General features: G+C 38.6%; 3 protein-coding genes, 1 long non-coding RNA gene, 2 other non-coding genes and 12 pseudogenes across 12 annotated transcripts; 10 read left to right on the top strand and 8 right to left on the bottom strand.

Annotated features, from left to right (window-relative positions):
• Nucleotides 1-138,954: 138,954 nt before the first annotated feature.
• Nucleotides 138,955-139,832, bottom strand: LOC149996123 (axin interactor, dorsalization-associated protein pseudogene; annotated as a pseudogene).
• A 41,206-nt stretch (nt 139,833-181,038) lies between these two features.
• On the bottom strand, nt 181,039-182,865 carry LOC149996122 (heterogeneous nuclear ribonucleoprotein K pseudogene; annotated as a pseudogene).
• Nucleotides 182,866-192,258: 9,393 nt separating this feature from the next.
• On the top strand, nt 192,259-193,560 carry LOC149996121 (microfibrillar-associated protein 1 pseudogene; annotated as a pseudogene).
• Nucleotides 193,561-203,746: 10,186 nt separating this feature from the next.
• On the bottom strand, nt 203,747-214,167 carry LACC1 (laccase domain multifunctional purine nucleosidase 1). 3 transcript variants are annotated; one of them, XM_090258326.1, is made up of 7 exons: nt 213,920-214,167; nt 212,250-212,868; nt 211,451-211,629; nt 210,520-210,685; nt 206,331-206,556; nt 205,062-205,222; nt 203,747-203,811 (listed from the first exon to the last, which is right to left on the bottom strand). In XM_090258326.1, exons 2-6 carry the CDS (start codon nt 212,809-212,811, stop codon nt 205,063-205,065), a joined length of 1,293 nt encoding a protein of 430 aa, XP_090114452.1. In that variant the 5' UTR covers nt 212,812-212,868; nt 213,920-214,167; the 3' UTR covers nt 203,747-203,811; nt 205,062. The 3 variants fall into 3 exon arrangements, with proteins under 3 accessions (XP_090114452.1, XP_090114453.1, XP_090114454.1); XM_090258327.1 differs by lacking the exon at nt 213,920-214,167 and adding an exon at nt 213,598-213,731; XM_090258328.1 differs by lacking the exon at nt 213,920-214,167 and adding an exon at nt 213,473-213,569.
• Nucleotides 213,756-264,544, top strand: CCDC122 (coiled-coil domain containing 122). Of its 3 annotated transcripts, none has more exons than XM_090258329.1 (8): nt 213,756-214,521; nt 217,088-217,172; nt 221,871-221,918; nt 239,974-240,118; nt 240,620-240,735; nt 249,865-250,263; nt 251,030-251,146; nt 263,563-264,544. In XM_090258329.1, exons 4-8 carry the CDS (start codon nt 240,073-240,075, stop codon nt 263,710-263,712), a joined length of 828 nt encoding a protein of 275 aa, XP_090114455.1. In that variant the 5' UTR covers nt 213,756-214,521; nt 217,088-217,172; nt 221,871-221,918; nt 239,974-240,072; the 3' UTR covers nt 263,713-264,544. The 3 variants fall into 3 exon arrangements, with proteins under 3 accessions (XP_090114455.1, XP_090114456.1, XP_090114457.1); XM_090258331.1 differs by lacking the exon at nt 213,756-214,521 and adding an exon at nt 215,095-215,582; XM_090258330.1 differs by lacking the exon at nt 221,871-221,918.
• Nucleotides 230,744-231,660, top strand: LOC149996119 (kynurenine formamidase pseudogene; annotated as a pseudogene).
• A 19,963-nt stretch (nt 264,545-284,507) lies between the features above and the next one.
• Nucleotides 284,508-284,851, top strand: LOC149996117 (small nuclear ribonucleoprotein E pseudogene; annotated as a pseudogene).
• A 67,452-nt stretch (nt 284,852-352,303) lies between these two features.
• On the top strand, nt 352,304-713,602 carry LOC149996114 (uncharacterized). Its single transcript, XR_016507421.1, has 5 exons — nt 352,304-352,611; nt 543,196-543,320; nt 559,744-559,826; nt 696,503-696,647; nt 713,297-713,602. It is a non-coding gene; the product is annotated as an uncharacterized LOC149996114 (long non-coding RNA).
• Nucleotides 536,834-536,969, bottom strand: LOC149996116 (small nucleolar RNA SNORA29). The gene has a single exon (XR_016507539.1). It is a non-coding gene; the product is annotated as a small nucleolar RNA SNORA29 (small nucleolar RNA).
• LOC149996115 (acidic leucine-rich nuclear phosphoprotein 32 family member E pseudogene) lies at nt 703,365-704,162 on the top strand (annotated as a pseudogene).
• An 11,785-nt stretch (nt 713,603-725,387) lies between the features above and the next one.
• On the top strand, nt 725,388-1,028,566 carry ENOX1 (ecto-NOX disulfide-thiol exchanger 1). Of its 3 annotated transcripts, XM_090258343.1 has the most exons (16): nt 725,388-725,455; nt 774,784-774,927; nt 775,763-775,900; nt 834,133-834,306; nt 835,493-835,699; nt 839,227-839,460; nt 848,767-848,979; nt 865,263-865,369; nt 869,865-869,982; nt 893,384-893,568; nt 936,580-936,687; nt 940,820-940,876; nt 945,805-945,861; nt 967,195-967,297; nt 1,017,129-1,017,214; nt 1,027,643-1,028,566. In XM_090258343.1, exons 2-16 carry the CDS (start codon nt 774,915-774,917, stop codon nt 1,027,772-1,027,774), a joined length of 1,932 nt encoding a protein of 643 aa, XP_090114469.1. In that variant the 5' UTR covers nt 725,388-725,455; nt 774,784-774,914; the 3' UTR covers nt 1,027,775-1,028,566. The 3 variants fall into 3 exon arrangements, with proteins under 3 accessions (XP_090114469.1, XP_090114471.1, XP_090114468.1); XM_090258345.1 differs by lacking the exon at nt 945,805-945,861; XM_090258342.1 differs by lacking the exons at nt 725,388-725,455; nt 940,820-940,876; nt 945,805-945,861 and having other exon boundaries at nt 774,853-774,927.
• LOC149996113 (U6 spliceosomal RNA) lies at nt 928,729-928,832 on the bottom strand. The gene has a single exon (XR_016507582.1). It is a non-coding gene; the product is annotated as a U6 spliceosomal RNA (small nuclear RNA).
• A 19,494-nt stretch (nt 1,028,567-1,048,060) lies between the features above and the next one.
• Nucleotides 1,048,061-1,051,126, bottom strand: LOC149996111 (small ribosomal subunit protein uS2 pseudogene; annotated as a pseudogene).
• Nucleotides 1,051,127-1,078,860: 27,734 nt separating this feature from the next.
• LOC149996110 (protein SDA1 homolog) lies at nt 1,078,861-1,081,287 on the top strand (annotated as a pseudogene).
• Nucleotides 1,081,288-1,095,616: 14,329 nt separating this feature from the next.
• On the top strand, nt 1,095,617-1,099,814 carry LOC149996109 (adhesion G protein-coupled receptor G1 pseudogene; annotated as a pseudogene).
• A 17,263-nt stretch (nt 1,099,815-1,117,077) lies between these two features.
• Nucleotides 1,117,078-1,117,800, bottom strand: LOC149996108 (synaptophysin-like protein 1; annotated as a pseudogene).
• Nucleotides 1,117,801-1,123,639: 5,839 nt separating this feature from the next.
• On the top strand, nt 1,123,640-1,129,411 carry LOC149996107 (small ribosomal subunit protein uS2 pseudogene; annotated as a pseudogene).
• A 7,590-nt stretch (nt 1,129,412-1,137,001) lies between these two features.
• On the bottom strand, nt 1,137,002-1,140,399 carry LOC149996106 (Y-box-binding protein 1 pseudogene; annotated as a pseudogene).
• Between the last annotated feature and the right edge of the window lie 13,034 nt (nt 1,140,400-1,153,433).

Here is a 1,153,433-nt window from a genome sequence, read left to right as displayed (position 1 = left end):
TTCTTTACATCAGAAAGGAAGATGTGAGAAGGCAAGATGGAACATCTAGAGAGGAGGGGAATCGGACAATATTTTCCTTTGGTTCATTTATGAGCTTTTATTTCCCTAGCCATACACCCTAATTTCATTTTATGACTCATTCAGACAACTGACTATGTTTAAAATGACATTAAATTCTTTTCATGGTGCTTAGGTCATATATACATATTATGTGTATAGTGGAAAATTTTCCTTACAGATCAAGCTCATGGTATGTGTATTGTATTTGTGTCCTTGTTACCATGGTGACTTGAAAAGGTTAAAGCAAAAGCCTTAGAAAACAAAGTGGCTGAGCAATAAAATATCATAAATATATATGTGCTTCCTAAAATATTATTCTCAAATATGGAGTAAAAATTCTTAGACTCACTCTCTTAAAATTAATTTCCATTATGAGCATGTAGGTTATTAACTAAAAAGAATATTTCCAAACAATCTTTGTCAATGAATTCCTTTTCTCTCTGAACTGTTAATCTAATGATCATTTATCTCAAAAGACAGACTATATAAATCATGAGAAATGCTTTGTTTTTTTGGTATGGATGAGACATGCCAGTGAGAATAAAGTTTAATGAAGTTTTTTTCCTACTGAAATACATTGTTTGTTTGTTTATTTTTCCAGATCTCCCTTTAAATTCATTTATACAGGAATAATAAAATTTTTTTCTCAATTCATTTAAGAACTGGGTAAATAAATGTGGGAAACACTGGACAGTGCCAAACTATTAAACATTTACTGGCTGTAAGAATTCAAACTTTTCTTTTTGTTGGCTGATGGCTCTTGGGTCCCTGACTCACCTTTTTTATTTCCTCATATATACTTTTTCCTGTAGATGAATTATAAGGGTTTATCCTCTAAAGTAATATTAAATAGCAATAGAAAATGTAATTCCTATAAGTCCTAGAACCACCTTAGCATTGGATTTAAAAAAAAAAGATCACATCCACACGTCTTTCTACTTACATTCCCAAGTGAGAAGGGAGGATGGATAAAAAACCTTCAAATTTTCCTGTCCTTGTTGCTCATTTCATAAGGATACCAGAAAGAGGATTAACACATCCCTTAATCTGTGATCCCTGGCTTAATTCTTAACCTTTAACCTAGGACTTAAATTCTCCACAACCTTTTATTTATTTCAAGATATTTTTATGTAGGAAGTATAATAAAAATAAAACTACAGACTCCTGGCCAAGATGGAGGCCTAGACAGACACGCTGGTTCTCCACCATTAAGAAGGAATACAACTACCTAAAAACTAGAAACAACCAGAAGTTCCAGAAAATCAAGCTGCATGGAAGTCCAACAAACAAAGATATAAAGAAGAAATACTCATCCAGACAGGTAGGAGGGGTGGAGCCAGGACAGAAAGGACACGGTATGGTAGCAGCGGCAGAGGTGGCAGCAGCAGGCTGGCAGAAAGTGCAGTCACATGTTTTAAGGAGTCAGGAAGGACACCTGGGGAGTGCTCCCAATACCAGACCAGACCACGCAGCTCACATTTCTAGTACCAGGGAAAATAAAGCTTCATTGCTTCTGACACTGCAAACCAGTGGGGGTTGGGGTAGAGGAAGAAACTGTCAGTCTCTCAGTAAAGTCCGCTTGTTTAAAGAGCCCCCACAGATCTAGAACATCCAAAGACCCACCCACTCCAGGAATGACAGGCAGGGCAATAGCTAGAGAGGTGCCAGTTCCATACAAAAGTGGGAGATGTGCCTGGAAAAGGGACAAGTGCTGAGCAGGCAGCATTGTTCCCTCCCAGGCCACTCCCCTACAAACAGCAGCACAATGTGGTGAAACAGGTCACCCTCTGCTGACAAATACCTAAGGCTCTGCCCCTTACAACTTAACAGGAGCAACAGCTCTACCTAAGACACAGAGGCAAACAGACACAGGAGCCTCTGAAGATGAGGAGACAAAGAAGTATGGCTCAAAAGAGGGAACAGATCAAGGTTCCAGTGGGAGTGTTACAGAAATAGGGGAGTCCAAAAATCCCTGGAGTTTGTGGCTGGGGGATGGGGAGAAGGAAGCAGCTTTCAAGAATGCCTCCACACGCCTGAGGCTGGTGGCTGGTGTCTTTCATTATGCAAAATTGCTTGGATCTTCCAAGCCCTCAGGTGGACGGGAGGAGTCTTGAACCAGGGGACGGTATGGAAAACACACAGAGCCTACGTGGAGTTCTGTGAATGGTCAGAACTGTATGCAACACCCACTGTGTCGGAGGATGCAGTCAGGGATATATAGGCAGCTGCAAACACTTTAGGGGGGCGGCGCGCTCTGGGGCTGTCTCCCTCACTGGCGGGTGTTTGCAGGGGTGCTCTGGAGAAGGAGAGGAGATCCACGCGGTTTACAGAAAGAAGACAGTTTGCAAGGAGGCTGAGAATCCCGGCGGTTTTGTATTGAGAGCTGAAGGGCACCATAGCACAGAAAGGACCTCCCCAATCAGATTGAATGATTGGCAGCCACTGGTAAAGCTGAACTGTGTTTGGGAGGTAGGGAAACGGTGTTTCTGACCTTTCTAAAACTGGCTAGGTTTGGTAGGGAGGAGGCAAGGATATGTGTAACTATTAAGTAAACAATTTTCTTTTCACTCAACTAAAATATTAAGAGTTGTAATTCTGGCGGCGGGCAGTCGGACCCCTAACTAAAGAGCCCGTGGGTTTGTTTTCAATTGGAGCAGCCCAGGGGTTCTGTAACAGGAGAACTAAGCAACGAGGAGATAGCCAACCTAACAGATGCAGAGTTCAAAACACTGGTGATGAAGATGCTCACAGCCTTGAGAGGTATGCTTGAGTATGGCAGACACATAAGGGAGGAAGTGAAGGCGATGCTAAATGAAGAGAAGGAAAATTCACACAAAACCAATGGTGAAGGGAAGGAAACCGGGGTTCAAATCAATGATTTGGAACATAAGGAAGAAAAAAACAGTCAACCAGTGCAGAATGAGGAAGCGAGAATTGAAAAAATGAAGAAAAGTTCCCAAATTTTGTGAAGGAGATGGACATACAGGTCCAGGAAGCACAGAGGGTCCTGGGCGATCTGGGTCCAGAGGAGACCACACCAGAATGAATCATGACTGAGATGTCAAAGGTGAAAGATAAAGACAGAGTTCTTAGGGCAGCAAGAGAGAGGCAGAGAGTTGTCTACAGACTACCAGCTGATTTCTCAGAGGACACTTTGCAGACAGGAAGGGACTGGCAAGCAGTATTCAATGTGATGAAAGGTAACCTGCAACCAGGATTACTCTATCCAGCAAAGTTATCATTTGGAATGGAAGGGCAGATAAACTGCTTCCCAGACAAGGTAAAGCTAAAGGAGCTCATCATTAGCAACCCATTATTATATGAAATGTCAAAGGGACTTAAGAAAAAAAAGATCAAAACTATGAACACTAAAATGACAACAAACTCACAACTATCAACAACTGAAACTAAAAAATAAAAACAAAATCCAACTAAGCAAACCAGAATAGGAACAGAATCATAGGTATGGCGATCATTTGGAGTGTTATCAGCTGGGAGTGGGGAGTGGGATAATTGGGAAAATGGTGCAGGAATTAAGTAGCATAATTGGTTGGTACAAATAGACTGGGGGATGTTAAGAATAATATAGGAAAGAGTTAAGCCAAAGATCTTATATACACAATCCATGGACATGAACTAAGGGGTGTGGGATTGCTGGAGGGAAGGGGGGTACTGGGCAGCGGAGAGCAAAGGGGAAAAAATTGGAAGTACTAAAACAACATAATCAGTATACTATATATATATATGTATATATATGTATATATATATATATATTTTTTTTTTTTTTTAAAGCAGCAAGAGAAAAGCAGAGAGTTATCTACAAAGGGGTGCCTATAAGACTTTCAGCTGCTTTCTCAAAAGAAACTTTGCAGGCAAGAAGGGACTGGCAAGAAGTATTCAATGTGATGAAAATCAAAGACCTTCAACCAAGATTACTATATCCAGCAAAGCTACCATTTAGAATGGAAAGGCAGATGAAGTGCTTCCCAGACAAGGTAAAGCTAAAAGAGTTTGTTATCACCAAGCCATTATTGTATGAAATGTTAAAAGGACTTATTTAAGAAAAAGATTAAAACTATAAACACTAAAATGACAACTCAGAACTATCAGCAACTGAATCTAAAAAGTAAAAACAAAATCCAACTAAGCAAACCAGAATAGGAACAGCATCATAGGTATAGCGATCATTTGAAGGACTATCAGCTGGGATGCAGAAAGGGGAAAATGGGGAAATGGTGCAGGAATTAAGAAGCATAATTGGTTGGTACAAAATAGACAGGGGGAAGTTAAGAATAATATAGTAAAGGGTGAAGCGAAAGAACTTATATGCATGACCCATGGACATGAACTAAAGAAGGTGGGATTGCGGGGGTAGGGGGTGTACTGAGGAGAGGGGAGCAAAGAGGATAAAATTGGGACTACCGTAACAACATTATAGAATATAATTAAAAATAAAATAAATTACACAATATATTTATGCATTTATTTCCTACCTTGATACCATCTCATATTTAATACCTAAAAATAAAAAAAATCTCTAACTTAATAATGTGGCCCTTCTTCTGCCATCTGGTGGAGAAACTAAGTAATAAGCCAAGGATTTCTTTACTGAATCCATACATGCATCAGCAGCAGATGGTTATGGAGCTATTATTTGTCTTCATTATTTTATTCAAATAGTAATTATCTAGACCTTTGGTACCATTAAACACCATACTCTTTGAATTAACCAAAGTCAGTCCCTCTCCCTGGAAGGGGTGTGAAAATATTACATAATTAAAAGCTCTCTTACAGCTTAGTTATTTTTCCAAGATTAAATTCAATGCACATCTAGAGAGACTCTAAGACTATGGTGTTACCACTTAGGTCATCAGTAGTAATTTGCTTTAGAATCATTCTGGTCCTAAGATGCTCATGAGAAAGAGGAGAAAGAGAAAGGATGGGGAGAGGAAAAAGTATGGCTTAGAATAAAATAAAATTTTGGAAACATTTTTCAATAAGATCTCTATATGAGAAAAAATAACATTCATGTGAAATGTCTCCATTTTTATCCATTCCTAATTTACAGGCAATGGAGAATAGGAATGTGATAATAGGGATGTGATAGTAATTATACTAACTACCACAGATTTGAGGAAAGTGACAGCATTCTCAAAATAACTTGAACAAAATGACACTACAGCTTTATAGGAGTTGGCTCATGTATAATCAAATCTGAGTTTCCTTCTTCTTGCCAAAATCCACAGAGAAGAAGCAGCCATAAATCTTGGAGGAAATGTGGCTCTTTATGCCAATGGATTCTGGACAGAGGCACCTAAGATGGAAAGACCATACTGTTTTTTTGTTCAAAGGAGCTGTTGGCTTGGTCTACTGCCATATGCTCTTTGTTGTTAAGGACACTGAAACCTTAGGAAGGCCATTCATCATTACCATGGCATAGAGAAAAAGTAGTGCTGATGGAACCAATGTGCTCAAGTCAAATGGGGCCCTAGAAGGGGATATGGAGCCCCATATACCCCAACTCTACTTCCTGCCTCTTCCCCAAACCTGGGTTAAGCAGCCTGCCAGAAACTATCCTTAAGCTAAAAGAGGCAACAGATGGTCCATCTTGAACATCTCTGATTATAATCATCCATGGGTATATTTTGAATAGACATGGGATATGTGATGCTTTCCTAAACTAAATAAAAATTTATGTCATCCAAAAATAGGCTTTAAAAATATACCCTCTGGGATCTTTGTAGCTGTTTCTCCAACATCCCCCCACATATCTTGATCTGTTGTGGCACCTGAAAGATCAGTGGAGTTTCACAATTGACTCCTGTGAATTCTTTCCCCCACTGGAGTATCCAAAGGATTTGGAACCTACAGAATAGGAACAGGAACTGGCAATCACCAGGACCCAGTGTAGGTTTCTTAAGATCAAGCTATCCCAGTCTAAGCTCATGTTTTATTGAAATGGTTTCTACATTGCAAGTGCAGTGTATCTAGATGACAACAAAGCCTTCTGAAACCTTCCTTATGACAAAAATAAAGGAGAAAAATCAGCAGAATCCAAATCGTATCGGCAGCCGTCCGTCTTGAGAGACGATGGTGTAGCTTCTTAAGAGTCTATCTGCACCGCCGAGAATGGCTGTGCAGTCCGACTTGGGAGTGACACGGTATCTGTCTCCTCCCGTGTTGAATCGACATCTTACGATGACGCTGGAGTGTCCTCTCCAGTGAAGCTGAAGCTACAGAGCCTGGGCAGGGTGATATGGAGGGTCTGCTGTTGCCCATGCAGCAGACGCCCCCTCTCTTCACAGCTGAAGGGTCCAAGGGAAAGACGGAGTCAATACAGCTTGGCTTCAGGTGCGCCGCAGGAGTTGCCGGTGTTGACTACAACGTCAAACCGCCTTAGGGACTCCGGCTCCGGATTTTCTGTCGGGGTTTACTCCCTTAGCCTTTCCCCTGAAGAGGTATGCCGCAAGGCAGCGGAGGTTTTTTTGGAGTCAGAGTTTTCCTTCTCTGATGTGCCCTGACTGGAAGATCGAACCAGCGACACTTAGCTCGCAGGCCGACGCTCAATCCACTGAACCAAACCAGCCAGGGCAGAATCCAAATACTACATTGAAATTAATACACACAGAGAGATATGTGTCAAAAGAAGGGTTTTATGGAAGAAAGCTAAATTATTCTGTATTTTTAATATTTTAAATGAAAGTTTAAAAATATATAAAAGCTATGTCTTTTGAGGTTTGCCCAATAAACATTTAACAGAGTATGCTCTAGATGCCAGGATCTAGGGATTGCAACATGGAAGACGTGGAAAGCCTGACATCTGGGAACCTAGAGTCGGGCTCATTAATTATACTGATGCTAGAAAGCTGGGAGAACTAGAGATGGGACAAAACAAGCAGGAGCAAAAACCATGCAGACATTCATTGGGCTAAATTTATATTCTAAACTGAATTAAGGATAAAAAAAATAATAATATAGCAATGTCATTACAGAATAGGAAAGTATGGCTTAGCAACTTTCATTCAAAAACAATGGTTTGAGATGACTGACATAGGGTGGCAATGTAATGTAGCTCCCCTGAAAGCCATGCAGTGTTGGGGTGCATAGTATAAATATACTGGTGTAGAACAAATTAGCATCCACCTTCTTCTGTGGTAGTTATACTGATAGGAGAGCATTATAATCTGTACATTGCATATTAGTCGGGCTATAGACAAACTACTGCATTTGTAAAAGATCCATTGAAATGATGATGGGCTAAAAACTAGAAACTATTCACCAGCAGGTGTTTATTGAGTGCCTACTATCTTTCAGTCACTGAAAGGTGCTGGGGTAAATGATGAACAAATCACACAATGTTCCTATTCACATGCATATGACTGTTTAATGAAAACAGAAGATAAACAAATGGTTGATAACATAATCTTTACATAGTGTTAAGTGTTACCTTAAATACCATACAAACCTGTCCCGGGAAGCACATGGGAAAGGAATTGGCGACAAGATGCTTAACCTGGAAAAGGGAAGATGAAATGGACACACAAATATCTTATTAAAACATGACAAAGGGTTTTATGTAGGAGAGTGACTAAATATATTTCCTAAAGCCCTGATGATTGAGATCAAGGCCACTAAGGCAAAATTGACTCAACATAAGATTAAACTTCCTATAAATATGGTCACTTCAAAAGAGATAGAGGCCAGATCACTTTCCAAGTCAGAAATTTCACAACCCCTGGCTGAATAGCAGTTGGAGGACCATGCTGATGGGTTCTTCCTGTGTGCTTCCCTAGTATTTTGTAGGTGCCTCTGTTAACACTTCTTACTTAGCCCACTTCTCCAATCCTTGAGTAGCTTTATTAACTTCTCTGAAACCACACTCTGTGGGGAACCACTCCTTGTGGTTTAGGGAATTGTAACCCCAGCTATGAGCCTGACTTGCCCCTCCAGCTTGTCTTTAAGTCTCAACAGAAGGCTATGTGGGAGACATAACTGAAAGCCACTCAGAGAGTTTCCATGGGAATTGGATTTAAAGAATGCTTATTATGCTTTAGAACTTGGTCTGCTTTTCTTATCTCTTAGTTAACTATAAACAATCTCTAGCAAGGAATGTACAAAACCTTGCACCTAATGCCAGTGTGGCATCAAGATGTTTAATAGCCCCTGACACAGGCTGGTCACTTTGCCCTCTGTACTGGTACTTGTAATCTGTCAGAGTCAACTGTAATCCAGGCGTCTAAAAGCTATTGATGATTTATGAATTTTGACCTTCTATCTCCCATGTGTACCCTTCTCAGTAAAAAGCATGAGGGACAGAAGTCTTGCGCTTTCTCCACTAGAGGGAACAGCCACCTCCCGTACCCCTGAGACAAAATACAGTGTCCTGGATAGATTTGTCCTGCCGTGGATGTGAAACCTCTGCTGGACAGAGTAGTTTCCAATCAAGCCTAGGGCATTGGAGACAGATCAGCCTCAACCCTCTCCAGCCTCTCCAGCCTCAACTCAGGTTCTCATCATTTTTATCTGGGTTCCTCGTTAGGAAACATCCCATTGCAAGTGACAAACAAACAAACAGAAAACAAAACTAACTCAAGCTTGCTCAGTCAAAAAAGAAATGCATTGGTGTGTGTAACTGGCAAACCCATTGGTATACCAGTTTCAGACACAGCTAGATCCAGGTCCTAGATTGTAGAGAATCAAACAATAACAATAAAGCTCTGTTTCCCCATATTTCAGTGCATTTTCCTCCAAGTATAAACTTAATGATCAGAAGGCCTTCTCCTTGTAGCAGGAAGCTAAAGGTACATTCATTTGCCTTGGAGGGAAAAAAAGAGTCCTATGCCTAGGACCATGTGTGAAATTTCAGGGGATAAGTCTGATTGGTACTGCTTGGATTATGTGCCCACCTGGACCGATCTCAGTCAACAAGGGATAGGGTACTATAATGGGCTGGGTTTGGGTCGTATGTCCACTCCTGTGTGGGTGAGCCAGGGGCTGAGAGAAGGGCAATTCTCTTCTAAAATGCAGATACTAGGCAGACCAAAATATAAAAACAAAAACAAAGAAAGAAAGAAAGGGAAAAAGAAAGTAAGAAAAAAAGAAAGATTAGATGTCTTCCATAGTCACACTATTTCAGTAACTTTCTATTGCCCCATGACTTCCCCAATTCATGCTTTTCTTTCCTGGAAGAATAATCTTCCAAAAGGGCAATTATAATTCTTTACTTTCCCTCCTTAAAGCCTTAATTAGCTCCTATTTGCCCGAAAAATGGTCAAAGCTCATTAGAATCTGGCCCTGTACCTACCGCTCAGTGTTATTTCTTCCTAGACTGCTCTCAGGGCCAAAGCTCCAACCAGTAAAAATTGCTTGAAGTTCCCCAAACATTCAAAATTATATCAAGCCTCAGTCTTTATTCCGTGTCTCTACTACCTACCTTCTCCAATCACACTAATTTCCTTTCAGGAATTCATCCAAGCATCACCTCCTTTCCAAGCCTCTCTGCTTCCTCAGGCAGTATTTATCCACTTGTGCTCTGTGTACACCTGTGTCTGGCTTACACATTTGCTTACATGCCAGTTCCCCATCTAATGACATGTGGGCTCCTAGAGGACAAAGATTGAGTCTTCTTCATTTTTATGTTTCTGGTAGTTGCCTGGCAGATAACACGTACCTAGTAAACACTTTTAAGAGAGGCAGAAACAAAAAACAAAAAAACAAAAAACAAAAAAAAAGGAAGGAAAAGGACAAATTCCCCGGGGCCTATCTTTTCCTCCCAGATAATAGACAAAATTTGAAAATTATGTCCTGGGTAAAAGTTTCAACTTTGTTGTCTAAATCAAAGTAATGAGTAATAGAATGTAGGACTCTGTCACATTGGAAGGTAGATAGATGCAGGAAACATGAGAAGAGGGGACAAAAAGGTCTTCATGGTATCCTTTTTTTGGTGTGGACCGGCATAGACCAGCCACTTGTCCCACTCATGCAAAAGGTGAGCCCAGTCACAGATACAAGAAACACCATCCTCAGTAAAACACTGGGGCTGCCCCATTTTTGGCTCACTTCTGCTTGGGCAGCCATACGGAGAAATGAAAGTGAATGGAGGATCATAAATGTGACCTAATTCTCTGCTGAAAGTCTTTCCAATCATAGGTCTGAGTGTATTTTAATTATAACTGGACACAGAAGCCCTCACCAAGACATAACTGAAGTTCCAAGTGGACTGTCACTGTGGCTGTAAAAATTTGTCTAAGCTTGTGGTTATCTCAAGAGCCTGACATCACACTAGTCATTAAACTACAGCATTGAGGTGCAGCTGGACGTTACCATGGCAACCTGCACTGGATTTGCCTGCAGAGCTTGGTAACAAGAGCATTTTATTATGGGTTATTAAGGGCAAAAGGCTTGATTTACATTATTTCCTGTGAAATCCTATTATTTCAGGGGTTATACCTCACCTTCATCTACATAGTTCTTCTGAAAGAAATCATAAATGTAGGTTATTAAGTAGAGTAGCAATAACAAGCTTCAGGTAAACTGTAAACCAGTTTTCTATAGATGAGAAAAGCATTTTGCCATAAGGATGTGGGGTAAAGAGGCATCCAGTGTTCACTGAAGGTAGAGAATTCTTATTCTGAAAAATGAAAGGCTTTTCTTTTTATTGTCTGTTTCCACTGGCCTGAGTCATGCTTTAGACACCATTTATAAGGATAGTTGGGTCCTGTATCAACAAATCTGGCCCTGCTGGTTTTTTTTCTCTTCAATTTTTACTTTATTATGGTAGAAACACTTAACATAAGATCCACCTTCTTAATAAATGGTTGAGTGTACAATGCATTATTGTTGACTCTAAGCACAAAGATGTATAGCAGATCTCTAGAGCTTATTCCTCTTACTTCACCAAAACTTGATGACCCCAGATTAGTAACTCCCCATTTCCTCCTCCCCCACCCTGGGAACCACCATTCCACTCTGATTCTATGAATCTGACAATTTTAGATACACCTTATAAGCGGAATACATGGTATTTGTCTTTCTGTGATTTAGCCTGTTTCTTATCCTCATTAGCTGCTGAGGTTAGGATGTTTTATATTCCACTGTAACCTTTCTTTCTAAGTGTACTAAATCTAGGAAATGATAGATTCAAACAGCATGTAACCACTTAAAGCTTTAGAAGGCAAAGAGCCTGTCTCTTATTTAACTGTACCTGGAAGTAGGGAAATTATGTGTTCAGCCAGTGCCTTTCTGAAGCACAGGCCCCTGGCAAGCATTGCACACTGACTTGGAGCTGATGGACAGTGAATGCCTCTGGACTGTGATCATACTGAATCTACTTGAGGATGGGACCTGAGAAGGTCATTCATTCACTTATAGCTCCATCTGCTGCCTATAATTAAGGATATCAATTCCACTGAGCCAATGCCACCAATGCCACAGAATATGCTCTAGTTTCCGAATCCCTGTGGCCTAATGATAATTCATTTAGGCTTTTCTGAATGCTCACAAGTCCTCTCTTGACCAAGAAGACTCTGGGGTTTTTGCACCCCAAGGTCACAATTGAGAACTAGAGACAAATGGCAAAGTAATCCTCAAAATTTTCTAAATTAATTTAGTATAGTCAGGAATACATGAAATGCTTCCTGTTCAAAAACCACTTGCCTAAATGAATGGAACAATGTGCATGTCATTAAATTAGTTCATGATTTCACTGACATTTTATACCATCCTCCAAGGATGGTGGTAATCAACTTCAGATAACTCAAAGTGGAGCAGTAAATAGATAGTTGGCAATGATGTTACAAAATTTCCAGAGCAAATTTTAAGATATATATTTACTTACATATATTTAAAATATTTAACATATATATATCCCTTTATTTACTAGACCCGTTAGAGACAGAAAAAGTAGATTTTTGTATCAAATTCCAGTATTTTAACTGTAGAATTAAGGTACCTCTGCTATGAACAGTTCAATCTCTTCCATTATGGTTGAGGGACACAGGGCAGGAGATAGGTAAATTAAGACAATGTGGTGAATGTCCAGCATACCTTTAAGCCCAGAAGGTACCACAAGTTGCTTTGCTTGCCTCATAAAAGGGGTGAAGTTTAGATTAGATTTGGAAAATGAGGTTATGCCTAGATATACAATAAAGGATATGGAAGCACATACTATATGTAGTACAGAGCTGAATATGTTTTAAGTGGTGTTTTTATACCAGCAGTTAGTTACCTCCTGCTAAAAGGGTTGTATCTATATAATATGTCAAACATCCCTTTAAAAAAATTCCAATTCAGAAAGTGCCTTATTTTAGGAGATAAATCTTCTAACTCTGTAAAACAATGAGTATACAAGAAATTAGAATTAAATGAAGCCAAGCTCCGAGGACTGGGGTTTCATAGTCAACTCCCAACCACTAGATTAAAACATTGGGTTTAGCCCTGGCTGGTGTGGCTCAGTGGATTGAATGCCAGCCTCAATCCACTGAGCCAGGGCACATTCCTGGGTTGTGGCCAGGTCCCCAGTTGGCGGCGTGTGAGAGGCAACCACACATTGATATTTCTTTTCCTCCCTTTCTCCCTTCCTTCCCCTCTCTCTAAAAACAAATAAATAAAATCTAAAAATAAAATAAAATACGTTACACACAAAATTTTTTTTAATTTGATTTAACCACAAATTATTGTCCCATATCCCCAGCTTCATCTCTGATGTATTTTTAGTTATTTCTCATAAAGGTTTTACAAAGGGAAACTGTTTTTCTTGCATAAAGATAACTACATAAGAATGTTATTTATATGACATATACAATTAATCCTTTGTAAACTACATTTTAAATTTTCTCTATCTAGAATACATATTGTTTTCCTTGCCATAGGAAATACATTGACAAAAATGTTATCTGAGATAGCTGAAAATTTACTGCCTATGTTTTCCTCTAGAATTTTTATGGTATCGTGATTTATATTTAAGTCTTTTATCCACTTTGAGTTTATTCTGGTATATAGTGTAAGTCGGTGGCCTAGTTTCATTTTTATAGAAATAATAGTCCAGTTCTCCCAAAACCATGTATTGAAGAGACTATCTTTACTCCATTGTATGCTCTGCCTCTTTTTTCAAATATTAATTGACCATAAAGATGTTTGTTTATTTCTGGGCTCTATTCTATTCCATTGATTGATATGTCTGTTTTTATGCTAGTACCAGACTGTTTTGATTACACTGGCTTTATAATGTAGTTTGATATCAGGTATTGTGATCCCTCCAGTGCACTATTGGTAGGAATGCAGACTGGTGCAACCACTCTGGAAAGTAGTATGGAGTTTCCTCAAAAAAATAAAAAATGGAACTGCTTTTTGACCCAGTAATTCCACTTCTGGTAATATATCAAAGAATCCCAAAACACCAATTCAAAAGGATATATGCACCCCTATGTTCATAGCAGTGCTATTTACAATAGCCAAGATTTGGAAACAGCCTAAGTGTTCATCTGTAAATGAGTGAATAAAAAAGTTGTGGTAGATTTACACAGTGGAATACTGTACAGCAGTAAAAAAGAAGGAAATCTTCCTTTTTGCGACAGCACGGATAGAATTGGAGACTATTATGCTAAGCCAGTCAATGAAAAGATAAATGCCATATGATCTCACTTATAACTGGAATCTAATGAACAAAATAAACTAACAAGCAAAATAGAATCAGAGGCACAGAAACACGAAACAAAGTGACAGCTGTAGGAGGGGAGGAAGGATGGGGGATTGGTAGAAAGAAGGTGAAGGGATTAGAGAAAGAACATATATACATGACCCATGGATATTAACAAGAGTGTAGGGATTGACTGTGAAAATGGGGGGCAGGCTAGGGGGAGGTGAGTAAAGTGGAGAAAATGGAGACAACTATATAGCATAAACAATAAAAAATGATTAACTTTCAAAATAAATAAATTTGTGTGTTTAATATTATAAGCAGAACATACATAGATCATATTTGAGCAATGAAAATAACTTAGACTGGAGGCCTAGACTGACACACTCCATCTCCCTCCACAACTAAGAAGGAATACAACTACTGCAAAAACAGAAATAACCAGAAGTTCCAGAAAATAAGTGGAAGTCCAACGTATGAAGCTATAAAGAAGTGGTGCTTGTCCAGATGGGTAGGAGAGGTGAAGCTGGGGCAGAAAAGTGAAGCTGTGCTGGTGGTGGCAGCAGCATCAATGGCGGCAGGACAGCGGTAAGAACAGACACCCGTATTTAAGGGGAGGCGAGAAGCATCTGGGGAGCATCCCCAGCTGCAGACCAGACCCTTCAGCTTGTGATTCCAAAGCCGGGGAAAGCAGACCTCCATTGCCTTGGACTGTGAGGCCCAAAGGGGGTGGGGACAAAGGAGGAGGCTTCCTGTCTCTCAGAGGAAAGTGAATGGCAGGAATCCATCTTGGACCCCCATTCTGCAGAAAACACCACAGCATGGTGAGAAGGGTTGCCCGGTTGTGACAAGTGCATGGGGCTCTGCCACCTATAGTGTAGGAGGTGTGACAGCCCTGCCCAGGAAGCAAGGTAAACACAAACCTGTCAGGATGGCACAGGTCATGATAGAAATTCTGGTGACACAGCTGACCAGACAGCAAATATCAAATCTAATGGACCAGCAGATAGATAATCTTTCTGAGGCACAGTTCAGAGCTTTGGTTATAAAAATGCTTACAGACATAACAGCAGATCTTAAACAAGACAGGGAAGGAATGAAGGCTAGTCCTGCTGAAATGAACAAAAACACATATAAAACTATTGGAGAGGGAAAGAAAACCAGGAATAAAATCAACAAATCAGAACATAGGGAAGGAACAAACAGTCAACCAGTGCAGAAAGAGGAAATGAAAAGTGAAAAAAATGAGGAGAAGCTCAGAAACTTATCAGACAGCCATAAGCAAGCCAACATCCAAATCATAGGGTTGTCAGAAGCTGAAGAAGAACTAGAAATTGAAAAATTATGTGAAAAGATAATGAAGCAGAATTTCTCTAACTTGGGGAAGGAAACAGACTTACAGTCCAGGAAGCACAGAGAGTTCCAAAAAAACTGGACCCAGGGACAACCACACCAAGACACAACAGAAACAGAATGTCAAAAATTAAGGATAAAGGGAGAATCTTAAAAGCAGCAAGAGAGAAGAGAATTACATACAAAGGGGTCCCAATAAGAATATCAGCTGATTTCTCAAAAGAAACTCTGCAGGCAGGAAGGGACTGGCAAGAAATATTCAAAGGAATGAAAAGCAAAAACCTACAACCACAATTACGCTATCCAGCGAAGCTGTCATTCAGAATAGAAGGGCAGAGAAAGTGCTTCCAGGACAAAGTAAATCTGAAGGAGTTCATCAGATCCAAACCACTGTTATGTGAAATGTTAAAGGGACTTGTGTAGGAGAAGGAGGATCAAAACTATGAACATTAAAATGAAAACTGTATCACAACAACCAACAACAAAAGCCAGGGAACTGAAACAAAGGTAAACTAAGTAGGCAACAAGAGTGGGAAAAGCATTATAGGTATGCGGAACATTATGGGGGGGAGTCAACAGGGAGAGGGGAAAGAGAGGGAGATAGTACAGGAATTAAGAAGCATAGTAAGAGGGATTGGAGTATACAGGAAAATGTTGAGAGGAACTATATGCACAACCAATGGGCATGAACTAAGGGAAGGGAGACCACTGGAGGGGAGGGGTGTCACTGGGTGGAGGGGAACAAAGGGAAAAGAAATTGGGACAACTGTAACAGCATAATCAATAAAGCATATTTTAAAAAAAGAAAATATCTTAGACACAATAATGACAAAAATAAAGAAGAAAAACATTTTTAACTAAAACCTAATTCAATAAAATGCAAATATCTTTAAAAATTAGTGGTGTTTACTTTTAACATGTTCTCTAATAACTTATTTATGGCTTCTAAATAATAAAGGAATTATAATGATATACATCACCAAAAATAACAATGGATTATTTTATGATGATTTGAGCAAAATGAACTAATTTAACTTACTTATCTATTATACTCATATACTAAACTATTACAAATTAATCCTGTTCTGAATTACAGGAGATGCCTGTGGACATATCTCAAAGAAGATTCTTCTCTTTCACATTATTTCCTTGATTATTAGTTCTAAAGAAAATCATTACAATCACTTTCCAAGGTCTGGCTCTCTTCAAGGTCTGCTCTGAAAAGCTGTCATAGTTGTCATTTAGCATTGGGGCTGTGAAAAACCAAAAACTGGTATTGAAACTAAAAAAGTTTAATTATTTTAACCTTTTATATAGGTAAAACTTGAATAATCTTTCTTTTTAAAGTCCTATCCATTTATGTGTGTAAATTTAAACTAACACTTGAACCCTGGTTTCACATTTCTTTTTCCAGTGCTTACTTCAAACCACCAGATTCTATACCTCTAGCTAATATATGTGACTAAATAATATGTGGCCTGAGTGTGACACCCTCCATTCTTTGATTGGAAGAAATGGTCAAGTGTCTAAACAGTCTTCTTATAAGAAATTTTTATAGGCACATTGGGAATCAACAATAATCACGCTTGAAATGACCATTTAAGTCTCAGCCATCTCCAGGGTTGATTAACAAAGAAATCTATAAATAAAATTTTAAGAGCTATCTGTGCAAAGTAACATTTGCATTGTTCATATAGAGCCTAAGTCTCAAGAGTTTTAAAAGCCTCACAGACATCATCTCATGATTTTTACAACATCTTTATAGAGTCATAGGCAACTGACATCCTGGCCCTGGAACACAAATGGGGATGCTAAGAATTGTAGTAGTTATTATATTTATTTTGATAATGTATAAAGCCATATCCATACTTTTTTATTTCATTTTCAAGGACTTCAGGTACAAAGAACTCATCAGTCCAAGTTAACATACATTTGATGAAGTTTCTTAATTTGTTTTATTACTTTTCCCTTCATCTCTCATCTCAATCCTATTCTCTGCCTTCCTCTACTGGAAAAGTATTTAAAAGTATGTGATGTCCTTGCAGATCCACCACATGTATGCATATGCATTTATGACATAGAAATTTTGTCCCTGGAGATACACCCCAGAGGAAAGCTTGTATACATTCACAAGCAACCATGATTGTTTATCACAGAGATGTTTGGGAGTGGCAAAGAGATGACAGTCACATATACCCATTACTTAGTGACTAAATAAATAAAATATAGCTTATATACATGACAGAATACTATATAAGAGTCAGAGGCAATAAATTAAATTACCATATAGTAAAATAAAAAAATGTATTAAACAGCATGAGACCTAGAGCACAATGTCATTTATGTAAACTTCAAACCAGACACAAAAACAATGCTAAGTATTTCTCACAGTTATGTTTATCTCTCACTTTAAAAAATGGATGTCATTTATTAAGAATGAATGGAAGAAAAAAAAGAAAAAAACATAAGAATAAAAGAAATAAATTAAATAGAGAGGTCTATGGATATAAATTATTAACTATGTACCAACCCAGTGCTAAGTTCTTTACATTCATTATATTTTTTCAAACTTACAATATCCTTATGAGGTACTATCATTTCTTCTAGTAAAAGTTGAGGCAAATGAGGCTCAGATGTTAAAATCTCACCCAAGGATTCATTGCAAGGAAGTGGCAGACTCAGTTTACAAATGCAAGACACCTGGCCCAAGAGTCACCAGGCAGTTATAAAATGACTTGGAGATTTGTGCTTTTGGTGGAGTAAAGATCATTTATTAGAAATTTAAACATAGCTGGTTTTCTATGTTAGAATCTATACTCAGTTCTCAGCTGTTAATTATTTTTGCTTCCTGATTCTAGGAAGTGGGTATTAAAAGTAGAAGACACAAGTATAAGAGACATTGGGAGATATATTAATTACATATCTGACAAATACACGCATCTGATTCATACTTTGTGTTTCATTAATTTGGTTACCATCAGTTGATATCTAAGAAACTGATAAGCCTTGCTTAAAGGTTAGTTTCTAGACATGGAAAAGTAACAAAGTAATTCCGCAACATGGTGACTCATCTGCTGTTTTCACTCACTGTACCTAAAAACCCAGCTTGACCTTGCCATTGTCTCTCTTTAAACTCATAGATTCTTCTCACGAGATTATTAAGATTCTGAGATTATGTTTTCTGTTTCTTAGTAATATAAACTATTCTATAGTTGATCTTTAAAATATTTTTAAGAGGGGAAGATGGCCGTGGAGTAGGGACAGTGTTCTCAGCTCGCTCCTGTTAGGGAGAGACTCCAGGAACAAATGCGGAGAGGAGTGACTGAGTGAGTGTGGATCTCCGATAGCGTGAACAGGGAGGAGAGCGTGGGAGCAGCGTGGAGAGGTGTGGAGGGGTTTGCCACACACTGCAGGCTGAGTCATTCCAGGATTCGGTGCGTCTACAGTACTGAACCGGAGAATTCACTAACCGAGAGCTGCTTGGAGACTCCCCCTGCTAGGGGCACGCCGATAGGTGAATTATTGTAGGGAGTTGGGGAGAGGATTTGGCCGAAAAAGCCAGAGGAGGGAGAAAACAGTGAACGACCAGGACTGGGAAAAACTGTGTGATCTGAGTCTAGAGGGAAACCTCCTCAGCTGCAGCCTCCGACCAAAAGCTCGGCACTCCGGGTGCGCACAGCACTCGTGCTAGGGCCCTACAGAACAAAGGGACAGATTTGGGGCAAGGAGACAGGCCGCACAGAAAGGCTGCTGCAGAGCTCCAGACTGGGGGAGAACTCCTGGGTAGGAGAGCGCTGCGCTGACCAACCACACTGGAATCCTACAGAACAAAGGAACGGTGCTGGGGCGGGAAGAAAGACAGAGTGCTCAGGCCTATAGACAGGGAAGCCAGCTGAAGCTGTAGCTCAGAACAGAGACAGTTTTGGGGCAAGGAGAAAAGCACACACGGGAAAGACTCTGCGGAGCTCCAGACTAGGGGAGAGGCCCTGGGCAGGAAAGTGCCACTGGGCCCAGCACTTTGACCGACTGTGCCAGAGTCCTGCAAAACGGGGGGACAATCTTGAGACAGGGAGAGAGGTGGGGTGCGCAAGCATATAGACAGGGAAGAGAACAGAAGCTGTGGCCTGGGAATAGAGTCATGACTAGAGGCAGGGCGAGGATTGCTGGCGGGCACAGGCTGGACCAATGGGAGGAGGGAGTGGCTGGACAAGCCTGAGGAGGGCTGAGGGCGCCTTAGGAGGGGACAAATGAAAGCAGCTCACAGCAGAGCGGCGGTAGGCCCACGAATAAAGGACTAGCAATCCCAGAATCAAACAGAACCCTCCCACAGCCAGCCAACCAACCAAAAAGATTTGAAACTCATGGAATTTTGAATAGGAGCGGACTCAGGGAGGAAGCAAGGAAAAACAAAAAACAAACAAACCAAAATACCCAGAGACTGTGCCTAAAAGTTGAATTGAGTTAAAATCCTCTCATTCTTTTATTTCTCACTCTCTCTCTAACTGCCCCCATCCTTTCTTATTCTCTCTCCCTTTCTCCCCTCCTCTTCCCTCCCTTCTCTCCCCTTAGCATGTCTCCCCTGCATCCTATTCTCAGTTAATTTTTTAATTTTAAGTTATCTCCCTTTCTCTCTCTCCTTTCTCTGCACTAAGCATCTTCAATTTTATTAAATCTCTTTCTTTATTTTGTCCCCCTTCAATCTACATTCATTTTTCTTTCATCCCTTGCCTTTATTTTCCTTCTCTCCCTATAAATATTCTCTCTCTCTTTCTATCTCTCTCCCTATTCCACTTTATATTCTAATCTTTTAATATTCAAATTATAATTCTAATCTATCCCCTTCTCCCTTCACCCTCCCATTCTTACCCCTTCTCTATTTCCACCCCATCCCCTCACTTCTTTCTCTCCCTCTTGTATTTCTCTCCTTCATCCTATCTTTTGTCAACTCTTCAATTTCAATCTTTCCCTCTCTAATATCTCCTCTTCCTCCTGATATCCTTCCATCCTCTGTGTTCTTTCCCTCCCCCATCCTCTAGCTTTCCCATCTCTTATTCCTCTCTCTATATATTCTCTCTTTCTCTCTATCTTGCAATTTTATATCACGTTTTAATCTTCTAATCTTTTTTATAATATATAATTAAAAAAATAATAAATCAGTCCCCCCTCTTCTTCTTCCCCTTCTTCTTGCGTTCTTTCTCCTACCCTTCTCTATTTTCTTTTTCTCTTTCCTCTCTCCCTTCCTGTCTTGCTATTTTATACTCTGTATTTTTATTCTTGAAAAATTCTTTCTCAATCTGTTCCCTACCTTCTAACCTCCTCAGCCCTCTCTTTCAATTTCTGGCTGTCTGTCTGCCTAGATGTCTGTTGTGTCTATCCTCCCTCCCACGCTAATCATATAGCATATACCGATTATATAATCCTAATACTATACACTTCCACTTTCTCACTCCACACTGTAACCCTCTCCTCCTTTTCAAACATACAGTGTAAATGTTAATTGCTGTCTTACATAACCTTGATCCCAATTGTTAATATTATTACTCTATCAACTTCCAGCTCAAAATTACTCTTCTTTCATTTAAAACAACTCTTACTTGTTTCTCCTATGAAATAAGAGTCCCAATATCTCCACAAGTATATTAATACGGGCTCATTTGCAGCCTATAGCGAGATTGTAGTTGGGGGAGATATTGGAGGGTGTGGGTTTCTTGCCTAGGTTGTGTGATTAGGTTTTAGCAGCACCTCCACAAAAGATCTCAAGACAAGGTGGACAGAGTGACCCTCAATCAACTAACCAGAGGAAAAGATCCACCAAAGAGTAGCTGAAATACAACCAGACAGATTAAAGAAATAACATCAAGGACAACACAGATGGAGATCCAAGAGGGCGGAGGAGTAAGTGGAAGCTACACTAACCTCCTCCCAGGAACAGCCAGTGTTGACTCAGCCCCAGTACAGCAGACAGACGATTCCCCTCCAAGTGGCATCAGCCTGAGAGGAAATAAAAGCCCTGTCTACAGAAATTAAGCTGCCACATCAACGGTCCTTAAGCCCGACAGCTAATCACAGATTGAGTAGATTAACAACGAAAGAAGACAGACAAAGGCAGTAGATCACTGGAAGTCTCCAATAGGCTGCCTAGGGCCAGTCTGGTACATGAACTGACACTACCAGAGGCAGATCCAGGAAGAGCAGATCATTCTAAGAAAGCACCAACAAACAATAGGAATCACAAAAATGGGGAGACAGAGAAACAACCCCCCATCAAAAGGAAAGGTAGAATCCGCAGATAGAGTGCTATATGAAATAGAGGGGAGCCAACTATCAGATATGGAATTCAAAACATGGATTATGGAGGAGATGAATGAGCTCAGTGGAAACTACAAAGAACTCCAGGGAAACTACAAGGAACTCCAGAAAAACTACAAGGAACTCACAGAGAATTACAGGAGCATGAAAAAGGACATAGAAGCTATCAATAAGAGCCAGGAGGAAATGAAGAATACAATCTCTGAATTGAAGAACACAGCAGAAGGAATTAAAAGTAGGCTAGAGGAAGCAGAAGATCGGATCAGCGAGCTGGAGGACAACATACACAAAAACACCCAGACAATGTAACAAAATGAAAAAAAACTGAACAAGACTGAAGAGGTTCTAAGACAGCTGCAGGACAACATGAAAAGTAATAATATCCGTATTATAGGAATTCCAGAAGAAGAAGAAGAAGAGCAAGGGATAGAAAACCTCTTTGAAAAACTAATGACAGAAAACTTCCCTCACATGAGGAGAGAAAGAGTCATGCAAATCCAGGAAGCACAGAGGGTCACAATGAAGATGAACCCCAAGAGGCCCACCTAAAGACACATCATAATTAAAATGGCAACATTGAAAGACAAAGAGAGAATCCTAAAAGCAGCAAGAGAGAAACAACTAATAACATACAAGGGAGCTCCAATAAGGCTATCCTCAGATTTCTCAGCAGAAACACTACAAGCCAGAAGGGAATGGCAAAAAATATTCCAAGCAATGAAAAACAAAGGCCTGCAACCAAGAATACTCTACCCAGCAAAGCTCTCATTCAAAATGGAGGGTGAAATAAGGAGCTTCCAAGACAAAAGAAGGCTAAAAGAATACATCTTCACCAAACCAGCAATGCAAGAAATGCTAAAGGGTCTGCTTTAAGAAGATAAAGAAACAGAGAGAGACAGAGAAGAACACGAGTACAAATGGGAAAAATGACAATGAATAAGTACTTATCAGTAATAACCTTAAATGTAAATGGATTAAATGCTCCAATTAAAAGACATAGGGTAGCTGAATGGATTAGAAAGAATGACCCACATATATGCTGTCTACAAGAGACCCACCTTAGAACAAAAGATCTACACAGACTGAAAGTAAAGGGATAAAAAAAAGTATTTCAAGCAAATGGACATGAAAAAAAAGCCGGGGTAGCAATACTTATATCAGACAAAACAGATTTCACAGCAAAGTCCATAAAAAGAGACAAAAAAGGGCATTTCATAATACTTAAGGGAAAAATCTATCAAGAAGATATAACCCTTATAAATATATATGCACCCAACTTAAGAGCACCCAAATATATAAGGAAAATTTTGAAAGACTCCAAGAAATATATAGACAGCAACACACTCATATTAGGGGATTTTAACACCCCATTGTCAACACTGGACAGATCTTCGAAGCAAAGAAACACCAAAGATATTGAGGCACTGAACAACACTCTAGATCAAATGGACTTAGTCGATATATATAGAAGTTTTCACCCCAAAGAAGCAAAATATACATACTTCTCAAGTGAACATGGAACATTTTCAAAGATAGACCACATGGTAGGACACAAAACAAGCCTTAACAAATTCAAGAAAATTGAAATTATATAAAGCATCTTCTCAGATCACAATGGCTTAAAATTGGAAATCAACCTCAAGGAAAAAAACTCAAAAACATTCAAACTGATGGAGAATGAATAACATGCTATTAAATAATGAATGAGTTAACAATGATATCAAGGAAGAAATCAAAAAATTTCTGGAAACTAATGATAATGAACACACAACAACCCAAAACCTATGGGATACAGCGAAAGCCGTCCTAAGAGGAAATTTCATAGCAATACAGGCCTACCTAAAAAAGCTAGAAGAATCTCTAATAAAAAATTTAACCCTACAGCTACAAGAACTAGAGGAAGAACAACAAGCAAAGCCCAGATCAAGTAGAAGGAAGGAAATGATCAAGATCAGAGCAGAATTAAATGACATAGAGTCTAAATTAACAATTCAAAAGATCAACAAAAGTAGGAGCTGGTTCTTTGAAAAAATAAACAAAATTGACAAGCCTTTAGCCAGGCTCATCAAGAAAAAAAGAGAGAGAACCCAAATAAATAAAATCAGAAACAAAAGAGGAGAAATCACAACTGATACCACAGAAATACAAAGCATTATAAGAAATTATTACGAACACCTGTATGGCAAGAAATTTGAGCATCTTGAGGAAATGGACAGATTCCTGGAAACCTATAGTCTTCCCAAACTGAATCAAGAAGAAGCAGAAAGTCTGAATAGACCAATAACAGCTAGTGAAATTGAAGCAGTAATCAAAAAACTCCCAGCACACAAAAGCCCTGGACCGGATGGCTTCACAAGTGAATTCTACAAAACATTTAGGAAAGAACTAACTCCTATCTTTCTCAGACTATTCCAAAAGATACAAGAAGAGGGTAGACTGCCAAACTCATTCTATGAAGCCACTATAACCCTAATTCCAAAACCAGGTCAAGACAGAACAAAGAAAGAAAACTACAGGCCAATATCGCTGATGAACATAGATGCTAAAATCCTCAACAAAATATTGGCAAACCGGATCCAGCAACACTTTAGAAAGATCATACACCACGATCAAGTAGGATTCATCCCAGGGATGCAAGGATGGTTTAATATTCGCAAATCAATAAACGTAATCAGAGAAGGAAACTCTGACTCCAAAAATCCTCCGCTGCCTTGCGGCATACCTCTTCAGGGGAAAGGCTAAGGGAGTAAACCCCGACAGAAAATCCAGAGCCGGAGTCCCTAAGGCGGTTTGACGTTGTAGTCAACACCGGCAACTCCTGCGGCGCACCTGAAGCCAAGCTGTATTGACTCCGTCTTTCCCTTGGACCCTTCAGCTGCGAAGAGAGGGGGGGTCTGCTGCATGGGCAACAGCAGACCCTCCATATTACCCTGCCCAGGCTCTGTAGCTTCAGCGTCATCGCATGATGTCGATTCAACACGGGAGGAGACAGATACCATGTCACTCCCGAGTCGGACTGCACAGCCATTTTCGGCGGTGCAGATAGACTCTTAAGAAGCTACACCATCGTCTCTCAAGACGGACGGCTGCCAACGACAACGAATAAACGTAATACAACACATAAACAAAATGAAAGACAAAAATCACATGATCATATCAGTAGATACAGAAAAAGCATTTGATAAAGTACAACACTCATTTATGATAAAAACTCTCAGCAAAATGGGAATAGAGGGAGCATACCTCAACATAATAAAGGCCATATATGTAAAACCTGAAGCCAACATCATACTCAATGGGCAACAACTGAGAGCATTTCCCCTGAGATCAGGAACAAGACAAGGATGTCCGCTCTCTCCACTCCTATTCAACATAGTCTTGGAAGTGCTAGCCACCGCAATCAGACAAGAAAGAAAAATAAAAGGCATCCAAATTGGAAAAGAGGAAGTAAAACTGTCATTATTTGCAGATGACATGATAGTGTACATAGAAAACCCTATAGACTCCACAAAAAAAACTACTCAACCTAATAAGTGAATTTGGCAAAATAGCAGGATACAAAGTCAATATTAAGAAATCAAAGGCATTTTTATACACCAACAATAAAAACTCAGAGATAGAAACTGAAAGAAAAATCCCATTTACCATAGCAACAAGAAAAATAAAATACCAAGGAATAAACTTAACCAAGGAGGTAAAACACCTGTACTCAGAAAACTACATAACACTGAAGAAAGAAATTAAAGAAGATACAAATAAATGGAAGCATATACCATGCTCATGGATGGGAAGAATCAACATCATTAAAATGTCCATACTACCCAAAGCAATTTATAGATTCAATGCAATCCCTATTAAAATACCAGCAACATATTTCACAGACCTAGAACAAATACTTCAAAAATTTATATGGAACCAAAAAAGAGCTCGAATAGCCACAGAAATCTTGAGACAGAAGAACACAGTAGGAAGAATCACAATACCTGATATCAAACTATACTACAAGGCCACGGTAATCAAAACAGTCTGGTACTGGCATAAAAACAGACATATAGATCAATGGAACAGAATAGAGAGCCCAGAAATAAACCCAGGTTCATATGGTCAACTAATATTTGACAAATGGCGAAAGAACATCAAATGGAGTGAAAAGAGCCTCTTCAACAAATGGTGTTGGGAGAACTGGACAGGGACATGCAAAAAAATGAAACTAGACTACCAATTTACACCATACACCAGAATAAACTCAAAATGGATCAAAGACTTAAATGTAAGCCGTGATGCCATAAAAGTCCTAGAGGAAAAAATAGGCAGGAAAATTTCAGATATCCCACGTAGCAACGTTTTCACTGATATATCTCCTAAGGCAAGGGAAATAAAGGAAAGAATAAACAAATGGGACTACATCAAACTAAAAAGTTTCTGCTCAGCTAAAGAAAACATCAGCAAGATGAAAAGGAAACCAACCATACGGGAAAATATATTCGCCAATGACATCTCAGACAAAGGATTGATCTCCAAAATATATAAAGAACTCATATGTCTCAACACTAAGAAGACAGACAACCCAATTAAAAAATGGGCAAAGGACCTGAACAAACACTTCTCCAAAGAGGACATACAGAGGGCCCATAGACATATGAAAGTATGCTCAACATCACTAGCCATCAGAGAGATGCAAATAAAAACAACAATGAGATACCACCTCACACCAGTCAGAATGGGCATCATCAACAAATAAACAAACAACTTGTGCTGGCAAGGATGTGGAGAAACAGGAACCCTGGTGCATTGCTGGTGTGAATGCAGACTGGTGCAACCACTGTGGAAAAGAGTTTGGAATTTCCTCAAAAAACTAAAAATGGAACTGCCTTTTGAACCAGCAATTCCATTGCTTGGATTATATCCGAAAAATCCTGAAACACCAATTCAAAAGAACCTATGCACTCCAATGTTCATAGCAGCACTATTCACAATAGCCAAGTGCTGGAAACAACCTAAGTGCCCATCTGTAGAGGAATGGATCACAAAACTGTGGTACATTTACACAATGGAGTACTATGTAGCAGAAAGAAAGAAGGAACTCCTGCCATTTGCAACAACATGGATGGAACTAGAGAAAATTATGCTTAGTGAAATAAGCCAGGCAACGAAAGAAAAATACCTTATGCTGTCACCTGTTACAGGAAACTAATGAACAACACAAACAAATGAGCAAAATTGAACCAGAGCTATGTAAACAAAAAGTAGACTAACAGTAACAAGGGGGGAGGTGGGAGGGAGGGAAGTGGGTAAGAAAGGGAAGGGTCAAGTCAAAAAACATGTATAAATGACCCATGGACATGGGCAACTGAGTGGGGACTAAATGTGGGGAAAGGGAGGGGCAGGGTGCAGGGAAGCAAGAGGGGGAAAAAAGTGAGAGAACTGTAATGGAAAAACAAACAAATTTTTTTTTTTTTTTTTTAGTGGGGGAAAAATCAAAATATGAAGAATCAAAATGCCAGTTCAGTGAATATTAGGACAAAGATTTTCCTTCACGCTGTATATTTTTCTCCCTATTTGATCCCTCCAGAGTTTGGCATTCTAAACAATTAAGTAATGACAGAAGTTTCTTTGCATAGAAGTAATAAGACCAGTTGTTAATAGAGGTCTTGTTGACCAAGTCTTTGACTGGAATGTCAAGCGTAAAGGCGATATATTTGGGCTCAGGTTGTTACCAAAAAGCCCTGAGGAACAGGGAATGACTTTCAAAGGTAATAAAAGCCCGCGAGATAAAAGGCCTGCTGCCATGGTTGGTTGTGCGGTCCACAGCAATCTTTCCAGGGAAGGAACGAAGGTTGTTTTCCTGAAAGATGGCTAGATGGGACCATAAGGCACAATGAAAAACCAGAAAGACTTGGAAAGGACAGGTGTGTACAGGCAAGGATGAATGCCAGGTATGTGGCTCAACTTCTGTGCCCTGAAGAGCAGACTGAGGGTCATCCTAAACGTTCCTTGGGTAAGTTCCAGCAAAGCAGAACTAAAGATCATAAGTGATCGTTTGCTGCTCTTGTTGTGTTTATGCAAATGAACAGGATAAATTAAAAATGGACTTAATGTAGTCCCTTTAAAGACAGGGAGGGTAATCTTAGGGAGAAAAATCATTATGCAAGGAAAATCACAATGATCAGTAGTAGACTAAAAAGTAGGGCAACTAACAGTCTTAAAAGTTTCTTCTCATTTAAAAAATGGTTTCACTTGAAAATTAAACCATGTCTGTGATATCATGAAAGATATTCAAGTTGCAGGCAAGTAGAATGTCAAGTGCTTTGCAAGTGGATGTCTTCCCAATAAGACAGTTTTACAGATTTAGAGACTTGTTTGTGGGTTATGTTACATAAATTAACATGTGTTTTCTGTTTTCAAAGGGCATAAGCCTACGACCGCATTACTTGAGTGATTGTACGCATAAGCCTCACTTAATCCTCTCTGCAGCGCTGGCTCCTGAAACTCAACGGTTTGGCTGAACTAAATGGCTGGGTTGGTGAAGAATGGGGTGGTCTGTGGGCTTCACTTTACAAAACTGGTTTCTCTCTTCTATCCTAATTGCTTGGACAGAAAGGGCCCATGGGTCTGAGAGGGGGGAATCCTAAACTATTTCCCTCAGCCCAAACTAAGTATAATGGGCAAAAGGGTTTTGGACAGGTGAGATATGCCTAGCACACCTTCCTCAAAAGAAGCCCTTCTCTTTCCTAATATGGGACATTGAAAAATTAATCCCTGCCTTTTGTTATCTAGTGGTTATGGACTGAATGATATCTTTTAACCCTTTTCGCCAAATCTGTTGCCCCCAGAACACAACAAGGATGCCAGCCTGTTAAACCAAGCACGCCATTGTCCGGGGACAGCCAACTGACCTGGAGTCTGCACAATCCTTCCCCATGTTGGAAGGCCACCCTCCCCTCCACACCCCCACTATTATTAGGGTTTTCTGGACCCAAGGGTAGGTAGGACGACGACCGTGTCCAGCTTGAAGCAGCTAGAGGAACTTGAGACCTTTGCCCTTTGTCCTTTACAAGATCACAAAGGGTCTTAATATCTGAGAGGGAGGGATAGTTATTTTTCACGAACCATGGGTCTGGACTTGTGGGTGGGGATTGCTGGTGGAGGGAGATGCTGAGGGGAGGGGAGTAAAGGGGAGAAAATTGGAACTATTGTAACAATATAATCAATAAAATACAAAAAAAAGCTTAAAAAATCAAAAAATATATTTTTAAATGTTTATTAACGAGTAATATATTGTTTCCAGGTTCCTATAGATCAAATTTAATAATAATAAAAATTTCTTGGCAATATATATGTATTTCTGATACATATATCTCATAAAACTAGGCCACATAACTATTACTTATTTATTTTCTTAATTGCTTAATGAAAAATGTATGTTTCTAAATTTAATTTTATAGTTTTTCTACTACAGTTGTCCAATTTTTTTCATCCATTTCCCCACCCACCCAACCCACATCTTCTCCCACAGTCATTCCCTACACCGTTGTCCATGTCCATGGGTTATTTATACTAGTTGCTTTACTAGACCCTTTCTCTATTTACCCCTTCTTCCCTCCATCCCCCCCAACCGTTTTTTTGTTCCTTGTTCAATTGTGTCCATTTGTTTGTGTTGTTCATTAGTCTCTCATATTAGGTGATATCATATGGTATTTTTCTTTCATTGCCTAACTTATTTCACTAAGCATATTCTTCTCTAGTTCCATCCATGTTGTCGCAAATGGTAGGAGTTCCTTCTTTCTTTCTGCTGCATAGTATTCCATTGTGTAAATGTACCACCGTTTTTTAATCCACTCATCTACAGATGGGCATTTAGGCTGTTTCCAGCACTTGGATATTGTAAACAGTGCTGTTATGAACATAGGGGTGCATAGGATCTTTTGAATTGAGTTTCAGAATTCTTCGAGCATAATCCTAGCAGTGGAATCGCTGGTTCAAAAGGCAGATTGATTTTTAGTTTTCTGAAGTAATTCAATACTGTTTTCCATAGTGGACGCACCAGTCTGCATTCCCACCAACAGTGCACTAGGGTTCCCATTGCTCCACATCCTCGCCAGCACTCATTGTTTGTTGATTTGTTGATAGGCCATTCTGACTGGTGTAAAGTGATATCTCATTGTGGTTTTTATTTGCATTACTCTGATGGCTAGTGATTTTGAGCATTCTTTCATATGACTATGGACCCTCTGTGCATCCTCATTGGAGAAGTGTTTGTTCAGGTTTTTGCTCATTTTTTAATTGGGTTGTCTGTCTTCTTGGTGTTGAGATGTGTAAGTTCTTTATGTATTCTAGAGATCAATTCTTGTCAGAGGTATCATCAGCAAATATGTTTTCCCATATGGTTGGTTCCTTTTTCATTTTACTAATTTTTTTTTTTTTTGCTGAGCAGAAACTCTTTAGTTTGATGTAGTTCCATTTGTTTATTCTTTCCTTTATTTCCCTTGCCTTTGGAGATGTATCAAGGAAAATATTGCTATGTGGGATATCTGAAAATTTTCTGCCTATGTTTTCCTCTAGGACTTTCATGGTGTCATATCTTACATTTAAGTCTTTGATCCATCTTGAGTTTATTCTGGTGTATGGTGTAAGTTGGTGGCCTAGTTTCATTTTTTTGAATGTCCCTGTCCAGTTCTCCCAGCACCATTTGTTGAATAGGCTCTTTTTACTCCATTTTATGTTCCCACTCCCTTCATCAAATATTAATTGACCATATAGATGTGGGTTTATTTCTGGGCTCTCTATTCTGTCTCATTGATCTATATGTCTATTCTTATGCCAGTACCAGGCTGTCTTGATCATAGTGGCTTTGTAGTATAGTTTGATGTCAGGTACTCTGATTCCTCCTACTGTGTTCTTCTGTCTCAAGATTTCTGTGGCTATTAGGGGTCATTTTTGGTTCCATATAAATTTTTTTTTTTTTGGTTCCATATAAATTTTTGAAGTATTTGTTCTAGGTCTGTGAAATAAGTCGCTTGTATTTTAATAGGGATTGCGTTGAATCTATAAATTGCTTTGGTTAGTATGGACATTTTAATGATGTTGATTCTTCCCATCCATGAACATGGAACTTGCTCCTATTTATTTGTATCTTCATTAATTTCTGTCTTCAGTGTTATGTAGTTTTCCAAGCACAGGTCTTTTATCTCTTTGGTTGAGTTTATTCCTAAGTACTTCATTTTTCTTTTTGCTATAGTAAATGGAACATTTTTAGTTTCTATCTCTGATATTTTATTCTTGGTTTAGAGAAATGCCTTCAATTTCTGATAATTGACCTTGTACCCTACTATTTTGTCAAATTCACTTATTATGTCGGGTAGTTTATTAGTGGAGTCTATAGGGTTTTCTATATATGCTATCATGTCATCTGCAAATAATGACAGTTTTATTTACTCTTTTCCAATTTGGATGCCTTGTATTTTTTGTTTTTTCTTGTGTGATTGCTGTGGCTAGACCTCCAACACTATGTTGAATAAGTGTGGAGAGAGTGGACATCCTTGTCTTGTTCCTGATCTCAGAGGGAATGCTTTCAGTTTTTGTCCATTGAGTATGATGTTGGCTTCAGGTTTCTCATATATGGCCTTTATTATGTTGAGGTATGCTCCCTCTATTCCCATTTTGCTGAGAGCTTTAATCATAAATGGATGTTGTACTTTACCAAACGCTTTTTCAGCATCTATGGATATGATCATGTGATTTTTGTCTTTCATTTTATTTATGTGGTGTATCACATTTATTGATTTGCAAATATTAAACCATCCTTTCATCCCTAAGATGAATCCCACTTTATCGTGGTGTATAATGTTTCTAATGTGTTGTGGATCCTGTTTGCTAATATTTTATTGAGGATTTTAGCATCTATGATCATCAGTGATATTGACCTGTAGTTTTCTTTCTCTGTTGTATCTTGATGTGGTTTTGGAATTAGGATAATACTGGCTTCATAGAAAGAGTTTGGGAGTTTCCCTCTTCTTGGGTTTTTTAGAATAGTTTGAGAAGGGTAGGCATTAGTTCTTCCCTAAGTGTTTTTGTAAATTCACCTGTGAAGCCATCCAGTCCAGGACATTTATGTGGTGAGAGTTTTTTTTATTACTGTTTTAATTTCACTCTTTTTATTGGTCTATTCAGGCTTTTTACTTCTTCTTGATTTAGTTTTGGAAGATTATGTTTCTAGAAATTTATCCATTTCATTTAGGTTGCCATGTTTCTTACCATACAGTTGTTCATAGTAATTTCTTATAATCCTTTGTATTTCTGTGGTATTGGTCGTGATTTCTCTTCTTTCATTTCTGATTTTGTTTATTTGGGTCTCCTCTCTCTCTCTCTCTCTTTTTTTTTTTTTTTTTTTTTTTTTTGATGAACCTGGCTAAAGACTTGTCGATTTTGTTTATCTTTTTAAAGAACCAGCTCCTACACTTTTTGATCTTTTGAATTGTTTGTTTAGTCTCTATGTCATTTAATTCTGCTCTGATCTTAATGATTTCCTACCTTCTACTCACCCTGGGCTTTGTTTGTTGTTGTTCTAGTTCTTGTATCTGTAGGGTTAGATTTTTTATTTGAGATTCTTCTATACTTTTCAGATATGCCTGTATTGCTATATACCTTCTTCTCATGACTGCTTTTGCTGTGTCCCATATGTTTTGGGTTGTTGTATGTTCATTATCATTAGTTTCCAGAAACTTCTTGATTTCTTCCTTGATGTCGTTTTTAACACGTTCATCATTTAATATCATTTTATTTATTCTCCATGAATTTGAATGTCTTTGAGTTTTTTCCTTGAAGTTGGTTTCTAGTTTCAAAGCATTGTAATCTGAGAAGATGCTTGATATAATTTCAATTTCTTGATTTTGTTGAGGCTTGTTTTGTGTCCTACCATGTGGTTTCTCTTAAAAATGTCTGATGTGAATTTGAAACTAATGTATATATTGCTTATTTAGGGTGAAAAGTTCCATATATATCAATTAAGTTCATTGATCTAGTGTGTTGTTCAATACGTCAATATCCTTGGTGTTTCTTTGCTTTGATTATCTGTCTGTTGTTGGTAATAGGGTGTTAAAAACCTCTACTATGAATGTGTTGTTGTTGATATCCTTCATGTAGTCTTCCAATATTTTCCTTATATATTTGGGTGCTCCTATGTTGGGTGCATATATGTTTACCAGGGTTATATATTCTTGATGGATTGTTCCTTTAAGTATTATGAAATGCCCTTCGTTGTCTCTTTTTATAGACGTTGCTATGAAATCTGTTTTGTCTGATATAAGTATTGCTATCCTAGCCTTTTTTTTCATGTTTACTTGCCTGGAATATTTTTTCCATCCCTTCACTTTCAGTCTGTTTAATTCATTTGTTTGGAAGAGGGTCTCTTGTAGACAGCATATATGTGGGTCAAGTTTTTGTATCCATTCTGCTGCCCTATGTTTTTTGATTGGGGCATTTAATCCATTTACATTTAAGGTTATCATTGACAGGTATTTATTCATTTCCTTTTGTACCTGTGTTCCCCTCCCTCTCTTTTTCTTCTTTTTCTTAAAGCATTTCCTTTAGCATTTCTTGCAATGCTGGTTTGGTGGAGTTGTATTCTTTCAGTCTTCTTTTGTCTAGAAAACTTCTTATTTCACCTTCATTTTGAAGGAAAACCTTGCTGGGTAGAGCAGTCTTGATTGCAGGTCTTTGTTTTTCATTGCTTGAAATATTTTTTTGCCATTTCCTTCTGGCTTGTAGTGTTTCTGTTGAGAAATCAGTTGATAGCGTAATCAAATCTTCCTTGTGTGTTATTTGCTGTTTTTCTCTTGCTGCTTTTAGGATTCTCTCTTTGTCTTTGAATGTTTCCATTTTAATTATGATGTGCCTTGGAGTGGACCTTTTTGGGTTCATCTTCATTGGGACCCTCTGTGCTTCCTGGACTTGCATGACTTTTTCTCTCATCAAGTTAGGAAAATTTTCTGTTATTACTTTTTCAATCAGGTTTTCTATCCCATGCTCCTCTTCTTCTCCTTCTTGTATCTTTATGATTCTAATGTTTTTTCATCTCATGTTGTCCTGCAGTTCTTTTAAACCCTCTTCATTCTTTTTCAGTATTTTTTCATTTTGTTGTTATGTCTGGGAATTTTTTTCTACATTGTCCTCTAACTCATTGATCTGATCTTCTGCTTCGTTTAGGCTGCTTTTGATTGATTCTACTCTATTCTTCAGTTCAAAAATTGTATTCTTCATTTCTTCCTGGTTCTTATTGATAGTTTTTATGTCCTTTTTATGCTGGTGTAGTTCTCCATAAGTTTCTTGTAGGTCCCCTGGAGTTATTTGTAGTTTTCCTGGAGTTTGTTGTAGTTTTTTCTGAGTTTGTCAAGTTCATTGAGTTTCCTTATAAGCATTCTTTTGAATTCTACGTCTGAATGTTGGGTTACATCCGTTTCATCTAACTCTCTTTATGGGGATTCCTCTTTTCCTTTCTTTGGGAAATTGTTTCTGTGTCTCCCAATGGTGGATGCTTCTTGTTTGTTTTTGTTTCTTGGGTTTGTCTGCTTCGATTTCCCGCTTTCGTGGTATGAAATTCTGTATAGGAGAATTCAGGGATTCAGTGGTGCAATCTCTTTGATCTCCTGAGCTTGATGCTCTTGGGATGCCCTTTATGCCATTTGTTTAAGCTGTTTGGTTGTATTTCAGTTACTCTTTGGTGGATCCTTCCCTCTGTCTAGTTGATTGAGAATCATTCTGTCCACCTTGTCTTGAGTTCTTTTGTGGAGATGCTGTTAAAACATAAGCACACAACCCAAGAAAGAAATCCACACTCTTAAAAATATCCTCCACCCACAATCACACTATCATTAGCAAATGAGCAAGTATTAATATAGATGTAAAGAGGTTAAGACTATTACACTATATGAAAAAGTGATTAGTTGTTTTTACTGATAGATGATTTTTGAGAGGAAAGATGGTAGAATAATAGTAGTAGCAAGTAAGGTCAAGGCTATATGAGACAGTAAGTAGTATCTGCATTGTATGTTGAAAAATGGAGGAAAGAATGAAGAATGAAGTGAGAAAGTGGAAGTGTATAGTATTAGTTTTATATAAGTTATATGCTATATATTTAATGTGAGATGGAGGATAAACAAAACAGGAAAAAGAACAAAAAAATTAAAGAAGAATAGGAGAGAGAGAGGGTAGGAAACAGATTAATAAAAGATTTTTTTTCCATTACAACCTTTGGTCGCTGCCCTTCTTTTTCTGGGTCCACCCTGGTCAAAATTCCATGGGTTTCGAATCTTCTTTTCTGGCTGGCTGGCTGTGAGGGGATCTAGCTGGATTCTGGGACTGCTATATTCTTACCCATGGGCCTGCTGCCGCTCCCTGCTATGAGCCACACTGAGTTGGGCCTCTCTCCACTTGTCTTGTGGCCCTCTCCAGCACTCCTCAGGCTTGTTAGCAATGCTGTTCTGCTCTGCAAGCCCTGAGTCCTGCCCAGCCTTGGGTCCTGTCTCTGCTCCTTCTCAAAAAAGTCTCTATGTTGCCTCCAAGCTGCAGTACTGGCCTCCATCCCTGGTTGGCAGAGCCTTATTGTGCTCCTGTGCATACCGTTTGCCTATCTGGGGTCCCTACCAAGTCTGCATTTCTGCTGCAGCTTTCCTGTGTGGGTCCCTGTCCCCAGCTCAGTTCTGCTTTTTTGTTTGGTGGAGCCTTGATACGAGCGCCTGGTGCGCAGAGTTGTCAGCCCAGGGTTGCCAGCTCAGTGAGTCCCCACCTAGACTCAGTTCATACAGTTTCTCACCATCTGGTCTGTTCACTGTCTTCCAATGCCTCCAGCTGTTTCAAGAAAACCTTCTTGATGACTTCCTCTGGTACTTTGCTGGTCCTAGTGCCTATGGCAGGAGGAAGTTTCTAAGCAAATCCAGGCTAATGAGCCAGTCTGCAGCTGCCCCTTTTGGGTGCAGTGTGGCAGAGGCGCCGGCCTGAGAGGCCCAGCAACTCTGCTTCAAGAGTGTGGGCCGAGCTTTCTGCCCTCTTTCATACTGCTCCCACGCTCCTGTCCTTGTTCGCACTATCTGAAATCTGCACTCACTCCTATCCGTGTTTGTACTCCAAGTTCTCCTGCGATGGGAGCAAGCAGACAACACTGCTACCTACTCCGCCGCTGTCTTCCACAACCTGGAAAATGTCTTTTAAGGGATTTAGCAGAGATGGTACAAAACGTTTCTGATCAATAAAAGAACAAAGAGAAAGATGAACAGGGCAATGCTATTGACATCACTAAATAATATGATGCTTGAGATTTTCACTTTTCTGTTAAATATGTTCAGTATGCAGAGAATTAAGTAGCAAATTTAATATGATGCCACAATAGAAAACACGTTTTGTCGATAATTTTATAAGAATTCTCAAAAGCTAGGGTATGGTAGAAGGGGCGATCAAAGTTGTCTTGGTGAACTTTGAGATTCATAGTTCCAGAAATAGAAAAATAACTGACTAGTAATGATAGAAGGCATGTTTAATGCTTTTTATCTCTTGGAAATTTACTAATACCTATTATAAAAACATTTATAATTCACTAAGAATAATCTAATTAAATAATTCCACTGGACTTTATTTTTTATATAAAGTAATGACTCTTTATGTTTTAATGGTTACTAACCTCTTTAAAAATTTGATGAGTTAGGAACCATCCTTTTTTTCAAAATGCATATACATGCATACTTACATAGAATTAAAATGATTCATAAATCTGAAACCCAAGAACTTAGATTAGAAAGATCAAATTGATAGAATATGTACCAATTCAATCTAAATTTTCTCTATCACTTAAATGTTTTCTCAGAAACGTCTTGACATTTGCCATTGTTGCACATGCTCACATTTATATAAAATGAAAACCAATCATCCTACCTCAGACAAAGTCCTATTTTGACATAATTAGATTGTTTTTATTTTACTGGAGCTGCCATTGAATTCTACAAATTGCAGACACAATAACCACACTTCCAGGAACTAGTGCCAAAGGATAAAAAAAAAAGATTACCAAAGAGAAGGCTAGCTTATGAAAGTAAGGTAATATTAATCAATGGGTATATCAAACTAATAGAAGAGAACTGAGAGTTCATCAAAGCTTATAGCTTTTTGAAAAAGTAACTCCAGAAGAGTGCTCCAATGGTATATGTAGTTGACACTCAATTAAAATACAGTAGTCTCTCTTTATATCGAGGTTCAGTTATCGTGGCCTCACTGTATGTATCGCAGGATTTTAAAAAATATATTTAATTATTTATGGCGGATTTTTTGCTATATCGCGGGATTTTGTGGTACTGTATACATATGTTGTTAAAATTACATCGGTTTAATAGTGTAGAGTGTGTTTAAGAACATAAGTAGTGTTTATAAAAGCGTGGGAAAGGTTGATAAGGGACTAGAAATGGTTTATAAGTGTGTGGGAAGGGTTTATAAAGCCTTAAAAATATATAAATATATAAAATAATACATAATTTATATAAAATATATAAATACTAAAATAAATGTAAGGTTCCTACTTCGCGAATTTTCACCTATCACACAGAGGGATCTAGAACATAATACCTGCGATAAGTGAGGGAATATTGTATTGTTGTCTAATTTCCCATGTCAGGGACATCATTAAGGTTTAATGCAATCATGTCCTGACAGCAAATAGAAACATTATTTCCCAGGTGCACTGTATCAAATTGAGGACATTAAGCAATGATATCAGTTCCTTGTGTCTTGGGATTATCTAATGAGAAGCATGTATCTATTAGGAAAAGCTTTAGGTCCCAAAACTGTAGCTACTACTCACCTGAATGTTCATCTCTATTCCTTAGGATGTCACCAAACCAAGGGTTCAACTGAGACCTAAGATTACATTAGTTGTTAAGTTAGCTCAGACATAACTCATGAAGAATGTTATTTTGTATACTTGGGTTTTTTTTAGTTGCTATCATGTGGGAGATTCTATTTGAAGTAACATGACAAAGTTAAGGTAAAAGATAATGAGAAGCAGGAAGGTATTTTGACAAAGCCTGAAATATGTAATCAGAAATACTGGGAGTGATCCCAGGCTGTCACTTAGTAATTATGTCAGCTTGCAAAATGTCTCTGAGCCTCAATTTCTTCACAAGTGAAGATGTAATGATCATGTGTTAAGAATTTTCTGAGTTTTTATATCAACCCTTAATGTTCTTCTCTACATTCTAAATACACTTTCAATTTAAATTTTATATTCATTATAGTAATCAACATATACACTTTAAAACTGAAATATTACTATAAGGCTTAAAACAACAACAATTAAAAAGCAGCAGTTTCTTTCTAGATTCCTGCTCCTCATGGGCTGCCACTATCAACTCCTTAATTGTTTGTTTGCTCTTTCATGTCCATTTTTATAATACACTTGTATCTATTTCTAGATGCTTTCCCACATTTATATACTGTATATTGAATTTCTAAATTAGAAAATGAAAGCTTACTTCTCATACCACCCTTACCACATATACTTTTCCTTTATTCAATCTCTCAAAATATTTTTATCACAATTTGTGATAAAAGAAATGTTTAGTGCTTATATTATTAGGACAATAAAATGTTCAAAGCTGAACCATGTAATCTATGATTGTATTCAATTCTTAGGCAACTTTCCTCCCTCTCATGTTATTTTTATGTTTTGGATTTATTTTTTCCGTTTACTTTTTACTAATCCCTTTTCCAAATCTCCACCTGACCTACAAATAACCTCTCAACATGATCAAGTACACCAGGTGGTATCAGTTTCAATTTATTCTTTGGGCAACATTCCTGCAGTTATTTGTCTGCTTGTTCCAATCTTCACTGTTTGTAGGACTTTTAAGGATCAAACCTCATCAACAGGCTGTTAATTCCCTTCACTTCTGTCCTGTGATAGAGCCCTTTTTTTTTTCTTTCTTGTCTTAATCAGGTAGAACACATTAACTGCTTTCTAAGAAATTGAGTATAAGAAGTAAGTGTTTGAGACTGACTACCTCTGAAAATTGCTTAAGAAAGCATTTGGCTGGGTACAGAAATCTAGGTCAAAAGTTAGATTCATGTAGGAAAGAAGGCATTGTTCTTTTTGTCTTCTAGTTTTCAGTGTTATCCTTGAGAAAACTGTTGCCATTCTCATTTCTAGCTTATATTATGTGGCCTGTTTTCCCTTTTAGAAACTTAAAATGTGTTTTTTGTTCAAGAATCATGAAATTCCAAGGCATTGTAAGTTTTCTTGCTTTTTTATTTTGTGCTACTGTGCACTTGAAAGCCTCTTTTGTCTGAATTCTTACGTTCTTCACTTCAGGGAGGTTATCTTGCATATTTCTGTGGTAATTTCCTGCCCTCTGTTTTCCATTCCCTTTTCTAAAAATTTTTTCAAACAGTCCTCCTGTTTTTCAGTCCAGTCTCACACTCACCCCATTAGAGAAACCTGGTTATCTCCAAATGCTAATTCTTGGAAAGGAAGGGAACAGCCACACTGACTTCACAAGATTTCCTCACACTGACCAATCAGCCACTGTTATCCACAGCCATGAGCTGCAACCAGCCAGGTTACAGGATGTAGCTACTGCTAATCATTTACATAATCAAGGAGAGCAGGGATTCCCTCTACCCTCTGTTTCCTTCTTTCTTTCCACTCTCCAGCTATGATCACTTTATTCTCCTCTTCTTTCTCTTCTGTCCCTTCTCTCCTTAAACTTTACCTCTGCCTGTATACTCACCCTACTGACCATCTGTCCCCATTTCAGTTCTATGACCCGTCACTTATCCTCTCTATAGGTTCATGTGCCATTGGTGATAATCACAGACATTGTATTCTGGAGATGGAAGGGTTCCATTCACTGCTACAGAATCCACCCCAGACAGGTCGGGTTGATTTGTTAGTGGCAGCATCAGGACTCCAATCCAGATCTGCTAACTCTGGATTCATTTTACTTCTCATTACACAACAGTTGAGGGGACTGCAACATCAGGAACACAAACTCCTTCCTGTGCAGCATGCTTATGCATTTTGCAGTGCAAATCCCACCAAAACATAGATTTTTTCATGGAGTTTGAGTTAACTAAGTAATTAGGGAGTAGTCTCTGCGTATTCTTAAAGCAAAATTAAAAAAATGAGAAAGGGATATTTAGTCATGACTAAAATTCAGTGAACACTTATTAGATGCCATTTGTTTTGCATGTGTTACCTTATTTAAGCCATGTACTAACTTTATGTGACAACTTTATGTAATAGATATTCTCACAAGCTCTAATTTTGATATGATGAAATGTAGGGAGATTAATTTCTTTACTAATAAAGACATAGGAGGCACTAATTCACAATCTGTCTGTTCCCAAGTCCATGCTGTAAATTAATCTCCTGTTGGCACTTCCTGACAAACATTGTTTAAGACATTAAAGAAGCTTTCTAGACAAGCTCAGTAGTCCAAGATCCTGCCTGATTTCAAGATATTCATGCCCTCTGACTGTTTAACAATATCTGCTCCTCCCATCTCTTTGCAAATTTCTAGATTTAGAAAGGGGTGGGGGGTCTCTCCAGTCCCCTGTCCTTCCTCATCCTGAACCTTCCCATCCTCATGAGAAAAGAACAGTATAGAAAAAGGAGAGTTTTCAGACTGTTTCCAGTCTGGCTTTTTTTTTTTCAGATTAAAAAAAAACATTTGGTAATAATTTTTTAAGGAAATTATATCCAGCAATCCTCTTAACATTTATTTAAATTGAGGTAATTTTCATTCTTCCAAGTTCCTGGTCGGCTCTCCAGGTTTTCGAGACTGCTTTTTTGAACTGTAAATCTAGTTTGGCTAATGGAGGATAATAAAGTGGCCTTGCTTTCTCTCCAATGTAACTCAATTATTGATCATACTACAAAATCTTGATTTTGCCTTTAGACATATGTTGACCAGCTCATCAGAATTTTGGTTGGCATTATACATCAATGTGGTGGAACTACTACAATTTATGCATAATTAAAAAATTTTAAACCTTTCTTTCAAGCGACTTCAATCTCCTGATTCATTTTTAATTTGGAAGAAGTATCAAGTACACAGTGGTCTCTGAGCGCTGTGTACTTTGGCAAGTACAATTAATAATTCATTATCTTCTTTGTCAGGGCAGTTTTTAAAAAGCTATTTCTATCATCTGTTAAACTGTTGTATTTCTTCTTTGACTACCATACAAGGTTTATGCCTTACTTTCAAAATTTTCAGGGTGTTTTTTTCTATTGTTTTAAAGTATAGCAAACTATATATCAGATTGTAAAGTATATTCTAGGCTTCAAAGCTAGTTAAGTCAATTACCTGTTTCATAACAAACAGAGAGCCCAGCAAATGTTCTGCTATAGTCTCCACAGTAAGGAATAGAACTTCATATTCATATGACTTTCCAGGGTCTTCTAAGTCAGTTTTGAATCCAGCTCAAACAATATATTTTGTTGCTCTCAAACTGTCACTACTAGGTCATCCTGTCTAGTAGATTTGGGCAGGGAATGAGGGCCAATAAGGTCCCTGGGTATACTGATTGAATAATGCTCCCTCCTCCAAATTCATGTGACTTTATTTGGAAAGAGGGATTTGCAGATGTAATTATTTGAGACCAGTCCATACTGAATTCAAGTGAGCACTAAATCCAATGACTCTTGGCCTTATAAGAAGAAAGAGACACAAGGAAGAGACAGGACTTGGAGTATTGTAACTACAGGCCATAGAGTACCGGAAACTAGAAAGAGGCAAGAAAGGCTCTTCTCTAGAGCTTTCAGAGGAAGAAGAACCCTGGCAGTACCCTGGTTTTGGTCTTCTTGCCTATAGAACTTTGAGAGAGTAAACCTATTGTTTTGAGCTACCCAGTTGGGGTAGTTTGTACATTGAGGAACTTATGAATGATGTCATTCAAGGGAGGTGATCACAGTTAAGACTGCCCAAACACTCAGGACTCCTGGGTGTAGAACTTTAAACAACTAAACTGTAGTCAAGTGTAAGAAGACTGGCTAACGAACTACACATACTGATCAGAGATGGGACAACCTCATTTCAAGCAAAAGAGCAACTGCTAAGGCAGTGAAGAAAAATCCAGACTTGATGTGGGCCTTGGAATGTTGGATTAGAGCTGCAAATGAAACAGTAGACTTCAGGAACATATTAGGGGGAAGAACCTCAGCAATCTGTTAATCTTCCCAGTTACATCAGCATACACAAACATAGGACCACTGAGCTCAGCCTGATAATTTTGAAATAGTTTAACAACAGTAAGTGCAAAGATTTTTACTGTGGATTATGGCAAGGTGTTAATCACTTTGGGAAATCCAAGCTCATCAGAACCAAAGCCCAGATGCTTTTCTGCTTTTGGGAGCAGCTTTGTACACTAGGAAGCACATGGGCTATTACAGAGCAGGGCCCCAAAGTTCCCCAGAGCCTGCAGTTTGGGGATGGGGGAAGAGAACAGGTTTTAAGATGCCTTTGCGTATCTATGGCTGGTAGCTAGTGTCTTAGTTATGCAAATGATTTTGGTTCTTTAAAGGCCCCAAGGAGATGGGAGAGGTTTTGACCATAGAATGGTGAAGAAAAAGCATACAGGGCCTGTGCAAGGTTCTGTGAACTGTCAGAACTGGTTACCACATGCACTGCATCACAAGCTGAAGTCAGGGATTTAAAAATAAGACAGCAGTCATTTGCAGAGGGAGAACCATATGATTTTGAAAGGGTGCAGGGCCATGCAGTCTGAAAGAAGAAAACAGAGGCCATGTAGCCTAGGCTAGTAAAGAAAGCTGGACTGCTGCTGCTGCTTTAATTGTGCCAACTTCAGCAAACTCCAAACCGTGGAACTTGGGACAGGCAGAAAGGACTCTGTTAAAACTGGGGACTGCACCATGATCCAGTGCAACATGGCACATGTTTTCCTGGACTATTAGATGGAGGCTGATAACATCATACCCCAGATCCTGAAGGAGAAAGCTAACACATATGAAATGGGGAGCTTCTAGGCATGGTTTTGGCTTATAGCCTCTAGGGGATCAAGGGACATGCTGAGTTTCATGGGAGAACAGAGCTCTGAAGCAGGAATGCTCACAGCCCTCCCCAAGTTGGAGTATTGTAAATAAAGACCTGTTGTCCTCAACACCAATTTTTGGGTTTTATGCCAAGGCACCATTTGAAAGAATTCCCTTTCACTCTGTAACACTATGATATTGATGACACATATGTTCACATCTTGGTCCCAACACTTTTCAGTTGCTTGGTTATAGTACTGTAACAAAGTGCTGTGAGCCATGGTGTCCTCATTTAAAATGGGAATCAGAAACACTCACTTCATAAAGTATTTGTAGGGTTCAAGTGAACCAACCCATGCAAAGCTGTTAGTATAACAGAAGGTGATCATTAAATGTCTGTTACAGAAACAGGGGAGTCCAAAAACAAACCCCAGAGTTTGCGGCTGGGAGATAGGGAAAAGGAAGCAGCTTTCAGGATGCCCTTGCATGCCTGGAGCTAGTGGCTGAAAACATTGTTGCACAAAGATCCGTGTTACTTCCAAGGCTCAGGAAGATGGGAGGGGTCTTGGACTGTGGGATGGTATGGAAGAAGCAGACAGAGCCTATGTAAGGTTCTGTGAATGGTCAGAACTGCTTGGAACACCCACTGTGTGAGAGGACGCAGTCAGGGAGAGATTAGCAGCTGCGGACATTTTAGCTGGGGCTCTGGGGCTAGCTCTCTGGCTCTCTCTGGGGGTCACTCTCTGGCCCTGGCTATCGTGGGCTCCCTGCAGGTGGCTTGGAGGATCAGGGGTCTCCAGGCTGCTTTAAGAGGCTGGCTCTGGCTCTCGTGGGCTCCCTTCATGTGGCTTGGAGCAGAAGGGGTCTCCAGGCTGCTTAAAGAAGCTCTTGCCATGCGGTTTTGAGAAGGAGTGGAGATCCATGTGGTTTACAGGAAGAAGGCAGTTTACAAGGAGGCTGAGAATCAAGGAGGTTCTGCATTGAGAGCTGGAGAGCACCACAGCACAGAAAGGACCTCCCCAATCAGATCTGAGTGATTGGCAGCTATTGGTAAAGCTGAACTCTGCCTAGGAAGTAGGGAAATGGTGTTTCTGACTTTCCTAAGACTGGCCCAGTCTGGGAGGGGGAGGCAGGACTATGTGTAAATAAACAATTCTTTTTCTTTTCACCAAACTCTGGTATTGAGAGTTATAATTCTGGCGGTGGGCAATCGGGTCCCTAACTAAACAGCCCGTGGGTTCTGTTTCAATCGGAGCAGCCCAGGGGTTCTGTTACATGTTCATTTGCTTTCTTCCATCCTTGACATCCAGGGAATTAAATAGCAATTATTTTCTCTCTCTTCTTCTCTTTTATACTTGTATCTTTGAGAAACCAGGCAGAGGCAGAGTCTGCTTTCCAAGAAAACAAGGAGGCTTTCATTTTATCATTTAGGCTTATGATAATGAAATAACATATCTATCACCTCACATTTGGGAGGGTGAGAACATTTAAATTCTACTCTCTCAGCAAATTTCAATGATATAATAGTGTTAGCAAATATACTCACCAAGTTTTGCATTAGATACATTATTAAAGGATACTTTCTTTTCTAATTTTTAATTGTTTTTCTATTACAGTTGTTCCATTTCTCCTCTCCTACCCAAACCACCCTTCTCAAACAGTCACCCCTCATTGCCCATGTCCGTGGGTTATTTATACTAGTTCCTTTACTAGACCCTTCCCCTATTTAACCTCTTTCTCTTCCCCCTCAATAACTGTTTTTCTGTTCATTGTTCAATTTTGTTCATTTGTTTGTGTTGTTCATTAGTTTCCTGTATTTTATATCATACGGTATTCTTCTTTCATTGCCTGGCTTATTTACTAAGCATAATTCTATCTAGTGCAATTCATGTTGTCGCAAATGGCAGGAGTTCCTTCTTACTTTCTGTCGCATACTATTCCATTGTGTAAATGTACCACCGTTTTTTAATCCACTCATCTACAGATGGGCACTTATGCTGTTTCCAGCACTTGGCTATTGTAAACAGTGGTGCTATGAATATAGGGGTACATAGGATCTTTTGAATTGGGGTTTCAGGATTATTTGGGTATGATCCTAGCAGTGGAATTGCTGGTTCAAAAGGCAGTTTCATTTTTAGTTTTTTGAGGTAATTCCATACTGTTTTCCATAGTGGCTGCACCAGTCTGCATTCCCACCAACAGTGCAGTAGGGTTCCCATTTCTCCACATCCTCGCCAGCACTTGCTGTTTGTTGATTTGTTGATAATGGCCATTCTGACTGGTGTAAAGTGGTATCTCATTAATTTTTATTTTCATCTCTCTCATGGCTAGTGCTGTTGAGCTTCTCTCATATGCCCATGGGCCCTCTCTATGTCTTCTTTGGAGAAGTGTTTGTTCAGGTCCTTTGCTCATTTTTTAATTGTGTTGTCTGTCTTCATGGTGTTGAGTCATAGAAGTTCTTTATATATTTTGGAGATCAATCCCTTGTCTGAGGTATCATTGACAAATGTGTTTTTCCATTATGGTTGGTTCCCTTTTCATCATGCTAATGTTTTCTTTTGCTGAGCAGAAACTTTTTAACTTGATGTAGTCCCATTTGTTTATTCTTTCCTTTATTTCCCTTGCCTTTGGAGCTGTATCAAGGAAAATATTGCTATGTGGGATATCTGAAATTTTCCTGTCTATGTTTTCCTCTAGGACTTTTATAGTGTCATATCTTACACTTAAGTCTTTGATCCATCTTGAGTTTATTCTGGTGTGTGGTGTAAGTTGGTGGTCTCGTTTCATTTTTTTGCACGTCCCTGTCCAGTTCTCCCAGCACCATTTGTTGAATAGGCTCTTTTTACTCCATTTTGTGTTCCCTCCCCCTTCATCAAATATTAATTGACCATACAGATTTGGGTTTATTTCTGGGCTCCCTATTCTCTTCCATTGATCTATATGTCTGTTCTAATGCCAGTACCAGGCTGTCTTGATTATAGTGGCTTTGTAGTATAGTTTGATGTCAGGTACCCTGATTTCTTCTACTGTGTTCTTCTGTCTCAAGATTTCTGTGGCTATTAGGGGTCATTTTTGGTTCCATATAAATTTTTGAAGTATTTGTTCTAGGTCTGTAAAATAAGTCACTTGTATTTTAATAGAGATTGCATCGAATCTATAATTGCTTTGGTTAGTATGGACATTTTAATGATGTTGATTCTTCCCATCCATGAACATGGAATTTGTTTCTATTTATTTGTATCTTCCTTAATTTCTGTCTTCAGTGTTATATAGTTTTCCAAGCACAGGTCTTTATCTCTTTGGTTGAGTTTATTCCTAAGTACTTCATTTTTCTTTTTGCTATAGTAAATGGGACTGTTTTTCTAGTTCTATCTCTGATATTTTATTGTTTGTGTTTACAGAATGCCTTCAATTTCTGATAATTGACCTTGTACCCTACTATTTTGCCAAATTCACTTATTATGTCGAGTAGTTTATTAGTGGAGTCCATAGGGTTTTCTATGTATGCTATCATGTCATCTGCAGATAATGATAGTTTTATTTCCTCTTCTCCATTTTGGATGTCTTGTATTTTATTTCTTGTGTGATTGCTGTGGCTAGACCTCCAATACTATGTTGAATAGGAGTGGAGAAAGTGGACATCCTTGTCTTTTTCCTGATCTCAGGGGGAATGCTTTCAGTTTTGTCCATTGAATATGATGTTGGCTTCAGGTTTCCATATATAGCCTTTATTATTTGAGGTATGCTTCCTCTATTCCCATTTTACTGGGTGTTGTACTTTATCAAATGCTTTTTCAGCATCTATGGATATGATCATGTGATTTTTGCCTTTCATTTTGTTTATGTGCTATATTATATTTATTGATTTGTGAATATTAAACCATCCTTGCATCTCTAGGATGAATTCCACTTTATCATGGTGTATGATCTTTTTAATGTGTTGCTGGATCCTGTTTGCCAATATTTTGTTGAAGAACCTAGAATCTATGTTCTTCAGCGATAATGGCCTGTAGTTTTCTTTGTTGTGTCTTGACCTGGTTTAGGAATTAGAGTAATACTGGCTTCATAGAAAGAGTTTGGGAGTTTTCCCTCTTCTTGGTTTTTTTGGAATAGTTTGAGAAGGGTCGGCATTAATTCTTCCCTAAATGTTTTTTAAAATTGTGTGTGAAACCATCCAGTCCAGGGCTTCATGTGCTGGGAGTTTTTTGCTTACTGTGTCAATTTCACTCTGTTATCAGTCTGTTCAGGCTTTCTACTTTTTTTTAAATTCAATTTTGGAAGATTATATGTTTCTAAAAATTTGTTCATTTCATCTAGGTTGTCAGGTTTCATGCCATACAGTTATTTGAAGTAATTTTTTACAATCCTTTGTATTTCTGTGGTATTGGTTTTTATTTCTCCTCTTTCATTTCTGATTTTGTTTATTTGGGTCCTCTCTCTTTTTTTTCTCGATGAACCTGGCTAAAGGCTTGTTTATTTTGTTTATTTTTTCAGAGAACCAGCTCCTACTCTTTTTGATCTTTTGAATTGTTTGTGTAGTCTCTATGTCATTTAATTCTGCTCTGATCTTGATGATTTCCTTCATTCTCCTCACCATAGGCTTTGTTTGTTGTTGTTATTCTAGTTCTTTTAGCTGTAGGGTTAGATTTTTTATTTGAGATTCTTCTATACTTTTCAGGTATGCCTGTATTGCTATGAACTTTCTGATCAGGATGGCTTTCACTGTGTCCCATATGTTTTGGGCTGTTGTATGTTTATTAACATTAGTTTCTAGAAACTTCTTGATTTCTTCCTTGATATCAGTGTTAACCCATTCATTATTTAATAGCATGCTATTCATTCTCCATGAGTTTAAATATCTTTGAGTTTTCTTCCTTAATGTTGATTTTTAGTTTCAAGGCATTGTGGTCTGAGAAGATGCTTGTTATAATTTCAACTTCTTGAATTTGTTGAGGCTTATTTTGTGTCCTACCATGTGGTATGTCCTTGAAAATGTCCCATGGGCATTTGAAAAGAATGTATATTTTGCTTTTTGGGGGTGAAAATTTCTATATTATCAATTAAGTCCATTGAGCTAGTGTGTTGTTCAATGCCTCAATATCCTTGGTGTTTCTTTGCTTCAAAGATCTGTCTATTGTTGATGATGCAGTATTAAAGTCCCCTACTATGATTGTTGTTGCTGTTGATATCCTTCTTTTAGTCTTCCAATATTTTCCTTCTATATTTAGATGCTCCTATATTGGGTGCATATATGTTTACCAGGGTTATATATTCTTGATGGATTGCTCCCTTAAGTATTATGGAATGCCCTTCTTTGTCTCTCTTTATGGCCTTTGCTGTGAAATCTATTTTGTCTGGTATAAGTATTGTTACCCTAGCTTTTTTTCATGTCTATTTGTTTGGAATAGTTTTTTCTATCCCTTCACTCTCAGTCTGTGTAAATCTTTTGTTTGGAGGTGCATCACTTGTAGACAGCATATATGTGGGTCATGTTTTTGCATCCATTCTGCTACCATATGTGTTTTGATCGGAGCATTTAATCCATTATCATTTAAGGTTATTATTGACGTGTATTTATTCATTTCCCTTTGTACCTGTGTTCCTCTCCCTCTCTCTTTTTCTTTTTTTTCTTAAAGCATTCTCTTTAGTATCTCTTGCAATGCTTATTTGGTGGGATTGTATTCTTTTAGTCTTCCTTTGTCTGTGAAATTCATTATTTCACTTTCCATTTTGAAAGACAGTCATCCTGCATAGAGCAGTCTTGGTTATAGGTCTTTGTTTTTCATTGCTTAAATATTTTTAGCCATTTCCTTCTGGCTTGTAGTGTTTCTGTTGAGAAATCAGTTGATAGTTTTATCGAATCTCCCCTGTATGTTATTTGCTGTTTTTCTCTTGCTGCTTTTAGGATTCTCTCTTTGTCTTTGAATGTTTCCATTTTAATTATAATGTGCCTTGGAGTGGACCTTTTTGGGTTCATCTTCATTGGGACCCTCTGTGCTTCCTGGACTTGCATGACTTTTTCTCTCATCAAGTTAGGAAATTTTTCTGTTATTACTTTTTCAATCAGGTTTTCTATCCTATGCTCCTCTTCTTCTCCTTCTTGTATCTTTATGATTCTAATGTTGTTTCATCTCATGTTGTTCTGTAGTTCTCTTAAACCCTCTTCATTCTTTTTCAGTATTTTTTCATTTTCTTGTTATGTCTGGGAATTTTTTTCTACATTGTCCTCTAACTCACTGATCTGATCCTCTGCTTCATTTAGGCTGCTTTTGATTGATTCTACTGTGCTCTTCAGTTCAAAAATTGTATTCTTCATTTCTTCTGGTTCCTATTGATAGCTTCTATGTCTTTTTTATGCTGGTGTAGGTTTCTGTAAGTTCCTTATAGTTCCCTGGAGTTTTTTGTAGTTTCCCTGGAGTTTGTTGTAGTTTTCTCTGAGTTTGTCAAGTTTATTGAGCTTCCTTATAACCATTCTTTTGAAATCCATTTCTGTTAGTTTGCTTACCTCTGTTTCATCTAACTCTCTTTCAGGGGATTCCTCTTCTCCTTTCTGTGGGAGGTTGTTTCTGTGTCTCCCAATGGTGGATCTTCTTGTTCATTTTTGTTTCTTGGGGTTGTCTGCTTCTATTTCCCAGCTGCGTGGTATGAGATTCTAGGACACCTGGGAGGCTCAGTGGTGCAGTCTCTTTGATCTCCTAAGCTTGATGCTCTTGGGATGTCCTTTATGGCATTTGTTTAAGCTGTCTGATTGTCTTTCAGTTACTTTTGTTGGAACATTCCCTCTGGCTAGTTGATTGAGGGTCACTCTGCCCACCTTGTCTTGAGTTCTTTTGTGGAGATGCTGTTAAAACATAAACACATAACCCAGGCAAGAAACCCACACCCACACCCTCTAAAATATCCCCCACCCACAATCACACTATTAGCATCAAATGAGATGTAAAGAGATTAATACTATTATACTATGTGAAAAACAGATAAGAGTTGTTTAACTAAAAGAAAGATGATTCTTGAGAGGGAAGATGGTAGAATAATAGTAGTAGCAAGGAAGGTCAAAGCTCTTTGAGACGGTAAGTAATATTTACATTGTATGTTGAAAAAGGGAGGGAAGAATGCAGAATGAAGTGGGAAAGTGGAAGTGTATAGTATTAGGTTTATATAGCAGTTATATTCTATATATTTAGAGTGAGAGGGAGGATACACAAAACAGACAAACAAAGAAAATATTAAAGAAGAATAGGAAGGAGAGGAGGTAGCAGACAGATTAAAGAAAGAGCTTTTCCCCAGTACAACATTTTGGTGCTGTCTTCTGATTCTGGATTTGCTCCTGGTCAAAATTCCATGGGTTTAAAATCTTCCTTTCTGGCTGTTTGTCTGTGAGGAAATCTAGCTGGATACTGAGGTTGCTATTCTCTCACTCATGGGCCTGCCACAGCTCTCTGCTGTGATCTGTACTTAGTCGCCCCGGCCCCAAGTCCTGTGGCAACCTCCAGCCCTCCTCGGGCTTGTCTAGCAATGCTATTCTTCTGGCGAGTCAGTGTGCATGCCCCTAGTCCCTGCCCAGCCTCAGGTCCTGTCTGTGCTCCTCCAAAAAGTCTCTGTGTTGCCTCCAAGTTGCAGCACTGGCCTACATCCCTGGATGACAGAGTCCTGTTGTGCGCCTGCATGTACCGCTTGCCTGCCTGGGGTCCCTACTGAGTTTTGGGTTCTGCTGCAGCTTTCCTGTATGGGTCCCTCTCCACAGCTGAGTTCTATTTTTTGTTTGATTATGCCTTGATGTGAGCACGCAGGGCACAGGGTTGCCAGCCTAGGGAGTCCCCACCTAGACTCAGTTCATACAATTTTTCACAGTCCAGGCTCTTCACTGTCTTTCCATGCCGCCAGCTGTTTCAACCAAACCTTCTCGCTGACTCCCTCCAGGACTTTGCTGGCCAGGGCACCTATGGCAGGAGGACATTTCCAAGCAGATCCCAGATAATGAGCCGGTCAGCAGCTGCCCCTTTTGGGTGTGGTGTGGCAGAGGCGCCAGGCTGGGAAACCCAGCGACTCCACTTGGAGAGCACAGGCCGAGCTTTGTGCCCTCTTTCTTGCTGCTCCCACACTCTTGTCTCTGTTCACGCTATCTGAAATCCATACTCACTCACTCCACTTCATGTTTGTACTCCAAGTCCTTCCAGGATGGGAGCAAGCAGACAACATTGCTACCTACACCACTGCCATCTTCTTCTCTAGTCTATTAAAGGATAATTATTTTTTAATGGTCATACTTAATACCTATTTATAAGAAGTATTTCAGAAGGCACAAATTTAACTCAGAATCATACCTCAAAGTCTGCTATGGTTAGCAGTTAAATTCTTTGGGCTGCTCTGAGCTCTTTTTCTAGAGTTTATGTGCTATAGTCAAGCAAGGACTTATAACTGGCTCTTCTTGGATTGGTCCAAGACAGCAATGTAATGAAGATGTTCTACAGTAGGACAGAAAAGATAGCAGTAGAAACTTTTCTCTAGTTCCACAAAATTATAAAGTCTTTCCAAACTAATAGCTCTTCACAAGACTTTTCTCAGCCAAAACTCTCACAGCCTTTAAAAACTAATAATTTTCTAGTCTGGATTCAGACTGAAACCTAAAGCTTTGGGTGTCTGCCAGGCCTAATCACACAGTGACTCCCAGCATCTTCTCTGCACAAATCTCCTTTCCTCTCTTAAAAAGGATGAAACTTTGTTTTTTTGTTTTGATGCAGTGTTTTGTTTTTCCCAAAGACAGAAATTATATTTTGACCCTACAATAGTTAAATCATGAAGAAACAATCAAGAACATTTGCTTTGCTAAGCTGGATAAAAGAAATGGTTATCAAGTTTGAAATTTTTTTTCTGGAAAGGAAAAGAAGGCAAAAATAAATGGAAGGCAGGACGAGAGAAGAGGGGATTAGAGGGGAGGGGAAGGAGAAAAGGAAAAGCTGTAATTTGGGAGAGACTGTGGAAGCAGCATTTCTTTTGGGTCATTTGGCAAACACAGCACATCTTTCTTTCTTTCTTTTAAGTACATTTTATTATGTTGTTACAGTAGTCCCAATTATTTTCCTCTTTGCTCTCCTCTGCCCAGTACTCCCCTTCCCTCAGCAATCTTACCCCCTCTTAGTTCATATCCATGGGTCGTGCATATAATTTCTTTGGCTTCACCCTTTCCTATATTATTCTTAATTTTCCCCTGTCTATTTTGTACCAACTAGTTATGCTTCTTAATTTCTACACAATTTCCCCATTTCTCCCCCTCCCCCATCCCAGCTGATAACCCTCCAAATGATCCTCATACCTATAATTCTGTTCCTATTCTGGTTTGCTTAGATTGATTTTGTTTTTATTTTTTAGATCCAGTTGTTGATAGTTGTGTGTTTGTTGTCATTTCAATGTTCATAGTTTTGATCTTTTTTTTAAATAAGTCCCTTTAATATTTCATACAATAATGGCTTGTTGATAATTAACTCTTTTAGCATTATCTTGTCTGGGAAGCACTTTATCTGCCCTTTCATTCTAAATGATAGCTTTGCTGGATAGAGTAATACTGGTTGTAGGTCCTTACTTTTTATCGTCTTGAATACTGTTTGCCAGTCCCTTCTTTCCTGCAGTTTCTTTTGAGAAATCAGCTGCTAGTCTTACAGGCACCCCTTTGTAGGTAACTTTCTGCTTTTCTCTTGCTGCTTTTAAGATTTTCTCTTTATCTTTCACTTTTGGCATTTTAATTATGGTGTGTCTTGGTGTGGTCCTCCTTGAGTCTAGCTTATTTGGGACTCTCTGGGCTTCCTAGACTTGTATGTTTACTTTCTTCATCAAATTTAGGAAGTTTTTCTTTATTATTTTATCACATAAGCTTTCAATTTCTTGCTCTTCCTCTTCTTCCGGCACCCCTATAATTCAGATGTTGACATGTTTTAAGTTGTCCCAGAGGTTCCTAAGCCTCTCCTCATTTTTTTCAATTTTTATTTTCTATTTTGTACTGGTTGACTGTTTTTTTCTTCCTTATGTTCCAAATCGTTGATTTGAACCCTGGTTTCCTTCCCTTCACCATTTGTTTTTTGTGGATTTCCCTTTGTTTCACTTAGCATAGCCTCCACTTCTTCCCTTATGCATCTGCCATATGTAAGCATATCTGTCAAGTCTGTGAGCATCTTTATCACTAGTGTTTTGAATTCTTCATATGTTAGGTTGGCTATCTCAACATTGTTTAGTTCTCCCACTGGAACTTGATCCATTCTCCCTTTCGGGCCATACTTCTCTGTCTCCTCATCTTGACAGGCTTCTGTGTTTGTTGGCCTCTGTGTCTTAGGTAGAGCTCCTGTTACGCTGTAAGGGGCAGAGCCTTGGTTATTCGTCAGTACAGGGGGACCCGTTTCACCACGTGTGGCACTCTATGTGGGGGAGGGATCAGAGAGGGAACAATGCCGCTTGCTTAGCACTTACCCCTTTTCCAGGCACTTCTCCCACTTTTGTATGGAACCTGTACCTCTCTAGCTGTTGCCCTGTCACTTCCAGAGTGGGTAGGTTTGTTAATGTTCTAGGACCATGGGGGGCCTTTAAGGAAGTGGACTCTGCTGAGAGACTAGCAGTTTCTTCCTCCACCCCAACTCCCACTGGTGCGCACAGTCAGAAGCAATGATTGATTTTCCCTGGCACTAGGACCATGAGCTGCACAGTCTGATCAGGAGCTGGGAATTCTTACCAGGTGTCCCATCCCACTTTTTAAAACATGTGACTATGCTTTCTGCCAGCCTGTGGCTGCCGCTGCCACTGTCACCACCATCACCGCCTCACCAAATCTTCTGTGCCCCTCCTACCAATCTGGATGAGTATTTCTTCTTCATATCTTTGTTTGTTGGACTTTCATGCAGCTTGATTTTCTGGAACTTCTGGTTGTCTCTAGTTTTGAGGTAGTTGTATTCCTTCTTAGTTGTGGAGGGAAACCCAGTGTATCTGTCTAGGCCTCCATCTTGGCCAGAAGTTAAGCTCCTCTTTCTTATGTTTTTTTCTGGTATAAAACTCTTCACCTCACCTCTACCAAAAAGAGAAGTACTATAACTGATGATGCCTCAGAACTTAAACTAGGTCCTACAATTAGTTTATCCCATTTTTACTAGAGAGTTTTTGAAGAAATTATGTCCAGGATAATAGCTGATAACAAATAAAATATGTAGTGTTAGTCACTAACCTCACAGCAACCCCTGAGAAGATGCCATTTATCTTTGACTGAGAAAGATGAGGTTTAGAGTGATTAAGAAACTTACTTAAGGCCGTGTAGTTACTAGAACTAGCATTCAGTGCCAGGTCAATGATTCAATACTCCAAGCCTTTAACCACCCAGCCATACTGTCATCCCTAGAATGGAGAAAAGAGACCAGGATATTCTCTACTGGCACAGTTCAGCAACAGCATGTGGGCCTCAACCCTTGGAGACAGCTAGGCTTTGAAAGAAACCACAAAATGGATATTTTGACATGTAAAATAAATTAAACCTTTTATAATTCAAAGTTATAATTTTGGCTTTAATTCAGTGTAACATATTTCAAGAAGGTGAGAAAGGAATAAAATAATTTTAGGTCTGAAGCAATTCACTGTCTTCAAATTTCATAATTCTATTCTTCCACATTTTTTTTTCTGATGAGGCAGCTAAAATCTCAGCCTGTGGAAGCCAGACAATGCTGATCTAGTGGGTCCATCATTAAATGTCTTCTTGTGTAGAAAGAGCAAAAGCAATCAACAGACAGATGAGAGCTGAACATTTCTCACTAATGTGCAATATGATTCTCTTTCCCTTTGGAAGCCAAAATGACAAATTGATTATCCGACATTGGGATCAACAGTCAGCTCAGGGAGCAGATCCCAGCAGCTTTGCCTTTAGGTTCTGTGTTTAAAGGATTATAACCTAGAAGAGACTCCTGACAGGACCCCTTGAACACAGAGTTTGCAAGGCTGTACTTCAGGATGTGTTAGGGTGTTGAGTAGAGATTCTTGTAGGCAAAACTCAGTAGGACAGACCCAGGGAGAGTTCTGCTTGGTTCCAGCTCCAGGCTGGAGCTTGATGATGCCAGCCATGATGGGAAATGACTAGGGTCCCACCTGAGCATCACTCAGGGCATTTTGGTTCCTTTTCCAGAATATAGACTATGGTGATGCTCACTCTCCAGTATGAACTTCCTTAGATTTGAGTTTTCTGCCTTTCTTTTATTTTTAGATTTCTTTCCACATTGGCCCCAGAGCTAGGAAAAGAGAAGTTAAAAATAAAAAATGTTAAGTGTTTTTATTGAATTCCAGGATTATTGTGCACACTGAGCCAATGATGGAGAAGAACCTGTTAGGAAAGGGATACACCAGCTTGTTTCTTCTATACTCTCAGTTCATCCTTAAATTCTCAGAAGTCATCTTGGTTTCACAAACTCAACCCTACTCTTTAAGAAGAGACACCAAAGTGTTGCCATTTCCTCTCTTCCCATTGGTTTAGAAATCAGAAAAAGTAGAATCAAAGAGAAACAGAGTGGTCATAAAATTCCAAATTCTATCCCTCTGTAGTTGTAGTCCTAATTTTAAAGGTTGCTAACTCAGTGTTCACCCACTCTTCCTATAATGGTCTAAGCAGTTATGCCTGCCACAACTTTTGAATGTCACCTGGGTTAGAGATGTGAAACAAAATAAAAATGCTACTTCCATTTTTTTAAAGTAATATGCTATGGGTATCTTTAATATGTAGTGTTTGAAGTGTGATTTAGCTTATTCTATGGTGAAGAAACTTCAACATCTAATTTTGTTTGTTAATTAATAGAAAATAATGTGAGATTGCATAAAGGTTACCTGCCATATATTTAAATGACTGCCTTCAAGATTGCTAATTGAACCAATTTTCTAGAGCAATAATGCCATTCCATGTGCCCTGCCTGGACCATGGCTTAGCTCACCAGGATCAGAGAGAAAGACCTACAAGTAGGTATAAAGCTAGTGACATAACATTACTTTTTGAGTTAAATTTATTCAACATTTCAATAGCCTATCAGAAAGGTAACATTTCAACTCAGCCAAAAGTGAGTACACTCTAGCAGAAACGTTGGCATTTGTGATCTCTATGCTTAGCAAGACAGACACTTGATCTTTAAAGCCTTTGCAGTGGGATGAAGAGGAGGAAGTGTAAATGGAGGAAGACATGACTAATTTTATCATTTTATCCATGCTTAAAGAGAGAGAGAGTTCTTCTTAGGAAAAAAAAAAAAAGATGGTTAGGACTTATATTGGAGGAAAAGTTAGGCTCTGTGGTAAATCTAATATTGATATGTACTTATAGCATAGTTTTATGAAAAAATCAAAGCAATCAATGAAAAACAGTCAAGTTGTACCACTTTGGTCATTTGCTAACATTCCCAAACTCCCCAAGGAACAGTGGTAATCATTAGAATTTAATGGCTTTCCACTTGTTTCACCAATTATTCACAATCATTGTTACGATATTGTTTGGATGTTTCTTTCACTCCTCTCCACCCCCAACAAAAAAAGATAACCCTTCACTGAGAAACCTGTTAGGTGCTGAGGGGTTTGTTGTGAAGATTTAAATATTATGGGATAAAATGAATTGTTGAACACCCTGTGTCTTAGACATTCAAATATTTGAAGTCACACAAAGTGACCAGGTATTATGAAAATTACCCTGGTTTGCTTTGCAAAAGTAATCTGAGCCGTCCTGAGGAACTGACTTGTGAGGTTGTTGGAGGGACTAAAATGACATTTGTTTGGGAAGTTTCAGGCTATTTCCTTTTAGAGGTATTATGTGACCCTACCCATACACTTCCTGTCCTTATCCTAGTTTTGAATATTGAATATATGACAATTTGCAAATGTAGAGAGGAGCTATTAGACTATAACCTGCATTGTAGTTTGCATAACTCCATTTCCCTTACTAATCTTCCCTCAAAACTTGAACAGGATGCAACTTCCTTCCACAACAGAATGGACTGCAGTATCTAGTATTCTCTTTCCTTCCTCTTTCTTCATTATCAGAGCTCAGTCGTGAAATGATAGAGAACTTAAGGAATTATAAGAATGGGGACTACTAACTATGAAAATATTGACTCAAGTCTTTAAAAAGTTGAAAAAGGCTTAATACATTGCTTCTTTCTGTTCTTCTTTGTAAAATGTCTTGACATAAGTTAAATATTAATGACCAATGTTTCTCAATTTTTAGCATGCTGCATATTATTAAAATCCAGACTGCGGCCCCATCCCCAGAGTTTCTGATTCAGTTGGTCAGAGTTGGGACCCCAGGATTTGCATTTCTAACAGGTTTCCAGGTAGAGCTTGCTGGTGCTAGAACCCAACTTTGAGATTACCAGTTGTAGTGAAAGGGCCAGATACCTATGAGGTGGAACTAGGGTGACTAACTCATTCTGGTTTGTCTGGGACTTCCCAAGTGTTTATGCTAAAAGTCCCACATCCCAGGGACTCATTTATTTCTGGTTAAACCAGGACAGTTGATTACCCTAGGCAAGGCCAAAATATATGTAGTTTGAATAGAAATTTTGCAGTTCTTAATATTTCAAAAAAACATTTTCAGGTTTGCTATATCAAAGAGATTTTTAAATCACCAGTTTAAGATACTCCATCTATATAGTATCCATATTTCTGGAAATATAAATGGTCAACAGTATCCTGTAATAACAGTAATGATCTCTTACCAAGGTCCTAAAGCTCTGTGTGGCACTTTGTTAGCATTTTACATATACATATTATATCTAATTCCTACAATGGTAAAGCTTATTAGATATTATAGCTAATTCAGATGGAAAATTAAGCTTGTAGAAGTTACAGATGACCCAGCTAGTTACTCTGCAGCTGGGCTTTGAGCACAGATCTCTCTGGTTCCAAAGTTTGTGTTTTGTTTATTTTTCTTCCTTACAATGATCTGAGTGGGTATGGTTTCTAGGTTTTAGCATTTGCAATCATTTACTAGGTGTAGGTGTCCAAGGCCAGTCTCATTATTTGAATACTAAAACTAAAAATATAGTGTATTCTACCATGTGAACACTAATGTCTCCTCGTATGGGGACAGAGGGTCTGCAGATAGGCTTTTCTTAATTGGCAAAAACTGGCAGACACAAGAAAATATCTAATTGTGTTATTCTTTAAATATTTTATTTATTTATTTTTACAAAGAGGGGAAGGAAGGGAGAAAGAGGGAGGAAAACATCAATGTACAAGTGATAAAAATTGTCAAAAACAATTTCATTTTCATATTAAATTATTTCACATATATAAGGCAGAATATAATAGAGGATAAAATTTGAAGGACTATACTTAAATATTATGTGATCTCTTTATCAGTCTCATCTCTTTATCACATTTCAACAATATCAGTCATTACTTATTGTAAGAAGACCAGTCTTCCTTTTCTCCTCCTGATGTACCTTTGTTTCATCACCTATACCTCCTCATCACAGTCAAGTGCCACATCCTTATCCTGAATCTATGAGACCTCCAATAGCTGGGGATGAAATTCTCTCCACTGTTTCCTCTCCCATCCTTTCTACTAGAAGGTTATTGAGATTTCATTTTTTACTAAGTTTCAGGAATAGCTCCTCCTTTTCTGAAGGAGAGCTATTTACCTGTCTTTTGGGAAGCTTCAACGTATTTTTTCTTAGGAGGCAAAAAAAAAGACAACCTGATTAAAGTGTTCTATTTTTTTTTTTCTGGTATTTTCACCCTTGATAATTCAGTTGAATCAGGATAATTATCTTGTTAACTCACTAAAGTCATTTGGTGAAGTCTGTCTCCACTCCCCTCACTTAACAATGCCTCATAGTAAGTATAGAATCAGTTCTTTGCTTCATTTGTCAATTTTGTGATTCAAAAGGGCACTCTTTGTATTTTTGTTACTTTAAGTATAAGTCCATCAGAATGTTTGGAGGACTTGCTTTTATTATTGCCTTGCACAGGATATTCTTGGTTCTTAGCATCCTTCCATGTCTATGTGAATATTATGGTCCATGCAGAGGATGAAACACTACATAGTCACATTTTTTCTTTCTTGATTTTTACTTAACAAAATTACTTAATTTTTTTTTAACCATGAAAATAAAGGTTATGAAGGCAAAAACTCTCCAAGGGTCCTATCACCTGAGCTCCTACTCCAATCAGTGGCAGAGAACACCTTTGTCCTCCCATTCCCAGAAGGACTGTTCCCCTGAAGTGGACACAAGGACACCTGCTCATAGTAGAAAATCTAGGCCTAAAATTCTTCTAGACCTACATTTTTGTAAAATATGGCCTTTATAGAATTACTTCTGGGAACTGATTATTATGTAAAATAATATAGCATTAATCCTCATTATTCACTGTACGTAGTTTTTTTCTATCAGTCACCACAAACACTGAATTAGCAAATACTGAACATCACTCCTAGGGAAAATTTGGAGTTAGGTACCTGAGAGCCTTGGTCACATTTTTGCCAGCTGATTACTATATAACCTTGTTTTATATGTGTTTCTGTTTAAAGACACGTTATTTAATATACAGCATTCATTAATGTTAAACTCATGGCCGACAGCACTGTAACTCATGCCAGAAAAAAGCTTATCTAACATTATGTTTTTTTCCATAAGGTAAATCAGTCTTGTGCTTAGGAACATTAGACAGTACTTCAGCATTACACTTGAAGGCCATTTCAAAAACTGAGATCACCAAGAAAAAGCACAAAAAGGCAAAGAATATGGCACTACATAGACCACAAGAAGGATACTTGTTTATACTATGAGAGCCAAAACAGGAAGACAGTGTTACCCTGTTCCACCTCAGCTGGGAACACATATGTATGTCAGGGGACTCAAATTTTTCTCTGCTGTGTACTTGTCCATGAAGATCACAAAAGCTCTGTGAATACTGATTTTAGAGTCACAAATAAATCTTAGCAAGTAGGTGAATATGGAATCCACAAATAATGAAGATTGTGCATATTAAAGAGCTTAGCACAGTACTGACATGGAACCCCACCAAATACTATTATTGTCCTTACATGACTGTTGTTAAGAAAAGCCCCCTGACAAAGCTTATGACACAGGGAGGTCACTCCTCACAATTGCTGGAGACCCCAGTGCTACCGAATGTTGATGTCAACCGAAGGAGTTATTTTCTTCTCCAGGACAAAGAGTAGACAGGCCTAGCACACTTGTTCAAGGCTTATATACCCTATAGGACAAGTGCTGAGAATTTTTCCCAAGTGGCATCCATCAGGTAACAGATTCCTGGTTAGCCAACTTTCCAGATTCTCAAGAGTCATACACTACTGAATCCTTAAGTGAATATCATGTGCCTCTAACTCAGACTCCCTTTCCCCGTCCTGGGCCTCACTTCTCTGAATTTGACCCTCACAAGGTGTTCATAAGTTACATATGCAAACGCATGGATCACCAGAATGAATTAATGACCCATTATCAAACAAATTCCGCACACACTTGATTGCTTCCCAGTTTCTTATGCTAAAGGTGCACTCAGATTTTTCATTCCCTTTCTTGGTTCTTCATTTTGTTTTGCTTTGTTTCTCATGTTTCACCTTTAGCTCTTTCTGTGGCCTTGCATATTCTCCTATTCTTAGAGCATGTTCTTGAAATGGATTTAATTCCTCCTCTGGCTGCCCTCAGGGTTTTCTCTTTTCCTATCCTCTTTGACTCCTACATTTCTGGCTTATTCATTGTCTCAAATTCCAAACACTCCCTCCTCCAGCAGATGCACTTCCTGCAGATTTTTCTATAATTGAGCTTGTTGTTATCCTCTGGCTGTCTTAACTTCTGAGAACAGCCTCCTCCCTGTGCCCTTTCCTCCCCTATGGCCCTTGGACAGGGTTGTTTTCTCTGGGGCAGGCCCAAGCTGTCGCCTTTCCTTAGCAGGAAAGGGTGTCTTCTCCCTGCTGTTTTCTTCCTGTGTTTTTTGTTGAGCTCCAGTTGCATTCTCTGTTTCCCACTTCCCCAACATCCTCTCTTATCTCTATCTAAAATTCACCACCCTTAACTTATGAGATTTGTAGGTTTGAATTTTGCAAAAAATTGGATTATCTTAAAATAGATGGTACTCTGTGTACCTCCCTTATATGACACCTCCCTTATATAGGTTTAGATACATTGAAGGTCACATCCCACCCTCTGAACTACAGCTCCACGGGGGCCAGCTCATGACATTGCCAACCAAGTGTATACCTTTGGTTTGTTTTTCTACATCAGCATCATAAAGAGTTGATACAGTTACTTATAGTTCCAGAGTTATAAATATTATGCCCCAACATTATTTTACAAGTTAATATTATGACCCTTGCTGCTTCACCTTCCTCCACTCCACCTGACTTAGCTTCCAAATACCCTCCTGCAACTGCTCAACGAGGGTTCCCAAGAGCTGAAAGAGACATCAGTCCAAAGACCTTGCATGTTCTCCTTGTCCCATTCTCTTCACCTTCTCAGCACTGTCCAACATTGCTTACTCATCCCTTCAACAAAGCCATTAAGTATTTCTCTATACCAAGTACTATGTTATATTTTATTAGACTGTGGGGCAAACATCAAACAACATAAATAACAAATGATTGTTATGTAGGCAAATTAGTAAGTAAATTATCTTGCACAGTATATGGTCCCAGAGAAAAAAAGAAAGGTGGTGTTCAAAGGGTGGTCAGGTAGACATCACTGAGAAGGCGACAATGAAGCAGAGACTTGAAGGAGATGAGAGAGAAAGCCAAGTGGACATCTGAGGAGATGGGATGTTTTAAGAAGAGAGTCACCAGTACCAGTGCCGCAGAGTGGGGCATATCTGCATGTTCAAGGAACTGCAAGGAGGCCAGCATGCTGGAGAGGGAAGAGTGGAAGAAAGGATCATAGGCAATGAAGTCAGAGAGGTAATGGACCTCAGGCCATCTCAAGCCAGTGAGCCCTGTTGATCACAGTCTCCTGTAGCCTCCACAAATGCGTTGTGCTACTTCTCTTTCAGTTTCCTCCTTTTCTCCTCCTTCAGGGGCCTTGTGCTCAACTGACCCCTCAGAGCTGGGTTCTCCAGATGTTCTTTTCTAATTCTCCTCTGTTCCCTGGCCGGCTCTCCCTTTTCAACTGTACCTACATCCTTGGCTACTACTATATGATTGATTTCCAAAACTTTCTCCAGATTACACCTACTGCCAAGGTACTGTCTCTAAATTGGTGTCTCATCAACATCTCCTACTTAATATGTAGTAAATAGACTTTTTCTCAAGCCAGTATTTCTTGTTTATATTAATAAAAATTTAATTTCCTTGACTATGATATTTAAAAATCTTGGTTACCATCATCTTCCTTACTTAATCAGTATCTTAGCACTCTTAAATCTATCTCCAAAATATAAGATCTCATGTGGGATCATGTGTTCAAAAGAACCATAATTTTGAATAGAGTTTGTCAAGTCACTTTTATTTTTTTTAAGTATATTTTATTGATTATGTTGTTACAGTTGTCCAAATTTCTTTTCCCTTTGCTCCCTTCCACCTAGTATTCCCCTTCCTTCCAGCAATCCCACTCCCACTTAGTTCATGTTCATGGGTCATGCATATAAGGTCTTTGGCTTCACCCTTTCCTATATTATTCTTAACTTTTCGTCTATTTTGTACCAACCAATTATGCTTCTTTTTTTAAAAATAATTTATTTATTTGTTTGTTTATTTATTTACTTTTAGAGAGAGGGGACAGGAGAAAGAGAGGGAGAGAAACATCACTGTGTGGTTGCCTCTCATTCGCACCCCCAACTGGGGACCTGGCGTGAAACCTAGTCATGTGCCCTGACTGGGAATAGAACCAGTGGCACTTGGATCACAGGCCGACGCTCAATCCACTGAGCCACAGTAGCCAGGGCTTCAATTATGCTTCTTAATCCCTACACCATTGCCCCATTTATCCCCCTTCCCACTCCCATCTGATAACCCTTCAAATGATCCACATACCTATGATTCTGTTCCTATTCTGGTTTGCTTAGTTGGATTTTGTTTTTATTTTTTAGATTCAGTTGTTGATAGTTGTGAATTTGTTGTCATTTTGATGTTCATAATTTTGATCTTGTTATTCTTAAATAAGTTCCTTTAATGTTTCATATAATAATGGCTTGGTGATGATGAACTCCTTTAGCTTTACCTTGTCTGGAAAGTACTTTATCTGCCCTTCCATTCTAATTGATAGCTTTGCTGGATAGAGTAATCTTAGTTGTAGGTCCTTGCTTTTCATCACATCGAATACTTTTTGCCAGTCCCTTCTTGCCTGCAAAGTTTCTTTTGACAAATCAGCTGGCAATCTTATAGGCACCCCTTTGTAGGTAACTCTGTTTTTCTCTTGCTGCTCTTAAGATTCTCTCTTTATCTTTCACCTTTGGCATTTTAATTATGGTGTGGTCCTCCTTGGGTCACTTCTCCCTCTTATGGCACCACCCTTCTTGGAGTATATAATACATTCTCCATTCCTGTTTGCATAACTGTCCGCTTTTCTTCCTTTGGGGAGGAGATGGCACTCTCTAGAAAGGGAGTGTGCTCCCTGCATGTAGCACAAATTCTGACTCTGTTGGCAAAGATTCAAAACCAGCATTGTAACAGGACAGTGTCACCAGCAGGGTCTTCATGGGGGCGCTGGTGAGGGCTGACAAGGTGAAAGTGGCCCTGAGTCCTGTCAGACAAGTGACGGGCTGACTTGCATAGTCTGGTCACTCAGCAGACACATGTGAGGCATTCCTTCAGGTCATAACGTTGGGATTTAGGAGGTGGAGGAGTCTGATAATAGTTCTGAAACCTAATGGAGAAAGGAAAGGAGTGAAAGTGAGAAAAGAACTGAGTTTTGACAGAAATAAGGAACTCCCAGTCACCACGCAAAGGGTCTCTGGACCTCACAAAGGTTTTCACAGCTCCCTGGCCACATAGCTAACCTCAGTCTAACAGGAACCAATGTTGGTATTGATGTTACTAACATATTTTTCAAGTATACTTAGACCCTCTGCTCTCTTCATACATCCATGTAAAGAGTCAAGTTTATTGGACTGGGATCTGTAGGTTGGAAACTCTTTGGAAGATTGGGTTAGAGGCTCTAATTCTGAATTCTGCTGCCTCCAACCAGCCATGTCTGCTTTGTGTCCACTGTTTATGTGCTCTTCCAACACCAGTAGCTAAGGCCTAGGAAGCTACCATAAAGCTGTTGTGAGTTCCTGGCTCAGAGAAGTCCCTTGAAGCCTCAAGGGACTTGATGTGTGGGGCCTCATCACACATCAGTTCCACTCAGTCTCTTTACCTTAATAGTTTTCACAGTCACTATCCTTTTCCTATCCCACTTGGAATTGGTAATAGGGTTCTGAACAAGTATTATTTGTCCAATACCCATAGACAACTGACTCACAAATTTTCTCCAGACTCCATTCACTGTTCTCATGAAAAGGAGATGCTCATGACACCAACAGCCAGGCAAGGAGTGTGGACAGACAGTATGTTCTCTCAGAATAATGGGATCTGGCTGTTTGCTGTAGGGAAGAAAAAGGCCTGACAGGAGGACATAAAACAGAAACTTATCTAGATTAGAAGGGTATATATTTCATGGTGGCAAAAACCTTGAAAATGCAAAGCTTAAACATCCTTCATAGGCCTGATCTACAGATGTACTGACTGAAATCAGAAAAAACATGTTGACCAATCTGATTAGCCTATACATAATTAATAAATTAAATTAAAAAAATTGAATGAAAAAATTCAACTCCAAAGAAAAATAAACATATGTTTTATTATAGATTTTATTAAAAATTATCAGGTCAATTTGGACAACATATTAAATTTATAATGCATATGGACACATTCTGGAGAGATACATTTTGTTCTTTAATTCACCATCTCTGCCAAGGGGTATCCTGGGTTGTTTAGCTTGTGTTATTCATCATTGACTAGTTAGCTTTTTATTTTTTATTTTTTATTTTTTTTTTATTTTTTTAAAGTACATTTTATTATGTTGTTACAGTAGTTCCAATTTTTTCCCCTTTACTCCCCTCCACCCAGTATCTCCCTCCCCCAGCATCCCCCCCCAAGTCCATACCCATGGTTCGTAAAAAATAACTATCCCTCCCTCTCAGATATCAAGACCCTTTGTAATCTTGTAAAGGACAATGGGCGAAGGTCTCAAGCTCCTCTAGCTGCTTCAAGCTGGACATGGTCGTCGTCCTACCTACCCTTGGGTCCAGAAATCCCTAATAATAGTGGGGGTGTGGAGGGGAGGGTGGCCTTCCCACATGGGGAAGGATTGTGCAGACTCCAGGTCAGTTGGCTGTCTCTGGACAACGGCGTGCTTGGTTTAGCAGGCTGGCATCCTTGTTGTGTTCTGGGGGCAACAGATTTGGCAAAAAGGGTTAAAAAGCATCATTCAATCCATAACTACTAGGTGACAAAAGGCAGGGATTAATTTTTCAATGTTCCACATTAGGAGAAAAAAAAAAAAAAAAAGGGCTTCTTTGGAGGAAGGTGTGCTAGGCACATCTCGCCTGTCCAAAACCCTTATGCCCATTATATTTAGTTTGGGCTGAGGGAAATAGTTTATGTTTCCCCCCTCTCAGACCTCTGGGCCCTTTCTATCCAAGCCATTAGGATAGAAAAGAGAATTCAGTTTTAAAGTGAAGCCCACAGACCACCCCATTCTTCACCAACCCAGCCATTTAGTTCAGCCAAACCGTTGAGTCTCAGGAGGCAGCGCTGCAGAGAGGATTAAGTGAGGCTTATGCTTACAGACAATCACTCAGGTAATGCAGTCATAGGCTTATGCCCTCTGGTTCAATTTTGCTCATTTGTTTGTGTTGTTCATTAGTTTCCTGTAATAGGTGACAGCATAACGTATTTTTCTTTCGTTGCCTGGCTTATTTCGCTAAGCATAATTCTCTCTAGTTCCATCCATGTTGTTGCAAATGGTAGAAGTTCCTTCTTTCTTTCTGCTACATAGAACTCCATTGTGTAAATGTACCACAGTTTTTTGATCCACTCATCTACAGATGGGCATTTAGGTTGTTTCCAGCACTTGGCTATTGTAAATAGTGCTGCTATGAACATTGGAGTGCATAGGTTCTTTTGAATTGGTGTTTCAGGATTTTTCGGATATAATCCTAGCAATGGAATTGCTGGTTCAAAAGGCAGTTCCATTTTTAGTTTTTTGAGGAAATTCCAAACTGTTTTCCATAGTGGCTGCACCAGTCTGCATTCCCACCAGCAATGCACCAGGGTTCCCGTTTCTCCGCATCCTCTCCAGCACAAGTTGTTTGTTGATTTGTTGATGATGGCCATTCTGACTGGTGTGAGGTGGTATCTCATTGTGGTTTTTATTTGCATCTCTCTGATGGCTAGTGATGTTGAGCATATTTTCATATGTCTATGGGCCCTCTGTATGTCCTCTTTGGAGAAGTGTTTGTTCAGGTCCTTTGCCCATTTTTTAATTGGGTTGTCTGTCTTCTTGGTGTTGAGTCGTATGAGTTCTTTATATATTTTGGAGATCAATCCCTTGTCAGAGATGTCATTGGCGAATATATTTTCCCATATGGTTGGTTTCCTTTTAATCTTGCTGGTGTTTTCTTTAGCTGAGCAGAAACTTTTTAGTTTGATGTAGTCCCATTTGTTTATTCTTTCCTTTATTTCCCTTGCCTTAGGAGATATATCAGTGAAAATGTTGCTATGTGGGATATCTGAAATTTTCCTGCCTATTTTTTCCTCTAGGACTTTTATGGTATCACGGCTTACATTTAAGTCTTTGATCCATTTTGAGTTTATTCTGGTGTATGGTGTAAGTTGGTGGTCTAGTTTCATTTTTTTGCATGTCCCTGTCCAGTTCTCCCAACACCATTTGTTGAAGAGGCTCTTTTCACTCCATTTGATGTTCTTTCCCCCTTTGTCAAATATTAGTTGACCATATGAACCTGGGTTTATTTCTGGGCTCTCTATTCTGTTCCATTGATCTATATGTCTGTTTTTATGCCAGTACCAGACTGTTTTGATTACCGTGGCCTTGTAGTATAGTTTGATATCGGGTATTGTGATTCCTCCTACTGTGTTCTGCCTCAAAATTGCTGTGGCTATTCGAGCTCTTTTTTGGTTCCATATAAATTTTTGAAGTATTTGTTCTAGGTCTGTGAAATATGTTGCTGGTATTTTAATAGGGATTGCATTGAATCTATAAATTGCTTTGGGTAGTATGGACATTTTAATGATGTTGATTCTTCCCATCCATGAGCATGGTATATGCTTCCATTTATTTGTATCTTCTTTAATTTCTTTCTTCAGTGTTATGTAGTTTTCTGAGTACAGGTCTTTTACCTCCTTGGTTAAGTTTATTCCTAGGTATTTTATTTTTCTTGTTGCTATGGTAAATTGAATTTTTCTTTCAGTTTCTATCTCTGAGTTTTTATTGTTGGTGTATAAAAATGCCTTTGATTTCTTAATATTGACTTTGTATCCTGCTATTTTGCCGAATTCACTTATTAGGTCGAGTATTTTTTTTGTGGAGTCTATAGGATTTTCTATGTACACTATCATGTCGTCTGCAAATAATGACAGTTTTACTTCCTCTTTTCCAATTTGGATGCCTTTTATTTCTCTTTCTTGTCTGATTGCGGTGGCTAAAACTTCCAAGACTATGTTGAATAGGAGTGGGGAGAGCGGACATCCTTGTCTTGTTCCTGATCTCAGGGGGAATGCTCTCAGTTTTTGCCCATTGAGTATGATGTTGGCTTCAGGTTTCTCATATATGGCCTTTATTATGTTGAGGTATGCTCCCTCTATTCCCATTTTATTGAGAGTTTTTATCATAAATGGGTGTTGTACTTTATCAAATGCTTTTTCTGCATCTATTGATATTATCATGTGGTTTTTGTCTTTCATTTTGTTTATGTGGTATATTACGTTTATTGATTTGCGAATGTTAAACCATCCTTGCATCCCTGGGATGAATCCTACTTGATCGTGGTTTATGATCTTTCTAATGTGTTGCTGGATCCGGTTTGCCAATATTTTGTTGAGGATTTTAGCATCTATGTTCATCAGCGATATTGGCCTGTAGTTTTCTTTCTTTGTTGTGTCTTGACCTGGTTTTGGAATTAGGGTTATACAGGCTTCATAGAATGAGTTTGGCAGTCTTCCCTCTTCTTGTATCTTTTGGAAAAGTCTGAGAAGGATAGGAGTTAGTTCTTTCTTAAATGTTTTGTAGAATTCACTTGTGAAGCCATCCGGTCCAGGGCTTTTGTGTGCTGGGAGTTTTTTGATTACTGCTTCAATTTCACTAGCTGTTATTGGTCTATTCAGACTTTCTGCTTCTTCTTGATTCAGTTTGGGAAGACTATAGGTTTCCAGGAATTTGTCCATTTCCTCTAGGTTGTCAAATTTCTTGCCATACAGTTGTTCATAATAATTTCTTATAATCCTTTGTATTTCTGTGGTATCAGTTGTGATTTCTCCTCTTTTGTTTCTGATTTTATTTATTTGGGTCCTCTCGTTTTTTTTCTTGATGAGCCTGGTTAAAGGCTTGTCAATTTTGTTTATTTTTTCAAAGAACCAGCTCCTACTCTTGTTGATCTTTTGAATTGTTAGTTTAGACTCTATGTCATTTAATTCTGCTCTGATCTTGATGATTTCCTTCCTTCTACTTGATCTGGGCTTTGCTTGTTGTTTTTCCTCTAGATCTTGTAGCTGTAGGGTTAAATTTTTTATTAGATATTCCTCTAGCTTTTTTAGGTAGGCCTGTATTGCTATGAACTTTCCTCTTAGGACTGCTTTCGCTGTATCCCATAGGTTTTGGGTTGTTGTGTGTTCACTATCATTAGTTTCCAGAAACTTTTTGATTTCTTCCTTGATGTCATTGTTAACCCATTCATTATTTAATAGCATGTTATTCATTCTCCATGAGTTTGAATATTTTTGAGTTTTTTCCTTGAGGTTGATTTCCAATTTTAAGCCATTGTGATCTGAGAAGATGCTTGATATAATTTCAATTTTCTTGAATTTGTTAAGGCTTGTTTTGTGTCCTACCATGTGGTCTATCTTTGAAAATGTTCCATGTGCACTTGAGAAGTATGTATATTTTGCTTCTTTGGGGTGAAAACTTCTATATATATCGACTAAGTCCATTTGATCTAGAGTGTTGTTCAGTGCCTCCATATCTTTGGTGTTTCTTTGCTTCGAAGATCTGTCCATTGTTGACAATGGGGTGTTAAAGTCCCCTACTATGAGTGTGTTGTTGTCTATATCTTTCTTGGAGTCTTTCAAAAGTTTCCTTATATATTTGGGTGCTCCTAAGTTGGGTGCATATATATTTATAAGGGTTATATCTTCTTGATGGATTTTTCCCTTAAGTATTATGAAATGCCCTTCTTTGTCTCTTTTTATGGACTTTGCTGTGAAATCTGTTTTGTCTGATATAAGTATTGCTACCCCGGCTTTTTTTTCATGCCCATTTGCTTGAAATACTTTTTTCCATCCCTTTACTTTCAGTCTGTGTAGATCTTTTGTTCTAAGGTGGGTCTCTTGCAGACAGCATATATGTGGGTCATTCTTTCTAATCCATTCAGCTACCCTATCCTATGTCTTTTAATTGGAGCGTTTAATCCATTTACATTTAAGGTTATTACTGATAAGTACTTATTCATTGTCATTTTCCCCCTTTGTACTCGTGTTCTTCTCTGTCTCTCTTTGTTTCTTTATCTTCTTAGAGCAGACCCTTTAGCATCTCTTGCATTGCTGGTTTGGTGGAGATGAATTCTTTTAGCCTTCTTTTGTCTTGGAAGCTCCTTATTTCACCCTCCATTTTGAATGAGAGCTTTGCTGGGTATAGTATTCTAGGTTGTAGGCCTTTGTTTTTCATTGCTTGGAATATTTTTTGCCATTCCCTTCTGGCTTGTAGTGTTTCTGCTGAGAAATCTGATGATAGCCTTATTGGAGTACCCTTGTATGTTATTAGTTGTTTTTCTCTTGCTGCTTTTAGGATCCTCTCTTTGTCTTTGAATGTTGCCATTTTAATTATGATGTGTCTTGAGGTGGGCCTGTTGGGGTTCATCTTCATTGGGACCCTCTGCGCTTCCTGGACTTGCGTGACTCTTTCTCTCGTCATGTTAGGGAAGTTTTCTGTCATTAGTTTTTCAAAGAGGTTTTCTATCCCTTGCTCTTCTTCTTCTCCTTCTGGAATTCCTATGATACGGATATTATTACGTTTCATGTTGTCCTGCAGCTGTCTTAGAGCCTCTTCAGTCTTGTTCAGTCTTTTTTCATTTTGTTGCATTGTCTGGGAGTTTTTGTGTAGGTTGTCCTCCAGCTCGCTGATCCGATCTTCTGCTTCCTCTAGCCTGCTTTTAATTCCTTCTACTGTGTTCTTCAATTCAGAGATCGTATTCTTCATTTCCTCCTGGCTCTTATTGATAGCTTCTATGTCCTTTTTCATGCTCACGTAAATTTCTGTGAGTTCCTTGTAGTTTTTCTGGAGTTCTTTGTAGTTTCCGCTGAGCTCATTCAGCTTCTCCACAATCCATGTTTTGAATTCCATATCTGATAGTTGGCTCCCCTCTATTTCATTTAGCACTCTTTCTGGGGATTCTACCTTTCCTTTTGATGGGAGGTTGTTTCTCTGTCTCCCCATTTTTTTGACTCCTATTGTTTGTTGGTGCTTCTTAGAATGATCTGCACTTCCTGGATCTGCCTCTGGTGGCGTCAGATCATGTACCAGTCTGGCCCTAGGCAGCCTGTTGGAGACTTCCAGGGATCTACTGCTGTTGTCTGTCTTCTTTGATTGTTAATCTACTCAATCTGTGATTAGCTGTCAGGCTTAAGGACTGTGGGTGTGGCAGCTTAATTCCTGTAGGCAGGGCTTTTGCTTCCCCTCAGGCTGACGCCACTTGGAGGGGAATGGTCTACCCGCAGTACTGGGGATGAGTCAGCACTGGGACCCCGTCGGCTGCTCCTCCAGTTCTCCCCTCAAAGCCACCGTGCCAAACTCTCCCCAAGTGTCTCCAGTCCTCTCTGCCTTCCCTCTGCTTGAGCCCAGGGTAAGTGGTGGCCAAAATATTTTCGTATGTGATCCACTTAAGAGCTCTTTTTCTCCTGCTGTTTCTCTCTGGCTAGCAAGAAACCCTGTGGCTTTTCGCTTTTCACAGCTGATACTGTTTTATTTTCCACTTTGTTGCTGTAGGCTGGGAAGCCCAGCTGGGGGTTTAGACCCTGCCCTTCTCAGGGGGAATCCCCGGCTGCTGAGCTGTTTCTCAGTCCCTTCAGCTGCCACCCATGTGAGCCCAGCCAGCCCTTCCGCGTCTCCGCACTCCCTACCAGTCACGTTGTGATGTAGCGGCCTTTTCTGTCTCTCCGTGGTTATAAGTCTTCTTTCCAGCTAGTGTTCGGTTGGTTATTCCAGATGATTTCTCCAAAATTAAGTTGTAAATCCAGACTGGTCCTGGGAGGAGGTTAGTGTAGCTTCCATTTACTCCTCCGCCATCTTGGATCTCCTAGTTAGCTTTTTAATTGCTTCTACCTTATCAATAAGGAGAGTGATGAGAAAAGTACACAGGGAGAAGTTTCTGGAAATTGTTTAAAACTTTATATAATTTCCTGAGCCATTCACTTGTTTTCAGTGATCTGGACTGGAGAGTCAAGTGCACAGATGTACGTAAGAAATTAATGGTGCCAAGTACCTCTAGGGCCTTAAAGTTAGATGTGTGGGTGCACCCAACTCCCGCAGAGCTGAATCTGAGCTCACTGCCCAGATGGTTACAATAAAATCCTCCATTCACAGAAAAGAAAAATATTTTAAAACAGATCTTCTATGTATAGAATTATCACAGGCAAACATAGAAAATCCAAAGTACCATTCAGATTCATTTTAAAAATTTATCTATATTATATTTTTTCCATTACAATTTATCCCCTTTATATCCTCCTCCCCCACTCTCCTCCCCCCAACAATTACCACACTGTTGTCCATGTCCATGAATATATTTTTGTTTTTGCTAGATCCCTAACTTCCCCCTCCCACACAGAGCTGCCATCCTGCTCTCTATGAGCCTGTCTATTTTGCTTTTTAATTCATTTTTTTATTAGATTCCACAAATGAGTGCAATCATATGACTTTTTTTCCCTCTCACTGGCTTATTTCACTTAACATAATGGTCTCCAGGTCCATCCATGTTGTCGCAAAGGTTAAAATGTTCTTTTTTCCTTATAGCTGAGTAGTGTTCCATTGTGTAAATGTATCAGTGTTTTATCCACACATCTGATGGACACTTGGGCTGCTTTCAAATCTTGGTGATTGTAAATAATGCTGCAAAGTACTATTTTTAGATGACAATCTCATCTGTTATTTGGCACTGTGCTGATGTCTGGGCCTTTTGGCCAGAGTTTCAGTCATTTACTGATCATTAATAGAGTGAGTGACTCCATTAATGACTTATTAGCAAGTTTAAATTTGAGGCTGTGAAGTGGTGGCATAATGGTCTTGTCCCCTCTCTGCTAAATGATCAAAGTTCAGTAGCAAAGAAGCTGTGACCAAACATGGCTCCCACCCACATCTTCTCATCTCTGCTCGTTCAGAAATAGGCAGGGTTTTATCAAAGAGCTTTCTTATTTGATGTCACTATATAAAGGTAACTTGGAAAAAGTAGCATGTTTAAACCAAGACATTTTAAAAAGGGGCTTTTGTTAACAATATATAAAGCTGGACTTCCCCTAGTGATGTGTTTATAATCATGGATCACCCAGGCTTTTAAGGCCTGAGTTTCTTGCACATTCCCAGAAATTGGGCAAAATCTTCTGAGAGGAAGCCTCTGAAAAGGTCTGCTTCTGTGATTAGCATCTCATTTGTCCTCAGTTTATTCAGCAAGATCCTAGAACCTGGGGCCCAGGGAATAACCAGGAAGAGATCAAGATTCATGACTCTCTTTTGGTGGTCAGGAGGTGGATCTTTCAATCTTTTCCCTTGAGATTAGGTTTATTGTCCTGGGCTGGCTGCCCCCTATGTATCCACCATGTTTTGTTTGTTTATTTGGTGGATAAAGCCTTTGCTGTATTGGTTTTCATGTTTCTAGATTCTAGCATAATGTGTATGATGACTGCCAGGAAATGTTTTTCACCCCAGGCTTACCAGTTAGGGTGGTAACCACAGTCTGGGAGCCAAGTTAAAGCAATTTAACTTATATTAATAAATTTTCACAATAAGTGAAAAATGTGGAGACTAGTATTCTATTACTTAGTAAATTCAAAATTTATAGATAAAAGCAATCAAAACCAGTTTTGACCCAAATGTATCAGATGATTACTTCAGATTTTCCATTTTATTATATTATTCAAATGTGTTCCACCAAATGCAAAAGTTTATGATCTCACAGTGCTTTATTATCACCCAATATTTGAACTACCAGGAAATCAACTTGGCAATGTGTGTCAAAGGCAAAAAAAGAAGCATATAATTTATGTGATTCCAGTTCTTAAAATGTTTTGAAATTTATCCCTGGGAAATAAGTAACTGCTATATATAAAAGTTTAGATATATAAACAACCTTCTTGAAGCAGTCTACATGCCCAAAAAGAAATTTAGAATAGATAATGATTTATCCATGTTACATAATACTATGCAGCCATTAAAGGCTGTACCTTTGAAGAACACTAATGGTAAATATTTGACATCATGGAAAGAAAAGAAATGGTGTGAGAAAAGAGACAGAGACAGAGGATTCAGGAAAGGGGTGAGACTGGAAGATGGGAGAGCTGAGTAAAACAGAATGTGAACAGTGGTACCTTTTATATGTAGGATCAGAGCAGGGCTGAAGTGTGGGCTGGTGCCTGGAATGTTGAGATGAGCACATACAAACTCTTCTGAGGACTGGCTCACTTGCCCATTTGCTCCATTTATTGGTGTTGGTAAGCCATTCCAGAGAATTTTAGAACTATGAGAAACAGGAGTATGAAGTTATGAGCAGATATGTTATGCTCAGTGGCGAGAAATCTCTTTCTACTTAGCAACTGCCTTACAGGGCATTCTTAACATGCTTGATCACACTCTTCTTGAATTAAAAAATAATACTAATTAAGATTCCCTTATCTCAAAGCTTTCTTATAAGTACAATATTCTGCTCTTCCTCCCTTCTCAGGCACATTTCTTGAAGGAATAGGATCAAAATGTCAACTTTCTTAAATCTATTCACAGTCCTCAGCCCATTGAAATCAGGCTTTGGCTTCCATTCACAACATTGAAACTGCAAAGGTCAACACAGGGTTTCCCAGTTGCCAAATCCAATAGAGTTCTTTACATTCTCTTCTGCTTGAACCCAATACAGATCTTAACCATTCTTTGTTAAATTTTCTCTTAAATTCTTCAAAAGGATCTTTGTCACCTGCTTCCCCTTTCTTTCTTGCCTTCTTTCATTCCTTCTTTGTCCCTTTCTTTGGCACCCCCTACTAGGTCTGGCCGTTCCCACTAACTTTGTAAAAAATATCTCATCTTTCAAGACTTGGCTCCAAGTTCAATATCACTATGGAGTCTTTGTTCACCCATTCAGGTTACCTATCTGCCTCTTCAGAGGTATATTTACATGAAGGTTAATAAAACAAGCATCAGGACACTTCATCTGCTAAGGCCTCTTTAAGGCCCCTGAGTGTTATGTGTTTATAAGGTCATAGATCTTTGTAGAATATGAAGATGTTATCTATTTTAATTGTAATAAGTGTTCTGTCTCTTTCCACTTGGCCTCCACCCCACTTGGCACATGTCTCCTCACATTGGGTAGCGTGGAGTGGCCGAGGGTATTTGGGGTATCCATTTCAGGAAGGATTGAATTAGACATTAATTTGAATTTTAGTGGATGCATTTATGTATTTCATAAACATTTCCATGTACTGTAAAGTGACAGTAGCCATCCCAGTGTAGCAATGGTTTCCAGGAGTACTCTGGCTGCCCTCAAAGATGACTCACCCTGCACTGTGACACTCACCAGCAGGGAGGTCAGAAGCTGCATCATAATGAAAACAGCCTGTCATCTGGGCACTGGGATTATAAGGGCAGTTAAGTGAAATAAATGCTGAGATGTTACAAGTTTTATAATCTTTAAAAGTGAATAATTCAACCTTTAACAACACTTATTCAAAATAATAAAAACAAAATTTAATAAACTATACTTATGGAAAGACTGAATTACATTTATGCTTATGAACAATGATCATAAAGAATTATTGTCATTTGAAGAGGTGATTGAAGAGTAACAGTCAAAATATATAGGGAAAATGTTACAGAAATTTGTTATGCATGTAGGTAATAAAAATATTATGTTGGGTATTTTTCTTCTGGCTTTTGTGATACTTGTAGTCATCAGAATTTTAAAATTTAGAATTTTTAAAATTTCTTTTCTCACTGTAAATAAAGCTTCTCTTTTATATTTAAATTTATATTTGTAATTTAGTATTTTTTTCCCCTTCAAGAGAGCCCTGCAAATCACATAAACTTCAGGCTCAACAAGCCTGAACCTTCCCAGCCTCCCCTACAGACCTGGGTAGCAACCTCAGGTCTTCATCTTATAGCTCCATTGCTTAGTCCAGGTCCAAATGCCTACTTTAGGCTCAATAAATGATTGTTGAGAAATATTTCATTTGCAAATCTTATGTTACACTTGGGGTTTATTTTATCTTAATACAATCAGAGTGTATGAACTAAGGGCATCCTAAGGAACCAATCCCAATTCAGATGGAGTACATTCAGCTGTTGTACTTTTCTGCTCATATACTGTTTCTTAATATTGTGTCTTATTGAATCTTTACCATGGCCCCACTCCTAATAAACAGGAGATGGAATAAAGGAAAGAAATGTAGGAATCCCTCTAATTATTATAGATGACTCAGAGTATGGAGTGCACAAACTGAAGAAGAAATTAAAGAAAAATGATGACAAATATCTGCCTAGGACTCATTGAAACACTGAATTCACATATTCCCCTTTTTGCAAAAACGATCCAGCTGCTAGGAGCAAAGTCAGGGCCTAAAACTCATCTTCAAACACCAACTCCTTTACTTTGTTACTTTTTTTTTGTCTTGGAGGCCTTGCTATTTCAGGTACCAATTCTACCTAGAGGCCTAAATTACAGGTCTTCAGGCAGTTGCTGAGTCTGCAGAGCATACACTCAAGTCTGGCTTTTTCTGCTTTCAATCTCTCTCTTTCCTCTGTCCTCAAAGTGTTATTTTATATGAGAATCCAACATACTCTCTGTGAGTTTAATCTCTTTTCATCTCATTGGTACTTAATTTGCTCCTTTTCTGGATTTCATGATCAGAAAGAACCCTGTGGCTTCACCTCACCCTTGGCTTCAACCCTAGCTCAAGGTTATTCTTACTTTGATAACTAGTCTTTTTTCTTACAAGTTTTTATAACCATGGAGATGAAGTCATTTTCTTTTATCTTTTGTAGGTGTACAGCTGTCATCTTCATCACCAGACCCTTTACTTCAGCATCCTCTCTTTCTATAACATTACAAGCAAATATCCTGAAAATAATTCATATTTCTCTGACATATAGCTCTTGTGGTTTAATCCAATTTATCCCCATCCTCTAATCCTGTCAATAACTTATAAATAAATATAAAACTGGCATCCCCAATCCCATGTCTACAGACCACTCATGAATTCGACACTGAGAGAGAGAGAGAGAGAGAATGAGCTTAGGAAGTCAATAAAAGTAAATGTAAAATAATCAAGATAAACAAAAAAGAGAAAGACATGGAAAAACTATGTATGAAGAAGACAAAACTCTCATATTCATTGTTCTAAATAAAAAAGATTTGGAAAACAAAATTGAGAGTGATCTATCTTTTAGAGGAAATTGAAAAATAAGTCTAAAGCCTTGAATTATAGGATAAATACTGGAAATGAAGCAAAATTTCAAAAAACAATGTAGAATTTTATGTTGCAGTGGCAAAAGAAATACCTCCCTCAGTTTGAGAAGAATGACTAACTAAACTGAAGATGAAACTTCTGGGCCTTAAGGGTCCATATTGAACACAGAGAAGAAAAACCAATCACCAAGAGAACCGGTGTTAAAGGCAGTTGGATTTCAAGCTTGTGAAAAAATAAAGAACTGCATAGTTCTTCTTTATGTTCTGCATTTTGAAATATGACATTTAAACGAATATTAGAAATAAAACAGAAGTGCACTGGCACAAGAAATGTATAAAGTTAAGACGGCACACAATAAATCCATTTACATGAGAATTCTTTGGAGGTAAATTCAAAGTGTATTCAACTTTGAAGATACAGGGACAATGTTTCAAAGTTAACACCAATATTTGTTTCTTGTTTTTGAACAAATTTGGTTTTTCAGAATTATTAATTGAAAACTAACAATAGTCTCAACTTGGGTTTCTTTTTTGTTTCCCTGACAAATTGGCTGTGTTTCTTGAAAAGGAGATATAACAAAGTTGTGTTTCACCTTTTTAGAGGGCCTGACATTCTTTCACCATCACAAAGGAGGCAAACAAATTTTTTTCCTACTAATGATGGCATAAATTTGTGCTCAAAGAATAGGACATCCCAAGAGAGTGTCAAATCATGAGGAAAGGATAGGCAGGAAATTAAAATCTGCATTATCTGATCTTGGCCAAATTTGAGGGATGGCATTTTACACATATTGAGAATGTTTCTCTGTATTTACATTAGAAAACTTTTCCACTTGATGTCCAAAACAACATATAAACATTTGACAAATGAAAGCTTTCATTTGGGATAATGAGTCTAGGATTTTACTCCTCCTAGATCATGTAAATCTTGGAGTAAACAAAAACCACTAACAATACCCACATTGTTCTTTTTCTACATTCCAGTCCCCCAGCAGGACCACAGTACTCCCAGGGACAGGATGTCACATACTAACTAAACAGAGTGACCAGAACTGCTTTCTGCTAATTTGTCAGGAAGTCCCAGAAGTGATCTGAGCAGTAGAGAAACAGCAAGAAGAGTACAACAGAAAGTACATTCCTTTCTGTTATATACTAGATCATGTTGGGTCCCCAGATTCCACTTTTCTGATTGTTACAAAGAAATTTGCCCTAATTCTCTTGCACCCCCATGTCGCATTCTGATGAATGTGAGGTATTGCCAACTTTGGCATAATTCTCTGGCAGGAGAAATATGGACTGTATGATCTCTGAAGTCTTTTCCCAAAGAAGATCCAGTCTTACAAAAAGAGTTTCCTTCTTAGGGACACACAGAGTAGCTCCACTGCCTTCTCAGGAAGCTGTTTATGTGTTCCCTTTGTATTTAACCAGTAGCATCTCGGAATAACTCAAGCAAAGACGTATCATGAAGAGTTCATATATGAATTGTTTTGGACAATTTTCTGGCAAGAAGTGAAATGTCCCAAGTTTGGGGTTGTTTCTCACATAAGAAGAGTAAGCACCACTTTACTGACCAGTCTTTCAGTAAATTAGCTCCCACATTTTTAGCTGCAGTGAAGGGTATTACAGCCATGAACCAAATTCCACCTGAATGTTGTGATCAGGACACCTTGACCTATGGGGTTAGTCAACATAGGTCTCAAGGGGAATTTATGCATCTTGGGAATCATTTTGTTACAGAATCGGAGCCAGATTTCTTGAATCAAGGGGGATGCCTCATTCTAAGAAATTGAACTAGTTTTGATAGTCTTAAAAAATTGAGAGTCCTACAATTCAGTGTATCAGTGAAACTTCATTTATATGTGCAAGAGTCAAGGTTGAGGTCACTGTGACATTTGTAAAGATGGCCATAAAATTAGTTCATACTTCTCCTGTGAAAAGATAGGTATATGTCTCCTCTCCATAAATTTGGGCTCAATGACTGTCTGATTAGTAGAATTCAGAGGAAGAGCTACTGTGCTTGTTCTCATACTCAGGCCTTAAAAGTATTGGGCTTTCACTTCCTCTCTCTTAGGATGCTCACACTTGAGATCCAACCACCATGATTAAGGAGGCCCAAGCAGCCCATGAAGGGACTCACATGAGAGGAACCGAAGAACCTGGTGCTTGATCTGGGCTACCCTCCCAGATAATAAATAGCACCAATTTGCCAGCCATGTGAACGAGCTATCATAGAAGTGGATCCACCAACTCTCAGTCATGCTCTCCCAGCTCACCCCCATTTTAGCAGATGAGTTGTCCCTGTTGAGCCTTGACAAAATTTTAGATTTAGAATCAAAATAAATTATTGTTGTTTTAAATGACTACAATTTAGAAAAAGTTATTATATAGTAACATACAACTAATAAAATCAACTTGCCACAGGATATATTTAGGCAATTTACTCTGAGGATTAAAAGTGATTTTTCCTGAATCTGCTTTTGACTTTGAAATCTAAGAAAGAAAATTCAGTTTAAGAAAGAGTGTACTTTGTAGCAAATGTAAATTTGATTTAGTGTTTTGCAGTAAGCTCTATTAAATGAATATCCTGCATGTTTAAAATGAAAAAAAAAATAATGTTGATAACAAAAACATAACACTATTGGCAAATTTATTTTTTTATTTTTATTTTTTCATTATGTAAAATATTTTCTGAATATTACAGAAAACGTTTTATTTGTATTTCTTCAATTACAGTTTTTTTTTTTTTTTTGGTTTTTCAATTACAGTTGTCCCCTTTTCTCCCCATTTCTCTCCCCCACCCAACCCACCCCCTCTCCCGCAATCATATCCCTCCCCGTTGTCCATGTCCATGAGTCTTTTATATATGTTCTTTGACTAAACCCTTCCCTTACTTATCCCCCTGCTCTCCCTCCCCCCTCCCCCCTATTGACTGCTATTCTGCTCTTTGTTCTATTTAGTTCTTTTGTTTGTGTTGTTCTTTAGTTTCCTGTATTAGGTGATATCATATGGTATTTTTCTTTCTTTGCCTGGCTTATTTCACTAAGCAAAATTCTTTCTAGTTCCATCCATGTTGTTGCAAATGGCAGGAGTTCCTTCGTTCTTTCTGCTACATAGTATTCCATTGCGTAAAGGTACCACTGTTTTTTGATCCACTCATCTACAGATGGGCTCTTAGGTTGTTTCCAGCACTTAGCTATTGTAAACAGTGCTGTAATGAACATAGGGGGGGCATAAGTTCTTCTGAATTGGTGTTTCAAGATTCCTTGGGTATAATCCTAGTAGTGGAGTCGCTGGTTCAAAAGGCAGTTCCATTTTTAATCTTTTGAGGTAATTCCATACTGTTTTCCATAGTGGCTGTACCAGTCTGCATTCCCACCAACAGTGCACTAGGGTTCCCGTTTCTCCACATCCTCGCCAGCACTTGTTTGTTGATTTGTTGATGATGGCCATTCTGACTGGTGTAAAATGGTATCTCATTGTAGTTTTTATTTGCATCTCCCTGATGGCTAATGATGTTGAGCATTTTTTCATGTGTCTATGGACCTTCTGTATGTCCTCTTCAGAGAAGTGTTTGTTCAGGTCCTTTGCCCATTTTTTAATTGGGTTGTTTGTTTTCTTGATGTTGAGTCGTATCAGCTCTTTATATATTTTGGAAATCAGTCCCCTGTCTGTGATGTCATTGGCAAATATGTTTTCCCATATGGTTGGTTTCCTTTTCATCTTGCTGATGTTTTCTTTTGCTGAGCAGAAACTCTTTAGTTTGATGTAATCCCATTTATTTATTTTTTCCTTTATTTCTCTTGCTTTAGGAGATGTATCCGTGAAGAAATTGTTACGTGAGATATCTGATATTTTCTTGCCTATGTTTTCCTCTAGGACTTTTATGCTGTCATGGCTTACATTTAAGTCTTTGATCCATCTTGAGTTTATTCTCGTATGTGGTGTAAGTTGGTGGTCTAGTTTCATTTTTTTGCAGGTCCCTATCCAGTTCTCCCAGCACCATTTGTTAAAGAGGCTCTTCTCACTCCATTTTATATTCCTATCTCCTTTATCAAATATTAGTTGACCACAGAGGCCTGGGTTTCTTTCTGGACTATCTGTTCTGTTCCACTGATCTATATGTCTGTTCTTATGCCAGTACCAGACTGTTTTGATCACAGTGGCTTTGTAGTATTGTTTGATATCTGGTGTTGTGATTCCTCCTGCTGTGTTCTTCCGTCTCAAGATTGCTTTTGCTATTCGAGGTCTTTTTTTGGTTCCTTATGAATTTATGGAGTATTTGTTCCAGGTCTGTGAAATATGTCATTGGTATTTTAATAGGGATTGCATTGAATCTGTAAATTGCTTTGGGTAGTATGGCCATTTTGATGACGTTGATTCTTCTCATCCAAGAACATGGTACTTGCTTCAATTTATTTGTATCTTCCTTAATTTCTTTCTTCAATGTTATGTAATTTTCAGAGTCCAGGTCTTTTATCTCTTTGGTTAAGTTTATTCCTAGGTACTTTATTTTTATTGTTGCTATAGTAAATGGTATTTTCTTTTTTGTCTCTGTCTCTGATATTTTATTGTTGGTGTACAGAAATGTCTTAGATTTCTGTATATTTATTTTGTACCCTGCTATTTTACCAAATTCATTTATTATATCGACTAGTCTTTCAGTGGAGTTTATAGGATTTTCTAGGTATACTATCATGTCATCTGCATATAATGAAAGTTTTACTTCCTCTTTCCTAATTTGGATGCCTTTTATTTGTTTTTCTTGTCTGATTGCTGTGGCTAGAACTTCCAACACTATGTTGAATAGGAGTGGAGAGAGTGGATAACCTTGTCTAGTTCCTTAATTCAGGGGGAATGCTTTTAGTTTTTATCCATTGATTATGATGTTGGCCTCAGGCTTCTCATATATAGCCTTAATTATGTTAAGGTATGCTCCCTCTATTTCCATTTTGCTGAGTGTTTTCATCATAAATGGGTGTTGTACTTTATCAAATGCTTTCTCTGCATCTATTGGTATGATCATGTGATTTTTGTCTTTCATTTTGTTTAGGTGATGTATCATATTTATTGATTTGCGAATATTAAACCATCCTTGCATCCCTGGAATGAAGCCCACTTGATCATGGTGTATGATCTTTTTGATGTATTGCTGGATCCTGTTTGCCAATATTTTATTGAGGATTTTAGCATCTATGTTCATCAGTGATATTGGCCTGTAGTTTTCTTTCTTTGTTGTGTCTTGACCTGGTTTTGGGATTAGGATAATACTGGCTTCATAGAAAGAGTTTGGGATTTCCCCTCTTCTTGGATTTTTCGGAACAGTTTAAGGAGGATAGGAGTTAGTTCTTCCCTGAATGTTTTGTAGAATTCGCTTGTGAAGCCATCCGGTCCAAGGCTTTTGTGTGCAGGGAGATTTTGGATTACTGTTTCAATTTCCTTCTTTGTTATTGGTCTGTTGAGACTTTCTACTTCTTCTTGATTCAGTTTTGGAAGGTTGTATGTTTCTAGAAATTTGTCCATTTGTTCTAGATTGTCAAATTTCTTGCCATACAGTTGTCCGTAGTAATTTCTCACTATCATTTGTATTTCTGTGGTATCAGTCGTGATTTCTCCTCTTTCATTTCTGATTTTGTTTATTTGGGTCTTCTCTCTTTTTTTCTTGATTAGACTGGCTAGAGGCTTGTCAATTTTGTTTATTTTTTTGAAGAACCAGCTCCTAGTTTTGTTGATCTTTTGGATTGTTTGTTTAGTCTCTATGTCATTTAGTTCTACCCTGATCTTGATGATTTCATTCCTTCTTCTTGCCCTAGGCTTTGTTTGTTGTTGTTGTTCTAGTTCTTGTAGCTTTAGGGTTAGGTTTTTTATTTGAGATTCTTCTATCCTTTTCAGATATGCCTGTATTGCTATGAACTTACCTCTCAGGACTGCTTTTGCTGTGTCCCACAGGTTTTGGGCTGTTGTGTGCTCATTATCATTAGTTTCTAGAAATTTCTTGATTTCTTTTTTGATGTCGTTGTTAATCCATTCATTATTTAATAGCATGTTATTCAATCTCCATGAGTTTGGGTGTCTGATTTTTTTCTCTGAGGTTGATTTCTAGTTTCAAGGCATTGTCATCTGAAAAGATGCTTGATATGATTTCAATTTTCTTGAATTTGTTGAGGCTTGTTTTGTGTCCTATCATGTGGTCTATCTTTGAAAATGTCCCATGTGCATTTGAAAAGAATGTATATTTTGCTTCTTTGGGATGGAAAGTTCTATATATATCAGTTAGGTCCATGTGGTTTAGTGTGTTGTTCAATCCCTGTATATCCTTGGTGTTTCTTTGCTTGGGTGATCTGTCTATTGTTGATAATGGAGTGTTGAAGTCCCCTACTATGAGTGTGTTGTTGTTGATATCCTTTTTGTGGTCTTCTAGTATTTGCTTTATGTATTTGGGTGCTCCTATGTTGGGTGCATATATGTTTATGAATGTCATATCTTCTTGATGGATTGTTCCTTTAAGTATTATGAAATGTCCTTCTTTGTCTCTTTTTATTGCCCTTGCTTTGAAATCCGTTTTGTCTGATATGAGGAGTGCTACCCGGCTTTTTTTCCCCGTCCGTTTGCTTGGAATATTTTTTTATATCCCTTTACTTTCAGTCTATGTAAATCTTTTGTTTTGAGGTGTGTTTCTTGTAGACAGCAAATATGTGGGTCCTGTTTTCTTATCCATTCTGTTACCCTATGTCTTTTAATTGGAGCATTTAATCAATTTACATTTAAGGTTATTATTGACGTGTATTTATTCATTGCCCTTTGTACCTCTGTTCCTTTCCTCTCTTGTTCTTTTCTGCTTTTTTCTTAGAACACACCCTTTAGCATCTCTTGAAATGCTGGTTTGGTGGAGATATATTCTTTCAGTCTTCCTTTGTCTGAGAAACTCCTTATTTCACCTTCCATTTTGAACGAGAGCCTTGCTGGGTAGAGTATTCTTGGTTGTAGGCCTTTGTTTTTCATTGCTTGAAATAATTTTGACCATTCCCTTCTGGCTTGTAATGTTTCTGTTGAGAAATCAGTTGATAGCCTTATTGGAGCTCCCTTGTATGTTATTTGCTGGTTTTCTCTTACTGCTTTTAGCATTCTCTCTTTGTCTTGAAATGTTGCCATTTTAATTATGCTATGCCTTGGAGTGGGTTTTGGGGGGTTCCTCGTCATTGGAACTCTCTGTGCTTCCTGAACTTGTATCACTTTTCTCTTGTCAGGTTCGGAAAATTTTCTGTCACTATTTCTCCTATCAGTTTTTCAATTCCATGCTCCTTTTCTTCTCCCTCTCTAATTCCTATGATCCTGATATTATTTCTTATCATGCTATCCTGTAATTCACTTACATCTTGTTCATATTTTTTTAATCTTTTTTCATTTTGCTGTATTGTCTAGGAGTTTTTCTCTACATTATCTTCTAATTCACTAATCTGATCCTCTGCTTCGTTTAGTCTGCTTTTGACTGATTCTACTGTGTTTTTCAGTTCAGAGATTGAATTCTTCAATTCTTCCTGGTTCTTGTTAACAGTTTCTATGTCTTTTTTTATGCTGGTGTAGTTCTCTGCAAGTTCCCTGTAATTTTCTTGGAGCTGCTGGTAACTTCCTTGGAGGTTGTCATAGTTGATTTTAAGGATGTCGAGTATATTGAGCTTCTTTACCACCATTGTTTTGAATTCCATGTCTGACATTTGAGCTATGTCTATTTCATCTACCTCTCTTTCTGAGGATTCCTCTTTTCTTTTCATTGAGGTGTTATTTTTGCATCTAACCATGTTGGATTCTTTTTGTTTGTTTTTACTTATTTATTTGTTTTTTTTTGGGGGGGGTGGTCTGCTTTGACTTCCCTCCTTTGTGGTGTGAGATTCTTTATGGGAGATCTGAGGGTTTCAGTGGTGCAGTCTCTTTGATATCCTGAGCCTGATGTTCTTGAGTTACCCTTTATGTCGTTTGTTTATGCTGTCTGGTTATATTTCAGATGTTCTTTGGTAGGATCTTCCTTCTGGCTAGTTGGTTGGGAGTCACTCTATCCACTTTGTCTTGAGTTCTTTTGTGGAGATGCTGTTAAAAACATAAACACACAGCCCAGGCAGGAGACCCACACCCTCAAAAATTATCCCCCACCCTCTATCCCGCTGTCGTCTGTCAACGAGCCCGTATTAATATAAATGTAAAGAGATTAGAGCTTTTATAGTATAAGAAAAATAGATAAGAGTTGTTTTTAGGGAGGAAAAATATAATTTTTGATAGAGGGGGTGATAGATTAATAATAGTTGAGACTGTGCAAGCCAGTAGGTAATATTTACATTGTATGTTAATAAAAATAGGAGAAAAGGAAGGAAAAATGCATAATATAGTAAGAAAGTGGGATTGTATTGTATTGGGTTTATATAGTAATTATATTCTATTATTTAGAGTGATGGGGGGCTAAACTAGACACAAACAAATAAACAACTATTGAAGAGAAAGGATGAGAAGGAGAGGTTATATGCAACACGTTAGAGATAAAGTTTGTTTTTCTTTTGGAAGGAGAAAAGCAACAAAAAAAAGAAAGAAAGAGAGAAAAGAAGTAAGAAAGAAAGAAAGAAAAAAGAATTTAAAACATTGAAAAAAATTAAAAACAAATCCCAAGAAAAAAGAAGAAAGAAAGAAAGAAAAGAAAGAAGAAAGAAGAAAGGAAGGAAGAAGAAAGAGAGAAAAAAAGTGAAAAAAAAAGAAAAAAGGGATGTTTTTACTCTGTTTTAGCCTTGGTGTGTGGCCTTCTTTTTCTGCGTCTGCAGCTGGTCTAGTGTGTCGGTTCAGAGGTTCTTGTTTCTTGCAGCAACAGTGTGCACCCGCGGTTGCCGGCATGGCGCGTTCCCTTGCTGCCCGCTGGAGCCAGCAGAGGTGTTCCCGCGCGTGAGTCCCTGCACATGCGGGCGGTCGAGAACTTGCCCTGCGATTGGAGCCTATTGTTGCTGGGCTGAGGCATTTTCGCACTGGCGTGCCAGTGCCCTTAGTCCCGCTGAGCCAAGCTCCGGGAGTTGGTCTCTCGCCTCTTAGGGCAGGGCCGTGGACACTTGTACTCAGTGGAAGTGAGCGTCTGTGAGTCGCTGCCGCCTGCTGTTCCGGCGCCGCAGCCACCGGCCTTCCCTCACCCATCTGGGTGGGCATGAACAGAGCCTGCGCTAGTGGTCTGCTTTCTGGCCTGGGGCCCAGCGCCCACTGGAGCTGTCTAGAGGTATCCGCACACGGTCCTCTGCGTGTTCAGTGGGCCCTCCCTGTGCCCGTTGGGGCACTGATCTTATGTCCGTTGGGGAGTGTCCGAGGGACACCTGGACTCACGGCCCCGCGCACCTGGGCCAGTGAGTGAGAGCACTTCCCTATGCGCGCCCTGCGACCCAAGGGTAGGGTTGGGGAGTGGATGAGTGCACCTCTGCGCCTGCTCTCCTCAAGAATGGCCTACCACCCCCAAACTTTCCTCCCCTCTCCACCGTCCACTATAGAAAAATATAAAGGAGAGTTATGTTCTCAGTTGCCCAGGAGCACGCTGTCTCCTGTCCTTCAACGCCAATGCTACTTGGTTGAGTCCCGTCTCTGCCAGCGGGCAGAGATCCGCTCTCTTCCCGACTCCTCTCCAGGTTAGCCTGTGGTCACCCTATTGGCAAATTTAAATGATAATATTATTCCTAATATGCAGGTCTTATTGTTGTTACCTTTGACATTTTTTGTCTTCAGTTGCACATCTGTCAGTGATGGACTATTTTAATGCTTTATTTTTTCTGGAACATTAGATTATATTGAAAGAACTGTGATTACATCACCATTAAGATGTTTAGTCAGCATGGGACAGAATACATCAACACAAAACCTTATGAAATGTAAAGTAAATGAAATACAGTCTCCTGTGTTACAACACATTTCAGGTACTTATAATAAAGATATATTCACTTATTTATCCTTTCACTCGACAAACATGTTATGAGCTCCAGTCATTTACCAAGCATCTACTTGTGGCTAAACATAAAGATGAATAAGAAGGTATAATGAATAACAATTATCTTCTGAAAAGGAAACCTTTTATTCTTTTTCATCTCAGTTGGCTTCAAATACCTTCTATTCTCATCTGCAAAGTCTTTCTACCTGTACACCTGAAGAACCTGGGGCTTATGGACCTAAAACGATTTTCCCACCTGTCTCCAATGGGAAAGAATTGCCTGTGGAGACCCACACACTTCCACAGGAATCAGGACCTGAATATTCCGGAAAAGGCAATACATTGGCCTAGATTTCTTTATATTTTAGCCAGTGTGATGGTATCTGTAACTTTTGCTTGCATGAGGACCCACTGGCAGTGTCCACATTTGCCACTGCTCTGGGTTAACTAAGGTGTTGCATTCCATTCTGTTCTTCCTGGATACAATAATTGGTTAAATGTGGGTAGAAAACACAAGTCAGGAAAATTTGGACCTTATTTGTAGCTACTGGTAATGGGGTTGCAAGCATAGGGATGTAGGTCTGGAGTTCATGGGGCAGCCATGAGGGGAGTATCTGACTTGGAGCAAATCTGATAGAGGGAAGCAGAGCAGAGATGTGGAGAGAGTCATTAGACATTGGAGGTGGGAGCAGGCTACATGGGCCAGTAACTTCCATCCTTTGGCTGAAGCTCATTTGAATAAGGTTTCTGCCATCTGTAATCAAAAGATTCCTAAAATAGCTGATCTATCAGATGAACCTATTTTCAGCCAAGAAGTGGTATACAGAGGTAAGTATGATTTGAAAGAGGTTAAGAAGAGCCCAGAGTCTAGGTTCTCCCCAGTGAGGGTGTTCCAGGCAGCTAAAGACAAATAGGAGGGTCCTAAGGATGCCTGTGGTTTAGGAGCTGATAAAAAGCAGTTGATAAATAGTTAGGGTGACCCTCAGAAACTGCCTTTACTTGTACCCATGGACTCCATACTTTATAACCTTGCATACACTAGAACCTAATTTATTATAAGATTAAAAAAATTATCTACAACATGATTTAATTTTTCAAATAACATCCACACTAGCATTTTAATTAATCACAACTGCCCAATAAGTTTCATTGTTACCCCATATTAGACAGAACATAAAATCCCAGGCATAGAAGGATGCAGATTTGGATCTAAGTTATCAGATTTAATGTTCTTTCACTATTCCACCTCTGTTGAAGAAAACTTAGATCAACTTTATTGTAATCTCACATCTGAAGCATTTTTGTTGGAGGGAAAAAAGAAATATCAAAATGTTTCACAAACTTGTAGTAAAGGAAGATTGTCAGAACTAAAGGTGGCATATTTGAGATGGCAAATTGAAAAGAGAAACCTCTTTTTTTTTACTATTTCAGGATAATCAGATAATATTTTAAAACTGTTACTAGATTCTTCTGACTCTATGACCTTCTCCCCTTTTCAGGCCAGACTAGATTGGCAGGGGCACAGGCAGGACTGGTGAGAAGGGGCAGGTGGGTAAAGGGGAGCCAAAGACTGTTAGGGAAGTTACAGGAAAGTTGAGAGCAGCTTCTAGATAAGATTTTGCTGCAAGATAATCAGCTGGAGAAGTTGGCATTGTCAAAGAGAAAGGATTTCCTAAATTAATTTTTCCCCATTTAATTAAGAAGCTGAACAGGAGGAGAAATATCATAGTTTTGTATAAGGAAAGGCCTGGGAAGACAAGAGGAGGAAGTCACAGAAAATCCAGCCCCTTGCTTCCCTGAGAGATGGTGGGGCTAGAAAAGGTGTAGGAAAGCATATGAAGAGGAGAAGGTGGGAAGTCATAAGCTGATGTTCCCACTCTGAGTTTGGTGCAGAGCCAGAAGGCACCCTGGATAGCTGAAAAGGAACACCAGGAGCAGTGGAGCTCCTGCTCACCGCTTGTGCCCTCCAGTCTGAGGCCCAGCGTGGTGAGGAGGATGGAGAGCATGATCAAGCAGAAAAAGTGTTTTGATGCAGTCCCTAAACCCCATCCAACTTCTGTGTCGCACTGATAGTAGTTTGAGAACTTTGGGGCTTGACATGATAGGGCAGGTAGGGGACAAAATAGATGACCCTGGAGAAGCTATAGGGTTATGCAGCCTAGGCCAGGTACCACATCGCAGATGTGAAGAGATTCAGCATGATTTACATGTCAGAGAAAGCCAAGAGAAGTAGGGTGGCCAGGGACAAAGTAGGGTGGCCAGGGACAGGCCCTGGCCCAGAATAAGCCAAGAAAGAAAAATCACAATGTCATCAGCCACAGATCTCAACAATGAAGCAGGCCCACACCAGGCCAGGGGCCCCTCTACCATGCCCTGAGGTAATGTGAGCCTCTCCCTCACTTCCTTGAGTGAGTGCCAAGAAAAGGGAAAGAATTGCAAAGCCTGAGCAATTATCCCAAAGCATTGATTTAAACCTAAGGAGACTATTAAAATTATTAGACCAAACTGGACTAAAATTAGTGAGTGGAGGAGGGGCCATACCCAATAGTTGGAGCCTCCTGAGTATTCTGGACCCCATTAATCAATATCTGTGCTGAATTCCTATCAGGATCTTGGTGTGTTCTTATTCTTTCTACCACACAGAGATTTTATTTCTTCCTTCAGAACACTGTTCCCTTGGCTTGCTTAATAAAAAGAATCACCTGGAGAATTTATTAAAAACACAGATTTCTATATTACTGAATTAGAATTTCTAAGGGAGGATCCAAGAACCCATACTTTTTGCGAACATCTCTGGATCTCTGGTAACACTTGTGATCACTTTGAAAAATGCTCCTGTAGATTACAGAGTAGCTCCAATGTGCCAAATATAATGTCATAAGGCCTCTAAATTTTGTGGCCTGGCAGGTGGATTCTGGCTATGTTTTCAACTACCATAGAAAAGTATTGTAACTCTTCTTGAACCATGATTCTTCTTGATTGTATTTCTTTCTTGGATAATGTTTAGGGGCCCAAGTGTTATAACTTCATCATCAAGCTTACACAAAGCCAGACTTAATTCTGTCAGTTTGGTTAAAGATATTAAACCTTTTGTTTTGAGTCATACAGACAAATCCAAAGCTTGGATGGCTGTTTCCTACAATTTACTCTGGCCACCAGGATTAGTTTGGAGTGAACAGTGCCAATCAGAGCAAAGTTAATGATGTAGGTTCTCTGGCAAAGTGAAGGATGCTCTTTCTCTTCCTCAGATGTGAGTGGGATAGAGATATCAACTAATTTTAATTAATTTCAGTTTTCCATGGTATTGATCACAATATTTGGGGGAAAGACATAAAAATCTTCATTTTTTACATGGTCTCCCAGAAAGTTTGCAGATTACATCACCAGATAGAGAGTAAGAACCTATGCTCATATCAGACACAGCTCAGATTCTGGAGAAAAGAAAGGTATTTTAGTCAGGAAATTTGGTAATTTCCAGAAAAAGAAGATGGCAACAAAAAGTGCATGGCTTGAAGCCCATGAGGAAGACACTGTGGCTTACCTGGGAAAATGCTTCTCTCTCCCAAGCACTGAATGATCAGGCTGAGTCTCTGAAGACCAGAGCAGAGGCTGCTAGTCAAATGGAAACCATTCTGAACCCAGCAGGACCTTCCTGGCATGAACTTGTTAAACATCAATTGGAAAAGAAGGACAGAAGGATGGCTAAGACCTGAAATCTGTTCTCCCAAAGTCAACAGACTTCCAATCCTGTGAGAGAAGCATAGTGTGCCTGACGGTCCTGTGGGGGCACCAGAAAGAAATCATGGGCGCTCTCACCAGGAACAGGAAGAGCTCTGAGAAGGCCAAGTTGGAGCCCAATACTGAACACTGAATAGACTTTTGTTCATGGTTTTATGTTATTTTCATATTCAACCATGTTCCAAAAAGGATTTGAAGTAATTTTGAGTTGGGTTTCTTCCAGCTGAGAAGGAGGTTTCAGGCAGAGAAAATAGCAGGAAGTAAGGCACAAAATAATGAGACATGAACACAACAGAGGCAGGGAGGAAAAAGAGGGGCATTGGGATTGTGGAGTGTGGGGAGTCTGGTGGGAATGGTGCCATCAGGAGGTGCTCCACCCATCCAGGTGAGAGCCCAAATCGAGGCATGGTCAGTGTACTTGGAAAAGAAGGAAAAACATGGAGACAATTTAAAAAGTAAAATCTGCAGGACTGGCCACAAATGGATTGTGGTGGTTAAAAAATAAAAAGTAACTGTTGAGAAAAGTGCTGAAATTTTTAGTTTTGGTGCAGACCAAATGAAAACATTATTAGCCAAGTTGTAAAATACAGGATTAAGTATCAGGCAGAGAAACACACAACATAGATGAAGCAGTCAGTTGAGAACCAGTCAGTTTGGAATTATAAAAATAATGATTATAGATGAAATGGGTAAAGGGGGGTCAGAAGGGGCAAACTTCTAGCACTAAAAAAAGTAAGTCCTGAGGATGTACTGTACAGCATGGTGACTATAGTCAATGATACTGTATTGTGTGTATGAAAGTTCAAAGAGAGTAGATCTTAAGAGTTCCTATAACAAGAAAAAACTTGGTAACCACATAAGGTGATAGATGTTAACTAGACTTATGTGGTGATCATTTTGCAATGTAAACAAACACCAAATCATTTCATTGTACACCTGAAATGAATACAAAGTTATATGTCAATTATAGTTCAATAAAAATTAATTTAGGGGGACTTCTGGCCAAGATGGAGGTGTAGACAGACACGCTGGTTCTCCCTCCACAACAAAGAAGGAATACAACTACCTCAACACTAGAAACAACCAGAAGTTCCAGAAAAATCAAACTGCATGGAAGTCCAGCAAACAAAGACATAAAGAAGAAAAACTCATCCAGACAGGGAGTAGGGCAGAGCCAGGGTGGAGAGGAAGCAGTGTGGCAGTGGCAGCAGAAGCGATGGCATCAGCAGGCTGGCAGAAAGGGAACTCACACATTTTAAAGTCAGGAGGGACACCTGGGGAGTTTTCCCAGCTCCTCACCCGACCTAGCAGCTCACGGTCCCAGCACCAGGGAAAATCAAGCTTCATTGCTTCTGACTGTGCAGACCAGTGGGGTTGGGGTGGAGACAGAAACTGCCAGTCCCTCAGCAGAGTCCACTTATTTAAAGGGCCCCCATGGTCCTAGAATGTCCCCAGACCCACCCACTCTGGGAACAATGGCCAAGGCAACAGCTAGAGGGGCGCCAGTCCACTGCAGAAGTAGGAAGGGTCCCTGGAAAAGGGGTGAATGCTGGGAAGACAGCATTTTTTCCTCTCAGACCCCTCCCCCACATACAGCACCACAAGGTGGTGAAACAAGTCACCCTGTACTGACAAATCCCTGAGGCTCCGCTCCTTACAACATAACAAGAGCGACAGCTCTACCTGGGATGTGGAGGCAAACAAACAGAGGAGCCTGTCAGAATGAGGAGACAGAGAAGTATGTCCCAAAAGGGGGAACAGATCAAGGTTCCATTGGGAGAACTAAGCGGCAAGGAGATGGTCACCTAACAGATGAGAAGATAGACAACTTAACAAATTCAGAATTCAAAACCCTGGTGATAAAGAAGCTCACAGGTTTGACAGATATTCTTGAGTATGGCAAACGCATAAGAGAAGAAGTGAAATGAAGGAAAATCCACCAAAACCAATGGTGAAGGGAAGAAAACTGGTGTTCAAATCAATGATTTGGAACATAAGGAAGAAAAAAAGAAAAAAACAGTCAACCAGTGCAGAATGAGGAAGCAAGAATTGAAAAAATGAGGAAAACTTCCCAAATTTTGCGAAGGAGATGGACATACAGGCCTGGAAAGCACAGAGGGTCCCAGGTGAGCTGGACCCAGAGGGGACCACACCAGGATGCATCATGATTGAGATGCCAAAGGCGAAAGATAAAGACAGAGTCCTAGGGGCAGCAAGAGAGAGGCAGAGAGTTGCCTACGGGGGGGGGGGGGGCTGCCTATAGGACTATCAGCTGATTTCTCAGAGGAGACTTTACAGGCAGGAAGGGACTGGCAAGCAGTATTCAATGTGAAGGCAACCTGCAACCAGGACTACTATATCCAGCAAGGCTATCATTTGGAATGAAAAGGCAGATGAAGTGCTTTCCAAGCAAGAGAAAGCTGAAGGAGTTCATCATGACCAAGCCATTATTATAGGTAATGTCAAAGGGACTCGCTTAAGAAAAAGAAGATCGAAACTATGAACACTAAAATGACAACAAACTCACAACTATCAACAACTGAATCTAAAAAATAAAAACAAAATTCAACTAAGCAAACCAGAATAGGAACAAAATTGTACATATAGGGAACATTTGGAGAGTTATCAGCTGGGAGGGGGGAGGGGGAGAAATGAGGAAATGGTGCAGGGATTAAGAAGCATAATCAATTGGTACAAAATAAACATGGGGAAGTTAAGAATAATATAGGAAAGGGTGAACTTCTGGCCAAGATGAAGGCCTAGACAGACATGCTGCATCTCCCTCCACAACTAAGAAGAAATAAAAATACCTAAAAACTAGAAACAACCAGAAATTCCAGAAAATCAAGCTGCATGGAAGTCCAACAAACAAAAATATAAAGAAGAAATACCCATCCAGACAGGTAGGAGGGATGGAGCCCAGACAGAGTGGATGCAGTGTGGTGATGGTGGTGAAGGCGGCAGCTGCAGGCCAGTGGAAAGCGCAGTCAAAAATTTAAAAAAGTGGGGAGGGACACCTGAGAAGCATTCCCAGCTCCTGACCAGACCACAGAGCTCACGGTCCCAGTGCCAGGAAATATCAAGCCTCATTGATTCTTACTGTGTAAACCAGTGGGGATTGGGGCCGAGGAAGAAACTGCTGATCTCTCAGCAGAGTCGGATTGTTTAAAGGGCCCCCACAGTCCTAGAATGTCCACAGTCTATCCACTCTGGGAATGACAGCCAGGGCAACAGCTAGAGAGGTGCCAGTCCCATATGAAAGTGGGAGAAGTGCCTGGAAAAAGGGAGAGTGCTGAGTAAACAACATTGTTCCCTCTCAGACCCCTCCCCCCTACAGTGCCACAATGTGGTGAAACGGGTCACCCTGTACTGACGAATACCTAAGGCTCTGCCCCTTACAACTTAACAGGTGCGAAAGCTCTACCTGAGACACAGAGACAAACACACGCAGGAGCCTGTCAAGATGAGGAGACAGAGAACTATGGCCCAAAAGAGGGAACGGATCAGGCTCTAGTGGGAGAACTAAGCAATGAGAAGATAGCCGACCTAAGAGACCAGGAGATAGCCAACCTAACAGACACAGAGTTCAAAACCCTAGTGATAAAGATGCTTACAGTCTTGACAGATATGCTTAAGTACAGCAAAAACATAAGGGAAGAAGTGAAGGCTATGCTAAATGAAATGAAGGAAAATCCACAGAAAACCAATAGTGAAGGGAAAGAAACCTGGGTTCAAATCAATAATTTGGAACATAAGGAAGAAAAACAGTCAATCAGTAGAGAATGAGGAAACAAGAATTGAAAAAAATGAGGAGAGGCTTAGGAACCTCTGGGACAACTTTAAACGTGCCAACATCCGAATCATAGGGGTGCCAAAAAGAGAAGAGAAAGAGTAAGAAATTGAAAGCTTATGTTAAAAAATAATGAAGGAAAACTCCCCAAATTTGGTGAAGGAAATAGGACTACAAGTCCAGGAAGCACAGAGAGTCCCAAACAAGCTAGACCCAAAGAGGACCACACCAAGACACATCATAATTAAAATGCCAAAGGTGAAAGATAAAGAGAGAATCTTAAAAGCAGCAAGAGAAAAGCAGAGAGTTACCTACAAAGGGGTGCCTAAGACTATCAGCTGATTTCTCAGAGGAGACTTTGCAGGCAAGAAGGGACTGGCAAGCAGTATTCAATGTGATGAAAAGCAAGGACCTACAACCAAGATCACTCTATTCAGCAAAGTTATCAATTAGAATGGAAGGGCAGATATTGTGCTTCCTAGAGAAGGTAAAGCAAAAAGAGTTCATCATCACCAAGCCCTTATTATATGAAATGTTAAAGGGACTTATTTAAGAAAAAGAAGATCAAAACTATGAACACTAAAATGACAACAAACTCACAACTATCAACAACTGAAACTAAAAAATAAAAACAAAATCCAACTAAGCAAACCAGAATAGGAACAGAATCATAGATATGAGGATCATTCGAAGGGTTATCAGCTGGGAGGGGAAGGGGGGGAAATGAGAAAATGGTGCAGGAATTAAGAAACATAATTGGTTGGTACAAAATAGACAGTGGGAAGTTAAGAATAATATAGGAAAGGGTAAAGCCAAAGAAGTTATATGCATGACCCATGGACATGAACTAATGGGGGTGGGATTGCTGGAGGTAACGAGGGTACTGGGCAGAGGGGGGTAAAGGGGGAAAAAATTGGAACTACTGTAACAACATAATCAATTAAATGTTTTTTAAAAAATTATTTTAGGGAAAAATCCCAGAATAAAAGGTGTTTTAAATACTTTGGAAGAGCTCAAATTATTAAATAGTGTTTTTTATATTAATGTGTCTTTCTTTTTATTTTTTTTAATTAAATTTTATTGATTATGTTATTATAGTTGTCCCAGTCTCTCTCCCTTTACTCTCCTCCACCCAGAACCCCCATTCCCTCAGGTAATCCCCCCACCATTATTCCTGTCCATGGGTCATGAATGCAAGTTCTTCACCTATTCCATTTCCTATACTGTACTCTACATCCCCATGGCTGTTTTATAACTACCAATTTGTATTTCTAAATCCCCTCACCTCTTCACCCATTCCCGCACACCCCCTTTTCATCTGGCATCCATCAAAGTGTTCTCTGTATCCATGATTTTATCTCTGTTCTCCTTGTTTGTTTAGTTTGTTTTTTAGATTCAATTGTTGATAGATATGTATTTTTTGCAATTTTATTGATCATAGTTTTGATCTTCTTTTTCTTAAATAAGTCCCTTTAATATTTCATGTAATAGTGGTTTGGTGATGATGAACTCCTTTAGTTTTTTTCTTATCTGTCCTTTGATTCTAAGTGATAGCTTTGCTGGATAGAACAATCTTGGTTATAGGTCCCTGCTTTCATGACTGAATATTTTTGCCAATCCCTTCTACCCTACAAAGTTTCTTTTGAGAAATCAGCTGACAGTTTTATGGGAACTCCCCTGTAGATAACTAAGTTTTTTTTCTTGCTGCTTTTAAGGTTTTCTCTTTATCTTTAACCTTTGGCATTTTAATTATGGTGTGTCTTGGAATGGGTCTCTTTGCATCCATCTTCCTTGGGACTCTGTGTTTTCTGGATTTGCATGTCTATTTCCTTCACAAAATTAAGGAACTTTTCTTTCATTAGTTTTTCAAATAGAGTTCCAATTTCTTGCTTTTCCTCTTCTCTGTATGGCACCCCTATGATGTGAATATTGGGCCTCTTGAAATTGTCCCTAAGGCCGCTTACACTAACCTTGTTTTGGATTTTTTTTTCTTTCTGTTGTTCTTATTCATTGTTTTTTGCTTCCTTATGTTCAAAATCATTGACTTGGTTCTCTGCTTCATCCACTCTACTCTTGTTTCCCTGTAAATTATTGTTTATTTTAATTAGTGTATCCTTCGTTTCTGACTGGATCTTTTTTATGCTGTTGATGTCCTCACTAAGTTCCTTGAACATCCTTATAACAAGTGTTCTGAACTCTGCATCTGACAGATTGCTTATCTCCATTTTATTCAGCTCTTTTTCTGGAGTTATGACCCATTCTTTCATTTGGGCCATGTTTCTTTGTCTCCTCATTTTGGCAGCCTCCCTGTGTTTGTTTCTATGTATTAGGTAGAGGTGCTTTGACTCCATGTCTTGGTAGTGTGGCCTAATGTAGTAGGTGTGTCTGTAGGTGTCTGTAGTGTGGCACAGCCTCCCTTATCATCAAGATGGGTACTCGAGGTGTGCACTTCATGTGAATAAGTACATCCTTCTCTTTTAGTTGAACCTTGGTTGCTTTTGGCAGATAAAAGAGAGGGTTTTACCCAGGCCAGTTAGCTGTAAGGATTGGCTGTGACCATTTACTACCCACCTATGCCCTCTGTGGAAGATCAGCTATGCAGGGACAGGGTGGTGGTGCTCCAATGTAGTCTGTTGCTGTTCACTGAGTACACAGGCCCTGGAGTTTTCTGAGTGGTGCCAGCCAAGATTAGCTCCCACCTGTGTTTTTCCCAGAGCCACCTTGCCTGAGTTATAAAGCAATTTGAGATGGCTGCTATCTGTGCTGGGCTTGGAGATTCCCAGGTGAAGCCAGGCTATGACTCTAGGCTGGCTGCTGCTAGTCCCAAGTCTTGAGTGACTTAGCAAGATGTACAGGGTGAAGGGCTGGGGGTTCACTGAGGCCAGATGTTTCTTATTTGAAAAGTTTTAGGAAGTTGTGAAGCTTGAGCTAAGACCAACCATTCATATGGATAAGCTAGTGTTAACAGCTATAAGTTGGGTGGGATGGAGGCTCAGGGGATCTCCAGGGCAGGCAAACAGTGTTAACCAGGTTGATGGAGTCTCAGATATGGCAGCTGCCTTCCAGCTCTGTGGCTTTGCCTGCCTTTCTGTCTGGGAGAAAACTGCTCCCTAGCACTTGCCTTAATGCCAACTGCTTCAGTTTCTTCCTGCATGCTACTGGTGCCTTTCAAGCTGCTACCCTGGTGCTGGAGCTCAGAGGGAGTGAGTCTGATTAAGTCAGTGTGTGGGTTCTTTAAGAGAAACTGCCTGGAACTTTTGCATTTTCTTCCACCAACTCGATCCCTGCTGGTTTTTGCAGTCAGAAGTTATGGGGACTTACCTTCCTGGCACCAATACCTTGGGCTGGGGGGCCTGGTGTGGAGCAGGGGCTCCTCGCTCTTGAGATAGCCCTCCTGAGTTTTTATCCATCACACGTGGAGGGACCAGCCTATTCCACATCTGCACCCCTCCTACCAGTCTGGATGGATGTGGTTTCTTTAATTCTGTAGTTGTCAGACTTCCATTCAACTTGATTTCTGACAGTTCTGGTGATGATTGTTCTATATTTTAGTTATTATTTTGATGTGGTTGTGTGAAGAAGCAAGCAATGTTTACCTCTGCTGCCATCTTAAATAAAGTGTTCTAATATCTAAGCACCAAGAAAAAAGATGCTTCAAAGAAACAGCGACAACAAATAGATGGTCTATAAAAACCTACCTTAACTACCTCAATCAAGGAGAGCAATTTTGACAAAATAATGTCAAAGCAGGCTATTCTGCTATAAATATTTAATATATTAGGTGCTACTTATAACTGAAATTGCAAATAAAGGGGAACATATGATCCTACTGTCATAAAAAGTATTGATTATAAAGTTATTTATTTGTAGTAAGCACCAGGTACAACACAAATAGAATAAGGCATAGTGCTGAGTAAGAGAACTATGAGACACTTCTGAAGCCAGACAAACAAATATATTATTTTTTCATCTGCTTCCTTGAGTTTTTGTGTTGCAATCGTTTTATTTTGTTGTGTTGTTTTTGCTTAGCTGAAAATACTCTGAGAAATGATAGGGTGCCAACAGGCAAAAGGGTTGCAGTACCGGGCCTGCATTGTTGCTCCAGAAGGGGACAGGGACAAGGGACAAGCCACTGGGAAATAATGAACAGCACAGCTAATTACTAGAGCCTAAGGGTCAGCTGAGGGGCCATGGGAACTGGTCCAACCTACAAGACAACTAAAGCTTTAACCAGTGAATATTGTGCTCAACCAGTCTAGGTATCTGGGGATTGCAAAGGTCAAGCCACTGTCTCTAAATAAGGCACAAAAACAAACTGTGAGTGAGCATGCCCTGCCTTTACCTGCATTTTCTGCTAGCACAAACAAATACTACAAAACAATTGCAACATCACAAAAAATGTACCTGAGTAATCAGTACCTAGGTCTCAAGGATATTGCAAATTGAGCTCCTATCATATTTTCATCTTATTTTTGAAATTTTCATACTGTAATCTGTATTCTTCTTGTTCCTTTTCCCTCCACTGAGCATATAAACTGCTTTGAGAAAAACAGCAGCATTTTGTGCAGGAAACTTGGCAATCCCACAGTATTGACAATGTGCTGAGACTCAGCTGATGCTTGACTTCACCAAGACTCAACCTATTTGAGTTTCCAGCCCCTCTGAACCTTAATAATGAGCACGTATCACTGAGGCCTCTGATAATGGAAAACTTTTCTCTGCTATGTTCTCCAGTTGTCACTTGAACTTACTGGTTAAATTTTAGCAGACAATAGTGAGACTGTCAAGTCAAATAGTAACTCTTTTAATCATTCCAGCAAGGTCTCTGGATTTAGTTGGATGTCAAGAGTCCAGGCTTGGCAGAGAAGACAGAGCAGGAATGGCAATTAGGGGTATAAGACATGTCATCAGAAAAAAAATTTCCTTTTTGGAAGACAAGGGGTATCTGTAGGCAAGTGCCTTCCTGCTAAATACATAATAAAGTCATGAGTTAAACCTGTAAGCCTCAATTACTTCACTACGGTAGTCCTCCTTTAACTGAGTGGGATACATTCCAAGACTTCCAGTGGGTGCCTGAAACTGCAGATAATTACCCAACCCTACATACATATACTATGTGTTTTCCTCTGCATATATGCCTATGATAGAGTTTAATTTTCAGATTAGGCACACTAAAATAGTAACAACAACAATCAATAATAAAATAGGGCAATTATAATAATATACTCTAATAAAAATTATGTGAATGGCTTTGGGCCATTATTATGTAAAATAAGCGTTACTTGAACATGAGCACTGTGGTACTGAGACAGTTGTTCTGATAACCTAGTCAGCTACGTGACTTGTTGTTGAGGACCTTACACAGCATGGGTGAGCTGGACAAGGTGATGAGTCATGTCCCTGGTAAAACAGAGTGGGAAGGTGCCAGATTTCATCATGGAACTTAGAACAGCATACAATTTGAAATGTATGAATTGTTTATTTCTGGAATTATCTATTTAATATTTCCAGACTGAGGTTGACTGTAACTAACTGAAACTATAGAAAGTGAAACCACAGTAAGTGTACCTTTGTTGAGTATATATCCAAGAATTTGAAGCCTGGAGCAGAGTATTGAATGCGCAAGAAAGGAGAAACATGAAGACACTGAAAATAGAAGAATAATGGGAAATTATGAGAATGAGAAACACTTTAAGGAAAAATACACAACATGGATTTGCTGTGATCACAGAGTATGAATGCCATAGTAACCAAGCTGGGAAGAGTTGGGTGAAGCTCTGGTCAAAGAGGGTTCTATTCCCTCACCATCGCTGTCAATCCCAAGCTTTTACCTGTTGTTACAGAAACAGGCAGGGGAGATATCTGAGGTATTTAATAAAGAAAATGGTGAGGTCTGACCAGTTAGAATGGATGTGGGCCAGCATGCTGGGACAGGAGCTAGAGAGCTCCTGCCAGGCCAGATCCTGGGCAGAACCCAGAATGGGGCCCGGGCAGCTGGGGCAACAGAGCAGCCATCAGAACAGAACCATTTCAGTAGTTTACAGATTGGTACACTTGCACTGTATGAGCTAGCTGAATATCTGTCTTGTTTATAGGCTCTGTTTTTGTTTTATTTGTTTTCTCTCCTCCAAACCCATATGAGAAGCTCTTTATGCAGCAGCCTAAGCATTTGATTCCATATCACCCCAGAGTGGTTGTCTGTTCCTTAACGATCTCCCTCACTATTGTGAAAACCTTGGAAAAAATGTCTTTTTCTCTGTTTCTGGCATCTAACACTTCACCTTTAATGAAGGTAAGAGTGCTGGAATCCTGGAAGAGGTGACATAGGAGAGATGTTTGTGTGAGATAAAATTCAGACATGCAGAGAAGAGAACTGCCTTTGCGAGCTGCAGCAACGGAATGAAAGAAGGCAGGAAAGTGAGCAGTAAAGAGCTGTGGTGGAAAGAAGCAAAACTGAAGTCTGGTTGCACAAAGGAAGGAAGAAGGGCAGTAGCAAGGACAAAGTCTGAAACAGTATTCTGACACTAAACTGTAAAGTGACATCAGTGACCAGCTGAGGAGATCAAAGTGCACGACGTAGACATGTAGTGAGGTGAAAAATCAGAGCATGGGCAAGTCCTCTGTAGGTGTGTGCTGCATATGTATTGTGTGTGCAGGAGTCTAAGATCCGGGGCCAGGAAAAGGCTGTTTTAATTGTCTAGACAGGAGGCAATGTCATAACTCGACCTTAGCAGGTAATGACAGTGGGAATGGAGAGGACGGTTTGGATGTGAAAGACATTGTGGAGTATAGTTCATAGCCCTCAGTAATGGGTCGGAAGCACCAGTCATGAAAGGTGAGAATCAAAGATGATGGCAAAGCTGTGAGCCTTGATTCCATGGAGAATGCTGCTCCTTTAACAGCATGAGTTATTCAGAGAAGGCCCAGCTGGAGATCTGATTGGGAAGGGCAAAAAAGGGTTATACAAAACCATTTGAATCCTACAGACTAGGTAGAATAGCAAAGGGCGGGCTGCAACAAACAGTCACAAATGTGGGATCAAAGCTTAGGAGAGACATCAGAGATGGAGATTCAGAATAAACTCAATCAAACTTCAATTTTACTGAACACAAAAAGATAAAGCTTCTGTAGGTGGAATGGGTTCCTGGCTGTGGCACCTGCTTCCTTATTTCTTGAGTCTCTTTGCTCCTCCGTGTTTCTTGGAGAAAGGTCAGCAGCACATTGTGTCTCCTGAGCTGCCAAACTGGGCTGCCATTGTGCCAAGCTGATGTCCTAGAGGCTAGGCAAGAGAAGAGGCAGCTTTTATCCAGAGCTTTCTCAACCTCTGGAGAATAATACTTTTAAAATATTTTTAACAGTGTTATTTATAAATCAGTAAACACAGAGATTATATTTTATAGAATAAAAATCTATACACGAGTAAAAAACATTAACCATGGCTAGGAAATGCTGGATTGTTCATAGAAGTTGTAGTGTAACCAAAGAAACCCATTATCTCTAAGAAACAAATTGCCTTTTTTCTCTAGGTATTGTTTCTCTAAAACAATATTGATCTAAAACTGACATTGTCATTGTTATTAATAATAATAAGACAAATCTCAACTCATCACATATTATAGAATGTTCTTGTATTCTGCTATCATTGAGTTTACTTGTTAGTAACTTTATCTTTGCTGTGTATCAACTAGTTCCTCTTTCAGAAAGGGATTTTTAAATTTTTAGTTTAAAAAAAATTTATTCCAAGCTACTTCTAGATTGGACACTTTGAAAAACTAAGAGTTTCAACAGCCACATGCCCACATAACAATAATTTTAACATTTTATGTTATACTTCCACAATTAACCATTTCATTTCACCAAAACAATTATACCAGATTCACTTTGATAACTTCCTTCTCTCCTGAATTTACTTGTTTTTCAATTAAAAAAGTAAAGTTAAGCAAAATGATCAAGTGTTTATTTTCTGGAGTCAGACTCCTTCTGTGTGGATCCCAGGGCTCTGTAAGCACTTCCTGCCACTGCTGTAATCAGTGATCATAAACTGGGTGGCTTCAAACGACAGAGATGAACTTGGGTGTCAGCAGGGCCATGCTCCTTCTGAAAGCTCTAGGGAAGAATCCTTTCTTTCCACTTTTATCCTTGGTGCCCAGACATTTCTGAGTTTGTGGCAGCAGCACAGCAATCTCTACCTCTGTCTTCACATGGTCACCTTCCATCTGTCTGTGTGTCCATCCTGTCTCTCATTAAGACACTTACATATTACATCTAGGGCCCACTAAGGTCCTCAACTTAAGTACATCTGTAAAGGCCCTTTTCCAAATAAGGTTACTTATAGAAGTACCAAGAATTAGCACCTGAACATATAGTTTTGGGGGCAAAATTCAGCCCCATTACCAGCTATGTGGCCTTAGGCAACCTACTTTATATCTCTGTGCTTTTATTTTCTCACATGTAAAATGGAGATGGTAGTAGTACTCAATAATTATATAATAAATAATATATGCAAACTACTTATCACAATTTTTGAAACATAAAAATTGACTATTATTATTGAAACAAACAAAACAAGCTCAAGTTATGATACTGCTCTTTACCATGAACTATACATTTCTGTAGTATATGTTTTCCATTTTAAGTTCTATATATTTTTTTTATTTCAGCTTCACTAAATCTTTGTGAAGCAAAAAGAGATTTTAAGTATCATATTATACCTGTTTTGCAACTGAATTAACTGAGGCATGTTGGGGTTAAGTCATCTTCATTAGTTAATAGAAAAGCTGGAACTTGAACACTGGTGGTCTGACTATAAATGCAGCACTCTTTCTATTCTACCAATATATCCAGACAAGTTATTTTATATTTTTATGATAAACCATATCCAACATTTTATCAAGCTATAGGGAAGGATTGTGATAGAGATCTTGATTTGAAATATACCTATAGCAACCAACATAGGAGGGAGATTAAAAAGCAATATGAATTCAAAAAAATATATCAATATTTATGAAGTGATTAAAGATAGGCTTTATTTGAAATGTCCTTTTCTCCAAATTTCATATTTAATACTGCAGAATGTTTGGTACAAAATAGGTTACTAGGCTATTTCTTCAGGCAAATTATTTCGAATTTGTTACTCCATCCCCCTGGAATTGTGGTGGGTTAGAACCCCAATCAGATGTCCACAGGGAGCTGTTATTCACTTTGTCCCCTTTCTAATCTTGTTCAGTGGCAGTTAACAGAGGTTCCAGCCCAACTTCTAAAACTTCAGGGAACATGAGGCAAAGCCAGGTAAGAAACAGACAATAAAAGAGCAGTAGGAAGAAACCTGAAATTTAATCATTTGCCAACTGTGGTGAGGACAAACACACTCTATTTTGTTCAAAAGGTTTTCCTTGACGGGGAAAAATTATATCTATTGAAAGGAAAGCACATGAAGGAAGGATTCTGGTGTTTTCATCTAGATCCCTCAGCCTTTAATTCTAAAATTCCCCTGTGAGCTCTTGCTAGAAGACAGTGTTGCTTCACAGAAAAGAAAGAACAGAAGAAAAACGGTAAGGAGGGAGAGAGATGATTAGGTAGGGAGACAGTCTTATAAATTTTATCCTCAAAATATGGAGTGTGAATAATTACATAATGGAATGAAATATAAATTAATGTGGGTACTTCCACCTCCTTCAGAAATTGGACTCATACGGTTTAATGTGATTTTAGTAATCCTGTACTTTATTCTATAATGTATTTTCCAACTTGCTCGAGAAAGCCTCAAGGCACATGTACAATGAAATAATTCAGAAAAGTTCTTGAAACAATTGATAATAGTAAAATGGAAACAGTCTGTATCTATTTCTAAACTACATTAAAATAATTATTTGCACTTCTATGGCATTTACCTTGAAGTAACTAACTTCTGAGTAAGAATTAATTAAATCCCGCACTGGAATGAGGGGCAAAATTCCAGACAAGTGAAATTAAATCCTGTTATGAAGCACTGTTTTTTATTCATAGATTGGGTTACACCTGGGTCAGATTATGCCCAGGTGTCCATGAGAATGTAGAATTCATCTTTGACTCTATAACCCTGAACACAGAGCACAAGGTTATCCTTTGTCCAGAAGACCTGATTAAATGACTAAGGAACATTTTGCTCTTGTTTTCCTGATCCCATGCTGCCTCTCAGCTCCTAGTCCCAGATAAAATGCATCTAATCCTACATTTAAAGCATTTATTACATCTTTTGACATAATGATACCATAATTAATTTCCAAAATTCAACTGCTTCTCATTTCTCCAATCTGTCTTCATGAACCAACTGAACAAAATGTGTCCAGTGTGCCGTTAGGAGCTATTTCAACTAAGCATTGAGAGACTGGTCTTTTTTCCTGCCTTCAGTACTGGGTTTTATTTAGTTATGTTTCTGGAAACTGTATTTTTTTTAAAAGATGTAATTCCACTCTAATTGGAATGTGAAGTCTACAGGCCATATGTCTTCTAGGAGCTGGACTGGGTGCCCAAAGCAGGAGATAGCCAAGTATCCATCAAATGGTAATGCTGGTACACTGAGTTACCCCTGTTCTCTATTACATTTGAAAAGGAAACTAAGTGGCATATAGTCCATTTGGGTAACTCTGTGCCCTTTTTTTAGCCACATTTGAGGCCTTCATGTCTCATTTCCTCTCTGCCAAGTTAAATCTGACCCCCAATCTCGTGGGTTAGTTCAACTTTTCTAATGTCATCTGCCATGTGCAGAACATGCTTCTCAGGATCATGGCCAAATCAAAGATTTCTTTATGAAAAAGCTTCAATGAGGCTGGAAGATTTAGGACATGTTTTAAAATTTAGATGAATGAAGAGGCAGATTTAGTGATAAAAGAGTATACTGGGAGCAGAAAAGAATCTCAGAATGACACAAGCACAATGAGATGAGATGCTGTGAGCATAAGACAATTTGGAAATGATTGGAGTCCAAGACAGGTTTTTCCCATAGTCTCTCAAGAGATTAAAAAGCAAACATATCCTTTAAAGACTAATTACTTTGCTGTTACATTACTGTCAGGCTGCCTTTGCTCTGAGAAATCACCCACAGAACAGTCTAGGTTTGCACGCCTAGGCTTATTGAGAGAAGGGAGGGAAAGGAGTCAGAGGTAAGAGGGAAACTCCCAATCCACTTCAATGATCCATAGGAGCAAGGGAAGAGGGAGAGAAAAAGAAAGAAGGGGAAAAGAAGAGGGCAGAGAGAAGGAGTGAAGAGATAAGAGAAGAGGAGAAAGGAAAAGTGGAATTAGGGATTTCAGGTAGCCCAGAATGCTCCATAAGAATTGCTTCTTAGCTATGTGCTTGCTAGGCCCCAACTCCACACTTTTCCAGACATATATTACAGTTAGGGTGAGTTTACACATCAACACATTCAACAGGTTATTTATGTTTCCCTGCTTTTCCCCCAGTCTATATGTTATGCTAGGTCCATCAATATTTCTTCTGGGGACAAGCAAAGCCCATTTTCATTTTTTATGGGGGAAGCTGGGACTGGGTTAATTTGCATACATCTAATTTGCATATGTCAAAAGTCCAGCGGGTAGTCCAGCCACCACCATATTTTGACAATGAACAAATGGGAAGTGTAGGCCTCAAATGCCCCAAGGGAACTGGGCTGGAGGGAGGAGACTTTGTGCATGGAGCTTACACAGCCACAGTAGAAGCTGAGGTAGAAGCCTCACTTCCTCCCGCCAGTCACGCCAACTGGACTGCCATGTTCTGACAGTTACATTTAATGAAGCATATTATACATGCCCCTTCTGAATTAAATAATAAAAGCAATAGATAATATGTCCTCATTGCTAACCTCTAAAGATCAACGAATTGTTAATTGTAATATCACTCATCTGTTTCTTACAGGAACCACAGTAGTGACTTTGTGTCCATGGAAGTTTGTAAGTAAGAAAGGAAATACTACAGAGATCATTCCTGAAGGCTTTATTGCTAGGGGAGGGGAATGAAGGAGACTAAGTGGTAATGTAAAAAAATAAATAAATAAAGATTAAATTGAACAAAAATCATAGCGGATCAGAAAAGAACCACACTACAGCTTCCAAAGGTGAGATATCAGAGGGACACTGCATGCTGTTACAAAGCTTGGATTCACCGTTTCTGGGAATGAAACCTCCATTCCACCCCGGCATTGCTAATGCTACAGCCAGAGCACATATTCACTTCTCAGGGTGAGCCCACAGAATTCTCCAAACACACAGTGTCAAACCTTTTTTATCATTCGCTATATGAAGAAGTTTCTTCCATAAACCATATCACTAGGTCCTGAGTGGAACTGAGAACTTTTTCTCTTTTGATCCCTGTCTACTTCCCCGCTAGTCCTGCTATTAAGGATTTCTGAGCTAGTGAAATACAGAGCCCCAGGATCAAAAGGGTTCTGGGTATCTCAGTGTTCTGGTCCATGGACTGTACCTCTACGCCTCATCATTATCAGTGGCCCAGGGAGCTCAGGGGCTTCATGTGAGGGTTTTACCTCAAGTCCCCTTGTTAGTGCTCTAGGATGTAAAAAAAAAGAAAAAAAAGAGCCTGCTGGTTTTCACCTACCATCAAACCGTGTACTCCTGGCTCATCTTTACCAGTCTAAAAGCAGTAGAGCAGAGGAACAAAAAACAGGTTAATTCACCTTTTTACCCACTGCCTCATTTACTCAATAAACACTATTTAGTCCTTACTATGCACAGGATAGCATGCTAGGTTTTATTGCTTGTTGGGAGTGGAGGCAGGGGTCTCTGGGAGTGTGGGCTGGGAGAGCACTCTAAGACTTGCCCGGTGGATGGATACCACCCAACTCCTTGGCTGTCAGCCTGGTTTCAGAGTTCAGTGGTTTGGCATGTATAGAATATGGGAAGGCCCACTGTCCTTGGGGCCAAAACTAAAGGAGGAAGGGACACACACAGAGAGAGAGGACTTTAGAGAAGTCATTTATAGGCCACTTATTATATCATTTCCCATGCAAGCACCTTTTTCCCCTAACTTCAGACACAACTTACTCTGAAGATGGACTTCAAGCAAACCCCTGTAAGCCAAGTCCTCACTGGGAATGCACACAGCCCCCAACTGTACCTCTGCAGACACTTTGTCTATTCAGACATTAGCTGAAACTATTGAATAAATGGATGAATGAGGTAAGAATACTCGTCCTTTAGTACAGAGTGAGAAATAAGCAAAACAGAGAAATTGAGAAGTAGAAAAGCAAAAAAGGATTATGTTCATTTGTTCTTGGTTTTTTTAAAAGAGAGATTTTTCTAAGAAAGAAAATCAAAGTGAGTGGATAAGTAATGTGCTTTTTAAGGATGGTGCTAGATAAGTAGAGAACTCAGATCTCCTTTGAGGTTTTATTTTATGTGAATTCCTTATTATCACCTTGAGAAAGAATTTCTTTCCTTTCTAAGCCCCTAAGTAAGATACATTTCAGCTCTGATTTCTGCATAGCATCTGGTCCTAAGTGAGAATGGCCACTGGAGTTTGGAGACCAAAAAGCAAAAAGAAAAACTCCAAGCATTTCCTTAAGAGAAGAGACACACATTTACTTGTGTGAAAAAGAAAAAAACACCAAATATCTGCCCCTCTCTCTCCAATCTCCCTCACACACAGCTGCCCAATACAGACAATGTTAGTACATCTTTTGAGGAGACGGAAATGAGTAAATCTAACATAATTTCTTAGGGGAAAACAGATTGTTATATATGTTTTGCGAGTCAGAAAAATTCCTAGAAAGAAAAAACAAGAAGAATTGATTGGCAATGTAAGTAAATGTTGCCACTTTCTGCCTTTCTTTTTTCTTTGCACAGAAAGTAATTAAGATGACACCAAGAATGACTGCCTTGACTGTTCACAAAAATCAGCTCTAACAAAACAAACAGGTAAAACCAGCACTGCTTTCCTCCTCTATCTTCCTTAATTTCCTCCAGCAGCCATTCCTCCTGGGAGATGCCCAGCTTTTTGTTGAGTCAGCCTGGCTTGTCTTCCATGTGAATGAAGGCAGGCTTCTGACAGACAGGGTTGACAGACTTCTGAGATGCATTCCCATCTATCAGCCTGACAGGCTTCACAGGGCGAAACTTCAGTACCTGTAACAGCACTTCCCCAGGGCCTCAGCACACCAGCCAGGCTCGTATCAGAGAAGAGCACATACGGCAATTTGCCAGCAATTGCCTGCATCCTTATACACTGACTTACAGGAGTAAAATAGGGAACGCTCCAGGCCTCCTGTTGTAATCTGGAGGATGCTAACCTCAGCTCAGTGCACGTCGGCTTAGAAAAACGCATTTTACATTTTTTTTTCTTCTTATTTCCTTAGCTGGAAAAAATAATGTGATCAATCTATCTGAAGTATCTATGGCACTTGGCACACTTTTCCTTTCAATCAATAGCACACAAATAAAGTCTATTCTTTGGGTTCAAATTTTCAGCACAAGATTAATAAATGACAAACACATAAAAGTAGTCAGGAGAAATGTTTAGGGTAATAATACTTTTCTCTAGTTTGACCTCAGTGAATTGGAAGAAATCCTGCAAATGTGGGTTAGCATGCCAATTTCTATCTACTAGACCCTGTGAAATTGAGACCTCCCCCCATCTTCTACCCCCAGATTTCAGATTTTCATTCCCACAAAAATCTTCAACCACACTCTTTGGAAGAAGTAAGAATTATATTAAGATAGAATTTAAATCTCAATGTTTTCCTGAAAGAACTGACATATGGTAAACCTGTTTCCGTGGAGGGAGACTTCAAACTTATCTTTACTCCAGATCCATGCAATTAAATTAAAAAAAAAAAAAATCCCCAGTGTTAATGGCCAGAAGAAAACATTTGCCATTTATTAAAGAGACTGTCACAAGAAAATGCCATTTGACCTACTTTGTTGTTAACCAGTAGAAGCAAAGTCCACCACTTGATCCCTGGATGCCCTATTATTTTACGTTAAAAGGTTCCTTGTGCTTTTCTTTTAGGAAGGTGAACACTTCCACTATCACATCTTTGATAAAAATTGATGTTGAGCATGCCTCAGCCTTCTTTGTCACTGCCTTTTTTATTATGTCCCTATTTGAAATAAGAGAAAGTTTAGCTGCAATTGTAGGTATTTTTGGTTCACCTTCAGATTCAATTCAGCCAGGGCTCTGGAATCCAATTACCGCAAGAACATTGGGTTTTATGTTATTTTTTTCTCTGCTTACCACCCTCTTCTTTGGGTTTGGAGGGAGATTTATTGAGTCAATTCTGTTCACCAAGGTTTCCTTGTGTCTTCTGCTGTTTTCTAGCCCCATAGAAAACTATGATTTGAATTTTGTATCAGTTTTTCTTTTTGTTCCCATGAGGAGCAGAGGGTTTTCATATTCTTTCAAATACTAGCTGGAAACACAGCCTTTTTGGTATGTATATATTTTGTTTCTGAATTGACAATTAAAAATTATGAAAACCCAAGGAAACATACATATTTCTAGCTTCTCTTGAAAGTAGGTTCTTCTGAATGCACTAGACCTGTATTCCTATATATAGCGATTAGCCATAGTGAAGCAGAGGCTGCCCCTTTACTAAAGGTGGGCACCCTTCACCCCAGTTCCTTCCACTCCCATCATCCAGTTGAAGTTGTATTACCTATGATTTCTAGTCTTTTGGATATTCATTATCAGATCTCTTCATCAGGGCAGAAGGAGATTCCTGTAGCAGGGTTTTAAACCAATTTCTGATTCACTTAAATCTACAGGTGATAAAAATTAGGTCAAAAGTATCTTGTGTAACTGATAATCTTTTCTGGTTCAACTCTTTGATCACATTTGGTAGCTAATTTTTCTCCCTGACGACAAATCAGAAATAACTACAAGTGGGTATCTCTTGATCTGCAATAGAATTTTCCTGCCCTGAGAAGATATAGTAACTCAGGATCTAGGGAAGTTACTGGTAAGCTTCCATGCTCTGAGCTGTTATCCCTGAAGTACTGTCTGATAATGAACAGGTTACAATTAAATCTACTTGACATTATCTTTGACCTCTCTTTTAAGAAGGCATCAGTATTTCTCTTAGAACCTTTTCAAACTTACTTTGAAAATCACCATTCTAGGAGCTTCTTGCCATACAATTCCTTATTCTTAGGACCTCTAATCACTATTAATTTCAAGCGCAAAGTCTCAGGCTATTTTTCCTTATGTGTATATTCTTCTCATCATCTGAATTTGGGATGCTCCAAACCTATGCCCAAGTTTAGTAAGTTTAAATGAATTCTCAAAATAGCAGTGACTCTCACATTGGGAGGTCACCTGCAAAGACTGATCAAGAAAATAGAATTTAAAACTCATAATTAGGACTTAAATGATATGCTTTAATCAGCACCAAAATTTATTCCTGTAGCCAAATTATTATTTTGAATGACTATTATGTAACCAGTCATAAGCTTTTTGGAGACAGAGACTTCATCTTATTCATCATGTGACCTCATCACCTCACCCACTGCCAGGCATGTAGTGGAAGTTCAGTAAATACATGTTGAATGAATAGATTGTGAGAAGCAGTCTTTTCTGAATTATGCTGGATGCAAGATCAGGAAAGTCAAGGAACTCAGAAGCACACACTGTTGCTGATTTCTGAAAGTAATGCACTGAAATATTTCAAAACTATGTGTGTTGTAACAGACCCAGAATGTCCTAGAATGTATTAAGATTTAGGCCCTAGTGCATGTAGGGGCTAGGGGATAGGGAAACTGCAGAAAGAACCTTCTCACTCTCTATTAACTATAAAATCTATAGCTGTCCTGGAAGTTCCCCTACTTTAGTGAAACTTGCTGCAGTATAACATTTACTTGGTGAGTATTCACAGGTCAGCCCATATTATCAGGGCAAGAATAGCAGGGAGAGTAATGCTGAGCCAATGGGCCCATTAGGCTTTAGGAATTACAAACCCTAAGAGATGAAAAGCCAGGTGGCTCAAGTAGTAGAAGCTGTGGGAAATGAACAAATGGATAAGATTAGTGTGAGGTTTTTTTAGGACTATGCATTTTATCTTTCTGCTTTTTATGGTTTTGTTTTCCATTAATTTTTGTACTGTAGTATAATTGACATATATTAATTTGTGGTGTATAAGATAGTGACTACCTTTTTTGTCCATTACCAAATGATAACCACAGTAAGTTTAGTTACCCCATTTTACCTTTCTTGGTGATATTTTACAATGCGTATTTTTTGTTTGGTTTAGAGTCACATTTAATCACACTGGCACATTGTTGAAGTGGCTTCTTTCCTTCCTACTCATAAATTCTAAATACCTTGGCAAAGTTGCCACCTTCTTTACTGATGTTACCCACAGACCATTTCACTAGTGTCTAATATTTTTAAAAGAATGCCCGAGATGACAAATTAGCTTGGAATAATTCCTCTTATCTATTTTCATATAAAGTTGATCTTATTTAAATATAAATTGGAAAAAATGGGGGAAAAGATATCTAGGAAAAACATATTTTTAAAATTCTCACACTAAATCAGATTATAAATGGATAGAAAACTGAGCTTGCAAAACAATTTGAACAAGTTACTGGAATCTTACTACCTCAGTTGTATCATCTGTCAAAAAGTAAGATGGGACTCAATGATCAATTTGTCATTTTAGGATTAACACTAAAAAATAAATTTTTCTACCAGTCTTAAATACTTTTAATAAACCTTTGATTAAAGTTTAACACTTGTAAAGAAAAGTGCATAACATAATTATCTTGCTTAAAGAATTATCACAAAAAACTCAACCATCTAAGTACCACCTTAATGTTATCAAACTTTACCAGCACCCTAAGTCACATCCAATCATTACCATCCTCCCCAAACACAGATACTATCCTTACTTCTAAGATAACAAATAAGTTTGCATTTGAACATTACAAAAATGAAACTATACCATATGTATTTTTATGTTTGTAAGTCATCTATTGATCTATAATTTGGTGAAATGGAGAATTCAGATTAATTAACAAAGATTTAATGCCTGTACCTCTGTGTCATTCAGGATTATTACAGGAGGAAAAAGGTGACTGTTTTGAGTGGAGAGGTATTTAATACAGAAAATTAGAGAGAATGCAAGGAGCTGAGGGAACAAAAACCCATTATAGGAGACCTGGAGATACAGTGATTACAGGAAAGCCACTGCAGTGGCCTCAGCTGCCATCTAAAGGACCCCAATAGCCAAGGGAAGCCATCAGTGATGATCTCAGCTTCCTACTCGGGGCTGTCACTAGAGAAAAATACCTTCTCTTCTTCCACCTTCCAAATCTCACCTAAATTTCTTTCATTGGCAGATTCAACCTAGAATGCTACTGGAAAGAGATTCAGGAAAATGTCATTTTGGATTTCTCTTCTGTGACATAGGAAAGAATACAGAAAGGCACAAGTATAATGCTAGCTAAAAACAGATCATTTGGCAGAAGCTTAGACACTTTTAAATTAGCTGATAAGGGAGAATCAACCTGTCTACATTTCTGATCTGCTAGTCTCTTCTAAGTCTTCATATCCATTTCCAACAAAAATCCTATAGTGCCCTCCTTAGGGATACTGGAAAGTCTGCTTCTATTTTATTTTTTTAATGACAAGAGAATTAGAAGGCCATCTTCTCTTATTTTGCAGACCACACAAGGCAGCCTTTGAAGGAAAGCAGGCCTATGTATAATCACTGATGGGTGCCCCAAATTAGATCTATATAAAATGCATCATATTGAATATTGTCACTTCTCACTGACCATATCTTTCTGATGGTGAGACCATCTCACAGGGAAGACATAGTTGAAAATAATTACTATTCATCATGCTTTGCTAACAGAAACTATTTCCTGCTCTCACCCAGGTTCCAATCTTAGAGGCTGCCTTGTCCTCACAGAGGAATTACCAGAGAGAAATGAATTTTGTTTGTTTGTTTTTCTATGCATCTAAATATCCTGACAATCTAATCTCCAGAGGGTCCCAATCACTATTTTGAACTATTCTAGTTCAAAATAAGAACACTAAAGGAAGAACTGAAAAAATTACATTTGAATCCCTATTACTACAAGCAGATAACTGAACCCACCCTCTTCTTATTGTTGATCAGAAATTCTGGGACAGAACAGAGTCAAGGCTTCCAGCCAAGATGGAGGCATAGGTAGATATGCTATGACTTCCACCAACTAAGAAAGGATACAACTACTTCAAAACCAGAAGATCCAGGAAACTGAGCTCCATGGAATTCCAACAAACAAAGATATAAAGAAGAAATACTCATCCAGATGGATAGGAGGGGCAGATCAGGAGCAGAGAGGATACATTGTGGCAGTGGTTGCTGTGACAGCAGGTGTGGCCAGCTGGTAGAAAGCACAGTCACACATTTTAAAGTGTGGGGAGGGACACCCGAGGAGCACTCCCAGCATGAGACCAGACCGTGCAGCTCATGGTTCCAGCACCAGGGGAAAAAAAAGAAGCCTCATTGCTTCTGACTGTGAAAAACAGTGGGGGTTGGGGCAGAAGAAGAAACTGCCAGTGTCTCAGCAGAGTCTGTCTTTTTAGAGGCCCCCCATGGTCCTAGAATGTCTGCAGACCAACCCCTCTGGGAACCATGGCCAGGGCAACAGCTAGAGACGTGCCAATCCCATACGGGAAGTGGGAGAAGTGCCTGGAAAAGGGACAAATGCTGAGCAAGTGGCACTGTTCATTCTCAGACCCCCTCATCCACAGACAGCACCAGAATGTGGTGAAACAAGTCACCCATACTGACAAATATCTAAGGCTCTGCCCCTTACAACATAACAGGTGAAACAGCTCTACCTAAGACACAGAGGCAAACACAGGAGCCTGTCAAGATGAGGAGACAGAGAAGTATGCCCCCAAAGAGGGAATGGATCAAGGTTCCAGTGGGAGAACGAAGTGACAAGGAGATACCCAACCTAACAGATGAAGAGTTCAAAACACTGGTGATAAAGATGCTTACAGACTTGACAGATATGCTTAAGTACAGCAAACACATAGGAGAAGAAGTGAAAGCTATGCTAAATGAAATGAAGAAAAATCCAGACCAAATCAATGGTGAAGGGAAGGAAAACAGGATTTAAATGGATGATTTGGAATATAAGGAAGAAAAAAACAGACAACTAGTACAGAATGAAGAAACAAGAATTGAAAAAAATGAAGAGAGGCTTAGGAACCTCTGGGACAACTTTAAACATACTAACATCCAAATCATAGGGGTGCTAGAAGGAGAAGAGGAAGGGCAAGAAATTGAAAGCTTATGTGAAAAAGTAATGAAGAAAAACTTTCCACATTTGGCAAAGGAAATAGACATACACATCCAGGAAGCACACAGAGTTCCAAACAAGCTACACCCAAAGAGGAACACACCAAAATACATCATAATTAAAATGTCAAAGGTTAAAGAGAAAGGGAGAATCTTAAAAACAACAAGAGACAAGAAGAGTTACCTACAGAGAGGTTCCCATAAGACTATCAGCTGATTTCTTAAAATAAAATTTGCAGGCAAGAAGGGACCGGCAAGCAGTATTCAATGTGATGAAAAGCAAGGACCTATAACCAAGATTACTCTATCCAGCAAAACTATCATTTAGAATGGAAAGTCAGACAGGTAAAACTAAAGGAGTTCATCATCACCAAGCCCTTATTATATGAAATGTTAAAGGGATTTATTTAAGGCAAAATAATTCAAAACTATAAACATTAAAATGACAACAAACTCATAACTGTAAAAAAAAAACAGAAACAAAAACAAACTAAGCAAACAACCAGAACAGGAAGACAATCATAGGTATGGGGATCGTTTGGAGGGGTAACAGCTGAGAGGAGGAAGGGGAAGTAATGGGGAAATGGTGCAGGGATTAAGAAGCATAATTGGTAGGTACAAAATAGACAGGGGGCAGTTAAGAATAATATAGGAAAGGGTGAAGCCAAAGAACTTATATGCAAGGCCCATAGACATGAACTAAGGGGCGTGGGGTTGCTGGAGGAAAGTAGGGTACTGGGCAGAAGGAGCAAAGAGAAAAGCAATTGAGACAACAGTAATAGCATAATCAATAAAATATACTTAAAAAAAAGAAATTCTGGGATAAATGCTTCTAAAAGGATTAGAACAACAAATCTCACCTAAGGATAAGATCAATGTCAGCTTCCTGTTTTTCTTAAAAAAAGAAAAAGAAAATGAAAGGAGATTGTTTTTTTCTCGTGACAGTTTATTTTAACCCAGACACTTTCTCCATTTGTAATTTAGTCTCACTTGCGTATTCAGAAGCAGTGCCAATTTGGATAAATTTCTTGGGCAGGGACTAACAAAGTTAAACACAGATGTTCTGGTGCCTTAAGCCCTTAAGAGTCCAGCAGGACCTGAGATGGTAAAATAAACTCAGGGAAGGCTGTCTGGATCCACTTTTTGGGAGTCAAAGTGAGTATAAATAAGCATAGTATTAACAGGCCTCCTGGGCCAAAGTCAAAGGCAACCTGGGGACATGAATTTACAGAGGAAAATACTGTCTATAGTACATTTGCTATGAGAAAGTACAGCATCAGATATTCTGACTTTTAATATCAGGGTATCACAAGGAAAAGTAGTCCAGATCAGCAAGGACTCTGGCAGTATTTTTTATAATAAATACTTCATTTACTGGAAATTTGGCTATCAGGTTGCAAAAGATAAAAATGACAGTCAATTCCAAGGTCAAACCACAGGGTATATAATTTGCTTTTATTAGCTAAACAATTCAGTCTTAATTATTCAGATGAAGGGGGTAATTGTTTTCCCAGATGGTTCCTCAATCTCCGGTGATTTACAAAGTCTTTTACACATGCTATCTCACCACCATGGTATGTGTGCACCATTACACAGACAAATTGAACTGGAAATAGTTTTATTGGCCAGTTTTAAGTATCACCCTCTCCCCCCAGGACAGCATTAGTTTTTGTGTGGCCTAACAGGTATTATTGTCATTTGTCCCTTCCAGCGATAGGACACCTCCAGAGAGGCCAACAGACTAGAACTATGTCACTAACACATTCTCTTCGAGTTTTAGCTCTTTCATATGTATGCTCTAGATATGTTGTCAAAGTTGTAGTAATCCTCACCAACTAATAAGAAATGATAAGAATGAGATTGTGTGGCTGTGGGACTGTTATATTCCATGGTAGGAATATAAATTAGCATGATGTTTTGTTGGTGTTATGTAATAAAATCTAAAATGTATGTACCATTTTATACACAAAATTTTATATCTAAAAAATAATCTATTTCAATGAGATAGTCACATAAATATGTATAGATACACAAAGATGTTCATCACAATGAGGAACAACCTAAATCCACCAACATGAACGAGTTAAAAAATATGTGGTATACTCATGCAAGACACTCTATGCATCTACTATAAAGAATCCTGGAGATTTATATTTGTTGACTTCAGTAGAAGCTCCATGGTATATTTTTTAAAGAAAAGAAATTACAAAGCAGCATAGTTGATATTGTATAATCTCATTTATGTGTAAATCCAATAAATCCCAGATCTACTATGACCTGGTCTCAGCAATCACAGAAACAGTCCAGCTACCAAAAGACATTACAAAGCAATTTCAGCCTTTGCTCTCAACTTTTAGGAAACATTGAGGAACATATAATTCCTTAACCCACAGCACCACATCTTAAAATAGCCTCTGTACCCTACCTTCATCTTGTTTTCTAATTTTCATGCTGGAATAGCTCGAAGGCTTTCTTTCCCCACAGTCTTTTTCAGTCTCAGTCACGAACTTAACCTCAAAATTGACCAACCAGTTCTCTTGTCATCTTTTTCCTCTTCTTTTTGTTCTCTCTTCAGTGATTTCCATAATCTGGAAAATAAGGTAAGGACAGAAGAAACTTCTAAGTGCACAAAATTTTCTTTCTAGGGCATGGGAGGAAGTGTGACTCTGCTCTCTCAACCTTGTAGCAAATACAAAATTATAGTACTAATATATACATAGAAATGTCTTCAAGGACATTGATAAAGTTCTTACCAATAATATTGTCATTTAGGAATTCCTGTGAATTTTGTTTTTAACTCTATATCTCTCTACCTCTTTGAATTATTCATGATAAACATGTTTTGTTTATAGTCAGAATGAGAAATTTATATCAAACGTAAAAACAGGATTGTCATGATGCTCACAAAGAATTATGGATGTGAAAAAATAAATGCACAATTCAAGTATAAATATATGTATTTTAAATATATACAGGTAGATTATCTCTTCCTGTTTTCAACACTAATAGGCTCCATTATTTTGGAATTGTTTTAATTACTTCTACATGTTAGAGTTAGTCAGTTTCTCAATGGCAGTGGAACACTCCCTTCTATTAGTAAATTTGTTATTTTACTATCAATCCACCCTGCTTAATTTGTGAGGCCAATTCACTGTGCCTTATATGGGATCTAGTATCTTACAAAATATATTCAGCAGTTCAAACTAATTTTAATTCTTTTGATCCATTTGCCCTGGAAGCCATCATTTTTATGGGCCTCTTTTGTAAACAGGGAGTTACCTTGTACATATTTGTATCCATTTTAATCTCTCCACACCTATACATTCTGTACCTCTTTTAAAATAGATAGTATGTACTGTATTTACTTTTATGATTTGTGCGCCAGACACACTTCCCTGAAAAGCAAGGTGCCTGCCTGTGAAGTTCCCAACATTCTGACTCACAAGCCCTCTCTTAGCTGGGGGAATTCCAAAGAGAAGTTTGCAACACATGGGTCAGTCTCACAACTGCTACTGCAAGCGACAGACAACAGGAGCTCCTGATTCCTGAGAAGGGAGATTGTTAGTCAGACTCTCCACCCAGAAAGGTCAAATAGCACCCTTGCTTATGACTGGAAATCCTAACCTGGGAATTCCAGAAAGCTGAATTTATGTTATATTTACCTCTCAAAGTTCCTTCAGCATCATAATTAAATAACTGAATCAGTCCTAGTCATAAACAACTTAAAGCAGTTTCCTTGTGAGGAGAAAAGAAATAACTGCTGATCAAAATCCTGAAGGGCCCTGAAAAACTGGAAAAGTGATTGGAAACAAGCTTTAATAGGCTGCCTACAAAAGAGAACATTCAGGGGGAGAAAGGCACCCAAAGTAAGTGGGACATGTCTGACTTTTTGGCCCCACAGATTCAGGAAGAGACTATACCTTTCAGTGATATTATATAAATATTGAGCAACATTTTAATAAATATAGAGGCAAACATTTGTTTGCTTCCTTTTTATTCCTTCTGTCCTTGAGAGTCACTTGAGTAGCCCTCAGTTAAGTGGATATGGCTGAGTAAGCCATTTGGTACTGCAACTATTGAATAACAGGTGTCTCTCTCCCTCTCCCTCTCAAATGATAACTTCTAAACTGTATCACGATACCCTACATTTCCTCTGTATTTCCAGCAAGGCCAACCTCTACTAGGAACTTTCTGTCCTTCACCACTGTTTGTCCATCCATATGACTCAGAAGGAGACTGAATTTTCCCCTTCCCAAGACACCTGTAAACACTTAATGGATGCCAGGATACAGGATGAGGATGACATAAGAGATGAAAGAAGGAGGGACTAAAAGTCTGTACCGTTTGTCTGATTTTATAATCATTGAAGAACCTGAGTATCACACTGTAGGAATTTCCAGTACAAGCTATGTCCACCTAAAACTAGATAGGAGAACATTTTGTTTTATAAATAAAGACCAAAAGAAAATAAATCCATTAAACTCAGCCTACCTCTTGCCAGTGCTATCTCTAGTTCTCAGTCTTATATGTTATCTTCCCAAAAATATTGATTGAGTCACTTCACCCTTCAGAAATCTCCATGCACTTCTCATTATCTCCAGGATCAAATCTAAGCTCTCTTCACATCCTTGTCTCATGCCTCTCCACACATCCTTGAATTTGTGTTAGTCATATCAATTCTTAAAATTTATTTTTAGATAAAGTGTAAAATAATACATATTCAAAAATCAAACAATTTAAATGGCACCAAGTAAAAATATTATGTTCTTCTTTTTTTTTAATGTCCATTTCTTTCCCTTCAGAAATAAACTGTTAAAGCTTTGGTGGGTAGCCCTTCAGATTTTTTTCTATATATAAACTTGTATGTATTGGAGTTGCATTATAACTTTACCAAAACAGCGAATTCTCACATAAAAAAAAAAATACGTAGAAACATACAAAGAGAAAGCAATCTCAATAGAGAAGTTCAGGCCATTACTCTTAATGAGCATATAGCCCTGAGACATCCTGGGATGCAAGCCACAACTCTGCTGTCCCTTAGGAGATCCAAGTTTCCAGGCCTGCGCCGGACAAACATCACTCAGAGCTCAGTGCACAGGTGCAGGTTGAACTGCAGTTGATTTTCACCTTGTAAATTTGCTTCAAGACCAAATCCCTTCATTGGATGTGGCTCCATTGTATATATAAATATATCTTAGTTATTATAGTGCTTTTGAACCATGAACATATTTTTAATCTTTTTTATCTCATTATATTTAACCACTGTTCTATATCCCATTGTGTCCCTGGCTGGTTTGGCTCAGTGGATTGAGCGTCGGCCTGCGAGCTAAGTGTCGCTGGTTCGATCTTCCAGTCAGGGCACATCAGAGAAGGAAAACTCTGACTCCAAAAAACCTCCGCTGCCTTGCAACATACCTCTTCAGGGGAAAGGCTAAGGGAGTAAACCCCGACAGAAAATCCGGAGCCGGAGTCCCTAAGGCGGTTTGACGTTGTAGTCAGCACCGGCAACTCCTGCGGTGCACCTGAAGCCAAGCTGTATTGACTCCGTCTTTCCCTTGGACCCTTCAGCTGCGAAGAGAGTGGGGGTCTGCTGCATGGGCAACAGCAGACCCTCCATATCACCCTGCCCAGGCTCTGTAGCTTCAGCTTCACTGGAGAAGACACTCCAGCGTCATCGCAAGATGTCGATTCAACACGGGAGGAGACAGATACCGTGTCACTCCCGAGTTGGACTGCACAGCCATTCTCGGCGGTGCAGATAGACTCTTAAGAAGCTACACCATCGTCTCTCGAGACGGACGGCTGCCGACGATATCCCATTGTGTAGATATACTGTGAGTCACTTAACCTCTCTCCTGTTGTCAGGTATTTTGCCCCAAGTTCTTTATAGATGATGTACCAAACATTCTCAAAAACCTTTGTGCTCTTGTTTGGGAATATTGGTGGGATAAATTCCTGGTAGTTAAAATACAGGAACAAAAGGTGGGTATTTTTGAAGTTTGATGAATATTACAAAATGGTTATATAAATTTAAGCACTTATAAAGAGTAACCTTACTTATTTTTAAAAGTTTTGGAGTTATTATAGAGAAGTATGAAAAAAAGCAAAAATGTCTCATAGTCTCTACTAGAATTTACAATATAGAATTGAACTATATAAACGTAAAAACTAAAAAGTAAAACATCTACCTCTCCACAATTTCTTCCAAAAGTAACCACCCTGTATTTTTTTTAATTTTGCATGCATGTAATAACATTCTTATATACATAAAAAAATATATATATAATATGTATAATTATATATATTATAAAAGGATTATTATACACATGCAACTTTTCTGGTGCTTTTATTTCCCTTGGAAAATATATCTTTGTGACTTTTCGTATCAGCATATATAACGCTGCCTAATTCTCATGGTTGAATACTATTCCATTTTATTGGTATTTTATAATTTATTTAAGTAGTCCTTTGCTGATTGATATCTAAAAATTGAATGTCAATTTTTATGTTATTACAAATGATTATGAACACACTCATTGTAAAAACACTCATACTCTAACACACTAATTCTTAAAATTGAATATTGTTCTTTATTTATATTTTATTATCAATATATAATGTAAGTAGTATGATTATTTATATATCTTCACCAGAAAACTGTGAGCTTCTTGAAGAAAATGAGAATTTCTTACTAGTTGGTAAATCCCTAGGGCCTAGTATATTATTACATAACAATTGTTCACCAAACATTATATGAATAAAGAAATGAAAAATGCTTCTAGAAAAGTTTTTTTTTTTTAGTTTTAATATGAGCCTGAAATTATGCATATTACGGGTCCATTGCTACAAGGACTATTTGTTAAGCATCTACTAAAGGCTAGATGTTATGGCCCATGTGGCCAGGAATTGAGGCAGGTATGTACATAATGACAATAAATGGAGATAAGGGCCAAAGGAAGTGCCACAGACAATCAGGGAGCCAGAGAACATTTCTAAAATTACTGTAAGCTTAAAATCAGACAGTTTAGTGCTAGTAAACCAACTTTGTGGGGGGGTGGGCAGAGGCTTGATTTGTAGCACATACAATTTATATGGCCATTTTCAAGCTACCAACATATTTAAGAGTAGTCTCTTTCAAGTCAGTGCAAATTTTCTCCAGCAACACACTGAATCAGGGCATACCAGCCAAACTTTTAGAAACCTCCTTTCTACCCCATCACCATGACCTCTCAATATCACATCATTCAGCTATTGCTACCCATCCCATGCACTCTATAGGTGAAACTGTTTTTTTTTTTAGACTTTTTTAGCAAGCAAAAATTGGGAGCACTAGATAATAATTTCTAGACCTCACTAAGCATGCAGAAAACTTCTCTGTCCAGCTATACATGCACAAAAGGATTCCAGTCCCTCCTTGAAAGCTTCTTTTCCCCATTATCTTGCCTATGCTGGTGAGTTCTTCCCTAATACTTCCAACCGAATTTTGTTGAATGTGCCAGAAATGTCTCATAAACAGAAGGAAAACAAATGGAGAGTGCATATTACAAGTAGGACTCATCTCTAACCAAGCTTGCATTCCCTGAGGCTTTGACATGTATTTAGATATCAAATTTACATTCAGAATATGGTACCTGAAGTTTGGAAGATGAATCAGAGTATTTAAAGAGGTATTGGAGACATGTTAAGATTATACTTTTTTTTGAGTTCAGGAACAAAGTGTGTCAGCTGTGCCATGAGAAGGTATAATTTCAAGATCCTGTTTTGGTTGCCCAAGTAAGAATATCATACAAGTTTCTGTTTAGAAGAAGGGCTTTACACAAATTAGTCCATTTTAGCTCAAAGTGTTTCTCGTAGGATCATTTGGCTTTGGGCTCCATTGTTTATTGGAAATCTTGAAGAAAAAAAAAACCAACCAAAAAATAATATTCATCTCTCTGTGAGTTTAAAATGTATTTTTCTTAGTAGATCTACAATATTCTCATTCATCATTTCCAGACTTGTAAACCAGAATGAGATTCTATTTTTCCACTCAAAATAAACCATGAAAATGAGTATATCTGAAGAGGTCCTTTGGAGAATTAAATAGTGCCTTTGATGATCAAAATAAAGAAAGGACAGGAAATCACAGAGACAAAATTTAACCCAACCCAGTGAAAATCAATGAAAATGGGTTTTTGTTTGTTTGTCGAAATTAAGAATATTGATGCACTCTCCCTAAAAATTAGCAGTACATTCATTCCACTTTTTCTTTGGAGATTTCAGATATGAGAAATTGTTAAAGCCAATTCTAGCAAGAAAAAAAAAATGCTGTGTTTAAGATGAAGCATAATACATCAAAAACCAGTTTGAAGCAGGAAGGTCTTGGCACAGTAACCTTTGACATGTTCCCAACCATATCCAGCTTCATGAGCACACCGTTAGTGAAGTCTCACAGAGCCCCATGCCACCACGGCCCTGTGCCTGTGGTTGTTTTACAAGATTCTTAATTTTATCTTTGAACTTGTGTTTTTCAAATGAAGTTTAATGAAACAATAAAATGTGTGCTGGTGACTTGGAGCCCCCAGCCCAGAAGAGGGCCCATCTCAACCCACTTCCCTGGGATGGGCTCTTAGCCACCCATTATGTCACTTTCTGGCACCTCAGGCCATGCTCAGCCTCCCCTTTCTGCCTCTATACAGGGGACTGCTGCTGCCCTTTGGCCCCTGTTGAGCTTAGGCACCAGAAAGGTTGAATTAGAGCTAATGTTCCTTACACTGTCTTGGGGCAGGGCATGCACTCCAGGGTGGCTTCCCCCAACCCTGAGTTGACTTGGCCTTTTACTCAGCCTTGATTCTGATACTGAGTGCTTCCTGGTGCAGAAGTTGCAATTTGGGGGGCAAGGAATCAGTCATCAGCAGTGGGTTGGTACACATGTCAGTCCAGCAGCTCAACATTGACGATATAAGCAGTGACTTTTATAATGTATGCCTCTGTTTCACTTTTTTTCACTTAATTATCTCTCTACATTTATATTGCCCCCAAAAGCTCATATTTTTATTATTTAAACATCTGCCTCTTAGCTGCAGCTCTCTGCCCAAATCCTTATCTCTTGCTTTGGACAAGAATTAGCAAATGCCCAAGAGGAAAAGCAGACACAGAAGCCAGCTCTGCTCTCTGCTTTTGCTTTTCTCTGGGATCTTACCCTCTTATGTCCTGGTTGCTTTGGCAGCACTTCAAAAAGTGTTTTTTAATCGGCTTTTATTTTCCAATGAAAGTGTAGGCAGGCCACAAGTTATTCCACCATAGCTGGAAATTGATGACATTGTTTGGTGTAATAATCAAGACAACTGTTTCTACAAACAACAAATGAGCATCAACCATTTCAAATCCTGACTATTATTCTGAATTCAGAGACTTGAAATTTTAATTAGTTTATATTAAATAGTATTTTACATTAGTTCTTTAAATTAAACTATCTTTGAGGGTTATTTTTAATAGATATTTTAAGTGCTTAACATCACATAATTGTAACATTTTTTCAGGTTAAAAATTTTGTGGGTCTGGATTTTTTATCTGTCTGGTCAAATTAAACATTTAATTACTTTCTGGGGAAATCTTGGCCCTACTCAACCCCTGTGTGAAGGTGGGACTGCCAGATGCCACCTGGGCAGCCACATGCCCTGGTTAGACCCCTTATTATTTATAAAATTTCAGAGGGAGATGTCAAACCTGTCCTCCTCTCAGTTTATTTTCAAAAGATATATAGGGAACTTTTCTTTATTGGTAACCTGGAGACTGTGTTCTAAATAGACAATATACTGTGAAGTTCTTTGTGAAGCATTTTAAAAAAATAAAAACCTTAGTTTTAAGAAATATTATTGAGGAAAAGTATCATAAAACTATAGAGTCCACTCCTTCTTCTTCAATTTGAGTTAGAGAAAAAAATTGCTTTAGATTTAATTTCTTTAGTCTCGTATTTAAACTATGCTTTGGCATTATGCCTTTGACTTGCCTACAGGGAGGTAACAAGAGGAAAGTATTCTAAACTTGCCATTTTACTTATTGTAGAAATATTGTTGAGGATGTCAGTCTCCATGGGAAATCACAGGAGATGGATCCCTCAGCTTTCACTATCAGGAAGTTATGCATCTTTGAAAAAAATTTCTTTTCCACTTTAAACACTCTGTAAACATTGTAATCCATTATGTTTCCTTTGGCTTGGCAGCTGAAAAGCTGAGAGCCAATCTGGAACACACTTCAGGCAATTTATTTTAAATATTTTGAGTATTCATTTTAATTCTGGTTTTATTTTCCCTATTTTTACTACACTGATTTCTTTGATTATCCTGTGAGATTGGATACATATTTTCAGATACAACCTCAAGTAATTTTTGGAATGTAACAAAGGATAAGTAACGTGAATAAATGACCTTAGGAATAGGGATAGGCTGTCTTTACTCCTTCCTTGTTTTTATCTTTTGGATCTACCCTCCTGCCACAGGCAGAGCAGAGTGTTGCATCACTCTAGGGCTCCAGCCTCTAAAGCAGGGATTCACTGGAAGCTCCTGTGCTGGGAGTTCCAGGAAAGTGAGGTGAGAGGAACATGGTAACCCATCATCAATGTCAATCAACAGTTGATTCACAGTTGATAGGTTAGTGATCTCTTTTAAAGTTTGTGACAATCCCTTCTAGCTCTAAAATTTTATTTTATTCTATAATTCTATAAGCAGTCCTTAAACCTCAGGTTAATTCTAGTTTTGTAAATTACTGACACTTTTGTAATCACTCTTTCTTTTGTGTTTCTTGAAGCCCTTATCTATAAAATTCATGCTGCTCAGATTCTTCCAGAAGGTTCTGTCCGACATTTTAAGTGCTTAACATCACATAATTGTAACACTCTTTCCAGGTTAAAAATTTTGTGGGCCTGGGTTGTCTCTCTGTCTGGTCAAATTGAACATATGAATGAGGACTTATTGTCCCTATTCCCATGCCTTCACTGCACAACAAAAATGAAGTTAGCAGCACACTTGCATCAGCCATCCTGGTCTTTATAGAAGTGATTTTTGAAATGGGTGGGAGGAGAAGAGAAAATTAAATGTATTTTTCCTTTTAAAAATTGTATAAAATTGGGATTACACTGAAAAAATGTAATCAACTTCAGAATCACTTGCCTCCCTTCCACCACTTTAAGTTTTCTCTGAATTTTTGGTTAGACCTGTTGTTTAGGGCTGAGCATACATAAATGAAATGTTTTTCTCTTTTGTAAAACATATCTTACAATTTATATGATGAACCATATGTGGAGTTTGGTATGAGGCCATACCAAGCTCATAAGATTTCAGAAAGGGTTCTTGGAATTCTCTTTCATTCACTCAATATCATGGGTCAGGCATAATGCTAAGCCACTGAAGATAACTTCTGAAAAGGAACTCAGGGTTTGAAAGAAGAAAAAGGAGAGGAAGAAAGAGAAATAATGTCAACATGGTGTTATAGTTGATGAATAGGGGGATATAGTAGTGCCACAAAGAAGAAAGTGATCCATGCAGGGAGACTTAGAGAAGAGTTGGAGAATTAACTTAGTGGTAAAAAAATAAGTGGTGGTTTGCCACTGTAGATGGGGTGAGGATAACTCACAGTGAGTGCGAAGATATGGCAGGAAAATCAGCTTGGGGAACTTCTCAAGATTGTGCATTGTTTTTAACAAAGACAGGAAACAAAGAAAAAGAAGGGGAAAAAAAGGAAAGAAGGAAGGAAGGACGGATGGAAGGAAGGAAGGAAGGAAGGAAGGAAGGAAGAAAGAAAAAAAGAAAGAAAGAAAGAAAGAAAGAAAGAAAGAAAGAAAGAAAGAAAGAAAGAAAGAAAGAAAGAAAGAAAGAAAGAAAGAAAAAGAAAGAAAGAAAGAGAGAGAGAGAGAGAGAGAGAGAGAGAGAGAGAGAGAGAGAGAGAGAGAGAGAGAGAGAGAGAGAGAACAACAGAAAGGAAAGGAAAAAGGAAGAAAGGAAGGAAGAAAGAGAGAAAGAACACGAGAGAGAGAGAGAGAGAGAGAGAGACAGCAAGGGAGGGAGGAAGGAACATAATAAAATCTGCTGTATAATATTTCATGGAAAGTCCGTTTCTCCCCACACCAACAATAATAATGAAATGTGTTGGCGAATATTTCTGTTCAAATGTTAGTTTGGAATAGTACTGAATTACTGGCCTCCCTGTATGTGCCAACCTGGCCCTGGGAGTGGAATATTCCTTGGTTGCCTTTATATTTTTCATGTTTTTACATGGCTTCTGAGAATCATTGCCAAGATTCTCCAAGCACACTGAACAGCCTAGAAAGGCCACCATCTGTCTGCATGCCCCAATTCCACACAGACACAGAACAGGCCACAGGACAAATGTAAGAGGTTAGTAGCACTGTACTGCAGGCAGGACACCACTGTCACTCCTGCCTCTCAGGCTTTTGTTGTTTTTCCACATAATCCCATGTGGTCACTCTGCTCCACAACCACTGTGAGAACCCTCTGCCACATTGGGAAATGTCCCTTCTGCTGTCATTAGGGGTTTTTTCTTTTCTCATCTATCACCCTCCTACAGTGTTTTTCTTCTTCCAGCTTAACTATAATAAATATTTCTAGACACCAGAAATTTGAACTCACACTCCTTCTTCTCAGGCTGAGATGAGTCTGTTTTGCTCATGAATTTGCACTTTTTGGTTCCATTTATGCCTTACCTGGTAGTCTGCTATATCTCCTTTGTGATGGTTAATTGTGTGAACATTGCTTGGCCATGATGTTCATATATTTGGGCAAACATTATTCTTCATGTTTCTATGAAGGTGGTTTTTGGATGAGATTAATATTTAAGTGGACTTTAAACTAAAGCAGACTGCCTTCCATTATGTGGGTGGGCCTCATCTAATCAGTTGAAGGCTTTAATGGAAAAAAGATGAACTTTTCCTTAGCAGACAGTCTTTGGACTTGAACTGCAACTGCTCCCTGGATCTCCAGCCTGCTGGCCTACCCTGAATATTTTGTCTTATGAAGCATCCGTGATCATGCAAACTAGTTTCTAAAATCTCTCCATATATTTATCTGTCTCTCTCTCTCTGCCTCTCTCTTTATATACACATGTAAACACACACACACATACACACACACACACACATCCTGTTGGTTACATTTCTCTGGAAACCCTTTACTAATGCACCATTTCCCCAGGGTAAACCAGGAGTGTCCTTATTACCACATGACATTATGGACTTTCATTGCCCCTAACACCCTCCACTGAGCTTACCTCCAAGTTCACGCACAGCATATTGGGAATTGGGCAAATTGGGGGCAGGGGCAGTCATTAAGAGGGCCTGTGTTACAGAAATGTAAACAATTATTTTTTCTCAGGGTAGGAAAATTGTGGAGATTACCATACCATTTAATTAGAGAAGGCAAAGAAGCCAGTCTTTCCCTACAACGGTGTATGCCAATAACATTTAACAGAAAAACACAATGCCTATATTTGTTTATTTGCTATTCATTAAATTTTCTTGATTTTCAAATATCACTTTAGGTTGTTTTCTTACTTTTTTTTTGATAGATTAGGCCTGTCACTAATTTGATTAGATGACCTAATATTTCAGTATTCACATACACAAAATCTCTTATGGACACCTATGGGGCTTTTTACCTAGTAGCCTTCTGTCAGTGGAGACTCCTGAAGAAAACAGTGTTTCTTCAGCTCTACCAGGAAAGCTGCCATCTCCATGGATGCTGTAGTGTTCACTCGGTTAGCCTAGTGCTACCCTCCTCTAACACAAGTGACTCCCCTAGGTAAGACCCTAACTCAAATAAAGCCAACATGGACCTTCTCTAGGAGTTCTGGCCTTGGGACTGAGAGAATCAATCTCTCTCTCTCTCTCTCTCTCTCTCTCTCTCTCTCTCTCTCTCTCTCTCTCTCCCTCTCTCTCTCTCTGTTTCTCTAGCCAAAGCTCAGAGACCTTTCAGCAGCTATATTTCCTGTCATAAAAATAAAGCTGTTTAAAAATGAATGTGGGGAGTTAGGGTTTTCAAGAACATAATTCCAGGTCCCAAAGGCCCAGCTGTTTTTCTGAACTTGGTTTCAATAGACATGCTTCTATCCTTACAAATAAATATTATTTTCCATTGGTAATCCAGGTTGGTTTCTGCTACTTGCAATGCAAGGAATTCTATGTAGTATGTGTGGAAAAGCATGGTATCTATGAACCCAACACTCTGTGCTGGTCTCAGGGCAGCCTGAACCATGTTACCTTAGACAGATAGAAACGCAGGGTTCTGAAACATGTCATGCCACCTTCAAGCTACCCCACAGGTACTTTATGTGATGACGTTTGGCTCTAGAGCCGGGTTCTTATCCACCCTCAAAAAATTTTCTCTTCAACTCTACTGGAAAGATACATCTACATACGTAATTTCCTTCAGAAATTATCACCTTCTTAGATACCTGCCTGACATGTAGGTTTCCAGAATCAACACTGCTAAGACTGAGGGGGAAGATACTTGGGGTAATTTTAGAACAATAAAAAAGAACAAAAAATGAAATCTAAAAGTGCTCAAGTTCTAATTTAATTTCCCCTCCATGTCTTACCTTCTCTGCAAAATTACTTTGGGGAGAAGATAAAGGAACCTCTAGAATTGTTTCTGAGTTTCACTTTACTCTTGCTCATTAATCTTAAAATATCACTTTTTCCCTTTGTTGGCTTTTCTTTTTTTTTTATTTTTTACTTTTTTTTTTATTTTTATTTTTTCCCCCAGCTTTTCTTTATTGATTATATTGTTACAATAGTTCCAATTTTCTCCCCTTTACTCCCCTCCACCCAGTATCTCCCTCCCCCAGCAATCCCCCCCCCAAGTCCATACCCATGGTTCATAAAAAATAACTATCCCTCCCTCTCAGATATTAAGACCCTTTGTAATCTTGTAAAGGACAATGGGCGAAGGTCTCAAGCTCCTCTAGCTGCTTCAAGCTGGACATGGTCGTCGTCCTACCTACCCTTGGGTCCAGAAATCCCTAATAGTGGGGGTGTGGAGGGGAGGGTGGCCTTCCCACATGGGGAAGGATCGTGCAGACTCCAGGTCAGTTGGCTGTCTCTGGACAACGGCGTGCTTGGTTTAGTAGGCTGGTGTCCTTGTTGTGTTCTGGGGGCAACAGATTTGGCAAAAAGGGTTAAAAGACATCATTCAATCCATAACTACTAGGTGACAAAAGGCAGGGATTAATTTTTCAATGTTCCACATTAGGAGAAAAAAAAAGGGGGGGGGGGCTTCTTTGGAGGAAGGTGTGCTAGGCACATCTCGCCTGTCCAAAACCCTTTTGCCCATTATATTTAGTTTGGGCTGAGGGAAATAGTTTATGCTTCCCCCCTCTCAGACCTCTGGGCCCTTTCTGTCCAAGCCATTAGGATAGAAAAGAGAAATCAGTTTTAAAGTGAAGCCCACAGACCACCCCATTCTTCACCAACCCAGCCATTTAGTTCAGCCAAACTGTTGAGTCTCAGGAGGCAGCGCTGCAGAGAGGATTAAGTGAGGCTTATGCGTACAGACAATCACTCAGGTAATGCGGTCATAGGCTTATGCCCTTTGAAAACAGAAAACACATGTTAATTTATGTAACATGACCAACAAACAAGTCTCTAAATCTGTAAGACTGTCTTATTGGGAAGACATCCAGTTGCAAGGCACTTGACATTCTACTTGCCTGCAACCTGAGTCTCTTTGATGATATCACAGATATGGTTTAATTTTCAAGTGAAACCATTTTTTAAATGAGAAGAAACTTTTAAGATGGTTAGCTGCCCTACTTTACAGTCTGCCACTGATCATTGTGATTTTCCTTGAATAATGATTTTTCTCCCTAAGATTACTCTCCTTGTCTTTAAAGGGACTACATTAAGTCCATTTTTAATTTATCCTGTTCATTTGCATAAACATAACAAGAGCAGCAAATGATCACTTATGATCTTTAGTTCTGTTTTGCTGGAACTTACCCAAGGAACATTTAGGATGACCCTCAGTCTGCTCTTCAGGGCACAGAAGCTGGGCCACATACCTGGCATTCATCCTTGCCTGTACACACCTGTCCTTTCCAAGTCTTTCTGGTTTTCCATTGTGCCTTAAGGTCCCTTCTAGCCATCTTTCAGGAAAACAACCTTTGTTCCTTCCCTGGAGAGATTGCTGTGGACCGCACAACCAACCATGGCAGCAGGCCTTTTATTTCACAAGCTTTTATTACCTTTGAAAGTCATTCCCAGTTCCTCAGGGCTTTTTGGTAACAACCTGAGCCCAAACATGTCTCCTTTAGGCTTGACATTCCAGTCAAAGGCTTGGTCAAAAAAAGGAACCTCTATTAACAACTGGTCTTATTAGTTCTATGCAAAGAAACTTAAGTCATTACTTACTTGTTTAGAATGCCAAACTCTGGAGAGATCAAATAGGGAGAAAAATATACAACGTGAAGGAAAATCTTTGTCCTAATATTCACTGAACTGGCATTTCCATTCTTCATATTTTCATTTTCCCCCACTAAAAAAAATTTTTTGTTTGTTTTTCCATTACAGTTGTCTCACTTTTTTTTCCCCCTCTTGCTTCCCTGTACCCTGCCCCTCCCTTCCCCCACATTCAGTCCCCACTCAGTTGCCCATGTCTGTGGGTCATTTATACATGTTCTTTGATTTGACACTTCCCCTTCTTACCCCCTTTTCTCCCTCCCACCCCACCCCTTGTTACTGTTAGTCTACTCCTTGTTTACATACCTCTGGTTCAATTTTGCTCATTTGTTTGTGTTGTTCATTAGTTTCCTGTAATAGGTGACAGCATAACGTATTTTTCTTTCGTTGCCTGGATTGTTTCGCTAAGCATAATTCTCTCTAGTTCCATCCATGTTGTTGCAAATGGTAGAAGTTCCTTCTTTCTTTCTGCTACATAGAACTCCATTGTGTAAATGTACCACAGTTTTTTGATCCACTCATCTACAGATGGGCATTTAGGTTGTTTCCAGCACTTGGCTATTGTAAATAGTGCTGCTATGAACATTGGAGTGCATAGGTTCTTTTGAATTGGTGTTTCAGGATTTTTCGGATATAATCCTAGCAATGGAATTGCTGGTTCAAAAGGCAGTTCCATTTTTAGTTTTTTGAGGAAATTCCAAACTGTTTTCCATAGTGGCTGCACCAGTCTGCATTCCCACCAGCAATGCACCAGGGTTCCCGTTTCTCCGCATCCTCTCCAGCACAAGTTGTTTGTTGATTTGTTGATGATGGCCATTCTGACTGGTGTGAGGTGGTATCTCATTGTGGTTTTTATTTGCATCTCTCTGATGGCTAGTGATGTTGAGCATACTTTCATATGTCTATGGGCCCTCTGTATGTCCTCTTTGGAGAAGTGTTTGTTCAGGTCCTTTGCCCATTTTTTAATTGGGTTGTCTGTCTTCTTGGTGTTGAGTCGTATGAGTTCTTTATATATTTTGGAGATCAATCCCTTGTCTGAGATGTCATTGGCGAATATATTTTCCCATATGGTTGGTTTCCTTTTAATCTTGCTGATGTTTTCTTTAGCTGAGCAGAAACTTTTTAGTTTGATGTAATCGCATTTGTTTATTCTTTCCTTTATTTCCCTTGCCTTAGGAGATATATCAGTGAAAATGTTGCTATGTGGGATATCTGAAATTTTCCTGCCTATTTTTTCCTCTAGGACTTTTATGGTATCACGGCTTACATTTAAGTCTTTGATCCATTTTGAGTTTATTCTGGTGTATGGTGTGAGCTGGTGGTCTAGTTTCATTTTTTTGCATGTCCCTGTCCAGTTCTCCCAACACCATTTGTTGAAGAGGCTCTTTTCAATCCATTTGATGTTCTTTCCCCCTTTGTCAAATATTAGTTGACCATATGAACCTGGGTTTATTTCTGGGCTCTCTATTCTGTTCCATTGATCTATATGTCTGTTTTTATGCCAGTACCAGACTGTTTTGATTACCGTGGCCTTGTAGTATAGTTTGATATCAGGTATTGTGATTCCTCCTACTGTGTTCTTCTGTCTCAAGATTTCTGTGGCTATTCGAGCTCTTTTTTGGTTCCATATAAATTTTTGAAGTATTTGTTCTAGGTCTGTGAATTATGTTGCTGGTATTTTAATAGGGATTGCATTGAATCTATAAATTGCTTTGGGTAGTATGGACATTTTAATGATGTTGATTCTTCCCATCCATGAGCATGGTATATGCTTCCATTTATTTGTATCTTCTTTAATTTCTTTCTTCAGTGTTATGTAGTTTTCTGAGTACAGGTCTTTTACCTCCTTGGTTAAGTTTATTCCTTGGTATTTTATTTTTCTTGTTGCTATGGTAAATGGGATTTTTCTTTCAGTTTCTATCTCTGAGTTTTTATTGTTGGTGTATAAAAATGCCTTTGATTTCTTAATATTGACTTTGTATCCTGCTATTTTGCCAAATTCACTTATTAGGTCGAGTAGTTTTTTTGTGGAGTCTATAGGGTTTTCTATGTACACTATCATGTCATCTGCAAATAATGACAGTTTTACTTCCTCTTTTCCAATTTGGATGCCTTTTATTTCTCTTTCTTGTCTGATTGCTGTGGCTAGAACTTCCAAGACTATGTTGAATAGGAGTGGAGAGAGCGGACATCCTTGTCTTGTTCCTGATCTCAGGAGGAATGCTCTCAGTTTTTGCCCATTGAGTATGATGTTGGCTTCAGGTTTCACATATATGGCCTTTATTATGTTGAGGTATGCTCCCTCTATTCCCATTTTGCTGAGAGTTTTTATCATAAATGGGTGTCGTCCTTTATCAAATGCTTTTTCTGCATCTATTGATATGATCATGTGCTTTTTGTTTTTCATTTTGTTTATGTGGTGTATTACGTTTATTGATTTGTGAATATTAAACCATCCTTGCATCCCTGGGATGAATCCTACTTGATCGTGGTTTATGATCTTTCTAATGTGTTGCTGGATCCGGTTTGCCAATATTTTGTTGAGGATTTTAGCATCTATGTTCATCAGCGATATTGGCCTGTAGTTTTCTTTCTTTGTTGTGTCTTGACCTGGTTTTGGAATTAGGGTTATACAGGCTTCATAGAATGAGTTTGGCAGTCTTCCCTCTTCTTGTATCTTTTGGAATAGTCTGAGAAGGATAGGAGTTAGTTCTTTCCTAAATGTTTTGTAGAATTCACTTGTGAAGCCATCCGGTCCAGGGCTTTTGTGTGCTGGGAGTTTTTTGATTACTGCTTCAATTTCACTAGCTGTTATTGGTCTATTCAGACTTTCTGCTTCTTCTTGATTCAGTTTGGGAAGACTATAGGTTTCCAGGAATTTGTCCATTTCCTCTAGGTTGTCAAATTTCTTGCCATACTGTTGTTCGTAATAATTTCTTATAATGCTTTGTATTTCTGTGGTATCAGTTGTGATTTCTCCTCTTTTGTTTCTGATTTTATTTATTTGGGTCCTCTCTCTTTTTTTCTTGATGAGCCTGGTTAAAGGCTTGTCAATTTTGTTTATTTTTTCAAAGAACCAGCTCCTACTTTTGTTGATCTTTTGAATTGTTAGTTTAGACTCTATGTCATTTAATTCTGCTCTGATCTTGATGATTTCCTTCCTTCTACTTGATCTGGGCTTTGCTTGTTGTTCTTCCTCTAGTTCTTGTAGCTGTAGCGTTAAATTTTTTATTAGATATTCTTCTAGCTTTTTTAGGTAGGCCTGTATTGGTATGAACTTTCCTCTTAGGACTGCTTTCGCTGTATCCCATAGGTTTTGGGTTGTTGTGTGTTCATTATCATTAGATTCCAGAAACTTTTTGATTTCTTCCTTGATGTCATTGTTAACCCATTCATTATTTAATAGCATGTTATTCATTCTCCATGAGTTTGAATATTTTTGAGTTTTTTCCTTGAGGTTGATTTCCAATTTTAAGCCATTGTGATCTGAGAAGATGCTTGATATAATTTCAATTTTCTTGAATTTGTTAAGGCTTGTTTTGTGTCCTACCATGTGGTCTATCTTTGAAAATGTTCCATGTGCACTTGAGAAGTATGTATATTTTGCTACTTTGGGGTGAAAACTTCTATATATATCGACTAAGTTCATTTGATCTAGAGTGTTATTCAGTGCCTCAATATCTTTGGTGTTTCTTTGCTTCGAAGATCTGTCCATTGTTGACAATGGGGTGTTAAAGTCCCCTACTATGAGTGTGTTGTTGTCTATATCTTTCTTGGAGTCTTTCAAAAGTTTCCTTATATATTTGGGTGCTCCTAAGTTGGGTGCATATATATTTATAAGGGTTATATCTTCTTGATGGATTTTTCCCTTAAGTATTATGAAATGCCCTTCTTTGTCTCTTTTTATGGACTTTGCTGTGAAATCTGTTTTGTCTGATATAAGTATTGCTACCCCGGCTTTTTTTTCATGCCCATTTGCTTGAAATACTTTTTTCCATCCCTTTACTTTCAGTCTGTGTAGATCTTTTGTTTTAAGGTGGTTCTCTTGTAGACAGCATATGTGTGGGTCATTCTTTCTAATCCATTCAGCTACCCTATGTCTTTTAATTGGAGCATTTAATCCATTTACATTTAAGGTTATTACCGATAAGTACTTACTCATTGTCACTTTTCCCCTTTGTACTCGTGTTCTTCTCTGTCTCTCTCTGTTTCTTTATCTTCTTAGAGCAGACCCTTTAGCATCTCTTGCATTGCTGATTTGGTGGAGATGTATTCTTTTAGCCTTCTTTTGTCTTGGAAGCTCCTTATTTCACCCTCCATTTTGAATGAGAGCTTTGCTGGGTAGAGTATTCTAGGTTGTAGGCCTTTGTTTTTCATTGCTTGGAATATTTTTTGCCATTCCCTTCTGGCTTGTAGTGTTTCTGCTGAGAAATCTGATGATAGCCTTATTGGAGTACCCTTGTATGTTATTAGTTGTTTTTCTCTTGCTGCTTTTAGGATCCTCTCTTTGTCATTGAATGTTGCCATTTTAATTATGATGTGTCTTGAGGTGGGCCTGTTGGGGTTCATCTTCATTGGGACCCTCTGTGCTTCCTGGACTTGCGTGACTCTTTGTCTCGTCATGTTAGGGAAGTTTTCTGTCATTAGTTTTTCAAAGAGGTTTTCTATCCCTTGCTCTTCTTCTTCTCCTTCTGGAATTCCTATGATATGGATATTATTATGTTTCATGTTGTCCTGCAGCTGTCTTAGAACCTCTTCAGTCTTTTTCAGTCTTTTTTCATTTTGTTGCATTGTCTGGGAGTTTTTGTGTAGGTTGTCCTCCAGCTCGCTGATCCGATCTTCTGCTTCCTCTAGCCTGCTTTTAATTCCTTCTACTGTGTTCTTCAATTCAGAGATCGTATTCTTCATTTCCTCCTGACTCTTATTGATAGCTTCTATGTCCTTTTTCATGCTCACGTAATTTTCTGTGAGTTCCTTATAGTTTTTCTGGAGTTCTTTGTAGTTTCCGCTGAGCTCATTCAGCTTCTCCACAATCCATGTTTTGAATTCCATATCTGATAGTTCGCTTCCCTCTATTTCATTTAGCACTCTTTCTGGGGATTCTACCTTTCCTTTTGATGGGAGGTTGTTTCTCTGTCTCCCCATTTTTTTGACTCCTATTGTTTGTTGGTGCTTCTTAGAATGATCTGCACTTCCTGGATCTGCCTCTGGTGGCGTCAGATCATGTACCAGTCTGGCCCTAGGCAGCCTGCTGGAGACTTCCAGGGATCTACTGCTGTTGTCTGTCTTCTTTGATTGTTAATCTATTCAATCTGTGATTAGCTGTCAGGCTTAAGGACTGTGGGTGTGGCAGCTTAATTCCTGTAGGCAGGGCTTTTGCTTCCCCTCAGGCTGACGCCACTTGGAGGGGAATGGTCTACCCACAGTACTGGGGATGAGTCAGCACTGGGACCCCGTCAGCTGCTCCTCCAGTTCTCCCCTCAAAGCCACCGTGCCAAACTCTCCCCAAGTGTCTCCAGTCCTCTCTGCCTTCCCTCTGCTTGAGCCCAGGGTAAGTGGTGGCCAAAATATTTTCGTATGTGATCCACTTAAGAGCTCTTTTTCTCCTGCTGTTTCTCTCCGGCTAGCAAGAAACCCTGTGGCTTTTTGCTTTTCACAGCTGATACTATTTTACTTTCCACTATGTTGCTGTAGGCTGGGAAGCTCAGCTGGGGGTTTAGACCCTGCCCTTCTCAGGGGGAATCCCCGGCTGCTGAGCTGTTTCTCAGTCCCTTCAGCTGCCACCCATGTGAGCCCAGCCAGCCCTTCCGCGTCTCCGCACTCCCTACCGGTCAAGTTGTGATGTAACGGCCTTTTCTGTCTCTCCGTGGTTATAAGACTTCTTTCCAGCTAGTGTTCGGTTGGTTATTCCAGATGATTTCTCCAAAATTAAGTTGTAAATCCCGACTGGTCCTGGGTGGAGGTTAGTGTAGCTTCCACTTACTCCTCCGCCATCTTGGATCTCTGTTGGCTTTTCTTCATGAGGAACTTTTATACACTTGAGTAAAGTGTAATTAAAAAAAAATTTAAGTCAAAAACATCAGTCATGAGGCACATTCCTGAGAGCCACCCAAGACATCTCATATTCTGACCTGGGGCCAAAACCGAAACCTAAGTATGTTCCTGACCAGGGATCAAACCAATGACCTTTTGGTGTACAGGACAAGATGCTCTAACCAAGTGAGACACACTGGCCAGGGTCCAAAGGAATTTTAATGCCTGACTTGTATTCATAATTGATCTTGTATTAATTTTCTATTATTGTCTTAAAGTATTGCTTGTATCTTATGATGTTTTTTAAACTTTCAGTTCTTAAAAAATTTCCTCTATTATATTTAGAAGACCTCCTTTGTTCCTCCTATAGGATTTAAGGCAAAGCCTAGTACATCATATGTGCTTCATAAACATTTAGTCTTCTGATTTGATTTTATAGAGTCCTAAATCTACTCCAGAATTTCTCAAGGATGAAAAATTAAAATGAAAGATAAATTTTGCTGTGAACTTTTCAGCCAAATTTTATGTGTTAATCATGTATGACTTTATGGAATTAGATTAGAAAAAACATTTTTTAATATAAAAATGAAATAGATCTGTCCTTGAGTCAGTTGTGATAAACAAACTTGAACTTTTCTCACAATTGTAACTTACCAAGGATAAACTATGCTTTTGTTGAATCATTAAATCAGTTGGTTTGTTTCTAATGTACTAATTTTTACAGGAATTTTTTCAATCATATTCTTTATTTTTTTTTAGTTTTGTTACATTTTAATAGCAGGTTTTTTTGAGGGATAAGATTTGTTAGATCTTGTCAGCAACAACAGATGAAAGGTACTGAGTACTCCACAGGGTACAGAGCACTGCCAACCGCCTTAGAGAATTTACATGACATGCAGAATATGTGGTTCTTGCCCCTTGAGGAGCTTACAGTCTGGGAGGCTGACAAATCACAGTCTAAGAGTTGAGTAGCAACAAAGTTATTTAAGGCAATTCCTCACCCCCTCCAGCTATTGCAGACTGAATCACTTTGGAATTAATTTAATCAAGATAGGAGATGATACTAAATATGGTTGAGAATTCTTTCATCTTCATAAACAGAATTGACCTGACAGACAACTGGAAGGAAAGACTAGATTCTTGAAGTGCAAGGGCTAGAACAACTTAATTGTGGCTACTTCGTTTACAAGGCGATCATACCCAACAGTATGATGGACTGTTACACTGGTTTAAAGCCAGGCCAGGACTGGCACAGCAGTCCCCTCATGCTAGCATTAGTCATTGAAAGCAGTGACTATTCAATAGGCAGGCTCCACATCTAAGCCGCAGAAAGCCTGTTCCAGGTCTTACCATTCTGTGCACCAAAGAGCCACCTGCTGTGTGCTGCGCAAGTTTTCCTTTTGCCCCATTAAGTCCAAAGTAATGTGAATAATCCAATTATAAGAAACTAATGACCTGCAAATTTCCATATGGATGAATGCTGATATATCTAAATAGGAAATACATGGCAGCCCTATCTACCTATGTAAAAAAAAAATAGAGTATCTACCAATTTTGCATGCTCATCGCTCTCAGAAGAGGATTACAGGTTTTCAGGTTTCATAATCAGTTGTCAGAAAAACAGCAGTTATTTCTGCAGTATCTCTTTAGCATATGACTCAAATTAGTTTTAGAGTACATGATTTAAAAGACATTAACCCATCTAAAAAATGTGTAATTATTCTGAGGTGGTTCCACATTAATCCTAGAATCACTATTGGAAAGAATAACAATGTGATTTAGAAGAACAGTGAATAAACATGATTAAAAATAAGCTCATTTTCAGAAACACAATTTGGTCATTTAGAAAAATCACAGCTACAACCTGGGAACACTCCCATGTGGAGACTGACCTGGCCAAGGCACACTCTAAGCAGGAAAAGGATGAGATCGGGGTGACTTCAGGCCAACTCTGAGGGGCAGCCTAGAAATTCCTTCTTGGACAGCATCATTGGCCCAATACTCTCAGAGAAGTTTTTACTACCCTACCCATATCAGTCCAAAGTTCAACCTTAACTCAGAAAACCAAGGAGCATAGTGGAGAGAGGTGATCCAATATGTAAATTCTAGTACATTATTATTGCTGTAAGAAGTTTGAAGATGAGTACATCCCACTCACAACAGTGCTGTTCCAGAAAGCAGGGCAGAGCAGTGGTCAATTAGAAAAGAGACTATTGATTGCATGCTCAATGGAAAGGTAAAAACATGTTCCCAAACCTATAGTAAGTCTATATCCAAAGGAGTCTGCCATGTCAGTGACGTGCAGGATGTGGAATTCTGTGCCACGGCTTTGCAGTGGGTGCTCTCTGGCCTACTGCTGTAGGCATGGCTTGCTTCCTGTCTGCTGAAGGGAGAATATGCTACACAGAGCTATGACAGTTTCTAGTGAGTGGGAAAATTCACAGAAGTTCCAGGTTACTCATGTCAGGGACATTCCTTGTGCAAAGTTTGATGTAGATGAAGATAAAGTGGTTTTTGTCAATAATTGCAATTTCTTTCTTTTGACATCAGTGGGTTTCTTGTATACTTCTATTATAATGGCCTGGGTTTAATTTCATCCATCTCCATGAAATTGAAACACTTTGTACTAGTAAATCTCTTTTTAGGCTTGTCGTGTTTGAATTCAAAGAAGATAGCTGCACCTTTAGTTAACTTTTCAACATGTTTCTGTAGCTCAATGTCCACATTAAAATGAACATACATATCTTCTTTCCTCGAAGCCACAGGAATATCTTGCATAGGAGTTAAATCTATGCTGTTAGGGTCCTTTACACCAACTGTGATATAGAGATCAATGCACTGCCTGGCATCTTTCAGACCAATTTTCTCAATTCTGATAGTGACTAACATCATTCCTGGTTCTGATGGCAACCTTGGTAATAAAGTACCAGGAACTCTTTATCTTCTTCAAATTCCAAATTCTCTTCTTTACCAAGTACTAAAATTCTTCTTAAGGGGACAGGCTGTACGTCAAATGGGAATTCTTTATTATATGTAAGAATACTCTTTAGGATTGGCTCTAGCTTCTTCAGGTCCTCCAGTTTAAATTCTTCTTGAGACTCTGTGAACTGTAAAGCTGCACTTCGTAATTCCAAGGATATGGCAATTTTACCTATGGTTTTCTTTTGTTCTTCTGTGAATTCAGAATTATCGTGTTGAGCTTGGGTCTCTTTTTATAGATGTCTTGCTAATATCTGATACTCGTCTATAGCTTTCACCAGCTGGCCCCAAGAGTCGAAGTTGGCGCCTCTCCTAAAACTGGTGTACCATTGCTGCAGCAGACTCCAGGTCTACTCTGACATGGTGAGTCCCCGCCCTGTCCCCTCCCACCCCTACCCCAGTGAGGCTGGACTCTAGGGCACCATCCTCCCTGAGCCTGACCCCGATATTAACAGGACGTGGAGAAACCACTTTGGCCACCACCGCCACCCGCTGAGGAGCCGCCCAAGCCCATTTGCTGCCACAGCCCCAATCATATTCTTTTAGTATAGATTTGAATCATTCAATTAGCACTACTAGGCACCTTGTTGCTAAAAAAAATACAACATGGTGATTTTTCTGATGCTTTGGTATTCATATGGGCATATACAAGAGGAACTTGTGACTCCTTCAGAAAAGCATTTCTCTCCTGTATGCCCTGTATGTACTCTCCTCCTGAGAAGGTAATAACTCAAGGAGAAGAAATTGAGGCATCACAGCTATCTCAGTAACAACTGCAGTCATGTCAGTAAAGCATCTAGCACAGACACGGCATGATTACCATTGGAATTCTACATTATTTGCTTGAAAGCCAAAAAAGGTACATGGCTCTCCTTTCCCTTTAAGTTGGTTAGATGCAAAGAAAATATTCCTACAGAAAGCCTCCTTTAATCTAGAAGCTACTTGAGCAGTATTCATAACAATGCTCTTCTCTAGAATCTTACTAATAATATCCAAAAACAGGTTCTAGTCCCATTTATGAGATAACATCCTCAGTAAAGACAGATGAGTCTGTAGATCTGTACACATAACCACCCGGGAGGTGGGTGCTGCAGATTAGAAAATGCGGGGACTTTAGTAAGAAATGCCAAGGCTCACATACTTGGACTTATTTGAATATCTTTGAGAACCATATTAAAGCTTGAGTTGCCTGTTCCTACCATCCTTTTGTTAACGTGACACTGCATATGGACTGAACTATGTGGGTCATAGATTTTTATGTATTACATTAATTTCAGACTCTAAATTCTATAGCACTTGATCAATTTCTCTGCTGCAACTTCATCTGCCATTCATTAGAAAGTAATGCATACACAACACTTAACATATTCTTGGGTGTCAAAGCTCTTCCCCATCTCACTCAAACCTTTTCACATGTCTCCCTCCCTTTAACTAAGTACCATTTCTCACTGATAACTCCTGAAAATAGCCTCTAAATAATTTTGACTCAGCTACCCTCCACATTTCTCAGTTTTAAATACTCCATGTGCTTAGACAGTCTGAAGAAATCTTAAAATTTCCAAAGTCTCCGTAGAGGAGTTTTATATCTGCCCCTATTAGTTTGCTACTCTCAAATTTACTTTCCCACATTTTGTTCCTGTCTTGTCCTTTTCTGGCTATGTAATATGATCATAGCAGCATCTAAAACTGGCAATGACAGACCATCCACTATTGATGAAAAATAAAAATCCATTCATAATGACGGAGGCCAATGAAGCATTCATCTAAAATAAGGTTGTACATGATGGTGCCATGTGAGGAACACACCACTGAAATCCTTTAAATGCTAAGATTTATTTCATTCGTTAAAAAAAATGCAGCCTTATTTTCCAACTGCACAAAGTAAAATGCAAAAACAAATCATTATCAAAAATTAGCACCAGGTTGCTTAACAAATAAACATTTTTTAGTATCCAGAATCACCGCCTATGACTTGTTGTAACATGTGACATTTATCTGTAAAATATGGAATTAATTCCATGAAAGCTCAAAGCCTAACTAGAGAATATTTAAAATATGCTTACACAAGATCAGAGCAGAACTAAATGACATAGAGACTAAACAAACAATCCAAAAGATCAACAAAACTAGAAGCTGGTTCTTCAAAAAAATAAACAAAATCGACAAGCCTCTAGCCAGTCTAATCAAGAAAAAAAGAGAGAAGACCCAAATAAACAAAATCAGAAATGAAAGAGGAGAAATCACGACTGATACCACAGAAATACAAATGATAGTTAGAAATTACTACAGACAACTGTATGGCAAGAAATTTGACAATCTAGAACAAATGGACAAATTTCTAGAAACATACAACCTTCCAAAACTGAATCAAGAAGAAGTGAAAAGTCTCAACAGACCAATAACAAAGAAGGAAATTGAAACAGTAATCCAAAATCTCCCTGCACACAAAAGCCCTGGACCGGATGGCTTCACAGGCGAATTCTACAAAACATTCAGGGAAGAACTAACTCCTATCCTCCTTAAACTGTTCCGAAAAATCCAAGAAGAGGGGAAATCCCAAACTCTTTCTATGAAGCCAGTATTATCCTAATCCCCAAACCAGATCAAGACACAACAAAGAAAGAAAACTACAGGCCAATATCACTGATGAACATAGATGCTAAAATCCTCAATAAAATTTTGGCAAACAGGATCCAGCAATACATCAAAAAGATCATACATCATGATCAAGTGGGCTTCATTCCAGGGATGCAAGGATGGTTTAATATTCGCAAATCAATAAATATGATACATCACCTAAACAAAATGAAAGACAAAAATCACATGATCATATCAATAGATGCCGAAAAAGCATTTGATAAAGTACAACACCCATTTATGATGAAAACACTCAGCAAAATGGGAATAGAGGGAGCATACCTTAACATAATTAAGGCTATATATGAGAAGCCTGAGGCCAACATCATACTCAATGGATAAAAACTAAAAGCATTCCCCCTGAATTAAGGAACTAGACAAGGTTGTCCACTCTCTCCACTCCTATTCAACATAGTGTTGGAAGTCCTAGCCACAGCAATCAGACAAGAAAAACAAATAAAAGGCATCCAAATTGGGAAAGAGGAAGTAAAACTATCATTATATGCAGATGACATGATAGTATACCTAGAAAATCCTATAAACTCCACTAAAAGACTACTCGATATAATAAGTGAATTTGGTAAAATAGCAGGGTACAAAATAAATATACAGAAATCTAAGGCATTTCTGTACACCAACAATAAAATATCAGAGACAGAGACAAAAAAGAAAATACCATTTACTATAGCAACAAGAAAAATAAAGTACCTAGGAATAAACTTAACCAAAGAGATAAAAGACCTGGACTCTGAAAATTACATAGCATTGAAGAAAGAAATTAAGGAAGATACAAATAAATGGAAGCAAATATCATGTTCTTGGATGGGAAGAATCAACATCATCAAAATGGCCATACTACCCAAAGCAATTTACAGATTCAATGCAATCCCTATTAAAATACCAATGACATATTTCACAGACCTAGAACAAATACTCCATAAATTCATATGGAACCAAAAAAGACCCCGAATAGCAAAAGCAATCTTGAGATGGAAGAACACAGCAGGAGGAATCACAACACCAGATATCAAACAATACTACAAAGCCACTGTGATCAAAACAGTCTGGTACTGGCATAAGAACAGACATATAGATCAGTGGAACAGAATAGAGAGTCCAGAAATAAACCCAGGCCTCTGTGGTCAACTAATATTTGATAAAGGAGGTAGGAACATAAAATGGAGTGAGAAGAGCCTCTTTAACAAATGGTGCTGGGAGAACTGGATAGGGACATGCAAAAAAATGAAACTAGACCACCAACTTACACCACATACGAGAATAAACTCAAGATGGATCAAAGACTTAAATGTAAGCCGTGACACCATAAAAGTCCTAGAGGAAAACATAGGCAAGAAAATATCAGATATCTCACATAACAATTTCTTCACGGATACATTTCCTAAAGCAAGAGAAATAAAGGAAAAAATAAATAAATGGGATTACATCAAACTAAAGAGTTTCTGCTCAGCAAAAGAAAATATCAGCAAGATGAAAAGGAAACCAACCATATGGGAAAACATATTTGCCAATGACATCACAGACAGGGGACTGATTTCCAAACTCTATAAAGAGCTGATACGACTCAACGTCAAGAAAACAAACAACCCAATTAAAAAAATGGGCAAAGGACCTGAACAAACACTTCTTCAAAGAGGACATTCAGAAGGTCCATAGACGCATGAAAAAATGCTCAACATCATTAGCCATCAGGGAGATGCAAATAAAAACTACAATGAGATACCATTTTACTCCAGTCAGAATGGCCATCATCAGCAAATCAACAAACAACAAGTGCTGGCGAGGATGTGGAGAAACTGGAACCCTAGTGCACTGTTGGTGGGAATGCAGACTGGTGCAGTCACTATGGAAAACAGTATGGAATTACCTCAAAAGATTAAAAATGGAACTGCCTTTTGAACCAGTGACTCCACTACTAGGATTATACCTGAAGAATCTTGAAACATCAATTCAGAAGAACTTATGCACCCCTATGTTCATTGCAGCACTGTTTACAATAGCTAAGTGCTGGAAACAACCTAAGTGCCCATCTGTAGATGAGTGGATCAAAAACCTGTGGTACATTTACACAATGGAATACTATGTAGCAGAAAGAAAGAAGGAACTCCTGCCATTTGCAACAACATGGATGGAACTAGAGAGAATTATGCTTAGTGAAATAAGCCAGGCAAAGAAAGAAAAATACCATATGATATCACCTAATACAGGAAACTAAAGAACAACACAAACAAAGGAACTAAATAGAACAAAGAGCAGAATAGCAGTCAATAGAGGGGAGGGGAGAGGAAGAGCAGGGAGATAAGTAAGGGAAGGGTTTAGTCAAAGAACCTGTATAAATGACTCATGGACATGGACAACGGGGAGGGATACGATGGCGGGAGAGGGGGTGGGTTGGGTGGGGGAGAGAAATGGGGAGAAAAGGGGACAACTGTAATTGAAAAACCAAAAATAAATAAATAAATAAATAAATAAATAAATAAAATAAAATATGCTTACATACTTGAAGTATTTCTGATAAATACAATCTGAGGGTTCCATAAATATCCTAAATGAGGCTTCCAGTCTTTGTACCAAATGAGTAAAATAATCATTCCAAAATAAGTACCACATGTTTAAAGTGATTGAATTCTGTTATTTCTTTTGTATTTTTGCTTAATAATCAAGCCAACAAATCCAGAACATCAGTTTATATTATAATGTGGCCACCTTTTTGTGGAGATTTGATCCTAAGTATAACAACAACAACAAAAAAAAGTCCCAAAATACCTCCTTGGCAATAATCTATTTCTTGATTTTCATTCCATTCTATCATATTTCCCAAAGGAACAGGCTAGCTAGGAGTACTTTTCTATATTAATAAGCTAGTAGAACAACAGAGGGAAAAGTAGCAATTCTTACTTATGTCAAGAAATAGTCACTCTATTTTCAGGCAAAAGTTGACTTTAAATCCTAAAGTATTGATCAACTAGTTTCCAGGTAGAATGTAGATTGAGTACTGTTTACTATTTTTCCTCCATAAACTTCACTAAGAAGGCAGTAAAGGCATTAAAATATATGAACTCACAAGTATAAAGAGAAGATGAAGAGAAATGACAACAAAATATTGATAGTTTGAAATCAGATGAGTGGGTATAGGAAACTAGAAAGAGTTTAGAAGTGGATTCATGTGGGGAAGTCCCAATGTTACTCCAGAAATAAGCAAATGCATGATACAGCCACAGAAAGCCTCTGTAATCTGTAACTGGGCATCGATTACCTCTGAAAGTGAGGGGTTCAAGTGATACTGAAAGCCAGAAGCTTAGTTGAAAATCTATGTAAGTAACATGAGTTCCTCCCCAGGCTGCTCAGCCAAATGACTATCTCTGCTGTGCCATGAAAGAAAACAAAAAATTTGTACACTGGAGAGATTGAACCAGAGACTCTAGCCTCGTCTTGCAACACATATTTATACTACAGGAGAACTGTATGAAAAACATGGAGAACAGACCAAATGTGAAACTTCTGAAAGGTGAAACCTCCCCACCTTTGCTCCAGCCCCTTCTTCCACTCAGTCCCAGAATGCAGGTAGGAAATCCTAACTCTAAAGCATGAAACTGGAAGATTCATCTCCAGGGAAACTAACCCAGCAAAAATAAATAAATAAATAAAAATCCTAAAAATACTGAAAACACTCAGCCAGATTTTTTAGAGGTAAACCCACTACTCCACAAGGCCTGTCCACTCATCAGAATGCCAGAATGTATAAGCAACCTTTTCTGGTACCTTGAATCTGAGCACACATCCAACAATAACACTGAAGATAAGAAAGATCTCTGATATGAAGTTCACAGACCGAAACTAAACAAACAGACAGAAGAAGAGTCAGAGAAAAAACTTCAAGCAAACAAACAAAAAAACATAACTAATCTTCATAATCCTCAGAAAAATAGAAATAAAATCAACAAAATAAGAAAAGGAGGCTATAAAAAAAAGCAATGTTTATTGAATAAAAACAACCCATGGGAATTAGAAAAAAACAGAAGTGTTCATAAACATTATAATAGAAGGGATAGAAGGTAAAGTTTAGTAAGTGAAGTAGAAATTATAACTTATCTGTTCAAAAAGTAACAAAATAGAAAAAAAAAGATAGTATTAGAGAATCAATCTAGAGGTCAAACATCATTTTAATGGAATATGTAGGAAGAGAGAAATAAAACAGAGGAGTAAAAATTATTAAAGAAATAATTTGAAAATGTGTCAGAACTATTAAAAGAAAGAGAGAGAGAGAAAAAAAACACTTCCAAATGGAAGGATCAACAAAATGCCCAGCACAGAGCCACACCAAATCCCATAGTCAGGAAACTATAGCAGCTGAAGGAAATCTAAAACCTTCAAGAGAATGAAACATCTGAAGATCAGGAATCAAACTAAGATCTGTTACATCACATTATTACAAAAACTGCAAAATAACATAAAGTGCAATATCAGAATCTAGAAAGGAATGGAGCAAGACCTTCAAAATCTTAAGAAAGATAAATTTTATTTTAACAGCCTAGTCAAATGATCCATTAAGATTAGAATAAAGACAGCAAGTTGTAAAAAAAAAAAAAAAAAAATTTCCATGAACTCTTTCCTAGGAAGTTATCACAACATATGTTCCATCAAAACAATGGAGGAACCAAGAAATAGGAAGACAGAGGATTTAGGAAACAGTAGGTCCAACATAGGAAAGAGAAAAGGGGAATCCCATATATGGTGATGAAGGAAGATTTCTTGACATTTGTGTGGCAGGCAGAGAGAAAAATAAATGTGATAAGTTACCTGATATAATTAAACATAATCAGAGGAGATTTGTATTTTGGGTAGAGTTGAAGAATGAATTAACAGTATTAAACAGCATATAAAACTAAACAAATGAAGAAGAAAAGGTTATTAACTCTAGGGAAAACAAAAGGGTATAAAAGAATACTGTCAATAATATTTATAAGGCACTAAGAATGTATCTAATGAACACTGATCTAACAAAAACTGTGTTGAGAAAATGTGAGAGTTAAATGATCTTTCATATTAGGAAGTTAGTAGATAATCTCTAAAGCTGAAAATTAAGAAATAAAACTTGAAGCATATTATTGAGAAATAGAAAATTAAATGCCAGAAGAAAGATAAAGGACTTGAAATAGATTTTTTTAAACAAAATGCTTATAGTAGTATTGTACAAAGAGTTCCCAGTCAGAAAATGTGTATTACAAAGAATAGGAGAAAATTTTTAAAAACACACATTTGGCATGTACCTTAAAAACCACCAACACATGCCTGGACTAGCCTGCATTTCTGGAAGTCTTCTGCGCATACACGCTGTGCTGAAGTGCTGGAGGCACAGACTAAGACCTTTTAGTGCCTTGAGGAATGTCAGTCTTGCTTGGATAAGCTAATGGCAACAGAACTGCTGGGTCTACGTGTGTCAGAGCCCCACTGTTAGGAACCTAGGTGAGGGACCAGGTCCTTAGGTGGCTGCTGGGAGCTCAGGCTCTAGGCTCAGACTTGGTGTACCTGCACTGTCACCTCCCTATTGGCCAGAGGACAGGCCAGCCAGCCCCGCACCATGTCTGGGGACCTGAGTCCGGTGTTTTTCTAGTAGGAGTACTGGGCTCAACCACATGACAGGTGCTCAGAGGAATCACTGCAGCGTCATTCATAGTGGCTTAGAGCTAAATTTCTGTAAGGACACGTACACTGTTTCCCAGGCCCTAGCCAGCAACTTCATATTGGATTCTGCTCCATGTTTCCAAATACTTGATTACCAATGAGTGTCACCAGCCTCCAGTCACCTCCAGCTTACCCTCTTCCCTTCTGCCACCGACACCCCAGTAGCTGCCTGGGCTCCTTCCTAGCTCCACCCAAAGCCTCTGCCAGGCACTGGTTGATGGGGGAGGTGCTGGGCCTGTGAGAGGGTTGGCCCTCCTCCTTTCTCCCTGTCCAGAGCCCAGCAGAGCAAGACTCTTTCAGTAAATCACATACCCAAATTCCAGAACAGTTTTGATTCCCCAGAAATTCCCAAAATATGTCTCAAGATATCTGTGCCCCAAGAACCATCCTGAAAGTACTCCTGGGAAAGTTTGCATGTGGGGTACATAGTGCTGCATCCCCAGGGCAGGCAAGTTCTCCTGGGCCTACCAGAACCCTCTGTGAGTTGAAGGGATTGCTTCTTGAAATAAGATTTGGGGATAGAGAGAGGCAGAGTAAAAAGCCACTGTTTTGGCCCTATCCAGGTAGCTCAGTTGGTTAAGCATTGTCCCCATATACCAAGGTTGCAGTTCCATTTCCCATCAGAGCACATACAAAAAGCAACCAATGAATGCATAAATAAGTGGAATAACAAATCAATGTATATTTCTCTCTCTTTCAAATCAATAAATTTAAAAAAATAGAAATCACTTTTTCATCTATAGCCTTATAAAACAATTTGACTACTTAAACTGTGTACATATGTAACTTTAATTAAAAGTAAAATTAAATATAAAAATTTTAAAAATATGCTAACTACAACTTACCGGTACAGAATTGTAAAGAACGAAGAGTTTAATTACAACTGACTTTAAAATGTATATGAAAATGCAAATTATCTAGACTAGTCAAGGCAGGTAAATACTTTTTGTAAAGCTTCATTAGTGAAATATTGTAGTACTGGCTGAGAACTAGACAAATAAAGCAATGAAACAAAGTAGAATGAAAAAATATCCATACATATACAATCAACTGATTTGCAAACAACAACATCAATATACTTCAGGAATAAAAGTTTGAAATTTTCAGTAAGTGTTGCTGAATTAATTGGATATTGATGGGATAGGGGATTGAACCTTGACTATTTCCTCACACCACATACAAAAGCAATGGATTATACATCTAAAATTAAAATAAGTAAAGTTTTTAGAAGAGGACAGCATAATACATTCATGAACTTGGGATAAAATTTAAGTAGTACAAGAAAAGTCTTAATTATAAACAAAAGACCGATATATTAAATTTAATGAAAACTAAGAATACCTATTAATCAAAAAATATCATTAAGAGAGATAAAAGGCAAGTCCCAGTCTGGGAGAAGATGCTTGCAATACATACATCTGACAAAAGGCTTGTATTTAGAATATATAAAGAACTACAAATCAGTTGTAAAAAGGGGCTCTTTAAATAATTATTTGAAAAAATGCTCAATTTTATTACTCATTAGGCAAATACAAATTAAAATTAAAATCCGAATGGATACCACGCTGCAGTCACAAGAATGGCTAAAATTTAAAACATAGGTGATAGCAAAAATTTGTGAAAATGTTTGGCAGCTGGAATCTTCATATGTTGCTAGTAGAAATTTAAACTGTATAACCACTTGTGAAAATTGTTTGACAATATCCATGTGCCCATGCTATGAGCCAGCAATTCCACACAGGAGGAGTGAATACGTACATCCACCAAAATATGTACACAAAAATGTTTGTAGAAAACTTATTCATTAAAGTGAAAACTCTAGAAACAACACAAATCCTCATCAGCAATAAAATGATAAATAAACTGCAGTATTTTCATACAATGAGATATTGAGTAGCAATTAAAAAAATAGCCACTATTACATGTAACATATGGATAAATCTCACAAACATCATGTTGGGAGAAAGGAGCTAGAAACAAATGAGTATATACAGTATGATTTCGTTTATCTGAGGTTCGCAGGCAAAACTAATATTTTGTGATAGGCATCAGAGCAATTACCTCTGAGGACAGAGGTGTTGACTAGAAAGGAATGCAAAGGAGCTTTTTGAGATACTGGAAATATTCTGTATTTGATATAACTAGTGGATCCATGGATATATTCATAAATAAAAATTCAACAAAACATACACCTAAGATTCAAGCACTTTACTGTATATGCTATACAATAGCATATACATCCTTTTTAAGCTCCTTTACCTCTCTCAGGGTCTCCATTTCAACACTACCTCTGGTTTCCAGTAATCCTGGGGTGTCCTGTTTACTCTTGGAGCCACACTTACAGCAGGATCCCAACTGTTCAGCCCCATGATTCTTCCAGTGTCACATTAAACTCCCTCTTTCCTAACCACTCAGAGTTAGAGTTCAACCCTCTGAAGCTTCACCATCTCGTAAATACATACTGCTCCACACATCCTAGTCTTCTATCAGCTCTAAGTATTAAAATACTTGCTCCCAGAGAAACTACATAGATTGTTTTTAGGATTCCATGCTCAAGTCCTGCTCTTTTCACATACCCCCAGAAAGAAAAAAGGCAGGAAAAAAAAAAAGGATAAGGAAAAAATGGCTCTATAAATTTCTAAACTTTTTACTCCTTGTGGAAATTTTACTTTATCATTTTATAATTCTCATATTATTTCTGTCTCTCCCTTTCTTTTACACTATTCTTATTCCTTCTCTCTAGCAATATCTGATATACTTTAATGTGATATATGAAGAAAGAGATATATCTAGAATAATTTTTTAAATTATTATACCTTTTAGAGCAGTCTTAAGTTTACAGAAAAATTAAGTGGGAAGTACAGAGAGTTCCTATGTAACCCTTTTCCAAGATATCCACCTTCCACACACATTTTCCCTATTATTAAAATCTGGTATTGATGTGGTACCATTTTACATTGATGAAGCAATATTGATACATTATTATTAACTAAAGTTCATAGTTTAAATTAAGATTCACTATGCCCTAAAAATGCCCCGTATGCCAACTATCTTCCCTACACCCATCCCTGCCACCCCTACTGAACCCTTGGCAAGCTCTGTTATTTTACTCTCTCTATAGTTTTGCCTTTTCCTGAATGTCCTATAGATGGCTTCTTTCACTTGCAATATGCACTGTTTCTTCCGTGTCTTTTCATGTCTTGGTAGCTCATTTATTTGTATTGCGGAATAATATTCTTTTGGCTGGATATACCACAATTTGTTTATCCATTCATCTATTGAAAGAGATCTTGGTTGCTTCCAACATTAGCAATTCTGAATAAAGCTGCTATAAATATTTGTGTGCAGGTTTTTACATGGATATAAGTTTTCAACTCACTTGGGTAAATATCTGGTAGTGTGGATCATATGATATAATTATGTTTAGCTTTGTCAGAAAATAATATTTTTAACATTCTAAAAAAAAGAGACACTTCTTCAGAATAGAACATTAAAAATAGCCTTTCTTCCATTGCTACTCCAGTCTTGCTCAATAGTAGACCTCATAGTAGTTGATGTTTTAACATTTTATTTGCTACCTTTCTTCTCTTGAAGGAGCCTCTGAACTCCTCTTTGCAATAAATCAGAATCAAGTAAACTGAGTGGAAAGGAATAAAACCAAAATACCTTGAACAAAATTTCACTGATAAGATTCTTATCCTTTTCTTGGGTTAATGAGCTTTGAAATGAGTTAGGTCAAGTTTGACTCCAATATCCAAGTTTGACTCATTAACTCTTCATGGCAGTTACTTAACTTCCCATAGCCTCAGGTTTCCATTCATAAAACAGTCATAATAGTAAGAGCATGATGGCATTGCAGAATGAAACTTAATGAGATGGTATATACAAACACATGGAGACACTCAACAAAAGTTTATTTCTCCCCTTTGATCAAGACTAACTGAATATCACACTGTATTTCTTCCCATCCCTTTCCACTTCCCTGGGCCCTCATTCTAGTGGATAGCCTAGGTCTTCTCAGGAGAACAGGAAATCTATAAGACTTTCAAGTGAATTTTTAAAAAGTCTTAAAGTCACTTCTAAGAATAAATGACATTCTGTAGAAATTATTAGGAGTAAGATGAAAATAGACATTGGCATCTCCCTTGATAACTTTACTCCTTAATGCTCTACACTGGATTGCCCTCCCTGGAGCATTCATTTTAAATGAGGATTCCAGAAGAAAATATAAAAATGTTAGAGCCCAGTTGAATTTTAATCTATCTGTTGTTTACTCCCCTTATCCTGCCCCAGGAAATACCAGTTTTTCTGCAACATAGTCCAATTTGCCCACAGTATTCAACTCAGAGTTTTCTAACAATAATGTAAAATGGGATCATTATTCTACAATGATTATGAACATTGTTCTACAATGTTCTACAATGTCAAGACTGCTTGGAGCTTTGTAAAAGTGAGACTGTTATTTTTGTGGATGCATGTGTAAGAATCATTTTTTGTGGAAATATATCTATTTTTAGATGTTGGAGTTACCTACCACAGGGAGTATCGAGTCAAAATTAAGTGACTTAACAGAATGGAAAGTGCTGAGATTTACTAATCACATCTAGGATATGTCATATTTTCAGAGCTAGTTCAGTACTTTTAGTAAAATAATAAATAATACTAAACATCTGTTTAAATGCACAATATTAAGACCTTCTGCCAATCATAGATCCCAATAATCTTTCCCCAAGATAATTTATCTTCCCAATTCTCAGAGTTATATTTGTATCATGGAACCAGTATTTTGTTCTTCCTCAAAAGAGGTCACAACCCATGCTTTATTTGGCTGTGTATTTTGTAGCATGGAGCTGTGTTTACATGGTGTTGAATGTCTATTGACAAATACCATATTCTTATTGTAAAACTGGCAATTAAAAATGGAAATTCTCTCTTTACAATGTGATTACCAACTCAATGGTTAATATTTTACATTTTACAATTTGTTATACAACAGAAACTATGTGATAGTATTAAAAATAATTACAGAGCTCTTGAAATTCTTAAGAGATATGTGCTGAGACATTTACAAATTCCCAAAATCACAGATACCCATTATAACATAGAATTTTTCTCATAAAGTTCAGTCAAGTATCACTAAAAACTTTTAATTGACCCCTTAAGACCTTTATAATTCTATAAATAGAGGGCCAGACTCATTTATAAAGCTAATAATAAGAATTCTGTCTGGAAAACTTATTATAGTCTGTGAGTTGCCTTTCCTCATTTACTTATGGAGTACAAGGTAAAAGCAGTCATATATAGAGTCCAAGACACTGCCAATGTGGCATTACTACCCTATAATTTATTCCAAAATTCAATTTTACTGTATAAAAATAATCTATTTCTTATATTTCTTAAAATATTTTTCTGCTTCTATGCCAACACTGTTATTGGTTGGTTTTAGTTGTTTTTTTTTGGGGGGGGGGTATGTTTGTTCTTTTGTTTAACAGAGGCATTTCCCATAAAATAGACCGTGTTGCTTCACAGAAGGTACTAGATGGGAAGATGAGCAAAGACGCAAGACATCAGGCTGAGATGAAGATCCTTGGCATCGGATAGGTTCAACCCCAAGAAAGTGACTCACTCCTGCCAGCCAGCCTCTTCTAGTGTATAGGATTCAAATGTGCATCTCTAAAAAATTCAGATGATTACATTATGTGGACCACTAGAGTTATTTAGCAACAGTCAAAACTGCATGTTAGCCCTGGCTAACCTGGCTCACTAGGTTAGAGCATTGTCTTGATACTCCAAGGTTGTCAGTTTGATCCCCAGTTAGGGCATATATAAGAATCAACCAATGAATGCATAAATAAGTGGAACAACAAATTGATGTTTCTGTCTCTTCCTTCCCCTCTCTCTAAAATCAATAAAAATAAATAAATAAACGGCACATGTTAATTCTCTAAATGCCAAAGGTCTTATAATGCTTTTTTGAGATGCAAATACAGTCTGTGACTATAGTTTTAGAGAGAGATTGAGAGAGACTACATTAGTGAGCTTTGCTGTGAGTAAAGAACTGGGTAACTTGCTTTATGCTCTAAAGACATGACATCATTTAATTTTCCCAGTAACTTTATTAGGTAGGTATATTATTCTTATTTTCTACAAGAAACTAAAACTCTGAGAAGGTATCAATGGTTCAATATTACACAACTAATGATTGGCTGGATAATAATTCAAGGCTGTGTCTTTCTGTTATTTTCACTGAAACATTACTGTTCAAAATGGCCTCAGCCAAAACTACAGTTAAATTCTACAGCTTCAATACCAAGTTTCGGCAAGATATGACAGGTTTTTACATCCCCACATCAACCAGTACCTTTATACCAGCTGCCTCAGGGAAGCACAGCAGCTCCTTTCAAGTGAGACAATGCCTAAAGGAAGCTGATAGCTAACGCTCTCTGTTTGCAGCACTCCCAGCAGCTTGGGGAACATGTTTCTGTACTGAATGAGGATATGGGTAGCACCTCACAGAGTCCACTAGGGTCTACCCTTTGAATCCACTGTTATGTATACATCCTGGAAGCAGATTTGTTAGGATGTCGATGAATCTTTTTCTCAGGTACAACTTATTGAGGGTTAGTGGTATGAAATATGGCCCTAATAACTGCAGCCAGTCTTGGGATCACAAGTAAAACATGTTGTCTCCCTCCTCTACTATCTATTCTATTCTCTCCCCAACCTTATCTAGTACTTTCACAGATCTAAGTGTCATATCTGGTGGCATGGACCAGACTCTCATCCCTAAGGGGTCTGAGGTCCTAGTCACTATGTCCTTCTCCAATTATGGCTTCTGAACTTATCTATTACTGTCAAAATTTGGCAAAAGAGTACCAACAGGCACCTAAATACATCACTTAAGTACCAAATATATTTTCCTGCCTCCATTTAACAGTTGCACAATCACCTCCGGCTGTCATGAACTTCCCTTCTTGAATGCTGGTACTGTGGCACAGTACTAAGAACCCAAAGTGCCCAAGAGCCAGCTGTAGTTTACAATTAATAAAGCTCTTGCTGTGTCCTTGGGTGGAAGCACTCCCCACTTGGGAATCAGGACCACTAAATCCACAGGATTCAGACATGCAAAGAGAGGAAGACAAATTCCCCCAAACAGGTAACTGGGAGTGATGGTAAGCAGAACCATTCCTACCTCAACCCTGTATTTCTGCCTCATGTACTGTATTCTACCTACTGGAGATACAGCACCATATAACATTCATTGTCATCAGGTACACACTGCACACCAGACGATGATGGCCCTCCTCCTCACAGGGTATAATCTCAAAGCTACTGCCTCAGCTGTGCCTTGAATGTGCCACTTCATCAGTGTGTCATGGCAGCAGCCTTTGATGGTGCAATATGTCATAGGACCAGTGGATCTCATAGTCATGTGCTACTCTTGCATTCCCTTTCCTTGAAAGTGGATCACTAACTCTGATACAGTGTACAAGGTATCCACATCCATGGATCACATATTCTGTAGACCCACAAATAGTGGTGCTCACTGAAGCCTCGTGGTAAGGAAAGGCAAACCCAAACACAGTATTTATATTTCTGTCAAAATGAGCCACTTTCTCCTCTTGAGTAGAAGAGGTCTGTTGTGGTTAATTTGCCACCAAGTGACTGGTTGGTATCTTCAAGGGTGGGTACTATATTGGGGACTCAGCATTGGTCTCTGCTTCTAGTCAAATGGACTTCTGTTAGGATTATGCCTAGCATTCATCTCTCCCTCCAGTAATGGAGTCTTTATACGTAGGCATGTTGCAGGTAATCCAGACCCCAAATTCTAATTTAACGTCTGTTTCCTTGGTGCCCTGGTGACCTGTTGCAGTTGCAGGTCAGGGCTCCCAAGGGGTAGACTGAAGCAGTGATAAGTAAGCAGGAAGTTTATTAGGAAGTACCCATGGAAGGGAAGGAAACAGGATTGAGCAGAGGAAGAAGTTGGGTTATTATATAGTTTCAACAAAGGCCTTGGTACCCCTAAAGAAAGCTGGTATAGACCTTCAGAGTTGTCCTAAGCTTGGGTGACATATTTTATACCTTTATGTTGACCAGTTATTGGATATGGAACTACCCCAGAAAGGGCAAGGTGACTCTCTTTAAAATAATTCCCAAAGGAGGTTGACAAGTAAGGGCCATCTGTTGACAGCATTCCCAGTGACTGGAGAAATGAGAACAGTAAACCTGAAGGGGTATGTGAAAGAGTCATCATGGAGTTTGTTACAAGCATGTGTCATTATCTGAAATATTGTGCTTTAAAATAATCTCTCATTTATTAAATATCTTATTTAATTAAAAATAAACATCATGATGAGAGATACTTGACCTATCTGGCATGTAATATGTAGGTTTTCACTAAATAGTTGTTGAATTTTGAATGATTGAACTTTAAGCTGATTATAACCCCTATCAAAATAATCAAAGATAATCTATAGAGTTTCATATGAGGAAGCAATATCTCTCTCTCTCTCTCTCTCTCTCTCAATTCAAAGCCAGAATGTAAAGGTCTGGAGGTAATACAAACAGATACCTCAAGATCATTATTTTTTTGAATGCCATGTAGAGAACAGTACATATTTGGGTGGGAGAGAGAATGAAAGAAAAGAAAAGAACCTTAGGAATAGGTTTGCCCATCACTAGAGGAATTACTAGTCAGTAGTAATAGTATGAGAAAAAACAAATTGGAGTATTTGGGCTGTAACTATATGGCATACACCAGAGGGAGCTAGTTACTCCCAGCAGCCACAGCAGTGACAGTTTGACACTAAGAGGACTCCCCTTCCTAAAACCAATGGTGTTGTCAGAGAGAGCACAGTTTGGAGTAAGTGTTTTTCTTCTTAATTTTGACTGGGGCAAAGTTGTAAGAGTGAACTGGAAACCCTTTTAGGACCACTCTAAGCTTCAGAATATGAAGGAGGAGTAAAAAAAAAATCAGAGTAAATGACTAGAATTTATGGAGCAATATAGATCTCAAGGCTATGGTTCCAGGCACCAAAGTTTTATCTTATTAAAATTTAAGACATGTTTTGGGCCTCCATTGATATTTACTCTGTTATACTCCAATCTCAAATTACATTTTAAAGGGGGGAAAAAGGAAAAATTATATTATTTAAACTCATTTATTAACTATGTGCATTCGTCAGGTAGATATAAGACCAGATACCAACTTATTGCCAAAAGCCAAGTGGAAATGAGGTTAAACTGTGTATATACTTACTTAAAGAAAACCATGCAAAAATATAGTTAATATTTTATACCTAGAACTATCTATATATTAATACACATTTACATAACTAGATATATAAGGATATGTCATATGTCAGATTGTTTCCAGATAGTGAAACTTGTAATATTCAATTGAAAATAATACTCTAATAAAACTGTCATTATTTAAAGATGACACAATAGTGTACATAGAAAACCTTATAGGCTCCAACAAAATACTATTTGACCTAATAAGTGAATTTGGCAAAATAGTGGGATCCAAAGTTAATTTTCAGCAACCAAAGGCATTTCTTTTTATTATTATTATTGTTTTTCAATTACAGTTGTCCCATTTTTTCCCACATTGCTGCCCTGCATCCAGCCCACCACTTCTCCCACAGTCATATCTCACCCCCTTGCCATGTCCATGAGTCATTTATACACGGTCTTTGACTAAACCCTTCCCTTACTTATCCCCTTTCTTTCCCTTGCCCCTCCCCCATGATAACTGTTATTCTGTTCCTTGTTCAATTTAGTTTATTTGTTTGTGTTGTTCCTTAGTCTCCTGTATTAGGTAATATCATATGGTATTTTTCTTTCATTTTCTGGTTTATTTCACTAAGCATAATTCTCTCTAGTTCCATCCAAGTTGTTGCAAATGGCAGAAGTTCCTTTTTTCTTTCTGCTGTATAGTACTCCACTGCATAAGTGTGTAACAGTTTGTTAATCCATTCATCTACAGATGGGCACTTAGGCTGTTTCCAGCACTTAGTTATTGTAAACAGCGCTGCTATGAATGAACATAAGTGTGCATAAATTCTTTTGAATTGGGGTTTCAGAATTTTTCTGGTATAATCCTAGCAGTGGATTCGCTGGTTCAAACGGCACTTCCATTTTTAGTTTTTTGAAGTAATTCCATACTGTTTTCCATAGTGGCTGCACCAGTCTGCATTCCCACCAGCAGTGCAGTAGAGTTCCTGTTTCTCTACATCCTTGCCAGCACTTGTTGTTTGTTGATTTGCTGATGATGGTCATTCTGACAGGTGTAAAGTGGTATCTCATTGTGGTTTTTATTTGCATCTCTCTCATGGCTAGTGATGTTGAGCATTCTCTCATATGTCTATGGAACCTCTGTATATCCTCCCTGGAGAAGTATTTGTTCAGGTCTTTTGCCCATTTTTTTAATTGGGTTTTCTGTCTTCTTGGTGTTGAGATGTGTAAGTTTTTTATATATTTTGGAGATCAATCCCTTGTCTGATATCATTAGCAATTATGTTTCCCTGTGTGGTTGGTTTCCTCTTCATCTTGCTGATGTTTTCTTTTGCTAAGCAGAAACTCTTTTTAGTTTGATGTAGTTCCATTTGTTTATTTTTTCCTTTGTTTCCCTTGCCTTAGGAGATGTATCGGTGAAAATATTGCTACATGGGATATCTGAAAATTTCCTGTCTATGTTTTCCTCTAGGATTTTTATGCTGTCATGGCTTACATAGAAGTCTTTGGTCCATCTTGAGTTTATTCTGGTGAGTGGTGTAAGTTGGTGATCTAGTTTCATTTTTTTGCACTTCCCTGTCCAGTTCTCCCGGCATCATTTGTTGAAGAGGCTCTTTTCACACATTTTATGCTCTTTCCCCCTTTGTCAAATATTAGTTGACCATATAGTCTTGGTTTATTTCTGGGCTCTTTATTCTGTTCCATGATCTATATGTCTGTTCTTATGCCAGTACCAGACTGTTTTGATCACAGTGGCTTTGTAGTATAGTTTGATGTCTGGTATTTTGATTCTTCCTGCCGTGTTCTTCTGTCTCAAGATTGCTGTGGCTATTCGGGGTCTTTTTTGGTTCTATATAAAGTTTTGGAGTATTTGTTCTAGGTCTGTGAAATATGTCATTGGTATTTTAATAGGGACTGCATTGAATCTGTAAATTGTTTTGGGTAGTATGGACATTTTAATAAGGTTAATTCTTCCCATCCATGAACATGATATATGCTTCTATTTATTTATATCTTCCTTAATTTCTTTCTTCAGTGTTATGTAGTTTTCTGAATACAGGTCTTTTACTTTCTTGGTTAAGTTTATCCCTAGGCACTTATTTTTCTTGTGGCTATAGTAAATGGGACTTTTTTTCTAGTTTCTATCTCTGATATTTTATTGTTGGTGTACAGAAATGCCTTTGATTTCTGAATATTTTCTTTGTACCCTGCTATTTTGCCAAATTTACTTATTAGATTGAGTAGTTTTTTTTCGTGGAGTCTCTAGGGTTTTCTATGTACACTATCATGTTGTCTGCAAATAATGACAGTTTTACTTCCTCTTTTCCAATGTGGATGCCTTTTTTTTCTCTTTCTTGTCTTATTGCTGTGGCTAGAACTTCCAAGGCTATGTTGAATAGGAGTGGAGAGAGTGGACATCCTAGTCTTGTTCCTGACTTCAGGGGGAATGTTTTCAGTTTTTATCCATTGAGTATGATGTTGGCTTCAGGTTTCTCATATATAGCCTTTGTTATGTTGAGGTATGCTCCCTCTATTCCCATTTTCCTAAGTGTTTTCATCATAAATGAATGTTGTACTTTATCAAATGCTTTATCTGCATCTATTAATATGATCATGTGGTTTTTGTCTTTCATTTTGTTTATGTGGTGTATTACATTTATTTATTTGAAAATATCAAACCATCCTTGCATCCCCAGGATGAATCCCACTTGATCATGGTGTGTGATCTTTCTAATGTGTTGCTGGGTCCAGTTTGCCAATATTTTGTTGAGGATTTTAGCATCTATGTTCATCAGCGATATTGGCCTGTAGTTTTCTTTTTTTGTTGTTTCTTGATCTGGTTTTGGAATTAGGGTAATACTGGCTTCATAGAACAAGTTAGGGAGTCTTTCCTCTTCTTGGATTTCTTGGAAAAGTCTGAGAAGGATAGGAGTTAATTCTTCCCTAAATGTTTTGTAAAATTCACCTGTGAAGCCATCCGGTCCATGGCTTTTTTGTGCTGGGAGTTTTTTTTATTACTGCTTCTATTTCACTCTTTATATCAGTCTTTTCAGGCTTTCTGCTTCTTCTTGATTCAGTTTTGGAAGAGTATATGTTTCCAGAAATTTGTCCATTTCATCTAGGTTATCAAATATTTTGTGATACAGTTGTTCGTAATAATTTCTTACAATCTTTTGTATTTCTGTGGTATCAGCTGTGATTTCTGCTCTTTCATTTCTGATTTTATTTATTTGGGTCCTCTCTCTTTTTTCTTCATGAGCCTGGCCAAAGGCTTGTCGATTTTGTTTATCTTTTCAAAGAACCAACTCCTACTCTTGTTGATCTTTTGAATTGTTTACTTAGTCTCTATGTCATTTAATTGTGCTCTGATCTTGATGATTTTCTTCCTTCTACTCAACTCTGGGCTTTGTTTGTTGTTGTTCTAGTTCTTTTAGCTGTAGGGTTAGATTTTTTATTAGAGATTCTTCCATCCTTTTTAGATAGGCCTGTTTTGCTATTAACTTTCTTCTCAGGACTGCTTTCACTGTATCCCGTAGGCTTTGGGTTGTTGTGTTCATTATCATTTGTTTTTAGAAACTTTTTGATTTCTTTCTTGATGTCAGTGTTAACCCATTCATTATTTAATAATGTGTTATTTATTTTCTATGAGTTTGAATGTTTTTGAGTTTTTTCTTTGAGGTTGATTTCCAGTTTTAAGCTATTGTGATCTGAGAAGATGCTTGATATAATTTCAATTTTCTTGAATTTGTTGAAGCTTATTTTGTGTTCTACCATGTGATCTATCTTGAAAATGTCCATGTGCACTTGAAAAGAATGTATATTTTGCTTCTTTGGGGTGAAAAATTCTAAACAAATCAACTAAGTCCATTTGATCTAGAGTGTTGTTCAATGCCTCAATATCTGGTATTCCTTTGTTTTGAAGATCTGTCCATTGTTGACAATGGGGTGTTAAAGTCCCCTACTATGAGTGTGTTGCTGTCTATATCCTTCCTGAAGTCTTTCAAAATTTTCCTTACTTATTTGAGTGCTCCTATGTTTGGTGCATATATGTTTACCAGGGTTATATCTTCTTGATGGATTTTTCCCTTAAGTATTATGAAATGTTCTTCTTTGTCTCTTTTTATGACCTTTGCTGTGAAATATGTTCTGTCTGATATAAGTATTGCTACCCCAGCTTTTTTTTCATGTCCATTTTCTTGGAATACTTTTTTTCATTCCTTCAGTGTCAGTCTGCATAGATCTTTTTTTCTAAGGTGGGTCTCTTGTAGACAGCATATATGTGGATCATGCTTTCTAATCCATTCAGGTACCTTATGTCTTTTGATTAGTGCATTTAATCCATTTACATTTAAGGTTATTACCAATAGGTACTTATTTATTGTCATTTTCCCCCTTTGTACTTGTGTTCCTCTCTGTCTCTCTGTGTTTCTTCATCTTCTTAAAGCAGACCCTTTAGCATCTCTTGCAATGCTCATTTGGTGGAGGTTTATTTTTTTAGCCTTCTTTTGTCTTGGAAACTCCTTATTTCACTTTCCATTTTGAATGAGAGTCTTGTTGGGTAGAGTATTCTTGGTTGTAGGCCTTTGTTTTTCATTGCCTGTAATATTTTTTGTCATTCCCTTCTGGCTTGTAGTGTTTCTGCTGAGAAATCTGATGATAGCCTTATTGGAACTCCCTTGTATATTATTAGCTGTTTCTCTCTTGCTGCTTTTAGGATTCTCTCTTTGTCTTTGAATGTTGCCATTTTAATTATGATGTGTCTTGAAGTGAGCCTGTTGGGGTTCATCTTCATTGGGACCATCTGTGCTTCCTGGACTTGCATGACTTTGCTTCTCATCAAGTTAGGGAAGTTTTCTGTCATTAGTTTTTCAAAGAGATTTTTTATCCCTTGCTCTTCTTCTCCTTCATTTTTTCCTATGATACGGATGTTATTACATTTCATTTTGTCCTGCAGCTGTCTTAGAACCTCTTCATTCTTGTTCAGCCTTTTTTTATTTTGTTGCAGTGTCTGGTATTTTTTTTTTTCTACATTGTACTCTAGTTTGCTGATCTGATCTTCTGCTTCCTCTAGCCTGCTTTTAATTCCTTCTACTATGTTTTTCAATTCAGAAATTGTATTCTTCATTTCCTCCTGGTTCTTATCGATAGCTTCTATGTCCTTTTTCATGCTGTTTTAATTCTCAGTAAGTTCCTTATAGTTTCCCTGGTGTTCTTTGTAGTTTTCTTTGAGCTCGTTGATTTTATTGAGCTTCCCTATAATCCATCTTTTGAATTCCATGTCTGATAGTTTGCTTCCCTCTATTTCATTTAGCTCTGTTTCTGGGAATTCTTCCTTTCCTTTAAATGGGGGGTTGTTTCTCTGTCTCCCCATTTTTGTGACTCTTATTGTTTGTTGTTGATTCTTAAATTGGTCTCCACTTCCTGGATCTGCTCCTGATGGCATCAGATCGTGTACCAGTCTGAGACTATGCAGCCTGTTGGATACTACCAGAGATCTACTTCCTTTGTTTGTCTCCTTTAGTTGTTAATCTATTCAATCTGTGATCAGCTTTCAGGCTTAACAACTGAGGGTGGGGCCAATTAATTCCTGTTGGCAGGGCTTTTGCTTCCCCTAAGGCTCATGCCACTTGGAGGGGAATGGTCTGCCTGCAGTATGGGGAATGAGTTAGCACCGGGACCTGTTCAGCTGCTCCTTAGTTCTCCCCTCAAAGCCACAGCCCCAAATTCTCCCCAAGCATCTCCAGTCCTCTCTGCCCTCCCTCTTCTTGAGTCCAGAGTAAGTGGGTGCCAAAATATTTTCATACGTCATCTGCTTAAGAGCTCTTTTTCTCCAGCTGTTTCTCTCAGGCCAGCAAGAAACCCTGTGGCTTTTCATTTTTCACAGCTGAATACTATTTTACTTTCTGCTCTGATGCTGTAGGCTGGGAAGCCCAAATGGGGGTTTAGACCCTGCCCTTCTCAGCGGGGATGCCCCGCTGCTAAGCTGTTTCTCAGTCCCTTCAGCTGCCATCCGTGGGAGTCCAGCCACTCCTTTTGCATCTCCACACTTCTACTAGTCATGTTGTGATGAAGCAGCCTTTTCTGTCTCTCCGTGATTATAAGACTTCTCTCCAGCTAGTGTTAAGTTGGTTTTCCAGATGATTCCTCCACAATTAAGTTGTAAGTCCAAACTGGTCCAGAGAGGAGGTTAGTGTAGCTTCTACTTACTCCTCCATCATCTTGGATCTCCCAAAATCACACTTTTAATAAGATATGTGGAAAATATAAGGAAGAAAATTTTATGAAAATAGCTAAGGCCAAAATCAAACAGAAAATTCAAGGCATCCAAACTCCAAAGGGCATTATGTGCACATGAGCAGGCCAGAGCCAGCCAGGCTGAGGTGTAAACAGCTCTCTGCTCAGTGGCCAGAGCCAGACAGGATTTTTCTATCTACCCTGTCTCTTTTTCTTTGGTTCTTTCATGAACCTAAATAAATACATTCTTTATCTAGAGGAGTGTGTCCACCTTCTGGTGTGCCTAGTGACCTGCTTCAGAGAGGAAGCAAGTATTGAAGTGGGCTGTGGAAATTGTGTTTTCATTGCCTTGCAGCTGCAATCTTATTTTCTCTGGGAGAGGAGCTGGCTTCAGGGAGGAGACATTTTCTTTATTCATTTTTTTTCAAAGACCTTTTTTATTGTATTTTTTTCCATTGCCATTTAGTCCCCTTACATCCCTTTCCCCTCAGCAATCATCAAACTGTCGTCCTTGTCCATGAGTTATTTACTTCCTCTGCCACTGAGTTTCAATGAGCAGAATCCATTAACAAAGTCAGGACACTAAGGAGTGGAAGTCATGGCTGCACAACCTTCTTCTTCCTGCCCTGATGTCAGAGGCCACTCTTAAATAAAAGTTACCTTCTTTTGAAGAGTTATTGAAACAATGCATAATAGTTGCTACTTATACACTTTACTAATGTAATTAGCAAACAAATACCACAGGTTATAAATTGAAAGTGCTTGAATTAAAATTTCATTTTGTCCTTAAATTTCCCTTTCTTATATCTTGAAAGCCAGTACATTCAGTATAAATCAGTGCACATTTTGGAGGATAGGCCAGAGAGCAGGCTTAAGTACAGTCACCAGGAGAGCAAAATTCAAGGGCTCACAACAGATTCTGTAGATTTGTTTTTATCCAGTCATGTATTGGTGGGGAAACATTTAGTACCTCCTTCAGTATGTATTACTCCTCTTAGGGTGTCTCTGATTCCTCTCAATTTATTTCACTGACAAAAAACATGTTTTTAATCTTCCTGAATCACTGAGCCAGCTGAGAAAAGGGGGAACACAAAAAGAAATTCATTCCTTATAAATTATTAAAGCACATTGTCAACAACAATAAATCCTGATGGCAGATGACAGCCGCAGAGCAGAAAGGATACTGCCCAATCTGTGGAGCCTGGTGGGAGGAAAAGGAAAGGAAAAGCAACTCTTGAATGGAAAATTGAGAAAACCCCTATTTAGATTTGGAATATGGGTTTGGAGAATCACTTCACAGTCAACCAATCAAAATTAACCAATAAGTAATTTTTTAGATGGATGGATAAAGTTTTATACTGTTTCCATTTTTAAGTATATTTTATTGATTATGCTATTACAGTTGTCCAAATTTTTTCCTTTTGCCCCCTTCACTAGGTACCTTACTTCCCTCCAGCAAATCCCCCCCCCCTTAGTTCATGTCCATGTGTCATACATACAAGTTCTTTTGCTTCTCCATTTCCTTTACTATTCTTAACATCCCTCTGTCTATTTGGTCTTACCAAATATGTTTCTTAATCCATGTACCTTTCCCCCCATTCTACCCCTTCCCCCTCCCCACTGACAACCTCCATATGATCTCCATATCTATGATTTTGTTCTTATTCTAGTTGTTTGCTTAGTGCGTCTTTGTTTTTTAGATACAGTTGTTGATAGTTGAGTTTTTTGTCATTTTACTGTTCATAGTTTTCATCTTCTTCTTTTTGTTAAATAAGTCCATTTAACATTTCATATAATAAGGGCTTGGTGAACTCTTTTAACTTTGCCTTGTCTGGGAAGCACTTTATCTGGTCTTCCATTCTAAATGATAGCTTTGCTGGATAGAGTAATCTTGGTTGTAGGTCCTTGCTTTTCTTCACTTTGAATACTTCTTGTCAGTCCCTTCTTGCCTGCAAAGTTATTTTTGAGAAATAAGCTGACAGCCTTATGAGAACTCCTTTGTAGGTAACTCTTTTATTTTTCTCTTGTTGCTTTTAAGATTCTCTCTTTATCTTTAACATCTGACATTTTAATTATGATGTGTCTTTTTGTGGTCTTCTTTAGGTCCAACTTGTTTGGGATTCTGTGCTTCCTGGACTTCTCTGTCTATTTACTTTGCAAACTTAGGGAAGTTTTCTTTCATTATTTTTTCCAAAAAAAGTTTTCAATTTCTTGCTCTTCCTCTTTTCCTCCTAGTGTCCCTATGAGTCAGATGTTGACCCTTTTGGAGATGTCCCAGAGTCTTCTCATTTTTTTTTTTTTGAATTCTTGTTTTTCATTTAGTTCTGGTTGAATGTTTATTTCTTACTTATGTTCCAAATGATTGATCTGAACCCCAGCTTGCTTCCCTTCACTATTGGTTCCTTGTGGATTTTTCTTTATTTCACTTGGTGTGGCCTTCACTTCTTCCCTTATGCATTTCCTGTACTCAGTGAGTATCTGATAGGCTCCGTTTCTCTTCGTTCTTTTTCTGAAGTTTTCATCTGTTCTTTTATTTGGGCCATATTTCTTTGTCTCCTCAATTTGGCAGCCTTCCTGTGTTTGTTTTTGTGTATTAGGTAAAGCCGCTTTAGGATGTAAGGGGAAGAGCTTTAGGTGTTTGTCAGTACAGGGCAATCTGTTTCATGTCTTTGTGGCTCTGTATGTGGGGTCAGAGAGGAACAATGTTGCTTGCTCAGTACTTGCCCCTTTTCCAGTCACTTCATCCACTTCCCATATGCAACTACCACTCTTCTAGCTGTTGTCCTTGTGGTGGTTCTCAGAGTGGGTGGGTTTGCATACATTTAAGGACCATAGGGGCCCTCTAAACAGACTCTCCTGAGAGATAAACAGTTTCTTATACTGCCCCAACCCCCATTGGTTTCTTTAAATCCTTGGTTAATGAACTTCCATACAGTTTCATTTTCTGGCAGTTCTGGTTGTTTTCTGCTTTGAGATTAGCTGTGATCCTTCTTATGGCTGTGCAAGGAGGCAAAGTGTGTCTACCTGCACCTCAATCTTGGCCAGAAGTTTGTTTCTGTTTTTGTTCTTTCTTTAACATCTTACCTGGTTGGGATCAGAGCCAACTGAAGTAATTTAAATAACTTTCAGTGGAAAAGTTTGTAGGCCTTTAATACAAATACCTCTTACACCTTACCTCTTATGCCTTCTGTAAAAGCATGTTTAAATGGGTATATAAAATAAAACAAGCTTGTTACTTTAACCACCTGATGAAACCAAAATAAAGGACACTGAATACTTTCATTGAATTCATGTGAGTCTCAATCTCCCTGTTCCCAGTTATAATTAATTTTCTATTCATTCAGCAAGAATTTTATGGGATCCCTCAGTAACTTCCTCTCTCCTCTTTTTGAAACAAATATGTTCTTGGAAGGTATTTAGAACTTCTTGACTAGCAAAAGGATAAGAAAAAATATCATGATTATGATATAAATCAAAATTTTTCTGTTGTATTAATTTAGGAGTTTATTTTCATTTATCCTACATTATTAAGTGTCCAGGAGTAGCAAGTATTAATCATGAATTTTGTTACAAGAAACACCATGAGCTCCAAAGACTGATTCAGAATTAACTCGTGGCCTAATGTCAAAGGGAAACAGAGACCATTGGATGTCAGTTAGTTCCAATGCAGCCCAGCTTCTCAGGGCCTCAGCAACCTGCATCTGTATGACCCTACTCTAGGCCCTGCCTCAATGATACTACCTTGGTGAGCTTTATGACTCCAGAGATACCTTGGGTATGAAGTGCTTATCTCTCTCTTGTCTCCTCACAGTGTAAGACTTGTGTCTCCAAGACTCCAAGATTAATTGTACCCCCAAAGCCCAGATGTGGTGGATGCTTTCCAAAAAAGCTGCCCCCATGCAGGGTTAGGAAACACTGTTGCACCAAGTACGGCCATGAGAGCAGATTCTGAATGCTGACTGTGGACGTTATTTTTAATTGCTCCTCTGATTCCTGTCTTATGCTTTGGTCCTGAGCTTTGCTGTAACTTTTGCTGTATCTGGTTCCTTTTCAGTTTCTGTCTCCTTGCTTCCACCTTGTCTTAGTAGCAGAATTTCCAGTTCTGACCATCATCTGTATTCTTGATCTGGTTTGTTGCATATATTCCCTTTAGATCTTCTGCTTTCTTTTCTTCACAGTCTTGGGCTGAGGTGAGAAGTCCACTTCAAAATCCATGGTCTGGTCACTGACAGTGTATCATGGAAAAGAGAAAGGAGACCACAAAAGCTTGTTCTCTAATGTTCTTTCCCTACTATGAAAAACAGACTAAAAATGTATTTTTCCCTTTGGACTACATAGGTGTGTTATAAAGATTAATATCCGTGAAGCCGGTGTGGATTAATGTGAAAAGCAGCCATGTAGAAGATTGCCACTCAATTGCCTTGGCAATATCTCCACCTCTGGAAGAAACCTCTAACACAAGCTATAATTGTAAGGTAAGGAGGCTGGCTTGTTTTTATCAAACACCCCAAATCTAGGTGCTCCTTGTCTCCTTGAAATTAGCCATGGTGGGAAACCATCATTTATTTCACTATTTCAGAAATTAATCCCTGTTAAAAAAAAAAAAAACATGTTTGGAATGAACTTTTGGTATTTCTTTTAGAACTGGTGGTACTTTTTAATTTTTTCAAATTTACTTAATGGTAAAAAACAATCTTTGTCTTATTAGGGTGGCCCTTAATTTATAACCACAAAATTCTGGGGGGGAAATTGATCATTTATTTAGGAAACACTGGAGAAAGGGATATGGAGAGATGAAAAGAGAGGAGGAAGGGAGAGAGAGAGAGGGAGAGAGAGAGAGAAAGATAGATTCTGCCTATAACTATAAAAAATAGACCTGATTCTAAAGTAGTAAGGGGATGTGTGTGTGTATGCATGCATGTAGATGCAGGCACGTAAATGCAGGCACATAAGTATGTATGAAAGACTGAGAAAGAAAACATATCCCAGGTATTTCAATTTGCTGATAAAGTAGTGACCTTATGTCTCACTGAACAAAGAATGCAAATCTAACAGGCCATGCATGCTACAACTTTCATCTCTGTCAGGAAAATTTCTCAGCTTCATTTTTTAAAAAATATGCTTTATTGATTATGCTGTTACAGTTATCCCAATTTCTCTTCCCTCTGCTCCCCTCCACCCAGTGACCCCCTTCCCTCCAGTTGTCCCCCCATTTTGGTCCATGTCCACTAGTCGTGCATATAGTTCTTTTCAACCTCTTCCTGTCTACTCCATTCCCTCCTACTATGCTTCTTAATTCCTGCATCATCTCCCTCCTTTTTCACCCTTCCCCCTCTCCACTTACCTCCCCCCAATATGTTCCCCATACCTATAATTCTTTTTCCGCTCTCGTTGCCTACTTAGTTTGCTTTTGATTCAATTCTCTAGCTTCTGTTGTTGGTTGTTGTGATCCAGTTTTCATTTTAATGATCATAATTTTGATCCTCTTTCTCCTAAACAAGTCCCTTTAACATCTCATATAACAGTGGTTTGGATCTAATGAACTCCTTCAGTTTTACTTTGTTCTGGAAGCACTTTCTCTGCCCTTCTATTCTGAATGACAGCTTCACTGGATAGAGTAATCGTGGTTGTAGGTTTTTGCTTTTCATTACTTTGAATATTTCTTACCAGTCCCTTCTTGCCTGCAGAGTCTCCTTTGAGAAATCAGCTGATAGTCTAATTGGAACCCCTTTGTACATGATTCTTTTCTACTCTGTTGCTGCTTTTAAGATTCTCTCTTTACCTTTAATTTTTGACATTTTGATTATAATGTGTCTTGGTGTGGTTCTCACTGGGTCCAGTTTTTTTGGAACTCTCTGTGCTTCCTGGACTTGTAAGTCCATTTCCTTCCTCAAGTTAGGGAAGTGCTGCTTCATTATTTTTTCACATAATTTTTCAATTTCTAGTTCTTCTTCTTCACCTTCTGGCAACCTATAATTTGAATGTTCATTTGCTTATAGCTGTCCCAGAGGTTCCTGAGCCTCTCCTTATATTCCTCACTTTTTGTTTCCTCTTTCTGCACTGGTTGACTATTTGTTCCTTCCCTTTGTTCTGATTTGTTGATTTGATCTCTGGTTTTCCTTTCTTCAACACTTGTCTCATATGTGTTTTCGTTCATTTCAGTATGACTAGCCTTCATTCCTTCCCTATATTGTTCAATATCTTTTGTTAATTCTGTAAGCTGCCTTATGACTATAGCTCTGAACTAAGCCTCAGAAAGATTTTGTTTGTTCATCAGTTAATTCCCATATTTGCTTTTTGGCTAGCTGTGTGATTGGCATTTCAATCATTATTCCTGCCATTCTGACCGTTTTTATTTATCTTTCCTTCTTGGGCAGGGCTGTCACACCTCCTACACTATATTGGGCGGAGCCCCACGCACTCATTACAACCAGGCGACCATTCTCACCACACTGTTGTGATTTGTGTGGGGGCGGGGGTTCAAGATGGATTCCTGCCCTTACTGTCTGCTAAGAGACCGGGGGCCTACTTCTCCATCCCCATGCCCTCTGGGTCTCATAGTCTGAGGCAATAGGGGTCTGCCTTCCCCAGCGTTGGAATCACGAGCTGACGGGCCTCAACTGCAGCCAGGAATTTGCCCCAGGTAGGCTCGCCGCCTGTCACTGCAGCTGCTGTTGGCAGTACAGCTTGATCTCTTCGCTCCTGTTTCACCCCTCCTACCTGTCCGGCCGAGCACCACTTGGTTATAACTTCATATGTTGGACTTCCCTGTAGTTTTATTTTCTGGGACCTCTGGTTAGTTCCAGTTTTGTGATAGTTGTAGTCCTTCTTAGTTGTGGAAGGAGACAGAGCATGTCAGTCTAAGCCTCCACCTTGGCCAGAAGTTCTCAGCTTCATTCTTGATTGAAAGCATGAGGATTTTTTTGTTTGTTTGTGCTCTGTTTTTTGAAACAGATGATGCTATCAGCTAGAAGGCAGAAAGTCCCATGGGACACACCAATGAATGAACATCTTTCTTCTACCTGGAATTCAGTCTTGTCATCTCTGATTTATGGTGCTGCAGAAGACCAGGCAACAAGGGTCCAACGTACAAATGCATGAATGCTTTCAACTGAAAATTTGAGGAAAAGGTTACATTGCAAACTGGTCAGTTTGCCCCCAAGTTGCAAACTCTTCCCCATCCCTACCCCAATCACTCTCCCCTTTCCCCACAGCCATTAGTCTCCATTTCCTTTATTTGCTCCCTCAGGCCTCTCTCTGCATCTATAAAGATAAGCAACCATTTTCATCTTCAAGCAGGATGCTGCCCCTTATAGGACCTCCAAATGCCATAAGTCTGGGAGAAGGTGGATGATTTACAGACCCACAAAATATGGAAGATATCGTGGGATACCAAAGGACTGATGAGCATAATTTTGCTAGCCATAGAAAAATCTGTTTAAAAAAAAAAAGGAAATCAAGCTTGTACCCTCCCTCTGGTGGAATATGGTTTCTTCTTTTTTCCCCCCATTGGCAGATAATTCCACTTTTAGATGCCTACAAAAAAGAAAAACATCTTTGTTTTGTGAGTTCTGGTATATTCTAACTTATACTGTATGTGATTACCTGGCTGGTTTGGCTCAGTGGATTGAGCGTCGGCCTGCGAGCTAAGTGTCGCTGGTTCGATCTTCCAGTCAGGGCACATCAGAGAAGGAAAACTCTGGTTCCAAAAAACCTCCGCTGCCTTGCGGCATACCTCTTCAGGGGAAAGGCTAAGGGAGTAAACCCCGACAGAAAATCCGGAGCCGGAGTCCCTAAGGCGGTTTGACGTTGTAGTCAACACCGGCAACTCCTGCGGCGCACCTGAAGCCAAGCTGTATTGACTCCGTCTTTCCCTTGGACCCTTCAGCTGCGAAGAGAGGGGGGGTCTGCTGCATGGGCAACAGCAGACCCTCCATATCACCCTGCCCAGGCTCTGTAGCTTCAGCTTCACTGGAGAGGACACTCCAGCGTCATCGCAAGATGTCGATTCAACACGGGAGGAGACAGATACCGTGTCACTCCCGAGTTGGACTGCACAGCCATTCTCGGCGGTGCAGATAGACTCTTAAGAAGCTACACCATTGTCTCTTGAGACGGACGGCTGCCGACGAATCATATATGATATACAATTTCATTTCTTGGAATTTTTTCCGTCTCTTAATTGAAGATAAATCTTACATAGAGCTAGTTAATTGGTTTCATTCTGCATTTTGAACAAATTAATTTAAGTGAAAAGGAAATATATGACTTCCTAAGATTATATGAATATCCTAAATCCACTCTATTTCTCTAGGGTATAATACAAAACCAGAGGGATGGATATGGTATTACACTAGAGCTTAATGGTATGTTTTTTTATTTCAATGTGAAGGAGGTATGATATTTAAGAAACAAAATTTTAAAAGGAGCAAGAACTACTGAAATAAGAGGAAGGGTATTGGAGTTGGAAAATAGTGTAGTGGAATTTAAAAAGGGTCTGTGTTTAAGGAGTGAGGTATGAAAAACTCTAAAATGGTAAGGAATGAGAAGACCAAGAGGGATCATCTATTTTGCAGATGTGTGAACATGTTGGGAGAAAGTGTGATTGAGTAAGTGGTAGGAAGTATTAACATTATTAAAAGCTCCTTAGTCACTTCTAGGTAGCAACTTGAATTCAGACAATACTGTTTCTTAAGATTTGATACAATGGCTATTTTCTAGATTAAAAGCAAATTTTTACATTTTGGATTCAACTAGATTGAGGAAACTAGGCACAGTAAATATTCTTGAGTACATATTGCCACCCCGTGGACAAATGTGTATGATGCACAAAGCATTTGCAAAAGAAAAGACAAAGGCAGGCAGGAAAATGGTAGTGTTAAAGCTTTATGTTCAGTGAAAGCCAGTTATCATGTAATCCAAACCTGAATCACAACACTTATTTAAAATACCAGAGTATATTTTAATACACATTTTCAAAATATTCTGATAAATATTATCAGAGGCTTTCAGCAATCAGAGAAAAATGTTATGAGTGTACCTACAACATGTTAAAAACTAAAGGCTCATTAATGCTAATGAATTTCCAATAAGACAGGTCAGAGATAGAGCGGAAAGAGGGTCAAGGCAGAGTTTAAATTCAAATCTTGACTCCCTAAGTGCCATAAGAATCTTCCAGTATTTTGTAGCTAAGTCTATTTACTGTGTTCCCTAAAAAGAATAATAGAATTCATGCAATTTGAATGACATTTAAAATCTGAGGAAAACTAGTCTGGGGCTTTATTTTTTGCTCTGTTTATGCAGTATCCTCATGAAGAGGTTTATTCCATCTCCCTTTAAATACCTCCAGAGAAGGAACCCACTAACTATTGTGATTCTCCTTTGTTGGGTCTGGGATTTATTGATCTAACCCTGCTCATAAGTCAACCTATCGATCTAACCCTATTCATAAGTCAGCCTATCACTGTTTCATGGATATTGGCAGAAGACATGAGATGCCTGAGTCAGAGACAAAAGATTTCACTATTCACAGTTAACAAGTAGGATGAACATCATATTTGAGTTAGTTATCTTATACCCCTGGTTTCATGGAGGCACCAAAGAGGGGCACGGGTGTATCTTGTGCACACAGTAGGTTTGTGTCCTAGATTAAGAGTACTGAGCTTGGGGAATCCCTGCTTTTATGGTAAGTGGTAAGAAAGTCCACGTTTTTTCCAAAGTGGAATTTTAACATATCCCTTGTTGATTGCTGCAAACACAACACTGATAAATGGCCTGGACAAAGAAAAGCCAGGGCCTTGCTGGGCCACTTAAGGTCCATGGTGGATTGCCTTTCCCAGCATTCATGCTAATCCAAAATCAGCCTTCCTCTAATTTCAACTAATTAGTTCTGTTTTTTTCCTATCCCTTCAGCATTTTGTACTTCAAGCATCTGCAGTGTCCTATCCTGTTGCTACTGAATGATCTTTTATCCAAGCTAATAATTTCTAACCCCTTTGATCATTCCTCCTATGATTTTATTGCTTTTTCTCTGAACTTGTTTAAGGGTTACTTCCCCAAATAAACTAAATACTCCAATATGGTCTAATCACTTCAGAACAGAATAGAAACATTATTTTGTTTATTCTAGAAGTATATCTATATATGGCTACCTAAGATCCCACGAGGATTTTTGGCAATCTCATTAATTTCTATTAAAACACCCTGAATTTACCATAAATTGCTATTAAGTCATATACTTAAATTCTATTCTATTGTTATTCCAGAGGATGGAAGCTCCGTGTACTTTTATATTAAAGGAGTCACCAACCAGAGTTTATTTAATATAATAGAAAAAATGTAGAGTATGCTCCTTCTTTTAAAATAGTTGTTACTTAGCAGTTCTGGCAGAAAAGTGTAACTTCTTATTGTCTCTTTGTGAATTATGAACCTCTTCTATATAAACTGTTCTCTGTTAAAATAAATGGAATAGACTCTTGTGCTCTCTGTTTAAATAAGAATCCAACAGTCAGAGATTTTTGCTTTCTTCCCTTCTCTCCCCAAACTATACATGTACAAGAACAGGGAATTGACAATGTTTATCTTCTGCTTTAACAAAGAAAACAGAGGACTTTTGGTCAAGATGGAGGAATAAGTAGACATGCTGCATCACCCTCCATAACTAAGAAGGAATACAACTACCTGAAAACTGGACACAACCAGAAGTTCCAGGACATCAAGTTGCATGGAAGTCCAACAAACAAAGATATAAAGAAGAAATACTCATCCAGGCAGAAGGAGGGGCCGAGCTGGGGTGGAGAGGACGTGGTGTGGAGGCAGAGATGGCAGTGGCAGCAACAGCGACAGCAGCTGTGGCTGGCTGATGGAAAGCAGAGTCACACATTAAAAAAAAGTAGGGAGAGACACCAGGAGAGCACTTCCAGAGCCAGACAGACCACATAGCTCGCAATTCCAGCATTGCTTCTGACTGTGAAAACCAGTGGGGGGTGGGATGGAGGAAGAAACTGCCTGTCTCTCATCAGAGTCCATTTGTTTAGAGGGCCCCCACAGTCCTTGAACATCTCCAGACCCACCCATTTTGGGCACCACAACCAGGGCAACAGCTACAGAGGTGCCAGTCGCATATGGGAAGTGAGAGAAGTGCCTGGAAAGGTGGAAAGTGCTGAGTAAGCAGCATTGTTCTCTCTCAGATCCCTCCACCATGTACAGCAACACAACATGGTGAAACTGGTCACCCTGTACTGATGAATATCTAAGGCTCTGCCCCCTTCAATGTAACAGGTACGACAGTTCTATCTAAGGCACAGAGTCAAATACAGGAGCCTCTCAAGTTGAGGAGGCCAAGAAGTATGGCCCAAAAGAGGGGACAGATCAAGGTTCCAGTGGAAAAACTAAGTAAAGAGGAGACAGTCAACCTAACAGATGAAGAGTTTAAAACACGGGTGATAAAGGTGCTCACAGGATTGACAGATATGCTTGAGTAAAGCAAATGCAGAAGGGAATAAGTGAAGGCTATGCTAAGTAAAGTGAAGGAAAATTCACACAAAACCAATGGTGAAAGGAAGAAAACCGGGATTCAAATCAATGATGTGGAACATAAGGAAGAAATAAATAGTCAAACACTACAGAATGAAGAAACAAGAATTGAAAAAAATGAGTAGAGACTTAGCAATCTTTGGGACAACATTAAATGTGCCAACATCGAAATCATAGGAACACCAGAAGGAGAAGAGGAAGAGCAAGAAATTGAAAACTTACTTGAAAAAATAATGAAGGAAAATTTCCCAAATTTTGTGGAGAAAGTAGACATACAAGTCCAGAAAACACAGAACATCTCAAACAAGCTAGTCCCAAAGAGGACCACACCAATACACATCATAATTAAAATGCCAAAGGTTAAATATAAATAGAGAATTTTAATCAGCAAGAGATTACCTATAAAGGGGTGCCTATAAGACTCAGCTGATTTCTCAAAAGAAACGTTGCAGGCAAGAAGGGACTGGCAAGAAATATTCAAAGTGATAAAAAGCAAGGACCTACAGCCAAAATTACTCTTTCCAGCAAAGCTATTATTTAGAATGGAAGGGCAGATAAAGTGCTTTCCAGACAAGGTAAAGCTAAAGCAGTTCATCATCATCAAGCCCTTATTATAAGAAATGTTAAAGGGAGTTATTGAAGAAAAAGAGGATCAAAACTATGAACATTAAAATAACAATAAACTCACAACTATAAACAACAGAACTTAAAAAAATAAAAACAAAAATAAACTGAGAAAACAACTGGAATAGGAACAAAATTATAAGTATGGAAATCATTTGGAGGGTTATCAACTGGGAGAAGAAAGGGGGAGAAATGGGGAAATAGTGCAGGGATTAGGAAGCATAATTGGTAGATACAAAATAGACAGGGGGCAGTTAAGAATAATATAGGAAAGGGTGAAGCAAAAAAACCTGTACACATGACCCATGCACATTAACTAAGGGAGGTGGGATTACTGGAGACAAGGGGGTTACTGGGTGGAGGGCAGCAAAGGGAAAAAATATCAGGGGAGCGGTAACAGCATAATCAACAAAATATACTTAAAAGAAAAAGAAAAAAAAAACAGACATGTATATACACTTTTCAAAAACAGAAATCCTTAAGTATTACTACCAGGGCTATAAGTTTAAAATTATCTGAATTTTGACTAAATTTCAAACACAGAAAAAATAGAGAAAATAGTACAATGAACTTTTCAGATTACCATCACTCAGATTTAACAATTATCAAGATTTTACCATATTAGCATCATCTGTCCCTTTTATTATTATTGAAGCATTCAGTAGCAATTCACAGATAACACATTACTTTAGCCCTATGTAGTTCAGTATAGATCTACAGGGATATTTTTTCCAGAACTTCATTGTCATTAACATCTAAAAAATTAACAATAATTTCTTGATATTAATATCTAGTTCATATTCATATTTCCCCAATTGTCTCAAAATCATGTTTTATCGTTCGTTTCTTTTCATTGTAATCCAAGCTAGGTCCACTTATTGCATGGAATTGTAATGTCTTCTAAGTCTCATTTAATCAGAATAGTCCCCTTCCCAACCTTTTAAAAATGCTTACCCAGTTGCGAAAAGTGAATCACTTTTTTTTACCACTCTGAATTTGTGGTATCTAAAACTTAATCCACCCTCTCCCATATTTCTTATAAGTTGCTAGTTAGATCAGACTGAATATTTGTGAGAAGGATATTTCAGTGTGGTCCTCTGTACTTCCTATTGCATCATATTGAAAAGCAACAATGGCTGGTTGCCTTGCTATAACTAAACCATGTTAAGGAAATATCTGTTGATTCTAATTGAGGTTTTCTCTCTCTCTTTTTTTTCTTTCTTACTTTCCCACTCCTTCTCCCTTTATACTCCCCACCTTTATTTTTGGTCAGGAGTATGTGTTGAATTTTGTCAAGCCTTTTAGATATCTATGGAGATAGTCACATGATTTTTATTATAATTATTGGGATAATGAATTTATAAATTATATAAATAAGTTTTCTAATACTTAACTAACTCTTCTGGCATTCACAAATTAATCCCATTACCAAATATTGTATTTCTTAAATGTTTTTGATTCAACTTAATATTTATTTTATTTTTATTGACTTCATGAGTGGTGACATTGGTTAATAAAATTACATAGGTTTCAGGTGTACGATTCTGTAATACATCCACTTTATATCGTACTGTGTGTTCACCACTCCAAGTCAAGTACCCTTCCATCACAATTTATTTCCCCTTTACCCTCTTCTACCTCCCCCATTCCACTTTTCTCTGTTAATCACCATACTCTTGTCTCTGACTATAAGCTTGTTTTGTTTTGTTTTCTTTTGTTTACACAATCCCTTCACCTTTTTCACCCAGCCCTCCAACCCCCTCCCTTCTGACAGTTGTCAATCTGTTCTCTGTATCTATGAGTCTGTTCCTGTTTTGTTTGTTAATTGTTTTAATGAGATTCCACACAGAAGTGAAATCACATGTTTTTTGCATTGATATTCATAGTGAGATTGACCTGTAATTTTCTTTCTTAAATAATCTTTATTAGGTATATACGGTTATTTTATTAAAAGAATTGGGAAGTTCTTTCCTTTTCTATACTCTGGAACAATTTAAGTAGCATAGGATTTATCAGATCTTCAAAAGTTTGGTAGAATTCCTTGGAGAAATCAATCAGGCCTAAAGGAATTATTGAGGGAAAGAAGTAGCCAAGAGGAGATTTGACAATTTTCAGGGTTTTTAAGTGTATTTGCGTAGACTTATACAAAGTAGTCTCTCTTGTTCTTATTTTCTTTTTATTTGTTTCAAATTATTTCCCCTGTGTCATTTTATATTTTGTAACTTGTACTTTCTCCAATTCTGTCAATTACTAGTTTGTTTATTTTTGTTGATCTCTTTAATCAACTCTTTTTAAATTAGCTTTTTGTTTCTTTCTTTTCTAGCTCATAAATATCTCTCTTAATTTTTATCAATTTCTTCTGCTTACATTATTATTATTTTTAATTAACCATACAGAAAATGCTAATATATACTAGATTTTTCCTTAAGGTCTCATTTTGCTCCTCTACTCAGAGGCAACCACTATCGTGAATTTGGTGTGAATTGAAGTTATGCTTTTATATTTTCTATTTTTTAATTTTATTTTTATTGATTTTATATTACAATTGTCCCACTTCTTCCCTCAATGCTACCCCCCGCCCATCCCACCCCTTCTCCCACAGTCAATCCCCACCCCATTGTCTGTGTCTATGGGTTATTTATACTAGTTCCTTTACTAAACACTTCTCCTACTTACCCCCTTCCCTCTCCCCACTCCCTCCGATAACTGTTACTCTGTGCAATGTTCAATCTTGTTCATTTGTTTGTGCTCTTCATTAGTCTCCTGTATCAGGTGATATCATATGGTATTTTTCTTTCATTGCCTGGCTTATTTCGCTAAGCATAATTCTCTCTAGCTCCATCCATGTTGTCACAAATGGCAGGAGTTCCTTTTTCTTTCTACTGCATAGTATTCCATTGTGTAAACGTACCACAGGTTTTTGAACCACTCATCTACAGATGGGGACTTAGGTTGTTTCCAGCACTTAGCTATTGTAAACAGTGCTGCTATGAACATAGGGCTGCATAGGTTCTTTTGAATTGGTGTTTCAGGTTTCTTCAGGTATAATCCTAAAAGTGGAATCACTGGTTCAAAAGGCAATTCCATATTTAGTTTTTTTGAGGAAATTCCATTGTGTTTTCCACAGTGGCTACACCAGTCTTCATTCCCACCAACAGTGGACTAGGGTTCCCATTTCTCCGCATCCATGCCAGCACTTGTTGTTTGTTGATTTGTTGATGATGGCCATTCTGACTGGTGTAAAGTGGTATCCCATTGACATTTTTATTTGCATCTCTCTGATAGCTAGTGATGTTGAGCATTCTTTCATATATCTATGGACCCTCTCTATATCCTCCTTGGAGAAGTGTTTGTTCAGGTCCTTTGCCCATTTTTTAATTGGGCTGTTTGTCTTCTTTGTGTTGAGATATGTAAGTTTTTTATATATTTTGGAGATCAATCCCTTGTCTGAGGTATCATTGGCAAATACGTTTTCCCATATGGTTCGTTTCCTTTTCATCTTGCTGATGTTTTCTTTTGCTGAACAGAAACTCTTTAGTTTGATGTAGACTCAGTTGTTTATTTTTTCCTTTATTTCCCTTGCCTTAGGAAATGTATCAGTAAAAATATCGTTACATGGGATATCTGAAAATTTCCTGTCTATGTTTTCCTCTAGGACTTTTATGGTGTCACGGTTTACATAGAAGTCTTTGATCCATCTTGAGTTTATTCTGGTGTGTGGTGTAAGTAGGTGGTCTAGTTTCATTTTTTGTATTTCCCTCTCCAGTTCTCCCAGCACTATTTGTTTAAAAGACTCTTCTCATTCCATTTTATGTTCTTTCACCTTTTGTCGAATATTAGTTGACCACAGAGGCCTGGGTTTATTTCTGGATTCTCTATTCTGTTCGATTGATCTATATCTGTTCTTATGCCAGTATCAGGCTGTTTTGATTACAGTGGCCTTGTAATATAGTTTGATGTCAGGTACTGTGTTTCCTCCTATTGCATTCTTCTGTCTCAAGATTGCTGTGGCTATTCGGGGTCTTTTTTGGTTCCATGTAAATTTTTGAAGTATTTGTTCTAGGTCTGTAAAATACATCACTGGTATTTAATAGGGATTGCATTGAATCTATAAATTGCTTTGGGTAGTATGGACATTTTAATGATGTTGATTCTTCCCATCCATGAACATGGTATATGCTTCCATTTGTTTTTTATCTTCCTTAATTTCTTTCTTCAGTGTTATGTAGTTTTCTGAGTACAGGTCTTTACCTCTTTGGTTAAATTTATTCCTAAGTACTTTATTTTTCTTGTTGCTATAGTAAATGGGATTTTTTCTAGTTTCTATCTCTGATACTTTATTTTTGGTATACAGAAATGCCTTTGATATCTGAATATTGACTTTGTACCCTCATATTTTTCTAAATTTACTTATTAGGTTGAATAGTTTTTTTGTGGAGTCCTTAGGGTTTTCTATGTATACTGTCATGTCATCTGCAAATAATGACAGTTTTAATTCTTCTTTACTTTTCCTTTTATTTATTTTTTCTTGTCGGATTGCTGTGGCTAGAACTCCCAGTACTATGTTGAATAGGAGTAGAGAGAGTGGACATCCTTGTCTTGTACGTGATCTCAGGGGGAATACTTTTAGTTTTTTTCCATTGAGTATGATGTTGGCTTCTGGTTTTTCGTATATGGCCTTCATCATGTTGATGTATGCTCCCTCTATTCCCAGTTTGTTGAGTGTATTCATCATACATAAATGGGCGTTGTACTTTATCAAATGTGTTTTCTGCATCTATTGATATGATCATGTGGTTTTTGTCTTTCATTTTGTTTATGTGATGTATTACATTTATTGATTTGCGAATATTAAATCATCGTTGCATCCCTGGCATGAATCCCACTTGATTGTGGTGTGTGATCTTTCTAACGTGTGCAGTTTGCCAATATTATGTTGAGGATTTTAGCATCTATGTTCATCAGTGATATTGGCCTGTAGTTTTCTTTCTTTGTTGTGTCTTGACCTGGTTTTGGAACTAGGGTAATAGTGGCTTCATAGAAAGGGTTTGGAAGTCTTCCCTCTTCTTGGATTTTTTGGAATAGTTTGAGAAAGGTAGGTGTTAGTTCTTTCCTAAAGGTTTTGTAAAATCTGCCTGTGAAGCTATCCAGTCCAGGGCTTTTGTGTGCCAGAAGTTTTTTTATTACTCTTTCAATTTCATTCTTTGTTATAGGTCTGTTCAGGCTTTCTGCTTCTTCTTGATTCAGTTTTGGAAGATTATATGTTTCTACAAATTTGTCCATTTCATTTAGGTTTTCAAGTTTTTTGCCATACAGTTGTTTGTAGTAATTTCTTACAATCCTTTATATTTCTGTCATATCGGTTGTGATTTCTCCTTTTTCATTTCTGATTTTGTTTATTTGGGTCCTCTCTCTTTCTTTCTTTTTTTTTTAGGTTCACTAAATTTATTTTAAAAATCATAAAACGTTTCTTACAAAAGAGCATTACATTCTGCATACTGCTCTGAATAGATGCCAGGGACATATGAACTATTGTTACTTTTCTTCCCTGTCCCACCCCCCTCAAATGTTACAGTGACTACAAAGCAACGTGTTCACATTAATTACATAGGGGGAATTTTCCTTTTTAACCACCAACAATGAACAAAAATTAAAATTCACTCACTCTGCTGCTGTTTCAAAATTTCAATGTTAGTTTTTGCACACCCTCCCCCCCACCCTGTTTGTAAGGAACTAAAACATTACATCTGGTGAACAGCAAAGATTTCACTACACCTCAAGTGCAGAACACCTATGAAGCAGAGGAATGTTGGCTTTTTAAACAGAAGCAGATTTAAAAAAAAAAGATGCAGGACTCCTTCAGTTCTTCACTAGTCTTAGAAAAACTTTCCAGAATACTGCTTCACACTATAAAAAAGAAAAAATATCTTGCATTAGAATCCTTCAACATCTGCATACTGCTTCACACTGTTCTGCAGCAAATACTGTGCATTCTGTATCTGGTCCTGTGTTCCTGTAATGGTAATGATCCGATCTTCAGACCCTTCTAAAGGCTCATCAATTTTGATCGAAGCTCCTGATTCATGACGAATTTGTTTAATTCTCTGACCACCTTTGCCAATAATAGATCCAGCCAAATCTTTGGGAATAGATACTTGTGTAGTAATAATAGGTCCACCAAGATCACCATATGAGCCACGACCCCCTGCATAGGAATAATCATATCCAGAACCACTCTGTGGCTCATAAGCTATCTGCCATTCTGAAGGGCTCCACGTATCTATAGCAGAGTCCCAAGTTTCATCAGCACTGAAACCAACCATGCCATCGTAATGATCTCCAGGTCTTCCTCTTCTGTCATAGGCCATTAGATCTCCTCCTCTAGGTGGTGGTGGTGGAGGAAGAGGAAGATTCCGTGCTCTGCTACCACCCCGGCCACCTCGTCCAGGAGGTGGTGGAGGAGGTCCTCGCCGAGGGCTCATGTCATCATAATCTCTTCTGGATGGAGGCATTGGACGCCCACCCCAACCAGGAGACATTCTGTCAAAGCCACCTCTTCCCCTCATGGGAAATCCCACGGGACGTCCACGGCGGTCATCAAACATCATTGTAAAGCCACCATAATTGTAGGTTTCATCGTAAAAATTGGGATCATAAGGCTGTGCACGTCCTTTGATGGGAGACTCTGATATGAGATCAAGAATGATCTTTATGCACTCTACAACTCTATCAGGTTTTCCTCCAATTAGAATGACTCTGTCAGTGGAATGAGGACAGCATTCCTGGAAAAGCTTGATTGTTGTCTGAGTGTTCTCTAGAAGTTCTTTGATTTTAGCACCTTTGACCCCAATAATTCCTCCTGCCAGACTCTGATGAATCAACAGCCTCAATTCGCAGTCAAAGTCGCTTTCTTTATAGTGTTGGTAATTTAAGCATTCCACAGCATCAGATTCGAGCGGGAGCTGACTGGTTGCAGTGGGTGATGGCAACTGCAGGCCCTCTTCCAAGGTAGGGATGATTTTCTTCAGAATTTCTCCAATTGTTTCAATATCAGCACTGATACTCAATATGCGCTCGGGGCCACTGCTGTCTGGGACTGAAACACTGGCATTGTAGTCTGTACGCAGAGCCTTAATATTCTTGCCTCCTTTTCCAATCACTGCCCCAGCATTCTTTCTCTGAAGCAGAATGCGTAATTCAACCATCTCATCCGTGTTTCTAGATCTTTTAAAAGCTTGTTCCTCTTCCATGTCTTCTGCAGGGCGTTTACCAAATTCACCATTGGTTTCGGTGTTGGGGAAGGTTTCCTCTGGCTGTTTAGTTTCCATTTTCTTGAATTATATGGAACACCAATCTATAGGCCGTAAACAAGTGGAACTTAAGCAAGACGTCGAGGTTGGTGCAGCCGAGAAACAGAGGATAATGGCGTCCACCTCTCTTTTTTTCTTGATGAGCCTGGCTAAAGGCTTGTCGATTTTGTTTATCTTTTCGAAGAACCAGCTCCTAATTTTGTTGATTTTTTGAATTGTTTGTTTAGTCTCTATGTCATTTAATTCTTCTCTGATCTTGATGATTTCCTTCCTTCTACTCACTCTGGGCTTTGTTTGTTGTTGTTGTTCTAGTTCTTTTAGCTGTAGGGTTAGATTTTTTATTTGAGATTCTTCCATCCTTTTTAGGTAGGCCTGTATTGCTGTGAACTTTCCTATCAGGACGGCTTTTGTTTTGTCCCATAGGTTTTGGGCTATTGTGTGCTCATTATCATTTGTTTCCAGAAACTTTTCAATGTCTTCCTTAATGTCATTGTTAATCCAGTTATTATTTAATAGCATGTTTTTCATTCTTCATGAGTTTGGATGTCTTTGAGTATTTTCCTTGAGATTGATTTCTAGTTTCAAGGCATTGTGATCTGAGAAGATGCTTCATATAATTTCAATTTTCTTGAATTTTGGGAGGCTTTATTTGTGTCCTACCATGTGGTCTATCTTTGAGAATGTTCTATGTGCACTTGAAAAGAATGTATATTTTGCTTCTTTAGGGTGAAAACTTCTATATATATCAACTGAGTCCATTTGATCTAGAGTGTTGTTCAATGCCTCAATATTCTTGGTGTTTCTTTGCTTCAAATATCTGTCCATTGTTGACAATGTGGTATTAAAGTCCCCTACTATGAGTGTGTTGCTGTAGTTATCCTTTCGTAGTCTTCCAATATTTTCCTTATATATTTGGGTGCACCTATGTTTGGTGCATATATGTTTATCAGGGTTATATCTTCTTGATGCTTCCCTTAAGTATTATAAAATGTCCTTCTTTGTCTCTTTTTATGGCCGTTGCTGTGAAATCTGTTTTGTCTGTTATAAGTATTGCTACCCCAGCTTTTTTTTTCATGACCATTTGCTTGGAATACTTTTTTCCAGCCCTTCACTTTCAGTCTATGCAAATCTTTTGTTTTGAGCTGTGTCTCTTGTAGACAGCATATATATTGGTCATCTTTTCATATGCATTCCACTACCCTATGTCTTTTGATTGGAGAATTTAATCCATTATCATTTAAGGTTATTATTGACAGGTAATTATTCATTTCCCTTTGTACCTGTGTTCCTCTCCCTCTCTCTTTTTCTTCTTTTTCTTAAAGCATTCCCTTTAACACCTCTTGCAATGCTGGTTTGGTGGAGACGTATTCTTTTAGTCTTCGTTTGTCTGGGAAACTCCTTATTTCATCTTCCATTTTGAAAGAGAGCCTTGTCGGGCAGAGCAGCCTTGGTTTTTCATTGTTTGAAATACATTTTTGCCATTTCCTTCTGGCTTGTAGTGTTTCTGTTGAGAAATCAGTTGATGGCCTTATCAGAGCTCTTTTTTATATTTTTTGCTGTTTTTCTCTTACTGCCTTTAGGATTCTCCCTCTGTCTTTGAATGTTGCCATTTTAATTATGATGTGCCTTAGAGTAGGCCTTTTTGGGTTCATCTTCACTGGGACCCTCTGTGCTTCCTGGACTTGCATGACTTTTTCTCTCATCAAGTTAGGAAAATTTTCTGTCATTGATTTTTCAATCAGGTTTTCTATCCCTTGCTCTTCTTTTTCTCCTTTTGTTTCTATGATATGGATATTGTTTAGTTTCATGTTGTCCTGCAGTTCTCTTAAACCCTCTTCACTCTTTTTCAGTCTTTTTTCATTTTGTTGTATTGTTTGGAATTTTTTTCTACATTGTCGTCTAACTCACTGATCCGATCCTCTTCTTCATTTAGCCTGCTTTTGATTGATTCTACTTTGTTCTTCAGTTCATAAATTGTATTCTTCATTTCTTCCTGGTTCTTATTAATAGTTTCTATGTCCTTTTTTATGCTGGTGTAGTTCTCCGTAAGTTCCTTGTAGCTTCCCTGGAGTTCTTTGTAGTTTCCTTGGAGTTCTTTGTAGTTCCCCTGGAGTTGTTGTAGTTTTCTTTGAGTTTGTTGAGTTATTTGAGCTTTCTCATTACTATTGTTTAAAATTCCATGTCTGATACTTTGCTTGCTTCTACTTCATTTATCCCTCCTTCTGGGTATTCCTCCTGTCCTTTTCGTGGGGTGTTGTTTCTGTTTGGTGGGATGTTTTCCGCGTCCCCATTTTGGGCACTGGTTTTGTTTCTGCTTCTTAGATTGATCTGCTTTTATTTTCTGCCTTTATGGTATGACATTCTTATATACAGTTGTTGAGCTGCTGCCTCCTGCTGATGCCACTTGGAGAGAAGCAGTCTGCTAAGTGATTTCTTTCATAGCTCTTGGGGTGATTCTGAACTGGGACTTAGTCCACTGCTCTCCCAGCTCTTTCTCAAGAGCCAGCACCCAAAACTTATTACAAAATTCCTCTAGTTCACTTCATCGTCGTTTGGCCTCAGCCACAGGAGAGTGCACTCCCTTGCGCAGGTCAGAAGCGGGTTGACCCATTGCACACTGAGGAGGGTGGGTCCAATGCGGACTGGTTGCTTGCCTGTTCTGGCGGTGGGGGAGCCTCTGTGCGCCGGCAGGTGGGTTTGTTGTGCACCTATTGGGGCAGCATTGGGTGGTGCCAAGGCACGGCGGCTGGCGTGTTGGTTTCATGCCCATTGGGGTGAGACTGTGGGTGCCTGTCTGCAGTGGGCAGCACTTTGGTTTCGCGCTTCTCTTCTGCTTACTTTTAGTTAACATTCTTATTTTTTTGTATTTCATTGAGTTGAAAATTTCATCATTTGTTTTTTATTTTTACTGATAAAGGTATTTCATATCCTTAATAGAAAATGTATGGGGTTGGCCAAAACATACATATGTACTTTTTCCATAAAATAAAAAACACATTTTTCATTTTACTAATAACTTTATCGATTTGGATATTTTGAGTATGTTGGCTATCTCCTTTGTGGTATAGCGCTGATTGTTCTCAATAATGTCTCGGTTTGACCACTATCAACTTCAACTGGTCGACCTGATCATGAAACATTGTCCAGTGAGAAATCTCTAGCATTAAACTTCACAAATCACTTTTGAGAGATTTGATCAGTCACAGCACATACTCCATACAGAGCACAAATCTTTTTCTTGTGGGGGCAGGTTTCAGTTGCACTTTTACCTTTCTTGAAATAACAAAGATAGTATGCTGAAAATGTTGCATATTTTCTTCTATTTTCAATATTAAAATGGCTATACAAAACTTCATCAATTTTGATTTTTTTAAAATGCATGTTGATACGACAGCTGTCACAATACAATATAGCAAAATTGTGTCAAATGAAGTTAAAGACAACTAAGCACTACTAGAGCTATCTTAATGGAAAAAAAACAAATAAACTTTTTGGCCAACCCCCATAAATAACAGTAAAGGTCATGTAATGTAAGTAAGCAGTAAATGTTCCTTGTAACATGTCTTCAGCCGTATCTCATAGATTTTATTTTATTTTTTAAAATGCCTTATTGTTTATGCTATTGCAGTTGTCCCAATTTCTTTTCCCTTTGTTCCCCTTCACCCAGTGACCCCCCTCCCTCAATTTGTCCCCCCCTTAGTCCATGTCCATTGGTTGTGCAAAATGTTTCTCTCAACATATTCCTATATACTCCACTCCTTCCTATTATGCTTCTTAATTCCTGTACCATCTCCCTCCTTTTCACCCCTTCCCCCTCCCTGCTAACCTCCCGCCATAATGTTCCCTATACCTATAATTCTTTCACACTCTCGTTGCCTACTCAGTCTGCCTTTGTTTCAGTTCCCTAGCTTCTGTTGTTGGTTATTGTGATACAGTTTTCATTTTAATGTTTATAGTTTTGATCCTCCTACTCCTAAACAAGTCCCTTTAACATTTCATATAACAGTGGTTTGGATCTGATGAACTCCTTCAGTTTTACTTTGTCCTGGAATCACTTTCTCTGCCCTTCTATTCTGAATGACAGCTTTGCTGGATAGAGTAATCATGGTTGTATGTTTTTGTTTTTCATTACTTTGAATATTTCTTACCAGTCTCTTCTTGCCTGCAGAGTTTCTTTTGATAAATCAGCTGATAGTCTTATTGGGACCCCTTTGTACATAATTCTCTTCTTCTCTCTTGCTGCTTTTAAGATTCTCTCTTTACCTTTAATTTTTGACATTTAGATTATAATGTGTCTTGGTGTGGTTGTTCCTGGGTCCAGTTTGTTGAAACTCTCTATGCTTCCTGGACCTGTAAGTTTATTTCCTCCCCCAAGTTAGGGAAGTTCTGTTTCATTATTTTTTCACATAATCTTTCAATTTCCAGTTCTTCTTCTTCACCTTCTGGCAGCCCTATGATTCGGATGTTGGCCTGCTTATAGCTGTCCAATAAGTTTCTGAGCCTCTTCTCATTTTCCTCACTTTTTGTTTCCTCTTTCTGCAGTGGTTAACTATTTGTTCCTTCCCTATGTTTTGATTTGTTGATTTAATCGCTGGTTTTCTTGCCCTCACCAGTAGTTTCATATGTGTTTTTGTTCATTTCAGCAGGACTAGCCTTCATTCCTTCCCTGTCTTGTTTAAGATCTGCTGCTATGTCTGTAAGCATTTTTATAACCAAAACTCTGAACTGAGTCTCAGAAAGATTATCTATCTGCTGCTTCGTTGGATTAGATATTTGCTGTCTGGTCAGCTGCGTCACTGGGATCTCTATCATGATCTGTGCCATCCTGACCATTTTGCGTTTACCTTTCCTTTCTGGGCAGGGCTGTCACACCTCCTATGCTATAGGGGGCAGTGCCCCATGTACTTGTCACAGCCAGGTGACCCGACTCACCACGCTGTGGCATTTTCTGTGGGTGTTTGGGTCCAAGATGTTTTTTTGCCATTCCCTCTCCACTGAGAGACCGTGATCCTCCTCCTCCATTCCCATCCCTTCTGGGCCTCACCGGCCAAGGCAATGGAGGTCTGCCTTCCCTGGCTTTGGAATCACAAGCTGATGGGTCTGGTCTGCAGCCAGGGGTGCTCCCCAGGCACTTCTCACCTCCCCATAAATATGGGTGTATATGCTTACCTCTGTCCTGCCTCTGTAGCTGCTGCTGTCATGAACAACACAGCTTGAACTCTTCTTCTCAGTTTCACCCCTCCTACCTGTCCAGATGAGAAGCACTTCTTTATAACTTCATACATTGGACTTCCATTTACTTTCTGGAACTTCTGGTTATTTCTGGTTTTGTGGTAATTGTATTCCCTCTTAGTTGTGGAGGGAAATGAAGCATGTCAGTCTAGGCCTCCATCTTGGCTGGAAGTCTCCTGTGTTTGTTTGCTTCCATGTCCCAGGGAGAGCTGCCGCTCCTACTACATTGTAAGGGGCGGAGCCTTAGGGATTCATCAGTAACGGGTGACCTATTTGACCACGTTGTGGCGCTGTATGCGGGGGAGGGGTCTGAGAAGGAACAATGTCACTTACCCAGCACTCATCCCTTTTCCAGGCACTTCTCCCACTTCCGCACTGAACTGGAGCCCCTCTAGCTGCTGCCCTGGCCATCGTTCCCAGAGTGGGTGGGTCTGCGGAAGTTCTAGGACCATGGGGGCCCTTTAAACAAGTGGACTCTGCTGAGAGACCAGCAGTTTCTGCCTCCGTCCCAACCTCCACTAGTTTGCACAGTGAAAAGCAATGAGGCTTGATTTTCTCTGGTGCTGGTGTTACAGAAACAGGGGCGTCGAAAAACAAACCCCAGAGTTTGCGGCTCAGAGATAGGAAAAAGGAAGCAGCTTTCAGGATGCCTTTGCATGCCTGGGGCTAGTGGCTGGAAACTTTGTTGCACAAAGATCCGCTTTACTTCCAAGGCTCAGGAAGATGGGAGGGGTCTTGGACTGTGGGATGGTACGGAAGAAGCAGACAGAGCCTACGTAAGGTTCTGTGAATGGTCAGAACTGTTTGCAACGCCCACTGCGTCAGGGGACGCAGTCAGGGATATATAAGCAACTGCGGACATTTCTAGCTCTCTGGCTCTTGTGGGCTCCCTCCATGTGGCTTGGAGGAGCAGGTCTCTCCAGGCTGCTTTAAGAAGAGGCTATCACTATGCGATTTTGAGAAGGAGAGAAGATTCACGCGGTTTGCAGGAAGAAGGCAGTTTACAAGGAGGCTGAGAATCCAGGCGGTTCTGCATTGAGAGCTAGAGATCACCACAGCACAGAAAGGACCTCCCCAATCAGAATTGAGTGACTGGCAGCTACTGGTAAAGCTGAACTGTGCCTAGGAAGTACGGAAACGGTGTTTCTGACTTTCCTAAGACTGGCCAGGTCTGGGAGGGGGAGGCAGAACTATGTGCAAATAAATAATTCTTGTTCTTTTCACCAAACTGTGGTATTGAGAGTTATATTTCTGGCGGCGGGCAATCGGGCCCCTAACTAAATAGCCCGTGGGTTCTGTTTCAATCAGAGCAGCCCAGGGGTTCTGTTATACTGGGACAGTGAGCTGAGCGGTCTGGCGAGGGGCTGGGAACGCTCCCCAGGTGTCCCTCCTGACTTTTTTAAATGTGTAACTGCACTTTCTGCTGGCCTGCTGCTGTTGCCACTGCTGCCATCACCACTCCAAGTCCTCTTCGCCCTGGCTCTGTCCCTCCTACAGGTCTGGATGTGTATTTCTTCTTCATATCTTTGTTTGCTGGACTTCCATGTAGTTTGATTTTCTGGAACTCCTAGTTGTTTCTAGTTTTGAGGTAGTTGTATTCCTTCTTAATTGTGGAGGGAGACACGGCATGTCTGTCTATGCCTCCATCTTGGCCAGAAGTCCTCTTTTGGGTTTTAATTTTTGTTGTCATTATTTTCTAGACATTTTGGTTTTATTTTGTAACCTCTTTTACTTTTAGTAACTCTTAAAGCACAGCTTCTCACCTTGCTTAAGTCATGCTCCTGTTGGTGATGTGGTCACATTCACCTTTATTCTTGGATTTTGAGGGATTTCATGTCGCCAACTTTTGTTAAAGAGCAATGCATGGGTTTTTTGTTTGTTTTGTTTTTGTTTTGCTATCTTAGTCTGTTTGATTTTAAGTAAGAGTTTTAAAGTGATGATTCAAAACTACTACTATGATCATAAATCTAGGGTATATCCCAAGAAATTATTCAGTAAGATAAACAGTTAGAATTGCAGGTATTTTAAAAAGAGATAAAGGTTATTGTCACAGAACATACTAACAATTCCTGAAGTCTGGGTACCTTTATAAGGGTTCTTTGTTAGGAATAAACTTTATGGAGGATAGTTTTGTTTTGTTCTGTTTTGAAATTAGAGAAGAAGCTTTCCCATGATCATGTGATTTTTTTTCTATTTTCTTCATCAGCAGTTTGAACAACTTGGAGTTTCAAGGCCAAACACAGGAATCCCATTTGCACTGAGAAAAGCAGGCATGAGAAGCTCAAAACTTAAAATATAAAAAGTAAAGGCTAGAATAATAATTTTAGCAAATAAAATCTGCGACATATACTACTCCAACTATATCTTCAACTAAACCCACAGCTTTGGAAGAGAAATGTAGAGTAACAGTGAAGACTCTTAAATGACTAAGATCTGCAATAAATCTTTAAGTTTTCTAAGGCCAGATTTTTTTTATGTACTTTAAACAGATGTGATCTTCAGAGGTTTATAAATTAAAACCCACATAAGTAATGCTATATGAATAAAAAAACAAGGTGAAGAAAAATAAAGCAGATAAAGTTTCTCTGTATATATGTCTCTTTTATTTATTCTAGAGTAGGTTGGAAAATTAAAGATGTGACTTCCCATAAAGTTATAACAGAAGAGAATATTAGATTATTTTTCCCATTGTGGAGTCTTTGATGAACGGCTAAAAGTGAAAACAGTGGCCCCATATTCTAGAGAGGAACCAGGCACAAAAACAGAATTTGCTAAGAGATAGACCCCAAACAACTCCTGGTAGCCCAAAGCTATCATCTACCTGCAGAGAGTAGGGCTTCAAGCGGTGGGGGGAGTTAGTGAGAATTATTTAAGGAGCATTGTCAGAGTCTTGTGCATTTCACTTCCCTCCTCAAAAGAACCCTTACCTCCCCCAGCACAGACAGGTGCTGCAGAGAGCTGCTGAAACAAGTTTGTAGGCCCCAGATGGAGCCCCTCCTCCCCAGGATGTCATAGCAAACTAGACTTTCTTGTTCGTTTAAATGCTCCCACCTGACCAGAAAAGCAGCCAGCTAATCCCCAACACTAATCCAATTCTGGCCTCTATATTTTAAAAGTCCTTGTTCCTTCTCACCCCAAACAAGATTGACTGTGTGACCTAGCCAATCAAATATCTTTTCTCTTCCTGTCCTTTATTCTTTATCCTATAAAAACTTCCTGCCTTTTGCCCAGTTTTGTTTTCTCTGAATAGACTTTCTGTTTCATGAAATATTAACGTTTATGTCACCTAAATTGTCTTCTTCAATCATTTTTCAACTGATCTAAAGCAGACTATTTAAGAAGTCTTACTAAACTTATATGTGGTTCCTAAGTTTGGGGATTTCATGCACTGGGATCTGTGCCTAACTCTCCTGTCTAAAGAAAAGAGGCCAACTAGTGATTGGAGCTGCCTGGAATAACAGAGAAAAAAGAGAGGGGGCTCTGTTGAGAGTAGACTGCATATCCAGAATTTGAAGGGGCAAAACTGCTGAGTTTCCAGTAGGCTAAAGCACCATATAGACTAGCACTGTTTTTAAAAAACTTTACCCCAGGAGACTAGTGAACAGCTGTGTAGAGTGTACCATCAAAGCAGAAGCTAAAAGGTCAGTTGGACAGTGACAGCCTTGATTCCCATGCCACTGCCCCCGGCCCCCCGCCTGCTTGCAGCTGCCTGGGAGTTTCCCATGATAGTGGGGTGCATCAACCCAAGCTCCGTTTGGCCTTGATTAGCCCTCAGACTCACAGCTGTGAGATAACAACTGAATTCAATAGTTTCTTTTTTCTTCCCCCTATAAAATAGCCCCCTCCTTCCCTAGGAACCCAGACTCGGGCCATTCACGGCACAGCTTCCTTCTTGCTCACTAATTTCCCTCAGTAAACTTTTCTTCTGCTTGCTGCATCCTCATAGTTCTCTGAGCAACACCGTTCTTACAGACAGCACTTTGTTTTCAATTGTATAAGTGGAAGTGGTAAGTTGAAGAAGTCTCCCATTAACCCAATCTATCTCTCACCCTCCTTTTCTATCAAAACTCTGGCAACAGCATGTGGAAAAGTTGAGGAAGATAGGAAAAAAATAGAGAACAAAACAAGTCGTTTTTCTAGCTTGGTCGTAAGTGGTGTTTCCATCAGTCACGCATCAGCTCTGGTGCCTGTAGGTGGAGAGGATTTTTTCTGTTCTTTGACGTTGTAGCTATTTACTGTTTGGAATCAGTGAAGTTTTTGGAGTATTGCCACAGCCATGAATATGTCGATCCCAAGCACACTCATGAAACAGCCGTCCATTCAATCCATGGCTGGAGATGTCCCAGGTCGCAATGAGAAAGGTGAGATTTCGATGGAAAAAGTGAAAGTAAAACATTATGTGTTGGGAAAGAGGCCAGACTATGCCCCTATGGAGTCCTCAGATTAGGACTTTGAGGAATTTTAGTTCATTAAGAAAGCCAAAGAACAAGAAGCAGACTCTATGGAACAGGAGAAGGATTCGTGTAGTGACCCTCAGCTACGACATTTGCAGAACCCTATTAGTGAAGATGTACAAAAGAGACTGGCTCGACATTGGAAAATCGTGGAATTTGAAGTGGTAGGATAAAGTGACTCAGAAGTAGAAGGAGATGCTTGGCGCCTGGAACGGGAAGATAGCAGTGAAGAAGAAGAGGAAGAAATTAATGATGAAGAAATAGAATGGTGTCGTGGCATGATGCGTCAACGAGCACAGGAGAGAAAAAATGAAGATGAGGGACATTCTGGGGAGGAGTCGGAATCAGAGTCTGAGTATGAAGAGTACACACACAGTGAAGATGAGATGGAGCCTTGCCTGAAGCCAGTCTTCATGCAAAAGAAGGACCAAGTAACTGTTCAAGAGCATGAGGCTGAAGCATTGAAACAGAAGGAGCTGGAGCCAGAGGCAAAACACATAGCTGAGGAGAGGCGGAAGTACACACTCAAGATTGTAGAAGAGGAGGCCAAGAAAGAACTGGAGGACAACAAGCAATCCCTCGCTGTACTGGATGCACTGAATACTGATGATGAAAACGATGAAGAGGAATATAAAGCATGGAAAGTTCAGGAGCTAAAGAGAATCAAGAGGGACAGAGAAGATCGAGAAGTGCTTGAGAAGGAGAAAGCAGAAGTTGAACGGATGTGAAATCTGACTGAAGAAGAGAGGTGAGCTGAGCTTCTGGCAAATGGCAAAGTTATTACCAACAAAGCTGTTAAGGGCAAATACAAGTTCTTACAGAAGTATTATCACCGGGGTACCTTCTTCATGGATGAGGATGAAGAAGTATACAAGAGAGATTTCAGTGCACCTACCCTGGAGGATCATTTCAACAAAACTATTCTTCCCAAAGTCATGCAAGTCAAGAACTTTGGGCGTTCTGGCTATACCAAATACACCCACCTTGTGGATCAGGACACTATCTCCTTTGACTCAGCATGGGGCCAAGAGAGTGCCCAGAACACAAAGTTCTTTAGATAGAAGGCAGCTGGGGTACGGGATGTGTTTTAATGGCCACCTGCCAAGAAGCGGAAAACTACTTAAACGTCAAAACTACTTAAAAGTCCTTGATTCACTTTTACCATTATTTACATGGCCCATGTATCCAGCCTATTGGAACTACTGCCATACTTGTGACACTGGGCAACCCAGTCTTTGAAGGTGCTTTTGTGAGGTTTGGATTCATGCTGATAAACCCATAGAAAAACACTATACAGGTAGGGATATCCCCACTTGAAACTATTTCTGAGAAATCTTAGGTTTGATCACTGCTCTGGCTTCTAAAATTCACTTGGGTCTGTTTCAAGTTTCTTTTTCCAGCCCGTTAGCTTGGGTCAGAAACATGGGTATAGAACTGGACAGTGTATTACGTCTACCTTACAGGAAATCTAAGCTCATTGAAACCTGTTCTGCATTTTTGACTGGAGTCAGTTTTTCTATGTGAAATACTTTTTAATCCATTTATGTATATGTCGAGAAATAAAGGAATCGCACACCAAAAAAACAAACAAAGGAAGTCTTATCCCTCAATGTCCATCTGGTCCAAGCTGGGGAGAGAAGCTTTAAATTTAGATCAGATTGAACTTGTTAATATTCTAAAATCTGTCACAAGTTGGAAATTGGGAAGTCTAATAATGGGTAAAGTAATATGGCTGACCTCCTTAAAACAAATCTCCATTACAAAGGTTCTTACCTTAAAATTAATGTATTGTTATTTACATAAATTCAACCAAATATTAAAACTATAAAAGTACCTGGTAAAAACTTACAACACACACACCCAGGAGTGGTTTATTATCTTTATCCTTCCAGACTTTGTATTAGATCATTTCTTTCCCTCCTGCCTTTTTTTCTCCTATAGATGTTAGATGATTACATTGTATTATTATATCCTTGCTATAAACTAAAAACATGAAGATGAGGAAGCTCATATTTAGTAGCAGACAGTAAACTGACCATTTTAAAAATCAGTACACTAAGGACTATGAAAAGTAATGCACAGAATGCTAGTGAGACAAACCAAGGAAATGTTCTGAAGAGGTGACCTCTGATCCAAGTCTTAAAAGGTTATGAGTTATTCAAGAGAAGTAGGGTTGAGAATTGCTGTGCATACAGAACCAGCATTAGGTACAAAACCAGGAGGCAAGAGTAAATATGACTGTGGAAGATCATAGCAAGACCTGCCATGGAGCCAAGGACACAGGAAAAAAAAAATTGTTTTTAGATATAGCAAAACTTATCTTATGTGGTAGAACATAGACCTCTCATCATTAACATGGCTCCTTGCCCTCCCTAATGAAACAAAAACTACTTAGCTTCATATATGGTATGACATACTAATAACTCTGTATATACCACCTTGGCAATGGAACTTTAGTTGTATCTCCATGAGGAACTAAGAGGATACTACAGTGTGGTATCCATTCACTTAGATGTATATATTATATATATCCTTGGTACTGCTTGATAATATAGTACAAAGCCTAAGTGAAAGTAGTCTTGAACTCAATCTGAGTTCTAGTCAGTCTTGAATGCAAACATGCAAACCAAACTCTCTGGTTTGACCTAGCTTAATGGCATATCCTAGGAAAAAATTTTTTTTAAGTACAGAATGGCTGGAATATATGGTGTAGAGTGAGGAGTGGTAGAAATTGAAGAGGTAAAGGGGGGTGGTGAAATCATGAGAGCAGTTACGCACTTTAGTGAGTAGATCTTTATTTTGGAGACAGTGAAAAAGCTGTAAAATAATTTTGAGGTATATAATATGACCAGATTTGTATTTTGGAGCAATCACTAATGTCAGTAGAAGAAGGGATTCAATGAAGAACTACTTAGAACACTGCTCTAATGAGGTAGGTGAGAGATGATGATCTGAATGTCTGTGGAAATCGAGACATACACAGGAACCAATTGTAGATTTATAGTCAGTACAGTGTGGAAAGGGAAGGGGTGAAGGAAAAGGAGGCGTTCCGAAATACTCTATAGAGTTTCTGGAGGGGAAACTGCATGAGTAATTTCATTCTCTTGAGATAGCATACAAGAGGGAAACAGGTTTTGGAGAAAAAAAATGATGAGTTGAGTTTGGAGGATGTTGTATTTGAGAGGCCCATAGGCCATGTCTAACAAGCAATTCTCTAGCCAAGTCTGAATATGTATTTAAAAGTAGAAAACTCAAAAGAGTTTAAGTTACCTTGTGAATATAAAATATCAATTATAAAAACAAAGATGATGGGAAGCAGGTAAGAAAATACAACTCTAAAACGTGATTAAGGACATTAAAAGAATAGGGAAGTGCTGGCAAGATGTAAACTAAAGCAATGTGTGATGCAAAACTAAGAATCAAGAAAAACAAGGATATTAAAAACTCACAACTTAATTGTTACCATGAACAAACTTATTTTCCATAAACACTTCTCATGATATGAGTACTCTTCTTTTGTTGTTGTTAGAAAGGAATGTGGTATTTTAATCTATAGAGTCTGCTGAAAATTTTAATTATTTAATAGAAAACAGTAACTGGACACCCCAGTCTTCTGAGAATTAAACAAAACAAAAGAGCCTGCTCCAGATACAGAGAGGACATAGTTTACCTCAGGCACTTGGCACAAAGACATAGGGAATGTGATGTAAGCATTTCTTTCTCTACAAAGAAAATACATCTAAGAGGAGTGTCAAGAGTTTGTCTCTACACAATTGAGATGTGATCATTGTTGAGTCCAAACTAAATGTGTTGGCAAAAAAAAAGTACTGGCAGATTTCCTTTTCCTTAATTAAGCAATAACCTAGCACAGAACAACGCCACTACTTACAGCAGCCACATCATCTTTGAAATCACAAGTTTAGAAACACTGCCTATAGTGGAAATATACATGCTCTAGGCCAGAGTTTCCATGAACACATATAGTAAGCATATGGACCACACTTCCCATTCTTTAGTGTACAGTTTACAAAAATTTCATAGAGAAATCTATAATTCTCCTGCATCTGATGTGTTTGTGTGAATTTACATTAGCTAAAGGGAGTATATATATTACATAGAAGATATATATTTCTTGTTTTGGCCGGGAATGGTCTGCCTGCAGTGTGGGGATGAGTCAGCACTGGGACCCAGCCATCCGCTTCCCCAGCTCTCCCCTGAAAGCCACCACACCAAACTCTCCCCAAGCATCTCTAGTCCTCTCTGCCTTTCCTCCGCTTGAGCCCAGGGAGATGTATCCGTGAAGATATTGTTACGTGGATATCTGAAAGTTTCCTGCCACTTTTTCCTCTAGGACTTTTATGGTGTCATGGTTTACATTCAAGTCTTTGTTCCATATTGAATTTATTCTGGTGTATGGTGTAAGTTGGTGGTCTAGTTTCATGTTTTTGCATGTCCCTGTCCGGTTTTCCCAGCACCAATTGTTAAAGAGGCTCCTCTCACTCCATTTTATGTTCCTTCCTCCTTTATCAAATATTAGTTGACCATATAGTCCTGGATTTATTTCTGGGCTCTCTATTCTGTTCCACTGATCTGTGTGTCTGTTCTTATGCCAGTACCATGCTGTTTTGTCAGCACAGGGCTGACGTATTCTGACAGCTGCAGGGGAGTGGGGAGTGGGGTTGCTAACGAAGCAGAAGGATCAGCCAGAAGGTTCTATACTAACTCAGAGGAGAGATGAGGAGGGCCTGCAGCAGGGTGGTGGCTGTGGAGGTGAAGCAACCCTATGTGGTCAGTACTGTTATTACCAACCAGATTTGCCAAATGAGGAAACTGAGGCACAGCTGAGGAGTGGCAGAGCAAAGATTCCACCCAGTGCTTCACCACTATGCCACACCATCTCCTGGATCAATGTACGCTTCTCTTCGAAAGAATATAAATCGAGTGACTTGGGATTTCTTAGGTACAACATGAACGTATCCTACTTGGAAGGACAGGATCTGGACAGAATGGGATCAGACTTGGGCTCTGGAAGTAGACAACCTGGGTTCAACCTTGGCCCTGACAATGTTCCTTGTGTCATCGCAAATGAGAGTATTTTATTGTTGTTTTTATTATTATTATTATTATTAAGATATTCACACACCATAATATTTACCATCTTAAAGTGCACAGTTCAGTGATTTTTAATATATTCACAAAGTTATACAATAACTCCTGACTTTTTAAAAGTTGTAATTTCCTTTCCGCTCGCCTGCCATTGCCACCACTTCACCGCATTCTCTCTGTCCTGGCTCTGCCCCTCCTACCTGTCTGGTTCAGAGAAGGAAAACTCTGACTCCAAAAAACCTCCGCTGCCTTGCGGCATACCTCTTCAGGGGAAAGGCTAAGGGAGTAAACCCCGACAGAAAATCCGGAGCCGGAGTCCCTAAGGCGGTTTGACATTGTAGTCAACACCGGCAACTCCTGCGGCGCACCTGAAGCCAAGCTGTATTGACTTTGTCTTTCCCTTGGACCCTTCAGCTGCGAAGAGAGGGGGGGTCTGCTGCATGGGCAACAGCAGACCCTCCATATCACCCTGCCCAGGCTCTGTAGCTTCAGTTTCACTTGAGAGGACACTCCAGCGTCATCGCAAGATGTCGACTCAACACGGGAGGAGACAGATACCGGTTATAAGCTCATCCGATTGGCGAAGGAAACGAGCGCCAGGGGTCTCCTCTGACGGTGGGAGAGGTCATCGCACCTCACTGGACAGCTACCGTCTCGCCATGGCTCGCCTGCCCCACTGGGTGCGTGGGGATCAGAGAGGCGCCTCTCGAAAAGTGGGCCACAAAACACCCGCACCAGTTAATTCCAAGCAAACAAGAAAGAAGCCTCCGGCTCTTCGCCTCGCTAGCTGGAACATCAGGACCATGTGCCCCGGACTTACTGCAGACCTTCCGTGGATCAAGGGTGCCAGGAAAACCGCTGTCATCGATAGGGAACTGGCACGACTAAACATCGACATTGCGGCTCTACAGGAGACCCGGTTGGCCGACAACGGAACTATCAGAGAAACCAACTACACCTTCTACTGGCAAGGGAAGTCTCCGGACCAACCAAGACAGCACGGTGTTGGTTTCGCTGTGAAGAACACGCTTGTTAACTCCATAGAGCCACCCACAGGAGGCACAGAGAGATTACTTACCCTCCAATTGTCAACAACTTTCGGCCCAGTCAGCATTCTTAGCGCGTATGCCCCAACCCTCTGCGCCACCACCGAAGAGAAAGAACAGTTCTACCATGCACTGGATGAAGCGTTATTCAAGATTCCCAGAAGTAACGCTCTCTATCTCCTTGGAGACTTCAACGCAAGAGTAGGAGCCGACCACATGGCCTGGCCCACCTGCCTTGGAAACTTTGGGAGAGGAAAGATCAATGAGAATGGTCAGCGACTGCTTGAGCTCTTGTGTCACCACGGCCTGTGCGTGACAAACACATTCTTCAAGTGCAAAGAGATCCACCAGGTGTCATGGAGGCACCCCCGCTCCCGCCATTGGCACCAGCTTGACCTCGTCATCACCAGAAGAACGGATATTGGCAGCACCCTCCTCACCCGCAGCTACCACAGTGCAGACTGCGACACGGACCATGCCCTCGTGGTAAGCAAGGTGCGCATAATGCCGAAGAGGTTGCACCACTCCAAGATGAAGGGTCGCCCACGCATCAACACCAGTTGTACCAGCAACCCAGTTAAGACCCAGCAATTCATCAACAAGATGGAAGATGCACTCGGCGAGGGAGTGGCGGCAGATGACATTATCGAATCCAATTGGCCACGTCTCCGCGACGCCATATACAACTCCGCCATTATTGCTTACGGGAAGAAAGAGCGGAAGAACGCTGACTGGTACAAGGCTCACTGGGAAGAAATGGAACCCGTGATCGAGGCTAAGAGGAAGGCCCTACTGGCTTACAAGGTCACACCCACTCCCAGTACACTTCAAGCTCTACGGGCTGCCAGGAACAAAGTCCAGAAGACCGCCCGCCACTGTGCCAACACCTATTGGCTAAACCTGTGCAGAAGCATTCAGGAAGCCGCCGATATAGGCAACGCACGAGGAATGTATGAGGGTATCAAGAAGGCAACAGGCCCAATCCCCTCCAAGATCGCCCCCCTTAAGTCCAAGACAGGTGAAGTCATCACTGACCAGGAACAGCAAATGCGGCGGTGGACCGAGCACTACCTCGAGCTGTACGCAACGAAGAACACCGTAACAGACACTGCTCTTAACGCCATCCCAGACCTACCAGTCATGGAGGAGCTAGACACCCCACCTACTGCGGCAGAGCTCGGCAAAGCCATCGACCGCCTTGCTTGCGGGAAAGCACCAGGAAGCGACGGAATCCCTCCAGAAATCCTAAAGAGCGGGAAACCAGTCCTGCTACAGCCGCTCCACCATCTACTCTGTCGCTGCTGGAAGGAGGGTTACATCCCCCAGGATATGAGAGACGCCAACATTATCACCATGTACAAGAACAAAGGAGACCGCAGTGACTGCAACAACTACCGGGGCATCTCTCTCCTCAGCGTCGTCGGCAAAGTATTCGCCCAGGTCGCTCTTGCCCGCCTGCAGACCCTTGCTTCCCGCGTCTACCCAGAGTCCCAGTGTGGCTTCAGAGCTGGCCGATCAACAGTGGACATGATCTTCTCCCTACGCCAGCTGCAGGAGAAGTGTCACGAGCAGCATAAACCACTCTACCTCGCCTTTATTGACCTCACGAAGGCGTTTGATCTGGTCAGTCGAAGCGGACTCTTCAGCTTGCTACGGAAGATTGGCTGTCCACCACATCTGCTTGCTGTGGTCATGTCCTTTCACGACAACATGCACAGCACGGTGTCCTACAACGGCGCAACCTCTGAGGCCTTCCCAGTCAGCAGCGGAGTAAAGCAGGGCTGCGTCCTCGCGCCTACGCTGTTCGGAATCTTCTTCTCCATGCTCCTCCAATACGCCTTTAAGGACTGCAGCGAGGGTGTCTTCATTCACACCAGATCCGATGGCAAGCTCTACCACCTGGCCCGTCTACGAGCCAAGACCAAAGTCAAAGAGGTGCTCATCCGTGAGATGCTCTTCGCCGACGACGCAGCTTTGACATCACACTCCGAAGAGGGACTCCAGCAGCTAGTCACTTGCCTTTCCCACGCATGCAAGGAGTTCGGACTAGCCATCAGCCTGACAAAGACGAATGTTATGGCTCAAGGCACGGGGACTCCCCCATGCATCACCATCGACGGATACACCCTGGAGGTTGTCAACGACTTCACTTACCTCGGGTCCACCATCTCGAGCTCTCTGTCAGTCGACTTGGAGGTCAACCGGAGAATCGCCAGGGCAGCCACAGTTATGGCCAGACTGAACCGGCGAGCGTGGAACAATTCCAGCCTCACTGAGAAAACCAGACTGCGCATCTACCAAGCCTGCGTACTCAGCACTCTCCTCTATGGCAGCGAGACGTGGACCACCTACGCAAGGCACGAAAGGAAACTCAACAGCTTCCACATGAGGTGCCTGCGACGCATCCTGCATGTCGCCTGGCAGGATGAGGTCCCCAACACCGAGGTGCTGAAGCGAGCCAATATGAGCAGTTTGCATGCAGTTCTTAGCGAGAGACGCCTCAGGTGGCTCGGCCATGTCAAAAGAATGGATGCAGGCCATATCCCCAAAGACCTCCTCTACGGCGAGCTAGCAGAAGGCAAGAGGATGACAGGGCGCCCAAAACTGCGGTTCAAAGACATCTGCAAAAAGGACATGACACAATGCTCCATCAATCTCAACACATGGGAAGTTCAAGCAGACGACCGCCTAGCCTGGAGGCTCGCGGTCAGGCAAGGTACGTCACGGGCAGAGGCTGCGCGCAACGAGGAGGCGGTCCAGAAAAGATCGAGGCGGAAGCAGCGTCAACAGCAGCAACAACGGCCATCTGCCTTCACCTGTACCAAGTGCGGCAGGGATTGTCACTCCCGAATCGGACTGCACAGCCATTCTCGGCGGTGCAGATAGACTCTCAGGAAGCTACGCCATCGTCTCTCGAGACGGACAGCTGCCGGCGATATATTTCTTGTGTACCACTTAGCACACACACAAAGATCGATATACACATACACACACAAACACAGATAACTGAGAAGTGCTTTCTTTAAAGTGTTGCATGTGACTCATGGACACGGATAGCAGTGTGGTGATTGCAGGGGAGTGGAGTATAAGGGGATTAAATGGTAATGGAAAAAATACAATAAAAAAAATAAATTTTATAAAGTGCTGGACTTCCATAGATTCGTGGCATTGTTAGAATTCACATAAAAAGTAAAATGGATACATTGTAAATTTAACTTTAGGACAACCTAGTGAAAACAAATACTAAATCCCCCTTTGAGATATAAAATAACATAATTCATATGGCACTGTCATCTTATCTTCCAGCTTCTGAAAATCCATGGGTTATTATTTATGTTTTTGTTATATAACACAGAGTAAGTTTCTCTAAATCCCTCGCCCCCCCAAAAAACAAACACAAAACTGGCTTACAGAAAAGCAGTTACTGGAGATGCTGAACAAGAGAGATTCAGGTGGGTAAGGGCTCCTAAATGCTTTTATCTAAACTACAATGTTACATCTAAAGTAAGAGCAACACACTCATTAACATTAAGTACTCTCCTTTTTTCCTGTACAAGTAAATAAAGAAAACAAATACTACCTCCTAGTGGAAATATCTTTCTTTTCCAAGTGTTTTATAAAGCAATGGAGTATAGCATATTTAGTCACTATGCTATTCTTCACAATTTAAAATTACAATTAAGTAAATTTTAGTTTGATAATTAATACCTCCAAAAAAATCATGTCATGAACTGTTTGATTTCCAAACTTAATTTCTCTTCTTAATAAAACTACAACTGATATTTATTTACTATGTGCAGTTAAATAACAGTGCTTTGAAAATAAAACTTATTAAAAATTATCATTGTGGTTGCAGCCTGAAAGTCCCAAGAACCTATCCACAAATACTTAAGAGTGACAGAGATCCTGTAGAGGCAATCCCATATGATTGCTTAACAACCTCGTCAATTTGTTTCTGAGTTACTGAATCACTACTTTTCACTCAGTAAAACAGAAGAAGACAACTTTTCACTATAGATAATCACACAATTTTTATTTGGGTTTTGAAGATTTTCATACATAAAGTGAAATGTCTGTTTAATGCTCAGTAAATCTGTAAACTACAAACAAAATAATGCACAGTAAAAAATTGGAAAGTTGCCAACCTTTATTAATGTGAGGACATAAAAACATTCCCCTACATTTTAAGCCTATTCTTTACCTGGAAAATAAACTCCAAACTCTTTGATATGACATTTGAGACCCTAAATAATCTGTTTCCAATAGTAACTCCTATCCACACCCTCCTCTCTCTAGAACAGCAGTTCTCAACCTGTGGGTCGCCACCCCTTTGGGGGTCGAATGACCCTTTCACAGGGGTTGCCTAAGACCATGGGAAAACACATATATAATTACATATTGTTTTTGTGATTAATCACTATGCTTTAATTATGTTCAATTTGTAACAATGAAAATACATCCTGCATATCAGATATTTACATTACGATTCATAACAGTAGCAAAATTACAGTTATGAAGTAGCAACGAAAATAATTTTATGGTTGGGTGTAACCACAACACGAGGAACTGTATTAAAGGGTCGCGGCATTAGGGGGGTTGAGAACCACTGCCCTAGAAGATGGTATAAATGTTAAGTTGCATGCTCTAGTTCATAGTGTTCCCTCAATTTGCTATGGTTGTTTTTCATTTGTAAAAAATGTGTACATCTTTCAGGCCCATGTGATCTGTCATTTTCTCTGTAATATCTTTTCTATATACCCTGCCATCTAGATAGTATTAATCCTTCTTTCTTCTGTACTCTTCCACTGGTAAAGTTCAATTTATGTGTTAGAAGTATTTCTCTCCTCCCCTGTATTAAACTCAAAGGGGAAAAGTCTTACTCATTTTGATTTCACCCAAGCTTCACAAAACGACCTATAAATAGAGGGTTCCCAATAAATACTGAGCTGAACAAACAGAGGTCCTGATTCATGTAACAAATAGAACATAGTTTAAAAATAATCCTCATCTATATAAAATGTATAAACCAGTTATTTTTTTTGTCAGTTATTGTAAGAATAAAATGAAGATCACTTAGCTTTGGATAATAATGAAAGTTTACTCTAAACATGAATTATCTATTGTAATCCTTTCAGTATTAAGTAAATCAAACAAGTTAATTTGTCTCTCGTAGTCAGTTTGGAAGGAGGCAGGAAATAGTTATGCAAAAATCCAGTCAAGTATCTGTAAAAATAAATAAAAATCAAATATGAGACCCTTTCTACTAGAATATCAAGGTAAGAATCATTTAGTCTGTTAGTCTTTTGTATGTTAAAAGGTTAAAGGCATATTGAAAACTAAAGAGAATATTAATTCAGTTAAAAGTAACCTTAAGGAAAATTAGATATATACTAAAAGGTCAGTGTTAAATCACTGTCATAAAATATTTTTACGTAACTCTAAAAAATCTCTAATAAATGATAATTTAATAAAATTGCACTTAATATTGCTTTATAGACTATAGATCAGGTGTCAGCAAACTATAGTCTGTAGGCCAAATTTGGCCCCTCACTTGTTTTTTGAAAAAGTTTTATCAAAACCTAGCCATACTCATTTGTTTCTGTTTTGTTCCTGTGTGCTTTTTGTTCTGCAAAGTTGAATAGTTGAGACAGAGATTGTATGCCTCACAAAGCCTAAAATATTTACTACCTGTCCCTTTAAAGAAAATTGGCCAACTCCTGCTATAAATAATCAGTTGGAAATCTAGTTGAAAACTAAGCCAGTCTGTGTATGTGAAGATTTCCTATTATTCTAGAATTTAGAATATTTATTCAAAGATTTCTTCTCAAAAACAAAAACAAAAGTTAAGAAAGGTATAAGAATGTATGACCCTGCAAGCTCTCTTCTGGGCACATACAACAGTATGTTCGTTACCAAAGGGGAAGGGGGTTAAGGGGAGAATGAAGTAAGGTAAAGAGTGTCAAATGCATGGTGACAGAAGGAGACCAGACTTTGGGTGATAAACATACAATGGAATATACATTCCATATATTATAATGTGAAAAACCTGAAACTTATATAATGTATTAACCATACTGCTCCAAGAAATTAATTTTTTTAAATGGATATTATGATAGGAAATGTAGAGATGTCAACTACATAAAAGATATAAAGGACATACATACAGAATATTTTTTAAAGAATAAATTATTTTATTTTAATACCTTTAACATATGCCTCCTGCCTAATTACTCTTCTTTAACTAGGAAAAGCAGTAGCTGGTCTTTATATTACAGTATGTCACTGAAAATTAACTTTTCTACCACTGTTGCTTCACTAAAAAGTAGAAATTTAATTCTTCCTATAGGAATAAAGGAGTAAAGTTAAATATAATTATTTTTTTAAATAAGGGGAAGGCATGATGGAAAGAGAAAGAAGGAGAGAGGGGAGAGGGAGAGGGACATTGGGGAGAGGGGAGAGAGAACCTACTGTACCTCATTCTCTAATTGATATGAAGCCAATCTGTGTACCAAAATTAAGGCCATCTCGGACATGGGAGAAGTACTTGTCAGGATGGCAGGATGTACAGAGGTTGAGATCTTGCCTCTGGTCCTGAATATTCTGTGGTAGAATTCCTCCCTGTTCTAGAAGAATCCTTAGGATAAAGATTTTTCAAAAGATAGCAAGTTTATTTTACCATCAGCCAAAGCAATATGAAATAAGTATGGATACTGGTGTGAAAGAATTTGTGGAAAGATATGCTTAGAACAATGCAAATTGTTATTCAGTTACAGAACACAGACTAGTTGGGAAATGGTAGATTTTATCACCATTTATCACCTATATGAACTATACAACCTTTCATATTATCCTGAAAACATGATCTGGATACAGAATTTTATAATCAAAATCAAGTACTTAGTTTAGAAGAAACTTTAAAGTTACCAGGGTATTTGTAGACAAGATTCATTTGATTAAGACAGAACATGCTTTTTAGTCATTTGATCCTCCATCTCCGTTCTCCAAATTTTCCCAGAAAATTTGCTTTTCCATAAAGACTTTATGATATACAATATGACTATAAATTAGTAACACTTATTCCACAAGTAACATTTAAGAATAAGTTTCAATCCTTTCTGCTAATGTGCTAAATGAGGCAGAATCTAAGCAAGGTTTTATGAGTGGAACAGATACATGATTCAAATCAGACATCAATTTTCCTTTGTTGAAAGGACAAATAATTTTTAACAGCTATTAAGAGCAAAACTTTTTAACTTCAAAACTGCAAGAGACCATAAAAACTTGAAAGTGACTATGTTTATATTATCTAAGATTTTTACTAAGAAATATATTCCTCTAGTTAAAGAATACCAGTAATTTTAAAATATCAGCTTCCTATTTTCTTATATTTAGGAGAATTTAGCTGAGGAATAGCTATGAAGTAAAGTACATGCCAACTTTTCTTTTTTTTTTTTTTTTTTCTGCCTCCACCCCAACCCACACTCCAACTTTTCTATATGAGGTTTAACCTTCACTTTTAAATCAATTAAAAATACCAGCTAGGAAAATGTCTATTATTAAAACTTAGATAAGAATGTATTTCATATTTAAAATGAGTTTTTGTGTACACATATATGTGTGTTATTTAAATATTTGCCACCTGAATTTTTCCTGGAGTTACTAGTTGTTCTCTAAATTAATTTTAATTTTAGAAGCAATAAGCAATAACCAAACTTGCAGTGCTGGAATGAAGTCACACATACCTGGTGGCTTTACGAATGTCAACATAGGGATCTGATGAGTCAAACAGCCGCACGCATTCAGGATCAATATTACGAAATGCCCTTGCTGATTCCCTTGGAAGAGTAAAACAGCAAGGTCCTACTGAAGGTCCCAGTACGACAATAATATCTTCCAAATTACAGCCATATTCTGTTATCATAGCATTCACAGTAGCCATAGCAATACCTAACAAAGTACCTTTCCAACCTGATAAACAGGGAGAAAGAGATATAAGGACAGTCAAAACACAAGAAAATTTCACTTAATTTTTATCTAAGTAATAAGTACAGTCAGTTTATATATTTTTCAAGTCCAGAAATAGTAAATGAACTATAAAATTAATTAAGCTAAATAATCAATTAATTAAAATACTAGTTTTTAAATGAGGTATACTATATATAGTACCTAATATAGAAGAGACATTTAATGCGGGAGGGGTGTCCCTTCGACTTCCTTTTAAGAATGTCCAGCCACTATGGAGAACAGTATGGAATTACCTCAAAAGATTAAAGATGGAACTGCCTTTTGAACCAGCGACTCCACTACTAGGATTATACCCGAAGAATCTTGAAACACCAATTCAAAAGAACTTATGCACTCCTATGTTCATTGCAGCACTGTTTACAATAGCTAAGTGCTGGAAACAACCTAAGTGCCCATCTGTAGATGAGTGGATCAAAAAACTGTGGTACATTTACACAATGGAATACTATGCAGCAGAAAGAAAGAAGGAACTCCTGCCATTTGCAACAACATGGATGGAACTAGAGAGAATTATGCTTAGTGAAATAAGCCAGGCAAAGAAAGAAAAATACCATATGATATCACCTAATACAGGAAACTAAAGAACAACACAAACAAAGGAACTAAATAGAACAAAGAACAGAATAGCAGTCAATAGGGGGGAGGGGAGAGGGAGAGAAGGGGGATAAGTAAGGGAAGGGATTAGTCCAAGAACCCATATAAAAGACTCATGGACATGGACAACGGGGAGGGATATGATGGCGGGAGAGGGGGTGGGTTGGGTGGGGGAGAGAAGTTACGGGAAAAGGGGACAACTGTAATTGAAAAACCAAAATAAAAAAAAAAAAAAAAAAAAAAGAATGTCCTATACTTTTAGTTTCCACTGGGATTATGCCTTCTTAGTCTTCTCTTTCTCTCTCTCCCCCTCACTTTTGCCCCAAATCTTCAAAAATTGTGGAAAAAACCATAAAATTTACCATTTAAAATTGTACACTTAGTAGTGTTAAGTATATTTTCATTGTTGTGCCACAAATCTCTACGACTTTTTCACCTTGCAAAATTGAAACTCTATGGGAGAAGGGGTGGGCGTGGTGAGGAAAAGTAATGGGGGAAAAAGTGGGACAGCTCTAATAAAAAAAAACAATAAAAAATATTGAAACTCTATCCAAAGTTTTCTTTTTATTTTTTTTCTATACAAGTTTTAAACAATAAATCTCCCTTTCCACCTTCCCCTTGTCCCTGGTAACCACCATTCTACTTTCTGCTTCTATGAATTTGACTACTCCAGTTACCTTATGTAAGTGGAATCATACAGTATTTTTCTTTTTGTGACTGACTTATTTCACTCAGCATAATGTCCTTAAGCTTCATTCATGTTGTAGCATGTGTCAGGATTTCCTTCTTTTTAAAAGTTGAATAATATTCCGTATTATGCATATACAGTAGTAGTCCCTCTCTGTATTGCGGTTCACTTATCGCAGACTCACTGTATCGCGGGATTTTTAAAAATATTATATTTAATTATTTATCGTGGATTTTTCGTTATATCGTGGGACTATGCGGTACTATATACATATGTTGTTAAAGTTACGTAGGTTTAAGAGTGTAGAATATGTTTAAGAACATAAGTCGTGTTTATAAAAATGTGGAAAAGGTTAATAAGGGACTGGGAATGGTTTATAAGTGTGTGGGAAGGGTTTATAAAGCCTTAAAATATATATAAATACTAAAATAAATGTAAGGTTCCTACTTCGTGGATTTTCACCTCTCGCAGGGGGAGTCTAGAACGTAATACCTGCAATAAGTGAGGAAATACTGTACCACACATTGCTTATCTTTTAATCCATCAATGGACACTTGACTTGCTTCAACATCTTGGCTACTGTGAATAATGCTACTATTAGCATGTGTGCAAGTATTTTATTGAGATCCTGTTTTCAATTACTTTGGATACATACTCAGAAGTGGAATTGCTGGATGATATGGTAATTCTACAGTATTTTAAAATTTCTGAAGGAACACCATACCATTTTCCATAGTAGCTGCACCATTTTACATTCCCACCAAAATGCATCAGGGTTCCATTTCCTCCACATCCTTACCAAAACTTCTCTTTTCTAAAAAATTGTATTTTATTGTTTATGTTATTACAGTTGTCCCAATGTTTCTCCCTTTGCCCCCCTCCATCCAGCCCCACCTCCACTCTTTCAAGCAATCCCCACACTGTTTTCCATGTCCATGGGTCATGCATATATGTTCTTTGGCTAATTCCTTCCTTAATAGGTGTGTGATGATAACTCATGTGGTTCTGATTTGTACTTTCCTAATTATTAGTGATGCTGAGCATCTTTGCACATGCTTGCTGGTCATTTGCATATTGTCTTTGGATAAATGTCTATTCAAGCACTTTACTTATTTTTAAACAGGTTATTTGGTTTTTGTTGTTGAGTTGTAGTTCTTTGTGTATTCTGTATATTAATCCCTTGTCAGAAATATGCATTGCAAATATTTTCTCCCATTCTGTGAGCTTTGATGAAGTTTTTAATTTTGATAAAATCGTTTAATTTTGCTGCATGTGCTTTTATTGCTATATCTAAAAAACCATTGCCTAATCCAAGATCACAAGAAGTTACACTTGTTTTCTTCTATGAGTTTATAGCTTTAGCTCTTACATTTACTTCTTTGATCCTTTTTAAAGTTAATTTTTATGTGATATAAGATAATGGTCCTCCATTCATTTTTTGCATGGAAATATCCTCTTTTCCCAGCATCATTTGTTAAAGAGATTGTCCATTCCTCATAGGTACCTGGTCAAAGATCATTTGACCATATATGCAAGGGCTTATTTCTGGGCTCTCTATTCTATGCTATTGGTCTATATATAACTGTTTTTATGCCACTTTCATAATGCTTTGGTTACTGTAGCTTTATAATAAGCTTTGAAATCAGAAAGTATGAGATGTCTAATTTTGGTTTTATTTTTTCAATAGTTTCATTTTGACTGCTTTATCTTTGATGATTTAAAACTTAATATTTCAAAACCTAAGAAGAAATAAATAACATTCCCTTTTTATATCTAGGAACTAAGATTCAACTTTTAAATAACTTTTGGCAATGTCAAATAGAAATCCTACCTGCTAGTTGTCTAATTCCATTACTTTAGCCTCTTTCTTATTTATCTATGGCCTAAAAAGCAAAGTTGTAATAGATTTACAAGTAGTAGGAAATCCAAAAGGTCATCCTTCATAGACACATAACACTGGATAAGCTAAAATAGTATTTTAAAATACCTCCAGAAAAACAAAAGTCCATAACCTTAATACATAATCTAAAAACCCTTCTTTGTTCTTAGCATATTAAACTAAATGCAATTTTCCAAACATTTCTCCCTTTTTCTTACCTCCATACCTTTACACATGCTGCTACACCTTAATAAACACCTTTCTGCGACATGCCTAACCTTTCTATTCCTCATTGCCTAGACTTCAAAGCTTCTCTGTATCAGTGCCACAACCTGGGGAGTCTTTGAAAAGCATGAAGGCTTTTTAAAGTTTTTAAAATCACAACAAATGTGAATTTCAAAAGCCAAGCAAACTGTCTGCAATGTAAGATGATCTTGCTCAAAATGTAACTACTAAGAAAGAGCCCTACTGAGAAACACTGGCACCTAGCCAACCCCTATAAATTCCTCAGGAATCAGCCTAGGGACCACTTTTTCTGGGGGGAATTCTACTCTGATTTGTATCATTTGACTTAGATACTCCTTTTACCTGCTTCTATAAAAACAGTATGCTGAACCTACCCCTACCTTTACATTTATCACCATGTAAAGTAATTAACTGTTTGTCATGCCTACCAGAAAGGAATCGTAATTTTTATTGTGCTACAAAATGGTAAAATCCTAAATGCTTAATTAAGTTTACTTACCAGAGTGAGCAACCCCACATGCTTTTTTGACAGGATCTGCAAAAACTATTGGTATACAGTCAGCACCAAGAGCTGCTATTGTGACTCCTCTCTGATCTGTGGTGATTCCATCATAAGAGTCAGGCTCCTTCCTTCCCATAATCCAGACGTCATTGGCATGATCAGTCTAATACCAAAAATGTGTAATAAAAATGTTTTGAAAGTAGGATTTCTCATAAGCTTTTCTCAGAGTAGTCATTTTGTATAAAATTATATAACCAGTTTAAGATTACTAGCATTCATTAAATATATCACTTCTATAGAAGATAAAATATTAGATTTACTTATTTAATTTTTGGTATTATAATCTATGCATATTTTATTCAAGAAAACAGAATTTAACATTTAAAAATTCAATACTGACAATCACAAACACCTCCTACTAGAAATGGGTAAGTCTCTATGTGAAGTACTTTCCACAATGAACTAATTCACTTAAAGAAAGTAATACTAAGTCAATGATATTTTTACTTTTACTGGACTTGAAAGTAAAGTTAGAATTCTGTAATAAACAAAGCACTATCTCATCATTGTACCCTAAGCTCCTCCTGGTGTTAACTTATAAAATAATGGCCTTTCTTTTCCACAATTCAGGAATGTTCCTTCTAAGTCAAAAAGGGCAGTGGCACTATACTCTCTCGAGAGTTAACTGTACTTTTAGATGTGAGGAGCTTCAGGTGAACATATATATATATATATATATATATATATATATATATAGTATTTTTAAGCTATGGTATTATACAGGTCAGAGAAAAACAACTATAAGCATTACCCTAAAATTTTAGGTAAAACATCAGATGAAAAGTTAAATAGCTTGATTAAGGTCTATTACTTATTAACAGAGTCAAGAATATACTTCAGAGCTTCCAAAATATGAAACATATTTTACCTTTATTCGGTAAAATTTCTTCACATTAAATCCTGCAGCACACCCCAACCTCTGCAGATTTTCTTGAACAACTACCTTAGGATCTCTCCGTTTGGAACTACTGAAGAGATTTAATGAGCTGAGAGTTGGTATGTAAGATATCCCACCTGTTCTTGTAGTAAATCCATGTATGAAAATATCTGTTGAAGGTAAGTAGTGAAGATTTAAAATATGCTATACAAAACAATATGAAAAGCATTATAAACCCTATCTCTTGGTAAGACTTTACTTGATTACTTCAACCTGTATTTATCTGGCAGCTAACTTCTATAGCACTTTGCACACATTGCTTTGTTTTACCTTCCCCATGGAGTTCTGCTTTTCAAAGAGTATCTTCTGTTCCATTCCTCTTTGTTATTCCCAATAGCATATAGCTCACAGTAAATATCATTTATCAAGAAGATTGTTTTATATTTCACTCTTCTGTAATGATGCCAATGAGTTAAGGCTTCAGAATTGCTAAACAGGAAATGTTTAGGGTTATAAATCTCATTTTAAAGGAAGTCTGGGGATTTGTCTTAAAGCTAAATTTGCATAAACAAATTTATTTATGTAGGGGGATTTGAGGGACTATCCCTTGATATCCCTTGACATCCCCAACATGACAAGACAGCCCATGACATTCCCATGTTGTAACTGATGCTAATGAGCACATAAGCCCACACAGTCGACAAAAGAAGGAAATAAAAAGTGAACAACTTCTAAAGAATGACTGTTTTTTCACAGGAATGATGAAAACAACAGATAGTGTGTGATATACCTGAAATCAAAGGAGAAGTGATAATGGTTAATTCTCCTTTCAGTGCTGGCAGACTTCTCAAATATGTTTCTATTTCATTCTGTATTGCTTCTAGTTCTTGAGCTGTGATGATGTTTACCTCAGTGGCCTGTTTCAAGAGCCCTCCCTTCAAAGGTACCTCTAAATCTTCAAACTCAAAATTGTAAACATCAGTGAAGAGTTGATCAATGAAAGCCTTCATTAATGTCTTCCTGTGCATGGGTACAATTACCTTAATGCTGCTCAGATTTTTTTCATCAAATTTTTGTTTAATGGTATACAAAGAGGCAGCCATACTGGGATCGCTAACAATCTCAAATTCCCTCAGGAGAGTTGATAATCCATTGCTTGTTTCTAATTCATAATTATCACAGTCACTGTTCCTTTCACAGTTGATGTTACTGCAACACATTATGCAAAGGAACTTGGCCTTGGCAGCATGGTGGTATCGAACAACATTCAATGTCTTCAGTAACGTCTGATGATCGTTTTTCTGAGAGTTCAATTTCAGACCAAAGAGATCAATCAACACTGCTTCTGCCATCCTTCAGTAACTCTACAAAGCGCTTCAAAGAAGGCTTTTGTGCCCCCTCCAAATCACCTGTAAAAATATTAGCATAAATAAGAATGCAAAATTATACTGATCTTCTTATAGAAATTTGTGGCTGGGGTAAAAAAAAGTTGCATTGATCTAAATATGTAAGCAAAATTGTAACTCCAGACCCCTCTCAGAAAAGCTAGTTCACTCATAGGAGAATCATGACAATTGAAGCAAAGCCTTCTGCTAATTTATTTTCTGAAAATATATGTACATCTTTCCAGCAAAACAACAGTTCATCTGTTTTCATTTTGTTTTCTGTTTTCATATGGGGAATTTTCAATAGGGAATTACATGTAGATTAGACAAAGTCCTCTTTTTCAATTACATGGTATCAATTTAGGTGATATGCCATTAATCCTGACATGACTGGCATGTTAGGTCACATTCCGTCATAAGAAATTCAGAGCCTTAAATTCAATACGTGAAACAGAGCTGCACTTCAAAATAGTGTTTTTAAGAGACAGAAGCTGAGATGACCTATACATTTGTCTCCAGGCTTGACACAATACTCCGGGTCTGGCAATTACCCCAAAGAGATCGCGATTTGCACGAGACGTGCCTCCTGCCCGCTTTCCTACTCCTTCCCTTCTCGAGAATTTCTCACCTCCTGCCGTCTCCCACCAGGCAGTCCCTCTGCCTTCGGTGACTCGCTTCCGGGACCCGAGGCTTTCCCAGGTCACCACCCCCAACCTCCACTTCCTACCGTACAGGACTCCCGCTCGAGTTCACCTCGCCAGTTTTGAGAATCATTAGGAGAGGTGAGGGGGTGGTGGTGGCCGTGAAGCTCCACAAAGCGCGTCTGTCACGCCTCGTCCCCCGTGCTGGGCTCAGTTAGGAGCCATCTCCACTTGCCCCGGCACATCCCGGACTCCGCCCCGCCCCTTAGGGACTTTCCGATGGTCCCACGCACAGCTCCGGGAGCACCCGTGTCCTCGCCTTCCAGCGCCCCGCATTCGCCTGCGGACTCAATCCGAGGCCAACTGTTAGGGTTCGCCCCAGCCCCACCCCATCCGTGAGCCCCGGCAAAACCGAGAAGCTGCGAGTCTGTCACCTGGAGTTCGTAGCCCGGCCCCTGCACCTCTGTGGGCCGCAGAGACGCCCGCCCATCTCGCCCACCTCAGCGCCGAGACGGGTCCCCGCCTGCCTGGCTAGGGCCCCCCAGTCTGCAGACGGCCTTGCAAGGGGTTAGGGCAGCAGGGCCTCGGGGCCTCGGGTGCACACCGGACGGGCGCGGCGGCCCAACCCCAGCGCGCGGGGCAATCCTAGGAGGAGCCGAGCGGCGCCCCCGCGGCTGCTTCTGCACTTCCGGGTCAGGCCGGCCCTTCAAGCCCGTTCCTTGTGGCCCAGGGGAGGGAAGAGGAACAGGAACCAGAGCCCAGAAGGGCGCTGTGCCGGAGCCAGACAGTCGGGGGGCACAGGTCTGGGCCGCCCGGGCGGCAGGCAGGGCCGGGAGGGGCACGAGCGGCGGAGCGACCCCCGGCACCCGGCGCGGGCTCCCCTCTGCGCCGGGAAGCCGTCCCCCCACATCTGCTCTTCCCTCCAGTGGAGAAGGTTCGCTGTCTCAGCAGTGCGGTCGGAACCCTTGGTGAGGTCACCAGAGGCCACGCCTGAAAACCGCATTGCTTTAGCGCCTGGCAGTTTGTTACGTCCAAGGTTCATTATTTTTCTCTTTGTTTTTATTTCCAGAAACGAGTTGGTCGAACCTTTCTTTGCTTTTTTCCTGATTCTGCCTGTCTTGCTGACTGTACCAACACCGCACAGCTCCCTCATTGTTTTGACAGACGTCCTGTACGCCCCTTCAAAAATATATGCCACTAGTAGAAAATTAAAAGTCGCAGTAAAATTGTGATAAAGGTGCAAATTACAGTCCTTTGTCAGCTCTCAAAGAGTATAACTCATTTATTTAAAAAAATTAAACATGTGAAAGACTGATGCTATGGTAAAGGGAGAATATATTCCACCTTCAGCGGGTAGAAGAAAGGATATTTTCAGTGAAACTGGTCATGATAGCAGGAAGAGGTCCCTTTTATTTTATAGTTGCACAGATGGTAAGGGCTGAAGAACCTTTAACTTAAAGAGAAAGAATCTTGGCTACCTGGGAATTTAGAACAGCCCTTGGAGTGGGTGAGAGCTTCTGTTCTATTTGATTAGAGAATGGGATCACCAGCTCAGAATAGGAACCTACTGTTCAGTGTTCCTGGAAGATAGTTTTTGGGTTTTTTTTTTTTTTTTTTTTGGTCAAAATTTGCCTTTTTATTATTTATCTGGACATTTGTTAAGATCCCTGAGTGGTAGATGGTATACCTGAACTAAAGGTGTACTCTTTGCCCTCAGCTTGTGTTAAGTATCACCTTAAGGAAAATACAGATCTTTTAGTTAGAGGAGCCAGTTTAACACATTTTAATAGACAATGGTGGGAATTCATTTTCTTTCCTGTTATAGTAGTGGCAGTAAAAATTTAAAAAGAAATATTTCAGTGTAGGGAAGCTGTCAGGAAAGAGAGAGTTTGTCATTTATATTATTTACATACAATTTTCTTTCACACTCTGGTCCTAACACTCACCTCCTAACACATTCTTACCTCATCTCCATACACACAATTACAGTGGTTCTCTGCACTTCAGAATGACAAATAGAACTTTTGAAAAAAAATAGATCCAGAGACTCCACCCCAGACAGACATTTGGAACAGAATCTCTGGGAGTCAAGTCTAGGTATGTTTTACTTTATTTTGTTTTCATCTCTACAGACAAGTCAAATACACATTTAGGTTTGGAAAATCAAGTTCCCTATTCTCAAGCCACACAAACTCAAAGCTGTTCCTTGGGAGGGCCACATGATTTCATTCTTTACATATGCTATTTCTTCCATTTAGACCAACCTTATCTTTATATACTTATTTAACTGTTTCTTGTTCAAGGCTCTTCAAGCTCAAACATAACCTTCCTTGAATTCCCATCTCCTCACCAAGTACAATTAATTGCTTCATTTTTAGCATTTGTTCATGGAAGAAGCCCTTTCATAGATGCTACCTGAACCCATAACCAAGCAATAAATTTTTGAAAAATTGATTAACCATTGAAATGTTATAAGGCTAAACTTGCTGGTATATAAATTATATCTAAATACATCTGTTAAAAAGAAAAGTCACTTAAACCAGAGAGTCATGAAAAAGTATAACTTAAATACCTTGAGTATCTTGTTTTTACTTAAATGTTTTTTTCATTTGCCACTAGATGAATAAGTCCAAGGCCTTTTCTTTGCACATGGCCTGCTATTAAGAGTTCTATATTGTATCTCTTACATAAACTGTGTCTAAACCATCAGTTAAGCTATCGAAGATTTTGTTCCTTTAAGAGGTACTAGAAGCAGGATGACATGTGACGGGTTAAGGATGCATATTTGTTTTTCTCTGGTTGGTCTCAAGGTGGAAGTGGGGACAAAACTTAGGGCAGTTGTTAGTTATTAATCAAGCACTGGCCACTTTGGGCCAATTGTTACAGGGTTTATTGTTTGGTCTCCTCAATTGTTATTAGAGATAGTGGTCTAATGTCCTAAAAGTCTGACAGATTAACAGAATGGCTTCCTGATTTGGTTACTGTAGATAATATGTGGGTGGGTGGTGGTTTCTTGGGTTGTTTCAGGTTGTGGGTCAGAGTTCTATTTTTAGACATGGTCTGATCTCCGCTTATTTAGTCTCTCACTTGTCATTGAAAATAGAGCCCATTCTAAATCCAGAATAATCTCATTTTGAGATTCTTACCTTAATCTGCAAAGACCCTTTCCAAATAAGGTCACATTCACAAGTTTTGGGGATTAGGACATGGACATATTTTGGGGGGTGGGTCACCCATAACCCCATTACAAGATCCTCTTATTTTAGAGTCATGCTCACTTATTTATAGAGTTAAAAAAAAAGACCTTTTCCCTTACTGTCCTGAATGAGAAAAGGAGATAGGTTATGATTACATTTCACCAAAGTCCTATATTTTTTCAGACAGTTGCCTGAATGTCTCTTAAAACTTGGATTCAAATACATACCAATCCTTCTATATATACATCCCCAAATGAGATGGTTTGGTAATCTAGTATTATGTGTACATTTAGAGAAATCTTACCTTTAGTAGAAAGCTATAGGCAACATGGGTAATGTATAAATATTGTATATGATAAGAAGTTAAGGAATATTACAAATTCTCTGGTTTCTTTCTGTCTTTAGCATTCTGACACTTGAGTCTCATTTATAAGCCAAAGAAGAGAATAATCTGTAGTTTCAGCAGATTTAAGACATTGATATATAACAGGTATGCAATTTTTAAATTAATTACTTAACTCCTTTTGGGTGACTTTGATGGTGCTATAACTTAATGAAAACATTAGTTGAAAAGACTTAATTTTTTTTTTTACCTGATGTATTATTATTAATCATTTGTGCCTTATGTCACATTTTCCCCATTATGCTTCTTGAATTTATTTGTTGAAATTGAACCACCCACATCAGATTTTATCATGCTTATTATAAATATAGACCGTAATAATAAATTCCCTTGATACCAGAAAAAGTTATTTTTAAAAAATATATTTTAAGCCCTGGTTGCTACGGCTCAGTGGATTGAGCGTCGGCCTGTGAGCCAAGTGTTGCTGGTCGATTCCCAGTCAGCGCACACGACTAGGTTGCACATCAGGTCCCAGTTGGGAGTGCGAGTGAGAGGCAACCACACAGTGATGTTTCTCTCCCTCTCTTTCTCCTTTCCTTTCTCTCTAAAAATAAATAAATAAATAAACAAAATAAATAAATAAATAAATAATTTAAAAATATATATATACATTTAATTGATTATGCTGTTACAATAGTTCCATTTTTTTTCCCCTTTGCTCCCCTCTGCCCAGTAACCCGCTTCCCTCCAGCAATCCCACCCCCCTTAGTTCATGTCCATGGGTCGTGCATATAAGTTCTTTGGCTTCACCCTTTCCTATATTATTCTTAACTCCCCCCTGTCTATTTTGTACCAACCGATTATGCTTCTTAGTCCCTGCACCATTTCCCCATTTCTCCCCCTTCCCCCTCCCAGCTGATAACCCTCCAAATGACCCCCATACCTATGATTCTGTTCCTATTCTGGTTTGTTTAGTTGGATTTTGTTTTTATTTTTTACATTCAGTTGTTGATAGTTGTGAGTTTGTTGTCATTTTAGTGTTCACAGTTTTGATCTTTTTCTTAAGTAAGTCCCTTTGACATTTCATATAATAATGGCTTGGTGGTGATGAAATTCTTTAGCTTCACCTTGTCTGCCCTTCCATTCCAAGTGATAGCTTTGCTGGAAAGAGTAATCTTGGTTGTAGGTTGCTTTTCATCACATTGAATACTGCTTGCCAGGCCCTTCCGGACTGCAAAGTGTCCTCTGAGAAATCAGCTGATAGTCCTTTAGGCACCCCCCTGTAGACAACTCTCCACCTCTCTTTTGTTGCCCCCAGGACTCTGTCTTTATCTTTCACCTTTGGCATCTCAGTCATGATGCATCCTGGTGTGATCCCCTCTGGGTCCAGCTCACCTGGCACCCTCCGTGCTTTCTGGACCTGTATGTCCATCTCCTTCACAAAATTTGGGAAGTTTCCCTCATTTTTAAAATTCTTGCTTCCTCATTCTGCACTGGTTGACTGTTTCTTTCTTCCTTATGTTCCAAATCATTGATTTGAACCCCAGTTTCCTTCCCGTCACCATTGGTTTTGTGTGAATTTTCCTTCATTTCACTTAGCATAGCCTTCACTTTTTCTCTTATGCATTTGCCATACTCAAGCATATCTGTCAAGCCCTGTGAGCATCTTTATCACCAGTGTTTTAAATTCTGTGTCTGTTAGGTTGTCTATCTCCTCATCTGTTAGGTTGGCTATCTCCTCATTGCTTAGTTCTCCCACTGGAACCTTGATCCGTTTCCCCTTTTGGGCCGTACTTCTCTGTCTCGTCATTCTGACAGGCTCCTGTGTTTGTTAGCCTCCACATCCCAGGTAAAGCTGTCATTCCTGTTAACATTGTAAGGGGCGGAACCTTAGGGATTCATCAGTACAGGGTGACCTGTTTCACCATGTTGTGGCACTGTATGTGGGGGAGGGGTCTGAAAGGGAACAATGCTGCCTGCCCAGCACTTGTCCCTTTTTTTCAGGCACCTCTTCCACTTCTGCACCGGACTGGTGCCCCTCTAGCTGCTGCCCTGACCATCGTTCCCAGAGTGGGTGGGTCTGCTGATGTTCTAGGACCATGGGGGCCCTTTAAACAAGTGGACTCTGCTGAGAGACCAGCAGTTTCTGCCTCCACTCCAACCCCTCACTGGTCTGCACAGTCAGAATCAATGAGGCTTGATTTTCCCCAGTGCTGGGACCATGAGCTGCATGGTCTGGTCAGGATCTGGGAATGTTCCACAGGTGTTCCTCCTGACTTTTTAAAATATGTGACTGCGACCTCCGCCAGCCTGCTGCTGCTGCTGTTGATGCCGTCACCACACCACATCCTATCTACCCCAGCTCCGCCCCTCCTACCTGTCTGGATGAGTATTTCTTCTTTATATCTTTGTTTGCTGGACTTCCATGCAGTTTGATTTTCTGGAACTTCTGGTTGTTTCTAGTTTCGAGTAGTTGTATTCCTTCTTAGTTATGGAGGGAGATGTAGCATGTCTGTCTACACCTGCATCTTGACCAGAAGTCCCATCAGAAAAAGTTTTTATCTCATCTTTCCCCAGGTTAATTTTTTAGCTTACCCAATCGAATGTCAGCTTTAATATTAAACTTCCCTTTCCACTTAGAAAACAGAACAAAAACAATTTTATACTTATGTGAAAATTGTCTACATGAGTTTCCTGACCTTGTTTTTAAATGAAATATCTGCTCCAAAGAGGGTAGGATGAAATTATGAACTTAACTACTTAAACTACCTGGTAGGTTCACACACCAGCTTTTTCCATTCAAAATGGAAAATGGTGCTTATGTGACATGGTGCACACATACAGTTGCCCCCTCTTAATTTTTCTAAGCCAAAAGCTCTAAAAAGCATCAGTGGAGTTTGACAGACTTGCTTTATTTTGCTCATTAACTTGGAGATAGGTACCAGATAATGAATTCCCAAAAGCTAGATTCATGGCATTTTAGAAATCTCCCAAGGGCCAAGTACAGGGCTTGTCTCTGGGATTTAAATGAGATCATGCACAAATCATGTTTATCATAGTGCTTTATTACACATTACCTAGGAAATAGTAATTTGGATCCTAATTGCTTCAAATGCCATTCTTCCAACTTGTTTGATATGTGACCTTTGGCATATTTCCTACTTTCTCCAAGTCATAGTTTTCTCATCTACAAAATATAGGTAAAAATAAAATCTAGCTTATAGAATTGCTGTGAAGGGATAAAAAGATAATCCACATAAACACACTTAAAAAAGTGCTGGTTACTTAGTACCCAATAAATGTTACTATAGTTAATATAGAAGAATGGTGGTTTATTATAGTATTTCCATTGCATTGTTTTCTGTAAAGTTTTTTTAGTTGAAAGTGTTTTTTTAAAGATTTTATTTATATATTTTTAGAATGAGGGGAAGGGAGGGAGAAAGGGAGGGAAAGAAAAATCAATGTGTAGTTGCCTCTTGCACACCCCCAAATGGGGACCTGGCCTGCAACCCAGGCATGTGGTCTAACTGGGAATCAAAGCAGCGACTCTTTAGTTCGCAGGCCAGTGCTCAATCCACTGAGCTACACCAGCCAGGGCGAAAAGTGTTTGTTTGTTTTTTAACAATCTTGTTTTATATTTAATATTTGGATATTTACTGTCAAATACTTTAGGTATTGTAGGTTTGCCTGTTTGTTTTAGAATCAGTCATTTACCATATTTTTTGCACAATAAGACACACCTGACCATAAGACACATCTAGGTTTAGAGGAGGAAAACAAGAAAAAAAATCTAAACCAAATAGTGTACTAAAATATTTAATAAAATATAACAATAATATTTCAACCATGTAAAGTGAACAGCAGTCAACAGTAGTATTAAGGACCATCATCACTGTCATTAACAAATGAGGAGAGACTTTAAGGTTCAAGTACTCTTCTAGTTTTCTGGGAACCCCAAGAACTCATCGTTAGTGTCAGAATTTATGAAGCTTAGTTGCTCATAATCACTGATATCACTTTCTTTGCTATCTTCATACTGATCAAATGCCCTGAGATTCAGCAGTAAAGTGGGACATTTAAGCATCCCCAGGGGTTTTGTGTGGGCCCACCGCTTCACCTTCTAACAGCTGTAACCACCACTGACAGGTCAGGTAATACACACAACGGTCTGTGACGCAATATTTGCTCCATAGGATGCACAGACGTTTTATCCCCACTTTTGGGGGCAGGGGGGAAGGTGCTTCTTATGGAGCGAAAAATACAGTAATTCATTGTTATGTTCCCCATTATGCCTTGCATATAATATGTATCCACATATGTGGTTTGAATGAAAGAGTAATTGATAACATCTAGTTAGTCTCTAAACTCTTGTTTTAATTGTTTTATACAATTTTAATGAATTATCAGATGGCAGTAGTTTGTTTTCGTTTTCATGTTTTGTCTATAATAGAAATACAGGAAAAAAAACAAACCTAAAACTTTCCCAATTTTAAAGTAGATATTTTTTCATGAATAGTTGTTTTAAATAAATATCATCCAGGAGTTCTTCAATTTATGTTGTTTTAGAAATATAGTCCAAGAAGGACCAGCTACTATTTTTATTGTACAAATCTAAATTTCTTCCTTAAGTTTACTTATCAAATACTTTAGAGAACACAACAATAAGTAAGACTTTGTATTTGCCTTTCTGGAACTTACAGTCTAATAGAGAAATATAGTATAAAATAATGAAGAATAAAAATGTGTTGAGTGGCAGGACTTTTCTAAATGCTTTACATGTATTATTTCATTTAGTACTCACAATAATACTAAAAAGGCAAGTACCCCTGTTGTTCCCATTTACAGATAAGGAACCTGAGGTCTGGGCTGTAAAGAATTTAACCTAATAAACTGGTAAGTGGCACAACCTAGATTCAAGACTAAGCTCTATCTTATTCTGGGAACTCTCCTGTTATAAACCACAATATAATAAAGACATAGAAACAATTATATGAGAGAGAAAGAGAGAGAGAGAGAGAGGACGAGAGCGAAAGGAAGAAATAGCACATCTACCCAGCAAAATCAAGAAAGACATCTTAAAGAAAATGCCATCTAAGAGAGTTATAAGACTGGTTGTAGTGTTGACATGATCATAACAGGCTTTTAGGAGCATTATCAGTAGAACTGAATTGGAGCAGAGCTGGAGTACAATTAGATACCTGTTATGTGCCAGGCACTGTTCTAGGTCTCTGCCCTCCTGGAGCATATATTTGTAAAAGAAGGTAGAAAAGACATAAATGTATAAGGACATCCGGCCAAGATGGAGGTGTAGACAGACATGCTGCGTCTCCCTCCACAACTAAGAAGGATTACAACTACCTCAAAACTAGAAACAACCATAAGTTCCAGAAAAATCAAAGTACATGGAAGTCTAGCAAACAAGGATATAAAGAAGAAATACTCATCCAGACAGGTAGGAGGGACGGATCCTGGCTGGAGAGGATACAGTGTGGTGGTGGCAGCAGTGGCAACAGTAGCAGGCTGGCAGAAAATGCCATTACACATTTTAAAAAGTCAGTAGGGACACCTGGGGAGCATTCCCAGCTCCTTAACAGAGCAGCTCACTGTCCCAGCTCCGGGGAAAATCAAGCCTCATTGCTTTTGACTATGCAAACCAGTGAGGGTTGAGACAGAGGCAGAAACTGCCGGTCTCTCAGCAGAGTCGGTTTGTTTAAAGGGTCCTAGAACATCCACAGACACACCACTCTGGGAAAAACATCCAGGACAAAAGCTAGAGGGGCACCAGTCTGCTGTGGAAGTGGGAGAAGTTCTTGGAAAAGGGGCAAGTGCTGGACAAGTGGCATTGTTCCCTCTCAGACCCCTCCCCCGCATACAGCGCCACAACGTGGTCAAACAGGTCACCCATTACTGACGAATCCTAAGGCTCTGCCCCTTACAATGTAGTAGGAGTGACAGCTCTCCCTGGAACATGGAAGCAAACAAACACAGGAGACTTCTGGCCAAGATGGGGGCCTAGACTGACACGCTTTGTTTCCCTCCACAACTAAGAAGGAATACAACTACTGCAAAACCAGCAATAATGAGAAGTTCCAGAAAATAAATGGAAGTTCAGCATATGAACTAATAAAGAAGTGCTGCTCATCAGGACAGGTAGGAGGGGTAAAGCCAGGGAAGAGAGGTCAAGCTGTGCTGTCCGCGGCAGCAGCAGTGATGGCAGCAGGACAGCGGTAAGCACAGACATCCATATTTAGGGGGAGGCAAGAAGCACCTGGGGAGCACCCCCGGCTGCAGATCAGACCCGTCAGCTTGTAATTCCAAAGCTGGAGAAGGCTGACCCCCATTGCCTTGGACTGTGAGGTCCAGTGAGGGTGGGGACAGAGGAGGAGGCTCCCAGTCTCTCAGCGGAGATTGAACAGCAGTAATCCATCTTGGACCCCCAACCTCACAGAAAATGCCACAGCATAGTGAGAAGGGTCATCCGGTTGTGACGAGTGCTCCACCCCCTATAGCATAGAAGGTGTGGCAGCCCCACCCAGGAACAAAGGTAAACACAAAACTGTCAGGATGGCACAGATCATGCTAGAGATCCTGGTGACGCAGCTGACCAGACAGCAAATATCTAATGGTTCAGCAGATAGAAAATCTTTCTGAGGCACAGTTCAGAGCTTTGCTTATAGAAGTGCTTACAGACCTAACAGCAGATCTTAAAGACAGGGAAGGAATGAAGGCTAGTCCTGCTGAAATGAACAAAAACACATACAAAACTAGTGGCAAGAGCAAGAAAACCAGGGATCAAATCAACAAATCGGAACATAGGGAAGGAACAAACAGTCAACCAGTGCAGAAAGAGGAAACAAAAAGTGAGGAAAATGAGGAGAGGCTCAGAAACTTATCAGACAGTTATAATCAGGCCAACATCTGAATCATAGGGTTGCCCGAAGATAAAGAAGAAGAACTAGAAATCAAAAAATTAAGTGAAAAAAGAATGAAGCGGAACTTCCCTAACTTGGGGAAGGAAATAGGTTTACAGGTCTAGGAAGCACAGACAGTTCCAAAACAACTGAAGTCAGGGAGAACTACACCAAGACAAATTATAATCAAAATGTCAAAAATTAAAGATAAAGAGAGAATCTTAAAAGCAGCAAGAAAGAAGAAGAGAATTACATACAAAGGGGTTCCAATAAGACTGTCAGCTGATTTCTCAAAAGAAACTCTGCAGGCAAGAAGGGACTGGTAAGAAATATTCAAAGTAATGAAAAGCAAAAACCTACAACCGCAATTACTCTATCCAGTGAAGTTGTCATTCAGAATTGAAGGGCAGAGAAAATGCTTTCAGGACAAAGTAAAACTGAAGGAGTTCATCAGATCCAAACCACTGTTATATGAAATGTTAAAGGGACTTGTTTAAGGGAAAGAGGATCAAAACTATGAACATTAAAATGAAAACTGTATTGCAACAACCAACAATAGAAGCTAGGGAACTGAAACAAAGGCAAACTAAGTAGGCAATGAGAGTGTGAAAAGAATTATAGATATGGGGAACATTATGGGGGAAGGTCAGCAGGGAGGAGGAAGTGGTGAAATGGAGGGAGATGGTACAGGAATTAAGAAGCATAGTAGGAGGGAGTGGAGTATATAGGAAGATGTTGAGGAGAACTATATGCACAAGCAATGGGCATGGACTGGGGCGGGGGGAACAACTGGAGGGAGGGGGTCACTGGGTGGAGGGGAACATAGGGAAAAGAAATTGAGACAACTGTAACAGCATAATCAAAGCATATAAAAAAAATAAATGTATAAGATGTCAGTGGTAATAAATGCTATTGATAAAAAAAATGAGGCAGGTTAAGGAAATGGAGAATAAAGGAGGTAAGGTCATGTTTTAGGCTTATCAAGGAAGGTTTCTCTATTAAGCTAGTATTTGGAAGTGGTAAGGAGTGATTGGATTCCAATGTAATTTAAAGGTGGAATCAATGAATTTTTTTCAAAAGAACTGCATGTACTTTGTAAGAGAAAGAAGAATCAAGATTCTCGTCATCCTTTGGGTAAAACAATTGAGACAGCCATGGTGGTCCACATACTTGGGGAGGATTTCCCAGAGGACCTGTGAACCACCAACCAAGAGCTCTCATTTAAGATGATCTTAAACATGTCTGGTTCAGTTGTCCCGGCTCTACATCCTTCTAGAGAACTCCCTATTAGTGTCTCCAGGGTTTTGGGCCTGAATAAGAAAAACGAACTTACAATTTACTGAGATAGAGAAGACTACGAAGAAGCAGGTTTTGTGGACATGGTGGATACCAGTGGACAGAGAAATCAGGAGTTCAATTTGGAACATATTAAGTTAAATGCCTATAAGAAATCCAAGTGAAGATATCAGATAGGCAATATGGTATCAATTTAGAGCACAAGAGGGATGTTCAGGGTAGACATATAAATTTAGGAAGTGTCAGCCTATAAATGGATTTTAAAACCATGGAACTGGATGGTATCCCCTGCAGACCAAGTATATGGAAAACAGGAGGCCTGAGGATGAGCATGAGAGCATACTTAGCTTAGCTTAGTCAACTGTTGTTTTCCTGCAAACAAGGGTTATTTTGGATCTGTGTTCTACTCCAGAAGAACTACTCCAAAGGATACTATGAAGGCCCTGTTGATAACAGGACACATAAAATAAGGAAGTTCTCTCATATCTATCTGTAATCTCTTCCAAGTGAACTTGCTTTAGGCTATAATGCCTCAAATATGAACATGCTGGCATCTTGAATCTGGCTGGCAAAGATAGGCACATGGCTTTCTATAGAAAAAGAGCACTCAATAGGGTTATGGTTGTTATTAGGGATACTCACTGGTATTTTGATTCTACTCCTCTTTGGGTATATATTGGAAATCACTTCCTTGTTGTCTAAACTTGGGTGTGACCAAAAACTGGCTTTGGCCAATGGAATGTAAGTTGGAATTATATGTGTCTTTACTTAACAGAAAACTTTAAGAGCATAATTTGCCATGTTTCATTTCCTCTACCATGTTGATTGTGGAAGCTCATATCAAGATGGAGCCTCCATCAGCCTGAGTTCCCTTAGTTGGGAAGAACTTCCCTGCCAATCTAGTATTGACATATAGCATCATAAGAAATAAACCTTCATTATATTAAGCTAGTAAGGTTTTGAGATTATTGAAGCATAACTTTGCTATCTTTTTTACATTTATTTTTAATTATAGTTGACATGCAATATTACATTAGTTTCAGGTATACAACATAGAACTTTAAAGGTAGAGTGGTGAGTGATTAATTATAGTGGATTCAATAAAAATAATAGGAAAGGAAGTAGACAACAAACATCTTGGCTATAAAGACCAAAAAATAACTGAAGGAGGTTATAGGGTAAAGCAAGAGTTATTATTATTAATGATTTTATGGTGAACTGTTGAGGACAATATCTGTGACTAAGTTAAGAAGGAAAATATGTTGCCAGAATATTTGAAGTAATAATGTCCTTGAGAAAAGGGAAAAGAGTACAAAAGTGGAGGATTGACCTTCGATAGGAACAAGGACACTATTCATTGCAAGAAAAATATATAGGTACAGGTGCAGGAACACTGGTAGATGGGGTGGTTTACCATCCTCTGATTTTTCCAGGGAAGTAGGACAATAAGAGTACTATACTAGCAGTAAGGATGAATGCAAAGGGATCTAAGCCAGGTAAGGAATGAACTGAATATATGATGGGCCAAGGGAGTGTGAAAACATGGAGGAGTCAATGTGGTTGAACAGCTCTTATAGTCAAAGTACTAGGAGGAATGAGCTGAAAATGAAAAGAGTTTGAACCTGAGATTATGAATGAGGTAGTTATAATCTGTAGGTGGTTGGGAAGATGGATGAGAGAAGACATCAAAGAACTAAGAGATCAAGATATTAGAAGTACCATTGTATGGATGTTGAAATCCCAAAGAAATAGAAGAGGAATAGCAATAGACACAATGAATTAGCTGCTATAATATAGGAGTGAGAAGTAGAGATCTGAAGCCAACTGATAACAGCAAGAAAGGGTCGTCGTCGGCAGCCGTCCGTCTCGAGAGACGATGGTGTAGCTTCTTAAGAGTCTATCTGCACCGCCGAGAATGGTTGTGCAGTCCGACTCGGGAGTGACACGGTATCTGTCTCCTCCCGTGTTGAATCGACATCTTGTGATGACGCTGGAGTGTCCTCTCCAGTGAAGCTGAAGCTACAGAGCCTGGGCAGGGTGATATGGAGGGTCTGCTGTTGCCCATGCAGCAGACCCCCCCTCTCTTCGCAGCTGAAGGGTCCAAGGGAAAGACGGAGTCAATACAGCTTGGCTTCAGGTGCGCCGCAGGAGTTGCTGGTGTTGACTACAACGTCAAACCGCCTTAGGGACTCCGGCTCCGGATTTTCTGTCGGGGTTTACTCCCTTAGCCTTTCCCCTGAAGAGGTATGCCGCAAGGCAGCGGAGGTTTTTTGGAGTCAGAGTTTTCCTTCTCTGATGTGCCCTGACTGGAAGATCGAACCAGCGACACTTAGCTCGCAGGCCGACGCTCAATCCACTGAGCCAAACCAGCCAGGGGTAACAAGAAAGGGTATAGCTTGTATAATAGCCTGATGGCATGAACTTCAAAGAAACTTAGGTAGTTTAGGGAAAGTAGAGGACAGTAGTTTGGCAATAATAATGGAGAACAGGAAAAATCACCTCCAGACTTAGTGGCTTGAGGATGAGAAAGTATCTTTGAGGATTTCAGTTATAACTGAAAAAAATAAAAAGGTGAAGGAAGAGTTCACTGAAGAGCTTGAAGATGGAGCAGATTTTGCTGAAAATAGACTGAGAATTCTAGGGATCACAATAGAAGGATATAAAAGAATTGAGAAGTGGGTAACATATTCAAGTTAGGGGACTTACTGAGCCTAATTAGGGTGGGTCTTCATGATTAGGAATGACTTGGAGGCCTTAGGCTTCTAGCAAGTGAGGTTAACAGGAAGGTGGGGTATAATGGGAATAATGCCACAGTATCTTAGGCAGATTATGGAGATGACACTATGATTTGGGAGAGAGAGAAACAGGGAACCCACCAGAAAGGTAACTTACCTAGAAGAAACTTAACAGGAACATGAACAATTCACTGAGTCTCCTATTCAGTCACACAAATTGTGGTGTTGAGGCCACTGGAGAGCTGTACGAATTGAAGCAGTTTCATTCATGCACTTTACTGAAATAGTTCCCCTAAAAAGTAATGTGGAAATGGAAAGGAGAGGGTTAATTAAAATGATATTATAGCAATATAAGAATACAAAATTAATTGGATTCTGGAGTGATATATAAAGACATGACTCATACCCTATAAAAATTATAATCTTGAGGATTTCCAGCCAAGATGGAGATGTAGACAGACATGCTACGTCTCCCTCCATAACTAAGAAGGAATACAGCTACTCAAAACTAGAAACAACCAGAAGTTCCAGAAAATCAAACTGCATGGAAGTCCAGCAAACAAAGATACAAAGAATAAATACTCATCCAGACAGGTAGGAGAGACGGAACCGGGGTGTAGAGGACATGGTGTGGTGGCGACAGCAGCAGCCGTGGCAGCAGCTGGCAGAAAGTGCAGTCACATGTTTTAAAAAGTCAGGAAGGACACCTGGGGAGTGTTCTTAGATCCTCACTGGACATCACAACTCACAGTCCCAGCACCAGGGAATATCAAGCCTCATTGCTTCTGACTGTGCAGAATAGTGGCGGTTGGGGTGGAGACACAAACTGCCAGTCTCTTAGCAGAGTCCACTTATTTAAAGTGCCCCCACGATCCTAGAATGTCCACAGACCCACCCACTCTGGGAACAACAGCCACGGCAGTAACTAGAGGGGCACCAGTCTGGTGCAGAAGTGGGAGAGGTGCCTGGAAAAGGGGAGAGTGCTGAGCAGGTGGCATTGTTCCCTCTCAGACCCCTCCCCCACATACAATGCCACAATGTAGTGAAACAGGTCGCCTAGTACTGATGAATCCCTAAGGCTCTGTCCCTTACAATGTAACAGGAGCGACAGCTCTACCTGGGATGCAGAGGCAAACACAGGAGCCTGTTAGAATGAGGAGACAGGGAAGTATGGCCCAAAAGGGGAAATGGAACAAGATTCCAGTCAGAGAACTAAGCAACAAGGAGATAGCCAACCTAACATGCAGAATTCAAAACACTGGTGATAAAGATGCTTACAGGGCTTGACAAATATGCTTGAATATGGCAAACGCATAAGAGAAGAAGTAAAGGCTATGCTAAGTGAAACGAAGGAAAAACCACACAAAACCAATGGTGAAAGGAAGGAAACTGGGATTCAAATCAATGATTTGGAACGTAAGGAATAAAAAAACAGTCAATTAGTGCAGAATGAGGAAGCAAGAATTGAAAGAAATGAGGAAAATTTCCCAAATTTTGCAAAGGAGATGGACATTCAGGTCCAGGAAGCATGGAGGGTCCCAGGCGAGCTGGGCCCAGCGGGGAACACACCAGGATGCATCATGACTGAGATGAAAAAGTGAAGATAAAGAGAGAGTCCTGGGGAGAGCAAAAGAGAGGCAGAGAGTTGCCTACAGGGGAGTTCCTATAGACTACCAGCTGATTTCTCAGAGGACACTTTGCAGGCAGGAAGGGACTGACAGACAATATTCAATGTGATGAAAGGCAACCTGCAACCAGGATTACTCTATCCAGCAAAGGTATCATTTAGAATGGAAGAACAGATGAAGTGCTTCCCAGACAGGGTTAAGCTAAAAGAATTTATCATCAGCAAGCCATTATTATATGAAATGTCAAGGGGATTTACTTAAGAAAAAGAAGATCAATACTATGAACACTAAAATGACAACAAACACAATTATCAACAACTGAATCTAAAAAATAAAAACAAAATCCAACTAAGCAAACCAGAATAGGAACAGAATAATAAGTATGGGGATCATTGGGAGGGTTATCAGCTGGGAGGGGGGAGGGGGATAAATGGGGAAATTGTGCAGGGTTTAATAAGCATAATCTGTTGGTACAAAATAGACAGGGGGAAGTTAAGAATAATATGGGAAAGGATGAAGCCAAAGAACTTATATGCATGACCCATAGACATGAACTAAGGGGGTGGGATTGCTGAAGGGAAGAGGGGTACTGGGCAGAGGGGAGCAAAGGGGAAAAAAATAGGAACTACTGTAACAGCATAATAAAATATACTTAAAAAAAGAAGTAAAAAAGAAAAAAACATTATAATCTTGGTAGTCTATCACAGTGGTCAAGAACATGAAACTTGGAGACAAATTACCTGAATTCAAATAAATCTCTAGTATCTGTATGACTTTGGGTAAATTTATTGATCTCTTTGTGCTATGGTATTTCTCTGTAAAATAAAACATAATAGTATCTAACTCACATAATTAAATTACTTAATATTTGAAAATTAATATTTGTAAAGTTCTTACACATGCACAAAATAACCACTATTTAAGATTTTCTTTTGTTATTTTTATCTAAAACATTTAGAACAGTCTTTGACACAAAATAAGAGCTATATAATTGTTTACCTTTTTAAATATTTCAGTCATTTTTTATTTTTCAGTTATAGTTGACATAGATTATTATATTAGTTTCAGGTATACAGTGATGCAACATTATATAACTAAGTAATCATCCCAATAATCTTGTACTTATCTGACACAATGGAGACGCCGGGATGAATGTGTCGGGCAAGGCTTGCAAGGACGAGGCTCCCTGGAAGAAGATGTCCAAAGAGGAGCTGGAGATCCAGTACTCCCCCAGCAGGTGGGTCGTCCAGCGGGGACCAGAGGAAGCCCTGAAGACCTACTCGGAGATAGGAAACGAGGCCACCAAGAGGGCCCGGGACACCAGGAGCAGCCTTCTGAATGTCCCCTATGGAGACGGCGAAGGTGAGAAACTGGACGTCTACTTTCCGGAGGCAGCGGGTGAAGACACTGTGCCAAGGAGGCTGGAAAGCCTCGTTCGAGGAACTCCAAGATGTGGATCACTTTGAGATCGTCTGGAAACTAACCCAGAAGGACTACGTGCTCAACCAGGTGGGTGCATCCATTCACTGTGGACGGAACACGTCCCGCCGTGGCCCCTACACGTAAGGAGAGGTAGGGAGGTAGGAAGCCCGGAAGAGCCACTTGGCCTGTTTTTTTGGTGTTCAGGAAGTTGGGGTACCTGACAAAAGGACCTGAGTGCCATACCTGCTTCTTGTACCTCACCTCCCTCCAAAACTGCCCTAGGTGATGTGCAGAGCCTGGTGCTGGGCACCCAAGTGGGATCTGCACGGGGTTGTGGTTGGGGACAGACAGGTACAAGACGGTATTAGCCTGTCTGTGTCTCAGCATAAGAGCAAAGCCAACGCCATATGGGGAAGGACGAGTGTGAATTTGGCATTTAAATGTTTATTACAATTTCAATATGGGAAGTCCTTTTTAAAGTTAAAGGATAAATTGGGAAAAACATGTGCTCCAGAAAGGGCAGAAAAAGTTACTCCTTTTTTTATTTTCCAGGCAAGTGGGCACTTGATTAGCTTCACTTTTTAATTGGCTGCCACCCCCATCAGGCTTTTAATTCACGTAGTTAGCATCCTTCCTACATCAAGAGCCCTTTCAAATCGAGAAGTAAAAAGATCTTATTTCTCTTTAAGAACTAAAGTCTTTGGAAAATGGACAAAGACTAAGAGACCATTTTAGAAGAAATATAAATAAGCAGTAACCCTGGCTGGTTTGGCTCAGTGGATTGAGCGTCGGCCTGCGAGCTAAGTGTCGCTGGTTCGATCTTCCAGTCAGGGCACATCAGAGAAGGAAAACTCTGACTCCAAAAAACCTCCGCTGCCTTGCGGCATACCTCTTCAGGGGAAAGGCTAAGGGAGTAAACCCCAACAGAAAATCCGGAGCCGGAGTCCCTAAGGCGGTTTGACGTTGTAGTCAACACCGGCAACTCCTGCGGCGCACCTGAAGCCAAGCTGTATTGACTCCGTCTTTCCCTTGGATCCTTCAGCTGCGAAGAGAGGGGGGGTCTGCTGCATGGGCAACAGCACATCCTCCATATCACCCTGCCCAGACTCTGTAGCTTCAGCTTCACTGGAGAGGACACTCCAGCGTCATCGCAAGATGTCGATTCAACACGGGAGGAGACATATACCGTGTCACTCCCGAGTTGGACTGCACAGCCATTCTCGGCGGTGCAGATAGACTCTTAAGAAGCTACACCATCGTCTCTCGAGACGGACGGCTGCCGACGATCTGACACAATATATAGTTATTAGAATATTATTGACTGTATTCCCTAGGCCGTGCTTTATAACCCCATGACTATTCTGTAACAGCCATTTTGTACTTTTTAATCCCTTCACATTTTTCAAACCCCCTTCAAACTCTGTTCCATCTGGCAACCGTCAAAATGTTCCTTGTATCTATGAGACTGTTTCCGTTCTGCTTGTTTGCCAAGTTTGTTTTTCAGATTCAGTTGTTGATTGATATGTATTTATTGCTATCTTATTGTTCATATTTTAAAAACTTTTTTCCTTTTTCTTAAAGAAGATTATTTAACATTTCTTGTAATACTTGTTTGGTGGTAATGAACTCCTTTAGCTTTTTCTTGTCTGGGAAGCTCTTTACATGTTCTTCAATTCTAAATGGTAGCTTTGCTAGGCTACCATTGGTTGTAGATCCTTGCTTTTCATCACCTTGAAAATTTCACCACCAGCCCTGGGTGGTGTCGCTCAGTGGACTGAGTGCCATCCTGTGAGCCAAAGGGTTGCCAGTTCAATTCCCAATAAGGGCACATTCCTGGGTTGCGAGCCAGGTCCCCAGTTGGGGGCATGCAAGAGGCAACCAAACATTGGTGTTTCTCTCTCTCTTTCTTCCTCCCTTCCTCTCTCTCTAAATATAAATAAATAAAATCTTTTGAAAAAAGAAAAGAAAAAGAAAATTTTATGCCCATCCATTCTGGCCTGCAAAGTTCTGTTGATAGTCAGCTGACAGTCTTATGAGAGCTTCCTTGTAGATAACTGCTTTTCTCTTGCTGCTTTTAAGATTCTCTCTTTGTCTTTAAACTTCTGTATTTTAATTATGATGTGTCTTAGTATGGACCTCTTTGGGTTTATCTTGCTTGGGACTCTGTGCTTCCTGGACTTACATGACTATTTTCTTTACCAGGTTAGGGAAGTTTTATGTCATTATTTATTGAAATAGGTTTTCAGTTTCTTTTTTTCTTCTTATTTTAGATTTTATTTATTTATTTTTAGAGAGAAGGAAAGGGAGGGTAAAAGAGATGGAGAGAAACTCAGTTGGTTGCTTCTCATATGCCCCAAGTGGGAACCAAACCTGCAACCCAGGCACGTGCCCTGATTGGGAATGAAGCTGGTGCCCTTTCACTTTGTGGCATGATGCACAACCAACTGAGCCACACCAGTCAAGGCAGGTTTTCAATTTCCTGCTCTCTCTCTTCTCACTATGACACTTCCACGATGCAAATGTTGGTATCCTTGAAGTTGTGCTAGAGGCTGCTTACACTATCCTCATTTAAAAAAATTTTTTTTTTTTTTTTTTTTTGCTGTTCTGATTAAGTGTTTTTTGCTTCCTTATATTCCAAATCACTGATTTGATTCTTGGCTTCATCTACTGTACTGTTAATTTTCTGTAAATTATTCTTCATTTCAGTAGTGTAGTCTACATTTCTGGCTGGTTCTTTTTTATGGTTTCCATGCCCTTTTTTATGTTGTTGAAGTTCTCACTAAGTTCAATGAGCATCCTTATAACCAGTATTTTGAACTTTGCATCTAGTAGATTGCTTATCTCCATGTTGTTTAGTTCTTTTCCTGGAGTTTTGTTCTGTTATTTTATTTGGGACATGTTTCTTTGTCTCCTTATTTTGGCAACCTCCCTTTGTTTATTTGGTAGAGCTGCTACATCTCCTGGACTTGGGAGAGTGGCCTAATATTGTAGGTGTTCTGTAGGGCCAATGGCTCAGCTTCCCCAATCACCCAAGCTGGGCACTTCAGGTGCATTCTTGCCTCCCTCACTGTGTAGGCTGTGTGCACCTTCCGGTTATAGCTGAGACTTGATTGCTGCTGGCACAAAAATGGGAGGAATTTACCCCCAGGTTGATTGACTGAAAGGACTGGCTGTGATCACTGGCTACTGACCTCTGACCACTGTTGAGGATCAGCTGTGCAGGGGCCCAGGCCACAGAGCAGGATTTAACTTCAGTAGGGCTCTAGTGCTTTCTGAGTAAACTCGTTGAGTGTTGCTTGCGGAGGTGGTTGAGTGGAGCTTCGATGTGATCTGAAGCTTTCCACTGGGTGTACTGGCTCTGCAGCCTCCAGGTTTTTCAGGCCAAGGTCAGCTGCCACCTATGTTCTCCTGTGGGACCACTTGGCATGAGCTACAAAGCAATCTGCATATAGAAGCTTGCAGGTGCCCAGGTGAGGCCACATTGTAAATTAAGGTTTGCTGCTGTTATTGTGAGGCCTGGGGCCATTTATTGTGAGGTATGCTGAGGCCAGATGTTGCTTGTTTGAAAGATTTTAGGGAATTTTGAAGCATGAACCAAGACAGGCCATTTATATGAAAAAGCTGATGGAAACAGTTTAGGTGAGCCTTTAGGTTGGGTGAAATGGGGTTTCAGAAAATCACCACGATGAGGAGAGCAGTATGAGCTTGGTTGATGGCAACTCAGATATGGTGCCCACCTACCTGGCTCTGTGGGGGGGCAGAAGATCTTAGAAAAGGAACAATGGTTTCTGAAAGTACTGCTGCCTGGCAGAAAGCTGCCCCCAGCTCTCACTGTGATGCCAGACAATTCAATTTCTTCCCATATGTTCCTTGCCTTTCAAGTTGCTGCTTCAGCACTGGAGCTCAGAAGGAGTAAGTCCAAGTAAGTCCATGCATGGGCCCTTTTAAGGCAGTGCTGCCCTGGCTGGTGTGGCTCAGTCGATTAAGTGTCAGCCTGAGAACCAAAGTGTCATGGGTTCGATTCCCAGTCAGGGCACATGCCTGAGTTGTGGGCCAGGTCCTCAGTTGGGAGCACATGAGAGGCAACCACACATTGATGTTTAAAAAAAAAAAGGCAGTGCCTGGGACTCTAGAAGCCCTCTGTCTGCATCACCCTCAATCCCCACTGGTTTTTACAACCAGACATTATTTTTTTTTAATTTAAAAAGTTTTTAAAGAAAAAATATCTAATTTACAACAAAATTATATATAGCATAATGCATTGAGTTCTAGAGCAAGTATTTTTAATCCCTGAGTTAAAGATTTATCACAGAAAATTTTACCACAATTTTAGGAATTGATTTTGAGAAACTATGAACTTATGACTTAGAATGAGAAAAAGTATTAAAAAATATATACCATGTTGCTCTGAATAATATCAAGCTAGATGACCAAAATAAATATTAATTAATACTGGGAGCAGCATTATTTAGAATATACTTATAAAATCATATTAACCAGGTATTATTTGTGCAAGTTACCTGAGTAAATATGAACTTCTGATTTTAAAAGCATAGTCTTGATAAACAGTAAATCAAGGTAATTTTGGAATTGCTCATTAAAACCCAAAGCTAATTAATATTGAAGCTTACCACAGTTGGTATTTTACTTATAACATATTTTTAAATATGTATACATTCTGAAGCTATGCTTTTAGGGAAAAAATACTAGAAAGTCATCCAACTATAAGTAAAATCTGACTTCTTATTTTCAGATTCAGACATGCTCTAGACCAGCGATTCTCAACCTGTGGGTTGCGACCCTTTTGGGGGTCGAACAACCCTTTCACAGATGTTGCCTAAGACCATGGGAAAACACATATATAATTACATATTGTTTTTGTGATTAATCACCATGCTTTAATTATGTTCAATTTGTAACAATGAAAATATATCCTGCATATCAGATATTTACATTATGATTCATAACAGTAGCAAAATTACAATTATGAAGTACCAACGAAAATAATTTTATGGTTGGGTGTCACCACAACATGAGGAACTGTATTAAAGGGTCGCAGCATTAGGAAGATTGAGAACCACTGCTCTAGACCATGGGCCAGGTCTCTGTGTTTTGTCATTCATCCGTTGATGCAGATAGGGTCATGTTTTTTGTTTTTTGATTTTTAATTTTTGATTTATTTATTGTTTTTTCTATTACAGTTGTCCCACATTTTCCCCCATTTCTGCCCTCCCAGCCCACCCCTTCTCTCACAGTCAATCCTTACCTCATTCTACATGTTCATGGGTTATTTATACTACTTCCTTTACTAAGCCGTTCCCCTACTTAACCCCCTTATCTTGCTTCCCCCGCCCCTAGTAATTATTAGTCTGTTCCTTGTTTACATGCCTCTGGTTCAATTTTGCTTATTTGTTTGTGGTGTTCATTAGTTTTTTGTATTAGGTGATATCATATGGTATTTGACTTTTGTTGCCTGGCTCATTTTGCTAAGCATAATTCTCTCTAGTCCCATCCATGTTATTGCAAATGGTAGGAGTTCCTTTTTTCTTTCTGCTGCATGGTATTCCGTCGTGTAAATGTACCACAGGTTTTTGATCCACTCATCTACAGATGGGCACTTAGGCTGTTTCCAGCACTTGGCTATTGTAAATAGTGCTGCTATGAACGTAGGGGTGCATAAGTTCTTTTAAATTGGGGTTTCAGGGTTCTTCGGGTATAATCCTAGCAATGGAATCGCTGGTTCAAAAGGCAGTTCCATTTTTAGTGTTTTGAGGTAATTCCATACTGCCTTTCATAGTGGCTGCGCCAGTCTGCATTCCCACCAACAGTGCACTAGGGTTCCCATTTCTCCACATCCTCATCAGCACTTGTTGTTTGTTGATTGTTGATGATGGCCATTCTGACTGGTGTGAGGTGGTATCTCATTGTGGTTTTTAATTGCATCTCTCTGATGGCTAGTGATGTTGAGCATTCTTTCATATGCCTTTTGGCCCTCTGTATGTCCTCTTTGGAGAATTGTTTGTTCAGGTCCTTTGCCCATTTTTAAATTAGGCTGTCTGTCTTCATGGTGTTGAGATGTGTAAGTTCCTTATGTATTTTGGAGATCAATCCCTGGTCTGAGGTATCATTGGCAAATATGTTTTCCCATATGGTTGGAACCCTTTTCATTTTGCTGATGTTTTCTTTTGCTGAGCAGAAACTCTTTAGTTTGATATAGTCCCATTTGTTTATTCTTTCCTTTATTTCCCTTGCCTTAGGAGATATATCAGTGAAAATATGGCTACGTGGGATATCTGAAATTTTCCTGCCTATGTTTTCCTCTAGGACTTTTATGGTGTCATGGGTTACATTGAAGTCTTTGATCCATCTTGAGTTTATTCTGGTGTGTGGTGTAAGTTGGTGGTCTAGTTTCATTTTTTTGCATGTCCCTATCCAGTTCTCCCAGCACCATTTGTTGAAGAGGCTCTTCTCACTTCATTTTATGTTCCTTCTGCCTTTGTCGATTAGTTGACCATATAGATCAGGGTTTATTTCTGGGCTCTCTGTTCTGTTCCATTGATCTATATGTCTGTTCTTATGCCAGTACCAGACTGTTTTGGTTACAGTGGCTTTGTAGTATAGTTTGATGTCAGTTATTGTGTTTTCTCCTGTTGCATTCTTCTGTCTCAAGGTTTCTGTGACTATGTGGGGTTTTTTTTGTTGTTGTTGTTGTTTTTTTTGGTTCCATATAAATTTTCGAAGTATTTGTTCTAAGTCTGTGAAATATGTCACTGATATTTTAATAGGGACTGTGTTGAGTCTGTAAATTGCTTTGGGTAGTATGGACATTTTAATGATGTTGATTCTTCCCATTCATGAACATTTTATATGCTTCCATTTATTTGTGTCTTCCTTAATTTCTCTCTTCATTGTTATGTAGTTTTTTGAGTACAGGTCTTTTATCTCTTTGGTTAAATTTATTCCTAGGTACTTTATTTTTCTTGTTGCTATTGTAAATGGGTTTTTTTTTTTTTAGTTTCTATCTCTGATGTTTTATTGTTGGTGTACCAAAATGCCTTCCATTTCTGAATATTGACTTTGTACCCTGCTATTTTGTCAACAGTCAAATATTATAGAGACTTATCTTCCTGGCTCTGGAACCTTGGGCAGGGGAGTGCCTGGTGTGGGGCTGGGACTTCCTCTCTCCTTTGGGGGATCTCCACAGCCAAAATATCCCTCCCAGTTTTTACCCACCACATGTGTGTGTGGGACCAACTCATTCTGCATCTCTACCCCTCTACCTAGTCCCACTGTGCTCCTTCTTTAAATCCCTAATTCTAGGACTTCCATTCGTCTAGGTTTCAGGTGGTTTTGAATGATGGTTGTACTATAGATTAATTGTAAATTTAATGTGGTTGTTGTAGGATGCAAGTACTGCATTTACCTACACTGCCATCTTGACTGGAAGTCTAATTCTTTACCCTTGTAATCAACTGAGAGAACTAACTGAAAGTGTAAATATACATTTTCAAGATAGAAAGGTTGAATTAGGAATAAAGTCTATGATTATGAAACCCATACAAAAGAACTAATGAGAAAATCATATTTGGATTTATTAGCATTAATCTGAAATAGTTTGTATGTTAAACTAGTTTCTATGTTAAACAGAAAGGTCATAGATTAATGGCATGAACAGAATGAATGGGCTTAGTATCAGGGAAGACATCATAAAGAAGGCAAATTTGAAGTGAGATTTGGAGGAGGGAAGAGATATGAAGAAAAGAGAAAGAATAATAAATTATCAGGGGTGGTTATGACCCCCTGCTGAGTAAAGTTCTCAAGATTTCTTTAGTTTGGTAATATATTTCCAAATAGAGTTGAGTCTCCTCACTTAGAAAGCAATTTAACTTTGTTGTTCTTTTCTTTTTGCTTATATATCAGGTTTTAACCCTTTATATTTTTATTTTTGGGAAAACATATGTAACTAGTATATAAGTACTTTGCATTTAACAAATCTTTAGGAAAGATATTGAGTGATTTTGCAGATATCCTTGTAGGAGCTTTCTTACACATTTCTTAATGTTATGGTAATATTTCACTTGTTTTTGCTTAGAAAGTTTATCATGACTTTTATAGTTGGAAAGATTCACAGGTTTTATAAAAATTAACTAAGCTTTTTTTAAAGAATGTCATTTAAATAGAAAAAAATCCATATGTTCAAATATTAAACAGGAGATGACAATTTGAGGAGTATTTAACAATGTTAAATTTCTTTTAATGATCATGCAAACTTGTATGGTCTCCTTTGCATAGGAATGGACAAGCAGATTCAGGTACTCTTTTCTATAGGCTGCTAATATCTTTAACTATGCCCATTCAGCTTTCACTTGCTATATTGGTAGAGGAGGGAACTCTTTCTCTCCATCTTTCAAAGGACAAAAATATCTACCCTTCATCTGATCAGTTACTCCTAGATAAAGAAGAGGTTAAAATATGATTTTAAAGTTGCATAAGGCTTTCTCAGGCCAGAGTAACACTGACAGGAGGGCTCTATTTTCCACAACCTATACTCATGGCAGAAATTGCTAATCCAACATGGCACTATTTCTGCCTGATTGTGGCTATAGTTTTAGAATCCATTTTATTACAGTACTGGAAGTACCAGCTACTAATCCATAGTAATTAATTACTCACTGAATGTGTCAGTTACTGTGCTAACCATGTTATATATATTACTTTAATTATTACAACAGTCCTTTGAGGTTTTACAGATGAGTATAACGATGATCAAATTTAAGAAACTTGCTCAAGATTATAACAGCTGCTGAAAAGCAGGAGAACCAAGATTCAAATACAGTTCTACCTTCCTCCAAAACTCTTACTTAACTATTGTAATTTAATTTTTGAAACTAATGATGAAATATCATTGCCATTCCAATGAGGTATTTGGCAGTTAATTTTCTTTTGGGGTCACCAGGATATATGAAGAGAAAAAAGAAAACTGAAATATTATCAACATTGATTATTTTGTAAGAGTAAAGAAGGTGAATTAAGAAGGGGAAAGAGGCACAGAAGAATGTCAGGCAACAAAGAAAGGAAGAGTCAAGAAGATCCTGAAGAAGGTAACAGAGCAATATTTAGAAATAAACAATTAATAGATAAGCAGTAAAAAAAAGTATTTGATAGTATAATTGTGTTAAAATTTATGGAAAGTTAGAATATTGGGAATCTGTTAAATTTATCCAGGAAGAAACTTATTCGGTGTTTAGAAAAGGCATAAAAACCTGAAAATGCAGGGAGGCCTATAATCATCTATAATTACTATATTGGTGTTATGGTGAAAGTATAATTATAGTATATGTGCTGGTGGCCTGGATAAAAACAATTGGGACAGTCAAAATATTTGTACTGTTCCATTAAGAAACAGGTATAGCATTGCAGTAGGCTATTTTGAATTGTCTATTACTGTGGTTCTTTATTTTGATTGTATTTATAGTTAGAAAGGGGAAATTACCAACCCTAAATTTGTTTTGAAAAAAAAAATCACGTTTTTTATGACTAAGTAAAGAAAATTGACTTGTTTGCATTTAAATTTTTATTATGTGTGTTATTTCTTTTTCTAGCTTTGGCTAAACAGGACACATCTTCATTAACCGATGCTGTAGAGCAAGTTGCAAAGCAACAACAATCACAAACATCAGAAATAGAAAAAAACAAAAAAGTCTTGTATCATTTACAGGTAATCTGTTTCATATTGTCTTCTAAATGAGTCTTATTTTCTTTAAAACTAGGTTAAATGATAACAGAAGTTTTTGAGGGTTTTTAATTTAGGAAGTCAATTATAAACTCATATTTTTATATTTACTTCTTTCTTAATTATTCTGCTGTCCCTAAGCGAAATCCATAGGAGTATTTCCATTTTGTGGAACATTCTATACACCCAATATAGAAATAATTAACAATGTCATTACAACTGTGGTATGAGCATATAGAACCCAATGTGTCACATGGAATTAATTAAATTCACTTCTGTTTGCTAGGTTTTCCTAAAATGCTGAAATTTAAGAAGGTTAAGTTTTTAAGCCAGTATTTTGAAAGCTATAGCTTGTGAATTGTTAATTGTTAATGCACATTTTAAGTAGATAAGGAACATTTCTGTGCTTTCTATATTTCATAATATATTTATAATTCCACTACAGGGGATCTGGAAGCCTTATTTGGTTTTTGCATGCAGCATAATTAGAATAACTATTTTCTGTTAATACAGCTTTAAAAAGGCAAAATAGAAACAGTTTTTTATTAAATATATCATAGATATGAAAAGGAGTTTTAGAGCTGACCTGCCTAGTTTGGAAGACAAGATTTACTAATTTCAGCTTTGTGGTTTAATTTCTCTGTGCTTCTGTTTTCTCATTTTTTAAATGGAGATAATAATAGGAACTGTTTATAAGGTTTTCATGATAATTAATGAATTAATACTTATAAATATTATGTAATATATTCTTGCTGGAGCCCTGGTGGACAGTATAAGACTGGATTTTGATATTGGCTTTAAGTATATATTAACATATCAGCATAGAGCTGATGACAATTATACTATCATGGTAATATGTATTTCTTATACATATTTGCATTGCAATAGTCATGTTAGGAAAGAATTCATGTTTACAATAGGATATAATACAAAAATAATAATGTCTTCAAGTTCTATAAAGAAATTTCCTGCAACACTTCTCTGTCTTCAAAGAGTTTCACACAATATTTCACTTATATTGAGAGCCTACTTTCTGGTAAACATTTTGCTGAGCATGGTCCACTTTTAAGTTGCTCATTATTGTTTGAAGAGGGAAATACAGAAGTAAACAAATAATTACATGCAGGGTGGCAGTGTCAATAATAGAGGCATGAATACAGATTAAACACTGAAGGTGTGATCACAGAGAAAGTTACCTTCAGTTGAGTTTTAAGGACAGAGTTCACTTGAATGATTGGGTATGTGAGACAGGTTTAAAGCTTAGGGGGTGACGAGGACAATGTTCCAGACAAAAATAGCCTGATGAAATTCACAGAGACCTAAAATAGCACTGGTACATTCACAAAACTGTAAGTAGTTCAGTGGTGATATAGCATTGAGTGCGTTTTGAGAATTAGAGATGGATGCCATGGTATGAAACTTGGGCTTTACTTTAAGGTGATGGGACATTGATGACAGTCTTTAAGCAAGGGAGCAAGGGATTAAATTTATGTTTTTGAAGGAAAATTATAATACAACAGCCATTTATGATAAAAATTCTCAGCAAATTAGAAATGGAAGAGAAATTCCTCAGTCTAAAAAAGTCCATCTATATAAATCCTACAGCCAACTTTATATATAATGGTGAAACATAATTTTTTCTCACAAGATCGGGAAAAAACAAGGATGTGTGCTCTTACTAGTTCTAGTCATGCTTTGGTACTGGTGGTTCAAGCCACTGCCATCATGCAAGAAAAGGGAATAAAAGGCATCCAGATTGGAAAGGAGGAAGCAAAACTGTTTTTATTCACAAGCATGATATTTTTTTAATCCCAACGAATCTATTTTTAATATGTTTTATTGATAATACTTTTACAATTGTCCCAATTTCCCTTTCCTCTGCTCCCCTCCACCCGGTGGCCCCGCTTCCTCCAGTTGTCCCCCCCTTTTAGTCTATGTCCATTGGTTGTGCATATAGTTCTTTTCAACCTCTTCCTGTCTACTCCATTCCCTCCTACTATGCTTAATTCCTGTACCATCAGTCTCCCTTTCTCCCTTCCCCCTCCCTGCTGACCTCCCCCCAATATGTTCCCCACACCTATAGTTCTTTTTCTACTCTCGTTGCCTATTTAGTTTGCCTTTGTTTCAATTCCCTAGCTTCTGTTGTTGGTTCTTGTGATGCAGTTTTCATTTTAATGTTCATAGTTTTGATCCTCCTTTTTCTAAACCAGTCCCTTTAACATCTCATATAATAGTGGTTTGGATCTAGTGAACTCTTTCAGTTTTATTTTGTCCTGGAAGCACTTTCTCTGCCCTTCTATTCTGAATGACAATTTTTCTGGATAGAGTATTCGTGGGTATAGGTTTTTGATTTTCATTACTTTGAATATTTCTTGCCAGTCCCTTCTTGCCTACAGGGTCTCCCTTGAGAAGTCAGCTGATAGTCTAATTGGGCCCTCTTTGTACATGATTCTTTTTTTCTCTCTTGCTGCTTTTAAGATTCTCTCTTTACCTTTAATTTTTGACAATTTGATTATAATGTGTCTTGGAGTGGTTCTCCCTGAGTCCAGTTTTTCTGGAACTCTCTGTGCTTCCTGGACCTGTAAGTCTATTTTCTTCCCCAAGTTTGGGAAGTTCTGCTTCATTACTTTTTCACATAATTTTTCAATTTCTAGTTCTTCTTCACTCTCTGGCAATCCTATAATTCGTATGTTTGATCTCTTATATCTGTCCCAGAGATTTCTGATCCTCTTCTCACTTTCCTTGCTTTCTGTTTCCTCTTTCCGCACTGGTTGACTGTTTGTTCCATCCCTATGTACCGGTTTGTTGATTTGAACTCTGGATTTTATTTCCTCACCACTTGCCTCGTATGTGTTTTCATTCTTTTCAGTATTCTTATCTTGTTCCAAATCTTTTGTTGATTCCGTAAGTCACCTAATGACTACAGCTCTGAACTGAGCCTCTGAAAGGTTTCTTATTTGTTTATCTGTCAGATTCTTCATCTGCTGCCTGGTGAGCTGTGTCACTGGGATTTCTTTAGTTATCTGCCGCATTTTGACAGCTTTGCCTCTTGGGCAGGCTATAGGGGGTGGAGCCCTGTGTACTTGTCACAACCCTAGGACCAGTGGCGATCCTGACCTTTCTTGCAGCGCTGTGGCGCTTTGAGTGGAGGCAGGGGTCCAAGATGGATTCCTGCCGTTATTCTCTGCTGGGAAACCACGATCTATCCTCCTGCACTCTGGGTCTCATGGTATGAGGTAATGCGGGGGCTGTCTTTCCCAGCGTTGGGGTTGCGAGCTGCTAGGGCTGAACTGCAGCCGGGATTGCTCTCCCTGCTGCTGTCCCTGCTGCTACCTCAAACAGCACTGCCCAATTTTGCCCCTCCCACCTGTCCGACAAGCACTGCTGGTTTATAACTTTGTATGTTGGGCTTCCATGTAGTTTTATTTTCTGGAATCTCTAGTTATCTTTTGTCTTGAGGTAGTTGTATTCCTTTCTAGTTGTAGAGGGAGACCGAGCATGTCAGTCTAAGCCTCCATCTGGGCTGAAAGTCCCTAATGAATCTATTTTTTAAAAAGCTGTTAAGAATAATAAATTAGTTTAGAAAATTTATGAGATATAAGATTAATTATAAAAATCAATTGTATTTCTATATACAACAAAGGAAACCATCAACAAAATGAAAAGAAAATCCACTGAATGGGAAAACATATTTTCCTATACAGTACATATGTTAAGGTATTAATATCCAAAATTTATAAAGAACTTATAAAACTGAAACCAATAAAACAAACAATCCAATTAAAAAACGGGCAAAGGACCTGAATAGACACTTCTTCAAAGAAGACATACAGATGGCCAATAGACATGAAAAGATGCTCAATGTCACTAATCATCAGAAAAATGCATACTGACACCATAATAAGATATCACCTCACAGCTGTCAGAATGGGTATCATCAATAAATCAACAAACAACAGGTACTGGCAAGGATGTGGAGAAAGGGGAACCTTCATGCACTGTTAGCAGCAATGAAGATTGGTGCACCCATTGTGGAAAATAGTACAGTTTTCCCTCACTTAACGCGGGTATTACGTTTTGCCCCCCCGCCCCCCTGCGATAGGTGAACATCTGCGAAGTAGGAACCTTACATTTATTTTAGTATTTATATACATTTTAAGGCTTTATAAACCCTTCCCACACACTTATAAACCATTCCCAGTCCCTTATTAACCTTTCCTACTTCCTTATTAACCTTTTCCACACTTTTATAAACACTACTTATGTTCTTAAACATATTCCACACTTTTAAATCTATGTAACTTTAACAACATATGTATACAGTACTGCAAAATCCTGCGATATAGCAAAAAATCCATGATGAACAATTAAATATAATATTTTTAAAAATCCCATGATACAGTGAGGCCATGATAAGTGAACCGCGATATAGAGAGGGACTACTGTATAGAGTTACCTCAAAAAATGAAAGATGGCACTGCATTATGACCCAGTGATTCCACTCATGGGAGTATATTTGAAGAAACCCAAAACACTAATTCAAAAGAATATATGTACCCCTATGTTTATTGCAGCATTATTTATAATTGCCAAGATTTAGAAGCAGCCCTAGTGTCCATCAGTAGATAAGTGGATAAAACAACTATGGTACATTAGCACAATGGAATACTACTCTTCCATAAAGAAGAAGAAAGTTTTACCCTTTGTGACAGCATAGATGGACCGGGAGAACATTATGATAAGTGAAATAAGCCAGAGAAAGACATATACCATGTAATTTCACTTATATGTGGGACCTAATTAACACACTGAACTAACAAGCAAAAGAGAGACAGACTCATAGATAGAGATCAGGCTGACAGGTCTGTGGGGCAGGAGCAACTGGGGTTGGAGGTAATAAGCAAAAAAGAAAAAAAAGTGAGAAAGAACTCATGAACATGGACAACAGTGTGGTGATTGCCGGGGGGCACGGGTGGGTGGAGGTGGAAAGAGGGTATAGGGAGGATATATAGTGATGGAAAATAAAATAAAAACATAAATTATAAAAAAATAAAAAGGCTGACCATACCAAGTGTTGGTGCAGATAAGAAAGAACAGAACTCTCAGACCTTGTTATTTGGAATGTAAAATGGTATAACCACCTGGGATAACAGTTTATAGGTTTTTAAGAGGTTAAAATATATCTTCCATATAGCTCAGCTATTCAATTTCTAGACATTTATTTACACACACATGCAAAATATAAAAGTATATGCCCATTGGAAATCTGGAAACAATCCAAATGCTCATCAGATGAATGAGACAAAATGTGATATATTTATGTAAAGAATACTACTTAGCAATAAGAAGAAAGAGCTACTGATATATCCAGTGATATAGATGAGTGAAAGGAGTGAGATTTTAAGAAGTATAGTATGTATAATTCTATTTATATAAAATTCTCAAAGATGTAAACTAATCTTTAGTGACAGAAAGTAGGTTAATTATAACTGCAAACAGAGATGAGGAGGGAAGAGTGGATTATAAAGCAGCAAAAGAAAATTTTGTGGGTAATAGATATGTTTATTATGTTCATTGTGATGGTTTCATGAGCATAACAAATTCACCAGACTGCAAAGTTCAAATATCTGCAATTTATTTACATCAAGTATACTTTAATAAATCTGTAAACAAACAAAAAAAGAGAAGAAGAAGGAGAGGGAAAGGAGAAAGAGGAGGAAGAAGGAAGGGAGGGAGAGAAAGAAAGGAAAGAGGGAGAGGAAGAAAGAAATGTGAAGGAGAAGAACAGTAACAACAAGAAATATAATTCTAGTAAAAGTGATTGAAGAAGGAATGGGTTGTAGGATGAACTGACTAAACCTGGGGAGAAAAGTAAACAGTTACATTAATCCAGGAAAGAGAAGAGATGATAACCAAATCAGTGGAAATGCTATAGTTTCACATATTAATAAATAGGGTGAATGGCTTGATCTGCTTGACATGGCTTGTGCCCTTTTCCTGATCATTCCATATGCATCACTAATCACTCATGTAATATTTATTGAGCACCACTTTGTGCCAGGTACCATTTTAAGCACTGGGATGATGGTGGTAAAGAAGATATAGACAAGGTTACTGCACCCACAGAGCTTACTTTCTAGTAAGGGGAGGCAAGCAATAAAGAAATAAACAAAAGTTAACTCCATTGATTGATGTGTTAAAAAAGAAATACAATAGCATAGTGTGTAGAGAGTAACTGGGGGAAGAGGATGGGTGGTTAATTTATATTTTTATTTAGGGAAGACTATTCTGATGATTAATAATAAAGCTGAATTGTGAAAGACAAAAACACTAATAGGTAATAGCTAGGGGTAGAGCATTATAAAGTAGAGAGAACAATTACAAATGCCCTTAGGTGGGAGGGAGCTAGGTATATTTAATAAACAGACAGGGGGCTGGAAGGTGGGGAGAAAACTACAAGAAAGGTGGAACTGGAGATAGAAGCTAGAACATACAGGAACTTGTAAGCCACATTAACAATCTAAATTTTATTATTAATGCAATGGAGGATCATTAGAAGATCTTAAGCAGGGAAGTAATATGATGTGATTCATTATTTTTAATGGAGCTCAGTTGAGGTACAGAGGAAAGACTGGAAACAGGAAGATCAGTTAGAAGCTAGGGTCTGCTTAAAAAAATTGGGTAGCAGTGAATTCGGGATTTTACTTTGGAGGCCAAACTATCAAGATTTGCCGGTACATAGATGTTGATGGTAAGGTAAAGGGGAGAATCAAGAATGATTTCTAGATTTTTGAGTTTTCAGGTGGGAAGTGGTACAGTTTATTGAAATCAAGAAGACTGGGGAAAGAACATGTTGAGTGTGTAAATTAAATGTTCTTTTCTGAACATGTATAGTTGATAAGCTTATTAGTTATAGAAATAGAAATGTCAGTGGGCATTTGAAATATCTGAACTGGAGATAAATATTGAGATTCATCAGCATGTTGTATTTTTCAGTGTACTTCTCTCTCTTGTCTCTGCCAGGAAAAGGTTAGATTGTATCTGTATTTTTAATGCAGTAACTCCCTCCCAAAATCATAAATGTGTTCAAAGTAAAACCCTACTAGATAGAAAAAAAAAAAAAAATAGATGGCCTGCAGAATTGTTTTGATGGCAGATATAGATAATAAAAAGAAGTGGGGATGTAAGGATTGCCCCCAAAGTAGTACCATTAGTTAATTTGTGAAAATAGGGGTATAGTAATTTGCATTTTGCTCCCATTCTTCATTTTTGTATATATTCAGACCCTTTGCCATGTATTGTTATAATGCTCTCCCATAGTGGGTGAACATACACCTACATTTTGACTATGAGTTTCATCATGTGACCAGCTGGGATGTTAGCAGATGTTATTCAAACAGAAGCTTGAAAAAGCTCTTCCATAATTGAGCTTCAGTTTTTCTGCATCTGATAGCATCATGAGAAGAAGATGTCTGGCCTGGCCCACTAGAGGATAAGATACATGTGATGCAAAGGCAAGACACCCCAGCTGGCCCAGTCAGCCAAACTAAATTATCTAAAAGCCAGCCAACCCCCAGACATTTGAGCAAATCCAGCCAAGGTCAATGTCTCTCCAACTTCAGCTGCTTCCTGTCATATGAGAAATAAACACTTATTTTTTTAAGTCACTGGGGTTTTATCATTATGACAATACATAATAGATACAAGGAATTACAGGATGAGAATGGGGGAGGATTAGTCTGATTTTTGGATATGATGAATTTGAGATGGCTAGTAGCAGCTCAGTGTAGGACTCAAGAGCCACTCAAGTTCTGTGAATCATCAGCATATAGGTAGCTCAAGATACATGTATGAATAAGATTACCCAAGGAATGTATATAGAATTAAAGGAGGAAATTATTGTATGATGACTGCACTCCAAGGAAGACCTGCACTTGAAGGAACCATTATGACTGAAAAGGAATGCTCAGAGATATCTGGGGAGAATCAGAGAAGAGTGGTAGTGTGAAAACAGGAAACAGACACATACACACAGTCATGGGATGTAACATACAACATAGGAAATATAGTCAATAATATTGTAATAACTATTTATGGCACCAGATGGGTACTGGAAATATCGAGGAAACACTTTGTAAAGTATACGATTATCGAACCTGAAACTAATACAAAATAATATTGAATGTAAACTGTAACTGAAAAAAAATTTTTTAGAAGATTTTAAAAAGGAAATGTTTGTTAGAATTGCCAAATGCCCAGAGAGGTAAGGTAAGTATTTTTATACTCATTTTACAAATGAAGAAAAATTAGGTTTGGATAGGTTAATTAAGTTTGTTATGTGTGATCATAACAACTGGTGAATATACTACAGTAAGGGCTCTAGAACATAGGCCTTTTGGTTTTTTAACCCAGGGCGCTATCATTTTATTATGTTGTCTTCCTTCAGTATGTATTTTTTAAATGTAAATATATTATTTAAATAGTAGCAAAATATCTTTTACATATAAATTGTTAAGACTAATGATAAAATTTTAATATTTAGAATTATATGAACATTAAAAAATAAGAAATATCATAAAAACAAAAAAATTTTACCCTTTGCGACAGCATGGATGGACCTGGAGAATGTTATGCTAGGTGAAATAAGCCAGTCAGAGAAAGACAAATGCCATATGATTTTGCTCATATGTTAAATCTAATGAAAAAACTGAATTAACAAGCAAAATAGAGACAGACTTATAGATAGAGGCTAACAGTTCTTGAGGGGGTAGGGCTGTTGGTGAGGGGAGGGATCTGGCAAAAAAGAAAAAGGACTTACAAAAGACACAGACAACTGTGTGGTGATTGCCAGGGTGTGGGGGTGGGTGGGGTGGAAGAGGGTATAATGCAAATAAATGGTAATAAAAGAATTACAATAAAAATAAGCTATTAAAAAATTAAAAATATATAACTCTGGGCTCCCACTGATATTATAACATAATTTTGTTATGTTATTGAATATTTCCTTCCATTATACATACATTTTTCTATTATCTGATAAATATTTTCTCATATTGTGATTTCCTACATGCACAATGACTTGAAAAATGACAAAAATGTTGAAATATTTTACAGAATGAACTTCATGAGCTGGAAAAACAAATAGTATCTGTTTCTGCAGAAGCTAAAGAAACAGAAAGGCTAATTTATCAGCAAGATGCTGCCATAGAGAATAGCAAACTTCAGTGTGAAAACCTGGAACTGCAAATCAAATCCTTACATACAGAAAATGTAAAACTTAAATTTGACATAGAAGCAGCCCAAGAAAATTTTGAGGAACACCTGATAAAATATAATGAGTACTATGCAAAAATAAAATTGCATAAAGATAGTTTAAGGGAAGAAGAAAGCAAATGGTTATTTATGACTGAACTCCACAAAAAACAAGATCTTGTTAAAAAACTAAAGACAATGAAAGAGGAACTTAGGCAAGATCTCCAGAATCCAGAAGGAAACCGGATGAAACAAGTACAGGTTTGAAATATCACTTGTTAAACATTTTTCTATTCCTTTCTTTTCATCTACATTTATTGTGATAAATTCATCATTAACTTAATAAAATACCATGGCTGCTCTAACTAGATTCAGAAACTAATATTTCACAACTTTAAAAAACTTGGATAAGTACATGCATTATGTAACAACTATGCCAAATGTGCAAGTGAATAAAGAAAACATCCCCAGATCCCTTGTGGATTAATTAAAATGCCTACTCAAACAAAATCATGGTGAACAATTATCCTTTTGTTGCAGGAAGTGTGACTCATAAAAATGTTGAAATCCTAGCTTCTAAGCCTTTGGATTCAGACTAACCCTAGTCAATTTAGAATTCTTAATCATGTAACTCAAACAATATGAATTAATGGTTGAAGCTTACACATCTGTTTCTCTTACTATTCTTTGAAGGGAGTGGGAGAGACAAAATATCTATTATGTCTTGCTAGAGTCTTACAAGTATCCTTTACATTGTTGCTGGACAATTGCTAAATGCCCTATCCTTTATGTTTTATTTTCATTTGGATTTTAGTTATAAATTTTTAAATCTATGCTTTGTTTATTTGGATAAGAGATAATAGTTTTTTTTTTAATTATTTGTACCTGTAGAACTAATATTCTAATTCTGTTTATCAAAATTAAATATTATGACTGGTGTTCTTAAATTATAAAAACACTGAAAATCTTGGATTTATATTGATTGTTCATTGTTTGACTTTTTATTTTGAATTTTATATATATACAGGAAGACATTATAAAGCTAAAGGATAAAATTACAACTATACAAGCATATATCCTTGAAAAAACTAGTTTTCTTCAAGAAGAAAATAAGATACATGAAAAATTAAGAAAAGAAATAGAGGTAAGTCTTATTTACCTGGATTTCAATGTTTGATGGATTCATTTCTTAAACTTATACTTGTCAGGGCAGCTCTGCTCTTGAGAAATTACCCAGAGACTGCTGTGGAAACAAGTAACTAGTTTATTGAGGGAACAAAAGGGGGAAGAAGGTTGAGGGGAGAAGCAACTCCTGGACCAACTTGAGGGCCTGTAGGAGCAAGGGAAATGGAGGAATAGAAACTCCCAGTCCTCCTCATGGACCCATAAGAATCTCCTGCCTGGACTTTGCAGGTGCCTTTTTCATACTTGTCAACCACATATTTCGGTGAGGATGAGTTTGCTTATTAACATACTCAGAAAGTCATTTGCATCTCATTGCTTTTTACCCCTACCAGGTTAGTTAACATATCCTGCTGGTCTGGGCTAAATCATTAATATATCCTGTGGGAATGGGCTAGGTCCATTAACATATCCTGTTGCAATTCTGACCAAAGTCCAGGTTTGCATTTTAACTGCCTCCATGTTCTGACAATACTATATTTAGACTTTCCACAGTTAACTCCCAACCAGCTAGAGAACAATAAAGAACTGTATAAAACACTGGATAAGTCCAAATCATTAATAGATAGAGATAACAACCTCATTCGAAGATATTCAAATATGAATGTATTCTGACAAAGCAAGCACTCATCCATAAAAATTCTGGCCAAAAATTTTGCCAGTTCTCATCCCACCAACAACCTTGTGCCCAATTAATGTCTTTATAGAAGAGGCTATTGAATCAAAAATGATAACCATTCCAAGACAGACATCGGAGGCTCTCAAAATAGAATAAAAGAAATGAAAGTCATTAATATTATAAACCCGTTCACATTTGCAATTATTGAGTCCAATTAAAAATTTGATATAAAAAATTAAAATGAGAATAAATTTGGTTACCATTAGTAGATTTCTTAGTCATTGTTGTTTAGATGAATGGAAATGAAAATAGAAAAGAATAATTTTAATGCTTAAGACATTAATTTGGAAGTTAAAAAGTTATATGTCTTCAACTTGCTTGTGACGAATTTGATACAATTAAAATATATCTGAAAATTTTGAAGATAAAAATCCTTATGTTTATAAAATAATCTCTTTAAGGAATACCATGATTTATATTACATTTTACTAGTCATCTAAATAAATGGGTTTCTTTTTGCCCTTTTAGACATCAAAATGTGTCACAGTTATTTCTTTTAAAAGACACACACACAAACTCTATAAATATCACTTTCACTGTATCATAAATGCTCAATTATTGAAATGCACCATAACAATAAAAAACACAAGACTCATTTTAAGAGAAGGTTTTGGGTAACATTTATGTGTATTATTTAGAGATAATAAAATGCCAAACCAGCCAGCATAACATTGAATAAATGGTATCAAAAGTTTTTAAAATATGGATATCCAAAAAACATTGGAACACATGACTAATCTCATCCTTAATAAGGGATTGGTCATTTAAACCACAATGCAATCCCCATATTTATCCTGTCAGATTACCAATATTACAACTGGTAATATGTGGAACACCTGAATTCTAATATATTATGGTTATGAGTGTAAATTGGTAAAAGCATTTTGGAAATAAATTTGAGATTACCTAATAATTTTTATGCTAATATACTTTATTGAGGTCTAATTGCCAAAAGACTAAGGGCACAAATTCTAAGGGTTTGGCTTGATTAATTCTAACTAATGTTTATGTATACCCATGTTACCATAACCTAGACTAAAATATAAAACTTCCCATCATGATCAGAAAGTTCTCTTGTGACCTTTTCCTCAAGCTACCACTATTCTAATTTTTAGAAACAGCTTTATTGAGATATAATTCACTTACAATACATGTCACCCCTTTAAAGTGCATAATTTAATGATTTCTAGTATATTTGTCTTCTGACAAATTTGGGAAACTTTCGGCTCTAATATTTATCTCAATTTTATTTTTTAGCTCTGCCCTCTTTCTTTGCTCCTTCCAGGACTCGTGATACAAACAATAGATCTTTTTTGCGTTAATATCACAGAAAAATATTCGAAGGAATATTGGACAAACTTTTTCCAAACATGACAAAAAAACTAATAGACACAATTTTGCAAACTTGAATGCTTAGCAAACCCTAAGCAGGATAAATACAGGGGAAAAAGTACATATAAGGAAATTGTCAAACTACTGAAAACCAAATATAAAGAAAAATATCTTAAAAGCAGCCAGGAAACAAAAGTCAAGAACAATGATTAGAATAATAAATTGACTATTATTTAGGTTCACAGCAAAATTAAATGGAAAGTACAGAGAGTTCTATATGCCTTCTACTCCCCAACAGCTTTCCCCAAGCCGCCTCCACTGTCAGCATTTCCCACCAGTGTAGTACATTGCTTTCAACCGATGAACCTACATTAACACATCTATCTCCCAGAGGCCATAATTTGAATTAGTGTTCACTCTGAAACTAATACAGTATATGTCAAGTGTAACCGAGAATTAATTTTAAAAAGAAATAAATATAAGATAGCTAGACAATACATAAACATTTCAATTTTGGGCATTACAATTCTAAATAACCCAGAGTCAAAGGAGAAATCACAAGAACAATTAGAAAATATCTGAAAATGAATGATAATAAAAGCACGACATATAAAAAATTGTGGGCTATAGCAAAAGCAGTATTTAAAGGAAAATTTACACATTTAAGTGCCGGTATTAGAAAATAAAATAGGTTTAAAGCAATTATCTAAGCTCCCACCATAAGAGACTAGAAAAAAAGAAAAAATTCAGCCAAAAGCAAATGGAAGAAATGAAATAATAACTAGCAGAAATTAATGAAATAGAAAACAAAAACAGGAGAGAAAAACAACAAAGAAAAAGTTGAAAAGGCTAGTAAAATCCATAGCAACACTGATCAAGAAAAAGGATAGGCTGTTAAAGGCCAATTATGAATAACTTTATGTCAAGAAATTTAATGACTTAGATGAAATGGACCTATGCCTTGAAAAACACACATATAATTAACATAAGAAGAAATTACTTCTACATTTAGGCCTATAGTCCATTTCAAATTAAGCTTTATAAATGGTGTGGGGTAAGAATCAATGAAATTGAATTTATAATTAAAACCCTCTTCATAAGGAAAGCTTCAGACTGACATGGCTTCTCTGGTGAATTCTATCACACATTTAAGGAAGAAATAATACACAGCCTATACAAACTCTTTCAGAAAATGGAAGATTCAACTCCTTCCAACTCATTTTATAAGGCCATTATAACCCTCATACAAAAAAAATGATAAAAACATTAGCATAAATTACAGTTTCATGTGCCTCATGAACGTAGGTGCAAAATTGTCTAACAAAATATTTTCAAATTGAATTCAGCTATATATAAAAAGGCTAGTCCTTTATGACCAAGAAGAGTTTATGCCAGTAACGTCAGGTTGGTTCAACTTTGAAAGAGCAAACAATGTCATTTGTCACATTAGCAAAATGAAGGACATAAAAAATTTAATTAACTCAGTAGTTGCAGTAACAGCATTAGAAAAATTCAACACCAATTCATAATAACAGCTGTGAGCAAATTAAAGACTAGAAGGGAACTTTCTCAACCTGATAAAGGCATCTATAAAAAACTCACAGCTAACAACATTATATTTATTGGTGAAATGTTGAATGCTGTTTCCCTAAGATTGGGAACAAAGCAAAGATGTCTTACCCCATCTCCTCTCTAAAGCATTTCATATATATATATATATATATATATATATATATATATATATATATATAAATATGTTTTATTGATTATACTGTTATAGTTGTCCCAATTTCCCTTCCTTCTGCTCCCTTCCACCCGGTGGCCCCCCTCCCTCCAGTTGTCCCCCCCCTTTAGTCCATGTCCATTGGTCGTGCATATAGTTCTTCTCAACCTCTTCCTGTCTACTCCATTCTCTCCTACTATGCTTCTTAATTTCTGTACCATATCCCTCCCTTCCCCCCTTCCCGCTCCCTGCTGACCTCCCCCCAATATGTTCCCCACACCTATAGTTCTTTTTCCACTCTCGTTGCCTATTTAGTTTGCCTTTGTTTCAATTCCCTAGCTTCTGTTGTTGGTTCTTGTGATGCAGTTTTCATTTTAATGTTCATAGTTTTGATCCTCCTTTTTCTAAACCAGTCCCTTTAACATCTCATATAATAGTGGTTTGGATCTAATGAACTCTTTCAGTTTTATTTTGTCCTGGAAGCACTTTCTCTGCCCTTCTATTCTGAATGACAATTTTTCTGGATAGAGTATTCGTGGGTATAGGTTTTTGATTTTCATTACTTTGAATATTTCTTGCCAGTCCCTTCTTGCCTACAGGGTCTCCCTTGAGAAGTCCGCTGATAGTCTAATTGGGCCCTCTTTGTACATGATTCTTTTCTTCTCTCTTGCTGCTTTTAAGATTCTCTCCTTATCTTTAATTTTTGACAATTTGATTATACTGTGTCTTGGAGTGGTTCTCCCTGAGTCCAGTTTTTCTGGAACTCTCTGTGCTTCCTGGACTTGTAGGTCTATTTCCTTCCCCAAGTTTGGGACGTTCTGCTTTATTATATTTTCACTTAATTTTTCAATTTCTAGTTCTTCTTTGCCCTTTGGCAATCCTATAATTCTATGTTTGATCTCTTATAGCTGTCCCAGAGGTTTCTGATCCTCTTCTCACTTTCCTTGCTTTCTGTTTCCTCTTTCCGCACTGGTTGACTATTTCTTCCTTCTCTATGTTTTGGTTTGTTGATTTGAACTCTGGATTTTATTTCCTCACCACTTGTCTTGTATGTGATTTTGTTTTTTTCAGTATGAGTGGTTTTCAATCCTTTTTCAGCTTTTTCCAAATCTTTTGTTATTTCTGTAAGCCACCTTATAACAATAGCTCTGAACTGAGCCTCTGACAGGTTTCTTATTTGTTCATCTGTCAGATTCTTCATCTGTTGCCTGGTGAGCTGTGCCACCGGGATTTCTATAGGTGTCTGCCTCATTTTGACAGATTTGCGTTTTGCTTTGCTTCTTGGGCCGGCTATAGGGGGCGGAGCCTGTGTACTCCTCACAAGCCAGCGACCGGTGGCAATTCAGCAACCTTTTTCCCTTGCACTGTGGCGCTTTGTCATCACTACCCAGAGACCGGTGGTGATCCGCAACCTATTTCGTGGTGCTGTGGCACTTTGTGTGGGGCAGGGGTCCAAGATGGATTCCTGTCATTATTCTCCACTGGGAGACCAGGATCCATCCTCCTGCCCTCTGAGCCTCACCATCTGAGGCAATGCGGTGGCTGCTTTGCCCAGTGTTGGGGTTGCGAGCTGCTGCGGCTGGACTGCAGCCAGAATTGCTCTCTCTGCCACTGTCCCTGGTGCTACCGCAAACAGCACCACCCAGTTTCTTGCCCCTCCTACCTGCCTGGCGAGCGCCGCTGGTTTATAACTTTGTATGTTGGGCTTCCATGTAGTTTTATTTTCTGGAATTTCTAGTTATCTTTTGTTCTGAGGTAGTTGTATTCCTTTCTAGTTGTAGAGGGAGACCGAGTGTGTCAGTCTAAGCCTCCATCTGGGCCGGAAGTCCCTTAAAGCATTATATTGAAGTTTGTACTCAGTGCTGTAAGACAAGAAGAAAATATTTTTCTATATTTTTAAGGAATATTTTTAAAAACCCTAATAAACCAGTAAGCAAATTTAGTGAGAAAGGTCCAATGGTAAAAAGTCAAAATGCAAAAAATCAATTATATTTCTATATAGTTTCTATGTAGTAGCAATAAACAACTGAAAAATGAAATAAAGCAAAATGCTCTTTATTAAACTTAAAAGACATAGAATTCTTGCCAATAAATTTTATGAAAAAAATACGTTTTCTATAATAAAAATATTACTGAAAAATTAAAAATAAATGGAGTGATATGCTATACTCATGTTCTACAAAACTCAATATTTTTAAAATGCTAATTTTCCCAAATAATCATCTATAGTTTCAACACCATTCCATAAAAATCCCAGTAGGAACGCTTTTTGTAGAAATTGACAAACATTTATAATTTATATGCAAATGCAAGGGGTCTAGTTAGCCAAAACAATCTTGAAAAAGTAGAATAGGTTTGTAATACTTACCTTGTCTGATAGATTTATTATGAAGCTACTATTATCAAGGAAGTGTGTATTTGTGAAAGAATAAATGGACCAATGCAACAGAATAGTTTAAAAATTAATCACACTTTGTCAATTTTACAAAGGTTTCAAGATAATTCAATGAAGAAAGAAAGTCTTATCACAAGTGGTGTTAGAACAATTGAATATCTGTATGGAAACAATGAACCACTGTGCCTACTTCACAACATACACAAAACTATTTGAAATGGATCAGAGATCTAAACATAAAAGCTAAAACTGTTAAGCTTTTAGAAGAAACCATAACAGAATATCTTCACTATGTTTGGTTTAGCAAAGATTTCTTAGGACACAAAATGTACTAACCATAAAGGGCAAAAATTGACATATTTGATTTCAAACTTTGAAACTTCTTCAAAAGACATATCAAGGAAATGAAAGGACAATCGAGTGCCCATCAATAGTTGAATGGATAAAGAAGAGGGGCACATACTGTATATACAATAGAATAGTACTCCACCATAAAAAGAATGAAATTTTACCATTTTCTATAACATGGGTGAACCTAGAGGATATTATGCTAAGTGAAATAAATCAGAGAAAGAAAAATACCATGTGGTTTCACTTATTTGTGAATCCTAAAAACAAAATAAGCAAGTAAAACAGAAATAGACTCATAGATACAGAGAACAAACTCAGGGTTCTGGATGGGAGGACAATGGGACAGCTGAGTGAAAAAGGTGAAGCAATTAAGAAATATAAATTGATAGTTCTTTAAAATAGTCACAGTGATGTAAAATACAGGATAGGGAATATGGTCAGTAATACTATAATAACTAGGTATGGTGGCAGGTGGGTAGTAGACTTATCAGGAGGATCACTTCATAAATTTTATAATCTAACCACTACACTATACTGAAGTTAATATAAATAATATTCAATGTAAATTGCAATTGAAAAATAAAAAAATTTAAACATGAAATGATAAAATTATAGAAAGAGTAAAAGTATTTGCAACAAGTATATCTTAGAAAGGACTTATGTCCAGGACTTACATATAATGAACTCTTACAATCATTTCTAAAAATGGATAAAATATGTAAACAGAAATTTCACAAAAGAAGACAGAAGATAGCCAAAATGCATGACAAGATGCTTGGCATCTTTAACAATCAAAGGAATGGGGGGAAAAAGCCATAATAAGATAACATTTCACACCCAATAAAATTGTTAAAATTACAACAAAAAAATATTACCAAATGTTGCCAAGGGTGTGGAGCAACTGAAATTTTTTGCATTTTTTTGATATCATAAGATAGTGTCACTGTTTTGGAAAATGGTTCGGTAATTTTTTTTAATGTTAGCACATACCTAACTTATGTCTCAGCAATTCCCTTACTGGGTTTTTACTAAAAAAAAATGAAAACATATGTCTTTGAAAAAACTTGCATATGAATGCTCATTTAATAGTAACCCCAAGATAGAAACATCACAAATATCCTTCAAAAGCAGCATGAATAAGCAAATTGTGGTGTGCTCATGTATGGAATAATAGTCAGCAATAAAAAGAATGAACTATTAACACACACAACATGGAGTGTAAATTTGTCAAAAGTCATTGACCTGCACTTAAAAAATCTGCATATTTATACTTTCATTAAAATACTTAACCATACTCTAAACAGCTGAAGCAAAAGAAGTTGCGTGACATATTCAAATGGCAGCAAATGAGCACTAAGTCTTTTAAGTGCAGTATATTCTACATTTGTAAAACAATGACATTGTGTATTTGTTACATATATGGAGAAATGAATAATACAGAATTTAGCAATATATTTTACATAATGTTCTTCTCAGAACAGGGTTGCAGCCCTTTGATTTACAAAAATTGTTTCATTAATTCATTCAACACATTTATTGAGTGTGGGTGCACACCCCAGCTCGGTGGAAACTCTGTCTGGCAGAGGTTTTGGGATTGTGGATGAGGAGAAATGGGTTAGCCATGGCACTAATTTCTCTCTGGGAGGAGAGAGGTGGCAGTTCTCTCTAGTGGAGAAAAAGCCCCAAAATCTCTTTTTCTGAGCCTTTTATTGACAAAGGTATGTATGGGAGCATACATTCAGGACACATAAATCACCAATCAGCTTCAAACGTTTGGATTACTATCAACATCTGGGAATTACAGATAACAATGAAAGGAGCACAGTGGTCACTTTAGGTCAAGGTCTGCTGGATTCTCTGGTGCCAGAGGATCACCAGGTGAGAGCAGACCAAGCTTCAAAGCATGATATACATTCTTTAAGCCCGATCTCCCACAGGGAACCCCAGTGCAATTATCAGGTCATTCCTGCCTCCAGCTTTCCCGGTTTTCCAGTTGAGACTTACAGACCTTTTGTAATGCCTAGCTCACAGCGAGGCTACAGTTCCCAATACCACACAAAGCAGTTCCCTACAATTGATGTCATAATATGTGTCAATTATCTTCTTTAGTTCTAACTATAGAGTGGTGACCAAAATAAATTGATAAAAATCCCTCTCCTTATGGAACTTGCATTCTAGTGGGAGAGACAGACATAAACAAGATATATAAGTAAGATATTTAGCACTAGCTCTGTGTGGTGATCTAGAGTTACAGTAAGGATAACTCTCACATCTCCATTCTGATCTGTTCTGTATTCATTTCATATATTAACTACTGAAGAATAATTTCAAAAGCAAGTTAATAACATACAACCAACAAATTTATTGATTAAACAAAATTTTGTTCCAATTGTTATATATATGCTATACATATCGTCGTCGGCAGCCGTCCGTCTCGAGAGACGATGGTGTAGCTTCTCAAGAGTCTATCTGCACCGCCGAGAATGGCTGTGCAGTCCGACTCGGGAGTGACACGGTATCTGTCTCCTCCCGTGTTGAATCGACATCTTGTGATGACGCTGGAGTGTCCTCTCCAGTGAAGCTGAAGCTACAGAGCCTGGGCAGGGTGATATGGAGGGTCTGCTGTTGCCCATGCAGCAGACCCCCCCTCTCTTCGCAGCTGAAGGGTCCAAGGGAAAGACGGAGTCGATACAGCTTGGCCTCAGGTGCGCCGCAGGAGTTGCCGGTGTTGACTACAACGTCAAACCGCCTTAGGGACTCCGGCTCCGGATTTTCTGTCGGGGTTTACTCCCTTAGCCTTTCCCCTGAAGAGGTATGCCGCAAGGCAGCGGAGGTTTTTTGGAGTCAGAGTTTTCCTTCTCTGATGTGCCCTGACTGGAAGATCGAACCAGCGACACTTAGCTCGCAGGCCGACGCTCAATCCACTGAGCCAAACCAGCCAGGGCCAAGCTATACATATGCTATACATATGCATATGTAATATATACATATATAAATGGATATATATCCTCTTGAGTATATTCAATTTATAAAACATCTTGAATATAGCTTTATCATTTAATATATTTCAGTTTATTCCTTATTTATTTCTAATCTTTTAAAAGTCATTTTCTATTTTGCCAACATATCAGCAAACTAAGTTCACTAATTTTAATAAATTATCAGAATTTCCAGAATTACCCAAAATTAAAAACTTATAAAGGTGTATAAAGTTTATAGCAATTTATGTGAATTGTTAATTGACAAGTTTTTACTTTGTTTTTATAGTTTATTTTGGAATGATTAGAATATTTTTGTCCCAGTTCTCTGCTCTGCTGCATAACTATGCTTCAATATAATTGGTTTTCTTTGTAATCTTCTAAGTTTATTTCATGCATTAAAAAAAAAAGTTTATTGTATTTTTTCTATTACAATTTAGTTCCCTAACACCCTCTCCCCCCTACAATCTTTGCATTTAAAAACATTATTCTAAGGAGTCCATAGTCCTCACCATACTGCCAGAATGATCCATACCATAATAAAGGTAAAGAAGCCCTGAACTAAAGGAGGAGCTGAGAAAGAAAAAGGGGGAAGTTTTGGGGGAGAAACAGATGACATTCAATGTGTGGTATAATCTGGGTCCCAATGACAGCTGAGGTGTGGAGAGAAGGGGAGACAAGTTGGGGACAGAGTCTTAAGGCCCCCCCAAAACCCAAAGTCTTGTCTCCCTATATCCCTCTTAGGCTATAAACTTACTTTTGACGTGCTGTTTTGATAAATTTGGTGGCTTGTTGTTTTCACAAATTAATCCCTATTTAAATTGACTTATAACTGTTCTCCTGACTTGCTAGATCACTCTCTTAAATAGATATAAGAATGAAGAGATAATTTCTCAGCACTATTATTCTATTAGTTCATTTAAAAGTGAGTGTTTTACTACAATGAAATACTACTTCACACCCACTAGGATGGCTATGATAAGAAAGACAGAAACTAATTATTTTCAAGGATGTGAAGAAATTCAAACCCTCACACATTGATCATGGGGAGGTAGAAGTAGAAAACAGTCTGTCAGTTCCTCAAATGGTTGAATATAGCATTACCATATGAGCCAGTAATTTCACTCCTTGGTAAACAAGGTCTGTCAGGAAAAAAAGTTCAGCCATGATTAATGTAAGGAGAATGGTTTGTATGACATTGCTATAACCTGGCAGCCAAGGAGAGTGGATTGGAATGTACATGCATGAACTATGATGGCTTCACTGTACTAGTCAGTGGGGGCAGTAGACTCTGTTGAGTGAGCATGTGTACTGTGTGGCCATCACATTTAAAATGACTGAGTGAGTAGAGCAACAAATCTGCTCTACTCAAATTTTGCATTAAGCTAGAACATTCCTCTGGAGAAACTATTGGGATAATTCAGAAGGCTGCCACTATGGGCAGCTGGTGATTGGCAGTTTCATCATGACAATGTGCCTGCTCATGCATCATGTCTCATGCAGTTTTTGGTGAAACATCAAATTACCCAGGTGACTCAGACCCCTTACAGCCCAGATTTGGCACCCTGCAACTTCTGGCTTTTCCCAAAATTAAAATCACCTTCAAAAGGGAAGAGATTTCAGACCATCAATAAGATTCAGGAAAATACAATGGGACAGCTAATGGTGATGGGAGAACTGTGTGAGGTTCCAAGGTGCCTACTTTGAAGGGGACTGAGGTGTCATTGTCTTATGTACAGTGTACAATGTTTATTGTATTTTGTATCTTCTTCCACAAATGTCTCCCTTTTTCGTAGTACATGGCTGGATACTTTCTGGACATACCACATACCTCAGAGGAGTGAAAACATGTCCACACAAAAACTTGTACATGAATGTTCATAGCAGCATTTTTCATAATAACCAAAAAGTGGAAACAACTCAAAAATAGTCATCAAATGATAAAATAGATAAATGTATATCATACAATGAAATATTCCTTGGCAATAAAAGGGAATAGAATACTGAAACAAGCTAAAACATGGATGGCCATTAAAAACATTATGCTAAGTGAAAGAAGCCAGTCACAAAAAACCATATATTGTATGATACATTTTATAAAATGCCCAGAATAGGCAAATCTAAATACATAAAAAGAAAGATTAGTAGTTGCCTAGTGCTAAGGCTGGGACTGGGGAAACGGAGAGTCACTATTAATGGGCACTAGGTTTTATTTTAGGCTAATGAAAATGTTCTAAAATTGATTGTGGTGATGGCTGCACAGTCCTGTAACTATACTAAAAACCATTAAATGATACACTTTAAAAGATGGGTTGTATGGTATGTGAATTATACCTCTATAAATCTGTTTTAAAAGTTCTTTGTATTGCCAACACTAATCTCAGGAATTTTGACTTTTACTTTCACTGTGCTTCAGTGTCTGGCTCAAACACTGATCTACTTAGTGACAGGGAAGTGGACGTGCTCTACACCTTTTAGGTCAATGGGTCCGTGTTTCAATGAACCACTCGATACAGAAGTAAAATCATTGCTGTTAGCTGGTAACTGCTTGGTAAGTAGAAGGCAGTCTGTCACAGATGCTTCACTTAGGTTCAAATCCCAAACAGCACTTGCTAGCTGTGAAACTTTGGTCAAATTACTAAATTCCTTTGGTCTTTTCTTTCCTTATACAAAAATGGGTGTCATAATATCCACATTATAAGGTGTTAAGAGAATTTAATTATATGTAAAAAGCTCTCAGCATAACAACTAACATGTAAGGTGTCGAATATGTAGTTATAATTAGTTTATTATTATTATTATTTACAGTGAATAATTCCTAATCAAGTGCTTATCTCTTTCGAGTAGTCAAAACATTCTTTCTGGCTATTTACTATTTATCCTTCTCAAGCCCTGTTTACATATATTCTTCTTTTCTTAGGTACAACATAAGAGATATGGTGCAATTCTTAAGCGTTTGCATTGTCAGGTGAACAAGCTTCAGTCAAATAGAAGGCAGTGGCAATGGGACATTCAACAACTAGAAAAAACTGCAGCTGAACTAAGAAAATGCATTGCAATGAAAGATTAACGTGGCTGTAGGACAATGTAGAGCACAGAGTATTCCCACAAAAATTACGGGACAGAATGTTGAGAAATCGACTGGATTTTTGTTTTGGAATTTTATTTTTATTAATGTATAGTTGACATACAATATTATATTTATTTCAGGTATACAACACAGTGATCTTACATTTATATACATTACCAATAAGCTTCTATCATAGGTCTGTCTTAATGATCGATATATTTTCTTTTTTTTCAAATCAGTCATTGTTGATTAAAGTGCCTTCCAACCTTACAATTGATAGCAGTAGTTAGTCTATAGGAATGCTTACAGAATAGTGGATGACTCTATGAATATTGTTCATGTATATAATTACTCATGAATGCCTATTTATAAACTGTTGCCTTCACTATTATATGAAGAAACCCTTGACTTTACAATGATTTAAACTGTAAAGATATTTAAATGGTTGTCTGTTTCAAACTTTATTAGAACTTGTTCCTTTACTGCTGCTTTTACAGGAGCCCATAAATATTGACGTTTACAATAATGTGGTTATGTTTTCAATGCCTCAGATGTATTGCTTAGTTTTGTCTTTCTTCCAGAAGGTAGCAATCATTTTTCTGTTACTAGATAACATGTTTTTAGAGTGTTGCAAAACATAAATTTTTTGTTCATGTTTCTGTCTTTAAATTATTTATTATTCCTATGACTAAAATAATATTGTGTAAGGCAAACTTGTCAGCTCTTAAAAGAAAAATGTTAACCAGTATAGAAAAACATGTATTTTTTTTTTCATTGAAAGGAAAATTCTATGTCCATGAAAACAAATAAAAATTTGTCTCTTTTAAGATAAAAGGGCTCAACTGAGTCAGAATTTTAGGAGCAAAAATAAAATGTTAATTATTAAATACATGGTTTTTATTTTTTTAATTAAATTTTTAAAATTACAGTTTACAGTCAGTATTATTTTGTATTAGTTTTAGGTGTACAGCATAGTGGTTAGATAATCATATACTTTATGTAGTTATCTCAGTATTATTGACCATATTCCTTATGCTGTACTTTACTAAAAACATAGTTTTTAAATATATGCTTTAAGATTTAATGATTGCAAATCAACATCAAAATGATATCACAAGTTTATTTTCTCCTCATCTTTCTATGTGCTTGAGATTCAATAAGATTATAGATTATATAAAACCCAATATTAATAATTTTACGATGTCTAACATTAATAGTCTTATTATGCATTTACATGGCTTATTATAGCTAACACTTTAAATGGCTTATGCTGTAACACAATCAGCTTTAGTCCATGACTCAGAAACACAGCTATGAATAAAAACCACGAAAAATAAATTGTGGAATGGTCCCACTATGCTCAGCTGAATACAAGGTCAGACCAAATACATATTATATAAAAATATTTCAATGTAATTTTTCATTTAAAACGCTTTCCATAGTTATACTTTGTAATTTTAATTACAGCTCATAAAAGAAAAAAACTCCAGTTTTTAAAACTTTATAATAGGTTTTAAAACACTTTTACATAATAGTTAACACCTTGAATTATACTTTTGAAAGTTTATTTTTAAAGTAAGATATAGGAATCCAAGATGGTAGTGGTGTAGGTGGAAGTTTATATCACCTCCTGGGACCAAATTAGAATAACAACTAAAATATAGAACAATCAGGGACCTTTTTTTTTTCTTGCATGCCTGACCAGTGCAGAGCCCTCCCTTCTTCACACACCTAAATATTGGTGTTTTGAGGCCTGATAAACTCAGCTGGCCTTACTCTGATGATTTCCTGAGATCCTGCCACACCTCAAAGATCTTTGAGCACCTAGCAGGTGGCAGCTAGCTTTGGTATACACTGGGACTTTTTTTTTTTAATTATTTATTTATTTTTTAAAAGAGGGGAAGAGAGGGATATAGGGAGAGAAACATCAGTGTGCAAGAGACATTGATTGGTTGCCTTTCACACATCCCAACCACAGACTTGGCTCACAACCCAGGCATGTGCTCTGAGTGGAGATTGGGGCAGTGACCTTTCACTTTGCAGGATGATACTCAACCCACTTAGCCACACCAGTCAGAGAATACTGGGGCTTTCACTGAGTGGCCTCAGACCTATCTCCGGCACTAAGTTTGAACCTGTATCACCCTGGCAAACACCACTCACCTCTACCTGGTAACTCACTAAGAACCTACTTCATGCAACTCCAGTACTGTCAGAGGCTCTCTCAGTGACTGAGACTAACATAACAGGCAGTCAGCAGGTAGAGGAAGGCAGGGGCAGAGCTCAGGGTGCCTTGAGCCTTTTGCCGACCTGCCACTAGGGTTGGACCTGGTGGAAGGCAGCCTTAGTGAGCAACTTTGTCCTTCCCATATACACTCAGGTCCAGAAGAAGCAGCCACAAACTGTGGATAGCTTTGTAGTTCCAAACAAGTTGGTCAGGGCCAGCCACGGCATTTGACATTGACCTTCACCATATTCCCTCCTATGACACCCCAAAACAAACATACCAGGAAGCAAGTTTCAGACACAATCAGTGAAGGTTCCAATTAGCTCCACAAGTAACATATCAAAAAGGAGATTTCAGCAGGCACTAAACACTGCTGAGGCAAATTCTGTTTTCTGTGGTCAATTCCTGCATAGCAATTCATAAATTGTGGTCAGGGTTGATCCTCACAGTCAGCTGGCCTGAGCATTGACCACACTCATGAACAGGCCAATAGCAATTGAGACTTAATTACAACAGAAATGCTCACGTAACCTACACAAGTGACATTCCTGGAACTCAGAGATTAGATAGCCAAAGATACTGTGCCACTGGTTCCCAAAGGACACCTACTACATAAGGCCACCCTAACAAGATTGGGAGACATAGTAGATCTATCTAATACACAGAAACAAACACACATAGGCAGCCAAAATAGGAAAAAAAGGAAACACAAGAAAGAACAGGAGAACTCACTAGGAAAAGAGCTATATGAAATGGAGGCAACCAATCTACCAGATACAGAGTTCAAAATAATGGTTAATAGGATGCACAAGGAATTTAGTAAAAACTTCAACAGCATGAAAAAGGACATATAAACCATAGAAAAATAACCAGTCAGAAAGAACACAATTTCTGAAATGAAGAACACACTAGAGGGAATAAATAGGTCGGATAAAGCAAAGGAGTGAATCAGTGATTTTGAAGACAAAATAGCAGAACAGACCCTATCAAAGCAGAAAAAAAAGGAATTTTAAAAATGAGGATAGCTTAAGGGTCCTTTGGGACAACATGAAGCATAACAACATTTGTGTATATGGCTACCAAAAGGAGAAGAGAACGAGTAAGGGATTAAGAACATATTTGAAGAAATCATGACTGAATACTTCCCTAACCTGGTGAAGAAGAAAAACATACTGGACCAGGAAGTGCAGACAGTTCCAATGAGATGAACCAAAAGAGTCCCACACCAAGGCACATCATAGTTAACAGGGCAAAGATTAAAGACAAATAATCTTAAAAGCAGCAAGAGAAAGACTTTTAGTTGCCTACAGGGAGCTCCCATAAGACTGTCAGCTGATTTTTCAACAGAAACATTACAGGCCAGAAGGGATTGGCACAATATATTCAAAGTGATAAAAAAAAAAAAAGAAAAAGAAAAAGAAAAAAGGACCTACAACCATGACAACTTTACCCGGCGAAGCTATCATTTAAAATGAAAGGAGAAATAAATAGCTTCCCAGACAAGTAATGGCTAAAGGAATTTATTATCACCAAACCAATATTAAAAGAAAGGTTAAAGGGTCTTCTTTAAGATAAAGATAGAAAATAGAGAAACAGCATTTTAGAAAATAAAATAGAAATAAATACATACCTATAAACAATTTAAATTTAAATGGCTTAAATGCTCCAGTCAAGATATAAAATAGCTTAATGAATAAGAAAATATGATCTACATATATGATATCTACAAGACACCCAAATCAGAACAAAAGACATACACAGACTAAATACAGAGGGCTGGAAAAAGATATTTTATGAAAATGGAAATTTAAAAAAGCTGACATATAATACTTACATTAGACAAAATAAACTTTTAAAGAGAGGAGATGATAAGAGACAAAGAAGGATACTACTAATGATAAATAGGTCAATCCAACAAGAGACTATAACCCTTATAAACATTTATGCACACAATATAGGAGCACCTAAATATATAAAGCAATTCTTGGTGGACATAAAGGAAGAGATCAACAGAAAAAGATCAGGGTCGGGGATTTTAACACTCCATTGACATCAATGGATATATAATACAAACAGAAAATCAACAAGGAAATAGTGGCCTTAACTGACACACTAGTTTAGATGGATTTAACTGATATCTTCAGAGCATTTCCCAAGGCAACAGAACTTACTTTGTTTCCAAGTGCACTTGGAACATTTTCTATGATAGACCACATATTAGAACACAAAATGGGTCTAAATAAATTTAAGAAGATGCAAATCATATCAAGTATTTTCTCTGACCATAATGGTATTAAACTAAGAATTAATCACAAGGAGATAACTAAAAAACACACAAAGACATGAAGGCTAACTAATATGTTACTAAACAATGAATGGGTTAACAATGAGATCATGGAAGAAATCAAAAGATACTTTGAAACAAATGAAAATGAGATAAAACAACCCAAAATCTATGAGGCATAGCAAAAGCAGTTCTAAGATTGAAACTCATACCGTTAAAAGCCTACTTCAAAAAACAAAAAATTTCAAGTAAACAATCCAATCTTATAGTTAAAGGAACTAGAAAAATAACAACTAACAAGCCGAAAGTGGGTAGAAGCAAGGAAATAATAAAAATCAGAGCAGAAAGAAATGTAATAGAGTCTAAAAAATAAAAAATCAATGAAATTAAGAGCTGGTTCTTTGAAAAGATAAATAAAATTGACAAACGTTTAACTGGACTCATCAGGAAAAAAAAAAGAGAGCAGATCCAAATAAATAAAATCAGAAATGAAAAAGAAAAATAGCAACTGACATCACAGAAGTACAAACAATTATAAGAAAATATTATACACAACTATGTGCCAACAAACTGGAAAATCTGAAAGAAAAAAAAAAGTTCCTAGAATCATTCAGTCTTACAAAACAAAATCAAGAAAAAACAAACCAGAAAATCTGAACACGTTAAATACAACTAATGATATGAAACAGTAATCAAAAAACTTCCAACAAACAAAAATCCTGGAGTGGATGACTTCACAGGTAAACTTTATCAAACATTCAAAGAAGAACTGACACCTATTCTCAAACTATTCTATAAAATTCAAGAGGAGGAAAGAGTCCCAGGCTCATTTTATGAGGCCAGCATTATCCTAATTCCTAAACCAGATAAAGACACTGCAAAGAAATAAAATTACAGGCCAATATCCCTGATGAACATAGATGCTAAAACTATCAACAAAATATCAGTAAATGAAATCCAGCAATACAGTAAAAAGATCATACACCATGATCAAGTGGGATTTATTCCTAGGATGCAAGAATGGTATAATATCTGCAAGTCAAATAACATGAAACATCATATCAACAAAGTGAAGGGTAAAAATCATAGAATCATATCAGTAGATGCAGAAAAAGCTTTTGAAAAAATCTAGCACACATTTTTAAAAAGATTTTAATTATTTATTTTTAGAGAGAAAGGAAGGAAGAAAGAGAAGGAGAGAAACATCAATCTGTGGTTGCCTCTCATGCACCCCCAACTGGAGGACCTGGCCCACGACTCAGGCATGTGCCCTGACTGGGAATTGAACTGATGACCCTTTGGTTCACAGGCCAATACTCAATCCACTGAGCCACACCAGCCAAGGCTAGCACACATTTTTGATAAAAACTCTCAACAAAGTGGGGATAGAAGGAATATACTCAACGTAACAGCCATATATGACAAACTCCCAGCTAACATCATACTCAGTGAGAGAAAACTAAAAGCATTTTCCTTAAGATCAGTAAGAAGAAAGGGATGTGTCCACTTTCACCACTTCTATTCAACACAGTATTGGAAATCCTAACCAAAGAAATAAGACAAGAAGAAAAAATAAAAGGCATTCAAATTAATGAAGAAGTAAAACTGTCATCATTTACAGATGACATGATACTTTTTATAGAGAACCCCAAAGATTCCACAAGAAAAAATTACTAGAACTGATAAATGAATTCAGTAAAGTAACAAGATACAAAATAAATATCCAGAATTTGGTTGCATTTTTATACACCAATGATGAACTATCAGAAAGGGAAACTGAGAAAACAATCTCATTTACAATTACATAAAAAAATAAAATACCAAATACCTAGGAATAAATTTATTCAAAGAGGTAAAAAACCTGTATTCAAAAAATTATAAGACACTAAAGAAAAATATTAAAGGAAATACAAACAGGTGGAAGCATATACCATCCTCATAGATGAGAAGAATTAAGTGTTAAAATGTCCATACCACCTGAGGAAATCTATGGGTTCAACACAATTTCTATCAAAATACTAATGGCATATTTCACAGATCTAGACAAATAATCCTGAAATATATAGAGAGCCAAAAAAGGACCATGAATAGCCACAGCAATCTTAAGAAAGAAGAACAAAGTGGGAGAAATTATACTACCTGATATCAAACTATACTACAAGACCATAGTAATTAAAACAGCATAGTACTGGCATAAGACATACAGATCAATGGAAAAGAATAGAAAGCACTGAAATAAACCCATGCCTATCTGGTCAATTAATATTTGACAAAGGAGGCAAGAACATACAATGGGGTAGTTTATTTAATAAATGGTGTAGGGAAGATTTGACAGACTCATGCAAAAATATAAAATTAGACTACCTTCTTACACCATAAATGAGTATAAACTCAAAATGGATTGAAGACTTAAATGTAAGACTCAGTTCCATAAACATTCTAGAAGAAAATATAGGCAGTAAAACCTCAGGCATTTCTATTAGCAATTTTTTTTTTCTGATGTATCTCCTCTGGCAAGAAAAACAAAAGAAAAAATAAACAACTGGAATTACATCAAACTAAAAAGTTTTTGCACAGCAAATGAAACCATCAACATAATGAAAAGACAACCCACTGAATGGGTGAATATGGTTGCCAAGGATACATCTTATAAGGTGTTAATGTCCCACATTTATAAAGAACTAAGACAACTCAACACCAAAAATAAACAATTCAATTTAAAAATGTCTAAAAGACCTGAAGAGACACTTCTCCAAGGAGGACACACAGAGGGCCAATAGACATATGTAAAGATGCTCAACATCACTAATCATCAGAGAAATGCAAATTAAAATTGCAACAAGATATAATTTCACACCTGTCAGAATGGCTATCATCAATAAATCAACAAACTACAGGTGCTGGTGAGGCTGTGAAGGAAAGGGAACCCTAGTGCACTGCTGGTAGGAATGCAGACTGGTGCAGCCACTGTGAAAAACAGTATGAAAGAGCCTCAAAAGATTAAAAATGAAAATTTCTTATGACCCAGCAATTCCACTTCTAAATATATATCAGCAGAAGCCCAAAGTACTAATACAAAAAGAATATATGCACTCACTATGTTCACTGCAATGTTATTTACAGTGGCCAAGCTATGAAAGCAACCCAAGTATCTATCAATAGATGACTGGATTAAAAAAGCTGTGTGTGTGTGTGTGTGTGTGTGTGTGTAATGGAATTTTACTCATCCATAAAAAGAGAACAAAATATTACCATTTTGCAACAGTGCAGTTGGACCTAGAGGGTATTATGCTAAGAGAAATGTCAGTCAGAGAAAGAAAAATACTGTACCATATGATTTCATGTATATGGAATCTTAAGAAAAATAAAAACAATCAAACAAAGCAAAAACACAAACATAGATAAAGAGAACAGAATGATGGATGGCCAGAGAGGGGACTGGGTAAAAAATCTAAAGGAATTGAGAAGTACAGATTGGTAGTTACAAAACATTAATGAGATGTAAAATACAACATGGGAAATATAGTCAATAATATTTTAGTAACTACAGTGGTGGGCAAAAGTAGGTTTATAGTTGTGAGTACACAAAACAGAGTTTATTCTTGTATTATTATTTATTAATAATTGTATTATTTTTTTATACAAGCACCTATAGATCTACTTTTTGCCTACCCCTGTGTAAGGACCATGGGTAGGATCTTAATATGTAACAAGAAGAAGAAAATAGAGGTAGAAGGAACTACCTACATGTGACAGCAATCCTCCAGTTTTATAGGTATTATTTCACATATGATTGTGGACATCCCTAAAAAGTACATGCTAGTTCTATTTTTCTCATTAGTTTATTTTTTTTCATTAGATTACAGTTGTAAGTGCGGTCATATGGTACTTGTCTTTTGCTGACTTATTGCAGTTAGCATAATCGTTTCTGGTTCCATCCATGCTGTTGCAAAAGGTAGGACTTCTTTCCTTCTACTGGGTAGTATCCATTGTGTAAATGGAAACAAAACAAACTGATAGCTGTAGGAGGTGAAAAGGGAGGGGGAATGGTGGAAGGAAGGGGAAGGGATTAATCAAAGAACATGTATGAATCACTCATGAACATGGACAATGGAGAGGGGATTGACTATGAGAGAGAGGGGTGGGCTGTGTGGTGGGGGGCAAACAATAAAAAAAAGTAAAGTAGGAAATAAAAGTACATGCAACAATAATCTTCATTGGGAAGTCAGGAGACTGTCAAGCCATGAGAGAGGTACAACGGCTTAAATAAAAAGTTAAGCATGTAGGGTTGAGTCTGAACACAAGCCTGCTTTAAAGCTGGAATCCTGGCTGCCCCAAACCTTTCCAAGTAGCTGTGGGAAAAAAAAGTGTTGAAGACACTAGGCAAAGACATGATTTTCCATAGATGAGAGTGGATAGCAGTAAAAAACCCAGAAAATTATTTGGATCACTGTGATTCAAGAAGGGGAATCAGAAAAGTAACTTCAGAGTGTGAAATTACTTCCTTGATAACTGACCACAACAGAACGTGGAACCCCTGTTACCGATCTAGCACCCACAATCTAGTAACAGCCTCATAACCAATTCATTTGTCAAGAGGCACTAGATAGTGAAAGATGCTGTCTTGCTCTTTCCTGTATTTCTTGAGCTCAGGGATCGGGAAACCTTGCCATGAGAGGTTTCTTAGATGCTGCAGAAGTTGGCTGCACATCCTTGAAGTCTGTGACCATTTATTAGAAGGTCTCATAAGGTAACACTAGATGACATATATCAGGTCAATTTAGACTGCTTTACCTCTGTAAGCCCTTCCTGGGCAGCTCCTATACCCTCCTTTTTAAATCCAAAAAAAATGAACATACAGAGGGAGCTGACCCTGAGCAAGAACAGATTGTTGTGCAGTATATATCTTGGTGGTCCTCTTCAAATCACATTTAAGGACAAGCCTTGTAGGAAAAAGAAGAGATTGCTTAGAGACTTTTTTCTGTGCCAATGTGCCTTAAAGGTTTTTTTGTTTTGTTTTATTTTCCTTTGTTTTACCTTCACCTGTACAAGGACTTGCATATAAATTTTGAGAGAGGAAGGGAGGTGAGAGAAAAAGGAAGAGAAGCATCGATGTGAAGGAGAGAAACATCAATTGGTTGCCTTTTGGATGTACCCCTACTGGGGGACCAAACATGGAACCTAGGCATGTGCCCTGACCAGGAGTCAAATTCATGACCTTTCAGTTTACAGGACAACACTCCAATCAACTGAGCCATACTGGCTAGGGTAACCTCCAAGGTTTTTAGAATGTCATATTTGTTTTCTCTCCATTGGATATCTGAGCAAACTGGGTGTGTGTGTGTGTGTGTGTGTGTGTGTGTGTGTGTGTGTGTGTGTTAAAATCTTCACCTTGAGAAAGCATGGCCTGTGTATTACCTGGAGCTGTAGGTGACTCAGTAATCACAAGAGTTCCTTAATTAAGAGCAGAGTGACAGCAGGCTAACCAGAGGTTGTGGGTCCAAGTGGGCTCTTTAAGAGTATTTGACCAGCATTGCAAGAGATGCCAAAGACAATGCTGTAAGAAAAAGAAGAAAAAGAGAGAGGGAGAGGAATACAGGTACAAAAGGAAATGGATAAATACCTGTCAATAATAACTTTAAATGTAAATGGATTAAACGTTCCAATCAAAAGACATAGGGTAGCAGAATGGATATGAAACATGACCCACATATATGCTGTCTACAAGAGACACAGCTCAAAACAAAAGATTTACACAGGCTGAAAGTGAAAGAATGGAAAAAAGTATTCCAAGCAAATGGACATGAAAAAAAAGCTGGGGTAAACACACACAGGAGACTTTCAGCCAAGATGGAGGCCTAGACTGACACGCTCTGTATTCCTCCACAACTAAGAAGTAATAAATTACTGCAAAACCCGAAATAACCAGAAGTTCCAGAAAATAAATAGAAGTCCAACATACGAAGTTATAAAGAAGTGGTAGGAGGGCTGAATCCAGGGCAGAGAGGTCGAGCTGTGCTGGCAGCAGCAGCAGCAGTGATGGCAGCGGGATGGTGGTAAACACAGACATCTGTATTTAAGGGTAGGCAAGAGGCACCTGGGGAGCACCCTCAGCTGCAGACCCGATGCGTCAGCTTATGATTCCAATGCAGGGGAAGGCAGACCCCTATTGCCTTAGACTGTGAGACCTGGAGGGGGTTGGGATGGAGTAGGAGGCTCCAGTCTCTCAGTGGAGAGTGAATGGCAGGAATCCATCTTGGACCCTCATCCCCACAGAAAATGCCACAGCGTGGTGAGAAGTTTCACCCGGTTGTGATAAGTGCACAAGGCTCTGCCTCCTATAACATAGGAGTTGTGACAGCTCTGCCTACGAAGCAAAGTTAAACACAAAACAGTCAGGATGACACAGATCATTATAGAGATCCCAGTGGTGCAGTTGGACAGACAGTAAATATCTAATCTAAGGAAGCAGCAGATAGGAAATCTTTCTGAGGCACAGTTCAGAGATTTGGTTATAAGAATGCTTACAGACCTAACAGCAGATCTTAAATAAGGAAAGACAAGGAAGGAGTAAAAGCTAGTCCTGCTGAAATGAATAAAAACACATACAAAACTAGTGGAGAGGGAAAGAAAACCAGGGATCAAATCAACAGATTGGAACACAGGGAAGGAACAAACAGTCAACCACAGCAGAAAGAGGAAAAAAAAAAGTGAGGAAAATGAGGATAGGCTCAGAAACCTATGGGACAGCTATAAGTGGGCCAACATAGAGTTACCAGAGGTGAAGAAGAACTACAAGTTGAAAAATTATATGAAAAAATAATGGAGCAGAACTTCCCTAACTTGGGGAAGGAAATAGACTTATAGGTCCAAGAAGCACAGAGAGTTAAAAAAGACTTGGACCCAGAGAGAACCACACCAAGACACATTATAATCAAAATGTTAAGAATTAAGGATAAAGAGAGAATCTTAAAAGCAGCAAGAGAGAAAAATTACATACAAAGGGGTCCCAATAAGACTATCAGCTGATTTCTCAAAAGAAACTCTGCAGGCAAGAAGGGACTGGCAAGAAATATTCAAAGTAATGAAAAACAAAAACCTACAACCACGATTACTCTATCCAGCGAAGCTGTCATTCAGAATTGAAGGGCAGAGAAAGTGCTTCCAGGACAAAATAAAACTGAAAGAGTTCACTAGATCCAAACCACTATTATATGAGATGTTAAAAGGACTGTTTTAGAAAAAGGAGGATCAAAACTATGAACATTAAAATGAAAACTGCATCACAAGAAACAACAACAGAAGCTAGGGAACCAAAACAAAGGCAAACTAAGTAGGCAGCGAGAGTGGGAAAAGAATTATAGGTATGGGGAACGTTATGGGGAGAGGTCAGCAGGGAGGAAGAAGGGGGGAAAGGGAGGGAGTTGGTACAGGAATTAAGAAGCATAGTAGGATGGAGTGGAGAAGACGGGAAGATGTTGAGAAAACTATATGCACAAACAATGGGCATGGACTAAGGGGGGGGCAACTGGAGGGAGGAGGATCACTGAATGGGGGGAAACAAAGGGAAAAGAAAATGGGACACTGTAACAGCATAATCAATAAAGCATATGTTTTTAAAAAGCTGGGGTAGCAATACTTATATCAAACATAGCAGATTTCACAGCAAAGGCCATAAAAAGAGTCAAAGAAGGACATTTTATAATACTTAAGGGAACAATCCATCAAGAAGATATAACCCTGATAAACATATATGTACCCAACATATGTGCACCCAAATATATAAGGAAAATATTGGAAGTCTACAAAAAGGATATCTTCAGCAACACACTTATAGTAGGGGACTTTAATACCACATTGTCAACAATGGACAGTTATTTGAAGCAAAGAAACACCAAGGATATTGAGGCATTGAACAACACTCTAGATCAAATGGACTTAGTTGATATATATAAAACTTTTCACCCTAAAGAAGCAAAATATACATTCTTTTCAAGTGCACATAGAACATTCTCAAAGATAGACCACATGGTAGGACACAAATAAAGCCCCCCAAAATTCAAGAAAATTGAAATTATATCAAGCATCTTCTCAGATCACAATGGCTTAAAACTGGAAATCAACCTCAAGGAAAATAACTCAAAAACATTCGAACTCATGGAGAATGTATAACATGCCATTAAATAATGAATGGGTTAACAATGATATAAAGGAATAAATCAAGAAATTTCTGGAAAGAAACGATATGAGCACACGACAATCTAAAACCTATGGGACACAGCAAAAGCAGTCCTGAAAGGAAAGTTCATAGCAATACAGGCCTACCTAAAAAAGGTAGAAGAATCTCAAATTAAAAATCTAACCCTACATCTAAAAGAACTAGAACAACAACAACAACAAAGCCCAGAGCGAGTAGAGGAAGGAAATCATCAAGATCAGAGAAAAATTAAATGACATAGAGACTAAACAAACAATTCAAAAGATCAACAAAAGTAGGAGCTGGATCTTTGAAAAAATAAACAAAATCAACAAGCCTTTAGCCAGGCTCATCAAGATAAAAAGAGAGAGGACCCAAATAAACAAAATCAGAAATGAAAGAGGAGGAATCACAACCAATATCACAGAAATACAAAGAACTGTAAGAAATTACTACAAACAATTATATGGCAAGAAACATGACAACCTAGATGAAATGGACAAATTTCTGGAAACATATAACCTTCCAAAACTGAATCAAGAAGAAGCAGAAAGCCAGAACAGACTTATAACAGAGTGAAATTGAAACACTAATAAAAAAAATATCTTGGTCCACAAAAGCCCTGGACCAGATGTCTTCACAGGTAAATTTTGCAAAAAAATTCAGGGAAGAACTAATGCTTACCTGTCTCAAACTATTCCAAAAATCCAAGAAGAGGGAAGATTTCCAAACTCTTTCTATGAAGCCAGTATTACCCTAATTAAAAAACCAGGTCAAGACACAACAAAGAAAACTATAGGTCAATATTACTGATGAACATAGATGCTAAAATCCTCAACAAAATATTGGCAGACCAAATCCAGCAACACATTAGAAAGATCATACATCATTATCAAGTGGAATTCAACCCAGGGATGCAAGAAAGTTTTAATATTTGCAAATCAATAAATGTAATACACCACATATACAAAATGAAAGATAAAATCTACATGATCATATCAATAGATGTTGTAAAGGCATTTGATAAAGTACAACAGCTATTTATGATGAAAACACTCAGCAAACTGGGAATAGTGGGAACGTACCTCAACACTGCTCTTAACGCCATCCCAGACCTACCAGTCATGGAGGAGCTAAACACCCCACCTACTGCGGCAGAGCTCAGCAAAGCCATCGACCGCCTCGCTTGCGGGAAAGCACCAGGAAGCGACGGAATCCCTCCAGAAATCCTAAGGAGCAGGAAACCAGTCCTGCTACAGCCGCTCCACCATCTACTCTGTCTCTGCTGGAAGGAGGGTTACATCCCCCAGGATATGAGAGACGCCAACATTATCACCATGTACAAGAACAAAGGAGACCGCAGCGACTGCAACAACTACCGGGGCATCTCTCTCCTCAGCGTCGTCGGCAAAGTATTCGCCCAGGTCGCTCTTGCCCGCCTGCAGACCCTTGCTTCCCACGTCTACCCAGAGTCCCAGTGTGGCTTCAGAGCTGGCCGATCAACAGTGGACATGATCTTCTCCCTACGCCAGCTGCAGGAGAAGTGTCACGAGCAGCATAAACCACTCTACCTCGCCTTTATCGACCTCACGAAGGCGTTTGATCTGGTCAGTCGAAGCAGACTCTTCAGCTTGCTACGGAAGATTGGCTGTCCACCACATCTGCTTGCTGTGGTCATGTCCTTTCACGACAACATGCACAGCACGGTGTCCTACAACGGCGCAACCTCTGAGGCCTTCCCAGTCAGCAGCGGAGTAAAGCAGGGCTGCGTCCTCGCGCCTACGCTGTTCGGAATCTTCTTCTCCATGCTCCTCCAATACGCCTTTAAGGACTGCAGCGAGGGTGTCTTCATTCACACCAGATCCGATGGCAAGCTCTACAACCTGGCCCGTCTACGAGCCAAGACCAAAGTCAAAGAGGTGCTCATCCGTGAGATGCTCTTCGCCGACGACGCAGCCTTGACATCACACTCCGAAGAGGGACTCCAGCAGCTAGTCACTTGCCTTTCCCACGCATGCAAGGAGTTCGGACTAGCCATCAGCCTGACGAAGACGAACGTTATGGCTCAAGGCACGGGGACTCCCCCATGCATCACCATCGACGGATACACCCTGGAGGTTGTCAACGACTTCACTTACCTCGGGTCCACCATCTCGAGCTCTCTGTCAGTCGACTTGGAGGTCAACCGGAGAATCACCAGGGCAGCCACAGTTATGGCCAAACTGAACCGGCGAGTGTGGAACAATTCCAGCCTCACTGAGAAAACCAGACTGTGCATCTACCAAGCCTGCGTACTCAGCACTCTCCTCTATGGCAGCGAGACGTGGACCACCTACGCAAGGCACGAAAGGAAACTCAACAGCTTCCACATGAGGTGCCTGCGATGCGTCCTGCATGTCGCCTGGCAGGATAAGGTCCCCAACACCGAGGTGCTGAAGCGAGCCAACATGAGCAGTTTGCATGCAGTTCTTAGTGAGAGACGCCTCAGGTGGCTCGGCCATGTCAAAAGAATGGATGCAGGCCATATTCCCAAAGACCTCCTCTACGGCGAGCTAGCAGAAGGCCAGAGGATGACAGGGCGCCCAAAACTGCGGTTCAAAGACATCTGCAAAAAGGACATGACACAATGCTCCATCAATCTCAACACATGGGAAGTTCAAGCAGATGACCGCCTAGCCTGGAGGCTCGCGGTCAGGCAAGGTACGTCACGCGCAGAGGCTGTGCGCAACGAGGAGGTGGTCCAGAAAAGATCGAGGTGGAAGCAGCATCAACAGCAGCAACAACAGCCATCTGCCTTCACCTGTAACAAGTGCGGCAGGGATTGTCACTCCCGAGTCGGACTGCACAGCCATTCTCGGCGGTGCAGATAGACTCTCAAGAAGCTACGCCATCGTCTCTCGAGACGGACGGCTGCCGATGACGATGGCCGATGACCTCAACATAATAAAGGCCATATACGAGAAACCCAAAGCCAACACCATACTCAATGGACAAAAACTGAAAACATTCCCTCTGAGATCAGGAAAAAGACAAGGATGTCCACTCTCTCCACTCCTATTCAACATAGTATTGGAAGTTCTAGCCACAGTAATCAGACAAGAAAAGGAAATAAAAGGCATCCAAATTGGAAAAGAAGAAGTAAATCTTTCATTATTTTCAGATGACATGATAGTATACATAGAAAACCCTACAGACTCCACAAAAAAACTACTCAACCTAATAAGTGAATTTGGCAATATAGCAGAGTACAGTGTCAATATTCAGATCTCAAAGGCATTTCTGTACACCAACAATAAAATATCAGAGAGAGAAACTAAAAAAAAAATCCCATTTACTATAGCAACAAGAAAAATAAAGTACCTAGGAATAAATTTAACCAAAGAGGTAAAGATCTGTACTTGGAAAACTACATAACCCTGATGAAAGAAATTAAGTATGATACAAATAAATGGAAACATATACCATGTTCGTGGATAGGAAGAACCAACATCATTAAAATGTCCATAGTACTGAAAGCAATTTACCGATTCAATGCAATTCCTATTAAAATACCAATGACGTATTTCACAGACCTAGAACAAATACTTCAAAAATTTACATGGAACTAAAAAAGGCCCCGAATAGCCACAGCAATCTTGAGGGAAAAGAACACAATAGGAAGAATCACAATGCCTGACATCAAACTATACTACAAGGCCACTGTAATCAAAACAGTCTGGTACTGGCATAAGAACAGACATATAGATTAATGGAACAGAATAGAGAACCCAGAAATCAACCCAGGCCTCTATGGTCAACTAATATTCAACAAAGGGGGAAGGAACATAAAATGGAATGAGAAGAGCCTCTTCAACAAATGGTGCTGGGAGAAATGGACATAGACATGCAAAAAAATGAAACTAGATTTCCAACTTCTATCACACACCAGAATAAACTCAAGATGGATCAAAGACTTAAATGTAAGCCATGACACCATAAAAGTCCTAGAGGAAAACATAGGCAGGAAAATTTCAGATATCCCATGTAACAATATTTTCACTGATACATCTCCTAAGGCAAGGGAAATAAAGGAAAAAATAAACAATGGGACTACATCAAACTAAAGAGTTTCAGCTCAACAAAGAAAACATCAGCAAGATGAAAAGGGAACCAACCATATGGGGAAACATATTTGCCAATGATACCTCAGAAAAGGGATTGATTGCCAAAATATATAAAGAACTTACATGTCTCAACACAAAGAAGACAGACAGCCCAATTAAAAAAAGGGCAAAGTACCTGAACAAACACTTCTCTAAGGAGGATGTACAGAAGGTCCATAGACATATAGAAGAATGCTCAACATCACTAGGCATCAGAGAGATGCAAATAAAAATCACAATGAGATACCACTTTACACCAATCAGAATGGCCATCATCAACAAACAAGAAGTTCTGGCAAGGATGTGGAGAAACGGAAACCCTAGTGCTCTGTTGGTGGGAATGCAGACTGGTGCAGCCACTGTGGAAAACACTATGGAATTTCTTCAAAAAACTGAAAATGGAACTGCCTTTTGAATCAGCAAATCCACTGCTAGGATTGTACCCAAAGGATCCTGAAACCCCAATTCAAAAGTACGTATGCACCCCTATGTTCATAGCAGTGGTGTTTACAATAGCTAAGTGCTGGAAAAGCCTAAGTGCTTATCTGTAGGTGAGTCGATTAAAAAACTGTTGTACATTTACACAATGGAGTACTATGCAGTAGAAAGACAGAATGAAGTCCTGCCATTTGCAACAGGGATGGAACTAGAAAGAATTATGCTTAGTGAAATAAGCCATGCAATGAAAGAAAAATACCATATGATATTACCTGATACAGGAGACTAATGAACAACACAAACAAGTGAACAAAACTGAAGGAATAGAATAACAGTTATCAGGGTTGGGTGTGTGTGTGAGGGGGGGGAAGGGGGTAATTAGAGGAAGGGTTTAGTAAAGGAACTAATATAAATAACCCATGGACACTGACAATGGGGTGGGTATTGACTGTGGGAGAAGGCGTGGGCTGGATGAAGTGGAGCAATGAGGGAAAAGTGGGACAATTGTAATAGAAAAACAATAAAAATAAAATAAAAAAAGACTATTTGAGGTATAGCCTTGTACCTAAAGAGGATAACCACATATCAGGGCAATTTGAGAGGCCCAAGTAAACAAGAGAAGGCAAAGACGAATGATGATTTTTGGAAGTTTATAGGACCAGGTCTTTCCAGGCTTAGGAATGTATTGGAAAAGACAATCATTGTAAAGAATCTGGCAAAGAAAAAAGCAGTCCAGTTTTTGTGACCTCACATGTGAAATTCTCCAGAGGGTATCAGTTTCAAATATATTCTCATAACTGTAATTTTCCATTCCTAATTTACTCATTGTGCAGTATATGACACATCATTGCTTGGCGGGTAGTAGATAGTATGGACACAACCATTGCTTCTACTTGGACAGACTTCTGCTGAGATCTGTCCAACAAATTTGGCCTTATTAGTGGACCACTGCTACTAAAAATTTCAGGAACGTTACTGTGGGTTTTCTGTCCATGACTTCCTAATATCCCCCAAACTGGACACTAGAGATTCTTCTGAGCATAGAAAGGTTTGTCACCTTGGGATCAAAGTCTGTGTGTATAGTAGTCAATAACTGAGCAGTGGTCCATTTCTACTCATCCTTGGATTCAGACCAAAATAACCTGGTCTCAGTATCTGTACTTCTTTTAGAAAAAGGCCATGAATCACCACTGCCTTGGTGCTAATGAAAAGGCTTCATGAGTGAACTAGACCTCCTAGAGCAAAGCAAACATGAAAAAAAAAAAGAAGGAGGTTCTGAGATACCTCTTAAAGACCCCCTGGATTCTGCAGGTCCTAATCCTTTGTCCCTCTTGGCCCAGGAGAGTCCACGCCTTGGAAACTCTCAAGAAAAGGTATGTTGGTATCCTGGGTGCAGTCATTGGGTTCAGCTGCAGCAACTGAACCTGGAGTGTCACCTTGCCTCTGGTTGCCCTTTCACTATTCTGGCAAGATGTGCACCACTTATTATTAGCATCCCTCCCTAATATCTAACCTGGCTAGTGGTTGGATGGCTCATCATAACTCTTGCTTCAGTAAATGTGAATTTTTCATCCAGGGATGAAAAAACAACAACGTCCTTGCTCTGTAGCCACACACATTCAGGAAAGCAAGATGGACAATTCCATTTAACAAAAGCAAAACAAAGAACAGTTGCCACTTAAAACCACAACTGGGCACCACCAGGAGTGTTGGACCCAACAATGTGAAAAGGCTGTAATGCTTAGATCTGTATTTTCATTAGCATGGCAGAAAAAAAATCCAGCCTTGCATATATCTGAGGATATTTAGACTTACAAAAAACACAACTGAGCAGAGACTGGAAAAAAGAATATGTTTGGACAAAGTAGAGATCATACAGTAGGCTACTGTATATGGAAAAAGCTTAGGAGAAGAATGTGGGTAGGTGAAGGTAGGCAGTTTTGGGGCCTGGTGCGGTTATGACCGAACACATGTCTTGCTATGTGACAACATTACCCCACACTTAGTGTCAATCTATAGTCACATCTTTTCTCACCATTCCTTTGGATGAGAAATCCATCACAACTCAGTGGATGCTTCTGCCCATGTCTCTCAGCTTCCTGGAGCTGCAGTCACAATTGAGGAAGATTGCGCTTCACTCAGAATGTGAGCTCACTCAGTGGGTACTAGCAGGATTCAGTGTGGATTGACGAACTGATCTTGTCTCTGTTTCTTGGTCTGCCTCAGACTGAGGCCAAGCAGTTCTCACCAGATAGCAGCATATCTAATAGAAGCTTATTCCCCATTCATGTGGACAGGTCAGAGAAAGAGTTCTAGAAAGAACACAGGTCTGAGTAACAACCAGTTTGGCATTGACTTTTTTAAAGATTAAGAAAATGACATTGGATCATTTTGCCATGTTCTCTACAGTCATTTTAATCCTGTCAGCACCTAAGAGAAGATCATTATAAGTGGATATACCAGCCAGTACATGGAGATTATGGGGAGCCAATGAGAAGACAAGAAAAGGCCCTAAAAACTTCATGACTTGCACAGAATCACAGAATGGTCCCAATGCAGTTGCATTGCTGCATCTTCAATGTGGAGTACTGGCAGCACTCAGGTCTTCAAAGGGGCTCTGGAAAAGTGTCTAATGCTCTAACCATGTACAGATATGGAGCTGGCTTGCATCCCTGCCAACAGTTGATCCAGTATGGATGCAGTTGGAGTACCTTTAGACTGAGCTCACATTTACAGTTCAGAATATTATTCCTTATATGATCCTTGAAAATATGACGCTGACATTGAGGCTGGAACTTGACAGGGTATATGATAAGCAGATTCCAGAAGTAATAGTGTGATCCAAAGTACCAGATAAAGGTTCTATTCTCTACCATAAGTTTGGTGTTATGGTAAACATTAGAAATCCAAATGTTTAGGGAAGCTCTTGCCTGTCCCTCCTTGGGTGGGCCATTTTTCCTGGGCATCCAGATCATTGGCTTCCAAACACACACACGTCTGCACACACGAAAGCACACATTAGATACAGAGGCAGGAAAAAGTAGGTTTACAGTTAGTTGTGAGTACACAAAAGTTTACTCTTGTATTATCTATTAATTATTGTATTATTTTCCATACAGAAAACTGTAAACCTACGTTTGTTCACCCCTTTATCTATGGTACTGGTTGAGTACTGGAAATATCACAGAGGACACTTGGTAGTGTATATAATTATCTAACCACTATTCTGTACACCTGAAACAAATACAAAATAATATTGAATATAAAACATAATTTTTAAAAATTAATTTAATTTAAAAATAAGACATTAAAGATAGGTATAAATGCTTAAGATAATGTTCCCTGTTTGCGAAAATAATTTTAGTGTAGTTTTCAAAAACATCCATGATAAAAAATAACACATGTACTAATTTTAAATTTTGTGATGATTGAAACAGAAAACTGATTCCAGAAGTAGTTTTTTTGAGGTAACATGGGGTGTAGTGAGGTCTTTTGTCAGCTTCAAGCATGGCGCACCGCAGCCAGGACCAAAAAGTGCAGAAGATGATGGTGCAGCCCATCGACCTCATCTTTAGATACTTGCAAAATAGATCTCGGATTCAGGTGTGGCTTTATGAGCAAGTGAATATGCGAATAGAGGGCTGTATCATTGGTTTTGATGAATATATGAACCTGGTATTAGATGATGCAGAAGAAATTTATTCTAAAACAAAGTCAAGAAAACAACTAGATCGGATCATGCTAAAAGGAGATAATATTACTCTCCTCCAAAGTGTCTCCAACTAGAAGTGACTAATGAAGCAAGAAATTGTTGAGAAGCAATACAGTTTGTGTTTTTTAGGTGTTCTTTGTTGTGGGTGTAGTCCTTGAACATTCGTTCATATCACTTTGATTAACTTTTTGTTATTACCAAATGACAATAAATGCTGTGTGATTGTTTAAAAAAAAGAAAAACTTTTTCCTCCTTGCTCTTGTATACCATTTCAGATGATAGAGACTTTCAGATTAACCAAGGAGTTATCTGTAAGCCTAATCATGTATACATTTAGTGGATATGCTTTTTAAACATGGTCACAAACTCTAAAGTTAGAAAATTAATTTTTAAAATTCCTCTATTACTGAAATTAGCTTAGAATATGAATTCTACTCCTTAATCGCCTTTCTCACATATGCTTTTGATGTAAAATTCAGTCCTTTTGAGTAGCACTCAGTTCAAAATTCCCTCCTTTTTCCTCATGTATTTCTTGGAAGAGGTCTAAGTTCCTGGGGGACTTATATTGCTTTGTCATAAGCAAAAGGGTCCTGGTCTAAGTGTAATTTTCTGACCTCACTGGCCTCAGCAGAGGTGTAATCCATCCTTCTTCATCTTAAATATCATTTTTTGTCCACACTGTATCAGCCATGGTTTTCTCCAGTCAATCCAGCCAACCTCCTTGTCCAATCACAAGGCCTCTTGGGGTTCTATTTAAATCTCTCTTTCTGTATGTTGGCCAAATTTTCCCTCTTGAGAGCTTGTTATTCTATTTATATCCTTTTCCCTACTCTGATTTTTGGCTCTCAGTGCTTTGGAACTCAGCAAAATTTTTCTTCTCTCAAAATGCCCAATCTTCTACAAAGAAAGGCTATGATTTCAAGAATATTGTTTCTACTGTGGAGTTTTTTAAAAGCCTAATATAAAGCTGAAAGCTGGTGATGACTTCTTGCATCTCAGCAGTATATGTCACGACTCCAGCCTGCTAGGTTCTATTACTCAAGTGATTAGGAAGACACAAACTAGTGCCAGGAAGCAGAGGGAAGAAGACATTCCACAATTACTATACTAAAATATTATTTACTGTAAGTGCAATCTATAGGAAAATGATAGCTTATCAATGTAAAAAAAATTGATTATCTCCTCAGAAGTCATAACTTAACCTTGGAAAACACAAGATAGTACATATTAAAGCCAGTCAACTCAACCATTATGGACATGGTCATGGTCAATATAAATGATCTATATGTTATCTGTTAGGCCATGTTTCCCCAATCAGTTGATTAATCATGCTATTTTTCAAAATGTTACAGATATGAAATAACCCTAATAACATGCTCAGCAATGAAGCTCTGAAATTTGTATATATTGCACTATTGGGCAATTGTATATATTATTCATTTAATTGTTAAAATAATGTTTTGGTCTTTTTTAAGTATGTTTTGTTGATTATGTTGTTACAGTAGTTCCATTTTTTCCCCCTTTGCTCCCCTCCACCCAGTATCCCCATTCCCTCTAGCAATCCCACCCCCCTTAGTTTATGTCCATGGGTTGTGCATATAAGTTCTTTGGCTTCACCCTTTCCTATATTATTGTTAACTCCCCCTGCCTATTTTGTAGACAGTTATGCTTCTTAATCCCTGCACCATATCCCCATTTCTCCCCCTCCCTGCTCCCAGCTGATAACCCTCCAAATGATGCCCATACCTCTGATTCTGTTTCTATTTTGGTTTGCTTAGTTGGATTTTGTTTTTCCTTTTTAGATTCAGTTGTTGATAGTTGTGAGTTTGTAGTCATTTTAGTGTTCATAGTTTTGATCTTCTTTTTCTTAAGTAAGTCCCTTTGACATTTCATATAATGGGTTGCTGATGATGAGCTCCTTTAGCTTTACCTTGTCTGGGAAGCACTTCATCTGTCCTTCCATTCCAACTGATACCTTTGCTGGATAGAGTAATCCTGTTTGCAGGTTGCCTTTCATCACATTGAATACTGCTTGCCAATTCCTTCCTGCCTGCAAAGTGTCCTCTGAGAAATCAGCTGATAGTCCTATAGGCACCCCCCCTGTAGGCAACTCTCCACCTCTCTCTTGCTGCCCCCAGGACTTTCTCTTTATCTTCCACCTTTGGCTCTCAATCATGATGCGTCCTGGTGTGGTCCCCTCCGGATCCAGCTCACCCAGGACACTCCATGCTTCCCAGACCCGCATGTCCATTTCTTTTGCAAAACTTGGAAGGTTTCTCTCATTATTTTCAATTCTTGCTTTCTCATTCTGCACTGGTTGACTTTTTTCTTCCTTATTTTCCAACTCATTGATTTGAACCCCGGTTTCCTTCTCTTCACCATTGGTTTTGTGTGGATTTTCCTTCATTTCACTTAGCATAGCCTTCACTTCTTCTCTCATGCGTCTGCCATACTCAAACATATCTGTCAAGCCTGTGAGCATATTTATCAACAGTGTTTTGAATTCTGCATCTGTTAGGTTGTATATCTCCTTGTCGCTTAGTTCTCCCACTGGAACCTTGATGCGTTCCCCCTTTGGGGCCATACTTCTGTCTTATCATTCTGACAGGCTCCTGTGTTTGTTTCCCTCCACATCCCAGGTAGATCTGTCTCTCTTGTTATGTTGTAAGGGGCAGAGCCTTAGAATTTTGTCAGTACAAGGTGACCTGTTTCACCATGTTATGACGCTGTATGGGGGGAAGTGATCTGAGAGGGAACAATGCCACCTGCCCAGCACTCACCCCTTTTCCAGGCACCTCTCCCACTTCCCTATGGGACTGATGTCTCTCTAGCTGCTGCCTTGGCCGTCATTCCCAGAGTGGTTGGGTCTGCTGATGTTCTAGGACCATGGGGGCCCTTTAAACAAGTGGACTCTGCTGAGAGACCAGCAGTTTCTGCCTCCACTCCAACCCCTCACTGGTCTGCACAGTCAGAATCAATGACGCTTGATTTCCCCCAGTGCTGGGACCATGAGCTGCACGGTCTGGTCAGGAGCTGGGAATGCTCCAGAGGTGTTCCTCCTGACTTTCTAAAATGTGTGACTGCACCCTCCGCCAGCCTGCTGCTGCTGCTGCTGCTGCTGCTGTTGCTGCTGCTGTTGATGCCATCACCACACCGCATGCTATCTACCCCAGCTCCGCCCCTCCTACCTGTCTTGATGAGTATTTCTCCTTTATATCTTTGTTTGCTGGACTTCCATGCAGTTTGCTTTTCTGGAACTTCTGGTTGTTTCTAGTTTTGAGGTAGTTGTATTCCTTTTTAGTTGTGGATGGTGATGCAGCATGTCTGTCTACACCTCCATCTTGGCCAGAAGTCTTTATCAAGACCAGAATAATGTTTTAAGATATGTATTATTATTTCTTAATTACAGATATGAAAAGTAAGGCTTTGATAGGTTAAATAACTTGCCTAAGATCTTATCACAAAGCTCATTAGGAGTAGAATAAAAACCCAAAGCTTTATTTCTTCACTTACACAGTACTGCAAGAAATGGTTCCAAGGGTAGACCTCCATTTTACTATAAATAATAATTTATTTCTATGATCAATTAATTATTTTAATAGATTGCAAAACATAAAATAAATTTATCCAAAAAGAAAAAAAATTATGATGAAAAGAAACAAAAAGAGACATTCCTCATGTAAGAATCTTGGAAGTCATAACAAATACAAAGATGAACAGGCTGAAAATCAACAACTTTTTTTAGATTCCTAAGAGAGGTGAGGACACATGGCAAACTGCTGCCCCCAAGATTAGAAAGACAGACAGGTAAAAATAGGGGGTCACTGATTACCATAGCAGAGACTCAAAGATGGAAATCACTTTGGGAACCAGTTCCAGGATAGGAAAACATGAACTATAGTTGATGAATTTCTGGAGGTGCAGTGTAGATAACTCTGAAAGTTAAAACATTATTGTAAGATTTACACCAAGTAGAAATTGCATAGACTTCTTCTCAGAAACATGCAAGCAAGAATAATGAATTTTTAAAGAAAAAGCCCGCCAACCTAAAATTCTGTACCCTATGAAATTATCTTTCAAAAAGGAAGGGGGAATAAATATTTTTCTACACAAACTGAGAAAAGTTATTGCCCGTAGATCTGCCTTGTAAAAATTGTTTAAAGAAGTTCTTTAAAGAGAAGGAAATAATGTAGATCAGAAACTTGAGTCCAAGAACCACAGAGAGTTCCAAACAAGTTGGACCCAAAGAAGAGCACACCAAGACACATCATAATTAAATTGCCAAAGGTTAAAAATAAAGAGAGAATCTTAAAAGCAGCAAGAGGAATGAAGAGAGTTACCTGCAATGGGGTTTCTATAAGACTATCAGCAGATTTCTCAAAAGAAACTCAAAAGAAGGGACTGGCAAGAAGTATTCAAAGTGAAGAAAAGCAAGGACCTGCAACCAAGACTACTCTATCCAGCAAGGCTATCATTTAGAATGGAAGACCAGGTAAAGTGCTTCCCAGACAAGGCAAAACAAAAGGAGTTCATCATCACCAAGCCCTTATTAAATGAAGTGTTAAAGGGACTTAAGAAAAAGAAGAAGATCAAAATTATGAACATTAAAATGACAATATACTCACAACTATCAACAACAGAATCTAAAAAATAAAAACAAAAACAAACTAAGCAGACAACCAGAGTGAGAACAGAATCATAGGTATTGGGAGCATGTGGAGGGGTATCAGCTGGAAGGAGAAGGAGGGAAATGGTGCAGTAATTATGAAGCATAGTAGGAGATAGCAGAATAGACAGGCAATGTTAAGAATAGTAAAGGAAAGTGTAAATTCAAAAAACTTATGTGCATGATCCATGGACATGAACTAAGAGGGGTACTGCTGGAGGGCGGAGTAGTGCTGGGTAGAGAAGAGTAAAGGGAAAAGAAATTGGGACAACTGTAAAAGCATTATCAATAAAATATTTAAAAGAAATAAAATAAATAAATGGAGATATATTTTATGTTCATACATAGGAAAACTCAATATTGTAAAAATGTTAGTTCTTCCCAACTTGAACTATAGACTCAATGTAATTCCAATCAAAACCCTAGCAAGTTATTTTCTGGATATTGACAAACTTATTCTAAAATTCATGTGAAGAGGCAAAGTACTCTAAATAGCCAGCACAAAATTGAAGAACTAAGTTGGAGAACTGAAGCTACTTGACATTAAGACTTACTATAACTTGCAGTAACCAAGACAGTATGGTATTGGTGAAATAACAGAAAGATCAACAGGACAAAACAGAGAGTCCAGAAGTAATGCCATATGAATATAGTAAACTGATCTTTGACAAAGGAGCAAAGGCAATACAATGTAGCAAAGATAGCTCTTTAAAAAAAAAAAAGGTGCTGGAACAACTAGACATCCATATGCAAATAAGTGACCTAGATACAGACATTACACCCTTCACAAAAACTTACTCAAAGTGTATAACAGGCTTAAATGTAAAATACAAACCTATAAAACTCCTATAACATAGAAGAAAGCCTAAATGACCTTGGATATGGTGATGTTTTTTTAAATACAACACTGAAAATACAATTCATGAAAGAAAGAATAAAATTAAAAACTTCTGCTATGTAAAAGACATTGTCAAGAGAATAAAAAAAGCCCAAAACTGCAAGACAATATTTGTAAACCACACATCTGATACAGGACTATTATTCAAAATAGACAAAGAACTCTTAAAACTCAACAATTATAAAAAAACAACAGATTAAAAAATGGGCCAAAGGCTTTGACAGACATCTCACCAAAGAAGATATACAGGTAGCAAATATGAAGGGGTGCTTCACATCACATGCCATCAAGGAAATGATTATAACAACAACAATGAGATAACTACCATATGCCTATTTGAATTGCCAAAATCTGGAACACCGATATCACCAAATGCTGGTGAGGATGTGGAGCAACAGGAATTCTCTCATCCATTGCAGGTGGGACTGCAAAATGATATAGCCACTTTGGAAGACAGTTTGGCAGTTTTACAAAACTGAACAAACTCTTACCACATGATCCAGAAATCACATTCTTTAGTATTTATCCAAAGGGATTGAAAACTGATGTCCATAAAAAAAATAAAAATGCTTCTAGCAGCTTTATTCATAATTGCCAAAACTTGGAAGCAACCAACATAGGCTTTAGTAGGTGAATGGATAAATAAGCTGTGGTACATCCAGACAATAGAATATTATTTAGTGCTAAAAAGAAATGACCTATCAAGCCATGAAAAGACATGAGAAATCTTAAATGTTTATTTATATTTGTCTTACCTATGTGAAAGAAGCCTATCTGAAAAGTTTATGTATTGAGTAATTGTAACTGTCTGACATTTTGTAAAAGGCAAAACTGTGGAGATAGTAAAAAGATCAGTGGTTGCCAGAATTGAGGGAAGTAGAGTTGTAGAGGAGATGAATAGGTGGAGAACAGAAAATTTTTAGGGCAATGAAAATGCTCTGTATGATATTACAATGATGGGATACATGCCATTATACATTTGTCCAAACCCATAGAGTGCACAACACCAAGAGTTAATCCTAAGGTAAACCATGGAGTTTGATTGATTATGATGTGTCAATGTAGGTTCATCCTTGGTAAAAAGATATGTATCACTTTGGTGAATGAGTTAATAATGGAGGATACTATACATGTGTGGAAAAAAGGTATATAGGAGAATTTTCTGTACCTTCTACTTAATTTCATTGTAAAACTAAAACTTTTCTAAAAATTAGGTGTTTTTTTAAAATTAAAAGCACCAAAATTCATAGATAATACTCTGAATGTATAGTAAAACAGTTTGGCTAATGCAAGTAAAATCCTACTATAAAAACTACTTTAGAATTTTTTAAAGTTCACATAGATGATTGCAATTAAAACTCTAAATTTTGTATCATCTTGCATTGAACATGGAATTTATTGTTCATCCATAAAAGTCATTAAGGCTTATATACACTATGAAGATTTGGAATGATTTTTTGGTGGGTGGATTCAGCAGTTTCAGAAGAATTGTGATTTTGTAACTGAAAATGATTTGCTTTGCTAGTTGCTCATATTTTCAATATTATAAATATTTTATTTTTTTCATTAACTAAGCTAATGATTACTAATGCTAATGATCGGAAGCTAAAAGTTATGTGAAAGTCAAAAATAGCTTATGCTATATTTTCTTATTTGAATTTATAATGTCTTTCTGAGGGGAGAGTTTTCTGTTTATTTCAATTTTTCTGATAAATTCAGCGGTGTAAGGAGTAGGTTTTCTATATCACATTAGCTACCATGTAACACTTTCTCCTAAATGTTACTGAACTATGACCAAAACCAGGAAAAATAAATTGAAACAGAAACTAGTTGCACAGTAGATTTATTCAATACATATCTAAGAATGAGATGCTCCAAATTACTTTTTTTTTCTTCTGTAATGTTTTATTTAAGTGATGGTTGTGAAATATAGATCTTGAAAAATAAAAATAGCATATGATTTGGTAATGGCAGAGTTCTATTTATACAATCCAGTGAAGACAAACATGAAGTATTGAAACTTCAGTCTCTTAATGAGATGGTGTATTCCAAAAGCAAAACTAGTCTTCCTGTGGTAAATAGTTCGAAAAGTTTTCTTATCCAAAAGCTGTCTTGCAGAACAATCATGCCAAACTGGAATAAAGCACTTCAATTAAAGATATCTGCCAGTATCACTCAGTCACAGAGCACAAGGTAATTTAGAGGCAAAGATAATACATTGCTAGTCTAAAATACATTTTCAAACATTTCTTGTCCAAAATGTTGTCAAGACATATAACCCACCTCATCTACTATTACTTATTACTCCTCATGACATTACTTTACATAGACTAGACATATGTAATCCCTATGCTTGCCCTGGAGAAGCTTCCACAAGGTGTTTTGAAGACTATTTCTCATTGAACCTAGAGTGCTTCTTTGTGTATATGACATGAAAATAAATAGCAAGTCTTCAATTTGCATGAGTTGTTTTGTCTTCAGTGACTAGTAGTAACTAAGTCATGCACAGTGATCTAGCCAGATCTCAACACATCTACTGGCTAAAAATATCACACAACTCTCTTTATCAACCTTTTCCACAGAGACCCTGTACAGTCATTCTCAATGTCTGTCATTTCTCAGAGTGAGACCTCTTTGAGGACACTCTAAGAGTAATATTGACTTTCCTGGGTACTTAGATAGTGTTAATACTATTTTAATTTGTGGCTCATACAGGGTTGTATAAAACACTCAGTTCTCAGAAAGGTCCATTCTTTTCTGATCTTTCACTAATTTGGATTGTTAATCTTCTAAATCTTTCATTCTCAATCTGTCTATAATTTACCCATGCACAGTTTACTAACAGTTAGTGTAATTTTCTCATTTTTCTTTTATTTATTTCCACCAAAAATGATATTTCCTCATTCAGAGCATACCATTTTATAGTCCCTGAACAGCTACAGTTTTATCATCTTTAGGCTCCAAACCTCATTTTTTGTTGTAACTCAAAAATTTAATTTACTGACCTAAAGTTAGATTATGAAAACCAAAAATTTCTTTATTTATAACTGGCTTAGGCAATATATTTAATATTTTCTTTAAAATGCTTCACAGAGATAAACTTTCTCAGAAACATTACGTAGTGGACATTGTCAGTACTCTGCCCAGATAGTCTCACATCTTTTTAAGTATTTTTTGAGCACCATTCTCCCAACTGACACATACTTTTACATCTAATAGCTGCCATCTAAGACTGTCTATCAGAAATTTGCCTTGTTTTGGCTTCTTTCTCCTTACCAGTCTTGCTTTGCTTAACACTTTCTCCTGAGAAGACTCAATAACAAATCACTTATTCCGAGTCTGCTTCTGGGAATCCTGAACTAAGTTTTCCTGTTAAAAAAAAGATTTACATTGAAATCTTTATTTTCAAGGATGTAAAAGACCTGTACTAGGAAAATTATAAGACACTGAAGAATGAACTTGAAGAAGACACAAAGAAGTGGACACAAATACTGTGTTCATGGATAGGAAGAATTAACATTATTAAAATCTCCATACCACCCAAAGCAATCTATATATACAACATAATTCCTATCAAGATCTGAATGATGTGTTTCACAGAACTACAACAAATATTTCAAAAATTTATATGGAACAACAAAAGCCCCTGTATAGCAACAGCAATCCTGAGAAAGAACAATATCAAACTATGCTGTAAGGCCACAGTAATCAAAGCAATATGGTACTGGCATTAAAAACAGACACATAGATCAATGGAATACAATAGAGAGTCCAGAAATAAACCCACATTTTTATAGTCAATTAATATTTGCCAGAGGAAGCAATACAACAGGCTAAAGATAGTTTACTCAATAAATGGTGTTGGGAAAATTGGACAGATACATACATACAGGAAAATAATACTAGACCACCTTTTTACACAACACACAAAAATAAATTCAAAATGGACTAGAGATTTAAATGTTAGACCTGAAACCATAAAAATCCTGGAGAAGACATAGGCAGCAAAATTTTGGACATTGCTCATAGCAATATTTTATCAGATATATCTCGCCAGGCAAAGGAAACAAAAGAAAACAATAAACAAATGGGACTACATCAAACTGAAAAGTTTTTGCACAGCAAAAGAAACTGAACAAAATGAAAAGACAAGCCACTGAATGGGAGAACATATTCACTGATACATCTGATAATATGGGTTTAATATCTCATATTTGGGTTTAATATCCAAAATTTATAAAAGCTTAGAAAACTCAACACCAAAATACAAACAACCCAATTAAAAAATAAGCAAAGGACCTAAACAGACACTTCTCAAAGAAGACATACAGTTTGTCAATAGATATATGAAAAGATGCTCCAAGTCACTAATCATCAGAGGAATGCAAATTAAAACCACAATGACATACTATCTCACATCTGTCAGAATGGCTATTATCAATAAATCAACAAACAACATGTGCTGGTGAGGATGTGGAAAAAGGGGAACACTCTTGCACTGTTGGTGAAAATGCAGATTGGTGCAACCACTGTGGAAAGCAGTATGGAGATAACTCAAAGAATTAAAAGTGGATGTGCTTTTTGACCCAGTGATCCCACTTCTGGGGATATATCTGAAGGATCCCAAAACACTAATTCAAAATAACATAACATAAGCACCCCTATGTTCACTGCAGCATTATTTACAATCACCAAGATATGGAAGCAGCCCAAATGTCCATCAATAGATGAACGAATAAAACAACTATGGGGCATTTACACAATGGAATATTACTTCCTCATAAAAAAGAAGAAATTTTTACCCTTTGCAACAGCATGGATGGACCAGGAGAACATTATGCTAACTAAAATAAGCCAACCAGACTTCCAGCCAAGATGGATGCTAAGACTGACACCTTCCGTCTCCCTCCACAACTAAGAAGGAATACATCTACTGCAAAACCAGAAATAACCAAAAATTTCAGAAAATAAAACTACATGGAAGTACAATGTATAAGGTTATAAACAAGTGGTGCTCATCTGGATGGGTAGGAGGAGCAAAACCAGGGCAGAGAGGTCAAGCTGTGCTGGTGGCAGCAGCTGCGGTGGGAAGCACAGACACCTGTATTTAAAAAGAGGTAAAAAACACCTGGAGAGCACCCCTGGCTGCAGACCAGACCCATCAGCTCGCGATTCCAATTCCAGGGAAAGCAACCCTCATTGCCGCGGACTGTGAAGGCCAGAGGGGTGGGGATGGAGGAAGAAGCTCCCAGTCTTTCAGCGGAGAGTAAATGGCAAGAATCCACCTTGGAACCCCACCCCCACACACAAAATGCTACAGCGTGGTGAGAAGGGTCACCAGGTAGTGATGAGTGAATGGGGCTCTACCCCCTATAGCATAGAAGGTGTGACCGCCCCACCCAGGAAGCAAAAGTAAACACAAAACTGTCAGGATGGCACAGATCATGAGAGATCCCAGTCATGCAGCTGACAAGACAGCAAATATCTAATCTAATGGATCAGCAGATAGGAAAACTTTCTGAGGCACAGTTCAGAGCTTTAGTTATAAGAATGCTTACAGATCTAACAGCAGATCTTAAGACAAGGAAGGAGTGAAAGCAAGTCCTGCTGAAATTAGTGAAAACACAGACAAAACAAGTGGTGAGGGAAGGAAAACCAGGGATCAAATAAGCAAATAGGAACATAGGGAAGGAACAGTCAACCAGTGCAGAAAGAGGACATGAGAAATGAGGAAAATGAGAAAAATGAGGAGAGGCTCAGAAACCTATGGAAAACCTATAAGTGGGCCAACATCCGAATCATAGGGTTGCCAGAAGGTAAAGAAGAAGAACTAGAATTTAAAAAATTATGTGAAAAAATAATGAAACAGAACCTCCCTAACTTGGGGAAGAAAATAGACTTACAGATCCAGGGAAGCACAGAGAGTTACAAAAAAAAACTGAACCCTGGGAGAACCACACCAAGACACATTATAATCAAAATGTCAAAAATTAAGGATAAAGAGAGAATCTTAAAAGCAACAAGAGAGAAAAATTATGTACAAAGGGGTCCCAATAAGACTATTAGCTGATTTCTCAAAAGAAACTCTGTAGGCAAGAAGGAACTGGTAAGAAATATTCAAAGGAATGGAAAGCAAAAACCTACAACCACAATTACTCTATCCAGCGAAGCTGTCATTCAGAATTGAAGGGCAGAGAAAGTGCTTCCAGGACAAAGTAAAACTGAAGGAGTTCATCAGATCCAAACCACTGTTATGTGAAATGTTAAAGGGACTTGTGTAGGAGAAGGAGGATCAAAACTATAAACATCAAAATGAAAACTGTATCACAACAACCAACAACAGAAGTTAGGGAACTGAAACAAAGGCAAACTAAGTAGGCAACAAGAGTGGGAAAAGGATTATAGATATGGGGAACATTATCAGGGGAGGTCAGCAGGGAGAGGGAAGGGTGGAAAGGGAGGAAGGTGGTACAGGAATTAAGAAGCATAGTAGGAGGAAGTGGAGTAGATAAGAAGATGTTGAGAACTATATGCACAACCAATGGGCATGGACTAAGTAAGGCAGGGGACAACTGGAGGGAGGGGGTTCACTGGGTGGAGGGGAACAAAGGGAAAAAATGGAACAACTGTAACAGCATAATCAATAAAGCATATTTTTAAAAATAAATAAATAAATAATAAAATAAGACAACCAGAGAAAGATAAATACCATATAATTTCACTCATATGTGGAATCAAATGAATAAAGTGAACTAACAAGCAAAATAAAGACAGACTTATAGATAGAAAGAGGGATGACAACTAAGATGTGAGTGAGGATAAGGGGTGAGGGATTGAGCAAAAAGGAAAATTGATTCACGGACATGGACAACAGTGTGGTGATGCTGAGGGGAGGGAGGTATAAGGGAACTAAATGGTAATGGTAATGGAAAAAATAGAATAAAAAAGGAAATCTTTTTTATCAAGAGATGACTATTACTCTACTTCTGTTCTTCATTCCAGTCAATTCCACTCCCAGCAGCAGCAGGAAAAGAAAAAAGTAAATAAAAGGAAAGAAAGAAATTTAGCATCTGGAAATCTAATCACTGTCCCATTTACTATAATATTGACATTATTTGGTTTAAATTAGAAAAGCAAGCCAAAGGCACAAACTTTATGCCATGTTTTAGTACAACAGTACAGGCATAAGTAGACTTGCTTTGCCTCCCTCCACATCCATAAGAAAGGAATATAACTACCTCAAAACTAAAAATAACCAGAACTACCAGAAAATCAAACTTCATAGAAGTTCAACAAATATATAAAGAAATAATACTCATCCAGACAAATAGGAGGAGCAGAGTCAGGGCAGAGAGGACTCGGTGTGGTGGAAGTGGTGGTGGCAGGTGGCCAGCCAGCAGAAAGCACAGTCACACACTATAAAAATTGCAAGGGACACCTGGGGAGGGATCCCAGTCACAGACCAGACCATGCAGCTCACAATTCCAGTGCTGAAGAAAATAAAGCATCATTGCTTCTGACTGTGAAAAACAGTGGGCTTTGTGGAAGTGGAAGAAACTGCTGGTCTCTCATCAGAGTCTGTTTGTTTAGAGGGCCCCCATGGTCCTAGAACATCTTTAAACCTACCCACCCTGGGAACTACAACAAGGGCAATAGCTAGAGGGTGTCAGTCCCATTCAGGAAGTGGGAGAAGTGCCTGGAAAGGGGGCAATTGCTGAGCAAGTGGCATTGTTCCCTCTCAGACCCCTCCCCCAAATACAGTGCCACACATGGTGAAATGGGATATCCCACACTGATGAATACCTAAGGCTCTGCCCCTTACAATGTAACAGGTGTGACGACTCTATCAAAGACACAGAGGCAAACACAGGAAGCTGTCAAGTTGAGGAGAAGTATGGCCCAACAGAGGGAGCAGATCAAGGTTCCAGTGGGAGAATTGAGTGACGAGGAGATAGCCAACCTAACAGATGCAGAGTTCAAAGCACTGGTGATAACAATGCTCACAGAATTGAGAGACATGCTTGAGTATGGCAAATGCATAAGGAAAGAAGTGAAGGCTATCCTAAGTGAAATGAAGGAAAATCCACACAAAACCAGTGGTGAAGGGAAGGAAGCCAGGGTTCAAATCAACGATTTGGAATATGAGGAAGAAATAAACAGTCAACCAGTCCAGAATGAAGAAACAAAAATTGAAAAAAAAAATTCAAATCATAGGGGTGCCAGAAGGAGAAGAGGAAAAGCAAAAAAATAAAAACTTATTTGAAAAAATAATGAAAGAAAACTTCCCAAATTTGGTGAAGGAAATAGACATACCACTCCAGAAAACACAGAGTCCCAAACAAGCTAGACCCAAAGAGACCACACAAAGACACATCATAATTTAAATGCCAAAGGTTCAAGATAAAGAAATAATCTTAAAAGCAGCAAGAGAAAAGAAGAGAGTTACCTACAAAGGGGTTTCTATAAAGCTATCAGCAGATTTCTCAAAAGAAACTCAAAAGAAGGGACTGGAAAGAAGTATTCAAAGTGAAAAAAAGCAAGGACCTGCAACCAAGATTGCTCCAGCAAGGCTATCACTTAGAATGGAAGGGCAGATAAAGCACTTCCCAGACAAGGTAAAGTGAAAGGAGTTCATCATCACCAAACACTTATTATATAAAATGTTAAAGGGACTTATTGAAGAAAAAGAAGAACATCTAAAGTAGGAACATTAAAATGACAATAAACTCACAACTATCAACAACAGAATCTAAAAAATAAACTGAGCAAACAACCAGAATGGGAATAGAATCATAGTATGGGGATTATCTGGAGGGTTATCAGTTGGGAGGAGGAAGGGAGAGAAATGGGAAAATCATGCAGGGATTAAGGAGCATAATTGGTAGGTACAAAATAGACACGGGGATGTTAAGAATAGTATAGGAAAGAGTGAATCCAAAGAACTTACATGCAGAACTCATGAACATGATCTAAGGAAGGTGAGATTGCTGGAAGGAAGTGGGATACTGGGCAGAGGGGAGCAAAGGGGAAAAAAATTGTGACAACTGTAACAGTCTAATCAATAAAATATACTTAAAAAATACACTATTTGTCTTCAAATAAAATAAATCAATCACTATTTTGCATTAATTTTTTTGATTTTTAGTATTCTTAGGAACTACCATGTTGCTACATATAATAAATTTATTAAATAAATCTTCATTCTGAATCCCCAATTTCAATTTAGGATATTTTTTCAACTGAGGACATGTGATTTTAGACAGGTTTAACAAAAGACTCATGAAACCAGACAACATAGGTGTTATTTGGAGAAAACATTTTGGTTGCTCGTACTCCAACTAGATGACAAAGACAGGAATAGGACTAAATCATGGTGCGCATGCTCAGAGCTTATAACCTCACAAAATATTCCTGGTTCTCTAAAACCATTTTCCCCAGCTTTTCATTTTTTTAAATTTGCAATTCTTGACTATCCTACCTACAGCTCAAGAACTCTAGAATGACAATATGTTGCAGATCAAGAGTAATTAAGAAAACGACAAAGAAATGCAGATCTATAAGACAGAACAGTGTGAAGTATCAAAGTTGTAGCATCTATCTTCATGGTATCAGAAGACTTACAGTAACTTTAAGTGTGTTTATTGCTAGATATATTTTATAATGTCTTTGTGATGACCTTAGTACAGTAACATTTAACTATAAAATGAGTAACAATTACCAAAAATAATTATTGGTGACGTGAAAATTATTATATGGTAGGCAAAAGTAAATATAACTTTTTTGCTCTTTAACTCAAAACACTTGTAAACATTAAAGTTCCTAAACATTTATAAACATTAAACTTGTAACCATTCAAGTTCAAAATTTGAAGCTGATACACAAAAGTAGGTTTACAGTTGTTTGTATGGAAAATAATACAATAATTAATATATAATGACACAAGAATAAACTCTATGTTTCATGTACTCACTACTATAAACCAACTTTTGCCCCACCCTGTATAAATAATTTAAACTTTTGCAAAATGTCACACACTTATGAAAGTGGAGCCCAGCAATGGAAGGATAACTTGAATATTGACTTTCATTTTGTGAGATAGTCTAAAACCTGACTAGTATGAGTTAGAGCCAAAAACTGTGAGCTGATAGCAAAGAAACAATTTTCATATTCTGCCTTCTCTGTGTTAGGTAGCTGCAAAAATAAATATGGCATAATTCTTTCCATCCAGGGACTCGATTTCATTGGCAGTAGCATTGACTACCACTACAACTGCAATGGGAGCATAAACTAAGTCCTGTGGAAGCACAAAATAAAGGGAAATTAATTCCAAACAGGGGCAGGAACTTCAAAGAAGGGGTGAGATTTAAGCTGGGCTGAGAAACAACTAGGTTCTTGTGATAGTTTGCACTCATCAGACCCTGATGTTTTCTATTTTATTCCCCTTTGAATCTCCACCAGCTAGTAGATACGTGGCATGTCTAAGAGGTGCCCTGATGTATGTTGAATGAATTAGTGACTAAGATAATGAACCATTATTTTTATCAGTATCCCCCAGTATTCCCATCTCTAGTCTCTCCTAGCTCTAATCTTACTGTTAGTACTATTGCTTGAGTTATCTTCTTTGAGTAAAAACTCAGCATGGAAAATCTTACTAAAAAGATAAAAGAAAAACTTTCCATGCTTGTTCACTCCCATTTTTTCCCTGTTCTGTTTAAAAATAAATGTTGTACTCCAGCCAAAACAAAGTTCTGACTCTTCTCTAAGCATCTATTTTCACATATTATTTTCTCCGTTGAAAGTTCTCTCTCCTAAATACAAGCCAACTTCAACTCAGCCTTCAGAACCAAGTCCAATGGTTATAGCTATTGTAAAACTAAACATTTAAAATGCCTCAATTTCTTTGCAATGCGACAGTTTAGAAGTATTAAAAAATCTATATCGTGACTTCCAAATTAAAATAAATGTTTGTTTACAATGTAGAGAACTTAGAGATTCTTGTTTAAAAGAAGTTAAAAAGACCTTAAGCTTTTAAAATTGTGCTTTATAATGGACAGTTTGGCATGGGATTATTTGATTGGCATAGGAGCATATCAAATAACTGACAATTCATTTATAACATATAAAAGAAGATGAAAATTAGTTGTTCCATGACTACTTCCAAAATCTACATTTATGATTTTAAACCAAAATGTATGAATATTTATAAAAACCAAAACTTAAAAAAAAAAAGTTCTAGAAAATAAAATTATACTTTCAGGTAGCTCTAATGAAAGTAGGCATACTTTAAAAGCCCAAGAAATATTCTTCTGTGTTCTTCAATTATAAATACTTTGAATCATGCTTTTAAAGTTTTATATATTGAAAAATTATGTAAAATATTTTATCCTTTAAAAAAGAAAACTGTAATAAATTGCATGAAAATACAACTAAACAAAGTGGGACTATATAAAAATAGAAAAGAAAATTCTTATTAAAAATTGAAATCCTAACTTTTTTGAATAAAATATCATACACTAATCATAAGTTTACTGCATATTAGGATAATTTTAAGCAACTTCACTTTGTTTTTATCATTTCTATATGGGTTATGCATACTTATGGAGTTTAACTATGATTCTAACATAGCTTTTCCCACTGACACACTTTATATCTTCCCTAATTACATCTGTAACAAAATTATTTTCAGAAAACCTATGTCTATTTGTTATTCTTTACACCACTGAAAATAGCCTCTATTTTAACGACTAAATATTCCTTACTTTTTCTCTTAGAATTATAATATTCGATTACTTAATGGCACAGGGGTTTTGAGTACTTTTCAGAGTTTGGCATCAGACGTATTGTTAACCATGCTTATTAGGCCTTAGAGAGTGCTAATTTTCTTGTACAAAGGGAGTTTTGACTTTCATTAGTATGTTTCCCAGATGCTTTAATTTCAGATATGGTTTAGTACAATTAGGGCTGCTTTAACCAGGAATACCTTAGAAATAAACTACATGGAAAAATGAAAAAGCACTGAGTTGCCAGTAAATAAATAATCATAGTAACATAGTTTAATATCCCACTTACCAAAGGGTCAATATGTATTCTATGATATTCACTATTGTAATTGCTAATACGTTACCATTTAGGCAAATAAATTCAGAGTACCAGAGTCCTTGAAATTGTAATTATCCTCTGAACCTGAATTTAAAATGAAGCAGTATTTAATATGGTGGACCCCAGAGTGGAATGAATAAAAAAATGAAAGGCCAAATATACCTATTAAATAATAGGGGGAAGAGCTTATTAGTATGCATGTTATCAACAGTATGAATTCATTAAATGAGTTTAGGAGAGTAGATTATACAACACTGTGGACAATATATTCTAATTATGCTTTTTATTTATTGATTGATTGTATATTTTATTATGTTGTTACAATAGTTCCGATATTTCCCCCTTTGCTCCCCTCCGCCCAGTACCCCCTTTCCTACAGCAATCCCACCCCACTTAGTTCATGTCCATGGGTCATGCATAAAAGTTCTTTGGCTTCACCCTTTCCTATATTCTTCTTTTTTAAAATTAATTAAAATTTTATAACAATAAAAAATAACAATTCCCCTCTCTCAGACTTAAGACCCTTTATAATCTTATAAAGGACAATGGGCAAAGGTCTCGTGCCCTCTAGCTGCTTCAAGCTGGGCATGGTCATCGCCCTGCCTACCTTTGGGTCCAGAAATCCCTAATAAGAGTGGGGCTATGGAGAGGAGGGTGTCCTTCCCACATGGGGAAGGATCTTGCATATGCCAGGTCAGTTGGCTGTCCCTGGACAATGGCGTGCTTGGTTTAACAAGCTGGCATACTTGTGTATTCTGGAGGCAACAGATTTGGCAACAGGGTTAAAATGCATCATTCAATCCATAATTACTAGATGAAAAAATGCAGGAATTAATTTTCCAATGTCCCACATTAGGGAAAAAGGGGCTTCTTTTGAGGAAGGTGTGCAAGGCACATCACAGTTGTCCAAACCCTTTTGCCCACTATACTTAGTTTGGACTGAGGGGAATATTTTAGGTTTCCCCCCCTCTCAGACCTCTGGGCCCTTTCTGTCCAAGCCATTAGGATAGAAAAGATAAACCAGTTTTAAAGTGAAGGCCACAGACCACCCCATTCTTCACCAACTCAGCCACTTAGTTCAGCCAAACCGTTGAGTCTCAGAAGGCAGCGATGCAGACAGAATTGTGAGGCTGATATGTACAAACAATCACTCAGGTAATGAGATCATAGCCTTATGCCCTTTGAAAACAGAAAACACATGTTAATTTATGCAACATAACCCACAAAGAAGTCTCTAAATTTGTAAGACTGTCTTAGTAGAAAGACATCCAGTTGCAAGGCATTTGACATTCTTCTTACTTGTAAATTAAGCACCTTTGATGATACCACAGATCTAGTTTAACTTCCAAATGAAAACAAACTTTAAATGAAAAGAAACTTTAAAGACTGTTAGCTACACTACTTTATAGTCTACCACTGAGCATTGTGATTTTCCTTGAATCACGGTGTTTCTCCTTAAGATTACCCTCCATGTCATTAAAGGGACTGCATTAAGTCCACTTTAAATTTATACTGTTCATTTGCAAAAACACAACAAGAGCGGCAAGTGATCATTTCTGATCTTTAAGTCTGCTTTGCTGGAACTGACACAAGGAACATTTAGGGTGACCTTCTGTTCTGCCCTTCAGAGCACAGAAGCTGAGCCACATACCTGCCATTCAGCGTTGCCTGTAAACACTTGTCTTTTCCAGGTCCTTCGGGTTTTCCATTGTGCCTTAAGGTCCCTTCTAGCCATCTTTCAGGAAATCAACATTTGTTCCTTCCCTAGAGAGATTGCCATGGACTGATAACCAACCGACATACCGAGCCTTTTTTCTCGTGAGCTTTTACTACCATTGAAAGTCAATCCTATTTCCTCAGGGCTTGTTGATAACAGCCAGAGCCCAAGCATGTCTCCTTTAGGCATGACATTCCAGTCATTCTTGGTCAACAAAACCTCTCTTGACAACTGGTCTTATTAGTTTTATGCAAAGAACCTTATGTCATTACTTACTTATTTGGAATGACAAATTCTGGAGGGATCAGGTAGGGAGAAAAATATACAGTGTGAAGAAAAATCTTTGTCCTTCTTTATTCACTAAAATTGCATTTCAATTGTTTATATTTTCTTTTTTCTCCCCCATTTAAAATTTTGTTTGTTTTTCTATTACAGTTGTCCCACTTTTTTCTCTATTGTTTCCCCACACCCTGCCCCCTCTCCTCACACAGTCAGTCCCCACCCAGTTGTCCATGTCCATGGGTCATTTATACATGTTCTTTGACTAGATCCTTCCCCTTCTTAACCCCTTCTCTCCCTTGCCCCTCCCTCCTTGTCACTGTTAGTCTACTCCTTGTTTACATACCTCTGGTTCAATTTTGCCTGTTTGTGTTTTTTAATTAGTCTCCTGTAATAGGTGATAACATAATGTATTTTTCTTTCATTGCCTGGCTTACTTCGCAAAGCATAATTCTCTATATTTCCATCCATGTTGTTGCAAATGGTAGAAGTTCCTTCTTTCCTTCTGCCACATAGTACTCCATTGTGTAAATATACCATAGTTTTTTGATCCACACATCTACAGATGGGCACTTAGGTTGTTTCCAGCACTTGGCTATTACAAATAGTGTTGCTATAAACATAGGGGTGTATAGGTTCTTTTGAATTGGTATTTCAGGATTCTTCAGATATGATCCTAGCAATGGAATTACTGAATCAAAAGTCAGTTTCATTTTTACTTTTGGGGGAAATTCCATACTGTTTTCCACAGTGGCTGCACCAGTCTGCATTCCCACCAGCAGTACACCTGGGTTCCCTTTCCTCTGCATCCTTGCCAGCAGATGTTGTTTATTGATTTGTTGATGATGGCCGGTCTGAGTGGTGTGAGGTGGTATCTCATTGTGGTTTTTAATTGCATCTCTCTGATGGCTAATGATGTTGAGCACTCTTTCATATGCCTATGGATCATCTGATATCCTTTTTGGAGAAGTGTTTGTTCACGTCCTTTGACCATTTTTTAACTGGGTTGTCTGTCTTCTTGGTGTTGAGTCATATAAGTTCTTTATATATTTTCAAGATCAACCCCTTGTCTGAGGTATCATTGACAAATATATTTTTCCATATGGTTGGTTCCCTTTTCATCTTGCTGATGTTTTCTTTTGTTGAGCAGAAACTCTTTAGCTTGATGTAGTCCCATTTGTTTATTCCTTCCTTTATTTTCCTTGCCTTAGGAGCTATATCAGTGAAAATGTTGTTACACAGGATATCTGAAATTTTCCTGCCTATGTTTTCCTCTAGAACTTTTATGGTGCTATGGTTTACCTTTAAGTCTCTGATCCATCTTGAGTTTATTCTGGTGTATGGTGTAGGTTGGTGGTCTAGTTTCATTTTTTTGCATGTCCCTGTCCAGTTCTTCCAACACCATTTGTTGAAGAGGCTCTTTTCACTCCATTTTATGTTCCTTCCCCCTTTGTTGAATATTAGTTGACCATAGAGGCCTGAGTTTATTTCTGGGCTCTCTATTCTGTTCCATTAATCTATATGTCTGTTCTTATGCCAGTACCAGACTGCTCTGATTACTGTGGCCTTGTAAAATAGTTTGATATCAGGTATTGTGATTCCTCCTACTGTGTTCTTCTTCCTTAAGATTGCTGTGGCTACTCAGGGTCTTTTTTAGTTTCATATAAATTTTTGAAATATTTGTTCTAGGTCTGTGAAATATGTCTTTGGTATTTTAATAGGGATTGCATTGAATCTATAAATTCCTTTGGGTAGTATAGACATTTTAATTATGTTGATTATTCCCATACACGAACATGGTTTTCATTTATTTGTATCTTACCTAATTTCTTTCTTCAGTGTTATGTAGTTTTCTGAGTACATGTCTTTTACCTCCTTGTTTAAATTTATTTCTAGGTACTTTATTTTCTTTTATTTTTATATTTTAAATTATTATTTATTTGTTTGTTTATTTATTTTATTTTTAGAGAGAGGGAAAAGGAGAAAGAGAGGGAGAGAAACATCACTTTGTGGTTGCCTCTCACTCGTGCCCCCAATTGGGGATCTGACGTGCAACCTAGTCATGTGCCCTGACTGGGAATCGAACCAGCGACACTTCGCTCGCAGGCCGACGCTCAATCCACTGAGCCACAGTAGCCAGGGCTTCCTAGGTACTTTATTTTTCTTGTTGCTATTGTAAATGGGATTTTTCTTCCAGTTTCTCTCTCTGATATTTTGTTGGTGGTGTACAGAAAAGCCTTTGATTTCTGAATATTAACATTGTACCCTGCTTTTTGCCAAATTCACTTATTAGGTCGAGTAGTTTTTTCATGGAGTCTACAGGGTTTTCAATGTACACTATCATGTCATCTGCAAATAATGACAGTTTTACTTCATCTTTTCCAATTTGGATGCCTTTTTAAATTTCTTTTTCTTGTCTGATTGCTGTTTCTAAAACTTCCAAGACTATTTTGAATAGGAATGGAGAGAGTTGGCATCCTTGTCTTGTTTCTGACCTCAGGGGGAATGCTCTCAGTTTTTGCCCATTGAATATGATGTTGGCTTCAGGTTTCTCATATATGGCCTTTATTATGTTGAGGTATGTTCCTTCTATTCCCATTTTTCTGAGAGTTTTCATCAGAAATGGGTGTCGTACTTTACCAAATGCTTTTTCTGCATCTATTGATATCATCATGTGGTTTTTGTCCTTCATTTTGTTTATGTGGTGTATTACGTTTATTGATTTGCAGAAATTAAACCATCCTTGCATCCCTGGGATGAATCCCACTTGATCGTGATGTGTGATCTTTCTAATGTGTTGCTGGATTTGGTTTGCCAATATTTTGTTGAGGATTTTAGCATCTATGTTCATCCATGTCTTGGCCTGGTATTGGAATTAGGGTAATACTGGCTTCATAGAACAAGTTTGGGAGTCTTCCCTCTTCTGGGATTTTTTGGATTACTTTGAGAATGATAAGAGTTAGCTCTTTCCTAAATGTTTTGTAAAATTCATCTGTAAAGCCATCTGGTCCAGGGCTTTTGTGTGCCGGGAGATTTTTGATTAATGCTTCAATTTCACTAGTTTTTATTGTCTGTTCAGGCTTTCTGCTTCTTGATTCAGTTTTGAAAGAGTATGTCTCCAGAAATTTTTCCATTTCATCTAGATTGTCAAATTTCTTGTGATACCGTTGTTCATAATAATTTCTTACAATTCTTTGTATTTCTGTGGTACCGGTTATGATTTCTCCTCTTTCATTTCTGATTTTGTTTATTTGGGTCTCCTCTCTTTTTTTCTTGATGAGCTTGGCTAAAGGCTTGTCGATTTTGTTTATCTTTTCAGAAAACCAGCTCCTACTTTTGTTGATTTTTTGAATTGTTTGTTTGGTCTCTATGTCATTTAATTCTGCTCTGATCTTGATGATTTCCTTCTACTCCCTCTGGATTTGTTTGTTATTCTTCCTCTAGTTCTTGAACTGCAGGGTTAAATTTTTTTTTTTTTATTAGACATTCTTCTATCCTTTTTAGGTAGGTCTGTATTGCTATGAACTTTCCTCTCAGGACCGCTTTCGCTGTAATCCATAGGTTTTGGGTTGTTGTGTGTTCATTATCATTCATTTCCAGAAACTTCTTGATTTCTTCCTTGATGTCACTGTTAACCCATTTATTATTTAATGACATGTTATTCATTATCCATGAGTTTGAATGTTTTTGAGTTTTTTTCCTTGAAATTGTTTTCCAGTTTTAAGCTATTGTGATCTGAGAAGATGCTTGATATAATTTCAATTTTCTCGAATTTGTTCAGGCTTGTTTTGTGTCCTACCATGTGGTCTATCTTTGAAAATATTCCATATGCACTTGAAAAGAATGTATATTTTGCTTCTTTGGGGTGAAAAGTACTATATATATATATATATATATATATATATATATATATATATATATATATATATAATCAAGTAAGTCCATTTGATCTAGAGTGTTGTTCAATGCCTCAGTATCTTTGGTGTTTCTTTGCTTTGAAGATCTGTCCATTGTTGAAAATGGGGTGTTAGATTCCACTACTATGAGTGTGTTGCTGCCTATATCCTTCCTGAAGTCTTTCAAAAATTTCCTTACATGTTTGGGTGCTTTTATGTTGGGTACATATATGTTTACAAGGGTAATATCTTCTTGATTAATTTTTCCCTTAAGTATTATGAAATGTCCTTCTTTGTCTCTCTTTATGGTCTTTGCTGTGAAATCTCTTTTGTCTGATATAAGTATTGCTACCCCAGCTTTTTTTTTCATGTCCATTTGCCTGAAACACTTTTTTCCATTCCTTCACTTTCAGTTTATGTAGATTGTTTGTTCTAAAGTGGGTCTCTTGTAAACAGCATATATGTGGGTCATGCTTTCTAATGTACTCAGCTACCCTATGTATTTTGATTGGAGCATTTAATCCATTTACATTTAAGGTTATTATCGATAGGTACTTGTTCATTGTCATTTCCCCCCTTTGTACCTGTGTTCCTCCCTCTTTCTGTTTCTTCATGTTCTTAAAGCAGGCCCTTTTACATCTCTTGTATTGCTGGTTTGGTGGAGATGTATTCTTTTAGCCTTCTTTTGTCTTGGAGACTCCTTATTTCACCTTCCAGTTTGAATGAGAGCCTTGCTAGGTAGAGTATTCTTGGTTGTAGGCCTTGGAATATATTCCTTGCTTGGAATATTTTTGCCATTCCCTTCTGGCTTGTAGTGTTTCTGCTGAGAAATCTGATGAGAGCCTTATTGGAACTCCCTTGTATGTTATTAGCTGTTTCTCTCTTGCTGCTTTTAGGATTCTCTCTTTGTCTTTCGATATTGGCATTTTAATTATGATGTGTCTTGAAGTGGGCCTGTTGGGGTTCATCTTCATTGGGACCCTCTGTGCTTCCTGGACTTATGTGACTCTCTCTCATCAAGTTAGGGAAGTTTTCTGTCATTATTTTTTCAAAGAGGTTTTCTATCCCTTGCTCTTCTTCTTCTCCTTCTGGAATTTCTATGATATGGATATTATTACATTTCATGTTGTCCTGTAGCTCTCTTAAAACCTCTTCATTCTTTTTCTTTTTTCAGTTTGTTGCACTGTCTGGAAATTTTTTTCTATGTGGTCCTCCAGCTCTCTGATCTGATCTTCTGCTTCTTCTAGCCCGCTCTTAATTCCTTCTACTGTGTTCTTCAATTCAGAGATCGTATTCTTCATTTCCTCCTGGCTCTTATTGATAGCTTCTATGTCCTTTTACATGTTGGTGTAATTCTCGATAAGTTCCTTGTAGCTTCCCTTGAGTTCTTTGTAGTTTTCTTTGAGCTTGCTGATCTCCTTGAGCTTCCCTATAATCTATCGTTTGAATTCCATGTCTGGTAATTTGCTTTCTTTTATTTCATTTAGCCCTCTGTCTGGGGATTCTTTCTTTACTTTTGATGGTTTGCTTTTTTTTCTCTGTCTCCCCATATTTGTGACTCTTTTTTTTTTTGTTGTTGTTGCTGCTTCTTAGATTGATCTGCACTTCCTGGATCTGCTCCTGGTGACATCAGATCATGTACCAGCCTGGGCCTAAGCAGCCTGTTGGAGACTACCAGAGATCTACTGCCTTTTCTGTCTCCTTTAGTTGTTAATCTATTAAATCTTTGATCAGCCGTCAGACTTAAGAAACGAGGGTGGGGCAGCGTAATTCCTTTAGGCGGGGCTTTTGATTTTCCTCAGGCTGATGCCACTTGGAGTGGAATGGTCTGCCTGCTGTATGGGGAATGAGTCAGCACCAGACCCATTCAGCTGCTCCCTCATTTCTAACCTCTAAGCCACTGCCCCAAATTCTCCCCAAGCGTCTCTAGTCCTCTCTGCCCTCCTGCTGCTCAAGCCTAGGGTAAGTGTGTGCCAAAATATTTTCATATGTGATCCACTTAAGAGTTCTTTTTCTCCAGCTGTTTCTCTCAAGCCAGCAAGAAACCCTGTGGCTTTTCGCTTTTCACAGCTAGATACTATTTTACTTTCTCCTCTGATGCTATAGGCTGGGAAGCCCAGCTGGGGGTTTAGACCCTACCCTTCTCATGGGGTACTCCCAGCTGCTGAGCTGTTTCTCAGTCCCTGCAGCTGCCACCCATGGGAGCCCAGCCAGTCCTTTTGCATCTCCACACTTCCTACCAGTCACGTTGTGATGAAGCAGCTTTTTATATCTCTCCGTGGTTATAATACTTCTCTTCAGCTAGTGTTCAGTTGGTTATTCCAGATGATTTCTCCACAATTAAGTTGTAAGTCCATACTGGTCCTGGGAGGTGGTTAGTGTACCTTCCACTTACTCCTCTGCCATCTTGGATCTCCCTAATTATGTTTTTAAAAATTGGCTGTGAGCTGTATCTCAAAGAGCTGCGAACATATAATTATATTCACCCCAAGTACAGTTTTCTCTGGGCTACAAATCCCCAGTTCTCCTATGACAACTCCTGTCACATAAGTTTGAGTCTTTTCACCATCCTAGTCATGACTCTAGGAAAGACATAGTGTGGGAATCCAAGAATTCAGCCTGTCATTCTTCCTAGTATAGAGTACATTAAAGACTATGTCAGCAAATGACTGGTAGGCTCTAATTTTGCATTTAGGCTCAATTAATTGTAGGGAGTCTGAGTCCATCTTAGTAGATAAATTCCTTGTCAGGGTTCACATTTTCTTTTCTAAGTCTACATCTAACAACCTCTAAAAGTTATAATTACAATTCAAGTTATCTTTTAAAAAAAAATATCACCCAAGGATATGTTTATTGATTTGAGAGCGAAGGACAGGAGAGAGAGAGAGAGAGAAAGAAACATCAATGTGAGAGAGAAGCATCAATCGGTTGCCTCGACAAGGGATAGAACCCACAACCTCGTTATGTGCCATCACCGGGGATTGAACCTGCAATCCTCTGGTGTACAGGACAATGCTCCAACCAACTGAGCCACCCAGCCAGGTTTCCAAGTTATGCTTTTAAAGCAGTATAATAAACTCATACATTTTTATATATTTAATGTTATAATCAATCACAGTATTATTAATATTCAAATAGCCCATCTTTGACCAGTAGGAGCTTCTGCAGCTTAGCTTTTATATCCCTTGGCACAACCTCAAGTTTTTCATAGTTTATTTGCTTTCAAGAGTGACAAGTTGTCTCAGACTCATCTTCTACATTTCCTGTCTCAGCTCTGAAACCTGCTACTTTACTATGGAGCTCTTATTACTTTATTAGAAGATGGTATTTAGGGAAAGTAAGCTGAGCATGAAGGATATTTATTGATACTGTAGTCATCTTGTTCCTAGGGCTATTCAGTGGATGGAAGTAAGAGATATCAATATTTTTTGGATGAAAAATAAATAAATCATGAATTAATACTGTATTTTTCAACTCAAAGATTACATCGGCTTTTACTTAACATCTTAAATTTTATAGTTGCATTTTTCTTTTGTGCTGAAAACCTTAGTTTCTAAGTCACATTAATATAATATTTATTTTTAAGAATAACAATAACAATGAGACAATTTTAGTACATCAAACACATTTTAACTATTCTTTCTTAATAATTATGGATTTTTCCTTCATAAGTTTGAATAGCTATTCTTTCATTATGGTACTGTAGTGGTAAATACAGAAGTTGTAAAAGATAAGGCCCAACTCAAAACATACCTGCGAAGTCATTTATTTGGGTTGTTGGCTTATTTTAAAACTAAACTCAGCATCTCAGATTGCAAGTGGAGTGCTAGTATTTATTGAACACCTGAGAAATGCTAGACATTTGCTAGGGCACCATGCAAATATTTGTCTTAATATAATTAGTATTCCAAGGTTCTGAATCATTTATTCAACAATTGTACATCTGCTAACTGCATCTCTCTGCAACATAATATAATGTGTGATATACTAATATGTTCTTTTCTCTCCTTTGTCTTATACCCTGCTGTGCCAGTAAGACATGAAAAAGATGCATTAGTTCAACAATATTTAAAGGGTAAGTATAAAGAAATCCCATTACATTTCACACGTTTGAAAAGGAATAAAAAACACGAGCTATCTTTGGAATGATGGATAGGACTTGGATGGAAATAAAAGGAAAAAACTGGATATTTCAAACTAGTGCTGTTTTGTGCTGGAACAGCCACAGTACTCAGGTCTAACTAGGGAATGAGTAAAGGAGAAAGTTTGAATCAGATACACTAAGATTCAGAGGCTGGGCAGGGTTGGGCAGGCTGCTTGGTGGAGGGACAGAAGAGAAACATCTTTGAGAACCTCCATCATTGGTTCCTCCACTGGTTTTGGCTCCTCTACAGTCATTTGGACATGAAATTAGAACTATGCTATGCTTTTTTATATAGTGTCAGATAAGTATTATTGTGTATGATAATTCCATCGAAATGATTTCAAAACACAAAGCTCACAAAAATAGTGTTCTCTGTAATCATTAAAGTAACTCCCTCTCCTGCAAGCAACCCTCAGCCAACCAACCCATTCATTCAAGTTAAACTGGAAACTATTAACTTGGGAACAAGTCACAAGGCCTTTAAAGCAACCTACGCCTTTTCTTTTTAAAGTCTTAAGCTATATTAAATAAATATGAAATAGTAGTAATTTAATTTTTAATTTCTCTTACAGACAAAAACTAAGCGCAGATGTTTTTGTTGTTTATATCTCTAAAGGCAGCTAATGGGCTCATGCCATTTTATCATGCCTCTTGAAAGTAAGAAGAAATGGCCTGGTAAGTTTTAATTTGACAAGTACTTGAACAAAATCTGCCAGAATATACCCTACAACTACAAACTGACAGCAGGTCAGACACAACTCTAGACTGACTCTGAATCAGAAAACCCTGGATAGTTACATGGGTTGTAAGGGACAGTTTAGGTCTTCTCACCCCTCCAAAATTCTCGGCTCTTCATGCAGGGGCAACTAGATGGGGAGTCTTGCCTGTGCTGCCACATCTCCTGGCCCAAACCTCCCACCATGTCTAACATTTGCACAGATTACACTGGGGAACATAATTTTTGTTGAGTTAGATCTGACACTTGTTTTTGACTAAATTTTGGCATCTGAATCCAAAAATTACCACAGTTTTTCCTCTATCACATCAACTTTTTAAGGTAAAGGATACCCTCCCTTTGTCCCAAAAATCATACAAAATGTACATACAAAGGAAAATAAAGAAAAAATTACTTGAATATATGGTTTATTTAGAGTTATTTTATTCATATGAAGGCTATATATTATTACTGTAAGTCAAATTGTGTATAAGTACTAAAGTTCTGCTACAAAACATACATATTAAGGTAGTTTATCTTTTCAAATAACAGGCTAGGAAATGGCAAAATGAGATACTTGGAGCAGTCTCCTTCAGTTGGCAAAGCTTTCACAAATTGCTTCATGAGATCCAGTTTTATGTTCAGAGGTGGGAATATAATGTTCTTTCTGTCAACAAGTGGTTCATGTAGAATGTTTGGATCACCCTGTTTGAGGTCAGATCTTGGAGGCTAATTCAACTCCACCTAATGTTTCTCACAAGCTCTGCTCTCCCAAATACACACACAAAAAGGGATAGTTGGTGTCTCCACATTGCTGACCAAGAAGGAAGCAGACCGACCATTTGAAGGTCAACACAGGTGACCCAGTTGTGCTCGTGATATTGCAACAGATCAATGATTCTCTCTATGTCTTCAAATTCTTCATTAATACAAACTGAATGGCCAATTGGGACTGCACCAAACAAATTGCCATTGTGGAGGAGGATACATTTAAAACTCTGCTTTGAGCTATTGATGAACAGTTGCCATTCAGTTGCATTCTAGATTGGAATTCCCAATTCTTCCATTAAACCATGTATGTTATGACAATACACAAAACCACTGTCACTTTGAAAGTATTGCAGAAATGCACTTTCTCTTGATCAAAAGTAGGATGCCTTCACTCCTTTTTCAAGCAAGTTTTTCTCATGTAGTCTTGATGCTAGGAGTTCTGAAGCCTTTTTGGATAGTCCCAAATCTCATGCCAAATCATTCAAGTCACGCTGATCAAATCCCTGATGAACTGAGTCATCTTCAGTTTCAAAGTCCACATTATTGCTTTCACTTAGCTCTTCACCATACTCCTGTTTCTCGAAAGAGGGTAGTTCAATGAAAACTGGTACTGGGATTTCAGCTGAATGAGGCACTGGGCATATAGCTGATGGTAGACTAGGATACTCTAGTTTACATTTATTTTTCTTGTTATATCCTGATATTTTTACTATACAAAAATAACAGTCAATTGAATGATCTCTGGGTTCTTGCCAAACCATAGGTATACCAAATGGTTATTTATCAAGTGTTCCCTTCATCCACATCCATAAACTCTTGACACACTGCTTGCACACCTTGTGAGGGGCCCAAGACTTAATGTGATCACCAAGTTTTACTTTAAAATATGCAAAATAGGCTTGCCTGACAAATGTGCTGATATTTGTCCTTTTACTGGGAATGGTGAAACTACCAGATATAACAAAACAAATCAGGGTTGTTTAGGCACTTATGATGAGAAATAGCAGAAGCAGACATGATCTGAAGGAAAGAAGTATGTATGTAAGTAAAAAATAAGTTTTGCTAACTCCTTGTATACAGACAAGAACTCGGACTACACTTCGGAATACGATTCACTATATAGAGTGGCACACAAACTCTCACTATACTGTCTCATGTGTAACTGAATAGTCTAGAGAAGTATGAACCTGTCGCTGGTCTCCAAGGTCATCCTCCACTTCACCCCACTCCAGGGAGGTTTGCTCTCAGTCAATAGAAGAACACTAGTGCTTCCCTTGATCCAGGCTCGATCCAGCCTAGAGTGGTTGCATTAAGATAAGATGTACAGAAAAAAACGACATGATAGAAGAAAATTAACTGCAGTTTTGAAATCAGCATGCCTATTTAAGTCTAAAACAGCTGAAAAATTGAACTCAACAGGAATTATGTTAAAAATATTTCCCCTGTGTTATTTAATTAAAATACCCATGGAGCAGCCACTCTGTGCATGCTACTGGGACCCATTGCAGATAGATGTAGTTCCTGAAGTAATAGAGCTTATAATTGAGCAGGGAAGGTGGATGTTAAATAACTATGAGATTAATATTAAATTGTAAAATATGCTAAGTTCTCCAAAGAAACAGGGGAATCCTGAGAGGATGACTTAAGCTGGGGAGCTCAAGTAAGATTTTGTCTAGCTAAGAAATGCTACACATGTTGCAAATTATTTATTGCCATGGAGGTTATAGAATCTCCATGAATCTAGAATCATAAGGAGAACAAATTATGATCAGCAAGCACTCTTTTTGTACTTGCTATGTCTCATACACTGTCATAAGCATTTAATAGGTGTTAACTCTATCTTCATTACTAACTTATGAGGTAGGTGCTATTATTATCATCATTGCCATTTTACATATGGGGAAATGTGTGTATGGTCACATAGTGATGTAATGGCCAGGACTTGGACCCAGGTTCTCTCAACCTCCATGCTCTGCAGCTTATCCTACAGGACCCCTATAAAGCACAGGGGGAAGATGCAAGCACATCAAGGTGTAAAATATGCTGGGATTAGCTTAAGTACATTTGTTTTCTGCATCTAGTGGCAGAATTCAATCAGACCAAGGATTACTAAATTCTACCATAAATCAAAGTAGACCTGAATAATATTTGATGTATAAAACATATTTTTCTCATCTACTTTTTCTCCTCACTTTTTTTCCATATTGAAGTCAATAGCTAGCTCTGTGCTCCACTACCTCAGACATAGAAAGTAAAGTAGCCTCTATCTTTTCTAGCTTTATAAAAATAAAACTAAGCTCATAGAAGAACTCAGCAGTGTCTATAGAGAATGCATAAGGGAGAAAATGTTTGCAGGAGTAATCAGAATATGAAAAAAGTGGGAGGAAGAGAAGGGTTTTCTCATGAAGTCCTGCAGCAGGTGTCAGGCACAGCCTTCAGGAACTGTCCAGGGAAGAGATTAGTGCAGAAAGGTTTCAAGAGTTGGCTATAACTGCCCAGGAAAAATATGAAAGCATTAGAGAGCCACCAGAGTAGAAGAGACAACACATGTGGAAAGAGACAATAGGTGTGAATTCAGTAGGACACGATGAGGAAACCACTGTTTTCATGTGTTTTGGTGGACATATACTTTCTATCACTCACCAACAGAGAGATTCATACAGTATTTCTGATAATTTTCAAGCATAGCTACAGTTTCATTTTTAGGGAAGCAGATATCTGACTTTAATTTCTTATTTCAATTAAAGTTTCTTCTCTCAACTGAGGTCTGACTTCTGGCTTTGTTGGGGATCAAGAATAGGAAGTGCAGGCTATTTCTACTGATGTCTTCTTCTAAACTACAGCTCCCAACACTACCACAATGTGGAGGAGAAAGGCTGAGAGGAAAGGTAACAGGCCTATTTACTTAGCTTTTGCTGTTTGTAGTTCTGTCAAATATGACTCTCTGTCTTATAGGTTGTATTTGTAGATTATTTAAACACTTTCCAGTCGGGGACCTCTAGTCTGCACTACTCTCTAATGAGATACCTTCCAGATGACCTCTTACCATCCCCTGCATCTCCAGTGCTCTAAGGACACAGTCTCTTTCTGCTGGGGTCCTTTCACTTGGACAGGCAGTCTCCAGAGCAGGTTCAAACTCAGCAATCCTCTGGTTCACTTAGTGATGTGTAAAATCCCATAGCAAAAATGCATTTGGGGTGGGAGGTATTTCCAACAAAAGCAGACGTTAAATTTTTGTCCAAGTTGGAATGATGAGAAGTCCAAAGTCAGAAACTGAGTTATAGAAAATAAATGAATATTTCTTACATGACTATATCTGTAGCTTGGAGTCATACCTGCTAAAACAGGAAGCCAACTATATAAATGCTGCCCCTTGAAATTGTGTGCACATGGCCTTAATCATCTATTAAATGTAGCCAAGAACTATTTTCCCCATTATAATAAATTTATTTGGACTTCCTTAAGATAATTGTAGAGGAGAAGTCAATTGTCATTATTATATAAGAGGATGAAGAAACAATTTACTTTCTAACCAAATTGTAACCGTGGAAAGTATGATAGCCAATGAGGAGTGCCTTCTTGTTTATCACTCAAGGGTTTTAAAAACAGTTCTCTATAGTAAAGCAATGTGAAGAAAGAGATTTATTCCCCTCTTTTCCTCTCCCCATCCTCTCTCTTCTTTTGTCAATTGATCAACAGTAGTTCAAAATTCTGAAGTTACTGCTATCACTAATTGTCATGAAATTGGCTTTTGTTCACCCTCTACTCCCTAGATTTTATCTTGTCCTGTGGCAGCATGGTACAATGATGTTTTGACAATTTTCTATTCCATTGATCTCCTCTGTTCATTTTTAAGATAGTAAGAAAGTCCTTTACTTTTTGTTGGAGGGGGGTATGTTATCTGGCATTTACCCAATATTAATAGCAGTTCTAAAAGAACAAGATTTCATACTTAAAAGTATGAATTTAAATTCCTGGAAACAGTGCATGAGTGAGCAGTAACCTGGGTTAGATATGATAGCTGGCAGCATCATTTACTAAGCAGCTCATTTGAGTGGGAGTCTTGTTTCTAAATTCTATTCAAGGCAATCCTATCCTCAAAGCAAATTGCATTTCCTGTCTCCTTAATTTCTCCAACCTTAAAGGTTGGGAGAAATGCTTGAGAAGAGAGAACATTGGTGAAGAGTCCCAAGGTATTGTTTTATCAGAGCTTTCAAGTCATACCAGTTCATAATTCATATATTAACTAGGTAGTTCTTAAATACATTTGGCGAATCCCTAGATTTGAAACCTTTAAAATATCTGAGGATTTTAGTTACCCCTGTATGGTGATAGAAGTAGGGTAGAGCATAACACTCTCCTACATAATCATACAGTTATATTCAGGTTTCAGTAGTCTATATCACTGTCTTCTTCCTTTTTTATCAATGTCTATATTTTCATATATTAATTTTAATAGTTAAATCTCAGGTAAAGAATTGTGATTTGAGGAGAAAGGCAAAATACGAACTCAGCTGAGCACAAGAAAAGTGGAGTGTTCTCAATTTTGTCTGCATATTATAATTACTGGAGCTTTTTAAAAAACACTAAATCCTTGGCACCACTCCACACCAATTAAATAATACTCGCTTAAAAGGCTGGGGTACCAGCATTTTGCAGTTATCCAGATGTTTCCAATGTGTAGCTAGAGTTGAGACCTACTGATAAAGGTAAACCAACAAGGAATAAAAGGGGATGTGTCTTATGGCTCTGGAAGACTCTTGGGAACAGGACAGAAAATGTGTTTAGAGAGAAATGGAATTGCCTCAGAATTAGTTCTGTACAAAGGGGAAAGTATGAGGAACCAATGAAAACTTGATAGAATCAAGCAGGTAGGCTTCTAAAATCACCAAGTCAGGCTTCATCACAATGCAACTGGTACAGAGTGCAGAGGAGATATGAGAGGGCTGGCGTGGCTCCCAAAGATGGCAGCTGAAAGTACAGAGAAATTTTTCAGTAGCTGGAGGGTTCTCCCGGAGAAGTGTGGGATCTAAACCCCAACCTGGGTTTCCCAGCCTACAGTAGCAGAGCCAGAGAGGAACCCAGATAGCATACAGCTGTGAAAAGTGGTGGGGTTTCTATCTGCCAGGGAGAGACAGCTGGAGTCACAGAGAGCTTTTAAAAGGGCCAACACAAAAAATTTCATTTGCACCCACTTACCCTGATCTTCAGCAAAGATGGGGAGAGTGGACTAGAGATGCTTGAGGAGAGTTTGGGGATGGTGGCTTTGGGGAGAGAACTGAGGGAGCAGCCAATGGATCCCCATGCTGGCTCATCCCCCATACTGCAGGAACCATTTTGCTAAGACAGAGAAGTACCCTCCATGTGGCGTCAGCCTAAGGGGAAACAAGAGCCCTGCCCATAGGAATTACTCTGCCCCATTCTGTGGTGCTAAAGCCTGACTGCTAATTACAGGTTGACTAATTTAACAACTGAAGGAGACAGCCACAGACTGTGGATTGCTGGTAGTTTTGAACAGGCTTCTTAGGCCAAGAGTGTGACACAATATGAAGTCACCAGGAGTAGATCCAGAAAGGGAAGTGGTAAAAACTAGATACTACTGAGATGAATTCCACCACAGACACTTCATGATTTTCATTATTTTCTCTCCTGCATAGCTTTTTAACCTTCATTTCTTGTCCTTCAACTTTGTGCACAATAAATCACTAGTTTTCATATTAGTTTATTTTGAATCTCATATTTTGATCCTCCCTTCTCTTATTCCATTTTACCATCTTATTTCCTCTTCTCATTTTTCTTTTAAATTTTGTTTTCTCTCTTGCTATAACTGGTTTCATTCTACACTCTTACTATTTCTCCCTTCTCCAGCCTCTCAGACCATTTTTCTTATCATTAGTCATCTCACATTCTTTTTCCTGTTCTTAAAATACCATTATTCTCTCTTCACTTTGGTCAATCTTAGTTCATTGGTTGTGAATACGGCAGTTGTTGTTGCATTTCTTCAATTTGATTCCTAAATATTCATTATTTTGGTATTTCATATCTCAAATTTTATCATTTCCCTCTCCTACTACGTTTTACCTTCTTCCAGCCATTTTTTTCATTTTAAATTTAAATTTTTCTCTGTCTTATCTTGCTTTTCATTTCTCATTCTTAGTATTTCTTCTCCCTCTATCATCTCAAAATCATTTCACTTTCCTCTAGATATCTCTTAAGCTTTTACTTTTCCTCTCTTATTCCCATTCTTTCTATATTCATCATCGCTTATTGATTGTTGATAGTACTGTGGTGAAAATTTTCCTCCAATTTGTTCCTGTTTTTCTTTCTTTCTTTTTTTACTCTCTTAATAATAGTCTTAATCTCTTTACATCTTTCTTAGTACTGGCTCATTTGCTGTTGATAGTGTGATTGTGTGTGGGGTTTATTTTTGTGGGTGTGGGTTTCTTTAACAGGATATTTGGTTTTATTCTGGCAGCATCTGTACAACAGCATACAAGACAGGGTGGGTGGAGTGACTCTTAGTCAGCTCGCTGGAGGGAAGGACCAACCAAAGAACAACGCAGCAACAACCAAAACCCAATTACAACCAGAGAGCCCACATAAATGGTATAAAGGGCATCCCAAGAGCATCAAGTTAAGGAGATCGAGGTGACTACACCACTGAATCCCACAGGTCTTCTACCACAGAAAGTCATACCATGAAGACAGGGAGTCAAAGCAGATCAATTTAATAAGCAGAAACCAGAAGAGTTACCTAAAGGGAAGAGACAAAGAAACAACCCCAAAACAAGATGAAAAGATGAATGTCCATAAAGAAATAGAGGCAAGCAAACTATCAGACACATTGCTCAAAATAATGGTTATAAAGAAGCTAAATGAGCTCAGAGAGAACTACAAGGAATTCTAGGGAAGTTACGAGGAACTTACTGTGAGCTACACCAACATAAAAAAGGATATACAGTATTCCTTCACTTATTGCGGGTGTTATGTTCTAGACCCCGCTGCGAATTAGGAGCCTTACTTTTATTCTACACTCCTTAAACCTACGTAACTTTAACAACATATGTATACAGTACTGCAAAATCCTGTGATATAGCAAACAATCTGTGATAAATAATTAAATATAATATTTAAAAAAGTCCTGCGATACAGTGAGGCCACAATAAGTGAACCGCGATATAGAGAAGGACTACTGTAGAAACTATGTATAAAAGCCAGGAGGAAATGAAGAATACAATTTCTGAATTAAAGAACACAGTAGAAGGAATCAAAAGGAGGCTAGATGAAGCAGAGAATCAGATAAGTGAGTTGGAAGACAAGGTAGAAAAAAATTCCCAGATAGAACAACAAAACTAAAAAAGACTGAATAAGAATGAAAAGGGTTTAAGGGAGCTTCAGGACAACATGAAATGAATAATATCCATATCATAGGGATACTAGAATGAGAAGAAGAGGGACAAGAATTAGAAAACCTTTTTGGAGACTTCTGGCCAAGTGGAGACATAGGCAGACATGCTGTATCTCCCTCCATAACTAAGAAGGAATACAACTATCTCAAAACTGGAGACAACCAGAAGTTCCAGAAAGTTGTGCTGCATGGAAGTCCAACAAACAAATATATAAAGAAGAAATATTCATCCAGAAAGGAAGTAGGGGCAGAGTCAGGTTGGAGAAGAAGCTGTGTGGTGATAGTGGCAATGGCAGGCTGGTGGAAAGTGTAGTCACACATTTAAAAAGTCAGGAGGGGTGTGTGGGGAGTGCTCCCAGCACCAGACCAGACTGAGAAGCTCACAGTTCCAGTGTCAGGAAAAGAGAGTCTCATTGTTTCTGACTGTGAAAACCAGTGGGGGTTGGGACAGAGGAAGAAACTGACAGTATCTTAGCAGATTCCATTTCTTTAGAAGGCACCCATGGTCCTAGAATGTCTGGACACCCACCCACTCAGGAACCAAGGCCAGGACAACAGCTAGAGAGGCTCCAGTTCCATATGGGAAGTGGGAGAAGTGCCTGTAAAAGGGGCAACTGCTGAGCAAGTGGCATTGTCCCCTCTCGAACCCCTCCCACAAATACAGTGCCACACTGTGGTGAAATGGGTCATTCTGTACTGACAAATATATAAAGCTTCACCCCTTACAATGTGACAGGTGAGACAGCTCTACCTAAGACACAGTGGCAAACCAGGAGCCTGTCAAGTTGAGGAGACAGAGAAGTATGGCGCAAAAGAGAGAACAGGTCAAGGTTCCAGTGGAAGAACTAAGCAATGAGGAGATAGCCAACCTAACAGACTAGCAGATAGCAAACCTAATGAACGCAGAAATCAAAACAATGGTGACAAAGATGTTCACAGACTTGACAGATATGCTTGAGTATGGCAAACGCAGAAGGGAAGAAGGGAAAGCTAAGCTAAGGGAAACAAAGGAAAATCCACACAAAACCAATGGTGAAGGGAAGAAACTATAATTCACATCCATGATTTGAAACAAGAGGAAGAAATAAACAGTCAACCAGTACAGAATGAGGAAACAAGGATTGAAATAAATGAAGAGAAAAACAACTTTAAATGTGCCAACATCTGAATCACAGGGATGCCAGAAGGAGAAGAGGAAGAGCGAGAAATTGAAAACTTATGTGAAAAAATAATGAAGAAAAACTTCCCAAATTTGGAGAAGAAAGTAGACATACAACTCCAGGAAGCACAGAGAGTCCCAAACAAGCTAGACCCAAAAAGGAACACACCAAGACACATCATAATTAAAATGCCAAAGATGAAAGGTAAAGAGAGAATCTTAAAAGCAGCAAGAGAAAAGAAGAGTTACCCACAAAGGGGTTCCTATAAGACTATCAGCTGATTTCTTAAAAGAAACTTTGCAGGCAAGAAAGGGCTGGCAAGAAGTATTCAATGTGATGAAAAGCAAGGACTTACAACCAAGATTACTCTATCCAGCAAAACTATCATTTAGAATGGAAGAGCAGATAAAGCGCTTTCCAGACAAGGTAAAGCTAAAGGAGTTCATCATTACCATGTCATTGTTATATGAAATGTTAAAGGGACTTATTTAATGAAAAGAGGATAAAAACTATGAACATTAATATGACAACTCACAACTATCAACAACAGAACTTAAAAAAATAAAAACAAAAATAAACTAGGCAAACAACCAGAATAGGAACAGAATAATAAATATGGGGATGATTTTAAGGGTTATCAGCTGGGAGAGGGAAAAGGAAGAAATGGCACAGGAATTAAGAAGCCTAATTGGTAGATACAAAATAGACAGGGGGAGTTAAGAATAATACAGGAAAGAGTGAAGCCAAAGAACTTATATGCCTGGCCCATGGACATGAACTAAGAGGGGTGTGATTGCTGAAGGGAAGGGGGTTACTGGGCAGAGGGGAGAAAAGGGAAAAGAAATTGGGACAACTGTAACAGCAAAATCAATAAAATATACTTAAAAAAAACACACCTGTTTTAAAAAGTATGGCGGATATGCCACACACACCCTAGGCTCGGCTGAAAGTTGCTCTGTCCAGCAGAGGCTTTGTGACCACAGCAGAACAAACTTTTACCCAGGACACTTTATGTCTGGGGGAAGGAAGGTGACTGCCTCTCTAGTGGAGACCAGCAGCTAAACCTTCATCCCTCAAGTCTTTTATTGAGGAGGATACATATGAGAGATACAAGGCTAAAATTCATAAATTGTCTACTGTAGTCAGGCATTTGACAGTAACAGATAACATACACTAATCCAGGAGTCACACTGACTGATTAGAGTCAAGGTCTATAAAACATTCAGACCAGATGCAGAGTTCTATATACTCCCCGCTAAAGATAGCTTACACTACACTGCTGATAAGGAAAGCAGAGCAAGTTTTAAAGCACAATGAGCTTAATAAGCACTCTTTGATCTAATTTCCATGGCATCCCTCTGAGTGGTTGACACTTATGTTCTGCACACAGCCTTATGCTGAGACTTAGAGACAAGTGTGGCCAGGACACTGGTGGCTCGTCATGCTCAGGCCGGATTTACAATTCCTTAAACCATGAGGAGCGATTGCCCACAAGAAAGTTATGACATAAAACTTCCTTACCTTGATGAGAGATAAAGTCATGCAAGTTCAGGAAGCATAGAGAGTCCCAATGAAGATGAATCCAAAGAGGCCCACTCCAAGACACATCATAAGTAAAGTGGCAAAATTCAAAAACAGAGACAATCTTAAAGGAAGCCAAGGAGAAGCAGCTAGTAACATAGAAGGGAGCTCTGATAAGGCTATCAGCTGGTTACTCAAAGAAACACTACAAGCCAGAAGGGAATGGCAAGAAATATTCCAAGTAAGGAAAAGCAAAGGCATGCAACCAAGACTACTCTACCCAGCAAGGCTCTCATTTAAAATAGAAGGCAAAATAAGGAGTTTTTCAGAAAAAAAAAAAAAAGGCTAATAGAATATATCTCCACCAAACCAACATTGCAAGAGATGCTACAGGGATTGCTTTCAGAAGATGAAGAAAAAGAGTGAGAGAGAGAAGAACATAGGTACAGAGGGGGGGAAATGGCAATGAATAAGTACTTATCAATAATAACTTTAAAAGTAAATGGATTGAATGCTCCAATTAAAATACATAGGGTAACTGAATGGATATGGAAACATGACTTGCACATATGCTGTCTACAATAGACCCACCTCAGAACAAAAGATCTACACAGAGTGAATGTGAAGACTGGAAAAAATATTTCAAGCAAAGGACATTAAAAAAGCCTGGGTAGCAATATTTGTATCAGACAAAATAGATTTCAAAACAGAGGCCATAAAAAGAAAAAGAAGGACATTTCATAATACTTACGAGAACCATCCATCAAGAAGATATAACCTTTGTAAACATATATGCCCCCAAGACTTCCAGCGAAGATGGAGGTGTAGACAGACATGCAGCGTTCCCTCCACAGCTAAGAAGGAATACAACAACCTCAAAACTAGAAACACCCAGAAGTTCCAGAAAATCAAACTGCATGGAAATCGAGCATACAAAGTTATGAAGAAGAAATACTCATCGAGACAGGTAGGAGGGGCAAAGCTGGGCGGAGTGGACATGGTGTGGTGGCGGCAGTAGAAGCGGCAGTGGTAGGTTGGCAGAAAATACAGTCACACATTTTAAAGTCAGGAGGGACACCTGGGGAGCATTCCCAGCTCCTCACCAGACCTCGCAGCTCATGGTTCCAGCACCGGGGAAAGTCAAGCCTCATTGTTTCTGACTGTGCAGACCAGTGGGGGTTTGGGTGGAGGCAGAAACTGCCAGTCTCAGCAGAGTCCGCTTGTTTAAAGGGCCCTCATGGTCCTGGAACATCCACAAACCCCCCACTCTGGGAACGATGGCCAGGGAGCAGCTAGAGAGGCACCAGTTTGGTGCAGAAATGGGAGAGGTGCCTGGAAAAGGGGCGAATGCTGGGCAGGCGGCATTGTTCCTTCTCAGACCCCTCCCCCACATACAACACCACAACGTGGTGAAACAGGTCGCTCTGTACTGACAAATCCTTAAGGCTCTGCCCCGTACAAAGTAATAGGAGCGACAGCTCTAACTGGGATGCAGAGGCAAACAAACACAGAAGTCTGTCAGGATGGAGAGACAGAGAAGTATGGCCCAAAAGGGGGAACAGATCAAGGTTTCAGTGGGAGAACTAAGCAATGAGGAGATAACCAACCTAACGGAGAAGGAGATAGCCAACCTAACAGATGCAGAATTCGAAACACTGGTGATAAAGATGCTCACAGGCTTGAGTATGGCAAACGCATGAGAGAAGAAGTGAAGGCTATGCTGAGTGAAACAAAAGAAAATCCACACAAAACCAATGGTGAAGGGAAGAAAACCGGGGTTCAAATCAATCATTTGGAACACAAGGAAGAAAAATAACAGTCAACCAGTGCAGAATGAGGAAGCAAGAATTAAAAAAACTGATGAAAATTTCCTAAATTTTGCAAAGGAGATGGACATACAGGTCCGGGAAGCACGGAGGGTCCCGGCCAAGCTAGACACAGAAGGGACCACACCAGGACGCATCATGATTGAGATGCCAAAGGCGAAAGGTAAAGACAGAGTCCTGGGGGCAGCAAGAGAGAGGCAGAGAGTTGCCTACAGGAGGGTGCCTATAGGATTATCAGCTGATTTCTCAGAGGACACTTTGCAGGCAGGAAGGGACTGGCAAGCAGTATTCAATGTGATGAAAAGCAACCTACAACCAGGATTGCTCTATGCAGCAAAGGTATCATTTGGAATGGAAGGGCAGATGAAGTGCTTCCCAGAGAAGGTGAAGCTAAAGGGGTTCATCATCACCAAGCCATTATTATATGAAATGTCAAAGGGACTTACTTAAGGAAAAGATCAAAACTATAAACACTAAAATGGCAACAAACAACTATCGACAACTGAATCTAAAAAATAAAAGCAAAATCCAACTAAGCAAACCAGAATAGGAACAGAATCATAGGTATGGGGGTCATTTGAAGGTTTATCAGCTGGGAGGGGGGTGGGGGAAAAATGGGGAAATGGTGCAGGGACTAAGAAGCATAATTGGTTGGTACAAAATAGACAGGGGGATTTTTAGAATAATACAGGAAAGGGTGAAGCCAAAAAACTTATATACATGACCCATGGACATGAACTAAGGGGGGGTGGGATTGCTGGAGGGAAGGGGGCTACTGGGCAGAGGGGAGCAAAGGGGAAAAAATTGGAACTACTGTAACAGCATAATCAATAAAATATACTTAACACACACACACACACACAAACACAAACAAACATATATGCATCCAATATAAGAGCACCCAAATATACGAGGAAAATCTTGGATCACTTCAAGAAAGATATTGACAGCAACACACTCAAAGTAGAGGATTTTAACACCCCATTGCCAACACTGAATAGTACTTTCAAGCAAGAAACAACAAGGATATTGTGGCATTGAACAACACTTTAGATCAAATGGCCTTAATTTATATATACAGATCTTTTAATCCAAAGAAGCAAAATATATTTTTTTCAAATGCATATGGAATTTTTTCAAAATTAGACCACATAGTAGGACACAAAAAAATCAACAAATTCAAGAAAATTGAAATCATATCAAGCATTTTATCAGATTACAACAGCTTGAAACTAGAAACAAACCTCAAGGAAAAAAACTCAAAACATTCAAATTTATGGAGACAAAAGAATATGCTATTAAATAACGAATGGGTTAACAATAACAGCAAGAAGAAATAAAAAAAATTCCAGAAACAAATGAAAATAAACATACAATAGCTCAAATCCTATGGGACACAGTGAATACAGTCCTGAGAGGGCATTCATAGCAATACAAGTCTACGTAAGAGAGAGTAAAATCTCAAATAAACAACCCAACCCTACACCTACAAGACCTAGAGAAACAACAACAAACAAAACCCAGAGTGAGTAGAGGGAAGGAAATAATCAAGTTCAGAGCAGAATTAAATGTTATAGAGACTAAAAGAAGAATTCAGAGGATCAATAAATCCAGGAGCTTGTTCTTTGAAAAGATAAACAATATCAACAAGCCTTTAACCAGACTCACCAAGAAAAAAGGAGCGAGGACCCAAATAAATAAAAGCGGAAACAAAGGAGGAGAAATCATAACCAATAGCACAGAAATACAAAGGATTGTTATAAATTATTATGAGTAATTATATGTCGAGAAATTTGACAACCTGGGTAAAATGGACAAATATCTGGAAACACATAATCTTTCAAAACTGAATCGAGAAGAAGCAGAAAGCCTGAATAGACTAATAACAACTACTGAAATTGAAGTAGTAATCAAAAAACTTCCGGCATACAAAACCCCCAGACCAGAAAGCTTCATAGGTGAATTTTACCAAACATTTAGGGAAGAACTAATTCCTATCCTTCTCAAACTATTCCAAAAAATTCAAGAAGAGGGAAGACTCACACATTTTTTTTATGAGGCTGGTATCATCCTAATTCCAAAACCAGGTAAAGACACAACAAAGAAGACTTTCGGCCAAGACAAACACGGTGTGTCTCCCTCCACAACTAAGAAGGAATACAACTAATTCAAAACTAGAAACAGCCAGAAGTTCCAGGAAATCAAACTACATTGAAGTCCCACAAAAAAAGATATAAAGAAGAAATACTCATCCAGACAGGTAGAAGGGGTGGAGCCGGGGCGGAGAGGACGTGGTGTTGTGGTGGCCGCAGCGGCAGCGGCAGTGACAGGTCGGCAGAAAGCACAGTCACACATTTTAAAAAGTCAGGAGGGACACCTGGGGAGCAGTCCCAGCTCCTCACCAGACCTTGCAGCCCACAGCCCCAGCACCAGGGAAAACCAAGCCTCATTGCCTCTGACTGTGCAGACCAGTGGTGTTGTGGTGGAGGCAGAAACTGCCAGTCTCAGCAGAGTCCGCTTGTTTAAAGGGTCCCCACAGTCCTAGAGGTCCACAGACCCACCCACTTTGGGAACAACAACCAGGGCAGCAGCTGAAGGGGCGTCAGTCCAGTGTTGAGGTGGGAGAGATGCCTGGAAGTGGGCTGAGTGCTGGCCAGGCAGCATTGTTCCTTCTTGGACCCCTCCCCCACATACAGCACCACAACATGGTAAAACAGGTCGCCCTGTACTGATGAATCCCTAAGGCTCCACCCCTTACAACATAACAGGAGCAACAGCTCTACCTGGGATGTGGAGTTAAACTAACACAGGAGCCTGTCAAAATGAGGAGACAGAGAAGTATTACCCCAAAGGGGGAACGCATCAAGGTTTCAGTGGGAGAACTAAGTGACAAGGAGATAGCCAACCTAACAGATGCAGAATTCAAAACCCTGGTGATAAAGATGCTCACAGGCTTGACAGATATGCTTGAGTATGGCAAATGCATAAGAGACGTGAAGGCTATGCTAAGTGAAATGAAGGAAAAGCCACACAAAAACCAATGGTGAAGGGAAGGAAACTGGGGTTCAAATAAATCGTTTGGAATGTAAGGAAAAAAAAAACAGTCAACCAGTGCAGGATGAGGAAGCAAGAATTGAAAAAAATGAGGGAAACTTTCCAAATTTTGTGAAGATGGGCATACAGGTCTGGAAAGCACGGAGGGTCTTGGGAGAGCTGGACCAAGAGGAACCCCATCAGGATGCATCATGATTGAGATACCAAAGATGAAAGATAAAGATAGAGTCCTGGGGGCAGCAAGAGAGAGGCGGAGAGTTGCCTACAGGGCGGTGCCTATAAGACTATTAGCTGACTTCTCAGAGGACACTTTGCAGGCAGGAAGGGACTGGCAAGCAGTATTCAATGTGATGAAAATCAACCTACAACCAAGATTACTCTATGCAGCAAAGGTATCATTTGGAATGGAAGGGCAGATAAAGTGCTTCCCAGACAAGGTGAAGCTAAAGAAGTTCATCATCAGCAAGCCATTATTATATGAAATGTCAAAGGGACTTAAGAAAAAGAAGATCAAAATTATGAACACTAAAGTGACAACACACTCACAACTATCAACAACTTAATCTAAAAAATAGAAAAAAATCCAACTAACCAAACCAGAATAGGAACAGAATCATAGGTATGGAAATTATTTGGAGGGTTGTCAGCTGGGAGCAAGGAGGAGGAGAAATGGGGAAATGGTGCAGAGACTAAGAAGCATTATCTATTGGTACAAAATAGACAGGGGAATGTTAAGAATAATATAGAAAAGGGTGAAGTGAAAGAACTTATATGCATGACCCATGGACATGAACTAAGGGGGTTACTGGGCACAGGGGATCAAAGAGGAAAAATTGAAACTACTGTAACAACATAATCAATAAAATATACTTAAAAAAAAGACGCAAAGAAAGAAAACTATAGGTCAATATGGCTGATGACCATAGATGCTAAAATCCTAAACAAAATATTGGCAACATCGATTCAGCAATACATTAAAAACATCATACACCATGCTGATTAAGTGTGGTTCATCAAAGGGATGCAAGGATGGTATAATAGTCACAAATCAAGAAATATAATCCACAACATAAACAAAAAAAGACAAAACTCACATGATCACAATAATAGATTCTATAAAGGCATTTGATAAAGTACAGCACCCATTTATAATAAAAACACTCAGGAAATTGGGAATAGAGGGAACATACCTCAACATAATAAAGGCCATATATGAGAAACCTACAGACAACATAATACTCAATGAGCAAAAACTAAAGGCTTTCTCTTTAAGATCAGGAACAGGACAAGGGTTTTCACTTCCTACATTTCTATTCAACAGTTTTTGAAGTTCTAGCCATAGTGATCAGACAAGAAAAAAAAAAAGACATCCAGATTGAGAAGGAAGAAGTAAAACTGTCATTATTTGCAGATAACATGATAGTGTACATAGAAAATCCTATAGCTTCACTAAAAATCTCGACCTAATAAGTGAATTTGGAAAAATAGTGAGATTCAAAGTCAATATTCAGAAATTGGAGGCATTTTTGTACACCAACAATAAAATATCAGAGATAGAAACTAGAAAAAAATCCCATTTACTATAGCAACAAAAAAAATAAAGTACCTTGGACTAAATTTAACCAAAGCGATAAAAGTCCTGTACTCAGAAGACTATGGAACTCTGAAGAAAAAAATTAAGAAAGATACAAATGAATAGAAGCATATACCATGTTCATGGATTGAAAAAATTAACATCATTAAAATGTCCATACTGCCCAAAGCAATCTATATATTCAAAGCTAACTCTATTAAAACATCAATGACATATTTCACAGCTCTAGAACAAATATTTCAAAAATATATATGGAACAACAACAAAAAACCCCAAATATCCTCAGCAATATTAAGAAAGAAGAACAAAGTAGGAAGAATCACAATACCTGATATCAAACAAAGCCAGTATAATCAAAACAATCTGTTACTGGGATAAGAACAGAAACATAGATTGATGGAACAGAATAAAGAACACAGAAATAAACCCAGGTCTCTATGAGTAATTAATATTTGACAGGAGGAAGGACCATAAAACGAAGTGAAAATAGCCTCTTCAATGAATAGTGCTGGGAGACCTGGACAGGTATATGCAAAAAAATGAAACTAGACCACCAAATTACCCCATACACCAGAATAAACTCCAGATGGATAAAAGACTTAAATGTAAGACATGAAACCATAGAAGTTCTAGAGGAAAACATAGGCAGTAAAATTTCAAATATCCCACCTGTCAGGGCAGCCCTGCTCTGAGAAATCGCCCAGAGACTGCTGTGGGAACAGATAACTGGTTTATTGAGGGACTAAAGGAAGGGGGAAAGGGGTTAAGGGGAGAGGCATTTCCCGGACTGACTCAACAGCCTGTAGGTAAGGGAAACAGCAGTGGGGTGGGGGGGCTCGCTCCCGGTCCTTCTCGTGGGCCTGTAGGAATCACCACTGGCACTTCTGCAGGCATCTTTTTTTATACACCTTTCGGTAAGGGGGAGTTTGCTTATTAACATATTCAGTAGATCATTTACATCTCATTGCTTTCCTCCTCCCACACTGGCTTAGTTAACATATCTGGCTAAGTCCATTAGTATTTCCTCTGGGAACGTTTCAGTCCATCAACATATCTTTTGGGAACTGCTAAGTCCAGGGCCAGGTTGATTAGCATATACCAAAGTCCAGGTGTACATGATCTGACACCACCCAGCAATATTTTCACCAATATATGTCCTAGGGCAAGGGAAATAAAGGAAAGAATAAAGAAATGTGAGACTACATGAAGCTAAAAAGCTTCTGCTCAGTAAAAGAAAACATCAGCAAAATGAAAAGGATTCTACCCATATGGAAAAACATATTTGCAAAAGATACCTCAGATAAAAGTTTGATCTCCAAAATATATAAAGAGCTTATACAATTCAACACCAGGAAGACAAAAAATCCAATTAAAAAATGGACAAAGTATCTGAACAGACACTTCTCCAAGGAGGACATACAGATGGTCCATATCATATGAAAAGATGCTTAACCCACTAGCCATCAAAGAGATGCAAATTAAAACCAGAAAGAGATCCCACCTCACACCAGTCTCAATGGCCATCATTAACATATCAACAAATAACAAGTGCTGGCAAGGATGTGGAGAAACGGGAATCCAGGTGCACTGTTGGTGGGACTGCAGACTGGTGCAGCCACTGTGGAAAACACTACAGAATTTCCTCAAAAAAACTAACGATGGAACTATCTTTTGGTCCAGTGATTTCACTGCTGGGATTATACCCTAAGAATCCTGAAACACCAATTCAAAAGAACTTATGCACTGAGAGAGACTCTGGGTCCCTTGGAGTGGATGAAGAAACTACTCAAACACTCACCTTCTGAAGAAGGAAGGGAAGGGGTTTTATCTTTGGAAAATTGCCCTCATTTCTTTATTAGCCAGGGTTTTTATCTACTTTCTACATGGGAAATGCATAAGGAAAAACATGCAGCGCTTCACCAAATGGTTGGGAATAATAACAAAGGGAAATGCACATCAATACAGGGTTGAGGCACCCAGGTATTTTACACAAGTTCAAAACATTTACTTTTGGTTAGTTGTTCTGCTTTTTCACATCCTACTGACAAGAATTTGGGGCTGTTTAAAGAAAAACAGAACAGGTTCCCTTTTCCTTAAAAGCCTTTGTATTTCTATCTTTAAAATCTCTCAGAGGGTGGAATTCAGAGCAAGCCAGGAAGACAACCTGCCGGCTAAGGACCCAGTGGAAGGTGACTCCCTCCGCACAGCGGTCAGAGTCTTTTAAACCAAGCCTGTTTGTTTCCCACATCTCCCCATGCCTGTCTGTTCCCCACAATGCACCCCTGTGTTCATAGCATCTTTATTTACAATAGCCAAGTCCTGGAAATAGCCTAAGTGTCCCTCAGTAGATGAGTAGATCAACAATCTGTGGTATATTTACACAATGGAATACTATACAGCAGAAAGAAAGAAGGAACTCCTATCATTTGCAACAGCATGGATAGAACTGGAGAGTATTATACTTAGTGAAATAAGCCAGGCGGCAAAAAACAAGTACCATATGATCTCACCTATAACAGGAAACTAATGAACAAAACAAACAAACAAGCAAAATAGAATTAGAAGCGTGGAAATAAAGAATAGGCTGACAGTGACCAGAGGGGAGGGGAGAGGGGAAGAATTGAGGAAAGAAGGGGAAGGGTCTAGTCAAGGAGCTAGTATAAATGACCCATGGCAATAAGCAAGAGGGTGGGCATTGACTGTGGGAGCAGATGGGGGAGTCAGGGCAGTGGTGAGCAAGGGGGGAAAAATTGGAACAACTGTAATAGAACAACAATAAAAAGAAATTAAATAAATAAATAAATAATAAAATAAAATAAAATCACCAAGTCAGAAAAACTTGGGATTAGAAGGGTCTGAGTATGAATAACAAGACAATGATGTTCAGAGGGTCTCTTAATCTAAAACATATCGTACTCTGTGACCTTGTAATTGTCAATCCACAGAATAAACAACAAATTCATCATTAAAAGATTTTTTTGAGCAGTTTGAAAAATTCATGACTTATTCTTGGGGAGGGGTATGAGAGACAAAGTTGCATCAAATAAATCACTAATTATTAAACACTTGCTTTGTAAGAGATAATATGAAAGATAAATAAATGCAAGTCATGGTCCCTTGCCTCTAATGAGCATATTTCCAATGAGTTATAATAATTTTAATAACAATGCTCATATTACATATCATGGCATATTTTCACTTTAATGTCATCCTAATTTATACCTTTCTTCTTCAACACAACGTAAGAACAATTTAAATTCTGTAACTAAATGTCATGTAGTGGGTAGAGTGTAGGTGCTGCGGTTTTAGAACACGATGAGATCAGTATGGACAAGGCTGACCTGGGAGAAGGCTTTATAGAGGGCTTAGGCTGAACTAGGCTTGATGGCTAAATTGGCTGTAGGTAAGAGAAATGAGGGTGTTCTTAGCCTGGGGATGTCTTTCCCAGGTCCGCTGTTGTTTACTGGGGAAGTCAGAAACAGGTATGATTTGCTGACACTCAGGAGACTGACACTGTCTTCATAGTGTGCACCAGCATCGCCAGGGAGGGTGCAACTCACATGAGCCAACTTCTGCAAGTGGCTGGATAACCATACCTTTCACAGTGCACTCTGTGAACCACAACACGTTCATCACCATAACAACCTGAAAGCCTTTACCAGGCCAAAGTGATTGTCATTTTATCTAAAGGAGGACCACCCTGTCTGAAAACATAGTTGGATATAGAATAGTTTACTAATATTATATTATAAGGCATGATAAAGTAATATTTTATGTTTCTCAACTATAAGTCACACTTTGGGCACCAATATGCCACTGATGATGCTGCTGTACAAGCACACATGGCTCAAAACAGTCCTTCCAGGAAGGCCTGGAATGGCTCATTGGAGGCCTCCTCATCTGAAATTTGCTCTTAGACACCACAGAAGCTACAGAGTAAAGAATCCCAAGGATCTAGACAGTGATTATCAAACTCCAATGTGCATAAGAATAGCCTGTTAAATGAAGATGTCTGAGCCCTAGAGCAGAGGTTTATGGTTCAGCATGTCTTAGGATCAGGTCAGGGATCTCAGGGATCTGTGTCTTTCACAGGTTCCTAGATGATCCTGATGAAGGAGGTTGCAGGACAACAATTTGAGACCCTGTGTTGGGATGTTGCCAGGACACAGATCATAAACCATTGAATGTACACCTACTGGTAGGAAGTCCAGTCCTTCTTTTCCACTATGTGGAAAGCACAAAATAAGCATTTATATACATATATAGGTCATGGCCTACTCAATAATAAAAGTGTTTCTCTTTTTTTCCTCCTCTTTGTAAAAAGGGAAAGACATTAGTTAGCCTCTGAGGTGGATCAGATTGAGGCTGGAAAGGAGAGTTGTCAGCTGAGCAGAGGAGATGAATTATTTCACAAACCTGTTGGGGTTTCTTCAATTTTTACTTGGTGATGCTTACATGTAATTTAACTTTCTTTCTAGAAAGATTTTTTTTTAAGTTTCAAGAAGGTGATTATTGTTTTTATTAAATATTTCTTTTAATAGAAATAGTAAAGTGACTTAGTATGTGTTCATAAAAAATAAACACAGCCATTAAAAAATGCCTTGAAGTCTTCATGACAGGTAACAGAAAGGTCTTTTTTTTTCCTATTGTGTACAGGTATTGAATATGCACAACAGTTATGATCTTCTGCAAAACATGTAACAAAGAGAAAACTAATGCCCAGTAGATGGCACTGTTTGCTTTTTACAAGTGAATTCGGTGAAAAACATTCTGCTATCCCCAAACACATTTGTTTTGACAATAATATAAATCCAACCTCCATTTTTAAAAAGCATTACTTACAAGAAGCCCAATCATTATGTCCTTTTCTGAACCTACATTGAGTAGCTCTGTCACAATTTATTAAATAGAAAAGTACTTAAAGATTTTTAATCTTGTCTGAGAGCAGAAAGCATTTAACTTGCTCCTTTTTTTTCTTATCAGGGCTGCTAGGCGGCTATAATTCTCTGCCCAACACCCCCATCAGCCCTCATACAACTACAGATGCTCTCTATTCAAAAAAGATGTAGGTTAAAAATCAACTTCAGACCAGAATGCACTTGTGTTTAAATGAAATTGTGTTTGTGCTGCGATTATATCTTGCTCTTATATAGCATCCTCCCCCCCAACATTATAAAACATTTATGAACAAATATTTTATTGTCTTTTGACATGAGAAAGAACAACTGTGTAACTGAGTAGGTAAGACACTGAAATCAGAAGGGCACTGGTATGAGCTTTGGGGTTCCAGTCCCAGCAATAATCATAAGACCCTGGCTACATAGTAATTAACTTTTCTGAATATAATTTTTATTGTATATGATGGTGATAACAATACCTACTCCACAAGGATATTATGAAAATAAAACTAGACAATGTAAGCATCCAGTACAATGCATGATCCATAGTAGGTACTTCTGTAGTGGTATCTTATTTATGTCTATATCAAATTTCCTGGAGTCAGGCATGACTTACACAAAACTTTCTTCAAGGATTTCAGAAAAATAAACTCTGTAATTTACATTAGCAATATATTTAATTCTCACTCTTCTTCAACCTAAGTGGTGCTGCATTACTATGTTTTCTCATCATTAGTATCAAACTTATATTTTAAGCTTTTTGGACTTTAGAGGCACATGGAGGCAATTCAGCAAGCACCCTTTCCTGTTGAAGGTTAAAGTAGCCATAGCCAGTAATCTCCTATGCAGCTGCCGATGCTAATTTAATACAGAGAGGTGAACACATGGCTGAAACGTTTGACACAGTATCTATTTTTCCTATCTTGGTTTAAGATTATGAAAGTTACATATTGTCTACAAAAGTTAGTATTTCTAGTTAGTGATAGTTTCCCAACATCAGAACACTAAATACATCAGAGTGCCAAGATATTCTACTATGAATTAAAATTGGATATCTGTTGACATTCAATTTGATTAAAATTCGGAAACCAAGCAGAAAAATAAACTGGAATATTCGGAAGGAAAAAAAAAAGCTTGCAAAGAGAAAAGGAGGGGAAATCACTGTAACAAGCAGTTGAATTTTCTATATTTATCCATGTGTATTTGCTTCACTTGGTTGTCAATTTTAATTGGTCTGAAATATGCTATGGTTCCAATGTATTCAGTATTCCTATTGTTATTTCTGCCATCTATTATAGTATCCCCAAATGCAGTCTATTCCTAGTGAATAATTAGGGTTTCTCTCATTATAGAAATAAATAGCTTATGCAATTTGCTCTTAGTTTTTATATCTATGACACAACTATTTAGAAGTGCAGAAAATGGGAAACTGTCTCCTTCACAAATCATATTTACTTTACTAAGAGCAGGGATGATTCATCACAGTTGGCCCAAAGGTTAAGGCCAAAACAGCTATACATATACTAAAATGTCAGGAGCTCACTACTGATATTCATGTCTTTCCAATGCAATTGTTTCCTGGATGCCATGACTATTTCTGAAAAGGCAAGAACCCTACTCTGAGCCCTAGCCCAGTAGCTCATCTGGTTAGAGCATTGTCCTGATACACCAAGGTTGCAGGTTTGATCCCCAGTCACGGCACATATAAGAATCAGCCAATGGATACATAAACAAGTGGAATAACAAATCAATGTTTCTCTCCTCTCAAATTCGTAAATAAAAAAATTTAATAAAATAAAAAAGAATCCCCTCTGCTTGTGTCCATGTATGTCTGCAAGTACATATATCTATATAAAACTTGATGGTTTTAGAATTTGAGAGGCCAGATGATATACTGAAAAACACATAGGCCTTGGAGAAAGATGGATCTGGATTCCTAGATAGATATTAGCACTTATTAGTTTTCTTACCTTGGGAACTTATTTAACCTTTCTGAAGCAGACTTTGTCATCTATAAAAAATGAGACTAATAATGCATGCCCCACAGGAAGTCCTTGGTATATTCCATCACAATATGCGAAATGTAGAAGTTGCTCAATATCTGATTAAAAATTAACTCAGAGCATAGGTGAACCCTTAAACAACTTTACACAAAAATCTGGGTTTGTAACAACAAAAAATTAGTTGTTGATAATTACTTTTAAACATAATTATAAGAGAAATAACAATAGAATCTCTTTTTAAACAATTTATTAGTACATTTAAAATTTAACAAAAATAACATTGTAGAAAACATTATTAAGTAGGTGAAATATACTGTAGAACACTAAAGGGCAAGGCATTATGTTGTGTCTAGGCCATTCATTTGTTCACACCTATTAATAAAAACAAACTCCACTACTTGAGTAACAAGCATTTTTCTATGCTCTATTATAAACAGGACTGGTTGATATTTGGATATTGGGTTTTGTTCATTTACCTGGTGTCAATTTGTCTGTGTGTGTATATTCTTTTGCCCTGTTCAGACATATTAGTTAGTATGTGCCTAATTAGTATATGGAGATTAAGGGTTAAGTAAAATAAACATAAAGATTTAAGGGTAATGGGGTAGGGAGTTGGGATTCACTTTCTTTTGTCATTTTTTCTGCATATCTCTGAGACCTCTCACCTGTACCTAAAATCTCAAGACAGTTTTATTGAAGGGATAATAACACTGAACTACAATTGGATGTATTAATGAATCCAGTGTTGGATACTCAAAATGTTATTAGACTATATTATCATGAGGTCTTCCTTTTAAAAAAGATTTTCTTTCAAGAAAAATAGCTTTACTGATGTTCTGTTTTTTGCTTTTTTTCTGGAAAATAAAAAACTGAACTAAGGACATGATGTTAGCTATAATTCAGCAATATGTGTGTTTGACAGAGGTTGTATGGGTGAGAAAGGGTTGATGGTAGTCTCTCGAATTATGATTCTAAGGGAGAAGGCTTACTTAATTTTAACCACTGACTTCCTTGATGAACAATTTTGAAAAGATATTTAGCCAAAATGCTACTAAAAATATAAAATACATCTGCAAAATGATAGCATACCTAGAAAGGATGTTGAGGATATTGATTTGGTCCCTAAACTAGTGCACATTTCAAGCATATGCACTGTTATTTGATTCTGGCAACATCAAGGGTTGTAGGACACTCCTAGCAACTAATATGTGAGCAACTCCTTCGCTCAAATCTTGTGCAGTTAGTAATGTTATTGCCTGTTTCCTGCCACATCTAAGGGAAGTAGCCACTGAAAAATACATAGCCATTCTCACACCCTTCCCTTAATTACCCTGCGCTATTCCCCAACTCTCTTATTGCACAACCCAGCTTGTGTGCCCAATACTTTTTGAAAGCTCAATATAGCACACAAATATCTCCGAACTCTCATGCATTAGCACGAACAGAGGACATTAATAGCAGGTTTTCAGTTGCAAGTCATGTGTGTCCTGATATTAGTATCTGACTCTGGACAACCCAGTAGATTTTAGCAGTAAACACATTATACATTTTCTTAATAAAATGAAAAGTTAAACTTAAGTTTTTAAGGCTCTTCCATTTACTATGTTTTGCAGGTTATGGTTGAGTTTAATAGAGAAGTGGAAATGTGTCTGAGCTACTGAACAGAGGTAGCAACTACTTGGAAGAATTATATGACTAGAAAGTTATATTGAAGATTGGCACCACAAGTTTTACTAAATGAAATAGAAAATTAGCATATACAATGGTTTTCATGGGTCGAGTAGCAGACTAGATGGGAAGAATATCAGGCCTTGCCACGGATTCAACAATTAGTTCTTGAGTCCTGATAGTATATCCATACTATTAATTAAATAATTAATTAAAGAACCATTTATTAAGCACTTACTGTGAGCCAGGGTCAGAGTTAAGTGCTGAGATACAAAGGAAAGAAAACTGATTTGCTTCCTGGCATGTTCACAGAGCCATCACGGTTACTGCTATGATGGTCCTGTGGCATCAGTTGAGAAGATCATGGGGCAGAGATTATGCAGGTGTGGATTCCTCTCTAGCTGTGCTGCTGGTTTGCAGAGGGGCCTTGGACAGGCATTTAACCTGCTAGTCTCACTATCTGCTTTTATACAAGAAGGTTAACAGTAAAACTGCCTTATGTAGCTTCCCAACAATGTCACTGTGATAGACAGATGAGGTAATTGATATGAGAATGCTTTGAAAATTGTAAAGTACCTATTTTATTTTCACCTTGCAATAGACAGAAATAATAATTTATACCTATTCACTTCACATGGATGCTGTTTTTTCTTGGCACTTGTTGTACAACAATGACTTCTTAATTTACAAATAGAATTAGATAGAGTTCCTGCCCTGTGATTTTTATACTAGGGAGATATGCATGATAAAAAGATAAGAAAACGTTCAAGATAGACAATATTGTGTAATGATCATTAATATCTTTATAAAAGGCCTATGTATTATCCTAGCCCTTAGGATATTTGTTTATGGAGCAAAAATAACCTATATAATGTAAAACAAGAAGCAAGCTACAGGAGGATTGAAAAGAACTGAAGTTACACAAAATAAAGGGAATAAATAACATACAGGGCAGTTGAGTCCAACAAGATGTACTGAACACCTTACTATATGCTTTACACTTTGTTGATTCCTAGATAGGGAAACATTGCTGGTGTCATGAGATAATCAACAACTCAGTTTGCAAGTGGATTCTTTATTTTACTCTAATAACTATGTCAAGTAGTTCAATTCATGGGTCACTGTGATACTATATTTAGTTTTAAAAATATTAATATTTTAAGTACTAACAACTGTAGTAAAACCCCCAAATATTTTAGCGTTTGTATAATGTTTTAGATTTTACAAAATGTTCATGTGAGCCATTTAATTTAATCTTTTTAATAACTTTGTGAAGTGGGAATCATCATTATCTCTAATTTAGAGATAAGAAAGCTGGACCGGAGCTGGTAAAGTAATTTACTTAAAGTAAGGCATTAAGTGGGATACCCATGATTTGAACCCAGTTTTTCTGACTCTAAGATGTGTTTTCCATGTTCACTTCACATGAATAAATGAACAGTCTAAAACAAAGCACCATTGTATGGGCTAAAAAAGGAAAGGAGCCTGTACAATAAATTAAAAAGTAAATTTAAAGCATGAATTTAATTTGGAACCATTGTCCCTGATACTCTTCCTCTTATTCCAGTTGTAGATTTTAGAAGTCAATTCCATTGGTGTCCAGAATGATGCAGTCATTAAAAGGATTTTGTCAAAAATCAGTCTGAGCAAATAGTGTCTCCTTAGAAATGTCACTGTGAAAGTTTAATTGTGGATTGTACCTCTGCATATGTGTAGCATACATTTCATTTATAGTATCATTGGTATGCTAAAAAAAAAAGATTGATGTGAGATTCACAGAAAAGTTTAAGGCACTTATTTTGTGTCATGTATAATATGAAATCTGAAAAGAGAGTGAAAATGGCTTTAGAGAAATATAAGCCAAACCCAAAGTCATAATTGACATTTCCATTTTAAGAATTAAACAAGATTCTAGTTGACCATATTAATGACAAGGGTATACATGTAAAACTCATATACATTCACATAATTATGCATTGTTGTTAACAAAACTGAATGATTTTCTAAAAATCTGAATAGTCTCTTAGTCCAAGAAGAGATTACTACATGGCCCTTTTGCCAAAGTTAGGGTAAAAGAACAAGAACTACAATAACTCTTTAGGTAGTATCTTAGTTCAGGCTATTATAACAGAGTGTAATAGACTTGGTAGCTTAAGCAACAAACATTTATTTTTCATAGTTCTGAAGGCTGGGAAATCCAAGATTAAGGTGCTGGCAGATCCAGGGTCTGATAAAAGGCTGTCTTCCTGGCTTATAGATGGCTATCTTCTTGTACAACGGAAACTCTCTCTCCTCTTGTAAGGGCTCTAATCCTATTCACGAAGGCTCCACTTTTATGACCTAATCACTTCCCAAAGGCTCCATCTCCTAATACCAATACCATCACATTGGGAGTTAGAATTTCAAGATATGAATTCAGGGGGCTGGGGGAACACAAACATTCAATCCATAGCAGATAGCCTAGAATATTTAGCTTGTTCTCCCTCCCCCACTAACCCCATCACAGTAAGACTAACATCTTTAAAACAAGATCTTTTACCACAGTCAGAACAAAATCTTGTTTCTCCTCTCCTACTGTAACAGAACCCCTGGGCTGCTCCGATTGAAACAGAACCCATGGGCTGTTTAGTTAGGGGCCTGATTGCCCGCCGCCAGAATCATAACTCTGAATACCAGAGTTTGGTGAAAAGGAAAAGAATTGTTTATTTACACAAAGTCCTGCCTCCCCCTCCCAGACCTGTCCAGTCTTAGGAAAGTCAGAAACACCGTTTCCCTACTTCCTAGGCACAGTTCAGCTTTACCAGTAGCTGCCAATCACTCAGTTCTGATGGAGGAGGTCCTTTCTGTGCTGTGGTGCCCTCCAGCTCTCAATGCAGGACCGCCTGAATTCTCAGCCTCCTTGTAAACTGCCGTCTTCCTGCAAACTGCATGGATCTCCTCTCCTCCAAGCAGCCTGGCAAGAGCCTCTTCTTAAAGCAGCCTGGAGACCCCTTCTCCTCCAAACCACAGGGAGGGAGCCCACAAGAGCCAGAGAGTGAAGGGGTGAGGGCCAGAGAGAGCCTGAGAGCGAGAGCCTCCTAGAGCCAGAGCCAGCCCAAAATGTCGGCAGCTGCTTCTCTCTTCCTCCCTGCCTCCTCCCTCCCCCTGCATCCTCTCACGCAGTGGGTGTTGCAAACAGTTTTGACCATTCACAGAACCCCACTTAGGCTCTGTCTGCTTCTTCCGTACCAGCCCACAGTCCAAGATCCCTCCCAATCTTCCTGAGTCTTGGAAGTAAAGCTGATCTTTGTGCAACAATGTTTCCAGCCACTAGCTCCAGGCATACAAGGGCATCCTGAAAGCTGCTTCCTGCTGCCTATCTCCCAGCCGCAAACTCTGGGGTTTGTTTTTGGATTCCCCTGTTTCTGTAACACTACTGTCTCCATTCTAGAAATATAAAAGGAAGATGTCTCACTAAAACAACTTCTAAAGGCCAATTTCTTTTCTTTTCATTTTTTGTCTATAATTGCCATGGAATAAAACTACTAAATGCATGAAAATAACACCCTAGTCTAGTTTTTCTATTATAGTATGAGAGAATCACCTGACTAGAAGAGTATTTTATTGATCATCCATGTCTGGCTTTAAAAAGTACTGTGTATAAATACTTTTAATTAGACCTATTTATAAAGACCTTCAGAGAGGACAATTCCACCGTCTTTCTTAGGAACTCAACTTGGACATAATCACTTTCTTTGTCAGAAAAGTCTTTATACTTTGATTAAATCCTTTGTATGTGACAGATTAAGAAATACAAATATATAGATGGAACCTTTGCATGTGAAAACTTGACTCTTAGAATATCTTCAATGTAAAAATAACGAGTTCATTTATTCCCAAAAATTTGTGTTGTGATTTTTATAATATGAAACTCACTGAATGTTTCAGGCTGGGTCATACCAGATGCATACCTTTAAATGAAATCTTCATGGTTTGGGGCTTGGTTTCCAGTATTTCAGTTTCCAAAATTTAGGAGTGGTCGAACCCTGAGGAATTGATTCATGTTAGCTGAGATCACAGGGAACTAATTTAGAAGGGTACATGGTGTGATATGAGGGGTGGGAAGTTGAGCAGGAAGGAGGAAAGACAGATACGTGGCTTTTCTGTTGGAGTGTTGTTCTTTAGATATGAATATATTTAGTATCTGAAGTCCAATAATACTTTATTTATTCAGAATACAGCTTTGAGTGGAAAGTAAGTAAAAAGAGCTATTTGTAGTGAAAAATAGATATTCCCAACTCTATCTAATGGAGTTCTTTTGATCAAAGAAGACTCTACAGTCAGTCACACTGGTAGAAACAAGAGATAACTGACATCATAAAGAAATATACAGAAGGCCAATGTGTGAATTCAAAAGTTCATGTGGTGGAGGAAGAGGGTGTATTAGGGTTCTTCTGAGAAAAGAACCAATATCCATATAGTTGACCCTTAAACAACACAAGTTTGAACTGCATGAGTCCACTTATACATGGGTTTTTTTCAATAAATATACAGTTGACCCTCCATATCTCTGGATTTTTCATGCACATATTCAACCAACTGCACATCAAAGACAATATTTTCAATCCAAGTTTGGAAATCTGCATATGCAGAGGGCCAACTTAAGTTATACACAGATATTTGACTGTACCTCTAATCCCTGTGTTGTTCAAGGGTTTTTGCATATAAAATAAGGAATTGGCTCACCATGATTATGGAGGCTGCAAAGTCCTATGATCTGCTGCTATCTGTGAGCTGCAGGCCCAGGAAAGCCAGTGGTGCAGTTCTAGTTGTAGTCCAAAGGCCTGAGAACCAGGAAAGGAGATGACATCAAGCAGGGAGTAAATTATCTTTCTTTGCTTTTTTGTTCTATTCAAGTCCTCAAAAGATTGGATCATGCCATATCACATTGGGGAGGGAGAACAGCTTTACTCAGTCTACAGATTCAAGTACTAATCTCTCCAGAAACACTCTCCCAGACACACCCAGAAACAATGGTTAGCCAAATATCTGGGTACCTAATAGTCTAGTCAAGTTGATACATAAAATTAACCATCCCAGAGGATAAACTCTATATACCTCCAGTATGCACTAGGGACATGTCAACATTAGGGAATGAAAAGATGCTTAGTATTGCTTCATTTAATCTTCACAAGTTGTCCTAAGAGGTAAGTATTAAATTATTTCTATTTTCAGGCAAGGTAACTGAGATCTCTAAGCCTAAATGTTAAAAAAACTTATTCCAGTTCATGCCCTGGCTGGTGCAGCTCAGTTGTTTGGAGTGTAATCCCGTAGACTGAAATGTTGTGGGTTTGATTCCTGGTCAGGGCACATGCCTAGGTTGTTAAACCCCAGTCGGGCTTCATTTGAGAAGCAACCAATGAATGTTTCTTTCTTACATTTGTGTTTCTCTCCCTCTCTCTCTTCTTTCCTCCCTCTCTCTCTAAAATCAATAAGCATGTTCTCAAGTGAGAATTTTAAGAAAGTTAAGAAAAACCTTATCCAAGTTCACACAGAGAGCAATAGACTCATGATTCAAATCCAGCTCAGTCTTATCTTAAATCTCACCATATTTTTGCTTTTCTATGCTCCACATTTTATTACTAAATATTTGTACTTATTCTAGTGATTCTGATTTATGAAGATTAGGTAAAAAGATATACAACATACTATATTTCAGCAGAATTGCCATTAAGTCATTAAATTAATCATTTTTCTTCATTATTCTGGTAAAATACAGTTTTATCATATTAATTTAAAGGCTGACTTTTGAGAATGAAATAAAAAGAAAGGGAGGTGGAGAGCACCCATTTCTTTGAGCTTCAACCAAATCAGGTATTGCATGTTAGGTATTCCATGGCTACTCAACACTCATGAACTTGGTCTGGACCACTGGCTTCATCCTATCTCCCAGTTTCAAATTTTCTGTTTCTGCTCTCACCTCACCTTTCAAATCCAATGCTATAAATTTGGTATCTCTCAATAAAGACTTTGGTGCCCTGGCTGATGTGGCTCAGTGGATTGAGCACCGGCCTGCAAACTAAAAGGTCGCCGGACTGATTTCCAGTCAGGGCACATGCCTAGGTTGACTCCAGTCCCCAGTTGGGGGCGCGCGAGGGGCAACCACACATTGATTTTTCTCTCCCTCTCTTTCCCTTCCCCTCTCTCTAAAAATAAATAAGTAAATAAATAAAATCTTTAAATAAATAAATAAATAAAGACTTTGTTAATCTTTCACTCCAACGCTACTTCTCAGCTGAACGTGGACTTACACAGAGAAACTTGTATGATCTAGCACAGGAAAGAATCAAGGTGAGTGATCCTGGACAAGAAAAGGACACCTTTCTAGTTGCTGAAATTCTCTGATTTGCTAAATAGAATTGCTGTCTTTGATTAATGCTGGAGATGTGCCATCAAGTCTCCAAGGCTTTCCAATACATATTGCTATGCCAAGTCCTGTAAACGATTTCTAAGATTATAGCTTCTTGCATATGTTGTATTTTATTACCTCATTATTTTCTTAGATAAGTTGTACATACAGGATGGTAACTTATTTACTTAAAACTTTCATAATCCACAACGTAGGGTATATATTCTTCAGAGAACTACTGTTGATAATTAATCTCACCTTATTTTATTTTTTCCTTACTTCCTACTGTCAATTTTCTAGCTTTTGTTTTAAAAATATTATCAGAGGTGCAAATCTCTTAGATTTGCAAAGTGAGATAAGCTGGTTTGGGGTTTACTCTGAGAACCAACAGCTCTCTGTACAACTAGCAAATTGGCAAAATTATAAACATTGTTATACATTTCATTAATAATAATAGCTTCCTGGGTAAATAGTGTACATGCTCAACTGCAAAAGTAGGAAAATCTATTGGAATTATAGGCAGCATTTGCATTGTGAAAGACTGTTCATGGACCCTTAAAAACAAAATAAAACAAAATTTCCTGATCTTGCCTGCAGCAATTGACATACAACATGTACTCAAATAATTTACCTCCAGGCTAACCTTCTGCAGAAACAGGAGATGGTTACTCCAGTAAACACTCTGGTTACTTATTGAAAATCAAGAATCTTTTCTGCTCCATCAGGGAATGTAGTGCCAGATCCAAGGTCAGAGTCGGACCTCATCTTGGCGGTGGAGGTTAAGTAATGCAAAGCATCCACAGAATGGCCAGAGGCCAAGGAGCAGGGCTTGTGACTCCAGAACACATCAGCTGAAGGTGAGATTAAGTTTAAAAGGGTCATTAAAATGTACTCACTGTAAGAAGTGGGGAAAGTGGGGAAATAAAAAGGACAGGTTTCAAGGATGACTAGCTAAAATCCTGTTTAAAGGACTTGCTGAGCAAAGAACTCATCTTGGAAAGAAAGAGTATGAAAGGGAAAAAAATCAAACGCTTTTGGAAGTTTTTGTGGAAGTGTTTTAACTCTTTTTTTTACTAAAATGCTAGCATTAAAGTGGCTCAACTTTGACTTGAATGACATTTAAAAAATAAATCTAAGCATAAAAAAAAGTTTTGAAAGGCATATAACAAAATAGTAATGGTGGTTGGTCCCTGAGAGTTGATGTTACAGAAAGTTTTCTTTTTTTATACATTTCTGTATTGCCTATTCCCCACCTCCACTCCCACCTCCAGTTACCACACACACTGCTTTTACAGTTAAGGGAAAGAAAACAGTGAACTATTTTAGGTTTTTTTTTTTTTTTGGTTTTTTTTTTAAGGCTGGTATTAATCTGTAAAATAAATGTTTGCATAGCTAAATTAGCAGGGCAAAGCACCACTGGGGAGTCAGAATCTGTATGATTAAAAAAAAAGGACTAATCAAAAAGAAATGAACACAAAATCTTGGGTTTTGCAACAGCAGCAGAATTTACAGAATTATAGCACCTCTACAATTATGGAACCCACAGTTTCCTGCATGTGTTGGTTTCTGCCAGCTTTTGGTTGTTTGTGGTTTTCTTAAAATATCCTTGGAAGGGACTCCCAGGAGTCACTCAATCACTTTAATGTTCTTTCAGTTATAATCTAACAAAGTCTTCCAGAATTTCTACAGAAGCTTCCAATCCATGTATGTCTTTCGATTATCTGTCACATACTTTTGATTTAGACACAAGAACACATGAAGAGTTAGTGACCTTCTACAACATAAGGAACCCCTTTTCACCATTTTCTTAATGTTACTATCTACATTACATAGGAGGGCCAACCTGAAGCTCAGAAAGTAAGTTATCTAAGGTCTCATAGCAAATTGTTGGCCAGGCTGGGACTTGAACTCAGATCTTATGACTTGGTGCCTAGTGATTTTTTACATGACTCTAAGACTGCCTATGGAAAAGTAGAAACATGGGACTGACAGTCCTGGTTGTCCTGGGGCCCTTGAGGAGGCAAGCTGTGTGAAGTGGACGTTAGGGCTTTCAACAGCTCTAATTAAGTGACCGACTTTATGGCTGTTCCACCCTATGAGTGAGAGGGAAGTTGATGGTAACACTACCTTTAACACTGAAAACTTCTTGCTTCCTTTGATTATTGTTTGTTTACTTTTATAATCTGGCTGGTTTGGCTCAGTGGATTGAGCGTCGGCCTGCGAGCTAAGTGTCGGTGGTTCGATCTTCCAGTCAGGGCACATCAGAGAAGGAAAACTCTGATTCCAAAAAACCTCCGCTGCCTTGCGGCATACCTCTTCAGGGGAAAGGCTAAGGGAGTAAACCCCGACAGAAAATCCGGAGCCGGAGTCCCTAAGGCGGTTTGACGTTGTAGTCAACACCAGCAACTCCTGCGGCGCACCTGAAGCCAAGCTGTATTGACTCCGTCTTTCCCTTGGATCCTTCAGCTGCGAAGAGAGGGGGGGTCTGCTGCATGGGCAACAGCAGACCCTCCATATCACCCTGCCCAGGCTCTGTAGCTTCAGCTCCACTGGAGAGGACACTCCAGCGTCATCGCAAGATGTCGATTCAACACGGGAGGAGACAGATACCGTGTCACTCACGAGTCGGACTGCACAACCATTCTCGGCGGTGCAGATAGACTCTTAAGAAGCTACACCATCGTCTCTCGAGACGGATGGCTGCCGACGACTCTTTATAATTTTCTTATGAATTGAGTGAAGGACCTGTATTATTTAAAAGTTACAGTAACCAAAATAATTCTGTGTTAAGAAGTGAAAAAAATCTGAGAGGGTAATAATGAAAAATTTTTAAAGAGAGTAATAATAAAATATTATGTTAAAATTACCCAAGAATAGACTGCTGGTTTATTTATTTTTTTAATCTGTTGCATATAAGCTCTAGTATATTCTAATCAATTCCACTCTGCTCAGGGATCCTCAGTGATAACCCATAGCTGCCATTGACAGCATGGCCCATTTTTTCTTATAAGTAATTTTCTTTCTATCCCCAAGCTAAAATTCAGAATATAGTAACAGAATAGCTTTCTACTTTATACAGCATGTGATAATATAAGTGATTATTACTAGGGAATATGAAAATATGCATATATATTAGCCACTAATAATCAGTTTTCAACTGAATGGTTTATTTCTTTAACAAATGGCTTCATTAAGGTGTATTGGTAATTCAAATAGAAGTTTGTTGTACTTGGTCAAGTGATAAATTATGCTTATGTTCACTGTTTTGTTTCCAAGAACAATGATAGCTAGATTTTAGCCTCCTTCAAGGCTGAGATAGTTTGTGTTTTGTACTTTATTGGTAATAACCACAGCATGAGGAACAGAACTGATTATGAAGCAGATACTTAATAACTTGTTCAGCTTACTGATTTGCTTATGCATCTTCTTTAGATTAAAAATAGAAGTGAGGACATTGGTAAATTACCAATTAATTTCCCTTTAGTCATAATGTCAATGTGCAAAGGATCTATGTTAAACGGGTTCTTTACCTGAGCTTCAAATCATAGTTAAATGTTTTTGTATATTCATATGTTCACTTTCCTGAAGAAATGATCCATAGCTTTCCTCAGCTTTTAGAAAACCCATAAGTCCATAAACTATGAAGAACCATTGGTATCTTATATCCACCTGCACTTCAACCGTTAGCACTGATAGCTAAGAAAACCTGTCTACTTTTGCTTGGAATAAACTATAACATTTTTTCTTTTCTTTTTGAGTTCCTGAAAGATGCTTGACCTCCAGTCAGAATTATTTCCCTAAGAAATATCTGGAATAAAGCTATGTATCAAAGCATGACTACAAACAGAATAACTTGAGACTTCTTCTTGATCCTGTGCTATGCTCTGTACTGTTGCATTTTGTTTCCACATGCAACTTGAGACATTTTTTATCATTTAAAGCTCTAATGGACTAAGTTATCTGGGACCTAATTATTGCGGAAATTACCTGTATCCTTATGCATGCTTACAACCACTAAAATCTACAATAGCACTTCAGCTAACGGTCCGTACCTTGTCATTTCAAAGAATTTGGGGCAATCTGCTCCCAGCATGAAGAGTTGACTTTGGAATTCATGGTATACTTCACAGCCTACATTTACTAGTCTTCAGAAGCAGAGAACTTGAGATTTATATATATATATAAAAGATTAGTTAGTTGTGATTAAATCAGTTTAAAGTGTTTCTCTACACACCTCACTCCTTCCCAATACTGTTTTTTTAAGGAAGTTAATATTTGACTAGTTTATAGCACTACTGCAAATTGAAAAGAGCAGTTATAATAAAGGAATAGTCTCTTTTTAGGAAGAAAAATAGGACCTTTATAACTATGCTACTGATTCTCAAACCAATTGATAATAACACATAAAAACAAATCTTTCAGTAGTGTGTTTTATTATATTTAGTGTTTAAGTAACACGAACAGCTATGGCTTATATGGTTTATAGCATTTTAATCTTAGCTGTTCCTTCAAACTTTTACCTTTAAGTGGGTCAGAAGTACTATATATCTTATATTGCTATTCTTTCTGTTATTTATCTTTTAAATTAACATAAATTAAGATGGCTATAACCATATATTCTTATTTTCAAATGTTGGCTTCTTATAAATAAATGTATTTATTTTTACAAAGACAAGACTGCTCCCTTTGGTGGTTGTCAGAGAAGATATGGCTCTGTTACATTCTTCAACTCACAAATAAGAGAAGCACATGGAATGCTGTTGAAATCCTAAAGGTAACCTCCTATGGAAAACAATGCCTTAAAATTATTTTGGAAGATTGTGATACATACCCATTTTAAAGGTTGGCTGTTGAGTCTGTTTTTGTTATTAGAGCTCATTCAGAGCTTCTTTCTAAGTTAAAAAAAAATTAAATATCTAAGATTTCAACATAAAAAAGAACATGAATTCCATATCACAGCAAATTGCTTCTAAGAAGATTGTAAATTGAGTGACAGAAGAGCAGTCATTTAAAGGCACCCCCACTAGAGATCACATGCAGCACCCAAATAAATCCATTTTAATTTTCACTTTATTTCAGATATATTTCAAAGCTGTGATATCATGAGTGGAGAGAGAAGCTGCTCATAGAAGAGCCTAAGTTCAAAGGAATTGAAATGTAGCATGAGATGTAAAATTGAGGACTTTAGCGTCTATGAGTATGATGGCAGAAACACCAAGGCTGAAGGATGTGGGCTTTGTGCTACAGCAGAATTAGTAGCCTAGGGCGACCCGGTATGTTTTGGCCAATGGCCATTAAGTGACACTTTTTACAGGAGAAAAGCTTGTACCCATTAAGCTTTTAGAGAGGTGCATTTCTTTTAAAAGTCTCCCTGTCCTTCTAATTTAGAAGGGATAAACTGCTAATGAATGGTGACATTCATATTTTGAGATATTAGATTCCCCCAGGACTGAAATAAAGCACATTTTAGCCTCTCACACCCAGAGTATCCCATTGGCTTCCCTGCAGAACGCTCTCTGCTTGCACGCTCTGGAGAGGTTGCATAATGTATCAGTATTCTCTGTTGTCTTGCTTTGCACGGGGGCACAGGGGCTCTGGCCTTCAGATGGGAAAATAGCCACACACAAAGGGAAAGGGCGTAAGTTAAAATCATGCAAGCCTGGTGGAGTAGTAATGACTTTCCCAGGATCCAAGTTTTGGCCTCTGGGATATGTGCAGCTAGAAAACAATGTCATTCATTCAACGTTTATAAAAACACACAAAGGAGGTGGTACTGTGCTAATTACTGGAGGGCATGCAAGAGTATGCAAAACATAATCCCCGACCAGAGGATTCCAGACGGATATCACCCAGACCTTAAGACCGACCCTTCAAGAAATTCTTGGGTGAATAAAATTGCACTCAGTATTTAAAATAAACACCGAAAAAGATATTGTTAGGGCAGTAAGGAGAGAGGGCATGTAAATGTGCTTCAAATTTTTATTTTTAAGGTATACATTGTGGCTTGGATGAATGATGGAGTAGGACGTTTATGGGGCTAAAGTCGTCAGGTTGGCCGCACTAACCCCCTTCTTGAAGGAGCCTGACTTCAGAGAGGCACTACTCAGATGCCTGCACAGTTAGTCGAATCCGAACAAAGGAGGCCGGTACTTCTTCCTGGGATGTGGATAACTTGGAGGAAAAGTGGCCTCCAAGAAGGAAAAAAAGGCAAATTCCACCTGGAGTGAGAAGCGCCCTCAACTCCCTGACCGCGCCGGCCGACCGCAATCGACCTACTCCTGCTAGTTCCACTGCCCTGCATGCTCTACCTAGGCCAGGCGGTGGGCCGCGCTCGGCCGGATTCCACCGCCCACTCCACGCCCGCAGCCCTTGCACACGCCGATTCCAGCCAGATGATCGGCCACGTGCGTCCGGGTCCTCCTCTCGGCCCCACACGGGTCCGGGCGCCTCCCAGGTTGCTGTGGTAACCCTGGGGTCTCTGTTTCCGTTGCCCCGCACCCAGCTTAAGAGTCGGGACAGCGGGGTAGGGAGTGAGTGTCTCAGCTCCTCCCTAGAGGGGGCAGCGCGACAGTGGGCTGCGGGCGCCGCCTCTGCTGCATCCGTGGCTGCGCGCTCCGCTCCGCTCAGCTCGGCTAGGATCCGGAGTCCGCGCCTGCCGCGGTGCCTTCCCCGCCTTCTCCGCCGCCTCCCAGCGGGCAGCTCCCCCAGGCTAGAAGCGCGTTCGATTCTTCGTCTCCGGATTGACGGATTTCCGGATGTGAAGAATTTCGCCTCGGTCCCTACGAGCATCTCGGCCTCTCTTCCCCTCCCCTCGCGACTCCACCACGCCGTGGGCGCGCGCGCGCGTACACACATACACACACACACATACACACTCACACACACACTTCCACTTGCAAGAGCGCGTGCGCACGCCCGCGCGCTCCGAGCTGGGGAGTCTCCAGCGCCCCTCAGCAGATCCTACTCTCTCGGGCGCCGCTACTCACACAGGCTTCCAGCCGCCACGGGGCGTCCTCTGTCTGCGGCGGGGGCGGCGGAGAGAACCGCAGCTGCAGCCTGGCCCGGTCTCTCAGCTCCGTGCTCGGGACGGAGTCGGGAGAAGCGGACAAGGAGGACGCCGAGACAAGGAAGAGCCGCGCCCGGCGCCCAGCTCCGCGCCGCGGGCTGTCTCAGCTCCCGGTATCGCGGCCCCAGGTAAGCAGCTTTGGGGCCCGCGGCATCACTGGGGCGCCCGGGCTTGGAGCCGGGGTTCCCAGCCCCGCCCCCTCCACGGCACCGGGGCAGAGGTTCGGAGGGGAGAAGGCTGGGGCGGAATGTGGATAGGGATGGGGAGAGGTAGATGGAGCCATAGGTAAGGCTGGTAGGATGGTTGCTTGGAAGCATGGGGGCTTCGGCGCAGCCCCCCGAATACCTTACTTCGCCCCACCCGTGTTCCACCCCTGTCACTTTTACGAGCCCGGGGGTGTCAGGCGCCCCAGACAGCTGTTCGCTGCTCTCCCGGCGGCCGGCAGCCAGTGTTGGCTCCGAGCTCCGCACCCGCCGCATGGCTCCTACCTCCCCTGCACCTTGGACAGCGCACCCCGCCTCTGCTAGTCCCCTGAACCGTAGGCGGGACCGCGTCCTGCTCCCTCAACCCTCTCGCTGCCTTCGTCTTCCAGGTTGTCACCCGTCCGCCCTGTATCCCTTGTCCTCCCAGCCTTGGCGGACTCTACTCTGGTGCGGGATGGAAACTTTTCTCCCTGCCTAGTCTGCGCTAGGTACTATAGTTGTTATTTGTGACTGTACCCTTAACGCGGGGGAACTCAAAGACTCCTTGGACTTGTCTTCCTGGTGAGAGCACGTCCTGCCCCGCCAGCCCGAAGCAGAGGAGGCACTGGATAGCTGGTTTCGGGAACTGCCAGCGTGCAGCAGGCTCTTGCACCTCTCGGACTCTCCACCTCTGAGAACTCCGCACGTGCGCGCCTCCCACGGCCTCGCCCCTCCCTGACCACCCCGGTTGTCTCCCGGCACGCCACGGCCACCCCATAGGTTGGATACCCAGGCTCGCGGGCCTTGATTGGCTGAAGGCGTAGCCCCGCCTCCTTTTCGTAGGATGGTGCTGGTTCTAGAGTGTTGTGGTTGTCATCCAGCGGCGGGCACTTTGGGGAAGTAGGGTCTACAGGTATAGAATACTTGCAGGATAGGATCCCCGTGTCCCATTGTGTATAGCTACTTACCCCACCCTCTTTCCTCCAAATACTCTACTGTTTTCTCATTTTCTATCTCTCAGTATTTTACTGCTACCACGGTAAAAAAAAATAGTCTTGTAACCCTACTTTTATTAATAGCATATTTGCTCGGTGGTACCGATTTTAAAAAGAGGTTTGGAAGAATGAAGGAAACGTGCGTATGGGGGGATCCTGGCAAACTGGGCTACAGATTTGAGCCCTGTAGTTTGGAGAAAGTAATTGGTGCCTAAGGGATCTGAAGAGGGTTGAAAAAGTAAGAAAGACATTGTTTTTTGGAGGAGAAACGGAGGTGAGTGAGCATGGGAAGCTGAGGGAGAAGGAAGTGGGTTATTTATGATATGAGAGTGAAAGAGAAATCCAGACGGGCGCTCCTGAGAGGTGGGTGCATCTTGAAGAGGGCTCTGTCTGGGAAAGAGGTAATTATGAGCTAGTATTGTATTTAGTTCATTACTAACACACTATGTTTCTGTTTTGCCCTTTTGACAGGACCCTTTATAGTAACAATCCATTTAGTTAATTTTGTTTATTCCAGTTTCTTATAATATATAGATTTTCAACTGGTAATGAATTTCAAAATGTGAATTTCAAAGACTCCTCTAGGGGGATGCACTAAAATAGTTAAGTTAGAGTGCTTTTGAAATATTGTGAAGAAAGATGGAGAGCATTGCATAAAATCCAAAGATTGTTCTGGCATTATTTAGGGCCCTTGCAGAAGTAATATGTATGCATAAGTGATACTAATTTCTCTTCATTTCAAAGCATGATTGCCTCTAGCATTTTGAAGCTTTAATTCCTTCAGGCTGTTTTGATGTTGTGTCTGTACATCTAAGAATATTGTAATTCCTATCTTTTGAAGCCTTGTCGCAAAACAAATAGCAACTGATGCAAGTTAATGTTGACAACTTTATATTGAGTACACTGTGTTATTTTATTTGTAAGCTAGTGAAATATGCAAGAGTAACATAGCATGAGTGTTATTCCCCTGGGACCCATATCAAAACAAAATGGGAATCACATGAAGCTATTCCAGGGAGAATAATTCAATTATTTAAAAAATGAATATATTTTAAGATTCTTGTCTGTAAACAACACCAAATTTTCCCATTTGAATTATTATCTTTGTACGCAGTGGTACACATGATATTAAGCCAAGTAGTATATTAAATATATTATATTTAAATATAATATATTCAGATGATTCTGAAGTAGATACTAAAGGCTTTCCATTTATTATTTTTATATAAGTAGACAGAATTGCTTTGTATTCAAAAAACAGAATTTGACACATCTTGCCAACTGGAAATTATTGTTATTGTTGAGAATATAATTCTTACTGTGTTTTCGTATCTCTAAGTCATGCCTTCATTTTCCCTCAGGGATTTAGATTCTAGTTTTTGGCTTACCAAGTTTGATGGATTTGGAGATAGGAGAAGAATGTATATATTCACGTATACAATATACATATATACAAAATGTATGTATATGTATCAGCACACAGATATATATTTATATACATAGTTTGTGGGCACATTCAATCTATTTGTTCATATATATGTTGTCATCCTTAGAAAATTTTCTTGTATCTTCTTGTTCAAAAGGTGGCCTCATTTTAAAATATAGAAAACATTATCAACAGTAAAATTGGCCAATAGATCATGGAAACAGACAATAGTATTTTGTTGCTTGGCAACCATGTACTGTGAATGAAAAACAAAGCAGTGACAGCTTCTTCCACATCCTGATACTCATGTTGTAGCTCAAGCATTGCAACCTTCAAATGAGGCAAATCTACTAAGTTTCATCTGAGTAAGGTGAAACTGTTTCTTTTGGGGGATGTTTTAAAAAATAATATTTAAACATTTTATTATTAAAATTATATTGTTGTTGTGGAAGGAAATGAAGCATCTAATTTCAGTTGCCATCTTGAACCTAGTGTAAACTGAAAAATACAAGATTGGGAGGAGTATTTAGTCCCTACTTATTCTTCCCTTTATGGTCAGTACTTCTATTTTCTGCTGCCATAGATGCTCTTAGGATTTTACAAAAACCTGTGAATTCTCCATTATACCTAAATAGATGGCTGGATTTTTAACTGCTAGGAGGGAATTAGAGAATGATGCTCTGGCCTGACCCTTTAATTTTAAGGGACACTGAGGCACAGTGAGGTGATGTGAGTTGATTCTGGTGACAAAGCCATCTCTAGGATGTCTACCTTTAGGTCACACTTGAAAAATTTTCCCTCATTTCCTCCTCTGACTTACTTTTATTGTTGTTGTTATTCTTCATTTACATAAAATTTGTAACTTGGATATTTATCCTAATAAAGATACTTAGAAAATGCAGCAATATTTTGGGGGAAAAATTTAGTTTTGACACTAGACTAGATTATAGTTTTAGATGCATTGTATACTATGTGTTCTGCCTTTAATCTCTGAAAGTTCTGATTCCCACTTATTTCCCCAAACTGGACAGTTTTTAATGATCTATTATTCTCTATGTAGATTTTAAACATGGATAAGATTGAAGATTATATTGGTCTGCTTGTATACCTGCAGGGGCTTAAACATTACAGCTAATTAATCACTCATTCCAGTTTTCTTTCTGCAACATCATAGACATACTGTTGGTGTAGTGATCTGGGCTTTATAATATATGTGAGACAGATTGTGCCATTGCATAATACTCATTTCAGTCTTGCCAAAGCTGTCTTGCCAAAAGTGTTACCTGAAGGCTGTTTGTGGAGGGTAAGTCATTTATCTGTGAGAGATGGTAATAATGCAGATTGTTTCTTAACTCTAAAATGTTAATGAATAGTTTATTGGGTAGGAGGCAAATTTGGATCACATATGCATTTTTGAGCATTTCTTCTAAACTTAAAAAGTGTATTGCATAGGTGATGTGTTTTGAAGTTCCTTATGCTATTTTAAAGAATCTGTATTCCTTTGTTTATTACTTATGATAAAGGTAGGCGTTTAACTTTAATATGGTAAGTAGAAAATTTCAACTGGACTGGTTGGAGAAACAATGGAGTGACTATTAAGTACCATTGAAGAGCCATTTTCACCAGAAAAGCATGCACTTTAGCATATTTGTAGGGGGAAATAAGTTGATTTACAGCATGTTTAACCTAGTTTTAGAAGCCTGCTATTAACTTGTTCTAGCTAGAAGGATTTTCACGCAGAATTATAATTTGGCAGATTTCAAGTGAACTTCACTAATTTTTTTTAGAACCATTTCCCACAATCTGGTTATAGTTTGTCCAGCACAAGTACTTCTTTTGGGTTACTCTGAATTTTAAGGTTATTATTATTATTATCTAAAATTCCTGAACCACTTATCTTTGTATTGTGTGTTACTTACTAAACATCTGTAGTTCACACATTTAGCTTAATCCACTGGAATCTTGAAACTTAATTAACTTCCCTCTGCTATTTTCATGTACAAGATAATGTGTGTGTTTGTGTATATGTAAATACGTTCACAGTACTTACAGTTTTTCCTTTTTGTTTTCATCCTTATGATAGAACACTAAAGTACTTGATTTGTGTTCTTTTCAAAATAGCAAAGAGAAGCTATAAACAAGAGATATTTCCATTTTCCATTTTCTTATGTCAGTTTCTGCTATTGCAGCCTGTAAACTCTCACCCACACAAATAGGATGATTACTAAAAACAGGGAAACAAATAAATATACATCTAAGCATGATCCCATTTGCTACCCTCCAGCCTAGTCAAGAAAGGATATTTTCTCATTCCTCAACACATATTTTCATGCAAATTCACATACACATTGAGTTTAAGGTCCTATAGACTCTTTTTTATTTTAAGAGTGGACAGAAAAAGTATTTGATTGGGAGACCTGTGGATGGAAGTTTTTAAAAGTAAATACTACATATTCATATTTTCAGAAATGCAGTAGCATTTGGAAGAATTAAATTGAATTATTTCCTTTGGAGATTTTTCAAATTTATGCTGATAATATAACCCATGGGCCCTCATAACAGTGCCCAGTACCTACAACAGTAGAGCCTGCCACATGGTAGAAGTAACCCAGTATGTATTTTGTGGAGTGTGCACTTGTCTTCCTTCTTTTTGTAATGTTGCAAATATTTCCATTTGTATCTATATGAATGGTAAAAGTTGAGAAAATGGAGAAATTACTTTAGTTTTTTAATTGTTTCTGACACTGTATTAAAAAGTAGAAATAATTAACTTAGCCAGTGATATTTGTGAATATATTTATTGTTAGTATGGAAAGTTATACTGGGGGTATTGATTTTTCACAAATACAGCCATCCTGAGTCCTGACTAGGTTTTTAATAGCCCACAGCAGCATAACAAAGGTTATGGCAGCTAGTCAGAAGGAATACTTGATTTATAAATAGTTGGAGCTGGAAGGTGAAGCTTGCTAGACCCAATGTAATTATCCAGACTAGAATGTAGCCAAGGTGCTGTGCTTAACATCCCAAAGAGTGGGAGAAAAGCCACAATGAGGTCTTTGATCACTTACAGGTGACTGGACATCTGCTTTGGTCTCCTGTGTAAGAGAGCACCTTGAGTAGCTTGAAAACTGTAGAAGCTGTAGTGCACATAAGAGACAGGACCCAGGGTGACCATCTAGCTCCCACATATCACATTTCTGGTCATTGGAAGAAGTCACAATCCCAAGAGCTAACTGCCATTGAGATAAGACTTTCTTCTTCATACTGCTCCCTCTTTGTGAAGTAGGGAGAAAGTACAATGTCTCTGGGAAAAACCTTGGCAGAATCACAAGGTATTATAGAAAAAATCTTGACAAGCTTCCGATTCCTCTTGAAGAACCCTTTACCTTTCTACCACTTTATAGGTGTTTCTTTCCTTTGTAGAATTTAACTCACAGTTTCATATCAGCAAGTCTTTGTTAAGGTCATGCTGAAGAAGGTTACAGTATATTTCTGGAGAAATTCTTGAGTGTCTGGTATATAATAGGTGTTCAATATATATTTGTTTAGTTTTACTAATGAAATTGTATATACTATTTTGGTAGATATGGAAGATAATACCATATCATTATCTTTTAGGATTACTTCTTCAACAAACATCTTTTGAGCATTTACTATATGAATGCTACAGTATTTGGCTGTAGGGATTATAAGATTCTTAAGGCTCAGTTTGTGCTCATGGAAGAGAATATATGCTACTTGCATGGAAGTGCATACATTCAGTGTGCACTTCCATGCAAAAAGTAACTATGCAGAAGGGTCATAGGTCTGGGGCCAGACCATGGAGGACCTAGTAAGGCCCACTAAAGGTTTTGTACTTGTTATTGGTCTGTGTTTTACAACCTACCTTTCAAAGGAATCCCATGAAATGTTTGCTATAGTGTTGATTCCTGGGTCCTACCCTAGACCCACTGAATCAAAATCTTCAGGGACGTATCCTGGTGAAGCCGACATGGTAAGTTTCATGCTCATAAGCCAAGATGCTCACTGCTCTAGTATATGTCTACTGTTTTCCACCTGAGGGCTTTCTCTCTCATGTGGAACAGCTTGGTAGGGCGGCGAAATTAATTGCCTTAAGAATGGACCCCAGCCAGTGATGAGAGAGAGCTGAGTTAGTAATATGCTAGCATTCCGGACCCTCAGGTGCAATAAATGACACATATTGTACAGTGTGTCCTAGAGTTCCCCAGTGAGACCGAGCCTCAGTTGTCCATGCTGGCAGTCTGCTAGGTGACCTGGGCTTTATTGGCTGTTGCCATTTCTCCACCAGTACTTCCTGAGATTCCTTCCCCCAAAATAACTTGCATTTAATTTCTGTCTCAAGGTCTGTTTTTGGAGGAACCCAACACATGATACTGAAGAATCTGCTTTATTTTATTTTTGTTAATGCCCCCCACTAATTTTTGCTGTGTAATGAGGCATTTGGGAGACCCAGCCTTAGGTGATAGAGAACTACTGAAGGATTAAGATGAGGGCCTTACCACTTTTTGATTTGCAGCTGATGGAGGGAGAGTTGGGGGCAAGGAGCTGAGCTAGAGGTGCCCAGGAAAGCAATGATGAGCATATAAGCCAAAGTAGTGACTGTGGGGATGGAGATGGGGAAAGACTGCAACATGGGTTTTGATGGAAAGCTGTCTGGAAAAGTCAGCATGGCATAGAGGCCTGCATTGTGTAGTCACTTAGCTCACTGCCATTCCAAAAACAAGATTTCAGTACTCTGTCCTTCACCATTGCCCTGTTCATTAGGCTTGGTACCCTCTGAAGGGCCGAGAGTTCTCTCTTGCCTATAATTGTGATCACACTTTCTAGATTTAAGTAGTATAATTCTGGACATAAGTAAAGGAATATAGATAAGTTAAAGAATATAAATAATTCTCTACCAGAGCATTAAAAGAAGAAAGATATATTTTATGGGAAGGATTTGTGGAGCTGTAGAAAAGGAGAGTTGGAGAGATGCTTGTGATGTATGTTCATTTTGTGATGAAGAGTGATTATTCCCTCATACTTTTGGTTAAGAGGTGATTTTCATCCACCATCAGTTTCTAGAAGACCTAGGCTGCACATACATCTATTGTTTTCCCTACTTCCCTGACATCCTGTATTTTAGCTAAGTGAATGAGTGGTAGCTGGGGATAGGGCTGGTTCTTTGCTCTTGTTCTGTCAGAATGCCAGGCTTTTGACTCCAGTTTTTCCTGCCCTGTCTTAGGCCACTAGTTCCCAAAGGAGTTCAAAGGATACCGGGAGTAGGAGGAGAAAAGCATAAATTCATAAAGAGAACCATTTTGAATTAAATGTTTAATTATGAAATAAGTAGGTTTAAGCTTGTTAGATGATAGGAAATAAGATTAGGCAGCCTTCTAATTGTCTCATGTATGAATACTAATATTCTGACTATGTTCGTAGTTAGAAAGGCAAGGACTGAATAATGAAACCACAGCACCCTAACACTGTCATATTTCTGCAAAAGTAGGGTAGAGGGTAGGACTGGATGAAAGAAGGTGAAGGGATTAGCCAAAGGAGGTATATGCATAACCCATAGACACAGACAACAGTGTGGTGATGACCAGAGGGGAGAGAGAGAGCAAGGGCTGTGGGAGGAAGACAGGCAAAGATGGAGGGAAATGGGAACATCTGCAACAATGTCAACAATAAAAATAAAGTAGAAAGAAAGAATTGAGCCAATGACAAAGACAAGACCAAATTATGAGAAATTGTTGAATGGGTCAGCAAAGAGCTTTCTGGCCTGCTTAACAGATAGAACAGAGTCATGACAGAAATACTGAACCTATGAGTGTAAAGAGGTTGGAGACACTATGGGTGTAACACAGTAGAAAGGAAGAGGCCTTATTAATTTAGCATATTATGCACATTTATGATTTTTTAATTAAACGATTTGCAGATAATTTTAGGTTCATGTGCAGTTATAAGAAATAATACATAGGTCCTATGTGCCCTTTACCCATTTCCCCCCAATGGTAACATCTTGCAAACCTTTCTAGTACAGTATCACAACTAGGATATTGATTGATAGAATCCACCGATCTTGTTCAGATTTCCCTAGTTTTACTTTTACTCACTTAGGTGTGTTGTGCTTGCACATGCACATGTGTGTATTTTTTCTATTTAATACTTACAATACTTTTATTTTTAAAAGAGCCTTTTTCATTCTAGAAATTTGAAAATAAAATTCACTTTAGACTAGTCGTGGCTTAATTGTAACTGAAGAAAGGTGCTATAGATAAATTCCTCAACCCCTTTGAAGCCTGTGATTTTGCAGAACAGCATCAAGGTGCCACCTGAAGGTGACAGGAAGGTCAATGGGTCATTTAGTTAGGTACAACTTTTACTTTATTTATCCCTTGGTTACCATTATATGGCAATAAGAAAATCATTTAAAAGCATGACTGTTGAGAAAGAAACTTGCTTATTAAAGCTCATAATTACTACTATTCCTTGTACCAGCATTCCTATCCTTCCCTCTAAGCATTTCTTGCCCTTGCCTTTCCTCTGCGGTGCTTTCCCAGATTTCTGAGTCAGCTGGCAGATAGCAGGGAGAAGGGCAAAGACATGATGTGGTTTTCTTCTAGCTTTATGCCGCATCTCTGACAGTGGGGATGACTATACTTGACACACCTCTGGTTCTAGCTGCTTACAAGTGACCTTGGCCCATGAACTCCAGCAACACCACCTGCTATAGTTGTCTGTTTAGCCTAGGGGAGGTAGCAGCTTCCTGCTCTCGATAATCTCTGTATTACTCAATATCATATATTAGGCTCTGTGCTCCTCTGTCACCCGAGTAACCAATTTTCTATATTCAATTTCCTCTGTGAAAAAATACTTGAAGAGATTTCTGTTTTCCTTGCTACACATTTCCCAGTTCCTCCAAGCATGGCAGTGGTATAAATCTGATGAGGTTTTCTTCCTTTTATATTTTGGCTTCTTCCAAGGCAAAAATCTTGCTAGCTACAGTCAGAGTAGAAAGTACCTGCATTTATAACGTTTGCTCTTCTACCAGGAACCTCCGTCCTTTACTGACTATTCATCCTTTCCTAGTCTCTGGTCTTCCAAACACCAATTTCTCTTTGTCAAGATATTTGGCATTTTGGCAGTCTCCCCTAGTGTCTTTGTTATTCTGTTCTTGAGCTTCTCTTTTATGAACCTTCTCTATCTTATTTTCTGCCAGTGGTTCTTCCTGACCTCTTTGCCTGTCTAATAGCCTTATGCCAACCTGACTCTCTCCTGACTGTACTTTGGTTCACAGGTCAGACTTCTGCTACTTAAGATTTGGTTTTGCTGGCACTTCACTTTTCTGCACAAAGATGCTTTTCAAATATGTATTATTAGATTCTTTTACCTCATCTCCTATAGAAGTACATGTGATTCTGTAACAAAAATAATATAAAAATGTTAGTAAGAATGCTTTTGAAAGAAGGAAACAGGACTCAAGTAGCATCTTCAAGTACAAAGCAAATTTAGAAGCCATGTCAGTGGAAGCAAAGCTGGGGCCAACATGGTGGCCATACATGATGCCTTGAGGAAAGGGACACAAAAGATAAAGTTAGTATCTTAGAGGAGGTGTTAGGGTAATGTAGTGATTGCTCTGGTTCCTCCCCTAATGGAGAGCAGTCTTGTTGGTTGCTGCCATATTGGTTCTGTAGTTGGCCACATTGGGCAGCATTGTCCCCTCTCTGGGCATTCCCTAGCTGAGCACAGAGAGCTGGGAGTTGGAGCAGGGAGAAAGATTTAGAGATGTCTTAGACTAAGATGTTCAAAAGGTCACACAAACAACATAATTGTAGGTGCCCCATACTCAGATGCCAGGAGTAGTACCACTGCAGTACACATGAATATGTTCTTAAAATCACCACCAGGTCTATGGAACTGGGCCTGGGAAAATTCAGAGCTTTGGCTAAAGAAGGATATAAATGTTGAAAAATAGCCCATGGCATGCACTTTAAGGGTATTCAGGTCTTCATGATCTGCTCTTGTAGTGAGAGCAGAGCTAGGGGGTGTTCGTGGGCTAGTGCACACCATTCTGAACAGACAGGTCTATTTGGAACCTGCCCATAAGACCACTCTTTTGCCTCTGCTCTCCATAATGAACAGAAGTGGCAGGAGAATTGTGGATTTGGTGGCTCCGAGTAAAAGCTAACAATGGAAAAGAAGATGAATGTATTTTAAATGGGTATAAACTATGAAGGTAAGTAATAAAGATACACTTCAGCTTCATGGACAAATTAGGGTTATACAAGTGAAAGACTGGAAAAAATAATCACACACTTACAATCACTAAAGAACAGTTTGTTTAGTAATAAGACACCAATTATTCCTGCTCTTCTGCGAGTTTTTCCTCAACTTACCTTTTTCCTTTATCTCTCAGAATGGACTGCATTCAAGGCTCTTTTTCCCTGTAGTACTCTGTGCCCTTCCCTTCGGGGAGGTGGTGCTTACATGAGAGCGCTCAACAGTTTACATGACATCTTGCTAAAGCCTGGTCTTTTACCTCAGTTGCGTCTTTCTGCAAAGATAAAATCTCTGTTCCTTTTCTTATTACTCAGTAATGTACAGTGGCACAAGGAGAAAGTTTTTAAGTGGAATTTTTAAAAACTATATAGGGACTGATTTTGTCAAGAAACAGAGCAGGTGCTGCAGAAGTTAAAGTTGTTTTCTGTGCATTGTTTGGTGCACTCTATATTGTGTTGAATTGTTCCTAAGCAGCTTCTGATTTTTCTCATCTAGTTGTTAAAAGAATAATGATAGCATGTATTTTAAATCTGACATAATATTGTGACCTAGCTTGATACTCCATTTGTAATAAAGATTTAATGTTCTCTTAGGAAGGCATGCTATACGTTCATCGCGCCAAAAGGATGGGTGTTTATTGTGCCATGTTCTTACTAGGGAGTGCAGTAGTTAACAAAAATGATCACTGTTCCTGTCCTCCTGAGAGTCCACAGTTTACTGGAAAGGATATTAAGCAAAAAAAAAAAATTTATAAAATTAGAACTCATGATAAGTAGTTGGAAAAGACTAGGTTTCTCTGAAAGGGTATGATGAGGGTGAAGTGGTAAAGGAAGGCCTACATAGGAAAATAATTTAGAAATTAAGACTGAATAGGAATTGAGTCCAGTTGGGAGTCCAATGTGGGAAGCCCAGGTGTGAGAAAGAGTTTGGCCTTTGAAGTCACTGAGAGATAGTGTGGCTGGAGTCCAGAGAATGAGGCTGTCGAGATGTAAGTTAGGACCTGACTATGCCAGACCTTCTAGGCCATGCTGAAGATTTTGGATTTTATTCTAAGTGCAATGGACAGCAATGGAAGGTTTTTTGTTTGTTTTTTTCTTTTTTTTCCAAACTGAGGTGAAATTCATGTAACATAAGTGAACAAATCAGAGGCATTCACAATGTTGTGCAACCACCATCTTGAATCTATTCTAAAATATTTTTATCACCCCCAAAGGAAAATCAATATCCATTAAGCAGTCTTTGAAGAGTTTCAAAGGAGTGTTGTGGTTGACTTGTAGTATGTTAAGATCTTTCTGCAAGTTTCTGAGCATAGATTGGAGAGGACAAGACTGGAAGCAAGACAGCCCACCTGGAAATTATGCTCAAGTCCAGAGAGTAATAGTCTTGGTGGCTTTCTGGACAAGAGACAAATATAGTGACCACAGATAGGGAGAACAGTGCAATTATCCAAGACAGAGTTATATAGCCAGGTTTGATTATCTATAAATGAATTAGTCACCTTGTAATTATTTATATCACTGTTTGCCAAAGGTTGTTCCCTGCCCTATTCAGATCTATCTAGCATGCTTGTTAAAAGTAAACCTCAAGATACTGATGCAGAAGGACTGATGAGGGACCTAATGGATTCTTGCTGCAAATGAGGTTTGAGATCAACTCATTGTTATCCTTTTTGTTATTCTTATGTCCTTTAAGATTGAAGGCTACCAACAGTCCGTCAAAGTGAGATGAAGGTAGAATGAGACACCGAATAGACAAAGGATAACCTAGTACCTGCATATAATTTTGAATGGGAGGGACGCTTTTGGGGGGATGCATCTTTAATTTGATTCCAAAGGCAGGCAATGTCATATGGACAGTTTTATGGGTGGTGGTTATTTTTGAATCTTTTCTTTCTTGGAGCATTTTGACTCTCCCAGAATTAAATGGTGACTGACTGAGAACAATGGCGTTTTCATGAAATACAATGTAGATATTGTAAAAGAAACTAATAACTGCTGGAAATTAACTTGTAAAACAAATTATCCTAGTTTTATTTGCAGTTACCTTGTATCAACAAGATTCCAGTTACTTTAAAGATATGTTAACTTCAATTAACTGATTTTAGAAGGCAGACTTTTTGAGACTTTATAGTCAGAAAATCCTACAAGCTGTAGTAAAATTTACCAATTAACAAATCAAGATTTTTTTACTTCTTTTTATAATTGCATAATTACATTTTTAATTTAAAAAAGTTTATTATTTATGCTGTTACAGTTGTCCTGTAATGCATATATGTTCTTTGACTGATACCCTCACCCTGTTTCAAAAAGTCCCCATCTCCCTCCTCCCCTCTTACAGTTGTCAGTCCATTCCATGATTCTGTGTCTCTGGTTCTATTTTGCTCATTAGTTTATCTTGTTCATTAGATTCCTCTTATAAGTTAGATTATATAGTATTTGTCTTTCACCGACTGTATAATTACATTTTTAAATATCCAGTTTTAAGTACAGTCATCACTTGATAAATTTTGGTGATTTTGAAGCGTGTTATTTTCATTTTATTTCATTATTTTTTAAATGTTGTATTTATGCTATTACAGTTGTCCCAATTTTCCCCCTTTCCCCCTCCCGCGACATACATAGTTGATCCCCAAACTGTTCTCCATGTCCATGTGTCTTTCTTATATATTCTTTTACTAATTCTTTCACCTTCTTTCACTCAATCCCTGCCTCCTGCCTGCCCCTCCCCTCTTACAGCTGTCAGTCTGTTCCATGATTCTGTGCCTCTGGTTCTATTTTGTTTCTGTTTTCCATTTGCCTTTGGTAGTTTTTTCAAACCCAGTGCTACATTTTACAGCTGTTTACAGCTGTCACTTTCAGCAGGAGTCTGTAACACTCAGATGTTTCTATCCCAGTGGTGTACAGATATTTTAAACAATCAATCCCTGCACCCCTGTGTATTTATGAAATATATTTGCTTAAGTTATAATTTTGTAATTGAAAGGGATCACAGAGAATATCTAGTTTTCTAGTTTGCTTGTAACTTTATTACCTTTGGGAAGCTTAAAGTGACTAGAATAAGGCTCTGCCACTGAATAGCAGGGTTTGGTCCTCAGGGATTTATCCCCATGAGAAAGTGAGTTTGATATCCAGTGGCAGCCGAGGTACTCTACCCGACAACAGCACCCCAAATTAGCCACTCCTCTGCAGCTTTTGAGTGGCCTCAATGGCACCTGCCTTTTCTGGAAGCAGCTGTATGTATTGCTCTCCCTGCACCTTTGTTTGGCCTTTACTCACTTTTTCTCTCCCTTTTTGGAATAGGAATTGCTTAGGTTTTGTAAGAAGATGTTTACTTTTGAGTGATATTATTTCCACACTTCCAGGAAGGCACTTAGGCACTTCTGGCTGTATTTCTTTTTCAGCATGTACAAATTCAGATCTTAAAGTGGTTTTATTGCTTCATCATGGAATTTTATAATGAAACAATATTTTGAGTGCCTGGCTAGCTTCTTTGATTTTTTTTTTCCTGGAATGGATATGAAGCAAAGTTCTTTGTTTATTTTACACTATAAAGATAAACAGAATCAGTAAATAGCCAGGTTTTTAAAAGATTAATTTTTCTGTCCCACAAAAATTTATGCCATCATATAAGAGTAATGCCATAGAAGAATACAAAAAAGAAAGTAATATCACTAGAAATGATCATTGTTGACATTTGAGTAAAATTCTTCCAGGCATATTTTTGTCTCTGTCTCTTTTTGTCTCTATCTTACATGTACACATCATGTAGAAATAAAACTCTGAATAAATGAGATTTTATGTTCTATTCTACAGTCTACTCTTTTTCTAACAGTATATAGTGGTCATCTTTCCATGTCAATAAATGTATATTATCTTTTAATGTTGAATACTTTTATTTGATGCTTTTTGTTGTAAGTAACACAAATCCTAGGGCAAACTAGCTTAAATAATAAGAACATATTGAAAATTCCAGTGGATAGTGATGTCTGGCACAATTTAGTTCACATTTAGGATTATTTTATTTATAATTTTTTTCCTACTCTTTTCCGTGTTTCTTATGGCAGCAAAATAGCTACAGCTCTAGGGGCCCATTCACTATTCAGAGGAGAGCTTCTCACAATCATCAGACTAAAATCCTGGGCTGCCTTATACTTGGACCACCTTAGGTAATGTGACCAGGGGAATGCCATTTTCATTGCTTCAGATCTGGGTAGAAGTTCATGCTAATCCCATCCAAACTTCATGAATAGGAAACTCAGAGTTCTGCTAGAAAAGAAGGGGAAACAGCTTGCCAGGGAGGCGGCTAATGGTGTCAGTTTTACAAGGCTTACTGAGAGAGATTTACATTGTTTCCAGTTTTTCAATATAAAAATTGCTGCTGTAAGCATGCTTATATGTATGCCATTTTATACTTGTGCAATGATCTCATTTGGTAAATTCTCATTAGAGGAATTGTTGGATCAAAAGGTTTGCCAATTTTACATTTTAATAGCCATAAGCCATTAAAGCTGTAAAACCTATAAAACTACACTTGTGTCAGTTATACATCGTACGTTGAAATTCCTCGACTGTCTGTTGTCAGTTGTGTGTCCGAATCTTTACATGGAGACTTCAGAATTAAAGCAGCATTTCAAATGTCACAATTTCTCTGAGCAAGACAAATTTGAAGTGACATAATTTGAAGTTAATCAAAGCTTCTGTGGTATGAAATGTTTTGTTAGGAAGGTGAAAAGGATGAGGAGGAAAGTTCTTAGGCAGCTGCAAGTCTGGTGCTTGGTGGGTGATGCTTAGTTAGGGTAGACTCTTCGCCTGTCCCTGAGTGCCCACCTGAGTCTCTCCATTGTCCCATGCTCTGCAGTCACTCTATTACTATTCACCTTCCCATTCCAATGTGCAATATAGAGATCAGTCAGACATAATTTGAAGTGCTAGAAGCTGACGGCCATTCATGTGCATATGCTGCACTTTTACCTGTAACACTTGTGAAATTCTTACAGTTGAATTTACTAGAAAAAGTTAACTTAGGAATCAGTGATCTCTGGGATGGCAAGACCTTGTATGCATTGGTCATCGTTTTAAGGAAGTGAGTGGAGAAGCTCATTGGGATGATGCACTTTTAGGGACCCAATAGCAGACAGGTCGTACTTGCTAGGATAGCCTTTATTAATGTGAACAAAGAGTATTTGAATGGGAACCTAGCAGAAGATCTCAGAATAATAGTCATGCCTTAAGTATTTTCAGACATAGCTGCTTATGTCATTCCATGCAATCCTCATGGCAACATTTTTTTATGTCAGTAATAAGAAGAAAAGCTCAGAAAGATTAAGTAACTTGTCTGCTGTCATAGCTAGTAAGTGGAAGAAGCAAGAACTTTGAACTCTTCCAACACATTGATGCTCTTTCTCTCCTAAGATAGAAAGTATTGATAGAAACTAGCTTTATTTCAACTGATGGTACAAAAGGAGTGCAGTGTTTAGTATTGAAATTGAGATATGGCAGTGAAGATTCACCTGAGAATTGTAAATTATAAAAATGATTGAAAGTCAAATGGCCCAAATGAGGTATGTGATCAAGAATATAGAGGACCTGGGTCAACAATGACAAAGGGAACAGGCCTACCTGTGGAAAATGCCTGCAGGATGAGAGTTCCATGAGCATGAGCCATGTGAAAAGGGGCCAAATAGGAAAAAAGGATAAGATAAAGTGATATGGTATATGTGAGCACATTCTAAAGCTATGACTATGATAAAAGATATAAATTATTATTGTTAAATTAGAAATGTTTATCGTGGAAGCATATTTCCATGACAGAATTTAATGTAATAGAGAAGTGGTAGGGTTTTGGAGATGTGTGAACTTGGCTGCTGTTTGTTTAGGTTCAGGATGCTAGAAGAATATGGCTCATTAAGCCAAACAATACACTTATCAAGAAGGAAAAGGGCAATTTATAATAAAAGCACAAGTTCATCAGATACATTTATACTGATAAAGAGAAGTTAAGGTATAGAGTACTTAGTGGAGAAAAGTATGGCTTAAGCTCACAGGAATAGGATTAAATTATGTAACACAGGGCCAGTTCTGCTAATATTTAGAATAAGAGTTCTTTGTGAGCATGGGCCAAAGGAGGGCTCCAGCTCTCTCAGCTCTCTTTTTTTTCCCCTTGCTAATTGCCAAATGCTAGGTAGAGTTGGAGGACACTGATAGACTGAGTGGTCCTAGCTTGTCTCTATTGCATCTGGCAATACTTGTATTGCTGTGCCTGAGCTCCTGCTGGCTGTTAGGCACTGCCTATGTTTGTGGTGGCTACCAGTGGACAGCTGATTAAGAGCCAAGGGAGAGTACAGTGCTTTGGCAAGTGTGCAGCTGCACATGGCAGACCTTGCTCACTCAAAGTGCTTTGGTGGGAACTGAATGCATTCTCTCCCACTGCTACTCTAATGAACCCATTACAGAATACCTGCTACCATATCTCCTTAGTCACCTTTATTGGAATTGACTCCATTGTCCAATTGCATTGATCATTAAAAACTTTTAATGTGCAGTCTAAACATTTTTCTCCTTGGCTTGAGGCAATTGCTGCCTGCCTTATTTGGCAGTCGCGTGAGTAGCTGTGAGCACTAGTGGTGTTACTGGCTGAGGAGTAAAACAGAAGCTGAATAAAGTTTGGCTCCCAGCATACTGCAGGGCAGAGTTTTTGGTCCCAGGGTTAAAACAACACAGAAACAGCAACTGAAAATATCATTGAACAGTGCATCCATGAATGGCCTTGGATGCCCAGTGGGGGCATCCGCAGCTCAGTGTTGGAGATGCTGCTACCGACTCCAGCGCTCCAAATTTGTGCTCATATCTCTTTAGTCTCAAAACCTTAGCATGAAATATTTAGTGCCCCAGGAAAGCCAAATTAATGGTGAGTCAAAGTAATTAAGGCAAAGTAAATAATCTCCAAGGTTCTCATTCCCCGTGAAACTAATTTCATATCTTATCCTTCATGTGTTAAAAATAGTTCTCTGCTAATTCAAGATGCCCGTGCTCTGTATTGGTGAAGTGCACTTCAATTCTGTTGAAAGATGCAGAGCAGAGTTATTTTAATTTGGGCTTTTTTTTTTTTTTTTTTTTAGAGAGACATTTTGGCACCAAGAGAGCCTGAATCTCTTTGGTTGAACTGAGAGTTGGATACAGCTGTAGCTGGGCAGATGATGGGCCAACAAGCTTATGATAACTTGCAGCTGGGATAGCCTTTTCATTCTTTTAGGGAGTATTCTCAGTTACTGTCCTTTTAGCCAATGAGGAAATCAGTTTAACCCCTTTGCAGGATTTTCATTGACCATAGCTTCACCCTGTCTGTGTCTACAAGTTTAGAAACTAGATCTGTTCAGCTCTTCTGAGCAATGGGAACATTGGTACTTGAACATAGTTTTAGTTATTTTTCACCTTAAAGTAATCATGACATATAAGTAGGGGAACAGTTGTGAGCTTATGGGATTTTAGACCTCAGTGTACCAAAGCCAGTCTTTCCACATTTGAGCTATTGCAGTGACAATACCCCATTGTCCCAGGGCCTGAGAGGACATGGTGCTTTGGCTGGAGAGCATGGATATGATACTATGCCTCCCCAAGCTAATGAAGCTGTTTTAGGATTTATTATTGTTACAGCAGTGGTCTTGATTAAGTGAGAGAATTCTTTTTCTTTGTGATAAAAGAATATTTAGTTAGAAAGTACAAGAGTGTTTGAAGATAAATGGTTAACATAAAATCCTCAGTTACCTACAGCTGAGATATGAGATCATTATCTTGCTGTTGCTCACTTTGAAAATCCCTTAGTTATCTTTTTCTCTTCAAATAGCTTCAATCCTTTAGTGCATCATGAACCTGTTCTCTTGGAGAAATGCTGTTTTGTTTTTAAAAAGTTTTAATGTGGCAACATGGGAGTGGAATAGGCAGTACAGGCCCACCTTGGAGATATTGCAGGTTTGGTTCTAGACTGCCGCAAAAAAAGCAAGTTTTTTTTGGCTGGTGAAGGGTCTTGCCTTCAATTTGTGAAAACACAAATCTGTCAAGTGCAATAAAGCAAAGTTCAGTAAAATGAGGTATGCCTGAGAGACTTCTACCGTAGGGCTGGGGTCATGCAGTAAATGTATACCTGTTTGTGGTTGATAAAATGACATTTGCTTCACCTGTCAGGGCACTTAACTGAGACCGTTTGGGCCTCAGCCTGCAGTCAACTTGGAAATCTAAAAGTTTTAGTAATTATTCTGAAGGGGATGGTGTTTTTTAAAGTTGTTTCTCTGGTTGAAAATGACTTTTGTTCACAGCAATGAGTAAGTGCTAGAAATAATTGAAAATGACTTGAAGAAGGAGAGTAGAGTGGAGGTAAGGCATTTTAGCTGCTGGCTGATACTATTGCTTAAAAGCAGGCAGTTTTGTTAGATTTTATACACTGTATGTGATGTAAAGAACAAACCTTTCCATTTTTTCCCCCAAGAGCCATGATGTTATCTTAGTAATTGAAAATAATCTTCTAAAGTTGCTCTTTAACTAGATTTACACAATCCCCTTTCAAATCAGCTGTTATCTGCCATTGCACTTCACAGTAAATGTCGCTGTCTGCTCAGCCCCTGCTAACAAGAAGATCAAGTGTAACTCTTTTCATGATTTGAAATAAAGTGTTTCCATTGTAATTGTCCTGGCTCCTGGTTGTGCTGTTACAAGTGGGCTCATTTCTCAGCTGTGTTTATGGGGATGCTTCATTGTGGAATATGACGCCTCTGTTCCTGCAGGGTTTTCTCTCACAGACATTAAAAAAATTTCTCTCAATCATTTACATTTTTTATGTTTAAAATAATTTTTAAAAAAGTTATTTATTTATTTATTTATTTTTAGAAAGAGGGGAAAAGAGAAAGAGAGGGAGAGAAACATCACTGTGTGGTTGCCTCTCACTCACGCCCCTAACTGGGGACCTGACATGCAACCTAGTCATGTGCCCTGACTGGGAATCGAACCAGCGACACTTGGCTCGCGAGCCGACGCTCAGTCCACTGAGCCACAACAGCCAGGGCTTTAAAATAATTTTTTTAACCAATGTCACCCCAATACATTTAAAACAAATAAATAAAAAGCTGCTTGCAACAACAACAACAACAACAACAACAACAACAACAACAAAACATGTTTTTATAAATCTTTCAGGGTATGATTTGGGATTAGGGAAATGTTGGGGAATTTTTTTTTTTCCTGCTATACTTGGGTGACACTTAAGAGGCACTATATACCCTGTTTATATCTTCACTGACCTCATTTTGGCAGAATTAGAATCAATGCTATGACTATTAAACTGCAGGAGGCAGGTTTTAAGTAGGTGTTTTATGATGGTGGTGAGAGAGGTAAACATTAAAAGGTGCTGCTAGAAAATGTTGTGAGAAGCTATGGAATCTCTTTTGGAACTCTTCAGGAACATTATAAATTCTCATGTTTAGGATACAAATTCTGTATGAGTCTTATAGATTTGTGAAAGCACATTTAACTATTTCTAGATTGTGTTTATGTTTTATTTTTAAGCTATGTTATTCTCTTGCATAATTGGTCTACAAAATCCTTTTGCTTATTCTAAGCTAGTAAGATTTTCATTAAGATTTTATTTAAATCAAAATTGCTAATTATTTCCTCAAGGAAGATATTGATCAAGCCACAGAAAGATAAAAGGGCATTAAATTCTATTTAAGTTGGAGTATATTATCAATCTTAGACTATACACAGGAGGTACTCAGTAGGTATTTGTTACTGGTATTGGAGAAGTTAATAAGGCCTGGGGGTTGAACTAAGGATGGGGTTGGGGAGGGAAGATTCTAACTGAGGCAACTAGTTGGTTTTCAGACATTTTTTGAATACAGTCCACATGGCTCCACCTCATGATATCAGTTGGAATAGTTAGATTAAGGCCCAACTCTTCCATTTAACAACTGTGGAAATCCCTTAAACATTTTAAGCCAAAATTCTATTTGGTACAAAATAAGAGAATTGGACAAAATGACCAAATTCTGAAATGACAAATTCTATTAAATCTGAAGAATATTAATGCACTCATTTGCCCATAATAAAGAGAGTGGATTTTTGAGCTATAGTTAAACTATACAGTCTGTCTTTTGAGGCTATCCATTGTATCACTCAATTCTATTAGTAAGGATTATTGAGAATTGATTGGATTATTTAAACACTTTTAAAATTACATTAACAGAAATGTAAATTTTCCATAAATATGCGTATTCACAGGCTTCATATAATGTGACACTTTTTCCCCCTTAAACTAACTACTGACTTTAGGTAGAATGAGTATTGTTTTATATCATAAATAGTAAGAAAATAAATATCATGCCTAATTCCTACAGTTGGCTACCAACAGTGCCTTTAAAAACAATTATTTGTTTTTAGAGAGAGGGGAAAGGACAAAGAGAGGGAGAGAAACATCACTCTGTGGTTGCCTCTCACTTGCACCCCCAGCTAGGGACCTGATGTGGAACCTAGTCATATGCCCTGACTGGGAATCGAACCAGCGGCACTTGGCTCAGAGGCTGACGCTCAATGCGCTGAGCCACAGCAGCCAGTACTTCTAACAGTGCCTTTTAAAGACTGTAGGATTCCAAGTGAGTGCTTGTCCCAGATTATTAACTTCCATCTGGTGAAAATAGATACCACTGGCTTACTCTTGTTGGAAGCAAGATACCCAGGTTTTGCTTCTACTTTTCTTTCTATATTGTGTTTTCTCTTGCTTAATAATTACCACTTATACCACTTAGAACAGATATAGGAACAGTCATAGGGCGTTCAAATCAGATTTATCCCATGGTTAACTAAACAGATGTGGAAGATGATAAAAAACTCAAATCTGATAGTTAAAAGGAAGCTCATTTTTACCCAACCTCAATTATCTCACAAAACTGAGACTTGGCTGTCCTGTAGAATAAATAACAACTCACAACATGCATACTCTTTACTCCTTGCAACATTAGGCTGCTGACAGGCCAGGGAGTAAAGGAAAGACAGAGGGGAGGTATGGGTGGAAGAAATGGAAATGGCTGCATTTATCCTGGAGCTCCAAACAGAGAGCATACTGGAGAAGAGATCAAATCGGTAACGAAGTTTAAATTGCTTCTGAGCTACTTTCATATATGAGTTTCTCATATAACTGGAGATGTTGCCAGATGAATTCTTCAGACTTTTGCCAACACTGAGCAATCTCTCAAGACATATCTCAGCAGTCATATTCATCTCAAATACACCTAGGCACATTAAACATGATTCTTGTACTTGTACCAGTACATTCAGCTTTATTTGACATTTAGTGCAGAAGAAGTAAAGGAGGAGGATATGCATTAATTACAGTAGATTTGCAGGAAGAGGTAGCATGACCAGAGAAAGACAGAGACATGCTTTTATTGTTTTTATTTCTCTTCCTCTTATGTTGCTGACTACTTGGGACACTGTTTCCAATTCCTCTCCTATAAAAGTTCCTAATATTGCACTATTTGAGTCTGGAAATTGACACAGATGGACTTAAAGCAGTGAGAACACTGTGAACATCTGTTATATAGCAAGAATCCTGGGTGATTCATCTGACACAAATGGGGAGAAAGAAAATGAACCACAGTCCCTCTTGTAGAATAGGGAGTAGAGGTGGGCCCTAACAGTGAAATTCATCCGAAAGCAATCCAGTCTAATGCATTCAAGTGAGATGACATCTAAGATAGTAAGTGGAGTTATTGGTAGCATGCTAATGGAAAGTCATTTCTGTGAAAATGTATAGATAGTGTTATATACTGTCATAGGATGCTGTGGTTTTTTTCGCTGTATGAAAAGTGAGTTACTACATTTATCTGAAGTAATTGCAAGGTATTTGGAAAGGTGATGTGTCCACCTCATGGTGTAAAAAGTTGAGGGTGTTTTCCTATGAGTTTTAGTTTTTCATGAAATAAAGGTGGTTTCCTTCAGACTGAAAGCACTTATTAAATTTTTTTACTGATTGTACTTTTGAGGCGCTTGCTTTATCTTACTTCAATTTCTCTGTATATGAGAGGAAAATTAGGTATCTTGTGGGCATTTCTATGGAAGTGCTGTTTCCTGGAAATAAAATGAGGCCAGGGTGGCAGGAAGACCCTCAAGCCTCTTTCTGTGACTTTATGAAATTCCCTTAGAATTTTGGTAGTCACAGTTTTGCTTTCAAACTATTAATATTGATACTTGCCTTTATTCTGTATCTCAGAAATTTGGGGAAAATAAATGAGATAATGGTACAAATGTTTCAGCTCTTTGTAGGGAAAAATACTATATAATCATAATCAAAATAATGCTCACTGCCAGGCAGGTAGTGCTTGTTTCTTTGTTTTTCCTACTTTAAATACTCTGGAATATTTGTGATCTGGAAGTAAAGTCAGGAAAGCACAGTGCCTCTTAGCTCCCTGAAAAGATTTCCTACAAATCCTGTGCATTTGAACTTTGTTTTAGGCCAAGGGTATTTTTACTTTTTATATAGTACTTGTTGTTCGGGTTCCCATGGAAATTTTTATTTTTGTTCTAGCTTATAAAATATAAGGAGAACAGTGCGACTGGAGAGAGCAGGTTAGGGCGGTATTCTCAAAGCCCTTTAGTAATTCGCATTACTGCACATTTTATGATAATCAAGCAATTATATTATCCTGACAGAATATAAGTTTTATGAAGGCAGAGATCATGTCATTCTTGTTCATTGTTGTTGCTGTAGCATCGAATACACTACCTAATACATAGAAATGCTCAATAATTATCTGTTGAATGGATGGATGTACCTACATATAGTGCAGCTTGATTATCCTGTACCTTGGTTGGATTCAGACATCAACCAAGAAGTAAATATCTTAAGTGTTGTCTATAGCTACATAATGAAGAGACATCACTCTTCATCATTTCAAGGTAATATAAAATGCCACACCCATAGAAACTGTTAATCTTTATTTTTAAAATGCTTATCAAATGATTGTGATGTGCAGCTTAGAAGGTCAACCTCTGATGTAGAGTTTTACATTTTACTTTGAAAGATGGGCTTCTCCATCACTGGAAGTTAAAAAAAAAAGTTGAGACATTTCCTTATTAGGCATTGTAGAGACTATTTCAGCATAGTATGATGGGTGGAAAAAGTTACATATGGTAAGTTCAACACCTTGACAACAGGAATTGCTATTGTCTGCCTTACTGTCATGCTCAAAAAATCTGTCTGGACTTTAAAAAAAAAAAACCAAAAATAAATACTGTAATACAGGAGCTCCAAGCTGGGGAGCTGCACTTGTGTTTGTGATATTTTGAAAAACCGACCTGGAGGACCAGCAGCTGTGGACGTGCTGCTCATTACTTTACAGGGGAGTGCACCAATGGCGGCTGTGGACAGGCAAGAGACTGTGCCAGCAGCCTCAGGTATTGGTTCTACTTTCTGGGTTAGGGAGGGAGCAGCAGCAGGGAGGGAGCCACAGTAGTTTGTGAAAATGCTATAGGATTGTGATAAACACAGAGGCCTTGAAACAGCTGGGACTCCAGATACATGCTGTTTTCCTCGCTCCTTATGGCTGCTGACCAGGAGGCCACCTTGTTCTCTGAGGTGGAGGGGCCATTTCTTGAGCTACCCTACAGATATTTACTTATGTGACTGTTTATTATTTGTTATTATTTCTACTAATATTACCAATAACAACATTTATTGAATACCAATTATCTTCTAAGAACATTATAAATATCATTTCCTTTAATCATCTCATTTAAGCCCTGTTAGGAACTGTTTTATCCCCATTTTATAGCTAAGGAATTCAGGGCTTATAAATAAGTTCAATCATTTGCCCAAAACCATTCAGGTAGTTAGTTTTAAATTAAACCTTTTATTTTGAGATAATTGTACATCTACATGAAGTTTTAAGGCATAAGATAGAGAGATCCTTTGTATCTTCTACTTAGTTTCTTCAAATGGTAATATCTTCCAAAAACTACAGTACAGTATCACAGCGAGAATACTGACATTGATACCATCAAAATACAGGGCATTTCCATCACCATAAGGATTCTCCTCATTGTCCTTTTCAACGGCCCACACCCATCTCCTCTCTTCTCAGCCCTCCCCGCAGCTGTGACCCCAGGAATCACCAGTCTGTTTTCTAGATTCTATAAATTTGTCATTTCACGAGAGCTATATAAATACAATATATGGCCTTTGGGGGTTGGCTTTTTTCACCAACATAATTCCCTACAGATTCATGTAAGTCGTTAGTTCTACCAATAGTTTGTTCCATTTTATTGCTGAGGAGTAGTTCAACTTTTTAATCATTTTTCTGTCACAGGACTTCTGGGTTGTTTCCAAGTTTTGATTACTATGAATAAAGTTGCTATGTACATTTATTTTAGTATTGGTTTTCTGTTTGAACACATCCCAGGTTTTTGTTTCTCTGGGATAAATGCCCGAGAGTGCAATTGGTTTATAGTTTCATGTTTCCTTTTATAAGAAACTGCCAAACTGTTTTCCGTAGTGGCTGTACCACTTTATATTCCCACCAGCAATGGACCAGTGATCTGGTTTCTCCACATCCTCATTAGCACTTGGTGTTGTCATTTTTTTTAGCCACCCTGATAGGTACACAGAGGTATCTCATTGTGGTTTCAATTTGCATTTCCCTAATTCTTTGGTGAAATGTCATGCATCTGTGTTCACATGCAGCATGGCTCAGGGTGTCTGGTCACAAGGCTGGTGGCTGCCTGACGTTCAGCTGGAGCAGTGAGGGTGGCAGAGCTGCAGGGCCTCTTGTTTCCCATCACATGGCAGGCAGCTTGATGACTAGGCATAGTTCTGAGAGAGTAGATGCTCATGAGGCCTTTTTGAGACCTCATCTTGGAGCTGGCACACCTTCAATTTCCCTGTATTCTGCTATTCAAAGCAAGTTACAAGGCCAACCCAGATTCAAGGAGTGGGAAACAGACTCTATCTACCTATCAATGGGAGAAGTTGCCAGGTCAGGCATCAAATAGCATGGGTACAGACAGGAACAGAGAACCGGAGGCCATTTTGCACTTAATATACCACATTGGGTATCTTGTATCATTATATTCTACCCATTTTTTAAAATTGGAAACCTTGTGATTTAGTGAAAATATGTTTGATGAGGCGTTGGAAAGTCAATCATATGTATGTTAAGAAATTGGATTAAGGATGTCTAGAGCCCTAATATTACCCAGCTTATTCATGAACATTTACCTTTAACATATGCAGGAATGGCTTCTGCCTAAAACACAATGGGGCAGTTATAATTAGAGAAGTATAATCATATTTTTATCTTTTTTATAGTGTGTTGTTACATAGGCTAATTTCTGCCTACCCATTTTCAACTCAGCTGTTTCTGGGGCAGGCCTTACTAAGCACCAGCCACTGGGGTTAAAAAAAGAGGAATAAGATGCTTGCTGAGGACTTCTAGTCCAATGAGAGACAAGGCTGTACATAAAATGGACAGTGGTGTGCTGTGTCTCTCACCTCATTCACATCTTTTTTTCTTTGGACCTCCAGCACTTATTATGTTTTTTCTTCTTCTCACCAGGAATGACATGACCTCAATCCTTTTCCACTTTCCCACACCCAGGTGTGTGATCACATGTGCCTACAGAGGTTTGTCTGTGAATGGGGTGTCTGTCTCATGCAACCTGGCTGAGTGACAGTGTTCTGGGTATGGTTTTCTAATTAGTAAGAGATTTCTCCATTTTCTTGTTAATTCTGTTCATTTTAGTAATTAACAGTAAGCTGGCTGGAGATAGTGCAGATCTCCCAACATAATTATTTTGTGACTTTGGTTGAAGCTGTAAAGCTCTCTGTAACATTTTACTTCTTTTGCTAATATCACACCAAAAACTAATCAACATGCCTTCCTGCCATTTTACCTACCTGACAACTTAGAAGATAATCGTAATTTTATTTTTGTTAAAAATGTTGTAACACGACTTCCGGCCAAGATGGAGGCTTAGACGGACACGCTAGGTCTCCCTCTACAACTATAGTGGAATACAACTACTTCAAAACAAAGGATAACTAGAAATTCCAGAAAATAAAGCTACACGGAAGCCCAACATATGAAGTTATAAACCAGCGGTGCCATTTGGGCAGGTAAGAGTTAAAGAAGGCAAAGCTGCTTGCGGAGCGGCGGGGCGGGGCGGCGAAAAATCCTGGAGGCATTCAAGCCCCTGGCGTGCGCGACTCCAATCAAGCCCCTGGCCTGCGCGACTCCTGCGCGACTCCTGCGCGACCCCGGCGCTGGGGAGCAGCCGCAGCATCGCCTTGAACAGTGAGGCCCAGGGGGGCGGGAGGACGGATCCCGGTCTCCTAGCTGAATAACTGTGTGAATCCATCTTGGACCCCTGCCCCCACAGAAAGCACCACAGGGCTGCGAAATAGGTCGCGCGCCTGCCGGTCGCTGATTTGTGACGCGTACGCAGGCACTGCCCCCTGCTCCCGACAGCCAGCCCAGGAAAACAAAACGCATCTGTCAAAATGTGGCAGACAAATATAGAGATCCCGGTGGTGCAGCTCACCAGACAGCAGATAGAGAACCTGACAGATGAACAGATAAGAAACCTGTCAGAGGCTCAGTTCTGGGCCATTGTTATCAGGTGGCTTACAGAATTCACAAAAGAGCAGGAAAAAGATATGAAAGAAGCGAAAAACTTTCATAACGAAAGGAACAAAACCACATATGAGACAGATGGTGAGGAATCCAGAGTCCATTTCAACAAACTGGAATATGGAGAAGGAACAAGCAGTCAACCAATGCAGCGAGAGGAAATGGCAAGCAACAATGAGAGGATCAGAAACCTCTGGGACAGCTATAAAAGGCCCAACATAAGAATCATTGGTTTGCCAGAGAATGAGGAAGATGAACTAGAACTTGAAAAATTGAGTGAAAATATAATAAAGGAGAACTTCCCAGACTTGGGGAAGGGAATAGACTTGCAGGTCCAAGAAGCAAGGAGAGTTCCCAAGAGACTGGACCCAGGGAGAACCACTCCAAGACACATTATAATCAAAATGTCAAAAATTAAAGATAAAGAGAGAATCTTAAAAGCAGCAAGAGAGAAGAAAAGAATTATGTACAAAGGGGTCCCAATTAGACTATCAGCTGACTTCTCAAGGGAAACCCTACAGACAAGAAGGAACTGGCAAGAAATATTCAAAGTAATGAAAATCCAAAACCTACAACCACGAATACTCTATCCAGCGAAATTGTCATTCAGAATAGAAGGACAGAGAAAGTGTTTCCAGGACAAAATAAAACTGAAAGAGTTCATTAGATCCAAACCACTGTTATATGAGAAGTTAAAGGGACTGGTTTAAAAAACAGAAGCTAGGGAGATGAAACAAAGGCAAACGAAACAGGCAACGAGAGTGGAAAAGGAACTGTGGGTAAGGGAAATATAGTGGGGGGAGGTCAACAGGGAGGGGGAGTGGGGAGAGGGAGGGAGATGATATAGAAATTGGAGATCATGGTAGGAGGGAATGGAATAGACGGAGAGAGGTTGGGAGGAACTGTAAGCACAACTAATGGACATAATCTAAAAGGGGGGGACAACTGGAGGGAGGGGGCCACCGGGTGGAGGGGAGCAGAGGGAAGGGAAAGTGGCACAAATGTAATATTTTAATCAATAAAACACATTAAATCATAAAAAAAAAAAAAAAATGTTGTAACAGAGGAGAAAAGTGGCAGAACATATACCAAATGGTTAGGAGTGGTAATCTCTGCCTGGTAATTTAAATGATAATCTGTTTTCTATTTAGGCTTAATTGTGTTTTCTAATTTTATACAGTAAAAATGTATTATGGTTGCAAAACAGAAAGTTTGTATGAAATAAATTTAGGGCCCATAGGTAATGATTTATAATGAGAGAAAATATGAGAATTTTAGACATTCACAAGTATATGAGGCCCTGATTAAAGTAGTGACAGAGGCCTCCTGAATGACTGTTTTATTAAGGTAGAGGAAGATAAGAAGCAGGTTAGGGAATTCTGACCAGATTTTATTCTTTGATGTTAATTCTGTATGTTTTCCCTTGGTGTCATTGTTTCTCTCTGCCCTTCATAGAGCTTGTAGTTCATACTCAAAGATGATGATGATTCTGACAGTGATGGTCATCTGCAGACATGCATATAGCTGAAAATGCTCATATTCAACTCCAAATCCTTTCAGTTTGGAGCCTGCTTTGAAGTTTTCTGTGGGTGGAATAGTGAAGTGGTTTGTGTTTGGGGTTTGTAACAATGGTGTCCTTCCTTTTATGTCCCAAGCAGATAGAGTTCTGGTGCAGTGGAGGGTGGAGAACCATGTGACCTCTGAGTTTTCTATTGTGGAGAACCAAGGCAGCCCACAGGATGTGCTGCATTGTGAAGCAAGCATCCTATTTACTGATGTCGGGTCAACAAGAACATAAGCTGACTTGGTTATACAGGCAGTCAACATGGAGTCACATGTAGAATTTAGAGTCAGCAACCCAAGACTAATCCTTCAAAATATAAGAAGATACATAGATAGAGGAAATACTTCAGTTTATGGCCCAGTTTTGAATGGGAAGGCCTAGATTCCTATTAATAAAACCTGGTCATAGAGGGATGAGGAAGAGAAGCAGAAACCAGCCTAAAGGAATAAAGACCAAAAGAAAGGTGAAGCATGACTATTACTGATCCCCTGGAGGTCTTTTTCTCTGGTTAGGGATTATAGTGTTTCACATTTCAGAAATTGTTTTAGGAAGGATCATTTGTGTTAAATCTTAGAATTTTTCCCAAACAACTTGTCTGATGTCTTTTTCTTTTTCTTAAATCTTCCTCCTCTGATTTTTATTAGGTGTACCAAAATAAAAATACAATAAAATAAAATAAAATAATTTTAAAAATTCTTCCCAAAGATACCACAAGGTATGTGGAAAGGAGAAAAGACAAGGGGTAGAGATGAGGAAAACTCTTATCTTGACAGAAAAATATTAAAAAGTCACCCTGACCAATGTGGCTGGACTGGTTGGGCATAGTCCCGCAAAGTGAAAGATCACAGATTTGATTCCCAGTCAGGACACATGCCTGGATTGCAAGTTTGGTCCACAGTCAGGACCCTTATGAGAGGCAACTGATCAATGTTTCTTTCTCACATCGATGTTTCTCTCCCTCTCTTTCTCCCTCCCTTCCCAAGATGGAAGGGAGAAAAGGGTTGATGTCTTATAGAGTCACCATCTTAGGCCAAAGACATAGAAACAGAAATGCTGAGGATATATCTTTACTTCTCCTCTCTCCTCTAACATACCTATCTCCATAGCATACCTTTGCCCATAGGTAACTATAATTAACTTCCTTTCTCCCCCTAGGCATTGAGATGTTAATTATTAAGCCAGTGTCCTCTCTCAGGATTCCAGGACACAATTTATACACACACACACACACACACATATATAAAAATTGTATTATATAATAACAATGAGCAATCAGAGATTGAAATAAAAATGTCATTTATACTAGACCAAAATATGAAATACTTAGGGATGAATCCAACAAAAGACATGCAAAATCTGTACACTGAAAAACCATAATATATTGCTCAGAAAAATAAAAGAAAACCTAAGTAAATGGCAAGCTATAACTCATACGTGGTCAAGAGTCTCACTATTGTTATAATGTCAACTTTCCCCAAATTGATATATAGATTCAATGCAACCCCAATCAAAATGCCGGCACTCTTTGAAATTTAAAAGATGAATCTAAAAAGTCACACAGATACTCAATGAACCTAGAATAGTCAAAACAACTTAGCAAAAGAAGGACAAAGTTGTAGGACTAAAACCACCTGATTTTAAGACCTGCAAAGTTCAGTAATCAAGAATGTGATAATGGTGTTACAATATTCAAATAGATTACTGGGATAATGAGAAAGAGTTGTTCATGTAGACAACTGATTTGAGACAAAGGAACAAAGGCAAATCAATTGAGAAAGGATTATTCTTCTACAAATGACTCTGGAACAACCAGGTATCCATAAGCACAAAAATGAACATTGTACCATTTCTTAGAGTATCACTGACATATATGTAAATATATCACAGAAATATCAATATATGTAAAACTTATAACTATAAATCCTGTGGAAGAAAACAGGAAAAATCTGTGATATTGGGTTGGGCGAAGATTTCTTAGATATGAGATTAAAAGCACAATTCATAAAAGAACAAATTGATAAACTGGACTTCATCAAAATTAAAAATTTTTGTTCTTCAAAAAAGATACTGTTGAGAAAATGCAGAGATCAGTCACAGTTTGGGAGAAAATATTTGCAAATATATCTGATAATGGACTTGCATTCAGAATATATAATTTACTCTCAAAAACCAATAATAAAAAGGCAAGCAAGCAATTTGAACAGATATTTTACCAAAAGGAATATAGGTGGCAAGTAAAAACATGGAAAGATTCTCAAAATCATTACTCATTAGGGAATTGCAAATTAATACCCCAATGAGATTATGCAACAAATGTTAGATTGGCTGTAATTAAAACACCTAACCATGTCAAATGTTGATGAGGATATGGAGGAAATGGAACTTTCATTCACTGTTAGTGGGACTGTAAAATGACACAGGTACTTCAGAAAATAGTTTGGCAGTTTCTTAAAAAATTTAAACATACACCTATCACATGGTTCATCCATTCTTACTTCTAGATATTTACCCAAGAGGAAAGATAACATGTATCTATACAAAGATTTGTATATGACTGTTCATAGCAGTATGCTTTGTGATAGCAAAAAACTCAAATGTTTTTTAACAGGTGAAAGGATACTCATTGTAGCATAACTATGTGCTGAAACTAACACAGGGGTAAAATGTAATGAACTATTGATTCATAAAACTACATGGATGAATTTCAATGTAACTATGCTGAGTGAAAGAAGCAAGGTGAAAAGTAAAAGTACATACTATATGATTCCATATATTTAAAACTGGAAAATGCTAACATATCTGTTATGTCAGAAAACAAATCAGTGGTTGTCTGGAGATTAGAAAGTGTGAGAGGGACAGATTAACAAAAGGGCATGACAGACATTTGAAGGAGGTAGATATGTTCATTATTTCTGCTGTCATGATGGTTTCACAGGTAAGGCCATATATTAAAAATTATGAAATTGTATACTTTATAATGTACAGTGTAGTTAATTTGAATTATTTTTCTGTAAAGCTACCAAAAACTACAGTAAAGTTCTGTGGCAGTCAGGAGAGCAGGAGTGGTACGGGGATTTTGTGGCACAAAGAAAAGAGCGGACCAGTCTTTCTGGGGAAACAAGAGTTGGTAGAGGCAGAGAAGGTGACCTTTGCTGAGCTAGGAAAGATGAAGGAAATTTGTTGGAACTGCCAGGAAGACAAAACATTCCAGGTAAGGAGGCAGTGTCGGTGAGGGATGATAGGTATGAAGCAGGAGGGCAAAAATTTTGAGGACTCATCGAGAGATTTAGCATGCTGGCAGCCATGGAGGTAAATGAAGCTAGAGAAGTAGGTAGAGGCAGTGCCAGCAAAGTCTTATTTTTCTTCTGAAGTATTAGGATTTTAACTTATAGGGACTGGGGAGCCACTGAAGGTGTTTAATCTAAGCAGTAACAGACCATATTCACTTTAAGGAAGATTATTCTCCTATTAGAAGAAATGCTTAACTATGAAAATTAAGGCCATGTAAGATTTTAATTAAGAAGAGATTTTTCCATTGGTGTTTCATGTGATTACTTCCTTTGAAAATATTTTATTTTAAAGTGTGTGAAAGAAATTTGATTGCATGTAAAATATGATACCAAATGCCAACTGTCAAGACACATGTGTGTTTCTTTCCTGTCTTCCACTTACCCACCTGTTGACCTAGAGGGCACATTCCTCAATCTTGTTCGAAGGCCCTTTTGACAAAAAGTTCCAGATCAGAGATCTTGTCTTGATCTAAATTGTAAAAGTGCTTCCTGCAGAATCTCATCAAAGTGGAGTTGATAACCAAGCTCAGCAGCCTGTAGATTTGGAAGGCCCCTCTGTGTAGTTGAGCTCCAGTGGCCAAGCACAAAGGACTAGGCCTACTTCTTCTCTTTGGAGTGCTTTGAAAAGCCCCTTGTATGTTTGAAAGCCAGCATTCCAAGGGCAGCTCATAATTTCTGAGCTGGAATGTTACATTTTGAGAAGCATTAAGTGGTGCTGGAAATAATAATACTGCCATGAATGGAGCATTGAGGTCCAGAGCTATCTAATAACCAAAACTGCTTTGATTCCACTACAGATATTTTCACTTCCTGATAATCTTTGGTCACTAGGAAAACCTTGTTTTCTTACTGGAAATGGACCTTTAGCCATATGTTTTGGGAAACTAAATCTTCAGGAAATACCTCTGTGTGCATCTGGGGAAAACCTAAATATTTTTGATTCTGACACATAATACTAGTGGTTTAGTAATCTTTTAATTGTAATTTTGAAAATCATATCCAGCATTTATATATGTGTTGAATACTGGGGATGGTAATGCAAACCAGAATAGGAACAGAATCATAGGTATGGGGATTATTTGGAGGGTTATCAGCTGGGAGGGGGAAGGGGGGTAAATGGGGAAATGGTGCAGGGATTAAGAAGCATAATCGGTTGGTACAAAACAGACAGGGGAAAGTTAAGAATAATATAAGAAAAGGTGAAGCCAAAGAACTTATATGCATGACCCATGGACATGAACTAAGGGAGGTGGGATTGCTGGAGGGAAGGGGGATACTGGGCAGAGGGGAGCAAAGGGGAAAAATATTGGAACTACTGTAACAACATAATCAATAAAATATACTTAAAGAATTCAGGGTTCTTCAAATGAGCAAAATAGAACCAAAGGTATGGAAATAAGAGACAGACTTACAATGACAAGAGGGGAGGGGAAAGTGGGAGAAGCAGGGAAATAAGGGGCTAGTCAAGGAACTAGTATAAATGACCCATGGACATGAACAACAGGGTGGAGATTAACTGTGGGGGAAGCGGGTGGGGACGGAACAGGGGAGTGCAATGGAGGAAAAAATGGGACAACTGTAATAGAACAATAAAAGAATTCAGGGTTCTTTAGCCCTCCCAGCATATAAGATATTATTAATGGGGAGAAGTAAATGTGTTTGTTATGATCATTATTACTGTTTTTACTGTTACTCTTAGTTCAGAAGATAACATCAGACATATCTTAGAGATAGGTGGTTTGCGTAGGTTTCAAATGAAGTCAAACCCTACTAATTGCCAGGTTAGGAGCAAGGCCAGTCCTCTGCTGGGAAATAGGTGCTTTTCTCTGTGCCCATGATGCTGACATGGCCTTTGCTGTTGTCACTGAACCCAGCATTTCCACAGCTCTTTTCTCCAAGGTGTGCTCCAGCCTGGACCTCAGGGCCCCTCTCTGCACCTGTTTAAAGATAAAAAAGCAAAGCTATGTTTATCTCTATATGGCACAAATCTGTTGTGAAAGAAGCCGGAGTCCCTAAGGCGGTTTGATGTTGTAGTCAACACCGGCAACTCCTGCGGCGCACCTGAAGCCAAGCTGTATTGACTCCGTCTTTCCCTTGGACCCTTCAGCTGCGAAGAGAGGGGGGGTCTGCTGCATGGGCAACAGCAGACCCTCCATATCACCCTGCCCAGGCTCTGTAGCTTCAGCTTCACTGGAGAGGACACTCCAGCGTCATCGCAAGATGTCGATTCAACACGGGAGGAGACAGATACCGTGTCACTCCCGAGTCAGACTGCACAACCATTCTCGGCGGTGCAGATAGACTCTTAAGAAGCTACACCATCGTCTCTCGAGACGGACGGCTGCCGCCGCCGACGAATAAACTGGTGATGATAGTGATAATAGCTGAAAATTACAAAGTATTTACTGTATGCTGGCACTTTTTTTTTTTATGTGCTTCACCTATGGTTACTAATTTGACCCTTATAACAATCCTATGAAGTAGATACTATTATTTTCCATATTTTATATACAGCAGCTGGAAATTGAATCTCAGTGAAATTAAGTAATTTAGCTCGGTGTTACATGGCTTGTAGTGGTGGAGGAAAATTCAAACCCAGGCAGTCTGATGTTATAGTCTATGTTCTGAAGCAATGTATGATATTGCCTCTTAATTATATAATCTGTTGAACAAATCATTTAAAGACTCAATGTAACATGATTTAAATGGCATTAATAACTAAAATAAGGCAGTAATATGGCTGCAATTTATTGAGTACTTACTATGCCAGCTACTGTGCTTAGTACTTTGCATGTATTATTTAGTGTTTTACATGTATTATTTAATTTTCTTTTCTTTTTTTTTTTAGGTTTTTATTTTTTTACTTTTGGTTTTTCAATTACAGTTGTCCCCTTTTTTCCCAATTTCTCTCCCCCACCCAACCCACCCCCTCTCCCGCAATCATATCCCTCCCCGTTGTCCATGTCCATGAGTCATTTATATATGTTCTTTGACTAAACCCTTCCCTTACGTATCCCCCTTCTCTCCCTCCCCCCTCCCCCCTATTGACTGCTATTCTGCTCTTTGTTCTATTTAGTTCTTTGGTTTGTGTTGTTCTTTAGTTTCCTGTATTAGGTGATATCATATGGTATTTTTCTTTCTTTGCCTGGCTTATTTCACTAAGCAAAATTCTTTCTAGTTCTATCCATGTTGTTGCAAATGGCAGGAGTTCCTTCTTTCTTTCTGCTACATAGTATTCCATTGTGTAAATGTACCACAGTTTTTTGATCCACTCATCTACAGATGGGCACTTAGGTTGTTTTCAGCACTTAGCTATTGTAAACAGTGCTGCAATGAACATAGGGGTGCATAAGTTCTTTTGAATTGGTGTTTCAAGATTCTTCGGGTATAATCCTAGTAGTGGAGTCACTGGTTCAAAAGGCAGTTTCATTTTTAATTTTGTTGAGGTAATTCCATACTGTTTTCCATAGTGGCTGCACCAGTCTGCGTTCCCACCAACAGTGCACTAGGGTTCCCGTTTCTCCACATCCTCGCCAGCACTTGTTGTTTGTTGATTTGTTGCTGATGGCCATTCTGACTGGTGTGAAATGGTATCTCATTGTGGTTTTTATTTGCATCTCCCTGATGGCTAATGATGTTGAGCATTTTTTCATGTGTCTATGGACCTTCTGTATGTCCTCTTTGGAGAAGTGTTTGTTCAGGTCCTTTGCCCATTTTTTAATTGGGTTGTTTGTTTTCTTGATGTTGAGTCGTATCAGCTCTTTATATATTTTGGAAATCAGTCCCCTGTCTGTGATGTCATTGGCAAATATGTTTTCCCATATGGTTGGTTTCCTTTTCATCTTGCTGATGTTTTCTTTTGCTGAGCAGAAACTCTTTAGTTTGATGTAATCCCATTTATTTATTTTTTCCTTTATTTCTCTTGCTTTAGGAGATGTATCCGTGAAGAAATTGTTACATGAGATATCTGATATTTTCTTGCCTATGTTTTCCTCTAGGACTTTTATGGTGTCACGGCTTACATTTAAGTCTTTGATCCATCTTGAGTTTATTCTCGTGTGTGGTGTAAGTTGGTGGTCTAGTTTCATTTTTTTGCAGGTCCCTATCCAGTTCTCCCAGCACCATTTGTTAAAGAGGCTCTTCTCACTCCATTTTATGTTCCTACCTCCTTTATCAAATATTAGTTGACCATAGAGGCCTGGGTTTATTTCTGGACTCTCTATTCTGTTCCACTGATCTATATGTCTGTTCTTATGCCAGTACCAGACTGTTTTGATTACAGTGGCTTTGTAGTATTGTTTGATATCTGGTGTTGTGATTCCTCCTGCTGTGTTCTTCTGTCTCAAGATTGCTTTTGCTATTCGGGGTCTTTTTTGGTTCCATATGAATTTATGGAGTATTTGTTCTAGGTCTGTGAAATATGTCATTGGTATTTTTATAGGGATTGCATTGAATCTGTAAATTGCTTTGGGTAGTATGGCCATTTTGATGATGTTGATTCTTCCCATCCAAGAACATGGTATTTGCATCCATTTATTTGTATCTTCCTTAATTTCTTTCTTCAGTGTTATGTAATTTTCAGAGTACAGGTCTTTTATCTCTTTGGTTAAGTTTACATCTAGGTACTTTATTTTTCTTGTTGCTATAGTAAATGGTATTTTCTTTTTTGCTTCTGTCTCTGCTATTTTATTGTTGGTGTACAGAAATGCCTTAGATTTCTGTATATTTATTTTGTACCCTGCTATTTTGCCAAATTCACTTATTATATTGAGTAGTCTTTTAGTGGAGTTTAAAGGATTTTCTAGGTGTACTATCATGTCATCTGCATATAATGGAAGTTTTACTTCCTCTTTCCCAATTTGGATGCCTTTTATTTCTTTTTCTTGTCTGATTGCTGTGGCTAGGACTTCCAACACTATGTTGAATAGGAGTGGAGAGAGTGGACAACCTTGTCTAGTTTCTGAATTCAGGGGGAATGCTTTTAGTTTTTGTCCATTGAGTATGATGTTGGCCTCAGGCTTCTCATATATAACCTTAATTATGTTAAGGTATGCTTCCTCTATTCCCATTTTGCTGAGTGTTTTCATCATAAATGGGTGTTGTACTTTATCAAGTGCTTTTTCTGCATCTATTGATATGATCATGTGACTTTTGTCTTTCATTTTGTTTAGGTGATGTATTATATTTATTGATTTGCGAATATTAAACCATCCTTGCATCCCTGGAATGAAGCCCACTTGATCGTGATGTATGATCTTTTTGATGTATTGCTGGATCCTGTTTGCCAATATTTTATTGAGGATTTTAGCATCTATGTTCATCAGTGATATTGGCCTGTAGTTTTCTTTCTTTGTTGTGTCTTGACCTGGTTTTGGGATTAGAATAATATTGGCTTCATAGAAAGAGTTTGGGATTTTCCCCTCTTCTTGGATTTTTCATAACAGTTTGAGGAGGATAGGAGTTAGTTCTTCCCTGAATGTTTTGTAGAATTCACCTGTGAAGCCATCCGGTCCAGGGCTTTTGTGTGCAGGGAGATTTCTGATTACTGTTTCAATTTCCTTCTTTGTTATTGGTCTGTTGAGACTTTCCACTTCTTGATTCAGTTTTGGAAGGTTGTATGTTTCTAGAAATTTGTCCATTTCTTCTAGATTGTCAAATTTCTTGCCATACAGTTGTCTGTGGTAATTTCTAACTATCATTTGTATTTCTGTGGTATCAGTCGTGATTTCTCCTCTTTCACTTCTGATTTTGTTTATTTGGGTCTTCTCTCTTTTTTTCTTTTTTCTTTTTTTTTTTTAATGTGTTTTATTGATTACAGTGTTACATTTGTTCCCATTTCCCTTCCCTCTGCTCCCCTCCACCCAGTGGCCCCCCTCCCTCCCCTTGTCCCACCCCTTTTAGTCCATGTCCATTGGTTGTACATATAGTTCTTTTCAACCTCTCTGTCTATTCCATTCCCTCCTACGATGTTTCTTAATTCCTATACCATCTCCCTCCCTCTCCCCCTTCCCTGCTGACCTCCCCCCTCAATATGTTCCCCATATCTATAGTTCTTTTTCCACTCTCATTGCCTATTTAGTTTGCCTTTGCTTCAATTCCCTAGCTTCTGTTGTTGTTTCTTGTGATGCAGTTTTCATTTTAGTGTTCATAGTTTTGATCCTCCTTTTTCTAAAACAGTCCTTTTAACATCTCATATAACAGTGGTTTGGATCTAATGAACTGTTTCAGTTTTATTTTGTCCTGGAAACACTTTCTCTGCCCTTCTATTCTGAATGACAGCTTTGCTGGATAAAGTATTCGTGGTTGTAGATTTTGAATTTTCATTGCTTTGAATATTTCTTGCCAGTCCCTTCTTGCCTGCAGGGTCTCCCTTGAGAAGTCAGCTGATAGTCTAATTGGGACCCCTTTGTACATGATTCTTTTCTTCTCTCTTGCTGCTTTTAAGATTCTCTCTTTATCTTTAATTTTTGACATTTTGATTATAATGTGTCGTGGAGTGGTTCTCCCTGGGTCCAGTTGTTTTGGAACTCTCTCTGCTTCCTGGACCTGTAAGTCTATTTCCTTCCCCAAGTTTGGGAAGTTCTGCTTTATTATATTTTCACTTAATTTTTCAATTTCTAGTTCTTCTTCTTCACCCTCTGGCAATCCTATGATCCATATATTCGATCTCTTATAGCTGTCCCAGAGGTTTCTGATCCTCTCATCCTTGCTTCCCGTTTCCTCTCTTTGCACTGGTTGACTGTTTGTTCCTTCTCTATGTTCTGGTTTGTTGATTTGAACTCTGGATTTTATTTCCTCACCATCTGTCTTGTATCAGGTTTTGTTCCTTTCAGTATGAGTGTTTTTCAATTCTTTCTCATCTTTTCCCAGATCTTTTGTTAATTCTGTAAGACACCTGATAACAATGGTCCTGAACTGAGCCTCTGACAGGTTTCTTATTTGTTCATCTGTCAGGTTTTTCATCTGTTGCCTGGTGAGCTGCGCCACCGGGATTTCTATAGTTGTCTGTCTCATTTTGACAGATGTGTTTTGCTTTCTTGGGCCGGCTATAGGGGGCAGTGCCTGTGTACTCGTCACAACCCAGCGACCGGCGGCGATCCGCAACCTCTTTTGCCGCTCTGTGGCCCTTTGTCGTCACAATCCAGCGACCGGCGGTGGTCCAGCAACCTTTCTCGCCATGCTGTGGCACTTTGTCGTCACTGCCCAGCAACCAGTGGCTACCCGCAACCTATTTCGCAGCGCTGTGGCGCTTTGTGTGGCGGCGGGGGTCCAAGATGGATTCCCGAAGTTCTTCTGCTAGGAGACTGGGATCCGTCCTCCCGCCCTCTGAGCCTCACTGTTCGGGATGATGTGGTGGTTGCTTTTCCGAGTGTTGGGGTCACAAGCTGCCGGGGTTAGACTGCAGCTGAGACTGCTCTCCCTGCTGCTGTCCCTGGTTCTACCGCAAACAGCTCCGTCCCCTTTCGCTCTTCTTACCTGCCCAAAGGGCGCCGCTGGTTTATAACTTTGTACGTTGGGCTTCCGTGTAGTTTTATTTTCTGGAATTTCTAGTTATCTTTTGTTTTGAAGTAGTTGTATTCCTCTCTAGTTGTAGAGGGAGACCGAGCGTGTCCGTCTAAGCCTCCATCTTGGCCGGAAGTCCTCTCTTTTTTTCTTGATTAGACTGGCTAGAGGCTTGTCGATTTTGTTTATTTTTTTGAAGAACCAGCTACTAGTTTTGTTGATCTTTTGGATTGTTTGTTTAGTCTCTATGTCATTTAGTTCTGCCCTGATCTTGATGATTTCGTTCCTTCTTCTTGCCCTAGGCTTTGTTTGTTGTTGTTGTTCTGGGGCTTGTAGCTTTATGGTTAGGTTTTTTATTTGAGATTCTTCTATCCTTTTCAGATATGCCTGTATTGCTATGAACTTCCCTCTCAGGACTGCTTTTGCTGTGTCCCACAGGTTTTGGGCTGTTGTGTGCTCATTATAATTAGTTTCTAGAAATTTCTTGATTTCTTTTTTGATGTCATTGTTAACCCATTCATTATTTAATAGCATGTTATTCAATCTCCATGAGTTTGGGTGTCTTTGATTTTTTTTCTCTGAGGTTGATTTCTAGTTTCAAGGCATTGTGATCTGAAAAGATGCTTGATATGATTTCAATTTTCTTGAATTTGTTGAGGCTTGTTTTGTGTCCTATCATGTGGTCTATCTTTGAAAATGTCCCATGTGCATTTGAAAAGAATGTATACTTTGCTTCTTTGGGGTGGAAAGTTCTATATATATCAGTTAGGTCCATGTGGTTTAGTGTGTTGTTCAATGCCTGTATATCCTTGGTGTTTCTTTGCTTTGATGATCTGTCTATTGTTGATAATGGAGTGTTGAAGTCCCCTACTATGAGTGTGTTGTTGTTGATATCCTTTTTGTGGTCTTCTAGTATTTGTTTTATGTATTTGGGTTCTCCTATGTTGGGTGCATATATGTTTATCAATGTCATATCTTCTTGATGGATTGTTCCTTTAAGTATTATGAAATGTCCTTCTTTGTCTCTTTTTATTGCCCTTGCTTTGAAATGCGTTTTGTCTGATATGAGGACTGCTACTCCGGCTTTTTTTTCCGATCTGTTTGCTTGGAAGATTTTTTTATATCCCTTTACTTTCAGTCTATGTAAATCTTTTGTTTTGAGGTGTGTTTCTTGTAGACAGCAAATATGTGGGTCCTGTTTTCTTATCCATTCCGTTACCCTATGTCTTTTAATTGGAGCATTTAATCCATTTACATTTAAGGTTATTATTGACATGTATTTATTCATTGCCCTTTGTACCTCTGTTCCTCTCCTCTCTTGTTCTTTTCTTCTTTTTTCTTAGAACACACCCTTTAGCATCTCTTGAAATGCTGGTTTGGTGGAGATGTATTCTTTCACTCTTCCTTTGTCTGAGAAACTCCTTATTTCACCTTCTATTTTGAATGAGAGCCTTGCTGGGTAGAGTATTCTTGGTTGGAGGCCTTTGTTTTTCATTCCTTGAATTATTTTTGACCATTCCCTTCTGTCTTGTAATGTTTCTGTTGAGAAATCAATTGATAGACTTATCGGAGCTCCCTTGTATGTTATTTGCTGTTTTTCTCTTGCTGCTTTTAGGATTCTCTCTTTGTCTTGAAATGTTGCCATTTTAATTATGCTATGCCTTGGAGTGGGTTTTTGGGGGTTCCTCTTCATTGGAACTCTCTGTGCTTCCGGAACTTGTATCACTTTTTCTCTCATCAGGTTCAGAAAATTATCTGTCACTATTTCTCCTATCAGTTTTTCAATTCCATGCTCCTTTTCTTCTCCCTCTCTAATTTCTATGCTCCTGATATTATTTCTTCTCATGCTATCCTGTAATTCCCTTACATCTTGTTCATATTTTTTTAATCTTTTTTCATTTTGCTATATTGTCAGGGAGTTTTTCTCTACACTATCTTCTAACTCACTAATCCGATCCTCTGCTTCGTTTAGTCTGCTTTTGACTGATTCTACTGTGTTTTTCAGTTCAGAGATTGAATTCTTCATTTCTTCCTGGTTCTTGTTAACAGTTTCTATGTCTTTTTTTATGCTGGTGTAGTTCTCTGCAAGTTCCCTGTAATTTTCTTGGAGCTGCTGGTAACTTCCTTGGAGGTTGTCATAGTTGTTTTTAAGGATGTCGAGTATATTGAGCTTCTTTACCACCATTGTTTTGAATTCCATGTCTGACATTTGGGCTATGTCTATTTCATCTCTCTCTCCTTCTGAGGATTCCTCTTTTCTTTTCATTGAGGGGTTATTTGTGTGTCTTACCATGTTGGATTCTTTTTGTTTGTTTTTATTTATTTATTTATTTGGTTTTTTTGGGGGGGGGGTTAGTCTGCTTTGACTTCCCTCCTTTGTGGTGTAATATTTTTTATCGAAGGTCTGGGAGTTTCAGTGGTGCAGTCTCTTTGATATCCTGAGCCTGATGTTCTTGAGTTACCCTTTATGTCGTTTGTTTATGCTGTCTGGTTATATTTCAGATGTTCTTTGGTAGGATCTTCCTTCTGGCTAGTTGGTTGAGAGTCACTCTATCCGCTTTGTCTTGAGTTCTTTTGTGGATATGCTGTTAAAAACATAAACACACAGCCCAGGCAGGAGACCCACACCCTCAAAAAGTATCCCCCACTCTATCCTGCTATCGTCAGCCAACGAGCCCATATTAATATAAATGTAAAGAAATTAGAGCTTTTATACTATAAGAAGAATAGATAAGAGTTGTTTTTGGGGAGGAAAAATATAATTTTTGATAGAGGGTGTGATAGATTAATAATAGTTGAGACTGTGCAAGCCAGTAGGTAATATTTACATTGTATGTTAATAAAAATAGAAGAAAAGGATGGAAAAATGCGTAATATAGTAAGAAAGTGGGATTGTATTGTATTGGGTTTATATAGTAATTATATTCTATTATTTAGAGTGATAGGGGGGCTAAACTAGACACACAAACAAATAAACAACGATTGAAGGGAAAGGATGAGAAGGAGAGGTTATATGCAACACATTTGAGATAAGGTTTGTTTTTCTTTTGGAAGAGGAAAAAAAACCAACAAAAAAAGAAGAAAGAAAAGAAGAAAGAAAGAAAGAGAGAAAAGAAAGAAGAAAGAAAGAAAAAAGAATAAAAAAATCCCAAGAAAAAAGAAGAAAGAAAAGAAGAAAGAAAAGAAAGAATAAAGAAGAAAGAAAGAAGAAAGAGAGAAAAAAAAAGTGAAAAAAAAAAAAAAAGGGATGTTTTTACTTCGTTTTAGCCTTGGTGTGTCACCTTCTTTTTCTGTGTCCGCAGCTGGTCTAGTGTGGCGGTTCAGAGGTTCTTGTTTCTTTTAGCATTTGTGTGCTCCCGCGGTTGCAGCAATGGTGCACGCCCGTGGTTGCCGGCACGGCATGCTCCCTTGCTGCCCGCTGGATCCAGCTGAGGTGTCCTTGTGCGCTGGTCCTGGCACGGGCGGGGCGGCCGAGGGCTTGCCCCTCGGTTGGCGCCTATTATCCCTGGGCTGAGGTGTTTTTGCGCTTGTGCGCCCGTGCCCTTAGTCTCGCTGAGCCGAGCTCCCGGAGTTGGTCTCTAGCATCTTAGGGCGGGGCTCCAGACACTTGTGCTCAATGGAAGTGAGCATTTGTGAGTCGCAGCCACCCGCTGTTCCCCTGCTGCAGCCGCCTGCCTTCCCTCTCCCGTCTGGGCGGCACGAACAGAGCCTGAGCTAGTGGTCTGCTTTCCGGCCTGGGGCCCGGTGCCCACTGGAGCTGGCTAGGGGTGTCTTCACGGTCCTCTGCATGTTCAGTGGGCCCTCCCTATGCCCATTGGGGCACTGATCTTATGTCCGTTGGGGAGTGTCTGAGGGGCACCTGGACTCACGGCCCCACGCACCTGGGCCAGTGAGTGAGAGCACTTCCCTATGCGCGCCCCTGCGACCCAAGAGTAGGGTTGGGGAGTGGGCGAGCGCGCCTCTGCGCCTGCGCTCCTCAAGAACGGCCTACCACCCCCAAACTTTTCTCCCCTCTCCACCGTCCACTAGAGAAAAATATAAAGGAGAGTTATGTTCTCACTTGCCCTTTAGCACGCTGTCTCCTGTCCTTCGGCGCCAATGCCACTTGGTCGAGTCCTGTCTCTGCCAGTGGGCAGAGATCCGCTCTCCTCCCAGCTCCTCTCCGGGGCAGCCTGTGGTGGCCAAAAAGCGTTTGTGTACTTCCAGCTGCAGCTCGGGCAGCCACCCCAGTCAGGAATCCCGTTTCGTCCCCTTTTCCTCCGCTATCCTCACTGAACAGGTTGTTCCCAGATGGTTTTTCTCTAATCCAGCAGTGCCTTGGCTTGACTCCTGCCAGTGTCCAGCTGCTCACTGAGATGTTCTGTCTGCAATTAGTCCAAACTACAGACGCATCTCGGGAGCCTGAAACTGCAGCCTCTCCTCACTCCTCCGCCATCTTCTCTATTTAATTTTCTTAATGATGATTTGAGGCAGGTATTATTATTTACATTTTATCTCTGAGAAAAAGGAGGCTTAAAGAAGTTTACTGGCTTTCTCAAGGTCAGTAAATTTGAGATAGGATTCAAAGCCAAGTCCTTGATTCAAATGCTTGTATTTTTAATCCTAAACTATAAGGTAATAAAAAGAACCCATATTGGACTCTTTCATGTATAAGCAGCTCTATTATGTAAGTCATACAATTAATTTTGAACTTTTCAGTTTATGTAAATAACTCATACATATCAGAATGGTTGCAGATTCTTAAATGGTTTTATCTTCACATTTAAAAATGTTTCAAGCAAGAGGACTGGTGCCTGAATAATTCTTTGAATTATTGGCAGTATAGTCTAGAGCAGGGGTTCTTAACCTTTTTAGTGTCATGGATATCTCTGATTATCTGGTAGATTCTATGTCCTTCAGTGAAGTTTGTGAATGCATAAAAATAAAATATATAGAATGAAAAGCGACCAATTATATTGAAAGAGTCAACAAATTATTAAAACAAATTTGTTCTGTGGTAATACATGTGGTTCTTTATTAACACATTACATTAGATCTTACATTGGGTATAATGGCCACTGTAATTTCCTTTTTTTTTACTTTTATTAAATTTTTATCCTCATCTGAGGACATGCTTATTGATTTTAGAGAGAGAGGAAGGGAGGAAAAGAGAGAGGGAGAGAAAAAGTCATGTGAGAGGAAACATTGATCGGTTGTGTCTTGTATGTGTTCCAATGGGTACTGAATCCGAAACCTAGGTATGTGCCCTGACCAGGAACCAAATCTGAGATCTTTTAGTTTACAGGATGATGCTTCAACCAACTTGGCCACTGGCCAAGGCTGACCACTGTAATTTCAAACTGGTTATGAATCTAGATGATACTTTGAAATATCAACAATTATAATCAGAGAAGGAAAACTCTGACTCCAAAAAACCTCCGCTGCCTTGCGGCATACCTCTTCAGGGGAAAGGCTAAGGGAGTAAACCCCGACAGAAAACCCGGAGCCGGAGTCCCTAAGGCGGTTTGACGTTGTAGTCAACACCGGCAACTCCTGCGGCGCACCTGAAGCCAAGCTGTATTGACTCCGTCTTTCCCTTGGACCCTTCAGCTGCGAAGAGAGGGGGGGTCTGCTGCATGGGCAACAGCAGACCCTCCATATCACCCTGCCCAGGCTCTGTAGCTTCAGCTTCACTGGAGAGGACACTCCAGCGGCATCGCAAGATGTCGATTCAACACGGGAGGAGACAGATACCGTGTCACTCCCGAGTTGGACTGCACAGCCATTCTCGGCGGTGCAGATAGACTCTCAAGAAGCTACACCATCGTCTCTCGAGACGGACGGCTGTCGACGACGGATAATGAGATATGAAAATAATTATGATTTCTGTTGGTGATAGTTGTAAAGTACTGCTAATGCTACCATGATTTGTTGTCTAAATTCATAATTGAAGCAAATGCTAAATTTCAGTTAGCTATTGGTGAAAACGTAGATCTAATTTTTACCAATCTGAGTTTAAGTACCCCCATGAATTCTATTCATGGACCCCTTTGGAATCCATGAACCCAGATTTACAAACTCTAGACTAAGGGATATTGATTAATCTTATGCTCTTCAAGTAAACGTATCCAAGTTGACATGCTGTTTACATCTGAGCCCTCACAACTTTGTGACTCAACATTGCCAAATGATCTGGGATCCCTTTTACTGCTACCACACACAGAGGTTCTCCCTGAGCCTGAGGAAGGCTTAGAAATTATTTTCTTCATTACTTTATAGTGTTCATTGGTTATTTGCCTGCTCATGAAATATGAGAACTTAGTCCACACTATCTTAGATTTTACAGTTTTAAAGAAAGATGGCAATAGCAGAAATACACTTTCAAGTTTGAGAACGGGATGACACTGTCTAGGCAGCTTGCTCATGATGGACAGTAACAGTGATAGAAACAGTAAATGGGAGACTTTGATGTTAAGAGCAAGATATGTGGCTTTACTACCATGGTAGAATCTACTAGACTACTACCCTTTTCCATACCTTCTTTTCATACCGAATGATAGTACCACATGGTATCATACCACATTGGTTCATTTGTTCATTGAGAAATATTTATTGTCTACTATGCCCCAGACACTGAGTTATCAATTTGTCTATCAATTTGAATCCCATAGTACTTTGAAATTATATCATTCTTTTTTCAGTCTAGTAATCTGAAGTATGCAGTGGTTTTGATGTGCTTGTAAGTGGTAGAGCTGATCATTTTACTTTTTATACTGAATGCTACCATTTACTCTTACAGCTCTCCCAGCCTGCTCAATTGGACAGGAGGATTCAGTAACTGAACAATTTAGCTGTTTGATTCCCAGAAACATCAAAGACATGGTGACACAGATTAACATGATATATATAGGAACACTGATTTTCAAGTGAAATTTGCTGAACTTGTTAAGGGCAGATAAACTGCATTTGAAGTTCAGATTGCTATTTGGAAGCAAGAAAGCAGATTTTAGGTTAATGGATTTGGAGCTGGATTACTTTGTGCTTGACTGGCTTTTCGTAAATCAACCATATATTCTGAGTCTGCTCACAAATTTTGTTTACTCTTCTGTTTTTATTTTTTATGTGCTATTTTATTTACCATTGCCCACTTATTCTAAACCTCACTTTTCCATGTTTTTGCCACCTCCTCTCTTTTACCTTTCAGAAATTCACCATTGCTTTTTGTGAGAACTGTGCAGATGAACAAAGATCCTTCGGACCCTGTGAAATACCTTTTCCTGCCTTTATGTTCACGTGATTTTCACACTCCTGCTGCCCCTCGACTTAGGGTGATGGTTAACATCTATCTGTTCAGGTTCAACATCAGCATGACCAATTATTTTTGTTTCTTAGGTACACTGCCTGTCTATATCCTTTGCTGCCCTATCCCTAACCACTCTCTACCCTTCAAAGCTCCTTTTAGAATTTATCCCTCATTATGCTAACATAAACTTCTAAAAAGTTTGTTCCCATATGATAGTTGTTTCAAAATTCTTTAAAATTTATTTTTATTGTATTTTTCCATTACCATTTATCCCCTTTATACCCTCTTCTACCTCCCCTTGCCCTCCCCCAATGATCACCACACTGTTTTTAATGTCCATGAGTCCTTTTTCTTTTTTATCTTATTCTTCACCCTCTAATCATGCTCCCCACAGAGCTGTCAGCCTGTTCTCTATGAGTCTGTCTCTATTTTGCTTTTTAGTTCAGTTTGTTCATTAGAGTTCACATAAGAGTGAAATCATATGGTATTTGTCTTTCTCCAACTGGCTTCTTTCACTTAGAGTAATGTTCTCCAGGTCCATTCATGCTGTCACAAAGGGTAAATTTTTCTGCTTTTTATGGTCAAGTAATATTCCATTATGCAAATGTCCCATAGTTGTTTTATCCATCCATCTACTGATGGACACTTGGGCTGCTTCCAAATCTTGGCTATCATAAATAACACTGCAATGAACACTGGGGTGCTTATATTCTTTTGAATTAGTGTTTTGGGTTCCTTCAGATAAATTCAACTTTAACTCTTTAAAGACGTTTTCTAACAACATATATAATACAAGGTTATACAAAATTCAGATGTTACAGAAATGCAATAAGGTAGCAAATGAATGTATGAAATCCCATAATTTCACCTTCATTTAGTGTCTGTTACTCCAAATGCTTTCTTGTATATAGACCAATATACAGTAATATAGCCATTGCATATAAATGATTATATGATGCATATATATCTGCAACTTGCTTTCAAGAATTTTACTTGTTATATCTCATAGGCATATCTTCATGTCAATACAAATATATATACCTCAACTTTAAAGTGGTAAAGGAGGTTATTTTATGTATATATAACTATTTAATCTGTCCCTTGTAGATGGATCTTGGAGTTTCCCACTTTTTAATCATCACAGAACTGCAACAAATATGTAATTGCCCATAAAAATATAGTATGTGTGTACATATGTCTATCTACAATAAGAATAAAGGAAATTTTCAAAGAAAACTATGTAATTCTACTACTTACATCTAATGGTTTAGGGTTTTCTATATTCCCTTCTACATTTCAGCTTTTTATATACATGGTTTTAGTCATGGTGTATTAATCATTTTATATTTTGCTTTTATCATTTACCATTCTTTTATAAGCACTTCTCCATGTTGATAAATTTTTTGGTGTTTCTAATGGAAATATCAGTTTCCATTATATTGATTTTTTGTTTGATGTTCTTGTCTTCTACTGTTCTGCTTTCCGTTACCTGTCTCATGATACTTCAAGGATTCAACTTTTACTATTATGGTTACCTCTCTTCTTACATACCCTTGGCTAAGCAGCTTCTTTTTCCTGGGCTCTTGTGAAACCTTCTGACTAGAAGCTGCAGTATTCTTTCTACCTCTGTGGGGCTCAAGGCCCAGTATGCTCTTAGTGCTGAATAAATACGTGATCATAGTTTGTGACTGAGTGCCTTCCCAGTTATCTTCCTAAGAATTTTCTCCACAATGCAGTGTTTATGCAAACGTTGCCTTCTGAAAAAAGAAGAATACCCCGTTGGTAACCCATAAATGCTAAGATGCATTGTAGATGTAATTTATATTCACAACCATTTATGCAGTGCATTGTTTAGGAGTTCAGCACCAAGGAGAGTGACTATTTGCTTTAGCTTGGGTTCAAGGTCAGTGGAGGATTTACTGTGTTTAGGTCTCTGTAGTGCTGTTGGCAAGATCTAATTTTTCCATAATAGATGAAAATCCAAATATTGTATAAACACATTTTCATAATGGTGAAAGCATGGACAAACTGTACACTGAGGAAATATTAAAGTTCACACACCTGTAACTTAGACTTAATTGAAGCAAATAGTCTTCATATTTACATTTGGGTTGTTTGTTTTAATATCAGTTCCTGGAGTGATTCATCACAAATCTCTCATTCCTCTACACATAAGTGCTTAACAGCCTATTCCAGGATTCTGCTTGGTCTTTGTCTTGTCTCCAGGCCTGGGGACAGATTTAAATTTCCAGTCAGGTGCCATAGAAATACTTGACATGGTATTCTGGGCTCCTTTGCTCTGAATATCTCTAGTGCTGGGGGGTGGGGGGTGGGGGCATTGCTTTCTCATTAGCTAGTTGGTTCACTGGGAAAAAAAAAGACTCAAGGGGCTTATTTGGGTCTTGAATGGAGCTTCTGTTGTCTGTCTTTGTAATGGGTTCTCTGAACTAGTTCAGGGGTTGCTCAGAACCTGTTTCAGAGAAGCCTTGAAGCCTCATGTGTTCACTGGAAAGGAATCCTGGCCATTCTTTGTGCCCTGTGAACTCAGTAGATTTTCACTGAAATGAAAATCTTGCCTAAAATAGAAGGGAGTGGAAAGCTGCTAAATCCAGAAGAAGATCAACCTTTTTATGCAGAAAAAGAAATCCTTAAGGTTACGTTCCCTCCCTGTGTTGTATAGCACTTACCCTGCTACACCTGCCTCCCTGAGGTCAGAGGAGGAAGGTTAAGTTTCTTCAAGGGATACTAGAGATGTAGTGCTTTTCTCCAGTGCACTGGTATGATATATTTGAGTTGTGCCTTGACAGTCTTCTCAAGGGGCTTTAATAGAACTTGAGAATTTATGCCTGAGAACCCCCTGGGCTAGACTTGTTAGGAAGTCTACTTCAAAAGCTGCTGAAAACAGTTTCTGAGCTAATAGGAAAGAGGCTGTCTTGTCTTCCAGTAAAAATGTTTTGGAGGAGTGTGTTTTGAGGGGTGCCTAAAATCCCATCTAGCCTATAATATCTTTTCTGTTGACCAGTGGTGAGATCTGTAGTTCTCACAGTTAATTATTCGGGGTTAGCATAAAGCCTCTAAGAAGTACTAATGACAATCCAAATAAGTGTTTATTGAAGGATTATCTCAGCAGCTTTCTGACTGGTCCTTCTGCTTCTCTTTTCAGCCCCTTTCTGTGTGTTTTTAACGCAGTAGCCGGGGTGATCATATCACTTTCCTCTAAGCCAAAATTGCGGTCTATCTGATTTCAAAACGAAAAATATTGGAATCAACTTCAAGTTCTCTCTCTCACACTCACATCCAATCTCTAAGCAGATCCTATCAGCTCCAGAATTCGAAACATATCTGAAATTTGACCACTCCTCACCACTTCTACTATCATGCTCTTGGTTGAGCCATCTGGTTTATGACAGTAATCTCTTAGCTGTTCTCTTTCCTTCCACCCTTGCCCATTTAGCCTATTCTCAATATAGCAGCTAGAGAAATTTTGTTAAAACATAATTTAGTTCAACAAGGGTGCCAAGATAATTCAATGGAGAAAAAATAGTCTTTTTAAAAAATGGTGCTAGGACAACTCTATTTCTACATACAAAAGAATAAAGTTAAAGCCCTGGCCAGGTGGCTCAGTTGGTTAGAGGGTTGTGGGTTTGATCCTTGGTTTGGGTGTGCATGGAAGGCAATTAATTGATCTCTCTCTCTCTCTCTCTCTTTCTCTCTATCCCTGTCTCTATCTCTAAAATCAATAAAACATATCCTCAGGTGGGGATTTAAAAAAGAATAAATTTGGATAGACCCAATTCTCTCATACCATATACAAAATAAAATTCAAAAAGTGGATTAAAGATCTAAATGTAAGAGCTACAACTGTAAACTCTTAGAAAATGATATACATTTAAATCTTCATGATCTTGGATTAGGCAACAGTTTCTAAAATATGACACTAGAAGCACAAGCACCAAAAGAAAAATACAGATATGCAATTAAAGGATTATTATTTGGAAGACACTTATCTTTGAAAAGTGGTGAATGAAAACATTTTCTATTTAAGTGTGTGTGGATGAGAGATGATTTAATATTATCTTTACCAATTAATCTTTTGATAATTTAAAAACTAGTGCCATTGTAATTTGATATATGGTACTATATAGAAAGGCATTTAATTATAAAATAGGTGTTTTCTGTGTGAGATATATATTTTTTTCACTTAACGTCATAGAGCTTTTCCTCAAATTACTAGATTGTTTGACTATATATTTGACTGTATACTGTTACGTTAAAAACTGATTAAAGACTCTTACACTTAAAGTACTCTTGCCTAATTTATAATATTTTTTCCTCTTGGTGATATCATATACTGTGTGTTTTTTGAGCTTGGGTAAAAGTGTTTTGAAAGTATTCTCACTATAAAATTATAAATACAGCATTCCTAATGATTTATACTTATTAGTAGCACTTTTCTACACACTTTCATTTAAAACACACAAGATTTTCAAGGAAATTGATTATGTTGATAAATTTAGGTCTAAATTAAAGAGTTATATAGTAGAGAAAAATGGTTTAAGATCATAGCCCCAGTTCTGTCGAATTGCTTCAAATGAGGCTGGTCTCCAGCATGGATGTTGAGCAGAATAAGAATTAGACCCTACATTATCAGATATGTTTGCTGTGTAAGAGCCCATTGTGTATTCAGTGCGATTGCAAATTCTCTATACATGGATTTTAAATAATGAAAGTGAAGGTACAACATTCATGATACTCACAAATTATAACTTGGTTGATAACATTTATACTTGTGGATACCAGACTTTTAAACAGGTGTTTTTTTCTAGAAGGTCAAACCTGGACTTCTTTCTAGTTGAATGCATTATTTTGCTTTTTATTTATGGTATGTAAATATGTTAAGTATGCTTTCTGGGTAATGAATATAACTTGTACAAATGGGTGGTGTCCATGGCCAGTAAATTACTTCTGAGGGAGGGCTCCCATTTATCTGGAGTAGTTTAGTGAAGATCTGAACATCCAATTCTTAGGAACAGTGAAGCTGGGAAGAAAGTTGAACCTGTCAGACTATTCAAACATTCATTGCCACTGCTGAGCAATGTAGAGATTTCCAAGAGATCCAGAATAACACTTGACTGATGAAATCTGTGTTCAGTCACTAGCCCAATGCCCAGGCTGTCTGTTATTTATTATAAATACTCCAAGATATGTAGCTACTCTTAATATTTGTGACTATTCAGGCCAAAAGTAGCAGTTCTTCCCACTATTATCTGTGATTGGAAACACAGGGCAATGGTATGTAGCAGTGCAAATTTAAGTTATTTTCCCAATTAGATCCATCATTCTGGAGTTGTCTTTTTGACGCTATTCTTGATTTTATTACATACATCATTGCCTTTATATTGAAAAGTACTAGAATCAATGAGAAATGTATTTGCTGGTAAATATTTTTAAAAAATCTAAGTCTAAAGCTGCCTTCCAGTAGAAATGTTCTGTGGCAGAGTGAGATTAGACCTGACCTGCATTAGGACTCTATCTTCTGGTTCACTTGATTCATCCAAGTTTAAGTTGACTCTTTTTAAGGCTCTTTAAAATGGGATTTGAAGGGAGAGATGTAGGATTACCAGCCAATGTTTCACCTACTTTTCACCTTGAATCTAGTGTCTTTGCTACCTCCTATGTCTTCAATTTGGGCTCAATACCACCCCTTCACTTCTACTAAAGGTCCCAAAACTCACCTTTCATCATAGACTTATAGCTTGTTTTACAGAATTTTCCACCCAGATAATCTTCTTAGCTTCTATTGTTAATCCATTACAGAGTATCTGGGTGAGAATGAGTCTTTCCCTAGATCTAGATGGCCATGCTGGAAATTGGAGATAAAATATTCAACAGTGTGGTGATTGCTGGGGAGAAGTCAGTATAAGGGGACTAAATGGTGATGGGAAAAAAATTACAATATAGATTAATTTTTTAAACATAACTTAAATATGATAAAGTAATTCACCAGATATGTATCTACCACTTCACAGTTTGTCCATAACTGTTATCACAGACATGAATTTTGTGCCATTATTTTTTCCAGAAAGCTTCCTTATCTGATGAGCTCTATGTAATCTGAATATGGTCACATGGAAATAGAATACTTGCTTGCCATTTCCAGGGCCAGATTAAGCAAATATCAGTAGTATTCACAGAAATTTAAAACAAAAACAAAAACAAAAACAACTTTTATCCAATGAATTGTTCAGTGTTGTATAATTCTGTCTTTAGAAAAAAATTCTTATTGACAGCATCTCTGAAACATAATCTGTTGACTAGCTTTTTTTTAGAGGGATAAGCAAACTACCAGGCTTTGTTTGCTGGAAATTTTTGATAATTTTCTTGCCATAATTTAATGTTTTCTGATCTACATTAATAATTAAAAGATGAATGAAGGCACTGGAGCAAAATTTATACAAAGTATAAATGTGTACAATTGAATCAATAAGGTACATTAAATGATGTTCTCTGCAACCAAGCTGACTGAGGGAATGCAAAGTGGGTTTTAAAAATCAATAAAAGGAGGGAAATGGAAGGAGATATTCCTGAAAATGGGTTTTGATCATCATTCTCTATTGCTCACTTTACCTTCTCTAATGTTGCACTTTTATGGGAAGCAGGGATTCTTCACATCATTGTCTGTGATGTGGTCAGTTCTAAACAGAGGGCCTATGTTGTTTTAAGTCATAACCTTGAATGACCTAGTGGTGAGTCATCCAACTTGGATGCTTTGAATTATTTTTCCCTATTGTCTTTCATCTTTTACATTTCAGATTTTTTCCAAATTCGCCTTTTTCCTTTCATACTTTACAATTCCAGAAGTACTTGTATTATTTAAAATGATTGTTAGTAAATTTTATTGTTTGTGTCAGTTTCGTAAAAACTGTAATGTATTTTATTGATTAAATATTGTTTTGTTATATATGTCAGAGAGAAATCTTTGATATTTATTCAGAATAGCCACTTGTAATTGTGGTTTTTAAATGCCCAGTTACTAGATTGTTCCCTTAAATGTCATGCTTTCTGATATTTAAACATGGAATATTTTGTTTAATATTTTATAGTATAGGAATACATTCTCTTTTTTTCTCAACTCATTTTCCAGTTTAAAATAGTAGGCCTTTCTTTTCTTTTTCATTCTGACACAAAATTGGCTTTAGCTGAGATATCTAAAAGCATATTACAAACTGCGTCACCCCCCAACCCCCACTCTTCTTTGGAGGTGGAGAAGTAGACAGACAGCAGCAGTCTGATAGAAAGCCGGCCTAAGTCAGGGCTGGCAATGGCATTTTAAAAATGGCTCTCGAGCATGATTTTTCTTACCTATAAAATTATAGTATGAAATTTCTAAAAATAAATTAGCCCCTTACAACAAGTTCCCTGATTCCCTGTCTTCCACAGTTGTCCTCTGTCTTTGTGAATATATCCCATATATCTTTGTTCCAAAGAGAGCAAACTGGAATCTTCTTTACATCACATGTTATTATAGTCTCTTCAACGGGAATGCTCAATTTTCCCAATTGCTAGTGGTGCATGCTGTGATTTCATTAAATGAGATATAGTTGTCATTATCTATGTGCTTATACCTACAGATGTTAAAACATTAAGTTACTAAAGGGTCTTTAGATCTGGGTGTTTTAAAAGGCAAATGACAAGGGTCAGAAGTTGATTGCAGCACTTCTGGATTTGCTTCATTGCCTTCCCCAGGAAAAGGAAGGCATGATGACCCAGCAGTGTCCCAAGGTACTTCCTTTCAGATTTGAAAGTGGTGAATTGCAATAACAATTTTCCATTTCTCTTTTGGTTACAGAAAAGAGTTTCTAATTTGAGGGGATCCTATCCATTGGGATAGATTACAGAGGAGTTCAGTGGCCTCAATTTAGTCTACCCATCAGGCTTAATTTTCATCAAGTCCTGCTGGAAGGAAGAATGGAAGAAACCACCCTTGTATTAATTCCCTAGGGTTTTGTAACAAAGTACCCATGATCAGGGTAGCTTAAAACAACAATATTTACTGTATCATAGTCCTGGAGACCAGGAGCTGGCCTTGCTCCCTCTGACACCTATTGGGGGAAAATCCTTCCTCTCCTCTTTTTTGCTTCTGGTGGTTATCTGGCAATCCTTGGCCTTCCTTGGCTTGGGCTCTATGGCACTCAACTCTGCCTTAGCTGGCACATGACACTCTGCCCTTATGTATATGTGTCTATTCTCCTCTTCTTATTAAGTCATATTGGATTATGGCCCAGCCTACTGACCTCATCTTAATTTGATTACAACTTAAAAGGCCAGATTTCCAACTAAGATCAGGTTTATAGGTACTGGACATTAGGACTGCAACATACTGTTTTGGGGAACATAATCGACACATAACACTTCTGAAGCTTTTTTCCATGCCTAAGATACAGAGAGTCTCTTGTTGTGGGGTTAAACCTGAAGATGAGCAATCCAAACAATTGAATTTGGAAGACAAGTCTCTGGTTCAAGGAAAGATGACAAAGCTTTTTAAAGGACAGTGCTTTTGGTACATTGAAAATCTGGGTCTTTGTTTTTCTTTGGAACATTCAGACAAAGTCAAGGATAAATCACCACATTGGATGTAGCTTACTCTAATGCCTTTTGATGCCTCTGACATGTTTGTAAAGCCCAAGATTCGTTTGTGCATAGAGGTTATTATCTTTCAGTTCTTTGTGTGGAAAATAACTGAGCTGATGGTGTTTTTCAATAACAGAGTTACTGGACCTTCCACATAGCAATTGCTGTTTGGTCTTTGCTCTTCTTTTGCTACAGAAGGTGTTTTACATACCATTTTCTGTATTTTGTTGTTGTCATTATAGTTCTCCTATGTGGATAGTATAAGACTATTTAGGGTGTATGAAATACTTATATTTTAGTTTCCCATCCCACACAATACAGACTTTTTTGTGCAGAATGGGGTCTGGTCACTCAGGTAAGAAGGTGTACCCTGAAGAGAGAGAGCTTTACCCTTTACCTGGTCTGGAGGGAGGGTTCCAGGCATGGGCTTTTACTCTGTGTGTATGTTCCTGTGAAGTTTGATGTAATTTGTGTCAGTGACGTAAGCTGTCACTGACTTATCCACATCCAGAGCAGTGTGATGGGAAGATGGGAAGCTTGCTTTGTCTTGCCTTCCTGGGTGAAGTGTACAGCGAGAGAGAATCCAGTGAATGCTGAGGGCCAGTGAACTGAAACAACAACAACAACAACAAAAACAGGCCAATATTGCCTGAGTCCATGCGTCATTCTCTGAATTTTTTGAAAATACCAATTTAATTCTTATGTGGATTCTCAGTTATGAAAATCTTGGAGCAAGATTTAAGGTGAATATATCTTAATATTCTTTCACCTAATAACACACTGTATTTTTATAGGGGTACTGTTTTTGGTATTGATTCTTTAGTGTTTAGCAGTTGGAAGGAAGCCAACTGACTTAAGACTTTTTTTTTTTTTTTTTTTGGAAATGGTAGGGGGTTGATTGGGCATTCATTCTTATTTGGTAAATGTGCTTTAATGACTTGGTAGAAAATAAAATTAATGTTGACCCTTGAACAATGTGAGAGTTAGGGACACCAAACCCCCATGCAATCAAAAATCTGGATATTAAGTTTTGACTTCCTTAAAACTTACCCACTAATAGCCAGCCTACTGTTGACTGGAAGAAGCCTTACCCATAACATAAATAGTCGATTAATACATATATTGTATTACAATAAAGCTAGAGAAAAGAAAATGTTATAAAAATCAAAGAGGAGCTAAGATATTTACAGTACTATATGTATTTATTGAAAAAATATCACATGGAAGTGGACCTGAACAGTTCAAACCCATGTTATTCAAGGGTCAACTGTATATTCTAGAGGCTTAACTCATCATATGTCAATTTCAAATAGTCTTGGTAATAAGGATTTGAGGGTATATACTTATGAAGAAACATGGTGAAATATAGGCTTAATGTGTTTCCTGTTGTTAGATGCTTAATCACAAGGAGTAGGGAAAGACAAAATACTAAAAAAATTATTGAGCCATAAAACAGGATTGGGTCCCTGGAGTTCATCTTATTTGTCTTGTGTCTCCAAGCAGATCTGCCTTTGGCTGTGTGAGGCTATGCAAAATTCATCCCTGCAAATATGTTGTTACATAGGGTTAGCGTAGTAGGTGCTGGAGCAAGAGGGTATCAGCCTAAGTTTGGTAGTATTATAAACCTCTTAAATTATATTCACATTACATATGACTCTGATAATATTTGAAATTAATCCTGATGTTGTTAGTATTGATTTTAATTTTCTTTTCCTTTTCCTTCTCTCCTTGGGATAAAATGTTAATTAACTCTCACCTGTGGAACTTGTGTATCCATATTGCTTGTTTAATTTAGATTACAAGCCCATAGGGCCGGCTCTTTTTGTTTCTCTGCAGTGTGAGGGACCCCAATGGCAGAAATGTTTATTATTATTATGCATTGTAATAATCATGATGTTTTACTAAAATATTATGCTGCTTGCCTTTACTCATACATGATAGCTTCAGTACTTTCAACTTGAAAATATTTTATTTTGCTTTAAGTAGGTTAGACAGTAATTTCATAAGGAAGACTAAGCTAGATACTAAATTGAAATGTAGTTTAAATGCATTTTTGAATTATGTTGATTATTCTGAGCCAAAAGTAGTTATACCTTCAATGTAAAGTATGTTTTAATCATTTTCAACCTCCTCTCACTCCAGAATGGAAAAGTGTATATTTTTCTCAAATTATTCCCAAAGAAAGGGAAAAAAAGTAGGACTGGAACCAAGCTTTAAAAGGTTTGGCTGAGGAAGGGAGTTATGATTCAGTGAAAACAGGTGGCTATAATATCCTGCTTAGATATATATTCAACAGGAACTTTTAAAAAATTCTAAACTCTGTCATTTACTGTAGAAGGCTCCATCCATGGAAAGTGACAGAGAACCGAGGCACACATATAAGAATAATTCAGTTCAGAAACCGTTCCAGGTAAATTATCTCAACAGAGAAAACCAATTAATTAAAACTGACTTGGAAAGGCTGACCAAATTAGTGAAGTTTAAATTAAAGTAATCTCTAGTGTATGCCAAATTGATGTGATTACCCAAGGCCATTACCTGGAACTCGGTAGGAGTTCTGGGTAGTGGGGAGGAACTCAGAGAGAAGCTGTTCTGGTTTAGTGGGTCTGTGGTTGTCATAACTGGTTACTTGTTTTATTCATTCAGTCGGCACTTATTGAGCAACTAATATGTAATTGGCTTTGTACTAGGAATCGGGCATACACAGATGAGTAAGACATTGCTTTCTGCCCTCAAGGATGAGATGTGTCGTTAAGAAAGACTTAGGAAGTTACTACTAAAAGGCCAGTGATAGGTTGTAGGGTATCACAGAAATACTGGTAATGGATAGCTAGATTAGTCCAGGAGCCAGAGAATGCTGCCTGGAGGAATTAATGCCTGAGATGAATCCTGTAGAAGGAATGTGAGGGTGAGGGGACAGCATGAACAAGGCACTGAGGTCAGAAATAGCACAGGCATAGCAGGAAGTCACAAGCAGTTCCTGGACCACACAGAGCTGGGGGCATTGATGGTGAGGCTAGGCAGTGGACAGAGACTAGATTGGAAGTTATATTAAGGAGTTTGGGCTTTGTCCTGTAGGTGATATGGTGCTACTAAAGGTTTTTAAGCAATGATGTGATGGAGTCAGCTTTGTGTTTTACAAAAATCTCTGGGGGATAGTTTCTTGAATAGAGGATGGATTTGAGGGATTTGAAGGTGGAACAAGTCCAGAGACATGCAGACCAGTTAGGAGACTTTTTGAGTTATCCAGGCAAAAAAAGGAAAAGCATTAGAATATCATTAGTAAAAACAGCAGACCTTGGAGATTAACTGGATATAGATTCTGAGGGCAATGGAGGAATATAGAATGAATCTCAGATTCCTTTTTTTGATATCTAATGGATTGCTGGTGTTACCAAATGAAATTGAGAACAAAAGTGGAGGATCAGGGTTATGGGTGAAGGTGAGGACATGCTTATTTGATATGTCATGGGATATAAACAGGTCTTCTGGTACAAGGCATGCCTTGGAGGTACCACCTACCACCTTCCTCTCCTTCTCTTCTCTTTGCTGCTTCATTGCAGAAGTATTTAATGTGGCCAACTATAGTAATGGATTTGGAAGTCATTAGCCTATGGGTGGTAGATAAAATTATAAGAATGGAAAAGAATCCCCGATAGGTAGAATGGATTCCCAAAAGTGTGGTAAGGACCCCAAGCAGAGGGTGGAAGAGGTCTTCCAGAAATGAGGGGTGGTGGCTATTAGAGCAGAAACAGAGGAGATATCCCCCTAAAGAGTGGGTGGTAACTCAAGAAGGGATCTGGTACAGAAAAGGAGGCTTGTTTGATTTACAAAATTCATTTTTTTGTCATTAAACAAAAGTTTACTCACTTCTTCCATCAGATAGATGTTAGTATTATCAGGCCACTTGCCATTTGCTTTCTTTTATAGCCACCTTTAAGATAATAACTTTTACAGGTTGATTCCACTGTGATCACACCATGGCTTCTATGGGCTGATTGGGAAAGAACAGAGAGTATTCCAAACATGTTTGCTTAAGACTACCCTTATTAAGAGTACTTTATGTGCCAATTTATTTTTCAAAGTAACAACATAAACAAAGTGCTACAAAAATGTTTTAATAGATGAAAAAAAATGAGTTTTTGCAGGGTTACTGTTAAGGTGTTTGCAAATCACTTTTTGTCTATCATATATGAATTGTTTCCAGTGTTGATCATATTTACATTAGACATGTCCCTTCTTCATAAATAATGCAAGGAAAAATATTTACCTATTCCTACTTGAATTATCCCACATACCAAATTTGTAGAATATGAGTTAAGAGGTTTTCCTATAATTTAATAAAAAAACTAGTGTTTTAATCTGAGTTAAATACTTATTTAGATTTTCTACTTTATCTGAGCATATATAATTATATCCAAAGAATATAATGACATCAGGCAGAGTAGGTAACTTCTTTGGGCCTCAGTTTTCTCATGTGGACTAAGTCAATGGCTTTTGTGGTTATTATTATTATTATTATTTGTTATTGTCTTTTTTTATTATTGATTATGCTATTACAGTTGTCCCAATTTCTTTCCCCCCTGCTCCACCCCTCCCTCCAGTGGTCCCCCACCTTAGTCCATACCCATTGGTTGTATATATAGTTCTCGACATCTTCCTGTCTACTCCACTCCCTCCTACTATGCTTCTTAATTCCTGCATCATCTCTTTCCCTTTCCCCCCCTCCCCACTGACCTCCCCCAATATGTTCCCCATACCTATAATTTTTTTCCCCCTCTCGTTGCCTACTTAGTCTGCCTTTGTTTCAATTCCTTAGCTTCTGCTGTTGGTTGTTGTGATACAGTTTTCATTTTAATGTTCATAGTTTTGATCCTTCTTCTTCTAAACAAGTCCCTTTAACATCTCATATAACAGTAGTTTGGATCTAACAAACTCCTTCAGTTTTATTTTGTCATGGAAACACTTTCTCTGCCCTTCTATTCTGAATGACAGCTTTGCTGGGTAGCGTAATCGTGGTTGTAGGTTTTTGCTTTTCATTCCTTTGAATATTTCTTGCCAGTCCCTTCTTGCCTGCAGTTTCTTTTGAGAAATCTGCTGATAGTCTTATTGGGACCCCTTTGTGCATAATTCTTCTCTTTTTTCTTGCTCCTTTTAAGATTTTCTCTTTGTCTTTAATTTTTGACATTTTGATGATAATGTGTCTTGGTGTGGTCCTCCCTGGGTCCAGCCTATCTGGAACTATCTGTGCTTCCTGGACCTGTAAGTCTATTTCCTTCCCCAAGTTAGGGAAGTTCTGTTTCATTATTGTTTCACATAATTTTTCAATTTCTAGTTCTTCTTCACCCTCAGGCAATCCTATAATTCGAATGTTCGATTGCTTGTAGCTGTCCCAGAGGTTTTTGACCCTCTCCTTATATTTCTCACTTTTTGTTTCCTCTTTCTGCACTGGTTGACTGTTTGTTCCCTCCCTATGTTCTGATTTGTTGATTTGATCCATGGCTTTCCCTTCCTCACCACTTGTCTTATATGTATTTTTGTTCATTTCAGCAGGACTAACCTTCATTCCTTCCCTGTCTTGATTCAGCCCCGCTGTTAGGTGTGTAAGCTGCATTATGACTATAGCTCTGAACTGAGCCTCAGAAAGATTCGCTATTTGTTCATCAGCCAAGGCTTTTATTTATTTTTTTGTTAGCTGTGTGATTGGTATTCCAATCATTAATTCTGCCATTCTAACCGTTTTGTTTATGTTTCCTTCCTGGGCGGTGCACTGTCACACATCCTATACTATATTGGGCGGAGCCCCGTGTGCTCATCACAACCTGGTGACCTTTCTCACCACACTGTGGCATTTTGTGTGGGGGCGGGGTCTAAGGTGGATTCCTGCTGTTACTCTCCACTGAGGAACAGGGAGCTGCCTGCCAATGGGGTCTGCCTTCCGTGGCGTTGAAATTGCAAGCTGAGGGATCTGGTCTGTGGCTGGAGCTGGCTCACAGGCACTTCTCTCCTCCCCTCAAATACAGGTGTCTGCTTACCGGGTACTGCTGTTCGCTGCTGCAGCTGCTGCCTTGAGCACAGTTCGATCTTTCTCAGCCACAGGTTTGCACTTCCTACCCGTCCGGATGAGCACCACTTGTTTATGACTTAATACGCTGGATTTCCATGTAGCTTTATTTTCTGGAACTTCTTATTATTTTTTGGTTTTGCAGTAGTTGTAATCCTTCTTAGTTGTAGAGGAGACAGAGTGTGTTGGTCTATGCCTCCATCTTGGCTAGAAGTCCATGATTCTTATTTTTGATTAAATGACTAAAGCTGAGAGAGAGACTCTGGTCTGAGTTGAAATGTAACTGTGTACCAAGGAATTCACCAGGACCTTAACTGGCTAAGGAAAGGCAGACACCTCTCTCCACTTTCTTTTCGCAGTCATTCAGATTCTTGATGATGTTACACACACCTTTATTTAAACAGGATTCTTTACAAATATGTATGATTGGATAAAAATATGTTATCCATTTTTTTCCAAATTGTGTTTTATAGAACATTAATTAGTGACATGTAACCAAAAAATGAGTGATTAGATAAGTCTTGAGAAATACTACTTATCAGACACCTTTCTTAGAAATTTTCAATACATCTTACATTTTCCTGGAAATTCTCCTATAAATAAATGTTTTGTTTTTTTTTTTTAAATTTGGCAGTTCTTAAATTAATTTATTAGATTCCTATTTTACTCAGAATCTATTACCATCCCAGAGAGCCCTTGATCTCAGTACACTTCTTGGGAAACAATGATGTAGTTGCCTAAGCTCTCCAGATGTTCACTGAAGGGTAGAGTATTAAATGCCAGAGAGATGAGCACTGTGCTAAACTCAGATGCATATCACCACCCTGTGGATTCTTACAATCTAAAGAGGCTTGGAAAATGCATATGGAAAGAAATAAACCTAATGCTTTTTTCTCCCTCAAAGACTTTACATTGATAAGTCCTGCTATTTTCAGAGAGTTTTTAATTTCCATAATAAGCAATATAATTGAACTAAAACTTAGGAATTCAATGTTTTCCTGCTCTTCTTTTATTGTGAGGACAGTCCTAGGAGCAGCATATGCTCTGATTTGTGAAAAAAATTCCACGTGGTTTGATTCATAGTCTGTTGCCATATCCCCCCCTCAATCCTGTTCCTTCACCTTTCTCCAGGGAAGAAGGAAAAGAAACATGAAAAGAGAGAGAGAGAGAGAGAGAGAGAGAGAGAGAGAGAGAGAGAGAGAGAGAGAGAGAGAGAGAGAGAGAGAGAGAGAGAGAGAGAGAGAGAGAGAGAGAAAAGGAAAATAGGAAGAGGGGTAATTGTGTTTATAAAAGCCCTAGGAGTATTAAATCTGGCAGCTGGAACCATGGCCTTTAGTACATTAGTCTATTCTACATTTTTTATAGTAGAAAAGAGTGTTTGGGGGAGCTTTTGTTTTAAATTTGGAACGATTTCTTGTTGTGGATTGGTGATAATAGCAATTATAGGAGATGTACTAATATGATTATTTTGTATCTATAAATAACCTTAATATTTGATTTATTTAAAATGAAAGAATAAGCAAATTCCTACAAATAATGATAATTCTAGCAAAGTCTTAAAAACTCCTCAAAGTTGATAATATTTTTCAAATGGTTTATACACTTACTTAATGGTGAGAGCAGTAGAGAGGATGGGGTGGGAACATTAGAGAGGTTGTCTACAGTAGCCATCCAATGTAAGATTTGTTCAGACCACCCCCTTCTCCACACTTCTGCCTGTTCTTTCCTCTCTCCCTCTTCTTCCACAGGAGCCACACAGGGACTTCAGCACCATCTTTTGCCATCCCTGCTCTGGTCTTGAGTCCCTGCCCCCAGGGAGCCCCGTGCCTAAAATAAACTTTCTAGAACAACATTGTAACGACAGCCTGATTATGTTGTCTGCCAGTCAAATAGAATAGAACATAGATTGAATTTATTTTACTCTATGTCTCTAATGTCTAAGAGGGAAGGATAGCACAGTTCCCAGTATCCTTGCAAAGCAGCACTTCAACTGGGTGTGGAGGGGATGAGAACTACCCATTATCGTTGGGTCTACAGCAGTGGTTCTCAACCTTCCTAATGCCGTGACCATTTAATACAGTTCCTCGTGTTGTGGTGACCCCCAACCATAACTAAAGCATAGTGACTAGTCACAAAAACAATATGTAATTATATATGTGTTTTCCGATGGCCTTAGACGACCCCTGTGAAAGGGTCGTTTGACCCCCAAAGGGGTTGCGACCCACAGGTTGAGAACCGCTGGTCTACAGGGAAGTGTTGATCTTTATTCCCATATGGTTTAACAGTGTGGTGAAGAAATAGCCACAGGACAATCATTGAAAAAGGATATAGTAAAAAAGGATGTAATTTTACTCTACTAAAATGATTTGGGGGACATCTGCCTTTGATCTGGAGTTTGAGATGGTGAGAAGTGCACCTGGAAAAGAGCTGGGATGTCTGTACTGACATCTACATAGAGGGAAAAATATCACAAAGTTCAGGGTGTTCCTTGATGCAAACTTGGCCTTGAGGCCAAAGTTCAAACACTTCTGCCTAAAAGAAATATGTTTCTTCAGTCTTTTAGGGCTGAAGTCTGATTAAAGGTAGATTTTTATTTCCCCCATCAAGCCAATTCTTCTTGCCCTTAATTGTTTAAAGCATGTGTAATATTAGTTGGGTGAATCAGGTGTTCTCCAATAATTTATTTAAAAAAAGATACAGATGATAGAATGGTCACTGAATAATTAAGGTTGAAACATGAAAAATTGCTTAGCAAAAGTCAGAGTTTAAAACCTTAAGTTTATTTTTTTTGGCAGAATGTTTTTTATTAAAAATGAACTTTTTTTAAAAATTAAATTGTTTTTTATTGTTATTCTATTATAGTTGTCCCAGTTTTCCCCCCTTTGCCCTTCTCCACCCATCCCCCTCCCCACAGTCAGTTCCCATACTCTGTTGTCCATGTCCATGGGTACTACCTTTTGTGACAGAATTGTTGGAACTGGAGACTATTATGCTAAGTGAAATAAACCAGTTGGTGAAAGACAAATATCATATGACCTAACCTATAAGAGGAATCTAATGAACAAAATAAACTAATGAACAAAATAGAACCACAGGCATGGAAACATGGAATGGACTGAAAGTGACCAGAGGGGAGGGAAGAGGGGAGAGGCAGATAATGATGGAAAGAAGAGGAAGGGACTAGACAACATGTGTGAATAAAACCTTAAGAATTTTTTCATCTTTTTCTGTGTGCTTTTCTGTGGGTTTACATTTTTTAATATTGCATGATCATACTTTGTTTTATTCCTTTCTTTTATAAATATATGATTTGTTTTGAAAAGTAATATCATTGTATGCTCATTGGATCACACCTGGTTACCATGAAAGTTAGGAGTGTCACAACTCTCTTTATGTGGCTTACAGCTGGTCAGAAACGTTTTGGCTGTAGAAATATCAGCAAAGAGCAGCAGTCACTTCTCATGCAGTTATTTCTAATGTGTGGAAGATCAGTTTGACTCAGGAGACAAAAGATATGCTCTTATTTGTAAAAGTCATGCTGCCCAATTCTGCCCTAGTCTCAAGAAGAGGAGCATGACTTTGGTTGACACTGTTAGCTTTCTGTGCTCTCTGTTTGGGACACCTCACAGCAGAAGAATAACAGCATCACTACTCATAATTCCTGAGTCCAGATTCTTTTAAATTGGTGGTGATTATAAAGGCCCAGTTGGCCATGTCTTGATTCCTTAACATTCAGTCATTTCAGGAAGCAGGGTTCTTTACAGTCATCTTATCTGGCTCAGGGTGATTGGCTGATGGTTGCTTAATCTCTGGGAATGGAGACCCTATTTTGCTTTCTCATAATTAAAAATTAAAATGTTTCTATCACTCCTTCTAAATGCCAGTCAGAAAACTGTTAGCTCATCATTTCCTGCCAAGGTCAAATGCTTTAACATTACAACTTACTAATAAAGGGGGTTGGGACATACGCAAGAGAATGTTAGCTTTGTCATGACAAACTGCAGAGTATTCAGTGGTGGCAATCACACTCTCTCCTTCCCCTTCTCCCAGTGGTTCTGTGTTCTCATGATGAGCATAATAGAGTCGGGTAAGTTTTCCTTTGTAGGGATCACATATGCTGCATTTACAGCAAGCTGAAGCAGGGTAACTAATTTAAGAGTATATTTCTTGTCTAGATTTAAATAGAAACTGTATGTATGAAAGAGGAGGAAGGACATAGATAAAGAGGTGGAATCATATGATACTCATCTTTCTCTGAATACGTTATTTCACTAAGCATAATAGTTTCCAGGTTCATTCATGCTGTTGCAAAAGGTAACATTTCCTTTTTTTTTTATAGCCAAGTAGTATTCCATGAATCTAATGAGCAAAATAAACTAATAAACAAAATAGAAAAGACTCAAAGATACAATGAACAGATTGACAACTGTCAGAGGAGAGGGACTGGGGGGCCAGGTGAAAAAGATGAAGGGATTAAGCAAAAAAAAAAAAAAAAAAAAAAAAAAAACCCCTCATAGACACAGATAACAGTATGGTGATTAGCAGAGGGAAAGTGGGGTGAGGGAGGTAGAAGAGGGATAAATGGGCGATAAATGGTGATGGAATGAGTCAATAGACAGATAATGTATTATGGGATTGTACGCTCGAATCCTATATAATTTTACATACCAATGTCAAAAATTCAATAAAAATTGAAAACACAGTAATCAAAACAGCAAGGTACTGGCATGAAAACAGACACATTTATCAATGGACTAGAATAGAGAGCCCAGAAATAAACCCACACTTTTATAGTCAATTAATATTTGACAGAGGAAGCAAACACATATAATGGGCTAAAGACAGTTTATTCAATAAATGGTGTTGGAAAAATTGGACAGAAACATACAGAAAAATGAAACTAGACCACCTTCTTACACCACAGACAATAATAAATTCAAAATGGATTAAAGACATATATTAGACCAGAAACCATAAAAATCCTAGAAAAAACATAGGCAGTAAAATCTCCAACATTGCTTGTAGCAATATTTTATTGTATATATTTCCTCAGGCAAGGAAAACAAAAGAAAAATTAAACAAATGGAACTACATCAAACTATAAAGTTTTTGTACAGCAAAGGAAAACATCAATAAAAAAGACAGCCCACTGAACGGGAGAATATATTTGCCAGTGATATGATAAGTAGTTAAAATTCAAAATTTATAAAGAACTTATAAAACTCAACACCAAAACCAAACAAACAAACAAACAAAAAAAGCCAAAGAATCCAATTAAAAATTAGGCAAAGGACGCTCAACTTCTGGCCAAGATGGAGATGTAGACAGACATGCTGCATCTCCCTCCACAATTAAGAAGAAATACAACTACCTCAAAACTAGAAACAATCAGAAGTTCCAGAAAATCAAAGTGCATGTCAGTCCAGCAAACAAAGATATAAAGAAGAAATACTCATCCAGACAGGTAGGAGGGCTGGAGCTGGGGAAGAGAGGACACAGTGTGGTGGTAGCAGCAGTGGCAACAGTAGCAGGCCGGTGGAAAGTGCAGTTACACCTTTTAGAAAGTCAGGAGGGACACCTGGGGAGCGTTCCCAGCTCCTCACCAGACCGTGCAGCTCAGGGAAAATCAAGCCTCATTGCTTCTGACTGTGCAAACCAACAGGGCTTGGGATGGAGGCAGAAACTGCCGGTCTCTCAGCATTCTGCTTGTTTAAAGCGCCCCCACAGTCCTAGAACGTCCACAGACCCACCCACTCTGGGAATGACGGCCAGGACAGCAGCTAGAGGGGCACCAGTGTGGTGTGGAAGTGGGAGAACTGCCTGAAAAGGGGGCGAGTGCTGGGCAAGCGGCATTGTTTCATTTCAGACCTCTCCCCTGCATACAGTGCCACAACATGGTGAAACAGGTCGCCCATTACTGACGAGTACCTAAGACTCCGCCCCTTACAATGAGTAGGAGTGACAGTTCTCCCTGGGACATGGAAGCAAACAAACACAGGAGACTTCCGGCCAAGATGGAGGCCTAGATTGACATGCTCCCTCTCCCTCCACAACTAAGAAGGAATATAACTACCGCAAAACCAGAAATAATCAGAAGCTCCAGGAAATAAATCGAAGCCCAACATATGAAGTTATAAAGAAGTGGTGCTCATCCAGACAGGTAGGAGGGGTGAAGCCAGGGACGAGAGTTCAAGCTGTGATGTCTGTGGCAGCAGCAGCAATGGAGTCAGGACAGCGGTAAGCACAGACACCCATATTTAGGGGGAGGCAAGAAGTGCCTGGGAAGCACCCCTGGCTGCAGACCAGACCCATCAGCTTCCGATTCCAAAGCTGGGGAAAGCAGACCTTCATTGCTTTGGACTGTGAGGCCCGGAGTGGGAGGGGATGGAGGAGGAGGCTCCAGGTCTCTCAGTGAGAGTGAACGACAGGAATCCATCTTGGACCCCCACCCCCACAGAAAATGCCATGAATCTAATGAGCAAAATAAACTAATAAACAAAATAGAAAAGACTGTGGTGAGACAGGTTGCTGGGTTGTGACGAGTGCATGGGGCTCCGCCCTCTATAGCGTAGGAGGAGTGACAGCCCTGCCGAGGAAGCAAAGGTAAACACAAAACGGTCAGGATGACACAGATCGTGATAGAGATCCTGACCAGACAGCAAATATCTAATCTAACCAAGCTACAGATAGGGAATCTTTCTGAGGCTCAGTTCAGAGCTTTGGTATTAATAATAATTACAGACCTAACAGCAGATCTTAAACAAGATGGGGAAAGAATGAAGGCTAGTCCTTCTGAATTGAACAAAAACACATAGGAAACTAGTGGTGAGGGAAAGAAAACCAGGGACCAAGTCAACCAATCAGAACATAGGGAAGGAACAAACAGTCAATCACTGCAGAAAGAGGAAACAAAAAGTGAGGAAAATGAGGAGAGGCTCAGAAACTTATTGGACAGCTATAAGTGGGCCAATATCCAAATCATAGGGCTGCCAGAAGGTGAAGAAGAAGAACTAGAAATTGAAAAATTATGTGAAACAATAATGAAACAGAACTTCCCTAACTTGGGGAAGGAAATAGACTTACAGGTCCAGGAAGCACAGATAGTTCCAGATAGGCTGGACCCAGGGAGGACCACACCAAGACACATTATCATCAAAATGTCAAAAATTAAGGATAAAGAGAGAATCTTAAAAGCAGCAAGAGAGAAGAGAGTTATGTACAAAGGGGTCCCAATAAGACTATCAGCTGATTTATCAAAAGAAACTGCAGGCAAGAAGGGACTGGCAAGAAATATTCAAAGGAATGAAAAGCAAAAACCTACAACCACGATTACTTTATCCAGCAAAGCTGTCATTCAGAATAGCAGGGCAGAAAAAGTGTTTCCATGACAAAGTAAAACTGAAGGAGTTCGTAAGATCCAAACTACTGTTATATGAAATGTTAAAGGTACTCGTTTAGGAGAAGGAGGATCAAAACTATGAACATTAAAATGAAAACTGTATCACAACAACTAACAGCAGAAGCTAGGGAATTGAATCAAAGGCAGACTAAGTAGGCAATGAGAGTGGGAAAAGAATTATAGGTATGGGGAACATTTAAGGGGGGGTGGTCAGCAGGGAGGAGGAAGTGGGGAAAGGGAGGGAGATGGTACAGAAATTAAGAAGCATTGTAGGAGGGAGTAGAGTAGATAGGAATATGTTGAGAAGAACTATATGCACAACCAATGGGCATGGACTAAGTGGGGGGGACAAATGGAGGGAGGGGGGTCACTGGGTGAAGGGGAACAAAGGGAAAAGAAATTAGGACAACTTTAATAGCATAAACAGTAAAGCATATTATAAAAAAAATTAGGCAAAGGACCCGAATATAGACTTCTCACAAAAAGACATACAGAAGGCCAAGAAACATATGAAAAGATACCATCACATGCCATCAGAGAGATGAAAATTAAAACCACAATGAGCTATCATCTCACACCTGTCAGAATGGCTATCATCAATAAATCAATAAACAACAAGTGCTGGTGAGGGTGTGGAAAAAGGGGAACTGTTTTTGCTCTGTTGGTGGGAATGCAGATTGATGCAGCCACTGTGGAATACAATATGGAGATATCTCAAAAACTTAAAAATGGAATTGCCTTTTGACCCAGCAATTTCATTTCTGGGAATTTATCCAACGAAACACTAATTCAAAAAAAATGTATGCACCCCTATGTTCATCGCAGCGTTATTTACAATTGATAAGATTTGGAAGCAGCTCAGTGTCTGTCAGTGGATGAGTTGATAAAACAACTATGAGGCATTTACACAATGGGATACTACTTAGCTGTAAAAAAGAAAGTTTTACCCTTTGTGACAGCATGGAGGGACCTAGAGAACATTATGCTAAGTGAAATAAGCCAGTCAGAGAAAGAAAAATACCATATTATTTCACTCTTATGTGGAATCTAATGAACAAACTGAACTAACAAACAAAATAGAGGGAGACTCACAGATAAGAGCAGGATGACAGCTAAGAGTGGAGGGAGTTGAGGGGGTTGAGGGATTGAGCAAAAAGGAAAAACATTCATGGACATGGGCAACAGAGTGGTGATTGCAGGTGGAGGAGTGTATAAGGGGGATAAATAGCAATGAAAAAATACAATAAAAATAAAAACAAACAAACAAAAAAAACAAGAAAGGGAGGTAGAAAGAGAGAGCCTTCTTTTGAGGAAGGATGAATTAAATACACAAGAATTAGAGACCATGCAGCATCTCTAAGTTTATTTTACTTTCAGTTAGATTTCTTCCAAAATCTATTTTTGGGGTTATAATACAAAGGCAAACATGACTGGTTTTTGTTTAATCTTTGCATGTGCATTTGGTGTTTATTGGGTTTCTATTATTGTGCTGGTCAGAGGAGATACTTAAATAAATAAAACATTTTCTGTCTCAGCTATGATTATGCTGCCAAGGTGAGAGGGAGGCATAGGTCCTCTGGGCGTTCCCTCTTCTCTTCTTTCCATCCATTGAGTTGGAGGTATTGATGAAACAGAGATATCAAAAGGAGTACAAAAGAATCAACAAGGTATCCAACATTTAAGAGGCAGTGTACAGAGGAGAGACCAGGTTCTTTTGGACCCAGCCTTTGGGGTCCTGGGGAGGGTTGATATGCCACTTCTATATGTACAGAAGTGTGTGTTACGTTTCATGCATGTGAAGTCATTTTATACATTTGATTTATTTAATTGAAAGGAACTGGTAGAGAGGCAAAATTGGCACTTTCATTTGGGCAGTAGCAAAAGAACATGAAAAATGAATCCCTAGGATCTTTTTCTGGTGCTCACAGCATTATTTAAAACACCTAATGTGATGTCATATATGATTTATGCTGTGTAGGTGTTTTTCTACTGTGCTCAAAGCAGATAGGTATTAAGAATGTAATTATATTATGTAGTTTCAAATGTAAAAACTGCTTAGTGATGTGAAGAGATAAGGTGTTGTACTATTGATCGGATAGTCCAGAATAACCGTTTTAAACGACAAAGCTTATATTTGGACATTTTTATCCTAATGAAACATTTCAGTCTAATTTCCTTTTTTTCCTACTTGTAGCTGGAGGATTTGGTCCAATTCTTCTTTCTTTCATATCATATATATAATCTATCCAGAAGATATCCAGCCATTTAATATGAAGAAATAGAGATACAATGTACAAGAAACATTGTACATAGGACAATGATACACACCTCAGTCTCCTTCAAAGTAGGCACCTTGGAACCTCACACAGTTCTCCCAATCACCATCAGCTGCCCCTTCATATTTTTCTGAATCTCACTGGTGATCTGAAATCTCTTCCCTTCTAAAGTTGGTTTTAGTTTTGGAAAAAGGCATAAGTCACAGGCTGCCAAATCTGGGCTGTAAGGGGTCTGAGTCACCTGGGTGATTTGATGTTTCACTGAAAAACTCTGCATGAGATGTGATGCATGAACAGGCGCATTGTCATGATGAAGCTGCCAATCACCAGTTAGTTGCCCATAGTGCATCCTTCTGAGTCATCTGAATAGTTTCTGCAGGGGAATGTTCAAGCCTAATGCAAAATTTGATTCAGATTCATTGCTCTACTTGCTCAGTCATTTTGAATGTGATGGCCACACAGTACACATGCTTACTCAACGGGGTCTACCGCCCCAATGAGTAATACAGTGAAGTTGTCATTGTTCATGCATGAGCATTCCAGTCTACTATTCTTGGCTGCCAGCTTAAATAGATGTCGTGCAAATTGTTCTCATTATATTAACAGTGGCTGGGCTTTTTCCAGACAGACCTTGTGATTATGTGTGTGTGTGTGTACGTATGTGTTTCTTTTCTCTTTTACTTCCTTCCTTCCTTTTTTCCTTCCTTCCTAATTTTTTCTTTTTCTTTTTTTCCTGTCTTAATTTTCCTCCAGGCATTTTGTATAGATGTGGAAAGTGGGTGGCACCGCCGATTTGAAGGAGAAGTACACTTGGACAGGAAGTCGTGGATCCTATTTATAACCATGATACTAACTCATTTCTAATTTTGAGTACTGTATCTTTAATGACTTTCACTTTGTCTTGGGTCTTCCCTTTTACAAAAGTGTGTTAATGCATTTATACTCACAGAGTGCTTTGTTTCCTGATTGAAATGAATATAAGATTAAGATTTAAAGTGCTTTTAGGAAATAACAGATAGAGTCAGCTGTCTTTTAATTTTTAATTTCTAGTTGAAATTTGCTGTGATGTCATTTCAAAACAATCCTAACAGGTGAAATGCAGAGCACTTACATGGCTCCTGAGTAATTTTTGGAAAGTGGAAGCATTTAAATGAGAATCCCAGCTTTGCTTTTATAGATAGTGGTTTCAATCATGTTATGGGCTTAAGTGGCAGGAAATAAGTTAGAGGAAGGAGAGGGCCCCATCAAGAAGTAATTTCACACCTGCTAGATTTCCAAGTGCCTAACATGGCATCCCTAGAGTGATTTTCAAGATGTTTAAGTATAAAAAGCTACAAAACTTACCTAAGTTACTGTGTGACAGGTCCACGCTCTCACAGAGTCTGCCAAGATTGAGGCCAAGGGCTATGTTTAGGGTCTTCTGCAGAGTTATAGAGCTCCAGAATCTGAAATGTTTCTTCAGATGGTGGAACAGTTTTGAGAAAGCAGGAAACTCTAGCCATGTTGATGCTCATGGAAAGAAAACCTCTTTGTCTCCTTGATGTTTTTAAAGCCTGCTTTATAATGATGTAATTCTTTTTTTTAAGGATATTTTATTGATTATGTTGTTACAGTAGTCCCAATTTTTTTCCCTTTGCTCCCCTCTGCCCAGTACCCTCCCTTCTCTCCAGCAATCCCACCTCCCTTAGTTCATGTCTATGGGTCGTGCATATAAGTTCTTTGGCTTCCTATATTATTCTTAACTTCCCCCTGTCTATTTTCTACCTAACAATTATGTTTTTTAACCCCTGCACCATTTCCCCATTTCTCCCCTTTCCCCCCCCCCCCCAAGCTGATAACCTTCCAAATGATCCCCACACCTCAGATTCTGTTCCTATTCTGGTTTGCTTAGTTGGATTTTGCTTTTAATCTTTAGATTCAGTTGTTGATAGTTGTGAGTTTGTTGTCATTTTAATGTTAATAATTTTGATCTTCTTTTTCTTAAGTAAGTCCTTTTGACATTTCATATAATAATGGCTTGGTGATGATGAACTCCTTTAGCTTCACCTTGTCTGGGAAGCACTTCGTCTGCCCTTCCATTCCAAATGATAGCTTTGCTGGTTAGAGTAATCTTGGTTGTGGGTTGCTTTTCATCACATTGAATACTGCTTGCCAGTCCCTTCCTGCCTGCAACGTGTCCTCTGAAAAATCTTCTGATAGTCCTATAGGCACCCCCCTGTAGGCAACTCTCCACCTCTCTCTTGCTTCCCCCAGGACTCTCTCTTTATATTTCACCTTTGGCATCTCAGTCATGATGCATCCTGGTGTGGTCCCCTCTGGGTCCAGCTCACCTGGGAACCTCCATGCTTCCCAGACCTGTATGTACATCTCCTTTGCAAAATTTGGGAAATTTTCATCATTTTTTTCAATCTTGCTTCCTCATTCTGCACTGGTTGATTGATTTTTTTTCTTCCTTATGTTCCAAATCATTGACTTGAACCCCGGTTTTCTTCCCTTCACCATTGGTTTTGTGTGGATTTTCCTTCGTTTCACTTAGCACAGCCTTCACTTCTCTTATGCGCTTGCCGTATTCAAGCATATCTGTCAAGCCTGTGAGCATCTTTATCACCAGTGTTTTTAATTCTGTGTCTGTTAGTCTGTTAGGTTGGCTATCTCCTCGTCACTTAGTTCTCCCACTGGAACCTTGATCTGTTTCCCATTTTGGGCCATACTTCTCTGTCTCCTCATTCTGACAGGCTCCTGTGTTTGTTTAGTTCTGTGTCCCATGTAGAGCTGTCACTCCTGGTATGTTTTAAGGGGTGGAGCCTTAGGGATTCATCAGTACAGGGCAACCTGTTTCACCATGTTGTGGCGCTGTATGTGGGGGAGGGGTCCGAGAGGGAACAATGCTGCCTGCCCAGCACTCACCCCACTTCCAGGCACCTCTCCCACTTCTGCACCGGACTGGCACCCCTCTAGCTGCTGCCCTGGCCGTCGTTCCCAGAGTCGGTGGGTCTGTGAACATTCTCAGACCATGGGGCCCTTTAAAACAAGCAGACTCTGCTGAGACCAGCAGTTTCTGCCTCCACCCCAACCCCCACTGGTCTGTACAGTCAGAGCAATGAGGCTTGATTTTCCCTAGTGCTGGGACCATGAGCTGCACGGTCTGGTCAGGAGCTGGGAACGCTCCACAAGTGTCCCTCCTGACTTTTTAAAATGTGTTACTGCGCTTTCTGCTGCCGCTGCTGCCGCCACCACACCGTGTCCTCTCTTCCCCGGCTCCGGCCCTCCTACCTGTCTGGATGAGTATTTCTTCTTTATATCTTTGTTTGCTGGACTTCCATGCAGTTCGATTTTCTGGAATTTCTGGTTGTTTCTAGTTTTGAGGTAGTTGTAATCCTTCTTAGTTGTGGAGGAAGATGCAGCGTGTCTATCTATGCCTCCATCTTGGCCAGAAGTCTGGTTTTTATTATTTAATAAGGTATGTAAAGGGCCTTTCATACTGTTTGGCATTTAGGATACACCAAGAAACAATATCTACCCTCGTCATTAAACTTGTATGTGGAATCACTGACATTACAGAATTAATATGTATCCTGTTCTTACCAGAACAGTGGGCACACTGCACCTGGCTACCTCAGATTTCTTTATTTCATTTCTTGATATGTGCATATTCTGTTCAATACTCACTGCCTTTGGCTTACTGATAAATAAGAAAGACCTGAATGGAAAACAAACTCTGTGTCATTTTCGGCATTAATGTTGTCTAACATTTAGAACATTGTTCAAGGTCAATTGTATGATGTTATATATTTTAATTTTAAAAATGAAGGGTTTCTACATGCGGGTAAACTTATACTAATGCATGGAGGATTGAAAGTACAGACTCACTAAGTTTAGGGAGCAGCTATAGTTCAGGGTGGCCTGAGAAAAGAGAACATAATAATTTTATAGAATATTTACTCTGTTGTATGAAAATGATGGAATGAGATCTTTACTTCCTTATTCTCATCTATATTGCATAGGGTCTATAAATCTGCAAACATAGTCCTAAGAGAATCATCAGATTTATATATGTGATTTTTCAATAATAATGTAAGTAATTTATATGATCTTTAGACAATCTCCCCCAAAATGAAACACTATTAATTCTGTTTGCTTTTAGAATGATTACAGTTACAGATATAAATCTTGACTTTGTTCAAATATATCTGCTTGAAGAAAGGAATAGGTGAAAATACTGTGTTTTTTTCTTTATATGTGAAAACTGCAGTGAATTTAAATATGTTGCCCTTATCATGTCTCAGAGATAGCATCTGAGTTCTGATAGCCTTCTCCAGAAGCTTGAAACAGGAGGTCAGAATTGGATAAGAGATCATTCATTTGGATAAGACTAGGGGTTAGGAAGTGGTATGATCTATTAGTTCCCTGGCCAAAGGGTGTGCAAAACTTTTTTAGGATTCTGACTCATCTCTCAGAGTTCTGGCTGCTCCATTTCATGTTCCGAGGCTGTAGATACTTGGTAAGCTGCATTTGGGTCCTTTGATGGTTGTTGCTTTGGATTCCTTATGTTGAGATAAAGGCTTAAATCAGGTGTCTTTTCTATGAATGCCTTATGACTTGGTGCATGGTTTCTTCTCTTTTTACCCATGATTTTATCTTTATCTCACAGCTTCCCAGCCATGTATTATGACCATTGGTTTGGAGAGTATTCAGGGACAACCTGAATGCTCACCCAGTGCGTTGAATGGCTCCCAGGAAGAGAGGCAGGCTGGGACAAGATTAAGTCATAGAAATCAAAGCTTACCCACAACCCTGCACATGTAAGTGCTGATACATGTGTGTGCATGTGTATTTGAATGAGTAGGGCTTCTCTGTGCACTGTGGGTAAGTGTGGGACGTTACAACTCAGTGGAAAGTGTAAGTACCCAGTTATCACTGCTGAGGGACATCTGATTTCTAATAGGTAGTATAAGAGCCTTAGGAATCTTGGTGAAAGCCATTTTCTGGAAGAGTGACTAGCTACAGACCTTCATGGATGGGTAGCCAGTGGGATCTTAAATGGTAATTGTTTTATATCTAGATCAGCTTGGAATTAGACCCTGAGCCTTCAGGGAGAGGTGGGGGAGAGAAGTGGTAGGAAAAACAAATCAACAGCTAACAATAATATTTTCCTATGCATGAAATATTTCTCCATGAATTCATTATAGCCATTATAACTGATCTTGATATAGTTTTAAAGTTTCTCCATAGAGGTCGTATACATTCTGAAGTTAATTTAAGTATATTTTTGTTTTATTGTGGCTGTTAATCTCATTTTCTTATTAAAAGATTTTATTATTATTTTTTTTAGTTTTAGAGAGAGGGGAAGGGAGGAGGAAAGAAAGGGAGAAAAACATCGGTGTGAGAGAGAAACCTCTACTGGTTGCCTCTTGCAGTGCCCGGGCCGTGGACCTGGCCTGCAGCCCAGGCTTGTGCTCTGACCAGGAATCAAGCTGACGACTTCTGTTTTGTGGATGATGCCTTCAACTGAGCCACACTGGTCAGGGCATTCTTTTATATTTCCTATTTGGTTATTAGGACAGTGTTGTGGATTTTTATAAACTGATCTTCAATTTAACTACCTTGCTCAAATTTCTTACTATTTTTCTATTTTTATATCTGTGTATGCATTGATTTTGTTTATTTTTATCTATTGGTTTTATTTTTTGTATTGATGGTCAGATTTTCTTCCTTTTTTTCTTTTAAAGGAATGCATGTATACTCTAATACATAACATGTAATCTGTACCTTTTTTCTTTGTATTTTATAGTTTATGCTATTACAGTTGTCCTCACCCTTTTCCCACTGCCCACCTCCACCCAGCCACTGCCCCCCTCAGGCTATCGTGACAACACTGTCCATATCTATGGATCATGCATATATGTTCTTTGGCTAATCCTTTCACCTTTTTCATCCATTTTCCCCTACCTTCTCCCCTCCAATAGCTGTCAGTATGTTCCATCTATGCCTCTGTTTCTATTTTGTTCACTAGTTTTGTTTTTTTTTTAAATTAGATTTCATATATAGGTGAGATCATAAGGTATTTGTCTTTCACTGACTGGCTTGTTTCACTTAGCACAGTAATCTCCAGGTCCATCCATGCTGTTGCAGAAGGTAAAGGTGTCTTCTTTTTTTTATGTCCATGCAATATTCCACTGTGTAAATGTACAACAGCTTTTTTAATCCACTCATCTACTGATGGGGCAGTTGGGCTGTTTTCAGATCTTGGCTATTGTAAATAATGCTGCTATGAACGGAGGGGTGCATATATTTTTTTCAAATTGGTGTTTCAGATTTCTTAGGATATACTTCCAGAAGTGGTATTGCTGGGTCAAAAGACAGCATTTTTAATTTTTAATTTTTTGAGGTCAGATTTTCTATTTATGTATTGATTGTGTTAATTTTTCTATGTTGATAAGTATGCTTTGTGCTAATCAGTTTTTCCCTCTCCTACTTCAATCATTGCGCTTCTGATTTATTTTTCTTGTTGCATAGCGTTGGCCTGATGTAGCAATAGCAGCTAACATTATCTGTCTGAAGTTTTTCTATTATGGTGCTTGATGTAGATTTTTGTACATAATCTTTATCTTGTTAAGATAGCCTCATTTTCAGTAGTCTGAAAATTTTTTTATCATGAACCAGTATTACAGTCTTTCAAATGTTATTTCTGCATTTATTGAGCTAATCATATGATTTTATGATTTAATTTATTAATGTAGTGAGTTACTTTAATAGATTTTCTGATTCGAACAATGCTTGAATTATCAAGATATTTGTTTTTCCAGACATGTGTCTGGATATTAGGATAAATTATCTGAATATGACTTCTTTTTTTCTCCTCTACCTCCATTATTATTTTAATACTCTGTTAGAATTGATTGATTAATGTTTGCTTTAAGATATTTGCATCTATGTTGGTTAGTGGAATTTTCTTGCATTGTCTTTATCAAGTTTTATAATTAAGATATCATTGTTCTCTTTCTATATGTTAGGCAGCTTTTCTTCTTTTCCTTTTCATGTACTTTAACAACTTATATAAGGCAGGAATTTTCTGTTCATTGAAAGCAGAGGTCACTGGCAAAATAATCTGGTCCTGATCTTTTTTGTTGTGGAAGACGTTTTATAAATTGTCATTATTACAAATTTGGTTTTTTATACTTGTTTTATAATTTAAAATTTTCACCTTCTTCTCTCATGGCAGCTTTCAAATATGCAATCGTCGTTGGCAGCCGTCCGTCTCTAGAGATGATGGTGTAGCTTCTTAAGAGTCTATCTGCACCGCTGAGAATGGTTGTGCAGTCCGACTCGGGAGTGACACGGTATCTGTCTCCTCCCGTGTTGATGACGCTGGAGTGTCCTCTCCAGTGAAGCTGAAGCTACAGAGCCTGGGCAGGGTGATATGGAGGGTCTGCTGTTGCAATACAGTGGTATTAATTATAGTAATCTTGTGGTATATCTTTATAACTCATTTGTTTTATAACTAGGAGATTGTACCTTTTGAACCCCTTCAGCAATATTGCTCTCCCCTACCCCCATTCTCTTTGTTTTTGTTGTTAATCTGCACTATTTTTAAAAATCTTGTTCAGATTTGCCTGATATATGTTTAACTTGGAATCTTTTAAAGAAATAAACAGCTTTTGTTTCTCTTCTTCCTTCATTCTTTCATAGGATGTTTTCTGTATGATGTTAAACTTATGGAATTTATTATTTCTTGTGGCCTATTGCAAAACCAAATTTGGGGAATATTCAAAAGCACATTTCTCTGTTTTCATGTAGGGACTTATCTAAATCTATTAGTTTCAATTTATTCATTATGTTATTCTATTCTATTGTTTTGCTTCTTTATTGTCTTCTTGATTCATCATTTTCTGAAAATGTGTGTTAATATCATGATCATGATTTTAGATTTATTCATTTTCTTTATATTTTTCCAACTACTAATTTATATATTTTGAGGAGAACTTATTAGGTGCACTTATATACATAATGGACTTATCTTCTTAACCTATTGTTCCTTTTACTAATGTGTAACTTCTTTGTCCCTTATGATTTTTCCATGAATTCCATTTGTTTTTGTCAAATATTAAGATAGCTATGATAGCTTTCTTTTGGTTCACTTACAGTCTTGTGTCTGACTTCTTTTGCACAGTGTGATATTTTTTAGATTTATCCAAGTTCTTGTTTGTATCAGCAGTTCATGTCTTATTGCTACATGGATATACCATACTTTATTTATCAGCCTATTGATGAAATTTTTAGTTCGATTGTCTATTATAAATTCAGCTGCTATAAAAATTTGTGTATAGTGCCTTCTCTGGGGGAAGTGGGAGAGATTTGTGTAAATACCTGGGAAAGGAATTGCTGAGTAATAGATAGGTATATAAGAAACTGCCAAACTGTTTTATAAAGTGGCCATACTCTTATGTTTCTATCAATGATGTCTGAAAGTTCTAGTTGCTCAACATTCACAGGCTTTTTTAGTTATCATTCTGGTAGGTAGGTCGTGTGGTTTTAATGTGCATTTCTTAGGTAATTAACGATGTCTAATTGAACATCTTCACATGTGCTACTTGACTGATCATTTGTATCTTCTTGTGTGAAGATTTTATTTAATTCTTTTGTTTATTTTTATTGTTGTCTGTTTCTTTATTATTGAATTATAGAATTTTAAAATCTGTTCTGAATGTAAGTCCATTTGTCAGGTATGTGTATTTTCAATATTTTCTTCCTACCTATGTCTTACCTTTTCAGTTTTTTAATGATATCTTTTGAAGAGCAGAAGTTTTAATTTTAATGAGTCCAATGTATCATATTTCTCCTAATTATTAGTGTGTTTGTGTGCAGAAATATCTTTGCCATCCTAGGCACATAAATATATTTTCTTATATTTTCACCTAGCAGCATTACAATTTTAGTTTGTATATTTAGGACTATGAAACACTTTGAATTACTTTTTCTATATGTTTTGAGGCTCATTAATTACAGGTTTATAGTTGTTTCAACATCATTTTTTGAAAAAAATGACTTGAATTATTTTGGTGCCTTCATTGGATATTAATTGGTCATATATTTCTATATATATTTCTCAATTCTTTATTTCATTGATTTATTAGTCATTATGTCATCACCTCATTCTCTTGATCACTGTAGCATTTTTCTAAATTTTAAAGTCAGGTTTGATAAATCCTTCAACTTTGTTCTTCTTTTTAGCAATTGTTTTCATTACTATATGCCTTTATATTTTCAGATAAGTTTAGAATTAGCTATCAATTGCCACAAAAATTCTGCTGCAATTTTGATTGGGCTGGCATTGAATCTATAAATGAACTCTGGGGCAGATGACAATTTAATGTTAATGGGACTTCTGGTTTTATGAACATTCAACATGAAATATACCCCTTCATTTATGTAGGTCTTCATTTTATTCTCTAATATTTTATGGGTTTTAGTTTAGAGGTCTAGCATATTTTTTATTATATTTATTCCTGAGTATTTAATGGTTTATGATAGTATCCTAAATGATATTTGAAATTTTATTTCCAGTTTTTCATGGTTGGTATATAAAAATACAGTTGATTTTTATGCAGTGACTTTTTATCATATTGCCTTACTAAATAAATTTTGAGATCCAGTAGTGTGTTTTTGTTTTGTTTTGTATTTTTTTTTTGAGTGTGTGGGTGTGTGAGATAAAACTGTTATTTATTTATTTATTTTTCCAGACAACATGGTTGCTTACAGAGGAAATCTTAGGAAACAATGTATAAAGGATCTCTTTTCTCCACATTCTGATCAGCATTTATTATCTTTTTTCTTCTTGATAATAGCCACTGTGGTTTTTATTTGTATTTTCCTGATGATTAGTGATGTTGAGTACCTTTTCATGTATCATTCACATTTTAGGATTTTTAAAAAATTTCTGTGAAAAATGCCATTGGTATTTTGATAGTGATTAAATTGAACCTATAGAATGTTTCGGATAGGATGGACATTTTAACAATGTTAATTCTTTCATTCCATGAGCACAGAATATCTTTCTCTTTATTTATGTCATCTTCAATTTCTTTTATCAGTGTCTTACAGTTTCCAGTGTACAGATCTTAGTCATCTCCTTTGTTAAATTTCTTCCTATTTTCTTTTATTTTTGGTATCATTGTAAATGGAATTTCTTAATTTCTTTCTGATAGTTTGTCACTAGTATATAAAAATGTACCTGATTTTTGCATATTGATTTTTTATTGTGCTACTTTACTGAATTCATTTATTCTATCAGATTTTTGGTGGAATCTTTAGAATTTTCTGTGTCTCCTCTGCAAATAGAGACAATTTTACTTTTTTCTTTTTAAGGATTTGGGTGCCTTTTATTTCTTTCTCTTGCCTAATAGTTCAGGCTAGGACTTCCATTACTATGTTGAGTAGAAGTGGCCAGAGTAGGCATCCTGTCTTGTTTCTAATCTTAAAGGAAATGCTTTCAGATTTTCACCATTGAGTATAATGTTAGCTGTGGGTTCATCATATATGGATTTTAATATGTTGAGATATGTTTCCTCTATACCTATTTTGTTGAGAATTTTTATTGTAAAGGGATATTGAATTTTGTCAATTGTTTTTTGTGCATCTGTTGAGATAATCATTTTTTTTATTCTTAATTTGTTAATGTGGTGAATCATACAGTGATTGTTTTGTGGATATTGAATCATCCTTGCATCACTTATATAAATGCCACTTGATCCTGGTATATGATCAATTTAATGTACTGTTAAATTTGGTTTGCTAATACTTTTTGAGGATTTTTGCATGTATGTTCATCAGGTGTATTGCTCTTTTCTTTTTCTTGTGGTGTCCTAGTCTAGCTTTGGTATCAGGGTAATGCTGGCCTCATTAAGTGAGTTTGGAAGTGTTTCCTTCTAAAGGATTGAGAAGAATTCATATTAATTCTCTAAATATTTTGTAGAATTCACCAGTGAAGCGATCTGGTCCTGGACTTCTGTTTTTTGATTACTTGATTTAATCTCCTTAATAGTAATTGGTCTGTTTACATTTTCTGTTTGTTCATGATACAGTCTTTTTAGATTGTATGTTTCTAGGAAATTATCCATTTTTTTCTAGATTTGTTGCCATATATTTGTACATACTAGTCTCTTTTATATTTGTGTGGTATCAGATATAATGTCTCCTCTTTCATTTATGATGTCATTTATTTGAATCCTTTCTCTTGTTTTCTTGGAGAGTCTAGTTAAAGTTTTGTCTGTTTTGTTTATCTTTTCAAAAAAACAGCTCTTAGTTTCAATGACATTTTTTGTGTTTGGTTAATTTATTTCTGCTCTGTTCTTTGTTATATCTTTCCATTTACTAACTTCAGGCTTAATTTTTTCTTTATTTCTAATTTCTTGGGATGCAAAATTAGATTGCTTATTTGAGATTTTTCTTTTTTCTACAAAGGACATGGATAACAGTGTGGTGGTTGCTGGGAGGGAGGTATAAAGGGACTAATTGGTAATGGAAAAAATACAATAAAGATTAATTAAAAAATATTTTTTCTCTTAGAACTGTTTGCCGCATCTCATAATTTTTGTATATTGTGTTTCTATTTTTATTTGTCTGAAGGTCCTTTTTAAAAATATTAGTTTTGAATTCTTATTTGACCTTTTGATTGTTTAATAATATGTTGTTTAATCTCTACATATTTTCCAGTTTTCTTCTTGTAATTGATTTCTAGTTTCATATCATTAGGGTTAGAAAAGCTGCTTTATATGATTTTAACCTTCTTAAATTTATTAAGACTAGTTTTGTGCCTAATCCATGATCCATCCTGGAGAGTAATCCAGGTGTGCTTGAGTGTATTCTGCTGCTGTTTGATGAAATCTGCGTATCTCTGTTGGGTTTGTGTGATCTAAGGTGGAGTTTAAGTCCAGTGTTTCCTATTGATTTTTGTCTGGATGACCTAAACGTTGTTTAAAGAGGGATATTGAAGTCTCTTAATATTATTGTATTGCTATTTATTTCCACCTAAAGGTCTGTTAATATTTGCTTTATATAACTAGATGCCCCTATATTGGCTGCCTAAATATTTCAGATGTCATATCCTTTTGATGAATCCAACCCTTTATTATTATATAGTGATATTCTTTGTCTCTTGCTATAGTCTTTGGCTTAAAGTCTGTTTTGTCTGATATAAGCATAGCTATCCCAGCTTTCTTTTGGATGGAATATCTTTTCCATTCCTTCACTTTCAGTCTATGTGTGTCCTTAAAGCTGGAGTAAGACTCTTGTAGGTAGCATATAATTGTTGTCATTGTTGTTGTTTTTAATCCATTCAGTCACTCTATGTCTCCTAATTGGAGAACTTAATTTATTAACCTTTAAAGTCATTATTGATAGGTATGGACTTACGATTGCCATTTTGTTAATTGTTTTCTGGTTGTTTTATAATTTCTTTGTTCCTCTCCTCTCTTCCTTTGTGATTTGATGATTTTCTGTATTGTTATGCTTTGATTCCTTTCAATTTATTTCATTTTTAATATCTACTATAAGTTTTTGCTTTGTGGTTACTATGAGACTTATATAAAACATCTTTTATTTATAACACTGTATGTTAAGCTAATAAGAACTTCAAATCCATTTGAATGCTTTACATTTTCACCCCTCTCATATTGTGTTTTTGATATTACTATTTATATCTTTTTGCCTTGTGTTTCCATGAGCAAATTATTATATTTGTAGTTATTTTAAGTACATTTGTTTTGATATTTATACTGAAGTTATAAATGATTTAACCACTACCATTACAGCTTTAGAGTATTTCTGATTTTACCTATAAATTTACTTTTACCAGTGAGTTTTATTCTTTCATATGTTTTCCTGTTACTAATTAGCATCCTTTCATTTCAACCTGAAGAACTCCCTTTACATTTCTTGTAAAGCTTGTCTAGTGGTGCTGAATTCCTTCAGTCTTTGCTTGTCTGGAAAACTCTTTATCTTCCCTTCAATTCTAAAAGATAATTTTGCCAGATAGTGTGGTTTTGGTTGGAATATATTGATCTGTATGAAGGTATCACGTAAGTCCCTTACACTGTCTTCAGTCATTTTGATGTTTTTTTTGTTTTTGCATCTCTATTTGGATGATTTCACTGCACTGAGTTGAGTTCATTGATTCATTTTTCCATCTGATCTAGTCTGATGTTGAACTCCTCAACTGAATTTTTCAGTTCAGTCATTGTATTTTTTGTAACTCTGTGATTTCTATTTGGTACTCTTAAATATTTCCTACCTCTGTTGAAATTCTCACTTTTTCTCATGCATTACTCTCTTGACATCGGTGAGCTTCTTTGTAACCATTCTTTTGAAAACTCTTATCAGGTAAATCACTTGTCTCATTTAATTAAAATCTGTTTATGGAGGTTTATCTTATTCTTTTATTTGGAACATGTTCCTGTTTTACTTGACTCCTTGTGTAATTTCTGTGCATTAAATGAAGCAGCCAGCTCTCCTAGCCTTGATAGATCGGTCTCATGTAGGAGGTGCACCTTATCAGTCAGCCTACTGAGCACCTGCTTGTCTGTTAAACCTTGGCGATTGTGCAAGCTGCCTTCTTTGATCTTAGTTGTTCTCAGCAGTTGAGGGTGTCCAAGACCTGTCAGTTTCCCAAAGGGAAGGACCATATTCGGCTCCTAGATGGAGGTTAATTTGAAGCTGGATTCTCAGGTGGTAGCTGGGAAGTATGAAGTTAAGCTCCTTCCAGGGACAAACTAGGAGATGGGTGTTTTGCCTGCTCCCTCTGCACTGCATCCTCATGTATAGTGCTGAAAGGGGAGTGTGTTCCTGTGCCTGCTATGAACTACTGCTTTGTTTGACACAGCCTGTGGATCTTGTGAATACAGTTCCATTAACTCTCAGAGCCAGGTGGTTTGAGTTCTTTCCCTGGGGCAGCATCTACAAAAGTTGGGGTACCAGACTTGTGTACAGGCTCCTTCTAGGGAGATACAAGAAACTTGGAGCTGGCTAGAGAAAGGGAGAAGGTAAGGGAGGTATCTGCTAGCTTTCTTGGTTTCCAGGGAGGGTTTGCTGGACTACTAGTTACTTTTAAAATTGTATATTTCTAGCTTTATAATTTGGCAGCATAGATTTTTGGTTTTAAAACATTTTTATTTTGTAATATAAGCTTCTTTTAAAGCTACTGCAAGTTTTCCTTTAAGGACTCTAGTTAATTTCATAAAATTTTATATGTATGTGTTCATTACTATACAGTTATAAATATTTTCTAATTTTAATATGATTTCTTCCTTGGATTCGTAGATTATTTAGAAGTGTATAACTTAATTTCCAAATAATTGTGTTGGAAAAAAGACTTAGTCTTTTTTAAAAATTGATTTCTAATTTAAATTCTTCATAGGCATATATTATACAGATAACATATCCTATATAATGATATTTTAAAATTTATTGAGAATTATTTTGTGTTCCAATGTGTGGTCTGTCATATTGAATATTCTTCAAAGTACTGACAAGAATGTATATTATGTGCATTATGCATTTTGACTTTAGCATTCTGTATATATATTTCCAGTTAATTTTGGTTAATATTATTGTTCAAGTCTTATTTATCTTATTTTTCTATCTTTAAAAAAAAGATTATTTATTTATTTTTAGAGAGAGGGGAAGGGAGAGAGAAAGGAAGGGAGAGGAACATCAATGTGTGGTTCCCTCTCACACTCCCGAAACTGGCACATATGCCCGCCCTGACTGGGAATCGAACTGGCATCCCTTTGGTTCTCAGGCCTGCACTCAATCCAGTGAGCCACACCAGCCAGGACTCTTATGTTTTTACCACCTCCTGAGAGAGAGGTTAAATTTTTCTAAATATATGTGTTAATATTTTCATTTCTCTCTTAATTCCTGTCAATTTTTAGCTTCATGTATATTAAAATTCTAGGTGCTTACATATTTGGATTGTTATTCTTTACGAATATAATGGCCCTCTAAGTCGTCGTCGTCGTCGGCAGCCGTCCGTCTCGAGAGACGATGGTGTAGCTTCTTAAGAGTCTATCTGCACCGCCGAGAATGGCTGTGCAGTCCGACTCGGGAGTGACACGGTATCTGTCTCCTCCCGTGTTGAATCGACATCTTGCGATGATGCTGAAGCTACAGAGCCTGGGCAGGGTGATATGGAGGGTCTGCTGTTGCCCATGCAGCAGACCCCCCCTCTCTTCGCAGCTGAAGGGTCCAAGGGAAAGACGGAGTCAATACAGCTTGGCTTCAGGTGCGCCGCAGGAGTTGCCGGTGTTGACTACAACGTCAAACCGCCTTTGGGACTCCGGCTCCGGATTTTCTGTCGGGGTTTACTCCCTTAGCCTTTCCCCTGAAGAGGTATGCCGCAAGGCAGCGGAGGTTTTTTGGAGTCAGAGTTTTCCTTCTCTGATGTGCCCTGACTGGAAGATCGAACCAGCGACACTTAGCTCGCAGGCCGACGCTCAATCCACTGAGCTAAACCAGCCAGGGCCAGCCCTCTAAGTAATACTCCTTTATTAGTGTGAAACAACTCAGTTTATCTCATAATATTCAGTGGTTTGAAGTATACTTTGTTTGATATTTATATAGCCAGCTCAGCTTTCTTAGGTATCATACTATATAATATATTTTTCCATTCTTTTTCTAACTTGTGTCTTTATATCTAAAGTGCATCTTTTTAGTAGCACATGTAATTAGCTGGTTGCTTTCTTATCTAGTTTAACAATCTATGCCATCTAATTTGTTGATTTATTTTATGTATATTAAGTTAACTATTGACACTTGTGTTTAATTATGCAATCTTGATATTTGGTTTCTATTTGTCTCCTCTATTTTTGTTTTGTTGTATCTAATTTTTTGTCCTTTTTAGTTAATTGAATATTTTAACATCCCATTTTATATTCTCTGTTTTATTTATATTTTTGTATTATTTTTTATAGTTGCTCTAGATATCACAATAGTCAGCATTATCTCATTGCAGACCACCTACAATTAATGTTATAAAACTGCATATAAAGTGGAGGAACCTTACATGAATACACTTCTATTTTCATTTCTTTTTACCAAGGTGCTATTGATATCTCATATTTTTCTTCTATATGTGTTATTAAAATCAGAAAACACTATTTTTGCTTTTGTATTAGTGGACTGACTTAAAAATTAAAATAAAGAAGTAGTATTTTATATTTATCCATATATTATTTCAATCTTTTCATTTTTTCCTGTAGATCTCAAGGTCCAATATCCAACATATGAAATCATCTCAGTACCATTTCACTTCAGCTAAAATACTTCCTTTAATTTTTCTTATTATGAAGACCTGGTGTAAATGGTTTTTGCTTATCTGAAAATTTTTATTTTGGCTCCACTTTTGAAATGAAAGATTCTGAATGCTATTTGTGCCAAATATAGAATTTTAGTTATGTTTTTCTTTAAGTAACCTAAATATGTCATTTTGTTGTCTCCTGGCTTTCATTTTTTCTCCTAGTAGATCCGTTATCATTCTTATTTTCTCTCCTGCTACCCTACCTTGTATGTGTTTGTGTAGACTAATTTACTAGTTTTCTCCTTTATATTTGGTTTTTGAAGTGTTACTATAATTTTCCAAACTGTGGTTCTCTTTTTATTTATACTGGATTTGTCATTGTTGTTTTTGACTTGTAAAATTTTCAAATTTGTCAATATTTTTTTCTGAAAATATTTTCCAATTTGTCGCTTCTCACCTCTGAGTTTTCCAATCACAAATATGTTTTTAATATTGCTCAATTTATTGAGCTTCTGTTATAATAATTTTATTTGTGTTTTTATTTCCAGTTTCTGTGCTTTAGGTTGATGATTTCTGTTGTCTTCACTTCAAGCTTATTGATACCCTCTTGTAGCCAGTCTTCTGTTAATCGTGTCCATTATAAATTTCAACCCAGATACTTTGTTTTTCATTTTAGGATTTCCATGTTTTCTGTTTTTACAATTTCTGTCTTTCCTGAAGTTCCCCTATTGTCATCCTGTAGACCAGCAGTTTGCAACCAATGGGCCATGGCACATGACCCAAATTCTCTCATAGCTTCTCTAACATGTTTTTAAAAACTTTTTTTATTTTATTTATGTTTTAGATTTTATTTATTTATTCATTGTCAGAGAGAGGGGAAGGGAGGGAGAAAGAGGGAGAGAAATATCAATGTGTGGTTGCCTCCCGTGCACCCCCAACTGGGGACCTGGCCTGCAACCCAGGCATGTGCCCTGACCAGGAATTGAACCAGCGACCCTTTGGTTCACAGGCTGGCACTCAATCCAATGAGCCACACCGGCCAGGGCTTCTCTAACATTTTTATTATGGTATTTTAGATTTTGTTTGCTAATATCAACATTAAAAGTTGTTTCTATTGACTGAATTTTCTTGATGATGTGTCACATTTTCTTATCTATTTTTACATATAGTGAATTTTTATTGCATGCTAATATTGTGGATGATATGTTGTACATCCGAGTATTCTGGATTGTTAATTTCCTTTGAATACTTCTGTGTTGTGTTATAGCAGTCAGATGTGTTACATAATGATCATTAAACTCGTGGAGGCTTGGTATTAGGCTTTGTTAGGGTAAGTCTATTTTAGTTTTGCCTTTAGTCCCATGAGAAATAGTCCTTCAACATAGTCTTTTCTTCTAAGTTGTGGTTCTTCAGTGGTGTCATTAGAAAGCTCAAACTGATTCCCGAGCCCCACCTAAGCAGGTAGGGCTTGAATTGCAAATTTTGTTTCCTCTGAGAGGAGCAGCTGCTAAAATCTATATTTGGTTCATTAAGCCTCCCATTGGTTGACTTTCTCCTGTGCTCTTTGGAGTCTTGCCCCATACATGCATGCATGCATGCACAATTAAGTAATCAGCCAAGAATTTAGTTGCAGATTATAGGTTTTGTGTTTCTCTTTTATGGATTTATTCTTTCTTGGACCCCCACCCTGGACACTTTTCACAGTGCTCTGGCAGCCGCACTGTCCTCTTGACTCCTCAGTTCAACGAGACTATGGATTTCTGCTTGAATTCCATCTATACTGCCCTAGGGGAAAAGATGTATCACAGGAGATCTCATCTGCTGTGGTTTCTTTCTTTCAAAGGTCAGCTCTTCTCTTTGTTTGCTTTCTCTTCAATACTTTCAAAGAGTTGTTTTTATATTTTGTGTTAAGTTTGTACTTATTTTCAGTAGGAGGATTAACCCAATAAAAGCTTCCTTAGCATTCCTAGAAGTCAGAACTCCTCTAAAGGTTTTGATCAGTGAGTTTAAACTATTTATAATGATGTTAAGTACTGTTATATCAGGACTTGTTTCTGCTGTCTTATTTATATTTTATATTAACTGTTTTTGTTTATTTTCCCATCTTTTAAAATTTCCTTTAAATATATAAATTTGTGTTGTTTTAAAAAATATACTCATTCAATTTTTATTTTTTAGGTGTTTCTCCCTAACTTATTAAGATACACTCTTTTTTCTTCTTTCTCTATAAATATCTCAATTTTTAATTGTTACTATAATCCTCCCTACCAAGAAATGTGCAACAGTATGTCTGTCTTTGGTATCTTTCCCACTCCCTGTCATTTTAGTATTTTAGAATTTCACTTCTTTATCATCAAGGGTATTTTCTTCAGGTTTCAGCCTGGGGATGGGATACAACAGCCTTTTCTAGTTTACTATTTTGCCATCAATTCAATATAGTTATTTTTTAATAAAATATAATTCTAGTAGACACAGGGTTATTTTCTTAAATTATAAAAATGAGAGGCTAATAAAGAAACAGTTTCTGAAGGAAGATTTATATAGAATTGGTAAACTTGTTTTATTTTTTATAGTCAGTGATTTCTTTTTGAACACATATAACAGGGAAACAAAACAGTCTTCATTTGGAATTTAAGGTAAGTTCTCTTAACTCCTACCTATCCTATTACTTGTTTATTATATTTTTGTTTTGAATGTTTAGTTACTGAGCAAAAATACACTATCAAGAATTAATGTTGGAATATTCTATAGAATTAAGATAAGAATAGGATTATCAGTGGGCCTTTTGACAATAGGAGTAGGTAGATATGTATCATTCACAGAGAAGCCTTAAAGAGGTAACAGAATACCATTTGAAGCTGCCTGGACTTAGGTCCTGATAGGTGCCTCTACTGAGGGGGAACAAACAAATTTCTAGTTACCTATAAATGAAGGCAATAAGCATAAAAGAAGTGAATGGGACAGGAGAAAAAAGCTAAATTGTTGAGTGGAACAGTTATTCCATAACCTTCTATAGAGAAGAGAAAATGTATACATTTGAGGAAGGAAAGACCACTACCTATTTCACCATGTCTCCTTACTCATCCCTGTGCTGCATTTAAGGTTATCTGAGGAATGAGTTAGGGAATAGAAACTTTGAGATATGCCCATCAATTTTCTAGCTATGCTAGTGGATAAGTTTAATTCTTCAGGACAATGTTAGCCAACATTTTGGCAGCAGATATAAAGCCATGTTCTCCAATTAAACAAAAAACCCTTTATCCCCTGTCTATCTGCTTCATTAGTATTTTTATTTTGTTTGGAACTTGAGAGGAGTGTTGTCAATCCTTTAAAATCCAACTTTAAATTTTGGACCCAAAGTCAGTTTGTATGATGACAAAAATGATAGCAATATTCTAGAGCACTAGAAAGGGTTCAGACAAACTGTTTATGCATGTGACATTTTGGATGAATCTAAAGGACATTATGCTGAGTGAAAAAAGAAAGCCAACCTCAAGAAGTTACATGGTGTATAAATGTATTTATATAACAGTCTTTAAATGACAGAATTAAGAATTAGAGAACACATTAGTGATGTCCAGGGGACAGGGATGGGATGAGGGGAGTAGCTTAAGAGAGTTCCTTGGTGGAGGTAAAATTCTGTATCTTGAATATAATGGTGGTTACATAATTGTCTACGGGGAGAAAATTGTACACATACAAACACAAGTGCATGTTAAAGCTGGTAAAATCTGAATAAGGCCTATAATATATAGGAGTACTGCACCAATGTAGTTTTCTGGACTTGACACTGTATCATAGATATGCAAGGTGTTACCATTTACAGGAAGCTGGGCTAACAATAGATAGAACTCTCAGTACTATTTTTGTAATTTTCTATAATTTTATAATTATTTCAAAATAAAAAATTTTAAAAGTGTGCAAACATTGTCACTTAATCTAAGTTCCTCCTAATTTAAAAGGTAATAAGCAGGGAGGATGAGCTAGAACTTAAAAATCAAACATGCAAACTGCCTTTGCAGTAATATATTTTGTCCCAACTGAAGTCATCGCACAAATAATCTTGAAAACCAAGAAAATATCCTAGTAAATAGTGAATTTTTAAAGCCCATTTATTTCTTACTGAGGATTTTTAAAAACTCAAAACATTATTTAATTTTTGTCCTTACTGGATGAGATTATTGGCTGTCTTGCTTCCTGATTTAAATTCCAAGACTTCTGAAACACAAACTCATTTGTGATTATAAAAATATATTTTCATTTACTGTTGGCTCTAATAAAATCAGGATGTTTTTAAAAACAAATTATTGTTTTAGAGGAAGAAGTATGTATTGAGACACAAAGGTTTTGGTAATTATTCACTGCACAGGCATTAACCAGTCTTCACTCTTTAGCAGAAATATATACTATAAGCCCTTAAATATTCAAAACATGAACTAATTTTTCTTTATTATTGAAATTTTTGTATGCAAAACTAGTAGCATTTGAAAGCTAATCTTCCTATATGCCAGAGTAATTATAGAAAAGTAAATAATCTCAAGTATTCTTTTTACCTGTAGAAATGATTTAATATCTTGTCTTTCAAAACTGGTTTTCAGCTCATTCAAAAAGTAGAAAAGTCACTTAGTATTCAGGAAGGAGTGACTTTAAGTATGCTTGGGAGCATGTTTCCCCTTTAACAATTGCTATTGTTCTTGGGCACTTTGTCCATCTGAGAAGGAATAAACAAATCTCTGCTGCTTTTCCCTCCCAGCATGGAGTGTGTGTGTTCCTTTGCAGAGCCCCAAATCAGAACTGTGAACCAGAAGCTACCATATAAACACAAAAGTATTTGTTTCGCTTGTTGACCATTCCACAGGTTGCATTCTTTCATCAATTCATTTCTAAATCGATGCCCCATAGTGATATTAGGGGCAAACAAACTTTTCCATGAGATTTTTACATGGAGGGCCTGAGCCACCATGTGGATTTTTTTATCCCTGGGACTTGTTTTTTTTATCCTTTACAAGTTATGTGGTACTTGTCCCATTCTCTGTACAGGTTCTAGAATAAGTCATTATGCAATTGCTTCACCAGTTATAAGGTAGTAATCAGCTGAGATGAGGTCTTTGCTTCTGTATCTAAAATGTTGGATATCAGGTTTCAAAGTGCTAAAGCAATTCTTGCTTTTTAAAACTGTGAAGTTGTTTTTCATAGGCCTCTTTAGTAGTGTATGGGCTTGAAGCTATGAATTTTTACCTAACTGGTTAAAACTGTGAGTCGAGTCTCAGCATATATGACTCATCTTCCTTCTAGAGCAGGATCATTGGGAGATATTTTGTTTGTAATAAATATATCATTAGTGAAGTGTGCACAAGACTTGACATGTGCTACTTGCCATTTGAAGCCTGTTATAATTTTGTAAAAAGTGTAGTGTTGATTGAAATTTTCTATTTTTGATCTTGGTGTTAAGATGGTTTTTGTTTTATTTTTAAAAGCCTCAATAAGATATGAAGGGAAAAAAACAATTATTCATTTTTATGAGTTTTATTTGTATTAAAATTGTAATATTTTAATTTTTCAAAAGATGCCTCATTGTGATATAGTTTAAATTTTAGTAATCTATTTTATAACTGCAGAGTTTTACATTTTGTTATTTATGTTGTGACTTGGTATTCTGCAGAATATCTGATATTTTGCGGGCTACTTCTAGGACTTAGGGCTTTAGGAGGTCTATATTTCCAATTTAATATTGATCTTTGCTTTGCTTTAAAGATAGCTTCCAAGTCAAGACTGGACAAGTTTACCAGTATTACCAAATGCTATTTATGTAAAGTGTTGCTACTCTTATATGTTGGTTACTGCAAACAAAAAAGGGAGCTTTGTAAAATAGGCTAATAAAGCATTATTTGTAAAAGTGACTCACTTCTGGATACACTGAAATGAAAATTTGGGTGAAACCCAGTGAGATCAAAAGGTTCCCTGGTGACCCACCCATTTCTTCTGAGTCCTCCCTCCTTTAATTTCTCTGATATGCCTCTCTCCTCCTTTCTCCTTATTTTCTACTAATATACAGTGTTGTTTGAATGTTTTCTCTGCCATGTCCTTTTTCTTCCTCTTCCTTCTTTGGCCTGGCAAATGTAGATGTTCTTTATGGCTCTACCCTCTCCTCCTCAACTCTGGTTCTGGAGTGACTGTGAGCATCTGTAGGCCCAGTTGCATTTGGTTTCTAAGCCTTTCATGAGCAGGGTAGAAAGTACTACAGAAGCTTCGTTTACAGTGGCCCCAAGTCCCTCCCCGAGGCCAGGTGTTGAAAGTGAGAGGATACTTCTCTAGTGCTGTATAGCACCACATTTTGTGACTGCCCAAATCACATCAACTACCTTGTGTTTGTATCCACCTATAATGGAAAAAAATTTCCATTTTGTAGAAAAGTCTTTATAGTCACCCCAATTATTTTCACAATTGAGCCCAAACAACAAGAAAGCAGAGACAGAAAGAACCAAAAGAAGTCAAAAAGCAAAAAAATGCTACAACCACATTGGAAAACAGTTTGGCAATTTCTCAAAACTTTAAATACAGAAGTACCATATGAACCAAGAATTCTCTTAGGTATATAGCCAAGATACTGAAAATATATGTTCACAGAAATACCTGTACACAAATGTTTATAACAGCATTACTCATAATAGCTAACAGGTGGAAAACTGCCAAATGTCCATCAACTTCTAAGTGGATAAAGAAAAAGTGGTATATTCATACATGGAATTTTATTTGGCTATGAAAATGAGTGAAATTCTGATACATGCTACAAAGATGAACCGTGAAGACCTTATGCTAACTGAAAGAAGCCAGTCACAAAGACCACTTACTGAGTTAATTTATGTAAACTGTCTACAATAGGCAAGTGCATAGAAACAGAGACTACGTTTGTGGTTGTCATGGATTGTGATGGAAGAGATGGAGAGTGACTTCTAATGGGTATGGCGTTTCTTTTGGGGATGATAAAAATGTCTAAAAAGACAGTGGTGATAGTTTCACAACTCTGTCAATATATGACATTTACTGAATTGTGCACTTTAAAAGGGTAATGTTTTATGGTATCTGAGTTATATGTCCATAAAGTTATTAAAAATAAAAGCAAAAGATGAAAGAATTTAAAGGTAAAATGAGAAAGGATTTGAACGTTTCATTAAACCAAGGTGGGCTCTTCGACTGTGGCTGGGCTAGTTAATTGTTAACTGGTCACGAATAAACTTGTGTTTTCCAGCACAATAAACTGCTATACATTTTATCATACCAAAAAAAGTTATATAGAAGATATGTACAAAGTTTAATTTCAATACATTATGTATAAATAAAGTATACTGAAGTATATTTAGAGTGTTTCATTTTCATATTCAATTACAAAAAAATAGTTGGTGATACGGGATAGCTTTTGTATAGAAGTGCCAGTTAACGATGTGTTAAAGGACTTGTGTAGATGAGGAAATCAAGGCTCAGAGAGATTAAAGTAACCCTATTTAGGATTCCTGTAGTGTGTGGTGGGGATGGAGTAAGGATCCATTCTTATAAATGCATACCTATTCCACTAATTTTGTTTCCTTCTCAGAAGATAATGCACCTCCTATCAGATATGTTTTGTGAACATATCACTATATGAAGCCTGATTACTGAATTAGTTTGAAGTCTGGACTTGCTCAGGATAAAGTGCCACCTATTACCTGCGTTCTGGGTCCTTGGAGGGTGCTGTGGTTGTGTGTGCTATTAGTGCCGGGACTCTTCTAACTGTTCCTCAGTTTTCTATCCTCACTAGAAACAGTGGTGGTTGCTCATCTCTATGAGAAGAGAGTGATTGGGGATTATGCTTTGAGGTGGCTTTAATTTCTTAAATTCACTTTGTGAAAGACAACATGCACATAAAATTCAGGAGAGGATTTTACTCAGCTGTTACAAGAGGGGAATGTTCATTAATGAGGACTCTCTCGAAGTAGAGGGAGAACATATGTGTTTCATAAAACAAGGGAGCCAATAAACAAGGGTGGCAGTGGGTCTTACCTTGGAGTAGGAGAAGGTAGGGTACTCCTTTGCAGTTAGCTACTGCTCCAACCATATCTTCTCCAACATCAACAGTACATTGTAAATTATACATACTTCCACTGGTGTTATAAGGATGGACGCAATCTTGAAGTGTCACTCAAGGGAATATATTGTCCCCTTTTACACAGTTGAAGGGAAACTCATTTACCCGACCGTGTCAGTTTTAAAGGAAAGTAAAAGAAGACCTATGGAGAGTTAAAGAAATGGAAGGACTGGCTTCTGTGAACAAGTTCAGTAGGTAAATGAGCGTCCTGGTAAAGTGGCTTTTAAGCCAGCCAGAACTACATACTGCCAGCTAGAAAGGCATAAACTCAGCAGGAGAGGAACTTGGGAAGAAGGTGATGGAATGATTTTTCCTAAGAGCTGATGGATTTATTTTTGAACATAACAAGTGGGAGAAAAAAAAAATTAAAACCCCAGGTTTGGTGTTAAGATGGATTTTGTTCCAGCACAGACTAGCTCAATAACAAATTAGTCTTTCTTCGTGTTTTTTCCCCAAGTCTAATTTCCATGATTTTACCATATGGAAACTCTGACTTTTATAAAGAACTTGCTCTGTTGAGCAATCTTGGTGCATTTTTCAAATGTTTCTTGACATTAACAGCTCTATTTCTCAATTAGCAAAAGGAATAAAGTTGATTGAGCATATCCGTAGGGTGACAGTTTACATATGATTAACCAGCTTTAAGGTAAACATTAAAAGGTCAGGATAAATAACTTTTACTTCTTTTGTTTACAGTAAAACTAGTCACTAAGTCCTAGCTTACCCCTATGCCCCATGGTTGAAAAGCCCAACTTTAAAATGATGGACTTAAACTGATATTGAGTAATAAAATCTGTTGAATTTAAATCTTAGTTAGTTGACATTTTGTTTGTTGCATTTTTCTAACCACATTCTGATGCCCATCTGTTTTTCTGAAAATTACAATTAGCTAATCATAGACAAGAAAAAAAGAAAGGAACATATGTATAGACTTGCAACATGATGTCCTGGTAACCTTTTCATGGCTTTGTCCTTAGAGCTGGAAGGTCTCCAGCTTTTTTGTTTTCTGATTAAAACAGGCAAACAGAGGGAGAAAAGAAATTACCTGTACCTCTTCTATTACAAAAATGATAGCTCATCCTAATTTTATGCTCACAGGAATCACTATAGCTACATTACAGTCTTGTGTATGAGAAAGATTCAAAATAGTAAATTTATTCTGTTAATTTTTCAGGCAGTAGTTTAAGTGGTCCTATAGTATTTAATTAACTGGTTTGGAAAATCTGTAGAGAATGAACTTTATGAGTGTTCCTTTTTTTGTGGTTGGTATAATTTAGTTAAAATGGAAGCTCTTTTAGACATGTGACCCTGCTCTCTAAATCCATTCATGTGAACATATTTTTTCCTTTTGTCCATTTTAGTCATTCTTTTAAAAAAAATGGGAAGTTATATTGTTGTTAATGTTTTAATTATAAAAGTGCACAAAAACTTTTTAGTTTGATGTAGTCCTATTTGTTTACTTTTTTCTTTTTTTTCTCTGTTGCCTGGGGAGATATAGCTGATAAAAATTGCTATGAATAATGTCCAAGATTTAATGCCTGTATTTACTTCTAGGATTTTTATGGTTTTGGGTCTAACATTTAAGTCTTTAATCCATTTTGAATTTATTCTTGTGCGTGGTGTAAGAAGGTAGTCTAGTTTAATTTTTCTGCACATATCTGTCCAATTTTCCCAACACCATTTATTGAATAAATTATCTTTAGCCCATTGTATGTGCTTGTTTCCTTTCTCAAATATTAATTGACTATAAAAGTGTGGATTTATTTCTGGGCTCTCTATTCTGTTCCATTGATCTATGTGTCTGTTTTTATTTCAGTACCATGCTGTTTTGATTAGTGTGGCCTTATAGTATAGTTTGATATTAGGTAGCATGGTTCCTCCAACTTCGTTCTTCTTTCTCAGGATTGCTGTTGCTATGCTGGACCTTCTTTGGTCCCATATAAATTTTTGAAATATTTGTTATGGTTCTATGAAACAAGTCATTGGCATCTTGATAGGAATTGCATTGAATCTATAGATTGCTTTGGGTAGTATGGACATTTTAATGATGTTACTTCTTCTTATCCATGAACATGTATGTGTTTCCACTTATTTGTATCATTTCTTTCTTTAGTGTCATAATTTTCTGAGCATAGGTATTTTATATCCTTGGTTAGGTTTATTCCTAGGTACTTTATTATTTTTGAAGCAATCATGAATGGGATTATTTTCTTAATTTCCCTTTCTGTTAGTTCATTATTGACATATAAAAATACTGCTAATTTCTGAATATTAATTTTGTATCCTCCTACTGTGCTGAATTCATTTCTCAGTTCCAGTAGCTTCTCTGTGGAATTTTTGGGTTCTCTATGTACAGTATCATGTCATCTGCGAATAATGACAGTTTTACTTCTTTTCCAGTTTGAATGCTTTTTATTTTTTCTTCTTGTCTGATTGCTGTGGCTAAGACTTCCAATACTATGTTGAATAAGAGAGGTAAAAGCAGACATGCCTATCGTGTTCCTGATCTTAAGGAGAACACTTGTTGGTTTTGCCCATTGAGTATGATGCCAGCAGTAGGTTTATTGTATATGGCCTTTATTATGTTTAGGTATGTTCCCTGTAATCCCACTTTGCTGAGAGTTTTTATTATAAATGGGTGCTGGATTTTTATCAAATGATTTTTCTGCATCTATTGATATGATCATGTGGTTTTCACCCTTCATTTTATTTCTGTGGTGAATCACATTTATTTGTTTGTGAATGTTGTACTTACCTTGCATTCCTGGAATAAATGCCACTTGATCATGGTGTATGATCTTTTTGATGGATTACTATATTCAGTTTGCTAATATTTTGTTGAGAATTTTAGCATCTATGTTCATCAGGGATACTGGCCTATAATTTTCTGTCCTTGTAGTATCTTTATCTGGTTTTAGAATTAGGATAATCCTGGCCTTGTAAAATGAGTTTGAGAGCCTTTCCTCCTCTTGAATTTTATGTAATAGTTTGAGAAGGAGAGGTTATAGTTCTCCTTGGTTCAATTCACCTGTGAAGCCATACAGTCATGGGCTTTTGTTTGTTAGGAGTTTTTGATTACTGCTTCAATTTCAGTAGGTGAAAACCATCTTCATTTGGATTATGCTTTAAAGTTTCTAGTTCTTCTGTAATTTTAAAAATAATTACAATTAACTTAGGATAAAAATATTTGTTAAGTACCCCAAATTATTATTTCTACGTGCTTAACTTATTACCCAAGCATCATGATTTCAGGGTCCATTGCTTTCCCACTTTCATCATACACAAAGTTCCCATGGGTCTTTGGATCTAATCCCATGTCCTCTACTCTGTTCCATAGATCTATTACCATGCTTCTAAGTCAGAGATACAAAAATATATGGTCATACAGCAGTGTTAGCTTTCTCTCACAGAAATGGGTGAAGTTTTGGAAAAGCATTGAGAATGATTCCTAGGACTTCAGGAAGTGACTCCTGAATGACTGTAAAGATGTAGTAGGAGTGAGTCAAGTGAGGGACAGGTGGGGTACAGAAGTACATTCTAGGAAAAGGCTTTAGTGTCAATGATCTCAGAGGTGCGAATTAGCAGGATGTGTGTGTTGTGAAATATGAGGCAGATGTCATGAGAAATCAGGTCATAGACAAGGTCAGGTATCTAATATTTGGGGTTCTCTTTGCCATGTAAGAAATTTAGATTATTTTCAGATGATGTGTATTGTTAAAGTGTTTTAAGCAGAGGTCTGACACTGTCTAGTTTGTGTTTTAGAGAGATTTTTTTATTCTTTTCATGTATATGGCACACTCTAGAGAAAGTAGCTTGTTCCAACTAAGGGTGACAGGGACCTGAGCCAAGGTGGAGGTGGTGGAGGAAGAGAAGAGGGGCAATTGAGAAGCCTGTTTTGGTGATTTCTTATGAGGAATGGTGGATGAGGCAGATGGAAACACGAAGGGTGGTTCCAAGTTTCCCAGCATTGGTGAATGACCTCAGGACATGGGAGAGACATGCCTGTCTTGTGAAGAAGAGAAGATGGCAGAGTAAACTTGGTAGCTTAGGAGAATGACAGAGTTGAGGGAAGAATCTGACTAAATAGAACTGATGAGCCTCCAGGCCACTTGCCACTTGAAGATGTTAGATAGGGTGTTCAGATTGTGAATTTTACGTTCACATATTCTTTTTGAACACATGCCTGTGACTCTTCACAGGCTGCATGCACATCTTGTTGGTGAACTCCTGCCCTTCTCCTACAATTCTCCCTTGGACTAGCCGACAGGGTCTAGAATCTTTTTTTAAGTACATATTTAACATAGCCAGTGGGAAACAAATTACTATGCCTCGGTATTGTACATTATCTGCATCAGCAGCTAAATTTCTAGGTATGCTTTGCAGATGATATTTGAAGCTAGTAGACTTTGAATAATGATGACCCAATAAAAGAGCAATAAGAAAGACTTGTTGCAGCTGACAGAAAATCTCAGATGACAGGAGGCAAATGCTATATGCAAAGTTTTTCTTTGTTTATACACACTGGCTCATCTTTCTCAAGTAAAGGAAGAATTAATTTAGCTAATTGGAAGGCTGTTTCTGATAGATTCTCACCTGATATGAATTACAATATGAACATTGGTATAGGAAGAATAAAATGCATATAATTTGTGCCATTGAACCATCAACTGTGTGTCATTAAGTGAGAAAATAGAATTGGTAACATTTGTCACCATCCTCAATTTATATTTATTGAACACCACCTTGTTTGAGGGTAGGCTTATAAATAGCTACTTGGTCAAGTTGAGCACACTAATAATTTTGCTGGGAAGTAGAATAGATTACTGATTATATTTTCTTTATCATTTGTGTACCTCCTGGGAAGATTAATACTTGAAAATCTTATTTTTTAAAAAACTTATTTATAAGCAAAGCTGGTTTTCTTCTGTGAAAAGAGTGTTCCAGATAGAAAGCCTCAGAACCCCCTTCCCTGCCTGATAGATTTGACATTCTAAAAGAAGTGAAGAGCGTAGATTGGTAGACTCAGCCCTGCAAGATGTCATGTTCTTTTTTTTTTTTTTGTAGCTAAAGACTTCTGAGATCAGAATTGCTGAGGAAGGGGCATGGGTGTTCTGGCCTGCATTTAAAAAAAAAAATCTAAGCTGCAGGCTCTGTTTTATTTTGTGACAATGAAGCAACACTTAAAATGTTATTAGGGTGGAGAAGTAAAAAAAATGGAATTGAAAAAGAAATGTATTTGCCTCCTCAATTTGGCAGCCTCCCTGTGTTTGTTTCTGTGTATTAGGTAGAGCTGCTTTGACTCCATGTCTCGGTAGTGTGGCCTAATGTAGTAGGTGTCGTGCAGGGTCCAGTGGCACAGCCTGCACTATCACCTAAGCTGGGTTCTCAAGGTGCGCCCCTCATGTGGTCTGAGTACACCCTGATCTTGTACTTGAGCCTTGGTTGCTGTTGGCAAGTCAATGGGAGGGATTTACCCAGGCCAGTCAGCTGCAAGGACTGACTGTGACCACTGACCACCACCCTCTGATCCCTGTGGAGGATCAGCTGTACAGGGGCAGGGTGGTTATTCTCTGAAGTGGTCTGTAGCTGTCCACTGGGTATGCTGGCCCTGTGGTTTCCCGGGTGGTTCAGGCCAAGGTCAGCCCCCACCTGTGTTTTGTCTGGGGCACCCTGCCTGAGCTATAAAGCAATCTGAGATGGCTGCTACTTGTGTTGGGCTTGGAGATTCCCAGGTGAAGCCAAGCTGTGAATCTAAGCTGTCACCTGGTATTGCCAGGCTTGGAGCTCACTGAGGCCAGCTGTTGCTTATTTGATAGGATTTAGGAAGTTGTGAAGCATGAGCCAAGACCAGCCATTCATATGGAAAAGCAGTTTGGGTACAGTGGGAAGTTGGGTGGGGTGGAGTTTCTGGGGACCTCTAAAGTGGGTCAAACAGTATTAGCAAGATTGATGGAGTCTCAGATATGGCATTGGCTTGCTGGCTCTGTGATGGGAGGGTTTAGAAAAGAGACAATGGCCTCTGCTGGCCTTGATGCCAGACATTTCAGTGTCTCCCTGTGTACCACTGGTGACTTTCAAGCTGCTACCTCAGTGCTGGAGCTCAGAGGGAGTAAGTCTGTGTAGGTGAGTCCATGTGTGGGTTCTTTAAGATGAACTCCTTGGGGCTCCAGAAGTTTCTTTCACCAACTCAATCTCTGCTGGTTGTTGAACCAGACGTTTTGGAGACTTATCTTTCTGGCACTGAAACCCTGAGCTGGGGGGACTGTTGTGGGGTTAGGACTCCTTGCTCCTGAGCTACATGTCCAAAATTTTTATCCACCAATTGTGGGTGAGAGACCAGCAGAACAAAACCCTAGAAAAAGAGCTGAACGAAATGGAGATAGCCAACCTATCAGATGTAGGGTTCAAAACAAGTGATCAGGATGCTCGGAGTATGGCCACAAAATAAAGGAAGAAATGAAGGTTATGCAAAATGAAATAAATAAAAGTCTACAGGGAACCAACAGTGGTGGGAAGGAAGCTGGGATTTAAATCAATGATTTGGAACAAAAGAAATAAATAAACATTCACCTGGAGCAGAAAGAAGAAACAAAAATTGAAAAAAATGAGGAGAGAATTAGAAACCTCTGGGACATCTTTAAATGTACCAACATCTGAATCACAGGGGTGCCAGAAGGGAATGAGGAAGAGCCAGAAGATGAAAACTTATTTGACATAATAATGAAAGACAACTTCCCAAATTTGGCAAAGGAAATAGATATACAAGTCCAGGTAGCACAGAGAATCCCAAACAAGCTAGACCCAAGGAGGACCACACCAAGAGACATCATAATTAATATGCCAAAGGTTCAAGATAAAGAGAGAATCTTAAAAGCAGCAAGAGAAAAGAAGAGAGTTACCTACAGGGGAGTTCCCATAAGACTATCAGCTGATTTCTTAAAAGAAACTTTGCAGGCAAGAAAGGACTGGCAAGAAGTATTCAAAGTGATGAAAAGCAAGGACCTACAACCGAGATTACTCAATCCAGCGAAGCTATCATTTAGAATGGAAAGGCAGATAAAGTGCTTCCCAGACAAAGTAAAACGAAGGGAGTTCATCATCACCAAGCCATTATTACATGAAATGTTAAGGGGACTTATTTAAGAAAAAGAAGAATATCAAAACTGTGAACATTAAAATGACAAGAAATTCACAACTATCAACAACTGAATTTAAAAAATAAAAACAAAAACAAACTAAGCAAACAACCAGAACAGGACCAGAATCATAGGTATGGGCATCATTTGGAGTGTTATCAGCTGGGATGGGAAAGGGGGAGCAAGAGGGAGAAAGGGGGAAATGCTGCAAGGATTGAGAAACATAATTGGTAGGAACTAAATAGATGAGGATATTAAGAATAATATAGGAAAGGGTGAAGACAAAGAACTTACATGCATGACCGATGGACATGAACAAAGCAGGGAAGGATTTCTGGAGGGAAAGCGGATACTGGGCAGAGAGGGACAAAGGGAAAAACAGTTGGGACAGCTATAATAGGTTAATTGATAAAATATACTTTAAAAAGTGGAAAATAAAAAAAAGAAAAAGAACTGTATTGTGGTACTAAATACTGTGAATGCTGGGTCTGTATCTATATGCAGACAAGTATGTGTTATTCATATTTATAGTGATATGGTTATATGTATATAAGGTATGATCACATAAATGTTTTGATGCAGAATACACATTTTACCTATATACAGTATTCTCTCACTTATCGCAGGTATTATGTTCTAGATCCCCCCACCCCCGCAAAGTAGGAATCTTACATTTATTCTACACTCTTAAACCTACGTAACTTTAACAACTTACATATACAGTACTGCAAAACCCCGCGATATAGCAAAAAATCCATGTTAAATAAATATAATATTTTTTAAAATTCCGCGATACAGTGAGGCTGCAATCAGTGAACCGCGATACAGAGAGGGACTACTGTAGATTGATTTATGGACTCAAAAGTGAAAGAAAAAAAGTGGATATTGTAATACATAGCCCTAAAGCAGTCCATGTGAATGGTTTTCAAAACCTCGCTTTTATGAGGAGTTGATTTTTTATCATTTTCCATTAAAGGCAATTTGGCTGATTTTTCATCTAAATAGTGAGGTCAGCTTATCAGAGATGGGCTCAGTTCTTAATGACTAAATCTGTACTCATTTCTAAGTACATTGATTTAAATATCTAACACTGTCTCCCAGTTTTATTTTCATTTTATCATTCTTCTTCTCTGGATCTCTTCTCATTTCATCTCCTAGCATTGGTGTTTCAGAGCTCTGAACCTGATCTCACTCTTCTCAGATGCCTACGTCACTTTTATTCATCCTTATGCCTTGCTGACCTATGTATATATTTGGACTGCTGGTGAATCCTGGTAGCTGCCCACCAGAATCCACTTGACTCTTATTCTAGATGCAAAGCTGTACTATGTTTCCCAGCCTCTTGTGCTGTTAGGTGCACATGTGAGTAAGATATCTCCACAGGAATGTGAGTAGACATGATGTGTGCCTTTTCTTGACCTGGCCCTAAAAATCTTCTCCAAGTGTTCCTTTCTGAACTTTTCTTCTTCTGGCTGAGTGACAAGGGTGCTGTTATTGGTTGGGCTCCTGGAATCACTGTCATACCACCCATATCTGAGTTTCTTGCATCACCTCATGAGAAAAAAATTAAACTTATTACAAAGGCACTCAATTTTGGTGTTCAGTTAATACAGTCCAGTCTACCCTAAGACAACTCATGTATCTATGGATCTTTTTCCTGAAACTGAGATCCAAATATCAAAGTGCTTATTGTATGTGTTTCGGGTAATGTCTCTCAACATGTCTTAAACTCATCATATCTAAAAACTGACCCCCACCTCTCTCTCTCTGACCCTGCTCCTTTTTCAGTGCCTAAAACATATACTTGGGGGCCATTTTTTACTGCCCTCACCGCTATCTTCCTCATTTAGTTTAGGTGTCAGAAAGTCTCAATTCCTGGCTAAATTTGTCCTCTTGATCTGCTTTTGGTACATAGCTTTTTATTGGAACACAGGCACACTCATTTCCTTGCATGTTGTCTATGTCTACTTTCTCACTAGAACTGCAGGGTTGGGTAGTTGTGATAGGAAACATGTGGCTGGCAAAGCCAAACCTTTTCCTAACTGGCTCTTCATAGAAAATTTTGACAACTTCTGATCTAGTCGATTGCCAAACTCTGTTAATTTTGTCTTCTTAATATTCTCTCAAACCCAACCAATTCTTTCCTTTTTTACTATCACCATTACCATCCTCATCTGGAATACTGACATGGCATCCTAAGTGGTTTCTATTATCTAGTTTCAGTCTTATAATCCCATTTCCCGTATGGCAGCCAAAGTAATCTTGCTAAAGGAAACTGTTGAAGATCTATTTATTACTACACTTAGCCTACTCTAATAATCCAACTCCCAAATCTACGTATGTCTTCATCTACAACCCAAATGTCTCTCCTGAAACTCAGATCGAACTATCATCACCTTGGTTAAAATCCTTCAGTGGCTTTCCATTGCCCTTAGAATAAAACAGCTGAGGCCCAGATTGCCTGATTTAGTGATTTGTATAATGTATCATGAGAGTGCAGAGAAAAAAGCAGTCTTTTTTTACCTGATTCTGGCAAGATGAAAGTGGGAATGTATTATACTTTTTTTGCATGAGTCAAGAAAGTGGGTAAAGTCACCTCTCTTGTGGTTTGGTTTTGCCTGAGTTGTTTCTCTTTGCTGCCTTTGCTACTTTTCTTTGGGGGTTGGGGTGGAGATAGTGTGCTGTATTCCCCCCTGAATTTGCTTGGCAGATCAAATAATTGACATATTGCCACAGGACTGGTAATAGTAGCAGTTCTTTGCCATGTACAACTAAGTCCTAAGAGAGAAGACAGACTCTGCTGCCATGCTCTCACCACCCCTCCCCTGCCTCCCCAAGGAGGAGACACAGTAGGAAAGCTCAGTTCCTGGGCGATGACCACTTGAAATAGACAAATAGGGGTAAATCATACTTAAATAAGAATGAAACTGTGTGAATGAGGTTTGAGTCTACATGGGGAACTTTTTAAAATAGATTACTCACTTGGCTAAAAACAAGCCCCAGTCTTTGTGGGCAAACATACATATGGTTTGACATTAGAATCTCCTTTTGCCTCCTTAAGCCAGATAACACAGAAATGAACTGACAATATGGTTGGAAAAATTCCCTCAGGATTTTTTCTCTTTATTCTTAACTCTGCATTTTTTAAAAAAGAAGTTCTTGTTATCCTTGCTCATCCCTTTCCTTCAGTCTCCAAAACTTTTTGAAAATAGACTAATCTTGATTTTTAAAAAATCTCATTGACCACTGCTAGTGTAACTAATTAATAGCATGTAATCAAATCCCATCTTTGACACTTATTAACTGGGAAGACTTAGATGACTTACTTAATTGAGCTCTCTAAGCCAAGTTTTCCTCATCTTAAATAGGTGAATATTAATACAAGCCTCTACCTTAAAGATTGTTGTGAGGATTAAATTAGATAATATAAATAAAATCTTGGTACATCCTAAAAGCTCCTTAAGGTTATCTTTTGTTATTATGTCTAAAAAATCTAAGGCTTGCCTACTTTTTCTTTTCTCTTTAGAATATCAGATATTTTCCCTTTGTCTTTCCAACCATGACTGTGTCAAGAGCCTGCTGAAAGATTACCCTGAGATCTCTCTCATATATGACTTTTGACTCCTTGGTTGGTATACATTGGCCAAGACTTCATTTATTTCAGGTGATTTCTCAGTGTTTAAAACCATGTGGTGATTCTCCCCTCCTCCCCATCCTTGGTTCTTTTAAAAGGAGTTTCTTCTGTTCCTGAGAAGAGCTAATCTCAAAACTAAAGGTATGCCTCTCTGCAAGCCAAAGTTCTTCATTCCCCAGAATGCGCAGGAAACAACTCTAGCTGTGCTCAAAGTGGAGCTCAGAGTCATCTAAAAGTCCAAAAATATGGAAATGGCAGAAGAATACAGATGCCCATAAGTGATTAGCCTTTGCCCTACCAACAGCAACTTAAAGAAAAAGAAAATTGTCATCATTCAATACTTCTCTTCCCAAATTTCTTTTTGAATTAAGGCCTCACATACCTCAGGTTTGAACTGCTAAATGCACTGACTCATTTCTTCATTATGTAAGCCATTAACAGGTCACTTCTCAGGTGATGGAATATTTGCTTCAGGCTAACAGCAAGGTGCCCAAATGACTCTCAACTGTGTCCTTAGCACTTGTGCTCACCTGCACTTCCAGGAGAAATGCCAAACTTGGCTCCTGGCTCCTCACCTTTAGCTAGGAGTCCTGCACTGAGGCCTCATTAGCATCAATAAGCTCCCCCTCTCTGCTACCTTCGAGGCAGTGACGACCCAGGGGAATGGAAGGAAACTATGTAAGAGGTAGGTTGAAGTTACTGGAAATGAAACTTTCTGCAGAAAATGCAGATTGACTAGATCTGGATGTAGTGAAATACGAAGAGACCCAGTGTGGGAAAGTATCATCTAAGTGAGCTTGAATGCTGATGCAGAATCTTAAGCACCAAGTTGTATTTAAAGCAAATACCATCAAGAATGACCTTGGGGATCCTTGGAAATAGGGGAAGAGCAGCATGATTTACACAGTGAGGCCAAAAAGAAAATAAATGCTTAAAACAGTAATTTCTAAAAACTATCAACTCTAAAGAGACATTTTGAACACTTTGAAATCCATTGTCGTCGGCAGCCGTCCGTCTCGAGAGACGATGGTGTAGCTTCTTAAGAGTCTATCTGCACCGCCGAGAATGGCTGTGCAGTCCGACTCGGGAGTGACACAGTATCTGTCTCCTCCCGTGTTGAATCGACATCTTGCGATGACGCTGGAGTGTCCTCTCCAGTGAAGCTGAAGCTACAGAGCCTGGGCAGGGTGATATGGAGGGTCTGCTGTTGCCCATGCAGCAGACCCCCCCTCTCTTCGCAGCTGAAGGATCCAAGGGAAAGACGGAGTCAATACAGCTTGGCTTCAGGTGCGCCGCAGGAGTTGCCGGTGTTGACTACAACGTCAAACCGCCTTAGGGACTCTGGCTCCGTATTTTCTGTCGGGGTTTACTCCCTTAGCCTTTCCCCTGAAGAGGTATGCCGCAAGGCAGCGGAGGTTTTTTGGAATCAGAGTTTTCCTTCTCTGATGTGCCCTGACTGGAAGATCGAACCAGCGACACTTAACTCGCAGGCCGACGCTCAATCCACTGAGCCAAACCAGCCAGGGTTAAATCCATTGTAAAGCTCAAATATTAATAGTGATACTATTTAGCTATGACTGTGAAATTTTTGTTCTGGCTGATATGTATTCCCATTTGCAATTATCTAGGGGAAATATTGTTTCGAAATGCCCATAAAGACATAGCTTGTTACTCTCTGTGATTGGCTGTAGCCACTGTGCATAAACCTTCTCTCTAAAGAGGTCACATTATTCATTGTGATAAATACAAACATGGGAATTCAATTGTTTCTGAAGATTACCTGTTGTTCACTGTAGGGCTCAGGGGAGCTCTAGCGCTTCAAAAACAATGGTATTTTTATCCACTAGTTATTGCTATCACTGGTTTGGATAAGGAGTTCTGTCATTGGTTTGATAGGTTTTAAAAGGACCCTTTATGACCGCTCAGAGGATCATCAGAACTTACCACATTTTAAATATCTGTGTCAGGAGACATCTTCAGACATCTGACTTTTGCTTATTTTTGTCCTTAATTTAGACATGCTCCTTGTACTTTCCTTGGACAATTCAACTCTGGTGTTTCATCAAGAATAGCTGGATAAAGTCCTTCCTGACCACTTTGGTTCGTCAATAACTGATATACTTGTCTCTACCACACAGTTAAGAACTTGACATTTACTGACTTATTTTGCTCCTCCTAGTCATTAAAATGATTGTTCAAAAAGTTTAAGGGGGCAGTAAAACAATGACATAGATGGCTAAAATACAAAATAGAAAAGGACATTAAAAACTCAAGTGAGAAGGTATTATTTCTGGTTAGTACATGAGACTTATGGGACAGGTTCTATTTAAGGTAGACCTTGAAAAAGATCAAGTTTTGACAGGTGAGTTGCTTTTTGCACAGACATATACATCTTCATTAACCTAGAGCAGAGTCTCTGTGCAGACAGGATATGAGTTCTTTTTCCTTAGTGTTCTTCCTGACATGTGGTCAGTGCTTAACACAGAGTAGGTACCTAATACATATTTGTCACCAGAGGCAATGGAATGACCATTTTTTCTAGGAGAAGAATTGAAGTGATGTGATCAAAACATTCAATCACATAGTACAGTAGTCCCTCTCTATATCGTGGTTCAGTTATTGCGGCCTTACTGTATTGCAGGATTTTCAAAAACATTATATTTAATTATTTATCGCGGGTTTTTCACTATACACAGGATTTTGTGGTACTGTATATGGATGTTATTAAAGTTTCGTAGATTTAAGAGTGTAGAATATGTTTACGAACATAAGTAGTGTTTATAAAAGTGTGGAAAAGTTTAATAAGGGAGTGGGAAAGGTTAATAAGGGACTGGGAATGGTTTATAAGTTTGTGGGAAGGGTTTATAAAGCCTTAATATATATATTAAATACTAAAATAAATGTAAGGTTCCTACTTCGCAGATTTTCACCTGTCGTGGGGGCGGAGGGGGGGGGTCTAGAATGTAATACCCATGATAAATGAGGGAATACTGTAGAACAAAAGCGTATCCTTGCTCAGTAGCCCTGGAACATTTTTCAAGAGGGCATGTTTCCTTTTAACTCTTTGTTGTTTTCATTGGTATAGTTATTTTGATGTCATATTAAAGAAAAGGTGGAGTAGTAAATGAAGGTCTGAGGGTAGAGCCTGGTTGCTTTTACAAAATTATCTTTGCAGATGGATCTGTGGCTACTTCATCCTGGAACAGAGAGAAACCATCACAGAAACTCATCTGAATTGGTGTCTTTTTTAAGACTTACTGTCTTTTTGCCTGATTCTGCTGTATTTGACACATCTGCTTTACATCTAATTGGGAAAGGTTTTACCTGACTCACAAAACAGTCATCGAATTAATGTAGTGAACTATGAAGAGATCCAGGAATCAGGGACACCAGGTCCTCTCTTTCAACCACCAGCTAAAATCCAATTGAGCGGAACCAAGCTACAAAAACAATTGCAGAAATCAAACCCTCAAGCTCTGGAAGAACTGAACCAAGATTTAAAAGTTTCTACAGAAGGGGAAAAAATATTGCTGCATCTTCCTACCCTGTGTGCCAGCTAGCAGTGGCAGCTCAGTCTTTCCAGATGCTTTCTGTAGCTGAGGGGACACTTGCAATCTTTCCTGAGAGCTACTCTTCCCTCCATCGCCTGCCTCCCTTGCCATGGATTATTATAAGGCCATTCAGATCCCCATTGAGGGCGGAGGGGATCTGAAAGTGTGTCTTACCTTGCAGGGCTGCCCCCACACTTGCTTTGCCAGACAACCGCAGGACCCTCAAAGGTATACACATCCAGCCATCCAGAGGAGTGTTTCTCTGCAGTTATCTGCCATTGACCTTGGCCTAATTTGTCATGTTTTGGCTCATAATTCCAAAGATGAAGGATGAGGTACCTATTAGACATGAAGTGCCACATTCTTCCTCTGAAGCTAAGTTTGTTTTACCAGCTAATGATTCTATTCTGTTAGATTAAAAACACAAGGATTATTTTATAAGTGTGACAACTCATCATTATATAAGTGCTATTCCACAGGCCCTAAGCCGAACATGTAAAATGTTACTTCAAGTACCAAGAGTTTTTCTAATTTCATTTTTTTTTACAGAATTTTGAAAGCAACTTAAATCTAATTGGCTCCCCCAGGATCTCAGCTCCTGTTATGTTGGTGGCATTTCTTTGTTTGAGAAGCATCTGGAGAAACAGATCTGCCACTGCTAGCTGGCATACCGGGTAGGAGGATGCAGCAACATTTTTTCTCCTGTCTTAGAAACTTTCAAATCTTGGCTCAGCTCCTTCTGAGCTTGAATGTTTGATTTTGCAATTGTTTTTATAGTGTTGGGTTCTGTTTTTCCAATTATTAAACTTCATATGAGTGAGAATGGCAACCACAACTGCCAGTACACATGGTGGACAAGCCAACCTATATCTACTATGAAAGAAATATATAGAGAAAAAGAAAAACAAAACATATAGTCATAGTAGAGTATAGATTCATGTAAATAATACCAAACACAGTTCTAATAAATCAGCTTTAAGCATGTCTAGACTACTAAAAGTAAACACCTATTTAGACAACAGAGCTGAGTTATTTTTAGTGGCCCAGATTCAGATGTTCCTATAGTCTAAACAACTGTGAGGAGACTGCCAAAATCTTTCCCTTAATCACAGTGAGAGCAGTGAGACAGAGGATGCTATTCTGTTACTAGGGAAAGGAAAGGTGGGGGAGTATAAGCAAACCAGATGCTTTTTCATGTTCAAAACGTTTGTTTTAGCCAGATTCTTATACTTAAGGTTCTGAGATACAACAAAAACAGAAAAACATACTTACAATGCCCATTTTTAAATATATTATTAAAGGAATTAAAAGATTCTGTCCTGGTCATGTGGCTCAGTTGGTTGGAGCATTGTCCTGTTAACTGGAAAGTCACAGGTTTGATTCCTCATCAGGGCACATGCTTAGGATGCGGGTTTGTTTTGGGTTGGGGTGCATGTGAGAGGCAACCGATTGATGGTTCTGTCTTATCAAAGTTTCTCTCCTTCCCTTCCTCTCTAAGAATCAATAAGCATGTCCTCAGGTGAGGATTTAAAAAAAAAAGGTATTAAAAGATTCTGGTTTCAGAGGCTCCATTTTTCATTGTGGAATTGAAAGCCGAGACTCAGGAAACATTTAAGAGACTACTGACCTGGTTTGGGCAAATTGTACTGAGGATACCCAGGAACCAGATATGAAAGCTCGTTGAATATAGTGATTAGGCTGCCTTTTGTTGTTGAATTAGAAATAGTATATGGAGCAATAGCAAGAAACTTGTTTCTCTTTTGAAAGATACAGTATTTGAAATGTCAATTTAGGAGGGGCTTATCTTGTAATATTTGAGATACTCTTCTTCTAAACACAGACCAGAAGAGAACAACAAGAATGGCCTCTAACTTTAAGTGCCTTTTGATTGTGTGTGTGTGTGTGTGTGTGTGTGTGTGTCTGCATGTATGGCCCAGGTGAGAGTATCTGTTTAATTGAAATCTGATTGTCCTGATATTTGTTGGGCGAGACCTGCCCAAGCATAGAAAAACCGAATTTTAGGCTTAGCAGGCAATGACTTTAAAAAAAAAAAACAAAAACCCAAAACAGTAAGCTTCATGTTAATTCATTTAAAAATATTTCCCAAGATTTCCTCCTCAAGATAAAAATTTACATATCTTCCAAATGGAATGAGAGCCAACCAGGGTCCATGTGGGTAAATGTACTCATTTTGTTGTCTTAAGGAAGACAGCACAGACCTGGGGCACAGGGAGTCCAGTTTTAATTTCATTTGTGCCATTACAGAGTTGTGCAACCTGGGGCAAATGACTGTCTCACTGGATGTTAGTTTTTCTCATGTATAAAATAAGAAGGATGGGATCAGGTGACATCTAAGTTCTGTTCTACATCTAGTATTCTGTAAAACAAAAGTGTAAAGACAAGCACAGAAGTGGCAAGGAAAAGCTAAATGTGGTAGCTTAGTGCTTGAGGACAGATTTTCTGGGTAGAGAAGGAAAAGTCAGAATTAGGTTGAAACCAATGTTCTCTTTTCTCTCCATCTTCAGTTTAATTTCTGCCTATTTGATGTCATTATCTAACTCAGAAATGCTCCTCCTATCTGCTCCCTCTTTTCTCTCTTCTCTTTCTCATGTTTCTTTGTTTATTCTCCACACCCTCACTCATCATTATCTTTATGTCTCTGAGGACTGGTTGTAGTAAGAATTTGTCAGGAAGACACAAGAAAAATAATGAAACATTGGAAAAATCGTTTACCAGTTTTTTTCTCCTTTTATTTTCTAGGATTTGTTATAGCTTCAGGTTTACTAAATTTAAAAAAATGAAATGCTTAAACTCACGAATTGTAAATTCGTGGTGATAACCATATCATGATAATCATGAAGATGATACTGACCTTGAATGCTTACTATGTGCCAGGAATTATTCTTAATGCTCTAGGAGTAATGACTTATTTAATCTTCATAATGAACTAAGAGATAGGTCCTGTTATCATCACTATTATGCAAATAAAGACTTTGGATCAGAAGGTTGAGTAACTTGCCCATGTTTTAGAGCTGATTACGGCAAAGCTGGGATTCTCTTCTAGACAGTCCTGTTCCAGTGTCACTGCTCTTGTCCACTCAGGCTTGCTGCATCTCCTCTGAGGCAGAGATAATATCTTCTAATCTCTTTTTTGTATCCTCTTGAGAATTTCGTACAGTGTTTGAGGAAAGTATACTATGACTTTGTGTAGAATTGAATTAAAGGAACAACACCCTACCTGGAAGAGAAAACTGTTCCAGGCTCCCCTGCCTCTGGCCTCCAGTGCTCATAATGCCCTCCCAAGTGAGCTTGTTGACAAATATTTGTCTTGCTATTTGAAAGCATTTTCTCCTTTTCTGTATGAAACTCATGGGCTCTTTTACTTTATAAGTTTTAGTTTTTATAGAGTTAGACTGTAGTTTAAAGACATTAAATTAAATTTCTTTGCAAAGAGTGAGACTATAGTACTATTTAAACAAATGGAGTTGAGGAGTTAATATATGAACCAAGTGGTATTTGAAGGAACAGCTAGGAACATAGGGTAAATGGAAGTACTAAAGTTAGTTCCTAGAAAAAAATTCCTGTAAGGAAACTGTATGAACTCAGTGGACTTCTTTTGAGGTATACTAGGTTTTTTACTTATTATAAACATTTGACACAGAAACAACAGATCAATATGCTTATACTCAAAATATTTATACTCTTATATATGATAAACCCTGGCTGGTTTGGCTCAGTGGATTGAGCGTTGGCCTGCGAGCTAAGTGTCGCTGGTTCGATCTTCCAGTCAGGGCACATCAGAGAAGGAAAACTCTGACTCCAAAAAACCTCCGCTGCCTTGTGGCATACCTCTTCAGGGGAAAGGCTAAGGGAGTAAACCCCGACAGAAAATCCAGAGCCGGAGTCCCTAAGGCGGTTTGACGTTGTAGTCAACACCGGCAACTCCTGCGGCGCACCTGAAGCCAAGCTGTATTGACTCCGTCTTTCCCTTGGATCCTTCAGCTGCGAAGAGAGGGGGGGTCTGCTGCATGGGCAACAGCAGACCCTCCATATCACCCTGCCCAGGCTCTGTAGCTTCAGCTCCACTGGAGAGGACACTCCGGCGTCATCGCAAGATGTCGATTCAACACGGGAGGAGACAGATACCGTGTCACTCCCGAGTCGGACTGCACAGCCATTCTCGGCGGTGCAGATAGACTCTTAAGAAGCTACACCATCGTCTCTCAAGACGGACGGCTGCCGACGATATATGATATTAGGGGTTAGAGAAAGAAAACAAAGAGCTAATTGATTTTATATTTGTCACCATGGTACAAGAATAACACCTTTTTGCTCAGATGCTGTGCTAGAGGGTGAAGGATGCTTTGTTTACTCATTATGTACTTTAAGGCCTCACTTATCTGGTGGTCAGGTTTCCTGAAGCTCTGTCATCTGGAATATATATGTGCCCAGAAGTATAGACTCATGGGAGGTTCATGTTGGAAAGGATCTTAGGGATAATTGAATCCAATTGTCTTATTTTGCAGATGAAAAGTAAAGCTCCAAATGTGTAAGAGGCCTAGTTAGTCAAGGATTACAACCAAGTCTCCACATAGAAAACAGTCATAACAAATGTTTTGCATGCTGTTTACTATATTAATTCACTTTATAAATATTTGTTGAGTACCTATTCGTTGTCGGCAGCCGTCCGTCTCGAGAGACGATGGTGTAGCTTCTTAAGAGTCTATCTGCACCGCCGAGAATGGTTGTGCAGTCCGACTCGGGAGTGACACGGTATCTGTCTCCTCCCGTGTTGAATCGACATCTTGCGATGACGCTGGAGTGTCCTCTCCAGTGAAGCTGAAGCTACAGAGCCTGGGCAGGGTGATATGGAGGGTCTGCTGTTGTCCATGCAGCAGACCCCCCCTCTCTTCGCAGCTGAAGGGTCCAAGGGAAAGACGGAGTCAATACAGCTTGGTTTCAGGTGCGCCGCAGGAGTTGCCAGTGTTGACTACAACGTCAAACCGCCTTAGGGACTCCGGCTCCGGATTTTCTGTCAGGGTTTACTCCCTTAGCCTTTCCCCTGAAGAGGTATGCCGCAAGGCAGCGGAGGTTTTTTGGAGTCAGAGTTTTCCTTCTCTGATGTGCCCTGACTGGAAGATCGAACCAGCGACACTTAGCTCGCAGGCCGACGCTCAATCCACTGAGCCAAACCAGCCAGGGTTGAGTACCTATTATAAGTAAGATATTAGGGATGAATCAGTCCTTCTTGGACTAACAAAGATATGTGCTCTCCTTGTAGCTCTAACCAAGCGTGTGTCAGGAGATCACAGATGAGAAATATCTGAGAATGATTCTTAGTCAACCCTTTGAAGATGACAAGGACTTTGTCTTGTTACTTCCTCAGTATCTCATGCCTTCCAGGAGATGAAGCTGCTGACCACAGGAAGATCTGAAAGGAATTATTACTGCATATAAATCTGGAAATGTTTAGTGCAAGCAAATATACTAACTTGAAAAGCCTCCAAAGAATTATAACTTTTCTTTCCAGTGCTAAGTCTTAATAAGTTTATGTTGATAATCCTGAGTCAAGAAAAGGTTAAAATTCTTTTAATTTGCTCTTTCAGCAAAGTAGTTAAGTGTATAATACATTTTAGAAAACTTTTAGATAAAATATTTGCACATAAAAGGGTGAGCTTCACTCCTCTGAGACATTTACTCAAAAGTCATCAAAATTTGTTGAGCACCTGCTATGCACAATAACTTACCTCTAGACTGTGCATAGATAAGTTTGATGTTAGTGGAGGGGAAATTGATCATCATTGTAAATAAAGTTGATGTTCAGCATTAACTTGACAATAGATAGTGTTGTATAGTGAAGCACTATTATAAAGGTTGGTGTGTAAGGGGTCATGCTAAATGTGGAATGGATGGGGAATAAAGGGAATAAATATGCCACCTAAGAAATGTGTGAAGTGTGTGATTTCATTTGATTCTCATACCAATTCTGCATTGTATTCCTCTTTGCAAATGAGGCAGCTTAGAATCAAGAGGTGAGGCAATTTACCCAAGAAATGTATTTGCCAAAGAGTAGGATTTGAATATCCATCTGTGTGATTCCAAAGCCAAGGCTTGATCCACAATGTCTGAAGCAAGTGGCATTTTATTCTTCAACTGAAAAAGTGTAGCTTGACAGACATGTGCATTCATTTATATATATGCATTCATCCACTCAACAAATACTTAAAAATCAGCTTTATGCTGGACTCTTTAAGGAAGGACAGATAAGAATTAATAGAAAATTTGAACTACAGGATAATATAGTAAATAATAAAGGCACTTTAGAAAAGCATATTAGAGTGTTTTCTTTTTTTTAAATATGTTTTATTGATTATGCTGTTACAGTTGTCCCAATTTCTTTTCCCTTTGTTCCCCTCCACCCAATGACCCCCTCTCTCCAGTTGCCCCCCACCTTAGTCCATGCCCAGTGGTTGTGCACATAGTTCTTCTCAACATCTTCCTATCTACTCCACTCCCTCCTACTATGCTTCTTAATTTCTGTACCAACTTCCTCCCTTTCTCCCCTTCCTCCTCCCATCTGACCTCCCCCAATAATGTTCCCCATACCTATAATTCTTTTCCCACTCTCGTTGCCTGCTTAGTTTGCCTTTGTTTTGGTTCCCTAGCTTCTGTTGTTGGTTGTTGTGATACAGTTTTCATTTTAATGTTCATAGTTTTGATCCTCTTTCTCCTAAACAAGTCCCTTTAGCATTTCATATAACAGTGGTTTGGATCTGATGAACTTCAGTTTTACTTTGTCCTGGATGCACTTTCTCTGCCCTTCTATTCTGAATGACAGCTTGCTGGATAGAGTAATCGTGGTTGTAAATTTTTGCTTTTCATTCCTTTGAATATTTCTTGCCTGTCCCTTTGTGCCTGCAGAGTTTCTTTTGAGAAATTAGCTGAAAGTCTTATTGGAACCCCTTTGTATGTAATTCTCTTCTCTCTTGCTGCTTTTAAGATTCTCTCTTTATCCTTAACTTTTGACATTTTGATGATAATGTGTCCTGGTGTGGTCCTCCCTGGGTCCAGCCTATCTGGAACTATCTGTGCTTCCTGGACCTGTAAGTCTATTTCCTTCCCCAGGTTAGGAAGTTCTGCTTCATTATTGTTTCACATAATTTTTCAATTTCTAGTTCTTCTTCTTCATCTTCTGGCACCCCTATGATTCAGATGTTTGCCCACTTATAGCTGTCCCATAGGTTTCTGAGCCTCTCCTCATTTTCCTCACTTATTGTTTCCTCTTTCTGCACTGGTTGACTGTTTGTTCCTTCCCTATGTTCCGATTTGTTGATTTGATCCCTGCTTTTCTTTCCCTCACCACTAGTTTCATATGTGTTTTTGTTCATTTCAGCAGGACTAGCCTTTATTCCTTCCTTGTCTTTCCTTATTTAAGATCTGCTGTTAGGTCTGTAAGCATTTTTATAACCAAAGCTCTGAACTGTGCCTCAGAAAGATTTCCTATCTGCTGCTTCATTAGATTAGATATTTGCTGTCTGGTCAGCTGTGTCACTGGGATCTCTGTCATGATCTGTGCCATGCTGACAGTTTTGTGTTTAACTTTGCTTCCTGAGTGGGGCTGTCACACCTCCTGTGCTATAGGGGGCGGAACCCCGTGCGCTTGTCGCAACCGGGCAACCCTTCTCACCATGCTGTGGGATTTTCTGTGGGGGTGGGGGTCCAAGATGGATTCCTGCTGTTCATTCTCAGCTGAGAGACCAGGAGCATCCTCTTCCATCCCTACCCCCTCCAGGCCTTTGGAATCACAAGCTGATGGATCTGGTCTGCAGCCGAGTGTGCTCCCCAGGCACTTCTCACCTCCCCTTAAATACGGGTGTCTATGCTTACCGCTGTCCTGCCACTGTCCCTGCTGCTGCTGCTGCCAACACAGCTTGACCTCTCCACCCCAGCTTTACCCCTCCTACCCATCCGGACAAGCACCACTTCTTTATAATTTAATACGTTGGACTTTCATTTATTTTCTGGAACTTCTGGTTATTTCTGGTTTTGCAGTAGTTGTATTCCTTCTTAGTGGTGGAGGGAGATGGAGCTTGTCAGTCTAGGCCTCCATCTTGGCCAGAAGTCTCCTGTGTGTGTCTCTCTTTTTTTAACTTTAGCCTTTGGACTAAGTACTATTACTTTAAGATCAGACCTCTTATTGGAGAAATTATTTTTAAATTTATAAAACATTAATTAGCTATGAAAACAAATAATTTGTGGTTAGTAAATCCATTTTTTAAAAACTTGCATACAAATACTAAGTTGGTGATGTTGGCCCTGATAACTAAACAAAGGGAAGATTTTTTAATCTCTACCTTCAGGGTGATAGCATCCCCATTCAGCATCCTGTACCTATATTTTAGGTGCAACATTTATCATAGCATCTTCCAGATTTCCAAGTACGTGGGGTATCAAATGCTGGTATTTCATTGCCTTACCCATTCTGAATCAGTGAAATCTAAATTAATGAAATTTTTAGCACATGCGGGTAGAAAATCAGAAATATACTAACAGTGTATTCTGGAAAGCACAGGATGTCAAGTCAGGATCTAGGCTTGAAGATGTAGGTTTGAATGAAGGTTCTTTCACTCGTGTGGCATTGTGCAAGATTATAAATCTCTTTAAGCCTGGACTTATTTACGCATATTTAGTAGTGCTTATGTTATATACTGTTACGAGAATTAAATGGCACAATACTTGTGAAAAATGCTTTAAAGATATTTATAGGGTCATCACCATGAAAACTGGCAGGTCAGGGTTTCAGGTGTCATACAAGGATAATAGAGCATTTGACTTTGGGCTCAAGCTGTGAAGGGAAGAATATAGAAAAATAGAAATGCAGAGAGAGGTTGTTTTGACTATAAAGGGAGTAGAGTGTCAGCAGTATTTGCCTTATTTTTGCCTACTCAGTTTCTTACCATCTCCAGTGATAGATGCCACTGGCTTCCTGCTCCCTGTGCTTCAGGTGTTGCCTCTGAGGTGTCTCATAGTGGGGTCCAAGCCCCACCACCTTGAATGCACCCCTGATTTCTAACTCACTGTTTCTTTTCAGTCACTCTGACTTGTGTGCTTGTCTGCTCTCCAGGCCTTCCGTCATTGGCCCATCTTAATTACTGACTTAGTCTTCCTAGGAGCAGACTCTGAATCAATTCCCCTAGGAATTGCTCTCAGTTTGTCTTTACTGTGCCATCTGGCTTTCCTGGATTCTCTTTGCAAATCTCAATCACTATAATATTAAAAAAGAAAGAAAATCTTAATCATTTGAGAAAATGTAGTTAAGAAAATAATGTGTCCATGCAGTAAAAATGGTTCTTGATCAGAATGAATAGGGAGATAAGGCCTATGTGGATGATTTTGATGTGAGTGGGACCATGGGGACAGATTCAGGGTCAGTTTCAGAAATTTAGCTGCCTAACAGCAGGGCAAGTATCCACTGTCCTTTTGCATGTGCTGAGAGTACATCAGTCTTATGTACGTTTGTGAAAGCATTTAGTAAGAAAATCAGTGGTGAAGGAGAGCGATTCCCCCATTATATATGGCCATTATGCTTTTAGTCCTGGAAGGTGATTTTTTGAATCTCCAGGTTGGAAGATAGGGTTCAGCTGACCAAGCATCTCAAACTCCTTTCTCCTAAACCCCTTTCTTCAGCTGTTCTTAGTCCAGGGATTGTGGACACCACTAACTGTGACCATGTCCATTGGTGGGGCTTGCTTGCAATATTGGAGGCCTTTGGAAAAACATTGTTAGAGAAAAGCAGAAGAAAGGAAGTCTACAAGTCAACAAGAAAACAAACAACCCACATTCAATACAAACAGAGAATGTATGACTCACAGGGGCAAACACAGAGGCAGACAGCCTCTCACTGTTTCCCTTTCAGAATTCAAAATGTGGGAGTCCCAGAACTTCGGTGGAAGAGCCTGGCAGATTAAAAACGGAGCCTATTTTTAAAACTTGTACAGGTAGTATGCAGACCAAACAGCATGTTTAGGCCTCTTGGTCCACCCCCAATGTTTGTCTGCTTTAAATATGATCTGAATTATTTTCATGGTGATTTCATTTAGTTGAATTTTACTCCTTGAAATAATGTTGCAAAGACCAGACCTGTCACCTCTTAGGTTCTGTGTTTTGTTTTTTTTCTTTTCCTAAAATTTGTGTAGTGTTTTTGGTGTTCTTTGGGAAACCTAGAGGACAGGTGAGCAGTTCCAGATGAGGTGCATGAAGAGGTGCTGGTGTGCCCTGAGTCATTGCACCTGTGTTTCTCCCATTTATGAGGACGCTCCATCTGTGTAGCCCTGAGAGGGGTTTTGGAGGCGCTTTTTCATGAGAGGCCTTGCAGTTCATAATTCAAATTTCTTTTTAAAAATCTCTGTCATATCTCACTTTAATATTTGATTTGTTCTCTGTAAGGTCTGCTTTTGCATTACTCATTTTAAAATTCTGTCAGCCACATTTTATAGATTACTATTTAAATAGTGCCTGGACAGAATGAGCTAAAGGGAAGGTGGTAGCAGCACCTCCACCCTTGCCTCATCCGGAATGTGAGTTCTCTCATTGAGAATAGTGCCTGCAAGGCTCTCTGCATATCCTGGATGGTACACAGAGGAGTGGAAGTATGTGTGATCTCCTGCAAGGAAACCTGGTTCCTACTTCCTACTCTGCTGATAACTAACTCACTCTGTGACCTTTGGTGAGATTTTTCACTTCATTTGCCCTCAACTTTTTTGCAAGTTAATGAGAACCAGAACAACAATAACCCTTTCTCTTTGGTCTTTGAAAGGTTGTTGAAATGGCACAAATATATTTTGAATTGCAAAAACCATCTATTAAACATCTATGTATTAACATATACCCAGATATGTATACATATAGAGATAGGTAGGTGTATGTGTGAGTATGTTTCACACTATTTACACTAAGGAAGAGATCAAGCAAGGCAAACTTGAGCTCTTGATGGACTTGAACACTCCCACCACTTCCATAGTTCAGCCATATGGCCCATATTACCCTGTGTAGTCTTCATATTAGCCCTGGCTGGTTTGGCTCAGTGGATCGAGCGTCGGCCTGCGAGCTAAGTGTCGCTGGTTCGATCTTCCAGTCAGGGCACATCAGAGAAGGAAAACTCTGACTCCAAAAAACTTCCGCTGCCTTGCGGCATACCTCTTCAGGGAAAAGGCTAAGGGAGTAAACCCCGACAGAAAATCCGGAGCCGGAGTCCCTAAGGCGGTTTGACGTTGTAGTCAACACCGGCAACTCCTGCGGCGCACCTGAAGCCAAGCTGTATCGACTCCGTCTTTCCCTTGGACCCTTCAGCTGCGAAGAGAGGGGGGGGTCTGCTGCATGGGCAACAGCAGACCCTCCATATCACCCTGCCCAGGCTCTGTAGCTTCAGCTTCACTGGAGAGGACACTCCAGCGTCATCACAAGATGTCGATTCAACACGGGAGGAGACAGATACCGTGTCACTCCCGAGTCGGACTGCACAACCATTCTCGGCGGTGCAGATAGACTCTTAAGAAGCTACACCATCGTCTCTCGAGACGGACGGCTGCCGACGACGATGAGTCTTCATATGTAGTCTCCCAGAAAGATCTTTCCATCCCAGTAAATGGCATCTTCACAATCATAAATCTTTTATTTCTCTTACTCCCCTACCCCCCACCTCCGGTGTCCAATCTATTCATCACCAATCCTGTCAGCTCTTCTTTAAAAACTTATTCAGAAGGCAGCCGTGTCTGCTGCTACCATACCACCCTAGGCCAGGCCACCATTACCAGCCCCTCTGGTGATTGTATCTTGGTTTCACACACTTTGCACACTATAGGCAGAGTGACCTTTCAGAAAAGTAAAGCACATCATGATGAGCTCTGATTAAACCTGGTCAGTGGCTTCTGGTGCTTTTAGAATGAAAATCAAACTTCTACTATGACCTCTCTGGCTTATCTTGATGTCATTCTGTGGTACTGTGAGTCAGACAGATAAGATGAGAGCAAGAATGATGGGCCAGGTACCGAAGGTCACAAGGACAGAAAACCCTGGGTGCCTAGCAACGGGGAAAACTGGAAAAACAAGGACCTTGCCCCCAGTGCGACCTTTTTTCCCCTGACATATTGCTGCTTTTATGCAGTTTAGACCCCCTGACCTTTCCTATCACTGGTCATGCAGTTTGGACCCTCCCCTGACCTTTCCTCCCCTGGCATATTGCTAGTTGTTGTGTTTAGACCCTCTTAGAGGGAGAACAAACAAGGAGGTTGGAGAATAACCCTTAAGCATTAAGCTCCGAGAACAGTGAGGTTCTGACCCACATCAAATACATCTAGGCCTCAGTTGCATTTCATCTCCCAGCCCAAAGAAGCAGCAAAACCAGACAAGTGATGCCATAGCTGTCATTTGGACCAGCTGCATTGCCTAGTGACCCCCTGCACTGGCACCAATCAATCCACGGAGACCACAACTCTGGAAGGAAACACCTGGAAAGCTCGTGAATATTCTACTGAGATCCTCCCCTCGAACCGCCTCTGAAATCTCCACCCTTTAAAGCTCTTAGGATGGAGGACACACTCACTCTCCCTCCTGGGAACAGGAGAGCATGCCCGCACTTTTCCCCTCTCCCTTTTCTTTCCCCCAGGACTCTTCTTTTGCTTTTGTAACTTGTTTCGTGAGCCCATTTCTTTTACCTCTGTGACTTTTCAAATAAACTTTCTCTTATAGTTTGAGCCTTGACTGAATTCTTTCCTAGCCATAACTGAAGTACCGAGGTTGCTGAACCAGGTTCTGGTCTGACCTAGTGCCTAGTGCCATTCTTGCTTCCGCCAACAATTCCTCTCTCTGCTTTGTTCACTATACTCTAGCAAAGCTGGCTTCCTTTTAGTTCTTTAACACACCGTACTCTTTCCTGCCTTAAGCTTTTTAAAAAACACTTTATTTCATTTTTTTTAGGGTAGTTTTAGGTTCACCGTGAAATTGAGCTGTAGGTAAGGAGAGCTGTCATATATCTCATGTCCCCATGGACCTGCACACGTGCAGTCTCTCCCACTGTAGACATCCTGCACCACAGTGAGGCAGTTGTTACAACTGATGAACCTATATTTACACACCATTATCACCCAAAGTCCATAGTTTACCCTAGGGTTGTGCATTCTAAGGGTTTGGACAAATGTATAATGACATATATACACCATTATTGTATCACACAGAGTAGTTTCACTGCCTTAAAAATCCTCTGCCCTCCTATTCATCCCCCTCTCTCTAACCCCTGGCAACCAATGATCTTTTCATTGTCTCCAAAGTTTTATCTTTTCCAGAATTTCATTTACTTGGAGTCATACAGTATGCAGCCTTTTCAGATTGACTTCTTTCACCTAGTGATATGCATCTAAGATTTCTGCTATGTTTCTTCATGACATAAAGTATTTTGATGCATTTTTTTGCTGCTTGGCTTTTTCTATCTGTCCTATTTAACTAGCTTCTGTTATCACACTGCCCTATTGTATGTTCATCATAGTACTTATTACCTTCTGACATTTCTTTTTTTGTTTATTGCTGTTTCTTCCACTAGATTTTAAGCTGTGTTGGAGTGGAAGTCTTGTCTGCCCTATTCCTGGCTGTATTCCCATTACCTAGATCAGTTCTTGTTCCATAGTACCTACCTCAGTAAATGTGTGAAGAGTTGAATGCATGAATGACCTAACTATCAATTCCCTTTAGCTTTACTCTTTTCTCCTACTTGCTTTTCAAGTGACAAACTCTTTCATTCCCACTAATGAAGGTTTTGTTCAGAGAAAGGCAGATATTCGTGTTAAGTCACTGAGCCTGAGAACTATTTCTAGTTCACCTTTAGCTTTTGAAGATCTCTTGGTTGTCTGCTGAATTTAATGGGTCTCCAGGCAAATGGCAGTTGGTAGCCTTGGTGGGAATAAGTCACATTGCAAGGGGGAACAGAAGCAGCAGAAAACAACAAAGGAAAAATGGCAGAAAAATATGATTTAACATTTATTGAGTTATACATTTTACTCAAACTGTATATAACATAAAAAGCAAAGTAGGAGATAAGTCATATAAAATGAGGGAGCACACACAAGCACACAATACTGCAGAGGTGAAGTTATTTCTTCAGATGCCTTCTCTCATTTACCAAAGTGTAGTCTTAGCAAAATCTGTAAAGCTAGTTCAGGAGAGAAATAATGCAGCCAGTGTTTGTGGTCCAGTCATGCCCTGTGGGGCACAGACAACCTGCAATGTCATTACTGCTTTTAAATAAACCTTCTCTAAGGCTAACAGGCTTTCTTGGAAGGCCAAACCAAGTGAAACTGAGTTTAATGTTCTCATTAAAATGTTAAAGAGACTGCCCTGGCCGGTGTAGCTCAGTTTATTGGAGCTTTGTCCCATAACTGAAAGGTTGCGGGTTCAGTTCCCAGTCAGAGCATATAGCTAGGTTGTGGGTTTGATCCCTGGTCCAGGCACAAATGATCCCAGTTGCAGGTGTGTATGAGAAACAACTGATCAATGCTTCTCTCTTGCATCAATGTCTCTCTTCCTTCCTCTCTCTTCCTTTCTCTTTAAGCAATGAAAGAAAAATGTCCTCCAATGAGGAAAAAACAAACAGACAAATAAATAAATAAAATGTTAAAGAGGCTTTATTCATGAACAGTTGAAGCTGTAATTAATTGCTTTATCCTTGTAAACTATGGAAGTATGTGGTGATCTCTTGCAGAGGGATTCAGCCAGTGTTTTCTGTCAGTAAGGTCTATTTAATGGAGAACTTGCCTGGATCTAGAGTCCGAGAAGTGGATTATCTGGATTGTATTTTTCAGACATGTAGAGGAAATTTTTGTTAGGAGCAACCCTTTACCAATCTATTTTCATTCTGTAGATCTTGTTTTGAATGCTCTATTTGATTTCTTGATCTTGAGTTCTAACTTGGAAATGATATGAGAGATGAAGACAAATATTTATACACACAAACATTACTGAAGGAAGTGGGTTTTTTAAAATTCTCCCATAAGCAGTAGTGTATTGAGGTGAAATACAAGAGATACAAGCATGCTGATGTTCTGGTGAAACTAAAGAGGGAATTTATCTGGAAAAACTATCATGTGACTCACAGGAGGAGAAGGCACTGAGAACTAGCTTTGGGAAGTAACACATTTCCTGCGCTTCTCTATGCCACCCTTAAAGCTCCAGTACAAAACAGGGCTCTAAATTTTTAGGTAGAGAACGCAGAGGACAAATAAAATGATTTTTTTCTTCCTAGAAATATTTATAGTGAAGTATAGACAAGGCTGAAATCATATAGAACTGTGGTTCTTATATAGCTAGGAAACTGTATTGCTGGAAACCTCAAAATGAAATTTAAGGGGGATGGGGAAATTAAACCATGCTATCTTTTCTTCAGTTTCTTATTAGAAAATCCTGTTTATTGAATGATAACAAAGCAAGTTCTCATGATATGCAGTGTAGTGATATAAGTAGTTTCCAGGGGTTGTTTTAAAATAGTTATTTTTCTTTTTCCATTGATGGGTTACTAAGATACTTTATAAATTAAAATACACATGTCATAGAGCTCTCAAAGTTGTTTCTTCATGGGGTCCAGCCCTTCTTTTCAGATATGAGTGCATGGCATTTGCTAAAACTGGTTCAGGTCTGAGTGGGCAATACAGTTGAAAGTTAACAGAGGAAATTCTATCTGATAGATTAAATAGGTTTCTGAAGAATTCTTTTCTCTCCAGAAAAGGTGGCATGACCATCTCAATCCAACATTAATGTTAATTTCAAAAATCCTCTCATAGGATGTGAACATGAAGAAAGTGAATTCCAATTTCTGGAACTAATGTTAATTATACAAAATAATGATACATTTTTAAAGTTAAGAGTTTCAGAGCAAGATATAGCAAATTACAATTGCTGGCTAGGCTAACTTTTGCTTCTAAACTCTTGGCTTATTGATATGATATGACTTGTAGTCCTGGTTTTGGGGACATGCTAACCTGGTTTCTAAATTCTGAGGTGGATCCTGAGAGGTTGGGACTCTGTTCAGCCACAGCTCAATTTGTTTTGTCTGCTCTTCCCCTTATCAAAGACAGGATAACAATCCCCTTCCTGGAGTGAATCCATTCTGGAGCATTCCTGGCTTGCTTAGAAAATCTTGGTGTCCTGTGATCTGATCCTCAACTCCCTACTTTAACTCAAAAACCATTGAAGAAGTGAAATGGTGTGATGAATCTATCAGTAATAATAGGGTATGTACAAAGTATCGGGAACAAATGGAAGGATTAAATAATTTATTGCAGGCTACTGTATTTTTTAAAAACTTTTGTTTGCTTTTTAGTGTTTTTTAAAATTTTTTCTCATTTGCTATTAGAATGTTAGTTGTCACTCTGACTGCTCAGTGTCTCTGCCCAAAGCAGACCTCTTCTCTTTCTAGTTCTCAGAGGTGAGTTACATCAAGAGACTATGCTGACCTTATGGTTAGGTGACATTAATAAAAATCTAGGGGAAAGCTTCAAAGTGTATTAGTGTAAGAAGTATTTTCCTGCAGCTAGTTAATTATGTTGAGTCTTAGGCTTATATTGATTGGTCAGTTAATTGTTTGATTAATTAACTTATTCGTGAACTGTTTTGGGAGCATATACTATTTGCCAGTGGCATATACTACACCTAGGTACTGGGATAAAAGGGTATGCCATCAAATTTGTCCACAAAGTCTTGATGATAGTTCATAGGGGATAAAAATTAAAGAATGAATTACTTAAAGAAAACCAGATTGCTTTTCTTCAAAACGTGTGTGTGAGATTGACATATCACAGCCTACTCATTATGTTAGGTGATGTTAGACCTTGGTTCTTGAGTTCAGCAAAAATTCAAAGCCAAGAACTCTAGGGCAAGAAGTTTATATTTAGCTTGTTATAAGGAAAGTCATAGAGGCAGAAGAGGTGAGCCAGCTGGGCTTTATGGATCCAGAAAACAACGTATCAAGGCACTCTCTTAACTCTGACCTGTATTACTCATCTGCCCAAGGCTGGTAATGAGGCACATTTCAGTTATTCTAGGGGGGTTTTGGGAATCTTCACCAAGAGGGATAAGACTAACAAAAGGGTGGGATTCATGGTGGGTTGGAGGGAATGCACTTAGAGAAAACTGGGGATGAAATGAAATCTTTTTGCCTAGTATATTTTACATCTTTGTACCCTTTAAGCACAGCAGCTAAATATTCAAGAATTGTCCTGCGTTTTTAAACACGCTAAAAAAATGCTCACTTACTACATTTTGAGAAATGTTATTTTTCCTCTCAATTGTTGACCTGGCACCAGGTTAGAAGAATCTGAGAACTCTAAGTATGATAATAGAACACCAGAGGAGTCCAGCAATTTTCCTATTATTGCTGAGCTCTGTATTTGGGAGGACAGGCTATATACTGATAACAGAGATTTGACTCTAGGGAAGGAAAGAGAGCAAGGAAGAGGGGAATAGTTGTGAACAAAAGGGGAATGGGATCAAGGGGGAAAAAATAGAAAGATGTTTGATTGTTATTGCTTTTCTCCCTTATCTCCTCCTCCTCACAAAAGGAGGGTGTGAAATAGCAGGCAGATTGAAAGGTGGGAAAAAAGGGAGTTGAATTAGAGATGGGAAGGCACTTGGAGGTAGTAAGGGAGAAGGCAAATGACTCAGAGAAACCACAAAAGTGAGGCGGAAGGAGACAGGATAAGAACTATTTAAATGCAGGGAGCAGAGACAGGCTCAGACAAGGGAGTGCACCCAGTGGTCACACAGAGAGCCTTCAATTGCTCCCAGCAGTGCACCTGCCAGTTAGCTAGTGTCCCGTCCCTAAGACATTTTCCTGACTTTTGTATTAACTTTAATGAGATTCTCTTTATAGTCTCTGTATTGCTGGTTGCAGTTTCATTGATCAAATAGCAAATGTGGAGGCACAGTTCTGTTATGCCTGCTCCCATGCAGTGCTCAGCAGACTTCTGAGTCAGTGCTTCTTGGTTTTGATGTTTGCCATTCCCTCTTGTCTACAGGTAGTAGAGTTGAAAGGGAAAAAATGTTCCTAAGAGCTGCTGCATTTATAGTTCATGCATACAGATATTCAAAACTGTTGAAAAAATTATAAAATTATGATCTAATATTTTTTTCTAAATAAGGTGGTTGACTCTTTCATTGCTGGTCTGGGTGTTAGGCCTAACCCAAACCATACTCAATGTGCGTATAGGCGGGCTACTACTTGAAAAATTTTCCCTGTTCTTTTCATCATGCTCAGCTTATGATGCCTTTTCAATATTCCAGGTCTGGGTCAGGTGCTTTATTAGTGTGTCCACTGCCATCCTCTGCACCATGGCTTCCTGTGCTGACCTTTCCCTATTAGGGCTACCATTCCATGTTGTAAGTTCTGTCCTTCCACTGTATTTGGTGTTTTTTGAATAATGTTGGTTATTATGGAATACCTACGTAGATGTTCACCAACTTGTTATGGAATGAATGAATAGCCAATGATATTGGTCTTTTGAGTATAATACAGAATTATTCCAGAGGCGGCTGTGCTTTTAGATGTCAGTTTACAATCATCCTGCCTGTTCTGGAAAAGAAAAGTTGTTTTAGCCAGCATTAAGGTGCTTTTTGGGAGTTTTGTAGGTCACCAGATTCATGCAGCTGTAATAAAGGGATTGTGAGTCCATAAACTCCTGGACACCAGAGGACAGTCTTAAAGCTTCAGGCAGCATATTACTTATGATTCTAGTAATTGTGGGCCAGATGCATAAGGCACTTCAAAACTATGCTTCTCAGACTTTAATGTGCATAGGAATCACCTGAACATCTTGTTAAAATGCAGATTCTTTTTCAGTTGGTCTCAGGCAGGTTCTCAGTTTTGGCACTTCAGGCTCTGGAGACACTGATGATGCTGGTCTATATACCCAACTTGAGTAACAATGCTTCAAAATACTTCCTAGAAAATAAATTTGGGATTTATTCTATTAAAATATCGAAATGTACTTTTATAGTTTGCAAAACAACAGATTTTCTGAGAGGAAATGTAGAAGTATCTAAATCTTATTTCAATTTGGAAATTTTCAGGAAGTCCTTCTCTCACTCAAAAATAGTAGTCCTATGCTGGCCAGCTCCTCAAACTGCTTTTGAATGCTACTTTAGGTTATACTGCCCTTAATTAACACACAGTTTTATTTATTTAGGGTTTCTCAGATTTGGGATGCCCTGGCCCTCACACTGACCTTGATGTAGCTACTTTTAGCAACAAGGACTACTTTTAAAGCAGATTTATATTCTTTGGAAGACTGACAACTCCAGGGCTGTGTTCATGACAAGACCTTCATACTTACTGATTGTTACCAGGTTAGCACCATGCAGAGATCTTCTTCAAAGGTCATGGGTTGGAATGGCTGTAAATAGGAAAGGGCAATGTTTAGCTCAAACTTGGCAAACAAAACCTTGCATGTGCTTATGAACATTCAAATTCTATGAATTTGATGTTTGAAGTTTTTCCTAACCAGATGGCCCTTGTTTTGTAGGCCCTTTGTAGCCAGACTGGTATATTTATAACACAGGGAGGAGTAAAAGGTAAAAGGATGGTGTGTACAGCAAGTGACAAGCAGGACTAATGACAAGATGTTGGTCACTGTATAAGTAGTGATTCAGCTTAATTATACCATTGATGTCATTCTCTTGTGTTTTACTCACTTATTCCTGGGGTGCAGAGGGCCTGTCACACATAGGGGATCTCAGCGAACTAGTGCAGTTGGGGAATGTTGACAAAATATTTACAACAGAGCCTCTGTAACCAACCTGTAAGGAAACAGGATGGTGGTCACCTGAAATCTCTTACCATCTTCTACTGAGTTAACATAGAATTATTACTAGTGTTCATCTTTATTATCTTATCAGAAAGCTTTTATCTTTTCAACATTTATGTAAATATATGAATATTGAACACTCTTCTAATTATCTCTGTCCCCTTATCTGAAGTTGCTGTTCTAAATATTCCTTGCATAAAAAAAATAAATGCATGTCTCACAGTTTTGATTTGACCAAGTAGGTCACCAAGATTAATTTTTCATTAACCTTTGTTGCTTCTGTTTCTTTCGAATAATTTTTTAGAGGATTAAACAGTCCTCATTGGGTCAGTCTCTATATAGTATATAAACCATTATTTTCTTTGATGGAGCTGATGTAGAAGGTGGTGATCTATGGTCCAGGGACTGAACCTGGCCCAATTAACTGAGTCAAAGCATTTGTAGATAAACCCACACGAGCAGTGTTGTTGACCATGGTAATTTTCTCATTGGGCTCACTTGTTTTGTGACCCAATCTGGTGGCTATAACAAAGTAACACAAACTGGGTGGCTTAAACAACACTTATCTCATGATTCTGGAGGCTACATCATGGTGTTAGTAGGGCTGTTTCCTTCTGAGAGTTGTGAGGGAGATTCTGTTCCATGCCATTCTCCTTGTTTCTGTGGCATCAGGAGTTTCTGGCCTTAAATAAACATCTTCTCCCTGTATCTTTACATTGTTTTCCTTGTATGTACATTTATCTCTGTGTTCAAATTTCCCCTTTTTATAAGGATACCTGTCATATTGGATTAGGGTCCATTTTAATGACCTCATTATAGCTCAGCCATCTGCAAAGACTCAACTTCTAAATAAAGCCACATTTACCTATGTGAAAAATAAGGACTTCAGCATCTTTTTGGAATATACAATTCAATTCATAACACCGTCTAAGCAGAGTTATGGTGTGGCGGAGTTGCCTCCAACGCCCTAGGCTCAGTTGGAAACTGCTCAGTCCAGCAGAGGTTTCATGATCACGGTGGAACAAATCTATCCAGGACACTGTATTATGTCTGGGGGGAAGGAAGGCAGTTGCTCCCTCTAGGGGAGAACAGCAATCAGACCTCCATCCCTCATGCCTTTTATTGAGAAGGATACACACAGGAGATACAGGTCAAAATTTATGAATCATCAATAGCTTTTAGGCACCTGGATTACAGTTGACAATAACAGATTATAAGTACCAGTACAGAGGGCACAGTGACCAATCTGTGTCGGGGTCTATTAAACATCTTGACGCCACACTGGCATTAGGTGCAAGGTTTCATACATTCCTTGCTAGAGATTGTTTATACTTATCTAAGAGATAAGAAAAGCAGAGCAAGTTCTAAAGCATAATAAGCATTCTTTAAATCCAATTCCCATGGAAACCCTCTGAGTGGCTTTCAGTTATGTCTCCTGCACAGCCTTATATTGAGACTTAAAGACAAGCTGGGGGGTGGGGAGGGGGGTGGTGCACGGCAAGTCAGGCTCATAGCTGGGGCTACAATTCCCTAACTACAAGGAGCAGTTCCCCACACTATGGTACCCATTAAGGAAACTAGCACAATACCTGTTGCTTAATATTGGGTGACAAAGACTATAGTGGCCATTGTAAAATTTGATTTAAAAAGCAAAGTACAGTAACTAGATGTGAGCCTAGGCATTATGCTGACCCTTGTCCTCAGTGAACTCTTACTTTCCGGATAGTCCACGTTAAACAACATCATAAATGTAATAAGATTTTTTTCTTTAAAAGCAATGATGAGTAACACTTTTATAAAATATAGCCCCCTGTGAGAGGTGGATATGCCTTCTCTGTTGGCATTGCAAAGTGAACTGCCAATTTACATGCCATGTCTATGAGTACATCAAGATGTCTTTCCTGCTAATTCAATACCATTTAAATCATACTTACGCAGGCTGTTCTTTCTTTCCAGCTGCATCTCTTTGCACTTATTAAATTTAACATTTTGTTCCCTATAAACAATCTATAAATGCTGTCTTATAACAGATCTACTCTAGTTGCGTCTTCTCTATGCTTCTTTAGCCCAAAATTATTAGAAGTTATATCTCTTGAGAATTCAGATTTGAGTGTTGGTGAAATATGAGGATACTGGTCTCCAGTAGCACTTAAATGATCCATTGTTTAGAGATGTTTATTTAGAAAACCCTTATTTTCCATAAGGGAGGAGCTTTCTAAACATGTGTACTCTGACTTCCAAGAAAGAATTACCTTTTTATACCAAAAGGAAGCCTTCTTCTGAGAGAAGCTAAAGGCCAGTGCAGATTTCCTTCTGGAAGTGAAGTAAGCATTTTTAGGAGCCCTGTGAATGCATTTCAGCCCCTGGGTTAATGTAGGCTCAGGCCCTGGCCTCCTCAAGGCTGAATAGCAAATGGGCTGGAATAATTGACTTAGAGACTTCCCAGCCCCACAGAAGCTTTCTTATTCTGAGGGTGGGACTGCAGGCTGTCTCATTGCCAACTAATAACATTGGCCTAGAGAACATTGGGTTTATAAGATGAAGACAGGTAGAAGAAAATGAATATGAAAATAAAAATTTATTTTAACATTTTTCATGCCAACATTAATTGTAAGAAAATTGGTAAATCAAATGACACACATACATGGAGTGTGTGATGCATGAAGGCACCATTCTAACAAATGCCATATGCGGATGTATAACTTCATCCTGGTGCCTCCACTGCTTATTTTTATTTTTCATTTTGTTCAGGACCTTACTACCCTCTATTAAAGGTCTTCTATAACTTACCATATGAATCTTCTTGTTTGGTTTGTGAGAATATCTAGGACTTTATTAAAATTAAAAACATACAGTGACCACATCAGAACAATGGTGGAAAAGTCCTTTAAAAATTACGTTTAGATTTTAGTGAGCAATTGTATAATGGTCATTAAAAGGTCCTTAAATATCTAAGTACCCTAAACTGGACAGCAATACAATTATAACAGTCTAATAAATCTTATCTAAATAAGTAGGTTATTTTATGTATACCTAATACTTCTCTACTATTAAAGAGAAAATAAACCAGGAATAAAACCTCTAGTGTCTTGAAAACTAATTTATTGTTGCTCAGTATTTCCTCACATTTACTTTGACTTCTCCAATTTCACTAATCTTAGATTTCTGAAAATTCAGATAGAAGAGTTTTGTGGAATTGATAATAATATGTTCATTTTTAAACTGATTTTAAAGAAAGGGGAAATGATTTTTATGTCCTTTTAGGTAGTAATTAACATGGTAGTTTTTTTAGATTTCTGAAATTAGAGTGTATTTATGAAACATCGGAAATATTTTAATTAGAGAAATTATACTTTGAATCAAAATTCTGTCAAACTTTCTGAGAAAATTTTTGTACACTGCTAAGTTAAAATATGAATCTTTCTGTTTGTTCTCTCTAGATTCTTCTTCTGCCTCTATATCTTGATGGTTTCCTCTTTGTTTCTTTCAAATCCATGAGTTTGTGTTCATTGCTTTTAAGCTGATAATATAGAAGTAATGAAGAAGAGCAGTGGGCTTCTGAAAGAGGTGAGAAGCTTGGCATTCTCCTCCATCTCTTGCTTCCCCTACATTTAGTTATCACTGAACTCTGTCAGGTTTCTGTAATTCTTTCATATTTTTAATTTCCTCTTCTGTTCATCTATGACCAGGTTTTCTTTCCTTTTTCTTTAGTTTATTCTACTATACTGTTTGTTCATCTGTTTTTTTCATTCACTCATTCATCCATTCATTTATTCATGAGTTGTCCTCACGGGTGCCAAAATTGCTCTGGGGATAACATCAAAGCTGTTATAATTTAGGTGAGAGATGATCATGCAAAAATTATTGCTATGATGGAGCTGTATACTATGTATACCTTACACATAAGAAGAAGAACAACTAAGTTGGCTTGGGAGAGTCAGGAAATGCATTATAGAGAAGATAGCACTTGAGTGGAGATTGGAAGGAGTAGAATATTGACAGGTAGACCAGTGTGGAGGATAGAGGACATTTCAAAGGAGAAGGAGGGTGGGAGGCTTAGCAGGGAGAAACAAGGGAGTCGGTGTGTTCATGTATACCTTGCTGTTTAGGTGATACTGGGCATGAAGTGGAAGGAGGATGTTGGATTCGATGAGGCTCTGTGGGAAAGGAGGGAGTCACATGTTGGAGGCCCCATTATGTATCGATGAGCCTTCCTTTCTATCTCATACCTATAAATTGCAGTTGCCTTCAGTTCCTCCTGCATGCTACAATCAGCCTGACTGTGTTCAGGACTGCTTGTCGTTTGCCAACGTCCCCCCAGGTCTTGCTGCTCCTAAAAGGAAGTCAGGCCCTCCTAACTTAGCACTTGAAGGTCTCAGCTTTTTCTTTCCTTTATTGACGCTGTAAATCAATTACTTAAGCTAGAGTTGCCTTTTCCTCCCTAGCTTCCATTTTCACAATCTTCCCATTCTTTGAGATCTTACTCAAATTCATATCCTTTATGAAACTTTTCTCCACTCATATGTGATTTTACCCCATCTTAACTGCAGTATAACTTTCTATGAATTCTTCACATCACAATTTTAACATGCTTCTTTTATATCACAAGTTATTTTGTAACACTCTTGGAAGGACTGCCCTGTGTTGAAGGGAAGGGCTATCTACCTATTATATATCCTGTTTCTGCTGAAAGTGAAGCTTCTTGCATACAGTAGACACTCAGTTAATGTCTTTTAAAACAATGGAGGGGGACTGAGTTCCTTTAATTTGTAAGGCTGTTGCAGAGATGGAACAAAGGGATTGATTAATCATCATCACATGGCAAAGGCAGTGGTTAATGTAACATCCATTTGAAACTCTTGCAGGACAGAATGTTGGTGAAGGTAGAAGGATTACATTAAACAAAAAGCAGTGCTGTGAACAGAGAGGAGGTCCACTCTGAAAACTAGTTACACTGACCTAAGGCTTAGACAGGGAGAGAAGAAACTTAGAAAGCCATTAAGCCATGTGTCTTGATAGTGAGTGACAAATAATGTAACAGGTGAAAACACCTGTATTGTATTATGATGCTCTGCATCTTTATTTGAGATGGCCTCTGGAAAACTTGATTCAATTTAAAATTTCTCAGTTGCAGATCTGGAGACAATCACAAATTCAGAGATATATTTATGGAAGTCCATTGTCACTGAGCTCAAAAGCCCATAATCCTATTACTTATGATTTTGAAAAGGGTAAACATGGATAACTGAAAGGAGATATTAAGTCATATGAACAGAAATAATGGAATTAAAGTAATTGAGGCAATATTGCGCTAATAGACCTTGTTCTCAAATTGCTTTTCTTTTGCTCTTTGTATTAAATTGGTCCTAAAGTCAATTGGATGTTGTGTACAGAGAAAGAAGGGCATAATGGAAGAATCAGTATAGCTGTCTCTAAAAAATCAATCTGTTGTTCTTACAGAAAAACATCACTCAGTCTATGAAATCAATTACCGGAATATTTTACATTTGCCTTATAAGATAATGAGACGAGTGATGAGAAAAGACTGTATGCTGTGCACACAGTGGATACTCAGTAAATGTTTCTTGAATTAAAAAAACTGAAGGACACCATGGGTTTAATTTAAAAACTTCAGTGTAAGTCCTTTTGTCAGTGCTAATTCAGTCCATTCCTTTTACTTGACTGTCTAACGGTATCTTAAATGAAAATTATGCAATTACATTGATCTCTGAAATGAGTTCTCTCACATTTCCACTGCCAGGCAATCCAGGCCAGCTTCATGTGACCTTGGATCTTTGCATTATTTAGTATCTGAACTGTTTTTTGTTTTTTGTTTTTGTTGCTAAACTTGCTGCCCTGTAACGACAGATTACATTTTTGAAGCATCATTTTGATGAAGGTACTTTCTATTCAGAAAACTTTAGTATCTCCTCTTTGTCTATAAAGTTATAGGTTCATTGTGCTTTAGAGTTTATTCTCCGCTAGATGGCTTTGAAGGGCTTCTGCATTCAGACACCTCCCACTGCCCATCCACATTGAACTCCCACCAGGCTCCTACCCAGACATGCTGGGGAAGACTGATTTGTCTCTTCACTGTGTCATCCCATTTTTTTGAACATGTACAATATTCTCCTTGGAATCCTTCCTCTCATACTTATATCCATCCAATTAAGAGTCAGTTCTGCCTAAGACAATAGTTATATTTCTTAAAACTGTGCATTATAAAAACTGTGTTATGAAGATAATCATTTCAATGATATAAATGGTGTTAGGGACCTGAGATTTGCAGGTGCACGGTAACAAAGTTGTTTTTACCTGCAGTTATTTCAATAATAATGGTGTTTTAAATCTCCATAAGACTATAACATAAAAACCTGAGCATCACTGCAAAAAATACATTTTATATCTCTTTTCACAAGTTTGTAGTGAACCAAACTTGTATTTTAAAAAATTATTTCAAGATCTTAATGACCTACTATGGTGAAAAACAGAATAAAGACTTAAAGCAGCTGCATTATAAACAGAAGAACTTGCTTTTGTTATGCCAGCAGTCTTAGTCTGCATAAAATAATTTTTATTCCTCAATCAATTGATCACTTTATATCTAATACACATTATATAAACTCTGCAGAAGAAATGCCTGTAATGTTTATTTTTGAAAACTGAGTTTTATTTAGCCTTTTTTATTCCTTGAGTTTGCCTCTTATCATTTTGTTCTTTTGTCTTGTGGTTTTGCCTACTGAATACTCCTTCTTTTAAGGTTAATTATCAGTTTGAGAATTCATAGAGGCTGTTCTGAAATAAGGACATACTTTTACTTCTCATAATGCCCAGCATATTGCTAGGACAATGAGATATATTAATTTATAAGGGCATGCAATTATTAAATTCAGTTTCACCTAAACCCCCCAGTTGTTATTTCCCTCACATACTGTTCTTCCTGAACATTGGACCTTGTTTAACTCTTGAAAAAGGTTTGTGTGATTCTCATTTCAATGTCAGTTTGAAGGGATGAAGAGTGATAGATAGGTTTCAGGTTATAGATGAACACATGTTTTAGTTCCTGGCCATTCCTGTAAATCCATTAAACATAACTAGAAGAACAAAGAAATAAGGCAACAACCATAGGACTTTGGATTCTGAGATATAGATAGTTAAGAGATAGCTCACTGAGCTGGCTGGAGAAAGTGAAATTTTAATCTGGCCGAGGAGAAAAGAAGAAGTAGCCCGATTTACACTGATGAACTCTGAAAAGCTCAGGAATTTTCAGCAATAAGAACCCCTTAGAAATGAAAATAGGATTAAAATTAGGAGAATTGGGCTCTGGCTGGTGTGGCTCAGTGACTGGAGTTCTGTTTAGTAAACAGAAAGGCCACAGGTTCAATTCTGGGTCAGGGCACAAACCTAGGTTGTGGGTTTGGTCCCCAGTTGCGGCGTGTGAGAGAGGCAACTGATTGATGTTTCTCTCTTACATCTATGTTTATTTCCCCCTCTCTCTTTTCCCTTTCCCTCTTTCTAAAATTAATAAGCTTGTTCTTGCGTGAGGATAAAAAAAATGAGGAGTAGTATTGGTTGAAAGTTCAGATCTGCTTTCCAACTGTATACAGGCATGTAACTGTCTCTTTTCTACTCACCCAGAAGAATGGAGATTATTTTTTCTGTAGAAATGATAAAATAGAAGGTTGCTAAGTTAGAAGGAAAAGTTAAAAGTGGTGTTATATAGTCTTGAAATCGGGGAAGTTGTATTGATTTCCCAAATCCTGGGAACCATAGCTATCTTCTTTTTCCTAGTTCATAGCCTGAGGGCAGCCAGAATGATACCCTACCTGTAGGAGACTCAAGAAGACTTCCCTAGGATTATAACCTAAGATATAAAATTTAAGGATACTGATATCAGGTATTCACACCAAGAAGAGGCCTAACCAGAACAATCTCCCCCATCCTGCCTGCTGACTTTCCAGCTCCCCATTTTTAAGTATCAGCAGACAGCCAAAGATCATCAGACATTTAAGGAAAGTCTCCATCATGAAAGACAGTAACTAAAAACATGTGCACAGAAAAAAAAGCAACTTGGAGGAAACAGAAATTTTGTAGGAAGAAGAAATCTTTTTAAAAAAAATCAATATCTTGAGAAATAAGGAGTGATATTACAACCATGGAACAGGACGGAATTTATAAGGTTAGGAGATAAAGTTAAGGAAATTTCCCAGAGTATGAAGTAAAAAGAGAAAGAATAGAAAATAATGAGGAAAAAATAAGAAACTTACAGGATTGATCCTCATCCAAAAATGTAACACCGGATTGAAAGAATATACACAGGAGAACAGAAAACCATCAAAGGGATTATTCAACAAAATTTCCCACAGCCAAAGATAGGGGTTTCCAGATTGAAAAAAGATACAATATATCATCATGAAGCTTGAAAGATTATGCAGTACCCCAATAAATGACAGTGTAACAGAACCCACGGGCTGTTCAGTTATTAGGGGCCCGATTGCTCGCCTCAAGAAGCATAACTCTCAATACTAGAGTTTGGTGAAAAGAAAAAGAATGGTTTATTTTAATGGTTATATAGATTTAGATTATTTGCAGCTTTCTGCCATTAATCTTATTTTCTTTAAAACACCCACAAACAATCGCTTCTCGGCCTTTTGGCTAAGATCAAGTGTAAAACACCCACAAACACATAGTTCCGCCTCCCTCTATCAAACCAGGCTAGTTTTAGAAAAGTTGGAGATACAGTCTTTCTACTTCCCAGACACAGTTCAACTTTACCAACAGCTCCCAATCATTCGATCCTGATTGGGGAGGTTTTGCCTGTGTTGTGGTGCCCCCCAGCTGTTAATGCAGAACCATGTGAAGTTCTTAGCCTCCTTGTAAACTGCATGGAGTTCTCCCTTTCCTTTCAAAGCCTCATGGTGTTCTCCTAGCCAAAATGTCTGCCACCTATTTTTAAATCCCTGACTGTGTCCTGTGATGCACTGGGCATGGTTGTGACCATTCACAGAACCTTGAGCAGGCGCTGTATGCTCTTTCCACACCATTCCATGCTCAAAGACCCTCCCATGTTCTTGGGGTCTTGGAAGAACCAAAGCCATTTGCATAACTGAGACACTAAGCTACTAGCCATAGTCATGCAAAGGTATCTTAAAAGCTGTTCCCTTTTCCCCATCCCCCAACCTGCAAGCTCTGGGGATTTTTGGACACCCCTACTCTGTAACAACAGGGTAAATCAATAAAAAGAAAGACCCAGGATTCCAGTGACAGGACCACACAAGAGTCAGCTGTGCAGTATAACTAGTGATCAACAGACTGGAATAGGAAGAGAGGTTCAGGAGAGACTTTTTCATGATGATGAAATTAATAAAATACTTGATGTGTTTGTGCTAAGAGGAGATTTATAAATCTCGGAAGGCTTTGGAGATAACCTTATGATGAGTATATAGATCTCCTATATACCCAAATGAAATGTAACAATGATTAACTCGAAGGAAAACAACAAGTAATGCAGAAAAGCAAATATAATCATAGATTATCACATGAATCACTGACTAATGGTGTCTTTGTAGCTATAATGATATAAAAATGGACATTTAACATAACTAATATTGTGGTAGAATTCTGGGAGGATGAGAATATGGGGCACACACACACAACACACATACAGATATATATGGCCTGTCCAGAAGGTGTCCAGCCATGTAATATGAAAAACAGGGACATTTATTGAAGAAAACACAGGATATGAAACATTGTACATAGGACAATGACTCCTCAGTTCCCTTCAAAGGAGGCACCTTGGGACCACACATAGTTCTCCCAATCATCATCAGCTGTCCCATCATATTTTCCTGATTCTCATCGATGGTCTGAAATCTCTTCCCTTTCAAAGGTGGTTTTAGTTTTAGGAAAACCCAGAAGTCGCAGGGCATCAAACCTGGGCTGTACGGCAGCTGAGTCACCTGGGTTATTTGATATTTTGCCAAAAACTCTGCATGAGACATGATGCATGAGTGAGCATGTCGTCATGATGAATCTGCCAATCACCAGTTGCCCATAGTTTTGGCCTTCTGAATCATCTGAATCGTTTCTGCAGAAGAATGTCCAAACTCAAAACAAAATTTGATGCAGATTTGTTGCTCTACTTGCTCAGTAATTTTGAATGCAATAGCCACACAACAGGGTCTACTGCCCCTACTGACTAATACCTAAAATTGAAAAAACAAACAAACAAGAAATAGTAATGTTATTTAAATTTCACTTCTTCTCAACTTTGCTTCATTATGGCATACATAGAAACTGATAGTTAATGTAGTAAACTGTGGACATATGTTTGGGGAATGTTACATAGATATAAGACTTCCATTCAAATCATTTCAAATTTTCTAATGAGAAACCTGATCTTGCTTTTATGAAAATAACTTATTTTTATATTTTTTATGCCTGAAATAAGTAAGTATAATTATTGATCAAGATTTCAATGATATGGAGATACCTCAAAAATTTAAAAATGCAAGGACTCCAGCCTGTTAAAACCAAGCATGCTGTTGTCCGGGGACAGCCAACTGACCTGGAGTCTGCACGATCCTTCCCCATGTGGGAAGGCCACCCTCCCCTCAACACCCCCACTCTTATTAGGGATTTCTGGACCCAAGGGTAGGTAGGACGATGACCATGTCCAGCTTGAAGCAGCTAGAGGAGCAAGAGACCTTCGCCCACTGTCCTCCATAAGATTATAAAGGGTCTAAAGTCTGAGAGGGGGTGAATGTTACTTTTTTTATTGTTATACAAAGAAATCAATTAATGAATGAATTCTAAAATAATAACATAGGAAAGGGAGAAACCGGAGAGATTGCATGTATGACCCATGGACATGGACTGGGGAAGGGAGGGATTGCTGGGAGAGGGGGGTGCTGGGCGAGGGGGAGAAAAGGGGCAAAAATGGAACTATTGTGACAATATAATCTATAAAATGTAATTTTTAAAAATGTGTAGAATTAAAAGAGGAAATAGAAAAAAAAAGAAATGAAGGTATGGGCACTAGATGTATTCATTTTTGCTTGTTGCTGCTCTCAGACAGAAATAGAGAATATATGTATGTACACATACATATGGTACATTATGTATATATGTATATTACATGTATATAATTTTTAAAAAATTCTATGCTGCAAAAAAAAAAAAAAAATTAGAAATGGATCTGCCTTTCGACCCAGCAATCCCACTTCTTGGAATGTATCTGAAGGAACCTAAAACACTAATTTGAAAGAACAAAAGCATCTCTATGTTCATGACAGCCAAGATATGAAAGTAGCCCAAGTGTCCATCAATGGATGAGTGGATAAAACAACTATGGGAAATTTACACAATGGAATACTACTTAGTTGTAAAAAAGAAGAAAATTTTACCCTTTGCAACTGTATGCATGGACCTGGAGAAATTACGCTAAGTGAAATAATCCAGTCAGAGGAAGACAAATACTGTATGATTTCACTCATATGTCAAACCTAATGAACTAACTTTAACTAACAAGGAAAATGAGGACAGATTCATAGATGGAGAGCAGGAATATAGCTGTGAGGGGAGATGTTAGGAGATAGAGGGATTGAGCAAAAAGGAAAAAGGACTCATGGACATGGATAACAGTGTGGTGATTGCTGGGGGAAGGGTGGTATAAGGTCACTAAATGGTAATGAAAAAAAATACAAAGATTAAATAAAGAAGATTTTAATGATTCTTTTTCTCAAATTCTTTTTAGGCACTGTCATATACTATATAAAAAATGATAAAAATTCAAGCCATGTTATCACTATTCCTAATTTTATAGAAGTTAAAATTATATTTTAAAACTTCAATAGCTTTAATTCTTTGCTTTGCTGTATAACTGCAATCCTCTGATACTTCCCATTGAATTGTTTTGTGAAGTAATTAAAATAATGTCCTAATTTGTAAAAAGTATGTTCATCTTTACATTAGTCACCCATGGATTCCAAAAAAAGATCACATTAGCTTTAAATGGAAAGAAGTATCTGAAACCCATAAAAAGAGAAGTTGGGAAGTTGCTGCCTATAACTTTGCCCATCAGTTCTTCCTCCCCCACCTTCTAGTTCCCCCACCTTCAGCCAGCTGTACTGTACTTCTGGAGTGCAAGCTGCTCGAGCAGCTTCATGGCTGCTTCCCCAACAAGGCAGTGGTTCCTTCTGCAGTAGCCTGTTGAAGCAGTGTTTGTGGACATGTTTATGGACACATTTAATGTCTCTCAGCAGAGCAGTGAGTACTGTGTCTCTGCACTCTGGGGAAGACAATGAGCAGTCATGACCTGTTAAGAGTTTCCAGCTGCCCTAGGCCCCACCAGGTTCCCTGAGGTTGAGAGGTGTCAATACCTCATAGCAAACCTAGAACCAATTCATAGCACAGTTCTGATTCCCCAACATGGAACCAGGGTCAAAAATAATTACTCTATGGGTAGGAAAACAAACACATCCCAAATGAAAGAATAGAACAAAATTTCAGAACAAGAACTAAACAAGTTGGAAACAAGCAATCTACTAGATGCAGAGTTTAAAGCATTGGGTATAAGGTTACTAAGTGAACTTAGGGGAGGAATAGATAAACACAGTAAGAACTTCAACAAAGAGATAGGAAACATAAAAAGGAACCAGTCAGAAATGAATAATACATTAACTGAAATGAAAAATGAATTACAAGGAATCAGCAGTGGAACAGATGAAGTAGAGGATCAAATCAGAGACTGGGAAGACAAGGAAGCATAAAACACCCAATCAGAACACCAATAAATAAATAAAATAAGGATAGTGTATGAAGACTCTAGGACATCAAGAGTACCAACATTTGCATCAAGGTGGTGCCTGAAAGAGAAGAGGGAGAGCAAGAAACTGAAAACCTGTTTGAAAAATTAATGACAGAGAACTTCACTAACCTGGTGAAGGAAATAGACATACAAGTCCAGGAACTATAGAGTCCTTAAGAAGATGAGCCTATAAGGCCCACAGTAAGACACTTCATAATTAAAATGCAAAAGTTTAAAAACAAAAAGAGAATCTTAAAAGCAGTAAGAGAAAAGCAGTTATTACCTACAAGGAAGTTCCCATAAGACTGTCTGATTTCTCAACAGAAATTTACAGACCAGAGGGACTGGCAAGAAATATTCAAAGTGATGAAAATCAGGGGCCTACAACCAAGATTACACTACCCAGAAAAGCTGTCATTTAGAATGGAAGGACATATTAACATATTCTCAGACAAGAAAAAGCTAATGGAGCTGATCACCACCAAACCATTATTATATGAAATGTTAAAGGGTTATCTTTGAGAAGAAGGAAAAAGAAGGTAATAATATGACCACAAAATGGCAATGAATACATATCTGTCAACAATTAAATCTAAAAAGCAAAATGAACAAGCAGAATAGAAAACAGACTCATAATACAGAGAACATTTTGATAGTTGCCAGATAGGAGGGAGGTTGAGGAGTTGGGTGAAAAAGGCAAAGGGATTAAGAAGGACAAATTGGTTGTTAAAGAAGAGTCATGGAGATGTAAAGTACAACATAGGAAATATAGTCAATGATATTCTAATGACTATGTATGGTGTCAGATGGATACAAGATTTATTGGGACTTCTAAACAAGATGGAGGCCTAGATAGACATGCTGTGTCTCCCTCCACAAATAAGAAGGGATACAACTACCTCAAAACTAGAGACAAACAGAAGTTCCAGAAAATCAAGCTGCATGGAAGTCCAACAAACAGGGCAGAGAGGACCTGATGTAGCAGTGGCAGTGGCAGGCTGGTGGAAAGTGCAGTCACATGTTTTAAAAAGTAGGGAGGGACACCTGGGGAGCACTTCCAGCACCAGACCAGACTACACAGCTCACAGGTCTAGTGCTGGGAAAAATAAAGTCTCATTGCTTCTGACTGTGCAAACCAGTGGGGGTTGGGGCAGAGGAAGATTGCCAGGCTCTCAGTAGAGTCCACTTGTTTAAAAGGCCCCCATGGCCCTAGAACATCCGCGGACCCCCCACCCACCCTGGGACGACGGCCAGGGCAACAGCTAGAGAGGTACCAGCCCCACAAGGAAGTGGGAGAAGTGCCTGGAAAAGGGATGAGTGCTGAGCAAGCAGCATTGTTCCCTCTCAGACCCCTCTCCCACATACAGCGCCACAATGTGGTGAAACGGTGCACCCATAGTGACGAATACCTCAGGCTCCGCCCCTTACAACATAACAGGTATGACAGCTCTACGTAAGATAGAGGCAAACAAACACAGGAGCCTATCAAGATGAGGAGACAGAGGAGTATGGCCCAAAAGAGGCAACAGATCAAGGTTACAGTGGGAGAACAAAGCAACGAGGAGATAGCCAACCTAACGGATGAGGAGATAGCCAACCTAACAGACACAGAGTTCAAAATACTGGTGATAAAGATGCTCATAGGCTTGACAAATATGCTTAAGTATGGCAAGTGCATAAGGGAAGGAGTAAAGGCTATGCTAAATGAAATGAAGGAAAATCCACACAAAACTGGTGGTGAAGGGAAGGAAATCAGGGTTCAAATCAACAATTTGCAACATAAGAAAGGAAAAAAAGTCAATGAGTACAGAATGAGGAAACAAGAATTTTAAAAAATGAAGAGAGGATTAGGAACCTCTGGGACAACTTTAAATGTGCCAACATCCGAATCATAGGTGTGCCAGGAGAAGAGGAAGAGCAAGAAACTGAAAGCTTATGTGAAAAATAATGAAGGAAAACTTCCCAAATTGGATGAAGGAAGTAGACAAACAAGTCCAGGAAGCACTTGAGTCCCAAAGAAGCTAGACCCAAAGAGGACCACCCAAAGAGGACCACACTAAGACACATCATCATTAAAATGCCAAAGGTGAAAGATAAAGAGAGAATCTTAAAAGCATTAAGACAAAAGCAGAGAGTTACCTACAAAGGGGTGCCTATAAGACTGTCAGCTGATTTCTCAAAAGAAACTTTGCAGGCAAGAAGGGACTGGCAAGAAGTATTCAATGTGATGAAAAGCAAGGACCTACAACCAAGATTACTCTATCCAGCAAAGCCATTATTTAGAATGGAAGGCATATAAAGTGCTTCCAAGAAAAGGTAAAGCTAAAGGAGTTCATCATCACTAAGTCATTATTATATGAAATGTTAAAGGGACTTATTTAAGAAAAGGAAGAAGATCAAAACTATGAACATTAAAATGACAACAAACTCACAGCTATCAACAACTGAATCTAAAAAATAAAAACAAATCCAATTAAGCAAACCAGAATAGGAACAGAATCATAGGTATGGGGATCATTTGGAGGGTTATCAGCTTGGGAGGGGGAAGGGGGAGAAATGGGGAAATGTTTCAGGGATTAAGAAGCATAATTAGTTGGTACAAAATAGGGGGAAATTAAGAATAATATAGTGAAGGTTGAAGCCAAAGAACTTACCTGCATGACCCATGGACATGAACTAAGGGAGGTGGGATTTCTGGAGGGAAAAGGGGTACTGGGTAGAGGGGAGCAAAGGAAAAAAAATTGGGACTACTGTAACAACATAATAAAATACACTTAAATAAACCATTTATTGGTATGATCGTTTAGTAAGTTATGTATTGTCTTATCACTGAGTGTATACCTGAAACTAATATAATAATTATGTTAACTCTAATTGAAAAATAGAAAAATAAAAATAAAGAGGGGAAAGGAGTTGACCTCTGGGCCTAGTACTATTTAACATTTGGAACTCTGTTATGAATAAATTGGTAAAAATACAAACTAATTTTTAAAAAAGTCTTTAGTGTGGTCATATTAGTTATTCTAGATCTTTTGACTTATCCAGGTATTAGAGAGAGCTGCTTCAACTCTGTTTTTGTTAGTCAAGGCTATTTCTGTATTATCTACATGTATTTTATCATTTTGTCTCAAGCATTAAGATAAAGATAAGAGCCGTACATTTGAAGATAGCAAACTTCATTTTTTTTTTTTTATAAAAGAAAAAGATGAAATAAATGGGGAATATAGCTTGAGTTTTGAATCCTTAATTATTTTCCTGCTGTCCCTTTAATGTGCTCCTAGGGAAGTTAGTAATAGTGTTTTAGGAGAAGAGTTAGGAAATGGATAGTCACTCTTTCACTAAATTAGCTGGAAAAGAAGAGAGGCACCTGAGAATGTTAGTGGAGAACACTCTCCTTCTACAGAGGGGACAGAGAGTGTGATCCATTTGGTGCCCTTCCTATTGAAGGCTGAAATTGGAACCAGTGGTGTTTTAATTTGCCGCTCAGTTAATGGGCCTACTGATTTGTTCTCATTTTTCAGGCCCCAAATAATGTCCTTTAAACTCTCTGAAGGGTTTTGTACTTTTAGCATGAGGTCTTGTTTCTGAGCTTCATTTTTCCCTTTGTTCTTTAAACACTCTCATTATATCTTTCTATTTCATCTTCTCTGAGGTTCACAATAATGTATGGTATGCACTGAATTATTTGGGTGAAGTTTGTGACATGTCTTGATGATGTTAACCACTCAAATCTTAGAAAACAGTCTCAGCTTGTATTAGCAGTAGATCAATGCAGGTGAACTTTATAGTCTTAATTTTTTTTTAATTTTCATTTTTTGCCAGTGATGATTGGAAACATTGGCATTCTTTTTTGCCTGCATTACTGATTACAACTGCAAATATTTGCAAAAACTACTTGAATGATTTCTTACTATTCTGTAGGAAACAGTATTACTTTATCCATTTCATAACTATTTAATATTTAAAAAACAATTTTCCCAGAAATATGTCCATAACTATACGTAACATGCACATAAATCACAATGGGAAATATATTGTGATATGCATGCCTAAATTTGGTGTGGACAGGCTTACAAGTCTAAGAGAATTTGCCACGAGGAAAGCTTAAATTGGGGGGAGGTTTCTCATTTGAAACTTCAGTATGAGAATGGTAAAAATAGGGTGCTTTCAGATGAAATCAAGATAGTTGTTACTCAGGCAGTTACCAACTTTTTGCCCCTGGATTCCTGGATGTGAGCTGGAGGTGAACCCAACTTTATGATTTGAATCAGGAATTTTGAAAAATCATGGCAATTAGTTATCTGGGTCAAGGAAACCCATCAGTTATTGAATTTTTCCAGAGAAAAATAAACAGATGTCATTTTCTAGTGTTAAGGGATATTTTTTCTGAGTGGAGATTTGAAGGAGAGCAGGAACCTGTTGGGTGAAGGAGTAATGGGAAAGAGGGGTTTGTTGAACAGTGTGGAGAGCAGAGAGGGTGCAGCAGACAGGGGTAGGCAATTGAGAGCACACTGCTGGGAGGGAGAGTCAGGGGAGAAAAGGGAGTCAGCTGGTGGACATTTAAATCTGGGGTAGGAATTCAAGAAGAAGCATTTGGTACATTTGACAACAAATGGCATGACCAAAATGACATTTGGAGGAAATGATTCTTGCAGTCACTTATAAAGTAACTCAGAGGAGGAGGAAGCCTGGCATGTGATAAGGACTGAGCTAAGAAAGAAAGGGAGAAGGATTGATAGAAAAGACAGAAAATAAATAGAAGTTACAGATATCTTTCAGTCAAGGCTGGATTGCTGCCTTGGAGAAACCCCCTTCCCAACAACCCTCCACTCCCTCCCCCTGCAAAAAAAAAAAAAAAAAAAAAGAAAGAAAGAAAGAAAAGAAAAGAGCAGGGTATCCAAAATATTATACAGCAAATGACCAAATGTATTCTGGAATAGGTCAGGTCTCTTCCCAGCTTGCAAGCCATAGAATGGTGAAAATGGAACAGTTTGAAAAATACAGAAATTTAAGTTGATCATTTCTTGGTTGCATGTGCTATGGTCCTTCCTTCCATTTTACTGGCTCCTTTGAGATCCTAGGATGGCAATTAATAAAGGAGTGTGATCAGAGTTAGTGGTCAGGGAAGAAGGAGGCATGGGGACTATCTCTGCATACACAGTAGTTGGATTGGGTGTGTGACTCAGCATTTTGCCACAGAGAAGGGAAAAGGCTTCAAAGCAAATAGTGTGAGCTATTTTGTGAAAAGACCAAAGGAGAAAAAAGTCAGAGAAGGAGATGTCAGAGTGGCATTAAACCTGTGAAATTGTTTGATCTGCACTCGAAATGGGTTATTGTTGTTCTGGTTCTCATTAACTTGCAAAAAAGTTGAGGGCAAATGAAGTGAAAAATCTCACCAAAGGTCACAGAGTGAGTTAGTTATCAGCAGAGTAGGAAGTAGGAACCAGGTTTCCTTGCAGGAGATCACACATACTTCCACTCCTCTGTGTACCATCCAGGATATGCAGAGAGCCTTGCAGGCACTATTCTCAATGAGAGAACTCACATTCCGGATGAGGCAAGGGTGGAGGTGCTGCTACCACCTTCCCTTTAGCTCATTCTGTCCAGGCACTATTTAAATAGTAATCTATAAAATGTGGCTGACAGAATTTTAAAATGAGTAATGCAAAAGCAGACCTTACAGAGAACAAATCAAATATTAAAGTGAGATATGACAGAGATTTTTAAAAAGAAATTTGAATTATGAACTGCAAGGCCTCTCATGAAAAAGCACCTCCAAAACCCCTCTCAGGGCTACACAGATGGAGCGTCCTCATAAATGGGAGAAACACAGGTGCAATGACTCAGGGCACACCAGCACCTCTTCATGCACCTCATCTGGAACTGCTCACCTGTCCTCTAGGTTTCCCAAAGAACACCAAAAACACTACACAAATTTTAGGAAAAGAAAAAAAACAAAACACAGAACCTAAGAGGTGACAGGTCTGGTCTTTGCAACATTATTTCAAGGAGTAAAATTCAACTAAATGAAATCACCATGAAAATAATTCAGATCATATTTAAAGCAGACAAACATTGGGGGTGGACCAAGAGGCCTAAACATGCTGTTTGGTCTGCATTCTCTTTGGTCTTTGAAAGGTTGTTGAAATGGCACAAATATATTTTGAATTGCAAAAACCATCTATTAAACATCTATGTATTAACATATACCCAGATATGTATACATATAGAGATAGGTGGGTGTATGTGTGAGTATGTTTCACACTATTTACACTAAGGAAGAGATCAAGCAAGGCAAACTTGAGCTCTTGATGGACTTGAACACTCCCACCACTTCCATAGTTCAGCCATATGGCCCATATTACCCTGTGTAGTCTTCATATTAGCCCTGGCTGGTTTGGCTCAGTGGATTGAGCGTCGGCCTGTGAGCTAAGTGTCGCTGGTTCGATCTTCCAGTCAGGGCACATCAGAGAAGGAAAACTCTGACTCCAAAAAACCTCCGCTGCCTTGCGGCATACCTCTTCAGGGGAAAGGCTAAGGGAGTAAACCCCGACAGAAAATCCGGAGCCGGAGTCCCTAAGGCGGTTTGACGTTGTAGTCAACACTGGCAACTCCTGCGGCGCACCTGAACCCAAGCTGTATCGACTCCGTCTTTCCCTTGGACCCTTCAGCTGCGAAGAGAGCGGGGTGGTCTGCTGCATGGGCAACAGCAGACCCTCCATATCACCCTGCCCAGGCTCTGTAGCTTCAGCTTCACTGGAGAGGACACTCCAGCGTCATCGCAAGATGTCGATTCAACACGGGAGGAGACAGATACCGTGTCACTCCCGAATCGGACTGCACAACCATTCTCGGCGGTGCAGATAGACTCTTAAGAAGCTACACCATCGTCTCTTGAGACGGACGGCTGCCGCCGCCGCCGACGACTCGAAATGGATATTTACTTCATTAGAGTTGACGGTATGATTTGCCCATTTAGGCCATAAATGAAGGGACAGATTCTTCCCCCAAGAGAATTCACAATCTAGATACAACAAAGTGAGACCCCAAACTGGCATGGCTGACTAGATATTCAGCCACCAGAAAGATTTTCATGAGCCTCTCCTCTTTTACAAATGTAATTTACCCTTATTTTTCTTAGAGTAGATTGTGAAAATTCTTTAAAGGGGCATCAGAAAGGAAATTTTTAAGAAAATCTTGCATTACAGTGGTGAAGCTATTTAATCAAACAAAAAATGGGTGAAGGTGGTCAAAAGATACAAACTTCCAGTTATAAAATAAATAAGTCCTGGGGATGTAACACACAGCATGGTGACTACAGTTAATAATTCTGTCTTGTATAATATATTTGAAAGGTGCTGAAGGGGGTAGACCTTAAAAGTCTTATCACAAGGAAAAACATTTTATAACTAACTATGTGTAGTGATGGATATTAACCAGACTTATTATGGTAATTTTTTCACAATATATATGTACATTGAATCATTCTGTATTACACCAAAAAATTAATGTGATATGTGTCAATTATAGCTCAATAAAAAATTTTAAACAAAAGAATATATTAATTTTTAAGTATATTTTATTGATTATGTTGTTACAGTAGTCCCAATTTTTCCTTTTGCTCCTCTCTGCCCAGTACTCCCCTTCCCTCCAGAAATCCCACCCCCCTTATTCATGTCCATGGGTCATGCATATAAGTTCTTTGGCTTCATCTATTCCTATATTATTATTAACCTCCCCCGGTCTATTTTGTATCAACCAATTATGCTTCTTAATCCTTGTACCATTTCCCCATTTCTCCCTCTTTCCTCTCCCAGCTAATAATCCTCCAAATGATCCCCATACCTACGATTCTGTTCCTATTCTGGTTTGCTTAGTTCGATTTTGTTTTTATTTTTTAGATTCAGTTGTTGATAGCTGTGAGTTTGTTGTCATTTTAATGTTCACAGTTTTGATCTTCTTTTTCTTAAATAGGTCCCTTTAACATTTGTTATAATGCAGGTTTGATGATGATGCATTCCTTGAGCTTTTCCTTTTCTCGGAAGCACTTTATCTGCCCTTCCATTCTAAATGATGGCTTTGCTGGATAGAGTAATCTTGGTTGTAGGTCCTTGCTTTTCATTACATCAAATACTTCTTGCCAGTCCCTTCTTGCCTGCAAAGTTTCTTTTGAGAAATCAGCTGACAGTCTTATAGGCACCCCTTTGTAGGTATCTCTCTCTTTTTCTCTTGCTGCTTTTAAGATTCTCTTTTTATCTTTCACCTTTGCCATTTTAATGATGATGTGTCTTAGTGTGGTCCTCTTTGGATCTAGCTTCTTTGGGACTCTTAAGTGCTTCCTAGATTTGTATGTCTATTTTCTTCATCAAATTTGGGAAGTTTCTTTTCATTATTTTTCACATAAGCTTTCAGTTTCTTGCTCTTACTCTTCTCCTTCTGGCATGCCTATGATTTGGCATAGGTTGGCATGTTTAAAGCTGTCCCAGAGGTTCCTCTAATCCTCTTCTCCTTTTTTAAAATTCTTGTTTCCTCATTCTGCACTAGTTGACTGTTTATTTCTTCCTTATGTTCCAAATCATTGATTTGAACCCTGGCTTCCTTCCCTTCTCCATTGGTTTTGTGTAGATTTTCCTTCATTTCACTTAGCATAGCTTTTATTTCTTCCATTATGAGTTTGCTGTATTTAAGCATACCTGTCAAGCCTGTGAACATCTTTATCACTAGTGTTTTGAACTCTACATTTGTTAGGTTGCCTATCTCCTCATCTGTTAGGTTGGCTATCTCCTCATCGCTTAGTTCTCCCACTGTAACCTTGATCTGTTGCCTCTTTTGGGCCATACTTCTCTGTCTCCTCATCTTGACAGGCTCCTGTGTTTGTTTGCCTTTGTGTCTTAGGTAGAGTTGTTACACCTGTTACGTTTGTAAGGGGTGGAGCCTGAGGAATTCATTAGTACAGTGCGACTCATTTTACCATGTTGTGGTGCTGTATGTGGGAGAGGGGTCTGAGAAGGAACAATGCTGCTTGCTCAGCACTTGCCCCTTTTTTGGGCACTTATCCCAGTTCTGTATGGGATTAGCACCTCCCTAGCTGTTGCCCTGGCCATGGTTCCCAGAGTGAGTGGGTCTGCAGACATTCTAGGACTGTTCCCTTTAAACAAGCGGACTCTGCTGAGAGACTGGCAGTTTCTTCCTCCGCCCCAACCCCCTAGGTTTGCACTGTCAGAAGCAATGAGGCTTTATTTTCCCCGGTGCTGTAACCATAGCTGCACCGTCTGCTCTGGAGCTGGGAGTGCTCCCCAGGTGTCCCTCTCTACGTTTTAAAACATGTGACTGTGCTTTCTGCTGGCCTGCCGCTGCTGCCACAGCTGCTGCCACCACACCCTGTCCTCTCTTCCCTGGCTCTGCCCTCCCACTTGTCTGGATGAGTATTTCTTCTTTATATCTTTTTTTGATGGACTTCCATGCAGCTTGATTTTCTGGAACTTCTGGTTGTCTCTAGTTTGAGGTAGTTGTATTCCTTCTTAGTTATGGAGGGTGACAAAGCATGTCTGTCTAGGTCTCCATCTAAGCCAGAAGACTCAAGTATATATTAATTTTTACATTGTAATAAAAATCAGCAGCACTCACCACACACCAGGATACTGTATACTTGGTTAGTTCTAAACTGGAAATCCTTTTGAATCTTGTATTGGTTAGGGTTTTCTAGAGAAACAGAATCAATATGCACATATGGGTGTGTATATATGTATATATGTATACTTGTATATGTATTAAGAGTTTTATTTCAAGGAATTGGTTCATACAGTTGTGGGAGCTGGAAAATCTGAAACTCATAGGGCAGCCTAACTAGCAGGCTATAAACTTAGGCAGGATTTCTATGTTATAGAATTCCTTCTCCTGCAAACTCACTTTTATCTTTTATGACCTTCAACTGATTAGATGAAGCACACTCAGATTATCCAGGCTAACCTTCTTTACCTAAAGTTTTCTAATATTAAATCACATTTACAAAATGCCTTTTTAGCAGTATGGACTAGTGTTGGACCGAGTAGCTGGGCACCATGGCTCACCAAATTGACAAACAAAATTTCATCATCACAAATCTCTTATTTTTTACTATAGTGAAAGAGCTGAGTTGGCTGTATTTTGTCCTGTTTCCTCAATGTTAAAATCGTTACAATGGAGAAAGAGTCTGTTAGTGATTCAATGGTGGCAGTTTTAGTGGTACAATTTTTTATGTCAAATTATTAAATAAGAGAAAGTTAGTTTGAAAACCCGGGTCACATTAGCACCTCAGTTCTGTCCCAGTGATACCTAATGGTCTTATTTGCTCTTTCTGGTGAGTGAAAAGGCATAGGGATGCAGGTTATTGACTTCTCAACCTGGGCAGTGACATTGATCAGCTGACTGTGTGACAATCACATGGGATGTGAGGAGTTAATATTTTCTGGGAAGAATTTTAGTGTTAGAATTTACTGTCTTTTGCACATATAAATTTGAAGCCTTAATGTTATGCTCTTCTAATTATTTGCATTTACTATGTATGCAAATTCACAATGTATACTATATGCCAAGAACATAATTTATAAATTGGTATTTTCCCTGGTTGTTAGTAATTTTGGCCGCTTTAAAAATTAATACTTTGAAGAAATGTATATTATCAAGTTTATATGTAGTATCTTTAGTTTCCAGAGAAAATATGTAGTACATTCTCCACTGGAAAGTTAGATCTCTGCTCTAATGCTCTCTGCTTTTAAGGAAGTTGAGCATAATGCTACAGGTTAGAATGTTATTTCTCTTTCCTATGAATGGCCTAGGATTAGTATTGGAGATGTTTGTCTCCACTAACAGTGCTGAAAAATCTGTGTTTCTGAAGCATGATTGCAACCTGGTACAATTGGGGGTGAGTCATTTTATCAGGTAAACACACCTCACACAGTAGCATATTTTACTTTCAGGTTGAAGATCTGTTCTACCCTATGTATCTGAGAGCAGGAGAATCCCACAGAGAGACTCTGTAGCTTCTCTGGCTGCCATTTAGGCTTGTTGTCTTGACAACCGAAATCCAGCCATCAATTCTTTCCTCAGACAGGGAACTCCAGTTATTCTTAACTCCACCATGACCTTTACTCCTAACTCCAAGCTGGTGCTGGGTTCTGCCTGGCAGCTCCCAGGCAGCTTTGAGTTTTCTCTTCCTGACACATCTCCAAACCACCCCCAGCTTCTGTTCTTTCCCCTTTGGGCAATTGAAACCTCGTCAAGTCACCATCCCCCTGGCTTCTCAGCTTCTGTCCTCTTATATCAATCCTGAATGAGGCTTCGCAAACCTTCCTTCCTGCTATTGGAGAAAAGTCATCCTTCAGCTTAGATCAGTAGGAGTTCAGCATTTTCTGCAGGGAGCAGACACATGTTCTCAACCTCAGCAGTCTGCTCTGGCACACTACTGTAAATTTGTAAATAATTTTTTAACATTCTTCTCTCTGAGCTTCACATCTTCATGACGTTGGTAACCCTCCTCCTACACCTTACCAGTGCTGTGAACCACTTGACATAGAGAACTAATCTCTAAGTTATCTTTGCCCCTTGCACAATCAGCCCTTTTTAAGTCATAATGAGCAAAGTCTCCAGCTGACAAGTTTTATTGGCACCACCATCATCATCTTCATAAATATCATCACCAACTTCTATGTCAGCATAGTACTAGTAGCTGCGCAAAACAGACTAAATTCATTTGCCCTGTGGACAGTGACTCAAAACCCAAGCCAGAGCTTCTGTGTGTTGTGAAGCCTGGAGAAGGACATGAGTGGCACTGTTCACCAACACACGTGTCCTTGGGCACAGCTGCATCTTCTAGGTGAAGAGCTGACCCACCTCCCAGAGGTCCCCTCTCCCAGCAAAGGCACCTTCAGCCAACCAGACTGCCAAGACACAGAGATGAAGAGGTGCCATTTTCTAATTCATTTGCTGGCTGAGGGGAGATCATTTACTCATTTGCAGCTGGGTACCCTGTAAGCTTGGAGAGACCTTGACTTACACTATATAAGTGAAAATCAAGAAGAAACAAAATGAAGTTTTCTATTAAAGGGGAAAACATTAAAAGGAAAAACAAATTTACTCTCTCTCCTTTAGAAACCATGAATGGTAGGGAATCTTGCTTTTGCTTTTGAATTATGTGACAGTGTTCGATGAATTTGGTATAAATAAGTACTAGATGAAAATAATTTTGCAATATTAATAACATCCAGACAAAATATTTTGCCATAGCTTCTCTTCCTCTTCCTTCCTCATCCCCTGTTCTAACCCTCCTTTTCTTCCTCTTCATCTTTTTGATAATAAGCATAACACCTATTAAATGTCTAAAATCACATTTTAATAATAAGCCTAATAGCTGTTAAATGTATAAAGTATTTTGGGTGGCTCGGAGATGCATTTTTCTGGGCTCGATTATGTCATGAGTAATTTTAACCACAAGGTCCCATGTGGTGTGGCAGAGTGGCCTTCTAACTGTCATAGGATATTTAGGAACATGGAAGCTTTAGGCTTGGTTTACATAGAGTTCAGGGGCAGTGAGTGTAAGAACTTGAACCTGGCTCACTTTTGGAGTTCAGGGTCCTGGGGTCTCTCCCATGGCTTTGGATTTCCTAAAAGAGTGTGCATGAAGTGGAGGGATGGGGTCCCCAAGAGAAAGCCACGAGAAAAGAAATCTGCCAGAGTGGAGACCAGACTGAGCAACAGAGTCTTGTCTGGATGTCGAGGGAGCAGTGGTTTCAGATACCTCCCCTGACCTAACAAGTTTCCCCCAACTTGCGTTTCCAACAACAGACTAGTCCTCACACTCACAAAACAAGTCTACTGTGGCATAAATGATGGTCAAGGCCTAAAGCGGGGGGTCAGTAAACTCTGGCCTTGAGGACAAATCTAGCCTGTGGCCTCTTTTTATAAGGAACAAAAGCTAAGAATTGTCTGCATATTTTTAAATCATTGAAAAAAAAATAAGACTATGCTACAGAGATATAATATTTAGACTTATGAAGTCTAAAATATTTATTATCTAATCCTTAACTGGTAAAATTTGCCGAACCCTGGAAAGAACTGGTTGGAGATGCCTAGTTACTCTTTCCTGGTGGCCCCTTTTGCAAAGAGGAAGGCCCAAGAGTATGAGTGGTTTCCGTGATGCTTAGGCCTCAAGGTTGGTGGTCCAGAGGAAGTTATTTATCCAGAGAATGTTGTCAGAGGTGTTGACTGTGACTTGTAGATGGCAACTGACAAAGGTCAGTGCAGCAGAGGAAGAACATAGGGGAGAAGGGCTGTTAGGCATCAGGCCTTGGAGCTATTCCTGTGGAGGACCCACTCCCACCACCCCTAGGATGCCCTGGAGGGAGTAACTGGGTGGAATGAGAACTGAGACTTAGGCTGTTGCCTTAGAACATATTTGTAGCGTTGTTAGTGAGGAGGCTGGGGGTTTTGGTCTATAGTTCACAAAGTGTGTCTCATTTTGTAATTGCGAGCACTCTCTGAAGCAGACAGGAAGAGTGTTGTTTTTTACTTCACTTTATAGAGGAAAAAAGGATTGATGCTTCATCAGAGATATGTCCTGTTCAAGGTCATATAGTTATTATCTCATGGAGCTGGAAATCAAACTCAGATATTCTGGCTCTAAAATTCAAGCACCATTTTCAGAGTCAATGAATTATCACTATGAAGTGTTAACTCTACACCCTACTACCCCAGCACAAAAGCTTTCTCACTCAATATTAAGTCTGTTTGTAAGTTTATTATATGGGCATATAAACAATAGAAATGGTTAGAACTGAAATAGTCACTTTCTTACATGGGCAGGTAGATGTAGAAGAAACTCTTACCAGACTGTGCAGGGTAATATGTAGTGTTCTGAGTTGTTTATGTGCACCTGGGAACTCTGGATTCTATCTTCATAATGAACCTCTGACAGGAACAATTGTGAGAAATAATTAGTGACACTGATAATCTTAATCAAAATTAGAGATGTTTTCACTATCTTTCATAGATGTCAGAATAAGACACTGAGATAGATAAATGAAGCGGCCTATTTCTGTTAATGTATGCCTATCCTTCCAACAGATAGGACAGGAGAATTTTATACATTAACTCACTATGTAGATACTTTGGTATTTTTTGGCACAATTAAGTGTGCAGGGGAGCCAGCTGTGATCTAATAGGCTCTAGCTCTCCCGCTGGGTCTGAACCAGAGCAATGGATTTGGTCCAGGAGTCAATGTTGTTGATACATGCAACAGCCAGCTACAGGGAAATCCATCACAATAACAGCAATCTAGCCATCTCTGGAGGAATCTAACCATATCCATATTCCGATAAGGAGAGCACTGAGTGCTCTCACTGAGAATGATATCGAGGGACTCTGGGATAATGCTGTCTTTGCATTGCTCATAAAATATATTAAAAAATAAAGCCTCAATAGTAATGCTTGTGAAGACAGGAGAAAGCATAGCTATTTACACGGTGCACTTTTCCTTGGAGCAGCAAGTGTCACTTTCTCAAAGTGGGTATTTCATCTCTTGCAGTATCCTTAACAGGGCCAGGTCAGCCTTGGGTTAGTGGCTTAGGAGCTGACTTGGATCTTTGCCTTTCTAACTCCTTCTACCTTTTTAATTTCAGCTCCAAGTTCATTTCTTAGATAGCCTTCTCCCCACCCATTCTAGGGTTCTCTTCTACCCAGCTCTAACTTGTACATTCTCTGTCCCATCATCCTGTTTTATTTTCCTCATAGCACTTTCCACTCTTTCAAGTGATTTAAAAAAAATTTATTGGCCTGTTTTCTGTCTCTCTCTCTCTTATCTCTGGAATGTAAGCTCCATGGAAACAGAAGTCAACCATGACCCTCTCTTTTATTGTTTTCTGTAGCACATAGAACAGTATGTGGCCTATTTGTAAATGCCCTATAAATTCACTGAGTGAATCAATAAATGAGTGAATTAATGAGTTAATATGTGATTTTCTGCTGCTCAGTCCCACAGTATCATGTCCAGGTATTGAGTTGTGATCTTTTTCTAGTAGAAGAATCCAAAGGGATTGTATCAGTTTTCTATTGTTGCAGTAACAGGTTACTGCAAACTTGGCAACTTAAACAATACAGACTTATTATCTTAAAGTTCTGGAGGTTAGAATTCCAACACAGGCTCAGTCTAATAAAATTCATGTTCAGCAGGGCTCCAGAGAAACCCATTTCCTTGCCTTTTGCAGCTTCTAGAGGCCATGCACATGGTCCCTTTTCATTGTCAAAGCCAACAGTGGTATGTTGAGTTTTTTAATGCTGCCATCTCTAATTCTCTACAACTGGAGAATTTTCTCGCCTTTAAGGACTCCTGTGTTTAGATTAAGTTTACTTGGATAATTTAGGGAGATCTCTCATCTCAATGTCCTTTAGGTTAATCATGTCTGTAAAGTCCTTTTTGCCATGTAAGGTAACACATTCACAGGTTCCAGGGAGTAGGATGTAGACATAATGGGGGAAGGGAGAGGTGTGGAGGTGTCATTATTCTGCCAAACAAATGAAGTTACTCACAAAAAAAGTGAAGACATGGTGCAGCTCAGATAATCATTTCTCTTCCAGAATATGTATTGTGTGAGAGAGAATTCCCATTCATTGATACATTCAGTAAGAAATATTTGTGGAACTTGTCACGTTCTCCTTGACATTGTTTCTGGTGGCAGAGTAGGTCAGACTAAATTGTTATTTTGTAGGGTTGTGTTTGGGCACCCTGGGAAAGTTTACTTGAATTCAGAACCAGGCCTGACAATCAGAAATGGGGTTACTATCCAAAGTGGATCACTGATAGTGGTGAGAGATAACATTTATTGAATACAGGCTTCTTTGGAGTAATTTATTTAATTGCTCCATGTAATCTCTATAACTATCCTATAATAGGGGTATTATTATTTATCCCGACTTTACAGATAATGAAACTAAGGCACAGAGAGGTTAAATAAGTTGCCTAATATCACATAACTAATAAGCAATTGAGCTAGGTTTCAAAATCCCAGGCCACCTGGCTCTAGACCCTGCTCCCTAAGCACTCCACTCCCCTGACTCTCATGGGGCCAATTAGAGTGGCTGAAGGAGCCAATGTGAGGACCAGCATGGGTGCCTGGCAGCAGAACCTCAGTTTCTGCGCAAGTGTGTCTTGGATTATTATTTGGTCCTCATGGTTTCTGCCTCAGGAACATAGGACAGACCTCACTGTGTGTCAGGCACAGCCACCTGTCTGCTGTGAGATGTGAAAATGCTGTCTGTGCTCAGGAGGATGCAGAACTACACAGCCCACAGGCATTCCCTCTGTAAGGCTGGTGAGGGGGGCATTCTGTACTGCACAGCTTGCTGAACCATCTGTTGGGTTTCTGGTTTTTGTGAAGTACAAAGAGCAGAATGTACAGAGAAAAGGGTTCAAAACCCTGAGTTTATGTATTTTCTTCCTTAGTTAAAATTTCTGGGTCTGGATTCAAGCCACTTCAAGTCCCTGAACCTCTGTGGAGAGAAAATACAAATTCTGTTTCTCTACACCTCCAGGGTGGTATCAAATGATTATTGGGGAGTGCTCTATAAATGTTGGTCATTAGGGTCCACCCTCTTCATTTGAGTAGCTATAAGGTGGCCATGCAATTCCAAGAATTTCTTGTATGAAGGTGGCATTCTGTAATGGATTTGCCCTGATCGTGTGAGAACAAGTGACAGCTGTGAGTTCCGGGCTTTATATGGAGGTGTGAAAATGGCTTTTGGAGTTAGTGAATCTCTGCAAATACTGATTCAAATAATCAATCACACATAATTCTCAAGAGCAGTGAAGGCTCTGAGGTTTTGCACTGCCTGTAATGTAATAAGTTAGCCTACCGCAGTTTCATCCATACTGGCAGAAGACACGGAACTCCTGGGTCAGACACAAAGGACTTTTTCCTCATGGCACAGCAGACAGCATGAGCTTCATGCTTCTGTCAGTTTCCCTTGTCCTGTAGCTCCCACAGGGCAATGCAGAGCAGGCCCAGGTGGATGTTTCACACGCAGTAGATCTATGTCACAGTGGAGGAACATAGAGTTTAGGAAATACCAGTCTTACAAAGGGCTGTTTGCAAACTTATCTACCCTTTATTTTCCTGGTCAGAAAACACATCTGTCTTATGTCCTGGAGAGAGATATTATCTTTATCCTTCTAGGATGTTTGCTTTTTAAACACCCTTGAACAGACTGTCACGGGACAAAAGCTGTCACAAGGCATCTAGTTAAAGGCACCCAGTAGAAACTAATGCATAATTGGCTAAATTCTTATTAATGACTTGTAAAAGGTGTTTGTCTTTAAATATACATAATTGTAACAGTGAGTTGATACAATCTGAATTCTGTTTGAGAAAAAAATCAATTTCCGATTCTCTTCACTTAGCAAATTGTACTCAATATTTTAAAGTATATTTTATTAATTATGATATTACAGTTGTCTCAATTTTTTTCCTCTTTGCCCCCTTCCACCTGGTACCCCCCCTTACCCTCCAGCAATCCCCTCTTTAGTTCAAGTCCATGGGTTGTACATATAAGTTCTTTGGCTTCTTCATTTCCTTTGCTATTCTTAACATCCCCCTATTTTGTACCTACCAGTTATGCTTCTTAATCCCTGTACTTTTCCCCCCACTCTCCCGCTTCCCTCTCCCTGCTAGTAACCCTCCCTATGATCCCCATATCTATGGCTCTGTTCCTGTTCTAGTTGTTTGCTTAGTTTTTGTTTTTTAGATTCAGTTGTTGATAGTTGTGATTTTGTTGTCATTTTAATGTTCATAATTTAGATCTTCTTTTTCTTAAATAAGTCCCTTAAACATTTCATATAATAAGGGCTTGATGATGATGAACTCCTTTTGGTTTACCTTGTCTGGGAAACTTTATCTGCCCTCCCATCCTAAATGATGGCTTTGCTGGATAGAGTAATCTTTGTTGTAGGTCCTTGCTTTTCATCACTTTGAGTACTTCTTGCCAGTCCCTTCTTGCCTGCAAAGTTTCTTTTGAGAAATCAGCTGACAGTCTTATAGACACTCCATTTGTAGGTAACTCTGCTTTTCTCTTGCTGCTTTTAACATTCTCTCTTTATCTTTAGGCTTTGACATTTTTATTATGATGTGTCTTGGTGTGATCCTTGTTGGGTCCAACTTGTTTGGAACTCTGTGCTTCTTGGACTTGTATGTCTATTTCCTTTGCCAAATTAAAAAGTTTTCTTTCATTATTTTTTCAAATAAGGTTTTGGTTTCTTGCTCTTCCTCTTCTCCTTCTGGCACCCTGTAATTTGGGTGTTGGTATGTTTAAAGTTGTCCCAGAGATTTCTAAGCCTCTCCTCTTTTTTTTTGAATTCTTGTTTCTTCATTCTGTACTTTTTGACTGTTTCATTTTTCCTTATGCTTCAATTCATTGATTTGAATCCCAGCTTCCTTTCCTTCACTATTGGTTTTGTGTGGATTTTTCTTCATTTCACTTAGTGCAGCCTTCACTTCTCCCCTTATGCATTTGCTGTACTCAATCATTTCTCTGAGCATCATTATCACTAAAGTTTGAACTCTGCATCTGATAGTTGGCTATCTCCTTTTTGCTTAGTTCCCTTTCTGGAGTTTTGATTTGCTCCCTCACCTGGGCCATACTTTCTTGTCTCCTCAACTTGACAGCCTCCCTGTGTTTTCAACCATGCACTAGGTAGAACTGCCACACCTATTGTGTTGGAAGAGGTGTAAAGCCTTAGATATTTGTTAGTGCTGGGTGACCTGTTTTTACCACTTTGTGATGCTGTATATGGGGGGGGGGTGTGGTCAGAGAGGGAACAATGCCTCAGCACTTGCCCCTTTTCTAGTCACTTTGTTACAGAAACAGGGGTGTTCCAAAAAACCCCAGAGTTTGCTGCTGGGGGATGGGGAGAAGGAAGCAGCTTTTGGAATGCCTCCACATGCCTGAGGCTGGTGGCTAGTGTCTTTCTTATGCAAATGGCTTTAATGCATCCAAAGCCTCAGGCAGATGGGAGGAGTCTTGAACCAGGGGACGGTATGGAAAGCACACAGAGCCTACGTAAGGGTCTGTGAATGGTCAGAATGTTTGCAACACCCACTGCGTCAGATGACGCAGTCAGGGATATATAAGCAGCTGCAGACATTTTAGCTCAGACTCTCTCACTCTCTGACTTGGGCTCTCACTCGCGCTCTCGCTCTGGCTCTGGCGCTCTGACTCTCTGGCGCGCTCGCGCTCTGGCGCTCTCTCTCTCTCTCGCGCTCCTGGGCTCTCGCTCTCAGGGTCTCGCTCTCTCGCTCTCTCGAGTGCTCCCTCCACGTGGCTTGGTGAAGGGGCCTTCTCCATGTGGCTTGGAGAAGGGGTCTCCAGGCTGCTTTAAGAGGCTCTCGCCATGCGGTTTTGAGAAGGAGAGGAGATCCGCGCGGTTTGCAGGAAGAAGGCAGTTTGCAAGGAGGCTGAGAATCCAGGCGGTTCTGCATTGAGAGCTGGAGGGCACCACAGCACAGAAAGGACCTCCTCAATCAGATTGAGTGATTGGCAGCTGCTGGTAAAGCTGAACTGTGTTTGGAAAGTAGGGAAACGGTTTCTGTGACTTTCCTAAAACTAGCCTGGTTTGGAAGGGGGGGAGGCAAGGATATGTGTTTGTGGGTGTTTTAAAGAGCATAAGACTTAATAACAGAAATCCGCAAATAACTAAATCTATATAACTGTTAAATAAACAATTCTTTTTCTTTTCACTGAACTCTGGTATTGAGAGTTATAATTTTGGCGGCGGGCAATCGGGCCCCTAACTAAAGAGCCCGTGGGTTTGTTTTAAATTGGAGCAGCCCAGGGGTTCTGTAACAACTTCACCTGCTTCCCATTTGCGACTGGCGCCCCTCTAGCTGTTGCCTTGGTGATGGTTCCCAGAGTGGGTGGATTTGTATACATTCTAGAACCATGGGAACCCTTTAAATGGACTCTCCTGAGTGTTGGGCAGTTTCTTCCAGCATCCCTGCCCCCACTTGTTTTTATAGCTAGAAGCAAAGAGACTTTATTTTGCTGGTGCTGGAACCATGAGCTGTACAGCCTAGCCTGGGGCAGAGATCATGCCCTAGGTGTCCCTCCCAGATTTTATATGCCACATGTGGATGTGGGACCTCTTGTTCTGCTGGCTACATTGTTGCCTTGCCACTGCAGCCTCACTTCTGCCATACTGCATCCTCTCCTCCCAGCTCCCCAGCTCCACTCTTCCTACCTATCTGGATGAATATTTCTTCTTTAAGTCTTTGGTTGTTGGACTTCCATACAGTTTGATTTTCTAGAAGTTCTGGGGTTTGTTTGTTTGTTTGTTTTGAGGTAGTTGTAATTCTTAAGGTTGTGCAATGTGGCAAAGCATGTCTACTTATGCCTCCATCTTGGCCAAAAGTCCTCTATTCAGTATCTTTAGCATGGTGATTCAGCCAGACTTGTTGCTTAAATACTGAATTACTAGTATTCAGTATTACTGAATTCAGTATTCAAACTTCTGGTGAATTGATAATTAAATGATATTTTAATTAAAAATTATTTACATTAAGTGTTCAGAGGCATAGGTTGATTATCACTCTGATCAACTTTGGTTATAGGAGTCACAAAAGTAAGAATTTTATGCTTTGATAATGGGTGATACTGATAGAAACTTCTATAAAGTGTTTTGCTTAGAATAACACACACACTTTAAATTTTCACAGTAAACTTCTAGAGGAATTCTCATTGGGAAAATTATTATTTGATATACAGTTTTTTATATTTTATTTTTAAATTAATTTCCTAAGTATGTTAAATATTTATGATAATGGCTGAACACTGAAGACCTATCATTACCTACTCAGTCACTGATAAATTGAACCCAAATGACTTGCATAATTGATAGGAACTTCATTTGAACTTCCACATTTTTTAGGTTTAAACTGAATATAAGGACTCACAAGGTGTTGTAAATGTCAGAAAGTTCAAGGACCCACATTCTGCTTGGGAATTGGTGCAGTGCTGTGACCATGCAGCTAAATCTGGATTAAACTCCAGCTCTGCTAAGTCCTAATTCTGTAATTTACCTAAAACATCTGAGCTTCAATTCCTTCATCTAAAAATTGTAGATAATGCCTATTACATCACAAGATAGTTGTATGACCTAAATGAAACAAGTTATTCAAAGCTGATATATTCTTTTAGTAATGTAAAGGAAGTATTGAAGTCAGTTCAGGACCATTATAAAGGTTTTTTGATTACTTTTAGATTGGGTGAAACTTTACATTCTTAGTTAAATTCTTTCTCTGAAGTCCTCATTTAGTGTCTATTATCTTTCTAGTTATCTAGGTGCATTGGAGAATTAAAATCATTCTATAAAAATCATCCCATGGACATCAAAATTCATAAATTGCTAGATGCTAATGGGAAAGTCAAGAATCTACTCCAACTTATTATTGCAGGCGTACACAGAGCTATCTAGGGAAAAGCAAGGGGTCGGCTTAAAGTCTCAGAGTAAGATACTTTTCAGATTTCAAAATATGTCACTCACTATAAAATTAATTCAATTATTTACCAGCAACACACATTCTAATCAGGGTTGAAAATAAGACAGACCACAGGGAATATTGGACTGTTACCTTTCTATTGCCAGTGATGGAATTAAGGAATAATGACAGCTCACATGTGTGTGATGCCCTCAGTTTTATGGAAAATCAGGAACTGAATATTAAAATACCAATTATAATTAATTAAGATGACTAAAAGAGCTATGACAGTTTGGTAGGCTATTTTTAGCAATTTAATCAGTCTCTTCAATGAAAGTAAGAAAGAGATTTTAGATCTGACAAACAACTTAAAAGCTTTGCAATAGGAATGGAATGAAAAAGTACAATGTGCAGAAGATTATTAAGTTCTATACTATTAAAAATAATCAGCTACTATGGTCTATGAAGGCAGCCGTCGCTGAAGAGGTAGGGAGAAAGGGAAAGAAAAGTTGACGTATTTCAGTAGATGAAATAATGGAAGGTAAATGCAAAGGTGTCTGCTTCCTTCTGATGTGTAAATCTCTATTCGCTGCTACTGTGTAGTAAACAGCACTATATGATGTGACTAGCTTTTATACTAAATGTGTGTGTGTATATATGTGTGTGTGTGTATGAGGTCTGTCCAGAAAAAGTCCAACCATTGTTTTCTTCTTTTCGTTTGTTTATTTATTTAGTTTACGAGAGAGGGGAAAGGAGAAAGAGAAGGAGGGAAACATCACTGTGTGGTTGCCTTTCACTTGCACCCCAAACTGGAGACCTGACGTGCAACCTAGTCATGTGCCCTAACTAGGAATCGAACCAGCGACACTTGGCTCGCAGGCCAACACTCAATCCACTGAGCCACAGCAGCCAGGGCTTCCAACCATTGTTAATATAACAAAAACAGTTTGTGTGACATCGATGTAACCTGAAAGCCAAAGAGAGTGGACTGGAATGTGCATGCATGAACAATGATGACTTGACTTCACTGTACTAGTCAGTGGGGGCGGTAGATGACTTTGAGTGAGCATGTGTACTGTGTGGCTCTCACATTCAAAATTACTGAGCTAGTAGAGCAATGAATCTGCATCAGATTTTGCATTGAGTTTGAACATTCCTCTGCAGAAACTATTCAAATAATTCAGAAGGCCACAGCTACAGGCAACTGGTGATTGGCAGCTTCATCAGAACAGTATGCCTGCTCATGCATCATGTCTCCTGCAGAGTTTTTGGCAAAACATCATAGCCCAGACTTGGCGCCCTGCAACTTCTGGCTTTTCCTAAAACTAAAATCACCTTTGAAAGGGAATAGATTTCAGATCATCGATAAGATTCAGGAAAATATGACGGGACAGCTGATGGCGATTGGGAGAACTGCATGAAGTCCCAAGGTGCCTACTTTGAAGGGAACTGATGAGTCATTGTCCTATGTACAATGTTTCTTGTATCTTGTATCTTCTTCAATAAATGTCTCTTTTTTCATATTCATGGCTGGATAATTTCTGGACATACCAAATATAAAAATATATATACATTTAAAACATTTATTTTTAGGCAATATGTCTTCAGATTGTTAAGGGCTTTACTTAGTATAGATTGGGTTAAATATTTACTTCTGGCTAAGTATTACAATATGCAAAACTTTAAAAATAGCAGCATTTTAGAGGGAGAAAAACAAATGAACAATTTGCAAACAATATCAAAGCTAGCCTAAATGGTTGTTTATGGCAGTAAGTGGAAAATGCTGGCATTATTTCTGTTCAGTCCAACTCACTAAATCAGCACCTACCATGGCAGGGTGCTGTGCTGGGTCTGCAGTGACTAAACTGATCATAATTAGCTTATCTTCTCAGGTTATTTCCAACTAGAGAGTAGTAGGCAGTGGGGAACAGAGACACTATGTACCCACCTCAGGCATCCCATGTGAGAGACTAGGTTTCTGAATCTAATCCTTGCCTTTAAGAACAAGGTAGGGATATGATAATAATATGTTAGGGAAACTTGCACATTGATGGGATGGGACACATGCATATATACATATATATATATATATACACACACACACACACATATATACACATATATATGTATATATATATATTTTTTTTTTTAAAGAGAAGGGGGATAAGTAAGGGAAGGGTTTAGTCAAGGAATGTGTATAAATGACTCATGGACATGGACAACGGGGAGGGATATGATTGTGGGAGAGGGAGTGGGCTGGGTCGGGGGGAGCAATGGGGGGAAAATGGGACAACTGTAATTGAAAAACCAAAAAATAAAAGATAAAAAAAAAGATTTTATTAATTTCTAGACAGAGGAGAAGGGAGGGAGAAAGAGGGAGAGAAACATCAATGTGTAGTTGCCTCTCACACACCCCCAAATATAGACCTGGCCTGCAACCCAGGCATGTGCCCTGAATGGGAACCAATCTGGCGACTTTAGTTCTCAGACTGCAGTCAGTCCACTGAGCCACACCAGCCAGGGTTTGCATATATTTAAATCAGTTCCTTCTGACAACAATTTTTTTTATAAGTAAAAATTAAGTTAATTTTCATTGGTGATATTTCTCCTATATAATTGTACATTCTTTTACTTTAAAACACAGTGTAGTGAGTCTGTCTACCTTTTCCTTTTCTGCTTCTATTTTTCTTGCCTTGGACTATATATGATTGGACACAAATATCCCACAAACACAGCTTTAGCATAAATGAGGAAGTGGAATATCAACTCAAGTGGAGGAAGTTTAAACTCTGGGCCCTATTAGACAGGAAAATGGATATCTAATAAATAGAGTTGTGATACTCTGGTTTCTCTTCAGAGCGTATAAATCTTTCGCCTTTTACTAATAAATAGAGTTGTTAAGGCTATAGCAAGTTATCTGCACAAAGCTGCAGGGTCAGCATTTTTTAGATAGCGTCATGGATAGTAGTTAATTAAATAAAGACATCCAATCCCAGTGCAGTCTTGGGGAAATGATGTCTGTACTTTCTTCTCTTTGAACATTAGGGCAAATTGGTCTTTGATTCCATTGTATCTATCTCTTGGGCCCTTCTGCCCTAAGTTTCGCTTTTGTTAATTTTGAAAATCCTTTTTGTTGAAGTGACCTTAGTGTCAGTGACACCCATAGGCTAAATTCAATTGCTTTTTGAAAAATACTTTTTTCTCCAGTAATTTCCTCAATTAACAATTAATTAAAACATAAAGTGTTGGAAAATTTTGTTTAAACTCTTCCTGTTCTTTACCTTACTCATTTATTTATTTACCACAGTTCGCAAGTAGCATTTCTCTCAGCTTCCAGCTCCTGGCTTTCCTTCCTGATATTAAGTTTTAGGATATTTAAAGCAAACAAACCTACAGAAACAAATAAAACTGTGTGTGTATGTGTGTGTGTGTGTATGCATTCGGGGAGTTATTATCTCTTTTTAAAGAACTATTTATAGGATAGTGGCAGAATCTTTTGAAATTAAAGTAATTATTACCTTGTGTTAATTTGGGCAAGTTCTTAAGTAATTCTCTAAGCTTTTTTGTTTACTCGTCTGTAAAATTAGGATAATAATAGCCTCTAATGCTCCTTTCATTTGTAAAAATTCGGAAAGCATTGATCATTGTGGCTTAGTTGGTCTCCCTCTCTCTAAAAATAAATAAAATCTTAAAAAATAAATAAATGAAATAGTACATAGTAAGTGCTCAATAATAAATGTTACCATTGTGGTTGTTATTATTCTTGTCATTTTTATTGTGACTAATTGTATTTTAGGATTTAGTTAAATTAAAAGCTTCTTTTTAATTTGAAATCTCTTAAGAGGCACGTAAGACTTCTTTTTAAAATGTTTATATTACCGATAGTGTCTCTGATTTCAGCTGTATTGATTTAGATCGTGCAGTTGGTCACAGGGACTTGGGAGCTTTGAAGGCAAGAGTATGTCTCATTCTTTTGTACATTGCTTCTGGGATAGCATTTTATTCAGAGCAAGTGATCAGCACATTTGGACAAAGCTCTGGGGGCTGCACTTAGTTCTTGTTTGTTACCAGCTGTGGAGTTACTCTGTTCACTTTCTTGGATTAAGGATTTCTGAGGTCCTAAAACCAGATATGGTGACAGAAAGACCTGAGATTTGAGTTCTGGTTCTGTTGAGTTCTGGTCCAACAAATGTGAGGATTCCTAATCCCACTGAATCTATGTTTTTAAGTATTTCTTTAACACTTATTTAATGGAGGTACAGGGGAAATGATTTGCAGTAATAAAAATACAATATATTAACAGATCAATTAATTCATTTACTTTCTCTGGCCAAGGCAAGATTAATGTTGTGGGAGTAAAAACAGTGAAAATTTTTCTACGTTTTCCTTTTTCTTGATTTTACTGTAGACTCTGTGTGTTTTCTAAATCAAACAAGTGATTGGGAGGTATGTTAGAAGACGTGTATCTTAGATAATAAAATATCTTGCTTTAGTCAAAGAGCACAAGACCTGCTCATTTGATTTCAGAATTTTAATGGGAAATAACTGTGGTTACTCCAACAAGATAGATGATTCTGAACAGATTTTCTTTGTGTGGTGAGTGAGTGGGTGGGGAATGGGATAGGCTTTTCCTTACTTGAGAGTGCTGTTTTTATATTTTCTAGTTATATAAAGGATTGCATTGATGAAATTTGAGTTGATTGATATGTATTACTCAAATAACATTTTAGCACTAAAGAAATTGGCTCCTAATGAATTGGCCAGTTGGCCAATTTGCCTCTGGCTCTGCCACTTACTAACTGCACTGTTTGGAGGAGTTATTTATTTTAAACCTTTCTGAGCCTTGGTACCATCATGCTTAAAGGGCAAGACAGGAAAACAGGAGGAAAAGGGGTCACATCAGCCAAGTATCTTCTCCTTGTCAGTTAAATGCCAGCCTTCCTAGAACTACTATTTTCTCGCTTTCTTCCCATGGGCCAGACTGAATCACATGACCCCTTGCTTGCTGAAGAGGAACCTGGAGAAACAAGTATTTCACTTGTCTCTCTCTCTCTCTCTCTCTCTCTCTTTTTTTTTTTTTTTTTTTTTTTTTAGTGGCTGTTGGTGCCACCTTTTTTCTTCTCTGTTAAACAAAAAGAGTTGACTGTGGGTAGTAGGCCAGTCAATCCACAGGGACATCCAAGTACTTCCAGGGATTTCAGTGTGTTAAAAGTAATGTTATATTAAACATCTAGGAGAATCGAGTAAACAGAAAAACTATTCAAAAATTGTGTATTTTCTCATGTCCAAAATGTTATGACTTACTAGATGCAATAATAGTGTTTTAGAATTAGAAAAAGAGCATACTCACACTTAATGTAGATATCATTTTAAGGTATATCTCATTTTCAAAAATATTAAAATTGTAAAAGCATGTATCCTGGAGTTGAGGAGCTATGGAACTAGATATGATTGTGATGAACCTAAAATTTTAATTTTTTCATTATAAATATAACATTTTAAATAAGGAATAACATTATTACATGGTTCAAATACTCAGAGATAAAAACAGATGCTCTTTTTAGAAGTATATACTCTGAATGTAATAATTCTGGGGAATTTTTTAAAGATTAATTTTGCCAGACTGCCCAAATATGTATTTTTATACAATAATATCAATAATACAATTAAGATTTTCATTTATTTAAAACAGCATTGAAAACCTTGTAAATGATCACTTACAGATGTAAAAGGCTTTTTGAAAACGTAAGAACAAAAGCCATGTTGGGTCAGACTCCTGACCTATTTACCTAATAGAATGTGTTATAGGAGGGTGCTGTAGTCAACTCCAAAGGTTAAAGGTTGCTTCTAACTCAGGCTTTCCCAATTAATATTATTTTCAGTTCAATTGAGTTAATGAACATGAATCAAATCAGGTGGTGGTGATCTAAGACTAATGTCAATGTATCTTTAGTGCAAATCTTCTTAAGAAAATATTGGGTTTTATTAATATTTTGATACAATAGCCAGTTTGTTCTCATTGACTAATTTTCCCTAATTTCTCAGAATTTTATTTTTGTGCAAGAGTTTGTTGTATATGCCACAATTTTTGCAATTGTGTTAATGTTCCTGCCAACTCTGTGCTGTTTATTATTCCTAAAGAGATATTAATACTTTAGAACAAAAACAACAACAAAAACAAACAAGCTAAAAATCCAAATTAATAGAGAGTTTTATTCTGAGCTGGAGGCCTTAATGAGTTATTTACATAATGCCAACCATCAGCAGTGGTTTTAAAATTCAGCACTCACATATAATACACATGAAATAGATAGCATCCTTTACTAACTATTGTTTCATCACAGTCTAAATTTATGTGAGCCTGTACACACACAGCCACACATATAAACAAATTATACACATGTAAACACATAAACACATATATAAAATATATAAGAAAAATATTTTATATATAAATTATATTTTAATAGATTGTGAAACATCCGTGGACAATAAAATATATAACCATAAATTAATAAAGAATAGCTAAGGAGTGCTGCTGGGAGACATACGGATAAAAAATAGAGCCATTTGGTTCTATTATCACTTACTATGTGCTACACAGATTTAAACTTTTTGGTTTAGTTGGCAAAGAAATTTTTATTAGGTTAGAAGTCAGTTTCTTAAATTATAGTCTTACATTTAAAGAAACGTTCTCTGAATTACGAGACCAAATATTGCAGTTTTATGAAAAAGACCCTAAACACTTAGGATGATAATGTGAGTTAATTCTGTGTCCCTGAGTGAGGTCTCTCTGAGAGAATATAATGCACCACTTTGGCTGAGGTGCTGTTTCCAATAAATGTGGAAATTATGGCTTCCAGTGCTGTGCCTTGTGTGAAATCTCATGGGAAATAACTTGAAACTATGTGATAGGTTTGAAATTACGTAATTCCTAACTCCCATCTCTGATATAACCAATTTATATTTACAATATGTACTATTATTTCACGGTCATCCAGAAAGATAAGCCAATGTAATTCTATTTTGTAGAATGAAATAGCAATGATAAAAATCTCTTAGTCTTTATTATCCTTGTTGCATAAAGCAACCTCTGATTTTACGAGTTGAGCACAGTGGTCTGTCTATATTTCTGTAAGTTCAAAAGTTTCTCTTTGACCCTTTTCCCTGCTTTTTCTTTGGCTTTCTCTGATTACTCTCAGCAGAGAATTATGATTGGGGCTTTTCTCTTTGCCACATAAGGATGGTTTTGTAATGAAGGATTTTAAAATAAAAACATGTTCTCAATCTTGTGAAATCCTGGCAGGACTACGGTGAGATGTGCCTGCCATCTTCAGATTTACTTGTTGAAGAACTAACTGTTAGAGGCTCATTACACTGTAAATGTTTAGAAAATCTCAGTAGGTGCCAGGACCAGTGTGACTTGGTTGGGAATTATTCTGCAAAGCGAAAGTTTGCCCGTTCAAGTCCAGTCAGGGCACATGCCTGGGTTGCAGGTTCGGTCCCCAGTTGGGGTGTGTATGAGAGGCAACTGATCGATGTTTCTCTTTCACATTGATGTTTCTCTTCCTCTCTTCCTCCCTCGTTTCCCTTTCTAAAAATAAATAAATAAAATCTTAAAAAAGAAAACAGAAATCTCTGTAGGGTAAAGCAGAGATACTCAGTGAGCACTTGTTAGTGTTATTCTTAATGGACTTTAATTCAAATGTGTAGTTGCCTGCTGAGGTCAGAAAAACCTGATCTACACGTGCTCTGATTTGCCTCCTGCTGTATCAGTATCTGAGAATAGGAAGGGTTTTGGGGAGGCCTGGCCTTTGCCTGTTGTGTGGGGGCTGGGGAGCTTCAGGGGGGACAAAGGCTTGTGGATATGCCATTTATTGTTTTCCTCCTTGAGGGACCAGTATTTTTGCATATCCTCTTTAACTTTCTGTATCAACTGTGGTAGATTGCTGTCTTTAAATAATTTAGCCCTGATTTGTTCATTTCTAAACAAAGAAAAAATAGCTTTGTAAAGATTTAGTAGATTACTAAACAAATAGTTGTGTGCACTATTTTAAATTCTTGAGCCCTGCCCTGCATGGCTCAGTTGGTTGGGCATCGTCCTGCAAAGCAAAAGAAGGTTGCAGGTTTGATTCCTGGTCAGGACACATGCCAGGGTTGCAGGTTCTGTCCCCTGGGCACATGCAAGAGGGAACTGATTGATGTTTCTCTCTTACATCAATGTTTCTCTCCTTCTCTTTCTCCCTCCCTTCTTCTTTCATAAATAAGTAAGTAAGTAAGTAAGTAAATAAATAAATAAATAAGTTGTTTCTGAAGGAATTTAACCCAGAAGTGTTGTACCAGGGTTGAAATTCTATGAAAGATGAGGAACTATGAGCTGAGTCACTGGGCTTTACGCAGCCATGCAGCACCCTTAAAAGGTTATGCTATTCTCAATAAAATAAGACCCATATAATATGTGGCTCTGCTCCATTTGTCTCATACAAAGTCCATTTATTCTAAACTGTCATCTCAACAATCCTAACTCCTTATCTTACACATAGAAACCCAAGCCTTGGTCTCACATTAGCTATGGCATGACTTAGGATCAAGCTTTTCATTTGTAGTTTTGTTTTCCCCAGTGCTCCATGTGACATGGAATATCCACTTGCTTGTTTGCTTTATTTGCTTTGCTTGGTATATTTTCTAAGCTTTAGCTTTTTTTCCTAGTGATTGATTACTGCATCCTAGAATTTCTTCAGTAACTCATCTCCCTCCTTCCCCTAGCTCTGTTCTTTCCTGACTTGTCTCCTTGGCTCTCTTGCCACCCAAGGTTTTGGTATGCTTGTACCATGTCTTTACAAAAGACTTCAGTGAAGGAAGCTGCTGTGTTCTGAACATCCATTTTTGAGTGTGACTATCCCCTCTAGATTTATTTAATAAGTAGCAATGTCACAATGTGGGATAATCTTTACTAAGAGAATATTTATAATAAGAACCTCATAATAAAAAAATAATAGGCTTGAAGAATTTCCAGAGGTGGCCATAAAGTGGATTGTGATGAGAAGACTGAGGCTCTGGAAGGTTAAGTGGTGATGCTCAAAATTAAATAGCAGGTTACACTGGAGCCTGGGTAGATGCTAGATGACCTGCCTGCTATTCCAGAGTCATCTTCCCAGAATTCTATGCAAGAATTGTTAACCACAGAATATAAATGTAAAGTTTCACATTTGAGAAGATTCTTTTGAATTTGGATGTGATGTTATGCTACTACTGATAATAGGAGAGAGACCCTTTTATACTGTTTGCTCTGTGTCACTATTGCTTTCATGACCCTGGGCACAGAATCCAGTGTTCATGACCCATGGTCAGAATTGCCCATTTCACATTAACCCTTCCTGATGTCTCTTAATAACAGTAAAACTTCTATGGCCGATTTCCCAAATTTTAGGCAGTTTGATGGTGGTTCATGTAAGAACTCTTTTCTTATTCAATCATTTGGTCTCCATTCTAGGAATGAGGATCTACCTAATTTCACTGGCTGACATTGAGGTTCTACCTGGACTGTGCAACCTGAGATGTCCAGCCCAGTGATAGGGCCCTGCTGCTTCTCCACTGACAGATAGCTGTCTGCTGACCATTGCAGGAGAGCTTCCAAGTAGTACTGGCTCAATGCCTCCATATTGTCATGGGTCCTGGAACTCTCTAGTTTTCTTTTATCCTGAATTGAGATTAGAGTGGGCATTATGCTTTGCCCAATATACGTGCACACACATACACACACACGCACACACTACAAGTCTGGTGCAAGTTCTGGCCTTTCCTTTTCTGTCTTTTTATGAGTAGCTGATAAGACCCAACAAAATCCTGCTATACTTCATGTTTTACCAAGATTGGATAATTTTAAGTACCGTTTCTCACTTTTCACATGTGGAAATTGCAGGAAATATATGAACTAAACATTTAATTCTACATTTAAAGCGTATAAGATATCCTTCTAGCACATTTATCTCTGTCAAAAGGCCAAAAGATCATACATTCATTCTATTCATATTATGTTTTTTTCTAAGTTTCTTTAAAGGGAACATAGCTGGAAGATGAGCTGTTAATTCAATTGCAGCTTTGTTTTTTTTTTTTTTTTATAATAGTCATTTGTTCAAACAAAGAAATGCTTATCAATGGAAATGATAACTGTGAAAAATTGCCTCAGCTTTCATGCTTACATACTATTTTCTGTTGGTGATAAATCCCAGTTTTAAGTCCAAAGGAAATTAAATTGAGCGTCTTTTCCATTTCCCACTGGTAATTTAGAGTTTTTCTCTTATCCTCCTTTTTTGATGCTGTCCTCTTTCATCATGTCACAGGTATTAATCCCCTACTCATTCCCCACTGGCTGTCTTTATTCCCACTGAGATTTCACCCTCTCTTTTTCCTTAATGCTTTTATTCATTCATTTCTCTCCCTTTGCTCCTGATCTTCAGAGCAGCTGCCACAGAAATGTTTCCTTGTTCTCTGCACACATATACAATAAATGGTTATTTGGTTCTTGGGAGGACTAATACTCTGGAGAGCCACCATGGTGTAGAAAAGTGTTCTAAGGGTTGTGTTTGCCCACATATAACTTTTCTGTCAGTTGCCTCTTTGGTCATTAGCATTGTTATATTATGTTTTGGACTTTGTTTTTATTTACAAAAAACTAAGTTTATGGTGTCATGTGTTAATCGGCCTGATGCAGTCTCTCCCAATTTTCCACATACATACCAGTGGTGAAACAACATAAAACAAGCATAACCTTGGTAGAAAATAAGACTGATAGCCATTAATTAGCCGGATTCCTATAGGAATTTCTACTGATTATGAGGCTGATGGAGCTGAATTGAGAATAAAAGTCACTGACTAACATTGTATTTATGTACCAGTGAAAAGGCCTGAGCAACTCTCTCCTGTGGGCCATGTGCTTTTGACATTTTCAAAATCCTGTATTTGATCCTCTCTTCTACACCAACTTTTTACAAAGCTCCATAGACTGCAACTTCCAGAAATTTACTCTTTTTGTTTAGTGGGTGGTGCTCAAGGTAAAGAATGACATCCATACCTAGTGGTAACTATTCCCCCCACAATCAAAATGCACCATCAGACTATGTGAGTAGAGGCAAGAAGAGCTTGTCTAGTTTGCATTGAGTGCACAGATTATGGCTTTTCTTGTACTGTTTGTTTGATGGGGTTTTGGGGCTGAGAAATATGCAATGACAGGAAAAAAGTCTTACCCAGTTACTTAAGGTAGTCCAGGATGAATGCTAACTAAACACTAGAAGTGTCCAGACCGACTTGCACCACAGAGTAGAACTGAGAAGGGGATTCAGAAACTACCACACATGGGGCGTTGCCAGCCAGGAGTCACAGATGTGGTCTGTTGGCCATTCCCAAGTGTAGATAGCTTTCCCCCAGTTCTAGAGTAAATAAAAACAAAGATGTCCAAAATGGCAGTCCAAAGAAAGGTAATGTTAATAGTGAGTAGGTGTTGTTTTAAGATGTTTTATTTACAACATACAAAGGTTATACATGAATGCAAGCTTTAGGGGATAACTAAAATAATATAAAAATACTTAATTAAAAATTATAGTCCTTCTTTATACTCTCTAATCTCACCACCCCAGAAGTAAATACAATAACCCTTTTAGTGATTGTCCTAAATAATTTTTATACGTATACTATACACTACTTAAATACACACAAAGATAGATATTTAAAAATATAAATTGCACCCTATAAAATCCACTAAAAGACTACTTGATATAATAAGTGAATTTGGCAAAATAACAGGGTACAAAATAAATATACAGAAATCTAAGGCATTTCTGTACACCAACAATAAAATATCAGAGACAGAAGCAAAAAAGAAAATACCATTTACTATAGCAACAAGAAAAATAAAGTACCTAGGAATAAACTTAACCAAAGAGATAAAAGACCTGTACACTGAAAATTATGCAACATTGAAGAAAGAAATTAAGGAAGATACAAATAAATGGAGGCAAATACCATGTTCTTGGATGGGAAGAATCAACATCATCAAAATGGCCATACTACCCAAAGCAATTTACAAATTCAATGCAATCCCTATAAAAATACCAATGACATATTTCACTGACCTAGAACAAATCCTCCAAAAATTCATATGGAACCAAAAAAGACCCCGAATAGCAAAAGCAATCTTGAAACAGAAGAACACAGCAGGAGGAATCATGATACCAGACATCAAACAATACTACAAAGCCACTGTGATCAAAACAGTCTGGTACTGGCATAAGAACAGACATATAGATCAGTGGAACAGAATTGAAAGCCCAGAAATAAATCCAGGCCTCTATGGTCATCAACTAATCTTTGATAAAGGAGGAAGGAACATAAAATGGAGTGAGAAGAGCCTCTTTAACAAATGGTGCTGGGAGAACTGGATAGGGACCTGCAAAAAAATGAAACTAGACCACCAACTTACACCACACACGAGAATAAACTCAAGATGGATTAAAGACTTAAATGTAAGCCGTGATACCATAAAAGTCCTAGAGGAAAACATAGGCAGGAAAATTTCAGATATCACACATAACAATATCTTCACGGATACATCTCCCAAGGCAAGAGAAATAAAGGAAAAAATAAACAAATGGGACTACATCAAACTAAAAAGTTTCTGCTCATCAAAAGAAAACATTAGCAAGATGAAAAGGAAACCAACCATATGGGAAAACATATTTGCCAATGATATCACAGACAGGGGACTGATCTCCAAAATATATAATGAGCTTATATGACTCAACATCAAGAAAACAAACAACCCAATTAAAAAATGGGCAAAGGACCTGAACAAACACTTCTCTGAAGAGGACATACAGAAGGTCCATAGGCATATGAAAAAATGTTCAACATCATTGGCCATCAGAGAGATGCAAGTAAAAACCACAAAGAGATACCACCTTACACCTGTCAGAATGGCCATCATCAACAAATCAACAAACAACAAGTGCTGGCGAGGATGTGGAGAAACAGGAACCCTACTGCACTGTTGGTGGGAATGCAGACTAGTGCAGCCACTATGGAAAACAGTATGGAATTACCTCAAAAAACTAAAAATGGAACTGCCATTTGAACCAGTGATTCCACTACTAGGATTATACCCGAAAAATCCTGAAACCCTAATTCAAGAGAACTTATGCACCCCTATGTTCATAGCAGCCCTGTTTACAATAGCTAAGTGCTGGAAACAGCCTAGGTGCCCGTCTGTGGATGAGTGGATCAAAAAACTGTGGTACATCTACACAATGGAATACTATGTAGCAGAAAGAAAGAAGGAACTCCTGCCATTTGTGACAACATGGATGGAATTAGAGAGAATTATGCTTAGTGAAATAAGCCAGGCAAAGAAAGCAAAATACCATATGATATCACCCAATACAGAAAACTAAAGAGCAACACAAACAAACGAACTAAATAGGCAAAGACTAGAATAGTAGTCAGTAGGGTGGAGGGGGGAGGGAGAGAAGGGGGATAAGTAAGGGAAGGGTCTAGTCAAGGAACATATATGAATGACTCATGGACATGGACAACGGGGAGGGATACAATTGTGGGAGAAGGGATAGGCTGGGAGGGGAGAGCAATGGGGGAAAAATGGGACAACTGTAATTGAATAACCAAAAAATAAAATTAAAAAACAAAAACAAAAACAAAAACAAAAATATATAAATTGCAGTATGTTGGTCATATTGTTCTGAAACTTGTCTTTTTATTTAAAACTATATCTTAGATATTTTGTTTCATATTGTTACATATTTATTTTCTGTATTCTTTTTAATAGTTGTGTAATATCCCATTGTATGGTTACTCCTTAGTTTATACTATCATTACGCTACAGGTGAACTTTTATGTGGATTCCAATATGGGATTGTTATAAATAATGCCACAATGAACTGCCTTGTTTTTGTGTATATGTGTAAGAATGTCTATGAGGTAGAGTCCTAGAAGGGTAATTGTTGGATTAGATGGTACACACATTTTGCATTTTGATAGATACTGACAAATTCCCTCTAAAATAGCTACCAATTTCTTTTCTCATCAATGGGCTAATGAAAATGCCCATATCCTCAATATTTAGACCACCAACAGAGATGATCAAACTTGAAAACTTTTATTTACTTGTTAAATGACAGATAACCTGCAATACTATGATTGGCAGTGAAATTGAATGCCTTTTTATGTATTTTACTGTTGTAACCATCTTTAATAATCATAAAATTGAAATCTTATCTTTAAAATGTAAGATAACTTATATTTTTCTTTTTAAAAATTTATTTATTGTTTTTCTATTACAGTTGTCCCACTCCCCCCCCCACTTCTTCCCCCCACCCTGGCAACTTGAATTATTGATTCTAAAATTAATTAGAAGAATAAATGGGTGAGGTAGTTAAAATTTTGAGGAAGAGTAAAAGTAAATGGTAGTGAAAGGAATAACTTGTTTTATAGGATATTAAATATCTGATACACCCCCATAAACAGTGTACAAATCAACAGACAACATAATGGTACAATAAAAATAGCTATAAAAAATCCAGTGTATGAAATTGTCTAGAATATGATAGAATGAAATAAAAATCAATGAAGAATTAAATAATTTCTCAGAAATAATTTTATTGTTTAAAATCATAATAAAACTAAATTGAAGTCATACTGAAATAGCAAAATTAGAATAAAACTAGAGACGGAAAGTATACCATATATGTATCTATATGGTTCTGGACTTGGGAAGGTATGCTAAAAAATGCTATAGTAAAATGCATATTTTAATTTATTGAATTTAAACATTTTGAATGGAAATACACCATATGAAAATGAAATGGCACTGAAAACAGAAAAATATTCACCACAAATATGGCAGACATGGGGTTAATTTCATCAATACTTAAAGGAATTTCTCAAATCCATGAGACAGAAAAGACCTAACACTTCAACAGAAAAGTGAACCAAGTGAATGAGTACATAAAATGTAAATCCTTCCCTGCTAAGGCTAATCCAAGAAGAATAAACAGCTGATGGAAATTGGTGTCTCAAAGTAAGTTGACAGATGAGTACCTCTTTTGTGTAAAAATACTGTTGTTTGTCTTGACAGTAATGGAAAACATTTCTGTTTTAAAGGGTATAATATTTAAAGGGAGTATATGACAAGCTACATTTTTACAATCAAGTAACTTACAAGATCAATTAAGGAAAAGAAAACAGATTCACAAGTGCCTTATGGGCAGCAAAGTACAATTAGAGATATGGCATTACAATCACATAGTGTGATGAAACTATGTGGTTTCAAGTTTTAGCCAAATAAAAAGAAAAGGTAATAAAAAATTAGTTACATATAGATATTGTGTTCCTGATTTCGTTTTAAAGATGCTGTTTCCTTATAACATGGGAATTCTTATTTGTCCTGAAATATATTAATAAGTAAGGATTTCTGCAAAAAAATAAATGTTACATACTTTCCTTCTGACTCACACTTTTATCTTGGTCCTGAATACATCAGTGGTGAAAAGAGATAGGGTACAAATCAGAGGAAATACACACACGATTCTATTTCCCTGGTTCTCAGCAGCTCTTCTAAGGAGAAGAGGAGGCAAATATGTGCAAGCTGGAGGAGCCTCAGGCTTGCCTGGCCACACTATGCACAAGAAACAAGTACTCTAAAGAGAACCCATGCCAGAAGGATGCAGAATTTGCAATCTCTTTTCAGTGTCGTGGCCAAGAGTGCACGTGGCTCTGATCCACAGCAGTACTTCCTGCGCTTGGAAGGAGTCTTGTGCTGCCAGTAGCTGTGATTCACTAATCCAAATGCTAACAGTATATCCTAAGAAAAGTAAATCAAAAATGTATGTTAAAGGATATATATTGAGGCATTATTAAAAATGATAAAAATTTAGAAACATTCAATTAAAAGAATGTTTAAATAAATTATGGAACCTTCATGAGGTAGAGTATTATTATAGCCATTTAAGACTTGTGTTTTTAAAGACCATTTAACCAAATGGGGAACATTATTTTTATTTTTTAATTATATTTTATTTATTATGCTGTTATAGTAGTTCCAATTTTTCCCCCTTTGCTCCCCTCTGCCCAGTATCCCCCTTCCCTCCAGCAGTCCCACCACCCCTTAGTTCATATCCATGGTTCGTGCATATAAGTTCTTTGGCTTTACTCTTTCCTATATTATTCTTGACACCCCCCCTGTCTATTTTGTACCAACCGATTATGCTTCTTAGTCCCTGCACCATTTCCCAATTTCTTGCCCTCCTCCCTCCCAGCTAATAACCCTCCAAATGATCCCCATACCTATGATTCTGTTCCTATTCTGGTTTGCTTAGTTGGTTTTTATTTTTTAGATTCAGTTGTTGATAGCTGTGAGTTTGTTGTCATTTTAGTGTTCATACTTTTGATCTTCTTTTTCTTAAGTAAGTCCCTTGATATTTCATATAATAATGGCTTGGTGATGATGAATTCTTTAAGCTTTACCTTGTCTGGTAAGCACTTCATTTGCCCTTCCATTCTAAATTATACCTTTGCTGGATAGAGTAATCCTGGTTGCTGGTTGCCTTTCATCACATTGAATACTGCTTGCCAGTCCCTTCCTGCTTGCAAAGTGTCCTCTGAGAAATCAGCTGATAGTCCCATAGTCACCACCCTGTAGGCAATTTTCTGTCTCTCTCTTGCTGCCCCCAGGACTCTGTCTTTATCTTTCACCTTTGGTATCTCAGTCATGATGTGTCCTGGTGTGGTCCCCTCTGGGTCCAGCTTGCCTGGGACCCCCGTGCTTCCTGGATCTGTATGTCCATCTCCTTCACAAAATCTGAGAATTTTTCCTCATTTTTTTCAATTCTTGCTTCCTCATTCTGCACTGGTTGACTGTTTTTTTCTTCCTTACATTCCAAATCATTGACTTGAACCCCGGTTTTCTTCCCTTCACCATTGGTTTTGTGTAGATTTTCCTTCATTTCTCTTAGCATAGCCTTCACTTCTCTTATGCATTTGCCAAACTCAAGCATATCTGTCAAGCCTGTGCGCATTTTTATCACCAGTGTTTTGAATTCTATGTCTGTTACGTTGTCTATCTCATCATCTGTTAGGTTGGCTATCTCCGCGTCGCTTAGTTCTCCCACTGGAACCTTGATCTGTTGCTTCTTTTGGGCCGTACTTCTCTGTCTCCTCATTCTGACAGGCTCTTGTGTTTGTTTGCCTCCGCGTCCCAGGTAGAGCTGTCGCTCCTCTTATGTTGTAAGGGGTGGAGCCTTAGGGATTTGTCAGTACAGGGCAACCTGTTTCACCACGTTGTGGCACTGTATGTGGGGGAGGGGTCCAAGAGGGAACAATGCCACCTGCCCAGCACTCGCCCCTTTTCCAGGCACCTCTCCCACTTCTACACCGGACTGGAGCCCCTGTAGCTGCTGCCCTTGCCATTGTTCCCAGAGTGGGTGGGTCTGTGGACATTCTAGGATTGTGGAGGCCCTTTAAACAAGTGGACTCTACCGAGACCAGCAGTTTCTGCCTCCACCCCAACCCCCACTGGTCTGCACAGTCAGAAGCAATGAGGCTTAATTTCTCCGGTGCTGGAACTGTGAGCTGCATGGTCCGGTGAGGAGCTGGGAATGCTCCCCAGGTGTCCCTCCTGACTTTTTCTGCTGGCCTGCTCCTGCTGCCACCACCACATCACATCCTCTCCACCTCTCCTACCTGTCTGGATGAGTATTTCTTCTTTATATCTTTGTTTGCTGGACTTCCATGCAGTTTGATTTTCTGGAACTTCTGGTTGTTTCTAGTTTTGAGGTAGTTGTATTCCTCCTTAGTTGTGGAGGGAGATGCAGCGTGTCTGTCTATGCCTCCATCTTGGCCCCAAATTATTATGTTAAGTGAATAAAGTAGGGTTCAAAATGGCATTAATATTATGAGCCCATTTTAGAAAAAGAAAAAAATAAGTGCATAGAAATAAAAAACTAGAGTAGAGTATGTCAAAGAAAATATAACAGTTTATATCTAGATGGTATTATGTGGCTTTATATTTTTATGCATTTCTTTTTTCCTCAAAAATAATTACTATGAGTGAATATGAAGTGTGTAAATATATACACACACATCTTCATACACTGCATTAAGGTCCATAAGAAATAATTCTTTTATTTTGTATATATGTGATTTTTTGTAGAGAAAAGCAGGAGCTTCAGTTTTTGAATTAAAAAAACAAACAAGCAGAACTCATTCTGATGATTGTGTATTAATGTCAATAAGCTTACCTGAGGGAGTTTGTTTCATTCCTATTTAAATGATAAAGCTTTCACATTTTATTTCTGTCTTGTGCTTCTTGTAATACTCTGGTACATAATAGTGTTCAAAGTAGCATTTAAGGACTATAAGGCAAAAATGTCTAGGAAGCAAAGATGTATTTATCAAGTGTGAGGACTAAGTAAACATGGGTACTTATCTAACAAAATTGCCATTGTTCATGCTTAATTTTCTCACATGTGTTAGGAATGCCTGCCTCTGAAAAGAAACTGCTCTTATTAAAGTGTCCACATGAGGCTTCTATGAAAGACAGAATGGTGTTACAGCATTTTTTTTACTTTAAAGACATATTAATATACATAAGTGTGTATATGTACATATTTCTAAGCACAGAGTACTTTGGGGATGGTAGATAAGTGGCTTGGAACCACGGTTGAATCTGAGGAGACAAAATGTGTATCTAGAGGGCAGGCGTGAAAGAAACCTTACTCACTATCTTTAAATACTGTTGTTCCTCTAGAATTTTGTACTTTGTGCTTGTGTTACCAATTGAAGGGTTTATTTGCATGTTTTAAAAAATAAGAATGTCCATAAACTGTCTCAAGTATATATATGGGGACTTAGCAAATGATAAAGGAAGAATTTTAAGACAGTATGAGGAAAAAATGGATTATTTCATAAAAGATATTGGGAAAACTGCCTAGCCATTGAAGGAGGGTGAACACAGTCATACAGCTATTGATACCTAACCCTTATATTCCAATAAATTTTAAATCAAGATATGAATATAAAAAGCAAAAACAAGAAGTCGAGTAAAATATAGGTAAACATTTTATTGTCTTGGGATAGGGAAACAAAGTCTTTTGAAAGCATAGCACTAATAATATAATCATAAAGGAAAATGAATGATGGATTTAGTCATATAAAAGTTTACCATTTTGGCCCTGGTTGGTGTGGATCAGTAGATTGAGTGCTGACCTGCAAAGCAAAAGGTTGCCAGTTTAGTTCCTGGTCAGGATTCATGCTTGGGTTGCAGGCCAGATCCCCAGTTGGGAGCGTGCTGGAGGCAACCACACATTGATGGTTCTCTCCCTCTCTTTAAAAAAAAAAAAAAAAAGGAAAGAAAAAATATAAAATAAAAAGTTACCATTTGTATGACTAAATCAGTGGTACCCAAATATATACGCTATATTAAGTGATACAATATTATGACCAAGAAAGTGACAAAATAAATTGCAAGATATTCATATAATTGATTACTACACAGCAACAAAAATGAGTGAATCGCCAATACAAGGAGAATCATTGATAAATCTCATGGATATAATGTTGAGCCAATGAAGCTATTTACAAAACCAATCTATGGTGTTAAATGTCAGTATAGTGATTAATTTTCAAGAGGGAAGGATGGAGTACTGACTGGCAGACATGAGGGGCTTCCATAATGCTTCTTCCATCATGGGTGGTAGCATAGGTGGTACAAGGGTGTGCTTGCTTTGTGACATGCATAAAGCTGTATACTACTCTATGCATATTTTACTTTAATAAAGTAGTTTTTAAAACATGCATACAAACAAGATTTTTTGACCGTCATATTGACAAAGTCTTTTTTTTTTTTTTTCTGTTTAGCCACTTCATATAGAAGGAAGACACAAATAAATCCTCCCCCTTCAGATCATGGCAATTTTAATCTATCCCATAAGCATAGCCACTAAAATCTATTACAGGAGAAAATGTAGTCAAATGGGAAAACAAAGTCTTTTTAAAAATGAAGTTTTATTTTGGTCACACTATATATGATAGAAGTTTACAAATCGCAGACTGTTAATTCTGTTGCCAATTTTATTCAACAATTTCCATTAAGGGATTTTATTCTAAGAACAGAATGAGAAAATTATACAAAGGAGCATCCATAATGATATACACAGTAGTTTTATTTGTAAAAAAGAAAAATCAGATACAAACTAAATGCCCTACATTGGAAGTTTGTTTAACTAATAATGGTACATATGGAATATGTTGTAGCCAGATATACTGAGGCAGAGCTCAATGTGTAGAAAGTTATATAAGCAATGTGTAGAAAGTTATACGAGTAGTTTGGTGACAAAAAATAGCAATTTCCAGATCTGTTTCTCTCATACTAACACACATACACACACGCACATTTTTTAAAACACCTGTATCTAAATAGTTTGAAACACTGGTCACTACTATGTCAACAGAATTTATCTAGTTTTTTGTGTGACTTTTTTTTTTTACTTCTGTTATCCCTTTTGTATTTCTAAAAAGAAAAATACAGGTAGATATATTACTTTTTAACATTGGGAGAAAATAATAAAACAAAAGTAAAAAAAAAAAAAATCCTGAAAAGTATCTTTGTGTATTCTCCATTTAATTTCTTCTCTCCCTAGGAACCAATTAGGTTTTTAAATTAAAATGGGAGGAAAAGAGAAAGGGAAGAGCGAGAAATGTGAATAAACCACATGTTTGTTAAATTTAATGGTGATAACTGATAAAATTGAAAAATATGAATCTATTGCAGAGTTTTACTTTTTTACAAATGAGAATTATTTTGTCATCCTTTATTTGTTATAGTTGTTTATAGGTTGAATGGTAGTGATGTAATGCTATTTCCTATTACATTGAAAGAAACTAAAAAATCTTTTTTTTTACCCATTTATTTTATTTTTTAAAGTATATTTTATTGATTATATTGTTACAATAGTTCCAATTTTTTCCCCTTTGCTCCCCTCCGCCCAGCACCCCCCTTCCCCGACAATCCCCTCCCCAAGTCCATGCCCATGGCTCACCCTTTCATATATTCTTTTTTTTTTTTAATAATTAATTAATTAGTTAAATATTTTAACAATAAAAAATAACAATCCCTCCCTCTCAGACTTAAGACCCTTTACAATCTTATAAAGGACAATGGACGAAGGTCTCGAGCTCCTCTAGTTGCTTCAAGCTGGACATGGTCGTCGTCCTACCTACCCTTGGGTCAAGAAATCCCTAATAAGAGTGGGGGTGTGGAGGGGAGGGTGGCCTTCCCACAAGGGGAAGGATCGTGCAGACTCCAGGTTGGTTGGCTGTCTCTGGACAACGGCATGCTTGGTTTAACAGGCTGGCATCCTTGTTGTATTCTGGGGGCAACAGGGTTAAAGGACATCATTCAATCTGTAACCACTAGATGACAAAAGACAGGTATTAATTTTTCAATGTCCCACATTAGGGAAAAGAAGGGCTTCTTTAGAGGAAGGTATGCCAGGTACATCTCACCTGTCCAAAACCCTTTTGCCCATTATACTTAGTTTGGACTGAGGGAAATATTTTAGGTTTCCCCCCTCTCAGGCCTCTGGGCTCTTTCTGTCCAAGCCATTAGGATAGAAAAGAGAAACCAGTTTTAAAGTGAAGCCCACAGACCACCCCGTTCTTCACCAACCCAGCCACTTAGTTCAGCCAAACCATTGAGTCTCAGGAGGCAGCAATGCAGACAGGATTAAGTGAGGCCTATACGTACAGACAATCACTCAGGTAATGAGATCGTAGGCTTATGCCCTTTGAAAACAGAAAACACATGTTAATTTATGTAACATAACCCACACACAAGTTTATAGATCTGTAGGACTGTCTTATCGGAAAGACATCCAGTTGCAAGGCATTTGACATTCTTCTCGCCTGTAAATTAAACATCTTTGATAATGCCACAGACATAGTTTAACTTTCAAATGAAAACAAATTTTAAATGAAAAGAAACTTTAAAGACGGTTAGCTGCACTACTTTATAGTCTACCACTGGGCATTGTGATCTTCCTTGAATCTTGATTTTTCTCCCTAAGATTACCCTCCTTGTCATTAAAGGGACTGCATTAAGTTCATTTTTAATTTATCCTGTTCATTTGCATATATACAACAAGAGTAGCAAATGATCACTTATGATCTTTAGTTCTGCTTTGCTGGAACTTACACAAGGAACATTTACGGTGACCTTCAGTCTGCCCTTCAGAGCACAGAAGCTGAGCCACATACCTGGCATACAGCCTTGCCTGTAAACACCTGTCTTTTCCAGGTCCTCCTGGTTTTTCATTGTGCCTTAAGGTCCCTTCTAGCCATCTTTCAGGAAAACAACCTTCGTTCCTTCCCTGGAAAGATTGCTATGGACCGCTCATCCATCCAAGGTACCAGGCCTTTTATCTCATGGACTTTTATTACCTTTGAAAGTCAGTCCCAGTTGCTCAGGGCTTTTTGGTAACAACCAAAGCCCAATCATGTCTCCTTTAGGCATGACATTCCAGTCAAAGTCTTAGTCAAAAAATCGTTATTAACAACTGGTCTTATTAGGTTTATGCAAAGAAACTTAGGTCATTACTTACTTCTTTAGGATGCCAAATTCTGGAGGGATCAGGTAGGGAGAAAATATATACAGTGTGAAGGAAAATCCTTGTCCTTCTAATATTCACTGAACTTGCATTTCTGTTCTTTATATTTTTATTTTTTCCCCCCACTAAAAATTTTTCTGTTTGTTTGTTTTTCCATTACAGTTGTCTCACTTTTTTCCCCCCTCTTGCTTCTCTGCACCCTGTCCCTCCCTTCTCCCCCATTAAGTCCCCACCCAGCTGTCCATGTCCATGGATCATTTATACATGTTCTTTGACTAGACCCTTCCCCTTCTTACCACTTCTCTCCCTCCCATCTCCCCCTTTATTACTGTTAGTTTATTCCTCGTTTACATACCTCTGGTTCAATTTTGCTCATTTGTTTGTGTTGTTCATTAGTTTCCTTTAACAGGTGATAGCATAAGGTAATTTTCTTTTGTTGCCTGGCTTATTTTGCTAAGCATAATTCTCTCTAGTTCCAATCATGTTGTTGCAAATGGTAGAAGTTCCTTCTTTCTTTCAGTACTTATTCATTGTCATTTTCCCCCTTTGTACTCGTGTTCCTCTCTGTCTCTCTCTGTTTCTTCATCTTCTTAAAGGAGACCCTGTAGCATCTCTTGCAATACTGGTTTGGTGGAGATGTATTCTTTTAACCTCCTTTTGTCTTGGAAACTCCTTATTTCACCTTCCATTTTGAATGAGAGCCTTGCTGGGTAGAGTATTCTTGGTTGTAGGCCTTTGTTTTTCATTACTTGGAATATATTTTGCCATTCCCTTCTGGCTTGTAGTGTTTCTGCTGAGAAATCTGATGATAGCCTTATTGGAGCTCCCTTGTATGTTATTAGTTGTTTCTCTCTTGCTGCTTTTAGGATTCTCTCTTTGTCTTTGAATGTTGGCATTTTAATTATGATGTGTCTTGAAGTGGGCCTGTTGGGGTTCATCTTCATTGGGAACCTCTGTGCTTCCTGGACTTGCATGATTCTTTCTCTCTTCATGTTAGGGAAGTTTTCTGTCATTATTTTTTCAAAGAGGTTTTCTATCCCTTGCTCTTCTTCTTCTCCTTCTGGAATTCCTATGATACGGATATTATTACGTTTCATGTTGTCCTGCAGCTGTGTTAGAGCCTCTTCAGTCTTGTTCAGCCTTTTTTCATTTTGTTGCACTGTCTGTGAGTTTTTGTCTGCATTGTCCTCCAGCTCACTGATCCGATTTTCTGCTTCCTCTAGCCTGTTTTTAATTCCTTCTACTGTGTTCTTCAATTCAGAGATCGTATTCTTCATTTCCTCCTGGCTCTTATTGATAGCTTCCATGTCCTTTTTGATGCTGGTATAATTCTCAGTAAGTTCCTTATAGTTCTTCTGGAGTTCACTGTAGTTTTTCTGGAGTTCTTTGTAGTTTCCGCTGAGCTCATTGAACTTCTCCATAATACATGCTTTCAATTCCATATCTGATAGTTGGCTCTCCTCTATTTCATTTAGCACTCTTTCTGGGGACTCTGCCTTTCCTTTCGATGGGGGGTTGTTTCTCTGTCTCCCCATTTTTGTGACTCCTATTGTTTGTTGGCGCTTCTTAGAATGATCTGCACTTCCTGGATCTGCCCCTGGTGGCGTCAGATCCTGTACCAGTCTGGGTCTAGGCAGCCTGTTGGAGACTTCCAGGGATCTACTGCCTTTGTCTGTCTCCTTTAGTTGATAATCTATTCAATCTGTGATTAGCCATCAGGCTTAAGGACCGTGGGTGTGGCAGCTTAATTCCTGTAGGCAGGGCCTTTGCTTCCCCTCAGGCTGACGCCACTTGGCCTGGAATGGTCTGCCTGAAGTGTGGGGATGAGTCAGCCCTGGGACCCGGCCGGCCGCTTCCCCAGCTCTCCCCTCAAAGCCACCACACCAAACTCTCCCCAAGCATCTCCAGTCCTCTCTGTCTTTCCTCCACTTGAGCCCAGGGTAAGTGGGGGCCAAAATATTTTTGTATGTGATCCGCTTAAGAGCTCTTTTTCTCCAGCTGTTTCTCTCCGGCTAGCAAGAAACCCTGTGGCTTTTCGCTTTTCTCAGCTGGATACTATTTTACTTTCCACTCTGTTGTTGTAGGCTGGGAAGTTCAGCTGGGGGTTTAGACCCTGCCCTTCTCAGGGGGAATCCCCGGCTGCTGAGCTGTTTCTCAGTCCCTTCAGCTGCCACCCGTGTGAGCCCAGCCAGCCCTTCCGCGTCTCCGCACTCCCTACCGGTCAAGTTGTGATGTAGCGGCCTTTTCTGTCTCTCCGTGGTTATAAGACTTCTCTCCAGCTGGTGTTCGGTTGGTTATTCCAGATGATTTCTCCAAAATTGCGTTGTAAATCCAGACTAGTTCTGGGAGGAGGTTAGTGTAGCTTCCACTTACTCCTCCGCCATCTTGTTTCTCACTAAAAAATCTTGTATACTCCAAACTTAAAAATAGAATACATAATTCACTAGTTCAAACATGGTCCCAGGTTTTATGGAGTTTTAAAGTTATATAATTTCTGAGGTTGTTTTAAGGGAAAAAAACACAATTTTGAGTATAATGTTAGTTACTAGTCCTTGGAAGGGGCTTGTGGAAATAAGAGGCCCTGGCACTTGCTTTCTTCACTTCATGCAAAATTCACCTGTTAAGACATGAGCTTTGTTTACTTATGCCTATTCCCCCCTTTTTTTGAGGTGAATTATTGCTCAAAATTATTAAGTTGTGATAACACCCATACTTGTTACTAATACAATTTAAAGATATCTTTATGGGAACATAGTCACTAAAATACAAAGACAGAATATGTATTTAAGCCTTCCTGTGGAAGGCTGTTAAGCTTATGGATGTTTTAAGGCCCTGTACACATAATAATTGGATTTACTTTCTCTCTTATTTTAAAGAAAGTAAATCATTCATTTGACAACTATATTTGATTAATATTACTTATTTACTCCTGTAAATACCCTTCTCCCTACTCCCTCCCTCAATTCTACAATCTAGCTTTAAAATACTCATATATTTAAATTTCATACCAGGAATTCTCAAACTTTAATGAATATCCAAATCATCTTGGTATCTTGTTAAAATGCGGGTTCTCATTTGTTAGTTCTGGAGTGGGGTCTAGGATTCTGCATGTTTAGCATACCCCCATGAGACTCCTCTGTAGCCGGTCTGTAGACCACACCGTGTAGAGCAAGGCTCCATAGCATTCTAACCTGTCTCCAGCATACCCTCATCGGAAGCGGGGAGGTGCCCCCATGCCTCCCCGTGCAGGGGACTGTTTCAGTATAGTGGCTCTGAGGGGCAGCTGGTGATTATGTAACCAGGACTGTAAGTGTAGAATTTAGATTACATGAAACAGCTAAGAACAGCAGATGCAAGTACTACAGAATAAGAGTTAAGGAGTACAAGTGAGCCAGTGTTGAGAAAGACACAATTTTTTCACCCACTACTTTGGGGAAATGTTTATGAGTACATTGACAGACAGACTGTTTTCATATTTGGCCTGTCATGACAAGCACAGGTGAGGCAGTAAGTGTGAAGTTCTTTTGGGAATTTAGAAGTTTAGAAAAAGACTCTGAATTATTAAACTCTGATCACACAGATGTGAGTGCTTCCATTTCAGGGTTTAGGGCATGCTGTGTGCAGTGACCACCCTTCGAGAAGACAGCCTGTCTCACCTGTGACGTTTTCTGGGAAGTGTCATCAGGAACCTACTGCAGCCAGTGTTCTCAGGTTCTTAGTGCCAAGGTAAGGAGTCTCCGATGATGTTGCATTTGTTATGCTGTGAAGTTAATAGAGCAGCACAGGGTGGAGGGCTCTGGAGAATCTGCTTTTCCAATAAACACTGTTGCAGCAATAAGAGATAGGACTTTCTGGTACTAGTGTAAAAACACTAGGTGCCCTATTGTTGCTACTTTTGATATTCTGCCTCCCTGGGAGAGCAGATCCATGTTTTTGTTTTTCCTTTATCTTAGTGCTGGCACTAGTAAAGATATCCCCATTTTTGTCCCTTCACCTACCTCCACTCAGGTGTTTTTTTTTAAATTGTGATAAAAAAGAAAAACCCACATAACTTATTATTTACCTTCTTAACAAATGTTTACATGTTCAGGATAGTATTTTTAACTGAAAGCACATGTTGTACAGCAGGTCTCTAGAACACATATTCATCTTACAAAGCAAACTCTAAATCCATTGAAACTTATTTCCTCTTCTGTCCAGCCCCTGATAACCACTATTCTACTTTCTGTTTCTTTGGGTTCACTACTTTAAATACCTCATATAAGTGTCCTCATGCAGTATTTTTCCTTCTGTGACTGGCTTATTTCATTTGGCATTATGCCCTCAAGATTCATTTATGCTGTAGCAGATGACAGGATTTCCTTTTTTATGGCCAAATAATATTCTATTGTATAAATATGTGTGTGCATGTGTACTATATTTTCTTTATTCCTCCATGGATGAACTTTTAGGTTGCTTCTACATTTTGACTACTTTGAATAATGCTACAGTGAACATGGGAGTGCATATATTCCTTTGATTTCCTGATTTCAATTCTTTTGGATATATAGCTCCAGAAGTAGGATTGCTTGGGCATATGGTAGTTCAATTTTTGAGGAGCTTCCTTACTGTTTTGCTCAGCTGCTGTACCATTTTACATCCCCACCAACAATACCTAAGGGTTTCAATATCTCCACATCTTCACCAACACTTGTTATTTTCTGGTTGTTGTTTCTTGTTTTTTGTTTTTACTTTTTTTAATAATAGACATCCTAATAAGTATGAGGTTATATACTTTATTGTGGTTTTGATTTACGTTTTCTGATGACTAGTGATTTTGAGTGCCTTTTCTTATACTTGTTGGCCATTTGTATGTTTTCTTTGGAGAAATGTCTTTTTAAGCCCTTTGTCTATTTCTTAATCAAATTATTTGTTTGGTTTTCTGTGCTGTTTTTGTTTTAGACTTTTGCTATTGTAGGAATTTCTTAACAGATTTTGGATATTAACTCCTTATTAGGTATATGATTTGCAGATATTTTGTCCCATTCTGTAGGTTGCCTTGTCACTCTGTTGACTGTTTCATTTGCTGAGTAGAAGCCTTTTAGTTTGATGTAATTCTACTTGTCTATTTTTGCTTTTGTTGCCTATGCTTTTGTTATATCTGAAAAATCATTGCCCAGACCAATGTTATAAAGTTTTCTCCTATGTTTTCTTCTATGATTTTTATAGCTTTAGGTTTTATGATTAAGTCTGTAATTTATTCTGAGTTAATTTTTGTAAATATTATAAGATTGGGGTCTAATTTTCATTCTTTTGCATCTGGGCCTCCAGTTTTCCCAGCACAACTTGTTGAAGAGAAAGAATAGTCTTTCCCCATTACATAGTCTTGGCATTCTGGTCAAACATCATTTGAGTGTGTATGCGTAGGTTTAATTATGGGATTTCTATTCTGTTCCATTAGTCTACATGTCTGCTTTCATGCCAGTATCATACTATTTTGATTACTATGGTTTTGCAATGTGTTTTGAAGTCAGAAACTATGCGGCCTTCAACTTTGTTTTTCTTTCACATGATTTTTGAGTCTTTTGTGGTTACATATAAATTTTAGAATATTTTTCTATTTCTGTAAAAGCATCTTAGGGATTTTCATACACATTGCATTGAATCTGTAGATTGCTTTGTGCAGTATGGACATTATAACAATACTAAGTCTTCCTATCCATGATGTTTTTGCATTTATTTGTATATTCTTTAATTTCTTTCATCAGCGTTCTGTACTTTTCTTTTTTTAAAGTACATTTTATTGATTATGTTGTTACAGTAGTCCCAATTTTTTTCCTTTGCTCCCGTCTTACCAGTACCCCCCTCTTCCCTCCAGCAATCCCACCCCCCTTAGTTCATGTCCATGAGTCATGCATATAAGTTCTTTAGCTTCCTCCTTTCCTATATTATTCTTAACTTCCCCCTGTCTATTTTGTACCAACCAATTATGCTTCTTAATCCCTGCACCATTTTTCCATTTCTCCCCCTTCCCTTCCCAGCTGATAAACCTCCAAATGATCCCCATACCTATGATTCTGTTCCTATTCTGGTTTGCTTAGTTGGATTTTGTTTTTATTTTTTTTAGATTCTGTTGTTGATAGTTGTGAGTTTGTTGTCATTTTAGTGTTCATAGTTTTGATCTTTTTCTTAAGTAAGTCCCTTTGACATTTCATATAATAATGGCTTGGTGATGATGAACTCCTTCAGCTTTACCTTTTCTTGGAAGCACTTTATCTGACCTTCCATTCTAAATGATAGCTTTGTTGGATAGAGTAATCTTGGTTGTAAGTCCTTTTCATCACATTGAATACTTGTTGCCAGCCCCTTATTGCCTGCAAAGTTTCTTTTGAGAAATCAACTGATAGTCTTATAGGGACTCCTTTGTAGGTAACTTTTTGCTTTTCTCTTGCTCCTTTTAAGATTCTCTTTTTATCTTTAAGTGTTGGTATTTAATTATTATCTGTCTTGGTGTGTTCCTTTTTGGGTCTAGCTTGTTTGGGACTCTGTACTTCGTGGACTTGTATGTTTATTTCCTTTGGGAAATTTGGGAACTTTTCCTTCATTATTTTCTCACATAAGCTTTCAATTTCTTGCTCTTCTTCTTCTCCTTCTGGCACCCCTATGATTTGGATGTTGGCATATTTAAGGTGGTCCCAGATTGTTTATTTTTTCCTTATGTTCCAAATCATTGATTTGAATCCAAGATTCCTTCCCTTCAGCATTGATTTTGTGTGGGTTTTTCTTCATTTCATTTAGCATAGCCTTCATTTCTTCCCTTATGCGTCTGCCATACTTAAGCATATCTGTCAAGCCTGTGAACATTTTTATCACCAGTGTTTTGAACTCTGCATCTGTTAGGTTGGCTGTCTCCTTGTCTGTGAGGTTGGCTATCTCCTCATCACTTAGTTCTCCCACTGGAACGTTGATCCATTCCCCCTTTTGGGCCATACTTCTCTAGAGGTCTCCTCATCTTGACAGGCTCCTATGTTTATTTGCCTCTATGTTTTAGGTAGAGCTGTTTCACCTGTTATGTTGTAAGGTGCAGGGCCTTAGGTATTCGTCAGTACCGGGCAACCCATTTCAGCATGTTGTGGCTCTTTGTGTGGGGGAGGGTTTTGAGAGGGAACAGTGCTGCATGCTCAGCACTCTTCCCTTTTCCAGGCACTTCTCCCACTTCCGTATAGGACTGGTGCCTCTCTAGCTGTTGCCCTGGCCATCGTTTCCAGAGTGAGTGGGTCTGCGGACTACTAGAACTGTGGGGGCCCTTTAAACCAGCAGACTTTGCTGAGAGACCAGCAGTTTCTGCCTCCGCCTCAACCCCCACTGGTTTGCACAGTCAGAAGCAATGAGGCTTTAGTTTCCCTCATGCTGGGGCCATGAGCTGCAAGGTCTGGTCTGGTTCTGGGAGTGCTCCTCAGGTGTCTCTCCCGACTTTTAAAAACATGTGACTGAGCTTTCTGCTGGCCTGCCACTGCTGCCACTGCCGCCACCACCACACCACTTCCTCCCTACCCTGGCTCTGCTCCTCCTACCTGTCTGGATGAGTATTTCTTCTTTATATCTTTGTTGGACATCCATGCAGCTTGATTTTCTGGGACTTCTGGTTGTCTCTAGTTTTGAGGTAGTTGTATTCCTTCTGAGTTGTGGAGGGAGATGCAGCATGTCTTTCTAGGCCTCCATCTTGGCTGGAAGTCCCCTTTTGTACTTTTCAATGTATGTCTTTCACCTCCTTGGTTAAGTTTATTTCTAAGTACTTATTTATTTTTTTATGCCATTGTAAATTGGATTGCTTCCTTAATTTTCTTTTTGGGTTGTGTGTTGTTAGTATATAGAATAGAAATATAACTGATTTTTTAAAATATTGATTTGGTGTCTCAGAACTGTGCTGAATGCATTGATTAGTTCTAATGTTTGTTTTCAGTATGTAGAATCTTTAGGGTTTTCTACATATAAGACCATGTCATATGTAAACAGAGATACTTTATTTCTTCTGTTTTGCTTTAGATGCCTTTTATATTTTTTCCAACTGTTCAGACAAGCGTACTTTCAGTACTATGATGAATAGAAGTGGTATTCTAATCTTGTTTCTGATCTTAGAGGGAAAGTTTTTAGTTTTTCACAATTGAGTATGATCTTATCTGTGGGCTTTTCATATATGGTTTTTATTATGTTAAGTTATTTTCTTCCACTTCTAGCTTGTTGAGCAATTTGTTTGTTCGCTTTAATCATGAAAGGTTCTTCAGTTTTGTTCAAAAGCTTTTTTGCAACTATTGGGATTTTCATGTGATTTTTATTCCTCATTTTGTTAATGTGTATATTGCATTGATGGCTTTTCATATATTTAATTATTCTTGCATGCCAGCCATAAATCCCACTTGGTAATGGAATATGATCCTTTTAATGTGCTATTGAATTCAGGATTTTTGTTTGTTTGTTTGTTTTTTGTTGATGATTTATAAGTCTTAATTTATCAGGGATATTGGCTGATAATTTTCTTTTCTTGTAATGTTTTTGCCTAGCTTTGTTATTAGCATAATGCTGGCTTCATCAAATAATTTTGGGAATGTTCTCTCCTCATCAATTTTCTGGAAGATTTTAAGAAGGACTGACATAATTTTTATTTAAAACTTTGATAGAATATACCATTGAAGCTGTCTGATCCTGGGATTTTCTTTGGTGGGGTTTTTGGTTACTGTTTCAATCTCTTTATTCATTATAAGTATGTTCAGATTTACTCTTTCTCCATGAATCAGTCTTGTTAGGCTGTATGTTTTAAGGAATTTATTTCTACTAGGTTATCCAAATTGCTGGCATATGATTGTTCATAGAAATCTCTTATAATCATTTTTATTTATGTGGCATCCATTGTAATATCTTCTCTTCCTTTTCTAATATTGTTTACTTGACTCTTTTTATCTTAGTCTATCTAAAAGTTTGTCAGTTTTATCTTTTCAAAAAACCAACTCTTAATTTCATTCATTTACCCATTTAAAAAATAGCTTTAATGAAGTGTATTTTGCATAGTATAAAGTTTATCCATTTAAAGTGTAAATCAGTGGTATTTTAACATATACAGAATTGTGTAATTATTATCACAATCTAATTTTAGGACATTTTCATTGTTTAAAAAAGAAGCTGTGTACCCATTAGCAGGCTGAGCCATATTTAACTGTATGAATAATATTGACTTCTGAGAATCTGTTTTTGACTGGAATGAATATGATGTACTTTGAGAACCAAATTTTTAAGCTATTTTTTGTTACTTTTTAAAATTGATTATGCTATTACAGTTGTCCCAAGTTTTTCCCCTTTGCCTCCCTCCACCCAGCACTCCCACTCCGTCCAGCAATCTGCCCTCCTTTGTTCATGTACATGGGTCATGCTTACAAGTTCTTTGGCAATTCCATTTCCTATGCTTGCTCTTAACACCCCCTTGCCTATTCTGTAACTACCAGTTTGGACTTCTTAATCCCTTCACCTTTTCCCCCATTCCTCCAGAACCCCTTCCCAGTGTCCACCATCCCATTGTTCTCCATATCTATGATTCTGTTGCTTGTCTGCTTGTTTGCTTAGTTCGTTTTTTAGATTCAGTTGTTGATAGTTGTGTATTTATTGCCATTTTAGTGTTCATAATTTTGATCTTATTTTTCTTAAATTAGTCCTTTAACATTTCACATAACAATGGTTTGGTGATGATGAACTCCTTTAGCTTTACCTTGTCTGGGAAGTGCTTTTTCTGCCCTTCCATTCTAAATGACTTTGCTGTAATCTACATTTGAGTAATCTACATTATAGGTCCCTGCTTTTCATCACTTTGAATACTTCTTGCCAATCCCTTCTAGCCAGCAAAGTTTCTTTTGAGAAATCAGCTGACATTCTTATAGGAATTTCTTTGATAGTAATTATTTGCTTTTCTTTCGCTGCTTTCAAGATTCTCTCTTTATCTTTAATCCTTGGCCTTGCTGCACTGATTGGGTGTCTTCTTCTTCCTTATGTTTCAAATCATTAATTTGATTCTTGGCTTTATCCACTCCACTGCTGATTCCCTGGAAATTGTTCTTTATTTCAGTTTTAGTATATCCTTCATTTCTGCCTTGATATTTTTTATGGTCTTGAACTACCCACTGAATTTCTTGAGCATCTTTATAACCAGTATTTTGAACTCTGCATCTGATAGATCACTTATCTTTATTTTGTTTAGTCTTTTTCTGGAGTTTTGTTCTTTTCTTTCATTTGGGCCATGTTGCTTTGTCTCCTCATTTTGGCAGCCTCCTTGTATTTGTTTCCATGCATTAAGTAGAGCTGCTTTGACTCTGTGTCTTGGTAGTGTGACCTAAAGTAGTAGGTATCCTGAAGGGTCCAGTGGCACAGCTTCCCCTACCTCCCAAGCTGTGTACTTGAGTTGCTCCCTCCATGTGTGCTGAGTACTCCCCTCTCTTGTAAATGAGTCTTGATTGCTATCAGCAGGTTGATGGGAGGGATTTACCCAGTCTAGACAGCTAGTAAGACTAGCTGTGACCCCTGGTCAGCAACGACCTTTCACTGTGGCTTATGGGGGTGGTTGGGTGATGCTCCAACATGGTCTATAACTGTCCACTGAGTATACAGTCTCTGGGGTTTCCGGGGTGGTGCAGGCCACCTGTGTTCTGTCTGGGGCCCCTTGTCATAAGCTGTAAAGTGATCTGTGGATGACTACTGTCAGTGCTGGGTCTGGGGCCACTCAGTGGGAAGGATGGGGGCTTGGCTCAATTGTTGCTTACATGAGGGGATTTAGGAAGGTCTGAAGCCTGTGCCTAGCCCAACCCTTCATATCGAAAAGCCACTATTACCAGGGTGGGAGGGTTGCTTGTGAGGCCAGTAAGTTGGGTAGGGTGGATGCTTAGGTAATCATCAGGGTGGGGCTTAGTGTGTTAGCCAGGTTGATGGAGATTCAGATGTGGTGCCGTCACACTGGCTCTATATGGGGGAGGGCTCAGAAAAGGTACAGTGGCCACTGTTTGTAGTTCTGTCTGGGAGGAAGCTGTCCCCTAGCTCTCGCCCTGATGCCAGACACTTCAGTTCCATCCCTGTGCCACTGGTGCACTTCAAGCTGCGGCCCCAGTGCTGGAGCCCAGAGGGAGTGAGTCTGAGTAAATCCTATGTCTGTTGTGGGCCCTTTAAGAGGAGAGGCTTGAGAATTCTGCAGTTTCTTCTGCTGACCCAGCCCTCACTGATTTTTACAGCCCAAAGATATGGGGACTTATCTTCCTGGTTCTGGAACCCTGGACTATGTGGTCTTCTGGGAGGTGGGATCCCTTGCTTCTGAGATATCCCTCTGTGTGAGACTAGCCAGTTCCACATCCAGAGTCTCCTCCACATCTCCAGCCCTCTGTCCCTACTACCAGGCTGGATGAATGTGGTTTCTTTAAATCCTTAGTTGTCGGACTTCCATACAGCTCGATTTTCTAATGGTTCCAAGTGATAGTTGTCCTGTGTTTTAGGTGTAATTTTGCCGCAGTTGTGCAAGGAGGTGAGACATGTTCCCTTACACCTCCACCTTGACCAGAAGTCTAAGAACGAATTTTTGACTAGTTGATATGAGTTTTTGTATATGATTTAGCAAATAATAAAATTCATTAACATAAGTATTTTACTGTTATCAACTACTTATCAACACTAATTGATAAGTAATTTATTAAAATAGTATTTTATTGTTATTAACTAGTGTAAATTTTTGTTATGACTTAGAAATATTTTTAAGAATAGCTCTTATCAACCAGAAATATTTATTACAAAATGTAAAGCTTAATATTTATTTGCAACTACAAATTGAGTAAGCATTGTTGAGGAAATTGATGAGGTAAGTAAAAGAGTGATAGATGATGGTAAGTGAAATTTATTGTAACATGTTTATGGGGCAAAATACTGGATTATAGTGGAGGCACAGATAAAAACGCTACTGATTTATTTTGGGAAACATATAATGAAAGTGTTGAGAAAAATGCTAAGGATAATTTATGATAATTAATTGGCCAGATTATTTTTTGATAACAAGTTGCTCTGAAAGCATTAATTTTCAAGTCTACAGGGAATTCTTGGCTAAAAATTTCCCAAAAGTCATAAACTCTGCATTCTTTTTATTCTTTTGGAAAGTACCTATAACTCTATTTCTAAGCCTTTAGGAAAAAGAAAAAGAAAACAAAAGAAACAAAAAAAGAAAGAAAATGTGTCTTTTATAGCTGATGACTAACAAAGATATTATTTCTATACAATGAGAACTATATGTTAGTGATAATCCAATTCCCTTCCAGATCTTTCTAGTCATCCAGAAGAACTCTGTTTCTCAAGTATGATGCTCTCAAACTAGTGACTTAAAGGAGTATGAGTGTAATCCATGCAGGGCACATATGTGTTTTCTTTTACAACATTGTCTGCTACTATTAGCTGCTGGTCACTGTGAGATCTACTTTGTTTGTCCTTCCTAGCTGTAATATGCAGGACTGCTTCATAGAAGGCAGCTCCAGAGTAGCTGAAATGGTTTTCCTTTGACTGCCTTCCTAGTCACCCCTCCTCAACACTTACCATAAAACAAATTTTCAATAATTCTTTAATAATGTAGTATTAACATTCATATATGAAGATGACTATTGACAGTGATTGATTGGATATGAATTAGTAAAAGAAAAACAAAACCCTGCAGAATTTGTAAGAAGGAAAAGAAATTGTCTACCCTGAATATAATATCAGAATCTTGGAGAGCATTTAGGGAATCTGTTTATGAGGCCAGTGCATTAGCAGGCTGGAAAGCAATGTAACATTGCTGGAACTCATGAAGAAGAGCAAGTTACCATGCCAGGGGCAAGCCCAGGCTTCTGGGCAAAGCTCCCAACTGCCGAGAGGTTCACTTGTTTTGAAAACTGTACAAGTAATTATTGTTAAGTCACATTCTGTGGTTGCTAGGACTATTGTGCAAAGTGGCTTTACAAAAGGAGCATTGCTAGAATGCATTAGAAATGATGATTTAAGATTGAACTCTCTCTGTTGAAATAATCTAAATTACACGCTGCAACACTTTTTTTTCCCAAAAAACTAAAACCATTGACTTAAGATATTTTAAATGTCAGAAACTTACATAGTAGTCTACCCTCATCTGCATTTCACTTTCTGTGGTTTCAGTTACCTGTGGACAATTATAGTCCAAAAATACTAAATGGAAAATTCAAGAGACAAATAATTTATGTTTTGCCATCAACAAAATAAAAAGGAAACCCACTGAATGGAAGAAAATATCTGCCAATGAAACATCTAATAAGGGGTTAATTTCTAAAATATATAAAGAACTTATACTACTCAAGAAGACGAACAACCCAATTAAAAATGGGTAAAGGACCTGAATAGACACTTCTCAAAGTGGACATACAGACTGCCAATAGATATATGAAAAAATACTCAATGTTACTAATCATCAGAGAGATACAAATTAAAATCACAATGAGGTATCATCTCACACCTGTCAGAATGGCTGTTATCAATAAGTTAACAAATAGCAAGTACCAGCAAGAATGTGGAGAAAAGGGCCCTTGTACACTGTTGGTGGAAATTCAAACTAGTGCAGCCATTGTGGAAAACAGCATGGAGTTTCCTCAAAAATTAAAAATGGAGGGACCTATAGGATAGGGTTTTCTATGTACAATATTCATGTTGTCAGTGAATAATGACAGTTTTACTTCATCCTTTCCAATTTAGTTGCCTTTTATTTCTTCTTGTCTGATTGCTATGACTAGGACTTCCAGTATTATATTAAATAAAAGAGGTGAAACTGGACACTCCTATCTTGTCACTGACCTTAAGGGGAATACTTCTAAAGGTTTTCATATATGGTCTTTACTATGTTGAGGTATGCTCTGTCTGTTCCCACTTTGCTGAGTGTTTTTTATCATAAATGGGTGATGGATTTTATCAAATGCTTTTTTAGCATCTATTGATACAATCATGTGATTTTTGTCTTTCATTTTGTTTATTGATGTATCACATTATTGATTTGCAGATATTGTATCATCCTTGCATCCCTGAAATAAATCTCACTTGATTAGGCTCCATGAAAAAACCTTGTCAACCTAAAAAATGAATTCAGCAGTTTAGAGGGATGCAAAGTCAATATACAGATATACATGGTATTTTTATACACTATAATGAACTATCAGAAAGAGAAACTAAGAAAACAATCCCATTTACTATTACAACAAAGGAAATAAAGTACATGAGGATAAATTTAACCAAGGAGGTAAGACCTGTACTTGGAAAATTTTAGGACATTGATGAAAGAAATTGAGGAAGATACAAATAAGTGACAACATATACAGTGTTCATGGACTGGAAAAATTAATTAACATCTTTAAAATGTCCCTACTTCCCAAAGCTATCTATAGATTCAATGCAATTTCTGTGAAGATACCAATGACATATCTCACAGATCTAGAACAAATATTCCAAAAATGTATATGGAACCAAAAAAGACCCCAAATAGTCGCAGCAATCCTGAGAAAGAAGAACAAAGTTAGAGAGATCACAATACCTGACATCAAACTATATTACAAGGTCACTGTAAACAAAATAGTATGGTACTGGCATAAGAACAGATACGTAGATTGATGGAACAGAATAGAGAGTCCAGAAGTAAACCCATATCTTTATGGTCAATTAACATTTGATAAAGGAGGCAAGAGCATGCAATGGAATAAAGACAGTATCTTCAATAAATGGTGTTGAGAGAACTGGACAGGTACATGCAAAGAAATAAAACTAGACCACCATCTTACACCATACACCAGAATAAACTCAAAATGGATGAAATACTTGAATATAAGTCATGATACCATAAAAATCATAGAGGAAAACATAGGCAGTAAAATTTCAGATATCTCGCATAACAGTATTTTGCCAATATATCCCCTAGGGCAAAGGAAATAAAGGAAAAAATAAATAAATGGGACTACAGCTAAAGAAACCATCATCAAAATGTTACAGAAACAGGGGAGTCCAAAAATCCCCAGAGCTTGCATCTGGGGGATGGGGAGAAGGAAGCAGCTTTTGGAATGCCTCCACATGCCTGAGGCTGGTGGCTAGTGTCTTTCTTATGCAAATGGCTTTAATGCATCCAAAGCCTCAGGCAGATGGGAGGAGTCTTGAACCAGGGGACGTATGGAAAGCACACAGAGCCTACGTAAGGGTCTGTGAATGGTCAGAACTGTTTGCAACACCCACTGCGTCAGATGACGCAGTCAGGGATATATAAGCAGCTGCAGACATTTTAGCTCAGACTCTCTCACTCTCTGACTTGGGCTCTCACTCGCGCTCTCGCTCTGGCTCTGGCGCTCTGACTCTCTGGCGCGCTCGCGCTCTGGCGCTCTCTCTCTCTCGCGCTCCTGGGCTCTCGCTCTCAGGGTCTCGCTCTCTCGCTCTCTCGAGTGCTCCCTCCACGTGGCTTGGTGAAGGGGCCTTCTCCATGTGGCTTGGAGAAGGGGTCTCCAGGCTGCTTTAAGAGGCTCTCGCCATGCGGTTTTGAGAAGGAGAGGAGATCCGCGCGGTTTGCAGGAAGAAGGCAGTTTGCAAGGAGGCTGAGAATCCAGGCGGTTCTGCATTGAGAGCTGGAGGGCACCACAGCACAGAAAGGACCTCCTCAATCAGATTGAGTGATTGGCAGCTGCTGGTAAAGCTGAACTGTGTTTGGAAAGTAGGGAAACGGTTTCTGTGACTTTCCTAAAACTAGCCTGGTTTGGAAGGGGGGGAGGCAAGGATATGTGTTTGTGGGTGTTTTAAAGAGCATAAGACTTAATAACAGAAATCCGCAAATAACTAAATCTATATAACTGCTAAATAAACAATTCTTTTTCTTTTCACTGAACTCTGGTATTGAGAGTTATAATTTTGGCGGCGGGCAATCAGGCCCCTAACTAAAGAGCCCGTGGGTTTGTTTTCAACTGGAGTAGCCCAGGGGTTCTGTAACAAAAATGCATAGGAGAATATATTTGCCAATGATACATCAAAGATGGGTTTAAATCTCCACAGTATATAATGAGCTTATACAACTCAACACCACTAAGACAAACAATCCAAATGAAAAATGGAAAAAGGACCTAAACAGACACTTCTCCAAGGAGGACATTACAGATGGCTCATAGACATATGAAAATTGCTCAATGTCATTAGCCATCAGAGAGATGCAAATTAAAACCACAATGAGATACCACCTCACACCAATCAGAATGGCTATCATTAATCAATCAAGAAACAACAAGATGTGGAGAAAACGGAACCCTAGTGCACCATTGGTGAGAATACAGACTGGTGCAGCCACTGTGAAAAGCAGTATGGAATTTCCTCAAAAAACTAAAAATGGAACTGTCTTTTGACCCAGTGATTCCACTGCTGGGAATATACCCGAAGTATCCCAAAACACCAATTCTAAAGAATTTATGAACCCCCATGTTCATAGCAGTGCTGTTTACAATAGACAAGGTCTGGAAACAGTCTAAGTGCCCATCAGTAAAAGAGTGGATAAAAAAGCTGTGGTACATCTACACAATGGAAGAAAGGAGAAATTCCTACCTTTTGCAACAGCCTGGATGGAACTGGAGACTATTATGCTAAGTGAAATAAGCCAGTTGGTGAAAGAAAAATACCATATAGTCTCACTTATAAGAGGAATCTAATGAACAAAATAAACTGATGAGCAAAATAGAACCAGATGCATAGAATCATGGAACACACTGCTGTAAGAGGGCAGAGGGGAGAGGGAAGGCAGGGACCAATTGAAAGAGTATGAAGGGATTAGTTGAAACACATGGATATGGACAACAGTGTGGGAATTGACTAGGGAAGTAGGGGGCAGGCTGTGTGGAGGGAGGGAAAGGGGGAAAACTGGGACAACTATAATTACATAAACAATAAAATACTCTGAAAAAGAAAAATGGTTAAAAAACAATCATTGGGATTTCTAGAATGGCTAAGTAAAGGGGCAGGATGGGTTTGGAGGTCCGCCACCCTGCCCAGAATTAAAAATACAATTGCCTTATGACCCAGAAATTCCATTTCTGGGAATATATCTAAAGAAACCTGAACTTTGAAAGAATTTATGCACCCTCATGTTCATTGCAGCATTATTTTTAATAGCCAAGATTTGGAAGCAGCCCAAGTACCCATCAGTAGATGGGTGGATAAAAAAAGGAGCGATGGTACATTTACACAATGAAATACTACTCAGGCTTAAAAAAAAAAGAAAGGAACATTTACCTTTTGTGATAGCATGGATGAACCTTGATATTATTATGCTAAGTAAAATAAATGAGTCAGAGCAGGATAAATACCTATATGATATCACTTATAGGTGGAATCTAATCAATAAAATATACTGAAAGCAAAATACAAGCAATCATAGATAAGTGGAACAGACTGACAGCTGTTGGAGGAGAGCGGAGTTGGGAGACTGGATGAAAGAAGGTGAAGGGATTAAGTAAAAAAAAATAACATATAACATAGACACAGACAACAGTGAGCTATTAGCTGAGGGAAAAGGAGGTTGGGGATAGGTGAAGATGGGCAAAGGAAGGGAAATAGGGACTGAAGGAGACTTTGCTTGGGGCGATAGATGCACAATGCAGTGTGTGGATGATGTTTTGTTGAGTTATACACTTGAAACCTGTGTGGTTTTGTGAAGCAATATCACCCCAATAATTTCATTAAAAAATAAAAAAAGCAATTTGTTTTAAATTGCATGATTTTCTGAATAGCATTATGAAATCTCATTCTGTCCAGCTCCATCTCAGTTGGGACATGAATCATCCTTTATTCCAAAGTACCCAAGCTGTATATGCTGCCTGCCCTTCAGTCACATGAATAGCTGTTTAGGTCATCAGATCTACTGTCATAGTATCATAGTGCTTGTTTTCAATAACACTTACTTACTAATGGCTCCGAATCACAGTAGTGATGGTGGCAATCAGACATGCCAAAGAGAAGCTGCATGTATGTATGTATAGAAAAATATATAGTATATATAAGGTTTGTGTTTCAGGCATCCACTGGGAGTATTGAGTGTACCCCCATTAGTAAGGGGGTACCACTGTATTCTTAGAAAAGTTGGGGAGTCAGCCATACTCAGAGAGTATCATAGTTCTTCATTATCTAAGTAAATCTTTGAGACCACATGGATTGCAACTTGATTTGTCTCACTACAAATAAATTCAAAATGACCTGGTGCAGTCTGACATCCAGATAAGGCTGAGTCAGATGTGTGACTGAGTCATGTTTGAAAGTTCCTTGATTCAAATCCTTCAGTGTATATTTAGTATTTAACATTTAAATATCTAGACTGAAGGATTATTTATCTAAGTATTGTATTTTTGATGCCTAACAGATGGATTCATGAATGCATTTGCATGTCTGGGTGCACACATCTAGTTTAAGGGCTGGCAGCTTCCCAGGTACCACTGCATGCCAGTGGCATATTATTAGTATAAATGGGAAACATGGCATCTGTTAACTCACGTTTTAGCATGTAACATTTAGGCACTTGGCAAGACAAAATTTATTCCAGTCCCCTCATGGGATGGGAGCAAGTTAATAAGAATTGTTGCCATTGTTGAACTCTCTCTACTGAATATTTTCATAAAAATAACAAAAAATTGTTGGCATTGCTAAACTATCTCTATTGAATATTTTACACAAAGTTGTTACTAGAAGCCTCACCACTGTTATAGTTTAGAATCACCTGAACTTGGTAATTCACAGTCAATTAATAATTTTATACTTAGTAGTAGTAGTACATAGGTCTCTTTATTGGAAAAGAGTGGTTTTAAATTTACAAATTGTTAGTATGCTTTACAAGAATTTGTCTGGTTTGGGAAATCATAAAAGAAAACTGAACTGAAAAAGGAGAAGAGAAGCCTTGACCAGTGTGGCTTAGTTGGTTAGCTGTCATTCTGCAAAGCAAAATGTTGTTGATTCAATTTCAGGTCAGGGAACACCTAAATTAGGCAGCCAATCAATGTTTCTCTCTTACATCAATGTTTCTATTCCTCCCTTTCACTCTCTCTCCCCTCTCTCTAAAAATAAATAAACACAATCTCTTTAAAAAAAGGAGCAGGGAAAAGTGGGAAATGTTTTGATAACATAAAAGTAAACAAGCAAATCAAAGAACATTGAAATTTATTTTGTAACTGTGACTATGTCTGTGTCAGTTACCTTTACCCTCACAGGTGTAACTAATACTGTCCACTAATGACAGACCAAAAAATTGTGAAATGAAAGAGGTTGAAGCAAGTCAAGTGATATGTTTATTCAATGCATGAACTATGTTAAGTAACCATAAAGAAATACACACTTTTCTTAATAGAAAGTAAATTTTACCCAACTCTATTTAATAAATATTAAATATTTATTTAATATTGATTGGGTACCAAACCTTTAGCTTTTCTGGGATTCCCATATGATTCAATCTCAATTTGGCAGAGTGTGTGTGTGTGTGAAGGGGAGTGAGAAAGAGACAGAGAAAGAGAGAGAGAAAGACAGAAAGAGAGGTGCAAGTGAGCAAGTACAAAATTGCACAGTTGAGTACAAAGCACAAGAAAAATGCTCACCTGCATGTTATTAGATGGGTCCCAGTATGGAAAAGCTAGAATTCATTTGTCACCTGCAAAATTTAGCAAAAACATTGCATAGGTGCCAAGAGCACTTTGACTTTATAATATCACATTGGAGAAATATCTAGTTTCTGTCCTGATAGCCAGGGCAGATGGTTGATATCCGTGCTAAGAATGGGCACTATGCAATTCCCGGCATTTGGAACTTTACCACATAAATTTGAAGTAGGTCAAAGGGAAATGCTGGGATTTTCATATGCTTATGAAGGGGTGCAAAATTTCAAAATTGGGGAGTCATAGGAAGTTATTATCTGAGAGAATAATTCTTATTAGTAAATATATGTTTGGAACTAGACTGTAATTTATCTGGCTCTTGCCTGGATGAACAGGAGATGGAAAAAATTCTTGCAGGGATGAATTCCCTAAGAGCGTAATGTAGTAATGTCTTTCTTGTAATGATCTTTTTTAAAAAATCCTCACCTGAGGATATTTTCTTAAATTAATTTTAGAGACAGAGGGAAGGCAAGAGAGAAAAACATCGATCAGTTGCCTCCTATACACGCCCCATCCAGGGATTGAACTTGCAGCCTGGGTAAGTGCCCTAACCAGGTATCAAACCTGCAACCTTTCGCTGTACAGGCTGATACCCCAACCAAATGATCCACTCAGCCAGGGCTGTAATGGTCATTTTTAATGTTTGTGCTGATCTACCTTACACTAATTTTTATTCCATAATAACATGATAGTTATCATTATTAGTTATTACTAATAGTTTTAATGCAATTATGTTTGCTAGCTTTAATGAGAGCATGCAAGGTGATTAAAATAAAAGGATTCCATGACATGGTTTATATAATAAAATAAGAGACTTATTACAGACATAAGTGACTCTTTACAGACATGAATGTGTTATGCAGAAAAAAAGAAAACTATCGCACACACAAAAGTGATGGTTTGTGATTTGTTGATTTGCTGTCTACAAAGAGAAGCAATATATATCAACCTGATCAGATGAAAGATGCAGAGGTTGGGGAAGTGTCAGATGAAAGATTGGCATATGGAGAACAGGGAATCGGGGCCTGCTCTGTTGAGAGCTCTCTGTTAGGCATTTTATGCACATTGTAATATATGAAGAAGAAAGGGAGTGATGAACAGGAGAGTAATTGGCAGAGATTAGAAGGGGTGATGCAATCTATGTAGAACTTCAAGTGATGAAAGGGAGGTGGGTAGCTGACATTGATGTCAGAGAGAAGGCAGCTCTGAAGATTCCATGGGGTACGCAGAAGGAGAAGGCTTCACCTGTGCCTCAGTGGTAACTAAAGGCAGTTTGGTGCTCATTCTAAGCACATTTGTCACAGAGAGGGTATATAGTTCATACTTGGAATGGGAAGAACAGGAAAAGAACATAAAGCAAACTGACATGAGGGGTATTTATATCTATCTCTCTGTCCATCTATCCAGTTCTTGGTTAACTCCTGTGATCAGTAGCTCTTAGCTCCTATATCACACTCATTTCTAACTATAGCTATGCCTGTTGTTGTGGCCAGAACAGCAGCTGATGTTTATATGATGAGCCTGAACTCACCAAGGAAAACATAATATTCAGTGTATTCTTTTTAAAAAAGTAGACCCAAGTAAAATATACTTTACAAAGTATATTTTAGAAAGATTTCCATCTCTCCATTAAATTGATGAATACTTGAGGAAAGAAATCATCTCTATTCCTCTTTATATTCTTTGATGTCTAGCACAATGTTTTCTACATAGTAGGTAAAGTATTTGTGACAGTGACCAGAATAGAAATCTTGTAAGTGTGTGTGGGGGAATCCCATTATTTGGAATCCAGTATTCCTATTATCAGAATAATCAACCAGAAATTACCCATTGCCCTACTCATACTCCTACTCATTCTCAACTCTCAAAATAAGATGATGCTTTATGTACTGAAATAAGGGTTCAGTTACTGAAGTCTTTAGTAATGAGGAAGCTAAGTTTCTAAGACATTTTAAAGAACATTTGACAGTGGAAGTTATTGTAAAGGTAGAGTCACTTGTAGGGATTATTCTCTACCATTCTGCATCACATATGCCAGACAGAGGCTCCCCAACTCCTGCTTTTCTAAGATGTTTCTTAGCTCAGTGACTTGGGTGATGCTCACCCTTTGCCTTATGGAATACCCTAACCTCAAGGTGGAATTTGCCAGTTTAACTCAAGGATGAGGACTGTATACATTCCATAAGATATCTTTACCTGAGGCTTGACCAGGGGCATCCTTGTGTCTACCCATACCTAACATGCTTCCCTGAAGAGACCAAATTTTCTTCTAAGAGAATTAGCATCATGTGGTAAAGAACAGTAGGTTCTTGAGTCTGTGGTCTTTGATTTTAGTGACTATATTTGTCCTAATTGGTGAGCTGTAACCTTCTTGAGCTTCAGTTTTCATAATTATAAGTATTATCATATCTTCCCTACAGAATTATTGGTCAGATTGTATGAAATAATTTGTCTGATGAGTTGGTGGGGTTGAAAGCACTATACACACATTAGGCTGGGGTTCTGTCTTTGGTCAGACCAATTTTTGGTAGCTTTGCTGCCAAGAATGTGTTATCTTGCTACCATTAATGATGGTTGAAAATAAGGAAAATTATAAGGAATTTTTTACTAATAAGCTATGCAGTTATAAATGAGTTATTTAACATATATTGGTAACAATAATGCCAAGAAATTTAGAAAGTGTTGTTTATGAAGAATGAACCTCTTTACACAATAAGTACAAACTCTAAACTGTTGGCCCAATTAATCCAATACTTGGACTCCAGTATCTTCTCCAATGACTCTTTAACATTCCCATCAGAATTATGACTACCTCCAAAGTATTAAACAAGCTCACTAAAATGCTAGTATTTTTACTTAAGTTTAGTTAACATCCTATGAACTCTTTTAAGTGGATCAGCAATGTTCTCTCTCTCATAGAGATGTTTTACTTTCCAAAGGCTGTCCTTAGTGTAAGAATGGCATTTTACCTCCACAGGTCCATGTCAGCTTGGTGTTTCCTTCAGAACTTCCATTAAATCGCTCCTTGAATCCTTAAAAAAAAAAAAAAGAAAAAAGAAAAAGTGGTTTCACATTCTAAATAGTATATTTCAAAGAAGCTCTAAATTTTTCCTATATTTTAATACATAGCTTGCCAAAACACGTGTAGTTCAATATTTGTTACAATAGCAATAAAACCCAGCTGTGCCATGCTTTTTGCCATCTACCATTTGCCTTATTTTCAGTTGGAGATATTTCCAGAGACTGAGATTCACTCGAAATCCCTGTATCTTCTGCTCATGACCCATACTAATGGAGAGGAGTTCCCTTTATGAACAGATAGAGTGGTCTCAGGAAATGCTCAGCCTTTCTAAACCACAGAATTTGTTTGTGAAAGCTCTGAAAATGGAGGTTTGGAGTTTTGGTGTTCTTTCCATCTGAGTATAGAAGATAAAGTAAAATATTAATTCATTCAATAAATATGAGGGGCAAAAGTAGGTTTACAGTTATGAGTAAGCAAAACACAGAAATTATTATTATTATTTGTTAATTATTGTATTATCTTCCATATGAACAACTGTAAACCTACTTTTGCCCCATCCTGTATTTAGTTCTCACAGTGTACCGAGCACTATAGTAAGTCTTATGGAAAAAGCATTGCGCAAAATAGACAGAATATATACCTTTATGAAGAGTATTTTCTTGGTGGGGAGATGGTGATATATTTTTAGGAGGAGAGAGTCATTCTAATAATTTGGCTCTCAATGGGAAAAAGGCCTAACTTTTAGCATTTGTTGACCATGGCTGATTTCAGACTACCAATGTGATATCACTGAATGGGAGTTGGGGCAAGAAGTGCATAATCAACAACCCAGAGTTCAGGAGAGCTAGGAGGGGTGGCCAATAAAATAAATATGTAGATTATGTCATATATCAGATGGTGCTGTGTGCTAGCGGGGATAATAAAGCAGGGAAGGGAATATAAATATGGTGACCAGAGAAGGCCTTGCTGAAATGATAACATTTGAGTAAAAACCAGAGGAAGTGAGGGAGCAAGTTCCTAGTGAAGGGAACAGCAAGTACAAGATTGTGAAGTGAGAAGGTGCTAGCACGTTGAGGGGAAACAGTGAAGCCAATAGGGAAAAGTGAGCAGGAGAGTGAGCAGCAGAAGTTGAGGGGCCATACTATATAGAGCCCTGCAGGCTGTTGTAGCACATTTGCTTTTTCTCTGAACGAGATGGAAGACTGGAAGGTCTATAGAGGAAGAGTGACGTGGTCTGACTTACTTAACATTTAGCAAAACTTACATGACTTCTCTAATGCAAGTAGACTTAATGGAGGAAGGGCTAGAAACTCAGAGATTAGTTAGGAGCTGATGTAAAATAATAATTCAGGTAGACATGGTTGTGATTGGGACTACTGCAGTTAGATGTGGTCATAGTCAGTATTTATTTTGTGCTAGAGACATGATTTGCTGACAGACTGAATGTATAATGTGTGACAGAAAGAGGTGAGCTAATGAAGACACCTAGGCTTTTGGTATAGGAGTCAGTTGGACCTGGAGTTTTGTTTTTGTTTTAAGGTCAGACTTAGATTCTGTTCCTGCTTCTGTCTCTCACTAGCTGTTTGTTTTCCTTTGGACTGACCTTTAATTTTACCCCTAGACAATAAAGTCCACGAAAGTAGGAACATGCTTTCTGGTGGCCAGCACACAACAGGTATCTAGTAAATATTTGTTGAGTGAATGTTGTTGGACCTTTCTCCATAGTTTAATTTGCATAACTCTAAGATCTAAATAATAATACCAACTTTATAGATTATTTTGAAGACTAAATGAAAAATGATGTGTCTCAAGTACATTGCAGATTCAATAAAACATTCATAAACTGAAACTATAATTTTTATTTTTTATATTTTATGTCATTTTAGAATGTTGAAATGGGAGGAACCACCTTGTGAACATCTGGAAGGGAGGCTTCTTAATAGGAAAACTAATGGCTAATTTTCACAGTTTTCCTTAAGACTCTTTCATTAAGAGGTATCTCTTGAGTAACTAAAAAATAAAGGACCTCATGTCTTAAAGCCATAAAACCCAAACTACTTTAACTACATCATTGCTAATCAGAAGGATTTTCACTATTCATAGTACTAAAGTAGGACAAAAGTAAGAGAAACATCCCCTAGGAACTCACTCTCTACACATAAATATTACTTTTTATGATTGGTGTCTTAAAATGGTACCTACTCAGCTTTTGGGATAAAAATGAAAGGATTGTGGTGATGTTAAAAGTAGATGAGCAGAGACTAAACCGTTTGAGAGACAGTATGCTTGAGTTGTCATGGTAGCCAGAAGCTGCCAAATATATACTGCCCCCAACCCCCCACCCAGATGTCTAATGTCTATAATAACATGCCCTAAATAGTTACACAGCCAGATGTGAATGTATAATGTCATTTATTTTTTGTCTTTAACAGTTTAGAAAATCTTTTTAAAGCTCAAAGGTTGAATTTAGCTTGGAATTGAGCAAGTGAGAATTTGGTAGAACATCTGTGTTTCTGAAGCTTGTGTTTTTAAGCTGTATATGAAATACTTCCTTTTCCAGATAAATCTATTAATTCCACATGTTCTGAAGAGTAGTTTATAGAACCTGTTAATAAGAGCATGTCTGGTAATTGAGACTACTGAATTTAAAACTATCAATAGGAATGTTTTATTTTCTCATATTATGTCTTGAGAACAGACACTAATTTGCAAGTAGCTCCCAAAGTTGATTGTTTTAAGAAAAGACTTTTGCCTTGATTATAGCTCTTCAGTAAGTGAAATTATATATACATATTTTATACATGCATTTGATTTTCACAAGTGTTTTATTTTTATTCATATAAGAAAGCTAATGTTATCCAATATTTTCCTGTGAAAATACCTCTGATGAAGGTAAAAGGTATAACATCTGCTCACCATTGACTCCATGACTCTATGATAGAATGTTTATTGAGGGCCATAATACATGTTAAAAGAGCAGTTAACTCTTAAGAAAGAAAAAAATTATTGTTCAGTTATTTTGTATGAAGAAAAATGATCGTAAAAGTCTAGTACATATAAGAAATAATATATTTATTATAGTTACATATTTTCTGGTGACTGGAGGGTGAAAGAAAATGAGGCAGAATAGATTTTTTTTTCTTTAAGATCAGAGTCAGATAATCAAAGAGAAAGAAGAACATAGGAGAAACTGATGCAGAAAAATGTAAATGATTCCTTCTACCTGGGATTACTCCATAAAACTCTATTCTTCCTAGGCCTTTACCTCATTTGAGTTCCAGTTTCCCTTGTCACTCAATAGCCACACAAAATCTATGAAACCTTGTTCTGACCTAGGCATGCTACTCTTTGCTTAATGAGGCACCACTTATTTCTCTAGCTATGGGTCTAGCCCCAAAGAGGCGGGTGTCTCTCAGTCTTCTAAGGTCCATGCCCACCGCCTTCCTATTCTCCACCTACTTGTCTGATAAAGCACCTGAGCCCTTCATCTCTGACAACATTCCCAGTGTCTGTAGGTTCTGAGACAATGGTCTCAAAGGGAAGTGCCTCTAAGGTAAGTCATTTTTATTGCCCTTTTGGATCTGTGTAGAGTTTGGCCTGATTATCTGTTTAAACAAAAGTTGTCCTTTCAGGGCATTGCAGTTTAATAGAACTTCCTGCAATGGCAGAAATGGTCTATGGCTGTGCTATCCAGCGTGGTAGCCAATAGCCATCTGGGGCTACTTTGATGTAAAATAATTAAAACAAAGTGAAATGAAACATTCAGTTTCTTAGTCACACTACCCACATGTCAGGTGCTTAATAGTTACATGTGGCTAGTGGCTATTGAATTGGACAGTGCAACTTTAGAGATATGGCATTTCTGGGGGGAATTAGCCAATTCTGGTAGCTACCATGTTCGGACATGGGCTGAGGAAAGCCCCCGGGAGTCTGGTCTCTGAGGAAAGCCATGGAGGGTGCAAAGGTACAGTAGCTGTTTGTCAACTATACTTCATGCAGCAGGTTCCCTTGCAGATAGAGGGGAGCAGGGCCCCTCCAGGCCACAATGCACCACCTCCCAGGAAATACTGTTGTAGACTCAAGTATCAGACTCAAAGTAAGGCCTGGGTTCTAACATTGGCTCTACTACTAGTTAGCTATGGGACCATGGACAATTATGTAAATTCTCTCAAGCTTTGTTTATTTATTTGTAAAATGGAGATGATAATAATACCTACTTTCCACAGTTGTCATGAAATTCAGTGAGATAAGAAATGGAAGGCAATAAATATAGTGCCTGGCATATCCTAACCACCTACTTTATACACCGAAGATGACATACTGTGGGTCCTATGTCAGCCTCAGCCCCCTCTTGTTATAACTTCAACAAAATAGTAATTAGTCTTTTGTTCTGAAGTATGATATAGACAAGGCCAATTTAGGAATTGTTACTACATTGCCTATGCTTCTCAAACACATTGTTTTATACAATTATAACTATCCTTATTTAAGATACTGTTTTGAGGAGTGTGTGGGTCTATGCATGTATGTGTACACATATTCACACTGTTATATCAGGCAGGCAGTCTAGCTAACAGTGCCTCTGAAAAGATGTACTTTACCTCTGTAAATCTAAGCCAGTTGTTGTTTTTATTACTGCCATTCACAGTTGTTGACAACTGAAATCCCATATGCAAAGTTGGTACTACATTCCTAGATATTGCATTCCAGATTTCAAGGGAAGGAGATATAGCTGAAGGAACAGATTATCTGTGCATCTTGGGAGAATTTATTCTGCCCTCTTTCCTTACAGTTCCACATGCTTTCAGCCACCCAAGCACAAATGGGGCTTGGTGTGCCTGAGGCTCAGTGGGAAAGTGTCTGGGGGCTCATATAATGTCTGACATTGTAGAGATACCACTAAACCTAGAGGACAGGAGGATTGGACACCAGTCCAAAATTCTGAAAGGATTCAACTGGGTGAATATCCAGTTTCACTGTGCCACTCAGCTCTATTGCTCAATTTCTTTTGTGCAAAGCAGGTCATATATTTGATAAAAGAAAGAGAAGGAGTTCAGGAAACCAATATTTACCAAGCATAGTCCTATAAATTGTTTTAAATAGTCCAAACCTTCCCTTGAAGGAAGGCTAATGAATGTTTCAAAAGGGGTGCCAGTGTGTGCCAGTGTAGAGGGTGGGATAGTGGCAACAATAGGATCCCAAGTCCAAATGGGTCCCCAAGGGTGATGCTGCCTCCCTCTCTGACTCCTGCCTAGTATGGAACACTCCCTATAGCTTCTCCTCAATTTCTTTCACCTCTCAGGTGAGCCTTTGTGTGTGTGTGTGTGTGTGTGTGTGTGTTGTTTTATTTATAAATTTTCACTACAAGCAAGGTAAACAAGAGAATAAAGTGGGCATTGACAGCTTCCCCAGAGATATGGAAGGGCCCTCCTACAGTGGTCTCTCAGACCACTCTCCACGCACCCCATCTCTGAACAGTTTTATTCCTGATCCCATCAATAGATAAGGCTACAGAGTTGTTTCTTCATTTTGTTCCTTCTCTCTGGAAAAATATCTGAAGATACATTTTGGGTAAAACAGTAGAATCCCTTTGTTGCTAGCAAAACAGTCAGTACAAAATATCCACAGGAAGGTAAAAATAATTTTTAGCAAAAAATGCTAATCCAATTACAATAGCAGTTCTTGAAAGTAATTGGCATTTATTCTGTTAATACATGAAGCACTAGTCTAATATTGTTACTGAATGATTATTATAATAGTTACTGATATTTTTAAGAAATTCAGTGATATAGAATAGTTAGTGGAACTTTAAAAATTTCTGAAATTGTTGTTGTGTTGGTACCTGGCAAAGGAAAAATTATTAGCAACTTCTACTTGAAATCAATTTTCAGACTGCAGAAGAATTATTGACTTTATCAGATCCCAGTCTGACTTTAGGAGAGTTTGTGATAAACATTAATGTTTTCAGAATCTTTCCTCTGTGGGGAAGGATAGCAATCTGGCAAATATCAATGCACCTTAAGTTGGCTTAGTTGAATCAGTAGGCTGTCTTTAGTATCCCTCCCTCCCCGCCCCTCCCCCCTCCCTTCTTACTTTCTTCCCTCCCTTCCTTCCTTCTTTCCTTTGTTAATATAGTTTAAGATTGCATTTTCAACATAGAAAAATCCATACCAATAAGTTTTGCATATTGGTATAAGAACAAAAATTCAACCAAAGTAATGTTAAATAATTAATTTAAATCACATACTAATAGATATTGGTGTTCTGTTATTACAGGAGTAAATCAAGAATAAATCAAGTTGCCTAATTCTTAATATTTATTTTCTAGAATTTTGTTTTCCATTCTATGTGTGTGTTTTTATTAAAACAGTGATAGTATTTTAATTTATCTATGAATAAAGACACATGAATGTTCCCATAAGTTCCTTAATCATACATATTTACCTGTCCCAGATGTTCAAGATTCTAAATCATTGCATATATATATTAAATTACGTTTCTGAAGACTGAATGTTTCCGGAAACATTGATCAACTGACATAGAGTAATAAATCTTAAATTCAGAAGTCACTTATATTTAAACAGATATCTAATTACAAAAAACTTGTACTGGCACATTTTCTTGGTTTCCTTTCTCATTTCATATTTAGTCAAAAAGATGTTGAAATAATTTTTTTCTCACTAAGATGAATGATTAAAAACTTGCCAACCATACATCATGAAAAATATATGCATAGCATTGGGATAATTGGAAGTAATTAGCTGTCTGGAAGAGGGTAGAGAGGCTTTTTGAAGTGCTGTGCAGGCCTCTGCTCCAGTCACCTGAATTGTGGAGCTCTGTGGTGGTGGGGGAGCTGTGAGTGGTGACACCTGGCAGATGTGCAGGTTATGGGGAGGGCTTCAAAGCCAACGATGGTCTTTTGGCTTCAGAGGTTCCTTGGAAAGAGTTAACTTAAACTTGCATTGTTGAAACCATGATTATCACTATCCTTTGCTAGAATTTGTGGATGGAACCTGTAAGATATGCCTTTAAGTCCAAGAAAAATGCACTATAGTTAGGAAACATGGAGAGTTTTATTATTGGCAACAATCATATTTAGATCTTATTCATTGGCTTTAAAATTTTGTTCTGGGGTTGGGATGGGATGGAGGGTTACAGTGAGCAAGACCCTGCATCTACACATTTGCATCACTAGAGTAGCCCTGTTTTTGTTACTCATTGAAATTCCGAGTAGAATTTCCATTGTAAGACCAAATTTTGTGCGGTGAATCTCATGCACTGATGAGGAAACTACAGCTCAGAAGTAACATCACTAGGAGGTGTGGGACATGGGGATCAATTAAGATTTTCAGCTTCATGTTTCAACCCCACAGTTTCTACATTGGAGTGCTAGGTTCTATTCCACACATTACACTGTCTACGTCACAGGTTTGTATTTTGATCTTATTATATATAATAGTTTCTCTATTAAGTGTAGTATGGATTGCTCAGCCATATTCATAACAGAGGAAAAAAGATTTAAGCATTATTATAATTACTGATTGACATTAATGAATAAAAGAAGTGAATATCTAGAGGGGTAATGTGACTTTTTGATTTAATAGTGAGTGATCTAAGACTATGATCCAGATTTCCCACTCCAAATGCACTCATTTTAATCTTGTTTTTATGGGATAACATTAAATCTCCAAAATATGTCAAAAAAATTATATATATGTATGCTTCAGTTTGAGAAAGTCAGTATGACAAAATTAAATGAACTAATTTACTAAAACAATAGAAACATACTTAACGTGGGTTGAGATTTCCTTTTTCCAGGAGCCAATTAAAAATGAACTTTTTGTTTTATCTTGCCCCATTTCACTTTGAAACATAATTTGGGCCTCCTTTTCCACTGCTTTATCAGAAAGGCAGATTAACTTAAAAAGCATTCTCTGCTTCCAACGGTCTTTCTCACTGTAGATTTAAAAGGAAAAATACACAGAGGATATGGGAATCAGACATGATCTGTCTAAATCATTATCTCTTCTGTTCATAGCTTCTATAATGAAGTTGTATCAACTAATAGTTAAATACGTGAATTTATTTTCACTTGGAATCAAATTGTTACCCACATTAATATATAACATATGTTGAAAAAGGAAGAAAACTACTAGAGAACTTTGTGAGTTTTTGATTTGACTTAAATAATTTCAATTATAGAGTTGAACATCAAGTCAAGATGAACTAGGCTGTCGGCATCAGACAGAGCTTTGCAAAAGTGAGAGGTTTTTATTAATCTTGAAAAAATACTGATTATCCTAGCCATGAAAAAGAATGGAATCGACATGTAAGGATTCCACAGGTAAAAAGCCATTCTCACCCTGTCACTTGGGGATATGAGTCAGCAAAAATGGCTTGTTAAAAAGAAAAAGATGATCTGGGGTTGCACTAACCAGAATGTAACACTCAGGAATCCTGAAATAATCTATGCATTGTGCTCAACATTGATAAGCCCATATTAGAGTCTAATTTTCATCTCCATATTTTAAACACAGTATTAGGAAATTGGAGATGGGCCAGAGAACAGGAATAAAAAGGATTTGAAAGTACAAAAACTTACCTATGCTGAAAACTGAAAGAAAGTGTAATTCTTTGTAACTAAGAAGCAGAAGTCAAAGAGTTGCACAAGAGTAGTTTTGAATGGTTCTCCATCTATAGCAGGATAGGGGCTGTCCTAAATCTATCTTTTAAGGTGAAGTTCTTAGCCATGACGCCAGAGCTGGTTGTTCTTGTACCGCTTCTCAAATCTAGCATGTGCTCAGGGAAAATACAGGATTATGAGGGCATGGTGTCTTACTGAGTTAATTCTCAAGGTAATTCCAAAGCCAAATGAGCCAAAACTAAGAGAAATATAGGGCAGGTATAAGCCACAAGTCATAGGAAGGCTTTTCTGTCCTATTTGTTCACAGTGAGGTCTGGACTAGGTACTGTGGTGAAAGAGATGGAGGAGCTCCTGGTCAGGAGTCTGCCAATAAAGCTGTTTCAGTAATGAAAGGTATCTAGGAGTTTGCCAGTTAGACAAATAGTGGAAGAACAGACAGAGTAAAGATGAAGTACCAACTGTGAATGGAATGCTGGGTGGAGCACTAAGTTTGAACAAAGTGCAGAAATTAAAATTGGATGATCTTGTAGATGTTGAAATACAAAGGCCTTTTTATCAAGTAAATTTAATTGTCATTCTGTTGTCTGTAGTGAGCCATTTGGCTTTTGAGACTTTTTATCAGATTTGTATCTTGTAAAAATTTTCTGAGGACAATGTGAAGATTGAACTTGCCAAGTTTGGAATGGCAAGTAGATGCAAGGAAATGAGTAAGGACTCACAGGAGGCAGATGTGTCTCCAGAGGTCTCCATGAACATACAAACAGGTGGGGTGGGAGGGAATTTAGGAGACAGAATCAATAGGTGTTGATGAGTCACATAGCAGAGTGGTATCAAGAGTAATCAGTGAATCTAAGGATGCTTTTAAGTAGTACTATAGACTGAGAAGAGAACTGGTGGTATTGGTATCCTATTGCTGCTATAACAAATTACCATAAATATAGTGACTTAAAACAATACAAAATTGTTTCTCTAAGGCAGTGGACTTCAGATTGTAAGCAGTGTATGACTTTGTTGGTCTTGTATGTAGTGGACAGTAGCCACCATTTAAAAAATGAAACAGAATAGAGCCTATCAGAATGCTTCATACCTGGTGAAGGGAAGGCCTTTGTCATGAAACAGCAGTGTATGTGTCCGTATGTGTGCACACCCATGGTGCCACGAGCATTGGCTTGTATTGTAAAATTTATTTCTAATGGTGGTCAGAAATGGAGAGACATGGGCCTTTTGGGGATTATGGCAAACTGGGAGCATATGCCCTGTGTGTGTGTGTGTTGGGAGGTGGTGGGTGGTAATTCACAGCTACAGAAACTACTACATCCTGGGGACCTGGGCCCAGATGACTAGATGTTCTCTTTTTCCGGGACAAGTTTCCAAAGTACATTTTGATGTAAAATCTCCCAATTTTAATATGTGGTGATTAATTAAACTTTTTAACCACAATTGTGATCCTGCCATCATAGAAGATTCTATTATTTTTTATTAAAAAAAAATACAAAATTATCTTACAATTTCAGAGATCAGAAGTCTGAAATAGGTTTTATTGGGCTAAAATCAAGGCATCAACATGGCTACACTCCTTCCAGATACTTTAGGGGAGAACCTTCTTGTTTCTTCCGGCTTCTGGAGGCTGCTTACATTCTTTGCTTCATGGCCCCTTTCCTTCTGCAAAATCAGCAATGGCCAGTCAAGTCTTTACCACAATGAATCACCCTATCACTGTCTGTTCAGCCACCCTCTCATAAGCACCTTTGTGACTACACTGAGCCTACCTGGATTGTCTCAAGATCCTTAATCAAATCATTATCTGCATAATCCCCTCTGCTAGATATGGTAACATAAGGAAAGGTTCTAGAGCAGTGGTTCTCAACCTTCCTAATGCCATGACCCTTTAATACAGTTCCTCATGTTGTAGTGACCCCCAGTCATAATGAAAGCTTAGTGATTAATCACAAAAACAATATGTAATTATATATGTGTTTTCCGATGGTCTTAGGTGACCCCTGTGAAAGGGTTATTCGACCCCTAAAGGGGTCGCGACCCACAGGTTGAGAACCGCTATTCTAGAGGTTAAGATGTGGACATCTTTGAGGGACTATCATTCAGCCTTTCTCAGTTGGGATGGAGAAAAGTGAGTTCAGTTAATACACGTTTGGTTGATAACAAACTGGGGAATGTTGACATGTGATTCTTACCTAGAGATAAAGTTTTGGTGACATGAAACTTTGAGTTTAGTGTTGAAGTTGTGAATGGTAGTGAGATCTGATATGGCATTAGATGAGATAAGGATTGAATATGCAGGCTTGAGGAATACTGAAAAATAAGGGCAGATGGAGAAAAGGGGGCCTGCAAAGATGAGGGAGCATCCGAAAAGCAGGAAGAAAACCAAGCAGACATGTCAAATCTAAGAAAGGCACATTCTAAAGGAGGAGCAGAGGGAAAAAGTAAATATTAGATTTCGGTACTAGGACAGTACTGGGTATGTCATCTTCTTTATTTCACATGATCTTTACATAAACTATCTCGTATTCAAAATAAACACAATTTGTCGTTTCATTGGATTTGTTTATTAATTTATTTTAATCCTCACTCAAGAATATGTTTTTGTTGCTTGAGAGAGAGAAAGAGAGACAGAGACAGACAGACAGAGACAGAGACATCAATGTGAGAGAGACTCATTTATTGGTTGCCTCCCATATGTGCCCCAACTGGGAATCGAACCTGCAAACCTTTTGGTATACAGGATGATGCTCCAACCAACTGAGCCACCTGGCCAGGGCATGTTTACTGATTTTAGAGAGAGAGGAAGGGAAAGAGAGAGAGAGAGAGAGAGTAAGAAAGAGAGACATTGATTTGTTGTTCCCCCATTTATGCATTCATTGGTTGATTCTTGCATGTGCCCTGACTTGGGATAAACTAGCACCCTTGGCCAATCAGGATGATGCTCTAACCAACTGAGCAACCTGGCCAGGGTTCATTGGATTTCATTGTTTTTGAAATTGTACCCAGAATAACAAGTTTATTTTGAAAGTCCAGTTCTCAAATAGTGATTAGAGGATGGCTTTTTGTATCATCCTGACCTAATGTTGGTCTCTCACATTCAATCCCATACTCTGCTCTGTTTAATATTCTGTTCTTAGCAAACCTTCTGTGCAGTTCTGATAGGACTGCTGACCCTGCTGCACATAACAAATTATACATATATTTTGAAACACTATATTATGACTATCTCATGAGCTTATACATTTTCAGTGAAATTTTAAAATACAGGTTAATATTATGGGCTTTAAGAAAATGAAAATATGAAGAGGCTGTGTATGTGGTATGTCTCTCTGTGTGTGAAGTACTTGCTTCCAAACCAACAATCTAATGAACCCAACAATTCCATCCTGACTTCTTTATTCATTCCCATGCCCATGCCTTAAATTGATGGTTTTTGCTGCTTTTTGGCTTCTACAATATCTGTGACTGTCAGCTTACTAGCTGGGTGGAGGTAATTAGAGTTTCTCAGTCTGGAGCTTGAGCGCATTTCATGCTGCCATGATTCTGGCTGCAGGATGATAGTGGGGCTGGCAGGGCTACTGCCCTACTGATTTCAGATTCTAAATTGTCATTCTATGCACATGCAGTAACATTTTAAGGAAAACCACTGCTCATAAGTCTTCAGCTTTCTTTTGCTTTTATATTCTGGATTTTTGTGTGCTTGTACACAAAAAAAAGCAAGTATATAAGCATTTGTGCTTGGGTGTGATTGGAATACAAAGGTACAGGAGACACGACTCTACCCTTAAAAGCTTCCTTCTCTCAAAGGAGAGGTAGTGCCATTGCATGAATACCTGTGAAATGGGGTTAACTATGCTGAGTGCTATAAGAGAAATAGAGAAAGCTTGTTGGTTGTTCAGCAGAAGGAGAGAGGTTTCTGATTGTGAAGAGAATCAAAGAAAGCTGTTCTTATAAGAGTTAATATTTAAATTTGGTTTTGATGAGTGCACAGGCTATAGAACTGGGAGGAAGTTTGGGCCCATAACATTTCAAACAGACACAGAATCAGCGAAGGTCAAGAGATACAAAATTGCATAAGTGCATAGAAGACTAAATGGCTAGCATTAGAGTGGTGGGATTATTGTGGAAAGGAAAACTGTCATGCCCTAAGACACTGAATGCTATGGTGAGGAGTTTGCTGATGACAGATTTGTCCTTAAGTGGCTTTAAATCTTTTTTTAATTTTACGTTTTTGAAATAAATTCTATTGTTTATACATATTATTATTTAAATTGCATTGTATTTGTCAGTAGTTAGGTTAAGATTTTTGCATTGACATTCCTAAGTGAATTTGCTCTTTAATTTTCTTTTAGGTGCAGTCTGTCAGGTTTTGATATCTATGTTACTATTGCTTTGTAAAAAGAAGTTAAAAACTACCCTTCTCTTTTTCCCCTTATGCTCTGGAAGAGTTTCAATGGTATATTGGAGTTACCTGTTATTTTAAAGGTTTGGCAGTTTGTACTGTGAAACTATCCAGACCATGCTTGTGTGTGCGCATCCAGTTTTGGTGTTAATTATTTAACAGCTTAATAATTGCTAATTGGTTTGATTTTATCTTTTCTATCTCTGGAGACAGTTTGGCATACCAGTAATATGTTCTATAAAATTATCTTTTCCATCCAAGTTTTGACATTTATTTGCACAGAGTTGAATAAAGAAATTGGTTATGATTTTTAAAAGGCCCTCTATATTTGTGTTGTTTGCATTTTACTGTTTTGTTTTGTTTTTGTATGATTTATCTTCCTCATCCCCTTTGATTTAGTTAGCTAACAGTTTAAGTATTACCATTTTTATTTATTTATTAATTATCTACTATTCTTTCTTCCAACTAATTTATACTTACGTATATTAATTCTTTTCTGCTGTCTGTAGTTTTTTTGTTTCCTTTGACTTCCAAACTTGGAGGCTTAATTTATTTTTTACTCTTTCTTTTTTATTAACAAACTATTTAAGTCTATGAATTTTCCTTTAAGCACTACTTTTGTGATCCTATGGGTTTTTTTTTAATACAGTAGTTTTCTAGATATCTTCCTTTTCTTGATCCCAAAATATTAGAGAATTTAAAAATTTTCAGAATATAGGGCATATTCTTTAGTTTTGTTAATAATTGATAGTTTTATTATATTGTGATAAGAGAAAGTTTTCTACATTTTCCTATTTGGGGGGATGTTTTAGTGTTTTATATGTGGTATAATAATTTGTCAAATTTTGTGCCTGTTTGATGGATATTGTAAAGAAGATAAGTTACATACTAACTGGATCTGCCAACTTAATTATGCCATTCAAATATTCTGTTTCATTATGTTTTTTTTTTTTTTTTTTTTTTTTTTGTCTACTTGGTTTTTCACAAATGGAAAGAGACAATTTTCTGCTCTTAATCAGTTTCTATGTTTTCTCTCTGTGTCCCCTATTGACAATTTAGGCAGGACCATTTTTCATGATCAAACACTGTCATGTTTAGCATCCATGACTTCTACACAGTAAAAGTCAGTAGAGTACTCCAGTTACTTTTCACAACCAAAACACCTACTAGGGTACTAGAAATATGTAATTTAGAGCCACTTGTGGTTGGAAAACGTTTTGTTTTTTTTTAACTTTTATAATTTATTTCTTATTATGGTTTTTAGATTCAGTATTATTCTGTATTAGTTTCAGACGTGCAGCAAAATGATTAAAAAATTGTGTACTTTACAGAATCCCCTGTTTCTTCAGGTACCGATATGGCTACATACCTATTTATCTTGATATTACTGACTATATTCCCTATGTTCTAATCTACATCTCTGTGGCTGTTCTGCAAGTAGCAATTTGTACTGCTTAATCTCTTCACCTTTTTCACATACACCCCAACCTCCCTTCCTTCTGACAGCTTTCAGTTTGTTCTCTGTATCTGTAAGTCGGTTTCTATTTTCTTTGTTTATTTTGTTCATTAGAGCCCACTAGTAGGTGAAATCATATGGCATTTGTCTTTCTCTGACTGGCTTATTTCACTTATCATAATGGCCTTTAGGTCCATCCATGATGTCACAAAGGTAAAATTTCCTGCTTTTTTAACAGGTGAGCACAACTATATTTTGTGAACATACTATATGCTTTTGATTTGCACATCTACTGATGGGCACCTGGGCTGCTTCCACTTCTTGGCTATTGTAAGTAATGCTGCAATGATCACAGAGGTACATAGATTCTTTCACATTAGTGTTTCGAGGTTCTTTGAGTGTATTCCCAAAAGTAGAATTGCTGGGTCCAAAGGCAATCCCAATGTTAATTTATTGAGGAAACTCCAAACTGTTTTCCATAGTGGTTGCACCAATGTACATTCCCATCAACAGTACACAAAAGTTTTCTTTTTTCCACATCCTTTTCAACTCTTGTTGCTTATTGATTTATTGATGATAGCTATTCTTGCAGGTGTGAGGTGATATCTAATTCTGATTTTTATTTGCATTTCTCTGATGATTAGTGATGTTAAGCAACTTTTCAATATGTCTATAGGCCATTTGTAAGTCCTCTTTAGAGAAGTGTCTATTCGGGGCTTCTGTCCACTTTTTAATTTGGTTGTTTGTTTTTCTGGTGTTAAGTGTTTATATTTTTAAATAAATTTTGGATATTAACCCCTTATCAGATGTATAATTGATGAATATCTTCTCCCATTCCATAAGTAATCTTTTCATTATGATAATGGTTTCCCTTGCTGTGCAAAAACTTTTTAGTTTGATGTAGTTCCATTTGTTAATTTTTAATTTTGTTTCTCTTGCTTAAGGAGATACATCAGAAAGAATATTGCTATGAGAAATGTCCAAGATTTTACTGCCTATGTTTTCTTCTAGGAGTTTTATAGTTTTGAGGCTTACATTTAAGTTTTTAATCTATTTTCAGTTTGTTCTTGTATATGGTATAATAAGGTGATCCAGTTTCATTTTTTTTGCATGTTCTCTAATTTTTCTGATACCATTTATTGAATAGACTGTCTTTTCTCCATTTTATGTTCTTGCTTCTTTTGTCAAATATTAATTTACCTATAAAGGTTTAGGATTCTCTATTCTGTTCTATTGATCTATATGTCTGATTTTATGCCAGTACCATGCTGATTTGATTACTATGGCCTTGTAGTGTAGTTTGTATGATATCAGGTAGCACGATTCCTCCAACTTTGTTCTTTTTTTCCTCAGGATTGCTGTGGCTATTCAGGCTCTTTTGTGCTTCCATATAAATTTTTGAATGTTTTCTAGTTTGATGAAATACATCATCAAACTAGAGTCTTCTGTATTGGTATCTGGGTAGGAATTGCATTGAATCCGTGGATTGCTTTGGGTAGTATGGGCATTTTAATGATGTTAAGTCTTCCTATCCATGAACACGTTATATACTTGCACTTATCTGTATCTTCTTCAGTTTCTTTTTCGGTAACTTATAATTTTTCAAGTACAGATCTTTTACATCCTTGGTTAAATTTATTGCTAGGTACCTTATTATTTTTGGTGCAATTGTAAATGGGATTTTTCTTTAGTTTCTCTTTCTGATAGTTCATTAGCAGTGTATAAAAAACAACTGATTTCTGAATATTAATTTTGTATCCTGCTACTTTACTGAATTCATTTATCAGTTCTGGTAGTTTTTTGGTGTAATCTTTAGGGTCTTCTGTATACAGTATCATGTCATCTGCAATTAATGACAGTTATACTTCTTCTTTTCCAGTCTGGATGCCTTTTATTTCTTCTTCTTGCTGCTGTGACTAGGACTTCCAGTACTATGTCAAATAAGAGTGGTGAAAATGGACATTTCTGTCTTGTTTCTGATCTTAAGGGAAATGCTTTTAGTTTTTGCCTGCTAAGTAAAATGATTCCTGTGGGTTTGTCATATGCAGCCTTTATTATATTAAGTTATGATCCCTTTATTCCCACTTTGCTCAGAGTTTTTATCACAAATGCATGCTGGATTTTGTAAAATGCTTTTTCTGCATCTATTCATATGATCATATGAGTTTTATCCCTCATTTCATTTATGTGCTGCATCACATTTATTGATTTCTGGATATTGTACCAACCTTGCATCCCTGGAATAAATCACACTTGATCATGGTGTTTAATATTTTTAATGTATCACTGGATCTGGCTTGCTAATATTTTGTTGAAGATTTTTATATTCACCAGAGAAATTGGCTTATAATTTTTGTTCATTGTAGTGTCTTTATCCAGTTTTGGAATTAAGATAATGCTGTCCTAGACAAAATAGTTTAGGAGTCTTCCCTCATCTTGATTTTTTTTTTTTTTTTTTGAAATAGTTTGAAAAGAATAGGTCTTAATTCTTCTTTGAGTGTTTGGTAAAAATCACTGTTGAAGTAATCTGGTCCAGGATTTGTTTGCTGGGAGTCTTTTGATTACTGCTTCTGTTTTATTAGTTATAATCTGTCTTTTCAAATTTTCTATTTCTTTTTTATTTAGTTTTAGAATATTGTATATTTTAACAAATTTATCCTTTTCTACCAAATTGTCCTGTTTGTTGGCATATATTTGTTCATAATATTTTCTCACAGCCCTCTGCATTTCTGTGGTGTCAATTGTTACTTTTTCTCTTTCATTTCTGATTTTATTTATTTGTGTCCTCTCTCTCTCTGGTTCTTGATGAGTCTGATTATACTTTTGTCAACTTTGTTTATCTTTTCAAAGAACTAGCTCTTGGTTTCATTGATCTTTTGTATTGATTTTACACTCTCTTTTTTTTATTTCCACTCTGATCTTTATTATTTTTTTCTTCTACTCACTTTTGGCATTGTTTGTTGTTCTTTTTCTAGTTCCCGTAGGTTAAGGTTAGATTGTTTGAGTTTTTTTTTTTTTTTTTCTTACTAAGATAGTCCTGTATTGCTGTAAATTACCCTCGAAGTGTTGCTTTCACCGTATCCCATGGATTATGGGTTCTTGTGTTTTCATTTTTATTTCTTCAAGGTGTCTTTTGATTTCTCGTTGATCTCATCGTTAACCCATTTGTTGTTTATTATCAACATGTTATTTAGCTTCTATGTGTTTGCATTTTTCAATTTTCTTCTTGTAGTTGATTTCTAGGTTCATACCATTGTGGTAAAAAAAAGATGCTTGATATAAATTTAAGCTTCTTTAATTTAACATTTGTTTTATTTCCTAATATGTTGTCTATCCTAGAAAATCATCCATGTACACCTGAAAATAATGTGTATTCTGTTGCTTTGGGATGATATGCTCTGAAAATATCCTTCTGGTCTAGTGTGTTGTTTAAGGCTGCTGTTTCTTTAATGATTTTTTTTGTCTGGAAAACTTATCCATTGATGTCAATTGTTGTTAAAATGCTCTGCAATAACTGTATTACTTTCAGTCTCTCCCTTTATGATCATCAAGATTTGGTTATGTATTTAGGTGCTCCTATGTTGAGTGTATAAATGTTTTCAAGGGTTATATCATCTTGTTGGATTTATTCCTTTAGCATTATGTAATGTTGTTGTTTGTCTCTTATTATATGCTTTATTTTGAAGTCTATTTTGTCTGATATAAGTGTTACTCCCCCAGCTTTTTTTCTTTCCATTTTCATGAAATATCTTTTTTCATTCCTTTACTTTAAATCTGTGCGTATCTTTTATTCTGAGTTAGGTCTTGTAGACAGCATATATGGGTCTTATTTTCTTATCCATTCAGCTACTCTATGTCTTTTGATTGGAGCATTTAATTTGTTTACATTTAAACTGATTATTGGTAGGTGTTTATTTATGAACATTTTATTTTTTATAAGCATGTTCCTTGTTTTTTATTTTTATTTTTTATTTTTTGTTCAAGAAGGCCCTTTAATGTTTTTGTAATACTAGTTTGGTGGGTATGAATTCCTTTAGCTGCTGCTGCTGCTGCTGCTTTTTTTTTTTGTCTGGGAAGTTCTTTATTTCCCTTTCAATTTTAAATGATAGCCTTGCTGGGTAAAGTAGGTTTGGTTGTTGGCTCTTTCTTTTCATCACTGTGAATATTTAATGCCAATTCCTTCTGGCCTGAAGTGTTTCTGTTTAAAAATCAACTCACACCCTTATGGGAGCTCTCTTGTAGGTAGCTAATTATCTTTCTCTTGCAGTTCTGAAGATTCTCTCTTTGTCTTTAACCTTTACCATTTTAATTATGTTGTGTCTTGGTGTGGACCTTTTTGGGTTTATCTTGTTTCGAACTCTTATACTTCTTGGATGGGTGTGTGGTTTCCTTTCACCAGGGTAGTGAAATTTTCAACCATTATTTCTTCAACTAGATCTCTTGCGCTCTTAATCTTCTGGTACCTCTATGATGTGGATATTGTTATACTTGATGTTGTCTCAGAGGTCTCTCAGATTTTCAAAATTATTATATTTTTCTATTTGTTGCTCTGCTTGGGTGTTTTATCTTGACTTCTAAATTGCTAATTCTATCCTCTGTTTCATTGAACCTGGTGTTGATTCTTTCTAGTGTATTCTTCAATTTACATATTATATTCTTTATTTCTGACTGGTTCTTTTTTTATGGTTTCTATGTCCTTTTTAATATTTATTATCTCTCTATGTTCTCACTGAGATCATGCATTCTTCCCCTAAGTTCCTTAAGCATCCTTATTATTATTGTTTTGAATTCTACCTATGATAACTTGGTTGCTTTCATTTCAATTAATCATTTCTCTGGAGATTTCTTTTATTCTTTTATTTGTGACCTGTTTCTTTGTCTCCCCATGCTGTCTTCCTTTTTATGTTTGTCTCTGTATATTAGGTGGATCTTCTTTGATTTTCAGACTTATGGTTGTTTTTTGTTTTATGTGTTTTGTGGAGCTCATTGGTAGATTCTTCCAGATCACATGAGCTAAGTACTCCAGGAATTTCTCTTCTGTGGGTTATATGACACTTCTATTTTAGTTGAATCTTGAATGCTCTTGGCCTCTTTGTGAGTGGAGTTAATCCTTAGGCTGGCTGACTATAAATGAGGACCCATCCTGACCACAGTGTTTCAGTCACTGTGCAGAAGATTCCCCCTGAAATAGAGTTGCTCCCAGCAGTATCTGGTGCGAGCTGTGATCTCCCTTTGGATGTGCTGCTTTTGTGGCTAGTTGGGTTGTGCTCTGGTGTGGTCTGAAGCCCAACATTGGTTGTATTGGTTCTGGGTCTTCTTGGGAGGATCCAGTGAAGGTTGATGTGAGACACTCCCTGTAACCAGCCTTGAGCTACCTGTCTGGAGCTACTAAGTGATCTGCTGTTTATGGCTGCCTCTACTGGGCCTGGGTGTACATGGAAGGGACCAAGCTGTGTACAAAAGCTGGCTTCCTTCAGCTCCAAATCCAGGTGCAGCTCATCAAAAGGTCCAAGGCTCCCTGAGATCTGCCCCTACCTGTTGACTGCTCTGCCACCCCTGATTTAGCCTGGTCTTTCTCAAGAGCCTTCCAAAGAAAGTCCATAGCATGAGCCAAGGCTAATGGCAACCTACAGTCTCTTTCACAAGGTGTAAGCTTGATAGGATAAGGAAACTAGGCTCAGGAGGATAGAACTAATGGATATCCTGCTTGGGATTACCATAGTCAGGTACTCAATGATGGGAAAGTGGCCTCTACTCCAGAACCATGCTGTTAGCATAGGTAGGTAGTTAGTATCAATAAAGGAAGGGAGCAAATGGAATCAGACACTAAGCCTAATATACTAGGGAGCTAAATTGGACAATAAACCTGCTTCACTAGGAAGATGAGGCATTAACAGGCTCTCCAGGGGACCACGGCGTCTTCTGTCCTTGTGATCTAACCCCAACCAATCATTAGTTGGATTATCAAGCAAGGAATAAAAGCAGCAAGGGAAATTTCTCTGCTGAGTGTATGCCCACTAGAAACCAAGATGGCACAGGGGGAATTACTTCTACTTTGAGGCATTTGCAGTAGGAAACAGGATGATAACCATAAAGGGGAAGTTTCAAGCCTGGGACTTGAGCTCAGCGGATCTGGCCCACCAAGAGTCAGAAGGACAGGACAAGGGAGAACCTGTTGGAGGAGGGGTGCTGGTGGTGCACGGGGTGGGGAGAATGGCCCTTGCTCCAGTGCTACACAGCTCAGTGTTTGTCTGACTGTCCACCAAGAGCTTCTGAAGAAAGCAAGTGCTCCAGAATTCTTGGTTGGATGCAGCCAGGAGACCATTCTACAGGACTCAGGTTTGGCAGAGGGTGCTGCCATTAGTTTGAAGGCAGGGACAGTGCACTCCCACGACTCATGCTATAAGAATAGGAGTGCTTAACCCTGGGAGATGGTGTTTATCGGTGCCATGGGTTAGAGGCATAGGGACCTCAGTGGCTGACCCTCCAGGTCTCTCTTTGGGGCTCTGCCACCCAGATCTTCTCTGCATTATTCCAGTATGCCCTGAGTTGCCTTCCTATGCACTGGCCCTTTTAAGAGAGCACCTGGGTTTCTAGAAGACTCCCCATCATTCACAGATAGACAAAACCCCTGATTATTTTCACTGCCAGATATTGTATGGGTTCCTCTTTCTATCTCTGGTTCTCTGAGTTGGGAGTTCCATTGTGGGATTGAGACCCCTTGCTTTTCAGGGGAGACTTCTGTTTTTAAAGATTTTATTTATTTATTTTAGAGAGAGAGGAAGGAAGAGAGAAAGAGAAACATCAATGTGAAAGAGAAACATCAATTGGTTTCCTTCCATACACACCCTGACCAGGGACTTAACACTCAACCCAGGCATGTGCCATGACCAGGAATCAAACCAGTGACCTTTCACTTTGCAGGACGATGCCCAATCAACTAAGCCACACTGGTAGGGCTCTGGGAAACCTTTGCAGCCAAGGTATTTCTCCAGATTCTCAACTACCACATATGGGTGTGGGGCCAACCCTTTTCACATCACTGCCCTTCCTACCAGTCTCAATGTGGCTTCTTCTGTAGATCCTTCATTATATTTCTGTTCAGCTAGCCTTCAGTTAGTCATTCAGGTTGATTGATCTACAGTTTAGTTGTATATCTGGTTTGGTGCTGGGAGGAGGTGAGTGTAGCGTCTACCAGCTGTGCAGCCATTTTGGGTCTCTTCGATATGACAGTCCTATATGTCTTATGGTAAAATTTAAAAATTTTTTTAATGTTTTTAATTGTGTTTGAAAGAAATAGTTAATTTCTTCTATGAGAATTGGATGAAAGCATTGAAATAGTAATGCCAGAAGGAGCCATTAGGAATCAGAGATTATTAAAATTCCTTGGCTCAGACCCACCCTCTTCTAATATTTTGCTCTGTGTTTGTGTACAAGAAAGAGTCTTCAAGGTATACCAAATAAACCAACTCTTCCAACAGACTTAAAATAAATCTATATGTCATATTTCAACAGAGTCCTAACTTTTATTACCATCTGCTGCAATTAATCTCCTAAAGGGCAAGCTATATTAAACTGACAAGTTCTTGAATGTAAACATTGCATACTAAGTAACATATATATCGTCGTCGGCAGCCGTCCGTCTCGATAGACGATGGTGTAGCTTCTTAAGAGTCTATCTGCACCGCCGAGAGTGGCTGTGCAGTCCGACTCGGGAGTGACACGGTATCTGTCTCCTCCCGTGTTGAATCGACATCTTGCGATGTCGCTGGAGTGTCCTCTCCAGTGAAGCTGAAGCTACAGAGCCTGGGCAGGGTGATATGGAGGGTCTGCTGTTGCCCATGCAGCAGACCCCCCCTCTCTTCACAGCTGAAGGATCCAAGGGAAAGACGGAGTCAATACAGCTTGGCTTCAGGTGCGCCGCAGGAGTTGCCGGTGTTGACTACAACGTCAAACCGCCTTAGGGACTCCGGCTCTGGATTTTCTCTCGGGGTTTACTCCCTTAGCCTTTCCCCTGAAGAGGTATGCCGCAAGGCAGCGGAGGTTTTTTGGAATCAGAGTTTTCCTTCTCTGATGTGCCCTGACTGGAAGATCGAACCAGCGACACTTAGCTCGCAGGCCGATGCTCAATCCACTGAGCCAAACCAGCCAGGGTTGTAACATATATATATAATTTTAAACTTCTCAAGATTCTAAAATAAATTCCTAAAGTCTCCAGCAAATTTGTGTCTATATAGCGTGTGCATGTGTGCACGCGTGCATGCACTCACACACACACGCATCAGATCCATTGAGAGGAAGTGGAACCTTATGTATAAAAATAAATTATGAAGTTCTTTGAACTCAAGATGAGCTTACTAAAAATTGTGTGCTAACAGTGTGGATGGTAGGAGTATAACAATTTCAAAGCAACTTTTGACTAGCTCATCAGAATTTGAAAGAATACCCCCAAATGTGTGTTTAAGATTTGAAACAGCTTAGCTGAGGCTAACACACACTGACATCAAAGTCTTTTGTAGGGTTGTTGAAAATGACTTTCACAGCAATAGAAAGGAGAATGAGTGTGTATTTTTAGGTATTCACCTGAGCATACAGGAACTGTTCTTGGTGCAGCTGCTATTCTGGTCAGCCCTTGAAATATATCTCACAGAGAAGCTGCTCCAAATCTAGCACTGGTGAGAATTGAGTTATACTATGTCTGCAAATGCTCATAACATTACTTGTTGGTGCTAAAAGTGTTTATTATTGTTCACAACAAAACAAAAAAGCTGGAGGTCAATTAACAAAGCACACACAGATTGCTAATGGTAGACAATTAGAATATGATAAAAATTCACTTAACATAAAAATTGATGCAGAATGCCATTTAACTGGTCTTTTCTGTTGTAGCAGGGGATTTAGGATTTTGTGTATCTCAGGGACATGTGTATCCCAGTTTGTGTCCCAATGCCATAGATTTAGAAGCAGCGCAGTGATTTATTCTTTCACTCTGAACCCAGATTTAAATTTTTCAGGTCTCCCTTCCTTTAAAAGACCCAACTACCAGCTACTCACATCTGAGGATTCCCCCCGCCCTGTGCTGGTTGAATTGGTAGCCATGTCAAAGAACCCCTGAAGCTTAGTTTTTCCTACTTTAGGGCCTCTTTGGGAGAGGCTGGCTTATTCTCAGCTTCCTATCTCTCTATTAGCAATAAGATATGAGCTTCTTTGAATTTGAATACATTTAAATTTTTCTTTTCCCATTAAGAACTGTAATGTTTTGGGTTTTTTTTTTTTTTTTTTTAGCACATTTGGCAGATCTCAAGGTCTTGGCAACTTCTCCCCCTTAGGCTTACTCTTAGCTTTCTTTATCATGAGCCTTTTAAGCAAACCTAACTCTTTGTGTCTCCAAGAACACCTGTGCTCCAGTTTTCATGTTCATTCACTCCTAATTCCTTGTTGTTTTATGAGGAGATCAGGAGCATAGACACCAATGGTCAGAGGTCAGCAGGAAGTTTCCCATGCAAAAAAAAAAAAAAAAAAACCCACAAAAAACCTTCTTTGTGAAAAGAATCCAAATCCATCTGCTGGGTACTGGAGGCTGAATTGCATTTGGAAATTGTGCTATACACTTCTTAGCTTCAGTATACAGTGTTAGTCATCTCCATAGAATCTTAGGGTTGGAAGAGTAAGAAAGGGGATAATAAAAGTTATCTAATATAATGGCTTTGAGATGCATGAAATTTTATTCAATATCTCTGTCAAGTTGGTAATTAAGTTTCTGTTTCAACACTTCTAGGCACAGATAACTCACTCTAATACCATCTTGAAATGGGGTACAGAGCAAAAGGACCCCAAAACATATGTTCCCCTACAGCCCATGGTTGGGGGTTGGGGGAAGGGGAGAGCAGATGATACTGCAATTAAGGTGGAGGCTTAGACGGACATGCTCAGCCTCCCTCTACAACTAGAGAGGAATACAACTACTTCAAAACAAAAGATAACTAGAAATTCCAGAAAATAAAACTACACGGAAGCCCAACGTATGAAGTTATAAACCAGCGGCGCTCTTTGGGCAGGTAAGAGCGAAAGTAGACGGTGCTGTTTGCGGTAGCACCAGGGACAGCAGCAGGGAGAACAATCCCAGCGGCAGGGAGGACAATCCTGGCTGCAGTCAAACCCCGGCGGCTTGGGACCCCAACGCTGGGAGAAGCAGCCACCACATCGCCTGGAACAGTGAGGCCCAGGGGGCGGGAGGATGGATCCCAGTCTCCTAGGGGAATAACTGTGTGAATCCATCTTGGACCCCCACCCCCACACAAACCGCCACAGGGCTGCAAAATAGGTTGCGGATCGCCACTGGTCTCTGGGCAGTGACAACAAAGCGCCGGCTAGAAAGGTTGCAGATCGGCGCCGGTCGCTGGGTTGTGACGAGTACACAGGCACTGCCCCCTATAGCCGGCCCAAGAAAACAAAACGCATCTGTCAAAATGAGGCAGACAACTATAGAAATCCTGGTGGCGCAGCTCACCAGGCAACAGATGAAGAATCTGACAGATGAACAAATAAGAAACCTGTCAGAAGCTCAGTTCGGGGCCATTGTTATCAGGTGGCTTACAGAATTAACAAAAGATCTGGAAAAAGATGAGAAAGAATCGAAAAACACTCATACTGAAAGGAACAAAACCACATACAAGAGAGATGGTGAGGAAATAAAATCCAGAGTTCAAATCAACAAACCAGAACACAAAAAAGGAACAAATAGTCAACCAGTGCAGAGAGAAAAAACGGGAAGCAAGGATGAGAGGATCAGAAACCTCTGGGACAGCTATAAAAGGCCCAACATAAGAATCATTGGTTTGCCAGAGGGCGAAGAAGAAGAACTAGAAATTGAAAAATTAAGTGAAAATATAATAAAGCAGAACTTCCCAAACTTGGGGAAGGAAATAGACTTACAGGTCCAGGAAGCACAGAGAATTCCAAAAAAACTGGACCCAGGGAGAACCATTCCAAGACACATTATAATCAAAATGTCAAAAGTTAAAGATAAAGAGAGAATCTTAAAAACAGCAAGGGAGAAGAAGAGAATCATGTACAAAGGGGTCCCAATTAGACTATCAGCTGACTTCTCAAGGGAGACCCTGCAGGCAAGAAGGGACTGGCAAGAAATATTCAAAGTAATGAAAATCCAAAACCTACAACCATGAATACTCTATCCAGCGAAATTGTCATTCAGAATAGAAGGGCAGAGAAAGTGTTTCCAGGACAAAATAAAACTGAAAGAGTTCATTAGATCCAAACCACTGTTATAAGAGACGTTGGGGGGACTGGTTTGGAAAAAGGAGGATCAAAACTATGAACACTAGGATGAGAACTGCATCGCAGGAAATGGCAGCAGAGGCTAGGGAATTGGGGCAGGGGCAAACTGGACAGGCAACGAGAGTGGAGGGGAAACTATAGGTATGGGGAACACTGCGGGGGGGACAGCAGGGAGGGGGGGAGGGAGGAAGATGATATAGGAATTAAGGATCATGGTAGGAGGGAATGGAATAGACAGAGAGAGGTTGAGAAGAACTATGCATATAGTTCTAATGTACATGGCCTAAAAGGGGGGGACAACTGGAGGGAGGGGGGCCAACAGGTGGAGGGGAGAAGAGGGAAGGGAAATTGGGACAAATGTAACATTATAATCAATAAAACACATTAAAAAAAAAAAGATAGTTTGCATATTTATGGAAAACTGGTAGCTAGATAATAGCTGTGCTACTGCCCCAAAGCAAAAGGTGTGTCCCTGGCTTTCAGAATGTATCCTGAAATAGCAAGGGCAGGTGAAGGCCAGGATCACTGAGTCACTCTTGCCCTGAAGAAAAATGGCAGCCAAAAGAATTTAAAAAATATGGGGAAGCTGCCAAATGTAGCTCATTGTGGGAGGAATCAGTGATGAAGTCACATAGGAAGTTTCAGGTCAAGATTTAAAAGAAGAGCAGGCAGCCCTGGCTGGTGTGGCTCAGTGGATTGAGTGCTGGCCTGTGAATTGAAAGGCCATTGGTTCAATTACCATTCAGGGCACATGCCTGGGTTTCAGGCCAGGTCCCCAGTTGGGGCATGTGAGAGGCTAACAATGGATGTATCTTTTGCACATCAATGTGTCTCTTCCTCTTTTTCCCGCTCTCTAAAAATAAATAAATAAAATATTTAAAAGAAGGCAGGCAGGTAGCCATGAGGAAAAAGGGGCCATGATGTAGAAGCCATGAGGGAGAAGGGGCCATGATGTAGCAGCCATGTGGGAAGCAGCAAGCACCTATGCAGTTCATAGGGATGATTCAGCCATGTGGCCTGGGCTAGTAAGAAAGGAGGCATGCTGTTGCTCTGATAGTGCCCGCTCTAGCTGACTCCGAAGCCACCAAGGACTCTTCCTTTCAGACCCAGACTCTATCTGGACTCTTGGAACTCAGCACATACAGAAAGGACACTCTTTTAGGACTTATGCCTTTCCTGAACTTTACCATGATCCAGTGTAACATGGCACATGCTTTCCTGGACTACTATATGGAGGCTGAGGACAACATACCCCAGGTCCTACAGGGGAGAACTGCTGCAAGAGGGCGGCAACTTTAAAACCCACAAGTGTACCTTCCAGAGGAACTGGAGGACTATTTACATAGCCAGCTTAAGAACAGATAAGAATATGGAGAACTATTGGGCTTGGTTTTGGCTTACAGCTTTTTGGGGAGCAAGGGAAGTGCTGGGTCTTGTGGGAGAACAGGTCTCTGAGCAAGAGTGCTCCCAGACCCCTCAATGTTGGAATATTATAAATAAATACCTATTTCTCTCAACACTAACTGTTGAGTCATACACCAAGGTGCCATGTGAACAGGCCCCAGTTTGCTCAGTTACAATCTGAGGATAGAAAATCCTATATTTTATTAAGCCACCATTTTTTTTTATCTGTGACTTCCGCCCATTATGTAGTTTATATTTAGTGAGTGCTTAATAGGTTCTAGACAGTCTTCAAAGAACTCTATGACATAGGTAATACTAATAATTGATTTATGGATGGGGAAACCAAGTCATAGAAAGGTTAAGTAGCTTATCTAAGGCTGAAAAACTAGAAGACAACATGAAGGAACTAGGATTTTTATCTAGGTCATAGGATTTTTGGTCCCACACTTTTTTTTCCCCATCAAGTAATATTGTAACAGAGCAGGGGTCCTTCCCAAAGTCTCCACTGCTCATGGTTTTGGGGATGAGGAAAGGAGATAATACAGTTTTCTTAAAGGTACTTTGCATATCTATGTCAAGTTTATAACTAGATAATAGCTGTGCTGCAGCCCAGGACAAAAGGGCAGATGGTAGCTTAAGATACTTTTCATAACAATGACATATAGTGCCCTGGGTCAGCAATTAAAATAATGGCAGGCAGCCATAAAAAGGTGGAAGTCACAGGGTCTGAAAGGGTGTAGACAGGAGTTGGCTAGGAGTTCTGGAGTGTAAGGGGGAAGCCATGTGGTTTGGAGAGAAAGTCCACCATGAGATCTGGAGTAAGAAAGAGACCTGGGAAACCTGCCTGGAGAATGTGGCAGCATGGCTGATGAGGCCAGAATTGTGGGGACTTGCCTAACTAAACATGGATTAGTCAGAGATGCTTGAAATGCTGAACTGTGACCAGGAATGTGGAGCTGTGGACTTCTGCTTTTCTGAAAGATGGCATCTCTGACTGGAGTGTTCTGAAACTGTCCTGGTTTGGCAGGGGGAGGCAGGACTATGTGTTTTGAGTGTTTTAAAGGGAATGGAACATAACAGTAGAAACCTGTCTTTATTCTGAATCTGTACAACTTTTAAATAAACCCCCTTTCCTTTTCACTAAACTTTTGTATTGGGAGTCATGCTTTTTGGCGGCAGACAATCAGACCCTCTAGTTGTTCCAGAACAGCATAGGCTGGGCTTCTGTGACAATATTTTTATTTACTTATTTTTAAAAGTTTTTATTGTTGACACTATTACAGATGTCCCCCATTTTCCCTCCTTTTCCTGTCTCCCCCACCTCCTGGACCCCTCCCCTGGTCTTCACCATACTAATCTCTGTTGTACATGGGCTATGTGTGTATATTATTTAGCTCATCCCTTCACCTATTTTTAATCCAGTTTCCCCCACACCCTCCCCTCTGAAATTTATCAGTCTGTTCCATCAATCCATGCTTTTGGTTCTATTTTGTTCATTATATTCCACATATTAGTGAGATCATATGGTATTTGTCTTTCTCTGACTGGCTTATTTCACGGAGTATAATAATCTCCAGGTTCATCTATGCTGTCACACAGGATAAGAGCTCTTTTTTTTTTTTTTTTTACAATGGCGTAGTATTCCATTGTGTAGATGTACCACAGTTTTTTTATCCACTCATCCACTGATGGGCATTTAGGCTGTTTCCAGCATTTGGCTATTGTAAATAATGCTGTTATGAACATAGGGGTGCATATGTTTTTTCTGATTGGGTTTTGGGATTCTTAGGATATATATCCAGAAGTGGAGTTGCTGGGTCAAATAGCAGTTCCATTTTTAATTTTTTGAGGAAACTCTATACTGTTTTCCACAGTGGCTGCACCATTCTGTATTTCCATCAACAGTGCATGAGAGTTCCCTTTTCTCTACATCCTTGCTAGCACCTGTTGTTTGCTGATTTATTGATTGTAGCCATCATGGCAAGTAAAGGGTGATACTTCATTGTGTTGCAGAGAGATCTGATTAGATTACTGGGGATGAGTAAGAAGGGACCATAGGAGGAGGCAATGGTAAATAGTCTTGGACAGGAATGGCTCTACAGCACATGGAATTATGGGCTAGAAAATTTGAAATAAAAGAGGGTAGGTAGCCCTCTGGCTCTGTGGCTTTTGGCTGGCTCAGGTTCTCATGTGCTCTCACTGGCTCTTTTCTTCCTTGAGGATGCTTGGATGATGGTACTGCAGCTGCCTACATTTCCCAATGGATGGTATTTTGGATGGGAAGGAACTCTGGGCACAGCCTAGTATTGGGCTGGCCTGGGAGAGGATGGCAGGATTATTCTATAGGTGTTTTAGGGGGGTTGACCTCTGAGGCAGAAACCTGCCATTCTTCCAAAATCGTGTAACTTTTGTATCTTAGGTTACTTTAGTTTATAAACTAACCCTATAGAAATAAGATAACTAAAAACAGAGGGAATGATAGAAGAACCCAGATGTTAGAGTTTAGCCTTAATTGATAGGCTTAAGTGACTGCTTTTGAATAAAGACTTCCCTTTATCACCAAACCTTTGTCTATGGAATTTTGCCTAGAGGGTAGTGGCAGGCAGCAGGACCCCAAATGCTATTTTGTAACAATCGTAGTTTTAATTTGCATCTCTGATGATTAGTGATGTTAAGCAACTTTTCATACATGTGTTGGCCATGTCCATGTCCTCTTTGGAGAAGTGTCTATTCAGGTCCTTTGCCCATTTTTTAATTGGATTGTTTGTCTTCCTGGTGTTGAGTTGTATAAGTTCTTTATATATTTTGGAGATTAATCCCTTATCAGATGTATCATTGGTGAGTTATGTTCTCCCATATGGTGGATTCCCTTTTCATTTTGTTGATGGTCTCTTTTGCTTTGCAGAAGCACTTTAGTTTGATGTAGTCCCATTTGTTGTTGTTGTTTTTCTGTTTCCCTTGCCCTAAGAGACATAACTGCGAAAATATTGCTCCAAGAGATGTCTGAGATTTTACTGCCTATCTTTTCTTCTGGGATTTTTAGGTTTTGTGACTTACATTTAAGTCTTTTATTTATTTTGAATTAATGCTTGTGTATGGTGGAAGTTGGTGGTCTAGTTGCACTTTTTTTTGCATGTACCTTTCCAATTTCCCCAAAATCACTTATTGAAGAGACCGTTTTTACTCCATTCTATGCTCTTGCCTCCTTTGTCAAATATTAATTGACCATAAAGGTGTGGTTTGATTTCTGGGTTCTCTGTTCTGTTTCATTGATCTAGACACCTGTTCTTATGCCAGTACCATGCTGTTTTGATTACAGTGGCCTTGTAGTAAGTTTAGTATCCAGTATTGTAATCCCTCAAGCTTTGTTCTTTCGCAAGATTGCTGAGACTATTCAGGGTCTGTTTGGTTCCATGTAAATTTTTGGAATATTTGTTTTAGATTTGTGAAATATGTCATTGATATTTTAATAGAAATTGCGTTGAATCTGTGGATTGCTTTTGGTGATCACATCCTCTTAATCAACTCTGATTCAAGATTTGATAAATCTATTATGACCTCTAGAGTACTTACAGAACTAATAAATCTTCCAGTTATAAAGTTTTATTAATCATTGCAGGGAGGAGATGGGATGTGGAATGAAGTCAGGTGATTGATTATATTTGGGTTTCTTGTTCATTCATTCATTCAACAAAGGTAGCTACTATATCAATCTTATAAATGCTTCAGATAAAGCAATGAACAAGACATACCAGCCATCCTCTGATGGAGCTTCCATTCTAGAGCAGGGAGGTATATGTAAATAGATAGTGAACAGGAAAGTATCAGATAATGACCAGAAGGAAATAAAGTAAGATGATTTTATTATAACTGCTGAGTGGTTCTACTTTTGAGGAGGTAACATTTGAACTAAGAACAGATATTGTTATTAAGGTTTAGAAATGGAAGTGTTCAAATATGTCAAAAATTTTGAAAACTAAATAAATCCTTATAGAGCATCCATATAATATATTTTTCTTGATTTCCTAATTTCTTCTTTTCCTTTGTCAAAAATACAGTTGAATTTGAGTAAGCTCTTAGTTGAGATAATTTTATTGATATTTCCAGGGTGCACTTGAAACTTTCCCAACCAGAAGAAAAGCCTAATGGTCCTATCTATCTTGATGCTTATCTTATGATTTTGATGACTCGTTAGAGCTCACCCCGAATTAAGTTTAGATCTGTACATTTTGCTTATATCAGAAGCCAGATGGTTTCAAATGGCTGTCATGTCTAGTCAGATAAGTTCTAAGGAAAACAGGCTTTGTTGTGTTTTTTCCTCCTTCCTCTCTCTACATATTGCATGCACATTTGATTGGATCACTCATAGAATCAATCAAGAGTCTGGTTCCCACTTTCCTTTCTCTATCATTTCCCATTTTAAACAGCTCTTTGCTCTGGTAATTACAGTAGCTGTGACTTTAAGGATTAAGATTTTACTCTGTAAGGACTATCAGTTAGAATAGGTACATGGAAACTGAGTTGTCAAATGATAGAAAATGCCAAGAATTTCAAAAGTCATTTAGGGATGCTATACGTGTTTGAGTTATTTTGTCTGGAAAACTCCTCCTTACATAGTTTGCATGGTTTTTAAAAATAATCCTACTTATCTTTGAAGATTTAGCTAAAACTGCCACCATTTCCTCTTCTCAAGCTTTTCCTTAAACCCATTTTAAAAAAATCTATGCACATTCTCCACTTTGCCCTTAGCCTCCCTCCTGAGCAACTGTGTCCTGGATACAGTGAGCTGGCACACAGCCTCTAGTGCTTTATGACATGTACGTACTTAAATGCATACAGCTCTGGGCTACACTGAGGTCCTTGAGGTCAGGGATGAGGAATCATGCCATTTTTTCTTGTTTATTTTATGATTATTTTTTAGGTGAAATTTACATAACAAAAATTTAACCATTTTAAAGTGGTTACATTCATACATTCAAATGTTGTGCAACCACCACGGCCATCTAGTTCAAAACATTTCATCATCCCAAAAGGAAACCCTATATCCACCAAGCAGTTTCTCCCTATCTCTTCTTCCCCCTGAGCAACTGCAACCTCTATTTGTTTTTGTATATGCTGGGCCTTGCATAGTACCTGGCTCAGAGTAAGAACTTAATAAATGTTTATTAGAATAATAAATGGATTACAGATTTCTGAAAGGAGAGGAGTTGTCTTTGTTTAAATTGCTTCATTCATTCTCACTATTTTGGGCTGACTAGCATGAGCCAGTCAGTATGCTGGGAGAAGGGCACGGAGCAGGAATAAAACAGGTATGTCCCCTGTCTTCCTGTTTTAAAATTGAACCCAATGCTTTCCAACAGAAATGTGTGATTCATATAAGTAAATCTTCCAGTAGCCTCATGTTTTCTATTACTGCTGTAACAACACAAATGTACTGGCTTAAAAACACCTAAATTTGTTCTCGTAGTATTGAATGTCAGGAGGTGAATGTGGTTCTGACTAGGCTAAAATCAGTGTCAGCATGGCTATGTTCCTTCTGGAGGAATCCATATTGTCAACCAAATCCAAGCTGTGTTTCACAAAAAAGCGCACTAGCCATATTTCCAGTTCTCAATCAGTATCTACCATATCGAACAGCACAGATCTTGGGGAATAGAGAGACACTTACAAGTGTGAGTGTTTTTTATCAAGGAAAGGTCCAGGGTCCTAGCCTCAAAGAGAGGTGTGGGAGGGTTTCCTGGAGAAAGCAAAACCCTGAATGATGAAGGGCTTGGGTCTTTTTTTTTTTAAGTATATTTTATTGATTATATTGTTACAATAGTTCCAATTTTTTCCCCTTTGCTCCCCTCTGCCCAGCACCCCCCCTCCCCCAGCAATCCCCGCCCCCCATGGGTTGTACATACAAGCTCTCCCGCTTCACCCTTTCATATATTCTTTTTCTTCTAGGGTTTGGGTTTTAAGAGCAGAAGGAGAGGTTATATGGTCCTCATCTCCCAGTTTAAAATCCTTAAATGGCTTATGTTGTCCTACTGAAAAAATTCACATCAGGGATTTTGGGCCAATCTATGTAAAGAAATGAAGGGATTAGATATGCATTTCTTATACAATTAACGTGATTGCTTTTAAGATCCCATTTTTTATTTTTAACACTTCTCCCTGAGTGGTCTTTTTAATTGGAAAGGTATTTTTTTTGTTCCATTATCTTTTCTCACAAGTTTCTCATTAGACCACAACGTCAATACATTTGAACAGAATAGCAATTATTACTTTTTTTTAGTCTTTAGTGACTACATATTACAATATATTTCTAGGATGTGCTTTCTTAAATTCTCCCCTGCCCAGGCAGTTAGCCCCTAGATACAATCAAGGTATACATTCTCTTATCTTCTAACTATAATATAGTAGACTGTCATACCACCTGTGTTGGTTGATTTTACAGAAGTGGAACCTGGCATAAAATTCCAAATGGCCAGACAGGCATTTTATTAGGTGAAGAGAACTATACTTTGCTCAATTACTGAGAAATCTGTATCTTACCCTTCTGGTGACAATCCTAGTTATGAGCCTTGGGGAAAAATGGTAACTTGTTCCTAACCAAGGTATAAAAGCATCCTGTAACACAGTCCCTTAGGAAGAGTTGAAGGATTCATGGATCAGCAGTAAATCAGAGGTGCTTCTTAGAAACAGTTTAATAAAATTAATTTTGATGGTTGGAATATATGGACTGATGCTGCCTACTGAAATCTTGTATGTTCTTGCCTCTGTCAGAGTAGCTGATGTATTTTCCACTTGTCAGGGGCAGGACATGGACAGTAAAGAAATTAGGAGTGGTGTAGTTTCCTGAGACTTTACCTGGTATGTTTTATGAAAAGTTTTAAGTTTGGCAAATTTTCCTCTCAGGTCTTGACTGGTAAGCAGGCAGTACTTGCTTCTTTTTCCAAGGAGAACTCAGAGATTTTAGGTTTCAAATGGAGTTAAACTTCATGTTAATTATCCTTAAATTATCAATAGATAAAGTCTATGCAGGCCTCTGCCTCCTTTCAGGAGGTCTTTATAGTGGTTTATTATTAATAAAATAAAGTATTAAAAGTCCAGGTGATTCAGTCCATACTTGACTCTTGTACCTTTTTTTCCCCAAAATCTAAAAAAAAAAATTTTTTAAATTCAATTACAGGAGCTTAAAACAAATTTTAAATTCAGTTTTAGGTGAACTTTAGCCCAGGCCTTCTTTTAAAGCAATATATGTCTACAGAACATCTGAATCTTTCTTACACCCCTTTTCCAGGAATATTGTTTCCTTTCGCTGCTGCCCTTCCCCCTCTGCCTGCTACTCAGCTGGTTAAAAAGAGGCTTCTCCTGAGGTTTCTTAACCCTCTTCGTCTTCTGTATCTCAGGACCCTGTTTTTTTTTCTTAGTCTCTCTTTGTTTTCAGGCCCCACTGTGCAAGTGAAGGAAGGAGAACATTTCAATATGATATATAATTCCTAGAGCATTAAGTAAGTACAGCGTAATGCAACTTGGTGTCTCTCAATACGGATACCAGTCATTGAGGAAGAATCTTGAATAACCTGGATTTTCCACACCCTGTGTCTCTGTAGTTAACCTCTGTCAACATCCATGCAGTGATTCTTGAGGGAGAAAGTTCGCTATTAAGATGAACTATGTTTGTAGAAAACCAGTGGTTTGTCTTTTACTGGGAATTCAAGCAATGGCAGGTATTTAAATAACCCGATGCCCTAACTGGGATGAAAATTGAAAACAAAAGTGTATGTCTTAGTCAGAAGTTTTATAAGTTTTAGAATTCTGAGTGTTCTTACACCTCTTGTGATTTTGGCTTATAGTGAATTACAAAAATAAAAATTTTGAAAACAGTATGCCCAATGCACATGTTAAATCACTTCCATTAATGTCTTCTAAGCACTGATTTTAACCCAAAACATTAATTTAAGTTGATGTATTATACCTTAGAGGTCAAGTTAATGTTGTGGGTATTGCACTGGTTGAAAGGGTTCTTACATGCGGAACCTGGTGTCAATATTGCACTTTTTCTGGTTGGAAGGGAAATGCTATTTTGTGGTTTTCTTCGCTGATTAGCATCTTGTTCACCTTTAAAACCCCTGCATATCTGAAAAGTCTTTCACATGGGCTCTTGTTCTTTCCTGTCAGATTGACACATATAATATTACATTTTAAAAAACATTTAGTCTGTCATGGGCGGCACTAGCCTTGGAGATTTGTGGCTGGTGTTGTCATTTTATGGGGGAATTGGTTAAATGACAGGAAAAAATATGACATTACACGAACAAAATTTTTCTGAGTTTTTTTTTTTGTTGTTGTTCTAGTCATTCATATCCCTGTCATTAACCTCATTAGGCCAAGGGCTTAGAGACATTTTGTACAAAATTGGCATATGTTTTGGTGACAGTGGTATGTGTTTTAGCATCACAATGATGATTTTCTTTTCTGTTTGGGGGGAACAGTAGGTTTCAGATATCTCTTATTTTTAACTTGAAAAATTAATATTGCACAGTGCATTTTGTCTCAGGAAGGCCTTTAAGGTAGGATGCTGAAGTTTGTCTCACTTTTCCCATAAGTCAGAGAACTCCTCAAACTCTTGCCAGCAGCTGTAAAGACCAAGTAATTGAATTAACTTCTGTGGCAAGACTGATTTTTTTGGAGACTGTTCTTTATTTGTCCTAAAGTTATCAGGCACCTGAGGAAAGCAATATACTTTGGGTTTGAATCTTTAAGGAATGTTCCTTTATTGGAAAAAATTAGGTTCATATTGAAGTGGACTATGGAGTGAAACATCTGTAGCTGTCTGTGGATGTCTGGGTGACATACCTGCAGTGATGTGTTGCCAGCTTACATCCTGAATAGTTCATCAGTGCTGAACAGATGCTGGTGTGAAATAGGTCATTGTAGAAGCAGAGCATGAGAATACACAAATTTCTGTAGTCACTGCATTTTGTTCATGCTAATTACGAATATGTCACACCCTGCATGGACACATGGAAAATCCTGACAGCTATCAGGGTAAGGGGTGAGGGGGGACTGGATAAAAGAAGGTGAAGAGATTAGCCAAAGAACATATATGCATAAAGCATAGACTCAAGACAAGTGTGGTGATGGCCAGAGGGAAGGGGGCACGGGGGCTGGGGGTGGGAGGAGATGGGCAAAGGAAGGAAAACAAGAACATCGTTAATGGTGTCAGCAATAAAAACAAAGTTAAAGAAAAAAGAATATCATGCCCTCTCTGAAGTATCAATACACATGTAATAGCAACTGTTGGCAGCTTCTAGAGGTAAAAATAAAACTAGCTGCGGAGCTGGGTTGGTGAAGAATGGGGTGGTCTGTGGGCTTCACTTTAAAACTGGTTTCTCTTTTCTATCCTAATGGCTTGGACAGAAAAGGCCCAGAGGTCTGAGAGGGGGAAAACCTAAACTATTTCCCTCAGCCCAAACTATGTATAATGGGCAAAAGGGTTTTGGACAGGTGAGATGTGCCTAGAACACCTTCCTCCAAAGAAGCCCCCTTCTTTTTTTTTCTTTTCCTCTTTTTTTTTTTTTTCTTTCTCCTAATATGGAACATTGAAAAATTAATCCCTGCCTTTTGTCATCTAGTAGTTATGGATTGAATGAAGTCTTTTAACCCTTTTCGCCAAATCTGTTGCCCCCAGAACACAACAAGGATGCCAGCCTGTTAAACCAAGCACGCCGTTGTCCGGGGACAGCCAACTGACCTGGAGTCTGCATGATCCTTCCCCATGTGGGAAGGCCACCCTCCCCTCCACACCCCCACTCCTATTAGGGATTTCTGGACCCAAGGGTAGGTAGGACGACGACCATGTCCAGCTTGAAGCAGCTAGAGGAGCTTGAGACCTTCGCCCATTGTCCTTTACAAGATTACAAAGGGTCCTAATATTTGAGAGGGGGGGAGGGATAGTTATTTTTTACGAACCAGGGGTATGGACTTGGGGGGGGATTGCTGGGGGAGGGAGATGCTGGGTGGAGGGGAGCAAGGGGGAGAAAATTGGAACTGTTGTAACAATATAATCAATAAAAAACATTAAAAAAAAAACTAGCTGCAGAGGATTCATGCAACACCATTTCCATGGTACAAATAAATAACTCTTAATATTAACAAGTGGAATTGGGAGAAGGGTGCGTAAGAGTGCATATGGACATTTCTGAGCACTTTCTTGGTTGCAGACACCCAGAATGATGCTAATTCATAGGGATATATTAGTCCTGTGAAAGGAAAAGTCACTGAGATAAGAAAGGTGAGCAGCACAGGGACACAAAGCAGTGACATTCAATGAGTCCTTGTCACCAGGTGTCATTAGCATTCAAGCCTCCTGTTAGTTTTCCATATGCTTTATACAATCCTTGACCAAAAAGAGAACCTTTGGAGCTTGTGGCTCGTAATGTCTGTCACATGAGTTTTTGTTTCTTTCTGGAATGCCCTTTATTTTGTACCAATGAGATCCTTCTCTGTTTCCATGTGCCTCTAAAATTTTAAAGGGAATCAAAGAATGCATAATTTATATCTGTCCCAGAGGTAATAGAGTGACTCAGTGATTTCAATGACGGGATGATTTTAAATTTCATGTCTTATACAAAAGGTGATTTCTGTGTGAAAACTGTATGAACTGACCTTAGGCATAACCAGATGGATCCCTCTAACAGCAGACTAGATTACAGGGGGATTGTAGCTGAAAGCTGTAGTGGATCAGCTTTGCCCTTGTGACTTGTGGTTGCCACAATGGAACACCTAGCAACTGATTTCACTGCACAGAATGCATCTTTCTCTGCCACTGGAGAGTACCCGCTGGAGACCTGTGTCTCAAAAGGCAGGTGAACAGAGATTTTTCTGTGCAAGAATTCAGGACAAAGCCAAATGAGATTTCTGTTTACAGCAGTAGCAAAAAATTGCTCTCTTTACTCTGGTCCTGGAGGTGCTGACTGATGAATCAGATGAAACCCATTAGTCCTTAAGCCACGAATGCAATGACCCCCATGGATAATCATTGTTTTCATTGATTTCAGAGCCTGGAAACCTTCCTCACCCAAGGCACAGGTATATGGATTGTTGGAAGTAGAAAGGTCTCAAAGCTTCCAAGGAACAAGAGAGCAAAATAATATCCTACTGTCTTCAGCTTGGTTAGCAGTCTGTTTTGTTCTTTGAGACAAAGAGTTCTTAGCATTTGCTTTTAAGCATTCTTTGCCTAGTTTTTTTTTTTCTGGGAAAATTTAGATGCAAAGGTACATTCTGTAGCCCATGGGTAAAGGACTTATTTTGACCTTCAAGTCTTATTATTTAAGAAATACATTTTGTAAGGGTATAGCTACCATAGATAGTGATTCCTATGATGGAACTTGGCAAAGATTGACAGCCTCCTGGAAAGAACTCACCATTCTAGATGCCATTAAGAATATTTTTGATTCATGAGAAAAGGTCAAAATACTAACATTAATAAGAGTTTGGAAGAAGTTTTTTCCAGCACTCATGGATGATTTTGAGGAGCTCAAGACTTCAGTGGAGGAAATAATTGAGATGTGGTGGAAATAGCGAGAGAACTAGAATTAGAGGTGGAGCCTGAAGATATGATTGAATTGCTGCAATCTCATGATAAAACTTGAACAGATGAAGAATTGCTTCTTGTAGATGAGCCAAAACAGTGTTTTCTTGAGATGGAATCTACTCCTGGTGAGGATGCTGTGATCATTATTGAAATGACAGCAAAGTATTTAGAATATTACCTAAACTTAGTTGAAGAAGTGGCAGCAATGGTTGAAAGAACTGACTCCAAATTAAAAAGAAATTCTTTTGTGATAACATACTATCAAATTGTAACTCATGCTATGGAGACATTGTTCATGAAAGGAAAGGTCAATCAATGTGGCAAACTTTATTGTTGTCTTATTTTAAGAAACTGCCACAGCCATCCCAGCCTTCAGCAACCACCGCCCTCATCAGTCAGTGGTCATAAACATCAAGACAAGGACCCTTCATCAGCAAAAATATTATGACCTGCTGAAGGCTCAGATGATGATTAGCATTTTTTAGCAATGAAATATTTTAATTAAGGTATGCTTTTTTTAGACATAATGCTATTGCATACTTAATGGACTCCAGGATAGTGTAAACGTAACTTATATATGCACTGCGATACCAAAAACAGTGTGTGACTCACTTTATTGTAATATTTGCTTTACAATGATGGTCTGGAACTGAACCCACATCTCTGAGGTATGCCTGTACACAATAACAAACAAATGTTTGGAGACTGATCAAGGGGATTTTATAGATTATCCACTTATACCACTTCAAATCTCAAATGAGGGATCAGAAGCCTTTCTATTTCTCTCTCTCTCTCTTTTTTTAACAGTTTCCTTAAAAGGTAGGCTTATAAGGCTGTTAATCTTAAACACAGATTCTTTCCTTGAGTTCAAATCTAGTTGAGAAGCAAACACAAGAGTCAGAAAAATGGAACATGCACTGGAAGCTATGTTATCGATGTGGCTGTATTGGAGAATATGGCTTCCATCTGTGACACATGGGCTTTGTAATACAGTCCTGTTGATATAAACTGACTCCTCAGTTACAGGCAAAGGTAGACAGCCCCAGTTATCCTTAGCTATTGCAGGCTATTGAAAGCATAACAGATTAGGAGTTCCCATTTCCCCTATGAATTTAAGAGAGGAAGGTGATGAGCTGGACAAGTTCAGTTCTTTCTCCCAAACACAAAAATCAGATAAATTACTGCTTTCCAAGGAGAAATAAATGGGAAGGAAGGAAGAGGCTGTATCATCTTATAAAGTTGATGTTCCCTCCCCTCTATGGAAACATTTTGACTTCCAAGTATTATTTAAGAAATACATTTTGCAAGGCCATAGCTACCATAGATAGTGATCTTGGCAAAGAGTGATAGCCTTTTGGAAAGCATCTACCATTCTAGATGCCATTAAGAATATTTGTGATTCATGAGAGGAGGTCAAAATATTAACATTAACAGGAGTTTTGAAGAAGTTAATTTTAACCATCATGGATGACTTTGAGGGGCTCAAGACAATAGGCATTATGGAATCATTTTATTGAAGACATCTTGCCCTAAATATAAAATATGTAAAATGTTGTGATGCAAAGACTAGAATTATTCCTGCTTTTCTCATTTGCAAATTTCTTTTCACTCTATCCTTCTTTTTCTCCACTCCCCTGCAGTTTGGCCACTGCAGGCTTCATAATCAAGCCATCTTTTATCCAAACTCAAAGTCTATAATGAGTCTGGATGAAAGAGATTCATTCAGTCTAACCAACTGCAGTCTGTTTGGGTTTTTTTTTTTTTTTTTTTTTTTTTTTCTGGTCCTTTTCTTTCAATGAAATTGCTCTCAATGACTTCTTAATTTTTCCTGAACCCTGTCCCCCAAAGTTGTAAAATGTATTACTTCTGTTTAGTTTTTATACCACTTGACCATTATGAGGCACTAACATGATTGATGCTCCTTTTTATCTTCAATTTTCAATGTCTTTGGCCTCTGAAAGTCCTCTGGGTTCTTTGATATCTTTTTCTTTCCCAGTCTTTCTTACCTCCTTGTCTTATCTTTTATTAGGTCCTCTTTATCCATCCATGGCTCCACTACTACCCACATGCTAATGAATTCCAAAGACTACCTTTACTCCAACCACTTTCTCCAGCTCTAGGCCCAGATTTTCCAACTTTCTGGTTTCTTCTGTGGCACATCTTACTGCCACTTTGAAATTTGAACATCTCCAAATGAAACACATTGCATCTTATTAAAAAATGCTTCTATTTTTTATTCCTCTCTTGGTTAATGTTATCATAACTCCTTTTGCCCCCTAAACTGAAAATCTTGAAACTATCTTCAGTAACATTCAGTGTGTCCTAAGCTGTGCTGGGTGCTAAGAAAAAAGACAAATTAAGACAGAGTTCCTGCTCTCAACCAGTTTTCAGACACTAATTTAAATTCATTAACAAAGCACATGATTGGTACAACTATAGAAATACTTATGGGAGAGGTACAGAGAGAGCCCAGAGAAGGGAATGACTTGCTCTTACCAGGGCGTGGTATAGGCTATGAACTTGTTTTTCGAAACCAAGTTGGAATTTGTCAAGCAGACAAAAATGCAAAAATAGCATGTGAAAGGGGATGGAACTAGAAACATCATGGCATGGTCAGGAAGTTATTAGGGGCTCACTCTTAGGGAATGAGGATTGGTTGTAGGTGAAGCGGCGTGAGAGCAGCAGGGGCCAGATGAAGAAACAAAATTTATGCACTGCTAAGGAACTTGTTTTTTATACTCCAAGTAAAAGATTTTAATAAAGGAAGATGCATTGTCTCAATATGACTGCATGCAGTAATGCCAGGATATTCTTCCTCTGTTGAATATATTGGGACTGTCTTTTACCCAAGCCTTTGGGTGACAATGAAAGTAAAGCTTTCTAGAAGGTCTGTGAGCCAAAGAAGAGGAAACCTAGGGAAACAGAAAACAGAATAACTGGTAAATTGATTAACAAAATGTCCTGGATGAATTATCTGAGGTTCTTCTATCTATCTCCCTACCTACCTACCTACCTACCTATTGTCCGTTCATCCATCCATCCATCCATCCATCTGTCCATCTGTCCATCCATCCAATCTATTTCTTAGTCTGCCAAGGCTGGTTTTTGTATGCTCATGTGGCATGCTTTGTAAGAGAGCCCAGTGCGGATAAAGAATGAGGAGTTAGATGGGCAAACATGATTCAGCACTATTATGGAAAAGGTTATTTTAAGAGCGATGTGGCTTGGAAAGGGGTGAGGATGTAGGCGGGAAGACACCTTAAAAATTATTAAAGTATTCCAGATGAAAGGTTAATGAGTGGATGAATAAAGCAATACTTTTATATCTAAGGGCATACAGCTATTTAGTGTCACCTAAGTTTTAAAGCTTTTCTTACAAATAGCTCAGGCACATTGCATAAAATCATTGATTCAATAAATATTTATTGATTGCCTACCTGTACTGTAGGCCCTAGGTATTTGACAGACTTGCGCCCATAAAAGCCAGCATGAAATCATTAGGTTGCACTTTCCTGCCATACCCAGCCTCAGAGTTCTTCTCAGCTCAGAACCCTAGCAGCCACTGCCAATGGATCAAAATTTGCTTTTGAAATGAAGTATGTTTGCCTCTTTCTGTCTAGTCTCATTAATAAATAAGTTAAAAAAAATAATTTTAGTGACAAAAAATAATTATACTAATGGACTTAGATCAGCAAATGAATGTGGAGCTTGAATTTTGGCAGACCCAGAACATCATAGCTCTGGAGCTTCAGGGTCTGTCCTTGGTGATAGTGTGACTTACAGCCAGAGCTGCTGACCATGTCGGGGCTGTAGCACTTCAGGAGCTTGCTTTTTTCTTTCTTGTGCTGCTCTCTTTTCTCTCATCTTGTGATTTGACTTCACCCGTAGGAACTTGCCTCGCCTTGCCTGGCCTTGGCTGGGCAGATCTAACAAAATGTTTCTGGGAGGTTATCGTGCTGACATTGGGTTGGCTGAAGTATGATTTTCTTCTTTCTTAGTGACAGAAATGGCCAGAGGAGTCTCTGACTTTCTTCCAAAGGCACCCTGACATGCTTGCTTAGGATAACTCTTCATGCATTGACAAAAGCTGTAATTTTAACTCAGATATTGGGTGTTCTTAATGTAAGTCATTCTCTGTGGAACATGCACTACATGCCACTTATTCTCAAAGGTTTCACACATATCAGGGAAGGGGGAGAATAATTTCTGGATTAGTCTTTTGATGCAAAGCATTTATCTAACACCTTTAATCAAAATACTGTGGTTGTAGTTATATAGTATCCGGTTCAAATCAAGTTTAGAAACAATAGTGCTGCTTGTCAAAGAACTGAAAGAACAATGATACAGGCATATGTCTTTTTATTTCACTTTATTGTGCTTCACAGATTTTTATTTTTATTTTTTTACAAATTGAAGGTTTGTGGGAACCCTGCATTAAGCAAGTCTATCGGCACCATTTTTTTCCAGCAATGTTTGCTGACATCATGTCCCTGTGTCATGTTTTGGTAATTCTCACATTATTTCCAATTTCTTCATTATTATCATATTTGTTATGGTAATCTGTGATCAGTGATCTTTGATAAATGGTTTGTGAAAGGAAGAATCAAACGATGTGGCAGACCTCATTGGCTTTTAGAAACTGAGATAGCCATCTCAGCCTTCAGGAAGTGCCACCATGATAAGGCAGCCGCCATCAACACCCAGGCAAGACCCTCCACCAGCAAAAAGATTAAAACTTGCTGAGGCTCAGATGATGGTTAGCATATTTTAGCTGAATGATTTTTAATTAAGGTATGTACATTGTTTATTCAGCTAGGATGCTATCACACACTTAATAGACTACAGTATAGTGTAAACATAACTTTTACATGCGCTGGGAAACCAAAACATTTGTGCGACTTGCTTTATTGAGATACTGGTTTATTGTGGTGGTCCGGAACTGAATCCACAGTATCTCTAAGGTATGCCTATATCCTATCACAGGAAATGTTCATTTAAAATTTTTTTAAAATATGCTTTATTGTTTATGCTATTACAGTTGTCCCAATTTCTTTTCCCTTTGTTACCCTCCACCCAGTGACCCCACTCCCTCCAGTTGTCCCCCCACTTAGTCCATGCCCATTGGTTGTGCATATAGTTCTTCTCAACATCTTCCTATCTACTCCTATAATGCTTCTTAATTCCTGTACCATCTCCCTCCCTTTCCCCTTTCCCCCTCCACACTGACCTCCCCCCAATATGTTTGCCACACCTATAATTCTTTTCCCACTCTCATTACCTACTTAGTCTGCCTTTGTTTCAATTACCTAGCTTCTGTTGTTGGTTGTTGTGATACAGTTTTCATTTTAATGTTCATAGTTTTGATCCTCCTTCTCCTAAGCAAGTCCCTTTAACATTTCATATAACAGTGTTTTGAATCTGATGAAACCCTTCAGTTTTACTTTGTCCTGGAAGCACTTTCTCTGCCCTTCTATTCTGAATGACAGCTTCGCTGGATAGAATAATCACAATTGTAGGTTTTTGCTTTTCATTAGTTTGAATATTTCTTGTCATTCCCTTCTTGCCTGCAGAGTTTCTTCTGAGAAATCAGCTGATAGTCTTATTGGGACCCCTTTGTATGTAATTCTCTTCTTCTCTCTTGCTGCTTTTAAGATTCTCTCTTTATTCTTAATTTTTGACATTTTGATTATAATGTGTCTTGGTGTGGTTCTCTCTGGGTCCAGTTTTTTTGGGACTCTCTGTGCGTCCTGGACCTGTAAGTCTATTTCCTTCCCCAAGTTAGGGAACTTCTGCTTCATTATTTTTTTCACATAATTTTTCAATTTCTAGTTCTTCTTCTTCACCTTTTGGCAGTCTTATGATTCAGATGTTGTCCTGCTTATAGCTATTTGATAAGTTTCTGAGCCTCTCCTCATTTTCTTCACTTCTTGTTTCCTCTTTCTGCACTGGTTGACTGTTTGTTCCTTCCCTATGTTCCGATTTGTTGATTTGATCCCTGATTTTCTTTCCCTCACCACTGGTTTCATATGTATTTTTGTTCATTTCAGGACTAGTCTTCATTCCTTCCCTGTCTTGTTTAAGATCTGCTGTTAGGTCTGTAAGCATTTCTATAACCAAAGCTCTGAACTGTGCCTCAGAAAGATTTCCTATCTGCTGCTTCATTAGATTAGATATTTGCTGTCTGGTCAGCTGTGTCAATGGGATCTCTATCATGATCTGTGCCATCCTGACAGTTTTGTGATTACCTTTGCTTCCTGGGCAGGAGCTTCCTACGCTATAGGGGGCGGAGCCCTGTGCACTCCTTACAACCGGGTGACATGTCTCACCACACTGTGGCATTTTCTGTGGGGGTGGGGACCCAAGATGGATTCCTGCTGTTCCCTCTCCGCTGAGAGACTGGGAGCCTCCTCCTCCATCCCCACCCATTCCGGGCCTCACAGTCCAAGGCAATAGAGGTCTCCCTTCCCTGACTTTGGAATCACAAGCTGACAGCTCTGGTCTGCAGCCAGGGGTTTTCCTCAGGCGCTTCTCGCCTCCCCCTAAATACGGGTGTCTGTACTTACCGATGTTCTGCCTCTGTTGCTGCTGCTGCTGCCACGGACAGCACAGCTTGAACTCTCCTCCCCAGCTTCGTCCCCCCTACCTGTCCAGATAAGCACCACTTCTTTATAACCATACATGGGGTTTTCATTTATTTTCTGGAACTTCTGGTTACTTCTGGTTTTGTAGTAGTTGTATTCCTTCTTAGTTGTGGAGGGAGATGGAGCATGTCTGTCTAGGCCTCCATCTTGGCCGGAAGTCTCCCGTGTTTGTTTGCTTCTGTGTTCCAGGGAGAGCTGTCGCTCCTACTACTTTGTAAGGGGCGGAGCCTTAGGTACTCATCAGTAATGGCGACCTGTTTCACGACGTTGTGGTGCTGTATTCAGGGGAGAGGTCCAGAAGGAACAATGCTGCCTGCCCAGCACTTACCCCTTTTCCAGGGACTTCTCCCAGTTCCGCACCAGACTGTCACCCTTCTAGCTGCTGCCCTGCCGGTTGTTCTCAGAGTGGGTGGATCTGTGGATGTTCTAGGTCTGTGGGGGCCTTTTAAAGAAGTGGACTCTGATAAGAGACTGGCAGTTTCTGCCTCTGTCCCAACCCCCACTGGTTTGCAGAGTCAAAAGCAATGAGGCTTGATTTTCCCCAGTGCTGGGACTGTGAGCTGCATGGTCTGGTGAGGAGCTGGGAACGCTCCCCAGGTGTGCCTTCTGACTTTTAAAAATGTGTGACTGCACTTTCCGATTGCCTGCTGCTGTTGCCACTGGTGCCATCACCACACCGCGTCCTCTCTTCCCCAGCTCCGGCCCTCCTACCTGTCTGGATGAGTATTTCTTCTTTATATCTTTGTTTGCTGGACTTCCATGCACTTTAATTTTCTGGAACTTCTGGTTGTTTCTAATTTTGAGGTAGTTGTATTTCTTCTTAGTTGTGGAGGGAAATGCAGCATGTCTGTCTATGCCTCCATCTTGGCTGGAAGTATCCTAAACATTTTTTTATATTATGTTTTGAAAGGACAACAGATCAGCATTTTTATAGTAGGGGAATATTCTCTGTGATTTTTAGAGACCTAAAGTAAACCTTTTTATTTTAATTTAATTTATTTATTTTTAAAGATTTTATTTATTTATTTATAGAAAGAGAGAGAAAGGGAGGGCTAGAAACAGTGATGTGTGGTTGCCTCTCACACACCTTCAACCAGGGATCCCAGGCACGTGCCCTGACTGGGAATCAAACCAGTGACCCTTTGGTCCACAGGCCGGCACTCAGTCCACTGAGCCACAGCAGCCAGGGCCCAAAGTAAACATTTTTAAATGTCAGAAAGCTTTAAACCCAAATAGGCTGGAGTCTATTATAGAGGAGAATGTCTAGAATTCACAAATTGAAATATCCTGCCTTAAAATTTATTGTAAACAAGAAACCAGGAAAAGTCATGTATACAGTTCAATCAATATCAAGCTCTGCAGTTTGTTTGTTTGTTTTGCTTATTAAACTCAAAGATGTTGGAAGTTACATAATTATACTCTGATGCATGTTATCATGATTTACAAATCTACCTTATAAATCCTGTTTCTCTTTCTGCAGCTCCAAGTGTGGGAGGGGAGCAGAGTAGATGTGTGGATGGCATACTCTGCAACATACTCATCTCTCTGTTCCTTGGTTTCCCTCATCTAAATTAAGGACATTTATCATTCTCATTCTCCCATTTTCCATAAACAGGTAAAGGTTAATTAGTTATTGGACCACATCTAGACAGGGGTAAAATTAACTTTGGGTGTTATGTTGATCATTTCAGGCAATTTTAATCTTAAAAACAAACACAAACAAAGTGCCTCTTGGTAAGCAGTTTGGTGTTTGGGTATAATTTTGTCCACTTTAAAACATAGTAAACATTTTTTAAAAACTTATAGAAAGGTTAGATAAAAGTGATAGAACTCATTGATTGAAGATCATATGATTTTTAAAACAATGATAAAGATTAAAAGTTTACAGATGAATGCTGAGGTGAAGAAAAAGCACTTGATGCTTGATACTTTTTTAACACTTCAAAATTAAATGTAAGGAAACTGCCCTGATATTGACCTTCTTGTTAAGGATTTGGTTATTACATAGTTTGTACTTCAATCTTCAAAACCACTAATTACACTATCAGGTTGTAGGGGTTTTTTGTTTTTGTTTTTGTTTTTCTTTTTTCTCTCTATCTGTCCTGGTGATTTTAAGCAAGTTCTTGGAGAGACCAAACAGGAATTGACATAGAGGTATTTTGTTAAGATTATGAATAAACAAATTGATTTCTTAAATGGAATAACATTTTCCATTGGCTGCCTCTAGTTTTAAGAGGAAGGATTGTCCCACTTATTACCATTTTAGATGGTCTGGTCCTGGTCACTGAAAAACTAATAGGTAGGATTTTAGTCATAATAATTGGCATAATAAATCAGCTCCAATATTAAAAGTGGCATGTCCTCACATTTTACAGTACTTTATACTTTTGCAAAGCATTTTCACACACATGAACATTTAAACTTATTTTATTTAAAATACAAAGATAGTTCAGTAAGTTATGAAACTTTTCAAAGATCTGTCTATACCTTCTCCTCTGATAGTGGAAACAATGTCTTATAATTATTATTCTCTCAAATGATACCAGACCAAATAACACTAAGTTCTTAGAGTTTTAGCTTCTAGTCTTAGCTCTTTGTCTTTCATAAATAATACTTTATTCCCCAAATAACCATTGTTTCTTTTATGTTGCTGCAGATAGAAGGACTTTAATGAAAAAAAATAAAAATCACATTCTAACAGAAGACATATAATCTGTTTGTCATAAAATGTATTTATTCATCCTGAATGTTCATCTTCCTTGGAAATACTAGTAGAATAGAAGCAATGTGACATAATAAGTATAAAATAATTTGACCTATGCATCGACAGTTTGCCCTAAAATGACTATACCTGGAATATTCAGAATACCTTGAATTTGTTGCCAAATTCATTGAGTTTACTCCTTATTCTTGTGGAATAATCATCCGTTTTGAAGAAAGTAGTTTGACATCATAGAGAAATTTGCTCTTATTATTTTAAGAATTAAAGAAATCTGCTCCTAAACCTCTGGCAGCTTCTGCCAACAAAAACTGCAGCTGGCAGAAGGAAGGGGAGATGGTTGTTGATGTCCAAAGCTGGAATCCAAAATCATTTTTTGTTTAGGAAGTGTTGTCCCTGGCTCTTTCTCTCTCACTCTGCCCCAGATTCCTTTTCTCTCCTGTGAACATACCAGCCTTTTCTAGCCTCATCATCATTGTTCTCACTTTCTCTCTGCTGAGAACTTCTTGTCACTTATATTCTGTCTCATCATTCAGATATCATCCAGATGTCACTTTCTCAGAGTGGCCTTCTACCACACAATGACACTCACTTTTACTTTCTTCATAGTACTTTCTACTGTCTAAATAACCTCATTAATCTGGGTGCTTACTTTTCTGTTCTGTGTCCCTCATTACTCCCCTTCCCCACACAGAAATATAAGCTCCTAAGAGTACAGACCTTGTGTCTCTTTGTTCACAACTGTCAAATCTTGTCTTAAGAGAGCAATGAAGTGGTTAGTGGTGGGCATTTGTCAGATGTTTGGATTAATTAATTAATTAATTAATTAATGAGAGAGATAGGTGATAGTATTCTGACTCTGCCTTAGCAGGATTTATAGGGGCTGCAGAAACCAGCCTAGAAAAGTATCCATCCTGCACTGCAGAATAGGTGTTTCTCGTTTCAAATATTTGCCTTAGATATAGTTTTGGAACACAACTTTTTCTGAAGTTAGGGATTAGCTCTACTTCTGTGAGAACAGCTGATTCAGTTTACTAATTGAGAGCAAAGAACAAGTAAACATTTTCTTATTTAAATAAACAGAGCTGAGACATTTGAGAGGTATAACTCCTTGGCAATATGCATTTTTTAAATTGTTTTCTCCTTCTATCCAGACACAGCCTTTTGTTGCACTCATACTCATTGTCTTGGAGGTAATGTAGTGGGTTTTTTTTTCAGGTTCTTTCCCACTTTTGGAATGCACACAACATTTGTCTTTGCTTATCTTAGGCTTCCTACTCAAGTACTGCCTATTCTTGGTGCATTTCTTGACTGCTCTTTGCAGGCTCCCATTTCCGTGGTCTCAAAGTACATAAGTAGGACTCTATCTTATGAACTCTTATCACATTTTGACTTATATTACTCTCTCTGTTAATTATTATTAATGGGCTACATTTATTTAAAAACTTCTCATGAGCATGGCACTGCTCTGTGCAACTCCTTTTACCCCACAGCGGTTCTTTGATGTGGCTGCTCTTATTAATTCAGACACACTCTGCCTATTTGTATCCTACGGGTAAGGAATCTGAGCCCCAAGAAGACAACTGGCTCTGGATAGTACAGTGACAACATTGGGGGTCAGGATTTGCACCTTGTAGCTGGCTTTCATGCCCATGCTCTCCATTTGAACAAGTATAAGTAAGCATGTTGTAGGCTGGGCCCATGCCCTGTTATTCTCTGCAGACTAGTAGCAAACCCAGTCAGTGCCCTACACAAAGTACACCCTGTTAATTTCCTATTAGAAATTAGGGTTTTTCTTGTTATAAATTATAAGCACCATATATTTTGTTAACTTTCTATGTGACTTTCACTCCTGTCACTGTTCTCAGTGATTCCTTTCCAGCTGTATTACCTTTAGCAAATGACTTGAAAGAAGAATTCCACATATTCTTCACAATTATGATCCTTGTTCTGTTCATAGTTTTGGATATTTATGATTTGGTATAACACCTCAAGAACAATAAAGGAAGCATATTTAAATAAATACTCTTTTTCAGAAGTTGCCTGAACTGCCAGAAACAGGTCTAAATCTGCAAAGTCTGCAGTAGGTCTTAAGTACTTTTGAATCTTGTATTCTCTCCCATGTTGCGCAGAAAGTTAAGGTTATGCACAAAATACTAGATTCCAGTGTTGTTTATATTGAGCCAAAGTGCAAAAAAGGTTTAATTAAAAAAAAATTGAGCACTGAAAATGAGAAAAAGCTATAAAAACACTCAATAAGGGTGCATCTGTTTGGAGGGGCAATTTCTGTGGCCTGTGACCCTTGCACATCTAAGGACTCAGCAAGCCAGAGAGCTTGTCTAGCTTTAAATGCTATTCCCTGCTTCCTTGTACAGGCACAGCTGAATTCTGTTTAATCTCGCCAACAGGCCAGATGTGTGTGAGTCTGCCAGATTTAGATGAGTGAGTAGTGCAGTGAACTGAGAAAATCCTTAGTAATGTATTTTTACTCTGTCTGTGGCACCTTTTTTTGTTGTGAAAGCCAAATGGTTTGCTGAGAAGAAGGGCAAGTTGTAGGTAGGCTGAAAACAATAAAAGCATTTCTCATATTGTTTTTGTCCTCTCTAAGGGGATAATGTGTGGATGGAGGCTAGAAGTAGATGATTAAGTGGCATAAAAGAAATACTCTTTTATCAGAAAAAAAAAAAAAGCATCTCAGATCCAAAGACTGTATTGGCCAGCTGGTGAAAGGAACTCTGCTATATAAAAATAAGTTAGATAAATAAATAAATAAATATTTAAAGATTTAGTAAACAAATCCAATAGTTTTCTTATAAAAATCTACCTCTGTTTATTTTTTGTATCTTTTGTTGATTTCCCACTTATAGTTCGCCATAACAATCCATTTTGCCCTTTACCTGGAATGGTGAAAAAAAAGAAAAATAATGAGTCATCCAACCTTTTTAGTGTTGGAAGGTAGAAGTATCTCCTTGTTACAGAGGCAAAAATAAATAAATGAAAGCCTGCCAGAGAATGGCAAATCAGTGACTAATTAACTGTGGTCAGTGATAGAAATACTGGACTTCCTTCCCCAGACGCTGACACATACCCAGACCTATCCTGGAAACGTGCCGGCTCCTTCAGAGTTATGCCAGAAGCTTAGTTCAGTCTGATAGCCCATCCAACCTTGTGCCTCAAAGAAGTGAGCAATTGGCTAATTTTTTTTCTTCAAATTAACTTCTGCTTGAACAAGGAAACCCAAAGGAATAGTTCACACTGAAGTCTCAAATTTTTTTTAACTATTCAAGCCCCATCATCAACACAATAGCTGATGGGCCTTGGCTGAAAACTGAAATAGTTAGAAAGGTGCTTATGGTGAGTGAAAAGTGCAGCTACCAGGAGAAGCCTAGCAAAGAGCCTTCTCTTCTCCCTGGAGGGACTCAAATCAGCAGGTGCTGCTTCTTGACACTTCAGCACCATGCGGATTTCCCAGCCTTCAGAGGAGATGGTACCACAGAAGCAGCCTTCCAAGCAGCATTGGCTCACCGTGCAATCTCATGGATGGGACCCCCTCCAACTCTTTGTTGTAATTTCCTGCAGTGGGATCCTGGGCCAAGATTTGCTGAAGCTTCCAAAGGCAGGAGATATGTGTGAGTGTGGAAAAATATCACTTCTAGTTGTATAGGCCACATCAGCTATGACCTCCTAATCAATAAATCTCCTTATATCTTGTTTTTCTCACCATTCTTGTTTTTTATCTACTTTTAACCACAGAATCAGTTTGCCAGGGTGTGGGGTATTGGAGTAGGGGTCTATTTTAGCACTGAGTCAAGCTCCTGTTACTGCACATGACACCATATTCCATTCAGAATCAGTCAAAGCCACAGTGCTTCTCATCTCTGCCATCCCTGCCCCTCTCATATGAAGACCCTCCCAGACAGGAGTCTGCTCTCATACTCATTTCTCTTTCTGTCACAGTGTTTCTTTTACCAGCACCATCTTCCCAATGCTTTTACCTGAAATTGTAGCTTGCTTCTAGGTCCTTGAAACCTGTTTTCTGTGGTAAGCAGACTTCCAGGTAGCCTCAGACTTCTTTATTCAATCACCCACCTTTTATTTTTTTGAGAAATCAGCTGATAGTCTTAGAGGCACCCCTTTGTGGGTAACTCTCTTCTTTTCCTTTGCTGCTTTTAAGATTCTCTCTTTATCTTTAAACTTTTGGCATTTTAATTATGATGTGTTTTGATGTGGTCCTCTTTGGGTCTAGCTTGTTTGGGACTCTCTGTGCTTCCTGGACTTGTGTGTCTATTTTCTTCACCAAATTTGGGAGGTTTTCCCTCATTAATTTTTCACATAAGCTTTTAATTTCTTGTTCTTCCTCTTCTCCTTCTGGCACCCCTATGATTCAGATGTTGGTATGTTTCAAGTTATCCCAGAGGTTCCTAAACCTCTCCTCATTTTTTTCAGTTCTTGTTTCTTCATTCTGTACTGGTTGGCTGTTTTTTTCTTCCTTACATTCCATATCATTGATTTGAACCCCAGTTTCCTTCCCTTCACCATTGGTTTTGTGTGGATTTTCCTTTGTTTCATTTAGCATAGCCTTTACTTCTTTCCTTATATGTTTGCCATATGTAAGCATATCTGTCAAGCCTGTGAACATCTTTATCACCAGTGTTTTGAACTCTACATCTGTGAGGTTGGCTATCTCCTCATCTGTTAGGTTGGCTATCTCCTTGTTGCTTAGTTATATCACTGGAACCTTGATCCATTTCCTCTTTTGGGCCATACCTCCCTGTCTCCTCATCTTGACAGGCTGCTGTGTTTGTTTACCTCTGTGTCCTAGGTAGAGCTGTCACACCTCTTACATTGTAAGGGGTGGAGCCTTAGGTATTCATCAGTATGGGCGACCTGTTTCACCATGCCTGGCGCTGTGTGTGTGGGAGGTGTCTGAAAGGGAACAATGCCACCTACTCAGCACTTGCTCGTTTTCCAGGCACTTCTCCCACTTCTGTATGAGACTGGCACCTCTCTAGCTGTTGCCTTGGTCATCGTTCCCAGTGTGGCGGGGTCTGTGGATGTTCTAGGACCATGAGAGCACTTTAAACAAGCAGACTCTGCTGAGAAACCTGTAGTTTCTTTCTCCACCTCAACCCCTACTGGTTTGCACAGTCAGAAGCAATGGGGCTTTATTTTCCCCGGCGCTAGACCCGTGAGCTATGCGGTCTGATCTGGTGCTAAGAACGCTCCCCAGGTGTCTCTCCCTACTTTTTAAAACATGTGACTGTGCTTTCCACCAGCCTGTCGTTGCTGCAGCTGCTGCTGCCAGCACACCACATCCTCTCTGCCCCTGCTACCTGTCTGGATGAGTATTTCTTCCTTATATCTTTGTTTGTTGGACTTCCATGCAGCTCAGTTTTCTGGAACTTCTGGCTGTCTCTAGTTTTAAGGTAGTTGTATTCTTTCTTAGATGTGGAGGGAGACATGGCATGTCTGTCTAGGCTTCCATCTGACCAGAAGCTCACCATGGGACATTTTTTTGCTAGTCTTTTAATTAATATCCATGTGGCATCGAAGTACTTTTAATTTTAGGAAACCTCCCTGAAGACAGAATTTTAAGTAATGGAAGATTTGACAAGATTGAATACTGTTAAATATGGGAGTAGGTAGATTGTAACTGTTGCTCTCTTTGAGTTTTCTGTTCTATGCTATCTCTATAAAGCAATATGTCATTACTAGCTGCAGTGGAGCAGATTCATACATATTTACCAGCTGCAGTCCAGAGAGTAGCCGTGTTCTTTGTCTTTCTGCTTTTCTTTCTGCACTACTGACTCAAAAACTCTTAACACATCCAGAATTTGGAGACTGATTTTGTACCTTGTCATTTCCTTTGTGCACTAATTAAGTCTTTGTAATTTAAATAGAATTTTATTTTCTAATTTGGACTCTTCCATGTAGGTAGACTGAGGTTTTTGCCATCTTGTGTTGGGGCTCTGATATAATGATTTATTAAGGTACTAGGAGAAATATTGATCCTGCTAATAGCTTCTGCCTTACCACATAATGTTTTACATTTTATTCAGCTGAAAGACCATATTCCTTTTCTTGTCACCTGATTGACTATAAAAGCTTTGGCCTTTCCTTTGCAATTATCTCACTTATCAAAGTAGTGGGTAAAAGTCAAGTATTTATAGACTTAATTAGTGAAGTCAACATGTCTAAATAGAGTACTTTATACAATACGAAGAAGTATTGTACAATATTGTGAAGTGAGTGAAATTAGATACAAGGCAAGAAGCAAGAGTGGAGAACACCTATGGTTGAGGACACATGCCCCTGATGGCATTTGTCTTTTGTGTGTTATTTGGACTTAGCTTAGGTGATGTCGTAATAGTAGAACTTGTCCTCTAGCTTCTCTCCTTGATTCTTACTTCTTTTTCCTTATGAAAACTTTGGCATGTTAGTGGATTCTGAGTTTATTTTAAAGTTTTTTTTTTGGAGATCAGTAATATCTCAGGATACCTATGGAGAGGAATATATCATTTAACACTTAAATTCTTGGGTAGGAAGACATGATAAAAGTGCAAGTATCATTTTGTTATATATAAAGCTACTTTGTATTTTCAAGTCTTAATTAATTGTCTAAGGTATATTTAGTCCAATTTTGAAAGTAAGAAAAATGTTACTAATGTAGCAGAAAGTGTAATGGGCTACGAGTCAGAAGACCAGGTTTGGTTCCTGGCTTTGTAACCTGTCACCATTTGGTCACCAATTTCATCATTTTGGAACTAAAGATACAAAAAAATTTACTTAAAAAATCAAAGGAGATAATGAATGTCCTATTACTTTGTAAATTGTATAGCACTATAAAGATGTAACTTCTTTTTCCATATCCCTTAGCTTTACTGAGATTTTATTGACATAAACATGTATAAGCTTAAGATATACAACATGATGATTTGATACACATATATATTGTCAAATAATATCCACCATAAGGTTAGTAATGTGCATCCCTTCATATAATTACCTTTTTTTGTAGTAATAACATTTAAGATCTACTCTTAACAATTTTCAACTATATAATACAGTATTGTTAATTATAGTAACTATGCTATACATTAGATTCCCAGAACTTATTTATTTTGTATCTGGAAATTGGTGTCCTTTGACTAACATCTCCCCATTTCTCCCATACTCCAGCCTCTGGCAACCACCATTTTACTCTCTGTTTCTATGAGTTCAGCATTTTTATATTCCACCTATGAGTGGAGCATACAATATTGGTCTTTCTCTACCTGACTTACTTCATTTAGCCTAATACCCTTTAGGATCATCCATGTTGTTGCAAAAGGAAAAATTTTCTTCTTTTTTGTGGCTGAATAATACTTATATATATACAGGGTGTGGCAAAAGTAAGTTTACTGTTGTTTTATAGAAAATAACACAATAATCAACAAATAATAATACAAGAATAAATTATGTTTGCATACTCACAATTGTAAATCTACTTTTGCCCCATTCTGTATGTAAAATAGAACTTTATAAGGCATATATATATGATATGTTTTTTTAATCCATTTGTTTGTTGATGGACACTTTTGTTGCTTCCATGTCATGGCTATTGTGCATAATGCTGCAGTGAACATGGGGCACAGATATCTCTTCAACATAGTTATTCCATTTCCTTCCATTATATGTAACCAGCAGTGGGATTTTTGGATCATCTGGTAGTTTTATTTTTAGTTTATTTAGGAATCTATATACCGTGTTCCTTAATGGCTGTACCAATATACATTCCCAATAGTCACTAGGGTTTCCTTTCCACCTTATCCACACCAACCAACACTTGTCTCTTGTCTTTTTTGATAACAGTAATTCTTACAGGTGTGAAGGTATATATCATTATGGTTTTTATTTGCATTTCCATTATGGTTAGTGATGGTGAGTACCTTTTCATATACCTTTTGGTCATTTGTATTTTTTTGGAGCAATGTCTATTCTAGCACTATGCCTATTTGTAGAACAGATTTTTTTTTTTTTTTTTGCTATTGAGTTACATAGATATTATGGATATTAACCCCTTATCAGATAGATGGTTTGCAAATATTTTTTCCCTTTCTATAAGTGGCTTTTTCATTTTGCTGATTGTTACTTTTGTCTTTTAGTTTGATTATTTTTACCTTTGATGCTTTTAGTGATATATCCAAAAAATTATTGCCAAGACCAACATTAAAGAGCTTTTGTCCTCCTATTTCCATCTAGTAGTTTTACAGTTTTGGATTATTTTGAGTTCATTTTTATGAGACTGTCTTTTTCCAATTGTATAGTCTAGGTACCTTTGTCAACAATCATTTGACCACATATGCATGGGTTTATTTCTGGCTTTCCATTCTGCTCTGTCTGTCTTTATGCCAGTATCATACTATTTTAATCATTGTAGCTTTTTTTAAAAATGTTTTTTATTGATTATATTGTTACAACAGTTCCAATTTTCTCCCCTTTGCTCCCCTCCACCCAGCATCTCCCTCCCCCAGCAATGCCCCCCAAGTCCATACCCCTGGTTCGTAAAAAATAACTATTCCCCCCCCTCTCAAATATTCGGACCCTTTGTAATCATTGTAGCTTTATAATAAGTTTTGAAATCAGAAAGTATGAGGCCTCTCACTTTGTTCTTTTTCAAAATTGCTTTGACTATTTAGAGTCCCTGAGATTCCTTATGAATTTTAAGATATTTTTTTTTCATTTCTGTAAAACTACAATTGTGATTTTGATAGGAGTTGCATTAAATCTCTAGGTCACTTTGGGTCATAGGGGCATAAATATTTCTTTTCATTTATTTGTGTCTTTTTCAATTTCTTTTATCAATGTCTTATATTTTTCAATGTATAGATTTTTTACCTCCTTCATTAAATTTATTCTTAAGTATTTTGTTATTTTTTGATGCTATTGTAAATGAAATTGTTTTCTTTCTTTATTTTTCAGATAGTTTGTTGTATGTTTAGAGTAGTGCATCTGGTTTTTGTACTCATATGTTGATGTTGTATTCTGTAACTTTACTGAATTTGCTTATTAAGTTAGAACAATTTTCTGGTGTAACTCTTTTTTAAAAATCATTTACAGTTACATAATGGTCAATGAAGAGTTCCTTTTGAGGTAAATGTAGACAGAAGTAGTATTGCAGCCCAGGTTGCTATTAACTTAGTAGTGTTTCTTTCTATTTTCGCCTGTGTTGTACCTTCTTACTATATGTGTGGCTGGATGTTCATGAACACCTGCCTTTGTCATCCCATATACATTTTGGAAAGGGATAGAAAATCTCTTTGAACTCTCCAAAGGAGATTATGCAATTGCTTTAGAAATGACCAAGAATGTCTCCTTATCCAGGACCCACTTTCGACTACATTTTCCCCCAAGTGTCATTAATGCATTTAGAAAGATACTTTGTGCTTTTTCACAGTGTTCTAGGTCTAGAATGGAAATGACAAACCAATTCATCAGTATATCTGCCATAAATAAACATCACCATGTGCCTGATTTATGCCATGCTTTTTGTTTGTTCATTATCCTGCACTTCCTTTAATCCCTCTACTTGTCATTATCTGGAGGAACTAATAATTTGTAAAACCAGAAACCAATGCAAAATTGAATCATACAAATGACATTAAAAAGGAAGGAGGCAGATATATTTAAGTGAGCCAGGGAAGTATGAACTTGCTTTTTAGATCTTATAATCAGGGCAGCAAAGTGTCAAGTCTTATGCAGTAGCCTTGTTTTTCTTGTTTGTCTTGGAAAATTAAAATAATTTTGGAATGGTGGTTGTCATACATTCACTATAAACTTTTGCCATGACCTCTTCATAGACTATTCAATGCAAGTTTCCTCAATCCTAAACCAAATAGTAATATTTATGTTCAACGTTGTTGCCACCCTTCACTTTTAGACATCTTTCCCACCTCCTGGTACTTCCTCTCCTCTGCCTTTAGGTGCTTGTGGCATCTTTAGGTAGCCTCTGATTGCCCAAAGTTCCCATTTTGTTTCAGGACCTCTCAACCCCCATGCCCACTCCTTCATCTGCCCATGTGCAAATATCTCAGGCTCCAAAACTACCTATTCCTCTTCAGTGTCATTATAAACTCTTGACTTTCTTTTCTCTTATTATGGCTGGAAAATTGGAAAAAAATTATATAATTAAACTAAGTTATAGTAAGTTATCTGTCAGCAGTGAAGCCTGTCTCTTAATGCTCCTATGGTTGTGTTTCCCTTTTGATGGAGGATGATAGTCCTCAAATATGCTATTTATTTGATAAGTAATTTATTCATTCATTAGTTCAGTAAATTACTGAGTGCCCTGTCTTATTACCTTTATGTATTAAGGCAGATAAAGGACTAGGAAGTCAGATAGATCCTTTGGAGTGAGTTGACACTGGCTAAACCTTTATGTCAGGCTTGTCTTGGTTCTTCTGTTTAGATGGAGCAGTGACCATGCTCCTGCTGCCCTACAGGTAGCAGTGACTTCAGAGCAAGTGAGAGGAGGAACAGTTATGGACATGAGAGTAAGCAAGTTGGGGCATGGACATGTAGAGAGAAACAAAGGGAGGAGAAGAATAGCCACAAGAGTTGAATGATTTGACCTTTGAGGTCTCATCTGACCATGAAATTCTGTATACATGAGAAAGAAAAAAGGAGAAAATAAGATATGGAATGAAAGGGGAAGGAAGAATGTTCTGGGAATACAGTAAGGCTACATTTTTTAGCTAAGTGCTTTCAGGTTAATAAATATATGATGATGTGCTATTTACTTCCTACAGCAATGGTGAGCCCTTTTTTGTGGCTTCTAGGAACTTAAAAATCAGTTGAGTTGGTGTACATCCTCCCTGGCATGGCCCTTTCCTGACAGAGAGCATCTCCCACTGTAAGGTTCAGCCTGTCAATAAGTGCTTCAGCATTGTCTTTTTAAGGTTTTTCCTTCCTAAGCATTTGCTAAGAGATCCAAAACTTCTCCAGGTGGCGGGGTCAAAGGGGCTGCTCCATTCCAACAGCGGTTGGAGCTGGCTCAGACATCAAGGCCTTTGCTAGAGACAGGGAGGGCCAGCAGGACATCAAAATACAGAGGCTCAGAAAAACCCCCAGCTCCTGAAGAAGCAAGAGGTGAGGGAGGATTTAAGTGTTTATGAAGAGAATTTAAACACACTAAGCTTACTGTATACACATTAAGTCAAAACAACCTCATCTTGTGTGAGTTGGCCTCCATGCACAGTCATGTTGGGCCCTTCCTCTCCGGCTCTGGCCAAGTGTAGCTATGGAGGGAGAAGACTGTAAGGAAGCTCCAGAGGCTAGAATAGTTTTGTGGGCAGTTGTTCCACTGTGATATTAGGTGCAATATAATGGTGTTAGATTGTGTTTTTTGCTTTGCTCATTCTACTATCTAAGGCAATCATCAATTATTACAGGTTATGAATATCAACTTTGATTAAATTGTAATATACATTTTAAGAAAAAAATGTTTTGTTATATAAAAATGCTTTGTAGCTTTGAAAAGGTCAGTAGTTTCCTGGAGCGGAAATATGCCATGTAATTTCTTTTTCCCTTTAAAAGTTTTTTTCAATTACAGCTGACATTCAATATTATTTTATATTAGCTGTAGTTATACAGCATAGTAGTTAGATAGTTACATAATTTATGAAGGGATCCTCCCAGTAAGTCTAATACCCACTTGGGACCATACATAGTTATTACAATATTACTGACTGTATTCCCCTATGCTGTACTTTACATCCCTGTGACTATTTTGTAACTACCAATTTGTAATTCCTTCACCTTTATCACCCAGCCCCCTAATACCCCTCCTTTCTGGCAAATATCCATCTGTTTTCTGAATCTGTAAGTTTATTTCTCTTTTGTTTGTTTAGATTCCACATATAAGTGAAATCATATGGTATTTGTCTTTGTCTGTCAACTTATTTCACTTAGCATACTACCCTCTAGTTCCATCCATGGTGTCACAAATGGTAAGATTTCATTCTTTTTAAAGGCTGAGTAATATTTCATTATATATATATATATATATATATATATATATATATATATATATATACCACCACTTTTTTATCCACTTGCCTGTTGATGGGCACTTGGGTTGTTTTCATATCTTGACTATGGTAAATAATGCTGCAACAAACATAGGGGTGCATATATTCTTTCAAATTACCATTTTGGGTTTCTTTGGATACATACCCAAAAGTGGAATTGCTGGATGATATGGCCATTCCATTTTTAATTTTTTGAGGAACTGCTATACTATGGGTGGAATTGACCCTCAGGCTGACTATGTGTATTGGCCACAGCTGCAGTATACCACAGTGTATGAGCTGCTGTGTGCAGGCTGATCCCATGGAGCGGGATTTGCCTCAGTGGGATCTGGTGCCTTCTGAGATCAACCTGTGGGTGTGCTGCTTCTGGAGCTAATAGGATGATCTTTTTAAATTTGATGCTGTCTACCACATGTGTTGGTTCTGAGGCCTCTTGGGAGGGGCTCCAGTGCAGGCCAAGTTCAGCCACTGGCCCAGGGCTAACCGGTAGATGCTACAAAAAAATCTGCAGTTGATAGCTGCCTGTAATTTACCTCGAGGCTCATGGGGGAGGCCATGCTGTGAACTGAGGGGGCTGCCACCAGTGATTGGCTTGGGGTAGGTCAGCAAAGTGCAGAGGGCACCATAAGGCCTGCCGATTCCTGCCGGCTACCTTAATGCTCAACCGCTGAAAGATTCTGGGGCAGAATGGGAGTTGGGTGAGGTGACATCTCAGGAGTCATTAGATTTGATGCCATTGCTGAACCTGAGTCCTTTCAGAGAAGGCATAGGGTACACTGAGACCAGAAACCACCTGCCTAGGGTCAGCAGACCTTAGAGCCTTCATAAGAAAGACTGCAGTTCAGGCCAAGACCAGTTTCCAGACCCTGAAACAGTCTCTGGAAGTGCCCTCTTTAGGTGGGGCAGGGTCTTGGGAAACCATCAGGGTTCAGGGAGTTAGATTCACCAGGCTAATTCAGGTTTGGATTTGGCCATATGGGGGGAGGGCTAAACACAGGAAAGGTGACACCTGTCTATCTGCTGTTCGGGAGGAAGGCTCAAAAAGGGACAATGGCGGCTGTCCTTCTAGCCCTCTCCCTGAAGCCACACAACTCAGCTTCTCCCTGTATGTACAGTATCTGGCAATTCCAAAGCCACTTTCCTCCACCAGAGTCAGAGGTAAGTGCCTGAGAGTGAGTGAGTCTGTGTGGGCACCCTTTAAGAGGATGCCTGGTAGTCCTGATTGGGTAGCTTAGTTGGTTAGAGCATCAATCCTGATATCTCAAGGTTGCAGGTTCAATCCCTGGTCAGGGCACATATGAGAATCAACCAATGAATGCATAAGTAAGTGGAAAAACAAATTCCACTCTCTCTCTCTCTCTCTCTCTCTCTCTCTCTCTCTCTCTCTCTCTCTCTCTCTCTCTCTCTTTCTTTCCCCCCTCTCTGTCTCTCTCTCTCTCTCTCTCTTCTCTCTCTCTCTCTCTCTCTCTCTCTCTCTCTCTCTCTCTCTCTGTCTCTCTCTCTCTCTCTCTCTCTCTGTTTCTTTCTCTCTCCCTCTCCCATCAGTAAATTTGAGGGGAAAAAAAGAAAGAAAGAAGGAGGATGCCTGGTTCTCCAGCAGTCTTCCATCTCACCTTAATGGATGGGGAGTCCTTGCTGATTTTCACAGCCACAGCCAGATAATGTGAAGGCTTTTCTTCCTGGCACTGGAGCCCTGGCCTGGGAAGCCTGTGTGGGCATAGGACCCCTCACTCCTAAGGGGACCTCTGCAGCTGAGATATACCTCCTGATTCTCAACTGCCCACCAGTTTAGTGTCTCTGCCCTTTTACAATTCTCAAGTGGAATTTTTTATGTCCTTAGCTATAGGACTTCTGTTCAGCTGGTCTTCAGATAGTTCTCCAGGTTGACTGATCTATTTTAATTTTGAAGTAGTCATGGGAAGAGGTGTACCCTGTGTTCAACTACTTTACCATCTTGACAAGAATCTGAACTTAGTTTTCATAGGCTTATGATGAAAAGGAGGAAATAGTTAAGTGGAGGGAACAGCATGGACATTATACATAAATGTTCGTTGGCCTTTCATGGCAGCATGCACTCCTTTCTTGGTAGGAGCACATCAAGTTTTCCTCTTAACCTGTAGAATTCAAGTGGTGCTAACCTCATCCTCCAGCTTCAGGGTGGAGGGTGCCCCAGGTCAGTCAATCAGCCATTCAGAGGATTATTTCCTCACCTTGCAGAGTCAGTGATGGCATGTGAAACAAGCCATGTTAATGAGACCTAATTCTGCAATATTTGTTGAATCTTGGAAAAAGTTTTTGGTTTTGGTTTTGTTTTTAATTTAAAATTACGTTGTCATGTGATACAACATAAATCTGGCACTTCTGATAGTCATTTTGCCTCTATTAAAGATAACCTGCTTAAAAATGAAACTAAAAGGATAGCAGAATTAAGAGATGGAGAGTTTCTGATAACACTATAATTTAGTACATAGATTTAGATGTACTTGAACCCATTATCCCTTGGACTTTTCAACTAGTGTGCCAATAAATTCCCCTTTTTACTTTAACTGCTTTGAATTCAGTTTCTGTCTTTTAAAACCAGAATGGTAAAAAAAAAAAAAAAAAAAAAAAAAAAAACCAGAATGTTCTGATAAAACGTTTTGTTTTAAGAATTTTGTTGCTTTCGAGTAATTTTATTAATTTTGATTTAAAGAGAAATTATGGCAGTTTCCAAATAAGTATGTTTCCTGACAGGGAAACTAAGTTTGTCTTTCTAATAATCAGAAATTTAAAATCAGTTCTAAAACTTTTATTTCATAACAAAATTTTTATCAGTTATACTGAAAAGAAGTCTGTAACCAAATTTTAGATATGGAAAGTCATTAATCTTATGTAAAAATGTTTATTTTGTTTTTATACACTTAAGCCCCCTCTTGGTGGGAATGATGTAGGTTTCTGGACCAGGATGCTGCTGACAGTGGGAAGTCAGACTGCACACCAGTGTGGGGTCCGTACCTTCCTTGTCTGACAGCATGTGGGGTCTCAGATCTCTCTCTTTTGGGGTTCAGTATGATATCTTAGCATCACAGAGTCCCACTTTTCAGTAGATTATTTCTTGCTTAGTCTCATTGTAGGTTTTGTGAGCCATCTGGAGATATGCAAAACATGGTTTTGTAATACCTAGAAGTTATTGTTAACTTGAACTAGTCCTTTCAAATAGAAACATTTCCTGAGTTGTTTGCTCACCATTTCAAAATGAAAGTATTCCTTTTGTACTTGTAAATTAAAACAAATCAGAATTGCAACTATATTTATCTTATCTGGTGATTATTTAGCAGGTGCTTGTTCAGATCTTTCTCTTTGATGTTTTTATCAGTTACCTTTTTCAGTAAAAAAAAATGTATCTTTGCACATCACTGATGAATTTTTTGAAAGTTTGCTTCCATTATACACATATCTTGTCATTTATATGGCAGTACAAATTAAGTTAGTGCATTTTTCTATGGGCTTCCTGGCTGTTTGAAACTATTTCATTTATGTACTTTTGACTCTGGTTTGTTTTCATTTAAGGAAACCAAAGCAGATACAGACTTAAGAACATAAGCTTGACAAAAGTAGTTGATTGTGTTAGGAAAATCTTTCCTCATGTAAACAAAATTCAGACTTCACTAAAGAACCTTAGTCTTCATTTGGTCTATGGACCAATTGGAGATGTTAACCGTGATCTAATTTAGAGGCAGGAAGATAGGCCAGGACTGCTGCTTCTTGTATGATTTAATGGTTGGCTGAGCCAGCTTAACAAACAATGAGCTTGCATGCTTATTGAAGCAATAATCTTCAATTGGTCCAAAGGGAGATGTTGACAGCTCATATGGGAAGGAAAGCAATCTAGTCTAGCCTGTGTTATCCATGTCTGAGATACTTTGCAGAAGGCACTCAGTTCCAGGGAATCCCATTGACAACAGGACTTGGCAAATCAGTCTTAGGGATGTTCTGAGAAGGATAATTTAGGTTCATTTGTACAGTTTTGATTATTTTTTCATTCCTGTTTATTGCTGTTTAATCCATTTTAAAGTGTAAGAATGGTAAGTTAAAGATATTTTTCTAAAAGATAGATTAATTAAACAATTTATCATCAAAATTCAGTCTTTTTTTTTTTTTTAATCCTTACCAGAGGATATGCTTATTGATTTTAAGAGAGAGGAAGGGAGAGAGAGAAAGAAACGTCTATGTGAGAGAGAAACATCAATCATTTACCTCACACCCTGACCAGGGATTGAACCCACAACCTAGGTATGAACCCTGACCAGGAATTGAACTTGCAACCCTTTTTAGTATATGGAACAATGCTCCAGCCAACTGAGCCACACCAGCTAAGGCCAAAGTTCTGTCTTGATTGAATCATAAATAAGGGTAAAGCAGAATTTAGGGGTCTGGGAATGTACCTCTGTGCTGTTGATTGTGCAGAGGCCTGGAAGGCATGGATCCTTAGAAGGTAGTAAGCTGGAGACATGCAGTGAGGGGACAAAGGATGTTAATTGTGATTTAGTTACCTTTCAATGATTTCCCTTTGCTATTAGAGTGACATGGGAGTTCCTTCGCATCGTCCTCAAGCCACACTGGGATCTGGCCCTTCTGTGCTGTGATCTCTTCTCATGCCACTTGCCCGTTGTTTACCAGGCTCTAGGTATATAGGCCCAGCTCATCCTCAGCTGTCACCACAGGGCGTTTTCATCTGCTTCCTGAGTGCTGTTGACCAGAACCAGAGCTTGACAGCTCCTTTCGATCCTCTGACTCTTAATTTGAATGTCATTCAATGCTCTCTCTAAACCTGCCTAAAATTACCTCTGCTTCATATCCAATCACTCATCCAATGATCATGTTTTACCTTCTTCCTCATGGGAATCACTATTTGAAATTATTTTTAGATTGTCTATTTTCTGTCTCTTTCTACTAAAATATATATTTCATGAGGGAAGAACCTTATCACCACCATATTCCTAGCACTTAAATATCATTTGGCAAAATATAGGGACTCAATGAAGAATGGACATTTGAATTTTCTAGACCTGTTTGAATGCTGATCCATTATATATTTATCAAATGTAAACAAACAGTTCTATTGCCCCTTGCCATTTGGGAAAAAACTTCAGCCAATTGAAATAGCACCCTTCCTATCTCCTTCCCACCCTACACTTGTCTTCCTGTGGTTCAGACAACTTGAGTGAAAGAGGGAAGGACAGTGGATATTAACAATTGACATGTATTTCTTGCTTTGAGGAGACACCTTTCTCTGAAACATCTTTCTGGCGTGAACAGCAATCACCCCTTCTTCACTGCCTCCCCCACATGGAAAATGCACATTATTACACAGCATGGACTTCCGTTTTTGGAAATGATCAAGTTTCTGAAAGTTTCTTGCAGTTTCTCCACATGTGACCTTTGGATTTGCTTTATTGAATGTGTAGTCTTTCCACCTGGCAGAGGGGCAGGAAACGAAACAAGCGCTGGTAAAGTTGTCTCCCTGGTTGACGTTTCAGTGACTTGGGGTCCATAGACCAGACCTCTGTTGGTGGCCATCATAAGATTCCATCTCACCCCTCCCCGTCCTCAGATTTTCTCCCCGCTTCCTGATGTGTGATAGAGGAAAGAGGAAGAAACTTGACACAAAGATTATTTTTGTGAGCCAATTTAATGGCAGAATAGATAGCAAATGCTACACTAGAGTCAGCTGGAAAGGGTAGGTATAAAAGAATTGTATTTTCATTGTTACTTTGAGCATGGTAGGATGGCAAAACTTAGTAGCGTCATACACCTATAGCTCCCTTAGAGATGATTGTCAGTTTACTGAGACACATATGGCTTGTTTTATTTGGAGGCAAAGACATTTGGTTTTAATGATATATGGAATACCTTTGAAATGGCAAAGGAATGTCATTGAAAATCGTGATCCTCTCCTGTCTCAGACACAGTTCTGTGATCACAAGAAACTGGGGCCACCAATGAAATCAACTGGACAGGCGCTGAGAGATACCCTGAGACCTCAGGGACTAAAACTTTAAAGGACAGAATAGTGAGAGCAGGTTTAAGGGTATGAGGTATTTCTATATAAATGGGAGCAGAAGACAGGAAGTTTTGAAAAGAAGGGCTGGTTCGTAGTTAATATGGTCTGTCCTAGGCTTATTTCAGAGCAAAATGACTGTTCACTCTTATTAACTCATTCTTTCTTTCTTTTCAAAGATAAGCAAAAATATCACCCTCCCTTCCATCCAAGTTTTGTGTTTGTCTTGACCAGCAGGTGCTTTCAGTTTTTGGTGTCTTCCCAGAGCAGAGAGTTGCATTAAATTCCTGTCCAGAAAGATGAAGCTTACCTGATGGAACTGGACTTCTGTTCCTTTTGTAGTTGGATCATTAGAGAAATGGTGTTTTCTGAGATTACACTCCCATTCCAAAAAAATTAATGCGCTAACGTGGGCATAAAGATAGGCTTTTGTAATTATTTTAGCAATAAGTATACTTTCTTATTGAAAAACACAACAATACCTCCACTTATTCAGTTCTGTGAACTTTTATCAAGCATCTGCTGTGTGTCAGGTCATGTGTTGCACTTTGGGGCTGCAGGGAGATGAGATATGCTCTTTATGAAAGTAAGAAATAAGAAGCCTTTAAAAGCCAGTTGTGTGCTCGGGTTGTCTTTTTTTTTTTGTAATTCAAAATAGTCACTTATTGAATGCTTAACACTCGTGAGGCACTTTGCACAAATCATCTACACTCCTTGCAATAATCTGGCTACAGAGATAGTATTAATTTTAACTTACAGCCAAGGAAACTAAAGCTCAGAGAAGATGAGTGAATGTCTTTCCAAGTTTATATGCCAAGGAAGTGATTCCGATTCATTGTGTACTTTTTTCAGTTGAACAGTAACTTAGATAGAAATGTGTTTTTATTTATTTTATTTTTTATTTTTTAAAAATGTTTTATTTATTTATTTTTAGAGAGCAGAGGAGGAAAAGAGAGAGGGAGAGAGAACATTGATTGGTTGCCTCTCACATGGCCCCAACTGGGGGCCTGGCCCACAACTCAGGCATGTGCCCTGGCTGGGAATCGAACCAGTGACCCTTGGTTCACAGGCCAGCACTGAATCCACTGAGTCACACCAGCTAGGGTGATGGGAATATATTTTTAAATAAAGCCACTTCATATGCCAGGTTTTAAAGATCATTATAAAAAAAGATGAACAAAGGAGAGGGATTGTCATTATAATCTTTAAAAGGTCAATGATCTAGTATCGCAAAGGAATGTGAGAACCATTTAACAGAGAATCAGCATATGGCATAGACTGAGACAAATAAGAGGTAGTTTCTGAGAAGTTGGACAGAAGGTTTTCTTTGCTGGTCCATTATTGCAAACAGAAGTGTATAAAGCCCAAGTAAAATATAAACAACAGGTCTATAACACTGCTATCCTTTCCTGTTAAAAGGAAAGGGGAAGGAACCTTAAATACTATGTAGCTCATTGACTAATTTTTTTACGATATATCATAAAATCAAGAACATTTTATATGATAAATCAATGCACACACATTTATATATCCTCACAAAATACACTGATTTGTGTGAAACAAGAATTTCATGACATATTACCTCTACTACACATGAATAGTTATCTTCTATTCTAGTTAATACAGTAGATTCTGGTCATGATCCACTCACTCACTAATCACTTACAACATGATGCTTGAAAAACAAGGCTCTATCTAGTTCCTCAATTTTTCCCCTCTCCTCTCTTTAGCCTTCAACCCGAGGACTAACATTGCTAGCAAAAACAGAAGCACTAACACCCTTCCTAGTTCCACATCCTCGTGTACAACATACATGCCCCCTTCCCAATGCTCCACACATCTGTGCTCTAAATACCTGAGATCTCTGGAATCCATACCACTTCATTTTTGCACACAAGGAAAGTGTCTCATTTGTCATCGCTGCTCTGCAGATTGATGGCTGTGAAGACTTTTCCCCCAGTAAATGAAGCTTCTCTGATGCTCAGAAAACATTTTTTTAATGCTTTTTGACCTAACTTTTGTAACTGAAAAAATAAGAAAAACTTTGTTACTTAAGTCTTATAATTCCATTAAGAACTTTATCTTTTTATTTTAGAGAAATAGGTCAAAACTTGAAAACCTAAATGAAGTGCAGACCCAACAAATGATTTGGGGTTATCATTTCAATTACAAACATGATGTTTTTTATAATAGAAATTTTCTATTGAAAGTAGTGGTACTGAAGTTTTGTGTTAAAGAGAAACAAATTGTCTTTCACCTGCTATCTATTTTCAATTTTGTTTTCTTAGGAAATGTGCAGCAAACAAAAACTGTTGTGCTTTAATTTTTTTTTTTTTTTTAGAGTCAGTATTACACTGGCCTGAACAACTGAGGGCTTATGACCAAACTTTACAATGTCTTTTTGTGAGAACAATAGTATAGTATACTCTGCAATGCACTGTTCAGTTCTATTTAGTGTTATTTTTATCACAAAAACTACAGAGGAAAAATATTGAAGAGCAATTGTAGTTTGTGGAACTGTGAGAAGTTTCCATAAGCTTATAATTTTAAAAGTTATTAACTAATGAAAGTAAGATAATATGCAGTCACTTTTATAAATGGTTTAGAAGTATGAGACTTCACAGTGGATATAAATTCTCTATAAACACTTCCCATCAGCATGGTTCTTGAGCCAGAATCATGACATCATCCTAGAGACTACCATTTCCCTAACTCCATAAATATTGAGTCATTATTATGTCCTATTAATTCTATCCTTAAATATACCTCAAATCCAACTGTTTCTGTTTCTCAAATCAAAGGCACCACCTCTCTTTTGAGATGATGTCTTTAGGAGACTGAAATGGCTACCTCATCATTGACTCCACTTCCATTTTTCCCATCACTAGTCAATATTCACCATAGCTATCCAAGTAAACTATTAATAACACAAATCAAACAATGACATTGCCCAGTGTACTGAGAAGTGCATTTCTAACACAAATAACAGCCCCATAGAGCTTTGCAGGACCCTAGCTTATGCCCATCTCACTAAAGTCACCACTTCTTGTCACACTGGCCTCCTTTACATTCCTTGGACTCACTGAGCCCCTTTCCTTCTCAAAATCTTCCTACATACCTGCTGATACCAAATATTTTTGAAGTTGATATTGGTGTTCAGAAAAGCTAAGTAGATCATGAGGTGAAGGACTTAAATCTAAATATATTGGCAATTTTATTAATTATAAATAGTGCTTCAATTAAAGTATGAAGATTATCAGATTAGATAAGGAACAACTCAATGCAACTTTTAAGATATATATATAAATGATGTAGAAAGGTTGAAAGTAAAGATGGAAAACAAAAAACAAAAAAATTCAAATACTGATGTCCTCCCTCTACACTCCTCCAAAAGGCAGTGTAGCTATAGTAATACTAAGAAAACTTCAAAGCAAAAACATTACCAGATTTAAAGATCTTTTACACTGGTACAAGTTTGAATTCACCTGGAAGTTATAATAATTTTCAACTTTTAGCCATTTAATATTGTAACCTAATTAAAGTAAAATTGAGAGAACTAAGGAGAAAGAGAAAAATGCATGAATGATAACAGATTGTGATATATGTCTTTCAGTAATTGAGAGAACAGACAAAAACTAAGAATTTAGAATATTTGAACAAAATGATAGCAAACATTACTTATGGACATATAAAGCATATTGAACACACACATGCACAAAAGCACTTTTGCCTAGTAGATATGATACATATAAAATCTTGAGTAAATACCAAATGAAAAGTCAAGTCTCAAAATATTTGAAAGGATTAAGATTTTACAAAGGATTAAAAGTTAATCATTTTAAATAAGCCAGATGGTGAAAGACAAATATCATATGATCTCACCTAATACAGGAGCCTAATGAACAAAACAAACAAATGAGCAAAATAGAACCAGAGACATGTACAAAAGGCCTAGACTGACAGCAATCAAAGGGGATGAAAAGGGAGGAAAGAAGGGGAAGGGTCTAGTCAAGGAACTAGTATAAATGACTCATGGACGTGGACATGCAGATTGACTGTGGGAGAGGGGAGAGGTGAGCGGGGCAGGGGAGAGCAATGGGAGAAAAATGGAACAACTGTAATAGAAAAACATAAAAATAAATAAATTTAAAGAAATGAAAGTTGGTCACTTTAAGCTATATTAGTAACAATAATCTTGAAAATAACAGTAAAATCTTGACTATTCCTATATTTAAAATTAAGAATTATACTTCTAAAGAAATAATGGGTCAAAGAAAAAATCACAATGACAATTAGAAATATTTTGATCTGAATGATAATGAAATTTTGGCATATAAAAATGTATAAAATGTGAGGCGGGAAAAAAAGATGGTGGTGGAGTAGGTAGCAGTGTTGTCTGCTTGCTCCCATCACGGAAGGACTTGTAGTACAAACACGGAGTGGAGTGAGTAAATGCGGATTTCAGATAGGACGAACAGGAACGGGAGTGTGGGAGCAGCGTGAAAGAAGGCAGAAAGCTTGGCCCACGATCTCTAAGAAGAGTCGCTGGGCTTCCCAGCCTGGTGCCTCTGCCACACAGCACCTGAAAGGGGCAGCTCCTGACCAGCTCATTAGCCAGGATCTGCTTGGAAACTTCCCCGTGCCATAGGTGCCCTGACCAGCAAAGTCCTGAAGGGAGTTAGCGGTGCACAACAAGGCTCTGCCAGGCAGGGACACAGGCCGGTGCTGAAGCTTGGAGGCAACACAGAGACTTTTTTGGAGAAGGAGCAGAGATAGGACCCAAGGCTGGGCAGGGACTATGGGCATGCGCACTGGCTCACCAGCAGAGTAGCATTGCTAGACAAGCCTGAGGAGTGCTGGAGGGTGTCACAGGACCAGTGGGGGGGAACTCAACTCAGTGCAGCTCACAGCAAAGAGCTGTGGCAGGCCCACAAGTTAGAGAATAGCAGCCTCAGAATCCAGTTAGATCTCCTCAGAACCAGCCAGCCAGAAAAGAAGATTTGAAACCAATAGAATTTTGACAAGGGGAGGATCCAGAAAAAGAAGACAGTGTCCAAAGCACCTCCACAAAAGAACTCAAGACGTGGTGGGCAGAGTGACTGTCAATCAACTAGCCAGAGGGACAGTTCCACCAAAGAGTAACTGAAACACAACCAGACAGCTTAAACAAATGGTATAAAGGGTGTCCCAAGAGCATCAAGCTCAGGAGATCCAAGAGACTGCACCTCTGAATTTCCCAGATCTTCTATACAGAATCTAATACTGCGAAGGTGGGAAATCAAAGCAGACAAATATAAGAAACAAAAACAAATAAGAGGAAGCACCCAACATGGGGAGACACAGAAACAGCCTCCCAATGAAAGGAAAAGAGGAATCCCCAGAAAGAGTGCTAGATGAAACAGAGGTAAGCAAACTATCAGATATGGAATTCAAAAGAACGGTTTTAAGGAAGCTCAATGAACCTGACAAACTCAGAAAAAAATAAAATGAACTCCAGAGGAACTACAAGGAACTCCAGGGAAGCTACAAGGAACTTACAGAGAACTACACCAGCATAAAAAGGACATAGAAACTATCAATAAGAACCAGGAAGAAATGAAGAATACAATTTCTGAACTGAAGAACAGAGTAGAAGCAATCAAAAGGAGGCTAAACAAAGCAGAGGATCGGATCAGTGAGTTACAGGATAATGTAGAAAAAAATTCCCAGACATTACAAAAAAATGAAAGAAGATTTAAAAAGAATGAAGAGGGTATAAGAGAACTGCAGGACAACATGAAATGAAACAATATCCATATCATAGGGATACAAGAAGGAGAAGAAGAGGAGCATGGGATAGAAAACCTGATTGAAAAAGTAATGAAAGAAAATTTTCCTAACTTGATGAGAGAAAAAGTCATGCAAGTTCAGGAAGCACAGAGGGTCCCAATGAAGATGAACCCAAAGAGGTCCACTCCAAGGCACATCATAATTAAAATGGCAACATTCAAAGGCAAAAAAAAGCATCCTAAAGGCAGCAAGAGAAAAACAGCAAATAACATACAAAGGAGCTCTGATAAGACTTATCAACTGATTTCTCAACAGAAACACTACAAGCCAGAAGGGAATGGCAAAAATATATTTCAAGCAATGAAAAACAAAGGCCTACGATTAAGACTACTCTACCCAGCAAGGCTCTCTTTCAAAATGGAAGGTGAAATAAGGAGTTTCCCAGACAAAGGAAGACTAAAAGAATACATCTCCACCAAACCAGCATTGGAAGAAATGCTAAAGGGAATACTTTAAGAAAAAGAAGAAAAAGAGAGAGGAAGAGGAACACAGCTACAAAGGGAAATGAATAATTACCTGTCGATAATAACCTTAAATGTAAATGGATTAAGTGCTCCAATCAAAAGACATAGGGTAGTGGAGTGGATATGAAAACATGAAAAACATATATGCTGTCTACAAGAGACACACCTACAAACAAAATATTTACACAGTCTGAAAGTTAAGGGATGAAAAAAGGATTCCAAGCAAATGGACATGAAAAAAAGCTGGGGTAGCATTACTTATATCAGACAAAACAGATTTCATAGCAAAGGCCATAAAGAGACAAAGAAGGGCATTTCATAATACTTAAGGAAACAATCCATCAATAAGATATAACCCTGGTAAACATATATGCACCCAACATAGGAGCACCAAAATATATTAGGAAAATATTGGAAGACTTCAATAAGGATCTCGATAGTAACACATTCATAGTAGGGGACTTTAACACCCCATTATCAACAATGGGCAGATCTTCAAAGCAAAGAAACACCAAGGATATTGAAGCATTGAACAACACTCTAGATCAAATGGACTTAATTGATATATATATAGAACTTTCACCTCAAAGAAGCAAAATATACTTTCTTTTCAAGTGCACATGGAACATTTTCAAAGATAGATCACATGGTAGGACATAAAACAAGCCTCAAGAAATTCAATAAAATTTGAAATTATATAAAGTATCTTCTCAAATCACAATGTCTTGAAACTGGAAATCAACCTCAAGGAAAAATCTCAAAGACAGTCAAGCTCATGGAGAATGAATGACATGCTATTAAATAATGAATAGGTTAGCAATGACATCAAGGAAGAAATCAAGAAATTTCTGGAAACTAATGATAATGAACACACAGTAGCCCAAAACCTATGGGACACAGCAAAAGCAGTCCTGAGAGGAAAGTTCATAGCAATACAGGCCTACCTGAAAATGATAGAAGAATCTTAAATAAAAAACCTAACCCTATAGCTACAAGAACTGGAACAACAAAAACAAAGCCCAGAGCGAGCAGAAGGAAGGAAATAATCAAGATCAGAGCAGAATTAAATGACATAGAGACAGAACAAACAATTCAAAAGATCAAGAAAAGTGAGAGTTGGTTCTTTGAAAAGATTAACAAAGTTGATAAGCCTTTAGCCAGCTCATGAAGAAAAAAAGCGAGAGGACCCAAATAAACAAAATCAGAACCAAAAGAGGAGAAATCATGACCGATATCACAGAAATACAAAGGAGTGTAAGAAATTACTACAAACAATGGTATTGTGAGAAACGTGACAACCTAGATGAAATGGACAAATTTCTAGAAACATATAATCTTGCAAAACTGAATTAAGAAGAAGTAGAAAGCCTGAACAGACCAATAACAAAGAGTGAAATTGAAACAGTAATCGAAAAACTCCCGGCACACAAAAGCCCTGGACCAGATGGCTTCACAGGTGAATTTTACAAAACATTTAGGGAAGAACTAAAGGTTGCCCTTCTCAAACTATTCTTAAATATCCAAGAAGAGGGAAGACTCCCAACTCTTTCTGTGAAGCCAGTATTATCCTGATTTCAAAACCAGATCAAGACACAACAAAGAAAGAAAACTACAAGCCAATATCGCTGATGAACACAGATGCTAAAATCCTCAACAAAATACTGGCGAACCGGATCCAGGAACACATTAAAAAGATCATACACCACAATCAAGTGGAATTCATCCCAGGGATGGAAGGATGGTTAATGGTTCATAAATCAATAAATGTAATACACCACACAAACAAAATGAAAGACAAAAATCACATGATATATCAATAGATGCAGAAAAAGCATTTGATAAAGTGCAACACCCTTTATGATTTAAACTCTCAGCAAAATAGGAATAGAGGTGGCATACCTCAACATAATAAAAGCTATATATGAGAAACCTGAAGCCAACATCATACTCAGTTGACAAAAACTGAAAGCATTCCCCTTGAGATCAGGCACAAGACAAAGATGCCCACTCTCCCCAATCCTAGTCAACATAGTGTTGGAAGTTCTAGCCACAGCAAATAGACAAGAAGAAGAAATAAAAGGCATCCAAATTGGAAAAGAGGAAGTAAAACTGTCATTATATGCAGTTGGCATGAGAGTGTACATAAAAACCCTATAGACTCCACTAAAAAACTACTCTACGTAATACTTGAATTTGGCAAAATAGTGGGGTACAAAGTCAATATTCAGAAATTGAAGGCATTTATGTACACCAACAATAAAATATCAGAGATAGAAACTAGGGAAAAAAATTCCATTTACTATAGCAACAAGAAAAATAAAGTACCTAGGAATAAACTTAACTGAGAAGGTAAAATACCTGTATTTGGAAAACTACAGAGCACTGAAGAAAGACATTAAGGAAGATACAAATAAATGGAAGTATATACCATGTTCATGGACTGGGAGAATCAACATCATTAAAATGTCCATAATACCCAAAGCAATTTACAGATTCAATGCAGTCCCTATTAAAATATCAGTGACATATTTCACAGACCTAGAACAAATACTTCATAATTTTATATGGAACCAAAAAGACCCCGAATAGCCACAGCAATCTTGAGGAAGAAGAACACACTAGGAAGAATTACAATACCTGATACCAAACTATACTACAAAGCCACTGTAATCAAAACATCTTGGTACTGGCATGAGAACAGATGCATAGATCAATGGAACAGAATAGAGAGCCAAGAAATAAACCAAGGTCTACATGGTCAACTAATATTTGACAAAGGGGGAAGGAACATAAAATGGAGTGATAAGAGCCTCTTTACCAAATGGTGTTGGGAGAACCGGATAGAGACGTGCAAAAAAATGAAACTAAACCACCGACTTACACCATGCACTAAAATAAACTCAAGATGGATTAAAGACTTCAATGTAAGCCATGACACCATAAAAGTCCTAGAGGAAAACATAGGCAGGAAAATTTCAGATATCCCACGTAACAGTATTTTCACTGATATATCTCCCAAGGCAAGGAAAATAAAGGAAAGAATAAACAAATGGGACTACATCAAACTGAAGAGTTTCTGCTCAGCAAAAGAAAATATCAGCAAGATGAAAAGGGAACCAACCATATGGAAAACATATTTGCCGATGATACCTCAGACAAGGGATTGATCTCCAAAATATATAAAGAACTTACACATTTCAACACCAAGAAGACGGATAACCCAATTAAAAAATGGGCAAAAGACACGAACAAACACTTCTCTAGAGAGGACATACAGAGTCCACAGGCATATGAAAGAATGCCCAACATTACTAGCCATCAGAGAGATGCAAATAAAAACCACAATGAGATACCACTTTACACCAGTTAGAATGGCCATCATCAACAAATCAATAAACAACAAGTGCTGATGAGGATGTGGAGAAACAGTAACCGTAGTGCACTGTTGATGGGTATGCAGACTGGTGCAGCCATTATGGGAAACAGTTTGGAATTACCTCAAAAAACTAAAAATGGAACTGCCTTTTGAACCAGCAATTCCACTGCTAGCATTATACCCAAAGAATCCTGAAAACCCAGTTCAAAAGAACTTAATGCACCCTTATATTAATAGCGGCGCTGTTTACAATAGCCAAGCGCTGGAAACAGCCTAAGTGTCCATGTGTAGATGAGTGGATTAAAAACTGTGGTACATTTACACAATGTAATACTATACAGCAAAAAGAAAGAAGGAACTCCTGCCATTTGCAACAACATGTCTGGAATTAGTGAGAATTATGCTAGTGAAATAAGCCAGGCAATGAAAGAAAAATACCATATGATATCACCTGTTACAAGAGACTAATGAACAACACAAACAAATAAACAAAACTGAACAAGGAAAAGAATAACAGTTATCGGGGGTGGGGGGAGGGAGAGAAAGGGGGTAAGTAGGGGAAGGGTTTAGTAAAGGAACTAGTATAAATAACCCATGGACATGGACAACAGGGTGGGGAATGACTGTAGGAGAAGGGGTGGGCTGCAGGGGGAGCAACAAGGGAAAAATGGGACAAGTGTAATTTAAAAACAATAAAATTAAATTTATAGAAAGAATGTATAAGATGCAACTAATGCCATCTTTGAGGGTAATTTATAGCCTTAAATGCATACATTAAAATAAAGGCTAAAAATTAACAAATTGAATATCCATCCAAAATTTAGAAAAGCAAAGGAAAAATAAATAAAAAGAAAATACAAAAATACATTAATAAAAGAACATAAAACAATGATAATTTTAAAATAAAAAACAACTATAAAGCAGACTATCATTAAAGTCAAAGGTTTATTCTTTGAGACATCTATTAAAATTGGCAAGCTCAAACATGGAACAAGTGATTATAATAGCCAGGCATTGGGAATGAAAAAAGAGGTTATCAGTATATTTTATTCCATACATTAAAAAATACATGAGGATGTTATCAAAAACTTTAATAAGTATAAACTTCATGAAGAAAATATTAGCAAGTTAAGTCAGTTAACATATAACAAAGTTACTACATGAACAAATTGTGTTTAAACCAGGGATACATGATTGGTTTAATGTAATTCTCCAAGCTAATTATATAAAGGAAAAAAATCATATGGTTACCTCATTATATGCCAATGAAGTATTTATTCAAACTCAATTTTAGTTCATGATAATAATTTTTAGTATACCAGGAAAAAATGTAGTTTTCTTAATCTGAAGAGGGTATCTACCCTAAAATCTACAGTATGTTTTATATATGTGCCCGCCAAATGTACAAGTAAAGCCTGTGTCTTGTCAGGGGTTCTCTTGGTCTCATTCAGACCTGTACTGTGCCATTCAACATTTAGTTGCTCATCTTTTTTGTAGTTTCATTTTTTAAAAAAAGATGAAATAAAAGGAAACTGATGTAAATATATTTTGTTGATGCCATATAGAATTCCTATAAAGATGATAAGATTAGATTAAATATATCATTATGATTTGAAATTAGGCATTGTCTGAGATGCCAGTTTCACTAGGAATACAGAGTTTGCTGGGAGGGCCAGGCATGGAAGACAGGCCAAGGTCAAGCCCTAGAGCCACCTGAAAGAAATCAGGTAGTGCTGAGAGGACAGTTATCTGTCCTAAGGCCAGGGAGGCTGGACAGAGCCCAGGAAATATAAGTTCATCAAGAGACAGGGCTATTGTCTGATTGGAGGACAGAGGGTAAGTGCCCTAGAGTATGACTTCAGCTTCCAGATGTTTGTGAGAACTCTGCCTTCTGCCTATTAACTACTCAAGTATTAAAGGGTACTCCAAATAATCAGACTCCAGGTAAATGTGACTGTTGTTCTTCTACTCCTTGGTTCCAGTCAGCAATAAGCCAGGATAATTTTTATGTCTGTGGTTTATCATCATGAGTAGATAGAAGAAACATTGATTTTCAGCAGTTTCTTCCTCCTGGTTCAATATTTTTGGTTAGTGTTTCATATCACAGGGTCTTTTATAATTTAACTTGAGAGCTTATTAGTTTCCAGTGAAATATTTTGATATAGTTATCCTACTTTACAGAAACAATTCTGAGGACTACATAGAAAATAAAGTATCTATTATTGCAGTCATCATTATTACTTCTACATGTTTTCTGTATTTCCCAAACCACTTCATTCTGGGAATAAAAACAAATCACAATAACAGTTACAAGACAGCATTTTTTTTTTTTTTTGGCTCCAGCTAGCCTTCTCAGATTCCTCCAAATAAGTCTGGAGTCTCTAGTGAGCATGTCACATGTGTTCTGTGAGGAGTCCTCTTTATTACCACTGATCACCAGCCAGCTTATTCCCCTTCCACCAGTTGTTGTGTCCTTATGTCATTGTTAATTGAGAGTTTCTGTGATTTCTACTGATGCCCATCCAAGGGTGACAGAGCCTCACCTCCAGGACACTGAGGTGCAGCCCAGGACTATATATCATTTCCCATAAATTGATAAGTGCAACTAAAATCTTGAATTTTCAGTGCCCCACTGAGTTTCAAGTAACTGCATATTTTTTGTCACTACGTTTATGCTGGAACAGTCTCTCCATATTCAAAGAGCAGATATATTGTTCTCAGCACCACTTCCTTTTTCTTGTACCATTGTCCACTGTCCTAGAAAAAGTTTGTTTCCTTGTCAGTCTTTTTCCTTTGAATTTCTTTCCTAGAAAACTCCTTGGTCTTATGTAGATTGGTCCGAAGAGAATCCACCTCTCATTTCTCTAGGGATACCAGATACACCTGACTCTGAGGGGACACAGGGCTTCATATCAGACACAGGACACAAATAAGTATCCTCCTAGGTCTGCCCCACAAAAGAGTGAATGGTTTAGTGCTTTTTACAATTAGACCTTAACAATACTCCTTCCTGATCATATAAGATTGTGAGTGACCAGAATAATAGATGTATGGAAGCTGACAATATATTTTGAAGAAGGAAGGCTGTCATGCATATACTTCTGTCTCCTTTATCACTCTGGTTTGGAATGTGTATTTTTCTTGAAGGAGGGTTTTATGAACTTGAAAAACTATGGAAACTTTTAAAAGTGAAACTCTGCTTTCTAATATTCCAAAAACTAATTAACTTGTATCCTCTTTGGTTTGAAGGCTTCCAGCAAAATAGGGGATTTTATATTACATGCAAGTAAATCAGCCATAAATTTCTCTAAGGAAAATACTGGAAACTTTTTCATGATAGAGGACCAAATTCCTGAAATGCAAGGCTAGCTACCTGCTATTAGAAAACATGAGTGCAAACAAATTTTATGAAAAAATTATGGAAAGTAATTGATTAGAGAGTGATTACAGAGGTTAATCTGTATACTAATGGGCTTGTTTAGGATGTACCACCAAACCCGAATTACCTGTCATTTTTGGTACAAGTAAATGATACAGCATTATCACAATTAAAACATGATTCATTTTTCCACAGTGTTTCTATATTAATTTAAAAACAATCATTTGGGTTTAATCCAAATCAACAAAAAATATATAGCATCAAAATGGAGTTTTTACCTTTCAAGTAATTTTTTGCTGCTGCTAAATGTCTAAAACAGTGCAAGACAAAACTTTATTTTTAAACTGCAGAGCTTAAAGGATATTCTTGCAAGGCATATGCCTTCTGTACAGCCCTATTTATTTATGCTACAGGTCATTATTCTAGTGAATGTGACACTGTAGTCATTTGTACAGTTAACAAATTATAATGTGTATGTGCATATTATAATTTTGTTGCATAGAGCAAGGAGCACAACTGTATCAGATGATATAAGAGGGATAAGTAAAAGTCACTTGATACGATAAGGAAAATAAATTGTGAAGCTGTTTTTAACTGGGGGGGAATTATTCCCTTGCAAAATACTTATTGCTGCTAACTTAGAGAGTTTCTAGTGGATTCAAACCAAATATGCCATAGAGAGCAGGGAGGCTGATGGTATACATGGACCATGTACTTTTCCTGAGTGAAAACTTGGACCCCTGAATTTTGAACATGGTTATATTGTCAGTCCTCCACTTTCTGAGTCCCATGGGAAGCCATTCCTCTTTTTTGTGAGAGTAAGTCTTTACCACAAGATGCCTAAGGTCCCAAACCAGAGGACCTCAGTTATGATGAAAGGGAGGGTTACCAGGGAAGGAGTGCCTGAGAAGACACAGTTGAGAGGGGCAAGCATAGCTTTCTGTGATGCTAGGGGAGAGTGAAAAGATGTGTCAGACTGAGTGGTCAAAGGGCACATAGACTGCCTCTTGCTTTGGGACAATTCTTTAGGATTTCAGAATTTTGGGATGTCTTCTTATTGCATTTTTGTTTAGCTGGGTGTATCTGTGAGCTCCTCAGTGATAGGTTCTGAGTCTTTATTCAGGTCCAAACATAGTGCTAGGCACTAATAGTTATTGTTTGGTGGTGGTGGTGATGCTGATGCTGCTTCTGATGATGGTGATGATAACAGCAGCAGCTAACATTTATTCACCAAGCATTTTTTATGTATTGTCTAATGTAATCTTGATAACAGTTGTATGGAGGCGTTATTTTTTTCCATTTCTAGATGAAGCACAGTTTAAGTTCCTTGCCCTGGGTCGCACAACTAGAAAGTGATAGAGCTGGAGTCAGATCCTTCTGATACTGAAAACAGTACAATAATGCAAATAGTTATATAACCTATTGAGTAATGCAAGCACTGTTTCCATTTTATCCATGAACCAGAAGCTGTGTGTTTTACATTAGACTGAGGCAGGGATTCTTAACCTATTGACACTTTGGGCCAGACATACTTTATTGTGGTGCTGTTATGTGCATCGTAGGTTGTTTAGCAGAGACCCTAACTTCTACTCACTAGATGCCAGTGACCCCCCCCCCACACACACACACACCCCTTCCCCAATTGTGGCAACCAAAAATGTCTCTGGAAGGTGAAATTGTTATCAGCTGGGAAGTGCTGGACTGAGAGTGCCACGCGAGGCATTAACTTCAGAGCCATCAATTCCTATTATTGTCATCTAGAAGTTTTATAACCTGCAGAGAATAACAGCATCACTTTCAACAATCCCTAGAAAATCTAGCTGAGGTATATTTACCTTCCTCTGTGATGACATTACTATCTTCGCTCTCTAGAAGTTAGATTAGGATATGTTAGGGGACACGTGTCCTCCCAACCTGTGTTTTTTCTTTCTGTTATAGAAGAGCAAGAAGGCAAAAACATCCTTGGAAAATTATGAGAATCTACACACAGTCCAGAAGTATCACCTTCTTATCCTGGGAGTGGAAAAGAGTAAACATTTAGGAGTAGGGCAATAAATGAAGGATGATGTAGTGGTTGGAAGGGTTATGATTCATTGATTGCAGAGACTGGGCCTAATCTTGAGAACACAAGCCTGTAGCCAGATGCAAGCTTTCTAGGCCCAAAGGACATTGGGAGGAGGAACCAACTGGATTGTTACATGCCCTACCCTTAGGTTTCTTAGAATCTCTGTTTATTAAGTACATAACTATGTTGTGATGGACTCATTAAACAGAAAAGTATGTCTGATAAGAAGGGTGTGGTTTAATTTAAAATAGGAAAAGCCACTGTAGATTTGGGGGAGAGAAAATTTAACTTCTACCCTTGAAAATCATAGATAAAGATTCCCATAGTCATTGCATGCTAAGATACAGAACTTGCACCACCTGTATTCCCCCTTTTAATCTTACATGGCTATGCTGTCATTTAGGTCTATTCTGATTAGCATTCTGGCTTGGATACCCTGGAGTACTTCAACGGATACTCAAATGCCTCTAAAACAATGAAAATTCCTAAGTATTGAAGAATACATTTTAGGGAATATAGTCTGGCTTAAGTTATTTAAGTAAGCTCCCCCAGAGACCATCTGAGTTTAATGAAGCTAACTCCATATATATTTAGTTCATTAAAAATTAAAATTAATGCACGAGAAAATAGCATTTTATGGAATTTGTATGCTTTACAACTCTGGACAGGTTTTAAAAACTCTATATTAATTAAAAACATCGATTAATTAATGTAGCTAGTCCTGATTAAAGAAAATTCCGATTAACCAAATAAACTGGGCCATGAGTTCTTTGTATTATAAATACATTCTTAACCTTGTAAAAAAGGGCTAATTTAAATAATAATTCTAGTTTATTAAGGGCCATGTGGGTCTTCAGTGATTTGGTTGAGAAGTGATGGGGATTGGAAGGAAGGGAGTAGCAGAACTAAGGTGCTGAGAGCTAAACAGATTGAGTATTAGTCAGAAACAAAAAATATATCAGAAACTTAACATGAGTTAGAGGGAAATATCACTTGACTTACTGAAATAAATTTGTGTTTGAACTCCTTTCTACATGTTTTTGTGGAAATTCCAGAATAATTAGAAGAAATATTGAGAATGTTATTGAACAGAAAGTGGGGTTCAGCTACCTGCCATCACCCATAGGCAAATTCCAGAGTCAGAGGCTTGATGAAAAGCAAAGAGGCCTTTTAGTCAAGAGCTATACCATCTGGGAGGATGGCAGGCTCCTGCCTCAAAGTCCATCTCCTCCAGAGCACCCAGAGAAAATCTCAGCCACCCGCTGCCTTACCAGTCTAAGATTGTGCCAGAGTTCCCCCTCCCATTCAGAATACCATCCTTGGGGAACTGCAGGCAGCTACTGCATGATCATCTGGGCAGCTCAGCTTCTTTCCCGCCACTGTTGGGCCTCAGTTTCCTTCCTGGAGTCTGCTTGTGGGGCTTGTACCACCACATCACCACTGTCACTTCCTGCTCCAGGATCCCAGGGCCACTGCCAACCACTGTGGCTAGCTGTATGGGGGTTCTTTCATGCTGGTTGTGGGGCTGGCACCACAACCAGCATGGCACCACAACCACCCCAATTTCCAGGGCCCATGGATCCCACAAAGTCCTGGCCCACATATCCCTGCCAGTGGATCCCAAATGAAGAGAGCATGTTTCTGCCTTCCCTCTGTTTAAATCTCCCAGCCCAAATTTCTGCCCATTCAGGGCAGGTCCATCCCCCCAGGCAACCCTGTCCTTTTCCCAGGCTGTACTGACAGAACAGCGCCTCCCCCTGCTGCCATGTTGACCTTTACAGTACATCTGTGGTTGTATTTACTGTATTAGAAATAGAATAAGAAATTTAAATATACTTATATAGTTATATATTTAAAAACAAACACTTGTTAATATAAATAACACACTTCTTTAAGAATATATTTTTCAAAACAAAAATATTAATGAGAAGGTTAGTGTTCTTTTACATTTTTGCAAATCTCTTTAATCTCTAACTTGACTGGCTCAGTAGAAGATATCTGGATTCTTTTACCTGCTTCAGTACTCAATAGGGTATGATATGTTTCAGTTGAAGAATATAAAGAAACTTTAGCTTCACAAATATATGTCACAGTAAAGGGAGGAAAATTTTAATAGCGTTTTCAGATAGTAGTGGATATTGTTCTTTAATACTTCACAGCTTTGAAACTTTTTAAGGCTACAGCAGTTTTACCTACTATTGTTTTTGCCCCATCAGTGCAAATATCAATGCTCTAAAAAGGGAAAATAACATTTTAGTCTCTGAAAATAGGTTTGACTTCTCAGACCCCCTAAAAGGATCGCAAGGACACTTAGGAGTCTGCAGTCTGTACTTTGAGAACTCATGTGATGAAGATTTTAATACGTGGAAAAAAGTCCATAACATACTTTTTTTGTGGAAAAGGCCCAGAATTGTACTATATTTTAAATAAAAAATATAGTAAATAGAAAAACTGGAAAGTGTGTATTAAACTGTTAAACAATTATAATATCTCAGAATGGAAGAATTATGGGTCATTTTCTTTTATAAAATTTTTTACTGAAAATACTTGTATACCTATAACAGAGCAATTACTTTGTCAGACTTTAACATTTTGGAAAACATGGTTTGAAATTTTAAGCAAAATATAAAACCTGCAATAGTCCCTTTACCCTAATTATACTGTTTTTACTTATTTTTGTTAAAAAAATCTTTGTTGTGTGTAAAAACACATAATAAGACTACCCTTAATTTTTCAAATGTACAGTATTATTGACTAAGCACAATGCTGTACAACATATTTCTAGAACTTATTTGTTTTTACTTCTTATTAATTTTTTGTTTTTATTCATTTATATTTATATTTGTATTTGAATAGTGCTTTTCATAGAGTAGCAAAATATTTATTTTTTCACTTATTGTACATGGCCAAGATGCTAACATTCTAATTACAGGGATGGGTAAAAGTAAGTTTACAGCTGTGAGTATGAGAAACACTGAGTTTATCATTGTATTATTAATTTTTTAAATATTGTTATTTTCCATATGAACAATAGGAAACCACTTTTCACCACCCTTGTATATAGAAAATATTAACCTTCTTATTACTGCTACAAATTTTGGCTCATATGGAGATGAACCGGCTAAGCTAAATGGTATGCAGTGATATTAGCTAATGCAATTTCTTCCTAGAAGTAACAGTAATTTTTCATTAACTGAGTTTAAAGAAATGTAATCATTACATTAATAATTAATAATTTTAGATGCCAAATTATACTAATTTGATTTTAATGATTTAGCAAATTCCAGTTTGTTCTTAAAGATGTAAAAATAGCCAGAGGTACTTTAGTTTAGGCAGTTTTGTTTAATGTTTTTGCACTATAACTATACTCTTATAACTTATTTATTCTCAACCTGGTGTATTCTGCACAACTTAGGGCTAATGCAGAAAGATAACTATTTCTAAATTCTGGTGTTGATATATGTCTACATAGGAGAGATTTCTGCTGGTTGGCATTCAGCTACACCAATTTCTAAGTCATATGATTTCATTTCTTAGTGTCATGTGTTTGATGAGCTCTAGATGAGAGCATTTTAACACAAGTAGACTCTGCAGGTTCACTCCCAGGTGGCTTCCTTTCAGAAGTGATAAGTAAGAAATAATTGAATGGCGGCACCTTTTCTCTGTACAGTTTTTGTTGTTTCAGAGAAATTATGCTCTTTCTGTCTATCACAAAGTAAATCCCCCAAACATCATGTCTACTCTGATAATATACTTCAGTTCTTAACAGTATCTATGTCAAGTTTGTTACCTCCATTGAATCGGATGATTTATGGAAGCTGACAAATATTGTTTGAAACACTCTGAACACAGGATGCTTTAGTTACTTCTTGTTCAGTTTAGTTACTTCTTGTCTACTTCAAGATAGCCTTCACTCACATGTCACATGAAACATTAGATGACTATTGAAACATAACATACACATAGGAGAGTCATCCTAGCTATAATAATTGAGTTAGAGAGATCCTGAGTCAGAGGCATTTTTGATGTATAAACTCAGACTACTCAGATTTGACAGTTTACTGTGATGGCTGCATTAATAGTTTGTTTGTTTTTTTTTTTTTTTTTTTTTTTTTTTTTTTTGAAGTTTAAAGAGTTTTTAATTCCATCTAGAAACATGACAACGATCCCTTCATTCCAAAATAAATGTTGCTTTATAGTTAAAAGGACGGCAAAAGCCCGCATTGAAACCTCGGTGGGGTGTAAGCCAGTGAGCGAACTTGAAGAGGGAGTGAGAAAGTCACACTTAGAAAGGAAAGCAGGCTATTAGATCTTTGTTTCTAGCGACCGGCTCCTCCTCCACCCGGGCTCTGGGGAGCCCACGAAGCCCAAGGTCTTGAGTCTTCTCCAACTTTGGTTTTAAGCTGCTGGGTCGAGCAAGGTTTTGTGGCCTCCACTAATATACTTAGCAGAAATTGCAAAAGCCCCCTCTTCCCTTGGGAGGGGGTGGGTCTCTGATCACCTCTCTGGTTACAAGATTTAACTGCGCTTTCTAGGTCCCTTCTGGAGACCCCGGGGCCCCTCTCTCCCCTCCCACCAACCGGCTTGCGTTCCTAGCCCTACCGCTGCCACTTGCTCCCGCTGCTCTGTCACACTTTAGGGTCCCAGGACAGGCCTGGGGCCAGGACAGGCCTCGGGGGTAGTCAAGGCCCTATCCCTGTCACGTTGAAGATGCCCCGCAAGAGCTCAGCTTCAACCCTTGGAGGCTCTTCTAGAATTGACGGGGCTAGAGAAGTCAGTCCCTGGCTCGCAGGGTCCTCCTCAGGGCACCTCTTCACCACCGCCGCTCCGGCCAGGAGCCGGAGAAGCAGAATTGGGCAGAGACGACGTCGGGGCTGGGCGCCATACTCACCGCTGGGGGCCTGGCCTCTCCTGTTAGCGCTGCCCCGCAGTGTCTGGCTCCCCAGGTGTAGGAAGCGAAGCACGAGGTAGAGCCCAGCCGAAGGGCGCTGGCTGTGACTATGGAAAGAAATTGGCCAAGGGAGGGGCCTTGGTGGCGCGGGCGCACCAGCTGCTTCCCCGCCTCTCCGCAAACTTTCCAGAGAATCAGTTCCCTTCCTCCCCACCCCTGCCAAGTCTCTGAGCCTCTCTACCTATTTCCCTCTGGGTAGCGGGGAGGAAGCAAACCCCAGAGGCTCTGGTCTGCAGAACCTCTCTTTTTGTCCGTTTTCAGTGACACCCTCCTTGGGCTACTTCTGTCTTGGGGCTACAAGGGGGCCAGAGAGAATGGGGTGTGGGGATCTACCATAGCAGAGAGTAGGACACCCGCTGGAATCTGTGCGCGCCGGGCCCTCAGAGCCCGAGGACTGGATCCCTCCGGAGCCCCCGATTTCACTGGATGTATGGCCTCCCTCTGTCCTCCTGCGGGGAGCCGACCGGGCTCAACGTCCCAGGCAGCGGGCACTGGCCCCACACTCGCCTTGGTCTCTGGGGCCTTACTCAAAGCAGGGCGGCCGGAAACTCTGGCTCTGTGCGGAGCTAGGGTCCTCAGCTGGGGCTGCGTCTGGTGCGAAGTGTCGGTCTCTGTGCCGGACCCCCGAATCCTTGCTGTCCGCTCTGCAGGCCCAGAAGAGCGGAGGCACAGGCGTGCACCGAAAGGAATAAATCGGAGCTAGGCCCGGACAGGACTGTGTCAACTCTTGTAGAGAGCCTCGAATTGCCTAAACGCTCATGGAAACTGGGAGGGAGAAAAAACAGTAACAATAACAACCAACAAATGAAAACTCGAGGCGAGCGCAGCGGAAGAGATCTTTCCCGTGTTCCCTGCGCCCTTAAGCCCAGTCCAGCGACAACACCTTGTAAATTTTGCCAAAAAGATCAGGGCGTCGTCGTCAGTCTGGGTGGCCCAGCTGCTGTGCCTCCCCAGCTGTGTTTCCTTGTTGGGGACACTCGCGGAAGACCTAACCGCCAGGACATCCGCGTCGGACCCGGGCTACAAACACCTGGTACCAAGCCTTCGCTTCGAATTCAAGCCCGGGCCCTGTCCTCGGTTCCGGCACCAAAGTGTGGACTCTGTCCCGCGCCGGCGCTCGGTACTCTGTCTGGATGACTATTCTTCTTTATATCTTTGCTTGTTGAACTTCCATGCAACTAGATTTTCTGGAACTTCTAGTTGTCTCCAGTTTTGAGGTAGTTGTATTCCTTCCTAGTTGTGGAGGGAGATGCAGTGTGTCTGTCTAGGCCTCCATTTTGGCCGGAATCTCAATAGTTTGTTGTTTTAATAGTAACGCAAATAATTGTAAAACTATTGGCTTTTTAAAAATTCTATTTTATTGATTATGCTATTACAGTTGTCCCAATTTTTCCCTCTTTGTGCCTCTCCACTCAGCAACCCCCATTCCCTCAGGCAATCCCTATACCTTTGTTCGTGTCCAGGGGTCATGCTTATAAGTTCTTCGGCTACTCTATTTTCTGTACTGTACTTTACATCCCCATGGCTATTCTGTGACTACCAATTTGTGCTTTGCAATCCCCTCACCTCTTCCTCCATTCCCCCCAATCCCCTTCCCATCTGGCAACCTTCAAAACAGTCTCCATATCCATGGTTCTGTCTCTGTACTTCTTGTTTGCTTAGTTTGTTTTTTAGATTCAACTGTTGATAGATATGTATTTATTGCCATTTTTATTGTTCATAGTTTTGAACTATTGGCTTTTTAAGTTGAGTGGGCACTGGAAATATTCTGCCTGAGGTCAGTTCTACCTTTAGTGGTATCATTTGGGAAAGTTAGCAATTTTCTGTGAATTTATAAAATGGGAATAACAGGGTTTCTGTGAGGATTAAATGAGGTAATACATGTAAAATACTTAAAACAAGTAGAAAACTTTCAACAAACACTAACCATTGTTATTAGTAGAACTATTATAATTCTTTTTTTAAAGGTGAGCACACAATAATGTTAAGCAGTGCCCCCAAATTTCTGCATTAAACAACCTAAACTAAAATTCCATATTAGAGTACATGTAGTTTGGGAGTCAAGTTTTGCATACTCTAGCCTCATTAAAATCTATTTCAAGTTTAAGAGAACATGATACCGCTTAGACTTAAAAATAAGAAAATGAAAATGGTCGAGTCAGAGAACAAGAAAGACATACTGGTAAATATGATATTTAGTGAATAAAAAAATTAATAGAATGACTGAATAATAGAGCGAAAATGCTGAAAGTCAACAGGGTGACTTGGGAAATAAGGCACTGCTCCCAAAACATAAAGCAATGGGACAGAAAAATAAAAATATGAGACATGGAAAATTAATCCAAGAGGTCAAACATTTATTGACTAAGAGTTCTAGAAGGGTAGAAAGAAAATAGAAAATAAATAATCAAAGAAATTATCAGAGAAATAACAGAAAACAATTTCTCTAAACTTAAGATAGACTGACTATCTCTTGAGATTAAATGGCTTGGCCAATTGCCATCACAATGAAAGAAAATAACCTATACCTTGGTGCATCTTAATAAAATTTCAGAACTCCTGGGATAAAGGAAAAGTTGTTTTCCAAAGATTAAAAGTTAAAAAGTTACCTAAGAAAGAAAGAGCATTAATTATAGTAGCAGAATTCTTTTGGCCACCCTGGATTCTGCAATACATTGAAGCATAGAGCTTTAAAGTTGTTATGGAAAATTACCTTGAAATGAGAAATCTGAAACATGCAGGTAAAATAAAGATATTTTTAGATGCAGAACCTTGCATAAAAGAATAGCTTACAGATCTACCACAATAAAATGAAAAGCAAAATGAATGATAGAATTTTAAAAATGGCAATAAAATACTGTAATGGGGTGCAGAGCAAAAATAGGAGAAAACCCCCACAACCCTTGATTGGGGGAAGGAGGAAGTGGATGATATGGCATTTTAAATACTTTGCATAACAATAGCAAGTTAATAGCTGTGCCTTTCTTGAAGAGAGAGGACTGCCCCCACAGGGCAAAAGGTGTAGTGACTCTGAGAGCATTCAGGGACCCATGAATAGCTAGGACAGCTTATACAGGACCTGCTCCAGAGGCAGGAGGCAGATGCCCACCCTGGAAGTCACTGGAAACTCTTGTCTTGACTAAAGATGGCAGCCAAAGGAAGGTAAAAGATATGAGGAACTGGCAAAAGTAGTACATCATAGGAGGGGCTGGATATGAAGTTACATAGGAAGTTCTAGGCTGAGCATTTAAAATAAGGGCAGGCTAAAAGAGAGGAGGAAGAAGCCATGTGGCCTGGAAGGGTATAGGACAGGGTCTAGTCCACCATGAGGTCTGGTGTGTAAGGGGGAAGCCAGTTTGAAGTAAGAACATGCCACGTGGTTTGGAGTAAGAAAGAGGAGGCCTGCTTGGAAGCTTGCCTGGAGAACATTGTGGCAGAGCTGATGGAGTTGTGTGGGGACCTGCCTAACCAACATGGATTTGTGAGAGATGCTTGGAGCTGAATTGTGACCATGAATCTGAGTTGCAGACTTCTGTTTCTCTGAAGGATGTACAGAGAAGCTACTCTCTTGGAACATGTGCTTCCCTAGACCCCACCATGATCCAGTGTAACATGGCGCATGTTTCCCTGAATCACTGCATGAAGACTGAGGACAACATACCCCAGTCCTGAAGGAGAGCTCCTGTGAGTGGATGGTGACTGAAACCCACAAGTGCACATTCCAGAGAAGATGGAGATCTGTTTGCACAGCCAGTTTAAGAATGGATAAGGATATGGGGAACTTCTGGGCATGGTTTTGGCTTATAACCTTTTAGAAGTGCTGGGTCTCATGAGAGAGGAAGGCTCTGAGCAAGAATTCTCTGAGGAGTTCTCCAGCCCTGAGGTTGGAACCCTGTTAATAAAAACCTGTTCCCTTCAACACTGATTGTTAGGTCGTATGTCAAGTTGCCACATGGCTGAGCCCCAGTTTTCTCAGTTATAAAACTCATAACAATTATGAAATGTTGTATTAAAATAATAATACATATTTTTATCCAACACATTGATAATATTTAGTGTTGGTGAATATGAGTTATAAGTACAGTATTCCCTCACTTATCGCTGGTATTACGTTTTAGGCCCCCCTGTGATAGGTGAAAATCCATGAAGTAGGAACCTTACATTTATTTTAGTATTTATATATATTTTAAGGCTTTATAAATCCTTCCCCCACACTTATAAACCATTCGCAGTCCCTTATTAACCTTTCCCACTCCCTTATTAACTTTTTCCACACTTTTATAAACACTACTTATGTTCTTAAGCATATTCTACACTATTAAACCTACATAACTTTAACAACATACGTATACAGTACTGCAAAATCCTAAGCAAAGAATATCATCACAGTAGTCTGTTGTACCGTTTATATGACTTAAGTAATTATACTCAGTGTCCAATAATTCAGAAGGAGAATGGGTCCTGAAGTCTGTCAGAGGCAAGAGATAAGCATTGATCTACTTTTATGATCAACAGAAGAAAAAAGGTTGAGTTAGATCTTTTCCAAATTCAAGTGAATCAGTAATTCAGTTTTGAGCTGAAATCAAGCTTAAAAAGTTTCACCCGAAGGATACCCTTTTGGAAAATTATTACAGAGTGAAAACTTGATTATAATAGAAATCTTTCTACTCTGTAACTTTATTGTTTTCCAAACAGTATATCACCTCACTTTGCATTGGTTTACTTAATTAGATGTTTAAAATATGGAAAACAATATTTAGAAGGAAGAAGAAACATAGACTTAATGAGACTCAAACAGCCATAAACAGAAAAGGTAAATTCAGTTGTCTCTATATTTTAATCAAACAAATAATAATTCTGATAGAACATTAGTTGGCTCTCTTATTGCTTTCTATTACTTGGATTCTTTATCACAATATTGTCTTTTTCTTCTTGAAAGATGCATCAGGCTAAATTTAGTGACAGAGAATGAAACAAAAATACATTATTTATTGATTTCTTCTTAGTTGCGGTGAAATTAGCTATGTAATAAACTCTACTTGTATAAAATGATTTAAAAATGTAGGATTCCAAAATCAATATAAAAAATATACCAAGTAAGTTTCCTCTCCTTCAGTAGCATAGAATAGAATTTTTATAGGAAAGAAAGTTCATAACTGGGGATTTGTGGGGAGAAATATGGAATTGACTGTAATAAAGAATAGTGGTCATGAAGTGACAATTGCCTCTAGAGTTGTGACATCATGACTAAAACACATAGCGCAAGACCTGGCATATAACATCCAAGCAATCCTAGCTAATATAATTTAAATTAATAATGTATTTAATAAACTTTTATTGAATGTCAGTGCTACATGTCAGACATTCTGCAAGGCATTCATGTGTTGGTCTTTGGGGGAAGAAGGTAACAAGGGTTGAGAGAGATGTCTTGCTGTGCTAGGTACTTCAGAACAAATAACTATTCCAAATTAAGAAGAAAGTAAAGTCAGCTGTGCTACTACTGGATGATTTTCCACTTTAAGACTTTGAACTAATACCCCTGAACTATGGTATCTTTCAGTTAGTGTGAGTAGGGAGATAGAGAGAAATTGTATATTTATATAAATTTATTGTAGATTATAAAAGAGTTTTAAATCCAAAATGTTCTGCTCACCACTGCTTTTCTTTTTCTTCGCCTTCTAGTTCAAAGAACATTAAAATCTCTCTCTCTCTCTCTCTCTCTCTCTCTCTCTTTTTTTTTTTTTAGTATTTTAGAAAACTGTGCCTTTTTATTATTACATAGTATGAAATACTTATTTAGAAACTTCTGTGCTTTTTAAAATTTTCACCCTGGATTTTCAAGGCTAGAATAAAGAATGGAAATAACAGGTATGAAACAAATGCTTTCAAGTGTAAGAGGTAAAGGTTTTAATTAAAGCATGATGTCCTCCAAATCTTTAATAAAGCTATAGGAATTATTATCTATGAATGCTATAGGAACAATGCTCTAGTGATCTAGGATATTTTATTTATAATCAGCAACATTATGTGCTCTTAATTAACAGTTGTACTTCCATTTGTCAGCCACTATTGAAAAAATGATACTATAGTGTCCTACATTGTTTCATAATCATCCTCAGAAAACTTTAGGCATCAAGCTTGCATAGAGCATTGTTTACTAAGAATTGCAAGGATGAAATCAACAGGCACACTCCCTCCCTTCTAGGAGCACATCATCTAAAATAAATTAAGGGGATGAATTAAAAATATACAATTTTTTAAGCCACCTACTGAATAAGAGAAAATATTTGCAATTCATATGTCTGACAAGGGTTTAATATCCACTGTATATAAAACTCCTATAACTCAACAACAACAACAACAACAAACCAAACAACTCAGTTTTAAAAACGGCAAAGAAATACTCTCCACCCAGATAAACATTTCTCCAAAGAAGATATGCGAAAGTCAACAGATACACGAAAAGTTGCTCAATAGCACTAATCATTAGGGAAATGCAGATCAAAGCCACAATATCTCCTCATACCCATTAGGATGGCTAGTATAAAAATAAGTGTTGATGAGGATGTAGAGAAATCAGAACATGTGCACACTGTTGGTAGGAATATAAAATGATTCAGGTGCTATGGAAAACAGTATGGCAGTTCCTCAAAAGTAGTAAAAATAGAATTGCCTTATGATATAGCAATTCTACTTCTGGATATATACCCAAAAGAATTAAAAACAGTGTCTCAAAGAGACATTTGTACACCCATGTTTATAGAAATATTATTTACAATAGCCAAAAGGTGAAAGCAACACAATTTTCCATCAGTGGGTGAATGGGTAAAAAAAATGTGTTATATACATATAGTTCAATATTATTTAGCCTTTAATAAGGAGGGAATTCTGGTATGCTATAACATGGATGAACCTTGGAAACATTATGCTAGGTGAAATAAGCCTGTCACAAAAGACAACTGTATAATTCCACTTATATGAGATACCTAGAATAGTCAAATTCATAGAAATAGAAAGTAGAATGGTGATTTCCATGGGTTGGAGGCAGGGGAAATGGGGAGTTGCTGTTTAATGGGTACAAACTTTTAGTTTTGCAAGATGAGAAGAATTCTGGAGATGAAGGGTAGTGATGGTTGCATGACAATGTGAATGTACTTAATGCCACTGAATTGTACAGTTGAAAATAATTAAAATGGTAAATTTTATGTTATATCTATTTTACCACAATAAAAGATTTATAAATATACATACATTATTTGATATTAAATATTACCCATCGCCATTTTGAGCTTCAGGGTCTAGTGAAGGTGGTGAAAGAAGTGCATAAGGAGCTGGTTTGCAAGCAAAATGTGGTGAGTGCCATAAAAGGAGAAGTCACTGATACCTGCAAATGTATTGAGAAATTGAGGGCTTTAAGAACAAAGTCAAATGTTTCCTTCCTTCCTTCCCTTCCTTCCCTCCCATCCCTCTCTTCCTTTTCTTTCTGCCTAATATTTATTAAATACTAGCTAAATGCCTTGTATTATTCTTGACCCCTAAGAAAGTTGTTCAAAAACAAAGTTACTGTTCAGAACTCATGATGTCAATTAACTTAAAAGAGCAAAACAGATAATAAATATATCAACTCATGCATGTACAAATGAATTTCAGGTAGTGATGTTATGAAAAGAAAAATAAAGCAGAGTAAAGACAGAGAAAAGGAAGCACTATTTTAAATAGGGTGGTCAGGTAAGAGCTCTTTGAAACCTGAATGAAAAGTGGGATGTATCTGTAATGATATCTGGGCGGAGAGTATTCTTGGTAGAGAAATCATCAGATACAAAGGCTTAGAAACTGGAATGAGCTGATGTGTTTGTGGACAGCAAGGAGTCCAGATAGCTGGAGCAGAGTGAGCTGGGTGGCTGTATTTCATGGCTATGACAGGACTTGAGGCTAGATAATAGGGTGTGAGGTAAGCAAATGTGTCAAGAGTGAATCCAGAGATTTGACCTCTACCCTTAGGTGATTAGTGGAATCTGCTGTTCACCAAGATGCAGAACCTGAGAGGAACACATGTCCTGGGTGGGGAACAAGAGGTTGGTGCCTGATGATTCAAAAAGAAACATTAGATAAATATACTTGTCAATGAAAGGATCTAGGGAATATGTGTAGTTAATGTGTTCGAAGTGTCTCTGTGAAGACTGTGGGGTGAGAACTTAAACCTAATCACACTTGGATTTTCAGATGTCATTATCAAAACAATGAGTTAGAGGGGAGAGAAGAAGGGGATAAAGGGGGAAGGAAGGGGAAGGGTCTAATCAAGGAACAAGTATAAAGGACCCATGGACATGAACAACAGGGTGGGGATTAACTGTGGGAGCAGGGGTTGGGTGGGGCAGGGGAGAGCAATAGGGGAAAAATTGGGACAAATGTAATTGAACAACAGTAAAATAAAATAAATGAGAAAGATTAGTTAGAAAAGCTTGCAGTTAACTAAGAGTCTAAAGGGTGAGACCATGTGAGGAAGGCAGTTTGGTGGCTCAGATAATTTCCAGAAAGTTATACTGTGGCTATAGCCTTAAGGATGGAAAGGAAAAGACAGATTGCATAGGTACTGCAATGAAAGAAAGGGGACAAAGTACTTGATTAGAAGTTCTGCCTTAAGAACAGAAATGGATTTAAAAAAAAATGGTTGAGGACTTCTGGTCAAGATGGCAGAATAGGTAATATAATCAATAGTAATCATAGGGACTATAATCAATAGTGTTATAATAACTATGTATGGTGCCAGGTAGGTTCCAGACTTATCAGGAGAATTGCTATTTTGTTATGTAAATGTATAACCACTATGCCTTATACCTGAAACTAATACAATATGTATGTCAATTGTAATTCAAAAAAAAAAAGAAAAAAATGGCATCCTGTATATCTAAAATTATATAGTACACCATGATTACAATGTAAAATTCATGTGCTGTATTGATAGTGACTGGAAAGAAATATACTAAAATAATACCAGTGGTTCTAAATAAGTTTTTTTGTCTCTATTTCCAAAAGAAACAAAAATGTTGAGGGTAGTATCTTCTCATTGATTGTATTTGTGATATTTGTGGTGGTCAGTACTACTTCACCTGTATGTGAATCCCTCATCAAGAGGGAGAATCTGGTGATTGAGTGGCCACATTTTGTTTGCTAATTATAGTTGAACCAATGACATGAGTTGGTGTTTGATGTTTAGATTTACCTTCTCTGAAGCCATAATGATACCTCAGAGATAAGGAATATGGTTCTGTTGTCTACCTGGCTACCTGGGATGTAGCGTGTCTAAGAGGGGCTAAAGAGACACAGCTTTCAGTCACTTTTACCAGAGCAGTTCTTCATTTGTGGAAAAAAATTCCTTCAAAGATTTTGTTTGAAAATAGTTTAACTGCCAAGAGTGGGTTTAAAAAAATCTTATCCACAAATCTTTGTCAAATGAGAAAACAGACTGTGAGATAAGTGAGGTCCTCTTTATTCTATTGGGTTAGCCGAAAGGTGCATTTAGTTTTTTCCATAAAATAAAAAGACACATATTTTATTTTCACCAATAACTTAATTGATTTGGATATTTTGAGTATGTCAGCTATCTCCTGTGTGGTATAATGTTGATTGTTCTCAATTAATGTCTCAATTTGATCACTATCAACTTCAACTATTCTACCCAATTGTGGAGCATCCTGCAGCGAGAAATCTCTAGCACAAAACTTTGCAAACCACTTTTGACACTTGATCAGTCACAGTACCTGCTCCATATACTGCACAAATCATTTTTTTTTTTTTTTTTTTTTTTGCTTTTCAGTTGTGTTTTTACCTTTCTTGGAATAATAAAGCATAATATGCTTTAATGTTGCATAATTTATTCCATATTACAAGGAATTTATTTCCTTGTAATCTTACTATCAGCAATTGGAGCAGATATTGTAAACCATCACTTAAAAAATAAGACCGCAGGTTCCCTGCCTTCTAACCTGCATCTTTTAGAACTAGACCTTATTTCCTGAAAGCCTCATCCAGGGTGGAGCCAAGGAACTTGGGTTTTATACAGGCATGTCGGATTATTGTGATGCATGTTTTCTGGAGGCCACATTTTGAGAATAACCAAACTAGAATTTTTGTATGTGTGTGAAGGAACAACCCTCTTAGTGGGTGGGTCAGGAATTATGATAGAACTTCATGGATAAAAACCACATAAAGATCAAAATTACTCACCCAAGCATGCTACTGTGATATGGTTGAGAACCAAATTCTATGTTCTATCCTAATGTTTTAGTATTAAAAATAGCCCTTGTTTTATGAAATAATGGTAATTATATATAGTAGTTTTTTAATGTCATGAGATCCAAAAATATGGATGCTGATGCACTAATGTCCACTGGGTCTACCTGAAAATCATGAGATGGAGAGTGGAACTCTGTCCTTCAAGACTCTCCTGAGTGCCAAGTAGGTTCTGCAGAGCATTATTTGAAAACCACTGAGTGGTGAAAGTATTGTAGACAAGGAGTCCTGAGACCCAGATTCTAATTTTATTTCATCATTAATTCACTATGTGACTTTAGCAAATCACTATATTTCTCTTGGTCTCTATCATTATCTAGGATTTTGTGTACTTAAAGAAAAATTTCAGCCCTGGCTGCTGTGGCTCAGTGGATTGAGCATCGACCTGCGAGCTGAGTGTCGCTGGTTCGATCCCCAGTCAGGGCACATTACTAGGTTGCATGTCAGGTCCCCAGTTGGGGGTGCGTGAGAGGCAACCACACAGTGATGTTTCTCTCCCTCTCTTTCTCCTTTCCCCTCTCTCTAATAAAATAAAATAAAGAAAGAAACAAATAAATAAATTATAAAAAGTAATTAAAAAAAAGAAATATTTCTATATTTTAAAATAAGTGAATTATTAAAATGGATTAAGGGTACTTTCCTTCATTATGACTAATTCATCAACTCTACCATATTTGTATGACATGACTAATACAATTTTTTTTTTTTTTGGTAGAAAATTTTATTGTTCTCCCTTCCAAAGGCTCACGATTATAGATTCTTGTTTTTTTTGTTTGTTTTTTTTTCTTTTTTGTTTTGGTTTTTCAATTACAGTTGTCCCCATTTTCTCTCCCCCACCCAACCCAACCCCTCTCCCGCAATCATATCCCTCCCCATTGTCCATGTCCATGAGTCATTTATATATGTTCTTTGACTAAACCCTTCCCTTACTTATCCCCCTTCTCTCCCTCCCCCTCCCCCCTATTGACTGCTATTCTGCTCTTTGTTCTATTTAGTTCTTTTGTTTGTGTTGTTCTTTAGTTTCCTGTATTAGGTGATATCATATGGTATTTTTCTTTCTTTGCCTGGCTTATTTCACTAAGCATAATTCTCTCTAGTTCCATCCATGTTGTTGCACTGGCCTCAGTGTTGGGGCAGTCCTGACTGCTTCTCTCCACAAGAACTGTAGTGTCCTGCACAGCATGCATCATCACATCGGGGTGTACCCAACTATGTCTGCTAAGTGGAGCTACCTCACTGTTCTAAAATTGATGCTAAGTGTTTTATTCCTCAATTGGTCATGTCAGTCAACCACTAGAATTTATTGATTTGTGTCTTTCATAATGTATCTATAAAATATAGAATTTAATTGTTCTCCTATTATAGTAAAAAGCCTCTTTCCAGACACAAGAGGTCAGTTACACCTCATGCAAAGAGTCTGAACAAAAGTCAAATTATATTGACTTTTTAACACAGTTCCAGATGAGAACATGGGCCAGAGCATGTTATTCTTTTGTTTGGAAAATTGTGATCTGTTCTTATGCATCCCTTTGTTATGGAAAATTGTTTCTGGCAAAGTATACATACAGAGTTTGCATATATACAAAGTTTGCATCATACAAAGTCTCTAGCAAATTCCTAGAGGTTAGTACATAAGAATTTGCTGCTTCCCTCCCCTCCACCCCCACCTTTAGCTATGTGAAAAATAATCATATAGTTTAGATGTGGGGGAGGACAACAGGGGTTAAAATGTGGCCCTACTCTTTTATTCCTTTCTGCTTTTATCTGGACTGGGGAGGGGTGGCTGGGAGAGACCCTGAGGTCCTGGGAGGTGTGTTCCTTTCTTCTCTGGACTCCTAAAGTAATTAATAATAATAATAATAATATTGGTAATTTTATTTATTTATTTACTTGTTTGTTTATTTATTTATTTATTTATTTATTTATTTAAGGCTTTATTTATTTTTAGAGAGAGGGAAAGGGAGAAAGAGAGGGAGAGAAAAATCGACATGTGGTTGTCTCTCACACACTCCCAAATGGGGGCCTGGCCCTCAACCTAGGCATATGCCCTGATTGGGAATTGAACCAGCGACCCTTTGGTTTGCAGACTGGTGCTCAATCCACTGAGCCACACCAGCCAGGTGTACATGATTGTGTACATTTGCATTTGACTATTACCAGAATCTTTGTTATTTGTCAGTCTTCTTCCACAGTGTTGTGATTCCTTAAGGACAGGAGTCTTATGTAAGGACATCTTCCATGCTAAATAGTGTACAATTGTTTGTGTGGTTGGAGATCGGTGAGTGGAGTGACAGAATGAACTAGTGGGATCTTCTGACGGAGGGCTACCTTCTCTCTGTATTTGCCAGTCCAAGGTAATATCAGATAGCCAGATCATCTAGATAGATACTTATGTTCCTTTACAGTGAGATATTTGATGCCAACCTTTATTTTTAAAAACATAGCATCTGATAGCCATAATTATAGCCATGTAGCTAATCACTCTTTTTTGATTCATTGGATTCCGAGTGTCTATACAAACATATCTACCCTTCCATTCAATTGAGCTCCATTTGGCCTCTCCTGGCCCTACCTAGTTATCATGAGTATTTCCATCACAGTTCACTCTGCTCAGTGGAGGCCCTAAGGATCTAGCAGCCTCTTTATACATTACACTCCTTTCATGCCTACTCTCCTATGTCCTCCATGGAGGTGTTTGGCTCCTCTTCTCTTGTGTACAAGGACAAGAGGGTGTTTGGACTCAAGTCAGGGTTTAAGCCCCAACTCTATCATTTATTAGCTTGTGGCTTTTGACAAATTACTCTTCTAGCCTGCTTTCATCATCTATTAAAATGAAGATAATCAAACCTACCTCACAGGGTTATAGAAGTGAAATGTGATAACTATTCAGTGTTGGTGTTCCCTCTCTTTCTCTCACATAGTCTGATTATATGTGAGGGAAGAGAATAACTGCATTCTTCCTGTGGTGTAATTAGTAGATGCAGTTTTTATATTTCAACTCTCTGAAGTTCTGATTAAAGTTCATGGTACTGTGCTAATGTCTTATAAGGTGTCTATGAAAAGGAATACAGTAGTCTATAATTCTTATGCTAGATCTTTATAGCTAAATCTCTAAAGAATAGGGACCTTGGGTTTATGCAGTTAAATGTTGTTGGAGATTGTGTAGACACACGAGCTCTACCATGTTATATAGTGCCCTTCACCTTTAAATGTGACCCATTTTAATTGCTCAAATACCGAGGTGTTGCTAAAGCAGTTGGCCATTTGAGGTTCATCTGTGGTGATTTTAGCAACCCTAATCTTGCCAGATCACGTTTTTCTTTTTTTATCTAGTAAAAGTATGCCACCTGGTAAAGTTTCCAGCAGCTTAAATTAGCTTAGTTTAGTACATAGTTTTTTTTATCCTAACTTCTAACGAGAAAGAGAGAGTTTATGAAAGGATTGATTTTAAAGAGTAATGGTCAGTGCAGGTGATGGTTGTTGCCCAAGGTGAGCCTGCTGCCATGACTCCTGACACATGCAGGTTTCTGACACAGAGCCTGCCTCTTCCCTGCCTTCCCATTGATCCTGACCTCTGTGTCTCTGCTGCTAGGGTTGCCACAAAACATTCTTGGCATAGACCTCCTTGTTAGCATTTCCTTGACCCATAAGTACCTACATCATGCCTTCTATCTTAGTGCCACATTCTCCTCAGATGCCCTCTACTCTGCTTGGCCAGTGGCCACCACAGCAAAGCCTCCCTAGTCTTGCATCCTGTGTAGTTCGCTTGCTGGTGGTTTTGTTCCTGAGTACATATCCTGTGTCTCTCCATCTGGATAAAAAGCCCTGTGAAAAGAAAGATGACATCATATCATTTTGGGATCCCACCCAGCTACCCTACTTTCTTCCACATATTTGCATATAAGACACTATTTGTTAGTAATTATCTCAGTCCATTTGGGCAGCTGTAACAAAAATTCTATAAACTGGGTGGCTTATGAAAAACTGAATTTTATTTCTCATAGTTCCAGAGACTGAGATGTTTAAGATCAAAGCACTGTCAGATTCCGTGTCTAGCAAATGTCTTTTCACTGTAGCCTCACAGGGCAGAAGGTGCAATGGATCTTTCATAGGCCCTATGAGGGCTTTATTCCATGACCTAGTCACCTTTCAAAGGACTCACCTTTTAATACCATCATTGGGTATTAGGTTGCAACACATGAATTTAGGGGGTTGGGGGAGGGCACAACATTCAGACCATAGCAATGACATTAAAGAATTTTTTTAAATTTAAATAAAATATTCTTATGAAATTCTAAAAATCTTTGCCTTTTTCTTTAGGGAAGTTATCAGTAAAATAATTAGAACAGCAAGGTACTGTGTGTGTGTGTGTGTGTGTGTGTGTGTGTGTGTGTGTAGGGTGACTGTTAAGAGAAAATAAGGAATGGCCAGAGGCAATACCAGTGAAGTATGTTCTGGCAAATGTTGCTGCGAAACAGGCTCTAGGATTTGCTTCTGACCTACTATGACAGAGTTAGTAAAGGGTTGGGTATTACCCAGGACCATTATGATGAAACCAAATCACTAAGCCAGTGGAGCAGTCAGTCAGTAGGACACTGTCAAATTTCTATACCAAAGTTCATTTATTTATTCAATTATTTGATGAGGATTTAAAAAATCATTTACTATGGGCTAAGTCCTCTGCTTGATTCTGGGAACACTAAGATGAATGCAGTCCAGGCTCAATCAGGACACTCATAGCCTAGTCCAATGGGGAGGCAGACACATTAGTAGACCCTTAAAATATAGTGTAAACATGCAGGGATAGAGATGTTACACAAAACACTGGGTGTCTGGGGGTGACACTGACCCACTGAAAGTCTGAATGTGTTTCCTAGTCTAAGTCAAGGACACAGAGAGAATTAGAGACAAGGGCATTGAGTATAAGTCTGAGACGGTCAAGAGGTGAGTTATGGCACAAGTCAGAGAAGATCACATGGGGTGAAGTCTCTTGCACTTTCTGTGTTCGGTTCTGCCGTCTCCTGCTGATTACCTTTTCTTCTCTAGGTCAGCTCCCAGGATATGATCTGTGCCCTGGGGTCTCCTGGTCTTTGTTTTCCCATGCCCAGTGTGTCTGGCTGCCAGCCAAGTGCTCAGTGTAAGCTTTCTGCCAGGTGCTAGGGACTGACTGAGATGAATTTATCACAATCACATAGCTAGTTAGAGACAGATCCTGGAGAGTGTGGAGAAGGAATTTCAGGAGTTGGTAACAGCTTGTGCTAATGCACAGAGGCAGGAAAGGGGAAGAAATGGCCAAAGTTGTGGCCAATGAGACTGTAGAAGTAGGTTTAAGTTTTGTTTTTAGGTCAGAGAATCTGTTCCTTATATGTAGGCAGATTGATTTTTTTTTTAATGAGAATGTGATTTATGCATTGCTGTAGGTTGATGAGTTAGAGGTGGTGCACAGGGTGGATGGTGAGATTTTGAGAAACATACACATATAGTCAATAATTGAATTGAGTTGAATTGAATCTGTTTCACTTGTCTGGATGTACGTTAATGTACATTTCAGTTACCCTAACAGTATTTCTTGGGGAAACTTTTGTACTAAGATTCTAAACTATAAGGAATCAATGATTATTTACATACTGGAACTAGCAAGGATTTTTGACTTGGGTAGGACAAACTTTTGTCACATACTGCCTAGAATCACTAATTTCAATCTTAAGTCTAATGAAAGAATGTTAAAATGAATGGAAATTTCACTAGATTATATTTTCTATAATTTACTTTTAAATTCTTCAGTGTAGACACTGTGGGGTGTGTGTATTATATGTGAATTAATCTGCATTTCATAAGTGACAGACTAATATCTGAAGTACCTATAGGGAATATTCAGTTCAGGATGTTTGGGTAGTATTCGAAAGATTCATGAAATGATTATTATAAATGTTTCAGCAGTCTTTTTATCTGATCAACAAGGAGGATTTAGAACCCCTACCACCAGTGGTAAAAAGAATGGGAGTCAAGATTTGTGGATTCCTTACCACTGCATGAACAAGTTGTAAGAATCTAGTAATCTTGTCCACCAAATATTGGAAATCTAGTCACCTTTGAATATAACCACAGATTTATAGTTCTTGGCCATCTTATATGCAAGATGTTCAAAACTAATAAAAGAGTTAGTTGAGTGCTGGTTTAAAATATCATGACATCTACCAGCATGGAACTTTTGATCCACTAAAGATAACAGCGAGAGGGATTTCTTATGGAACTGATTACATAACTGTTTTATGCCTACCTGCTAATAGATAGATGTTTGCAAATGTGGCAGAATTTGGTAGTAAGGTTGTGGGAAAAGAGACCTACCAGTGTCATGTATCTGAAGGAACCTAATATTGATGAATGATCAGATTGGCTTAGATCAGTTCTCACAATACACTTCCTGAGAATAAACTGAATGAAGGCAGGGAAGGAGGCATTTCAAGGAGAGGAAACCTTATTGATATGGTTGAATTCTTCTTGGTGAGGAATGCATTCTTTAGGTTAGTTTTGTTTTGGGGATATTCTCTTTGATCATGTCTCAGTGCTCCCTGACTCACCCCATAAGGTCCATTTTGAAGAGAAATAGTAGTGTGTTCCTTGATTATGGGACAGAGGAGAGATACTTGTCTCACACAAGTTGATCAAACCTACAACCATGGCAGAGAGCACTCACTCATTGACTGGTCTTTCTTTCATAAAATATGGGTTTCACAGACCTACATGTTTCACATGAAACTTGTGGAGACCTAAAATTTGAGGGCATTTTCTTTAAATTATCAGGTCAAAGCTTCATAAACATATTTTCCATCATGACGTATAAGTATGAGGTACAGTGCAGCCTGTCTTTATCTGAAACACATTGTTTATTTGTGTGGTAATCTGAGCTCTTTGTCACTGAATCAGCATAATGGCTTTTGCCTGTTTTTGTCTTAGAGTCATTTAGAAGGAAAAATTAATATGGTCTGTTGTACTAGTCACAAATTCTGTTTTGCGTTTCTTTGATGTAAGAGAAAAGACTAAATCCCTTTAAAAAGAAAAAAAAGATCAGTGAGACTGTTTAGCATGTGTACAATCTGAAGAATTTAGTAAACTGCACAAGATGGGGAAGCTAATATTCTGTGTTTGGGGCTGCTTCAGTTGTTTAAGGAATTTTATTTCAATTGGGTGGCTTTCTAGGCATTCAAGAAATTCTTACCCTCAGACTATAAAACATTTTGCAACTATCCTCTTTGATTTACTAGACCACTGAGAGACAAGTTTAATAAAATACCAGCTAGACTTTTCTAGAAGCAGGAGCCAAAGAACCAAAGTACTAAAGCTTTCCCCTTGTTTCCCATGTTCTTGTATGAAAGAATTTTGTTTCCCCAGATGGCTTCAGTGGTCATTATAGAGCAGGGGAACTTGATCCTTCAGGAGAGCAGAGTTCTGGAAATTTTTTGCTTCTGCCAGCTGGAAAGAAAAGACTTGAATTCACAAGCCAGGCTTCACAGCCCCCATCTGCTTACACATTTATAGCCTCGAAGCCAGTGTGCTCTAGTGTTTACATCTTCCTTTATGCAACAGGAGAGTCCCAGAAAGTTTCGTGTCTAATTCACATTTTTATAGATCAAAAGAAGGTTTCCCATTGATTTAAATTATAATTTCAGAGATATTTAATCTGAAATTTGAAATAATCTCCAATTGGCATTAGCTTTAACTTTCTGCCTTCCAGGCTTTCTATCAAGAAATTAATGATATGTAAATGAATGCAGGGTTTTGGAAATCGGTGGTAAATTCTATTATAAAACAAATAACCATTCCTTACTTTGTATACAACCATTTATTTATGCCTCAAGCATTTATGGAGTTTCTGCTCAACACTAGACACCTGAGCAGAAAATGAATAATGCTTGCTTTCTGCCCTTAGGGTGTGTACAGTCTCTTATGGAAGATAGAAGCAGACCTGTGGGTATAGCCCAGTGTAATTAGTGCCAATGTATGCTGTTCCCTGGGAGTGCAGAAGAAGGAGCCTCTAACTCATCTTGGCCATCCAGCACTACTGTCCAGGTTTTGTCAGATGAAGAGGAATTAACCATGTAAATAAGAGATAGGGATGTTCAGGACATGTTCGCAGATAAAACAACAGGAGAAGGTACAGTGATATGGGGTAGGAGGAAATCCAGAGTTCTTCATGGTGATTGCAAATCTTTGTTTGGAGCTGCAGGTCTAGCATAGTATAGTGACTGACACAGGATCTCAAGCCAGACAGCCTAGGATCACATCTGGTCTGTGATTTCAGGTGAGTCCCTTTGACCTCTTTGTGCATGTTTCCTCATCTATAACATGGGTATTATAATAATATTATCTACCACATAAGGACGTAGTGAAAATTTAATCAAGTAATAGAGTCTTACATATAGTAAATACTATATAAGTATTTGTTATAAAAATGTGAGGCCAGGAGGATTAGGGCAGTGGCTATTCATAAAAACACTCAAACAATGAATTTTACAAATCCCAAGACGTTCCTAATGAAAACTGACTAACTCTCCAAAGTTTAGAGATAGAATACTTAGAGTAGTAGTTCTCTAACTACTGTGAACAAAAATTGCATAGGGGGCTTATTAAAATGCAGATTCTAGGCCCCACCCTCTGAGAATTCCTTGGCTGGGATCCAGGGATATGCAATTTAAAAATCATCCATAGTGATTTTTTTTTTTTAAAGCAGATGGTCCCAAGATCTTTGTGAGGCATTTTATGAGCTTTTGCCCTTTTGGAACATGTGAGTCACAGGGACACAGAACACCTGTGTTCTGGTCCCAGCTCTACTGCTTCTTAGTTGTGTGACCTTGACAGGTCAAATAAAGCTATGAATGCCTATTTATTTGGGAATAATATCATTGCACTATTATAAAGATGAATTGTGCTGTGTATCTGAAAGGCACCAGTGAATCAGCCATTTTTAAGTGGTCTTGTTATTAGAAATGAAGGCGTCTAAACCTACAGTCATGCAGACAGAAAACCTCAGTCCTGGAAACAAGATTATTTAGGATTGTGGAGGGAGGGTGATTAAAGCTGGACTTCTGGCTATTTCTCTTCATAGAATCCACCTGTGACATTTTGGTTGATTATTCAAGTTAATATTTCAGTGCTCAGCAGACATAGGTAAAGGGAGTTACTATTGGGTTGGCCAAAAAGTGTATTTTTTTTTTCATAAAATAAAAGACACATTTTTCATTTTCATCAATAACTCTATTGATTTGGATATTTTGAGTATGTTGGCTATCTCCCATATGGTATAACATTGATCTCAATTAATGTCTTGATTTGACTGCTATCAACTTCAATTGGTCTACCAGACTGTGGAGCATCGTCCAGTGAGAAATCAGCATGAAACTTTGCAAAACACTTTGACATGTTTGATTAGTCACAGCGCCTTCTCCATGCGGTGCACAAGTCTTTTTTTGTGTCTTGGTTGCATTTTTACCTTTCTTGAAATAATAAAGTGTAATATGCTGAAAATGTTGCATAATTTCTTTCATCTTCAATAGTAAAATTGATACACAAAAATTTACCAATTTTGGTAATTTTTTTTAATGTGTGCTGATATACAGCTATCATGATATAATCTAATAAAATTGTTTTGAATGAAGTTAAAACAACTGAGCACTACTAGAATCATCTTAAGGAAAAGAACAAATGAACTTTTTGGCCAATCCAATACTTTATAAGGCAAATAATCTCACTACTAAATAGCTCTGGTTGTGAGAAAGCTGTACAGATTAGGCCAAAATGGGCCTACCAGTAGATTTCCGCATATAATTTTAGACAACTGAGTGTGGAAGTGTTCACTAGAACAGGATTGAGTGGTACCTGGACCCAGAACTTCAGTGAGGAGAGCACAGAGGACGGTTGGCTGGCTAAGTGTAATAGCTGTCGAAGTTCACATTCCTTCTACAGCTACAAGTTCAAATGCCAAAGTGAAAAGAGAGGGTTTAGGAAGCAAATGAAGGATTGGAGAGACATTTTATAGTTTATTAGATAAAAATATACTCGATGCTAGATATAACCATTTTCTCAAAATATAGTTGATTCTAGTTTGGGAATTCAGCAGCTATCCATAGGAACTTACTATGATGAAACAAAATCTTTAGGACTAAAAAATTTTTTTAAACTCCCAGTTGGAAATTTAGTATATATGAAATTGATTTGAAGTATATTTTATTCTACTTTAATTTAAGTAGACTCCAACAAGAAAAAGGACTGAAATCCAAAATTACCTCTTTGCCTCTGGAGATGAATAAGAAGTAGATATTTTTTTCTCTACTTAACCCACAGGATAAAAGCTAATTATTAATGTTCCTCTCACTGCTTGCTAAGAGAGACATAAATACACATACAATGTGTCTGAATGTAAACAAGCCTTGTGTTATTATATGCATTTTATAGTTATTTTGATGTTTTCTATGAAAATATTTGCTTATATAATAAATTAATGAAAAATTATAGTGTTAAGATCCATATTTTTCTTTGAAAAACTATTGTTTTTTGAACTATGTGATCAACAGGTAAGGGAGAACTTTTACTGGAAGGTGAAGGAGTGCTTGTGATTTTTCTCACTTTTTGTTTACTGGTTTTAAATGTATTAATTACTTTTGTGTTATTTTTCTCATTATAATAAGTTTCATAAAGGATCAGAGATGAAGATATGATCACAGTGCTTGATCTATCATGTTAAAAGCTCTCCTAAATTGCTTGGTGGGGTTCTTGTGTCTAATTATAGATAGTTCATTGAGTTGTAAGGTGATATTTGTGTTAAGAATAATGGAGTAATACTTAATATTGCTTATTACTACTTCAGGATATATTAGTATAATTACCCTGTCTGTATTTATTAAAATGATAAACTATCAGAGAAGAGAGATCAAAGGCAAAGAATTAATCTCAGTAAAATAAGAATAGTGCTAACTTGTGCCCACCTCTCTAGTCTTATTTCTTGCCACTTCTCTATTGTTGCCTGCACAGCAACTCTTCCTTTTCTGAATTTTTATTTAACTTTTTAAAATTTATTTTACTTTATTGTTGTTCAATTACGGTTGTCCCAATTTCTCCCCCATTGCTCTCCCCTGCCCTCCCCCCAAACCCTGCTCCCAGAGTCAGTCCCCACCCTGTTGTTCATGTCCATGAGTCCTTTATACTTGTTCCTCGATTAGGTCCTTCCCCTTCTTTCCCCTCATTATACCCTTTCCCCATCCCCTCTGGTCGCTGTCAGTTTTTTTCTTATTTCCGTGTCACTGGTTCTATTTTGCTCATTTGTTTGTTTTTGTTCATTAGGTTCACTTATAGGTGAGATCATATGGTGTTTGTCTTTCACTGCCTGGCTTATTTCACTTAGCATAGTACTCTCCAGTTCCATTCATGCTGTCACAAAGGATAGGAATTCCTTCTTTCTTTCTGTTGCGTAGAATTCCATTGTGTAACTGTACCACAGTTTTTTATCTACTTATTTGCCGATAGGCACTTAGGCTGTTTGCAGCACTTAGCTATTGTAAACAGTGCTGCTATGAACATAGGGGTGCATAAGTTCTTTTGAATTGGTGTTTCAGGATTCTTTGGGTATAATCATAACAATGGAATCAAAAGGCAGTTCCATTTTTAGTTTTTTGAGGAAATTCTATACTGTTTTCCACAGTGGCTGCACCAGTCTGCATTCCCACTAAAAGTGCACTAGGATTCTCTTTTCTCCATACCCTTGCCAGCACTTGTTTGTTGATTTGATTGGGACTGGTGTGAGGTGGAATCTCATTGTAGTTTTAATTTGAATCTCTCTGAAGGCTAGTGATGTTGAGCATTCTTTCATATGCCTATGGGCCCTCTGTATGTTCATTTTTTCCCCCTGACCCAGTGCTACTTATTCTTAAAACCTCAGGATAAATGCTGTGTCTTTCAGGAATCCTTGATGATCTGTCTCTAGCATGCTCTTCTTTCTTTACTTGAGCACCTAGCACAGATTATGATTATTATTCCTTTTACTATTAGTCTTCCCAGCTATACTATAAATTTCATCATGGCAGAAACTCCATCTTATTAATCATTATGTCTATAGCAATCAGCACAGTGCTTGACACTTTTTAGGTACTTGATTAATAATACTTGTTAGGAAAAATGGTTAGATGGATGATGACTAGATGGATACATAGACAGGTGGAGGGATGGATGGAAAAATATAATAATGAATGGAATGTGCTGGCTCCATGATTCAGGATATTACTAATAACAATTTGAGCCAGGAAATTTATACTTCTTTGGTTTTTATGTTAAATACAGGTTGAATGACTAATTTATTTCACTAGCATGCAAAAAGTTCAAGTGATAGCAGCAAGTAAAATATAAACATCAACATATGAAAACTGATAATATCATGGTTATTTCTTTGGCTAAAATTGGGTGAAAAAAACTGCATTGGTTTTGAAAGCACTCTAAAAATGTATTTTTAGCATTTAATTTTTTATTGTAACTGATTTTCTTTATTATGTAGTATGTTAGACATCTCTAGAATAGTGCTGGCAAGTCTTTTAGTCATTTATATGCTCCTTGGCAAAATGTTTCATAATATTTTGGTAAACTTGAGAGTTGTGTGCCATTTAGCAGCTCACATGACATTTCCATGTCAGTATGTTGCTTTTTTATTGCATTTTGTTCACTCATCACTTGAGTGCTTCTTGCCAGCTTTTGTTCTCAGGATGTAATAGAATTGAATTTTTGGATGAAAATATGTAAAATGGTATGGGAGCCTCAAACAGTATTGTGTAATAAAAAGTGTATAGTACAGTCAGAGGAAAGCAAGTTAGAATTAGCTCTGTTACTCTGCGAAGATTTTTGTAGAATTGTTTGTAACATATTAAATTAGAACAGCCGTTTTTAGGCCTACTAGTAGTAGAAAAACTCAACCTGATCCCACAAAAGTATCAATTAATCATAATTCTATGTGTATATTGTATATGTATATGTAATATAGATAAATATAAACACACACACACACACTTCTAAGCTTTACACTGGGGTATTGGCATGATCACTTATGGAAAGAAAATTCTTGGTAATCTCTTCTTGAATCTCTTAGGGTTAATCTGCAAGATTATTAAACTTTGAAGCAGCTGCTGATGACAGTTTTCCCCTACAAGGAAGTGAATTGATGCAGACTAGTGGTCTAACATTTCCCAAAGTACCATTAAAAAAAAAAAAAAAGAATCAGTGAAATGGCATATTGCTTTATGTTTTGGAGGGGAATTTTAGAATACATTGGACAAAATACTCCCCCCTCCCCTGCCACCAAGAGAACCCCTTGACTTAATTTAGTAAATTCTAACTGAAAGTTCTTACAACTCAAAATATGGTTCAGAAATGGTGTGTTGTTTTGCTTTAGATTTTTCCTTTTAAAGTCTCCAGAAAAATTTACATCAATCTGATGTATTTACATTGAAGTAAATTGACATTTTGATTTCAATACTAATAGAGAAAAGAGATAATATGAATGTAACTGTACAATCTATATCACTTTTTTATAAAATCATAAACTCTTCTGAATGAAATTGTTATATGAAAATATGCTCATAACAACTAAGAATGTTCCTAAGGAAAATCTCACTAACAATTAAAACGGTTTTATTTTTAATGTCCGAGTCACTTCTAAAGGCCTTCATGAGAGAGAGAACACATTTAGCAATGTGCTTTGAAAAACATGCAAGGAGTGGATAGAGACCCTGAAGCTGCCAGTGATTTAAATGCCTCAGCTAACATCCATATTTTATCTAAAACATATAATTTACTGAGCTGTTGTATCTCCATTGGGCTTTTTAAGCAGATAAATATGTAGAAAAATAGTGCATCAAGTTGAAACTTAAGGAATTTGGAATTATAAAATATATCCTTAAACTTGCATGGCATTAGTAAAAAAAAAAAAAAATCACATTATTGAATTCCCTTTGCTGCATCCTGTAGTAAAACAGTAGTGTCAGCACTAGCAATAATACTTAGTGCTTCTGTGTGTCAGTTCCTGTTTTCAATGAGTTATATATAGAAACGTGTATAATTCTCACAACACCCCCATGCATTAGGCACTACTATTTCCCAATGTATAGATGAACAATCTAGGCGTAAAATGGTTAAATAACTTTCTTGTGGTCATACAGCCAGTAAGTCAGTCTTAGAGGCAGAACTTGAACCCATGCAATCTGGTTCTAGAGTTCATGCTCTGAACAACTGCACTATTCTGCCTCTCACCTGTAGGTTAGACTAATTACATAGCCCAGTATTAGCATTCAAAATGCAGGGAATGACTTTGCTGGAGCTACTAGGATTTGGCCCTAACAGTGGATTGAATTATGCAGAATAACAATAATAATAACTAAACTCTTAGAATGTTTTAGAATTTGCAAAGCACTTTCACCTATATTTGCTTCTTTGCTCTTTACAATAAAATTATTTACAATACTTTACAGAATACTTATTATATGTCAGATCATGTTCTAGATGGGATACAGGAGTAAATGAGACAACATCCTTGCTCTCATCGAACTTACCTACTTAACAGGGTTGCATAGAAATTATAATGTTAATAATAACCATTGCTACATGTGAATACATCAGAGACAACAGCATAGGCTGGCAAGACAGCAAAATCCTGTCCTTTCCTGATTCTGAAAGGTCTGTGAAACTTTATCTGGCATGGTATAGGAGGCTCTTTAAGCTCTGTTTTTTGGGTTTTTTTTTGTTTTTCACAGCAAGACGATCCTATAACATTTATAGATTATATACTTTTGTGGGTTATTCTATTGCAAAAATATTTTAGTGACTTTTGTCTTCTCTTTATATCCATATATATGTACAGATAAACTCTTCTCATAATGACTTTCAACAGAGATCAAAGTCTGTAACTACTTGTGAACCTTTCTAAACTCTAATTTTTGTTAAAAATAAATATTTATATGTAGGACTACTCAAGTTTGAGAACATATGCCTGGAAACTGCAGCAGCTAGGAAATTCTCATTCAGGAAAGGGGGAAAAAACCTGTATATTTTTTCCTTACAAAAATCAACCCAGCATTCATTTTTAAAGCTCCTTCGGTATGGGAAGTATTTAAAGTCTGCTGTTGAATTTCAGATGTTAGCCTATATTGAATGACATTAGAAAAATTCTTCATTTGAAATATTTAAACACAGTGCAAAGGGAATTTGAAGATGAATGAGAATACCATCCACAGGCCCTACAGTCTTTCTTATTTAGACATTTGTCTCTCTTTTAAGGTTTTCCACTTCATGCTACCTTTTCCAAATCTGTATCACAGAATAGTTATTACATCCAGAAAATTCACCTTCATGACATGCCAGGTACATCCCAATTTTCAAGTGACATAAATTCTGTGGTTCCTACTATGCCTACAGTCATCTAAGCTATATCATGTTTGAGGGTGAAGGTATTCTCTCCTATAAAGGAAAATTGGGGGTGTGGCTCCTAGACTCTCATTCTGATGGGCCATTTGTCATCTTGCTTATTGGAAATTACAGAGGAAATAAATGACAGACTCAGGATATTTCATGATGGCTAGCATTTAAGCAGTCTTTCGTTGCTATGTTAGTGAGCAAAAGAGACCAATCTGCCCCTTTCCCTGATATGCATTAGGTACGATCATGGAGAGTCGTGAAGGACAGGTGTTTACTTACCTCATACATTTTGCACAAACAATTTAACCGCAATTTTAAAAAAAAGTTTCTTTAACAACTAATATCCCTAAAGTAGGCTAATTTGTCACATATTGTAAAATTTCCTTGTATACATTACCTGCCACAGGATAGGATTTGTAGAAGACATTTCCGTTTAAGACTTAAAATGTAGTTTTTTAATTTCTGAAGTACAGATTTAAGACCTTATTTAAATTCTGACAGAGGACTATATTTTGACTCACAAAGTGTAGATAAAATATCTACTCCAAATAGATATTTTTAAAATGTTAATAAATATTTCACATTTATTTTTATGAATAAAATACATATATACACTTTCTAAATTGAAAAACACAGTAGGCTTATGATGAAAAGCTATAGACCTGGATCTCACTCCCAAATTTATTGCACAGAGAAAAGATTATTGCTTTTGATGTCTCTGTGTTTATACATTGCTAGTGCCTTTATAGCTCTAAGTATATTTGTAAGTTTGGCTGAGTCAAGTATATGTATGTGTTTGTGTGTATGTGTAATTACTTTTTCTTAATTTGTTAAATTTAGATAATATCTGTTGACTTGTTATGATAGATAAGACTACAGCTTATTTGGGAGCCTCCTGGGCAAGATGGAGGCATAGGCAGATGCCACAACTAAGAAGGAATACAACTGCCTCAAAACTAGAAACAACCAGAAGTTCCAGAAAATCAAACTGCATGGAAGTCCAGCAAACAAAGATGTAAATAAGAAATACTGATCCAGGCAACTAGGAGGGGCAGAGAGGACACAGTGTGGTGGTGGCAGCAGCAGCGGCAGCAGCAGGCCAGCAGAAAGCACAGTTAAATGTATTAAAAAGTCAAGAGGGACACTTGGGGAGCGGTCCCAGCCCCTCACCAAACCTTGCAGCTCACAAACCCAGCACTGGGGAAAATCAAGCCTTATTGCTTCTGACTGCAAACCAGTGGGAGTTGGGGCAGAGGCAATAACTGCCGATCTCTTAACAGAGTCCACTTGTTTAAAGGGCCCCCACGGTCCTAGAACATCCAAAGACCCATCCACTCTGGGAAGGAAAGTCAGGGCAACAGCTAGAGAGGTAACAGTCCCATACCGAAGTGAGAGAACTGCCTGGAAAAGGGGCAAGTGCTGGGCAAGCAGCATTGTTCCCTCTCAGACCCCTCCTCCACATACAGAGACACAACCTGGTGAAACAGGTCACCCTATACTGATGAATCCCTAAGGCTCTACCCCTTACAACATAAGAGGAGCACAGCTCTACCTAAGACACAGAGGCAAACAAACACAGAAGCCTGCCAAGATGAGGAGACAGACAAGTATGGCCCAAAAGAGTGAACGGATCAAGGTTCCAGTGGGAGAACTAAGTGATGGGGAGATAGCCAACCTAACAGATGAGGAGATAGACAACCTAACGGATGCAGAATTCAAAACACTGGTGATAACGATGCTCACAGGCTTGACAGTTATGCTTGAGTATGGCAAACGCATAAGAAAAGAAGTGAAAGCTATGCTAGGTGAAACGAAGGAAAATTCACACAAAACCAATGGTGAAGGGAAGAAAACCAAGGTTCAGATCAATAATTTGGAACATAAGGAAGTACAAATCAGTCAACCAGTACAGAATGAGGAAACAAGAATTGAAAAAAGTGAGGAGAGGCTTAGGAACCTCTGGAATAGCTTTACACGTGCCAACATCCGAATCACAGGGGTGCCAGAAGGGGAAGAGGAAGACCAAGAAATTGAAAAAACAATGGAGAAAAACTTCCCAAGTTTTGTGAAGGAAATAGACATACAAGTCAAGGAAGCATGGAGAGTCCTGGATGAGCTGGACCCAGAAGGGACCACACCAAGACACATCATGATTAAAATGCCAAAGGTGAAAGATAAAGAGAGAATCCTAAAAGCATCAAGAGAGGAGCGGAGAGTTGCCTACAAAGACGTGCCTATAAGACTGTCAGCTGATTTCTCAAAAGAAACTTGGCAGGCAAGAAGGGGCTGGCAAGAAGTATTCAATGTGATTAAAAGCAAGGACTTACAACCAAGATTATTCTATCCAGCAAAGCTATCATTTAGAATGGAAGGGCAGATGAAGTGCTTTCCAGACAAGGTAAAGCTAAAAGAATTCATTATCACCAAGCCATTATTATATGAAATGTCAAAGGGACTTACTTAAGAAAAAGAAGATCAAAACTATGAACACTAAAATGACAACAAACTCACAACTATCAACAACTGAATCTAAAAAATAAAAACAAAATCCAACTAAGCAAACCAGAATTGGAACAGAATCATAGGTATGGGGGTCATTTGGAAGGTTATCAGCTGGGAGCAGGGAGGGGGAGAAATGGGGAAATGGTGCAGGGATTAAGAAGCATAATTGGTTGGTACAAAATAGACAGGGTGAAGTTAAGAATAATATAGAAAAGGATGAAGCCAAAGAACTATACGTACAACCCATGGACATAAACTGGGGGGTGGGGGGGAGCAAAGGGGAAAAAAACAATTGGAACCACTGTAACAACATAATCAATAAAATATACTTAAAAAAAAAGAATACAGCTTATTTGTAATACTGCCTCCACACTCCCAATATACTCAATTTTTAGTTTTTGTTACCTATGGGCCTTTAAATATCATGTTTATTCTAGTACTCTCATTTGTGTTTTTAACTTTATATTATTAAAGTTGATATTTATATTTGGTTTTTAACCATATTAAGATTTTAGTGTTATGTCTTAGGGTGATTCTAAAGGTAAAGAATCAATAAAAAAAGTATAAATATGCAATTATCACTGCTGACTAAAGTACAATAGTATACTATGATTCGTCGTCGGCAGCCGTCCGTCTCGAGAGACGATGGTGTAGCTTAAGAGTCTATCTGCACCGCCGAGAATGGCTGTGCAGTCCGACTCGGGAGTGACACGGTATCTGTCTCCTCCCGTGTTGAATCGACATCTTGCGATGACGCTGGAGTGTCCTCTCCAGTGAAGCTGAAGCTACAGAGCCTGGGCAGGGTGATATGGAGGGTCTGCTGTTGCCCATGCAGCAGACCCCCCCTCTCTTCGCAGCTGAAGGGTCCAAGGGAAAGACGGAGTCAATACAGCTTGGCTTCAGGTGCGCCGCAGGAGTTGCCGGTGTTGACTACAACGTCGAACCGCCTTAGGGACTCCGGCTCCGGATTTTCTGTCGGGGTTTACTCCCTTAGCCTTTCCCCTGAAGAGGTATGCCGCAAGGCAGCGGAGGTTTTTTGGAGTCAGAGTTTTCCTTCTCTGAATACTATGATTACATTGACGTATTTTATAGCTTTTTGCACTTTCTAGAGTTTCTAATTACTTTTATTTTTTCTTGAATCATCTGTCTTTATGGCACTCTTATGTACCTTTATCTTCTCAGGAGGTAGAATGAAATCTTTGAAATTTCCTGTTTTCCTGGATACCTCCCTCTGTTCCAGGCTGGAGTAGCTAACTAGGCAACTGTAGGCATCTCTCTTGCACTGACTGGCCTTCCCTGAATCCGTGTCTCCCTCTTTCTCACTTTAATTCCATGTCCTGCTGAAGCATATCCTCAGGGATCTTCAAATAGAGGCATGTAGGAGGTAAATATTCTAAATTTCTACATATCTGAAAATGGCTTGATCAATGTTTTGACTAAAGGAAGATTTATAGGTTAAAAATTTTTTTTTTAGGAATTTGGAAGACAGTGCCCTATTGTAACATCCAATATTTCTGATATGAGATCTGATTCTTGTCCCTTTGAAAGTTGCTTTATCTCCCCTCAATTTTTGGAAATTTATTTTTAGATTTCTTATGAAAACATACCTAATTATGGTTCTTTGCTTAATGGGCCTCTTTGATGGACTTTTTAAAAAATATGCTTTGTTGATTATGCTGTTACAGTTGTCCCAATTTCTTTTCCCTTTGTTCCCCTCCACCCGGTGGCCCCCCTCCCTCCAGCTGTACACCCCCCTTAGTTCATGTCCATTGGTTGTGCATATAGTTCTTCTCAACATCTTCCTATCTACTCCACTCCCTCCTACTATGTTTTTTAATTCCTGCATAATCTCCCTCCCTTTCCCTGCTTCCCCCTCCCCGCTGACCTCCCCACAATATGTTCGCCATATCTATAATTCTTTTCCCACTCTTGTTGCCTACTTAGTTTGCCTTTGTTTCAATTCCGTAGCTTCTGTTGTTGATTTTTGTGATACAGTTTTCATTTTAACGTTCATAGTTTTGATCCTCCTTATCCTAAACAAGTCCCTTTAACATTTCATATAACAGTGGTTTAATCTGATGAACTCCTTCCGTTTTACTTTGTCCTGGAAGCACTTTCTCTGCCCTTCTATTCTGAATGACAGCTTCGCTGGATAGAGTAATCATGGTTGTAGGTTTTTGCTTTTCATTAGTTTGAATATTTCTTGTCAGTCCCTTCTTGCCTGCAGAGTTTCTTCTGAGAAATCAGCTGATAGTCTTATTGGGACCCCTTTGTATGTAATTCTCTTCTTCTCTCTTGCTGCTTTTAAGATTCTCTTTTTATCCCCAATTTTTGACATTTTGATTAAAATGTGTCTTGGTGTGGTTCTCCCTGGGTCCAGTTTTTTGGAACTCTTTGTGCTTCCTGGTCCTGTAAGTCTATTTCCTTCCCCAAGTTAGGGAAGTTCTGCTTCATTATTTTTTCACATAAATTTTCTGTTTCTAGTTCTTCTTCTTCACCTTCTGGCAACCCTATGATTCAGATGTTTGCCCACTTATAGCTGTCCCATAGGTTTCTGAGCCTCTCCTAATTTTCCTCACTTTTCATTTCCTCTTTCTGCACTGGTTGACTATTTGTTCCTTCCCTATGTTCCGATTTGTTGATTTGATCCCTGTTTTTTTGTTTTTTTGTTTTTTTCCCTCACCACTTGTTTCGTATGTGTTTTCTTTTATTTCAGCAGGACTAGTCTTCATTCCTTCCCCGTCTTAAGATCTGCTGTCAGGTCTGTAAGCATTCTTATAACCGAAGCTCTGAACTGTGCCTCAGAAAGATTTCCTATCTGCCGAGATATTAGATTAGATATTTGCTGGCTGGTCAGCTGTGTCACTGGGATCTCTATCATGATCTCTGCGGTCCTGGCAACTTTGTGTTTACTTTTGCTTCCTGGGTGGGGTTGTCACATCTCCTATGCTATACGGGGCAGAGCCCCGTGCCCTCATCACTACCAGGTGACCCTTCTCACCACACTGTGGTGTTTTGTGTGGGGGTGGAGTTCCAATATACATTCTTGCCATTTACTCTCCTCTGAGAGACCAGAAGCTTCTTCCTCTATCCCCAACCCCTCCAGTCTTCACAGTCCAAGGCAATGGGGATCTGCCTTCCCTGGCATTGGAATTGCGAGCTGACAGGTCTGGTCTGCAGCCAAGGGTGCTCCCCGGGTGTTTCTTGCCTCTTTTTAAATATACGTGTCTGTGCTTACTGCCGTCCCACCACTGTTGCTACAGCTGCTGCTGTGAGCACAGCTTGACCTCTCCATCCCAGCTTCATCCCTCCTAGCCATCCAGATGAGCACCACTTCTTTATAACTTCATACGTTGGACTTCCATGTAGCTCGATTTTCTGGAACTTCTGATTGTCTCTAGTTTTGAGGTAGTTGTATTCCTTCTTAGTTGTGGAGGGAGACCCAGCATGTATGTCTAGGCCTCCATCCTTGATGGACTTCTTAATGGCCCTTTTATTCTGAAAGCTTGTGACTTTTAGTTTTGGGAATTTTTTTTAATTTTTAAAATGTGCTATTTTTTATTTTTTGACTTTCTTATGTTTTACAGTGTTTTGATTATTTACCCCTTTGCTTCCCTCCACCCAGCCCATGCCCCCATGTCCATAGTCAATCCCCACCCCATTGTCTGTGTCCATGGTTCTTTCATATATGCTCCTTGACTAATCTCTTCCCATTCTTTCATAGTCCCCCACTCCTTCCTCCCCTCTTAGCACTTTTAGTCTATTCAGTGATTCTACACCTCTGGTTCTAATTTGCTGCTTCATTTATTTTGTTCATTAGATTCCTCTTATAAGTGACCTCATATGATATTTGTCTTTTACTGACTGGCTTATTTCACTTAGGATGATAGTCTCTCATTCCATCCATGTTGTTGCAAAAGGTAGGAATTCCTTCTTTCTTTCTGCTGTGTAGTATTACATTGTGTGGATTAAAAAAAACTGTAGTACAGGGTACTTTTCGTCAAGATGGTGGCATAGGTAAACATGGCTTGCCTCCTTGCACAACCATATCAAAATTACAACTAAAATATAGAACAAGTTTTAGAACTATGGAATTAAAGAAACCACATTCCTCCAGTCAGGTAGGAGGGGCAGAGACAATGGAGACAGGCTGGTCCCACACCCACGTGTGCTGGATAAATATTCAGGAGAGAAATCTTGGGAGTGAGGAGTCCCAGCCCCACACCAAGCTACCCAGCCCAGGGTTCCAGTGCCAGGAAGATAAGTCTCCATAACTTCAGGCTGTAAAAGCCACCAGGAATTGAATCAGTGGAAGAAACTTCTGGAATCTCAAGCAGTTCTTAAAGAATCCACATGCAGACTTACTCAAATTCATTTTCTCTGAGCTCCAGCACTGGGGTAGCAGCTTGAAAGGTACCAGTGGCATCCATAGGGGAACTAAAGTGTCTGGTATCAGAAAAAGAGCTTGGGGGCAACTTCTTCTCAGACAAGAAGGTGGAGAGAGGCCATTGTACCTTTCTGACCCCACCCAAATCCTATCAAACAAGCAACAGCCAGCCTCAGTGAGCCCCCAACCCTCATATCTCTTGCTAGGTAGCCCCAGGCCTGAGTATAGCAACACCCAGGTTAGATTCACAGCTCTACTTAGCCTGGGAATCTCCAAGCCCAGCACAAGTAGCAGCCATTTCAGACTGCTTTATACCTCATGCAGGGTGGCCCCAGGAAGAACACACATAGGGGCTGACCCTGGCCTGCACCACCCAGGAAAGCTTAGAGCCTGCACACCCAGTGGACAACTACAGAGCACACCAGAACACCACCAAGTTGCTCCTGCACAGCTGATCTTCCACAGAGTGGGGAGGTTGGTGGCCAATGGTCACAGCCAGTCCTTACTGCTGACTAGTCTGGGGAAATCCCTTCCATTGACCTGCCAACAGCAATCAAGGCTCAATTACAAGAGGAAGGTGTACTCATCCCACACAAGGGCACACCTTGAATACACAGCTTGGGTGATAGAGGAGGCTGTGTCACTGGACCCTACAGGACACCTACTACATTAGACCACACTACCAAGACAGAGAGTTAGAAGCTTTACCTAATACATAAAAGCAAACACAAGGAGGCTGCCAATACAAGGAGACAAAGAAACATGGCCCAAATGAAAGAACAGATCAAAACTCTAGAAATAAAGCTGAAAAAAATGGAAATAAGCAATCCATCAGATGCAGAGTTCAAAACACTGGTTATAAGGATGCTCAAGGATTTTAGTAACAGCATAAAAAAGATCCAGTCTAAATGAAGAATACACTAATTAAAATGAAGAACAATTAATAGGGAAACAACAGTAGAGTGGATGAAGCAAAGAGAATCAAATTAATGATTTGGAACATAAGGCAGCAAAAAACAACCAATCAGAACAGCAAGAAGAAAAAGGAATCAAAATAATGTGCATAGAATAAGCAGCCTCTGGGACAGCATCAAGCATTCCAATATTTGCATCATAGGGGTGTTAGAAGGAGAAGAGAAAGAGCAGGGAATTGAAAAACTATTTTAAAAAATAATGAAAGAAGACTTCCCTAATTTGATGAAGGAAATAGACATGCAAGTCCAGGAAACACAAAGAGTCCTAAGCAAGATGGATGCAAAGAGGCCCACTCCAAGATCCAAGATGGCGGAGGAGTAAGTGGAAGCTACACTAACCTCCTCCCAGGACCAGTCTGGATTTACAACTTAATTTTGGAGAAATCATCTGGAATAACCAACGGAACACTAGCTGGAAAGAAGTCTTATAACCACGGAGAGACAGAAAAGGCCGCTACATCACAACGTGACCGGTAGGGAGTGCGGAGACGCGGAAGGGCTGGCTGGGCTCACACGGGTGGCTGCTGAAGGGACTGAGAAACAGCTCAGCAGCCGGGGATTCCCCCTGAGAAGGGCAGGGTCTAAACCCCCAGCTGGGCTTCCCAGCCTACAGCGACAGAGTGGAAAGTAAAATAGTATCAGCTGTGAAAAGCGAAAAGCCACAGGCTTTCTTGCTAGCCGGAGAGAAACAGCAGGAGAAAAAGAGCTCTTAAGTGGATCACATACGAAAATATTTTGGCCACCACTTACCCTGGGCTCAAGCAGAGGGAAGACAGAGAGGACTGGAGACACTTGGGGAGAATTTGGCACGGTGGCTTTGAGGGGAGAACTGGAGGAGCAGCTGACTGGGTCCCAGTGCTGACTCATCCCCGGTACTGCGGGTAGACCATTCCCCTCCAAGTGGCGTCAGCCTGAGGGGAAGCAAAAGCCCTGCCTACAGGAATTAAGCTGCCACACCCACAGTTCTTAAGCCTGACAGCTAATCACAGATTGAATAGATTAACAATCAAAGAAGACAGACAACAGCAGTAGATCCCTGGAAGTCTCCAACAGGCTGCCTAGGGCCAGACTGGTACATGATCTGACGCCACCAGAGGCAGATCCAGGAAGTGCAGATCATTCCAAGAAGCACCAACAAACAATAGGAGTCAAAAAAATGGGGAGACAGAGAAACAACCTCCCATCAAAAGGAAAGGTAGAATCCCCAGAAAGAGTGCTAAATGAAATAGAGGGGAGCGAACTATCAGATATGGAATTCAAAACATGGATTATGGAGAAGCTGAATGAGCTCAGCGGAAACTTCAAAGAACTCCAGAAAAACTACAAGGAACTCACAGAAAATTACGTGAGCATGAAAAAGGACATAGAAGCTATCAATAAGAGCCAGGAGGAAATGAAAAATACGATCTCTGAATTGAAGAACACAGTAGAAGGAATTAAAAGCAGGCTAGAGGAAGCAGAAGATCGGATCAGCGAGCTGGAGGACAACCTACACAAAAACTCCCAGACAATGCAACAAAATGAAAAAAGACTGAACAAGACTGAAGAGGTTCTAAGACAGCTGCAGGACAACATGAAACGTAATAATATCCGTATCATAGGAATTCCAGAAGGAGAAGAAGAAGAGCAAGGGATAGAAAACCTCTTTGAAAAACTAATGACAGAAAACTTTCCTAACATGACGAGAGAAAGAGTCACGCAAGTCCAGGAAGCACAGAGGGTCCCAATGAAGATGAACCCCAACAGGCCCACCTCAAGACACATCATAATTAAAATGGCAACATTCAAAGACAAAGAGAGGATCCTAAAAGCAGCAAGAGAAAAACAACTAATAACATACAAGGGTACTCCAATAAGGCTATCATCAGATTTCTCAGCAGAAACACTACAAGCCAGAAGGGAATGGCAAAAAGTATTCCAAGCAATGAAAAACAAAGGCCTACAACCTAGAATACTATACCCAGCAAAGCTCTCATTCAAAATGGAGGGTGAAATAAGGAGCTTCCAAGACAAAAGAAGGCTAAAAGAATACATCTCCACCAAACCAGCAATGCAAGAGATGCTAAAAGGTCTGCTCTAAGAAGATAAAGAAACAGAGAGAGACAGAGAAGAACACGAGTACAAAGGGGAAAAATGACAATGAATAAGTACTTATCGGTAATAACCTTAAATGTAAATGGATTAAATGCTCCAATTAAAAGACATAGGGTAGCTGAATGGATTAGAAAGAATGACCCACATATATGCTGTCTACAAGAGACCCACCTTAGAACAAAAGATCTACACAGACTGAAAGTAAAGGGATGGAAAAATGTATTCCAAGCAAATGGACATGAAAAAAAAGCCGGGGTAGCAATACTTATATCAGACAAAACAGATTTCACAGCAAAGTCCATAAAAAGAGACAAAGAAGGGCATTTCATAATACTTAAGGGAAAAATCCATCAAGAAGATATAACCCTTATAAATATATATGCACCAAACTTAGGAGCACCCAAATATGTAAGGAAACTTTTGAAAGACTCCAAGAAAGATATAGACAACAACACACTCATAGTAGGGGACTTTAACACCCCATTGTCAACAATGGACAGATCTTCGAAGCAAAGAAACACCAAAGATATGGAGGCACTGAACAACACTCTAGATCAAATGGACTTAGTCGATATATATAGAAGTTTTCACCCCAAAGAAGCAAAATATACATACTTCTCAAGTGCACATGGAACATTTTCAAAGATAGACCACATGGTAGGACACAAAACAAGCCTTAACAAATTCAAGAAAATTGAAATTATATCAAGCATCTTCTCAGATCACAATGGCTTAAAATTGGAAATCAACCTCAAGGAAAAAACTCAAAAACATTCAAACTCATGGAGAATGAATAACATGCTATTAAATAATGAATGGGTTAACAATGACATCAAGGAAGAAATCAAAAAGTTTCTGGAAACTAATGATAATGAACACACAACAACCCAAAACCTATGGGATACAGCGAAAGCAGTCCTAAGAGGAAAGTTCATAGCAATACAGGCCTACCTAAAAAAGCTAGAGGAATATCTAATAAAAAATTTAACCCTACAGCTACAAGATCTAGAGGAAGAACAACAAGCAAAGCCCAGATCAAGTAGAAGGAAGGAAATCATCAAGATCAGAGCAGAATTAAATGACATAGAGTCTAAACTAACAATTCAAAAGATCAACAAAAGTAGGAGCTGGTTCTTTGAAAAAATAAACAAAATTGACAAGCCTTTAAGCAGGCTCATCAAGAAAAAAAGAGAGAGGACCCAAATAAATAAAATCAGAAATGAAAGAGGAGAAATCACAACTGATACCACAGAAATACAAAGGATTATAAGAAATTATTATGAACAACTGTATGGCAAGAAATTTGACAACCTAGAGGAAATGGACAGATTCCTGGAAACCTATAGTCTTCCCAAACTGAATCAAGAAGAAGCAGAAAGTCTGAATAGACCAATAACAGCTAGTGAAATTGAAGCAGTAATCAAAAAACTCCCAGCACACAAAAGCCCTGGACCGGATGGCTTCACAAGTGAATTCTACAAAACATTTAGGAAAGAACTAACTCCTATCCTTCTCAGACTATTCCAAAAGATACAAGAAGAGGGAAGACTGCCAAACTCATTCTATGAAGCCAGTATAACCCTAATTCCAAAACCAGGTCAAGACACAACAAAGAAAGAAAACTACAGGCCAATATCGCTGATGAACATAGATGCTAAAATCCTCAACAAAATATTGGCAAACCGGATCCAGCAACACATTAGAAAGATCATACACCACGATCAAGTAGGATTCATCCCAGGGATGCAAGGATGGTTTAACATTCGTAAATCAATAAACGTAATACACCACATAAACAAAATGAAAGACAAAAACCACATGATAATATCAATAGATGCAGAAAAAGCATTTGATAAAGTACAACACCCATTTATGATAAAAACTCTCAGCAAAATGGGAATAGAGGGAGCATACCTCAACATAATAAAGGCCATATATGAGAAACCTGAAGCCAACATCATACTCAATGGGCAAAAACTGAGAGCATTCCCCCTGAGATCAGGAACAAGACAAGGATGTCCGCTCTCCCCACTCCTATTCAACATAGTCTTGGAAGTTCTAGCCACCGCAATCAGACAAGAAAGAGAAATAAAAGGCATCCAAATTGGAAAAGAGGAAGTAAAACTGTCATTATCTGCAGATGACATGATAGTGTACATAGAAAACCCTATAGACTCCACAAAAAAACTACTCGACCTAATAAGTGAATTCGGCAAAATAGCAGGATACAAAGTCAATATTAAGAAATCAAAGGCATTTTTATACACCAACAATAAAAACTCAGAGATAGAAACTGAAAGAAAAATTCAATTTACCATAGCAACAAGAAAAATAAAATACCTAGGAATAAACTTAACCAAGGAGGTAAAAGACCTGTACTCAGAAAACTACATAACATTGAAGAAAGAAATTAAAGAAGATACAAATAAATGGAAGCATATACCATGCTCATGGATGGGAAGAATCAACATCATTAAAATGTCCATACTACCCAAAGCAATTTATAGATTCAATGCAATCCCTATTAAAATACCAGCAACATATTTCACAGACCTAGAACAAATACTTCAAAAATTTATATGGAACCAAAAAAGAGCCCGAATAGCCACAGCAATTTTGAGGAAGAAGAACACAGTAGGAGGAATCACAATACCTGATATCAAACTATACTACAAGGCCACGGTAATCAAAACAGTCTGGTACTGGCATAAAAACAGACATATAGATCAATGGAACAGAATAGAGAGCCCAGAAATAAACCCAGGTTCATATGGTCAACTAATATTTGACAAAGGGGGAAAGAACATCAAATGGAGTGAAAAGAGCCTCTTCAACAAATGGTGTTGGGAGAACTGGACAGGGACATGCAAAAAAATGAAACTAGACCACCAACTTACACCATACACCAGAATAAACTCAAAATGGATCAAAGACTTAAATGTAAGCCATGACACCATAAAAGTCCTAGAGGAAAAAATAGGCAGGAAAATTTCAGATATCCCACGTAGCAACATTTTCACTGATATATCTCCTAAGGCAAGGGAAATAAAGGAAAGAATAAACAAATGGGACTACATCAAACTAAAAAGTTTCTGCTCAGCTAAAGAAAACATCAGCAAGATGAAAAGGAAACCAACCATATGGGAAAATATATTTGCCAATGACATCTCAGACAAGGGATTGATCTCCAAAATATATAAAGAACTCATACGACTCAACACCAAGAAGACAGACAACCCAATTAAAAAATGGGCAAAGGACCTGAACAAACACTTCTCCAAAGAAGACATACAGAGGGCCCATAGACATATGAAAATATGCTCAACATCACTAGCCATCAGAGAGATGCAAATAAAAACCACAATGAGATACCACCTCACACCAGTCAGAATGGCCATAATCAACAAATCAACAAACAACTTGTGCTGGAGAGGATGCGGAGAAACGGGAACCCTGGTGCATTGCTGGTGGGAATGCAGACTGGTGCAGCCACTATGGAAAACAGTTTGGAATTTCCTCAAAAAACTAAAAATGGAACTGCCTTTTGAACCAGCAATTCCATTACTGGGATTATATCCGAAAAATCCTGAAACACCAATTCAAAAGAACCTATGCACTCCAATGTTCATAGCAGCACTATTTACAATAGCCAAGTGCTGGAAACAACCTAAATGCCCATCTGTAGATGAGTGGATCAAAAAACTGTGGTACATTTACACAATGGAGTTCTATGTAGCAGAAAGAAAGAAGGAACTTCTACCATTTGCAACAACATGGATGGAACTAGAGAGAATTATGCTTAGCGAAATAAGCCAGGCAACGAAAGAAAAATACGTTATGCTGTCACCTATTACAGGAAACTAATGAACAACACAAACAAATGAGCAAAATTGAACCAGAGGGCATAAGCCTATGACCGCATTACCTGAGTGATTGTCTGTACGCATAAGCCTCACTTAATCCTCTCTGCAGCGCTGCCTCCGGAGACTCAACAGTTTGGCTGAACTAAATGGCTGAGTTGGTGAAGAATGGGGTGGTCTGTGGGCTTCACTTTAAAACTGAATTCTCTTTTCTATCCTAATGGCTTGGACAGAAAGGGCCCAGAGGTCTGAGAGGGGGGAAACATAAACTATTTCCCTCAGCCCAAACTAAATAAAATGGGCAAAAGGGTTTTGGACAGGAGAGATGTGCCTAGCACACCTTCCTCCAAAGAAGCCCTTTTTTTTTTTTTTTTTTTTCTCCTAATGTGGAACATTGAAAAATTAATCCCTGCCTTTTGCCACCTAGTAGTTATGGATTGAATGATGCTTTTTAACCCTTTTTGCCAAATCTGTTGCCCCCAGAACACAACAAGGATGCCAGCCTGCTAAACCAAGCACGCCGTTGTCCGGAGACAGCCAACTGACCTGGAGTCTGCATGATCCTTCCCCATGTGGGAAGGCCACCCTCCCCTCCACACCCCCACTCTTATTAGGGATTTCTGGACCCAAGGGTAGGTAGGACGACGACCATGTCCAGCTTGAAGCAGCTAGAGGAGCTTGAGACCTTCGCCCATTGTCCTTTACAAGATTACAAAGGGTCTTAATATCTGAGAGGGAGGGATAGTTTTTACGAACCATGGGTATGGACTTGGGGGGGGATGCTGGGGGAGGGAGATACTGGGTGGAGGGGAGTAAAGGGGAAAAAAATTGGAACTACTGTAACAGCATAATCAATAAAATATATTTAAAAAAAAAAAAAAGAGGCCCACTCCAAGACACATCATAATTAAAATACCAAAGGTTAAAGATAAAGAGGGAATCTTAAAAACAGCAAGAGAAAAGCAGTTAGTTACCTACAGGAGAGATCCCTTAAGACTGTCAGTTAAGTTCTCAAAAGAACTTTACAGGCTAGAAAGGATTGTCAAGAAATATTCAAAGTCATAAAAAGCAAGGACCTACAGCTAAGATTACTTTACCTAGCAAAGAACCATTTAGAATGGAAGGGCAAATAAAGAGCTTCCCAGACAAGAAAAAACTAAAGGAATTAATTACCAAACCTTTATTATATGAAATGTTAAAGGGACTTATTTAAGAAAGATAAGATAAAAACTATGAACAATAAAATGACAATGAATACCTACCTATCAACAATTGAATCTAAAAATAAACTAAGGAAACAAGAACAGGGACAGAATCATGGATATAGAGAGCATTTTGATGGCTGCCATATGTGAGGGGAGTTGCGGAGGAATGAATGAAGAGGCGAGAGGATTAAGAAGTACAAATAGATAGTTACAGAATAGCCATGGAGATGTAAAGTGCAGTATAGGAAATAGAGTAGCCAAAGAACTTATATACATGACCCATGGACGTGAACAATGATGTGGGGATGGCCTTAAGGAGTGGGAAGTGTTGGGTAGAGGGGATAAAAGGGCGAAAAACTGGAACAAGTGTAATAGCATAATCAATAAATAATAATTAAAAATAAAGGAAAAACTGGTACATTTACACAATGAAATTAATTATATTTTTCTTCTTTGGAATTCTGTTTAGAAATTTTAGTAGTTGGAATTCCTGGTTAGATTCTGTACATCTCTTGTGTTTTCCATTTTTCTTTCAATGTTTTGTTTAACTTTTTGGAAGACTTACTCAAAACTATATTTGTACTTTATACTGATTTAAATTTTTTTACTATTATACGTTTAATTTTCTAATACTCTTTCTAATCTAATCCTCTGTTCCTTTTTTGTATAATTCTGTTCTTGTCTTTTAGAATTCTAAAGTTCTTGTCTATTCCCCAAATTATTCAGGTTTCCTCAAGGGTCACTTTTATTCCCTTATTTGTTTGCTTATTGCAGGTAGTTTCTTTGATCTTTCCAACATTCTTCAAATGTCTGTCAATAGTCATTATCCAAATATATTTAAGAATGATAACTTGACTGGGAACTCATATCATCAGAAATCATAGCCTAGTATAGTAGTTTCTATGGTATTTATTGAAAATGTGGTTGTTTCCCAGCAGGATTTCCCAAGTTTCTGCATTCTTCTAATCATCCATACATGTATCCAACTTATAGCTTTATCAGTCTTTTGTTCAATTTTATTATCTAGAATTTTACTAGAATGTTTCATCTATTCCCATTTTCTTTTTTTAAAGTAGATTTATGACCATTTGTGTTCTTGACTTTACTGTTAATGAAAACCTGAGAGGGTATGCAATAAACTGATGTGTCTGTTTGCCATCTTGATCTCAAACTGTCTAGAACCAGTATAAATCTAGTGTCTTTTTACAATTACTTGAGAAGTTGCAATGTGAAATAATTTGGTACTACTTCATTAAAGTATTGCTGTGTTTCTTTTACTTATTTATCTTCTTAGAGAGTTAGTTATCTCCTTTATTTTTGAACTAAGAGTGGTTATGGATGTTGACTTTTATTATTTGCTTCCCTTATGATACCCTATGTCTTCCTGGAAATATTTGTTGACTATTACTAATATGGTTATTAGCAATATGGCTATTAGTAATATTACTAGTAAATTATAATGTACCAATAAACTGCTCTTGTTTAGCTCATTTTATAGTATTTATGTTTAATTATAAATCCAAACTACTCTATATATCACAAAAGGGAGCATAAGTTCAATTATTAATATAAACAGAAGGAGCACAGACTACCAGTAAATCCAAACATAAATGTATGGAATGATATAATAGATTTTTTTTAATTGAAAAACTTCTGACTTTGAAATAACTTTAGATTTATCAAGAAAATACAGAGAGTTCCTGTATATCCTTCACCTAGCTTCCCTTAATGATACCTGTGGTACCATGGTTACTTAACTGTGGTACATTTATCAAAACTAAGAAATTAGCATTGGTATACTACAATTAGCTATGCTCCATACTTTATCCTAACTTCACCAGTTTTTCAATTCTGTTTTTTTCCTGTTTTAGGATCCAGTCTAGTATACCACAGGGATCGTGTCACCTTAGTTTCCTCCAATCTGTGATAGTGACACGGTTTTTCCTTGTCTTTCATGACCTTGACAATTTTGAGGAGTATTAGTCAGACATTTTGCAGAATAGTCCTCAGTTTTTTCTGATGTTTTGTAATGGTTGGATGAAGGTTTTGGATTCTAAAGAAAAATAACAGAGAGGTAAAGTGCCCTTTTATTTATATAAAAGGTATATGATATAACATGACTTTTATAGACAATATGAACTTTAATCAGTTCATGAAGGTGCTAGCTGCCAGGTTTCTTCATAATTACTATTTTTCTTTGTTAAATTTATTCAAAGTAAGTCACTAGGTCTAGCACACAGTCAAGGGTAGAGAAATTAAGAATTAATAGAAATTAATTACCAGAGTAATTAATAAATATTTTAGGAGGGCTACTTTGAGGCTATTGGCTATTTAACTCTTCTTCAAATTTTTGCCCACTAATTTTAGTATTTATCATTGTATCTTACATGTTGCAATTACTACTGGGTGTTCTCATTATTTTCTATTTATCTCCTTCCTTTTACATTTTCTATTTGGAATTCTGTAAGAAAGATATGTCTTTTCTTTACAATTTATTTATTTATTCAATCATTTATCTATGTTTTTATGGACTCATGGATATTTATTTTATTCTTTGGGTTATATGGGCTAACACTATCATTATTTGTTTTGTTACTCAAATTGTTTCATTTGTGGCCATTGGGAGCTCTTTTAGGTTGGCTCCTGTGCCTTTTGACAAACCTAATTTTAGTTTGTGTTTTTGTTATTATTTTAACACTTCCAATGCTTTCTGGTACTATAAGATGCTCTAAGTTCATCCACAGTAGATGGTTAAACTAACTCACAGGCGGACAAATCAATAATCTCATAAATATTTATTTAATGTTAAAGACTATGCTAGATGCTATAGTGACAGTCAAGTTTAAGATATAATCTCTGCCTTAAAAGATTCCATAATTATTTTCAGAAATAAATGAATAAAAGATAAAATATACAAGGCAGTACAAGATAAAATTAGTAATGGCTATAGAAGCTAACAGAAGAAGATAAAAATGTCATTTAGTGAAATATCTCAAGAAAAGAGACCCAGGAGATGGATAGAGTTTAGTCAGGTGAAGTAGAAAGGAAAAGACATTAAATGCAGGAATTGTTATTAAAGGGTGTGAAAAGCAGTAACAGATAAAAATCATTATAGATGAAATGGACAAATTTCTATTTAGAAATAAGATCTACTAAAACTGATATAGGAAGAAATAGAAAATAAGAATAACACTGTATTTGTTAAATTAATTGAATTTATAATTTAAAGCTGTCCCACAAAGAAAATTCCAGATGCAGATATCACCAGTAAATTCCTTCAAACTTTTCAGAAAGAAATAATGCTAATATTAAGCAAATACAGAAAACAGAGACAATACTTCCCAAGTCAGTTCCTGGTATCTGCATAACATTAACACCAAGTCATGATAAGGACACTATAAAAAAATTACACATTGATGTCCCATAGACACCAAAATATTTAAACCATAGTCTGGAATATAATACAGTTATACATAAATAATGATGCATCATGACCAAATTGAATTTATTCCAGGTTTGCATGTATACTTTAACATTCAAAAAATTAGTCCACATTAATAGAATAAAGGATAAAAATCATATGTTTACCTCAGTAGACTCAGAAACAGCATTTGACAAAACTCAGCACCTAATAATGATAAAAACTCTCAGCAAAACTAGAAATAGAAGGGATATTTCTTAATTTGATAAAGGGCATCTATGAAAAACCTACAACTAACAATATTGAAGCAATGAATGCTTTTCTCCTAAATCATGGATGTCTACTCTTACTAATTCTGTTTAACATTGTACTGGAGGTCCTAGCCAATGTAATAGGATTAACTAAAAAATAAAATTTACAAGGTTACATATTGGAAAGGACAAAGTAATTACATTATCTTATTTGTAAATGGCATGATTGTATATCTAAGAAAATCCTAAGGAATCTAAACAGCTATATTTAAAGTTAACAAATACCTGTTGAATTAATTTATCAAAACTTCAGAATATAAAGTCAATATAAAATATCAATTTTATTTCTATAAATCAAAAACAATTTGAAAATGAAACATAAAAAATACCATTTACAATACTATCAAAAAAAATAAAATAATTATTTAAATGAAGAAATTTAAACCTGTACATTGAAAATTATAAAACATTTCTGATAAAAATTAAAGACCTAAATAAATGGGGAGAGATACCATATTCTAGGATGAAAGACTCAGTGTTGTTAAGATGTTGGTTTTTCCCCAAATAATATATAGATTGAATATGGTCCCAAAAAGGTGGGTGGGTATTTCTTTTTAGTAGAAATTGGTGAATTGGTTCTAAAATTTACATGGAAATATAGGGTCTTAAAAGAATCACACTTTTCTCTATTTTTATTTTTTTATTGAGTCAGAGGTTTTTGAAAAAAAAAAAAAAGACAATATTGGGAAACTGTTAACTCCCTAACTTCAAGACTTACTATATATAAAAGCATCAATAAGAAGATGCTATGGTATGATACCACAATCCCAGTTATTTAAATTTGAGACTTAAGTTTTAAAATGGTGTGTATCGATCTTGCCAAGTTCCATTCAAAACCATAGTATCATTTTGGATTACAGTTGAATAGAACAGGATTCAGCAGGATATTGTATCTTTCTTAGTAGCAATTCAAAGATTTTGTTTTTATCATTCCCTGGCTATGCTATTATAGTAGTTATCTACTTTCACACCAAATCCTGGAAAATAATGTTTAATTTCATGGATCTAATTTATTCTAAAGTTGTTAATTTTCTAGCTTTTCAATGATCATCAGAGAACCTGTAAAAAACCTAATTATTTGTGCCTATTTAGGTATGCTTGGTCTTGCATGTTATCTTTTTCACTGAAGCCTTCTTGATTTCCATCATCCTCAAGGGAGACTGAGTACTTTCTGCCTCACCAATGTCATCGTGTTCCATTATGCAACAATACTACTACATCTTCACTGTGTTCTTACTATGGCTACTGGTTGGACCAAGCACTTGACGCCTGTTATTTTACTTAATGCTCACAACAGCCTGTTCCAAAATTAGATTATTTCTGCATTTTGCAGATGAAGAAGCTGAGGTTAAAGACTTTTTAAGTACCTTGCCCCTGTTCATATAGTTAGTAAGAGATAAAGTAGGAACACTCTCAGGCAATCTGGTCCAGACCCCTTCTTTCCAATACTTATTAGTACTACCTTCTTATATTTGATATCCTAGTTCTGTCCCCCTCTTACTTAGTAAAAGCTTCAGGGAAGAATTATTATCTTGCTTATTTTAGTATTCCTGGAATTTTTTTACTAATTAATTGAGTCATAAATATGCAATAAATAGTGGCTTAGTGAATACTCGAAAATTGCCATTGGGATTTTATGGGAAAAGGGTTCTTATAAGTTTAGGCATATAACATGAAACTTTGCTTTTAAGTTGTATAAAGAAAACAGAGTGCTATCATATGAGGTTTTAAGACAAATTTCTATTTATTTTGTATTCCTGTCATTGAGGTTAGATTTTACAGTACAAATACTTCTTTTCCCTATTCCTTGTCATGCTTTTTTCCTTCTTTTATGCAAAGGTAAGCTGATTCTGTTTGGCTCTGTTCTTTTTTTCTTTTTTTCCCAGTGTAATAATCCTAGGCTACATGTCCGCACAACTCTGAAAATGCTATCAGTCTTTTTCCCTGTTTCTTATTCATGACAAGATTTTGGTGCCAAAAAAGAAAGAAAGAAAGAAAAAATTTTAAAAGTGTGATGGCCCACTCCATCATTCTCTAGCCTTCCCAAGAACAGTGTGGATGTGAACTAAAAGTTCCAAAACTCGGACAGAAGTCTGTGGCATTAAAAGTTGGAACTTTGAGAGAAATTTTGAAGTGATTATTAATGGGAAGTGATACACCTTAGGTGTGGCTTCTGGGGCAGCCTGTGGAGGCTGAGCTGGGGGCTGTCTGTGTGGGCACTGGAACCAGCTGAAACACGTAGATATAAATAGCTAAAAGAGAGAACAGAAATCTGGTTGGCTAAAAGAGAATAGAAATCTAGATGGAGCCCTGTCGAGTCTGGCTCAGTCACTCACCTGTTCAGATGGAGATAGATAGCCATGAGGAGATACAGTAATATCACTTGGTGATATCCACAGAAGGTGTTGTTCCATTTCTTATTGCATCAGGAAAATCCTTGGGAAAAGAAGGTGTTCTCATTCACTGATTTGGTGAAGGGAATGTTGGTCATGTGAAGGAACAATGGGAGGGCTAGACGTTTGCCCTGCATGTCCTAGATGGAGCATAGCACACAAACTGTGGTCATGTGAAGGAACCATGGGAGGGCTAGACGTTTGCTCTGCATGTCCTAGAAGAAACATAGCACACAAACTGCCACGTAGCACAAGGGAGTTCCTGGGTTTCTCAAAAGTTCTCTCTCTTTGCATAAGGAAAAGAAGTGGGTGCAAAGTGCACTGCTTAAAGCTGGGTGTCTGTTTTTTGTGGGTCTTGACTGAATAAGAAAGAAATTTCTTCATGAATTTAGTATATTGCAACATTATCTGTTCTCTTGTAAATTCTGTTTGTGAAATAGTTTTCTAAATCACATAGGCTACAGAGAGAAACAAGGGAAATAGCACACCTGAGCCTTCAGGCTTTGCTAGAGCCAGGTTCTAAGCCTCACCACACTTGAGTCTTCTTCTCTGTAAAATGGAACCAATACTCTCTCATTGCAGGGCTGTTCTTCAGATTCAAGTGCCCATGTATACGAAGCCCCATGCACAATGCCTTGCAGCAAGTAGGCACACAGTAAACACTAGTGTTGCTGCTTTTGGACTCATACCCCATCCACAGTCCTCAATCCTGGCCTGTTTAGATAAGGTGAAAAGTAGATTTCACTTAGTAAAATACTTCTGACCTTTAGAAATTTCTAAAAACAGTGCTGAAAGGTTACTGTTCTCCACTCTACCACTGATATATAAGGAGATTTGGGAGGAAAAAAATTAACAGAATTTAATACCATTTTTTATACCATTTTAAAATAATGTGCTAATATAGTGCTTTCTGACCATGAAGGCTGAGACTGTCAGCAATGGTACTTCAGATATAATCTAATTGTGTGCTTTTCTTTCCTTTCAGAAGCACTTGGCACATAAAAGCTACACTGTCTTCCACAGGGCTTCCATGGTCAACAGCTTCCATTTAAAAGACTTCTGTGAATACACCATTTCAGTCAAGTCCGCAAAGAACATTATTTGTCTTCCAATCTTCTAGAGGTCTTAAGGTTTGTGTTAATTTTTCCATTTCTCTCTGGATAATAGTCCTACTCTATTACAATAAGAACTCTGAAAGTAGATTATGCACCAATTATAATCCTTTGATTTCATTGGGAGATGGATAGCAATGAAAAGAAATTTGATATACTACTTCTCATACTTATTGTAAATATACTCTGTGGAAGTTACAAGGATATTAAAAATAAAATACCCTCCACATTGGCTTAAAACAAATTTTATTTCTGTATCCATAAATTCTAACAGAATAGATTCAATAAATTTATATTAATGTCCACATATATCGGATTTTGTTAAGTATTTTCAATTATAATAGTTAAGAGCTTGTAGATTAATTATATTTTGAAACTAAAAATCAAAATTGCATTTGTCAATAGCAACTAGTATTGTCATTATGACTTTTTTCAAAGTATAAGTTTCAGTGGCTAGAATGCTTTTATTTAGTTCTACCAAGGGCTACTCACCCTATGATTTATAATAGTAGCACGGGGTTGTTGTTGTTTCTTTTAATATGTGTATATTTACAGCTTGAAAAATTACTAACAGTATCGTTGTTTACTCAAGGAAAAAGCTTGCTAGCAAACCAGTTTTGGAAGTACATGTTTTGCTGTTGAGATAGTACAAGTATTATTTTTAAAGTGCTTTCGGACAAAAGACCTACCCAAAGGATATACTCAAACCATGCATCTTTCATGGATGAAAAAATAAACAGGAGAGAGGATACAGCTTGGTACACTGAGTGGACAAAAACTAAATGAACAGCAGGGGGAAAGCAACACAGTTCTTACCCTGGAACGACACATCTTTTTCCACAAGCATTCATTTCATTTGGTAGGACTTTTATTCTGTCCATGCGGCAAATATTTTCTCCCCTAATAGCCCTTTACTGTGTTTTCTTTTTTTTTTTTTCCTTTTATTTCTACTGAGAAATCAAAGCAAATTTTACTGCAGTGCGTGGCTAGATTCCAGTTTTTCCACTGCACCCTTCATTGTTTGGCCTCGTGACTGACTAGCTTTGAAGCGTGAGACGTGCGGTACCTATTAGGGATGAGAGTGGATGGGAACTCGTGCCTCCATCTTCAAGTCTTTATTCTGTCAATTTGGTAGAATATTGTAGTATGTAGAAATCTAATAAGTGTATCCATAGAAACAGAAGTGCTGGGGAGTACTTGAGAAGCTACCTAAATATTTTCCTGTAGTTTACAAGCCAGATCTCACTTAAACTTTCTGAAACCTTCATACTTAGGTTTCTTTTGAAACCTGAGATAGATTCTTTTTTCTTAGACTTTGTTGTCAAGAAAGCCTAATTCCTAACCTCCTACGATGGCAATTTATTTCTTCTTCCATGGAAAGAGAATTTATTAGAGTGCCCCATCATAGTCTTGGGTCATCCTTTTTTCTCTCCAGGAGAGTAAACCCATTTTTCTTAACATTTCCTATAAAATTGTATAATCCAAAAATGTATATATCCTCACAGTTCTTTTCCAAGTCTCATAACTTCTCTACATTTTACTAAGTTTAGGAGTTCAGACTCATTGAAGGAATATTAAAAATCACCTAGTGGATTTTCTCAGTGCCACTATAGATATTTGTGACGTAAGATCGTGCGGTGGGTTTTAGAATGGTTAATAGCCCTGTTTCTGCAGTCATTGTGATAATCAGATTGAAACCTTCTTTGCATTTCCCGGCAGAGGAAGACGAGGACTACCCAGACTATAAACTTCTTACTTCAAGTTGAAATTACTGAAATTGGCAGAGTTGAGTGAAGGTTTTGGGTGTAGATCCTGGCTCTATCATACCTCTACTCTGGGCTTACATTTATTTTTTAGCTGTTTACAAGCACACTGACATGTATATATTAAATTTTATTTTATTTTATTTTTTTTTTGAGAACCAGAATTTCTGGTTTAGTGCTTAAAGGAGACTACTGTTGTTTAATATGGGAACATGACTTTGGGAAAGATGATATCAGAACTCAGTGCAGGAAAATAGCAGAGAGAGGACAACTTTGGAGATTTAGGGAAAAGATAGGGTCTAGACCCCAGAGGAAATAGTGGGGCTGGTGTTGTAAAGGTACCGGTGTAATCACTGGGAGAGAAGGAGGTAGAAAATCTGAAATGTGAGAGAAAACTGAAAAAGGTAAGTAACAAATGAAGTATTTACACTGGCTTTTTACCATTCCTCCTAGTTTCAATTCTACTCCATGTCACAGAACTTTGAGGCTGAGTTTGTAGGGAGCTCACAGGGCCCTGACTGTAACTGAAACTCTCTCCCTTAAGCCAGATGTCCTTTGCCTCTCCCACCTGCTCTCCTCCATCAGTATTTCTGTCTTTCCCATCACTCGTTTAAGGCTTCCACTTCATTCTTCATGAATGCAGAGAGCAGGGAAATGACTTCATGACTTGTATTTCTCTGGATCCTCCAAGTGTCAAGTGAAGTTATATATTAAAAGAAAAGGACTTAGAAACAATTGAGAAATTTTTCCCACAAAAGCTTTCGTAAAGCTTTGATCTCTTGAAATATTTACCATAATGCAATACAATCAGTCCATGGAAAAACAAATTCTCATTCATTGCTTTTTTTTTTTTTTTAACTTAGCATGAGAATTCATTGAGTTCCCTAGTATAGATGTTACTTAATAACAAAGTGAGAAAAATTTATGACTTAAAGATACAATTCTAAGTAGGGGTATCTGGGTTGTTATAGTGCATTACATGTACTGTCTGCCTTAGTGTCCTTAAAACACACACGGTAAGTGTAGAGTTGAAAAATGGGAGCTGGATTAAAGGACTTTTTTCTGTGCTTTCTAGTAAAATGAAAAATCCTACATGATAAGATTTATCATCTATAAAAAGGTGACATTTATGGAGAGAGAAATAATAACATCAAGAGCTTTATCTTGTCTTATTTAATTATTTAAAGCTTTATGACACAGTTCCTGAGCCAGATTTTTTAAACATGGTGATATTCTTGTCCTGTCTTCCTTTGTGCACAGGACACCAAGTTATATTTTACTTCTTATACTTTCTCATTTTCTGAAATGCACTACTAGCTGTGTAAACATGGGAGAATAAATATTAGCTTTATGAAACCATGTTCCTCGACTCGTTGAAAAGTAGCATATAATAAAAAATACAAGGATGTAATATTGAAAATTATAGGTCACTATGCCCTCTTATTGTGGATATATATCTAATTCTCACGCATAGAGACTACTTTCTTAGAAAAATGTGTGCTGTGTAATATTACCTGTTTATATGACATATTTTTACCCCTTATATTCAGTAATATATCTCACGTGACTCTTGCCTCACCAGTGAAATGTTTCTGACTTATTTACCACTATGACAAACAACAAAAACAAACAAACAAACAAAACCTTTGGCTCCTTGCTATTAATTCTAGGAATTACATATGATCCAAGGTTAATAAAATAAGAAAGTCAATTGTGGTCTTGCACAGCTAATCAGTACTCTGTGTGCAAATTGTTATTCCAAAATCCTGAATCTAATCATATATTTTTCATAGCAATCAGATTGTGGCATTCAGTAGCTGTGTCTCAAACCTCACATCCACACCCTGTAAGGAAGAAGAAGAGTAACAGCATAGATGGTATATGAGTTGAAACATTTTTAAAGCTATAAGAGTCAGTATAATTATGTTCAGATAATTCACTTCCTTCTGGAAATAACCATCCATTTGCAAAATCACCACTAATTTATCATATCAGGAGCAATTTTTCTCCCATATTAACTCTCTGTTTTTCCTCTTGTTAAAGATGGAAAATAATCAGCCTTGTTGATTCTGGGCTCAAATGTAAGAAAATTGTACTTATTGGAAAAGCTCCTTCTAATCACCTAAATTTCTACAGCATTATTCTTTTAAACCATAAAAATATTTAAATATATTAATTTTTTAAATTAAATTTCAATTGCAGTTGACATACAATATATTAGTTTCAGGTTAATTTTTATTATGAGATAGTTTATACTTATAAAAATGTTAAACCTGTATTTTATTTTTTAATATTTTTAAATGTTGAAACCACCATATTCGCTTTGGATCTCTACTTTTTTAATTAAAAAAACTCACTATCCTCCTACTTATCCATTCCCAGAGATAATATAACACATATAAATATTATTTATGGATATATATCCCTTTATATATAATATATCCATAACTAATACATGTCTGTGTTTATATAGAATGAGAGAAAATTATTTTTAACTTTATATAGATGAGATCATACTGAATTTATACCTTTGCAACTTGCTTTTCCTCAACATGATCTTTTTCAGAATTATCTGTTAATATATGAACATCTGGCTCATACTTAGTACCTATTTGTTGTATAGTCTTCTGCAAATAAAGTATATCTATCTTCTCATAAGAGAACATTTAGCAATCTTTTTTTTTTTGGACAGCCGTCTCCCTGCACCCATTATTCACAGTAGATATATGCATTTGCTGAGTGGTAGGTACTGTGTATCCTGCCTGCTATAGAATTGGCACTTGGGAAATGTTTGTTCTCTAAATTAAACCACAAAAATTTTTATTTTCTTCTTGTCAATATAGTTATCTCTTTTGTTTTGCTGTTATTGTTAAGTGTGCCTCTCTCCTTCCCCACTGTTTTTTCCTATGAGCAGTTTCTAACATGGCTTTAGAATTTCAACTCAATCAAGTATTATTGTGTCTAAAGAGTGAGGAAAGACAAAAGAAATAGAGTAAAGACAAAGAAGAAGAATGGACACTTCCGGCCAAGATGGAGGCATAGAGAGACATGCTGCATCTCCCTCCACAAATAACAAGGAATACAACTACCTCAAAACTAGAAACAACCAGAAGTTCCAGAAAATCAAACTGCATGGAAGTCCAGCAAACAAAGATATAAAGAAAAAATACTCATCCAGACAGGTAGGAGGGGTGGAGGTGGGGTGGAGAGGACGCTGTGTGGTGGCGGCAACAGCAGTGGCAGTGGCAGCAGCAGTGGCAGCGGCAGCAGTGGCAGGCCAGCAGAAAGCACAGTCACATGTTTTAAAAAGTCAGGAGGGTCACCTGGGGAGTGTTCCCAGCTCCTCACTGGACCATGCAGCTCACAGTCCCAGCACTGGGGAAAATCAAGCCTCATTACTGCTGACTGTGCAGACCAGTGAAGGTTGGGGTGGAGGCAGAAACTGCCAGTCTCTCAGCAGAGTCCACTAGATTAAAGAGACCCCACCATCCTAGAACACCCACAGACCCACCCACTCTGGGAACAATGGTCAGGGCAGCAGCTAGAGGGGCACCAGTCTGGTGCGGAAATGGGGGAGGTGCCTGGAAAAGGGGCAAGTGCTGGGCAGGTGGCATTGTTCCCCATCAGACCCCTCACCCACATACAGTGCCACAACATGGTGAAACGGGTCACACTGTACTGATGAATCCCTAAGGCTTTGCCCCTTACAACTTAACAGGAGCAACAGCTCTACCTGGAACGTGGAGGCAAACAAACACAGGAGCCTGTCAGAATGAGGAGACAGAGAAGTATGGCCCAAAAGAGGAAATGGATCATGGTTCTAGTGGGAGAACTAAGTGACGAGGAGATAGCCAACCTAACAGATGAGGAGACAGACAACTAATAAATGCAGAATTCAAAACACTGATGATAAAGATGCTCACAGGCTTGACAGATATGCTTGAGTATGGCAAACGCATAAGAGAAGAAGTAAAGGCTATGCTAAGTAAAACGAAGGAAAATCCACAGAAAGCCAGTGGTGAAGTGAAGGGAACTTGGGTTCAAATAAATGATTTGGAACATAAGGAAAGAAAAAGCAGGAACATAAGGAAAGAAAAAGTGGTCAACCAGTCAGAATGAGGAAGCAAGAATTGAAAAAAATGAGGAAAACTTCCCAAATTTTGTGAAGGAGATAGACTTACAGGTCCGGGAAGCATGGAGGGTCCCGGGAGAGCTGGACCCAGAGAGGACCACACCAGGATGCATCATGAATGAAATGCCAAAGGTGAAAGATAAAGAGAGAGTCCTGGGGGCAGCAAGAGAGAGGCAGAGAGTTGCCTACAGGAGGTGCCTATAGGACTATCAGCTGATTTCTCAAAAGAGACTTGGCAGGCAGGAAGGGACCGGCAAGAAGTGCTTCCCAGACAAGGTGAAGCTAAAGGAGCTCATCATCACCAAGCCATTATTATATGAAATGTCAAAGGGACTTACTTAAGAAAAAGAAGATCAAAACTATGAACACTAAAATGACAATAAACTCAGAACTATCAACAATTGAATCTAAAAAATAAAAACAAAATCCAACTAAGCAAACCAGAATAGGAACAGAATCATAGGTATGGGGATCATTTGGAGGGTTATCAGCTGGGAGGTGGGAAGGGGAGAAATGGGGATATGTGCAGGGATTAAGAAGCATAATCGGTTGGTACAAAATAGACAGGGGGAATTTAAGAATAATATAGGAAAGGGTGAAGCCAAAGAACTTATAAGTATGACCCATGGACATGAACTAAGGGGGGTGGGATTGCTGGAGGGAAGCGGGGTACTGGGTAGAGGGGAGCAAAGGGGAAAAATAATTGGAACTAATGTAACAACATAATTGATAAAATATACTTTTAAAAAGAAGAAGAAGAAGAAGAATGAAAGAAGGAAGACAGGATTATTTCCAATTCTTAGCCTCTGAGGTTCAGTTGGTGACCATGCGTCAGGTACAATGTTAACGATTTCAAGATTTATTTCAAGTCAGATGAACCTGCCTCTGAACACAGCCAGGATCCAAATTACCTCTAGCTGGAGCATGAGGATCATCACAATGTCTTGGGAAGCAGCACACATGACACAGTTAGTCCTTGATAATTGCCATAATGTCAATGAGGAAACTGAGAGCCTGAATGATACTTCTAAAAAACTAAATTCACTGGCCCAGCTTCCCAGCTTAAATAAACTTTGAGAGTTGGAACTTAGTAACAATAGAATTTCTTGAGGTTTGGAAGTCCTGGCAGAGAGAGGCCCTAATCTTACCCACTTCAAACTGTGGAAACAAAATCAAAGACCTCAGTGCACTAGAAGCTCTGCAAAATCTTAAAAATTTGAAAAGTCTTGACTTGTTTAACTGTAGGATTACAACCCTGGAAGATTATAGAGAGAGTGTTTTTGAACTGCTGCAGAAATCTCATACTTAGATGAATTTGATCAGGAAGATAATGAAGCACCATACTTGGGATTGAAGGATGATGAGGATGGAGATGAAGATGATGAAGAGGAAAATGAAGCTGGTCTACCTGAAGGTTATGAGGATGAGGAGAATGAGAATGAAGATGAAGCAGGCTCAGAACTGGGAGAGGGAGAAGAGGAAGTGGGTCTCTCATACTTAATGAGAGGAAATTCCGGATAAAGATGATGATAATGATTATATTGATAAAGGGGAAGAAGAAGAGGAAGAGGAGGAAAAGATCTTTAAGGGGAAAAACAGAAATGAGATGCTGGAGATGATGGAGAGGAAGATTACTAGATCATTCTAAGACCAGTTTCCCTAAATTCCTGGGTGTGCAATAGAATGATCATATCTTCCTGTTGCTACTTGTATAATAGCTATTCCTACACAAGATAAAGTGTAACTTATTATAGAAAAAGTGTGTTTTACTATTTTTGCCTTATCACTCCAAATAAGACTTACTAGTCTGTTAATGATCATATTGTATGTAGAGAAGAATTTTCATTGACCCCATTGTGAAATTCCCTAGCAGTTTACTTAGAATCTTAATTTTTCTAATACATGCTCCCGGTATTAGTCATTTTTTTTTATTTTTATTTTTTATTTTTGGTTTTTCAATTACAGTTGTCCCCTTTTCTCCCCATTTCTCTCCCCCACTGTATTAGTCATTTTTAGTCCATAATTAAAACATGATGGCTTTTATACAGAAAAAAAGAAGATTTATCTCAAGGTAAATATTTATTTAGAGTCTGGTGCCTTCAAAATGGAAGCTATCAAAAATCCACAAGTAACCATATGTTTGTACTTTCTGGTAGATTTTAGGGGTGTTTTGTGAGTATTTTGCCTAGATGTGCTAAGTTAATCTTTGTTGAATAATTGAATGCATAAGCAAAATTTGTAGATATTAGAGTAATATTTGTGTAGGTTACATGGTCATTTGATTGGAAGTATTTTAGCATTTCTAGCAATCCCTTGTCATCTACCAGAACACTTAACTCCAATATTTAGACCTCCTGTGATTGAAAATGGAGGTCTAAAAACAAATGAAATATCAGAGTTAACTAAGAGCATCAGTTCTCAAGACTTATTAAATTAAAATCTCTGGTTAAGGTTCCCAGATTATTTAGGGCTTTAAAAAATAAATCTACACTTCCTTGAAATTCTAAGAGCTATGTATCTTAGCATTTAGATTATTCTCAAATTCTCTTCTGTTTTGTTATGCTAAGAGATAAAAGGGTTTTTTGTTGTTTTGGGGGTTTTTTTTGGTCAATTAAATTTTTGTATATGATTGTGGACTGAGCCATTTGACACCACTAAAAAAAATGCAACTTTGAAAAATACAAGAGAAAAAGCAATTATTTCTGGAGCTGACAGAGCCTTTCTGAGTTTAATTCTCTTTTAAATTATTCCCTTCAAGATACCAGAAATTATTAAACTGTAAATGATCTTACCACTTGACAAATGTGATTTTCTATATGAAAAAATTAATAAGTATTGAGAATTTCCTTTGGTCTCCCTTGCAAGCACTACTCTGGTCATCCCTGAAAGTCATGTTTGTTGGTCATTCCCTTAATCTTTATTTTTGTTGTACTTGATGGAGTTCTACTCAGTTAAGATTTGTGTCAAGTTTAGTTTTTCAGCAGACTTCTATGTCTGAGTATAGGACCTCAGAAAATAGGGTTTTTGTCAGAAATTCTTGCACATAGTTACTTACAGCTGCTGCTGGGGGTCACCATACTAGTTAGGCCCTATGTATGTCTGAAATCAGTGAAGAAGTGCTTTTCAATCTTAGTCACCTATGTTTCTCAGTAGAATTTTTTTCTGGTAGTACTGATATTCCCAGTATGATATTATTAGTACTATTTTATAACAGTAGTGTATGACTTTTATTAGTGTCCATGTGATGATAGATGCATAGGTTGCCTTGACTTCTCACTTGGCTTATTTGTTAATATGTGTGATGGCATTTCAACAAATTGCACACTTTATTTCTGATAGGTTTTACTTCAGAAAATCTAACAGCTGCTTTGTTCACCTGTCTACTTCCTAGTTGCTGCATTGGAGCCCAGCTCAGATTATCACCCAAATCAGCAGCCTTCCTTGTCTTTCCCTTGCCTTTCTCTCCCTTCTGCTCCAGGCTCGTGCTCTCAGGAGCTGGAGTAGAGCTGCTGGGCACTGGTACCAGCCAAGAAGATCAGCTTCAGTGGAAAATGAGGAAATGCATTCCATAATATGCCTACTGACATCCTTCTACATTTTCTGTTTCCTTTCTTTTATATCAGAGTCCATAGGTTTTTAAAAGAAAGAAAATGAAAGAAGGAAAAAAGAAAAGAAAAGAAAAAAAGATAATTAGACCAAAAATGGCTTGGCAGGAATAAGACTAGTCATGATATTGGGTTATAAATTTTTAAAGTAGGATTTGAAAAAATATCTGTTAAAATTTAAAATAGAATTGAGAAGACTGAGAAAATAACTGTGGTTTTAAATTCAGATTAGGTCAGAAAATTCATTTTGAGTAAATTGAAACCTGAATTTGGATGTTTCAATACAGATTCAATCATGTAAATTTAAAGATAAGCAATGCATTATTTCAGAAACTGTTGAAGACAAAATGAGGTTAACAGGTTAGGCAGAAAACAAAGCTAATGTGTTAGGGACTTAGAAAAATTATAAATATCATTGTGTTTTTAATTCTTGAGACATAGACATAAATAACTAAGGACAAAATCTCAAGGATGCTTGTGAAAGAGATAAAATTAATATGGTGAAGCCTCTCTAATTTGGGTAAACTAAGGAGAGTACACTTGTTGGAATTATGTAATAATTAATTTCAAGGACAGTTATACACTCTCAAGTAAATACAGTAGTATAAGCTGTAGTTAATAAAAACCTCAACCAAACAACAACAGAAGCCTCTCTACTGCTTCATGAATCCCTAATTTCCCCCTAATAATTTTACTCTATGATGATCCACACTGGGAGCAATTACAAAAGTTTGGCCTTCTATCCTCCTAAGCAACTTGCATTAATTTAGAAAACAGTGGATTCACCTAAAGTCAGTGGTAAACTTTCTTTGAATGTAGGTCTCCTAATATACTTTGATATATTCATTATTATTTAAATTGAAAAGATGTTTTAAGATTACAAGTGTATTGGTGGTGAAACCCAGAAAGAGGATTTACAAATACTATTTTCATTTATATATATATAACATTTCATTTTCTCTTAATAATAATGTTCCACTGAAGGGGAAGAATAATATGTCATTAGAGTACAGGGCACCTGACTGATAGCTTATGTCTCCACTCAAGAAAGAGGTCATAGAGTACAGACATGCCAGCCCCATAGCCTGGGAGAGAAAAGTGGGAGAAAAAGATAAGGACTAAAAGAGGTGATTGCTGACTGCCCAGCTTTCTCTTTCCTAGTCTCCCAGAATTTGGCTTGCTGCTAATGTTTCTTTAATTTTATCTTTAGCTTATATTGATAGCACAGGGTTTGTGTATGCATGTGGGTGCTTGAGGTAAGGGAAGGAGTTCCTTTCTAAATCGACAGAGACGTCATTTTATAGAAATACATTTTCCTAAAATCTTTTCTGAAAATGTGGACATTTGAATAAATAGTATAAGTGAAAGTTTACCAGAGAAAATGTTCATTCATTTGAAATTTTTTACACACAGGGAACTGCTATTAACTGAACAATGCCGTCACTGTTAAAAATCCCATCCTAAATTTTAGTAGAGAATGTATAATCCCAAAATAAAGATGAATTAAAGGAATTGAATATACTTTAATTTAAAATAATTTTTTTTTGTTTTAAAATCATGGGTAAAAATCCACTAATCACATTTTCTTAGAAATATCAAAAATATTTATATCTGACAACCCAAAGGACAACAGTCATAATAGGATGAAACAGTTTTCAACATTCTAGAGCTCAGTTATTCTTATCAGAAACATTACTAAATTGAAAGTAAAGGATATCACATTAATAAGCTTTATTTATATTTAAAATATCTATAAAAATAAAACTTCTGTTTAGAAAATATAATTTATAAGAATGTAATTTTACTTATGTACTTCTCAGCAAAGTTAGGACATAATCTACATAAATTCTGTGACCTTTTATTCTCTGAGAATTTCTGTCATTTGTAAAACATGCTGTTGCTTTATTGATTGAAAATGCTAAAATTTTATTTCTAAAACAAGCATTGAAAAAGGAGATGTCAGTATTTATCTCTCCTTATACTTTTTTTCCCCCTAAAATTACCTTACCCATTTTTCATTTTGCTTATATCCTAGAGGGCATGAATAGAACTATGCCCAGGTAAACTGTGATTTAAATATTTGCTAAACAAATAAATAAGAAAGTTATTAAAGGTGACCTACAAAGGTGAATTTCCAAAAAGCCCATAACTTCATTGAGCTAAATAACAGATGGAAAGGGTATCGGAGACACAACGCTCTGTGTTCTCATTTTACGTTTCCTCTTCCAGCCCCACTCTATTTCTTGCTGTGGCAGCTGGCAGCCTTTCTTTTCTGGGCCCAGCATGCTCCTTGCCATGTGTTAGCTTTTTCAGTTTCTAAAAATAATCAGGATGGTGGGGTTATGGTTGGAAATATATTCAATCTAGGGCTCAATTTGCAAAGAATTGACACCTTATCCGGATTGAGCCTTCCAATCCATAAACATATACTCTTTTGACATTTATATAGCTCTTCTTTAATATCTCTCAATAATATTTTGTAATTTTTAGTGTAAGTTTCCTGCATGCCTCTTGTTTTATTTATTACTAAGACTTTTATGAATTTTTAATATTTTATATGCTCAACATCATTAGTTATTAGGAAAATGCAAATCAAAATCACAAGATAATACTTCACACCCACTTGGATTACTATAACATTATTCAAAAGACAGGCAATAATAAGGGTTGGTGAGGAGTGGAGAATTTGGAACCCTCATACATTTTGGTGGGGATGTAAAATTGCACAGCCACTAACTATGGAAAGCAGTTTGGCATTTCCTCAAAAAGCTAATTATAGTTGTTATTTTACTCTGCAACCCTACACCTAGTTACAGACCCAAGTAAATTGAAAATATTTGTTCACACACAAAAACCTAATATTTCCAATAGTCATAGCAATATTATTCCTAATATCTAAAAGTAAGAAACAACTCAAATACCTACCAACTGATGAATGGATAAACAAAACATGCTATTCATATGCAGTAGAATATTATTCAGCCCAAAGAGCAAAGGAATACTGATATATATGCTACAGTGTGCATGAACCTTGAGAAAATTATGCTAAGTGAAAGAAATCAGACACAAAGAGGTGACACGTATAATTCCACTTATATAAAATGCTCAGAGTAGGCAAATTCTCTTTCTGTCTTTCCACATTCAATCACTTAAGTTCTATGCATTAATCTTTTAAGATATCTATTATATCGACTTTTTCTTCTGTATTCTCATAGCTGCTTATTCAATTTCAGGTTCTTAATATTCTGTGTGGAGCATCACAGCATTATTTCTAACATGTATCCTTACCTCAGACCTTAGCTCCTTCTCTCCATCCCTGACTCCATCTCAGAATAATACTTCTAAAAATATAAATATAATTATGTCACTTTTCTACATTAAATGATTTAATAGCCTCTTACAGTGTTTATTTTCTACTGTATTAAAGTAGGACTCTCTTTTCAAAGAAAGTTCAAATACTGGAATGTATTAAATAAGTAAATGGATGGTGGGAGCCAGATTTCTCCCTGTCAGGGCATTTGCAGATAAGGAATAAGGTAAGGCTAATGCTTGATTAGACTTAGACATGTCAGTATGAACTCATACACACACACACACACACACACACACAGAGGGACATATTTAGAAACAAATATAGCTATGTGCATATATCTGTATATTTCCTAGCTCTTTCTACTGAGAGCTTGAGGGCAGTAATATCCCAGTAGCACCTAGCACATTAGTGCCCAGATCTTGGTTTTAAAAACTATCTTCCAATAAAAGGAACTAGAGAGCCTTAGAGAAATGGCTAGTTCTAGGGCTGGGACAGTAAAAATATAAGCCTAGAGCATCTGGAGTTCTCTAAAGCAATAAAATGCTCAAAAAAATAAAAGGACAGGGCATATCAAGGAATATAAGAGCAAACCTAAAATAGTTCCCAATGACAAAAGCTAGAAGAGTTTAAGCAACAAAATAATTAGCATGATATTGGTTTATAACCCAAAGTATAGAATAAATTTAGATGAGTTCATCCTGATATAAATATGCAGCTGAACAAGTAAATAAATGAAGTAGAAGGAAAAATCTTTCTTACAGAAGAATTACAAATAACATGGGTAGCTATAGCTTCCTCCAGGAAATAAAGCTCACTCTTACTCTGCAATGTGTGCTGCACTTAGTCAGTGATTTCCAAATAAGAGAGCATGTAAAGACAGAAAAAGGTAACTCAACTGTGGAGAAACCTGGTAAATACTACATTAACCAGTTGTTCTAGGTTAACATCACAAGTGCTAAGTCTATGTTTCCTGATATGCTGTGATGAAAAATGTACCTCACCTCTGTGGTACTCCTCCGCAAACCCTTAACCCTAGTCTAGTCATGGGAAAAGCATCAGACAAACCAAAAATAAGGGACATTATATAAAATACCTGACTAGTATTCCTCAAGACTGTCAAGGTCATGACTAACAAGGAAAAACTGAGAAACTGTCACACATCAAAGAGACTAAAGAAACGTGATGACTAAATGTCATGTGGTGTCTTGGACTGGATTCTGGCACAGAGAAAGTACGCCAGGGGGAATACTGGTGAAATATAAATGAAGTCTGGATTTTAGTTAATAGCAATGTTGCAATGTTGTTTTCTTGGTTGTGGCAAGTGTGCCATAACAATGTAAGATGCTACTATAGTGGGGAACTGGGTGAAGAGCTTATGGGAACTCTCTGTATTATCTTTGTAACTTATTTTGTAAATCTAAAATTATCCAAAGGAAAAAGTTTTTTAAAAAATCAAGAGGGCCCGATATAAAATAGATATTAGCAAAGCCACTGTGATTAAAGTAGAGTTGCAGGGCCCAGAGTCCTGACTGCCTGACCTCTTTCCCAGTCTTTGCACTCCCTCCCAGTCTGCCTTTCTTTCTCCCTTGGACCCCAGGGTTCTCTGGCTTGTGTTGCAAACTGCTGCCCTGTAGAATTAAATACAAACTCCTTGACGAGTCTTCTGGGGATCTTGATATTTTCACCCTTGCCTAGCTTTCATCTTCATCATCTGTTGACCTCTTGTCTTCTGTATTTACTTTCTTCATCTATTCTGAAGGCAATTTCCTTTCTTCAAGCAGACTATGACCTTCCTTTTGATTGTACACATGCTTTTCTTTTGGTTTGGAAGACTATTCTCAAGCTTGTTCAGCTTCAGAAACTCTTCATTCTATGCCCTCTTTATATGGTCTTAGAATTCAGCTCAAGAATCCTCTTTGAAGTCTCTAACTGGAAAGGAGATGCTCTGAAAGTACTTCTAAAATAATATGTAGTCCCTCCTACTTGTCTGTATGTATCTCGGTATGCATACATCTTTTCTCCAATAGGTAACAAGCTTCTGAAGGAAATGACATTCATCTCTATGCCAAATACCAAGCACAGTGCCTAGCACATAGTAGGTATTCAGTAAATGTTAAATAAATGGATGGGTAGATGGATGTATGGATGGATGTATAACAGCAATTTTATTGAAACTAAGGTATTTCCTTTTAGTAGCATTTGTATTTATTTCAATATATTTGTTATAAAATTATAAATTTAACATTTTAATAAGCAAGTTGATTCCAGTTTGCCAACTTAAAAAGAAAAGCATTGAATTTTCAGGATCAAGTAATAGTCTTAATTCAACCAGTGTGTATATAAAAATATTGTAAGTGGTTTGGTTTTATTCCTTTAAATAACCAAAATTTTACAAGTTGTGTATTTTACAGCAAATTATGTACCGTACTGTTGCCTTTTCAGTCTGCCTGCATGTGAAGGAGTTGTCAGTAAAGCTGGCTGCTTGCATTTGTCTTCATTAGCCATTCCAAGGTGATGCAGGTGGCCCAGCTATTCTTGGGCACTTTAATTTGCCAATTATTGTACCCACGGCTAAGAACAGATGGTGGTTAGTTTCACATTTTGCTCACTGGGCAGCTTAATGTTCTTGTCACCTTACATTGAGTTTTAAATGTGCAAAGCACAAAGAATGTAAAACATGTTTCTCAGAATCGGGGTGTACATATCACACCTCATAACTTGAATTGCTTCTGTATACAGAAATTAGAGGGCCTGATTGATTAATAAAAGAACAAGATAATATTGCAAAAGTACATCAAGGAAGCTAATGTGTGTGTATTCACTCACACATTCATACATACATACATACATATGTGTGTATATAGATATATGTATACATGAAGGTTCCGATGTATATTTTCTTTCACAGAAGCACCACTTGCTAACTTATTGAATCTGAGTGCTAGTTGATGGCTTAGATCACTATCATTTTAGGGAAGGAAGAGAAAATGGTAAGATCTTTTTTACAAAATAAAATTCATCACTTTTTAAATTGAATTTCTTGGGGTAACATTGGTTAATAAAGTTATAGGTTTCAGGTGTACAATTCTGTAATAATATTATCTGTATAGAGTATTGTGTGTTCATCACCTCATGCCAAGTCTCCTTTCACCACAATTTGTCCCCGCTTTTACCTTCTACCTTTCCCCATCCACCTTTGCCTCTGATAATCACCATACTGTTGTCTATGAGGGTTTTTTTCTTAGTCCCTCCACCTTTTTTACCCAACTTCCCATTCCCCGCCCCTCTGACAGATGTTAGTTTGTTCTCTGTATCTATGAATCCATTTCTAGTTTGTTGATTAGATTCCACATATAACTGAAATTGTATGGTATTTGTCTTTCTCCAACTGGCTTCTTTCACTTAGCATAATAATCTCCAGGTCCATCCATGCGTCACAAAGGTAAAATTTGCTTCTTTTTTATGGCTGTGTAGTATTCCATTATGTAAACGTACCAAAGCTGTTTTACCCACTCATCTATTGATGGACACTTGGGCTGCTTCCAAATCTTGGCTATTGTAAATAATGCTGCAATGAACATAGGGGACACATATGATTGAAGTCTGTTAAGAAAACATCCAGCCACTGTTAATATAACAAGAATGATTTGCACATTGGTGTAACCTGGCATCCAAGGAAAGTGGACTGGAATGCATGTGTGAACAGTGACAACTTCTCTGTACTAGTCAGTGGAGGTGGTAGACGCCATTGAGTGAGCATGTGTACTGTGTGACCCTAGCATTCAAAATTACTAAGCAAGTAGAGCAACAAATCTGCATCAGATTTTGCATTAAGATTGAATGTTCCTCTGCAGAAACCATTTGGATGATGCAGAAGACTGCAGCTATGGGTAACTGGTGATTGGCAGCTTCATCATCACAACATGCGCACTCATGAATCACGTCTCATGCAGAGTTTTTTGGCAAAACATCAAATCACCCATGTGATTTGGCACCCTGTGACTTCTGCCTTTTCCCAAAACTAAAATCATCTTTGAAAAGGAAGATTTTTCAGACTGTCAATGAGATTCAGAAAAATATGATGGGGCAACTGATGACAACTGGGATAATTGTGTGAGGTCCCAAGGTACCTACTTTGAAGGGGACTTATGCATCACTGTCCTGTGTACAATGTTTCTTGTATCTTCTTCAATAAATGTCTCTTTTTTTCATATTACATGGCTATATACTTTATGGACATACCTCATGTATTCTTTTGAATTAGTTTTTTAGGGTTTCTTTTTGGATATATTCCCAGAAGTGAAATCACTTGGTCATAGAAATTTTTATTTTTAATCTTTTGAGGTATCTTCATACTGCTTTCGACAGTGGCTGCACTAGTCTGCATTCCCACCAACAGTGCAAAAGGGATCCTCTTCTCCACATCCTCACCAGCACTTGTTGTTGGTTGATTTATTGATGATAGCCATTCTGACAGGTTTGAGGTAATATCTCATTGTGGTTTTAATTAGCATTTCTCTGATGATTAGTGATGTTGAGCATCATTTCATATGTCTATTGGCCATTTGTATGTTCTCTTTGGAGAAGTATCTATTCAGGTCCTTTGCTCATTTTTGAACTGGATTGCTTGTTATTTTGGTGTTGAGTTTTTTAAGTTCTTTTTAAATTTTATTTTAATCATTTTTTATTGTTATTCTATTACAGTTGTCCCAGTTCTTCCCCCTGCTTTCTCAGTCAATTCCTACACTTTTGTCCATGTCCGCAGGTCATTCATACATATTCTTTGTCTAGTCCTTGCCCCTTCTTCTCACTGTTATCCCCCATCCACCTCCCTTTGGTCACTTTCAGTCTCTTCCATGTTTCCATGCCTGTATATAAGTTCTTTATAAATTTGGATATTAACCCCTTATTAGATGTATCATTAGCTAGTATGTTCTCCCATTCAGTGGGTTGTCTGTTCATTAATGGTTTCCTTTTTTGTGCAAAAACTTGTTAGTTTGATGTAGTCCCACTTGTTTATTTTTTCTTTTGTTTCCCTTGTCCGAGGAGATATATCAGAAAAAAAAAAAGAATATTGCTATGAGAAATGTCTGAGGTTTTATTGCTTATGTTTTCTTTCAACTTTAATAATTGCCTTCTTTTAATGTCCTCAGGTGACACGGGTTACTCAAAACACAGGATAAGATGCATCCTTCATTACTTTATATTTCGGACAATTTTGTCCCAACTTTGTATTAATGCCATCTTCTAAATACTGTCATAGAGAGGTAGAAGTTTCTTTTTGGAAAATCCAAAACCACTCTGGCAATTTTGTCTGCTGTTCTTTTGCTTAATTGCCTGGGAGTGAAGTCAACTCATTAATGGAGACTTAACCTAGTGCCTTTATTAGCAGAAAAGATTATTTAGCATTTTAAGAAGGCATGGGAAAATGTCAGGCACACAGCATCCCAAACATAAACTTTATTTGCTACCCTCTTGAAGAATTTGTTTGCATATAATGTTATTTACACCACTGATAACAAAAAATATATTTAATAACTACTCAGAATTAATATACTGTAGTATGCATGACTGCCTAATTTAATTTATCTCTGATTAAGCCTATTATGTTTGAGATCACTTTACAGAAGAGTTTTTTTGCCAGCTGTAAGCTTATTTGAATTGTAATATAAGTTAATAATGTGTGAAAAACAAGTGGTGCCTCCTTTTAAATGTTAATTTTGCCAAGTGACTTCCTGAGATGATATAGATCCAGATCATTCATTGTAATTTAGTTATTATCTTGCATGAAAACCAGTTATTGGAATAAATATGAAAATTAACTATTTTAGGAGGCAAAGACAAATGGAGCAGTGATACTTTAATTCTGAAATAGAGGAAAAGCCATTGCATTATAAAATAATTGAATGATTAATAATTTATAATCACATAGCATGACATATGTGGTAACATATGACTTTGTATGATTTTTGTTTTAAATATATTCCTTTAACATTAAATAATTATTTGATCAACTAGAGTGGGAACTTCAAGGGTTTGGCAATGATATGTGCAGCATTCGCCAGATGATTGATTCTCTTCAGTGGGCCCAGCTTGAGATAGGGGAATTATGCAATTCTTTTCAGTGGCTTGTTCTCCAAGTTATAGGTCAAGCTTGTCTTTATGCTTATGTTGAACCAACTGCTTCATCTGCCAATCTTCTTTGCAATGTCATGAGTAGTGGTTATGACCAAGTGATTGGAATAATTATTTTCCCTTGCTCATGTAGAGCTATGTGCACCCCCAGATATAGTTGCATTGCTCAGGATGTGGACATTATTATTTGTATATATATTTAAATATCATAATCTGATGGCTTCAATACTGCCTTTCTCCCCTTTCTGGTTCACTCATGGAAATTTTACCCTCTATTCAAAACCTTAAAATCCTGCCTGCTCTGTGCAGATTTTCCAACCATCTCAGTCCACAGCCATTTCCTCTAATGAGGTCATTTGCTTGATCATTTAGTCATCTTTTATGTATTCAACAGTGAGCTTTCTTAAGGCAGGGACCTTGAGTTTTTATATTTATGTCCCCACAGTGCCTAATACAGTTTTTTCTGCAAAAATTATGTCAATAGATGGTAGTGATTGATAATCAGAATGAAAATATGACAAGGGAGAAACGCATATGTCAGGAACCCTAGGTGAATACATTTAAAGTTAGTTTGTGGGTTCTCATTTGTTTTAAATGTGAAATAGAAAGTTGCATATAATGATATTTAAAAAGTAAGTGATCATAAAGTATATTTTTCCTTGTTTTGAATGGCTCTTTCCAGATCTACACTAGTTTGAATATTAGATGAATGTAGTGTTTCTTAGCTTACATTAGAATCAGCTGGGGGATTTAAAACACGTATCTGATGACTGGGACTCACCTTCAGATCAATTGTATCAGAGAATAGGATCATTTCTGAAAAGCTAACCACATGATTCTAATAAGAAGCCAGCGTTGAGAACCACAGGTGTAGAGGAAACTTAAAGGTCATTAAATGTCATTAAATTCATTCATCCATCTGGTGTTTAATTGCTTTCTATAGCTGTTTAGTAATGAAAGAAGAGTACTTCTAATAGGAGGCTTGAAATTGCAACTTTTCATGCAGGCATTAATTGTTGCATCCACTGTCTTAGTTTCTCAGGGACTGATCCAGTATTAGGTGTTAGTATGGAAAGTCCTACACAGTGGGAAACCCCTCAGTACTTGACAAACCAGGACACTTGGTCACCATGCTACCAACACACTCATTCTCGGATACTATAAAATTGAGTTTTGATAACACTGGGGAACACAGTTTTCACGGAGTTAGATCTAACACTTGTTTTTTACTAACTTCTGGTATCTGAATCCAAAAAAGACCCAGTTTTTTTCTCTTATCACGTTAACTTTTTAAGGTACAGGATACCCTCCCTATGTCCCAAAAATCATACAAAATGTACATACAAAGGAAAAGTAAGAAAAAATTACCTGGATATACTGTTTATTTAGAGTTATTTTGTTCATATAAAGGCTATATATTGTTATTGTAAGTCAAATTGTGTACAAGTAGTAAAGTTGTGCTACCAAACATACACATTAAGGTATTTTACTTTTCAAACAAAAGGCTAGGAAATGCCAAAGTGAGATACTTGAAACAGTCTCCTTCAGTTGGCAAAGCTTTGACAAATTGCTTCATGAGACCCAGTTTTATGTGCAGAAGTGAGCGTATAATGTTCTTTCTGTCAACAAGTGGCTCATGTAGAATGTTTGGATCACCAGGTTTGAGGTCAGATCTTGGAGGCAAATTTGACTCCACCCAATGCTTCTCATGAGCTCTGCTGTCCCACATACACAGAAAACAAGGACACCTGGTGTATCCGCTTTGCTGACCAAGAAGGAAGCAGACCATTTTAAGGTCAACACAGATGACCCAATTGTGCTTGTGATATTGCAACAGATCAATGACTCTTTATGTCTTCATATTCTTCACCACAACAAACTGAATGGCCAATTGGGACTGCACCAAATAAATTGCCCTTGTGGAGGAGGACACACTTCAAGCTTCACTTTGAGCTATCGATAAACAGTCACCATTCAGTTGCATTCTAGACTGGAATTCCCAATTCCTCCATTAAACCATGTATGTTATAGCAATACACAAAGCCACCATCACTTCGGAAGTACTGCAGAAGTGCACTTCTCTTGATCGAAAGTAGGATTCCTTCACTCCTTTTTCAAGCAAGTTTTTCTCATGCAGTCTTGATGCTAGGAGTTCTGAAGCCTTTTTGGATAGTCCCCCAAATCTCATGCCAAATCATTCAAGTCATGCTGATCAAATCCCTTATGAACTGAAGCACCTTCAATTTCAAAATCTTCATCATTGCTGTCACTTAGTTCTTTACCATACTCCTGTTTTTTTGAAAGAGGGTAGTTCAATGAAAACTGACACTGGGATTTCAGCTGAATGAGGCACTGGGCATATAGCTGATGGTAGACTAGAATACTCTATTTTACATTTATTATTCTTGTTATATCCTGACGTTTTCACTATACAGAGGTAACAGTCAATTGAAGGATCTCTGGACTTTTGTCAAACCATAGGTATACCAAATGGCAATTTATCACGTGTTACCTTCATCCACATTTGTAAACTCTCGACGCACTGCTTGCACACCTTGGGAGGGGCCCAAGACTTATCTTGATCACTAAGTTTTACTTTAAAATATGCAAAATAGGCTTGCCTGTTAAATGCGCTGATGTTTATCCTTTGACTGGGAATGGTGAAACTGCCCCAGATATAACAAAACGAATCAGAGTTCTTTAGGCACTTATGATGAGAAATAACAGAGGTAGACATGATCTGAAGGAAAAAAAATAAGTATGTAAATAAAAAAATAAATTCTGCTAACTTATTGTATACAGACAAGAACTCAGACTACACTTTGGAAATTGATTCACTATATAGAATGGCACACAACCTCTCACCACACTGTCTCATGTGTAACTGAATAGTCTAGACAAGTATGAACCTGTTGCTGTTCTCCAAGGTCATCCCCCACACCTCCCAACTCGAGGGAGGTTTGATCTTAGCCGATAGGAGAGCACTAATGTTTACTACGATCCAGGCTTGATCCAGCCTAGATTGGTCGCATTAAGATTAGCTGTACAAAAAAACTTGACATGATAGAAGAAAACCAACTGCAATTTTGAAATCAGTATGCCTATTTAAGTCTAAAACAGCTGAAGAATTGGACAACAGGAACTCTGTTAAAAATTTTTCCCCTGTGTAAATTTTCCTTTGAGAATGGAAAAGTATTTTTTTGGGGGGGGTGGGGGTAGAATATTTGTAAAAATAGAAATAATTACAACACTTTAAAACCTTAGTACCCCTTAGGGTAAAGAGACATATCAAGAGAAAAATGCAGAACATTACAAGTTCTCGTAGAATTCCTGCAATTAAAATGAAGGAAGGGACTTTATTGCATGTAATTAATTATAGAACATCAAAATATTCATTTGCTTTTATCTCTGTATGGAGATAAATTAAGACTGATTTTGTAGTGCAAGGAGCATTAAGTGAAAATTGCAAACTCGTAAATAAAATCAACTAAACTATAAGCTCTTCAGAGATTATTTTTACAAGTAGGAACAAAGATATTCAAGACTGTGAGAAAAGGTACTTACAGAGCATCTAGCTCCTAGGTTTTTACTTGGTAGGTTCTTTGGCCTCTTTCCTAATATTCATTCTTTTATTCCCAGTAACATTTAGCACAATTCCTCCCTTTCAGATAAAGTAAATTTTTGTAGATTGATAGAAAAAGTGAAAGTATTTTAATAACAGAAATAATTTTAATTGTTTATAATTGTAGCATTAAAAATTATTCATCATGAATGCTCATTCGAGTTTTATTTTGGTATCATGGCATGGCCCTGCAGCTTAAGGATTAATTTATCCCACAGGTACTTTCTGTTCAGGTCACATTGATCACTGGCCAGCCAGTCCAGTCACCACATGATCGATTCATTTCATTCATTGATTGCCAAAATTTTCATGTGTCTCAATCATCTATCTTCATAACCAAATCAAATCCACTGAATTGGGAGAAATTCAGCCAGTGCTTTGGTGATAAGCTGCCCAAGATATTGATGGTATCACATAGATGAGAAGTTAAATTATACTTTGAAATGTCTAGTTTCATTGAAATTGTGGTATATTTTTCTCCCACTCTAAAAGTTGTTTACTACTATAAGAGAAAGCATCAATGAATAAAACTTCTCATTCATTTCCCCTTTTCTCCTTAACCAAAACATTTAGCTGAAGTTGTACAATTCAGAGAGACACATTTCAGAATGAGAAATTGCAGATCAACTCATGCACCCTTTCCAAAATATGTTAATGAGTATTATCTGAGGAAGAAAATGTCGGGAGGATTTATGGGCAAATAGGTCTGTAATATGCTAGGTAAAACAAAATTAAACTGGTACCTTGAATGGGGAAGGGAGGAGGGCATGAGACAAAACATATATATTCCAAATTATTTAGTCACACAACTCTTTTGAGTAAATATCTAAAGGGACTTCATCCAACCTTCTAATTTTATAGTTAAACTATGTTTCAGGAAGGTTAAATAGTTGATCTAGAGTCAAATACTTTCCTTAATTTTTTTCCAGGCCTTCTTCTTCGTCCCATTTTCATATTGCTTTTCCTAATTGCCTGTAAGAACTTTATTCATCTCTCCTGAGTAGCTGATGATTGCTTCTAGTCAACCAGCTTATCAGTGATGTGATGCCTAAAAACGGAAGCAAAAACTGTTCACTTAGAAAACATGTGCTTTTATTTTATTTTTTATTGTATTTTTCCATTACCATTTATTCCCCTTACACCCCCAACCTGTAATCACCACACTGTTGTCCATATCCATGAATCCTTTTTCCTCCATCTCTCCATCTCTTCACCCCCTAACCTCCCCCGCAATAGCAGTCATCCTGCTCTCTATCTATGATTCTGTCTCTATTTTGCTTGTTAGTTCACTTTGTTCATTAGATCCCACATATGAGTATTTGTCTTAGCATAATGTCCTCCAGAACCATCCATGCTATTGCAAAGGGTAAAATTTTCTTTTTTTATAGGTAAGTAGTATCCCATTGTGTAAATGATGTGAAAAGATGTACTTTTACAGTTTAGGGTTTCCAAATCATCTCATATCCTGATTTTAATAGCTTTTATTAATTGAGAACCTATAAAATGCCAGGTTCTTTACATGTATTATGGTACATGCTTTAATCCTAATTAGAACCTGCAAAATAGATAATATGTCAGTTTTTCTGATTGAGGAAATTATTAGCTTCCTGAAGGTCGTATATTCAGTGAGAGAAAGAACTGGGATTTAAAACAAGGTCAGTCTGACTAGAAAGTCATTTATCAAGTTCAAAGATGTTATTACGACTACATTAGAAGTGACAACACAGTTAACTTTTTAAAAAGTTATTGGCCCACCATTGAGTGTGGTATAGTACAAGGTAATTACATAATTTCAGGTAGACAAATTTGTACTCAGGGAAATAAAAATATATTCAAAAGATATATTTAAAGGATAATCAGCAAGCTGACTAAAATTTATTTTGGGGATGAGGCGAGAAATACATACACATTCACATTAGTATACACATATATGAGTATGCAGGTGTTAAAGCCATTTATGCATTCTCTGGCTATATCTTTCAGGGCAATAATTGAAAGGTAATCTGGGCATGAAATTGTGAGAATTTCTTATGTGGGTAGCTTTTCGCTGGATAATTGTGATTTTTTATATGAATTTTGGATACATGTTAAATGAATGAGTGGAGTTTTACAGTTAACATTCAGTGACATGAATTACTCAACAGCCTTCCAAGTGATGATCATTTTTTAAGAGTTATTTAATAAACTTACATAATTTTCTTAAAATAATTATTTATTTGGGCCAATCCTCTTGTTATTCTGTTTTTAAATTATTTTCTTGGTGTCTGTTTTGTTTTTGATTTTTTCCCTATTTCACCCCTTCTTCTTCCCTTCCTGTGTATTGAGAATTGATGTGGCATCTGCCTCAAATTGATTTTTGGTCCAAGTTTCTGGACCCGAGATAGCAGTGAGATGCTCTAATGATACATTCATGGAGAAATTCAACTTACTTTGACTGATGCCTCTAGTAAATAACAGAATTAAAATGATTTGTCTGTATTCTTCCCAAAAGTAGTTGTTTAGGTAGTGGATTGGCTTAATACCTAGAGTTCTCTGGATAAACAAACTAGAGTGAAGTACATAAGTATGTATAATTTCAAAGTAAAATTTGTAAGACTGGGAATTGCAGCAAGGAATCAAAAACTATAAGAAGATATATAGAAGTGAGAGTGAAGAAACAGGAGGAGATGCTGCTAAACAAGGCATGCCAGCAGTATTTTGGAAGGCCGCACTGTGAAGGAGGAGGAGGAGCTGAAGTGTACTGAGAGAAGCTGCAGACTCATTCTCAGCACTCTGGGAAGGCTCGAAACAGGTGCAAGGGTGAGACTGGAAAAGGGGGGACTGGTTAAAAGTGGTTACAGAGTACATAGTGGAACATAGTGTATGAAGTAGTTAGATGCTGTTCCTCTCCTTACCTTATTCTGCCATTACCGATTCTCTATCCATGGTGGAGGTGTGAGGGGTGATCTTGGGCTACACTGAATCAGAGATGTTCTGTACTCAGCAAAACTAGGCCAATGGGACAGAGGTAAAACTAGGCAGAGTGAGGTAAGACCTTCCTAGCCAGTTTCAAAACATAGCCAGGGACACCTAGCACCACAGACAGGCTCTTTAGGTAGGAGTTTGAAGGATTCTTATCTAAAGAAATTGAATAGCCCAAAGTTGTATGAGCTCTTTATAAATTTTGGATGTTAACCCCTTATGAGATATACTGTTGGTGAATATCTCCTCACATTCAGAAGTTGCTTTTTCATTTGGTTGATGGTTTCCTTTGCTGAGCAAAAATGTAGTCTCATTTGTTTATTTTTCCTTGCCTTAGGAGATATAGCAGAAAAAATATTACAAAGAGCAATGTCTGAGATTTTACTGTTTACACTTCCTTCTAAGAGTTTTATGGTTTTGGGTCTTATATTTAAGTCTTTAATCCATTTTGAATTTATTCTTGTATATGGTATAAGAAGGTGGTATAGTTTCATTTTTTTGTTTGTATCTGTTCAATTTTCCCAACACTATAGAATAGAATATCTGTACTTCATTGTATATTATTGTCTCCTTCATCATAAATTAATTGACCATATGGGTGTGGATTTATTTGGGGCCTCTCTATTCTGTTCCCATTGATCTATGTGTCTGGTTTTATGCCAGTAACATACTGTTTTCATTGCTATAGGCTTGTAGTATAGTTTGATACCAGATAGTATGTTACAGTACCTCCATCTTTGCTCTTCCACAAGATTGCTGTGGCTATTCAGGATCTTTCATGGTTTCATAAATTTTAGGATTATTTGTTCTAGTTCTTTGAAATATACCATTAGTATTTTGATAGGGATTGCATTGAATCTATACATTGCTTTGGGTAATCGTACATATTAACAATGTTAATTATTCCTGTATATGTATACATTTACTTGTATCCCCAATTTCTTGCTTCAGAGTCCTCTAGTTTTTCAAGTACAGTTTTTTTTACCTCCTTGGTTAAATTTATTTCTAGGTTTTTTTTTTCTTCTCTCAATTGTAAATGAGATTGTTTTCTTAATTTCTCTTTCTGACTACACAGGGGAAGAATTTTTAACAGAGTTCCTGTTGAGTTGGATTTTTTAGCTGTTTTAGACTTAAATAGGCATGCTAATTTCAAAACTGCAGGTAGTTTTCTTCTATCACATCAAGTTTTTTTGTACAGCTGATCTTAATGCGACCACTCTAGGCTGGATTGAGCCTGGGTCATGGGAAACATTAGTGCTCTCCTATTGGCTAAGATCAAACCTCCCTCGAGTGGGGAGAGGTGAGGGATGACCTTGGAGAACAGCAACAGGTTCATACTTGTCTAGACTATTCAGTTACACATGAGACAGTGTGGTGAGAGGTTGTGTGCCGTTCTATATAGTGAATCAATTTCTTTTTTTTTTTTCAGATTTAATGTGTTTTATTGATTAAAATATTACATTCGTGCCAATTTCCCTTCCCTCTGCTCCCCTCCACCCAGTGGCCCCCCTCCCTCCAGTTGTCCCCCCCTTTTAGATTATGTCCATTAGTTGTGTGCATACAGTTCCTCCCAACCTCTCTCCGTCTATTCCATTCCTTCCTACCTTGATCCCCAATTCCTATATCATCTCCCTCCCTTTCCCCATTCCCCCTCCCTGTTGACCTCCCCCCAATATGCTTCCCGTACCCACAGTTCCTTTTCCACTCTCGTTGCCTATTTAGTTTGCCTTTGTTTCATCTCCCTAGCTTCTGTTTTTTTAAACCAGTCCCTTTAACATCTCATATAACAGTGGTTTGGATCTAATGAACTCTTTCAGTTTTATTTTGTCCTGGAAACACTTTCTCTGTCCTTCTGTTCTGAATGACAATTTCGCTGGATAGAGTATTCGTGGTTGTAGGTTTTGGATTTTCATTACTTTGAATATTTCTTGCCAGTCCCTTCTTGCCTGTAGGGTTTCCCTTGAGAAGTCAGCTGATAGTCTAATTGGGACCCCTTTGTACATAATTCTTTTCTTCTCTCTTGCTGCTTTTAAGATTCTCTCTTTATCTTTAATTTTTGACATTTTGATTATAATGTGTCTTGGAGTGGTTCTCCCTGGGTCCAGTCTCTTGGGAACTCTCCTTGCTTCCTGGACCTGCAAGTCTATTCCCTTCCCCAAGTCTGGGAAGTTCTCCTTTATTATATTTTCACTCAATTTTTGAAGTTCTAGTTCATCTTCCTCATTCTCTGGCAAACCAATGATTCTTATGTTGGGCCTTTTATAGCTGTCCCAGAGGTTTCTGATCCTCTCATTGTTGCTTCCCATTTCCTCTCGCTGCATTGGTTGACTGCTTGTTCCTTCTCCATATTCCAGTTTGTTGAAATGAACTCTGGATTTTTTTTTCTCACCATCTTTCTCGTATGCGGTTTTGTTCCTTTCGTTATGAAAGTTTTTCGCTTCTTTCTTATCTTTTTCCTGCTCTTTTGTGAATTCTGTAAGCCACCTGATAACAATGGCCCAGAACTGAGCCTCTGACAGGTTTCTTATCTGTTCATCTGTCAGGTTCTCTATCTGCTGCCTGGTGAGTTGTGTCACCGGGATTTCTATAGTTGTCTGCCTCATTTTGACAGATGCGTTTTGTTTTCTTGGGCCGGCTGTCCGGGGCAGTGCCTGTTTACACGTCATAAATCAGTGACCGGCGCCTGCCTGTCCGCGACCTATTTCGCAGCCCTGTGGTGCTTTCTTTGGGGGCGGGGGTCCAAGATGGATTCACACAGTTATTCAGCTAGGAGACCGGGATCCGTCCTCCCGCCCCCCTGGGCCTCACTGTTCAAGGCGATGCGGCAGCAGCTCTCCCCAGCGCCGGAGTCGCGCACCGCCAGGGGCTTGACCGGCGGGGATTCCTCGCCGCCCCACCGCTCCAGGTGCGACCACTGCCCTCTTTAACTCTTACCTGCCCAAATGGCACCGCTGGTTTATAACTTCATATGTTGGGCTTCCGTGTAGTTTTATTTTCTGGAATTTCTAGTTATCCTTTGTTTTGAAGTAGTTGTATTCCTCTCTAGTTGTAGAGGGAGACCTAGCGTGTCCGTCTAAGCCTCCATCTTGGCCGGAAGTAGTGAATCAATTTCTAAAGTGTAGTCTGAGTTCTTGTCTGTATACAATGAGTTAGCAGAATTTATTTTTTTATTTACATATGTACTTATTTCCTTTTCTTCAGATCGTGTCTACCTCTGTTATTTCTCGTCATAAGTGCCTAAGAACCCTGATTCGTTTTGTTATATCTGGGGCAGTTTCACCATTCCCAGTCAAAGGTAAACATCAGCGCATTTATCAGGCAAGCCTATTTTGCATATTTTTAAGGTAAAACTTAGTGATCAAGATAAGTCTTGGGCCCCTCCCAAGGTGTGCAAGCAGTGTGTCAAGAGTATACAGATGCGGATGAAGGTAACACGTGATAAATTGCCATTTGGTATACCTATGGTTTGGCGAGAGCCCAGAGGTCCTTCACTTGACTGTTACCTTTGTATAGTGAAAACATCAGGATATAACAAGAAAAATAAATGTAAAATAGAGTATTCTAGTCTACCATCAGCTATACGCCCAGTGCCTCATTCAGCTGAAATCCCAGTGTCAGTTTTCATTGAACTACCCTCTTTCAAAAAACAGGAGTATGGTAAAGAACTAAGTGACAGCAATGATGAAGATTTTGAAATTGAAGGTGCTTCAGTTCATAAGGGATTTGATCAGCATGACTTGAATGATTTGGCATGAGATTTGGGGGACTATCCAAAAAGGCTTCAGAACTCCTAGCATCAAGACTGCATGAGAAAAACTTGCTTGAAAAAGGAGTGAAGGAATCCTACTTTCGATCAAGAGAAGTGCACTTCTGCAGTACTTCCGAAGTGATGGTGGCTTTGTGTATTGCTATAACATACATGGTTTAATGGAGGAATTGGGAATTCCAGTCTAGAATGCAACTGAATGGTGACTGTTTATCGATAGCTCAAAGTGAAGCTTGAAGTGTGTCCTCCTCCACAAGGGCAATTTATTTGGTGCAGTCCCAATTGGCCATTCAGTTTGTTGTGGTGAAGAATATGAAGACATATAGAGAATCATTGATCTGTTGCAATATCACAAGCACAATTGGGTCATCTGTGTTGACCTTAAAATTGTCTGCTTACTTCTTGGTCAGCAACGTGGATACACCAGGTGTCCTTGTTTTCTGTGTATGTGGGACAGCAGAGCTCATGAGAAGCATTGGGTGGAGTCAAATTTGCCTCCAAGATCTGACCTCAAACCTGGTGATCCAAACATTCTACATGAGCCACTTGTTGACAGAAAGAACATTATACTCTCACTTCTGCACATAAAACTGGGTCTCATGAAGCAATTTGTTAAATCTTTGCCAACTGAAGGAGACTGTTTCAAGTATCTCATTTCGGCATTTCCTAGCCTGTCACTTGAAAGATAAAATACCTTAATATGTATGTTTGGTAGCAGAACTTTACTACTGGTACACAATTTGACTTACAGTAACAATATATAGCCTTTATATGAATAAAATAACTCTAAATAAACAGTATATTCAGGTAATTTTTTCTTACTTTTCCTTTGTATGTACATTTTGTATGATTTTTGGGACATAGGGAGGGTATCTTGTACCTTAAAAAGTTGACATGATAGAGAAAAACTGGGGTTTTTTTTTGGATTCACATGCCAAACGTTAGTCAGAAACCAGTGTCAGATCTAACTCAACGGAAGTTGTGTTCCCCAGTGTTATTGGTATATAAAACTATAACCAATTTTGAATGTTAATATTATATCATGCTACTTTACTGAATTCATTTATTCTAGTAGTTCTTTTGTGAAATCTTTAGGGTTCTCTATGTACAGTATCATGTCATTCTGTAAATAATGGCAGCTTTACTTCTTCCTTTCCAATTTGGATGCCTTTTATTTGCTGTGGCTTCATCTTCCAAATTATGTTGGATAAAAGTGGTGAAAGTATAAAACCTTGTCTTTTTTCTGATCTTAAGGAAAAAGCTTTTAACTTTTTCCTATTGAGTTTAATATTTGCCATAGATGGTGTTTATTATATTGAGTTACGTGCCCTCCCTTTCCACTTTCCTTGGAGCTTTTGTCATAAATGTGTGCTGGATTTTGTCAAATGATTTTTGTGCATCTATTGATATGATCATATGATTTTTATCTTTTATTTTTAATGTGGTGTATCACAGTAATTGACTTGAGGATATTGAATCAAATTTGCATCTCAGGAGTCCGACTTGATTGTGGTGAATGAGCTTTTAAATACATTACTGAATTTGGTTTGCCAATTTTTTGTTGAGGAATTTTGCATCTATATTCATCAGGGATATTGTCATCCAGTTTTCTTTTTCTGTAATGTCTTTGTCTGATTTTGGAATCAAGGTAATGGTGGCCTGGTAAGATGAGCTTGTGAGTCTTCTCTCCTCTTGAATTTCTTTGAAATAGTTTCAGAAGGATAGATATTAATTCTTCTTTGAATATTTGGTAAATTTCACTTGTGAAGCCATTTAGTCTAGGACTTTTGTTTGTGAGATTTTTGTCATTACTGATTCTATTTTGTTGGTAGCAATCAGTTTGTTCAGATTTTCTGTTTTGTTTTGATTCAGTCTTGGAAGATTGTATGCTTGTAGAAATTTAACTTTTTCTTTCACATTGTCCAATTTCTCAGCATATAATTGTTCATAGTATTTTCTTATAATCCTTTGTATTTCTGTGATGTCAGTTGTCACTTGTGAAGTGTAAGTTATCTTTTACTTCTGATTTAATTTCTTTTGTGTCCCCTCTCTTTTTTTTTCTTGAAGAGTCTGATTAAAGGTTTATCAATCTTATTTCTCTGAAAAGAACCAGCTTTTCATTTCATTGATCATTTATATTGTTTTAAACTCTATTTCATTTCTTTCTGATCTGATCTTTAGTATTTCCTTCCTTCTTGGGTTGTTCTTTTTCTAGTATTTTACCTGTAAAGTTAGAATGGTTATTGGAGATTATTCTTATTACTTGAGATAAGCCTGTATTGCCAGGAATTTCCCTCTTAGGACTGCTTTTGCTGTGACCCATAAATTTTTGGGTTATTGTGTTTTCATTTTAATTTGTCTCAAGATATCTTTTAATTTCTTCCTTGATCTCATTATTAACCCATTCATTGTTTAGTAGCATACTATTTAGCCTTCATGTGTTTGTGTGATTTTCCAGGTTTCTTTTCTTGTGATTGATTTCTAGTTTTATTCCATTATGATCAGAAAAGAGCTTGAAATGATTTCAATCTTCTTAAATTTATTGAGACTTGTTTTGTGGTCTAACATGTGCTCTATCCTAAAAATGTATCATGTGCACTTGGAAAGAATGTATATTTTACTGCTTTAGGATGAAATACTCTGAAGATATCAATAAAATCCGTCTGACCTAGTATGTCTTGCAAGGCCCCTTTTTTCTTTTTGATTATCTGTCTATATCCATTGATTACAATGGGATGTTAAAATCCCCTGCTACGACTTTATTACTTCCTATCTCTTCCTTTATGTCTATCCTTTTTATATGTTAGGGTGCTCCTATGTTGGTTGTATAAATGTTCATAAGGGTTAAATCTTGTTGGATTGATCCCTTTAGCACTATGTAATGTTCTTCTTTGTCTCTTATTATAGCTTTATTTTAAAATCTATTTGTTTGATGTATATATATTGCTACCCCAGCTGTTTTTTTTTTTTTTTTTGGTTTCATTTGCAGGAAATATTTTCCATATTTTTACTTTCAGTCTTTTTGTGTCCTTCCATCTGAGGTGGGTCTCAGAAGCATATATCTGAATCTTATTTTTTAATCCATTCATCTATCTTATGTTTTTGATTGAAGCATTTAATTTATTTACCTTTAAAGTGTTTATTTATAGGTATGTAGTTGTCATTTTTTATTCATAATTATTTTTTTTCTTTCTTCTTATTAAAGAAGTTCCTGTAACACTTTTTTAATATTGCTTTGTTGGTGATGAACTGCTTTAGATTTTTCTTGTTTATCTCTCCTTCAGTTTTATATGATAGCCTTGATAGGTAGAGTAGTCTTGGTTGTGGATTTTTGCTTTTCATACTTTAAATATTTTGTGCTCATCTCTTTTGGTCTGAGAAGTTTCTCTTGAGAAGTCAGCTGATGGTCGTATGAGAGCTCCATTGTAGGTAACTGTCTTTCTCTTGCTACTTTTAAGATTCTCTTTTTGTCTTTAATCTTTTTCATTTTAATTATGATGTGTCTTGGTCAAAATCTATAATATGATGAAAGACAGTATTGTATCCATGATATAAAGAGGGCAGTCTATAAAAAAGGAATAATCAGAAAATAAGAAGGAGATCTTGGAAACTAAACTGTAAAAAACAAATGTATTGAGATGTGTAGAAGATAAAGTCAAGCAAACTTTCTAGAAAGTGGACTAACAGGCCAGGATGTACAATGGGAAAAAGGGGTGGAGGGAAAAGAAGGAATGTAGTGCATCAGTTCATTAGGCTCAGCATTTTATCATAGGAGTTCCATAAATAGAAAACAATAGAAAATGGTGGGGAGACGAGTATCAAACAATAATACCAGAAAAAAAATTGAAAATTGCATCACAGGAACTTACAGATTTAAAGGGAAGAGAAAATGCCGAGAATAATAGGTTTTTTAAAAAAGATGCTTATTAAGGTTCTTTACTATGAGAATACAAAACACCAGGGATTAAAAAGAAGATTTCAAAACCTTCCAGAGAAATAAAGCATGTCACATTTAAATGATCAGGAATACCCATGGCATCAGACTCCTCAACCGCAACACTGGAAGATAGAAGCCAATGAAGTACAGCCTTTAAAATTCAGAGGAAAATGACTTTTTACCTGGAATTAAATTACAAGATTAACCATCAAACATGTGTGAGAGACATTAAGACATTTTCAGACAGACAAGAAAAGTCTCAACAAATTTACCTCCCATGTACCTTTTCTCATAAAGCTTCTAGAGAATGTGCTCTACAAAAACGAGGCTGTAAACCAAGAAAGAGGAAACCATGGGGTCCAGGAAACAGGGAGCACAACACAGGCAAGAGGCATAGGGATTTCGCAAGATGGTGTTAAAAAGAAGCCCCAGGACAACAGGTGGGCAACTGGCCTGGGAAACTGATAGATCAGAGGAAGTGAATGGGAGGCTCCTAGGGGGAAAAATGGGTATGACAGATTGATGATTGGGTTGATAACATAAACAATGGTTTTAATAGGGCTTTTGTAGTTCTTTTAAATAGTTCAGGGACAGTGAGTAATAAATAAACCAAAAAAAAAAAAAAAAGAAGAAGAAGAAGAAGAAGAAATAAAAGACAACACGAGGAAAAACAAAATATTGAAGAAGATAGGAAATGTATTCTTAAACTCTGTTGCTTAACAGTAACAATATTACATGATCTTACAATAAACATAGAATATCAGTTTAACCTCAAATTGCTACTTAATCTCCCAGAAAGATGGGGGAAGAAAGCTTGCTGGTAAGCAGTGACCAGATAAGAGGGCTGCATTTTTCTCTTTTTGCATAGTAGTAAGACATTAGATAACCTCTGAAAATGGTAACTTAAGAAATATCACTATGCACACATTACTTGAATACATGGAATCAAATATCACAATAAAAATTAAAAGTGGTTTCTCCTCCCATGACAGGATTCAACCTCCTTGCACAGGGAGGGGTAGGTTAGAAATGCTGGTTAGTCTTCCTGCCCTGAGCAAGCCCCTAGATTAAGCAAACTGAGAAAAACTGTTGGGGGAAAAATTGTACCAATATAGGACATTACTCACTCTGGCAAATAAGTATCTTTCATTATAGAAGGAAACAACAACAACAAAGTAGTTTCCTCTGAGTAGAAAGGAGTGGGTAGGGACATGTGGGGTAGGGATTTCCTGTTTTGGGTTATAGGCCTTACAGTGTTACTTGCCTTTTTAACATATAGGCATGCATTACTTGGATAAGTATTGCCAGTTTGAAAAATTACTGAAATTAGAAATAGAGGTTATAAAACAAAGTATACAAGTACTCCTCCAAAAAATAAAAAATGCAAAACCAAAAAGAGGAAGAAATTGATGGTGTTTTCTTGATATCTTTCAGAACTCATCTATGTATCGCTTATCTAATAATAAAGAAGGGGCCTCGGGACCCTCTGCCAACCTTACTCCAGCCAGCATTTCCTGTCATCTACAAGTGTTCCCCACGTTCTGTGTCTAAGCTCTGCTGGGCCACTTCATGTTCCCTTCACCACGCCTGTCTTTGCCCTCACCTGAACCTTTGCTTACAGTGTACTCATTGCTCCCCTTTCGTTTACATATTCACACACACACTGAGTCATGCTCTCATTCCTTCTCAAATTCCCTTGTTCCATCTCCATCCCTACCTATTCATATCTCAGCTCAGATGGATCATAGCATTTTCCCCTTTCTTTTAATCCCTATTGTATTGTTCTTGGCATCACTTACTGTGCACAGCCTGAAATCACAGTTGATTTTGAACTTATCCTTTGTTAAAAGCCTAGAAGGTGACATGGGCAGGAACCATATTGCACTGATATTTGTTCCTTCTATAGAGCCTGGCAGAGTGCTGACATATGCCAGGTACTGCCTCAGAAAATAATTAAATGAATAAATTAATCTTTCATTAAATGTGAAATCTGTTCAGTCATATGTCCCAGTGCTGAACGTCTGTATCCATGTAAATAAATAGGACCAGAAAGTAAGGATTTTTTGTTTGTCTTGATTTAAGGTAGCTTATATGCTTTCTCCTAAGTGGGAAGATCATGCTCAGAGCCCAGAGGGTAACTGTTCCCTAAAATTTTTCTTATACTGCCTTTGTGGGGAATGTGGAAAACTTGTCACCTGGGGGTTGGAGTTTTTATTTGACTCTATGAGTAGCCTGGCACTGAGGGAAGTGTTGCAAGCAGGACATCACCTTGTCCTCCAGGTAGAGAAAGTCCTGGATATGCCCTTGCACCCGATGAACAGTAACAGCCTAAGGTGTGGCATGAAAAGGGAAAACCTCATGAGGCCAGACTATTAATATAAAAAAGGAAGTCAATAAATACTCAAGGGCACCATAGATGTGCAGCTTGGACTTACATCCCCAATTTCTCAACCTAACAAATTATACCAGTATTATCTAAAACATTCCATTTATACAAATAAAATGCCCATCAGAATGGTGTATGCAAACAGAGGAGTGCTATGGAGCCTTTTAAAAGAATAAGGTAGGATCTACAAGTTCTGATCTGGTAAGGGCTTTAACATACATTGCTAAAAGGAAAGATGCATTTGGAATAGGATTACCTCCTTTATGCCATTACTCAAATACCGTCTTTTCAATGAGGCTTTTTTAAACCACTGTATTTATAATTGCAAATACCACCTCCTCTTGTACCTGGTTTTTTCTTCAATAGCATTTATCTCTATTTGATATGTATTTACTTATTTGTTTATAATCTCTCTCTCCAACTGGCATGTAAGCTGTGTAAAGAATTTTGTGTGTTTTATTTACTGTTTTGCCTCCCACTGCCTTAAAATGACTGGGTGAGTGAATTTGTTTTAAAAAGTTTATTTACATAGAACAGTTCTGGAAGGCTACCAGACCTAACAGTAGTTATCTTTGAGCAGTAGAACTAGGGGTATATGGGTGGCAGACTAACGTTTAGTGTATATATCTCACCATGTAGTTGTATCACGAAAGTGTTTCCCAAATGGCTATAATGAAATGTAAGTTAATTTGTCAGCACCATTTATTTTTGGTTCTGAGATAATGAACGCCTTTCACAATCTCTCTTCTTGCTAGAAGTCAGGTTGTAACTGAGCCACACTTCAAATCCATGGACTTTATGTCTTAAGAAGCTTTTACCAACAAAGACTTTTCTGTCACAAGTAGTACCATTTGTAGTTGTGCTGGGGGTGGGGGAGGGGTAGGTCAGATACATTTGTGTCTTATAAATTTTAGGTAAATGACCTGGGGCAGGTTACTTGACGACCTTGAATGTCAATTATCTTGCTTATAAAATTGAGATAGTTTTTCCTATGGACAAAGGGTATTGTCCAAGCAAAACAAGACGAAATCTGTGTATTCATTGTCTAGCAGTATCTGATTCGAGACAGGATTCCCTTTTCTCTGTAGAAGGTGACTCAGAAGACTCTTAGTGATATATTCTTGGCTGTAACTACTCTACGTGTGGTCCCAGTGTCAGCAAGGAGTTTATTAGAAATGCAGAGTCTCAACCCTCATATGATTGAATGATTCAGAGTCTGTACTTTAACAAAATACCCTCGTGATTTTTATGCTTAGTAAAGTCTGAGCAGCTCTGTTTTTATGCTTTTTGTGGCAGTGTTTCAGGCAGGGTTATATTAATCATGTATTTATTTTCTATATTATATGATACTTTGACATCTTAGGGCCTTGTAGACCCCAGATGGAATCACTGACCTTTCCAGGGTGCCCTAATTCCAAGAAATAGCTAACAGTTTGCCTGGGAGCACACCTTTGATGCGCAAACCAACCAATCCTGAGTCCTTGTTGCCATTAGCCTCATTTTACCAGGCTCCTGCAGTCCAGAATACTACCCTCCTTCCCTAAATCACTGGAGGCCCAGTTATTGGACAGTTGGACCCCCCCCCCCATACCACCAAAACCACTGAAATGACTTAAACTATCCAATCCCACACCTTATTGTCCTGCCTTTTTCTGCCTTCCCTGTGGAAACCACAGTAAAAGCTTTTGCTCATGTCTTCCTCTCACTTCCTCTGCTCCTGACCTACCCCGAGGCTTCCTCCCGTGGTCCAGCCTGGCTCAGCATGGTATTGCATGCCCCTTCCTTTTGGGAACTGTAAGTAGCAAACTGTCTTTTCAGTGTCGAGCATGCCCTAATCTGTTGGCCTCACCATACCTGAATAAAACTAAATCCCAGGTACCTTTCAAAACAAGGCTGCCCTTTGAAACTTCCCCTAGTTCAATGCCACCTGCTACCACGCTCCGTTTAACTTGCCAGCTTCGGTCTCATTTAAAGAAGAGCGAGGGCGCCCAGAAGAGCCAGATGTTCTGGTGTAGCATGACTTACAGACTGAAACATAGGAGAATACTTAAGCCTCCTCATCAGCCTAAACTTACTTTTAAATAAAGATGATCAAGAATAACCATTGAACAAGGCTGTAAATCTGCTTAATGTAGTATGACTACTTTGAATACCAATAATGCTCCTTAAGCACAAGCTCTGAACGCTTCAGAAACTGCTATTAGAAATGATTAAGACCTCCAAGATAATGGAACCATTTGAATGGAAACACACAAACTTATTTACAGTGTTCTGAGATGTGAAGGAAACAAATGAAAACCTGTCATCCACCTCCATTCATTTTCCCTGTGGCTTCTTAATGTGGTGAATATGCTTTAGATAGAAAGAACTCCTGCCAGGAAGCAGCTGTGATGTCACCATGCAGCTTCCCTCCCTAGTATTGCATCACCTCTCCTCTCTTCTGTTTTGAAAAGATTCTTGACATATAGAAGAAGTGAGTTAACTGAGGCTGAGGTTAATGAAAGCAAATGATAAAACAACATCAAAGGGACTCTTCTCCCTATAACTCAAAGGAAGAAATAAAGAGTATCTATTTCAGAAATATTCTACATTTGTTAGATAAGACGATGAGAACAGAAGATAACAATTTTATAGTAAGATTTCCCTTATAAAAGTTTTACTACAATTTTATTAAGGAATTAGAATTTGATTAGCAGCTTTTATTTAGAAGTATTAGACAAGGAAATTTTTCATTAACTATCAGATTTGTTTCCATAAAAAAATAAACCCTTCTCACACACACACGCACACATGCACACACACAGAGGTAACTATGTGAAGTGATATGTGTATTAAATAACTTTATTGTGGTAATCATTTCACTATATATGTACAGTAGTCCATCTCTACATTGTAGTTCACTTATCGCAGCCTCACTGTATCGTGGGATTTTTAAAAATATTATATTTAATTATTTATCATGGATTTTTCACTATATCGCGAGATTTTGCGGTACTGTATATGTATGTTGTTAAAGTTACATAGGTTTAAGAGTGTAGAATATGTTTAAGAACACAAGTAGTGTTTAAAAGTGTGGAAAAAGTTAAGGGAGTGGGAAAGGTTAATAAGGGACTGGGAACAGTTTATAAGTGTGTGGGAAGGGTTTATAAAGCCTTAAAATATATATAAATACTAAAATAAATGTAAGGTTCCTACTTCGTGGATTTTCACCTATCACGGGGGGAGGGTGGGGTCTAGAATGTAATACCTACAATAAGTGAGGAAATACTGTATATCACATCATCATATATACACATTAAATTGATACAATTTTATTTGTCAGTTATACCTCATTAAAACTGGTAAAATAAATAAATAAACCTATTTGTTATGACCACAAAGAAACTTTGGCTGTAGATATCATGATTTTGCTCCCAATAACTGGCCCTATCAGATTCAATATACTGCCCAAGAAATGTCTAAAATTTGGCTTGTGGCCTGTGTGATTAACAGCATCCCCTGAAACCACATGCTTGTTTCTCGGTAGGTTTTGTTTTTTTTTTTTTGTTTTTGTTTTTTGCTCCTTGACCCTTTTCCAAGAAACTTAATTTGCCCAAGGGAGTCTCACACACGGAAAGAGTGTTTGCATCTGCTTAGGGAAATGCGCCTGTATAATGACTTATTTAGAAGGGAGAGAACTGAATGGAATGGAAGGTATTGATAAGCCAGTTTGAGCAGGCAGAGAGCAACCTGGGCCTCCTCATAACTTTTATAAAAGGAGCTCTGCTGCTAAGCAGATTGCCAAGACTGGGTCTGGCAAGACTCATCTCCCTTCAACAAGCATTGTCTCTGTAAACTACCTGCAAAATTACTCTTCTTACAAATCCCTCAAGGCATGCCAGCTTTTTTTAAGTTTCACTTTTCCTTCTAAGATGGTGCGGATTTCTCGGTTCAGCCCTGCAGACCCCAGGGTAGAAATTGCCGTCCAAGGTATGTTACCCATTTTAAACTTGGTGGAGTCCTTTAGATGGCTGCGGAGTGGTAGGTGGTGGTGATTCTGTGGGAGGAAGTACAAGTGCTTTCTTGGTTGCCAGAGAGTTGGTGAGGCTACTGGTGCATGGGTTGCTGGAAGAGAGCTGGACTCGGCTTCCTTCTCATTTAATGAATTAAAATGCACCAGCAGGCCCAAGTAGAGAGCTGATGGCTCATCTTGGGAATGAAGGATTAGTTGAGGCAAAAAAAAAAAAAAAAAAAAGAAAAAGAAAAAGAAGAAGAAGAAAGGAAAGAAACAGAACATTGCCACAACATGGCTCTCATGCTTCTCCAGTTCCCGTTTCTTTTGCTTTGTCTTTTTTCTCTTCACTTTTCTGCCAAGAAAATATGGTTATTTTGTTTATAATCATGGCCTCAAGGCTAGCAACATATTGAAATGGCAAAGGTGACAATAAAAAATTTCTTAAGATAAATTTTAAAAACCTGAAGCTAGATTAATTTTTTTCTGTCAACTTTGTCAGCTATTTAGTCTAAAAAAACAATAGGTGAAACCATTGACCATATTTAAGTTAACAAGATTAATCTGCAACAAAGTTCGATTTATACTCAGTGGTAATGAGTGTTTACCTTTTTTAAAATTTAAATCTATCTTTGCACAATTAGCAAATTATTAAATGACCTTTCCTTTAAAGTCTGCAAGTGCTTGTTTCCACAAATAAGTGAGTATGTTTTACAAGGTTTAGGTTGATTAATTGACAAATGCTGATAAAAATCAAAGCAGGGCTAAAATGCAGTACGACAGCTGTAGTATAAATTATTTTGTTCAATAAAGTTTCAAGTGGCTATATATTTATGGTTTACCTTTCAATAAATATTACTGTCTTCATTGCAACATCCATTGTGGAGATTTATCTCTGAAAATGACTGTCAGGAACCACAGCTAGGACTAAACATTTCTATACCTGTATATGCTTTTTTTACTCAAAAGCATAGATTGCTGTGAGCATTAAAAAATAAATGCTTTATATTTAATGTGAAATGAGTTAATTTACTTTGAAAATCATGTTCCCTTGATTGCCTAAGTATAGTATTCCCTACATTTCTGTATTACTTGAACTAAAAAAAAATTAAATGCCCTAAACCACTAGCCTTATACTATTCACTAAGAGCATGGCATTCCACCTGTTTTGGCAGCTGTGTTGGGCTGCAATAGAGGCCCTTGTTTTTGTTTATGAAGCAAGTAGCTGATCAGAAGGATCTCCACAACCTAGGTCAAAGCTGAAGGTGAAGAAGATCCCAGCAGAGAGGGAATGTGTGCTCAGTCACAGACTATCCTGCAGAGTTCTCATTCCTCTTCTGTGTTGTCCATTCCTATGGGGTAGACTTCTACATGCTAATGCCTGTAGCATGTAGATTTAGGGGTCCACTGGTCTGATTGTTTTGTCTAGGCTTCTTAAGGTGTCCTGCCACATCTAAACTCTTGAGAAATTAGGTATCTCCCAAAAGCACGCTTGACATATTTTTCTCAATAAAGTCACTTTAATTTAATAAATGTTTATATCAACTCTATTCTAGGCACTGTATGGGGCCCTGGGGATAGAGCTATAAACCAGAATGATTCTCTATCATGAAGCTTATGATATTTAGTCATAACTCTGAACACCAGCAATTTGTTATTTAAAAGATATTTTAACATAATTTGCCAAAAAATTGAGGCCCCGTCATGTACCAGGACATATTCTAAATGTTCAATAAATACTCTAGATGTTTTCTTTCTTTAGTAGTTTTAGAGACTACTAGGTTCTGGTGGCCGTCTAGGGCAAATATGCTATTTGAGCTACCCCAGTTGCTGGCTACAAAGTAATAGTTGTACTTGAGAATACCCTGGCTGCCAGACCTGGATTGAATCAATGGAACTGAGCAGAGACCATATGGGGCTGTTGCAATGAGGGAGTTAGGGATAATTTGGGACAACTGGAATCAAGCTGATTTTGGCATGTGGATCACAGTAGAAGCAGATTAAACTGGCAAGTCAAGGTTGAGAGTTGGGCAGAAGTTGCACTGAGCTAGTAAGTGGCAGAATTTCAAGTGATTTCCTAGAAGTTAAGGGCAGAAGGCAGACTAGTGATGAGGGTCACAGAGAGGGAGCAGGTTAGCAGAGACCAAAGCAGGTTAACAAGCAGATGAGCAGTTGGAGCCATTAGCCCAGTGAGGATTGGAGCCTTCTGAAAGATAAGCAACTGCCAGGGATGGGCTCAACCATCAGAAGAATCGGGCTTAAGGATAGTGAGAAAAATCTCTGCCACTGAGAACTTGGTCACAAGAAGTAAAATGTCTTTTAGTAATCTGTTCACAGGGCTGTGAGCAGGACTGGCAGCATGATGGAGAATTCCTGCATTTGGGCTCATTATGTTCGCTCAGAAAGGCGATGTCTGGCATGCAGTAAGACTCCTGTCCACTGAACTGACCTGGGTTCTGGGAGCAGGGGAGGGATGTTCCAAAAAGAAGTGATTTTCACATGGTAATATAAAAATAATTAAAGTAAATTGCCTTGGCAGTTAATGGGGGAAAAAATAGGCACAGGGAAATAAAACACATTTGTTTAAATGACACATCCATTGTGCCAGGATTTATGTTTGTCCCCCTCCAGCCTGCCCCCTTGTTGTCTCCCCATGAATGACATTAAGTAAGAAGAGGGACAGAATGTTATGGAACCTGGGAAGTTCTGAATCTGTGGTTAGGTGTTAACCAATCAGAGGCGTTTTCCTTGTGAGAGCATTTGGAACGAAAGAAATAAAAAGAGAATAGGAAAGTGATTAAAACCCTGCTGAACTCCCAGGTGCACGTCAGGGAAAAACCTCAGTGAGATGCCAGAATCTGGCTGATGTACAGCCATTACTTCTGCTCTTCCATCAGGAAGGTACTGCCTGCCGACCTCCATCCTTTGAGCCTCTTTTATGTTTGTGGTGAGTGATAGCTGCCAGTAAAAATAAGAGGAAAGATTATTTTGTGCCGCCTTAATAGAAGTCCTATTGTGCTAATAGTGTATATCACACATAAAAGCTATAAAACACAGCCTCTTAAAGAACATCCTACATCACCAAGATGGGTCAGTGGGATGTACCACCCGGGCAGCATTTATGCCAACTGTCATGCTGAGCCCTGAAGCCAAGAAAGGGCGGAGAGCCATTGCTCACCCTGCACTCCTGCACCAGTATTCCCTGTTTTGACACTAGAGAGGGCATTGTTATTATTACTGTGGTTCTAAAATGTGAATATATAAAACCCAGAAGGGTGGAAACATTACTTTAGGACATAACATTGTGTGACCAAATCAGAGAACACTGAAGAAGAAAACAGCCATGAAAAGTGTCTAAACCAAACCCTGACTCTTTGCTTTTACCCAGAAAAGCTGAGCAGCCCATGTTCATGCACTGAATCAAGAGGCACCCGAGGCATGTGTGCCACCGGGATTTGAGAAGCCAAGTACTTAGCTCTCAGAAGCTGCCTTCTTTTACATAGGGAATAAACAAAAAAGAGTTAACCCTCCAAGGCACACACTCCTAAATAATTCTTCCTACAAAGTAACTCTTCATGTAGGTGTAGGACATAATTCACGTACTTGGCTTGTTTATTTTTTAACCTCTCTCTCCCCTGCACATACAGGTGCACTCACACATACCTTCAAACATCCATATACACACCTTTGAAAAAACAGCAATATGAATGAATTTACTTCATTTTATAAAAGATGTATAAACAAAATATGATTTATTTTATTTGGGTTCTAGCTAACTTAAGTTTCCCTTAGGTTTTTAACTCTAGTCAGCTTCTAGGCACTGGGAACCAATTAGAATTTTGTCCTCATCTTGGTCTCTCAGCCATTTACCCTTCCTCTTCACTTGAGCATTAGAATCCTTGGGGCTTAGAGCCATTCCTCGAACCCAGCTGAAGAAGGGGACTTCCCAGAACTGCTCTCTTTTTTCCAGATCTACCCTGGGAACCTCACTTTCCCCTCCCTCTTTCCTCTGTGGCAGAAGAGGAGCCAGCCTTCAACTCCACTTAACGATACCAGTGTGATTAAATTACTGAAAAACAAAATGAAGAGTTTCTCCTTGCTCTCCTTCCTTCTGAATAAAAGGTTCCAGCACAGAGCAAAATTCTTATAAACCCTGTAGTTGATGTGCAGATGTTTTTCATAACAGAAACCCTTTCTTAAGATTAATTTAACTTGTGTTTTAACCACACTGTAAAGGGATGATTACTGCAGTTGCTTTTTCTCATTGCAGTGGTAGCACTCCTCACTCCCAGACCTATGGTGCTGAGGTACTTAAGTCTCCTCCTCCGTAGCACAAGTACTTCCTAAATGCCTAGGGTGGTTGGTAGGAAGGGCAGGCTAGAGACAAATAAATCATCTAGTCTGTGATTTTTATTTCATGTTAGACATTGTGAACTAAATCTTTTTTAAAGTAAAACACTTTTAAAAGTCTACTTTTAAAAACTTGGTATGCATGGGGTGATATTCCCCCCAACACATGCACTTGGAATGCTCTTCTGTACCTGGTCTCATCTCATTCATCCTTTAAGATCCAGCTCAGATGTCATCTCCTCTGCTGGGCTTCTACCCTCCCTTTTCCCATGTCCCCATTACAGAACCTTCTCTCTTTATTTTGTGCTGCCAGAGCATTTTATTCATGCCACTAAAATGTAACCCCAGTACGTTACAACCAGTTGTGTATGTGTCTGTTCTGCCAGCACAGGGGTGGGCTCCTCTGAGGCAGGAAGAGCAGGTGGTGTCTGATTCATCTTGCAACACCTGCTCAGAGCACAGGGGAAGATGTGCTCTGGAAGCTGTATATATATATATATATATATATAAATGGGGTTGAAGGAAATTATGTCAGCACCAGCTCTTTTAATATAAGAGGTCTGAGGTTTTGAAAAGTGTATCAAGTAAAAGAGTAATTTAAAAATCACAGTCTTCTGAAACTTCTTGAAGACTTAAATTTTTTATATTCTTATTTTTAAGGAAAAAGTATTATATAAAACTAGGCATTTGTTACCATATATATGAGAATACTGGTCATTTGCTCTCCATATCTAAACAGAATAGAAATTTTTATCACAGATTTACTTGGCTTTATGCAAAGAATGTATAATACAAAGTTGTATGTAAATCTAATGTCTGTAAATCAAAGTATGTGTTAAAATGCATTAAGGAGTCAATTTAAAGAAAACATTTTTCCTTGTGAAAAATACTAATATAGAAAGGTTAATTTTTGAGTTTATCAGGGTACTAGCCTATGATAGAGAAGTATTTTTCCTAGAATGGTAAAGGAAGTCTCCCCTGTCTTCCAGTCAAAATTTACCTGGCATTCATTTCATGCTTTTCCGTAGTCTATTAAAACATTCGACTTACTCCTAAGATTTTTAACTTATACAACAGACATTCTTGGCTTACTAAAGTGAATAACTCCTCTCACTGTCATAAAATTAGTATGTATTATGTATTATTTCCAGTTCCATTAATAAAAAATTACTCACATGAGCTCTTAATCATTTTAACTCAAATCTTATTGGAAGGAGTCAGGATGTTAAATTCTTGATTTGCAAGAAAGTCTGAGGACTGTTGTGAATGCTTATTGCAGATCTGGAATATAGAAAAAGACACCAGGCACACATTTCCATGCTTTTGTTACTAAAATTTTATTTAAACATTTCCATTTTCCTTATTTCTATAAGGTCAAAAGGGAATTAAAGAGAGGTGCAGATTAGTGTGGGTCTGGGAATATTGCTGGTAGAGTTTATAGTGAGTGCCTCAGTCAGTCCGTGTCCCTTTGCATTCAGACTGCAGGGTTACTGCTGCCTCATCTCTATCGCCCTGTGGGGGACACAGCAGAGGTCCTTTAATAATGCATTCACGTAAAATAATATTCGTGACTCTGGAACTATGCATTTAACACATTCTCAGCAAATGCCATGTGGAAAACCTAGTGCTTTTAGACTGAGGTCTGCCATGCATAAATCAAACATTCCAATGTTGACCTTTTTCAGTAAACAATACTAGAAATGTTGAGTACCCTTAAAATTCAAACTCAGCTTGTAAATGTGTTCTCATTTTCATGGACAGCTGAGACCTGCCTGCACTAATGCTCAGCTAATCTGAGGTCTGGGAAATGCCTAGGCATCAGTCAGATTTGGTTCATCTTTGCTTGTTTTAGTTCTGCGTGTGGGAGCTCTGAGGCTTGCTCTGTTCAATACTCCCTCCAGATAGGCAATTTAATTTCCCAGGAGATCTTTGTCATGTCTGAGCTCTTGTGAGTGTCACATTTGGACCAGCGTATATGCTTCCACCCAATTTTAATTAAGTGGTAAAGCTGATCATTATTTATTAAAGTTTTATTTCAAACATAGATATCCCCCTCCTACCACTACTTTAAAAAAAAATGTTTTTACTGGCTGTGTCTTTTCTCACTCCTATAAAACATCTAAGGAGAAAACTCCCCACCGCATTGTGAGATTTCATCTAACTTTTATGACTGGTCCTTGGGATCAGAATACACAGAGGTGCATGACTGCCTGGAGACTGCATTTTCTCAAAGGTGACCACTACAGCAGACACTCAGTACTGCCTTGGGGCAGGTAGGTCCTGAGACAAAGCCTCCAGGTGAGACAGTTGCATCTGACCTATTCTACTAGACTAAAAATTAAAATCTGTTTAGAAGCAAGCTGCTTACTTCTAGCCTGGAGCATCTAGTAGCATTCCCGGGTTAATTAATGTGCTTTAAGGGAATATTGTTTCCTTCCATCTTGCTTCAATTAAAGGCACTGGTGCACGCACACACACACACACACACACACACACACTTTTGTTTTGCTTCTCTTTGTCTGCCTTTGTTAGGACAGTGGAAATAATCATCACAATTCCAGTAATCTTAGCAGAGATACTTATATAGAAAAACATAAAGCCTTTGTGACAGTTGGTGTGTAAATTTAGCTTAGTGTAAAGTAATTTACAATTAGTTAACCGTAGTCTCTTGTTCATAGGGAACTTTTTTTCTCTAATTCATAATTGTCCAGGGCCAATTACAAATAATATAAAAACAAGCTTGCATCATAGAATGTAGCTAATATTTTGGATGCACTATAGAATTATTCCAATTTCTTAAACCTACATATATTCATCCAGTATTATGTATTGACTGCTGATCTGCAGAATGATGACCTGGATACATTAGAAATGAATAGGACAGTTCTTCAGTATTTTTTATGTGTCATGTCCATGACAGTTTTCAAGAGTGCTAGTTAGTTATCTATAGGATGTTTTTGAGTTGTGTTTTTCTGTTGCTCTCTCATGAGGTAATAGAATTTTGGCAAAAATACCACAGAGGTGATATACCCTTCTCAGTGTAATGTACGAAAGGGCACATGCTGTTAATATATGTTATTACTGGTTCTAACATCTTTTTGATAACATAGTTGAAACAATATTTTCTCTTTAGGTGTCCAAATTATAGCATTAAGTAGAATGTAGTGTTCTAGAATTCTGATGATTTAGGATTTTAATAAAAATATGCTTTCATAAATGTAATATTCATTTCACCTGGATTAAAATGATACTTCAGGTTTTTTTAAAATTATAATTAATACTTTTTACAGTATTCCAGTTTTAGGCATATATCTAAGGTTAACTCTGATTTTTAGTTTCTGTTCTATAAATTTGTTGAGAATTAGATGAGACAATAATGTGAAAATGGTAGTATTTAGAAGGTGCCTGGCAAATTTTAAGTAAAGAAGAATTCTGATTTTGACAATTTCTGTGTAAAAACATTTACATTCAGTCTCAGGCAATAAAATGTCAAAAAGTGTCATGAGTTAGTTAAATATAATAATAAGTACCCTAAGCAAATGTTTAGCACATTGATCACAATTAGTATAGAGATTTTTAACATTTCTAGCTCTTCAAGTTAGCCACCTGTTTTCTTTAATTGTTCTGCTAATATGAACTTCAGATTTCCCATTAGTTCATTTATTTGTTTTGTACATAATTGTTATACCTGATAATTAACATATAAATAATATGAAAGGTTCAGGTTCATTAGACTTTGAGGCTAAGACTTCCTAGATCTAGATAAGGAACAAGACTGTGGTTTAAATTTTATTTCTCAGGTTAAACATCTGTGCCTATTTTACCCTATTATATATCTATCTTCTATTTTTAATCTGATGTTTTTCATATAAGGAGCTGTCTTATATAACATCAAAAATCCAAAAATATTTTGTCTTTAGCTGTATGTTTTAAAAAAAAATTTCTGAAACCATTTTCTGGGTCTATAATTCACTCATGGACATCTAGATCTGTAGGCATATTGAATGTGATGCAGTGAGGTCTAAAAACTTTCACAACAAAATCTCACGTATTGATTATCTATTCACTGAACACCTATGATTTACCACTTAGGTGCTAAATACACAGTGATGAGCAAAAGAAATAATGCCTGGAACTTCAGTCTAGTAGGAGAGACAGACAATGGAGAAAAATATATATTTACAAATACTCAAAATATATGAGGTTAAAGAACAGATTACCATAAGAGAGGATGGCTATTAATAATGTAAGAGATGTAAGAAACATCAAGTCAGACCAATGATTGCTCAGCCAGTGGTCTGTCAGTAAGAGTCAAAGCTAGGGATACCATAACATCATATTCTTGAACTCTTAAGATTGAAAGACCCGAAAGGTTCTCTTGTGAACTTCCCAGTCAATACTATATTGTTGAGTTTCTTCATATACACTGATTCGAAAGACCATACACACCCTTATGTTCATTGCAGAGTTATTTACAATAACCAAGATATGGAAGCAATCCTACTACCCATCAACAGACAAGTATATATAAAAACTGTGGTACATACATGTAATGGAATATTTCTTGGCCATAAAAAAAGAATGAAATCTCACATATAAGTGAAATCATATGATTCTTGGCTTTTTCTGACTGGCTTGTTTTGTTTAGCATGATGTTCTTAAGGTCCATCCATGTTGTTGCAAATGGCAGTATTTTTCTTATGGCTGAGTAGGATTCCATTGAACGTATATACCATATCTTCAAATAAACAAAAACTCATAGATACAGACAAAAGTGTAGTGTTTGCCAGAGAAAAGGTGGTTGGGGGGTAGTAAAGGGTAAAGGGTGCCAAATATATGGTGAAGGAAGATGATTTGACTTTGGGTGGGTATCACACAATGCAATATACAGATTGGGTGTCATAGAATTGTACGTTTGAAACACATATACAGTAGTCCCTCTCTATATCACGGTTCACTTATTGCGGCCTCACTGTACCGCGGGATTTTTAAAAATATTATATTTAATTATTTATCACGGATTTTTCACTATATCGTGGGATTTGGGGGTACTGTATATATATGTTAAAGTTACGTAGGTTTAAGAGTGTATAATAAATGTAAGGTTCCTACTTTGTGGGGGTTCTAGAATGTAATACCCATGATAAGTCAGGGAATACTGTAATCTTATTAATGTCACCTCAATAAATCTAATTTAAAAAAAGAATGAAATCTTACCATTCACAGCAGCATGGATGGACCTAGAGGGTATTGTGCTAAGTGAAATAAGTCAGTCTGAGAAAGACAAATGCTACACAATTTCACTTATATGTGTACTCTAAAGAATAAAATAAACAAATAAAGAAAACTGAAACAGACTCATAGATACAGAGAACAAGCTGATGGTTACCAGAGGAGAGGGTGATTGAGTAAAAAAGGCGAAGGGATTAATATGTGCAAATTGGCAGTTACTAAGTAGTCACAGAAATATAAAGTACAGCATAGGAAATACAGCCATTAATATTGTAATAACTATGTATAGTGCCAGGTGGGTACTAGAAGCATTGGGGGGAACACTTCGCAAAGCATATCATTATCTAATCGCTATGCTGTTCACCTGAAACTAATACAAAATAATATTAAGTGTAATCTGTAATTGAAAAATAAAATAAAAAACAAATTAGAAAAAAGAAATATTAGCATAAAAATATTATACTGTTGAATACAAAGGGTCAACCAGCTACTTCTCAAAAAATTTCAGGAAGTCTTCCTGACATTCTCTCTTTCCATTCCTTCTTCTAATTAATTTATCAAATGTTGATTGACTATATACTACAATGGCTGTCAAATATTGATACACATCAGAATCTCTTTAGGAGCCATTTAAATAATGCCTGCTCCAAACATTAGATCCACTGAATCAAAATCTGCTGGGGGTGGAGACCAGAATATGTATTTGTAAAAAAATAAAAATAACAAAAACAGAACAAGAAAACCCTTCTCAACTGACTCTAATGTCCTTCAAATGGCGAGAGGCTGTGTGCCAGGCACAGAGGCTAGCTCTGTGGCTACTGAGAGTAGCAGATATCTGCCTAGGGAACAAACATGCTTTCATGTATTATGTAAGTTCAGTAATGGAAGCATTTGATTGCCCTGTAGAAATCTTGCATTTTCTTCATTTTAAATGACCTAAATAAATAACTTAACTGTTCTTGTGCCTTGAAAATCCCCTATTTTTATCCACCAAGTCCCTGAGCAAGAAAGCTCTGAATAGTTTTTGAAGATTTCCTTCTTGGACCATCATCACTATATTCCAGTTGCTCAATCCTATCTTTCTTTCTCTGGAAATATCTCTCAAATCTATTTTCTCTCTCCAGTCTCCACTGCTGCTGCCTCATCTACCCTAGTCTCTTGTAATGACCTTGAAATAGGTTATGCTTCCTAGAGCTTCTTTCCCTGTGAGCTTACACTCCACTTCAGTAAGCTTAGCATTCTAAATTACAAATTTGATCTTGTTATTTCCAACTTAAAATACTATATTAGGTCTCCATTGTCTATGGAAATAAAACTTTTTAGCATGGTCTGGCCCATATCAGTATCACTCCCCACTATTTCACAATTTGTCCCTTATGGTCTAGTCAAACAAAATTACTCACTTTTCTACACAATGCCAGACACTTTTCACCTAAGTTTCTTAGCTCATAGCGTTGTTGATGCCCAGAACACTTTTTTATTTCTTTTAATACTAACAACCCACCCCCCTGCCCATTTTCACCATCCATCCTTCAAGAAAATCTAAAATTACTTCCACTGGCAGAGTTGACTGGTTTTTCCATTCTGTTCTTTATTAAGATGGGTTTTGATTAATGTACCCATTCATCTATATACCTACATATATACTGACTTATCTGTCTGGCTCTCCTTTTTTTGGAGTGGGTTTTTGTTTGCCTAGAACTTAAAATGGTATTACTCACAGTAGGAGTTAACTAAATATACACTGAGTGAATGGGAAATAGAAAGAATATACCTGAAACCAATTTGCCCTATCCCTTACTCATTGGCCCTAATTATTCTTTGACATCTTACTTAACTAATTTAGACCATCATCTATATTTGTTTTCCTTTCAATATGTGAAGATTACTTTCATCCTTTGTCTTTTTACCCAAGTCACAAAATTAGTAGGTTGCCATTCTGAAACTGACACCAACTTTGGAATTCCAGTAGTTATTATCTGCAGTTTCCAAAATTGCATGAAGTTCTTAGGTCAAGAAACCTAATCCTAATAAATGTGCTACAAACTCAGATTTGCAAGAGGGGAAAATGAATAGCATTTAACCTAGTAGCAAATGACCTTGGTTCCAGGATTGAATCTTACACTTGCTACTTGTTCTGAGAATACCTGCTGCTAGCTCTAATGTCTGCCCTCTCTCCATTTCTACTGCCATCTCAGGCTAGAATTTCATGTCCGCATTGTTTATTATACCCTTCCTAATTTATGGATTATTTTACTTGTAGAAGGAGATTCACAAATGGGAGTTGAACAATTCTGTTACATTTGTTATTTATTGTTAGTGGCTTTCCCAAAAAGTGTTTCTGTTTTTTCCATGTTCCTTCCCTTTGGATATTTTAAAATAAATTCCATGTACTACCTTTGATGTTTTTCCAAAATATTTAATTCCATTCCTCTGGATTTAAGCCTCTCCCGTGTCCCAAGACTTCTACCTGCCCTGTTTTGACTGTCTTTACTTTTCTGTCATTGTTTCCATTTATTTCTCTTCCTTTTGGAATAGGATTTGTAAGAGAAGTTCTTGTAAAGATATAGTGATTTCCATAGTGACATCCCCTCTTCATTCACTAGGATTATGACTACAAAAGTTTGCTAACTTTTTAAAAATGTCTTTCATAAGTCAATGGCATGGATATGATTAGAATTAATGTTCTCTGTCCTCTATGATGAATGCTAGGCTGGTATAGTAACTTTTTCCTGTGTTCTGTTATCTTCATGGTGTTATTGACTTTTTTCTTTTTTTTTTGCAGTTGGTCAATACCAATGCTATTATGTAGTTCTTCATAGCCCTCAAAGGTTGCAAACAGACTCCTGTCATTCCTAACCTGTTCTAATTAAACCGTTATAAATCTGTTCTCCCTGAGTTTATTTAAAGCTATCTTAAAACTATGATACCTTGTGTATTTTTTGGTCTCTTGGCTAATGAATTCTGAAATTACTTTCTATGCTGTAAAAATGTACTTTATTTTCTTTCTACTAAAATTATTTTTTTTATGCTTTGAGCAGTAAAAGTCTAGTTTTGGTATTTCATGATTTGGTGAATAAATACATGTTTACATTGTCAAAAGTTTTCTAATCTTTTTGGTCTATCTTTTATAAAAAAGCTCACTTTGGTTTATAGTTGATAAACTAGTATCTTTATGTAGAAAAACATTTTACTTAGGGAGCATGAATTTAAATCCCTTGACATTTTCCTCAAAGCAACATTTTAGAGAATAAAGCTACCATTGTCATTATATAGATATGGAGAGCAATATAATCTAAATAACCTCACTTAGATGTAAAAGAGTGAAAAGAGAGCCAGCTCTGTCCTTCCAGGAGCCTCCACACACTCTTCATTCAAACCTCGGGATTTGCCATGCCCTTCTTCAGCTGCCTGTCCACTTTTCCCCCCTCTTCCTAGTGAGGACTTCTTCATCTTTCAAGATTCAGCCCATATTAGTCTTTGCTGTGGTGTTTCCCTGACACACAGGTGACAATATCTTTCCCCTCTCCTCATCATACATTTCTACAATATTTTATAATTGGTTGCAACATCAGTGACTCACCCTCTACTGTGGAGACATATTCTATAAATGACAATAAAGACTGGTTACTAGGCATAATTTTTTTCTTAACTACTGTATTTTTTTTAAAGTATAAGTTAAAAGAGCTTTCAGAATACCAATTGCATTTAATATTTTATACATTTTTAATAGAGAGATGTATGAGTCACATTAGTTAATTTCAAATGAACCAGGCTAATTTTTTAAAGAGCAGCATTTAATTGGACCTGGTGCTGGTTTCAGTGGTCAGTAGCTGTGCAGAGGACAGGTGCCAAGAGGATATTTTAGGAGGACATGGCTCCCCACAGTCTCCCTTTCTCCCATCTCTTTGTGACATTGTCTGTTAAGACTGGGACATGGAGGAGACTATGCGTATTATGCTGCTAAATATAGTGAGTCCAGATGGTCAACCCATGTTCTGTTCAAAAGACCACACAGTATCTTAATACTTTTTGGAAGTTTCTAACATGCAGTACTACTAAGAGTCCTGGGTTTTAAATTGCTCCATTTCTAAAGCTTCCTGGAAGGAACAGTGTGGCCCATCAGTTTTCAGTGTAAGAATGAATAACAAAAAGTAAAACCAGTAGTGTTTTCTGAAGAGATGTCATCATCATAAGTGACCACACAAAGCTCTATCATAGGTCTGCCTGCTGTGGATGCTAAGAGGTTGGTCATTCAAATTGCTCCCTGTCTTTCAATGTCTGGAAAAGTAGTTGGAGAGGAAACAAAAACACTTACTGTCAAAATATAGTTGTTCTACAGTTTGATGGTGGGTAACAGCTTAATTTGCCATATCTGTGCCATCAGAACATTTATTTACACATTACTCAAGAAAGTATCTATTCTTGCCTCTTCCTAAGCAATATCAGCAAAATCTTAGGCTTCTTCTTCCTGACATATATTAGTTTGAACTTTATGAAACTGCCCATACTTGACTATTTTTTAATCCACTAAAACATTAATTCCATGACTCAGTGTAAATATACCTGTTAAAAATTAAGATAATGAATTCATGTCTCACATTAAATTCTCAGACATACCACCCATGAGGGATTCTGGCATTAGAAATAGCAAGCAGACATGAAGAGTAGATCTTCTAAGGCTTCACAGATGAGATTGGCCTTGATGTGAGCCTAAAAGGAAGGATACATGGAGCAGAGAAGGTGGAATGATGCTCAGGGGGAACAGCCATGAGTGACATGTATAGGAGGCAGTCTGCATCAACAGTGAGAAAGGAAGCTGATGGACCACAGGGAATGATTCTGTCTTCTCTAATGTAAATTTTTAATCCTTGCCTTTATTTGAAAAGCATGCTTTCAAATCATATGAACAAAGTTTTATGACCTTTCTGAAGTTTTCAGAAAATTATTCTCTTAATATTACTGATACCTTGAGCAGGATCAGGTATTTCTATTCAGGAGCAAGTGCTTGTCAGCAAAGTGACTGTGTTGGAAAGAGCTGTGTAATTTAGTACATAAGGCACAAGATTGCCTGTCTAAAGACAGCTGCATAGAATGGGAGGCTTCATGGCACGTTCCCCTCTTAGGGAATCAAGCTTCCCCGCCTATCAAATCCCAGTGAAGGCTCTCCTGCCAAAGACACCAACTGATGGGGTGAAGCTCTCAAGAGCTCTCTTTGCCATTCCTATGGATGTCCCTATATCTTTCTGGCCCTTCTCTACTGTGTTGAAAACCCCAGCCTCGGGTGCAAATAATGGGTAAACACCCAGCACATTCCTCTAAGCTTACCATGAGGGTGAATCAAAGGTCAGTCTCTCAGGATCAGTTTCCACAGCTGCCCTGCCTGTCAGGCCCAGGCTTAACGCTGCCTGAGGTGTGTTCCAGCAGAGATCATCGAGGCATCTGACCACGGGCCACAGAACAAAATGAACTAGATTTTCTTGGAAATGAAAAGACAACAACTGTGCTCTAATGTGTTGAAAAAAACTCCGTGAGTGCTTCAAGTGGTACAAATATGTCCTCATTATATTTAGAGCTTCCTATATAATTTAGAAAATTATGGGTAGGTCTTATTATTTCCTTATATTTAAAGAGAATAAACTTGTATGTGTTTTAGTGACAATTTATTGGAGTTTGTTGTCTAGTGTTAATTATTTGTGTTTGGCAAAAAGAACAAGGCAGAGTTGCTTGCTCCCTTGAGTTAATGGTGTCTGGACCCCCATAAAGCTTGAGGTTCAAAGTGAAAGTCAACAATAATAACCACAAAAACAATCGATATATTAATCTTAGAGCCATAATTAGGGTTAAATTTTATATGAATCTTTAAAATGTCGTAGTCATTTTCTTTCTTGTGAGTCCAGGGAAACCATAACTCCTGGTAATGATAGATTATATAACATTTTCCTTGAGGATACAGTGAACCTCATTTGCTTAATTGAGTCATTCAACAAATTTGCTTAGTGCATTTAAAAATACAGACTTTATTATTATTCAGGTATGGTAAAGCCAAGAGATCAGGAGAAGATGGCCATGGGAAAGATAGTTTGTCACAGTTCCTAAAGGGAGAGAACAGCACAGGATGCCACACTGGAGGTACCAGGGTCAGTCAGAGTGCAGAGGGAATAAAGGGAAAATGTTGACAAGAGGTTTTATTGTGGTTTCCCAGGGAATGAGCAGGTGAAGAAGGGTATGCAGGCTTAGGATCGGCAAATTTGAATAATTTCAGGGATCCAAGGTACAGGGGCTCACTCTGTTTATCTAGTGCCTGCCCTGAGGGATAATTTTTTGGTATGTGAGCCCCACAAAAGGAATAATTGAGGGAGGGTATGAGCTCTGGAAAGTTGGTTTGCATTTGGAGTGTGTGCTTCCAGGTTTGTTGTTTGCTACCTCTAGGATTAGGCTAGCCCTCTAGTGTCAGTAGAGCCTCAGATGTCAAAGCATCATGAAATACAGAAAATAAAAAGCACAATTAATACAGTATTTTTATGGTGTGTGTAAATATGTACACACATGCAACATACACACTCATAATAGTTATTTAGTGAATTTGTGTGTGGGATAGGAAGGGAGGATGCATGTCTCCTGTGTGCCAGACAGTGTTTTGGCTGATGGAAACTTAGCAGGAAAAATATTTAAAAATTTTAAAAGTCAGCTTGCCCTTGTGGAAGCCCAACTTACCAAAGAAGTAATTATGAAATATAATCTCTGAGACTGAGAAATCATATAGAGAGATAGAACTGGTAAAAAGACAGAAGGTAAGTGAAATGCTGTTTGAGGTAGGTTAGAAAAGACCTTCCTGCAGAGGAAGGTGATGTTTCAGCAGAGATGGACTAAGAGGAGTGAGCAGGGCAGTTGCACATGTATCTGGAGGAACCACAAGGGCAAAGTCACTGAGAGAGGATAATGCTTGTCAGGTTCAAGGAAAAATAATAAGCTCTATGTTCTGGGAACTCCAGCGGAAAGGGAGTTGTAGCAACTGAGGTTGCCAAGGTGACCAAAAGGCACATTCTGAAGGAGTTTGGAGGCTACCCAAGAGCTATGGGAAGCTGTTTGTTCATGTTTCTGTGGTGCTAGAAACTTACAGGATCTGAAGACAAGGGATCAGCTTTAGCCTCAAAATGTAAATTAAGTAGTCATCACCCACTTTATTTTTTATTCTCTATATTATTAAATATTTTAATATTCATTTGTGATAATCAGTTTGCAAATGGGGAAGCTGAAAATCTTTCTCCCCCAAAATTCTAAATTTGAAATTTTTTTACAGTTTTAAACAAATCAAACAAATAAAAATTTCTCCATATAATACAAAAGGACGGCTTTAGGTCATGACTGTGACAATGAGTTCCTTAGCATATACCTCATGGATGGTATTTAAATAAAATGAAATAGTTTTAAAAACTGCCTCACTTCTGTAAATCAAGGAGAAGAAAAATCTACGGTCAACAATTTTCTATCTATTTAACAATGGTGGGTTTTTTCACACGTGTCATTTACTAAATATAAAGTAAAATCCACACACACTCCACTTACCATAAGAAGGCCCACAAAGAAAACCTCATTTCAGATCTAATTGTGGACATTGTTCCTTCATTAAAAATTCATGGGGTTTGTGAATGTGTCACATAAGTACTGGAGTCTCCATTATTTCCCCAGCTCTTTTCCCACTGCCAGTTCTGATCAGAATTTTAAAATAAACATCTAAAAAGGTGTTCTCTAAAGAACAAAAAAGGAAGGAAGGGAAGGGAAGGGAAGGGATTGGATGGGAAAAGGGGGAAGGGAGGGGAAATAGACTTTTCGACTGGATATGCTGCAGTTTCCTGATTTAGTTTCAGTGTATGTAGGTAAATGGATGACCTTCTGTTAACCTCAGCATCTTGTTACTACTATTAACTTCTTCCTCTCAGCAAACTTTAAATAGGTCATTAACTAATAGCTGGTCAGTTGTTTTGTTTTAGGTAAAGGGAAGAAATTGAAGAATAGCTCACTTAGCTGCTTTTTTGTTCTAACACTTCTCCACTCAGATTAATTAGCGAGGCACGAGTCACATGTCACTTATTTATATAATGCAGCAGACAAGACAAGCCATGCTTTGTGGCTAAATGCTTTAGTTAGCCTCCATGTTGAGACTCTGTTGCTTATACATATAACAAAACTGATCACATGGCATGGAGGAAATGTACTTTTATGGATTTCATATATAAATTTATAACCATTGTATTACATTTAATATATTTCAGACATCACTTTTTTTCCTCATAAACTAATTTTTTGCAATTTAACTTAGCAAGGTACTTGCAAATTCAGAAACAATTTGAGCTTAATACAACTCTGAATGGAATGATACAACTATAACCTCTATATTTTATTCTGCATCACATTTTCAGTATTAATTCACATTTTCCCTTTAATTTGCTGTCCTTCCTAAAATGGTATGCTCATCTCCTTGGTTCCCAAGTGGCAGATATCTAACGACGGGTAGCATATCCAAAAATCCCCCTGCCATTGTTCTGAATTTTGTTTGCGGGATTAAGACCGCAAGATTACTTGCTTTTCCATCTGTTCAGTCTATTGAACCACAGTTTACAGACCAAAACAGCCATTCTACAGCGAAACCCCTGCCACACACAGTCCCACACCACCTTATTTGTTATTCTGGTGTCATCTGTACCAACAATGAATCAAACCAAAATGCTGATAGAAACAAAAGAAAAAAAAAAAAAAAAAACAGATCAGAACATGTGCTTTTGGTGGGGAATAGTTGGTGTGAACCTGGCTGGTTTAGCTCAGTGGATTGAGCGTCGGCCTGCGAGCTAAGTGTCGCTGGTTCGATCTTCCAGTCAGGGCACATCAGAGAAGGAAAACTCTGACTCCAAAAAACCTCCGCTGCCTTGCGGCATACCTCTTCAGGGGAAAGGCTAAGGGAGTAAACCCCGACAGAAAATCCGGAGCCGGAGTCCCTAAGGCGGTTTGATGTTGTAGTCAACACCGGCAACTCCTGCGGCGCACCTGAACCCAAGCTGTATCGACTCCGTCTTTCCCTTGGACCCTTCAGCTGCGAAGAGAGGGGGGGTCTGCTGCATGGGCAACAGCAGACCTTCCATATTACCCTGCCCAGGCTCTGTAGCTTCAGCGTCATCGCACGGGAGGAGACAGATACCATGTCACTCCCGAGTCGGACTGCACAGCCATTCTCGGCGGTGCAGATGGACTCTTAAGAAGCTACACCATCGTCTCTCGAGACGGACGGCTGCCGACGACGAGTTGGTGTGAAGATGTGCTCACAAAATTGTCCTTGGTGGAGCTTTTGCTGCTATTTTGAAATAATCAAAAGAATTCCTTTATGAGAACCTATCTAAGGGATCTATACTTTAACTATCAAAATGTCTGACAGTGTTGCCAGTTCTGTTTCATTTCTTTCAGTTCTTCCAAAAGGCCTTATGCGTTTAGCCCCTCAAATAACTTGTGAGTTGAAGATTGAAGGCACAAAGTGGAAAAGCTCAGGAAACTGGCCTACAGGGAACTTGTCAGGAGCTCTCCTATGATATGCAAATTGTGCTGCCATGCTGCTGTGCACATATTAATAGGAGAGGCAGAAAAAGAGATGCCCTCAGATCAGCTCCCAGGGCTAAAGTATATCCTTACTGGAAATGAAAATGTTAAGTGTCAAAATGGTAATGAATCTGATAAGCACACAGTGAGACTTTGATTAAATTGTACGACACACAGTAATGTAGACCCTTGTGCTTCCAGGGCCTCCAGTATGTTGGTAATCCCTTGGAATAGGAATTAGAAGTTGGGATTTCTGGTTTACTTAGTCTATGGCCCTAACAAATTCCACAGTACCTTTACTTTCTATTTTCTGTAGCTCTTGTTCACGGTGGCTGCAGAAAAGAGATCTGAACTCCAGGTCTGCCTTGGAGCTAGCTGCCATTGTGATTAGATAGCTTATGTTAAGGACACTATGTTGGGGAGAAGTGAGAGCAGAATTGGAAGGAGTTCTGACACAAAAGGAGTGGGAAAAGGAGTTGGTAATCTGACTTTACCCACCCCCCAAACATCCCATTCATGTGGCCCTGACCAGCCTTTCTATCTTGCTCTCCTAATTTCCTCCTACTATTATATTTTGTTAGAGTGTAGAAGGGTGATAGGTGTTGGTGAAGGAGCTGTCTACACAGGGAGAACAGTTCCAGGCAGTCCTTTATGGTGATAATGCTTATACCAACTTCTCAGCTCAAACCACGAATTTACCCTCAATATATGTATTTGGACAAAATTAAGCCCAGTTTGGGCTAAGGTGTCTGTAAGACCTTCTGATAAAATCTAACCCATTAAAACTCTCAGGCTACATACAGATCAACCCTGGGTGGACATCTCATGCATTTGTTCTACCTCTCCTTTGCTCTAATGCACAATCAATATTCTGACTTGAGGAAAAATGGGCTTCTCAATAAAGCATGTTTTCCAGCAGTGATTTCTGCTGATTTTGTCAGGTTCTTTTCCTTGCCTACTTTTGTAACTGAAGCAGAGGGGTGAAGATGACTGGCTGGGGCCTGGGATGAGGGTCATGCAAAGATACAACAAAGCATCCAAGTTCTGATCACCTTAGGATCCTCAGACTGTGCTCATCCTTGCCACTGAAGGCTGTCTCCCTGCGCAATGCTGATGCTGGCATTTTCCCTCCAAGCAACTCTGGGTTCATGTATTTTTACTGCTCACCCTACTTGTCTTTTCTTCTTGGGCGGGGGTGGTATTGGGAAGTAGTAATCTTAGTGAGTGTCCTTCCTTCCTGGAAGCCTAGCAATACAATAATAAGTAGTTATATTCAGAATCTAGTTGTTGTTTTCTTATACTAGGCAGGCTCCCAAGAATGTCTAGTGTGGGGACTACAGCAAGCTTAAATCTGCTAGAACTTTTCAATTTGCAAACTCTTTGAAGACAGGCTCTGTGTCTTACCATTAGATAGCAGATCTCAAGCACAGTATCTTTATTCAATAAACATTAAATACAGATCTGTTGACTGAATGCATCCCCAGGAAAAGAAATTTATTCTTTTAACCCAGTCTCCCCCCCCTCTCTCCCCCACTTCCCCGCCTCTCCCCCCCCCTCTCTCCCCCCCCCCCCCTCTCTCACCAGTCAAACCCAGAGGGACTTCCTAGTCTGGCTCTTTGTTGGAGCGACCCTCAGTTCCCCAAATCTAGAACACTAGAGGTCTAGACCCTAACAGAACACTGAGTTCTACCATTCATTAGCTTTGTGACCTTGGGTAAATGTCCCAAATCTGAATCTTAGTTTTCTTCTTTTGTAAAAAGTTGCTAGTAACATCAATTTCATAGGTTGTTGCAGATTTTCACATGACCACATATGTAGGACTACTATGCAGTAAGCTATTTTCCCAGTGGGTGCCTCTAGGGGGAAGGGATAAGGGAATGATATGCTCCTTTTACTTTAAAACGTGAGCTTTTTTAACTTATTACAAGTATTAGTGTTAGTAATAATACCTTTTAAAACTAAAATGTCCTTAGAATATTAGTTTCCATCTACCTAATGTGTGTTGATGTTTATTCTCAGATGGAAAAAAAAAGAACTGTGTCTCCGAATTTTCATGCAACTTTCACTACTAGGAAAAAGGACAGTGAATTAGCTGGTAGTTTGAAATGGTAGCAAGAGTTCAGGGAATATGTCTGAATGAGGATGGTGTCTGCTATTAAAGTAAGAGTTTGTTGTTCAGAGATTACGTTACAGAATCCCTGGGCTGCTCCAATTGAAAACAAACCCACGGGCTGTTTAGTTAGGGGCCCAATTGCCCGCCGCCAAAATTATAACTCTCAATACCAGAGTTTAGTGAAAAGAAAAAGAGTTGCTTATTTAACAGTTATACAGATCTAATTATTTGCGGATTTCTGCTGTTAAATCTTATGTTCTTTAAAACACCCATAGACATATATCCTTGACTCCCCCTACCAAACCAGGCTAGTTTTAGAAAAGTTAGAGATACCGCTTTCCTACTTTCTAAACACAGTTCAGCTTTACCAGTAGCTGCCAATCATTCAATTCTGGTTGGGGAGACCGCGTCTGTGTTATGGTGTCCACCATCTTTTAATCCAAAATCTCGTGGATTCTTAGTCTCCTTGTAAACTGCATGGTTAGTCCTTTGTAATCCACATGGAGAATTTTTCAAAGCAGCAAGGTACGTCCCTTCTTTAAAACTGCATCGTCAGTCCTTGTTAAATCTGCATGGTCAGCCTGTCTAAAATGTCTACCGCTTATTTTTAAAACCCTGACTACGTCCTCTGATGCAGTGGGCATGGCACTCAGTTCTGACCCTTCACAGAACCTTATGTAGGTTCTGCGTCCTTTTTTCATACCATCCCCTGGGCCAAGACCCCTCCCATCTGCCTGAGGCCTTGGATGCATTAAAGCTATTTTGTATAACAAAGACGCTAGCCCCTAGCCTCAGACATATGGAGGTATCCTGAAAGCTGCTTCCTTCTTCCCATCCCCCAGCCGCAAACTCTGGGGTTTTTTGGACACCCCTGTTTCTGTAACAATTACACTGTGGGAATTCTAGAAATGATGCTGCATTTAGGTTTAGGTTATGTGTCTCACTGTTACATCTACATTGTTTTTAGCTTGGTAATAAAACTATTTGTGTTGTAGAGCTTGTGTCAGGTTGATATGTTAGATAAGTACATGAACACATGTCCACTTCAGTGTGCAAGTGATAAAATCATATCCTAATTTCATCAATGTTAAAGGCCTGGTTGCAGGGAGTTCACTGTACGTCTCAAATACCATCACTTCGTACACCACACTGTTTAACCACCACCAGTTGCTGGTTGTTTTCTTAGTCATTACTTTGAGCGTCGGCCTGCGAGCTAAGTGTCGCTGGTTCGATCTTCCAGTCAGGGCACATCAGAGAAGGAAAACTCTGACTCCAAAAAACCTCCGCTGCTTTGCGGCATACCTCTTCAGGGGAAAGGCTAAGGGAGTAAACCCCGACAGAAAATCCGGAGCCGGAGTCCCTAAGGCGGTTCGACGTTGTAGTCAACACCGGCAACTCCTGCGGCGCACCTGAAGCCAAGCTGTATTGACTCCGTCTTTCCCTTGGACCCTTCAGCTGCGAAGAGAGGGGGGGTCTGCTGCATGGGCAACAGCAGACCCTCCATATCACCCTGCCCAGGCTCTGTAGCTTCAGCTTCACTGGAGAGGACACTCCAGCGTCATCGCAAGATGTCGATTCAACACGGGAGGAGACAGATACCGTGTCACTCCCGAGTCGGACTGCACAGCCATTCTCGGCGGTGCAGATAGACTCTTAAGAAGCTACACCATCGTCTCTCGAGACGGACGGCTGCCGACGACGACTTTACAATAAACATCTCATAATAAATCATAAAATTTAGAATTGCGTAAGAGTGAGAAAATTACAGGACTTGAAGAGCAGAAGATCTTTTTCATTAAGACTAAAAAGGAAGAAATGTGATAATGCTAGTGTGAACTCTTAAAATATTTGCTTAGGCAAGTTGAAGCTATCTAGCTATGAAAATAATAAACCATAGTAGCAATAGCACTATACTGTAATTCCCACAAAGCATATTCAGCATAATTTTTATAAATAAAACCATGAATTAATGATCACACTAAGCTAACATGAAATTGCATTCAGTGCCATGGGCCAGATGTTTTTGCTTTCATATCTGTGTTCTTTAGGGACAGTTTTTGCTTGCTCCTCCGCCTTCCCCTGATGATTTGTAAGTAAGCTTTGAATAAAAACTGGGGATGGCACTTGCTCCTGAAATAGAGGGAAATAGGGGAAATAGAGATTTGTTTACCTGACAAGTAGCTGGCGGGAAGGACACAGCCAGTGCCTCAGAACAGCCATTCGAAACCCTCATGGGCTCCAGGCACAGAAGCTGCACTTGTGGAAGCCTTGCCCCTCCTGGTGTGAAATGTGGATGGAATACACTCACATCGACATTTGGTTAGTTTTGTTTAAAGGACATTTGGACAAGATTTTTATAATTTTGCTATTGGAATTATTTGGCTGCAAGACACTCCTTTCATTTAAAACCAGCTCTGATTTCTCCATAATTGTTCAGACTTGGTAATTTTTTACAAAATGAGAAAGCCCCACTTACAAATGATTTTCAATGATAATGTTATCTACATGAATATTAAATTTGATAATTAGAGAAGTTATAATACAAACTTTATGGATATTTCATTAAGTAAATACTTGTTTTAGATAATTCATGTTTCTTTGCAAGTTGACCCAACATTTTCAATTCTCCAACATTATTGTAGACCTCGAACCATCTAGGACTAATTGGTGACCCAATCATAGTTAGAAAAATAGGCTACTTTCCCAGGTGCAGATGGGTCCTTGATATAGAAGATTGAAGTAGAAAAAGATTCTGTATGAGGAATTCAGCCTTCCAAATGCCATTCCCTTATAGAGAAGGATCTCTATATGATATCCTTAAGAGGCAAATATTGTCTCCTGCTTTTGGGGAGAATGAGTTAACATGTGAGAAGGTGGGGTAGAGAGCAGCACATTTTCACCTTTTTTGGAAATCTGTAACCAAGATAGAAAAGAGTAGAGAAGGAGTTATAGCTGAAGCAGCAATGTTTACAGTGACCTTCAGCTTTTTTTCAGTGCTGGAACCTTCCCATCAGCATTTATTTCCCCACCTTTGGGGAGCAAGAACCTCCATGGAGGTTTTCTGTGTTATCAAAGCCTCGTTGGGATCACTGTGTGCAGGCAAGCCTGACTTCTGATGATAATCCCTGACTTCCAAAAGCAGCGAGAACATAAAGACCTTCACCAAAAGAGAACCAGAGCAATCCTCCTATAAGCTTCTGAATCATGAATGTCCTTGGAGGCTGGAGCCACTTTGCTGTGCCCCATCTTTTACCTCCAGGCTCAGCAAACTTTGGGCCCCAGAGGCCTTTCTCTTGTCTGAGCACCTCCATTTGAATCTTCCTGAACACAGCCAGTGGCACCAGAGACCTGACCTGTTTTCTCAGAATGTTTCCTGCCAGCCTAGACCTTTCCCATAGGATATCGGGCTGCATATGCATTTGCATCAGATATCTGTGTCACAGAACCTCTCCCCTGACTAGCCCACCTGCATGAGGTGGCCGCACCATCTGTGAGTTCCCCAGAGTAAAAAGGGCCATCCCAAGGAGTTCAAGGACCTCACTGTCCTGCCAACTGGTTACAGAGCATAAACAAGGGCTGCCCAGTGGTCATTTAGAGAAAGAGAAAACAAGGTCTCTAGCCCAGGGCAACTCATTGGAGGTGGGGTTTCCTGCTAAGTAAATCCTAAAGTGATCATGACCACAGAGCTAATTCTTTATTCATCATGTCACAATGGCATCATTAAGAGCACATTAGTTTAAAGAGTAACTAACATGTTCTTCCAAACCCTATGAGGACAAATGTTAAGTAAGATGAGCAACTGGCTCAGGCTGGACAGGTCTGACTGGGTTTTATTGCAGGTAGATTTCCATAGATTAAAGAGCTCTAATCAGGGCTTTGTGGAAAACTGATAATTCATTTACCAGAGTTTACAGCCATTTAAGGGTCAGTTATTCACCCACAACAATTAAAACGTTCCACTTTATAACTTAATGTGTTTTCCATGGTTGGGGCAAGGTGTAAAATGAGTACATAATTTTAAAAAGGTACAAAACAGCACAAATTAGAGAATTATATATTATCTGGTTTCCCTTATATAAGAAGATAATAATGTTTACTGAAATCACTTTCTGTGTATAAGTGGGGCCAAAAAGACCAGTATGTAATGTGTGCCTTTCTACACGATGCACGCAGAAAAAGTTCTTGATGTGGTGGTGTCAGTGGTTTATAGAATTCACCTCTCCTGAAAACTCTATCTTTGAAGCTTAAAGTCCACTGAAGTATTTTTGAAGGTGTTGCCCCTTCCTCAAGTGGACTCCTTCCTCTGGCCTCTCTGCTGCTCTTTCTTGTCAGCCTATGGCTTTGACACTTCAAGTGAAGCTTTTATGGAGCTACAGCATTCTGTTTACTTTGCCCGTTCTGTAGAACTTTTTGATTGGGAATGTGAAGATAACAGAAAGAGTGAAAACAGAAAAAACTTGATTGAGGGGAAGCTATAACTCTCTGGTGGGTCCTTAATTACTTGCCTGTGACTTACTTAGTTGAAAGACCTCAATATCTCTATTCAGGATAGAGAAGTGACATTCCCAAGGCTGCACTCCACCACAGAAGTACAATAGGACTTGAGAGCAGAGCTCACATCTCTTACTTTCTAGTTAAATCTCAGGTGAAGGGAGACTTTGTGAACTGTAAGGCTATTTTGAAAGAGATGCCTGTCAGACACATTTTGGGGATTTCTATTCCTTTGAGAAGTTGAAATTGATGAACTCCCAGGTTCAAACCTTAATGTTCTATGAACCTGGAAGTTTTTTCTGAATTCTCAGAGACTTAGGAAAAGCTCTGCTTAAAATGAGACTCTTCTAGCTATAAGAATCTAGGCTTATGTTTATAAATTAGATTTCTTTCTTTAATAATTCACAGCAGAGTCAGCAATAATAACTTTTTCCTATAATAGGTGTATACTGAAAGGTAGAAAACAGCATACAATCACATTATATATATATATATATATATCGTCGTCGTCGGCAGCCGTCCGTCTCGAGAGACGATGGTGTAGCTTCTTAAGAGTCTATCTGCATCGCCGAGAATGGCTGTGCAGTCCGACTCCGGAGTGACATGGTATCTGTCTCCTCCCGTGTTGAATCGACATCTTGCGATGACGCTGAAGCTACAGAGCCTGGGCAGGGTAATATGGAGGGTCTGCTGTTGCCCATGCAGCAGACCCCCCCTCTCTTCGCAGCTGAAGGGTCCAAGGGAAAGACGGAGTCGATACAGCTTGGGTTCAGGTGCGCCGCAGGAGTTGCCGGTGTTGACTACAATGTCAAACCGCCTTAGGGACTCCGGCTCCAGATTTTCTGTCGGGGTTTACTCCCTTAGCTTTTCCCCTGAAGAGGTATGCCGCAAGGCAGCGGAGGTTTTTTGGAGTCAGAGTTTTCCTTCTCTGATGTGCCCTGACTGGAAGATCGAACCAGCGACACTTAGCTCGCAGGCCGACGCTCAATCCACTGAGCTAAACCAGCCAGGGCAATATATATATATATATACTTGATAGATATCCATTAAGGAGAGGGATGAGTTGACTTATTACATATTTCATAAACAGTCTTCAAGTGTAATATAGTTCCTCTCAGGAGAAAATAATCTAAATGTGGAAGGTCCTATATTTTAAAAGTTGTCTATACAAAGACTTTGAAATTCCATATTACCATGGTAGCATCCAGTCTTACTTTCTTTTATGTTTTTAATGGGGAAAAAAAGCATGTTATCCCTAAGGTCCTAAGCTTTCTCTTTTTATTATTATGTTCCATTTATAAATATAAAGAGTAATTTTTTTAAATCATAAGATTCCTGAAAACAAAATAATTTTACCTCTGTCAGTTCTCTACATGTATATATGTAATGCCAACTAGTATTTCCCTTTGTATCAAAAGATAATTGGCTTTATCTGCTATCCTGGCTGAGTTGTCTCCCTAGCAAATTTGGTTATTTTGTTAAATTGCATGATTTCAGAAGGAGAGCTTCTGTTCTCTCTCAATCTCATTCTCAATGTTGAGTTCTTTGAAGACAAGGGTAAAACCTTATCATTCATTCAGTAACCAGTTTCTTCCTAAGATAGAACAGTGATTTTTAGTTTAAAATAGGCTTCTACACAAGGTGGAAAAATGGAGGATGTAATCACAGACCTTAATGGCATTTTGTGTTTGAGAAATGGCCACATCTACTTTTGATCGTCTGTAGTGCATGCCAATTGAAACTTTTTCTTTCTTCTAATGATCTCACTTCTTTAAAACTGTACATTTATGCCTTTGTTACACTAATGCATTGCTTAATGGATCTGGAGATGCCTTTATTTATAGATTACAGCTCATTCAAAAAGCAGCTGTAGGAAATCTCACAAAAGGAGAACATCACTATAACCTGCTTATGACCCTGTTGGCTGCCAGGGAGGTGTGGGATCTTAAATCTTACAGAATGACCTGTTAAGCACACCAAAAATTTATCTGGAAAGATATAACTTTTTTTTTTTTTGACACTTTAAATTCATCTGTGTTCTAGTTTCCAAGAGCAACTTTTCTTTTTCTTGTTTTTTTAGCTTTCAAACCTCCAACCTTTGGGATTGGATCCTCTGTTTTTTCACTACTTCTTTCCCTTTTATTTTCATTTTTTTCCTTTTCTTCCATCCTATGCTTGAATTCATTTGAAAAAAAATATGTGTGCATATATATATGTAATTTATATAGTATTTTAAACATTTTATGAATTTATGGAAAGAGGTGGGGAGAGAAAGAGAGAGGACATTCCAGAGACTGTGCTTGCTAGCAGCTGGATATGCAAAGGTGACTAGTTCCCTAAATCATTCTAAGCTTGTTGTTTATTGGGGACTTAGATATAAACAACTAATTAGAATATGAAGGTAGAAATGCTGTATAGAGAAAGGCACAGAGTGCTATGAGAGCACAGAGGAGGGAGTACGTATCTCTTTTGTCTTTTTGCCTTAAAGAACAAACTAAAAACTACATAGAACAGAAATGGCATCTGTCCTCAGGTGTACTGTGCTGTGATGTATGTTAATTCATTACATTGTTAAAAAGAGTTCAGTGATTTTATAAATGTGTAACAGGCCAGGTATTAAAGAAGACCTTTTGATTTTATGGCTCTGAGATAAAGTGCTATCTGGCTCAGCCATGATGAACAGATCTTTGCCTGGTTCCATCCTCCACTCATACCATTCCCAAAAGGTAACTTTTCTCTCTAACACTGAGAAGGATCTTTTTAGCTTTATGTGATCTAATAGTCATACTTTACAATTCTGTTGTCAGAAATTTCCTATAAAATGTAAATCCTCGTGAAAGCTAATCTATTCTAAATCTCTTCTTCAAAACCTTAATTGTTTTTTATTTTCATTAATCAAGAGATTTGTATCATCGATAACCAACATCCAGTATACAGTTATGTGCAGCTTAAAAAAGGGGCCATGTTCCCAGAAATGCACCATTAGGCAATTTTGTCATTGTGTGAGTATCATAGAGTGCACTTACATAAACCTAGATTGGATAGTCTACTACACACCTGGGCTTTAAGGTGTACCATTGTCATATATGGGCACCATCATTCACCGAAACATTGTTAATGTGGCACATGATTATATTCAACAGACTTAAAAACTTCATTATGCTTTATGATGTAGTCCTTTAGGAAATCTCCATTATCACCTGCCTCTTCATTATACTCTTCAGACTCTCCCCTCTAAAATAACCCACCACCCAAATATTGCTCCTGCCCTGGCTGGTAAGGCTCAGTTGGTTGGCGCATCGTCTCATAGACCCAAGGGTCACATGGGCTTAATCCCCAGTCAAAGCACATATGAGAAAGCAGCCAATCAATACTCACCCCCTTCCTCTCTCTTTAAAAAAGCAACAAAGAAATGTCTTCAGGTGAGGATGAAAAAAATTTCCCCTCTCTAAAAATTAAGGACAAATGTGACCTCACTGACATTTTGTGTAGGGTGTAGGGAAAAGATTTACACAGTATATTTTCCAGGGAACCACCTCAAAATGTGCCTTGGTCATTTATGTTCTCTGAAGCCCTCTTTTCCATGGGGGGGAGGGGAGCATCAAAGACCCCTTCTTTCTTTCCCATCAAAACATTTATCCTTAGTTCCCTCTTTTACCACATTTTGCAAAGCAATTCCACTCTTCCTCAAAACTTGCAGATTTCATTAATTTCCTAGATCAGTAAAACAAAAGACCCAGCACTTACCAGGACCTATTCTCCTTACTTAGTAATTCCCTACAGTAATTAGAACATGTCCTTTGGGATCCTTTAGTGTTTGAAAGATAATAGTGAGAATTTTATAAAGCTGACAGAAGACATTAAGCTTTTCCAGTTGTTTCTCAGCAAGACAATTGGTATGAATTACTTACTTTGCCATTACAGGAAGCAAAATTGTCTCCATTATTAACCATAGATAGTTACTTAAAAATTATGGAGTTACTACATAAGTAACATCTATTTAATAATATTCTATATTGTTTTTAAACGATGAAACAGTTTCATAAGCTCAAGAGAGTATCCTACTGATTACATGAAGAACAAAGTAGGTATTAGGGTGGAAGAAGAAAGAATTTTGAATGAGAATACCTTTATCTTACTATACATATAAACTGTGATAATGCTAATGATTTTATAAAATAAAGTTTCAGATGCCATATGAAATGTTTCTTTTGGAATTAACTTTTAACAAGGCATTAATAAATCTAATTTTTTCACTGTAATTATATTTCTACTGAAGTAGGCATGAACTAAGGAGTTACATCAACTAAGGAGTTACATCAAACAAATTTATTCTTTAAAAAAATTTAATATGGTTGTCTAAATACTATGCTGTACACCTGAAACTAATACAAAATAATATTGAATGTAAACTGTAATTGAGAAAAATTTTAATGAAAAAGAAGAATTTTAAACACTTAAACTCATCTCTACCCCCTTAAATAGGAATGTATGTTTTGTGAACAGTTAGAGAAGGATTTGATTATTCTGTGTGTGTGTGTGTGTGTGCATTTCTCCTTGAAACCTACAAAAGTTGAACAGAGTTAGAGTTGTGTTATTAAGAGTGGGAGGGGACTTCTGGCCAAGATGGAGGCTTAGACGGACACGCTCAGTCTCCCTCTGCAACTAGAGAGGAATACAACTACTTCAAAACAAAAGATAACTAGAAATTCCAGAAAATAAAACTACACGGAAGCCCAACGTACAAAGTTATAAACCAACGGCACCCTTTGGGCAGATAAGAGCGAAAGGGGGCGGAGCTGTTTGCGGTAGCACCAGGGACAGTGGCAGGGAGAGCAGTCTCAGCTGCAGTCTAACCCCGGCAGCTTGCGACCCCAACGCTTGGAAAAGCAACCACCACATCACCCCGAACAGTGAGGCTCAGAGGGCGGGAGGACGGATCCCAGTCTCCCAGCAGAATAACTGCGGAAATCCATCTTGGACCCCCGCCCCCACACAAAGCGCCACAGCGTTGCGAAATAGGTTGCGGGTAGCCACTGGTTGCTGGGCAGTGACGACAAAGTGCCACAGCGCGGTGAGAAAGGTTGCTGGACCACCGCCGGTTGCTGGGTTGTGACGACAAAGGGCCACCATGCAGCGAAAAAGGTTGCGGATCACTGGGTTGTGATGAGTACACAGGCACTGCCCCCTATAGCCGGCCCAAGAAAAAACGCATCTGTCAAAATGAGGCAGACAACTATAGAAATTCCGGTGGCGCAGCTCACCAGGCAACAGATGAAGAACCTGACAGATAAACAAATAAGAAACCTGTCAGAGGTTCAGTTCAGGGCCATTGTTATCAGGTGGCTTACAGAATTAACAAAAGATCTGGAAAAAGATGAGAAAGAATTGAAAAACACTTATACTGAAAGGAACAAAACCTCATACGAGACAGATGGTGAGAAAATAAAATCCAGAGTTCAAATCAACAAACCAGAACATAGAGAAGGAACAAACAGTCAACCAGTGCAGAGAGAGGAAACGGGAAGCAAGGATGAGAGGACCAGAAACCTCTGGGACAGCTATAAAAGGCCCAACATAAGAATCATTGGTTTGCCAGAGGGCGAAGAAGAAGAACTAGAAATTGAAAAATTAAGTGAAAATATAATCAAACAGAACTTCCCAAACTTGGGGAAGGAAATAGACTTACAGGTCCAGGAAGCACAGAGAGTTCCAAAAAAACTGGACCCAGGGAGAACCGCTCCAAGACACATTATAATCAAAATGTCAAAAGTTAAAGATAAAGAGAGAATCTTAAAAGGAGCAAGAGAGAAGAAAAGAATCATGTACAAAGGGGTCCCAATTAGACTATCAGCTGACTTCTCAAGGGAGACCCTGCAGGCAAGAAGGGACTGGCAAGAAATATTCAAAGCAATGAAAATCCAAAACCTACAACCATAAATACTTTATCCAGCGAAGCTGTCATTCATAATAGAAGGGCAGAGAAAGTGTTTCCAGGACAAAATAAAACTGAAAGAGTTCATTAGATCCAAACCACTGTTATATGAGATGTTAAAAGGACTGTTTTAGAAAAAGGAGGATCAAAACTATGAACACTAAAATGAAAACTGCATCACAAGAAACAACAACAGAAGCTAGGGAATTGAAGCAAAGGCAAACTAAATAGGCAATGAGAGTGGAAGGAGAACTTAGATATTGGGAGCATATTGGGGGGGAGGTCAGCAGGGAAGGGGAAGGGAAAGAGGGAGGGAGATGGTATAGGAATTAAGAAACATCGTAGGAGGGAATGGAATAGACAGAGAGAGGTTGAGAAGAACTATATGTACAACCAATGGACATGGACTAAAAAGGGGGGACAAGGGGAGGGAGGGGGGCCACCGGGTGGAGGGGAGCAGAGGGATGGGAAATTGGAACAACTGTAACACTGTAGTCAATAAAACACATTAAAAAAATAATAAATTGTATTCACTGTAAAAAAAAAAAAAAAAAGAAAAAAGAAAGAAAGAGTGGGAGAAGCCTGTGCTATTTTTTAGGTCAAATAGTATTTTTATAGGCTATTTGCATTATTGATATAGCCCCATCAAATTCTAAGCATAACTATATCTTATTGAACAGTTATAAATTGGGTATGAAGTTTTGTACTTGAATATACCTTAACAAAGAGCAGGTTAAATTTCAGTTGAACCCTAGAAAAAGCTGTACAGTTATCTTTGGCATTTGTACATCTGATTGTTTGTAAAGATCTTACCTCACTAAAAGCCAGTCTCATAATTGATCATGAATTTCTTGAAAGCTAGGTAGAAAAATTCATACATCATTTAAATTACATTGTTATTTTATAAAGGAATTGTGGAAAATGAAGACATATTCTGCTACAATTTAGGTGTGTCACAGAAAACTAGGACAACACTTACTTGTAAAAGTATCAAGTGTTACTCACTGTTTTAGAATTAATTACATAATTATCCAGCAGAACACAAAGATTCCAGGGTACCTTAATGGGAACACTGTACATCCATATAATAATAATAATTATTATTATTATTATCACCTACTATATTCCAAGTGCTTTATTAACTATAATTTTTAACTACCACATCTGTCTGTAAATAAATATCATTAAGAATGTTAATTCTTATATATATAACAACCAGACTTCCAGCCAAGATGGAGGCATAGACAGACATGCTATGTCTCCCTCCACAACTAAGAAGGAATACAACTACCTCAAAACTAGAGACAACCAGAAGTTCCAGAAAATCAAACTGTATGGTAGTCCAGCAAACAAAGATATAAAGAAGAAATACTCATCCAGACAGGTAGGAGGGGCGGAGCCATGGTGGAGAGGATGCGGTGTGGTGGCGGCAGCAGTGGTGGCAGCAGCAGGCCAGCAGAAAGTGCAGTTACACGTTTTAAAAAGTCAGGAGGGACACCTGGGGAGCATTCCCAGCACTGGGGAAAATCAAGCCTCATTACTTATGACTGTGCAGACCATTGGGGATTGGGGCGGAGGAAGAAACTGCTGGTCTCTCAGCAGAGTCTGCTTGTTTAAAGGTCTCCCACAGTCCTAGAATCTCCACAGACTCACCCACTTTGGGAATGAGGGCCAGGGCAGCAGCTAGAGGGGCGCCAGCCTGGTGAGGAAGTGAGAGAGGCGCCTGGAAAAGGGGAGAGTGCTGGGCAGGCGGCATTGTTCCCTCTCGGACCCCTCCCCCACATATAGCGCCACAACGTGGTGAAACAGGTTACCCTGTACTGATGAATCCCTAAGGCTCCGCCCCTTACAACGTAACAGGAGCAAGAGCTCTACCTAGGACACAGAAGCAAACAAACACAGGAGCCTGTCAGAATGAGGAGGCAGAGAAATATGGCCCAAAAGGGGGAACGGATCAAGGTTTTAGTGGGAGAACTACGTGACAAGGAGATAGCCAACCTAACAGATAAGGAGATAGACAACCTAATAGATGCAGAATTCAAAACACTGGTGGTAAAGATGCTCACAGGCTTGACAGATATGCTTGAGTATGACAAATGCATAAGAGACATGAAGGCTATGCTAAGTGAAACAAAGGAAAATCTACACAAAACCAATGATGAAGGTGTTACAGCCATTCATTGATTTACAAGCTAAGAAAACCTGGCCCAGCTCCTTCCCGTAGCCCCTACCTCCCCTTCTGTATCATTGTGACTTGATTATAACTCTTATGTTATATCTTACAGAATGTCTGGCCTTTTTACAAAGATAATTAATTTACAAAGAATTCGACCATGACTAAGAGGCTGCAGCTGCAGCTAAAAATAACCTATGGCCTTGCAAATCTTTGTTCCTCTTACAACACTCCTGCAGCACTGTCCTGCTCACCCTGCCACCACCCCACCCCCCACTTCCCAAGGCTGCTTCCTGCCAAAGAAGAAACAAAGAAGCAAAGCCCTATATAAACCCTGCCCTAAACCCCATTTGTGTTCGGTGCCATTTTGGAGACTTGGTCTCAGCCCGACCGCCGGCAATAAAACCTCTCTTTCTCTATTCACTGTCTTAGAGTGTTCAGTCTTGCCTCTGTAGCCGCAACAAAGGGAAGGACACTGGGTTTCAAATCAATGATTGGAACATAAGGAAGAAAGAAGCAGTTAACCAGTCCAGAATGAGGAAACAAGAATTGAAAAAATGAGGAAAACTTCCCAAATTTTGTGAAGGAAATGGACATACAGGTCTGGGATGCACGGAGGGTCCTGGGCGAGCTGGACTCAGAGGGGACCACACCAGGACACATCATGATTGGGATGCCAACGGTGAAAGATAAAGAAGAGTCCTGGGGACAGCAAGACAGAGGCAGACAGTTACCTACAGGGGAGTGTCTATAGGACTATCAGCTGATTTCTCAGAGGACACTTTGTAGGCAGGAAGGGACTGGCAAGCAGTATTCAATGTGATGAAAGGTAACCTGCAACCAGGATTACTCTATCCAGCAAGGATATCATTTGGAATGGAAGGGCAGATGAAGTGCTTCCCAGACAATGTGAAGCTAAAGGAGTTCATCATCACTAAGCCATTATTAAATGAAATGTCAAAGGGACTTACTTAAGAAAAAGAAGTTCAAAACTATGAACACTAAAATGACAACAAAGTCACAACTATCAACAACTGAATCTTAAAAACAAATTCCAACTAAGCAAATCAGAATAGGAACAGAATCATGGGTATGGGATCATTTGGAGGGCTATCAGTTGGGAGGAGGGAGGGGAAGAAATGGGGATAAGTGCAGGGATTAAGAAGTATAATTGGTTGGTACAAAATAGACAAGGGAGTTTTAAGAATAATATAGGAAAGGTTGAAGCCAAAGAACTTATATGCATGACCCATGGACATGAACTAAGGGGTGTGGGATTGCTGGAGGGAAGCAGGGGTACTGGGCAGAGGGGAGCAAAGGGGAAAAAAATTGGAAATACTGTTACAACATAATAAAATTTACTTTTAAAAAAAGAATATTAATCTTTCTGTTAGACTATATTGCAAGTACAGCAGAACTCAGATCATGATATTGATAATATAGAAATAATTCAGAGTGCTTTATTCACAATGAAGGCCATAAGACCTGACTGCCTTCAATTTACCTACTGTTCTCTTTTGGGGAAAAGTCAGCCTCAACTCAGATCCCGTCATTACAATATTGCCCCATCCCCAATGGTCAAATAAGAAAATGTCAGTACGAAGACTTCCTAGGAATGAGTTTTCTTAGCAGTCTAAGTCCACAATATCTGACCAGAAGGTGGGTCATCAGTGCATCCTTTGGACTGATGTATGAACAAAAGGGGGAACTGTGTATAAAAAAAAGCGGGGGGTGGGGTGAGGGGGGTATTATATGGAAAGTAATTTCACAGGGTGATCTGATCATTAATTCCTAACTGGGCAGGTCATGGTGGGTAGTTATGTCACAAGCCGATAACTTCTTTAGTGAAAGGTTTTAAGCCAGCCCTGTCCATTGTTCTGTGCATCAGGGTAACATAGCTTTGAAATACCGTAACTAATACACCTCCAAGTGCATAATGACCCTTGAGAGAGCACATAATCTTAACTATCCTATAATCCAAACCCTACCTTGCTTTCTCCAATCTTCCTTAATTTCAAATGCACAAAATCGGTTATAAAACTATTATTCTCTGGAGCATTTGAGATCTCTCTTTCCAGCATATGTTGTTGGTTTGGCTCAGATAAACTGTTACAAAGATTCTCTTTAAAAAACACTAATCTTTCTATGGTTTAAAAATAAGAAAACTAAGGCAGAGTAATTGATTTGAATGATAAATTAGGCATTATGATCTTGAATCATTTGAAGAAGCAAGTATTCAATAGGAACAATAGATGTTAGCAGAGAACAAAAATAGCTCTTGTGACTATTCATAAATTACTATATAGTAATTAATTAAAAATATCACCTCTCTTCCAAGCAGAGTGATCGACTCAATTTTAATTTTTTTTAAAAAATTGCTTGGCATCCTTGAGACTATTGGAAATGCCTAAGATGTGATAGAATTTACCTTAGAGTCACCATTCAAAGCATTGGATTGGGAGATTGAAGAGATATAATAAATTTAAAGTCACAACGTCTACTTGTGGATAAATTCAGATTTGCAAACTACATCCTGCCAATGAAGCAATGCTTTTTTTAAAAAAATAAAACAGTAGCAGTTTATTAAGATGGGCATGAACAAATGTTCAGATAGGCAGAAGCTGTGGGCCTCCAAGAAACTTGATACCCTTTTGTAAGACCATAATCACTAAGGTAAAAACTACCATTGGAACAGACATCTACAGATCCAAGGAAAGCTAACATTATCCCTAAAACACAATAGCAAAAAGGCAAGGTGAAACAAAGCTGGTTGGGCAGAACTCATAAAACCTACAGAGTAAAGGGATGTTCTCCAATAGTGTTCCAGAGCTGTAGACTCATTGGACAGAAAAAAATTGTGATTATTGCCCATTTGGGAAGAGCTTGAGCTACAAGGAAACTAGTTCACTAACTTCATTTGGGGAGATAAGACAAATAGTTACTTTGTGATGATCCGAGAGGACTCTACTACAGGGTCATTGAGCAAAATAAAGGACACATTTTAGCCTGACTCTGCTTTGCTGTTCTGAAATGGTTGGAGGTAGAGAGAAAAAAATTGCCCTGAGGCTTCATCACAGAAATATTGCTGGTGTATGGGTAGCTAAAGGGCAGACATTTTGGTTAACTACATATTTATGTCACTGACTTTATATTATATGGTAAGGATCTCTTTGTCTGATGACATCATTCCCTGAGGTAATTGATGCACATATATAAGCAAGTTCTGAATTCATTTGGGTAATAGAATTTAATTGCAAGGTATAAAATATTTGTCTCGAGTACAGTTTGCTCCCAAAGTTGGAATGATTCACTACTGCATGATGATGTTTCATCTTTCTAACAGGCAATTAGAAAAAAATTTTTCACTATCTCACAATCCCTGCTAGTTGAGGGCTAGGAATTTGTGGAGAGCATGGGAACAATTTGCTTATTATCCATCCATCCTTGAACTATTGAGACCTGAGCTTCCATTTGAATTAACTTATACAACTGGCAATAACTTGTTCTTTGACAGTACAGTATTCAACAGGATACTGATTATTGCATTTAAGAATCAAAGAAATAGAAGAGAATACTATAAAAGGGCCAAACTTTACACTAGATACACTGACAAACAGACTGTAACATCTTACTCTATAAGATCCATTGACAGAAACATGGTTTTTTAAAAATTCTCAATTTATATGTAAATAAAAATAATTATTTAAATTTAATTGTTAGATCAAATCTACTTAAAAGTCAAATTTCTCACATCACTCATCTAAGTGCAGTATTTTTTATCATACAGTTTTGAAATGGCAAAAGTGCACTTAAAACACATATGTATGAATGTTATGTTTTTGCATTTTTAAGGATGGTGAGAAGGCATAGGATTTTATAAATAGCATGCTACAGAGGGGCCCTTTGTAACTTTATTTAATATTTTATTGTTATTTTTTTTGTTAGAAATGTGCTTTGAAAAGTCTAATTATATATGTACATAAATATACACACACACATATATACTATGCAATCCTAGGGAAAATTATGGCCAGTTAAATTTATCTTTCCATAGAACTAAAATAAACAAATGCTTTACCTTTGCATTTTGTTTGTTACCCAAATATCCTCTAGATCTTCTTTGATGGGCAGCATCCCATCCTTGATTTTTGCCTTTCCTGACCATTGTGATTTGGGTGCAGTCCTTTACCAGTCTCATGGTGAATAGATTCTTGCTTTTTTCCCCTTTTTCCTACTTCTTTTTCTTCTCTGAATACATTTCACAGATGACTGTCCTCCAAAATAACAACATCAATTAATTTTTTAACTTAAAAAATTTGTACTTAGCTCTGAGTCTGCCCTCTCCTTTGACGTGTAGTGTGTGGAAGAGGCTGTGCAGGGACTGATAAGCCCCATTTGTGAAGTCCCTTCAGTAGGAGGCAAGGCGCTTGCTGCTCTCACAAATGGGCTGTTTATTCATCCAGCCCTGGCCCTAGGTGGTTGAGAGTTGACCCACCCATCTCAGAGTGCTCTGAAACCCAGCCAGGAGACAGCACTATTTCCATGCCTATGACTGGAAGTTGTTCTTTGCTGTTAGTTTTTTAATACATGACTGTTTTCCCTTGAAGGCTTCCTCAACATACTATTGTGGTTTTTCACCACACTCCTTTCCCCTTTTGCAGAATCTGATGATCTCCGTGGGGACTTTGAACTCAGCCTTCCAAGTGCTTCTGCCACCCAGGATGCTCGTAATTCAGCAGTAGATGCCAGTGGCCTTGAAAACATCACCCAGTGTCCCCAGCAGCTTCCTCAGATGATGGCTGCAGGTAAAATGTTGGTGGTCAGCCCAGGACAAAGCATTTTGAATTCTTAGTGGAAAAACTTGACCAGCCACGAAAATGTGCATTGAACCCAGAGCCTGGGATCCTTAAAGAAAGCAGGCTGTGGAATAAGTGAACATCAAATAACATTAAGTCTAATTTGACATATTTTGTGGTGTATATCTGTTGGGTTTTTTTTTTTTTTTTTGTTGTTAGCTCTGTGCTATTTGTTTTTATTATCATTTATTTGTTTATTTTGTTTTGATGAAAGTCTACGCTTAAAGAAATATTTTGGAAAAGTCACTTTAGGCAGACACCTGCATTTTCTGTAAAGGGTTTGTAAAGGAGGAAATGCATTACAAGGTAACATAATAAATTCAGTCAGGACCAGTTTCATGACTTGACAACTACTCTAGAGATTCTGTTAGCTAAAGGTATACATGCCTCAGTATTGTACTCAGAATCAGATGAATATATTTATTCTCCGTCTACCAAGCCAATTGACTTGTTTTACCAAGAGAGTATTCCTGCTTTGCCTCTCAGCCTTGGAACTTAACTAATATTGTTTCACTAGGAGAAGGAAGTGATTCTTCAGTTTTTTCCAGAGGTACTTCCTTAATGGCATTCTGTGTATAATATAAACTAAATATCATTGTTTCCTCCCAGAATGTATTCAAATAATCTTTATGTTTGAAGAAAACATTGCTATATATTACGTGATTTATTTTTTCGAGGTTTGGGAATATGCTAAATAAAGCTTCACATCTCTAGAAATGTGATTTCCCTGAAAACGCACACCCTTGACTGTTGGCTCTAAGTCATTGTTTATTTTTCCCTGCAGCAGCCGATGGTTTGGGGAGTATAGCGATAGACACAGCCCAGCTCAACATGTCCGTGACAGATCCCACAGCCTGGGCCACCGCCATGAATAATTTGGGCATGGTTCCCGTGGGGTTACCCGGACAGCAGCTTGTGTCTGGTAAGCTTTCTCCTGGGTTCAAAGCTGCAGTGCCAAGGGTGGAGGTGACAGGTGCCTGGTAATCTCCCCAAACGCAAGTGTTGAGCATGGACTGTGATTTATGTTTGGGGTGTGTTTGGCAGATTGTGCTTTAGATTCTTTCCCTCATCACCTTGCTCTTCTGCCTAACAGCTGTTCTCAGAAAAGAAAAAAAAAAAAAAAAGCCATATGCAGTATCTATCATCTGCAGCATTGCAACATCAATTTCATATTTTAAGTTGGTAAACAGAGGGCTAATATTTGCTTTTCAATGTGAAAAACTCTTTCACATACCTTACACCATTTCATTCCAGTTTTTTCTTTGACATAGATGGATACTTATTGTTGTTGCTTTTGTTAGTATTCTCATTTTAAAAACAAGGAGACAGAGGACCAGAATTCAGGTTACTTTAGCAGCTCTGAAGTGGCAGAGCTAGAAATCCAGCTTGACTGACACTAAATCCACATTTTCTTTTCACCACACTTTGGAATCATAACACAGTGTATTCAATAAGTAAAATGTTTAGAAATGTCACAAAGTAGAATGTCATCATTTAATTAAATGCATACTTATTGAGATTTCCTATGTGCCCTCTAACAAGAGCTTTGGGGAATATATATATATATACATATATAAGTGTCCTTGAGGAGCATGTCTGCCTAAATTGAAAAACACAGCAACAAAAAAAGAGCATAAAAATAATGTGTTGAATCAGGTGTTAAGGAGTCGTTCAGGCTAGTAATGTAGTCACTTCTAGAAAGATCAATTACTGAGGCTCTGAGAAAGATGTTATCAAGAAGAGAAGACTAGAGCTATCTGGAAACATACATAGGATTTGCACTGTTCACTTATTTGTTCATTCATTCAACACATATTTAAGGGGACACTGTCCTGGTGCAGGGACTCCAGCATTAAACAAAACAGGGTCCCTGCCCTTTCAGAATGTGCAATGGAGAGGTGGAAGTCAATTATAATACTAAGTTCCATAACCCAGGCCTGTGTACTTTGTGTTGAGTTAACCAAGCATTTAGTTTCTCTTTCTCTTTTTCTCAATAATAGCCATAGTTGTGAAAGTTTAACCTAGCTGTAGTAAATTATATATAATTTTGTGCATGTGTGTACACATATGCATATACATGTATACACACATACATATGCATATATATTATACATATACATATACAAATATATACATACTTCTTTTTAAATATGACAAGAAAGAAAGAACATGAGGATGGGAGACAGGAAAGTGGGAGACAGAAAAAAGAAAGTCAAAGATTCATTTATAAAACAACATATTTATTAAGATATTTATAAAATTCTCCACAATGTTATAAAAGTCATGGAATTGAAGATTAGTCTGCTGTGAGATATGTATGTATGCACATGAATGACATTTTCTATGGTTTGAACATGTGTTACCCAGATCCCTTTTTCCTAAAGGTAATCTACACAGATACTTGCTTCTAATAACTTGAGAATAAAGATTTGTATTCGTCTACCCACATTTTTCTACATTTGCTACCCACATAATTGAAATATTCATATAGCAGAAGTTACTTTTGTCTTCACCTCCCACTTTATTCAGAAAATGTTGTGTGTCTTCCAGAGCAAGCCACACCTCAATAATTCATTATTTTCATTATTTTATTTATCATTTTGAGTCTTCTGATATTTTAACCATGGCGAATTTATGATTTTCTCAGCAGCTTACCATATAAAGAATTACGGCCCTGCTTGTTATAGAAGATTTACCATACCTGCCCTGAATTATGCTCTCTGTTGCCTGTATTAGTCAAACTGCTTAAACTATGTTTGAGCCTTTCAGGTTTTCCTGGGAGTTCCTTCTTTGTTTCCCAACTCTGCCAGCTGAACTACACTGTGCTTGTTCTCAGTGCTGCCAGCAGCAGAGTGTGCACTGTCTCTGGAGTAGGTTCTGTTTTATTTGATTTGTTCATGTATTTTCTTATATTCCTTTTTCTGTGCAAATATTTTAATCATATTAGATATAAGATATTCTCTATGCATTTTAATACCTTATTTTAAATTAGTTTTTCATTTAAGAGTTTTATGTTTAAAAGTTATAAAACTCCATTGAATAAACCTTTCCTAGTTTATTTAATTATTCTAGTTTTATATTTAGGCTCTTTCCATGTTTTCCCTCTTGCTAGCCAGGTTACTTTGGAGAAATTAATCTCTTCAAGCATATAAAGGCATTTCACCTTTTCTGTAAAGTTATGATTGTATATCTTTCATGGGACTATTGTGAGATTTAAATAAATAAACACATAAAATACAGCTATGTATTTCTTTCCAGCATAGTCAGAGAGTCACAGAATGCTGCTTCTCACTCAGTGTTCGAGCTGCCACCCCTGGAATTCTTCAGTGAGGCTGTAGAATGTTAGAGGCAGTCTTTAATGTATCAGAAGGGATTTAAAGATTATTTAGTGCAACGTTCCTTCCAAGAAATCTCCTCTAAAACATCTCTGACAGGATTATGGAGAGGCTGGATTTTATGAGCACTTGACTTTCTTCCAAAGTTTCTGGTATTTCTGTGACCAACTACTCTTCCCATATTAGTTAAGATTAAACTGACACTAAATCCCTTTCCTTACTACTTCTTTTGTTGTTGTTGTTTATTAAAATTATTAGCAAAGCAAGATATACATTTTTCATATTCTCTGATTTTATCAAAAGATTTTCCAGGGAATGAGATCATTTATTACATGCCTTTCTGAGGTATAATTTTAAGCTCCCACAATTACACTTCCATTTTCCTCCCACTTCATCATCCAGATGTTCTTCACCACAATTCCATTACCACTTTTAGGAACTTCCCTTTTACCTTCTACAATATGAAATTCTATTTGAGATCATTACATTGAAGTTGTTTATTTTACCCAAATAAATTTTACCCTAAATCCCATATTCCAAAGTCTTGGTTTATCTATAAGATATTTAACCTCTTACATTACTGTTTCATATTATTTTATTTCCCATATGTTTAATTATGTAAAAATTTTTACTTTTATTCTTTGTTGATTTGTTCTTATAATCAATACCTTGTGCATTGGCATTGTCAACTGATGGTTGTTGGTGCTGGCATCAATTCAACACCAACAGGGATCCCCAAGTTGAGGTGGGGTGAAGAAGGAAACTTTATTCAGTGCAAATAACTCAATTGTGATACTGGCTGTTAGGAGACCCTGGGTCCAGGCCCCTCACCAGCTTGACAGCTCTGTTGTGCTCTGCTATTCTGCTCTACTCTGCTCTGAGCAAGTCTGCTCTGCTCTGCTGGTTGGCTCTGCTGTGCTCTGGTGAGACACCCTTGGTGTTTCATCTCTGGATTTCAGCTCCATCCAGGGAACCACAGTCTTTAGTTTTGGATGGAAAGGGACCATGCACTCCCAGAGCCAGAGGGGAGCTGATTTATAGAGACAAAAGTCCCTGCCTTGGTTCCTGGTTGGTTCATCCTCATGCAAATGAGGATTCTGAATTCTCCTCAAAGTTTGACTGGTACAAAAGGCACCGTCCTGATTGGTCAAAATGGAGCTGCTCTGTTTGGTCAGTGAAGAAGCTAATGAAGATGTAACTGTGCAGCTCTGATTAGATGGGGAACACCAGTCCTGATGATTGAAATACAATTCCAGGAACTCCTTTGTAAGGGCAGACTCAGATGGCAGAAACACAGTGCAGGCTGGCAGTTCAGTGCAGGCTTCTCACTGAGGTGCAGTTTGCATGAGATGCCCCTGTGTAGAAATGGCTAATATGCTCAGTGTTTTAAATTTGAGCCCAGTTAGACACCGAGAGCTCTTTTTAATAGGTATCCTCTTTCTTAAGGTCCAGGGGATAGATCCAAGTTTTTTAAAATGGTCTATTGGACCATCAGTGTCCCAAAGTTGTTGTTCAGTAGGGCAGATGTCACACAAATATTTACATGGCCTAACAACTGTGGTAAACAGTGTTTAACTCAAGTACTGTATTTTTCACACTATAAGACACACCTGACCATACAATGCACCTAGGTTTTGAGGAGGAAAACAGGAAAAAAAAATTCTGAACCAAATGGTGTACTAAAATATTTAATAAAATATAACAGAATAATATTTCAACCATGTAAGTGAACAGTAGTCAACAGTGATATTAAGAACCACCATCACTGCCATTAACAAATGAGGAGAGACTTTAAGGTTCAAGTACTCTTCTAGTTTTCTGGGAACCCCAAGCATTCATCATCACTAGTGTCAGAATTTATGAAGCTCAGTTGCTCACAATCACTGATATCACTTTCTTCGCTGTCTTCATACTGACCAGATGCCCTGAGATTCAGCAGTAAAGTGGGACATTCAAGCATCCACAGGGGTTTTGTGTGGGCCCACCGCTTCCTCTTCTAATAGCTGTTGCCACTGCTGACAGGTCAGGTAATACACATCCCAGTCTGTGACACAACATTTGCTCCATAAGACACACAGACATTTCCCCCCCTTTTGGGGGAAAAAAGTATGTCTTATAGAGTGAAAAATATGGTAATTTACTTTCTTTGTGAGTTTCCTGAGAGCCTTTACTATGCTAATGTGCAAAGGGTAGTTTCAAAGAATCATATCTAGTATATAGGATTGCCCAAAGTTAATCTAGCCTTAAAAAAATCTAATAGCATCTCGTGAGACAGTAGAATATAGCCATTTAAACGAAACTTTTCCACCAGTTGTGGAGATCCTGTTCCACTACTATCCATCTTTCTCTGCCATGTTTGATATCTTCCCTATGATCTAGTTTACAATTTTATTTGTGTTTTCACTGAACAGTGTCACTGCATAATCTCAAGTTTCAAAATAATTCTCTTGTGGTCAGGTGTTGCCTAAAGCCTTCCCCGATTTCTATGATCACATTGTCACTTTCCAGGAGCCCCCACCTCTGGTGTCATAAGCTGAAGTCCAGAATATTAAATCCTAAACTTTAGCTGAAATCCAGAATATTAAATCCTGAACTTTGATACCATCTGTGTGACCAGCTGCTCCCTTCTTATATACACTGGCTTCTTTTCCAATGTTATAATCATCAACTGGAAGAGCTGAAAAGCAGCAGCTGAGTCCCCAGGTTTTAACTTTCTTGTCCAGGCCTGCATCACAACTGGGAATACTTTCTGGATGTATACCCTGGCCATGAGAGTATACCTTGCTTGTCTCTAAACTTTCTGAATTTTTTTCCCCCAATGTCAGCAACCACCTCGTAGCTGTTATTGACTTTAGGTTGACATGTATCTTTTACCCCCAAATTTCTTAGCATGTCATTTGCTGCATTTCAAATACATTTTCTGAAAAAGCATCACACATCCCTATCAGCTATGACTGGGCTATATACAAGACAGAGCCACATGCTTTATCAGGGACTAACAGGGAGCCAACATAAGAATGCCTTTACTCTTACAAGTATTATATATGTGAACACTTTGAATTTTTCCTTGGCTCATAACCTTGCTGTTTCTTCAGAAGATCTGAGTTTCCTGTCACCATCTCTGTTCCCTGCCACTCTGAGAAGAGCTTATCTTTGTAACTCATGGGGAGGCTAAAATGGGTTACAGTCCCCTGTCCACCCGCTTCCTCCTGCTCTCCCATTCACTAATGCTTCCACCCATTTTAATTCCATTCTGCTTCCTTGAATATTTTTTCTAGTTTTCTTCTTAGGTTGTTTAATCCTCTCAGGAGCACCTTTATCCTCTTTAATATGCCCAGATTTGAAGAGGCATTTGTTAAATTCCTTCATCTCCTGAAGCATCACTCTTTTAACTGGGATTTATTGAGCCAGACGCAGTGCTGAATACTGGGAATATAATTCATACATCTTACTGTCATGTTTTAGAGACTAGTGGGAGAAACAGAGAAGAGTAAATAAGCAAATACAAATCAACATGATAAGTGGTTCTGCTACTAACAGATAAAGGGTGCTGTAGGATGTCACTGAAGAGTGTTAAGCAGGGAAGTAGTATGATAAGAGTTGTATTTTTTACAAAGCACTTTTGTAAGTCCTACAGATAACTAATGTGAGTGTGGAAAGGTTGGTGAGGAGGAGATTGGATGGGGAGGGGCACTGTAGCAGTTACTCAGATGAGAGATAATAATGGCAGTAATGGCAATAATGATCATGGCCGTGGAGAAGGAGAGAAGTGATGGAATCCAGGAAACATTTAATTATAGAAACAGCAGGAATTAATGACTGAGCCCACATCAAATGTAGGGAGAATGGAGAACCAACAGTGACTCCTGGGTTTCTCACTTTGGAAATTGTGTAGATGGCGGGGTCATTTACTGAGATGGGCAAGGCTGGGAGAAAGGACAGGTAGAGGAAAATGGTGAGTTTCTTATTAAATGTGTTGAATTTGAATACCCAGTTGAAAGAAAACATGCGATAGGCAGTCACATGTAAGGTTCTAGAGCTCACAAAAATAAAAGGTGGGTGGGGTGGAGCTTTGGCAGCCTCAGAACATAGATAGCCCCTGAAGATCTTTGTACCTTTCTCTCCTGGCCACATTTTGCTGTGAAATTAGAAATAGATCTCTAGCTGTCACTCAGGTGTCAGCCTAACCTCCACTTGTGTCTTCACATATTTTTTCTCTACTTCCTCTCTTTGTCCCACTGGATTCCTATCCATTACTGGGGTTCAAGGTCTGAATTAAGAGAAAAAGTCCTAGATAAAATGAATGTAGTCTAGGATTCTCTACTTGAATCCATCTCATCAGCTCTCAGAGACATTCAGATGGACTGTCTGTTGATAAACCATTCCAATTACTTGTTTTTAAAAATAGCAAACTTCCTTTCTTTAGTCCCCTCAGATATTAATGGTGACATACTCTGACACTGGAGTGATTAAAGGGATGCAGATAGCTTGGTTTATAGTTGTTGTGTTCTCTATAATAAAATGCTTAGAGTCCTCTTTTGTTTTTATTTTACATCTGTTGAAAGATTTCTCATTATCAAGTGTCAGAAAACAAATAGGATCTTGACTTATGTTTCACAATTTATGTATCTGATTTCCTATATTCTTGACAGTTCTGTTACACTTTACAGAGTTATTTACCCTTTTCTCCCCAGGACATTAGGACTTGTTTATTGGTATATTCATTCATTCACCACAATGTTACTGGAAGTTCAAAATGTACAGTGTATTTTACAAGGCACCAGAGACTTACAAGGTAATAGCAATTTTACACAACAGACAGGTGATATTCCTGTAGAGAATATATATTTCTAAAGAAGCAGATGTTATTCAAATAACTATGCAAATTATTATTTAATTATAATTGTGGGGTATTATGAAAGAAGGGTGGAGAAGCCTAACTTAGCCTGGGGGTATTGCAGGGAGCTCAGAAAAGGCTCCTCTGAAGAGGCAATATTTAGGCTAAGACTGGGAGGATAAATTACAGCTATCCAGATAGCAGAAGGAAAGAGCAAGAAGAAAAGGGAATTTGGGAAGATAATTCTAAAAGCAAAAAATGTCCTCTGCAAAGGCCTGAAGTGAAAGCAGCTTGGTTCCTTTGAGAAAGTGAAAGATAGGTATATGTGGGCAAGAGGTCTTGGTTAGGTGGGGTTAGTAGAGTGACTGGGGCCAGATCTTTCCTGCCAAAGTAAGGACAAATTTTATTTGATGTGCAAACTATGGAAGAATTTTAAGCAAGGAAATAACCTCTGACTCATGTTTTCTAAAAATTACCTGAGTTGTTTAATAGGAACTGGATTGAAGAATGGCAAGAGAGGAGTCTGGGTGTCCCTGATGGAAGTCCACAAAGAGATTATGGAGTAGATGGCCTAGATATAGCCACATGGGACTGGAAATTGAGCACCTACTATGTGTCAGGCATTGCCAAAGGTTCTGGGAATGTAAATGTCCTCCTGGAGCTTTCATTCTTGTACTGTGTTTATGATGTATGTGTCTACAATATTTCTAGAGATATGAGAATTTGGAGAAAATTGTTTCCAAAAAATATTTGCTTCTGCCTGTACTGTGTACCACATAAGATAATTGACATCTCTTAAAACAAATCAAGATTCTTAAATAACCCTTCATAAGTGACAACAACCTATATCCTTGTTGGCTAGAGATGTTATAAAATGAAAGTTCTTTTCAAATGTTAGTATAACATAATATAGTAATTTGAAATAGTTATATTTTTCTTCCATGGAATGTAGAATATAAATATAACTTCTCTGAGTTTGTCTATAAAGAGGGAGATAATATCAATATCAAAGAAGTATTGCAGCTTTCAGAATTGGTAATAAAAAGTATGGGAAATATTGCAGGGATCCAAGCATTTTAGTTTTCTTTGCCCTCACTGGACAGCAGTTTAGGGAGAAGTATGGAAGGGGAAAAGAGGGACCTTGGATTACTCCCTGTGTTAAGGAACTGAAAAAGGAAGACTTAGCCTCTGTGCAAAACCAGTCCCTTGTTCTGACTTTTTTCCTGTTCTGGGAGCAGTGACAACCATTCTCCTTCAGCAGCCATGTGGAGGCACCCACTACACACAGGGCATGCCCCTTAATTGTCACTCCATGACACCATTACAGTATTTTCCACAAGTAACCCTGTCAATTTGCCCTGGACTGTAGATTTCAGGGCCTATTTCAGACCTTTGAAAACATGAGATCCTGGGAACTACAACTAAATGTTTAAGACTGCAGCTCCTTAAAGCTGATTTGTTTTAAGTGATGTCAATTACCTCCTTCAGGGACTGAACTGGTAGGGAACCAATAACAACAACAAAATAGCCCATTTGGCTTGGGAATGGGTAGAGAAGCTTGCCTCATGCTACATTTCTGTGGTCTTAACTGCAATGCAATTTTACAACTGAAAATGTTTTGTAAAAGTAGCTGAGCCAAAAAGTACGTAAAAGGTAGCCAGCCATAGGTGCAAATTTAAAACTCATATATTAAATATCTACTATGCTCAAGCATTTTGAATAATCTCATTTAATCAGGTTTTATCTTGAAAAATGATTCCTGGACATCAAGACTCACAACCTTGAATGAATATAAACTATATTTTCCTCCTCATCAGGCACATTAGCTTGTTATCATAGAAGACACATTTTGACCTTGAAGCTTTACTTCTGAAAGTTTATGCTTGTGAGGAAAAAGGGACACTTTATCCTTAAGGGAAGGAGAAATACTGTAGTCTTCAAGTTCATAAATCTTTCCCATTATGAGGGCATCTTTAGAGAAATATTCCTCACTTCACTGGATGGGACTCCTGTGACCTCCATCAGTTAATGCTTCCTACTCATTTATTCCATCTCAGCAGGAAAAATAGGCCTCAGCTCCCTAACATGAGGTGACTAAAGTCTCCACAGGGGATCCTTGCACAGAATGAATCATTGCTGATGAGGTTCTAACCAGAGACATTTTTATGAGCTGTGCAATCACTCAAAAATGCTCATTTTATATTTTCAAAACTTAGTGGCCTCTCTCTTGGAAGCCATGTATTTGAGAACATCTTTTGAATTTGTTCATCCCCAGCTGTGAGAAAGTACTGACTAGTCATAGGTAGGAAAAAACAATTTAGAACAATAATAGAGGAAGACAGTGATTTCATCTTTGCCTGGATTTCTATGTCCTTTTGCTGGGACCTGGCCAGGAGAGGGCAGGCCAAAGTCTCTGCAGGAGGAAGGGGAGGAGCCCACTGTGTGCAACAGGTCCCCACTGACCAGACAAGACTAGGGAGGGCACAAAAGTACAGAAGAAGCTGATCAGTAACATATGAGGAAGGTGCGCCAGGGCCCTGAAAACTGGGTGTTACTCTCTGGTTTGTCACATGGTGGCTGAGTGACCATGGGCTAGTCACACAGATTTCAAGGGCCTTGCTATGCCCGCCTGAGAAGGACTGTGTCAGGTTCCTTTAAAGCACTGAAATTCTATGATTCCAGAAAATTCCAAAAATCAAACTGTAAGACATTACTATACACAATGCTAATGTGACCAGCACCTAGTTAATGCCTTGAGGAAATAGAGCAAGTTAGGAACTTTTAGCAGGAACCACAGAAAGAGTATCTGTATAATTAAGATAATCTTTTTGGTGGTGATGTTTTTATTTGTTTGTGTGTTTGTTCTTTAATAGATCCAGAGAGCACCTGCAGAGTTAATCACACATTTAGCCATGTGAGTGATGTAGGAGAATCATTGTAAGGAACTTGAATCTTTCTAGGCTTTGAGAAAACAAGTTGTAAGAGGGAAGAACATATCCTTGCCAATTTCAAGGCCTATAACACAGCAGTGACAGCTGTTGAGTAACCAATAGTTGGAGGCAAATATAAAATGAGCAGCAGTGTGGATACTAGATATTGGAGGGTCTTAGTTCATGTCATCTTAGGAAGACTATGAAGAGAGTGCTTTGCATCTTAGTTTTTTTTTTTTATCAAGTAAGAAAATAGTGTACAGACTACCTAAGATCCTAAGTAAGTGGCCTTGCTTGTTTTTATTTGTAATTGCTTTTCATCATGGCTATAGCTGACTTACAAATTTAGAGTTCCTTAAAGAAAATTAGAAACTGTGTAAAAATATGAGTAAGAAGGAACCAGAAATGTACATTTTCTCACCTACCTCCCTTGGCAAAGCTCTTGTTGTTCTCCTGACTCCATGATCCAACCACTAGAAAGAGCCGCAGCATCTGTGCCACCCTGTACAGTCTGTGTGCTGGGTTCCTCTTTGAATTCATAAACTAAGTGTTCTGTTTTAAATAGACTCCTGCTGGGCTACATGTTTAGAAATGAAAAGTAAATAGACCATGAGTGTTCCAACTGTGTTAATGAGAACCTGAAAACAAGATTTGGGGCAAATAAATAATTGCAGTATGGATGATTAAGAATTTATTGTAATGCAGTATCCATTGTATGAAAAAAATGATAGCACCAACTCAGTAGAATAATAAAATTTTGGAGTTACAGGGTACTTTAGATCTCAGATATATAGTGTTTAATTTTTCAGAGAGATTTCAGATACAATATTTCACTTAAACCTAAATGACCTGCTCCCTGGTGGTAAATGTGTCCTATACTATTCCCATGCTCATGGCAGACATTGCTCACCTAACAGGTCCCTCTTTTCTACTGAAGTCCACAGCAGGCAGCTCAAAGAACATAAACGTTTCTTGTTGCCAGTTACATGTACTTCTAGCTGAATGCATATCAATGGGAACTACTGTTCTATTTGGGCTGAAAATGAAGTTTTTCCAGCACTAATTCAAAAGCATACAATGCTTCATATTCTTTTCTTTTAATCTTTGTAATGTACCTTTTTGTAGGAATTAATTATAATGACTAATTAAAAATATCAGCAATACCTGAAAAGTGTGAGTTTGTCTCGAACTCTTTGTTATCAAACTTAAAATGGTCAAGATATAGGATCGATCCATCCCACTCTAGCAGGCTTGCTTGCTTGCTTCCTTCCTTCCTTCTTTCCTTCCTTCCTTCCTTCCTTCCTTCCTTCTTTTCTCCCTCCCTTTCTTTCTTTCTCTCTCTCCCTCTCAGATGAGGACAGAGAAAACACAGAAAAGGGATTTCTTTAAAATACTTCTTAGTAGAGTCATTCATGTCACACTTTGAATGAAAAAACAAATTTGTAAAGAAATTAGTAGCTTTTAAGGAAAAACATAATTATTTTAATGTATATAAATAAAGGAAGCTAGAATGTGCAGAAAATATTGAAAGTAAAATTTCCTTCTCAAAATAATGGATTTTTGAATTAATATTATACCTCCCCCCAACACAGTTTCAGGGATGCCACAGTATTTCTAATGTATAGTTTGACAATACCCATCTTCCCTTCCTCCCTCCCTCCTTTCCTTCTTTCCTTTCTTTTCTTCTTTCCATATTTGTTGACTATCTTTCAATGTGAAGAACTAAATCTGTTTCTCCCTCATGGAGTTCATGCTGTGATGGTGGAGACAAATAGTAAACAAATTAATAAGTATATCACTAGAAATTACAATAATTACTATGACGGAAATATTTAATAGAATGCTGCAATGATAGAGCATAAAGGGAAGAATCTACCATGGATCTTCACATAATCAGGAAAAGTTTCTTTGTGGAAACAAAATTCACACTGAGATCCTGAGGGATGAGAAGGAGCCAGCTCTGGAAAGCGTGGAAGGATGTATGAGAGGACAGTGAAGGCAGAAGGAGCTTAACTTGCTTGAACATTGACTAAAGGGCCAGTTTAGTGGATCAAGTGGAGATTGTAATGAGAAGAGTTTGAAGAGGTGGTTAGAGGCCTTGCCAGTCCTGGGAAAGAGTTTAGATTTAATTTTAAAATAACTGATTTGTTTGTTTGTTCATTTACTCAACAGAGGTATTCCATGATTGAATCTGAATGTTAAAATAGAATAGATTTGGGGGTTGGCGGGAGTGAAAATGAGGGAATCAGTAAAGAGGCCCTGCAAAGCCAGGTAAGCGATAGTGTGCCTTTGACTAGGTGGATGGTAGTGAGCTGGAGAGATTGGAACAGATTGTGATACTATTTTGAGGTAGAAGCCTTAGGACTTTGTGATTAACTGAGAGAAAGGGGATTCAAGATGAATCCAAGTTTTCATCTTAAGCATCTGGGTAAATGGTGGTGGTATTGCATGAAATGAGAAACACAGGAGGAACAAATATAGAGGAGAGACACAAATTCAGATCTGAGCTCTCGTGAGAAATCTAAGAGGTCATATGAAGAAGGCAGATGGGTCTGGAGTAACAGACATGTGGGCCAGACATAAACATACACACACAGAGATATCTGTGTTCAGCAGCAGGTAGAATATAATTGGCACCATGACCGTGAGGGAAATGGCATGAGAACAGAGTAGGAAGAAGGTGCAGGAGCAGGATTTGAAAATTTCCAGCATTTAAAGTTTAGGAAGGAGATAACCCAGTCAAGGGGGTTGAGGAGAAGGAACAGCCAAATAATTAGAAGAACAGAAATGTGTGACATTATGGGAACCAAGCCATATATTGTATTCTATCCATGTAGTAGTCAGCAGGACTGATTTCTTCTAAAAGTTCAGGTAAAAAGACTGCAATGGGGGAACTCATGGATGACCTTAATAAGAGCTCTTTGGTGGAGTTGTAGGGGTAGAAGCCAGGTTGGTGAGTTCAAGATTGGAGGATATCATAAGGATCAAGAGAGATGGTGCCTAAAAAGGCCCTGTGAAAGCCATAAAGGGCTATACAAAGAAAATAGCTTATTATTGTATTAGTACCTTTGTGATGTTAATGGATTCACTATTTTTCATCTTTGTTTTATATTTAAATTTGGACCACCTATTAAACCACTAATAAAAAGAAAAGGGAGGAAGGAGACAGGGAGGGAAGGAAGGAAGGAAAGAATAATGACAAATGACAAGTAGAAATATCTTGCATAACCAACTCTTTGAAGATGTTTACCTAGAAAGAAGGCAGGTAAATTTAGAGGTCATTTGAGCAAGATATGGGATTAAGAGAAAATTAAGACAAAGTGGGGCATGGCGATAAACTTTTGGAAATGTCCATAGATAGGAAGAAGTATTTGATTGGATAGAGGGGCTAATGTGTAAAGTCAAGTTCTTCAGAAGAAGTTCCAAAGCTCCTGATTTGGGGACAGCTTTTCAGTCCATATTACATATAGTGAAACTGAGGCATAGGAAAATAATGGATCCTTGTTCTGGAATCAGATAATGAGCCACTGAGAGGGAGGATTTTAAAACTCAAAATGAAATTCTTTATTGACTGACACAGTCTTATATTTGCCAAAATTGTTATATATGTAACAACTGAATTTTTGCAGAGATTTCCCTTGGTAAATAATAGAATAATTATAATATGTACCCACTGAATTTATTATTGGACACAGCCATCTGGTACAACACCACTTCTCCCTTTTGAGTAATCTCTCCTTCTATAGAGTTATTTCCTATGTCTAAAGTTCACTTACGTGCTTTGATTTCTTATCTTTGTGCTGTAGTTCATTCTAAATATTTACTTCAGTTAATTGATTATTGTAAAACCAATTGATGTCCACGTGACTTTTAGAAATGATGAGAATTACTCTCCTGGTGTAAAATAACAATGTTTTACCTTCCTGTTTTAACCAGCTTTCCAAGAATATACAATACTTATGAAGAATAGATCTCTTACCTCCTTGTAATCATCCACACTGCATTTTCTCTCCCTCCTTGCCTTCCCAAATGTAGTGGGAGCAGTGTTATCTGTTATTCCACAAGGAAGAATAAGCCAGGCCATTATTTCCCCAGACCCTAGTTGTTTGCCTCCATGAATGGAGTCCTGTGCCTAAACTAAGATTTTTTTTTTTCTCATATAAACAAGATGACCGTATTAGCCTTGTAAAATTCCCACCATTTGCATCATGGAACACTACTAAAATAATTGACTTAATTTGCTAGGCATATGAAATTAGGGCTAGCAAGTTAAGAAAATGGGACTATAAATAATATCTATTGTGCTACCCTTTTTTTTCAAAGATCAAATGTATTGTGTATTAGGCAGTATTATAAAAGGAAATTATGAGATGCCTTGGGATAGGTGAAATCCTTTACACACTTTAATCATTTGACTACCTGATCATTTCCCTTCTCTAACTTTCTAGAATTGAATCAGAGGAGTATAAATTTTAAATTTTAACATTGCCAAATTGTTCTCTACAGAAGTTGAACCCATTTTACACGCATACCAATAGTGGACATCATTTTAACCTTTACCATCTCCATGGTGAAAAATGATCATACATATGTATTTACTTTGACTATTCTGTTGGTAATCTCCAAGCTGTTCTTGATTATCAAGTAGTATAAACTCTGCATTTCTTGTCTTTGACATTTTATTTCCCATTTGAAATATTTTTTAAGGTCAATTTCCAAGTCAACGGATGATATGGTCATTTCAGTTACTCCTGAAACATCACAAAATTATTTTTGAAAGAATTTTACAACTTATACTTTCATTGGAAATGCCTGAATGTTTTCTTTTTAGCATACCTGTTAACTCTGGGTGGTACTGAAATTATTATTGCTAATTTAGTAAGCAAAAGTTATGTCTTCTTTTTATTGCCCTGGGGCTATAATTTAAAGGGCCTCCTAATGGGTCCATAGCCAGATGGGAGCCAGGTTTGTTTTCTGTTCTTTTGCCTGCTAGTTAATAATTAGACAATATTTCCAGACCCACAGTTGGATCAGATTGGACTAGTCTTGCTGAGCTGTTAATGATTCAGAGCACCTTCCCCTACCTCTCCACTTATCTAAATTCTGTCAGCTCCTTGGAGGGCAGCTCAAGTCCCACTTCATAGTCCCACTGAATAGCCTCCCCTGGTAGCTCTGGCCAATGTCAGTGATGCTCTATGCTCCCCACACCAAGGCAATTATTACTCTAACCATATGGTTTGACTCTGGGCTATAGCCAATTTGTTTCCATTATTTTCTCTGCTGATAAGATTTTGCAAGTTGATTATATACTCCACCTAGCAGGTAATGTTAACATCATGTCTTTTCTTTTTAATAGGTTTTGCTCTTTGTGAACAAACACTTTCACACACAGTGCTAACCACATATAAGTGCAAAATTAATATTGTCGGTCATATTGAACTAAATCCACCGTCAAACAGATTTTATTCCAAAAGGTAATGGAATACACGAAACACTACCCTCCCCTCACACATCACTTCTAGAACTCTGAACAGGCAAACCTAATTTATTATTATGCTTTGTTTTCAGGCACTGTTATATTCATTACATTCTTATTTCCTTTTTAGGTACTTTCTCCTAGTGGTCTTTTCTTGTTTAGTTTTTCAGACTTACTCTAGTGAGCAAGATTCGTTTCTCCTCTAACAAAATATCTCAAGCATTCTCACACACTGGGTTGAATTTCTTCTCTATCTAGATCATGTCTCTTAAGTAACACCAGTCCACTTACATGCTGGCTTCTTTCACTGTTTTTATTGTCTCTAATATTAGTATTTTTAAACTCTGCTATTTTCAGAATAAGCCTGTTCATGTCATTCATGTGTCTTTTATTAGTAATCTCTAGTTTCATTAATGTATTGAGCCGCTCTGGTTGGGGACAAGCTTCCACTCACCTATGGTTAACCTTGCCTCCCCAGCTTAAAGTGCTTCCAATCATGAATGTTCAATTTTACCTCCTCTACCATTATTTCTAAGACACTGATTCTCTGGTATGAATCCTTTCAAATGCTCAAAACCACTTGTGTTTGAACATGTGTATGTCTCTGTGTGTACACGTTTATGCATATGTGTATAGTATATATGTTTATAAACATGCTTGTATGTTTATATACCCACATATACATGTATGTACAATACATAAGTGTATGTGCATGCATCTATATATCCTCCAGCAATGAGAAGAGTTAAAAGTACTTACAGAGTTTTCAAATTTTTCTTTTTAGCTTTAGAGCACTTTTGAGTGATCATTCAAGCAGAAGGTCAATAGGCATAAAAGGTAGTGATTATGCAGTTAACTAGTGAGGATGAGTAGTCCCTTGTCAGCACTGTTTAAAACAATGATCTCATATGTATTCACTGTACCCATTTCCAACCAGGCTCAATCCACACTGGCCTCCTTTTAGTTTTGGAACATTCTGAGCTTGTTCCTTCCCTCAGGTCTTTGTTGCATCCTTTACCTCTGCCTGGAATATTCTCTCCCAGATCTTCTGTCTTCCCTGAACCTGGCTTGTTATTAGGAGCTGAAGTCAAAAGTCTGGTCTCCAGAGAGACCTTCCTGGACCAGCCAAATGGCTTCCTCCATCCAGGTTATATCCCTACAACTGGTACTTACCACTATGTGAAATCACTCCTTTCTTCATTGTTTGTTTATGTTCCCCCAATCCCCATTAAGATGTAAGCTTCAGGAGAGCATGGAGCAAGCCTGTCTTGTTCAAAGTTGTTTTTCCAGCTTTTAAAACAATGCTCTGCACATAAGAGGCATTTATTAATATTTGCTGGAGATAAAAACATATCAATGAAGCATTGACTTTAGAGGAGTCTACAACTTTCATACAAATTTTTTCTCCTGCTTCTAAATTCATTGGGGTATATTTTTTAACATTCCATTTTTTTAAAAGGTGTTTCATGAGCTTTTCATGTAGTTAATGTTATTTGGTCAAGTTTTGATATTTGAACTGTTAATTTCTGGTAGGAATTTGTAAGCTTGTGATAAAGGCTACTGCAAAGAATAAACTAAAATGTGTTGAAATTAGTTCTAAACATTTTAAAAGAACATCTAAGGATAATTTCTACTTATTAAAATAAATACAATTTCAAAGTTAATTTCCCAAAAGGGAATGACACTATCTTTTTGTATCATTTAATACCTAAAAGTAATTTTAATTCAAAATTTTTTAATTTTATTTTTCAATTATAGTTTATATTCAATATTATTTTGTATTAGATTTGGGTGCACAGCATAGTGGTTAGATAATTATATAACTGACAAAGTGTTCTCTCTGATATTTTTAGTACCCATCTGGCACTACACATAGTTATTACAATTATTGAATATATTTTCTATGCTATACTTTACATGCCCATCATTATTTTGTAACTACCAATCTGTACTTCTCAACCCCTCCACCTTTCTCACCCAAACACCCAAACCGCCTCCGCACTGGCAACCATCAGTCTATTCTCTGTATCTATGAGTCTGTTTCTGTTTTGTTATTCATTTATATTGTTCTTTAGATTCCATATATAAGTGAAATCATATGGTATTTGTCTTTCACCGACTGGTTTATTTCTCTCTAGTTCTATCCATGCTGTTGCGAAAGGTAAGATTTTCTTCATTTCTTATGGCCAAGTAGTATTCTATTGCGTAAATGTACCATAGATTTTTTATCCACTCATCTACTGATGGGCACTTAAGTTGCTTCCAAATCTTGGCTACTGTAAATAATGCCTTTATTTCTTCTTCTCTGATTGCTTTGGCTAGGATTTCCAGTATGATGTTGTGCAACTATAGTGAAAGCAGACATCCCTGACTTGTTTCTGATCTTAAGGGGAATGCTTTTAGTTTTTCCCCATTGAGTATGATGTTAGCTGTGAGTTTGTCATATATGGATGTTATTATATTGAGATATGTTCCCTCTAGTCCCACTCTGCTGAGAGTTTTAATCAAAAAATGGATGCTGTATTTTATCAAGTGCTTTTTCTGCATCTATTGATATGATCATATGATTTTTATCCTTCATTTTGTTTATGTCGTGTATCACCTTAATTGATTTGTGGATATTGTATCAACCTTCCATCCCCCAAATAATTCCACTTGATCATGGTGTATGATCTTTCCAATGTATTGCTGGATTCAGATTGCTAATATTTTACTGAGGTTTTATGCTTCTATGTCTATCAGGGATATTGGCCTATTATTTTCTTTCTTTGTAGTGTCTTTATCTGGTTTAGAATAATGCTGGCAGCATAAAATGAGCTTGGGAATCTTCCCTCCTGTAGAGTTTTTTGTAGTAGTATGAGATAGATAAGTGTTAGCTCTGCTTTGTTTGGTAAAATTTACCTATGAAGTCATTTGGTCCTGGACATTCACTTCTTGAAAGGTTTTTTATTACTGTTTCAATTTTTTAGTCATAATTGGTCTGCTCAGATTTTTTAATTCTTCTTGATTCAATTTTGAGAGATTGTATATTTCTAGGAATTTATCCATTTTGTCCAGATTGTCCAGTTGGGTGGCATATACTTGTTCATAATATTTTTATATAATTCTTTATGTTTCTTTGGTGTCAGTTGTTACTTTTCCTCTTTTGTTTCTGATTTTATTTCTTTGGGACCTCTCTCTTTGATTCTTGATTAGTCTTGTCAAAGATTTATGTTTCTTTTCAAAGAACCAGCTCTTGGTTTTATTGATTTTTGTATTGTATAATTGGGTTCATATTATTTATTTCTGCTCTGATCTCCATTATTTCCTTCCTTCTATTTATTCTGGGCTTGGTTTGTTGTTATTTTCCAGTTCCTTTAAGTATAAGATTAGATTGTTTATATGTGATTTGTCTTGTTTCTTGAAGTGGGCCTCTAATGCGATGAATTTTCCTCTTAGGACTGCTTTTGTGCTGTCTCATAGATTTTTGGATTTGTTTTGTTTTCGTTTTTATTTGTTTCAAGGTATCTTTTGACTTTTTCTTTGATCTTATTGTTAACCCATTCATTGTTTAGTAACATGTTGTTTAGCCTTCATGTGTTTGTCATTGTTTTTTTTTTGTAATTGATTTTTTGTTTCTTATCATTATGGTCAGAGAAGATGCTTGATATGATTTCAGTCTTAAATTTATTGAGACTTATTTTGTGTCCCAACATGTGATCTATCCTAGAAAATATTCCATGTTCACTTGGAAAGAATGTATATTTGCTGCTTTGAGCTCAAATGTTCCGAATATGTCAATTAAATCCATCTAATCTAGTGTCTCATTTACAGCCACTGTTTCCTGTTGATTTTCTCCCTGGAAGAAGTATCCATTGATGTCAATGTGGTGTTTAAATCCCCTATTATGACTGTATTACAGTTGATCTCTCCCTTTATAGTCATCAATATTTGCTTTGTATAATTTGGTGCTTTTCTGTTGGGTGCATAAATGTTTACTAGGGTTATATACTCTTGCTGGAGTGATCCCTTTATCTTGTGTAGTGTCCATTTTGTCTTATTATAGCTTTATTTTAAAGTCTATTTTTGTCTAATATAAGCATTGCTTACCCAGCTTTTTTAAAAATTCCATTTGCATGAAATATTGTTTTCCATCCCTTTACCTTCAGTCTTTGTGTACATTTCATTCTGAAGTGGGTCTTTTTTAGACAGCATATATAAGGGTCTTATTTCCTTATTCATTCAACTACCCTATGTCTTTTGCCTAAAGCATTTAATCCAGGGGTCCCTAACCCCCAGACCACTGACCACTACTGGCTTGAGACCTATTAGGAACCAGGCCTCACACACAGCAGGAGGTGAGCCACAGGCAAGGGAGAGATATTTTGCTCACATTACTACCTGAGTTCCACCTCCTGTATCTCCTTCCCACCCATCTGTGTAAAAATTGCCTTCCACAAAACCAGTCCCTGGTGCCAAAAAGTTTTGGGACTGCTGGTTTAATCCATTTACATTCAAAGTAATTATTGATAGGTACATATTTATTGCCATGTTATTCTTTATAACTATGTTTCTTTTTTTCCCCTTCTTCTTCTTAGAGAAAACCCTTTCACATTACTTGTAATACCAGTTTGGTGATAATGAACTCCTATAGTTTTTTGTTTGTGTGTTTGTTTGTTTGTTTATTTGTCTGAGCAGCACTTTTTTTTGCCCTACATTTTAAATGATAGCCTTGCTGGGTTGTGTAGTCTTGGTTGAAGGTCCTTTCTTTCCATTACTTTTAATTTTATGTCACTCTCTTCTGGCCTGAAGTGTTTCTGTTGAGAAAAAAACTAACAGTCATCTGAGAGCTCCCTTGTAGGTAACTGACTCTTTTCTTCCTGCTACTCTTAAGATTCTCTCTTATCTTTTATCTTTGCCATTTTAATTATGGTATGTCTTGGTGTGGGCTTCTTTGGGATTATCTTTTTTGGGACTCTCTGCAGTTCCTGGACAGGCATATCTTTTTCCCTCACCAAGTTATGGAAGTTTTCAGCCTTTATTTCTTCCAATATGTTCTTGATTCTTGCTCTCCCTCTTCTCTTTCTGGTGCTCCATATAATATGGATGTTGTCCCAAACCTGTAAACTATTCTTTTTTTAAATTAATTATTTTTTTTTGCTGTGGTTATTGGTTTTGTCCTGCTATCTTATCTTCCAAATTACTGAGTTGATTCTCTGCTTCCTCTAACCTACAGTTTATTCCTTCCAGTGTATTCTATATTATAGTCTTCATTTTTTTAATGGTTTCCATGTGTATTTGTTTTTCATGATTACTGTTTTCTTGTTGACTTTTCTATCTGGAAGAAATATTTATTGATATCAATGAGGTATTAAAATCCCCTACTAGAACTGTGTTACTGTCATTCTCTCTATGTTTATCAAGATTTTCTTTATATATTTAGGTGCTCTTATGTTGTGTACATAAATTTTGCAATGGTTATATCCTCTTATTGGAGTGATCTCTTTATCAGTATGTAGTTTTCTTCCTTTTCTCTTATTATAGCCTTTGTTTTAAAGTCTATTTTGTCTGATATAATCACTGATTTGATTCTTTGTTATCATCAAACATACTGTTTATTCCTTCTAGTATATTCTTTTTCAAAATTTTTTGTTTTAATCTTCACTGAAGGATATGTTTATTGATTTTAGAGAAAGAGGAAGAGAGAGACAGAGAGAGAAAGAGAGAGAGGAATATCTATATGAGAGAGAAATATCAATTGGTTGCCTCCCACGTGTCCCCTGGCTGGGGATTGAAACTGCAACCTAAATATGTCCCCTAACTGGAAATCAACCCCACAGCCTTCTGGTGTATTGGATGCTGCTCCAATCAACTGAGCTACCACCCAGAGCTATTCCTTCTAGTATATTCTTTATTTCAGATATTGTATTCTTCATTTCTGCCTGGTTCCGTTTTTAGAGTTTTGTATTTTTTTTTCCCATGTTTACTATCTCTTTGTTGAATTCTCATTGAATTTATCCATTCTGCCTCAAAAGTTCTTGAGCATTTTTATAACCATTCTTTTGAACTCTATATCTGGTAGCTTGCTTGCTTCCATTTAATTTAGTGCTATTTTTGTTGCTGTTGTTTTGGGTTTTTCCCCCTGGAGATTTCTCCTGTTCTTTCATTTGGGGCATGTTTCTTTGTCTTCCCATTTTGGCTGCCTCTCTGTGTTTGTTTCTGTGTATTGGGCAGATTTTCTGTGTCTTCCAGCCTTGGTACAGTGACCTTATGTAATAGGTGCCTTCTTTGATCACCTGAGCTGTGTGCTCCAGGGATGTCCTTGTTTGGTTATGTAAGTCCCCCTGTAGTACTTGATTCTTGATTGCTATTGGCCTCTCCTTGTGTGGAGTCAAACCTTGGGCTGGATAACTGTGAGGACTGACAACCATCACAGTAGAGTTGCTGTGCAAATGCTGACCACACAAAATGGAATTCACCTCAACATTATCTGGTCCCTGCCAAGATCTCCCTTTCAATGTGCCATTTGTGAAGCTGATAGGATCCTGCTCTGATGTTTTCTCAAGCTCACCACTGTGTATGTTGGTTCTGGGGCCTCTTGGAAGGAACTCCAGTGCAGGTCAATGTCAGATGGTGCCTATGATTATCTCTGGGCAACCAGCTTGGATCTACAATGCAATTCACAGTTTGTGGTTGCCTCTGCTTGGCCTGGGTGTGCCTTGGAAAGGCCAAGCTGCTCAACAAGGCCACTTCCACCAGCACCAAGCCCAGGGGCAGGTCAGCAGAAGGCCCAAGTCACCTCAAAGTCTGCTTCTACCTGCCTCCACCTGCCAGCTCCCTGTTAAGCTCTGTTACTGGAAGAGCCTCTGGCAATACATTCGTTTCATGAGGTAGGTTCTCAGTGAATCACCAGGTAGGAGCAGTGGTGTTCACCAGATTGATACCAGTTCAAACTTGTTTCCAGTGCTGAGTCTGAGACCACTCAGCAAAAGTTACAGGTACTCCAATTCTGGTTGCCACCCTTGGGATACTTGTAAATCTCTGTGGTGGGGAATCTCAGTGAGTCATCACGGTGAGGCCAGCAGAGTTTATCAGTTCCAAACTTACCAAGATTTGACCATGTGATGGGAGAGCTCTGCACCAGTCAGGGGTGAAGGAAAAATGGCTCCCAACCTAGAGCCAAACAACTCAGTCACTGACGTGCTCAAACTCTGCTACGATCTCTATACCCTGGGTCTAGGAAGCTGAATACTAGGCAGTGTGAAAGCTTTGTAGAGTGGGTGACAGGGAGTAAGGTGAGTGGAGCTACTATATTCCCCCTGGTTGATGCCTTATGTGGGGAGTACTCCACCCAAGAAAGATGATATCTCTGTACAGTGTGTGAGGGGGACTCAGCGCAGGGATCTGGGAGGCTGTGTCTTCAGCTCTCTCCCCAGAGTCGCAAAACCCACTCTCCTCACATGAGTATCACCTACTCTGCCCTCCCTCTGTTGGAGCTCAAGGTGAGAGGCTGCAAATGAGATTTTGTGTGCTGGCCCTTTTTGAGGGCACTTGGATTTCTAGAAGACCACTGTCTCTCCCTGGCAGTCAGAATCCCAGACAAGTGTTATATGGGTGCCTTTTCCTGGCTCTGGTGCTCTGGTCTGAGAACCCAGTGTGGGAATGAGACCCTATGCTCCTGAGAATGAACTTTTGTAGCTGAGATATCCCTCCATATTCTCAACCGCAGCATGTGCCATGCACCTAGCTCTTTTTGCATCTCTGCCCTTTGTACCAGTCTTGATGTGGCTTCTTCTGTAAATCCTTGGTTATAACACATCTTTTCAGCTAGTCTTCCATTGGGTGTTAAGGTTGATTGTTCTATATTTTAGTTATAATTCCAGTTTGGTTCTGGAAAGAGATGAGTATAACTTCCACTTGCTTTGCTGCCATCTTGGATCTCTTCTTCTAATTTCTTACTTGTCCAAATAAAAAACTAAAATTTTATATCCAAGTCAATGATGGGTACTTAAAATGGTATGTTAATATTATTCTTTGATGAACATTAATTTTAATCATATTTTTCCCCCAGTTACAAATTTACTGAATGGGAAGCAGCTATCAAGCATACTGTTTGCTTCGGAAAAATAATACTATGTTAGTACAGTAATATAATTCATGTTCTCTTTATTCCTTTGTTATAGAGGAGTTTCCCTTTGCTGAACTGGACTTCTAAAAATTATTTTATGTAAAGTTAAATTTTCTAGTAGGCCTACCCATCCAATCTTAAGTAATACTCTTAGGAAACAACAATAACATTTTGTTACAAAGAAATTGTATACATCATCAACATGTCATGACATGGTAATGATATGGGGGGATATATAATAGAAACCTCATTTTACCCATTTCTCATCAAAGATAGTTAAAAGACTAAAAAGAACTTGGAATGTACAGAGAAAAGTTTTAATAGCATAATCTTATTAGAAAAATTTTGAATATATAAAGATTTGAAGAAGAAAAATGTTATTATGTGAGGGCTTACAAATAACCGCTACTTTTTTAAATAAATGGATTTCCTTCCAGTCACTTTTACAAACAAATGTTTTTAATCCTAATATATGTACAAACATGTTTGATCTAAAAATATGGTGTCACTTTAAATATATAAACATTTATTATTTTTTTCTTACCAGTAGAGATACATACTTATTTTAATTACACATATTGTTGGTCCATTCCTCAAATCCTTGCTAAAACCAACATTGTTGTATTTTAAATATTTGCTAGTAAGAGGACTAAATAAGTATTTTTCTTTTATATGAATGTTTTCAAGTTTTTCCAGTTTTATTGAGATATAATTCACATACAACACTATATATATTTAAGGTGTACAATATAATGATTTGACTTACATATATTGTAAAATGATTACCATGGTAAATTTAGTTAACATTCATCATCTCATATGGATATTAAAAGAAAAGCAAAAAAAAAAAGAAAAGCAAAACAATTTTTCCTTGTGATAAAAATTCTCAGGATGTACTCTCCTAACAGCTTTCATATTAATCATAGAGAAGTACTAACAATAGCCATAATGTTGTCGTCGTCGTCGGCAGCCGTCCGTCTCGAGAGACGATGGCGTAGCTTCCTGAGAGTCTATCTGCACCGCCGAGAATGGCTGTGCAGTCCGATTCGGGAGTGACAATCCCTGCCGCACTTGGTACAGGTGAAGGCAGATGGCTGTTGTTGCTGCTGCTGACGCTGCTTCCGCCTCAATCTTTTCTGGACCGCCTCCTTGTTGCGCGCAGCCTCCGCGCGTGACGTACCTTGCCTGACCGCGAGCCTCCAGGCTAGGCGGTCGTCTGCTTGAACTTCCCATGTGTTGAGATTGATGGAGCATTGTGTCATGTCCTTTTTGCAGATGTCTTTGAACCGCAGTTTTGGGCGCCCTGTCATCCTCTTGCCTTCTGCTAGCTCGCCGTAGAGGAGGTCTTTGGGGATACGGCCTGCATCCATTCTTTTGACATGGCCGAGCCACCTGAGGCGTCTCTCGCTAAGAACTGCATGCAAACTGCTCATATTGGCTCGCTTCAGCACCTCGGTGTTGGGGACCTTATCCTGCCAGGCGACATGCAGGACGCGTCGCAGGCACCTCATGTGGAAGCTGTTGAGTTTCCTTTCGTGCCTTGCGTAGGTGGTCCACGTCTCGCTGCCATAGAGGAGAGTGCTGAGTACGCAGGCTTGGTAGATGCGCAGTCTGGTTTTCTCAGTGAGGCTGGAATTGTTCCACGCTCGCCGGTTCAGTCTGGCCATAACTGTGGCTGCCCTGGCGATTCTCCGATTGACCTCCAAGTCAACTGACAGAGAGCTCGAGATGGTGGACCCGAGGTAAGTGAAGTCGTTGACAACCTCCAGGGTGTATCCGTCGATGGTGATGCATGGGGGAGTCCCCGTGCCTTGAGCCATAACATTCGTCTTTGTCAGGCTGATGGCTAGTCCGAACTCCTTGCATGCGTGGGAAAGGCAAGTGACTAGCTGCTGGAGTCCCTCTTCGGAGTGTGATGTCAAAGCTGCGTCGTCGGCGAAGAGCATCTCACGGATGAGCACCTCTTTGACTTTGGTCTTGGCTCGTAGACGGGCCAGGTTGTAGAGCTTGCCATCGGATCTGGTGTGAATGAAGACACCCTCGCTGCAGTCCTTAAAGGCGTATTGGAGGAGCATGGAGAAGAAGATTCCGAACAGCGTAGGCGCGAGGACGCAGCCCTGCTTTACTCCGCTGCTGACTGGGAAGGCCTCAGAGGTTGCGCCGTTGTAGGACACCGTGCTGTGCATGTTGTCGTGAAAGGACATGACCGCAGCAAGCAGATGTGGTGGACAGCCAATCTTCCGTAGCAAGCTGAAGAGTCCGCTTCGACTGACCAGATCAAACGCCTTCGTGAGGTCGATAAAGGCGAGGTAGAGTGGTTTATGCTGCTCGTGACACTTCTCCTGCAGCTGGCGTAGGGAGAAGATCATGTCCACTGTTGATCGGCCAGCTCTGAAGCCACACTGGGACTCTGGGTAGACGCGGGAAGCAAGGGTCTGCAGGCGGGCAAGAGCGACCCGGGCGAATACTTTGCCGACGACGCTGAGGAGAGAGATGCCCCGGTAGTTGTTGCAGTCGCTGCGGTCTCCTTTGTTCTTGTACATGGTGATAATGTTGGTGTCTCTCATATCCTGGGGGATGTAACCCTCCTTCCAGCAGAGACAGAGTAGATGGTGGAGCGGCTGTAGCAGGACTGGTTTCCCGCTCTTTAGGATTTCTGGAGGGATTCCGTCGCTTCCTGGTGCTTTCCCGCAAGCGAGGCGGTCGATGGCTTTGCCGAGCTCTGCCGCAGTAGGTGGGGTGTCTAGCTCCTCCATGACTGGTAGGTCTAGGATGGCTTTAAGAGCAGTGTCTGTTACGGTGTTCTTCGTTGCGTACAGCTCGAGGTAGTGCTCGGTCCACCGCCGCATTTGCTGTTCCTGGTCAGTGATGACCTCACCTGTCTTGGACTTAAGGGGGGCGATCTTGGAGGGGATTGGGCCTGTTGCCTTCTTGATACCCTCATACATTCCTCGTGCGTTGCCTGTATCGGCGGCTTCCTGGATGGTTCTGCACAGGTTTAGCCAATAGGTGTTGGCACAGTGGCGGGCGGTCTTCTGGACTTTGTTCCTGGCAGCCCGTAGAGCTTGAAGTGTACTGGGAGTGGGCGTGACCTTGTAAGCCAGTAGGGCCTTCCTCTTAGCCTCGATCACGGGTTCCATTTCTTCCCAGTGAGCCTCGTACCAGTCAGCGTTCTTCCGCTCTTTCTTCCCGTAAGCAATAATGGTGGAGTTGTATATGGCGTCGCGGAGACGTGGCCAATTGGATTCGATAATGTCATCTGCCGCCACTCCCTCGCCGAGTGCATCTTCCATCTTGTTGATGAATTGCTGGATCTTAACTGGGTTGCTGGCACAACTGGTGTTGATGCGTGGGCGACCCTTCATCTTGGAGTGGTGCAACCTCTTCGGCATTATGCGCACCTTGCTTACCACGAGGGCATGGTCCGTGTCACAGTCTGCACTGTGGTAGCTGTGGGTGAGGAGGGTGCTGCCAATATCTGTTCTTCTGGTGATGACGAGGTCAAGCTGGTGCCAATGACGGGAGCGGGGGTGCCTCCATGACACCTGGTGGATCTCTTTGCACTTGAAGAATGTGTTTGTCACGCACAGGCCGTGGTGACACAAAAGCTCAAGCAGTCGCTGACCATTCTCATTGATCTTTCCTCTCCCAAAGTTTCCAAGGCAGGTGGGCCAGGCCATGTGGTCGGCTCCTACTCTTGCGTTGAAGTCTCCAAGGAGATAGAGAGCGTTACTTCTGGGAATCTTGGATAACGCTTCGTCCAGTGCATGGTAGAACTGTTCTTTCTCTTCGGTGGTGGCGCAGAGGGTTGGGGCATACGCGCTAAGAATGCTGTCTGGGCCGAAAGTTGTTGACAATCGGAGGGTAAGTAATCTCTCTGTGCCTCCTGTGGGTGGCTCTATGGAGTTAACAAGCGTGTTCTTCACAGCGAACCCAACACCGTGCTGTCTTGGTTGGTCCAGAGACTTCCCTTGCCAGTAGAAGGTGTAGTTGGTTTCTCTGATAGTTCCGTTGTCGGCCAACCGGGTCTCCTGTAGAGCCGCAATGTCGATGTTTAGTCGTGCCAGTTCCCTATCGATGACAGCGGTTTTCCTGGCACCCTTGATCCACGGAAGGTCTGCAGTAAGTCCGGGGCACATGGTCCTGATGTTCCAGCTAGCGAGGCGAAGAGCCGGAGGCTTCTTTCTTGTTGTTTGCTTGGAATTAACTGGTGCGGGTGTTTTGTGGCCCACTTTTCGAGATGCGCCTCTCTGATCCCCACGCACCCAGTGGGGCAGGCGAGCCATGGCGAGACGGTAGCTGTCCAGTGAGGTGCGATGACCTCTCCCACCGTCAGAGGAGACCCCTGGCGCTCGTTTCCTTCGCCAATCGGATGAGCTTATAACCGGTATCTGTCTCCTCCCGTGTTGAGTCGACATCTTGCGATGACGCTGGAGTGTCCTCTCAAGTGAAACTGAAGCTACAGAGCCTGGGCAGGGTGATATGGAGGGTCTGCTGTTGCCCATGCAGCAGACCCCCCCTCTCTTCGCAGCTGAAGGGTCCAAGGGAAAGACAAAGTCAATACAGCTTGGCTTCAGGTGCGCCGCAGGAGTTGCCGGTGTTGACTACAACGTCAAACCGCCTTAGGGACTCCGGCTCCGGATTTTCTGTCGGGGTTTACTCCCTTAGCCTTTCCCCTGAAGAGGTATGCCGCAAGGCAGCGGAGGTTTTTTGGAGTCAGAGTTTTCCTTCTCTGATTTTAGAGATGTCCTTCCTCTTTCCTCCTTTACAGTCTTGAGGGCAGCATTTACAGGCTAAAATAGAAAACTGTCAGTGTAACCTTCTAAGCAGATACTACCAATACCCTGCTTGGGTATACTCACCCAACAATAAACATCTCTTAAATGTCCTCCAAGTGCCATGCCTCGAATTAGTAAATGGCAGTGCAATGGCAGCCAAACATTTGGATCAGTTTCACTAAGTAAACCACCAACACAAGTAGGTTTTTAAAACAAAAGAATAGTGTCTCATTTTATTAAAAATAATAACTATTTTTAAGCAACTTACCAGCAACACTGAATAAAAACCTGGCTGTGTTTCCCACTGTTTCAACTGCTCCTCAGCTGGCTTTAACACAGCAGTATCCTGACTGGTGGCCTGAGTTAAGACTTGAAGAACAACAGTGCTGGCACTATTGAGATCCATGGAAACCAATTGGCTCAGTCCGAATAGCCCGGCTCTCCAGCTTCCACTGTCCAACACGAAGTGGCGTCGGTTGGTCCCGCGCCCCACGCTTGCAAGTCCACGCGCCGCCGCCCACTGATGCCGAAAGCGGCTTCTAGGAACGCGCCATGTTCTGAGTCGCAGCTCTAAACGATGCGGACGCTAGAATATCGCGTCACAGACATCCACAGCAATAAAAAAGATCAAAATACTGATACACAAAACAACACAAATGAATCTCAAATAGCATTACGCTAAGTGAAAGAAGCAAAGCATAAAAGTCTACATGAAGTTCTAGAAAATGCAAAATTATAGAGACAGAAAGTAGATCACTGGTTGCCTTGGGCTATGGGGCTAGAGGAAAGGATGATACAACAAGACACAGGATAATTTTTAGGGAGATGGAAATGCTTTAATCTTGATTCAATAGTAGTTATGCTACCGAAAAGCAATTTGGGGTCCTGCTGCCTGCCGCCACCCTCTAGGCAAAATTCCAGAAGCAAAGGTTTGGTGATAAAAAAAAAAAAAAAAAAAAAAAAAATGTTGTACATTTATCTTATTTATGTTATACTGAAAGCCTGTAACTTTTGAAAACTTTCATGCAATTTATCCTACCTGTTCCCCCACCTCTGTAACCACAAATCTGATCTTTTTTTGTCTATGAATTGGAACCTTTTCAGATTTTAATTGACTGTATTTCTCCTCTTGTGAATTTCCTGTTTGTCTTCTATTGAAACATTCTCCTTTTTTTCCTTTTGACTTACTAGGGTTCTTTGTATATTAAGGATTTTTCCCCTTTATATCTTATATAACTTGTTAATATTTGTAGTAGTTAGACTTTGAATTTAATTTAGGTTACTATACTTTTATAGGATTGTTACTTAATATAGAAGTATATCATTTCAAGTATATCCTCAAGACACACAGAGATTATCCAGCAATAATGATTGTTATCTCCGTGTTCTGGTGCAGCAAGGAAACTATACCTAAGACTGTCCTTTTAATGATTTCAAAAGACTGTGCACTGTTGGAAACTGCTGTTTGACAGATTTGTTTTCCTTCTGAATGCCTTTGCTCAGAACACATCACCACTTTGTGGATTGAAAAGCTGCATGACATAGTGGGGAAACCATGAGCTAAGAGCCAGACAGTTTTGTGCAGAAATGCTCTTACCAGCCCGCATGAACTAAGGCATATTATTCAACTTCTAGTTTCCTTGTCTGGAAAACAGGAGTCTCTCTTCTACTTAATGGGTTCTTGTGGAAATTAATAATGTAGTGTATGTGATAACCTTTACACACTGTATTGCATTCAGAAGATACCCAATATTTGGTGGCATTAGTACAATTATTATTTGATAGACTGGTCTTGTATGGTTTTCTTTCCCAGAAGAGTTTGCTGCATCATTAGAGAAAGTAGTTCTATTTCTCATTCCTGCTGTGCTTGCCAGTAAGGGGCAGATTAGAGGTGCTGCTATCATCCATTCTCCACAAATGCTGTTGTGTCAGCAAAGCTATGTTAATAATAATAATTGCTTATATTTATCATGTATGTGCCAGACTTTTGTCTAAGCATCTTATTGTTATCACCTCATCTAATTTTCATCTAACAAAATAGGTACTATTATTACCTTATTTTTTACAAATAAGTACATCAGGGTACAGAGAGGCCAAGGAATCTGTTCTGCAGCCCGCTGCTAGCAAGTGGTACAGCCAGGATGTGAACAATAGCAATGGGGCTCCCTAACCCAACAGTCTCATGCATTTTGCTCTGATGCCTCCCTGGAATGCCTGCTTTCACATTCCGGGACATTTGACTCAGAAAAGCGTGAGAGCACCTGCTGGAAAGAGAGAAGGAGAGTGCTCAGAGTTGAGTATCATTTACCTGCAAGGTGATGTCCAAAAAAGGCAAAGCCACTGCCAAATAATATCCACACATTCTGCTAAAATCAAATTGGCTTTGTATTTCTTTCAATAAAGAATCTCTATGAGGCCAAGAGAATTCCTATTGATGTTAATGATCTCATTGCTTATTTTACCAAGAACCTTTTCCTGTAATTGCAGCCCTATAACATCAGCAGCAGGAGACTATGAGCAAAGTCTTTGCTGATACTACCATAGGGTCTGTTGCCTTTGAGTAAATAAATACACCTTATTAGGCATGTAGAATTTATTTAAAATACTAATTCTAGGGGAAGCAATAGCAGGATATTTATTTCCCATGTATTGCAAATCTAAAATAATAATATTGCAGTATTAGCAATATCTAAAACTAGCTTTGTCTTAATATTCATTTTAGCACCCAGGATAATGATGTTTCTCTTCTCAATTCTATTTTAATCTAAAATACAAACAGCTTAACAAAAACTTGCCTTGAATCATTATTACAGTGAAGTTGAGCCATCTGTGTTTTTCTTATTCTGTGCATAACTCCAAGGAAAAGTCTTGAAATTTAACAAGTTGGGAGAAGAATTTCTATAGAGTAAATTCAGACATACAGTGACATCTAAAGCCCTGTAAGTGTTTATGTTACTTGGGAGCCTTTTTCTTTCTTGGATTGAGTTGAGACTGAGAATTAATCTTGCACTACCAAATCATCTACAATTTTCAAAGCCTATGGGTCCTGGAACCCTATTTCATGCTGAATTTTACTAAATTTATCTACAATCCTCAATGTTCTTGTTGACTTCTCAGTTTGTAGAGCTGGCATAATGGTGGACTGTGTTTGTTCAAAATAGGATCTGTTAAGTGTCTCATGTTGGGAAGATTTAAAAGCTTTATATATGCACAGCTAACGTTTTTATGTTCATTTCTATGACTTGGTTCATTTGGCAGTGCTTGTATTTTCACAGATGACCTAAAAAAATCTTTTATATTATAGCTTTAATGAAGTATAATTGACATAAACTGTACATACTTAACTTGTATAATTTGATAATGTTTGACATATGTATACACTTAAGAGATCATCATCATAATCAAAATAATTAACATATATGTCACACCAAAATTTTTCTTGTTGCCTTTATTATCTCTCCCTCCCATATACTCACACCAAACTGTTCCCCCCATTCCCAGGCAACCATGGATCTTCTATCTGTCTCTATAAATTATTTTCATATCTAGAATTTCATATGCATGTAGTTATACAGAATTTACTCATTTTCTGGCTTCTTTTACTCAGCATACCATTCTGAAAATCATCCACATTGTCACATACATTGATCACTGAACAGAGGTTGTAAGAGTAGATATCCTCACCTTATTCCTGATATTATAAGGAAAATACAATTAAATATGAGAATACCTGGCATTTTAAGTATATCCTCTTTATTAGGTTGAGAAAGTTTTCTTCAAATTTTAGTGTGCTAAAAGAATAGATGTTGTAATTTTTCAAATACGTTTTTTGGCATCTATTGAAATGATCATGGGATTTTTCTTTCTTAGCATGCTACTTTGATCAATTACACTGATTGATTTTTTTTTTTTTTTTTTATTGTTAAGCCAAACTTGCATTCCTGGGGAAAAAAAAAAAACCCTAGTTGGTCATGATATATTAATATTATCTTTTATGCAGATTATTAGATTCAATTTGTTAAAATTTTGCATTGAAGTTCATAACAGATATTGTCTGTTTTTTTTTTTCTTCTAATGTATCTTTCTGGTTTTGTTATCAGGGTAATGCTGACATCATAAAATGAATTGAGAAGTATTTCCTCCTCTTCAATCCTTGTGAAAGAGATAGTATAAAACTACATTATTTTTCTTTAATATTTAATTTCTATTTGGGTAGAATTCTTTAGGGAAATTATCAGGGATTGAAGTTTTCTTGTGAAATAATTTTAACAACAAATTCAATTTCTTCAATGGATATAGAGTTGTATAGATTTTTTAAAGTACTACTGGGTAATTTGTGTCTTTTAAGGAATCTCTTTCATCTATGTTATCTAATTTGTTAATATAAGTTTGTTCATAATATTTCTGTTTAGTTATAATTTACATAGGATCTGTAGTTATTTTACCTCTCTCATGCTTAATATTAGTAGTTTGTATCTTCTCTCTTTCCCTTTTGAAGGCTGTCTGGAGGTTTATAAATTATATTGATCTTTATAAAGAACTTAGAATTTAATCTTATTAGTTCTATCTAAAGTTTTTGGCTTGATATTTCTGCACTTCTCCTTACTATTTTCTTTTTCTACTTCTAGGCTTAACTTGATCTTCTTTTTCTAGTTTTTTTAAGGTGAAAGCCAGGATCATTGATCTGAGACTCTTTTCTAATACAGGCATTTAGTGCCAGAAAATTTTCTCTAAGTACTGCTTTAGCCACATCCTATAAATTTAGATATGTTGCTTTTAGTTTTATTTAGTTCAAAATGACTTTAAATTTCTTTTTTGATTTTTTCTTTGACCTACAGGTTATTCAAAAATATGTTATTTAGTTTTCAAATATGTGTTGATTTTCCAGATGTCTTTCTATCATTAATTTCTGATTTAATTTCATTGTAATCCAAGAATATACTTGGTATTATTTGTATCTTTGTAATTTTATTCAGGTTTGCTTTATGCCCAAAATATGGCCTATTTTGGTAAATTTACCATATGCACTTGAAAAGAATGTGTTTTCTGCTATCGTTGGGTGAACTGTTCTAAAATCTCAATTAGGTCAAATTGGTTGGTGTATTATTACCTATTTTTAATTAAATCTTTCTATATCCTTACTGATTTTCTGTCTATTTGTTCTAGCAGTTATTGAGAGAGAATTATTGATATCATTGATTGTTACTGTGGACTTGTCTACTTTACCTTTCCATTCTATCAGTTTTCACTTTCTGTATTTTGAAGTCCTATTATACAATGCATAAATGTTTGGGATTGTTATGTTCTCCAGATTATTTGACACCTTTATCATTATGCAATGGACCTGTTTATTCTTGGTAACTTTTTGTTCGAAATCTTCTCTGAACAAAATATACTTTGTTCTTAATATAGCTCCTGTTCCTGCTTTCTTTTGATTTCTGTTAGCATAATGTATACATTTTTTTCAATACTTTTATTTGAACATATTTGTAATTTTATGTTTGAAGTGGGTTTCTTGTAGGAAGCATATACTGTAGTTGGGACTTACTCTTTTAGTTCAGTTTAACAATTTCTACCTTTTAATTGGGGTATTTAAACCACTTACATCTAATTCAATTATCACTATGATTGGGTTAAAATAAATCTTACCAATTGCTTTTATTTATTCTGTTGTTTATTTCATATTTTCTATTTTTCTTCCATATTTTGCAAGGGGTATCTTTTAAAATTCCAATTTTATCTCTTTTGTTGGCTTATCACTTTACATATAGTATAAGAACTGTACAACAGTATACTTTTTTAAAAAACATTTTATTTACTTTAGTTTTAGAGAGAGGGGAAGAGATGAAGAAAGAGAAGGAGAGAAACATTGATGTGTGAGACATCAATTAGTTGCCTCTCACACATGCCCCAACTGGGACTGGGCCCACTATCCAAGCACATGCCCTGACAGGGAATTAAATCAGTGGACCTTTTGCTCCATGAGAAAACATTCAACCGCTTAGCCTTGGAACAGCATGCTTTTATTTTCCCCTCTTGTCCTATGTGCTGTTTGCTGTCATACCTTTTACTTCATATATAAACCAAAAACACATTGTTAGTGTTTTTGCTTTTCAGTTAATTATCTTTAATTTTTTTAATGTCTATCACAATGAACCACATATTTATCATTTCTTATGTTCTTCATTCCTTTGTATAGATGATTAAGATATACATTTCATATCATATTTCTATGTATACAGGACTTTCCTTATTTTTTATAGAATAGATCTTCTGGTAATGGATTATTTCGGTTTATTACATCTGAAAAAGTCTTTAGGTTGCTTTTATTTTTGAATGATATATTTACTAGGTATAGAATTCTACATTGACATTTTTTCTTTCAGTTTTTTAAAGGTGTCACTTCAGTGTATTTGTCTTGCATTGTTCCCAACAAGAAATTTGCTCTCATTGTGATTTTTGTTCTTCTGTACATAATATTTTTTAAATCTTGGGTGCTGTTAAGAATATGTCTTTATCACTGATTTTAAGTAACTTAACTGTGATATGTATTAGAAAACTTTTCTTCATATTTCTTGTGTATTATTATTCTCTAACATATTGGAAGTTGAGTTTAAGCTTTTTGTCAAATTTGAATAATCTTCTGCCATTATTTCTTCAAATATTTTTCTGTTTCAATCTTCTTTCTTCAGGGAATTTAATTACAAGCATATTAGCCTGTTTATAGTTGTCACATATATCCTTTATGTTCTTTTTAATTTATTTGTGTGTTTTTAAATTTTTTTAAGTTACAGTTGACATACAATATAATATTACTTTAAAGTACATTGTAATTTTCATCTCTAAATTTCAATTTGAGAATCTTCCATGTGTCTGTTTAACATTCAATCTTTATTCTACCTCCCTGAATGCTTGGAACACAGTTATAAACATTTTAATATCTTTGTCTACTAATTCTGTCATTTATAGTTTTTATTGATTTATTTTTATCTTTATTATGGATCACATTTTTCTGGTTCTTTCTATGCTTGCTATATATATATATGTATATGTATATATGTGTTTTTTTACTTTTGCTATAACTAGCTACTACAAACTTGGTATGTTAAAAAAATCACAACTTTATTATCTTATAGTTCTGTAGATTAGAAGTTCTCACTGGGCTGATCAAGTTGTCATCAGGGTTGCATTTCTTTCTGGAGGCTCCAGGGTAGAACCTGTTTCCTTGACTTTTCTAGCTTCTGGAGGTTGCCAGTATTCCTTGGCTCATAGGCCCCTTTTATCTTCAAAGCCAGCAATGGTGACTTGAATTATTTTCACATCAAATCACTCTAACGTTTCTTTCTGCCTCCCTCTTCCTGTTTTTTGGGAATCTTGTGGTTATATTGAGCCCCTTCGAGTAATCCTGGATATTCTTTCTATTTTAAGGTCAGCTGATTAGCAACCCCAATGCCATCTGCAGCCTTAATTCTCCTTTGCCATGCAAAATAATTACATTTTTGAGGATTAGCCTTTCACACCCCATAGATTTATATTGGTTGCCAGACACTGTGAATCTCACCTTTTTAGGTGCTGGATATTTTTGTATTCCTATAAATATCCTGAGGTTTATTCTAGGATACATTGAATTTAATTGGGAACGGTTTGAAGGCTTGAATCTATTTTTTTTGAGGCTTTCTTTTAAGCTTTGTTATGAAAGATCAGAGCAGCCTTTAGTCTAGAGCTAATTGTTCCATACTACTGAGGTGATATCATTTTAAGTACTCTTCCCACAACCGTGAGAATTTTTATCCTTTTCTATTCTAGTTGATAAGGTAACAGATTCTCCTTAGCCTTCGTGATCTCTATGGATTGTTCCTTCTAATCCTTTAGGGTGGTGCTTTTTCTAGCCTTCGGTAGTTTCCTCACTTGCACACACAGTTCCCAGCTGAAGACTTGGGGTAGACCCTCTTTATATCTCACTTGTATATGCATGTTACTGTGTGTATATGTGTAGTTCTCTTTTCTCCAGTATTCTGCCTTACAAACTCTAGTGGTCTTGGTCTTCTTAAAGTACAAACAACCTTAAACTTCTTAGAGGACATCCCGCTAAGATAGAAGCCTAAACAGACAAACTGTGTCTCCCTTCACAACTAAGAAGGAATATAACTACCTCAAAAACTAGAGACAACAAGAAGCTCCAGAAAATCAAACTGCATGGAAGTCCAACAAACAAAGATATAAAGAAGAAATACTCATCCAGACAGGTAGGAGGGGCAGAGCTGGGGCAGAGAGGATGCGGTGTGGTGGCAGCAGCAGTGGCAGCGGCAGGCCAGCAGAAAGCGAAGTCGCACATTTTAAAAAGTCGGGAGGGATGCCTGGGTAGTGTTCCAAGCACCAGACCAGACAGTGCAGCTCATGGTCCCAGTGCCAAGGACAATAAAGCCTTATTGCTTCCGACTGTGCAAACCAGTGGGGGTTGGGGTGAAAGAAGAAACTGCTGGTCTCTCAGCAGAGTCCGCTTGTTTAAAGGGCCCCCACAACCCTAGAATGTCTGCTGACCCACACACTCTGGGAATGACAGCCAGTGCAACAGCTAGAGAGGCACCAGATCCATACAGAAGTGGGAGAAGTGCCTGGAAAAGGGGCGAGTGCTGAGCAAGCGGCATTGTTCCCTCTCAGACCTCTCCCCACAAACACAGCGCCACAGCATGGTTAAGTGGGTTGCCCTGTATTGGCAAATACCTAAGGCTCTGCCCCTTACAACATAAGAGGTGCAATAGCTTTACCTAAGACACAGAGACAAACACAGGAGCCTGTCAAGATGAGGAGACAAACAAGTATGGCCCAAAAGGGGCAACAAATCAAGGTTCCGGCCGGAAAACTAAGCGATGAGGAGATAGCTAACCTAATGAATGAGGAGATAGCCAACCTAATAGATACAGAGTTCAAAACACTGGTGATAAAGATGCTCACAGACTTGACAGATATGCTTAAGAATGGCAAACACATAAGGGAAGAAGTGAAAACTATGATAAATTAAATGAAGGAAAATCCACACAAAACCAATGGTGAAGGGAAGGAAACGGGGGTTCAGATCAATTATTTGGAACATAAGGAAGAAAAAAACAGTCAACCAGTACAGAATGAGGAACCAAGAATTGAAAAAAGTGAGGAGAGGCTTAGGAACCTCTGGGACAATTTTAAACATGCCAGCACTCGAACCATAGAGGTGCCAGAAGGAGAAGAGGAAGAGCAAGAAATTGAAAGCTTATGTGAAAAAATAATAAAGGAAAACACCCCAAATTTGGTGAAAGAAATAGACATACAAGTCCAGGAAGCATGGAGAGTCCCGAATAGGCTAGACCCAAAAAGAACCACCCCAAGACACATCATAATTAAAATGCCAAAGGTGAAAGATAAAGAGAGAATCTTAAAAGCAGCGAGAGAAAAGCAGAGAGTTACCTACAAAGGGATGCCTATAAGACTATCAGCCAATTTCTCAAAAGAAAATTTGCAGGCAAGAAGGGACTGGCAACAAGTATTCAATATGATGAAAAGCAAGGACTTACAACCAAGATTATTCTATCCAGCAAAGCTATCATTTAGAATGGAAGGGCAGATAAAGTGCTTCCCAGACAAGATAAAGCTAAAGGAGTTCGACATCACCAAGCTATTATATGAAATGTCAAAGGGTCTTACTTAAGAAAAGAAAGATCAATACTTTGAACATTAAAATGACAACAAACTCACAACTGTCAACTACTGAATCTAAAAAATAAAAACAAAATCCAGCTAAACAAACCAGAATAGCAACAGAATCATAGGTATGGGGATCGTTTGGAGGATTATTAGCTAGGAGAGGGAAGGGGGAGAAATGGGGATATGATGCAGGGATTAAGAAGCATAATTGGTTGGTACAAAATGGACATGGGGAAGTTAGGAATAATATAGGAAAGGGTGAAGCCAAAGAACTTATTTGCACGACTCATGGACATGAACTAAGGGGGCTGGGATTGCTGGAGGGAAGGGGGGTACTAGGCAGAAGAGAGCAAAGGGAAAAAAATTGGTACTTCTGTAACAACATAATCAATAAATATATACTTAAAAAAAAAAAAAGTACCAACAATCTTCGCCCAGGTGTACTGCTGGACTCCTGCGGGGTTCCTATTCCTGTGCTATAGCCTGGAAACCCTCTTGTGGCAGTACACTGGGCAATTTTATGGCTCATCTTGTTTATTTCCTTTTTCTCAGAAGCCATTGTCTTGCACTTCCTAACCAATATCTGAACAGCATTTTTCATATATTTTATCTGGCTTTTTAATTGTTTCAAGCGGTAGAGTGTATCTGGTCTTTGTTACTGTCTTATTGCCAGAAGTAAAAGTCAAACATCTGTTTTTTGCCACATATTTCATTTTGATAAGGGCAACAATGGTACCGAAATATTTAACAACTGATAGGTCTTGGGCATTGACCAAACAGAACAGATGCTGGCCTAAAATAGTGATATGGCCATACTGGTGTTTACCAGCTAAAGATCAGTTCTGTGTAGTATCAAAAGCCTATAATCCACTCAGTTCAGAGTTTTGTCATTGACAATCCTAGTGAGACAAAGCTTGTTTTGCAATAAGACTAACCTGGTTTGAGTTTCAACTCTGACTCTGCCATTTCTGACAATTTGACTTAAATTTTCTTACACTATTATAGAGAAGATTAAGTGTGATAAAGTACCTGAAAGTGCCTTAAATCTTGCCTAGTGACTAGAATACTCAGTAAAAATAAGTACCCAACACCTCTCCAAACCTTCCTCCATGATCCACTTGGATTCCTCAAGGCCAACCACAATATTTTGCGAACAGCGGATTTTTACTCAGAGGGAGGTTCACGCACAAGAAAAAAAGAATCTGTTTATGGGGAAAAGGATATGAAAGAATTGGAACTGTGAGGTGGTAGGTTGGAGGAAAATTGGATAGTGGTCACCATAGCTAAGAAACCTGTCAAGCAGGATGGTGTGAAGCCAGTCAGAGGAGAGCTGGTACCACAGCCACAGAAGAGGCCAGTGCAAGGCAGGCCAGCTGCACCAGATGAGGAGGGGTAAGGCAGGGGAGAGCTACCCCAATTCAGTTAGAAGAGCTTAGCAGGAAGCTGTCTGATCTACATTCTTCTGACTCATACCTCTCTGCATCTTAAGGTGATAATAGTTCAGAACTGTCTGGCACAGTCCCTTGACAAATGGCGTTAAATGGGACGTGTGGGGGACACTTTGTGGAACTTGATTTCTCTGACATCTTAGGATTTACCTCTTACATATGACTTTCTTTTCATGATCTACTGTGAATGTGTCAGTCATGTAACTACATGTACTGTTAGCGCCTTCATTTCATTTGGAGATGCTTTTGAAAAAATTAAGATACTCTTTATTGGTTCCTTTAATTTTCTCTGAAAATTTCAGTCCTTCTGGAACCATGAAGCCTAAACATACATTTGTCTTCATTCAGACTTTTTGTGCTCCTAACACAGACCTTGATCACAAGTGTAGCTGTATCTGTAGAGTTCTTTGTTGAAGACATTGAATAAGATACTGAGCAGGAAAGGCCCCAGGATAAACCCTCATGACACAAACCTGATCAATCCTTGCAGTGTATTCTCTTTCATTTTAGTTTAATTTAGCTCTGTTTATTCAACAAATAGTTTATGCTGAAATTATCCACTTCACTCATGTCTCTGTCACCTTGCTCTGTGATGGGAAGAAGTTTTCAAGTTTTTTTGATTGATTTAACAAATGTATTTGAGAAAAATGAGTGATCTGTTTTTTTTAACAGCTAAAACAAACAAACAAACAAAAAACATAATTGAATAAGGGTATGAATGCCCAAGGTAACATTCCTATCATGGCTCTTCTGGCACATGTAAATTCTCCAAGCAGATGCAACAAGCAGATATGAATTAGCTAGCCTTTGTTTTCCTCTCTTTCAAATCTGTACTTTGTATTCTCAGTTCTTTCTCTCTCTTTTTTTAATGTTTGTGACATACTTATGTTTATTTTTTCATTTTATTTATTTAAATATTTTATTGTTCATGCTATTACATTTGTCCAGTTTTTTCCCCTTTGCTCCCTTCTACCCAGCCACCCCCAACTCCCACAGTCAATCCCCACACTGTTGTCCATGTCCATGCACAAATGTTCTTTGGATATCGGCACTTTTGATGTAAACTGAACCTGACGGAGGCCTGCTGATCCAGAATGGCCCTGATAGTAAGAGGAGGAGAAAGATCTATTATCATATAGGTAAAGAAAGATAACTAAAATACCCAATAGTCCTCTACCCTCAAAAAGTCATTTGATAAATGCAGAAAAAATGACTGGTAGAAAGTGTGGCTCCAGCCCCGAGAGGCAGCCACTCTCTGACTTGGGTATGTATTTATAAAGTGTTCTGTTCTTGGATTTGGGGACACAGTGGCTCACCTCGGTAGATACTTTCAAAGAGGAATACCACTTGTAATTGAGTGTGGTGGGGCTCTTTTCAGGACGATGGCTCAGGTGCTGTTCATGCCTTCATAATTTTGCTGCCACTTTCTAATGTAGCTATGCGCTCACACGTCTGTGTTGCAGTGCACTCAGCAACTCCGGCCAGGGATCCTGACTTACCACTGGTGCCCCTAGCATCTAGCCCATTGCCTAGCAACCTCGTAGTTGATTAATAAATGTTCAGTGAGCAAATATCTCAGAGGGACCTAGGGCAATATGCCTCTCTGCTCATCAATTTTTTCCAGCAATAAAACTTAGTAGATGACTAACGGAGAATGGCATATTTCTGCTGAGACCAAGACCATGGGTTTTAGTGAAAAGAAAGAAAGCACACACATGCACATATCTATTTTCCCTCCCTCTCACTCTCTTCCCCCTCTTCCTGTCATGCTTGTGTATATACTTGAAAGAACAATAATACATGAAATAATATATTGCATATCTTTCTGCATAAGATAAGCACTCAGCACCATTGTGGAGCCTCAGAGGCCTTTGAAACAGAAAATTCTAACTGTAATTTACAATGAGTATTTTTTGTTTGTTTGTAAATTGCTAGCACATAAATACCTGTCATATAATTTGACATTCCTAATAACAGTGTAAAATAGCCAGTACAGATAGCCGTTCATCTGAGATGAAGAAACTGAGATAGACATTAGTCTTAACCCCAAATATTGCCTTTTCCCCTCTAGACCTTTATTGCAGCTGGGACAGCAGAGTCCATGACTGGCCTCTCCTGTTCTAGTGATGCTGAAGACACGTCTCAAGTTGAGTCTAAAAACCTCAACTTTTTCATTCACTCATCTGTAAAAGAGAAAAAATGCTTGGAGAGATGTAATGAGGTTGAAAGAGGATTTTGAAAATATAGTGTTATATAAAGGCTTTGTAACAATTCAAAGTCTGTGGGAGTGAGAATGAAATGTAGACCCCAAATCAAAAAAAAAATCTTTGCATTTACAACAGGACAGAAAATAATTAACCTCAAATGAAAGTCATAGTTTCTGTTTTAATGTTAAACTCTCTACAAAACAAGATGTTTGGGCACTTGTATTTTTCATGGAGCAAATGAGTTCTCTGAGTTTTTAATGTTGAGGAATCACACTGTAAAGAAAGACACCACCAAAACAAGTCATTAAGAACTGCTCCTTCAAGTGTACTTCATTCAGTCCAAAAGGCTGAATTAGTTTTAAATGATTATTTGTTTGTAAAATTATCTCACCTCAGTTTACTTCTCTGAAAATTTAGCCACTGAAATTACTCAGGATTTTTTCAGAAATAAAATACTTCTCTGAAAATTTAGCCACTGGAATTACTCAGGATTTTTTCAGAAATCAAAGGCTATCAGAGAGTGTGATTTAGCATTGGTGCTTCCTAAAAAATGCAGATCAACATGTAAATAATTAAGTCTGGCTAGGGCCTCAGGTATAATGAAATATTTTTCAAGTCTGGTACTGCTCAATTTTAATTTACAGTCCTGTACTTGCACACCATTTTGGTCATGCTGTATAGGCTTGTAGTCTATGAGCAAAGGTCTAGGTGTATAGCAGGCTAGTCCATGGAGGTTTGTGTAAGTATACTGTACAATGTTTGTACAAGGACAAAGTCACCTAATGATGCATTTCTTAGAGAGTATCCCACTGTTAAGCCATGCATGAATATATTAAAAACACGTATATGTGTGTGTGTATATGTGTGCATGTGTATGTGTGTCATCGTCATCGGCATCGGCAGCCGTCCGTCTCGAGAGACGATGGCGTAGCTTCTCGGGAGTCTATCTGCACCGCCGAGAATGGCTGTGCAGTCCGACTCGGGAGTGACAATCCCTGCCGCACTTGTTACAGGTGAAGGCAGATGGCTGTTGTTGCTGCTGTTGACGCTGCTTCTGCCTCGATCTTTTCTGGACCGCCTCCTCGTTGCGCGCAGCCTCTGCGCGTGAGGTACCTTGCCTGACCGCGAGCCTCCAGGCTAGGCGGTCGTCTGCTTGAACTTCCCATGTGTTGAGATTGATGGAGCATTGTGTCATGTCCTTTTTGCAGATGTCTTTAAACCGCAGTTTTGGGCGCCCTGTCATCCTCTTGCCTTCTGCTAGCTCGCCGTAGAGGAGGTCTTTGGGAATACGGCCTGCATCCATTCTTTTGACATGGCCGAGCCACCTGAGATGTCTCTCACTAAGAACTGCATGCAAACTGCTCATGTTGGCTCGCTTCAGCACCTCGGTGTTGGGGACCTTATCCTGCCAGGCAACATGCAGGACGCGTCGCAGGCACCTCATGTGGAAGCTGTTGAGTTTCCTTTCGTGCCTTGCGTAGGTGGTCCACGTCTCACTGCCATAGAGGAGAGTGCTGAGTACGCAGGCTTGGTAGATGCGCAGTCTGGTTTTCTCAGTGAGGCTGGAATTGTTCCACACTCGCCGATTCAGTTTGGCCATAACTGTGGCTGCCCTGGCGATTCTCCGGTTGACCTCCAAGTCGACTGACAGAGAGCTCGAGATGGTGGACCCGAGGTAAGTGAAGTCGTTGACAACCTCCAGGGTGTATCCGTCGATGGTGATGCATGGGGGAGTCCCCGTGCCTTGAGCCATAACGTTTGTCTTCGTCAGGCTGATGGCTAGTCCGAACTCCTTGCATGCGTGGGAAAGGCAAGTGACTAGCTGCTGGAGTCCCTCTTCGGAGTGTGATGTCAAGGCTGTGTCATTGGCGAAGAGCATCTCACGGATGAGCACCTCTTTGACTTTGGTCTTGGCTCGTAGACGGGCCAGGTTGTAGAGCTTGCCATCGGATCTGGTGTGAATGAAGACACCCTCACTGCAGACCTTAAAGGCGTATTGGAGGAGCATGGAGAAGAAGATTCCGAACAGCGTAGGCGCGAGGACGCAGCCCTGCTTTACTCCGCTGCTGACTGGGAAGGCCTCAGAGGTTGCGCCGTTGTAGGACACCGTGCTGTGCATGTTGTCGTGAAAGGACATGACCACAGCAAGCAGATGTGGTGGACAGCCAATCTTCCGTAGCAAGCTGAAGAGTCCGCTTCGACTGACCAGATCAAACGCCTTCGTGAGGTCGATAAAGGCGAGGTAGAGTGGTTTATGCTGCTCGTGACACTTCTCCTGCAGCTGGCGTAGGGAGAAGATCATGTCCACTGTTGATCGGCCAGCTCTGAAGCCACACTGGGACTCTGGGTAGACGCGGGAAGCAAGGGTCTGCAGGCGGGCAAGAGCGACCCGGGCGAATACTTTGCCGACGACGCTGAGGAGAGAGATGCCCCGGTAGTTGTTGCAGTCGCTGCGGTCTCCTTTGTTCTTGTACATGGTGATAATGTTGGCGTCTCTCATATCCTGGGGGATGTAACCCTCCTTCCAGCAGAGACAGAGTAGATGGTGGAGCGGCTGTAGCAGGACTGGTTTCCCGCTCTTCAGGATTTCTGGAGGGATTCCGTCGCTTCCTGGTGCTTTCCCGCAAGCGAGGCGGTTGATGGCTTTGCCGAGCTCTGCCGCAGTAGGTGGGGTGTCTAGCTCCTCCATGACTGGTAGGTCTAGGATGGCGTTAAGAGCAGTGTCTGTTACGGTGTTCCTCGTTGCGTACAGCTCGAGGTAGTGCTCGGTCCACCGCCGCATTTGCTGTTTCTGGTCAGTGATGACCTCACCTGTCTTGGACTTAAGGGGGGCGATCTTGGAGGGGATTGGGCCTGTTGCCTTCTTGATACCCTCATACATTCCTCGTGCGTTGCCTATATCGGCGGCTTCCTGGATGGTTCTGCACAGGTTTAGCCAATAGGTGTTGGCACAGTGGCGGGCGGTCTTCTGGACTTTGTTCCTGGCAGCCCGTAGAGCTTGAAGTGTACTGGGAGTGGGCGTGGCCTTTTAAGCCAGTAGGGCCTTCCTCTTAGCCTCGATCACGGGTTCCATTTCTTCCCAGTGAGCCTCGTACCAGTCAGCGTTCTTCCGCTCTTTCTTCCCGTAAGCAATAATGGTGGAGTTGTATATGGCGTCGCGGAGACGTGGCCAATTGGATTCGATAATGTCATCTGCCGCCATTCCCTCGCCAAGTGCATCTTCCATCCTGTTGATGAATTGCTGGGTCTTAACTGGGTTGCTGGCACAACTGGTGTTGATGTGTGGGCGACCCTTCATCTTGGAGTGGTGCAACCTCTTCGGCATTATGCGCACCTTGCTTACCACGAGGGCATGGTCCGTGTCACAGTCTGCACTGTGGTAGCTGCGGGTGAGGAGGGTGCTGCCAATATCCGTTCTTCTGGTGATGACGAGGTCAAGCTGGTGCCAGTGGCGGGAGCGGGGGTGCCTCCATGACACCTGGTGGATCTCTTTGCACTTGAAGAATGTGTTTGTCACGCACAGGCCGTGGTGACACAAAAGCTCAAGCAGTCGCTGACCATTCTCATTGATCTTTCCTCTCCCAAAGTTTCCGAGGCAGGTGGGCCAGGCCATGTGGTCGGCTCCTACTCTTGCGTTGAAGTCTCCAAGGAGATAAAGAGCGTTACTTCTGGGAATCTTGGATAACGCTTCGTCCAGTGCATGGTAGAACTGTTCTTTCTCTTCAGTGGTGGCGCAGAGGTTTGGGGCATACGCGCTAAGAATGCTGACTGGGCCGAAAGTTGTTGACAATCGGAGGGTAAGTAATCTCTCTGTGCCTCCTGTGGGTGGCTCTATGGAGTTAACAAGCGTGTTCTTCACAGCGAACCCAACACCGTGCTGTCTTGGTTGGTCCGGAGACTTCCCTTGCCAGTAGAAGGTGTAGTTGGTTTCTCTGATAGTTCCGTTGTCGGCCAACCGGGTCTCCTGTAGAGCCGCAATGTCGATGTTTAGTCGTGCCAGTTCCCTGTCGATGACAGCGGTTTTCCTGGCACCATTGATCCACGGAAGGTCTGCAGTAAGTCCGGGACACATGGTCCTGATGTTCCAGCTAGCGAGGCGAAGAGCTGGAGGCTTCTTTCTTGTTGTTTGCTTGGAATTGCCTGGTGCGAGTGTTTTGTGGCCCACTTTTCAAGAGACGCCTCTCTGATCCCCACGCACCCAGTGGGGCAGGCGAGCCATGGCGAGACGGCACCTAATTGGCTGGGGGCTGCCCAGCTTGAGGCGGGCGGTAGCTGTCCAGTGAGGTGCGATGACCTCTCCCACCGTCAGAGGAGACCCCTGGCGCTCGTTTCCTTCGCCAATCGGATGAGCTTATAACCGGTAACTGTCTCCTCCCGTGTTGAGTCGACATCTTGTGATGACGCTGGAGTGTCCTCTCCAGTGAAGCTACAAAGCCTGGGCAGGGTGATATGGAGGGCCAGCTGTTGCCCATGCAGCAGACCCCCCCTCTCTTCGCAGCTGAAGGATCCAAGGGGAAAGACAGAGTCAATACAGCTTGGCTTCAGGTGCGCCGCAGGAGTTGCCGGTGTTGACTACAACGTCAAACTGCCTTAGGGACTCTGGCTCCGGATTTTCTGTCCGGGTTTACTCCCTTAGCCTTTCCCCTGAGGAGGTATGCCACAAGGCAGCGGAGGTTTGGAGTCAGACTTTCCCTTCTCCTTAGCCTTTCCCCTGAAGAGGTATGCCGCAAGGCAGCGGAGGTTTTTTGGAGTCAGAGTTTTCCTTCTCTGCTACAGTACCTACTCCGTACAAAGTGCACATATTCATTTAAGTTAAATAGAATTACACAGGGAAAAACTAAGTTTAAGGGGAAAGCAGATACACCGAAAATATGAATGAACACAGTTGGAATGTTTGGTTATAACACCTGATCTTTCTGGCACAAAGAGAAGAGAAGAAATTGTTCTGAATTCTGTAATTCTCATTTCCAGGCACAGGAAAATATTCTGGGTCCTTGGGGGTAGGGAGTAGTGTTTTTCTGAATACTTCACTGGGTAAAATTTATCCTGTGGAGAAATTATATGGCACTGCCTCCTCGGTTGTTTTCCTAGGAAACCCTCCTGATTTCCACCTAAAGAATTACTTCTTGAAATTAGGATAGATAATGAAACATTAACATGGCGAGCAGCAGGAAATTGGGATATTCCCTTTCTTAGAAAGGAGGCAATATTGTATTATGTATACTCTATACAGAGAAGGAAAACTCTGACTCCAAAAAACCTCCGCTGCCTTGCGGCATACCTCTTCAGGGGAAAGGCTAAGGGAGTAAACCCCGACAGAAAATCCGGAGCTGGAGTCCCTAAGGCGGTTTGATGTTGTAGTCAACACCGGCAACTCCTGCAGCGCACCTGAAGCCAAGCTGTATTGACTCCGTCTTTCCCTTGGACCCTTCAGCTGCGAAGAGAGGGGGGGTCTGCTGCATGGGCAACAGCAGACCCTCCATATCACCCTGCGCAGGCTCTGTCGATTCAACACGGGAGGAGACAGATACTGTGTCACTCCCAAGTTGGACTGCACAGCCATTCTCGGCGGTGCAGATAGACTCTTAAGAAGCTACACCATTGTCTCTCGAGACGGACGGCTGCCGACGACGATACTCTATAACACGTGCATAATTATATACATCAAAATATGTATAATATTCATCATTAAAGTGATAGCTAATATGCATCTAGTGGTCCCCCTATACCAGGCACTCCTTAAAACTCTTTATGTATTTTAACTCATTTAAACCTCCCAACCACCCTATATGGTAAGTATTATTTTTAGTACTCCTTTTGCTAGTCAGTTGGGTAGGAGGATTAACCTGACCTCGAACCTAGGATTCAGACAATTCCTCATCTGTCTTTTCCTCAGAAAATTTTGATTCCTCTTTTTCCATCTTCCTTTCTATTTCTTGCCCTTATTTCCTCATCCCCATAATTTACATTTCCTTTCTTTTTCTATATTTATTTTCCCTTAGTTGACCATATTATAAAATTGAATATGGTTTATGCTCCCTATTTAAAATTTTAATAGCAGATGAGTTAGGATTTTATCTTTACCTCTTTCATAAGCTTGTTTTGATTAAGTAGCATTTTACTTATGCTGCTATTAGATTATAGCATTCCCCTGTGGCATGAAAGGAAATTGTAATAAGATACCCATTGCTGTCCTGAATTTTCCAAGTGTTCCCAACCTGTTTAACCTCACATGGATTTAAAGGATGCTGTGCTTACCCTCCTGCCTCGCCTTCTCATGCCTGTAAAGTCGGGTCTGCAGTTTTGCTGCCATGAGCTGGAGCTGGCAGAAGGGTAAGAGTGAGTAGCGTCTCATGGAGGCCGTGTGAGCTGGCACTCAGAGCCGGTCCTGTCAGTGTGTCCTGTGATCCTGAGCACACCTTCAGTCCTTGGGCCTCTCAGTCTCATAATCTGTAACATGTGAGTAACAATCATGAGCATTTCTTAATGATAATAAGAGGCATGATAGGCAGAAACCTTCATGGCTCTCATTGTTCAGTTAATAATGTAAATATAAAGAATGCCAGACACCATTTGCTCTAGAACCTTATATGAATTTATGTGGTGACATTGTGGATTGAACAACCAAATATTTCATTGTCTTGTGCCTTTAGTATGAACTCTGTAAATCCTGTGAATTTTGTAATTTCTTTCATTCATTTGGAAAGTATTTCTTTTAGATGATATTATGTGCCAAGGACTGTGTTGGACCTGGTAGATAAGGTGATGATTAAGTCAGCCAGTTGTCTTTTCCCACATAGCCTAGTAGAAAAGTTAATTAGTATTAAAAATTAAATTAATATTAGATTACTCTACAATTTAAACATAATTAGTGATTTAAAGTTTCCTTTAGGAGCACCCGTGATGTGTTTACTTATAAAATAGGCTTATTTTTTTCTCCCAAGTCCACAGCTATATGCTAATTTTATCTAAGGAGACCAACTTTGTATTGCTTCAATGCCTTCAAACAGTATGTTTAGATTGAAACCTACATAAATTGTTTAAAATAATATGTGTATGATTTCTTTGAAGCTAAATATTGAATATGTTTTTCTTTGTTCTTGTTTAAATTTATGAGATGTTATCTATCTCCCAGATGCTTTGTAAACTGAAAGCAAGGTTGGTAAATGAAATCAAAAGGTGATCCCCTCGATATTGCCTTGGGAAGATGCAGGTTTCAAAGGGCAGATCCCTATGAAGATATTTATGTGCTATGAAATGCCACCTCTGCTGTCATGAGCACTGACTATAGTGGGCTTTATATTGATATGACTCCAGGTTATTACCCTGACTTCAAAGAAAGGGGATAGCTCTACAAAGCAAGGAGGCATTGAATGCCAGAAAGAAATGTGCTGACATAAGTTATTTAGTCTTTCAACATATACCTGGACTGTCCCCCCTCGTTACAAAGATAGACAGATAAATGGACAAATAGATAATTAGAATTATCCAATTAAAGACCACTTTTAATGTACTTGACTAAATATTCAAAAATATTTCTTAAGATTCAATAGTGTTTTCCCTCTACTTTCTGCTTCTGTGCCATGAGCCTGTCAGACAGAGCAGAGAACACCAAGAGTGCCTAGTCGGGCCTTTTTTTTTTTTTTAATCATTACATAACAGTCCTGCTGTAAAAAGTCACATAACATTGTATATAGAGAAAATTAATAATCAGCTAATGAGATAGGGATGTGAAAAGAAGTTTGAAAGAATAATTTAGAGGCCCCAGTTAGAGTTAGAGCCTATTCTTATGGGTCTTCTGTGGGTATCACTGGCTGATCCCAGGTCCAGGGTTATGAGAAGGGCATGGGAGGAGGGAATGCAGAGAGGAAGGACAGAAGAGGAAGGAAGAAGATATAGAAGGTATAGCTTCTGGGCATACAAAGAGGTTTTTGCAAACAGATGAGAGCGAATGAGAACCTAAATAGCAATGAGGACCAAAAAAATGTAGAAAAAAATGTAGAAAACCTTTCAAAGGTAGGTCTGTCTGAAAGGTTTGGCATAGGATGGGATGTAGTTGCCTATAGAGGTTTTAAACTAGGAACTGAGAGAAAAGGGGAGTACCATTAAAAGAAATATAGGCAGACCCTCAAGTTACTTAATCTGCTCAAGTGTGTCTACTAGGAATGGTAGGACGGATGCCCTGGATATTGTGTGTGCCTTGCAGTCCATTCTGTTAAGATGTAGAAACACTTGAGAGAGTGCTAGCAGGTCACAGAGCAGGGAAAATAAGTTAGCATGAGCCTCCAACACAGGAATTAAGACTAACCCCACATTCACTGAGACTTGGCCATGGCCCTCAAAACTGGACATCAGCAACAAAGGGTTCAGAAGAAGTCAATGTTAGGGGGCAGGAATCTAAATGGACTTGTCTAAGAGGATATTCTCTGCTTCTGTGGCTGTGTGTGACCAGCAAAGAGAAATTTGCTGGTGAATTAGACTGGACAGGAACTTTAAGAAAGAGGGTTGTCCTGCCCTTGTATAGATATTGAGGGCCAGGTAGGAAAATTTGACACAGGAGGAGAAACTTAGGAGACAGATTTTGGAAAATTCAATGGAAAATCCAAACTCTTTTATTTTGTTTCAAAATGTCGACCTCAACGTTGAAAAACAGGCATCCTGTAGAGACAAGACATGTGGTTTAGTTGAATGAGATCATTTGATGTGTGGCAGCTGTGATGGGACTCTGATTCACATAATGGGATGATGTCAAGTTTTCAGCACAGGCCAGCACAAAGCAAGCATTCGAATGTAACCATTGTGTTTCATCATAATGTGCCAAGTCAGTCAAATTTATAAAGTTTAGAATTCAGAAATGCAGAGCGCACTGCTAATCCAATAGGTCAACTTCTACATGGACCATTTCTGGGGATAACCTCAGAGATCCTCAAAAGTGGTTTTAGAGAAGGACAGTCATTACATGGGAGGTTAAAGGAAGCAAGGTGCTGAGGCTGGCTGAGAGAAGACTCGGCTACTTAGGTGAGCTTTCATTATGGATTTGATCAGTAATGATAAGAAAGAGAATTATACCTGTGAGAGGAGTCCAGGGGTACTGAATAAGGGCAATGAATTTCACTATAGAACATCAGGTTCTGAGTCAACACATGAGGGCTAAATTTCTCATGGCGAACCCTGTAAAAATGAAATAGGACGTCTTAGGGGGCAGTGACTGTATTGTCACTAGACATGTCTTGAGGAAGACAGGATGGAGTGATGTTGAAGAACTCAAATGTGGTGATGAAGCAGCAAGACTCTTGATTCTAATTCCAGCTTCACTCTTAACTAAACTTTGGGCAAGTTGCCTTCTGGGCCTCAATTTTTTCATCTCTAAATCAAGAGGGTAGGACTAGGAAATGTCCAAGTCTCTTTTAACTTTGAAATGTCATGAACTTTGGTAACACCCAGAGTCTTTTTCTTCCTCATCAAAGTGAACCCCCATCCCCAAATGACAAATACCAGCGTGATTTTTATGCCTCAGCTGCAAGGCCCATTGTGTCTGAAGAGTGTCTTTCACAGGTCCAGAAAACAAAGAGTGACCTACCTTGAGGGTGACAGCTCAGGCCTCTGCACAGAAACCGCTGTCATGAAATTCAAATCACTGGCCCCCAATGTGAGTGAATTTCACAGAACCTTTGATAGGCTTTCACCTCCTGCTGACTCAGAATACATTTGGTTTTTGAGTGCATGTTTCATGTGCAGGTGGCTGGGAAAATCTGACATACTTCTTTTAACAGTCGGCTCTTCTCCACACCAGTTTTGGTCAGAAGTTTTGAAATTCTTTTCACTTTCTGTCACGTCATATTTTCAAATATGGACACATATCTGCTCACTCAAGTCAGCGGTATTTAAGTTATCTGTTGCTGGATACATTCCTCAGTGCTGCTAGTGTGGCACCCCACTCACAGGGGACAAGCTTTATTGCTGGCATGCCATCTTTGCTTATCCCATGTGCACAGCAGGGCTCAAGGAGCTCACTTTGGGTTTACATTTTGGGTTTAAATGGATGACACATCGCTCCATCTCAGGATCTCTTTGGAAAGATCACCAAAGCATTTTCAATTTTACTTTCTTAAAGATTCTGCTTGCAGGCATTTGCTTATGAAGTACACTATTATGTTACTTTATAATCTGTGTGGTTAATTTGTTCTCAATGAATATGTAGCAATCTTCAAGGTTTGTCTTTTCACAAAGCAAAAACCTAAGAGCAATTCTGCCTCCAGGGGACTGGTTTTCAACATTTCTTCAAAGAGAACCTTTTGAAATAGCTTTGCATTTATGATTCTGATGGGTATATTTGGGGACTGCCATTTTTACATGTCAATTGCTTACATATAAGTCATCCATTCAAAGGTTCAAGTCAGCTGTCACCCCCTCAAGGATTTCTTCCATGACACTTTCCCAGAATAGTTTCTTAGGGCTGCCATAACGAAGTACCACAAACTGGGGTGGCTTAATATTGGAATTTATTTTCTCACAATCTGGAGGTAGAGTTTGAAATCAAGGTATTGGCAGAGCTATCCTCTTTCTGAAGATCTAGGGAAGAACCTGTTTTATGCCTTTTTCTTTGTTTTGTTTGTTTGTTTGTTTTTTTGCTGTCCTTGGTATTTTTTTGCTTATAGCTTCTTATCTCCAGTCACTGCCCCACTGTCACATGGCAGTCATTCTCTCTTTCAGTGTCTCTTCTCTTTTTATCAGGACACCAGTCATATCAGATAGAGTCCATCCTAATTGAGTATGATCTTGTATTAACTTGATTACATTTGCTAAGACCCTATTTCCAAATAAAGTCACATTCATAGGTACTAGGGGAATTAGGACTTCAACATATTTTTACAGGAGGACAAAATTCAACCATAACACCCTGTAACCCAGGCTGGTTTTGATAGTTCTTTCTCTGTGTTTCTTTAACACCTTATATAAGTGTCTCATATCAGCTGTCATACTGTATTGTCATTTTTTGGTTAGTTATTTCTGCCACTAGACTCTTACTTCCATGAAGGAAGGACTCATGATGTCTTTGCAGACAAAGTACCTAGTAAAACCTACAATACCTAGTAGGCAATCAAATGTTTGTCAAATGAAGCACTTCATCATGATCCTTTGTGTGTGTACAATGTTAACATATTTAATATAAGTTTACATAAATATTTAATAACATGTATGTATTCATGTATAATTGCTACCAATTTTTGAGTATTTATCATGTGCTGAACATTTATGTTAAACACTTCAGGGTTTTTTAATTCCTTTTAATCCTCACAAGAATACTAAAATTTAAATATGATTATCCCCATTTTACAGATATTATAAATCAGGCTTAGAAAGATTAGTTAAGTTTCCTGAGGTCACACAGCCAAAGCGTGGCAGACCCAAGACCTGATCATGGGGATATTTGATTGCCGACTTGGACCCTTAGCACTTGGAAATACAGCTTTTGCACAGATGGTCTTCTCTGTGGAGGCAGTTTGTTGGGTGTTCATGCTCACATTCACCTGATAAAGACAGTGACGCCCTAAGAGGTTCAAGAACCAGCAGGCCTCATTTTCACCCAGTTGTTTTAAAAAGGATCACTTTTTTAAAACTGCTTTTCTTTGTTGATCGTAAAATGATTTTTAAGAATATTAGAGAAAAGGAGGACATAGAATGAGAAAAGCATTACTTAAATAGTTGACGAACTTAACTGACATGGAAGAGCAGAGCTTATAAATTGCAGTGGGAAACTATTGTGAGAAACAGTTTCTTCATCCTAGAGTTCCAGTAAACAGAAAATTCTTGCGTATCATATGGTTTTTCTGTTGAATGAGGATAGATCATATTTTGACTCAATAATGCTTCTGGAGTAAGGAGAGCAGCTACTACTACATGTGAGTCAGAGCCCCTACAGCCTGTCTCTCTGCCCTGTACAAGTCCTAGGCCCTGGGTCCCACGTGCTTAGCTCCCCCTGGACTTGAGGTCTCATCTTCGTCTCAGGTAGGAGGAAGGGGGCCACGGAGCCCTGCCGTCCGGACTTAGCATCCAGCTGGGCTTGATGTTGGTCGACTCTGTCCTGCGTCCCAGGACTGATAACTGGGTGTCTGCCTTCATCCCCAAACCCCAGGCCTTGGTTTTGTTGTCTGGAACCTGTCTTGCTTCTCCAGCCTGAGTCTCAACTCAGTTAACCTGCATGATTACCTGGTATTTCTTGACCTGTGATACTGTAGTATTATTGCCAAACTTCAGGTCCCCGCGGATGAGTCAAAACCCTCAACCTGGGGGATTCAGGCCCAGTGGCCTGTGAATTAAATCCTCTGGCACAACTGGGCTGCCTAGATTTGTATTTTGTCTGCTGCTAACAATCCCTACCCAGGAGTAAGCATGCAATGCAACAACTTGGCTTGATTGCTGCCTCTTTTCTTGTATTATTTTCTTAAAGCACCGTGTCCTGCTTTCTGGGCCAGACTTGTTCCTGGTATACCTCAGTCCCTTCAGCCGCAGCCCAGCCTAGCCCAGTATCCACACTCACACCTAACCTAGTTATGCCCAGCCCTGACTGGACACAGGCCTCTATTATCTTTCTTTCAAATGGGGTCTAGTTCTCACCTCAAATATGACTCTTTACTAGGGAAGAAAAGGGGCAAGCTACTGCTAGGGTCAGCACACAAGGAAAGGGTAGGGGGCAGCCCAGCCAGCATGGGCCTCTGGCCTTGCAGAGTGCACATCTGATCTTCCGTGGCTGCCATCCCAGAGAGAATAAAACCAAGATCCTTTCTGATCTAATCTGACTCTGGTGTCCCCTCAGTACATTGCAGCCACACTGCTAAGTGCATACTATGCTGTAGCCGTGGGAAATTATTTGGAATTCCCAAGACCTATCAGGCTCTCCTTGGCAGGTCCCTTCCTAGATAGTTCTTTTGGTCTTTTGAGCCTCAGATCATATTTCTCAACTCTTCTTTTGAGTTTGGTGCCCATCCTTTTTGCTCTCCTCAAACCCTGTAGTTTCCCGAAGTGGGGAACATATTACAGTTACCTCTGTAACTCCAGATCCTGGCAATAGTATGTGCCTAGTAAATATTGAATGAATGAATGAATGAATTAATGAATTAAACCAACATGCCTCTAAAGTCCTGAATAAAAAACCCCAACGAGCCCCTGAAAATGCCCATCTAATTGATTACAAAAAACAAAAACATTAGACTATATATGAATCAGTAAGGTGGTTATTTGTTGGTGTTTTCATCTTGTCAGGGTGGGAAAAAAGAACTAAAAAGAAACATTTGCTTAGCTTTGGCCTTACTGCCTCTGTGCTTGCAGCTAGCAATGCAGAGAGGAGCTGACAGGGCCATAGTCTTTGAAATAAATAACCCTTCCTCTTATTCACAGTTTTTAAAAGAAAGTTCTACTATATACTTAATTGGATTCCTTTTTGCTGCAATTTAAGCCTTCTTCCTCTTTTCCCTGAGTGGAATTCTAACTCATTATCTCTGAAGTTCACAGGGGCACCTTTTCTAAGCAAGACAAGAAACTGACTCTTAGAGCGTACATTCACTTCTCATCTTTGTCTTTCTTCATATGTGTCTTTCTCAGACTTTCGAAAAGTATGCATTCGCTTTAATGAATTAGTACATAGTAGATTCCTATGGTATTTGAGAAAACAATTTCTATCTGTTCATATATTGTTAAAAAGTAATGGGTTCTTTAAGAAAAAAATAAAAAGTTTAATCCTTCCCTGCTACTTTCCTCAAATACCGAATTTCAGCTCCTTTGAGGTCCAACATAATTTAAGTGTTAATTCCTTTCTAAGCTCTTTTCAAGCTACTGCACTCACCATGCCGATTTCAGTAAGCCTCATAGTCTCTTCATGTGAGTGTCTCAGAAAAAACAAAGTAACTCTTGTTTATATTAAAATATTTTGCTCAAAACATAGTGTCTTTTGCCCCCCTCTCTGACAATATATTTACTTATTTGGCCTTCAAAAAAAAAAAAAAAAACAGAAGTTGGTTACAACTGAAAAAGGATGCAAGCACTGGGCTTCTCATCTCATTTGTGGGAAACATCTGGTTATTATAACTCACAGGGCTCTCATGTCAGGGTTTGCAGCCCTGAGTGGCTTCAGCCTTAAATCACCCAGTGTTGGCAAACAATGATGAGGGCCAGGTCAGGAAAGAAACAGGTAAAGCTTATGTTTGGAATGAAATTAAAGGCATAAACATATTGATATTCCCATTTCTGTTTCTAATATGTTCACCTTGAAAGATAGTATGTTATTTTAATGGTGATAACATTAAACCCATTGTATTCTGGAACTTTTTCTTTAGAATTGGCACCTGGATCAGAAGGTCACATCTTGATTTTTTTTTAAGAGTAAATTTCTAGTAGTGGCATGTTATTAGGTGAATGGTCAAGCTGGGTCATTTTGTGTGGAAACTTTGAAGTAGTTTAAAAAAAAATAAGGTGTGTTTAAATTTGGAGCAGAGACCTGGGTTCTAGCTCTAACTCTGCCATTTGTTTGCTTTGTGATGCTGGAAATGTCATGTAACTGCTTTAAACCTCAATTTCTTAACCAGTAAAGTGGGAATAAGATCTATGAACCTTTATGAGGATTTCAAATAACTAACCCAGGTTCCAGTAGTGTCACTGTTACTTCCAAATGTTTATGTGTTTTTTGTAGCCCTTGGATTTGAGCAATATCAGCTAAGAGTCCTGGAGTCCTGGAATGATCCAGTCTACAGCCCCACAGTACAGATAAAGAAACTGAGAACCCTAATTAGGGAGTGCCTAGAATGTCAAGGAAGCTGCTTTAAAAGAGAATGCTTATTTTGCATTTATATTTAGGGTTAAAAAAAAAACAAAAATTAAAACTAAAAAAAAGAAACACCTCATTCTGCTGAAGCCCTGGTGGTACACTATCAAATTAAATGGATTTAATAAATGGAACAGCAGTCCTCTTGGGATTATAGATCAGGATCACCTTGCTTATTCTGTTCAACCCAGAGGAGGAGTGGAAATATCCAAGGTGCTGGAGGAAAGCTATAATAAACTTCTTCTCAGAAAGGAGAAGCTTATGCTGGTCCTTCTACATGCTCTGGAATGGCTTAGTAAACCCAGGTGCAGTTGTCATTCAGTTTGCCTCTGAGCTTATGTGACGTTTCAACATAGGTAAGCAACTTAACGAGGTCATGCACAGTGAGGCACTGGCTGTCCATGAGAACCGCAGACAGAGGGGGCAGGAAGGAAGAAGAGGAATGACCTAGAAGAAGGGGTTGGGGGATAGGAAAGAAAGAGAAGGGAATTTCATCCGTGAGGTCTGTGGTGGAGGGTCACCATGACTCTTAAGCCTCGTGGCATCTATGCTACTACTTGTCTGAGAAGGAACATTATCACACCACCAGTGAGAGTATCTGTTTTCTGCAAACAGAAAAACTCTCTGGAGAGGGATTCCCCTGTAGCTGCTCTGGAAATTCAGTACATCTGAACAGTCTCTGCTCTTAGAAAAGTCTTACTTATTAAAAAACAGAAAAGAAAAAAAAAAGTCCTTTTATATCACCTTTGAAATTACTGGCTTCATTATCATACTAAAAGAACAATTCAGTGTCTATATTGGAAAACTCATTCTTTTTGCATCCTTCAATTTTTTATAAAGGGTATAAATGTGGTTTTCTATGTAGGGAGTAAAGATTTCTGAAGGGTGGTAAATTATTTGCTTATTGAATTATATGAAGAAAGTATGATTATCCAATAGAATTTAGAAATGTATATAGTTAATTTTATGCCTGCATGTATCTAACCCAGCCCTACTAATTATAATAACTCTTTGTTTTGTTTTGTTTCATTTTTTATTTCCTGTGGGAAATAGGTTAGGTTGGACCTGAATGCATCATTATAAAATGTGCACATATAAACTGAACTTCCCTAAATCTAGGTCAATTGGGTAAGAAGCCTCTTTTGATAAAAACAGCTTGATGATTAGATTCACAGTGCACTTCAATATTAAATGATATTTCTTCCTACATCCTGGGTCATAAAGCAATGTGAATGGTACACCAATGTTGAGAAATAGAAAATCACATTCAAAATAATAGCCAAGTTTCATGGTACATGGTTTTACACTTTAATATACTGTGTTTCCTTCTGCCATGTTAGTGTTTTAACTAATATAATTTCTTTTTCATGTAGTTTTAAGTTCATCTTTTATTTTCTCTTTACCTTTTTGGAATAGCTTTCTATAGTGCTAGGAGAAATTCATAAAAAATAAATAGGATAAAGTCAAATAATCTTTTCAGGAAAATACAAAGGATTTCAGATTCTCTAGCCAAATTGTTACCTTGTGTACTTTCCAGACTCAATCTGTGTGCCAGGCTTTGATCCAGGACTCAACATGATGACTGGGATCACCCCCATTAACCCAATGTTACCAGGCCTGGGGCTGGTACCACCCCCACCACCAACAGAAGTGGCTGTCATCAAAGAAATAATCCACTGCAAAAGTTGTACTCTTTTCCCTCAAAATCCAAGTAAGTGATGCCTGTGAGAAACGTTTGCTTATCAATTTAAATTTCTCTCTTTTTTAAAAATGTAGCATTGCATTCATTTTCAGATGTGACTCAGAATTTTTCATTCCACGGAAGTCCTTTGTCTCTAGATTAGAACAGATATGTGGGAATGTGTCCATGTGTCTATCCTGGAGCTGATTCAACACCATGAATTCAGTACGTGATTTGGGAATATATATCCAGCGTTAAGAATCTTTTCACATGCAATGAACTCTAGCTTTTGCTGCAGAACATAGTGTGAAATATGTGAGCACTTCCATTCATCTTCACAAATGTGGGAGAAAACTCTGAAATGTTTTTTGCCATATGGAAAATTGAATTAATTTGGCAGTTAGCAATTTGGGGGGGGGGGGTGCCTGCATCTCAGACTTCCTGAGCCAAATTGCATTTGCTTGAATGAAACATACATTTGATAAAGTAAATGGGCCAGAACTTTTTTTTTTAATTTAGCCACAGATACTAAGTTCATAGGCTTAAATAGCTAGGATATTTTTTTTATTCATATTAATCAGTGTTGCCTTATTCAAGTGGACTTTTCAGGAGATTGCTTTAGTAATCTACATGTAAACTAGGTAAAATGTTGTGACAGTGTACATTTTATCTTTTTATACAGCCTTTCCCAAATTTAATAGTTTGCTCATTTCAATGTGAATGAAAAATAAAACTTTTCTTCAGGTCTGGGTTTCCCAGCCAAGTGAGTAGCGGACGTGCTTCGAGGTCCAGTGCCCACGTTCTGCCTTGCTGCCCCGTTATCCCGCAACAAGACAAAGCAGATAACGAACCAAGGTTTTTCATCATGTTGTCATTTCATCGTGCTTTGTACCCTGTGAAGGCTTTTTCCTCATTTTCTCGGTTTCTGTATTAAGAAGGAGCAATGAAATTATGCTAACATTTGCTTTATCTTTGTTCATGGACAAGCTTAGCTACTCTGTAGAAATCAACACAGAAAGTAAAGAAAGCTTGGGAGGAGGAGGGGCGAGGAACTGAAAAACAAGACAACCCACAATCAATGTAAGCTGGTATAGAAATTTATCATTACTCAGAGTGGAGACAGTTACTCTGCAAGTTTTACTTTTGCCAGGTGAACCAGAAAAAAGAGACAAAGAAATCAAAAGCAAAACTCTGTTTTCTTGTGCTTAATTATTAGATCTTCCACCTCCTTCCACAAGAGAACGACCTCCTGGGTGCAAGACTGTGTTTGTTGGCGGATTACCAGAAAATGCTACTGAGGAAATTATTCAGGAAGTCTTTGAGCAGTGTGGTGATATCACAGCGATTCGGAAAAGCAAGAAGAATTTTTGTCACATTCGCTTTGCAGAAGAATTCATGGTTGATAAAGCCATTTACCTTTCTGGTACTTTGCATTACATAAGGGGTTTTCTAGGCATTTTGTTATGTTTTACGATGTTAATATGAGTTTACTCCCTCTCACCTTAATGTGTAATAAAAATCCTCACAGTTTGGGGCTAGAAGAGGGGGGATTCTGACTTTCCCCTGGGCTGCCAGAAGCTCCAGGGTAAGTCTATGAATGTACCTTGCTGCAGGAATGCCTTCCCATATTCCAGTCTTTAGGAATTCCATCAAGTTTCTATTTAATGATCTCAAGTGCTTATTAAATGGAAAGCAATTATGAATACTGAGGACCATTATTATTGGATGTAATTCTCAGGGGGAATAGCATACTCTCTTAGCATAATTTTAATTTTTCAGAAATGATTCACTTTCTAGACACCAGGGGACTAAAATCAGAATCAGTTCTTTGCAAAAAGTAGTCCTTGGGAGCTAGGGGAAGACCCAGTATCATTGCCCAATTGCTGGTACACTTATCTTGGTTAAATCCACTCCATGATCCCTTCTTCGTGGGTGTCAACTTATATGGGAGATTTTTACAGGTGCTGAAATTAGACCTAATGCTGCCTTCCACTCCGTGGGTGTTGGAGCAGGTATATGGAGTCTGTCTACAAGACCTTTGCCAAATCTAAGAATTATGGGGCTGGTATTAATATGTAGCTTTAAAAGGATGTATTTTTAGATTCAACTTATTGCCATTGCTTCATACTCTCAATCTGTATATTTCAGTCTGTCACTCTGGGCACCACCTTCCGATTCTGAGACAAAGCCAAAAGGGGAAGGTGAAAAAAGAATAGGAAAAACATAAAAGACCATCTGAACATTACTGCCAGGTTTACTTGATTTCTGCCATCAGCCCCTATTCCTATAAAATTCTCTTGCAAACCCTAGAAGCCTTGGGAATTTTTTTCAATACCACAGAAACTCTCCTCAACAAGATAGTTGGATGGAGAACTTTAAGACACTTATTCCATAAAACCTTACAAAGTAAGAGAAAAAAAAAATCTGAAAGCCTTCCAAAATAGAAATGGAAGACAAAACATAGAATAAAAATGTATTACAACACACAAACAACTCTGCTTTACTTTTCATGTATTCTTGAGCTATGGCCTCAGAGTCATCCATTAGATAATCAGGGACTCAGTTGTGTGCCCGGCACTGGGCTTCACATGCCTTGGACACGTTAACCTTCCTTTGTGACTGCTTTCCCTCATTTGCAAAATTGAGATAGTGACAGTACTACCTCATGGGATTGTTATGAATACTAAATCAAAATAATGGATATTAAGTGCTTAGCAGGGCACCTGCAACATAAGAACAATTCAGTATGTAAATGGTTATTTTTAACACAAACAGCCTGATGATAATAAAGAAGAACTGACTTGTTTCTCAGGAGCCCTGCTCTGGGAACATGGGTTCTAATCACAGCTCTACCAATAAAAGTATTACTTTACCCCACCCAATTAAGTAAGAGGGTTAGAGTAGATCAAAGGTGCTTTAACACCAACATAACGCAATGTTTGACCCAATTAGAAACCTCATTAGACATTGCCAAAGATGTCTGAGGCCCAAAGGTAGGCATGAGAAAGGTACTCCTTTATTTATGCCTTGATGTTATGATTTTGCCAACTTGGACCCTGGTCCTGCTTCCCAGCAGATCCCTGCATTGCTCCTCAGTCTGCCCTTTTGAGACAGAAGGAACCCACAGCCAAGGCCTTTCCCCTGGTTTCCCTGCCTGGGTGCATAAGCATCTCCCAGCTGTGCCTCCACTGCCCTGTGGCAGCTGCAGCATCCATCACAGGAAGTTCTAAAAGGCTGATTGATTTGAGGAACAGGAAGGAGGGAAGGATGCATGTGAGCTTTTGCAAGTCTGAGCCCAGATGGAAGGCTTGTCTAATTTTAGGCCTGGGTTCACATCTGAAGGCCAAGCTAATTTTAGACTCAGCCTCATCAGGGTCTCTTTTAAGGCCTTAATGATAATTTTTGGAATTAGAAATGTATGAAAAACAATCCTTAGAGCATGGGCAAGGGAAAGTGCTTGGCCAGTTGAGACACTGGCTAGTCTTAGGCACTCTGCCTGCTCAGCTGTCATGTATTTATCACTGTGCCCTGAAGATTTGTTAAAATCCCATGGCCCACAACCAAAATACACTCGGCTTTAGAATTAATTCTGCTCACCTGTGATCTGATGTTTGCGTTTTTCATAGGTATTGTTATGTCTTTCCATTTTTAGATAACACAGTTGAAACCTAGATGTCAGAAGGGCATAATGGGAATCAGTTGTGAGATCTGTTTCATATTTGTAACTTTTCAATGATGTAAAGTGTCCTACTTGGAAGAAGTCAGTCTCTACAGAGATTTTCAGCTGAGTTTCAACCCAAAATTCTATGATAATCCATTGACATCTACCACAAGATCTTAAACATCAGCACAGTGTAACCTAACATTTCACAGTGGTGTCTTATTTGCAAAGCCCGTCCACAGCAAAAGTGCTTATTTTGCTCTTTTCTCTGGCAGCCCTTAATGCTATGATCCTGCTGGGACCTGAATTTATATTTTTTAATTCTGAGTACCCCAAACTGAAGAGCAACTTCAAAGCCAAGTCTTCTTCATTTGTAGTTTGGCTGGCTGTCTGGTTTCAGTTCTGTTTCTGTTGATTTCTCAGATCAAGTTTCTGCCCACAATCTGTGTAAGTTGGGTAGTTCACAGTAAATTCCCTGAAGATTTGCAGGCCCATTTTTTGGTGTAACTCTGGGCTCTTGTGTTGGCTCCTGTGGCCTTCAAACACTGTGAACAAGTTATGCAGCACTGCCTGCCAGCCAGGCTGTTGCAGGGCTGTAGGGGATGCAACGCAAGGCCTCTTGATTGAAGGTAAAATATTCTCCTGTGTGCCCCAGAGGATAAGTGGAAATAAAACAGCATTGCAAAATTGCCTGGGTAATTGTGGCTTTTGCAGCTGCCAAGAGAGAATTGAGCAGCAGCTTTCTCTAGGAGAATGAAGTGATCGCCTGTGAGTGAGGTGTTGTGGAATTTACTTTGTAGATCTATTTAAATATCATAGATACTCTTTATGTACTCCTACTCCATCTCTTTCTAAAAAGAATTTAAGAGAGCTCATGCAGTAGCATTATAGCAAATTGAAAATATAAAATCAAGGCCATAAAAAAGGTAGAGGGGAGAAAAAAAAAAAAAAACAACTGTGTCATATTTGTTTTTGAGCTTCCTGGAAGCCAGAGGGAAGAAGGAGTTAGGATAATTGCCCAGGTTCTTGACATCCTTTCAAATGGGTAGGAGACCCTGTATCACACCTCCCAGCAGTGTGTTTATCCCCAAATCTGTAATGGGCTTGACTTGGCAGTGCTTCCAGGTTCCAGGGGAAAAGGATAACTGCCTCCGTCCCACTTCCAATGGGAAGGGTGCCCCTCTGTAAGAGAAAAGAAATAACAGCTCTCTTAGTGCGCCTTGATCAAGGGTCTAAACTAATCTGCCGTGGAGATACTGCTAGGTGACCAGACTTTCTGTTGGTTTCAGGTTACCGGATGCGATTAGGGTCTAGCACAGACAAAAAAGATTCCGGACGCCTTCACGTGGACTTTGCCCAGGCCAGGGATGACTTCTACGAGTGGGAATGCAAGCAGAGGATGCGCGCCCGCGAGGAGCGGCACCGGCGCAAGCTGGAGGAGGACCGACTGCGGCCACCCTCCCCACCCGCCATCATGCACTACTCGGAGCACGAAGCTGCTCTGCTGGCCGAGAAGCTAAAAGGTAGGAGGCTATGTGCTGGCGCCGCCTTTTCTTCTTCAGTGTTAGCCATTAACCACCAAAAGAGAAAGGCGGTGGTCCCTAAACACCGAAGCCCTTTGTGTCTCTCTTGTTTTTTCACAGGCTGATTTCATGTGAGCAGGGAGAGTCGCCTGCAAGCAGAACACCGCTGGGCTTGGTCCTGCTGTTTGGGACAGAGCCCTGCCCTTTTCCAGAGCTCTCGCCACAGTTCTCTGTGAATGTGTGCACACCTTCACTCAATACAGCGCCTGGAAAGAGAGGCAGTAACGTTATCAGCTACTGCCTTCTGACATGTGTTGAATGAGCTAGGCTAGAGTCTCCTCCCGCGAGCATGTAGGTCTTGGTGTTGCCCCTGCTCTGTAGAATTTGCACCTATTCCAAACTCATAACAAAGCCTCCTTAACACATATCACCCCACTCTGGGGTCCTTGGAGGACAGAAGAAAAATGTAGAATAGAATCCCTGAGGTGGAGTTGAAGGAGCTCTCCTAACACCTACAGGATAATTAGGGACCATAGGCGTTTATATTTCATTTCTTTATGTTTTCCGAGCTCCTCTTCCATGTTTAATGCTATGAGAAATAAAGACAGGGAGGCTTTATTGCTTGCCCAATTGAACTACAGCTTATTGGGAAGGGGCCGGGTCTTGAAATTAGGACGGCATGTGGTCACACAGAAGTGTCTAAAAATAAACAACAGTAATACAAAGCCAGTGACATGATTGTCCAAGGTATGAGCAACATGCTTTGAGAATTTAGGAATGAGTGCAAATAATGTTGATAAAGTTGTCAAGGAAGCCTTTACAGAGGAGGCAGAATTTGAACTTTGCAGGATAAACAAGATCTTTTTCCCATAAAAAGAATAAGCATTAACACATTCTAGTCAGAGGCTGGAGCCCTAAGAATTAAGACACAAGGAAGCAGAGAGGTATTTGACACAGGAGGAAAAAGGCATGTGGCCTGCTCTGGCAAAGGCAAGAGCTGCATGAAGTTTATAGAGCAAGATGAAGGTGGAAAAGCCATTTGGGGCCAGATGATGGAGCCACAAAGGCTGCCACAGGATTTGGGGTTTATTTCATAAGCAGCGGAAAAGCAATTGAAGATTTCTTATGAGAAGAGAGATATGATTAATCCTTTGAGTATTTTAGAGCCTAAGTAGGGTATTGCTTGGCAGTGTATCCAGTGGATTGGATGTTTCTGCTAAAGGAAAGGTATTAAAAACTGCCCAAATCCTATTTTTGAAAGATAGGAAGTTGACATTCTATGCTTGAAAAAATAATTTTTAAACAAAAAATACTTCTACTTCTAGCCCTGCCTGGTGTGGGTCAGTTTGTTAGGTGTTGTCCTGTAACCTGAAAGGTCAGAGGTTTGAGTCCTGCTCAGGGCACATGCCTGGATTAATGGTTCGATCCCTAGTGGGGGCCCATGTGAGAGGCAACCAATCAATTTATCTCTCTCACATTGATGTTTTTCTCTTTCTCCCACCTCTCTCTCTCTCTCTCTCTCTCTCTCTCTCTCTCTCTCTCTCTCTCTCTCTCTCTCTCTCTTTCTCTCTCTCTCAAAAAAGAAAGAAAAAAAGACTTCTAGACCTCATTCCCTGTTTGGGACTTGAGAACCCCTAGTAAGCTGCAGCTGCCACTGAAATGTCCCATTGTGACAGAGACCATGACTGTCCCTTTAATAAAAAGCCTATAAAATGTAAATACATCTTCTCACTTTTCCATTCAGTCTCAAAGCTATAACAACTGGCCAGAAAGAGAAATAGCAACATCCTCAACCAGGAATGTTGAGCTGGGAACAAATAATTTTTTTTCATAGCCAGTGCATTCTGTAGTTACCACTTGTGAGCTACATTGACTGTATGGTAGTCTGCCATGTCCACTCCTGGAAGTGACAAAAACTAGCACCTTGATTCTCTGACCTCATGGAGGAATTTCATGGAAGTTTGTCATCTATATTATGTTATTTTTAAGGAACTGACACAGAAGTATCTATGCACATAAGAGGAACATGGCATTGTCTTTCCTGTGAGACGATAGCAGGTGGGGATGTCAGTTTGGTAAAGTAATTTACAAACCTTGCCATTTCAAAAATATATATTTATATATAAGTATAATTTGCAGAATTTAGAAGCTGCACCTCTGCCAAGTACTGTGTGATCCCTTGAGGAGAGAACAGATTGGAAATTTTGTTAGATGGCAATTACAGTAGAATGAACTAGCTGGGGATACATCTTAGGCAACAGTCAGGTAATATCAAGCTTGACAATTTCAACCCAAGCAGAGTTTGGAATATAAAAAACATTTAATTGCTTAGGAAATTGGCTGTCTCAGAGAGGAAATCCACTCATGCTCCTTATAATGCTGCAAAGCCAGACAGGAGAAGCCAAGGAAACTGTTTCCCTGAGGATGATTTTATTGATATGGAGATATAAAATACAATCAAGACCTAAGGTAAAGAAGCCTTAGAAAGGAGGTGGAAATGCAATCTGAAAATACCTAATTGGATTCTTTTCTCTGTGGAAAAAATCTTTCTATCTTATGTTTATTACAAACATATCCCCCGTTTTTATATCATATTTGTTTATTCTTACAATTTTCTTTTTGAAAATCAGCTTTATCCGATGAAATCTGTATAAGCCAAGTCTCCATTACCACCCAGAAGGCCTTCAACATCCTTCTCAGTGCTAAAACTATGCACATAGTAGATGTTCACTAAACAGATTCCTTCCTCTGCTTCTTAACTATTTGACTATGTGAGCATGTTGCATTTCTGGCCAACATGCCTACAAGGCATGACACATGACCGAAAGTTAGAGAAGTGATGTGCACTCAGCCATCATTCCAATCACTTCACAAGTATTTGTTGAGCCCCTACCATATGCTTGGCACTGTGCTGAGCACTGCGGGAAAAGAAAACAGGATACAAGCCTCTGCCTCACATAGTTTGTGTTTCTTGAGTGATGGAGGCAATTTACAGAACATTCTGTTACAAGTAAGAAGTGCAGGGTGCTATCCCAGGGGAGACAGGTACAGTACCTGGCCAGTAGAGGGGTGAGACAGGGCAATCTTATGGGACCAGGTAACCCCACATTCGGTGGCCACGGGGTTTTCTGAAGTTAAAAGGAACACTGAGTTATAATTGTATAGTGTCTAAGGCATGAAGCACTAGTGTCTGTTACATTAATACAAATTCTAAAAAAGAAAATTAGCAGGCACCCTGCTGATTAAATAGACATTGTTTTGAGACAGTTCAGCTTAATGAAGACTGACTGGGAAGTGTTCACAGTACAAAGTTTATAGCTTGGCTTTGCGAAAGTGAGAAGGAGCACAATAACACCATAATTACACTTTATTGGAAACAGTAGCACCAAGCAGATGAGATAATGAATTTCAGTGTGTCTAACACAGACCATCCACCCCTGGAGGAACCCTGTGTTTGGACTGTGGAAGGAAGACATTGATCAGACAGTGAAAAGAGATTATATCCTAATTCACTAAGGATCTCTCCTAGCAAGAGCACTTAAAAGTTTTTGTGTGTCCCCCGCCCCTTTTGAAAGCTTCACATAATCTTTATGAGATAAAATGAGGAGTTTTTCTTTGCATCAGGTGAAGTTTCGACAAAGCCTTGCAAGCAGTGCCCTTGGAATTTCTGGATATGTCAGGAAATGGTATCAACACTCATAATTTCCAGAGAACTAGACTGATTTGCATACTGAATGGTCCAGTGTCCGTCTGTCCTAGGGAAAAAAGGGTGGGTGTGGTTCCAGCCTTTTGCTGAGATGGTTGTCAATACTTATGATTCTAGGAATGTAAAAACCCATGAAGCAAGTGGAAGTACCATTAGCTAAAAGCCAGGCTTCCTTCTTAGGGCACAGGAGCCTGTTTGTGAAATCATTTCTTCAGACATTATTGACCTTCATACAAGGAAGATGTGCCATTTTATTTAGAAACATTTTGCTTGACCCAAAGCAGGAATAATCAGTGCATTTTTGTATTGCCTCCCCACCCAGCTTAGTTTTCATATTTTTGTAGGTACTAAATATCAGAGAGATTGTGTGTGTGTGTGTGTGTGTGTGTGTGTGTGTGTGTGTGTATTAGGGATAGAGGGAAAGATTAACCATGTGTATAACCTTTGTGTTATCCCTGATTTGGAGGACAGGTAAGGTACCACTCCTTTTGATGAAAATGGAGACTTATTTAGGGATGCCCAATGTGTGTGGAAACAGTGAAATTTTAGGAGCATGGTAGTAGCAATTTTGGCCATCCTGGAATTCCCATTCTTCTTGCATCAGTATGTGACTGTTCACTGTGAACTATTTCTAGCTATCAGAGAAGTCAGAAATCAATGACAACTGTATAGAAAAACCATTGTGTGTGTGTGTACACACATATATGTGTATTCCCATGTCTTTAAAACACAAGTGTTATAGAATGTCTTTCCTTTTTTTCATTCTCAATACAGTGTATTCAAACATGGAATCTCAACTCCTATTGTTCCTTTATAGACCCAGCCATAAATAAGGGCACTACAGCCACCAATGTTTTCATATTCATTGTTTACATCCTGACTTTTATCCCATGTGCTGTTCTGAAATTTAGGCCAGATTGCCCTCTGTACACAAATGGGGAGAAAACAACTACTTACCAATTTGATTCCTTTCCCCTTTTTTAACTAGACATAGTTTGATTAAAGTTCACTAAGTACCCACCTGCTGAACACTGGACTCTGCTGCACCCTGGGGTTTCAGATGTGACTGCTCCTCACGAGCTCTCAGTGTTTTCACTGAACAGTTTCTTTCAGTGCTTCTCAGATTTTAATGTGCATACAAATTACCTGGAATGCAGATTCTGAATCAGAAGGCCTGGCTAAGAGGGAGTCTGCATGTTTGACAAACTCCCAAAGGAGATTCATGGTTGTGGGCTTTTAATAGCAAAAATTTATCCATACGCACATTTTAAATGCCTACCATGTGTCAGGTGCTCGATAAACATGGAGGAGAGGGAAAGGGAGGGAGGTTGACAAAGCCTGAAGTGACCGGGAATGAAGTGAGATAGGTATGGATTCAGGTAGTGACACTGAAATGTGAAAAATCATTATGTTATTTAGCTCTCACAAAACTAAAAGTGGTTGTTGCCTTCTCAGAATTAAAAATGCTTTCAAAAATATTTTTGTACCATTTGATAAGCTGGTTAATGCCTGGCTGTAGAGGCTGCGCTTCTGTGTGATTATCTAACATCACCCTTAACTTTCATCACAATGGAAATAACCTCAGAGGCCTGAAGAACAAAAGGATCAGCCAGCTAAAGTGCCATAAAATCATTTATCTCTGATAGCTAATGTAAAAATTCTCTATCATGAAATTAAAATGTTTAACAGATGATGTTTTCCCAACTTTGAATTTGGAGCTTTCTAGTGTTAATCACTGCAAATCTATTAGAAATTGGGTGTAATGAAATATACAGGGTGGGGCAAAAGTAGGTTTACAGTTGGGAGTATTTGAAACAGTTTGTCTTTGCATTATTTATTAATTAGAGTATTATTTTCCATACAAACAACTGTAAACCTACTTTTGCCCCACCCTGAAGATAGTCTTTAAAAGGAAAAACTCAGAGTAACCAGAAGACTGAAATTTTTTTTGGACGTTTTATTCTCATGTAAGCTTCTCAAAACTGGAGACAGATTCATAAACCATCAATTGTCGAATGACTAATGATTTTATAGCAGGATATGTAGGGAACTGTGGAAACATAGCAAAGGGGCATCTAATTCATTTTAAGATTATAGAAACACTTCTTTCATGAAAGGCACTTAGGCTGAGTCTGGAGCAAAGAATAGCAGCCAGGTGGACCAGGACTGTGGGGGCCTAGGATGTGTGCATAGCATGTGCAAAAGCAGGGAGGTATGCCAAGGTGTCTAACAAAGAAGTGTGACAAAGGAATGGCGGTGTGGTTTGAACAGGAAAATGCAAATTAAGATGTGATGTTGTAAGGACCCTGATTAGAAAACACTGGGTAATTTTTAATGAGAAAATGCTCCATAGTCACTTCATAATACTGTACCGATTTTCCAAATTCTTACCATGGAAAAAGCCCATCTGCACAGCCTAGTTTCTAAACTGCACCCATATTCAGAGTTATGCCTAAGCATGTTCACAGAAAGTACTTGGAATTTTTAGAAGTGCGTCTGATGTGATTTTTATGAGCACTGTTAATTTCTTCCTACTTGAATAGCTTTGATAATGCTGCAATCTAAATCTTGTTTAAATTAGTTTATATAGTTTTCTGTTTTATCTGATCTTTCCAATGATTGCAAAATTGAATTTAGGTATTGAAAACACTTACATAGATATTGAAAATGACCTCTCCCAGTACACCTCTATAGCCATTCAGAGAATCACTGGCTTAGTGTTAGTAAATATAAAGTCACTTCTTACATGACAAAAGATATTGACTAGATTTACCAATTATGCCTTAACTCATGTTTTTTTGACATTTAATTTGAATGTCAGTATATCAGTCATGCACTGACCTACCAGTTTCAGAAAGTTCAGAAATGATGATAAAATTAGGAATTCTCAAAACTAAAGTACTTCTTTTAAGCTAATGGAATTCTGTCTATTATTATTTGTTAAAAGATTAGAAAGTCTCTTTCCTACTTAATTTTTAAATTGTATATTTTTAATTGCCCAATCCTAAGAATGCTGTTTATCTTTCTGCAAACTATCAGCCAATTATAATCTGTTCATGAACTCATACTCTAGGTCCAAAGGTGAACAACAATAAATTTTGACTTTTAGACAATTAAAGCAAACATATATTTTCTTCTGAGATTAGGATATTTATGAACTGAGTGACCACAAGCAAGAGAGAAAAGCTTCTGGTTTGCAAGGAAAAGAAAGATGGAACAGTGTTGCTTTCCCTCCGTGTAAGCTCGATAACAAAAACATTGAGGGTTTTTCTTTCTCTGTGTTATATAGAAATGAAAGTCAAAGCAAAGGGGAAAAATGTTACATGAAGTCAGTGTTCTCTTTTTTGTTGTTATTTTATCAGACCAAAAAAAAAGAAAAAATTTCTAACAAGCATTAGGTTTATTTCTGCTGTCTTTTTGGAGGTCCATTCTCCTAACATATATTGGCAGGAAGAGGGGTAGAGAATGTAAAGGAGGCAAAATTTATTCTGACTGTAAAGGCTGCAATGGGTCTTTCAGAAATATAAGGCTAAATTATGGGCCTCTCCATTGCCTGAACGTAGTGTTAAGTTGTATGATGGATTTTATCTTACACAAGCCACTCGGGTACGTGAAAGGAGATAAGAAACCACTGTAGCTGGAGCTCACTGAGGGTTGAACTTAGACTGAAATTCCAGAGGTAACAAAATTGTATGAGCCAGCTATGATACTGGACAAGTATGTTCTGTGCCTATGGGTTAAGATTTTCAAGAAAATGTGAGTCTTTCACTTGCAGCGTGCCTCGTGGGCATTCCCCAGAGCAGTTATCACCTCTAGCAAAAGTGCAAGGGCAGAAGGGGCAGGTATGCACAGAAAGAAAGCTTTAATGCCCAGCCTACACTGCCTCCCCACAGCAGGGGAGGGCCTAGAATGGCCCTATCAATAGCACTTTGATAATAGCCGCTTCTGTCCTGAGAAGGCAGAGCACACTCCGCACATACCGGTTAGGCTGATCCTGCCTTCATGCAGGGTGTATACCTCCTGGGCAAGCAGCAGCCACAGAGATGAAGTTGTAACCTGTCTGGGAGGAGCCTCTGGGAAAAATTGTACTCACAGTATTTCAACAGCACTCTATAAAATTCACAAAGGACTCCACAAATGGAGGTTTTGTGTCATGTGTAAAATACTAACAGCAATGGTTGACTGAAAAACATCTGGTGAATAAAATAAAACTCCTTTACCAAATATGAATCATCCTCTATTTGTTCATCTGGAGTGTATATATATATATATATATATATATATATATGTGTGTGTGTGTGTGTGTGTGTATGTGTATATATGTATACTTCATCTGGATTATATGTGTGTGTGTGTATATATATGTATGTGTGTTTATATATAAAAATATAATAGTATATAAACTATGTAATGCTGTATATTGCATGCATACACACACATGCAGACTGCATAAGGATGTCTCAAATGTCCCCGAGTGGAGGGAACATAGTAAGTACTCACTATTTTTCAAATGAATAAGAATCTGAATCTTCTATTCTAATTTTGCTCCTTATTTTTAGAATTCAGACTCTACCCAGTTTACTTTTTTTTTAAATGTAGTATATTTTTATTAAATTGCAGTTTCCAGAGGTAGAAAAGTGCCAATTGAAAACTCCTCCTTTTAAGTTTGCCTAGAAAATATGCAATGAGCCTTCAGCAGTAGGATTAATGTTGTAACAACTGATATATAACTTCCAGTTCTAATTAACTTAATCACCTTCAAACTTGCTTTTTCTCCACCTCCAAGCCATACAATGTAGGTTTGTTCCAGTAACCAATGCCAAACAGGCAAGTCTATTTGTTTTCTTTAAAATGAACTTTAGCACATTTTACCAGTGGAACTTCATTCCCCACTCCTAGCCCCCTCCCCCACTACATACACACCTTAAACCAGGTCAAATAGGTTTTCAATAGCCATTTTAAGCAAACATTGACTACCCCAGGTCCTCTTTTGTTGAAAGCAAGGAAATTTTCTATTTTTTCAGTCTGATCAAATATGTTATACTAAACCTAAAATGAAATTACAGTAATTGACTTATTCCTACTACTACCTAGGGGAAAATATCTTATATTACAACCAATTTTAAAGTAATTTAATCTGTTGTCCACAGTTTGACACTAACTCAGGTGATTCTATAAGTCAAAAAACTGGCATCACTGTATAATATTTCTGATGAAATAATAAATAAGTGAAGTGGATGCCACATAGATTACTAACAGTTTTCTGAGCCAGTCTTAAGAAAGAGAAATCAGGATTTGGAGGAAGAGTGAAATTGTACCAAATTGCAAAGAATGCCCAGAACAGATCTGAAATTGAGCTCATCGAGTTTGTAGATGAGACGGTGAATCTCCCTTTGTTTCTTGTGTGTCTGTGATGCCAGGGCGTTAGATGGGAAAAGAGAAGCTAAGTGATAATAGATGAGTAGTCTTAGGGAAACTAATTTGTCAAATTCTGCAAATGTATCCATTAGTAGGGCCAGTTCTGTCTTTTGAGAGGAACCAAGGTAAAGTATATTTTCTTGCCTTGGCATGATTTGTACTTGGCGGTTTTCCATTTCCAGATGATAGCAAGTTTTCTGAGGCTATCACAGTGCTTCTTTCCTGGATTGAAAGAGGGGAAGTGAATCGGCGTTCTGCAAACCAGTTCTATTCCATGGTACAGTCGGCCAACAGCCACGTCCGCCGGCTAATGAATGAAAAAGCCACTCATGAGCAAGAGATGGAGGAAGCCAAGGAGAATTTTAAAAATGCCTTAACTGGAATCCTCACTCAATGTAAGTAAGATTTTGGGAGCCATCTGTCTTACTGTGATTTTGCCTTTTCTTTTGTATTCATTTTATTTTTTTCATTTGGGGGTAAGTAGTTCAATAATTTCCCATTTACTTCATATTGAATGGCAAGCCTCATAACCTATTTCATGTTCTGTGGCAACTTGGAGGAACACGGACCCTGCCCTGAGAGCTTACTTCTCAAGGTGAGCAACGTTTCTGTAGCTTTTCCTCAGAACACCCAGCCCGGCAACCAGGTCAGGGCAGCCAGATGCACCTGTGCCTGCTCGACCGACCACAGTTCACACCACACCTGTGGGCTGTCCACACACACCTGCATGTCCTGCTCATGCTGACAGTAGGAAGAGACCCTGAACACATTGTCTTTGGGCTCTGTTTAGGAAGGCAGTACAGTCAAAAAATCTTCTCCTCAGGATCCTTTATTTGAGGTGAGCTTTTGACTGTCAACATGAGCAACTCAGGAGTAGAGGTTTTTTTTGTTTTGTTTTTTCTTTTCTGCAGTTTTTTTTTTTTTTTTTTTTGTCCCTTCTCCATTTGAAAAGCAAATTGCCTTAATTACTTAATGCTGGTGATTTTTCATGTCTATATCCTAAATTAATGAAGGGGTTTAAATGGGGCTTTTCCATAGAACAATACGGTAATTATCCAAGGCTCTATTTTAAAAAAAGGGTGTTTGGTTTGTTTGTTTGTTTTAATGGGTACTCTATCTGTGTCTGTAGCTAATGTCCCAGCGGCACACTTGCTGGGTGTAAGCCACTGAATGACACTGTAACAGTGCCATGCTCCATTTAATACCAAGTGCAGGGTCCCACAGAGGTGGGTAACACATGTGATTTACATATTTATTCTGAGAAAAGTGTTATTGTCAATGACATATGTCCCAAAATGCCTAACACCTCTTTCATTAGTGCAAACCCAAGGGATAATGTATCTGTTAGCATGGGAAAAGAAAGGGGATGAAAAACCAGGCTCTTTTGTGTAAAAATGTTTTATTATGACTTTGTTATCAAAAGATCATTTTTGTAACAGCGTAACATATCATCTAAGACACTCCCAAACATAAACAATGATAAGTGACCAGATATCCAGTATGAGACCAAGCTGGGCCACCTGTCTTTATAGAAAAGGAATAGGAAAAATAGAACTGCTCAGTCTCATTCAGCTGCTCTCAGACTACCTTACCTAGATTCCCCAGTAGTGAGGAATGTCCCTTTATCCAACTGTGTATGTCCAGCAGTTCTGAGGTTAGAGTTACTAGGGAAAGAATAAAGAACACTAATACTGATACAACTTTTCAAAGGACAGAAGTAAAGAATGGATTAGTGGGTAGAGGGAAGAAAGGGTGAATTAGTAATGAAGGAAAGGGAGAGAGGGAAAAGCCACACAATTCTAGTAATATAATATAATTCCTGTAAAGTTATGGCAAGAAGCCAAATGTCTGAACAATAGAATGATTGCTGGTATCCATTCTAAATAAATTCTCATTCCTGTGTGGTTTACAGTCCCACCTGGCAGGGAAGACTAAACCCTTGACTCTAACAATGAAGACCAAGGCAGCCACGTTATTAGAAAAGGGGAGGAATTTATTTTTCTTTGGAACTGTCTACTGAAAGAAGCACCTGTTAAAACAAGGACCCAATCATGTGGCTTGAAGAATGCAATGTGCCTGCCTAATATGACACAGGTACAAGCTGGCCTGGGTTTGAAATCCCTGAGAGCCAGACAAAGAAGACTAGTGTGTGATGATCCACACACATTTCATTAATGACAGAAGTCAGATCAGAAAATGAGGTTGAGATCTGTAGCAAACAGTGGATAAGGGGCTTCCAAATGGGGCTGAGCCTCTGGCCACAGGCAGTACTAACATCCATAGGCCTCTTCCCCTGGAATCTGCACCTGTAAGTGCATGTGGATGACCAAATGGGAATGATTATCTTTATAGCCAAGCTGCTTCACTCACTGGCTAAGAAGAAGGAAGTGAAGGGCTGGAGCAGGGCCAGGAATTCTGGAGGGAAACCCCATCTCATGGAAACCACAGGAGTGGAGATTACTCTCATAGCTAGCCACCTCTTAGGTACCTCAACTGTAAAGTATCAAAAATTGACTTCTTGCTTTTAATCCTCAAACTTGTTCCTCTTCTGGATTTTCCTTCCTATTTTAATAAATTCTCAAGCCAAAATCCTGTAATTTTTACACCCACCATCTCCCACCACCAAACCCCATTGTTTCCTCCTTCAAAAAGGCCCACTCTTCTTCATTTTAGCTGGTACCATTCCAGTGCAGGCTGCCTGAACATGATAATAGCCTGGTGTGCCAGTTAGATACTATGTCCACCTGTGAATCACAGAAAACTTTTTCTTAAATAAATGGAGTTTTTCTTCTCACAAACAGTAAAATCCTGATTTTGGTATTTGTTGGCACCAGTTCAGTGGTTCAAGGCCGTCAAGCCTGAGGTTTATATGATACGATAAGGTTTTCCTAGATGATTGTCTCAGACGACTGCTCTTGCTCTTACCATCACATCTATTTTTAATAGGCTGGAGTCACATAAGGAAAAGGAGGAAAAAAAGCAAAACTTCAGAGCAAGAAAGAAAAACTTGCCCAAAGATCCCCAGCAGACTTTCATTTATGTCTAACTGCAGAATTATTACATGTGGCCTTGCCTACCTACAAGGAAAATGGGAAATACACTTTTTTGATTGGGCCCTGTGATCTCTAGAATAAAACTGGAGTTCTCATAGTAAGAAGAAAGGGAGAATGGCTACTGGGCAGCATTTGGCAGTTCCTGCCATACATATAGGAGTGGGCAAAGGTAGGTTAACAGTTGTGAGTATGTGAAACACAGAGTATATTCTTGTATTATATAAGTTCCATACAAACAACTGTAAACCTACTTTTCCCCACCCCTATAGTTTTTCCCTTTCCACTTTACCCACTTCTTCAGGCCATTTTTCACACATCATCTGATATAATTCATATCCTTTCTTCCCCACTTAAACCCAGGTGGCTTCCCATTTCACTTTAAATAACATTCACTCTCCCTGACTTAAACAGCTCTCCATGTCTGTTTCTTCAATGTTAGTTTCTCCTCACTCACTAGGTGTCATTCTTCCTGCTGAGCCCTTCAATGCTACCTCCCACCTCTGAGCCCTTGCACATCTGTTCCCTATCCCCCCACTCCTTGCATGCTTGAATCCTTCTCCTTTATATCTTGGCTGAAAGGCCACTCCTTTAGAGAAGCCTTTCTGATCCACTCTCTTCTAGTAGGTTAACCATCACTGCATCTTATTAGGTCCTTTGGAGCACTTATCAAAGTTTGTGATGATTTAGTGATATGTCTGCTTTTGATTATTATAACAAGCACCACAAAGGAAATGACATGGCTCTTTAGTCATCAAATATATCAAGTGTCTGGAACATAGAAATGCAACAGGTATTTGGTGTTGAGTGAGTGAATGGCTGAGTAAATTGGGGGGGTGGGGGGGCAGAAAGGAAGCCTGAAACAGTGAGGTCAGAGTTTCCAGGGACCATATGAAGCAGCTTGACTTTGGTGTTAGAAATGTCTGCAAATAATGATGTTTCAACTTGCATGTGTAATCAAGCAGATCATAAAAAGAGCTCACTACCTATGCTTTCATTGGAAATTGCTATACTTTTCCAGACACTTGGTAGCAGGCTATGACATATGAGGAGAGTTGGAGTGGAAGAGTCAACAGAAAACTTCATTTTACATATCCCCAATTTTAACTAACTGTCCAAGAACCTTCACATTTCCCATATTCCTATTACTATTTGGGAGATTCCACTTAGCCCTGTAATTTGATTCTGGGAAATATTTTATGAGCCAGCAGATATCAACAGAGATTACAAAAGTTCTAGCTGATCTTGACAGCCTTCAGTGCCGGCTAAGAGGTACACATCCCAGCCATGGAGTGCCTGGGCAGCCTTCCAGTGAGTCCTTGAGAGCCAAGGTCCTTCAGGATGACTCAAAGGTGAGGGATACCTTAAGTGTGAGCCTGAGCTGGAATGAAGCCTGTAGGTAGAACAGGAAGACTGCATACCTCTCTGAGCAACCTCTGAATGTTTCATTCTCTCCTATGTGCTTTTATAAAGCTGACAGCTCCCCAGATGCAAAGGGGAACCAAGTCCTAACATTCATCATAAAAATCTTATGTAGGCGCTCATTTCATCATCCTTTGAATTTTAAATATATCTCATATCATGTCTGGTGGAGTTATGTTTATTTGTCACAACCATATTTTTTGGTTTCTCCAGCTCAGTTCAGTGTGTCGGGGTGACTCTAGTACTGGTGCATAGAGCCACTTTTAAAGCAGTATCTGCTAGATTCCACATCAATTTACATGCTCGCTGTATTTGCCAAAAGCAGAACCAGTCATATCTCCATTTTTCTCCTTTATATCCCCGGCAAACACCCTAGGAATCACATTTTGTCTTTCTCATTTGGAATTAGGTTAGGATTGTTACACACCAAAACTCAGGAATAGCATCTCAGCTTTCTTTCTCCCAAGTGGCTGGAACTCACCGATGATTCAGAAGTAGCCCTGAGTGTTCCCGCCACATAAAGGTCACGCAGTGTCATGCCATTCCCCACAGTGTCCACAGCAGCCTCCCATCAGAGAGCTTATATGTATTCAAATGGGCATTGATTCTGTCTGAGCTTTGGATTAACACATCATGGGGCAGCAACTGAACCCAGCCAAGAGCTTAGGGGAGAACAACATTTGTTCACTTCTGTTTGGGATCACTTTCTATTTCTAACCATGGATGTATACAGTTATCAAAGATGTTGGGAGAGAACATCATCTATCCTGGTGTGGAACCTGGGACTCTTTCTTTCTGGGCCAGCTGGGTAGATATCATTTGCTAGATATATAGGAAAGAGGAAAAAAAAATTCCAGAACATGCATATGATTTATCTCATTCATGTGTTACTATATCCTTATATCATCCTTGTCTCATGTTTATGTCATTTCTTAAACTGCCATTGGCAGAAACCCCCCCAGATTTCCCAGCTGAGTGACTTTTGGGTTTTGATCCTCTTTGCTTTTAAAAAATGTGTACTTCATAGGAGGTCCTCATAGGTCTGCCCACTTTCAGTTTTTCAGTTGTGAGCAGAGCTTGTCATTCCAAAGCTCAGAGAGAAGTTGTTTATAAAGTTCAAGAAGCATATACCACAACATTCAATTATTAATATGCATGCCAAGATGATCAATTGTGCATGCCTTGTTCTAGCACACATCGAATGAAAATTTAAACACTCCGTGATATTCCCACTTTGGTACTTTGCCAACATGCTTCCTGGTAAGAGAGCAGAGAGAGAAGAAAGCAATGTGGGAAATGACAAACAGGAAAGCAGATGGCAACGGGAAAGGTTTATTAATGTTAATTTTAGAATACATGCCACAAATATAGTGGACAGGAATGAGAAGCAGAAATTGTAGAATGTCAAAGCTAGACAGGACCTTAGGAACTCATTGGCTCCAACCCCTCATTTTATAGAGGTGGAAACTGAGGCTCGGAGTGGATGTGAGTGGTAATTTAGCAGTTTAGGGGCAGCTTAGAACCCAATACTGTTGGCTCCTTGTACAGTTTGCTTTCTACTACCATGTATTTTTGTATGAAAAAAATGATCAGAGGAAGATATTCTAACTTTAAATGTATAGTTCACAGGTGCGGTGGAAGAAGTGTGTTGGCATCACACTGAGTGTAAATGTAGTTAGAAAATGAAGCATTTATCTCTAGTACCTTCAACCGCTGTGCCAGATTTCAAGTTCAGCTTCTATTACACTTCCTCCAGGAGACCTTTTGGTCTACTATAACCATCTCCCTCTCTCCTGCCTTCTGCAGCACCTGTTAATACTGTCTACCTGAGCATTTAGTTATTTTCTAAGCATAAGGTTTTTGTTTATTGGTTGTTTTTTTCCTCTAGCATGATTTCACACTAAATAGAGACAGAGGCCATTTACTATTTTCATTTCCCACCTCACTGCACCACTCCCGGGTCTGTCATAATTCTTGTAAAGCACCTCAGTACAAATACTGGTTGTTAATCAAATATCATAGATAGAAATAACAGCGGTATTGGAAATTGAGCTGGAACCTAATAACTACTAAACATATTCTAAATGTTCGTTTTTTTTTAGTAAATAATGACCTCAACTGGCTTTGTGTTAATATACCATTCCTCCTAAAGTAGAATACACAGAATATACTTTGGTTTAGAATTTTACAGTAGTAGTATTACAGTACTGTTACTAATATTATTTTAGCCTGGAGATTGGGAAGGTTAGAACAACCATGAAAATTTACTTTATACATTTATGATAGGAATTGGCTTCAACCTCATCTTAGACCTTGAAAATAGTGAATAGTGGAGAGACTTTTGATTAGGCATGAAGAGATCCTGGTTCTCATCCCAGCTTCATCATTAATTAGCCAGGTGACTTTAGAAAAGTCTTTTAAGCTTCTTAGGTCTGTTTTCTCATCTCAGTAATGACAGGGTTTGACCATCCTCCTAAGTTTCCTTCCCACTCTTAAAAGTCTACAGTCTTTATCATATCAATGACTCTCATCCATTAATGTCTCTGAACATCTAAATACAAGCATGGCCTGGCTCCCAGCCATGATGTCAAATGCTCCTGAGCTACTCATAGAACAGAGAGAATCAGCCACGCACATGTCTATGGTTCTGCCTCACTGCAGAGGTTACAGCTGCTGGACAGCCCTGTGAATTTTGAGCCACGTTTTAATCCTGAGAGCATGTGGGACACCTGCTAGTGCTGCAAACTGTCCAGCATTAGGGAAGGCTGCACCTAGCCCTGACCACCTCCTCTGTCACGTCCTCATCTCTTTTCTTGATTAAAATAGTAAGTCTCAAGTGTTTGAATGAGTGATGAAATTCATCCACAAATATTTATCGGGTTCCTATTAAGTGTCAGATAGTGTGCTAAGTATGGCAGTGGCATGTGAGGGCTTTCTCATCTCCATGTGCACCATGACCCCCTTTCAGGCAGATTGGTGTCCTTGTCCATATTTCTTCTGCCTAAAAAGCTCTTTTTGAAATCACTTACATCTTAGGAACATCTCAGATAAACATTTTATTTCCACCAGGGGAAATTTGGCTCCTATGTCCCTGATGTGGAAAAAAAGTTTTTATGGAGTGTTAAAATGTTTTCCAGTGTCTGTGGTCATCGTTGCTGTCATTCATTTATCCATGGGGAAAAAATCCCCTAACTGCTTTAGCAGCTTGACAGGTTTTCTAGTTCTCCTCAAAATCATATTTGCCAATGTTTTAAGTATTGGAAACATAACTTTTATTAAAAATACCTCTTTGATCTTAGGGAATAAATGTCTGGAGAAAATATTTTCTTTATAAAAACTTCCCAATCCAGAATGAGCACAGAATTTCTGCTTCCCAGGGTACCACAGCGGACAGCAGTTACTTTAAGGCAGCGGTGATGTGTCCTTGACTCTGTGCAACTGAGAAGGAGCGCAGCATAACATTCATGCGCAAACAAAAGAAGTCTGGACGCAGAGAGAATGATGAAGGAGCAGCCACAGAGAAGTGAGAGCACTTCTGTTTAAGGAGATAAATGGCTTAAGTATGGAGACACCTTCTCTGTCAGGGTAGTTGTGTGACCCTCAAAGTCAAAAAAAAGTATTTACCATTTTCCTTTGCAGAAAGTTTGCAGACTCCTGTTCTGCAGGATCACAGAACTAGAAAGGATATTCAGGATTGCTAAGCCAACGCCCAGACCTTGGGATCTAAACAGACGGAGGCTCTCTTCAGGCCTCACAGCTTCTTAGAGTTGGAGCTCTGACGTGACAGTACAGGCTTCCTGACCCTCCCTTCCCTCTCACCTGCGAAAGGGTGCAACCCTGCGAGCATTTCCTGGGCCTCAGCTCCGTAAGTGTCCTCTGCTGAGGCTTATTATTCAACAACCGTGATAATTAGGCAGAATGCATTTTAGATTAAAGTGTGTGCTAAGATGCCTCAGTGCACTTTTGGAGAAGGGTAAAGGCAGGTCCTTGCTCTGTCATAACATCAAATGTTTGGCTTCTTTGCGGTAGAAAATTTCATTTACCTTAAAGTTCCGGCCTTCCCACCTCCTTTGGCACTCTCCACAAGCTCTCTTACCACACTTGCCTGTGATTCAATCATGTATAGGTTCCCCCCATCCAAAAATAGAGTGTTCCTAGCACGCCTTTTGTAAGCTCAGATGGAATAAAGTGAAAGCACAATTATCATTAATTTATAGGGAAAAATTTTTTAGGGTTTCCAGACCCCCAAAATAACCTACCAAATCATATTAAATACGCTTAATTACAGCTACTTTACAGTAAGCGTAACAGTCTTACACACTCTCTTAGGCTTTTCTTATTATGTCTTAGGATACATCTTGTTACTGGATGCACAAAATAAATCTAAAGGCACAGATGCTCACAGATTCGGTTCAAAGCTCTGGGGCTTGATGCTGAGAGGCCAAGTGTGTTTCCCAAGGAAGGAGCTTAATGGAGCCACTGTTGATGCTGGGGGTGCCTCTGTATCGACTGCTGCAAAACAAATAATGCTATTTTCGCTTTTCTTCATAAAATTAAAAATCCTCTTTGGATTTATTTTGGTTAAGAGAAACAGATACTGAATATTAGGTCTTTCATAAAAATGAAGTGTCATAAAGCAAACTTTAAAATAGAGGGGGATACTTGTATATGGTTGTGTGCCACCACCCACCCCACCCCCACCCCCCAAAGGGCTGAGGGGACCAGAAGTGTTTTGGATCTTCTTATCTCCAGCATCTAGCACAGTGTCTGGTTCCTTACACTTCACAGTACTTGTAAAGCTTTGGCCAATAGTGTAAATACATATAAAAATGGTACAAACTTGCTAGATTTGTGGTAGCCAGAGGCAGAGGGTAGGAGTGGGGAAAATGAGTGATGGGGGATCAAAAGGTATAAACTTCCAGTTACAAGTAAGTCCTGCATTGCTGTGTGGCTCGGTTGGAGCGTCATCCTGTACACCAAAAGGTTGCCATTTGATTCCCTATCAGGGCACATACCTAGGTTGTGGGTTTAGTCCCTGCTCAGGGCACATACAGTAGGCAACGAATCAGTGTTTCTTTCACATTGATGTGTCTTTCTCCACTCTCTCCCTTCATCTTTCTCTAAAAAACAATAAAAACATATTCTTCAGTGAGGATTTTTTTTTTTTTAAAGGAGAAGCAATACCAAAAGCCACATCTCTCACCTTCCTGCTGGGTAATCACCCTTAGCAAGGAGTCAACCACTGAGTCTGTGGACTTGTTTCTGTGATCCATAATGGAGCTGAAAATGTAGATTATCTCTGGTGCAGAGAACTGCTATCCTATAACTCATGCCTATTCTTATCGATTACCAACTATTGATAAGGGGATAGGAAAACAATTTGAAAAACACTTAGTGGGCATAAAATTGAAGTGCAATTTGGCTGTCAAAAATTGATAACTAAGATATTCTTCTATCCTTCCCACTGCTAAGAATTTCTTATAAAGGTATTTATGTAAGACTGCCAGGAGATATGTCTGAGGATGTTTGGACTGCAGCCTTATTAATGTACATATGAATAGATTTCCAAGATATGTTAAGTGAAAAAAGCAAGGTGCAGCACAGTGTATATAATATTAGCATTTTTGTATAAGTGAAAAACAGGTTACACATAGAAAAATATACACAGTGTGTACTATCTGCACAGCGTTTTCTCTGAATGAATGTGCTAGAACCTGCAAGTTACCTTTAAAGAGAGAAATTTGGTGGAGTGGCAGTCAGAATGGAAAAGAAGACTTTGCTTTTCATTTCACTCCTTTTTTCTTATGTATGTGTTATTTTAATTAGTCAGTAAGGACAACCTAGGCAAGAGGATTTACTGGATTTTAAAAGCCAAATGAATGCATTATATTGTAAGAAACTATTAAAATGATAATATTCTCATGGATTTTTGTTGTTAATTTCCAGAATATTCCAATATATGCATTAATGAGGGGATCTACAGTGCCTTAAAATGTACTGGGATTTATACAAAGCTTAAGAAGTCACTGCCCATCTAATATCTTTTCATTTATTTGAACAATATCACCATTTTCTGCTTGCTTGAAATTTGCTAAAAACATCCTGTTTCTTTTTTTATAATTTGATCAGCATGTTTCTCTTTCTTTCTATCCCTGTCCCATTCCCCAGAGGAACGAAATCTTCATCTTCATCTAGTCAGGAAGTTCAAAAATGTCTGCTCTCAGGCCTCAGGTATAATGTGGCTGTAATGGGGTCACAATGTCATGCAGTGTTCCTTTTACTCATCTCAAGAAAAAAACCCAGAATGCCCCTTTTCCTCCTCAACTTGAAATTCTAGTCAATGCCTCCTTAATGTATGGCTTTGACCATATTAATTTTCTGTTTCCTGGGCTTCCTGCCAGGCAGACTTACAGGCTCCTCTGAGCTCAGGACTCAGAGCCGCCTGAGTGAGTGAGCAGAACTACCTCTGGGAATCTCTCATAGCAGCTTCCTCTTACCATGTCCCTGTCATGTTTGACACTAACTGCTCCTCCCTCTGGCTTTATCTGGCTCCTCTGGGTGTCCTGAGAGCCCAAATCACTTACTACCTTCCCTCCATTATAATTCTTCAATGCAGTTCCAAGGCCCATCAGTTCCACCCAGCTTTTAATATTTAAAAACAACAATAACAAGCTAGGGTAGAGGTCTGCTATTTTGTTTGTTATATACCTTTGAAAATCTCTTATGAGCTATTCATAGATGATTTGGGGAAAATGTTATCCCTTAAAGGAAAATGAAATTTCCTCTGAACCCTATGGTGTTAAGGCTCTATCAAAAGCCCAGATAGCATTAAAAACAAAAATTAAGCTTGGAAGACCTGTTTGAGGTTCTCTATTTAGGCAGGCCTACTGCAGGTAAGAACTTACTTGCTCCAGATATTTGGAACATAAATGGATTTAAGGCTCTTTCATGGCTCTTTAGCTGGAACAAAAGATGCAGGCAGTTCAGGAACTCAGAAAAAGAATGCAGTCAGGAGGACATGAAGGAGAAAGGGCTGTGTTTGTGTTCTTTGGAGGAACTAACTTTTCCACTGCTTCCAGTGCTTTTCTGTCCAGAGCTCAAAATTCAGGAGTGTTGTGCAGCCCAGGAATCTGAGGTCTTGTGTTGGATGCTCTGTTCCTTCCCAGGAAGCTTGTTTTAATTTTTCTGTTTCTGGGTAAATGGATGTCCTGTTCTGAGCTTTCCTTCCCTGAGAAGACTGAAAACAAGTTCTTCTCAAGATCACATATAAAGTTCTCTCTCAAGTAAGGATTACGCTCTGAACTCAGCAGATGTCCAAACATTTGGGGGTGGTAGAAAATACCGAAAAAAGTTTTTAAGTTACTTGGTCTTATGGATTTTTTTGAAAATTTGAATAATATATACCTATATGTGTGTACGTTATATGTATGCATGTTGGTGTATATGTCTCCTCACTTGAGCTTGTATAAGATAGTGAATAATCAACCACTAATGGAGTGTTAAATTTATTAAACAAGGAGGCCATTAGATAGGATAGCTCCAAGGCTGTGGTGGCCCAGGTAAACAAACCAAAATCTAAGCCTTTCAATGCCTCAAGGTCACACGATTGAAATCTACGGATAACCAATCACAAACAGCCAATTAGGCTTTAAGCTATGGCCAATCAATAATTTGCTTGTTTTCCTTCTGTCTTTTCTCTATAAAAGCTTCTCTTTAGCTCCTGTTGGTAGAACATTCCTAACTACTTCCAGTTTGGCACTGTCTGATTTTAATCAATTTTTGCTCAAATAAACTCTTTGTATTTTTAATGTGCCTCAGTTTATCTTTTAAGAAAAGGTTTGTAGCCTTAAAAAGTGAGGACCAATTTTATCACAGCTCTGTTTATCCTTCCTTTGTGTTCATTGATACCTGATGGATATATATGAAAGACTCTATTGTGACATCTGAGACTGACATTCAAGCATATTTCTGAAAAGCCAATCACTTAATTTATCTTATGATTCTCAAATAACCTAATTTAGTCAAAACACTTGAAACACAGGATTAGGGGAGAAAGATTTGCAAGGTGTGAAGGGTAAATTTAAATTTTCTGACTGAAAGCTCTTTCTGTTGATAACACTTCCAGAATGTTAAGTATACTGACTGCTGTAGGCTCATGTGGTCATCAGCCACAACTCTGTAGACCACTAGCGGTGGTGAAGGCACTGGTGGGAGTTGATCTGAATTTGTTCTGCCTGTAGCACAACTTTCTATATGCTACATTTTTCAACAAATTCTAGTGCCAGCCTATCTACTATTCACCTCTTCTCTGAGCTTATAAGTAGAGTTTTAAATACAGTATTCCCTCACTTATCACGGATATTACGTTCCAGACACCCCTCCCCCTCCCGCGAAGTAGGAACCTTACGTTTATTCTACACTCTTAAACCTACATAACTTTAACAACATATGTTTACAGTACCACAAAATCCTGCGATATAGTGAAAAATCCATGATAAATAATTAAATATAATATTTTTTAAAATCCCGCGATACAATGAGGCCGCGATAAGTGAATCGCGATATAGCGAGGGACTACTGTATCCCATTTAGTTAGTAACTGTTTGTAGCTTCATTGTAGATATAATGAGTAGTATGAATACTACTGAAGAAGCAATGAGGGGTAGTCAAATTTATGGTCCTATGTTGATGTTCCCTGCTGGAGACAATAAAGAGTGTATGGTCTTTATATGTGACATCAATTGTATGGTCATTGCATTTATGATTTTATAAATATGCTGTCTTTGAATCACATTCATTAATGCATAGGCTTTGAGGTGGTGTTTCCCTAATGATGATGAATCCATGCTGATTCAAACACTCTTTTTGAATCTTGTTGTGTACCCAAGAACTTATACTTGGAAGTCAAAAGTAAACTGGGCCATAGAAATACCATGCGGGTATTTTTTATCCTAAGCTGAGTTACATAATTTTTGTTTTGTTTTGTTTTGTTTGTTTGTTACTCTGTGTGGGTAAAGTAAAAACTTAATAAGAAAAGAAGTATAAAATTAATCACATTTAATTTTGCTTTTAATTAATTACCCTATTGAAAAGAATACAGATACATGAAATCGATGAAGGCCCAGAAAATTTAAAACATATCTCTTTAAGTTCTGACTTCTTTCTGAACACCCAGGATGTATTTCAGCTCCATCTGGATGACCTGCAGGCATCTCGAATTCAGCATGTCCAAGAGCAAATTCCTGAACTCTTTCTCAAACCTTCACCTGTGCCACCTTTTGGTCTCTGATATACTTACCAAGCTGGAGTCTTCCTGGTCTCCCTCCTCTTCTCCCTCATAGCAAGTCAGCCACACTTGTGTCCTATCCACTTGCCCTGTCAAATGACTCCTTGCTTCTCATCCACTCCAGTGTTCAAGCCTAATCATTTCTTCCAAGGAAATTCTACCCCGATCTGCCACCTCTGGTGTACCATGTAAAGTTCACAATCTGACTTGGCATACATGGTCCTTCCTTATTCATTCTCACTCAGCATTAGCCCCATCCCCACCATCTATGTTCACATGAAGTCCTTTCACCTTCCATGACAGCCTTTGAACTGGCAATCCTGCCTTTTCAACTGAGCAAGTATTGAGTCACTGTTTAAGAACTAGCAAAATTTTGCCTTCTTTGGGCATGTTCCCTGACCCCAACTATTAACTTAGTTACTGTGTCCCCACAGGTAACATCCATACCTCTCTTGTATAAGTTAATTATCTACTTGTCTTACTTTCTCCCTAGAGACTATAACTTCATTAAGGGCAAGGATGTGTCTTCACCATCTGTTTCTAGCAATCAGTCAAGTGTCTGGTAACCAGTAGGATCGCAGATGTTTGCTGAATAAATAAGTGAGTGAATGAGTGAATTGTACTTATGCCCTGGGATATGGTAATAGCATGTTCCAAGCAACTGAGGCTCTTCGCCTCAAACAGGGACTATCTGCTATAGTACATGACTTGAGTAAATATTAGGGGATCTAGTTTTACCCTTGAAAGTGTGCAGTTTTTGGCCATTCCATCTTTCTTCTCATTGCTTTCCCTTCTGCATTCCTCAACATGCATCCCTGGTCTCTCTCACCTCCCCTTCCCTCCCCCCAACACACAACACACAAATTTCCTCCTTAGTGTATCTCCTTTATTAACAGCCTTTCCTGATTGATGGCAGAATTTTGACCATCACCACCCAAGTTCTCAGCCTCAACCCTTACTGTCCCTTCCCCTCGAGGACACCACAGTTCTTGTTCTTCTAAATTATGCCCATGAAAGAGCTCTGCTATTAAAAGAAATGGGGCCCATTGCTCTTTAAAAATCTCACAATCAGTACCACCTCTATTCCTGCGAGATAATCTCATCTGACAGTGGAGTCCACCACAGCATTTTGAGCTGACTGCTCTGTGTTGCCCATTCAGAAGGCAGCTTGAAGTTCCCCATGAAACCAGTCTGCATGTAGACAAAACAACAGGAAGCCCAGGGAGCCAGGCTATAGCGTTCTCCTCTGCCAGCCATGCGGCCCACCCCAGAGTTTGGTGGTCAGGTGAAAGGCAGCCCTTGGACAGCTCAGCCTGACTAGTCTGTCAGTCTTCTTCCAGGTGAGCTAATGAGAGGGAAACCCCTCACACTCCAGGAGAGTGTGAGATAAACGGATGGCAAATCCTCCTGTTAAAATTGAGTGCAATAAACTCATTGTGTGACATGATAAAGTCTGATAAATAAGGAGGTTTGCAGGTGGGATTCTCTTGAGGTGGAAAACAGTAAACATAAAAGCCCCATATGAAAACTACCCATAGATCGGAAAGTAGCTGCTTATTAGTATTATAAGATATTTACAGTGTGGAAAGTGAATGGAATATGCTTTGTTCCTATGCTCCATCACCCATTTGTTTATTTTCTGTGCTTATTTTAAAAATTGTGGCACTTGGTGTTGTTCGTCTGTGCAGATTACCCTGTTAGTCCTGGACATTCTTTGGACACCTGGAAGATTTGGAAGAGCTTTGATGTCCTTTTTTATAATAGAGCCTTGGAAATCACTTAAGAAAAATTTATGTTTGATAGAGTTTTAACATCTATGAGAAGCTAATTTTAACTATGCCTTTCTAACTAAATATTTAGAAGGTTGTGTTTAATTGTATGGTTGTTTCGGTGATATAATTTCCTTAATCCCATGCTTCTAGATCTATAAGTGTTTAAGCAAGACTGACTCTGCAGTTCGTTGGCCCCACCCATAGCATCCACTACTAAGAGCCCATCCCTTTCTCTCTATAGTTTTGTTCACAATCCTTCAACATTTATCATTCCATTAGCACCAGGCCTGTAAATCACAGAAGTTCTAAATGAAGTCAAAGTGATAGAGTTGGGACTTCAAGGGGTTTGGGAACCAGCAGGAGGGAAGCATTATGAAAGGGAAAAGGGAATAGCAGAGTGGTTCATGGCCATGATGAACTCTGGAGGGTGCCATATGGTGTCAAAATAAGACTTACATGCCAGTGCTGCAGGTGTGGTGAGCCTTGATCTGTCTTGAAGTGGAGACAGTGGCTCCAATTACCTGCTGGAGGGCTGGAGGGCTGGCTGTGTTGGGTGTGGCAGGGGAGGAAAAGGAGCCAAGGAGTAACAATAGCCCTGGAATGAAGGAGATACGTGACACAACTACTTCTCACTGCTCCAGGTTAGAACGTGGACATGGTAATGTATTCAGAGAGCTCCATGTAACTCCATGAGATGGAGACCACAAGAGAACAAGATCTGCGTTTGGCTCTTCCTCATTCAGCCACTCCACCACAGCTTTACTTCCAAGACCCCAACTGAGACATGACATTGTCTGCCTTATCTATATGCCAACACCAGTGCCCAAAGCATCTATAGATATAGGTATATAGATATAATAAGTCACATTTTTAAACGATGTGAATGAAGAATGTTTGGATGCAGATGCCAATAAACTAGTTGCAGCATATTTAGAAGTTGTTTTAACCTAAAGTTATGGAGGCAGACTCGAAGAGAGACATCCCCAACCTTGCTAAAATGTAAGTACAAAAGGCACAAATTGGATGGATATTGATGATGTTATTTCTACTGTGACATCATCCATAGACTCCTAGTGTCTTTGCTTTGCTTCCCTAAAGTGATCACAACATAAATTACTTGTCTTGTTTGACTTCCTTGTTCACCAAAGTTGAGCAGATTGTGGCCGTTTTCAACGCTTCTACCAGACAAAAAGCTTGGGACCATTTCTCGAAAGCTCAGCGCAAGAACATAGACATTTGGCGAAAGCATTCTGAGGTTGGTGATTTTATTATTACTTTTTAAACACCATCACACAGCTGGATTGGCAGAGAATAGTGTGGCTGCAGCCATTATGGTTTTTGTTACAGTGGGCGGTCATCTTGCCATTGTCCTGTCTCATTGTCACCTTCAAATCCAGCTCAGATTTGTTCCTTACCCAGAAAAGCAGCTGACTTCATGCTTAGAGGACAGAGTGCTTTTCTCCCCTGCAAAGGGAGAAAATAATGTCTTGCATTCATAGTAAAGAACTCAGAAATAAACCAAAGCACTTTGCCTAATGATTATGAAGTTAAGTGTAACAGAAAACTAGCTTTTAATAAATACAGAAATCTTTTTATGTTTGTTTGTTTGTTTTTTTACTGTTCTACAACATGATGGTGATAGTTTGTTCTTTGAGCTAGAAATGGCAAGTTTGCCTTTCATCCACATTTTCTCACCATTAGCAATGCCTCAGTCCCCTGTGCTAGCCAGTAAATGATAATCACACCTCTCCTAGAACATAGTTCCTCAGGGGAGTGAACAGCCAGACTAGCCAAGTCTACCTTTCTGCATCAATGCATGTGTGAAGTGTGAGTATTAACCCCAAGGAAAGAGTCCAGAACTTGACCTTCTTTGCCAGAATATGTCATTAGTCTTTGGTCATCGGCTGTTATTTTTAACTCCACAGTGTAGTGTACGCTTTGAACCTGTGATTTAAAAGTAAGTATACTGTCTTTGTTTGCTTTTTCTTTTCTTTAAATGAGAGAATGTTTTTCATGTGGATGCCTCTCCATCTCTAGCATGTTCCTATCAAAGTTCTCTAAATGATATTCCCCTTTCAAAATCCTAAACTTATAGAAGGTAAGGTTTATTTATTTAATGATTTTGACTCACACTTGTAAAATAAGCATTTTATATAGAGTTTGAAGAACCACAAACTACTGTGATATCAATCCTGTAGATAGCATTTTAAGTGCCCATTAACTAATGCTAAATTACAGTTGAATACCAATGGCACTAGATATAATATCCACATGAATACCAAATGAATTCTTTATTATCACTGTTGTTATGGTGAGTACCGAATGACTTCACAATAATGGGACACTTAAAGGGCTAATGCAATTTATTGTTAAGAAGGACATTTTTTATTTTGTTCACAAATGCCTAGGAAGGTGGTTGGTGAATGATACAGTTCTGTCCCTCTGTTCAGGGTTATGAGTGAAGAGGAGGTGTGATTTCTCTTTAATTTTTCAGGGACCAGAAAAACAAAGGATGCTTCCCTAGTGCTCCCCAGACCGTGTATCCAGTCCAGAGTCAAGGTTGATTTTCCAGAGGAAAGAACCCTTGTTAACGATGAAATATACAAATTGAGAGTTATGAAACACAAATAAGAATCCACAAACTATGATTCAGAATTTGGAATAATCTGTGAATTGTATATATTTTTTTTATGTAAAAACCAAACATTATTAAAAGAAATACAAGGAAGATGCCCCCAATGGAATTTATTTATTAAAAATTGTGTATTTATTCTTCTGTGTTTAAACTTTAGTCACCATCTCCATTTGATGCAATACAGTTATCGAGACTTTTTTCCACTGCTCAGAACAGTTTTGAACTCGTTGATCTCGATGCCTTTTAGTGCTGCCATTTTTTTGCTTGTTTGTTTCACCTCTTCCCGGCCACATCAGCAAAACATTTCCCTTTGAGGACTTTTTTCATCCAGGGAAACAATAAAAAATGGTGCTCGGAGAAAGATCAGGTGAATAGGGAGAGTGGGGCAGAGAGGTCATGCTGATTTTAGTCAAAAACTGCTAAACACTAAGTATGATGTGGGCAGGTGTGCCTGTAAATCACCCATCATGAAATGGGTAAACACCTTTAAAGAGTCTTAAAAAGAAACTCACTGAAGTCAAATGCAGCCTCTCACAACAATGCCAGTTAGTACACTGATACAGATGGGTTCCTAGAACACTCACCCAGTGGAAAAGCCTGTACTACAAGGGGCCCACTCTCTAGAAGATAATTACATTTTAGAGGGTGGGGGGCTTGTACTAATAGAAAAGTAAGTGACATGATGCTGAGTAAACCTGTGTATAAAAAGGCTGTCATTAGTAGGTGAGTGTCAGCAAATAGCATTTATTGATTTTTGTCACACTTCCAGCTATGTCTGGTCCCCTTCTGCTGGCCTCCCATGCTGGTGCTGGGACGGTCCTCCCCACTGCTGAGTAGGACGCAGAGGGCTTCCAGCTTTGTTCCTAAGAAGCCTGCTTGCTTGCTCCCTGCTGAGAGGTAGATGTGGGTGTAGATGAGGTCCTGAGAGGTGATCCTGAAAATGGTCTCTATGACTCCCTGCCACTCCCACCACCTCTTTTGGTAAACTACGAAATGGATTTCCAAATTGCCTTTGATTTTCTCTCCTATGCGTTGCTTAATTGATTAAGTACCAGTTGGTAATTTAACATTGTTGATGATTTCTCAGTTGCATATAAGCTTGATAATTGGCTTGATTTTTTCCATGTTCCTGTGTACAGCACCTGTTAATTATCTGCAACACCTTTACAGATTTATTAGTGTGTACTAGTGATTTACTGTTGAACCAGAGGCACCCTGTGGAAACACCCTCAGCTTTTTTTTCCTTCCCATTTTTGTCCTCTCTGATGCCCTTCCCCACAAGAACAGCTACTGTATGACAGTTTGTCATTAATTGTAGGGACTACACAACAGGCTCTTTCAGCCTCATTTATTCTTTCCACCTGACTTTTCCTTGTTTTAAGTATTTTCAGGCCACCTCTTTGGGAATTGAGCCCTTTGTCAGAAAAATTAGCTGTCCACAACCTAAAAACTTCCCCACTAATCATATGGGCCATCTGCCCCCCCGATACCCAATGGTGTTATTTAAGGCAGAATTGGCATCGCTTTCTGCTGGGTGTTACAGTCATGTAAGGAAGCATGAGCAATCATCCTGGTGGCCTTTCAAGACTGCCCTGTGATGGGTGTTCCTGTCCCAGGGAACTTGCCTCTCTGCCTACCCCTCTCCCTGTCCTCTGCAGTGGTGATTCCCAGGGTTCAGAGTTGACCATGCAAATACTGTTAGCAGTAAACACTTGCCTTTCCATCACACTCCAGTCAAAATCTGTGCACTACACAGAGACAATGAGAGAACCTGTAACACAGGCTAACATGTGCACATCGATTGAATGGACCCTAGAACTAAGCTTAAAGTCATGCCCTTAATACATTAAGTGTTGTAATTTACTTTCATTGCCACTCAAAATTTTATTTATTATAAAGTGAAATTATTTTAACTATTTTAATTCTTTGACTTTTACTTAGAGACTTCAATTTAAATGAGGTAATAAGAGGAAAATGCAGTCCCCCTTTTTTTTCCTGAGGACTGTACATATAAGAGAACAGAATGGATGAGGATTGACAAATATATAGTATGTAGATTGATATTTACAATAATATAATTATTTAACAAATGCTTACAATGTCCTGATTTTTAGACATACCTGTAAAAACTGTATTCTGGACTTCTGTACTTTTTATGAGTTTTCACATGCATGCTTGCATTCAAATAGCCTTTATTATTGTACTGCTATCCGCCATTTGTGTGTGAGTTGACAAAGGCACCAAGAAATTAAATGCCTTGATTACAGTCACTCTAATAGGATATGATACCAAGATCTTAAAGTGATGCTAAAACAACCATCACAAAGAAAACAATAAACTCTACACAATAATGTGAAACATCAGAAAAAGAAGGCATCTTTTTTATTTTGTCCTCCAACATTTTTTTGAACTTTACTACTTGGATATCTGAATGGTGTGTGTGTATGTGTGGTGTGTGTATGTGTGTTGATCACATATGGACACATCCTCACATGCAGGGGCACTATTTTGCATGAAGAATAGTAGTGGTCTGCATTTTCAATGTGGAGAATCAAGGGCCTAGCATGATACTAAGTATCTTAAATAATACATTAACTTATTCTCAAAATTATGATCCTCACAATATTTCAGTAAGTAAATTGAGTCTAAGAGAGATTAAGAAACATTTATAAAGCTACACAGAGGGCCAGTGGCAGGCCAGGCCTTTTAAAATTTCCTTGCTTGTATTCCTAATCCTTAGCTATGAGCACCTCCTATGTGCCAGTCACAGTGATAGGTATTTCTACGTAATCCTCACAGCAGCCCTGCTAGGTGGATGTTATTATCTCCTTTTTTACAAATGTGAGAATTGATACTCAAGAGATTGAATAATTTGCTGAAGAGCCCTTGACTAATCATTAATAAGCAGAAATTTATCCCAAGGCTAATACCAATTCCTGTCTTTCCACCCCCAACCCCTCCCTGCCTCCTGTACCCCACAGAACTTAGTCCTAGATTAGGTGGGGCAATCTTTGGGAGGGGAAAACTGCAGATTCTAAGTGCTCATTCGTCAGCCATAATACACTAAAAGACCATGAGGAAAAGTGACTGACATTCATGTAATTTTAACTTTCAGGAGCTCCGGAACGCTCAGAGTGAGCAACTCATGGGCATCCGCCGTGAAGAAGAAATGGAAATGTCAGATGATGAGAACTGTGACAGCCCCACTAAAAAAATGAGAGTTGATGAATCAGGTAATGCTGATAACTGCCACATACTCATGAGGTATTATAATGATCTTCCTAATCCCAGAGGTGGTGTATATGTTGGGAAATGACCACATAACTCATATTTATTTGAGTTATACTAAACTTTCATCTCGGAGTGACTCTGCCTTTTATAAATAGAACTTTAAATTCCTTCTTTGGAACATAGTAATTCAAATTGTTCCAGCTGTTTCTTTATACATAGGTCTGGGCCATTACTCTTTTTTTAGGGATATTTGCCTGTTCCCATAAAAATTATTTTCCAGAATATGGTAGCCACCACTGATGCTGAAATATAGATGAAATCTAGTTTTAGTCAGTGTACTTCTAACATGCAAATTGTTTAATCCCTAAAAAAGCTTTCTAGCCTCTGAGCCGGCATGCTGGAGAATTAGACTTCTTTCTAATAAACTTTAGTTCACCTCACCTGTAATCAAATGGTTGGCCCATTTTGTAACAAGAAAGGGGCATCACTCTTGAGTTGTAAAAAGCAGAGAAGCTCAGAATGAACCTTGGTTCTGGTGCTCTGTCTTATCTGAGATGCTGATTTAAAACTCTGTCCTTGAATTATGTATATGTAAACCCCTTGGTATTGTGAAAGCAGGCCAGGGAAATGCTCACTCACCCATAGGAGACACCAAGAGAGGCTACTTGTCCAAGGCAAAGAGTGTTGTCTGTAGGGCCTGGGAAGAACCACAATTGCCACTGTTGCCAAAAAGGACAGTTGGAGGCATGACATAGATTTGATCTGTCTCCTCATATGTTCCAGTGAATAAAATACACACCTGTCCTAAGATTTTTAACAGAAAGTTTCAGGTGACCAGAAACCGAGGACCTTTGCTAATTTGTTCATAGAAATCAAAATGAAGATTCCAAAAAGGACAGGTCATCAAGGCTGCCAATGTCAGAATTCTCTGTTTCTCTGGGGCTTTAGAAGAGAATGCCAGAGACAAAATGTAGTAGGCAAACCTCCTTTATCGAGGCAGAAGGGAGCTTCCTTTCCTTGAAGCAGTGGTTCTCAAAAGTGTGGTCCTTAGTCCAGCAACATCAGCATCACCTAGGAACTTACTAGAAATGTACATCCTCAGGCCTTGCTCAAGACCTACTGTATCAGAAACTCCCGGGGAGGTGGAGGTGAGATCCTGCAATCTGTGATGTAAGTTCTCCAGGGGATTCTGATACATGGTAAAGTTTGGGACCAGTGCCTTAGAAAATTTTTCTTTTATCCTCAAACTCATTCATATAAATCTTTTAGAAGCTTAGCATAAAAGAAGGCACTACGCCACTATTTTTTGAAGCCATACATCCTTTGTCTGAAAGTGAACCTGGCATGTATGTGTCACCACGTCTCCTATTAAGATGATATCAGATTTCTCAAGGCTGCCTGATGATTGGGTTGAGATTTGCTTATTTGAGGAAACCACCATTCTCATAGCATTTCTGTTCTGCAAAGCTTCATATATTAAAAGAAAAGAGCAAGTGTTAGCGTGATTTTCATATTCAATGAAATCGTCCCATAAAAATATTATTTTATCAAAAACTTTCATCATTTTTGAAGTTACTAAATGAGGAACAGGTTTGCATGAAACTTGTATCCTTAACATACTTAATACGGTAGGTGTGGGAGAAAAGAATTGAGTTAATCGGACATTTTTATTTGAGCCTGTGGCTTTTTTTTTTTTTTTTTTTTTTGGCAAGGGAAGGGATGACTATTTTTTAAACAACCTATCAACTTCCCAAGTAAGAAATATGTTAATTTCATAGCCTCCTTAGGATAGGGCCAGAATAATAACACAGAACAGTTGGCTCCCAAAGGGGATCTTACTGACAATGGCAGCAAGCATGTACATGCAGGGTTTGCCCCTGATCTCTGCTGCAGAGAAGCCAGAGAGGGGCTAAGAACCTCTCCCCTCTCAGGGACCCCAAGGTCCTCTTGGCAAGTTTGACTGAAGAGCCTTCATTTTCCCCAGGCGTATGGAAGAGCCTGAAGTGGGACCTGAACTTTTAGCAGCTTTCACCAGGCTTGTTACTTGGTCAGTAGAATTAATGAGCACAACACAGTGCATGTTCTGTACTGATGGCTGAGGGAAAAGATGAAAGAACTGGAGTTCAAATGCCAAGCCCCCAGGAGTTCAAAGTCTTTTTCGTGCTTTTCAAAATGAGATGGACCAAAGAATGTGGCATGTGGTTTATGAGGAAAGCTCAGGACTGATTAGTGGGAAAGGAAAGCGACTAACCTTTCTTATTCCACTGGACCCTGGAGATCCCGCTGAAAGGCAGCAACTATTTTTCTTTCTGCCTGCATGTTGGGGACACAGGCTGAGAGCAAGTATTTCCTTCAGGTCTCTTGACCAAGCCTGAGACAGATTGGCTGCTGGAAGTGGGGGTGGAGGGACAAGCCCCATAACCTGAGGGGAAACACTCCTTTCAGTGCTCTCTCTTTAGGTGACACAGCAGTAACTTTAGGCACAAATTTGCATCTGTCAGGCACCTGTGAGCAGGCCTCTCAACACGTAGCTCCTCTAATTTACTGACAGGGGAATTGCTAAGTGCTGAAATAGAAGTAAAACTCTCTATTTTTAAAGAATCCTTTGCTCTTGTCCTTTCTGCTGAAACAGTGAGATTTTGCGTTGAACCCCTGAGCAGTAGTTGACCCAAGCATTCCTGGAAATTCTGGGGGGAACATCCTTCTCAGGGCCTCTCACCTGTGCAGGGACTGTGGGGAGGCCGCTCCGGCAGCACGCTTGAGTTTGATTCACCAGTGTTGACTTTCGTCTTCATTAGTCCCCTAGGACAAAACTAACATGCACAGTTTTATTTCTGAGATAATTGGTTTTTAGAGGAGGCACAATGTATTTATTAGGTAAGGACTTACATGATATCTTGGGTTTAATTCTTTTTAAAAAATCAAAGTTGTTCAAAATATCTCTGATCTTCTGGTTGTGAAGAATGTCTCATTGTACTTTTGCTTTCCACCACACATAATAATTTACAGTGTGTCCTGGCCTAGAGTTCCCCAGTACTGCTATAACCACAGTATAATTCTGGGCAACCTGTTCACTGTTCCTCATCAGCTGAATCTTAAAGGGGAAAGGAGTTTGCTGGAACAAAACTAAGATACTGATAGAAAATGAAAATAAGTTTTGTTAATAAATTTAAAAACCAAGACAGATTAATTGAAGCGTTCATTCAAGAAGATTGGCATACTGTTCCAAAGCCTGTGAAGATCATTTTTTTTATAAAAATTCAAATTTATTGTTGCATAGGCTGCCTCCTCCTGGAATCAAGTCAAACGTTAAAAGCCAGATGTGTTTCTCCTCATTCCTCTCTCTCCTCCCTTTTCTCTTTCACCACTTCCCAGCCCCAGGTTCGCAGTGGGGGTAGGGCAGGAAAGCACAAGGAAGAGAAGGGACAAGAAGAGGAAGTCTGTCCTAGATTTTAAGGCCTCAATGACAGAACCTGACTCATTTTAGTATTGTGAGAGGTAAATGAATCAATGCATGTAAAGCTCTTCCTCACAATCCTGAGCACTTAGTGAGTAGTCACTAAGTGTTAACTCTGCCCATTATCTTAGTCATCCTCCAGCATCTGGCCCTAGGCTTTTCAACAATAAGTGCTCAACTAAAGTTTGTTGACTTCAGTGGCTTTTCAACAATAAGTGCTCAACTAAAGTTTGTTGACTTCAGTTGCATATTCCTGTCTTCTGGTCTTTGTTTTCTTGCCTTTGTTCCGGAAATTGACAGGAAGATAGTAACCCTAAGAACATTTGTTCTAATTAAATTTTAATTCATTTCCCCCAAATGGTCTGAACTTTTAAACATACAAAATTCAGTGTCATGTGATCAATAGGCTACATCCCAGAAATTTGAAACTCAGCATTGTTATAATTATTACCAAATATTTTTCAAGCACCATCTTGTGTTAAAGGCACTGTGAACTAACCGGAGGATATGGAGAGGGTTAGACAACAGTCTCCCGTGCCCTCATGGGTATACCATGCTTTTAGAAGAGAAGAAAGAAACATTTTAAGTTAATAAAAATGCAATGCCTAATGCCAAATATGTTCTAAAGCCATTAATTTAAATTCAGTATAAACCAAAACAAACATCACTACCCACTGTATATACATAATCCAATATTTAGTGACTATAGATTGTACATTGAACATAAATTTTAGAAGAGTAAAACTAATATATCCCTTGCTTAAGAGACAACCCTTAAACCATTCCATAATGCACAAATATTCTTGGATTTTAATTACACCCAATTTAAACTCTGAGTTCTTTAAGGGAGCAAATACTCTTAATTATGAAGAGTGTTTTCTGGGTAGTAAATTTTCCATGGAAACTCACCATAACACAGGTACTTTTAAAAAAAATTTTTCAATAAGAAATCACATGGAAAGATTCACCAAATCTTTGAGCCAACTGAGTCAAATTCAGGGCTCATAATTTAGTTCAGTTGGAATTAGCAGTATTCAGTCTGTCTGAATAGTTTTATTTCATATGTAGCTGGAAGCTTTCGGTTACAAAGTTAATAATAATGCTGTCTCTGGCTATCCCTTTGATGTTTTTGAATACCAAGACTGCCTGTTTTTCTGATTTAATTTGTTTCCTGAATGGGAGTGCTTTTGAAAGACAAAGGATACCCAATGAGAAGGTTACAATTAGGTGGAGCCTAAGAGGCTCACTGCCACCCACAGCACCAGACTGGGCACAGGACAGGGCCCGTGGACGTGAGCCCAGGGTCCTCCAGCCCACAGCCGGGGACAACTAAAGGGGGCTGTATCACTCAAGATTGGTAGAAACTTCCTACTGAATGAATGTGATCTAGCAGGCTTATTCCAGAGTTGTTCAGAACTGGGCAGAGGGGAAAGAGCATTCAGACTTGGAAAGGGAGATGGCTCAGTCTGCGGCCTCTTGCCACAGGGGTGGAGCTTCCAGCACCAGCAGAGCCCCTCTGCCCCAGGCAGGCAGGCAGTGGTGAGAGGAAGCTGGAAAGCATAAGCCCTTTGTAGACTTTTGTTTTCAGATGTAACGCCAGCCTAAAGGAGAAATTCGGCAGTGGTGTGTGTCTACCAGTGACAACCAAGTTAAAGACATGTCTTGTTTGTTTGTGTTTTTTTTCAACTACAAAAGAATATCTTCTGAGAACCCAAATGCCTAACAAGAAAATGTGATTCATTAAAACTAATATGGCTTAGATGAAATAAATCTTCCAAGGTGGGCTGAGTAGCCTGCTTCATTCGTAAATTCTTGAAATAGAGCTTCATTTACAAGGAGCCAATGCGTTTTCTGTTTCTGTTTCTTTTTCCTTTCTCTTTTTTTTTTTTGCTAATTTTGCTAAAGAATTCAAATATATGTTTATTTTGGGTAGATTTTTTTCAGTCCCCTGATTTTATATACAGTTACAGTTCCCTTTACATAATGGACATGTTTCTGAAAAGTATAAAATCATCTTTTTGTAATTACTTTACCTTTTAAATATAAGAGACAGATGCTATTAAACTGATCCTGTGGTGCAGGATTCTTTTGTAACTGTTTATCTGTTTTGTAAATTCATATTTGGAGCCTAAACTGTTTTTAAGCTTAGAGCCCTTATAATCTTACTTTTATGTAACACCTGACAGTGCCTTATTCCTGACAACTCTCTCATCCATACACAGATTTGCCATAATCATGTGTTTTATGTAAAATTGATTTGTGCTGCTGAATCGCATTGTGTCTAGGAAAGCACGGATTTTCCCCAATACTCTTAACCGCTCAACTGTGCTGCACCGCCACAAAACCAGGTGAGCCCTCGGTGAGGGTCTCCAACAACCCACACCTGGTCGATCTGGCTTGGAGCTAGATGGGCTCTCTGAATGGTTTCCTAATAGTCTAGCAAATCCTTCTACCCGCATTTGCAGAGCAGACTCCAGCTCTGTTAAGCGCTGGCTCCTTGCCTAGTAACCTGAGGTCCTAGAGCCTGGTGAGGGGAATCCACAGACAAAGGAAGTTAACAGCCAATGTTCAGAAAGAACTGCACAAACCTTGACCTGGAAGAGTGTAGAAGGGTGACCAATGAGTAGCACAGGGTTCTAGCACAGCTGCCTGTGCAGAGCTGCCTGTGCACAGCCACAGGTGCTTGGATTCCCTCAACTGCCAGGAACACCATTATCTAGATTACAGTTGATTATGTTTTCTGGGCATTTCATTCTGATGAGGGTTGATGCAGATCATTATACAGTTATAGGAGAGTAGATGTAATCCTGTTTTCTTAGCAGGCTTTAAGGACATTGAGGAATATTTATGTAATAAGATGCAAAGTTGCTATGGAAAATACTATAGCAACCTAACATCTTCCCAGAGCCAGGCAGCCACTTGTAACAACAATCTAAATTTACATTCATTTTAGTGTCATTTTATTGACACTCTTAGCATCTCATTCTGACAGGATGTTAAAATATGTCTTCAGCTTGTATTTGAACAAAATTAACACAGTGCTGTTAGGTTTAAGTGTGGTTTGCATAACTTCTGGAAAAAATCAGAATATTTTTGAGGTAATTTAGATAACAGAATTAGAGTAAGTTAAGTTTTTTTTTTTCTTTCCTAAATGTAGGAAAGAATTTCTTAGTAGCATTTACTCCTAATTTTTCCTTTTAGTTTGTACGTAATAAGTAAGAATTTCTGACTGTGAAATACGAATTATCCTTTATCAACATTGACACAATTTGTCAAGTGCTCACCTGTGGTTCTATTGGTGCTTATAGAAAGAAAACACTTGTAGTAGATCAGTTCATTGCCCTCTGGCAGCTGTCACATTTTAAACATAACACCTGCCTTTCACAGAAAAATAATACCTGGTCATTTTGGAAGATCTAATAATGAATAATAAAGAAGAAAATAAAACTGTGTTAGTTACAACACTACAAAAGATTGTGTCATTTCTAATTTTTTTCCTTTGCTTAACTAAGCATTTTTCTCTCTTTTTTAAAGCTCAGACATGATAATTCTATGTGCTTTTGTTTTCAGATAGATCTTGCGTAACACATGAATTTTTTAAAGCTTCTTTTTTATATGTTAATGAAATAGAAAATTAGAGCAAATTGGGTGCATTCTTTCTGGGTCATGGGCTCTTTCACAGGAAGCTTTGACAATTGACGCTATAATCTTTGAGGTGCTCAACGTGGGTACCTGAGATTATTAAAAGCCTCATAACTGAACCAGTTCATCCAAAAGCAGCTTTTAGGCTCCTTAATTGTGAGTGTGGAAGAGAAACTATAGATATGTAGCTGGTCAGTAGGGAAAAGATAGTATCTATTGATTTTCTTCTATACCTCTCTATCTAAAACTTAAAGTGTGACTCTAACACAGTTTAAGTGGAACATTGGCCGAAAGAATCAATACCAGACCATATTAAAACATATGCTGTGACCATCATCTTAGCACGATGATGTACTTACTGTTTATGAACATCATTGTCCTAATTCTCCTCTGCTTTCATACTGCATTATTCATCAAAACGCGGTTGGTGACATCCAGCTATTATATCTTGACTCCTAACACTGTTGCTCATAGGCTTCATTAATCAAAGAGGCTAGACCTACCGTATGAACACAGAAAGTGAGGACAAAATAATGTCTTATAGAATTCCAGTTAGCCATACACATTCAGTGCCACATAATTCATGAAAAAAATAATTGAAAGAAGTAATTACTTTCTTCTCTTTCCTGGAAATTCCACCTGTTACTATATATGATACTTATACAGCAGGTCCTCATATAACATCATTTTGTTCAATGTCATTTTGTTATAATGTTTGATGAGAAGGAAAAAAAAGTCCTGGCCAGGGTCACTGCCTGTGTGGAGTTTGCACGTTTTCCCATATCTGCATGGGTTTCCCTGAATACTCTGGTTTCCTTCCATGTCCAAAAGATATGCAGGTGAAGTGAATTGGTTAAGTGTCTAAATTGCCCCAGTCTGGGTGAGTGTGGGTTGTGAGTGCACCCGGTGATGGAATGGTGTCCTGTCGTGTTCCGTCCTGTCCAGGGTTAGTTCCCACCTTGTGCCCTGAGCTGCTGGTCTGGCCACCTCAACCCTTAACTGGAACAAGCAGTTTGGAAATAATGACCTTACTTGTTTTTATTAACCTTTCTTAAATGTATATATAGCTCACATTTATTCCAATGTTTAATATTAAGGTGTTTTGGCTCTTTATTTAGAAGTTTGGTGATGTTTTTGTGACCAGAAACATGCTACAGGGACTTAACTCCTGTTTATATCAATTAGCCTGTGTTAAAATTGGTTTTGTCGTATGTTGTTTCACCTAAAGTCACAATTTTTAAGAACATATTGACTGTGTTAAGTGAGGATTTACTATACTTAGAAGCCCTGGACATTAAAGTTTGTAGCAATTAAAAATTATTATTATATAAGCCCTCCCATATCTAAATGGCTTAGAGACTCCTCTCTTTTACTTGGTGAATGTTTTTGATACCAGAGAGGGACTAAGTACACAGCAGCTCTTCTCCTCAGTTCTAGGGCACAATATGTGAAGCCTTCTGTGTAAAAGCTAGAGAGGGGAGATTTTATTGGACTCCACATACTAGCAGAGAAGTAGGGAGTAACATTTCTGGAGCAGAAGTTGCAAGGCAGAGTCTATATTAGAGTGGTTCAGGCAGGGTGTGGCAGGTTCTTGAATGAACTCACCATAACTTCTAGAGCTGCTATGTCCCAAAGGCCTTTGCTTTTCACTTGGACCATATGGGTTATTGCCACTTGACACAGTTACCTAATTTTTCAGTTGTCAGAATTATTGTAGAAACACATAAATATCTAACACTAGGGTACTGGTTAATTAATCATGTATCTATACATAGCCTTGACATAAATGATGTTTTAGAAGACTGTATAATGGCATGAGAGAAGGTTCTGCAAAGAAAACCAGAAGTTTATTTGGGCTGTTTAGGATTCAAATTGGGAAACACATATTCAGGAGGAATCTGAAATGTGATCTGAGGAGGGAGGAAAAACACAATGTTTATAAAGGCAAAACCCGCAGGCTTACCTAATTGATTTGAAAGAATTACGATTGGCATAGACAAAAAAAAAAACTAGCATTAGTCTATATAGGATAGTTTATTATGCTGTTTGCTAGGTTGGAGTTCACAGAAATAAGCCTCACTCTGAGAATGGCAACAGATGTAATCTGTTCGTGGTTGGCACAGCCTAAGAGTTCATGTGCCATCCAGATATGGATGTACATACGACCAACTTCCCCAGTGGCCTCCTGGCTCCACCTTAGGACTCCTTGACATTATTGACTCCATTTCAGATATTTCTGCTCATATAGTAAAAGCAGTCACAAAATAATATATATAGGTCATTCCAATTGTGTGTGTGTGTGTATATTGGACTTAACAATTTGTATGTTAGCATGTAGGTCTAAACATTCTGAGTGATTGTTTCTAGATGGTGTGATAAATGATGATATTGTTTTCTTCTTTGTGTATCTCAAAAAATTTTCCTCAATATGGCCCTGGCTTAGTTGGTTGGAGCATCGTCTTGTAACCAAAATGTTGTGGGTTCAATTCCCAGTCAGGACATGTACCTGGGTTGTGGACTCGATCCCCAGTCTGGGTGCATACAATCTCCAGTTCCAGCGCATACAGGAAACGACTATGCTTCCCTCTCACATGGATACTTCTCTCTCTTCCTTCTTCCCTCCCTGCCTCTCTGTCTAAAAGCAATGAAAAAATGTCCTCTAGTGAGGATAAAAAATAAAATTAAAAACATTTTTCCACAATATGTACATGTATTATTTTAATAAGCTACCACATATATTAATTTTAAAATTAAGAGAATCTGGTAAAATTCATATTGATAGGTGAATACCACCTGGCCATTTTCAATCATTCAGGAAGGTCAAAAATAGTGATAAATAGTATCTAGTATCAGATGGACATTCACTGAATTGCCTTCTTTTGCTTTAAACTAGGGAATTTCCACATTTAATTTGCCATAAATATGCTTACCTTCCCAGACCACACTGTCTTAACCATTTCCTATTTCAACAGCTGATCATATTTGCATATCTGTTTAATTTAGGATCTAAGAAACAATTCAAGTTCTAAACCAGGCAGACATGTTGAGGTCTTACCTACAAAGAGATTGGTAATGATGAGCCCCTTCAAATGTAGAAGAGACCTTTAGAAATCATCTTGTATGACCCCTCCTTTTTTACACAAATAGAAATATGCAATTCCATGTTGAGAAGTTATATTACTTGACCAAGATAGTAAGTGGAAAGTCTAGAAGTCAATACCAGTTTCCTTTTTTTCCAGGCTAATGACTTTTCTATGGTACAACCAAATTTTATGGAGGGAAAAAAAGCTCCAGAATATTCCTGAAATGTTTTAAGTGTCAGTAGCCAAATAAAATCAACCAAGGATTTTGAATGCCACTGGAGGCAAAAAAATATACTGGGGATGTTTATTACCTTAGAATATTAAGCCAGACAAAGTTGATTAGGGATTCTGCTTAGTCTTCCCATTATTTTCTGTATTTTCTGCTAACTAGAGATCGGCTTCAACACAGGCTGTATATCCAGAAACTGTTGTTAAGTAAGTTAATTCCAATAGGAATACCAACTTTTAAAAATATTCAGGAAATTGGAACAATCTCTCTTCTAGTCAAGTGATATGTATTTCCTGAAAAACAATCTGCTCTATGGCATGAGTCAAGAAGAAGAAATGCTCTCCTTTGGTAGCCACACAGTATCACAACCCATGTTTTCCGTTGCCTAACTCTCCAAAACGGTACAAAAAATAAGGACATTTCTCAAAACATAGGCATAGACTTGATGGTTGATATGAAATGACATGAGCTACAGTATTAGCCTTTTGATTTCCCACCTCATCCCCTGTTTCCTCTGCATCCCCAGGGCCCCAGGGAGCTTACGTGCCCATTACCACTTTATTGACTCTCCATCTAACTTCAAGACTTATTGAAGTGCTCTTCCTGCTTCCTGTGCCTTTTCTTCAGGAGATGTACCTCACAATAAATCTTTAAAATAAAAGTCTGTGGGGGAGGACCTACAATAAAATCAATCTTATTGAGATGCACAGACCTAGGGAAGTTTTGGTCTGGAAGAGACCTCAGAAGTACAATAATATGTCCTCTGCCTCTCTGACCCATGTTCTAAATTAATGAGAAAAATGTGGTTTTTTTTTTTAACCCCCAACAATAATTAGTTGTAATGTTGAGTACATTCTGCATGTTTACATTGGGTAATTTTTGTAATTACAAGTTTTAGGCACAACTTAAATGACAACACATATTTGACAAATCTTTGGGAGATAGGATATTTCATTCTTTCTTTAGTTATTTACCAGTTAGTTGTTTAAGAAATATCTCTGTCTGCTACCCTAGACTTTCCTAGTGCACTTTACATAATGGGAGCATCCTAAAGTCATTCATTTCTCTGTCTTTAGCTCTTTGCGTCCATGAGTTGTCTTAAGCAATGCTATAATACAAAGCAGTGATAAAACTAAAACAACAAATATTCAGTGAATTCTCATGATGTATATGAGCCAACGATTTCATTTTACTTGCAGTGCCAGATGAAGCAAAAAATTAGCAAGTAAAGTCTTCTAAGACTAATTAAAACTCAGTCTTTGATATGAGAATGTTGCTTATCTACTTTGAAAAATCCTAGTAGCCTATCATCAAAGTTCTTGTTCTGGAATAGCATCGGGTAATTGTTCCATATAGTACCTGCTCTCTGTACTCTCAGAAGTCTCAGGAAGACTGGCAGATAAAGTCTACCATAAAGAACTGAGAGCTGAGAATATCTGAGAAGTTCTATAAACCTGTTCATCAGAGGTTTTGTCTGTTTCTTAGTTTATTTTAAGCAAATAAGGGTGAAAACATGCTGACATGGGAGGATCTTCTACCCCATAAGCTCCTCAAAGAGTAGTTCAGGTTCTTTTGCTCTCCGAATGGCCAGTAGATTGCATTTTACACAGTAGGTGAGTAAGAATTTGTTCAATGAATAGATATGAAATTAAAACTAGGAAGAATGAATTTTTAATCTATTGAAGTATATTTTTTCAATTTAGACCAGAAAAAGAAAAAAAGCACAAAACATTATTTATTTCATTGTTACAGTACTGACTGTTTTTCAGATGAGGATCCTGAGGTGTAATTAAAGCCTCAACTCTCTTTCCCTAATACCCCCGGCCTCCTGATATACAGTCCATGCCTGCATGGCTCTCTAAGGTTGGCAATAGCAGAGATGTGAGAGGCTGAGCGGCACACGGAGTTTCTCTCTGGTCTGCTCCTCAGAAACACCAGCAGTCCCCAAGGCACCATGAGTCCCGTCTTTCGTCACTCCTCTGTGGAATCCTGCATCCATAATTACATATCAGAGACTATATTTTACACTTTAGAGCAGAAAAAATGACATGTTCTTTCAGGTCATTAAAAGATGAGGGACTATGGCAAGGTAAAGGATGGAGCTAAAGGGAAGAACAAGGAAGAAATCAGTAAGATAACACTTGAAACTTTTTCTTCTTGAAGTATGATGAAACTATTGCAAATGGAAAGAAAATATATCTTGATTTTTTTAAGTTATAGTAATGGAAAGTTGTTAGATCCTTGGTTTTTGCAATAGAAATTAAATTTGAAATAGGACTTTTTTTCCCTTCTCTAGAACATTGAAGCCCCTAAGGAATATTATAATTGATGCCAGATCATCAGCACCATGTTAACAAAGCACTTCATATAAAACCATCCATAGCACCTCTCTCGTGTTCAATAAAAAGCTAGTAACAAGAGGGCTGCTTTCTCAGAGGAATTCTTTTAACATTTCAGAAATAAAATATTTCATGCTAATTCCTGCTTAATTGGAGGGAAGTCATTTCTTTGACATCGTTGAGTATGAGTTTGAAGTCTGTTCCATCCCTGACCTTTAATTCAATCAAGGTCACCCTATAAACTTGCCCAAACAGCTTTATTTCTCAATTAGAAAAAGGGGTATGGGTGTTTAAAAGCATTAGTGTTTGATTAATTGTGCTTAACTGGGGCTTCAGCACTTGAAGAGGGTTTTTCCCTAAAAAATTATGCTCCTCAGAAACCAAAAACAAGTCATTTTAATGAGCAAAGCAAAACTACCTTTTGTGGGGAATTGAGAGAGATTATCGTGCTGGATATACAGAGGGTTTTAGTATCTGAACAGCCCTCTTCCAGGGAAATAGTGCTATAATTTAGCCATCCAGACAGTTTTTAAAATATGTGCACTTATCCCTGCCCAAGGACTCAGAGAAGATGAATGCAGAGTTTATCAAAGCAGGATTTTGTAGCCCTCAAGCTCTTGGGATGAAAAGAAGTAATGAGAAGATGTGTCCTGTTGAAGAATGTGAATTGGAGCCACATGAATGAATGAGAAAGCAAGAGTCCTGAAAATAAGGTTTTGGGAGGCTTCCTTCTATGTTTTCTTCCTGTTTGCCAGGACTGGCAGAAGACTGCTAAGCTATCCCTGAAGCTGTTTAGATCAGAGGGTTATCTGTGTGGTCAAGGCATTAGAAAGGCTCTGAGAAAGTGGCCTGCATGAGTGAGAACTGCTATCTTGGAACAAAGAGTTTAGAGTCACTGAAAAGAGCAAAGAAGTAACTTTGAACCAGGTGAGATCAGAAGTTCCTTGAAGTATCTTAATTTTGTTTCCGGGATGGCTTGGTAAGCCATATCCCTTCTCCACACCTCAGCTTTGTCAGCAGTAACGTAAGGGTCATCCGAAGAGAAGTTTCCTCGGGGTTGTAAGAAGTAACCAATTAAGAGATTCTGTGGCATTTTGCAAATACTAGATACTTTGGCAATGTTGAGAATTGATACTGGTGAACAATAACAGAAAGTGTAAATAAGTTGTTCATTGCCCTGGCTGTACATACAACAGGCCTGGGAAGCTTCATACAAACAACAGTGCCTGGGAGTTAATGCCCAAGCCACTGTATTATTAAAATACCCCTCAGGTGATTCTGATGCACAAAAGATTGAAAACACTGGTGTGTAACTTGAGGATTGATGGCTGTCAATTATAGGTGGGGAAGGAAAAAAAAAGGTTGAGGTAAGGTAATAAAATCTGAGAATAAGAGGAAGATAAAAATGGAGTAAAAGATGAAGTGATTTAGTGGAAAGGAAGTGACTGACAAGCAGTAATAAAAGACCAAAGAAAGAAGAAATGAAAAGGGAGGTAATTTATTAGTTTAAGTATGACCTGCAAGGTGCACTTTAAAGTAGTGTTTGGTTCATTGGGGTAAAAGGCTTGTTGGGAGGAGAGAAACATAAAGCAGCTGGATGCAGAAAATGTGATGAGAGCCAGGGACAGACGCCCTGTTTTTCTCTGTTTGTAGGAGAGTAGCAGGGACTTTTTTGCCTCATCTCTCAGTGATGAGAGAGAGAAGCAGGGAAGCCTGGACATATACCTGAGGGTCTAGTGACTGCTCGGGAGAGAACTTGCACACAAGACAGGCCTTGTCTCCTCCAGCAAGAGGCTTGGGCAAGGTGGTTAGTTCCCACAGAGCTCAGCACTCAGCCAGGCCTCTCCTGGGTGCAAGCCCCAAATCTGCTGCAGCAGGAACTTTCTCCGGAAACTTGGCTGCAATGGAAAGTAATACACGACTACATCTAGTAGATCAGAACAATGTGTTTTGGAGATACTGCGTGGAGGATTTATGAAAGCATTCAGTCACAATATCATCACAGGAGAGGTAGTGAGTAGCATTCAGAGAGGAACGGGTAGACAGATTAATGAAATGTAAGAAGGCAAGGCAAATGACAGAGATTCCGAAAAGCTGGAGAGGAGGTAGTTCTTTCAATAAGAGAGAAGCTATTAGAAAAGGCTGAGAGAAAGCAGGTGTCAAAAAAATAATGAAAGAAATATAAGAGTGGAAGAAGGTTATAAAGAAAGCATGAGGAAATAGGGATCTGGTTTTAAAAGGCTAGGAAAGTGGTTCTAAAACTAGCATGCACTAGGATCATCCTAGAAACTTGTTGAAATACATATCCCCAGGCCCCATTCTGGAAACTCAGGTTCAGAAGTCTGGGATGGAGCCAAGAAGTCCCATTTAATAGATGCCAAAGTGAGACAGATGGAGGCTGTGTGTGAACGAACTTTGAGAGATACTGGTCTGGAGATGCCAGTTAGTTGTTCATACCAGTATCCTTCTACCTTGCTTGTATGTTTAGAGAGGATCAGGATTCTTTTGTCCTAATGCTCAGCACACTTAAGTGTGCATAAATTAATCTCAACATTGGTGATAAGGATATGGGGAGGAGGAGACTTCGGGGGCAGCCCAAGCTTAGTCACTGCCCATCACTTCCCACGAAACTTAGAAGCAAAATCTTGGTTCTCACTCTGTAGACTAGACAGAATGTATATAAGTCAAAAAGTGAGAAAAGAAAAACGTTTTCTATTCAATTCATCTTTGTTATCTGAAGTATTTGGTATTATAAAATGGAAGCTTTGCGGGAAAAGTTACTACTCCTTGCAAAGGGCAATGCCTTTACAGGCTGAGAACATACTTTACTTTTGAACTGACCTTCATTTCACTTTTAGAATGTGGATGCTTTATGTGGTAGAAACCATCAGTTTAAGAGTGTGAGGGAGGCGGAGAGTGTAGGAGGGTTAGTAGGAGTAGGAAAACATCACTTCCTGAGGGGAAGGTTTCCTGAAGAAAATCAGAAGTGATCCTTTGTTAAAAGGGAAAGAAACCTGCAAGTTAAGAGGAGAAAGAGGTGGTGGCCCTTACACTGAAAGCAGATCCTCTGAGAGGAGGACTTCCTTCACGGGAAGGGTCGTTTCTCCCTTTGGGTAACGATGACTGAGGGTGAAGTCGCACACAGCAAAAGCCACTGGTGGAGTGCTGTTCCCCAGTGGAACATTCTGTCCATGAAGTAGGGGTGCCATGGGCAAGGGAGAGGGACTGTTCCTGAAAACCTTTGTCATTATGTGGTTAATCTGTCTAAGTCTGACCCCCTAAAAAGCACCTTTAAAGCCTTGAGAGTGTAGGAAAAAGGTAGTCCTGTATCTTGGAAATGGAAATAGAAGTTGAAAATGAGAAAGAAGACAAGTCTAATCCGCCTGCCCTGTCAGCGTTGGCACTTGTTCCTGCTGGAGACTGCTGGGGCCTCTGTGGGAACGGTGTCCACGGTGTGGCAGCCCCAGTCGTGCCCCCCCTCGGCATACCCAGGTCCCAGGTGTGAGCCTGCCTCCCAGTCCAGCACAGCTCAGCCCCACCTTCAGGGAAGTGCCCTCCCCCCACTCTCCTTTCCCAGAAGCAGCCTCCTCTTCTGTAACCCTACCACAGAACACACTGTGGGGACAGCCCCTCCCAGGGCAGCTTTCAGAGGCTGCCGCCAGATGCACACCTAGATAGCTGCCGGGAGGGATGTCTGAAGCCAGGCAGGAGCCTCGCTGAATCTGGTGTAGGACTGAGCCAAGGTTCACAAGGGCCACTGCAGAGGTGCTCAAAAGGCCTCCCGCACCCACACAGTGTCTTTCAACAACATTCTAAAGGGCAGGCTCATCCTGCTGTTGGAAGGAGTGGGCATGCCTTTTCCCTTCTCCTATGTTCCTCTGAAGACAGTCGGGGTGGATGTGGGAGGTATCAGAGGATAATGCCAATGGGAAAGCGACAACGCGTGAGGTGAATTCTCAATAGTGTCAGTGGCCCAGAAGCAGCTCACAGTGCAGACCACTTCATTAGGAAGGCTCTGCGGAGGGAGGGACAGAGGATATTTTTCCCGAGTCACCTTCCCGTTACTGTGCCTCCAGATTCACATTTAAGCTATTGTGATAACAGGATCTAGCTTACTGGCACTCCCCAAATTACCCTTCTTCTATCGGTCTCACACAAAGATGGAAATGGACACTGTATTGTGCTTCTGTTTAGCTCTCCCCAATAACTAATGCACAGAGTATAATACATGCTGTAAATATAAAACATTGTGTCACTCCTAAGTTGTAATAATAATAATCCTGCAAAAATATAGCAGAAGGAATTTCCATGAGCAATTTGAGGAAAATTGCTATTTCAGTGTCGATACAGCTATTACTGAAACACAGATGGATTGTGGTGCATTGGTCCTATAAGAGGCTATCTAGCAGGAGACTGGCTGTGTGGCAGGCACCCCGCAATGCTTCCAGCTCTGAGCTGGGACACTGGCAGGCACTCACGCAACTGACTGCAGCCCATGGAGCCAGTGCCTTCACCTCAGCCCATTCAGACCCTGAAGACAGGGTGCAGGACACAAAAGCAGAACACAGGTGACTTCAGATGGATGGGGTAGTCCCTCTAATGGTAGTCCTTCACGAGTCCCAAGAACAGCATGAATCCCTGGACACAGCACTCTAAATGGAAACTTATTAACTATGTACTGAGGCCCAGCAGTCTGTGGCTATCAGTGTGGCCACTTAGAGGAGAGAGACACAGAGCAGAAGAAGGGATCCCTGAGTGGTTTGAATCAGCCTTCAAGACAGCCAGGTGGGTGAGTTTAACCTTCTATATGGAACATTTCCAAATTTCTCCTGCAGAAAACGTATGTGTGTTTATTTTAAAAAGAGGCCATCCTCTCTGCTTTCATAGCAGAGCCTCTCTCCAACAGAACACTTCCCTCAACAGAGGCACGAATGGAGTGTTTTCCCTCTTTAGGAACAAGTCAGCCACCTCTGAAGGGTCCTGGTTTCCTCCTCCCTAGAGCCATAGCATCTACCGGCACTAGGCCAACCCAGTGACATGCATCTGAGAGTGTGGTTCTGGAGTCACTTGCTGAGCAGAAGCCCTGCAGTCCAACCAGTATAAGCCTGTGCAACCCCCTGTCTCTCAAACTCAGTTTTATCACCTGGGAAATAGAAATAATAATCATATTTTCTATATTATGTTTTTGTGAGGGTGAAAGGCGATTTTGCAAATATATCACATTGCCTGACACATAATAATAAAAATCATTAGCTGTTACTGCCACTATTACTATTACTACTGTGAGTATTGCTGCTGTTATTTGGGGAAAACAGAGAAGCAAAACAGGTTAGTGACTTTTTTGCCCAAATCTCCTCCTCACTCCCTAAGGAGGTACCCAGACCGTTGGGACTGGGCTGAGACAGGTCCACCTTAAGGGTGCAGAGCTTGGAACTGGGGTCAAGGAATGAAACCAGAATGACAAGCCAAGCATGTAGTTCCTTCAGAATTGTTTGTCCAGATAAGCCAAGCAGAACCCCAATTCAGGAACCAGGTGTGAGAATGAGCAGTGGTTCCCAAAGTGTGGACTTGGCAGCATCAGCAAATTCTCAGGCTTCATCCCAGACATACCATATTGCACGGTCCAGAAATAGGTGCTTCAGCATGCCCACAAGGAGATTCTTATGTGGGCCAGTCGCTAGGAAACATTGGGTTTGAGTAACACCAACTGGTTTATAAATAAGTCCCAAATCTTCAATGGCCTAACCAAAAGATTTTACTTCTTGGGTACAGAAAACTCCAAAGCAGATATTCTTGGTCTCTTGGCACCTGTTCTCTGTGCGGGGATGCAGAGGCCCAGGCCCATTCCAGCCACCGCAGGAGGAGGGGGGATTTCATGCTCCATTGGTAAAAACTAGCCATGGCAACCCTAAGGCTCTTGCCTCTCAGGAGCAGCACTGCACCAAGCAAAGAAAAGCATGAGGTTGGGTACACGGTGTGCTGCCTCTGCCACAGGTCACCAGGACACCTCAGGCACCGCAAGGAGAGTCAGAATGCAGAGGGGCCTGAAGCCTGGAAAATCTCTAAGTCATTGTGGCTGGAAGATGAGCAGATATCATGGGAATACTTCGATGCCTCAGACCCATCCAGTCATCCAGAGTTCTGATCCTGTCAGCAAAACACCCTGCCTGGGCAGCAATTGATGAAATCCTTGACAAGGACCTTCCTTGCATGCGGGAAGAAGTGCATAGTTCAGCAGCGTCCCAGGAGGACATCTGGCAAAGCAGAGGGAGAATATTAAACAGAGTTCCCCAAGACACAAAGATGAGCTATTCTTGAGAAATCCAGATATTGTTAGAAACAATATGTTAAAGTTTTTTATTATTTAGTTATCTCTTGCCTGAGCATGAAAAAGATATTAACATACTATTAGCTTACTGGGACATAACCCAAAATAACTTACATTTTTCATATAGTGCTAATTATTTTTCAGAGGCTGGCTCAGGCTGGTAAGAAAGAGCTTTCAAGGTTTTCACCAGATTATTTACTTAAAGAAGTTAAGCATGCCATTATCTGTTTTCATGGAAACACAAGTAATACAAGAAACAGAGGAGGAGGTCACTTTGACCATAATTAATATAAAAAATAATGGTTTATGTAGAATCTGGGAAACAGTATGGTGAGGTGATGGAACACCTTTAAATTCCTTCTTCAGCGGTGTGATTTAATCTTTGGATCAATTTTCATACTAGCATCACTGGTAATTTTAGTAGTCTAGTGCTAATTTGTAAAGTGGAATGTAATCTTGTTTAGCAAAGCTTTTCCAATATTGTTATTTCATGTTTGATCCAATCAGAAAACTGCAGTAACAATTTTTCTAAGGTCCTGAACAAGTGTAAACCAAGGACTGCCCAACAGTGTCCTTGTGGATGCCACCGCTCCTCACATGTGCCTTCTCAACAGTTGGTCGGAGAATGCATTAATGATAATCCAGAGGCATCACTAGATTTGGTGCCTTTAAAATCATCAAAGGAGATTTAGTCATGTTCAGAATGGTTTACTTTTAAAGTGTCTTATTCTTTTTTTTAATTGAAAATTGGTAATCTGCATGTGGTGGTTCTTAGCTAAATATTCCATTTATTGGAACACAGTGCACTCCTTGGGGATTCTTACAAAAAGATGAATACCATCGTTTATTTTTAATCCTTGCACTCGATTACACATTTTTCAAAACCACTTAATTTAATATAGTGTCCCAGAAAGAACTAAAGAGGAAAAGAAAAGAAATGAAAGAATTGACCTTTTAAAGTTTCTTAATTTTTAATACACCAAGAAATTATATTAAGTTAGAAATTATTAGTATTTTGTGTCTTTTAGAGCTCTGGTCCAAGAAACATAATCCAGCTTCTTCCAGGAAGCTTCTGAAGGGCGGCCTGGGCACTGGCTGCAGTGTGATGCTGGGGAATGTTTACAGGCAGGTTGCTTGAAGTTAAGTGGAGTGGATATACAATTTCACCCTTTAGAAGAGAACCACTTTGCTGCCACATGAGAAACCACTTTTTATTTTCAAATATCTAGCTTGAAATAATTTAATCAGGAATGTAAATAAGTTATATGCTCCAATTATTAAAACATGATGGGATTGGCTATGGTATTGGTTTTTAGGGGGTGGGGGTTGGGATGAGTGGAGCTACTGGGTTTTTAAATATATGTAATGATATCACATTTCTATTCCAGAAATGCAAACAACATTGTATCCTACTTGGCAGGAACAGTGGTCACTTGGTTTAGCCAAGAATAAGAATTCTCAGCAGTGCTATTTCACAGGCTTATAAGAGTACCCCTAAAATAATGGATGGTGCACTTTCCAATATGTATTTATGTTCAGATAATTTATTTAAATAATGTTGTTGGCACATGCTTTATAGCTGCTTGCATTTTGCTACACAAATTTCAGCATAACTTGCAGACTATGCAATTCATTTGGAAAATGCAATTTTCATCCCTGCATACTAATCGATTTCTTCACAAGCACCTGCTATCAGTTATGATAATAAAAATGCCAGTTTGAACTGAGAAAGGACCAAATAGAGCTTCCTAAGGAAATGACTTAAGTGTCTTTGAATGCTACTAAATGTAGTAATGTGCTTATGTGGTGCCAACACTTTTTTCATCATTTGCATTTTCTGTAGTTTTGTCCTATTCCAACATCCCTCTCTTGACTGATGCCTCATAGCCATTTCCTTAGGGATTGGTAAACTGAATTGTCAGGATTTCTTGTCTCATGGCATGGACAAGATCTGAAGTTGGGCTACACAATGTCAAAAAACACTAGCTTGTTCCTGGGGATAACCTGGGTCATTTCTGATTTTATATTCCTAAAAACTGTAAAATTGGCGCTCTTTATTTTGCACCCACATATACACCAAATAAAATTTCCCTTATTTATTCCATTTATTCCACGCGCCAGTGCCAGACTAATTTTCCTAAATCACCAGTTTCCTCATGTCCTTCCCCGGCTCAAGCACCTTTGGTGTTTCTCAGTTGGTCACCCCATTAAGCCCAACTCTGTATTCTGACTTCTGAGCCTCCATCCTCTCTCATCACCTGACATGGTTCACCTATCTCATCTGCTTCTACACAGACTCTTGCCTTTTTGGCCAACCTTCCCCTGCTTCCTGCCCCGAATTTTCTCTCTTCAATTCTCATCTCTGGACTTTGGCTTATTTTTTGCTCCTAATTAGATGTCCTCCCCCAGCTCTTGGATTTCATACTTTGAAGCCCACTTTGATTATTCCAGTCTGCATTTTTCTCTTCTCTGAACACTTGTAGGGTGATTTTCTTGTCATATATTTTGACACTGTTGCTTCTTTATTCATTCAACCAACTTTTATTGAGTGCTTACTATATGCCAGGCAGCTCCTCTCTTCCTTTGAATATGTTAGTTTCATTCAAATGTGTCAGTTGCTATTATAGTTTAAGCTTCTTGAGAGAAGAGACATATTTTATTTCCTTTTCTGATCCAAGCGTGCTGGGACAAGTTTGGGCACAGAGTATATATGCAGTAAATGCTTGTTGACTAATTGATCCCTAATAGTCTGAGTCGGGAATTTTCTGGTTAATTGCATTCTATTTGATTAGTATTTTAGTGTTTACAATTCATAGATTATCACTGTGAAAAGTAGAATACTGTAAAACACTCAACTATAAAACTGTTATTAAGGTAAATTGCTGTTTGATATTTGAGGAGAGACTTCAGCAGGGTGTCTCCGCATCCCAGTACAGATCTGTCTTCCTTGTACTGTAAGGTATGAGTGGAACATGTAAGAAAGAGGCTACTCTGGACCTGGCCCTCTGATTGGGACTGGGGTGGTGGTAGAGATGAACATGGACTGAGAACCTGGACTGAGGTCCACACCCTGCCCCAACAAACTGGAACTTATTTCTGTGAGGAGTTTACTGATAACAAGTTTTTAAATTCTTCTTTCACTTTCCTCTTGTTTCCCAAAGTAGAGAATTAATTTTCTGTGGGAGAGAGAAAAAAGTGTGGAAAACTGGTGGGAAAGGAGAGGGGGAGAATTAAAGACTGGGTTTGAACAGCCTGGTAAGAACTAAACACATCTAGAATGGCAGAATAGCCTGGTGACTGAGAGCCAGCAGCCTGGGTGTGAACACTGTGTTACTCACTGTGTGGGATCAGACAAATCCTCTGACTTTTCTGTGCCCTGTTATTCTCATCTGTTAAGAGGGGATAAAGCAGCCACTGTGTCATAGGTCTGATGGGGGTTAGTTATAAAAGTGAGTTAGTGCATATGAAGCTCTTGGCCCAGTGTCCATTATGTATGGTGAGTGTCCAGCCAGGTAATATTCATATCAGAGAGACCACAAAGCAATTGGCTGGAATGTGGGGGGTGGGGGTCCCTATCCTTGATTTCCTTTAATCATTAACTCTTCTTTCTTACTCAGTTTCAGTTGTTTCTGAAGCCTTGAGGTATGTAAGACCCTGTGAGAATGGTCTCAGTTTCTCAGTAAATGGAGATGGGACTGAGGTCTGAATCTACATATAGAGAGCTTCAGGTTTCAGGAGGGAATATTAGAGTAATCACTCAGCCTTGTAGAGAAAGGGTGTTTTAATCTGTTGGTGAAACAGATGAAACTAGGTTACCATTCTGATAAGAGTTAGAGAAAAACAGTTTGTGCAATTTGTCCCAGCAGTGGAGCAGGGGGGATGGTGTGCATATAAATTCCGCCCTCCCACGGGCTGCTGCTGCCGCCTCAACCTGTGGAGCTGATTGTGTGAAAGAAGGCGGCTCCCCGAGGAGCTAAGCAGCCCTGCGGAAAGGGAGAGGACAGCAGTGTGGCAGATGCAACTGCTGCCCAGAATGCTGAATGCTAACCTTGCTGATCTACACATACTGATTTCCAAGAGAGTGCCTAGGATGGGGGACAGGTCAAGACACACACAAAAACAAGACAAATAAAATAGATGAAAATTGCAAAAGAACTAATGCTCACCCACTGCACAGAGCCCTGGAATAAGGCGTTTCAGTTTTACTTCTAAGGTGGTAAGAAACAAGGCACGTTATGAATTTGGGTGAGACTCATTTTCCCTAGAAGGCCACTCAGTCTCAGCAGAAAGTAACCCCCTTGAATGCAATTCTGTTTGTCCTCCAGCCCTGGCTGCTCAGGCCTACGCTCTGAAAGAGGAAAACGACAGTCTCCGCTGGCAGCTGGATGCCTACAGGAATGAAGTGGAGCTGCTGAAACAAGAAAAGGAACAGCTTTTCCGAGCAGAAGAGAACCTCACCAAGGACCAGCAGCTCCAGTTCCTGCAGCAGACCATGCAAGGCATGCAGCAGGTAGGCGCCGTGGTTTTGTCTGAAAGGGATGGGTGTATTCAGTGGGAGTGAAATGACAGCCATTTGCAAGACAGGTGAAGGAGAAGAAACAACGACTGAAAAGCTAAGTTACTGGGACAGGAAAGTGCTGATGACTGTTTGTGGGAGGGTAGAACCTGCAGAAAACCTAAGCTGAAGAAGTACGTTGGGGAAATGCACCCTCAAGGTAGGAAATACAGGAAGAAAGTGTAGGCAGTGGGAAAGTTTGCATAGGAAATTTAGCCTTACAGCAAATGGCCAGGGTGTCCCTATCCTCACACAAGTGCTTTGTAATCTTAGGACTTTAAAATTGAAAGTGTGCTGACTGATTTTACAAAAGCATAGAGAGTTTTTTTCAAGATCAATGAAAATGTAAGCTATATTGTTTCCACTTCTTCTGGATTATACTTAGGATCTAGTCAGGTTCCATGAACACACTACATATTTAAGATATTTTTGTTGATGGGTTGAATAAAGCACTAGAATTTGGATAATAGGCAACTTTAGAAATAAGGCAGTATCTGTGCTTTAGTTAAAGAATGCCAGACATCAGTCTTGCACACTCAAGTTAAAGATGTATATTTCCAGCAATTACTAGAAGGAGGCAGAGGCCGTCGGCTTCCGAAGGCGGGGATGGAAGATGGACTGTGTGAAATGAGGGGATGAAAGGAGGGCAAACCTGAGCCCTGGTGGTGGGGGGTCCACAACAAAGATTCATAGCTATATTTATATATGAAAACATCCATTGATATCTGATATACTAGGGTGCTTGGGGCTTTGAGTTATCATAGAATAACATAGCATAAACTATCATCATACATGGGTATTTTTATGCCTCCAAATATGTAAATCTAACCACTCTTTTCTGGCAAAGAAAAGAAAATTTTTAAGCAAGGGAAATGTAAGTAGAATAATGGGAAGTTAAATATATAATGAATAATATTTTTAAAAATTCCTCCATCCCTATTGACTGCTATCTAAGATCAAGAGCATGACTTGCTTACCAAACTATCTTAGTGACTAGAGGAGGCTGCTACAGAAACACAAAGCAGGGAAAAATAATTGAGAAAAAGGGATATGAAAAAGAAGTAAGGATTAGGATATAAACAAGTTAATGACTAAGTCACAGAAATTATGTCTTGAACATCTCCTGCTATTTTAAAGCAATTTTTGAATCTTGGCTTTGAGTGGTGACTGATTGATGTTCACAGAGTGTGTTAGACAAATCAATGAGATTCAGAGGTAAGAGCCTGCCAGGAAAATGTCATTAGGTCATGGCTCAGGTCTCTGCACTTGGAAATCGGTGTGACAGCTGCTATGCAAGGCTCCTGGGGTTGTCCAGATGCCCCAAACTGGGTGTGTGATGGTGCCCTTGCCAGAGGGAAAGTCTGTCAATTTCCCCAAAAACCATGACGCCAGACCTAGCCCACAAGCTACTAGTCAAACCTCCCACAACCGGCCCTCTTTTCTGCCAGGAAAGATTATCCTAGTTGCTTTAAAAGTTAATAAAACCTTTAAGGTGTTGAAGATTCAAATCTGAGAAAAGTCAGAGGAGATGAGAGTGAGTTCATCAGTGAAGGAAAGCTGTGGTGGGGCAGCAGCGCCAGGCATGCACAGCCAGGGGCCCAGTCCACACTGGAGCAGTGTTACAAACTGCCACCTCCGTACAGCCCCTTAAAGGAGTATCTGCTTGCTGCAGAATCGTCTTATCAGGAGGAAATTTATTTTTGTATAGTTTTTTGTTTGTTTGTTTTGGGAGGATTTGTTTTGGGTTTTGTCTGGTTTGGTTTGGTTTAAACAACAGAAATTTACTCTCTCACAGTTATAGTAGTTATAAGTACAAGGTCAAGATCCTGGCAGGGTTGGTTCCCCGAGGGCTGGGAGGGAGGATGTGTTCTGAGGCTCTCCCCTAGCTTGTGGTGGTCAGGTGGTGATCCTGTCCTTCCTTGGCTTGTAGACACATCACCTGCTTTCTGCCTTTTTCACATGGTGTTCTCCCTGTGTGTGCCCAAATTTTTATTTTTCATGATGACACAATTTGTATAGGATTAAGGGGCCCATGCATCCAGTATGACCTCAGCTTAACTAATGACATCTGCAATGATTCTCTTTTCAAATAAGGTCACTTTCTGAGGTGCAGAGTTTTAGAACTTCACCATATACATTTGTCAGGGGAGACGCAGTTCAATCACTAACAGACACACACAGTGGATAGTCAGAATGTATTTGTTGAATAGAGGAATGGATGGACAAAGGCATGGAAGCAAGCACTAGCATGGTGCCTGTGAGGAACTCTGGGCTATTTGGGATTCTAAGGTCATAAACAGCAAGGCAGGGAATGGTTAAGAGCTGCCACTCTGGAGGTACACAGATGCAGGCCCTCCTTAGCACATGGGAAGCACTAACCTAGGGCTAGTGGATATGATTTTAATTTTTACAGGTTGTCAGGTGGGTGCAAGGCAATCTCTGCAGTAACCCATCTTTAATATAGTTTTAAAATATATGTGCTTGTTAAGATTTATATTTCTACCTTAAAAGCATTTTGAATAAATTTCCACAACTTGCTAATTTGAGCCCCACTGCAAAGAATTCTCCTAACTTTGAAACCTACTCTCAGTCTGTACACCATCCACTTTTTAAATTAGAAAAGCATGATGTCATGGGAAAGTCAAGAGGTAGAGGAAAGGTCAGTCCCCCACTTGTCATTGTTTCAGCAATCCAGCTATGGGAAATTACTTCTGTAACAAACAAGAGAAAATTAAGAGTCTTAACCTTAGAACTAGCATAAAATTTTTAGAATTGCCTTTAAATTTAGCCAAAAAATTTCTAGCTTTTCTTCTTTTAATCCCTTATGTTTACTGACATCACAGGGTTTCTCATATGTTCATGAAGAAAACATGGCCAAGATTCCTAAAAATGAAAAGCCCTTGGGTGACTTCGTCTGGTTGTTTCTCAGTCTGCCCCTACATGTGAGTCATAATTTAATATCACAGGTTTCAATAATAGCTTGCAGCTATGGTAACACGGTAGCCTTTCCCTGACTTAAACCAGCAATAGAATTAAACTGTCTTTGCTACAGGGATAGTGAGGTTGTTGGCTTTCATTTGTATCTTTAGGTATACAATGAAAAATAACACATATTTTAAACTCATTTATCTTCAGATTACCACACTGAACTGTAGTCTTAGGTTTATTGAGGTTAAAAAAAAATACATACAATATAAATACTCTTAGGGGTACAGTTCAATGAATTTTGAGAAATTCATACCCTCATATATTATGTAACCACTACCACCACAGTCAATGTATAAAACAGTTCCATCATCACCCAAAAATTCCCTTAGACCCCTATTTAGTTAACCTCATTCTTGGCAACCACTAATTTGTCATCTACTCTTACAGTTATACCTTTTGCAGAATGTCAGGTAAGTGGAATCATATAATATGCAACAGTTTGAGTCTGGCTTCTTTCACTCAGCATAATGAATCTGAGATTCATCCATGTTGCTGTATAAGTTCATTCCTTCTCATGCTGAATACTATTCCGTTGTATGGAAGAGCCATAATTTGTTTATCTCATCATCAGTTCACAGACATTTGGGTGATTTCCTGTTTGGGGAAATTATGAATAAATTTGCTGTAAATATTCACTTACAAGCTTTTTGTTTGGATGTAATTTTTCATTTCCCTTGGGTAAATACCTAGGGGGAAGATTGCTGGGTCATCTGGTTAGTGTGTTTAACTTTTTAAGAAACTGATGAACTGTGTATTCCCATGGAACTACATGAGAATTTCAGTTGTTCTGTGTCTCTGTCAGTCAGTTTGTTTATTTTTAGCCACTATAGTAAGTATACAGTGGTGTCTTATTATGGTTTTAACCACACCTAAATTTAGACAATATTTGTATATTCATTTTGAAGATAGATCAATATATTGTATTTTAAAATAACCAACTTAAAATCAGAGCTATTTTTAAAATATGTACATTTATTCTTTTTTTGAGAAAGAGGGAGAGAGAGAGAAAAACATGGGTGTGAGAGAGAAGCATTGATTGGTTGCCTCCCATACACTCCTGCACCCAGGGGTTGAACCCACAGCCTAGTTATGTGCCCTGACCAGAGATCGAACCCACAGAAAGAGAGATAAAAAAAGAAAGTGCATTAAAATTAGAACATCAGTAAATAGGTCTGGCCACTTATATTAAGTATCTCTTCTAAAATCTTCATTATACTATTCAATTACTTAGTAAATAATTAGCCATAGTACATAGTTTGCACTCAGTTGCTCTCTAAAATTCATATGTGATGAAGTCTGATGTGTACATGTCAAAATCAGGATAATTATGGCAGCAGAAGGTGGCTCTGGTGGTGAATGGGACTTTGACAGTGCTGGCTGTGGTGGCAATAAAGGCTATAGTGGTGAATGTGCCAGTGGTAAAGGTGGCTATGTTAGGCCTGGTGGTATTTTATATCATTAGAAAATTTTTGGACAGGTAGGTAAAATGTACATATCCAAGCAGAGGTGGATTAAGGTCGGTTGAGGCCCCGGGCGCAGAAGAAAATATTGGGCCCCTTAAAAAAAAGAGAGAGACAGGGAAAATAAAAATACATGTTAACCATATTTTTAAATAAATAAAAACTATTATGTACTATTTATTTATTAATTATTCATAAACTACAGAAATCCAGGTACTGATGTAACAACAGGAATTAATTTTATCTTAATATAATTTCAACAATAGGAATTAATTTTATTTTAATATAATTTCAACTTACCTGAATATTTATTTATATGCACAGAAAACTATTTTTAAAACCGTATGTGAAACAAGTACATATTTACAAACTAATTTACATCCCTGCGTATTTGCGTATATCGTTAAGTCTGCACTGCAGGAGAACCTTTGTAAGTACAAAGTAGCAAATATGATTCTATTGCTCCAATGAGTGGTAGTGCAGCTGCACGGGGCCTATGCAGTGTAGTATGTGTATAGTATGCAGCATAGCAATGAAATAATGAAAATAAGTGAATATAAACATACTATCAGGTATTACCACCAATTGTAAACTCGTACATAATTAAAATTGCGCATATGAAACCAAACTTGGGGTCATTACAAAAAAGTGTAAAGTTAGGGTTTTTTGGGGCCCTTCAGAATTCAGGGCCCAGGGTGCGTGCCCGGTGCATCCACCATTAAATCCGCCTCTGTATCCAAGAAAAGTTTATTTATTTTTTATTTTCTTATTTTTATTTATCTTTAGAGAGAGGGAGAAAGAAAGGGAGAGAAACATTGATATGCAGGCTGCCTTTTGCACGCCCCCAACTGGAGACCTGGCTTACAGCCCAGGCATGTGCCATGACTGGGAATTGAACCAGAGAACTTTTAGTTTGTGGGACGATGTCCAGTCCACTGAGCCACACCAGTCAGGGCGTAGACAAGAAAATTTTAGAGAATTCTTTTTATTTCTGGGGAAAAAAAAAAAAGCTTGTGCCTTAAAAATTGTGAAAATCCTGAAAAGCCTAGCAGGCCCGCTGCTCCCAGCAGACATCAAAAGGTGGTGCTAAAGCCCTGGCCAGTGTGGCTCTGTTGGTTGGAGCATTGTCCCCAGTGCTGAAAGGCTGCAGGTTCAATTCCTGGTCAGGGCACATACCTAGGTTATGGGTTCGATCCCCTGGTGAGGCAACCAATTGATGTTTCTCTCTCATATCAATGTTTCTCTCTTTCTCTTCCTCTCTCTCTAGAGGCAATGAAATAACAGCCTGATACTATGCTTATTATTCTTTTTCTCTTATTATCTGTTTAAACTTTATCTTTTATCTTTTCTATTGAAGTTTCTAGTTGATACATTATTTTATTTACAAATGTTATTTTTTTCTTTGATTATTATCTCTTCATGAAATCTTATTTTTATTTTTTTGGTTGCCTTATCTTCTCAAATCTTTTTGAGAAACTAATCAGAATTTTTTAAAATTCTCTTTGTTCCTGAATCATTTCTATGTATTCCAGAACTGGTTGTTTGGTTTTTGAATCTCACCCTGTCTCTCATGCTACAGGTTTCTTCTCATGTGAGGGGATGCTTGGTAGTCTGTTTGTGATTGAGAGTGAAAGGCTCAGTTTACTTTCTGAGGAAATTGTGTGGGTTTGCTCACTGCTGAGTCCAGGTCTCCTCCCCACACGGAGTCTTCCTCCCATGCATGACAGCTGACTGGCAGTCTTCATTTTCAAAAGAGTTGGAGATCCTACAAAGTCCATAATCTGTCCTACACTAGCAACTCCCTAGAACTCCCTTCCCATTCTCTTTGTTTTTTAAAGTTTATTCTTTGACAGACATTTTAATTGAGTGTCTGGAGAAAGGGAAAACAAAAAGTAAATACCCATGGACTATGTCTGACATGTGAACAACAACAAAAAAAAAACATTTCAAGAGCTTTTAACTTCAATGCATCCCTTGAATGAATTCTGATTGGCATGTGGGCCAGTGAGGGAGCCAGGGGAAGAGTATTACAAGTTACTCTGGCTGGACTTCCAGTCAAGATGACAGCAGAGGTAAACACAGCTCACCTCCTCACACAACCACATCAGAATTACAACTAAAATATAGAACAACCATCACTCAGAACCATGAGAAATCTACTTAAATGAAAGTATGACAGCTACGAAGTTAAAGAAATCTCATCCATCCAGACTGGTAGGAGGGGAAGAGATGTGGAAAAAGCTGCTCCTACATCCATATGTGGTGGATAAAAATTCAGGAGAGATAACTCAGGAGCGAGGAATCCCAGCCCTATACCAGGACCCTCAGCCCAGGGTTCCAGTGCCAGGAGACAAGTCCCCATTCTTCTGGCTGCAAAATCCATCAGAGATTGAGTTGGAAGAAACTGCTAAAGTTCCTCTTAAAGAACCCACACATGAACTTACTCAGGCTCACTCCCTCTGAGCCCCAGCATGGGGGTATCAGCTTGAAAGGCACCAGTGACATACAGGGAGTAACTGAAGTGTTTGACATCAAGGCAAGAGCTGGGGGACAGCTTTCTCCCAGACAGAAAGGCAGGCAAAGACCATTGTTCCTTTCCAACCCCCCCCCCACACACACACACACACAGAGCCACAGAGCCAGCAACTGGTGCCATATCTGAGGCTCCATCAATCTGGCTAACACTGCTTGCCTGCCCTGGAGATTCCCTGAGGCTCTGTCCCACCCAACTTAGAGCTATAAACAGTGACTTTCCCATATGAATGGCTGTTCTTGGCTCATGCTTCACAACTTCCTAAATCCTTACAAATGAACAACAATGAGCCACTGTTGAAGGGACTTATATAAATAAGAAGAAGATCAAAACTAGGAACAAGAAAATGGCAATGAATACATATCTATCAACAATTAAATCTAAAAAACAAACTAAGCAAACAAGAACAGAGACAGGATCATGGATATGGAGAGTGTTTTGATGGTTGCCAGATGGGTGAGGTGTGGGGAATGGGTGAAGAGGTGAGGGGATTAAGAATAGCCATGGGTTGTCAAGTACAGTATAGGAAATGAGGTAACCAAAGAATTTACACGCATGGCTTGTGGACATGAACAATGGTGTGGGGATTGCCTGAGGGAGTGGGGGGCTGCTGGGTGGAGGGAAGGACAGGGGAAAAGCAGTTCTTCCTCTAGAATTTTTTTAAAGGAAAATGACACATGCAAAAGAAGAAGAAAAGAAAAAATTATTGATCTAAAAGAAAAAAATATAACATTTTTATAATAATAAATTATTTTTTAAGAGCTTTTGCAAAATATTTAGATAAATGAACTAGATGTAGAATGTGAAAATTAAAGATTGATTTGTTTGAAATTTACATGGTAATATATTGTGATGATATTTCTTCTAAGTAGGATTCTACCCTCAGGAACCTCAAAATTGTTCCATTGGAAGAGAATAGCACACACATAATGATCTGCTTGTTTACTCATTCAGGAAGAAGCATGTAACCATATAATCATAATATCTTTAATATATGAAAACATTATACATTAGTGCAGAAAATAATTCAGTGTCACTGGATGGGGAAAGAAAATCACATTATTACAGTATAGAGAAAGGGGCTTTCTTTTAGACTTTCATGTACAAGTAGGAAAAATTTAGTTTTAGAAAGTTCAAAAAATATGTGTGTATAAATATGTACTCACACAATTAAAAAAAAAATCTGGAATATTTATAAGCTGATTGCAGAGACATACCCCATGCTTGTTTGATTCTATTTCAATGACCCAGGTGAAGTTTCTCTCTTTTTAAATAGTAAACAACTCATTTCCCACATTCATATTAGAAGTTTTTTGACATTTTGGTAGAATCAGAAAAATAATAAAATGTACATTTCTCAGATGATGTGACTTTAAAAAGATTAAGGACTGGGCATCAGGGTTCACAGTAGCTGCAGATTTGGGGTCCATCATGGTCTTCTTTTCCTTTCACCGAGCTACCCCAGAGTTTGTCATTTTATTTTCTACCCATTCTTTAGCCAACTACCTTGGGATGGTGCCTTATAATAGCAGCACCATGATGGGGACAATAATCCTCATTTGCAGTGGCACTGTTCATTGGGTGGTTCATTGGGTCATTTAGAGAGTTCTTGCTGGCAGCATGCGGATTGCACTCTTTGGTGCATCGGAAGAAAGTATGTGTCCCACTTCATGGTAAGACTATTGAAGTCATGGTTGGTACATTTGGAATCAGAAATAGAAACCAATTCTTCAATTCTGGGTCCAGGGCTTTACATTACAAAGCCTTACTGTATGTTTGAAATGAGAACCTGACATCTGCTAAGGGGTTTGGGAGTTTAAAGCACATACCCGTTTGAATCTGGCCAAGATACAAGACTAAAAGTGAAGATAATGGAGAGGAAACGTCACTAAGCTTTTTAGCAGTTTCAAATAACAGTGGGCCACTGGCCACCTTGTTGTTTTCACTGAACAGAGGCCACAAGATAATGAAGAAGATAAGTTGCTTTTATGCCACGGAATGGGTGCTAAGCTTTTGCACAAGAGAATATAAACAGTGAACTGGTAGAAGGAGAAGGTTCTGTACAACTTCATGAGAATCAGCCTGTCTGAACCTCAGGTTTTTCATCTGGAGAAAGGGTGAATGGGTCCTGCCAACCTCAGTCAAAACTTACTGCAGTAGAATGAGGTTATATACGTGAACACACCTTGAAAAGCTATTATACAAATGCAAATTGTGATGGCCACATTCCAAGTGAAAATATGAAGAGACGCAGAGGTTTAAGAGAAGCCTCAGGGTTTACAGAGTAAGTCTGGAAAAATCCAGATCTGAGTTTCCTGATGCTGGGGCATTCTTGCCTTGCTTCTCTGCCCTTGACTGCAGGTGGGCTCACTTTGCACGGTTAACCCCTAAAAGCAGGTTCATGTTATTTCACACAATGCTCACAGCTCAGGAGTATGTGCTTATCCCAGTTTCTCAGATAACAAATTGAGACCTAGAGATGTCAAGGGCACAGCATGTACCTGGCAGAGTCAGAGTTCCAACCCTGTGTTCCCTTTCCCGGCAACTGCCTGCATTGTATGCTGATCGTGTGCTGCCGAGCATGTCATCACAAAAGCAGAGGACTCAGAAGCTCTTCCCTTCCTGTGCTTGTCGATTGCTAGAGATATTATTGGCAAAAGCCCGCTGCCTGTTTTCTGATTCTGCATCATAACTCCTAGTTTGATCTTTACATTAGTGGAGTGAGAGCTAGCAAAAAGAAATATGTAGCTTTTATTTATTAAATCTGCACTAGGAAATAAAACTCTTTGGGAAGGAAAAGTGAAGCCCTAATAAAATTAACAATGGGAGTCTTCATTGCGTCATTTGTTATTTGCTCTGCCATTGATGAATTTGATCATCAAATGCATCCTCATTAGCAACTGTCCTTTCTAAAAATAATGAGGTCACCAGACAAATTGATGTCGGAGCCAAGGGCAGAAATAATGGCATTGACCTGCACAACATTAAAGTCTTTTGGCTTCTTTCTTTTGCTGTTTGCCCCTGGATTCTGCGATAGGAAATAAGGCATCTTCTGTAGACTTAACAGCTATATGCAGGACAAAGGAACTCTGGTTTTCCTAACACCGTCAGCTGCAGTTGTTGAATGACCTTCACATGACCCTCCTTTCCACCACCTCTTAGAAATTGCCTCCTGACTTGTAGGCCATATCACACCAAGAGTGCCAGATTTATAGTGAAATGGATCTCTTCTTTAGTGCTATAAATCAAAACAGGCTTTTGCTGCAGACACATACTAGCCTTTTACTCTATTTCACCATTGTTGTCTCTCCCTCCAGCCACAGACACTAAAATGAGTCCTTGTGGCCTGGCCTTGACTTCATTTCTGTATAATCTGCCAATGCAAAGCAGCAACCTCATCCACGCTGTAGCCCTGAACCTGGGCACACACTGCCACCTGTATACAGCAGGTGTCATGCTCCCAGCCATACGCTATAATTCTCCATCTCTCAAATTGGGCTGCAGTTAGGAGGGAATTGTGCTGCCGGGCTTTCTCCGTGCAGCTGATTAGGAGAGGAAACATGAGAATTAGGAAGACCAGTCAATTTTCTTCTCATCAGAAATGAAGACTGTGAAGAGAAAGCAGGGAGAAATGTGGTAGGTGGGTAGGGGGGTAAAAGAATACAATGTGGAAACAATCTGAAAGGGGAAGAATGATTCTGAGGAAAAAATCCTTTGAGTAAGAGAATAAATAGAGAGGAAGAAATACCTAGATGGGAGTTGCAGTTTTTCTGGGTCTAGAATTGTCATTTTAATTTTTGTTTCATTTTCCTTTTTATAAAAGAATATATACTCATTGCAGAAAACTTGAAACATAAAAGAAGCACATAAAAGGGAACAAATCATTCCTAGTGTCACTACCCAGATAAAATATTGTTAATGTCTTCATATATCGTTTCAGTCTTCTCTCTATGCACTCATAAACATATAGGGGTAATCATTTTTAAATACTGACCAATGGAATAGCCAAGCTTAGTCAGTCACAGTTTCTGGAACTATCACCAAATTGTGGAATTGGGAATTCAGTTCCAAGATGTTGTTAGATGATTAGTTAAAGACCATGTTTTCTCCTCTGTTTAACAAAGCATCCTGAATAGTCATCAAGGGAAACTTAAAGTTAGTGCCCAATTTGGTCTTCACTTAACAGACCACCCATTTCACACAGCTGATCATTGGAAAGCCCCTGGCTCATGAAGTTTTTTTCTTTTCTTTTTTATTCCCCCTTATTTATTTTTTGTCTTTTTTTAAAGTATATTTTATTCTCTTGTTACAGTACGTAGTTCCCATTTTTACCCCTTTGCTACCCTCTGCCCAGTACCCCACTTCCCTCCAGCAATCCCACCCCTCTTAGTTCATGTCCATGGGTCGTGCATATAAGTTCTTTGGCTTCGTCCTTTCCTATATTATTCTTAACCTACCCCTGTCTATTTTGTACCAACCGATTATGCTTCTTGGTCCCTGCACCATTTCCCCATTTATCCCCTTCCCTCCTCCCAGCTGATAACCCTCCAAATGATCCCCATATCTATGATTCTGTTCCTATTCTGGTTTGCTTCATTGCATTTTGCTTTTATTTTTTAGATTCAGTTGTTGATAGTTGTGACTTTGTTGTCATTTTAGTGTTCATAGTTTTGATCTTCTTTTACTTAAGTCCCTTTGACATTTCATATAATAATGGCTTGGTGATGATGAACTCCTTTAGCTTCACCTTGTCTGGGAAGCACTTCATCTGCCCTTCCATTCTAAATGATAACTTTTCTGGATAGAGTATTCTTGGTTGTGGGTTCCTTTTCATCACATTGAACACTGCTTGCCAGTCCTTTCCTGCCTGCAAAGCATGCTCTGAGAAATCAGCTGATGGTCCTATAGTCACCCCCCTGTAGGCAACTCTCCACCTCCCTCTTGCTGCCCCCAGGACTCTGTCTTTATCTTTCACCTTTGGCACCTCAGTCCTGATGCATCCTGGTATGGTCCCCTCTGGGTTCAGCCCACCCAGGACCCTCCGTGCTTCCCGGACCTGTATGTCCATCTCCTCCTTCGCAAAATTTGGGAAGTTTTCCTCATTTTTTTCAATTCTTACTTCCTCGTTCTGCACCGATTGACTGCTTTTTCTTCCTGATGTTCCAAATAATTGATTTGAACCCTGGTTTCCTTCCCTTCACCATTGGTTTTGTGCAGATTTTCCTTCGTTTCACTTAGCATAGCCTTCACTTCTTCTCTTATGCATTTGCTGTACTCAAGCATATCTGTCAATCCTGTGAGCATCTTTATCACCAGTGTTTTGAACTCTGCATCTGTTAGGTTGTCTATCTCCTCATCTGTTAGGTTGGCTATCTCCTCGTCGCTTAGTTCTCCCACTGGAACCTTGATCCATTTCCTCTTTCGGGCCATACTTCTCTGTCTCCTCATTCTGACAGGCTCCTGTGTTTGTTTGCCTCCGCATCCCAGGTAGAAATGTCACTCCTGTTACATTGTAAGGGGTGCAGCTTTAGGGATTAGTCAGTACAGAGAAACCTGTTTCACCACGTTGTGGCACTGTATGTGGGGGAGGGGTCCGAGAGGGAACAATGCCACCTGCCCAGCACTCGTCCCTTTTCCAGGTACCTCTCCGACTTCTGCACTGGACTGGCGCCCCTCTAGCTGCTGCCCTTGCCATTGTTCCCAGAGTGGGTGGGTCTGTGGACGTTCTAGGACCGTGGGGGCCCTTTAAACAGGCAGACTCTGCTGAGACCTGCAGTTTCTGCCTCCACCCCAACCCCCACTGGTCTGCATAGTCAGAAGCAATGAGGTTTGATTATCCCCTGGTGCTGGGACTGTGAGCTGTGAGGTCCAGTGAGGAGCTGGGAATGCTCCCCAGGTGTCCCTCCTGATGTTTTAAAACGTGTGACTCTGCTTTTCATTGGTCTGCCGCTGCCGCCGCCGCCTCCACTACAGCTGCCATCACACCGTGTCCTCTCCGCCCCGGCTCTGCCCCTCCTACCTGTGTGGATGAGTATTTCTTTTTTATATCTTTGTTTGCTGGACTTCCATGCAGTTTGATTTTCTGGAACTTCTGGTTGTTTCTATTTTTGAGGTAGTTGTGTTCCTTCTTAGTTGTGGAGAGAGATGCAGTCTGTCTGTCTTCGTCTCCATCTTGGGTGGAAGACCTGGAATTACTCTTTTCAAATGTTCTAGGTATATTTGATACCTAGATACCAGTTTCCTATATATGCTCTGCTGATCAAACTTATAGGGGCTTAGTTCTATGGAAATGCATCATCAACTACAAACATTGGCAGGAAGAGCAAGAGAAAGGGAACAGCAGAACTGCTTATAAAATTGTCCTTATTCCCTGATATCTTCTAGGATCTTTAGCTGAAGAGTGTGACTGGCATGCTCCTCATTGTTCATGTCTCAATTTGTGACAGAGTCTTGCTTTCAACATTAGGAAAAACAATTGGGAAGAAATTTCAAGCACTGTACTGCCTGGTTTGGAGACTCCTCACCTTCCCTTTCTATGCCTTAGTTCCTTGGTAAGCATGGTACAAATAAAAACATCATTAAGGCTCCCAAAACATTTGGATAGTAGAAAGATGTTATCTGAATAGAAACATTGGTGACTGCATGTACACTCACACAGCAAGAGTGAAAGCATGATGGTTTATCTCCTGTGGCTGAAGTCCTTCTCTCAGAGTCCAAGGGCCAATGCAGGCTGCACTGAGTAAGGTCAGTGACTAGTGAGCTCTTTAGGATCTTCAACACCAGCAGAGAGCATTTGTGACCTTTAGAGACAGAATGACCTCATCAGTCCTTAAATTTCAGTAAATTTTTGTCCGAAAGCTAGTTCTACTCAGTCAATGAGATTAGATTATTATTTATTTGGGCCTAAGTAGGAAAAGCAGTGAAGATTAAGAATCAGGGAAGTTGGTTCAGACTTTTCAGTCCTGAGAATAAAAAGTGTGTAGTGACTCAACAATTTGTTCTTTCCTTCATTCATTTATTCAGATAGTTGTTGGATATAAAGTACTAAATTAGCCATAAAAGAATGGTCTTAGGTGTCAGAATTAGTTTCAACTCCAACATCAGAAGAAAAAAGAAACTAACACTTATTTAACATGTCAGGGGAAAATCACAGCCCCTGTGTCTCAACTCATTTTTTCCAGGGAGATAGGAGACAGATATAAATAAATGTCAAAGGAAAGCATTCTCAGAATGTAAGCAACTATGAAGAGGCATAGTGTGACTTTGAGGGCCAGGAATCGGAAGCCCTGGGCAGCGAGGTGAGACTGGAAGGGCAAGGGCCTCAGCTCAGTGACTTAACCTCACTAACTGGTTAAAACTAGAAAGGAAGTGGGCCAACTTAGGGCCCACTAATACCCCTCCTAGTTTTAACATACTGCAATGTACATTGCAGTCCTCACACTGTAACAACAGTGGTAAAATTGAGCCCAAATCTAGTTTAAATTTTCTATCTAATGCAGAATCCCCATTATCATTGCATTCTCTCATGCTTTCTTACTGTGAGTGGTCCATGTAGCCAAAGTAAAGAATGTGTTTCGCATGAGAAATAATCAGCGAATTGTGGGCTTAAAATCAAGCAATTCAATCACCAGCTGGGCATAAAGACCAGTCTAATCAGCTAAGTCCCAAGCACCCATGAGGGAAAGACCAGACCTGGGAGTGCTTCTTGAATATCTGGAGATTCTCTGAGATCAATCTGAGCTCATATAGCAGATGTAGAGTGGAGAAACCACATCATGAACCCCTGTTTTTTCCTTTATCCCCAAATGATAAATAGGAGGATTACTGGGGAAGGAAGATTATAGTTGTAAAGAGAAACCCAGCATAACAGCTTTTTTATGGATTTTACAATTAGGTCATTACCAAAACATTCCTGAAATAAATTGAGTAGCACTGGATAGGAAGTACAAAGCACAAGGGCAGAAATATAAACCCAGGAGAAAAGAAGACAAGGAGCACAGAGAATTAGTGAGGCACAAAGCTGCAGAATACCACTCTGCTTACATGGCTGAAATGACTTACTCAGGACAAAATATAAATCACAGGTGAAAATATGCATCTCTAACACTGTGAATGAGAGTCCCCATGCTTGCCATTAAAACCCCTCTGATTGGAATACCTGAGTAATACCCAACTTAAAATTAAGGTGGTGGTGTTGGTGGAAGACATTAAAAATGGAATATGTATGCATTGGCCCACAGCAGAATAAATTAAGAGAACAAAACAAATAAGAAAAGGGGGATAATAAAACTTTGAAAAGTTACTCTGCCCGTCCTTCATTTATAAGCATTACTTGAAACACTCATTCCTTGGAAACCTATTGTACAACCAGACTTCAAGTATATTGCTTCCTTTTCTATCAATTCCAGCACTTCCACCAAATAAAGCTGTTGAGACTATGATGTGTGTGTGTGGTGGTGCGGGGGGGGGGGGGGGTAGGAAAAGAAGGCACAGAGACACACAGAGATGAAACAGAAACCACAAAAACTTGGAGGTGATTACCAATCTAAGGAAGTTCCACCAGGAAAAGATGGAAGCATAGACAGACACGCTGTGTCTCCCTCCACAACTAAGAAGGTATACAACTACTTAAAAACTAGAAACAACCAGAAGTCCCAGAAAATCAAACTGCATGTAAGTCCAGCAAATGAAGATATAAAAAAGAAATACTCATCCACACAGGTAGGAGGGGCGAAGCCAGGGCCAAGAGGATGCGGTATGGAGGCAGCAGTAGAGGCAGCAGCACTGGCAGCAGCAGCAGGCTGGCAGAAAGTGCAGTCACACGTTTTAAAAAGTCTGGAGGGACACCTAGGGAGTGTTCCCAGCTCCTCACTGGACCTCATAGCTCACAGTCCCAGCACTGGGGAAAATCAAGCCTCATTGCTTCTGACTATGCAGACCAGTGGGGGTTGGGGTGGAGGCAGAAACTGCAGGTCTCAGCAGAGTCTGCCTATTTAAAGGGCCCCCACGGTCCTAGAACGTCCACAGACCCACCCACTCTGGGAACAATGGCAAGGGCAGCAGCTAGAGGGGCGCCAGTCCAGTGCAGAAGTCGGAGAGGTACCTGGAAAAGGGACGAGTGCTGGGCAGGTGGCATTGTTCCCTCTCGGACCCCTCCCCCACATACAGTGCCACAACGTGGTGAAACAGGTTTCTCTGTACTGACTAATCCCTAAAGCTGCACCCCTTACAATGTAACAGGAGTGACATTTCTACCTGGGATGCGGAGGCAAACAAACACAGGAGCCTGTCAGAATGAGGAGACAGAGAAGTATGGCCCGAAAGAGGAAATGGATCAAGGTTCCAGTGGGAGAACTAAGCGACGAGGAGATAGCCAACCTAACAGATGAGGAGATAGACAACCTAACAGATGCAGAGTTCAAAACACTGGTGATAAAGATGCTCACAGGATTGACAGATATGCTTGAGTACAGCAAATGCATAAGAGAAGAAGTGAAGGCTATGCTAAGTGAAACGAAGGAAAATCTGCACAAAACCAATGGTGAAGGGAAGGAAACCAGGGTTCAAATCAATTATTTGGAACATCAGGAAGAAAAAGCAGTCAATCGGTGCAGAACGAGGAAGTAAGAATTGAAAAAAATGAGGAAAACTTCCCAAATTTTGCGAAGGAGGAGATGGACATACAGGTCCGGGAAGCACGGAGGGTCCTGGGTGGGCTGAACCCAGAGGGGACCATACCAGGATGCATCAGGACTGAGGTGCCAAAGGTGAAAGATAAAGACAGAGTCCTGGGGGCAGTAAGAGAGAGGTGGAGAGTTGCCTACAGGGGGTGACTATAGGACCATCAGCTGATTTCTCAGAGCATACTTTGCAGGCAGAAAGGGACTGGCAAGCAGTGTTCAATGTGATGAAAAGCAATCTAAAACCAAGATTACTCTATTCAGCAAAGCTATCATTTAGACAAGGTGAAGCTAAAGGAGTTCATCATCACCAAATCATTATTTAATTAAATGTCAAAGGGACATACTTAAGAAAAAGAAGATCAAACTATGAACACTAAAATGACAACAAAGTCACAACTATCAACAACTGAATCTAAAAAATAAAAGCAAAATGCAACGAAGCAAACCAGAATAGGAACAGAATCATAGATATGGGGATCATTTGGAGGGTTATCAGCTGGGAGGAGGGAAGGGGATAAATGGGGAAATGGTTCAGGGACTAAGAAGCATAATCGGTTGGTACAAAATAGACAGGGGTATGTTAAAAATAATATAGGAAAGGATGAAGCCAAAGAACTTACATGCACGACCCATGGACATGAAATAAGAGGGGTGGGATTGCTGGAGTGAAGGGGAGTACTGGGCAGAAGGAAGTAAAGGGTAAAAAAATTGGAAGTACTCTAGCAACATAATCTATAAAATATATTTTTAAAAAATAGTAATTTTATGCTGGACCTAAAGCAAGTCTCAGCAAATTTCAAAAGAATGTGTTCATATTTTCTAAGCACAGTAAGATATTTAGAAATCAATGTCACATGTGATAACTCAAACAATCCTATATATTTGGAAATTTAAATATATACACCTGAATCCATTGGTCCACAAAGAAACCAGAATTATAGTTTTAAAATATTTAGAAATAATTGATAATTAAAATACAGCATATCAAAACTTGTGGAATTCAGCTAAAACAGAACCTAGAGGGAAAAAATTAAAATTTAAATGTCTACTTCAGAAGGAAATTTGGAGTAAGTATCTAATTCTTAGTGAAATAAGCCAGGCAAAGAAAGAAAAATACCATATGATATCACCTAATACAGGAAACTAAAGAACAACACAAACAAAGGAACTAAATAGAACAAAGAGCAGAATAGCAGTCAATAGGAGGGACGGGAGAGGGAGAGAAGGGGGATAAGTAAGGGAAGGGTTTGGTCGGGGAGCCTGTATGGGTGACTCATGGACGTGGACAACAGGGAGGGATGTGATTGCGGGAGAGGGAGTGAGTTGGGTGGGGGAGAGAAATGGGGGAGAATGGGACAATGGTAATTGAAAAACCAAAAATGAAAAATTTAAAAATAAATTTAAAAAAATAAAAGAAAAAAATATGAAAATAATACTTATCAAATCTTATAAGCTTTTCCTAAACGCTTTATTTATTTATCATTTTAAAGTATATTTTATTGATTATGTTGTTGCGGTGGTCCCAGTTTTTTCCCCTCTGCTCCCATCTGAGCAGTACCTCCCTTTTCTCCAGCAATCCCATCCCCCTTAGTTCATGTTTATGGGTCGTGTATATAGGTTCTTTGGCTCCATCCTTTCCTATATTATTCTTAACTTCCTCCTATTTTGTATCAACCAGAAGAAGAAAAAAAAACAACAGAATTAACACAAGGAATTGAGGACAAATAAAGATAAGGGTAGGAATTAATGAAATAGCAAACAACCATACAATAGATAAGATCAGTGAAGCCAAATATTATTTATTTGAAAGGACTAATAAAATTGAAAATCTTTGTCAACAGTGATCCCAAAAAAAGATAAGGGTGTAATAAACTATTAAAACTGAAAATGAGCTATAACTACAGGTGTGACAGATTAAAGAGATAATAAGAATATCAGGATTAGCTCTATGACAAATTTTTAAATTTAGGTGATATAGACACATCCCTATAGGAAAAAGTATCAAAATTAAATTAGAAGGGAATTAACAGCTTATATGATCTCATTTAAAAAATTGAATTAGTACCTTAAAATTTTGCAGCAATGTAATTGACTCAAAATGGATTTACAGGAAAGTTCAGCCAAACATTTAAGGAAGATTAAGCCAGTCTTTTACAAAGTCATTCAGAGAATAGAAAAGAAGGAAGCATGTCCCAACTCATTTATAAGGCTACTATACTTGATACCAAAACAGGACAGTTAAAATAAAGAGTGTGGGGGGGGAGTTAGATCTCTCTTAAGAACATAAATTTAAAATTATTTTTAAAAATTAATTTATTCTGGTATTGTATAAACCACCAAATTGGATTTATTCCAAGAATGCAAGGTTGGTTCAACATTACAAAAGTCTATTAATGTAATGTATCCCATTAATGTGTTAAACCAGATTAATACAATTATACAGGGGAACAGTTTTTAACATAATTCCTGTTGAGTTCGATTTTTCAGTTGTTTTAGGCTTAAATAGACATGCTGATTTCAAAACTGCAGTTAGTTTTCTTCTATCATGTCAAGTTGTTTTTTCTGTACAGCTTATCTTAATGCGACCACTCTAGGCTGGATCAAGCCTGGATCAAGGGAAGCACTAGTGCTATCCTATTGGCTCAGAGCAAACCTCTTTCAAGTGGGGTGGGGTGGAGGATAACCTTGGAGACCAGCGACTGGTTCATACTTCTCTAGGCTATCCAATTACACATGAGACAGTATGGTGAGAGTTTGTGTGCCACTCTATATAGTGAATCGTATTCCGAAGTGTAGTCCGAGTTCTTGTCTGTATACAAGGAGTTAGCAGAACTTGTTTTTTTACTTACATATGTACTTATTTCCTTTTCTTCAGATCATGTCTGCCTCTGCTATTTCTTGTCGTAAGTGCCTATACAATTCTGATTTGTTTTGTTATATCAGTGACAGTTTCACCATTCCCAGTCAAAGGCCAGACATAAACGCACTTGTCAGGCAAGCCTATTTTGCATATTTTAAAGTAAAACTTGGTGATCAAGATAAGTCTTGGGCCCCTCACAAGGTGTGCAAGCAGTGTGTCGAAAGTTTACAGATGTGGACAAAGGGAACACGTGATAAATTGCCATTTGGTACACCTATTGTTTGGCGATAGCCCAGCGATCATTCAAGTGACAGTTACTGTTGTATAGTGAAAACATCAGTATATAACAAGAAAAATAAGAGTAAACTAGAGTATCCTCATCTACCATCAGCTATACATCCAGTGGCTCATTCAGCTGAAATCCCAGTGCCAGTTTCCACTGAACTACCCTCTTTCGAAAAACAGGAGTACGGTGAAGAACTAAGTGACAGCAACGATGAAGATTTTGAAATTGAAGATGACTCAGTTTGTAAGGAATTTGATCAGCATGAGTTGAATGATTTGGCACGAGATTAGGGACTATCCAAAAAGGCTTCAGAACTAACATCAAGACTGCATGAGAAAAACTTGCTTGAAAAAGGAGCGAAGGTATCCTACTTTCAATCAAAAGAAAGTGCATTTCTGCAGTACTTTCAAAGCGACGGTGGCTTTGTGTATTGTCATAACATACATGGTTTAATGGAGGAATTGGGAATTCCAAACTATAATGCAACTGAATGGTGACTGTTCATCGATAGCTCAAAGTGGAGCTTGAAGTGTGTCCTCCTCCACAATGGCAATTTATCTGATGCAGTCCCAACTGGCCATTCAGTTTATTTTTGTGAAGAATATGAAGACATAAAGAGAGTCATTGATCTGTTGCAATATCACAAGCACAGTTGGATCATCTGTGTTGACCTTAAAATGGTCTGCTTCCTTCTTGGTCAGCAATGCAGATACACAAAGTATCCCTGTTTTCCGTGTGTGTGGGACAGCAGAGCTCATGAGAAACATTGGGTGGAGTCGAGTTGGCCTCCAAGATCTGACATCAAACATGGTAATCCAAACATTCTACATGAGCCACTTGTTGACAAAAAGAACATTCTATTCCCACCTCTGCACATGAAACTGGGTTTTATGAAGCAATTAGTTAAAGCTTTGCCAACTGAAGGAGACTGTTTCAAATATCTCATTTTGGCATTTCCTAGCCTGTTTGAAAAGATAAAATACCTTAATATGTATGTTTGGTAGCAGAACTTTACTACTTGTATACAATTTGACTTACAGTAACAATATATAGCCTTTATATGAATAAAATAATTAAATAAACAGTATATTCAGATAATTTTTTAAATTTTTATTTGTATGTACGTTTTGTATGATTTTTAGGACAAAGGGAGGGTATCCTGTACCTTAAAAAGGTGAGATGATAAAGAAAAACTGGGTCATTTTTGGATTCACATGCCAAAAGTTAGTCAAAAACAAGTGTCGTCAGATCTAGCTCAACAAAAATTGTGTTCCCCATTGTTATTTCATTGGCTACAGAATATCTGTTCATGATTTAAAACTAAAACAACCAAAGGATAATGAGTCTTTTAACAACTTGAAATAAAAGGGGAATTATCCTGTTTGCCCTGACTAGTGTGGATCAATTGGTTGGGCATCATTCCACAAAGCAAGAAGTCACCAGTTCAATTCCCAGTCAGGGCACATGCCTGGGTTGCAGATGTGGTCCCCAGCTGGGTGTGTAAGAAAGGCAACTGATTGATGTTCCTCTCTCACATCGATGTTTAACTCCTTCTCTTTCTCCCTACCTTCTCCTCACTCTAAAAAATAAATAAATAAAATCGTTATAAGAGAGAGAGAGAGAGAGAGAGAGAGAGAGAGAGAGAGAGAAACTTCCTGTTAAAAATATCCATAGTGAACTCAGTGGCAAAACAATTGACATTTTTTTAACCCTCACAGGGTAATCCTGATATAATCCTTTTAATCCTGATACAATTACTTGGACTAGAGTGTAACTGCTTTATATCACTTGTTTTGTATCATGATTTAGTTTCAATTTGTTATCTGGAAACAAAATTTTAAAAGGTTGCTGCTCAAAGTCGACTAGCAGACCCTAAAATTCTGGTTTCCCTATTCTTTCCTTTTGGATAATTAAAATTCAGCACTAACCTTGATATTCGTTGTTGGCAGCCGTCCGTCTCGAGAGACGATGGTGTAGCTTCTTAAGAGTCTTATCTGCACCGCCGAGAATGGCTGTGCAGTCCGACTCAGGAGTGACAGTGTCTCCTCCCGTGTTGAATCGGCATCTTGCGATGACGCTGGAGTGTCCTCTCCAGTGAAGCTGAAGCTACAGAGCCTGGGCAGGGTGATATGGAGGGTCTGCTGTTGCCCATGCAGCAGACCCCCCCTCTCTTCGCAGCTGAAGGGTCCAAGGGAAAGACGGAGTCAATACAGCTTGGCTTCAGGTGCGCCGCAGGAGTTGCCGGTGTTGACTACAACGTCAAACCGCCTTAGGGACTCCGGCTCCGGATTTTCTGTCGGGGTTTACTCCCTTAGCCTTTCCCCTGAAGAGGTATGCCGCAAGGCAGCGGAGGTTTTTTGGAGTCAGAGTTTTCCTTCTCTGATGTGCCCTGACTGGAAGATCGAACCAGCGACACTTAGCTCGCAGGCCGACGCTCAATCCACTGAGCCAAACCAGCCAGGGGGGAACCTTGATATTATTTCCTATTTAACTAACTATATGTCATGGACAATGATCTTGTCCATGACATCATTGTTAGGAGCTGGACTTACAGCTGACTTCAGCAAAACCTGTCATTGAAATTTGCATTGAAAGACATGGATAGACTTCCATGTGTAAATTTAAAATGCATGCAATTGCTAATCATGAGTGAGGGAATTGCTAAGGTTGGAGGCATACTTCACGGGGTAAATTGATATGGACATTAAGCATAAAGCTACAGCTCTAATGTCTCTTAATTTTTGTACCTTAGAAGCTTTCTCTCTCTCTCTCTCTTTCTCTTTTTCCTGTTAACATTCATGACCATGCTGACACCATTTATTGTAAAAGATCTGAGTAATTCAACTCACTTCTTAATGCCTCATGTATTTAATGTTTCTGAAGTAGTGAAGATTGGTTTAAAATGGTAATTTTCTATCTGCATTTTTGAAATCTGTGCAAGCTGTGTGGTGTTGTATTTTATTTTACCTAAAAGATCTCAGCCCCAAATATTAAGAATATTTGAAATGGCACTATTTGTTGAAGTTTTCTGTAGTTGTTTCTGCTGCTATTGTTTTTTTCTTAAAGACAATCTGCAGTTCAGAGACAGGGCAAACCTGTGATAGTCCAGAAGGCTATGTAGCTGCCACAGGGCACACCTGCAGGTGAAAGAAGTCATGCAAGGAATCCGTTTTTACCTGATGCTGCCCTCATCTGTCTATCCAGGGTTTGGAATAGGGAGCAGGTGAAACCTGGAATCTCTGAGGGTTTCTCATTACTCTTGAGACTCCTAAAATGTGGGGTTCCAGACCAACCTAAGTGTATTAAAATGACTTGGAAGCTTTGGGGGAATGAGCAGATGTGGCCTGCCTTATACTTCTCCTGTGTTAGATGAATGTGCCCATTTGTGTGCAGAGCTTGTTCCAGAGGCACCTAAAGGGACTCTTCTCTCCTCATCCTACCCCTAGATGTCAGAGTCTCCTAGTCATAAAAACGTTAACTTGTGTTAATAAAAATTGGGAATAATGTAATCAAATTAGCTTCACTAATGTTCTACAGTTAATCTAGACCCACAATACAGAAAATTTTCCATCCTTAGACATCTGTAGCTGATGTAGAGGTAAACTTTCAGCTATATTTTCTATTTTTGTTTATCTGCAGAATATGTTTGACCATTAGAACTTTCTCCCCCTTGTTGGTGTGGCTCAATGGATTGAGCACCAGCCTGCAAACCAAAAGGTCACCAGTTTGATTTCAGTCAGGGCACATGGATAGACTGTGGGCCAGGTCCTCAGCTGGGGGCGTTTGAGAGGCAGCCACACATTGTGTTTCCCTCCCTCTCTTTCTCCTTCCCTTCCTCTCGCTTTGAAAATAAATAAAAGTTAAAAAAAGAGAACTTTCTCATTATTAGGATTCAACTAAAAGCTCTCAAGACTGCAACACATTCTTATTCTGCAACCATAAGTAAAAGCTGCTTTCTTAAAACTGCAATCAAGGAAGTCAGTCAGTGAAGGTGGTAATATCTGCTGTTAATAATGCTGGAATGTCTCTCCAGGGGCCCTCTGAACAAGGCCCAGATCAGTTTGTATAAGCCATTCCCAAAGATGGCCACAGAATTTTGGTCAAAAGTCATCTGAAAAGGGTTATAAACTCTGATCATGACTAGGTTATAAACCCTGCAAAGATAGAACAAATTTATTGGCCTTTGGGCAACAGTACAAGACCCAGCTGTTCAATCAGGTTCTTGTTTGAAGTAAATGGGCCAACCTGGCTAGAAAGCATGTTAATATTTTAAATTTCTACATTACCAGCTGACATGTGCCCAGAGGCTGGGGTGATGACTACCTCATATAATTGCAAAAAAGAAAGTGATAAGAATAAATAAATCCCAGCAAATTGGATTATCACTTGCACTGGAATTGCCAGCAAAGGTAATGGAGAGAGTATCGCTGACATATATTCCTATTTCAGCAAGGCATTTGATACCTTCTCTTGTGAATTGCATGAATGGTGTTAATTCAGGCTGGCCGGCCCTGTGTTATGAAAATTGGCAGAAAGAGGGCAACCAGCATGGCTAGGGTGGGGCTGAATGACAGATCTTTTCCTTGCCGAATATTAATCTCATACGAGTGAAAAGTCACTTGAATTTTGGTGGGTCTTAATCTCTCCATTTTTGCCAAGAGGATAATGACAGCAGTTTTCTTTGACTTGGTACCCTTTTCTCTCCAAGGAACCTCACATACTTAATTGATGTTCTTTACTCTCACAATATCCCACTGATGAGTATTGTTAACAAGTGAAGAAAGTGAAAAACAAAAACAAAAACGGGAAGCTTAAATGACCCTGCAAATTACACAATTTAAAAAAAATCATCTACAGTAAAGAAAATGGGTTTTAGAGCCTTCCAACCCATAAACCATTTTTGCATCTTGTGTTTAACATTCAAGAAAGTGATGTATTGCCTTGCAAATGATAAAGTATTCTCAAGAGAGAGACAATTGTGAGGGAAAAGAGGAGACCAGAGGAATAAGGTGGCTTGTTGAAGGTCACACAGCAAGTCATGCTAACCTTTGAAATGATGACTTGTGGGGTTTTTCTGTTGTTGTTGTTTGTTTGTTTGTTTGTTTGGTGTACATGTGTATGTTTGGCAATCTTTGGCTATATTTCTCTCTGTAATAATGTTGCCTTATCGGGATAGTGTATCATGGCTGTTAACTCCATTGAATTATACAAATGCTAAAAGGTATCTGTCTTTCACAAGTCCCTCCCAGGAAGATATTCAAGTAAAAGCAATGGGAATATTGTAGTCATTGAATTAGCTTCACTAAAGCCATGTCTGTTGAGAGAGTTCCCCATCTGCATCACTCACTAGGCCAAGGTCAACATTTCCTGTCCTTCTCAGACCCTGGGCTGCCTGCCAGTAGCATGCTTACTAGAATTTGACACTCAGAGAGGATCCTTATTAACTGTCCACTTCCTCTAAATAACAAAATTATTTGCAGTAATAATCGTGAAATGGAAATAATAATAATAATAATAGCCAAGAAAGAAATTCAGGCAGTGAAATTTTTCACATACATTTATGCCTGTAAAAAATAAACTAGTACAATAAAAGGGGGAAAAAAATCAAACTATCTATTCAATACTTCTTTTTAATCCACATAACATTTTGAACTTTGATCATTTAATTATAGTTAATATAACAATATGTAAATAATTGTCTGGCAAATAAGTGAATTTTAACAAAACCAATACAAAAGGTACAACTTAGAGCTAATTGTACCATTGATGTAAACATTTTCTGTATTGGTTCTTTTGTTTTGAAGCAAAGTATTAACAATATTTAAAGATAAAACTTCCATTTTAAAAATATTAATATTTAGTATTTTCCATATTAACTAAAATTTGCACTTACTAACCAAAAATAATGCAATCCATGGTTCTCACATTTCACCGTTTTACATTTTATTTATTTATTTTTAAGTATATTTTATTGATTATATTGTTACAATAGTTCCAATTTTTTTCCCCTTTGCTGCCCTCCACCCAGCACCCCCCTTCCCCGACAATCCCCTCCCCAAGTCCATGCCCATGGCTCACCCTTTCATATATTCTTCTTCTTCTTTTTTTTAAAATAATTAATTAATTAGTTAAATATTTTAACAATAAAAAATAACAGTCCCTCCCTCTCAGACTTAAGACCCTTTACAGTCTTATAAAGGACAATGGACGAAGGTCTCGAGCTCCTCTACCTGCTTCAAGCTGGACATGGTCGTCGTCCTACCTACCCTTGGGTCAAGAAATCCCTAATAAGAGTGGGGGTGTGGAGGGGAGGGTGGCCTTCCCACAAGGGGAAGGATCGTGCAGACTCCAGGTTGGTTGGCTGTCTCTGGACAACGGCATGCTTGGTTTAACAGGCTGGCATCCTTGTTGTATTCTGGGGGCAACAGGGTTAAAGGACATCATTCAATCTGTAACCACTAGATGACAAAAGACAGGTATTAATTTTTCAATGTCCCACATTAGGGAAAAGAAGGGCTTCTTTGGAGGAAGGTGTGCCAGGTGCATCTCACCTGTCCAAAACCCTTTTGCCCGTTATACTTAGTTTGGACTGAGGGAAATATTTTAGGTTTCCCCCCTCTCAGGCCTCTGGGCTCTTTCTGTCCAAGCCATTAGGATAGAAAAGAGAAACCAGTTTTAAAGTGAAGCCCACAGACCACCCCGTTCTTCACCAACCCAGCCACTTAGTTCAGCCAAACCATTGAGTCTCAGGAGGCAGCAATGCAGACAGGATTAAGTGAGGCCTATACGTACAGACAATCACTCAGGTAATGAGATCGTAGGCTTATGCCCTTTGAAAACAGAAAACACATGTTAATTTATGTAACATAACCCACATACAAGTCTCTAAATCTGTAGGACTGTCTTATCGGAAAGACACCCAGTTGCAAGGCATTTGACATTCTTCTCGCCTGTAAATTAAACATCTTTGATAATGCCACAGACATAGTTTAACTTTCAAATGAAAACAAATTTTAAATGAAAAGAAACTTTAAAGACGGTTAGCTGCACTACTTTATAGTCTACCACTGGGCATTGTGATCTTCCTTGAATCTTGATTTTTCTCCCTAAGATTACCCTCCTTGTCTTGTCATTAAAGGGACTACATTAAGTCCATTTTTAATTTATCCTGTTCATTTGCATAAACACAACAAGAGCAGCAAATGATCACTTATGACCCTTAGTTCTGCTTTGCTGGAACTTACGCAAGGAACATTTAGGGTGACCTTCAGTCTGCCCTTTAGGGCACAGAAGTTGAGCCACATACCTGACATTCAGCCTTGCCTGTAAACACCTGTCTTTTCCAGGTCCTCCTGGTTTTCCATTGTGCCTTAAGGTCCCTTCTAGCCATCTTACAGGAAAACAACCTTCGTTCCTTCCCTGGAAAGATTGCTATGGACCGCTTATCCATCCAAGGTACCAGGCCTTTTATCTCGTGGACTTTTATTACCTTTGAAAGTCAGTCCCAGTTGCTCAGGGCTTTTTGGTAACAACCAAAGCCCAAGCATGTCTCCTTTAGGCATGACATTCCAGTCAAAGTCTTAGTCAAAAAATCGTTATTAACAACTGGTCTTATTAGTTTTATGCAAAGAAACTTAGGTCATTACTCACTTCTTTAGAATGCCAAATTCTGGAGGGATCAGATAGGGAGAAAATATATACAGTGTGAAGGAAAATCCTTGTCCTTCTAATATTCATTGAACTTGCATTTCTATTCTTTATATTTTTATTTTTCCCCCCACTAAAAGTTTTTCTGTTTTTTTGTTTTTCCATTACAGTTGTCTCACTTTTTTCCCCCTCTTGCTTCTCTGCACCCTGTCCCTCCCTTCTCCCACATTCAGTCCCCACCCAGTTGTCCTTGTCCATGGGTCATTTATACATGTTCTTTGACTAGACCCTTCCCCTTCTTACCACTTCTCTCCCTCCCATCTCCCCCTTTGTTACTGTTAGTTTATTCCTCGTTTACATACCTCTGGTTCAATTTTGCTCATTTGTTTGTGTTGTTCATTAGTTTCCTTTAACAGGTGATAGCATAAGGTAATTTTCTTTTGTTGCCTGGCTTATTTCGCTAAGCATAATTCTCTCTAGTTCCAATCATGTTGTTGCAAATGGTAGAAGTTCCTTCTTTCTTTCAGTACTTATTCATTGTCATTTTCCCCCTTTGTACTTGTGTTCCTCTCTGTCTCTCTCTGTTTCTTCATCTTCTTAAAGCAGACCCTTTAGCATCTCTTGCAATACTGGTTTGGTGGAGATGTATTCTTTTAACCTTCTTTTGTCTTGGAAACTCCTTATTTCACCTTCCATTTTGAATGAGAGCCTTGCTGGGTAGAGTATTCTTGGTTGTAGGCCTTTGTTTTTCATTACTTGGAATATATTTTGCCATTCCCTTCTGGCTTGTAGTGTTTCTGCTGAGAAATCTGATGATAGCCTTATTGGAGCTCCCTTGTATGTTATTAGTTGTTTCTCTCTTGCTGTTTTTAGGATTCTCTCTTTGTCTTTGAATGTTGGCATTTTAATTATGATGTGTCTTGAAGTGGGCCTGTTGGGGTTCATCTTCATTGGAACCCTCTGTGCTTCCTGGACTTGCATGATTCTTTCTCTCTTCATGTTAGGGAAGTTCCCTGTCATTAGTTTTTCAAAGAGGTTTTCTATCCCTTGCTCTTCTTCTTCTCCTTCTGGAATTCCTATGATACAGATATTATTATGTTTCATGTTGTCCTGCAGCTGTCTTAGAGCCTCTTCAGTCTTGTTCAGCCTTTTTTCATTTTGTTGCACTGTCTGTGAGTTTTTGTCTACATTGTCCTCCAGCTCGCTGATCCAATTTTCTGCTTCCTCTAGCCTGTTTTTAATTCCTTCTACTGTGTTCTTCAATTCAGAGATCGTATTCTTCATTTCCTCCTGGCTCTTATTGATAGCTTCCATATCCTTTTTGATGCTGGTATAATTCTCAGTAAGTTCCTTATAGTTCTTCTGGAGTTCACTGTAGTTTTTCTGGAGTTCTTTGTAGTTTCCGCTGAGCTCATTGAGCTTCTCCATAATACATGCTTTCAATTCCATATCTGATAGTTGGCTCCCCTCTATTTCATTTAGCACTCTTTCTGGGGACTCTACCTTTCCTTTCGATGGGGGGTTGTTTCTCTGTCTCCCCATTTTTGTGACTCCTATTGTTTGTTGGTGCTTCTTAGAATGATCTGCACTTCCTGGGTCTGCCCCTGGTGGCATCAGATCCTGTACCAGTCTGGGCCTAGGCAGCCTGTTGGAGACTTCCAGGGATCTACTGCCTTTGTCTGTCTCTTTTAGTTGTTAATCTATTCAATCTGTGATTAACTGTCAGGCTTAAGGACCGTGGGTGTGGCAGCTTAATTCCTGTAGGCAGGGCTTTTGCTTCCCCTCAGGCTGACACCACTTGGCCGGGAATGGTCTGCCTGCAGTACTGGGGATGAGTCAGCACTGGGACCCGGCCAGCCACTTCCCCAGCTCTCCCCTCAAAGCCACCACACCAAACTCACCCCAAGCATTTCCAGTCCTCTCTGTCTTCCCTCTGCTTGTGCCCAGGGTAAGTGGGGGCCAAAATATTTTTGTATGTGATCCGCTTAAGAGCTCTTTTTCTCCAGCTGTTTCTCTCCGGCTAGCAAGAAACCCTGTGGCTTTTCACTTTTCTCAGCTGGATACTATTTTACTTTCCACTCTGTTGCTGTAGGCTGGGGAGCCCGGCTGGGGGTTTAGACCCTGCCCTTCTCAGGAGGAACCCCCTGCTGCTGAGCTGTTTCTCAGTCCCTTCAGCTGCCACCCATGTGAGCCCAGCCAGCCCTTCCGCGTCTCCGCACTCCCTACTGGTCACATTGTGAGGTAGCGGCCTTTTTTGTCTCTCCGTGGTTATAAGACTTCTCTCCAGCTGGTGTTCGGTTGGTTATTCCAGATGATTTCTCCAAAATTACATTGTAAATCCAGACTAGTTCTGGGAGGAAGTTAGTGTAGCTTCCACTTACTCCTCTGCCATCTTGTTTCTCCTCACTGTTTTACATTTTAAATGTAAAAAATTCTCTGAACGGTCCTGTGGAATGCATTGAAATAACTCAAGGTCCAGTTTTTCTTTTCTTTCTTTCTTTTTTTTTTTTTTTTTTTGCTTTTGGAATTATTTCATTTTAAAATAATTTTTAATTTTCTTAAATTGAATATTTTATTGTTTTATTACAATTGTTTCCATTTCCCCCCCATTGCTCTCCACTTCCCTGCCAAAACCCTGCCACCACAGTCAACCCCCAGCCTATTGTCCATATCCGTGGGTCATTCATACATGTTCCTTGACTACTCCCTTTCCCTTCTTCCCAACCTTATCCCTCTCACCATTCCCCTCTGGTCACTGTCAGTCTGTTCCTTGTTTCCGTGCTTCTGGTTCCATTTTGCTAGTTAGTTTATTTTGTTCATTAGTTTCCTCTTAAAGGTGAGATTATATAGTATTTGTTTTTAGCCACCTGGTTTATTTCACTTAGCATAATATTCTCTAGTTCCATTCATGCTGTCTTGAAAGGTAGGAGTTCCTTCTTTCTTTCTGCTCTTTAGTGTTGCATTGTGGAAATGTATCACAGTTTTTTGATCCACTCATTTACTTAGGCTGTTTCCAGCACTTGGCTATTGTAAACAGTGCTGCTATGAGCATAGGGGTGCATAGGTTCTTTTGAATTGGTATTTCAGGATTCTTCGGGTATAATCTCAGCAGTGGAATCACTGGGTCAAAAGGCAGTTCAATTTTTAGTTTTCTGAGGAAATTCCATCCTGTTTTCCACAGTGGCTGCACCAGTCTGTATTCCCACCAACAGCGCACTAGGGTTCCCTTTTCTCCACATCCTCATGAGCACTTGGTGTTTGTTGATTTATTAATGATAGCCGTTCTGATCTGTGTGAGGTGGTATCTCATTGTGGTTTTTATTTGCATCTCTCTGATGGCTAGTGATGTTGAGCATTCTTTCATATGTCTATGGGCCATCTGTATGTCCTCCTTGGAGAAGTGTCTGTTCAGGTCCTTTGCCCATTTTTTAATTGGATTGTTCATCTTCCTGGCATTGAGTCATATGAATTCTTCATATATTTTGGAGATCAAACCCTTGTCCAAAGTATCACTGGCAATATGTTTTCCCATATGGTTGGATCCCTTTTCATTATGATGATGTTTTCTTTAGCTGAGCAGAAGCTTTTTAATTTGATGTAGTCCCATTTGTTTTTGTTTTTTTCCCTTTATTTCTCTTGCCCTAGGGGATATATCAATGAAAATGTTGTTGTGTAGGATATCAGAAATTTTCCTACCTATGTTTTCCTCTAGAACTTCTACTGTGTCACAGCTTATATGTAAATCTTTCATCCTTCTTGAGTTGATTCTGGTGTATGGTGTTAGTTGGTGGTCTAGTTTCATTTTTTTGTATGTACCTGTCCAGTTCTCCCAACACCATTTATTGAAGAGACTATTTTTACTCCATTATATGCTCCTGCCCCCTTTGTCAAATATTAATTGACCATGGAGACCTGGGTTTATTTCTGGGCTCTCTATTTGGTTCCATTGATCTGTATGTCTGTTTTTATGCCAGTACCAGATGTTTTGATTACAGTGACCTTGTAGTATAGTTTGATATCAGGTATTGTGATTCCTCCTACTTTGTTCCTCTTTCTCAAGATTGCTAAGGATATTCAATAATCATGGTCATCTTTGGTTTCATATAAAATTTTAAAATATTTGTTCTATATCTGTGAAATATGCCATTGGTATTTTAACAGGTATTGAGTTGAATCTATAGGTTGCTTTGGGTAGTATGTACATTTTAATTATGTTAATTCTTCCAATCCGTGAACACAGTATATATTCCATTTATTTGTATCTTCCTTAATTTCTTTCTTCGGTGTTCTGTAGTTTTCTGAGTACAGGTCTTTTACCTCATTGGTTAAGTTTATTCCTAGGTACTTTATTTTTCTTGTTACTATAGTAAATGGGATTTTTTCCCTAGTTTTTGTTTCTGATATCTCATTCTTGGTGTACAAAAATGTCTCTGATTTCTGAATATTGACTTTGCATCCCGCTCTTTTGCCAAATTCACTTATTAGATCATGTAGTTTTTTAGTGAAGCCTGTAAGGTTTTCGTCTATGTACACTCTCATGTTATCTGCAAATAATGACAGTTTTATTTCCTCTTTTCCAATTAGGATGACTTTTGCTTCTTTTTCTTGTCTGATTGCTGTGGCTAGAACTTCCAATACTACGTGGATAAAAGTGGTGAAAACAGACACCCTTGTCTTGTTCCTGATTTTAAGGGAAAAGCTTTTAGTTATTGCCCTTTGAGTATGATATTGGCTGTAGGTTTCTCATATATGGCCTTTATTATGTTGAGGTATTCTCCCTCTATTCTCACTTTGCTGAGTGTTTTTATCATATCAAATGCTCTTTTAGGATCTATTGATGTGATCATGTGATTTTTGTCTTTCATTTTGTTTATGCGGTGTATTATGTTTATTGATTTGTGAATATTATACCATCCTTGCATCCCTGGGATGAATCCCACTTGATCATGGTGTATGATCTTTTTAATGTATTGCTAGGTCTGGATTGCCAATATTTTGTTGAGGATTTTAGCATCTGTGTTCATCAGCTATATTGGCCTGTAGTTTTCTTTCTTTATTGTGTCTTTACCTGGCTTTAGAATTAGGATATTACTGGCCTTATAAAAGGAGTTTGGGGGTCTTTCCTTTTCTTAAATTTTTTGGAATAGTTTGAGAAGGATAGGAATTAGTTCTTCTGTAAATGTTTGGTAATATTCGCCTGTGAAGCCATCCAATCCAGGCCTTTTGTGTGCCAGGAGTTTTTTTTTATTACTGCTTCATTTCACTAGTTGTTATTGGTCTCTTCAGGCTTTCTGCTGCTTCTTGATTCAGTTTTGGAAGACTGTATGTTTCTAGAAATTTGCCCAAGTTGTCCAGTTTTTTGGCATCTAATTGTACATGATAATTTCTTACATTCCTTTGTATTTCTGTGGTATCAGTTGTAACTTCTCCTCTTCCACTTCTGATTCTATTTATTTGAATCCTCTCTGTTTTTCCTGATGTGTCTTGTTAAAGACCTGTCATTTTTCTTTATCTATTCAAAGAACCAGCTCTGGGATTTATTGATTCTTTTAATTGTTCTTTCAGTCTCTATGTCATTTAATTCTGCTCTGATATTGACTATTTGCTTCCTTCTCCTCGCTCTGGGCTTTGCTTGTTGTTGTCCCTCTAGTTCTTGTAGATGTAGGGTTAGGTTGTTTATTTGAGATTTTTCTGTCCTCTTTAGGGGGCCTGTATTGCTATGAACTTTCCTCTTAGGACTGCTTTTTCTGTGTCCCATAGGTTTCAGGCTGCTGTGTGTTCATTTTCATTTGTTTCCAGATATTTTTTGATTTTTTTCTTGCTCTCATTGTTAGCCCATTGATTATTTAATGACCTGTTATTCAGTCTCTATGTGTTTGAATATTTTTGAGTTTTTTCCTTGAGACTGATTTCTAGTTTCAAGTCACATGATATGAGAAGATGCTTGATGTGATATCAGATACCTTAAATTTGTTGAGGCTTCTTTTGTGTCCTACCATGTGGTCTGTCTTTGAAAATGTTCCTTGTGCATTTTAAAAGAATGTATATGTTGCTTCTTTGAGGTGAAAGGTTCTGTAAATAACAAGTAAGACCATTTGATCTAGCGTGTTATTCAACGCCACAAACCTTATTGATTCTTTGTTTAAATGATCTCTCCATTGTTGATAATGGGGTGTTAAAATACCCTACTATGAGTGTGTTGCTGTCAATATCTTTCTTGAAGTCCAAGATTTTCCTTCTATGTTGGGTGCATGTATGTTTACAAGGGTTATACCTTCTTAACGGATTGTTCCCTTAAGTGTTATGTAGTGTCCTTCTGTGTCTCTTTTTATGGCCCTTGTCATGAAATCTATTTTGCCTGTTATAAGTATTGCTACCCCAGCTTTTTATTTTCATGTCCATTTGCTTGGAGTATTTTTTTCCACCCCTTCACTATCAGTCTGTGTAGATCTTTTGTTCTGAGGTGGTTCTCTTATAGGCAGCATATATGCAGGTCATGTTTTCATATCCATTCAGCTACCCTATGTCTTTTGATTGGAGAATTTAATACATTCACATTTAAGGTTATTACTGATAGATATTTATTCATTGTCATTTTTTCCCTTTGTACCTGTGTTCCTTTCTCTTGCTCTCTTTTTCTTCATCTTCTTAAAGCAGAACCTTTAGCATTTCTTGTAATGCCAGTTGGGTGGAGATGTATTCTTTTAGCCTTATTTTTTTTCTGGTCTGGGAAACTCCCCATTTCATTTTCCATTTTAAATGAGAGCCTTGCTGGGTAGAGCAGTCTTGGTTGCAGGTCTTTACTTTTCATTACTTTGAATATTTCCTGCTGTCCCCTTCTGGCTTGTAATGTTCCTATTGAGAAATCACTGATAGCCTTATTGGTCGTCGTCGGCAGCCGTCCGTCTCGAGAGACGATGGTGTAGCTTCTTAAGTGTCTATCTGCACTGCCGAGAATGGCTGTGCAGTCCGACTCGGGAGTGACACGGCATCTGTCTCCTCCCGTGTTGAATCGACATCTTGCGATGACGCTGGAGTGTCCTCTCCAGTGGAGCTGAAGCTACAGAGCCTGGGCAGGGTGATATGGAGGGTCTGCTGTTGCCCATGCAGCAGACCCCCCCTCTCTTCGCAGCTGAAGGGTCCAAGGGAAAGACGGAGTCGATACAGCTTGGGTTCAGGTGCGCCGCAGGAGTTGCCGGTGTTGACTACAACGTCAAACCGCCTTAGGGACTCCGGCTCCGGATTTTCTGTCGGGGTTTACTCCCTTAGCCTTTCCCCAGAAGAGGTATGCCGCAAGGCAGCGGAGGTTTTTTGGAGTCAGAGTTTTCCTTCTCTGATGTACCCTGACTGGAAGATCGAACCAGTGACACTTAGCTCGCAGGCCGACGCTCAATCCACTGAGCTAAACCAGCCAGGGCCTTATTGGTACTCCCTTGTATATTACTAGCTGCTTCTCCCTTGTTGCTTTAAAGATTCCTTCCTTGTCTTTAAATATTGCCATTTTAATTATAATTTGTCTTGGAGTGGGCCTCTTTGGGTTCATCTTCATTGGGACCCTCTATGCTTCCTGGACTTGCATGACTTTTTCTCTTGTCAAGTTAAGGAAGTTTTCTATCATTACTTTTTCACACAGGTTTTCTATCCCTGCTCCTCTTCTTAAAAATATGGAATGCTTCCTGAATTGCATGTCATCCTTGCACAGGGGTCATGCTAATCTTTTCTGTATCATTCCAGTTTTAGTATATGTGCTGCCAAAGTGAACATTCAAGTTCTAGTTCTTAGTCTTTGCAATAACTGTGCTATCATTGTTTATTACAAATCTACTATAGAAATATAGGAATATAGATAAGGGTTGGAAACACTGTACCTAAAGCAAGTTCGAATGGTTCTGATCCAAAATATCCCTTTGTGTATGTATGGGAAAAGGGGGGTTGGGTTCCCCACTTAGAGGTTTCTTGAAAACACTTACCTCTGCTTATCCCCCCGATCTCCCCAAGTTGCCCCAGGCTCTCAGGGTACCAATAGGGATGACCCCAGAGGGCAAGCCCTGTCAGGCCTAAACCTGGGCTGTCAGCTCTGGCTGACATTTGGATCTTAACAGCCGGGTCAGGGAACCGGGCCAAGGTCCAGGCATCTCTAGGTTGTAAATGAAGCCTGATCCCATCACAAGCAAGAGATTGCCTTTCTGCCTAGCAATGAGAATGACATTTAAAATTCAATATCAGAAAAGATATTGATGAGATTAAGAGCCCAAAGGAATTGATTTATGAGGAAAGACCCGAGGAATTAAATATGTATAGCCTGGTGTAATAGGATATTAGGCTCTGAGCACAGTTTCATTTCTATGATCCAGTGTTCCTGTTATCACTCATCTGAATGGTGGTGCACTCTCCCAGAGATGGTCCTCTGGCAGGGGTCACAGTGCTGGAGGCAGAGAGGCAGGCACCTGGACAAACCAGCCACAAGCTTGGTTACCCTTGTATCTCACCCTAAATTGAAATGCAGTTTCATCCCCAGGTGGAAGCAGATGACATTTTAAACTGGAATAGATCTTGAGTAGTCTTACCACCTCCTGTGACAAGAAATTTTAAGCTATTTCAATTCCATCTTTTTTTCCCAAGGAGAAAAGTGAACCTTGTACTTTCCATGGGGTAAATGAGTGTCCTTCCCCTGAGCCACATTTTTCTCCTTTGTCAGGAATACCATTAAATGTATTTGCCTTTAGGCAAAGCCTTGCCCTTAAGTTATAATAATATGCATGTGATTTTATACACATCAAGCTTTCCCTAGCAATTGGGGTGGGCTCAGGATTGACAGTGTTAGATGTAAAACAGGCACAGGCAGACCTCATGGCAGGACCTGAAGCTGACTGGCCTAAGTGGTTCAAAGTCAGTGAGAACCAAAACAGCACTGAGGATGTGGAGACCTTCAAGAGAGCCCGGGAGAAAAGAAAAAGCAGTCAGCTGTGTGCTCAGGTGTCAGGATCTCACCAGGGGAGACAGATTAATGTGGTGGCGCTGGCCACAGTTGGGGTTTGGATCACAGGCTGAGACATACGCAGAATTCAGGCTGGAGACAAGGTGCACACACAGGGCATTGACATATAGACCTCCTGGTAAAATGGTCCATTAAGACACAGTCACATCCACCATGGCCTTTGGTGAAAATTCTCTTGGGATGTCCCTGGACCTCATTTCCATAGGTGATCTTCTACTGGCCTTAAATGCATAGCCTACTAAGTAGGGCATCTGATTTATAGCAAAGTTAAAGAGATGGAATAACATTTATTAAAACTGAATCAACAAAAACCATATTAAATTGTGTGTGTATGAAGGTGTCAGTCACTGTCAGTATATATATGGTGGCATGAATTCACCTTACCTGCCACCAATCTAAATTTAGAAAAAGTACTCCTCCACCATCATGCATGACACAAAATCAGTGTTCTATTTAGGGGTCCTCTCTATTCTATGCCAACCACCACCTCCATTCCCTCAGCCACCCACCAGTCCTGCCGAAGATTCCTGAGTTAACACAATTCTGTGAATGTCAGCTTATAATGAGATGCTGCTGCTGTATTTCATATAGAGTATTTGCACTATAGTCAGTGATTTTCATGGGATCTAACCTTATGTAATCTCTTAGTTATATAAAAACTTCACCTTGGTAAAAAAATTGTAAAATTTAAGAAAAAAAGGCAAGGGAGGTGTTCCAGTTTTTAAATCCACCACACCACTCGCAGACATATACACAAAAGCATGTCTCCAGCACCCTAGCTCTTCAGGGAAATGTTCAGCACCTAGGTAGAAGTCATTGCTAGGAGGCTTTTAAGATTGGCATGCCCTGATTTCCGTTTCAAATTGACAGTGCAGTGTGGTTGCCAAGGGAAAAATCATAGTCTGATGCAGGGAAATTGAGTTGTGCACATGGTAAGTCTCTCCCAGACAGTGTGGCCTTGGATATGTGACTTAACCTCTGTGTGCCTATGATTCACCCATGTGTAAAAATGGAAATATGACCTCACTTATGCTGGGGCTTCAAATAACATTTGTAATGCTCTTTGAATTTGTCAGAGAGAGAGACCCATTACACATTGAAGTCTACATCCCCAAAGAGCATTACAAGTCATCCTATTAAATCAGTGGCCTGGAAATATCAAGATGTACCAGGTACAGCATTTATTTACCTGTGATTGTCCACCAGAGTGTTTGCACTTGATTGGCATATGGATAATTGTCTAATTAGAATACACTCAATCATAACCACCAAAAAATGTAATAGTGTATCTGTTTAGTGCCATAATCTCTAATGTTAATTTAAAATTATGCTGCAGTCAGCCAATCCAACCGAGAGACTCTTTTGATTAAGTTCTAGCTGCCTGTGAACTTCTGTAATTGAGGCACTTTAAAAATATTCTAGTTTAAAAATTCAAACTAGAAAGAATATTATACAGGGTCATAAATTTCAAATGAAAGGAAACCAGAAAGACTGACTTAAATTATCTAGTTGTGAATTATCATATTGTTTTTATAGGGCATCAAGTCAAATGAAGAAGAGTTTTGAATCACCATTGTTTTGAATACATAAATATTAGATTCACAAGTTTATGTGTTATAAACAAAAGGAAGCATTAATTTTGAAGAATGCAGAAAACAGTCTAGAGGTGTTGATTTAATTTTTATCTAGTGGTAGCTTTGTTATTTATTTTTTGGTGGAACATGGGGAAGAAATTACGTAATTATAAATTCATTGACTGGATTTCCTTAGCCTTTTAAGAAATATTTCCCTTTAGATTAAGAAAGACATCTGCAACTGCCAGAGTCATAAATAAATATGTATTAAATGCTATTTTCCTCTGAAATTCTCCTCTGTCCATATATATAGAACAATAAATTACCCAGTAATACATCCTCAGGTAGGTTTTATTATTGTGATTGTTTTTGTTTTTGTGTGTGTGTATGTGTGTGGTTTTGTTTTGTTTTGTTTTTGAGAGATCATGGTTTAATCCTATAGGAGTTTGAACATCCACAGCAAGTATTCATTTATCACTTCATTTATTTATTCATTCTTCACCTCCTATGTGTTAGAGATAGCCTAATTATTGATCGTATCATTGGTGGGTGTAGCCTAGTTGAGGGGATATCTATGAAATGTAATATACCGTATTAAGTACTTTGGGAGTTTAGAAATTAGAGCAACTAACTTTGCTTGGGTGAATGGAAGAGGTTTTTCTCGAGGAAGAACCCAAGTGTACTGCATATAGTGGAGCAGGTTCTGTCCTGGAGAAGGGCACCAAGCTAAAAGGGTGAGTGGGAATGAAATCAAGCCCAACTCTACTACCTAACCGTGTATTCTAGTGGGAATTTGTGTCTCCCTAGAGGATGGGCCTCTTTACTATTGTATAGTCATGACATGAGTTGGTGTTAATGCAAATGCATTCTTTAAGTTGGCTTAAAAAATGAATAGGAATCTTCCAGGCACAATTCTGGGTACTGAGCTTGTCAGAGTCATGAAAGGACCTGTTATTTCTTGGGAAGGACAAGGAGGTCAGTGGTTTGGATTTTATCCAGTAGAAGTTGGGGAACCAACAGTATTTTAAGCATGGGAGCACTTTAATTCTTAGATGGTCAATTCTCTCAGTAGTGTCAAATGAATGACAGGGGAACAAGCAGTTCCAGAGAAGAGGAAGTAGTCGCCTTAACCATGACATCCAACATGGATGGAGAGGAGCAGAGAAGCTGTGAGGGCAATGAAAGACCAGGGTTTGACTTTAAGATTTTAATTCTAGATACCACACAGTAATAGATTAAGGCTGGGGGCATAATGGGGGAATGGTGATAGTAAGCACTGTTTGAAATAGTAAGTGTCTGGTAGGTAGCAGGAGTGAGGTGAAGACTATAGAGTCAGCTTTGTGAAGCATAAGTGGATGAGATGTGTGGTTAAAGCCATGGGTAAAAATGGGCTCACCTGAGGAAAGCATGGTATCAAGAAAAAAAAGAACCTAGCAATTAGAAAAGCATTGATGACTTTATTGAGAACAGTTTGAGTAGGGCACTATGGATGGAAGTCACATTGTAGTAGAATGAGGATTAAAATAGGCAATAAAGGAAACAGGTTTTCATCCCCATTACACATTAGACTTGTCTATGAAGGGTTTTTTTTTTTTAAGTATATTTATTGATTATGTTGTTACAGTAGTTCCAATTTTTTCCCCTTTGCTTTCTTCTGTCCAGTACCCTCCTTCTCTCCAGCAATCCCACCCCCCTTAGTTCATGTTCATGGGTCATGCATATAAGTTCTTTGGCTCACCCTTTCCTATATTATTCTTAACTTCCCCCTGTCTATTTTGTACTAACTGATTATGCTTCTTAATCCCTGCGCCATATCACCATTTCTCCCCCTCCCCTCTCCCAGCTGATAACCCACCAAATGATCCCCTATGATTCTGTTCCTATTCTGGTTTGCTTAGTTGGATTTTGTTTTTATTTTTTAGATTCAGTTGTTGATAGTTGTGAGTTTGTTGTCATTTTAGAAGGTTTTTTTTTTTACTTTGTTACTTTTTAAAATTAACTTACTTTCCAATTACAGATGACATACAATATTTTATTAGTGTCACTATACAACATAGTGTAGGCATTTGTATATCTTAGAAAGTCATCACCCTGATAAGGCTAGTACCCATGTATACCATACATAGTTATTGTAATATTGACTATATTCTCTACGCTGTACTTACATTCCATTACTGTTCATAACTACCAATTTGTACTTCTCAAACTTTTCACATTTTTCAACCATCTCCCCATTCCCCTTCCCATCTGGCAATCAATTTCTTTGTATCTATAAGTTTCTGTTCTGTTTGTTTATTTATTTTGGGCTTTAGAGTCCACATGTAAGTGAAATCATATGTGAAGGTTTTTTTTAAAGCATGGTTGTCTAGGTTGCACCCCTAGATATTCTGAGTTAATTGTTCTTCTCTGAAGCCCAAGAATCAACATTTTTTAAAGTCTTCCAGCTTCAAAAACCACTATCCTTGACTATTCTTTTAAACAGTATAAATAAACTTTAGTAGCTGGCAAGAATATAATGAGGTGCTTAAAATCATAGGAAGTCAGAGAAGTACAAAACTTTTAAAGGATGAAGAATCTTTATATTATTAGACCGTTGGATAATGCTAAGTGTTTGTGTGGATATGGGGCACAGTAATTCTTATGTACCACTGCTGGATAGGTAGATGGTACAGCCATTTCATAAAGGAGCTTGAGCTAATTAACTCTTTAGGCCCACCATAATGGGTGGCGACATGAAGGGAAAGAGGTGTGTGTGTGTGTGTGTGTGTGTGTGTGTGTGTGTGTGTGTGTGTGGTGTTTAATTTTTCAGAAATTTTAATTTTTAACTATGGTAAAATTTGTTTGTATAACAGAAAACTGACCATCTTAGCAACTTTTAAGTGTAGTCCAGTAGTGTTAAGTACATTCACACTGTTTTTTAAATGATATTATTAACTAAAATATGTAGATGAAATGGCAGATTCTAATGGAGTTCTCACTTTCCACCTTATTTATTCACAGTATTGGTAATAATAGCCGAGAGTTATATCCAAGTAGTATTCCTTTCTTTGCCCTTTCCCCAACCTTAATCAAATTCTTTTGATTTTTTCTTATTACTAAAGCAATGAATGCTCCTTAGAGACATACCAGAAAAGTACAAGCAAAACTAACAGCAATATCCTTAAACCCTCTCAGCCAGAAATAGTATCCATATCTTTTTCCATGTCCTGAGACATTTGTGCAGCCTCATTTTTAACAGCAGCATAGTGTTCCATTGTACAGATGCACCGTCATTAATGCAGCCAAGCCCCTTCTGCGGGACATTGCTTCTTCTAAATTTTGCTATTACAACTGCTCAGGGAACAAGCATAAGAAGCCTGCCTTTGAAGCTACCTGACCTTCATTTGGCTCATTTTTAAAGGAGGTTTAAGGGTTGGATTTAAAATTGTCTAATCATGTAAAATTTACTTGGCCTCATCAAAGTCAGAGCGACAGATCCCCTCGGTACTGTTCTGGGCCCGTCATGAATGAGAATGAAGGAACAGGGTCAGTCCCCACTGTTTGTAAACTGTCATTTCAGGTACTTAACACAGTGTCAAAGTACAGTATGGGCTCCCTGGTTTCTGTGCCTTAATTAATGGATGCGCAATTAAATCACATAAAGTATTTGGGGAACCAGTGTGAGATGTATGTATTACTTCACATGCGATTATGATATGGACAACTGGTGAGATGGGAGGCACTGAGTTTTTAGAAAATTACAAGGGAATATCACTGTTTATGCTAGGGGACCAGAGTAGGTTCTTCAGTTTGTATCCAGTGCCAGAGTAGGGAACAGAGCAAGTCAGCCCAAGGGAAGGCACAATGTGCTTACTACCCCGCAACATGCCTGAAAACTAGTGGCTTTGAAGATTTAATTTAATCCTTTCGGTTGGTAGGTTTAAGTATCAGAAATCCAGTGCCACTGTTTATTCAGGACTTGATAGTTAAGAACTGGCCAGATAGCTCTGCAGCCAGCTTGTCATTTCCCCAAAGAATTGGGAGTGAAAAAAAGGACCCAAAGAAGCAGAAAAGCACCAACATTTTTCTATCATTAGTACAGCATCTGTTATATGAACGAACAGTAGCAGAAGAAATGCACTTCTGTCTTTTTAAACAAGTCCTTTGTTGTCAAGAAGCTTTGAATAGACATGGCTCTTTCTAGAGCCTGTGTTGAAGCTCTTGAATGTTCTCCAGCCTGTGTGCATATTAACATATAACCATGTTCCAGAGAATTAGCACTGAGCAGCCCTGTGCTTTTGGCAGGCAAGGTAAGCCGCCACATGAGTTACAGTTGAGAGGGCAAGGAAAGCTCAAGGTTCACAAAAATCCCTCAGTGGCCCTGCTTAAAATAGCAGTGTAGGCCATAGCTTAGTGTTTAGACAGCTGATATCAGCAGTTCTCTTGGCTAATATATTGATTGCAGTTGGACTTCGGTCCTGCTGATCTAATAAAACATCACTGTCATAACAATGAAAGTAAAAGGGTCTTTTGTAGTCCCAGCCACCTGGTGAAGCTTTACTGCCATATGTAAAATGAAGTAATCTTGCACAAGATGACCATTAATATATTTTTAGGTTTTAATTTCTTCTACCGATATGTTGTTTATTAACACTATTCTACATATTTTCACAAGTATGCTGCATTTGTTAAAAGGAATATAATGGTGCCTTCGCAAATACAACAACAGACTTGTTTTATTGTGCAGCAATATCACAGACAGCCTGACAGTGTGTCATAAACTATAATATTTGTTATATTAAGTTGAGGGGAAGGAGAACACACAAAAGTCAACTGAAGTATGCACTAAGCATTAAGACTTTTAAAAATCTTCCCATGTTTTTGAATGGATATTTTGAATATCTTACAATCACCTGACCTTCAATCCTACTTACCCTAAAAATCCCTTTAATTTCACAGCAATTGCTGACCATCCAGGAGGAGTTAAACAACAAAAAGTCAGAATTGGAACAAGCAAAGGAAGAGCAGTCACACACACAAGCATTACTTAAAGTCCTTCAGGAACAAGTAAGTGAAGACAACAGCTCTAACTGGTGAACCAGTTCAAACCTGGACACACTTCTCTGGTGCTTGTTGCGCAAGCGTGACTGAAGTTAATTTGCAGTATGATTAGCCTTCTCCCTGAACAAGCCCCTAACACCTTTGCTCCGTGGAAATTATAATCTCACTCCCAGCACTTATATTAGGGACCTATTTAGATTACTCAAGCCCGCTAGTGATGTGTGGAAGTTTCTTCCAGAAGACCAAAGAATTTTGATGAAGTTTAAAATATTGACAGTGCAGATATATTTCCAAACAAACATCTAGTTTCCTCTTAATTGTAACAGTGAGAACGCGTATAGCATAACCCATGGTACTCCTGCATACAAAAAAGGATTGATTCACAGCAACATTAAAAGATACTTCCCCTGTGCTTCAGGATACTTATCTAACTAGAGTGGGCAACAAACCTTTTATGTGAAGTTTGTAAATCTGATCATTTCATCTGACTTTCTTTAATACTAAAGTGTGGCCTGACATTGAGAAGTGGATGTGAAAGCTCTGCAGTAGAGCAGAGTAAGATGGCTGGCTGGCAGCCAAGTGGAATCTGAGCCGGCATCTGCTTTCCTACCCCGGCCTATGCTTGCCACCCACGATGAAATGAATGGAAACTGGAGGGGAAAATCGCATATAGCAACTCCAGCCCTAACCAAATTTGTTTTAAATTTTTAACTTACACTGGCTTATGAAAACATTATTTGTATAATGTAAGTAACTGCAAAAGTGACCGTTTTAAAAATATGAAGGTGGGAGAGTGTGACCCTAGTCAGCTGACTCAGTCATTTTACAAGTTTCTATTTTTTAATGGTTTGGGATCGAGAAAACACATTTTTAGTTACTTTCTCCTAAAAGTGTAAGTGATTTGTGAGGGAAAAGTGAAAGTGTTGGACACTTTATAAGTTTTTATAGCTTTGGACAAAGATGCTTTATAAAATGAATCATTATCTTTATGTAACTAATATTTAGTAACTTAGATTGAGGCTGAATCTGTATGATTTTGAATAAGTTAGATTGAGCTAAAAGATATTATTGACTATATTCTAATGACCTACTACTGTCTAGGAGACCAGAAGTCACTGTTCTTTCCTCTTTTGCATTATTTGGTACAGATTTGCTCCTGATCAAACAGACATAGCTCTAACCATTGCTGTTTATACTCCTGTGTTTGCACATGTACGTTTTCTCCCTAAATGACTCCAATCCTTTGTTTTGATTTGAAGTCCAAACCCTAGTCATAAACATAGATTCTATGTTTTACATAAACTATTGCTAGAGCCTCATTGTGGAGTGCATTTTTAAAGAGCAAAGCACACACACAGTCACTGATGAAGCATGGCACTTCACGCTCCATGACTTAAAAAATAATAAATGGGGAATGTGAAGAAGATTCCTAACAACTAAAATCATTAAAACCCTATGAAATACTACTGGGAAGGAAGCATTTTTAAATCCGCTGTAATCTTTAAGTGGGAGAATTCTTTTCAAGCAAAGGCACTGAGAACACTTAAGTCCAAGTGGGCCCACAGCAGCCAGTGTATGAGGTGCTATGGGCCCTGCCAGGTTGTTTTCCTGGCAGCCCCTCTCCCAGAGCCACAGCCACCCTTGCAGATGGGAGTGTGCAGCGGACACATTCCTTTCATCTCCTTGTAGCCACCCACCTGCCCACATGTACTTAAAAACACCCCTCTCTCTCCACAAGCATTGCCTTGCAAGACTTTCTTTGTGCTTGTGTAGAGTAACTACATGTGTAAACACCTTTTCAGTGCCTGCGTAGACAGGGCCTAAGTAAATGACCTCGCTCCTAGAGCTTCTGATTATTTGGGTCTGGAGTCTTGCTTTTACACACGCGCGCGCACGCGCGCACACACACACACACACGGGAAAAGTATACCCTTCTCAAAAAACTTGGAATCTTGCTATTCAAAGTGACTGCCACTTGATGGGAATCCTGAAAAGAAAGGCTAGGTTGTTGGGGCAAAGCCTTGCCACCAGCAGGCCCCACCCCTCCAGGAAGGCAAGCTCCTTCCCTGAGTTCTCTGCTCTCTCAGATGCAGTTTGTGCAGGTCCCTCCAGGCCCTGCTGGCTCCTGCCTTTCATCTTCTCTACGAAGGTAGTAGCTTGCAACACCTGGAGTTTGTCCACAAATGCAGGTGTCCTCAGACACAATGTTGGATGACTCCATCTGGAGGAGCAGAGCAGCAAAGGGAGAATGGGAAGTTGGCCCATCAAGACAAAGCAGAAGCTTATGTGCAGCGTCAGCTGTAGGACAAGGGGAACCTGCAAGAGGGAGGCATGGCCCATGGTCAGGGCGACAATACTGGTGAACAGGGAAGGATGAGAGCAAACGGATAGCGAACAAAGATAGGGCAGAGTTAAAGGAGAACAGGGAGGAGGAAAGTGGAATTTATTTAAAGGGAAGAAGAAAAGAAGGGGCATGTTTATGCCAATAAACATGTAAAGGTGGAGCACTTTAATAGCATAGTCCTGAACTTCTGAAAACTAAAAAAACCTTCTGAGCTGACCCCACTCCAACTCACAGAAGCATGAGTTATAGGACCTAAGGTGGGATGAGTAGAGAGCGCTGATAAAGAGGAAGAAGATGAGGAACACCTACAATAAGAAAACCTTATGATAGGAAAACATAGAGGGTTTTTCTTAACTCCTTTTGTGCCCACTGATAATAGATGGTATTTGTATCACTGTGTGCTTTTCATTTATATCACACATTGCCCATGCTCCCTTATGCTTGTTATGTGTGAAAACATAAATGATGTAGCCCTAAAGAACAATGGGAAGAATTTTCTTTTGTAAAAGGGAGTGGAGTGATGTGGACGAACCATAACCAGCTCCACTGGTCCATAAGCAGCTGCCTCACGCTCAATGCCTTCATGTCATCATTTGTTTGGCAAAGCCCCTCTCTTTGTGTGAAGAACATATGGCTTTCTCTCTGAGAGTTTGAGATTGCCTTAAAAATTATAATGAAGCTTTTATAAATGACCCATGGTTGTGGACAATGGTGTGAGGATTGCCTGAGGGGGTGGGGACTGGTTGGAGGTGGACAGAGGGAGGAGAAGTGGGGACAACTATAATAAATAAACAAAAAATAATTTAAAATGCAACTGATATTTAATATTTGATATTTTTTTAATATTAAAAAAATATATATGAATAGCCAGGAAAGAAATGTTCCAATCAAACACATTGATGATATCCACACATTTATTTCTTTCAAGCTTTAAGCATTTATTCCTACCATGAATTCTTTATTTTAGACATTAAAAAATATATATGGAGATACTGCTTCCGAAGTATAGTAAGCCAGGAGGAAGTACTGGCAACACTTACTCTTTGCCTTTGCTCTCTGCTTCCACATTTCTGCTTTGGGTCAAACTAGATAAATTTCCAATTAAAGGTTTCCAGAAATTTCCTGGTAGCTGATTACTCTCGATCCTTCTGAGAAAGAGTCAGGAGAGTTGTGCTTTCAAACATTCACTGTTCAAATCTCATTTGAGAAATAGCTATTCTTCTAATGCTTCGGTGACCAAGGAGATGTCTTCCCAGTTCTTTCTTTATGAAAAGAAGCAAATCATCTTCTTTGAGGCCTTGAGGAACAATGTCAGTCATTCAGATATGTTTTCAAGAAGAACATGTGCAGTAGCACTGCAGCACATTAGAACAACCAAAATATTCATAATTCACCAGTAACGGTTAGTATAACATCATCTGGTTGGTGGCAATCTGCAAGCACTGCAGGGTTTAAGTTAATAGCAATACAGCTAGGAAATGAAATCATTTTTTATTCTTAAGAACCAATTTTTTGTACATTTTATGCCTATGGAATTGCTTTCTAATCTTATTATTAAAAAAATAATGACCAAGACCCATTTATTTTTTGCCAGCTATCAAGTTTCATAAAATATTGGTCTCAAACTGGTTTCTATAAAACTCATTAGAATTATGTGCTCCATCTGTTTTTTTTTTCTCATTGGGAGTTTTATAAAGTGTAACCTCTGATGCAACAGAGTTAGTAGGATAATATACACTTAACAGATATGCTTGCTTATTCATTTGTGGTTTGTTTGTTTTTTTTAATTTGCAGTTAAAAGGTACCAAGGAATTGGTTGAGACCAATGGCCACAGCCATGAGGACACAAATGTAGGTACCATAAACCTGGTATTTGCTCTTGCTTGATGTGGATTGAATGCTCATGGGAATGTGGCACTTTATAGCACAAAGGGAATCAGAAGCCATACCTCTTGGTGGCTTATTAAGATTACTGTGTATGGTTTGACAATAAAATGGATAGGCACTGAGATTGTTAGCTCAGGTTACAGAATGTCAATGTAGAAGTACTTGAGCTAATCTCTACCATAAAAATTCTAATCTCACTGAACTTGTCTGAGCCCTTTATACTTGCAAAGCTATAAACTAATGATGTGTTAGGAGGACACATGAAATGAGACCCAACAGGGTAATAAGTTGGATATTGCATGTATCTTTATTAAATTTACTTGTATAATGCAGGTGGTAGTGAAATGATTGCTATGTTGAAGAGGTATCAGAGCAAACCTTTTCTCCCAGAAAATATAACTGTTCTGTTTCAGACTCATAACAGTAACATGATGCATCTGTCTTCTTGATACAGATAGAATGGTATAAGACCTCAGTTAGCATTCTAGACTTCCTCTCTCAGACTTCTTGAAGTGCCCCAAATTAGTCAAGTACTCTTTGCCTTGGAAGTTCTTTAGTCTCAGGTGGAATATTATATGCCATGTAGATTATTGTCTCTCCATATGTTTTATGGTTTTGATTTTATCTTTTTAAAAATATATTTGATATCTGTATTGTCTAATTATCCTCATCACAGAAAATGTTTACTAAGCAATTCTTTTCACATAACACAGAATCAGACATGGTAATAAATGCCTGATTAACTAGAGCTAGGGGAAATTATACATTTCATGTTCACTCTTGTTTTAATTATATACAGCAGATAGCTTGACATTCAGAGTACCAAAAACTCTATTATTAATTACTGTTCCTACCAAATAGATATTTAACATATGAAGCTTATTGAGAACCTACTGTATACATGGAGCTCTGCAAAGTGCTGGGGAAGGGGTTGGTTTACAAAGAAGTGTAAGGCTTGCTGTCTGTCCTCAAAGAACTTTTAAATGAATTGAGGGGTTAAAGAGCACATGGGCAATATACAAGATGTGGTAAGTGTATGGGAAGGTGAGGCCACTGTGACGTGATATAGTTTGAAATTTGAACTTTGCTGCTTATTAACTATGTCAGCTTGACAAGTTACTTAACCCCCTAGCTTCCTTTTCCTCATTTGACAGTGCCTACTTCAGAAACTTACCATGATGTGGTCATGAGCTGAAGAACATGAAAACCTATTGAGGTTTCTTTGTGCAGGATAATTAAGAATGGCTTCCCGGATCTGTGGCATTTGGGTTTGACTTCGAAGAATAAACAGAATTGAGAGAAAGAAACCATTCATTCAGAGCTCCCATAGGACATGTGACCTAAGTAGAGTCTGTCTTCCCCGCCAGCATTTCATTCCCCCCTGTTCTTACCCTACAACTCTTCTACAGCATCCTGCCTTCCAGGGACACCTGCTGCCACATTCTCAGCCAAAACTTTCACGTGCACTCCCCTCAGAGTCAGTCTCTCTGTGCCTCCCAAGGAAGTTGCTGTTGAATCCAGTAGCCAGGAAAAGTGGCAGCATGCTTAATTTCTTGATCTGTAAAATGTGGATGATATTACCTGTCTTCCCTTCCTCAAGGCTTAGTATGAGAAGCGGAGGAGATAATGGATGTGGAAGCACTAGGGAATTGTGAGGTTCCATCTGAGTAGGATGTTACTATTATAAACTCATCTATCTGTTGAGTCAAATGATACATGTAAAGACAGGCCTAACACAATATCTGGCCCTTAGGCTCTATTGTGAGGAATGTTGAAAGGTATTTATTGTTAAATGGGAAAGTGAAAGGAGATCATCTTTGAGGTCTTTGTCCCTTCTAGAGGAAAGTTTTTAGATTTAAAAAATACTTGTCTGGAATCCATGATGTGGACTTTGTTGAAAGATAAGGTTCAGGTCAAGAAAAAAGCAGCATGGGGAGCAAGGGTGGGTGAGATATTTGTGGAGCAGTAGAGCCCAGTGACACTTGCCCCTCATCACTGCCAGCTGTGTTTCTCACAGTGCAGAGGGCTAGACTAGGTTTGACAACCACTGCTTGCTTTTTCAGGCAGTTTCCAGTAGGTGAATTATTTACTTGTCCTCTTTCTTGTCTCTAATGTTGTCTCCTTTGGGCTATTTCTCTAGCACCTCCACTAGTGTTATATGAAAGAAAAGGATCAAAAATTATTTATTTTGTGGCCACTCATTGGGAATGCTAGCAAAACATTCTGTGAAAATATTTTTAAGTGTCTGAAATAAAGTCTAGGTGTCATCTGAAGTTTCTCCCAGCCCTGTGGTAGTCTAAGGAGAATTTATTTTGCTCACTGAACAGCCATATGACCATGGCAGGTTATTTGAACTTCACCTTCCTCATCCTTAAGTATGTTAAGTGAAAGTGTGTACATAAACACCTGGCCCAGGGTATGTACTCAACAAGTATCAATGACCTCTTCCAGCAGCAATATCAGTAGTATCTAATATAGTAGGCAGTACTTTCACAGGATGAATTTTAATACAGATCATGAGGTTTAAAGCCTCTAATCCAGAGGCTGGTGACTATGACATAGATTTTTTTGTGTATATTTATTCACATATTATGGTCAGGGATTCACTATATTATCACTTATTAATAATAATTATACAGTAGATCAGGGCTGGCATAGCTGGGTATTCTTGTGAGAGTTGATAATTGGTTTTAAAAACTGTACTATTATAAAAGTAAAAAGGGAAATTTCATATGAAACTAAAAAATTACAGAAAAATACAGAGCTAAAGAAAAATAAATTAGTTTATTACTCAAAGATAACCTCTATTAATATTTTATTTTAGTTCATTTCTGCCATGTGCATGAATATGACCAGAGGGAAAAACCCATAAATAAATGGATAAAAAAATATTGTCTTCAGTTTTTTACCTTTTTGATTTCTCATTATAAGTGTTTTTCTTGTCACCAAATGTTCCTCAAAGACATGCTTCTTAATGACTGTATACAGTAGATACAAAATCATAGAGCCACATGCCTATGTGTTAGGCATTTAACTTCCCATTTTTTAACTGTTATAAATAATGCTGCAATTAGCATGTCCATAAATCTTGGCCTGCATCTCCTATATTTGTTTCCTGGGGATTCTGTATATTGATAGCTGTGTCATGAAATCTGTCAGGGAGCTTCAGATTTACAGAACCGTTTGGCATTTGGAACGCTAGTGTGGCATATCCTCCCTCTGGTATCCATTAGTCGTCCGGGAGGGATCCACCAAAAGATATGTTGAGTCTTGCAATTTACCAACAACGCTTTTGCCTTTCTCTCAAGAGTTGTGAAGCTTACAGAATGCTAGGTACACCTATTTTGGTAATTCTTCTATTGTTTTTACATTTTATTGAGCAACAATAGTATCTGACTAACACCTTGTTTGGTGTTCTTGAGGTCTCCAAACAGAGGCACCCATATGAGGCCCACCTTTGTCCACATATCACAAGATCTTCAGGGAGCCTGTGCCCAGAAGAAAAGTTTTCTAAGACTAATTCAAAACCATTAGAAATGGTTACCAGGTATAAAGGTCTTGCTCTCCAAGAGGACTGCACTTAACTGATTTTAAACAGGTTCTCTTCGTATTTGGAACTGGATATATTAATGACAGAGGGACAGTTCAACCTTTTAAGAGTACCTAAGTTTAAAACTAGTTTTTATCACAGTTCCTTTAGAGTTCTGTTATTCCAGATCCAATTTTTTTCCCTAAAAAGTAAAGCTATGACTTTTTAAAATCTCCACCTCTGAGCTGTCTTTAAATCTCTAGAAGTTCTAAATAACTAGCCTGCTTCCTGGTAGTTATGCATAACAGATACCAAACCTTAAATTAAGAAAAGGTCATCTGTCCTCATATAGCATCTTTCATGATTACCTTCCACCCGGAGGGCCCTCTGTCTATGATCCTTATATGTGTATGTTTGGTGAAAAAGTGGAGGGAAAGGGAAAAAGCACAAGAAATGTAGGAACAAGTAGGAAGAATCAAAGTGGCAGCTGAAGTCTGTGGTGTATGGGACAGTTTGGTCTGAGAGATTCTCAAGACTTTTCTCTCTTCCATCCTTGTTTCTGCTATAGGAAATCTACTACCCCACATCCTCTATCTGCACAATTCAGGCTCACACTCTAGGGTTAGAGAAATTATTTGCAATCTATAAGGAGGTTTAATCTGTGATGCTGAAGGTTACCACTGTCAAGTAAAATACCCTTTCCACCCCACAATAAAAACACAAAAGAGAAAAGACTTCAGTTTTTCACACTACCTCCATAAGAATGTAAATCCTCAGAGTTGTCTTTAAATCTGTCAGAGTAAAGATGTTAGGAGTGTACAGAAAAAATAATGTGTGAAGAATATTCTTCAGGTTTAGCACACAGCAGAAGAAAGCTACTGTTAACCATGTATTTTACTGATGTGTATGCCAGAGCCCTGCAAGTGCCAAGTGCTATGCCCAGTTTCAAACATGGCTTTCATCCTTGAGGCCAGCAATTTCAACCAGTGTGCCACAATTTTTAAAACATGCAATACCTGACCATTTAGTCAGGGGCACTGACCTCTTTCCCTTAGATTGTAAAAAATGACAACAGCCTACACAACAATAGCCATCTAGTATGAATGAATCAAAACTATATTTTGTCAGACTGACAAAATCCATATTTTGGTGTGTCACAGAAGTTTAGCAATTAGTTTGTATGTGCCATGAGATGAAAGAGGTTGAAAATCTCTGCTTTAGGCAGGTAACTGTATGTGCTAAGAATACATCCTGATTTATTAAACAAGGTGAGAAAGAGAAAGAAAATCCCCCAAAGGGAAATAGGACCATATTCTCAAAGAGCAAAAACCACCCAGGCTCTATCCTTTCCTCCCAGTAACAGCTTGCCACCTACCCTTGGGAGAGCCAATCTTGCACTAGAAGGGGAGTAGAGAAGACGGTAAGGATCACCGAACCATGAGGATCCAGACCTCCTGCCCCTCATCCCACAGGCCCTACTGGGGCACAGGAGCACCTGGCCCAGCCAGGATGACCCCAGCAGAGGCTACAGTGTGAGGCTGCCGGTGCCACCGTTCTTCCAGCCCTGCTGTCTCTCTTCTCACCATCTCCTGCTGTCCCCTGGCCTGTACCAAGTCCCTCCGTTTGAGTTCCCACACAGCCTGCCATCCTTTTTTTTTTTAGCAAATCAACACGTATTCATTGAAGTGTGAGGGTTCAGAACAGATCTAGGTGACAAGTGGCCTGGTTTCCATCCTGGCTCTGCCAGTGACTGAGCAACTCTGGGCAATGTACTGAACCCCTGAACCAACATTGTTTTCACTTCTAAAATGGAGGTGATCATCACACCTACCTCCTCAGGTTAACATGAGCATTGCCTCCAGTGCTGATGCAATCAGTACTTGTTAGGTATTAGTCATACTCCAGCCTTCCATGTGCCAAGTGCTGTGCAAGGTTTCAGGGAGATGTGGTTCCCACCCCAGGTGAAGCTGACTCACTGTCCCTACCCAAACTTGTCCACTGTTTCATCCCATGAGGACTCAGTCTCCCTGTCTTCTGGTCAGTATGACAGTGGGAATAATGGGGTTGAGGTAACTTATTTGCATGTTTCCAAAAACTCTCCAGAGACAAGACCTTTATTGGAAGTATTGGGTCCATGGAGAGGAGAGTCTGGTGGAAGTGGGGTACAGTATGGGTATATAGCTTATAAGACCCCTGAAAAACTCAACTGGAAAGTCAGAGGCCACTATGTCTTCCTTCAGGGAAGGATGGACCCATGTCTGTTACTCTTGCTGTACAGATGTCTGAAATCAATACGGTAGACTTTTCCTGGACTAATATTTCCTTTACCCTGCAGTATACAACCCTGGTCGCGTATTAAATGCTCATACCTAGGACTTGGCTTTTCCTCAAGTTACAGCTCCTGTAAATTATTGCCTTTTGCCTGCGGATGCTTCCTTCCCCACCCCCACTCCACTCTCTATGCCCTTCTGGCCCCACCACCTGCCTTCTTTCAGCTGGTTTACCATGTTTTCTGCTGTGAAATCCATAATCTCATCTGAAAAGGCCCACTCCCATCCCAATCCAGCACCCTTGGGAAGGACTGATGGCTGGAGGAGACCCTGTCAGGGCACACACTTTCCAGCAGGCTCAAAGCTCCAAGGAAGGATGAGAGAGGGAGCTGTTGTCATGGACAGGCAGAAGCTGGCTTCCTGGTTAGAGCTTTGCTTCCAGTAAACACTCAAGAGAAGTTTCCTTACCAAGCGCCTCCCTGCCAACTGACAGTGTGTTTCCGCAGCTGGGCTACAGTTTGTCCTTTGTGTCGGGGCAGAAGATGGTAGAACCTGCTTGGCCATTAGTGGATTTGGAGCATGCAACCAGATTAGCACATGTTTAAGAAAGATGACAGATTGAGTTTAGAGAAGTGGAAATACCTTCCTTCCCCAGGCCAGGTTAAAGAAAAACAGGAAAAGGAGACAAAAATTTCAGCTCTCTGTTAGATCGTCTGACATGCACATGGAGACCTGTAGCTAGAGCTGAGATCTGAAACAAACGTTTTCCATTTTAGAGCTTATACTTCCCCCCAAAAGTTAGTGATAATCTTCACTAATATAGTAGTCAGACCAATACATACAAAAATGCTCTTATCCCAAACATGCCATTTTCTTTTGGTGAAAACTTTGGAAAATGCAGAAAAATATAAAGAAAAAAAAATCTGCAATCTGTCCACTCAAAAATTAGTCTTTCCATTTCTTTGTATTTCCTTCATCTTTGTCTATATGCATATATATACATTTCTACCAGATTTACAGCATATCATATGGGTAGTTTTATAGCCTACATATTTTTCCTAATAAGTCCTGAGCATTTCCCCATGTTATTAAATGTTTTCTTAATATGACTTTTTTAAATTATATTTTATCGATTATGTTGTTACAGTAGTACCAGTTTTTCCCCTTTGCTCCCCTTTGCCCAGTACACCCCTTCCTTCCAGCAATCCCAAACCCTTTAGTTCATGTCCATGGGTCATGCATATAAGATCTTTGACTTCACCCTTTCCTATATTATTCTTAACTTCCCCATCTATTTTGTACCAACCAATTATGCTTCTTAATCCCTGCACCATATCCCCATTTCTCCCCTTTTCTCCTCCCAGCTGATAACCCTCCAAATGATCCCCATACCTATGATTCTGTTACTTTCTGGTTTGCTTAGTTGGAGGTTGTTTCTATTTTTTAGATTCAGTTGTTGATAGTTCTGACTTTGTTGTCATTTTAGTGTTCATAGTTTTGATCTTCTTTTTCTTAAGTAAGTCCCTTTGACATTTCATATAATAATGGCTTGGTGATGATGAGCTCCTTTAGCTTCACCTTGTCTGGGAAGCACTTTATCTGCCCTTCCATTCTAAATGATAGCTTTGCTGGATAGAATAATCTTGGTTGTAAGTCCTTGCTTTTCATTACATTGAATACTTCTTGCCAGTCCCTTCTTGCCTGCAAAATTCCTTTTGAGAAATCAGCTGATAGTCTTATAGGCACCCCTTTGTAGGTAACTCTCTGCTTTTCTCTTGCTGCTTTTAAAGTTCTCTTTTTATCTTTCACCTTTGGAATTTTAATCATGTTGTGTCTTGGTGTGGTCCTTTTTGGATCTAGCTTGTTTGGGACTCTCTGTGCTTCCTGGAATTGTATGTCTATTTCCTTTGCCAAATTTGGGAAGTTTTCCTTCATTATTTTCTCACATAAGTTTTCAATTTCTTGCTCTTTTTCTTCTCCTTCTGGCACCCCTATGGTTTGGATGTTGGCACATTTAAAGTTGTCCCAGAGATTCATGGGCCTCTCCTCATTTTTTTCAATTCTTGTTTCCTCATTCTGCACTGGTTGACTGTTTTTTTCTTCTTTATTTTCCAAATCATTGATTTGAACCCTGCTTTTCTTCCCTTCACCTTTGGTTTTGTGTGGATTTTCTTTCATTTCATTTAGCATAGCCTTTGCCTCTTCCCTTATGTGTTTGCCATACTTAAGCATTCTGTCAAGTCTGTGAGAATCTTTATCACCAGTGTTTTAAACTCTCCATCAGTTAGGTTGGCTATCTCCTCGTCATTTAGTTCTCCCACTGGAACCTTGATCCATTCTCCCTTTTGGGCCATACTTCTGTCCCCTTATCTTGACAGACTCCTGTGTTTGTTTGCCTCTATGTCTTAGGCAGAGCTGTCACTCCTGTTACATTGTAAGGGGCAGAGCCTTAGGTATTCCTCAGTACAGGGCGACCAGTTTCACCACGTTGTGGTGCTGTGTGGGGGAGGGGTCAGAGAGGGAACAATGCCACTTGCTCAGCACTCGCCCCTTTTCCAGGCACTTCTCCCACTTCTGTATGGGACGTGCACGTCTCCACCTGTTGCCCTGGCTGTCGTTCCCAGAGTGGGTGCATCTGCGGATGTTCTAGGACTGTGGGGGCTCTTTAAACAAGCGGACTCTGCTGAGAGACCGGCAGTTTCTTCCTCTGCCCCAACCCCCACTGGTTTGCACAGTCAGAAGCAATGAGGCTTTATTTTCCCTGGCTCAAGGACCGTCAGCTGTGTGGTCTGGTCTTGTGCTGTTGCTGGTGCTGGGAGTGCTCCCCAGGTGTCCCTCCCTACTTTTTAAAACATATGACTGTGCTTTCTGCCAGCCTACCATTGCCACCACACCTGTAGCCACCACACCTCGTCATCTCCACCCTGGCTCTGCCCCTCCTACCTGTCTGGATGAGTATTTCTTCTTTATATCTTTGTTTGTTGGACTTTCATGCAGCTTGATTTTCTGCAACTTCTGGTTGTCTCTAGTTTTGAGGTACAGTAGTTGTATTCCTCCTTAGTTGTGGAGGGAGATACAGCGTGTCTGTCTAGGCCTCCATCTTGGCTGGAAGTCTTAATGTGACTTTTAATGAGTGCCTAATACTTCATGCCACAGATGTGCTCTAGTTTATTTAATCAGTCCCTACCATGGGACTTTGAAATATTTTTTTGTCATGGATGGTAAGCAATGAATGTTCTTTTACAATGCATTAGCTAATTCATCCACCATTTAAGCACTTTTTTAAATAGAGAAGCTTTTCCACTTGATTGGGATTTGAGAGAGAGAGAGAGAGAGAGATTCATTGCTTCTTTTAAAAAAACAAGTTCAGCCCCTACATGGTAAGTGATGAAATAAACAGCCAATGATAATGTCTGGGTATTACATAGAGAGGATTCTGAGTTCTTTAACAAGAAAGGAAAATAACTCCCAAGAATATTTGCATTCTGGAAAAAAAAGACAAATAGTTTATACTTCACAGATAGTTTAGAACAATACTGAGACACGTCATTTAGGATTTTGTGCTGTGAACTACAGGTTGGTATTCTTGGTGGTCTATGGATTATGGAGCCTGTTTTTGTGTGGATCCCAGACCAAGGCTCTTAGAGCCAGGACATCACTACCCAAATGGGGTTTATCTACCCTCTCAAGAGAATACCTGAAATTCAGAAGAGTTATTAATTAAAAGATTTTATTTCTGACATGGCTATGAAAATATGTGTAACCTCCAAACTACCACCAAGAGAAGCATATATAAACATACAGAAATGACTTGAGTGTGAGGAATAATTTTAAAGTTGAATAAAACTAAAGGGCTCAGTCACAGTGTCCTTGCCTCCCATGAGATACAGCTTTGCACTGCCTGGCATGCTGATCAAAAATGAACAGGGAGGAAGTTTAGGAGCATTTATGAAAAAAGCCAGGAACCCAAAGGTGGACAGAAACAGAATTTTCTTCTAGTGTCTCTGGAAGACAGTAGGGGGGAATTGGGAGCCTCCTTTATTAAAGAAACTTCAGTTCCTACTGGCATATTACCAGGATTAAAGATAAGAAAAGAGCAAGGAACAAAGATTCACCTTTAGTAGGTGAACCGCCTCTCTCGTTAGTTCTGTAAGTTTACTCAGGAGCCATAGGGCTTCCTAGATGGTGGTAGTAGTGGTTGTTGTTTGGAATATTAAACATTCTACAGTGACTTCCACATGCCTGGTTTCTGCTCACCACACCTGAGCCCAGGACAGAGGGAGGTATGAATGTGTTGGCCAGGGCTGGCACCAGCCCTGGTCCACTCACCGTCTGTGACATTGGCCTTCTTCAAGAATTATCTGCTCATTAGGGGAAAAGGGGACAACTGTAATTGAAAAACCAAAAAAAAAAAAAAAAAAGAATTATCTGCTCAGTGCTCCCTGGTTTTCCTGGGACAGTTCTGAAATGCTGCAAAGGGAAGTTACTGTCTATTTTGACACACACTGCTCATTGCCACAGCTCACCCATCACTTTGCCACACAGCTCACTGGAATGTGGCATGCCTTTGAGGAAATGTGTAGGAAGATGACAAATAAGAGAAGTAGGTGAGAAGGAAGAAAAAAGGGGGTGAGAGGCAAGAAAGACAGCAGCAGGAAGGTGCCTGCCAGCACTTCCAAATACAATCAGCAGGCAGAGCATCAATGCCTTCACCATCCTGTCACCCCAGCAAACTCCAATAGTGAAATCTGCCTTCACTGAAGGTGTTTGTGGTGGCCCCAATATACACACTTAATGAAAACTTTAGCCAAAAATAAGGTTCTCAAATTCAAAGCAAGAAGTTCAGATGTTAATCTGCAAATAAAATATTAGTAGGCTACCTGGAGGAAACTACAACACCCACAATAAAGTGAAGTGTGTTCTAATCATTCAACCTCAGAAGTCTTCCCAGCTCTGCTGGAGATGCCTCTCTCTATTTCCTCCCTTCCCTCTCTAGGGTCTGATAAGTGGAAGTCATCCCCAGTGGCGAGTTCACTGGCTGCTACTGCAGCTTCACCTCCCTGCTTCCAGGCCTGCACACTGCACCGTGCCCAAATAGAGACCAGGATTAAAGATCAGAAAACAGTCCAGCTGCTCACCCCAGAGCCAGATATCTCATTAGCTTGTAGCCGCCTGTAACTAGGCATTGTAATCAAACAATCAGGAAGGTTGCACTCCTCATCCTTGTGCCTTTAAATCTAACTTAAGATATCACAAAACTTCAGAACTTCAACAAACCACACCTCAGTGTAAATCCCCTCCATATGTTCCTAATTCACGCAAAGAAAAAGTAAAACTGCAAAGGAAAATTGTTCTCAAAAGGAGAAGGCTTTCCCATATTCTGTTCTTTATAGGAAGACTATAGAATTTTCCATAAGAAATGTGTCCGCAGTCCTTAGCTGTGCAGGTATCAGAGCCAGAGAGGCCACCCTGCCTCTGGGCAGCCTACCCATAAACATGTGAAGAGTCACTGGAAAACTTGCAAGCAGTCCCTTGCCAGATTACGGTAGCCATTCTCTGAAAACTCGGCAGGTTCCCCTGAAAAGACTCACCAGCCTTGGAACGTTTAATGTTTTTCTTTTCCAATTTATGTTCTTTAGATTATTTTTGTTTTAAGAAAATTTGATTTGCCTCAGACTTCGCAACCCTGACACTGGCCTCATGGGGGAGATTTGTGGCTGCGATGCTCAGCATCACCATCATCTTTATTATGTCAGCTTCTCCGTGAGATTAGAGTGGCTTTCTCTGGGCAGTTTCCAGACTGTTCAGTGCATGCTGATGAGCTGCTTATGTTTATGACACTCTCAGAATCTAATTTTCACAGGCAGTTTCTTTCCATGCCAACTTTGAGAATGATGACTTGGAATGATGAGAAGGTCTACAAGTGCAATGTCTCAAGTTTCCGAACTGTGTAGGTGTAATTCCTGCCTCCTCACTACACGTAACACACACTTATACCCATGAGCATAAGCATAGTATGTCTCATAGCTGTAAGCTTATATACTGTTCCTGAATATTTTATATAACAATATTAAAATTGCTCCTCTCGGTAAGAATAGAATAATTGTTGGCCTGGTTATGTTGAATAAATGGCTTTAGTCAATAGGTCGAATTCAGCTAACTCCACCATTTATTAAAAATTCTAAGTAATTAGAATTTTTATTGATAATTTCACTTCCCATTTATCATGTCATCCTTTCTGCCTGCAATGCAAATTCCACATGTTTTAAGCCCATCTCAATTCGTGTTTCTTGGGGCCTTATCCTAAGATCAGCCCAAATCAATTACCATCTTCTCCATATTCCCACAGTATTTATCATTACAAACATTCTGAACAATCTAATGTGATAGGCCCATCCCTTCAACTCAGGTCTAAGTGCCTTATGGGATGCATTACATGTGTATGTATGCCTTAGAGAACCTAATGCAGCAGTGAGCCGATGTAGACTGGTACATTTGTAATACATTTAGAATACTTATTGATTGATGATTGAACTGATTTAGAATTTCCAGCAGCTTCAGACAGCTCTGTGAATCTGTTTGGCCTGGTTAGGTAAGAGATGCAAACATTTCCTTTTATATATTATCTGCAGGTAATCTCGGATCAACACGTTTCATTCTGGCACACTTTAAGATGTGTACATAAATCACATAGACTGTGAAAGTTAGAATGGAAGTGGTAGGGATCACCATCCAACTTTCTTATTTTACAAATTTTAATTTGGTGTATATTTTCTTGCCTAATTGTTGTGTACCTGTGAGTCTTATATTTTCAAAGACAATACTTCTCAAACTTTAGTAAGCAACAGAATCAAAGGGAGAGCTTTTTAAAACACAGATTGCTAGACTCCACCCTAGAGATTAAGATTGGGTAGGCATGGGCTAGGGCCTGAGAATTTTCATTTCCGATAAGCTCCCACATAATACCAGTGCAACCAGTCTGCAGACCACAATTTCAGTAACTGCTGCCTACTCTCCATTCCAGTCCAGATTAGGTGCTGCTCTGGGCTTCTATAGCACCTGAGACACTTGTCATAGCTTTTGTCACACTGTATTTTAATATATTTTACATGCCTATCCATCTTCTAGACTCTTATTATGCATTTTTAAATTTTGTTGTCTAGAACAAAGCCTACCATATAGTAGGTGGTCAATAAATATTTGATGGAGAGTGGAGGAGGCTGAATAAATTCCAATCAAATTATAATGAACTGAGGAGTCATGAGACCTTATTTAGTCAACTTTGTTGCTGTTCAACCCAAAGAGGAAAATATACAATTAGTAATTGCAAGGCTCTGGTTTATTAGAAAGCACACTCATTTGGAGAATATGCAGAAGATAGGTGGACTGACAACTAGCCACTCCTCACTTGTTCATCCAAGTCCACTGCTGGGCGGTGCAGTGTGTTGAGAGCCCATCTGATTACAGCCCAGTCACTGTCTTCAAGGGGCACATGGCCATTGAGGAGACAGCATATAACTAAGAGGAAAATCTACAAAGATTGGCTAAGAGGAAAATCCTCTCAGTAAGGAAAAAGACTTGGGTGGGATTAGGGGCATGCACAAAATTGAACAGTTGTGATTCCTTGAGAGGTACCTGAGACTGAAGTCAGTATAGACTAATAGCTACAGAGTCTGACTGCCTGGGGCCTACTCTTGGAACCATTACTTTTTAGCTATGTTAGGAAGTTATTTGTGCCTCAATTTTTTCATCTGTAAAATAGGGATAAAAGTACCAGAACCTGGCATTTACAAATCACTCAGTAAGACCTGCCTATTAGTATTATCATCATTATCATTAGTCATACCATTTTTTTATTCAGAGGACCTCAAATCCACATCCATGAGGTACTTTGCATTAGTAATCCAGAACACTGAGTTCCTAGAATATTGATCATGTATGGCATGTGCAAAAAGGCAGTGAAGAAAGAGAATTTGATTTTTCTGTGTTGGGAAGGGAAGGAATATTTAACATTTACTAAGATCTCATAGTACGCCCAGCAAACCTTATGAAATTTGATTTTACTTTAATAATAATTAAATGTCTCTATTTGTCATTTATCAGATTGTATCCCATCCATTCTTATTACCTAATTTACCACTACAAAGGTCAAGAAGATTCTAAATTTTAATATTATCATTAGTAATGTAAACTCAGCAGGTGAAAATTATGATAGTGGGTGCTTTGTAGCAAAGAAAAATAAGAAACATCATATTGAGAAATGGCCTGGGAAAATAACATGCCAAGAGCACCATAATACAATTAATCTTTACCAGCAATAGAGTCAGTATCATACAAGATAAATCAAACCGACTAATTCTGGATGCACATAAATACATTTAAAATTATTTCGCTTTATTTTCTTCTGTTTGCTGCTCCATTTTTATTGGTAGAGGAGATTTTTCATGTCAGCACCTTTCCAGGCTATAAAGGGAATGGACTTGCATAGATATGGCAGTGTGGATTACATTTTCACATAGTGATGAGAAACACACAAATGTTTTTGAGATCAAGTGTATTTTTTCATTTGGTAACATCTATAGTGGCATATAGTAAAACTAAAAATAAAATAGTACAACCTACACTTTAAATCATGAATGGAGTTACTGGAATACAAAGGATTTTTTTTCTCATTTTTAGGTTGTTTTTATTTACTATGAATGTCACAAAGCTATACCAAAAAAAAAGTCATTTAATTGCCAGTTCAAGACCCCAGTTTAAGTGTGGTGTGAACTGTGATAACCATAATTAAGTTATGATCCAGGCAGTGGTGATGCTCTTAGTATTTAATGGGAAACATTACAAAATTCAAATTACTCTTTCTTATCAAAGTCTTTGTTCTCTAATTAAAAATATATGTGGGGATCATCCAATTTTTCCAAATCAGTCATCGTCGGCAGCCGTCCGTCTCGAGAGACGATGGTGTAGCTTCTTAAGAGTCTATCTGCACTGCCGAGAATGGCTGTGCAGTCCGACTCGGGAGTGACACGGTATCTGTCTCCTCCCGTGTTGAATCGACATCTTGCGATGTCGCTGGAGTGTCCTCTCCAGTGAAGCTGAAGCTGCAGAGCCTGGGCAGGGTGATATGGAGGGTCTGCTGTTGCCCATGCAGCAGACCCCCCCTCTCTTCGCAGCTGAAGGGTCCAAGGGAAAGACGGAGTCAATACAGCTTGGCTTCAGGTGCGCCGCAGGAGTTGCCGGTGTTGACTACAACGTCAAACCGCCTTAGGGACTCCGGCTCCGGATTTTCTGTCGGGGTTTACTCCCTTAGCCTTTCCCCTGAAGAGGTATGCCGCAAGGCAGCAGAGGTTTTTTGGAGTCAGAGTTTTCCTTCTCTGTTTTCCAAATAGGAACTAAACAATAATATATACATATACGTATGTGTGTACACATATATGACAGATATACACATGCATATATACCAAGGTCTGTCTGGAAAAAGTCCAGCCACTGTTAATATAATGAGAACAGTATGCTTGACAACAATGTAACCTGGCAGCCAAGGAGAGTGGACTGGAATGCTCATGTGTGAACAATGACAACTTCACTGTACTAGTCAGTGGGGACAGTAGCATATGTACTGTGTGGCTGTCTCATTCAAAATGACTGAGTGAGTAGAGCAACGAATCTGCATCATATTTTGTGTTAGCTTGAACATTTCTCCATAGAAACTATTCAGATGATTCAGAAGGCTTTCAAGGATGGTGCACTGAGTGCAGCACAAATAAAAGTGTGGCACAAATGCTTCAAAGATGGTCAAGAATCTGTCAAAAGTGATCCATGTTCTGGAAAGCCTGCAACAAGCAGAACACCTGAAAATGTTGAATGTGTACAGGCAGCAATCCACAAAGATTGGTGACTGGCAGTGCGAGAACTAGAAGCTGATCTGGAGATTCCAAAATCTACTGTGTTCTGCAGCTTCTGCTACCAGAGCAGAAGCAACATTGTGTTGCAGTTGCTAATGACTTGATTCAAACCACTACCAATCAACCAGGTTTCCTTAAGAAGGTCATAACTTTGAATGGGACTGTGGCATCATTGTCCTATATACAATACTTCTTGTATCTCGTATCTTCAATAAACATCTCTATTTTTCATATTACATGACTGGATACTTTCCAGACAGAACCTCCGTATACATCTATCATATTATTATACATGTGTGAGAGGAGGATTATATATGAAATACAGCATGTGGCAAAAGTAAGTTTATAGTTTATTCTTGTATTATTTATTGATATATTTTTCCATATGAACAACTGTAAATTGTATAAAAGGCAGATACTTAAATGTTAATAGTGCTTATATCTGGGTAGTAGAATTTCAGTTAATTTTTATTTTCATTTTATATTTTGTAAAATTTCCACATTGAACATATATATATATTTCCAGTGGGAAACCCAAGAAAGATAATTATTAAGAATTAAAGTGAACTAAAGAATTGACTTAAATATTGGAAAAGAAAGGAAAGGAAAAAGTTTATGAGCTTATAGTATGGTGTCCAAAAAAGTTAATATTTAAATTAAAAACTTATTGGAAGCATTAATAATAGATACCAGTTCAAAATTAACTTTTTTACTTTCTTTAAGATAGTAAAGAAATTATTTTACTTTAAAATGACAAACCACAAATGAATTTAGGGACCAGAAGGACATAAAATACCCAAACTGATTTCTTTGTTTTTTTCACTGCCCACACAGGACAAAGGTACTGACCAAAGCTCTGAGGCCAGTCAGTTTCACCTATGGAGTTGTTTCACCTATGAAGTCTACCCTCTCCATGTAGTGACAGATTCATCTGATGTAATTCAACAAATATTACCAAAGGTCTACAATTAGTTTTTTCAAAAAATATTATTTGCAGATTTAGTATGTGCAGGGGACTCTGCTAGGTACTGAGGACATTGTTCCTATGTAAGGCAATGATTACAGGTAGAGTCATCACATAAAGTCCACGCAGGGACACTTTTGGAAGTGACAGGGACAACAGGTGCGCACTGGGACCATGTAGGATAGAGAGAGACAAGAAGCTGGGCTGCAGGGTGACTCCCAGCCCAGACCTTCCTCTGACTCGGGCCCTGTATTTCCAGCTGTCTTCCCAAGACCTCACATCCAATATTTCTAAAGTTTTGGAGCCTGTACTTCTCATTCTTTATTATCTTTAATTCTGGTATCATTATTCTGCTAGTTATCAGACTGGTTTACATTTTTTTAACTCACTTCCCTTTTCTCTGCTTCACACACAGAACTGATCCAGTCTTCCTTTATAATGGCTTCTGCACCACCACCACCCCTTTTCTTCCTTTCCCTTCCACTAAGAGGGTGCTGCCTTATTACCACATGCACGGTTCCCTTGCCCGAGCCTATTCACCTGCTCGCCGGTCCTGTATGTGGGCCGTGCTTGGTCATTGGAGTGCTGCTTTGACCTCGGCTTTTCTCCACCAACGTCTTCCAAACCAGGAGAACACATGAGCTGCATCTTCTTCGTTCCCAGAACTCTGCCTTTGCAATCCTTCCCTGCTGCACACAGACCATGGTTACAAGTCATACTTGTACAAAACGAACTCTGTCACCATCTAACAGAAGCAGGCAGGCAGCCCCGTCCCTAGCAACACTGCTTCTCAGCCAGGCCCCTGCTGGATTCCGGCCTTGCTCCCTTTTATAGTCATTACTGTGCAGGAGTCACTGCTCATTGGTCCTGCCTGGAGCCCCTGAGGGCTTCCAAATGGCCAGGACTGTAGGCAGCCTTGCTCAATAGGTACTTTCAATTGACAAAGATGATAATGGGTGCCAGGAGTGCAATCAAGAGAGGCAGCCTAGCACAGAAGTTAAAACTCTGGATCAAGAAAACACTGGTTCAAGTCCCGAGTCTGCTTCTTATTGGTTGTGGGTGACCTTCAGCAAGTCATTAGCCTCATTATGCCGCAATTTCCTCATCTTTAAAATGAGAAAGCAATAGTACTGACCTCATAGGGCTGTGATAAGGGTAAAACGAGTTCATATTTGTACGGTTCTTATAATACTACCTGCACATAGTAAGCACTATATAAGTATTTATTAAATAAAATAACCAAGGATGACCTAAAAGGCCACCTGGAGAAATGCTGTATCTGGATATCTCCAGCACCTAAACCATACCTGTGTCTCTTGAAAGGCTCCTTTTTATTACCTATAACTAGTTCTCTCCTATTACCTATTTTAACCTTAGCAGTTGGAAACCTTAGAAAACAGTTCTTGGAATGATCTAAGAACATAATGCATGTACTCTGTGGCCAGCAGTTGAACCCCAGTGAGGTGGAACATCTTAGCATATCAAATGTGGTTGTATTGTGATGAATTGCTGAATCTTGGCTGAAGGCAGGAGTCCTACATGTCTGCTTTCAAATTGTCTCTCTGAGGCTGGAGCCTGTTGGGCCTCTTTCCTCCTCTCATTCAGACCCTAAACATCAAAGGCTTCTGAGGAAATGGCACAGGTGGGTGGGAGCCCACAGCCCTCTGGACTGTCAGTACCAAGCTTCAGCAACTGATATTAGCGGGGCCTTGGGACTTCTTACCCACAGAAAATTCCTGATATCCTGTTTGCTCTTGGGAATTGACAAATTCTCACTTTCCCTTGAAGCATAAGAAATTTTAAAGCTTACTCAGTCACTCATTCTCACCAATCCTTTCCTCATCTATTTTTTTTTTTATTGCTTTTCTCCCTCTACCTCCTCTTCCCTTCCTAATTTTTATTGGCATTGAAATCCAGGATAAGCACATACTGTCTGTACCAAGTTGGCTGCCTCATTCTGAAGAGAAGTTCCAACTCAGGGAAAAGGACACAGAGCAGGCATAGAATTTTGGAACAAAATCACACTGTAGATTATCTGTTTCTACAAATAGAAGTAAGGAAATTAGGGTACACAGCAAGTCAATGGCAATTAAAACCAATGTGCTGTGTACAAATCCATCATTTGTTTACTATTTCAGCCCATGTTTTGTGGGTCACTCCTTCATTTATCAATCACTGGGCACCTGCTACATGCTAGTCACTGGCTAGTCATTGAAGAATAGCTTGAAGATTATTGGAGACTCGCATGTCATTTAATGGATTGCTTGTGGTACTTTGACAAAAATAAGAAAACATTGAGTGGAGGATATTGAAGTATCTGACTGGCATCTTGACTATGGTCTGTCTACAGAGACTCAGGTTTTATGGACCCTAATAGTTGAGTAAGGTCTAGAAGCAAATGGCAAAAAAGACCATGGAATAAGGAAAGCAGAGAAGGAATGAAAGCCTTGTGGTGTGGTGTTGGCAGAGTGGGAGGTGACATGGTCAGTCTTTACTATGCAGATCTTGACCACCGTCCCACTCACCTTGCATGCACTAGTAGCTATAAGGCTGCCAGCCCCTGGAGGACCACAAGGGAAGTCGCATTATGGTGGTCTCCCTAGTTAGTGTGTGTGTGTGGCGGGGGGGGGGGGGGGGGGAGTGGCACTCTGTGTGTTATTCAATGAAGTAGTCAGCTACTCTCTGTGCTTACACATAGCTCTTCAAAAAGTCATCTGTATGTCATTAGCTTCTTATTTCTTTTTAAATTATAAGGATAGCAGTATAACAACATTGCCATAGAACATGTAGAAAATATAAAGTATGCACTATTTGAACATGTAGAAAATATAAAGTATGCACTATTTGTACACTATACAGTTAGCTTATATATTTTTGCATACATATTTTTATATGATTGCAGTCATGGTTTTATACATAATTCTTACATGGGTTCAGTACCACCAGCATGTATTATGGACATGTTCTGTATCCAGTCAGTCCTGTGAATAATAATGGTAATAATGATGCTAAAATATATTCATAGATGTTATAATTTTCAGAAGCAACATCTCACATATGACATTTAGTTCTCAGAGAAACCCTGGGCAATAGGCATAGGTTATTATCCCTGTCTTACATAGAGGAAGTTAAAAGATGTCCTGCCTGAAGTTATCCAGTACATAAATGATAGTGACAGAATTAGAACACAGTTGCACTTGGCCATGCCACTTCACCTTGTCAGATATTGTGACTGCCCTAATGGAGTTGCTGGTTTTGTTGAAGAAACAACCACCAGTGAAAGTCAGTTCTGTCTAAATGTGTAAGTGATCAATTACCACATAAGTGACAAAGGAATTGTGTTGGAATAAGGGAAACTTGCAAATAGCTTGGAACAAATGCCTCTGAGAGATATGGGACTTGTATTGTGTATAAAAATGTAATTAGGGAGTGGTGAAGAAAAGGGAGGAGAGGGCTTGCCCAAGGTGGACCAGTTGTTAATGGAAGATCCAAGGCTAAAGTATGCTCTCCTACTGCCTCATGGCCATCTCTCATTTTGAATTCGAACTGAGCAGTGGTAAATTCAGGCAGACAAGTCCAATGATCAGGGGATGACAAGAAAGTTCAGAAGTTAAGTGCAATGATAGTTGAACCCATGAAAGTGAAAGAACTCTGATTTAAGGGAAGAGAGGAGGAAAAAGAGGAGACTGAACTTGGGCAAGTACCAAAGTTAGAGTATAAGGAGAAGAAAATTACCTTCTCCATGTGTGCTGGGCCAGCAGAGAGAATGAAGAAACCAGTGAAGACTAAACAAAAAATTAAGAGGAAAAAGACCAAGACCTCTTATATAACAGAAGCAAGTGGGGCAGATGGTTTAAAAGTCACTGATGTCAAAGATGTTAAGTTTCACATGTTAAGAACGTTGAGAAAATACAGGCAGTCACTGAAAATCTTTCAAAGGGTAGTTTCATGGCATGGCTGAAGAGAAAGCTATTTCAAATGGCAAGGCAGGAGACACAGACTCACATATTCAAGAAGCTTTGCAGTAAAAGAAAACTGCACCAATGTTAAGGAGGCCCCAGGAATAATGAAATGAAGGGAATAATGAAAGGATTTTTTAAACTAGGGAAGCCATTATTCTTTGTTCTTAGGAGCTTGGGTGGGTAGAGGGAGACAAAAACAAAACAACAACAAAGTACTATTATAGCTCAATAAATTATTGAAAAAGAACATTTCTAAATGGACAAATTACTTTGATCATTTCTCAATGTAATAAGTATTCTTAAAGGGGAAATTTCTGCCTTCAAGTAGCTAACTCTTTGAGAAGTCTAAAAAAAGAAGGCCATGATATCTAGTTCCTGGTTATTGAAAACCTCCTAAGAATCACAGAAATTACAGTTAAAGGTAGGAGAGAAGACTATTAGATAATCTTGTACATTCTCCTGCCAAGTGCAGAATTGTCACCTATTGTGCACTTTCTAGTTTGGAATGATTTTTACTCTGTCAAGTGAACAATGTTATCACCACTTCCCTTAGAATACTATTTCATAATCCTATTGAGCTCTCTGTGAGGAAACTCTTGATCCCCATCCCAAAGTCCTTTCCCTCTGTATACTTTGCATGTTATTAACAATTTGTTTAGAAACCTCCTTTACTTCTCAACCCAATTCTCTGTCTACTGTGCAACTCTTAGGCATCTGCAACACCTTCTCCAGAACATCTAGTAGACACATCATTCTTTGGAGCATATCACAACTATTGGTAAAGAATTTTTATATGATCGATGGAAAAGAATCTTCATAATTTTGTGTTTCTAATAATGAAACATTCCATTCTCAGGTTCCTTCCACTGGAGCAGAGCAGGAGGAAGTAATAAGGATAGTGAAGTGTTTATTGATTTTAGAAAGAAAGGGGAAGAGAGAGAGAGAAAGAAACGATGATTCATTATTCTACTTATTTATGCATCCATTGGTTGATTCTTTTTTAAATTGGTTTTTAGAAAGAGAGAAACATCAATTTCTTGTTCCACTTATTGATGCATTCATTGGTTGTTTTTTGTATGTGCCCTGACCGGGCATCAAACCTGCAACCTTGGTATATGGGAATAATGCTCTAACCAACTGGGCTACCAGGCATGGGCAGGACAGTGAACTTTTTAAGAAAGGGGCAAAGCCTTGCTAACTCATAATCCAATATCTCAGTAAAATGTGTTGCCCAATTATTAAATAGATAAGTTGGAACAGCCTAGGTAGAGAATATAAAACTCTTAAGATAGGGCTTAAGAATTGACCCATATGTTTGCAGAGTTAAAGATGAAGAATAAACTGGTTATGTCCTCTTGAAAATGTGCTACCTCGGTGTTTAATATTATGGTCAACTTGTCCCTACTATGATGGCTTCTTCTCAGAGTAAGTTTGGGCAACTGTCCATTTGAGGTTTTATCATGTGCTACCAGAGAGCTGTTCTGGCTTCATCAGCTTTATCCTTATGGATCTTACAGCCTGACCACCCTACCCCCCAGAGAGGGGCCCAGATGGAAGTGTGCACATTATAGGAGAGAAACACTGAGCTTTGAAAATCCATCTTTTGTATCTAGCAGTAAGCAAGCCTTTTCTTCGTCCCAGAAGAAGACATCAAGGTACAAATACAAACCTAATAAACACCCATAAAACAGTTGTCAGGGACTTGTTAAGTTATAAAACCTGTACACCCTACTTTCTCCCGTACATCTTGACAGCATGCCATAGAAACCTTAAGTTTAACATTTCCAAAATTGAACACATCATCTTTTCCAATATTTACTTCTTTCTCTACTTTCTTATTCACCAACGCACCTACTCATTCACCAAGGCACCTTCTCCTTCATCAGGTCACCAGATACTTTGTAGTTCCACCTCTTAAATAACTCTTACATTTTGCACCCCATTGACGTGGTTTGGATCCTCATCATGCAAAGGTAGAAAACAAATAGACTCTTGCAGGAGGCTCCAACCTGGCACCCCTGCCTCCAGTTTCACTTGCCTCCAAATAGTCACCTAAAATTCAGAATTATTCATGTAACTCTTCTACTGAATACTGTTTATTAGTTAAGCCTTCCAAATAAAATCCGAACTTCCTATTATGATCTACGTATTTCTCCAGCTCCATCTACTGACATTTCCTATAAGCTTTCTTATAGACCTTTTATGAGAATTCCTTGCTAGCCCCTGAGTAGACATGTGATATATGTTTGTGGCATAAATATTTATTGAGTGGCTGAAAGTAAAAACAGGCTTAGCTTAAATGCAACAAGGATTTGGTTAGGAGAGGTATTTAGTTCCAAATTTTCTCTATGTATGGTATTTTCTTCACCTTACTAGTCATGATGATGGAGCTCTTTTGACAAAAACTGGATGAAAATTTAGATTCATAGGCACTATGTACAAACATGGGAAGAGAGGACAGATGTTACTTGTATCTACTTTGTACTTCGTAGGCTACCCCAAACTCACAGCTTACCAAACATTATAATTTTCTTGTTCAGCCTGATTATAAATACAGACAAGTCAAATTAACTTGATTTTTCTAAGAAACCCAGGATTAACGAGTCACTAAGACACCCCTCTCCTTTTCTTTATAGTGGAAAAGTATAAAAGCACAGCCCATCAAATGACTATCTAAAATCACTATCCTGTTTTTTAGCCTTTAAAACACACCAGATTGACTTTAAATTTTGTCTCTGGCAAAATGTGACATAAGCATTCACCCATCTCATTAACTGTGACTTTGTCCGCTAGTCTGGGTTTTATATTATTCCCAAGGCAGGCTTGGGCTCCAGGACACAGCAGTAACTCTTTTGAGTAGTCGCAAGTTGGTCCACTTCACTTAATGAGGTTATAGATCCAACTCTTTAGTTAATATGCTTGGACACACTTTTGACTGTAATGGAAATGATAGTTCCCTTTTTTGGAGATCCTTGAGGCCAACTTCTAATCTGCAAGCACTGTTTGGAGCCTGACTGATCAGCTTCATTAGGTACAATACCACTTCTCAGCATAGTCCCTGTCCCTCTTGGAAGGGTCAGAACAGCGCCTGCATCTCTACCCTGAACACAACTCACATAGTACCCAAAGGCTGAAGCATCTACCAAGTCTCAGTCTCTGTCAGACCCAGGCCTCCTAGTCTATTGTGGAGCCTTGCAAAGAGGTGTGTCTACCTCATGACCACTCATTATGTCCACATAAGAGTACATCACTGATAGTCAGGAGAACACAGGCTACAATTGTCAGTCTTAAATATTTCTATCTCTTTTTTATCTTTTCATCCTCATTCTCTCAACCCTAAAACATCATCAAAGCAACAGTCATTGGTAGGCCATATCAGCTCCTTGTAGACATTGTTATTCAATAGCATTTCTTGGTGGCTTCTCTGAGTCCTCCTTACTTTATGACTCCAGCCTTGAACATGGAACAGGTGCCCAACAGCTCTCCGGGGGGCCTCAATCTATCCCACTCTTACCACTTCCTGCTGGCTCTTGATGTGCTGCCAGCTCTCTGGTCCACTTCCCTCCCTAAACCTGAATCCTCAACTATGTGATAGCCCCAGGAAACCACTCAATTTTGGCAATTAATGGGGGCATGTTATCTGCTAAACTCTTCTCAGTAATTTCATTTGTCCCCAATTATCACCCAGGCTGTGATCAGATCACCCTTTCTTGGAGATAACTGTTTCCACTCAGCCCTAGGGTTCATTATTGATATTTTTCTTAAGTAATGCAATCATTACCCTAGTTAATATTTTTCCATCCTCTTTCCTCCTAAACCTCTGTTGGGAGATCTTTGCAGAGCGCAGAGCCCAGAACCATGTCCCTATGGGACCTATTTCTCCTTTGGGCATGCCAGTAAGAGAACTTAGCAAACTCCTTGACACCACTAGCCCAGGGAGATGAAGTGTCCACACAGCCTTCTCTGCTCTAAGTGACACAGTCTAATCAGAAAATACCATATGAATTTCACCACAGAAGGAATTCCTATTTCCTTTCATCTAACTCTCTTCATAAAATATTCTACTCCCATCTACATAAACCTTTGGATATGTTTGGTTTTAAAGTTCTTGAGTTCATTCCTTCTGGGGCTTGTTTACAAGATCTCTTTCGAAGTATAAGAGTATTTTTCTCCTGTAATAACATGTCCAGCTGACTCCAGGCTTCTCTTAGACCATTCACTAAACCTTTTTTGACCTCCTTCTTCATGGGAACCCTCCTACCATCAGCCTCTGGCCCCAGTTGGTACCCTCTAGTCAACCAAAACCTTTCTTCTGATCTGTCATCATAACTGCGGTTCCCCCAGTTCTTGACCTGCCCTGCCTTCACCTCTCACTCAGACTTGACCACTCATTCTTCAGCAGGTAAGTGTAACCTTTAAAGGAGCCTCCAAAATGTTCACTAAATATTTCTTTACCAACTGCAGCTTTTCAGGAGAAACGTCTTCCCTGGCAATTTCTAACTATCCCTGATTTACAAAGTAGAAGATCATATGTTAAAGTCATCTCATAGATCTACTTTAATTGGCATGCACGAAGGGCTTTTTTTCCTCTTTTTTTATTTGAATGCCTTCAGATTGGACTTTGTGTTCCTTACATGCTTAATATTACTCCCAGCAATCTCCTGTATTATTTTACTTGACCAATTCTGTTAACTTGTAGTAACTAGCTAGATATCCTATAACCAGTTCCAGTCCTGGTACCACCTGCCAAACCATTTGCCCAGACTTTCTAAGTTCTTTGTCCCTACCTACCTACTCTCTGTCCTCTGGCAGGTTCCCCACCATCTATTGGAAACATTATCCTTAACTCTTTGCTCAATGTGCTGATTCTTCATTGAGACCTATCTATCAGTAAGAAATTCCCCTCAACAAAATTTAACTGTCCTAATGATTCCACTACCCCATATATGCAAGCAGGTCTTCGATCATTAAATTTGACTTTCTTTTCCATTTTGAGTTATAGTATCAAGTCTGGAAGGATATGAGTTAAATCTTTATCTCTGGTTTTTAAATTAAAAAAAAAGAACTAAAAAAGGCCCAGCCTCAATGTTTCATGTGTTATTGGTTTGTTGTACAATTCATGTTTAGTTTCCAAAGAAAAGAATTTCCCAACCTTTGTTTATCTGCTGTTTGCAGTTATGCAGAAGGATATATACCTACTCCACTTAAACACTCTTAACAACTCTATCTTACCTTCCCAATAGGCCCTGTTTCCCCCAACACAGATTTATTAACATAGTATTGTAAATCAGCCTGTGTATGCTTTGCAAAATTTTTTTTCATATTTAAAATGAAGCATGTTAAAGTAACAACAGTTAAATACAGATTTTGCTAACAGTTTAGTCAGAATCTGGACAAATATAATTTGCACCAAATGTGCTACTTTTGCAGAGAATTACTTGGTTTGCTGAGAGCTGTGCCCAGGAGCCTAAGTTTTAGAATTATATATTTCCTACTAATGGGCAAATAGGTCAATTACTTATAAAGGTTGATCTTCAGTTATAAATGTAAGTGATGACTTCTTTTTTAGAGTTTAAGAGACCTGGCGGCTTTTATTGAAATGCACAGAATCTACATAAATACCTATATGTTGTTTATTTTTTAACTTTATAGGAAATCAACGTGTTGACAGTTGCATTGGTCAACCAAGACCGAGAGAACAATATTGAGAAAAGAAGTCAAGGCTTAAAATCAGAAAAAGAAGCTCTACTTATTGGTAAGAAAATTTTGTTTCCCTCATCTGTTCTCTTAAATAATTCTTAGGTAATTCACTTAAATAATATTTAATTAATTCACCTCCAACTTCTTAACAGTCTAAACAGCTTTGCCTTCTGGTCAGAGGTGAGATTAACCTTTGTCAAGATTATACTATGTACATTTCAAATTAGGAATGTACAAACCAGTTGGGAGTTTTTCTCTTCTGTAACTGTGTTTATTATTTGTTTGTCCAACATAAAACTAAGTACAAGAAGATAGACTAATTTGCATTTCACATGTTACAAATCTGAATTTCAAAATTTGAACACATCACTTGCAACTGGAGGCCAGGTTGGGTCCAGTCCAAAAGTCCCAAACCAAGCCAGATTCCCAGGCTCAGGAAAGGCCACATCCTGAGGCCAGACCTATAATGCTTTTGTGGGGGAGGAACAAATTTTCCTCTATCCTCAAGCTTCTTCTGACTGGTCTAATAATCAAGTAGACATGATACAAATTAGCGAGAGAAAATAACCAAATTCAATACATGCATACATATGGGAATCCTACATACATAAGAGAGTCAGAAATAGAAGTTGGGGTGGTAGATATTTCTATATGTCATCAAACCAGTCTCAGACTTGAGAAAAGTTCAGTTCAGGTAAAAGTTGTGTCTTATTTCAGGAAGCAGGGATGCAGGTGGGCCCCCGAAGTTAAGCCTAGGGTGTAAGCAATAAGAGGCATTTCTATGGGAACAAAAGAAAACAAAAGTTAATGTTTAGAGCAGGCTAATCTCAGTTTCTGAGTTCTGAAAGTGGGCAATCAAGTTTTCTAGATGTCTGTCTCAAATCATCTTCATATAGAGTGAAGACAGGCAGTGATGGTCTGACAGATTCTCCTGGTCTTCAGTTTGAATGTTTCTGATGATCTTTCTGCAGCAGGAACAAAGATTATCCATAATGAGCTATTGTGGTGATTTCCCTGAAATCTGAATCAAGTTGTCCCACTTTAGTTTGCATGGCCTTGAGAAATGAGCAGTTCTAGTTCCCAATGATTCCAAGCCAATGGATGGGAAGATGAAAATGTTAGGTTGGAGGGCTACAGCCAAATATTTATGAAAACTAGAAAAATTCAGGATCCATCCAATTCAGTTTATAGTAAAAGAAAAAAAATTTAACTGAAGATAATTAACAGCACTAGAACCTAATATCCACAAAGGTATATTATAGTTTATATTGAAACAATTTTCTCTACAATGACCCTCATTTTTATCAAAGATAGCCAAATCAAAGTCATTTCCATAAACTTGGCCTGATTATTTATATAAGTCCAGCAAGAATAATAATCAACCACATAGGCTCTTTTAAATCTGCTTTGGTGGGATTTTTCATAAGGAAAATTCAGATTGAAGTTTTAAAGTCCTGTTGAGACTAAGAAGCCAAGCTTATTTGCCATAAGGTTTTGCCTGCAGTACCTAATTTGGGGTTAATTCCTTTCTACTCGAGGTCCTCAATATATCCTGAGGTTCTTTCTTTCTTTGCATCTCCCACTAAGCAACTTTTGTTCCTTACCTAGGAAGACTAATGTGAATGAAGGCAAGCAAGGTACCAGACTGTTTTTCCAAGGAATTGCCTTAATTCCTTAAAGCTTTCTGGCCATATCTGAGCTCATGCGTTTCTCTCTCAAACATGACATTCCAGTCAAAGCCTTGTAATATATTTAGTTTTCAATTGTGTCCTGTTATAAAGAGAACAGATTCTTATTGTTATTGAACTTATGCAAATAAACATACAGCCATGAAAAAAAATCACAAGATTACTGAGAGTTTCCAAAGTCTAGAGGGACTAATTAGAGAGAAAAATAAATAAATGTTTCAATACTGCTTACAAAGGTGTAAAGAAGAAAGTTTTCTTGTATATGGAAGATAAGATTTTAAAAATAAGCAATATTTCAAATAAAAAGTCATGAAATTGTAACTCTTCTCATCAGTCCTGTGGAATTAAACTTGGTTTGCATGAATCCAGTTTTCCCATTAGTTCTCTCAGCCTTGCCTGATCATTGAGGGTGATACAGTCAGTGAAAAGTTCCAAGTTGGTAGGGTTGTCCCTGAAGGTTCATATGTTTTGCTCAGTGAACTGGTGCCTTGATCACTAGAGATTTTGGAAGGTATACCCCAAGTGGGAAAACACTTTTTCTAATAGTTTCTTTGCCACTGTGAGGCCATCAGTCTTAGGAATAGGAAAACTTTAACTCAAATAAGAAAACATACACACAACAAGAACATATTGTTAACTCACACTAAGTGGCAGGTGAATGAATCCAGCCCAAATGCGCTATGGTGAATGAAGAACCGAAAAAACTGAGAAAATGCCAGGGACCCAGGAAGAACCAAGCAGCTGTCCTGGGTTTTCCATATCTCCAATTATTCATTTAATTTATAGTCATTGTTTATCCATCTTAATTTCTCTGATTCAGTAACAGACTATTGCCATATAACAAAGACATCAGGATGGCAAAAGCCTGGCAATAAGAGGTCATTTTTGCAGAAAAAGAATAGACTTCATTCACATGTACCACAGTCTGATACTGAGGTTCAGTTGTTTTAGTGTGTCCCTCAATTTTGATGACAGACATTTTAAGTCAGGACATCTCAGATTTCCAGCAACTTTACATATATATTTCTGGAACATTTATAACATGTACTTATACAAATACAACATAATGAAGGCTCGGTGTTATTTTTGTATTTGACATTGCTTCCCATGTAATTTCAACACACAAAAATAAGCCCCTTAGTTTAATATTTCTCTCCTGTAAAGAGATAAAGCGACTCTTTTGAGGTGTTCCATGGGCCATTCTAGAACATCTCAAAGTTAATTGCCAGGTCAAGATTCTTACTTACAATTTAAATTTTGGAGAGTTTGTCAAAATATATTAAGAGACTTGGACAGTTGACTAAATAGAATCATAGTCATTATGAAGGAATACCTAATTATCTATTTAACCAAAGTGGCAATGAAAGATTTCAAAGAAGATATATAAGTTTACATAATTATTAGCAAAACTTAATTTTTACTATCAGGGAGATTGTTTTCTTAAGTAATCAAGAACCCGACTATGAAAACATAAAACCGAACTTATTTTAATAAACTCGGAATCTTTTCTCTCTAGGCAGAAAACTTTTTTATAGTATTAGTAGCAGACCAATATCCTTTTAGCAAAGAAAGAAAACCAAACTCTAATTTTGCTTCACCTTACTTTTGATATTCAAGTCCATTTACTTGATTAACTTTCAGTCTTATTCAGCTTGACCACACATAAAATTTCCTTTCTTAAGATTCCTTTTTCATAAACTTTGAATAACTTTTTTCTAAAATCCTGTGTCCCTTTTAATACACACACCCAACCAGAAATATAGGGACAAAATTACTTCACTTCCCTTAATAAAAATACATCTCTATACGCATGCTTTTTTCTAAAAGCCAAAACATATCATATTTCTCTTGTATAGAGTTCTTTTCCCTATTATTTTTAATTTCTGTAGCTTTAATTTTATATATTAGAATTTGTAACCTTTAAAAAACTTAATTTCCAGTGAAAACTAAAAAATAAACAATTGTGATTGTCTGTTACACTAGTATTCTTTAGGTTGATACATTTATAAACATTTAATAATTTCTAAAAATGTATTTCCTTATAGCACATTTTTAATGTGTCACAAGACATGTTTACTAATGGACACAGATATCTTTAGTTTCTCTATAATAAGTAGATAAACATATGTTCAGTAATTAATGTTTCATTATTTTATCTTACTTGGAGATAGTATAGAAAATTGATATTATCTAATTTAGCTGGCAGAACTTTAAAGTTTCAGGTTACCAAAGAGATTTAGGAAACAACTTTTAATAATATAATTATCACTAAAGAATTTATCCAGAAACCTTTTATCTTACTCACATTTTTTAATTTGCTTATCCCTGACAATCAAGGTTAGATTACTTATGAAAAGTTCATCATACCCCAGTTTCTTGCTGACAAATTTTGCAACAGATATAACATGAGCTTAATTTATTACACCCAGATAGAACAAATGTATGATTTAAAACTAATGATTCTAAAGATATGTATATTTATCCAAACCAAACTCAAAACCAACTTTTAATATCAAATGTTTTGCCAGCTTATATGATTTTGAAAAGCACTTAGGTTAGTTGTTATATTTTTGAGATTCTCATGTAAGGGCTTGTTTGTTCAAGCCAATTTAATAGAACTCTTTTAAAAGTAAATCAACAATACCATCCAGAAGTAGAAAATACCACAATACACTTTAACATATGGACAAACAGATCTTTTAGCCATGAGACAGGCACCATAAAGCAAAGGTCACTAATTTTAATGAAAACAGCTGGAATAAGTTAAATGATCTGCTCAGGTGGCTATGGTTTCTTTTTCTTTTATTAAAAATTACCTCCCTGAAATTTGCATTTTAAAAGGTGGCCCAGATAATGATTCTTGAAAGAGACCAGGTATTTACACCTCATAGATACAGGAAGGGAAATGGCTTTGGTTTCATAAAGCCAATACATATAAGCCCTCTGAGCTGAACAGGGGGTGGAGGGTGGGGATGGAAAAAGAATTGGTGGCCTTTGAGTCATGTCTGGACCCACACCTCTGGCCCCGGGGGGTGGAGGGGGGAGACAGTTTTTTAATAACTCAAGAATTGGTTGCCACCAAAATGTTGGCAGAGGACTGACAAATTTATCCACCCACTTTTGGAAGTTTTCCCCTTAAGTAGATTTCTTATCAGGCCCTGACATTAATTTCTTATTTGGCCAAGTTTCTGATCAAAAAGTTGTTAAATCCTTTCAAATATCTTCTCAGGTTTCAGCTGGGACAAATAGTGCATATTTCTGTCATTATTAAACAATCCCATAGACCTAGGAAGGTGCAAAGTTCACCACCTTCTAGAGCAGTGATTTTCAACTGCTGTGCCATAAGGGCCAGCTGGTGTGGTGCAAGGATTTTTAAAACATGCGATACCTGACTGTTTAGTCAGGGGCACTGACCTCTTTTCCCTTAGATTGTCAACAGCTAACACAATAGCCATCTGGTGTGAATGAATCAAACCTATTTTTCAATCAGATTGGCAAAAACTATTATATATATTTTTGGTATGCTTCAGAAGTTTAGTAATTAGTTTATGTGGGCTACGAGATGAAAAGGTTTGAAGGTCACTGTTTAGAGGCTTTCCCTTTGATAGCCAAAGAAAGAACTGACAGTCTTCATGTCCAGTTCCCCTAATGAGACACTATGTCTATTTCCACAGAACAATCAGGCAAAAGAGATGGAATCACCTAAGATTGACATAATTTTTTAAAATATAAAGCCTGTTTAAACATTTGGTTATAGGCACAAGGTTTGTGTGTCCAGTGCTTTCATAGAAAGGCCAAATATTCAATAGATCAGAGGTTTAGAGCAAGGAAAGGTTTATTGATCGAGAAGGCTTAGCTCAAGAAAATTAGAGAACTACTTCTCAAATCCATCTTAAGAGAGCTCAAAATTCAGGCATCGTATATATCAGGGGAGGGGAGAATGGATAAAAAAGAGGTGGGTGGGGACTGTAGAGAGCCAGGAGCTGAAAGGGGGTCCAAGAAGAAGCACAAAGTTGCTAAATCCCTTTGTTCCTGGTCAGTGCCTTGACATCCCACTCCCTTTGTCTCTGGTCAGTCTATTGACCCCCACTGATCTGAGTTGCTTCTGGAGTCATTACTTAGAACATATTGCCCCACCTCTTCACCGATGAAGGGGCTGTACAAGCCTCAAGCATAATTCCTCTAGTTAATTTGATCTTCAGCACAAGGTAATAGCAAGCCTGAAAGACCTTCCTTCCTATTTATCCCTCAGTCTTAGGGGACATAGAGCAACTGGGTCCAGGTTCAAACAAGAGGGAGGATTAGCTTATAAAATGGAGTCAGAATTGTCTGCCCATCATGCCCTTCTTATCTGGCTCTTACAACCTCACACACCCACCTCTTCCAAAATGGTCGCCGAGCCTTAGATGTTCAGTTTATAAAGAGAGACCACAGCAATGGTAGAAGAAGCAGTAGGCCAGGATACCTGTTCCCTAAGTATTGATGAATGAACCATAAGACAGTCTCTGAGTCTGTAAGATAAGAAAATCTCCAAATGAAAGACTCAGAGTTTCATTTTTGCTGGAATGGAGGCAGGCAGTGACAATCTGACAAGTTTGCCTGGCCCACAGTGCAAAGTCCCTAATGATGTCATCAGGTACTCAGGGAAGCTCTTTGTGTGGCTTACATAGCATGTTACTGAAACTGTCCAGCATGAGCTGTTTTGATGATTTCTCCAAAATTTACATTATGTCGTCTAGCTCCAAGCTGCATTTGCAAAGCTCAGAAAAAAAGTTTTAGTTCTCAACAATTGCAAGACAAATGATGGGAGAAAAATAAAACACTAATTCAGAGGGCTGCAGCCAAATACCTTGACTAGAAAAATCCACGATCCAGTCTAGTCCAGAAGTGAAAAAAAAAACAACTTTAAAAACCATTCACCAAAGTATAATCTAATATCTACAGTTGTGCATTATGATTTTTATTGAAACATGTTTTTCTTCCTAAAACCACACTCATTTTATCAAAGATAACCAAGTAGCCAAGTTACTAGCCAAGACTCATTCATTGCTAAAGTCTAGTTTCAATAAATTTAGTCTGTTTGCGTAAGTATGACAAGAATAGCAATTAATCATATAGGCTTTTTAAAATCTGCTTTGCTGGAATTTCATAAGGAATCTTCAGAATGAACCTTAATTAGCCTCTCAGAGCTAAGAAGCCAATCTACATCCTCGCCATCAGACTTCGCCTGCAATACTTATAGATTTGGTGAATTTCTTAGGTTCTTGAGGTCCTCAAAATGTCTTGAGTTCTTCCTTTGCAGTCTCCTGGAAAGCAATCATCCTTCCTTACCTGAAGAGACTGCTGTGAATGATGTAAAAAAGGTACCAGGCTGTTTTTCCAAGGTGGTTTTATCAGACTCCAAAGTCAATCTTAATTCCTTAGAGCTGTCTGGTAACATCCAAAGTCTGTGTATGTCTTTTTTCAAACATGATGTTTCTGTCAGAGCCTCATCAAGAGTTTCCATCTGTGTCCTATTATACTGAGATTCCTGTTGAACTTAAGTATACAACCATATTGCCATGAAAATAATACTACTAATTCGGAGTCTCTGAATTAATGAAGGGAGCAATTAGGGAGAAAAATATAAATGTTTCAGCATTGCTTACAAATTCCTCTATGAAAATATTACTTTCCTTATACCTGGAAAACAAAAATATATTTAAAAATCAGCACTATTTCAAACAAAGTTATAAAAATTACCATCATCATTAGTTCATCCAGTCCCTAGAATTAATTCTAATCACCTGACAGTGTTGTATGCATGCAGTTATTCCTTAGAGTTCTACAAATTCTCATCCAGTTTAGAGGCATAATCTAAAAATGCATAGAAACTCATATTTTAAAATAAGCCAGTCTTCTCTATGGATCTTTCTGGAGATGAAACATACTTGCAAAAGCATCAGAGTAAAAGAATGTCTTTAAAAGACAAAAATCAAAATGTCAAAGCTATAGATCTCATAAAGCACTTGAAAAAGAACTTTGCTTTTCTGTAACATAACACTTTTTTTAAATATGTTTTATTGATTATGCTGTTACAGTTGTCCCAATTTCTTTTTCCTTTGTTCCCCTCCATGCAGAGAACCCCCTCCCTCCAGTTTTCCCCCCACTTAATCCATGCCCATTGGTTGTGCATATAGTTCTTCTCAACATCTATCTACTCCATTCCCTCCTACTATGCTTCTTAATTCCTGCACCATCTCACCCCCTTTCCCCCCACCCCCTCCCTGCTGACCTCCCCCCAGTATGTTCCCCATACCTATAATTCTTTTCCCACTCTCACTGCCTACTTAGTTTGTCTTTGTTTCAGTTCCCTAACTTCTGTAGTTGGTTGTTGTGATGCAGTTTTCATTTTAACATTCATAGTTTTGATCCTCTTTCTCCTAAACAAGTCCCTTTAACATTTCATATAACAGTGGTTTGGATCTGATGAACTTCAGTTTTACTTTGTCCTGGAAGCACTTTCTCTGCCCTTCTATTCTGAATGACGGCTTTGCTGAGTAATTGTGGTGATAGGTTTTTGCTTTTCATTACTTTGGATATTTCTTGCCAGTTCCTTCTTGCCTGCAGAGTTTCTTTTAAGAAATCAGCTAATAGTCTAATTGGGACCCCTCTGTACATAATTTTCTTCTTCTCTCTTGCTGATTTTAAGATTCTCTCTTTATCCTTAATTTTTGACATTTTGATTATAATGTGTCTTGGTGTGGTTCTCCCTGGGTCCAGTTTTTTTGGAACTCTCTGTGCTTCCTGGGCCTGTAAGTCTATTTCCTTCCCCAAGTTAGGGAAGTTCTGCTTCATTATTTTTTCACATAATTTTTCAATTTCTAGTTCTTCTTCTTCACCTTCTGGCAACCCTATGATTCAGATATTGGCCTGCTTATAGCTGTCCTATGGGTTTCTGAGCCTCTCCTCATTTTCCTCACTTCTCATTTCCTCTTTCTGCACTGATTGACTGTTTGTTCCTTCCCTCTGTTTCGATTTGTTGATTTGATCCCTGGTTTTTTTCCCTAACCACTAGTTTCATATGTGTTTTTGTTCATTTCAGCAGGACTAGCCTTCATTCCTTCCCTGTCTTGTTTAAGCTCTGCTGTTAGGTCTGTAAGGATTTTTATAACCAAAGCTCTGAACTGTGCCTCAGAAAGATTTCCTATCTGCTGCTTCGTTAGATTAGATATTTGCTGTCTGGTCAGCTGTGTCACTGGAATCTCTATCATGATCTGCGCCATCCTGACAGTTTTGTGTTTACCTTTGCTTCCTGGGCGGGGCTGTCACACCTCCTACGGTATAGGGGACAGAGCCTCATGCACTTGTCACTACCAGGTGACCCTTCTCACCATGCTGTGGTGCTTTGTGTGGGGGCGGGGGTCCAAGATGAATTCCTGACGTTCCCTCTCCACTGAGAGACCGGGAGCCTCCTCCTCCTTCCCCACACCCTTTAGCTCTCACAGTCCAAGGCAATGGGGTCTGCCTTCCCTGGCATTGGAATCACAAGCTGACAGGTCTGGTCTGCATCTGGGGGTGCTCCCCAGGCGCTTCTCGCCTCCCCTTAAATACGGGTGTCTGTGCTTTCTGCCGTCCTGCCGCTGTCACCGCAGCTGCCGCCGCCACCAGCCCACCTTGACCTCTCCACCCCGCCTTCACTCCTCCTACCCATCCGGATGAGCACCACTTTATAACTTCATACGTTGGACTTCCATTTATTTTCTGGAACTTATGGTTATTTCTGGTTTTGTGGTAGTTGTATTCCTTGTAGCTGTGGAGGGAGATGGAGTGTGTCAATCTAGGCCTCCATCTTAGCCAGAAGTCTCTCAGGAGTGGGATAGTTACATAGTTTCACAGTATCCCTTGCCCAAATGAAGCCTGGCAGACACCACCTGTCTGGATGAGTATTTCTTCTTTACTTCTTTGTTGAACTTCCATGCAGCTCAATTTTCTGGAACTTCTAGTTGTCTCTAGTTTTAAGGTAGTTGTATTCCTTCTTAGTTGTGGAAGGAGATGCGGCATGTCTGTCTAGGCCTCCATCTTGGCCAGAAGTCCTCTGTAACATAACACTTTAAGATAACAAGAATTATAAGTGAGTATTGTATCAGGACTTTGTAGACCCTTGGAGATTTTTATATCATCTCTAGAACATCCATTTAATAATAATATATATACAAATATAATGTAATTATTTCCTTAGTTGACAAAGCTTCCTGTGTAATTTAAGTATATAGGTCTAATTGGTGTAAAATTTCTCTTTTGTAAGGAAAGAGAAATCTTTAAGGTGTTACAGGAGCTCATTGGAACAACCCCAAGCCACTTACATGTTAAGAAAAAAAAATCTTTTAAAATGTAAACCCAGGGTAGTTTGTCAAACACACTTGACAAAATTGATTATATATAGTTATGAAACAATATTAAATTATTCATTTACTAAAGTGACAATAAAAGATTATCAAACAAAAAATACAGGTGAGCAAAACTTTAGTTCTTAGGGTTCAGAAGATTGTTTTCTAAGGCAACCAAGGACCTAATCAAGACAATAGAAAACATTTTATAGAATCTTTGCTTTCTAGGAAGAAAACTTTCTATACTATCTTATCTGGAGTAGAATATATACAGGAAAAATCTTTTCCTTTTAACAGAGTAAAAAAGAACCAAACTCTAATTCTGTATCAGCTTACTTTTGATATTTAAATTCATTTACTTAATCTTATTTGGTTTAACAATACATAAAATTTCCTCTCAAGATTTCTTTTTATAAACATTCTACAATGATCTTAGTCCCCTTTGCTTTACCTCTTCTTATTCAGAAATAACCAGCTTCAGAAGAAACCATTTTCTTCTAATTTCTTCAAAAATGTATCTCCAAATCTTATACCTCTGCCACCAAAAAAATAATTTCTTTCCATCTTAATTAGTCTTCTTAACTCTTGGAAACCTTAATAACTATTGACAACTAAAAAGCAAGCAATTAATATTCCTCATATCGGCAAATTTATGAATACATTTATAACATTTAGAAACACAGGATCCTCCATTGGAAGGAGATATAAAGTACAAGACATATTTATCAGCAACACCCAATTTATCTTTTAGTTTCTCTGTAATAAGAAGCCAAAAGTAGGTGAACATAGATTAACCTATCAAAGTTTCAGTTTTTTATGTTATTTAGAAATATCTAAATATTCAAAATTTTATTATCACTTTACTTAAATTAGTAAAAACTCTAAAGTTTCATGTTTCTAGCAGATTTTTGGAGAACTATAAGCATATAGAATATAGAATGATTATCGCTGAAAAGTTTTATCAACAAACTTTTATTTTAGTTATATCTATTTATTAGTTCTTAACAACTCTATGAAACTTCAAAGTTAATCATTACTCAAACTATTTTCTTGACAAATATTGTAACAGAGATAATATGGACTGATTTTTGTAAACCCAGGTAAACAAAAATGTATTTAACATTAACAACTCTAAGAGACATGTCTATTTAACCAAACAACAGACCATCTTTAGTATAAAATATTTTCCTAGATCATATGGCCCTGAAAAGTATTTGGGTTAGTGTCTAGTATATTTTTTTTCTTTTTTTTTTAATTTAAATGGTAAATTTTATGTATGATTTTTTAAAAATTTTTATTTATTTATTCTTAGAAGGGAAGGAAGGGAGATGGAGAGGGAGGGAAACATCAATGTGTGGTTGCCTCTCACATGCCCCCAACTGGGGACCTGGCCTACAACCCAGGCATATTCCCCTGACTGGGAATCAAACCAGCAACCCTTTGGTTCACAGGCCAGTGCTCAACCCACTGAGCCACACCAGTCAGGGCTGTTTTCTTTTTTAAAGCATATTTTATTAATTATGCTGTTACAGTTTTCCCAATTTTCCCCCTTTGTCCTGTGCCCACCTTTCCAACAATTCCCCCCTCTTAGTTCATGTCCATGGGTCATACGTGTAAGTTTTTTGGCTTCACTCTTTCTTATACTATTCCTAACATCCCCTTGTCTATTTTGTTTCTACCACTTATTCTTCTTAATTCCTGCACCATTTCCCCCATCCTCCCCCTCCGCCCTCCCAGCTGACGACCATCCAAATGATCTCCATACCTATGATTCTGTTCATGTTCTGGTTGTTTGCTTTTGCTTTTTATTTTGTTTTTTAGATTCGGTTGTTGATAGTTGTGAGTTTGTTGTCATTTTAGTGGTCATAGTTTTGACCTTCTTATTCTTAAATAAGTCCCTTTAACATTTCATGTAATAATGGCTTGGTGATGAAGAACTCCTTTAGCTTTACCTTGTCTGGGTAAAGCACTTTATCTGCTCTTCCATTCTAAATGATAGCTTCACTGGATTAAGTAATCTTGGTTGTAGGTCCTTGTTTTTCATCATTTTGAATAGTTCTTACCAGCCCCTTCTTGCCTGCAAAGCTTCTTTTGAGAAATCAGCTGATAGTCTTATGGGAACTTCTTTGTAGTTATCTCTTCTTTTCTCTTGATGCTTTTAAGATTCTCTCTTTAACATTAATCTTTGGCATTTTCATTATGATGTGTCTTGGAGTGGTCCTCTTTGAGTCCAACTTATTTGGGACTCTCTGTGCTTCCTGGACTTATGTATCAATTTCCTTTGCCAAATTAGGGAAGTTTTCTTTCATTATTTTTTCAAATAAGGTTTCAATTTCTTGCTCTTCCTTTTTTCCTTCTGGCACCCCTATGATTGTTGGTACATTTAAAGTTGTTCCAGAGTTTCCTAAGCCCTCCTTGTTTTATTTTATTTTTGCATTCTTATTCCTTCTTTTTGTTCTGGTTGAATGTTTATTTCTTCCTTTTGTCCAAATTGTTGATTTGTATCCCAACTTCCTTCCCTTCACTGTTGGTTCCCTGTATACTTTTCTTTATTTCATTTTGTGCAAACTTCATTTCTTCCTTTATTTTTTGCCATACTATGTGAGTTCTCTGAGCATTCTTATCACCAATGTTTTGAACTCTGCATCTGACATGTTGTCTATCTCTATTTCATTTACTTCCTTGTCTGGGGTTTTCTTGTGTTCTTTCATTTGGGCCATATTTCTTTGTCTCCTCAATTTTTCAGACTCCCTGTGTTTGTTTCTGTGTATTAGGTAGAGCTGCTTTTATTCCTTGTCTTATTAGTGTGACCTATGTAGCAAAGGCCCCTGTAAATTGTGTGGGGTGGAGCTGTAGGTAATTGCCAGGGTAGGGCCACTGGCTTCACTGCTTTGTGGCTCTGTTGTGGTGGGGGGCTCAGAGAGGGGACAATGCTGCTGCCTGGCTTCTGGTGATTTTCCCAGCTCTTGCTCTGTTTCCAGTCACTTCACTTACTTGCTGTATGTGATTGGTGCCCTTCTGATTGCTGTCCTGGGATTTGCATATGGTCTAAGACCATGCAGGCCATTCAAGCAGCAAAAATCTGTCAGTTTCTTCTGCCACCCCAATCCCCACTGGTTTTTACAGCCAGTGGTAATGGGGGTTGATCTTCTTGGTGCTGGAACCCTGGGTTCCACTGTCTAGCCTGGGACTGGGATCATTTGCTCCCAGCTTATCTCTCCTGATTTTTATCCACCTCATGTGAATGTGGGACCGTATGTTCTGCTGCTGCTGCCTCTGCTTTTTGTCGAAGCCCCACCACCACTCCACCTTGTCTCCATGACTCTACCCCTCCTACCTGTCTGGATGAATGTGGCTTCTTTAAATCCTTGGTTGTCAAGACTTCCATACAGCTCAATTTTCTGATGGTTCTGCTTGGTACTTGTTTTTGACATCTGGTTATAATTCTTTCTATGGTTGCATGAGGAGGCCAAGTGTGTCTACCTACACCTCCATCTTGACTGGAAGTATATATTTATTTATTAATTTAATTTAATTCCTTTAATCCAATCAAATACTATAATCTTGTACTACCATTAGAAGATAGAAGACACCATATGCAGATATCGAAACAGATTTTTAAAACTAACAGAATTACTAGTAATTGTAGAGTAGAACTAAAGTTTTTTATTTGCCCTTGACAATTTTAAGAATGCTGGAAATGTGGTGGTGGGTGGGGAACTCAGCAGGAGAGACTTTAGATGGTTGGATTTTAAAAGTGCCCCTGTTGTTTGTTTGTTTTTCCTTCACTTATCAGCCCCATGCTCTTGTGGGCTGTGTCCACACCTCTGATCTACCCAGTAGGAGAGCCTGGGGAGATTCTGAGACCTTCTTCTTCTCCTTTTTTTGAAATATCAGACTGAAAAATAAGCTTCCAGTTTTGATAAATTTCTGCTCAGTTATTAAATCTTTTAAAACCTATTTAAACATACCAATTTTCATAAAGTTACAAAATTTTCCATCTTGTGAAATCACTTGTTAATATAATGTCTGCATCAGCATCTGTAAAACTCAAGAAGTTCAAAAGTCTTAAGACAAGTTCTATTTTGGCAGGTAATTCTCACATAAGCAGTTGTTTGTTTTAAGCCAGTTTAAAGCTACAAATCAGGAATACTATTCAATGATAGAAATATGCCATAACTAGAACATATAAACATAGAGAGAGATCTCATACCTTTCCTTTGAAAATGCTGGATGTTGTTTTCCAGCTGCAGCGCAAAACTCAGAAGTATTTTGTTCAGATGACCAAAGCTTTGCATGCTGTTGGAATTCCTTTAAAGCCATTTGAGAAAGAATGCATTCTGTTGCCTCTGAGCATAAGACTGCCACTGCCATGGGATGGGGGAGAAGAAGACATAACTTCCAAACCAATAAGGGAAGAAAGAAATCTCAGATACAAACAATAAATTGAGTACTCTTCTAACCAAGTCTAAAACAATAAATTGAGTACTCTTCTAACCAAGTCTAAGATACACTAGGCAAGTTACAAAATTCAAATTCAAATGACCAGTTCACAAAAAAGGTACAATTCCCACAACTATTCCCTTCTCAAAAAGGGTATCCCAAATGCAAAACAAATTGGCTTATACCAAGAGAAAAGTACAGAGGAGAAGGAGGTTTCCCAATTGTACACGCTGTGGTGACTTATTCTACTTCTAAATTTAGCCCATTGCTCACCGAGTGACAACAAAGTAATGGTAGAGTCCAACAATTCTAGTCCTACTCTCAAAGGGAGGCTCCCAAAATGCCCTTGGCTTGTCCTAATGGAGTGAATACCCAGATAGAGAGGAAGGATTCTTGGCTGCCTACCCCAAAGCAACTTACCTTACAGACAGATGACCGAAGTCCAAAGACATCTCCTTACTCCAAATGCAACATGTGTAGTACTTGGCAGGGCCCCCTTCCCAAGACAAGCCAGCCCTGCCAGCTGCTTAGGATTCACCGGGTAGTGGGGGATGGGCAACCAGGGTGTTTGGTATACCACAGACACTAGCTCTTGAATATGAATTAGCATTTGTTACAGGTACAAGGTTTATGTGTCTGATGCTTCAGAAGAAAGGCCAATATTCAGTAGATTAGAGTTTGGGAATAAGGAAAGGTTTATTGATTGAGAAGGCCTAGCTCAAGAAGGGACAACTCTCAAATTCATCTTAAGAGAGCTCAAAATTCAGGCATCTTATATGTCAGGGGAAGGGAGAATGGGTGAAGAAGAGGTGGATGGGGACTGTAGAGAGCCAGGAGCTGAAAAGGGACCCAAGGAAAAGCGCAGAATTTGTAAATCCCTTTGTTACTAGTCAATCCATTGACCCCTGCTGATCTGAATTGATTCTAGAGTCATTACTTAATTCGAATTTCCCCACCTCTTCAATGACAAAGGGGCTGCTCAAGCCTCAAGGAGAATTCCTCTAGTTAATTAGTGTATCTATAGCAGAAGCTATTAGCAAGCTTGAAGGCCAGAGAGAGGAAGCATTTTATTCTATTACGATTTCAATTTTTATAATCTTATCCTTACATTTCCACATTCTTTTAATCTAATTGTAGCCTGAGTCAGGAATTCCCATATCAAGGAGTTATAGAATTTTTTTTATCTCCTGATCATTTTACCCATTCTTGAATAAAGAGGCTTTGAGTCCCTAGTGAGGTGTCAAGCCAAGGAACCCTGGCCCTGTTATCAATTTTTAACTTGATTTTTTAAGCCTGACTGTTGCCCCAAACGATTACTGGTCAGGTTTTTCAATGTAATCTCTTCCTTCCAGTCTTTTAAATTTCTCAACACTGAGATAAATATGGCAGACTTGCTTGGAGCCATTTAATCTTAGGGGACCAGCTGGGGATCAGTTTGGCCCCTTCAGCCTTCGGTGGTGCTGTTCTAAAACCTTTGTTTTAACCTCATCGATGTTAATTTTCTTTAGTCCTTTTTTCTTTTTTCTAATTGGCACATTCCTCATAATGACTATTGTAACTTTAGCTTATAATTTCCTTGAAGGCTGGCAGTGGTTTAGAAGCCATAAATGAAGTTTAACCTATGTTTCTGTCTATCCATATTTTAGAGCTTCCAACCTAAGAGATACCAAGCCAAGTTTTTAAGACATAAAAATTTTAAATTGTCTTTCAGTAAGATTTCACTATTCTTTTTCTTTCACTTTTCTTAGGTGCAAGACAAATTTCCAGTGTCCTAATTTTTACAATATCTGAAAGCAACTAGGATGGCATTTGAGTGGATTTTGACTTTTGTTCTAGTTTATTCCATCTAATTGAGAGAATCTTAATGACTAGCTATTATAACAATGATAGCTATCTATGAAAAAAATTCTTTCTTCCTTTTCAATATAGTTCTTCCAATTAAAAGGATCCATCCTCTGGTCTTGATTGTAGGATCTATAGCCACTTAGACCAATTCAATGGATACAAGAAGCATCTCCAAAGGAGAGTGGAAAAAGACACAACCCACACAAGAAAATTTATTCCCAGAGTTTGCCTAAGAAAAATGAGGAGACCTGCCCTTAAACAGATGTTCCAAAACACAGGGAATCATGTGCTTTTCCCCCTTGAACAGAATAAGTTTAAGATTCCTTAAGCTTGGATCCATAGCCTAGTCCACTGTCTGTCAGATGAATATGTATCATCCAACTGGCAGAGACAAAGAACCATCTCTGGGAGCAACAGGATAGCCATGGAAAACTTGAGGGCTTGTCATGGCCAGATAGAGAACAAGGTGTGCCTTGGCAGGTGTACCTGCTGGACAGTAGAAGCCAGAGAAAAAATTATTTTCATTAGTCATAAGACCACACTCTCAGGACATACAACAAGATGAATAAAAAGAAACCAGACAGAGACAAAAAAGCAAAGAAAAACAAAACTGATGATCATACCAAGTAACAAAAAGTCACTAGCCCAAGAAACTTATTTCACTTGTATTTTCTCTACCAATCTAAATTTAAAAGAAAAAAAATATTCTCATTACTTTTTCTTCTACTGGATTCTGCAGACAGAGATCTGGAGGTGTGGTGACATGGTTAAGAACCTTACCTTCTGTCCGTCTGTATCAGATGTCCCAAGATCTCATCTGCAGCATCCTTGTGGGTTCCAGCCACAGCACCAACTGTTGGGGGAGGAACAAACTTTTCTCTACCTCCAAGGTTCTTCTGGTTGGTCTGATAATCAAATAAATATGAGACAGGTTAGCAATAGAAAATAACTAAAAAAAATTTTCTTTGCTTTTACTTTTATTAGCATTTATTTTATGCTTCATTCATACCATAAGTTTTTGTTTCTCCAGTTTCTTCGGGGATATCTTTTTTCTTCTGTGCAATATCTTCTGGTTTAGAAACAACATGCTCTTTTGCAGTAAGAATCATGTCAGTGTGGCAGGGAGAGCTCATGTATGGGTTAATCCTCCATGAGCTCTTTAAGTTCTGCACCACATCCTGGGAGCTTTGTTTACCTCGATGTACCCAATGACCAGAGAATATATATCCAATCCCTTAAGTTCTTAGCATTATTCTGCGTTTTTAAGCATGTGCAACAAATACACTGCACTCTTTTTGGACCACTGACCCTGTATCCAGCCCCACTGTTTGGCCTGGGCACACCTACCAACTCCACCACTGTCACAACCAAATGGCACACATTGTTTCTATAAAATGACATCCTTCAGATACCTGGTGGCCTTTCAGATATGCATACCTTTGATGGCTAGAGAAGTTTCACGAGTGTTCTTACAGTGAATGCAAGGATTTGAACCTCTTGATTTGCATGACTTTATGGAGTTTTCTGTGTCAACTGAATAGAAACCATTTTTAGAGGTCACCTCAGAGAAAATAACCAAATTTAATGCATACATATGTACAGGAAACTCTCATACCTGAGAGAGTCAGAGACCTCACATGCAGGAGAGTTTCAGAGACAGAAAGGGAGATTGAGGTATACAGGACTTTCTGCAATAGAGATGTGGTCTGCACTTTGGAGACTTCAGAGGGTCATTGCAGGATGATAAGAAGAGCAAATATTTAGAGAATACAAGTTTGCCTTGCTGTGAAGGTGGGTCAGAAAGGTTATGGCTGATAACCTCTTATGGGCAAGGACTATAATTCAAATTCCTCTAGGCAGTTAAGGGTTGGGGGCAGAAATTTCTCCTGAGCCTGAAGCTAAAGTTGCCTTTAGTTCAAAACAGTCTGCATACCACAGAAGCACATCTTAAGCTGACTTTTTCTGGACCCCCACACTTACCATATAGGGACATCAAGACTACAAATACTGGGCTAATCCAGAACAGTATAATCCAGGTTTCCTGCTAGCCCAGTTGGAATCCATTAATCCAAGATAATTAAAATAAACTGGCCATTAAGAAAGAGGAAAGAAGAAGGAAGTTGCTCTTCACCTAAAAAACATTCAGTTGGAGGGCATTCGAGATCTTGCTCCCTGGCATATGGCATCAGTTTGGCTCAAATAAACTCATAAAAATTCTTTTTAAATAAATAAATAAATAACATTCAGTTGCCCCACAAAATACTACTAAATTGTTTTTTGTTTGTTTCTCTTTTTCTGGACCAGAGACACAGCCCTAAATGTCCCCTTCTGATAGTCATCAGCAGCAGATCCAGAAATAGTACTTTTTCTCACAAGGAAGTTCTTGATGAGGATGTGTCAGTAATGTGCCTGGACCCCCGTTTTAGAAGCCATTGTACTTAAAACTCTCCCAAGTTCTCAAACCCAGAGAAGGAGCAGCTGCCATTCTCACTCCTTGAGACACAGCACGGATTTGAGCTGCACCTATCACTGACCACAGTGTGGGAATCCTCTTTGGCGTGGTTATGAGTGAAGAAGGAGACCACTGTACATATGAGACACAGTGTTCTTCTCTAGCTTGTTATCTGGCAGAAGGAGCACCTAGTTGCATTTTCTAAATACCACATGCACTTATCTCAAAATGACAGGTACGCCAAGGCCTGTAGAAGCTGGCACAGGAGGAATAAATTCAAAAGATAGTCCAAACTTCATCCATCATATATAGATTTTTCAACTACAGGGTTATTGAATATGACATCAATTTAGAGATACTCTAAGGAGAACCAATAATTTTTCTCTCTGATGATATATAGCTGTAATAACATGCCGTGTACAAGTATCATAAGGCATGCTGATGTGCTATCAGTTCCAAGAACCCAAAATGAACCCATATGGATTTAGCAACTGGATTTTTCTTCTATTGGAAAATATGTCAAACTCTGACAACTGTTTCTCTTTTTCTCAGTGTGACAATGTTGTGATTTTCCCCCATGATGCTTTTAGAATATAAACAAAGCATGTAATGACCAGCAATATACTTTTCCTCTTTAAGTCTGAATAATACAGACTACTTTAAGGTTAAAAAAAAATGGAAATGGGTCTTTATTTCCTTTATTTTATTTCCTGCCTCTCACTTCAGATTGCTTCTCCTTTTATGTTCTACTTGAAGAACATGATTTATTTACACTGTCTTCTAAATAGCCCCTCTGATAACTGAGTTTTGCCAATCATAATTTGTAGATACCTGAATGTTGGCACAATAAAGATCACTCCTGCAGGTTCCAGAAAAGAACTATGATTGGGACAGAATGACAGAATATGGGTCCCAAAGTGCTCTGGACCAGGATAAAGAAAGGAGTTTCTAATGCTGGAGCAACTTTTTTTCTGACAAATACTTGTAAATAGAATTTCTGGGAGTCTCCTGGATTTCTGATATATCTAGAGGGGTCAGGAATACTCTACAATTCCTCTGGAATCTTCACTTAGAATCATTAAACCCATAGAGAAGACATTGGGCCTGCTCTAAATGAGTCTGGAAGGCTAGGAATACAGCAAAAAAACTATTGAAAATACATATTAGCAAAATCTTCATCACATCTGGGTGCCTATAGTATACACTATATGTGAATATATTCAGATAATTCAGTACCCTTGAGACGCAGAAGTGTTATATTAAAAATGCAGTGGCATGAATCTTGATTGCCTGTAAGAGAAGGAGGGAGTGAAAAATAAGCTATTCAAATGGATCCATCTACAGAAAACATAAAACTAAGGCTAGAACTTCCTAAACAATAAGCACTCCTAGTTATTTATGAAGGTCTGTGACAGAAGTATATATTCTTGCCAGACATTCTTTCCAGACATTTTATAAAACCGGAGTCTTGTTCTGACCATGTGGCTCAGTTGATTGGGTGTTGTCCCACAAAGTGAAAGATCGCCAGTTCAATTCCTGGTCAGGGCACATGCCTAGGTAGTGGGTTCAGTCCTTGATCAGGGCACATGTGAGAAGCACATTGATGTTTTGATCCCTCTCTTTCTCCCTCCCTTCCTCTCTAAGAAAAATAAAATCTTTTTTTTTTTTTTTAATGAAGTCTTTATGGTATATAAATTACACACATATCACAGAAGATTATTGGGATTTCATTGAAAACATTATTTGGAGCTTTATAGATTTGGATCCTGAGTTCCTTGGGAGTTCAACCTTTCTGTCAAACTTTCTGCTTGGCAGTTAATTGGGATAGACTGCTATGTTCCAATTCAACTAAAGAACATAGGTCCTTAGAAAGCACTTTATTATTGTGATTTCTGGATTATTTTGCAATCAATCCTTGTGAAGACTGGTTGACATATAATTGGACCTAGAAGAATTACATTTTTATGAGGGCATTGAAGGACAGCATTTTATATCTCACAACTCTATAGTAAGCACATATTAGATCAGCCTGACATTGCCTACTATCTGCTAAAGCTCCTAGTTCACTTCACATATGACCTACACATTGATTTTGGCATGCATTGAACTTGTGTGGGATAGAATGAATCAATATTTTTGATTCTTGGGCTGGAAACCCACTGGCTGTTGTTTTGAAGGAAAATGGGTCAAAAAATTTTTTTATTGATAGCTTTGAAAAGATGTTTTGTTTTTTAAGTATATTTTATTGATTATGTTGTTATAGTAGTCCCAATTATTTTCCCCTTTGCTCCCCTCTGCCCAGTACCCCCCTTCCCCTAGCAATCCCACCTCCCCTTAGTTCATATCCATGGGTCATGCATACAAGTTCTTTGGCTTCACCCTTTCCTATATTTTTCTTAACCTCCACCTGTCTATTTTGTACCAACTGATTATGCTTCTTAGTCCCTGCACCATTTCCCCATTTCTCCCCCTTTCCCCTCCCAGCTGATAACCCTCCAAATGATCCCCATACCTATGATTCTGTTCCTATTCTGGTTTGCTTAGTTGGATTTGTTTTTATTTTTTAGATTCAGTTGTTGATAGTTCTGAGTTTGTTGTCATTTTAGTGTTCATAGTTTTGATCTTCTTTTTCTTAAGTAAGTCCCTTTGACATTTCATATAATAATGGCTTAGTGATGATGAGCTCCTTTAGCTTTACCTTGCCTGGGAAGCATTTTATCTGCCCTTCCATTCTAAATGATAGCTTTTCTAGATTGAGTAATCTTGTTTGTAAGTCCTTGCTTTTCATCACATTGAATACTTCTCGCCAGCCCCTTCTTGCCTGCAAAGTTTCTTTTGAGAAATCAGCTGCATAGTCTTATAGGTACCCCTTTGTAGGTAACTCTCTGCTTTTCTTTTGCTGCTTTTAAGATTCTCTCTTTATCTTTCATCTTTGGCATTTTAATTATGATGTGTCTTGGTGTGGTCCTTTTTGGGTCTAGCTTGTTTGGGACTCTCTGTGCTTCCTGGACTTGTATGTCTATTTCCTTCACCAAATTTGGGAAGTTTTCCTTCATTGTTTTTTCACATAAGCTTTCAATTTCTTGCTCTTCCTCTTCTTCTTCTGGCACCATGTACGGGCTGCCATCAACAGAGATCAGCAACTGACAGTGCGAGAACTAGGAGCTGAACTGGAGATTCCAAAATCTGTGTCCGAGATTTTGACAAAGGATCTTGACATGAGATGTGGCAAAATTTGTTCTGCAGCTTCTGCTACCAGAGGAAAAGGAACATCATGCTGTAGTTGTTAATGATGCTGGGAGAACTGTGTGAGGTCCCAAGGTGCCTACTTTGAAAGGGATTGAGGCATCATGGTCCTGTATACAAACTTTCTTGTATCCTGTATTTCTTCAGTAATTGTCTCTATTTTTTATATTACATGGTTAGATACTTTCTGGACAGACCTGGTATGCATGGTGATAGATGTTAACTGAACTTAATGTGCTGATCATTTCACAATATATACAAGTACTGAATCATTATGTTGTATATATAAAAATAACATAATATTATATGCTAATTACATCTCAATTTAAAAGTTAGTTTCTTAAAAAAAAAAGAAAAACTTATCTTGACCTCATAACACTTTTCTCTTTTTTTAAGTACATTTTATTATGTTGTTACAATAGTTTCAATTTTTTCCCCTTTGCTCCCCTCCACCCAGTCACCCCCATCCCCCAGCAATCCCACCCTCCTTATTTCATGTCCATGGGTTGTGCATATAAGTTCCTTGGTTTCACCCTTTCCTATATTATTCTTTTTTTAATTAATTTATTTATTTTTAAACCATAAAAAATAACAATACCCCCCTCAGACTTAAGACCCTTTGTAATCTTATAAATGACAATGGGCGAAGGTCTCTTGCTCCTCTAGCTACTTCAAGTAGAACATGCTCATCGTCCTATCTACCCATGGGTCCAGAAATCTCTAATAAGAGTAGAGGTGTAGTTGGGAGAGTGGCCTTCCCACATGGGGAAGGATCTTGCAGACTCCAGGTCAGTTGGCTGTCCCCAGGCAATGGCATGCTTGGTTTAACAGGCTGGCATCCTTGTTGTATTCTGGGGGCAACAGATCTGGCAACAGGGTTAAAAAGCATCATTCAATTCATAACCACTAGATGACAAAAGGCAAGGATTAAATTTTCAATGTCCCACATTAGGGGAAAAGGGGGCTTCTTTGGAGGAAGGTGTGCCAGGTACATCTCACCTGTCCAAAACCCTTTTGCCCATTATCCTCAGTTTGGGCTGAGGGGAATATATTAGGTTTCTCCTCTCAAACCTCTGGGCCCTTTTGGTCCAAGCCATTAGGATAGAAAAGAGAAACCAATTTTAAAGTGAAGCACGCAGACCACCCCATGCTTGACCAACCCAGCCACTTAGTTCAGCCAAACTGTTGAGTCTCAGGAGGCAGCAATGCAGACAGGATTAAGTGAGGCCTATATGTACAGACAATCACTCAGGTAATGAGATCACAGACTTATGCCCTATGAAAACAGAACACACAAGTTAATTTATGTAACATAACTCACAAACCAGTCTCTAAATCTGCAAGACTGTCTTATTGGAAAGACATCCAGTTGCAAGGCATTTGACATTCTTCTTGCCTTTAAATTAAGCATCTTTGTTGATGTCACAGACCTAGTTTAACTTTCAAACAGCAGTAAACTTTAAAAACAGCTACACTACTTTGCAGTATACCACTGAGCATTGTGATTTTCCTTGAATCACAATTTTTCTCCTTAAGATTACCCTCCTTGTCATTAAAGGGACTGCATTAAGTGCAGTTATGTTCATTTGCATAAGCACAAGAAGAGCAGCAAATGATCACCTATGATCTTTACATCTGTTTGGCTGGAACTTACACACGGAACTTTTAGGGTGACTTTCATTCTGCCCTTCAGGGCACAGGAGCTGAGCCACAGACCTGCCATTCAGCCTTGCCTGTAAAACACCTGTCTTTTCCAAGTCCTTCGAGTTTTCCATTTTGCTGTAAGGTCCCTTCCAGCCACCTTTAAGGAAAGCAACCTTCATTCCTTCCCTGGAAAGATTGCCATGGACCACACAACCAACCAAGGTACTAAGCCTTTTTTCTTGTTGGCTTTTATTACCTTCGAAAGTCAATCCCAGTTTTTCAGGGCTTTTGGTTACAACCAGAGCCCAAGCATGTCTCCTTCAGGCATGACATTCCAGTCAAAGTCATGGTCAACAAAACCACTATTAACAACTGGTCTTATTAGTTTTATGCAAAGAACTTTATGCCATCACTTACTTCTTCAGAATGCCAAATTCTGGAGGGATCAGGTAGGGAGAAAAATATACAGTGTGAAGGAAAATCCTTGTCCTTCTAATATTCACTAAAACTGCATTTCCATACTTTACATTTTCCTTTGTTCACTTTCCTACATGTGAGGTATTTTTGTTTTTGTTTTTCTGGGGGGGGGGGGTTTGCTCACCTGTTTACTAATTTAATTTGCTTTCATTTTATTCCCCACTAAAACTTTTTGTTAGTTTGTTTTTCTATTACAGTTGTCCCACTTTTTTCCCTATTGCTTCCCTGCACTCTGCCCACCCCTTCTTCCACAGTCAGTCCCCACCCAGTTGTGGATGTCCATAGGTCTTTTGTACATGTTTTGTGACTAGACCCTTCCCCTTCTTACCCTCTTCTCTCCCTTCCTCCTCCCCCCTTGTCACTATTAGTCTACTCATTGCTTACATACCTCTGGTTCAATTTTCCTTGTTTGTGTGTGTTGTTCATTAGTCTCCTGTATTAGGTGATATCATATGGTATTTTTCATTGCCTGGCTTATTTCACTAAGCATAATTCTCTCAAGTTCCATCCATGTTGTTTCAAGTGGTAGAAGTTCCTACTTCCTTTCTGCTACATAGTATTCCGTTGTGTAAATGTACCAGTTTTTTGATCCACTCATCTACAGATGTGTACTTAGGTTGTTTCCAGGATTTGGCTATTATAAATAGTGGCTATGAACACAGGAGTGCATAGGTTCTTTTGAATTGGTGTTTCAGGATTCTTCAGATATAATCCTAGCAATGGAATTGCTGGTTCAAAAGGCAGTTGCATTTTTAGTTTTTCGAGGAAATTCCATATTGTTTTCCATAGTGGCTGTATCATTCTGCATTCCCACCAACAGTGCACTAGGGATCCCTTTTCTCTGCATCCTCACCAGCACTTCTTTGTTCATTTGTTGATGATGGCCATTCTGACTGGTGTGAGGTGGTATCTCATTGTGGTTTTTATTTGCATCTCTCTGATGGTTAGTGATGTTGAGCATTTTTTCATATGTCTTTGGACACTCTGTATGTCCTCTTTGGAGAAGTGTTTGTTCAGGTTCTTTGGCCATTTTTTAATTGGGCTGTTTGTCTTCTTGGTGTTGTGTCATATAAGTTCTTTATATATTGTGGAGATCAATTCCTTGTCTGAGGTATCGTTGGCAAATATATTTTCCCTAATGGTTGGTTCCCTTTTCATCTTGCTTATGCTTTCTTTTGCTGAGCAGAAACTTTATTTTGATGTAATCCCATTTGTTTATTCTTTTGTTAATTTCTCTTGCCTTGGGAGATGTATCCGTGAATATATTGTTACGTGTGATATCTGAAATTTTCCTGCCTATGTTTTCCTCTAGGACTTTTATGGTATCACGGCTTACATTTAAGTCTTTAATCCATCTTGAGTTTATTCTCATGTGTGGTGTAAGTTGGTGGTCTAGTTTCATTTTTTTGCACGTCCCTGTCCAGTTCTCCCAGTACCATTTGTTAAAGAGGCTCCTCTCACTCCATTTTATGTTCCTTCCTCCTTTATCAAAGATTAGTTGACCATAGAGGCCTGGGTTTATTTCTGGGCTCTCTATTCTGTTCCATTGATCTATATATCTGTTCTTATGCCAGTACCAGACTGTTTTGATTACCGTGGCCTTGTAGTATAGTTTGACATCAGGTATTGTGATTCCTCCTACTGTGTTCTTCTTCCTCAAGATTGCTGTGGCTATTCGGGGTCTTTTTTTGGTTCCGTATAAATTTTTGAAGTATTTGTTCTAGGTCAGTGAAATATGTTGATGGTATTTTAATAGGGATGGTGTTGAATCTATAAATTGCTTTGGGTAGTATGGACATTTTAATGATGTTGATTCTTCCCATCCATGAACATGGTATATGCTTCCATTTATTTGTATCTTTCTTAATTTCTTTCTTCAGTATTATTTAGTTTTCTGAGTATGGGTCTTTTACCTCTTTGGTTAAGTTTGTTCTTAGATACTTTATTTTTCTTGTTGCTATAGTAAATGGGATTTTTTTCTAGTTTCTGTCTCCGATATTTTATTGTTGGTGCACATAAATACCTTCAATTTCTGGATATTTACTTTGTACCCAGCTAATTTGCCAGATTTACTTATTAGGCCAAGTAGTTTTTTCATGGAGTCTGTAGGGCTTTCTATGTACACTACCATGTCATCTGCAAATAATGGCAATTTTATTTCCTCTTTTACAATTTGGATGCCTTTTATTTCTTTTTCTTGTCTGATTGCTGTGGCTAGAACTTCCAAGACTATGTTGAATAGGAGTGGGGAGAGTGGACATCTTTTTCTTTTTCCTAACCTCAGGAGGAATGCTTTCAGTGTTTGACCATTGAGTATAATATTGGCTTCAGGTTTCTCATATATGGCCTTTATTATGTTGAGGTATACTCCCTATATTCTCATTTTACTGAGTGTTTACATCATAAATGGGTGTTGTACTTTATCAAATGCTTTTCAACATCAATTGATATGATCATGGGGTTTTGTTGTTCATTTTGTTTATGTGGTGTATTACATTTACTAATTTGAGAATATTAAACCATTCTTGCATCCCTGAGATGAATCCCACTTGATCGTGGTGTATGATCTCTCTAATGTGTTGCTGGATCTGGTTTGCCAATATTTTGTTGAGGATTTTAGCATCTATGTTCATCAGCGATCTTGGCCTGTAGTTTTCTTTCTTTGTTGTGTCCTGACCTGGTTTTGGAATTAGAGTAATATTGGCTTCATAGAAAGAGTTTGGGAGGCTTCCCTCTTCTTGGACTTTTTCGAATAGTCTGAGAAGGATAGGAGTTAGTTCTTTCCTAAATGTTTTGTAAAATTCACCTGTGAAGCCATCTGGTCTAAGGCTTTTGTGTGTCAGGAATTTTTTTTATTACTGCTTCAATTTCACTAGTTGTTATTGGTTCATTCAGGCTTTCTGCTTTTTCATGATACAGTTTTGTAAGATATACGTTTCCAGAAATTTGTCCATTTCATCTAGTTTGTCAAATTTCTTGTGATACAGTTGTTTGTAATAATTCTTATAATCCTTTGTATTTCTGTGGTATCAGTTGTGATTTCTCCTTTTTCATTTCTGATTTTATTTATTTGGGTCCTCTTTTTTTTTCTTTTTTTTTAAGTATATTTTATTGATTATGTTGTACACTAGTTCCAATTTTTTCCCCTTTGCTCCTCTCAGCCCAGTACCCCTCATCCCCAGCAAACCTACCCCCCTTAGTTTATGTTCATGGGTCGTACATATGACTTCTTTGGCTTCACCCTTTCCTATATTATTCTTAACATCCACCTGTTCATTTTGTACCAACTGATTATGCTTCTTAGTCCCTGCACCATTTCCCCATTTGTCTCCCTCTCCCCTCCCAGCCGATAATGCTCCAAATGATCCCCACACCTATGATTCTGTTCCTATTCTGGTTTGCTTAGTTGGATTTTCTTTTTACTTTTTAGATTCAGTTGTTAATAATTGTGAGTTGTCATTTTAGTGTTCATAGTTTTGATCTTCTTTTTCTTAAGTAAGTCCCTTTGACATTTCATATAATAATGGCTTGGTGATAATGAACTTCTTTAGCTTTACCTTGTCTGGGAAGCACTTCATCTGCCCTTCCATTTCAAATGATAGCTTTGCTGGATAGAGTAATCTTGGTTGCAGGTCGCCTTTCATCACATTGAATACTGCTTGCCAGTCCCTTCCTGCCTGCAAAGTGTCCTCTGAGAAATCAGGTGATAGTCCTATAGGCAACCCCTTGTAGGCAACTCTCTGCCTCTCTGTTGCTGGCCCCAGGACTCTCTCTCTTTATCTTTCACCTTTGGCATCTCAATCATGATGCGTCCTGGTGTGGTCCCCTCCGGATCCAGCTCACCCAGGACACTCCATGCTTCCCAGACCTGCATGTCCATCTTCTTTGCAAAATTTGGGAAGTTTTCCTCATTTTTTTCAATTCTTCCTCATTCTGCACTGGCTGACTCTTTTTTTCTTCCTTATGTTTCAAATCATTGATTTGAACCCCAGTTTCCTTCCTTTCACCATTGGTTTTGTGTGGATTTTCCTTCGTTTCACTTAGCATAGCCTTCACTTCTTCTCTTATGCGTTTGCCATAGTCGAGCATATCTGTCAAGCCTGTGAACATTTTTATCACCAGTGTTTTGAATTCTGTATCTGTTAGGTTGTCTATCTCCTCATCTTTTAGGTTGGCTATCTCTTTGTCACTTATTTCACCTACTGGAACCTTGATCTATTTCCCCTTTTGGGCCATACTTCTCTGTCTCCTCATTCTGACAGGCTTCTGTGTTTGTTTCCCTCCTCGTCCCAGTAAAGTTGTCACTCCTGTTACATTGTAAGGGGCAGAGCCTTAGGGATTCGTCAGTACAGGGTGACCTGTTTCACTATGTTGTGGTGCTGCATGTGGGGGAGGGATTTGAGAGGGAACAATGCTGCCTGCCCAGCACTCGCCTCCTTTCCAGGCAACTCTCCCACTTCCGCACCGGATCGGCGCCCCTCTAGCTGCTGCTCTGGCCATCGTTCCCAGAGTGGGCTGGTTTGAAGATGTTCTAAGACTGTGGGGGCCCTCCAAACAAGCAGACTCTGCTGAGACCAGCAGTTCCTGCCTCCATCCCAACCCTCACTGCTTGATTTTCCCTGGTGCTTGGACCATGGGCTGCGAGGCCTGGTGAGGAACTGGGAACGCTCCTCAGGTGTCCCTCCTGACTTTTTAAAATGTGTGACTGCACTTTCTGTTGACCTACCACTGCTGCCGCTGCTGCCACCACCACACATTCTCTCCGCCCTGGTTCTGCTCCTCCTACCTGGCTGGATGAGTATTTCTTTTTTATATCTTTGTTTGCTGGACTTCCATACAGTTTGACTTTCTAAAACTTCTGGTTGTCTCCAGTTTTGAGGCAGTTGTATTCCTCCTTAGTTGTGGAGGGAGATGCAGCATGTCTGTCTATGCCTCGTTCTTGGCCACAAGTCTCTTTTTTTCTTGATAAGCCTGGTTAAAAGCCTGTCAATTTTGTTTATCTTTTCAAAGAACCAGTTCTTGGCTTTATTGATCTTTTGAATTATTTGTTTAGTCTCTATGTCATTTAATTTTGCTCTGATCTTGATGATTTCTGTCCTTCTACTTACACTGGACTTTGTTTGTTGCTGTTCCTCTAGTTATTGTAGCTGTACAGTTAGATTTTTTATTAGAGATATGTGTGTCCTTTTTTAGGTAGGCCTGTATTGCTATGAACTTTCTTCTCAGGATGGCTTTCGTTGTATCCTATAGGTTTGGGCTTGTTGTGTATTCATTATTATTTGTTTCCAGAAACTTTGATTTCTTCCTTGATGTCATTGTTAACCCATTCATTATTTAATAGCATGTTATTCATTCTCCATGAGTTTGAAAGTTTTTGAATTTTTCCTTGGGGTTCATTTTCAATTTCAAGCCATTATTATCTGAAAAGATGCTTGATATAATTTCAGTATTCTTGAACTTGTTGAGGCTTGTTTTGTGTCCTACCATGTGGTCTCTCTTTGAAAATGTTCCGCGTGCACTTGAAAAGAATGTATATTTTGTTTCTTTGGGGTGACAACTTCTATATATATCAACTAAGTCCATTTGATCTATAGTGTTGTTCAATGCCTCAATAACCTTGGTGTTTCTTTGCTTTGAAGATCTGTCCATTGTTGACAATGGGGTGTTAAGGTGCCCTACTATGAGACCTTATAACACTTTTCAACAAACAGACCTTTTCCCTGTTCCCCATAGAAAGCATAACTTTTCCAAGCATTTGCCACTTCCTTTCCTCCCTTCTTTTGTCAGCCCACTTCAGCCTGGCTTCTGTCTTCATAATGAAGTTGTGCTGGTCAGTGTGACCAGAGAACTCCATATTGACGCCTTCCCAACTCCCTCCATCTGTCAACTGCACTTTGCGCAATTGACTACTTACATCTTCTGGAAATACTTTCTTCTCCTGACTTCATGACACTGCTCTTTCTCATTGATCACTCCTAAGATTCCTTTCATGAGTTTTCTTCAGTGCCAATTTGAAATGTGAGGCTTTAGTCTTGAGGCCCCTTCTCTACCTAAGTAATCTCAATGAGTGCTTTGGCTTCAAATTCCTTTTTGTTGCCGTTGACTCACAAATTTGTATCATCTCCATGTACTATTTAGTATCTCCATTTAGATACTCATAGACATCCAAATTTAATAAGACTAAAACAGAACTCTTGACTCCACCCTTTTCTCTTCTCTAATATGCTCTCCCCTGGTTGTCCCATCTAAGAAAATGGTACCACCCAGTAGCTCAAGCCAAATACTGAGGACTCATCCTTAATTTCTCTCGAACCTTTACTGCTCACATGTAGTCTATCAGCTCTGTATTCAACGTCCACTACTATGTGGTCCAGATCACTACTTGCCAGTACAGGTCTTATGGAAACACTTCTAACTGGTCATCCAGTTTCCCTTTTATCTACTCACTCCACAGTAGCTTGAATAGAAAATTTAAACCATAATTCGGATTATAAGAAGTCTCTGGTTAGAAAACTTTACTGGTTTCCTACTATATTTAGAATTTAATCCAAACCCCTTACTCTGACATACAAGGCCCTAGAGATCTGGCTCCCCACCTACCTCTTAGTGCATGCTGCAGCATTTTCCAGCACATTTGATCCTGCAAGCTCACTTCCACCTCATCTCCTTTGCACTTTCTTTTAACTGTACCTGGAGTAATCTTCCCCCAGCATCACTAGTGGCTGGTTCCTTCTCATCTGACACTTAGGAAAATTTACCTTCACTGAACTTATCAATGTAAAGTATCACTCCACTAAGCTTGAGGTTACTCCCCATTCTATCCTATTACCTGTATTTTCTTCACTATGCTTACACCTATCTGAAAATATTTACATTAACTTTACTGTTTATGTTTACAATCAATGTTGCTTTTTGGAATAAAAGTTTCTCAGGAGCGGGACCCTTTTCTGTCTTGACCAATGCTGTATCCCTAGCATCTTGGCACCTAATTGTTTCTAAGGAAATGTTTCAGTTATTTCATATGAAAAATTAAAGGAAATTAGGAAAAATCACTGTGAATTATAGGAAAAAAGGTAAATGCAAAATAAGGTTGTTAGACTACAAAAGGAACTATCAGAAACAAATGAAATCACAGAGCAACAAAACATGGAATGAGACAAGATGGTGATGGAATAGGTAAAAATTGCACTCAGCTCCTCCCAGGACCAAATTGGAATTACAACTAAATTATAAAACAATCATCCTGATTAACCAAAAGAAAACTAGCTGAAGAGAAGTCTTATAATCAAGGATTTACAGAAGAAACTGTATCAAGACTGGAAGAAAGGGTTGAGATATGAAAAGATCCAGCCCCACTCCCACATGTGGCAGATGAGGTTCCAGAGAGATATCTCAGCTGTGTGTGTGTTTGGGGGGGTCCCCTTGAGAAATGTGGTCTCTAAACCCTAAGCCAGGCTCCCCAGTCTAGAGCACAAGAGCCAGGAAGAGGCACCCACATAATATCTGGCTGTATAAAGCAGCAGGTGGGTTTCTGTCCACCAAGGAGAGATAGGGACTGCTAGTGATGCAGATGCCCACTTAAAGGGCCAATGCACAGAATTTTGTTCATACACACTCACCTAGGGCTCTGGCAAGGATGGAGGGAGAGTGGACTGGGGTATTCCTGACCAGAGCAGAATGCTCTGTTCACACAGCCAAATCTTGGTATGTTTGGGCCTAATAAAATCTGCTGACCTCACCCAGTGACTCCCTGAGGACTCTCCATTTATGGAGAATCTGGGGTTTGTGGCTCTGGGGAAAGAGTTGAAGGAAGAGCTACCTGAACCCCTGTGCTGAGTCATTCACCCATACTGCAGAACCCAACTATCTTGAATGGAACACTCCCCTTCATGCAGAATCAGCCTGGGGGAAAGCAATAATCCTCTGGACTCCTTCTTGCACCACCCTGGGGACCTTATACCCTCCTAAAAATGCAGCTGCCTTAGCCAAGGTATAGACATCTCAGAATCCTCAGGGGGTGTCAGTGACTGAGTTGTGTGCCTTTGGGGCAAGTGCCATTTCCCCCACTTTCCTGTGAACCTGACACTCCCCCATTATGGGAGATCCACAGGAACCACCCTCCAGGCTTCCATCAGACCCATCCTCTGGGCTCTGGCAAGCTCCAGAGGCCCCACACACCTGATTCGTAGTGGCTCTGCTCTGCCAAGATCAGAGCAAAATCTGAAATAGACTGAGTGGTGTGGCTCTGGGGTGGGGGCCACATGCCCTAACTTCCTGTAAGCCTGACCAGCACCTCCCCCTCATAAGAGATCCACTAGCTCCATCCTCCTGAATCCCTGCAGCCTCACCCTGCTGAACTTCATCTCCTGCCAGCAGAATCTAGGACAGACTGAGCTGTGTGGCTATATTACCCATGTTCGGGTAATTTTCCCCTTGCATTCCTGATCAGAGCAGAGTGCTCTGTTCACACAGCCAAATCTTGGTGTGTTTTGGGCCTGATAAAATCTGCTAGCCTCACCTGATGACTCCCTGAGCCCCTGCACCAACACAAAGGTGCACAAGCACCAAACAGGTGTCAGCTAGACTTGGTATATCCTAGGAGTTTTGTTCAGTGGCCTGAGATCAAGCACTGGCACCAACTTTGAACCTGTATCAATCTGGTGAACATCAAGAGATTCATCAAGAACCTAGCTCATGCAACCAGAGTACCCCCAGAGGCTCTTTCAGTGACTCAGCCTAACAGGCAGCCAGAAGTCAAAAGCAGGCAGAGACAGATTTTGGGGTGCATTGGGATTTTTTCTGACCTGCCCCTGGGGCTTGTGCTGATAAAAGCAGGCCTTAATATGCAGCTTGATCCTTCCTGTATGCACCCAGACCCAGCAGAAGCAGCCACAAACTTTGGATTGGTTGCAGCTCCAAACAGGTTGCCAAGGGCCAATCACAGGCAGTGTCTTATAATGGTCTCCACCAGAGTCCCTCTCAAGAGACCCAAAACCACCATACCAAATGGTGAGTTTCAGAAATATCAGAACAGGATCCAATAGGTTTCATAAGCAGCATATCCAAAGGGAGATCTTGGTAGGCACCAAACCCTGCTGAGACATACCATGGCCAGGAGTGAGCCTCACAGACAGCCTAAGGGTAGGTCCTACTCATGAATAGGCCAATAATAACCAGGACTCAATTACAACAGGAGCGCCCACACAACACACACAAGGGACTTTTTTGGAGCACCTAACACAGGTCATTAAGGAGACTGCACAACTGGATCCCACAGAACACCTACTGTATAAGGCCACTGTGCCAAGACTGGGAGACATAGAAAATCTACCTAATACACAGAAATAAACACAGAGAAGCAGCCAAAATGGGAAGACAAAGAAACATGTCCCAAATAAAAGAACAGGAGTAATCTACAGAAAGAGAATTAATGAAATGAAGGCAAGCAACTTAACCGATATAGAGTTCAAAACAATGGTTATAAAAATGCTCAAGGACTTTAGGGGAAGAATGGGTGACTTCAATGAGAATTTAACAAAGAGATAGTAAACATGGGGGAAAAACATAAAAACCAGAAAAAAGAACCATCGACAAAATGAAAAGGAAATGCACTGAATGAAAGAACATATTCACTGAAACATTGGATAAAGGGTTAATATCCAAAATTTATAGAGAACTTATAAAATTCAACACCAAAACACAAACAAAACATTTAAAAAATGGGCAAAGGACCTGAATCAACACTTCTTCAAAGAGGACACACAGATAACAAATAGACATATGAAAAGATGCTCAACATCACTAATCATCAGAAAATGCAAATTAAAATCACAATGAAATATCACCTCACACCTGGCAGAATGACTATCATCAAGTATTAGTGAGGATGTGGAGAAAAGGGAACCCTCCTGCACTGTTGGTGGGAATGTAGATTGGTATAGCCACTGTGGAAAGCTGTATGGAGTTACTTCAAAAAATTAAAAATGAAATGGCCTCATGACCCAGTGATTCTATTTCTGGGAATATGTCTAAGAAACACAAAACACTATTTAAAAATATATGCACCGCTATGTTTACTGCAGTGTTATTTACCATAACCAAGATTTGGAAGCTTCCCAAGTACCCATCAGTAGATGAGAGAATAAAAAAGCTGTGGTAAATTTACACAATGAAATACTACTCAGCTGTAAAAAGAACAAAATCTTTCCTTTTGTGACCTTGGATGGACCTGGAAACTATTATGCTAGGTTAAATAACTCAATCAGAGAAAGACAAATACTATATGATTTCTATGTGGTATCTAATGAACACAATAAACACTGTCAAACAAAACAGAAACAGGCTCATAGATACAAAGAACAGACTGACAGCTGTCAGAGTGTGGGAGTTTTGAGGGGCTGAGTAAAAATAATGAAGGGATTAAGAAAAAACACTCATAGACTCAGACAACAATATGGTAATTACCAGAAGAAAAGAGGATGTGGGGAGGTAGAAGAGGGTAAAGTAGGGAATAAGTGGTGATGGAAGAAGAGTTGACTTGGGATTGTGAACATACAATACAATAAACAGATGTATTATAGAATTGTACACCTAAAATCTATATAATTATATTAACTAATATCACCCCAATAAACTCAATTAAAAAGAAAAAAATGAAAAATAATAAAAAGTAGAATGGTAATGTGAGCCCTAAGAAAGAAGATACCTAGGAAGAAGGTCTTCTGGTGGCTAACTGGGCTCAAATATTGAAAACAAACAAACAACAACAACAAAAAAGCAGTGCCTAAACATCATTTCTGCAGTGTCCTCTTAAGCAGTCTATACTTTAGGGAGAAGTTAGCACTGACTACCTGCCTGTACTGTGTTCCTGCCATCTGAGGCAACTTTTATTTTAAAAGTTCCTGGAGTCCTATTTCAACCAGTAAGATTGAGGCTTTCCTCATCCAATTAAATCTGTGCAGTGCTGACCAACCAGAGTAGCTCTATTCTGACCAATCAAAACAGTGCATTTTGGACCAGTCAAACTGCAAGGATTTGGCACCCTCATTTGCGTGAGGACAGACCAGTCAGAGACCAGGGTTGGGGACTTCTGTCTATATAAGTAAGCTCCCTTCTGGTTCTGTGAGCACATTTCCCCTTTCTTCTGAATGCTGAAGACTATCTCCCTGCCTGAGCTGAAACACTGAAGATGTCTCACTGGAGCAGATTGGAGTAGACCAGTACGGTGCAAAACAGACAGCAAGGAGCAGAGTAGAGTAGACCATGGAGAAACAGAACAGAGCTGTCTAGTCAGAGAGTGCCTGGCCCCAAGGCCACCTATCCCCTGGGCTGTCTCACAGCTGTGCTATATCACAATTGAGCTGTTATGCACTGAATAAAATTTCCTTCTTCACCATACCCCAAATTGGGGATTCCTATTGGCATTGAATTGGTGCCAATGACCATTAATTGACAGGAACAAGAATGCTGCAATTTGAGATTTCTGTTAAAAGAAGAAAAGGAGAAGAAAAGAAATACTGACCTATTAAATGAAAAAATTAGGGCGCATTGAAGAAAAAAGAAGAACAATATAGTAAAGAAGCTGAAATGAAACAACCTGAAATCACTATTAGAACACTAGACACAGAATTATAAATTGTTGAAAAGAATTTTAATCAGGTTTCTGACATCTATTAAAAAAAGATCTGTTGCATCTAAACCACATGTTGCAGGATAAAACCGCCATACTAAGACTAGAGATAGATACAGTAAAATATCAGAACTAGGAAATGGAAAAGATATTTTGAGGACATTGCAACTGTAAAACAAAAGAATGATCTCAAAAGACAATAAAACGGAATGAGGAAGCATTAACAAAAACAATATTTCAATATAATGGACAGCTTAATGTTCTGACAGCTGAGAATACAATGCTAAACTCTACACTGGAGAATGGAAAACAAAACAAAGACTGAAAACAGAAATTGAGTTGTACCATGCTGTTCTAGAATGGCTACTTCTATATATCATTGTGAACAAAGGCAGACATCAAAAAACAAACAAACAACAACAACAACAACAACAACAACAAACCTAGAACTTGCTTGTCACATAGCAAGAGATGACTGGCTTTGTTTATGGGACAAAGTGAATTTTGATGTGTCTAACCTAAAATAACAATGAGATCCTTTCTCAACAACTTTCTAATGCTGAATGTAAATTAAATAGCCTAGAAATTAAGCTTCATCACACAAGAGATGCTCTCAGAGTGAGGACTTTGCTTTTAGGTGTGCAAAGAGATCGAAGTCCAACACAGTGTCAAGAGAAGGAAATTGAACACATATAAGAATGAACAAAGTAAAGTGAACGAAGTAAAGTGAAATGCACTACAAAGCAAGGATTCCTATAGAAGAGATTTTCTCACCTGCAGAGTAAAAAATATGGTGCTTCAACAGCAACTGGATGATTCTCAAAACAAAACTGATGGTAAAGAAAAAACAGTAATCAATATCCAAGACCAGTTTCAGGATATCACAAAAATATTTCAATCCAAAAGTAAAAAAACAAGTTCTTTTGCTAGAAGAAAGAAATAGGAGTTAATGATTGTACTCATTTAAAAGAAAGAATGTATCAGTATGAAAAAGATAAAGCAGGAGGAGTAGTTATGAGACCACTTCAACAAGAACTGGCTGACACCTATCAAAACAATCTATGTGAGAAGCTTCATTGGGTGTTACATCACATTATTGCATGAATTTAGAAGATGAGACATAGGATTTAAAAAAGAAATTAGATGAGACCAGAAGCCAGTTGCAAGAAGCACAGGATATACAGTGGCCGTATGTGTGCTAAGGAGACACAAGATCACATGTGAAAGCTTGAAACTGAAAATGCCAAGTTAAAAGATACGATCAGACTTCCGGCCAAGATGGAGGCTAAGACGGACAAGCTAGGTCTCCCTCTACAACTAGAGAGGAATACAACTACTTCAAAACAAAGGATAACTAGAAATTCCAGAAAATAAAACTACACGGAAGTCCAACATATGAAGTTATAAACCAGCGGTGCCATTTGGGCAGGTAAGAGTTAAAGAGGGCAGTGCTGTTTGCGGTTGCACCGGAGCGGCGGGCTGCGAGGAATCCGGGCTGCGGCCCTGGCGGTGCGCGACTCCGGCGCTGGGGAGAGCGGCCACCGCATCGCCTTGAACAGTGAGGCCCAGGGGGGCGGGAGGACGGATCCCGGTCTCCTAGCTGAATAACTGTGTGAATCCATCTTGGACCCCCGCCCCCAAAGAAAGCACCACAGGGCTGCGAAATAGGTCGCGGACAGGCAGGCGCCGGTCGCTGATTTATGACGTGTACACAGGCACTGCCCCGGGCAGCCGGCCCAAGAAAACAAAACGCATCTGTCAAAATGAGGCTGACAACTATAGAAATCCCGGTGACACAACTCACCGGGCAGCAGATAGAGAACCTGACAGATGAACAGATAAGAAACCTGTCAGAGGCTCAGTTCTGGGCCATTGTTATCAGGTGGCTTACAGAATTCACAAAAGAGCAGGAAAAAGATAAGAAAGAAGCAAAAAACTTTCATAACGAAAGGAACAAAACCGCATACGAGATAGATAGTGAGAAAAAAAAATCCAGAGTTCATTTCAACAAACTGGAATATGGAGAAGGAACAAGCAGTCAACCAATGCAGCGAGAGGAAATGGGAAGCAACAATGAGAGGATCAGAAACCTCTGGGACAGCTATAAAAGGCCCAACATAAGAATCATTGGTTTGCCAGAGAATGAGGAAGATGAACTAGAACTTGAAAAATTGAGTGAAAATATAATAAAGGAGAACTTCCCAGACTTGGGGAAGGGAATAGACTTGCAGGTCCAGGAAGCAAGGAGAGTTCCCAAGAGACTGGACCCAGGGAGAACCACTCCAAGACACATTATAATCAAAATGTCAAAAATTAAAGATAAAGAGAGAATCTTAAAAGCAGCAAGAGAGAAGAAAAGAATTATGTACAAAGGGGTCCCAATTAGACTATCAGCTGACTTCTCAAGGGAAACCCTACAGGCAAGAAGGGACTGGCAAGAAATATTCAAAGTAATGAAAATCCAAAACCTACAACCACGAATACTCTATCCAGTGAAATTGTCATTCAGAATAGAAGGACAGAGAAAGTGTTTCCAGGACAAAATAAAACTGAAAGAGTTCATTAGATCCAAACCACTGTTATATGAGATGTTAAAGGGACTGGTTTAAAAAAACAGAAGCTAGGGAGATGAAACAAAGGCAAACTAAATAGGCAACGAGAGTGGAAAAGGAACTGTGGGTATGGGAAGCATATTGGGGGGAGGTCAACAGGGAAGGGGAATGGGGAAAGGGAGGGAGATGATATAGGAATTGGGGATCAAGGTAGGAGGGAATGGAATAGATGGAGAGAGGTTGGGAGGAACTGTATGCACAACTAATGGACATAATCTAAAAGGGGGAGACAACTGGAGGGAGGGGGGCCACCGGGTGGAGGGGAGCAGAGGGAAGGGAAATTGGCACAAATGTAATATTTTAATCAATAAAACACATTAAATCTGAAAAAAAAAAAAGATACGATCAAAAAAAGCAAGTGAGGACTTCCATTCAAGATGGCAGTGGAGGTAAATACAGCTTGCCTCCTTGCACAACCACATCAAAATTACATCTAAACTACAGAACAATTATTATTCAGAACCACGAGAAATAGAGCTGAATGGAAGTCCTACAACTACAGAATTAAAACAGAAACCACATCAAGACTTGTAGGAGGGGTGGAGACACAGAGTGGGCTGGTCCCCCACCCACGTGTGGTGGGTAATACTAGGAAGGGATATCTCAGGTGCGAGGGATGTCAGCCCCATACTAGGCACTCCTAGCCCAGGGTTCCAGTGCCAAGAAGATATTTCCCCATAACTTCTGGCCATAAAAACCACAGGGTATTGAGGCTGTGGAAGACAAACTTCTAGAGTCTCAGGCAGTTCCTCTTAAAGAGCCAGCACACAAACTTATTTGGATTACTTTGCCTAAGCTCCAGCATGGGAGCAGCAGATTGAAAGGCACCAGAGGTATATGAGAAGGAACTGAATGACTGACATCAGAGCAAGAACAAGGATGCATTTTTCTCCTAGACAGAAGTGCCGGCAGAGGCCATTGTTCCTTTTCTGAGCCTTCCCCCAACAGAGCAGGCAGATGGGTACCATATCTAAGACTCCATCAACCTGGCTCATACTGTTTTCCACACAGGGTGATTCTCTAAGGCTCTCTGCCACCCAACTTCCAGGCTGTTTCCAGTTGCTTTTCCATACGAATGGCTTGTCTTGGCTCATGGTTCAGATTTTCATAAATTCCTCAAACAAGCAACATCAGGCCTTGGTGTGTCCCATGCTGGCATTGTTTCAGAGCTTGTACTCGCTTTGGTACCTCCAAACCCAACACAGGTAGCAACCAAATACAGATCACTTTGTAGCTTATGCTAGATGGCCCTCGTCAGAACACAGATGGTAGCTGGCCTTGGCCTGCAATTCCCGGGAAGCCCCAGAGCCTGTGCACGCCATAGACAGCTACAGACTACATTGGGGCATCACCACCCAACCACCTCCACAAGTGACACACTCAAGAAACAGATCCAGCAGGCACCAGAGCTTGCCTAAGTAAGTCCTTCTCTGTGAAGTGGACCCCTGAACAACTGACCCTCCACAATGTTGGAAGTTGGTGGTCAGGGTCACAGCCATCCTTGCAGCTGATTGGCCTGGGTAAATTTTTCCATTGGCTTGAAAACAACAACCAAGGCTCAACTACAAGAGGAGCGTGTACACAGCGCAGACAGAGGGCACATGTCAAGTACCCAGCTTGGGTGATAGAGGAGGCTAGGCCACTGGACCCTATAGGACACCTTCTACATTATATCACTCTTCCAAGACAGGGAGTCATAGCAGTTCTACCTAATACATAACAACAAATACAGAGAGGCTGCCAAAATGAAGAGACAAACATGGCCCAAATGAAGGAATAGAACAAAACTTCATAAAAAGAACTAAACAAATTAGAGACAAGCAATCTACTAGAGGCAGAGTTCAAAACATTGGTTATAAGGATGCTCAGCGAACTAGGGAGAAGTTCAACAGCTTAAAAAAAGGGCATGGAAACCATTAAAAAGAACTAGTTAGAAATAAAGGATGTACTAACTGAAATGAAGAACAATTTACAAGGAATGAACAGTAGAGTGGATGAAGCCGAGAACCAAATCAGTGATTTAGAATATAAGGAAGCAAAAAAGCACTCAATCAGAACAAATAAAAAAAAAGAGTCCAAAAAAATGAAGATGATATAGGAGCCTGTGGGACAACTTCAAGCATACCAACATTTGCATCATAGGGTTGCCAGAAGAAGAGAGAGAGCAAAAAAATTGAAAGTCTATTTGAAAATACAATGACCGAAAACTCCCCTTACTTGGTGAAGGAAATAGACATACAAGTCCAGGAAGCACAGAGAGTCCCAAACAGGATGAACTCAAAGAGGTCCATACCAAGACATATCATAATTAAAATGCCAAGGGTAAAAAACAAAGAAAAAAACATAAAAGCAGCAAGAGAAAAGCAGTTTCCTAAAAAGGAACTTCCATAAGGCTATCAGCTGATTTCTCAAAAGAAACTTTGTAGGCTAGAAGGGATTAGCAAAAAATATTCAAAGTGATGAAAAACAATGACCTATAACCAAGATTATTCTACCCAGCAAAGCTATCATTTAGAATCAAAGGACAGATAAAAAGCTTCCCAGACCAGAAAAAGCTAAAGGAATTCATCACCACCAAATCAGTATCATATGAAATGTTAAAGGGTCTTCTTTAAGAAGAAGAACATCAACAATATGAACAAGAAAATGGCAATAAATGCATACCTATCGAGAATTGAATCTAACAAACCAAACAGAAACAGAATCATAGATACAGAGAATGTATTGATGATTGCCAAATGGTAGGAGTGTCATGGAGATGAGCAAAAAGGTGAAGGGGTTAAGAAGTACAAACTGGTAGTTACAGAATAAGTCATGGGGATGTAAAGTATAGCAAAGGGAATAGAGTAGCCAAAGAACTTATATACATGACCTATGAAAATGGACGGCAGTGTGAGGATTGCCTGAGGGGGTACGGGTGCTGGATGGAGGGGGGCAAAGGGCAGAAAATTGGTACAGCTCTTAATAGCATAAAAAATAAAATATATTTTAAATTTAAAAAAGCAAGTGGGCAAAATTGAACAGCTTCAAACAAACCTGTTAGGTACACATTCATTTGAGGATGAAAAGTAACAATTAAAGGAATATACTGAGTTAAAACTATCTCTGAAATATAGTTTGGATCAAGACGTAAAGGAAAAATGGTAAATTAAAAAGATTACTGGATTAAGGAAACTTTTTTGTACACATTTTGTTATATTTTAACAAAGCAACTTGTATGTTTTTAATGTTTTAAAATCATGCATCATCTTTCCTTTCCAGTGAAACAAAAAGAAAACTTTAAAATAAAAAAGAATACAGTTACTATAGAGAATGCCAATTCTCAACAAGATCATACAGATTCTGCTAGTTCTCCCATCGAGTGGTAGGACTCAAATCATGATTAGGACAGAATTGTTTTAAATATGTTTTATTGATTATGCTGTTACAGTTGTCTCAATTTCTTTTCCCTTTGTTCCCCTCCACCCATTGACTCCCCCTCCCTCCGGTTGTCCCCCCCACTTAGTCCATGTCCATTGGTTGTTCATATAGTTCTTCTCAACCTCTTCCTATCTACACCACTCCCTCCTGCTATGCTTCTTAATTCCTGCACCATCTCCCTTCTTTTCCCCCCTGCCCCCTCCCCATTGACCTCCCCCCAATATGTTCCCCATACCTATAATTCTTTTCCCACTCTCACTGCCTACTTAGTTTGCCTTTGTTTCGGTTCCCTAGCTTCTGTTGTTGGTTGTTGTGATGCCATTTTCATTTTAATGTTCATAGTTTTGATCCTTCTTCTCCTAAACAAGTTCCTTTAACATCTCATATAACAGTGGTTTGGATCTAATGAACTCTTTCAGTTTTACTTTGTCCTGGAAACACTTTCTCTGCCCTTCTATTCTGAATGACAGCTTCACTGGATAGAGTAATTGTGGTTATAGGTTTTTGCTTTTCATTACTTTTAATATTTCTTGCCAGTCCCTTCTTGTTTGCAGAGTCTCTTTTGAGAAATCAACTGATAGTCTTATTGGGATCCCTTTCTACATAATTCTCTTCTTCTCTCTTGCTGCTTTTAAGATTCTCTCTTTATCCTTAATTTTTGACATTTTGATTATAATGTGTCTTGGTGTGGTTCTTCCTGGGTCCAGTTTTTTTTTTAACTCTGTGCTTCCTGGGCCTGTAAGTCTATTTCCTTCCCCAAGTTAGGGAAGTTTTGCTTCATTAATTTTTCACATAATTTTTCAATTTCTAGTTCTTCTTCTTCACCTTCTGGCAACCCTATGATTCGGATGTTGGCCCCCTTATAGCTGCCCCACAGGTTTCAGAGCCTCTCCTCATTTTCCTTACTTTTCGTTTCCTCTTTCTGCACTGGTTGACTGTTTGTTCCTTCCCTGTGTTCCGATTTGTTGATTTGATCCCTGGTTTTCCTTCCCTCACCACTTGTTTCATATGTGTTTTTGTTCATTTCAGCAGGACTAGCCTTCATTCCTTCCCCATCTTGTTTAAGATCTGCTGTTGTGTCTGTAAGCTGTCTTATAACTATAGCTCTGAACTGAGCCTTAGAAAGATTATCTATCTGCTGATTCGATAGGTCATGTATTTGCTGTCTAGTCAGCTGCATGGTTGGGATCTCTATCATGATCCCTGCCATCCTGACAGGTTTGTTTACCTTTCCTTCCTGGGCAGGGCTGTCACACCTCCTACGGTATAGGGGGCGGAGCTCTGTGCACTTGTCACTACTGGGTGACCCTTCTCACCATGCTGTGGCGCTTTGTGTGGGGGCGGGGGTCCAAGATGGATTCCTGACATTCACTCTCCACTGAGAGACAGGGAGCCTCCTCTTCCTTCTCCACGCCCTTTAGCCCTCACAGTCCAAGGCAATGGGTGTCTGCCTTCCCTGGCATTGGAATTGTGAGCTGACGGGTTTGGTCTGCAGCCAGGGTTGCTCCCCAAGCGCTTCTTGCCTCCCCTTAAATATGGGTGTCTGTGTTTACTGCAGTCCTGCCACCTTTCACCACAGCTGCCGCCATCTGCATAGCTTGACCTCTCTGCCCCGGCTTCGTCCCTCCTACCCATCCAGACAAGCACCACTTGTTTATAACTTCATACGTTGGACTTCCATGTAACTTTATTTTCTGGAACTTCTGGTTATTTCTGGTTTTGCGGTAGGTGCAGTTTTTCTTAGTTGTAGAGTGAGATGGAGTGTGTCAGTCTAGGCCTCCATCTTGGCCAGAAGTCTGAGAGAATTTTTTTTAAGTGTCACCTCAAGCTGCAAAGATGTCTGTCAAACATCACAACTGAACATGCCAAAGGTGAAACCATGTTGTCAAAATGCCCATTTAACCCACCCAAATGTCTCAAACCCACTCTTCACTGCCCAAATTTTAATTTTTTAAAACAGAAAAGAGTAGACTATTACATGTTGGTAAATGCTAACTGTCCATATTCACATAGAGCCACAGTGTAATCTCTGAGCCCAATATACAGAGAAAGGAAGAAAAAGCTTCCAGCAGAGCTAAGGAAGCAGAAGGTTTTTCTTTTTTCCCATAGAACATGGTGGTATTGATTACATAAAGATTTTATTGAGACTGGAAGAGATAAAAATGAATTTAGAACAGAAAGGGGAAGAGATTCTTTTCTCACTGTATTCTGCTCAATAACAACCTCCCCCCATAAGGTGAGACCCATGGTGTAAAGGAGAAAATGGCCTCAAAAACAGGACAACGGAGCACAAGAGGAAAAAAATACTACTATTTGTTCCCAGGGACTGGAGAAAATTTAAAAACAAGGCTGAATTCCATCAGTTCCATTAGTCATCTCCTCCTTCATCTTCATCTTATTTACCTTCACCCCTTCTCAACCCCACTGATGGGCTCCCAGGAAAAGAAACCCACATAACATCTGGCTGTAAAGGTCAGCAGGGATTCATTTCATGAGCCATGGTGAGACTGGAGTAACCCAGGCACCTCATTCTCAAAGGGACAACACACAAAATCTCACTCTTGGGCTTGGGTAGAAGGATAGTGGCTCAGAGTGGACTAGAGTCATACAGGGTCAAGAATATGTACAGATTTTGAAGAAAAATTATATGATCCAAACAAATAGTAAAAATGTATTTTTTTGATTATTTGCATAACATTTTAATTGTTTCCTATTAACATATGACATGTGCAAACCTTTATTTAAAATATTTTTGTATCAATTAAAGAGTGAATGAAGCAGTAATTATCTAGCATTATTTGACTAACTTAAATGCTGCTCCTTTGGTCTTAGGTCTATAAATGAAAGTAAATTAGATGATTTTGATTAGAAAAGCTCAAAATGTGTCTGTTGACATGGGTCTTCTTAATGAGGAATTTGCCACAGGTTGTATAGAGCTGGTTTGTGTAGCTTTCTAAAGTAGTTTTTAAAGTCCTGACATGTGCAAAAAGCTCAAGCATACTGACACCTCCTCTACTCCTCTTTTATTTTCTTAAATTATATATTTAACAGTTGTATTTTCCATTGTTGGGAAATCCATTATTAAATATGGAGACCTCAGCTTCTACATGGAAATGGCCAAGACCAATTGTTGAATCCATCCCTTTGGAAATCTACCAATTCGGTAATGGCTAAGTTCTCCCCCCTCAGTTCTTAGTGTTCCTTTTATCAAGCCTTTAGGTCCCTCCCAGAGGACAATAAAATGGTCTCCAGTTTCTGGTTTGTAACATTTTTCATTAGATTTTGAGTTAGACTTGTCCTTTTTCCCATTTGCAAAAAAAATTTAAAAAAACCTCCCAGTTCCTTTAAAGGAGGTGAAAAGAAGCTTTAGTTAATTATTTAGTATGCTCCCTTCAAATGACTCAGATCCAAAACCAGGAGCTAGAAACTTCATTTTCTCAGACAGCATGATTGGTGCTTCTGGGATGCTACTGGTATGGGCAGGGAAGGAACTAGTGAGGAAGAAGGGTACAGTGCTTGGAGGATGATGACTAATGCCTCCCACTTCTGTGATATATCTAGCAACACTGAGTAAGTTTGTTGCCATTCATAGGAAAACGTTGGGAAACTTTTATTTAACTCCCTGTCTTGGCCCCACATGTATGGAGTGGCAATTGCTAAAATTTTATAAAGAAAATCTAATGGCTTGATAATATCAACTAAAACTGAGATGGTTTTATATATCCTCCTAAGGAAAAATACTCATGTCTGGGTCAAGATTTCTAATCTGATTTTAGAAATATATATAAAAATCATAAAAGCATTTTTCCTTAGTTTTTAAACAAAATAGTTTCAATAAAAAAGGGTCCATGCCCAAGGAAACAAAACCAAAGATAAACAAATAGGACCATATTAAACTAAAAAGCTTCTGCACAGCAAAGGAAATAAACCATTAATAAAACAAAAAGACAGCCATTTGAATGGGAGCAGATATTTGCAAATGATAATTCTAATAAGTGGTTAATAACAAGAATATGTAAAGAACTCATGCAACTCAACTACAATGAAAAGTGAACAATCCTATTAAGAAACAAGCAGAGAATCTGAATAGATATTTTCCCAAGGAAGATATAGAGATGGTCAACAGGCACATGAAAGGGTGCTCAACATCGCTAATTATTAGGGAAATACAAACTAAAACCACAATGAAATATCATATCACACCCATTAGAATGACTATCATCAATAAATAAACAAATAGCAAGTGCTGGCAAGGATGTGGAGAAAACAGAACCCTTATATACTATTGATTGGCCTGTAAATTAATGCAGCTACTATGGAAAATACTATGGAGATTCCTCAGAAAATTAAGAACAGAACTACCATAGCAATTCCTCTTCTAGTTATTTATCCAAAGAACATGAAAACATTAATTCAAAAATATATATGCACCCCTATGTTTATTATTTACAATAGCCAAAATGTGGAATAACCCATGTCCATCAATGTCTGAATGGATAAAGAGATATGGTAGGTAGGCAGGTAGGTAGATAGATGATAGAAAGATAGGTAGATATTAAAATGGAATACTAGTCAATCATTAAAAAGATGAAATGCTGCCATTTATGGCACTATGGATGGAGCTTGAGGGATTTGTGCTAAGTGATAAATCAGATAGAAAAGGACAAAAACCTTATGACTTCATTCATATCCAGAATATAAATTTTTTAAAAATAAATAAATGAACAAGCAAAACAAAAACAAACTCATAGATACAAAAAACAGATTGGTGATTAACAGGAGGAAAGAGGGTAGAAGTAGGGAAAGATGGGTAAAGGGGGCGAAATATATGGTGGCAAATGGAAACTAGGCTTTGGTGATGAGCACTGTAGTGTATACAGATATCAAGTTATGTTGCACACATGAAAATTATATAACAGTATTAACCAATGTTACCTCAACTAAAAATTAAATTTCAAAAAAATTTTCATGCCCCAAACACCCAAGTTATTCTGTCTTTCCGAATCCCTAACAAGATGAGTTAAAGTCAGGAATCATGAGTGAAAATGTTGCAAAGTAATCTGGTTTTTTAAATGTTATTACATCATTTATTAGACAATTTTTAAGGTTCTTATATATCCTCATTTGTCAATAATTGAACAACAAAACAGCAGAAATTTTAAACAAGCATACTGGCTATTCTTGGTTCTAGAGGATAAGTTCATCCAATACATATTTACCATAAGTGCATACTACATTTACAACAATGAACCAGAACATGAAAAGACTAAGGACAGAGTTCCTTGAGGGCGCAGACCAAGACCGGGACTGAGGACAACCAACAGTGAAGGAGAAGGACAGTACATGTGCACAGAGTGACTACCCTCAGTCCTTCCATTTCTGGTATCCCACAATTTCTTCTTTCAGCTCTTCATCTTTTAGGCCAAGTGTTATCAACCTCACCTCCATACCTTCACCACCATCCTCTTCTGACTCATTCTAGTTATTCCACTAAATACATTTAACTTCATGTCACATCCCCTTGGGCATTTATAGGAGAGACTGTGGGTTCTTCGGAGATGTTGCTAAGTCTCTGTCCAGTGAAGATAGTAATATAAAATTTTTTTCCCTATTTGCTGAGGCTCGTGGGTACTTAACTCATAAGACTGCCCAAGCCCCTCTACCTTCTGAGATGCCCTCGCCCGTGAGAAACACACATCCTTGTCACTCCCAACGCTGCAGCGCCACACTGCTTGCTCCTCATCTCAGCCCCGCCATCTCCCCTGTGCTCAGTCAGCTCAAAGCCAGGTCTGTCAGTCTATTGTCTATGCAGATTTCCAATGCAGGAGAGGAATGCTGCCCCCTCCTGCAGCACCTCTCCTGACTCTTGGAGCGCCCCATCTCCTCCCTGTGTGTGAGAAGAACCGCTCACTAGAAACACCTTTGTCTAGTCACAAAGCCAGAACTGACTCCTACTTCTCTCCTCCTTACAGAGAGGGGATCTGCCTACCATTTGCTGGAGGCTCTCTGTTGGAAAGTGGTGGACAGAGAACCGCTTGTCTTCAGCCTGGGACAGCAGGGAAAGCCCCATTCACCATCCTGCAGAATTATGCCTCCCGCCCCCTTAAGAAATACAAATGAATGTGTTATTTTTTAAATACTTCTAATTTTTCTTTTTTAGTAAATCATTCATGAGCTTCCATATCTTAACTCTTGTTAGTAAATGAGTTATGTACAATTCCACTTCACCAGATTTGAGAATTTCAGACACAAGAAAGTAGTTGCCAAAGGTAGAAGGTTAAAAGATAGATTAACAAATGAAGTGCTAGGAGGGGAACCAAACAATACCACCTAAGTACATTAAACATTTGCCACCTAACGATATTAAAACTAACATTATTGCCTTTTATCATCACCAACATTTCATAAAAAAGGACATTTTAGAAAAAAATAAAGAAAGGAAGAACATTATCTCAGAATAAAATGGTAGGGATTAATATCTCAGGAAAAACAGATTAGTTTCTGAAAGTGAGGTTCAAGCTCTAAGGAAATATGAAATTAATTATTTCTGTCTTCCTCATTTCACTGCAAACCAAGAAAACTCACCTAAAAGCAGTGTTCTGAGGACAAGTCTTTGAGAGTGCTTATCTACGCATTTTGGTTCTTGGCCTCAGACTAACGATAAACTGCTAACTTTTCTTTAAAAACTGGCAAGCATCCAAAGTGTCACACAGGAGATTAGGGGACCGTGAGGACCTACCCCTGATCAACCCAAGGTTACCTGCTATTCACAGGGTGACCTAGTTAGTACAAGAAAGACGAGCTCTCATCTAGTCTCTCCCTGACTGCATTTCATACAAGGTGGGCCTTTCCTTTGCTTTAGCTTTCAAGCATCAAAGCTTCCAAATATACAATGGGAGGATTTATCCTCAGATTTAAGTCAGCTCAAAACCTGCTTAAAAGAGAAGCAAACATAGCAATCTGAACACAGTTCTGTAACAGATACAAGCATACAGTCTGTGGAGTCAACGTCCTCATATCCACTAGTTTGACTCGGGATATAGGAGCAGGGAGGGTAGAAAGGTAATGCTTTTACCTCAGCCATGACACCATCATCAAGCTTTTCATTTGTCAGTACAATGTTGACAGTTGATTTTTCACAATAGAAAAGCCTTCTGATTTATTATCAGCCCTCAGCCAAACCATCCATTTCTGGACCTTTTAAATGATTCGTAAATTACTGCAGAGAGAAGGAGAAAGCAAGCGGGCCCTCTTAAAAAACAGCAACAACCATGGGAAAACAGAAAAGGTTCCAGAAAATATTCATGCTTCCTTCTGTGGCAGTTAGGGGAATATGAACTAAATACTTTTCATAACTAGCAGCTATAATTGTTGGGGAAATTTGAGGCAGTGTGATGTCAGACACAGCTGTATGAGCCATTTTCATATGGCAGAGTCCACTGAGGGAAAGAAAAGAGATAATTTTATCTTCCCAATAACTAGAACTTTATATTGGTAAATCAAGCATAACATTGGTAGTGGAAATGCTTCCTGGAACCTTTGTTTAACTACACCTTCATTCACCTATATACGTATTATCTCAGACTAGCTTTCCTAACTACTACTATCATTCCATGAGATGGAGTGTTCTCTTTGTCATGTTACTATTACTGTCCTCAGAAAGGGCTGTTATTGAAAGGTTTTTGTTTTTCTTTTTATTTATTTATTTATTTATTTATTCATTTAATTTTAGAGAGAGGGGAAAGGAGAAATAGAGGGAGAGAAACATCACTGTGTGGTTGCCTCTCACTCGTGCCCCCAACTGGGGACCTGACGTGCAACCTAGTAATGTGCCCTGACTGGGAATTGAACCGGTGACACTTGGTTCACAGGCTGACGCTCAATCCACTGAGCTATACCAGCCAGGTGGGAAAGCTTTTTTGAATGCTGTTAGAAAGGGCAAGACTTTATATGACTTAGCCTGACAAAACCATCACTAGAGTTAGGTGACATTATAATATGTCATCCAATAGATGAGACTTATTTGCCTCTCAATAACCAATGTTTGTATTTTTAATTCAGGCATCATATCAACGTTTCTTCATGTCCATCCTTTCGGAGCCAATATAGAATATCTCTGGTCATACATGCAACAGCTGGACTCCAAGGTAAACTCTTGTTCCAAAGGGGGCCTGCATTGCTGACATTGAACGTGCTGATTGCCAGCTGCTGGGGACCATGTGTGCTGCGTTAGGGATACAGTAGCTTATGGAGGCTGATCAGCACCTCTCCTTTTCAAGGACCTCGGTTTTTGCCAGATAGTTTTCTTCTTTTCACTTTTGTCTTTGTAGAAAAAAGAGCAGTTATCTAAAATGACGACTTCAGCAGATGTCAGATTACTTTTAAAAGCATTATGAGGGGTTTAAATTTGCAGTTTGGCCTGAAAGTTCCCAAAACAAGGGAAAAATCAGGTCAGAGCAGCTAATGGGGCATTATCCCTAGACCATATTCTCACAGAATTCTGTTAAGGGCTCTATACAATAGACAAAAAATTATATCAAATAACATAAAGATCTGATATGACTCTCAAGAAAATTGTTATTAATGGTTGTTTTCCAGCATTATTCTCTAAATGACAAGAATGACTAAGTCAGCTCTCTGCCCCTCAAGGGTCACCCTCTTAGTCAGACATCACTCCTCATTTCTCTGTGACTGTTTTTCCCATTTGGAAATTAGCTATACTCCTAGCCCACTACCCAACGGGAAGGGGCAAAAGAGCTCAATTGTGTATCGAATTTCAGTCAACAATGAGAGGGTACCCTGCAGAAATAAAGTGATACCACTAACCAGTGCTGCTTGTGCCAGGAGGCCTTGAAAGAGGATGGATAAATACAGTATCAAACAGAGAATTGAGGCCTGTCACTGAGTAGCTTGTTAAATGTCTTGCTGGGAAGAAAAATGGAAAAAGAAGCTCTTCCACAGAGCACAGCAAAATTCATGGAATTTGTAGGACTAGGAGCATAGCCCGCAGTTCTTTGACCTTGAAATACACACACATAAGTCACTCTAAATTTTCAGTGGTTAGTATCGATTAAATTACACGGTGTTCTTATTTTAATTCAAATGATCTTACCAATTCATGATCCCACAATTGCTTGACCTTTCTAATAGGTCTTATACTTCCCCTTGAGAGAAGTCATTTGGAACAAAAACCATTTTTCAGCCATAGAGATTCATGCCCTTTTATTCTATCACAACTAGTGAAAGGGTAAATCGCAAGGCAGGGTAAAACGGAAGGAGAGATTGTAAGATTCTTGAAGTTAAGGATCATAATAGTGTCTTCTTTGTGAGCTCCCCTCATGGATAGGGAGGTAATAGAAAATGCTCATTTTAACTCATATGAAGTGAGAAGTAAGAGCTATAGATGTCACCCGGCTGGTTTGGCTCAGTGGATTGAGCGTCGGCCTGCGAGCTAAGTGTCGCTGGTTCGATCTTCCAGTCAGGGCACATCAGAGAAGGAAAACTCTGACTCCAAAAAACCTCCGCTGCCTTGCGGCATACCTCTTCAGGGGAAAGGCTAAGGGAGTAAACCCCGACAGAAAATCCGGAGCCGGAGTCCCTAAGGCGGTTTGACGTTGTAGTCAACACCGGCAACTCCTGCGGCGCACCTGAAGCCAAGCTGTATTGACTCCGTCTTTCCCTTGGACCCTTCAGCTGCGAAGAGAGGGGGGGTCTGCTGCATGGGCAACAGCAGACCCTCCATATCACCCTGCCCAGGCTCTGTAGCTCCAGCTTCACTGGAGAGGACACTCCAGCGTCATCGCAAGATGTCGATTCAACACGGGAGGAGACAGATACCGTGTCACTCCCGAGTCAGACTGCACAACCATTCTCGGCGGTGCAGATAGACTCTTAAGAAGCTACACCATCGTCTCTCGAGATGGACGGCTGCCGACGAGATGTCACCTTGTTGAAATAAAGCTTTGAGGGGCTTCTTTGTGTTTTGTTGTTGCTGTTGTTTTGTTTTGTTTTGTTTTGCTTTTCCCCTTCACCAATACCTTTCTTCCTCACTATTTCCACTACCTTTGCCTGGAAAGTTAAATGTAATACTGCACACACCAATGTGCTTGGCCCAGAATAAGCCCCCAAGAAATCATTCCTCTTCTTGCCCTTCCCTTGTATTGTTGACATTTCTTTCCTCCCCTTTATGGAAATCATAAATGAGAGGCCTTTGCGAAGAAGCAGTTGTTGTTTAAGTATAAGCTGAAATAGTCAAAGAGTCTAATTGTCATTTATATAAGAATTCCAGGGCTCTGGTCTCCTGTGCTCTGTCAGGGCAGGCTGGTGATCTATGCATCTATGAAATGTGTGTGCATGTGTGTTGTCACAAAGTGTGTGCCTGCACATGTGTATGTGAAATCACCAGGAGATGATAAATAGTGAATTATTTGGATGGCATAGAGGCTCTTCTTTTACTCCTCCCCTCAGGACAGAGCATCCATCATCCATTGGCTCAGGCGAGGGCTGTGTGGTCTCCCTCAGATGTCTCTGAGGAGATAATTCATGTACCTGATCTCTGGTCATTAGATGATGGGCCTTTCCAGGAGAGATTCAATCAAGGGAAATTTCATTTCATCTCAGACTGGTACTTTTATTTTAGAAGATAATGAAGGAAGTATTTTCCTCACAGAGGAATTACACAGGGTTTCCCCAGACAGCTATCTGTCTCCTGAATGAAATGCTCAGTAGAGCTGTCAAGTTTTTACCTCATGCCTGAAGTAAAACATACATCGAAAAAGTGCTGTGACTTAAAACTCCTGGGTGCTAGGGATTGGACTAAATATTCTTTCTATCCCAGTGAAACTGAAAGGATATTGACTTTTTAATCCAGACAGCAAATTATTGCAATATATTGGAATTCTATATCCTCAGGGCTTTAAGCAGAAAACAAAATAATGAAAGGTTGCCCTCTAAGTACCCACTAGAGCCTTGTCCCTGCATCAGCCACAAGCCAGCCCTCCGATGCTGAGGTTCTCCAGTGCAGCGGCTGGTGCACCTGCCCCTCGTTAACCGGAACCAATGGGTGTCACATGGCTCCCCACCAGATTTGGTTAATGTTGCATTTTAGGTAATGGCTTCCTCCTGGCCTTCACACCAGGGGAGGGTTGTGGGGTGGGGGGCTGCTGGCTCCAGTAGGATAGCTTTTTAAAAATTCCACTTAAAACAACACCATTTCTTTGACATCAGACATCACCATCACCACAAATGTTGTAAAATTACATTTAGATTCTGCCTATCCCAGTGCTGATGAGAGCAAGGAAAGTAGGTTCTATCCAGCCTGCAGAGGGGCTGTTTTTATTAGGATTTTCCAAGGTCACATATGGGTGTAAGAATGATCAGAAATGGAAAGAGAGACAGGAATTAATTTAAATTTTCCTGGGCATGTAAACTGCATGTGCCTCCCCTAAAACTGTGTCGCCAGTAACAGATCATTTTCCCATTAAATATTTTTCCTGCTCTGATCATGATAATTGCTTATATTTCTCTTCTCCGCCTCCTCTAAACCACTCACAGTCATTCACTCAGCTCTGTAGTATCAAAAACATGACCAAGTCATTCACAGGAAAACAGGGCAAGGTGGCAGAGGATTATGGCTCCCTGAAGCTTTGCTGAATCAAAAATCATGTCCTGGGCACAGGCAGGTAAGCTCTTTGAACAGGCAACACTATCTTGAAAATAGTTTCTGATCAATGCATAGAATCTCCCACATCAGCCCAGAACCCTTCAAGCCCACTTGCTAATCCTGAGGAGCAAGGAAGTGAGCATTAGCAGGTGAATATCTTCTATCTTAGTCAATTGGACAGATCCCTCTGCTCTTCCTCCAATTAGTGTACTCTTTAGGAGACTAAGACCCAGTTCTCCAAGTGTGTCTGCCTTCTCCCTCTACTTACCTATAGCTTCTTCCCAAGGCCCACCAAGTGGAGGCTTTTATTCTGAAAATCAGACTCAACATGATGTAGCTGCAGATGCTGGAGGATTTAGAGACCTGCCATTTGGACGTGATACCACTGTTTGGTGATGGGCTCAAGTGCTTATGGGCATGCACACATTTCCCACCAGGGACTCAAACCATTTGCATATATGTACTAAAAGCAATAACTCTGGAAATACAAAACTAAAACATTTTGTCTGTTCCGAGGAGATTTAAATCAGCCTTAATGGGAGAGCATTCTTTCCCAGACTATAGATAGGCAGTAGGGTAGATGAAATGCACCCAGTAGTGTTTGTAAGATTGCCCACCTGCATAATCTTTAATATTCTGTATATTCTAGTGTTTTCTTAAATAACCACCTGTCACAGTATATTAATGATTGAATGAGCCTTCTGTTGCTTAGACAGACTATAATGAATGAGTCTTTTAGATGTCACAGCACCTCTGAAAAGCATATGACATGTGAAGTATTGGAGGTAACAATACTTCCATTTGGCTACATAAAGAATAAAAAGACAGTTGCTCACAACAAGAGAAGTTGATGACGTTACTAGGGACCCAGTGAATGTTAGATAATTCCCTGCTTTTCCCATACCCAGCACTGTCCTAGGGACTAGAAAGAACAGGGAATGGCCAGAGGACAAAAGAAATTTAAGAGTCTTGCTCTCAAAAAGGTTGTAGTCTAGTTGAGGAAATGGTATAATATCTACAAACCATCTTGAGAATCAGATGTGAACTAAGTGGTAAGTTGGGCAGGCAGACATTCTTGTGGCTTCCCTCTGGGGCACTTTAATGCACCTTGCACACTTCTCCCCGTTCTCCTCTTCCCGCCTTCCTTCTTTCTTTCCTTTCTTCCTCCTCTCATTTTCCATTGATATCTTTCCTTTTCTCCTTCTAATTATTTCCTTCTATTTATCTTCTTCCTTCTTTCCTTTTCCTTCTCTCCTCCCTGTTCCTTTTCCTCTTTCCTCCTCTGTTCTTCTGTTCCTCATTCCTCACCTTCTTTTTTATTCTCTCATACTTCCTTCCTAGTGTCCTCCCCCACTCCACATTCTGTATTTCTCTGCAAATGTCTATAGCAGGTACCTGTATACTGATGGTGTGCTTTGCCCAGGGATATGGAAAGTGTGCAGAAGGCTAACAGTCATTTTTCCCTGTGGAAGGATATCTGGTCTTCCAATTGGCTTCTCTGACTGTCCAGCCTTGACAAAGCCTATGCCAGTGTCTTTTCAGTGCCTCTGATGAGAGCCCCACGTCACCTGGCTTCCCTTGCCTGACTGATATGGGATATCAAGCCAACCGTCCTTATTAAAAAATTGGTTTATGTCTGCTTATGTCAGTTTACACATGTGCTGAGAGGCCTGGCAAGGAGAGCATAGGCTTGCCCTAGTCCACAAATCAGAAAAAAATTCAAGCAGATCTTACAAATTCTTACAAATTACATCTGTAATGTAATTTGTTACCAACCACAGAAGTCCCTTTGACACATAGGGTTTCTATTCCTTCTCATCTTTTCTTCTTATTTATTTATTTTTAATTAGAGCAAGTCAATCCTTTCTAAAAGAATAAATGTTAGACTTGGAATTTTTAAGCAAAACAGAGATGGGGGATCCACTGACACCATCAAAGGCTGAAAATACACAGACCACCAACTTCTTAGAACAAAAGCCAGCTAGGTAAGAGGGTAATAAAAACATGTTTATGACAATCTTCCTCACCTTCTAGAACACCAAATATGTGATGAATGGAAAAATGAGGTTTCACAGTCATGACACATGCCTCTAACCGCCATCATAATGCCACACAGGATTCTCTTAACCACGTGTATTTCATTCCCCTCATGGCATCCTTGTGAAAGATGGAATGCAGCTGCCCTCAGCAGCTGGGCAAGCAGCCCTGGGGCCCAGAGAGCCATTCATGACACAGGATGCTTAGAGAATCCCTGATCTCCAAAGGGATTAGGGAAAGGGAATCAATCCTGCACAACCAAGGAGGAAATGGGTCCATTTCACACTGAACTCAGCCAGGGAGACTGGCCACTTTGTTTTATGTGATGACACCATGACTCTTTCAGTTCTCAAGAGCAGGAAATTATTGGTAGAATGATAAAGGATATTATGAAGGCAAAATTACGAATTACAAGGAGGAGAATAAAATGAAAACAAAGTGAGGTATTTACAAAGTAAAAATTCTTTTGCCATGGTGTAAAAAAGGAGGACAAATTTAATTTTCCCTTGAAAATCCAAAATGGAATATGTCATAAAGATTATTTATTTTTTCAGGGTATGAAATGGTTTAAAAACCATTAACCTAACCTGAAAGCAGTTTCTCCATTATCTGTCTTCTGGCATGACATACAAACATCTTTAAGGAAATACTCTAGAATTTAGCTGAGAGCTTTAGTCAATAGATATATTAGATGAGATTTCATCTGAGGTGGTCTGTTCTATGATCGTGACACATCCCTGGTCACATTATTTACATCTTTATGGCAGAATCGGACTATCACCTCGCACTACTAACAGCAACTTAGAGTTAACTACTTTTGAGGACACTAATTTCCATTATATTCATTTCTAGCTGTGTCAAAATCTGAGGAATGGTTAATTACTTATTCAAACTAAGTATTCACAAGCATTTCGAATCCCAGTTTCACTGCTTCTTAGCTATGTGTCCTTGAACAACTTTTTTTAACATCTCTGTGCCTCAGTTTTACCCTCCGTACTGAATGACAATCTATAAACAGCATCCAGAACAATATCTGGCACACAGTAAGGCTAAGTGCTTGTTGCTGTTTGTTTTGTGCTTTAAAGTACACAAGAGACCTATTACATCCTATCATTTTGAAATATTTGCCCCAACCCTCATGGGCAGATGAATTTTAAATAGCTTGCCCAAAGACAGCAACTTAATATATGGTGTGGCCAGCACTTGGATCCAAGTCCGCAGAGCATTCAGTGAGTTTCTTTCCAATTCCCTCATCTTCCAAAGGAGAAAACACCCAGAGGCAATGTGATTTAGATAAGGTAGTGAAGCAGGTTAAGGGGCATGCCATGAATGGAATCCAAATCTCATTTCTTTCTTACAGCAAGTAAGGAGTTTGTTTGATTGTTTAATGAACTTTCTGATGAGAAAATGCACATAAAGCACTTACTCTGAGGCCCTGTCCACCCTGTCCACAGTAGAAAACTCCTCTGCTGTCTTCTGCTTCCTTTGAGGTAGACATTAGTTAGGCTCAGGTCACGAAACTATGTAAAACAAGATTCCCCATGATCTTGCTTTTTTGGGGAATGGTTCCTGTGAAGGTTCATTAGCATATGAATTTGTACAAGCTGGTTGAGTTGGGAATTTTCCACATTTTTGCCACTGATGTTGCTCTCACTCTAAAGGATTTATCCCAGGGAACCTGCTCTCCTATACTCAGACTGCTCTCCAAGGTCCCGATTCAGGAGCAGAAAGGCAATGACCAAGAGGATTATTTCTGGTTCTCCCTGGGTGACTGGCCTCAGTGGTTAAGAACAAGGCCAGGGAGCCTGGACCTGCACCCAGTTGCACATTTACTGTCAAATTACTCTATACTAGGTACCTAATCTTTCTGGACCTCAGTTTCCTCATTGTAAATTACTCCCTCTCTTAAAAGAGTGTAGTAAGATTAAGGAGTATTTTCAGAAGAGTTTTGCAAGGAAAAGTTTCTAGATGACAGTTTTTACATTTTTTATAACCAGCTGCAGGACTATTGGGTGGCGTTTCCTGACTGGATGACCCCAGTTGGCCTCCCACATAGATGCTATTTTCAGATCATATTTTTATTTTACCGTTAAGAATTTAGCTTTTCTACCTAATGAAGAGCACAAGACTTTGTCCCAACTTTTCGAAGGGAGGTGACAGTTATGCTGGAAACAAGCCTATGATGGACTCACAGTTACCTCAGTCTGTCAGTTTGTCTCAGCCTGTTCTTGATCTGAGGAAGGACCACTAATCCCAAGGGTGTTGCTGGAATTTGAATGGAATTGGAGCCTGTGGTACATCACCTGTGGGGTCCTCCTACAAAAGTAAGAAAGGAGCTTGTTTAGAGGACAATATGGCCCCAGAAACTTAAGGAAAACTGCCTTTTGGACCAATAAAAATGGGGTTCGACCACATAGCTCTCTGTACTTATTTCCTTTGGCCTATGAACACAGCTTGAACCATCTACCACAAAATGTTTGATATTAGTGTGTTCTATGAGCACTGATACATGGATGTATATAGAAAGTGTGCTTGTGCCAGGCACTATACTACATTATACATATAATTATCTCATAACATTGGGAAGGACATTGTTATTTCTATTATACACATGAGGAAACTGAGAATTACAGCTATTAAGTGACCTCCCCAAAGTCACACAGCTTGCTTTAGGACTAGTCTCAATTAAATTCCAAGCCTATGTGATTTAAGTCCCCATTCTTAACCCAAATATGCCTGAACATAATTACTTAGAGTGATTGTTAAAATAGGTTATCTGGGCTACAGCCCAGGTCAGCTGAATTAGTCTCCAGAGAAGGGGCTACAGATTTGTTTTTTTAATAAGTACCCCTGGTGCTTGATATGTAAAACAACAACTACACCCCTAGTTCATTACCTCCAGCTGATGACAATCATGGGGATTGTTTAAAGTATACCAATGCACAGGTCCCAGCCCACATGCACAGGTTTACAGTAGTCCCTCTCTAATATCGAAGTTCACTTATCGCGGCCTCACTGTATCGCGGGATTTTTTAAAATATTATATTTAATTATTTATCATCGATTTTTCGCTATATCGCGGGATTTTGCGGTACTGTATACATAGGTTTTTAAAGTTACATAGGTTTAAGAATGTAGAATAAATGTAAGGTTCCTACTTCGAGGGGGCGGTGGTGTCTAGAACATAATACCCGCAATAAGTGAGGAAATACTGTATTCCGAATTCTGTCTTTGATAAAATGGTTCTGTAGTTCACTCAGACTTCTCGGCCATAAAATGGAGAACATAATATCTGTCTCACAAGTCTCATAGGAGTGTTGGGAGAATGAAGTGAGGATACTGGTGAAGGTGCTTTGCACAGTGCTCATTGAAAGAAAATATGCTTTTCAAAATCACTGTGTACCTTTCAATCATCTGTTTATTAGGCTTTTGTTGGTTGATCTTCGAATCTACTAATCCATTTAACATGGTTTTATGGGAAAATGCATTCAAATTTCAAAATAATTCCCACAGAAATTTTAAAACACAATTGACTGCCCTGGCTGGTATGGGTCAGTGGGTTAAGCACTGGCCTGCGAACTGAAGTGTCGCTGGTTCAATTTCCAGTCAGGGCACATGGCCTGGGTTGCAGGGCCCAGTACCTGGTTGGGGGCATGCAAAAGATGTTCCTCTTGCATATCAAAGTTTCTCTCCCTTTCTCCCTCTCCCCCCCCTCTCCCGAAATAAATAAAATCTAAAAACAAAAACAAAAAAAAACAATTGACTTCTACTTTCAGGACTGCCTCTACTTAAAGTTTTGTATTATAGAAATATTGAATGTATCATATGAAATCTTTTCCATGTGAATATTAAGTAAATAGTTGATTTGACTTCCTGATCTATCTGGTCTCTCTTTAAAATTAGTCATAATATTGTTAAATGGAAAGTGTGGACTCTAAAATGGTATTTATACAGTGATTATAGCATGGAAAATAATAATAGGTTTGATTCAGTGAACATTTCTATGTGCCCAAAGCTGTGCTAAGCCAAGGGTCTTTATACATCCTTATGGAATCTTGTTACTCCCACTTGCTGAGCTTAGACTATGTTGGCGGGGGTCATTTAGTAGAAACAGGATTCAAACAGCAATGTCAGAAGCCCAATCCCAGGGTTTTAGTCGCCTCTCTATATGGAATTCCTCTACTCACACATGGGTTAGGAAGCAAAAACAGGAAAACAAGAGCACCAGCTGTGTTAGAGCAGGATTGTGGTTAATTTGCTCTTTATTTAAGATAAAATGAATTATTGGTATAAAAATGCATGAAATAAAAAATTGATAGAAGAAAAAATTGATTTAAAAAAATCTACCTGGATTTTATGACTAGATGTCAAGACTTTCATTGCTACATGTTTTGGCTTTCTGTTCCTAATCCTTTCTTGTCTTCTCGTCCCTGTGAAAGTTTGAGAAAGAAGAGTGGCAAGAAATCTACCCATGCTCTCTCTAGCCCTCAGTGGGTTGGATAAGAGTGCTGCCCTTTGCAGAACAGGACGAGGGCACCAAGAGCTTCCCCAGAGTGGTGGTGATTAATCTGAGCCCTCCTGCCCTGGCCCCATACTCCTTCTATAGCACAAAGGGTTGTTCAGGCACGGCACTGCCAGCAAGGTAGCCATCCGTGTGAAAGGTGAATTTGGAACTTTCTGTCCGTTTGCCCCATGTCCCTCCCCAACAGCTGCTCACAGAATGGGGAGGAATCCCGTCCCTGATTTCCTCAAGCTCCTGTTATAAGGCCAGGTGGAAAACTTCGTGATGTCTGTATCACTGGAAAAGCACATTCTTACCCAGCCCCCACTGCCTCTATGATGTTCCTGTCCTAAAGCTGACTCTTCTTCCTAACAGATATCTGCAAATGAAATCGAAATGCTTTTGATGAGGTTGCCACGCATGTTTAAACAAGAATTCACAGGCGTGGGAGCAACGCTGGAGAAAAGGTGGAAGTTGTGTGCCTTTGAAGGAATTAAAACAACCTAACTATGAAAAGCAAAACAAAATCTCTGGAAATGAAATCGCCTGAAGCCATCCGGGGCTGTGCAGTGTGAGCGCAGGAGATTCGGGGTTGGTCCAGCATGGGACCTTAGTGGAGCCTGTAGAGCCTGACCGTAGTTCCATCTGTGGCGTTCTCTTGTGAGTGGAAATATAATCGTGTCCCGGTTCCCTAAAACAAACAAAGCTTCATATTGTGACAGATCTGTTTCCTATGAAAACCACACAATGATTCCACAGTCATAATGATGGCAAAATCTTAAAATATGCTACATTTGAGAATAGCTCACCAAGCAAAATATTTAAAGTTGACGATGGTGTAGCAATGGTTGTTGCTAGGCTGCAGAGTTGTATATATGATGTATAGCTGAAATCATTTGATGACATTTTCCTAATAGTCTTTGTTTTAGTTTTTAAAAAAGTAATTTTACAGTGAGGAAAAAATCATACCAAAAGAAAACTTGAATATGTGTCTGAACAGTTATTGTATTTTATAAATTAAGTTATATGCTATTCCAAGGACTTTTGCCTTATTGAAGAGGCAGAAAATGTGATTGGACTCCTTGGGAATGCTTTATCAAGAATATTATTTTTCTAATGTAACAATTCTCCATCATAAGTTCTTTTAACATGGACTGCATAATAATTTTCATAAAATGTAAATAAGGGAAAAACTAGTGCTACTGTCTTGTACTTGGTATGTAATATTCAGGTTTATGCATCAAAATAAACATTCAGTAAATACTCCTGTTACAAATTTTATAGTAAAGATATTAATTTTTTCAATAAATATGACTTCTACCATATTGGTTTTGCAAATTATTTGTTGTATTTTAATTCTTCCTTAAGAAATTTTCACATTATTTGGTCCCATCTCATATCCCATCATTTTAAAATGATTAGTGCATGAGTGACCTTGAGACAAAATATTTAAAACAGAAATATACAAAAATTCCAAAGTGGGAAGTATTAAGAAAGGGTGTTTAAAAATACCAAGAAATGGCATCCAAAAACAGTCCATGAAAGTTTACCTTTGTTTTGTATATCATGGGCAGGTACAAAGTAATCATTTAGATAATTTTATTAATTCCTGAATTTATTTATTTATATGTTTGCTGGAAAGCATCCAAGTTAGAAAAGGAATTAAACAATTCATACCTGGACCAAGAATTTAAACAGAATTTGGTCTTCACCTCTTTCTTTTAATTTCAAGAAAAATGGAATTTTAACTTGTATCTACTTCCTGCTTTCTTATAAAGCAATCACCTAAAAGGTATTCAAAATATTAATTTTTTTATTTTTTTTATTTTTGATTTACTGTTTTTCTATTACAGTTGTTCCACTTTTTACCCCATTGCTCCCCCACCCAAAGATATTAATTTTAAATAAAACATTTTTAGGAAGATAGCTGAATAGTGAATGATCTTTGAAATTCTAAAAAGGAGTTCGTAATTTTCTGTTAGACATTATTGACTTCAGGATCTTTTTGTTGAGCCTTGATAAGGTGCTTATTTGTACCCCCTATAAATATCTACACATATATTATTAAGTTTAGGCTCGGTGCTAATGCCATATGGAAATGAATCAGAAAAGACCCTCTCCTTAATAAGCGCAGAACTCAATGAGAAAAAGACATTTTCCCAAAAGTTCTTGTATGATATGAGCCAGGTGACAGGAAAGATGTGACAAGGGTGCTATGGGATTCTAACTAAATGGCAACATCACATCAAATGTTGAAACACTAGAGGCCTTTCCATTACCATCTATCGACGTCCACTACCACCATCATCCTGACACATTTGTCTCCATATCAGGAGATACAAATAAGGATACAACAGTCAAAAAGGAGATGGCCTCATTTACAAATAATCTTATTATAAAATAGAAAACCTATGAGGGTCACCTGAAATATAATTAGAAGAAAGGCTAGTTATAAAGACATAGAGTCTAGTAGGGACACAAGGTACCACTATCTAGACAGACTATTTCTAACTGAAAGCATGGGAGATGTTTTCAAATTTGCATTTATACTTTTAAGTATGGCTGATATTCACTTTAGCAGAAGGATACACTGCACAGGGTAAAACCCTAACTAAGAGCTCTGATTAGGAAAAGGAACTGGAGGGACCTTATATTAGATCTGATAACACACTATTTTCTAAACACATGGTCCACAGCCCTACGTGGCAATTCAAAGGAACGAAATGGTTAATGCAGCTCTCAGAAATATTTGAGTAATCCCAAGAGATAAGTGCCTGCACTAGGAAAATCTACTTTGTCTATAGTTTTATTTATACTTGAAACTAATTATTAGTTGTCTAGAAATATGTATTTTAGCTTCAATTATGTGAACAACTTATTTTTGCAAAAAAAAAAAACCTTCTAAATTCTTTCACAGACATTTGACTTCAGCTGGGACTTTAGAAATCACCTGGGGAAGGAGCTAACATTGGTATCTTGGAGGGCCATCTGGAGTCTACATAAGACTGTCAATGCATCTTCTCTAATGCTCAGAATAACTTTGTACAAAGATACTACTATTGTCCTCATTTGTCACATAAGAAAAATGAGGCTCAGAACTTCTAAATAATTTGGCCAAGTTTGCATAGTCAGTTTTGAATACAGAATCTGAACCCAGGGTTGACTGACTCCAAAATATGTTCTTTTTTCAATATATTGTGTTTCTAGTTCCATTCTATTCCCACCCCCCAACCCCCCCCACCCCATGAGCCTAATGCCCATCCAGTGCCTTTGGATCACTACTTTTATTTTCCGTTCTTCTCCATCATCCTTTGTATATGGGTAGAGATGTGAAGACTTCAGCCTTTCTCTCCTACATTTACACAGTAACAAATCATGCTTCTCGGACTCCAAGAATGAGGAGAACATTAAAAGACTGGAGATCCTCGTAATCTGGCCCCAATGGGCTTTTCTGGCTTGCTTTTTCACTGTTTTCATGAATAGAACTAATATTTTTTACTTTTCTGCTTCTGTGCATATATTTCTACCCAAATGAAATGAACTTACTCACATCTAGTTATCACAATTCTACACATCCTTAAGAGGAAAATTCAAAGACACCCCACCCCCTACCCCAGCCCTGTCCATGAAGTTTTTCTCCACCGCCCAGCAGAAGTCATTTTTCCTGCCTCTGCACAGCCATCCCACTTAACTACTTCTTCAGGACATACTGGCCAGCTGCCTTTGCTTTATCTCCCTATTAAATCACATGCTCTTTAAGGAATCCAAGCATGTTTCATTGACTTTGAATTATTTCTCAAAGTGGTTGTGCTTGTAAATATTTAAAAAGTAGGACAGAGAACTAACCAAGATGTTTTTCTGATGTCAGGGATGAATCTGTTTATACATGAGGAGAAAAATATTTTAATATGTTTGAAAAAGCTATAAATACTTCGATCTAAAATTCCAAAGCAGAAATGTGAGAGAAAATGTTCTGCATATTATTGAAGTACAATGAGCAATCCAATTCCTTATCAAACCTCTAACGCAGATCAATTACCACCTTCTCTATGAAGCCCTGATCCCCTCCGGAACCTCCTTCTCTGTATTCCCACTATTATTCATTATATTTCTACTGCAGTCCTTATACTATATTATAGTCGTTTGTGAATGCAGCTGACTCTCCCAGTCCTGGCAGCTAGAGACCTTCCTTACCCATCTATCTAGACCATCTGACATGACATACCATGACTTTTAAATAAACATTTATTGACTGAATGAACCAAATGAAATAAAGAAAAGCCTACACAAGTTCCTTCCGAATTTGTTAAAATGGAACATATTCAAATATTAGGTCCAGTAACAGAGGCTAGAATTTTCTGCTCCTCAGTTGTAAAATCTCCGCAAAATTCTTAACCTGTTTCTTTTGTTGTAGTAAAATATACATAATATTTTTCACTTTAACTATTCATAATTATACAATTCAGTGACATTAAATACATTTACAATGTAATAACAAATCACAGCTATATCTAAAAATTTTTCAGCATTATCCCCAACAAAAACTTTAATGCATCCATTAAATAATAACCCCTATCCTATCCCCTTCCTTTCAGTCCCTGGTAGCCTCTATTCTACTTTGTGTTTCTTTCAATTTGCCTATTCTAAGCCTGTCATATAAGTGGAATCATACAGTATTTGTCCTTCTGTATCTCACTTATTTTATTAAGCCTAATGTTTTCAAGGTTCATCCATGTTGTAGCATGCATCAGAACTTCATTCCTTTTCAAAACTGAATAACATTCCATTGTCTAAGAACTCTTCTTGCTGGCAAGGAAAAGTCGGTGTTCTGTTTGAAAATACTTAAATGCTTTTATAAATACAACATCAAAACAGCATTTGAAAGTGTGGAAAGGTTTGTTTTATTTGAATAAACCTCTAACCTTTATTAAGGGTAATAAAAACAAAATGACAAAATTAGAAGAAGCTGGTAATAATTTCTAGAAAGTGAGATTGTTTAAATAAATATCCATGTGATAAATGTGATATGCAATATTTTCTTGGGGTTGGGAATGTTTTACTTTAAGGATTTTTTTTTTTTCATCTCTTTTCTAAAAATGGCTGCCGTGTTTACTTGCTGAACTCAATAAAGGATTTTTATCCCCAAACATAAGAACTGCACTACCATAATACTCAAAGTTTCTTCTTATAAGCTGATAAAATAAAAATGTTAGATTCCTAAAATCCTACAGTGGGCTCACTTTGTGTGTAGCCCACCAAACATGAACATTTCAGAGTTAAACAAGTTATAGTGAATGTGTTTATATATTAGATCACTAAAAATATTGTCTCTAGTTCTACCACCTCCAAATTTCCTCTTTTGCTTTCCCGTTATTTGTTATTGTTATTGCTGTTTATTTTAATTTGTGGACTTCAACAATTTGGAAATTACTCATACTGTGTAAGAAAGTGTTCAGTTTGTGTCAAGGTCCAGTCCCAGCCCCAACATTTATTGGCCTTGTGAATGTTAGAGGCTGGGATATTAGGGCATGTTACCTAACCACAGCAAGGCACAAGTCCCAGATTCATGAAATGGTAATGTACAATACGTACCTACTTCATAGCATTGCTGTGATAGTTAAAAAAGCCAGTATGCATATAGCACATAACTCAAGTCCAGGCAGACTGAAGGCATTGATTTCCTCAAAAATGGTACTTTAGGTACATTATCCCAAGAGGCAAGCCTTTTCTCTGCTATCAACATATCCCTGTCCTTAGGGATAAACAGCCAATGTTTATGTTGTTAATATAAGAATAAAATGAATATAAGACAAGCAACATCCCCACAAATAGTCCATTAAATATTTCAAGTGTAAGACTTACATAAGCAAAATAACTATAATTCTGTACAGTGCAAAGACTTCAGCAACTCTTATAAAGCAAATTAGTGGTCACTGTTACAGTAACCCTCAGCACTGAGAAAATGTGGAGCTGGAATTCTTTGTTGAAGCACCTTTTTACTTATTTGGTATATTTCCACTGAACAGTAATCAGGGTCAAATACACTCAACTGTGAAGAAACTATATGGCTCTGGGCAACTGCCATTTTGAATGACGGTCAACTAAGTACAGAGTATGCAAGGATTAAATAAAGTATTAATTATGTTTTTTTTTAAAACCCAGCAGAGACATTGTAAGGAAAAATTATAGTTGTAGCTAGAGCATGCAATAGTATTATTTTAGAGAGCATACACATCCATTATAGTTGCTGAGTTTCAAAATAAAGAATTCCAGTAAATCTAGTAATTACAGACTGGTTGTGTTAATAAGATTGGCTATTCTGGTCCAGAATTCTAACTCTGTTTTCCTGCTCTCAGAACTGTACATATGCCCAGATAATAAAGCTCAGATGTTTGTACTGCACATTTTACCTCCTATATGATGTACATTTATTGGTACAGAGCTATGTAATGGAATGTTCTTACTTCATGGGAAAAACATACTCATAAAAATAAATTGCAGACATTTTACAGTAGAGAATGGTATTCTTTTATACATGGCAAAAAAGTGGTTGATGTACAATGGAAAGTGCATTGCATGTAATGAAATGCATTTTTTGTTTAAAAATATACTTATTGTGTGTTGAAAATTGTAATATCTACCCTGCACAAGAAATTTTCTATTATAATGATCATTTGCTATTATAGGGAATAAACCCTTTTTCTTCTTTACCAAAATAGTGTATCTTAATATTAGCCCACAACACTGTGAAGTTCACTTAAGAAGAACTGTGTGTAGATAAGAAAAGGAGTGAATCAGAAGCCAGAATATTTCATTTCATCTGCTTTTCATATCTGAGCAAGTGCTATGTAATCTACTACATCTGGTAGCAATCTCTTTTCATAAAACATTCTTCTTTTCAGAAGAAAAAGCTAAAATTGGTCATTTTGAGGCTCTCATCAATAAATAAATCTCTTGCCTTTGTACGTTTACACATAAGTAAGGGTTTGTTTCTCTAGTACTTTTTAGAGAGAATGTAAAGAATGCGCTGGGGAGTCAAACTGTCTTCAAGTGGAGATAATGTATAAAAACTATTATGGGCATTTATTAAATAGATATCGATTGTTACATGAAATCAACATATCATGCATCATTTTTATGACTTACAATCACAGTAAATTAAGTTTCAAGCAGGAAGTGCTATACATTTCTCCTGAGGATAATTGTCATTTCCTAAGGCTGAGTAGTAACTGAGTAGGATATTGCACTTATTAGATGCTCCTTGAGCATATAAAGGTAACTTTAATGCATGCCAAAGAAATGCTTTGTGGTGCTGGGTCTGGTATGCAGTGAAACTGCTGGTATCAGAGGGTAGATAGCAAAATCTAGACTGTGCCAACCTAGAGTCAAGTATTTTATATTACTGCTTACTATGAGGGGCTGGTAAATGAAGCTTTCAGCATTCTGGTCCTTGAATGGGGTGGACAGCCTGGTAGTAGAGACAACATTGTGAAGTGTTCAAGAGCATTTATCTGGAATCATCCCACGTGAGTGATCACAGGCATGTGATAAATCTCTTTGATACTTAATCTCTGAAATGGGGATAATAGTAGCAACTATCTCATAGAGTCTTGCTGTAATTTTTCAAGTGACTGGATCTAACTAGATCATCTAAATTATATAACTCTTCTAGTAAAATTTTCAGTGTCATGGCCTCACATTCTTACTATCTGTATATTGATAGGGTTCTGCAAAAAATAGAAAGGTGCGTAGGAAAATTTAGATGGTCTCTAGAGGAATTAGAACTTCTTGGTTGGAAAATGTTTCTCATCTCTGGCCTCTCCAGTTAACAAAAAATCTCAAAGTAAAACACAGCCTGGGGCAAAGATTCAATCAAATATTAATATTTAAGGGGTTTTTATTAATGACCTCTTAAAGAAATAAAGCAGACCTAGCAGAGCCTCTAAAGGAAATAAACGGGCTGCTAGGAATCTAAAGAACATTGCCCCACAGAAATCTGGCTTGCCCAAATAACAGAAGTTAAGTCTATAAAGAGATCTAGCTCCAAAAAATTATAGGTGTTACTCTATGCTCATTAGATTTATAAGAAACCTACAAAAGTTTTTCTAATTTATACTAAAAATACTGAGACTGTTAAAAATGTAAGAAAACCTCTGGTCCCTCATCTCCACAAGCAGAATGTAGACTGAGAAAATTGCTCAAAGGACACAGAGAGTGGAAAAGTAAAGGCAACCAAAATGGTAGAGCACAAAGCCATAGAAAAAAATTACTGGAGAGTCACTCCTCGGAAGAAGAACTGAGGCCTAATCAAGGACCTCCTCTGAACTGGAGGTCCTAATAGCATTTGCTGGGATAGACTTGAGAAATGCTAAGAGTCAATCATTCTAATGTGCTTTCCATTTTTCCCCTTTTAACATGAAATCTTCTACTATCATTATTCTGCCCTTTATTACCCTTGTGTATTACGTTCAGCAACAAATAGCTTGTTCGTTTCATTCATAGGATTTCAACTCAAAAGACCCGCTGTATCCAAGGAGTCAAATTTGAACCAGTTATACATCTTGAGATCCTGGATGTTGAGCCTGATAATGTGATTAGACAAGATGTTTAGGGATCTTGGGAGAAGGGGGTGAGCTTTGGATGTGGGAATAAAATGGATAGTTAGGACAAGAGTGTACACATTTCACTAATGTATCAATTTCCATTCCAATTTCTGTATCAGTTTTCCATTGCCACACATAACACTGCATAACAGATCACCCAAAATTGAACGGCTTGAAACAACAATCATTTACTTAGTTCACAGGTCTGCAGGTTTGTGATTTAAATTAGAAATTTCTTGTGATCTTCATTAAATTCACTGGCATGTTTTCTAAGTCAGTCAGCTACTGGCTGGGATCATGGGTTTTTTTGTTGTTGTTGTTTTGTTTCTCTTTGTTTGTTTTTTAAGTAGATTATATCGATTATGTTGCTACAGTAGTCACAATTTTTTTCCCTTTGCTCCCCTCAGCCCAGTAACCCCCTTCCCTCCAACAATCCCACCCCCCTTAGTTCACGTACATGGATCATGCATATAAGTTCTTGGCTTCACCCTTTCCTATATTATTCATAACTTCCGCCTGTCTATTTTGTACCAACCAATTATGCTGCTTAATACCTGCACCATTTCTCCATCTCTCCCTCTTCCCCCTCCCAGCTGATAACCCTCCAAATGATCCCCATACATATGATTCTGTTCCTATTCTGGTTTGCTTAGTTGGATTTTGTTTTTGTTTTTTAGATTCAGTTGTTGATAGTTGTGAGTTTGTTGTCATTTTAATGTTCATAATTTTGATCTTTTTCTTAAGTAAGTCCCTTTGACATTTCATATAATAATGGCTTAGTGATAATGAACGTCTTTTGCTTTGCCTTGTCTGGGAAGCACGTCATCTGCCCTTCCATTCTAAATGATAGCTTTTCTGGATAGAGTAATCTTGGTTGTAAATCCTTGCTTTTCATCGCCTTGAATACTTCTTACCAGCCTCTTCTTGACTGCAAAGTTTCTTTTGAGAAATCGGCTGATAGTCTTATAGGCACCCCTTTGTAGGTAAGTCTTTGCTTTTCTCTTGCTGTTTTTTAAAGATTCTCCCTTTATCTTTCATCTTTGGCATTTTAATTATGATGTGTCTTGGTGTGGTCCTCTTTGTGTCTAGCTTGTTTGGGAACCTCTGTGCTTCCTGGACTTGTATATCTATTTCCTTCACCAAATTTGGGAAGTTTTCCTTCATTATTTTTTCACATAAGCTTCAATTTCTTGCTCTTTCTCTTGTCCTTCTGGCACCCTTATGGTTCAGATGTTGGCACATTTAAAGCTATCCCATATGTTCCTAAACCTCTCATTTTAAAAAATTCTTGTTTCTTCATTCTGTCCTGATTGATTTTTTTCTTTCTTATTTTCCATTTCATTGATTTGAACCCCGGTTTCTTTTCTTTCACCATTGCTTTTGTATGGATTTTCCTTCATTTCATTTGGCATAACCTTCTTCCTTTATGCGTTTGACATACTTAAGCATATCTGCCAAGTCTGTGAGCATCTTTATCACCAGTGTTTTAAACTCTGCATCTGTTAGTTTGGTTTTCTCCTCATTTGTTAGGTTAACTATCTCCTCATCACTTAGTTCACCCACTGGAACCTTGATTTATTCCCTCTTTTGGGCCATACTTCTCTGTCCCTCAACTTAACAGGCTACTGTGTTTGTTTGCCTCTATATCTTAGGTAGAACTGCCACACCTGTTATGTTGTAAGGGGCGGAGCCTCAGGTATTTGTCAGTACAGGACGACCCATTTCATCACATTGTGGCACTGTATGTGGGGGAGGGGTCTGAGAGGGAACAAAGCCCCTTGCTCAGCATTTGCCCCTTTTCCACGCACTCCTCTCACTTCCATATGGCACTGGCGCCTCTCTAGCTGTTGCCCTGGCCATTGTTCCCAGATTGGGTGGGTCTGCAAATGTTCTAGGACCATGGGGGCCCTTTAAACAAGTGGACTCTGCTGAGAGACCAGCAGTTTCTTCCTCTGCCCAAATCACCATTGGTTTCCACAGTCAGAAGCAATGAGGCTTTATTTTTCCCGGTGCTGGAACCGTGAGCTGCACGGTCTGGTGCTGGGAGCACTCCCCAGGTGTCCTTCCCAACTTTTTAAACCATGTGATTGCACTTTCCACCGGCCTGCCACTGCCACTGCCACCACCACACCAAGTCCTCTCCACCCTGGCTCTGTCACTCCTACCTGTCTGGATGAGTATTTCTTCTTTTTCTTTTTTTTTTTTAATTTTATTTTTTGTTTATTCAATTACAGTTGTCCCATTTTCCCCCCATTGCTCCCCCCTCCCAGCCCATCATTTCTCCCACAATTGTATCCCTCCCCGTTGTCCATGTCCATGAGTCATTCATATACGTTCCTTGACTAGACCCTTCCCTTACTTATCCCTCTTCTCTCCCTCCCCCCTCCCCCCTACTGACTACTATTCTAGTCTTTGCCTATTTAGTTCGTTTGTTTGTGTTGCTCTTTAGTTTCCTGTATTGGGTGATATCATATGGTATTTTGCTTTCTTTGCCTGGCTTATTTCACTAAGCATAATTCTCTCTAGTTCCATCCATGTCGTCGCAAATGGCAGGAGTTCCTTCTTTCTTTCTGCTACATAGTATTCCATTGTGTAGATGTACCACAGTTTTTTAATCCACTCATCTACAGATGGGCACTTAGGCTGTTTCCAGCACTTAGCTATTGTAAACAGGGCTGCTATGAACATAGGAGTGCATAGGTTTTTTTGAATTAGGGTTTTAGGATTTTTCGGGTATAATCCTAGCAGTGGAATCACTGGTTCAAATGGCAGTTCCATTTTTAGTTTTTTGAGGTAATTCCATACTGTTTTCCATAGTGGCTGCACCAGTCTGCATTTCCACCAACAGTGCAGTAGGGTTCCTGTTTCTCCACATCCTCGCCAGCATTTGTTGTTTGTTGATTTGTTGATGATGGCCATTCTGACAGGTGTAAGGTGGTATTTCATTGTGGTTTTTACTTGCATCTCTCTGATGGCCAATGATGTTGAGCATTTTTTCATGTGCCTATGGACCTTCTGTATGTCCTCTTCGGAGAAGTGTTTGTTCAGGTCCTTTGCCCATTTTTTAATTGCGTTGTTTGTTTTCTTGATGTTGAGTCGTATAAGCTCTTTATATATTTTGGAGATCAGTCCCCTGTCTGTGATATCATTGGCAAATATGTTTTCTCATATGGTTGGTTTCCTTTTCATCTTGCTGATGTTTTCTTTTGATAGGCAGAAACTTTTTAGTTTGATGTAGTCCCATTTGTTTATTTTTTCCTTTATTTCTCTTGCCTTGGGAGATGTATCCGTGAAGATATTGTTACGTGTGATATCTGAAATTTTCCTGCCTATGTTTTCCTCTAGGACTTTTATGGTATCACGGCTTACATTTAAGTCTTTAATCCATCTTGAGTTTATTCTCATGTGTGGTGTAAGTTGGTGGTCTAGTTTCATTTTTTTGCACGTCCCTGTCCAGTTCTCCCAGTACCATTTGTTAAAGAGGCTCTTCTCACTCCATTCTATGTTCCTTCCTCCTTCATCAAAGATTAGTTGACCATAGAGGCCTGGGTTTATTTCTGGGCTCTCTATTCTGTTCCACTGATCTATATGTCTGTTCTTATGCCAGTACCAGACTGTTTTGATCACAGTGGCTTTGTAGTATTGTTCGATGTCTGGTATCGTGATTCCTCCTGCTGTGTTCTTCTGTTTCAAGATTGTTTTTGCTATTCGGGGTCTTTTTGGTTCCATATGAATTTTTGGAGGATTTGTTCTAGGTCAGTGAAATATGTCATTGGTATTTTAATAGGGATTGCATTGAATTTGTAAATTGCTTTGGGTAGTATGGCCATTTTGATGATGTTGATTCTTCCCATCCAAGAACATGGTATTTGCCTCCATTTATTTGTATCTTCCTTAATTTCTTTCTTCAATGTTGCATAATTTTCAGTGTACAGGTCTTTTATCTCTTTGGTTAAGTTTATTCCTAGGTACTTTATTTTTCTTGTTGCTATAGTAAATTGTATTTTCTTTTTTGCCTCTGTCTCTGATATTTTATTGTTGGTGTACAGAAATGCCTTAGATTTCTGTATATTTATTTTGTACCCTGCGATTTTGCCAAATTCACTTATTATATCAAGTAGTCTTTTAGTGGAGTTTATAGGGTTTTCTAGGTATACTATCATGTCATCTGCAAATAGTGATAGTTTTACTTCTTCTTTCCCAATTTGGATGCCTTTTATTTCTTTGTCTTGTCTGATTGCTGTGGCTAGGACTTCTAACACTATGTTGAATAGAAGTGGGAAGAGTGGACAGCCTTGTCTAGTTCCTGATTTCAGGGGGAATGCTTTCAGTTTTTGTCCATTGAGTATGATGTTGGCTTCAGGCTTCTCATATATAGCCTTAATGATGTTAAGGTATGCTCCCTCTATTCCCATTTTGCTATTTCTTCTTTATATCTGTTTGCTGGACTTCCATGCAGCTTGATTTTCTGCAACTTCTTGTTGTCTCTAGTTTTGAGGCAGTTGTATTCCTTCTTAGTTGTGGAAGGAGGCGCAGCGTATCTGTCTAGGCCTCCATCTTGGCTTTTTTTGTTTTATTTAAAATTTTATATTTATTTTTAGACAGAGAGGAGGGGCAGGAGAAAGAGATCGAGAGAAATAGCAATGTGTGGTTGTGTCTCATGCATTCCCAACTGGGCACTTGGCCTGCAACACAGGCACGTGCCCTGACTGGGAAGTGGACCAGCAACACTTTGGTTCTCAGGCTGGTGCCCAACCCACTGAGCCACACCAGCCAGGGCTGGGATCATATTTTTGATGGTGATTGGCTTGGGGAAAGCATGACCTCATCTGTGACAAATTCACTCTCATCTGCAAGTCTCTATCATCCTTTCAGCAGACTAGCTCTTAACATACACTAATGATTTTGATGAAAGAGCAAGAAAAGAGTATAATTTAGATCATGATAATGAAAAGCAGCAAGAGAGAAGGCCTCAGTACACAAGGGCCTCCCAAGCCTCTGCTTGCCTCATACTTTCTAACAACTGATTGCCCAAAATAAGCCACCTAGCTGAGTCCAGACACAGGGGTGTGGTCATCAATGCAATTAACCCAATATACTTCTTAAACTGTCTCCATGAAACCTAGTATCCCAAAAGGTGTTATGAGATATTTTATGGTACAAATTTGTGATGCTATGTAATATATCCTCCTGGTGAGACACAGTACCCATTAACCTATTAAAGTCTCTGAGATGTTCTATGTCTTTTTACCTTGGTTTAACTGGTGTCTTCTCCCACACTTATTTAGCATGAAACACATTATTAAAAAGAAACAGACCTAAAATGAAGTCATTGGTGCTAGGTTGTACCAAGACTTAATACCTAGCCTGACTGAAGGTGCAGTCTCTCCTGGGGGTGGAATTTTAAACTAATAAGCTTAGAATTTCCTGGTCAACTCTAGTAAGGTAATGTGCATGATAAGATATCCTAACATCCCCTAAGAGAAGAGCATCCAGGAAGGTGACCTGGCCTGAAATAATCTCTTTTCATTTTTATTTTTCTAATTTACCTTTTATTGTTTTTCTATTACAGTTGTCCCACTTTTTCCCCCATTGCTTCCCCCCACCCCACCCACCCCTTCTCCCACAGTCAATCCCCACCCCATTGTCCATGTCCATGGGTCACTTATACTAGTTCCTTGACTAGACCCTTCCCCTTCTTACCCCCTTCTCTCCTTCCCCCCTCCTCTCTTGTCACTGTTAGTCTGCTCCTTGTTTACATGCCTCTGGTTCACTTTGCTCATTTGCTTGTGTTGTACATTAGTTTCCTGTATTAGGTGATATCATATGGTATTTGTCGTTTGTTGCCTGGCTTATTTTGCTAGGCATAATTCTCTCTAGTTCCATCCATGTTGTCACAAATGGTAGGAGTTCCTTCTTTCTTTCTGCTGCTCAGTATTCCATTGTGTAAACGTACCACAGTTTTTTGATCCACTCATTTAATGATGGGCACTTAGGCTATTTCCAGCACTTAGCTATTGTACATAGTGCTGCTATGAACATAGTGGTGCATAGGTTCTTTTGAACTGGTGTTTCAGAATTCTTTGGGTATAATCCTAGCTGTGGAATCGCTGGATCAAAAGGCAGTTCCATTTTTAGTTTTTTGAGGAAATTCCATATTGTTTTCCATAGTGGATGCACCAGTCAGCAATCCCACCAACAGTGCACTAGAGTTCCCTTTTATCTACATCCTCACCAGCACTTGTTGTTTGTTGATTTGTCAATGATGGCCAGTCTAATTGAGGTTAGGTGGTATCTCATTGTGGTTTTTATTTGCATCTCTCTGATGGCTAGTGATGTTGAAGTTTCTTTCATATGCCTATGGACCCTCTGTATGAGCACTTTGGGGAAGTGTTTGTTCAGGTCTTTTGCCCACTCTTTAATTGAATTGTCTGTCTTCTTGGTGTTGAGTCATATAAGTACTTTATATATTTTGGAGATCAATCCCTTCTTTGAAGTATCTTGGTAAATATGTTTTCCCATATGGTTAATTCCCTTTTCACCTTGCTGATGTTTTCTTTTGCTGAGCAGAAACTCTTTAGTTTGATGTGGTCCTATATGTTTACTTTTTTTTTAATTTCCCTTGTCTTAGGAGATATATCAGTGAAAATATTGCTACACGGAATCTCTGAAAAAATTTTAAGTTAATTAATTAATTATTTATTTATTTATTTATTTTTAGAGAGAGGTGAAAGGAGAAAGAGAGAGAGAAACATCACTGTGTGGTTGCCTCTCACTTGCACCCTCAACTGGGGACCTGCCGTACAACCTAGTCATGTGCCCTGACTGGGAATCTAACCAGTGACACTTGGCTTGCAGGCCAACACTCAATCCACTGAGTCACAGCAGCCAGGGCTTGAAATTATTTTGCCTATGTTTTCCTGTAGGACTTCTTTGGTGTCAAGGCTTACATTTAAGTCTTTTATCCATCTTGAGTTTATTCTGGTGTTTGGTGTAAGTTGGTGGTCTAGTTTTATTGTTTTGCATGTACCTGTCCATTTCTCCCAGTACTATTTGTGGAGAGGCTCTTTTCATTCCATTTTATGGTCCTTCCCCGTCTGTCAAATGTTAGTGGACCATATAGACATGGGTTTATTTCTGGGCCCTTTATTCTGTTCCATTGATCTATATGTCTGTTCTTATGCTAGTAGCAGACTGTTTTGATTACAGTGGCCTTGTATAGTTTGATATCAGGTATTGTGATTCCTCCTATAGTGTCCTTCTTCCTCAAGATTGCTATGGTTATTCAGGGTGTTTTTGTTTGTTTGTTTTTTCTGGGAGGGGTCCATATAAATTTTTGAAGTATTTGTCTGTGAAATATGTCATTGGTATTTTAATAGGGATTGTGTTGAATCTATAAATTGCTTTGGGTAGTATAGACATTTTAATGATGTTGATTCTTCCCATTCATGAACATGTTATATACTTCCATTTATTTGTATCTTTCTTAATTTCTTTCTTGAGTGTTATGTAGTCTTCCGAGTACAGGCCTTTTATCTCCTTGGTTAAGTTTATTCTTAAGTACTTTATTTTTTCTTGTTGCTATAGTAAATGGTATTTTTTTCTAGTTTTTATGTCTGATATTTTGTTGTTGATGTACAGAAATACCTTCAATTTCTGAATATTGACTTTGTACCCTGCTCTTTTGCCAGATTCACTTATTAGGTTGAGTAGTTTTCTTCATGGGGTCTATAAGGTTTTCTATGTACATTGTCATGTCATCTGCAATTAATGACAGTTTTACTTTCTCTTTTCCTACATGGATGCCTTTTATTTTATTTTATTTTATTTTACTTTTTGTCTGATTGCTGTGGCTAGAACTTCCAAGACTACGTTGAATAGGAGTGGAAAGAGTGGACATCCATGTCTTATTCTTGATCTTAGGGGGAATGCTTTCAGTTTTTGCCCATTGAGTATGATGTTGGCTTCAGGTTTCTTATATATGGCCTTTATTAAGTTGAGGTATGCTCCCTCTATTCTCACTTTGCTGAGTGTTTTCATCATAAATGGGTGTTGTACTTTATCAAATGTTTTTTCAGGTTCTATTGATATGATCATGTAATTTTTAACTTTCATTTTGTTTATGTGGGGGTATTATGTTTATTGATTTATGAATATTAAACCACCCTTGCATCCATGGGATGAATCCTACTTGATTGTGGTGTATGATCTTTTTAATGTGTTGCTGGATCTGGTTTGCCAATATTCTATTGAGGATTTCAGCATCTATGTTCATCAGTGATATTGGCCTGTAGTTTCCTTTCTTTGTCGTGTCTTGACCTAATTTTGGAATTAAGATACTACGGGCTTCATAGAAAGAGTTTGGGAGGCTTCCCTCTTCTTGGATTTTTTTCAATAGTTTGAGAAGGATAGGAATTAGCTCTTCCCTAAATGTTTTGTAAAATTTGCCTGTGAAGCCATCTGGTCCATGGCTTTTGTGTGCTGGGAGTTTTTTTTATTACTGTTTCAATCTCACTAGTTGTTATCAGTCTATTCAGGCTTCCTGCTTCTTGATTCAGTTTTAGAAGATATGGTTCCAGAAATTTGTCCATTTCATCTAGATTGTCAAATTTCTTGTCATATACTTAGTTGTTCATAGTAATTTCTTACAATCCTTTGTATTTCTGTGATATCAATAGTGATTTCTCCTCTTTTGGTTCTGGTTTTGTTTATTTGGGTCCTCTCTCTTTTTTTTCTTTTTTTTTTTTTTCATGAGCCCAGTTAAAGGCCTGTCAATTTTGTTTATCTTTTCAAAGAAATAGCTCCTGGTTTTATTGATCTTTTGAATTATTTGTTTTGTCTCTATGTCATTTAATTATGCTCTGAACTTGATTATTTCCTTCCTCCTACTCGCTCTGGACTTTGTTGTTGTTCCTCTAGTTCTCGTAGCAGCAGGGTTAGATTTTTTTGTTTCAGATTCTTCTATCCTTTTTAGGTAGGTCTGTATTGCTATAAACTTTCCTCTCAGAACTGCTTTTCCTGGGTCCCATAGATTTTGGGCTGTTGTGTGTTATCATTTGTTTCCAGAAACTTCTTGACTTCTTCCTTGATGTCATTGTTAACCCACTGATTATTTAATAGCATGTTATTCATTCTCCATGAGTTTGAATGTTTTTGAGTTTTTTCCTTGAGGTTGATTTGCAGTTTCAAGCCATTGTGATCTGAGAAGATGCTTGATATTATTTCAATTTTTCTTTGAAGTTGTTGAGGCTTGTTTGTGTTCTACCATGTGGTCTATCTTTGAAAATGTTCCATGTGCACTTTAAAAGAATGTATATTTTGCTTCTTTGGGGTAAAATGTTCTATATATATTAATTAAGTCCATTTGATCTGGAGTGTTGTTCATTGCCTCAATATCCTTAGTGTTTCTTTGCTTCGAAGATCTGTTCATTGTTGACAGTGGGATGTTAAAGTTTCTTACTGTGAGTGTGTTGCTGTCTTCTTGAAGTCTTTCAAGATTTTCCTTATATATTTGGGTGCTCCTATGTTAGGTGCATATATGTTTACCAGGGTTAGGTCTTCTTGATGGATTGTTCCCTTAAGTATTATGAAATGCCCTTCTTTGTCTCTTTTTATGGCCTTTGTTGTGAAATCTGTTTTGTCTGATATAAGTATTGCTACCCCAGCTTTTTTTTTTTCATGTCCATTTGCTTGAAATATTTTTTTCCATCCCTTCACTTTCAGTCTGTGTACCACTTTTGTTCTCAGGTGGGTCTCCTGTAGACAGAATATATGTGGGTCATGCTTTATAATCCATTCAGCTACCCTATGTCTTTTGATTGGTGTATTTAATCCATTTATATTTAAAGTTATTATTGATAGGTACTTATTCATTGTCGTTTTTCCCCTATTTACATGTATTCCTCTCTGTTTCTCTCTGTTTCTTCACCTTTTAATATCAGATCTTTTAGCACCTCTTGCAATGCTGGTTTGGTGGAGATGTTTTCTTTTAGCTTTCTTTTGTCTTGGAAACTCCTTATTTCACCATTTTGAATGAAAGCAGGAACCTTGCTGGATAGAGTAGTTTTGGTTGTAGGCCTTTGTTTTTCATTGCGTGGAATAATTTTTGCCATTCACTTCTGGCTTGTAGTGTTTCTGTGGAGAAATCTGATGATAGCCTTATTGGAGCTCCCTTGTATGTAATTAGCTGTTTCTGTCTTTCTGCTTTTAGGATTCTCTCTTGGTCTTTGAGTTTTGCCATTTTAATTATGATATGTCTTGGAATGGGCCTGTCTGGGTTCATCTTCATTGGGATTCTGTTCTTCCTGGGCTTGCATGACTTTTTCTCTCATCAAATTAGGGAAGTTTTCTGTCATTACTTTTCAATCAGGTTTTCTATCCCTTGCTCCTTTCTTCTCCTTCTAGTATTTCTATGATACAAATATTATTATGTTCCAGGTTGTCCTACAGCTCTCTTAAAACCTCTTCATTCTTTTTCAGTCTTTTTTCATTTTGTTGCACTCTCTGGAATTTTTTTCCACATTGTCCTCCAGCTCACTGATCTGATCTTATGCTTCCTCTAGCCCTCTTTTGATTTCTTCTACTGTGTTCTTTAATTCATAAATTGTATTCTTCATTTCCTCTTGGCTCTTATTGATAGCTTCTATGTTTTAATGCTGGTGTAATTCTCAGTAAGTTCCTTGTTGTTTCTCTGGAGTTCTTTGTTGTTTTCTTTGAGCTTGCTGAGCTCATTGAGCTTCCCTATAATCCATGTTTTGAATTCCATGTCTGATAGTTTGCTTTCCTCTATTTCATTTAGCACTCTTTCTAGGGATTCCTCCTTTCCTTTCTATGGGGCATTGTTTCTCTGGCTCCCAATTCTTTGTGACTCTTCTTGTTTATTTCTGCTTCTTAGATTTATCTGCACTTCCTGGTTCTGCCCCTGGTGGTATCAGATCATGACCCTATCTGAGCCTAGGCAACCTGCTGAAGACTATCAGAGATCTGCTGCCTTTGTCTGTCTCCTTTACTTGTCAATATATTCAATCTCTGATCAGCTGTCAGGCTTAAGCACCAAGGGTGGGACAGATTAATTTCCTCAGGCAGGGTCATTGCTTCCCCTCAGGCTGATGCCACTTGGAAGGGAGTTGTCTGCCTGCAGTATGGGGAATGAATCAGCACTGGGACCCAGTCAACTGCTCCCTCGGTTCTCTCCTCAAAGGCACCACCCCGAATTCTCCTTAATTGTCTCTAGTCTTCCCTGTCCTCCCTCTGCTAAAGTCCAGGGTACGTGGGTGCCAATATATTTTCAAACATGATCTCTTTAAGAGCTCTTTGTCTCTAGCTTCTTTCAGGCCAGAAAAAAAAAAACACAAAGAAACACCCTATGGCTTTTCACTTTTCAAAGCTGGTTGCTATCTTACTTTCTGCTCTGTTGCTGTAGGCTGGGAAGCCCAGCTGAGGGTTTAAACCCTGCCCTTCCCAGGGGGAACCCCTGGCTGCTGAGCTGTTTCTCAGCCCCTTCAGCTGCCACCTGCAGGAGCCCAGCCAGCCCTTTTATGTCTCCACACTCCTACCAGTCACATTGTGATGAAGAAGCCTTTTCTGTCTGTCTGTGGTTATAAGGCTTCTCTCCAGCTAGTGTTCAGTTGGTTATTTTGGATGATTTCTCCACAATTAAGTTTAATTCTAGATTGGCCCTGGGAGGAGGTTCGTGTAGCTTCCACTTACTCCTCCACCATCTTGAATCTCCTCAATAATCTCTTTTTAAACTTCCTTCTGCCACCCTCCTCTTGCCTATAAAAACCTTTCATTTTGTACAACTCCTAGGTTCACTCTTCTATTTAGCAGATGGGATGATGCCTGGTTCACGAATCTTTTAATAAAGCCAATTAGATCTTTAAATTTACTCGGTTAATATTTTGTTCTTTAACAACATTAATCACAGAAAACATATAAGCACATCCCATCTTGTAGAGCAAGTGTTCCCTGAATCAGTCTGAGAAACAGTAGTGGAAGTTATGAAAACTCATTGTAATAATTGCACTACAATAAAGAGCTTTAGGAGACCTGGAAATCTTCATGGCACAGACAAACTGCTCATGGTAATCATTCTCTCTGCTCCCAGATGAAAAAAGAAACAAGGTTCTGAAAAGTTAAGGAACCCCCACAGAAAAGGAGTACCAAAGCTGGGATGCACACCCATATTTGCCTAACCAAACACTGCCATCTTGTTCTCTCTCCACCTGTCAGTGGAAGAACATCAGACATCATAACAAATGGCAGGTGAAGCAGCACAGGGTGAGGGTCTAGCAATTGAGAAATTGGTTTTAGTCCTGGCTTTGCTACTAAGTGATGCGTAGACCATAACCTCAAACAGAGATTGGAAATCCCATGCTTTATGTTTCCTTACAGCTCAAAGAATCTAGATAATATTTTGATGAACAGCTCTTTGGAACATAAGAATTCTCTGAGGCTTCCCTATCTGCCACCATGAAAATGACCTAAAACTTACTGCCTTGTCATTAACCTGCTCCTGAACATAATTAATTCATTTTTTAATGAGTTTAATCATTTAAGATATTCAAAATATATTCCCAGCCTAAAACTCTTTCCTTACCCTATCTAATTTTCCAGTGAAATCTTAATGATGTATTTCAGTGAGGAAATATTAATATTCTGAGGAAATACAATAACATACTGCATACTCTAATTTTAGAACATTAATCTCTAAGGATAGTTAGTTTTCTTCTCCCTGTCCTAATTTTTTTTTCAGGTTGTCAGCCTATTGGACTACATTAAGCTAGTTGGTAACTTTCCTTTATTAAATATTTCTTTCCTGCCCTTTGGTAGGAATGACAGAAGGCCCCAAAAGGGAGAATCCATAGTTCTTGGCTGTTCTGAGCTTGCCTTACGGAGATAAAATTTGAGGCCTTTTCAATCTTGGCAGAGGTAAGGTCACTTTGTCACAGACACTATTCAACTATCTTGGAGTTCATCTTGGCTTCATCTCACCATCTTGCTGAGGCTGAGACAATAAGGTGAATTAGTCTCAAAATCATTTCCAGACCTATAATCTAATATCTGTTTTTGGTGAGGCAGCACCCATAGCACCACACTGGGCATTCAGTGAAATTCTTTGTCTTGGAGGAAACATCCAAAATTTATTTGTCTCATGTTCTGCAGGAAGAACACAGTCCCTAAGCTTCTAGTGCCACCAATCTAACAGCACATACTAGGATAGCTTCCCTGTCATTTAGTGCAGAGATGGCCTCTTGAGCAGGGTTTCTCCATCTCAGCACTATTGATTTTTTGCACTGGATACAGTACTTTGCTGTGGTGCTGTCCTGTGCACCATAGGGTGTTTAACAGATCTACATGCCTACTGGGTGACAACAGCACTTCCTACCCTAGGCACAACAATCCAATAGGACTCCAGACATTGCCAAATGTCTCCTGGAGGAAGCAAATTCTCTACTGACTAGTAACCACAGCTCTAGAGTATGAGAAAAATAGAATTGCAATTCTTTTGTTGTTGTTAAAAATGGATACCACCACCACCACCACAACCAAGTAATGTCCCTGAGGTGCCAAGCTTCCCTACAAGCTGTCACCCTTATGTGTAGTTGGGACTTCTCACAGCTGTTCACATCAGACTTTTTTGGCAGTTATTCTTTTCTGTTTCTTTTCTACTTGTCCTCCACCTCCAATACCTTTTCTTGTTCTACTCACCAGGTTTAATAGCTCTTTATAAGGCTTCTAATAGGGAGCCCATTCTCCAAGTTTCTATAGCTATCATTCTTGAGAGATCTGGGACAAATTTAGTGACAAAATTGGGGAAGATTCCAGTGGCATGGCCTGATGTCACATGCAGAAGTCTTGCTTCCCAGTGGTGGTGAGCTAGGGTGATAATCCAAAGCATTCATCCTCCAGTTCCTCCTCCCTCAGAGTGAATTCTCTGTGCACCCATCAAAGAACAAAAGACTCCCACCTCTATTGAGCTAAGGTCAAACTGGAGTCTTAAAATGTCTGGAGTCTCAAAAAGCTAAGATCGCTGGCTTTAAATTATACAGCTAACAGATGGAAGAACCAGAATTTGAATGTGGGTTTATCTACCTCCAAATGCTTATGCTCTCCATCACTGCTACCAACCACAATCCTTCAGAAAATCTAGAACTGATGATTCGGGAACATCATGGCAGGCATTCCACATTTTTCCCTGCTCCTTCTCACACAGTAGTATGCACACAGACATCTGTTTATGCGTACAAGGCCAATCAATGGACTATGATACTAGGTTAATTTAATAAATATTGTGTTTACTATGTGTAGGTAGAACCTCATTTAATCCTTGTAACAACCTAACAGAGCATATAATCTCTTTATACCTTTTTGTCAACCTTATTTTCATTTTCTGTTTAAGAATCTTGGGAAAAACACCTTCAGACCCCTCAGTGATTGTTCCTATCCATTCAGTGGCCTGAGTAGTGGGGCTGCAGCCCAGTTTCAATGGCAGCTGAGAGCTCCAGTCTTCAGGAGAGAACTGGTGGTCAGGCCCAGAGGGCACCCACATGCCTTCTGACCAGTCTGCGACCTTGGGTTCAGTAGCAGTGAACTCAGGAGTTGGAGTGGTCCATCCACCCTGAAATGCCTCCTTGGTCACAGCCTTTTCAGCAGCAGCCTGCTCTTTCTTTTCAATCTTGTCAGGATCTCTGTAGAAGAGATCAGGCATGACCTCCCATAGGTGACCATGGAGATGGTACCATTCAGACTTCCCAGACCAGCATCCACCACATGAGACCCATTGAGGGAGCCCCTCGTGGTGGCTCGAGGACAGCAATGTCCATATAGAAGAGTCTGTGACATAGAGCAAAGAGATGGTAGGCAGGTTGACATAAGATGCTTCTGTGAGAGGCTAGTCATCAGCCCTGGGATCGGTAACCACGAAAAGTCTTGGCTCCTGGAAGGCTGCCTGGGTCTGGTTAGTGAAGGTTCCAAGAGTAAAGTGACCAGCAGTAGGAGTGGCTCCAAACAGCAGTTAACTTCAGCACAGCTCACTTGCCGGTGTTCCTAGAAACACAACACTGACATCAGCGGGGTTTTCAATGGCATCCATGGCATGAGCTGCCAGCAGAAGCTTCTCCCAGGTTCTCTTCAGATTTACGATGTAGATGCCATCACTTTTCCTTTTGTAGATGTGCTGCTCCATTCGGAAATCAAGGTTCATGCCACTTAAATGGGTTCCTGCTGCAAGGAATTTGAGGATATCCTCCTTCATTTGTTGACATTAGGGGCTCCAGACCTTGTGAAAGTTTTCCTTTAAGTTATATGAGAACCAAGAACAACACCATATGAAACCCTCTCTGAGTAACACAGAAAGGCTCTTTATTCCTATTTCAATATTGAGTAAAAGAGCACAGAAATATTTGTAATTTGACAAACATCACACAGCTAATAAGAGGCAAGATAGGACAAACTCCAGAATGCTTTAATTACTTGCTGGTCCTTTGGAAAGAAAGGAATTAAGGAGTTTGGTATTAACCAAGTGTATTAGTCAAAGTTCTCTAGAGAAACAGAACCAATAGACAGAAAGTATCTATCTGTCTATCTATCTGTATATACATAGGGGGAGGGCAAAAGTAGGTTTACAACTGTGAGTACATAAAATAGTTTATTCTTGTATTGTTATTTATTAAATATTACATTCTTTTCCATACAAATAACTATAAACCTACTTTTGCCTCACTCTTTATTTATTTTAAGGTATGGTTCATGCTATTATGGAGGCTGAGAAACACAAAATTCGCAGGGAGCCTCAACAGTCTGGAAATTCAGGTTGATGTTGCAACCTTGAGTCTAAAAACTGCAGGGCAGGCCAGAAGGCTGGAAAGTCAGGCAGAATTTTTATGTTGCAGTCTCGGGGCAAATTGCATCTTCTTTGGGAAAACTTGTCTTTGCCTTTAAGGACTTCAGCAAACAGATTGGATGAGGCCTACCCACATTATGGACAATAATCTGCTTTACTCAAGTCTACTGACTTAAATGTTAATCACATCTAAAAAATACCTTTGCAGCAATATCTAGTCTAGCATTTGACCAAGCAACTGGGTTACATACTTATTTAACACAAATTTAACCATCACTCAAAGGAACAAGAATAAGGCAAACAAAGGTGTTATTCTTGGCATCCACTGATTGCTCAAAGGGAAGTTGACCCTTTCAATTTCAGCAGGAAGGAGGAACTATGCTCAAAACAAGAAAATAGCAGTGAAAGAGCCACAAAGAGGGGTAACACAGAGACTAGGGAATGTGTCAAAGCTGAGCCTGTTCCTCAAAGGAAGGTGGAGGAGGGTGGTGTAGATAGTCACAGCCCAGGATGCTGCAGGAATAAGCAAAACAGTCTGGCTTCTTCCTTGAAATCCATGACTGCAGATTAGATCTGACTTGATTCAGATAAGTCTCCATATTAACAGATAAGATATGCCACAGTCATGGAAATAATGGAATTTTCAAGAGCTCTGAAAATCTGCTATCCACCAAATTTCTTCTTCTGTCATCCAAAATAGCTTTTAAAGGTATTAATTAATGGTAAGTACAGTAAAATACACTCCAAGCTCTTGTAAACTGTTCCATCTAGAGACAGGCATGTGGGAACTGAGTACACATTAACAAGCTGCCTCAGCAAGAAGGGTTTGCACTGTCTACAACTCCTTCTGGTGCTCTTTCCCCCCTTGACTTGGTTTCATAGGCTTTGTGTTATTGAGGGTTTTTTTAAAAATATGTTTTCCCCTAAGAAAAATGATTAGTGGAGAGAGGTCCTGGGTGCTGCAAGGAGGATACACTGTAGAATATAATATGTTAAAAAACACTGCGGGATGCAGGTGTCAGCTTCTCCTATGACTTGGCTCAAAGCTGGTTCCTATCCTCTTTGCTGTGTTCAGACTGGCCTCTGAAGAGCAAAATGTCCACATGTAGTGGTTTTGTGAGATGCTTAAATTGTACCAAAAAGAAGATAAAGGGAGATGACTCAGTTGTTCAGAAGAGAGATTATAGCTCTAAGACACATTCCTATTTGTCCTCCTTTGCTACCTGATCTTTGGCATTCTATGCCTCAGTTTAGCTACCAGCAGTGCTCGAATAGTAATAACATTTGCCTGCCTTCTTCCCACATAATAAGTAATAAATCAGGATGTTGGGACATTCTGTAATCTTGAAATATATAAATCAAGCACAACAAAATATAGAAACCATCAATATCATCACCTTAGGTCAAAAACAAGATTTAAATTCCAAGCTCCAGTGATGAAAAGCTAGTGGGTGGAAATGTTGTCAGTTGGCCCATAGCTCTTGTCTCCATGTTTAACATGTTTGCCTTCAGATCAAGGAGTCTTTAGTGAAAGACGACCTCACAGTACAGTTGCAGTGTTATAATAGCATATTGACAAAAATGGAGACAGATGGCTGCTCAGTGGCAGGTTTTTTAAAAGAATTCACTGTTTATGAAATGTGCTGGATTGATGGTGCCAGTGACTGAATCTTCTCCTTAAAGGAAGAAATCAAGAGGGACAAGGACAACAACCTAGGCAGCCTCTCCTCAATTCCCCACAACCCAATACCAGGCAGGAGGCTTGGGCTACCTGCCACATCCCCAAAAGGGAAACAATATCTAGACTCATGACAATACTCGATGTGGAACAAGAGAACAGATGCAGCACCATTCATTTCTCACATGGCAGAGAAAATGCCAGTGAGTGACAGTTGTGAGAGGATGGAGAAAGTTTGGGCTCTTCTCCTGGTTACTTATTGTCTTGTGTTCATTTGTTGGGAAAGAGCATGGTGGGCAGGGTAAAGATAATGCATTTTCCAAAATGAGATCACCAACTGTATAATTATAGCAAAATCCTTTAAAGAGATGGTAACTGGGGAAACAAAAGAAAAAATAATCAAATGGGACTACATCAAACTAAAAAGTTTTCAACAGCAAAGGAAACCATCAATAAAACTAAAAGACAACCTACTGAGTGGGAGAAACTTTTCATCAATGGTACATTCTATAAGGGGTTAATACCCTAAACTTATTTTAAAAAAATAACTCAGAAAAACCAAACAATCCAATTAAAAAGTGGGCAGATGAACTGAATAAAATCTTTTTCAAAGAGGACATACAGATAGCCAATAGACAAATGAAAAAATGCTCAATATCGCTAATCATCAGAAATTGCAAATGAAAACCAAAATGAGATATCACCTCACACCTGTCAGAATGGCTATGATCAATATATCAGCAAACAAGAAGTGTTGATGAAGATATGGAGAAAAGGGAATCCTTGTGCACTATTAGTGTGAGTGCAGACTGGTGCAACCACCCTGGAAAACAGTATGGACGTTGCTCAAAAAACTAAAAACTAAATCTAAAAGTGAAATTGCCTTATGATCCAGAGATTCCACTTCTGGGAGTATATCTGAAGAAACCCAAAGCACTAATTCAAAAGAGTATATGCACTCCTATGTTCATTGTAGCACTATTTACAATAGCCAAGATTTGGAAGCCACCCAAGTGCCCAACAACAGATGAGTAGACAAAAAAGCTGTTGCACAAATACATAATGAAACACTACTCAGCCATAAAAAAAGAAGGAAATCTTAACCTTCTGTGACAGCATGGATGGACCTAGAGTTATTATGCTAAATAAAATTAGTTTGACAGAGAAAGACAAATACCATATGATTTCACTTATATGTGGAATTTAAAGAACAAAATAAACAAAATAGAAAAAGACTCATAGATACAGAGAACAGACTAACAGTTGCCAGAGGGGAGGGATTTGGGGGGGGGGGTGAAAAAAGTAGAGGAATTAAGAAGTACAAATTAGTGGTTATATAACAGTCACAGAGATACAAATTACATCATAGGGGATATAGTCAATAATGTCTTAATAACTATGTATGGGGCCAAGTGGGTACTTGAAATATTAGAGGAATCTCTCTGTAAAGTACATGACTGTCTAATATGTTGTACACCTGAAACTAATAGAGAATAATACTGAATATAAACTTTAATTGAAAAAAAGAGAGATGGTGACAGTTCTTATCAAATCCCCTGAAGTTTGAAAAGTTCCTACCATCATTTCTTTCAATTACATATAAGCTTTAGTTAGTCCTCCCAGGCTGCAGTGAGTTTTATGTCATTCTTTTATAATGTCAAAGGATTTCTGCTTAATGGACTAATTCTGTTTTCTGAACCATTTTCTTGAGGGAGACTCAAACTTCAGTAAAACACTCCAGTGTTGTACTCTTGCTGGGCACTTTTGAAGCATCTCTAGCACCTTTGGGCAGCCATTATGACTCAATGACATGAAAGGAAATCATAGACAAGTAAAAGTGATTGTGAACCAAGAAAAACTACATCTCTATGACCTGCAAGTGCTCAGTAGTGGGGAGCTTCAATGGTGCTCCCTCTACTGGTTGGTATGCTCATTGTCTTTTCACTGTGCTTTTACTATGCATTCAGTACCATACTGGATTTGAACATGCACCATAAAAGTATTCTTGGGACAAGCTGCACAAAATGGGAGAGTGCTGAATGGAATATGATGGTAGCCATAAAAACATTCTGGTTTGACACTCAAGAGAAAGCAGCAATTCTCAGGAGGCATGTAGGCCATGCTCTCAGACTGCCTCTGGGAAGCCTCAAATACTTGCCTCCCACAGTTCCTGTCTGAGGGGCTCAACATTTAAAGGGTAGTGTCCTTGAGGCAGCCAGGTACAAGGACACTGCACACTGCACTGGGGCCTCTGATGAACACTGCCTACCAATGCTTTCTAAAAGCTGGACCATGGGATGTAGAACAAGAGCCAACAGGAAGGAGAAACTCCAGAAGCTGACAGATTCTCTAAGAGCAGGTACTAAACAGAAACTGTAAGGTTTGAGAACAGCAAAAAGTCACTCAATGGGAACAAGAGAGGCCAACTGGAATTGATATCACCACAATGGTAGTGTGTATATCAAGAAACAAGCTGTCTTTCTCTCTTGAGTGGCCTGGCATGAGACCTTGCCCTATGACTGTTGAGTTGGTTTCCAATCTCCCTGACTTTCACTCTATACTTTGGGTATTTTTAATTAAATATTTTATTGTTGTTCTATTACAGTTGTCCCAGTTTTTCCCCCTTTGCCCTCTTCCGCCCTGCCCACACCTCTGCTCCTACAGTAAATCCCCATCCACCCTATTGTCCATGTCTTTGGGTCATTCGTACGTATTCCTTGACTAATCTCTTCCCTTTCTTTCCACTGTTATCCACCTCTCCTTTCCCGCTGGTCTCTGTCACTCTGTTCCTTGTTTCCATGCCTCTGGTTCTATTTTGCTTGTTTGTTTATTTTGTTCATTAGGTTCCTCTTATAGGTGAGATCATATGGTATTTGTTTTTCACTACCTGGCTTATTTCACTTATCATAATATTCTCCAGTTCCATCCATGCTGTGGCAAAAAGGTAGAAGTTCTTTTTTTCTGCTATGCAGTATTCCATTATGTAAATATACCAGTTTTTTGATCCATTAATTTAAGGCTGGGCACTTAGGCTGTTCGCAGCACTTAGCTACTGTCAATAATGCTGCTATGAACATAGGGGTGCATAGATTCTTTTGAATTGGTGTTTCAGGATTCTTAGGGTATAATCCCAGTAGTGGAATAGCTGGGTCAAAAGGCAGTTCCATTTTTAGTTTTCTGAGGAAATTCCATACTGCTTTCCACAGTGGCCACACCAGTCTGCATTCCCAACAACAGTGCACTAGGGTTCCCTTTTCTCCACATCCTCATGAGCACTTGGTGTTTGTTGATTTGTTGATGATGGCCATTCTGACAGGTGTGAGGTGGTATCCCATTGTGGTTTTTATTTGCATCTCTCTGAAAGCTAGTGATGTTGAGCATCCTTTCATATGCCTATGGACCCTCTGTATGTCCTGTTTGAAGAAGTGTCTGTTTAGGTCCTTTGCCTATTTTTTAATGAATTGTCTGTCTTCCTGGTGTTGATATTACAGAGTGAAAGAGGTTCTTTCATGTGGTGCCTTGGTGTAAAACCCAATAACTAGTGTTGAGGAAAACAGGTCTTTATTTACAGTATTCCAACCTGGGGAGGGCAGTGAGCACTTCAGCTCAGAGCCCTGTTCTCCCACAGGACCCAGTACTTCCCTTGCTCCCCAAAAGGCTAGAAGCCAAAAACATGCCCAGAAGTTCCTCATTCCTTATCTGTCAGCTGTCTCCTTCAGGATCTGGGGTACGATGTCATCAGCCTCCATATAACAGTCCAGGAAAATATGTGCTTTGCCCTTTCAAAGCCGCATGGTGTTCCCCTCTCTGCCCTCCTTGCAAAACATGTGGATCTCCTCCTCCTCTCCTTCTCTCCTCCTCTCAAAACAACATGGAGAGCCTCCTTTCCTTTCCAAGCTGCACAGAGTTCTCCTCCCTGCAAACCGCATGGATCTCCTCTCCTCTCCTCTTCTCAGAGCCGCATGGAGATCTTCTCTGCCCTTCTTGAAAACTGCGTGGATCTCCTCTCCTCCTCACAAAGCTGCATGGAGATCTCCTCTTCTCAAAACTGCATGGAGAACCTAGCTAAAATGTCTGCTCCCTATTTTTAAACGCCTGACTGTGTCCTCTGATAGAGTGGGTGTGGTAACCAGTTCCAACCATTCACAGAAACTTGCACAGGCTCTGTATGCTCTTTCTGCACCATTCCATGGTCAAAACCCCTCCCATCTTCTTGGGGCCTTGGAAGAACCACAGCCATTTGCATAACTGAGACACTAAGCTACTAGCTATAGTCATGCAAAGGCATCTTAAAAGCTGCTCCCTTTTCCCCATTCCCCAACCCGCAGGCTCTGGGGATTTTTGGAGACCCCCACTCCATAACATTGAGTCATATGAATTCTTCATATATTTTGGAGATCAGACCCTTGCCTGAGGTATCATTGGCAAATATGATTTCTCATGCAATTGGTTCTGTTTTCATTTTACTGATGTTTTCTTTAGCTGTGCAGAAGCTTTTCAATTTGATGTAGTCCTATTTTTTTTTCCTTTATTTCCCTTGCCCTACTAGATATATCAATGAAAATATTGCTGTGTGGGATATCTAAAGTTTTATTGTCTGTTTTATTCTAGGACTTCTATGGTGTCATGGCTTGTATTTAAGTCTTTTATCCATCCTGCATTTATTCTGGTATATGGTGTAAGTTGATGGTTTCACTTTCTATTACAGTTGTCCCAGTTTTTCCCCCTTTGCCCTCTTCTGCCCTGCCCACTAGTTTCACTTTTTTTTTATGTACCTGTCCAGTTCTCCCGACACCATCTATTTAAGAGGCTATTTTTACTACAAAGTTGACAACCCTTTAAACAGACTCATCAAGAAAAAAAGAGAGGGGTCCCAAGTAAATAAAATCAGAAATGAAAGAGAAGTTACAACCAATATCACAGAAATACAAAGGATTGTAAGAAATTACTATAAACAACTATATGCTAAGAAATTGGACAACCTGGGTGAAATGGACAATTTCTAGAAACATACAATCTTCCAGAAATGAATCAAGAAGCAACAGAAAGCCTAAATAGACCAATAACACCTAATGAAATTAAAGCAGTAATCAAAAAACTCCCAGCACACAAAAGCCCTAGACTGGATGGCTCACAGGCAAATTTTACCAAACATTTAAAGAAGAAATAACTCCTATCCTACTCCAAAAAATTCAAGGAGAAGGAAGACTCCCAAATTCTTTTTATGAGGCCAGTATTATCTTAATTCCAAAACCAGGTAAAGAAACAACAAAGAAAGGAATCTACAGATCAATATCACTGATGAACATAGATGCTAAAATCCTCAACAAAATATTGGTAGACTGGATTCAGCAATACATTAAAAAGATCATACACCATGATCAAGTTGGATTCGTCCCAGGCATGCAAGGATGGCATAACATTTGCAAATCAATAAACATAATACACCACATAAACAAAATGAAATACAAAAATCCCATGATCTATCAATAGATGCTGTATATGTTGTTTTTTAAGTTAGCTTAACTTGAGCATGCACCTATTTCTCGCATCTCACAAAAGCCTAACACAGGTATCACCTCACTATACCCTGGCTCAGCTGGATGTGAGCATCAGTGTGCCCACCTTGATGTGGATTTATAATGGCTGCTTTCAGCGCCAGAATGAGTCTCCTAGAAAGCCTGTAGTTATAGGAGATTTATTTAGGCACATCTTCATTCAGACATCTAATAGTCTTGATAAATAACCATTATGTGACAAATAATGTGCTAGGCACTACAGATACAATGAACCTTAATCTCAAGAGCATTCCAAGAACTTGAACTTCCAAGTCCTGACTATCCAACAGCTTGCAGAAGCAAAGGCAAACTATCCTCAATATTTCCAGTCAGAGATAATGGAACAAACACTACTGTTAAATAAACACCACCACTACCAATGGATCAAGAAGAGCTTAAAAGGGCTTAGTTATATAGACAACTGAGAAGAGAAAATTAAGCACCTAAGGCAAATGATTAAAAAGTTACTTCTTTCTACTCAAAAGAATTCAAACAAAATTAAAGGATCAAAAAAAAAAAGAATGAAAGCACTGGAATGTTGCAGAAACACTTAAACAGTATGTTTCTGGTGCAAACACAACTCCAACTTGCCCAGGTTTGGTCAGCAGGTGGGGAGAAGGAGGGTAATGGAGGTCTCTATTGAGATTCAGAGGAAGCATGGGTCAAGAGAAAAATGCAAAATGACTGCTTGCCTTGGGAATAGTTTAGGAAAGAAAAAGCCTCTGTTAGCTCCAAAAATACTTTTGTGTAAGTTAGAAAAAGATGCCTCCTCTGAGCCAACAAAACCCCATGCCAGCATTTATGCCTCAGCAAGCACAGTGTAGGCTGGATTTCTGCCCTCATTTCTCCTCTTGGCAAGGTGTTCTTGTGCAGGTCATAGCCTACAAACCCTTATGGCACAGAGAAGGAAGGAGGAGAGAAGAAAAGCAAAAGAATCATGCACAGAGAAACATAAACTGAAATAAAGACAGAGAATGAGACAGAGGGAAGGTTAAAGAAAGAAGAAAAGAGAAGGAAAAGCAGAAGGGAAACTCAAGGAAGGAAGGAAGGAAGGAAGGAAGGAAGGGAGGGAGGGAGGGAAAAAAGGGGGCCAGACACTTTAGAATTATTTCTCCATGGCAAATCAAAGTTCAGTAGTGTTGGAGAGGCCAGTGTGGTGTCAACTCTAATAAAATCAATTTAATTTGAATCAACACACCTGTCCTAAGGACTGACTTATGATGCACAAAACAGACCAGAGTAAGGTGATTAAGAGCAAGCAGCTTCCTGTTCAAAGTGGACTGTTGCCTTGGGAGAGTAGAGAATGATACTAAAATGTCTACCAGCTGCTGTGGGAGCACCAAGGCCCACATGAGTAATCCTGACCGGAAAGACCCATTTCACACAAGGTAAAGGAGGTTTCATGGCTTTGCTAGTCAGTTAGTTAAGTCAAACCTTGACCAGAAGTAAACAAACAACCAATTAACCTACTGGCCAACCAACCACTCATCCACCAATCCACCCACCAATCAACCAACCAAGAACAACCTTTGACTGTAAGGCATATATTGAGGTATATAGTTGTTGGAGGCTTAATTAAAAAATGCAAAATGTCTTGTCAAGCATTTTCAACTATCACAGTTGTCAACAAGAAGAAAAATGACTCTCTGAAAATTTAAGAAAGAGTTTTATTTGGGCCCACTGAGGACTATAACCCAGGAACACAGATTCCAGAAACTTTGAAAGAGTGCTCCAACCAAAGGGAGAGGTGCTCATATAGGCAGAAAAATCTAAAGTTTCCATTAGAGTACATACATTTCAATAACTAACAATCTTACAACAAAAGGAAAGAATGTGTAAGAAAGATAAGGTTGGGTCCTCATGTACCATGGCTTCAGGGAACCTGGGAACAGGGTCTGGAAACAACCAAGTTACTTAAAAAGTCTTTGAGATAATGTTTTATCTGGAGGTAGAAAGAACAGGCACTGCTTTCTGTAATCATTAACCTTTAGCTTGAACCTGCAGGGGTGTATCTGACCAGCCCCCAGGGTTTGTGCCTTAATGAGGAATTTAGGGAGGCTCATCGCAGTTACTGATTTAGAGGAGAAGCCTCATCACACTTTCCTTTCCTCACAATTAGCTATTAAAAACAAAAACAGTTGATTTGATCTACTCCCCTCCACTACCACCAACACACACAAAAATTCCCTCCCACCTATTCCTATCTGCCACGTGGTCTGATTTTGGAGATTCCTTTAGCAGTTTAGGGAGGACCTCTTATTGCATATGACATTTCCTAGATTAGCATCTTGGTTACCAGCTTGGAAACTTCCAAGTGTTACAGTAGAATGAGTAGCAGAGGGAAATGCCCCACCCACTAACTCAGCAGTCCGGAGCCTGGTCCAATAATATTGCCAGGTGTTACAAAATCACAGGAAACACCATGCTAACATGGGAGGAGGGCAGTCCTTGAATTCTTTGCATCCTTTTCACTATCTGGGAAAGCAAGCCTTTGAAACTGTGCTTGCATCCTAAGGCCAGAAAAGTGGGAGAGGATCCACAGTGCCCAAAGAAGCGGCCCATAAGACAACTTTGGTTAACTGCCTACCTCTGGTCACTATCTGTTGCTATCTGTTTTATGGGGACATCCCTAAAGCTTACAGAAAGAGCCCATAAATAACTTTGGGTAGCTGTCCCAATTCTAATTAATTGTCTCCCTTCACTTATGTTTTACAAACAAGATGAACAAATGGATTCTGGAGTAAGATAAGGATTTAGGATAACAGACCTCCATACATACCTAATTTTGGGTAATCATGCCCCCCCCCAGGAAAAGCTGGCACAACCTTTATCCATCAATCACTATGTAACTTCTTCACCCCTATCCTGCCAACTATATAAGTCCTCAGAACAAAGAACTCACTGTCTTGGCTCTCTTGGCCCTCTTGACTCTCCTCTGGTCACTGGACCTCTGGCCACACTAGGGTGAGCTTGCCACCTTGGCCTTTGGCCACCCTTGTTTTTGCTCCCTCATTCACTAATAAACTTTGTGTGCATGCTAATAGACTTCCTGATCTGTAATTCTTTACTGCATCACCACGAAAAACAGGGTTTCTCCAATAACACCAGCAGCTGGAAACTTAGAAGTATCTTGTTGTTTAAGATTCTCCAAAAATAGCTTATAATAGCCTTAGTCATTGTCAGCTGAATTCCTGACAATGAGGAAATCCCTAACAGACAATTGACAGCTAAGTCTTATGCACATAAGCCCAGAATATGTGGATGTTTGTTGCAAGAAGAGATACTACAAGGAGAAAATATGCTAAAAATAAAGTAAGATAAAATCCACCCGTGGCATGCTTTTATCATAGCCAGTGTTCCAAAGGTTCTGTCCTAATTTTTTGGTTCTTTCAATCCTTCATTCAATACATATTTACTGAGCTCTTGCATGAGTTTTAAATACTGAGTAAGGCTTTGGAGATATAGCAGTGAGGAATAAAGGTTTCAATCCTGCCCTCAAGTAACTTTCAATTTTATTAAACAAAAACTATATAATGAATGGTTTAGTAAGCATTGCTAAATAGTAACCACAAGTGTGACTGAGCCCAAGAACAGGGTTCTAGGCAGGTATTAACTGGGCAATCTGCTCAGGTCTGCAGGGCATGACACTTAATTTGAGACCTGAGTTAGCTAGACCAAGAGTTAGGACACAGCATACCAGGAAGTTAAAACAGCCACACTGAAAGCCTTGTGGCCAGTGTGGCTCCCACCCGGAGCACAAGAAATGATGGGGATAAATGGGCTCTGAAAAACAAGTTAAGGGAAACCTCTGTTTACTGTCTTTTAGACTGAGTCATTGTTTTTCTCTGTTTTCATTGTCTAATCTAGAAACACCTAAAATGAAATACTTAATCTCTAGCATGTAAGCCAGTTGCAATGTGTAGATTATCTATCCTAGAAATGCCAACATAAAAGATGTTAATCTTTGAGTTTCAAACCACAGAGCTATATAAGGCTCCAGCAGCCCCTTCTCTACATTCCCAGATCCAAACATAGCTGCTACACCACCCAAAGGACCCTCCTACCCCTCATGGAAACATATTACATAGCTTCCAGTAGCTTCCTATTAGCTTGAGCATCTCAACAGCTCTCCTAAAGCTGCCTTGCCTCTCTGGGAACAGAACACACCTCTTAATGTTAACATTTCAGTTCCCTCTAAGAAGGTTCAATAGCGCAAATGACTTTACTACATACTTGTTGAGTATGTATTCCTGCTATTTAACCATTTTAATTCCCCTTTCACTCATTATAAAAGAGAAATTCTAGGAGAGGAGAATCCCAAAAATTCATATAAGTCTGAGTAATAACTCTAAAAAATGTATTAAATATTTCACTTCCCTCTCTCTAGTCAAGTTCAGCTAATGGTACACAGTAGAGGGAGTCAAGGTGTTCTCTAACATTTACAATATGCAGTTTTGCAGATAGAATAAGAAACAGTTGGAAATCTTTCTGTTTCTAGGATTCCTGAAATTTGAGGTATAGTGTAGCCCAGAAAGGGAAATGAGTTCTGCCTTGCACTTCAACTCTGTTTCATTGACAGCAGCAGTCAGGAGCAGAGTCTTAATGATTTTGAGGCTACGCTGGTCTCAAAGGGAAGATCTCTGTGGCCTGTCAATGATAGGACAGAGGAGTGGTGAGTCACAGCAAGCATGCCACATGCTTCCCTTCCCTAGCAGAGTGCTTAAGAGAAGTCACGGGCTTTTGAGTTTGACAGGCTACAGGTGAATTCCAGTTTAGCTACTTACCAGATTACAACCTTGAAGCTGAAAGAAGGCCATAGAAGGGCATACATCATCAGATCTTCAAGACCTCACTCATCACATTAAGTTACTAAGATATGCTTTGACCAGGGGTAAGTTTTTCTAGTCCTCTCTACCCTATGCACACAAACACAGTTACCTGAACAGTGACAATTCACATTAGATTAGTCTGTAGCTCCCATTTGCTACAGAATCACACTGACTTTGGCCTTGTGAGATTCTAAGCAGAGAGCCCAGCCAAGCCTGCCGGGACTTCTGACCTATAGAACTATGAGATAATAAATAGGCTGGGTTTTAAGCTGCTAAATTTTGGTAGTGTGTTATATAGAAACAGGAAGACAATTCATGGCAAAATGAGAGAAACAGTTCTCTCTGTTCAACAGCCCCATGGTGATATTGTTTTGGCACCAATATTTTATTTTATTTATTTATTTTTAAAATAATTTATTTATTTGTTTGTTTATTTTATTTTTAGAGAGAGGGGAAAGGAGAAAGAGAGGGAGAGAAACATCACTGTGTGGTTGCCTCTCACTCACGCCCCCAACTGGGGACCTGCCGTACAACCTAGTAATGTGCCCTGACTGGGAATCGAACCAGCAACACTTGGCTCACAGGCCGATGCTCAATCCACTGAGCCACAGCAGCCAGGGCTTTGGCATCAATATTTTACAGTTCAGGAAAATGGATTTTTCTTATTTGATTTACAATCTTACTATTTGCCAAAGCTCAGACATGGGTCCAATGGGTTTGGAGCCTAAAGATAATCATTACTCAGTTTTTAGAATTACTCTTCTCAGATCTTGGTTAAAACTCTCTCAGGATTTATTTATTTATGAGAAGTTCTTATAGGAGGCTTCCCAATTCCAACTTGAAGTGATGGATGTGGTCATCTCTATTCACCCCCTCATTCACTAAACAGTGAATACCTGTCACATGCCAAGCTCTGTCCCAAGTTCTGGCTTTACAGCAGGAATGCAGCATAGTCCTATCTCTCACAGAGCTTACATTTTCTAAGGGGTAAAGAGACAAATATGTATCCATGTCAGGTGATGCCAAGTGCTATGAAAAAAAAACCAGAGCAGAGTAAGAACATTAAGAGTAATCTGAAAGTGGAATAAGTCTTTTAGATAGAGTGGTGAGCATGGTGAGCAGTGACCTGTCTGATGGAGGCGGGGAGCTGCAGGAAACTGAGCAGTTAAAGAGAAAGCCATGCATATGTGTGGGGAAAGAGCACTAAAGGCAGAGTCTCAGTGTAAGAACACTGAGGTGGGAGAGGACTCAGCATGTTTGAGAACTGACATTGTTGGAGAGGAATGAGCAAAGAGGAGAGAAGAAGAAAATGAGGTCAGTGAAGCATCAGGGGCTAGGTCACAGAGCTACTCCAAAATGGCCAGGGGAGGCCTTCTCCTTCCCTGCATGCCTCACTCTTTTTTTCCAGTGAGACACACCAAGGCAGGCAGAACTCCTAAAGCCTCTTAGTCTCCGCAGTCTGAGGCTCTTCTCCTCCACCCAGAGACAAGAGTGGTAGGAAAGGGGGAGAGAGAAAGGGCAGCCCCAGCAATCAAGTTGACCAAAATAACATGAAAAATCTCATAAAATTAAAAAGCTAAAATAAACTTTAGCTCATAAGTGGTTCTAATATTTTTGCAACTAAGGGAATATACATAAATTGGCATATATAGTAGGGTTGAGCTCCAGGTCCAATAAAATGTTCTGTGGGAAATATTTTATCTAGAAATTGAGATGTCCTGGTAGGGCTGCTAGCAGCGAAAGCCGTTAACCTTAGCTTTATATTTTAAACACAGGCAGACTGAGGTTAAAATAAAATATACAATTTTATTGGTATATAGGAAGAAAGAGACATTGGTCTATAAAGCTCTAAACTAAAATTTGATTTTCAATTAAGGTTATTTGGGGGAATACACATTTAAATAAAAGCTTTCAAGTAAAATTAAAATATGCTTTGTGTGACAGTTCAGGGCAGAAGACCCTGACTGTATTAAGAAGGCCTTTACTCTTATAGGCCAAAATTTCAATATGAAAACAGACCATATCATTGAATTAGGGCAGAAGTCAGGGTCCTGGGGATATCAGGAAACTCTGGGGCCAAGATAAGCAATGAAAACCTTTAGAAAGTTCCTAAACCATCCATATCTGAAGCAATACAGCACGAAGATGCTCAGTGTTACCCCTCCATCCAGCTCCTACGTGGTTTCCTCCAGTGTCTGTCTTAATTTCTTAGTGTGAAATATGGGAACTAAATCTTTAAAAATGTAAAGAATCTCTACCTTGCTAAAGACTTCCTATTAAAGGAAGTTTATATAATCAAAGGATTAAAGGTGAACCTTGGGACTACTTTTTTGTGACTCCTTTTCTTGATTATAAAAATAGTACATAGTCAATTTAAAAATACTTTTGAAAATGCAGAAACATATAAAAATAAAATAAAAACAGCTCTTGGAATGTAATGTACAACATGATGACTATACTTAACATTGTTGCATGCTGTTTGAAAGTTGTTAAAGAGAATAAATCCTAAGAGTTATCATCACAAGAAAAAAAATTGGATCTATATGAGATAATGGATGTTAACTAAACTTATTGTGGTAATCATTTCATAATATACAAAAGTCATTATGCTATACGCCTTAAACTTACACAGTGCTGAAAGTCAATTATATCTCAATAAAACTGGTAGGGAATCTGGTAAAAAACAATAACCTTAATCTTATTCAGATTTAAGTACATTAAAAAATGTTTTATACCATTCTAGCACTTTATTTCCATAGATATAATTATTTTTAAAATTGGAATCATACCATATGAAACATATAATATTCTGTTCTCTCATTTATTTATATATTTTATTTTCCCATGTCAGTAAATACTTTTCAAGATATGATTTTGAATTACCACACATTATTCTATCATATAGATGTACCATAATTTAATTACTGTCCTTATCATTTATCTGAGTAACCATCTCAAGAAGTTTTTCAAAAATAGCAAATAAACAAGAAGGAAAAAATAATAAAAAGCAAGAAAAAATATTATTATTGAAATGAAAATATAGACAGAGGAGAAGCAAAGACAAAAGTTGGCTCTTTCAGTAGACTAATAGCACAGATCAGAAGTAAGAAAACTTTTCTGTAAGAGCCAAATAAAACTTTTTTACTCTTTGTAGGCCTACGGTCTCTGTGTAACTCTTTACCTGGTATTGTGGTGTGAAAGTAGCCATAGACAATAAATAGGTGTGACTGTGTCCTTATAACAATTTACATACAAATACAGACACAAGGCTAGATTTGGCCCAAAGCTGTAGATTCCCAGACTGAAGAACATAGCTCCAGCAAGATGGGCAAGATATATGTGTAAAAGAGAGAAAGACAAGAGAAAGAGAGACAAAGGGGACATAAATGACTAAATTAGGAATGAAAAAAATTATATCACAGGTCCTACATCAGAAAAATCTTAAGTGCTAATTATGAACAACTTCAGGCCAATTATTTTAAATTTTTAGATGAAATGGACTAAAAGGAAAGCTCAACTTGACAAAACCAAATAGAAACTCCAAATAGTTCTATATCTATTAAAGGAATAAATCCATAATGAAAAACCTTCCCTCAAGGAAAATCCTAGATCCAGAGTAATTCACCAATCACTAACATCAAATATTTAAGAAATTAATTATATCAAAATGACAAATGCTATAGTGTTAAAAGAGGGAATACTTCCCAACTTAATTTATAAGGAAACCATAACACTGAAACCAAAACTTGCTAAGAATATTACAATAAAGGAAAATAGAGGCCCATCTCTCACATGGTCATATATGCAAAAACCTCACACAAAATTTTAGAAATCAAATCCAGTAATATACAGCAAGGCTAACACATTATGATTGATTTAGGTTTAAGAGAAAAAAAGCAAGTTTGATTTAGTATTCAGAAACCAATGTATAGTTGACCCTTGAACAAAGCGGATTTGAACTGTGCCGGTCCATTTACATACAATTTTTTCCCCATAAAAACACAGTCTATCCTCCTCACATCTAAAGCGGTATGTTTTCAATGGCGGTTGGGAATCCTTCACCCAGAGGGCTTACCATTTGCATTGTTCTCTGCCATTTTATATAAGAATTGAGCACCCAAATCCACAGAATTTAGTGTCCTGCAGGGTCCTGGAACCAACTCCCTGCGGATAGCGAGGGAGGACTGTGTTAAGTTCAGGAAAGTCAAAGTCACACCCCGATTTTCCATCGCTGAGGGTGGAAGGGTTCGTGCCCAAACCCCTGCCTTGTATTAACAACTTGCATAAGAAGCAGTCAAGGCTGCAAGGGTGGAGGTGCTCACCTTGCACACTAAAATCGCCCAGCATGAGAAGGAGCTGAGTTCCCTGAAGCAGAGGCTGGTGGTGGCCTTTTGGGCAGAGTCAAAGATGGAGCAGGAGGCCAAACGCGGCCACCGCGTCTGCTTCTGGGCATTGCAACTGCCCGGAAAAGCCTCCAAATTGAGTCTGCGCTGGGCCTTCAGCTACTGCTGCCTGCGCTGGGCGGGCGGGCGCAGACGTCCGCCTGCTGACCACACGGTTCCTCCCGGGCTGTGTACGCGCCAGAGCAGTCCCGGGAACTCCCGGCGTGGGTCAGCCTGGACTGAGGGACCACCAACTGGGCAGAGATGAACAGCTCGACCCAGGGCCGCATGGTTGAGGCCTTTTCTACTGCCACCTCCCCTTGGCCTGGACTGTGTCCCTACCCCAGCCACAGCTCTGGACCTGGCCTGCCCCTAGGATGTAGGGGCCCACTGCTAGATGTAGCCTGGCCTGTGCTTCCATGGCCAGACCACAACCTGCCACTACCACAGCGGGCCTTACCATCCCTGTGTCTTCCCCCAACCGCTTCTCGCGGTAACAGTAACCAACTGTGGAGATGGCAGGGTGCTCAGGGTCCACTGTCATAATGCAGGTGCTGGGCTGCCTGAAGACTGCCTTCAGGAAAGAGCCCTGGCAGGGGCAGCCTATTGCTCTTCGATGCCTTCAGAGGCACTAAGGCAGAATTCACACCTGAGCAACAGGGCTCACCTGTGCAGCTTGAGAGGCGCAGCCTCATGTGACTAATCTGCAGCAGCCTTCCATGGTTCCTAAACCACCGGCAAGTGCTCCCTACAGAGGCTGAGCCCAAGAGGGCAGGCTTCTGTCACCGATTCCAAGCAATTTCTGGATTCTGGGGCACCCCACCTATTGCTGGACTTCACATCTCATGTGGGGATGATGGCAAATCTGTCTTTTGCCTCTGCCTTGCACATCACTTTGAAATGTTTAGGATGGAGGGATGCAGAAAGGCCTGAAACTCCCAGAAGTAATCAGGAAGGGAAGCAAAGCACAGAGGAAGTGGATCTCCTTTTTTTATTTACTTGAGTTGAAAACTGGGCACTGACTCCTAGAAATCCACGAAACAACCCACAGTCCTTAAAAGCAACCCAAGAGATACAATCTTTGACAATTTAGGATGTTGTGAAGGGCCTCATGACCTGGGCTGCCAAAACTGAACCATTCTGCAGTACTGAGAGGGCTGGTGTAGTCTGATCTGAGAAAGTTATTACCTCAAAGATATAAGTATTTGTGGGTTTTTTTTTTTTCTCCCAGTAATGTAGAGAAGAGCTAAGGAATCTACAATATCTATAAATAGATGAATTGCCTTTTTAAGGGGCCTTTTGACTCCAATTTATTAGATCACATTTACTTCTTAACTGGTTATAATACTGTTTCTCAGTTCCTTGTGTTCAGAAGTTGGTGAGTATCTTGAACTTGTGACTTGAAATGTAAGTGAAAAGCATTATTTTTTGTTTGTTTGTTTGTTTTGTTTTAAACTGCAGGTCATATACTCACCCTGCTTTTTTTCCAACTCTCCCAACTGAAAAAGAAAATACAAATTATTAATTTTGTGCCTGGAATTGAGGTAAACTTAGTCTTACCAAATTGATCATAGATGATGTACTTAAGGTCAGTTTATTGTTTTGTAATACATTCTTTTGGTCCGATTTCTACTTCAAATGATACGGCCTACAGAAATAGTGTTCTGTATGTAAATTGTTTTAATTATCTGGAAAGTGGTCATTCCATTAATGCTTTGAATTTATATCAAAGTGAGATTTCTACAATTTAACAAGAAAGGAAGACAACCCTGGCTGGTATGGTTCAATGGGCTGAATGCCAGCCTGCAAACCAAAAAGTCCCTGGTGCAACTCCTGGGTTGTAGGCCAGGTTCCAAGTTAGGGGTGTGCAAGAGGCAGCCAATCAATGTTTCTCTTGTACATCAATGTTTCTCTGCCTCTCTTTCTCCCTCTCTTCCCCTCTCTCTGAGAAATAAAATTTTAAGAAAGAAAGAAAGAAAGCCATCTTTGTAGTCTATCAGTCTCCCTTACAATTTGCTGATTTTTTCTTAAAGTTAGCTTCAGGATCCACCTTATGTTGTACACATACAACATTCTCTAACTGTAAACTATGGTTTAGGTTGCTTTGGAATCTTTAAGTCCAGGATCTGCCCACACCCTCCTCCCCCGACACAAACATTTTTTAATTTACCTTTTTTATTTTGGTTTAATATATTTTATTCCGGCATTATAGCAGTGTAAAATTGAGATGTTATTATGTTTGTTTACTTACTAAACATTTTCATAAACTGTCAGGTAGTCTGCCAAGATTACAAAATGTACAACAAAATTAAAAATATAAATTTAGTATTTTAGTACACATCAGTGGGAAACTAAAGAACAGGTGCCTTGCCTTGCCAAAAGGGGTGTTTGTACCTCTACCTGATTGTTGCATGGAGTCCCATTATTGTCAGATTTTTTAAAGAGAAAGCAGAAATGACAGATGTAAGTGTAAAACCTTTGTATCTCTAGTGACAAATTAGAGGGGGGAAGTTTTAAACCATTATGGGCCAGACAAACCACTGTGAGCCATATATATATATCCTGTTGGTCACCAGATTACAATCTGTGGTATGGACTCTTGTTTTATTACACAGGGGAACAATTTTTAACATAATTTCCGTTGAGTTCGATTTTTCAGCTATTTTAGACTTAAATAGGCATGCTAATTTCAAAACTGCAGTTAGTTTTCTTCTATCACGTCAAGTTTCTTTCTGTACATCTTATCTTAAGGAGACCACTGCAGGCTGGATCAAGCGTGGATCAAGGGAAGCCCTAGTGCTCTCCTACTGGCTGAGAGCAAACCTCCCTCAAGTGGGGAGGGGTGGGGGACGACCTTGGAGACTAGCAACAGGTTCATACTTGTCTAGGCTATTTGGTTACACAGGACACAATGTGCTGAGAGGTTGTGTGCTGCTCTATATAGTGAATCATATTCCAAAGTGTAGTCTGAGTTCTTGTATGTATACAAGAAGTTAGCAAAACTTATTTTTTTATTTACATACATACTATTTCCTTTCCTTCAGATCATGTCTGCCTCTGCTATTTCTCGTCGTAAGTGCCTAAACAACCCTGAGTTGTTTTGTTATATCTGTGGCAGTTTCACCATTCCCAGTCAAAGGACAAACATCAGCGCATGCGTCAGGCAAGCCTATTTTGCATATTTTAAGGTAAAACTTGGTGATCAAGATAAGTCTTGGGTCCCTCCCAAGGTGCGCAAGCAGTGTGTTGAGAGTTTACGGATATGGACGAAGGGAACATATGATAAATTGCCATTTGGTATACCTATGGTTTGGCGAGAGCCCAGAGATTATTCAAGTGACTGTTACTTTTGTATAGTGAAAACGTCAGGGTATAACAAGAAAAATAAATGTAAAATAGAGTATCCTAGTCTACCATCAGCTGTACACCCAGTGCCTCATTTAGCTGAAATTCCAGTGCCAGTTTTCATTGAACTACCCTCTTTCAAAAAACAGGAGTATGGTGAAGAACTAAGTGACAGCAATGATGAAGATTTTGAAATTGAAGATGACTCAGTTCATAAGGGATTTGATCAACATGAGTTGAATGATTTGGCATGAGATTTGGGACTATCCAAAAAGGCTTCAGAACTCCTAGCATCAAGACTGCATGAGAAAAACTTGCTTGAAAAAGGAGCGAAGGCATCCTACTTTCAATCAAGAGAAAGTGCATTTCTGCAGTACTTTTGAAAGTGATAGTGGCTTTATGTAGTGCTATAACATACATGGGGGAATTGGGAATTTCAATCTATAACACAACTGAATGGCAACTGTTCATCAATAGCTCAAAGCAGAGCTTGAAGTGTGTCCTACTCCACAATGCCAATTTATTTGGTGCAGTCCCAATTGGCCATTCAGTTTGTTGTGGTGAAGAATATGAAGACATATAGAGAATCATTGATCTGTTGCAATATCACAAGCACAATTGGGTCATCTGTGTTGACCTTAAAATTGTCTGCTTACTTCTTGGTCAGCAACGTGGATACACCAGGTGTCCTTGTTTTCTGTGTATGTGGGACAGCAGAGCTCATGAGAAGCATTGGGTGGAGTCAAATTTGCCTCCAAGATCTGACCTCAAACCTGGTGATCCAAACATTCTACATGAGCCACTTGTTGACAGAAAGAACATTATACTCTCACTTCTGCACATAAAACTGGGTCTCATGAAGCAATTTGTTAAATCTTTGCCAACTGAAGGAGACTGTTTCAAGTATCTCATTTCGGCATTTCCTAGCCTGTCACTTGAAAGATAAAATACCTTAATATGTATGTTTGGTAGCAGAACTTTACTACTGGTACACAATTTGACTTACAGTAACAATATGTAGCCTTTATATGAATAAAATAACTCTAAATAAACTATATATTCAGGTAATTTTTTCTTTTCTATGTACATTTTGTATGATTTTTAGGACAAAGGGAGGGTATCCCGTACTTTAAAAAGTTGACGTGATAGAGAAAAACTTGGGGTCATTTTTGGACTCAGATGCCAAAAGTTAGTCAAAAACGTGTCAGATCTAACTCAATGAAAATTGTGTTCCCCATTGTTATGGAACACCGGTAGTTTAATAATCAACTTCAAAATTAGGAGGTTGTTGTTTTTGAATTATGGAATATATTGTAACTATGTGTAACTCTTTGAACAGGTATTCTTAAAGTATAGTATGCCCTTCTATGTTACAAAGATGTAACAGGCCTCTTATTACTGCTTCTTCTGTAAAAAAGTGAAGTGCGCCATCCCTTTGACTCCATTTTGTTCTAGTCTGCATGGTTCCCATGGCCTTCAGCCTAATAGCTTCTGCTTCAGACATGCTAATCATCAGAAAAATTCTGCTTAGGGCTTGAGTTTTAACAAAGCTGCCCCTCCCATTTTCTCTTCCTTTGGCATAAAAGAAGCCTGAACTCTAGACATTCTTAAGGTGGATTTGAGAAAATATCATGGCTCCCATCCTCTTAATATGTGCCTTCCTGATCAGTAAACCTGTCCTTACTCCAAATTTTGATGTTATGGATTTTGGTCTCTCACACAGACTTTGGACCAGTAACTTTTTCAAGGAGCTATGGAAATCAATGATTGAGAGCTGGAGGAGAGAATATAACAATAACAAAATCAATGTATTTTACCATAGTAACAGAATAAAACAAAATATCATCTCAACAGATGCAGAAATTTAACATCATTTTATTTCAAAAAATGCTCTTTCTTTTAACAAAGAAGAGAATATCTTTTATTTATTAAAGACTATCCAAACCTATAGCAATTAACATGGATAATGGTAGATTGTTGAAAAATTTTGCTGAGATATGAAATGAATCAAAGATTCTTGATATATTTATATTTTAATTAATGTTCTAACTAGTACAAAGAAGCCCCTGCTCCCAAAAGAGAAAGAAATATATAAGAATTGGAGAAGAAATAAAACAACCTTTTTCTTTTCTTTTTTATCAGAAGGCAAGATTGTATATGGAGAAAGTCAAAAATACAAATACAAACTATTAAAATTTAACATTTAAAATTTAAAATCATAGGTCATAGATTTCACAATAAATATACCAATTGTGATGGTTAATTTTATGTACCAACTTAACAGAGGGCTAAGGGACACATGTATAGCTGGTAAAGCATTATTTCTGGGTGTGTCTGTGAAGGTGTTTCCCAAGAGATTAACATTTGAATCTGTAGACTGCTTGAAGATAAGGGTGGGCATTTTCCAATCCCTTGAGAGCCTAAATAGAACAACAAGGTTGAAAAAGGGAAAATTTGCTTTTTTTTTCCAGCAGAGATGTCCATCTTTTTCAGCCCTCAGACAACAGTGCTCCTGATTCTCAGGCCTTCAGACTAAGACTGAATTATATTACTGGCTTCCATAGTTCTTTACCTTGCAGGCCACAAATCAAGGGACTTCTTGGCCTTCATAACAGAACCTCGACTTACAAACCAATCATTAATGCTTCTTTATACCAACCAAAACAAACAAACAAACCAAAAAACCCCTTTAAAACAGGGTGTTTGCAATAACATCCAAAAACATAAAGTATCTATGGAAAACACTAACAAAAATATGCAAGACTCTATATAAGACATATAAAACATTACTGGGGGAAATTAAGTAATATCTAAATAAATAGATATACCATATACATATATTTAGAGACTCAATATTGTCAAGATGTCATTTACCTAAACTGATTTATTACGTCAGTGCAACCTAAAATGAAATATCAGTAGGCTTTTGCTGTTTTTATTGAGAAAATTAATAAAATAATTCTAAATGTTTTCTAAATAAGAATTTTAAATATGGAAATACAAAAAGTCAAAAATCAATACAATCTTAAGGAGCAAAAATATTAGAATGCCTACTATACTGGATACCAAAATTTAAAAATTAAGAGAGTGTGCTATTGGAGTTAGCATAGACAAACCATTGGAATAGAATAGAGAGTTTAGAGATAGACCTACACATATAAAGATAATTGATCTGTGATAACTACTCATTTCTATTTCTGTTAGCAAATAGTTTCGGAGTTTTTTTTTCATGAGAGGATGTTGAAATTCTACATCTGCTGAGAAAATCATGTTTTTCTTTACTTTTGAATTGACATGAACTTCTGTGGATTAGTAACTTTCTTTACTGTTCTAGAATACTTGTCTACTCTAAGATCATGAAGATGTATTCCATTGTTCTAGAAACTTTATGATGTTATCTTTCATGTTTTCTATGATCCATGCAGAAATTATTTTTGTATGGTAGGGGTGGGTAGGAGTCAAGTTTTATATTCTATGTGCATATTCTACTTTACCAGCACCATTTATCTGACCATTAAGCTAACTGAGAAGACACTGCAGTGGACATATATAACAACAACAACAAAAAAAAATAGACTACAAAATTAGCTCAGAAAAGTCATGAAACAAATATACAAAATCAGTAAGAAATAGCAGCAAGAAGTGGAAGGCAGATCTACTATCAATAGATTCCCTTAGCTTTTATTAGTCTATTTGTTGCTCTCATACATTTTTGAGGAATAATTTTACAGGGTAGAAAATTTTAGTTTGTATTTTTTATTCTTTCAACAATATATATCTTACTCCATTCACTTTTTCCTTGCATGGTTTCTGAGGAGAAATCAGATATAATTCTTATTTTTGTTCCTCTATAAGCAAAAAGACCCTCCACAGCCCCGCCCCCATTCCTTTCAGAACATTTTTTCTTTATTTTTAATTTTCTATAATATGAAAATAATATGTCTGATAAGTCACTGTTTAATATAAAAGACAAAATCATTTAAAATAACTTATAGCTAGAATAATTTAATGGATAAACAATATAAAATATGTGAATTTTAACATCAATAACATAAAGTGTGGTGGGGAAGTAAGAGTACAAAGGTTTTTTTATGTAATTGAAGTTATCGGCTTCAAATATAATCTTATAACATCTTAAATATGAGATATTTTATATGTGCCTCATGGAACCACAAAGAAAAAACCTTTAGTAGATACCTAAAAGATAAAGAGAAAGAAATCAAAGAATACCACTACAAAGAAATCATCAATTATAGAGAGAAAGAAAGGAACTACAAAACAGTTAGAAAATATTTAAAAAGTGGCAATCATAAATTTTCAACTATCAATAATTGCTTCAAGTGTAAATACATTAAAAAATAAAATCCAACAATATCCTGCCTATAAGAGACACACTTTAGCATTAAGTATACATGTAAGATGAAGGTAAATGAACAGAAAAAGATATTCCATGTAAATAGTAACAACAACAACAAAAAGCAGGGGTAGCTATACTTATATCAGACAAAACAGACTTTAAGCCAAAGACTGTAACAAAAGACAAAGAAGACCATTATATAAGGACAAAGGGATCAATTCATTAAGTGAATATAACAATTATAAATATATATGCACCCAGCATTGGAACACCTAAATATTTAAAGCAAATATTAGCAGAACTAAAGTGAGAAATGGATACCATACAGTAATAATAGGGAACTTTAATATCACACTTTTAACAATGAATAGACCATCTAGACAGAAAAATCAATAAGGATACAGTGGATCTGTATAAAACTATAGACCAAATAGACCTAATAGACATAATGCATATTCCATTCATAAGAAGCAGAATATATATTCTTCTAAAATATATCTGAAAGATTCTCCAGGATAGATTAAATGTTAGGACACAAAAAAGTATTAACAAATTGAATAAAATTGAAAACATACCAAGTATCTTTTCTGACCACAATGGACGGTATAAAACTAGAAATCAGTAACCAGAGGAAGACTGGAAAATTTATAAATATGTGGAAATTAAACAATACACTCTTGAACAATTACTGGATCAAAGAGGAAATAAAAAATACCCTGAGACAAACAAAAAAGAAAACATAGCATACCAAAACATATAGAATGCAGCAAAAGCAGTTCTCTAAGTGAAGTTTATAGCAATAAACATTTACGTTAAGAGAAAAGAAAGATCTCAAATAAACAACCTAATTTTATTTCACAAAGAAGTAGAGAAAGGAGAATAAACTAAGTCCAAAGTTAGCAGAAGGAAGGAAATAATAAAGATTAAACCAGAAATAAATGGAATAGAGACTAACAAAACAATAGAAAAGATCAATAAGACTAAGGGTTTTTTGTTTTTTTTTTTTTGAAAAAGTAAAAAAATTGAAAAATCTTTATCTAGATTGACCAAGAGAAAAAGAGACTACCAAATCAAAATTATAAATGAAAGAGGAGACATTACAACCAATACCACAGAAATACCAAGGATCATAAAATAGTATTATGAACAATTATACACCAACAAATTCGATTACCTAGAAGAAATGGATAAATTCCTAGAAACACACAACCTACCAAGACTAAATCATGGGAAAAAAAATTTAAACAGACCAGTGATGAGTTAGGAGATTGAGTCAAAAACTTCCTAATAAAGAGAAGCCTGAGGCCAGATAGCTTCGCTGATGAATTCTACCAAACATTTAAATAAGAATTTACATCAGTCTTTCTCAAACTCTCCCAAAAATTTGAAGAAGATAGGACACTTACAAACTCATTTTACAAGGCCATCATTAACCTGATACCAAAATCAGATGAGGACACTATAGGAAAAGAGAATTATAGGACAATATTACTGCTCAATGTAAACTCAGAATTCTTCAACAAGATACCAGCAATGCATTAACAGGATTATACACCGTGATCAAGTGGAAGTTATCCTAGAGGTGCTAGGATGTTTCAATGTACACAAATCAATAAATGGGATACAAGTATACCACATTGACAGAGTGAAGGATAAATATTATATAATCATCCCAAGAGATGCAGAAAGAGCATTTGACAAAATCAAACATGTTTTTTAATAAAAAAACAAACAACTCTAAACAAATTAGGTACAGAAGAAATGTAACTCAACATAATAAAGGCCATACATTATAATCCCACAGTTAACATCATAGTCAATTCTGAAAAACTAAATGTTTTTCCTCTAAAATTAGGAACAAAACAAGGGTGCGCACTTTTACCACTCTTGTTCAATATTGTACTGAAAGTACTACCAGCCAAAGTGATTAATCATGAAAAAGAAATAAAAGGCATCCAAATCATAAAGTAAGAAGTAAAATTGTCTCTCTTTGCTGATGACATGATCTTATGTATAGGAAACGCTAAAGATTTCACCTAAATACTGTTCAAACTATAAACAAATTTGGTAAATTTCCTAGATAAAAAATCAAAACAAAAAATTAAGTTGTATTTCCATATAATAACAAACTATTCAAAATGTTTTAAAATTTTATTCATAGTAACACCAAAAACAATAAAATACTTAGGGATAAATTTAACCAAGAAGATTAAATTTCTATAAAGTGAAAGTCATAAAACACTGATGAACGAAATTGAAGAAAACAGATAAAAAAGAGAAGATAAACCATATTAAAGAACTGCAAAAATTAATATTGTTAAAATGTCCATACTACCCAAAGGGAGCTATGTAAATAGAAAGAAATGATTCTAAAATTTGTATTAAACTACAAACTACCCCAAATTGCAAGCAATCTTAAGACAAGAAGAATAAAGTTGAAAACACCATACTTCCTGATTTCAAAATATACAAAAGCTACAATAATCAAAACAATATGGTACTGAATAAAAAACAGTCATATAGACCAATGAAACAGAATAGAGATCCCAGAAATAAACCTGGTTGTTTTTCAACCATGGTGCCAAGAACACACAATGGGGAAAGGGTAGTGTGTTCAAAAAACGGTATTGGGAAAATTGTTTATCCACATGTAGAAGATTTAAATTGGACCCTTATCCCACACAACATCAAAAATTAATTCTGAATGTATTAAAGACTTAAATGTAAAATCTGAAACTGTAAAGTTAAAAAAAAAAATCTTCGCATTGGTCTACGCAATGATTTTTTTTTGTTATTTCCCCAAAAGTGCAAAGAACAACATAAAAAACAGGTAAGTGAGATTACATCAATTTAAAAAGCTTCTGCACAGTAAAAAAAAAAAAAAAAAAAATCAACAGAGCCCATGTAGTGTTCCTAGCTGTAGCTGGAACAGCTGGTAGTTTCCAGTGATGTAGATTTTCTTAAAACTGCTCACTGTGGAGCCAATCAGCAGCCAATATGTCCTACAGGAACTATAATAAGCTGCCAAGCAACCTGCCTCAGTTATAGAATTTGATCAAGTGGGACCTGCCAATGAATTGAAGGAGTTTCTATAGCAGTATAATCACTACAAATCCAATGTGGAGGTTTTCAAATTATAACCAAATAAATGCAGCCAAGAACTGGCAGAGCTGGTGATGTTTATGGCATAGATTAGTGTCACTTTTATCCAGAACAATTAAGTAACTTCCCTCAAGAGTTGAAATATCTTCTCTCCTACAATCACACTGTCTTGGATCCAGATCTTAGAATGACATTTTGCAAAATTTTGATCTTGCTGATAAATAAGAATCTTATCAATCCATCAAGTTTGCTAGAACTCTTCTTTGAACATTTGACATGATAAGGTTCTGTGAAAGACTTTAAGCACCCATATCATGACTGATATCAAGAATATAAATGCAGGCCTGATTGTTGTAGCTCAGTTGGTTGGGCATTGACCAACAAAACAAAAGGTTACCAGTTTGATTCCCAGTCAGGGCACATGCCTATGTTGTGGGTTCAGTTCCCCCATTGGGGCTATGAGATGCAATCGATTGATGTTTCTCTCCCTCCCTTTTTCCTGTTCTTTCCCTCTCTCTAAAAATAAATAAATAAAATCTTTAAAAAGAATATAAATGAAAAGCACAAGGAAGTGAATATAGTATTGCAAAATTTCATGTACTTCAGGTTAAGAGACAGCATTACAACTGCAGCCAAGATACCCTTGGATGTGGTTATTTACCTCTACAGAAGAAATATCTGGAATGATGTCAAAACTGTCAACGTGATCACAGCTGCATGTTCCTCTAAGGTCACTAAGATATAAGTTGCTGCTTTGACTTTCTTCCTTAGGAAAGATGAAGAGGAGAAACAGGACAGTGACTCAGAATCTGAGAATGAAGGACCAACACAGGAGACCTGCTAGTGCAATATAGCACAGTGAAGCTCCAAACACAGGAAATGGTTGAAACAAAGCTATGAAGTGCTCAAGAAGCAAAGAAGAAAAGAAAAACAGAGATGTTTAACTTCTCATATATTCACTGATTCATGATCCCTAAGTTTTTTCAGAAAAATTACTAAGGCATCTAGAGAGCTCTAAGGAGAGGTTTGAAGTGAAGATGGTGCTCATGAACCTCATTTCCAGATTAGTGGAAATTCACGACCTTTTTTACCTTCAACTCCTATTCCATTGTGCAAAGATTTCTGCAGCCCCACCAAAGAGAAACAACAAAGATCTTTCTGTTTGCTGCATGATCATCTTATCATGTAGTAACCCCAAAGATGATTCAATCATTGCTCATGACTATGGCTAACAATTTTGTTGCTGACAAGATCTCTGTAAAAACATGACAATAGAAATCAAAGCTATAAAATAGATAATAGCTTAATATCCTCTAGTCATGTCTGAAGAATTTCTCTAAGGCCTAACCCAGTTAAAACACACAATGATGACAATGTAATCATGTCTGCTAGAACTTCTTTTTAATTAAATTTTTAAGGGAGAAACATTAATTTGCTGTTCCACTTATTTATGTATTCATTAGTTGATTTTTGTATGTGCCCTGACAGGGAATGGAACTGGCAACCTTTTTGGGACAAGATTCTAACCAACTGAGCTACCCAGGCAAGGCTCACTGGAACTTTGATTCAGCTCTTCCAAATATGGAATCCTCAGATGTTACAGAAGAAATTGTGGAATAAGCCTACAGAAACCTCCATAGAAGCAAGAGTACATGAATATGGAGAATTCACTGCTAAAGATTACATCCCCTGAGCAGAAATCCTGAAGTTGAAAAAGAAGATGAATATGATGAAAATGATGAAGGTGGGTGAGAGAGTGCCAGTCTCAGTTAGGAGGCAATTGACAATGGTGAGTGGGTTGACATGTTCCACTCTTCCAACAGAGAACAGCAAGAAATCTCCAAAAGATTTAATGGCATGTCCTCTGTGGAGGGGAAAGCCAAAGTTGCAGCAGTCAGCATTGGCTGAGTTTTAACTCAGGAAGACTTCTAGAAAATCTGTCTGGTCCAAATGAAGAGAGAACTCAACGCTGCATCCAGGAAAGCCCCAAAGAGGAAATATATAGAAATAAATAGTGATGAAGATCTCAGGGGCAAGCTGTCCTCTCTTTGGAACATTGAACACCTTCATAAAAAGCTGAAGTCTGACAAGGAGACAAAGATGAGTGACTGCAATGGCTGGAAAGACAGACTGAAAAGAATTTGTGATGAAGAAAACCAAAATGAATCTATTTTCCAGTTCCACAAAGAGAACAAAAAAACAGAAAAACTTTAGGATGATGCTGTATAGCTATAATGTCCACTCAAAAAATACGCTTTCCTTCAAGAAAAGCAACTGATGCTATGAGATGCACTTCTGAAAAAGAGAAAAAGAATGAAGTAAACTGGACAAGCACGTTTTGAATTCCAAGAAGAATACTAAATTCTCGTCATTACTCTAAAAATTAATAAATCAAAAATGTTTACATTGAAAAGTCTGGAAACACTGTATTGTAAAAAACAAAGTAAAGGTAGCAATTTAGTGTTTTTATTTTGGAGATGGGTAATTGTGAAAATGTTTGAAATGTAAATAGTAGTGATGTTGCAAAATAATTTTCATTTAGCATTCCTATGATGAATAAATTATTGAGTATCTATTAATTATCACTATAGATGTAAAAATGACCATAATCCCTCATTCAAGGCCTTCACTGCCTATTTGGAGAATGTGGGGGATAGGGGTGTTTATGAGTATTTACAATGCAGTATAAACACTTCTCAAGTAGAGGTAAGTCCTTATTTCTGTGGGACCACAGAGGCCTTATAGATATACTCTATAGGGGACAGGAGTTACATGTTCACTTAAAACAAAATAGGACAATGTTACAAGAGTAAGAAGTTCTTACTTGTTAATAGGTTTACCTGCTGAAAACCAGGTCTCTGCTGTATAGATTTTGGGCAGACAACTTAGCTCTTTTAGTCTATCCAAAACATTTCAATATTTTTTTGAATGCCAGGTAAAAACCTCACTTTTTATATTGCCTAAAGTATAAATAATAATCTTAGAGTGTCTATCATTTGGGCTGCTCACTCTACTATAGTAGAAAAAGAAATCAAATAGGTTTTCTTAGCCTTTTTTTCACCCTGTAATATTTTCAGCCTTATGTCCATAAAAAGGTTTCTGATATCAAGTAGGTACTCTTGTATGTGTTGAGCAACTGTGTTGGTCTCCCTTCCCTAAGTATGCTTGAGTACACAGGGGACACTAAAGAGTGGTCAGTGTCTCTGTTTGAAAGTTGTATTTGGAAAGTTTGGTGCCTTTTACCTCAAATTTCTTAGGTAATATCGTGGTAGTCAAGGAAATTACTCTATATTACTTGAAATTAAAGTAAAAAGCAATTTTCTTCTCCCTCTGAATTACAAAGAAGCTTCTAAAATGACATCAAACTAAAAAATTTTTGAACAGCAAAGGAAAACATCAACAAAATAGAAAGGCAATCTGCAGAATGGGAGAACGTATTTGCTGATACATCTGATAAGGGGTTAATATTCAAAATTTATTTACTTGGACTAGGGAAGGAATGAGGGATAGAAAGTGGGCCATGAAGTGCTGTGCTCAGGAGATGGTGACCACAAAAAAAGTAGCTGTTTTCCCTGGCTGGGCCCAGTGCAGGGGGCTACAGGAAGGCAGGGAAGGGCATTGGTGTAGTAAGCACACCTGGAATTGCCATATGGAAATTTTGCAAAAGATCCAGAGGCAGAAAAACTGTGACACTTTTGATTGAGGAGGTAGAAGAGTGGGAGGAGGAGGAAGCCATGTGAGCAGGGTGAGGGACCCAGCAGATGCCAGCCTCTGGGTAGGGGTGGCAACAATGTGAGTTAATGCCCATGCTGGAGGAGTCTGGACCAAATGTCCCCAGAGAGTCACAGGCTGTGCCAGTAATCAAACCAGAAGAATCTCCAAAGTCACCTAAGTGCCAGCTAGTAACATTCTATGACCAGCTAAGTATAGAAATTAATATTCTTATGGACTGGAGACCCAAGATGGTAGAAGAATAGGTGGAAGTTACACTAACCTCCTCCATGTCCAATCTGGAATTACAACTAAATCATAGAGATATCATTCTGAATAACCAACTGAACAAAAGCTGGGGAAAAGCCTTATAACCAAGGACAGAAAGATAAACCACTTTACCACAATGTTACTGGTACGGAGTGTGGAGGACATGTGAGAGGGCTGGCTGGGCTCCCATGGGTGGCAGCAGAAGTGCCAGAGAGATATTTTAGCAGCTGGGGGGTCCCCTGAGAAGTGTGGGGTCTAAATCCCAAGCTGGGTTCCCCAGCTTACAACATCAGAGCTGGGGAAAAAAATCCAGATAACACCCAGCTGTGAAAAGCAGCAGGGTTTCTGTCTGCCAGGGAGAGATGGCTGGAGTCACACAGAGCCTCATAAAGCCAACACCAAAAATTTCATTTGTAGCCACTTACCGTGGGTTCTGGCAGAATGTGAGCAGAGTGAACTAGAGACACATGAGGAGATTCTGGGGCTGGTGGCTCCGGGAAGAGAACTGGTGGAACAGCCACAGGATCACTGAGCTGAGTCATTCCCCATACTGCCATCTTGTTCAGGCAGAGCACTCCCCTCCAAGCAGCATCAACATGAGGGGAAGCAATAGCCCCACCCACAAGAATTACTCTGCCCCACCCTGTGGATGTTAAGCTGGGCTGGTGAGTACAGCTTGAGTCTATATCACTGATTAAGTTGAACAAATAAGGTGGATCTCTGGAAGCTGAGGCTTTAGCTGACCTACCCTGGCCCAGTTGCTAGTAAAAGCCGTCCTTAATGTGCAGTTTTGCCCTTTCTGCACACACCCAGAGTCAGTCATAAGCAGTGTATGAAAAAGACCTGCACAGGAGTCTTTGCAGATTTACCTAATACAAAGACACGAACACAAGAGGCAGCCAATTGGGAAGACAAAGAAACAGACCTCACACAGAGACTTTTTTGGAAGAAGAGTGGAAGCAAGACCCAAGACTTTGCAAAGACTATGGGCATACACACCAGTTCGCTAGCATAGTAGTGCTATTAAACAAAAACAAAGAGGGCTAGAGGGTACCACAGGACCAGTTGGAGGGACCAAACCCAGTGCGGCTCACAGTGGAGAACTGCAATAAGGGTAAAGATGGGCAGATCCATGAGCGAGAGAATAGCAGCCCCAGAATCCAGCTAGATCCCCTCACAGACAACCAGCCAGAAAGGAAGATACGAAACCCATGGAACTTTGACCAGGGGCAGGTCCAGAAAGAGAAGAAAGTGGTAAGAACCAGATATTACCGGGACAAATTCCACCATGGTATTCCTCATGAGTTATTTTCTTGTCCTCCCAGTTTATGCATTTTAAGTCACTAGTTGTTATATTATTGTTTATTCCAAATATCAAATGCTGCTCCTCCATTTTATTACCCCACATTAACATCCAATCACCTCTTCTTACTTTTGTCTTAAATTCTATTTTCTCTCTTACTACAACTCTTCCAGTATTTGAAATCTGAAATCTTATAGTCCTCCCCTTCTATTGCATTAATAATTTCCTCCATCCCTTTCCTTCTTTCAGCTTAAATATGAAAATGTTTCCCTCTCTGAGCCTGGTTTTCATTCCTCATTCTTAGCATACCTACCACCTATATCATCTCAAATTCACTTCCCTTGCCTTTGAGTACCTCTTAAACTTTTCTTTCTTTCTTTTTTTCTATCTTTTTCCAATCCCACCTATATCAATCATAGCCCAAAGTTTGTCCATAGTACTGGGAAGAAGCTTTTTCTCTTATTTTTTTCCTATTTTCTCTTCCTTTTGTTATTCTTTATGTGTGTGTGTGTGTGTGTGTGTGTGTGTGTGTGTATTTATGTCCCTCTCACACTAAATATATATTCTATAACTTCTGTATAAACCTAATACTATACACTTACCCTCTCTTACTTCGTCCTGCCCTCTTCCCTCCATTTTTCAACATACAATGTAAATTTTACTTATTGTCTCACATCCCCTTGTCCCTACTCACTACTATTATTGCTCTTCCACCTTCCCTCTCAAAAATCATCCTTCTTTAATTTAGTCAAGTCTTATCTGTTCTTCATTTAGCATAATAGTCTTAATATCTTTACATCTATACTAATACTGGCTCATTTGCTGCTGATAGTGTGATTGTGGGTGGGGGTATTTTTGAGAGTGTGGGTTTCTTGACTTGGTTGAATGTTTATGTTTTAACAGCAACTTCATAAAAGAATTCAAGACGTGGTGGGCACAGTGACTCTCAATCAGCTATCCAGAGGGAAGTTTCCACCAAAGAGCAACACAACAACAACCAAAATCAAAATACAACCAGACAGCCTAAACAAATGGCATAAAGAGTATCCCAAAAGCATCACGTTCAGGAGATCAAAGAGACTGTACCACTGAATCCCAGAGGGCTCCTATTATAGACAGTAACACCATGATGTGAGAAATCAAAGCAGACAAATCTAATAAACAAAAACAAACAAGAAGAGTCACATAAAATGGGGAGACAAAGAAACAACCCCCCAATGAAAGAAAGATGAATTCCCAAAAGAGTGCTAGATGAAACAGAGGTAAGCAAACTATCAAACATGTAATTCAAAAGAATAGTTATAAGGAAGCTCAATGAAACTGACAAACTCAGAGAAAACTACAATGAACTCCAGGAAAATTACAGAGGATTCCAGGGAAACTACAATGAACTCCAGGGAAGCTATAAGGAACTTACTTTGAACTTCACCAGCATTAAAAAAGACATGGAAACTATCAATAAGAGCCAGGAGGAAATGGAGAATACAATATATGAACCAAAGAACACAGCAGAAGAAAAAAAAGCAAGCTAGGGGAAGCAGAAGATTTCATCGGAGAGATGTAGGACAATGTAGAAAAAAATTCCCAGACAGTTCAACAAAATAAAAAAAAGACTGAAAAAGAATGAACAGGGTTTGAGACAGCTGCAAGACAACATGAAACATAACAATATCCATATCATAGGGATACTAGAGGGAGAAGAATGGGAGCAAGGGATAGAAAATATGTTTGAAAAAGTAATGACAGAAAACTTCCCTGACTTGAGAAGAGAAAAAGTCACACAAGTCCAAGAAGCACAGAGGGTCCCAAGGGAGATAAATCGAAAGAGACCCACTCCAAGACACATCATAATTAAAATGGCAACATTCAAAGACAAAGAGAAAATCCTAAAGGCAGCAAGAGAGAAACAGAAAATACATACAAGGAAGCTCTGATAAGGCTATCATCAGATTTCTAAACAGAAACACTACAAGCCAGAAGGGAATGGCAAAACATATTTCAAGCAATAAAAAACAGGCCTACAACCAAGACTACTCTAACCAGCAAGGCTCTCCTTCAAAATGGAAGGTGAAATAAGAAGTTTCCCAGACAAAGGAAGGCTAAAAGAAATATATTTCCATCAAACCAGCATTGCAGTGAGTTGTTAAAGGGAATGCTTAAAAAAGATGAAGAAAGAGAGAGAGAGAGAGAGAGAGAGAGAGAGAGAGAGAGAGAGAGAGAGAGAGAGAGAGAACACAGGTGCAAAGGGGAAAAAATCACAATGAATAAGTACCTATCAATAATTACCTTAAATGTAAATGGATAAAATGCTTTAATAAAAAGGCATAGGGTAGCTGAATGGATGAGAAAACATGGTCCACATATATGCTGTCTACAAAAAACCCACCTTAGAACAAAAGAGCTACAAAGGCTGAAAGTAAAAAGATGGAAAAAGTATTTCAGGCAAATGGAAATGAAAAAAAGGGGTGGTAGCAATTCTTATATCAGACAAAATAGATTTCACAACAAAGGCCATAAAAAGAGACAAAGAAGGGCATTTTATAATACTTAAGGGAACAATTCATCAAGAAGATATAACCCTGGTAAACATATATGCACCCAACATAGAAGCACTCAAATATGTAAGGAAAATCTTGGAAGACTACAAGAAGGATATCGATAGCAACACACTCATAGTAGCGACTGTAACCCCCCCATTGTCAACAATGGACAGATCTTTGAAGCAAAGAAACACCAAGGATATTGAGGTATTGAACAACACTCTAGATCAAATGGGCTTAATTGATATATATAGAAACTTTCACTCCAAAGAGGCAAAATATACATTCTTTTCAAATGCAAATGGAACATTTTCAAAGATAGACCAAATGGTCGGACACAAAGAAGCCTCAACAATTTCAAGAAAATAGAAATTATATCAAGCATCTTCTCAGATCACAATGGTTTGAAACTGCAAATCAACCTCAAGGAAAAACTCAAAAACATTCAAACTCATGGCAAATGAATAACATGCTATTAAATAATAAATGGGTTAACAATAACATCAAAGAAGAAATCAAAAAGTTTCTGGAAACAAATAATAATGAAAACAAAACAGCCCAAAACCGATGGGACACTGAAAAGGCAGTCCTGAGAGGAAAGTTCGTAGCAATATACAGGCCTACCTAAAAAGGACGGAAGAATCTCAAATTAAAAAATCTAACCTGACAGCTACAAGAACTAGAGAGAGAAACAACAACAAACAAAGCCCAGATCAAGTACAAGGAGTGATATCATCAAGATAAGTGCAGAATTAAATGACATAGAGACTAAAAGAACAATTCAAAAGATCAATAAAACGAGGAGCTGGTTCTTGATAAAGATAAACAAAATTGACAAGCCTTTAACCAGGCTCATCAAGAAAAAAAGAGGGAGGACCCAAATAAAATCAGAAACAAAAAGAAGAGAAATCATAACTGATACTGTTACAGAGAGAACCTGGCTACAGGTTCCATTAGTTCTATCTGGGGTCACCAAAACTGTTACAGAGAGAAAGGGGGTTCTTTCACGTGGTGCCTTGGTGTAAAACCGAACAACGGGTGTTGAGGAAAACAGGTCTTTATTTACAATATTCCAACCAGGGGAAGGCAGTGAGCACTTCAGCTCAGAGCCCTGTTCTCCCATGGGACCCAGCACTTCCCTTGCTCCCCAAAAGGCTAGAAGACAAAAACATGCCCAGAAATTCCCCATCCCTTATTTGTCAGCTGTGTCCTTCAGAATCTGGGATATGTTGTCCTCAACCTCCGTATAACAATCCAGGAAAACATGTGCTTTGCCCTTTCAAAGTCACATGGTATTCTCCCTTTCAAAGGAGCATGAAGTTCTCCTCTGCCCTCCTGCAAACCGTGTGGGTCTCTTCTCCTCCTCTCAAAGCTGCATGGATATCTCTCCTTCCTGCAAACCATGTAGGTCTCCTCTCCTCCTCTCTTCCTTCTAAAAGGGTTGCCACCTTATTTTTAAATCTCTGATGTGTCCTGTGACACAGTGGGCATGGTATCCAGTTCCGACCATTCACAGAACCTTGCGCAGGCTCTGTATGCTCTTTCTGCACCATTCCATGGTCAAAATCCCTCCCATCTCCTTGGGGCCTTGGAAGAACCAAAGCTATTTGCATATCTAATAAACTAGCTACTAGCCATAGCCATGCAAAAACATCTTAAAAGCTGTCCTCTTTTCCCCATCCCTCAACTCACAGGCTCTGGGGATTTTTGGAAGCCCCCACTCTGTAACAATATCACAGAAATACAAAAGACTGTAAGAAATTACTACAAACAACTATATGACAAGAAATTTGACAACCTGAATGAAATAGGCAAATTTCTGGAAATATATAATCTTCCAGTACTGATTTAAGAAGCAGAAAGCCTGAATAGACTGATAACAACTCGTCGTCGGCAGCCGTCCGTCTCGAGAGACGATGGTGTAGCTTCTTAAGAGTCTATCTGCACCGCCGAGAATGGTTGTGCAGTCCGACTCGGGAGTGACACGGTATCTGTCTCCTCCCGTGTTGAATCGACATCTTACGATGACGCTGGAGTGTCCTCTCCAGTGAAGCTGAAGCTACAGAGCCTGGGCAGGGTGATATGGAGGGTCTGCTGTTGCCCATGCAGCAGACCCCCCCTCTCTTCGCAGCTGAAGGATCCAAGGGAAAGACGAAGTCAATACAGCTTGGCTTCAGGTGCGCTGCAGGAGTTGCCGGTGTTGACTACAACGTCAAACCGCCTTAGGGACTCCGGGTCCAGATTTTCTGTCGGGGTTTACTCCCTTAGCCTTTCCCCTGAAGAGGTATGCCGCAAGGCAGCGGAGGTTTTTTGGAATCAACTAGTGAAATTGAAATTGTAACCAAAAAAACTCCCAGCACACAAAAGCTCTGGACTGGATAGCTTCACAGGTGAATTTTACTAGATATTTAGGGAAGAACTAACTCCTATCCTTTTCAAACTATACCAAAAAATCCAAGAAGAGGGAAGACTCCTCTATGAGGCGAGTATTACCCTAATTCCAAAAGTAGGTCAAGACACAACAAAGAAAGAAAACTACAGGCTAATATCGTGGATGAACATAGATGCTAAAATCCTCAGAAAAATATTGGTAAACCAGATCCAGCAATAGATTAAAAAGATTATACACCATGATCAAGTGGGATTCAACCCAGGGATGCAAGAATGGTATAACATTCAGAAATCAATAAATGTAATATACCACATAAACAAAAAATTTTTTTAAATCACATGATCATATCAACAGATCCTGAAAAGCATTTGCTAAAGTACAACACCTATTCATGATGAAAACACTCAGGAAACTGGGAATAGAGAGTTTACCTCAATATAATAAAGGTCATTTACAAGAAGCCTGATGCCAACATCATACTCGATGGGCAAAAACTGAAAGCATTCCCCCTAAGATCAAGAACAAGACAAGGATGTCCACTCTTTCCACTCCTATTCAACATAGCATTGGAAGTTCTAGCCACAGCAATCAGACAAAAAAAAAAAAAAAAAAAAAAAAAAGAAGGCATCCAAATTGAAAAAGATGAAGTAAAACTGTCATTCTTTGCAGATCACATGACAGTGTACATAGAAAACTCTATAGACTCCACTAAAAAACTATTCAACCTAATAAGTGAATTTTGCAAAATAGCAGTATTCAAAGCCAATATTCGGAAATTGAAGGCATTTCTGTACACCAACAATGAAATATCTGAGATAGAAACTAGAAAAATCCCATTTACTATAGCAACAAAGAAAAAATAAAGTACTTAGGAATAAACATAACCAAGAATGTAAAATACCTGTATTTGGAAAACTACAGAACCTGAAGAAAGACATTAAGGAAGATACAAATAAATGGAAGTACATACCATGTTCATGGACTGGAAGAATTAACATCATTAAAATGTTCATACTACCCAAAACAATTTATAGACTCGATGCAATTCCTATTAAAATACCAGTGACATATTTCACTGACCTAGAACAAATATCTCAAAATTTTATATGGAACCAAAAAAAGACCCTAAATAGTTGCAGCAATCTTGAGGAAGAAGGATACAGTAGGAGGAATCACAATACCTGATATCAAACTATACTACAAAGCCACTGTAATCAAAACAGTCTGAAGCTGGCATAAGAACAGATATATAGATCAATGGAACAGAATAGAGAGCCCAGAAGTAAACCCAGGACAACTAATATTTGACAAAGGGAGTAGGAACATAAAATGAAGTGAAAAGAATCTCTTCAACAAATGGTTCTGGGAGAACTGAACATGCAATAAATGAAACTTGATCACCAATTTATACCATACACCAGAATAAACTCAAAATGGATAAAAGACTTAAATATAAGCCATGACACCATAAAAGTTCTGGAGGAAAACATAAGCAGGAAAATTTCAGATATCCCACGTAGTAATATTTTCACTGATATATCTCCTAGGGCAAGGGAAATAAAGAAAAGAATGAACAAAAGGGACTACATCAAACTAAACAGTTTCTGCTCAGCAAAATAAAACATCAGCAAGATGAAACAGGAACCAACCGTATGAAAAAACATATTTTCCAATGATACCTCAGGCAAAGATTTGATCTCCAAAATATATAAGGAACCTATTTAACTCAATAACAAGAAGACAGGCAATCCAATTAAAAAGTGGGCAAAGGACGTGAACAAAAACTTCTCCAAGGAGGACATACAGAGGGTCCATAGGCATATGAAAGAATGCTCAACATCACTAGCCATCAGAGAGATGCAAATAAAAAGCATAATGAGATACTACCTCACACTGGTCAGAATGGCCATCATCAACAAATCAACAAACCACAAGTGCTGGTGAGGATGTGGAGAAAAAGGAACCCTACTGCACTGTTGGTGGGAATGCAGACTGGTGCATCCACTATGGAAAACAGTATGGAACTTCCTAAAAAAATTACAAATGGAACTGCCTTTTGATCCAGCAATTCCATTGCCAGGATTGTATCCAAAGAATCCTGAAACACCAATACAAAAGAACTTATGCACCCCTATATTCATAGCAGTACTATTCACAATAGCCAAGTGCTGGAAATGGCCTAAGTACCCATCTGTAGATGAGTCAATTAAAAAACCCTGGTATGTTTACACAATGGAATACTATGCAGCAGAAAGAAAGAAGGAACTCCTGCCATTTGCGACAACATGGATGGAACTTGAGAATATTATGCTTAGTGAAATAAGCCAGGCAGCAAAAGACAAATATCATATGACATCACCTAATACAAGAAAGTAATGAACGACACAAACAAATTGGTAAAATAGAACCAGAGACAAGTAAACAAGAAGCAGACTGACAGTGACCAAGGCGGAGGGCAGAAGGGGGAGGGGAGGTGAAGGGAAAGAAGGGAAAGGGTCTAATCAGGAATTAGTATGAATGACCCATATACATGGACAATGGGGTGGATATTGACTGAGGGAGAAGGGGTGGGTGGGCTGGGGGGAGAACAATGAAAGAAAAAGTGGGACAACTGTAATGGAAAAAACAGTAAAGAAATTTTAAAAATTTAAAACAAATTTTTAATTTATATCTATCAATGAAAAAGAAAAAATAGAAACCATAAAAAAGGACTAATCAGGAATAAAAAATGCAATATATGAAATACGTAATGCACTGGAAGTAATAAACAGTAAGTTAGAGGAAGCAGAAGATCAAAACAACAGTTTGGAATAAAAGGTAGAAAAAAACACCAATGCAGAACTGAAAAGAAAAAAAAAAAATAGGAAAGCTTAAGAAACATATTGGACAATATGAAGCATAACAACATTTGCTTCATGGGAATACCAGAAGAAGAGAATGGAAAAGGAGTCACGAACCTATTAAAAGAAATAATGGCAAAAAATTTCCCCAATTTGGTGAAGGAAAAAGACACACATCTCTAGGAAACTCAGAGGATCCCAAATAAGTTGGACCCAAAGAGGTCTACACTGAGATGCATAATTAAAATGGGAAGGTTTAAAGACAAGGAGAGAATCCTGATAGCCACAAGAGAAAAGCAGGTAGTTCCATACAGGTGAGCATTAATTAGACTAACATCTGAGTTCTCATCAGAAACATTTCAGGTCAGAAAGAAGTGGTGTGATATATTCAAGGTGATGAAAAGCAAGGACCTACAACCAAGGCTACTTTACACATAGCAAGGCTTCATTTAAAAATTAAAGGAGAAATAAGAAGCTTCCCAGACAAGTAAAAGATAAAAGAGTTTGTTAACACCAAACCGGTACTGCAACAAATGTAAAGAGTTGTTTTTTTTTTGTTTTTTTTTTTTTTTTTTAAGAAGAAGAAAAAGAGAAAGAAAAAAAACCAGAGGAAAATAGTCTAACAATAAATTGGTACTAATTATGTATCTATCTTGGACATTGCTTATAGCAATATTTTATTCGCTATATCTCCCCAGGCAAGGAAAACAGAAGAAAAAATAAACAAACAGAACTATATCAAACTAAAAACTTTTTGCACAGCAAAGGAGAGTGTCAACAAAATAAAAAGACAATACACAGAATGGGAGAACATATTTGTTAATACATCTGATAAGGGGTAAATACACAAAATTTAAAAAGAACTTACAAAACTCAACACCAAAAAAACAAACAATACAATTTAAAAATGAGCAAAAAACCTGAATAGGTACTTCTCCAGGGAGGACATAATATTGCCAATAGACATATGAAAAGATGCTCAACATCACTAATCATCAGAGAAATGCTAATTAAAACCACAATGAGATGACATCTCACACCTGTCAGAATGGCTATCATTAATAAATCAACAAACAAGAGCTGGTGAGGATGTGGAGAAGGGGGAACCCTTTTTGCACAGTTAGTGGGAATACAGACTGGTGCAGCCACTGTGGAAAAGAGAATAATATTTCCTCAAAAAATTAAAAATAGATCTGCCTTGTGACCCAGTGATCTCACTTCTGGGAACATATCTGAAGGAACCCAAATCACTAATTCAAAAGAACATAAGTACCCCTATGTTCGTTGCAATGTTATTTACAATCATCAGGATATGGAAGCAGCCCAAGTGTCTATCAGTAAACAAGTGGATAAAACAACTGTGGAACATTTACACAATGGAATACTACTCAGCCATAAAAGAAGAAAATTTTACCCTTTGCAACAGCATGGATGGATCTGGAGAACACTATGTTAAGTGAAATAAGCCAGTCAGAGAAAGAAAAATACCATATGATTTCACTCACATGTGGAATCTAATGAACAAACTGAACTAACAAGCAAAATAGACTCAGATGGAAATCAGAATGATAGCTAAGAGTCAGGAAGGGTAGCAGGTGGAGGTATTGAGCAAAAAGGAAAAAGGACTCATGGACATGAACAATAGTGTGGTGATTGTGGGGGGAAGGAAGATATAAGGGAACAAAATGATAATGGAAAAAATACAATTAAAAAAGTCAAAAAAATTTAAAAAGTAAAAAATATAAAAACCCAAGCCAACTTGAAAAAACAAACTACTTTTCTTGCTTCCTTTCCAGTATCTTCTGTTCACTTTGTAAATTCAATTTGCTTTATGTGAATGACTTTCCCCAAGAAGGCCTTGAGGTTTAATGATTAAATTCCCATGGCCCAGTTAGGGGAGCCCTCAGAGTCAACCTCAGCAACTGCAGTGTCTCACACAATACTGCTGTCTTTTCTTTTTGCATTTCTGAACTAGTGTCTCATGGGTTCTGCTCCAGAGTGAGGTAAATAAAATCAAAATAGCATACCAGCTGAAGTCCACAGCTTTGCCCCTTGAATTATGATGATGCCTGAAAATTTCGTACTTCTACTAGACTTTCCTAAATCACATAGATGCCAAGAGACCAAAGTCCAGTCTGTGCTCTGATTTGTTTTCTTCTACCGTGGCTTTAACCCTGCTCTTCACTGAAATTATATGCAAGATAGAAAACTACCTGACTTACAAAACTCTGTTAACTTAACTCTGTTTCATTTCTTTATATCTACACTATCTTGTCTCTACATAGTTCCTTTTGCTATTTTATAAATCTCTTGAGAATATTTTCTATTTACTATAAATCTGAAGATTAGGTTCTCACAAGGTTGGACGTTGCCAGCAAAGGCAGAGTGACCTTGCAGGGTGGCGTTTACCTTCAAGAAGTCACCAGGATCTCAGTTTCCCTTTCCAGTCTCAAATTTTTGTCATTGCTGAGAATAGATTCATTTCTGGAATGAACTTGCATTATCCAAGCTCATAATATATATATAAAATGATGTATAAATATAAAATTTTGATGTATTTTGCATGTGATTTTTAGCAAGTTATATTAGAATAAACATCACAAGAGGCAGGAGTCTGTTCCCTGCTATATCCCTCAATGCTCAGCAAATATTTGAAACATGATCATATTTGAGACATAATTTTATAAGAACTTAGCATCATATTTGCCACAATGTAAATATTCAATAAATTTCTCATCAAAGGTTACATATCAATTACATTTTTATTTTATCTTTTGCTTAATTTACTTGAAATGACAATTGCAGTAGCTACAAATATTTGTTTCACCCATCATCCATTTTGGAAAGAACTAATTTGAAATACAAAAATATAAAGCATCCTGCTAGATGTTGTGTGGGTTGCAAATAAAATGCTCCTGCCATATAGAAACTTTGAATCCAGTGAAGGAAATGACTTATGAAATGACTGTATAATACACGATCACCTATAGACCTATCGGAAAAGGAACAGCCCAGGGCAGGGGGCATCCCTGAGGAAGGGGAAGTACCGCTGGCATGAGGCTGAAACGCCTGTTTGCTGACAACTTAATGCTTAGAATGAAAAAGGTTTTGGTCAGAAGTTGGTACAACCTTTTAAATGTTATGATTAATGTAAATTTTGTTTTAATTACCTCATATTCTAATTCTTTGAACATTTATAACCTATGTAGAGTGTTGTATGGCATCTTTCCTTTAACCAGCATGCTTAATCAGGTGGAATATTCTGTTCTTCAAACTGTTTTAGATAAACATTTTTAAAAATTGTTCTAAGTGACATCCTTTCCTTGCATAAAAATAAAATTAAAGCACTGACAAGGTGGTTAGTTTGGTCTCAGCATCATCCCATACACCAAAAGGTTGCATGTTCAATTCATGGTCAGAGCACATAACTAGGTTGCAGGTTCGATCCCTAGTCGGTGCATATGGGTTCTCTCTCTCTCTCTCTCTCTCTCTCTCTCTCTCTCTCTCTCTCTCTCTCTCTCTCTCTCTCTCTCTCTCTCTCTCTCTCTCTCTCTCTCTCTCTCTCTCTCTCTCTCTCTCTCTCTCTCCCTTCTGGGTTGAAGATCCAGCATTAAGTAGCCCAGGGAGCTAGAGCAGCGCTGGGTGTGAGACCATCCGGAGAGAGACACAGACATCCAGCCTCTGCAACCACCTGACCTGCTTCACAGTTCTGATGGTGGCCTCCATGGAGGTGGACGCTGTGCACAAGCACTACCTGACCCTCCTCTCCTAGGTGGGCTGTGTCATCTCTGCCCTGGCTGGTGTCTTCACCATTGCCACCTACCTCTGCTCCAGGAGGAAGACTTGGGATTAACCATCAAGGTGCACATGAACCTGCTGCTGGCTGTCTTCCTGCTGGATGTGAGCTTCCTGCTCAGCAAGTCAGTGGTGCTGACAGGCTCTGAGGTTGGCTGCCGGCCCAGCACCATCTTTCTGCACTTCCCCTTACTCACCTGTCTCTCCTGGGTGGGCCTCGAGAGCTACAATCTCTACCAATTCATGGTTCAGGTCTTCGGCACATACATCCCTGGCTATCTGCTCAAGCTGAGTGTTGTGGGCTGGGGCTTCCCCACCTTCCTGGTGACAGTGGTGGCACTGGTGGACATGAACAACTATGGGTCCAAAATCCTGGCTGTGCACAAGACTCCAGAGAGTGTCATCTATCCTTCCATGTGCTGGATCCGGGACTCCCTGGTCAGCCACATCACCAACCTGGTACTCTTCAGCCTGGTGTTTCTGTTCAACATGGCCATGCTGGGCACAATGATGATGCAGATCCTATGGCTGTATCCGTACATGCAGAAGTGGCCCCGCGTGCTGACACTGCTGGGTCTCAGCCTGGTCCTTGGCCTGCCTTGGGCTTTGATCTTCTCCTCCTTTGCTTCCTTTCTCTCTAAAATTAATAAGCATACTCAGGTGAGGATTTTAAAAATTAAAATAAATAAATAAATAAAGATAAAAATTAACTATTGCTTACATATTTTTAGAATGTATCACAAGATTATTAAATGATATTGAATATGAATAAAAAAGTAAGTTACTGACATAGATCCTTTTCTTTTTAATAAAGAAATAACTTTTTCTTTCTTAGTACAGTCTTCTATCTGTATTTATTTAAAATGAAAGTAGGAACAGAAAGCACAGCTTATTCTGTAATATTTAAATACCACATATTTGTATAAGGCACTCCTTACTTAGCAATTTTATTTCCTTCTGCAAATTCTGCTTTTATTGTTTTGTCAATTTGATGTCAACATGAAAATATTTAAACTGTGGCTTATCCACATGGTGGAATATTATGTGGTGATTAAAATGTTTAAAATAGGAGATCCTTATAAATGAAAGAACAAAATACTAAGTATTTATAGTACAATTCAATTACACATGAGAGAATGAGAAAAATTAAAAGTCAAAAAATATGCCTAATATTAACCATGTTTCTTTTTGGTGTTGGAATCATGTGAGGTATTTTTTTCTTTCTACTTTACTTTCTGAGTCTTTTACAATGAACATGTTTTTACTTAAGTCATTGTATAAGAAACAACTTTGAGGTCTGAGAATAAAGGTGACCAAAAAATAAAACCCAATCAGAGTGAAGAGACAACACTTGGAATGGGAGAAAACATTTGTAAGTTATGTATCAGATAATGGGTTAATATATAAAATATATAAGAAACTCAAACAAAATAGCAAAAACAAACAAGCAAAAAACCACAAATAACCCAATTAAAAAATGGGCAAAGAACATGAATAGACATTATTTAAAAGAAGATATATAAATGGCATCAGGTATATGAAAAGGTGCTCAACATCATGAATCATCAAGGAAATGCAAATAAAAACCACAATGAGATATCACCTCATATCTGTTAGAATGACTATTATCAAAAAAGCAAAGATAACAAGTGTTGGTAAGGATGTGGAAGAAAGAAAACATTTGTACACCGTTGATGAGGATGTAAATTGTTGTAACCACTATGACAAAAAGTGTGGAGATTCCTCAAAAAAGTGAAAAATAAAACCACCATATGATCCTGCAATCCTACTTCTTGATATATATCCAAAGGAAATAAAATCAGTATCTCAAAGTAATATCTGCACTCCCATATTTATTGCAGCATTATTCACAGTAGCCATGGTCTAGAAACAACCTAAATGTCTGTTTATGGGTATATAGATAAAGAAAATGTGGCATACCTATATGTATATATAGATAGATGATAGATAGATGTATATAAATATAGATATGCAACATTTTCTTTATCTATATACCTATATAGATATCTATATCTATATTTATATACATCTATATATCTATACCTATATATTACAGGTATGCCACTTTTTCTTTTTCTATATAGATATATCTTTAAGTATACAGATATATATATTTACATATAGATACCTAGAGATTTATCTTTTTTATTTACATAGATATATAATGGAAAATTTTTCAGCCATAAAAATGAAGGAAATCCTGCCATGCGACAACATGGATGAACCTGAGGGTCATTACACTAAGTGAAATAATCCAGACACAGAAAGACAATATTGCATAATCTCACTTATATGTGGAATCTAAAAAAGTTGAACTGATAAAAACAGAGTAGAATGGTGGTTGCTAGGGCCTGGGAAATGGGAAGAATGTAGAGATGTTGGTCAAGGATACAAAGATCAGTTATAAGGATAAACAAGTTCTGGAGATCTGCCATACAGCATGGTTACTACAGTTAATAATACTGTGTTACATACTTGAAATTTGCTCAGGGGATTGAGCTTACCTATTTTCAGCAGACAAAAAAAGAAGGGTAACTATGTTTGATGATGTATATGTTAATTTGCTTGATTGTGATAATCATCTCACAATGTATACATATATTAAAATATCATGTTGTATACATTAAATATATACAGTTTTTGTCAATTATACTTCAATTAAAGTGGGGAGGGTAACTACAGCTAACATTATATTTAATAGTGAAGACTGAAAGATAACAATCCTACAACTAGGAGCAAGAAAAGGATGTAGAATCTTACTACTTCTATTCAGCATTCAAAATTACATTCAATATAACAAGTAGGTAAAAAGGAAAGATTATTTGGATTAAAAAGCAAGAGCAAACTATTTCTCTTTTCAGATGACATCATTACCAGTGATCGAACCCATGGCCTTGGCCTGCCCCTTCTCAGTGAGTCGAGGTGCCAATCGCTGGGCGGACTGTGCTGAGCTGCAGGGAGGAGGGACTATGCCTCATGGGTGCGGCGAGGAGCCCAGAGTCTCAGCTAATTGTGGCTTCTCACTGCTGCCCAGCCCAGAGGTTTCAGGAACCCTGGTGGATACAGATCCTGTGAGCAGCAGAGCACTGCCTCCCACAGTGGGAGTGGTGGTTTGGTGAGGCTGCAGTGAAGCCTTTACCCAGAGATGGCCAAACCCACAGGCCTGCCACTATGTGGCCCGAGGTCCGAAGGGCAAGGAAGCCAGGCAACCTCGGATGACAGAGTCAGGGGAGTCTCCTCCCCACCAGCCCAGGACAGGGAAGGTTCTTATATTGAGCGTGCTGAAAGCTGGAAATATAAATGGATAGGGCCCCAACATGCCAAAAGCTAGAAAGATAATAGGATAAGGGGAAAAGTCCTTGCCCCCATACTTCTAGTACCTGATTTGGGGTGGGAGAAGAGGAAGACTGGCACATGTACCAAAGAAGTCAGAAAGTTGTATGAGGGTGGTGCTGGACCAAAGAGGACTGTCAATTTAGCCTGAGGAAAGAAGGGATTGGTTACAAGGTGGACTGACCCAAAGCAAGTAAAAGTTTAGGAAGTAAATAGGTCTTTCTGAGAAAGCACCTGGCCAGTCTCATACTCCAAACTGACTTAGCCCTAGGGGAACAAAGAAATGCGCGCTCTCTCTCGCTGTTGCTTGCTGCTCGGACAGACTACGATTTTGCTTGTTGCTCACTGTTTGGGACTTGCTCTCTCTTGCTCATTGCCCACTACTTGGAACTTGCATTCTGACAGTGCACCACCAACCTGTCCTCTCCATGGGCCACATGACCTTAGCAGCTGTGTGGTCCCTGGCCTCCAGGAGGGAGTCTCTCTCTCTCGTTGACCTGCTGAAACATTTGCTAGCGTGTTCACCTGCTCTCCCATTTATGAACACGCAGCCTTGTTTCCCTGGCAGCTCCATAGCCATAGCCACGCTGGCTCCACACGCAGCCTTGGAGCCTGAAGCTAGAGAGCAGCTGGGAATGAGCTAAGCTACCTGGGTGACTGCTTAGCAGCTGCTTTGGGCTCCAAAGGATGCTACATTAAAATGGAGCAGGAACTCTGGGCACTGCTTTTTGGTCTGCTCTTACTGAGGATTTGCTGGTTTTGTCTGGGTTTTGCAGAAGAGGTGAGCTTTGAGATGAGGAGTCCTCCATTCTCCCAGATCATTCATCATCTGAATAAAAACCTCTTTCCTTTTGCATCAGCACCTACTATATGAGTTTGGCTTTTGTGGAGATAGGCAGCTGGACCCTTGTCTGCAGGGGGAGTGGGGGTTGGTTGGTAACAACATGATCTTATGTAGAGAAAATTGTAAGAAATCCAAACAAAAACTATTAGAACAAAAAAAAAAATACTATTTCAGTAAAGTAATAAGATATGAAATAAATATAGAAAAGTCAGTTTTATTCCTATACACTAGCACTAAATGATATGAAAATGAAATGAAGAAAATAATCCCATTTACAATATATCAAAAGAGAATAAAACAATACTTATGTTTAAATTTAACAAAACAAGCACAAGGTATATAGACAAAAACCACAAAACATTACTGAAACAAGTGAAAGAAGACTTAAATAAATATAAAGACGCTCTGTGTTCATAGATTGGAAAATTTAATAATGTCAAGATCTGAATACTCCCCCAAATGATGTACAGATTCAATGCCACCTCTATCACAATCCCAGCTACCTTTTTTTTCCCCACAAGTTGACAAACTGATCCTAAAGCTCATATGGAAATTCAAGGGACCCAGAATAACCAAAACAATTTTGAAAAGTTTAAGGACTCACATTTCCAGAATTTAAAATGCATTACAAAGTCAAAACAGTGTAGTATTGGTATAATGACAGACACATAAATCAATGGAATAGAATTGAAAGTCCAGAAACACACACACATTCATGGTCACTGTGCAAACAAAAACAATCTTTGCAAGAAATGGAGCTGAGAGAATTGAATATACATATGCAACAAGATGGAGTTTTACCTCTGTATCACATTATATTTTTATTAAAAATAAATTTACTTAAACATAAATTTACTTAAAATAGATTGGTGACCTAAATAGTAAGAGTAGAAAATTTAGGTTAAATCTTCATGGCCTTGAATTAGGCAATCATTTTCTAGATATGACACCTAAAGAACAAGCAACTAAAGAAAAAATATACATTGAATTTCATCAAAATTAAAAACTCACATGCATAAAAAATGCTATCAAGAAACTGCAAAGATAGATTAGAAGATGAGATAGGACATTTGCAAGTCATGTGTCTGATAAGAGTCTAGTATCCAGAATATAAAAATAATCATTACAAGTCAACAACTTTTTAAAAAGTCCAATTTAAAAATGAGAAAGGATCTGAATAAACATTTCTACAAAAAAGACAAACAAGTGGCAATGAGCACATGAAACGATGTTCAACATCATTAATTATTAGGGAAATGCAAGTCAGTGAGATAGTGCTTCACCGCCAATAGAATGGCTGTAATAAGAAAACACGGACAAATAACAAGTGTCAGTCAGTATGTGGAAAAGGTGTAATGTCTGTCTTGTTGGGTAAGAATGTAAAATAGTGCAGCTGCTTTGGGAAAATGTTTGAAAGTTTCTCAAAACATTAAAAAGAGTTGCAAGATTACTCAACATTACTATTCTTAAGTATATACCTAAAAAGACTAAAAACATATGTCATATAAAAAATTGTAAATCAGTGTTTCTAAAAGTGTTATTCCTAGTAGCTAAAAGATGGACACAACTTAAATGTACTTCAGCTGATAAGTGGGTAAACAAAGGTGGTATATTCATACAATGGAATATTATTCAACCACGAAAAGGAATGAAATGTTGATACATCCTACAAAATAGATAAATTTTGAAAACATTTTGCTAAGTGATAGAAGTTAGACACATAATGCCCCATTGTATATGATTCTGTTTATATAAAATGTACAAAATAGACTAATAAAAAGGCATAAAGTAATCTATTGTTTCCAATGACTATGGGGAAGGGCATAAAGGGAATGATTTCTAATGGGTATGAAGTTTCTTTTGAGGTGATGCAAATATTCTGAAATTAGATAGTGGTGGTATTTGCAAAGTATTGTGAATATACTAAATATTACTGAATTGTACAATTTAAAAGAGTAAGTTATACCTCAAAAATATATCTTTTTAAGATTGTTATCAAAGTCTCTGTAAGATTTCTCCAGAGTAAACATGTCCAGTCCCTTCAATAATTCCCCATACCATTAATTCAAGTATCTACATATTGGTAACTTTTTCTGTAAGGATATTTCTAAAATGTAATCTGAGACAATGAGAGAGTTTAGTACTGGTCTGATCAGTGTTAAATAGCACAGGACTGATATTTATAGTTTCAGACTCTGTATATGTTGACATAGCTGAAGATTATTTTGTATACACTCATCATATTAACTTGTATTGACCTTACTGTCATGTTAAATCTTGAAGTAATTTTTCACATACCATCCATTCTATGTTTGTAAGGTTGACTTTTTGAATATAAGTGTATAGGGTTTCCATTTAGCCATATAGAAGTTTATTTTTAATATGGTCCATTATTTTAAGTTATTGAGTTATTTTAGATTCTTATGTTATCATCATGTGCACAAGGTTCCTTTCCTGTCTCCTATCAGTTTCCAATATGATCAACATATACCAGTATTCTTATCCAGGTCATATCCAGGCAGTGAGTAGAGTCTTGTTATATACCACTTTGCCCCTTTCTCTAGGTGATCAGCAACAGTTCACTGATTAGTGCTCTTTCATCATTTTTGTGCATAAACTAGACTATGATGTTATAACAAATAAATCTCAGTGACTCAAGACAAAGAGGGAAGAAAGAAACATTATATCCTGAAATTAAAGTAACTTACAAAATTTTTTAAAAATGACTCCCATTTGGGGCATTAATAGCATTTAGGCAGAAAATCCTTCATTGTGAGAGTTGACCCAAGTGTTACCAAATGATTGGTATTTTGAGGCCCCATCCATAAAAGGCTACTAGTTCTTTCTAGTCATGAAAAACAAAACCACCCACATGTCAAACTGCCCCTAGGAAGTGACTGAGATCTACTCTCAGCTGAGGTGCTTATGCATACCCATCTTGCTCAACCCCAGGACAAACATAGGCATCCCTTCTCCTATGTTGCCAACTGTTACAATTCCCTTTAACGTTTTATTCGATTTTATGATCGCATTATTTATTGCCTTATGTGTTTATTATTTATTGACATATCTATTGCCATTTTGTGGAGGGGAGAGTGAACAAATAAAGTATAAATTTTCTTAATATTAATTACCCACATGCAACATAAGAGATAAAATAATCCTAATGGAATTAGGGGAGGTAAACATTGCTGTACAGGAATCACTCAGTTCAGAAAAAAAAAACAAAAACCTAAAAACTAAATTCCCTCTTCCTAGTAGGACAGGAAAATTAATTTAGTTAATTTAAAAACCTATTAATTAATTATTATATGTTAGGATGCTGGATATATGGAGATAAATACAACACAGTCTCTGTCTTTGATCTAATGATGGAAATTGAAAAGTGACACACCAATTATGCAGTGTGTCAAAAGGTGGCCAAGAGCTTCAGGGACACACCTGATAGGTCAGTGCGCTCCATTTCTGCAGCTATTTAGGGACACTTTGAAAAGGCCTGGGAAATGACTGGCATAAGTGTGGGTTTCCAGCAACTTCCCAGCGCAGTCATGGCAGGGACCCTGGAGAGCAGAAGAAAGCTGTTAAGTTGCCAGAGGTCATGATCATACCTTACATTACAAACACAGGTTAATAAATTTAAGTCCTTGAACTGTGGAACCTTGAAAGGAGCAGGCAGCTGGTGCCAAAGCACAATCTATTGTATGGCTTGACAAGATGATCATTGTTTGTCTTCCACATTAGGTCAGCTGACACATTAGCCTCTCTATTGCTCAATGACACAGTTATTGTTGCTTTCCAAAATGAAGCATCACACAGATATACAGGCACGTGTGCAGAAAATATTTATGGCCTTGCCCAATGCAATGTGTGTTAAGCAAGCTTTTTCACTGAATGTACTCATAATGTCACTCTACCCTCGCACCCTCCATTTGCTAAGAAATAAGGATCCAGGAATGGCAACATGACCCTATAAAGACATATAAAATGCACACTGTGAATTAGTCTTCAAAGATGAAAGGCTAGGTACTTGCAAGTACTTAAATCTGTTCAAATTTCAGATTTGTCCTGCTTGAACTGTGGATGCTGACTGTGATTCAGCAGGGCCTTGCTCTTGTTCAGGCTTCAGACATGCTGAGAAATGACCCAATAATCCAAAAGAAAGGTGAGCCCATCTATTCTCTGAATTTTAAGAAACCAAATATGTATCCACTAAAAGAATAAGAATGTAATAGCTCCTCATGGTAGCCCATGGTGTCAGGGGTTTCCAGCCCAGGACTTGGGATCAGTAGCCACCACACTAATGATTTCATCTATGGATTGATCCCTTGTCCCTCATGGAGGCATCACAGAGCCCATGCAAAGCATGAAGCCATGTGCATGTGTATGTATGTACGTACTTATGTGTGTCTCTTCTCTAGTATGAAGCCCTTATTTGTAAACTCTGAAAGAATAAACAAAAAAGGAAATTTATTCAAATGAGAATAAAATGAGTAAGAAATTTGAAAGTGCTTTGTAGACTATAAAACATATGATAATGATAGTTGTTAGTTGCCATTTTACTATTGGTGCCAATTTAAATGTTTGTCACAATTATTATCATCAACACATAAAAAAGGGAATTTTTATTATTTAAAAAGCTGCAATTTGAGTTCCTCTTAGATCAAGAGAACTACCTTTGTTCAAAAAAATACCTGATGGGAAATTTTGGTGTAGAAGGTAAAACTGTAAGGAGACAAAGAAACAAAGGTAAGGAAAGAAGCAATCAGAAAAGCAAGATGGGGACAGGCATGAAGGCTGGGGACTGTGGAATTCAAAGAACTTTAAAGAACTGGATATCTTATACTTAAATGTAAGTTTTGTAGTGCTACATTATAAATCTCCCTCATTGCCCTAAAACTGGAGGAAACCCTCTGCATAGATATGAGATAATTGGGGGAGTAAAGAAATCAGAGTGGCATTGAGTGTGGGGTGACAGCGTAGAAAAAATAAATAGAAAGTGTGAGATGATAAACCAGTCCCTGGAACTGGCTTTTTTCTTAACAGAAGTAGAAATTCAGAGCCAGTAGTTACTAGAAGAAATGTAATCTCACTTACTCCACAGGGTCTTTCCTCTTCATGGGGCAGACCTAATGGTAACATTGTGTGCCTGGCCCTGCTCTTAATGCTTTAATTGCAATAGTTTATTGACTCATCACCCTAAATTTAGGAAAATGTTTTTATGACCATTTTACAGACAAAGAAACAGATGTTAAGTCGCCTGCATCTGATCATGCAGTGAGTAAAAAGAGTACCCAAGTGTGAAATCTGGGCAAATAGACTCTAGGGCCCATAGTTTTCTTCATATGCTCTGAAGACAATGTCATTTGAATCTCAAAAGACCAAAATAATAATAATAATAATAATAAATCACAGGTGACATTGGGCTGCAAATTCTTCTGATTCACAGTTTTCAAACTAATGGATTCAGGGCTGGGCCAAGTTTTGATGAGATTGTGTCTATTGGCACTCTTAGAAACCAGGTGTCAAGTCAGGGCTCACAAATAAGCCAGCAGTCCATGGAGGGGAGATCCCACAGGGATGGCCTTGGTGTGAATGGCAAGCATCATTCCCACTTCTGGGAAACAGACCAGTGACAGCTAGAATGTAAGGGGGAAACATAGAAACTGCTCATGGTCCAGGAATGGTGTAGGCCAGATCCATAAAATTCCCAAGGAAGTCAATTCAAGTTTAGAGTAAAGTTCAAAATCCAGGAAGTATTCACAATTAGGATCACTTTTCTGTGTTGGAATGATAGACCTAAAAAACCTGAGCAGGGATGACTAAGAGTATGAAGTGGCCAATGGGGGCCTCCATGTGTGCCCCTAACATCAGGAAGCAAAGAAAAAAATTGCATCAGAGAGATATAAACCAGGTTGAAAAATCAATAAGGATTCAAGAAGGGAAGAGGAAAACCAGAATTATGGGTGGGATATGTAAAGAGAAGTGCAAGGGTTAGGAAGGAACAAGTTGGTATCTGTGTTTGTATTCCCAACTCTTTAGCTTAGAAAAGCTGAGCCAACTTAAAGGACTTGGGCCAGAAGTGAAAATAATCATTACATGGCTACATCTGACTCTTCAAGACCTCCTGACTTGCTCAGTCTCTTATACATTCAAACTTTCCAGATTACACCTGTGGGTTCATGATCAGCCATCAGCCTGGCCTTCTTCCAAAGGAAATGTTTTCTGAAAATAAATGAAATTTGCTTAACACCTGTTAAGAATACTGAGATTATGAAAATTGGGAAGGTGAAATTATAGTGAGGTGAAAGAATGGTGTTGTAAGCAGGAAGGTGGATCAGCAGCTTTATTGAGATGTTTTCAGGGGCATGTGAAGCCATAGTGTTTCTCTATACTTCTAATTTTTCACTGGTGGCTAAAATTGCTCCATCAATAATCTATTTGCTTTCCAATGCCCTTATCTAAAATTCTGACACAGAGGTTTCTGGAACTTATCAAGCTCCCTACCTATAGCCTTAGCTCCTTCCCAGAAATGAGTAAAGTACCTAGGGTGGGAGGTCTCATGGTTATTCAGCACTGGAGAGAAAGGGGTGGTAGAGTATATTTGAGGTAAGTTTCTGCCATTCTCCTATCCTGCTAATACTTCTTATCCTAGGGAACAATCAGATGCCATTAAATGAGCAATAAAAACTAATATAGATTTAATGAGATGAAGGCCTTGGATGGACTGTACTTGTTTAAAGAACTCTCTAGGCTCTGGAAGCATAAGTTATTTATAACTTGCTACTCCCCAGGAAGGGAAAACAGGTGGTTTATTTATTTCCAAGTTGGAGATTGAAGAACTAAGATCAATAGGCATGTTCCCATGGCAAACACCACAGTCTGGCTATATGTAATTCAGATTCCCCTTTCCTTTTCCCTTCCTCCCACGATGAAGAGTGAAAATACTTAAGACTCATGTTTCAAGCCTCCATAGCAACTGAAGGTAGTGCTAACAGAACTGGGCTGAGAGGCCCCTGGAAAGTATTTTTCCGCCCTGATCAAAGGAAGGAAGCATACAGGAGAACACTTTTATGTGCTCTTTATTTCTTTGTTTCAGACATGGTTAGGTGATGATATACAGTGCCTGGGCTGTGGCAGAAAAAGAGGCCAACAATGGAATGACATGGTAACCTGGTGTGTTGATGTCATAGAAATACTCAGTTTACCTGGGAATCCCCTCCAGACTTCTTGAGTAAACAAAAATATCTTTATTGTTTAAGGACGTGTTGTTGAGGTTCTCTGTTACTTGTAGTTAAATACATCCTTTCTGAATTTAGTTGCAGCATATAGAGCAGCACGAATAATGAATCTGGAAATATAGAATGGCTGAGTCAAGAAGGCAGGGCAGAGGGCACTGAGGACATGTATTATAGGCTGGAATATAGGCAACACAGACTTATTAAGTAGTGGCAAGACATTTGTTTTAGACTCTTGCTTGTCATGCCTTGAGATTCAAATCACAGACCTACTAAGGCTACAGCGTTAAAAGAAATGGTGGGAAACCTTTAGGATGTTGGGTTATGCTGACTATTTCTTGCAGCTTCTAGCAAGTTCCCACAAGAAAAAGATAGGTTAGAGAAGATCTGTCAATAGGGAAAGGAGAAAAAAAAGTTATTCTGAGTTGTTCTCTGCTGGTAACCAGCAATATAAGCTGACTGAAAGGTCCATAATTTGAAGACTAGCTGGAGTCAGAAGCAGGGAAGTGAAGGCATAGCAAAAGACAGACTGACAAAATTAGAACTCAAGCTCCAGGACTCTTCTCATGCATCATTCTTTCCCAGGCAAAGAGGACAAGTCTGCTGGCAAAGGTTTGATCAAAATGGCGCCTTCTGCACAACCCTCTTGTTGCTAATTACCTCAGAGTGACCACCATTAAACTAATAAAGACAGGAGACAAACAAAGCTGGTAGACCAGATCCTTGGCCATTGCAGCTTGAAATAAGAGTGGTTAGCTGACAGTCTCCAAGCAGTTAGTTCCTTTGAGATCCTATTCAGCTTTAGAGGTAAAGCCACATTCTTTCTCAGAAGCTTCTAGCCAATGACAAAGGACAAAGAATACTAGGAATGTACAGAAGTACAAGGCCTGGCTATTTCTGTCTAATGTGGGGCTCTTCTGATGTGCTATCTTTGCTGTGAAACTCCCTGTTGAGTTAGCAAAGACTTTGTCAGATCTGTATCATAGTCTGAGGCCTTTCCTGCACAATACCATATCCTTCACTATTTCCTTTCACATATGTTAGTTTGGTCTACATCATAGTCAGAAAGCTTTCCTTGCCCTACCTATTCTATTTTTTTCTGTTTAATTATTTTTATTGCTGTTCAATAACAGTTGTCCCAATTTCCCCCCCATTGACTCCCCTTTCCTGCCAACCCCTGCTCCCACAGTTAATCCCCACCTTGTTCATGTCCATGGGTCCTTTATATTTGTTCCTTGATTAGACCTTTTCCCTTCTTTCCACTGTTATCCCACTACCCCCTCCCCTCTGATTGCTGTCAGTTTATTTCTTATTTCCTTGTCACTGGTTCTGTTTTGCTTGTTTGTTTGTTTTTGTTCATTAGGTTCCACTTATAGGTGAGATCATATGGTATTTGTTTGTCTTTGCCTGGCTTTTTTCACTTAGCCTAATACTCTCCAGTTCCATCCATGCTGTCACAAAGGGTAGGAATTCCTGCTTTCTTTCTGTTGCATGGTAATCCATTGTGTAAGTGTACTATGGTTTTTGATCCTCATTTACTGATGGGCACTTAGGCTGTTTCCAGCACTTGGCTGTTGTAAATAATGGTGCTATGAACATAGCATTGCATAGATTCTTTTGAATTGGTGTCTCAGGATTCTTAGGGTATAATCCCAGCAGCGGGATCACTGAATCAAAAGGCAGTTCAGTTTTTAGAATTTTGAGGAAATTTGACACTGTTTTCCGCAATGGCTGCCCCAGTCTGCATTACCACCAACAGTGAACTAGGGTTCCCTTTACTTCACAGCCTCACAAGCACTTGTTGTTTGTTGATTTGTTGATGATGGCCAATTCTGAATGGTGTAAGGTGCTATCTCATTGTGGTTTCAATATGCATCTTTCTGATGGCATATTTCTAATATGCATCTTAGTGATGTTTAGCATTCTCTCATGTCTATGAGTCCTCTGTATGTCCTCCTTAGAGAGTGTTCAGATCTTTTGCCCATTTTTTAATTGGATTGTCTGTCTTCCTGGTGTTGAGTTGTACAAGATCTTAAAGAAAAAGATTTAATTAATTAATTTATTTTTAGAGAGAGGGGAAGGGAGAAGGAAAGAGAGGAAGAGGAACATCAATGTGTGGTTGCCTCTCATGTGCCTCCAACCAGAGACCTGGCCTGCAAACCAGGGATGTGCCCTGACTGGGAATCAAACCAGCAACTCTTTGGTTCACAGGCCGATGCTCAGTCCACTGAGCAACAATAGTCAGAAGAGTTGTATAAGTTCTTTATGTATTTCAGAGATCAAACCCTTGTCTGAGGTATCATTGGCAACTATGTTTTCCCATGTAGTTGGTTCCCTTTTCATATTGCAGACGTTTTCTGTAGCTGAGCAGAAACTTTGTAGTTTGATGTAGTCCCATTTGTTTATTCTTCCCTTTATTTCCCTTGTCCTAGACAATATATCATCGAAAATATTGCTGCATGGGATATCTGAAACTTTCCTGCCTATGTTTTCCTCTAGGACTTTTATGGTGTCACAGCTTACACTTAAGTCTTTTATCCATCTTGAGTTTAACATGGTGTATGGTGTAAGTTGGCAGTCTAGTTTCATATTTTCGCATATCCTGGTCCAGTTCTTCCTGCTCCATTTGTTAAAGTGGGTATTTTTACACCACTTTATGCTCCTTCCCTCTTTGTCAAATATTAATTGACCATAGAGATCTAGGTTTATTTCTGGGTTCTCTATTCTGTTCCATTGATCTATATGTCTCTTCTTATGCCAGTACCAGAAAGTTTAGATTACAGTGGCCTTGTAGTTTAGTTTGATATCAGGTATTGTGATTCTTCCTATGTTGTTCTTCTTTCTCAAGATTGCTGAGGCAATTCAGGGTCATTTTTGGTTCCTAATACATTTTTGAAGTATTTGTTCTAGGTCTGTGAAATATGTCATTGGTATTTTAATAGGACTTGCATTGAATCTATAGGCTGCTTTGGGCAGTTTGGACATTTTAATGATGTTGATTCTTCCCATCCAGAAACATGGTATATGTTTCCATTTATTTTTGTCTTCCTTAATTTCTTTCTCCAGTGTTCTGTAGTTTTCTGAGTACAGGTCTTTTACCTCCTTGGTTAAGTTTATTCTTAAGTACTTTATTTTTCTTGTTGCTATAGTAAATGGGATTTTTTTTCTAGTTTCTATCTCTGATATTTCATTGTTGGTGTACAAAAAAAGCCTTCTACTTATGAATATTGACTTGTATCCCACTATTTTGCCAAATTTGCTTATTAGGTCAAGTAGTTTTTTGGTGAAGCCTATAGGGTTTTCTATGTACACTATCATGTTGTCTGCAAATAATGACAATTTTACTTCCTCCTTTCGAATTTGGATGCCTTTTATTTCTTTTTCTTTTCTGATTGCTGTGGCTAAAACTTCCAAAACTATGTTGAATAGAAGTGTAGAGAGTAGACATCCTTGTCTTGTTCTTGATCTTAGGGAGAAAGCTTTTATTTTTTGCACCTTGAGTATGCTATTGGTTGCAGGTTTCTCATATATGGCCTTTATTATGTTGAGGTATGCTCCCTCTATTCCAAGTTTGATGAATGTTTTATCATAAATGGGTGCTATACTTTATCAAATGCTTTTTCAGCATCTATTGATATGATCATGTGATTTTTAACTTTCATTTTGTTTATGTGGTACATTACATTTATTGACTTGTGAATATTAAACTATCCTTGCATCCCTGGGATGAATCCCACTCGATCATGGTGTATGATCTTTTAAATATATTGCTAGATCTGGTTTGCCAATATTTTGTTGAGGATTTTAGCATCTATGTTCATCAGTGATATTGGCCTGTACTTTTCTTTCTTTGTTGTATCTCAACCTGCTTTTGCAATTATGTAATACTGGCCCCATAGAAAGAGTTTGCGAGTCTTCTCTCTTCTTGGATTTTTTGGAATAGTTTGAAAAGGATAGAAGTTAGCGCTTCTCTAAATGTTTTGTAAAATTCACCTGTGAAGCCATGTGTTCCACGGCTTTCGTGTGCTGGGAGTATTTTATTACTGCTTCAATTTCACTAGTTTTTATCAATTTATTCTGGCTTCCAGCTTCTTTTTTACTCAATTTTGGAAGATTATATGTTTCCAGAAATTTTCCCATTTCAGTCAGTTGTTAAGTTTCTTGTCTTATAGTTGTTCATAGTAATTTTCTAAATCTTTTTCATGTCTGTAGTATTGGTTGTGATTTCTCCTCTTTTGTTTCTGTTTTTGTATATTTGGGTCCTCTCTCTTTTTTATCTTGATGAGTCTGTTTATAGCTAGTCGATTTTGTTTACCTTTTCAAGGAATCAGCTCCTGAATTTATCGATCCTTTGAATTGTTTGTTTGGTCTCTATGTAATTTATTTCTGCTCTGATGTTAATTATTTCCCTCCCTCTACTTGCTCTGGGCTTTGTTTGTAGTTGTTCCTCCAGTTCTTGTAGATATAGGCTAGGTTGTTTATTTGAGATACTTCTACCCTTTTTAGGTAGGCCTTTACTGCTATGAACTTCCCTCTCAAGACTTCCTTCACTGTGTTCCATATGTTTTGGGCTGTTGTATATTCATTTTCATTTGTTTTCAGATACTTTTTTATTTCTTCCTTGAACTCATTCTTAAACCATTCATTATTTAATAGCATGTTATTCAGTCTGCATTCATTTGAATATTTTTGAGTTTTTTACTTGAAGTTGGTTTCTAGTTTCAAGCCACTGTGATCTGAGAAGATGCTTGATATAATTTCAGTATTATTGAATTTCTTGAGGACTGTTTTGTGTCCTAACATATGGTTTATCTTTGAAAATGTTCCATGTGCTTTTTGAAAATAATGTGTATTTTGTTTTTTTGTTGACAATGAGGTGTTAAAGTCCCCTACTGTGAGTGTGTTGTTGTCAATACCCTTCTTCGAATCCTCCAAGATTTCCTTATACATTTGGCTGCATACATGTTTACAAGGGTTATATGTTGATGGATTGTTCCCTTAAGTATTATAAAATGTCCTTTGTTGTCTCTTTTTATGGCCTTTGTTGTGAAATTTATTTTGTCTGATTTAAGTACTGCTACCCTAGCTTTTTTTCTTTTTTTTTTTATGTCCATTTGCTTGAAATATTTTTTTCCATCCCTTCAGTTTCAATCTGTGTAGATCTTTTGTTCTGAGGTGGGTGTCTTATAGATAGTATCTATGTGGGTCATGTTTTCTTATCCATTTATCTACCCTATGTCTTTTTATTGGTGTACTTAATCCATTTACATTTAAGGTTATTATTGATAGGTACTTACTCATTTTCTCCTTTGTACCTGTATTCCTCTCTATTTGTTCATCTTCTTAAAGCAGACCATTTAGCATCTCTTGCAATGCTGGTTTGGTGAAGATGTATTATTTTAGCCTTTTGGGGGGAGAAAACTCTTTATTTCACCTTCCATTTTGAATTAGAGCCTTACTGGATAGAGCAGTCTTGGTTGTAGGCCTTTGTTTTTCATTGCTTGGAATATTTTTGCCATTCCCTTCTTGCTTGTAGTGTTTCTGTTGAGAAAGCTGATGATAGCCTTATCAGAGCTCCCTTGTAAATTATTGTTTCTCTCTTGCTGCTTTTAGGATTTTCTATTTGTCTTTGAATGTTGCCATTTTAATTATGATGTGTCTTGGAGTGAGTCTCTTTTGGTTTGTTTTCATTGGGACCCTTTGTGCTTCCTGGCCTTGCATGACCTTTTCTCTCTTCAAGTTAGGGAAGTTTTCTGTCACTACTTTTTTAAACAGGCTTTCTATCCCTTACACCTCTTCTTATCCTTCTGGGATCCCTGGGATATGGATATCATTATGTTTCATGTTGTCCTGCAACTGTCTTAAACCCTCTTCATTCTTTTTCAGTCTTTTTTTGGTGTTACTGTTGCAGTGTCTTGGAATTTTTCTTCTACATTGTCTTCCAGGTCAGTGATCCAATCCTCTGCTCCCTCTAGCTTGCTTTTGATTCCTTCTATCATGTTCTTCAGTTCATATATTGTATTTTTCATTTCCTCCTGGCTCTTATCGATAGCTTCTATACCTCTTTTAATGCTGTATACTTTGGACTAAGTTCCTTGTAGCTTCCCTGGAGTTCTCTGAGTTTCCCTGGAGTTTTTTGTAGTTCCCCTGGAGTTCACGTAGTTTCCTCTGAGTTCACCAAGTTCATTGAGCTTCCTTATAACCATTCTTTTGAATTTCATGTCTGGTAGTTTGCTTTACTCTATTTCATTTATCACTCTTTCTGGGGATTCCTCTTTTCCTTTCAATGGGGGGTTGTTTTTTCATCTCCCCATTTTAGGTGACTCTTCCTGTTTTTTTGTTTTTTTTTTTCTTAGATTGGTCTGCTTTGACTTCCTGTCTTCATGGTGTGACTTTCTGTGGTAGGAGACCTGTGGGATTCAGTGGTGCAGTCTCCTTGATCTCCCAAACTTGTTGCTCTTGGGATGCCATTTATGTCTTTTATTTGTGCTGTCTGGTTGTACTTGAGTGTTGGTTGTCGCATTGCTTTTTGGTGGGTTCTTCCCTCCAGCTAGATAACTGAGAGTCACTCCACCCAGCACATCTTGTGTACTGCTGTGGAGGTGCTGTTAAAACAAAATCACACAACCAAGGCAAGAAATCCATACCAAAAATATAACCCTAACCCACAATAACACTATCAACAGCAAATTTTCCAGTATTTATTAAGCTGTAAAGAGATTAAGACTATTATAAGAAAGAAAAAGCAGAAAAGAGTTGACCAACTTAAAGAAATATGTTTTTTGAGACGAGAGTTGGAGGAACAATAGAAGTAGTGAGTAGGGACAAGGCAATGAGAGAAAGTAAAATTTACATTATATATAAAAACGGGAGGGAAGAAGGCAGAATGAAGTAAGAGAAGAGAAGTGTATAGTATTAGGCTTAAACAGAAGTTATTTTATATATATAGTGAGAGAAAAAAACAAAACAAATAAAGAGTAAGAAGGAAAGGAACCAAATTAGAGAAATGTTTTCACCACAGTACTATCGACAAACAATGAACTAAGATTGATATAGGTGGGATGGGAATAAGAGGGAAAAAAGAAATAAAGAAAAGCTTAAGAGTTATCTAAAGGAAAGGGAAGTGATTTTGAGATGTTAGAGGGAATAGGTATACTAAGAGTGAGAAATGAAAACTAGGCTAAAACATGAAAAAATTCAAATTTAAAATGAAGGAAAGAAAGGGCCAGGGGAAGGTACTAATGGAGTAGGAGAGGGGGACAATAAGATTTGAGATTTGAAATACCAAAATAGTGAATATCTAGGAATAAAATCGAAGAAATGTAACAACTACCATATTCACAACACATGAGCTAAGATTAATCAAGGAGGAGAGAGAGTAAGTGTATTTTGTGAATGGGGAAAAAGAATGTGAGATGACTAATGACAAGAAAAATGGTTTTGAGAGGTTGGAGAGAGGAGAAATAGTAAGAGTGTGGAATAGAAACAAGTCATAGTAAGAGAGAAGATAGAATCTAGGACAAAAATAAGAAAAGGAAGTCCAATGGTAAAATGGAGTAATAGAAGGGAGAAGCAATATATGAGAATTGAAATATACTGTAATATAAAAGCTAGTGACTTAAAATGCACAAACTGGGAGGACATGAAACAATGTTCAAAAGCAATGTAGGAGAGAAAAATAACTCAGAAGAAGACCACAGTGGAATTAATCTCATTAGTATCTGGTTTTTACCACTTCTCTTTCTGGATCTGTCCCTGGTCAAAGTTCCATGGATTTCATAACTTTCTTTCTTGATGTCTGTGAGATCTAGCTGGATGCTTAGGCTGCTGCTCTCATTGGTGGGTCTGCTGACCTCTCCTTTTATCACAGCCCTCTACTCTGAGCTGCACTGGGTCAGGTCCCTCTCATTGGCCCTGTGGTGCACTCTAGCCTTCTGCATTTTTGTTTAGCAGAGCTGCTGTGCCCATGTGCAGGCATGTGAGCTCAGGGTCCCTGCCAGGTCTTAGGTCTTGCCTCAGCTCTCCTTCCAAAAGAGTCTCTGTGTGGCCCCCTTGCTCCAATATCAGTCCCTGGGGTCCCCATTTTCTGTGCACTCCCTCTTTCCAAAATCATGGTCAGGCCTGGAGCCTGTCTTCCCATGCCTCTGACTGTTTCACCCAAAGTTCCTCACTGGATCCTTCCCAGATGGCTCTGGGAAGGGCCCCTGCAATATTACAGTAATACTGGGAGTTGCAGAGAGCTGATTTTGCTCCCTGCTGTGATCTTCGGCCTATAGTAGGAATGCAATTTCTAGGGCCTGCACAGCCTTGGCCTTCTCTCTTTACCCCAGTAGCTCCCAGCTACTGAGCTGATCCATGGTTGCCCTACACAATGCAGCCAGAAGCACTGGGCTGGTTAGCCCTGGCAATTCTGCTTAGAAAGCATGGCTGCCAGTTTTTGCCCACTCCCATGCAGTCCCCATACTCTTGTCCCTGTTTGCACTCTTTCACAGTTGTTCCCTCTCATTCTCCACTCTGTGCCTTTACTCCAAGACTGTTCCACAATGGGAGCAAGTAGACATGGCTGCTAGCTACTCTGCTGCCATCTTTCCTCCTTTTCACTATGACTTGAACTCTGTTGAACTTCCTAAAACAATATCAGAACCTTGATTCAAAATGAAGTGAGCCGAAAAAATTGTGCAATTTCTAAGTAGAGAATCTTTCTTAATATCTCAGGCCATAAGGGACATAAATACATAATATTTTCCAAATAACAGTATCAATAGGCTGCCACATAGGCTAACCAAGGAATTAAATCCTATCCCACTCTCATTATTCCAGATCAACAGGACTAGATATGTGCTAAAAACCAGTCCCTATTATCTTTTTTCTTTCCTCTTCTTTTGAAATCTCAGTTGCATTTATTTTCACAATATCAACACTAAATTCAAAATAGTAACCAGTGAATTTAAGTGTTAAATAGTTCAAAACTAAAAACCAATCTTAATTTTTTAAACTTATGAGTAGGGTCTGCAAACAAAAAGGTGCATTATTTTATTCTACTTTTAAGGAGAACAGGTTTCAACCTGCACTTAAGTGACATGAACAACAAAGGACAGCAAATAAGTATTACTAAGAATAATGCCCATATATATCAAAATACCTAGTTATTTATACTTATATAGTAAGTCTATTATATTAAACACTCAGCATAATGGAAGCTTACAGCTCTTGTGACAGAATCACTAAATTAACTATACATCTATTAGAAAATTTCAACCCCTACTCCCAAAATATTTTAACATACCTATTAAGTACTGCAGGTCATTTAGAAAAATAGAAATAAAACATACACCCAGTCTTTGTAATTAAAAGTTATATAAAAACAATGTTTAGATATAAATTCTAAAATTCTGAACTAAATTTTTTTTCTAAATATGATCAAGACTCTTAATCAAAGAAAGACCATAGTTATATGATCTGTACAAACTGACAGTAGTGTATATTCCAAATAGAGATTTTCTTCCTATTATATGGCAATATAAATCTTTCCTGACTGAACATATATTTTAAGGCTTAAGGTGTAAACAACCTAGTGAAGAAATTAAGGTTATTTAAAAATGTATCATCTCATAGTAGGCCTCTGAATTTTCAAATTTACATGCAAGAATACATTTACATCTTAAATTTCTAGGAAAGGCACAGGCTTTATGTAAAAAAAAAATTTTTAAACCCACCAATTTATTGAAAAAGCCATTACTTTTATTAGAAATAAATAATGCATCTCAAGATGTTGGCTATAGGTCATAGTATAGACGTATATTCAATACAGTGTACTTCTCCCTTTAATTATATTCCGGTAGGAGGTGGAATACCTCGTTGGCTTTGGGAAGCATAAGTATTTGATGGGCTGTGTAGACTGTTCTCCTTTTACACAAACCATGCATTTCCTCCCCAAAGTATCATATTCAGAAAGTCGAAGATCACAGAACATTTAGAGATCCCATATTAGTCACAGAGCCAAAATAACACATCATTTCTTGAGAATTACGGGGTGCAAGTTCCTGGACAATATTGTGACCAGTAGCTATTTTAATATCTGTAAGAGCTTTAGTCCAGGCTGAAGTGCTCACCAGCCACGAGAAAGTGGCAAAAAGAGTAACAACATAGTCAATCATGGGAAGTTTTCGACTATCCCAACACAGGTTTATGTAACCAACATAGAGCAGAAGAGCAGCAATGCAGTACAGGAAAATAAAGACTGCAAATGTAACACAGAAATGTGCCAAAGAAGAGTAATCCAATAAGAACATAATTTTTTCAATCTATACCACACGCATTCACACTTGGAAGAGCCTGAAATCATGCCTGATTCAACCGGAGTGGATAACCGAAAGTAGGTTTAACTTTTATTGTCGAAGTAGTTTTAGTAGAACATCTCACTAGAATTTCTGTTTTGTCCTCAAAACCTCTACAGGTGGAACAAACAAAGATAAAAGCGATCTGCTTAAGGACCTTGATGAAACCAAGTGGCTCCTTGAGCAGGTTGAGGTTGAGATGGAAGGAGGACATTCTCTGAAGGAAGGAGGGAGAGACAATCAGAACTGAGGGGTGGCAGAGGAGGAGGAAGACTGACAAGACAGAGCGGCCGGCAGGCAGCAGTGAGGAAGGGCAGGTGAGTCAGGCTCCAGGCGGTGGTGTGGGCTTTTTTTTTTTTTTAAACCAAAGTTTTTATTGAAGGTATCTTTCTCTTTCTGCATTATTGTGTTTGGAGTGGGCACACTGTGTTTAGCTATAGGCTGCTGTGCCATAAGAATCTGCATTAAGACTTAATAGAGAACATTCAAATCACTCAGAGATTTGAGATTTGGTGCTAGCTGTGGTAACCAGATGATCTTGTGGATTTGTTCTCCCTGAGACAGTGGGTGAGAACATTCCATCTACAGTGTCTGTAGGGGAAGAACAATGTCTAGAGATGGTGGGTGGCCAAGGAGATGTATTCTGGCAACACTCTGGCAGGCCATCCCCAGACATGCCCAACTTTCTCATACACCTTCCACAGTAAAGGCTGAAAACAACATTGGATGTTTGCTTTGTGAATCTCCTTTGCTATTAAGAAAAAGGGGAAGTCCTCTGGGGAAACTCCTAAGATGTTTTGTTCTGTAATAAAAGGAGAGAGAAGCACACAGGTCTATTTTATACCCCCACTTTCTTTCTGAGAATACAGTCATGGGAGGATTTGCTATGTGGAGCTATAGTAGCTATCTTGTGGCTATGAGAAAACAAGAGAAGGACAGAAACACAAGACCAGGCCCTGATATCTTGAACTGCCCACTCCAGACATCTTTTGGGTCAACAAAATGTTCTTAGAATTTCAATCATTACCAGTTGGGTTTTCAGTTACCTGTAACGGAATGTGTCCTAACTGATCTACTCCCAGACTTCTTTAAAAGAGTGTTTCAATAATCACTCATACATGAGTGTCTCTAGTTATTTTTGTTACTTATGTACATCTATCCAATTTTTAAAAAATAAATATATCTTCATAGTGATCACATAAAATATTATAAAGTAAATAAAATGATTAATTTTAAGTTCTATTTCCATAAAGTTTCATAATTACTAGTTAAGAAACATATCATCTATTCCAAATCACTGGTTCAGTTGAAAATGCTAATAAAACATCCAGCCATATGCAGTGCATCCAATAAAGTGTGCTTTGAGATGTTTTTGAGCTGTTTCCAGCCTTATAGATAGTGAAGGTAGCCAAAGCCCAGCAGCAGGATTCAGTCCCTGGTACTGGAAGAGGACCTTCTAGTCAACCTACCTGCCACTGGATCCCTCCACCCTTTTCCCCATGAGAGGGGATAGGGCTCAATAGGTAAAAACAACAACAACAACAAAAAAGCATAATATTTTCCTGCCAAGCAGCTCTAGTGACTGGTGAAAGTCATCTGGGACAAGGACTTTGTTATCCTTAATAATATTTCAGACATCATTCGGTTTGATACACTAATTCTATATATAACAAACTGGGGTCCAGATCTATAGGGATGATTTGCTAAGTTCACTTTGCTACTTAATGACAGAACAGGGGTGGGGAATTAAACCCAGTTCTTTTGCTCTCTGTCAATACCTTATTTACTGAACTTTTCTTTCCAAATGGGCAAGGGCAAAAGTGACTTCTTCTTTAGTCTCACTCCTTCCAAAACATCTAATCCAGAGCTGTCATGAACATATCCAATAAGTGTTCAATGATGTTTTTTTGAAGAAAGGAGGAAGGAAAGGTATAAAGGAAGAAAGGAAGGAAAATAAGAAAGAAAGGAAGGAAGGAAAGAAGGAAGGAAGGAAGGAAGAAAAAGAAGAAGGTCCATAGTGTAAATATAGGAGAATTACCTTGTGACTGCTAAAATCAGACTTGGGAATCCAAACATGTTAGGGATTTTTTTTAACCCCAAATTATCACACCGAAATAAAGCATTTTATTGCCACACTATGATCTTGGACATCATAGACACTTAACACTTACTGAATTGATTTTTTATGGGGTCAAAAGTACCACAGACATATATATTTAAATTTATTTGCTTTTGAATTATATTATTAACAGTCATTGGAAATGAAGTTTTCTAAAAATATTGTTAATAGGAGAAGATGAAGAATCTTACATTTCTCAGAAATACAAAGAAAAAAATGCTATCAATAATCATTTGTACTTGAGTTAATTAATTAATTCAATAAACATTATAGAGTTCTACTATGTATAAGTGAATAATTAGCATTGTGGGGGACCCAAAGGTGAACCAGACATGATATCTCTCTGCTCTCAGAGAGCTTATTATCTAGAATATGAATAATGGATAAGACTTGAATGTCTATATTGAACAAATAATTGCATTACAAAACTATATAGAGCCATAGATGATAAATAGATAGATAGATAGATAGATAGACAGATAGATATAGATACACATATGCACTTGTGAGCTCCCAAGGAGGGCAGGCTCACAGACTTGGCATTGAGCCTTGGAGGATGAGTGTCTCTAGCTCAATGGATTCTCACTCACCCACCCCTGAGATTTTGACAATGCTTACTATGCTTATATTGCCAGCCTATTTTGACTTGGTAGAGGTTCTATGAAAGTAAATAAAAGACTCTGGCCTAACCTAGGGACCCAGGGTTAGTAGGAGGGTGAGACATGGAACGGCCAGGAAAAGCTTCCCTGAGAACATGAAATTTGATGTGACAAGAGGATGAATAAGAGATAACCAGGTGAAGGGAGACTGTGTTTTATGTGTATTTTAAAATGCTTGTTAGTGAGTTAAGACTGTGATTATCCATTTAACCACCAAGGAAAGCTAGTAATAGAATAGTTCTCTGAAGAGACTCCTTCTCCAAATTTGAGGGTCATGAAAAATTCCTCAGGTCCCCTTTGGTGTTCATCATCAGCAAATTCTTGAGGAGCACTGACAGTGACCTGGTTGCTGATCAGCGCTGGATAACAGTCTAGTGCTGTATTTGTATAATGACAGACTTAATATATGTCAGCTCATGGCATCAGTGCTTTATCAGGGCGATAAACGGAAAGTTATTCTGGGCTGAGAGGGTAAAGAGATCAGTTTATGGAAAAGAGACTCCTCATGCACATATTCTGTAAACTACAGAACAAAAGCAGAAGAGGAGAGCCACGCATGAATAATGAATTCTCATATCCAAAAGCCTAGGTGGAGTCAAACATTCTGATGATTTCTCTTTAAGAAAAAGTTTACCTTGTGTTGAATGATTTGAAGATAAGTGCTCTGAAGGCAGAGCAAGATAGCTATCACATTCAGTGGAGAAAGTTGAACTTTCAAAACTGGGTTCATTTAAATAGCACGGCCTAGACAAGGAGGGTCACAATGGCTTTCGAGGGGCACTTTAATCTCCAATAATTTAGTTGTTCCTTGATGTCTGGTGGTTAGGGACTGAGCTGACTTTTCCTGAAGACTTTATTTTGTACTAAAAACCAAAGTTCACATTCTAATCCTGAAAACTCCCAATGTGGTGGAATTGTGAGAAAAGTCACAATCATGTCCCTTCACTTCCTAACATATTAAGCTTTATCTCTGCCTTCTCCACCCTCAGTTATAAATAACTGCTGATGCTGAGGTGGGGTGGAGGGGTATCTGGTACTGTCCCAGCTTTAGCACTGAAAGTCCTGCATACAAGGCAGCTCCTCTGCCCCCTCTGTCTTAGGCAAACTGGCATGTTTGGTCACCTTACCAAGGTGACAAGTACTGTCTGATGAACACATGAAGTGACCTGTTTACATCCCTCACACTTGACCTCTTAGCAGCTGTGGATATTGGTTAGTTCCTGTGCTTCCAGAACACTCTTCACTCCCTTGGCTTGCTTTCCTCCTCTCTCTCTCTCTCTCTTTCATTTCTTCTTTCCCTTCTAAACATATGGTTACTGCTTCTCATGATTCTGTCCTTACCTTTCTTTTTTCTCTCTCTTCACTTTTATCTTTAGTGTGTCCCTAAATTCATGTCTATATGAAACGTCAGAATGTGACTTTATTTAAAATTAAGGTCTTGATAGAGGTAATTAGTTAGCATGAGGTAGTACTGGATTAGGGTGTACTCCAAATCCAATAGGACTGGTGTCCTTATGAGAAAAAGAAAGGACACGCAAAGATAGACAGAGATGGAAGGAAGAAGGCCATGTGACCGCAGAGGTTAAGATTGGACTGATGTAACTGCAAGCCAGGGAACTCCAACAATTACCGGCAGCAAGCAGAAGGTCAGAAGAGGCAGGAAGAATTCTTCAGAGCCTTCAAAGGGAGCGTGGCCCTGATGACAACTTGATTTGGAATTCTAACCTCCTGAACTGTGATAGAATAAATGTTTACTGTTTTATACACACACACATACCTGCAAGTTTGTGATGATTTGTTATGATAGCTCTAGGAAACTAATATATGACTTACTTAAGTAATTTTCTTTAATCCTCATGGTTTCAGTTCCATCTACTTCCCTGTGACATCTAGTTCTTAAGTCCTGACCTGGAGCTGTCTCCTAAGCTCTAGATCTGTGTTTCCAAACACCTGCCAAAGCAGCAAAGGCAGTGGGTCTTAGTGTCCCATGTGTACTCTGTGTAATATCCTCTACTCTGAATTTATCTCTTCTACATACCCGTTCTCCCCGCAATAGTTTTTTTTTTTTATCTAGGTTAATGGCATGACCAAATTCCTTCCTCTCCAACCACAAATCTTGATGTTACCCTTAATTATTTCCCTTCTTCTTCCTTCTACATTCATCTGCCCATTAAAACTTCCACAATTCTCTCTTAGAAACCTCCATCTGTAGAGTGTTGGGTAAAGTAGAGGGTGTGTCTGGCTAGAGCCAAGTGATCTACAGGTGGGATTCAGACTGAGGCACCAGGCAGGTGGGGGAGATCCATCCCAGAGCCAGATTAGGTGATTGATTTGCATGAATTTCTGAGGAAATACCCTGAATATTACTGGTTTCACCAGCCTATGATTATAGAACAAGGTCATACTTACCTTTTATAACTCAAATTATTATGACAGGAGACCTCATTCTGCTTGCCTGCAGGAAATCGGTCTTAAAGTATCTTTGTGTTATTTCCAGAAGTCCCTAGAGGGATGTCTCATCTGTACTGCAAATCAAATTGGCACCTGCTGGCATCAGAACTTGCTTTTGTCAGGGCCATTGTGGCCATGTGTGCACAGAGGCCATTACAAACTAGCTTATGCAATATAAGAGAATAATTTACTACAATTTTTAAGAGAGATGTTGAGGATTTTCATGTAATTGAGTTAACAATGGAGGGGACACGACCTCAATGATCAGAACCAGTGCTCAGTGCCTCCACATCACTTCTGTCCTCTCATTTCTTCTATCTTTGCTCTTCTTTATGTACTGACTTTCTTTTTCTGCCCCTGATCACACAGTATAGATCATGTCTACCTAAATCAATCCCAGGGGAGACTCAGATTAACTCTGTATGGGTCTCACATCCATGCCTACATCCAGGGAAAGAGGGCTCTGTGACTAGCTAGGGCATGTTCATGTGTCCATTTCTGCAGCTAGGAGGCAAAGTCTCTTACTAGGAGAAAGTAAGTGGCAGCCAAAATCAATGGCTACCACAAGCCCTTACACATGTGTCTTTCTTTGTAGTTCTCTCTAGTGTCCATTCTCACTGCCTCCAAAGCCACATGGTAAGGCCTTGTCACTGCCAAAGTCATCATGAGATAGCACAGTGGTACTGTTTAAGGCCCAAGTGAAAAAGTGCATCACCAAGAAGACAAGAAGAATATTCTTTCATGTGAAAATTCATAGTCTAATACCCAAAGACCCCTAGTGAAGTCAGCAGTTATACCTGATGCAGGATGTGAGAGAAGGTAAGATGAAGTAAGATAGTGACAGTATCCACGGTGAGGATCTAGGTGGAAAGAAGGTGAAAGTTATTAGAATAGGAAGGTCGACTGTGTTCCAAGGCCGGCCTTATGAACTGCTGTTCAGTTAGCACCAAATGAAATAGAGAGTTGAGAACTCAGAGAACAAACCAAAAGGTGAGTCTTATTGGCCAGGATTTCTTTTAAAGGCTGTGTGTGACCTTATGGGGCTGAATAACCCAAGTGAATAAGCCCATCAGCTCTAAATGGATTCAAGATTCTATAACCTTAGAAGCCTTGACTCCTTATGTCCTTCACAAAGCAGCAGGTCATGGGGGCTCTCTTGGGATCCCATTGCAAATGTTTGCCTTATTCTTTCAGGCACCATTGTCATTTCTTATCAGCAACAACATGACAGCATGATGACTCACTGGATTAGGGACAGTAGAAGCTAGGTGGGTGAAAGTGGAGATGTAAGCAGTACTGTTGCTCCTAGAGCGGGGCCCTGGGACCACAGAATGTGAGGCTGGTGGTTCTGCACAGCCCAACTGATCCAGTGAGGCTGAGCCTGCTGGTCCTGCTTTGCCTGAGCCTTGACTGCAGCATATCAGTAGAGCCAAAGTTAGCAACCAAGGTTGTTAAAGGAACCATTTAGACTTATTCTCATTTGTGGTATGAAATACAAATGACTGTATTTACTGAGAAAGGTTTGGGGAATAGAAGTTTGTGGTTTGACAGAGTATAATTAACACATCATCTACACAAAACCCAAAGATGGACTCCGTAGCACCACTGTGATTACTCCCAGGAAATGCACTGTAATTGTACTGTCCTGTGCAAATGTACTGGGACAAGTGTCATGTGTCTGGATGAGTGTCAAGGCAGATTAAGAAGTGCTTATGCCAGAGGTAGCTTCCCTGACCAGCATGAGGAGGCAAGAAGTGAGAGAAACTAGAAGGGGCTAGTTAAATAATCCCAGAGCTATAAGGTAGAATATACAACAGAATAGGATGAACAATGAGAAATTATATCACAGATCTTGTAACAACATGGAAAATTTCCACAATATAACATAAAAAGAGCAGAATATAAAAACTAAAGAAGCATAATATTTTCAGGACCCACAAATGTTTATTAATTTGTTTGCTTTTTTATATTTCTAAAATTTCTCTTTGAATGTGGGTTACTCGTATAAGAAGAAAATCTCAATTGCATTATTTGAAAAAACAACACTAAAGGTCAGAAGGACCTTTCAAGATAAGAGATTTCTTCTTAATTATTCTTACCCTTCCCTCCCCATTCTCTGGCACTAACCTTTCCCAGGAATATTGCCAAGTAAGGAATTCCTTTCTCCTTTTCTGCCCCTACTAAGGGGCAGAAAGTTCCAAGGTCTAACTCCATACGAGACACACACACACACACACACACACACACACACACACACACACACACAGTAAAGAGAGAGTAATTTCAATAGGAACTTGAAAAATAAGCTCTTTAACTTAATAGTGTTCTATAAAAACTGCTTATAAAAGAAAATAAGTAAATTATAACAAAAGCAAGACCACAATGTCTAACCATCTGTTGTGAATGTTGTAGAGAAGATTTCTGGAAGAAAGTTGAACTAAATTATCTCTAAGAACTCCTCTGAATCTCAAATTCTATAAAATAAATGTGAGCTATAATAAAAGGAAGTACAGGGAGCATGAGAAAACAATCTTTTAAATGGTTGGGATGTGGCATATATTTTCCTTCAACATATACTTGGTGACTTCTGGCACCACTGCTGGCTGCAGATTGGTAAACTGGTCCATTTTTCATGTTCCAAAAAATTCAGCCTGTATGTATATAGTTTCTTTCTCCCTTCATGTTTCAGTCCCTTTCTCCCTCTCTCTCTCTCTCTCTCTCTCTCAAACACACACACACACACACACACACACACACACACACACACACACACTCTTTCTCTCATTCAATCTTCTCAGAATTCCATTTTTCGGAGTGAAGACTGTGACTCTCAAATATCTTTCCCAGGATTACCCAAGCAATAAGTAGCAAAGCAAGGGCTAGAATGAGGGTTTGTTTTTTTTTTAAATTTCTTACAGCTTATTTAGCCTATTAGAAAATATAAAATTTAAAAAAAAATTCAAGTGTCACATCACTTCAAAAAACAGTGATAAGTGGATAGAAAGGTCATACTTGTATCTCAATGACATTTCAGTTTAGGACTACCAGCCAACACGGAGGCATAGGAAGACACACTGCATCCCCTGCACAGCTAAGAAAGAATACAACTACCTCAAAACTGGAGACAACCAGTTCCAAAAAATCAAGATGCATGTAAGTCCAACAAACAAGGATATAAAGAAGAAATACTCATCCAGACAGGTAAGAGGGGTAGAGCCAGTGCAGAGAGAACATGGTGTGGAAATGGCAGCAGAGGCGGCAACAGCAGCTCAGGCTAGCCTGTGGAAAGTGCAGTCAAACATTAAAAAATGTAGGGAGTGATATCAGCACCAGACCAGATCACACAGCTCACAGTTCCATCACTGGGGAAAATAAAGCCTCATTCCTTCTGACTGTGAAAACAAGTGGGGGTTGGGGTGAAGGAAGAACTGCTGGTCTCTCAGCAAAGGCTTCCATGGTCCTATAACATCTGCAGACCCACCCACTCTGAAAACCACAACCAGGGGAACAGCTAGAGAGGTGCCAGTCCCATATGGGAAGCAGGAGTGCCTCAAAAAGGGGCAGGTGCTTAGCAAGTGTCATTGTTCCTTCTCAGGTCTGTCCCCCACATAGAGCACCATAACCTGGTGAAACAAGTCACCCAGTACTGATGAATACCTAAGGCTCCACATCTTACAATGTAACAGGTGTGACAGCTTTACCTAAGACACAGAAGCAAACACAGGAGTCTGTCAAGTTGAGAAGACAGAGAAGTATGGCCCAAAAGAGAGAACAGATCAAGGTTCGAGCGGGAGAATTAAGCAACAAGGAGATAGCCAACATAACAGATGCAGAATTCAAGACACTGGTGATAAAGATGCTCACAGACTTGACAGATATGCTTAAGTATGACAAAAGCAGAACAAAAGAGGTGAAGGCTAGGCTAAGTGAAACAAAGGAAAATCTACAGAAACCAATGGTGAAGGAAAGGAAACTGGGGTTCAAATCAATGATTTGGAACATAAGAAAGAAAAAAAGAACAGTCCACCAGTACAGAATGAAGGAACAAGAACTGAAAAAAAAAAATGACAAGAGGCTTAGGAATCTCTGGGACAACTTTAAACATTACCAACATTCGAATTATAGGGGTGCCAGAAGGAGAAGAAAAGGAAGAGCAAGAAATTGAAAACTCGTGTGAGACTATAATGAAGGAAAACTTTCCTAATTTGGCAAAGGAGATAGACATATAAATCCAGGAAGTGCAGATAGTCCCAAACAAGCTGGACCCAAAGAGGACCACACCAAGACACATCATAACTAAAATACCAAAGGTTAAAGATAAAAAGAGGATCTTAAAAGCAACAAAGGAAAAGAAGAGAGTTACCTACAAAGGAGTTCCTATAAGATGGTCAGCTGATTTCTCAAAAGAAACTTTGTAGGCAAGAAGAGACTGGCAAGAAGTATTCAAAGTGATGAAAAGCAAGGACCTACAACCAAGATTACTCTATTCAGCAAAGCTATCATTTAGAATGGGAGGGCAGATAAAGTGCTTCCCAGACAAGGTAAAGTGAAAGGAGTTCATCATCACCAAGCCATTATTACATGAAATGTTAAAGGGACTTATTTGAGAGAAAGAGGATCAAAACTATGAACATTAAAATGACAACAAACTCACAACTATCAACAACGGAACCTAAAAAACTAAAAACAAAAACAAATTAAGCAAACAAGTACAATAGGAAGAGAATCGTAGGTATGGGGATCATTTGGAGGGTTATCAGCTGGGAGGGGTAGGGGGATAAATGGGAAACTGGTGCAGGGATTAAGAAGCATAATTGGTTGGTACAAAATAGACAGGGGGAAGTTAAGAATAATATAGAAAAGGGTGAAACCAAAGAACTTATATGCATGACCCATGGACATGAACTAAGGGGGGTGGGATTGCTGGAGAGAAGGGGGTACTAGGCAGAGGGGAAAAAAGGGAAAAGAACTTGGGACAACTGTAATGGCATCAGTAGAATATACTTTACAAGTTTTCAGTTTAAATTTCAAGTTACATGTAATTAAACTGTATAATTTAGAATATAATCATGCTACTATATTAGCAAGATAGACACACTCAGTGATGCTTACAAATGAACACAAAAGAGCCATTTAGTTTAAACAAGATAATTCAAATATTTACTTTGCCTAAAGCTCATAAAATGCCATTTTATTAAATCACATTTTTATTCATGTAAAATGACTATTATATCAGTTATTTTATTGTTATAGCAATTAGAACAGTATAGTGTATTATTAAATTAAAACATAGTGAAAAATAGTTTTTAGAATACAATACACTTGGCCACATGAAATTGTTACTCATTTCATAAATACCAGTGAAGCCTCTACTAACTTCTAAGCATCTAGGAAGCAAGAGATATCCTTTACTAAGCTAGTACAGAGAGACAGAAATTGTAGGAGGCTGGATAATGTCCCCCCAAAGATATCAGGTTTTAATCCCTGGAACTGGTAAATGTCACCTTACATGGAGAGAAGGTCTTTGTAGATGTGATTAAGTTAAAGATCTTGCCATAGGAAGAATAGTTTTTTAAAAGGGAAGCAGAGGGAGATTTTGACCCAGTCTCACTGAGGAGAAGGTGGTGAGAAGATGATGCAGAGAGCTGTTGGCCTCAAATATTGAAGTGGAACAGCCTTTTATGCACTACCCAGAGAGGGGCCCATTTGGTGTAGTTCTTGGTTCTCACATAACTTAAGGAAAACTTTCACAATATCTGGAGCCCTTGATGTCATCAAATGAAGGGAGAGAATGTCCTCAAATTCCTTGCAGCAGGCACCCACTTAGGTGGCACCAACATTGACTTCCAAATGGAGCAGCACATGTACAAAAGGAAAAGTGATGGCATCTACATCGTAAATCTGAAGAGAACCTGGGAGAAGCTTCTGCTGGTGTCTTGTGCCATTGTTGCCATTGAAAACCCCATTGATGTCAGTGTTGTGTTTCTAGGAACACCAGCCAGTGAGCTGTGCTGAAGTTTGCTGCTGCCTTGGAGCCACTCCTACTGCTGGTCACTTTACTCTTGGAACCTTCACTAACCAGACCCAGGCAGCCTTCCAGGAACTGGGACTTCTGGTGGTTACTGATCCCAGGGCTGACAAACAGCCTCTCACAGAAGCATCTTATGTCAACCTGCCTACCATCTCTGTGCTCTATGTCACAGACTCTGTGCTATGTGGACCACAAGGAGCTCCCTCAGTGGGTCTTATGTGGTGGATGCTGGTCTGGGAAGTCTGAATGGTACCATCTCCATGGTCACCTATGGGAGGTCATGCCTGATCTCTTCTACAGAGATCCTGACAAGATTGAAAAGGAAGAGCAGGCTGCTGCTGAAAAGGCTGTGACCAAGGAGGCATTTCAGGGTAGATGGACCACTCCAGTTCCGGAGTTCACTGCTACTGAACCCGAGGTCGCAGACTGGTCAGAAGGCATGGGGGGGCCCTCTGGGCCTGACCACCAGTTCTCTCCTGAAGACTGGAGCTCTCAGCTGCCACTGAAACTGGGCTGCAGTCCCACTGTTCAGGCCACTGAATGGGTAGGAACAACCACTGAATGACCTTAAGCTGTTTTCCCACAAACTCTTAAAGAAAATGGAAATAAGGTTGATGGAAAATAAAGTTTCTAAAAATCAAGAAAGAAAAAAGAAATGGCGCAGCCACAAGCCAAGGATTTCCAGCAATCACCGGAAGGTAGAAGAGGCAGGGACGGATTCTCCAGAGCCTTGGGAGGGAGTGTGACACCTTGAGTTTGGCTTAGTGATGCTGATTTTGGACGCCAGGGCTGCATAACTGTGAGAGAAGACATTTCTTTTGTTTGAAGTCACCAAGGGTGTGGTACTTTGTGTAAGCAGCAGTAGGAAACTAATGCTAACTTACATACACACTGAACATGATTACATCAGTGATGATTGATAAAACTGGGAGATGTGATCAATAGTAACTGGAGTGGTCATTACAGAAGACCCAGCCCAGGCAGACCTGTCTGTAAGTGACTATTTCAGCAGGGTCTGTGAGCCAGGATTAGGAGCAATTCAGAGAGACCGCTAGCTGGCACTCAGTGGCTCACACTGGGTATGGCAGACCACATGTGTATGGGGAACAAATGAAAAGCCAGAGATTGAAGCAAGGCAGACCAGGCCCAAGGGTTTGTTGGTCAGAGTAAGGCACATGGGTTTTAGCGGGATATAATGTGATCTGCTTTACATTATGTAGAGACCTCCATGTAAAGAATGGATTGTAAGGCACAAGGGGAAAAGAGGGAAAGCAGTGAGAAAGGCAACTGTAGAACTGTAGTGGCTCAGTGCAGAGATGCTGGCAGCTCCATCTCGTTCCCGAGACCTGCTCCTCCTCTGCGCACCCAGTTTCAGTGAGATGACCACTGTCCCCCAGAGCCCTATGTCAATAAGTTTGGTGTTCCTCTCTGTATTTCCCTCTCCTAATCTCTCCTTACCCCCTGCCATCACATAAGAATAGGTTGCCTCTGATTCCATGACCTCACAACCCACCTTCGTCCTTCTAGTGCTGCCGTCCTGCTTTTGCTCAGGTCCTCATTGTTGTACCCTGGATCTTCCATGTAAGAGCTGGGTAACCCTGAACAAGTTACTTAACTTCTCTGTTCCTTAGTTTTGTTATCTGCAAAATGGTGAAAACAGTGGTATCCCTCATAGTACAGTAGTGTGATAATAGATGCAAACTGTTTAAAACAGTGAATGTCAGTATAAATCTTACTTGACATCATCTTCTTCATCACCACTATCATCATCATCATCATCATCATCATCATCATCATCATCATCATCATTATCCTAACTGGTCTCCTTTCCTGTCCCTTTCTCTACCAGCTTGTCCTACACAGCTTTGTAGGATTAATCTTCCTAAAATGCTGCTTTGATCAGATCATTCTCCTCAAACTCCTTCAGTAACTGCAGGAATTTTGAACTCCACAACCTTACTTTCAGCCCCTTGTACTTTTCCAGTCTTCCCACTCCCTATTTATTTCATACACCACAGCCAACACTGTCCCTTGTTTCTCCTGAACACATGCTGGATTTGCTTTTTCACCTCCAGTGCCTTGCTTGCAGTTTCCTGCCTGCACCTGCCTCCTTCTGAGCTTCCTCCAGGGTACAGCTTCAGGTGCTTGCCTACAGTTGAGCTTCAAAGCTTTCTCAACAGTTCCCATGAGCCCTTATCCTTCTCTCCCCTAAATAATCTCATTTATCAACTTATCTATATTGCCTGCTTTTAACAGAAGACCTGCATCAAAACAGTTTAATGTGAGGCAGTGCACCAGGCCTGGCATCACATCTTCCTCCACAACAATGAGCATCTCCTGGTGGTCTTATAAAGACAGCAGAGCTTGGAAGGGGTCAGGCAGTGAGGTACCACTGTGCCTAAGAGGCAGGGCCCAAAGCAGGCAAATTAGAAACCTACCTTTTTCCCCATGTAGGATTCTAGGATTGGGCTGTGTAGTCCCTGAGCAAAATCTGTACTTGTCTTCCTAGCTGCAACTTTATAGATGACCAGTAAGGTGGTCAACCCACCTCAGCTTTCCCTGGGCCACAGTGAAGGGTCCTCAGCCCACTGCAACCTGTAGCTATGGTGACTAAGCAGGAAGCATGATTGCATGGGTGGGCAGAGCTCCAGCTTACAGGATTCTAGAAGAAACCATTTAGAAAGACAGCACATTTTCCCAGTGTGGCTGTGAGGTCCCTGCACTAAGATCTGGGGAGAGAGCTAGAGGGTGGATGACTAGTGGGAAGACATGTAAGGCAAGATCTGGAGGGTATGTGTAGGGACAATTGCCTTGTGGGGGCCCAACTCTGGAAGGTGTGGGAGAAGGAAATGTTTATTAGAATTTCAACTCTGATCCTTCCTATATACTTGGAAATACTCTTTGGAGATTATGTGTTGCAGTTGTTTGTCTTGCCTCATTGCTGAGAACAGTCTCACCTACCTGTCCCACCCAACACACGTACACGCTTACATGGAGGAAAGGGGATTTCTACTCCAAGATCAGAAAGATGTATTGGAATGCATATTGTGGTCCCCTTTCTCACCCTCTCTTCACTCTTCCCAAAGGAGGAAGAATTGACCTGATTGATAAGTCCAGAGAGGAAGAAATTCCTAGGATCTCATTCCACATACCAATCAATAGGGATGCTTGACCTTAAAAGTAGGGAACAGACTCAGCCTCTCTCTTGCTCTGATGGTCCATCTGTGGTCAGGATGATGTGTTCCCAGGCTCTGTGCAGTGGGGTTAGGGAAGGTGGGTCACAAACAAGACAGGACTGCTAATGGCAGGCCCAGCCAGCTGTCTGCCAACTTAGTTCCTTCTCCATCTGTGACTCAATGAGGAGGTCAGGCTTGACTTCACTGGGGGCTTCATAACTTTAGTTCTGGGGGAGAGAGTAAAAAGACACACCCAGGAGTCCCCATTTGTTCATGGGGGATATGCTCCAAGACCCCCTGTAGATGCCTGAAGCCATGGGTAGTACTGAAATTTCCACCTTTTCACTGAAAGGAAGCACTTTATAGCTTCTTTTTGGCATATCCAAATTGTCAGTATCACTACTGTTGTGTCTTGTGCTTTGGGGCCATTTTTAAGTAAAATAAGGGTTACTTAAACACAAGCACTGAGATACTAAGTGACCTATGTATAGGAAGCACATGCAACATGGATGTACTGGACAAAACGGTGGCTTGGGTCCTGGCCAGGACAGAGAGGAATGGCAAGAGTTCATCATGCTACACAGAATGGTGCACAATTTAAAATTTATGAGTTGTTTATTTTAGGAATTCTTCATTTCATATTTTTGAATTGAGGTTGCTGGCAGGTAGCTGAAACCCTGCATAAGTGATTGCAGTGTGAGTCCTCCCTAGTTCTTACCTCTGTTGGTTCTAGTTCAGGCCTGAACATCACGTATGCAATTGTCCCTCTCAATGGGGTACCTGCTAAGCTGCTATTCAGAAAGGAATCCATGTAAAAATAAAGGCCCAGTGAGATTAACATCCAAAATCTCTTCCAAGTCACTGAGTCCCTCCTGTCATGGCCTCTTAGGTGCGCAGCAGTTATCCAGATGCCAACTCTTTCCCAGGGATTAAGAACCAGGTACGTTAAATTGATGATCTGAGATTCCACCTTGGGGCGTTAACTTCAGTCAATTATTGAAGTTACTGCCAGTTTTGAAATAGTGTTTGCTTTAAATCTCTGATAATGTAAACCTCACAGGCAGGAAGAGTCCCTCAGCAGCCATTCCAGCTGCAGTGAGAAACCAGAAAAGATACTGAGAAGTTAAATGGTGGTAAAGATCAGGGTCTGTCATTTGACTAACACAACAATCATTTTAAATGTCCAGAGAGGAGATGAAGAATTTTGTTTTGTTTCATTCATGTTGCAGAGACAGGCCACTGATTTGGGTTTCAAATTATAGCAAAATAGCTCAATTTATGCAAATCATAAATGAGATTATGTAATGTTGTTATGAGTAAAATACACATATCAATCTAACCAGGCATTTCTCCCTTGTTAATTCTTACATTTGTTTGTATTTAATATACCATTAAGACCTAAACTCCAAAAATTTGTTCATTCAGCCAATATATACTACCATGTACTGTGGTCAGTGTGGGCTCCAGGGAACATTAGGAGCTTCCAGTCCACTAAGTGAGGTCAGATATGCTCACAAGTTAATGCAATTACAATTCTGCTGTAAGGCCTATAAGAGGGTGTACTTTTTGCTATAGCTTCAGAAACAAAGCACCAAAAGTTGCGTGATTTAAAATAACAGAAATATATTTTCTTACAATTCTGGAGACTGGAAATCCAAAATCAAGGTGGTCACGGACTCGCTGAAGCTCTGAGGATCTTTCTTCTTCTCTTTCTAGTTTCTCTTTGTGTGTGCATCACAGCAACCTTTGCCTTTATCACCACATGGTGCTCTCCTTGTGTGTTTCTGTGTACACATAGCCCTCTTCTTATAGAGACACTGGTCACACTGAATTAGGAGCCCATCCTACTCCATTATGACCTCATCTGAACTGATTACATCTGCAATGACCCTTGTGAGGACAACAGAGTCTATCAGACTCCCTCACCCCAGATGCCCAGACGTGGGCTGCTTAAAGATAATAATTAGATTTGCATGCGTAGCGCACTCGTAGTTACATAAGCATTGATGTCATATTTTGGCTAGTAGCTGGCTTTGTCTATGCATAATATATAAGGGGCAGAAACCCCCATGTGAGAGTAGTGGCGGCAAGTGGGGAGGGTTGTGCAGCAAGCAGCAAGGTTCATGCGGTGAGCAGCAGGAACGCGGTTGGTGGCCAGCTGGTGGTTCAATGCACACCTGCAACAGAGAGCACATGTGAATGCTGTAATATCTGCAATAAAGGAATGTTAGAGATTTCAACTTTACCTTGCATATTCTTCTGATTGCTGGACAAGAAGAACCTGACTTGGTTCTGCAACAACCCTATTTCCAAATAATATCATATCTGAGGTATGAGAGTTAGGATTTCAACATAACTTTTGGGAGGTGTGTATGTGGAGGGCAGTTCAACCCATAACAAAGGAATCGTTAAAACTTGAAGCCCTCTTGTGAATAAGAGTGAAGCATTAAGGTTTAAATCTAACTCTATGTGTAAACTCAAGGCATGAATATAGTCTGACTCATCTGGCCAAGGGATTAGCTCTTGACACTGGTCTCAGTCAGGCATTAGTCTTCTGAGTGTTGGGGCAGCCCTTCCAGGGACACTCAGAGTCACTGAGTTCTAACCACTGGGGGGCATAAGCCTCTCTTCTCTCTCTTCTTTATTCTCCATGGCATATTATTATGAACCCTAAAATGTACTTTTTATACATTATTTAACCAGTTCTGAGTAGGAAGACTTGAAAATTTTAAATTTCAGTAGCTGCCAATTTTTTATATATTTTGAGCAAAAGCCTTCTGTGAGCATACTTCTTTGGCAGGTGATTGTAGGACAAAGAGATTTCCTATGTGAACTAAAGGGCCATCTAGTCAGCACACAGGGAAATATGTCAGGCTTACCTACTAATTTTCTAGGCGAAGCCCACTTTTAGGCTTGGAACTGTAAAGCTTTCCTTGAAGGAGAACTATGTCTAAGATCAGAAAGGAGAAATGCTCTTTGCAAATTCTGAGTAACTAACAATGAATTATTTTGATGACCTTCATTTTTTATAGTATCTAGAATAGTGCTGTCAATATTCCCAAGTGAATACTCTAGTTGAAATTACTCCCAGGGAACTAGCAGATGGCTAAGGCAGGCCTAGGCCACACAGACTCCCATGGCCCACGTAGAAAAGATCTTTATCCCCCTTGGCTGCTCCTAGCGTCACTCCTAGCCCAACCTAAACTCAAAGCAGCAGAGCAGGTAGGGAGGGGAAGGAAGTGCTTACAATTTCCTTTCCTGTAGGTTTCTGAACCCAAGTATGGCTTGAGCTAGAGGGAAGGGAGAAGCTTTAAATAAGATAAATAAGAGATAACAGTTTTGGAGTTCTTCATTTCTGATAATAGAAAGGTACAGTTTCACCTGGAAGTAACCAGAAAAACTATGCCTTCTACCCTGGATATTGTCCAAAGGCTGGAAAGAGTGGGACTGAAACACAATGGTAAGTAAAATTAAGTGACTTGCTGTGGGTACCCTGCTGTATCCAACAGAAATATGTAGGGTAACAAGAGGATTGTGATGAAACTAGGAAAACATTTTTTATTGAAGGGTCAGGTATAGCTTAAAATAACATTACCACGAGGGAGGAATAGAAGTTCTAAGTGGAATTCATTTAACCACTGAGTTCTATCATGGAAGGAAAGACTTACTGTCTTGAGCCTGAGAGGTGGTGATGGTAAAAGGGTCTTCTGTGGAGATGCTTTCTCTCTGTCTTTTCTTCTCTCCTGCTCCCTGATCACCAGGTTACTCCACACAGTGTCCCCTTCCAAGTTTTCCAGTCTCCACTTCTCCCCGATTCTACTTCAGAAAACTCCATTGCTCCCCAAGGGAGTTTCAACTCCTTCGTTTCTTGTGTTGCAAACTTGAATAGTCAGGGTTTGGCCAGATCCTAAAGGAGATGCTCAGCTCAGTCCTGTTGACACAAGAAAGAGAGGTTGGGTTTCTTTTCCTAAGAATGAGGGAGAAGGTGGATCTTGGACATGCAGCTGGAGCATCACCTGGGAGCTTGCTGGGAAAGAAGATTCTTGGGTCTCACCTGAACCTACTGAACTAAAATCTGCATGTTTCATGAGATCCTGTGGGGGATTCATATGCACAATAGCATTTGAGAAGCAAAATTCAAAAAGTGTTGAAATTTGATTTAGCACAGACCTTGGATGGTGTCTATCACATTAGGAGAGGAGCAGCAGGCAGGCCCCACTTCCTACATCCCGTATGCTGAGTGAAAGCCTGTGCATTCAAACTAGTTTTGCCCCTCTGGGTCATTCTCTGAATCACAACTTATTCCTCTTTTTTTTTTTTTTTTTAAATTTTATTTCTAAGTTTTCTGTAATGATTTGCCCTTATTTATCTTTGGCAAAGTTCATGGCTGCAACAGATGTGTACCCGAGTTCCTGGAAGGGCTAACAGCCCACATTACCTCAGAAGAGCCTGTCAAATCTATTCTCTAGCAAGGTACACAAACACCACTTGGTCAGCTGCCTTCCTGGCTCAAAGCTTCAGAAGCAGCAGGTTGTGAGAAAGATAGATTTGGGCACAGCTGATACCCCCAAAGCAGTAGATACTTAAAATCTCTTTTCAAAAAGTTAATTATTATTTAAAACCTTTATTAATAGGTGCTTGCAGTTTGTTGACTTTTGGGGGGGAAAAGATGAAGTTATAAACTTTTATTACAAATTAAAAATGAGGTTCTTAAAAGTCTCAACAGGCTTTAAAAAAACAAACAAGAAAGCAAAACAAAAGCAAGTTTGTCATTACCAATAAGAAATGTCTAAAGATAATAAATAAGAAAAAATAAGAATTACTCCATGCTGCATTGATAATGATGCATGATAGTTTATCAATAACCAAAAAGTACTGCACTTAAGGTCTCTTTTGTTCATTTCTTATTACTAGAATTTCATATTCATTTCTTCTTGTTGGATGACAAGAAAATGATGGTAGGGAGGGTAAGCTGGCATTTACGTAGCACCGCCCTGCTCAGCCTTGGGAGCAGACGAATTTTCACCTGGTGGATCAGCTGCTTTTGTCTCTGCCATCCTGTGGTTTAGGGTTCTCTGGGCGTCTCCGTGGGTAATTGAAGATGTGGTGGTACCGACATTGAGGTGGCTGCTGACCTTGGGTCTCATCTCCTTGATTTTTCTTATCTTCTTCATTGCTGCACTCTCTAGGCTGTCTTTGGTGAGGAGGACCCCTGCGGAATCATGTGGTCTGTAGTCCCAACACATGTTCTGTCTCGCCGGTCTACCTTGTTCTCCTGGACCCTGGTTCTCAGCACCTCCATCACTTCTGTCTGCACGGGAGGGTTAGAAAACTGTGGTCAACACCCACAGGGGTTCTGTAGGTAGTAAGCTGGGAACTGCTGTGACCTGTGGTTGGGCTGGTGCTGTTGGGCCTGGCCTTCAGGAGGCACTCTCCAATCCCTCATTCTTTTCCCAACTCAATATTCTGGTAATACCGCTAGTAATTGTGTGGAGGACCTCTGCAATGTGGATAGCATCTATAATGGTTACAGTCTGCTGCATATTTACTGCCTTGCACTGGAACTCCACCAGGGCCTGCAACATCTGCTGCCCCTGCACCCTTTTCTCCTTCAACAACATCAAACTCCGCAGTCTCTCCATCTCCTACTCTGCAGAGGTACTTCCTAGGGCTATTCTTCTTTACAGCAGTCTGGTAGATAAATACATCTTCCTTTGTTGCAATGACCTTCTTGTCCTCATTGGCATGTGCCACTGATGTGAGGCTCGCTGGGCCACTGCTCTCTGTGCCACTGCCTGTGATACTGGGCTCTGGGTGGCGGTGGTTCTGAGTGTGGGGGCAGCTGCTGATTTCGCTTCACTGCTCCTGGTTGCAGCGATGGTGACTGGGGCAGGGTGCCGTGGCTTTGGCTCCTCCCAGGGTGTGAGGGTAGCTATGCCAGCAGGCAGCCGTGGTGGGCTGCTCAGGGCTCTCTGGGGTCTGCTCAAAACTTAAAATCTTAAAGTTTCTTTAACATGCCTTAGAGAATGCATTTCACAAAATCTGGCTTGTTTAAGGAAAAGAAAAGAAACAAAAACCACAGACCTTTGGAGGAAGTGTAACATTCTCCCAAATTCAAAATATGTACAAAATATAAAACTCTGACTTTAATTTTTGGAGTTATTTTTCCAGTAATTATCTATAAAACTCTCACCGTGGGAACTGAGAACTGTTCTCCAATTTCTCCCAGCATATTTTAACACTTTATTTTAAAATGCTGTATTTTGTTGGGGTCTCCTCCCTTGCAACATGTAGAATTAAATCAACAGTATCGGCAATCCAAACTCCAAACTCCTATATGTCATGTGGAGAAAAATACATCAAAACCTACTCCAAGATAGATTGTACACAAGAAACCCTCGAATAATCCACATTCTCATTCTCAAGATGGTCTCTAACAAAATGTAGGCCTAGTTATAGCAAGCTCATTTTTCTAATCCAAGAAGTGTATTCATTTGCATGAAATATTCTTTTGAAGAAGTTCCTCCCAGGTGAGGAATTTTAAATGTGCTTCTCTCAATAGGAGATGCAAGCAATTGGCTTTGGCTGGTCAAGGGTTACATTTCTCACAACCAGGATATTCCAAAAGGTTTCTTATTCCATGGGATCAATAAACAGCCAGGCTCATGTGCATAAAGCTGTTTCAACCTCACCAATGCTCACACAGACCATTTCTTGAGCTTTTCCCAAGGTGGAGCCTTAAAAAATACTGACATCTCTGAAATATGTACAGTAACAAAAACAATAAAAGGATGAAGATAGAGAGACAAACTCAACTGCAGGCCTGTTCTCAAGACAGTTGTTTAATGCAGTTCAGGCTTTTTTCTTGTGCAGAAGAAACACAGACCAAAATTTATTTATGAGCAAGAATAAGCCCCAATTTCTGTCACAGTCATCCTCAGCCCAGATAGGACCTATGAAAAAAACAGCCAGTGTGAAATGAATTAACATGACAGGGCAATCACTGTTAGTCATAAAAACCCATGAAGGACCTTAAACAGAAGAACACAAAGATTGAAAACGTTTACATGCTGTAATTTCCATTTATAGACTTCCTTAGTGCATGAGTTTCAGGTGGCTGGGCTTGCAATCCATGTAGCCCTCTCAGCCAGTTCCTGTGAGTGAGCTTTGACTTTCAGCCCCGCAGCCCTTTCACCCCAAGGGCTCACACATTTCTCTTTATACACACATTTCCTTCTGGAAACAGAATCATGGGAAATTTTGTCTATCTACCTCCTGAAAGGTTGTGTGGAAACATGTGTCTGTTCAAAAACAGGGTGACATTTTCTAAGAAGCTTTTATGAGAAGATAGGATCAGAACCAATCTCCCATCCTCTTTCATTGGCACTTCCTAGCTCCTTCTCTTGGTATTCAGTCCCTATATCACTGTGACTGAAAATACATTGGCTTAAAGATCCTAAGTCCAGGAAGTTAAGCCTTCTATTGGTTTGCTTCCCCCAAAACCTTTCATCAAATTGCAGAGAAGAGCAATTGAAAAGATTGGCTTGGGCTTCTGCAAATATAGCCATTTTAGCAACCATGCTTATTCAATCAATTAACCATGAAAGAACTTTCTATCACTATTGTTATTGAACAGATGAGTGCTCAGTGAAAACAGGCAAATATAAAACTCAGTGGAAAAAAAAAATAGTTACTAATGCAGAAGACCAGCAGTAACAATAAAACACACTCACATGACAACATCCTTGAAGCTCCCTAAACAAATGGGAAAGGAAATTAGAAATAATAGTATCCAATGGTAGATATTTATTGAGAATGTACAGTGTACCAAGCAGTATTCTAGTTTCTGTAAGTAGAGAGGGACACATTTCTTGAAAAAAAACTTTGATGCTGACTGCTGACCTTGAGGACCTCAGGGAAAAATCAGGATGCAGAAAGGTGAGTGCTTTTTATAGCACGATAAGAGGGGTTCTGGAACTGAGCAAACCCTGGCTTGATCATGTGGTGCTTGACATATGACCCAACAATTAATGTTGAAGGAAACAGGTTTTTATTTACAGGATTCCTACCTCAGGGGTGCTGAAGGCACTCCTACTCTGAGCCCTGTTCTCCTATGAGTCCCAGCACTTCCCTTGCTCCCCACCAGGCTATAAGCCAAAACCATGCCCAGAAGTTCCTCATATCCTTATCTGTTTTTAAGCCATCTGCACAAACAGATCTCTATCCTCTCTAGAATGTACGCTTGTGGGTTTCAGAGTTACCACCCTCTTACAGCAGTTATCTCCTTCAGGATCTGGGGGTTCTCAGTGTCCATGTAGTGGTCCAGGAAAAGATGTGCTATGTTACACTGGATCATGGTGGAGTCCAGCGGACACATGTCCCAAGAGAGTGGCTACGCCATACGTCCTTCAGAGAAGTCAAAGTCTGCAGCTACAGCATTTCCAGTCACAGTCCAGTTCCAAGCATCTCCCATGAGTCCATGATTGGTTAGGCAGGTCCCCACACAGCTCCATCAGCTCTACTGGATGACCACACAGTTCCATCAGCTTTCTCCTTACACCCTATCCTCCTGCTTGACTTCTTCCTCCTCTTTCTCAACCTGCATAGCTTCTGCTTTCTTTCAGCCATCATGGAGGAACCCTCACCGCACCTAACTAAATGGTGAAATCTGCTTCACTACAGACTGTGTGGCTGAATCCTCAGAGAAGCAGGAGTAGCTTCTCTCTCACTGCAGATGGCATTCCATTCTCTTTCAGTCCACCTGTATTTTAAATGCTTGATTCAGAACTGCCTATCGGACCTCATATCTGGCCCCTCCTATGATGTATGATACTATTTTTGCCTGTTCCCCTGTATTTTTACTTTCTTTTGGCTGCCACCTTTAGTCAGGGCAAGAGTTCTCAGTGGTGCATGGACATCTAGGGTGGGCATCCACCTCCCCTGGCTATGTCCTGAGTCACTATATGCCCTTAAAGTCATATACACTTTTGCTTGGGGCAGCAGCATAGCTATCAACTTGCCATTGTTACGCAAAGTATCTTAACAGTATTGTCCACTTCCCCCTTCCCCCAAATGCGGTTTTTGGGGAATACTTCAGGGGACCCACGCCTGCATCCTGTTACAGTTCTACAACACGGTTGAGCAGAGAGAGGTGCCTGATCTTTTTGAGAGCAACCACAGACAGTTGTTAGAGGCAGTTTATCAATTAGGTTTTAAAGGACAGGACAATCAGACAAACAGCAATGTATGCTGCACACCCAGCTCTTTGAGCAGGCAGTAGTGTCACATGTCAAGCTGACATGGATTTGAACCAAGCTGGTTGGCTGTGTATCCCTGAGCAAATAGCCTTAGTGAATCTCTGTTTTTTGAAACTGCAAAATGGTGGAGTAATTTCTAACATGAAATTCTTATAAGGATAAAACCCCACCACACATACAAAATGCTTACTTACAGTGCTCAGCACATTGTAGGCTTTCAAATACAACTTCTATTAGTTTTTCTGTTTTGTTCTTTGGTTCTTAAACTGCATGATGAACCACATTTAAGAGAGTCCCAAAGGAAAGAAGACTGTTGTGAGTTTTTACCCCTTCAACTTTGCATTTAAAAAGAATGTAATGCAGTTCCCCACGGTACTGCAATAGTGAGAGGACAGAACTTGCTGGTTCTTCTGAGCCCTCAGACTTTGAGGGATATTTGAAAAGCCATCCCATGAAAGGGAAGGCTGCTGACAGCATCCAATTTCAGCGTGCCTGCTTGGTTTATGAACAGCCCGCTTGCATAATCAATACTGGTTCAGGGTAGCTGGTTGTAAGCCAGCCCACCCTGCACATCACAACTGCAGGGGCAGATTTAGGGAACAGCAGCTGACCCTTGAGGAGGGAGCTGGGGGCCGGGCTGTTCTCACAAGTAGCTCATAGACTGCAGCCATCAGCAAGCTGGGCTGGCACCCAAGAGTGATCAAGAAATGCGCTCCCTTGGGGCAGAGTTCTTTAGCCCAGTCAGTGTAACATGAGGAGGGTTCTGCCCTGGAGTCCATAGCATTAGAAAGTGGCATTAAGCACCACAGCTAGAGTTGCCAGACTCAACAAATTAAATACCTGATGTTTACTTAAATGTATACTTCATATAAACAATGGATTTTTTCAGTATATGTTCCAAATATTGCATAGGCCATACTTACAATAAAAATTGTCTGTTGTTTATCTGAAATTCAAATTTACCTCGGTGTCCTGTATTTGTGTTTCAAATGTTTCATTGGACATACTTATACTGAAAAATTATCCTATTTATCTGAACTCCAAATTTAACTGGGCCTCCTGTATTTTACATCTGACAAGGCTAATTATATATATATATATATATATATATATATGTATATGTGTGTGTGTATATATATATATATATATACACACATATATATGTGTGTGTGTGTATATATATGTATATATATATACACATATATATGTGTGTGTGTGTGTGTGTGTGTGTGTGTGTATATATATATATATATATATATATATATATATGAAACAGAAGTGATTCTGTCTGCTACAATCCTGCCATCCAAAGTAGAGAATTGCCTTCAGGAAAAGTCAGAACTTCTCAGCCAGGTATGCCAGGAGTTCCACAATCTACCCCACTCTTTATGAGGCCTTTTCCTACTCTTTCCTAACACAGTCATCCCATCATAGCCTGGGAAATCCTCTTCCTGACCCCTGAACATATCCAGATATCCTGCTGCCCCTCACACAGAGACATAGAGTTGCAATGCTCTCACTCCTGCTGTTCACAGATCCACATCTCACCTAAGCTTCAAGATCCCCACACATCTCTCCCCTCCTCTACGGAGTCTATAATTATCCCTTCCCAAGGCCTCCCAGTAGTTCTGAGGGGATCCCTTTCTGCTTGGAGCTCTGGGGATGTTTGCTTTCTCTCCCTGACTCACTAGGCCTTAAGCTGCCTTGCTTTGTAATTTTCATATGCTTCTTTGGCAAGCATGAACAAATACCATAACTTACAGGGGAAGAAATGACTCAATTGTTTGTTCCTGTGCATCTGTTCTGAAGCCCACACCCCCTGCCTGGCTAGTGGCTAAAATAAGTCCAATCGTGTGATTGGGTTTGTGACTCCTGGGCTTGCAGCAGGTGTGCACTGGGGAACAGGGTAGGACAGGGACTGAGGCAGGCAGCAAATGCTAACTCCACTCAGTCTTCAAGTATTAAATACACCCTAGTACATGCACATGCCATCTCTCAAATCACACAGTAGGTCTGGCCATGGCTCCTTTCATGGGAGTGCAGACGAATGTATTAACATTACTCAGCCTTTAAGATCTAGCTCCAAAGTCATGTCTTTGATGAAGTCTTCTCTGATTCCTGCAGAAAGGAGCCAAAGCCCTCACCAGAGCCTGCAGACCCTCCTTGATTCTCCTTCCTCCCTTCTTCTTGGCTACATCACCCATTGCCTCCCCTTGGCTCACTGCAGCAGCCACACTGTCTTTGCTGTTTCTTGAATGTGCACACTCCCTTTGCTTGGCCTCTACATTTGCTGTTCCCTCTGCCTGGAATGTTCTCCCCTCTCCCAGCTCACTCTCTCCCCCAGCTCAGTCCTTGCTGAATACAGCAAGTGACATTTCTCGCTTTCAGCGAGGTCAGCTGACTGCCATATTTATAATTATATCATAGTTTTCTTCCCAGTAACTTCCATCCCTGTTCCTGCTTTATTTTTCTCCTTAGTACTTATAGGTAACAAACATATTTTTTACTAGCTTTTCTTATTTATTGTTCATCAACCCTCACACTGGAACATAAACTCCACAAGTTTAGGAATATTTCAATCTGTCTTGTTTCACTGCTGTAACCCTAGTGCCCAAGACGTGATAAAGAAACAATAAATATTTGTTGAGTGAATAAATGAATGAGCTTTCTCTTGTATATTTTCAGAAAACACCATACAAAAATCTGTAACTCCACCTAGTTTATTTTCTGATGTCCACAGATCTCCCCCGACCCTCCACCCTGGGAGATGGTGTTCTAGTAATTGAAGAATGAACATGCCGGGGAATCGAAGCAAAAGAAGTGTGTCCCAGTCTTTAAATCATAACAGGCTCTTGGTAAATACATGCAATTGAATGAAACAAGAAAATCATAAAAACACATGCACAAACACCTCAGAGAGCATCAAGCGGGTCATCCTGGAGAAAACCAGTACTGACTTTTGCAGAAGGTGAAGGCACTGCAGGAAGTAGTTATTTCTTTAGTAGCAGTGGGGGATGGTCTGACCTCCCCCCACCCCCAACCCCCACCCAAGTAGTGTCCCTGGCCCAGTTGTGCAAGTCTCAGCCAGAGCAGTTGGGTGCAACCTCTGGCAGTGGAGCAGAGTGAAGTTAACTGGCCCCTATGCGGATTAAATCCAGACGTTGGCCTCATTATCGCCAGATGCAACCAAGCAGTCAGACACAGACTCCACAAAACAGAGAGAGATCATAGGATGGCTGAGCCAGACAAATGAATAAACCAACACATCCGTAAATAATGAAATGTTTGCATGAGGCACAGGGTTTAGCAACACATCATGAAGAGGGCATTGAGTGGAAAGGCAAGAGCATCAGCTTTCTCTCCTCTAGGCCAGGGAAGGCAATGCCACCTGTGTGTTTGTAAGGTGGGCAGTAGTTCTCCTCAATCTGAAAACAGCTGTGACTCAGGGTTTGCCACTATTGCTATTGTTCTTTTAATTTTTAAAAAAGAACTTGACATTTTATCTTTTAATTAGTATATAGTCAATATTATTGTGTATTTCAGATGTATAGCATAGTGGTTAGACAATCATATACTTTATAAGTGCTCCTCCAGATATTTCCAGTACCCACCTGATGCTATATATAGTTATAGAATATTACTGACTTTATTCCCTATGCTGTACTTTACATCCCATGACTATTTTGTAACTACCAATCTGTACTTCTTAATCCCTTCACCCTTTTCACTCAGTCACTCAAAGCTTCTCTCATCTGATAACCAACAGTCTAGTGTGCTCTCTGTATCTATGAGTCTGTTTCAGTTTTGTTTGCTCATTTATATTATTCCTTAGATTCCACAGATAAGTGAAATCATGTGGTATTTATCTTTCTCTGATCTTTATCTTTATCTTACTTAGTATGATACCCTCTAGGTCCATCCATGCTGTAACAAATGGTAAGATTTCATTTTTTTTATGGTCAAGTAATATTCCATTTTACATGTGTACTACAGCTTTTTTATCTACTCATCTGTTGATGGGTAGCTGGGTTGCTTCCCTGTCTTGGCTATTGTAAATAATGTTGTAGTGAACTATTGTCCTTTTGACTATTAAAAGAAATTTCTGTTTTGAGAGAAACTAGTTGAAAACACCTTGGCTACAGGGAGGCTTAATTTTCTCCAGGTTTAATCCTTTGTTGATGAATAAGAAAGGCCCATTTTACTACTTCTTAAAAATGATGAACCAACCGTTCCTCAGATCTTAGCCTTCTGGAAACTTGTAGCTTCCAGAGGTGACTACAGTGGAAAGGGAATCACCTAGCAAATGAAACAGAGAGTCTTTGGACTCATTCAGAAAGAAGGACCATGCTTTTTGCCACCCAGTCTTTTGCCTAAAAAGCTGTTCAGAGAACATGGCCACAGCCCTGAGTGTGACTGCTCTAGGTAGTTATCTCAGTACCAGTCCCCCATGCAGAGCATGAGGCAAGGATGACAATGCTTCTACTTTATTTGGGAAGCAAAACCCTGGAGGAGAGTGAAGGAGGGAGGGTGGAGAGAGCCAGGGAAGGCAAGAGGCAATGTGATGCAATGATGCTACCCTGGACTCTGCTTCTTGGTCAGCTGCCAAAGACACCGATTGCTCTGCAGGTATGCCCCCTCAGCCCGACGGCCTTCTGTAGGATCATTGCCAGGAGAAACAGCACCTCAGGGTGGAGGTAGAATGAATTCCCAGGTGACTTGGTCCAGGTTCACTCCAGGGAAGCAACACCCTGCCCTTTTGGGTGTCATCTGGTCCCTCGGGAGCCATTCAGGAAACAAGATTCCATGCCTGTGACTGTGGCATTCATTGTATCCAAAGTCTGGAGTGGAGAGGAACTTGAAATGAGTATGCTTGGCAGCAAAGCTGGGAGGCTCAGGACCTCGGCCTACAGCCCAGGCAGTTCCAGAACCTGGCAAAGGCTACAAAGCTGTCAGTGGAGTGTGTGGGAATGGGCAGCATCTCTATAAATAATGTGGTCATAAAGGGAATATTAGGAAGCCCTCAACGTTTGTGTTTAATACAATAGTGTCAGAACATGGAGGCAGCTAGAATGCACACCTGGACTTTTGGTATATGCTAATCAACCTGGCCCTGGATTTAGCAGTTCCCAAAGGATATGCTGATGGATTTAGCCATTCCCAAAGGCTATGTTGATGGACTGAACCTATTCCCAGGGGGAAATGGTAATGGACCTAGCCTGATATGTTAACTAACCTGGTATGTTGTGGGAGAAGCAATGAGATGTAAATGACCTACTGAATATGTTGAAAAACAAACTCACTCTCATCGAAATGTGTGTTTGACAAGTATAAAAAAGGTGCCTGCAGAAGTGCAGGTAGGACTCCTATGGGACCATGAGGAGGACCAGGAGTCCCTATTCCTCGTTCCCTGTTCCCCATTCCCCGTTACCTGTTCCCTTGCTCCCCATTCCCCTTGCTTCTATGGTCTCTTGAGTTGGTCTGGGAGCGGACTCTCCCCCCCCCCGCCCCCCCCCCCCATTTCCCTAAATAAACCCATTGCCTGATCCCACAATGGGTTGTCTCCAGGTGATTCCTCAGAGCAAGCCTTCCCTGACAAATAGGGATCTCAAAGACTTCTTTCTGTTTCCAAACTTAGTATCAAGTTGCTTCTAATTGTTATGCCTTTTGGCTAGTTTGCTTAAATCTAAATCAGGTCAAAGTTTCACCTGGAACAATACTGCTGGATGGCTACCTTCCCCTCTTTGGCTCCACATTGTTTTTGCTCTTTAATTATTTTATTCCCAGATTCCTCCTGTTTTGGCCCAAGTTCCAGCTTTATTCTTTCATACCTAGCCTCTTTTCTCAGCAGAGGACTGGAGTTCTCTGAGGTTGCAGCTGAGGCCTCAGATTTCAAGACTGTGACTTTGATACACAAACCTCAAGAAAGATTGCTCAACTTCTCCAGGTAGCAATTGCAATTAAATTGGGAAGGTCCAAAGGGAAATGAATATTATGTGAGATCAGAAATGGAGAGAGCAGGACATAGTGGCATCCCAGCCAGGTTTACAGTTTGTCTTTCCTTGTCACACTCTCCATGTTCCTCAAGACTTGTGTACTACACTTTTCACTTGCAGAGACTGACATGTGAAGTCAGGTTTAGAACGTTAGCATAGCATCTCTGCCAGGGGCTGATGGGATACTTCAGTGACATGTCAAGACAATGATGTCTACAGCTTCCACAGAACATTAGATGTAAGGCAGAGGAGGTGGTTTGGAATATATTTAACAATTTCTTTCAAAATGATGATAGGAAATGCATGTTTTTCCAGGTAGAATATGCATTTCCCATTATTTTCTACAGATCATTCATTACTTTGCACTCAAGTACAACTAAGGTGTGCGTGTGTGTGTGTGTGTGTGTGTGTGTGTACATGTGTTAGGGATTTGAGGTCAAAGAATAAGCTAGAAATAAAATCTGAAAAATCTCTTTACCCTAGCTCCATGACAGCACAAAGAAAATCAATGCAGTGGGCTATTTAAGGGGCAGCATATGAATAGAAATCTCTCTGCCATTGCCCTGTGCTCACAGGAGATAGGGACTCTTCCTGCCCTTTAACTCTTCTGCCTACAAGACCAATTGTAATGCTTTTTTTTTAAAGGAGCAATTGAAAATTAATTTGGTTTCCCTGCATCTTGTCCTGTTGTTAGCTAAGTGCTAACTCTTTGTTCAAAAATAAAAATAAAGCATCACATAAAATGCATGCAACTACTTTTCATACTTATGGATGAAAAACTGGTTATGAAGGAGGTTAATGTTGTTATTCTGGAGAGATAACCTTGGTTCCTATGGCAAGGAATCTGTCAATCACCACAATGAAGTTAGCTCCTCTTGGAAGAACAGCCTCAATTAAAGCTGCAGTTTGAATTTATTTGCCATTGAGCTCTGACTCAAATGTTTAACTTAGTGGACAGGTCTGTGTTTTATTAATTGAAATATTGTGGATTTTAAATATGGGTCCCATTGCATGCAGCTGAGTGAAATTGCATGCTATCAGTTTGGGCCAACTTAACCATCAAGCTAGGCATTCTTTATTCTTGGAAAAAGTATGGAAGGATTTGAACAAGAATAGAGCTAACCATGACCAACAAAGGAAAGATTCAAAGAATATGATACAATATGTGGTGTAACTGGCTTGTAAATGGAAGTTCTTTTTGATGGAGTAGTTAATTGATTGATTTTTTAATTCAATGGATTTGATCTGTGGCATTCACAGCTTAATTAGCTGCCATTCCTACTGAAATTTATTCAGGCAAAAATCCACAAGAGATTGGTTGTTTTTAGCAGTCTATGACTTGTTATTTAACATTTAACAGAATGGCTATTTATTTTGGAAACAGATAATTGTGATAGGTTTATTGCTATTGTAAACCATAATCAACTGCTTGTATCATTACTAGTTTTGCAAGAGAAAATGGGCAGCTGGAAGAGGAAACTGTTGAGTAGCTTTCAACATTTGCATTTGCAACTATACAAGGGAATGACTTCACCTTGCTGTTCACCTGCATTTACATCTACTATGCACTTGCCTTCAGTATGAAATACTCAAGTGTTCTGTTTAAAATTAGATCCAAATAAGATAATGCTTCAGAAGGTCTCTGTAATTTTTTTCAATCATTTACATGGAAAAAGAAGGTGTGATTTGGATGAGCTGGACAATGCTGTAGATTACATTTTGTTTATCTCCATATCATAACAGGAATTAAATTTCCCTGCTTTCAGAGAAATCCAATTGCTTGAGTAATTTATTCCACCAAACCTCAGAAAGCTCCTTCTGTCACCAGGGTCTCTGCTCTAGCAATTGCAGCTCCACTGTAAGATTCACTGCGGTGGACTAAGACCAAAAGAGTGATCAGATCTCTGAGCAGCAATTCAGCCTGGAGCCCCAGTAAGTGTGTGCAGCCATGGACCATGATTTATATAATATACCATGTGTTATCAAAACCATACAGATTTTCTTGAGCAAGTTTTGTCCAAGTTTTTTCCAAGTTGTTTGGAATTTCTAATAAGAATCAAAGTACTAGTGCTGATAGGGAATGGAGGGGAAGGACAAGATATCATGGTCCCCAGCAAATGAGTATTCTGGGTCCTGGAGTAAATCATCACATCTCTCTGAACCTCAGTTCTCACTTTTCAAAATAGAGATGATAGTGTAAGGGGCAAAGAAACTGGTGACTCCCAAACCAGTAGAAAATAATTAGCAGCGAAGGGCAAATGTAATTAGAGGTTCTCTGAGCCAGAGTTAACAGTATTAGCATATTTACAAATCAGAAAAGGGGCATTCCACAGCTCAGCACAAATGCTTCTGAGAACAAAGGATATCTGAGATCAAACGGGGGGTGGGGGTGGGGGTGGAGATAGTCATCACCAAAATCAGGGAAAATGGGAAAATGTAGCCAGATAGCCCAGCAAACAAGATAGAGAAATTTCTAAGAAGAACTGGAGACAGACCTATAACCAGATCACCCTGAGTTAATTTTCACCCTCAGTTAATTTAATCACATTAGATTGTAACTCCGGAGTATCCAGCATGGAAAAATGGAGAAGAAAGAGAGAGAGGGGAAGAGGGAGAGCTTTACTCGTGTTAGGATAAAAGTAGCCAGCTCCATCTTTTTAGCGTGCACCTCGATTTGGCTTTTAGGCTGCTCCCAGAGCTATAGATCTGTGAATAAACAACTGCCTTAGTTACTGCTTAGGTCCTGTGTCCCAGTGTCCCAGTGTTTTATTGTGAGCATTTCTCACAATAGTAATAATACCACTTCTCCTACTATAAAAAGTTTTTCTGAAAAACAAAGAGTGGAATAATGTACCCAAAAACAGATATGAAAGGGTTAAGATAAAGGGTAATGTTTTAATCTACAAACATTTTGTTAGTTATTCTGCATGTCTATGAGTAGACTAAATCAATCAAACAGCTATAAAATTTTTGTTCTAGATTCCAAGATAGCTGAAGAGTAGGTAAAACTTACACTCACCTACTCCCAATACCAAACTGAAATTACAACTAAATTATAGAACAATAATATTCAATAACCAGCTGAAGACTAGCTGAGGAGAAGTCTTAAAACCAAGGATTTACAGAAAAAGCCACAACAAGACTGGTAAGAAGGACAGAGATGCAAAAAATGCTGGCCTCCCTCCTACAGGTGGTAGCTGAGATTATGAGGGATAGATATCTCAGTGCATGGGGTTCCCTCTGAGAAGTGTGGAATCTAAACCCCAAACCAAGTTCTCCAGCCCAGAGAACCAGAGCTGGCAAGAGACACCCACATAACATCTGGCTGTGAAAAGCATCAGAGATTCTGAATGCCAAGGAAAAACAAGACTGCTAGAGACACAGACACCCTCTTAAAGGGCCAAAGCACAAAAATATCATTCTTAGCCACTCACCCTGGGCTCAGGCAGAGGAAGGGCAGAGTGGACTGGAGTTGCATGGGACACAGTCTGGGATTTGTGGATCTGGGGAGAACTGAGGGAACAGACACCAGGATCCCTATGTTGGGTCCCTTTTCCACACCACTGATGCCATCTTTCTTGGGTAGAGCCCTCCCCTCCAGGTTGCATCAGGCTGGGGGAAAGCAATAGCCCTACCTGCTAGACTTCCTCTCACCCCACCCTGCAGAGCTTATGCCCAGCTGAGTAGTCAGCTGCCTTGGCCAGGGTGTAGAGGTCTGGGCAGACTCAGGCCAAAACTGGAACAGTCTTATTTGTTCAATATTTTGTTCATGCTCTTAGGGATTCTCTGTGAGCAGATCTGGATTCTGTTCCCATGTTCTGATGCAATTCTGATGCTCATAGCAGTTTGACTTTTCTTTGTTCTATATGTAGGTGGCAGAAAACAGACTAGAAGAATTGCATACATCAGGCATGTTTTCTTGCAAGCAACTAGAACCAATTCAAGTTGATATAAGAAGAAAATAAATTGATTACAAGGATCTTGAAAGGTACACAGAATCATGGTGAAGACAGAAGAACCGGTTTTAGGGTCCTACAGCCAGGGCAGTGGCTTGTGTTGAATGATCACAGTCTACATTACTGAAATTGCCAACATTAGTTACTAACGCCATTGGTCAGGGTGGTTACCAGTACTGCCCTCAAAAGGACATCTTTCTGCAGCCATTGCCAGCACCCTTGTCATTGTCATACCTCTGGGACAGATTGATGGTGCCTGGGTCACCTGCCTACCTGCTAGCTGCAAAGGAGCCTGGCAAAACAAGTAGCTACCACTTTCAGCTTATACAATGGGAGGTAGTATCTACCTTAGCTTGGGGAATTTCACAAAGCTAGGAAGGAAGCTTAGATGCCCAGTGAAGAAAAGAATAAATATTCCTTCATGACCACCATACAATACTTATCTAAATCTTAATGGAGGCCAGCAAGATCTGCATTTCCTCTGGTTCAGTAAAGTATCTCTGTGAATCTAGCCAAACCATCAGAAGCCTTTGTAGCCAAATCCCATTTTATTGGCTGCCTTGCCCAATTTCCTTCCCTGATGGGCACTGAGGTGTGATGCCATAGGTAGATAGTAAAGGGTGTTACATGACACAGTTCCATGAAATGTATTATGTCCATTCCAAGGACATTGTTTAGGATATTGTTCATGACCTCTCACAGAGTTGGGCTGGCAGCCAGACAGCTTAGGGCCAAAGTCCTAGCCTGCCTGAATCTGAGTTGAAGACGACAGAGTATGTATTTTATGCATAAACTTCATTTCTTGTTTTTATTTCTTAACCTTTATAACCCTTAATTCTCTTTGTCCTGATTTTGTCACTTTTTTATAAAGTAAGTGGTTTATTTCACAATTGTATATTTGCAACTTACTTTATCTCCCTTTTGGAACATGTCAAAATTAAAATATATAATAATATGATCCCAAAATTATGCCAAGAATTCATTTAAACATCTTAAGGATGCACAAGGAAGGACCAATAGTCTCTGTCTGGGAAGGTGTGCAGATGAGGTAGTGATGAAGGAAGCTCCTGAGAGGGGAGTAACCTTTGAGGATGGAGAGGTAGACATTTAGTCATAAAGAGAACAAGGCAAGGGAGAGCCTTCCAAGCAACATGAACAGAACCAATATTTAATTTTGGTTATCAGCTATTTTTTTCTAAACAATCACTGTTGCTGTATGAATGTGAGTTTTTAATGTGCAGACTCCTGGATGATTTACTCTGACTCATGTACTTACCTTCCATGGTTTTCCTATTTTGAAGGGGGACTGGAGAGTCAATCTGCTGGCCCTGTTAGGATCCCATCTGCCCCATTTTGCTGTCATTGTCTTGACAGCTGGGCCTGGTACGGCAGCTCAGGCCTTACAGCTAATTGTGGTCAGCTCTGAAAACTCCTGTTCACTCACTTCAGAAAGCAATACCCAAATAAATCTACCCTCTTTGGTAGATACAGCAGCCAAAGTAGCTTTCTGGAGAGCAAATGGTGTCAGACTAATTTAATTTCCTACTTTGATAGAATGAAGAGTGTACAGATAAGGAAATAAGCAATAGATGTAATCTCCTAGGACTGCAGGGGAGCGCTTGACTCTGCCCCATGTGATATTCTCATCAGTAGAGCAAAATTGCAAGGTCATAGTGGAGCAAAAACTGGAGCAAGAGGTGAACTGGCACTTGATTAACATGCTTGATGTCCTGGGAGACCTGGATAAGACCCGAGTTCTGGGGAAAAGATCAAAGTAGAACATTTCAAAGACTCCAATGAGAATGAAAGTCTCCTTTATTTAACAATTTGATGTCATCCTCATAGGCTTCAAGCAGGGTACAGAGTCATCTCTCACGTGAGGGGGCAGTGTGTGTGCAAAAGCCAAATAGTGGTCACTGTCCTGAGCCAGGGAGCAATAGCTCTGTATAGCTAGGGCTCTTCTTTCCTAAGCCTATCATTTTCTGTGGGTAACAATAACCTGTGGTTAAAAATCCTGCCTTGATTTTCTTTGGTGTCAGGCAGAGAGACTTAGGTTTGGATTCCAACTCTGTTCCTTCTTGATAGCTGGGCAATCATAGACCCTCTCCAGACTACAGTATCCTTAGCTGTGAAATGGGCATATTTATACTTGTTTTGAATTAAAAATTAGAGGTTAAAATGAATGTAAAACACACAGTGCCCACA

The sequence above is a fragment of the Furipterus horrens genome, unplaced genomic scaffold, assembly GCF_987537825.1.
Source record: "Furipterus horrens unplaced genomic scaffold, mFurHor1.1.pri manual_scaffold_12, whole genome shotgun sequence".
NCBI lineage: Eukaryota > Metazoa > Chordata > Mammalia > Chiroptera > Furipteridae > Furipterus > Furipterus horrens.
Note: the sequence above shows the minus strand (reverse complement) of the source record. Positions and strands in the feature narration are given on the sequence as shown.

Bases quoted from the DNA above. Each gene is read 5' to 3' on its own strand.
- CCDC122 (XM_090258330.1), top strand. From the start codon at position 240,073: ATGTCAGGCAACAAAGAAAGGAAGAGTCAAGAAGATCCTGAAGAAG. The intron at 240,119-240,619 runs GTAACAGAGCAA...TTCTTTTTCTAG, and splicing joins TCAAGAAGATCCTGAAGAAG to CTTTGGCTAAACAGGACACA. The intron at 250,264-251,029 runs GTTTGAAATATC...ATATATATACAG, and splicing joins ACCGGATGAAACAAGTACAG to GAAGACATTATAAAGCTAAA.
- LACC1 (XM_090258326.1), bottom strand. From the start codon at position 212,811: ATGGCAGAAGCAGTGTTGATTGATCTCTTTGGTCTGAAATTGAACTCT. The intron at 211,630-212,249 runs GTATATCACACA...TACCTTCAACAG, and splicing joins CACTTCTCCTTTGATTTCAG to ATATTTTCATACATGGATTT. The intron at 206,557-210,519 runs GTAAGTAAACTT...CCTGTTTATCAG, and splicing joins ATGTGGGGTTGCTCACTCTG to GTTGGAAAGGTACTTTGTTA.
- ENOX1 (XM_090258343.1), top strand. The intron at 936,688-940,819 runs GTAAGTGAAGAC...TTTAATTTGCAG, and splicing joins TTAAAGTCCTTCAGGAACAA to TTAAAAGGTACCAAGGAATT. The intron at 967,298-1,017,128 runs GTAAGAAAATTT...TTTTTAATTCAG, and splicing joins AAAAGAAGCTCTACTTATTG to GCATCATATCAACGTTTCTT.